This window comes from Cetorhinus maximus, chromosome 1 (assembly GCF_964194155.1).
Source record: "Cetorhinus maximus chromosome 1, sCetMax3.hap1.1, whole genome shotgun sequence".
In the NCBI taxonomy this organism is placed as follows: Eukaryota; Metazoa; Chordata; class Chondrichthyes; order Lamniformes; family Cetorhinidae; genus Cetorhinus; species Cetorhinus maximus.
In genome coordinates, this window is record NC_135879.1 from 39,525,630 (window position 1) to 40,639,996 (window position 1,114,367).

General features: G+C 43.0%; 6 protein-coding genes, 1 non-coding gene and 1 pseudogene across 20 annotated transcripts in view; 5 read left to right on the forward strand and 3 right to left on the reverse strand.

Annotated features, from left to right (window-relative positions):
• Positions 1 to 22,898, reverse strand: part of adad1 (adenosine deaminase domain containing 1 (testis-specific)) — a 116,725-nt gene extending 93,827 nt beyond the window's left edge. Inside the window, exons 1-2 of the mRNA XM_078540026.1 lie at positions 22,850 to 22,898; positions 6,687 to 6,862 (exon numbers count right to left, since the gene is read on the reverse strand). Of these exons, the coding sequence (XP_078396152.1) occupies positions 6,687 to 6,861 (175 nt within the window). The 5' untranslated portion in view covers position 6,862; positions 22,850 to 22,898. The remainder of the gene's footprint in view (positions 1 to 6,686; positions 6,863 to 22,849) is intronic.
• Positions 22,899 to 41,873: 18,975 nt separating this feature from the next.
• kiaa1109 (KIAA1109 ortholog) lies at positions 41,874 to 574,922 on the reverse strand. Of its 11 annotated transcripts, none has more exons than XM_078539962.1 (86): positions 574,731 to 574,922; positions 545,584 to 545,701; positions 541,414 to 541,530; positions 540,905 to 540,983; positions 537,686 to 537,750; positions 523,465 to 523,645; positions 509,694 to 509,769; positions 507,362 to 507,555; positions 498,723 to 498,802; positions 495,315 to 495,465; positions 461,977 to 462,133; positions 458,484 to 458,562; positions 457,951 to 458,042; positions 435,308 to 435,425; positions 414,457 to 414,612; positions 398,652 to 398,749; positions 387,141 to 387,319; positions 379,600 to 379,706; positions 375,072 to 375,271; positions 371,713 to 371,943; positions 368,540 to 368,677; positions 350,966 to 351,142; positions 338,600 to 338,728; positions 330,999 to 331,118; positions 329,745 to 330,025; positions 324,197 to 324,447; positions 323,415 to 323,676; positions 322,215 to 323,040; positions 319,702 to 319,772; positions 319,081 to 319,251; positions 317,934 to 318,054; positions 314,065 to 314,211; positions 310,591 to 310,718; positions 309,729 to 309,931; positions 308,636 to 308,833; positions 303,349 to 303,560; positions 297,678 to 297,829; positions 284,684 to 284,834; positions 281,739 to 281,891; positions 279,438 to 279,678; positions 275,445 to 275,590; positions 270,988 to 271,207; positions 268,034 to 268,192; positions 266,168 to 266,343; positions 265,591 to 265,766; positions 263,408 to 264,117; positions 256,954 to 257,205; positions 250,841 to 250,934; positions 229,916 to 229,966; positions 228,403 to 228,609; positions 224,545 to 224,783; positions 220,769 to 221,013; positions 220,556 to 220,661; positions 219,671 to 219,768; positions 218,280 to 218,474; positions 208,830 to 208,998; positions 207,350 to 207,561; positions 204,778 to 204,976; positions 197,110 to 197,169; positions 189,719 to 189,945; positions 178,223 to 178,353; positions 174,166 to 174,289; positions 167,189 to 167,298; positions 159,363 to 159,468; positions 150,832 to 150,894; positions 146,913 to 147,016; positions 138,486 to 138,710; positions 119,381 to 119,561; positions 113,748 to 113,937; positions 112,352 to 112,513; positions 106,769 to 106,908; positions 103,500 to 103,704; positions 90,695 to 90,898; positions 89,804 to 89,983; positions 87,244 to 87,381; positions 76,267 to 76,518; positions 74,845 to 74,998; positions 72,929 to 73,086; positions 66,067 to 66,259; positions 65,257 to 65,474; positions 64,900 to 65,151; positions 58,232 to 58,435; positions 55,404 to 55,598; positions 53,759 to 53,893; positions 46,643 to 46,805; positions 41,874 to 42,739 (listed from the first exon to the last, which is right to left on the reverse strand). In XM_078539962.1, exons 2-86 carry the CDS (start codon positions 545,681 to 545,683, stop codon positions 42,517 to 42,519), a joined length of 14,943 nt encoding a protein of 4,980 aa, XP_078396088.1. In that variant the 5' UTR covers positions 545,684 to 545,701; positions 574,731 to 574,922; the 3' UTR covers positions 41,874 to 42,516. The 11 variants fall into 11 exon arrangements, 10 of the variants coding, with proteins under 10 accessions (XP_078396088.1, XP_078396079.1, XP_078396055.1 ...); XM_078539953.1 differs by having other exon boundaries at positions 113,841 to 113,937; positions 146,913 to 147,151; XM_078539929.1 differs by having other exon boundaries at positions 146,913 to 147,151.
• LOC144682726 (14 kDa phosphohistidine phosphatase pseudogene) lies at positions 564,314 to 564,674 on the forward strand (annotated as a pseudogene).
• A 124,181-nt stretch (positions 574,923 to 699,103) lies between the features above and the next one.
• Positions 699,104 to 881,551, forward strand: LOC144679540 (short transient receptor potential channel 3-like). The gene is made up of 13 exons (XM_078540036.1): positions 699,104 to 699,691; positions 741,770 to 742,547; positions 767,613 to 767,666; positions 776,749 to 776,937; positions 779,769 to 779,933; positions 797,736 to 797,952; positions 798,056 to 798,289; positions 857,026 to 857,290; positions 859,972 to 860,167; positions 862,200 to 862,421; positions 871,155 to 871,238; positions 874,976 to 875,051; positions 880,846 to 881,551. The coding sequence occupies exons 1-13, from the start codon at positions 699,534 to 699,536 to the stop codon at positions 880,992 to 880,994; spliced, it is 2,787 nt and encodes a 928-aa protein (XP_078396162.1). The 5' UTR covers positions 699,104 to 699,533; the 3' UTR covers positions 880,995 to 881,551.
• A 45,265-nt stretch (positions 881,552 to 926,816) lies between these two features.
• On the reverse strand, positions 926,817 to 926,887 carry trnag-gcc (transfer RNA glycine (anticodon GCC)). Its single transcript has one exon. It is a non-coding gene; the product is annotated as a tRNA-Gly (tRNA).
• A 384-nt stretch (positions 926,888 to 927,271) lies between these two features.
• On the forward strand, positions 927,272 to 933,323 carry LOC144679549 (dolichyl-diphosphooligosaccharide--protein glycosyltransferase subunit 4). Of its 3 annotated transcripts, none has more exons than XR_013576366.1 (3): positions 927,272 to 927,372; positions 931,844 to 931,990; positions 933,153 to 933,323. XR_013576366.1 is itself a non-coding variant. In XM_078540047.1 (2 exons), the coding sequence occupies exon 1, from the start codon at positions 931,845 to 931,847 to the stop codon at positions 931,956 to 931,958; it is 114 nt and encodes a 37-aa protein (XP_078396173.1). In that variant the 5' UTR covers position 931,844; the 3' UTR covers positions 931,959 to 931,990; positions 933,153 to 933,323. The 3 variants fall into 3 exon arrangements, 1 of the variants encoding a protein (XP_078396173.1); XR_013576369.1 differs by lacking the exon at positions 927,272 to 927,372 and adding an exon at positions 928,723 to 929,550; XM_078540047.1 differs by lacking the exon at positions 927,272 to 927,372.
• Positions 933,324 to 942,092: 8,769 nt separating this feature from the next.
• Positions 942,093 to 1,008,137, forward strand: bbs7 (Bardet-Biedl syndrome 7). Of its 2 annotated transcripts, XM_078540065.1 has the most exons (19): positions 942,093 to 942,319; positions 950,130 to 950,195; positions 950,514 to 950,576; positions 954,118 to 954,293; positions 957,546 to 957,732; positions 961,274 to 961,346; positions 962,083 to 962,199; positions 963,933 to 964,063; positions 973,808 to 973,892; positions 978,011 to 978,113; positions 981,445 to 981,637; positions 981,802 to 981,876; positions 990,795 to 990,857; positions 998,859 to 998,998; positions 1,001,501 to 1,001,665; positions 1,002,964 to 1,003,073; positions 1,003,171 to 1,003,274; positions 1,005,640 to 1,005,763; positions 1,006,909 to 1,008,137. In XM_078540065.1, exons 1-19 carry the CDS (start codon positions 942,284 to 942,286, stop codon positions 1,007,040 to 1,007,042), a joined length of 2,145 nt encoding a protein of 714 aa, XP_078396191.1. In that variant the 5' UTR covers positions 942,093 to 942,283; the 3' UTR covers positions 1,007,043 to 1,008,137. The 2 variants fall into 2 exon arrangements, with proteins under 2 accessions (XP_078396191.1, XP_078396201.1); XM_078540075.1 differs by lacking the exon at positions 950,130 to 950,195 and having other exon boundaries at positions 942,139 to 942,319.
• Positions 1,008,138 to 1,084,828: 76,691 nt separating this feature from the next.
• ccna2 (cyclin A2) lies at positions 1,084,829 to 1,108,607 on the forward strand. The gene is made up of 8 exons (XM_078540088.1): positions 1,084,829 to 1,085,396; positions 1,086,915 to 1,087,149; positions 1,094,335 to 1,094,447; positions 1,097,183 to 1,097,406; positions 1,098,330 to 1,098,534; positions 1,098,992 to 1,099,105; positions 1,106,080 to 1,106,213; positions 1,107,315 to 1,108,607. The coding sequence occupies exons 1-8, from the start codon at positions 1,085,199 to 1,085,201 to the stop codon at positions 1,107,376 to 1,107,378; spliced, it is 1,287 nt and encodes a 428-aa protein (XP_078396214.1). The 5' UTR covers positions 1,084,829 to 1,085,198; the 3' UTR covers positions 1,107,379 to 1,108,607.
• The last annotated feature ends 5,760 nt before the right edge of the window (positions 1,108,608 to 1,114,367 follow it).

The following is a 1,114,367-nucleotide window of genomic DNA, read 5'->3' on the forward strand; positions in this document are numbered from 1 at the left end:
CAAAATTGGCTGAGAGACAGGAAGCAAAAAATAATAGTAAATGGGTGTTTTTGTTACCGTAAGGCCATTTTAGTGGGGTTCTGCTCAGTATTAGGCCCCTTGCTTTTTGTGACATTGATTTGGGCTTGAATGTAGGATGTTATGATTAAGAAGTTTGCAGATAAAATTTGGCCTTGTAGCTGAATAAGAAAGCTGTAGACTGCAGGAGGATATCAGTGGATTAGACAAGTAGACAGAAGTGGCAAATTGAGTTTAATTCAGAGAACTGAGAGTAATGCAAATGGGGAAGGCCAACAAGGCAGTGGAATACACAATAAATGGTAGGATGCTGAGAAGTGTAGAGGAAGAGAGGGTCCTTGTAGTGCATGCTAACAAATCCCTGAAGGTGCATGGACCGGTAGATAAGGTGGTTACGAAGGCAAATGGGGCATTTGTGCCTTAGCTAATAAAGGCAGAGTATAAGACATGGTAGGTTATGCTGGAACTGTATAAAACACTCGTTAGTCCCCAGCTGGAGTACTGCATATAGTTTTGTTCACTGCATTATAAGAAAGACGTGGTTGCACTAGAGAGGGTATAGAAGCGATTTACAAAGAAGTTCCCTGGACTGGAGAATTTCAGTTATGAGGAAAGATCGGGTTGTTTCTTTGGAACAGAGGAGGCTGAGGGGAAACCTAACTGAAGCGTCTAAAATTATGAGGGATCTAGAGAGAGTAGATAGGAAGGCCTTATTCCCCTTGGTCATAGATAGAAGGTAAGAGGGAGGATGTTTAGAGGGGATTGGCAGGGAAATCTTTTCACCCACAGGGTTGTGGGGATCTGGAATTCACTGCCTGAAAGGATGGTAGAGGTATAAAATCCCTCAACATTTAAAAGTATTTGGATATGCACTTGAAATGCCTACAAGGCTATGGACGAAGAATTGGAAAGTGTTTTAAGGCTGGATGGCAATTTATTGGCTGGTCTGGACAAGATGGCTCTTTCCATGCTGTAAATTTCTAAGATTCTATGAGGATAATGTTCATAATTGTCCATAGAGTAATAGAATTTACGGCTTTGGATTCAAACTTCCTTGTATGACAGCAGCTCCTAATCATTATTTTTGCCTATTTCTGAATCAGATTATACGGTTTCTAAAACCTAGATGTGTAGGAGGGTCTGGTATATACAGGGTTAATGTGGGACTGAGTACAGTAGCGCCCACAGCATGATGTAATTAGGCACATGAGCTAGACCTGGGGTCAATGTAGTGCTGGTCAGGATGTGTTAAAGCTGAGGATGGAGATCGCTCCATGCCAGTATCCTTTACTGTATACTTGTCTACAGTTATTCACTACTTGTAAAGAGTTGATGTAAACATGCAGAAGACTACAAAGACTTCTTTAACAGACATGTTTGACAACCAGCACCATCCTAACATGGTGGCAGCAGTGCTATCAAAGATCCTCACAGATATGCTTAAAGACTAAGAAAAAGGACATCTTCAACAGATTCTGGAACTGAAAGAAGCTCCCAACTGAAGCTACAGATGTTGCGAAATGTGCCAGATAAAGCTCCAGAGATGATGATCCTGGAAGCTAAGGGCAGAAGTTTTACTGCAGCAGAAGACTCCACGCAATCTCCCTCGGAAGTCCAATTTCACTTCCAGGCTGCAACCAGTACTAAGAAGCCCCTTATAAGAATTCAGTCCGAAGCGCTGTTTGAACGAAACCCATCACTAATCCCAATTCCCGGACTCAGAGGCTCAACATGTGGCCTCTGCGTTGAGCAGAAAGAAAAACAAATTAATCATTAACTTATTCAACTCTCAGGAACCTCATGACTGTCTGAATCCTTAAATGGCAAGCCTGCGGTTCATTCAAACGTCTAGCTACTTGCAAAGTTAGATCATTTATGAAATCAAGTCGGCAGACCGCCAACCCATGCAGCTATTGGATGAAAATTCTTCTTCCTGAAGCATGCCACTGCCATTTTGAAGCCTGCCAAAACTGGCGAGCACAGGAAATCCATTGTTCTGCAATGAATGGCAACACCATCTTGGAAACCTGAAAGTTCTTAAAGCTGTACCCACACTTTTAAAGTCAACAACATGGATCACAATTCCACACTTCCAACTCCACTGGGACTCACCCAAGGCCCAGAGCAGTCACAAAATTGGAGTATTTGAAGGAAAAGAATTTTAAGATACAGCATTGCTTCAGGTTTAAATTTTAAAAATCAGAAGCAGAAAGTAAACACACTTCCTTATTTAAACGGGCCAACTGCAGATTACATCATTGTACAACAGATATTGATCAGTCATCTGCCAAATCTGAGGTGGTTTTAAACTCCTTTGACATTTATTTCAACTTGAATCCAACAAAATATTGGAATGAACTAAATTCAATAAGAGAGAGTCCAACTGCCTGGGGAACCTTCATAAATCTCTACAGGATGGCAGAAGGGTGTGAATATGGAGAATTAAAGTCTCAGCTCATCTGAGACAGAATCGTGGTGGGTGTTGCAGACAATTCACTCTCTGACCTCCTACAAGCTAAAGATAAACTCACCTTAGACAAAGCTACAGAGCTAATTAGGCTGTCTGAGCTCCGTGCACAACATAGGATAATCCTAAAGGGAGAGAATAAAATACGGGGCAGAAGGCAACCCTTAGTCCAGTTTATCAGGTCACAAAGACGCAGGGGTAATCCAAGTCAGGGAAAGCAATTCCTGAACTGCCCAGCAGAGCAACCTTGACAGCGTTGCGTGTGTAGCGCCCTGTTACAACTGGTCCCCGGGCGAGGTTCCCCAATCTGTTAATTTCCTGAATGGGACCCCAATTTTGTTACGCTCCTGGGTGAGGAGAAATGAGCTGGCTCTCCTTCCTTATTCAATCTCCTCGGTTGATCGCAACAAGATTAATTTAAAAGGGTTGCCTTCCCCCGTGGATATCATTTCCCAGTCCAAATGTACTTATTTTGAGAAGGAGCCAATTTAACCAGGCTTTCTTGAGACAAAGAAAAAGTTTATTAGTTATTAAAGCCCAAGAAAATTAATAAAAAGGCAACACACACACTCAGGTCAGGTCAGGTCAGAAATGAGAAGTTAAGAGTCCAAATAAAATTTTAAAAATACGAATCAGTCTTTCCCTTGTCCGTGAGGCGTAGGCAGCGGTACGTTGCAGCTGTTAAGTTGGTGATTCCAGCAGAGCTGACTTCAGCAGTTTCGCAGTTGTTTTGGAGACACTCGGATCTGCAGGGTAGCCAAAGAGGCTGTCCTATGTACTTTTTGATTGTAGTTTCTGCTGAGCCTTGCCTCCAGCGACAGAGAGAGGGGGAGAGCGCGAGCGACAGAGAGAGGGGGAGAGCGCGAGCGACAGAGAGAGGGGGAGAGCGCGAGCGACAGAGAGAGGGGGAGAGCGCGAGCGACAGAGAGAGGGGGAGAGCGCGAGCGACAGAGACTTCGCCTGCAACTGCAGGGGTCGCTTGTTAGTCTTCTTATGCTGTCATTCTCACAGTATACCAGCACACACTGCACTGCTCTGCAGTTAGCTTTTTAATCCATTTTTTCCTGTGTATTCCAGGAGAGTATATAGTAGTCTTGCATTCATATCAGAACTATTTACACATTCTGCAATATAAAATCAACAGGGGATGGTTTTTTGCCTGACTGCGGAGATGTGCAAATCAATCTTTTGTCTCCGCAACCACAGGAGATTAATGTTCAGTCTTTTGCATCTTTCCTATCTCCCTTTCAAATGTCTCTGCTTGAAGGAGGCCATGACACCTTCTCAAGTACAACATTCCATGTTCTCTTAGGACAGGTCTGTTAGCATAATCCACATAGGAATTTTCCAGAAAGTGGTCACTTTATGCTATCAGCTATCTTTTGCTCAGTGTCCTTGCTTGTATTTCTTTAAATAACACACGCCTCCCTTAAAAAGTTCAATATGCCCGTAAGTAATTCATGGCTGTAACCAACTTTTCATGACATTCCTCACAGGAGAGATCAGTGTTCTGCGGGTGCTGCCCATTGCTTCCATGGCAACTGTCAGAGACACTTTTATATTCAGGGGCCTGTCACATGAAAAACCATGGCTTAAAAGGTCTCTGGCTTCGAACAACGGACACTCCACACTTTTCAGAGCGGGGATGGGGTGCCAACTTCCCGGCCATCGGCACGATCCAGAGGCATAATGTCAATCAAATCTTTAGAGCTGATGTACGTCGTCCGTAACCACCCTTTCTTTCCTCTGGGCAGAGACACCTGCTAGCTCCGGATCACCTCCAGACGGCGGTAGATATAAAGACTACCACTATCGTTAGCCAGCCAGAACAGCACGGTCCCAAGTGCTCAAACACTAAAGAGTATTTAAGCTCAGATTTCATCTTCAATCTTTGTTCTCTCTGAGCAACAAGTTTGTCCATTATCATTCCAGGTCCCATAATGTCCCCAATTATCAGACCAACCTACTGCTCATGAGATTACCATGGCACCTGCGGTGGAAGTGGTACCAGATAATGATCAGCAGTCTGAGAAATCTCTACCTCCAACTATGATGATGGTACAGCTGGTGGACACATCAATCACGGTGCACACACTGCAACTTCAAGCCAGCATGCCACAACCATAAGGGATGCTGCAACCGGGTAGCAGTCTATCACCATTAATAACAAAAAGCAGAGGTGAGCATACCATGTAACCTTCTTATTGCCACAGGAACGCTCTTCCTCAGCCTGAGAGAGCTTCCAGACAGCCCACATGGAAAAGAAAAAAAAAGCTGTGCCAAGGAGATGAATACCACCTTTGCCCACCTTGCAAGAAACAATCAAGAGTAACAACAGCCATGCACCGACACAACAGCTAAACTGACCAGACATACACATTTCAACATATATTAACGGAAGAAAAAAAATTGAAAACATGCCCAAATGCCAGTCCAACCTCCAAGCCAACAAGAACCAGAATCAACAAGAGCTTACCACTCTCCTGACAGAACGGCGAACGAGATGTGGAAGGGTTATAAGGCCTCCAGGCTGTCAGAACCTCTAACTTCAAGGACTTGAAAGGGGCAGGTGGGGTACTTATAGTATTAGCATTAACAATATTCTAACAGCAATAATGTTGGAATTGCATTAAGGTTGCAACAATAGGTAAATGCATAAGACTTATATAACAATGTAAGACGAAGTAAACTAAAGTAACAAATCCATGGGATAAAGTCTGGGGGGGGGTGGGGAGAGAGAATGTAGTAGAAGGGTCTGGTATATACAGGGTTAATGTGGCACTGAGTACAGTACTATCCACAGAGTGATGCAAGAAGGCACATGACCTAGATCTAAGGTCAGTGTGGTGTTGGCCAGAGTTGTGTTAAGATCTAGGATGGAGATCGCTCCATGCTGGTATTCTTGTTGTATATTTGCGCATAGTTACAAGTAGGTTATAAAGACCTGCTGTTAACATACAGGAGACTACGAAGACTTAGAACCATAGAAACATTACGGTGCAGAAAGAGGCTATTCAGCACATCATGTCTGTGTCAGCCAAAAAGAGAAAAAAAAGGAACTAGCCGCTCATTTTAATTGCATTTTCTAGCACTTCACAGCCATGTTCTATAACCAATACCATCCCAAAAGGATGAACTGAGAATCTTTTCCCATTTGCCATTCTTGAATATAATTGTCAGCCGAATAAACTAATAGCCATTGACCAGAAACTCAACTGGACCAGACACATAAATGTCATGGATAGATGAATTGAGTCCAGAGACTGGGCATTCGACAGCAAGTGGCGTACCTCCTGAATCCCAAAAGCCCTTTCTGCCACCAGGAATACACAAGTCAGGAGCAGACTGCAATAGTCTCCATTTGCCTCAGTGGGTGCAGCTACAACAGTCAAGAAACTTTACACCATCCAGGACAGGCAGTTTTCCTCGATTGTAGTAAGCCTATCTACCACCAGCACATGCTATCTATCTATAGGATACACTGCAACAACTCACCAAGTCCTCTTAGGCAACACCTCTCAAGCCCACCATCTTCACCGCACAGGAGGACAATTGCAGCGAGCATTTCAGAACACCATAACCGCGAAGTTCTCTTCCAAGTCACAATAATTTGAACATATAATCATCGTCACTGGGTCAAAATCCTGGAACTCTCTAGCCAATAGCATTACGGGTGTATCTTCACCACACTGACTACAGCGGTTCAAGGAAGGTTCACTGCCAACTCTTCAAGGACAACGAGGAATGAGAAATAAATCCTGGCCATGCTAGCAATACCTATAACTGAGAATTATTTTTTCAAAAGAATTGCAATAGCTCAAATTACATTTGAGTATGAGGATAGGAACCCAGGTTCAGATTAATTGTGTATTACAATTACCCATGTTGTGACTTGTCAAAAATAAGCAAATTAAAACTAACATATTGGAAATAAACATAAGAATGTCTTTAGCAGAGTTGAAATGTGACAGCCCTTCTATCCTTTTGCATGGGCCACCTGAGAACCTTTGCTTTAGTTTCTAAGAAAATTGCTATTTAACCCCTTATATTTCCTTAATACAGGAGCAGTAAGCTTTTCAGGTAGGATGTTGGTACATGAAAGAAACACTGACCAAAGAACAGATGTCTCTATAAAATGAAGGCAAAGCTATTTGAAGTGTATCTTATGCCCAGAAAATGAGAAATAATTCTTTTATCACACCTGAAATCGGAATTACTCTGGATATGCCAGAGTCTAAATCTTCTGCAGTTCCACCCTGCGGTGTGAAAGTAACATTTAAAGTTTGCTGTGGTGGCTTTGGAGGTATGTTCTTCTTTAAAATTTGAGCAAAACTAGGTTCTCCTGATCCCTTACGCCAGGCACTGTCACTGGACATTCTGAAACAAAAAATACAGAACATATGTAGCATAAATAGGAATGTATATCAACAGTACTTGCTGCAAAGTTACTAAATAGGAAATTAAAATGTGTAATCCTTCTCTTTTTGTGCAAGTTTGCACCATCATCCATTGATGCATGCTAAATATATTCAGCCCTAGGAGGCATATTGACAAGTGGGAAGAATGAAAATTTAAAAGGGGCTTCCCCAATGACTCAGCAAGTTTATCCAGTGGGTCAGGAAGGTCATTATTCCAAATAACTAGCCAGGAGGCTCTTAGATGACCAAATAAGTAGCGATTTAGTTTCACATTGGAATTTGGTGCATGGGGGAAAAAAAGTGCTTTAAGTAAGGTTTATTGCAACTAGTGAAGTGTGTTAAGTGTTAGTCGGATTTATCAGTACTAGTAATGTTTATCAATAGTTGCAAGCTTTCAGTAGTTAAGGTCAAGTAAAATAAAGTTAATATAAGTAAACCAAAGTAAAATAAAGTTAATGTAAGTGAAGTTAAGGCATGGCAGGGCAGCTCAGTCGCGTGGAATGCATGTCCTGCAGTACGTGAGAAGTTGCGGAAGTTACCGGTGACCTAGACAACTACTTGCAGTGTCACCAGCTGCAGAAACTTAAGCTCCAGGTTTCAGGGCTTGAGTGGCAGTTGAAGACACAGTGGCGCATCACGAGGCTGAGAGCTATGTGGATAGCACGTTCGGAGAGGTGGTCACCTGACAAGCTAGGAGCACGGAGGCAGAAAGGCCAGGCAGTCCAAGAGAACTTGGCAGGTAGTGCAGGAGACCCCTGAGGTCCCGCTTGCTAATCGGTTTTCCGTTTTGGAAACTAGCGAGGGTGTTGGTTCCTCAGAGGAGTGCTGTCAGAGCCAGGTTCATCGCACCATGGACGACTCAGCTGTACAGGAGGGGAGGAAGAAGAGGAGAACAGTATTAGTGATAGGGGATTCATTAGTTAGAGGACCAGACAGGCATTTCTGTGGCCACAGACGTGACTCCAAGATGGTATGTTACATCCCTGGTGCCAGGGTCAAGAATGTCATGGAACGGCTGCAGGACATTCTTCTAGGGGAAAGTGAACAACCCGAGGTCGTGGGTAATGTCTGTACCAATGACTTAGGGTGGAAAGGAAATGAGGTCCTGAAAGCAGATCTCAGGGAGCTAGGAAGGAGATTGAAAAGCAGGACCTCGAAAGCAGTAATCTCAGGATTACTTCCAGTCCCACGTGCCAGTGATCACAGAACTAGGAGAATCGAGTGATTGAACAATGGCTGGAGAACCTGTGGAGGAGGAAGGGCATCAGATTTCTGAGGCATTGAGACTGGTTCTGAGGCAGGTGCAACCTGTATAAGGTGGACAGGCTGCACCTTAGCAGGATCGGGACTACGATCCTTGCAGGGAGATTCGATAGTGCTGTTGGGAAGGGTTTAAACTAGATTGGCAGGGTGATGGGAACCTGAGAGGGAGCTCAGATTCGCGGGAAGCAAAACTAGTAAAAGTAGAAAACAAAAACAGAAGACGGACAAAACATAGGCAAGCATCAAATAGGATCAGAATAGAGTATAATTTTTAAAAAGTAGAATTAAAGGCACTCTGAATCCACGTAGCATTCGCAAAAAGGTTGATAATTTGAATGCACAAATTGAGTTCAATGATTTAATGGCCATTATGGAGACGTGGCTACAGGGTGACCAAGATTGGGAACTGAATATCCAAGGATATTTGGCATGAATGTGGACAAGCAAAACGGAAAAGGAGGTGGGATAGCACTCTTAAGAAGGGCAAGATCAGTGCATGAGTAAGAGAGGATCTTAGATTGAAGGATAAAGGTATAGAATCAGTTTGGGTGGAGCTAAGAAACAGCAAGGGGCAGCAAACATTGGCGGGAGTTGTTTATAGGCCAACAAGCTGTAGTGGTACTGTTGGGACGGTATAAATTAGGAAATCAGAGATGTAATACAGTAATATTAAGGAACTTGAATTTACACAGACTGGGTTAACCAAATCAACACCATAGCATTAGTGCAGGACGAATTCCTCAAGTGTGTACAAGATGGGTTTCTGGAGCAGTACATTGAAGAGCCACCTAGGTCGGCCTATTTTGGATTTAATGTTGTGCAACGAGAAAAGGCTAATTAATAACCTTGCTGCAAAGGAGTCTTTGGGAAACAGTGACCAAAATATGATAGAATTTTGCATTAAGTTTGAATACAATATAGCTCATTCTGGAACCAGGGCCTTAAATCTGAACAAAGGAAATTATGAAGTTATGAGGGGCAAGTTGGCCATGGTGGATTGGGAAAATACACCAAAAGATTTGATGGTAGACAGGCAATGGCTAGTATTAAAGAAATACTACATGGTCTACAACAGATATACATTCCACTAAGGCACAAACCCCCAAAGGGGAAGGTAAATCAACTGTGGTTAACGAAAGAAGTTAAAGATTGCATTAGATCAAAGTAAGTGCCTTATAAGGTTGCCTGAAAAAGTGGTAAGCCTGAGGATTGGGATCAATTTAGAACCCAGCAAAGGAGGACCAAGGGAAAAGAGAATATGAATGCAAGCTAGCAACATAAAGGTGGATTATAAAAACTTCTTTAGGTATGTGAAAAAGGAAAGATTAGCTAGGGCAAATGTGAGCCCATTACAGGTGGGGACAGGATAATTTATAGTGGAGAACAGGGAAATGGCATAGAAATTAAACAGTTACTTTGTGTCTGTCTTCACAGAAGATGATACAGAAAATCTCCCAGAAATACTAGGCGGCCAAGGGACTTGTGAAACTGAGGAACTAAAAGAAATTAGTATTAGGAAAAAGAGGTAGTATTTGAAAAGTTAACTGGAATGAAGGTTGATAAATCCCCTGGACCAAATGAGCTTCATCCCAGTGTGTTGAAGGAGGTGGCTAGAGAGATAGTGGGAGCATTGGCGGTTATCTTTCAAAATACTATAGATTCTGAAAAGGTTCCATGGACTGGAAAGTAGCAAATGTACCCCACTATTTAAGAAGGGAGGAGGAGGGATAATGGAGAACTACATACCTGTTAGTTTGACGTCAATAGTAGGGAATATGTTAGAATCTATCATAAAGGATGTGATAACTGGACATTTTGGAAAAGAATGGTAAAATTGAGCAGAGCCAACATGGATTTATGAAAGGGAAATCATGTTTGACAAACTTGGGTTTTTTTTTAGATTATTACTTGTAGCATTGATAAAGGAGCACCAATGGATGTGGTGTATTTGGATTTTCAGAAGGCTTTTGTTAAGGTCCTACACAGGTTAGCAAATAAAATTAGAGCGCATGGGATTGGGGGAAACATACTAGCACAGATTGAAAATTGGTTCATGGCCAGAAAGCAGAGAGTAGGAATAAATAGATCATTCTAGGATGGCAGGCTGTTACTAGTGGTACCGCAAGGATCAGTGCTACGTCCACAGCTATTCACAATCTGTATCAATGATTTGGGATGGGGACCAATCGTAATATTTACAAATTTGCTGATGACACAAAGCTAAGTGGGAATGTAAGTTGTGAGGAAGATGCAAGGAGACTTCAAGAGTACTTGGACTGGTAAGTCAATGGGCAAGAACATGGCAGATGGAATATAATGTGAATTAGTGTGAAGTTATTCACTTTGGTAGAAAAAACAGAAAGGCAGAATATTTCTTAATGGTGAGAGGTTGGGAAGTGTGCGTATCCAAAGGGACCTGGGTGTCTTTGTTCATGATCACTAAAAGTTAGCATGCAGGTGCAGCCAGCATTTAAGAAGGCAAATGGTACACTGGCCTTCATCGCAAGGAGATTTGAGTACAGAAGTAAAGATGTCTTGCTGCAGTTGTATAAAGCCTTAATGAGACCTCACCTGGAGTATGTGTGCAGTTTCAGTCCCCTTATCTAAGGGGTGATATACTTGCCATAGAGGGAGTGCAACAGAGGTTCACCAGATTAATCCCTGGGATGGCAGGACTGTGTTATGAGTGAGATTGAGACGACTAGGTTTGTAATCCTAGAATTTTGAAGAGGGATGACCTCATTGAAACTTACAAAATTCTTACAGGGCGTGATGGGGTGGAGGTAGGCAGGATGTTTCCCCTGGCTGATGAGTCTAAAACCAGGAGACATAATCTCAGGATAAGGGGTGGGCCATTTAAGACTGAAATGAGGAGGAATTTCTTCACTCAGAGGATGGTGAATCTTTGGAATTCTCTACCTGAAAGTACTGTAGAAGCTCAATTATTGAGCATATTCAAGACAGAAATTGATAGATTTCAGGAGACTAATGACATCAGTGGATACTGAGTTAGTGTGGGAAAGTAGCACTGAGGTAGATGGTCAGCCATGGCATAACTGAATGACAGAGCAGGCTCAATAGGCTAAATGGCCTACTCCTGTTCCTATGTTCCTAAAGCCCAATTGTATAGCCCTAGAGATGTTTAAGATGGTTTAGGATGCTAAAATCGCGAAAACTGTCGAAATGTATTTCATCACCTCCTAGAATTTCAACTACAAGAAACTCCACAGCCTGCCGATAATCTTTTGCTTTATAACACCTTCGCTTCAACTATAAAGCATCAACTGCATCAAAGAAACTACAGGCTGACCAAAAAAGAGCTTTAAGAGAATTATGAGTTGTAACCATATTGTTTTACCTTCATCTGTATCTAACTTTTGTGTGAGAAATGAGTGAGTGACAAGTCACATTTTACAAATCCAGGGAGCGTGCGAGATAATAAACATTCTTCCTTATTTTAAAACTCACTGAAAGCTTGCTGCTAGAATTATTTAATTGGAGGTAGTCACTCCAAGAGTAAGGAAACACATTCTATTGTCTACCAACACACTGATCAGGAGCAGTGAAAGGAAACGCAAATTCTGTCCATAATAGAATTGGGTGTTGCATCAGGGGTTTGAAACAATTGAACTAAAACAAGCCAAATTGGTCTTTAAAGAAATTGGAAGTAGAAGGAAAGTAACATAAACAGAATTGTGAAACAAAAACAAAGGGATTACAGCAGTAAGCTTTGTGAATATTAACCAAAGGAAGTATGATGGCTGCTTTTGATGTATAAGTATTTTATAAGAGGGCTTAACTTGGCCAAAATTAGTGCCCCTAAACATAGAACAGCTAAAAGCCATAACTAAGCATGTAGAATTTATTAGATGTAATAAAGCATGGAAGCCGGAGGTACTAAAGATGCTGACCGAGCATCTCGGCCTCATTCCAGATTCGGTCCAGGTAGAAGACAGGACTTGAAACAGACCAGGTTACCCTAGCCAAGAGTTTCAGGCAAGGGAAAGGGAGAACTCCAGGAAAAAGAGAAAGAGAGAGAAGCCCAGAAGGAAAGGAGGCAAGGGAATTTCAGGAGAGGGAGGAGGAGCACGTTTTCCAGCTAGAAAAGCTTGAGAAAGAGTTACAAGCACAGAAAGGTAGGGAACTGAGAGAGATTTCATCACCTAGGGGGAAACATGGTACCTAGTGGTAATTTAAACATTCTTAGCCTAGAGACAAAATTCGATTTTCTAAATTATTCCCGATTCATCCCCAAGTTTGAAGAGGAGGATGTGGAAACCTTCTTCACAGCCTTTGAGAAACTGGCAGCTCAATTACAATGGCCAGCAGAATTCTGGACACTCCTAATGCAAGGTCAGGTAGTAGGAAAGGCCTGCGAGGTTTATTCCATGCTGCCTGCTGAGAGCCCTGCCTGTTATGATCAGACAAATGCAGCATTCCTTACTGTCTATGAATTCATACCAGAGCCACACAGCCAACAGTTCTAGAACTCTGATACTTTCCTGGAATTTGAGAGATTTAAACAGTTAGTTTTTTAACCAGTGGGCCTGAACCCTAAACGAAAACCCTAGCTATGAAGGGTTGGCAGAACTAGTACTGCTAGAGGAGTTTAAAAACAACCTCCCATACAGCCTTAAAACTCACGTTGAGGAACAAAGGGTTTCAAAAGCCAGAGATGCAGCTGCCCTGGCTGATGACTACTTTAAGCCATAAACCAAAACAAATTTGGATCTAATAACTCTTAGCAAGAGAGAGATAGGACAGAGGTAGATGGGGCAGAAACAGACCCCAGAGGGAAGGATAGTAGGGAAGACAGGACAGATCAATCCCCAACTTTAAGAACGAACGAACCTGGAAAGTAAACCAGTCTGAACACACCCAGCTTTCTTCCATGTGGCAAGTCTGGACACAAAGAAATCAGTTGGTTTGTCAAGAAACCAAGAGCGGCAGCTGCGGTCAGTACCATGTCACGAACCCAGACTCATATGAGATGGGGGTAGGACAAAATACCTGTCAAGGCTTCATGCATAAAGACAAAATGACTTCTCTTGTAGCACAAGCTTCAAGTCAAGAAATAACCATTTTTAAGGGACACGGTGTTTTCAAACACTGCTGGTAGCGAGTATTGCTGAGATGCTGCCTGAAAGCAGGACAAACACCTTGGGCTTACTAGCACATGTTTAAAAGGTTCCCCTAGTAAAAATTAAACTGCAGAGTAAGTGGGTCACTGATGTAGGGACGGTGGCGATTGTGTCGATCCTACCCATTTAAGGAAGTGAACCGACTATTGGAAAACGACTTGGTGGGTCATAGAGGTCTACAGCACAGAAAAAGGCCCTTTGGCCCATTAAGTCTGCACCAGTCAAAAAAATACCTAATTATTCTAATCCCATTTTCCAGCACTAGCCTTGTATGCCTTGGCATCACAAGTGCACATCCAAATACTTCTTAAATGTTATGAGGGTATCTGTCTCTACCACCCTTTCAGGCAGTGAGTTCCAGATTCCCACCACCCTCTGGGTGAAAAAAATCTTCCTCACATCCCCTATAAACCTCCTGCCCCTTACCGTAAATCTATGCCCCCGGTTATTGATCCCTCCACCAAGGGGAAAAGTTCCTTCCTGTCTACCCTATCTATGCCCCTCATTATTTTATACACCTCAATCATGTCCCCCCTCAATCTCCTCTACTCCAGGGAAAATAACACCAGTCTATCCAATCTCTCCTCAGCTAAAACTCTCTAGCCCTGGCAACATACTAGTAAATCTCCTCTGCACTCTCTCTAGTGCAATCACATCCTTCCTATAACGCGGATTCCAGAACTGCACACAATACTCTAGCTGTGGCATAACCAGCGTTTTATACAGTTCCAGCATAACCTCCCTGCTCTTATATTCAATGCCTCGGCTAATAAAGGCAAGTATCCCATGTGCCTTCTTAACTGCCTTATCTACCTGGACATGCACACCAAGGTCCCTCTGATCCTTGGTACTTCCCAGGGTCCTACCATTGGGTATCAGCTACTGTACCCAGAGGATCAAAAACAGGAGACTGGGTAAACAGAAGGGAACCAGGAGAATTTTGCTCAGCTACAGAAAGCTAAGGAAGACCCATAGATCCTACAGGGGGTGACAGGGTCAATAAGGATCAAGGAAATAGAAAGAAAGAAGAGGACTTTCCAGAGGCCAGCAGAAAGCCAATCGAGGTAAAAAAGGGTCAGAATCTACTCCATAAAGATTAATGGGGCCAAATCCAGGACAGTAGAGTTTAAAAGGGCAAGGCAAAGCCTGTTGACAGAAGAGGCTGAACCAGAGGTCTGCTTAGCAGGCACCTGTCAGGATTTAAATAGGAGGAAAGTTCCCAAACCAGCAGATAAGACAGTGAGGGAGAAGCCTCATCCATTGAAGTGCCACAGGGCAGTACAGCAGAAGCTGGCCAGCCACCTGTGGGCAGTAGTGTCCCAAAGTAGCAGAACAAGGGAAATCAATACCTCTTAAAATGAACCATACTTGTGAAAACTTAAGCATAAGAGCAGCTAATATCGGAGTATCCACTAAATCAACGAGGATCAGGTCCAAAACTCAACTTCACCTGAACCCAGCAGTTTAATTTCCAAGGCCAATGATAAGGTGCAGGGTGCTATGACACAGCAGATGATGTGTGTCAGGTGGACCTAATCCACAAAAGAAATTTGGCCATGCTACCACAACAGTTTTGCAATTTCTATTTATTATGAGATGTGTGCACTGACTTCAGAAGTAATGAGTCCACTAAGACCTTTAGAGATTTAAAAAATTATTTAACAAAATAAAAGATTTCAAGCACATTCATAAGACTGCAATTACTTAATACTATAACAACTCCTAAAATTCCAGATTAACCTGACTCCCGGTTACATACCGGTAAGGCAACAGTCCAAAATAGATTTTAGATTTTTTTTAAAAACCAACACGTTAACATATCATCTAATTGACAGTGGAATTCCAAATGACTTTCTCCAACTTTAGTTACTTGACACAGCAGACTTCTGCACAAATGGCTGGAGGCTTCTTCAAGGCTGTTTCACACACTCATGTTAGATCTTACTTGGCCCCCAACATAGCCTTTCATTCTTCTTTATTTATGTTTCTCTCTCTTTAATCTGTAAATTCCATTGTTCCATATATCTTTGGAACTGTTCCATAATATAAAAACTTTCATGTTGCCAATATTGCCAGTAACCCTTGGGAAAAATAAACACACTGCTTAACCTTGCTTCTCTGGCTAGTTGTAAACAAACTAACATCTCTTTGAAATCCAAATAATCCCTTCACTTATCTAAAAATTCAAATTCCTTCCACACCTTACATGCTAAGACAGCATCCATGTTTACTCATTAACATTTCAAGTACATTTCTATACCTAGCTTCTTTTGATAATTTCAAGCTTGCAGTCTACCTGACTCCAAATGTAATTAAAACACAGGCAGAATCATCTACACTCACACCCATAGACCAACTTTACAACAAACCAGAAAAATATGAAAATTATTATACTTTCATAACACGGGGGGAGAGCCCAGACACCTCACGTGTTTAAAAGCAATATACCTCACACCATCATCCTAGAAATAAGAATCAGTGGACCAGAATCAAAATTGTCAGACTCATGTATTAATGTTGCAATCCTGTCACAATGAAATGCTTGCTTTAGTTGCAAGCGAGAGCAGCTGTTATTAACTGGGGAAAGGTTAGGGCATTATTCTTAAATATATATAAGAACTGGATTCCACCTGTGTGGGGGAAGGAAAAGGGAGTTTCTACCTATATTCTCTGGGTTTTCTGAATAAATCTACAGGAAAGGCTGGCTCTAGATTCCACCTTTATTCAGTGAATGAGCAACGAACATCATCAGAGGTTATGGAAGCGTCCATGAATGGATTAAAAGTTTTGCAGGCACCAAAACTAAAGTCACGGCATTTTCATATGACTGACTGGGATAGAACCTAGGCCTGTGAAATCTGATTTCCCCTCAGAAATCAGCATGGAGTTTGAACTTTCCACAACTGATAAATGCGTTGAGAATCATATGTCTGTTAGGGTTACAATTCCTGAAACCTTGCGTACCGATATTAGTGAACATTCACCAGAAAACAGGTAACTGGGGAGTTTAAGAGAATGCGATGGAGAAACTGTAGCAGTACCAGATTAGTGTGCATGTGTGTTAATGTCTGCATGTATGAAGAAGTGAATGTATAACTTTTTTTGTTCTGTTGAAGGGTCGTTTGGACTCGAAACGTTAACTGTGCTCCTATCCGCAGATGCTGCCAGACCTGCAGAGTTTTTCCAGGTATTTTTGTTTTTGTATAAATTTTTATTTTGTTTCGCAAAGAAACAATGCAAAAACGTCATCATGGATTCAATTGTTTTCCCCTGTGTGGTGAAGGCGTGTCATACCCCAGTATATTCTGAACTTCAAACTAATTTTTATATTTTAAAACTGACTAAAGGTACAAAACATGGCTGCCCAACAATCACTTGACTTTTGTGGATTCAAACTCTGTCTCAAGAAGGAACAAAAGGAACATTTCAGACTGATGTTGTATCAATGCGTTTTCCTGAAACTAATTCAAAATGGTAATTTCAAATTGAATGGGTCTTTCGAATACAAAGAAACTGGCTGTCTCAAACTCTAAAGGTGTCAAAAGACAACACAGGATGCGTACTCAATGTAACCACCCTCCTTATTCGGAAAATGACTTCGAACTTTTAAAAGGTCACATGATGAGAAAGCCATGTTTTCTGTCTGGTTTTAAATCAGAAAAAGCTGACTGCAGAGAGAATTCCACCGATAGCCATTCAACTAGCTGCAAGTCATCCAAGCAGCCAAGATAATAAACAGCAATAACTTGAAAGTGAGACAAGGGCTCCCCAAACCTGTTCCAGTTAAGGTTCGCCTGAGAAGCAATCACCTAGAAGTTTGATTACAAGAAACTTCACTGCCTGCTGATAAACCTTTACTTTACAAGACCCTCACTTCAACTATAAAGCATCAATTGCATCCAAGAAACTCCAGGCCTGTCACGAAAGAAACTTGAGATAATTGTAAGTCGCAATTATATTGTTTTACCTTCTGTATCTAGTTTTTGTGTGCAAGATGAGTGAATGAGACGACACCTTTTACAAATCCGGGCCAAGTGTGTGATAATAAATAACATTATTTTGAAACTCACCAATAGTTTGCTGCTGGAATCATTTAATTGGGGGCTCTCACTCAGTAAGAAAACACATACCTCTCACATACCAACATACTGATCATGGGCGCTAAAAGGAAACATAAATCCTGTCTGTGACACGAAGAATAAATGCTCCAGAGGAAAATCAAGCAAGTGGTCTCAGCTGCAGGTCAGAGTGATTCTGAAGGATTTTAACACGAAATGTGGGGAGATATTACCGAGATAAGAAGAAATTTCTTCACCCAGAGAGTGGTGAGCCTGTGGAATTCGCTACCACAGAAAGTAATTGAGGCCAAAACATTGTATGTTTTCAAGAAAGGGTTAGATATAGCTCTTGGGGCGATCAAAGGATATGGAGAGAAAGCGGGAGCAGGCTATTGAGTTGGATGATCAGCCATGGTCATAATGAATGGCGGAGCAGGCTCGAAGGGCCAAATGGCCTACTCCTGCTCCAAGTTTCTATGTTACGATATTAATGAAGCCAAAACAGACCATTCTTAACATAATTTTTCCCCAAGTGATTACTATAAATAACATGTCAAACCTAAATAGAGATAATTTGATTAAAACTAAAAAAAATCTTAACTTATTAAGGTGCAATTCCTAGAAAGGCAAAAGCAAAAAACAAAAATCTTCAGGGAAGAATAAACTTCTCCCAATTAATAAGAAAAATTGATATGCTTTGAGACACTGATATTCATTATTATGGATTCAATACAACCTATTATTTTCACATCAATACCTGGTAAAATATGAAATTAATTATCAGGTGCAAACTGTACAATAAGCTAGCGAATTGCTGCAACATAGATTTAGAAAGGATAGCTCCTCCTCGATAAACCAAATTGCTTTTTTAAAAAGGCACAAGCCATCCTAAGGGTTCTACAGAAACCTCTACAGCATGATGTACCTAGATGTTCAAACATTTGACTACAGCCTGTTCAGAAGAGTTGGCACTGAAGTAAAACCTGTGGAATGTATAATTAACTGGCTGCAAGGAGACCTGTTAGATTTATGCTAAAGAGGGAGTGCTGATAATAGTGTCCATGAGATTGTGTTGGAACCGCTATGCTTCTAATTTACATTAACTATTTTGAGTCAGAGCTTAATGTAAATTGGTCAAGAAAAAAAATGAATGACACAAGAACTCCATGAATGGCACTAAAAAAACAGATTTAAGGGGTTTAGAGTTTTGTAGTCAATTATTGCTGAAGAACAATAAATAAAACAAAACGACAGCAGAATGTATAGCCAAAACAATAAAACACAAATTGGTCAAAGTTATGCTTAAACTCTGTAGTGTTTTGGTCAGACCAGTAGTCACCAAGATACAAAGCTCTGGAAAGGCAGAAGAGGAGTCTTAAGACAGTTCCTTCCTGTCAGTGATCTGAGTTACAAAGAAAGACTGGAGTAATCTGTGCTTTTCAAATTTAAAAAGGTGATTTAAGAGATAGAAAAGTAAATATAGAATGTTAAAACCAAAATACTGTGGATGCTGGAAATCTGAAATAAAAACAGAAAATGCTGGAAAAACTCAGGTCTGGCAGCATCTTTAGAGAGAGAAACAGAGTTAACGTTTCAAGTCCATATGACTATTCTTCAGGCTCAAAATGTTAATTCTGTTTCTCTCTCCACAGCTGCTGCCAGACCTGCTGAGCTTTTCCAGCATTTTCAGTATTTAAATACTGAATGTTACTTGAAGGCAAACTGTGACATGTGGCAATAAGTTCAAATTAACAAATGGCAAATTTAGGACTGATTTCAACTTGTTCACAGAAAGCATAATCAATAAATGGAAATAATCTCCGAGCAGGACAGTGCAAACTCTTGAATAATTAATGGCACCATTGGATGTTAGGCTGGAAATGTAGGTTCTTGCTGAATGGATCAATTAATATTCACAAAATGGTCACCCTAACCTCTACTGAGCTTGTGATGGCAAGTCTGCAGCTATGTATCCTACTATCCACAACGGTGAATACACAATTCAATTGTTAATTCTGTAGATTCTGCTAGATCCTACCTTCCACTAAAACACATGAATAATGAAACACTGTCATCCTCCAAACTGAGACATGTGTAAACACCAAGCACAATATTTGTTTCTGAACGATACAACTAAATAGTGGGCTTGGAGATGTCCAAACAAATATGGAAGAACTCAAGTTATTTTTGTGAACGTTTTACTCTTACATACACGTGACAAATAAAATGTATACATTAAGTGGCTACAATAGCGATTACACAGGTGACAGCAATGTTAGAGGATACAGTTACTCAACATTGACTTGCATTAACTGGATGACACACAGCAGCTGGATAAAGTTCTGTGGAAGAGTCACACGGACTCGAAACGTTAACTGCGTTCCTCTCCGCAGATGCTGTCAGACCTGCTGAGTTTTTCCAGGTATTTTTATTTTTGTTTTGAGCTGGATAAAGCCCTGTACAGGAAATTATAAACCAGTTATTCGCAACTCGTCCATAAAGTCCAAAACATGGAATGAAATTGGTGAGGCTTGGGCTAAATCAAGATAAGATTTATAAAAGGACAAAAACAGAATTACCTGGAAAAACTCAGCAAGTCTGGCAGCATCGGCGGAGAAGAAATCAGTTAACGTTTCGAGCCTTCATGGCCCTTCGGCAGAACTGGAGCATAGTTAGAAGAAGGGAGAAATATAAATTGGTTTAAGGTGTGGGGGGGGGGGGGGGGGTGGAGAGAGAGACATTGAGGGTGTGGTGTGGTGATTGTGGAGATGAGCAGATAATCAAAAGATGTCACAGACAAAAGGGTCAAAGAGGTGTTGAAGGTGGTGGTACTTGTCTGAGAAAAGTGCTAATTAAGAATGGAAGACAGGATATTCAAAGTACAGCTCTAGTGGGGGTGGGGTGGAAAGACTAAAGGTTTTAGTTTTAGATTTAAAAATAATGGAAATAGGTGGGGAAAGAAGAATCTATATAAATTATTGAAAAAAAAAAAGCGGGGGGGGGGGGGAGAAACGGGGTGGGGATGGGGGGAGGGGGAGTTTAAGATCTAAAGTTGTTGAATTCAATATTCAGCCCGGAGGGCTGTAAAGTGCCTAGTCGGAAGATGAGGTGCTGTTCCTCCAGTTTGCGTTGGGCTTCACTGGAACAATGCAGCAAGCCAAGGACAGACATGTGGGCAAGAGAACAGGGTGGAGTGTTAAAATGGCAAGCGACAGGGAGGTTTGGGTCTTTCTTGCGGACAGACCGCAGGTGTTCCGCAAAACGGTCGCCCAGTTTGCGTTTGGTCTCTCCAATGTAGAGGAGACCGCATTGGGAGCAACGAATGCAGTAGGCTAAGTTAGGGGAAATGCAAGTGAAATGCTGCTTCACTTGAAAGGAGTGTTTGGGCCCTTGGACGGTGAGGAGAGAGGAAGTGAAGGGGCAGGTGTTGCATCTTCTGCGTGGGCATGGGGAGGTGCCATAAGTGGGGGTTGAGGAGTAGGGGGTGATGGAGGAGTGGACCAGGGTGTCCCGGAGGGAACGATCCCTACGGAATGCCGTCAGGGGGGGTGAAGGGAAGATGTGTTTGGTGGTGGCATCATGCTGGAGTTGGCGGAAATGGCGGAGGATGATCCTTTGAATGCGGAGGCTGGTGGGGTGATAAGTGAGGACAAGGGGGACCCTATCATGTTTCTGGGAAGGAGGAGAAGGCGTGAGGGAGGATGCGCGGGATATGGACCGGACACAGTTGAGGGCCCTGTCAACGACCGTGGATGGAAAACCTCGGTTAAGGAAGAAGGAGGACATGTCAGAGGAGCTGTTTTTGAAGGTAGCGTCATCAGAACAGATGCGACGGAGGCGAAGGAACTGAGAGAATGGGATGGAGTCTTTACAAGAAGCGGGGTGTGAGGAGCTGTAGTCGAGGTAGCTGTGGGAGTCGGTAGGCTTGTAATGGATATTGGTGGACAGTCTATCATCAGAAATTGAGACAGAGAGGTCAAGGAAGGGAAGAGAAGTGTCAGAGATGGACCATGTGAAGATGATGGAGGGGTGGAGATTGGAAGCAAAATTAATAAATTTTTCCAGGTCCCGACGAGAGCATGAAGCAGCACCGAAGTAATCATCGATGTACCGGAGAAAGAGTTGTGGGAGGGGGCCGGAGTAGGACTGGAACAAGGAATGTTCCACATACCCCATAAAGAGACAGGCATAGCTGGGGCCCATGCGGGTACCCATAGCCACACCTTTTATTTGGAGGAAGTGAGAGGAGTTAAAGGACAAATTGTTCAGTGTGAGAACAAGTTCAGCCAGACGGAGGAGAGTAGTGGTGGATGGGGATTGTTGGGGCCTCTGTTCAAGGAAGAAGCTAAGGGCCCTCAGACCATCCTGGTGGGGGATGGAGGTGTAGAGGGATTGGACATCCATGGTGAAGAGGAAGCGGTTGGGGCCAGGGAACTGGAAATTGTTGATGTGACGTAAGGTGTCAGAGGAATCGCGGATGTAGGTGGGAAGGGACTGGACAAGGGGAGAGAGAAGGGAGTCAAGATAACGAGAAATGAGTTCCGTGGGGCAGGAACAGGCTGACACGATCGGTCTGCCAGGACAGTTCTGTTTGTGGATTTTGGGTAGGAGGTAGAAGCGGGCCGTCCGAGGTTGGGCGACTATCAAGTTGGAAGCTGTGGGAGGAAGATCTCCAGAGGAGATGAGGTCAGTGACAGTCCTGGAAACAATGGCTTGATGTTGGTCATTCTTGACTTTTTAAAAAGGGTGAAATTCATGAAAAAAATCTTAAGTGCTGAGAGCAGGGGTATGCTGTCAAGGTACACATGGATTTTCAGAAAACTAAGGTACCACATAGAAAATTTGTTGTAAAAGTTAAGACACGGGATATTAAAACAGGTAGCAGTACAGAGAAATCTGTGGGAACAGAAAGCAAGGAATACGGTCCGTGGATATTTTTATAATTGGCTAGAGCGTATTTTACGTGCTTTAATTGTGTAGTGCAATTTTTTTTACACGAAGTACTATACACATTATAAAATATCTTTGTATACTTAAGACTGTGTACCCCCAGAAAATTTACTATATGCCACAAATCATTTTTTCACGAAAAGCATACTTCCCTCAAAAAAATTTGGTGTGCGATATACATTATGGCAGCTTCTAAACATATTATACGATCACTTCTTTCTAACAATTATATTTGAGCCTCTGATACTACATACAACATGCCAGCCTCCCAGTGTAAAATGCAGATCAAGATAGTGGTACAATGCATATATCAATACAAAACCATAATTACTAATCGAAGGACCTTAGGCTACACCATGACACGTGGTACGTCCACAAAACATTGTAAAGTTTCCAAGACAAAAGTTTTGCACTAAAGGTGCGGTGTACCTGACATGCGACCAAAACTACTCTGCTCAGAGTGCACATGTCGCAGTCACACAGCCAGCTGCGTTTACTATCATTATTTCTAAAAAGCTGTTAATCGTCACTCACTCAGCCGTTACTCTCGCGCGCTCGCCGTTACAAACGACCGTTATCCCGAAAAAAACAAGCTGAGCAGCTCGAGGACACAACCCAAAGCGGGAAGCGGCCGCTTCTGGCGCCACGTGATATTTGAAGCGGAGCCCCTGCTCTGTCGCTTGCAGCTGCGCAGTCCGCACATGGAGCCCGACCCGTACACTGAGCCAGACTCTGGCAAGTGCAGCAGCGGAGCGCAAGCCCAACTCTGCTGCTGCAAAAATTCAACAAATATTCTGTGCCTGTCTTCACAGTAGAAACGACAAGTTACATACTGGAAACATAAGGTAATCTAGGTGCTGATGAGAGTTAGGAAATTTATGCTAATTCTCAGCGGAAAACTACTGAACCGGAACAGGACCAACATTCTTGCAGGGAGGTTTGCTGCTTGGGGGGGATGGGGGTGGTTAACTGATTTGGCAGGGGAATGGGATACAGAGTGGAGGTACAGAAGGCATGTTGCACAGCCAAATATAGAAGAAAAGCTAAGTCAGACTGGAGGGCAGAGCAAATATAGACTTGTTAAGGCACAAGGGAATAATGCAATTCTGGATTGCATCCATTTTAACACAAGGAGTCTTATAAGTAAGGCAGATGAATTGAGGGCGTTGATTAACACATGGACATGTGATAGTGTTGCTATCACAGAGACATGGTCGAGGGAAGGGCAGGACTGGCAGCTCAATATTCCAGTGTATAGAATCTTCAGGCGGGGGCGGGAGTGGTGGCGGGGGCAGGGGTCAAAAGAGGAGGTGGCATTGCACTATTGATCAAGGCGTCAATTACTGCAGTAAGGAGGGATGGCATCTTAGAATGTTCTTCAAATGAGGCCATATGGGTAGAATTTAAGAACAAAAAGGGGCTTAGTTGGGAGTGCAGTATAGGCCTCCAAACATCCATGGGGAGATAGAGGAGCAGATATGTAGGCAAATTTCAGAGAAACGTAAAACTAATAGGGTAATAATAGTAGGGGATTTCAATTTCCCCAATATTAACCAGGATAGTCTTAGTGTGAAAGGCTTAGAGGGGTGGAATTCTTAAAGTGCATCCAGGAGTCAGCATGTAGAAAGTCCTACAAGAGAAGGGGTGGCACTGGACCTAATCTTAGGGAATGAAGCCGGGCAAGTGGAAGAAGTGTCAGTGGGGGATAGTGACCATAACTCTGTAAGATTTAAGGTGGTAATGGAAAAGGACAAAGATGGACTGGAAATAAAGGTCCTGAATTGGGGGAAAGCCGACTTCAATATTATAAGACAGGATCTGGCCAAAGTGGACTGGGAGCAGCTACTTGTGGGAAAGTCCACATCAGACCAGTGGGAGTCATTCAAAAGGAAATAGTGAGAGTTCAGGGCCAACATGCTCCTGTAAAAGTGAAGGGTAGTACCAACAAATCCAGGGAACTCTGGATGTGAAGGGATATAGAAGATTGGAAAAGGGAAAAAAAAGGAGGCTTATGGCAGATAACAGAGGGCTGAAAACAGCGTAAGCCCTAGAGGAGTATAGAAAGTGTAGGGGGGGTACTTAAAAAAGTAATCAGGAGAGTGAAGAGGAGGCATGAAGAAACACTGGCGGGTAAGATTTTTAAAAATCCAAGGCATTTTATAAATATATTAAGGGCAAGAGGATAACCAGGGAAAGAGTAGGGCCTATTAGGGACCCAAGTGGCAATCTGTGCGTGGAGCCAGATTGTGGTTTTAAATGATTACTTTTCATCCGTGTTCACTATGGAGAAGGACGATGTAGGTGTAGAAATCAGGGAGGGGGACTGTGATATACTTAAACAAATTAGCATTGAAAGGGAGGAGGTATTAGTGGTTTTAGCAGGCTTAAAAGTGGATAAATCCCCAGGCCCAGATGAGATGTATCCCAGGCTACTATGTGAAGCAAGGGAGGAGATTACAAGGGCCCTGACACTAACTTTTAAATCCTCTCTGGCCACAGGAGAGGTGCCAGAGGACTGGAGGACAGTGAATGTGCTACCATTATTCAAGAAGGGTAGTAGGGATAAATCAGTTAATTACAGGCCAGTGATTCTAACATCAGTGGTAGGAAAACTATTGAAAAAAATCATGTCTTTCGAGGAGTTAACTAGTCGTGTAGATGAGGGTAGTGCAGTTGATGTAGTCTACATAGACTTCAGTAAGACTTTTGACAAGGTCCCGCATGGGAAAATGATCAAGAAGGTAAGAGGCCATGGGATTCAGGGCAATTTGGCAAATTGGATACAAAATTGGCTTAGTAGCAGGAGGCAGAGGGTGTTGGCCAAAGGTTTTTGCGATTGTAAGCCTTTGACGAGTGGTGTACCACAGGGATTGGTGCTGGGGCCCTTTTTGCTTGTAATGTACATTACTGATTTAAACGTTAATATAGGAGGTATGATCAGTAAATTCGCAAATGACACGAAAATTGGTAGTGTCGTAAATAGTGAGGAGGAAAGCCTTAGATTACAGGACGATATAGATGAGCTGGTAAGATGGGCAGAGCAGTGGCAAATGAAACTTAATTCTGAGAAGTGTGAGGTGATGCATTTTGGGAGGATTAACACGGCAAGGGAATACACAATGAATGGTAGGACCCTTGGAAGTAGAGGACCAGAGGGACCTTGGTGTACATGTCCATAGATCCCTGATGGTAGCAGCACAGGTAGATAAGGTAGCTAAGAAGGCATATGGAATACTTCCCTCCAATAGCCAAGGCATAGTATATAAGAGCAGGTAGGTTATGTTGCCATTCAGTAAGATCACGGCTGATCTGTTGGTTTTTCGAATTCCACGTTTCCATCTACCGGCGATAACCTTTGATTCCCTTGCCTAACAAGAATCTATCCATCTCTGTCTTAAAAATATGCAATGACCCTGCGTCCATCACTTTTTGAAGCAGAGAGTTCCAGGGAACAACAGGCCAGCTAGCCTGACACAAGTCAAATAGAAAGTGCTGGAATTTATTAATTAATATTAACTGATAGTAATACTCACATCAATAGATTCCCCTCAAAACCAACAGCAATATGACTCAGTGACAGTAATAGGTGTAATACCCTGATATTCTACTGATAGCTAATAGTAAATTACCCATTAATATTCATCCTGAATCCATTTCCCCTGCAATGCTCAGAGTTTGGTCGAGCTCCCCAGTTGATGTCATGTTTAATAGGGTCCATTTCTCTCCCTTTGTCCTTTGACATGCTTTATGGGGAGGTGACAACTCTAAACTGGGTGCCTTAGTCAGAGTCAGTGTTTTTGGACTTCATATCAAAACCAGCCTGAACTAAGAAGAGGGTGAGATTGCCCAAAGGGCAACAGGCTCATTGTTTAGGTCACTTTTCACAGGGGTCAGCGTCCTAAACTCAGCTTCCTAAACTCAGCTTAACTTCAACATGTTAGCAGGCGATGGCTTAGTGGTATTGTCGCTGAACTAGTAATCCAGAGACCCAGGGTAATCCCGCCACGGCAGATGGTGGAATTTGAATTCAATAAAAATCTGGAATTAAAAGTCCAATGATGACCATGAAACCATTGTTGATTGTTGTAAAAACCCATCTGGTTCACTAATGTCCTTTAGGGAAGGAAATCTGTCGTCCTTACCTGGTCTGGCCTACATGTGACTCCAGACCCACAGCAATATGATTGACTCTTAAATGCCATCTGAAATGGCCTAGCAAGCCAATCAGTTGTAACAAACTGCTACAAAGACACAAAAAAAGGAATGAAACTGGATGGACCATCCGGCATCGACCCAGGCACCGGAAACAACAACAGCAATCGCAGCCCTGTCAACCCTGCAAAATCCTCCTTACTAACATCTGGGGGGCTAGTGCCAAAATTGGGAGAGCTGTCTCACAGGCTAGTCAAGCAACAGCCTTATATAGTCATCCTCAAGGAATCATACCTTACAGATAATGTCCCAGATTCCACTCTCACCATCCCTGGGTATGTCCTGTCCCACCGGCAGGACAGACCCAGTAGAGGTGGTGGCACAGTGGTATACAGTCGGGAGGGAGTTGCCCTGGGAGTCCTCAACATAGACTCCAGACCCCATGAAGTCTCATGGCATCAGGTAAAACATGGGCAAAGAAACCTCCTGCTGATTACCATGTACTGCCCTCACTCAGCTGATGAATCAGTGCTCCTCCATTTTGAACATCACTTGGAGGAAGCACTGAGGGTGGCAAGGACGCAGCATGTTCTCTGGTTTGGGGACTTCAATGTCTATCACCAAGAGTGGCTCGGTGGCACCAGTATTGACCGAGCTGGCCGAGTCCTAAATGACATAGCTGCTAGACTGGGTCCGTGGCAGGTAGTGAGGGAACCAACAAGAGGGGAAAACATACTTGACCTCATCCACACCAGTCCTCACCAGAGTCATCTGCCTGCCGTAGATGCATCTGTCCATGACAGTATCGGTAGGAGTGACCACTCCACCGTCATTGTGGAGACGAAGTCCCGCCTTCACATTGAGGATACCCTCCATTGTGTTGTGTGGCACTACCACCGTGCTAAATGGGATAGGTTTCGAACAGATCTAGCAACCCAAGACTGGGCATCCATGAGGCGCTGTGGGCCATCAGCAGCAGCAGAATTGTACTCAAACACAATCTGGAACCTCATGGCCTGGAATATCCCCCAGTCCACCATTACTATCAAGCCAGGGGATCAACCCTGGTTCAATGAAAAGAGCAGGAGGGTGTGCTAGAAGCAGCACCAGGCATACCTAAAAATGAGGTGTCAGCCTGGTGAAGCTATAAAACAGGACTACTTGCGTGCCAAAAAGCACAAGCAGCAAATGATAGACAGAGCTAAGCAATCCCACAACCAACGGATCAGATCTAAGCTCTGCAGTCCTGCCACATCCAGTTATGAATGATAGTGGACAATTAAACAACTCACTGGAGGAGGTGGCTCCACAAATATCCCCATCCTCATTGATGGAGGAGCCCAGCACAGCAGTGCAAAAGATAAGGCTGAATCATTTACAACAATCTTCAGCCAGAAGTGCTGAGTGGATGATTCATCTTGGCCTCCTCTGGAATTCCCCAGCATCACAGATGCCAGTCTTCAGCCAATTCGATTCACTCCACGTGATATCAAGAAACGGCTAAAGGCACTGGATACTGCAAAGGCTACGGGCCATGACAAAATTCTGGCAATAGTGCTGAAGACTTGTGCTCCAGAATTTGCCGTGCCCCTAGCCAAGTTGTTCCAGTACAACTACAACACTGGGATCTACCCGGCTATGTGGAAAATTGCTCAGGTATGTCCTGTACACAAAATGCAGGACAAATCCAACCTGGCCAGTTACCGCCTCATCAGTCTACTCTTCATCATCAATAAAGTAATGGAAGGGGTCATCAATAATGCTATCAAGCAGCATTTGCTTAGCAATAACCTGTTCACTGATGCCCAGTTTGGGTTCCACCAGGGCCCTATCCCCCACCTTAAACCAGTTTATATTTCACCCCTCTCCTAACTTTACTCAGTTCTGCTGAAGGGTCATGAGGACTCGAAACGTCAACTCTTTTCTTCTCCGCTGAAGCTGCCAGACCTGCTGAGTTTTTCCAGGTAATTCTTTTTTTGTTTTTATCCACTCAGTTCCTGACCTTGTTAGAGCCTTGGTTCAAACATGGACAAAAGAGCTGAACTCCTGAGGTGAGGTGAAAGTGACTGCCCTTGACATCAAGGCAGCTTTTGACTGAGTGTGGCATCAAGGAGCCCTAGTAAAATTGGAGTCAATGGGAATCAAGGGGAAAACTCTCCGCTGGTTGGAGTCATACCTAGCACAAAGGAAGATGGTTGTGGTTGTTGGAGGTCAGTCATCTCACTCCAGGACATCACTGCAGGAGTTCCTCAGGGTAGTGTCCTAGGCCCAACCATCTTCAGCTGCTTCATCAATGACCTTCTTTCCATCATAAGGTCAGAAGTGGGGATGTTCGCTGATGATTGCACAATGTTCAGCACTATTCACGACTCCTAAGATACTGAAGCAGTCCATGTCCAAATGCAGCAAGACCTGGACAATATCCAGGCTTGGGCTGACAAGTGGCAAGTAACACCTAAGTGTCAGGCAATGACCATCTCCAACAAGAGAGAATCCAGCCATCGCCCCTTGATATTCAACGACATTACCATCACTGAATCCCCCACTATCAACATCCTGGGGGTTACCATTGAGCAGAAACTGAACTGGACAAGCCATATAAATACTGTGGCTACAAGAGCAGGTCAGAGGCTAGGAATCATGCGATGAATAACTCGCCTCCTGACTCCCCAAAGCCTGTCCACCATCTACAAGGCACAAGTCAGGAGTGTGATGGAATACTCCCCACTTGCCTGGATGAGTGCAGCTCCTACAACACTGAAGAAACTGGACACCATCTTGGACAAAGTAGTCTGCTTGATTGGCACCACATCCACAAACATTCACTCCCTCCACCACCGATGCACAGTACCAGCAGTGTGTACCATCTGCAAGATGCACTGCAGGAATTCACCAAGGCTCCTTAGACAGCACTTTCCAAACCCATGACCACTACCACCTAGAAGGACAAGGGCAGCAGATAGATAGGAATACCATCACCTGGAAGTTCCCCTCCAAGTCACTCACCATCCTGACTTGGAAACATATCGCTGTTCCTTCATTGTCACTGGGTCAAAATCCTGGAACTCCCTTCCTAACAGCACTGTGGGTGTTCCTACACCACATAGACTGCAGCAGTTCAAGAAGGCAGCTCACCACCACCTTCTCAAGGGCAACTAGGAATAGGCAGTAAAGGCTGGCCCAGCCAGCGAAGCCCACATCCCATGAATGAATAAAAAAATAAATTTCACTGGGCTCAGTGCCAAAGAAGGACTTTTCATTGAATTAGAAATATTACAGCACAGGAGGGTGGCCATTTGGTCACAACCCTGATGCTCTCTCCTGTAACTCCACTCAAATCCTTTTGTATTCCTTTTAAAATATTTTACCCCCTTCCCTTTCAGATTAAGTTTTAGTCTCTACCTCAATAGCCACTTATGGTAAAGAGATCTAGGGTCTGATAGCTCTAGGTTCAACGTTTCTCTTCCTCTTGATTCTTCCAGTGAGAATCCTTGGTTTCTGCTCCCTAGTTTTCCACTCGTTCACCATTGGGAACAATCCCTTTTTAATCACAGTAAGGTCCCCAGGTTTCACTCACCCATTCATTAGCTGCTCCTCATTCATTCCACTTCTACTTAGCATCTGCCGTTCCTGACTCAGCAAGAAATGCTGGACCACCACTCTGAGCTACAATCCTCTGAACACTAGTCCCCTTCTCTCACTAACCTCCCATTATCTGATCCCCATTCCCCTGCATACCTCCTTTCTAATCTCCATCTCCCCATACTCCATTTTATAATCCACCCATTTTCCTAGTCCTGTTCTCACTGACCTCCCAGCCATTGATCCTCATTAGCTACCATCCCTCTTTCTCAAAGTCTCATTCCCTCAGTCTCTATCTCTCCCCAATCCCCCATTCTGGAGCCAGGGGGAGGGACTGTTGTGGGCAGTGTAAAAAGTGTTGATCTGTTGGGCTGCTAGCTGCAGCTCTTGGGAGATGAATTGCTGGCTTCTGGAGGCAAAAGCCTGGAGGACTGGCAAACCTACACGCCAGTTGTTAGCACAAACCTGGGTATTATCAAATTCCTGCTGTAGGGTGGAGGTATTCTACTATGTCCAATGTTAACTTTAGCATTCTGGATGAATTTTTAGTTAAGATGGCTTAATTTTATGTAATCAAAATGCAGCATAAAAGTGCATATTTATTGGCAGTTTAACTCATGCTGTTGTTTTAACAATTTTCATTATATTTTGTTATAAGCAGCTTCTCCTTTGGTTCTCTTTACTCTCCAGGGTACTTGCAACTCTAAAGAATTGATTGGTAGGGTGTGTTTTTTGTAGTTCCCCCATACTTTGAGCTCCTGATCAACTAAATCATCACAGCTGGGGGTGGGCTTGGGGTTGGTGGGAGAGGGGAGAGGGGAAAAAAAAATCAGTCATGTTATATATGTACTGAGTATGGATTGCTGCAAACATTCAAAGAAAACTGAATGCATTCCAGTCTATAGCTTTCATAACTGCATATAGAAATATGGAGCAGGGGTGGACGTATCTGCCAGACAGAGTCTTCTGGAACTTGTTTGATCAATTTTGTGAATTGGAGAGAAATTTTCCAGCGCTTTTTTCCTTAATTTGGCTGATGTCGCCTTTCCCAAGAAATTATATGGCTGGTGGATTGATTGGGGAGGGGAAGTTATTGGGGCCATGGTATATTGGACTAATTGGTCTTTACCTGTCTTTTCTTTTTGTAAGTTTAGGGAGAAATTGTATACAATATGTTACAAATGTGTGGTTTATAAGATTATGTTTTGGGACTGTGTCTTTAATTTAAGATAAAATGAAGGAGTCATATAACCTGTTCTGAAGTCTGCCTAACAACAGGTCTGCATGATGTGGCTGTTAAAGATTAATAGCAGGCCCAGGTTGTTTTGTTGGAAAGAAGGTGTAAGGTGTTCACACTTACAGACAACGACAGCAGCATCGGTGTTTACAGTGGTTAAACTGATAAGTCTGCAAAGTACCAGGAAGGTGTTGAGAATGTCAAGTTGTAAACAGTTATGCCTTAGACAATCCTTTTACTTACAAGATAAGAGAGTTTGGGGTTTTAAGGATTGCTAATCAGCATTTCTACCTGGATACAAGGCACATGATTCACTTTAAGAAGGGAAGGGTTTCGAAGTGTTCCAGCCAGAAGATATGAAGTATATATATATATATATTATTTTTTTTTAAAAGGGACCAAGTCTCTCCCTACAGAAACTTGTCCATTGGAGGGCATGGCATCATGCGTGTCAGAGCCAGACGAACTCCCAGAGGGCTTCCGGAGTTTTGTCCTTTCAGGAATCCTGTCTCCCTACCCAGCCTAAAATGTGAGCAAATCTGTGGTACTGCTCCAGGACACAGGGGCCACTCAATCCTTAATGCTGGAGGGAAACGTAAACCTGAGTACTCCCTGAAGGCCAAAACACTGATCAGTAGAGTGGGAGGAGGATCTGTGTTGGCATCCCTCCATAAGGTTTACCCACAATGTGACCTTGTTTCAGGCTCTGTTACTGGAGGAATTATCCCTAAACTACCAGTAGTAGGAATTGATTTCCTCCTTGGGAACGCTTTGACTGGCAGCAAGGTGCTAGCCAGTGAAAGAATAGAGGCCAAGATCAAGCAGCAGAAATTTGCAGAAGGGCAGAGAGCTGGAGAAGGTCCAGGAGCCCAAAAGGTGGGATAGCACTCATAGACCTCAAGCGTGAGCTGCTCAAAGGTAGCAAGGCCGAAGCCTGGCCAGTATAAGTTAAATGGGTTCAGAGAAAGCCCCTAGAATCCGAAATAGATTCCCGAAATATCTCCAAATTAAATAGGGACCAGAGAAGTCCGAAAGCATGGAAAGAAATAGTGAGGGAGATGCCCCATGTAGCCAAAGAGCTTGAAAGAAGACAGGTTATTAAGCCCAGAAAGGAAAAGGTTAAGGACTTGCGTGAAGTATGGCTAGCAGAAACCTTTGTCCCTGTTTAATGCTGGAAAGAAGGGAGTTCCCAAACCAACAGGCAGATAGGGAGATGCCTCCCCTGTCAAAAAGCCACCAGGAAGGGTAGCTGGATCTGCACTTCCACTCAAGGGCAGTGGTGTTCTAGAGGACATAGAACATGTCTCAAACCAAAGACCCCAGCCAGAAAGCCATTGATTAGTTTGGCCAGTACCTTTGTGGCGAATTTAAATGTGGACCAGAAAAGTTCCCAAATTGGCCCAGAAAGAATGAGGGTGATGTGATGCCTCACATAGTTGATAAGTCTCCAGGAGGTACAGCAAAAGCTGACCATCCACACGAGGGCAGTAGTGTCTCAAAAGTCACAGAACCTATCACGCAACTCACCAGCAGAGGGACCCCAACCAGATTGGACCCCATGTTCATTTACCATTATGCAGAATTACAAGAGGACCGGACAGTTAGCCATCCCATTTAAAGGGACCCATAAGACCTCACCAGGCTACAGCACTGTAGCCATATCCGGTATGGATGCGGGAGAGGCCCCTGCCAGAAGGTTATCTTCCTGTCATCCCAGCCCAGAAAGGCTGGGCCAACTGTCCACCTGTTGCTGTGTCAACCAAAAGCACCTAGGACCGGAATTTGGAACTCTCCAGTTGTGCTAGCGCCCAAGCCAGAATTCCCTAAAGAGGCCAAGGTCCCTTTAAAATACCCACTCTCCTGACCCTCAGCTGAGTCCCAGTTTTTGGGTCCTAACAACTGAGCCCACAGGTTGCCAAAGTGGACAGGCAGGAGCTAGGCTGAAGAGGCAGGAACTAGGCTGGCCAAGAGCTCAGCCCTATGATCCCAGGGCCTGGCACCCATAGAGTGAGATGTGCAGCACTCCCAGAGCAGCATGACGATCACAAGCTCCCTAAGTGCTAACCACCCTGTAAAACCCCTAGACCCTTCTTTTGAGGATGCTTAATCAGGAGGTTGGAGTGCCTGACCCCTGACAGAAGGACATCAGAACTCTAGCACTGAATAGACTTCCTCATGCAGCAGGGAACTACCATTTCCCATGGTAACTGTGTGTCTGATGTGCCAGTATGAATGAGAGAATGCCTGTAAATGTCTGTACTTCCTATCCTTCTTTCCCTAAGACCACATCCAAATAATAAATGAAAAGAAATGGAATTCATTTCATTTTTTTTCCAACAGGGGAGGTGTGTCCTGGTATATATCTCTATGTCAACCTGGCTACTTTATAAGATTATTTTATTTTTTTAAAAATGGACCAAAGCTTTACCCTGAATAGCCATGACTCACACCAGAGGAATTTCTAACCTTCAGAAACCTGTAGGGTCCTCATTATCTTTAAAGAAGTGCAAATGCCCTCTGTGATGGTCAACAATCAAATTCCAAAGAATTGCACCCACTCCATTTACATTTTAAGGCAGAGCTTTAGCCATTGGAGACAATATGTCCGCAAAAAACAAAGGGGTCCCTAACTCCTCCTCTATTAAACGCCTCAAGATTCCAAACCTGGGAAAATACATCCTGTGTCAACAACCAGAAGAAGCAGGAGGTATGTCACATGACGTGCTAGGAAAACTGAAAGTTCTGAAAGTGGATAAATCACCCGGACCAGATGGATTACACCCCAGAGTTCTGAAGGAGATAGCTGAAGAGATAGTGGAGGCATTAGTGGTGATCTTTCAGGAATCACTGGAGTCAGGGAGGGTCCCAGAGGACTGGAAAATTGCTAATGTAACCCCCCTGTTTAAGAAGGGAGTGAGGCAAAAGACGGGAAATTACAGGCCGATTAGCCTGACCTAGGTCATTGTTAAGATTTTAGAGTCCATTATTAAGGATAAGATTTCAGAATACTTGGAAGTGCATGGTAAAATCGGGCAAAGTCAGCATGGTTTCATCAAGGGGAGGTCATGCCTGACAAATCTGTTAGAATTCTTTGAGGAGGTAACGAGTAGGTTAGACAAAGGAGAGCCAATGGATGTTATCTACTTGGACTTCCAGAAGGCCTTTGACAAGGTGCTGCACAGGAGGCTGCTCAGTAAGATAAGAGCCCATGGTATTAGAGGCAAGTTACTAGCATGGATAGAAGATTGGCTGTCTGGCAGGAGGCAGAGAGTGGGGATAAGGGGGTCCTTCTCGGGATAGCGGCCGGTGACTAGTGGAGTTCCGCAGGGGTCAGTGTTGGGACCAAAACTTTTCACTTTATACATTAATGATCTAGATGAAGGAACTGAGGGCATCCTGGCTAAGTTTGCAGATGATACAAAGATATCATCTTATCTCATCTGGAGGGACAGGTAGTATTGAGGAGGCGGGGAGGCTGCAGAAGGATTTGGACAGGTTAGGAGAGTGGGCAAAGAAGTGGCAGATGGAATACAACGTGGGGAAGCGTGAGGTCACGCACTTTGGTAGGAAGAATAGAGGCATGGACTATTTTCTAAATGGGGAGAGAATTCAGAAATCTGGAATGCAAAGGGACTTGGGAGTCCTAGTCCAGGATTCTCTTAAGGTTAACTTGCAGGTTGAGTCGGTAGTTAGGAAGGCAAATGCAATGTTGGCATTTATTTCGAGAGGACTAGAATATAAAAGCAGGGATGTGCAGCTGAGGCTTTATAAGGCTCTGGTCAGACCACATTTAGAATATTGTGAGCAATTTTGGGTCCTGTATCTCAGGAAGGATGTGCTGGCCCTGGAGAGGGTCCAGAGGAGGTTCACGAGAATGATCCCAGGAATGAAAGGCTTAACATATGAGGAACGTTTGAGTACTCTGGGTCAAAACTCGATGGAGTTTAGAAGGATGAGGGGGGATCTGATTGAAACTTACAGAATACTGAAAGGCCTGGATAGAGTGGACGTGGGGAAGATGTTTCCATTACTGGAGCGACTAGGACCTGAGGGCACAGCCTCAGAGTAAAGGGAAGACCTTTTAGAACAGAGATGAGGAGAAACTTCTTTAGCCAGAGAGTGGTGAATCTATGGAATTCATTGCCACAGAAGGCTGTGGAGGCCAGGTCATTGAGTGTATTTAAGACCGAGATAGATAGGTTCTTGATTGGTAAGGGGATCAAAGGTTACGGGGAGAAGGAGGGAGAATGGGGTTGAGAAACTTATCAGCCATGATTGAATGGCAGAGCAGACTCGATGGGCCGATTGGCCTAATTTCTGCTCCTATGTCTTATGGTCTTATGGACCTGCCCCCCCACCCCCGAAGCTGCTAGAACCTGTAATATAACCGTGTGGAACTGAACCCAGGCAGTGTATCACAGTGCAGAAGAGGCCCTTTGGCCCATCGAGTCTGCACCGACACGTGAGAAACACCTGACCTACCTATCTAATCCCATTTTCCAGCACTTGGCCCATAGCCTTGAATGTTATGACGTGCCAAGTGCTCATCCAGGTACTTTTTAAAAGGATGTGAGGCAACCCGCCTCCACCACCCTCCCAGGCAGTGCATTCCAGACCGTCACCACCCTCTGGGTTGCCTCACATCCTTTTAAAAAGTACCTGGATGAGCACTTGGCACGTCATAACATTCAAGGCTATGGGCCAAGTGCTGGAAAATGGGATTAGATAGGTAGGTCAGGTGTTTCTCACGTGTCGGTGCAGACTCGATGGGCCGAAGGGCCTCTTCTGCACTGTGATACACTGCCTGGGTTCAGTTCCACACGGTTATATTACAGGTTCTAGCAGCTTCGGGGGTGGGGGGGCAGGTCCATAAGACCATAAGACATAGGAGCAGAAATTAGGCCAATCGGCCCATCGAGTCTGCTCTGCCATTCAATCATGGCTGATAAGTTTCTCAACCCCATTCTCCCTCCTTCTCCCCGTAACCTTTGATCCCCTTACCAATCAAGAACCTATCTATCTCGGTCTTAAATACACTCAATGACCTGGCCTCCACAGCCTTCTGTGGCAATGAATTCCATAGATTCACCACTCTCTGGCTAAAGAAGTTTCTCCTCATCTCTGTTCTAAAAGGTCTTCCCTTTACTCTGAGGCTGTGCCCTCAGGTCCTAGTCGCTCCAGTAATGGAAACATCTTCCCCACGTCCACTCTATCCAGGCCTTTCAGTATTCTATAAGTTTCAATCAGATCCCCCCTCATCCTTCTAAACTCCATCGAGTTTTGACCCAGAGTACTCAAACGTTCCTCATATGTTAAGCCTTTCATTCCTGGGATCATTCTCAAGAGGAATTAAAAATTTGGGTCAGAGCCCCTGCGATCTCCTCCCTTGCCTCCCTCAGCAGTCTGAGACACAAATCATCCAGACCTGGAGGTTTGTCCACTTTTAAGCCTGCCAACACCTCCAATACCTTGTCACTCCCTATATCAATTTGCTTAAGAACCCGGCAGTCTCTCTCCCCGAGTTCGATACCTTCATCCTCATTCTCATGGGTGAAGACGGATGTGAAGTATTCATTCAACACTCTAGCGATGTTCTCTGGCTCCACCCATAGATTGCCCCCTTGGTCCCTACTCTTTCCCTGGTTATCCTCTTCCCATTGATATACTTATCGAATATCTTGGGATTTTCCCTAGTTTTACCAGCCAGAGCTTTCTCATATCCCCTCTTTGCTGTCCTAATTGCTTTCTTAAGCTCCACCCTGCACTTTCTGTACTCCACTAATGCCTCTGCTGATTTGCTTCCCTTGTACCTGCTAAAAGCCTCTCTTTTCCTTCTCATCGTAACCTGAATATCTCTGGTCATCCATGGTTCTCTGGGCTTGTTACTCCTTCCTATCACCCTAGAGGGAACATGTTGAGCCTGTACCCTCCTCATTTCCTTTTTGAACATCCCCACTGTTCCTCTGTAGATTTCCCCACAAGTAACTTCCCAGCCTACCTTGGCCAGATCCTGCCTTATTTTACTAAAATCCACTCTCCCCTAATCCAAAACATTTTTTTGCAACTTGTCGATTTCTTTGTCCATAACAAACTCAAACTGTACCATGTTGTGGTCGCTATCACTAAAATGCTCGCCCACCACCACCTCAGCCACCTGTCCGGCTTCTTTCCCCAGAATTAGGTCCCAGCACTGCGCCGTCCCTTGTTGGACCCTCTACATATTGACCTAAAAAGTTCTCCTGTACACATTTCAAGAAATCCACTCCATCCAAACCCTTAACACTACGTCTATCCGAATTAATGTTGGGAAAGATGAAATCACCTAATATAGTTACCCTATTGTTATTGTTTTTACACACCTCCACAAATTGTGCACATATTTGCTCCTCAATTTCCCACTATCTGGGGGTCTATAATAAACACCTAACAATGTGGCTGCCCCTTTTTTATTCCTAAGCTTTACCCACAAAGCTTCATTCGATGCCCCCTCCAAGATATCATCTCTCCTTACTGCAGTAACTGACTCCTTAGCTAATAATGCAACGCCTCCCCCTCCCGTGTCTCGCCTGAAGATTCTATATCCCGGAATGTTGAGCTGCTAATCCTGCACTTCCCTCAACCATGTCTGTGATGGCTACTATATCATAATTCCACGTGTCAATCCTCACCCTTAACTCATCCGTTTTACCTGTAATATTCCTGGAATTAAAGTACAGGCCATCCAGCCTTGCCTTACTCCCTTGAACCTTAATGCAGCTGTACTCTCTCTGACTTGATTGTTTTACTGTATTATGATGTGTCCCTATTCTGCTAACATTCTGTGTCCCCTCCCCCTGCCGAATTAGCTTAACTCCTCCCAACAGCACTAGCAAACCCGCCCGCAAGGATGTTAGTCCCGCTCTGGTTCAGATGTAGACCGTCCCGCTTATACAGGTCTCACCTTCCCCAGAAACGGTCTCAGTGATCCAGGAATCTAAAACCCTCCCTCCTGCACCAACTCTTAAGCCACGTATTCATCTGCGCTATTCTCCTATTTCTGAGCTCGCTAGCACGTGGCTCTGGGAGTAATCCAGAGATTACAACTGGAGAGGTCTTGCTTTTTAGTCTACTGCCTAACTCCGTGAATTCTTGATGCAAGACCTCATCCCTCTTTCTACCTATGTCATTGGTACCAACATGTACCATGACCTCTGCCTTATCACCCTCCCCCTTCAGGATGCCCTGCAGCCGTTCAGTGACATCCCGGACCCTGGCACCAGGGTGGCAACATACCATCCTGGAGTCACGTTGACAGCCACAGTAGCACCTATCTGTTCCCCTGACTATAGAATCCTCTATTACTATTGTTCTTCCTCCCTTCCCTCCTGTACAGACAGGCTGCTTGTGGTGCCAGAAGCTTGGTTCTGTCTGCACTCCCTGGAGGAACCAGCGCCCTCATCAGCCTCCAAAATGGAATACCGATTTGCGAGCGGGACCCCAGGGGACTCCTGAACTGCCTGTCTGTTTCTCTTGGACTGCCTGGTGGTCGCCCATTCCCTTCCTTCCTCAAGTCCCTTCATCTACGGTGTGACCACCTCTCTAAATATGCTATCCACGATGCTCTCAGACTCGTGGATGCTCCACAGTGTCCCCAGCCGCCGTTCCAGCTCTGAAACCCGAGCTTCCAGGAGCTGCAGCTGGACACACTTCCTGCACACATGCTGGTCCTGGGCACTGCAAACGTCCCTGCTTCCCACATGGAGCACGAGGAGCACACCACGGCTTTGAGCGCTCCTGCCATGACTTATCCCTTAAATTAAACCTTTTAAGTCAATTACTCTCGGGCCCTTCTTTCCTGATCCTCGTTACTGTAGAATTTACAAACTGTAAACCACAAAAAGACCTTAAACTATAAGTGATTAAAGTAGTAAATACCTTACCCACTACTTACCAGTGATTCCTTTCTCTTGTAGCCTCTACTGCTGCAGCACGCTCTGAAGATTTAAGAAGTTGGATAGCAAGGAAAAAATGCAAAGAGCACCCCGTCCCCTATGCACCGAATTCCCACTTTGCACCAAATTGCCAATACCCACTCTGGCTGTGCCCCACTCAGGATGTGCTCTCTCTCCTGTTCTTGTGCAAGCATTTTATCATTTAACAGATAGCAGTAGAGAGCTCTGTCCAGGTAAAGTGCCTGGCCCTCATCTACATGGTGAACTACTGGAACTTTGGAACTTCTGTATGTGTCTTCAAGACTATTTCATCTCTATGTGCCTTCTCCCATCATGGAGGTCTTTGCTTCTGGGAGAGATGGATCACCCTGAAACAGTTAACTTGCTACCCTCTGAAGGAATACGCTATTGGACTTTTGATTCTGGACTTTGGACTCACGTGAAACCATAACTCTTATTTTTATCATGGTCTTTGCTCTGTACCCCTTTCTTTCCCCTATCCCTCTTTTATTGTATGAATGCAAAAAGGGGTGGATGTTGTGAAACCCTTTCCCGCGTTGTGTATATATAAAATAAACTACCCCTTTTATTTTACCTTATCTCGAGTTTGCTGTGAGGTTGATAATAGAGGATTGGATAACTCCCAAACTGAAGGGTTGAGGAAAACACGCCACCATTTATAACACGGGGAGATGGTGGTGTAGTGGTATTGTCACTGTATTGGTATTCCAGGAACCCAGGGTAATGCTCGGGGGACCCGGGTTCGAATCCCGCTTACTAAACCCCTCCATCTCCTTCCTTTGGTTAAACTCACCCACCTACATGACTACTCACCTGCACACCAACCCACTCAGCCACTCACCACCCATCTACCCATCTCACCAACTTATTTAATAAAAAAAAAACCGGAGTTAAAACTTTGATGATGGCCATGAAACCATTGTTGTAAAAACCCATCTGGTTCACTAATGTCTTTTAGGGACCTGGTTTGGCCTACATGTGACTCTAGACCCACAGCAACGTGGTTGACTCTTAAATGCCCCCTGAACAAGGCGTAGTACAGTACTTGAAGCGACAGTAGTCTGTCATAAATGATCAGCTGTCCTTTTTTACTAACAGGCAGCTTGATGTTCATTCTTGATCATGCGCAACTTAGAATGATCAGAAAGCAAAGCATGGTTTTCTTTAAAAAATTAAAAAAATAAAATTCAGGATTAAGATCGTCAGCTTGGTTTAGGTATAGATTTACAGTTATGGAATCCACATTCCGAAAATCCCTTACTAAACCCCTCCATCTCTTTCCTTTGGTTAAACTTACCCACCTGCACACCTACCCACTCAGCCACTCACCACCCATCTACCCATCTCACCAACTCATCCATTCACTAACCCACACTTGTTTATTAAAAGACTGGACCTTTAAAAACTTAACTGAATAAGGCAGCTACTGCCATAAAAAGGTGGCGTGTCCTCTCCTTCCCTCGACTCTACCCCACTCGCTGGCGTTAGGCTGGAAATGCTGTGTTGCCCATTTCTACTGCAGCCAGGATCAAAAGATGCTGGAAGAAAAGGGTAGTGACGTCAGGTTGAGAAAATCTTCGCAGGCAGTGGCAATGCATGCAGCATCTAGGCCAAACAAGCCCATTAGGTACAACAGAAGAAGACATGGGAGAGAAGAATCACAGGTTATTCCCTCACCAAACCTTTTCATCTCCTTCCTTTGTTTAATTATGTCTTTGTGAATGTCTTTGGGATGTTTTTCTGTTTTAAAAGTGCTGTATAAAAAGCAAGTTGTTATTACAGTCTATGAAAGCAAGCAAGCTTTCTCAGGATGTCCTAAAGCACTTTATAGCCAATTAAGTACTTTTGAACTGTAGTCATAGTTATAAGGTAGGAAACAAGGCACACAGGTAGGTCCCACAAACAACATGTAAATAATTAAATAAATGAGGTAATCTGTTTTAGGTGTTGTTTGAGGGATAAATATTGAGCAAACTGTCTAGAGATGTCTTCCCTGCTCCTCTTCAAAATAGCACATGGGATATTTAAACACCTTCCTGAGTAGGCATATGGGGCCTCAGTTTAATGTCTCACCAGAAAGACGACACCTCCGCCACTGCAGCACATCCTTGGTATTGCACCAAAGTGGCATTGTAAATTGTGTCTTCAAGATTCTGGAGTGGGCCTTGAACCATGACCTTCTGACTTAGAGGCACAGTGCTACCACTGAACCGAGACCCTCTCAGAGAAGACTGATTTGGCTATTATTTCCAAGATGCAATGCCTAGTGGTGGGAATTAAGTACATTGACCCAAAAAAGACCTTGCTCACCTCTTCCTCAAGAATGGGGAAGGTGGGAATGAATTGCAGGACTTAAATAACACCATTGCATAACTGGTAAAATTCTAAATTCATACAGCTTAATGGAGCTAGCAGCCAACCTATTTTTTTTACTCTGACACAAAATGAATTAAAACAGTTTTAATCTATCTCTGCTCAGGAAATATCAGAGTTATGAGCTCTACCAGACAGGTTATTTGTTAAATCTGCAAATAAAATTGAAATTTTCTAAAGTTAATTGCCTTCAAGAAATTCTACACCTATACTTTTACTGATCAGCAGATCAGAAGAGGGATTATTTAAATTTAAACATCACTTTGTTTAAAATTCAACAGCATTTTTATTTGTGACAAATTCACAGATGAACTCATAACCATTTAGTTCTGCATTTACAATAAAAATGGTCTCGTTTTAACCAAAATCACAGCACATTTGTTCTCAAAGCAATACAATGCACATAGCATAAAGACTATCAACAACAAATGCATAACAATAGGGATTTAATTCTGAACAATGAAATGTAAGACAATTCAGTTAGTATTCATTTTAGTAATTATAATACAAAGACGTTAAATGCATTGCACATAATCACAATAAAAATGGGAATGCTAAGCAGCACTTTGACACCACTATTTTTCTCTCTCTCTCTCTCTATATATATATACACCACACACACGCACACATAAACATTACAGTAATTGTGCAATACACTGTTAACCAATTTTGGATAGTACCATGCACCAAAGTATAACAATCACATTTGTTCATAACAAACCAGTCTTGCAGTCTTTAAGTTATGACATATTTTCCAGTTGGTTTTTGCTAATAATAATGTTGTATGAAACTGAACTGTGATGAAGCATTACTCTTAAATTAATATTTGGAATACTATAAAACCTGTAAATGAAATTTACAGCAACAGCAAACATGAAAGTGGTTGCACTACTCTTGTAATAAACTTATTTTTGATATTCCTCCTTGTCTTTTCCTTTCTTTTCTTTTTCGTCCTGTAGTGCTACTCCAAGTTTTTTAATGAGAACTGAGAGAACCTTATCTAGTGGATCCATGACACCACGCTGTACCCATTTTGGAATAGTGATTCTGGCATGATGGAATCCCAGCTTTTGAAGAATATAGTCCACACCCACTGGGTCAATCTTCCTTCCAGTCCAAGAAATTAATCTGAAAAAAATTCAACCAAAGTATGTAATTGCCATAGTGGCTGATAATCACATTTTTTAATGTGAGTTACTACATTTAAATACATGAAGTAGCTTCAATGCTGAGAGAAGTATATAGGTGCTACTATGTACCAAAGAAAAGTTTGAACATCAAAAATATTTTGTGCTGGTACAAAACTTCTAAACTTTTGTGGTAGGCGGAACCATAAAGTAAGCTGAACTGCTTGCATATCATTCGAGCTTTAAAGACTTGGCTATTTTCCCAAATATAAATTTTCAGCACTGGTTAAGGTGTTACATAAGCAAACTTCAATACAACAATAGAAAATTCTTCATGAATAACTAGGATAATGAGAGATTTTGACTTATTGACACCTATGCTCGAGTTGGGGTAATTCTTTTACCCCATTGCTAGGAAAATAGATTTTATTAACTGCAACCATTATTGTAGTTCTAAAAGAACACAGATAATGATGAAAGCCAATCACTTGCTCTTCAAGAGAAAATTCAACATTGTTACGAAGATATGAGATTCTAGATAGCCAATATTGTATTTTGGAAGGCAAGCATCAGATAAGGAGCCTGCCTGTCCCTCTGTTCCCATCCCGTCTTCCAATCCCAGCCCCGGCCGTGTATTCACCATACCCCCTGAACTTCCCCTCTCCGACGCTGAACTTTCAGTGCTCAGCAAAGGACTTAGTTTCATACCCTTACGCCCTCATCTCAATGAATTTCAGGCTCGGCATGATGCTGAAGTCTTCTTCTGAAGCCTTCATCTCCGTGCTCACTTTTTTGGGCAGGAGTCCTCTCCCCGTTCAAAGGATCCTTTTACCCACCTCCAATATTCTCCCTCCACCTGGACCCCTCCCTGTGGATTCTTACCTTCTCTTGATCTTTTCATTGAGAACTGTCAGCGTGACATTAGTCGTCTCAATTTCTCTGCTCCTCTCACCCACTCTAACCTGTCACTCTCTGAACTTGCTGCACTCCAACCCTGACATTGTCATCAAACCCGCTGACAAGGGTGGTGCTGTTGTTGTCTGGCGCACTGACTTCTACCTCGCAGAGGCTGAGCGTCAACTTGCAGACACTTCCTCCTACCTCTCCCTGGACCATGACCCTACCACTGAACATCAAGCCATTGTTTCCAGGACTGTTACTGACCTCATCTCCTCTAGAGATCTTCCTTCCACAGCTTCCAACCTGATAGTCTCCCAACCTTGGACGGCCTGCTTCTACCTCCTACCCAAAATCCACAAACAGGACTGTCCCGGCAGACAAATCGTGTCAGCCTGTTCCTGCCCCACGGAACTAATTTCTTGCTATCTTGACTCCATTCTCTCTCCCCTTGTCCAATCCCTTCCCACCTACATCGGTGATTCCTCTGACACCCTACATCATATCAACAATTTCCAGTTCCCTGGCCCCAACCGCCTCCTCTTCACCATGGACGTCCAAACCCTCTACACCTCCATCCCCCACCGGGATGGTCTGATGACACTCCGCTTCTTCCTTGAACAGAGGCCCGAACAATCTCCATCCACCACTACTCTCCTCCGTCTGGCTGAACTTGTTCTCACACTGAACAATTTCTCCTTAAACTCCTCTCACTTCCTCCAAATAAAAGGTGTGGCTATGGGTACCCGCATGGGCCCCAGCTATGCCTGTCTCTTTATGGGCTATGTGGAACATTCCTTGTTCCAGTCCTACTCCGGCCCCCTCCCACGACTCTTTCTCCGGTACATCGATGATTACTCCGGTGTTGCTTCATGCTCTCCTCTGGACCTGGAAAAATTTATTAATTTTGCTTCCAATTTCCACGCCTCCATCATTTTCACATGGTCCATCTCTGACACTTCCCTTCCTTTCCTTGACCTCTCTGTCTCAATTTCTGGTGATAGACTGTCCACCAATATCCATTACAAGCCTACCGACTCCCACAGCTACCTCGACTACAGCTCCTCACACCCCGCTTCCTGTAAGGACTCCATCCCATTCTCTCAATTCCTTCGCCTCCGTCGCATCTGTTCTGATGATGCCACTTTCAAAAACAGTTCCTCTGACATGTCCTCCTTCTTCCTTAACCGAGGTTTTCCACCCACGGTGGTTGACAGGGCCCTCAACCGTGTCCGGCCCATCTCCCGCACATCCGCCCTCACACCTTCTTCTCCCTCCCAGAAACATGATAGGGTCCCCCTTGTCCTCACTTATCACCCCACCAGCCTCAGCATTCAAAGGATCATCCTCCGCCATTTCCGCCAACTCCAGCATGATGCCACCACCAAACACATCTTCCCTTCACCCCTCCTGGCGGCATTCCGCAGGGATCGTTCCCTCCAGGACACCCTGGTCCACTCCTCCATCACCCCCTACACCTCAACCCCCCCCCACCCCACGGCACCTTCCCATGCAACCGCAGAAGGTGCAACACCTGCCCCTTTACTTCCCCTCTTCTCACCATCCAAGGGTCCAAACACTCCTTTCAAGTGAAGCAGCATTTCACTTGCACTTCCCTTAACTTAGTCTACTGCATTCGTTGCTCCCAATGCGGTTTCCTCTACATTTGAGAGACCAAACGCAGACTGGGTGACCGCTTTGCAGAACACCTTCGGTCTGTCCGCAAGCATGGCCCAGACCTCCCTGTCGCTTGCCATTGCAACACTCCACCCTGCTCTCATGCCCACATGTCTGTCTTTGGCTTGCTGCATTGTTCCAGTGAAGCTCAACGCAAACTGGAGGAACAGCACCTCATCTTCCGACTAGGCATTTTACAGCCTTCCGGACTGAATATTGAGTTCAACAATTTTAGATCATGACCTCTCTCCTCCATCCCCACCCCCTTTCCGATTTTCCCCCCCTTTTTATTTTTTCCAATAACATATATAGATTTTTATTTTCCCACCTACTTCCATTATTTTTAAGTGTATTTCCATCCATTGTTTTATCTCTACCTTTTAGCCTATTTCGATCCCTTCCCCCTTACCCCACCCCCACTATCTGTCCTGCTTTTTACCCTTAATTAGCACATTCCTTTAGATAATATCACCACCTTCAACACCTCTTTGTCCTTTTGTCCGTGACATCTTTTGGTTATCTCCACCTATCACTGGCCCTCTATCCAGCTCTTCTTGTCCCACCCCCCCCCACCCTCCCCAAAACCAGCTTATATTTCACCTCCCTTCTATTTTTACTTAGTTCTGTTGAAGGGTCACTCGGACTCGAAACGTTAACTGTGCTCCTCTCCGTAGATGCTGCCAGACCTGCTGAGTTTTTCCAGGTATTTTTGTTTTTGTATCAGATAAGGAGACAACTTTCTCCTCCATAATTTTCTTCATTCCCATCTTGAAGATGCTGACTCATTCTTGGGACAGCCCTTTTGTTACTTTGCACAGGTCCGTTTTTCATATAGGAGCTAACACAGAGCATCAGCAAGCTCTTTAAGCTGGGGTGAGGTCAAGAGGCAGGGTTACTGCTGCTACAGGAATACTAGTTGATTAACAGCTGGAATCATGGCTGATTTCCTTCCTCCACCCATCTCTTTGTAGCCCAGAAATGTGGCACTTACTGCCAGCCCAGTTGAGAAAAACCCAATTCAGGATATACCTGAGATAAAACCTTCTGGTCTGCACAGCTCTCATATCAGACTGCCAGTACATTTCATGCCAGATCCACCAGGAAGATTAACGGAAGGAATTCTTAAGTTTGGTTAACAGGCACAAAGAAAACGATGTTATACTAAAAGATTTAAATATTATTAGTAAAAACAGTAACCTTATGCCAAGGAGCTGCAATTTGGATAACCTGTAAACCGGAATAATGCAGAACCTTATTTTTTTGGGTATAGGTTCTCAAGAGATACAGTTGTAAAATAGAGATAAATCAACCATTTTGTCTGGATGCTAACCTTAATGTGGGTTCCAGGTGCCAGGTATTACAAACAAACTCTCTCCAGTCCACAGTTGTATAGATCACCTCCTCCTTATTTTTATTTGTGGAGCTGTCATCATGGGCTATAATAGGACTTTTTTGGCCTGGTCGAATGGCAAGAACGCGAGGAGGAAAAATTGCTAGGAATAGACAGGAATATATATATATATAAAAACCTTTCCTCCTGCAATTATTCAACAAACCTTAAGAGCTGTAATTATGATCCCATTAGAGACCATTAATGTTTAAAGAGAAATTTGAATGCCTAGCGATTAACTAAAAGAACTATGCCATGTTTTCACGTTTTTAAAAACAAACTTTATTATATATAAAAAATTAATTCAAAGCAAGCACCGCTAACTTAATACTATGGTTTGTACAGACTTAAAGTATAAATCCAGTTCTACTTTTTACTCTTCCCCCAATGAATCATTTAAATCTCTTATTGGAATAATTGTAGATGTTATGGCTCTACCCAAAGCTCAATAATGGGTCATCCATTGTTTAAGTGTTCTCATTATCAACTCTGACCTTTTGAATAAGCAAAGGTTATTTTAACTGTAATCAACCTCTGCTTGTTTGGTTTGCATTTACCTCAGGGGTTGTTTATCAGTTTCTCAATCAGATGTTTCTATTTATCTTACATTTAACACTTTAATTCCTAGAACTAGAAGTTATATTCTAGAGGTGAAATGAACTATGTGAACTATGCTACTAGATATTCACAGCACTGTATATGCATAGACATGTTGGCAACTGGATATCTCAGTGAAATAACTATATTTTAAAAGTGATCTCTGCATAGTTTAATAGGAATGTATATGTATTTAGAAGGGGATGACATTCCTTGCAAAAGCTTTTAAGTGACTTACCACATTAGAAGTAAGAAACAGTGAAACTCCTTGTGCTATACTTGAAGAACCACAAGGTGACTACTGTTAAACTTAACCATGGAGATTCAGCTGGAACATGGCACTGGATAAGGAATTATATTAAATAGAAGGAACAGAGTATTCAAAAAAAGTATGTAGTGTCAGGACAGGGTGGGGGAAGGTGCCAAGAAGCATACCATTGGGTTCAGTACACAGCCCACGTATTGAAATTTACATAAATTCCGTAAATATCAACTTGGCTAAGTTCATCTCACCTCTAAGTCTGAAAGTTTTTGAGATCAATCTCCTTACCAGGACTACAGCACAAAATTGAGGCTGGCGCTTCAGAATACCAGTGAGGGGGTATGATATTGGTGGAGGCTCTGTCCTTTGGATATATGCCATGCCATCTGGCCATTTGAATGGTTCAAATGAATATGAAAGATAGCACAGCACAACACTACTCAAAGAACAGGAAGTTCTCCCCATGCCTTGGTCAACATTACTTCCTTAATCATCACCAAAAACAGGTTAACTAGATGTCATTGTTGGATCATGTGCACAAAAAACCTGCTAGATTTCTCTACACATCAACAACCACTGCTCTTCAGAGTAATTAATTCCTCATGAGACGTAATAGTTTTAAGACATGATGAGGTGCTTTCAAATTGTCAACCTATATTGGATGCAGAAATTAAATATAAGCTTTGTGATCGGAATTGACAACAAAGGCTTTGCGTTTCCCAATGTGTAAATAGAGAAAGTCATAGCTCATCCAAGGCTAGGGGCAGAATTTTCCCAGAATTGCACTAAGTGCGGTAGTGGGTGGATAAAATGGAGTCCTACCCGCTGATGAAAATGGCAGGTTTTCATGCCGTATCTTCCTGAGCCTGCCTCATTATATATTCACTCCCGCGAAACATGTCGTTTCCATGGCGGGCGGGCTCTCATTCGCCCGCTCGCCATCACCCTGCTGTTGCATCACGCCGGCCGCCATCTTTAAAAGGCAGCCGCCAGCAAAGTGCTCATCACCACTGCTTGGGAGACATCGCCAACAAAAGCAAAAAGACTGCAGCCCCCCGCTTCAACGACGGGTCCCTCAAGCGACTGCTAGATGCCGTGGAGGCCCGCCGGGATGTGCTCCAACCCTGCTCTGGCCGCAGGATGCATGGCAATGTCACCAACCCAGCTTGGGAGGTGGTGGCAGTGGTAGTCAGCTCGAACGCCCTGCAGAGGAGGACAGCCAACCAGTGCCGCAAAAGGATGAATGATCTCCTCTGTTCCGCCACGGTAAATCACTCTTTTCATCACGCCCAACTCATGCACTCACAAACCCATCACACATCCACAAGGCCCTCACTCATTGCCAGAGCAAGGGACATCACCATTCACTCTTTCACACACACTGTCATTGTCCTCATCCCATCCATGGGACCACTCACCACCCACGAAGGCCAGGCACACTTATCATTTGGCCTGGCAGGCATCCCGATACACTTTCCCCATCTCTATCCATGCAGGACAAGCTGGCTCACAACGGGAGAGAAAGGTCGCAGGCAAGTGGAGGGATGCCGGAAATCAAAGTTCTGACGGAATTCGAAAACAGAGCCATCCAGCTGGCCAGCGATGACCGGGACTGATCCTGGGCTGACGGCGCTGCTCTACCAAGTGAGAATCCAGCAGTGCAACATCCACCAGACAACCATGCTGTGAGTGATGTGTCCTCTTTCATAGGCCATTGCCATGCACTTATTATCTCTCCTTGTTTTCGCAGGCACATCTGCCAAACAGCTGACAGAGTCCATGACCCAGGGCCTCCAATCAAGCTCCAAAGAAATCTCTGAAGAGGAACCTGAAGGCACCCTCCCTGAAGTCCCGTCACAGCGCTCACCCACATCCTCTACCAGTGCAGAGACACACACCTCGGTGGGAGCTAGCTTTAGAGTGGCCTCGGGATCAGAATCTGGTGAGCACATTGCACTTTCTGATCCACAGCAGGCGGAGGCAGGGACTTCCCAGGTCCCCAGCACTTGGAAGACTTCTGGAGGCCAGAACGTTGCTGAGTCCGAGTCTGATGATGAGCTTCTGAACTAGGTCATGTCACAGTTGCTGGAGCTGCAAAGGCAAGCTAGGGAACAACAGGAAGGGATGTCCACTGCACTCCCCAAATTGCAAGGCACGATGGAGGACTCCGTCCATCTTCAGGCTGAGATGATAGCGCTGGCATTGCAATGTGCCAAGGTCAACACTGGCAGGATGGCAGCCACCATGGAGACCTTGGTCCAGGAGGTCATTCCTGCACTGCTGTGTGGGTTTAACTCCATTGCTGAGGCCATAGTTGGCTTCTGACAGTGTGTACGCAGTAGGGGTGCTGGGCAGCTCGAAATCACTCCAGCTACCGCTTCCGCTCATGGAGTCAGCCATGGGCCCTCGGGCACCCATAGGGAGGAGGATCAGGAGGTGCACGCTCCGGGGCCATCCATTCAGGTGACTCTGGGAGTGACCGGCTCATCTGACTCCCCTCTTCCTGTGACCTCCGCAGATCCAGCTTCACAGGCTGAGGAAGGTGCCACTGCCACACAGCAGGACTCCGAAAGCAGGCTGGGGCCCTCCAAGTCTCGGCCCTCCAGAGGACACCCGCCAAAGTCATCACAGACAGGGTGTTACAGTCAGCAGGCTGCCTCCACCTCTGCTGTAGATGTCCAGGGAGCACCAAGGCAGGGTTAGGAAAGTTAGGTAAAAGTAGTTGCACAGCCTGGCCACGGGTGTTGATCATTTGTACATACTGTTCACTATTGTCAATAAACTCCTAAGAATGTCACCCTGCCTGTGGCTCCTTGTCCGATGAGCAGTGTTCTTGTCACTCAGATGTGAAGCCTTTCTGCACAAGATAAAAGGCATGTGTCTCAGTCCAGGGCCTCATCCCTGTGCTCTGTGCAGCCTTCAGACCACAGTGATGATCCAGCCTCACATTCCCTGGAAACATTACTGATGCCTGCAACTCAGCAGTGCTGGTCATTGCTGCCAGAATGTAGTGGGCAGGCGCCACAGAGTTCTCTCATACTGTGTGCGTGTGCTCTCAGCACCTTTAAGGCGGGGCTGGCCCCCAACACACCAGCAACTGCGACCAGTGTTGCTGTGCACCAGCTCCTGAAGGCGGACACAGCATCAGATGCGTCTAAAGTTTCATGGCTGTGTCTCTGAGATGGTCTCAGAAAATTCTGCCCGAGATGCCAAGTAAATAGTCTGTCAGCAAATAAGTACTGGATTGTAGAATACATCTACAATATATGTGTTGAGTTTTGTCAATGTACTGTTCAGACGATGCTTAAAGTATTTTGAACAATTTTGGCCACCATGGTCCAAAAGAGTCAGATTTGCTCTGGTGTTTAGGAAAGAACAGCAAAATTGATCCTAATTTAAAAAGGAAAGAGTGATGGAAAGGATTAGAGAGGCTGAAGCTCTTCAACATAGAATGAATCGCCTAGCCAGCGATGCCCACATCCCACGAATGAATAAAATTGGTAAAGTAAATCAAAAATGTTATTTAATGTTAAGTTGAACCAGTAGGACCAAAGGAGAGACATTAAGTGAAAAGTGAATCTACCAGTTGACCGAATACCACGTCCAACCACTCTCATATGCATCCTTGATGTGCTGAGCAGATTTAATTACAATTATCGCTGTTCAACAATTTTCTGTTTATTTCATTTAATTTTCTCTGGTTCAGAGAAAGCAATTCTCCTTTTTTCAACAATTCTGAAATCAACCTAGCTGAAATCAGAAATGTAAGAAATTACAGAAAGACCATTTATCCTGCCATTCTCAAGACCACTGTAGGATATAATTTCCACTGCCACTGTTTCAATATATTGTTTCCCAACAGTTCCACAGTGGTATCAACAACCTTGTGCATTAAGATATTTAATTACACCACAAATAATTAACTCACTGTCGTAGTATTGCATAGTCAGATCTGTAAAACATAATCCGATTTATTCTATGGACAATGTAATTTTGGGGCAGAATTTTACGTCCTGCGGGCAGGTGCACGCCCAACCCGATCGGACGTAAAATAGCGCGTGATGACATCGGGTGAGCATCCCAACCTCATCACGTAGTCGCGCGATATTTCAGTCAGCGCGCGCGCATGAGTTGGCAGCATGCCCATCGACAATTAAAAGGCCTATTGAGGCCATTAAAGTATTAATTAACAGGAATTTTTCGCTGCCCGTCCAACATTATGGTTGGCGGGCGGGTGAATTGGCCAGGCGGCCTTTGCATCTTTCAGAAAACATCATCCAAGGGTGGAATGAGGTTTCCGTAATAAAATTTTAAAAAATTAAAAATGTTTGGGCAGAATTTTTATAATGCATATGTTTAGGTGAGTGAATCCGACATGTGGACATTTTTTTCTGCATTTATAAATCTTTATTTGATGGTTTTATATTCTTTAGCTCCCTGCCCTCAGGGAGCTTTCATTGCACACTCCCCCGCAGCTGCACTGACTTCAACGCTCGCCCTCCTCCCGCCCCCACCCTGACAGCACTGAGCCTTTCAGTGCACCTTTCAAGCTGGCTGGCCAATAATTGGCTAGCCAGTGTGAAATCATGATTGGGGGCCAGTCGCGGGCAGTGGGCCGTTTCCAGGCCCACCCACCACCCCGAAAATCCTGCCCTTGAAGTGTGCTTACACTGGTAATGTACTCTAGCAAAATGTGACAATGTAACTCATTTTTTACATCATCTGCAGTGTAACCCAAAGAACAGCCTTATAATATATTTCACTTACATTTCCTGACTGCAACTTTTATCTGCTAACTTAAAGAATTTGATTGTATCAGATTTAAAAACATTCCACTAGCTCACCCTGAACACCAATATAATGCAAAATATAGACAATTACACAATTTGCCTTAAGTTTGTAAACCTAACAAAGCATCCTAAGGCACTTCAGACTATCAGGTTCAAGCAAGACCAGGAAGGGACAAATTATGCGGTCAAAACACTATTGAAAAGAATGATTTTCAAGTTGGGAAGAACTGTAGCAAAAAGTAAGGGGGTTGAGGAGATTTGGGTTTGGGGGGAAAGATGGCCAAAGGCTCTGCCACTGATGATGGAGCAGCGAAAACACGGAACAAAGGCGTAGAAGACAGCTTTAGTGGCAATTCAATGATAGCGGATAATCTTTTGCAGGTGGAAGCAGGCAGTTTTGAATGACTGAATAAGTATGGACTTTGAAGTTCAACTCCAACAGAAGAAGAACAACGAGGTTGTGCAGCATTACATTGTATTTGCACAGGCATCAAGGGAGGGAGTGAAATTGGAGCTAGGACATGAAGTTTGTGGTGAACTAAACAGGATGTCTTCTGTCTGCAATTGACCAGCAAGCCTTCTGGCTCATTTACAAATTGATGTTGCACAGGCAGTTTAATAACAAGAGTCATGGAATCAAAGCTTTGTATGTTGGTGATATATCAAAACAAATGGATAATACCACTAAGAGACAAAGTATAGATGAGGGATACAAAGGAGTCAAGAAGATACCTTTGGTAAGTCAGTTGCAGATACAGGAAGAGAAGCCATTGTGGACATGCTCAGAATATTGTTGTTGATTGTCTTGTTGGCAGCACAGAAAGTGGAGGGGGTGGTGTATCAATCATATCAAAGATTGCAAAGAGTTCAAGATAGGATAACATACCAGACTAACACCGACATAGAAAGTCACTGATGGCCAGGGCAGTCAGAGTGCTGTGGATATGACATAAACTAGACTGAAAAGATTCAAACAGCAAATGCCAATATAGTTGGATGGCAATGGCACATTCCAGAATCTTATGGTGGGAGGCGGGGTGGTTATAGATAAAGTTAGAGAATGCAAGAGTCACTGAGGGGAAGATTTTTAAATAGTAAAACAGTTACTGCAGTTTTGAAAATGGGGGAGCATTAGTAAGAGCCATCGTTGATGTCAGCAAGCATTGACCAAGAAGAGCAGTTGCATGGTTAGGATCTGACTTCACAGAGGTCAAGGAAGACAGTGGATGATCTCATGAAAGAGACTTAGACATTAGGGGAAGCTATAAAGAGTTTTGAGGTCAGAACTGGGAGTAGTCACGGAATGGCCAAGGCAGTGCAGTAAATTGCAACAATTTTGAAGACAAAAAAAATCCATGACAATTGGTGTTATTATCAGACACTAAATTATCAAGAAAAATAACTTACCTTTCTCTTTTTCTTTGAGGTAAGCAGATACGAGGTCATGCAAGAACATAATCAGTTCAGCATCCATGGTCACACAAATATGGTCAGTGAATTCTGTCACAACGCTACATTCTACCTTTGGTTTACTGTTGGGATCTATTGGACAGGAGAAAAAATAAAATCAACACAATTGTCCAGAGGCATGTAAAAAATGTTCTAATTTGTTATTTACTTACTTTAAATTGTTCATGTTTAAGGACTAAAAGTTGAATCCATAACTCTAGCAACTTTAACAGATGTATTTAAGAATCTACTTCAACAATAATTTATAAGCTGAGTAAACTCTAATAATGTATTACAATAGATTGCACAGACACTTGGCCAGCACTGAAAATTTCTCGGTTGGACACGTCCTGATCAGCAACCAGGAAAGAAAAGGTTGCTAAACTGAGGGAATGCCCACAGCTGATCAGTAATGGTTTCTATCATGACAACTCTCCACAGGGAAAGAGCAACTACATCAAAAGTATCTTTCACAAAAAAAGGTAAAGAATTCTACACAGAAAGTACTTCCCTCCTTCCCCATACCAGCATAAAAAATATATTCATGAATGTAACAATTCAACAGATTAAACAGTAAAGCAAAAGCAAAATACTGCGAATTCAGGGGCCGGAATTTTCCAGCTCCTCCATTCACATCGATGGGACTGGAAGATCCTGCCGGCATGAGGGGCTGGAAAATTCCAGCCAGGGTATCTGAAATAAAAACAAAAATGCTGGAAATACTCAGCAGATCAGGCAGTATCTGTGGAGAAAAGCAGTTAACAGCCGGAATCTTTTGCCTCTGCAGGAGGCGAGCGGGCTTAAGAATTTGATGGGTTGGCGTTGGGACCGATACCCGATGCCTTCCCGCCTCCACTGAAATGCAGATCTGGGCAGGAAGGCCAGTGGTTGACCTTCCCGCCCCGCTTCCACTTGAGTCCCTTAAGTGGCCAATTAACAATTAACTTAAGGGCCTCTTACTGCCTCTGTTGCAATCTTCCCAGCTCCACGTGGGCCTGCTGACATGCTGCCTGTACAACTGGTAAAACTGTGTGGGCTGCATGTCAGCTGGAAGGTGGGGTTGGGGGTCCCTTGATCTGCACCAATCTGTGCATGATCAAGAAATGGACATGGGGCAGGGAATTGGTAGCTGACAGCCACCACCCCCTCTGCCCTTGTTGCTGACCCCCATGGCTCCACTCTTCCCACAACCCCACACCGCAAGACCCCTCCCCCAACCGCATTTACCTTTTTCATGAGTCACTCCGTGATCCTGGGACTCTGGAGGGTGTTGTTCCGGCAATAGCCATGGGCCTCCTCTCTGGTGCTGCCGATTATAACAGCTGCCAGCCGAGCGTCTTCCGGGGTCCTCAGTCTGGAGGAAGGCACACTTAACTGCTGCTGTTTCAGTGAGCGAGACACTCACTGCAAACGGAAGATTCCGCCCAATGTTTCAGGTCAAGATGACTCAATGAATCAATTCTAATAAAAGGACATCTTGACCTGAAATGTTAACTGTTTCTCTCCACAGATGCTATCTGACCTGCTGAGTATTTCCAGCATTTTTTGTTCTTATTGAACAGTAAAGGTCTTTTTAAGATTATAAACGTTTTCAAACCTTTACCTTGCAGTGACGGTTCTTGAGGTTCCTGCATGTGTATTGATTTGAAGTCCAGCTGCATCCTTGGCAAGGCAAAAATTGTTTCTGTCTCATGGTTATAGTTGGCAGCTCCACGGAAGCCACTAAGCAGATTGGAACTTTTAATGGTTGCTTTACTGTCTCGGGTGTTAGCATCAACATTTCGAAGGAGGTTGAGCTCTATTTGAAAAAAAAAAGTCATTTTTACAAACCTTTGCTTCTCCTATTTTGAAACCAAGGATTATTGAGATTTGCTTTGGTTTTAAAGAAAAATTATGCACAAAATGGCAATCTCATGAAATCGCAATAATTGATTAAATAGATGAAACATGAACTTTTCTCAATATTTATGTTTACAATGTCCCGTAAGATCAATGCATTAAATGTAACCCATGGATAATTTTACTTGCAACTTAATGTAAACCTTAAACATATTGGAATTATAGGCACGTTTACACCATTACAAAATACAACTATTTCAGCACTTATATAAATCACAATAATCTACAGTTGACCCTTATGGTAACTATGAAATACTGAAAACTTGATTATATAAATTACACAAAATACTTTAAACAAAATAGGGGAGGTAAAAGGGACTAATTCAGCTGCATTCATTCTACAGTGCTCTAAACTTATTCCAATTCTGCTTCTGTAAGTTTTAGTCAGCTACGACCTGCAAAGTAGTTTATGAATCTTAACTACAATCTTGTACGTTCTTTCGTATTTCAAGGTAGGGTATGAAAACGGTAACATCTAAAGCTAATGGTAAAATAAATTTCCCAATTGAGTAATCTGTACTCAAACTTTGAATTGTCAGTTTTGAAACTATATCTGCAATATGAATTTGAATTTAATTGGCCTACATTTTGTTTGAAATTTTTCCCAGGTTAATCATATTGTCTAGAAGCAAAGAAATATGTTAAGCAATCGGTGATCTGAATTTTATTTGAGCATTCAAAGACACATTTACATTGATCATGAATCAATGTTTATTTGCATATTGTATTAAAACTAAAACCCCAAATCAGAATTGCAGTACATTTCACAATGTGTGGTTAGATAGTTTACTAAAGTATTAGAATTTTGAAATGGTGTTATTTTTGAAAACAGGAATTTTCTCTCGATTGCTATCTTTGATTTTTCTCACAGGTGCACCATCCCTGACTGACAGAGTCAGACATTGCATTCCTAGGCCCTTCCTCTCCCTCACCCTCACCCCAATGATGGTTTCTTATCAGGTTCTTGAAATGTGCAAGACCAATTTAGGGTCACTTTCCATCAATTTTCCATCCCTGTGAGGAAGAGTCAGGCCTCAACAAGGCAAGCCCCAGTAGAAACTGATTCCTGTGCAATTTTAGATACAAATCTGCCTCCTACCAGTCCATGTTGTACTTGTGGTTTGACATACTATACCCCGGAGAGAACAAGCAAGGAATGACAAATGGCATTTTCTCTCATTAAAACATACTCTTTTCACAGACCATATACAATCTTCCCAAAAGTAGACTCTATTTCATTGATTTAATCTTGAGGGAAACCTCTGCATTAACACGGCTATTTTCCCACAGTTAGCCAACATAAATTACAGAACATCTATCTATTCTCATGTTTACCCTGGACTGCCGCCTTTTAAAAGCTACTTTTCAAAAGACTTCTCGCTTGGGCCAATAACAGTTGTTTCGCTGGCTGAAACCAGTGGCTGAGGTTTACAAAGGCCTTTAGTAAGTTGGAGAAGAACTTTTGGAGAACATTGGTTTGATGTGGAAGACTGACATTCCAGCTCTCTCTATAAACCATGTCAGAATGTTAAACTCTTCCACAAGGCTACTTTGCATTGATTTAGAAAGATGCAACTTCTGTCACCAAACTCAACAATGTACCAAAATACCCAGATAGTTCACAGACTCAACATATGAACGTTTTCCTGGAATCTTTTAGGTAAGAGCCAATCTACTCCTGTTGTAAAGAGCCCATGTAGGATGTTTCCTGGAAGCCATATCATCATTTTTATTCTCTTATTGCAACCCTTTGACTTCGCCTGTTATAGTCAGGTAGCTTAAGACCTTGGGCGTTATAAATTCCATTTTTCCTGGGACAAATCTTTACACATTAGTGGAATTATCTAATAACCAAGGATGTGTAAGTCCACAAGGTGCATGAAGGGTAACAGGGCACATTGTGAGTGCTGAATTGGAATACATTAGAGATGACTGAAAGACTTCTCTAAACCAAACTTTGAGTGTGGCACAAAAGCATTGCCGCTCTGCATTATCTTACAAGACTAATGACCTCTAGGTTCCACCACAACCTGAAGTTATGTTTTACAATGTCAAAGCTGAGAGCCCATTTACAGTGGTGCATATACAAAAAGATCTGTTGGACCATTTCACTTTCCTGCAATACGTCAGATTGTGTGGTTAATTTCTTCAACAGTCTTTCCAATAGTACCAGAGTTCACATTGCCCATAATTGCTCACATGTTTCCAGAGCATTACAGCCACCTTATATGGCTGGATAGCTATAACTGGACTTAAAAATGTTCTCACTTTTAGAAATTAAAGTCAGAAAATTGCTCTTTCTCCCACTTTGTAGACAAATCAGCATACAAAATGATCACGCATTGAAGCAAAGCACAGTCAATGAGAAAATTGTACTAAGTTGGTTTGGCATTAAGCTGCTGTAGCACAGCATAAAGCAGTGTCGTAAAACACACTCTTTAAAGGGATGGTCTTCTGCTATTTGGAGTTCTTATTCGAAAGTAAATCAATGGAACGAAAATGAAAAATAAATAAGTTATTAAACTTTCTTACCTTCATTCCTCATGGCAGTAACGTAGTTGAACCACTCCTGTACAGTTGCAACACCATGTGGTGGGTTTTCATGACGACGTCTAGTTATTTTGGTGATTGTTGCCATTGGACTTTCTAAAGCACCACCAGGCTTTGTAACCATTGTATTGTGTCCCAAATGAAAGTCCAGTGTTTGTACAATGTATGTTGAATGATCGCTGGCACCTTTAGGACGATTAAAATAATGAGTGTGGCTAAATACAATTCAGAGCAACAAGATTACAGTTTTTAGAATTGGCAGATATCCTGGTTAAAAACTTACTTTCCTTCAAAATGAAAATGTCAATGCATTTATACCAGCTCTAAAATAGCTATTTGGCTTTATTTTACTCATTCCGGTTTCCAATTGATTTTGTTGAATAGTAGAAATAAAAATACTCAGTAAAGTTAAAGGAGGTTAAAGGTCTTGTCCCACCCTTAATCCAGCTCTTCTTGTCCCACCCACCCCTTAAACCAGTTTATATTTCACCTCTCTTCTATTTTTACTTAGTTCTGTTGAAGGGTCATTCGGACTCGAAACGTTGACTGTGCTCCTATCCGCAGATGCTGCCAGACCTGCTGAGTTTTTCCAGGTATTTTTGTTAAAGTTAAAGGAGGGTTTGTTTCAACTATTTACATTTCTAATAAAAAGTGGTAAACTCAAACTACTTAACAAAAGTGACTTCTGGTCAAGAAGGAGCCTTACTGGGTTGATCTACTTTAACTAAAGGTGGATCTCCCAGAACTTTTAATCAATTTTTAAATGATGTATTAGAGATATACTTGTTTGAAATAGGGTTGTATGGATCATAAACTGGAAGTCTCACTAATGGTCAGCGAGCAATTTGGGTAAATCTGCTAGCAGGAACAACTGACCTGCTGGTGGGCTGTGCTCAGTATATCATAATTAGTTGAGGGGACAGTGATCTGTGATCTAATTGACCAAAGAGATTCTATGACCCTCCATCAAACAAATGTAAGACTTACAGTAAGATAGACAGATGTGATTAAATGTGACATAAAAGAAATTTTAAAAACCCCTGAGTGTTTAGTTAACCTCATTTAGAAATTAAAACAGATGCTATTGGGGAAAATTCTGAAGAAATATCACTTAAATTCTAAGTAATATTGAGACTAAGATGTTTCAACTACCCACCCGGTGTTATAATAAACAAGGAGGAAATTTTGACAGCTTCGTTATGACACGTTATTGTTTTTTAAACTAAATCAGTTTGGTTTAACTATTTTATCTCAGCATTCAAAATCTCTACTATGTTACGGATATATATTATAAAAATGTACAATCTTGGAACACAATTAATTCATTACACTATGAGTTTTTAAACAAATGGATTCTCCTGTTGCTTCAACAAACGATTGTTCAGCAAGGACTGGATATAAAAACATATAGTAAATCTCACAAAAGTCATTCAGTGTGCAGTAAAAGATTCACAAAATCCATTTTCATACATTAAGGAAAATCTTTAGAGTGGAAACAATGTTACTGATATTGGAATAATTGTACTTTCATTTTGCAAATGTAGCAACATAGTGCAATAAACTTCTATTATTATAACACATGTTTAGTATGGGGGCACTAAACAAAGACATAGGGTTGTTTTCATCAGTAGCATCACTGCTATGTGGGCAAAATTGGCCAACCTAGGGCAAAGATCAGGACATTTTAAAAGCGTGTTACGTCTAAAACATAGGAAATAGAAGCAGCAGTAGGCCATTCGGCCCCTCAAGCCTGCTCCACCATTCAACTAGATCATGGCTGATCTTCTACCTCAATGTCATTTTCCCCGCACTATCTCCACATCTTTTGGTACCTTTAGTAGTTAAAAATTTGTCGATCTCTGTCTTGAAAATACTCAATGACTGAGCCTCCACAGCCCTCAGGGGTAGAGAATTCCAAAGATTTACTACCCTCTTGAGTGAAGAAATCCTTCCTTATCTGAGCCCCAAATGGCCTAACCTTTATTCTGAGGCTATGTCCCCAGATTCTATAGCCCCCCCCAGGCAGGGGAAACATCTTGCATATGCCCTCTTGAGCCCTGTAAGAACTTTGTAGGTTTGAATGAGATCTCGAGCCCTGTAAGAACTTTGTAGGTTTGAATGAGATCACCTCTCATTCTTCTAAACTCCAGAGAATACAGGCCCAGTCTCCTCAATCGTTCCTCATAGGATAATTCCGCCATCCCAGGAATCAGTCTGGTGAACAGTTGCTGTACTCCCTCTATGGCAAGTATATCCTTTCTTAAATAAGGGGTCCAAAATTCTACACAATACTCCAGGTGTAGTCTCACAAAGGTCTATACAACTGCAGCAAGACCTCTTTACTCCTGTACTCAAATCCTCTTGCAATAAAGGCCAACATATCATTTGCCTTCTTAATAGCTTGCCTGCTCCTGCAAACTAGCTTTCAGTGACTCAAGAACAACAACACCCAAGTTCCTTCGGACGTCAACACTTCCCAATCTCTCCCTATTTAAGAAACACTCTGCATTTGTTTTTCCTACCAAAGTGGATAACTTCTGATTTTTCCATATTATAATCAGTCTGCTATGTTCTTGTTCACTCACTAAGCCTGTCTAAATCCCCTTGAAACCTCTTAGCATCCTTTTCACAACTCACATTCCCACTTAGTTTTGTGTCATCAGCAAACTTGGAAATATTACAATTGATCCCCACATCCAAATCATTGATATAGATTGTGAATAGCTGGGGTCCAAGCGCTGATCCTTGTGGTAACTTGCTTGTCATAGCCTGCCAACCTGAGAATGACCCATTTACTCCTACTCTCTGTTTTCTGTCCGTTAACCAATTCTCAATTTATGCCAGTATATTACGCCCTATCTCGTGTTCTATTTTTGATTACTAACCTCTTGCATGGGACCTTATGCACCAAATCCACTGGTTCCCCCTTAGCTATTCTGCTAGTTACATCCTCAAAAAAACTTCAACAGGTTTGTCAAACATGATTGCCCTTTCATAAATCCATGGTGACTCTGCCCAATCCTACCATTATCTTCTAACTGTTCAGTTATCACATCCTTTATAATAGATTCTAGCATTGTCCCTGTTATTGATGTCAGGCTAACAGGTTAGTAGTTCACTGTTTTCTCCCTCCCTCCTTTCTTCAATAGTGGGGTTATATTTGCCACCTTCAATCTGCAGGAATATTGCAGAATCTATAGAATTTTGGAAGATGACCACCAATACATCCATTATCTCTACAGCCACCTCTTTCAATACTCTGGGATGTAGATCACCGGGTCCAGGGGATTTATCAACTTTTGATCCCATTAAGTTTTCCAGTATTACTTTTTTACTAATACTAATCTGTTTCAGTTCTTCATGCTCACTAGTCTCTTGTTTCTCTAGTATTTTTGGAACGATTTCCATATCTTCCTCCTTGAAGACAGATGCAAAGCATTTGTTTAGTTTCTCTGCCATTTCCTTTTTCCCCATTACAAATCATCCTGCATCTGCCTGTAATGGATCCAATTTGTCTTTGTTAATCTTTTCCTTTCTACATACCTATAGGAGCTTATACAGTCAGTTTTTATGTTTTTCACCAGTTTACTCTCATATTCTATTTTCTCTTTTTTTGTCAGTTTCTTGGTCCTCCTTTGTTAAATTCTAAAAAGCTCCCAATTCTCAGGCTTACGACTTTTTTGGCCACTTTATAATCCTCTTCCTTTGATCTAATGCAATCTTTTACTTCTTTTGTTAGCCACAGTTGGAACTTGCTGGGTTTTTGTGCATTAAAGGAATGTAATTTTGTTCGAAACTATGGCCTGAACTTTTCCTGCGTTGGGCAGGCTTGGCAGGAGCGGGTGGGGGCAGTCGTGGAGCCTACCGCTGCCTGCAATCAGCTCCGCACCGCCATTTTACACAGGCAGGCCATTTAAGGCATGCCCAGTGTGTATTGTGAGCAGTAGCGCTGAGTGCTACTTATGCAGGCGGGGAGAGGCGAGAGAGTCGGGTCCAGCGCTCTTTCACGCATGCACACGGAGCTGCCTCAGGGAGATTGAAGCGTTTTTAAATAAATAAATAAATGGAATAAAAAATTAATGAAACATGTCCCCTCATGTGGCTGTGTCACATGAGAGGGGACATGTTTTTATTTTTCAGAAATTTTTAAAATGTAATTTGTAAACGCTTTAGGAAATCTCATCCCACTCATGGATGAGGTTTCCTAAAAAACGTAAAGGCCACTTGGCCTTTTTGCCTGCCCGCCAACCGTAAGGTTGGACGGGCAGCGTAAATCTGAAATCAATTAGTTCCTTAATGGCCTTAATAGGCCTTTAAATTATCAGCGGGCATGTGCCCGCCGAACGAAACATCACGAGACAGCGTTATTTTACGTGCCTGTATGTCGGGCCCACTCCTGCACGCCGACTGAAAAATCCTGGCCTATGTTAGCCATTGCCTGTCTACCATCATACCTTTTAACGGAGTTGCCCAATCCACTATAGCCAATTTGCCCCTCATTACTTCATAGTTTCCTTTGTTTTGATTTAAGACCCTGGTTTCTGATTGAACTACTTCACTTCATGTAAAATTCTATCATATTATGGTCACCCTTTCCTAAAGGCTCCTTTACAACAAGATTATTAATTAGCCCTTTCTCATTGCACAATACTAGATCTAAAATAGCCCGTTCCCTAGTTGGTTCCACCATGTACTGGTCTAGAAAACCATCTTGCATACATTCCAAGAATTTGTCCTCCACAACATTAGTATTAATTAGGTTTATCCAGTCTATATGTAGTATGAAATCCCTCATGATTACCCTTGTTACATGCACGTCTAAATTCCCGATTTACATAATGACTTACATTACTACTGCTGTTTGGTGGCCGATGAACCACTCCCACCAATGTTTCCTACCCCTTGCTGTTTCTTAGTTCCCCCCAAACTGATTCTATGTCTTGATCTATTGAACTAAGGTCCTCTCTTACTCCAGTGTGGATGCCCTCTTTAATTAACAGAGCTATGCCCTTTCTGAATGTCACAAACCCTTGGATATCCAGGTCCCAGCTTTGGTTTCCTGGTAGCCACGTCTCTGTAATGGCTATCAGGTCATACATATAAATTTCTATTTGAGCTGGCAAGTTTCTCCCCAGCATAATCTCTGGAGCCATGTGCAAATTGGCATAGGGTAAATATGATTAGAGAGATGAATGTGTGGCTCAAAGACTGGTGCGGAAGAAGTAGGTTCCGGTTCATGTTTTATCTGTTTTATTGTGAATACTGCAGGCATTCAGATACAGAGTCATTAATTCCGTTTTTTCACTGTTTTTGTAAACTCTAGCCCTATCTGCTGGTACACTCTTAAATTTGCAATTACTATTCCTTCCTGCCATACTCTGATTATTACCTTGATCTATTGCCTTGTTAGCTCCCATTAATTTACTCAAGCTTCCCCTACATGATCCTTCCCTCCACTATTTAGTTTAAAGCCCTCTCTACTTCCCTAGTTATGCGACTCACTAGAACACTGGTCCCAGCACGGTTCAGGTGAAGTCCGTCCCAATGGTACAGTCCCCACTTTCCCTAGTATTGATGCCAGTGGCCCATGAACCGGAACCTACTTCTTCTGCACCAGTCTTTGAGCCACACATTCATCTCTCTAATCATATTTACCCTATGCCAATTTGCACATGGCGCCAGAGATTATTAAGTTTGAGGTTGTGCCTTTTAATTTAGTGCCTAGCTCCTCATACTCCCTATGCAGAACCTCTTTCCTAGACTTACCTACATAATTGGTACCTACATGGATCATGACAACTGGATCCTCCCCCTCCGACCGCAAGTTTCTCCCCAGCCCTGAGCAGATATCTGAAACCCTGGCACCGGGTAGGCAACACGGCCTTCTGCATTCTCACTCTTGGCTGCAGAGAACAGTGTCTATCCTCCTGACTATACTGTCTCCTACTACCACTACATTCCTTTTAACTCCCCCTACTTGAATGGCTGTACCATGGTCAGTCTGCTCATTCATACAACAGCCCTTGCTCTTGTCCATAAGCTTTGCAAGAACTTCAAACTTGTTGCTGAATTGCAAGGTCTGAGGCTCCTCCACTTCCACCTTCTCGATTCCCTTACCTGCCTGACTCTCAGTCAACCCTCCTGTCCCTGACCACTGACCAAATAAATCAGATGATGCTAATCTAACGGGTGTGGCTGCCTTCTGGAACAAAGTGTCCAGGTAACTTTCCCCCTTCCTGACCCGTTGCAATGTCTGCTGAAGCTCCTCAAGCCACAGACACTTACTACAGATATGTTGGCCATGGATTGCAGTGGCATCCAGGAGCTCCCACAAGCTGTACCCATGACACATCACCTGTCCTGCTAACTTTAATGTGTTAATAAAATTTATTTTTCTTAATTAATTTATAGTTCCCCTCTTCACTGAACTCTCTCACTCACCAAACACCTGGCTTCATACATTGTGCACTCAAGCACCACTCTATACAGACAATAACTATCTAAATCCTATTTGCTTTAACATGAAAATGCAAATATAATTGCAGGCTAAGATGCATGCATAGGACTGGGACATTATATAACAATCATATAAAAATACTTCCTTATTGCAAAATGAGCCCATCCTCAACCCAAAGCTGTTTCTCATTTACCATCTTCCCAGATTTTCTGAGCCTCAGTCCAGAAAGCAATGTTGGGCTCCTCCAGGTGGAATAACGCCCAAGATTTTGAACGGAAGTTTGGTCCATGAAAGCATGCCAGAGTCATATGATTTCCATGCAAGCTCATGGATCCACCCAGCTGTACTGCATCTTCAGGCAAAGGCATTTGGAATAGGGAGATCTGGCATCCAGCAATCACTTTTAACACTTCTGGCCAATGGCGATGATGTGCTGCATCTAGTACTGCCAACAAGAAAAAAAACATAAAGTACAGATACAGCCTAAAATTTTTTTCATATTTTTAAGTTTATATATTTCTTTCAAGAAAGTTAGGTTGGTAATTCTCACAATGTTCACTGGAGCTCCTCTCCACATTTATTACTGGCGTTTTTGGGGGTAGATACTGGACAGGTCCCCAGGTAGAAAGGGCTCGTTTGCTGGTATCAAATTGCTGAGTGAAAAATTCCTGCAATTTCATTCCAATTTTAATTAGGTCTGGTGTGGTTGATCGCGAGATCATGACCTGGAAAATGTCCCATTGTAGATCTCCATGAACAAAAACTTCACTGGAAGGGTTGAGAATAAATAAAATTAAAATTAATAAATACTTAAAATGTTGTGTACGTTAATTCTAGAATTTACCTTTCAGTTTGTAAGTAGCTTTTATGCATGCATAGGACTGCTACATTATACAATAACGTAAAAAAATACTTCCTCAATGCCAATTGAACCCATTCCCAACCCAAAGTCATTTCTCATTTACCATCTTTCCAGACTTTGAGCCTCAGTCCAAAAGGCAATGTTGAGCTCCTCAAGGTGGAATAAAGCCTAAGATTTTGAACGCAAGTTCATTCCATGAAAACATGCCAGAGCATGTTTAGGAATTTATAGGAAACTCAGAGACACAAACTCAAATGCTCCAAACATTCCCAGATGACTAAACTAATAAGAATGTAGTTAATAGTTAAATATCCATACCCCCAAAATCTATGAGTATGTGGCATTAGACATCAGTAAGTATTTTACTACAGGAACTTCGTATTTATGTAATGGAACAATAGCACAGCTCAAATCATTTGCAATTGTAAGCAAAATAATAGTTTCCCATGCATAATCATGGCACATATAATTGTACCCATTATTAACAAGGTCATGTACCTTTTTTCAGTCATGCTCAAATCTACTGTATTATGAAGATTGACTTTCCATTCATCTTGTAGTTGCAGATCTGCATTGCTGAAAATTCCCATCAGGATACTCGATCCCATATAATCAACTCGTGCATCAGTGGAACCCAATGTGATCTGGATTTTGTGGCTGGGTTGTTGGTTTGGATGTTCTGATATGTGAGCTTCAAACAGTAAGTGAAGTTATTTTCCATCAATTTTTAAGTATAAGTACTTGAAATATTGAAAATTTCTTTTGACATGTAAAAGGTCATAAATGCATTAGAAAACAAAATTTTTAAAAATTTTGCTGCCTCCTTACATTTCCTTTCTCAATGTTGTATAGTAAAGCAAAACAGCATATTATTGCTAGATCAAATTAAAACTGAACAATTAACATAATTCTATTTATAATGACTGTGGTATTTCCCTGCAAATAGTTTTAAAGATCACTCAAAACGTTCTCCCATAATTTTCCCCCTATTTTTTGCTTTATGCCTTTCAACTGTCTTATATTGTGCCTTTGAGCAGTTATTATTTGAAAGATACCAAATAAGCATAAGTTGTTGTGGTCACACTGGGGGTGGGGGGTGGGGGGGAGGTGACATAGTGGTAATGACATTGGAATAGGAAGCCAGAGGCCCAGGCTAATGCTCTGGAGACATAGGTTTAAATCCCATCACTGCAGCTGGTGGAATTTAAATTCAATTGATAATTCTGGAACTAGAAACCAATCTTAGTAATGGTGTTCATGAAACTATCATCGTCATTAAACTAATGTCCGTTAAGGATAGAAATTTGCCATCCTTACTTGGTTGGCCAACATGTGACTCCAGACCAACAACAATATGGTTGACTCTTAACTGACCTCTGAAATTGCCCAGCAAGCTGATCAGTTCAAAGGCAATTAGGGATGGGCAACAAATGCTGGCCTTGTCTGCAAAGCCCACATTGGACCCCTGCAATGGCCAACTGGGCTTGGGGTAGGCCGGCCATGAGGAGAATCACTGTACAAGTATCATTTATCAATGCTCTTTTCTCATTTCCAGAAGAAGAATTCTCACAACGCCGGTTAGCGGGTGAGGACTGATGGCGGGCCCGCCCAGGTAGTGCTGCTTAGCCGCTTCGAGCAGGAGGCCCTCGACCTGGAGAGGTGCCATGCACCCAGGTCCACCGGAGCCGGAGAGGCTGGGGTTCCACGGGCAGGTATGTGTGGCCAGCACTCACGTCACCAGTAGTCTCCCAACAGCCGTGGCAGTGCTGAACAGTGAGTGACTTTACCAACATGGCTTGCCCATTGCGTGTGGAATGATGAGCGCATGATGATCCGGGGGACAGGCATGTACATTTACATTTTCCGCACGCTAACTGGCCGAATTTCCTTACTCTTCCTTTCAGCATCAGCAGCGCAGGGACAGACCCGGAGCAGCAGGGGACCCCTCTGATACCTGAGGACCATGAAGTTCCATCACAAGCGTCACACCATCTCCGCCAGGCAGGCACCAGTGCAGATACTGGCACCCCAGTGGGCATCAGATCCTTGGCTTGTGTCCCGGGGCACAACGGTGAGGGCACTTAGTCGCTGGAGGAGCTGGCAGAGACAGAGAATGCCCATGGCGCTAGCAGTCGGAGGACTGCTGGGGCCCAGGCATATGCTCAGTTCGTGGCTGATGATGAGCCTCTGGTGTCGTCCGCGATGCAGCCAACTCATGAGATGCGGCCGGGTGTGCGTGACCATCTGGTGGAGATACACGAGGCTGTGCTTGGCTTGGTGTCAGTGGTGGAGGATTCTACGCGGACCGTAGCCAATGCACTGAGCCTCATGGATGAGCGCCAAGCTTCCTTCATGGAGAGAGTGACGACTCTCATGAAGAGGCAGCTCCAGGGACAGGATCAGGGGTTCCTGGGGTCGTATTCAGACTTGCAATCCCTCATAGCAGGCAGGGCAAGCACAGGCTCCAGGGGCCAGAGGACGTCTGCCTAAGTCATCGAGGCCAACAGGACGGCAGATTTCAGATGGCAGTGCCAGCGAGGGGGCACCACAAAGACATAGTACCCGCAAACGTAAAATTAAGGCACCTTAGGCACACCCCGGGCTCATCACTGGTGGCTTTTTGCTGGCCCCCACCCCCCCACCCCCTATGAGTTCCTTCTGATTGTGTTTGCAGTGCAACACCATTTTATTTGTGTTATGTTAAGAGACTTTTGTGAAAGCATTAAATTAAGATCGTCTAACATGGCTGGGGCTGCCTCTTTTCTTGAGCAGGTGGATGGATTCCTGAGATGTTAGGAGTGACATTGACATTTATTGACTGGGCCCATCATCAATGCTTCTATCCTGACAGGTTTGGCACTAATGCCTCCAGTATGGAGCCTGCAGCCCAGGCTTGTGTTGGAGGTCCATATGTGCTGTGCTAGCTGAAGGTTCCTTGGATTAGAGTGTCCCGGGTGTCCCTGCCTCCCTGGAGTATGCCCGGGTCAGCGTCTGCCCCTTCATTATTTCCCTGTGCATACTCATCCTCAGACTCACTGCTGGACTCATTGTGTTCAGCCACAGCCACTCGGTCTACATCTTTTTCGTCCACAGCATCCCCCCTTTGCAGCGCAAGATTGTGGAGAGCACAGCATGCAACCACTATCAGCAACACTTGATCTGGGGGTACTGGAGTGCGCCCCTGGAACGGTCCATTTTGAGAAGACCGATGGCTCTCTCCACCACAGCCCCTGTGGAGGCGTGACTTCTATTGTACCGCTGCTCATCTTCTGTTCTTGGATGGCGGAGAGGCGTCATGAACCATCTTCTGAGGTGATAACCCTCGTCACCCAGCAGCCATCCACCCAGCCGGGCTGGAGCACTGAAGAGCCTCGGCACCTGCGAGTGTCTGAGGATGTAGGCGTTGTGGGAGCTGCCTGCGTACCTTGCACAGGCTTGCAGAATCTGCAGCTTGGGATCACACACTATTTGCGCGTTTATGGAGTGGAAGCCCTTCCTGTTGACGAAGACACTGGGCTCACCTGCTGGCGCCTTGATGGCCACATGTGTGCAGTCTATTGTACCCTGGACGCAGGGGAACCCAGCAATTGCCTCTGGCTCGCTATGTCTGGCTGGCCTTGTCCCAGCGGTAGTGGATGAAGGTAAATGCATGCCTGAACAGAGCGTTTGTGACCTGTTTGACACAAGTGTGGACATCTGATTGGGAGACACCGCAAAGATAACCCACTGAACCCTGGAAAGAGCTGGAGGCATAAAAGTTGAGGGCAGCTGTGACCTTTAGAGCTACAGCCATGGGGTGTCCAACCACACAGTCAGCTAAGATTTCTGGCCCAATCATCTGACAGATAGTGTTGACTGTCTCCCTTGACAGACAGAGCCTCCTTCGGCATTGCACCTCAGACATATTGAGGTAGCTGCTTCGCCACCTGTATACCCTAGCAACATGATAGTGGCGTCTTCTGCGGCCCCTTACGCCTTGGACTACCTCTTGGCCCTGCACCCCTTGTGCCTGCGCCTGTCCTCCCAAAGGTGGCTCCCCTGGAGGCTGAATATGCACTCCTGGCCTCCTCCCCCTTCTAGTCCTCCCTTCTTCCTCAAAGGAGGTGCCTCCAATGGAGAGATCACCTCCCATCCCCAGGCTCAGGGAGGCTTCCTGAAACCTACAGGCCCCAAAACAAATCCTCACTGCAAAGTGCTGACCTGAAGGTTATGAGTCCAGTCCAAGCAGCTGGTATGCGTTTTGAAGTTTTCCAGCTCACACAGGCAAGTTTCAATAACTTTTGTACAATAACTTATAAATTGGTAGAATCGCAGCCCCACTGAGCCCTCTTCTCCCGCTCATTGATGAGGTTCATACAAATTTCTGCTATCCGCCTGCCCGTTGTGCCCGTGCGACGAGCCGAATATCGCACGGGCGCCGCAAAATCCCCGTCAATTGGAGCCTCAAGGGCCTTAAGTGGCCGGTTAATTAATGGCAGGTGTGCAATGGAGATCGTCGTGCGCCCGCCCACCAAAATATTGCGATGGCGCACGGTGACATTGGGACACTCGCCTGATGGCACCGTGCGTCATTTTAAGCGTTGGAGTGCGGGTCCCACCCCCCACACGTCAAACGAAAATTCTGCCCTATGTGTAAAAATGTAAGTAGTTCAAAAGAACAGACCAAGGTTTGTGGTTGATCTTCGGTCCCTAAGTCTAATAACACTGCTGTGTAAACAAAAGCAGAGGGGTGTTAAGAACTCAACACAAATCGTACTACTTTGTTCTACTTGTGAAATAATGCTGATGCCAATAATTTAAGTAGGTCCAGCTGCTGTGTTTCGCACAGGCTGCATTAAACAATAAATTCAATCTATTGTGTCTGTTGTGGCATTTCGTGGTGTAACATTTCGGTATACACTGTACCATAAGGAAACTACTTTTTCACTTTTAAGTATTAAATAAGTACTAAAAAAAGTACTAAAAAAAATAAACCCAATTTCATCAGATGTAACTGTTAGGATAAAACAAATAGAAAATGTTATAATTGATCTATTCACATAACATATGCAGCTGCACAGGATTTTAAAAAGGAAAATTAAGACCAGGTGACAATGATCAATGACACATCTTTAATCAACATAATAATCCCACATCAACAGTTTGATTCCCAGCACTTTAAGTGGCCAGCAGTAAATGGTTTATTAGAGAAATAAAATGTTAACACTATTTGGGGATTGGGGGGGACGGTGAAAGAGAACAAAAGAGTTAAATGGGCCAGAGTTTGCTGTCAAAATGACAGTGAGACTAATGGCAGTTGCTGATATTTTGCATAAATTGTGCAGCTATTTCAGGCAAGGGGAAGATGTGCAGTTAATGCATATATCCAAAAGCTGTTGTTCGAGTTGTGCTGCTCCACTATAAGCTTTGTGAAAATGGCATTTCGCTGTCTTCCTCATCAGTGATAGCCATTGAATGTCATGAAATTTCTGTATTTGTGCCATAGATATGAACTAAACCCACCAGGTATTTAGGACAAGTCATATCTAATATATTATTTCAATGACATGATAATTAACCTCTTTTCCAATGAAAAATGACAATTACAATTGTCAAGTAGCATTCCTTCAGGTTTTTGAATTTTTCAAGGAGATTTAAAAGAAGTCAAATTATAAATTTAGGACGGAATCGTCCCAGGTTTGCACTAAGTGTTGTAGTGGGTGGGTAAAACAACGCTTTACCCACTGGCCTACATGGTGGCTTTTCACGCCGTATCGTCCCAAACCCGCTGCATTAGTTATGCATTCCCAGGAAACATGGTGTTTCGATGACATGTGGGCTCTCATTCACCCGCCATGCTTCATCTCGTTGCTTCATCACACCGGGTGCCATATTTCAAGTCCAGATGCGCACACACATCTCAGTGCTTCCAGCCCAGGACTACTGCAGGGAAGATGCCCATGAAAGGCAAAAAGACTGCAGCCCCCAGGTTCAGTGATGCATCATTGGAACGCCTTTTAGATGCCATCGAGGCCCGCCGTGATGTTCTCTATCCCCGCTCTGGCCGCAAGATGGGCAGCGGCGTGACCAACCAGGCTTAGGAGGTGGTGATCAGTGCCAATACTACACGGAAGAGGTTGGCCATCCAATGCAGGTAGAGGATGAATGATCTCATCCATGCAGCCAGGGTATGGCAACCATCTCATCACTCTAAACTCACACTCAAGCCCATCACACATTCACTGGCATCTCCCTCACTGCCATCTCAAGGGACATCACCACCCATTCTCATACACATACCCTCACACGTCCATCTTGCCTCATCTCCTCTGGAGATAGCCTCCTCAGCCCTCACCATCTTGAGGCCGCTTGCACAGATCATCATGTGCCCCCACAAACACCCTGGGTTACCCTCCTTCCCCAGTACAGCCCTCCATCCTGCATCCTTTTCCCTTGCCCGAGGCCACTTCTCCCCCTTCTCCAGGCAAGCCCTGGCCCTGCAGCCTTTGAAAAGCCACCCACATTTGGCTGATCTGGTAGGTAGAGCCCCCCTAAAAGTGATGTGAGGTGTCTGTGAAGCCTTGCGCTGACTACGAGTGCTGATCGAAGCAAGGTAGGCAAACAAACCTTGAAGTCCTGAATAAGGTGCAGTCTGCCAGGTGCATATTGCTTATGTGCTGTCGTGAAACACGTCAGCATGTTTTCCCGCCAAGGTAGGCGGCCGATCCGGCTGGGGCTAGGGAGAACAATTCCGGCAGGCTGGCCTAATAATGATATGCATATGTATTACAATGAGGTTCCTGATGTCCGATGGTGGGAAACGTGGCCTGCCATTGGCAGGCTGAGCAGACGATCACAAACTGGTTTCACACCGTCGTAAAACCAATCGTTTTACATTGTCCACTCACACCACCAAACATGTCCAATGCAGGCAGGCGAGGAAAATCCTGGCCTTAACCTTTATTCTTACTTTTCCTTTCTATGCCTTTTTTGCTTCCAATCCAAGTGATCTTTCCCTCCTTTTTTTATTTTTCTGTGCCTAATTTGACACTGAATTCACAGTCCTTTGTGGTTATTTCCCAATCCTTAAATCTCACAGCTGAAGGATATACCCTTGTTGCTTTCCCTGTTCCTTCAAGTCCAAGATGCCCTGTTTCTCTTGCTGTGTACTGTCAACTTGTACTTTCAAGATGGGCAACAATATCTTGACCTGAAGGGTGCAGGGGCAGATCTAACTAACAACAGTATATGCCACTTGATGCCCTGCTACAGCAAATTTTGGCTCACTAATACTGCCCATTTAAAAGTAGGCACGAGAAAGAGTAAAAATGTTAATGGATTTCTCCAGGCTATTGCAAGTTATTTATGTTGTGAAACTTACAAACCATCTCCAAAGTGTTTACATCTATAGTGCCACCGACCACTCCTCCCTTGGAATCTAGTTGAGATCTTCCTAGACCAATGGACATTGATATTTCTCGGTCTCTGTTGCTACCCACTGATAATCGCCCCTGGCTTTTTAATCCACTAGTTGTCCACCTAAAATAGAATAAGTAATTTTAATGGTAAATCTTAGGAAGTATGTATGCTGTACTAAGAAAGAAGTATTTATTTATGCAATTTTGCTGCATTGAAACAGTTGAGTATAGGTTTAAAAGCGAAGTACAACACTACATTTTAAAAAATAAATTGGTACAATAAGCAGTGTTGAAATGTACAGCACTAACTGAAAACTACTGCTAGTAAATCTAAGAGTTTTGACTCCAGTGGCAATGCCAGTTTTATCCCATTTTCTTTTATTGAAAATAATTGTACTGTAACATCATATAGATCTTCTCTCCAATATAGTCACACCACGAGGAGTAATAAAACAAATAGGACGCTAGGTTAAGTCGGTTCAAATTCTTAGTGGTTATGCTCAAGCTGTGCAGCGTCTCGTTAGGCCAAACGTGCTGTACTGAATATAGTTCTGGTTATGTTTTGGGATTTTTTTTGGCGAGTTTACACAAATGGATTGAAGAATAAAAACTACTTTTAAGTGCTGGATTTTAAAGCAAAGTGGATTTGGACAGGTTTAAAAAGCCATAAGCAGCAGGAATTTTTGGAATGTGTGTATTAAGGTCAGACATTGCTGTTGCTATCCAAGAAGATTGGGAATTTGCAAATCATTCTTTCATCCTAGGGGTTGCCTATAAACATTTACACTGTAGGGGAAATGCAGGAGCCTTTTCCTGCAGCGCTTTCCATGAAGCCAGCGTCAAAGCAAGGTGTGAGTAAACTCCCATATAACCAAGATGCTCAGACAGTTTATGGGAGCAACAAACACATCTGAACCTCAAAGGTATCTACAGCAGATGTGAAATTTGTATGAGGGCCTGTCCTGGCCCTAGAGACAGTGCAGAGTACATTAACAAGGCTTATCCTGGTCAATAAAAAAAATTTGAAGAATGACTCATTCTACAAAAAAAAAGATGCTTCAGATGGCATCTTATATATGCATATAAGATATTTAATAGGATAAAGAGAATCCGAAATCACAATCGCTTGCATTCATATAAACCCTTTAATGCAAAAATAATGTCGCACGGCAATTCACAGAGGTACAGCCAGACAAAAAATACACTGAGTCAAAGGAGGATATACATGAGGAAAGGTGGCTAAAGACAAAGCCAAGGAGGTGAGTTTTAAGGAGGATCCTAAAGCAGGAGGTGGCAAGATATGCTAGAGCAAGATAAGAGGCACATGTTTAAGCAGTGAAAGTCATGTTTAGGGATGATGTAGGAAAGTATTTACAAGATGGATGTGGAACAGGTTGCCAGAAAATACATCTGAGGCCAGTATACTGGATTCAATAAAACTGCATCGTTATTACATGTATTAGATTAAACGGACTCAAGGGTCTTCTTTGTTGGAACCTACTTTGTGATCTCATTTATAATAAGCCAGCAATAATGTATCGCAAAGGAGTACAACATCCTGTAGTGATCATCTTTTGATAGTACAATATACTAAGATCATGCCAGAAAATAAAAACCCAAAAAACCAGTATGAAACTGTGACCACTGGGTAAACTAAAATTTAAAACATAGCTTATAAACAGTAAGAAAAGATTAAAGACAGTAAGTGTGCAAATATTAAAATGCAAATACTGTTTCTTACTGTTCCATCCACACACAGTATGTAACTCATTCTCGCATATTGATTGTTCTAGAATAAAAAGTACTGTACATTTATATTAGACATGCTCTAGAAAAAGACAGAAGAATTGTAGTCATGATGCAAAACTCTGCTACTTACGTGGTATTCCCCATGACATTACTCATATTCATTTGAACATTTAGCTGCTTCAGATTGATTGCAAAGACAACTAATGTTTCCCAGGGTGCTGTTTGTTGGTTTGCTGTCTTTCCATTCTTGCTAAATGATGATGTAGTGAGTTTGGTAATGGAATCTATCAACAACAGTAGAATATTTGCATAATTATCAACCAGAAGGAAAAAGGATAATGAATACATGTAGTATGTTCAGTGGATTCCTTTGAGCGGAATAGGGAAACAAATGTATTAAAATTATAATCAAAATGTTTACTCTATTGTAGATTACTACAAATTTAAAGTGAGTCCAGCTTTATGCAGTGGGCTACTAGTGCAATTCCTGCTTCTGTTTTTACCACTCATGCTCATTTTGTGTCTGTGCTTTGTAACTGTGGACTTTGAAGGGCAGCATAGAACTGGCAGCACCGATGGGTGTCTGAGACACGGCTGGAAGTACGCCAGTAAGATTGGTGCCAAAGAATTTGCACATGATGCCATAGAGCGTGGAAGAGACAATCACCAACTTGTATTCTGGCTTTGCAGAGATCCAGTATGGACTGAGTTGTCAGCTCCATCAATGAAGCAGAGGTGTCTACCTGTCATGGAGCCTCTCCTGACAACTTTCACTGCTCCCAGGGAAGCCAAATAGCTGTCATCTTGGTTTCAGGGGCTACAGTTGACAGGGACTTCTAGAGCAATGCCACTTAGACAATCTATTCTTTGCAGAGGAGCGAGAGTGTTGAGGGGTGAAGCCAGGACATGCATGACCTTGTCTTTGTGGGAAAGGCATCTGCTGTTCTCTCTCAGGTTGACTGCATGTTTGTTTTCTTCCCCAATACCCATTCCCACAGTTCCCTTGTTCATGCCATATAGACATTTGGCTAGACTGCTCTGGTCAACATCAAAATGCAGTAGTCTACCATCCAAAGTGTAAGACTGCCCTGATAAGTGCTCAACAGAAGCTCAGCAACCTTCCAACATCCCGAGCTGTAGCCACTGACCAGGCACTTCATAGGACCACTAGGATATGTAAACAAGCACACAAGATAGGCACTGTGGCAGACAAATGCAATATACTATCTGACAATTTAATACAAGATGCACTGTACACAGGAATTTTAATCATGTTTATTATTTATATCCTTACTTTTCAGATTACTGTGTTGCAGGTAAAGCAAAATACTATCACTTCCTGCATACCGCTCAAAGCAGCATAATTTACAATCAATGCAATAAAATAATTTTGCTTGCATGTTTGGTTTGCTAATATATGTGGCACATTTGTCATTTATATTAGTAAGCCAGTTTTGCAATGCAATTGTATAATATATGGGCACATAGCAATACGGATGCATTTAACATCACTACTTCTCTTGCTATCGATAATCCTTCTCAGTGTCTGTACCTCTCCTTGGAGCAGATGAATCTGAAATAGTTCTAGATCGGACAGCTGAAGGGGATTTCACACTGTGAATCAGACCAGCTGGCGATGTACTGCTAGATGCTGTGTGATCATTGAAGACATTTGCTGTCTGCGCTAGATGTGAGTAATTAGAAGACTGTGCTGATTGCTCCCAGGTACGCCAGTAAGCCTTGCGTGTTGATTCAGGAGAAAGCTGCTGGCTTTCAATGGAATCTGGAGTCACGGGTCCTGAAACTGTTAAAAGTTTTTTAAAATTCGAATGTTAAAAAACTAGATCATTTATAAACTTCAATTAAAGTAATTCTTCACAAAGTCGAATAACTAATTTTTAATGAAGGAATGTGCAAGATTACCTTTTGCATTGGAGCCTTCCCTGTTCTTTTAGAAAATAAATCAACCCTTACATACAAATAGGATCACAGATCATTGAATCTTACAATACAGGAGGTCAATTGACTCATCATGCCTATGTCACCCTTTTAAAGAGCTATCCAATTAATCCACTCCCTTGCACATTTTCCAAACATAGCCTTCCTAATTTTTCTTCTTTAAGTAGGTACCCAAATGTCTTTTGAAAGTTAATGGCACAATAGTATAACTTTTAAAAAATTGTACCACAAATGATCAGATGATCTTTCGTATTTGCAGTACATAAGGTCTAATTGTGGGTATACATTTAATTAAATGAGTAAAACATGAAGTATGAAGATCCAAAATAATGACACCAACACAAAAATTCAAGCAAGTCCAGAGTGAAATGACCAACCTGTCCCTGTGAACAAACAGGTTGCCTAACCAACCATTAAAACCAGAAGTGAGTGATTCTAGGATACTTTGGGTTCCTGTTTCAGATTTTCTGCATTTCACACTCTGACACAATACCAATCCACCCTTTTTTTGGAGTTAAGATTAAGTCCTAAATTCCCACAGATGTTACATAAATATAAGTACCAAACATAATCTATGGGCGGGATCTTCTGTTCAGGAGTATAAATTGGGTGACAGGAGCGGAAATGAGAGTGATTTCCACTTCGACTCCCTGCAATCTCACGCTGTTCAGCTCATTACATTTGTATGCACGAGGAGCACGGCAAACCTTGCAGCAGGGTTGGGCTGCAAGTCGCCATTCCATCCCCATGCCTCATGGGGTTGAAGGTCCTGGTGCCATATTTATAGGGCACCCGGACAGCCATTCACTCACTGCAGGCCAAGAATTTCAGATTCTGTAAGCATCAGGATGCCTCAGAGCAGATAACATTGTAGCCCCATGGTTCAACGATGCCCCCCTCCAGGTTTTCCTCCAGGTCATCCAGGCAAGGCAGGAGCCTGTTGAGATGGCAGCTGGAGGCCCTCCCATCTGACCAAATGGCCTGGGCGGAAGTCAGAGTGGAGGTTAGCACCCGTGGGGCCCATAAGAAAGCCAGCCTACACTGCCATAAACGGATGAACGAACTGCTGCACTGTGCCAGGGTAAGTGGCACAATCTACTCATTGCAAAGTGACACTCATAAGGGCATCAGGCAGTGTAATTATGTGAAGGATGTCAAAAAGGTTTGGGTTGCTGAACTCAGCAGCAAATGGGACGTACACTGAATATGTGTCAGCCACTTCATGCTGTCAATGTTCTATCAGTTGCAGCACATCTTGCTTATTAATCACTTACTGGGGAGGGCTCAGGAGCTGGCCTAGGCAAGCATGCTCTTAAAAGGCTCATGCACCCATTGAGGTGACACTCAATCCTCCTGTCTGTCTGCGGGACAAGAATGAACACAATGGGAGGGAGCGGGCCCAGGCTGGTGGTGGTCCGCCGGACATCAGGGGAGCCTGGTTCAAGCTAACAGTGCAGCCTTGCAGTGTGGGTTAGGACGATGCCTGCACCTGAGCTGAAAGCACAGCATGCAGTCCAGTGGGCAAAGCTACTGCCAGTCAGGTGGAGTGGGGCAGAGGAGGGTGGGGTTTTGGACAGCCATGCAATGCACTGATCTCTGGCCATCCAAGTGGTGACCAGCACTCTCCAGGATGCATTAAGGGGCTTTCAGACCTAATAGAGAGAGGCTCTTTGAACACCAAAAGCTAACCCATGCATCTCTCTCTTTCATCCTGCAGGAGTACAACATCAGGAGCATGGAGCCTGGTGAACTAGCTATATACCTAGTGGCATACAGAGAGCAAAGACGACAGAGAAGAGAGCGACAGAGGCACCTGGCTGCATAGCGGGAGGAGGAGGAGCCCCCTCAGGAAGAAGGGGCGGTTGGGGCTCCCACACACGCCACTGAAGAGCCACAACAAACCGTCATTGGTCAGCACCTAGCTAGACCCAGGGTCTTTAGACTTCGCCTTTCATTCCTGCAGATGACCGAGAACCAGTGTCGCTGAAGGCTGCGCATGTCTAGGGAACTGGTCGGTTATATCTTCCAAGTGCTGTGGAATTTGGCACCACAGGGACATGGAGGGCATCCACTGGCAGTGGCCGTGAAAATGACAGCGGCACTCAATATTTATACCAGTGGTTCCTTTCAGGGCTCCACAGGTGACCTCTGTGGGATGTCACAAGCACGCCCATGAGGTCATGGACACCATCTTCGCAGAGGTACACAAATTTATGCATTTCGCCAGGGACCAGGAAAGCCAGGATGCAAGAGGGATTGGATTTGCCCAGAGCTCAGGCTTCCCACAGGTGCAGGGTGCCATCGACTACACTCACATGGTGCTCAGATCTCCGTCGCAACAAGTGGTCAATTATGTCAACCGCAAGGGCTTCCATTTGCCGAATGTGCAGCTGGTGTGCGAACACCACAAACACATTCTGCAGGTCTGAGCTTAGTTTCCAGGAAGTGTCCATGACTCCTACATTCTCAGTCGGTCACAAATCCCTGATGTCTTCCAGGATCCACAGAGGCAGCGGGGCTGGCTCCTCGGGGACAAGGGTGACTTGCAGAGGACATGGCTGATGACATCCGTGCGGTGGCCTCAGACTGCAGCAGAGTGATGGTATAATAATGCTGTAACTCGCACCTTGGTGGAGCAAACCATTGGGATGCTGAAAATGAGGCTCCAATGCCTAGACCGGTCTGGTGGAGCCCTGCAATATAGTCCACAGAGGGGGTCATGCATCATCATCGTCTGCTGTGCCCTTTACAACCTGGCACTGCAACAGGGAGAAGAGGTGGCTGAAATGGAGACGGAAGAGCTGCAGGTCTCCTCTGGTGAGGAGGACGTCAATGGGGATGAGCGTGAAGAGGTCCTCGACGGTGATGACGACGACAATGAGGCCATCACACTGGCAAGACGAGGCAGGCACCTTTGGAGGCCTTCATAGCTGCTAGATTTCTGGAGGATGATGACGACATGCAATGAGGAGACACCATAAATCCTCACATTGCATGTGTAACTCCAGTCTGACTTACGGCAGCGTACATACCCTCTGTGATAAGGCTCCTGTCATGGAGACGTGGCGGAGGCCCTAATTGTTGCTTGATTCTAGGTGGATGATGACGACAAGCAGTGAGGATACTTCACATAGCCTCTGTGAATGTATGACTCCTGGCTGGCTTAGGGCTTGCTTGCGTTCTGTGATCAGGGTCATATCATGGAGATGCAGCCTTGAAACTTTAATTGCACCTGATCCTTTGTCAGCCTTTAGTACTTGACCCCTTCAGGAGCACAGCGTCACTGATCACAGATGCTGATGAGATGGGGGCCAGCCCCACCCTAAAGATGCTGAGAGGATACAGAGAATGACGGAACTCTGAGACGCCTACCCACGACATTCTGGCAGCAATGACAAGTACTATCGAGGTGCAGGCATCAGTAATGTGTCCAAGGAGTGTGAGGCTGGGCCATCACTTTGGTCTCAAAGCTGCACAAAGCACAGGGAAGGGCCCTGGACTGAGACACCTGCCTTTATCTTGTGCAGGAACCAAGGTTTCACATCTGAGTGACACGAACACTGCTCAAGAAGCCATAGGCAGGAAGACATTCTTGGGAGTTTATTTATAATGGTGAACATTATGTACAAGTAATTAACACCCGTGCTCAGGCTGTGCAACTTCAGCTGTGGCTCAGTTCATAGCACCCTCGCCTTTGAATCAGAAGGTTGTGGGTTCATGTCCCACTCCCGGAAACCAAGAACTGTGAATGTACTCGCAAGAGTTACAATCTGTGATTGTTGATAACTCGAAAGAGTTACACCTTCTTATTGGAGGTGTCAGCTGTGGCTCAGTTCATAGCACCCTCACCTTTTAGTCAGAAGGTTGTGGGTTCATGTCCCACTCCAGGACTTGAACAAAAAAAAAAAGTCAAGAACTGTGAATGTACTCGAAAGAGTTACATCTTCTTAATCCTGCCGCTATGTCTTGTTGCTCCCCAGACAGGCACGGTGGAGGTGGAGGTAGGCTACTGTGATAACCTTGGTGGGTGTCCTCTGGAGGGCCTCGGCCTGCTTTTGCGGTCCTTCTGAGTGGCAGTGGCACCCTCTTCGGCTTGTGGATCTGGAGCTGCTGGGGGGGGGGTCACAGGCAGAGGGAATTCGGATGGGCCAGCCACTCCCGGAGTCCCCTGGGTGGATGGCCCCGGGATATGCATGTCCCGCCCTCTTCCCTATGGGTGCCCAAGGGCTCCTGGCTGACGCCTTCAGGAGAAGGTGTAGCTGGAATGAGGACGAACTGCCCCGCACCCCTCTCACGTACACACGGTTGGAGGTCAACGATGGCGCCAGCGATCGATTTCAGCCCACGCGGCAGTGCAGGACCAATGTCCTGGACCAAGTCTACATGGCGGCCGCCGCCATCCTACCAGTGTAGACCTCAGTGCATTGGCATGCCAGCACTATCACCTCCGCCTGGAGGCAGATGGACTCCTCCATCCTGCCTTGCAGTCTGAGGAGTGCAGTGGACATCCCTTCCTGATGTTCCAGAGCTTGCCTTTGCAGCTCCAGCAACTGAGGTATTACCGAGTCCAGAGGCTTGTCATCTGATTTGGGTTCAGCAAATTTCTGGCCTCCAGCAGTCCTCCGAGTGCTGGACACCTGGGAAGTCCCTGCCGCTGCTGCCTGCTGTGGATCAGACAGTGTGATGTCCTCACCAGATTGCGATCCGAGGGTACTCTAAAGCTAGGTGCCACCGAGGTGTATCTCTCTGCACTGGTGGAGGGTGTGGATAAGTGCTGTGATGGGTCTTCAATGAGGGTGCCTTAAAATTCCTCTTCAGAGGTTCCTTCATGGCTTGATTGGAGGCCCTGGGTCGTGGATTCCGTCAGCTGTTTCCCAGATGTGCCTGAGAAAGCAAGGAGAGAATTAGTGCACAGCAGTGGCCTGTGAAACACTACACATCACTCAGCACGGTTGTCTGAAGGATGTTGCACTGCTGGATCCTCACTTGGTAGAGCACCATTGACCTCAGTGTCAGCACAAGAATGGTCCAGATCCTCATCGACCAGCTGAATGGCTCTATTTTAAAAGTCTGTGAGGACCTTGATTTCAGGCATTCCTCCACCAGTCTGCGACCTCTCCTTCTTGTGTTTCAGCTTGTCCTGCATGAATAGAGATGGAAAAAGTGTAAGCAAGATGCCTACCAGGCCAGATGATAAGTATGGTTGGCATATATGGGTGGTGAGTGTTCCCAAGGACAGGGTGAAGACAATGAAGGTGTGTATGCGAGAGTGTATGTGAATGGTGACATCCCTTGAACCGGCAGTGAGTGAGACCCCTGTGGATGTGTGATGGGTTTGTGAACGTGTGAGTTGAGTGATGAGAAGAGTGACTTATCCTGGATAACACAGGAGATCATTCATCCTTTTTCAGCACTGGGTGGCTGTCCTCTCTTGTAGGAGTTGGCGCTGACCACCACTGTGACCAGCTCCCATGCTGGATTGGTGATGTTGCTGCCCATCCTGCGGCCAGAACGGGCGTAGAGGATATCACAATGGGCCGCCACAGCATCGAAAAGGTGCGCGAGGGACGCGAAATTAAAGTGGAGGCTGCAGTCTTCTTGCCTTTCGGACCATGTCTTCTGTGCAGCAGTCCAGGGCTGGAAGCGCTAGGAGGTGTGCGCGAGGCTGCATTTTAAAATATGGCTCCCAGTGTAATGAAGCGGCGAATGAGAGCGTGTTTCCCGAAAATGCATAATTAATGCGGCGGAATTGAGACAAAACCGTGTGAGAAGCTGCCATTGTGCCTGGCGGGTAAAATGCCGTTTTTCCCTCCCACTACTGCACTTAGTGCGAATCTGAGATGATCCTGCCCATTGTTTTAATAAGGGAGCCTGCTTAGGCATCCACTAAATCGTTCTGTTTTCCTGCCCAGGTACTAGCAAGAAAAGGGGGAAGGAAAGAAGTTAGACCACCCACCGATCCAGCTCCAACCCGAGGATAATGACTCTGAATCCTCAGAGGATGCACCATAACAACATTCACCTGCATCTTCCACCAGCACAGATGCATTCAACTCAGTGGGTGCACGTTCTAGAGTAGGCTTAGGGACACAATCTGGTGAGCACATCACAGACATGGGTTCATAGCTGACGGACGAAGTGACAGCCAAGGTCTCTGACACTTGGAGGACTGCTGGAGATCAGGTCCCTGTGGAACCCCATGCAGGTGTTGAACCTCTAGGCTTGGCCATGAGAATGGGGCATGTTGGAGTTGCAGAGACAGGCAGGGGAATATCAGGCAGAAATATCAGAAGCTGTCCACAGACTGGACTGAAGGCTGGAACAGTCCGTCTGTCCTGTTTGCTGTACTGGCTCCTGCATGTGAGCCCTTAGCTGCCTCCATGGAAAGGGCAGCAGCTGCCTTGGAGACCCAGTCTCCACACAGCTGCTGCTGGATATGCACTCGAACCTGCACTCTGTCACTCCGTGAGTGCAGGGCAGCAGCAACTAGGCGAGAGGGGATTGAGGCACATCAAACTCCCTCCAGGTGTCCTAACTCCTCAAGGAGTCAGGGAGGTGCCATTGTGCACTGACAGGTAGGAGGAGTGCCAGCTAGGCACCCCAGGGGCTTCACTCCAGGACACTCCAAGAGTGCTCTGCCAGTGACCCCATCGCCTCTAGAAAGTCAGGCCGAGGAGGGTGCACCTGCACCACTGCAGGAGCCCCTCAGTAGGCTGAACCCCTTTAGGCCTCAGGCCACCAGAGGACACCTGCCAAAAGTCATCACAGTCAACATGGCATAGCAGACAGCAGGCTGCCTCCACCTCAGCTGCGGATGTCAGGGCTGCACCCAGGCGTAGCGGTAGAAAAAGGAAGATTAAGAAGTTTTCAAGGCGCGTAGGTGGCATGGGTGCACAACCATTGTATATACTTAAGGCACTTGTAAATATATGTTCACTTGCACTGTTTGGAAGTTTCCTGGATTCTCATATTGCTGCTAGTTTCTTCAGTGGTGGCAAGCATTTTAGGGTGTGAAGCTTGGTCTCCCATCAGAGTCCAATAATGTCCTCACTTAGAGTTACTTCTCTCCCATTATCAGCATTGGGATCACTGAATATACAGACATGATGCTTAAGCACTGGCCATCATTTGTGACTGTGTGGCCAGTGACCTCCATTACTTGCAGCTCACCAAGTTCTGAGCTCTGAGAATGATTTATTTTCATTCTGTCATGGGATATGGATGTCACTGGTAAGGGCAGCATTTGTTGCCCATCCCTAATTGCCCTTGAACTGACTGGCTTGCTAGGCCATTTCAAAGGGCAGTCAAGAGTCAACCACATTACTATGGGTCTGGGTCACATGTAGGCCAGACCAGGTAAGGACAGCAGATTTCCTTCCCCAAAAGACATTAGTGAATCAGATGGACTTTTAGGACAATCAACAACAGTTTCATGGTCACTACTACTGAGACCAGCTTTTAATTCCAGATTTTATTAATTGAATTCAAATTCCACCAGCTGCCATGGTGGGATTTGAACCTATGCCCCCAGAGCATTAGTCTGGGCAGAGTATGTGCAGAATATGCAGAAAGTCATTGCATCTTCTGCTGCTGTTGCCCTGATGTGAGACGTGGTGGATGCAAAGTCTCAAGTGGAGTTCAAAAGGCTATGTGAGTGGCAAAGAACAATGTGAGGGTAAAAAGAGTGAAGCTCCTCTTAAACAGCACCAGGCAGTCTGCCTTCTTTCCCTGGACACCTTCCTGCCTTTCCCCTGCCTCCCTTGTCTAGCCTCTGCTCTATCTTTCCACTGATCCTGCCTCCTTTGTCCAGCCTCCTCACAGCTTGGACTACTCGCACCCAATCTCAACCAAGTAGCTTACATTTATGAGTGGTCCCCAAGAAGGACAAAGCAGCGGCTACTCACTCCAAAGTCCTCGCCGGGTGCATGCAATGTATATGCAGTTGTGAATCTGAACACAAAACTTTCTCGCTGGTGGAAAACTTAATTTGGAGGGGGCACTTAATTCTGGCAAGCTAGCCTTTTGATGAGCATGCATGACATGCAAATACATGCAAAAGGGCTTTCTGACACTGTTTGTCAGGAAGCTCAACCCACCTTTAATGTTCCCAGAACGTAACTGCAAAAGTTCATCCCGCCATTGGGAAACTGATTTTTTGCCTCCCACTAAATTAAGTTCCCCCGCCTGCCAAGCTTCTCACTTGAGGCGGGCCCAGAAGATTCCACTCTGTGAGTCCTAATGCAGAGTCATAAATATAAGATGTTCACTAATAACTCCATTAAGGAATTCAGGAGAAGCTTCTTTAACCAGAGACAGAATATAATGTGGAGTTTGTTACCATATGGAATCGTTGAGTTGAAAAGTATGGACGCATTTAAGGGAAATCCAGGCAGGTACATAAGTCATAGAAGAAGAGAGGATATGGTTACATATTTATTTGTTGTAGCCAAAGAGTTGCCTAAAGTGGCTTCTACTCCTGCTCCTGCAGTATTCATCTATAATGTCCCCGAGAATCTATCCTTGGTCCGCTTCTATTTCTCATATATATTTTGTCCCTCAGTGACATCATCCAAAAACACAAGTACACTGACAACACCCAGCTCTATCTCAAGATCATTTCTCTTGACATCTCCACTGTTTAAATTGTCAGATTGCTTGTTGAATACCACTTGCATGAATCACTGAGGGAAGCCAGAGCATAGAACGCACTTGGGAAGGGGGCTTCAATGTCAACCAGAGTGGCTTGGTAATCCCATCAGCGGGAGAGCCAGCCAAGCTCTGAGGGGCACTTTTGCCAGAATGGGTTATGTGGAATTGTAAAGGAACCAACATAATCTCACCAATCTACCTGTTACGGGCTACGTTAGCATTGGTAGAGACCTTACAAAGTCTTGTCTCCATAACGAGAACACCCTTCATCATGTAGTGTAGCAACTACCATGTTTAGTGGGATAGGCCAAGGACAGATTTAGCAGTTCAAATGAGGTGCTTCTAAGAGGTGCTGTAGGCCATCAGCAGAATTATATACCATTAACATCACAACCCAACATATGCATCATTCCTTCTTCACTAGTAAGCAGGGAGATCAATACTGGACATCAAACAAGGATTGTAGAAAGCCATGCCAGGAACAGCACCTGTTATACCTTAAAAGAGGCTTCCCATATACTAAACATGTGGGGCTTTAGGCTTTAACAGAGTTAAACGTTTCCAGAACCAATGGATCAAAACAAAGCTCTAGAACTCATCATGTGAACACCATGTGCAGAAGACCGCAATAGGTCAAGTAGAAGGCCTACATGTGGTGCAAATTTGAAAGGGCTTGTGTCATTAGCTAATTTTTCTTTGTGGCACTATGGAACTATCCTATTTGGATGTGGAATAAATAATGAATGAATGAATAATAAATAGGTATTTGAATTTATTTTTAAATCCTAGTTCACTAAACCATTCAGTAACAGGATTTGGATTGCACAATCTGTTCTGAGCAACTACTTTCAAGTCAGAAGTTTCCATATTTTTTGGATTATAATATGAAGTAATTTGTCAAATTGTAATAATTATTTCATTGAAATTGTATGCAGCTTTAACTCGACAATTTATGGTGAAGGAAGGAAAACCTGCCACAAGATGGGCCAATGGCTTTCTTCATTCAGGCCTTTCATAGCTCATTCACCCAAAATGATCTTACTGTCTTCTAATCACAGCATCCAACTGTTTCTGAAAGAATTGCAATCCTTCTCCCCCCATTAACCTATTTGGAAACCATTTGGTACTGGTCTTTCCATATGAAGAACTACATGACATCAGTCTTAAGTTTATGTTTTATCATTTTGAACCCATGTTTCTTTACTTACTGTCATGATTCATTTGCACTGCAAATCTGTATCGTCCATACTAATTACTCTTAAATATACTTTTGAAAGGTCACCTCTCAATTGCCTTATTTCAAGGCTAAAAAGCATGATATTCTAGTCTTTCCTTATTCCATCTTCTGACACTACATTGCCTCTATGGGCTTGTTGACGACAGCTGGACAAAATACTCAGGGTTTTGTCTGACCAGGGCAAACCACAGCACAACTTAATCTGTAATATTTTGGCTATATCATTTAGCATTCCATGTTTCCTACTTTGGAGTGATTGAATATTTTGAGCATCAAGTCTACTAAACCTCATTTGTCTCTTTCATTTCTTTCATTTATGAAGTACTATGTTGTTCATTTCTTCTTGTTAGATTCCTGCAATTCTAATACCTCTCCATCCCCCTCTTGTGGGTTCACAAAGGAATGGCAATTATAGTGATTCTGAACAGATATCGGTAAGGAATTAAGTGGAATATAGGGGATGCTAACTTTGTGGAAGAAAATAAGGAAGAGAGAAAATTAGAATAAATGAAATATCCAGTAAAATGGAGGTGACAAAAATAATGACACCTTTATAATTAAAATGTGCATCAATACAAAAATGAACATTAATTTGACCCAGTTCAGGAGTTATCAATGTAAAGTTGCTCGTTTTGCTTTTCTCCAAACACTTTTAACTGTACATTGATTTTTACATAAACTTACCTGGTAAGTTGATCGTCTGATCACCAAGGAAGAGGCGCCTAGCAATACTTCTTCTGTACCAAGCTCTCGGAAAGGCTAGAATCTCACTAAGTCTGCGCATGTCATACTTGAAGGAAGCAGACCCTATATCACAGACAGCTGCAGACCAAAAAGTAAACAGTTAATTTATACTTACTATAATCAAAAGCTTAGACACTTGCCACAGAAAATATGTTAATTTGAGAAAGATCATTTTATCCTCATTGTCGATGAGCAAGACAGATTTGATTTTTTAAAAACCCAACACGTTTCACTCTGGAGTCTATGTTCAAATACCTCAAATTTTTGATATGCTTAGAAGTATTAAATTAAAACACTAAACTTCTATGAAACAACACTTACAAATTAGATTAGCTTGGGAGTTATAGACAGAAAATTAAAACCATGCAGAAACATCCTTGCATTAACTTCCAATTTGTGTAGTAAATTCAACTAGTAAAATTCAATTAGTAAGCAAAATTAGAGCTCATGGGATTGGGAGTAATATACTAGTATGGATTGAGAATTGGTTAACAGACAGAAAGCAGAGAGTAGGAATAAATGGATCAATCTCAGGATGGCTGGCTGTTACTAGTAGGGTACCGTAAGATCAGTGCTAAGGCCACAGCTGATCACAATCTATATAAATAATTTGGATGTGGAGACCAATTGTAATATTTCCAAATTTGCTGGATGACACAAACTAGGTGGGAATGTAAGTTGTGAGGAAGACGCAAGGAGGCATCAAGCGGACTTGGACAGGCTAAGTGAATGGGCAAGAACATGGTAGATGAAATATGATGTGAATAAGTGTAAAGTTATCCACTTCGGTAGAAAAACAGAAAGACAGAATATTCCTTAAATGGAGAGAGGTTGGGAAGTTTTGATGTCCAAAGGGACCTGGATGTCTTTGTTCATGAATTACTAAAACCTAGCATGCAGGTGCAACAATCGATAAGGAAGGCAAATGGTATGTTCGCCTTCATCACAAGGGTATTTGAGTACAGAAGTAAAGATGTCTTGCTGCAATTGTATAGAACCTTGGTGATATCATACCTGGAGTACTGTCTCCTTATCTAAGGAAGGATATACTTGCCAAAGAGGGAGTGCAATGGAGATTCTCCAGACTTATCCCTGGAATGTCAGGATTGTTTTATGAGGAGAGATTGAGGAAACTGGGCCTGTATTCTCTAGAGTTTCAAGGAATGAGAGGTGATCTCATTGAAACTTACAAAATTCTTACAGGGTGTGACAGGGTGGATGTTTCTCCTGGCTGGTGAGTCTAGAACCAGGGGGCATAGTCTCAGAATAAGGGGTAGGCCATTTAAGACTGAGATGAGGAGGAATTTCTTCACTCAGAGGGCGGTGAACCTTTGGAATTCTCGACCCCAGATGGCTGTGGAAGTTCAATCATTGAGCATATTCATGACAGAAATCGATGGGTTTCTGGTAACTAATGACATTAAGAGATATGGAGAAAGCACTGAGAAGTAGCATTGAGGTAGACAATCGGCCATGATCCTGAATAGGCTCAAATGGCTGAATGGTCTACTTCTGCTCCTATGTTCCTATTTCCTATCTGTATTATCACTTTTTTGTGGTATTTTCATAGCAAGAAGCTATCCCCACAAACATAATTATATGTTGTGATAGCATTAAAATTAGAACAATTTTTTCCCCTTTCTCTGATTACTATAGGCTCTAACCAGCATATTTAACCTTGCTAAGATCTGAATTTCTTACAGCATCCAACTACATATTTGGCAACATCTTCAGTTTTCTAATTTTTATTGCATGAAATAAACTTTTTTAAAAATTAGCTCAATGACTCAGCTGTGAGAAAAACAATATGTAAATTTAGTGTTTACAAAGCAGGAATTTTCACAATATCACCTTGCATGTGGAGAGAACAAAGGTCACTTCACTTTATAAAATGAGGGGATTAAAGCACATTTCTAATAATTTTCATGGATACTTGACTTTTAATATAGTATTCTCAAACCTTTTGTACAGTCAGGATATGCAATGGAGATTAGTGGAGTATCCAATTTATTTCATCTGCGATATCCAACATGTCATGGGACTTACCTCAAGAATTATTGGATCTTGTATATTAAGCAAATATAGAAACATAGGAGTAGGCCAGTCAGCCCCTCGAGTTTGTTCTGCTATTCAATTTGATAATACATTATTTGTACCTCAATTTCATCTTTGTTCCATATCTCGTGTTATGCTTACCCAATAACAATCTATTAACCACAATCTTGAAATTTTCAATAAATATGACACCCACACAAAGCTTTGGAAAATTATGATCTTTCACCTCAGTTTTCTCATCTATTTATTTTAATACCATGGAGTGGAAACCATCAGGCCCTAGGGATGTGTTCCATTAGTGTCTCCATTACAATTTTTTAACTTAAAATTGATCTTCTAAATTTTCCCTTGACTATCTGTTATCCATAAAATATAAATTTATAAAGGACAAATAAAAATAATTCTATTAAACTGAAGTGGAAATAGTCAAAATTGTTCATCATACCAGAGATATTAATTAAAGTGGTTTCCATTTTGTTGTTAATTTTGATTGGTGTTTGATTGTCAAACAATGAACCCCCTCCAGATCGTCTCATTCTGGACAAGCTGACTTTCACAAATTCAAGGTTAATACTCAGAGAATCCTTACGGCCGGTGACAGAACTGGCTTCCTCGTCAACAGTACCTACAGCATGAGAAATTAATCAATAAATCATTTACTTCTATTCCATTTCCAATTTTTAAGTTATTCCACCTTGCAACATTAGGTCTTCCCAAGTGGACTGATAATCTGTCTCCTCAGTACTGAAAATGTGTTAGGGTTAACTTATATAGACTCACTTAAATTCTCTTTCCTCCTTTACCATCTTGTCAGAATTACTTGGCTACAATCTGTAACTCACCATGTGAAGAATCACAGATAAGAATTCAAGCAGTGCTATAGCTTGATCTTCAATATTAACTCACTGCAGCACCTAGTACTATAAAACTTAATGTAGAAATTGAAATAATTATTATTTGTGTTGGGTTCCACAGCACTCCAGCAGTGCACTAGCTTCAGCAGCTGTTTGCAGAGATAACAAATATACATGTTTGACAAATGCTTATGTTGGAAAACAGGCATTTACATATATAACCAAATATAATTATATCATCACAAATCTATACCGACCATACCACTTTAATATTTTTTTTAAAACGGCCTTAACACACAGACTGGACAGGTATTAATTATAATGGAAACTATCAAGAACTAGAATGCAATTTTTATAACAACTAGTTATAAAACTCAAAATTTTCACCAAGTACAGCAAAAATATTAGTACATAAAGATGATATAAAAGCAATACAGTAACAGTTACACAAAAGAAGCAGAAACTATATTGGGTTTTTTTACCAGGAGCACTTGATCCAGGAGTCAAGCCAGTTACTGTTGTTTTCTGCTTGCCAGTTCCATATGGGTGAAAAACATACAGAGAGAAATCTGACATACAAGCTGTAAAGCTCAAGCCTGATGCAGTAGTGCTGGAGTAAGAAAGATCAGATTGACTACTACTATGTCGGCTTCTTCCAAGAGGGCTTCCAAATCCAGTTGATGAACCTTCAAGAGAAATTAGTTGGTTAACACAAGAGTGTAAATGATGTTCAGCTCACAATCATTTATATTCCTAAGTGCTAGTTATGCTCATTATTTTATTTTGGGTATGAACTTTAAAGGACTTTATTAAATCAATGCAATAGCCTTTCATTTTTCTTAATTTTGAACATTTTTTATTCAGTGATTATCACATTTGTTGAACAGTTACAAATCAACACAGTGGGATCACTCACTTTAAATGCAACTACCATTGTTTTAGAAGAAAATTTCCATATTATAGCAAGCCAAGAAAAGATTGAAAAATAAAATCGTTAAAGGTGGCATAACAGCTGGAGATAGAGATTTAAAAGGCATACATGACCCAGGGCTTCATAAACAGAGCAGAGAATACAAAAATAAGGGAGGCTATAATGCACCTTTGTAAAACACTGGTTCGATCTTAACTGAAGTATTGTGCTGGATTCTGGACACTGCACTTTAGGAAGGGTGTGAAAGCTTGAGAGAAATAACTTACAAGAATGGCTGTAGGGATGAAGGGATGAGAAACTTCAGTTACATGGATAGATTGGAGAAGCTGGGACTGCTCTCCTTAAAGAGAAGGTTGAGAGGAGATTTGAAAGAGGTGTTCACAACCATGAGGGGGCTAGAAAAAGTAGATAGTGAGAAGCCGTTCCCCATTGGCGGAAGGGTTGAGAACTAGAGGGCACAGATTTAAGATAATTGGGAAAAAAAATGGTGGCATGAGGAAAAACTTTTTTATGTAGTGTGTGGTTAGGATCTGGAAAGCACTGCCTGAGATTGTGGTGGAAGCAAATTCAATCCTGGCTTTCAAAAGCGAATTAGAAAAGCACCTGAAGGGAAAAAAAATTGCAGGGCCCCGGGGAAAGGGAAGTGGGATTAGCTGAGTTGCTCTTGCAGAGAGTCAGTACAGACACAATGGGACAAATGGCCTCCTTCTGTGCTTTAACCATTCTGTTACTATATTTTTTATTATTTGTTTATAGGATGTGAGCGTCATTGGCAAGGCCAACATTTGTTGCCCATCTCTAATTGCTTTAAGGCGGTGGTGGTGAGCCACTTTCTTGAACTGCTTCAGTCCATGTGGTGTATATACTCCCACAGTGCTGTTAGGAAGGGGGTTCCATGTTTTTGACACAGTGAACGGTAACTTAGTTCCAAGTCAGGATGGTGTGTGGCTTAGGGGGGAACTTTCCGCTGGTGGTGTTCCCATGCCTCTGCTGCTCTTGTCTTTTTAGCTGGTGGAGGTTGCAGGCTTGGAAGGTGCTGACAAAGGAGGCTTGGTGAGTTGCAGGATTGCACCTTGTAGATGGTACACAGTGCACCACTATGCGCCAGTGGTGGGAAGAGTGAATGCTTATTAGGTGGTGGATGGGATGCCAATCAAGTTGGCAGCTTTGTCCTGAATGGTATTGAGCTTCTGGAGGGTTGTTGGAACTGCACTTATCCAGAGAAGTGGAGAGTATTCCATCACATTCCTCACTTATGCCTTGGAGATGTTGAGTAGACTTTGGAGAGTCAGGTGGTGTATTTCTCACTGCAGAATCCCAGCCTCTGACCAGCTCTTGTAGTCACACTATTTATATGGCTGATCTATTTAAGTTTCTGGTCAATGGTAACTCCCAGGATGTTAATGGTGGGAAATTCAACGATGGCAATGCCATTGAACGCCAAGGGCAGAAGGTTAGAGTCTCTCTCATTGGAGATGGTCATTGCACTTGTTTGGTGCGAATGTTACTTCCACTTATCAGCCCAAGCCCGAATGTGGTTTAGGTCCCGCAGCGATGTCCTGGGGCTAAGGTGATTGGCCTCCAAGGACCACAACCATCTTCCTTTGTGCCAGCTATGACTTCAACCAGTGCAGTTTTCCCTTTAAGCTTTTACTTGGGAGTGCATCTAGATGTGCAGCCACCTTTAATTATTTTTAAAACAAAGTTCATCGAACAGGATAAAACTTAGTTTTGCTGTACTATTAAAAGTACATATTATTTATATCTCTTTATGTTTGAAATAGCTATATATTTTATTGACTCAGTGCCTGTTCTTGCCTGTTAGAAATTTATGAGTTTGAGTGGCACTCCAACAGTTACAGAAAATTCCGGTTTCTGAATATTGAGTTAACATCCAGCAGTAAACTTATGTCCGATGGAGACAAGTGTCCTCATAATTTCAGCAGGCAGGAGATCAGAGTTCTGCTCCCTGAACACTGGATTGCCAAAGTTGCGAATGAAGTGGCAACCCCCAATCACATTTGGTCACCTCTCCTCGTAAGAGTAATGACTAATGAATGGCCTGTTCATGAAATAAAGGACTTAGTTGCAGAAGCAACCCTGAACTCAAACTGTAAGATGTAAAGCAGTGGAAGAAATGGGTTCCCTCCTGTGCCATGGACATAGACAGAATATATATCACAGTTGGACAATTGGTTAAAAGCTAGAGACCCAAGTCATATGGGACAAAGGATTGAATTTTATGGCTTAAATGGTATTTCCTTGCTCCAAAATTTGGAGTGCAATTCCTTCACAATAGGTAAGAAAGCAACAAAAGATTGTTTTTTCTCATTGTTTGACTGGCTCAAGACTCAAATATGTAGGATATTTTGTGTCCATCAGCAATAAAAAGTAACCTAGAAACATATCTTTAAGAAGCCTACTTTTGAGATTAAGGGACATTGCATCCTTCACTATATGAATATAGCTCCTATTTGAGATCTAACTTAAGTTCTTAGCTCAGAGGAAGCAGCATAAAATACATGCACGCCATCTGTCCATATTTTACACAAACAAGCTCTGATTCAGAGTCTGCCATTGGCATGTCACGTGGTTCCCACAAGTTCCAGGATAGCATTTTCATTATAGTGGAGGATAAAAGGATTTTAGCTCATCAAGTATTGGATGTCGGGCAAGGGCCGGGATTTTCTGTGCCTGCCGGTGTCGGGCGTGTTTGGTGGCATGAGCGGACAATATGGCGTGATCGGTTTCACGACAGCGTGAAACCAGTTTGTGATCATCTGCTCAGCCCACCGATGGCCGCATTTTCCGCCATCGGACATCGGGAGCCTCGTTGTTATATATCAGCGTATCATTATAAAGCCAGCCCGCTGGACTCATCTGCCCCCGCTGGATCATCTATCCACATCAGCGGGAAAACACGCTGACGTGTTTCACAACAGCACATAAATGACATACACCTGGTGGGCTGCACTTAGCTCAGGGCTTCAACGTTTGTTTGCTTACCTTGCTTTGGTCAGAACTCGCAGTCATCAGCGCCAGGCTTCACAGACAGCACCACATCACTTTTAGGGGGCCTCACGGGTAGGTCTCTACCTACCATATCAGCCATATATGGATGGCTTTTCAATGGCTGCAGGGCAAGGTCTTGCCTGGGGAAGGGGCAGAAGTGGCCTCAGGCAAGGGAAAAGGCTGCAGGACGAAAGCTGCACAGGGGAAGGAGGGTATCTCATTGCGTGTGTGGGGGCACATGTTGACCTGTGCAAGTGGCCTCAAGATGGTGAGGAGTGGGGAGGCCAGATGGACATGTGGGGGTATGAGTGTGAGAATGGGTGGTGATGTCCCTTGAGCTGGCAGTGAGTGAGATGCCAGTAAACGTGTGATGGGCTTGACTGTGAGTGTAGTGTGATGAGATGGTTGCCATACCCTGGCTGCATGGATGAGTTCATTCATCCTCTATCTGCATTGGATGTACAACACTGGCACTGACCACCACTGCCATAGCCTACCAAGGTGGAGTGGTAATGTAGATGCCACTCCTGCAGCCAGAGCGAGGGTAGAGGACATCACAGTGGGCTTCCACAGTGTCCAAAAGATGCTCGAGGGCTGCAGCCTTTCAGGGTCACATCTTCTTTGCTGCGGTCCTGGACTGGAAGCACTGAGCACGGCTGTACTTTAAATGTGGTGCCTGACGTGATGTAGCGACGAGGTGATGGCATGTCGGGTGAAGGAGAGCCTGCCCGCCATGGAAACGGTGTGTTTCCCAGGAATGCATAGGTAATGCAGCGGGTTTGGGACGATACGGTGTGAAAACCCCCCATCGCAGCCGGCGGGTAAAACATCGCTTTACCCACCCGCTACTGCACTTAATGCAAATTTGGGACGATTCCGCCCAAGCAGTCTAACAAATCAGAGTAGTGGAGGGATCAAAAGGCTTGGTGCCAAGGTAGAGCTGGGTATTGTCAGCGTACATGCGGAACCTGACATTGTGTTTCAGATGATGTCGCTGAGGGATAGCACACAGATCCTTGAACGACTCCAGACGTAACAGTACGGGAATAGAATGAGAAGTCATTGCAGGTGATTCTCTGGCTATGATTAGTTAGGTAAAAATGGCACCAAGCCTGTGTATTGGAAAAGGATGGTGCGATCGACATAGTCAAAGGTTGAAGACAGGCTGGGAAGAATGAGGGGCACTTGTTTACCATAGTCACATAGGGTGCCATTGGTGACTATGAAAAGGGCAATTTCAGTATTGTGATAGGGGTAAAAATCTGATTATTGCTGTTAATTCATTCTATTTGTAGTAAACATTGTTACTCACAATAAGAGTTTGTGGTGGGAGAATTAATCCAGGCTGATCTCTTGGTTAAAGCTGGTTTATTTCCAAAACAACTCCTCAATGCTACTAACTTCCTAATAGCTTCCACACGGAATGTTCCAGCTGTACCTTTTTATGCTATTCAGTTGGGATAATTAATGCCCATCACCTGTTTAACTAGCAATTGGCTTTAACAAGGTGATTGCCATATTAACAGATTCCCCTCTTTTTACATAAAAAAAACTTGAACACTTTTTAAAAAACAAACAGAAGGAAATAATGTCACGTATTTCCATATCTATAATTCCCAAATTCCTTTTACCACATATATATATGTATACACACACAATTATAAAAAAAAGAACAATTTTTCATTGCATCATTATAAGACACCCCTCTTCCAACACATTTAATAATTTCTTGGAGCAGGCACCCCTCTTTGTAAAACAGTCTGATAGTTGGTGACTTGTGTCAACCCGTTTTATCTTAGAGATCTCTTTTCTGTCTAACATCTCCTTTATGCTGGCTAGGTCTATCCGTAGTCTTTTTTCCGTGACACTTTTCATGGAATGAACGTTGTCCCAAAGAGACCAGTTATCAACATAGCATTCTATGGGCAAACCTTTCCCACATTGCCCCTTATATAGTATTTCTGTCAATATATTGGACAAGTAAACCCCCACATCTAATGCCTCTACTAAGGCTAACGTTTCAGCAGCTAAGGTGCTTTTCACTACCCTTTTTATTTTCTTAGCCTCCCAAGCCAGTGGGGAACATTTATCATTCTTTCCCACCAAGAATATGATGAACCCTGCTGTACTAGAGTACCCATCTGGAAGATTGGCATGTGAAGCATCGCTAAAAATGACCAACCTCATATCTTCTGGATTGCCCAAGGCTGGAAACTTGAGCACACATCTCTAAGAATTTAAATTTTTTAAAAGTGTTTTATTTGCTCTCAGAACTTGCTCAACTGTAGCATGTTTCATCATGGTACTCAGCTCCAACACATCATAAGGTCTCCTGGAACTATCTCACTCAAAGGCCATTGTGCATTTAAGGGACTTTGGCGGGCTAATTGCAGGCTCCCTGTTGGTATGTTCACTTTTGTATGTAGGGGCCGATATATCTGTACCTATTGATCGTGTGGACACAGCGCTTGATAAAACAATGGGCAGGAAAGGTCATGTGCCCTCACAGAGGGCTGAACAGCAAAACACTTCATGTCCAATTTTCTTCTGAGTTGTGCCGAGACACTGCAATATAAAATTTGGCCCCATCATTTCTTTGCTCTGATTTGTGCTTGATATTGTATTCTAACAGTAATTGCGCTGTCCGTAACAGTATGAATACTGTCTGCAGGCTGTGTAGTCTGATATGCCACTTCTGTTTCTGTGTGTCTATGTTGTGTGTGTCTGTGTGTGTGTGTGTCTCTCTCTCTCTGTGTAGTTATACAAAGTCACCTTTGCAATGGAACCAGTCCATCTGTGGCCCTTGTCTGTACAATGACCAGAGGCTGAGAGGGCCAAGGCTGTTCGGCATTCTGTTTACATTTGCTGCCGCCAGCTGTTGTTACTGGACTCAGGCACCAGGAGGTTTCAATAACCACAGATAATAGTGGCATCATTTGCACTACAGGGTTACTGTTAATGGGGCCTGTCCACATTGGAGGCAAGCCTGTGATATTCAAGGGGCATTACTGGAAGACTCATTTTCAGAGAGCATGGGCGGTTTCCTGGAGTTAAAAGAATTAAGAACCTTTCTGTGCCACAGGAGGGGGAAATGGATTAGAGGTGCGTCAAAGAGCTGACAGCTTAACTTTCAGTAATTCTATCCTTTTTTCATATCTTGTCTTGGCTTTTAAAAATCTTTTGCCCTGTGATTTACAAACCAAGACATTTAACAACAAGTGAGTTAAGAGCAAGGCAATTATACCTATCAGGAAATTTGGGGTCAGTTAATGATGGTGGATGTGAAGTTCCTGGGGGAAAAATTGGCTTGGAAAGCGTGTGTCATTTTAAAGATGCAGAGTCTAAAAGGTTTTGCCTGTATTCTGTGCTTTTTGCTGAATGCTTCCGGCTCATAGGTTTCACACAGCTGGCAGTTGCTTAAAGTTAACTTGTTGGAACTCACTAAGGCTGGCAGAAGAGGAGACCCACAGAATCCTGTTTACAGTATAGAGGGAGGACATTCAGCCCATCCTGACTGTTTGCTAGACCAATCCAAAAATCATCCTACTGTCCTGCTTCTTCCCCATAGTCCTGCATCAATCCAAAATAATCCCACTATCCCGTGCTTTCCCCGTAGTCCTGTATCAATTCAAAACTCACCTTAAATGTCTCTCTCTCTCTCCATCGGTCTGTATTAATCCCAAACTAATCCCATTGTCCTGCTTCTTCCCCATAGTCCTGCATCAATCCAAAATAATCCCACTATCTCGCGCTTTCCCCGTAGTCCTGTATCAATTCAAAACTCATCTTGAATGTCTCACTCTCTCTCCATCGGCCTGTATTAATCCCTAACTAATCCCATTGTCCTGCTCGTTCCCCATAGCCCTCTACTAATCAAAATCTTTCTACCCCAAGCTCTCCGCAAAATAAATCCAAATGCCTGGCTCTGTTTCTTCTTCTGCTTCAAATATTTATTCAATTTTCTGTTGAAAGTTGTGATGGTTTTTGCCTCAGCCACTCCCTGGAATGAAATATTCTAAACTCCAAAATATTAGATGTAAAGAAATTTCCCCCAAACCATTTCCTAACTTTCTAAGTGGCAGATTTAAATTGATGAACCCCAGCTCCATCACTGATTTCCCAATTAGAAGCTCTGTTCACTCTTTTAAAACCATTCATAATTTTAATATTCTGTTAAATCTCCTCTTATCTTCTCTGCTCCAGTGGAAACAGTCGCAGTATTGCAGGTCTCTCTTCATAATTATAAATTCCCATTCCTGGCATCTTTCTGGTAAATCTACATTGTATTTTCCCTGTGTTCAAACTCACTTTCCCTGCAGTAAGCAAGTGCACTTTGACATCTTTATCTCCTGGTCTCTCTTCAAAGCGTCGGGCTACTAATCTTCCGTACACCAACTGAAACGGACTGTACCCCCCCAACCATTTGCAGAGAGTTCTTTGCGTGCACCACCCATGCTAGCGCCGTTTGCAGTTTACAACCTGGTTGATCAGCTCATATTTTATTTAACATGTCATCTACTACCACATGGTTTCTTTCACAAAGACCATTACTAAACAGGCTCTCAGCTGCAGAGTGCATAACTATGGTGTTTAAATTTTCGCACATATCTTGAAATTCCTCACTGGCGAATTCCCCACCATTATCTGTGATGAGCTTCATTGGTGTTCCTAATCCTGTTCCCACCCATTTCTCCATGACCTTATCTACAATGGTCCTTTTGTCTTTAATATGTATCATTTACTATGTATCTGTGGATAGACTAAATCTGGTTGCCATATCTATGAAGTGTAGTAAAAAAATACCCCTATCCTTGTCCCAAACTTTCAAGTCCATTGCCACTGCATCGTTAAATTCCCTGGCTAGTGGCCAGCTCACAACAAGTTGCGGTGGTGTCTTGCAATACTTAAGGCAAATTTCACACTGAGCAGTGATTTGTTCAATAAGATCATCATATCCTTTATCGACCATCCCGCATCTCGAAGCAGAGTCTTCAGTTTCTGTGGCGCCAGATGTGCAAACTGTCTATGTAATTTCCAAATTATCTTTTTGTCCACCAAATTCTCATTCTCAGCAGTTAACAAAACTTCATGGACTTTTTGATGAGAAATCTCTGGGTTCCTTAGTGGCAAGCAGTAATGGCCTGACCGAGCAAAATGTAGGTCCACGTTTTTCCTAAACACGACTGCTCTATCATTCTTCATATCTAGTGTCATCTGAGCCTGCTTCATTGCAGATCGACTCAACAATAGCGGTATCTCGCTAGCAACCACATCAGTACTGCTAAACAGATTGATCTCTGCTATCTTACAAGGGAGGACCAACCGTTTAGAGAATGTTGATGTATTGTCATCTCCAAACCTGAAGCAGGTAGAGCTTTCATACTCCTTGACCTTCCGCCAGTCTGCCTCATCGAGAGACTCCAGATAGCAGTCAAGCCAGTCCATGCCGCACACCATAGAAGTGCAACCACTGTCCAGAACTGCACAGTTGAAGGAATCTACCATCAAGATACTCATCTCCAGATTCAAACTCTCAGTGATCAATACAATTCCATCATGGCAGTCACCATCATCATTTTCAGTTTCAGATGAATCCGTCTCCTGGGTCACTTCAAAAACACGATTCCTTCGCTGTGGGCAGTTCATTGCGTAATGGAACTGGGAATCACACCGAAAACACCGATTAACCATTCCCCATGCATTTCCTGGGTTTAAACATCTATGGTCACCATCCCAGGCATGTTTTTTGTCCCGACTCTTAAATTGGCTAGGGTTACGACCATTTTCAGACCCCTTGTCATTAACCCCATCTTTGTATTGGAATCTTCGTCTAATATTTGGTTGACCATGAAATTCAGTCACCATTGAATCCTCTATCCTTTGTTTTACAGTATTGTTGTTCGCATTTGCTGAAGAAGTGGCAGGGAACGACCGTTTCCCTAGAAATTTTTTTTTTAGGGCAGCAGCCATTTGATCTGAGAGAGATTCTTTCCTCCGGAACTGAACCCCTGTTTGTACTAAAAGACTATCAACATGGGAAATGCGAGCACAGTCCAGTAATTTAAATGCCAATACCGATTCTGGAATTTCAAGTTCAAATCGCTGTAGTCTCCTGTACCATTAATCAAAATCCATGATATATTCTTCCATGGACTGATCATCCGATTTCCTAAACCTATCAAAGATCGTCCAAGCTTCATACGCTTCCAATAACTCATCCTTTTTGTAGAACTTATTCAAAAATTGTATCAGTTTAATGCCGCTTCATGATCCAAATAATCCACTTTCCACTCTGAAAATACCTTACTCCTTATCTTACTTTTGGCTGGTAATGATAATGCCAAAGCCATACCTTGCTTCTTCCGGGGTACAGCAGTAACCCGGGTCCACATTTCAACTTCAACCTTCCATTGCTGATAAGGTTCGGAGTCAGAAAAATTTTGTGGATACTCAAACCTTGCAATTTTGCACCGACCTTCCACCATTCCGTAACTTAAATTGTTAGCAACAGTACACTTCTTTTCCCTTAGAGGACTGAGACAGAAAGCTTCATGTACAGCAATCAATCAGCAAAGCTTAGAATTCATCCTCTGCTACCACGTTATTTACAATAAGAGGTTGTGGTGGAAGAATTAATCCAGGCTGGTCTCTTGGTTAAAGCTAGTTTATTTCCAAAGCAACTCCTCAGTGCTACTAACTTCCTAGTAGCTTCCACACAGAGTATTCCAGCTGTACCTTTTTATACTATTCAGTTGGGATAATTAATGCCCATCGTCTGTTTAACTAGCAATTGGTTTTAAAAAGATGATTGCCATATTAACAAACATAACATAATTCTGAATATTGAATTCAACAACTTTAGATCTTGAACTCCCTCCTCCATCCCCACCCCCTTTCCGTTTCTTCCCCCTCCCTTTTGTTTTTTCCAATAATTTATATAGATTTTTCTTATCCCACCTATTTCCATTATTTTTAAATCTATACCTTTAATGCCCTGTTAGTCTTTCCACCCCACCCCCACTAGAGCTGTACCTTGAGTGTCCTGCCATCTATTCTTAATTAGCACATTCATTTAGATAATATCACCACCTTCAACACCTCTTTGTTCCTTTGTCTGTGACATCTTTTGATTATCTGCTCCTATCACTGCTTGCTTGTCCCTACAACCACCCCCCCCCTCCCCCGCAACTTCTCTCCCCCCACCCCCCCACCTTAAACCATCTTATATTTCACCCCTCTCCTAATATTACTCAGTTCTGTCGAAGGGTCATGAGGACTCGAAACGTCAACTCTTTTCTTCTCCGCCGATGCTGCCAGACCTGCTGAGTTTTTCCAGGTAATTCTGTTTTTGGTTTCGATTTCCAGCATCCGCAGTTTTTTGTTTTTATGACATAATTCTTGCAGGTTTCTCCATTTACATTATGGAATGGCATATTCTTCAATTACTCTGCTTGAATGAACTTAAAATCCTGAGGTTTAGAATCAACAGGAAACCTCTCCTTTTTGGCGACTACAAAATACTGATGTTAAAATACAAAATTTTCCTCACTTAAAGAAACAATTCCTAACCCTGCCGCCACATTGATTTTCAGAAATCCAGGTCTACTAGAGTATCCTTGTCCTCGACATTATAAAGTCTGATTTTGAAGCCCAATCTAAACAAATCTGGTCCTAAACTAACCAAATTAGTTTTATCCTATCAGGCTTTGGCCACAATTCTCTTAGCTCAAGTGAGGCTCTGAGAAAGGAACATTGTCCAATGCCTCAAGCTCATTTTCATAATGCTCTCACCTTCAGGAAATAATAGTCTGATGCTTTGTAAACAATCTGATCACATAACTCTGTGGATACCAAACAGAGGAAGTTAATTACTCTGCTATCCAAATCAGAGAGTGGACGCCAATGATTTCAATCAACTATCTAGGTTGGGTTACCGCAGGAAGTGGAAGGTCAAAAAGCAATGAATGACATAAGCTTTTTTATGTTAGAAGACACAATTGTCCCTGTCCTTCAACAGATTCATCATGGAGTGATCATGAAGCAACACCTCATTATTTCATTTCTGAATGCTGGTGCTGATTTGGTATGCTCACCATCAAGTTTGACCTAAGTTGGTGTGTATTCCTAAAGTGAGATGGCAGATTTGGCCAGTGTTACAGGTTGTTTCACTGGGGCAAAAAGATAACTACTTCAATTGAAATTGAAAAGTGCAGCAACAGGGCTGAAAATGTCTGCAAAAATAACCCTGGAATCGACTGATTATTTAATGCTGGAAAATTATTACTGTCAGCGGCTTGAAAAGAATTAGAAGAAAAGCATCTCATAACACAGGCTGGCTTTTGAAGCAGAACCAGCACCAAAATTTAAAAGAACATGAGAAAAGTCTGTCATATGCTTTGTTGGGCATAAAAGAAAATAAAGAAAGATTTGGCTGCAGCAGTTGAGACAGTAGAAAAGTATCTGCTTTGAAATACAGAACATTCAAAGAAGTCGGCAAGGGTCTTTGGACTAGTTTGGAGTGATACCTCATGTTATAAGTTTAAATTGATATCTTGCATCTGGGTACTTAAGTGTGAAATGAAGCCAGCTGCTGTTGATCATCTTTAATGAAGAGCAGTTAGCCTGTCATGCGAGATTCTTGGTCAGGACTTTGCAGTACTCGACAGCTTCATGAATTACAATAGTACAGGTCTCCTCTGCAAATGGAGAATGATTAACATGTGCCATTGTTAACCATTATAAAAAAGACTTTGCAGTGAGAAGTAGACACACCCATCTTACTGATATCTGTAAATAAACAGTTGTTTCCTTAAAAGCATTATTATAACAGTTTTTACTTGCAATACTTTCATATTATGAGTATTACAGATGGACTGCAGCGGTTCAGGGTGGCAGCACACCGCCACCTTCTCAAGGGTAATTAGGTATCAGCAATAAATGCTAGCCTAGCCAGCATTCCATGAACGAATAAAAAAAATAATATAATATAATAATTCAGATGTGGGGGCGGGGTAGTGAAAATGGGTTCTTCAACCAAATAAGTTTAAGAACCACTGGGTTAATCAGCAAACACAATCTCTAACTGAGGCTGAAAATACATACACTGTTATTGAATTATGTCACATTTTCACAAAATAGTGAAAGCAAGCAATGTTAAGAGTAGGAAGAAAAGAAGTGCAAAAAGAGAGTAAGAGGTCCTCTTTTATATATTGTAAAAAGGGGAAAGCCACGAGAAATGAACCAAGGATGTTAATACAGTTTCTTCACTTTATTGTTCAGCTCCTCTTATAACATGCAGAGATGAACTAATGAGTACCTGCTCTTACACTACTTTACCTACATACCTGTTTTGTTAGCAGCAGTTTTTAATACTGTTTGAGCAAGCAGTGAAGTGGCGGTGGCAGACACCTGAGCTCCATCAAATGCATGCGAGAAACCTAAGCTTTCCAGGTCACTTCTATTCGATGAGAACACTAAGTCCAGTGAAGGCAGTTTTAACATGCATTCCACCCTTGATACAGGTAAACAGCTGAACTTAATCTGTGAAGGCTACAGAGTACAAAGAAAAAAGGATTTTGGAGGTGTGTGAATCAGTTAAACATATTTGATTCATACAAAATAAAACTATAACATAAGTTTACCCAAATTAAACCATTAAAGCTAAATATACTGATTAACTACAGACCTTGTGTGGTGCTACTTATAGGTAATTCAGAACCTGAAGTATGTTCTCTGATGCTGAGCATGGGACTGCAGCAACCAAATGCAAAAGTGGTTTACCGGTCATTGTAATAAGACAAATTTAATAAAGAAACATAATCCATGACTGACAAGGTAAAAACTATTATACACTTTATCACCATAAAAAAACATATATTGGCATGAATTTTGCAGTCAACGTCGAAGCAACTGGACTCACCACTGACCTTGAAGAAAGATGCCTACAAAGATCTAGTGATCTCTGGAGGACGGACTTCCCCTTTCCCAATGTCAGTTTAAATCTGGTGCTCAGCCAAGGGGATCTTCAAGTGTCCAGCAAGTGATGTCACCAAGCAAAGTAAGCAGCCAGTCATACTGATGTATTCTCACAGACAGCAAAACAACAAGTCAAAAGCCACTTTGAATCCCTTCACTTTTAATTTTTAAACTTAGAGTGAAATCCAATCCCAAATGTCATTTTACTCTCCCAAAGTCCAGGTAAGATTTTCAACATCAGGACTGAACCAGATTTCAAGCCCCAGGCCCACAGGGAGGGGCAAAGTAATAGGAGAAACAATAATACAGGCAACTGTATAGTTATCAGTAATGATTTAGGGCCCCCATCCTTGCAAACTACTGCTCCATCTCCAACCTCCATTCCTTTCCAAAGTCCCTGAACCTCCCAAATCTGTGGCCATTTTTCCAGAACTTCTCAGGAGCATTGTATAACAAAATTTGATACTGAGCCACATAGAGGCAATATTAGGGCATTTATCAAAATGCTTAGTCAAACATGTAGGTTTTAAAAAGCATCTTAAAAAGGAAAGAGAGGTAGAGAGATGGCAAGGTTGAGAGGTACAGGGGTTTAGGGAGGGAATTCCAGAGCTTGGGGCCTAGGCAACAGAGGCAGGGCCACCAATGGGGAGTAATTAAAATCAGAGATGTTCAGTGGGCCAGAATTAGTTAAGCATAAATATTTCAGAGGATTGAGAGGCTGGAGAAGATTACGGAGATAAGGAGATTAGGAGGAGTGAGGTCATGGAAGGATTTGAAAAGAAGGTTGAGAATTTTAATGAAGGCATTGCTTAACTTGGATGCAATGGAGGCCAGTGAGCACAGGGGTGACTGGTAAATGTTAAGGACATAGGCAGCAGAGTTTTGATTATCTCAAATTTACAAATGTGGGATGCCAGTCAGGAATGCATTGCATAACCAAGTCTAGAAGTAGCAATGGCATGTATGAGTGTTTCAGCAGCATATGAGCTAAGGCAAGAGTCTGGCAATATTACGGAGGTGGAAATAGCAAGTCTTAGTGATGGTGTAGATGTGGGTCAGAAGCTCATCTTATGGTCAAACATAATACCAAGGTTGTGAACGGTGTGATTCAAACTCAAAGTTGCCAGGGAGAGGGATGGAGTCAGTAACTAGGGAACGAAGGGGGATCAAAGACAATGGGCAGGATTTTGCCCTTGGTTGGGGTGCTTGGCGGGGGCGGTCAGGAAGCTGACCACTGCCTGCAATCGGCTCCGCACTGCAATTTTACGCAATTAAGGCCCGCCCTGCGTGGATTGAGAACGGCAGTGCTGAGCGCTGCCTGTGCGGGCAGGGGAAGGAGGGAGAGTGGTCCTGGCGCGCAGTTTACGCATGTGCGTGAAAGATCACTTCAATCTCCCTGAGGCATGGAGCGCTTTCTTAAAAAATTAATAAAGACAGTAAAAATGTAATAAAACATGTCCCCCCGTGTGACTCTGTCACGTGGGATGGGACGTATTTTTAATTGCAAAATAAAGTTTTTATTTAATCTGTATTAGCTTTAGGAAACCTCATCCCGCTCTTGGATGAGGTTTCCTAAAAAATGTAAGGGTTGCTTGGCAGCATCAAGTTCAAGTTAACGAGGTTGTTAATGGCCTTAATAGGCCTTTTATTGGTGGGCACACAGCCAACTCTGGCGCGCGCCCACTGAACGAAACATCGCAAGATGTTGGGACGCAAGCCCGACATCATCGCGTGTCATTTTACGCTTGGGTGTGTCGGGTGCACACCCACATGTCCAGCGTAAAATTCTGGCTAATGGCTTTAATCTTCTCACTGTTTAGTTAGAAGAAATTCCTGCTCATCAAGTACAGGAAGGTAAGCTTGCAGTCCAATAATTAAGCAACAGTGGAAGAGTTGAGAGAGGTGGTGATAGTGAGGTAGAGCTGGGTGCCTGTAGGGTACAGGTGAAAATGCACACTGTATTTTTGCATGATGTTGGTGGGGGGGTGGCAGCATGTAGATTGGGGGCAGGGAGCACTAAGGATACATCCTTATAATTATCAGAGATAATGGTGAGGGAGCAGGAAGAGAAGCCATTGCAGTGATATACTGGCTACAGTTAAACAGGTAAAAATGGAACCAGACAAGCGGAGTCCCACCCAGATGGATGACAGTGGAAAGGCATTAGTGAAGGATGTTATGGTCAACCATGTTAAATGCTACAGAGAGGTCAAGAAGGGATAATATCACAGTTACAGAAAATCTCATTGTCCAAACAAAATCATTTTATGTTTATTTATAAGGCTTTAATTTCAGTTGAGTCAGGAATAAAAATGGCATCTCGAACCAGTTCGAAAAAAATAATTCAGTGATTATGATAGGCTTCAATTGCAGCCATTCATGTGGTTGCATTCCTATCAGTGTTTATATGACCTTTGCCAATCTTTATTTCAGTGAATCAGTATGTTAAAAGGCTTACACGAGCCAATGAGATGATACACTCTAGCCAAGATTTGTAATCATAGATGTCAAACTTACCCATTATTTATCTTCTTTTGTTGTTATATTAAAATGCTTTCAAATTTAATGTTTAACAAAGTTGTATTCCCAACCAATCTTTATATTTGCTCCAGGAAAAGTGGAAGTGATATATTCTTACCTGCACCCTCACATAAACTACAACATCCACTGGAAATGAGGAATACGATGAAGTAGATGATGATACTAGAGATGTCGTTGATTCCTCCATTGCGTCCTGAACTTCAAACTGACCCACATCTTCATCTTGGGAGCTGAGAGCTGTTAGAGGGAAAGTACATTGGTCAGCAATACAAACTATATTGCTTTCTTCAATCTCATTTTATACCTCAAATTAATTTTTGCTTAGTAGTACAGAACTTGAATATTGCTGAAGAGAGACATCCTTTCACCATGGCAATGCCTCAGCTAATCAGAGATAACTTGCCGACTAATCAGCACCCTTTTCTCCTATAGTATAAATAATTATGATCTTTTCAAATTTGGCATTGTTGTGTTTGTCCTGATAAGCGTAAGACAAAAAATTTCAGCAACGTCTCTTTCTTCAGCAATATACAAACTAATATCTACAATTTACATTTTTTCACAGAATATCAATTTAAACCTTTGGTCTGCTCTGATCTTTAATGTCAAATAAAGCAAAGAATTTATTATACAATGTTGAAGTCAGTTTATAATTTGTTAAAAGTTATAATTAGAGGTACAGGTGTAATATTTATCTACATAAGAAAGTGCAGTAAATATCATAAATAATTCTCAGCACATCAATCCAGATTTCAAGTACAGAAATAAGAGCAATGATGGAAAGAGGAAGGCGCAGAGAGGCACAGTTTACTGAATTATTGTGTGCAGTGTGAGAAAAAAAAAGATCTCTCTAGGTCAGTTCATCACTAAACAAAGCACCCAGCATGCGAGGCCACAAAACGTAGGTCAACATGATCTTTAAGATCCATCACATTTTGAAAACGTGTGGAAGAAGGTCCTAAGATAAACAATAAAGATCACTGACAATTACCTTCCCTTTTCCGTGACTCTATATGGATATGACTACCCTGGCAGAAAAGTCTGTCCAAAGAAGTTGGTCAATTAGCCATATTTGCTGAATAATTTTACACAAGAGTATTCTTATTCTAAATACAGGTGGTAACTTGTCAGAAATAGATGGATAATTTTGAACTATTTAAAAAAAAACCCAAAAAAAACCCACTAATGAATGTATCTTCCTTTTAGTAGCCTTTGCTTCTCTCTGCAACATTACATCTCAAGAAATGCTCAACATTTTTTCTTTGCAGAAAGCAGCTCTCAACAGGTGTGAAAGTCTTTTGCCAGCAGTTAAAAGTCATTATCTTTCGTAAGAACATACAGGTCCTAAGAAGGAATAAAGCTTGGAGAAGTGATATGTGAATTGCATTTGCTCTGCCTTCTTTAGGTTGGAAGTTGCAAAATTTAATACGGTATTATGGCAGTATAACAATAATCTGCATGCACTGATCCCGTGTCATTTACCTTTCCCTTTTTAATATCTTTAGATTCCAAGTGAGCGGAGTGAAATTTTGCATTCATGATGTGAATGAAATTCTCCCCATTTCAGACATCTAGGACAAGTTTAGCTCAGTTAGATGCATAGCAAATTCTGCCTCAACAATGTACCTCAACCTAACCTTTACACTTACTGAACTATCATAGCCTTTTTCCATTTCCCCAGAGTAGCCCTTCCATATCCTCTTATAGAGATCATCAATTAGCACCAAATAAGGGATAGATTTTTGCTTTTGCTCTGGATGAAGCTTTCAAATTACAAAAAGCTTTTACAGCCAACGGTCTGTATTCTATCAGTCTCAACTGGATGTGGAATCCAAGTTCCATAGGTGAAAGGCAAGTGTATAACCAATTACATAAAAACAAATTCTGGTCAGTAACTGTCAGATCTGTGCCATTGGTTTTACTGGAGGGAGACTCTAAAGGCGGTGCAGAAACAGAGGGACCTTGGTGTATATGTACACAGGTCATTGAAGACGGCAGGGCATGTTGAGAGAGCACTGAGTACAAGAGTAAGGAGGTCATGTTGAACTTGTATAAGACACTAGTTAGGCCTCATCTGAGTACTGCGTCCAGTTCTGGGCACCATACTTGTGAAAGGATGTGAAGGAGATTCACAAGAATGATTCCAGGGATAATGAACTGCAGCTATGAGGATAGATCAGAGAGGTTGGGACTCTTTTCCTTGGAGAAAAGAAGTCTGAGAGGAGACTTTATAGAGGCATTCAAGACCCTGAGGGATACAGGCAGAGTAATAGTAAGAAACTGTTCCCACTCAAGAGAGCATCAAGAACTAGAGGGCACAGATTCAAAATAATTGGCAAAAGGAGTAAATGTGACGTGAGGAAAAATTTTTTCACACAGAGGGTGGTTGGAGTCTGGAATGAGCTTCCTGAAAGGGTAGTAGAGGCAGGTTCAACCAACATATTCAAAAGGGAATTGGATTGTTACCTGAAAAGAAAGAATGTGCAAGGTTACGGGGATAAGACGGGGTGTGGGACTAGGTGGATTGCTCTTTCAGAGAGCCGGTGCAAACTCGATGGGCTGAATGGCCTCCTTCTGCACTGTAAAGATACTGTGATTCTGTGAAATTCATGCCTTAATTTTCTTCATGGAGCCTACTTTGTTGCACTTCCAATTTAGCAAGCATACATATATATGCCTCTTTCAATGGCAATACTATGCAGCATGCAACACACTACAATAAATTCTCTCAGGCTCACTCTGCTCACACTATGCCCAAGCAGTCCAAACTTTGGATACAATGGGCATAATTTTAACCTGTGCAGCGGGGAACAAGTTCTGGTGTAGCGAGGTAGTGGGGTAATTCCGCAAAAAACAGTAGCATATCTCAGAAACCACCTGTACTACCCCCTTTAACCTGTAAGTTTGAAATCCACGTGGAGATGGTGTGTCAGTTGTTTGCATATGTTAAGAGACAAATAATTGCAAATTTAACCCCACGTTTTGGTTTTAACAGCTAGCTCAAGGTGTGAAACTTGCCAGGGTCAACAAGGTGAGAACATAGCAGAAATTGATGACTCTCTGAATATGAGAGGCTAGAAAGTCTTTAAGGACTAAAACAGCACAACTGCCTCCTTGCCTAGATTAAAGACTTGCTCACGGAACTTATTTGCAGAGTGTGCTTTCACCGCTTTACAGGGGATTTTCAGTATTCTGAAAGTCATTTCTGCAACCTTGGACTTAACTCACCTTAGCCTGCATTTGATATCTGCACTGTCAGCCTTCACTGCAGCATTAGAGCAGCTTATCTACCTTGGACCTCTGGTGAGGAACAGGAGGAACAGCACCAGGAACACCAAAAGCAGCCAGGAGCAACACCAACGGCAGCAGCGGCCTTCTCCTCAGCCAGCTGCTGTTCCACAGATCAGAAGTGATGGACACGGAGTTCCAGTTCATAGAAGGCAATCTCCCCAGCAGAAGGTATACAGGCAGAGGATCAGCTTTCTTGACATGAATGAGCAGCAATGCCTCAGGCTCAGACTTTCATGACAGGTTGTTGCTGACATCTGCAGCCTCAAGATCTTCTCCCCGTGTGGGCCAGGTGGGCATACATTGCCATTGGACACCACAGCACTGAATTTCATTGCCTCTGGCCCCTTCCAGGAATCTGCTGGTAATATATGCAGGATTTCAATAATCTACTGCCCACAATTGTGTATCCCAGGTGACTGATGCCATGTTTATCAGGACCATCTTTGCTACGGATGAGGTTAGTCAGAACCAGGGGGCTGGCACATTTGCTGCAGTGGCTGGATTCCCACGGGTGCAGGAATTGCACATTAACTGCACACGTGTGGCAATCAGGACACCCTCAGATCAACGAGCAGTCTTTTCCAGTCAAAAGGGATCCTACTCTATCAATGTTCAGTTGGTATGTGCGTGATATGGTAGAAATTTTATGCATGTGCAAGATATCCTGGAAGGTGCCATGAAGCCTTCATTCTGCGCTTGTCACATTTTCCACTTGGAAGAATTCATTGTCAGTCAAATTTAATGCAGTTATCACTTTTATTTTGATTGAGGCGGCTATATGAAGGTTGTTGCATGATTGTTAGCCTGCTTCTAGGAAGTGACACACAACTGAGATTTAATTTCAAGGTAAAGTACCGTTACACAATGCTCCTCATTGGGATCCCAGTACATATGACAGACATAGTCACTCTAAGTGCTCCTCCCATGAGCTCTCATGGATTCCTACTGTTACATTACTACATTTCCATATTATCGAGGATTGAGACACTTGACTGGATACCCATGATACAGAATTCATCAAAACACTCATTCTTTAGCATGATACGCTGTTGTGCTTGCCACTGGAAATCTGCTGACTCTTTTCTACTCTAATGCTATCTTTATGTGGGAGAAATTAGCATGTGGAAAAGGATTAAAGCCTGAATAAATTTAAATGCTCCACGTGAACTGCTGATTAACAAGCAGCTAAGAAGCATAAAACACATCAATCCGAGGACTATACATTAACATGTAATAGAAATATTTACTCACAGGGATATTTTTATTAGCATGGAGAAATAAATGAACTAATGTTTGATTAATGCTAATGTGCAAAATTTCTACCCTTTAATGCACAGCTGGCATGTGCACTAGCTCTTAAACAGAGCAAAATAAACCCTCAAGTGAATGGGGAAGGAGGTAGGTGGTAAATTAAGTTTTCTTCATGTTTTTGTATATTTCACCATTGTAGCGTAAGCACGTGTTTGAAGTCTGAAGCTTGAATTATGAATTTTAACATGAGTGCCTTCATTTCATCAATTCAAAATATTTCAAATATTAGGATGCTAGTAATGCCCTGCATGTTGAGCATTCAGCAGGGCTACTTTAGGACAGATAGTTGAGAGGCACATAGGAGAATAATGACCAGCCTCCTAGTTTTCAGGTGGCTACTTGAAAAATTCCAATTCAAAATAGAGATGGGGATCAACAGCACTATTATTAAATATGCAAATAATACTATAATATATTCCAAGGTTTGGTAATAAAAAAATCAATAGGTTTCAGGCTAATTAGGTAAGTTAACTGGATAGATGCTTATGCAGCAGATAGTGGAGAAATGCTTATCTACGTATATAAGGTCAAGAAACTCAAGATATGTGTACTCCATGCATGGGTGCCCAATAAAACTAATTTTGTGGTAATCAAAGACCAGTCACTAAAGATTCGCAAGCAACGTCTGGTAGCTGATTGGAAAGAAATGGCACTCTTAGAAGTATTTCACGGTCAATAAGGGTGCAAGCTTAGGTTATATAATATTTTGGCACATCCACACTTGAAATATTAAGGTTTTATTGAGGTGGTGGGGAGGGCATCAAATATGACAAACAAATATCTCTTATTTCTGAGTACAGAGTTAGGAAGTTAGGGCTATTCATTTTGGAAAAAATTAGAAGGTCAAGAGGAATATGAGTAAAGTTTTAAAAATTATGTAAAGATTGAATGTAATTATTGGGATAAATTATGCAAAATGCATAGTAACAGTAGGACTAGAGGGCATGAATACAAAATAAGTAGAAAAAGACTCAAGTTAGATGTCAAGTTTTTTCTCAGCAGGCTGAGAAAAATCTATTATTAACATTTAACATTAACATAACAGCAGAGAAGAAATTTTCTCTTGTGAAAGAGATACCTGTATAATGTCTTTCAATTGGAGTTATAGGAATAGTTTCCAGAGCTTTTTCTAGGAAGTCCAGTAGGCAAGGGCTAATCACCATTTCTTCAGGAAGAGATTGCAAAGCAACCCAAGCATAAAGTTTTGCTGTTTTCACACCTCCACTCCCTTTCCCTTTGGCTGCAAGAAATATTAATTATCAACACAATCTGAAGTATGATTTTCTTTAATTATAATATCAATATATTTTTATAATTCTGTTAATAGTAGGCCAAGGAGGTGATGTACAGTGGCGGGCCCAGACAGTCAGGTGAGTCCGAGGTCTCACTGCAGCCAGGCTGACAGGCTCCAGCAAGGGGGAGGGGGAAGTTGGACAGGGCAGGGGGTTAGGGTGAATGTGGGAAGGCAAAACGGTGGGAGGAAGCCCCCGTTTGAAAGTGGTCCAGGAAGGAGGCAACCCCCTTTCACTGACGTGCAGCTCACAGGGTGAAACCTGTCGGGCAATACGTGGGCGCAAGTCTCTACCACCACCCATTATATTGGAGCGATGGCAGGATGAGACCCTTAATTAGGCATTAATTGCCCACAAAGTGCTCTCCATTGAGTCACAGGCAGGTGACCCATCTGATGAAGGGTGGGGGCATGTGGACCCATGGTGGATAAGCTGCTGATGGCACTGCACCCTAATTTATAGTTCATCTGCTTGTTTTTCTGCTTGCAGGCGTCCCGTAAAATTCAGCCACGGAAGTCTGTAATTTTTATCTCAAATCAATTCATCACAAGCCATAACATGTTGAGAATCAAATGGGGTTACTTTCCAATAATTTTTTTTTTAAAAAGTAAACTAGTTTAAATATAAATATAATCACTGAAAACATATTTTCTATCAGAACTCTTAAAAGCTTTTTGTATTCTTTTATTCTAGTTATCTTTTTGTCCCTACAGACTGCAGCATATATAAATATTTTTAAGCTTTTGAAGAACACTTCACAAATAAGAACATTATAGCTCATTAAACCAAAAGGAAAGCAAAAGTAAAGCTTAGATAGGGCTTAATTAAAATGTAAATTAAATTCTGTGTACTTTACAACATAGAGGCACAATTGTTTGTAAGCTTCTTGAAAGTTTCTTTCAGGATATTTGTACAGTATTAAAAACATTTAAATTGTAAAACAAGGCAAATTCACGCTGGGTTTAGCAATGACAGAAGCATTGTTACTACAATGATATATGCCACTTCAACATATTGCTGGCAGGAATCTCCTTAACTGCATTCAGTTCTCCCAAAGTTAAATATTACTAATACAATATATGACGCTCACTGCAAAATACAGGCATTTACCAATTTAAACCGCACAAAAATAAAATCATAAGGTTCTGTTTCTATAGAAATAGAAGTGTATAAACTGGATACCTGATGGTAAAGGTGGGGGTGGGGGAGGAAGCAGCAGGTTAGCCTGGCTGTAATTAGTAGAGGATGCAGGGGCAACACCACTATCTTTCATACTGTACAGTTTGGATTCTTTAGACAGAGTTCTTGGCAAAGATGATCCTCTGGAGGTGTTTGGAGAATCTGTCTTTAGTGTCTTGGAGTTATAGTGCAACTGTTAAAACAAAATAATAATTATTTGTAATGCTTTACTGAAACTAAATTGCTTCAGTAATGTTATACTGAAACTCTTACAAAATTTGACAATGTTGTCTTACAAATGTCAGCTGGAGAAAGAATCAATCAATTAGAGTTGTTGAAACTGTCCAACCATAGCAGTTGGTTTCTGTATTTTTATTAACTGAAATATGTTATGATCTCCAGCTGCGGTTACCACTGGACAAGCCTGATCCCAGGATGGAACCCAGCTTGATAGATCCTAACTTTCACTTGTTTGTTTAGATCATGGAGAGGGGCTACTGAACAGAGTCACAGGAGTGAGCTAACAAGCTTTTAACGAACGAATAAAACATTTATTAAACAAGAAAAGATAAACTATATTATAATATTCCTTCACCCACAACTATACCTTTACAGATATATACAGATTTATAAGGATAACACAAGTTACAAAAGCTATCTTATACTCTAATGTTCACAGTAAGTACAGTCTATGTAAACCAATAGGCAACCCGTGGTCAGACACACCACACTCTGAAACCAGGTGACAGATGCCACCCCAGACAGATGCTATGGATCTCTCCTCAACTCCCCTTAAACGCTTATCACACGATGAGCCAACTAGTCTCACTGAACCTTGTTTTTCACACGAGGGTTTCCAATCTCCACTCTTAAAGGATTCGTTTTGGAATCTTCTCCCAAACCAACAATTTCTCTTAGACACCTTCCACAAGACTTCTCTTCCAGGATTTTGAACTCTGCTTCTGATGTTTCTTTCCCCTGGATCACCACACACATTCAAGCTTTCTTCCATGCACTCTCTCTCTCACCTACTTAGCTGTCAACAGTATGCCACTGCTTTACATGCCCATAGCAAAGAGTTATAGACCTTCAGTTGTCTCTTTGGACCTTGCAAGCTGTTCTCGCTTTAAATCTGCTTTCTGTAGCTTTTGTCTCTTTAAATCTGAAGCTTGGAGCCTTTCTCTCTGCCCCTCACTCTTAACCTCACTTAACAGGGCCTATTCCAGGTTCCTGTCCTTCCTTTGGCTAGAGGGTCTGCTTGGGGCTTTCTCCTGTTTCATTTCCCTTGATTTTGGGGTCTTTTCTTTAGCTTGGGACTGGCTATCGGTCCCCTTTACTCCAGTCTCTCCTAGCAGCTGTCTTCAAAACCAACTGAACTCAAACAGCTTCCAAATCATACTGCTGTGTCTAGTTTCTTCTGTGGGTGCGTGTCTGTGGGAGTGACCTGCCTCTCTGGACCTCTGTTGCTAGATAACAACCCAGTTTCTCTACTCTTGCTTGTTTAATTCAGCTGTAACAGTTGTAAAATTCTCATTCGAAATACAGGCACATTTTAAAGTGAAACTAAAACTCAATTTGACCTTTTCTTAACACACAAGTGCAGAAATATAAATCAAACTTAAATATTAAAGCTAAAACCGATTGCTAACACCTGCAAATACAAAATATAACTTACTTAAACTATCTCTATTTCCTAACAAAGAATAGCGCTACAAATTTGTTTACTTTCTTCAGAATTCTGCAAATAGCTCCACTGATGTAATGGAGTAGCAGGAACTAATGGTTAAGCATCAAGATATTAAGCCAGATTGTCGCTCTTGGGTCAGCGCCTCTGGAAAAAGTGCCACAAATGGTACGCAGATCAGAAGTGCCCACAGAGGCTACCGAGTGCCAAGCTGGAATGTTTACAAGGCCCACCTCGGTTCACCGCATTTTCATCCCAGTTGCTTTGTAAAACATTAGGCTACCTCCTCACCCACCCACCTCCCATGCCCATACATGCCAACCTATTCCCTCCACCCATCTCCATAGCCTCTTACAGTCGCTATGCCAACTCATGACCTACACCTACCACCCTTTGCCGTTACATTCTCCATGCAAACTCTCACAGTATCCACCATAGGCAGACTCAGGAGCCAAGCTGAGATGAGAAATGAAGTAAAGTTCTAAATATCTACTACAGAGCTCTCTATATCACAAGGAAAAGGATACTGAGAAAACTATTAGAACTAAAGGTTGACAAGTCCCCAGGACTGATGGGCTTTCTCCAAGGGTCTTAAAAGAAATGGCTCCAGAGATTCTAGATACATTGATCGTAATTTTCCAAAACTCCCTGGATTCTGAAAGGTCCCATCAGATTGGAAAATAGCAAATGTAATTCCTCTGTTCACGAAAGGAGAAAGAAAGCAGGAAACTACAGGCCAGTTAGCCTAACATCTGTCACAGGAAAATGTCAGAATCTATTAATAAGGAGGTTATAGCAGGACACTTAGAAAATCTTAGTGCATTCAGGCAGAGTCAACATGGTTTTGTGAAAGAGAAATCATGTTTGACTAATTTACTCCAGTTCTTTGAGTAAGTAACAAGCAATGTGGATTAAAGACAGCCTGTAGACATGGTGTCCTTGGATTTCCAAAAGGCATTTGATAAGGTGCCACATCAAAGGTTACTACACAAAATAAGAGCTCATGGTGTAGGGGTAACAGATTAGCATGGATAGAGGATTGCTTATCTAACAGGAAGCAGAGAGTAGAGATAAATGGGTCATTTGCGGGTTGGCAAGCTATAACTAGTGGAATGTCATAGGGATCAGTGCTGGGGCCTCAACTATTTACAATCTATATAAATGACTTTGATGAAGAGACTAAATGTATGATTCTAAATTTGCAAATGACACGAAGATAGGTAGAAGAGTAAGCTGTGAAGAGGACATAAGGAGTCTGCAAAGAAATATAGATAGGTTAAGTGAATGGGGAAAAATTTGGCAGATAGAGTATAGTGTGGGAAAATGTGAACTTGTCCACTTTGGCAGGAAGAATAGAAAAGCAGTATATGATTTAATGAAGAGAGATTGCAGAACTCTGCAGTACAGAGGGATCTAGTTACCCTGGTATACAAATCACACAAAGTTTGCAGGTACAGCAAGTGATTAGGAAGGCAGATGGAATGTTGTCATTTATTACAAGGGGATTGGAATATAAAAGTAGGGAAGTTTTGCTACAATTGTTCAGGACATTGGTGAGATCACATTTAGAGTACTGTGAATAGTTTTGGTCTCCTTTCTTAAGAAATAATATGATTGTATTAGTTGTAGTTCAAAGAAGGTTCACACAACTAATTCCTGGGATAAAGGGGTTATCTTACAATGAAAAGTTGGACAGGTTGGGCCTGTATCCATTGGAGTTGAGAAGAATGAGAGGTGATCTTACTGAAACATAAGATCTTGAGGGGACTTTCAAGGGTGGATGCCGAGAAGATGCTTACCCTGATGAAAGAGACTAGAACTAGGTGGAGATGAGGAGAAATTCTCTCTCTGAGGATGGTTGGTCTGTGGAATTCTCTTCTCCAGGCAGCAGTGGAGGCAGGTTAATTGAATTTTTTTAAAGGTGTCATGAAGCTATTAATGTATATAATATTTTGGAAAATATTTTTCTTTTAAATATATACGTCGAGTCTGCGAGTCTTAATTGGATTAAAGCCAGCTAGTCTGGGTACTTTGATGGGTACTAGTTTTGATATGGAAGAGAGATAACATGCATTTGCATTTTTTGAATACAGCATTCAAGAGGTGGGATGAAAACTTGATGCCTTTCTAGCAGCTACCAAGCAATATGTTTATATTACTAATAAAATTGGTACAATGAATGGGGTTTCATTGTTAAAAGGTAAAGTTCAAAGAGACTGGTGATACAATGAGAATTTGAATTCAATCAGTTGTGGTAGGTATAGCTTCAGTAGTTTTCGGGTGTGCAGAGCAGAGGCAATGTAAGATCAAAAGGCTGCAGGCCTCCACTGGCTCCACAGTGAAAAGAACCTCATTTTGAATTGGTAAGGTGAAAATGCTTTGCCTGGTGTTTGGTTAAGTTTATGGGTTGCTGTTGCCTTAATGGAGATTAGTTTGAGAATTTGTTAAAAGTTATGAGCAGTAATTTGTAGCCATGTGTATATATATATTTTTTTAACCTATGTAAATTAATCAAATGTTTCAATTAATTTAATGTAAAACCTCAAGAACTGGTGGTCTGATTCCTGAATTTAGAGTCACATCTCAAACATAACACTTAAAATTATAGGTTATGACAGTTGTTTAAAGTTTCCCTCTGAGAATTTTAAATAACTCTGCTTTACCAATTGCATCGGTCATAACAAAGGTTGTATTAGATAGATTCTTGATTGACAAGGGAGTCAAAGGGTATGGAGGTAGACAGAAAAATAGAGCTGAGGCCACAATCAGATCAGCCATTATCTTATCAAATGGCAGAGCAGGCTTGAAGGACTGAATAACGTACTCCTGTGTCTAATACGTGTATTCGTATGTCTGTTCCAATGTAAAAAAAGTCCCATTCATGAAAGCTCATTCAAAACATTTAAATCCCCTCAAGTGCTTAATCTCTTCTCAAAGTAAGCATTTGTATTGATAACACCACATCAAAGGCAACTAATCCTTTAATAACCTTTGAGCTGTCAATCAAACTGTGCACTCTCCCACCTCCACCACTGTGATAATAAGTTGTGGAAGGCTAAGCATTACTAATACTATAATGATAGCACTTAGGGTTATGTCAATACAAAGCTATTGAAACTGATAAAGTAGATTTTTTTAAACTCTTTATTCACAAGGTGGCAGTTTTTTTTTAAATTTTCGACGGGCTGGCTATTTAAAAAAAAACCTGACAGCTTGACAGTTCTTCAGAACTTATCTGCCTTTTAAGAGCAGTTATGACCTCTCTAAAGATTAGTAATACTGCCATACTGTGAGATAAGGCCCTTGGCTCCAGTGAAAATGGGGTCTGATTGAACTCCGCACTGAGTTCAAATAGTCCTGCTGAGTTTGGGTTTCCCAGATGTAGGAGTCACATCCCACCACCGCGGCCTCCGCCCCAGTGAAAATAGGAGCTATCCGAAATGGAAGCGGGGCATCCGGTTTTGGATTCCACAGGCCATTTTTAAAGGTTCCTAGGGTCTCCACAACTCCGTGAAAATCCAGCCCATTATGTCATTGCATGCCTCTCCTTTCTAAACCTGGAAAATGGTGTAAGAAATGTTATGCCCAATGCAAGTACATTTTTAAAGTCCAACTGCATTTCAAGTACAATCATTTGAAAACATTGTAACCATGTTTATAATAAATATTTGACAGTATTTTAAATGAGAACTAACTCCAGCTTGCAATGTATATGCCCTCAAAGAAAATGAGAAGGTTTCAATCAATATATTATCCTTCTATACGTTACCTCCACACGAGGTAAAACAATGAAAACGTAATAGGAACAAAGATTATTTCATATTGCGAATTCTAAAAGAAAAATTAGTATCAAGCAACTGGGTTTTTAAACAAAGAGTAAGCAATTATTATTTTTTATAAACAGCAAACACAACTTATGAACTTCCCCTTATTATAAAGACGCCCTTATTACCTTTACATCTACTCCTGGAATGTAAAAAACTGTGTTCTCAAACTCCGTAGTCTTGGTCTGAAGGGTATGTGGCACTTTTTTGCCACCTATTAAATGCGAAGTTGATGGATAATTCTGATGTATTTTTTTCTTCTTTGCTGGAGTATCTTGATCCAAATTCTTTAAACTCTTTTCAGTACTCCTGCAAAGAAATACAAATGCTTTAGACATTGCCCATGTCAAAGATCTAAACTGTAGAACCAATTTTAAATATTGTTGAAAAAGAGACAATTTTTGTGGAAACATTTTGTCTTATACTCATGAGAATTCGCAAGAAAATATCAATGTCAGGAGGAACAACGTGTTCATACTGTATGAGAAGAGCACTGATTTGTTGATAATGTTCCACTTAAGGAGGCCACCAGTATATGCACTGCAACACCATATCATGGCGATCTCGACCCGCCACCATTGCGTGAATCAATATTTACTGAGCTTATGAACTTGGCAGCTCATGCAGTTGTGTTCAGCTTTAATGACATGTGAATACCCAAGTAGGTGGTGTTGCCATGGGATCCTCTCTTAGGCCCAGCTCTTGCAAACCTTTTTGTTGGGATCCATAAGAAATACGTCTTCAATGGAATGACACCCAACCTCCTACCCCTTGCATTTTTCCGATATGTGGATGATACGTTTGCTATATTTAAATCCACAGCTGCATGTAATAATTTCCTTGCATGTCTTAACGGGCTCCATCCTGCGCTCAAATTCACCTTTGAAATGCAGCAGTCAAATGAACTCCCTTTCCTTGATGTACTAGTTGAGAAATCTGCTAGGGGGTTCTCTACCACTGTCTACCGCAAGCCTACCTTCACTGGTCAATACAAGCGCTGGGGCACTTACAGTTCCACACGCTATAGGATTGGCCTCATCTGCAACCTTGCAACCTCGTAAATAGGGCCTGAGCCATTTCTCACCATGCAAGCTTGGTGCTGAAATAGGGTGCATCAAAGACATTTTGCAGGATAATGGCTATCCTGATCAGTTCATTTCATGCTGTATATCACCCAAACGCATGAACGGGTCCAAGGCCATCACTTTAAGCACTGAAAAGTGCCCAGTCTAGCTCAGATTACCCTGGAAGGGCATGGTATCTCAAAAATAGAGCAACAGGTGAAGGTACCTGTTCCATGCTACTATTATGCAAGAGCAACACCAGCAGTATTCACCACTAACAGGATACTGTCGTCAAGCCTAAAAGATGTTTTGCCCATCACACATATGAGTAATGTGGTATATGAATTTCAATGCCAATGTATGTATGTAGGTATCTAGGTATGAAGGCCATACGTCCCTAAGATTGGTAGATCGTATCAAACAGCATGTCCCTTCTGCTGTTTGCAACGGGCAAAGTTCCCAACCAGCCTGTGTTTGTAAAACTCAAAACACAGTGTCCAACATTAGATGTGATTCCGCGATTGGACAACATTTGCTAAATAATCATGTGTGTTAAGAATTACACTGACAACCATTTAAGATCGTCAGTTGAGCTCGCAGTGTGGTGCATTTATGTGTACTGGAAGCTACATATATTAATATACAGGGCCCTGTTCTTTGCAGACAGAAAGAACATGTACACACATTGCGCCCATTTCAGCTAAACAAAATAAGTGACAGCCATTCGTTGGTTCATCCCCCAGGGCAATGTCTTGACCAATCAGAGTCAAACTGCCTGGTTTAAATTTCAAATAATGCTTGGCAGTTAACTGTCAGTCACCATCAACTTGTGCATTCTCCATGGCAATGCCTTTACCAATCAGATTCCACTTGCCAACCAATCAGCGCACTCTTCTCATACAGTATAAATATGTTGTTTCCCTTGACATTGGTATTTTCTTGTGAATTGCCCTGATGAGTGCAAGATGAAAAGCTTCAACAAAAATGTCTTTTCAGCAATACTCAAGTTCTGTACTACCAAACGACTACAAATTTAAATAATTAAACATTAAATTGTACGTTAAAAAATTCTACAGTAATATTAAAATTCAGTTGAAATCCCAATTGACAGTTTAAGATGGAGTATCCAAAAAGCAAATCAATCTGTTCTTGATTTTTTGCATTTTTGTGTTTTCAGAAACAAAAGTTTCTTTATAAAGACCTAAAACAATTATAGTATTAAATCATTTGTTGAAATGACTCTAACAATTAATTTTCATTATTTCCCCAAGCTCAACTAATACCACTGCTGCTGCAATGTCATGACTTCTGCTGTTGCATCAGGCGTAATGAATGCAACTTTTATTAATTACTTTTCATATGTTGCAACTATTTGCCTCCTCATAGCCACAAATTATTACTTCATTATTTCAATTTTCTCTTCAATTTCATAGATTGCACTTGTGTAACGGAGCATTGTGTGTCAAGCAATGAAAAGAACATAAGAAATAGGAATAGGGGTAGACCATTCTGCAGGATAATGGCTGAACTGATTTGTGGCCTTAACTCCACTTTCCTACCTGCCTTCCATAACCTTTGACTCACTTGTAGATCTGTCTAACTCAGCCTTGAATATGTTCAATTACACATCCTCCACTGCTCTCTGGAATAGAGAATTCCAAAGAATAATGACCCTGTGAGAGCAGAAATTCGTCATCTCCATCTTAAATTCGAGGCCCCTTATTCTGAAACGGTGCCCCCTTTCTTGCCCCCTTTTGCATTGATTTTCTACTATTCTTGGGATTTATTCCGTGTCTTCTACCTTGAAGACAGATAAAAAATACTATATCTGCAATTTCCTCGTTTCCCATTTTTTAATCCCGTCTCATTCTCTAAGGCACCAACATTTATTTTAACCACTCTTTTCCTTCTTATATCCTTGTAGAAGCTCTGACTGTTTTTATATTTCTTGCTAGTTTACTGCACTAGTTTGGGTTGCAAGATTAAAAGCTCTCCATTTTGAGTGCTAACTGATGCTGGTGATGCTGCTGTGGGCTGGTCAGAATCAAAAATATTATGAATATAGGTGAGAACTCGGCATATTTATCACATTAATTAGCTATTTACATTTAGCTGGAAGCCATATGAATTCAACCAGAGGAGTAACCAAGACGAACAGCTGGAAAGAAGCTTCCCTACCAGAAAACTTTGACATCATTTACATTCAACAGCGATCATTTGCGCTCATTAGACATCGGTTGCACTCAAAATCAATCATTGTCATTAACTGCCCCAAACCATAGCACTCAAACATTTGCGATTAGCAAAGTTATTTATCTTAAGCATTCTGACACCAAAACAATCATAAAGTTTATTTCCCATGTTTCTGAACTTCTATAGCTTCAAAAATCCTAAAACTGAGCTAACCTCACTTTAGAAAAAGCAGACTGTTTTAAAATGTATGTTTTGACAAGCTAGTTTTATGTTTTTCTTCATAATTTATAACTAGTGCAGCACACCCATGTATTGCCCCCACACCCCTCTCCCAGATTTCAGTAGTTTTCTCCACCAACATCCCCCTGGAACAATTTTCTCCTGCCCAGCTCCTGGATTGCAGCGGTTTTCTTCCACCACCTCCCTGCTCCATCTTTCCCCCATTCTCATCCCCCTCTTTTTCTTCCGCCATCCTCTTCCACTCTCTCTCCTCCATTCTCCTCTTTCTCTCTCCCAGCAATATCGCTCTCCCACCCCCTCCAGCCCCCAACCAACACTCCATCTCTCTGCAGGTCCTGGGCCAGGCAGGAGCCGGAAGTGACGGTGACCACCTGCTCTGCTGCAGTTCCAGCTGCTGTGAAACAGCAATGCTGGCAGAAAGAGGTGAGTGTTTGGGTTGGAGAAGTCGTTGGCTGGCTGGGAGGGGGGGGGGGTGGGAAGAGAGAGAGAGAGAGAGGGTAGAGAGTGTTATGGGGGTGTGGGGCTTGTGTGTAGAGAATTGCCGGAGCGGTGGTGAAAGTTGCTATCAGGGGAAGAGAGGAGGCCCTGAGAGGTCTAACCACGGGGGAGGAGAGGAGGCCTGAGGTTCATTAGCGGAGGAGGTGGGGGAAGAGGAGGCTCCAAGGATCTGTGACAGGTATAGGCCCAAGCCTTGGGGTGGAGGGGGTGGGGACGAGGTACGAGTGGGGAAAGGGTGTAGGTCCAAGACTAGTGGGGTGGTGGTGGGATGTAGACCCAAGACTGATGGGAAGTGGGGTGATGTTGAGGAGGTCTGGGGAGCATAGGCCTCAGAGTTGGGGGAGGGTGGAGACGTGGGGAGGGTGGAGACGGGGCGGGGGTGGGAAAGGTGTAGGCTCAAGACAGGGATGTGGAGGCGGGTGAAGGTCTAACACTGGAGGGGAGGGGTTTGTAGTCTGAAGCATGGGAGAGGAGGTTTAGAGTGGGCCCGAGACTGGGCGAGTGGGGGTGGGGGGTGTGTGGTGATAAGAGAAGGAAGTAGACCTGAGAGTCATGGGGTTGGGGTGGGGGGGGTGATGGTGGGGTGAAGGGGAAGAGGAGGGGAGGGCTAGGCTGCCAGGATGAAATTGGGGTTAGGGAAGGGAACCACCAGATAACATTTGAGAAAAGATCAGGCGGGGGGGAAGAGTTGGGTGGAGGCACCAGGGAACGCAAAGAGGAGATCGGGGGTAGGGAAGCACCAGGGAACACTGAGGGGAGATCTGGGGGGTGTTGTAGGGAAAACAGGGAGGCACAAGGGATGCAGAGACTGACACTGGTCCTCCCACATTCCACGTTTCCTTCCCAGGACAGCAATTAATGAATTAATTAAGAACTGATGGCGATCTGGTGGTGCTCTCAAGCATGTATAATGGAAACATTTTTTGAACCAAATGAAAAAACTTTATAAGTGCAGATATTATTTAAGTAATTAATTTCCTTGTGATTTTCAATGTAGGTTGCTGGACACGTTTGACATTATTGTGTGTTTGATGCCTCTGAACACACTTGATGCCTTTGAGCACATTAGATGCCCTCAAGCGCCTTTTGCTTTTGAGCGTCTTTGAACATATTTGATGTCAAAGATGGCAAAACATTGCTGACTGCATAAAAAACATCAGTAAGGGGCACAAGGGGAGACAGGTGACTATGCCAGAGTGAGTAGCGAATTAGGTTCACGTGGGACTTTGGTGCACGGGGGACAGAGGTGTAGCATACGTGGAATTATTCTATGTTAATTAAGTGAGCAAATAAATTAATTAAATAACATAAGTAACAATGACAGGGCAGGTGTTATGTTGCAGCTGTGGAATGTGGGGTCTTTTGGATGCCAAGGCAATCCAGGACAAACACATTTGCAGAAAGTGTAAGCAGCCAGAGGAATTCCGGGTCAGGATTATTAATCTGGGAGCCGAACTGCAGACACTGCACAACATCAGGGAGGGGGAGAAATAAATAGGCACTTTGTTCCTAAAAATGGTCATGCCTCTCAAAAGAGGGTTGTCTGTTTTGGGAAGCAGTGAGAGTCAGGAGGATGTGACCGTGAATGGAACAGGTAACGGAACCAAGCACACACACAGAGAGGAACCCAGACTTTGCAATTGTCAAACAGGTTTGAGGTGCTCACAGCCTATGTGGATGAAAGCGAGGTCTACAAGGTGGATGAGCAGATTGGCCACGGCACCATGGTACAGGAAACCGTTCAAGTGGGGGAGCAAACAGGAATGTAGTAGGGGATAGTATAATGAGGGGGATAGTATAGTGAGGGGAATTGACACGGTTCTCTGCAGCAAAGAGCAAGAGTCCAGAAGGCTGTGACATCTGCTCAGGGCTGGAGAGGAAGTTGCTGTGGGAAGGGCGGGGGGGATCCAGTCCTCGTGGTCCATGTAAGTACCAACAACATAGGCAGGACAAGGAAGGCGGTTCTGCATAGTCAGTATGAGGAGCTAGGCACCAAATTAAGAAGCGAAACCTCAAAGGTAATAATCTCTAGATTATTACGTGAGCCACATACAAATTGGCACAGGGCAAATAAGATTAGAGAGATGAATGCGTGGCTCAAAGGCTGGTGTGGGAGAAGTGAGTTCTGGTTCGTGGGGCACTGGCATCAGTAACAGGGAAAGTGGGGCCTGTACCGTTGGGACAGGATACTCCTGAAATGAGCTGGGACGCGTCTTCTTGTGAAGCTCATAACTAGGTAAGCAGAGAGTGCTTTAAACTAAACAAAGGGGTGAGGGATCAATCTTGGGTAGATGTGGGAAATCAAGAGATAGTTTCAAAGCAGGAGACCATAATAGTCATATGGGAAATAAGGGTCATAGAATAGCAGGAAGGGACAGAGAAATAAAACCTAAGAATACACCAATGGTCAAGACTAGATGTTACAAAGATAAGAAAAAGACAAAACTAAAGGCTTTGTATCTGAATTCCCATAGTGAATTGATAGCGCCCTTTGAAGTAAATAAATATAATCTGATAGCCATTACAGAGACATGGTTGCAGGTTGACAAGAATTGAGTCCTGAATATTGACGGGCATATGATATTCAAGAAGAGTGCGAAGCTAGGTAAAGGTGGAGGGGGTAGCACTGTTGATCAAGGATGGCATCGGAGCAATAGTTGGAGATGAACTTTGTTTAGGAGATCAGAATGTAGAATCAGTTTGGGTGGAGATGAGGAATAGGGGAAAGAATTTACTAGCGGCGATGGTAACAGTCCCCTTGCAATAACCACAATGTAGGACAAAATATACAACAAGAAATATTGGGTGCTTGTGATAAAAGGACAGTGATAATCGAGGGTGACTTTAATCTATAGATAAACTAGAAAAATCAGATTGGCAGTAGTAGCCTGTTTGAGGAGTTCATATAATGCTTTCAAGATAGTTTCTTAGAGCAGCACGTTCTGGAACCAACCACAGAGCAGGTTATATTAGACTTGGTATTGTGTAATATCACAAGATTAATTAATGACCTCAGAGTAAAGGCACCCTTAAGTAGCAGTGACCACAATATGATTGAATTTTACATCCAGTTTGAAAGGGAGGAAAATGGGTCTAAGACTAGTAATTTAAACTTAAATAAGGGCAACTATATGGGCATGAAAGCTGAGCTGGTTGAAGTGAACTGAGATACTAGGCTAGGGGATTGATCAATATAGAAGCAGTGGCAGACATTTAAGGGGATATTTCAGAATACTCAGAATAAGTATATTCCTACTATAAAGTAAAATGCTAAGGGGTGGACCCACCATCCGTGGTTAACTAAAGAAGTTAAGGAAAAAGCATATAAAAGCACAAAGATAAATGGCAGATCAGATGACTGGTCAGAATACAAAGAACGACAGAGAATGACTAAAAGGTTAATCAGGAGAAAGAAATTAGAGTATGAGAGGAAGCTAGCTAGAAATGAAAACATGGATAGCAAGAGTTTCTACAGCCATTTAAAAAAGAAACGAGTAAGTAAAGTGAGTGTTGGTCCTCTAGAGAGTGACAGTGGGGAGTTAATAGATAATAAGGAAATGGTGGATGGAATAAACAAATATGTTGCTTCTGTCTTCACTACAAAAAACATTCCAGTAATAGCTGTAAATCAGGAGGTGGAAGGGAGGTGGGAACTTGGTGAAATATCACTAGGGAAGCAGAGCTGTGCAAACTGATGGAACTGTGGGCTGACAAGTCTCCGGGTCCTGATGGACTTCATCCTAGGATCTTAAAAGAGATGGCAAATGAGGTAGTAGATGCATTGGTGTTAATTTTCCAAATTCCCTAGATTCTGGAAAGGTTCCATCAGACTGAAAAGTAGCAAATATAACCCTTCTATTCAAGAAGGGAGGGTGACAGAAAATGGGAAACTATAGGCCGTCTATTGCGGGGAACGTGTTAGAATTGTTTATTAAGAAGGTTAAAGCTAGACACTTAAGAGAAACTCAAGGTAATCGGGAAGAGTCAGCATGGTTTTGTGAAAGGAAAATCATGTTTAACCAATTTATCAGAATTCTTTGAAAGAGTAACATGCGCTGTGGATGAAGGGGAGCCTGTGGACATGCCGTACTTGGATTTCCAGAAGGAATTTGATAAGGTGCCACATCAAAGGTTATTGTGGAAAATAAAAGCTCATGGTGTAGGGGGGAACATGTTAGCGTAGACACAATTTTGGTTAGCTGGCAGAAAACAGAGTATGCATAAATGGGTCTTTTTCTGATTGGCAGAATGTGACGAGTGGAGTCCCGCAGGAGTCTGTGCTGGGGCCTCAGCTTTTTACAATTTATATCAATGACTTAGATGAGGGGAGTGAAGGCAAGGTAGCTAAATTTGCAAATGACACAAAGGTAGGTAGGAAAGTATGTTGTGAAGAGGTCATAGGGAGGTTGCAGATAGATATAGATAGGCTGAATGAGTGGGCAAAAATCTGGCTGGAGTATAATATCGGAAAATATGAAGTTGCTCACTTTGGCAGGGAGAATAAAAAAGCAGAGTATTACTTAAACAGAGAACAGCTGCAGAATTCCGAGGTGCAGAGGAATATAGTGCATGAGTTACAAAAAGTTAGCATGCAGGTGAAGCAGGTAATTAAGGCAGCTAATGGAATGCTATCTTTTATTACGAGGAGAATTGAACATAAAGATAAAGATGCTATGCTTCAGTTATACAGGGCATTGGTGAGACCACAGCTCAAATACTGTGTGCAGTTTCGGTCTCCTTATTTAAGGAAGGATGTAAATGCATTGGAGGCAGTTCAGAGGAGGTTTACTAGATTGATATCTGGAATGAGCAGGTTGTCTTATGAGGAAAGGTTAGACAGTTTGGGCTTGTTTCCACTGGAGTTTAGAAGAGTGAGGGGTGACTGATTGGTATTGACAAGGTGGACATGGAAAATATGTTTCCTCTTGTGGGCAAGTCCAGAACTAGGGGGCACTGTTTTAAAATTAGGGGTTGCCCTTTTAGGACAGAGATGAGGAGAAATCTTTTCTCTGAGGATTGTGTGACTTTGGAACTCTGTCTCTAAAGGTGGCGGAGGCGGGGTCATTGAATACTTCTAAAGCAGAGGTAGATAGATTCTTGTTAGGCAAGGGATGTAAAGGTTATCGGAGGTAGATGGGAATGTGGAATTCGAAACACAAACAAATCAGCCATGATCTTACTGAAAAACAGACCAGGCTCGAGGGGCCGAATGGCCTACTTCTGCTCCTATTTCATATGTTCATAACTGGCTCCAAATGAGAACATGTAATGTCAAAATTATTGCTGTTGGGTTTTGAGCTCATTTGAACGCAAAAATAATGTCAAATTTTTCTGGTAGGGCGAGCTACGGCAGCTGAATGGCCTCCTTCTGTGCTGTAACCATTCTATGAATAAAAGCATGTCAAAGCAACTTACTGGGATAGGGTGGAGATAATTCCAAATTTAATGAAAAATTTATGCTGTAAAGCCAAATTTAAAGAACATACAGCATTCAATAACTGGTCATAAATTATCATGCTACTAACATGCACTAATTCAAAAACTAAACAATTAAAATGATGCAATATTTGAATCAGATTTCAGCTTTTCTTGGTGAGGGGGATGATAGATTAATTGGTTAGCTACTCCTTCTTTTCTCCTTCTCAGAAAACCCTGAATTTTGCAGAGGTCAGGTTCAGTTTAGTGTATACTGCGCCTACTAGCACTTTTCTTCAGATTTTTTTTCTAAAAACACACTTCCACATTTGAGTAAAAATAGCTCTACCTACAAGCCACATACAAAAACCTCTATAATCATCCAATTTGCTTTATGCCCATTGATGGGGGATGAAGGAACCTTCTTCAGTTAGCCTCTTATTGGTTGTCTCAGGTTAGTCATTGACAACAAATTCAATCACATAAGTTAAGTAGAGGTATTGTGAAAATATGGAAGGATTAGGTCGCTGAGAAGCGTTAGAGTCCTGTTTGGACCCAATTACCAGCTTGTGCGGTAGGATCTGCACACCAAGTCATTCCATTTATATTCTTGAAAATTGTATATGTTATCAAAGTTCCAATGTTTCAGTCCAAAAAGTGGCTAAGTATTTGGGACAGACATATAGCCATTGTGTCTGCAAATAAATAATAGAGAAAAATGGTAAAAAAAAAGGGTGGTGAAAGTACAGGTACGTGGCCATGTTGGACTTGCAGAGAGGGTGTGATGGGGAATCTACATTTCTTTTTATTCTTACAGATGGAATGACCCATTGCTTGCCCTGGGCTTCCTTTGTATAACATTTTAGCAGTATAGGTTGAATGCAAACACACACTTGTCTCCACTCTTTAATCACCAATTTGTTATATTAGTCCTTGAACCGTAGGAAATGAGGAATTATCCTTCCTTTCCTTCCTTGTTCGTCCTCCGAGGCAAAGATGACCATGTTCATCATCTGGGGTGTTTGGTATGGTTCTGGTGGGTACGTCCTTGACACTAAGGCTGATTTGTGTCTGGAAGGTTCTGCTGCAAATAGGACAGAATACCACAGACGATTGAGTTTTATGAGTTGCTGGTTCTGGATTTCCTCCTTGCCTCTGATATGCACTTGCTCTCAAAGGAGGCTGCACCATTTTTTATTTGGTTACACCTGATGCACAATCCTGGTCCTTGTAATACTTCATTTGACCACCATGAGAGCGCACCCAAGACTTGAGTTCTCCAGAGGAGTTTCACTTTGGTAAGCAAGTGTCAGGCACTCTGGCTGCATGGCCAGCCCCAGCCCAACTCAACTGTGACTGTCTCAATATGGTGTGGATGCTTGACATGCCAGCTAGAGTGAGCACCTCACTATCTGGTGTTTGTTCTGCCATCTGATTTTCAGAAGCTTCCAAAGACAGCCCAAGTGAAAGTGGTTGAGCTTCTTGAGCATGACACCAATACACAGTCCAAGTCTCACAAGTGTAGAGCAGAGTGGGCAGGACTATTGCTCTATAGACTTTCAGTTTGGTAGTCAGACTGACTCCTCATCATTGCCAGACTGATTTTCGAAGTCTGCCAAAAGGGGGAGAAAAAGTCACGATTCTTAAAACATCCAGAAACAGAATCTACGCTAATTACAGTCTAAGATATATGTGGCTTTGGCTGCCAACCTCCTTCCAGATTACTCAGGGGTTTCCCAGGATAAGGCACAAATTTCCCTGACACTGTTACTAGTAAATTGGGGCAGCTTTGCTCTTTGAATTTCTCACTGTAGTAACCCTTCTGCTTTATAGCATCATCAGTTACTGCCATAAACAAGGAAGAAGTGATGGGAGGAAGGTCAGGAGAAAGGGAAAGTGGTGGTTATTGTAGACAGGGAGGCTAGGGATAGTGGTGAAAGTGGGCATGGGGCCCAACATCTCCTCTCGAGCTGGGAGCAGCAGGAGCACCAAGGTGAGGTTGGGAACAGTGCGGAAAGAATAGCCAGTAATTGAATGAGTGAATAAAAGCAAAATACTGCAGATGCTGGAAACCTGAAATAAAAACAAAGTGCTGGAAAAACTCAGCAGGTCTGGCAGCATCTTCGAGTGAGAAACAGAGTTAACATTTTGAGTCCAATGTGACATTTTTGTAATGGGAAAGAAATGAGTGAAAACTGGGGAGTCGGTAAACATTAAGGGGGAGGCAGTGGCATCGTGGTATTGTCACTGGACTAGTATTTCAGAGACCCAGGGTAATGTTCTGGGGACCTGGGTTCGAATCCCACCATGGCAGATGGTGAAATTTGAATTCAATAATAATCTGGAATTAAAAGTCTGATGAGCAGCATGAAACTATTGCCGATTGTCATAAAAACTCATCTGCTTCACTAATGTCCTTTAGGGAAGGAAAGCAGCCCTCCTTACCTGGTCTGGCCTACATGTGACTCCAAACCCACAGCAATGTGGCAGACTCTTAAATGCCCTTTGAACAAGGGCAATTAGGGAAGGGCAATAAATGCCGAGCCAGCGACACCCATATACCATGAATGAATTTTTTAAAAATTGAACAACCGCACCTGAGTTCACAGAAATGGTGTGTTTGACAGCATACACTGTCAATCAAGCATTTGCACCATCTATTCATATTGCACTACGTTTATGTTACGATTTGCCGAAAATTGATTTGGCTGTAACATTGAGAAATCAATGATGAATCAGGGACTTCATACGTAGTGTGAGCTATGGATTTAACCATAGACCAACCACAAGTCAATATAAAAAGCTGAGAACGGATGCCATTACTCAGATTAAGGCATGGTGCTCAGAGATAATTGAACCCCTTTGGCAGCCTTCAGTCTCCTGAGATAATTGTTTGCGCCGATGTTGGTCAACTCTGTGTTAACCATTGCCTGGTGTGGCTCAGCAGCCCCACTCAGGTATGGCATTTTTACCGCATTTGCTGCAGAAGGAAGACAATGGGCTGAGGTGAAGGATTTGCTGGCCTCTGTTTTCTCTGGACCCCCTTCTCTCCCAGCAGAGCTTTCCATTTCTGCTCACCTTTTCCAATCAGTCTTCCACCAGAGGTCACAGCTGAAGGTGACCGTCTTCCAGTTGTCATATCAGTGTCCACCATCTTTATATCTCACTTGCAGGTATCTTTGTAGTGGAGGTATTGACGCCCAGCAGGTTGTGACCCAGTAGGCAGTTCACCATTTCACATTAGGCTTATATCCATTGGAGTTTAGAAGAATGAGAGGTGGTCGTATTGAAACATATAAGATCCTGAGGGGACTCGACAGGGTGGATGCTGAAAGGATGTTTCTCCTTGTGGGAGAGACTAGAGCTAGCAGGCACAGATTAAAAATATGGCGTCTCCCATTTAAGACGGAGATAAGGAGAAATTTTTTCTGAGAGAGAGCAGTGGAGGCAGTTCGTTGAATATTTAAAAAGTTTTGTGAGACAGTTTTTTGACCAACAAGTGAGTCAACGGATACAGGGGGTAGACAGAAAAGTAGAGGCTACAATCAGACCAGCCATGATCTTATCAAATGGCAGAGCAGGCTTGAGAGGCTGAATAGCCTACTCTTGCTCCTAATTCATACGTTCGGGCAGAAGGTCTTTGGATATATGGCCCTCATCCATCAAATGAATGTGGCCGAACCAGTGTAGTCATCGTTGGCTTAGCAATGAGTACATGCTGATGGAATTAGCACGTGCCAGGACCTCTGAGCTGATGACCTTGCCCTGCCAAGAGATGTTGAGGATTTGTCAGAGACAGCAAAGGTGGAAATTGTTCAGCCTTTTCTCCTGCCTAGAATATGTTGTCCAGGTCTCAACGACTGTAGATCAGTGCACTGAGAGGACGCAGGCTTGGTTGGCTCACAGCTTGGTAAGCGAGCTGCAATGTTAAAGAAGTTAACTGAATACTGTAAAAAGTAATTGTATGTTTGCAAATCCCATTTTCTACAGAAATGTCACAGGAAGATTTAAAGAAGATTGCAAACTTTAGTTCCCAAGGTCCATTGCATTTGCTTGTCCCTGCATGCTGGTTAAGTCATGGACGGTGGCGGCAAAGGCTAAAGGTGTTGTGAACGCTTCCCTGACATGGAGAATCTGGAGCTGGAAAATTAGCACATTTAGCATGTGACAGTTCACCTTGGAATCTTTAACAGCACATGGATCCCATTGATACCCACCTACACCCTGGGGAAGCCTGAAATCATTGCAAGTTTATGGACTTTGTTATAATTCCAGCTGAGGTTACGCCTGGACAGGCCTGACCCCAGAATGGGACCCAGCTTGACAGATCCTAACTTTTATTTGTTTGCTTAGATACGTGGAGAGTAGCTACTGAACAGTCACAGGAGTCAGCTGATGACCTTTTAACAAAAGAATAAAACATTTATTAAGCAAGAAAAGATGAACTATGTCACAATACTCCTTCACCCACAACATACCTTTATAGATATATACAGATTTTTAGGGATAACACAAATTACAAAAGCTACCTTATACTCTAATGTCCACAATAAATACAGAGTCCATGTACCGACAGGCACCCTGTGGTCAGGCACACCACACTCTGAAACCAAGTGACAGATGACACCTCAACCAGATGCAATGGATCTCTCAACTCCCCCCAAACTCTTCTCACACCGTGAGCCAACCAGTCTCACTGCACTTAGTCTTTCCTACAAGGGTTTCCAATCTCCACTCTCCAAGATCTCGTTGTGGAATCTTCTCCCAAACTGACGCTTTCTCTCAGACGCCTTCCACAAGGGTTCACCTCCAGGGTTTCGAACTCTCCTTCTGATGTTCCTCTTCCTTGGGTCGCCCCATGCATTCAAGCTGTCTTCCATGCACTATTTCTCATCAACTCAGCCATCAACAGTACCACTGCTTCACATGCCCATATCAAAGAGTTACAGGCCTTTAGTTATCTCTTTGGACCCTTCTTCCCTCTTGCAAGCTTTTCTTGCTTTAAATCTGCTTTCTGCAGCTTTTATCTCTTTAAATCTGAAGCTTGGAGCCTTTTTCTCTGCCCCTCACTCTTAACTTCACCCAACAGGACCTATTCCAGGTTTCTGTCCTTCCTTTGGTTAGAAGATCTGCTTGGGGCTTTCTCCTGTTTCACTTCCCTGGATTTTGGGTCTTTTCTTCAGCTTGGGACTGGCTATCTGTCCCGTCTTGCTCCAGTCTCTTTCTGGCAGTTACTTTCAACCAACTTTGGCTTGGAACTGGCTATCTGCCTCTTCTAGGTGGCTTCTGTTCGGCAGCTGTCTTCCAAACCAGCTGAAATCCAACAGCTTCCAAATCAAACTGCTGTTTCTCTTCTTCTGTATATATGTCTGTGGGAAGGACCTGCCTCTCTGGGTCCCTGTTGCTAGGCAACATCCCAATTCTTCTACTCTTGTTTGTTTAACTTAGCTTACAGTCGTAAAAAACCTCATTAGAAATGCAGGAATTTTTTAAAAGTGGAACTAAAACTCAATTTGACCTTTCTTAACACACAGATACAGAAATACAAAACAAACTTAAACATTAAAGCTAAAACTCATTCCTAACACCTACAAATACCAATATAACTTATGTAAACTATCTCAGTTTCCTAACAACTTCACTTTGCTGGACGGAGCCAAGTTTTAACAATGTTGGATACCCTGTTGAATATAGCATTTGTCACCTGTTGAATGAAGGTCCTCATAGCTCCTTAGCTGATGTTACAAAGGTCTCCAGTACTAGACAAAAACCACAGAAACTCGGGGCCATTGTTGACTTCGTCGTCAGTGACAAGGCTTGAGGGAGGCTGATAACAATTTAAGGTTTTCATGGAGCATCTCACAGAGATGGTAAATTGCTTGGTGAAATGTACAGCTATTTCAACAGTGATTGAAATGACATTTGTGTCCTGCAAATCTCCAGGGGGAAGAAGTAACAATAGGTAACAATAGCAGTCCACAGTGTCTTGCATGACTAGCCTGCTGTCTCTGCTTCTCCACCAGGTCATCCATGATGATCATGAGAAAGGGAATATCTGATTCTATGAGTTAAAAGGCTGTGGGTTCAAGTCCCACTCCAGGACTTGAGCACAAAAATTAAGGTTGACACTCCAGTGCAGTACTGAGGGAGTGCTGCACTGTTGGAAGTGCAGTCTTTTGGATGAAATCTGAAACGGAATCCTTGTCCACTCTCTTAGGTGAGCATGAAAGGTGCCATGTACCATTTTGAAGAAGAAAAGGGAAGTTATCCCTCGAGTCCTGGATATTTATCCCTCAAATTCAGCACAAAAAAATTATCTAATCATTATCATGTTAGTGTTTTGTGGGAGCTTACTATGCACAAATTGGCTGTCACATTACTATTACAATAGTAACTGCATTTCAAAACTACTTCATTGGCTGAAAAGCAAATGAGGATGTACTATGATAATGAAAGAAGCTATATAAATACAAGTCTTTTCTCTCTCTTTTTAAGCCAGGATGGTGTGTGGCTTCGAGGGGAACGTGCTGCTGGTGGTGTTCCCATGTGTCTGCTGCTCTTGTTCTTTCAGGTGATCAAGGGCTGCAGGTTTAAAAGGTGCTGTCGAAGGAGATTTAGCTAAATATACACTTCTGCGACTGTACACAGTTGGTGGAGGGAGTAAATGCTTAAGGTGGTGGATGGGGCACCTATTAAGTAGACTGTTTTGCCCTGGATGGCATTGAACTTCTAAAATATTGTTGGAGCTACACTCAACCAGGTAAGAAAGGGAGTATTCTACCACACACCTGACTTCTGCCTCATGGATGGTGGATAGGCTTTGCAGAATCAGGTGAATTACTTGCTGTAGAATTTCCAGCCTCTCTCCTGCTTTTTTAGCCACAGTATTTATATGGCTGGCCCAGTTAAGTTTCTGGTCAATGGTAACCCCCCCACCCCGGCCCCAGGATGTTGATGATTGGGGATTTAGAAATGACAATGTCACTCAATGTCATGAGGAGGTGGTTAGATTTTTTTGTTGGAGATGTTTATTGCCTGCCACTTGTGTGGTGTGAATATTACTTGCTACCTAATCAACCCAAGCCTAAATATCATCCAGGCCTTACTGCATGTGGGTATGACTGCTTCAGTGTCAGAGGACATGTGAATGGTATTATTGCTGTAAATATCACCTTTCACCATTTTGCTGATGATTGAGAATAGACTGATGGGACGACAATTGGTCAAATTAATTTATCCTGCTTTTTGTGGACAGGACATACACCTGGGCAATTTTCTGCATTGTCAGGTAGCTGCCAATGTTGTAGATATACTGGAATAAGTTAGCTAGGGGCATAGCTAGTTTTGGAGCACAAGTCTTCAGCACTACAGCCGAGATGCTGCCAGGGTCCATAACATTTTCTGCTTCCAGTGCGCTCAGCCATTTCTTGAAATTACATGGAGCGAATTGAAACGGCTGAACGCTGGCATCTACGATGCTCAGGGACCTCAGGCAGGAGCCAAGATGAGTCATCCAGTCGACACTTCTGGCTGAAGATGGAATCAGCTTCAGCCTTATCTTCAACATTCACATGCTGGGCTCTACCATCATTGCAGCAGCATTCCCTTCAAAATCCAATAAGTCACCAAAACTCTGAAAAACACTCCACAGTACTTCCACAAACGTTTCAACATCAAAAGTAAGTCCAAAGCACCTCACCTGCAAGCTAGTAGATTGGTTCTTTAAATACTGCTAGCGGCAGATCCCTCCTGCAGCTGGACCCATGATTATGATTATGAAAGGATGTTAATTGGATCTGTCCAAATCAGCAGAATGTGCATCAAATTAGCCTAGAGTCAAGTGCTGCCAGAATTTTCAGTTGCTCCGGTTTCTGTCTTCTGTGGCATCATAGCCGAATTTTGTGGCCTGTATTTCTCCAACTCTAACCTCTTGTTTATCCCTCACTTCTGTTACCATATTATTGATGGTTGTACCTTCAACTGTGTGTGCTCTAAGCTCTGGAGTTCCCTCACAACACCTTTTCACCACTCCGGCCATAACACCCAAAAGCCTACTTCTTTGACCAAGCTTTTGGTTAGCTGATCCCACATCTCCTTTGGCTCAAGTTCAAATTTTGGCTGATTACATACCTGTAAAGCACCTTGGTATGTTTTACAACATTAAAGGTGTTATATAAATTGAAATTTAGTTGCTGTTCTTGTTGGTCAGAATATTGTATGGCCAGAATATCATGTGATAAAACCTCCAGTAAAGCAATTAACCAGAGTTGACAGCCCTATATGAGTCCCTAAAAAGAGGTTTAATTTTTCCCCACTGGTGTGTCTTAACTGAAGAATTGCAGTGTGGAAACTTATGCAGGTACGCAACTGAAAAATAGTTCAAGAACTGACCAATGGCGTGCTATGACAGTCTGTTTTGCAGACATATACCACTCCATTATCAACTGCAGAATCTTCTAGTTCATGGCCAAAAAGATACGATGAGGAATGTTGATAGGCAACATCTGAAGTTAAAAACTGATAATGATATTCATTTTCATAACAATTACTCTGCTTAAGAGTACGAGGGGACATAAACATGTCTATTCAAGTCCTCACAAATCATCCTAAATTAATGTGAATCCTTGGCACGGTATTAAGTAGCACAGATTGGGAGTGATTGGTATTCCCAAACACTGAAATGAATTTTGTTAATGAAAAGTACAGATATTGGCCCAGAATTTGTTGGGAAAGTAACTGAATTTAATGCACAACTTGTTCTTACGGTGTAAATCAGCCAGGAATTTGTGGTGAGGAAAAGATACCCCATCAATTGCTGGACAATTTGCACCACTCCACTATTAGTCTCAGAAAATAGCAGTTTACCATCGACCTCCTTGCCAATTTCAAGAAAATACTGCATTCCCGCATTAATTACCAATTAAATGTGCTCCAAAGAGTTAAAGCTGGTACTTAACAGCATAAGGACCCTTTTAATGACAGAGTTCAAGTTCCTGCAATTCTCAACCTTTTCAGATCAGAATGCAAACAACTGAAACCTTAAACTCTCATTCTTGTATGTCGTAAATTGTCCTTGCAGATTTTAAAAATGTAATCTTTTTTTAAAATTCTTCTTTGTCTCTCTTTTCTCTTTGAATCTATTCTTTCTTTCCCTTTATTTATTTCACTTTCTGTTCCTGATTTGATTCTAATCTACTTGATTTCCTTCACAAGCATTCATCTGTTTTTTTCTCAATCCTTAAATTTAATCAGTTAAGGAGGTAGACTGTCTGTCCTATTGTTCACCAAGTTCCCAGATGTCCTGTTGCCATTGTCATGCCATTATCAGCTCTAACTTCCAGCTACTTGCAGCCGATGAAAAATATGTGAGAACTGAAAGGGCCAGATATTATATTTGTGACCTAAGTATTCGCACACATTAGAGGGAGATGGTGGTGTCATGGTAATGTCACTGGAGTACTAATCCAGAGGCCCAGGCTAATGCTCTGGGGACACAGGTTCAAATCCCACCACAGCAGCTGGTGAAATTTAAATTCAGTTAATAAATCTGGAATACGTTCATCTCAGTAATGGTGATTATGACAGCTATCATTGATTATTGTAAAACGCCATCTGGTTGTCCTTTAGGGAAGGAAATCTGCTATCCTTACTGGTCTGGCCTACATGTGACTCCAGACCCACAGCAATATAGCTGATTCTTAACCACCCTCTGAAATGGCCGAGCAAGCCACTTGGTTTCAAGGGCAATTAAGGATGGGCAACAAGTCACCCACAACCCACGAAAGAATGAATAAAAAGTGGAACAAATGAAAGGTCTTCTCACCTTTTAGTGTTGAATTCATCATGTTCTGCTTGCTGCAGCTGCTGGGTGGTTGGGTGCAGAACACATTTTCCACTCTCAATCTCAACTCGAACATCAAGCTCGAAATCAATGTTCCTTTCTGTTGCAGCGTTTAAGGAATTTCTGTTTAGTGATGCTGATGGCCATCGATCAGTAAAAAGTTGTTGGACTGCAGCAAGCCCAGGAGACTTTTTACGTATGCTATGCCTGCGGAACAGTCAATTCAAATAATCTTACAAATACAAGACAAAAATAAACTTTCAATAACTGATTTTCTCTCAATTTCCCCCTGGCTTGGCATCCTGAAGTCCTGTAAAAAGAAATGCTAGTACAATGTCGGAGGTCCAAATTTAATTCTCTCTTATACAACTAACCTGCAATTAATTTACCATCTATTGGGTTCAGCTATGCATTTTTAGCATGATTATAAATGATTAGATTAAATTTAAAATTAGTACAAATTGGAAGTACGTCTAGCCACGGGGAGGTGGTGGCGAAGTGTTATTGTCACTGGACTGGTAATGACTGGTAAAGCTCTGAGGATTGGGTTTAAATCCTACCAAGGCAAATGTTGGAATTTGAATTCAATAAATATCTGGAATTAAAGGTCTAATGATGACCATGAAACTATTGCCGACTGTCATAAAAACCGATCTGGTTCACTAATGTTCTTTAGGGAAGGAAACCTGCCGTCCTCACCTGGCCCATATGTGACTCTAGATCCGCTGTAATGTGGTTGACTCTTAAATGCCCTCTGAAATGGCACAGACCGAGCTGACCGAGTCCTAAAGGACATAGCTGCGAGACTAGGTCTGCGGCAGGTGATCAGGGAACCAACAAGAGGGAAAAACATACTTGACCTCATCCTCACCAACCCGCCACAGATGCATCTGTCCATGACAGTATCGGTAGGAGTGACCACTGCACAGTCCTTGTCCTCACATTGAGGATGTCTGGCCCTGCCACTGTGCTAAATGGGATAGATTTCGAACAGACCTAGGAACTCAAGACTGGACATCCATGAGGCTCTGTGGGCCATCAGCAGCAGCAGAATTGTACTCAACCATAACCTGTACCCTTATGGCCCAGCATATCCCCCACTCTACCATTACCAAGGGCCAGGGGATCAACCCTGATTCAATGAAGAGTGCAGGAGGGCATGCCAGGAGCAGCACCAGACATACCTAAAAATGAGGTGTCAACCTGGTGAAGCTACAACACAGGATTACTTGCTAAACAGCATAAGCAACACGTGATAGACAGAGCTAAGCGATTCCAACCAACCAACGGATCAGGTCTAAGCTCTGCAGTCCTGCCACATCCAGTCGTGAATGGTGGTGGACAATTAAACAACGCACTGGAGGTGGAGGCTCCACAAATATCCCCAGCCTCAATGATGGAGGAGCCCAGCACATCAGTGCAAAAGATAACACTGAAGCATTCGCAACAATCTTCAGCTAGAAGTGTTGAATAGATGATCCATCTCAGCCTCCTTTGGAGGTCCCCCGCATAACAGATGCCCGTTTTCAGTCAATTTGATTCAGTAAACCTGACATTAAGAAACAGCTGAAGGCACTGGATAGTGCAAAGGCTGTAGGCCCTGACAATATTCCAGTAATAGTACTGAAGACTTGTGCTCCAGAACTTGCCCCGCAGCGCCCCTAGCCAAGCTGTTCCAGTACAGATACAACACTGGCATCTATCTGGTGATGTGGAATCTTGCCCAGGTATGTCCTGTACACAAAAAGCAGGACAAATGCAACCCGGACAATTACCGCCCCTTCAGTCAACTCTCGATCATCAGTTAAGTGATGGAAGGGGTCATCAATAGTGCTATCAAGCGGCACTTGCTTAGCAATAAACTGCTCACTGACGCTCAGTTGGGTTCCGCCAAGGCCACTCAGCTTCTGACCTCATTACAGCCTTGGTTCAAACATGGACAAAACAGCTGAACTCCAGAAGTGAGGTAAGTGACTGCCCATGACAACAAGGCACCAAGCAGCCCTAGCAAAACTGGAGTCAGTGAGAATCAGGGGGAAAAATCTCTGCTGGTTGGAGTCATACCTAGCACAAAGGAAGATGGTTGAAATTGTTGGAGGTCAATCATCGCAGTTCCAGGACATCATTGCAGGAGTTCCTCAGGGTAGTGTCCTAGGCTCAACCATCTTCAGCTGCTTCATCAATGACCTTCCTTCCATAAGGTCAGAAGCGGGGATGTTCGTTGATGATTGCACAATGTTCAGCGCCATTTGCGACTCCCCAGGTACTGAAGCAGTCCATGTTTAAATGCAGCAAGACCTGGACAATATCCAGGCTCGGGCTGACAAGTGATAAGTAGCAGTCGCGCCACACAAGTACCAGGCAATGATCATCTCCAACAAGAGCGAATCTAACCATCGCCCCTGGACATTCAACGGCATTACCATCGCCGAATCCCCCACTATCAGCATCCGGTGGGGGGGGGGGTGTTACCATTGACCAGAAACTGAAGTGGAGCAGCCATTTAAATACTGTGACTACAACAGCAGTTCAGGGGCTAGGAATCTTATGGCAAGTAACTCACCTCCTGACTCCCCCAAAGCCTGTCCACCATTTACAAGGCACAAGTCAAGAGTGTGAAGAAATCCTCTCCAATTTCCTGGATGAGTGCAGCTCCAACAACATTCAAGAAAGCTCGACACATCCAGGTCAAAGCAGCCCGACTGATTGGCACCCCTTCCACAAACATACAAACAAAAGAACAAAGAAAAGTACAGCACAGGAACAGGCCCTTCGGCCCTCCAAGCCTGCGCCGATCATATTGCCCGGGGTCCATATCCCTCTATTCCCATCCTATTCATGTATTTGTCAAGCTGCCTCTTAAACACCACTATTGTACCTGCTTCCACCACCTCCTCTGGCAGCGAATTCCAGACACTCACCACCCTCTGCGTAAAAAACTTGCCCCGCACATCTCTTCTATGGTTTTCTCCTCTCACCTTAAATCTATGTCCCCTAGTAATTGACTCTTCCACCCTGGGAAAAAGCTTCTGACTATCTACTCTGTCCATGCCACTCATAATTTTGTAAACTTCTATCAAGTCGCCCCTCAATCTCCGTCGCTCTAGTGAGAACAATCTGAGTTTCTCCAACCTCTCCTCATAACTAATAACCTCCAGACCAGCCTACATCCTGGTAAACCTCCTCTGCACCCTCTCCAATGCCTCCATATCCTTCTGGTAATGTGGCGACCAGAATTGCATGCAATATTCCAAGTGTGGCCTAACCAAGGTTCTATACAGCTACAGCATGACTTCCCAGTTTTTATACTCAATACCCCTGCCAATGAAGGCCAGCATGCCATATGCCTTCCTGACTACCTTATCCACCTGGGCTGCCACAAGCTACATTCCCTTTATCACCGACGAACAGAGGCAGCAGTGTGTAACATCTACAAGTTGCACTGCAGAAACTCACCAAGGCTCCTTCAGCAGCACCTCTCAAACCCATGACCATCTAGAAGGACAATGGCAGCAGACACATGGGAACACCACCACCTGGAAATTCCCTTCCAAACCACTCACCATCCTGACCTGGAAATATATTGCTGTTCCTTCACTGTCGCTGGATCAAAATCCTGGAACTCCTTCCCTAACAGCACTGCGGGTGTACTTACACACAAGGACTAAAGCGGTTCAAGACGACAGCTCACCACCACCTTCTCAAGGGAAATTGGGATGGGCAATAAATGCTGGCCTAGCCAGTGAAGTCCACATCCCGAAAATGAATGTGGAGAGGAAGACAGAGTTAACGTTTCGAGTCCGTATGACTCTTCATCAAACTCTTCATTGTTTTATATCCTTCAAACTATTTCTTACACCTTCCTAGAATCCAGTCGGAATCCCTGCAGCTTTCAGTTTGACTCGTGCCTCTTATAAGTTGAAGATAAGTATTTCCACAAACCATCTGTTGTCACTTCCAGAAATGAATCAAGGAGATTGGTTAAGCAGGGACTTCTTCTGAATCTGTTTATTAAGTTATTATTGTAAAAATAATCCTCAGACTTTTTCTTAACAATCAACTCCGTTATTTTACATGGATTGCAAGTAACACTGATGTAGTTGCTCGTGTTGGATTTGACCCCTTTCTGCATTTGGGTATCACATTAGCTTGTTTTTCATCTACTGGTGCCTCCCGGTGTCCAATGGCTCCTGCATCATGACCATCAGTGATTCACAAATCACCTACCCAGTGTCTCTCAGCACTGTGGGTTAAATAACATCAATCCTTGGAAATGTGTTTGTTTGAAGCAATTTTAACCTAGGACTTTTATCTTCTTAAACTTTCAACACCAGCTCTATAGCCAAGGCTTCATTTCGCATGCTCTACCTCCATGATAAACAAGTGAGTGGATGTTCAGAGCCAATTGAAAAAAAATCTAACTTTCGATGGACTTCCTCTCTTCGCTGGCTACGAATTGCAGTTCCTTGACAAAGCTTTGTCAGATCTGAATTTTGTAAAGATAGGTCTGGATTTTGAAGTCAGCGGTAAAGTGATAGAACTTGCCACTCACCTCAAAGAAAGTTGCCCATTAAGATCTTGCGATCTCTGTGGCATACATTTCCCCTTTCCTGTTGTTAGTTTGAATCTAGCACCAAGTCAAGGGGATCTCAAGGTATCTAACAAAAGTGGTATAGGCAGGGTAAGCAGCCAATCACATTGAAATATTTTCACAGACAATAAACCTTGGTGTAAAATGCACTAATTATCCTTTACTTTTAATGAACTTTTACAGAGAGCGAAATAAATGATTCAGATGTACAATAGAACTAAGGTAGAAGCTGAAGTATCAAACAAATTTTTAAAAATTTAAAAGACTGCTACAAAAAATTCAGTACATAATGGAGAAATTTGAAATACCACAAATAAAAAATTAGTTTGTCAGGGCCGGAGATCTGTTTCAGCAATAATTATATAACAGAGTCGCTGTTAAAAACTCAGTTACACCTCATTTAACACAGTGTAACTTTTCAAGATACTTTACAGTGCAACTAATAACAAAAAGGGGCGCATTCTCATCAGTTCAGTGAGTTCCATTTGATTGCAGTCCGTAGGGAATTCCGCATTCCACCATACATGTGCAGATATCACTGTCAATTTTACAGGAGACAATTTCACCTTCAATATTACTATAAAATCCAGGTCATTATCAAACTTGCCCCTGGAAATTTGGCAATGGAGAAAGGTTATTTCATGTCATTCAACTCTGATAAATCTTCCAAGATTCAGCAAGCCAGAGCTGAGCAATACCAGAAAATAAATTCTTTAATGGTTGGGATTAAATAATATTAATTAGTCTGAAAGGACTGCACAAAGAAAACATATTGTATACCTCAGCTGTTCATTTAGTACTCCACATGTGCCGCCAACAGGAGGCCCTCAGGAGCTGTTATGTTTTTTCTCTCAATTTCCTATTTGTTTTTTCTGGTTGAATGTTGGAACTTCCACAGTCCCTGACACCCACCACTAAATTCCATTTAAAGCGATGTAACGCGCAACCATTTTTTGAAAATAAAAACATTTTTGTTGTAATTGCGCAAAAAAGCAACCACTGTATTTGTTGGTTACAACACATACCTGGTATTAATTCCTAAATTCAAATTTCAATATGTCCTGATCAATATTAATCCCTCAATCAACATCATTAAAAACAAATTGCTCAATATCATATTGCTGTTTGTGGGAGCTCGTTGTATGAAAAGTGGCTGCTGTTTTTCTATATTACAAGAGTCACTATACTTCAAAAGGGCTTAATTGGCTGTAAACCACTTTGGGATGTCTTGAGGTCACGAAAGACATAAATGCAAGTGTCAATAAGATAGAATAATGTCTATAATGTTATTGGAAATTATTTTAAAATAGAGTTCTAGTGGTGTCTGTGTGTGTATGTGTGTGTGTGTGTTAATTGGACTAAAACCAGCTGGTCCAGAGGCTTTGATGTATAGAAGAGAAGTAGGTTTGAAATGTTAATTAGGTAAACATAGGGAAGTTACAAGGTGAAGTGTAAATGGGGAAATTTGCATTTTTAAATAAACCATTCACTAGAATGGGTGAAATATTACACCTAGCCAGAAGAAACCAAACATGTTTACTTTTTCTAAAGCTTACTAATAAAATTGGTATTATGAAAGGGTTTTATTGTTAGAAGAGGTAAAGTTCAAAAAGCCTAGTGATACAATGAGAATTTGCATTCAAAGAGGAAAATATGTATAATGGAAGGGAAGGCTGTTGGTAAAAGGAGAAGGATTCTAAGAAATAAAGCCTCCAGCCTTTAAGCCTCAAGCTGCTGTCTGCAAGGACCAAGAGCTGAAAGAAACTCATTTTGAATGCGACAGTCCAGAGTGTGCTTTGCCAGGACAAAAACAGAATTACCTGGAAAAACTCAGCAGGTCTGGCAGCATCGGCGGAGAAGAAAACAGTTGACATTTCGAGTCCTCATGACCCTTCAACAGAACTGAGTAAAATTAGGAGAGGGGTGAAATATAAGATGGTTTAAGGTGGGGGGTGGGAGGGAGAGAGGTTGGGTGGGGGGGCGGGTGTGGTTGTAGGGACAAGCAAGCAGTGATAGGAGCAGATAATCAAAAAATGTCACAGACAAAGGAACAAAAAGGTGTTAAAGGTGGTGATATTATCTAAGAGAATGTGCTAATTAAGAATGGATGGCAGGACACTCAAGGTACAGCTCTAGTGGGGGTGGGGTGGAAAGACTGACAGGGCATTACAGGTATAGATTTAAAAATAATGGAAATAGGTGGGAAAAGAAAAATCTATATAAATTATTGGAAAAAACAAAAAGGGAGGGAGAAGAAACAGGAAGGGGGTGGGGATGGCAAAATGGTAAGCGAGGTCTCCTCTACATTGGAGACACCAAACGTAAACAGGGCGACCGCTTTGCAGAACACCTGCGGTCTGTCCGCAAGACCCAAACCTCCCTGTCACTTGCCATTTTAACACTCCACCCTGTTCTCTTGCCCACATGTCTGTCCTTGGCTTGCTGCATTGTTCCAGTGAAGCCCAACGCAAACTGGAGGAACAGCACCTCATCTTCCGACTAGGCACTTTACAGCCTTCCGGGCTGAATATTGAATTCAACAACTTTAGATCTTGAACTCCCTCCTCCATCCCCACCCACTTCCTGTTTATTCCCCCTCCCTTTTGTTTTTTCCAATAATTTATATAGATTTTTCTTTTCCCACCTATTTCCATTATTTTTAAATCTATACCTGTAATGCCCTGTCAGTCTTTCCACCCCACCCCCACTAAAGCTGTACCTTGAGTGTCCTGCCATCCATTCTTAATTAGCACATTCTCTTAGATAATATCACCACCTTTAACACCTCTTTATTCCTTTGTCTGTGACATCTTTTGATTATCTGCTCCTATCACTGCTTGCTTGTCCCTACAACCACACCTCCCGCCCCCCCCAACTTCTCTCCCCCCACCTTAAACCAGCTTATATTTCACCCCTCTCCTAATTTTACTCAGTTCTGTTGAAGGGTTATGAGGACTCGAAACGTCAACTCTTTTCTTCTCCGCCGATGCTGCCAGACCTGCTGAGTTTTTCCAGGTAATTCTGTTTTTGTTTTGGACTTCCAGCATCCGCAGTAGTTTTTTGTTTTTATCTCTGTGCTTTGCCAGGGGTCTGTTTAAATCTGTGTTTTACTGTTGCCTTAACAGAGGTGTGACTGAGTGTCAGGTTAATTAGGGGATTTATTTTAGAAGTTATTATCGTAGTAATTTGTAGACATATGTATGTGCTTACAATCTTTTAATTAATAAATGTTTAATTTAGTTTTATAGAAACCCCTTGAGACCCGGTGGTCTTATTAAAACTGAATTCAAAGCCTGCATCTCGAAACATACAAATTGCAAAAATTGGTTATGACATTTGTTTCAAGTTTCCCTCTGGGATTTGAACAACTCAGCATTTACCATCGGCTGTGTCATAATAGCAAGTCTTTCTTTTACTGATTAGAGTCATCTCCGTTTGCAGAGGGTTTCTTTCTTGTGCTTTCCCTTGTCAATACTTGAAGAAGGCATCATTCAAAATATTTACTATTTTGTGTTCATTCTCATTTTTAAGTCTATTTTGTATCTTTTAATGTTTTCATATCTTCTCTGACTGCTCTTTCTCTATGGTAAATGAAATTTAACAAAATTACAGTACAAATCCGTTGCTGGTTTCAACAGTAGTCTTCCTAACCTTTGGATTAAATGCAACTGTTGCAAATAAACTGGGAAGCACGGAAAATAGATACATTTATCCTAATGAAATTCTACAGTTTAACTTAATGTTTTCAAACTTTCTTCTCAAAAGATTCCAGAACCAATTATTTAATATTTTGAGTAAGTTAGACAAAGAGTGCTTACGGTGTCCTCCTGATGTATTGTGGTTTTTCTTTTTCATACTCTTCATCCCGGTCAGATTCTTCACTAGATGATGACAAACTGTCTTCTCGCTTTGCGTCATCAAGCTGGAAGGCAAGTCTTTGTTGAACGACATGTAGCCTGTTGGGTGAACTAAACACTGAACTTTCACTGATGGGTGAGAAATGAGATGGACTATCAACGGTGATTGATAACAGATCCAATTCTGTCTCCTCAGGGAACTGATGCCATAGAAAGAAATTGAAAAGTTCAAAATTACTTTTACTTATGTTGCATGCATTAATACTTTCTCATGTTAGTTTATATTAGAACCCAATCACCATCCATACTTGAGCAGACAGAATGGTTTTGTAATATGGAATGAGCAATGATACATTTGACAATGAATTCACCAACTTTGACATTTTCTAAAATTTGTAACAGAGGGTGGAACAAACCTTATGTGGGTCAGTCTGCTGCCAATCTAAAATACCTCTTTAGAGATAGTGGAAGTTTAAGTCCTTTATCAAAGTTGTCATTAATATCTCATTAGTCAATTCTTTTTGTTGGAAAATCAACTATATCCTATTTTGCAACCAATATAAACAATACTGTGACTTGAAACTTGTTTTCTGACTTGACACTTCAGATTATATAAACCTGTTGTTCAAATCGTTTTTCAGCAATATATATAATGTTACATTATCTAGCACGAGTATATTTACTCATTTCTTTATTCTTTGAAAAAAGTCATCTATTAGAGGTTTGAGTGAAATTAATTTGAGCAGTTTCAATGCAAGTGCTCCTTGCCATGAGTTTGAGAACAAAATGATTCACAATTCCTGACTAAATATTAATCTCACTCAGAGGGCACATGACAGCAAGTGTGTGAAATTTTAAAAATGTAACATTAGTGCAGTGGAGAGTGCACATCTAAGGCAGGTTGTTCTGGTTGAGTACAGAAAACCTTATTCTGAATCAGACTGACTTTGAAATGCTTGATGCTCACAGTGGATGCTCCATTCTGCAGCAAACTCCCCTTACCTTAATGGGCACAACAGCTAAAGAAAAAAAGGGAAAACGTTCAATTCTATTGAAAAGCTGGACATCTGGATATTGTTAATGTCAAATGATTGGTGGGAAAAATCAATTAAGCATCTGACTTTTAAAACTTCAGGTTCTGTGATTCTATTGTGTTATCGTCTTGGTCAGGAGTTCTATACCCTTTTGTAACTCATTTTCAACTGCACTTTTAGTTCTTTGACCAGAAAAAGCAACATTAAGCGTAGGTGTACAAGATACAAGTATTGCTTTGAGCTACTAAAAGTACACCCAAGCAGCATCAGATCAGAGGAAAAATTGAAAGGAAGGCAGGGAGGGGCATTTATATATAAATACTGAACCAACAGTAGGAAGCTAAGATTTTTTATTTACTGTATGTCTCCACATACAAACATGAATATACAAAAGTAGTACAGGCCTGGCATTGTGGCACTGAGTAACTGCAAACTCACTTGGTGCTCTTTGCAATGTTGGAGCACTTGCTGTCCTAAACCACCAGTTCAAAAAAAATGGTTTTCTGAATGCAATTAACTGCTCCAAGAGCTTAGAAATTGTCTTCAATATTAATTGGAATCCTCTGTATATAGACCCAAGACGAACCAATCAACAAGCGGAGTGTACTTTAATTTCCTAGATATGTACTTCCAGCTGCAGGAAGTAAGTTGGAGACACGTCCCACAGATCATTTGTTCGAGTATTGAAAGTTTATGATTATTTTCCACAGAACCAATGCCTCAATCAAGTAATACGTCTTTGCGGTCCAAGAATTACAAGGTAGGAGGATAAAACTTTTGCCTCCTTACTGAAGTAGAAAAAGTCACCTGGTTCAGATGGAACATACACTAAGTCGCGGGGAAAGTAACATGGAAATTGCCGAGGCTTTGGCTAGAGATTCCAATTCTTCTTAAATATGGGAGTGGTTGCAGAGGAATTTAGAGATGCAAATTGTACATCTCTTTTCAAAAAAAGGGGAGGGAGTTAAATCTGGCAACTACAGGACAGTCAGACTAATGTTGCTCGTGGGGAAACTTTCAGAGACAATAATTTGGAACAAAATTAATTGGCGCTTGGGTAAAGAGATGAAAGGATTTTTTAAAGACAAATCGTGCTTGACTAACTTGATTGAGTTCTTTGATAAGATAACAAAGAGGGTTGCTGAGCATAGTGAGGTTGACGTTGTGTGTATGGACTTTTAAAAGGGATTCGATGAAGTACCACATAATATGGTTAGCAAAATTGAAATTTATGGGATTAAAGGGGCAGTATCTGCATGGATATGAAATTAGCTAAGGACAGAAAGCAGAGAATAATACTACAGTTACTTTTGATACTGAAGGGAAGTGTGCAGTGGTGTGCCCCAGGGGTCAGTAGTAATGGAACCACTAATTTTTCTGATATGTTTAAAAACACCGCTAAGGCCTCAGCTGTGGCGAATTCTGGGAACCACTATTTAGGAAGAATGTCAAGCTTTGAGAGAGGATACAGGTGAGAGTTACTTGAATGGTCCCAGGGCTGAAGGACTTCAGTTATGTGGAGACTAGAGAAACTGGGATTGTTATTCAAAAGTTTGATTGTACTGATGTTCAATAAAGAATCTCCCAACAAGAACAAACTTCTCCAAGAGTATGTTGACAGCAATAGGAGTGTTACCAACAAGAGGAAAAGAACTAAAAGTGCATTTGTTTAAAAAAAAATTCTCTCTTCTCCATGGTGATCTCATTATCCTTACTATAGGTGTGGAGGTTGAATAAAAAAAAAAACAATATTTTGCTCATTATGAAAATAAGGTGCTCCGAACTGAGGGAAAACTGGGGATCATTGCTTAATTTAAGGTGAAATTTGATCAGTACAAAGTTTCCCTCCTTCCTCTTCTGAACGGGATTATATATTGGGGTACAATTCAATGTCAAATTGATGGTCAAATCAGCATATGTGCATGTGCCTAAACAATAAAGTTCGCAAATCGTTGATCATGTCTGGTTAAGCCAGCTCCAATTCCTGTTCTCATCTGACATTCACACTTAAGCACTTTCCAGCAAGGATCCATCAGCGCAAATTCCCCAGCTTATTTTCTCCTTGCCTGACACATTGAGGCCAATTGCAGAAATCCCACCACTATCACAAAGTGTATGCATTGGGCTCTGATTCCAATGGAAGGCCAGGTCGCCCTTTGTTTAGAAATGCAGCATTAAATATCTGTCTGTCCATTCAGACAATAATACATGAAAAATAACATTAGTATACAATGAAAGTGAAGCATGTGGTTAAGTAAATTTCCGAATGTATGCCAATGGTTCCCAACTTTCATTACAAAGCCAAATAAAAATTTTGCCTAACCCTAGATCATGAAGATGGAGATTAAGATTAAATGAAGCAAATTCAGTGCTAATTAAAATTGCCTGTAGATCAAAGAAATTGTATGGGTTAGTTAATAAGCAAGTGCCATACAAGTTCATGAACATTTATGGAGCATGAATAAATTTCATTTTTGAATGAGATGATACTGTCAGTGCATCACTAATCTCATTTGCACAGTTAAAATAAATCCCTTGCAACCATATTTTAATTATTATTTAATGATACTTTAAAACTGGTTTTCTAACACAAATGCTACAAAATGTTTTTCAGTGTCTTGCTACACTACATTTGCAACACATTTGTTGTGATGCAAAAGCAGTTTGGTGTTGCTGTACATGTTGATTATCCAATAAACAACCTGCTATATTCAATGTAAAAATTTGAAATCACACCACATAAATGCTGTTAAGTTGAACTTGTATAGCTTAAAGTTGATAGAATTTCAAGGAGATTTCCTCATGTAGCAATGAATTTTGTTGCAGAACAGATTTTTAACCAGTACCTGAAAATACCCTTCCTTTGGTGTGCTGGCTTGCTTTGTAAGGCCCAAAGCTGTATCATTCAGCTTTAATGAAGTAAAAAGGAAAATTTAATTATATAACAACTTACAGAAAGCCACACTCCCATTATATGATTATAACACAAATACAAATTTGTACCTGTTACATTAACAGAAGCCTTTGTGATGATACAGATGTAATAATGTAAAGACTTTTTAAAATTACTGTAATATGTGTCAGTATGATTTATCTCTATATTCAGAACATGTTTCACTAATAGTTTCAACCGATGATAACCACCTGCTAAAATGTGGTTGCCATTATTCCAAACTTCTATTGCCTATGTGTAATAAACCAATAAAATAGGTCATATTGTCAGACCAACGTGACACAGATGGTGGGATGAGAGTTTGCAATTGCAATCTTGTACAAAGTTGTTAATCTTAAATCTATTGTAACATGCACATGCCGAACAAAGTGCACGGGGAGTCTTCAGTAATAGTCACTGCCAGCCTGCTCTTGTGCATCTCCTTGCAGACCATTAACAACAAAATTGGGTGAGACCTGGGAACCAGTTGTCTGCTTCCAATGGTGCAAAAGAAGGAAGTGAGTACTGTCCTCTAAGAGGAAGATAAAGAAATATATCAATGCAACAACTAATTTTTTAACCAAGTTAACATTTTAAATCTTGCACGAACCATCTAGGAACTCTTTCCAACACAAATAAGAGCAAATAGCACGAAATAGACTGAAAATAGAAATGATCCATAATTCAATTTACATTTTCCTGTAGTTTGAGTTTACAATTATTAATTGATTAATAATAATTCACAATACTTTACAATGAGTAATTGTTCAACTGCTTAATGCAGATAGTAGATGCTTATTTTCAAGACGTGGAGACGACTAATACTTCCTGACATTTTCATCTGGAATATTGTATTAACAGCTGTTATGCCCTTTAATAAACATCCAAAAATATCCTAGGAACTAATAGAGCCATTTTTAAAACCTTCTTTTATTGCAAAGGGTGAAAGGAAATGTCTTGAGATTTCTGCAAGAGCAGAAAGTGTATGAACTAGCATGCAGCAGTATGATTTATTTACTGAGATCTACCTAATAGACTTTTGATTTTAGTCAAGTTACTGGAAGAAATAAATAAAGGACAGTTGTTTCCTTGTGAGGAAAAGTATTGAAGGGTGAACAAGCCTAACATACACATTCACACCTCTTAGCTGTCTCATTGTAAAGCAGCAGATGCCCAGAACTGATCAAAGTATATTTCTTTCATTAGGACAATGTTCATGGTGTGGCATAGCAGATTAAGGGAATCTGGGGGAAGAATGGCACGAAAAATTACAACAGGAATGGGAAACAACATTTAGTTTTGAAGATTAAGCAAAACCGAGTACCATGTTTTCCTCCAACGTTGTAATCTGCAGCTGCTCTGGGTGTATTGATGGTAGGACCAGAGCATCCAAGCAGACAGGGGGATTTGACTCAAGGATCTCCATCCAGGTAATAAAACTATTACAAAAACAGCAGCTCAGAATATGACAAGTTTTTTTTTATTTATGAAGTAGGGGAGAACTTTGAATAAATAGACTTGACTTCTTCCTTAATCTTACCAAGATAGTGAAAGTTTTTTTTCTAGGCTGTTCAGTTTGTTATCCTGACATTATTATATGCCGCATCATTACACATAAAATCTTCAAATTCCATCCCCGCCTCCCCCCCCCACCACCAGCATGACTACAGCTCCCAGCTGATAGCAGAATGAAAGAGGCATTGTGCTGAACTTATCAAATCAGAAAATAAAAATTAAACTCTAATAATAATGCTCATTAGCAAACAGAAGTGGAATTTAGCTGAAACATCTCAACTCTAAATAAAGGTCCAGACTGATCCTCCTAGAATGGTCTTATACTAGTTAATGGCCTCAAGACTGGTACTTGTACAAGAGTTTACATTTGTAGCATCTCACTAGGACGCCCTAAGCTGCTCAACAATGACAAAAAGGACAAGAAAAATTCAGGGACTGAACCAAAAGCACAATCAGAGAGACATGTTTTTGAAGACATCTAGTGTGCTGCCTGGCAACTTCTTAAACTTGGCTTAACATGGGACTGCATTTACACTGCACTCTTAGAGGTAGCCGCCCCCATTTGGTTTTAACATGGTTGGAGGTAAGATCATCTAACCGTCTTGAGTTATGCTGCCCTTTTCACATTGATTAATTTAGTAATTACTTCACAGCAATTTGAAAGCTCAAATAAAGACAGGCCTTTGTTTTCTTTTTCGGAAGATACATGTATTTATGCAGTTCAGGAAAATCAGTGCTGAGGGACGGAAGCTCTGTCACCTATTAAGCATTTCAGGATATGTTACAAAAAGATGGGACAAAATGTAGAGCATTTATCTCCCCAAATATAGTTTAATCTCAATCTCAAAAAAGCACTGTACAAAATCTCACAGAACATAAGAAATAGGAGGAGTAGACCATAAAGAATCCTTGAGCCTTCTCCCCCATTCAAAACAATCTTGGCTGATCATTGGCCTTAACTTCACTAACCTGCCCGCTCCTATATGCCTAGATCCCCTGTGAGGCCAAAAATCTGTCTACCTCAGCCTTAAATACATTCAACGATGGAACATCTACAACCTTCTGAGGTACAGAATTCTAAAGATTCACAATACTTTGAGTGAAGAAATTTCTCCTCAGTTCTAAATGAACAGCCCCTAATCCTGAGACCATGCCCGTGCTCTAGATTCTGCAGCCAGAGGAAGCAACCTCTCAGTGTCTACCCCAAGGGTTCCTAAATCGTGGGTCATGACCCCATTGAGTGAATGGGGGTCACAAGCTCTGAGGCAGTAATGGCGACTGTGCATTAGTGACTCTGGCAGAACAGCCCTGGGACCAGTTCCGAAGCCCAATGATATGCACGTGTGCTGTGGTTCGGAGGTCTGAACTCCAAGGTCTCATCTCTGCCTCCAGGCCATTCTGGGGAAAAAAAAATCCCCCCGCCCCACTCACTCAACAAGTCTCTGCCCTACGCCACCACCGCCCCCATCCCCATTCAGCAACTCCCCCAAGCTTTCCCACTCTGGGGTTGCATCAATGTTCAAGCATTAAAATGGGGTCACAGGTAGAAAATGTTTGGGAAGCACAGGTCTACCCTATCAAACCTCTTCAGAATCTTGTATGTTTCAATGAGGTCATCTCTGATTCTTTTAAACTCCAGGGAGTATAGGCCCAATTTATTCAGCCTCATCAATGGACAGCACTTTCACCCCAGGAACTAATCTAGTCAACATTCACTGTACAACATTCAAGGCAAGGATATCCTTATGTAAATATACTCAGCATTCCAGTGTGGTCTCACCAAGGCCCTGTACAATTGTAGAAAGACCTCTTTAGTTTTGCACTGCAATCCCCTAGCAATAAAGACCAACATGGCATTTGCCTTACTGCTGTACCAGCATGCTAATTTTCTATGTTCTCTATTTAGACACCCAAGTCTTCAACATTTACAAGTTCCACAACTTTAAAAATTCTGTTTTTCTATTCTTATTATGAATGTGAATAACCTCACACTTCCCCACATTATACCCCATCTGCCATCTGTTGCCACTCACTTAATTTGTCTTTGTCATTAAGAGATATTAACATGTATAATGTTATTGGAAATTATTTTTTAAAATAGAATTCTGTGTCTAGGTGTGTGTCTTAATTGGATTAAAGCAAGCTAGTCTGGGTCCTTTGATGTATAGTGGTTTTGAGATGTTAATTCAGTGAACAGTAAGGAGAACAATAAGGAAAAGTGTTCATTTGCATTTGTTGAATGTTTATTCATTCAAGGCTGTGGGTAAAATCTTGCACCTAGCTAGAAGCAGCTAAAAAATGTGTTTATTTTTTCGGCTTGCTAATACAATTGGTGCTATGAAAGGGGTTTTATTGCTAGAAGAGCTGAAGTTCAAAAGACCTAGTGATACAATGGAAAATTTACATTCAAAGTGAAAACTAGGTATATAAAAAACGGAATTTGTGTGTGTAATGTAGAGGCATTTAAGACCTACCCAGCCTGTATGCCTCCAACCAACTTGTAAAGGAACCTCATTTGGAATTTGTACAGTCAAATGTGCTTTGCCTCGTGTCTATTTAAAGTCTATGGGTTACTGTTGCCTTAGTGGAGATTTACTTAGGGTGATTAATTTGGGGATTTGTTAAAAAGTTATTATGGTAGTAATTTGTAGCCATGTTAAGGTGGTTAATTTGTTGTTAAATTAATAAATGTTTAATTTAGTTTTATATAAAAACCATGAAACTCCTTATCGCTACTGAATTCAAAGTCTGCATCTCAAAACTACACATTGCAAAAATGGATTATGACAGTTGTTTCAAGTTTCCCTCTGGGATTTGAACAACTCAGCCTTTACCATCGGTTATGTCATAATAGTCTATATCTCTTCGCAGCCTCTATTTGCGTTCTCCTCACAGCTTACATTCCCATCTAACTTTGTATTGTCAGCAAACGTAGATGTATTGCTCTTCGTCTATTTGATGAAGTTATTAATATAAATTGCAAATAGCTGAGGCTCTAGCAGTAATGCTTGCAGCACTCCATTAGTCTCAGTCTACCAACTTGAAAATATCCCTTTATCCCTACTCTTTGCTTGCTGTCCATTAACCAATCCTTTATTTATGTTAATATATTACTCACAACTCCATGAGCCCTTATCTTGTGTATAAATCTTTTGTGGTACCTTAGCGAATGTCTTTTGAAAATTCAAGTATACCACATCTACTGGCTTCCTATTATCTACCCTACTAGATACATACTCTAAGAAATCCAATAAAATTGTCAAACATGATTTCCCTTTCATAAAACCACGTTGACTTTGATCATACCATGATTTTCTATGTGCACTGTTTAAGAGTTCCACAATAAGACATCTCAGCATTTTCTTAATGACTGATGTTCACTGTTTTCTCTCCCTCCTTTTTTAATAGCAGAGCTACAGTTGCTAACTTCCAATCTGCACGGACTGTTTCAGAATCTAGGGAATTTTGGAAAATCATAACCAGTGCATTCACTCTCTCTATAGCTACCTCATTTAGAACCCTAGCATGTAGGCCATCAGATCCTTGGGATTTGTCCGATTTTAGTTCTGTAAATTTCTCCAATACTTTAGCTCTGCTGATATTAATTAGCTTGAGTTTCTTGCTTTTTTAAAACCTCTTTGTTATACTCTATTTCTGATATGTAATATGTGTTTTCTACTGTGAAGACAGACACAAAATACTCAGTCAACGGGTCTGCCATTTCTTTATTCCCCATGATAATTTCTCTTATCTTGGCCTCTAAGACACCAGCTTTCACATTAGCTACTCTCCTTGTTATATACTTGTAGAAAATCTTACAAGGGATTTTTATATCCTTGGCTAGTTTATTCGCATATTGTATTTTTTCCTTTTTTAGCAACTTTTTGGTTTGCGTTTCTGGTTCCTAAAGCACTCCCAATCCTCAGGCTTATCAATATTCCTTGCCACATCGTAAGCCTCTTCTATTAATTTAATGCTATCCTTAAGTTCCTTAGTAAGCCATTGTTGGATCTTGCTTGCTGAGTTTTTGATTATTAATGTAATATATTTTTTGTCGAACATTTTGAATTTTTCTTTAAATGTTTATTGTTATGTCTATTGTCTATATTTAAATGTCCGTTGTTTATTTATTGCCACACTTTTTAGTCTACTTACCCAATCAACCTTAGCCTGCTCTTCCTTCATACCTAAGTCATTGATTTTGTTTAAGTTTAAGGGCAGAATTTTCTGCCTGTTGGGCGGGCGGTGCGGGAGCAGGCGGACGCAGACCCAATCAGCACTCCCGATCGGGTCCAAGCCGCCATTTTATGTGGGCAGGCCAATTAAGGCCCACCAAGCGTGAGGCGCACCCAGAAGCATGTGTGTGAAAGAGCGCAGAAATCTCCGAGGCACAGAAGTGCCTCAGGGAGATAAGTTTTAAGTCTAAAAAGTGTAATAAAGTGGTGAGAAAATTTTTATGACATATCCCCTCATGTGAAACTGTCACATGAGCTGGGACATGTGCGTTAATTTTAATAAAAATTTTTCTGAAAATCTGAAATCATTCATGAAACCTCATCCCCGCCTGTGGATGAGGTTCCATGAAAAATGCGAAGGCCACCTGGGCTCTTCACCTGCCCGTCAACCTTAAGGTTGGACAGGCAGCTCAGCTGATTGCCTTAATTAGTTTTGAAATGGCCTTAATGGGCCTTAGACGTTTCGGTGGGTGCACAGTAGACTCGGCTGCGCGCCCGCCGAACTGAAAATCTAAATGATGCATGGTGACGTCGGGAGGCCCGCCCCTGCTCATCGAGCCGAAGCTTCTGCCCTAACAGAGTCTTGTTTGGGACAGGGATGTATTACTTTCAAACTTAATATGGAACTCAACTGTCTGATGATGGGCTGGATTTTATGCTACCCCACTTACAGGTTTGAAGGCCGGTACAATTAAAATCCAATGGGCGGCCTCCTCACTGTCAACCCATTGCCCCTAACAGCAATTTACCTACTTAGGGTCTTATCCTGCTATTGCTGGAACTTAACCAGCGGCAGGAGAGGCTCACGCCATGCGGCTAGCCCATGCATGGTAGGGCGGGGGCAAGTCCTTCCTTAATTGGCTCTTGGGACCCATTGGAGAGCTTCCCCAAAGTATTACCCCACCCCAACCCATTTCCCAAGGTTCCCCAACCCCAGTGGCCTCTCAAATTCCAGACCCCACCCACCTTGCCAAGGCCTGCCAGCTTGGTACCCATAGAGACATCCAGACACTTACAACTTAATCCAGTGCAGCTCACTTCCTCATCATCCAAGTGCAGTGGCCACTGCCCCTAGCAGCGTGCCTGTGCTTAATAGATGCCAGCCTCCAATTGGCCTCTGAGGCAGGACTTCCTGTCCCTGAGGGGCAGAAACCCTGGCTCCAGTCTATTAATGGCCAATTGGCCACTTTGCCTGGGTGGGCTGCCCCCTGACCTTTAACTGGGGGGGATGGTGGGAAGGGGCAGTAGGGACAATAGCATGCTGTAAAATCCAGCCCGATTTCTTTTCCCCAGTGGATCTTTTACTATGAGTTTACAAATTAACTATGCCCCACTGCATAACAGTAGATCTAAAATAGCTTTAACCATAATTGGTTCCACAATATATTGCTCCAGGAAACTATAAAGTACTATACTTACATATGTTTGCTACCCATATATTGCAATTTTGTGTAAAAAGAATCAGACAGTTAAACGCCAGTTTCTGAGCAACAGAAAATCACCTGCCCTATTTATTGGCAGTATTATGTTGCATTCTCATGGACTACTGGAAATTCAGTGTGAGGTAGCCAAATGTATTTCATTCATAGGACAATTAGAGTTGGAGTGGGGATGGGAATGGGGTGCAGGAAGGCGGGAAAGAGAGTGAACGAAAGGGGAGCCTTCAACGTAATTTTTTAATGGCTGTTTTCAGTAATAAGATGTTTTCAGGGAAAATAAAATAAACATAATTTTGTAAGTATTAAATTCAACAAAAGATGTAATATTAATATTGATTAGTTGACATCCTAAAGTATTGATGAAGTTTCATTATGATAATTTAATGCAAGTTTTTTCTGTTCAAAATTAAAATCTTGATCCATTTCCAGGAGAACATTAAAACTAGTATAAACTTGTTATTCAGGAACATTCGATTCCAGGGCTAGGTCCTGTAAAACTAAATTATCAGCCAACCTGCTGTTTCTTCACTTTGTTTTTTTTTTGCTGCTTCTGTGTTTTTTTTCATATCAAGTCTTCTACATCTGCAGTTCATTTAAAAATTGAGTCACCAGCATATGACATGATGGCAATCGCTTTTCTATTGTTGAGATGTCAACAAATACATTCTTCTTCACCAAACTGGGTGTTCATATTTTTTTTAAACCGAGCTTGATGTTCATATTTTCTTAAGTGCGTATGCAAAATAATTAAACCATTGACTTAATAACATTAAAATGCCAATAACGTTTCCAGTCACGTGTTATTATCTAGCTTACCAGCAAAAATTAAGTTTAAATGAGTATCTGATGATTTGTGCTTTTTAAAAAAAAGACACAACCTGCAATAGCATTTACTTTCTGTAGCAAAAACAAAACATCTGGAAGATTTTAACATTCAGTTAAATTATATTATATTCATCTTTAGGATGGTCGTTTCCAGGGCAAGCCAACCTAAAAAAGCTATACTTTTAAAATTTTCCTGACTTCCTTGGAAACATCTAGAAAATTAAAACCAATTTCTCTATTAGAGTATAATAAAATCCAGAGAAAGACCATTTGTCCCATTAAACCGACTTGATTCATGTATGCGAGATTATTTTGTAGTGGACTTTCATCCAATATCATTGTATTGTTTTCTCCCATACTGCTCAAAGGCACCTTAAAAAGGAATATCATTTTGTATCACATCTAATTGTTAATCTCCACGAAACCCTTACCGTTTCCTGTACTTTAAAAGTCACTCTTGGCCCTGCTCCTGTTCCAGTTACAGGTGGTTCTGGAGTTTGAACTTCATTAGGGTCTTCTGCCTCACCAACTCTAGAACTAAAGAAAAACTCATGTGAACGTGATATCAATGAGCAACAATACAGTGAATAGTTACATATTCCAACTGAAAACAACTTGAAATAACAATTAGGATTATGTTGCATAAATCAATACGAATGCATGAATTCACCACAAATTCATGACTAGACAGGCTTACATACAATTGACTTTTCCATTTTAAACAAAGGATATTTCAAACTGAACCAGGTCAAAATCTCCACATGCTCAAGGCTGTGCAATATGACACTAAAAGCATTAGTACGATGACCAGATGTGCCAGTTTGGCTGGGACAGTCTGGATTGTTTACTAAGCACCCCAGCGTCCCAACAGTTTTCTTCAGGTTGCTCAAATGTCCGGGTTTTCAGATCTGTTGAAGCCACCCCCACCCCCATAACTTTTTTAACCTACTCACTTGAGGTATGTTCGTTTGTTTCTAGCTTCTGAGTCACTTGAGGTGAATGCACGCCTCATAACTTGGGAGGGGCGTAAGCTTGCCCCTGAGGTTTTGGAGGCAAAAGGCTGCAAGACTGAAACCAGGAACTTGCTGCTCAGGCAAAGCCAATGAGCTGGGATAGAGAGGCTCTGTTCACCGGGGCTGCACTGGACTGTTCTGTGTACTGAGTTATTGAACACACTGTTCTCCAATAGATAGTCCAAACATTGGTTCCTGCAGATCCCGCTCACCATCACAATTAAAAATAAAAGACAAATACTGAAATATCTACATATATAAACAAGCTTTTAATTGACTCTGGAAAGTGGGTCTGGCATGCGTATCTGCAGATATAGATATTGCAGCATCTGTGCAAGCGTATTTTATCTTTAGTTGTGCTGGTGAGCAAGATCTGCAGGACCCAGTGGTCAGATTCTCCATTAGAGGCAGAATGTTCAGTAACTTTTGCCTTGTGATTACATTGATTCTCCTAAGCTTTTAGAGGAGGTGGGAGAGAAGGGTGGGGTTTCAATTGAAAGGGGGCTTTCAACATCCATGGTTTTATACTGTTTTTGCTATGTCTCAGAAATTGCAATCTGGCTACCTCTTTACACACACACACATTAAAAAAATAGCCTACTTCAACCATTCCTTGTTAAAAACAATAATCTCTAAAGCCACCAACTACCTCAAAAAGCTCGGTAATTGGAAAAGGTTCTGGCCAGAGGACACTCTTCCAGTACAAATTATGTTTTTGTTCCACTGTTTCATTCAGATGTTCCTAACATGATTTTTAAGGATCACTAATGATTCATAGACAATCCAATCCCAATACAAAAGCAGGCAGTGAGCTGAGAAAGAGGCAGATCACAGATGAGTGCTGGGATATGTTAATAGTGTTAATACTGACAGCAATTCACTGAAGCTTTAATACTTATTCAAAATTTTTGCCTCCCATCATAAAATGAAGAATCATAAGCTAATAACAGCTCAGGTAACACCATCAGCCCACTGTATCTGTGCCAAATCTTTAGAGGGCTATGCAATTATATCCCACTCCCCTGCTCTTTCCCGTCTTTCTCTTCAAGTAATTATCCAATTCCCTTTTGAAAGTTGCTATTGAATATGCAGCCATCACCTTTTCAAGTAGTGCATTCCAGATCATAACAAATCTCTCTGTGATTTTTTTTTCCTCTCATCACTTTTGGTTCTTTTACCAATTACCTTAATTCTGTGCCCTCAGGTTATCAACTCCCTTGCCACTAGAAATAGTAGGCGGAATTTTCCTAGAATTGCACTAAGTGCTGTAGCAGGCAGGTAAAACGGAGTCCTACCTGCAGACGAAAATGGCGGGTTTTCATGGTGTATCTTCCCAAGCCCGCCTCATTATTTATTCATTCCTGGGAAACACGTAGTTTCCATGGCGGGCGGGCTCTCGTTCGCCTGCTCGCCATCACCCCGCTGTTGCATCGCACTGGCCACCATCTTTAAAAGGCAGCCATCAGCAAAGCGCTCATCACCACCAGCTCACCACCGCTACCTGGGAGACATGGCCAGCAAAGGCAAAAAGGCTGCAGGACCCCTGCTTCAACGATGAGTCCCTCGAGCGACTGCTGGATACTGTAGAGGCCCGACAGGATTTGATCTACCCCTGCTCTGGCCGTAGGATGAGCAGCAAATTCACCAACCCGGCATGGGAGGTGGTAGCAGCGGAGGTCAGGGCAAACACCCTGCAGAGGAGGACAGTCACCCAGTTCCACAAAAGGATGAACGATCGCCTCCATTCCGCCAGGGTAAGTCACTCTTCTCATCACTCCCAACTCTCTCACTCACAAACCCATCACACATCCACAGGGCCCTCACTCACTGCCAGTGCAAGGGACATAGCCATTCACTCCTTAAGGCACACCCCGTCATTGTCCTCAACCAGTCTATGGGACCACTCACCACCCACACAGGCCAGGCATACTCATCATCTGGCCCGGCAGGTGTCCTGATACACTCTCTCCATCTCTATCCACGCAGGACAAACTGTCACACAACAGAAGGGAAAGGTCGCAGACAGATGGAGGGATGCCAGAGATCAAAGTTCCGACAGAACTTGAAAACAGAGCCATCCAGCAGGCTGGTGATGATCGGGATCCCACTGCTGACAGTGAAGTCGGCGCTGCTCTACCAAGTGAAGATCCAGCAGTGCAACATCCATCAGACAACTATGTTGTGAGTGATGTGTCCCCTTTCACAGGCCACTGCCATGTACTAATCAATACCCCTTGCTTTCGCAGGCACATCTGCAGCCCGCCAAAGTCATCACAAACAGGGTGTTATAGTCAGCAGGATGCCTCCACCTCTGCTGTGGGTATCTGGGGAGCACCAAGTAATAGAGGCAGGATTTAGGAAAGTTAGTAGAAGTAGTTGCACAGCCTGGGCATGGGTGTTGATCACTTGCCATACTGTTCACTATTATCAATTAACTCCTCAGAATGTCTCCCTGTCTATGGATCCTTGTTCAGATGAGCAGTGTCCCTGTCACTCAGATGTGAAACCTTTCTGCACAAGATAAAAGGCAGGTGTCTCAGTCAAGGGCCTCTTCCCTATGCTCTGTGCAACCTTCAGACCACAGTGATGGGCAAGCCTCACATTCCCTGGAAACTTTACTGATACCTGCACCTCAGCAGTGCTGGTCATTGCTGCCAGAATGAGGTGGACAGGCACCACAGGGTTCTCTCATTCTCTGTGTGCTCTCAGCACTTTTAAGGTGGGGCTGGCCCGCATCACACCAGCATCTGCGACCAGTAGTGCTCTGTACCAGCTCCTGAAGGGCATCAGCATCAGATGCGTTTCATGGCTGCATCCATGAGATGGCCCTGATCATGGAGCGCAAGCGAGCTGCCCTCGGCCAGACAGGAGTTAGACATTCTCAGAGGCTATGTGAAGATCTATGGAGTGTCCTCACTGCATGTTGTCATCATCCTCCTGCGATCGAGCCACTATTAGGGCCTCCACTGCATCTCCATGATAGGAGAATTCTCACAGAGGGTATTGGCGCTGCCATAAGCCAGACTGGAGCAAACGTTCACAATTGCGAATGTAAGGATTTATGGGGACACCTCACTGCATGTCATCATCATCCTCCACAAATCTGGCAGATATGAAGGCCTCCCGAGTGTGCCTGCCTCGTCTAGCCAATGCGAGAGCCTCAACCCTATCATAGTCACCACCAGGGACTCCCTCACCCTCGTCCCTGTCAGCGTCCTCCTCAACGGACGAGATGTGCAGCTCCTCCATCTCCTCCTCAGCCAGCTCCTCTCTCCGTTGCAGCACTAGGTTGTAAATGGCGCAGCAGACGACGACGTGTGACGCCCTCTGTGGACTGTATTGCAGGGCGCCACCAGACCAGTCTAGGTGCCAGAACCTCATCTTCAGCATCCCGATGGTCTGCTCCACCAAGTTGTGAGCTGCTGCATGAGCCTCATTATAGCGTTGCTCTGCTGCAGTCTGAGGCTGCCGCACGGGTGTCATCAGCCACAGACTCTGCAGCCTCTGTGGACCCTGGAAGATTGCAGAGATCTGCGAGCGACTCAGGATGCAGGTGTTGTGCACACTCCCTGGAAACATGTGCACACCTGCAGGATGTGTTTCTGGTGGCTGCATACCAGCTGCAAGTTGAGTTGAGTGGAAGCCCTTACGGTTGATGAAGTCCACTGAGTGTAGCGACGGAGACCTGAGCGCCACATGAGTGCAGTTAATCACACCCTGCACCTGTGGGAATCCCAAGGTCAGAGCAAATCCAATGGCCCTTGCATTCTGGCTGTCCCGGTCCCGGGCAAAATGCACAAAGTTGTGTGCCATGGAGAAGATGGCATCCGTGACCTCATGGCAGGTTGTGAAATCCCACAGAGGTCACCTGTGGAACCCTGAAAGGAGTCACTGGCATAGAAATTGAGCGGTCACTTTCACAGCCATTGGCAGTGGATGCCCTCCATGTCCCCTTGGCGCCAAGTCCTGCAGTAAGTGGCAGATGTGAGCCACCAGATCCCTAGACATGCGCAGTAGTCGGTGACACTGGTACTCAGTCGTCTGCAGGAATGGCAGGCGGCGTCTGTAGACCCTGGGTGTCGCTAGGCGCCGGCCAGCCACAGCTCGCTGTCACTCCTGAGCAGCGTGTGCGGGAGCCCCTGCTGCTCCTTCTTCATGCGGTTGCTGCTCCTGCCTTTGCACAACCAGGAGCCTCAGTCGCTCTCGCCTCAGTTTTCTACAGTCTCTGTCGGCCATCAGGCATACAGCTAGGTCACCAGGATCCATGATCCTGCAGCTTGAGAAAAAGAGAGAGAGAGAGAGAGAGAGAAAGACGTAATTGTCATAGCTGTACTTAGCACCTTTCCTGGCCCTGTATGACCGCCCCTTAATGCTTCCCAGAGAGTGCTGGTCACCCCCTCGGATGGCCAGAGATGAGTGCGCTGCATGGCTGCCTTGTCAACCTGCGACATGGGGAACACTGGTCCAAGCCAGGACCCTGAGATTGCAAGGAGCTGTGAGTGCCTCCAGCAGTGACTGCTACATGGCCAGCGTTGGCGATGAGATTGTACACCGTGTGCAGTCCAACTGCTCCAGGGTCCAATAAAGGGTGGCAGATTCTAAGTCTGTGCAGAGGGTGGGTGTAAGGTATAGAGCACTTGGTGACCCTTTGGTATCTCCACATTTCTTGCATGGGCAGGGAGGCTAGGAGCCCAACCCCAATCATATCACTGTTGTGCCTGATCTGTCTCAGTTGCGGAGGCATGGTCAGTTCTCCAGGTGTCCCTAATGTGTGGCCACTTCCCTTGCTTACCCTGCCCCCCACCTTGATTGCCTGTGCAAAGGATGCAGCGCCAGGGCAGCACTTGACACCATGCCCCCCCCCACCCCCCAGACAACAGTCACCTCCGAGGCTGACCAGCACTTGCCCCCAGACACCCCTCACCCCCCTCTGCAGTCACCTCCAGGGCCAGGAATCAGTTGCCCCCGCCCCCTGAGGCCTGTAAACAATAGGTGAGCTGTGGAGAATGCCGCTGCTCACTCACCTCAATTTCCCCAAGGTGAAGGCCGCCAAGTGCACACATTGCCTGTGTGTTGTGAAACACGTGCTTTCCCGCTGACGTGGACAGACAATGTGGTGGGGTTCCAAGAGCCTGGCGGGATGGCCTTTTAATTATATGCTGATGTATTACAGTTAGCTCCCTGCCAACCGATGGCAGGAAACGCGGCCCGCCACTGTCGGGCTGAGCAGACGATTGCTACCTGCCTTCATGCCGTCGTGAAGCAGGTCAGGCCATATTTTCCATGCACGCCACCTATCACGCCTGCCGCCAGCGGGATCGGAAAATTCCACCCAGTTTCTCCTCATTTGCCCTACCAAAACCCTTCATGATTTAGAACACCCCTAACAAACATCCTCTCAAAAAGGATGACAGTAACAGCTTCTCCATAAGACTGAAGTCTTTAATTCCTTTATCAGTCTAGTAAATCTCTGCTGCAGCTTCTCTGTAGTCCAGGCACCCTTCCTAAAGTGTGGTGTGGTGCCCAGAATTGAATCCAGCAAAGGTGGCCATTCTGAGCTCCAACTGAGTCCTAACCAGTGGACATAATGGTCTTTGCTAGTCTTATACATTCCTATGACCAAGCCAATATTCCTTCTTAAACCTACACCATCAAATAACAAACTCACTGACATGGATGAATTTAAATGGGCTAAAGGGCCTTTCTCATCTGTAATAATAATTCTCATCTGAATGCTGTCTGGTGGAAGCATCCACTGAAGGCTAAGTGAGTTTAAACATGTATGCTCACAACACTCAGCTCGACTCTTTCAATACCTCTGTGTTGTCAGACCATCATCACACTCTTCCTCAAAAGACCCACAAAACATCCATATTATTGTGAGAAGCCATTGTATGAAAATAAATTAGGCTTATAAATGGAGATTGGTCTTTTGCATTTGCATAGTAAAGTTACAGTGGAATGGAGGATTCTGGGATCTAGTGACAAATGAAGCCTTGGTTCGTTTTTTTTTAAATGAGGCAGAGACGTCACTGAACCAAAAATCTGTGGTGTGTAACTAATATCTTCAATAATTGGAGGTTGTCAAACCTGGCTGGACATGCTCTGGAAATGTCACATGACCTCTGACCTTCAAATGCCCCTCCCCCAAACTCCTGCTATTGGCCACCCAACATCATTGAGCCCCACCTTCCCAAGGCTTTTCAATGTGTCCCAGTTTTGACTTTTGAAAATCTGGTCACCCTAATCCGAAATATAGGACTTGAAATTACAGTTTGTGATATTCACACATAAATGTTTTACATGCTGGTATGAGATTTTTTTAAATTATTATTTCAATAGATGCATTAACAAGTTATTATTTCAAAGCTGCAATCTAATAAAGTTTCATTGATTTTCCAAAAGAATCTTTACAGTTAATGATACACTATTATTGACCTTTTGACAATTGTCATAATGTTGTGCAGTGGCTCATTTGAGGGCCACTCACATACTATAAAGCAACTGTAGATTTTTATTTAAACATGGAATTTAATTTTTCTTCCTTTAGTAAACACTGTTTCTTTCCCGAATATTTCAGATATGGCAGATTGTGAATTCAAGACAATGAAGAGGTATGGAGCAGCATATCTGCAGTAGACCACATTTAAGGGGTAGGTGTGCCACAAATAATTCCTGACTGTATTAATAGTACTGGTTAATTAATAAATAATCAATTCAATTTGACAAAATTACTTCATTAATTTAAGCACTTTCCTTTACGCAAATACATATTCTTCTAAGTATAGGACAGATATCAATGCAGTCCAGTTGGTAGCACCCTTGCCTTCCAGTCAGAATGTGGTGAGATCAAATCTGGCTCCAAAGCTTCAGTACAATATTTTTAAAGCTCATTGCCAACATTGTGCTTGAGGTGTTAAAGATCTGTCCTACCTCGCTGTTTTGGTGGTTCAAGTGAATACAGCCCAAAGCATTATTCGAAAAACAGGGACATATCCCAGGTTCCTGGCCACATTCTTTCTGTAACCTCACCAAAGGCAGATTAATTGCTCATTCATCTCACTGCAGTTTACAGGCTAATGCCATGTGCAAAACTACTGCTCTGCTTACCTGCATAACAACAGCAATTGTACTTGAAAACAAAATTCATCGGATGGGATATAAGGTGCTACTAAAAATTCAGAGTCCTTCTTGATGTCACAAGAGTACAAAAATTTGTAATTTTAACAGTAAAAATACGTCACCTTGTCCTTTCCAGTCTTCTCAAAGGTGGTCTTCCAGAGGCTGAGATACTTTTTGATCTGTTATAGCTGGGCTTATAGCCTAGACCCCATTTATCTTTAAGGGACGCTGCCTGCACAAACCATAAATTTTCTTAGATGTTGGAAATGCAACAAAATAAAAAATACACTCAACACTGCATGAGGCCAAGCTTTAGCAATATATTGTAATTAGTTTTTATGAATGAATTCTGTTCACATTTCTACTGTATTAGATCATTGACATTGAGTAGCATTATTAGCTCAATCTAAAACAATTCTACTCTTCATTTTTTATTGTTAATACAGTTCTTAATTAAGTTTAAAATTTTCAACACAATAAGCTTACATACAATGCCTTTTCAGGTACACAATTTATGTATGTATATGTATATGGGGCAGCGATCACAACATGGGAGAATTTCTAATTCAAATGAGGGCGAGCAACTCGGGTCTCAAACCAGTGTCCTCAACTTAAATACCGGCAATTACAGAGGTATGAAGAAAGAGTTCTCTAAAGCGGGCTGGGTAAATAGACTAAGGGGGAAGATCAGTGGATGAGCAATGCCAGACATTTAAGCAGATATTTCATAACGCTCAACAAAAATTTATCCTAGTCAAAAAGAAGGACTTGATGAGAAGGATGAATCACCCGTGGTCAACAAAGGTGGTCAAGGAGATTATCCAGTCAAAAACTAAGAAATACAAAGCGACGAAAATTAGTGCTAGGCCAGAGGATTGGGATTTTTTTTAGGAACCAGCAGCGGATGACTAAAAAGCTGATAAAGAGGGAGAAAATTGATTACGAAAGTAAATTGGCAAGAAATATTAAAACAAACAGCAAGAGCTTCTATGGGTGTATAAAAAGAGAGTGGCTAAAGTGAGCGTGTGACCCTTGGAGGATGCGACTGGAGAATTGATAATGGGGGACAGGGAAATGGCAGATAATTTAAACCAATATCTTGCATTGGTCTTCATGGTGGAGGACACTTTAAACACCCAAAGAGATCAGATAAGCAAGGAACAAATGGGAGGAAAGATCTTACAACAGTCTCTGTCACGAGGGACAAAGTATTTGACAAACAAATGGGACTAAACTATTGGGACTAAAGGCAGACACGTTGCCAGGGCCTGATGACCTGAATCCAAGGGTTTTAAAGGAAGTGGATGCAGGGATAATGGAGGCATTGGTCAAAATATTCCAGAACTCACTGGATTCCAGGAGGGTCCTAGCGGATTGGTAAATTGCTAATGTGATGCTCTTGTTCAAGAAGGGAGGGAGACAAAGAGCAGGAAACTACAGGCCAGTCAGCCTAACATCTGTAGTTGGGAAGATGCTAGAGTCCATTATTAAGGAAGAAATAGCAGGACATTTAGAAAAGCTTAACACAATCAAACAGAGTCAACATAGTTTTGTGAAAGGGAAATCATGTTTGGCAAATTTGCTAGAACTCTGAGGATATAACAAGCAGAGTTGATAAAGGAGAACTGGTAGATGTTGAGTATTTGGATTTCCAGAAGTCATTCGATAAGGTGCCACATAAAAGGTTATTGTACAAGATAGAAGCTCATGGTATTGGGGGTTATGCATTAGCATGAATTGAGGATTCGTTAACACAGAAGACAGAGAGTTGAGATTAATGGGTCTTTTTCAGATTGGAAAGACGTAACTAATGGAGTGCCACAAGGATCAGTCCTAGAGCTTCAATTATTTGCTATCTTTATTAATGACTTGGAGGAGGGGACAGAATGTAATATATCCAAATTTGCTGACGATACAAAAATAGGTGGAAGGGCATGTTGTGATGAGGACATAAGGAATCTGCAAAGGGATATAGACAGGTTGAGTGAATGGCAAAAACTTGGCAGATGGAATTTAATGTAGGAAAGTGTGAGGTCATGCACTTTGGTAGGAAGAATCAAAAGGCAGACTATTATTTAAATGGTGAGAGATTCCAAGAGGGATCTGGGTGTTCTTGTGCATGAAACACAAAAAGTTAGCATGCAGGTGCAGCAAGTAATTAAGAAGGCAAATGGAATTTTGGTCTGTATTGTCAGGAGGTTTGGGTTTTAAAATAGGGAAGTATTGTTACAACTGTACAGGGTGTTGGTGAGGCCGTACCTGGAATGCTGTGTACAGTTTTGGTCCCTATATTTAAGAAAGGATATATTGGCATTGGAGGCAGTTCAAAAAGAGATTCACTAGGCTGATTCCTAGGATGAAGGGTTTGACTTATCAAGAACGGCTAAACAGGTTAGGCCTTTATTCATTAGAGTTTAAAAGAGGGGTGATCTTATTGAAACATACAAGATTCTGAGGGGGCTTGACAGAGTAGATGTTGAGAAGATGTTTCCACTAGTGGGGGAATCTCGAACTAGGGGACATTGTTACAGAATAAGGGTTCACTCATTTAAAACAGAGATGCGAAGGAATTTCTTCTCTCAGAGGGTAGTGAATGTCTGGAATTCTCTACCCCAGAGAGTTGTGGAGGCTAGATCACTGCAAGTATTTAAAAGAGGCGGAAGATAGATTTTTGAAATATCGGGAGTTGAGGGCTATGAGGAGCTGGCATGATAAAGGAGTTGGCACGAAAGAGGAGTTGAGGCCAGGGGCAGATCAGCCATGATATTATTGAATGGTGGGGCAGGCTTGAGGGGCCAAATGGCCTACACCTGCTGCTATTTCTCATGTTCTTATGGTGAACAGAACTTCGCACAGTACTCTAAGTGAGGCCTAAGTAAGGTTTGTTAAAGGGTTCAGCGTAACCTTCCTACTTTTCAATTTTATCCCTCTTGAAATAAAGCCCAATGCTTGCTTTGCTTTTTTAAAAAATGGTCTTGCTAACCTGTGGTGTAACTTTTATTGACTGGTGTATTTGTACTCCAAGGTCCCATTGTTCCACAACCCACTTAGACTCACACCTTCCAAGTAATAAGGGATATCCCTATTCTTCCTATCAACTTGTACTACCTCTTATTTAATTGTATTGAACTTCATTTGTCAATTATTTACCCATCCTGCAAGTTTCTTAATATCCTTCTAATTTGTTGCAGTCCTCCTCAGTATTGACTATACTGATCAGAGTGCTGAAGATAGTCATGCGGACTCAAAACGTTAACACTTTTTTTCCTCTCCACAGATGCTGTTAGACCTGCTGAGTTTTTCCAGCATTTTCTGTTTTTGTTTCAGATTTTCAGCATCCGCAGTATTTTGCTGTTTACCTTGAGATGGGGTTTCCTAGTACTATTGGGGAGGGTTTAAACTAAGTTGGCAGGGGTGTGGGAACCAGAAGTATGATTAGAGAGGAATATCAACCTGCACAGAATACAGCAGGAGACAGATAGAACCAGGGTAAGAAATAGTGAGGTATTAGGTGGGTTCAGAGTAAGAGGAAAAGTAATAATGTCTAAATTAGGGTTACACTGCATGTATGTGAATGCATGAATAGTAGTAGTGTTAGGGTAGAGAGGGGCATGAGTTCCTCGTGTGTGTTCAGGAGAATTTACTACAGAAGTGTTTCCAGTCCTTCGAGAAAGGAAGCCGCATTGCTGTACCTGGTTCTTGGGAATGAGGTGGACCAAGTGGGTCAAGTGTCAGTAGGAGAACATTTAGGGGACAGTGGTCATTGTATCATAAGGTTTAGGTTGGCTATGGAAAAGGACAAACAAATCCAGATTAAGAATAACTAACTGGGGAAAAAGCCAACTTCAATGGGGTAAGAATGGATCCGACACAGATAAATTAGAGTCAAAGGTTGGCAGACAAAACTGTAACTGAAGAATGGGCCATATTTAAAGAAGAACTAGTTCTATCATAGTCACTGTATATTCTCACAAAGGGGAAAGGTTGGGCAAACAAATCCAGAGCTCCCAGGATCACAAATGTGATAAAGATTAAGATGAAGAAGAAAAAGTGTACTTATGACAGATGTCAGGTGGTAATACACTGAGAACCAAGTTGTTTATAGAAGGTTCAGATGGGAATTGAAAGAACAAATAAAAGAGAGACTGCGAAAAGAGACTGGCAGCTAACTTAAAAAGGAATCGAAAAAGTCTTCTGTAAGCACATAAATAGGAGAAGGGTGGTAAAAGGAGGAGTGGGGCTGATTAGAGACCAAAAAGGGGATTTACACATGGAGGCAGGGGACATGCCTGAGGTATGAAATGAATGCTTTGCATCTGTCTTTAGCAAGGAAGATGATGCTGCCCAGGTCATGCTGAAAGAGGAGGTTGTTCAGACAGTACAAATGTTTAAAATTGATAAGGAGGTGGTATTGGATGGGCTGTCTGTACTTAAAGTTGAAAAGGCACCAGGACCAAATGAGATGCATCCAAGGATACTGAAAGGAGTGTGGAAATTGTGGAGTCACAAATTTTCCAGACATTCTTAGACTCAGGGATGGTGCTAGAGAACTGGAACATTGTAAATGTCACAACCTTGTTCAAAGAAGAGTGTAAGGATAAGCCCAGCAATTACAGGCTAGTTAGTTTAAACTTGGTGGTATAGAGATTTCTAAAAATGATCATTTAGGACAAAATTAATAGTCACTTGGGCAAATGCAGGTGAGTTAAGGAAAGCCAGCATTGATTTGCTAAGGGCCAATTCTGTTTAACTAGCTTGATTGAGTTATTTGATGAGGTAACAGAGAGGGTTGGTGAGGGTAACACTGTTGATGTGGTACACATGGACTTCTAAAGGCATTTGATAAAGTGCCAGACAGCAGACTTTTGAGCAAAGCTTGAGCTCATGGAATAAAAGGAACAGTACCAAAATGGATACGAAATTGGCTGAGTGACAGAATAGGAGAGAACAGTGGTTATCCTGCGGGACAATGGCTGTCCTGTTTGGATCATTGTCTGCTGTGTATTGCACAAACTTGCAAAATACTGCCATTTTCAGACCTAAAAAGTGCCCGTCTACCTCAAATTACCCTGAAATGGTGGAGTATCACAAAAATTTGAAAAACGGGTTAAGTTAGCCATTTCACACTGCTACTATGCAGTGGTGTCATAAGTGGAACTTTCCACTAACAGGATGCTGCCATCAGTTAAAAAAGATATTCAGCCTTCCATACAATTGAGCAATGTATGTGTGAATTTCAGTGCTGGTGCGATGACAGGAACGTTCCAGCGATTGGCTGATTGAATTGAACAGCATATTTCTTCGACTGTTTATAATAGGCAGATTAGAGACCGTCTTCAACCAGCCTGCACTCGCAAAACCCAAAACAAAACGTCTACTGATAGATGTGATTCTATGATTGGCGGCACTAGCTGAACAATGCTGAGTGCGCTAATAGCTACACTAACAGACAACTTAAAAGATAATCATTCAAGTTCGTAATGTGGCTTGTTTATGCTTGCTAGAAGAGATATACATTCATACGTAGGAACCTGTTCGCTGCAAACAAAAGGAATATGTTCAAGCCTTGCACTTGAGTTGAATTACCCAGGAGTTTGGGGAGCCTATAGTTACCCGTGCTTTCTCCGCAGCAATGCCTCAGCCAATCAAAGTCAACTTGTTAACCATTTAGTACCCCTTTTCTCCTGTATTATAAATTGTTGTGATCCTTTGAAATTTGACATTGTTGCCTTTGTCCTGATGAGTGCAAGACAAAAAACTTTAGCAACGTCTCTCTTTTCAGCAAAATATAACATTTAGTGGTGATCAGAAAGCCAATAAGAGAGTTATTATTTTCTTCTCACCGTTTCACGCCATTAATTAATGGGCTCCTAAGGCTCTGCCAATAATGTTGTTGAACTCATCCTTCAATTTGCTTTATTTCAAGAAAATGTATTGCACCAGGGCCTGAACCCATATGACAATAAGTTCTAACCACAGGCTCTCAAGTTTTCAGCATGCCTCACACCATTTCCTTATCTAATCTATGGAATTATGACAACATCAAATTGCTTTCAGTCCCTATGACTCAGTGATCACTGGCTCAGCTGATCTGACCAATATCAATTACAAGGGCACAATTGTAACAGTTATCTGTACAGACACTGCCCAACCCAATCTTCAAACCAAAAAATTTAGTTCCTAATATCTGACAATTTTGAAATTTATTATTTTCTATCTTGGTTTCCCATTCTCCATTCATATCATTAAGGCACCTGAAAATTGTTGAATGAATACATTTTTCGTTTAAATGTTTGGGGTTTTTGTTCCCTCAAAGTGTTCAGCATTATTTTGAATGGGAGACTTCCCATACCTTGCATTTAAAAATTAGGATAATCTACAGGAAACCAAGGAAACAGAACTCTGTGGTGTCTAGAGGAGCCTAGATACTTTCAAGTTTGATGACTTTGAACATGTTCCTCCCTAACAATCTTGGTAGTATCTCACAAAGGAGAGCTAAAATAATTTTCAATTATCTGGCTAGCAGAAATATCTAGTAAGCTATTAGTGGCATATTTACTTATTCTAGATGTTCTTATTGAACCCCCAATTAAGAAGCAATTCTAACATTACACAGTATTCATGAAAAGTGATATGCAATGAAGCAACTTCTGAATTCAAAACTGTTCCATATTATTTTGACATCAGATAAGGTCAATCTACAATTCTGAAAGTACAGCTACCAGTCTTAGACAATTCCACCGAAATGTATCTTTATGCTTCAGGCAGTGCTAGGGCTATAGTGAGCTCATTCATATTTAGTTAAGTAGAGACTGCAACCTTAACCTTTTAAAATGGGAGGGCATGCAGAATCACATTTGTGTCTCCATAAGTGACAACAGCAAACATAACAAAGTCCATAGATCATTGAATCACAGAGCAGAGGATACATATTACAATACAATGCCATGACAAGAATACCAAATATATAACTTCGGCCATCATATAGTTTTCTTTACAAACACAGAAAGACAAGATTTACCCAAAATATTCCCAGAAAGATCATGCTACGTTTGAGGGAAAAATATAGTGAATTTGCACTAGTAAATAATTTGCTCACCCTCATACTGGATCGGCGTAGTTTTTTCCGAACATCTCGACGGATGTCATTAACAGCGACAGATTCTAGCTGTTGATAACGCTGAATTTCTTGGTTTATTGTCCCTTCACTGGCACCAAGTTTTCTATAAAAATGCAAACGTTTTATTAACTTGGATAAGTTGAACAACATTCTTCAAGATAAACACCACATAATTCTACAGACAAAAGCAAGTATTACAGATGCTGGAAATCTGAAATAAAACAAAAAATGCTGAAAATACCCAGCAGATCGGGCAGCATCTGTGGAGAGAGAAACAGAATTAAGCTTTCAAGATGATGACCTTTCATCAGACAATGCTGAGTATTTTCAGAATTTTCTGTTTTAATTAATTGATGGACCGCCATTTCATCAAATGTCATATGATTGCATCTCCAGGAATATATCAAACCAGAGCTGGCAATCTCAGGGGACGATTTGCTCTATCTGCTGACTGTCCAAGTAATTAATCAGGAAAATTTCCCACCCTCTTACCATGCATTTTTGTGCGTTTGCATGTTCTATTAAAGGATTTTACTATGTTAGAAAAAAGTTATACACATCATAGTAAGTTATTTTTCAATAATGAGGACATAAGGATGAGTTTTGAATTGTAGTGCAATTGTTTCTTTTATAAATTTAAAAACAAATCATCCAATGGTAAGCTTTTGCTTCAACACGAATGAATGATAAAATTGCCATTGGACAATCCAGAGTTTCTCTCATCACTTTTTATTCATATGCTCTCATTATAACTATGTAGCTTTGGTACACTTCTTTCTGAATTAGATTTAGCTCTCCCAATTTGATAAATTAGGGGTGAAGTACTAGGCAAATTCAAATTCCAAATAGGATCTGATGAACCTCTCTTTAAATAAACACACCTATTTACAATGAAGTACAATCACGTGACAGCTCACATGATGCTTGATCACATGACACTTGCCCACAATGCACTTCAAGTTATACAAAGTAAAACAAAAGTAAAACTAATTCAATTCACTGACTCACACACTCCACCCTGAAGCCCAATTTCAGGGATGTGAGGTTCAGTCCTCAAGGAGAATCATCAAAACAGCCTGACCCCATGATAAAATACACTATACAACAATGTAACGCCACAGGCCGATATGAGCTTGCCTTACTACATCTTGTGTTGCTCTCTCTCCCCAGTTGGTGATCCTCACTCTCTCCTGTTTGTTTCTCTCTCTCTCGCTTCCCCACTTTGTCTCTCTCTCTCCATTGCTCTGCCAATTTTTCTCTCGCTCCCTCCCCCAGTTGTTTCTCTCTCACTTTCCCTCGCGCTCAGTAGTTTTTGTTTCTCTTGCTTTCCCTCTTCCAGTCTGTGTTTCTCTCTTTCCCTCCTCATCCATTATAGGACCCTCCTGATTAATCCAGTGGGCTCTACAATGGAATAGTGATCTGCTCCAGCAGGTTATAGCCTTGAAAGCAAAGTTAAAACTGACCCTGGATTGTTGCTTAAGATGAGATTGTTTCATAACAATCGGGGTGTTTTATTATGTAACGCCTCACATCAACGTCATTGATTAACAGGTAATGCAAGAGATCAATTCTGCCTTTTAAATGTGATACATTGAGATTTTAAAGAATGCTTTGGGGATTCATTTCCATGATTGCCCAGTATTTTATGAAGTAGTCCTGATGTTTGGTAGATCTAGTTTGGGGCTCCTGGAATTCAACAGAACAGGGGTAAAGGTGTCCTGGTCTGACACTACTAAGGAATGGGAACCCAGTGTCATGAAAACATGCTTTCTGCCAAATAATGATTTTTAATCAAAAACAGAAAATGCTGGAAAATCTCAGCAGGTCTAACAGCATCTGTGGAGAGAAAGAAAAACACCAGGAGTTAATGTTTCGAGTCCGTATGACTCTTCTTCAGTCATACGGACTCGAAATGTTAACTCTGTTTTCTTTTCTCTCCACAGATGCTGTTAGACCCGCTGAGTTTTTCCAGCATTTTCTGTTTTTCTTTCAGATTTCCTGCATCTGCAGTATTTTGCTTTTATCTTAATGATTTTTAATCCACCGGCTGGAAAACCAAACTTAACTTTTAAAAACAGAGACTTTTTCAAACATAAACAAAGTGTTACTTGAGCTCGCAACAGAGATGGCTATCTAACTTGCATCTCTGTACTCTCCACAGTGCAACAGGACCACCAAGGGAAAGCACAAAACCACAGAATTCTTCCTGAAACCAGCTGAGTCACCAAACGTATATTGATTTATTTAGTTAATCTACCCTTCCCATTCTGTAATCTATATTTGTGTGCGTGTGTACTCGAATGAGCACAAAAGTTGCAGCATATTTTGTTGTTTTACGGGTATCGTTTTGTATAATAAACCTCCATTAAAGTCAAGAAAAGCTGTCCAATTGGTTTGTTTTATGATCACAGCACATAAACAGTTAAACACTCATTGAATTGGTAAGTATAGCTTTTCAAAAAAACCTTTTGCAGACAAACGAGGAGGTTAAAAAAAGGGGAAGCCATTTGACCCCCTCCTCACCTACTGTAACACAGGATTTGGCAAAACCTTGGAGTAAGAATCTGAAATTTGGTATATGTGTGGAGGTGGAATAGTTGGTTTGATTTATTGGTAAATTCCTTCTCTTTGTCAGTAGTAAGGGAAGGGGTAGAGGGAGGGTATGGCAGAACAGCAAAGGAGGCCCAGGATCTAACAGCACCAGGCTTTAAGTTATTAAGAGATCTCGAAAAACTGAATTCAATGTTTGGTGAGATTGGTTCAGGGATGTATGTATGTGCCTTTTACAGACTTTTTAATCGTCTATAACATAGCAATGCTAAATCAGAACCTTTCTGTTTGTCTGAGAATAGATCAAATCTCAACTAATTTGTTATTTATTTTTAGAAAATAAAAGAAGTAATACAAATTAGGATTGTCCAGTCTCTCTCTCTCTCCCCCCTCAGCTTGATGTACTTTCTAAACTAAAAGATGAATAGTTTTTACTAAAGTTTAATTAAAACTATATTGAAATTATTTTAATAAAACATATCAACTGGAACAATATTATGCAAAGACAGAAATTGATTTTTTCACAAAGTAAAAAGGAATGTTCTTTAGCAGCAATTCTCTGGATGGGCAAAGAGGTCAAGGAACAAGAGCAGCATTAGTTTGGAAATTGTGAGCCCACAGCCCTGAGCTTCCATCCATCAATTTAAATGGAGGAAAATCAAGGCACCTAAGCCTGTGATTTCCCAACCAATAGTACTTGCTACAGGTGCCAGAATCACCAATTAAAAATAACAATAATGGTCTGCAATCATTTGAGTTTGAAACGCTTGAAGTAACTTCCTGTTTAACACTCTCGCACAGAAACATACACACGCCTTTTCAATTTAAAAAACATACATAAATAAAAGCAAAATACTGCAGATGCTGGAAACCTGATTAAAAACAGAAAGTACTGGAAAAACTCAGCATGCCTGGCAGGAGCTGTGGAGCGAGAAACAGAGTTAACGTTTCAAGTTGATTGACTCTTCTTCGGAGCTGCACGATAAACTCCACCTGATTAAATTTCTGAAATTAGTACTTCTAGCTTTTCTTCAAATAACAAAACAGATACTGCTGGAAACCAAGAAGAAACAGTGGAGCAGTTGGGCTGGCTAAATGCTCTTGATACATGGAGAAATTGTGTGCATTGCACATGCCAAGCCTCCCAGACTTGCCTTAGACTTGATATTTTTATGCAAAGTTAAGTCTCCAAGTAAAAACTGCAATTGAAGTATTAAAATATAGTTAAGTGGGTAACTTTAATCACATTATTACAAAATATGAAATTTTGATGTTTTTATTTTGTTAAAATTGTATTGGACTTTAGAAATTAATCACTGAAGGAAAAATGGTAAATGACAAAACTTGCAGCAAATATTTTGAGCTATTGTTGGGAATATGGGAGCCAGATTATACAATCATATAAATGAGCTTGCATAAGCATGATCCTTTCTAAAGATGGATGTGAGAATTTTTTAATGATAGATAGATACAGACAGAAACATACTTTAGATCATCAATAACTTTGGCTTGTTCATTCAATTCCCTGATGTCCACTAAACGTTTAACAAACTTTCTTCCTCTTGAATCTGCTGCTTGGCTCCCAGTCGTACCCTGTCTTCGATGGTCACTGGTTTCCTACAAAGAAAACAATTAGATTATGAATTTTAACTAGTCAAATAGAAACTAAAATACAATTTCACCACAAAAGATACACTATGCAAAAGGACAAACAAATCAAGTGTTTCATTGAAATAGCTTTACATATCATCTAGTTAACTGAGTGCAGCTGATCTAAAGCACAAATAATTTAGGAGAACTTTTTTAATTTAGATGGATAGACGTGCTTAACTGCTACATATACTATGCCAAGAGCGAGACTGGGATGCTTTTGAGTGTAAACAGTTAGAATTTGGTGGGTTGAGAGTCTCAGGACTAGACAGAGTTTCTGCTGGAAAAGAGTATTGCTGGTGTACAGAGCTATGACCAAGAAACTGGTTTACAAGTCATTGCCCAAATGAAAGTTTCTTAGTGTCAGTGTTTAGCAATTTCTAGATTTTAATTAGATGAACAGATTTTAATTTATTAGTTACTACAGTTTCCTGCTGACATTACTGTGTAAGAATCGTACAGCGAATAGTCCCATCTGTTTTTGCTGTCAGTATTCAAAAGTGATGGGCTGCTGTAAACATGAAATGCTAACAAACTGCAGTGCTACAAATGAAGTACCTTTATTGTATAACAACACTGTTAAAATTTCCATAAGACCCAAGGCAAGAAAGTTAGCATTACCTCTTGATTACTGTAAGAGATGGGGAATGAACAGATTATTAAATGTGGGAAGAAGAAAACCACAAAGTCTTTTACATTGTCTAACATAGACTGCTTGAAGGACAAAATTATATTAAGATAGCCAGATGCCTCTACATGCATGGTATCCAAGGAAAACCTATTAAGTTTTCTGGGAAATACAGCTCGTTTTATGGTGGGCTATGAGAAAGGAATTAATAGGAAAAAAAGACTACTACAAGGATGTTTGGGACAGTAATAAATGTAGTACAAAGTGCTGCAGTTAACTGAACAAGTATGTGTACTAACTTCTGGTGGAGTGATAAAATTTTTCATTAAGGCTTGTGACAGCCTTTGACCCAGAAGCAGTAACAGTAAGGAAAATTTGTATTTACTTTAAAATGTTTGGGGAAATCTGCAATTGCTTTCAAAAATGTTTGAAAAGGACTTTAAAGAGTTTATATCTCTTGTAAAGGGATCAATTGTTATTTTTGGATAATAAGAAACACTAGTCCGTATGGCCTGGCAACCTTTGACCTGAAAGCAGTACCCACAGGAAGGAAATTAAAATATGGAGGCATTGTGGCACACCAGGGTGACCAGCTATCCGGAAATAAATTCAGGAACACTGGAGGTGCTGTCGAACCTGAGAGAGAAGGGTGAGAGAGAGGATAGTGATACTCTAAGCGCGCATTGATAAACCCCATGCATAAATTGCGACGCTTCTGGGGCCGACACGAGCAAGAAAAAAGGCCGACGCATGCACAGACACAAAGAATGGCTGGTGCATGCGCAAACCCAAAGACTGGTCATTGCATGCTCAAATGCATAGACTAGCCAATGCTGATGGATTCCGGGACAATACCCTTCCCAGAAAGGCATGACCCAGGACATGCGATAAAAGGCCATATTACGGGACAGTCCTGGAAAATCTGGGATGGTTGGTCAACCTGTGGCACACAGACACAAAAAGAGGAAATCTAAGAGCTGTCTGCTGTTTGCGGAGAATCGATTAAGTCCTTGAAGGAGATGGACTGAATATCTGCTTGGAAAGACTGTATGGCTAAAACTGGAACTATACAAGTGTGGGGGGACTGCCAACTAACGACGTGAGATAATCTTTGTTGCATCTGCTGTTCTCTTCCCCTTTGTGCCAGAGCCACCCAGAGCAACTCAGTCAGAGAGAGAGAGAGAGAGAGAGACACACAGACATGGTGGAGATGCAAGGGGCTGACGCAGTATTTATATCGAGAGCTGGGAACTTGAGGGGAATAAAACAGCAAAAGGCAGAGTTAGACTGAAACAGGTTCATTGGAACTTTCCAGCATTTAAACAAACAAGATTTCACATTTATTTTTTCCTATATTGTATTGGAAATCAACATGAATATCTCTGAGACACAAGCCTTTGTTGAAAGGGAGGATCTGACTCTCAGACTTGAAACAGTTGAGAAAAGACAACTGACAGTCTGCAGCAGAGCACGTGCAGATTAACTTAAGATACGGAGCTAAGAAGGATGTAATGTTTGAAGAATTAGCTAAGCACCTGGTGTTCAAGAAAGGACCGATTTTCTGAGTACAGCTGGCCAAAATTGAAAAATAAATTGAACTAAGAAAGATTGACTTAGAAAGAGAGAAATTAGTAAGAGAGGAAATAGATAAGGAAAGAGATAGGAAAAAGAGAGGAAAGAGATAAAGGCAGAGAGAACAAGATGGAAAAAACTCAAAATAGAGTATGAGGTCTTGAATAAAAAGGAGTACCAATCTTCCTTAGCTGATCATCAACATAGCCTTAATTAAAGCAACTAAAGAGGATTTTACTCGACAGATAAATGAACTGCTCACACAAAAGGAGGAAGTGTTAAACCTGCATTTCCTGGAAAAGAACATCTAAATGTTAGATCCTATTGAAGAACTTTAAAGTTATAAATAATCTTGAATTTAAATAGAATGAGATGAATTCAATTGTTATGAAGGACAATTTGGATAGTTGGCTAGTTGAAACTTTTTTTTAAGACTTAAGACATTAAAAAACATGCAGACACAGAAGAAATGGAGATCAGGAAATAAATACAGAAATACAGAGTGGTACGGAGTCTGTTTCAAAAAGTGAATACTCTGTTGACAATTTAGAGTTTGGCTTTAAAGGAGAACAAAGGAAATTGCTGAATTCAAAGGGTAAGAAGCGATACAGGGGATTTCTCTTTGGGTTCGAATTCACAGCTGCCAGGACCCCGAAGCTAGATGGTTTGCCAGCAATCAGCAATGTCGTTCTTAACAAAGTTAAAGTTTAAATCAATATGAACCCATCAAGCCTACCACCCCAGGGTCAAAACAGTGCACAATCCAGTGCATATTTTAGAAAGTAACAAGAAGAATGCAAAACCAAGATACAATCTTTTAAACAAGGGCAAGGGAAAATTGTAAAGACTGTGCAAAATGGAAAAAGGATGTTTTGCAGGGACTGAAAGAAAATCGACCAATAGTAAAATAAACATTTGTTTGCAGAAGAGTTGGGACTCTAAAAACTTACGCAAGTTGGACTTTAAATCTTAATTGTTACAGGTTAAGCCTTATAATGTTTCCAAGACAGAATATTTAATGGTGAAATGTGACAAATAGTGGGGCAGAGGTATTATACCGACCACAACCCACTGATGTTCCTCAAAGTTCAAAACCAGGAACCAAAGACTGTTTCAGCAGAGTTTACAGCTATTGACACTAAAAAGTATGCATGTTGCTGGTCGAAACAATGTGATTGTGGATGCCCTCGCGAGAGTTTAAAGAACAAGGGACCATAATAATGTCTTAACGGCAGGTGAACATATTGGGTTTTACAAGATTGCAAAATAAAACTGTTTGTAATGAAGCTTGCTTTTAAATACGATGTATCATTGTTGTTACCTGCGTAACATATAATATGCTATTTGTTAAAGTGCTTACGATGTTAAGAAACTTGTATTTTGAACACTGTTGTAAAGAAAACTTTAGTACAGTAAAGTTTTCCTTTTCCTGTTCCCATGGAATTCCCATGGGGATTGTGTCAGGCTACAAGCACAAGTTAGGAGCCAAAAAGATGATAAATGTTTGAGCAGCAAGTGACAACTGAGACTTGATGTTCTAAGTCCTACAGAAGCATGATGCATAAACTGGATGTGATTCTGGATCAATAAAGATCCTTCCGTCCTCCTATTTTGGTCAGAGCCAAGGGATTAAAGACTTGCAACATAAAATACCACATATTGGCAAATTGAGATGAGCTGTTCCTTTCTAAATTCTTACAACATATCACTGAACAACAGTAAGGTTTGTATTGACCACTCACTCCTGTAGTTCATATAGCCAGTGTTACAGTGGTGTGTTTGATGTCAAATATTACATTTTAATTTCATCTGCTGGATTCATATGGAACATTTTGAAAAGGCAGTTTCAACTGTTAAAACAAGGCACTGATTTAAGATGGCTGTTACAGGTCACTTGATATGTTTGCAAGCTGGTCAAGTTTCTTAAGTTTCCAATGTGGATTACAATTAGGACATGCCCAGGCAACCCACCTGTAGAATTCACACTTGCCAATGCCAAGGATTATCTCAAATATGGACTGAAACTTAAAATGGCTGTCTGAGACTTAAAATAGCTGTCGCCATTTTTTAGCACGGTAACAGCCACATTCCATTGCATCTGGAGAAGACAATGGCTACACTGGAGACATTGACATGTTTTTCGTAGCTCATCACATGGACAAATGGGCCATTCAGAAGTGATGGCTTGGACAATAAAACATTAATCACTTAGGCCATAATACAATAGTCAATGCCAGTCCAGGCGTGAGCTAATCAATTGCCTGCTGTGGAATACCCAAATCATTATAGAGAGGTCATGTGATCGAGATCACCATTTTGAAATATCTTATATTACAACACCTTGCTTGCTTTTGGGGTAGTCTAGAGAAAGGACATCTGAAGGCAGCAACAAAACTGCATGCCTCTCTTTCTCTTTCAACTAAACTGAACTCTTACCTGCTTATATCATACTGTGGACAATAGACAGAAAAATTGTAAAAAAAAAAAGACTTCAAATTCCAAAGCAGCATTTCAAGGAAAAGACTACTGTCTGAAGAGCTGACACAGCCACGCATTCATCATCAGTGAATGCTCTATTCTCTGGAGTGCGACCTCAATGGAGTGCTGTGAATTCTGAGAGTTGAGGGAGTTCAGTGAGGAGGGGAGGGAGGTGCTCCATTGTTTTTTCTAATTTTTTTATCCTGTAGGAACTGGTTCTTGCTCAACTACAGGAGAAGAAGCTAGCCGTTTGGCAAGTAACTGGTGAGTGGTTAAGGTCTATTCTATTCCTAATGTTTAAAATAGTAAAGGAATTTGTGGGAGGATTAATAGAATACATAAAATAAAAAATAATTGAATAAAATAATTAAGTAGTTAATTAAAACATATAAGAATGCCAGGACAGGTGATGTGTCATGGCTGCAGCATGTGGGAGCTCCTGGGTATCAATGTGATCCAGGGCAAGCACATCCGCAGCAAGTGCCTGAGGCTTGAGGAGCTTTGGCTCAGAGTCATTGAGCTGGAAGTCGAGCTGCAAACACTGCAACACATCAGAGAGGGGGAAAGTTACCTGGATGCTTTGTACCAGGTAGCAGGCACACGCTTTAGGATAGGAACTCCGATTTGGAAGGTCGTCAGGGACAGGAGGGTGTGGATGCAGCTGAGGCAGGTAAGAGGGCCCAGAGGGATTGTCAGCCTCGGAAGTTGTCCAACAGGTCTGAGGTTCTTTCAGCTTGTTTGGGTGAGAGTGGGGGCTGCAGGGTGGATGAGCTGATTGACCATGGCACTGTGGCACAGGAAGCCATTTAAATGGGGAGAGAAAAAAAGAATGTAATGGTAGTAGCAGTCGGTATAGTGAGGGGGACTGACACTGTTCTCTGCAGCAAAGAGCGAGAGTCCAGATAGCTGTGTTGCCTGCCCGGTGCCAGAGTTCAGGACATTTGTTCAGGGCTGGAGAGGATCTTGCAGTGGGAGGAGAAGCATCCAGATGTCGTGGTCCATGCAGGTACCAATGACATAGGTAGGATGAAGGAGGAGGTTCTGCATAGTCAGTATGAGGAGCTAGGGACCAAATTAAGAAGCAGAACCTCAAAGGTAACAATCTCTGGATTATTACCTGAGCCACGTGCAAATTAGCATAGGGCAAATACGATTAGAGAAATTAATGCGTGGCTCAAAGACTGGTGTGAGAGGTGTGGGTTCCAGTTCTTGGCGCATTGGCACCAGTACTTTGGAAAGTGTGGGCTGTACCACTGGGATGGTCTACACCTGAAATGTACTGGGGCTGGTGTTCTGCAAGCTGCATAACTAGGAAAGTAAACGAAATAGTGGTGACAAGGGATCAAATTTGGGAAGATGTGGTAAACCAAAGACCACAAGGCAAAAGGGAAAGGTACGAATGTGGCAAATGATAAACAGACCATGACATGAAGGGACAGAGAGTACAAATCTAAGAGTAAATCAGCAGATAAGGATAGATGTTCCAAAAGTAATAAAAGGACAAAACTAAAGGTTCTTTACCGAATGCACATAGTATCCGAAACAAATCAGATGAACTGATAGTGCAAATAGAAATAAATAAGTACAATCTGATAGCCATTACAGAAATATGCTACAGGATGACGTAGATTGGAACCTGAATATTGAAGGGTATGTGACATTTAGGAAGGATAGGAAATTAGGAAAAGGTGGAGGGGTGGCTCTGTTAATTAATGATGGTATTAGCATATTAGAGAGGGATGACCTAAATTCAGTAAACCAGGATGTATGAGCGGTTTGGGTTGAAATGAGAAATAATAAAGACAAGAAGAAATTTGTGGGAGTGCTATACAGACCCCCTAATTGTAACTACACGGTAGGAAAGAGAATCAAAGAGATGATGGGAGCTTGTCAGAAAGGTACGGCGATAATCATTGGGAATTTTGATCTACATATAGACTGGAAAAATCAGATGGGTAAAGGTAGCATAGATGAGGAGTTCATAGAATGTTTTCAGGATAGTTTCTTAGAATAGCATGTTCTGGAGCCAACCAGACAGCAGCCTATACCAGACCTAGTATTGTGCAAGAAGACAGGATTAATCGATAATCTCATAGTGAAGGCACCTTTAGGTAGCAGCGATCATAATAAGATTGAATTTTACTTTCAGTTTGAGGGAGAGAAGAGTGGGTCCAGGACTAGTCTTTTAAACTTAAATAAGGGCAATTATGAGAGCATGAAGGCAAAGCTAGCTAAGGTGAACTGAAAAATTAGGTTAAAGAATAGGTCAATAGAGATGCAGTGGCAGACATTTAAAGGGATATTTCAGAATACACAGAATAAATACATTCCAATGAAAAAGAAAAATTCCAAGGGGAGGTTCCACCATCTGTGATTAACTAAGAAAGTTAAAGACAGTATCAAACTTAAAGAAAAAGCATGTAATTGCGCAAAGACAGGTTCAGAAGATTGGACAGAATATAAAGAACAGCAAAGAATGACAAAAATATTAATAAGGTAGGAAAAATTAGAGTAGAGAGAAAGCTAGCTAGAAATATAAAGACGGATAGAAGAGTTTCTATGGATATTTAAATAAGAGTTAACAAAGTGAGCATTGGTCCTATAGGAAGTGAGTCTGGAGAGTTAATAATGGAAAATAAGGAGATGGTGGATGAATTCAACAGGTATTTTGCACCATAGAAGGTACAAGTAACATCCCAGAAATAGCTGTAAATCAAGAAATAGAAGGGAGGGAGGAACTCAGGAAAATTACAATCATCGGGAAAGTGGTATGGAGCAAATTGTTGAGGCTGCGGGCTGACAAATCCCCGGGTCCTGATGGACTTCATCCTAGGGTCTTAAAATAAGTGGCTGGTGATATAGCTGATGCGCTGGTTTTAACTTTCCAAAATTCCCTAAATGCGAGCAAGGTTCCACTAGATTGGAAAAGAGCAAATATTACTCCTTTTTTCGAAAAGAGGGGGGAGACAGAAAGCAGGGAACTGTAGGCTAGTTAGCTTAACATCTGTTGTTGGGAAAATGTTAGAAGCTATTATTAAAAATGTTATGCCACGGCACTTAGAAAAATTCAAGGCAATCGGGCAGGGTCAACATGGTTTTGTGAAAGGGAAATCATGTTTCACCAATTAATTGGAGTTCTTTGAAGGAGTCACATGTGCCGTGGCTAAAGGGGAACTGGTGGATGTACTGTACTTAGATTTCCAGAAGGCATTTGATAAAGTGCCACATCAAAGGTTATTGTGGAAATAAAAGCTCGTGGTATAGGGGTAACATATTGGCCTGGATAGAAGATTGGTTAGCTAACAGGAAACAGAGAGTAGGCATAAATAGGTCTTTTTCTGGTTGGGAGGATGTAACAAGTGGTGTGCCACAGGGATCAGTGTTGGGGCCTCAACTTTTTACAATTAATATAAATGACTTGGATGAAGGGAATTAATATAAATAGCTTGGATGAAGGGACTGAAGGTATGGTTGCTAAATTTGTTGACACAAAGATAGGTGGGAAACTAAGTTATGAAGAGGACATAAGGAGGCTAAAAAGGGATATAGATAGGTTAAGTGAGAGGGCAAAGATCTAGCAAATGGAGTATAATGTGAGAAAATGTGAAATTGTCCATTTTGGCAGGAAGAATAAAAAAGCACATTTTATAAATGGTGAGAGATTGCAGAGCTCTGAGATTCAGAAGGACCCGGGTGTCCTCGTACTTGAATCACAAAAGGCTAATATGCAGGTACAGCAAGCAAATAGGAAAGCTAACAGAATGTTACCATCAATTATAAGGGGAATCGATTGTGAGGGGAATTAATTACAAAAGTAGGGACATTGGGTGGGATTTTCCGCACCTGCCCGCCGCTGGGATCTTCCGGTCCTGCTGCAAGTCAATATACTTCTGGCTGGGGCGCAGCCTCACCCGCGGCAAGTCCCGCCCACGACGGGGCCAAAAAATCCCAGCCATTATGTTTCAGTTGTACAGAGCACTGGCGAGACCACATCTGGAGTACTGTGTGCAGTATTGGTCTCCTTATTTAAGGATGTAAACGCGTTACAAGGAAGCAGTTGTTACCAAGGCCACGGTGACAGAGGAGGAAACTCTGTCGCTAGAAGGGTTCAAAATTGATAAGGAGGGAGTGTTGGATAAACTGTCGGTACTTAAGGTTGACAAGGGACCAAGACTGGATGCGATGCATCCAAGGATATTGAAGGAAGTAGTAGTGGAAATTACAGGAGCATTAGCCATAATCTTTCAGTCTTCCCTATACTCAGGGGAGGTGTCAGAGGACTGGAGAATTGCAAACATTACACCCTTGTTCAAAAAAGGTTGGAAGGATAAGCCCAGCAATTACTGTCCTGTCAGTTTAACTTCAGTGGTGGGTAAGCTTCTAGAAACAATTATTTGGGATAGAATTAATAGTCACATGCAAAAATGTGGGTTGATTAAGAAGAGCTGACATGGATTTCTAAAGAGGAAATAACGTTTAACTAACTTGCTGGAGTTTTTTAAAGAGGTAACAGAAAGAGTAGATGAGGATAATGCTGTTGATGTGGTGTACATGGGCTTTCAAAAGGCATTTGATACAGTACCACAGAACTGACTTGAGGGAAAAGTTATAGCTCATGGAATAAAAGGGACAGTAGTAATGTGGATGCAAAATTGACTGAGTAATACGAAACAGAGGGCAATGGTCAATGGATATTTTTCAGGCTGGGGGAAGGTTTGAAGTGGAGTTCCCCAGGGGTCGGTATTGGGACCCTTGCTTTTCCTGATATATATTAATGATCTAGATCTTGGTGTGCAGGGGTCAATTTCAAAGTTTGCAGATGATATGAAACTTGGAAGCAGTGTAAACTGTGAGGAGGACAGTGCAGAACTTCAAAATGACATTGACAAGTTAGTGAAGTGGACAGATAGGTGGCAGATAAGTCCAATGCAGAGAAGTGTGAGGTGATACATTTTGGAAGAACATGGAGACACAATACGGGGGTGCAGGAGCAGAGGGACCTGGGTGTATATGTGCATAGATCATTGAAGGTGGCAGGACAGGTGGAGAGAGCAGTTAATAAAGCATATAGTATCTTGGGCTTTATCAATAGGGGCATACAAGAGCAAGGAGGTTATGCTGAGCTTATGTAAGACCTCAGCTGGAGTATTATGTTTAGTTCTGGGCACCACACTTTAGGAAGAATGTGAACGCATTGGAGAGATTGCAGAAGAGGTTTACAAGAATGGTTCCAGGGATGAGAAACTTCAGTTATGAAGATAGATTGGAGACGTTGGAACTGTTCTCCTTGGAGTGGAGAAGGCTAAGAGGAAATTTGGTAGAGATGTTCAAAATCATGAGGGGGCTGGATAGAGTAGATAGGGAGAAACTGTTCCTGCTCGTAAAGGATCAAGAATGAGGGGGCACAGATTTAAAGTGATTTGCAAAAGAAGCAAATATGTTGCGAGAAAAAACTTCTTCACACAGCAAGTAATTTGAGTCTAGAATGCACTGCCTGGAAGTGTAGCGGAGGCAGGTTCAATTGAGGCATTCAAGAGGGTATTGTTTCAATTCAAATAATCATCCAATGTGCAAGGGTACGGGAAAAGGCAGGAGAATGGCACTAAGTCATAATGCTGCGTTGGAGAGCTGGTGCAGACATGGTGGGCCAAATAGCCTCCTTCTGCAATTCTGTGATTCTGAGAAGCAGTTCAGAGAAGGTTTACTATGCTAATACCTGAAATGGGTGGGTTGTCTTATGAGGAAAGGTTGGACAGGCTAGGCTTGTATCCACTGGAGTTGAGAAGAGTAAGAGGTGATTTGATTGAAATCTTTAAGATCCTGAGGGGTCTTGACAGGGTGGATGTACAGAGGATGTTTCCTCTTGTGGGAGAAACTAAAACTAGGAGCCACTGTTCAAACATAAGGCATCATTCATCACACAAACGATGAGAACTTTTTTCTCTTAGAGGGTCATGAGTCTTTGGAACTCTCTTCCTCAAAAGGCAGTGGAAGCAGAGTTTTTGAATAGTTTTATGCAGAGGTAGGTAGAATCTTGACAAGTAAGGGCGCAAAAGGCTATTGGGGATAGGCGGGAAGTTACAATCAGATCAGCCATGATCTTAATGAATGGTGGAGCAGGCTCGAGGGGCCGAGTGACCTACTCCTGCTCCTAATTCGTATGTTCGTATTGTGTTTTATCATTGAATCTTAATTTTGCCAAAAGTTAATCTCCTCTACTTTGTAACTTATAATTTTGTGTGTGCGGTGCTTTTGTGTATATCTTTACCTGGGTGGATTTTTAAGCACAATAAAAAATAATCCCTTTCATGTTTAAACTCAAGAAAGCTTGTCAGGCTGAGTTCTTTGCAATTAGCACGTAAACAGTTAAGTGCATACACAATACATGAATTGGGACCTGATAAATTTCAAAAAAACCTGTTACAGCTAACTGAGGAGTGGGAAAAAGGGGAGCCCTTGCACCCATCCTTACCTGATTGTAACACCAATCCCAAGTGAGCATCTCCAACACCACTCAGCCACAATTAAAACTTTTTATGAAACTCAGAAAGACACACTTGCTATAAGCCTGCATACCAACAGAACCAAATGTTGAATTAAGTATTTAAATAGTCTCAGTTATACAGTGGTTTATAGCCTTATTGATTCACTTACAGTGATGACAGTGGGAGACATGCTGTCAGTTTCATCCTCATCTGTTAAGTCAACTGTGTTGATCGAGTTCAGGTCAGCGATGTCATCAATTTCTTCCTCACCTGTCAGAGTTGTCATTGTGTTACCCAAAGCATTGAGCCTTTTTCCTATGTTGGGATCCATATGCACATCAATCCCACACATTTTCCATAAAATATTCAGTGTCCAGGTTCCTGCACTACTGCTATCTAGAAAAGAAAATTACAAAGTTTTATCTGAAAATCAAAGAAACGTTATTCTGAAGTAGATTTTCTTTAAACAGAGTTCTAAGTTTAACATAAGTTTGTGTTTCTCTGCAATTATACTGGTAAAGTAGTAATTAATTCAGATATATAGGCATCCTTTCTCCTTTGCTACTATTTTCCAGATGCAGGTTAGCATTTATTAACAAATGTTAATTCTTGAGAATATTCAAGAGTATCATTCCAAAATAAAATATGGTATTGAATATGTTTATTGCTTAGTGTTAATAGAGCTATACACCTGGATTTCCCATCCTTAGCATGGCTCATTGTTGCCTAATACATTTAACAATCATCACATTTGGCTAACTGCATCTTAGATTCTTAAATTAAAAATTAATCAGGTGTACTATTGTTGGGCATGTTATATCAATACACATATTCAGACAGCATTTTTATGTGTACTTCAAATTCTGTGCTTTTGTTGGTAAAATGAGAAGATGAAAAGTTTTTTTTATTGATGTGTGTGCATTACTTTCTTTATTGTTATCTATTGGATTTCTGGTAAAATGACATGTAACACTGGTGAATATACCAGAATTCAGCACCATGGAAACACTAGGAATATTGTACGGAGAGGGAAAGCTGTCATTGAAGTCAGCCTGAACAATTGGAATATCTGCTGTGGGTCAGCAAAGAAAGTAAACCCAACGAATAACAAGCAGCTTCATGACAAAGGGCAAGCAGCATCGAAAGAGGCCTTGAAGGGACAAAAGGGATGGACCTAGCATATCTCATTGTGAGAGTCAACATTTTCAGCAATCACTCCAGTAAAGACACAACACTGCTTGCAATTGCAGGACAGAAACCATCAAGCTGCCCTAAGATGTGCTTATGGCCGGGATTTTCTCTGATAAACGTAAAGTCTGATAGTGGGCATAAAAAAATGTTTTTTGCGCTGTATCGTGCACTTCAAACACCATCAAACATTCATGCACAGGGACCACGATGTATCGCTGGTGGCCGGTATCCAATTTGCCATATTTAAATGGTGCCCCTGCACAGCATTTACACTCTGCAGCTTAGGACAGCTCCACAGAAGAAATGGCTTCCAAAGGCAGAAGGTGTGGTGCGCCCAAATTCAGTGACACTTCACTGGGGCGCTGTTGGACACAATCAAAGCCAGCCGCGACTTTCTCTACCCTCACTCTGTCTGCAGGAGCTCCACCAATCCACCAAGGTGACTAATCTAACTGGTGGTCGCAGTGGTGGTCAGTGCAAACGTCCTGCAGGTCAGCCACCCAGTTCAGGAAAAGGATGAATGATCTCCTCTGCTCCGCCAGGGTAAGTCAACCATCTCATCACTCTCAACTCTCACTCTCACAAGCCAATCACACATTTATAAGGATCTCACTTGCTGTCACCTCAAGGGACATCACCACTCTCTCTCACCCTCACACTTCCATCTGGCTGCATCTCCTCTGGAGCTTGCATCCTAATCTTCTCCACTCCACTCGCCAGGCATCCTTATCATCTGCCCTCAGTATCCTGATCACACTCTCTCCATCTGTCTTCATGCAGGACAAGCTGGCTCACAATAAGGAGAGGGGGTCCCAAAATGGAGGCTGGCATTCCCGAGGTCAAGGTTCTCACGGACTTCGAGAATAGAGCCATACAGCTGGCCGGAGAGGACGTAGAACATGCCTGCGCTGACTGTGAGATCAGCAGTACGCACCCAAGTGAGGATCCTGCACTACAACATCCATCAGAAAGCCATACTGTGAGTGATTTCTCCTGTTTCAGAGTCACCTGCAATGCACTAATTATCTCTCTTTTCTTTCACAGGCACCTCTGGAATGCTCCGAGGGCATCCACGAGCCAGGCCCTCAACTCCAGCCCTGACAAAACCTTGGACGAGGATCCTGAGGACAGCACCTTAGAAGACCTGTCACAGCGCTTACCTACACTCTCCACCAGTGTAGAGACACATACCTTGGTGAGACCTAGTTCTAAAGTAGCCTCAGGGTTGCAATCTGGCGAGCACAGTGCACTATCTGCTCCACTAGGTGTAGGCAGGGACATCCGGGGTCGCCAGCACTCGGAGGACTGCAGGAAACCAGGAATTTTCTGAGTCCAAGTCAGAAGCCGAGCCTCTGGAATCAGTCCTAAATCAGTTGCTGGAACTGCAAAGACAAGCACGGGAACATCAGGAAGGGATGTCTGCTGCATTCCTCAGATTCCAATGTATGATGGAGGAGTCCGTCCGCCTTCAGTCTGAGGTGATAGCGCTGGCATGCCAACGCACCAAGGTCAACACTGGTAGGATGGCGGCCGCCATGGAGGTCTTGGTCCAGGACATTGGTCCTGCACTGCTGCAGGAGCTGCACTCCATCACCGTAACCATTGGTGGCATCCATCAGTGTCAACGTGAGAGGGCTGTGGAACACCTCAATCTCACTCCAGCTTCCCCTTCTCCTCAAGGGGTCAGCCAGGGGCCCTTGAGCACCCAGAGGGAGGAGGACCAGCAGCTCGACACCCTGGGGCCATCCACCCAGGTGACTCCAGCACTGTCTGCCTGATCCAAACTCCCTCTTCCTGTGACCCTATCAGTTCCAGCTCCACAGGTCAAGGAGGGTGCACCTGCCCAAAGCAGGACATCCAAAATAGGCCAGGGCCCATGAGGTCTCAGCCCTCCAGCGGACACCCACCAAGGTCACCTCAGGCAGCAGGGCATAGCAATCAGCAGCCTACATCCACCTCCGCTGTAGATGTCAGGGCAGTAGCAAGACGTAGCGGCAGGGTAAAGAAAGTGAAACTGATGTCATTGCACAACGTTGGCATGGATGTGAACCACTTGGATATAATGTTCACAAATGTAAATACACTCGCAATCATTTTGTGTCTCCTGTTTCCAATCCTTCTTATGATGAGCTGTGTAAGTGTCAATCACACCTGATACCTTGGCTCCTGCACACACTAAAGTCAACTGTCTCTCTCCTGGACCTCTCTTCTGTGTAGTGTGCTACCATCTCACCACAGTGAGTGTCTCATTTCCATCTCACTGTACATAGCAGTAATCCCTGCACCTTCAAGTAAAGTGTGGTTGTTGAATGAACTTTGTTTCCATGTGTCGAAGGGTGCTGTCATGTGCATTCTTGGTTCTGCATGATTGAGGCAGAGCTGTGACCCAATCTCGTCTGCATTCTTGAAAGGTGTGGTATTTAATGGGAGGACGTGCTCGTGTATGCAGATGGCTCATGTGCTGTCCAACTCTATCTGCCTGCTATCTCTCGGAAGACTTTTAATGATATGAGCCTATAAACAGAGCTTATGTGCACTAACCTTGGCCAAACAGGTGTCTGATGTTCCCAGTGTCAATCTGCTTAACTCTGTAAAACGTGGGAGCACCTTGCCACCTCAAGGTGATGAAGCAATGGCACATTTGTGTGCAGACGCTGTGACGTCCAACCTTAAGTGTCTCTTATCCTGTAGTTGTGACTATTGCGGGGAAGAAGGTTCTCGTGGCTAAGGTGGTAGACAGCGTTGTGCGTCCCATCACTTTGACACTTCAAGAGGTTACTGTTGCTACTTCTAAATGGTGATCTCTGGAGGCAAAAACAGCCTTTAGGCATGCTCTGGAATCGCACGTCGCTGCTTTCGACAGTGTTGAGGGGAGCAATGTGATAAAAGTGAATAAGTGATAAACCAGAAGAGTGCTCCTCATAAACAAGGACGGGTACCCTTGAGGGCTTCATGTTGTCTGATCAACTTGGACCTTGCAAGGGCCAGGGCTGGCCATGAGGGTGAACTGGCTGTGCGTAAGAGGAGGCATCTCAGTATCATGTAGCTAAGTGTCTGGCCTCGTCAAGCTCAGGTGCTCCTCCATTGCAGCATTAGGATCAAAGCAGCTCAGGGACCCTCACGTAAACTGCTGGATGTCAGTGTCATTTCGAGGACCGTCCCATGGCCAACTGAGTCATCTGTAAGTGCAGTCATTGCAGCAGAATCTCATTGGCTGCCTTGTCACAAGTGTTATGTTTCTGTCTCAACATCAGTGTAAGAAATCGTGCATGGCAGCCTTGGTCCCGATGGATCTCCTTGAGGAGCCTTGTCAGATTGAAGGCGTGCAGCCACCAGTCCACTCAGGGTCATCCAAGTGCCCCTGCGTCTTGGAGGGAGCTGTTGCAACTGGGATGCTGAATGTAGGTGTGAGAAGGCAGCACTTTCTAATGTTTGTTGCTGGGACGCCTTCCTCCAGGTAGCACCTCATCACAGGACGGACACATGCCCTCGAGGTGTTCTCAGCTGTCAAGCATCAGGGCAATGTGAGCAAGCTGTTACAACGATAGAGTGTCATGTGGAAGATCATGTGTGAAATTAGAGGAGTTGCAAGGCTCATCATCATGCTGGACCATGTCCAGGAGGATCCTCAGTGCATCTCAACATCATCCTCCTGGAATTTGCAGGCAATGAGGGCGTTATGAGCATGCCTGCCTTGTCTGGCCCTCGCAATGGCCCCGTTGTCTGCATCCTGGGCTTCCAGGTCCTCATCACCATCATCCCCTTTGAATTCTTCCTCATTGGAGATGATGTGTAGCTCCTCCATCTCGTCATCTGCCAACTCCTTCGCCCTTTGCAGAGTTAGGTTGTGTAGCGTGCAGCATGCCACGAAAATGCGTGACATCCTCTGGGGAATGTACCGGAGCGCTCCACCAGAGCTGTCCAGGCATCGGAATCGCATTCTCAGTATCCCTATGATGTGTTCCACCAATGTCCGGGCTGCGTTATGAGCCTCGTTATACCTTCATTCAGCAGCTGTCTGAGGCTGCCACATAGGCATCATCAGCCGTGTCCTTTACGGTTAACCCTTGTTGTCTAGGAGCCAACCCTGCAACCCTGGAAGATGTCAGGGATCCGAGACCTACTCAGGATGTATGAGTCGTGAACGCTTCCTGGGTATCTGGCAGAAAGCTGCACGATATGTTTGTTATTTTCGCACACCAGCTGCACATTGAGTGAGTGGTAGACTTTGCGGTTGATGTACTGGACTGCTTGTAGTGGGGAGGTTTTATAGCCACGAGTGCAGTTGATGACACCCTTCAGTTGTGGGAAACTGGAAATCCCAACAAAGCCCAATGTTCTTGCGTCCTGGCTTGCCTGATCTCTGTCAATGTTGACAAAATTGTGGGCTTTTGCAAAAATGGCATCTGTAACCTTTTTTTTATTCATTCACAGGATGTGGACTTCGCTGGCTGGGCCAGCATTTATTGCACATGCCTGGTTGTCCTTGAGAAGGTGGTGGTGAGCTGCCTTCTTGAACCACTGCAACCCATGTGGTGTAGGTACATCCACAGTGCTGTTAGGAAGGGAGTTTCAGGATTTTGACTCAGCAACAGTGAAGGAATGGTGATATATTTCCAAGTCAGGATGTTGAGTGACTTGGAGGGGAACTTCTAGGTGGTGGTGTTCTCCTCTATCTGCTGCCCTTGTCCTTCTAGATAGTAGTGGTCATGGGTTTGGAAGGTGCTGTCGAAGGAGCCTTGGTGAATTCCTGCAGTGCATCTTGTAGAATGTACACACTGCTGCTACTGTGCGTCGGTGGTGGAGGGAGTGAATGTTTGTGGATGTGGTGCCAACCAAGCCTGCTGCTTTGTCCTGGGTAATGTCAAGCTTCTTGAGTGTTGTGGGAGCTGCACTCATCCAGGCAACTGGGAAGTATTCCATCACACTCCTGACTTGTGCCTTCTAGATGATGGACAGGCTTTGGGGAGTCAGGAGGTGAGTTACTCGTTGCATGATATCAAGCCTCTGACCTGCTCTTATAGTATTTATATAGCTAGTCCAGCTTAGTTTCTGGTCAATGGTAACCCCAGGATGTTGATAGTTGGGGATTCAGTGATGGTAACGCCATTGAACATCAAGGGTCGATGGTTGGATTCTCTCTTGTTGGAGATGGTCATTGCCTGACACTTGTGTGGTGCAAATGTTACCTGCCACTTGTCAGCCCAAGCCTGGATATTGTCCAGGTCTTGCTGCATTTGGGCATGGACCTCTTCAATGAGGGGTCACAAATGGTGAACATTGTACAATCTTCAACAAACATCCCCACTTCTGAGCTTACAATGGAAGGAAGGTCATTGAAGAAGCTGAAGATGGTTGCGCCGAGGACACTATCCTGAGGAACTCCTGCAGTGATATCCTGGAGCCGAGATGACTGACCTCCAACAACCCACAGCTATCTTTCCTTGTGCTAGGTATGACTCCAACCAGCGGAATGTTTTCCCCGATTCCCACTGACTCCAGTTTGCTAGGGCTCCTTGATGCCACACTCAGTCAAGTGCGGCCTTGATTAAAGGGCAGTCACTCTCACCTGACCTCGGGACTTCAGCTCTTATGTCCATGTTTGAACCAAGACTATCATGAGGTCAGGAGCTGAGTGGCCCTGGCGGAACTCAAACTGGGCGTCAGTGAGCAGGTCACTGCTAAGCAAGTGCCACTTGATAGCATTGTTGATGACACCTTCCATTACATTACTGATGATCGAGAGTAGACTGATGGAGAGGTAATTGGCCGGGTTGGATTTGTCCTGCTTTTTGTGTACAGGGCTTACCTGGGCAATTTTCCACACTGGGTAGATGCCAGTGTTATAGCTGTACTGGAACAGCTTGGCTAGGCGTGCAGCAAGTTCTGGAGCTCAAGTCTTCAAGAGATACAGTGGCTTCCTTGCCTCTATGAACAATGGACAAAGATCCCATTCCACAAAAGTTTTTCTTTTCACCTTGTACTTACCTTGTCTTTATGTTGCAAATGGACTTGGTGCATTAAAGTTCTGCTGAATTTCGTAGTTTGTAATTTGCATGGGTTTCAATGTGTATCTATTACAATGCAAATTATGCAGGACTGTCAAAATGGGTCTGTTTTTTGCAGATAGTTTTTCTGGGTGTGCCAATTTGTCCAGGTTTCACAGTATGTTCCAATGCATTGCTAATATTAATGCTTTAGTGTTAAATCCACAACATGTTCTTAATTTTGGTGCGAGTCACATGAATTTGTTATCGCTTCACTTATCATAGTTCACAGTTACCTATCATCAACATTTTTGGATCTAAATTTCGGATAGTAATGAGTCAGGTGCTGATGCGGATACTATTTAATGAGAAAATAAATTACCTGCAGCAGCCTGTCCAGTAGTCCGTGAACATACTTCATATGTCCCATCTGGTACAACACCTGTTGAACATTCAGAAATATCAAAATTATTTCATTTTCATGGCAATCGCCCTATAGTGAGCAGATGATATCATCCAAGTCAGTTGGATTGTTAAATAGAGAGCACTCAGTGCAAAAAGGAAATAAAACTTGGTTGGAAAAACAGTACTTCTTACTAGATCAGCACTCTAGTGGCAATTTGAAGAACAGACTTCCCTAGCCTTTCACCTGAATGAAAAAGTGCGGTTGTAGAAATTGGTTGTGCACCACTTTGGTCAAAGCAGTGAAATAAACAATTGGAATTAGATTGTAAACACGTCTGATGGGTCAACAACCTGTAGTTAAATTGAAAACGTGAAAGGAAAGACCAAACTGGCTGCTGCTCTTTTCTTAAGAATAAGGGAGCAATGATCTGATAGAGATCTCAAAAAATGTGAAGGGATTTGATAGGTTAGATGTATGGAAGATGATTCTACTTGTTTGAGTGTCAAAAACTAGGAGCCATCAATATAAAATGATCACTATTTCAAATTTAGGAGAAACTTCGTTACTCAGTGTGTATTAAGAATGTGGAAGCCAGCACCACATGGAGTGTTGAGGAGAATAGTATAGATGCATTTCAGAGGAGGCTAGATAAACACACAAAGGGAAAACTATGGGTACCGAGGTAGCTGGCCATTTAAATCATCAGCTGCCTCCACTCAAGTGGGATTTTGGTAAGCCAGGAGGTTAAAATCCAGCATGTGCAGGTTAGACCAGGTAAGAGTTGGTCTGAACTTGGTGGATTCATTTGGATAGCCAGGGTACCCTTTTGGATATGGTCCTGGGACACCTTTGGGAGAGGTAAAGCACCATTTGGGATTTTTAAAAGTAAACATGATCGTGCATAAAAAGCACATAAATTCACTGTGTAAAAGAAATATCATATTTTCCTAATGTTACTGTGGGGTTTGAAGCAGGCTTATGGGGACTATGTATGTTTGTGTGTGTCTAATTTATTAAACTGCAGACAGTCAGACTGCAAGGTTTGAATCATCAAAAGGTGTTAGGTGTAAAACAGGCATCTGAAAACGAGATGAGTAAGAGCCATAGGAGGTCTACAACACAGAAAAAGGCCCTTCGGCCCATCGAGTCTGTGCCGGTCAAACAAGTACCTAACTATTCTAGTCCCATTTTCCAGCACTAGGCCCATAGCCTTGTATGCCATGGCATTGCAAGTGCACATCCAAATACTTCTTAAATGTTATGAGGGTTTCCGCCTCTACCGCCCTTTCAGGCATTGAGTTCCAGATTCCCACCACCCTCTGGGTGAAAAATTCTTCCTCACATCCCCTCTAAACCTCCTGCCCCTTACCTTAAATCTATGCCCCCTCGTTATTGATCCCTCCACCAAGGGGAAAAGTTCCTTCCTGTCTACCCTATCTATGCCCCTCATAATTTTATACACCTCAATCATGTCCCCCCCTCAATCTCCTCTGCTCCAGGGAAAATAACACCAGTCTATCCAATCTCTCCTCATAACTAAAACTCTCCAGCCCAGGCAACATTCTGGTAAATCTCCTCTGCACTCTCTCTAGTGCAATCACATCCTTCCTATAATGTGGATTCCAGAACTGCATGCAATACTCTAGCTGTGGCCTAAACCAGCGTTTTATACAGTTCCTGCATAACCTCCCTGCTCTTATATTCTATGCCTCGGCTAAGAAAGGCAAGTATCCCATATGCCTTCTTAACCACCTTATCTACCTGTCCCACTACCTTAAGGGACCGGTGGACATGCACACCAAGGTCCCTCTGATCCTCGGTACTTCCCAGGATCATACCATTCATTGTGCATTCCCGTGCCTTGTCTGTCCTGCCCCAGTGCATCACCTCACACTTATCCAGATTAAATTCCATTTGCCACTGATCAGCCCATCTGACCAGCCCGTCTATATCCTCCTAATCTAAGGTTATCCTCCTCACTATTTACCACCCCACCAATTTTCTTGTCATCCGCAAACTTACTGATCAACCCTCCTACATTCAAGTCTAAATCGTTTATATATACGATAAACAGCAAGGGACCCAACATCGATCCCTGTGGGACCCCACTGGACACAGGCATCCAGCCACAAAAACACCCCACGACCATCACCCTCTGTTTCCTGTCACTCAGCCAATTCTGGATCCAATTTGCCAAATTGCCTTGGATCCCATGGGCTCTTACCTTCGTTATCAGTCTCCCATGCGGGACCTTATCAAACGCCTTGCTGAAGTCCAAGTAGACTAAGTCAAATGCATTGCCCTCATCTACACACCTGGTCACCTCTTCGAAAAATTCAATCAAATTGGTCAGACATGACCTGCCCTTACCAAAACCATGCCAACTGTCCTTGATTAACCCCTGCCTCTCCAAGTGTAGATTAATTCTGTCCCTCAGAATTGCTTCCAATAGTTTCCCCACCACTGAGGTTAGACTAACTGGCCTGTAGTTCCCTGGTTTATCACTTCCTCCCTCCTTGAATAACGGTACTACATTGGCTGTCCTCCTGTCCTCTGGCACCTCTCCTGTGGGCAGAGAGGTATTGAAAATTGCCAGCACCCCTGCTATCTCCTCCCTTGCCTCACTCAACAGCCTGGGATACATTTCATCCGGGCCTGAAGATTTATTTACTTTTAAGCCTGCCAGACCACTTAGAACCTCCTCCCTTTCTATGCTAATTTCTTGAATTATATCACAGTCCTTCTGCCTGATTTCCATACCCACGTCGTCCCTCTCACTTGTGAATAGCGACAGAAAGTATTCATTTAGAACCCTACCTACATCTTCCGGCTCCACACACAAATTACCACTACCGTCCTTAATGGGCCCTACTCCTTCCCTAGTTATCCACTTACTCTTAATATACTTGTAAAATAACTTTGGATTTTCCTTTATTTTACCTGCCAATGTTTTATCATGTCCCCTTTTTGCTCTCCTAATTTCCTTTTTAAGTCCCCCCTACACATTCTTTACTCCTGTAGGGCTTCCGCTGTTCTGAGCCCTCGGTATCTGCCATAAGCCTCCCTTTTTCTCTTTATCCAATCCAGTATATCCTTCGAGATCCAGGGTTCCCTGGATTTGTTGGTCCCACCCTTTGTCTTTACTGGAATATGATGGCCCTGTACTCTCCCTATTTCCTTCTTGAATGAGTCCCACTGCTCTGACGCAGATTTACCTAAAAGTAGCTGCTCCCAGTCCACTCTGGCCAAATCATATCTGATCTTATTAAAATCGGCCTTCCCCCAATTTAGAACTCTGATTTCTGGCCCATCCTTGTCCTTTTCCATAACAACCTTGAATCTAACAGAGTTATGATCACTATCTGCAAAATGCTCCCCAACTGATACCTCTACCACTTGCCCAGCTTCATTCCCTAAAATTAAGTCCAGGATCGGCCCCTCTCTTGTAGGACCTTCTACGTACTGGCTTGAAAAGCTCTCCTGGATGCAATTTAAGAATTCTGCTCCCTCTAAACCTATCACGCTATGACTAACCCAGTAAATGTTGGGGAAGTTGAAATCCCCCACTATAACCACCCTATTATTTTTACACTTCTCTGAAATTTGCCTACATATCTGCTCTTTGATTTCTCTCTGGCTGTTTGGGAGCTTATAGTACACTCCCAGCAACGAGATTGCTCCTTTTTTGTTTTTCAGTTCTACCCATATGGCTTCATCTGAGGAGCCTTCTAAGATGTCAGCCCTCCTTACTGCTGTAATTGATTCCTTGATCAATATTGCGATACCCCCTCCTCTTTTACCTCCTTCCCTGTCTCACCTGAAGGCCCTATATCCTGAAATATTGAGCTTCCAATCCTGCCTCTCTCTCAACCATGTCTCTGTGACAGCAACGACATCGTACTCGTTATATGTTAATTTGTGCCCTCAACTCATCTGCTTTATTCGTCAGGCTCCTTGCTTTAAAATAATTACCATCCAACATTGCCAAACTCCCTTGTGCCTTAACTGGCCTATAATTTCTATGCCTTCCAGACTCACTTGCACAGCCAAAATTAGAAGAGAGAGCAAGTGAGTCTGGAAGGCATAAAAATTATAGGCCAGTTAAGGACGGGTTGCACCTGAACCGGAATGGGACCAACATCCTTGCAGGGAGGCTTGCTAGTGCTGTTGGGGAGGGTTTAAACTAACTTGGCAGGGGGATGGGATCCTGAGAGGAGGTTCAGCAGGGAGAGGTGCACAGCCAAGATTAGAAGAGAGAGCATCTCCCCCTGCTGAACCTCCTCTCAGGATCCCATCCCCCTTCCAAGTTAGTTTAAACCCTCCCCAACAGCACTAGCAAATTTCCCCGCAAGGATGTTGGTCCCATTCTGGTTCAGGTGCAACCCGTCGACCCTGTACAGGTCCCACTGCCCCCAGAAACGGTCCCAATGTCCCAGAAATCTAAAGCCCTCCCTCCTGCACCATCTCTCCAGCCATGCATGCATCTGGACTAATCTCCTATTTCTATAGTCACTCGCACGTGGACCGGAAGTAATCCAGAGATTACGAACTTCGAGGTCCTGTTTTTTAATCTGCTTCCGAGCTCCCTAAATTCTGCTTGCAGGACTTCATCCCTCTTTCTACCTATGTCGTTGTTACCAATATGTACCACAATCTCTGTCCATTTGCCCTCCCCCTTTAGAATGCCCTGCAGCTGTTCAGTGACATCCTTGACCCTGGCACCAGGGAGACAACATACCATCCTGGAGTCACGTCTACGGCCGCAGAAACGCCCGTCTACGGCCGCAGAAACGCCCGTCTGTTCCCCTTACTCTCGAGTCTCCTACCACTATTGCTCTTCCCCTCTTTTTCCTCCCCTCCTGTGCAGCTGAGCCACTCAGTGCCATGAGCGTGGCTGCACTCCCCAGAGGAACCGTCACTCTCATTCCATTTTCCAACACAGAAAAACGGTTCTCGAGCGAGATGCGCCTTGGGGGTTTCCTGATTACCTGCCTGACACCTTTCTTCTGACTGATGGTCACCCATTCCCTCTCTGTCTGCACTTCCATAAGCTGTGGGGTGACCATGTCTAAAAACCTGCTATCCACGAAACTCTCAGCCTCACGGATGCACCTCAGTGCCTCCAGCTGCTGCTCAAGCTCCAAAACTCGGAGCTCAAGTAGCTGCAGCTGGTGGCACTTCCTGCACATCTGGCCGGTCAGAGCGCAAGGAGTCTCTAGGACTTCCCACCTGTTGCAGGCAGTACATAATGCGGGACTGAGCTAGGATGAAGTCTCAGCAGACACAGTATGAATTGAATTTGCATTTTTAGATAAGTTGAGAGGTTGTTTGATTTTCAAAGGGACATGATAAGGTGTTTACAACTGGCAAGATAAATAAGACCAAGTTATTAAGTTTATTTTTTCCATAAATACTGGCCAAAATGACAACATAAAAGCTTTTCATATTCTGTGAAAGGTAACTTCCAAAGAAAGGCTGAAACAATGGGATTTACAGATCAAAAGGGAGGAAATATATTTAAAGAAAGGTGGAAAGCTGCATGGGAGTGCCTGTGAGACACCTTGAAAGGCACACTGGGTGAAACAGACTTGTGGGAAAAGCCTCTAGCCATCCTGGGGAAGTCTGCTGTTCCAGTAACCAAGGTTGTGTTAGAAGTCTTTGGAGGTCCATGATCGAGTGAGAGAGAGAGAGATGTGAAATATCTCTCTTACAGCAAAAGTGGACCCTTGTGCTAATATTGCTGGATGTTTTATAGATTAAGAATCTATTTGGAGTGTAGCCTGAAAGGGGTGTGCAGTTGGCAGTTTAGTTAAGTAGAGATCTTGTGAGAACTGTTATAAAACTAAATGTAACTATGTAACTGTAGTCCTATATGTTTAAGTTTTCTTCTGTTAATAAATGTTTTAATCTAATGTTTAAAATCTCTAAAGGTGATAGTGGACTCAGTACTTCTGACTTCAGTGCACAAACCTTCTTGTGATAAATATAAATTGCAAAATCGTTGTGATAGCCTAGCAAAGTTTCCCTGTGGGATTTGGTCAGCCTAGCAATTACCACCTGCCATATCATAACAATTAGATCTGTCAAAGCTGTCAGAGAACTGTCAAAATTCATTGGAGATGTGAAAGCTATCAATGGATTTCACTCTGCTGAGCTTTAACTTTAAAAAAAGTCCAGAATTCAAAAAAACATCACTGCTTGATATTTCATTCTGTCTGTTAACAGAAGCCTGAGGGCTTTCATTATAGGATTTGTGCTAAAATGACTGATTTTACAAACTAACATTATCACAGTGGGGTGCCTGTTAAGTAAGCAGTTTGATTGACAGCTCCAAGTGGTTATAGAATAGAAATGTTTGTTTTCATTAGAGATTAGTTAAAGGAATTTCTATATATCAAATGGTTTTTTGATCAGTGAGAGCTGATTTTGTTTAAAATAATGATGTCATCAACGGACACAACTTTATTTTATGTCAGCATGGCTCCTGAAGTTTGCCCATGGTGGATACTGAGCAAGTTGGCATGGAGAGGTAAGGACAAAGGGTGGTAGGTAGGGGCCATGGGTTGGCATAAGTTATCATAGGGGTTATAAAGGGCCATGGAGGTGGTGGGCAGAGGGGCATGGGTTGGTATAGGAGGTATGAGGGGCCATGGGGCATGGGTATGAGGGACATGTGGTGGCATAAGTGCATAAGGGGCATTGGGGGCTGGGTAGAGGGGTATGAGGTAGCATAAGTTGGCATGGATGGGTCTTAAGGGGTGTGTGGGGAGATGAAGGCTGGACAGTTGTCTTTTGTTTCAATCATTTTTTAAACTGGATTCAGCTAAGTGTCGGAGCAAAGAGGCAGGCCTTCTGCCAAGTCTGCCTCTGCACCCGGCAGCCTCCTCACTCTCTGGGCGCAGCGGGCCTGACTTCTAATCCAGCCTTGCACTCCCCCGACCACTGCACCCCCCCAAATGACTGGGTCAGGTTCGCAGATCCAGGAATTCTCCAGTCTCTGAGCACCCAAACAGAGTGCAAAAATCAGGGCCTATGAAACCCCTTACTGGAAGTAAGAGATCTGAACAGAGCCTTTGAAGTGAGAACCAAGGCCTTCAACATGTACAACGCCATCTCTGTAGTTTTCAGCAAATTTAAGCAGTACAAACCTCCAAAATCTTCAACCATCTCAGTAACAGGCAGTAACAATCAATCAGCAACTAACCAGAAAGTGGTTTATAATTCCTTTAAATAGCATGATGGGGAGTCCTGTCTGCTGCTGAATGCATGATCAGCTGTATTAGATTGAGAGAGGCCCTCGGCTGGAATGCTGAGGTCAAAACTGGCATTACTGGGGTCAAATCAGAATTATATACTCACTGATGTCACATCTGTCAACTCTGCATACATCCAACACAAGCTCCCAGCACCCGCACTAATGAACTATCTAAAATAGCATTCTGCATGGCTTGCAATAAAAGCGTGCGTGCGCTACCATCCTGAAAGGGCAGCCATAGCAGCAAAATTACCAGTGCCACGTAACCAAATATTGCAGTCCATTTGGTCCACTTTTATATATGTTGCAGATGTGGGTGCGGGGGGAGCGAGATGGGTTGGAGGGCAAGAGAGAAATAGAGTGAGCGAATAAGTAAGTAGAAAACTCACAGGCATTCATTACTATATCTCCCTGAAGTTCTGGTTTCCAGTCATCCCAACTAGTTTCAAATCCATCAGCAAATCGTATGCAGAAATTTTTGAAATGACCTTTGCTGACTAGGGATTCAGATGAGCAAGCAGTGATCAAAGTGCTCTCAATGGTAAGAACCATAGCCGACCCAGGATCAAAATCAATATTGTGATTACCCTGCCAAGAACAAACAAAATTTGTTGTTAAAAGACCTCTGACATCATCAAACAACAGCAACTTATATTTCTATTGTGCCTTTCACATAATGAAGTGTCCCAAGACACTTCACAGGAGCGTTATAAAACAAAATATGACACCGAACAACATCAAGAAATGTTAGGTCAGCTGACCAAAAGCTTGGTTAAAAAGGTAGATTTTAAGAAAGCAAGGTAGAACGGCCGACAGGTTTAGCAAGTGAATTTCAGAGCTTGGGGTTGAGGCAACTGAAGGCACGACCACCAATGCTGAAGCAATTAAAATTAGAGATGCACAAAATTTGAGGAGCGCAGATATCTCGGAGGTTCGTACGAATGGAAGAGCTTATAGGGTTGGAAAGGACGAAACCATGGAGGGATTTGAAGACTAGGATGAGAATTTTAAAATTAAGACAATGCTTGACCAGCAGTCAATATAGACCAGTGAGCACAGGGATGCTAGCAGAACAGGACTTTCTGCAAGTTAAGACATGGGCAGCTGAGTTTTGGATGACCTCACGTTTATGGAGGGAAACATGTGGGAGACTAGCCAGGGACGCATTGGAATAGTTGAGTCTGGAGGAAATGAAGACATGAGTGAGTGTTTCAGCAGCAGGGACAAAATCAGCTAACATTGCAGAGGTGGAAATAGGCAGTCTTAGTGACAGGATGAACATGAGGTCGGACGGTCATCTCAGGATCCAAATGTGACACCAAGATTGTGAACAGCCTAGCTGGGATGGAGTTGGTAGCTACGGAACAGAGTCTGGAGCGAGGGATTGAAAACAATGGCTTTGGACTTCTTAACATTAATTAAAGTAAAAGGTATTTCAATTACTTCAAATAATGTCAAATTTTATATCTGTTGCCATGAACACATTTTTACTATAAATCAGCCTAGAATTAGCTGATTACTTCCATCAGAACAAAAGTGCTTAATCTACCCATTATTTTAATGAACATTAAAACTTTTGTCTTTAATGAGGGACAGGGGAATGGCATAGGAATATGTTAACTCTAATAGTGATGTCAGTGTCAAAAAATAATTTCTAGGTTTTAACTTAAAAAAAAGTTAAGGTGACAATAGTGCCAACATCATAATATGCATATTGCTTTTAGGTCTATAACAAAAATCACAAGTAATATTTTCCAAATTTAATTACAACAAGCTTTTAGGCTAAATCGGCACAATTTGAAACAGTTTTGCTTCTAATTAATTTGTTGTTCAATGTTAGTAGTTACATATACACATTGATGGTCACCTTCAAATATGGTTGAAGAAGAATACTTAGTGTTATGTAGTGTACTAGTTTATTTGTGCTTTCTTTTATCATCAACTACTTCTAGATCTCCTATGGCACTATTCTCAGAGAGGCCAGGAACCAAATCAAAGAGTTAAGTTTAGGAAGAGGAATGGAGCAATTTGTCAGGGAATATATCATGGTGGATGTGAGAGCTGGAACACAGAAGGAGCAGATCACAAGACCTAATTTGAATTCAAGTGCACTGGGTTCTGTTTCCTATTATTTGGCAAGTTACAGCAGTAAAGTCTGAGGCTTGAGGGTAGGTGTGGAGGTTGGCGAGATTGGCTGGGTTCATTCTATAATTATATTCTTATAAATATAACGTGTTTGCACTTTCAGTATTTATTATAAGCCAATGTCTGCTTTTTGGTTGAGCCTCTTCATGCAGGCTAATTGATAGCTGACAGTGACAATAGTGAAAAGTACCATGAACCTGCGTTACTTGCACAAGACAGACAAGAAAGGTCTTTGAAACAAAATGCTGTAATGTTCTCAAGTATGACACATGAGGTGTGATTCACACTAGCTTCAAGATGTTTTCCCCAACATATGATGGAAAGAGAAAAAAGGGGCTGGGAAAGAGAAAGAGCCACAATTGTGCTGTACACAAAATCTGAAAGTCCTATCAACATTCAAATTTTGAAGAACTACTGGAGAAATCCCATGATGATCAAGATATTTAAGTCAGAGAGTAGCCGAACCATAAAAACCAGGAAAGTCCAAGGATGAGTTCTGTTCTTTGAGTTATCTATTCCAAATGGAGCAAGACTTAGACAACTACAAATAGAATCAAAAGAGAGAGAGCACAAAATTAATGAAAAGCCTGGCCATCAGGACAATACCAGAGGTTGACTTTGGCCTCGAAGGAACTGTACCTCAATAAGGAATCAATGCTCAAGGAATAAAATGATGCAAAAGGGAAAAAAAAACAATTTAATTAAAGACAACAAGCAATTGAATAGTATGAATGTTGCATTGTAGCACAACAATAATTTAATACTATCTGAGACAGATAAGCTAATTGTTTCTGTTGCGGTGTACTAGTATGGTACCTGTATAGTGCTGGTGATAGGTAAGCAGATGCCCAAATCATTCACAGTCAGCTGCAAAAAGAGTGTGCCAAATGCTTGAGCAGACGTTTGCTGAATTCCAGGCAGTTTGTCAACTACTTCTTTCGTAGCCACATGAATGTCCTTGTGTAGTGCCATTCGCTGTTCATTCCAGTTGTCATAAGCAGCTTTGTAGTTCAGCCAGAAAAGGACAGCTTCAAAATGAAAAATTATGAACTAATTAATTATAATCAAATAAAAATCCACATAATCAGGTTTGCTTTTGCCACTTTTAACTTGATTTTCCAATCATTCACAAAGAGTTTGGCATGACGGATATATAACTCATTAGCAACATGATGTATGAAACCAACAATCAGTATCTAGCTTTATTATGCAGATCTTAATTTTAAGATGTAGACGAGGCATGCACACCTTACTTTTTATTATTTAGCACAAGCTAACTGCAAAATGATCATTAAATGTTTCTCTCTCAAAAGTTGCAATCGAAATTCAAATTCAAAATATTCTGTCTAGGGTCAAAGGATGCCACTATTAGTTCAAATTCCAAATTTGAACTGGTGCATTCCCATATCTGCATTACTTTAAACAAACATGTACAGAATCCAATGCACACAAGTAGACATTAGGTGGAAAGGTTTATTTGCTTATATTATGAGGTGTGGTTTTGCTCCAAATGAATTGAACAATGTATTGTTTTATAAGAGAACTGTTATGCCATGTAGTGCACAATGTGTTATCAGGCCCAGTTATTTACAATGGTTGAAAGGGGTCAAAAGTGATTTTTTAAATACTGTGCAATTATTAGCCTGAGTTTTGGGTTTCAAATTCTGCAATTCATCAATTTTCCAACAAAAATATAAATATGTCCTTTATTATTATGTTTCTTTGCCTATGCACACTGTTTTACACAGCATCTTTTTTAAAGTCTTGAGCGCACATCAAGTTAACAGGCAAGATATGTTAGGTTTCAAGATAGCAGCAGTGATAGGTTACAAGAGGAGTGCTGAGATTCAACAGAATTGGGATAGAGGTAATGAGATTCAGGAACACTGAGGATGCAGGGGGATTTAGTATCAATGGGGGTAAAATGTAGGATTTGGCTCAGTGGCAGAGTTCATCTTGCTGATGGGTCCAGTAATTCTGTAGGGTATGATGCTCCATGCTGTTGTAGCAGTTGAAAAGGAGAATCTCATTTGCTGAAAGAACTGGGAGGTGGAAAGGTGGCAGAGTCTGATGGCACTGGGCTGGCTAGAGATTATGTTGCATGGTGTTTGAAAATATAGAAGTTGGGGTTTGCTGGCAATGGATAGAAAACTCTTGAGACTGAAAGCACCGACTGGAAAGATTTGAAGTTGTGGGGGGTGGGGTGGGGTGGGCTAGTCAGAATTTCACACTACTGAGGTCCTCAGATTGTGCAGGGGATGCACCTCGATATAAACTGACATCTAGAAAAGCATACCTCTGTCAAAGGCCACAGGTTGTGCATATATTATTGGTCGACTAAGTGTGATGAGAACAGCTTCCTTATCGAAAGCGCCACTGATCTCTTCTTGCAATGCATTCCTCAATCCAATCCGTGTTTTGAAATATGCTACTTGATGAAAATCTGAACCAGCTTCTTCATAGACCTGAAGTAGAAACATAAGAAATAGGAATAAAATGTTTCTTTTAAAAAAAGCAATACTACAGTGAAAAATTTAAACAGAAGGCAACCAGGTCAGACCAAAACCAAAGTGAAATGATGAAACTAGAAAAAGTTGAGGCCAAAAGATAGTTGTGTGCTCGAGTACGAAGGGGATTAATCAAGGGCAGAATTTTCCTGTCGGCGTGCAGGGCCTGCGCGTAAAATGATGTGTGGTGACGTCAGGTGAGTGTCCCGACGTCACCGCACGCCAACACGATAGTCCGTTGGGCGGGCGCACGATGATCTCTGATGTTCACCTGCCATTAATTAACGGGCCACTTAAGGCCATTGAGGCGCCAATCAACGACGATTTTTAGGCACCCGTGCAGTCTTTGGGGGCGCACGGGCAGGCGGGTAGGACATTTTGAATAAACCTCATCCACGTGCAGGATAAGAGGGCCCAGTGGGGTCACGAGTGTGCTCTGTCAAATATTGATGGTTCAATGTTACTGATACTTGCCTGTGTGATCTGCAATACTTCAAAATGCATACCAGCTGCTTGGTCTAGACTCACAACCTTCAAGTCAGCACTCTGCAGTAAGGAATCTTTTTTAGGCCTGCATGTTTTAGGAAGCCTTCCCTTAGCCTGGGAATGGGAGCTGAACTCTCCACTGGAGGCACCTCCTCTGAGGAGGAAGGGAAGGCTAGAAGGGGGAGGAGGCCAGGAGTGCACATTCAGCCTCCAGGGGAGTCACTTTTGGAAGGTCAGGTGCAGGCACAAGGAGTGCAGGGCCAAGAGGTAGTCCAAGGCGGAAGCGGTCGCAGAAGACACCACTATCTTGCTGCCAGGGTATACAGGCGGCGAAGCAGCTACCTCAATATGTCTGAGGTGCAGTGCCGAAGGGGGCTCCGTCTCTCAAGGGAGACGGTCAACTATATCTGTCAGATGATTGAGCCTGAGATCTCCACGAACTCTGTGGGTGGACACCCCATGCCAGTGGCTCTAAAGGTCACAGCTGCCCTCAACGTCTATGCCTCTGGCTCCATCCAGGGGTCGGTGGTTGACCTTTGCAGTGTCTCCCAATCAGCTGTCCACACTTGTGTCAAGCAGGTTACAGGCGCTCTGATCAGGCATGCATTGATCTTCATCTTCTACCGTTGGGACCAGGCAAGCCAGACACAGTGAGCCAGAGGTTTCACGGCCATTGCTGGCTTCCCCCACATCCAGGGTGCAATAAACTGTACACATGTAGCCATCAAAGCGCCAGCAGGTGAGCCCGGTGCCTTCGTCAACAGGAAGGGCTTCCACTCCATGAACGGCAGATAGTGTGTGATCACAGGATGCTCATTCTTCAAGTCTGTGTGAGGTACCCAGGCAGCTCCCACGACGCCTACATCCTCAGACACTCCCAGGTGCCGGGGCTCTTCAGTGCTCCAGCCCAGCTGGATGGATGGATGCTGGGTGGCAAGGGCTATCCCCTCAAAAGGTGGCTCATGACGCCTCTCCGCCATCCAAGAACAGAAGCTGAGCAGCGGTACAACAGGAGCCATGCCTCCACAAGGACTGTGTTGGAGAGAACCATTGGTCTTCTCACGATGCGGTTCTGATGCCTGGACCACTCAGGGGGCGCACTCCAGTACCGTCCAGATCGCGTGTCGCTGATAGTGGTTGCATGCAGCGCTCTCCACAATCTTGTGCTGGAAAGGAGGGATGCTGTGGACGATGAAGACATAGACGCATTGGCTGTGGATGCACACGATGAGTCCAGTAGCGAGTAGGAGGATAAGCATGCACAGGGAAATGCTGACGGGGTAGATGCTGACCTGGGCATACTTCAGGGAGGCAGGGACACCTGGGAGGCTTAAGTCCAACGAACCTTCAGCTAGCACACCACATATGGACCTCCAGGACAAGCCTGGGCTGCACGCTCCATATTTGAGACCTAAGTGCAAAATCTGCCTGGTTAGGAACATTATCTAAGGTCCTTGTTAATAAAGCTGAATGTCCCACAAAGTACTCATTATATTATTGGAAACCATCGCCTGCGGAACAAAAGAGGCAACCTCAGCCATGGTGACATGTCCGAATGTAATATTGCAACCAAAGAAACTTAATGGAACAAAATGAAAAAGGTGTTAAAAATCACATCAACTCAAAGACCTCACTGCAAGCCAACACAAAAGCATCAGTGATAAACCCATGGTGTGCCTGAGGTGCCTTATGTTTACGTTTTCGGGTGCTATGTCTTGGTGTTGACCCCTCGCTGGGAGTGGCATCTAAGACAGCCTGTTGACTCTGCTGTCCTGTTGGCCTTGGTGGTCGTCGTCTGGCCCATGAAGCCTGTGCTGGCCCCACCTGGGAGGGAGCTGCCAGTTCCACAGCTGGCATCTCCCCAGTCATTGCATCCTCACCAGATGCAACGGTCAGTGGCAGATGGGCAGAGAAGCTGCTGCTGTAATCCAGAGCGCCCTGAGAGGAGCCCGCAGAGACGACAGATAGCTGCTGTGCTGACGTGAGGTCGCTTTGGACCTCCCTACTCACCGTGGATGCATGGGCACCGAGCTGGGAAACTTAGTGCCCAGACCAACTCCCACACTGGCACTGACCAACTGAGGTCAATGCCGATGTGAGGGCTTGCTGGTCTGAGTGCATCCCCAGGCAGCCCTGATTGTTCTCCTGGAGGAGCATCTCCACGAGAGTCGCCACTCTCTCCATGGAGGACGCATGGCGCTCGGACATGAGGCTCATTGCTTCAGCAATAGTCCACATAGACTCTTCCACCACAGACACCAAGCCAAGCATAGCCTCGTGTATTTCCCCAAGATACTCCCGCACACCCAGCTGCATTTCCTGCGCTTGCTGCGTCGCGGACGACTCCAGAGCCACATCATCAGGCACCGACTGAGCATGTGCCTGGTCCCCTGCAGTCCTCCGACTGCTGGTGCCATGGGCACTCTGTCTCTGCCAGCTCCTCCAGCAATTGTGAAGTGCCCTCACTGCTGTGCCCTGGGACACTAGCCGATGTTCTAATTCCCACCGAGGTGCTAGTATCCACCCCCTCAGCCAAATGCTGCCTACATCACATTAGGCACCACATGGTCTATCCCTCCATACCAAGGAGGCGCAAGCACGTAGAACACAGAGGACAGCAGACCGATCAGTGCCACGCCATCTTGAAGCTCCCCTCCCAGCATGTCATCACCCCGACTTTGACATGCCCTGGAGTTCCAGCACTGTGCCTAGGTACAACTCCTCCAGGTTGCCCCCAAAACAGTAATGTGGGTCCCAATGTAGCACATGCTGCGGGGGCAGAACCCATCTCTTCACCATCCTCTCAGGGTGACCTCGGCATGGGCAATATCTGTTGGCCCACCCAGCGGAGGACACATACCGTCAATAATTCAATGCAGTCACTGCACTCAGACTTCAGGGGGTGGTGGCGGGAGCCTACCTACTGGGTTAAGTGACCAATGCCAACATGGCACTCGCCCTTCCTGAGCGCAACAGGTCATTGAAGCGCTTGCGGCACTGGACCCAGGTGCGCCGCACCACGTCACAGAGGCTCACCACCTCCGCCACCTTCTCCCACGTTTGGTCATGTGGGGGGGGCCTCCTCCTCCTGTCCTGGGGTACCAGGACCTCCCGCTGTGCTGCCACCTCCTCGAGGAGGGCAGCAAGGCAACCATCGGAGAAACGAGGGGCACAGTGCCCCCCTGCCCTACCCTCCTGCCTGGCCTGCTCAGCAGCAGCGGTCTGGCCATGATTCGCAGATTTGCAAAGGCTGCAGCAACTTTTTAAAACAGGCCGCCGGGTTGCCATTGGACCCAGTGGTCATTGCAGACCCGCCGCCACCCACCCACTCCCGCTGTCTTCGGGAGCTGCGATTCATGCTGGGCGGACCTTAATTGGCCCACCCGTGTAAAATGGCGGTATGGACCCGATTGCGGGCGGCGATCGGGTCCACGCCCGCCCGCGCTCCACCCCCTGTCCCCCCCCCGCCAGAAATTTCTGCCCCAAGAAATAACAAGGGAATGGGATAACCTAACCCTCAAAATTTTTGCACACAAGTATAAGTAATAAAAATTAAGCTTAGGATCAAGAGTTTTACAACAGCCAAGAAAACTATGGTGTTACAGATGTCATGGAGGCTTCATTAGTACTATAATTAATGATGAATTAATTTAGAGATATACATTGCTCTGTATTGATAGAAGTGATAAACTAGCTTTCTAGTGGAAAGAAATTGAGAGATGAGAAGAACATGAAACATAGGGAAAAATTTTCCCCCCGTTTGGGTGGGGGGGGGGGGGGGTGGGGAGGTGCGGCCATTTTACGTGGACGGGCCAATTAAGAGCGAAAGAACGCACTGATCTCCCTGAGGCTAAGTGCTGTCTCAGGGAGATCGGGTTCGAATTAAAAATTGTTATACAATTGTTAGAAAACTTTTCCTGACATGTCCCCATGATTTGGGACATGTCTATAACTTTAACTGAAACCTTTATTAAAAATTTAAATACCCTCATGAAACCTCATCCTGCCCGTGGATGAGGTTCATGCTTTTTCTGAAGCCTGCCAGGGCTCCCAGCCTGCCCGCCAACCTTAAGGTTGGACGGGAAGGTCCATTAATGATTTTAATTAGTTTCTCAATGGCCTTAAAAGGCCGTTGACAGGTCAGCAGGCGCGCCACTGACTCGGCTGCGCCCCCATCGACCTGAAAATGGAAATGACACAGGGTAATGTGGGAGTTCCACCCGACGTCATCTCGCATCATTTTACGCGTTGGCGGCAGGCCCCACCCCCCACTCGCTGACCAGAAGATCCTGCCCATAGATATTAAATGCAGATTAAGAGAAAAAAGATAGCACTTTCTGATGGACACTAGGTCAATAAGAGACTAAATATGGAACTTTACACTCAATAAGAGGCAATAAAACAATTAGCATGGATGATTTTAATTGGCCAAGAATAGGTTGGGAATTCTTTAACAGGAATGAAAGGAGTGAACTTGGACCGGGCAATGGACTGCAATTTATCTCACAAGGTTAAGGAATATTTATGGATTTATTGGAAAGTAAAAGAATGTAAGAGAATTTTGCTGGCCCGTACAAGGTGGGATCACTGTGGGGGGCAGTAAAATCGGGGTCTGGGGAAGCTGTGTGGATTGACCACCTGACTATGTCCCACCATTGGGGAATTATACTGATGCCGGGACCAGCTTCAGGTAGGCTTCCCCCAACAAAGAGGCGGAAAGCAAATTTAAATATTCAAATGCTATATTAAGGGCCAATTTACTGGCAGATCGACTCCCTGCTAGGTGGGGAGGCCGCTAGCTGAATGCTGGCAGCCTCCCAGGGGGAGCTTGGGGGAGGGGCGGTCAAAGAGGGGATCATGGCAGGAAAGGCAGTCCTTCGGTCCCCGTGATTTGCTCGGAGGCGATTCCCCTCCACCATAACTTTTCGGTTTTTGTAAATTTTCTGCAACTTACCTGCTATAATTTGCAGGGCCTCTGCCTTCCTCAGCAGTGGCCACTGTTCCTGGTGGCACTGCTGAGTTGCCACCCTCTGATCGGGCCGGCAGCTCTCAGGGGCAGGTAGCCATCCTGAAGAAGATAGCAACCTCAGCGACAGCCAATAATTGAGCTGCTGTCCATAAAACTGAGAGGGAACTCTCACTGGTCTAAGAAAAGGCAGAAAGATGATTCTAAGAACAGGCCACTACGTCTGTTATCCAAAGAAAATAAAACATGAGAAGATATCATAAAAGAAGGAATAATGAAGCACCAAAAAAATGATGCTAAGTGCAAGTCCAAATAATTTTATAGGAGGGAGATCAAGTCTTTAAAATCTATTGAATTTCAAAGAGATATCTGATCTAGTGGCATAAGGAACTTGAGTAATGTTGTATATTTAGATTTTAGCTAGATTTTTGGCACGGTACCGGAGGTGATAACTCTAAGTTCAGAAGGCGTGAAATAGGGTCCCCCTCTTGGAGCAGATCAGAAATTCTCTCAGTAAAGGAGGCTATGGGCAACATTTTCCCCGTCAGGGGGGATGTGCAGGAGCGGGCGCGGGCAGGCAAGTTCCTGTTCAACACTCCCATTCAGGGGCGCACCCCCATTTAAGGCCCGCCCAGCGTGACATCCACCAGGAAACACTATGCGCTCCCTGTGCGGGCGGGGGGAGAGATTCCCTGAGCTGGGGACGCACTCTTTCGTGCATGCATGTGAAAGAGCGTACAGATCCCCCTGAGGCAAAGTGCTGCCTCAGGGAGATCGGCTCAGGCTTGTAACATTAAATAAAGATGAGAAAAAAATTTCACTGCCATGTCCCCTCATGTGACACTGTCACATGAGTTGGGACATGTCCATAACTTTTATTTTAAAATATTCTGAAATTTTTAAATCCCTCATGAAACCTCATCCTGCCCGTGGATGAGGTTTCATGTTTTTTCAGAAGCCCGCCAGGGCTCCTGGCCTGCCCGCCCACCTTAAGGTTGGACAGGCAGGTCCATTAATGATTTCAATTTTTTTTTAATGGCTTTAATAGGCCATCGACAGGTTGGCGGGCGTGCAGCTGAGCCGGCTGCGCGCCCGCCAACCTGAGAATGTAAATGACGCGGGGTGACGTCAGGCGCCTGCCTGACGTCACCCCGCATCATTTTGCACATCGGCGAGTGGGCCCCACCCCCCGCCCGGAAGATGCAGCCCTATATGTTGCATGGATATGGAAGGGTGGTTGAACATCAGAATGGAATAAAGGATGATTATAGAGGCACACTGGGTATTAACACTTGGATCACATTGTTCGTAAATGATCTGAAAACAGGAAAAGAAATAAAGCTGTAAAAAATTACCAAAGGATGAAAGAAAAAAATGCTGGAAATAACAGGAGATAAAAAACAGGGGTGTCTAAAATGATTGGTCACTGGACTGATAAATGACACATTTGATATGAACAAATGTAAGGTCACAAGAATAGGAAAGAGGGACAAACAATGGGGACAAAGGCACACAGGTCATTCACTGGTGGTTAGTTCATTGATATCATCAGCAGCGTCTGCAACAGCAGAAAACAAAGTAAAAAAAAAATCTTAAATAGCTAGAAGGACCAGAGGGTGTTAGGAAGCTGGTACAGACCCACCTCATGCACTGCATATAGTTCATGTTATCATAGTATAGTGGGAATATCCTGGATTGTGTGCAGAAGCGGGTAAATAAACAGATACCAGAGATTAGGCATGAAGATTATGACCAGAGACGAGAGAGCCAAGGAATCTTTACACTAGACAAAAGATTGCACAGGTTTGGCCTTATCAAAGTTTAAGATTCAAAAGGGTATAGATAAAATGAATGCTAATAAATCATTTGACGTAAGTACAAAATTCTGGTGTTTTCAAAGTTCAGAATAGGGAAACTGAATATGTTACCTAAGGTGACAGTGGGTAATAGTGTCAGCAAGTTATATGCCCCAGATAGCTTTCTGCTAAGAGATAGAGTATAGTGTGATATCATTTGACCTCCGAACTAGGCAGTTGGACTGTAATGATTGTTTCTATAGTCTATGAACTAATTTTCCTCATTTGTGTTTTGAATTTTTCACCATCCTCGTGTTGTAGCACTGCAATTATATTTTTCAAATATAGTGACCATTGATATATAATTAATGGTAGTCATTCCACACCAATGTCCTTATCAAATTGCTGTGGAAGAATGACCAGATAATTTACATAAATGTTTTTCCAATTCATTCAGTCACGGGCTGTGGATGTCGCTGGCAAGACCAGCGGTTATCCCTAATTATCCTTGAGAAGGTGGTGGTGAGTCACCTTCTAGAACTGCTGCAGGCTGTGGTGAACACACATCCACAGTACAGTTGAGCAGGTAGTTCCAGGATTTTGACCTAGTGGCAATGAAGGAACGACAATATATTTTCAAATCAGGATGTGGTGTTCCCATGCGCCTGCTGACCTTGTCCTTCTAGGTGGTAAAGTTCATGGATTTGGAAGGTGGGGGGGGGGATTGCTTTAAATAAGTCTTGGTGAGATGCTAACAATCTTGTTGGTGGTCCATGCTGCTATCATGTTGTGCCAGTTGTGGAGGGAGTGAAGGTTGTATATAGTGAAGGTGCCAATCAAGATGGCTGTTTTGTCCTGGATGATGTCCAGCTTCTTGAGCATTGTGGACCTGTATTCATTCAGGCACATGGAGAGTACTCTATCACACTCTTGATTTGTACCTTGTAGGAGGTGGCAGCAAGACTTTGGGGAATCGTAAGGTGAGTTGCTCATTGCAGATTACCCAGCCTCTGACCTCTCTTGTAGCCACAGTATTTACATGGTTGGTCCAGTTAATTGTCTGGTCAACGGTGGCCCTCAGGAGGTTGATGGCGGGAATCCAACAATGGAAATAACATTGAATGTCATAGGAAGCTAGTTAGAGACTTTCTTGTTCGTGTTTTTAACTTCCCATTGCAAGTCTCACTATTTTAACTTCCGTTTTCTCTCTTTGTCTTACCCAGTTTCCTGAAAGACCCAACTTGTGCTGGGACACAGTTCCTGATTGAATTTTTTTCTTTCCCTTGACCAGGGATTTTTAGGACAATTGTAGCGTTCCAACTGCTGCCCAGTTGATATCAATTTATTCAGTATAGGCCAGAGACTGCATTTGGTACTTTCCCAGTCTAAGTACCAGAATGCATTTTCCCAATTTCCACATAGGAGGGTACAGCATTGTTGTGATTATGGTACAAGACTAGCAAACCAGACATTCTGAATTCAAATCATACTTTGGCAAATTTTGAAACCGACCTCAATAATTCTGGTCAGTTTTGGGCTGGCAGGCTCAAAGCGCTGAATGGCCACTCCTCCTATTTCTTATCGACAAACAAAAAATGAACATAAATGTGTAAAAACCCAATATTTCACTAATGTCTCTTGGAGAAGGATTTTTTAATGACCTCTCAGTTGTAACCAATATCATAGGACTAACATCTAGACGAATGACCTACCACCCTCCCAGGTCAACTGTAGGTGGGTAATAAAGAGGCCATGTTAGTCGTGCCTAGATTCCAAGAACAAATGTAAAGAATTAAATAATTTAGGAAGTCTTTGTTTTTTTTAAATAAGTAGAACAGATTGGTTAATACATTTTATATATTCGCTGTTTTTTGCGTACATCATCAGAACAATTCCTTCTCAATTTTAGTACATCACATTTTGGAATATGCAAATCATTGAAATGCAATTTACTGCTATACAGTTAGCATTCCGAATGTGATAAAATATACCTGATGTTTGACAATTTGTCCTAATGCCAGGTTTAAATCAACCTGACATTTACCAAACAGTTTCAGATAGCTGCTGTTACGGCCTGCACCAGGCTGAGCCTTAGTTTGGATGCGATTTGAAAGTTCCAGTTCAATTAATCCAGTCTCTAACCTTACAGCTCTCATGGAAGGGGTAGTTGCTGTAACTTGGATACCCTAAACAAGAAACAAACACAGTACATATTGATTTTGAAATTTGCAACACACAGTCATTTTTTTTGGTTCTCAATATTTTATAGCAAAGAAAATTTATTGCATTGGTCTCAATACTTTCTCCACTGAAAAAGTTAATGCAGTTGGACACTGCCAAAATTTGGTCAGAACAGAATGCGTCACCATTATGTGCAACATCAATTCAAACATTTGTTCTGTAACTCCAAAAACGCAAACTGAATAAAAAAAATCATTGGCATATCTTTTTCAATAAGTAGCTTAGAAAACATACATTATGCATCTCACAGAATCTCCCTTCCAGTGCCCAATAAGTATTCCCACAAGTCATGGTCACTTATCTTTCATCCCTTAAACTGAAGTTGGGACAACTGAGAACAAAAATCTTTTTGTTTTGGAGTTCACCCAGACTAAAGGAAAAAATAATCTGATAGGGACTTACAAAAGATACTTGTAGAGACCCTGATGCAATCGCAATATGGTATGTGGAATTCAAAAGTACATAACAAACGAATCATGTGAAAATTTAAAAAGTACAGCAAACATTATATCTATATGCACCTGATTAAAATGATTAAATGATGTATAAATCAGTCACTATAAAAGACTGATTTAGCAAATTAAATATTCCAAAAAAGATATTAAGTACCATTAGACTATACTACCTCATATCAAATCCACCACACGACATTCTTATATGGGGTTCACAATAAAGCCAAAATTCAAAGTCACTTACAGGTTGGCCATACTTGAATAATGAGGAGTCTACCACCTGCATCATGTACTTTAGTATGTTTGGTGTGTTTCCTTTTAGTTGTGGAAGTGGCACAAGAACCACATGTCACTTTTCTCATACTAATATCGCACACAACTAACACAATGTAATTGGCATCAAAAGAATATCAATTGAATAAAAGAACTGGAATTTAACTTCAGGACCATAATGCTTCTTTAAAAGGCTCACAAGTAATTCTGACACACAATAGGTCCTACGTGACTTTGGCCAGGATTTAATGGCCCCGCCGCAGTGTCTTCCCCTGCCTCTGGCAGATGCAGCGGGCCATTTAAATCTCCATTCAGTTTGGGGGGACCGTAATATCCCACCAGGTGGGAGGGGCCATAAAATCTTGGCCTTTGTTTATATTTAAGCTTCTGTATTTTATAATAATTGAAGTTATTACCTTAAATTGCAGGTTCAAAGAGTACAGCAGAATTTTTGGCTTTTCTCCATCCATTAAAATATCATGCTCATTCCACAGTGGGATAGGTTGTTCCCCTCCTGCAAATAAACACATTGTATAAATATACATTATAATGTTAATATTTAGCATTCCTTACAAAGGAAGTTTTTATTTCAAGTATCCTGAATCAAGGTACTGTTGCTAGGTAGAAGTAATCACTGAAGTGGAAGCCATAGCTAAAGGAATATTCCTAAATAAAGCCGGTTTTCCAGCAGCTCAGCACCTGACCCAATGCTGCACTTTTTTCCTATTTTGTCCCCATTGCGCTGGTAGATGCAGCTGTCAATTGCAACAGCAGTGTAAATGTAAACAGCATTTAACTGACTTGGATCAAGCCCCACTAATTAATTTTGCAGGCTGATGTTGGTCACATTGGACCAGTTGTGATTTTAAAAAAACAGATCATATTGAGCACAACAGCAAAAAGCAGCTATCTCAAGATTCTTCATTTCCCAGTGATCATTGCTGTAATTCATAAAAATAACTGTTCTTCATGAATTACAAATTGAACATCAATGTGCTAGGAAATTATCCAGTTTCTAGTGGTCTTACAAGAATAAAACACAAATTAAAGGAAGAGAGCAAATAACAAGAGAATGTAAGTGCTTGTATTCATTTCCCCTTTAAGTCCAAACAAAAAAGATCTAACTTTGGAATTTTTAAAATATTCACAGTAAACAACTTATATTTACATACTGTTTTTTAACACAGATAGAATGTCCCAAGCAGAGATGTAAAAAAAAATATAGAATTTTTAAAAATTATATTCATAAAGGTAATGGTTTTTAAAGTTAGTCTCAAATTTAAAGGAAATTTCCTACATACCGGAGACTTTCTGAATAACTTCATTGACCTCTTTCATGAAAACTTTCTGTACAAAGACTAGTTGATTCAAAAGGTCTGTTGTCAAGTTGTGTTCAAAGGAACCAACCTATAAACAATGAACATCACTGCAATTAAAGGAAGCTTCTTAAATTCAACATTCTCTATGCAACTTGATAGTCTGATGTCAACTACATTTTCCAACCACAACTGTACCTCAGCAACACAGCGTAAATAGTTTCCCTGCAGGTAATTGCCTTGTTTCAATGGGAATTCGTCTCCATTCCAGGATTTGTCTGGGTAACTCTCGTGTTCCTCCATTATGTATTCTCCAGACATGGTGACTTGTGGTAGGTTAAGGCTGGCTGATGGAGGTAATGTTGCCATATCAACAGGTGTCACTTTTGACTGGAAGCGCAGTCTGTGATTGGGCAGCTCAAATGTGAACCTAGTTTGGGCTCCTAATGGTTGAAAGAGCAAATTTTATTAACAGAACTTTTCTACTGGTGTCTATCACAGCATGTAACAAACTATTCCTATAATTACATAGATTCCACTGAAAACCATAAGGGCATATGGACAACACTGTTCAGTTTAGAGAACAATGAGGGTCACCTTCATCCCAGTTGCCTCAGTAACCACAAACCCTTTCACGCATCTGCCTCTCATTCCTCAGTTCATACGCCTTCAAACTTCAATCACTCACCAGCAACAAAAAGAAAATGCACAAGAGGCGGCTGCAGTAATCCCATCAATAATAAGTGAAAAGAGTAATTTTATGGTACTACAATAGTTAATGGAGCCTTTTACCCATATTACAACAGTTGGGACAGTCTTAAAACTAATAGCATATGCACGCTTACTTCTCACTGGGGAAAGGCAGGGAGCAATTCTGAATTCCAACAAGACAGTGAAGCAGGCTGAGGAATAGAGCAGCAACAACTGTGGCAGAAGTGTGGTTGGCAATGGGCATATAGGACGCAGGCAAGATGGATTTCAACTGCTCTTCTTCCCATGTTACTTTCCTATTCAAAAATTGGTAACTACAAGAATGGGAGACAGGATGGGAAAGAATGGCACAGGGCTATGGCTTTATCAAATACGCAGGTATTACAACCAAAAAATGGATTTTGAATGGGCAAGTACATTAGTACAAATTTGACATTGGCAATCGGACTGGAAAAGTCCTTCAACGGGATTAAGTGCAAGAATGTACAATGAATGCACTGCACTAGGGACTGAATCTAAAAGTAAGAGTATTTCATATACAGTTGTTTCTGCCACAAAATTCATATGGATTAATTCTAAACTCTGATTTTATAGGCTGATTTCATTTTTGTTTTGAATTAGTTTTAACTTTTGTGATACAGAAAAACCTATTAAGAGGAAAGCTCCATCTGAACTAGGTTGTATTAAAAATATGAACAACTTGTCACCTAACCAGTAGATAGTTGCTCTGATAGACAGCTCACTTCCCTTCCCATACAACAATTTGCACTTATGTAGCATTTTAATGAAGGGAAGCATTTCAAGTTGCTGCAGAGGAGCGTAATCAGACAAAAACTGGATACCGAGCCAAATGAGATCTTAGGACAGAGAGACTAAAAGCTTGGTTTAAAGAGGTTTTTAAAGAAGGAATGATGTGGAGAGGTATAGTGAGGGAATTTCAGAGCTTGTGGTCCAGACAGCTGAAGGAAAAGCTGACAATGGTGAGGCAAAGGAAGTTGGTGATGAGTAGGAGGCCAGAGTTGGAGCCATACAGAGTTCTCAGAGGTTTGTAGGCCAAGAGGAGATTACAGGGATTTTTAAAAAATCATTCAGGGGATGTGGGCTTTGCTGGCTGGCTAGCATTTATTGCCCATCTCTAGTTGCCCTCACGAGGGTGGTAGTGAGCTGCCTTCTTGAACCGCTGCAGTCTATGTTGTGTAGGTACGCCCACAGTGCTGTTAGGAAGGGAGTTCCAGGATTTTGACCCAGCAACAGTGAAGGAACAGCAATATATTTCCAAGTCAGAATGGTGGGTTACTTGAAGGGGAAACTCCAGGTGGTGGTGTTCCCATTTATCTGTTTCCCTTGTCCTTCTCGGTGTTGGTGGTCGTGGGTTTGAAGGTTGGTTGATACATGGCAATAGGAGGTTTTGAAATGAGGATGAGAATTTTAAAATCAAGGCACTGGAGGGCCAGGAGCTAATGTAGGTCAGCAAGCATTGAGGTGAGGGTGAGAAGGACTTGGTATGGGTTAGGATACAGGCAGAAGTGGCTTGGGTGAGCACAAGCTTATAGAGGGTGGAAGAGGGAAGGCCAACACAGCATTGGAATAGTCAAGCCTGGAGAGAACAAAATAATGGATCAGGTTTTCAACAGAAATTGGCTGAGACAGTAGCCAAGGAGGTAGAAGGAATTATTAGTGGGGAACCAGGTTTGTGGTGGGGCCAAAGAGGCTCATCCAGGTCTGGCTGTCAGATAAACAATCCAACACAAAGGTAATTGAAAAGTGAATAAAGATGTTGGTGAGGTAGAGCTAGGTGCTGTCAGTATGCTGTGAAGACTGATGATGTTGCCAATAGAAAGCATGCAGATGAGAAATAGGAGGGAACAAGCCAACGATACATTTTTTGGGGGAACTCTAGGGATAAATATTCTGGGGTTGGGAAGGGAAGCCATTGCCAGAGGTTCTCTACCTACAGAAGGATAGGAAAGAATGGAATCAAACAAGGGCAGTCACACTCAGCTAGACAATAGAGTGGAGGCGTTAAGAAGGACAATGTGTTCAACCGAGTCAAGGTATCTTTTTAAATGGATTAATTTTCCTTCCAAGGGCCCCTGCTATTTTCAGTCACAATCTTCACTGTAAGCTGCTATGAAATTAAATATTTCCCCATTAGTTGTATTTTTGTGATAACCTGGTCAAGGATACCGATCATTCTTTTCCAAATTAGATAGGTTGGACAGTATTTCACACAAAAAAATGTTTTTCTTCTATTTGTGTTTTGAATATTAGATGGTTTGAAAACATCCTTGGGAAAAATATTGATCACAGACTGGGGGATGCTGGGCACATTGTACTTTCAACTCTGAGAGTTACATGTGAAAATAAACTGATGGAAAACCTCTTCTGTCTGCCAGCTGCACAGTCTGATGCAGAGTCTGCTTGGGTGGTCTGAACCCCATTCTCTACTGAATTCTACAGATCAAAAATGTCCGCAATTTGGCAAATAACATCCCCCACCATGCCCCCCAAAACCCCCTTCTTCATACTCAGAAACTATAGATGGTTGAAATGGAACTGGAAATGATAAAGTTTTCTGGCGGAAGAGGTTAAATTGGGATTAAGACATACGAAAGGATGGTTTATTTTGCTCAGCCACTGTTGTATGATATTGATTCAGGGTGCTAGAAGTCAAAATATGCTTCATTCTTCAGCATTGGCACCTACACACTGCAAAAAGTCCATGAAAAATAGAAACAGTGACTTTTTTATGTAAGCTGTGAAAAATATTAGAACATATTGGGATGGCATTTGCATTGGTTTGATGGGGTTCATTTCACTGAAACTTCCCAATCATTACTCTGAAAGGATGACAATCTATCATTTTGGTTCAGATCATCTACCCTAAAATTACTGGTTCTTCTCTTGAGCCTGGTTCATTTACATAAAATAGTCTTCAACAGCATAAGTAGCTCGACATTTAAATAGGAGATCCAAAGGACACTAGAACAGACACCCAGCTCTTTTTGTTTAAGAAAATGAAATCAAAAATAGCACCTCAAAGTAAAATTTTGCAATCCGAAATTGTACATTTAGAATTATTGCAAATCTCAGGGTATATATGGTTCCAGTGCTAAAAACTTTGATTAATTTTACAAAATTAGAAGTTCAAAAAAAATCAAAATGACTTATGATGCCCACTTATTTAATACAAGCTTTTAACTTTTTAAAAATTCAATAGTGACTGTAACCATTTACCTTCATACCAATTTACACACTAGTACCTGTCATTCCATGGCTTTTCATCCTGCCCATTTTGTATTCTGCTTTAAGAGATGGCAGTAGTGCTGCACCAATGGTAATACCATCCAACAAGGCACTAAATTTAAGTACAATTGGCTTCTTCTCCAAACCCTCTGGCAGCTGAGGAAATTCATTTGTTTCAACAGGAGTTTGATTGACACTTGACACAGGCTTCTCAGGAACCTGTGGAGTGTAAATATCTTCCTTTGGCGTTGGTACACTATACAAAACAAAGAAAATTATATTTGAATCTTGTTTAAAAGTTCTCTAACATTTAATATTTTGCTAAGGTGTGTGGAATATGAATTATTTTTGAATTGCCATCCACAGGTTGGTTCTCAAATACATTCAATCACCATGAAATTGTTTATACAATTTTGCAAAGTTTGATCAACATTTAGTAATTAAATCTGAACAAAATGATCACTGTTTTACATCTATAGAGCAGTTTTATTTCAGAGAATAATCACAAATTGAATGAATACATTGTCATTTTAATGAATTTGCAATTGGATTATTTACATTTTTAAAAATTAATTCATGGGTTGTGGCTAGGCCAGCGTTTATTGCCCATCCTCAATTGTGTTGTGGATTGTCAATGTGTGGTGAGCTGCCTTCTTGAACCGCTGCAGTTCACCCACAGTGCTGTTAGGGAGGGGGGTTTCAGGATTTTGACCCAGCGACAGTAAACGAACAGTAATTAATTTCAAAGTCAGGATGGTGAGTGGCTTGGAGGGAAACTTGCAGGTGGTGGTGTTCCCATCCATCTGCTGCCCTTGTCCTTCTAGATGGTAGTGGTCGTGGGTTTGGAAGGTGCTGTCTAAGGAGCCTTGGTAGTTTCCTGCAGTGCATCTTGTAGATGGTACACACTGCTGTCACTGTGCGTCAATAGTGGAAGGAGTGAATGTTTGTGGACAGGGTGCCAATCAAGCGGGCTGCTTTGTCCTGGATGATATCAAGCTTCTTCAGTGTTGTTAGAACTGCACTCATCCAGGCAAGTGGAGAGTCACACTCCTGACTTGTGCCTTATAGATGGTGGACAGGCTTCGGGGAATCAAGAGGTGATTTACTCGCTGCAGGATTCCTTAACTCTGACCTGCTCTTGTAACCACAGTATTTATATGGCTAGTCAAGTTCAGTTTCTGGTCAATGTTAACCCCCAGGATGTTGACAGTGGGGGATTCAACAATGGTATTGTCATTGGATGTCAAGAGGCGATGATTAGATTCTCTCTTGTTGGAGATGGTCACTGCCTAGCACTTGTATGGCGCGAATGTTACTTGCTGCTTATCAGTCCAAGCCTGGATTGTCCAGGTCTTGCTGCATTTGGACATGGACTGCTTCAGTGTCTGAAGAGTCGCGAATAGCGCTGAACATTGTGCAATCAATAGCAAACATCCCCACTTCTGACCTTTCAATGGAAGGAAGGTCACTGATGAAGCAGCTGAAGATAGTTGGGCCTAGGACACTACCTTGAGGATCTCCTGAGGTGATGTCCTGGAACTGAGATGATTGACTTCCAATAACCACAACCATCTTCCTTTGTGCTAGATATGACTCCAACCAGCGAAGAGTTTTCCCCCTAATTCCCACTGACTCCAGTTTTGAACTCGAGGTGACAGTGATTGTCCTTGACATCAAAGCAGCATTTGACCGAGTGTGGCATCAAGGAGCCTTAGCAAAACCGGAGTCAATGGGAATCACGGGGAAAACTCTCCACTGGTTGGAATCATACCTAGCCCAAAGGAAGATGATTGTGGTTATTGGAGGTCAATCATCTCAGTTCCAGAATATCACCTCAGGAGATCCTCAGCATTGTGTCCTAGGCCCAACCATCTTCAGATACGTTATGACAATAGTACAATGGGCCGGTCATTTTTCTTCCACTATTATCTTCATATATAAATTCAGGAAAGTACTATTAAGGCTTTCAGACTGGAAGGAAATGGTCCTTCTAGCTCATCTGAATGGCCATGATTTTCGTGTGAGCCTCGACAAACACTGTTTTTCAACAATGGAGACAGCCAAACGATTTTATCTTCATCTGCAGCTTTAAAAAAAATACTTGCCATCAAAAGCAAGTTAGTATTGTGGTAAATATAGGACTAAATAGGGATATTTCTGTTCCTTTTATTTTATGTGATGTCAAAGCCGAACTTTAGCCAACCGTATCTATGGGAAGATCTTATTCTTCTGGGCATGCATGAGTGCACAATCAAACTTTGATAAGTGCATGTCATTGGAAATGTCTGTTCTAAACAGGTTTTTTCTTTCTTTCTTGGAATTTTGTTCAGAAAGTAACTAACAAAAAGTTGTTTGGCAGCCAATTTGAAATGTTAAACTGATGCAAATAAACAAAGTTATAATTATAAGGAAAGAGGAAGTGACAAACAGCCACACATCACCTATCAAGGTGAGAGATCTGTACAACACTCAGATCTATTTTGTTATGTCAAGGAAATGTCTACAACTTGAACAATGCCCCATGACATAAATCACAGCTCTGACACTTTTGTTTTATAACTTCAGTGATAAACTCTTCATAAACTTGTCACAAGCACAAAGGCTAAATTTGAAGATACAGACTAATGACTGAAAATCTGAACAGGATAAGCTACAGGAGGATGTGAATACCCTTGGGAACTAGGTAGATGGTTGGCAGATCAAATTCAATGTAGATAAATGAAAAGTGTCAACAAAAATAAAGCCTAGGAAGAGTCAACTAAAATGGAAATAAAATGTGTTTGGGAAATTAAAGATCTGTGGATCTTGACTGACAATAAATTGAAGCTATTACAACAGTACTTGAGTGGCAGTAAGTACATAAATCAGATGTTGCTATGCATTAAAAAATCAATATTGAGCCAAATAGTAAGGTAATCCTGCCACTTTATAAATGATGGGTATGACTACACTTGGAATACTATGTACAGTCCTTGTCGCCTTAGGACAAAAATGAGATTACAGCTATTCAGAACAACTAGAAGGATTGAGAAGATGAAGGGGTTGAAATATGTTGAACAGTTACAAAAACTGGGCACATCATCAGTGGAAAAGAAGAAAGTTGGTGATGTCTCTGCTTTTAGAATTCTAACATAGATCATGACAAGCCTTTTTTTCTTGTTCAAAACAGTAGAATCAAGCAATATGGTCTATGATTGTAAGTAGTAATTTCAAAACTAATCTGTAGAAAGCAGTGAGAAACTGATAAATTTGTAGAACAGGCACCCCTGTAAGATAGTGCAGTTTCATTCAAAATAATATGTGCTTTTTAAGAAAATAGTATGTTCGGATACATTTGATAAATTTGAGATGTGTAATTAAATGGGAAGTGTAAAATGTTTGGACCTAAGGTTTCCAGAGATTTACGTTTCTAGGTTTTTTATAGACTAAATGATGAGACTGATTGCAAGGTTGAGAGGTAATAATTGCTGTTTTTAGGATTCTATATGGACTAGACGATGAAGACCAGAATATGCTTCTTTTCCTAGTCCAGAACAGTAAAACCAGAGATTATAGCCTGTGCTGAAAGACAGGTTAAATGTAAAATCTAATCTAAAGAAACAATATTTCATTGAGCAAGTGGTAAATCTTTGGAACAAGCTCTCAAGGGAAAGTGTGGAAGTAGTTCATATTGATTAATTCAAATACAAATTAGCTAGATTTTTTCAGAAATTGACATTTAAGAATTTAGTATAAGAGTGATAGAAACCCAATGTCTTTGTTCAGCAATTCCTAATTTTCTATGTTCCAAGTTCCTGTAATTCACAATTGCAAAATAATATTACCGTATATTGTGCACTGTGTAGCAGCTGAATTTTTTTTTGTAAATTGCTTACCATGTTGATGGCTGACGAATGAGATCAGAAATCTGCTTGGAGAGCTGATGAGAACTCCGAACCATCATGCTATGCAGTGTGGCAGGATGCTGTGGGATATTGATGCTAATGGCTCCTACTTTTACAACCATTGTGTTGTTGGTCTTCAATCCTCTCTGGGCACTATAAAGAGCCTGAGATTTGGCAATACTGCATTTAACTACCGTTCTAGAAAGAAAAACATAACTCATCAAATCCTCAAAATCCACCTACCAATAATATTGGAAGTCTTAAACAAAAAGAAACAAAATGTTATAGCACAGAAATGGGCCATTTACTCATCAAGTCATTTTATCCATGATCTGCCTAATCTAATCCCATTTTCCTGCTCGCTCCCAACGTTCTTTAATATTTCTCTTTTAAGCAACTATCTAATTCCCTTTTGGAAGGGGTAGCGAACTTTGTTTTAGGAACAATTTGGCAGATTTGGCAAAGTGACAGAGAATTCCATATTCTAACCACCCTCTTTGTAAAGACAGTTCTTTCCAGCCTCTCCCTTGATTGATTTAAACTTGCGCACTTTTATAAATAAAAGTTTTTTTGAACAGTAAAAATAATCTATCACTATTCACATTATGATAACTCTGTATAATCAATATTTCATAATCTTGAAGACCTTTTTCAGATCATCTTTCAACCTCAGCTGAATCAAACAAAACCAGGCATTTGCAAGCCTGAGAAATTATAACCCAGATAATGTTTTAGTAATTCCACACTGCACCTTATCTGCATTTTAAAAATCCTTCCTGTAATGGCGCTTAAAGCAATACACTTTTCATTTCCTGTTAATATTTCTCATCCTGATCTACAGTTCCATTTGCTAATTTCTTCTTCAAGGTATTCCTAATACATTATACAAACGTGGAAGTGTTGCATCTGCATTCAATAATTACAGAGCACAAGGTTAAGTTAGAAATTTAAAGCAACTAAAAGTTATTTAATATTTCATTCTAAGAACAGCAAAAACCTATGTTACTTTAAACACTACCTGCATGCGATTGACTGTGGATTTTAATTGGGCATTCTACATTCAACAGTTCAATCAACTAATTCACACATCTTTAGTTAAAGTAAACTGCAGCACCAAAACAAGGGTTAGCACTATTTGATTTACAAGTTGAAGTATAGTAAAATGTAGCAAAAAATGTCAATGTACAAATGGGCAAAGCTACAAATGTGTCTCTTCTGCATTATGAAAAATATGAAGCCCACGAAAGCTTTAGTGATAGTTCAAAATTGATACATTTCTGCTTGGTTTCAATTCAAGTTAAACCAAAAGTAGGCATCATAATATACATACACAAATTAAAAGTACAATATTCTAAATTATTTATACTTTCAAGGAAATTAATACATCCTTCTCAGAATTGTTTTAAAACATATTATGATGTAATATTGGGCTAGAATTAGAGTTTAGTTAATTCTTTCACTAAGTCAAAAATGCAAGCTGAAATCATGCTTGTTTGTGACATACAGAAATTCTTGTTTGGCTGTACTTGTAGGTGAAGTAGGAAAATCCTCCAGCCTATGCAAGATGGTTGTAGAGAAAGCAAGAAAATAAAAAGAGAGCAAATGAAGTCTAAACATTCATGCATAAACCTTTATTCAAACAGTGGAATCATTAGTGTGCGGATCTATATATTTTATAGCATTATAGCAGTATTTATCAAAGGCTGAATTGGAGTAAAGCATTTCTGCATTAATAAAATGGAGCATGCAGAATATTTCACTGCTTGTAGTTATCAAATATAATTTTCAGTTACTTGACTGCAAGACAACACACTAAGGGTTACCACATCAATAATAAAAAGAACTATAAATTCATAAAGTAACAAATTCTATATTAGCAGACAGGTATTATGAAACTCATCAACTCCATGTGGACAAACTAATTCAGTCTGTAACAATTAGAAGCTTAAAGTTATAATGTGTATAATAGATTTAAAAGAAAACATGCAATTAAGGAAAAAGTACATAATTTCAAATAAACTGGCCACATTAAATAATAAATTTCTATTAACATCCAAAACTGTATCCAAAGTAAAAAAGACTGCTGATTTAAAAAAAAAGCATTCAACTACGGATCACCACTACTCAGAAATTCACTATTTCAACATCTTGAATTTCATTGACGATTCAATGCCAAAAATTGCCATTAAACCATTTTGGTCCTATGATGTTACAGATTTAAAACATTTTATGTTTGTCTAAGAATTACAGATTACCACAATATTGGGTAAGAATTTGCTTTAGCAAAGCATCTCACAGCATATGCCATTAATTTAGGCTTCTGCCTGCACCTTTCAGCTAAAAAAAACTTTGCTATTCTAATTTGCTGGAAGTGCAAACTGGTAACGACTGGTAACAAAGGGCAGAACTTTGCCCTCGTGGGCAGGCTCGGCGGGGGCGGTCGGAAAGCCGACCACCACCTGCGACCGGCATGGCACCACAATTTCACTCTGGGGGACCAATTAAGGCCCGCCCAGCATGAAAGGCGCTGGGGAAGCTCCGAGAAGGGGAGGGGGCATTATGTCCTTCGGGTCCAATGGCAGCTGATTCAAAAGCAGCCCAGGCAGCCCCTGGAAGGCTGCCATGGAAGGACGCTGAAGTTTCGATGGATTCCACTGCAGTTGGACATGGCAGGCGGAAGGGCAGGTCGGCGGGGCCATTGGCCCCGCATTTCTCCGATGAGTGCCTCGCTGCCCTCCTGGAGGAGGTGGCAGCCCGGAGGGAAACCCTTCTCCCCAGAAAAGGGAGGAGGAGTCCCCCGCACCTCACCAAAAAGGCCTGGGAGGAGTTGGCATCCAGGGTGAGCAGCCACAACGTGGTGAGGCGCACATGGGTGCAGTGCTGGAAGCGCTTCAATGATCTGCTGCAATCGGGAAGACTGAGTACTGTATTGGCATCGGTCAGTGTGCAGAACAGTTAAGGGCTGGCCACCTCCCCCCCGTGGACCTGAGGGGTGTTAGAGTCTGAGTGGCAACTGTCAATAATGCCGGAGCTGGCCAAGAGGGTGTACCCTGGCTGCGTGGACTAAGTACCTTGCGGCTCATAGGCCACGAATCGGCTGAGCCCTGCCAGGTGTCCCTCAGCTGGGGTTGGCCAAGCTGCAATGGCGATGCAGTTACAGAGTGGACTAATCAATGCTCCTCTATCCTTTGAGGAGAAGACATTCCACAAGAATATTGAGAGGTCGCAGACTGGCGGGGGACCCCCAGCCTCCTAATCCTGACGCCCTATAAGCGGGACGCACTGGAGCTCGAGAGGCGGCATGAAGGCATGAACTTCGGTCAACCAACCGCAGTGAGGTTGGGGTGCCACATGAAGGTAAGAGTGCAGTGCGCTGAGGTGAGAATGCTGGCTATTGTCTCTGTATTGATGTGAGCCTCGAAACTGGAGTCCCCATTGATGATGGAAAGACAAGGGCGCCATGATGCAGATATCTGTTATTTCACCTGGGTGCCTGGCATGCACAGTTACAGTGTGGTGACTTAAACTAATGACATGTCCTTCTTCTCCCTTTTAGGCTCACCAGCAGGCGCTCACAATGAGGACCCTTAAAGCCCACCCCTGACCCCGGAGGACCATCATGCTCAGCACGCACCTGCGTCACACCCTCTTTGTCAAGCAGGCACCAGCGCAGATACCAGCACTTTAGTGGGCATAAGATCGCCATCTACTATCTCGGTGCACATTGGTGAGGGCACTTCACACTTGGCTGAGGTGCAGGCGGAGGCAGAGAGTGCCCAGGGCAACGCAGTCGGAGGACTGCCTGAGACCAGGACAATGCTCAGTCGATAACTGATGATGGGCTTCTGGAGTCGTCCATTTGGCAGCAGATGCTGGAAGTTCAGCCGGGTGTGCGGGAGATTCATGAAGGAATGTGTGCCATGGTCTCCATTTGAAAGGAGTCCCTGAGGAGCATGATCACTGCGTTGACCCTCCCGGCCGAATGCAATGCCTCCTCCATGGAGAGAGTGGCGACTCTCATGGAGAGGCTACTCGAGGGACACAATCCGGGTCCCTGAGGATGGATTTGGACCTGCAAGCTCACACACCAGCAATGGCCTTAGCTGATCAGTGTCAGTGTGGGAGATAGATTGGGCACCCAGTATCCCAGCTAGGTGCCCGTCCATCAATGGTGAGCAGGAGGTCCATAGCGATCTGACGTTTGCGCACGAGCTGTCTGTTGTCTCTGCGGGGTCCTCTCAGGGTGTTCTGGATGATACCAGTAGCTCTTCCACCCTTCTGCCAGTGACCATGGTGTCTGATGAGGCTGTGGCGACTGGGGAGATGCCAGCGTTGCACTGGCTGCTCCCTCCCAGGCGGGGCCTTCACAGGCTCCACGGGCCAGAGGACGACCGCCAAGGTCATCAAGGCCATGAAGACAGCAGAGTCAACACGCTGTCTCCAATGCCAGTGCCAGCGAAGGGGGAGCACCTAGACGTAGCACCCACAAACATAAATGTAAAGCACCATAAGCACAAGACGGCCTTATCACGGGTGATATTTTGTTCCCCCATTTTGCTTTAACTTTTTTAATGGTGCGATTAGAACATCAATTTATGTTCATTTCAGCTATGTTTCACATGTACAATTAAATGAGATTTTATTTTGTGCTATTGGCCTCTGTATGCTTCATTTGTTCTGTAGGTGCAGGGTAAACCATTATGTAATGATGGATGTGTGTCTCCTGAAACTTTATTGCACAGGCAGAGTGTGTATATGTTGGTGGCCAGGGAAATGGTCCTCTACGTGATAGAGTATGCAGCCTGCAGCCCTGGCATGTGATGGTGGTTCTTTTTTGGTAGGGTAGCTGAAGGAGTGTTGGATCAAAGCATCTCAGGTGTCCCTGCCTCCCTGGAGGTTACCCAGGTCAGCGTCCATGCCCACAGAATTCTCCTCACTGTGCTCATCCTTGGACTCACTAATGGACTTATCATCTATGGCCTGCGCAGCTACGTCAACATCCTCTTCCTCCACTGGGTCCCCCGTTGCCAGTGCCAGATAATGGTTGCATGCTGTGCACTCCACAATCAGTGACACGCGTTCTGGAGGGGCTATTGCAGTGCTTCCCCTGAACGGCCCAGGCATTGGAAGCGTATCTTGAGAAGACCTATGGTTCTCTCTGCTGCCACCCTTGTGGAGGCATGACTCCAGTTGTACGGCTGCTCGGCCTCTGTTCTTGGATGGCGGAGAGGTGTCATGAGCCATCTTTTCAGAGGATAGTCCTCGTCACTCAGCAGCCATCCATCCAGTCGGACTGGAGCACTGAAGAGCCTCAGCACCCGGGAGAGTCTCAGGATGCAAGTGTCACGGGAGCTGCCAGGGTACCTTGCACAGGCTTGCAGAATCTGCATCCTGTGATCTCACACTATCTGCATGTTCATGGAGTGGAATCCTTTCCTGTTGATGAAGGCACCCGGCTCATCCGCTGGTGCCTTGATGGCCACATGTGTGCAGTTGAGTGCACCCTGGACGCGAGGGAACCCAGCAATCGCTGCGAAGCCTCTGGCTTGCTCGGCCTGGCTGGCCTCGTCCATATGGTAATGAATGAAAGTCAATGCACGGCTGAATAGAGCTTCTGTCACCAGTTTGACACAACTATGGACTCCACACAGATCCCCCACTGAGCCCTGGAAAGAGCCAGAGGCATAGAAGTTGAGGGCCGCTGTGACCTTCAGAGCTGCTGGCATGGACCCACACAGACGGAGCTGATCACAGGCCCAATCATCTGACAAACGGAGGTCACAGTCTCCCTGGAGAGGCGGAGCCTCCTTTGGTATTGTACCTCGGACATATTGAGGTAGCTGCATCGTCACCTGTAAACCCTGGAAGCGGGATAGTGCCGTCTTCTGTGGTTCCTTACGCCTTGGACTGCCAGTTGGCCCTGCCTCCCTTGTGCCTGCACCTCTCCTCCTACAGGTGGTTCCCCTGCAAGCTTCATTAGGACGCTGGCCTCCTCTCCCTTCCTGCTCAGAGGACGTGCCACCAGCAGAGACCACAATCCCCATTACCAGGGTTATGGAAGGCTGTCTGATACCTGGAAGGGCCCACACAGACTGAAAGACACCAATGAGTCCTGAAATGAAGCCTAGAAATGCTCAGAATGCAGCTCTGAAGTGAGATGAAGCTGTCCAGTTCACAAAACCAACCAGCAGCACACGATCTCCAAAACTCCTCACAACTCATATTGACAATGCTGCTGACCCTTCTTATCCTGCCTGTGGATGAGCTTTTACAAATTGGGGCCTGCCCGTTTTGCCTGTGCGACAGCTGAAAATTTGCATAGGCTACATAAACTTGGAGACAATTGGTGTGTCAAGGGCCTTAACTGGCCTCTTAATTAATGGTAGGCCTGCCTCCGTCTCCCTCACACGCTCGCCTAGCGAAATATCGCGAGTGCCCATTGACGTCGGCACGCTCGGCCGACGTCAATTCACGCTCGAGCGTGCCCGCCCACCAAGTGAAAAATTCTGCCCAAGGTTCTGAGTGAATGGCAGGACCAACATTGATATTTTTTAAATCTTCAACAACTAACCATTACTTGAAGGAATGAGACTCAGTTTAAACTGTTCACTTTCTGGGCTAGAGAGGTTGATTGGTAATCATTAACTATTATGATATCATTAAAAAAAGAACTTCCTGGACTAAACCTTTTGTGACAAGTTTAATGGGCAATTAATGTGAAAACCTGTATTCTTAAAAGTAACAGGGAGTCTAAGGATGATGTGCTGCTTGTGCAAAGTAAACAGCATTGCTGTATAAATTGAGCAACAAATTCTGGAGATCGGCAACACACAGCATATCTTTTAATTCTCCGAAATTGCTGGTTGATTTGCAGATTAATAACGGCATGCATTATTCAGATGCCATTATTTTTCAGCAAGTTTTATGTTGGGAATACACAATATTCTGTGCCTAAATTTTTCAATTAGATATATTTTCTGCACAAAATAACATTAGACATATCTGTGGAAAGCAATAGTCAAGGCCAGTGTCAGCAATGTAAAATAACACACTGCAACCTCTCCAGTCCAAAATTGCAAAATCAGAAAACATTAGTTGTCCAGATTTTTTTTTTTAGCTGAGATCGCATTTGGGGTTGCAACAGTGGTGACTGGAGCTAGGAAACTACCCAATAAGGAGGCGCTGGCAGGACAGCTCTGGACCCACTGGATCAAAGCTGCCAAATGGCAAGGGGTGGATAGTGAGTCCAAAGTACTGTTTAACCTAAGGAAACACCAATATCAGTGGGTGCCGAGCGGGCCCGGGAAGTTTGTGTGTCGACTTGGTGAAGGAAGGGGCCAGCAAGTGTAATTCAGTGGCTGACTCGTGTCCAGAGTGCAGGAAAAACCAGGTCATGCAGTTGAGCTGGGAGGCAAGTGATGGCTTCCAACTTAGCTGTGTTTCTGCGCCTGTCTTCCTGTTATGCAGGCTCCTTACCCCGGGCTGATGACTGCTTTGCAGGCACTGGCAACGAGACCAAAAGGAGGGTGAGTGTGAGTGTGAATGTATTAAAAGGGACAGATTAGGTCAGAACTTGAGAAAACTGCAAGTGTCTTCAAATGCATACTATGAATGCATTGGGATTTGCAAGCCAATTAACCTGTGGAAAATCAGAAAGAGCATCCAACCTTTAAGCTGTTTTGGAGTCAGGGGCAACACCCATATGAAGTGTGTCATATATAAGTGTCCATAAAAACATACAGAATACAGAACCCAAGTTTTCAACTCCTGATTGTCAGAGGAAGTGGAAGATTAGGAGACATGTTTTGTGAAAATGACAAATTCAAAAAAATTAATGACTCTTCAAGATAATCTTTCTTCTCGAGGCCAAGCATCCTCCAGATTACTGAAGATTAACAAGAGGAAGAGGGAAAACAAGAGGCTCCAGAGACTTCAATGAGAATTTGGTTGAACTTTGCAAAACATCCACCTGCTCAGTTAATCCAGCCATGCACTCATTTTGGAATGTGATATTAATAATAGCCTTCAAGCCCTTCACTTGTCACTCACTCTCAAACATTCAGGCTGATACTCCAGTGCAGTGCAGAGTGAGTGCTGCACTGTCGGAGGCGGCGTCTTTCGGCTAAGCCATTAAACCAAGGCCTCAACCGGTAGATGTAAAAGATCCAGATTTTGAAGAGCAGGGGAGCTATCTCCAGTGCCCTAGCCAATACATGTTCATGAAACAACATGGCATAATACAGATTATCTGGTCGTTACCACATTACTGCTTGTGGGAGCTTACTTTGTGCATATTAAGTGTCAGGTTTTTTTCTCATTCGTTCATGGGATGTGCACATCTCTGGCTAGGCCATCATTTATTGCCCATCCCTAGTTGTCTTTGAGAAGGTGATGGTGAGCTGCCTTCTTGAACCGCTACAGTCCATGTGGTGTGGGTGCACCCACAGTGCTGTTAGGGAGGGAGTTCCAGAATTTTGATCCAGTGACATTGAAGGACAGCGACAGTGTTTCTTACAGTGACTACAGCAGTTTCAACAGTGACTTCCAAAGTATTTAATTGTCTGTAAAGTGCTTTGGGACACCCAGAGGTCAAGAAATGGAGATACAAATGCAAGTCTTTCTTTTCTTTTGCTTTCCACCCCTTCACTCGTCATTCACTCCCCACCCCTTCACTCGTCACTCACACTTTCTTTACTCCTTTACTTGTTTCTCCCTTTTCTGTTGTTTAAGTTCTTTGGGTAACTGCTCTTTCATTTCTGCCTCTTTTTCTATCCTGGTCTAAAATGGTCAGATAGCATCAAGAAGCACCCTGCCTGGCAATCATGGGAGTCTAGACAATGTCAAACTAATAATTCAGACCTTATGGGATCACACCAGCATTAAGTGTCTAAATCTCCTCCTTCTACTCTTCTCCCTGATAATCCTGGAATGAGTCTGGTATAAAATTCTTTGATACCATTGGCATGGATCCAGGTTTGACCATGGTGTTGTTATTACAGGGACATTAGGTACATGGATGCTTAACCTCTATTCATTGTTTCCCCTCAGTTACAGGCTATGAATGCTAAAGGGTGGTCTGCCTGTTGCACGTGAAGCACACAAGATAGAAATGATAATGTGAGATGTTGCACTTCACTAATGCTCAATGGAAACAATAATTCTGGCCATCAACAACAGTTTATGTATGAAAGCCCTTAATACTACCCTTAAGTCCAGATTTTGTGAAAATATGGATTGATATAAACAAAATCTTGTGCTAAGAAAAACACTGCAAAGAACAATCATGACACCAGCAAGATGGTAAACAATTTTGCCATAAATTTAAAATGATAAACCCACTTGCCAATATGATATTGCTTATATGCAGTAGGGAACAGTAAAGCTGGTGATGTGGTAATGCCAAAATATTTTAATTAGATGTTTCTTTTATGAATTAGTGCAAATTTGATCCTCTTTAACGTCAATCGCAAAATCAAGACAATCATTTAACCACGATTCTTTGTGGCCCGGGTTTTGTGGAAATAAGAACGGCAAAACTGTCAGTGTTTGCTGGAGTTAATCCTAAAACTGACAGCAAATTCTGGGGTCCGCACATGCGCAGTTAAACGTGGAAATCCAGAAGTTGCAGTCAGTGATTCTACATTTCTCTATTGTTGAAATCCTCACAGATTGCAATTAATTAAAAAGCACCAGACTGACAAGAATGTCCAATTTTACGCCATCAGTTTCACTGTAAAAACCCTTGTAAATGTTACACCAAGTTGAGTGAGGTTTAATTAAGTTTTTAACATCATACTAGGCTCATAATTGCTGCTGAAGAACCTCTTTGGTCCTGAAAAACTAATTTTATATTTGAGTAATGTCAAATTTCTCTGTTGTGATAAACATTTCCACATATTTATGTTTTTTTTTAATACCTATGATATTGCAGCTTCAACCTTAGTCTCATGTCTTTATTTCACTCTCCGTAAAATGATATTAAAAACTGCAGGATAATCAGTGTTTTTAAATTTCTGGTTTGTTGTTGGTGAAAGTTCTTCAATGTGACTAGCTACTTAGCCTGCATGATAACATCACTGTTGTTGGATACCTGAAGTTCCCATTGATGGTGCTAAATTCAAACTAACAGGAAAGGAGAAATCCAAACCATAGGGATCACTAGATCTTTGTGGGTAGCTTCTTTGAGATCGCTTCACTGCTGACTACAAATTCCCAGCCAATATCTTTGTCCATTTTAGAGAAAATGGCAAAATATTTGATTGCCCACCTTCTTGCCACAATGTAAAAACACCTAAACTAGTTCATTAGGCTTTCCAAATGGGAAGGAAAGGTAACATTTTAAATTGCAAATGGTCTATAGATAAAAATTTTAAATCCTATAAAAAATGTACATTTTAAATTGACTTTCACGTAAGTAGCAGTACACCAAATAAACAGAAAATGAAGATAATAGATAATGGAAGAGCCACATCAGTGAAACAGATATACAGTAGATTAGTACAGCAAATGGAAATAAAAACTGGAATATTCAGATATGGAAAGATTAACAAAAAACGTGTTTGGTAAAATTGAACAATGACTATAGTTAACTCAACCCACACAAGAGAGAACCAGTAAACAAAAAGAGAAAAAAAAAATTAAAAAGAGCTTAAAATGGAATGGAAGAAAAGGATTAAATAATTTACTGAAAAGAATGATGAAAAAAACCAAACAGCATAAAATGGACTAGTATTTGCTATTCCTATTCCTTGTTTGTTCTTTTAATATACAGATCTAGGTTATTTCATCAACTATACTGCAGTATCAGCATCTCTTCCAACTCCTGTGCTACTATTCTGCACTGATGTTAAAGTGTCTCTTCATGGAAAAGGATCTTACCAGCATCTCTCAAATTAGTTCCAAATAATGCTAAATTACTGGCAGAATTATCTTCCCTTATTGTTTTCTAGTTCAACTCCCAGGGCAAATAAACTGCTACTGTCACAATATAAAAAATAGCAGCTGAAATATTGTACTTTTTAAGAAAATTGTGGATGGACCGGTAATCCTGCTCTATGCTCAGCTACATGTAATGCCTCGGCAGGGGGAGACCCAAGTGAAAACAAGAACTTTGATACTTAAACAACTGAGGTAATCTCTTTCAAGAAAGGCAGCAGCTATCTTAATAAAGTTTGCCATAAGACTCAACAAGCTTTTCAAGGCTAAGTATGTAGCACTAAGAAAACCTTAAGGAAATCCATCTGACAGGCTCATGAGTGAAGATTGAAGCCATTGTCTTCGATCTGCCACAAACTCTGTTATCTAGTCATTGATTGCATCACCCTCTCTGGTTAATCTCAGGCTGAAGCAGACTGTTCCCCACCTATTTGACCCTGAACTGAGCTTCCCTTATTCTCTCGATCACAAAGATCATCTAATTTCACCTTCATAAAATCACCTGTGTCACTGAAACCCCTTATCTATACATTTTTATTCACCTAACTCAATTATGCCAATACTCTCTAGGGTGTTCTCTGATCTCCCAATCTACATAAACTTAAGCTTATCCAAAATTCTGATGTCCATATCCCAACTCATACCAGCTCCCATTCACTTATCACCAGTGTTTGATAACATACATTGGCAGTTGGTCTGGCAATGCCTTGAGTTAAAAATTCTCATCCTTGTATTCAAATCTCTTCATGCCCTGAACCCTTTCCAACTCTGTAACCTTAAACAGCCCTACAACCCTTTGAAAACTCAGCATTTCTCCAATCCTGGTTTCTTGTGTATTCCCACTTCTTTCAAGACAACATAGGTAGCTATGCCTTAGGCCCAAGCTTTGGAATTCCCTCTTTACAACAATAATTTGCCTTTGTATAGCAACTTTGATGTAGTGAAACATTCACTGGAACATTATCAAACCCACAATTCAACAATTCATCCAAGTCACATGAGATATTAAGACGGGTGACCGAACCCGTGGCCAGAGGTAGGTTTTAATTAGTGACGTATAAAAGAGATAGGTAGAGAGGTGAAGATTGGGGAGGAAATTTCAGAGTTTAGAGTGTTGGCAGCTGAAAGCATGACCATGAATGGTGCAGCAATTAAAATAGAGAATGCGCAAGAGGCCAGAATAGGAGGAGCACAGAAATAAGAATTGTAAGGCTGGAAAGGTTTAATAGAAAGAGAGGGTCAAGACCATGCAGGGATTCGTAAATAAGAATGAGAATTTTAAAATTGAGGCATTGCCTGGTCCAAAAGTCAATATAGGTTAACAAGCATAGGGTGATGGGTGAATGGGACTTGGGATTGAGGAAGGAATGGTATACGTTTCCAAGTTCAGGATGGTGTACAACTACGAGGAGTTGGTTCATCCATAACAGGCTGCTATCATGATGTACCAACAAAGTATTGATAGTAAAATCTATGAAATAGATAAACTTGATAAAGCATTTAGTATATACTTTGATTTAGATTTTCCACCTGACCTCCCACTGACTTTTCAGTAGGTTTGAAGGAAGCCAGGGCACAAAAGTGCTCTGTGTGATGCTCCACTATATTCTTCTTTCTTCCCATTCCTGATACTCAGGACAAATGACACAGAATGTTCCCACACCTTTGATGATTGGTGGATCCTAAAAATGCGATTTTTTAAAAAAGTGTCAGATAACGTCAACATCATCATCCTGTGTGTTTTGCTCGAAGGCAGGTCCTTGGCTCATAGTCTTCTCCATGTCTCAATCTTCTCCATGTCTCATAGTCTTCTCCGTGTCTCTCTGTCCCGTGCCAATCTTTTCATTTTCCAATAACTTCCTTCAATTTTCGAGCCATCCATCATTGATATTGTCTTCCTTGTTCCTCCCCTTTTTCCTTGAAATCTTCCCTCCGTAATGTATCTTACTAATCTGTGTCATGAAGCTATTAGTGTATATAATATTATTGGAAAATATTTTTCTTTTAAAATGGAGGTTTAGTCTGTGGGTGTGTCTTAATTGGATTAAAGCCGGCTAGTCTGGGTGCTTTGAGGTGTACTAGTTTTGAGATGTAAACAGTGAGGTACAGTGCATTTGCAGTTTTTGAATAGAGCATTCAAGAAGTGGGGTGAAATCTGGCACCTAGCTAGGAGAGACCAAGCAATATGTTTATATTACTAATAAAATTGGTACTATTAAACGGGTTTTATTGTTAGAAGAGGTGGAGTTCAAAGAGGCTGGTGATACAATGAGAATTTACATTCAATGAGATGTGCTGGATATAACCGATAGCAGTTTTTCATGTGTGCAGAGCAGAGGCAATGTAAGATCAAAGCAGCTGTAAGCCTACCACTGTGTCTACAAGGAACCAAAGTGAAGGGAACCTCATTTTGAATTTGGAAAGAGAAAATGCTTTGCCTGGTGTCTGCTTAAAAATCTATGGGTTGCTGTTGCCTCAGTGGAGATTAGTCTAGGAATTTGTTAAAAGTTATGATAGTAGTAATTTGTAGCCATGTGTATGTGTTTAATGTATTGTAACTTAATAAAATGTTTCATTTAGTTTAATATAAAAAACCTCTCGAGAACTGGTGGTCTGATTCCTGAATTTAGAGTTCCATCTCAAACATACCACTTAAAAATATAGGTTACGACAGTTGTTTAAAGTTTCCCTCTGGGATTTTTAAATAACTCAGCTTTACCAACTGCCAGGTCATAAAAGTCTGCTTCCTCTTAAAATGTATCCTGCCAGTGTCTCTGCCTTTCCCTAATTATATTCAGAAATTTTTTTTGTTCACTCACTCTTCTCAGCACTTTATCATTTGTTACTTTTTCTGTCCAGCTTATCCTTTTCATTCTCCTCCAAACCACATTTCAAAGCTATTTAGCAAGTTGGTCTCCTCTTTCTGTAAGATCCAGGTCTCTCACCCATACAGAACAACACTCCAAATCAAGCTCCTTACAAGTCACTTCTTGAGTTGTTTATTCAGGTTTCTGGTTGGCAATTGTCTCTTCATACTAAATACATTCTTTCAAATAGCTTTCCTTGTTCTTATTTCTTTGCTGCACCTTCCATGTGCAGATACTATGCTTCCTAAATATGTGAATTTCTGCATCTGTTCTAATGCTTTTCCTTCTATGAATATATGAATATTTCTTGGTGATTTTGAAATACCCTCATAATCAGATGATTATTTGTAACATTTGAACACTTGACATGACTTCCGTTAAGTCCAGGCATCCAAAAATCAGCAGAGGGGCACCTACAGTTTACAGGGATAGGCACAACCTGTGCAAGCACCCAGTCTCACAGAGGTTGAAGAAGTGGGCAGGATTTTGCAAGCTGCACGGAGGCTGTCTGCATCTCTACATTGGAGCAAGCTTTGAAGGCCTGCTGCATGTAAACCCTTTGGCAGGAATCCCCATGGGTGTTTACGGCTTAAACTTAAATGACTCCAAGGGTGAAAGGAATGCTGAGCTCAGGGGTTCCTCGCTGCAGTAGGTGGAGGTCCAAGCAAATTGCCTGAAGAAGCATACAAATCAATGGGGAATGGGAAATGTCAACATTTCTCTTTTCGACCTTGGGAGTGTAAGTATAGCTTTATACTGTTATCTAACCAGCAGAGCATTAGAGATGATTTAAAGCTTTTCCGGAAATGGGGAACACCAAAAGTGTGTCTCTGAGAACTGAAGAAAGTGAACGAAAGACACTACACAGAACTAGGCCAGACATTGGCAAAATGAGGCAAGATAATTTGAGCATTTGGTGGCAAGTATCTTAAAAAGACAGAGAATCAAACAGCTTTCTCTCCCAGGGTGGTAACAATATCTTTGGGTAACCAAAAATCACTTTTACCATCACTATTCATTGTTAAACCAAGAAAACAATATGAATTGTTTGTAGCCATAAGAACAAAACTCTCTAACTACTTATTGTATATTTCCAATTTCTTGACACTGGAGTGAGAGAAACTAAACAAGGAATAGAATTTTATACATTGTATAATGTCAGATGTCATGTATTAAGTGTAGGTTTAAAAATAATTTTAAGGAATCCCAAGGACGTAATGTTTTTGCCTTAATGATCTTGGAACTATTTTCCTTTATCTTGAAGATAACAAATAATAACATGCAACTCCTGAATCCCAGGACATCAATTCAGGATTTTCTCAGGGTTGTGCCCTAACCCAACCATCTTCAACTGCTTCGTCAAGTACTTTCCCTTCATCATAAGGTCAGAAGTAGGGATGTTCGCTGATGATTGCACCATGCTCAGCACCATTCACGACTCCTCAGGTAAAGTCCACGTTCACATGCAGCAAGACCTGGACAACATTCAGGCTTGGGGTGCTAAGTGACAAGTAACATTCACGTCACATAAGTGCCAGGCATTGACCATCTCTAATAAGAGAGAATATAACCATCTCCCCATGGTATTCAATGGCATTACCATCGATGAATCCTCCATTGTCAAAATCCTGAGAGTTACCATTGACCAGAAATTGAACTGGAGCAGCCATATAACTACTGTGGCTACAAGAAAAGTTCAGAGGCTGGGAATTCTGTGGCAAGTAACTCACCTCCTGACTCCCCAGAACCTGTCCACCATCTACAAGGCACAAGTCAGCAGTGTGATGGAATACTCTCCACTTGCCTGGATGAGTGCAGCTCCAACAATACTCAAGAAGCTCAACACCATCCAGACAAAGCAGCCTACTTAACTGGTACCCTATCGACCACCTTCGACATTCACTCCCTCGACCACCAATGCACAGTGGCAGCAGCATGTACCATCTACAAGATGCACTGCAGCAACTCATTGCGCCTAATTGTGACGCACACATCGGTGGCAAGATCAGAGAATCTTCCGAGAAGTCCCTAGGCATGTTTCCCGACAATGTAAATCCAGGAAGCGATTGTTCCTTCCCCCCACCAATGGCGAGCCGCGTTTCCCGCCGTCGAACATCAGGAAATACATTTAAATGCATTTGCATCTCATTATTATGGCCACACGTCAGGATCACCACCCCCAAGTCAAATTTAAAGCCCATGGCGCTGTGATTTTAGAACAGCGTGATTTACAACTGCCTTTAAAAGGCATGCAACTGGCAACCTGAACTTCGAGGGGAACTTGGAGGTGAGGGCACACAACTTTGCACAGTGCTCGCGATGATCCCAATGCAAGGAAGTGGCTCCACAGATCCAGGAGGGGAAATCACAGGCAAGTCTCCACAGCGGCTTCTTTGTGGCTGGCTTGTGGTGCCAGGGCAAGGGTGACAGTGCCAGGGGGAAAGGATCTTTGGGGCAAGGGCTACAAGGCAACGGTAGGAGGGAGAGAAGCGAACTTGGGGCAAGGGCGATAGTGCTGGGGACAAGGGAAGGACGGGGTAAGGGCTACTGTGCAGGGGGAGGGGGGTGGTTATGGCAGCACAGACAGAAGTTTGAACACAATCACATGCTGGGGGGGTTGGGGGGGGGAAGGGGAAGAAAACAGCTGGGTAAATGCCAAAACATGTCAAAAATTAGCACTCTTCCGCAGCTGAGAGCATTTAGCTTGAAATCAATTGACATGCTTGGAGTCAGGTTAGTCAAGCAAATGTGCCCACTCAAGCAGCACTAATTCCTGACACTGCCAATGATTGTTCTTCTACAGTTAACCCCTCGCAGGCACACTTCAAACTTGAATGAGTGCTATGGTGCTGCAGAACCATTGGGTGACTGGGCAAACTTGAGGATCCTCCTGGGAAAGGTGGCCATCGAACACTAATAGAGGGGTGCACTCCTAGTCCCTTATTTTATGTTTAAGTTGACATTGAAAAGTCACCCTCGCGGTCCAAGCAAACCGCGAAGCCTTAGAGTGTAGGTTAGGACAATGCCTGTGCCTGAGAGGAGAGTTAAATAGTTGAGAGGCTGAAGCTTTTGCCACTCAGGTCATTTGGTGAGGGCATGGTGAAATAACATGCACACTAATCACAGGGCATCCATGTGGTGGCCTGGACTCCCTGGTATGCATTAAGGGGCCTTGAGAGGCAGCCACAGGCGATGACTTGACCAAGAATAGTCCTTAGGAGACAATTGCTGACCCTTGCATCTCTCTCTTTGACACTGCAGTGAGGAGACTACCAGGAATGTGGAGCCTAGTGATCTCACCATCTGCCTGATTGCTTATAGGCAGGAGAGAAAGAGGAGAAAAATGCAAGAGAAGCGACTGGCTTGTCAAAGGTTGGAACAGAATCCTGAAGCCCAAGGGCCTCCTCCGCATGCAGAGGATGAACCCCACAAAGCCGTCGTTCGCAGGCGCGTCACTAGACGCAGGGTCTATAGACGGCGCACGTTCTATCTGCAGATGGGCAAGAACCAATGTCACCGACGCCTGTGCATGTCAAGGGAACTGGTCACTCACATATGCCACCATCTGCAGGATTTGGCACCACAGGGACTCGGTGGGAATCCACTGCCAGTGGCAGTTGAAGTTATCGTCGCGCTCAATTTTTACAGCAGTGGCTCCTTCTAGGACTCCACTGGGAACCATTGCAGGATCTCACAAGACTCCACCCACAAATGTATCCAGGAGGTCACAGACGCCCTTTTTGCCAAAGCACACAACTTTGTCGACTTCGACAGAGATCAGGCGAGCCAGGAAGTAAGAGCCCTGGGATTTGTAGAGATATCCAATTCCCATAGCTGAAGGGTGCTATCGACTGCACTCATATGGCTCTTAAATCTCCCTGACAACAAGTAGTCCAGTATGTGAACCACAAAGGCTTCCACTCGATGTTTAGCTGGTCGGTGACCATAAAAAACGGATCATGCAGCTGTGTACAAGATACCCCGGAAGCGTCCATGACTCATTCACCCTCAGCAGGACTCAGGCCCCTTCCAGGCATCTTCCAGGGACCGCATAGGATGCAGGGTTGGCTCCTCAGGGAGGAGGGCTACCCAGAAAGTATGAAGCTGATGATGCTCATACGGTGGCCTCAGACTCCCGATGAGAGAAGGTACAACGAGGCTCATGCCGCAACCTGAAGTTTGGCTGAGCACACCATTGGCATCCTGAAAATGAGGGTCCGGTGTCTCGACAGATCTGGCATAGCACTCCAGTACACTCCCCAGAGGGTATCACACATCATAGTGGCTTGCTGCGCGCTACACGCCCTAGCAATGCAAAGTGGGGGAGGGCCAGGATGATGAAATGCAAGGGCTGCGTGTCTCCTTCAATGAGGCGGAAGTCGAAGGGGATGAGGTCCTGGAAGATAAGGGTGGAAACAATGAGATCATTGCATTGGCCAAACGAGGCAGGCAAACTTGTGAAACCATCATTGCCACAAGATTCCAGGAGAATGATGACAAGATGCAGTGAGGACACTCCTGAGATCTTTACATTGCATCTGGGAATGCCTGACACTTGTCTGGGTTGAGGGGCAGCACATATAGACTCTGTGAAGAGGCTCATATGGAGACGCTGCTGTGATACAGCAGGCATATGGACTTTAAGACAACTTGATCCTTTGGCAGATTTCATTAGCTATTCCCTTCAGCACCACACCTTCACCTGTCAGGAATAGTGATGAGATAGGAAGGCAGCCCTGCCTCTAAGGTGCTGAGAGCACATGGCGAACATCACAGAACCTAGTGACGCTTGGGTTGAGATTCTGGCAGCAAACAAAAACCACATAGAGGTACATGCATCACTAATCTGGAGTGTGACTTTGAAGCCGAACAATCACTGTGCTCAAAAGGTTACACACTACACAGGGGAGGCGCTCTGGGCTGCGACACGTGCCTTCACTTTGTGCAGGATTGACACAAACACTGTTCATCATAACAAAGAGCCACAGGCAAGGAGACATTCTCAGGAATGTATTTACAATGGTCAACATTAAGTACAAGTGATTAACACCAATGCCTCATTATGCAACAACATCTTTCTAACCCTGCCAGTACGTCTTGATGCTCATCCGACATCCACAGTGGAGCTGGCCTACTGACAGCTGATGACCTTGGTGGGCGTCCTCTGGAGGGCTCCGGCCTGCTTTCAGGGTCCTGCTGTGTGGCAGTGCCACCCTCCTTGGCCTGTGGAATTGGAACTGCCAGGGTCACAGGAAGAAGGGATTCAGATGGGACAGACACTCCCTGAGTCACCTGGGTGTATAGCCCCGGGGCGTGTGCCTGCTGATCCTCCTCCCTATGGATACCTGAGGGGCCTTGGTTGACTCCTTGAGACGCAGGGACAGCTGGAGTGAGCTCAAGATGCCCTGCCCCCCTCTCAGGTTGACACTGGTGGTATTGGTATGCTGGCGCTATCACCTCAGGCTGAAGGCAGATGGACTTCTCCATCATGCCGTGCAATCTGAGGAGTGCAGCAGACATCCTTCCCAATGTTTCCAAGCTTGCCTTTGCAGCTCCAGCAACTGAGGTATGACTGAGACCAGAGGCTTTGCATCTGACTCAGACTAAGCAGATTTCTGGCCTCCAGCCTCTGAGTGCCAGCAACCTGGGAAGTCCCTGCCTGCTGTGGGCCAGACAGTGCAGTGTGCTCACCAGATTGTGACCCCAGGGCTACTCTACAACTAGGTGTGTGCCTCTGCGCTGGAGGGTGTGGGTGAGCACTGTGATAGGTCTTCAATTTTGGTGTCTGCCGGGTGCCCATGGGGCTTGAGTCAAGCACCTGCCTCGTGGACTCTCTTTGCTTGCGAAAGCAAAGAGATATAATTAGTTCATGGCAGAGGATTGCAGAACAGGGGAACTCACTCTCAGCATGGATGTCTGATGGAAGTTGCACCGCTAGATCCTCACTTGGTTGAGCTCCACCAACTTCACCATCAGCACAGAAACTGTCCACATCATTGCCTGCCAGCTGGATGACTCTATTTTCAAGGTCTGTGGGGACCCTCGATGTTGGGCATTCCTCCACCAGTCTGTGACCTCTTCCTTTTGTTGTATGACAGCTTGTCTTGCATGAATACAAATGGAAAGAGTGTAAGCAAGGACTCCTGCAGGCCAGATCACTGAACTGTTACGGCGCAGAAGGAGGCCATTCAGCCCATCGTGTCTGCACTAGCTCTCCAAATGAGCATTATGACTTAGTGCCATTCTCCTGCCTTTTCTCTGTACCCTTGCACATTGTTTCTATTCAAATAATTATCCAATGCCCTCTTGAATGCCTCAAATGAGCCTGCCTCCACCACATTTCCAGGCAGTGCATTCCAGACTCAAACCACTCGCTGTGAAAAAGTTTTTTCACACATCACATTTGCTTCTTTTGCAAATCACTTTAAATCTGTGCCCTCTCATTCTCAATCCTTTCATGAGTGGGAACAGTTTCTTCCTATCTACTCTATCCAGCCCCCTCATGATTTTGAACACTTCTATCAAATCTCCTCTTAGCCTTTTCCCCTCCAAGGAGAGCACTCCCAGCCTCTCCAATCTATCTTCGTAACTGAAGTTTCTCATCCCTGGAACCATTCTTGTAAACCTCTTCTGTACTCTCTCCAATGTGTTCACACCCTTCCTTTAGTGTGGTGCCCAGAATTGTACACAATACTCCAGCTGAGCTCTAACTGATGTCTTATATAAGCTCAGCATAACCTCCTTGCTCTTGTACTCTATGCCCCAATTAATAAAGCCCAAGAGGCTGTATGCTTTATTAACTGCTCTCTCCACCTGTCCTGCCACCTTCAATGATCTATGCACATATATACCCAGGTCCCTCTGCTCCTGCACCCCCTTAAGCATTGGACCCCTTATTTTATATTGCCTCTCCATGTTCTTCCTAGCAAAATGCATCACCTCACACTTCTCTGCATTGAACTTTATCTGCCACCTATCTGTCCACTCCACCAACTTGTCTATGTCTTTTTGAAGTTCGACATTGTCCTCCTCACATTTACACTGCTTCCAAGTTTTGCATCATCCGCAAACTTTGAAATTGTCGCCTACACACCAAGATCTAGATCATTAATATATATCAGGAAAAGCAAGGGTCCCAATACCGATGCCTGGGGAATTCCACTGCAAATCTTCCTCCAGCCCGAAAAATATCCATTGACCCTCTGTTTCCTATTCCTCAGCCAATTTTGTATCCACGTTGCTACTGTCCTTTTTATTTCATGAGCTATAACTTTGCTCACAAGTCTGTTCTGTGGCACTGTATCAAATGCCTTTTGAAAGTCCATGCCCACCAAATCAACAGCATTATCCTCATCTACCCTTTCAGTTACCTCTTCAAAAAACTCCAGCAAGTTAGTTAAACACTATTTCCCCTTTAGAAATCCATGCTGGCTCTTCCCAATTAACTCACATTTTTCCACGTGACTACAAATTCTATCCCAAATAATTGTTTCCAGAGGCTTCCCCATCACTGATGCCTGACATGTTTGGATGCTGAGTGGTGCCATGGATGGGATGAGGACAGGACCCGCAGGGCAGACGAAGGTAAGTGTAAGAGAATGAATAGTGTTGGCCCTTGAGCTGGCAGTGAGTGAGATTCCTGTGGATATGTGATGGATTTGTGAGTGAGAGTTGAGAGTGATGGGAAGAGCGACTTACCCTGGCTGAACGTGGGAGATCGTACATCCTCTTTCTGCACTGGGTGGCTGTCCTCTTTTGGAGGGCGCTGTTGCCAAGCACCGCTGACACGCTGGATTTGTCACCTTGGATGAGGTTCTTCGTCCAGAGCGGGGCGAGAAGACATTGCCATGGCCTCCATTGCATCCAGTAGGCACTCAAGGGAGGCGTCGCTAAATTTGGGCGACAGCATGTTTCCTCCCTTTAGCAGCCATCAGTTCCCAGCAGCTTCCTATTCCTTGAAGGATGCAAGCTTTGTGCAGGGATGCCCTTTAAATATGGTACCCAGTTTACTGAAGGCCTGAGGTCATGGCAGGGCAGGGGAATCAGAGGCTGTCCCACCAGCGATCCCACATGAAATCCGTGCCTTTCCAATTTTTAAACAACACGACGCACGATACGAAGAAAAAAGCCACCACTGCCGTTGGCGGATCACACGTCGATTTCCCCGCCTGATGGCAGACTTTGCTGATTTCACAGAATCTCACAGTGCAGAAGAAGCCCTTCGACCCATCGAGTCTGCACCGAAACGTGAGAAACACCTGACCTACCTACCTAATCCCATTTACCAGCACTTGGCCCTTAGCCCTGAATGTTATGATGTGCCAAGTGCTCATCCAGGTACTTTTTAAACGATGTGAGGCAACCTGCCTCCACCACCCTCCCAGGCAGCACATTCCAGACCATCACCACCTTCTGGGTAAAAAAGTTTTTCCTCACATCCCCCCTAAACCTCCTGCCCCTCACAACAATTTGTATAGTCCTTCCTCTTAGCCAGTGAACAGCCAAAAGAAAGTGGAAGTACAAAAATAAAGAACCAATTCATTGATTGCATGCATTCTTTTCGATACAAAAGTTAGCATTCTTCAATTATCTCTTTAACAGTTCTTAAAAACTCAAGCTTTACTCACTGAATGTTAGGTGTAATGCCTTCCAGCAGGACTATGTTTACGCCACCTATATGAGCAGTTGCACAAGTTTCAGTCATCTTTTGGTGCAAAACATCTGAAAACATAAAAAGTTATGAACATTGGACTGCAACACAAGTTAGAACTTTATAAATCATATAAATCTTGTGAAATATATAAATCAACTATCAAGGTCTAGAAATATGCTTTCCACAAGTGTTAGATCTGAACAATTTTATATATTGTTACAATTTTGAATCTACTAAGAAGTGAGAATAAATGGGCAAAATGTGCTTTCAATTCCATCCAGCATCTTTGCATGATCCATTGAGGATTTTTCACCTTTCCTTCTTGGGTTTAATGGTCTCCAATTCTGGCAATAATCTGTTTTAAGACCATAAGATGTAGGAGCAGAAGTAGGCTATTTTGCCCTTCGAGTCCACTCCGTCATTCAATGAGATCATGGCTGATCTGATAATCCTCAATTTCACTTTCCTGCCTTTTCCCCATAACCCTTGATTCCCTTACTGATTAAAAATCTGTCTGTCTATCTCAGCCTTGAATATACTTAATGACCCAGCCCCTACAGCCCTCTGTGGTAAAGAATTCCACAGATTCACTACCCTCAGGAGAAATTACTCCTCATCTCTGTCTTAAATGGGCGACCCTTTACTTTGAGATTATGCCCTCTGGTCCTAGACTCCCCCACAAGGGGAAACAACCTCTCGGCATCTATCCTGTCAAGCCCCCTTAACAATCTTATGAGCAACATTCCCCCCACCCCCCCCACGGAACGGGCGGGCGGGTTCCCAATCATCACCCCCGGTTGGGGAAGCGCCGCCATTTTATGTGGGCAGGCCAATTAAGGAATCCACTTGGAAGCGCTGTGCACTCCCTATGCGGGCGGGCGGGGGAGAATGCCCTAAGCTGGGCATGCACTCTTTCACGCATGCACGCAAAAGAGTGCACAGATCTTCTTGAGGCAAAGTGCTGCCTCAGGGTGATCGCTGGAAGTTTCAAAAATTTTTAGAATTGTGAAAAAAAAATTCCTGACATGTCCCCTCAAGTGACACTGTCACATGAGCTGGGACATGTCAACTTCTTTTATTTCAACATTTTGCAAACATTTAAAATCCCTCATCCCGCCCATGGATGAGGTTTCATGTTTTTTCAGAAGCCCGCCTGGGCTCGCGGCCTGTCCGCTAATCTTAAGGTTGGATGGGCAGGTCCGTTGATTACGTCAATTACTTTATTAATGGCCTTAAGTGGCTGTTGACAGGTCAGCGGGCGCGCAGCTGACTCGGCTCCGCGTGCGCCGATCTGAAAATGTAAATAGCACAGGGTGACATCGAGATGCCCACCCGACATCACCCACATCATTTTACACATCGGCGCGCGGGCCCCATCCCCGCTCACCAACCGGAAGATGCAGCCCTATATGTTTCAATAAGGTCGCCTCTCATTCTTCTAAACTCCAATGAGTACAGGCCCAACCTACTCAACCTCTCCTCATAAGAAAATCCCTCCATACCCAGGATCAACCTGGTGAACTTCCTCTGGATGCCTCCAATGCCAGTATATCTTTCCTTAGATGAGGTGACTGAAACTGTTCACAGTATTCTAGCTGTGGTCTAACTAGTGCCTTCTATAGTTTTAGCAAGACTTCCCTATTTTTATACTCCATTCCTTTGAAATAAAGCCCAACATTCTATTTGCCTTCCCTTTTACCTGCTGAACTTGTATGCTAGTTTTTTGTGATTCATGTACAAGCACCCCCAAATCCCTCAGTGCTACAGCTTTCTGCATTCTTTCTCCATTTAAATAATATTCAGCTCCTCTATTCTTCCTGCCAAAGTGCATAATCTCACGTTTTCCCACATTATATTCCAACTGCCAAGTTTTTGCCCACTTACTTAACCTGTCTATATCCCTTTGTAGGCTCTTTGTGTCATCCTCACCACTTGCCTTCCCACCTATTTTTGTGTCATCTCCAAACTTGACAATAGTACATTCACTTCCCTCATCCAAGTCATTTATATTGTAAATAATTGTGGCCCCAGAACTAATCCCTGTGGCACTCCACTAATTACAGGTTGTGATCATGAAAATGCCCCTTTATCCCAACTCTCTGTCTTCTATTAGTTAGCCAATCTTCTATCCATACTAATATACTACCCCCAACACCATAGGCTCTTATCTTATTAAGTAGCCTTATGTGCAGTACTTTACCGAACGCCTTTAGGCAGTCCAAATGTATTACATCTACTGGTTCCCCTTCATCTGTCCTGTTTGTTACCTCCTCAAAGAATTCTAATAAATTTGTTCGGCATGATTTCCCCTTCATGAAGCCATGCTGACACAGCTTGATTATACTATGTATTTCTAAATGCTCTGCTATTACATTCTTTATAATAGACTCTAACATTTTCCCAATGACAGATGCTAACTTGGCCTGTAGTTAACTGTTTTTTGTCTCCCTCTTTTTTTGAATAAGAGTGTTACATTGGCAGTTTCCTCTGCGACTTTTCGAGAATCTAAAGATTCTTGGAAGATTACTACCAGTGCATCCACTATCTCTGTAGCTACTTCCTTTAATATTCTAGAATTCAGCCCATCAGGTCTAAGGGACTTATGGGCCTTTAGCCCCATTAGTTTCCCTAGTACTTTTTCTTGAGTGATAGTTACTGTTTTTGTTTCCTCCCCCCGTTTTGCCCCTTGATTATTTAGTATTTTTGGAATGCTATTTGTGTCTTCTACCATGAAGACTGAAGCAAAGTATTTATTCAACTCCTTTGCCATTTCCTGGTTCCCCATTATTATTTCCCCAGCCTCGTTCTCTAAGGGGCCTATGTTCACTTTGGCCTCTCTCTTCCTTTTTATACATTTAAAGAAGCTCTTACTGGCTGTTTTTATATTACTTGCTAGTTTACCCTCAAAGTTTATTTTCTCCCTCTTTATTGTTTTTTTTTGTCATCTTCTGTTGGTTTTTAAAACTTTCCCAATCCTCTGGCTTACCACTAATCTTTGCCACATTGTATGTTTTTTCTTTCAATTTGATAATATCCTTAACTTCCTTGGTTAACTGTGGTTTGTTTATCCCCTTCCTAGAATCTTTCTTCTTCAATGGGATATATCTTTGTTGCGAGTCATGAACTATTTTCTTAAACGTCTGCCATTGTTCATCAACCGTCTTTTCTGCTAAACTCCTTTCCCAGTCCACTCCAGCCAACCTCACCTTCATTCCTTTGTAATTACCCTTATTTAAGTTTAGTATAGCTGTTTCTGACCCACATTTCTCACTTTCAAACTGAATGCTAAATTCCACCATGTTATGGTCACTGTTTCCTAGGGGATCTTTTACTCTCAGATCATTTATTAACTCTGCCTCATTACACATTATCAGATCCAAAATAGCCTGATCTCTGGTTGGATCCATAACATATTGTTCTGAAACTGTCCCAAATACACTCTATGGGCTGGATTTTTACCTCGTTGGCCGGGTGTAGCGGGTGGGCCCAGGAGCGGCTGCAAAACCGACTGCCGCTTGCAATCTGGCCCCAACTATGATTGCACGCTGGCTGGCCAATTAACGTCCAGCCAGCGTGAATTGCGTGCTGAAACACTCAGCGCTACCTGGATGGGGGGGGGGGGGGGGGGGCGGTGGCGCAGGAGGCAAGCGTGGAAGTCAACGCATGCGCATGGGTGGGCTCAGTGAAAGCTCCCTGAAGGCACAGAGCTGTCTCAGGGATCTGAAGATTTTTAACATTAAAAATAAAGAATTGAAAAATAAGGAAAATATGTCCCCTTGTATGACTCTGTCACATGGGCAGGGGCATGTTAAAAATGAGTTTTAAAAGTTTTCATTATTTTTAAATCACTGGTTGAAACCCCATCCTACCCATGAGGTTTCGCAAAAAATGCAAAGGCCGCTTGGCCTATTCACCCGCCCACCAACCGTAAGCTTGGATGGGCAGGAAGTAATGGGCCATTACTTAATTAATGGGCTTAACAGCTCTCTTAATTGTCGGCAGGTGCACTGCCAACTCCCGCGCGCACCCGCCAACTGAAATATTGTGCAAGTGCGCAATGATGTCTGCATACTCGCCCGATGCGATCGCCCACTATTTTACTCCCGTTTGTGTCGGGTGCCCGCCTGCCCGATGAAGGAAAAGTTCTGCCCCATGAATTCTTGCTCGTGGCTACCTCTGCCAATTTGATTTTCCCAATCTACACGAAGATTAAAGTCACCCATGATTAATGTACTGCCTTTTTTACATGCCCTCATTATCTCCTGATTTATTCTCTATTCTACAGTATAGCTACTCTTAGGGGCCTTTCGATTACTCCCACCAGTGTATTCTTCCCCCTGTTATTTCTTATCTCCACCAAATTTCTCTTCACCGATGTTGGCAGATATGTTTTGTATTTCCAGTATTTTGGTTTTCACCTCTTATTTTCTACACATTCTGTTTCCCCAGTCGACCTTGTGAACAATTTAGCTTTGATGATAAAGCGCTACAAAACACATTCAATTTGAAATCAACTCAACTTTTGCCCCAAAGGTTTGCTTCAAAGCCTCAGAGTTTTGGGGTTTTATAACATTGGTAGGCACATCTTTTAACATTGTGGAATGTATAATTGTGAAATAAAGATATATTGGAATAAAAATATTGATCATAAGCATTATAAACTGAATTTCTAACAGATTAATTAAACTGAATTTCTAACAGATTAATAATGCTCTAAAAGTGCTGTTAATATTCAAGTAAATAATTAATATTAAGATGTGAAACTTCTGATATTAGGGTGTCATATGTATTTAGCTTGGGGGGGGGGGCGCAGTGGTGGTAAACCAAATGATGCATGGCAATTGCCCAGAAATGCAAATTCCCCTGGGCAATTGCCCCGCACTGGGAACCATCTGAAAATACAATTTAAGTCACAAACTTCAGATAGTTCCAACTGGGTTACATCAATCCTTACCCAGAAAAAAGAATTAAAACCTCTTCTAACTTCTGGGTAACTATTGCACAGACCCACACCGAGGCCCTCCAACACCTGAACGCCCAATCCCCCAAAACTACTCCACCTGTGGAACTTCACCACCCTCCTGACCACACCATGGCTCTTCCACTACTCCAACCATCACCACCGTACCCCCCCAGGACTCTCCACATACCCAAAGGACTACACCTCCCAATGGGAACTCCCCTAACCCACAGGATTCCCACCACCCCCAAGAGAATGCTCTCCCAGACCCCCACTACTGCGAGGCCAGACACTCACTCTCAATATCACCTCCCCTAACCCTCCTCAAGACCCACCCCAACACCCCACACACCCAGGGCCAGGCCCAGCCCAACCCGGCCCCACCCAGCCCCCCACCCACCTCTCCCACACCTCCTGGAGGCCTGACCAGACCAGAGTTCGCTCCTCCCGCCCTCCCACCCCCGAGGCCTGAAACGACTCAATGCCACCCCACCACCCCCAATCCAGGTCCGACCCAACTCCACCCCCATACCTGACCCAACCCGACTCCCCTCCCCCAAGGCCAGACCTGATCCGACCCCCCCGCCACAACCAAAATGCCTGACCCAACCTGCCCCCCACTCCCAATCCCACGGACAGACCCAACCCGCCTCTACGCACCCCACTCCCACCCGCCCACACACCTGACCCAACCCTCCCCACCACCACCTCTTATACTCTTACATTCTCCCTGGCCTATCAAGGACCTTTAAACTTGGCTGGACCTTTAATTTGCCTGGTTTATGGCAGCTGGTGATTTATAAAAAGAGGTGTGGCCTCCTTCCATCCGACTGAGCTGCATCGACGCTAGGCCCCGGGAACACGCTACACTGCCCGGATCTCGCCTGGCCTGAGTCGAAGGTTAACTGAGACAGGGTGGAAAAAAATTTTGGGTAAGAAAGTAGGGGAGGAGTGGCAATCAGACTCTGATTGCCACTCAGAGGAAGTTCAGGCCCAATAGCGAAGATCTCACCTAATATACAAACTGTACAGCTAGATACTTGTCTGTTATAGCACTATGGTATTCTCAATTTCCAATAAATATAATCCTATTTTATTTTGTTGCTCATCTGTTTTGATGCCATTACCTTTCATTTTCTCTTTTACTGTAAAACTTCCATGGATCTTCTTAAGCTCTGCCTCCATTGTCAAGCCTCCAATGTCTGCCTCGAGATGAGTGCGGTTCACCATACCAACTCCAAACACTATGAGGGTGACATGCTGGGGTTCAGCACTTACTAAGCTGCGCTTCCTTGATAGTCTGTTCGGACTTGAGCAATCCTGTTCATTTTCAAAAATTACTCTGCACCCAGGTTCAGTGGGACTTCTACCACCTGTATCTACAAAAAAAACTTAATTATACAAACCATACATTGCATAATCATACAATACATGATGTCTCGGCCCCAAGCTATAAATTTCCTCCAATGCCCACTCCCTCTCTCCCCCTTTAAAGCCATTCTCAAAACCCAATTCTTTGGCCTTCCCTTCTAATAGCTCCTTCTCTGGCTCAGCATTCAGTTTTTCCTGAAGCTTCTCTTAAGGGCCGATGAACTTTCCCCTATGTTAAAGGTTTTATAAAAATGAAAGTTGTTGTTGTTGCATGTTGGATTTTTACCATAGTGTAAATAAGAATGTATTTGCAAATGTAAAACTTCAAAATTGATAATTTAATGAAAGCAGTTGGACAGGCAATTGAGATTTTTTTCACACAATGTGTATTTAATAAAAAATCAATACACTGACCTATTCCCAAGGCACAATGATTTTTTCATCTTCCCTTACTGAAAGGGGCATAAAGGTTTTTTAAATTAATAGTCTGATAAATTTGTACCTATTAAATATCACACCCTCGGTGGAGAATGTGCCCAGTTGTGGGGCAGCATAAATCAAAAAGGCCAAGAAACTGAAAGCTGCTATTACAGTGCTGGTGGGAATCCGGCATGCCTTAGTTACATTACATCAATGCTGTTCAAAAGTATCATTCCAATAAATGGTAAATATAAAAAGGTGCATCAGGTGGCACAAGCCACGGCTGGGCACCATTTTCTGACCATGGACAGGCTCTAGTTTCAGACTCCCTCTGCAGGCAATAATATCATTACATTGCTAAAGATGCCATTACAATTTTTAGAAGGACCGTGCTTTGAAATCTGCGCTCCAATATAAGTAAAGCAATTCCAGAGCACTGGGAGTCAATGCATTCAGAACACACATGCAGTGAGGTAGATAGGTAAACAAGATACATGCTTATAAGCTAAAGGCATCATGAGTTAAAATTACTTGATGACAAACTTAGTATTTATTTAACCTTTCCACTGTAATCTTAAACAAGTTTAAGCATTCTAAAAAAAATTAGACCAAATAAAAATTAATTAGAAAGTGGACAGATATGAATTTAGAATTTGAAAGATCAGGTAATTAAACACAACAAGCTCAATGAACTGAATATTCTTTCCATGTTCCTTATCTTATGCCATTTTACATCAGAATCTAACTCATAAAGGGTGGGGAATCACAATTATATAAGACAGCACTTTTAAATGGGAAGACATTTCAACATATCTTACTTGTTCTTTGAATGTGGGTATCACTCCATTGGCCATCCCTAATTGTTATCTTCTTGGACCACTGAAGTCCATCTGGTGTAGGTACACACACCCAAATTGCTATTAGGTAGGGAGTTCCAGGATTTTGACACAGCAACTATAAAGGAACAGTGATGTATTTCAAAATCAGGATGATGTGTGATTTGGAGGAGATCTTGCAGGTGGTGCTGTTCTCTTGTGCCTGTTGTCCTCGTTTTTCTAGACGGTAGAGGTTCCAGGTTTGGAAGATTGTTGTTAAAGAAGCCTTGGTGAAATGCTGCAGTGCATTTTATAATTAGTACCAGGGCCTAAAATAACTGGGGTTGGAGGGAGGCAGTGAGCAAATTTGCTCTCAAAAGCTCCAAAATAGCCCGTGAAAAATTAAAGACGGGGGTGAAAAATTCAAAATATTGAGAGAAAAGTCGCTTTCATACAAATTAGCTTGCATTATGTCAGGTTGCTTATTTACCACATTGGGCATAAGCAATAAATATTGTAAAACATTGCACTGCGCAAGTGCACGTGAATCTTGCACATTAAATTGCTGGAATCAGTATCACAACGGACTGCTTTCTGATTCGATCAAAACCTGTGCAACCGACCAGCATTATGGAAACTTCAAAGGTGCCTTCAATCTCATCTTCTGAAACAAAAACAGTTACCATCTACCATCTCTACCAAGAAGAAGCCGCCTGTTTATAATGAAAGCACTGTAAATGCGTGGAAGCTGGACTGGATTGAGTTGCAAAGAATGAGTGATGGAAGGCAGCAAATACACAGCAAAGCCTGCTGTGGCACACCGTGCACAGACTCAAAGAGCACCCAGGGAGCCGTCAACTCTGACCCTTTCATCTCTGGCACAACAACCACAAAGAAATAAAAACAGAAAATGCTGGAAAACACAGGCCTGGCGGCATCTGTGGAGAGAGAAAAACAGAGTTAATGTTAACTCTTCTGAAGAGTCACTTTGGACTCGAAACGTTAACTCGGTTTCTCTCTCCACAGGTGCTGCCAGACCTGCTGACTTCTTCCAGAATTTTCTGGTTTTATTTCAGATTTCCTGCATCTGCAGTATTTTTCTGTTAAAGATAAAGAAATATCAGCATTACAATACAGCCAGACCCTAAGTCACAAGGCAGTTTATGATGCATGGAAAATTCAAACTATTCCAAAAGGAGCCAATAGCCTGGAGTTTGTGAAAATGCCTTCCCTATGGGAAGATGGTCAGGCTGTTTGACATAACTTATCATCTGGAAAAGCATGAGCTCTCGTTTACCTACTTTCCTTCTCCTGTATGTCTCAAGAAACAACATAGTGAGTTGGCTCTTGGAAATACATGTGAAAATCCAACACATGCGCATACTTTCTCTCATTTTTTAGCTTCTTTCACATTTGTCAGGGCTGCAACACTCACATACAACCTGCAAGCTATATAAGCATTCTGACAGATGGCAGCACTGACAGGAGCAGCAAGGATAAAGAATTGGTGTACATCAAGTACTTAGATGATGGTATCCCACATGAGGTTCTTTGAAATCCAAGACGATGAGAGTGCAAAAGCAGGTGGGATCCAAAACTGCATCATCTAGATGTTCATGGAGAATGGCATTCCAGAGTGGAAGAACAACCCGATAAGCATTGGTGCAGATGGGGTTCTAGTCAACCATGGCCAGAGAGATGGGATCTCTGTAAAGCCAGCTGCCAAGATGCCATGGCTAATTGGAATCCGCTGTGTGGCACATTGATTAGAACTTGCCACCAAAGATGCATACAGAGACAGCTATTTCAAAAGAGAGAGTGATGGCTTCTTAACCTCATACGCAACATTCTTTAGGATGTCACCCAAGTGTCTTTGGGAGCTCAGTGAAAAGGGGTGTCAGAGGTGTAAGGGAGGGGAAGCACCTCTCGCATATGGTCCCACCACGCTTGTTGGAATGGCTTATCCTGTATTGGTCCTCACCTTCAGCCAGCTCTCGCCTGTGGCTCCAAGTAGTTGTTAGCATGCGACATCGGCCACACTCCGGTAAACCACTTCAAAGGGTGGGCTGAACCAAGTGAAGGTACCCTCGGTGACTTAGGCACGTCAAGACGATTCCAGCAAACTGGGCGGATGAGGCCAATCTAACATCCGATGGTCTTGAAGGCGGGTCAGCACAATATTGTGGAATGCTTGGAGCTTGACAAGATGCAGAAGATGTCTTGGTCACCTACTACATCCAGAGCTATCTATAGCCATCTAGACTCGTCTTGCCAGTGGACTAAGATAGGTCAGGACAAGAGAGTGAAGCTGACCTTACGCAACTCTCCCTCGCTACAATCCAATTTACAGTCATATTCATCATCTTTCTATCACCTGTCATTCATCATCTATCTGTCACAAATCCTGAGGCAAGGATGAGTGATGTAGCAGCAGGTGTGGATTCACTGAGAGCTGTAGCCGTGAACCTGCACACAGGCAGCTCAAGCCATTTTTAACTGGAATGAAGAAGTGGAACTCGGCAGCCCCCTGAGCAACTGAGCATCCCTTTTCACAACCACACTGTTCACCTCCCTTGTATGAGGAAAGGACTAGAAAAGGTGTCTTAGACATTTTCTGCTTCACCTCCCTGGCCAGCAGCCGCAGCTGGTGGGGATCCCATCCTAAGTCAACCTCAAAAAAGAAAGTAAAAGTTGACAAAAATCACCTTTAGCACATTGAGCATGTGCATTCTCTCAGACACCGCCATAGCCAACAAACCTGAGGGAAGAACTGCTCTCATCAGTAAAGAGCTGGCTAAGTACAATATCTAGCTCACTGCCCTCAGCGAGGTTCGTCTACCTGAGGAGGATCATCTCAAGGAAATTGGTGCAGGTTACACATTCTTTTGGAGTGGCCATGGAAAAGAAGAACAGCACGAGGCTAGCCTAGGCTTTGCAGTCATGAACCATCTCGTCAGAAAGTTGACTTGCCTTCCCAAGGGTGCTTCCATGGTGGTTAAAGGAAGGACAAGAAGCGCACTCCGAAGGCTTCACTTAGGAGTTTTGTTATCCACTTTGAGTCCTGAGAGAAGCTTGCCCAGCATCGCTGCACCTGGCGCAACCGAATAAAAAATGGTGTCGCCTCCTTCGAAAGCAAGCACATATCAGAAGCAGAGGGAAAATGCTGTTGTGAACATGGTCATCTTGACCTCAAAGGACGACTAAGGACAAGGAAATGGCTGACTTGCTGGAGAAAATCATCCTCTTAACAACATGGGTAGAGGGCACTCATTGGGTTGGACAGAGGCAACAAGCACTGGTCACATTGGAAAGAAACTATCTCACTGTTGTTGCCCATCTGAATGACTCAGTAAGTGAGTAGTGGGCTCAGGTCAAGAAAGGTGATGTTTCTAAAGCAGGAGAAATGGTGAAGAAGCTCACCTCCTACAAGTCTCTTCTCCATAGGACTTGGAGGAGCTATCTCGCCTTTCTTTTCTCCCAGAGAGAGGGTGTAAGTCTATCTGATGTAGTTAAGCGTTATCATGACCCAAATAGTTCTGCACGACATGACACAAGAATGTGATGACCCCAAGCTGCAATCCATCAGAGTAGAGTGCCATCAGGGGACCTACATAGGTACTGAATTGAAATAGGTTCCAAAAGTTGAAGCTGGCTTCTTCCAATCTTGCAAAAACCATACTGAGCCATTGGTTCACTACCTACAAGAGTGGTTGGTCCATTGTTAACCAACAAAATCCTTGTAATTATGACAAAAAACTGGCCACAGGAGCTGAAAAACTATGGAGTTGTTATTGTGAAAATACTGCTTGAACACTTCAAAAGTATTCTTGCAACCCATGGATGCAAGGTTGATGGAGCTATGGCTGAGTGGGTCTAACTAAAGAAGATAGCTCAAAAAAACTATAGTGCAAAGTCATGGCACACTTCATGAAGTAGGCTCTTCAAAGTGAGGCAAGAAGAGTTCCCTAGCCTTTTCCAGCCATTGGCCAAAGCCAAAGTCCCAATGAACAGCATTGAGGGTGACTGGTGAGTCAGTATCAAGAGGCAAACCATTGACAATTTCATGATGATCTCCATAGGGTGCCCCTCTGACAATAAATTTCAATGTGGAAACAGCAGAATCCGCTGTAACAAGGTGGTACAAAGCAGGTAAACAGATGAGAAGACCACATGTTCAGCCATACGGCTGGTGTCGGTGATCATTAGCCAAGTCGTTTGAAGGCTCCCAGAGACGCCCCTTCCCGACTGCATACCACAGTGTCACCGCAATCGCAACTTCTGCTGGCGGGACAGGACATACCCAGGAATGGTGATGAAGGAGCTTGGGGCAGTGGCTAAAGATATAATTTCTGAGCATGACCGTGTCAGGCTGTTATTTGACTAGTCTGTGAGGCAACTCTCCCAATTTTGGCACAGATCCCCAGATGTTAGTGAGACCCACCTTGCAGGGTCAGCTGAACTGGATGTGCTTTTGCTGTATCCAGTAGCTAGGTCGATGCCAGGTAGCCTGTCTAGTTTCATTCTTATTAGACTAGTGGTTCGATAGAATTGTTTGGCTTGCTAGGCCATTTCATAAGGCAGTTATAACTGACTCAGCCATATTTCTGTGGTTCTGGAGTCGCATGTAGGTCACAGGCCAGGTAAGGACAGCAGATTTCATTGTCTAAAGGGATATCAGTGAACCTGATGGGGTTTTACAACAATCTAATAGCTTCAAGGTCACATTTATTGATAGCAACTTTTTATTCCAGAATTTATTGGATGAACTGAATTTAAATTTCCCAGATGCCATGGTGGGGTTTGAAATCATGTCTCTGGGTTATTAGTCCAGGCCTCTGGATTATCAGCCCAGTAACATAACTACAATGCTATCATACACCATTTGAGAAATTAGCCATAGCATTCAAGATATGCTAGAGGCTGATTTTCAAAATCTGATTCCTTATTTTAAGTAATATCACAAGAAAGATCCTACCTGTAGGGCCCAATACATCAGGAGAAGATTTTTCAAGGATGCCCGTTGGATCAGAGATTAATGAATAAAAGTTAAGCAATTTGTACATGTTCTGCCAGCACTCTGCAGAAGGTTCACTTTGCTCAGACACTGTGATCGAGTCAGAATCATCCATTTGAATAGTCACATGATCTACCACATCCTTCGATCCCTTCCTGGAAACCTTTGAGGTTCTCCTTTGTGTCGGCCCTGATGAATTTTTATTGCGTGACTCTCTTTTATTGTTCTCATTTCCAAGCATTTTATTTGCCTTAGTACTATTTCCTCGGACACCTCCATTAAGACTGCCTCGAGAACTGCGACTGAAATCTGATGAACGAAAATCCCGATGTTTGCGCGTTTTAAATGTTGGTGTGGGAGATACAGACCCAGCTGTGTATCTGCTAAGTTTAATGTCTGTCTGAGTGGCCTTTATGTCATCAATCATTGTGCTAAATTGATGAATGAGACGAACCAATGCCATGTCCACATGCTGGCTGATAGACTGACAGGAGATAGTGAAGTTAACATGAAAGGTGTTTTGATGATGCCTACTAAGTTCATGGAAAGCAAGGGCATTAGTTGAGTTTTGGTTTGAAGATGGTCTGTCCATCACAACGGCATTTATGCTGAAGGTGTCAAACATCAGTGCAGGTTTGAAGTCAAGAGGTGGAAGGTTTATCATGCCCTGTCTGAAAATCACAAAAGATGAAGATGAAAGAAATTGTGCATTCAAGCTGAAATATGTTATACAATTATACTGTTATCTTTGTTATTAATGGCAAATAGATTTATTAACAGTAGGCCAAGGATGGTATCAGAAGTGAGGATCTACCTTGGGTATAATAGAGGCCAAGGTAAATGCTGATTTTGGGGGCCAAGTTGCCTAAGATGTAGGTGCAGCAAGTTGGGAGAGGGTTCAACTTGGCTGAAGCTGGATCTTATATCGGATGCATAATTCCGACACAACTCCGGCCTGAAGTTAGGCATTGGAAAAGGTACAAATGATGCAAGCATAGGGGAGAACGCAGCCTAGGCCTGTGGGAGGATGAGTTGAGACCCAGATTGAGATCTACTGGCAATCAAGCTGAGAGATGCTTGGCTATGTGTAGTGTGGGTCAAAATGAGGAAACAACAAACTTGACCACTGGATAAAAAGAGCAACCAGAGAATGTTAACATGGAGCAATGACCAATGAAGGTAAGTTTCAGAATCACTGACATGAACTTTGGTAATCTCTGTTTCCAAAATGGATCAGCTCAATACTAAAGTGGGGATGTATACAAGGGGGAGAATTTTCCAGTCAGCAAGCTGGGGCGGGGCCCGCTCACCGATGCGTAAAATGTTGTGCGGTGATGTTGGGCGGGCGTCCCAACGTCACCACGCGTCATTTAGATTTTCAGTTCGGCCGGCGTGGACCAAATCAGCTGCACGCTCGCCGAGCTGTCAAAGGCCTATTAAGGCCTGTTAAAAACTAATTAAAGCAATTAAATGAGCTGCCCATCCAAGCTTAAGGATGGCGGGCAGGCGAAGAGCCCAGGTGGCCTTCGCGTTTTTCATGGAACCTCATCCACAGGCGGGATGAGGCTTCATGAAGTGTTTATAAATTAAATAAATTTTTTAATTAATGTTCCTTGACACTGTCACATGAGGGGACATGTCTTAAAAAACTTTCAATTCTTTATTTAAATGTTTGAACCTTAAACAAATCTCCTTGAGGCACCTCTATGCCTCAGGGAGATTTCTGCGTGCTTTCGTGCGCATGCTCGAAAGAGTGCAGGCCTGGACTCAGGGAATCCACACCGCCCACACAGGGAGTGCTCAGCACTTCCGGGCGAGCCTTAATTGGCCAGCCCACGTAAAGTGGCAGCACGCACCCGACTGGGTTCGCACTCACTCCCGCCCACCCCCGCACAACCCCGCCCACGGGGGAGAAGATTCAGCCCAAGAATGTGCTCACAATATTACTTCACGTTAAAAAAAATGTTGCCTTGCTGTGGGCAATCTTCAAAACCTTAAATAATTAAGAAAAAACATTCATTTCTTATGAACCTCCTGTGGATTATATCAATATTTATCAACTAATGATTTCCATTGCTTTTATGATTCCAATCTTCTTACAAGTTTCCTTTTTATGAACAAAAATGGCGTATGGCATTAAATACCTTCTTTTTCTTCTGATCTTTCTCTCTTTGGATGTATCAGAGTCAACAATATCTGCCCTGAGACAGTCTAAACTTCCAGAGAATGACAAATGTTCCCCAAAATACATTCCATAAGTTAAAGGTACAATATCTTGCGATTGTATTCCTGTATTACTCAGTAAAGGTTTAAAGACAACCTAAGAAGAAAATTGAGAATGAAAGAGTTATATTTCAATCCTATAAATGACTTCAAATTAATAACAGATTATCAGTTTTTCTGTGAACATATGAGCTTCTACAACACTTTAAAAAAAAATAGTTACTAAGAAAACTAGTGACCACACACTGTATTAAAAAGAAGCACTGAAATCATTAAAGGGAAAAGGTAAAGCAGGATTACAAAAACTCAGCATTTGTGTGTTCCGGTAGGTGTACACTGCTAATCTCAAAACAACCATCTGTGTAAAAACTATCAGATACATAATATATACTCTAATATTTCATGAAAAGTGAAATCCATGCTTTTATACATGTGAAAATGAAGATTAACTGGCATATTACTAAATGTGCTTACAGAACTATAGGGCTCTCTGATTACCTGTGCATCAGCCAATTGAACAGCAGGAGGGCCCTGGTTACCCTCCTCAATACCAACAATTTCATCCTGACTAGTGCTGTTCTGAGACTGTGTGCCATCCAGTGTGTTCTGATCACTCGACAGCACTGTGTTGAAGTCAGATGCAGATTGTATTGTAGGAAGATTATATGTCAAACCTATGCAAAACGGTAACACGCATTTAAGCCATAGTAAAAAAACGTTTATCACAATGCAGGCATAAAGTAACATGGCAAGAATACACTATTTCAATTTTTGACTTCTACGGTCATTGAATAGCAAAGTCACAAGTAAAGCCAGTACTCCATGCATTTTTGAAAGCGCCAGAGGATGCCAAGATTAAAATTTTTGCATGATCAGATAGGCAGAACAAATCTGAATATGTTACATAAGTAATTTGATTTCTAGATACCATTATTTGTAATGGTTTGTGGGTGACAGCTCTATTTTTGTTCCTGCTAACATTAAACAATGTTTCTCTGGCACTGCAGATTTTTAAAAAATGACAAATATTGAAATATATCACCATTCACTTCTCTTTTAGAATTCTTGTTGCATTGAACTCAAATAAATTAACACATTATAAGAAAAATTCAATGACATCATTACATATTTAAGATGCAAATCAAGTAATAAAGGAATTGAAAACATAAGCAGTGCTGCTTTCACTGGGGGTATAGGAAGCACTAAGGAAGAATGCAGCATAATACAAGATAACATTAAAAAACATGCAGACTGGGTGTTAAATATCAAATGAACTTTACCATAGGCAAATATGAGGTAGAAAAAATAGGAAATCACCTATGCCTCAGAAAATAAGAAACTGGGGTAGAAGAACAAAGGAATCTAGGGATACAGGTGAATGAAGCATTAACAGCTGCATCATAATTCAGCAAAGCAATTAAAATGCCAAAGTACTGGGTATAGTTTGAGAGCATAGAATTCAAAAGTGGTGAAGATATGATAAACTATATAGAACCCTGGTCAAGTCACACCTTGACCAACTGCTCACAGTTCTGATCTCCATACTACAAAAAGGAAAGAGAAACACATTGAAAATACAAAAAAGAAATTACAGCTATCAAGAAAGATGAACTGATTCGGATTTTTTCCTTCAGTAAAGGAGAAAACTGAAAGGATTCTTGATAGAGATCTTTAAAATTATGAATGAGTTGGACATGGTAGTTGTGGAGAGAATGCTTCCACTTGTTACAGAATATAAAACCAGGGGCCATCAATACAAGATAGTTATTAATAAATCCAGTACAGAAATAAAACTTTCCTTACCCAGAGAGCGGTAAAATGTAGAATGCATTACCACAGGAAGTGGTTGAAGCAAATAGCTTAAATACTTTCAAAACGAAACTTGATGAACACATGAGGGAAAAGGGAATAGAAAGATTGCTGAAAGGCTGAGATGAAGTAGATGGAACAGCATGGAATATAAACTAGCACAGCCTAAATGGGCTGTATGGTCTGATTCCACGCAGCATATTCTATGAAATTCCATGTAATTCATTCATAAAAACATAAAAATTTTTAAAAATCACAGACAATGAATAATTTATCCATTCTTATGCTCAATCTTAATTAACATAAAGGGGGAATTTTGCAATAATTTCTTCCAAATGCCCTAAATTAATGAAATGACCCTCAATATTCAATAGCAATTTGATTCCTGCAAATGATCCTTGCTAGGACCACTGGGGTCTTGGGTCATTCAAGTATCTCAATAACCTTCAACTCCATTGCTAACCAATAATTAGTAACAACACAAGAAAATTTAATTAGTGCATTGATCTCCAGATACGGATTTTCCTCCCATTTACTACATCATCTTCAGTTTACCTGTTGGAAGGCTGTTATGTCCAGATCTGGGCACTGGTGATTCTTGGGTAGTGCTTCCTCGGTTACTCACAGCATTTGACATCCAATTATAGAAACTGACTGATGATGGCTCAGCCAACAGTGGATGTTCTGATAACATCTCTGCAGCGACAGCATTCCCTGTTTTTGCAAAATGGAGGAAAATGATATCCACGGTTCAAATTAAGACTCTGTAAAAGACATGTGTTGAAATTTCTGAAGCGCATTACCTACCTACCCATGTAACATAATAGTAAAATCATGCCTTTGAATATACAACAAAATCTAATATAATAGTTGCATATGCGCAGATGTTTTGATTTTTAAAATAAATTGGAAGTGACTTATGAACTGTAATTTCTTAATGAAACTGCAACATAAAATTTAGCAATTTATTTTCTGGATTAACCCATAGAATTTAACAACAGCCATTTCTATTAGAATGACAACTTGTATTTATATAACGCCTTAATCTTAAAATAATGGTCCCAAAACCATCACAGCAGCTTATCAAACAGAATTTGACACTGAGCCACAAAGTAAAATTAAGGCAGATGATCAAAGGCTTGGTCAAAGAGGTAGACTTTAAGGAGCATTTGAAAGGAGAAAAGACAGGCAGCTTTAAAAGGCTGCAGATTGGAACCATAATTTTTGTTTTGGGCATTTCCTTAATTTTACTTCATAAACATTAGTCTTTTATGGCTACATGCACCAGTTAGCCCATTTTTAGAAAATCTTGTGAAAGTTAGAATAAAATCTGGAGCAGTGTAAGTTTTTATATGTTAAATGAAGTCAATCTTCTACTACAGAAAAACAGACACCAGATCTTGTTCACAGATTTTAATTTCTTTATGCAAATTCATTGCCACTAAAATGTCTTACAATTTATAAACTGAACCATCTACTTATGAAATACTATCAATTTCTAAACTGACCCAACCACCACTGGAATATAATCTAACAACATATAATCAGACTTAACTATCTCTGAAATATTAACTGTGAATGCTGGATTTTAAGATAATATACCAAAGCTCCTTTAGAACACTAAAAAATTCACTAGGAAACCAGCAAATCAGGCTCTGTGCCTTTGGCTCTATCCCAATATTTGCAGTTTCACCTTTCTCCCACAATGCCACATGGGATGCAGGGCAAATGAAGTGCAATATAAGGAATTACTATAAGCAGTATATCAATTATTTTAAGGACATGAAGTATGATTGACCACCCCTCCAGCCAGACCCACCCACACACTCTCTTCTTATTCAGAGCTCAGGAGCTATGCCTCATGCGATTAGAAGACCAGTTTCAAGTTTGTGTAACAGTAGTTTAACAAGATTTCCCCCAAGTATTCCTCCTTTCTATAGAACAGGACAGACACCTCAGTACAACAATATGTTGCAGATCAAGAATTTAATAGAATGTTGTGGTTAAAACTACATTCCTCCACTGTATGCACTATTGGGCTGTATACAGTCACAACCATAGAATGTCAACATGCTACTTCAATTTGAATTTTACAAGTTTCAGGTGTTGCATCTCTTAGGGCAGCATCTTCCAGTTGGCGAGCGGGGGCGGGGTCCACTCGCCAACGCGTAAAATGACACGGGGATACGTCGTGCGTGCATCCCGACGTCCACCAGAGTCATTTAGATCCTCAGTTCGGCCATCAATGGACTATTAAGGCCATTAAGAAACTAATTAAGATGATTAATGGACCTGCCCGTCCAACCTTAATGTTGGCGGGCAGGTCGGGAGCCCAGGCAGGCTTCGGAACAAACATGATACCTCATCCACGGGCGAGATGAGGTTTCATGAGGGTATTTAAATTTTTATGAAATGTTTCAATATAAGTTATGGACATGTCCCAACTCATGTGACACTGTCACATGAGTGGACATGGCAGGGAATTTTTTTTTTTTAAATCACCTTTATTTAAAATTTTCAATCGGAGCCGATCTCCCTGATGCAGCACTTTGCCTCAGGGAGATCTATGCGCTCTTTCGTATGTGCGAAAGAGTGCACTCCCAGCTGAGGGAATTCTCCCCCACCCCCCGCCCGCACAGAGAGCGTACAGCGCTTCCTGGCGGGCATCACGCTGGGCGGGCCTTAATTGGCCCGCCCACGTAAAATGGCAGCGCCCCTCTGACCGGGGGTGCCTATCGGAAGGCCACCCGCCCGCACTTCCCCCACAATGGGGGGGAATGTTGACCTTAGAGAATTTATTGGTGGAAGGAGCTAGGAAATAAAATTTGTAAAATATCAGGATTGTAATTAAAAGGTACTTGTATATCAAGCACTCTCCTCCCTTTATTTCTGAATTCATGTTGATGTGTTCTCTCATAGGATTTTGGGAAGATATAAAGTTGTCTTTTGTCTTGTGGAAAATACCTCCAATTCTGATGGATAGTAGCAACTTTGCATGATTTGCATTCTTCTCATACTATTTTACGATTGCATATTAACAACTACTCAACAACACCAAGATCAGTGTTCATTTATTTCTTTCACAAACAACATTTTTCATTTTCAGCTCTACTTAAATCCATTTATGCTCCCACAGGAACATTTCTCCTTTTTCAATTTGATAACTTGTAATGCAGGCTTTTCCACATCTTCCCTTAAATCCTCTCCAGGATAAGCTCATAAAATCGATTTACTCCTTTTATAAGTAAAGTTTGACCAACAGGAACATTTTATCTAATATTCCAGCCAATAAAGGCAAGCTACAATAATATTGGCCAAAGTTGCCATGCTAATTTAACTACTTTCCTGATAGTAATTTGCTTTGTTTCACGTAAACTAGGGATAAAGAATTAAGGCATTACAATGTAGGAGGGAGAAGAAAAAAAGAAAGTGTCTTAGCACTCAGATTGAATTTTCTGCAGAGACATCAACCAATGAAGTGGATTTATGCAAACAAATGAGAATTGTACCTGGCCGTGTAAGTGAACTGCTTTTAATTACTGTTGCACTGCGTTGTGGAGTTCCTTCAAGAAGATTGTGGAGACTAGGGAAGCTCCCAGTCAGATAGCTCAGTAGACTTTCCTTTCTAGGACTATCTCTTGTCGGTAATCCTGCACGGCTGACATGAGCTGGTGAGTCTGCTACTGTATCTCCACTAGTGTAGCTGAGGGACTGGTATGGGTGGACACCCTGTAAGGTGAATACAGAAAAAGTCAAACAATCTTGAGTGCCTAAAATTTTAAATTGAACAGTTAACTTTAATGTTTAAGAACGTGGCTTCATTTCCCAAATATAATGGCCCGGGTTTTAGGGTCAGCAGCGAAGCAATGATGCTCATCGTGAAGCCTTGAAGAAAGCTGCCTACAAAGATCTAGTAATCTCTGTGGCATGGTTTACCTCATTCCTGATGGCAGTTTAAATCTGGTGTCAAATCAAGGGGATGCCTTGCTGTGTGGCAGCAGTAATGAAGCAAGCAGGTAAGCAGCTAATCACATCAAAGTATTTGAAGTATACATAGCCTCCTCCTGACATCCCCAGCATCATAGATGCCAGTACTCAGGCAATTTGATACATTCACATGATATCAAGAAACGACTGAAGGCACTGGATACTGCAAATTCTAAAACCTTGACAACATTCCGGCATTGTCATTCAATGGCATTACCATCGCTGAATCCCCCACTATCAACATCCTGGGACTACCATTGACCAGAAACTGAACTGAGCCAATCATACAAATACTGTGGCTACAAGAGCAAGTCAGAGGCTGGGAATTTGGCAGAGGGTAACTCACCTCCTGACTCCCCAAAGCTTGTCCATCACCTACAAGGCACAAGTCAGGAGTGTGATGGAATACTCTCCATTTGCCTGGATGAATGCAGCTCCAACAACACTCAAGAAACTTGACACCATACTGGACAAAGCAGCCTGCTTGAATGGCACCTCAGCCATAAAAATTCACTCCTTCCACCACCAATGCACAGACGCAGCAGTGTGCACCATCTCCAAGATGCACTGCAGCAACTCACCAAGTCTCCTTTGACAGCACCTTCAAAGTCCGAGACATCTACCACGTAAAAGGACAAAGACAGCAGATGCAAGGGGACACCACCATCTGCAAGCTCCCCTCCAAGCCGCACACCATCGGGACTTGGAACTATATTGCTATTTCTTCACTGTCGCTGGGTCAAAATCCTGGAACTCGCTTCCTAACAGCAATGTAGGTGTACCTACACCACATGGACTGCAGCAGTTCAAGGTGTCAGCTCACCATGACCTTCTCAAGGGCAATTAGGGATGGGCAATAAATGATTGCCCAGCCAATGATGTCCATATCCCAAGAACGAAAAAAATGAGAAAATCAGGGAATTGAAAGCACTTAATATTTTCCGTTTTTAATTTAAATTTTCAGATAGTGAAACAAGTGATTATGATTGGATTAACATAGAAGCTAGAGAATAAAGTTAAACAAACTTTTAAATAATATTTTTTCAAATGTGCATTTTTTTAAAAAAATTATACAGGAATTTGATATTCCACAAATATAATGTTAGCTTCTCAGGGCCAATGAGGCTGTTTAGCAGTAATTATAAAGTTAGTATGCTGTTGAAAATGCAGTTATAGCTCATTCAATAAGAAGCAATCTTTAAGGGTTTTTATGATGAGACTAAAACCAAAAGTGCAAATTCTCGTCAATTATAACATTGAGGATCATTTTCCAATCCTCACTAGATATAGGCGAGGTACCAGAGGATTGGAGGTCTGCGAACATTGTTCCATTATTTAAAAAGGGTGTGAAGGATAGGCCAGCCAGTTTGACTTTGGTGGTGGACAAATTATTGGAATCAATTCTGAGACACAGGATCAACTGTCACTTAGAAAGGCATGGATTGATCTGGGGTAGTCAGCATGGTTTTGTTAGGGGAAGATCGTGTCTTACTAACTCAATTGAATTTTGAGGAAGTAACAAGGAGGATTGCTGAGGTTAGCGCAGTGGATGTTGTTTACATGGGTTTTGGTAAGGCATTTGACAAGGTCCCACATGGCAGACTGGTCAGAGAAGTGAGATCCCATGGGATACAGGGCAAGTGGCGAGTTGGATCCAAAATTGGATAAGCGACAGGAAAAATGTAATGGTCGATGGATGTTTTTGCGAATGGAAAGTGGTTTCCAGTGGTGTTCCACAGGGGTCAGTGTTGGGGCCCTTGCTGTTTGTTGTATACATTAATGATTTGAATTTAAATGTAGGAGGCATGATTGGGAAACTTGTGAATGACACAAAATTGGCCGTGTAGTTGATAGTGAAGAGGATAGCTGTTATCCCCAAAATGAAATTAATGGTTTGATTGAGTGGTCAGAAAAATGGCAAATGGAATTCAATCCGGAAAAGTATCACGTACTGCATTTGAAGAGGGCAAACAAAGCAAGGGAATACTTAATAAACAGGAAGATATTGAGAGAGGTTGAGGAAGTGAGACTCCTTGGAGTGCATGTCCACAGGTCTCAGAAGGTGACAGGAAAGGTGGTAGAAAGCATACGGAATGCTTTCCTTTATTGGAAGAGGTAATGAATACAGAAGCAGGGATGTAATGCTGGAGCTGTATAATATAAACACTGGTTAGGTCACAGCTGAAATTTTGTGTACAGTTCTGGTCATCACATTACAGGAAGGACATAATTGCTCTGCAGAGAGTACAGATGAGATTTACAAGAATGTTGCCAGGGCTTGAAAATTGCAGCTATGATGAAAGTTTGGATGGGCTAGGGTTGTTTTCCATAGAGCAGAAGAGGCTGAGGGGTGACCTAATTGAGGTGTACAAAATTGAGGGGCTGAAGTAGGGTAGACAGGAAAGACCCCGAGCTGAGGGGTCAGTTACCAGGGGGCATAGTTTTAAGGTGATTGGTAGAAGGATTAAAGGGGACATGAGGAAAAACTTTTTCAACCAGTGGGTGGTGGGCATCTGGAATTCACTGCATGAATTGGTGATTGAGGGTGAAACATTCAACTCATTTAAAAGGTACATGGATTTGCACCTGAAGTGCTGTAGCTGCAAGGCTATGGACCAGGTGCTGGAAAGTGGGATTAAAATGAGCAGCTAGTTTCTTTTTTCTCCCTTTTTGGCTGGCACAGACACAATGTGCTGAATGACCTCATTCTGCACCATAACTTTTCAATGGTTCTACTGATTGCAATCTGAGTGCCTCAACTGTGCCCCTCTGGAGAAGCATACAATCACAGAAACTTATGGATTTCACCCTGCACATATGTGGATTCCAGTGACTGCTGTCAGTTTCAGTGGAGTAATGATGGTAAACAATGAAAGTTTCACCATGATTACCACAGCAAAATACATACCCCTAACCTCGTAGGGGTTATAAATTTTTTTCAAAACATATTCCACATAAAACAAGAATGTCTAGGTTGTTAATCTGAAGTATCACAAATACATAGTACGTTTATTATTTTGTTTAAGCATCAGAATTGTTCCCCAATGATTTACCCTTCCGGCATGCTTCACCCTAGGCCAGGGGTGGGGAACCTAAGGACCATGGGCCGAATCTGGCCCATTGCTCAATTTTATCCAGCCACAGCAAGATTTCTACAAATATAGAGCCATGGCAGTAGTGCCTTCAAAATAGCATTTATCATCATCATTACGAATTTGTTTTGGATAAAAGCGTCAGCTAAATTACCATAATAATATTTAACAATATGATATTCAAATTCAGCCATTGCATGAAAACAGCAGGTGAGTTGAACGTTTCTGTATTCTCTCTAAAAAAAAAACATTAAATTAAGTTGATTTTTATGTGTGTGAATGGCCTGTGATAAGAAAAAGGTTCCCCACCCCTGCCCTAGGATGCAGTACATTTCTTTTGGTCAGAAGTAGAATATTCAAATACAACATTAACTCTTACAGAACCACAGATGTATGGGCCCAAGAGATATTTTAATACTTAATTAAATGAAAAAGAACATACAAAGAAGGTAATCCTATTTTCTTCCAAATTTAGTATCCTCCATTGTAACCTAATTTTGTGGTAACTATGAGGAGAAAGGTGCCCTTTCTTTTCAGACAAAAAACCTGCAGACCGAATAAATACACAAAACTGCAATTGTCCACAGCTATAAATCTAACAGTAGTCTTGCAACATATATGTGAATGAGGAAAATAATAGAAAATATTCCTGAGATTAGCATAAAGGTGCAGTAATCAAACTACAATGTTGAACTTCAGAACAATTAATACAGACTGTTACATCAATTAAGAACTGAAACCCTGATGACAGATTTAAAAGTGGATTTGTAAAATTGTAGACAGAAATTAAATAATTTAAGATGACATTATAAGTCATGATAGATGAATAAATCTGTATGATATGCACACTCAATTTGTTATATCACAAGCATTGTGCTTTCACCTACTTTTATTTTAAGTGTGGATTCATGTGCATGAGCATTTGTTTTGGATAACTTTCTCATGATGTCAGAGCCAGTTACTGGTCCGGAGGAGATGCCACCCGCTGGTGGACGGCTACTCTCTAACAGCATGGTGTGTTCACTAACTGTAGCTGCAACAAAAGGCAAATATTAATGAAGAAACCTTCAATTGAAAAGGCTGTAACTATCCAACATGCATCCAGGTTAAATGCTGCAGTCTATAGTGCAAAAGCTAATGAAGGAGTTTATTTACAAAAATGCCTTCTAGTCTCTTAACAAAAGAATTATTTTACTATAAAATGCCATCAAAAACACAGACAACAAACAAATATATGATGCCACCACCAAACACATCTTCCCTTCACCCCCCCTGGCGGCATTCCGTAGGGATCGTGCCCTCCGGGACACCCTGGTCCACTCCTCCATCACCCCCTACTCCTCAACCCCCACTTATGGCACCTCCCCATGCCCACGCAGAAGATGCAACACCTGCCCCTTCACTTCCTCTCTCCTCACCATCCAAGGGCCCAAACACTCCTTTCAAGTGAAGCAGCATTTCACTTGCATTTCCCCTAACTTAGTCTACTGCATTCGTTGCTCCCAATGCGGTCTCCTCTATATTGGAGAGACCAAACGCAAACTGGGCGACCGCTTTGCAGAACACCTGCGGTCTGTCCGCAAGAAAGACCCAAACCTCCCTGTCGCTTGCCATTTTAACACTCCACCCTGTTCTCTTGCCCACATGTCTGTCCTTGGCTTGCTGCATTGTTCCAGTGAAGCCCAATGCAAACTGGAGGAACAGCACCTCATCTTCCGACTAGGCACTTTACAGCCTTCCGGGCTGAATATTGAATTCAACAACTTTAGATCTTAAACTCCCCCTCCCCCCATCCCCACCCCGTTTCTCCCCCCTCCCTTTTTTTTCAATAATTTATATAGATTCTTCTTTTCCCACCTATTTCCATTATTTTTAAATCTAAAACTAAAACTTTGTTAGTCTTTCCACCCCACCCCCACTAGAGCTGTACCTTGAGTATCCTGCCTTCCATTCTTAATTAGCACTTTTCTTAGATAATATCACCACCTTCAACACCGCTTTGATCTTTTTGTCTGTGACATCTTTTGATTATCTGCTCCTATCACTGCTTGCTTATCTCCACAATCATCCCACCCTCAACTTCTCTCTTCCCCGCCCCCCCACCTTAGACCAGCTTATATTTCACCTTTCTCCTAACTATACTCAGTTCTGCCGAAGGGTCATGAAGATTCGAAACGTTAACTGATTTCTTCTCCACCGATGCTGCCAGACCTGCTGAGTTTTTCCAGGTAATTCTGTTTTTGTTTTGGATTTCCAGCATCCGCAGTAGCTTTTAGCTAAACAAATATACCATCACTCTTATTTACCAAAACTATTTTAAGTAGTCAAAAGGGAATATTTCTTCTGCAAATTTAAATTCAGCAATAAACTTGTGTGGTATAACGACAACCAAAATCTGCATGCAGACTCTCTTTCCAATGTCTTCTATAAGTGTCCATACTTACTCAAATAACCCTCATCCCTGATCATAACAAGATATTCATAACTCAAATTTTTACTACTTTAACTAAGACGCCATAGAGAAGACCAATTTTTCAGTCTATAAAGATAGATTTTCAGAAAAACAGGTGATCACAATGTATGAGTAAGCTATCCTGGAAAATAACTATAAATTGGGATTTTCCTGTTCACACATCAGGGGCAGAAAGCAACTTCTAAAAGGGACTCCTGGATTGGCTGTGGGATCCTGTGGTTTTTTTTAATCCCTTAAAGGAGGGGATGGGGGAAGAAGCGAAGTTTAGTATTTAGCAATGGAATCAGCAAAAGAAGGGGGTCAACACATACAAACACAGTATCCACATTGTTGTTTCTTGTTAGGGATACATAAACTGCTTCAGTTGGGGCTACATTCTATATATCATTCCTTCTGTATGGAAAAAAATTCCTAATTTCTTTTAGGCATTTCAATCTTATACTCCTGTTGTCTCATGCCGGGCTGACAGTAGAAGTTAAATCAGCAGTTTGTACCTACGTTATCTAATCCTCTCAACATTTGAAAAACTTGGATTATTTCTAATTCAGTCCTGTTTTCCCAATTGTGTAAGCATCTCTTCACAGCTTGGAGCCTACATCATCCTAGGTGCTCTTCTTGGAGTGTCAGCCTCAGTTGGTATCACACCTCTGAATCACAAGGTTGTGGGTTCAAGCCCCACTCTAGGGCTTGAGCACAAAATCAAGGTTGACACTCCAGTGCAGAACTGACAATGCAGTACTGACAATGCAGTACTGAGGGAGCACTGCACTGTTGGGAGGTGCTGTATTTCAAGTGAGATGCTAAACAGAGGCCCCACATGCCTGCTCAGATAATGTAAAAACCCCATGGCACTATTTCAAAGAAGAGCAGTGGAGTTATCCCTGGTGTCCTGGCTAATATTTATCCCTCAATCAACATCCCAAAAAAAGTTATCTGGTCGTTGTCACATTGCTGTTTGTGGGGGTTTGCAGAGTGAAATTAGCTGTGTGTTTCCTACATTCCAATAGCAACTACACTTCAAAAAGTACTTAATTGGCTGCTCTGAGACGTCCAGCGGCCATGAAAGGTGTTTTATACATGCAAGTCTTTCCTTTTCCTTCTTACACTCTCCCTTTCATTAAATATCTTTTGGAAAGTAGGATGCCTAAATGGCAATTAATACTTCAAAACTTGACCTCCAGTGGTCCCTAACTAAAACAACTTATTTCAACAAGCAAATATCTTTGAAATCTATGGCACACTTCAGCTTATTCCTCATCCTAATTACAAATGCCCGATTTGAGTCTGTTCCTAATAGTTTTCATTTCTTTCCATCCTATTTTTGTCAAAACACACTTCAGATTCAAATATTAATATACCAGGGGGTCTGTAAGGTTGTAGAATTTTCTGTTTTTCAAGTAGAGTAGCAATTCAGAAATGAATAATATGTGATAGTAAGTATCAACCAGTTGCATGCCAAATTATAATAAAGGCTTCATTGTAATCATGACCACACCACCACGCAAGACAGGCAGGAGAGGGTTAAAAATTTTAAAGCAGGAGACATGTCTTACGTGCATGTAGGTCATGTGAGTGCCCCACCTAGGAGGGCACTTAATTAACATATTTAAATTAGGCCCAACAATATAATTGCATATAATTAACTGTTTCTCTTTCCACAGGTGCTGCCTGACCTGCTGAGTATTTCCAGAATTTTCTATTTTTTAATTTTTGATTTCCAGCATCGGAAAGATTTTGCTTTTGTATAACTGGGGGGCCTGATTAAAACTTAACAGTTGACACATAGGATTCCTGGGGCTCAGGAAACTTGGTAGCAAATGGATGGTGGGAACTGCTGATTCCATAAGATGTGTACTTTTACAGTATTCATTAGGGACCAGGAGGAGCAGGTCGCAATCTTTCGCTGCCTTCTCCCTCACGATGAAAGCTTCCTCTCTCTCCCCAATCCAGCACACAAGAACTCATTCACTCCCACTTGTGATGGTCGACCGCCACACCCTCCAAGTCCCCAATCTCTCACTCCCTTGCCGCTCCTGATTATCAGGGCTCACCCCCAGGGTTCTCCGGTTGTGGTCTTCTGCCACTGTTAATACCGCCCGGCAGCCAGTTTGTTCATTTATAAGATGACAGAAAAAAACATCATAATTCAGTCCTGCCATTAAATTCAGCTGAACCTCCATGTTCCCAGCCTTGCCAAGTTTTATCATACGCTACCGGACTGACTCCTCACCTCCCCACGATCAAGGTCTAAATCTCTTCTCACCCAGCCGCTTCCATTTTAATCTCTTGCCTCTCATCTGCTGTTTGTATGAGCTTTTGTTTAAAACATAAAAAAAACATATGCTTTATCAATGGAAAATTGTGTTGCCAATAAAACATTTATCAAAGAAAATGTATTTACAATTACCAGCATCAAATTCAAATTCTGCCCCATCAGCACTTGTGTCACTTTGTATGGCTCCTCCATTGTCCAAGCCACAAACTTGACGATCAATCTGTGATGCTGGTTGTGGCTTTCGAAGTTGTGCCGGCTTAAGCTGTAAACTAACTCCTTTGAAAGCTGGAGTGACAACTATGAACTTCATCCACTGTCTTGCTAATGCTACCAAACCCTTTTTTAGAGTGACCAGAGCAGGAAGGCCATTGTTCTGCAACAAATAAACACAAAAAATTGCATATATTATGCAGTCTTTATTTGGATTATGTACATAAATAGACTTTGCCTTGGTAGTTTTTAAATCCTAATTTCAAGGCCTTGGAGAGAATGAGCAGGAGAGTTACCAGAATGGTACCAGGGATGAAGGATTTCAATTATAGGAAGAGACTAGAGAAGCTGGGGTTGTTTACCTTGGAACAAGGATGGTTAAGGAGAGATTTAATAAAGGTGTTCAAATAATGAGGGGTTTTGACATGAATTTGATGGGAAAAACTGTTTTACGGACAGGAGAGTCAGTAACCAGAGGGCAATAATTTAAGATAATTGTCAAAAAAAAGCCAGATGAGAAACTGAGAATTTTTTCTATTCACTCAACAAGTTATGATCTAAATGCATGGCATAAGGCGGCAGCTGAAGCAGATTCAATTGTAACTTTTAAGAGAGAACTGGACAAATACTTGAAGGGGAAAAAAATTGCAGGGGAGCAGTTTTAACTATCCTTCTCCTTCAATGAGTCAGCACAGGCAAAATGGACCATATGGCTGCCATCTGTGCAACACGCATGCACACACACAGAGGTTGGATTTAATGGCCGTGATGATGGAGCCATCCACAGACCATGAAACTGGTGGCAATCCCACTGCAGCCATTTCTAGGAACCCACAATGGAGCACAGGGTGCAGAGTCAGGAGGCTGTCCCCCTAATACTGACACTCCTGAGCCTGCAGGCAGACTGCCAGGCAAACCAGGCCACCTATTCATGTGGCATGGATGCCCCCACCCCGGCAGAATACCAGCGACAGCAGGATGAGACTCTTAAGTGGACCTTAATTGGTCAGTAACAAATCAGATTTAAGATAAATGACAAAATAACAGGGAGAGAGGAGATGAGGAGAATTTTTTTTTAATTTAAGTCATTTTTTTATGAAATAGAATGCACTGCCTGAAAAAAATTGGATAGATACAACAGCTTATATTCATAAAGCAGCTTTAATGTAATAAAATGCCCCAAGGCATTTCAGAGGAACATTATAAAACAAATTACAACACCGAGCAACATTAAGGAGATATTAGGTCAGATGATCAAAAAGCTTGGTCAAAGAGATAGGTTTTTAAAGGTGTCTTAAAAGGATGAAAGCAATTTGGAGAGGCGGAGAGGTGTAGGGAGAGGATTCCAGAGCTTTGGGCTCAGACAACTGAAAACATGGCCACCAACAGTGGATCAACTATGATTGGCAATGCACAGGGGGCCAGAATTCAAGGAGCCCGGATATCTCGGAAGGTTGTGGATTTGGAGATTACAGAGAGAGGGAGGGGCAAGGCCATGGAGGGATTTGAAACAAGGATGAGAATTTAAAAATCAAAATGTGGCATGACCGGGAACCAACATATGTCAGTGAGCACAGGGGTGATAGGAGAATGGAAATTGTTGAGAGTTCAGACGCGAGCAGCAGAGCTTTGGATGATCTCATGTTTAATGGAGGGTAGAACATGGGAGACCAGTCAGGAGTGCATTTGAGTTTAGAGGTAACAAAGGCATGGAAGACAGTTTCAGTGGCAGATGAGCTGAGACAGGGACGAAGTAGAACGTTGTTACAGAGGTGGAAATAGGTGATCTTAGAGCTAGCAAGAATATGAGGTTGGAAACTTATCTCTGAATCAAATGCTCGCAATCTTGGTGTCACATGCTGGCTAATATACTTAAAAAGAATAATTGCAGAGTTATGGTGAACGAGCAGAGCGAGTGGGACTAATTTGATGACTCAAGAGCTGGCACAGGCACAATGGGTGAATGGAGTTCTTCTGGGCTATACGATTCTTCCTTATTTAAATACTTGCTCATGGATTAATCAAAGGGTTTGGTTGCAAAAATACAACACATCAAGAGTTCGGCAAGTCTTGAGCATTTATTGTACATTACTGAGTCTACAAAGTTCCGTTTGCTAATAAGCTAAATTAGATAACCAAGAACATTTGAATGTTTATAATTAATTCGCTTTAGTCAGCCAATTTCCACACACTTAATTCAGAGTTATTGCTGTGAATGTTTACCATAGTGGCATCCTCGATGACAGAATAGTCTGCCTGCTGCAGGTACCGATGAAGTATATTGCACAGTAAACAGGAAGGGTTTTCTTGTAGATACCGAGCTAATTTAGTAACCCTATTGTACTTGCTCTTCAATGGAAAATGTACACTCTTCCTCTGAAAGTAAATAAACCAATTAGAAAATGAAAGAATAAATTAAATAAAATATCAAAAACGCATTCTTTTTGCCAGAGTTGAATATTCAACATCAATCATCAATATTCACATGACTGCTGCCTGTACACAAAATAATATTAGTGCAAACAAACAAAATGTTTAAATCTATCTAATGGAGAGTGTGTTCTCTAGTATACGCTTATCAGACAAAAATGCGCAGTCAGCTCATGAATCTACTGCAAAGTTTGCTTGTCATATGTCATCAGAAAAAGATATACAGTGTGGTCACCTTGAGAAACAAAAGAATCTGCAGAGTGAACTTGGTTGTATCCCAGTCTATTTCTTGCCCAATGAAATCAAACTCTTTTAATTTCTAATAAAAAGCGCAGTTAAGTTGTGTGGATGATAGTAGGAAGATAGAAAGGGGCACAGAGAAAGCAAGTGGTCAAAGCCACGACAGATGGAAAAGTGTGAAGTGAGAGGTTAAGAGCTGTAGAGGTGCAAAGGGCTTTAGGTGTCCATGTACACAAATCATGAAGCTGCTACACAGGTACAAAAACTAATCAAAAATCTAATGAAATGCTGGCATTTATCACAAGGGGATTGGAACTCAAAGGTGAGAAGGTGAAGCTTCAGTTGTACAGAGTTGTGGTCAGACCCCACCTGAAGTGTTACATTCAGTTTGATCTCTGAACCTTGGGAAAGATACAGGACAGATTTACCACAATATTACTAGGGCTCATCGGGTCAAGATACAAGAATAGGCTGCATAGGTTGGTTTGTGTTCCCTTTGGTTTAGGAGGTTTTTGGTTTCGAGGCATAATCTAGTCGAGGTGCCATAATTTTCCCTAAAAATTTATCCTGAAGTTAGGGTACATATTGTACATGGCAACAAATGAAAACAGGTTTTTCAGCATTGTATTCATAAACTTTAATTTTGAAAGAAATGATCAAGAAGCTGCCAGTTAATCTTAAGATTTTTGACATTTATTTACATGTATAGAAGTCTTGAAATACTGTATCTGAATTGCTGATCTCAAGTAGTTTACACAGCTCCTCAACTGTCTTGTTGTCTCCCTCATCATCAATGTAAATGTCATCACTGCTGATATCATCATCTTCAAGTCCACATCAGCAGCATCATTATCCGAGAGGATCGCTGGCTTCTGAACCATCTATGGCATTTTTGAGCAGCACTTCTTGAACCAATGCTGGATAAGGGATGGATCAATGGCACCCCAGGCTTTGATACACTGGGCGATAAGCAGAAGGTCTGACTTTCTCAGGCTGCCTGATAGTGTAAATGCACGTGTTCTAGAATAGAGCCATTCTTTCCACTTTTGACGTATCTGCTATTTACATGGTCGGTTGCAGCTGACATCCATCACCTGCAACTGGCCTGTCATGTCTGGGATAAATACAAGATCTGCGCAATCATCATCTAGGATATCCTTGATGCATGACATTCAATGACACCTGAAAGTGCTGAAGACTAACATATGACGTTCACAAGAGGAGCGTCTGCACCACACACGATGCAACCAGTCTTTGGTCAAACCTTCCTCCATCCAATTTTTCTCATGTTCATGGATGATCATATCTTTTGGCCATGTGATATTCTTTGGGGGAGTTTTTTTGTCTGAAGATAATATATGACAACATCTTTGCCCCATCTCCACATGCCCCAAGCTTGTATTGAAGGCATTCTTTTTGTTGCCAGTTGACCTTAGGCTGAATGATTTTTCTCCTTGGATAGCAATGGTTTGACTGAAAGAAATGTCAAATGTGAGGGGTCTCTAATCCGTACTGGCAACATGGGATGCACTATAGTGGTGTTTTTTTCTCTGCTGATATTAATTACCTTAATTTCTCACTCTTTTTAGCACCTAGGTTGCCTCTATTTCTGGTATGCAACTTATGTCTTCTACTTTGAAGACAGGCACAAAATATTTGTTCAATGTTTGGCCAAGACTGTGGTATCATCCTGGGAAAGCCCTGATGAATACACTGGGTTTTAATCAGGTACGTAGAGATCCTCAGTATAATGGGTTTCAGTTCCAGATTTGGTAATGCAGTTCCATCACATTTGACAATAAAAGTGTGTCAATCTCGAGGAATGGCTGCCTATTTCAACTGCTGTTAACTCCAAAAATCTTCTTGGTCAGCCAATTTCAATGTCACTGCAACAAGGAACTTTCCTTTAACTCAGATGTGAGGCCCTTATTAACTTATTTTGGTGACTTTTGGAGGAGCTATATGATTACATATTGCTGCATTTCATCAGCTGAGATATTAACTGCTTTATTGTCACTTTTCATAATGATGGGAGGAAAGCCAAGGTAGCCATGTGGGAGAAACTTTGGCTTTACAGTTAGGATTGAGCAATACAAGTTTAGTATAAAAAGCCAAAAGAAATATGCAGCTTTATTCACAAAGTAAAAGAAATGAAATATAAACAACAAAAGAAGTCCTGCAGTGAGGCAATTTATTTTGTAAGGCTTTATCCTGTAAAACTCTGGTGGAAAATTGGGCTGTCTTATAACAGGATTGTGAATAATCACGTTCACTGCATTCAAAATTTCCACCAATGGAGTGCAGCTGCACCTGGAGGTCGTAACATGGAAAAAAAACTAACACAAGATGTCAACAGTACAACTGGCTCATGTCAAGGAATTATCCTCCATGCATTTCTTCCCAATAATAACCTGGGACAATTCCGGTGTCATGTTGAGGGTGAAAACAAAGGAAGTACTTTTATTTTGTTGAATAAGAAAAACAAATTTTACAATTACCTCTAAAGCCTCTGTCATGATGCAGCCCATCACAGCACACACACGAAGAGTTCTTTCCATTTCCAATTTATTCAAGGAGGATTTCAGTTGATCAATAGGAATAAGCCAGGCACTAATTGCTGGAGTAGCTGTGCTTAAAAGATTTAGCTGCCTGTAACAAAATCATTATTAAACTCTAACAACACAAAGCAGCTGAATTTTCACAACAGAATTTCACCATAAAAGGAGCTGTTAGCTTACAGAACCAAACTGTGTGCAGGCAATGTGCAGAAATTCAGCTGACTGAATACATTCCAAGATACAAAAAGGTACATGTTATTAGTTAGCAAAATTGGCTTTTATAACGCAAAACATGGAAATTGCATCTGCTCTGCTACTGATGTACTGATTAAACATTTACTCATGCCCCTCAAACAAGTTTAACAAAAATAAACACCAGTAAGCCAATCCTTCTACTGACCCAATCAAGTTATTTTGTAAGAATGATTTGCAGTCAGTACTATTAGATTCAATTTTGACCTTAGTTGAACATATACAATTTCTATTTGTTTAAGAAAAGTAAGATTCAAAATGTTATTCAAAAAATGTGTAACACATTTGGGCTTTAACAGCAATTCAATATTTACATTTTATTCAGTTGTGATGTCTGACAAACTGTTAGAAAGTTACCATATGTTTTCCATGCTAGTGTCAGGTTGCATGTTTTTAGTTAGTATTTTGTGGTCTTGAATAAATAAGATATTTCATACACATAGGGATGCAAGGGCTGAAACATTTATGCAAAGGAAAACATTTTGGAAGGATCTGTAAACTTCTTGTATTTTATTGTCTTTGAATACACAGTATGCCAGTTTAGAATCTGGATGTTATATTAAACCTTTTCCACATTATTAACAATTTTTTAACACGTTTTAATTCCCCTCTACATAATATGTGAAGCAAGGCATGTTAGGAACAAGGGGACTTGCCCGGCAATGTCAGAGTGAATAGCAGCTAGCTAAACTTCAGCACCAAGCTGTTTAACAACTAGGAACATTAGTCAATACTTTTCAGGTATCAGTTATGCCAATTTAACTAAAATCATAAATGAAAAACAGAAAATAATGGAAGCATGTCAGCCAGCATCTGTGAAAAGGGCAGGCAAGACATTTTGGATACAGACCTCCTCAGAATTGAAACATATTTAAACTTAACACAGAGGTGTGAAGTGATATCTTTTGATAGGAAGAACAAGGAAATGAAATATTAAATAAAAGGTACAATTCAAAAGTGGGCACAAGAACAGAGAGACCTGGGGTATAAGTGCATAAATTATTGAAGGTGGCAAGGCAAGTTGAGTAAGTGGTTAAAAAGGCATACAAGATCCTGGAGTCTTATATAGAGACAGAGAGTACAAAAGCAAGCAAGTTATGATGAATATTTATAAAACACTGGTTTGGCCTCAACTGGAGGACTGTCTCCAATTCTAGGCATCACGCTTCTGGAAAGATGTGAAGACTTTAGAGAGGAGGGCAGAAAAGATTTAGGAGCATGGCTTCAGGAATGAGAAGCCGGGGTTGTTTTCTTTAGAGAAGTTTGAGGGGAAAATTGATAGAGAAGGTCAAAATCATGAGGGGTCTAGACAAAGTAGATAAGGAGAAACTATTTCCATTATCAGAAGGGTCAAAATACACAAATTAGGATTGGCAAAAATCCAACAGCGAGATGAGCAAAAACTTTCTAATGTAGTTAGTGGTTAGGATCTGGAATGCACTGCCTGAGAGTGTGGTGGAGAAAGATTCAATCATGGCTTTCAAAAGAGAATTGGATAAGCACCTGAAGAGAAAAAAATTGTAGGGCCATGAGGAAAGGACGGAGAAGTAGGATTAGCCGAGTTGCTGTAGCAGAAAGCCAGCAAGGCTTTCTATGATTACAGATGAGCAGCATTAAAAAAAGGAACAGAACAAGTGAATCGGGTAAAGGGAAGAAAAATAAAAAAGTCCACACTAGGAAACAAATAGAATGGCCTGTAAATTATGAAGTCCAGAGCATGTGACGGTTAAACAACAGAAGTGATATTAACATGAGACAGTATAAGATGCAATGAGAGGAACTGAAGAAATAAAAAGCGTGAGTGAGCCATGGTGTTTGAATAGCTAAAAGAGTGCAGTGGAAGGTAGAAGACAAAAGCATGAAAAACTGGCAAACAGAGCAGGCTCCAGGATCCCAGGAATCCTCAGAATGCAGACTGCACCTCGGGCCCAAATCACTGCACCCCTCGAGTTCCGACATTGAGCCTCCTTCTAAAGTACCCACCCACTCTGTCCTTGCAATCTGAAGACTTGGACAGCTATCACACATTGCCAGCACCTCTTGTCAGAGCAAAAGCAGAATTGGTACATTAAGATTTGTGGTTATTAAAGTCAATGTTAAAGCCACAGGGCTGCAATGTGCCTCTTAGATAGATACTGAGCTGTTACTTGAACTTGTGCTGAACTTCCTTGGGACAATGTAGAAAACAAAAGCACAGGAAATGATACAGACTCAATTTTGTGTAAATAGAGAAAATGCTGGTAATACTCAGCAGATCTGGAAGCATCCCTGGAAACAGAAGCAGAGTTGATAATTCAGGTCAATGATCTTTCAGCAGAGTTCAATCTAGGGTCCTGCCTACTATGGTAGAATAATTTTCATTGAGAAAAATTGTATAGAGGTAGCATCGTCACATCATATGCAACAGAGACGGAAAACTGGAGGAAGGGGATGGTACCCTTACAAGAAGTTGGATGGTGAGAAGAATGATTCAGGCAGTTGAGGGAGTCAGTGGATTTGTAACAGATGTTACTAGGCACACCATTTTCAGAGACAAGATAAAGTTTAGTAAAGAAAGATGAGAATCAGAGATGGACCACGTCAAGGTAAAAGGAGACAGAAACTTTAAACAAAATTATTGAAATTATACAACATGACAGGAGTAGGACTGCACCAGTAGTCATCAACGTAAAGGAATAAGAGGAACCTAAGTAGTACTAGAACAAGAGAAATATGCCAACATATTCTGCAACAAAAAAAACAGGCATTGAGGGGATCCATGCAAGTTTAACTGGAGGAACGGAGTGCTGTTCAAGGAAAAAAAGGTGGCACAGGATGCAACAGTCAGATGTAGGTGAGGAAAGACTGGATAAAAAGAGAAAAGTGTTGGGATACGAGGAAATAAGAATGATGAGACACAAAGCAGGTTTAAACAGTTGGTCTACCAAAATAATTCCTTTGGCAGATCTTCATGAGGAGGTAAGAAGTGAGCTGTGCAGGGCTGCGAAACTGTAAAGAGGGGAGACATCTCTGGAGGGGAAAAGACCAGCACTAGCTTGGGAAATGATGGCTTGATATTCCGTCATGGGGATCACAGTGCATGGGAGAAAGTAACAGGAGGAAGGAGGAGTTGCTAGAGAGTTGGCATTCAGCCTCAGCCAGGTAGCAGCCCTGCAACCGGACAGCAACAACACTCCCTTTTAAGGAAAATCATTCCAAATATTGCTAGAGATTTGGGATTAGGCAGTCGCAAATGTTTCTGAACTCAAGTTATGATTTTCATTCAAGCTTTTTGGGAGAAGGGAAAGAGTTATATATTTATTTCCTCAGATACATAGTGAATGGATAGATATTTGTGGTTGCACCAGATAATGTATGGCAGAGCATTGGAATCCTTTCCAGTCTAAACAATGGAAAGGAATTGGATTGATTTAGTCAGCACATGAACATCACCTTGTGAGCCACACCAATCAGTCTCATTTGGTCGAGCTTGAATCCTTTGATGTCAGTTGGCAGGCAAGTCATTCACACTCCCATTGACACATGCCTCTGTTTTCATTTTAAAAATAGCAAAATTAATGCTAGGATTTACAAATTATCATGCTGCTTCTCAACAATATCATCAGTGGAGCATTGAAAAGAAAATGAAAAATTATGTTTTGTTAGGACACAGTATGCCCTTAAAGTGGCTGGCACGCTAAGAACTTCACTCATGTATTCTGGTGGATTCACATAATTGCAATGAATAAATGAAGTGTCATCTGATGAAAAGCTGATAAACGTGTTGTTTTTTAAGCCCATCTTTCTTCCAATGAAGATTTGTGCTTTACCTCAACCAAACTACGTTATTTCTTCACAAGTCATGGAGACAAGGTACATTGACTTTGCACAGGCCATCACATGCTATGCTTGGTTGGCGACACACCACGATAAATGAAAGGAACCATTTCAGACAACTTAGATATTTCTTCTCTCCCATACAGCAATAACTGACATTGACTCAGTGTCTTTCTGCAGCACTTTATTTTGGAGGGAAGGGAATAGAAGCTGAGCCTGTGTCCCTCCACTACATGGTAGTGCTCTAACACAACATCAAGTTATGCTCCAGATTTGTGACATTGAAATGTTTAGCAACTGTGAAAATTGTTCAATTAATATAAAACTTACATTAATGACTAGTATACTGCATATTCAAATGCAATTAAATATGTATGTGAATATAAAGAGTAAATAAATTTTTAACCTGACTGCCTATATGTCCAAAAATTTTAACTTTTGAAACTATTTTACATAAAAACATCTGACATTGCTACTTATAGCATAACAATTTATTTTTAGCAGCACACATCATCCTACTATATATATATATATATATATATATATATATATTCACACACATCTTAGAACTTAAAATCTATCACCATTACAAAATTGATAACACCCAAATATGCCACTTACCTCAGTATTACTTGCCTCAAATGAACATTATTCTCCTCAACATTACTCATCAGTTAATATACACTGACTGACTTGTAATTACCCAATAATTGCCTACCATGGTACTACAAGCACAGTATTTAGATTAAGTAAGGTCAGAGGGCCAAGGAATAATTGCACCCAGATGGCCAATGGCACAGAAGCAGATAGGAAGAGGGGGGTAGAGGGGTAGAAAAGTCAGGGGGCAGATAGGGGGTGGAGTTGGGGAGTCAATGTAGGAAGGCGGGGGAGCAGTTATAGATAGGGGGACAGGGAAGAAGGATACTGACAGAGGAGCAAAGGCAAAGAAAGTATCTCAATGGAGGGTGGCTGAGCTTCTCTTTCCTCAATCAGGTCTAGATTTTCCACCTTTTTGAGGGGTTGGGTAGCACTCTGTTGAGTAGTAATGCTGAGACTTATGACCAGCATTCACACACAGTTGGGATGTGAGAGAGCTGGAATTCATTTATAATTGGGAAGCAGGATAACCGGGCTTACCAGGCAGTGAGGGAGATAAGTGTTCTGGGGTATCAGCCAGAAAATACATTGTCCAGTGGGAGGCATAGTTGACTGGTAGACTCTCTAAAGCAAGGTGGGAATCAAGTACTGTCAGCGGGGTGAAGTGACTGATAAACCTACTTAGTGAGGAGATGGGGGGCAGTAAATAATTAAATCGGCATGAAGCTTTTCAGTAAATGTTGAACCGAATTGGTTAATGGACAGAAAGTAAAGAGCAGGTATAAATGGAGCATTTTCAAGTTGACAGACCATGACAAGTGGAGTGCCACAAGGATCAGTGCTGGGCCCTCAGCTATTTACAATCTATATTAATGAGTCAGATTAAGAGCCAGAGAGCAATGCATTTAAGTTTGATGATGATACAAAGCTAGGTGGAAATGTGAGCTGTGAGGAGGGCACAAGGATGCTGCAAAGAGAGGTGGGGCTGAATTATAGGAGGTGCCAGGTTCCCCGTACTCCCCTGGCAAGAAGTAGAATGGATAGCCCGCTGAGGGGAACACCGGCCATTCCACAAGCATTTAACAGCCAACTGCCCTTCTAGATCAGAAGCCAGTCAGAAATCAGCAGCTCTCCAGCAATTTGGCCAAGGGGCACTGGATCATTTGGTATGTTTGGGGGTTTCTCCGGGTCCCAAACTGGCAGTCTCCAGCAAGAGACTGGGGGCCATGGAGGTGGACACTCTGGAGGCTGGGGGTTAAAACCTTGGGGGGTAGGGTGTGGGGGCCTTTGTCCACCACCAGCCCTTGCAGGGAAATCTGCTAGGCTAGCCATTGGCATAGGCCTCTCCTGCCCCTGTTACATCCTGGCAGCGGTGGGTTGAGATAATTGCCTACTTAAGGGACTCAACGAGCCCAGTGGCAGGTGGGCCACCCAACGCCACACCTGCCGGTGGTATAACTGCAGTGAGGACAGGAGCAAGTGCTAGGCAGCAGGTAAACCACCTGCTGGATTTAACAAGAGCCCACCTTCAAACCTGGAGGGAGAGCAGTAAATCCAGCCCACAGACAGATTAAGTGAATTGCCAACAAGGGGGCAGGTAGAGTATAATGTGGAGAAATGTGAGGTTATTCACTTTGGTTGCAAAAAAAAACAATTTTTTTTTTTCAAAAGGCATAAAACTTTTAAATGTTGAAGTTCAAAGAGACTTGGGTGTACTCATACAAGGAACACAAAGTTAGCAAGCAATTAGGAAGACAAATGACATGCTGGCCTTTATTGCAATAGGACTGAAGTACAAGAACATACCAGTCTAGCTGCAATTGTACAGGGCTTTGATGAGACTACAACTAGAATACGGTGTGCAGCTTTGGTCTCCATATTTAAGTAAGGATATTCCTACATTGGAGGCAGTACAGCAAAGTTGTTGTGGAACAACTTTGTAGGAGCACTGTCACCAAAAGTATTGCAGATGTTCAAGGAGAAAGCCCACCATCACCTTGTCAGAAAGGCTAGTAAGACCTTGCTCATAATGTCTATATCCCAAGAACAAATAATAAGAAAAACAATTAACTAAGAGCTAATTCTGCCTCTTTAATTAGTAGAAGACATTATATTAATACATAATATTCCAAGTTCATCATACTCACTAACATTCTTTTTGGTAAAATTACCTATGATGATCGCAGTGTAGTTGATGCATATATGGGCTTTCAGAAGTCATTTGTTAAAGTTCTATGCAACATGTTGGTTAGCAAAATCCCTGGGATTAAAAAGGCAGTGGCAACACAGGTACAAATTTGGCTAAAAAACAGAAAGCAAAAAAGGTGCAGCAAATAGTTGTTTTTTGGACTGAGGATGGGAAAGTATACATGTGTCTCCCAAGGGTCAATATTGGAACCAACACTCTTTTTGATATATTAATCATCTGGATACGAGGGGCATAATTTCAAAGTTTGCAGATGACATAAAGCTTTGAACCTGACAAACAGTAAGGTGGATAGTATCAGACTTCAGAAGGACATGGGCAGACTGGCAAAAAAGGCTACAGTTTTGAGGAAGCAAATTCAACAGCAATTTTCAAAGATAATTGAATGGGAAATATTTGCAGGCTATGGGGAAAAAATAGGGAAGCGGGATTAATTGGTAACTCTGCACAGGCACAAGGGGTTCAACAGCTTCCTTCTATGCTGTATTATTCTATGATTCTATGAAATACAAAAAAAGTTATTTGTACAACTCTCAGATATCAAAGTGTAAGGGTGCACTATTTTTCAATTTGTAAAAGTCATGTTTCTAACTTTTCAAAACTCAGTTTACAGTATGATAGTTGACAAGTCTACCGCAGTCTTCAATATCCCAAATGAATTTCAGTAAATTTATTTAATGAATGTTTTTTCCACTTGGGAAGCCTAGAATGGGAAATGAGACATCATTCTCAAATTAAAGTATCTGGTAAGCTGGTAAGTTCTATTCTATCCCTAAGGTTTAAAATTGTACATAAATCAGTGGTAAAGTTAATAAAATATATAGGAAAGCAACATAAATAAGTGATTAATATAACTAAGTAGTTATGTAAAACACATTAAGGATGGCAGGACAGCTGATGTGTCAAGGCTGCAGCATGTGGGAGCTCCTGAATAACATTGTGTTCCAGGACGAACATGTCTGCAGTAAGTGTTTGCAACTTGAGGAACTTCGGCTCAGAGTCACTGAGCTGGAGGCTGAGCTGCAGCCTCTGCAATACATCAGGGAGAGGAAAAGTTACCTGGATGTTCTACACCAGGAGGCAGTCACATCACTTAGGATGGGATCTTCTGATTTGGTCAGTGGCCAGGGACAGGAGGGTGTGACTGCGAGTGAGGCAGGTAAGGGGACCCAGAGGGCAGGAATGCAGGAGTGAGCCTCTGCAATTGTCCGATAGGTTTGAGGTTCTCTTCACTTGTTTGGATGAGCGTGGGGGCTGCAGGGTGGATGAGCAAACTGACCATGGCACCGTGATACAGGAAACCATTCAAGTCGGGGGAGTATTAAGGAATGTGGTGGTAGTAGGGTCAGTATAGTAAGAGGGATTGACACTGTTCTCTGTAGCAAAGAGTGAGAGTCCAGATGGCTTTGTTGTCTACACAATGACAGGGGGCAGGGTATCTGCACAGGGCTGAAGAGGAACTTGCAGTGGAAGGAGGAGCATCCAGTGGTTTTGGTCCATGTAGGCACCAACGACACAGGCAGGATGAGGAAGGAAGCTGTGCATAGTCAGTGTGATGAGCTAGGCACCAAATTAAGAAGCAGAACATCAAAACGTAATAATTCCTGGATCATTAGCTGAGCCATGTGCAAATTGGCATAGGACAAATAAGATTAGAGATGAATGTGTGACTCAAAGACTGGTAAGGGAGAAGTGGGTTCAGTTTGTGAGGCACTGGCACCAGTATTGGGGAAAGTGGGATATGTACCATTGGGACGGTCCACACCTGAACTGTGCTGGGGCTGGTGTCCTCGCGAGCCACCTAACTAGGGAAGTAGAGAGGGTTTTAAACTGAATAGTGGGGGCAATTAATCAAATTTGGGATGATGTGATAAACCAAAGCATAGAGACAAAGCAAGAGAGAAAGGTACTAATATGGGAAATGATGAACAGACCGTGACAGGAAGGAACAGAGAGTACAAATCAAACAGTAAATCAGCAGATAAGGTTAGACGCTACAAAAATAATAAAAGGACAACACTAAAGGCTCTGTATCTAAACGCACGTAGCATTCAAATCAAAACAGATGAACTGATAGCACAAATAGAAATAAATAACTACGATCTGATAGCCATTACAGAGACATGGCTACAGGGTGACATAGATTGGGACCTGAATATTGAAGGGTGTGTGACATTTAGAAAGGACAGGAAGTTAGGAAAAGGTGGAGGGGTGGCTTTGTTAATTAATGATGGTATAAGCACATTAGAGAGGGCTGACCTAAGTTCAGAAAACCAGGATGTAGAAATGGTTTGGGTTGAGATGAGGAATGATACAGACAAGAAGTCACTTGTGGGAGTAATGTACAGGCCCCCTAATTGTAACTACACAGCAGGACAGGGTATAAAAGAAGAGTTAATGGGAGCTTGCCAGAAAGGTACAGCAACAATCATGGGGGATTTTAATCCACATATAGGTTGGAAAAATAAGATGGGCAAAGGTAGCATAGGTGAGGAGTTCACTGAATGTTTTCCAGGTAGTTTCTTAGAACAGCATGTTCTGGAGCCAACCACAGAGTCGGCTATACTAGACCTGGTATTGAGCAACGAGATAGAATTAACTGATAACCCCCTAGTGAAGGCACCCCTAGGTAGCAGCAACCATAATATGATTAAATTTTGCATTCGTTTTGAGGGAGAAATGAGTGCGTCCAAGACTAGTATTTTAAACTTAAATAAGGGCAATTGTGAGGACATGAAAGCAGATCTAGCTAAAGTGAACTGGCAAATTAGGTTAAGGGATGTGTCATCAGAGGTTCAGTGGCAGACATTTAAAGGGATATTTCAGAATAAACAGAATAGGTACATTCCAATGAGGAAGGAAAATGCAAACAGGAGGGCCCACCATCCATGGTTAACTAAAAAAGTTAGACAGTATCAAACTTAAAGAAAAAGCATATAATTACGCAAAGTCGGGTGGCAGATCAGAAGATTGAAGAGAATATAAAGACCAGCAAAGAATGACAAAAAGATTAATAAGGAGGGAAAAATTAGAGTATGAAATAAAGCTAGCTAGTGATACAAAGATGGATAGGAAGAGTTTCTATAGATATTTAAATAAGGAAAGAGTTATCAAAGTGAGTGTTGGTCCTGTAAAAAGTGCATCTGGGGAATTGATAATGGAAAATAAGGAGATGGCAGATGAATTAAACAGATATTTTGCTTCAGTCTTCACTATAGAGGACAGAAGTAGCATCCCGGAAATAGCTGTAAATCAGGAAATGGAAGGGAGGGAGGAACTCGGGAAAATTACAATCACCATGAAAGTGGTATTGAGCAAAGTGTTGGGGGCTGCGGACTGAAAAATCTCCAGGTCCGGATGGACTTCGCCCAAAGATCTTGAAAGAAGTGACTAGTGAGATAGTTGATGCACTGGTTTAATTTTCCAAAATTCCCTAGATTTGGGGAAGGTTCCATTCGATTGGAAAATAGAAAATATAACTTCTTTATTCAAAAAGGGAGGGAGACGGAAAGCAGGAAACTATAGGCCAGTTAGCCTAACATCTTCATTTTTAAAAAAAATTATTCATGGGATGTGGACATCGCTGGGTTGGACAGCATTTATTGCCCATTCTTAATTGCCCTTGTTCAGAGGGCATTTAAGAGTCAACCACATTGCTGTGGGTCTGGACTCACGTGTAGGCCATACCAGGTAAGGATGGCAGACTTCCTTTAGTGAACCAGATGGGTTTTTATGACAATGGCTTCATCAGACTTTTAATTCCGATATTTATTGAATTCAAATTCCACCATCTGCCATTGCGGGATTCGGTCCCCAGAGCATTACCCTGGGTCTCTGGATCACTAGTCCAGTGACAATACCACTACTCCACTGCCTCCCCTCTGTCATAGAGAAACTGTTAGAAGCTATTATTAAAGATGTTATAGCAGGAAGGATGTGATCGCACTGGAGATGGTGTAGAGGAGATTTACCAGGATGCTGCGTGGGCTGGAGGGTCTGAGCTTTGAGGAAAGATTGGATAGGCTGGGGTTGTTTTCCTTAGAGCAGCAAAGGTTGAGAGGGCAACTGACAGAGGTGCATAGGATTATGAGGGCATAGATAGGGTGGATAGGAAGGCACTTTTTCCATTAGTGGAGGGGTCATTAACCAGGGGGCATAGATTTAAGGTAAGAGGTAGAAGGCTAAGAGAGGAGTTGAGGAGAAATATTTTCACCCAGAGGGTGGTGGGAGTCTGGAACTCACTGCCTGAAAGGGTGGTTAAGTCAGAAACTCTCGTAACATTTAAGAAGCATTTAGATATTCACTTGCATTGCCATAGCCTTCAGGGCTATGGGCCAAGCGCTGGAAAATGGGATTAGTGTTGTCAGATCTTTGTTGACCGGCGGGGACACGATGGGACGAATGGCCTCCTTCTGTGCTGTAAATGTCTATGAGTCTATCAGGGCACTTAGAAAAATTCAAGGCAATCAGGCAGAGTCAACATGGTTTTGTAAAAGGGAAATCATGTTTAACCAACTTATTGGAGTTCTTTGAAGGAGTCACATGTGCTGTGGATAAACAGGAACTGGTGTATGTATTGTACTTAGATTTCCAGAAGGCATTTGATAAAGCACCGTATCAACGGTTATTGCAGAAAATAAAAGCTCATGGTTTAGGAGGTAACATACTGGATAGAAGATTGGCTGGCTAACAGGAAGCAGGGAGTTGGCATAAATGGGTCTTTTTCTGGTTGGCAGGTTGTGACGAGTGGTGTGCCACTGGGATCAGTGCTGGGGCCTCAATTTTTTACAATTTATATAATTGACATGGATGAAAGAACCGAGGAATGGTTGCTAAATTTGCTGATGATACAAAGATAGGTAGGAAAGTGAATTATGAAGAGGATGTAAGGAGGTTACAAAGTGACAGATAGGTTAAGTGAGTGGGCAAAGATCTGGCAAATGGAATATAATGTGGGCAAATGTGAAATTGTTCATTTTGGCAGGAAAGATAAAAAGAAGCTTATTATCTAAATGGTGAGAGATGGAGGAGCTCTGAGATTCAGAGGGATCTGAGTGCTCTAGTGCATGAATCACAAAAGGTTAGTATGCAGGTAATTAGGAAAGCTAATAGAATGTTATCATTTGTTGTGAGGGGAATTGATTACAAAAGTAGGTAGGTTATGCTTCAGTTGTACAGGGCAGTGGTGAGACCACATTTGGAGTATTGTGTACAGTACTGGTCTCCTTATTTAAAGAAAGTTGTAAATGCATTAGAGGCAGTTCAGAGAAGATTTACCAGACTAATACCAGGAATGGGTGGGTTGTCTTATGAGGAAAGGCTGGACAGGTTAGACTTGTATCCAATGGAACTTGGAAGAGTAAGAGGCAACTTAATTGAAACCTTTAAGATCCTGAGGGGACTTGACAGGGTGGATATGGAGAGGATGTTTCCTCTTGTGGGAGAATCTAGAACTAGGGATCACGGTTTAAAAATAAGGGGTCGCTCATTTCAGACAGAGGTGAGGAGAAAATTTTCTCTCAGACGATTGAGTCTTTGGAACTCTCTTCCTCAAAAGGTGGTGGAAGCAGAGTTTTTGAATATTTTTAAGGCAGGGTTATTTCGTTTCTTGATTAACAAAGGGGTAAAAGGTTATTGGAGGTAGGCAGGAATGTGGGGCTGAGGTTATATTCAGGTCAGCCATGATCTTACTGAATGGGGAAGCAGGGTCAAGGGGCCAAGTAGCCTACTCCTGCTCCTAATTTGTATGTCCGCATGAGACCCCAAGTAGAATGGGGAAATGATAATGCCTATCATGACACTAGTAACCAATTTTCAAGGTTCAAATTTTTTCAAGTAACTATTTTTGACCTTTGACCAGTATGTTCTGGTGCAAATTCTAGTGCAGTGGTTCTGCCCTTTACATTCAAACTATACAGCTGAAACAAGGAAGTGTGTCCCTTCATGCAAAAAGTTATCCAATTAATTATAAGCAAATATTTCAATAAGAAAGGCATTCAATGATAGACAGACTGCTTTTGATCTATGAAAGGGTTTGTCTTACATAAATTGAAAGACTGTTACCTGGAATAAGTCTGAACACGTGAATGTAAATTGGTTGGAGCAGCGAAGCTGAACCAAATTTCGCTAATAGTAAGTTTCATGCTGCTGGAATCAGGGGGTGGTGGCATCAGAGGAAGATCCTTTTTAAGATCATCAGACTCTACCCCTTCATCCTAAACAAAATGAGTTAAAAAATCAAAAATGAGTGAGAAGTAATGTTCTATTATACAATTTCTGTATAAACCCAAACGCATTGATATTTCAAGAGATAGTAATAAATTACCAACCTTACAATAATATTTTCCATTCAATACAATATGGTCATATATCCTTTGATTGGGTTTGACCAGGGAAAAGTAATATAATGACCAAAGCATGGCACATGTACCGTAAACTTGGCACTTTCTTCCTCCCGAATTTGTCAAACAAATTAAACTACGAAAAATGCAAAAGCTATATAAAACGTAACTAAGATCTAATGTTCAGGGTCCGAGCTGGCAGACAACCAAAAAGCTGGATGCTGGAATGACTTTGGCATCTGTTCACCGGTGAGTTTTGCTCCAAAATTAAACAGGCAGATTAGTTTCAGAATAAAATAATAGCAGGGTGTGCAATTTGAATACGGAATGCCCAAAATATTATTTGATTAATAATACCAGGTTTTTAATCATGCTAAAAATTTAATTTAAAAAAGGTGCCCAGGGTAGCTTAATACAATTAACCATTTCAAGCTGAACCTCACAGCAAGTCTAGATTTCAGTAAATGTCAACTGATAATAACTGAATATAAAAAGCATTTCTCATTAAAATAATGCTGGAGCAGTGTGTCTTGGGGCCAATGAAAGAAAGGCTATTCTGAATAAAATTCTGGACAGAGTTTCTACGATGGATTGTAGGATACCACAGCTTCAATGGGAGGAGTTCTGATCTTCGAAAATAAATATACTTTAATACAATGTACGGAATCTTGATCTGGCCTTTGGAGCACTTCTAATATTACATTTCTAGGCTCATAAGTCAGTCTGCTGATTTATCTCCAACCTGCAAGATCAACAGCGGGACTCCTGGTTGTCAAAGCAAACTGCAACAAGTCTCAGCCTCTTAAAGCCTGTTTACCTGGAAGCTTCGAATCATCATCTGCCAAGCAGACCAAGTCTAAGTACAGCAATTTCATCTTGCTGCACTGCCATCGATTTTAAAGAAATTCTGTGTTGCTGTCTTCAGCCAAGAACGCACCAGAATTGGAACTTCTCCGTGAAGGAACCCGCTCTGAACTTTGATTTCTGGGCTCTGCAAATCACATGGACTGATAACCATTTCTGTGATTGTTTAACTGTTAAGTTATTTGTAAAACTCCTCTGTTCTATCCCTCTTATTTGTGTGTGCACATGAGCGGGTACGTGTGTGTGAAATAAACTAAACTTTTGATTGAATCAAAAAGAGTTTTCTGCGAGTCACTTTAAAAATTGGACTTCACAAGCTGAGGGTTTGGGGAAACACGCCTATTTTTAAAACAATTAAAAACACCTCTGCTTACAAGCAGATGGCGGGATAATAAAAGGGCTCAGTTTGCCTCTCTCTCCCGTTCATAACAGTTGCTTGCACGTTTCGTGAGTCAGTCAAAGGTGGCAGCAGCTTTTCTTATACCATATCAAGTTCTACATCAAGAGGCAGATTGTCTGTAACCCAAGGTAGCAGAATTTGCTAACCACTTTCAGTGTGATCAGGAGATGTGACAATCTATCCACGACCATGGTTTTCTTGACACTTATAGTCAAGAAGAACAAGTTACAGGCCTGGAATAGACAATCCATAAGTTCCTGTGGCTGAGTTTCTGTGTGAGTGACTAGCACAGTACCATCATTGCACAGGAGTTCTCTGATCAAAATGTGCTATATTTTTATCTTCGCTTTCAGTCTGGATAGATTATAAAGCTTACCATCTGACCTAATATGCAGGTAAGCTCCTTCCATATCTGCAGGAAAGTCAAAGAAGAAAATACGAAACAAAGTCAGGACTACGACACAACTGTTTTGCTCCATTTTTCACCCTGAAACTGTTAGAAGTGGTGCCGTCAATTTGTACTCTACAGTGTATATTTCATGGAAGGAGTGGATGAGGCGGAGGAGTTTTTTTGGACAGCTAATTTTCCCTAAAATCTTGTAGAATCTTACCCTGCTAACACTGTTGAATATTGTAGTGAGATCTACAGAAGTAAGGTATAGGAGGTATATCGTGCTCCCTACACTTCTCTTGCTGCTGGTGTATGGAGATTATGTCTACTGTAGATCTGCCAGCACGGAAATCACACTGTGCTTCTGTATACACTAAGTTTGCAAGTAGGTGAAGTCTTTCTTTTAAGAATGACCCTAAGCAAAGGCCTTCCCAGTGATGCTAAGGAGTGAAATGCCCCTGCTGTTGTTGCAATCCCCTCCATCGCCTTTGATTTTGTATAACATGTTGATTTTTGCATCACCAGATTCTGCGGGATGGATTTTATCTTTCAACAGAGAAGGAGAAGATCATGGAGATTTGGTAGTAGATGAGACTTTACATGATAGAGCAGTTCAGCTGGAAATTTATCCTTGCTGTGCGCCTTTATGCTGGCCTTTTCAAGTTCAAGTGATGAGGGTATTCGTCTATAACTCGACCATGATGGGAAACTGCAGGAAAGCATCAAATGCAGACAGAGATGTCCATTTCATAGGAGTACAGCTCATAGTAGTGTCCAACCCAGTGGGACATCTGCTTGCTTCGTCAGTGAGTACTTCACCATCTGCTGATTTTAGGGGGGCAATGTTAGTGATAGTAGAACCGAGCACCCTCTTGATCCCGCCACACAGTACGTAGATTTTCATTGTCACAGGTTGTTTAGGTTTCTTGACCTAGGTTGATTCAGTGTTTATTTGCGCAGTATATCCCTGTCTTTTGGCATGAATGTCTTGGCTACTTGCAAGTCATGCAGTGTTCGAGCTGTTCGGTTTATGTCATGCATCAAGTGGGCTTTGCTTTTTGCTTCAATGACAGATGTCGTCTCAGCTGAGTAGATCTCAAACCAGTCTTTGTTGTGGATCATGCATTTACCAAATGTTGCTGCTGCTATTTCAGAAATGGTTGAACTTAGTGACTTTCAAGCTTCACCAATATCAACATCGGCATTTCCTGGTAATCCTTAAGTGGGTAACAACTGCTTGAGCACCAACACAATGTGCTGGTATTTGCATCATTTTTTGTACTAGGGATGTCAATGTGTGGCGAGTTGTCATTTTTGCAGCTGTGAAACTTTTGGGTTGCACCCTCTCTCTGCTGCTGACAAGAGAGCCATCATTATCACAATCTACGCTGTGGTAGATGCAGGTTGGGAGAGTGTTGGACAAATTGCATCTTCTGGTGATAATCATGTCAAATTGGCACCAAAGGCCAGGCCTTGGATGACACCATGATACCTCGCGGTGATGTGTATGCCCTGAAAGTACGTGTTGATGATGCAGAGCTCATTCAGGAGTATACAGAATCATAGAATTGATCTTTTTCTCTAAGATGTTGGCATACAAGGATGGTGCATAAGCGCAGGTGATGTTGACAGCAGATGCAGAGAAGTTGCTACTAATGATTCAATTGACTGTGTCAATCTATTGCTGCCAGTGAAGCTGACAGTAAGCTCACAGCGATCTTCCTCACTGTTACCATGCCAATAGGAAATGTAGTTAGCCTCATGTATAGAGCTCATGTCAGCTAATCTAATTTTCTGTAGAGTGGCAATGTCAACATTAATCTTGCTTAACTCACTGTCATCTTGCAAAAACTTGCTATGGAATGTGTGTCACTGTTCATGCCAGGCCACATAGCCTTGACATTCCAGCTTCTAAGCTGGAAAATTTTTCCAGTCTTCCTTTCTTTGTTGCATAGCGTAGGCATGGTTTTAGGAGATGTAGACTTGCCAACATCTGAGCCCCACCGCCCCCCATGACCCCTGATCTTGTGGGCTGATATCCAGAGGAAAGACAAAAGCCTATACGTCTGGGGCCTAGACTTGCTTGAAGGAAACACCAGGTGGCTAGATTTTGTGTCGGGTTTCCTTCCTTAGCCTTTAACTCTTACTGCTAATGTTAAAGGCGCCGTGCAGCAGGGGCCAGATCACCAAAGATGTAGATATGCATAAAAAGGAATACGGTACCAATAGAAAGCTGCCCTGAGGCGGTTCCAGTGGTGAACCTTATCACCCAGCTGAGCCAGTCCATGATCCCTCCTAAAGCAACCAGCTCCTCTCGCATGACCAGCCCGCGAAACGGCCGGTGAAACCCAGCTTCAGCACTAATCCCACTCAATAATGCCCTCACCTCAGTAATCACACCATTGTAAATTCTTCTGCTGTCGACATGGGTAGAATTTCAAATTTAGTTAACAATTTGTACTAAATTGTAGGAAAATTTGTGTCATCTTTCTGCATAGGTTAGAAACTAGCTTAAGCTGTCCATAATCCAATTCACCTAGCCAGCATTCTGTGTTGGATTCAAATCCAAACCCGAGAGCTGAGTGAATGGCAAGCTAACCTATTGAACCACCAGGCCCCACCTCCTAAAATATACTTTTACTCTCAGACTAGATACAATATACACTGTAGCGAGAAATAAATCAGTTCCTAGACTTATTATAATGTTCAAAATAGTTGTCCTGTTTGAAATAGTTTATTGTTTCATGATGCACTCCGCTGCACTAGCAGTTAATATTTGTCTATTTTATACATCTACATTTTAAAAATAATAAATCTGCAAGCTATAAAATATATAAAACTATAAAAATATATAGCTCACAGAATCATAATTAACATATAACCAAGACACAGAAGAGACACATACATACAAATCAATCATGTTTGTTACACTTCAATGCTACAAAACGAATGGTTGCAGCAGTAATAATCAACAGTAATTAGCCACTTGGTATTCCACATACATCATCTTTTACGGTTGCATAGAGAGACACCACTATTCCTGTCCAGAATAGAGATAATTGGTAATTCCTTGGTCATTCATGCCTGGATTGACACACTACTGTAAATGACTTGGAATGACTTTATGCGCATAATTTGTATGTAACCATCCCCCAGTCACTGAATACTGCTGGATAAATCACTGCACTTTTATCGGGAGATGTTGCTGCAGTTTTGGTCATGAGCTCTGTTTGCAGCAAAGTTTTTTTTAAATAGACTCAGTTAAATAGACTTTTTGCTTTGCTTTTCTTCGAATAAATAAGGGGAGATGGTGGTGTAGTAGTAACATCTACTAGGCTAATAATTCCGAGGCGTAGGCTAATGTTCTTGTGGTCTGGGTTCAAATCCAACCACGGCAGCTGGTGGAATTCAAATTCAATTAATAAGTCTGGAATATAAAATTAGTCTCAGTAACAATGATCATGACAACAACCATCGATTGTTAGGGCATTCGTTAGGGCATCAATAGACACTGCACTCAGGTCTTTTACACATCACGATCAGTGTCTGAGATGCATGTCCCGTTGTGTTCCATGATTATATTCTTAGAATCGACACCCAAATAACCGGCAAGTACATTTTTATATGTAGTCACAGATTTGTACCTGATATCACCTTTAATTTAAACCAACTAACAGTTTATATGTTATCTTCTAATAAAATTTACAGTGCATTTATCAAGTGATATTCAATTTTTACCTGATCATCAGATGCTGAATTCCCATTGATATCTGAAGTTGGGCTTCTTTCGTCACGAGGGAGGTTATCTTCTGATACGTCAGTGCTATAGCCACTGCCAGTTGGAGAACCAGTAGAGTCACCTGATTTCAGCATTCCGTTCCTTTCTGCTGTATTTGATTTCCCAAGAACACCCATAACATTGTACAAAACAGCTCCTGACTGCCTTCCTCCTAAGAATCCAAGCATAGTAACAATAGTTGACATGACAAAAACATACACACAAACCAGTTTTCAAATTTCTCACTTAAATAATATATTTAATGAAGAAACTTTTTTGTAAGCCACTTCCACCTTCCTAATATGATATTTCACCACTTTGTTTTTTAATGGCTCCTGGATCCCAATGCTGTCCCAAAAGAGCAAAGCAATCTGCAATGACTCACTTGCCCTGCAATGACGCCTCCCTGTCTCAGCCTGGCACTCCACAACCTAACAAAATTCATAACTACTCAGCCTGGAGCCAACCACTACGTGATTCAGTTGCTGCACTTTGTTTCACTATGAATGCAAATGGAGATTATCTACTCAGGATCATCTTCAACCCTTCTGGCCTAAGGCACATCTGAAGTTGCATTCTTGGGATAACACAATACAAGGAAGAGCCCTCTCCCACCACCTACCGTAAGTCCACCTGTGATGATTTTGATATCAGCACAAGATAACATTAGATAGGGCTATGCAGACCACAGGCCCACATGGTACTCAATTTTCCAAAAAGTGAGGTTCTTTCAACCAACATTTCTTTATATAGCATCTCAATGGCTTTGCTGATTCATTATAAAGCAAAATCTAACACCAAGTCACATAAAGCAATTTTAGGGCAGAGGACCAAAAGCTTGATCAGAGAGACAAATTTTAAGGTACATAATAGAGGAGATAAGAGAGGTATAGAGATATAAAGATGTAGGAAGTGAATTCCAAAGGTTAGGGACTTGACGAATGAAGCTATAATCACCAATAGTGAAGCAAATAAAATCGGGGGTGCCCAAGAGGCTAGACGTAGAGGAGTGCAGATATCATGGTGAGTTATAGGGTTGGGGGTGATCACAGAAACAGAGAGGGCCAAGGTGATGGAGGGATTTGAGAGCAATGATGAGAAATTTTTTTGATCAAAGCTTGAGTTTCTTAACTGGGAGTGAGAACAATTGTAAAAGGTAAACAGAACCTGGTGCCAGTTAGGACATATGCAGCAGCATTTTGGATGACCTCAGGTTTTTTAAAAGTTCTTTTCATGGGACATGAGCATTGCTGGCAAGGCCAGCATTTATTGTACATCCTTAATTGCCCTGAAGGTGGTGGTGCTAAGCCCCCTTCTGGATTCATTGCAGTCCATCCGGTGCTGTTAGGAAGGGAGCTCCAAGTTTATCACCCAGCAACAGTGAAGGAATTACGATATAGTTCCAAGTCAAGATGGTGTGTGGTTTGAAGGGGAACTTGCAACTGGTGGTGTTCCCATGCATGCATTGCCCTTGTCCTTCTATGTAATAGAGGCCACAGGTTTGGAAGGTGCTGGCAAAGAAGCCTTGCTGAGTTGCTGCAGTGCATCTTGTATCTGGTATATGCTGATGAAGGAATGAATGTTTAAAGTGGTGGATGGGATGTTGATCAAGTGGAATGCTTTGTCCTGGATGGTGTCAAATTTATTTTGTGTTCCCTTGACTCTGGGACGGTCCCAGTAGATTGCAAAGCCACAAATGTAACACCACTGTTCAAAGGAGGAGGGAGACAGAAAGCAGAAAACTATAGGCCAGCTAGCCTAACACCTGTCATTGGGAAAATGCTAGAATATATTATTGAAGAGATAGTAAGCAGGACATGTGGAAATCATAATACAATCAAGCAGAGTCAACATGGTTTTGTGAGAGAGAAATCGTGTTTGATATATTTATTAGCATTCTTTGAGGATGTAACAAGCAGGGTAGATAGAGGGGAACCAGTGTATTTGGATTTCCAGAAGGAACTCGATTATGTACCACATGAAAGATTACAACGCAAGATCAGAGCATATGATGTTGGGGGTTATATATTAGCATGGGTAACAGATTTACTAACTAACAGAAAGCAGAGAGTTAGGATAAATGGATCATTTTCAGGTTGGCAAACTGTAACTAGTGGAGTGCCACATGGATCAGACTGGAGCTTCAACTATTTACAACCTATATTAATAACTTGGATGAACGGATGAACTGTATTGTAGCCAAAATTTGCTGACGATACAAAGATAGGTAGGAAAGCAATTTATGAGGAGTATACAAACAGTCTGCAAAGGCTTATAAATAGGTTAATTGAGTGGGCAAAAAATTGGCAGATGGAGTATAATGTGGGAAAATGTTAGATCCTCTGCTTTGGTGGAAAGTTTGGAAAAGCAGAATGTTAGTCAAATGGAGAGAGACTGAGGAATGCTGTGGTACAAAGGGATCTGGGTGTCCTCATACATGAGTTCACAAGAAGTTAGCATGCAGGTATGGCAAGTAATTAGGAAAGCAAGTGAAATGTTGGAACAAAAAAAGTAGCTGGAAAAACTCAGCAGGTCTGACAGCATCTGTGGAGGGGAAGACAGAGTTAACATTTTGAGTCCGTATGACTCTTCATCAGAACTAAAGAGAAACAGAAATGAGGTGAAATAAGCTGTTTAAGGGGGGTGGGGCAGGTAGAGCTGGATAGAGGGCCAGTGATAGGTGGGGGCAAAGGAGAGATTGCCAAAGATGTAATAGACAAAGGTCAAAAGGGTGATGACGGTGGTGATATTAGCTAAAGGATGTGCTAATGGTGACATTAAGGGTAGAAAGCAGGATGAGCAAATGACAGATGGCCCTAGTGGGGGCAGGGTGGGGGAAAGAGATCGAAATAGGCTAAAAGGTAGAGATAAAACAATGGATGGAAATAAATTTAAAAATAATAATAGAAATAGGTGGGAAAAGAAAAATATATTTAAAAAAACATAATAATTATTAGAAAAAAGGGGGATCGAAAAGTGAGCGAGGATGGAGGAGAGAGTTCATGATCTGAAGTTGTTGAACTCAATGTTAAGTCCAGAAGGCTGTAAAGTGCCTAATTGGAAGATGAGGTGCTGTTCCTCCAGTTTGTGTTGAGCTTAACTGGAACATTGCAGCAGGCCAAGGACGGACATGTGGGCATGAGAGCAGGGTGGTGTGTTGAAATGGCAAGCGACAGGAAGGTCTGGGTCATGCTTGTGGACAGACCAAAGGTGTTCCACAAAGCAGTCACCCAGTCTGCGTTTGGTCTCTCCAATGTAGAGGAGACCGCATTGGGAGCAGCGAATGCAGTAAGACTAAATTGAGGGAAGTGCAAGTGAAGTGCTGCTTCACTTGAAAGAAGTGTTTGGGCCCTTGGACGGTGAGGAGTGGGGAGGTAAAGGGGCAGGTGTTGCACCTTCTGCGGTTGCATGGGAAGGTGCCGTGGGAGGGGGTTGAGGTGTAGGGGGTGTTGGAGGAGTGGACCAGGGTGGTCCCGGAGGGACCGGTCCCTACGGAATGCTGACGGGGTGGGGTGAAGGGAAGATGTGTTTGGTGGTGGCATCATGCTGGTGTTGGCGGAAATGGCAGAGGATGACCCTTTGAATGCGAAGGCTGGTGGGGTGATTAGTGAGGGCAAGGGGGACCCTAACATGGTTCTGGGAGGGAGAGGAAGGTATGAGGGCGGGTGCGCGGGAGATGGGCCGGACACGGTTGAGGGCCCTGTCAACCACCGTGATTGGAAAACCTCGGTTAAGGAAGAAGGGAGACATGTCAGAAGAACTGTTTTGGAAAGTGGCATCATCGAAACAGATGCAACGGAGGCGAAGGAGCTGAGAGAATGGGATGGAGTCCTTACAGGAAGCGGGGTGTGAGGAGCTGTAGTCGAGGTAGCTGTGGGAGTCGGTGGGCTTGTAATGAATATTAGTGGATAGTCTATCATCAGAAATTGAGTAAGAGAGGTCAAGGAAGGGAAGGGAAGTGTCAGTGAAAATGATGGAGGGGTGGAAATTGGAAACAAAATTAATAAATTTTTCCAGGTCCAGATGAGAGCATGAAGCGGCACCAAAGCAGTCATCGATGTACCGGAGAAAGAGTTGTGGGAGGGGGCCGGAGTAGGACTGGAACAAGGAATGTTTCACATACCCCATAAAGAGACAGGCATAACTGGGGCCCATGCAGGTACCCATGGCCACACCTTTTATTTGGAGGAAGTGAGATGAGTTTAATGAGAAATTGTTCAGTGAGAGAACAAGTTCAGCCTGACGGAAGCGAGTGGTGGTGGATAGGGATTGTTCAGGACTCTGTACGAGGAAGAAGAGGAGAGCCCTCAGACCATCCCGGTGGGGGATGGAGGTGTAGAGGAATTGGACGTCCATGGTGAAGAGGCGGCGGTTGGGGCCAGGGCACTGGAAATTGTTGATATGATGTAGGGCTTCAGAGGAATCGCAGATGTAGGTGGGAAGAGAATGGACAAGGGGAGAGAGAATGGAGTCAAGATAGCAAGAAATGAGTTCCGTGGGGCAGGAACAGTCTGACACGATTGGTCTGCCGGGACAGTCCTGTTTGTGGATTTTGGGAAGGAGGTAGAAGCGAGCCGTCCGAGGTTTGGAGACTATGAGGTTGGAAGCTGTGGAGGGAAGATCTCCAGAGGAGATGAGGTCAGTGACAGTCCTGGAAACAATGGCTTGATGTTCAGTGGTGGGGTCATGGTCCGGTGGGGCGGGGGTTAGGAGGAAGTGTCTGCGAGTTGGTGCTCAGCCTCTGCGAGGTAGAGGTCAGTATGCCTTTGTTGCAAGGGGTATGGAGTATAAAAGTAGGGAAGTATTGATACAACTATACAGGGTATTAGTGAGATGACAGCTGAGTACTGCGTACAGTTTTGGTCTCCTTATTTAAAGAGAGATACACTTGCGTTGGAGGCATCCCAGACAAGGTTCACGAGGTCAATTCCTGGAATGAAGGGGTTGTCTTGTGAGGAAAGGTTAAGCAGGTTGGCCTAAACTCTTGGAGTTTAGAGGAATGATTGGTGATTTTACTGAAACCTCTAACACTCTAAGGGGACTTGATAGGGTAGATGCTGAGATCATGCTTCCCTTTGTGGGGGGAATAAGGCCTACTCGTGATCTTATTTCTTATGTTGTAAAACAATCTGATTTACAGTTGTTGCTAAGGCATAAAGTATCTACAAGCAAGAATTGAACATGTTTCTTTAAATAAGACCAATATATTTGCTGTGAACTGCATAAAAATAAAGAAAAGTAGCCTACCTTTTACGGTTAAATTTTCAATTCCACATTCAAACATTATCCATCCCCACTTCTCCATACTCTGAGGAGTTTTAGTTGTGTCTGCAGCTTTAAGCAGTTCTGCATCATCCATAAAAGCAAAATCTTCTAATTCTTCTAATGTGAAAAGAACTTTTGACTTCTCAAAGGGGATTGCAGTGATTGAGCATATTCCTAAATCTTTTGAAATTAAAGCATTAAAACAATATTAGGATACTCATTCTAAAATTTGATCAGAATAATTCTTAATATGCAACTGTTAATTTAAATCTACAGAACTAACTTTTATACCATTTTTTCGTAATGGTCCAAACATAAACTCTAAATAACATTATTTCTGCATCAAAGTTTTAAAATAATTTTAAAATATTTATCTTTGGTTTCATATCCCTCTGCGGCATCACCCCTTCAATTCTCTGTAACCTCTTCCAGCCCTACAACCCTCTGAGACATCTGCGCTTCTCCAATTCTGGCCTTTTACGCATCTACAATTTAAACTGTTCCATCATTGGCCATCATGCCTTCATCTATTTAGGACCTAAACTCCAAAATTCCCTCCCAATATCTTATGTCCTCTCTACTCTCTCTTCTCCTTCATGCCCTATCTCTTTTGACTAAACGTTTGGCCTCAGTGTCCAATTTCGGTTGATAACAGTCCTATGAGTGCATTGGGACACTTTACCGCATTAAAGGTGTTATATAAATGCAAGTTGATGTGGTTGCAATATAGAATCAACTAAGAAAGGGATTTAAAGTTGAAAAGGGTTGATGATGTATCATCCTTGATCTAGAATGTTTTTCTTATTTTAAGCACTCAAGAAAACAAGAATATATGCATGTTTAAATGCCCACCACCAGCTAACAAACTTTTTTATAAATTCAAATATGATAAAATAGGTCCTGTATTAAGCCATATTATTTTTTCACTATAAATGCAAGCAAGTGTACACTGCAGTCCAACTTTCTTCATAAAAGTTTACTGCATTAGTACATGGATAAACAGACATTCATTTATTTAAGCATAAACTTTAGATGATAACTATGAGTCATTATTATTCTGAGTTAGCCACCTTACCTGTTGTGCTAAGACCTCTTAACTGACCATGTATGCGATGGACATCGAGCTTGGCTGCCAGCTCCTTTCCCCTCTCTGCTCCTGAGTTTGACCTCAGGGAGCCCGATGACTGTGGTTGCATCTTACTAGCATTTACATACTTATCAAATGTGACAGATGCTCTGCCTGCATCAGGATTGTTGGTTCCATCTTCTACTATACCCCTATTCAGCAAGAGTTGTACAAGACAGGTTCAGATGAATTTAAAACCAAACATTCATTGCATATGCAATACCAACTCAAATAGGCATTTTTCCCCCTAAACTGCAAGAAATAACCATGTTCTAAGACTTAGTGCACCAAATCCTAATTATTTTACTGGATCTAGATAATCTATTTATGTGAGCTTATGTTTTAGCACTTTGAGGGGGTAAGTTTTCTTTATTAGCACGTTGAACGCTATGTATGATTGAATTGTGAAGAGTGAAATTTCTGACAAAGACAGTTTAAACCTGTTATTTCAGAATGCTGTCCATGAAAAGTCATTTCAAAGCTAGCATGTTAACACAAAAAGCTAACTTTGTCAAATCGATTACTTCATAGCACGATATAATTACTAGCTTGAAACGTTTCCAAAGGCAGTAACATTTTCAAGAAATTTAATAGATCTTAAGAATCTTCAAAGTAAGATTAACATTCTTGAAACTGTTTGCCTTATGCATAGTATTGTGAAACTTGAAGCTGTCTCCTTTTTGGATGAGATTGAAATGCAGTATGCACATTCTATAGCAGCAGGCAACAAAGTTAATGCTACAACTAGCCTTAATTATGTGCTCTGAATACTTAAAACAGCATTCCCCAAAACAAAGCTTTATTAATTTACCTGTTCATCAGAATTTGCGTAGAAATTCTGTCAAAACACAGTGCAACTAGAGAAACCTGAGTAACATTCTTGTTTATGCTGAACGTTGGAGGTTTTTCCACTAATGCTTGCAAAAGACATAAATTCACCTGCAAGTTTTCAAAAAGAAGTCTAATATAGGTCAAGATGAATAGTACTGTTTCAATAGGTAACAGATGGGATATGGGTTACATTGGCAATGCAGGAGTAATTGTCCATCCCGAGCTGCTATCCATCAAAAATTAACCATGTAACCAGGTAGACCAGATTGGGTAGGGAACAAAAGATTTCTTCCCTACAAAGTACAAGTTAACCAGTTGGATTTTTACAATCATTTTTATAGCCATTTTGTCTGGAGCGAGCCTACAAATTATCAGATTCAAATAAATTTTGCCAAGATCTTTGCATTGCCAATCTAGTACCTCAATCACCATGTCACTTAACTATGTAAACCATAGTAACATAAGGCACAAATACTATCCACTTTCATGTGGAAAACTATGCAGTCATCAATGCAAGATCTTCACACCCCAACACAAGCAGTGGTAATAAAAGGGGCTGGGAGAATGATGAAAAGTCATATGGAAGGGTCCAATGGCAAAGAGTTATAATGAACGATGAACTACCCTGTAATGTAACTGAGGGGCTGAGGGAGTGCTTCTGCCATATAATGCTTGTTTGGAAGGAATGCTAAATAGTAAGCCATTTTAAATCTTTTTTTAAAAAAAGACAGTGCCTCACTGCCCACACTTTACCAGTTCTGCTGTCAAACCCAGTACCCCACAATGTTGGATCCTTCTTCCCAATGCTGGGAGAATGCCTGATACACAACAGGCAGCCTGTAGCCTTTCACTACCTAGTGCCACCAGATTACATGGTCATGGCACTCCTGCTTCATCATGAAAAGGTACCAAACAAAATTAAATGCGTTTTACTATATGTCCACAAGTGCTAGTAAATCATGCAAATCATTGACCATGTAGCAATCACTGAGTTTAACCTATTTGTGCACAGGTGCATGCAGCATCTGCACGGTGCCGTGGTCACATTATTTGCCCTTGAATGGCTGAAATTTTTCTTCAGAAAGTCCACTGTGCACAAATTTATTACATACAATTTATTCCCTAATGTTGAACATTTAAAAATAAAATAACTGTCTTCAGATCATTGAGATTTCTCCTCACTTCTAGGGCCAAATCTTCATCTTGGCTTGGGAAAACTCAACCTGCAAACTTTTGCAGCTTGCAAACTGTACACCCGGCCCATGTGTGAATTCACATGCTATTTTTGTTTTTTCACATCAGGGTTGGGTTCACAGTGCAGTTTGCAAGCTGTGCTGGGGTGCTTCAGGAGTGTGTATGTGGAGGCCAGCCCACTAGAAGGCCCACCTCAGTTCTCTAACAAAGTATTTCAGCTCCCAACGGTGTTTAAAGTCCCACTAAACCTTATCCCTCACCTCCCTCAAACCCCACCCATCCGCATTTCAGCCCATACTCCCTCAAATCACTCATGTCACCTCTACCCACCTCCATGCCCCATCAGATCACCCATGCCATCTCTATGTCCTCCATGCACCTACCATAACCACTCACCCTGCATGGACTATGTACAGTCCTCAGTTTCCTTGCAATATAAATATAAATGCTTTTTAAAGAAAAACCTCTCAACATCTGATAAAAGCCTCCATATCATTGAACTGTGAAAAAATGTTGTAATACTGGTAATCCTGTTAGTTTGTGTCAACAAACCAGAAACCACATCAATAGAACAATCTGCTATTCCAACTTCTTGAAACTGTCATTCATTCTCAGATAAATGCCACACCTACTGTGCTGAAACTCTTTTGCGCCTGAACCACAGCCAAGTATTCAGAGTGGCCGCAGCTGTCCAAGCAATAGGCTACTCTCTGGGAAGAAAAGAACAGAGGTGTTCATTTCAATTTCAAAGCAGAGTTCCTGTCATTATAAGTAAGGAGCAGGTGGTTAGATTTTTTTCAAGTGTCAAAACCAGGTTTTGCTTTTATCAACCAGAGCTATTTAAATAATAGTAGAAAAGATGGCAGTACAGGCTGGTAGGACACGTTGTAACATTTTTCACTGCATCATGGTGCTTTCTTCATTGGGAAAGCACTGTAATGCATGTGAACAAATGCACAAGGCTGGTCAAAGTAAGGGTCAACCTACCTTTAAAGGATAGATCCTTATGGTAAATCACTGTATTGAAAACAAATCTACATTACAATACAACACCTAACAATGACATTTGAAGTTGTGAAGACACTGTGCATTTACCTTACCAGATTCCTCAGCAGGCTTTCCGTTTTCTTCACGAACTCGCAAACCTAGTGAAGTTTTAACAGACTTCTAAAACCCCATAGCAGCAGATGAAAATTGTGTGGGAGGAAATCCAATCTTCACTCCCTATTTAAAATAGGGTATGTATTTTGCATAACCAAACGCAGACTGGGTGACTGCTTTGTGGAACACCTTCAGTCTGTCCGCAAGCATGACTCAGACCTCCCTGTCGCTTGCCATTTCAACACACCACCCTGCTCTCATGCCCACATATCTGTCCTTGGCCTGCTGCAATGTTCCAGTGAAGCTCAACGCAAACTGGAGGAACAGCACCTCATCTTCCGACTAGACACTTTACAGCCTTCCGGTCTGAATATTGAGTTCAACAACTTTAGATCATGAACTCTCTCCTCCATCCCCACCCCCTTTCCGATCCCCCTTTTTTCCAATAATTTATATATATTTTTCTTTTCCCACCTATTTCCATTATTTTTAAATTTATTTCCATCCATTGTTTTATCTCTACCTTTTAGCCTATTTTGATCCCTTCCATCTACCCCACGCCCCACTAGGGCTATCTGTACCTTGCTCGTCCTGCTTTCTACCCTTAATGTCACCTATTAGCACATTTCTTAGCTAATATCACCAGCATCAACACCTCTTTGTCCCTTTGTCTATGACATCTTTTGGCAATCTCCACCTATCTCTGGCCCTCCAGCCAGCTCTACCTGTCCCACCCCACCTTAAACCAGCTTATATTTCACCTCTCTTCTTTTTTTCCTTAGTTCTGTTGAAGAGTCATACGGACTCGAAACGTTAACTGTGTTCCTCTCCGCAGATGCTGTCAGACCTGCTGAGTTTTTCCAGGTATTTTTATTTTTGTTTTTGTTTTGGATTTCCAGCATCCACAGTTTTTTGCTTTTATCTTATGTATTTTGCATACTAGGCATTCCAGACCCGCAGAAAGGCCAGAGGAAAATGGCAGAGGGTCACGAATGTGGAGGAAAATCAGATTTCCTCCAAAAAGCTGTGTGCCATTCATGCACTGAAACATGCCTTTGCACCCAGATGAAAATGCGGTCCCTAATCTTTAAAAATATGGGTAATTATCGCTAGACCATGTTCAAAAGTAATATAAATTTGGGTAATTGAATGTTAATACCTTTGGTATGGAAACGTTAGCTTGAAGACCCTTGATTTTCACATTATCTTGTTTAGTTTCAGTATTTGTCCGTGTCTGGCCAGATTTGGTTATACCAGTTGTACCATTTTCTATTTTGGAGGCTCGCCCTTCGTGCTTTGCAGTTGTCTAAAGAGAGAATATTTGTTCAACACAAATGTTCAGAATTATAAAGGCTGAAGTAGGTTACCTTACCAATAGGTACTGTTAACAGAGAGAAATAAACAACTACAAATGCACAATAAGGTGAATCTGTTTATAATCTCTCCTGGGAGAAATCCAGGTGGCCTTTCTCTTACTATGCCTTCAGAGCTAATATTCTAGGCAATTAAGTTCACACCTCCATAGCTACATGATTAGAAATGTGAAATTTCGTGTGACAATCCGATAAAGCATAAGGTTCAATTGATCATAACAACAACTTGTATTTATCACTGACAATCTTCCATCTACATAAGATGATGGATATGCAGCAAATCCATTGGAGATGGGGTAGCTTCATGTGGTTCACTTTTGCTGATGGCTAAAGAGACCAATCCATGAGAGGTAGGTTCTTCTACAAGTGCTGCATATCGAGAGGTTGTCAGGTTGTGGATTGGTATTTTCGGTGTTAGTGCCTGTTGCCAAGTCACTGTAGCCACCAGTTGCCATGGTCATGCATGCCGGCTCATAGGTATTGTCACCATTTCCATCCGTCATTGGCTAGCGTCTCCAGGATCAAGAATCGATGTTCAGGGCCTTCGTGTCACACTTGCAAGCATCCTTAAAGCGGAGCTTTGGGCATCCTGCTGTCTTTTGGCTCCAGCTACCTCACTGTCCGGGAATTCCTGAGCCTGCGTCCATTTTCCATGCTGCAAATGTGCTCAAGGCAGAAAAGTCGTCTCTGCTTGATGAGTACCAACATATTTGGGAGACTTGCCTTTGGGAGGACTGTCGCATTCGTAACTTTGTCCTTCCATGAGATGCCCAGAATGCACTGCAAACAACAAATTTGGAGTTCACACCTTTCTTGAAACCTGCAAGACATCCACGTTTCACAGCCATACAACAAGGTGCTGAGAACAGCGGCCTCACAAACCAGCATCTTGGTCCTAAAAGTCAGCTTGATGTTATTCCATGCATGTTTCATGAGTCAGCCAAAGATAGTAGCTGCTTTCTCTATGTATGTATCGAGATGTGTGTTAAGAGACAGATTGTCTGTCACCATGGACCTAAGGTTGCAGAATTTGCTAAGTTATTTCCAGCGGGGTGTTATTTAATGTGATCAGATGTGAAAATGTGGCATTTATATGGCTTTCTTATAGGAAAACAGACCAAAGCACTTCATAGGAGTACTATTAATCAAAATTTTACACCTAAGAGAGATACTAGGCAGAAGCAGATGGAGTTCACATGGAAAAGTGTGAAGTGATGCACTTTGGTATGGCTAATATGGGAAAACAGTATACTATAAATGTCACGATTTTGAAAAGTGTACAGGAGCAGACAGACCTGTGGTGTTCATCACATAAATCCTTAAAAAGGTGTCAGGGCAAGTTGATAAGGTGGTGAAAAAGTCATATGGGTTGCTTGGGCATAAAAATAGGGAAATAGAATATAAAAGCAAAGAGATCATGCTAGCACTATTATTCTTTCAAAAAATTGGCACAGATACAACTGGCCAAATGGTCTCCTTATGTGCTGCAAGTTTCTATGATTCTATGATGACCAAAAACTTGGTTAAAAAGATAGGTTATAAACAGCATCTTGAAAAAGGGGAGATAAAGAGGCAAAGAGGTTCAGGAAGGACATACCAGAGCTTAGGGCCTAGGCATGGCCGCTAATGGTGAAGTAATTAAAATTGGGGATCTGTAAGGGGCCAGGATTCGTGGGCATACATATCTGAGGGTTGTAGGGCTGGGGAAGTTACAGATTAGGGGAGGCTGAAGCCTTGGAGGGATTTGAAAACTAAGTTAAGAATTTTAGGAGCCAATGTAGGTCACTCAGCACAGGGATGAGTGGGCGAATGGAACTTACTGCGAGCTCAGATATGGGCAGCATAGTTTTGGATGAGTTCAAGGTTCTGTAGGGTGGAAGATGGGAGCCCAGTCAGGAGAGCATTGGAACAGTCAAGTTGAGAGGTAAAGTGTTTCTAGAGGGATTCAACAGTGGGTGAGCTGAGACGGGGCAGAGTCAGGCAATCTTACACAGGTGGAAATCAGTAATCTTGATAGTGGAGCGGATGTGTGTTTGGAAGCTCATTTCAGAGTCAAATACAAATGCAGGCTCATGGAAAATTTTACTCTCTATATCAGTGTTATTGAATGGATTGGAAAACAGTTGAAAATGTCCAAAGAAAGTGGTTAACAACCAAAGGCACTCGATGCTATATTGTTCCCTACTTTTTGTTTTTATTAACAACCTGAAGAGGGCATAAATTGTGTTAGGGATCCATATCTCCAAGAATTATATGCTTTGTAAAAAAAAAGGACAGTAAATCATTTAGACAACCTCCTGAGTTTTTTTCTAAAAGGTTACAAGTTCATTTTGGTCTGTGAGCAAGCTGCTTTTTCCAACAAATCACGTGACTTCAGCTGACTGACCAGCAAGACATCTGGAGCGATAAAAGTTACTTTGTTTTCTTGAGTTAAAATTAAAAGAAAACTGCTGTTGCCAGGCTATGGGCTCCTTCTGATTGGCTGAAAAAGACCTGGGCTGGGAGAAGTTCTGTCTGAACATGTTTATTTGAACACTGCATGTGTCTTGGGGACAAGATTGTGAAGGAAGATTGCGAACGAAGATTGCTCCTCTCTCCTCCTGTATTACCTGCAGTCCAGAGTGGATGTTCATCTTCAGCAAGAAAATTCTCATCTCAGTATAACTCGTCTGTATGTAAAAGCCTGCGAAGCTGTGATAAGCAAAAATTAACAAAGACACCGAAGATCCTTTGGAAAGGACTTCCAGGCAGCTACTGTGATCAGCGCACACAGGAACACCAAATCAACAGCATCAAGGCCTTTTTGAATTTTATCCTTTTTCACAAAGTGTTCCCTTATGCTGACCTCTGCAGAAACCTTCTTTGCATGCAAGAGTGAGAGAGATGGGAGTTTATAAGAGGTAAATCATTACACTTCCAGATTACAAATTGCACGCTAACCAATTTTGCAACTTGTTTAAAAAAAGGAAGTTTTATTTCATAATAAATCAATTATTCTGAGTTTACGGAAAGAAAGCTGGTAAAAATCTCTTTTATTCTGGGTCCAGCGCCCACAATTGCAGCAAGGTACTAAATACTAGAAAAGTGAATAATTGCTTCAAAATATCTAAACAATGAAAATAAGTTGTTATTAGTTTCTCACATAGAAAGAACATGTACAACAGTCTGAAGGGCTAAGATAGTATTGCCTGTGCTATACTGTCAGCACTGAGGGTAAACAATTGGCCATTTTGGTGAGTGATTTAAACATTTACCTGTGGGGTAATGGAGTTAGAGAAACTGCACACTCCTCCTATCCCGGCCATAACAGTAATACTATCAAATTTAAAGACTATACAAAATTGAAATAATTGGCACTAAAGAGATTGGTAAGCTGCGAACCAATTCATAGTTCTGTAGCGGAGTAGAACACGCAGCTTTATGGCTTGAACCAAAGTGTAACCAATTGAATCAAGCTGATACTATGCTGAAAATTTCTACTATGTGGCATTTTAAACTGATGAGCAATGTTTCATTTTAAATGTAAAAGTGCAGTGAATATAATCCAGCAATCGGAGCTATTTTCTTACTAAGAATAATTCAGCTTTTTTGAGAGATAGAATAACGGAACGTAGCACTGTCTGGTTGTCTTACCTGAATTCCATATAGCACTTACCAATTCTGAACTAGCTGATTTGCTGTTCAAATATGCCTCCTTCAGCACTTTAGCATGCAGATCATCCACAATTGAAGCAGGATGCCAAGTGCTAGAAAAGTGAACCATTGCTTCAAAATATCTAAACAATGAGAATAATCTGTTATTAGTTTCCCACACAGAAAGAACATGTACAAAAGTCTGAAGGACTAAGACAGGAATGCCTGTGCTACACTGTCAGATAGGACACAATAATTCTGGGTTTTCTGTAAATTCAATACAATATACTCATTTTTAAGATCTGCATGATCCTGAACTATCTACTTCATCTTGAAATAATAGGTTGCATAAAATAAGTAATGTCTTTCTTATTATAGAGTTCAACATTCACATTTAGTTAGATAGATCTTTCCAGCCTGGGGCCAATAATAGTTAAGTGTCTGCGTTTGCCCCAGTGTGTGCCCCTGTTTGTGGGCGGGCATTGAGAAGAAACAGAAGTAACTTAGGGATATTGTCACTTTAAATGTTCACGGGCAAGTGACTATTTCTGTCAGCCCCACTGAACCAGTGGTTTTGCATGGTAGATGAAGAGACTATCCTTATTATAAGTGAAAGTTAAATCAATATGTAAGAATCTTAATATTTAAAATGTTAAATTTAAGATACTTCCAACTCTTTCATTAATCATATTCACACATTGCAAAACACTTGCATAGACAGATATAGCTACAGGCATCAAAGTTATAATAAGACTACAACAAATTAAAGATACTGGATAAATTCAATGTAAATCTGAATTTTTTTTTTTTAAAAACGGATATGGAATTCGAATATACTGAAAGCAAAAACTTTGAGCTGGAAGAGGCAAAATAACTCAGTACAGCTCCCAATCTTCTAAACAGTGTGGGAGGGAAAAATCATAATACTGAATTAACTGAAATCTTAACAGCTCAAAATTATGCCACTTCCATGATTACTCCCACTGGCAATGTGAGATTATACTAGTAATATGGTATTTGCAACGTAAATGAAAAAGTGGCAATAAACCATTATTTTTCCTTTTAATACTGCCGATTTCATATCGATTAACTTATAGTAATCTTGACACACACACACACAAACACGCACAAACATGCACTTCCTTCATGGGCATGAATGGCACGCTCACCTGTCAAAGGCTTCTGTCACAAGTGGGGTAAGGACAATATCCACCGCTCCTTTTACTTCTACTATGGCAGTGGTTCTGGTCTGAGATACGGGATGATCAAGACTCCATTGCTCAGTAACTGTATCATCTGTGTTTTCCATTGCTGTTTTTTCCAGTGGAGTGTAAGGAGTACTAGATTTTTTTGTAAAAATGACTAAAGTTTTGAATCAATCAATTACTTTGTTTTAGGCATTTGTACAAATAATTCGGCTAAATATAGGCATTTAATTGACTTACAAGCATTGTTTCTGATAATATATGTACAATTAATAAACAAATTATTATAGTTATAATTATAGTAAAGCTTTTTTTAAAATTCATTTACGGGGTGTGGGCTTTGCTGGCTATGTCAGCATTTATTGCCCATCCCTAATTGCCCTTGAGAAGGTGGTGGTGAGCTGCCTTCTTGAACCGCTGCAGTCCCTGTGGTGTGGTTAATCCACAGTGTTGTTCAGAAGGGAGTCCCAGGATTTTGACCCATGACAAAAATTTGCAAATGCAGCTGTTGAACAATGTGATTTACTTGGTAAATACTACTCAAAATGCAATGTTCTGACAGGCAATAATAAAAGGAATAAATACCTTGAATTTGATCCCATTAGTTGAGCACCTCTGTCAAGTAATGCACTTGCTGCAAGACCTTGTTTTATCACCTAAAAGCAAATTAACCTAGAACAATTAATATTTTTCAGCTACAGTTTAAACAATTTTTACATAACGAACACATTCCATATATGCTTCAATTATTTTGCTTTTGTGATTAGATCCAAGGTCAACAGGGCATCTGGGTGAATGATGAGACTAATGAGATTTAAGGATAGAGAAAGAAACGGTAAATAACAGGGAAGGAAACAGAGTGATTTTATAGTTAAATCAGATACAGAAAAAGAAGAAAAGAGAGGCATAAAAAGATTGGATGAAAACGAGAGAAAAAAGTATGAAAGGAATGAAGAAAAATTAAATGTTAAATAGCCTCAATGAGCATTTATTACTTGCAGGAGTGAGATTCCACAGTTTCAACTCTTCCCTTTCTCCAAGGTTGAGTGGCTTTGCCGGAGCATTAATCTGATCATTAAACGGCTCCTACCTAACTTCTTGTGGCAAGTATAATTCGTATTTGTGGTGCAAATGTTCTTGTTAGCCTTGAAGAGGCATATTAGGATGCATCATGGGATTACCCAGGCTTGCCAAGTTGCAGATATAAGTTTTAAAAGTGTTTGCAGTTAAAAAAATAAACTAGAATGAATACGACCTCCTGGCCAGGCCAGTAAGTTGATGACTTGCCTATGGGCCAGTTCATGATAAGCTAAGGAATGTGCCCTTGACTCAGGATAAAATAAGTTGATGAATGAACTATGAGTTATACTACAATAAACTGATAGCTTGACCTCAGGGTCAAGGTATGCAGAATGCTAGACACTGCAGTGAAATGTCAGGGTAGATAAGCAAAGTACATGTTTTGAAACATTATTTGTGCTAACGGTCAGGTCATTCCATGATTGTTTTACAAATTTCTTCATAAGTGCGGAGATGATGAACAGGTCATTCCATGTTTATGTTGTAAACTCACTTGTAATTAAGGATGTAAAGAATTAGATGTACAAAGCAAGAACATTGTGAGTTAATGATGAATTATTCCAAAGATGGTATATATAAACGGCAGAAGCTATGTAACTTCGAATTGTCTTTTAGGGCATTCTGAAAGAGCATTCTCATTTGTGCACACTTGTACTGAATAAAAAACTGCTGCTTGAATCTACCTACAGTCGACTCAGTTTCGAGTGTCTTTTAGATACTCCACAATAGCCTCTCGGTTACCCTCTATTTCTGGTATGTACTTTGTGTCTTCTACCTTAAGACTGACATGGAATATTTGTTCAACCTCTCTTCCAGTTCCTCATTCCGCATGATAATTTCTCCTGTATCTCCCTCTAAAGAACTAAGGTTTACTTTAGTTCTTCTCCTCCTTATATATTTTTACAAGCTTTTACATTGTTTTTTTTAATATTCCTGGCCAGTTTACTCTCTTATTGTTTTCTTCCTTTCTTTTTCCCAATCAATTTTTTGGCCACCCTTTGCTCTCGTAATCCTCAGGCTTACTGCTATTTCTCAACACATTCTATGCATCTTTGTTTAATATATCCTTAACTTCGCTGTAGATGTTTACAAGAGAAGGAAGGCATTTGACCCATCATAGCTTGTGGTTCTTGGTTACAGCAATCTAAAACTAAACATATTATGATGAAAGGTCATCAATCTTTGAACATAAAGTAATTATCAGCAGAGTAAATGTACTGGAGAAACTTAAGGGACTACAAGTCAACAAATCCCCAGGGGCAGAATTTTACGTCCCATGGGCGGGTGCGCGCGTGCCCGACTCGATCGGGTGGAAAATCGCTCAAGACGACTTTGGATGAGCGTCCCGACATCATCGCGCGATATTTCGCTCAGCAGGGGTGCGCAAAAGTTGGGAGCGTGCCCGCTGACAATTAAGAGGTCAATTAAGCCCATTAACGGCAAAATAGTCTCCAATTTCTCGTGGCCCATCCAACCTTACAGTTGGCAGACGGGTGAATCGGCCAGGCAGACTTTGCATTTTTCATCAAATCTCATCCAAGGGTGGGATGAGATTTCCGTGATGCAATAAAATAAAAATCAATATCTGTGGGCAGCATTTTATCAGCTATATTTTTAGGTGATTGATTGTGATGCATGAACATTTTTCTCCGCTTTTAAAAACCTTTATTTTAGCTGTTTCGGGTCTCCAGCTCCCTGAGGCAGCTGTCTGCCTTCAGGGAGCTTTCTCACAGCACTCACCCGCACCTGCAAAAATGTCATTGTCCGCCCTCTTCCCGCCCCCACCCTGGCAACGCTGAGTTTTTCAGCGCGCTTTTGTCAGATTATGCATCTAAGTGCCCTGGAATATTTCCGATGTTTAAACCACTATTTAATGCTAGTTATTATTGTTCATTCCACCTTGAGTGTGAATTTCTCAAAAATTAATTTCCCCAATAGAAAGCAGCAATTCCTAATTGTATTTGGAAGTTTAACAAATCAGAGGCAATGCGGATTAACACAATAGAAAAGTTGCCAACCTTAAACATAGGTACAGAAAGCTGGTCAAATGAAGATGAGCTCTCTTCACTGGTTGGTGTGTCAAGGTCCAAAGGGCGATGCAGTGAAGATTTTGATGTTCTTTTGTTTGTTGGCTGTTTTACTGACCAGTTGGATACCTGCAGTTGTGTAAGGTAATTTAGGTAACAAGACATCACAATCTGCTGACTCGATAGCTGTTTGCTATCTGCAGCTTTTTCTCCTTCCACAGTGTGTAGATGATCAGTTGACTCCTCATCCCCTTCAAGAGCTGATACAAAAGAGGCCTGAGAGGCGTGAGCTTGTATAGGATAGTTTTTCAGCTCTTGGCTATCTCCACTAACAGAACTATTTAATGGTCCCTCTACACTACGATAAATTGTATTCCTGCTATAGTCAACTGCTTGGGTACGACGCCTCTTCTTTCTTCCTGGGTAGGTTCCTGGACCTTCATCACTACTGACATGATCAAAGTCCTCAGCTGCTGAAAAGTATGCCTCACTTTCAGCTACAGATATGCTGGAATCAACTGATCGATACTGATGGAAAGTGTTAGAATCTGCTGACGGAGTGAAGGGGAAGGATCCAAAGCTCCTCCGCTGATGAGGAGAATCCAAAACATTCTCATCACTGCGGGACACTTCGCTGGTGAATTGTACACCCATTGTTGTAGGCTGCCGCTCACCAAAAACGGCTGCCGATAAACTTTTTGTACTCCCAAGCCGCGTAGAAGAGACAGAGGCTTGTCGTTTCAAAGGAGAACGGACTAAAGTTCTATCTTGATTATTGGGAGAAACTGGAGTGCTTCCTGAAACATCTGTTGGATCACTAAAAAGAAAAAATATTTTTATTTTTAACAAAAATGCTTGTGTTTGCTTTATTCACCAATTCCCTGACCAAAAAGGTAGGGAAGCAACCTGCAACCAAGAAATAAGTAAACAACAAGCCCCAAGGTTTTTAATTTTCTTCCTTTCCTTTATGAAGCAGGATAGTTTAGACCCTGCCTAATATCTATCTACCCACAGGCTAGGATGGCATCAGGAGCTTGCCATATCAGAAATCATAAGCATTAAACAGTATCCAATTATTCATGGCACAACACAATGGTATTCCAAATGTCCAATACATGGCAACTGTTCAGTGTTGGAAAATTCAGATCTTTAATCCAGAGAGACCTCCTGTTCATAACTAAAACAACTTACTTTCCAACAGTTTCTTCGGTGTTTGTACTCAAAACAGGAATATGCATCTGTAGAACACTGTCATCAGCGTTAGAGGAAGGACTATTTTTTTCACTTGCCAACAAAGGAAGTGCAGCAGTAGAACTACTGTTTTCTTCAGAGGAGGATGTTGAACTGTGAGATTGTAAAGGGACCTGCAAATTGTGGTACTGGTTCTTTCTCTCTGAATCAGTTCCCAGCGATCTGGAGTCCCACTCTTTTCTTTTTGTCCCATTTGCCTTACCTAAATGACATAGGTATTGTTAACACAAATAGTTTCTTCTAATACATAAGCAAAATATTCCAGATGCTGGAAATCTGAAATAAAAACAGAAAATGCCGGAAATACTTAGTAGGTCAGGCAGCATCTGCAAAGAGACAGAGAACAGAGTTAACTTTTCAGGTTGATGAGCTTTCATTAGAAAGATCAATGACTTGAAATGTCAACTCCTTTTCTCTCTCTCCACAGAAATTGCCTTATCTGCTGAGTATTTCCAGATTTTCTGCTTTAATTTCTTCTATTACTTGCCCGTTTTCAGATATTTCAACTTTAAATCACAATGTAAATAAAAATCTCTCCTGTGAGAAACTATGAAAACTTAATAAATGCACATATGCAAACCGTTATAAAGCATTAAACTGCACAAACTATATTAAGATGCATTAATATAATACAAAGTAAGGAAGCTTTAAGGGAAAGACAAACTGGACGAATATTCCTGGGAATTGCAAAAAAAAATGTATAGTTCTATGCAAGAAGTTACCATCTGCAGTCTTTGAAATGTCCTTGGTGATAATCCATTCATTTGGATGCAGCAGTGATTGCCCATAGAACATATCTGATTCTGCGATTATTGTAGAGAAAGCAGAACTGGTGGATGGGGTAGTTTCATCCAGTTTGAAGAAGTCTAGTCCTGAGGCCATGCCTGCAAAGAACTTACAACCACTAAGGCACCCACACTTGTTCTTGACTCGTTTATTTTTGACATCATCATCTGGCCAGAGAAACCACAGTCTATATGAAAGAATGCACAACGTCAGTCGAAGACAAAGAAACCATGTTAGTAATCCACAATAAAATCATTAGATATTCAACGTGAAGTAAAGTGCAGCCTTCACATTCAAAATACGCTGAGTGAAAGGTAAGCAAGGAGAAAATGGGCACATTTGACTGTGTTGACCACTGGTTGAGCGAAGTGCTAAACACTAAATAAACAAGCATCTTTAAAGTTACTGCTACAATAGGGACATTGCAATAAAGATATGCGTGCTCATTTTGCTACTTGTCACATTCTGTTTTTCTTCTACACTAACCTGGCTGCTAGCATTATTTCAAAGATAAAAGGTAAAATAATATTTACTTCTCTTAAGCGGCTCTTCCAAAAACTATCACAACATTACCAAGAATCATACAACTGGCCATTTAATTTCATTTTTACTTTCCTTCAATTTCTGCCAAGATCTCACCTTCTCAGGGAAGGCTGCAAACAGTCTATTTGCAAAGGTGATATAGACTCCCATCAGTACCTCAACAACAGGGCCATTCTTCATACGAGCCTAGAATGTGCACACTGAATGAAATTCAACAAGGAAATTATCTGATCTTGTCCTCAACTGATGCGCATTTCCACCAGATAGCAAATAGCAGCAAGAACCATAGCTGATTTACTGCATCATCTGATACCCTAAGGCAATGTAACACCACTATTCTTTACACAAAACAAAATATGTTTTATTTACATATTCTGGCCTGAATTTTTCAGTTAGCGTGCAGGGGGTGGGCCCGACACGCCAGCACGTAAAATGACGCACGACGGTGTCGGGCGTACGACCCGGCGTCATCATGCTGTCTCGCGATGTTTTGTTCAACAGGTGCACGCCCACCGATATTTAAACGGTCTGTTATGGCCATTAAGGAAGTAATTAAGGTCAACTTTACACTGCCCATCCAACCTTATGGTTGGTGGGCAGGGGAAAAGGACAAGCGGCCTTTACATTTTTTAGGGAACTCATCCACGAGTGGGATGAGGTTTCCTAAAGCTTTTATAAATTAATTTTTAAAAATTTCTGAAATATAAAAACATGTCCCATCTCATGTGACACTGTCGCATGAGGGGACATGTTTAATTAAATCTTTAATCCATTTATTTATTTATTTAAAAAGCACTTAAATCTCCCTGAGGCAGCTGCATGCCTCAGGGAGATTGAAGCACTCTTTCACGTGCATACGCGAAAGAGCGCTGGCCCCGACTCTCCCTTCTCCCCCCTGCCCACACAGGTAGCGCTGAGTGCTACCACTCGCATCTTGGCCCGCCTGTGTAAAATGGCTCCGCAACCGCCCCTGTCCGCTCCCACCAAGCCTGCCCGCTGACTGAAAAATTCATGCCTCTGAGTTGGAGATTTTGCACTAATCCTCTGCCAACATGTTCATTTTTCTTGCCACCCAAAAGCCTTATTTGAAATACTGGGTATAGGAAGCACTTTGATTGTAAACCAAAAATCTTCTGCGCCAAGATTAAACTATAAGAGGGACAGGCATATAATAAAAGCAAAATACAGCAAATTGGAAAGTTAACGAGAAAGGACAAGGCAATAGTGCAGGCTAATGATAAGGGTGATGTTAACCAGTAAGATAAAAGCAAAATACTGCAGATGCTGGAAATCTGAAATGAAAACAAAAAATGCTGGAAAGACTCAGCATCATCTGTGGAGAGAGAAACAGAATCAACATTTGAGCATGACTTCTTCAGAACTCACCAAGTTCTGTAGACTACATCAAATGTGCTACCTTCTTGGAACCTCATTACTTCCTCAAGTTATTCAATCAAGTTCATCAGACATGACCTTCCCTGAACAATTCCATCCTGACGGTGCTCGATTATCTCCTGCCTTTCTAAATGACAATTTACCCTGTCCTTCAGAATTCCTTTCAATAATTTGCCCACCACCAAAGTTAGTCTGACTGGCCTGTAATTACTTGCTCTATCCCTTCCTCCATTTTCAAACATTGGTACAACATTAGCAGTCCTCCAGCACCATGCGAGCATTTGAAAATGATGGTCAGAGCCTCCAATTTTTGCTCCCTTGCTTCTCTTAGCAGTTTGGGATACATTTCATCCAGGCCTAGCGAATGAACCACTTTCAAAGATGCTAAACTCCTTAACATTTGTCTCCCACTATGTTTAGCCCATCCAAAATTTCACACTTCTCCCCCTGAACTACGATATCTGCAATGTCCCCATCTTATGTGAAAACAATATCTAACTTATAAAAATAAAATTTCATGGGACGCTTGCTTCGCTGGCAAGGCCAGCATTAATTCCCCATCACTAATTGCCTTCGAGAAGATGAGCCACCTTCTTGAACCACTCCAGTCCTTGTGGTGTCGGTACACCCACAGTGCTGTTAGAAAGGGAGTTGCAGGATTTTTACCTAGCTACAGTAAAGGAAGAGGGTATGATTCTAAGCTAGGATGGTGAGTGACTTGGAGGGGAACTTGCAGATGGATGTGTTTCCATAGCTGGAATTTTCCAGCCCCCACCCACCACCACCACAGTGGATTCCCAGGTGGCGGGGCCGGCGAGCCATTGAAATCTCTGTTCACATCTGTGGGATCGGAAGATCCCGCCGGCGTGACGGGCTGGAAAATTCCAGCCCATGAGTCTGCTGCCCTTGCTCTTCTAGGTGGTAGAGATGATGAGTTTGGAAGCTGCTGTCAAAGAAGCCTTGGCAAGTTGCTACAGTGCATCTTTGCTGCTGTGCACCAGTGGTGGAGGAATGAATGTTTAAGGTGGTGGATGGTGTGGAATCAAGAGGGTTGCTTTTGTCCTGCAAGCTTTGAGTTTCTTGGGTGTTGCTGAAACTGCACTCATCCAGGCAAGTGGGGAGTATTCCATCATAGTCCTGTCCATTGCCTTGCAGATGGTGGACAGGCTTTGGGGAGTCAAGAGGTGAGTTACTCAACACAAAATTACCAGCCTCTGATCTGCTCTCACAGCGACAGTATTTATATGGCTGATCTAGTTAATTTTCTGGCCAATGGTAAACCGTAGAATGTAGATGGTTGGAGATTCAATGATGATAATGCCATTGAAAGGCATGGGGATATGGTTAGATCTTCTCTTGGTAATTGCCTAGCACTTGTGGGGTGCGATTGTCACTTACCAGTCAAGCCTGGATGTTGTCCAGGTCTGGCTGTATGTGAGCACAGATAACTTCATTATCTGATGAGTTGCAAGTGGAACTGAACATTGTGAAATTATCAGTGAAAATCCCCACTTCAGGATTTATGCCAGAGAGAAAGTCATTGATCAAACAGCTGAAGATGGTTGGGCTTAGGGCATTGCCCTGAGGAACACCTGTAGTGATATCCTGGGCTAAGATGATTGGCCTCCAACAACAAAACCCAGTTTCCTTTGTGATGGATATAACTCCAGAAAAGGAAAGTTTGCCCCAAATTCCCACTGACATCAATTTTTCTAAAACTTCATGATGTCACACTTGGTCAAAAGTTGTCTTTATGTCAAGGGCAATCACTCCCATCTCATCTCTGGAGTTCAGCTCTTTTGCCCATGTTTGGACCAAGGCTATAATGAAATCAGGAGCTAAGTGCGCCTAGTGGAACCCATTATGAGCATCAGTGAACAGGTTGTTATTGAGTAAGTGCCGCTTGTTAGCACTGTCAATGAAACCTTCCATCATTTTGATGACAATTGAGAGGGGGTTTGTGGGGCAGCAACTGGCTGGATTGGATTTGTCCTGTAAAAGCAAAATACTGCAGATACGAAAGACTCCATAGATCTTGCAGCATCTGAGGCGACAGAAACAGAGTTAACATTTTGAGTACAATATAACTCTTTTTTGGAAGTTCCAAAAAGAGCCACATTGAACTCAAAACATTAACTCTTTTGCCCTCTCCACAGATGTTGCCAGACCTGCTGAGTCCATCCAGCACTATGTTTTTATTTTGGATTTGTCCTGCTTTTTGTAGGTTGGACATACTTGGGAAATTTTTCACTTTGTCAGGCAGATGCCAGTATTCTAACTGCAACTGAACAGCTTGGCTAGGTGCATGGTTAGCTCTGGAGCACAATTCTTCAGCATTACAGCAGGGATGTTATCAGAGCCCACAGCCTTTGCTGTATCCAGTGCCTTCACACATTTCCCAATATCACGTGAAGTGAATCGAAATGGCTGAAGACCGGCGTCTGTGATGCCTAAGGAGGAGACTGAAATGGATCATCTGCTCAGCACTTTAGGCTGAAGATTCTTGAACTCATATACTGAGCTCGGCCACTATGCAGGATGGGGATGTTTGTGAAGCTTCTTCCTCCAGTTAGTTAATTGTCCAGCACCATACAGACTGGTTCTGGCAGGACTGCAGAGCTCTGATATGATCCATTGGTTCTGGGATCAGTTAGTTCTGTTTAATGCAAGCTGCTTCTGATGTTTAGCATGCTTGTAGTCTCGATCGCCAGCCCTGGTTATGACCTATCCCACATGCTAGCCCACCAGAGATTGTGACACAGTGGCATACAGTTGGGCGGGAGAAGCCCTAAGAGTTCTCAACATTGACCCCATACTCCATGACATCTCATGCCATCAGGTCCAACATGTGCATTCATTTGGCACAAAGTTCTTAACAATATGCAAATCTTGTAGCTTATTTCAACTTGATCACAGCCAGTTATAATATGGATTCCATATCCTTCGCACATCCACAACTGTCACAGTAATTTTGGAAACAGGAAAACAGGAAGCAAAAGTTCCCATATAAAGAATACTGGTGAGCACTCAGCTAGAAAATTATTCTTTCTAACTAAATTGGTTTAAAATAATGTTTTGCCCAGAGATCAAACAGTTCCAATATTTTTACTGCTGCCGATGTCAATTATTTTAACTGATCACATTTCACACTCTAGATCGAGAATGGGAAGGCTGATCAATACATCCGTGTTTTATACAAGGTAACAGTGTCTGGAGTGTGTTATGAGTAAGTAACTCATCCGGGCACTGGAATGTCATATACCATGAATCCTGTCTAGATTATTATATAAATCTTGACTTGGAACACATTTTAACTGCAATCTTACCAATAAATTAAACAACATAGCAATTTTACAGTTTCCCATTTGTTCCTGGCAGGGTATTGTGCCAGATAATTACAACTAGTTGCTCCATTTGGTGAATCAAATAATTAGATAAGATGGGACATTTTTAACTTAATCAAGCCATAATTGTATTGGGATTTATATCGCTATCTGGAACACAGGGAGATTATACATTCTACTTACAAATACAAGTATGTAGTACCTTTTAGTTCGGTTATCATGAATTTCCAAGAATTGCCTTTGCACTTCATGTTTTGCAGGATGGCCTGCAGCCAAAGCCACATCTGCTGTGATTAATCCAAAATTTACTGAACCAGCTTCTAGCCAACATGATCGACGGAGTACAGTGGGTTGAATTCCAAGCCTACAGTTTTCAAATTGTTCAATATATTGCCTAAGCTGAACATCTTGTATAACAGCACTTACTCCTTCTCCAACTGCTTGGTTATGAAGGTTACAAGTAGCAATGCGAATGGCCCCTATCTAGAAAATAAACTTAGTTAGAAATTGAAAACATCTGTGCCATGTCTTGTACAGTATAATAATCAAATTATCATGAATAAACATTACAAAAAGATTTATTCTACCTGCAGCACACTTAAAAAAAAACTTACCCCAAGCATTTTTTTCACATTTAGAAGGCTAGCATTTATTACATGTGTCCTCTGCAACTTTTATGAGAAAAACAAAAAGCCCTGGGCATTTGTAACACAAGTTACAAGATGACAGTACAAAATCTCAATCACGGATATTATTAGTGCAACAGCAGAATTTTGCACCCATGGTCTACTTTCGTTGCATTTTTATTATTATCAAAGCTTTGCAAGGGAGATATTTTTAAACTGCAAACAAATAGTGAGAATGAGAAACCCAATGGCAGGTCATCAGAAAATCAATAGCAGAGGCGGATAATCTCCACAGCCAGTCAGGGATGATGGGTGACGAGAAGAAACCCAAACAAGGAAACGAAATGAAACTGAATGTCAGAGAATTAATCACCTAATAATAATCCATTATATAATAAGAAAGCTGATTGGTGTGTAACATCCCATTTTGCAATGCATACGTTCCTATGTCAGATCCTCCATGCAGAAAAAAAATTGCAAATATCAACCTAAACCTGGTAGTACTGAGAACTGTCAATTTCCATTTTAAATGTGCATTGGTAAAGTTAGATTTACAAATATTTGCAAATAATCCTACACTTACACACACTGATGACTGCAATAGATGTGGAGCCAATATGCAATTAGCCTCATCCAATATTCAAATACACCACCTTAAACTTCTTCATTCACAGTGACAACCCAGTACCCATTAGTATGCCACTCTAGCTGCAAATACTTTCCCTACAGACAAGTCATGTTTGTAATTGTATTTTTGTTACTAAGTTCAATTTCAAATACCAACATGTATTTCTCTTTGGTTTGAATGAAAATCAAATGAAAACAATTACCTTTATACTGGCTGCACAACCATGTTCTACAACAAAGAGATCTGCTCCATCAACTGCTACCCGAGTCATAGTGTATTTCACTTCTTCTGATCGTTGACACGGCCCAGGCACACTTTTCAGCTGAAGTTATTGTAAAGGAAACAAATAACCATGTGCAGAGATAAATATTACAAATATACACAATACAGAATTTAGGATTTAGACTAAAATGATAATTTTTCTAACTTAATTTGCTTTCGCCATTAACTCTTTTATCTACCGACCTGAAACAATACGCTGCCCCTATCGGTGTGTTTTTAGGCAGGGAGTGGGGGTAGCATGAAATTGAAGGGATGGGATTCCCTCCAGGTTCCCACCCACCCCAACCACACAACGAATTAACACTGAGGCAGGCAAGGCCTCAGGTGAGAAGCACACCCTTGCTCCAATTGAGGTCCTTAATCGGCCAATTATTGGCCACTTAAGGGCCATTTCCCGCACAGCCTCAATTTTTAGGCTGGCGGGAGGATTGAAGTTGCACGGGTGATGCCTGAAAATCAGTGGAGTTAGGTCCCGTGTGGAGAGGAGGGGGGCATGCCTCCATCAGATGCCCCCTTCTGAAGCTGGGCACCCCCCTCCTTAAGGTCTGGTGGCCTCTGGACCTCCCTCCCCCATGGCCTCTCCCCCTTTGTGCCTCCCCAGGCCTTCCCTGCCCTCCCAACACTGGGACCCCTTGAACTTACTTGGTCTGTGTCCAAACTTAATCTCAGGGATCCTCCTGCATTTCTTCACCAGTCCACTGCAGCTCTTGTCACAGCAGGGACTGGAGAGCTGCCAGCCAATCATATTGGCTGGCAGCTCTCTAAGGTGGGACTTCCTCCCAAGTGAGAGGCAGAAATCCCACCTGCAACCACTTAACACTCATTCGAGCATGAAATGGCCGCAGGGCACTCCCGCCGACTCTTTGGATGGCAAGAAACGAGACCCCCGCCAACCAAAAAATTCAGGCCATTATTTCCTGAGGTCAGTTCACTTTGAACAGTCTGTCAGATCAGTCTAAAATCAAATTCCCTTTTCTCTCCCCTCTCTTCTGCTTGCAATGCAGTCACTCCAGAATGCATTCTAGAATTTAGCAGTGTAGCCAACAGGTGATAGTTGACGTGTATAACATAGCATTAGAGCAGGGGCATCAAATGCAATTTATATGGAGAGCCTGATCCAATATTGTGGTACTTTGTATGGGCCACATTTAGCAGAAGTAATTTATGGACACTGGGGTAAAATCAGTATATTTCTCCGTTTTTTGGGTGTAAAACAAGTGCAATGTAAAACATTTTCTGGTGTGAGATCATGCACATAAACTGTGCTGATGGCATGGCCACAATCATATTTCTTCTCTATTTTTTAAGCGCACTAGGCAGCTGCTTAAAATCAGCATTGGAACAACTTAAATATATAAAGGGTCCTGTGCTTGTTTCAAGAATATCCTGAAAAGTGTGTGAAAAACTAAATGGAGCATGCACCTTGCAAGCTCTGAATAGTTTTTTCAATGTTACAGTGGCCTAAACAGCAGTCTTGGTCTTGATTCAATATCCATTCCCTCCACCACCAGAGCTCCATGGTTACAATATGGACTATCAACAGAATGCACTGCGCCAACTGGTCAAGTTTACTTCAACACCACCTCTCAGCCCTGGAACATCTACCACCAAGAGAATGAAGAACACGATCATTGGAACCCAAGCATCCCGCCATATAGCATTATTTACGAGTCAAATTTCTGAAATTCACTCCCATCATAGGAGCACAGTCACTTCTTCAGGGTAACTGAAGGTGAGCAATAAATATAATTTTGCCACTGTCAATTTCATCCCTTGCACAGAAACAAAAAAACATACTATTTGGCATTAAATTACTAAACATACTCAAGGGCAGCAGAATGTTATTGTAGGCTTTAGATACTAGCTCTGATTTTCTTCCCTGCAGATTCAATATTTAGTTTTACCTCCTTTTTGTGCCCACTGAATTTAGTGTTTTAAATTTTCTGTTACATTTTAGGGAAAATCAACACCCTCCTACCTAACAAAATGGTAGTCACAGATGTCTGAATTAATGCAAAGGCAACCTGATCCAAAAAGACAAGCAAGAAGAATTCAAGAGGACAAGGTGCGCAACATGAAATTAGTAAATTTAGCAGCAACAAGAACTTCAAATTTTATATTCAGAGGGGTTTCCTCAGGTCCAGCAGTTAAATATAGAAACATGAGTTGCTAGTTATATTGTTGGGAGTGTTTCGCTCTGATATTTTAGTATCTGAAGGCAACAATAATCCCTTCCCCAATCATCTGCCATAACAAGGATAAAACTAAGCTAAATTATATAAACTTAACAACCATTATTTGTGGTTATTTCAATGGTTTTACATTTACAAAACTGTACATCTAATATAGTCAGCAAAATCTTAAACCAACATTTTTAAACAATACTAGGTTCACAGTGCATTTAGAATACCACAAATGAAGAGATGTTTCATACATCTTCTGCACAAGTTAACCTATATTGTTTTGTACAGGAAGTTTATCCTTCCTTACTCAGATTTAGTTCCTCCGGTCCCATACAGGACAATGGGCAGAAGACGCTGCCACCAGCCCCGGTTCATCGCAATCTCTTTTGCTCCAGCCCAGGTGATGTCCCATTCTTGGAGGTCTTCCTTAAATGTACTTTGCCATGTCTTCTTCAGCTGGACCCGTCTCCTTTTTCTATCTGGTTGTGTCCATTCTACTGCCACTCTGGCAGCATATCCGGGAGGCGAAATGTCCTGCCAGTCTCAGTCCTCTCTTCATCACAATGTCCGGCAGGCACCTCCGACTAGTTCTCTTTGGCACTTCTTTGTTGATGTTGCCTCTCCATGTGATGCCCAGGATTTTACATAGGCAGCGCTAGTGACAGACTTCCAACTTACATCACAACTTTCTCTTCCATGTCTCACTGATATAGATTGCAGCTGATACTACTATGGGCATATAGAGTCGCAGCTTCGTGGCCATGTTGACAATGTGGATGCCCAGACCATGTGGAGCTGCTGGAAGACCGGTGCTACTTTGTCGATTCATGCCAATCTCTACATCACCCTCCCAGGAGATGTTGCTTCCTGGGTAGGGGAAGTGGTCGATGTCCTCGACGTTCTGTTGCCTGATGGTGATGGAAGGGCCTTGTTGCCATCCAGTCATCACTGTCCTGGTCTTCTCACACCTGATGTATAGACCAACCTTGGTGCCGCTGCTCTCAAAACTGGGGGTCATGTCTTGCAGCGCGCACGATTCTTTGGCAGACAAGGTGATGTTGCCTGCGGAATCCAGGTCCGTCAAGGACAAGGGCACATCAGACAGTTTCTGGCTAGCGCTCTCCAACAGATTTGAAGTACTCCTGAGGTCAGGTAACATCAAGGAGCAGTAAGAAATCTTCAAAAAAAGGAGTTAAGCAGGGTGCAGAATTTGGGCAGAGGAGAGGAACAAACAAAGAACGATAGTTCACTGATTCATCGTGAAAGTTAATTAATGAAAGAAATTGTGTGAAGATCAGGAGGGACCAGAAAAAGAACATTGAGCAAAAGATGAGAACAGGATGAGAAGTACAGAAGACTGGATAAAGTCATAATGAAGAGCTGCAGGAGATACAGACGAGGATGGATAGAGTTAAAAGGCAGGAAGGCACAGAAGCAGCAATTCAGAATGACACCATGGGCAGAATTTTGCCCTTGGTGCGCAGGATCGGTGGGGGCGGTTGGGAAGCTGACCACTGCCCACGATCGACAGCACACTGCAATTTCATGCTGGTGGGCCATTTAAGGCCCGCCCAGCAAATGGCAGTGCTCAGCACTAACTGGGCGGGTGGGGGAAGGAGGGTGAGCAGGCCTGGCGCAAACTTCACGCATGTGCACGAGAGGGCACTGAATAATCTCCCTGAGGCACGGAGCTGCCTCAGGGAGATGAAGAGATATTTTAAAAATAATAGAGCAGAAAAATGTAATAAAACATGTCCCCTCATATGACTCTGTCACATGAGCAGGGACATGTTTTCAATTAAAAAATAAGATTTTTATTTTATTTGTATTTGCTATTGGAAACCTCATCCCGCCCCTAGATGAGGCTCCCAAAAAAATGCAAAGGCCGCTTGGCCTTTTTGCCTTCCTGCTATCCGTTAGGTTGAACAGGCAGTGAAAAATTAATGTCAATTGATAATTTAATGGCCTGAATAGGCCTTCTAACTGCTGGCGGGCGTGCGGCCAGCTCCAGCGCGCGCCTGCCGACCGAACTATCACGCGACTGCGCACTGACGTCAACACGCTTTGCCGATATCATTGTGTGTCATTTCATGCTCGGTCAGGTTGGACGCGTGCCCGCCCGCCAAGCTAAAAATTCTGGCCCAAGGTGCTGTACAGGATTGCACGAGAGCTGACTGGTGCAAGAAGCAACACACTGCGTCAGTCAAGGGCAAGAACGGTAGAACACTATGGAGGCGAGATGGGTGGGACACTTTTGGGTGATCCTCAATTAGCCTAACCCCAACTCCATATTCAAGTTCAATGACTGCACCACATCTCAACAGATGAATATTAACCTGTGAGAAATTGCCACATCAGAGGTCCAATGAGCCATTCAAGAACCTGTAGAACAACAAGGCAACTGGAATCAACAAGATACAAGCGCAGCTCTGAAAGATGGCAAGAACACAGTCACAACAGAGCACATGGACCTGTTCAACAAGATCTGGACTGCGGAGAACGTCCTGGATGTCTAGAGGCAAGGAGTAATCATCCAGGTGCCGAAGGGGAACCTCAGAGACTGCAACAACTGGAGAGGCATAATACTGCTGTCATTAACTGGCAACCTCTTCAGCACAATGCTCCTCAACAGATTGAAAGCAGAAGTAGGTGGTACACTTCATGAAGAGCAGGCAGTTTCTGGGGTGGCAGATCATGCAGCAAGCAGATCTTTACACTCAGGAACATCAGAGCAGAGCCTATTGTATCAGAAGCCACATTATCAACTTCATTGATTTCAAGAAGACTTTTGATAGCATCCATTGGCAGTCACTCTAGTACATCGCAAGATAGTACAGCATCCCAGAGCAGCATATTAACATCTTCATAGCCTTATACTGCGACTCACTGATGTGTCAAGATCAGCATGAACACCATAGGCTCCTTCAACATCATCACAGGAATACGGGAAGGTTGCATACTCTCCCTGGAAGGCGATGGTGGGTGCAGACTTGAGCAAGTTTATACAGACAAAAAAAAATCAAAATTTCTAGGTTCCAAACTCCTGTACCAAAGTGAACATGAAATGGCAGTGATGCTGTCAAGCACATCAAGTAAAAATACAATGAATTATTTTCCTTCTTCATGAATCAATTACATTATTTGCACTGGAGAAATTTCCACAATTAAGCATAAACTAACGTTTTAACAAATCAGAAACTACTTTGCCAGATCACACTATTGACTGGTTAGAATCCCAATGTTTAAATTCACCAACATAAAAATAACTGGAAGTTTGCTGAAAAGAATACTTTGCACTTAGATGCCTTTTCTAAGTTTTCTGGACCACTTGGAAAATCCAAAAAATTCTTAGCAACAAAAACTCAACTGATTAATCTAAATATAATCTAAAATTAGATTTTGTTCCGCATCTGTCCGAACACTTATGGATGTAGGCTCACTTGTCAATTTAGAACTCTTAAGTTCAAGTGCCTAGGGATCTTTTAATAATTGCCAATTAATTTTCCACATTTATAGGTATGCCACTAATGAAAGGTTATAGTGGAGGCATCAATAGAGGATCGCAAGCAATCTCTTCATAGTAATTTGCAATCGAAATTTTTGTTTTATAAATATCTATCTCAATATTACCTTGTGGACTAAAATACTGTACAACAGTGGAAATGTTAAATTGGGTCACTTGATTTAAGGTCAAGCCACAAGTGAGTCCTGTTCTCAACTGTAACAGCTCACAGGGGTGTAAGAGATATCAAACACTAACCTAAAGCTTTACTAACTACAATATATTTAATGTAGTTGAGAGTTTAACCCACTTATTATATATCTAATATAATGTGATTTGCTATATTTTAAAATTATTACCCTGGAAGGATTGTCAAATTAACTTTCAAGAAAAACATTCCAAAGTCACTTTGTACCAAAATTAAAAATACTTCTGAATACACATCTAGAAGAACAAAGAACATTAAAAAATTGTTACAGTAAAATTTGATCATGGATAGTTCTTGGAAGTAGTGTAGAAATCTGTTGGGAATGAATAAATTCAACAAAACTGAAGAAGTTGAGAAATGTAAGTGAGTGCCAAGGCACAGTATTGGTACTATTCATCATGCAGTGTCTGATCTCAGTCATGCTGTCATAGAGAGGTATAGAGCAAAGGCCATTAACTTCTCCCCAAAGAAAGTAAAATTGAAAGGATGGTAACACTGACATTTGTCAATGGCTGGTAATGTAACAGCACGAGAAAAAAATCTCCAACTCATCTTCTTGCCCAAGTGGCTAATTGGCACAGATATATTCCAGGAAGTAAGGTGGGAAGGGAGGAAGAGAAGAAAATAAATATTCCTTCAAAAATTGAAGGAAGTTTCACAAGTTGAACAGTATTATTTTGCATTTACTAGCTTCTTTTGGTGACTTTAGCTGAGAGTTACATGATAAATCCTTTCATTCATATTAGATGTTCTAAGAGATCCAAGTTTGAGCATGCAAATTCAATCCCCAAAAGTACAAACCAATACAAAGTTGTACACAATCACCATTTATTAATACTAATAAACTGATGTGATGCAGAAGTTACAACAGTGGCCTGTATGGACAAACAGAAACATTCCATTCATGCTGTGGGGCAACTAACAAGTGAATTTGAAATAAGGTTAAGGGTGGCATTTTGGAAATAATTTTAAATAATGTGGAGAAAGACGATGGTGAATATATTCTTAACTCAGCCGGTGTGCCCATCTTTCGCTGTGTCTTTGTCAGGTAGAATGAATGATCTAAAATTGAGTTTTTCCAAGCGTGTATGTTCAATGAGGCAGCAGTGGCATAGTAGTTTTGTCACTAACTAGTATTCCAGAGACCTAGGGTAATGCTCTGGGGACTGGGGTTTGAATCCCACCATGGCAGGTGGTGAAATTTGAATTAAAAGTCTTAACCACTGATAATTATCATAAAAACCCATCTGGTTCACTAATATTGTTTAGGCCTACATGTGACTCCAGACCCACAGCAATGTGGTTGACTCTTGAATGCCCTCTGAACAAGGGAAATTAGGGATGGGTAATAAATGCTGGCCTAGCCACAGACGCCCACATCCCATGAACCAACAAAAGAAATGAAACTGAAGCAGTTTATAAATGGCACCGATGTTGCAGCATCCCTTCTATTTCAATTATTAGCATCATACCCAATATTAATTCTTACACCAACACCGCTATTAAGATATAACTATCGCTCAATTGAAATTACACTTCTCAATGTACAAAATTGCACTTTTAAAATAAGCTGATTAAAAGCACACGTTACAGAATAACATAGCTTAGTGACATTTCTATTTCCTTACCTTCAATTCACAGAAACGTTGATCAACACCATGTTGACATAAGACAACAGATTTGGGCCTTTCCAATTCATATTCTTGACACATCACGTGAAAGATGAATGTCTGTCCCCACTCTAGCAGAGTGGCCAGCTACAGAAAATAAAGACATCACAAACTTTGTTGGAGTGCACATTAAAGAATGGAAAGTCCAAGAATATGACTTTATAACTTAATGCCATTCTCCTGCCTTTTCCCCATATCCTTGCACATTGTTTCTATTCAAATAATCATCCAATGCCCTCTTGAATGCCTCGAATGAGCTTGCCTCCACCACACTTCCAGGCAGTGTATTCCAGACTCAAACCACTCACTGTGAAAAACTTTTTTTTCGCACATCACATTTGCTTCTTTTGCAAATCACTTTAAATCTGTGTCCTCTCATTCTCAATCCTTTGATGAGTAGGAACAGTTTCTCCCTATCTACTCTATCCAACCCCCTCATGATTTTGAACACCTCTATCAAATCTCCTCTTAGCCTTCTCCTCTCCAAGGAGAGCACTCCCAGCCTCTCCAATCTATCTTCGTAACTGAAGTTTCTCATCCCTGGAACCATTCTTGTAAACCTCTTCTGCACTCTCTCCAATGTGTTCATATCCTTCCTTTAGTTTGGTGCCCAGAATTGTACACAATACTCCAGCTGAGCTCTAACTGGTGTCTTATATAAGTTCAGCATAACCTCCTTGCTCTTGTACTCTATGCCCCTATTAATAAAGCCCAGAATACTGTATGCTTTATTAACTGATCTCTCCATCTGTCCTGAAGATAGAATGTAGCAAATTAGCATGATCAATTCCACACCATTTCCTTGGTTATGTAAAAAAAGTACAAATTATTCCTCGAGTAAATGATACTAGCCTTTTTATGCTAGGTTAGTTTTCACAAAGTCATAGAATGATTGCAGCATAGAAGTAGGCTATTCAGCCTGTCATGTCTGTACTAACTGTCTACAAGGGCAACTAGGATAACACCAACCCCCTGCCCTTTTCTGTAAAGTGGAGGTGGGGGGGGGAGAAAGGAGGAGGAGGAAGGATCCAGTTGTTGTGGTCCACATGGGTATCAATGACAAAGGTAGGATTAAGAAAAATTCTGCCAAGGGAGTGTGACCAGAGAGGGGCTAAATTAAAAAGAACCACAAAGGTAAGAAGCTCTGGATTACTACCTGAGCCACAAGTAAATTGGCATAAGGTAAATAAGATGAGAGAGTTGAATGCATGGCTAAAAATTGTGCATGGAAGAAATGGGCTTTTAATCATGGGACACTGGCACCAACATAAGGGAGGGGGGGGCTCTACGGCTGGGAGGGTCTTCCTTTGAACTGTGCTGGGACGCTGTCCTGCGAAATCGTATAACTAATCGTATAGCTGTAGAGAGGGGGAAGGATTCGCATGAGAGGCAATTTGGAAAGGTAACGAGAAAGGACAAGGCAATAGTGCAGGCTAATGACAGGGGTAATGATAACCAGTAAGATAAAAGCAAAATACTACAGATGCTGGAAATCTGAAACAAAATCAGAAAATGCTGGAAAAAGCTCAGCAGGTCTGGCAGCATCTATGGGGAGAGAAAGAGTTAACGTTTTGAGTCTGTATGACCCTTCTTCAGAGCTATGAAGAATCTTGTGGATGGTATACACTGCTGCTATTGTGCGTTGGTGGCGGAGGGAGTGAATGTTTATGGATGTGGTGCCAATCAAGTGGGCTGCTTTGTCCTGGACAGTGTCAAGCTTTTTGAGTGTTGTGGGAGCTGCACTCATCCAGGCAAGTGGGGAGTATTCCATCACACTCCTGACTTGTGCCTTGTCGATGGCGAACAGGCTTTGGGGAGTCAGGAGGCGAGTTACACATCGCATGAATCCTAGCCTCTGTCCTGCTCTTGTAGCCACAGTATTTATATTGCTAGTCCAGTTCAGTTTCTGGTCAATGGTAACCCCCAGGAAGTTGATAGTGGGGGATTAAGTGATGGTAATGCCATTGAACGCCAAGGGGCGATGGTTAGATTCTCTCTTGTTGGAGATGGTCATTACCTGGCACTTGTGTGGTGCAAATGTTATTTGCCGCTTGTCAGCCCAAGCCTGGATATTGTCCAGGTCTTGCTGCATTTGGACCAGGGCTGTTTCAGTATTTGAAGAGTTGCGAATGGTGCTGAACGTTGTGCAATCATCAGCAAACATCCCCATTTCTGTCCTTATGATGGAAGGAAGGTCCTTGATGAAGAAGCTGAAGATGGTTGAGCTGAGGACACAACCTGAGGAACTCCTGATGTCCTGGAGCTGAGATGACTGACTTCCAACAACCACAACCATCTTCCTTTGTGCTATGTATGATTCCAACCAGTGGATTGTTTTCCCTGATTCCCATTGACTCCAGTTTTGCTAGGGCTCCTTGATGCTACACTCCGTCAAATGCAGCCTTGATGTTAAGAGCAGTCACTCTCACTTCACCTCGTGAGTTCGGCTCTTTTATCCATGTTTGAACCAAGGCTGTAATGAGGTCAGGAGCTGAGTGGCCCTGGCGGAACCCAAGCTGGGTGTCAGTGAGCAGGTTATTACTAAGCAAGTGTCGCTTGATAGCATTGTTGATGACCCCTTCCATTACTTTACTGATGATCGAGTAATTGGGGCAATAATTGGCTAGGTTGGATTTGTCCTGCTTTTTGTGTATAGGACATACCTGGGCAATTTTCCACATAGCCGGATAGATGCCAATGTTGTAGCTGTACGGGAACAGCTTGGCTAGGGGCACAGTACATTCTGGAGCACAAGTCTTCAGTACTATTGCCAGAATACTGTCAGGGCCCATAGCCTTTGCACTATCCAGTGCCTTGAGCCATTTCTTGATATCACGTGAGTGAATCGAATTGGTTGAAGACTGGCATCTGTGATGCTGGGGACCTCCAGAGGAGGCCAAGATGGATCATCCACTCGGCACTTCTGGACGAATCAAACTGGCAAAAATAGCCTTGAGGATGAGTTCATAGTGCATTTGGGACAAGGAACAGGATATTTTACACCTGGTAAAGTGTAATGAGACAGGATTAAAGATCTCATAATAAAGGATCCTCAAGGCAAGAGGGATCATAGCACGGTTGAATTTCACATTCAGTTTGAGGGTAAGAAACTTGAGTCTGAAACTATTGTCTTAAACTCAAATAAAGTCAATTACAAGGGTATGAAGACAGTTGGTAAAGTGGACTGGGAAAATAGGTTAAAAGATAAGATGGTAAGAGAATTAATGACTGACATTTAGAGAGATTTCATAATATATTCTTTTGAGAAAGAAAGGCCCCATAAGAAGGATGTGCCATCAGTCAAATTGAAAGAAAAGGTGTCCAATGCTGCAAAGATTAGTGGTAGGCCAGAAGACTGGGAAAATTTTAGAAACCAACAATAGATGACTTAAAAAAGGTGAAATTAAAATGAGGATAAACTAGCAAGGAATATAAAAACAGGCAGTAAGACTTTCTACAAGTATATAGTACGTTTCAGGATGATGACAGAAAAGGACTATAGGCAATCCAGAGTAAAAATAATTAACTGGACAAGAGCTGACTTTGATGGGGCAAGAACGGAGCTGGGCAGATAGACTGGAACAAAAGATTGGCAGGAAAAACTAACCGAACAATGGGCTACCTTCAAAAAAGAATTGATTCGGGCACAATCAAGGTATATTCCATCGAAAGGGAATGCCGAGCAAACAAATCCAGAGCTCCCTGGATGAAAAAAGAGATTGAAATTAAGATAAAGAAGAAGAAGTGAGCTTATGACAGGTGTCAGGCAGAAAATATAATTGAGAACCAAGAGGAATTACAGAAGGTTCAGAGGGGAGGTGAAAAAGCATATTAGAGAAGCGAAGAGAGATTATGAGAAAAGACTGGCAGCCAACATAAAGGGGAATCCCAAAGTCTTCTATAGGCATATAAATATTAAAAGGGTGATAAAAGGAGTAAGGCCGATTAGGGAATTTGCACATGGACAAAGCGGCCATGGCTGAGGTATTAAATGAATACTTTGCATCCATCTTTGCCGGGGGGGTGGGAGCTGCCCAGGTTGTGGTGGCAGACGAGGAAACTCTGTCACTAGACAAGGCACTGGGACTGGATGAGATGCATCCAAGGATATTGAAGGAAGTGAGAGTAGAAATTGCAGGAGCACTGGCCATAATCTTTCAGTTTTCCCTAGACTTGGGGGAGGTGCCAGAGAACTGGAGAATTGTAAACATTGAGCCCTTGTTCAAAAAAGGTTGTAAGGATAAGCTCAGCAATTACAGACCAGTCAGTTTAGCTTCAGTGATGGGCAATATTCTAGAATCAATTATTCGGGATAGCATTAGTAGTCACATGGAAAAATATGGGTTGATAAGGGAGAGCAAGCATGGATTTCTAAAGGGGAAATTGTGTTTAACTAACTTGCTGGAGTTTTTTGAAGAGGTAACAGAAAATGGTCAATGAGGGTAATGCTGTTGATGTGGTGTACATGGACTTCAAAAAGGCATTTGACACAGTGCCACACAACCGGCTTGTGAGAAAAGTTATTGCTCATGGAATAAACGGGACAGTAGCAATGTGGATACAAAATTGGCTGAAAAATGGGAAGCAGAGAGTAATAGTTGATAGATGTTTTTCAGGCTGGAGGAAGGTTTGCAGTGGAGTTCCCCAGGGGTCGGTATTGGGACCCTTGCGTTTCCTGATATATATTAATGATCTAGATCTTTCAAAGTTTGTGGATGATACGAAGCTTGGGAGTGTTGTGAACTGCAAGGAGAACAGTGTGGAACTTCTAAGAGGACATAGACAAGTTGGTGGAGTGGGTAGATAGGTGGCAGATGAAGTTTAATGCAGAGAAGTGTGAGGTGATGCATTCAGTATGAAGAACATGGACAGACAATATAAAATAAGGGGTGGAATTTTGAAAGGGGTGCAGGAGCAGAAAGACTTGGGTGTATATATGCATAGATCATTGAAGGTGGCAGACAGGTGAAGAGAGCAGTTAATAAAGCATACGGTATCCTGGGCTTTATTAATAGGGGCATAGGGTATAAGAGCAGGAAGGTTATTTTGAATTTATATAAGAGCCTCGTTATACCTCAGCTGGAGTATTGTGTACAGTTCTGGGCACCAAATTATAGGAAGGATGTGGACACATTGGGGAGAGTGCAGAAGAGGTTTACAAGAATGGTCCCAGGGGTGGGAAACTTCAGCAATGAGGATAGATTGGAGAAGTTGGGACCGTTTTCCTTGGAGAGGAGAAATTTGAGAGGAGACTTGATCGAAGTTTTCAAAATCATGAGGGGGCTGGACAGAGTAGATAGGGAGAAGCTGTTCCCACTCATAAAAGGATCAAGAATGAGAGGACACAGATTTAAAGTGTTTTGCAGAAGAAGCAAATGTGACATGAGAAAATACTTTTTCACACGAGTGGTTCAGGTCTGGAATGCACTGCCTGGAAGTGTGGTGGAGGCAGGTTCAAGAGGGCATTAGATGATTATTTGAATAGAAACGAGGTGCAGGGATACGCAGAAAAGGTAGGGCAATGGCACTAGGTCATAATGTTCATTTGGGGAGTTGGTGCAGACACAATGGGCCAAATGGCCTCCTTCTGTGCCATTAAGATTCTGTGATTCTGTGTTACATAAAGAGAAAGAGAGGGGAAGCAGTGGCATAGTGGTATTGTCACTGGACTAGTAATCCAGAGACCCAGGGTAACACTTTGGGGGCCCGGGTTCACATCCCACCAGATCGTGAAATTTGAATTTGATTAAAAAAAAGTCTAATAATGACCATGAAACCATTGTTGGTTGGCATAAAAACCCATCTGGTTCACTAATGTCCTTGAGGAAGGAAATCTGCCACCTTACCTGGTCTGGCCCATATGTGACTCCAGACCCACAGCAATGTGGTCGACTCTTAAGTGCCCTCTGAAATGGCCTAGCAATAAATGCTGGCCTAGCCAATGACGCCCTCATCCCACAAACAAATAAAAACAATAAAGTAAACATTCAGAGAAGATGAGACTGGGGAATTAACAATGCGAAACAAGGAAATGGCAGAGGCTTTGAACAAGTATTTTGTATCTGTCTTCATGGTAGAAGACACAAAAAACTACCAAGAATAGTAGAAAGTCGAGGGCCTGTAAAGGAAGAATTTAAAACAATCACAATCACCAGAAAAAAGTACTAGGAAAATTAATAGGACTAAATGCTAACAGTCCCCTGGACCTAATGGTCTGCACCCTAGGGTCTTAAACAAAGTGGCTGAAAAGATAATGTATGCATCGGTGGTACTCTTCCAAAAATTTCCTAGATTTAGGAAAGGCTCGTGCGAATTGGAAAACTGTAAATATAATACCACTATTCAAGAAAGGAGGGAGACAGAAAGCAGGCAACTATAGGCTAGTTAGCCTAACATCTGTCATTGGAAAAATGCTGGAATCCATTATTAAGAAAGTAGTAGCAGGGCATTTAGAAAACTATAATAAAATCAAGCAGAGTCAACATGGTTTAATGAAAAGGAAATAGCATTTGACAAATTTTCTTTGAGAATGTTACAAGCAAGATAGATAATGGGGAACCAGATGATGTAGAGTACTTGAATTTCCTAAAGCCATTCAATAAGGTGCCACAAAATGTACTACACAAGAACTCATGCTAAAGGTAATATATTAGCATGGATCAAAGAGTGGCTAAATAACAAAAAACAGATGTGATAATGGGTCATTTTTAAGTTGGCAAACTGTAACTCATGGAGTGCCGCAGGGGTCAGTGCTGAGGCCTCAACTATTTACAATATATGTCAATGACTTGGAAGAAGGAACAGACTGCATTGTAACCAAATTTGTTGATGATGCAAAGATAGATTGGAATGCAAGTTGTGAGGAGGGCAGCAAGAGTCTGCAAAAGGATATAGGTAGTGAGTGAGCAAAAAATTGGCAAATGGAGTATAATGTGATTGACTCTTAAAAATGCACTCTGAACAAGAGCAATTAGGGATGGGTAATAAATACTGGCCTAGCCAGTGACGCCCACATCCCACGAACGAATAATAAAAAAAAGACTGCAGAACGCTGTGGTACAGAGTGATCTGGGTGGCCTTGTACATAACTCAAAGTCAGCTTGCAGGTACAGCAAGTAATTTGGAAGGCAAATGAAATGGCGGCCTTTTATTGCAATGGGATTGGAGTATAAAAGCCTTGCTATTGCTGTACAGGTCATTGATTGGAACACACCTAGAGTATTGTGCACAGTTTTGATCTCCTTATTTAAAGAGAGATATACTTGGATTGGAGGCAGTTCAGAGAAGGTTCACTAGACTGATTCCTGGGATGAAGGGGTTGTCTTATGAGGAATGGTTAAGCAGGTTGGGCCTATACTTATTGAAGTTTAGAAGAATAAGAGGTGATCTTATTGAAACATACAAGATTGAGGGGGCTTGACAGGGTAGATGCTGAGAGGATGTTTCCCCTCATAAGGTTAATCTAGAACAAGGGGTCTCCCATTTAAGATGGCGATAAGGAGAAATGTCGTCTCTTCAAAGAGTTATTAATCTTTGGAATTCTCTACCCAGAGCAGTCATTGTCTAACTCAGCTTTAAATATATTCAGATTTTTGATTTATAAGGAAGTCAAGGGTTATGTTGGGGATGGTGGGGGAGAGCAGGCAGGAAAATGGAGATAAAACCACAATCAGACCAGCCATGGTGTTAATGAATGGAGGAGTGAGCTCAAAGGGCCAACTCGCCTACTGTTGCTCCTATTTCTTATTCTATCTCCACCACCCTTTTATCGTGTCATTATTCCTGCCTTCTGCCCTATCACAGACATTCCCTTTTTTTCTCCCCTCTTCCTCCACCCACCACCCCTTCTTTCCCTGCCAGTGCTAAAAACCTGCTTAAAACCTGTTACCTCGCTAACCTCTTCTGGTTCTGATGAAGGATCATCAGCCTGAGATGTTAATTCTGTTCCTCTCTCTCCACAGATTCTGTCTGACCTGTTGAACACCACCAGCATTTTCTGTTTTTATCTATAAGCGTGCTTATATTAAAATTGCAACTGTATGAGTTACTTGTAGAGTTACTTGACAAGAGGTAGAGTATGCTTCACCCAAATTACTGCATTCTTCATCAGGTAGAGAGTTAGGGCAAACACAGTAACCTCTACTGCCTTCTACCTGCTGCTATTTAATAAAAATCAAAGCAACAAGTTGCAGCAATTAATCATGAGAGACCACCTACAAACAATCTAAATTGTAGCACACCAACAGCGTTGATTAATCTGCTACAGTTCACTTGCGACCTGATAAGTAAAATTGATTGTGACAGATATATACATCACAAAAGCCAACCAGCCTGCTGCTCGCCGTCAATTTTTTTTCCTAAACCAGATTAGTTAGCAAGAACTACTACATTTAAAAAGTAAAAATGCAGCAAACAGGTATCAATTTATTTTCTCTGCAGTTTCTTCACATTCAGGTTTCCTCTAAAATTCTTCCAGAAACATTGATCTTTTTGATTATACACAAAGTCAGCACAAAATTCTATAAAGCAATAAACTTGCCTTCAAAAAATTTCCTTCACCTTGTTTTCCATAAAAGATCAAATGAGCAATGAAATTAGAAAGGAGGCAAGAGGAGTATAATGCAAAATCTTCCTTTCTGATTTCAGTTTGAATTCCTTCCTAGTCCTTTCTACTTTGTTTTACTTTTGACATCCAACACTGCTCACAATTCCACATTGCGAAGAGAACAAATTAATCTGCTCTTAGCTGTTTGCAACTGGCCACCAAGTGATGAAAAGTGATTTAATATGACATACTTTATGCACACACGCTAAAAAGGAACCATTGAGGGAGCTTAGAATATGGAAACAGACTAATTACACTTTGGTATATGAATGTGAACAGATCAGCATTTGCAAATGAATGGGAGCGTGTACTGTAAAATTTACTGCTTAAAAGATTTTAATTTCATACCACACATGATATATCAGAATTTCACCATTGTTGCATACACTATTTGAACAACAAACAAAAGATTCAGCTGTTCGTAAAAAACACTTGCTACACAAGATTTCTGAATGCACCCAGAACTGCAGCACACACAAGATAATTGACTTTGACAAAAATATTGGATTTTAAAAGATCAACCTTTGAGAGAATGGAAATCAAATTTCAAAACGTGATTGAGATAAGTTTGTGAGATGGACATTAGAAAAGTAAAGCATTTAAAAGGATAAGTTCAATCTACAACTAAAATTAATTCTGACCAAACTATCGGCAATAGCATAGAAGCAAAATACCGCGGATGCTGGAAATCTGAAACAACCACAGGTCTGACAGCAGCTGTGGAGAGAGAAACAGAGTTGACGTATCGAGTCTGTATGACCCTTCTTCAAAGCTACAGAGAAGTAGAAATGTGATGAAATTTATGCAGGTGAAGCTTAATAGAAGGCCAGCGACAGGTGGGGGAAAAGGAGAGATTGACAAAGATGTCATGAACAAAAGGACAAAGGGAGTGTTAATGGTGGTGGTTAAGGGATAGAAAAGGTGCTGATAGTGGCAAAGGTAAGAAAGCAGAATGTGATAATAGCAGAAGGCGGGTAAGCAATCTGAAAAGAATAATATCAACAAGTAACAGATGGCCCTTGTTGTGGTGGGGGGGTGGAAAGAAGGATCAAAAATGGGGGAAAAGGGGGACTAAAAAGGGAATAAAACAATGAATAAATGAATAAAAATAAAAATGATTAAAAATAAAAATAAGTGGACAAAAAATAAAGATGAGTTTTGAAAAAAGGGGTGAAGGTAGGAGGGGAGGGTTCATGGTCTGAAGTTGTTGAACTCGATGTTAAGTCCGGAAGGCTGTAAAGTGCCTAATCAGAAGATGAGATGCCATTCCTCCAGTTTGCATTTAGCTTCACTGGCATACTGCAGCAGGCCAAAGATGGACATGTGGACATGAGAGCAGGATGATGTGTTGAAATGTCAAGCAACAGGAAGGTCTGGGTCATGCGCTTGTGGACAGACCAAAGGTGTTCCACAAAGCAGTCACCCAGTCTGCGTTTGGTCTCCCCAAGGTAGAGGAGACCGCATTGGGAGCAGCAAATGCAGTAGATCAAATTGAAGGAGGAGCAAGTGAAGCGCTGTTTCATCTGAAAGGAGCGTTTGGGCCTTTGGACGTTAAGGAGGGAGGAGGTAAAGGGGCAGGTGTTGCACCTTCTGCAATTTCATGGGAAGGTGCCTTAGAAAGGGAATGAGATGCTGGGGGTGATGGAGGAGTGGACCAGGGTGTCCCAGAGGAAACAATCCCTATGGAATGCAGACAAGGGGGGTGGGGAGCGATGAGGGGAAGATGCGTTTGGTGCTGGCATCATGCTGGAGTTGGCGGAAATGGTGGAGGATGATCCTTTGAATGCAGAGTCTAGTGGGATGAAAAGTGAAGACAAGGGGGACTCTATCATGGTTCTGGGAGGGAGGGAAAGGTGTGAGGGCAGAGGCGCAGGAGATGGGTCGGACACGGTTGAGGGCCCTGTCAACCAGTGGCTGGGATATCTCGGTTAAGGAAGAAGGAAGACATGTCAGTAGCGCCGTTTTGGAAAGCGGCATCTTCAGAACTGACCTCTCGCAACATTCCGCATTCAAAGGATCATCCTCCACCATTTCCGCCAACTCCAGCAGGATGCCACCATCAAACACATCTTCCCCTCACTCCCCCGTCAGCATTCCATAGGGACCATTCCCTCTGGGGCACCCTGGTCCACTCCTCCATCACCCCCAACACCTCACCCCCCTACCACGGAACCTTCCCATGAAATTGCAGAAGGTGCAACACCTGCCCCTTTACCTCCTCCCTCCTCACTGTCCAAGGGCCTAAGCATTCCTTTCAGATGAAGCAGCGTTTCACTTGCACCTCCTTCAATTTGGTCTACTGTACTCACTGCTGCCAATGCAGTCTCCTCTACATTGGGGAAACCAAACAAAGACTTGGTGACCACTTTGCAGAACACCTTCAGTCTGTCTGCAAGCTTGACCTAGACCTTCCTGTTGCTTGCCATTTCAACACACCATCCTACTCTCATACCCATCCTTGGCCTGCTGAAATGTTCCAGTGAAGCCCAATGTAAACTGGGGGAACTCATCTTCTGATTAGGCACTTTACAGCCTTCCAGACTTAACATTGAGTTCAACAGCTTCAGACCATGAACCTTCTTCCTCTATCTTCACCCCTTTTTTATCCCTTTTTTCAAAATTCATCTTTATTTTTTATCCACTTATTTTTGTTTTAATTCATTGTTTTATCCCCTTTATTCCCCCCTTTTTATCCCATTTTCCATCCATTTTTCCCCACCACGGCTCCTCCCCCACCCCACCCCAAGGGCCATCTGTTACTTGTTGATGTTGTTCTTTTCAGAGTGCTCACCCTTGTTCTGCCATTATCACATTCTGCTTTACCTTTGCCACTATCAGCACCTTTTTTAGCCCTTACCACTACCATTAATACTCCCTTCATCTTTTTGTTCATGACATCTTTGTCAATGTCTCCATTGTCCCCACCTATCGCTGGCCTTCTATCCAGCTTCACCTGCTCCACCCACCTTAAGCAGCATTAATTTAATCACATTTCTACTTCTCTGTAGCTCTGAAGAAGGGTCATTAGGACTCAAAATGTCAACTCTGTTTCTCTCTTCACAGCTGCTGTCAGACCTGCTGAGTTTTTCCAGCATTTTCTGTGTTTGCATCGGCAATAGCAAAAGGCTTTTAAAACACAAAAAACTGGAAAGCTTTGGACTGAGTAAAGGCAATTTAAGAAATTGAAAAAAACTAAGAGAAAGACTGGATCTAATTACAACAATAAAAGGTTTTTCAAAATACATGTGCAGTAAACAAAGAGTTACAGAAAGAAAGAATTGGGCATCTTAAGGTGACATTGGAATTCTAGAAGAAAGGAATAACAGTTAATAAGCAATTACTTCATATATCTTTACCTAGGAAGGAGGGTAAGTTACTAAATCTACTGTCCGATTTTCAGGATGAGCAGAGGAGAGGTTAGACAATTTGTAAAAAAAATTGTTTGCTATTAAAAATGTTATATGCTCTTAGAATAGACAAAAGTACTTGGTCTGGACAATTTATGAGTCTTAGGGAATGGGACTAAAATTAACCAACATTTTTAAATTACTAATTAACGAAACATATTTTTAAAGATGTGTACACAATTATGTCACAAGTCTCACTGTAGTAAACGTATGCTCCTGTAATTGACATTAGTCTACAGATCAAGTAAAATTCTTTGAAGGGAAAAAAAGCAACAAATACTAACTTAGTCTTCCATACATTTGACAAATTACCTGTGGCAAGGTTACTTTAGCAGTAAGCAGACCCGCTTGCACATCAATCAGCCATGAATATTCTAGTGTTGCGCAGCCTAGAGGTAGCCCCTCTGCTGAGAACATGGCATGGGCCCGTAACTGCAGTCCAGACAGGCTGATATGACCTTCACGAAGTAGCCCATCCACGGATGGCCTCTATAGGAAAAAAAGAGCAAAATCACCACTATTTGCAATACTGCTGTTAAAATCAAAGCATAATATCAATTAATGTCAACATCTAATATATTTCACACACAAATGAAAAATAATCAAATATCCAAACTGTCCTAACTCAAGTACTTCAAGCAAATTAAAAATCAATCACACTCAATGTTTCAGTTTTCAAAGCATATCAGGAGCTGAGAAGTTCAAGTTACCAAAAACAAAAAGGTAATTCTTATTCAAATTTACACTATATTCATTACTGCAAATCAAACTAGGATGATTTTGCTTCAAGCAGAATATGCAATGATAAACAGATTTTTTTGCTTCATACAATTTTTAAAAGTTACATTGGATGAATTTTCAAAATGACATCAGCTAACTATTTCTCCAAGCTGTCTCTAAGAAATCCCCTTTGTGTTGGGAGTTAGTCTGTGAATGAACGATATTGCTCCTAATTCAAAGGAACAACATTCTACTAATTCAAGGGCTTTCCTGCAGTTTATTTGTTATGCATCTACAATATGAAGAGGGTGATTAAAACTATAATCTCTTCAACAATTCAATCCACTATCAAGATGGGACTCAGATGTAGCTCCTAATGGAAATAGAAAGCCATCAAAAGAATTGATGTGCCATGGAAAGAAAAGGCTAAAAATCCATTTGGCATATTTTTTGGCGATTCAGTTACACCAGAGGTGGGAAGCATGTAAATCTAGCACTCCCACCTCAAGTTTGTAGCTCTTGTCTGAGTGGGTTTCTTGCTGCTGGCTTCTTCTACACCAGTACTAGGTGTGTCTGCACTCTGCAGGGGGCCAACAACATTGTGCTGACAGCATGTGGTACAACCAGCTTGCTGTTCTTAAAGGCAATCTAGAAGGAAGTTGCACAAAAATGTCTAACCTCATAATCCAAGAAAGTACATTTTCAGTGTGACCAAGCACTAGAGTGTGATCTCAACAGAAAGCTGGGAGTTTGGTGAGTTGAGGGAACCTTAAATCTCTTTCTAGATATCTAACATTGTTTGTATTTAGCATTTAACTGCAAGTAATGTTTAAATTCTACATCTCATCCAAGGGCCCAAACAGGGAGCTAGAAGCTATCCACTGGGGAGCAGCTGTAGATAGTTAATTAAGGAAACGAGCTTCAATTGTTATTTCTGTACTTGGGCTCAAATGATGTTTTGATTTTCAGAGCATATAAATTCAGGCATTTCAGTGCGGCCTCAACGGAGTGCTGGGAGTTTGGCGAATTGAGGGAATTCGGTGAGGAGTGGAGGGAGGTGCTCCTTTGCTTTTTCTAACTTTTTCACCCTGTAGGAACTAGTTCTTGCTCTACTAAGGGGACAAAGCTGGCGTTTGGTGAGTGGTTGGTCTAGTCTATTCCTAGGACTTAAAACAGCACAGGAATTTGTGGTAGGATTAATAGAATACATAAAATAAAATAATTTAATAAAATAAATTAGTTAATTAAAACACATAAGGATGGCAGGGCAGGTGATGTGTCATGGCTATAGGATGTAGGTACTGCTGGCTACCAGCGTGATCCAGGGCAAACATATCTGCAGTAAGTTCCTGCAGCTCGAGGAGCTTCAGCTCAGAGTCATTGAGCTGGAGGCTGAGCTGCATATGCTGCGAGACATCGGGGGTGGGGGGGGGGGGGGGGTGGGGGGAGTTACCTGGATGCTTTGTACCAGGAGGTGGTCACAGCCCTTAGGATCAGGTCTTCTGATTTGGTCAGTGGTCAACAAAGGAGGTTGTGACTGCAACTGAGACAGGTAAGGGGATCTAGAAGGCTGGAGTGTAGGGGTGTCAGCCTCTGCAATTGTCCAATAGATCTTGAGGTTCTTTCAGCTTGTTTGGATGAGAGTGGGGGCTGCAGGGTGGATGAGCTGACTGACCATGGCACTGTGGTATAGGTAGCCATTCAAGTGGCAGGAGCAAAAAGGAATGTAATGGTGGCAGGGGACAGTATAGTGAAGGGGACTGACATTGTTCTCTGCAGTAAAGAGCGAGAGTCCAGATGACTGTGATGCTTGCCAGTGCCAAGTTTGGGATATTTGCCTGGGGCTGGAGAGGAACTTACAGCAGGAGGGGGAGCATCCAGTTGTCGTGGTCCATGTAGTTACCAATGACATGGACAGGATGAGGAAAGAGGTTCTGATTGAGGAGCTAGGCACCAAATTAAGAAGCAGAAGCAGAACCTCAAAAAATAATCTCTAGATTATTACCTGAGCCATGTGCAAAATGGCATATGGTAAATAAGATTAGAGAAATGAATGCATGTCTAAAAGACTGGTGCGGGAGAAGCGTGTGCAGGTCCGTGGGACATGAGCATCAGTACTGGGGGTTGTATTATTGAAACGGTCTACACCTGAACTGTGCTAGGACCAGTATTCTAGTGAGCCGCATAACTAGGGAAGTAGAGGGGGTTTAAACTAAACAAGGGGGTGAGGGATCAAGCTTAGGTAGACCTAGCAAATCAAGGTGTAGAATCAAGGCAGGAGAGCAAAATAGTAATATGGGAAATGAGGGTCAGAGAATGGCAGGAAAGGACAGAGAGAAAAGACCTAAGAATACACCAACAGTCAAGACTAGATGTTACAAAGATAACAAAAAGACAAAACCAAAGGCTCTGGATCAGAATGTGCATAGCATTCATAACAAAGTAAATGAATTGATAGAGCATATTGAACTAAATAATTATGATCTGGTAGCTATTATGGAGACGTGGCTGCAGCATGACAAAGATTGGGTCCTGAATATTGACATTCAAGAAGAATAGGAAGCTCGGTAAAGGTGAAGGGGTAGCATTGTTAATTAAGGATGGCACTGGTGCAACAGTTAGAGATGACAGTGATTCAGGAGATCAGAATGTAGAACCAGTTTGGGCGGAGATGAAGACTTAAATAAGGACAACTATGTGGACATGAAAGCTGAGCTAGTTGAAGTGAACTGGGATACTAGACTAGAGGACAGATTAATAGAGAAGCAGTGGCAGGCATTTAAGGGGATATTTCAAAATACTCAAAGTATATTCCTACTATAAAGAAAAATTCTAACGGGAAGACCTGCCATCCGTGGTTAACTAAAGTAGTTAAGGAAAGCATCAAACTTAAGGAAAAAAATTATAACTGCGCAAAGATGAGTAGCAGGTCAGATGATTGGTCAGAATATAAAGAAGAGAGATGACTAGAAGGATAATCAGGAGAAAGAGATTAGAGTATGAGAGGAAGCTAGCTAGAAATGTAAAAATGGATAGCAAAAGTTTCTACAGGTATTGAAAAAGGAGAAGATTAAGTAAAGCGAGTGTTGGTTCTCTGAAGAGTGACAGTGGGGAGTTAGTAGTGGATAATAAGGAAATGGCAGATGAAATGAACAAATATTTTGCTTCTGTCTTCACTATAGAAGACACTAAAAACATTCCAGCAATAGCTGTAACTCAGGCGGTGGAAGGGAAAGAGGAACTTGGTGAAATTACAATCACCAGGGAAGCAGTACCAAGCAAACTGATGGAGCTGCGAACTGACAAGCCTCCAGGTCCTGATGGACTTCATCCTAGGGTCTTAAAAGTGGTGGCAAATGAGGTAGTAGATGCATTGATGTTAATTTTCCAAAATTCGCTAGATTCTGGAAAGGTTCCATCAGACTGGAAAGTAGCAAATATAACCCCTCTCTCTATTCAAGGCGGCAAGGAGGCAGAAAACAGGAAATTATAAGCCAGTTAGATCGGCATCTGTTGTGGTAAGTGTTAGAATCGATCAATAAGGAGGTTACAGCTGGGCACTTAGAAAAACTCAAGGTAATCGGTTAGAGTCAGCATGGTTTTGTGAAATGGAATCATGTTTAACCTATTTATTGGAGTTCTTTGAAGGAGTAACATGCACTGTGGATAAAGGGGAGCCTGTGGACATGATGTACTTGGATTTCCAGAAGGCATTGGATAAGGTGCCACATTAAAGGTTATTGTGGAAAACAAAAGTTCATGGTGTAGGGAGTAACACATTAGCCTGGATAGAAGATTGTTTTCTGCCAGCCAGCCAGAGTATGCATAAACAGGTCTTTTTCTGATTGGCAGGGTGTGGCAAGTGGAATCCCACAGGGATCTGTGCTGAAGCTTCAACTTTTTACAATTTGTATCAATGACTTAGATGAGGCAAGTGGAGGCATGGTAGCTAAATTTGCAGATGACAGAAAGATAGGTAGGAAAGTAGGTTGCGAAGAGGACATAAGAACGTTATCGATAAATATAGATGGGTTGAGTGACTGCACAAAAAGCTAGCAGATGGCGTCTAATGTGGGAAAACATGAAGTTGTTCACTTTGGCAGGAAGAATAAAAAAAAGAGTATTACTTAAACGGAGAACGGTTGCAGAATTCCAAGGTGCAGAGAGACCTAGGTGTTTTAGTGCATGAGTCACAAAAAGTTAGTATGCAGGTTCAGCAAGTAATTAAGAAAGCTAATGGAATGCTATCCTTTATTACGAGAGGAACTGAACATAAAAGTAAGGATGTTATGCTTTAGTTATACAGGGCATTGGTGAGATCACATCTCAAATACATTTTGCAGCTTTAGTCTCCTTATTTAAGGAAGGATGTAAATGCTTTGGAGGTGGTTCAGGGGAGGTTTACTAGATTGAAACCTGAAAGGAGCAGGTTCTGAGGAAAGGTTGGACAGGCTGGGCTTGTTTCTACTGAAGTTTAGAAGAATGAGGGGTGACTTAACTGGAGTATATAAGATCCTGAACGGTCTCAACAAGGTGGACGTGGAAAGGATGTTTTCTCTTGTGGGCGAGTCCAGAACTAGAGGGTATGGTTTTCAAATTAGGGCAGAGATGAGGAGAATGTTTTTCTCTCAGAGGGTTGTGCAACTTTTGAACTCTACCTCAGAAGGTAGTGGAGGCGGGGTCATTGAATATTTTTAAGGCAGAGGTAGATAGATTCTTGTTAGGCAAGGGGATCAAAGGTTATCGGCGGGGTGGGCGGGGGGATAGATGAGAATGTGGAAATCCAAACACAGACAGAGCAGCCATGATCTTATTGAATGGCAGAGCAGGCTCGAGGAGCCGAATGACCTACTTCTGCTCCTATTTTGTATGTTCATACGCACAGGACACACAAGCACTAATTAACGTCAAACGGACAGGCAAAAAAAAATTAGACACACGACAACAAAAGTTCTACTCTGAAGGATACAGGCATGGTCAAGGAGGCAAAAGATGACCTGGGCAAAATCAAGGGTAGCCCGACTATTCTATCAACTGCAATAAGGATCTGGCATCAGTAAATTACTCTAATTTAAGGGGAGAGTAGAACCTGTATTTATGTATTAAATAACATATCACAGTCTTCATCTTTATTAGGTATTACATTTTATCCATCACAATGATATGCTGTGTTTTCCTCTGAGAACTGATGTTAATATAGAAACAAAAGCACCGGTTTTATACTCAATTACCTTCCCACCAAAATTGCCAAAATGTGGAAAAATGTACCACAGCGTTTGATACAAGTACTTTAAAGATTCAAGCAATGCTGCTTAATATTTTTTTCCTTTCTTGACGGTTTAAATTCCAGTAAAGTAATTTTTTCCTTTTGTTTTTCAAGTGCAGCTCATCGTGGATTAAGCATGGCATTCTATTGTTGCATTTCCTCAGATGATTCATCCATGTCCTCAGTCAGAAGAGCAGAAAGGCAATGCCAGGAAGTGATAGGGGCAGAGGAGCTTTGTTCTGCATCGTGTTTAAAGAAAGCTTGGGGTGAGCAGAGAGTATCCTGAAAAGGACGACTCAGTCACAGATGGTGCTGCCCAAAGACACCTGTGTCTCAGTATGGGAGCCCAACGGCCTTCATGCACCTGTGTGCAAATTTCTTAACTAGGGACTCCCAGCTCTGCCCTTATTGCCATTTGTCTATCACCACAGGACTTGGTAAACGGACCCTGGTAATGGCCTTTGTGTGACTTTATTTAAATGTGGGGACCTCAGGGCGCTGTCACTGTCCACACACACTTGATGGGTTGATCGTCAGGTTTCAGTGACACGTGAATCACAATGACCGGGACCACCTTGCTGCTGCAGCTTTCTTCTGCCTTCACAGCCGGTGAGACACACAGTCTTTCTTCGCCTGTTCTGCCATTGAGGAATTTTTGGACTGCACTTTGTCTGGCATGACCCCCAACCTTGCCACCATGGATGGCCCTACCAAGAGCAAGGAACTTTTGAAAAGAGATCTTCTCAAGAGATCTTCAGAGCACACAAGTTTCTCCACCACATCGAGGTAGCAGTCCACAGAGGGGCTAGAAAAGGTGTCCTAAAAATAGGCTGTCTGACCTTCTCCTTGCTGGGGAACCACATCCATTGCCCATTTTTGCAGTCAAAGAAAGAACATTTTAAATTTTGCAGCTTGGAATGTTAGAACACTCATGGATAACCTCAAGAGTGACTGCCCAGAAAGAAGGACTGCAATCCTATGAACTATCAAGACTCCAAATTGATATCGCCGCCTTCAGTGAGACCCACCTTCCTGGGGTGGGGCAGCTGAAGGAACAAACAGGGGGATACAAATTCTACTAGAAAGGAAAGGCTGACAGTGACCTGTGTCCAAGGAGTTGGTTTCGCCATACAGAATGGGACCTTGGATACACTTCCAGAACTCCCCAATTGTATGACACTTCACCTACAGCTCAGTGAAAATTAATATGCCACCGTCATCAGCACTTATAATCCAACCCTTGACTCTCATGAAGATCTTAACGAAAAGTTCTATTCTGACCTTGAAGCCATCCCAAACAAGAAAAGATCATCTTTCTGGGAAACTTTAATGCCAGGGTTGGCTGCGACGCTGATGTCTGGAGAGAAAGCATTGGGAAAAATGGTGCAGCAAAAGCCAACACAAATGGTGTCCTCCTGCCTCGAAATGTGCTCAGCAAGGCCTCATTGTAACAAACACCATCTTCTGCCAGAAGGACAAATATAAAACCACATGGAAGCATCCTAGATCAAAGCACTAGCACCTCCTGCATTGTGTCATTGTTGAAGTCAAAGATCTAAGTGATGTCACTATCACTCGACCCATGTGAGGGACTGATGCCTGCTGGACAGATCATCAGCTCCTTTGATTGGTGATGAACATCCACCTAGCACCAAGACATTGCAAGACCCAAAAGTACAAGAGAAAGATGATCAATGTCTCAGCCCTGAAGCAGCATGACCAAAGAGTGGAGTTCAAAGCACAGCTTTCAACCAATCTGGAAAACCTTCATACATTCAACTCAACTTGAGAACAGTGGAATCGAATAAAGTACTAGACTCCTGTGTCCAGACCAATGGGTTTGAGCATCATCGTCACCAGGACTAGTTCGACGGAAACTATGCTGAAATATGTGACCTCCTGGAAGGAAAACAAGCAGTTTTCATTGTCTGGCAGAATGACCCAAGGTCGCAAGTCAAGCAGTCAGCATTCTACAGCTCAAGGCTGACACCCAAAGACAAATCCAGAAGATAAAGGACAAATGGTGGAATGAGAAAGTCCGACAGATCCAGCATACACTGACCAGCTTAACATGTGAAGCTTTTTTGAAGCCACCAAGGCCATTGAAACAGCCACCTTCAAAATCCAGGTCGGGGTGAAGTGTTGTGATAGCCCCATACTATTTACAATCTACCTGACAGTGGCTATTCACCTCAAAGATCAACTGCTCTCTGGTGTGAGCATTAAATACTGCCTAGATGGAAAAACTCTTTAGCCTCAGTCACCTCCATAGCAAAACTAAACTGACCACCATAGACATACATGATCTATAGTTTTCAGGGATAACTGCAGTCCCATTGCAGACTCTATACCAGATCTGCAAGTCACTCTTGATCTCAATAATTCTGCATACAAGAGACTTAGTCTGTCCTTGAATGTTGATAAAACAAAACTCATATCAATTCACACCTGGTCAGCAAAATATTTCATCTCCTGTATATGTTGAAGGAGACACTCTGGAATATGTTGCGCACTTCCCATACCTTGGCAGCCACCTCTATGAAAAGGTCACCATTGACAAGGACATCCAACACTGGATCAGCTGCATCAGCACAGCCTTCTGAAAACTACAGCAGTGAGTGTTTGACAACAAAGATCTCTGCAAGACAACAAAAGTCCAAGTGTACAGAGCAGTTGTCATCATCTCACTCCTGTACTGCAGAAAGACCTCGACTGTGCATCAGTGACACATAAAAGCACCAGAGTGTATTGCAATCCGGATCCCACTACCTCGTGGATCACCCTGCCCCATGTGCCAAAGGTCTACATATCAAGAATTGCCTGTTCAGTCACCCATGGCAGAAGCTTGCGACTGAATAGACATCATCCTCAAATTGAGGGACAGCCAACAATGATGACAATAACCAAATTTATTGTTTATCGTTGAGCATCTTGAATTTCTGGCATTTGGTGCTTAAAACATTTATTTTCTGCAGAAACTTTCTGTTCAAAACAAAAAAGTAGTTTAATCTGCACAATCCCATTCAGTGAAAGGGAGATGTCACATGTGTTAACATGGAATTTGTTTATATCTCCTTGTAATCAAGCATTAACAGAAGACGGAAAATAGTTTGTACACTGTGGTTTCTGTAGAATGTGGTTCAAATCAACCAAATAAAGGAAAGAAAAAGTGTAAGAGGAGTACTAAATATCCTTCACCATAAAAGATATAGGGCATAGGGCGGAATTTTCCATGCCTGCTAGTAGCGGGCGTGATAGGTGGCGTGCGCAGACAATATGGCACAGTTTCACAACAGCGGGAAGACAGGTCGCGATCGTCCGCTTAGCCTGCCGATGGTGGGCCACATTTCCCACCAATGGTCGGTGAGCTCATTGTTAATACATCAGCATATCATTAAAAGGCCATCCCGCCAGGCTCTTGCACCCCCGCCGGATCGTCTGTCCACGTCGGCGGGAAAGCATGTTGACATGTTTCACAGCAGCACATAGGTGACATGCACTTGGTAGCCTTTACTTTGGTGGAACTGGAAGTGAGTGAACAGCATCGTTCTGCAGAGCTCTCCAGGGTCGCCTGTTGCTTTGCAGGCTACAGGGGGGCCAGGAGGCCGGGGTGAAGTGCCACCCTGCCACAGAGGCAGCTGTTGTCGGTGGGGGGTGTCCGGGTGCAACTGCTGCCCAGTCGGGAGGGGGGGGTGTTGGAGGTGACTATTGTCCAGAGGGAGGTCTAGGGGCAACTGCTGTTGGATCCCACACGCAAGAAATCGAGGTACGGGGCAGGGTAGGCGAGGGAAATGGCCACACCTGTGTAAACTGACCATTCCTCTGCAACTGAGGCAGTTCAGGTGCTGCCATGGTGATATGTTTGGGGTTGGGCTCCTAGACTTCCCGCCCACGCAAGCAACGTGGAGGCACCAAAGTGCTACCAAAATCTCCAGACCTTACCTCCCCCACAGCACAGACTGAGAATCCCCGACCACTTTACTGGAACACGGAGCTGTTGGACTGCACACATTGTACAGATTGTTCTGCACCTGAGCCAATGCTGGCCATGTAGCAGTTACTACTGGAGGCACCCACAGCCCCTTGCAATCTCAGCATCCCAGTTATGAGCAGTCTCCCCCATGTCGCAGGCTGTCAGGGCATCTGTGGCCATCCGAGGGGCAGCCAGCACTCTTCGGGAAGCATTAAGGGGCCATCACACAGGGCCAGGAAAGGTGCTAAGTACACCCATGCTATCTACATCTCTCTCTCTCTCTTTCATGCCACAGGAGGACAGCATCAGGAGCATGGAGCCTGGTGACCTAGCTGTACATCTGACGGCCTACAGAGAGCAGAAAAGATGGAGGAGAGAGCAACTGAGGCGCCTGGCCAAGCAAAGGCAAGAGCTGCAATCTCAGGAAGAAGGGGCTGTTGGTGCACCCGCACACGTTGCCCAGGAGCGACAGTGAGCTGTGGCTGGTTGGCGCCTAGAGACACCCAGGGTCTATAGACGCCACCTGTCATTCCTGCAGATGACCGAGAACCAGTGTTGTCAATGACTGCGCATGTCTAGGGGCCTGGTCACTCACATCTGCCACTTACTGCAGGACTTGGCGCCAAGGGGACATGGAAGGCATCCACTGCCAGTGACTGTGAAAACGACCGTGGCACTCAATTTCTACGCCAGTGACTCCTTTCAGGGCTCCACAGGTGACCTCTGTGGGATATCACAAGGCGCCACCCACAAGTGCATCCATGAGGTCAGGGATGCCATCTTCTCCATGGTACACAATTTTGTGCATTCAGGATTCCCACAGGTGCAGGATGCAATTGGCTGCACCCATGTGGCACTCAGGTCTCCGTTGCTACACACGGTGGACTACATCAGCTGCAAGCATTCCACTCCAACAAGTATGCGACCACCAGAAACGTATCCTGCAGGTGTGCGCACAGTTTACAGGGAGTGCGCACGATGCCTACATCCTCGGTCGGTCACAGATCCATGGAGTCTTCCAGGGTCCACAAAAGCTGCAGGGATGGTTCCTCGGAGACAAGGGTTACCCACAGAGGCCGTGGCTGATGACACTCATGCGGTGGCCTCGGACTGCAGCAGAAGGACGTTACATTGAGGCTCATGCTGCAGCTAGCAGCTTGGTGGAGCAGACCATCGGGATGCTGAAGATGAGGTTCTGGTGCCTGGACCGGTCTGGTGGAGCCCTGCAATACAGTCCGTAGAGGGTGTCACGCATCGTCGTCTTCTGCTGCGCCCTTTACTACCTGGCACTGCAACGGGGAGACAAGCTGGCTGCAGAGGAGATGGAGGAGCTGCATGTCTCCTCTGATGAGGACACCGCCGATGGGGATGAGGCTGAGGGGGTCCTCTGAGGGAACAATGATAGGGATGTGGCCCTCGCACTGGTTAGACAAGGCAGGCGTGCTCGGGAAGCCCTCATAGCTGCTAGATTTGTGGAGGATGATGACGACATGCAGTGAGGTGACCCCATAGATCCTCACATTACATTTGTGAACATTTGACTCCAGTCTGGCTTATGGCACCACGAATGCCCTCTGTGAGAATGCACCTGTCATGGAGATGCAGTGGAGGCCTTAATAGTCACTCGATTGCAGGGAGATGATGACAACATGCAGTGAGGACACTCCATAAATCTTCACATAGCCTCTGAGAATGTCTGACTCCTGTCTGGCTGAGGGCAACTCACTTGCGCTCCGTGATCAGAGTCATATCATAGAGACGCAGCCATGAAACTTTAGAAGTTCTGATGCTTTGTCTGCCTTCTGCACCTGAGCCCTTCAGGAGCTGGAGCACAGCATCAGTGGTCACAGGTGCTGAAGTGATGGGGGCCAGCCCCTACTTAAAAGGTGCTGAAAGCACACAGAGAACGAGAGCCTTGCCCACTACATTCTGGTAGCAATGACGAGCACCACCAAGGTGCTGGCATCAGTAGTGTTTCCAGGGTGTGTGAGGCTGGACCATCACTTTAGTCTGAAGGCTGAAAAGAGCACAGGGAAGAGGCCCTGAACTGAGACACCTGCCTTTATCTTGTGCAGAAAAGTTTCACATCTGAGTGACAAGAATACTGCTCATCAGAACAAGGAGCCATAGGCAGGGAGACATTGAAGAGTCATGCGGACTCGAAACGTTAACTGTGTTCCTCTCCGCAGATGCTGTCAGACTTGCTGAGTTTTTCCAGGTATTTTTATTTTTGTTTTAGACATTCTTGGAAGATTATTGAAATAGTGAACAGTATGTATAAGTGATTTACACCCGTGCCCAGGCTGTGCAACTAATTCTCCTTAACTTTCCTAACCCTGCCGCTACATCTTTGTGCTCCCAGGACATCCACAGCGGAGGTGGAGGCAGCTTGCTGATTGCGACACCCTGTCGGTGATGATTTTGGCGGGCATCCTCTGGAGAGCCGAGACTTGGAGAGCCAAGACTTGACGGGCATTCTCTGGAGAGCCGAGACTTGGAGAGACCAGACTTGGAGGGCCCCGGCCTGCTTTCAGGGTCATGCTGTGTGGCAGGGGCACCCTCCTCAACCTGTGGAGCTGGAACTGCTGATATCACAGAAAGAGTGGAGTCGCATTGGCCAGACACTCTCGGAGTCACCTGGATGGATGGATCCAGAGTGTGCACCTGCTGATCCTCCTCCTTATGGGTGCCCAGGGTCCCAGGCTGACTCCTTGGGGGGCAGGGATAGCTGGAGTGAGATCGAGCTGCCTGTCATCCCTCTCACATACACACTGTTGGAGGCTAACTATTGAATCAGCGATGAAGTTGAGCCCGTGCAGCAGTGCAGGAGCAACGCCCTGGACCAAGCTCTCCATAACGGTCGCCATCCTACCAGTGTTGACCTCGGTGCATTGGTATGCTGGCACTATCACCTCAGCCTGAAGGCAGACGGACTCCTCCATCATGCCTTGCAATCTGAGGAGTGCAATGGACATCCCTTCCTGTTGTTCCCTAGCTTGCCTTTGCAGCTCTAGCAACTGTGACATGACCAAGTCCAGAGGCTCGCCATAATTAACATACCATTAGCAATGTTCTCACAGTGAGACATAGCAATTTATAAGAACAGGGAAAAAACATGATGCCAAGACGACTGCCTGATTTTTTTCCACTGGACCCTCAATTCATTCTTCTTCCATAATCAGAAGTCTGCTGATTCTCTCCACTGTGGGGGCTTATATTCACTTGTGCCATTTTATGGTTTTAAGTTACAGATGTTGACAGTTATTTTCTGAAAGAAATCTTTCTTTTTATTTATTCTTTCATGGCATGTGGGCATCACTGGCTAGGCCAGCATTTATTGCCCATCCCTAATTGTCCTTGAGAAGCTGGTGGTGAGCTGCTTTCTTTAATCACTACAGGCCATGTGGTGTAAGTACACCCACAGTGCTGTTAGGAAGGGAGTTCCAGGAATTTGACCCAACGACAGTGAAGAAACAGCGATATAGTTCCATGTCAGGATGGTGTGTAGCTTGGAGGGCTACTTGCAGGTGGTGTTCTCATGCATCTGCTATCATTGTCCTTCTATGTGGTAGAGGTGACGGGTTTGGAAGGCACTGTCAAAGCTACTGCAGTGCATCTTGTAGATGGTTCACAGTGCTGCCACTGTGCATGAGGGAGTGAATGTTTAAGGTATTGGATGGGGTGCCATCAAACAGGGCTGCTTTGTCCTGGATGATGTCAAGCTTCCCAAATGTTGCTGCAGCTGCACTCATCCTGACTTGGGCCTTTAGATGGTGGATAGGCTTTGGGGAGCCAGGAGGTGAGTTACTGGGATGCTGTATATAAGTAATTTGAGACATGACATCTAGGTGTCGCATGCTCTAGAGGACAAAGGTGATTTTGGGCCTATGGTTTCCAAAGTTCTCCACCAATAGAGTATAAAGGCACAATGATGGACAAAGGGTAAAACAAAGGAAATTTTAACGAAAATTGCATTGGTTATTATTACCTTAATAACCTGATCAGTATGCCATGTGTTGGGTTCCCTTAACCCAAGTCAAAAAGGGAATTTCCCTTTATGCATTATGTAATAAAATCATAAATTTATTTTTATAAAGAATCAAGCTTATGATTTTTTTATGTCATCAGCTGGCTGTCCCTTTATTCGAGGATGACATCTGCTCAGGGTCATGGGCTTCGGCCATGGGTCTTCATGTGACTGAACAGGACGCTTCCCAATCCAAAGATCTTTGGGCACATGGGGCAGGACATCCCACAAGGTAGTGGGATGCGGAATGCAGGATTGTCTTTCTTTTCTTTCTTACTCTGCCACCCCTCTGCCTCATCATTAAGGCATTTGGACTCAAAGCATGATGCAACTTGATGGACAAGTTGTTACCATTTTGAACAGCTAGTATCAAGCTCCGCCCAGTCATTAATGTCAAAGCTGTAGCACTTCATGGGGAGCTTCAGAGTATCTTTGAAGCATTTTCTTTGTCATTCCCTGGAATGCTGGCCATTTAAGAGTTGAGAAAACAGGACCTGGCAATGGAGATTCTTTTCGGCCATCCAGACATAGCATCCAGTCCATCATAGTTGATTTTGCAGGCATTTTGCCTGAATGCTTATGGAGCTGGCTTTAAAAAGGACAATAGCGTTTGTTCAACAGTCCTCCTGCTGAATCCAGAGGGTGCGGTGAAGCATTGCTGATGAAATTTCACTAGTGCTCTTAGGTGTCGCTGATACACAGTCCAGTTTCACTGCAGTGCAGAAATGTGGTGATGACAACTGCCACTGTACACTAAGACTTTTGTTGACTTGTGGAGGTCTTTGTCATCACTCACTGCTGTAGTTTGTAGAAGCTGTGGTTGCACAGCTGATCTAGTGTTGGATCTCCTCGTCAATGGCGGCCTTTTGAGAGAGGTAGCTGCCAAGGTATGGGAACATTTTCCAGACTCTCCCCTTCAACATTTATGGGAGGTAAAATATTTGGCTGACAGGGTGTGGGTTGATTTTTGAGTTTTGTTTTGGCAGCATTCAAGGACAAGCCAAGTCTCTTGTATATAAGATTGAAGAGATCAAGAGTGGCTTGCAAATCTGGAGCAGAATGGGCAACAACACTGCAGTCATCCACAAACTGTAGATCATGTATATTTATCATGGTCAATTTAGTATTGGCACAGAGGTGTTCGTGGTTAAAGAGTTTTCCATCTAATGCTGACACCAGAGGGCAGTTTATCTTTTGAGGTGAATAGCCACTGCCAGGTAAACTGTAAATAGTATGGGGGCTATCACATAGCCTTGCTTCACATGGTCTGTTGCAGATCTCCCACTCAAGACAGCTGCAGTCATATCATCATGAAGCAATTGCAGGATAATGATGCAGTTTCTTGGACATCCAAACCTTTGGAACACAATCCAGAGCCTTACGGTTTACTGAGTCAAATGCTTTGATCAGGTTGATGAATGCAATGAAGGGTTCCTGGTGTTGTTTTCAACACTTTTGTTGGATTTGTCTGGCAACAAAGAAAATGTCGGAGGTTCCTCTGGAAGGTCTGAAGCCACACAGTGTCTCTGGGAGGATTTTCTCAACCACAGCAAGTAGGCAATTTAGGAAAAGTGTGTTAGGATTTTCTTTGTTATGGGCAAGAGGAAAATACCTCAATAGTTTCCACAGTATGATTTATCTCCCTTCATGAAGATTGTCCCATTCCTGAAGTTGTGGGGGGAGTTCTTTTTGCTGCCAAACTCTTACGGTGGGTGCATGGGGTCTCAACGCAAGCAAAGGTCTGCCAGTTTTACAAAACAGCTATTGTCACTTTAAATTGTATTCCTTTGGTTTTTCTTTCAACTATTGATAAACGAAAGCTCTACCAAAAATAAACTATACAAACTAATAAGTTAGTTTATTAGTATCTAGCTGCTCAGAAGGACACCCGCAAAGCTTAAAATAAGCTTTCTGATGGAATGAAGCATGTGAGCATCAGTGTAAAAGTGCACAAAAACTCCCTCAATTATACCACAAATAACCCAAACTATAGAAAGCTAAATAAGGTTGTGAAAGATAATTTAATCTACAGCAAGGAGCAAAAAATCTTGGATGACTTCACACCATTAAGCATTACTAAATGTTCTCCCCAAAAGTATAATTTTAAACCCTCCAATTACTTTCACTTTAGAGTTTTATACAGAGTAATTCCATTGCAGCTAGAACTTTTAGAGTTCGTCACAGCAAATAGACATGTACTCTGAGATAGAGATAGATAAAGCTCTAAGGATATATCAAGAGAACAATGAGCAGCACCAGTTTTCAAGTTCAAATTCTCCCATTGATAGGATTATTCTGTCGCAGTTCAGGATAAAAATAGTCAAAATACTGTCATTTATCAAATGAAAGTTCTGGTTGAGAAAGGATGCAAGCTTGCATCAAAAGGATGTTTTATCACTCGACAAATATTCTTGCCAATCAAAAGGAATACAACAATTTTCACTGGCAACACGTGCTATACAATCCAACCTAGTTGAAGTGTTCTGATAACCATGCTTGAATATAATTTGTAGCACCTAAAAAAAAGGGCAGCTTTTAACTTTGGCACATCCCTAAACCATTACAGCAATTATAGCAAATACTAACATTTAAAATAAAGATCTCACAAGCCTGAATATAGATGCAACAAACTCAAATTCCTGAAGCAAAACTAGTGAAGAATGCTCTGAAAAACAGCTTGCCATATACCTGTGTAGCAGTTGTAATATGCTTTCTCTCACGTAATTCATTACAAATTTTAGACATCATGCCACATTGTTTATCCAAAAGAAATAATTACTCCCTTGATATTTGGTGGTTATTTTATTCATCTTTCTAAATTGGATTTATAAATTGTCAGATTGTGAAATGCAAGATGCAAAATCTGGGAGGTTGATGGGTCCACTAGAGCTTCCAGTGCTAACCCTGCCAAAGCTGGGAGACTGAGGGGGATCTTGCTTTACTTTCTCACACCTCTAGAGGTGCATGTTTGTCCCAGGAATCTGGGAATCCCAGGTCAAGTTAGACAGCTTTTGGAAAGGGATTTGGAAGGGAAAGGTGATGCTTCTTCAACAGAACAAAATTTCATACAGACAAACTAATCATACGATGGAAAAAAATCCAAGACCACGTCTCAGACCGCCAGGATGAGTGTCTCAACCACAATTTGTTTTTTATTTCATGGGATGTGGGCATCGCTGGCAAGGCCAGCATTTATTTCAATCCCTAACTGCCCTTGAGAAGGTGGTGGTGAGCTGCCTTCTTGAACCGCTGCAATCCATGTGGTGTAGCTACACCCATAGTGCTGTTAGGGAGTGAATTCCAGGATTTTGACCCAGTGACAGTGAAGGAACCGCGATATAACTCCAAGTCAGGATGCTGTGTAGTTTGGTGAGGAACTTCCAGGTGGTAGTATTCCCTTCCCTACTAGATGGTAGCGGTCGTGAGTTTGGAAGGTCAGAACACCTCTTCCTTCTGGGTACACTGGCCAGCCTCTTAACATTGTGAGTGCAGCCCATTACCACAACCCCTTCTATATCAATAGTCTTGTAAGGAGCTAGCAGAAGTGCTGTCTTTTACAAAACTTGCATGCAAAGCTAAATAAATCTTGGTGTACCAGGGTTCCAGCCTATATTCCATCCTTCTCCCAAAGCAGAGAGCCAAAGATTTTCAACCTTAATGGTTCTATACCTTGTACCTTGATAGGTCTTGTATGAATGGTAAAATAGTGTTTTTTTCAATTGCACAAGAGTTACATACATAGCCATAATGCTACATTCAGTCAGCCTTGCCTTCTCACTTTGACAGGAAAAGTTAAAGTAATAGCTGAAGTAAAAGAAAATAGATTTTTAAACCTGGGAGTTCCAGAAACATAATAAATTACTATTACAGATGACATAGGAGTTGCTTTAGGCTTCTTACCGGGTAGCTGTCGCTCACAAAAACATAGACAGGTGACAATATAAGCTGTAGCACTGTCTCTTTGTATACCTTCTTCATTTCAAAACAAAGTTTCTCCAGAAATACCGTTGGACACTCTGAACCATCACTGCTGCAATGCTGAAATATATCACATTTGAGATCTTTTCAGATAAACTATTGAATAAATCCAAGCTATAATTTCTTAAACATGGACTATTATAACATTTGTCAGGCTTTAAATATTACAGTAGTAAGTTAACATAAACAATCTAGTTTTATAAAGCTATAAATAGAAATGTTAACATAAACCTTCCATATGATACAAGATTGTTACACGAGATTATATATGCAGACATTGAGCTAAGAGACAGTAGGAGTAAGATTGGGTTTATTCTTGAAATGTCACCCTCTACAGTCAATATGAATAAATTTGTTACATGAGAAGGTAGTAATGTATTCTACTAATTCATACAATGATTACATCAGTTCAGCATTCTGTTCAGACATTCCAAGTCTGCGTTCTAATCGCCACAGTAAGAAATGTATCATGTGATGTGATACGGAGGCATACATATTAAGATCTTTCTGGGTAATTGGAGCATCACGATTGATCACAGTATCCCCAGAACTGGGAGAGAAAAGAAACAGAAGTGAAAAATGAAAAATACTAGAAGATTGCTACTGGCTACAATACTATATCTTGGTACAATTTCTGAGGTACAAGTCAAGGGGGAAAAATGAAACAAGCCCCACAAGCAAGAAGATCCTCCTAGCATCAATCCTTCCCATATTATGCAAGCATATCTCACAGCAGAACTGGAACTGACAGTCATGGAAACATTAGAGTCCTACACCATTTAACAAAAGACAAAACATGATTGGGTGACAGTGGGAGGGGAGAAAAGAAAAAGTGCACACACACTAAGCATTAGATATAATTCTAGAGCAAAAAGTATTTTTGTTGAAGGGAAAATATAACATTGCCCCAGAACTGGCTGACAAAATAGTTTAATTTCCTTTTATTTGCCTGTTAGAGGCAAAAAAATGATTTTTTAAAAATTGATGCAATGTAACTGCTACCACAAAACAAACTGAAAAAAAATTACAAGCACATTACCACAAGGTGGAATAACGTTTTGGGGCATACACCAACATGCAGTGGCATATCAACATACTGTACTGGTTCATATTCCCACCCCTGCCCCACACTGCCTGATAAGTTTACAACACAAGCATGTTGTTGAGGGCTACGGGGTGACAGAAAACTGCGGGCACAGTCAAGATCTGCGCCATAGTTCTTGTCTTTAAACATGCTGTGTCACAGTGTGATGCAATATAAGTGGAAATCAAAATCGGCAGTCAAATAACTCAAGACTTCTTCACACTTTCTAGTGGTTGGTCATCAGCCTGATCTCCTTGTTTAAGGATGGGATGGAAGAGTCTAAAAAAGGTAAGGAAAAGCAAGAGAAAACATAGCTGAAATGGCCATAAAAACCATACCACAGCATGGTCTAAAATTCAGGTGAACAATGTAGTTGACCATAGATCCATATCAGCATTGATTTTTGTAAAACAAATGTAGATATGCCTATTGTTGCCTAGGTTCCCAGGCTGTTTTGGGACACAAATTACTTATGAAACTTTGATCACCAGTTTAGATACTCCAAGTACAGCAGACTACCTGAATAAACACTTTCTTCTAATAGTGCAAGAAGGTTTACCATTTTGCATCCTTCAAAGATTATTCCACCAAATTAACTACTGTATTTTATGTGCTGTTTTGCTTTTCCTGCAGGGGGAGGAGAATAATTAATACAGTTTTCAAAACACAACTTTTAAAACATACAAAGGGAGAGTCAGGGGCGAATGCAAGATTGCACTGCCACTCAAAACAGTGCTTTTGTGATATTCCTCAATGTTTGTGGAAACAGAGACTGCATTTTCCTGCAAAATTGGCAGAACATTTTATACATTCGCCTCTTGATTTAACCACAGTGTTATTTTATAAGCTAACTTTGCATAGTTTGCTTGTCAACATTTTGCTTTTGATGTTCTCTCATACTCAATTAGAATCTCTTTGAATGCGCAAAGCTGAGTTAAGTGTATTAAAAGGCTATAACATAATATGGTTAGATGTGATCAATTTAAGTCACATCACACATATGCATATTCTGCATGCAAGTGATACCATTCCAGTGGTAGCTACATCAAATAAGTAGGCTGAATTTCGCTGATTCTTCTTTCGTTCTTACATATTACAGATCAATACACTGGAAATAAAAGTTTTAAGAGATACTAAGCAACTACATTATCTAGCATGCAATATGCCGACATTATCCCAATCTCAAGTCCTGTTGTCAACATAAAATTATAAATGGGGTATTTTAATTTATTGCATTATCCTTGTTACATGGTTTTCTATTCAGAAAATTGAAGAAGCAATCTGAGTTATTTCTAGTCATAAGACATCTGTTCTAAATGTTATACATGCTATAAGGAACACGGAGGATTTGAGTGCATTGTAAGGCAATAAAGATTAGATCATAAGCCATGTACTGAACTGCTCAACATTTACTTACATCAGCTGCACCTAAGGTATGTCACTGCCTCAAGATGTATGCAGGGAAAACTATTACTATAATATTCAGTGAAATAAAATCTGGCATCACTACATTTCACATCACATGGCACTTCTGACATCATTACATCTCAAATCATAGTTCACATGAAGGGGTATAAAATTATACATCTGTTGTCTATTATTACTCGGTCCAGGGAAAGAAAACCATCCTGAAAATGGAATGTTAACACTCTAAGAATTTCACTTGGATATACTTCACAGAAAGCAAACTTTTGGATATATTTCACAAAACAACCATTTTGAAATTTAATTTGCATTAATAACTTTGTGAACTTCACATTATTATATCAGCTCAACCTAAGTGTGTTACGACTTAGTAGCACATAGCAGTCTATATATTAACGTATATGCAATGCATTCTAAACCATATTATTCTTTTATTAATTATGTAGTGTTGATAACATACTGTTTTAAACAAAATATGTACTGGAATGAATACTTGAGTTTCAAAAACAGTGATACAAATTGAAGATTCAACAACAGTTTGCTTCAGAGCACAAAGTGAATATCTTTCCTGTTCCAATTCACTCACCACTGGAAGTCTTCCGTGCACTTTGTACAAATTAATAAGAACAGAGATGTCCCATGGGCGGAGTGTAAGCGGGTGGACTTGCTTGCCTCCACTCTCTGCTTCCTTCTTCTCATTTTCTTCAACTCCAACCGCTGGCCATCCAGAACTAGAAGATGTTGATAATGACAGCACAGGGCTTGTGACCACTTCTTCAAAATCAGTATACATGTCATCTTCTCCAAAGTAGTTTTCCTTTGAAGATAACAGGACATAACAGACAACTGTCAGAAAAGTGCAACCAGTTACACTTAGCAGAATCAAGAGAGTAATTTTTCAGCAACTGCTCGATAGCCTAATATATAACCTTATCCCGTTTTAAGTAGTCCCAAATGGAGTAGTTTTGTTATTAAGTAGTTAAAAATTACTACCGATTTATTCATTTTAAGTGTTACCTACCCCATTATAAAGTATTTTGGAACTGAGTGCAAGCGATTTTTTGTAACTGTCTACATAGTTACTGGCTGGGTGAATCAATGAAAGAAAATGGAAAGTGCTGGAAATACTCAGCAAGCCTGGCAGAATATCTGGAGAGAAAAACAGAGTCAACATTTAAAGTCAAATACGACTTCTTCAGAACCCAGTGTCATATTGGACTCGAAAGATTAACTCTGTTTTTCTCTCCATAGATGCTGCCAGGCCTGCTGAGTATTTCCAGCACTTTGTTATTATTTCAGATTTCCAGCATCCACAGTACTTTGCTTTTATTGAAATCAATGAAAAGGCTGAATCTCATTCTCTACTTTTTCCTCATTCTCTATTTTAGCTTAGGTTTTGGTCTCCCCTCAACCCTACCACCTTGGAACATGCTCGTCTTAATGACGGTCAAGAACACGTTCTTTTGGATCCATGCCATGGGCTCTGGAGCCCTCCGAAGCGCCTGACGGACATGAGTACAACAGTGAAGCAGAACACTGAGGAAGATAGTGCCAACTGAGCCCCCACCACATGGAGAATAGTTACGAACTCTGGAGGAAGAAGGGGGCTGAGGCAGAGAAGCCATTCAGTATGAGGCAAACAAATGTGACCAGGGGAAAAATGAGCACAAGCAATCTGGTCATTTTAAGAGATAACACAAATTAACATGAGTGAGTATAGGGGAAATTGATTTCGCAAAAATATGCCAACCATATCTCGGGCATGTATTTTGTAGTTTTATTTTAGAGCATTCAGGAAAAACAAAACCTGTTCTTTTTTGTTCTCTGCCACATCACTGGGAATGTAGAAGATTTATTTACATTGGGCCAACTCTTCCCCCAACTCTATTTGGCTCTGACAGAGTTCCCCAGGGGACACTGCACTCTGCATTTCTTCGACAGACAGGATTTGAAGATCCCAGAAGAACCGTGCAGCAGCATCGGACTGTGAGAATCACCAGGCACAGCAACAATGCACTCAGCACTGCCATGCTCAGAAGATTCAGGTCATTGTGTTTTGTTTATTTCATGTTTATGTTACCTACTGGAGCCAAAAATCTTGGGTTGGGAACGCACTTCCTGATATTACGTATATTTGAATGGGAAAACCTGTTTCGAAATAAGTAGTTTCAATTTAAGCAGTAGTTTTCAGGAACGTATTTACTAGTTAGAGCGGGGCATTCCTGTATGCTCTCATTACTAAAATAAATTGCAATCTTGATCCAAGCGAAAAAAATTCAACATTCAAGTATTACAGATTTGGTTCTCCAAAGGTACCCTCTTGGGTTCAATGGCATTGGAGGCTCGAGTAAACAGAGCTTCTATGTGAGTTAACACATGCTGCTCTATTTATACACAGCATAACCCCTAACCATAGCCACTGGAATTGGATATTTGCATCTCCAGCAAGTGTAGTTCTTGAATCTCTCCAAGGCTGAATCAAGCAAATACTTAGTGGGACGAGGTCTGATACAAATCAATAACTTGCTTTATTTCACAGCAAGGTGAATGTAACTGATAGTGGTTATAATTATGCATACTTAATTCTAACAGAATAACTCATCTTTGTGTAATGATATAAAATTTTTAAAATCGCGCAATGTCTTTTAATCATCCTCTTACTCAAAATAAAACATTGTTTAATTTCTTCTCCAGCATTTCTGATTTTTTGACCCTGCCTGAAGCTTTTAGTCCTCTCCAACTTCCAAGTCCAAAAAGCCTCTTAAACTGTCACCCTTTTTTCAACTCTTTCACATTGGGATCATAGGATCTTTCAACGCAATGATTGTAAGCTATATTACAATTCCTCTTTCTTCAGATACCATGCCCCAAGAGGGCATTGGTGGCCATGGATTTCCATCACATTGGTCCATAATTATGCTTGGCAAAATACTGCAATGGTTTGCTGTTGCCTTCTGCAATATGGCTGACCAGGAAACTCTCCTGCTCTTACCGTCTGCCATCAGGCATGTTGGAAAGATTAACAGACTGATAATCAACAAGTTTGAATGCACCTTCCATGGCCAACAAGTCCTGAAGTGGGACTTGAACCCAGAGTTTCTGGCCCAGAGGCAGGGACACTGCCACTGCACCACAAGACCTCCCATTTCAACATTAACCAGCCAAACTAAAATTGCTTATCATTCATTCTCTGGAAAATAAAACATCTATTTAGCATTGTCAAGGGGCCTTTTAAAACTTGAGAATACACTTTACTTTAAAAAAAAGCATTCAGGTAACTTTTATTTTAGGAGGAAGATGGTCAAAAAATTCTGAAATCTGATAACAAGCCAATTTCTAATTATGCCTGCAATAGGATAATCATTAGCAGATAGTGAAACTTCAAGCACAACATGGTTGCTACTGAGTCATATGGCTTAGATTCAATCAAGAAACAGCTAATAAGACACCGCAAGTTAAAGAACGCAAGAGTTGCCATTTAAGTTTTCTTTGGGACTAAACTCTGATGGTGCATTCAGTTCATTTTACATGGTACATGATGTTCACGATCGTACTGAAATAATACTGCTGCAGAATTATGCCTACAGTTTTAATTTTAAAAATTCACTATCATAAATGTGAGGAGTATCAGCAATGCTTAGCTACACTACTTAAGGCAAACTGAGAGGAAAGATGTGTATTCTTGTTTACCTTCTTGCAACATTACTGCAACTATTGAAAGCGTTTGACAGCAAAGCAATCATGATTTAAAAGAATGCTAGCACTTGTCATCAAGTGTCACTGATGAGGTGCAAGACAATAGCCAGTGTTCATGTTACTGTAATCCAGTCACACCATTTGGGAGGGTAAAAAGCAAAGCAAATTCGCAGACTTACAAATAATTTTGAAAATCTGTCTTAAACTGAAAAGACATTTGAATTGGCATGAGAAATTAATAGTCTGTACCTTGATAGATAACAGCGCCTTCAGGAGTGGCCCATACAGAATGATTTGAGAATCCGGAGACATTTCTAGTTCCACATGTAGTTTATCAGGTGCAAGTTCAGATGGATCAATACGCAGTCTTTGTGAAACTGAAGGAGAATGCAAAGTTCTTTCAGCAGCCTTCTGTGATGATCTTGATGTCAATTGCTGCATTTCAAATACTTTTAAGAAGAAATGATATATTTTAAGAAAGTGTGTTCCAACATACAGATAAGGTTACTGCCAAAACCAAACATTAACTTGCCAATAGATAATCTCTGCTACCCCTATTGATCTTTAATAATTTTCAAAATTCCACCACCTTCATTAACCAACCTGCAATATGTTGTGTGATGTGTATTCAACACAGCTGCTTAAAATTAAGTCGCACTGTTTTTAATTTGAAAGTGTACCACAGTGTGCTGAAATACAGAAACAAGTCTTTTGGCTGTAGTCTGTTGGGGCATTTTCTTTCTCCAGAAACCACCTAGTCAATCCCCACTCGCCTGCTTTCTAACCATGCCTGTCAATATTCCACTTTATTAAGTAAGTATCTAATTGTGTTTTTTAAAATTAACAGAACCCTCTTCAATTGATTGTGTTAGAAAAATCCACTTTCTAACTATCCTTTGTGAAGAACATTTTTCTAAGCTCCCTCCTTTTCAGTTTTTGTAATTAGCTTCTCATTATAATCCAGATGACCAGTGCACCCTTGCTAGACCACACCTGGAGTACTGCGATCAGCTCCGGGCATCATGCCTTATGAAGGATATATTGGCCTTGGAGGGAGTGCAGCATAGATTTACGAGAATGATGCCTGGACTCCAAGGGATAAATACAAGGAGAGGTTAAACAAACTGGGGTTGTATTCCCTGAAACTTAGAAGGTTAATGGTTGATTTGATCAAAGTTTTGAAGATATTAAGGGGGACAGATAGGATAGATTGGGGGAAACTATTTCCACTAGTTGGGAAGTCTAAGAATAGGGGGCACAGTCTAAAGATTGGAACTTCATCTTTCAGGAATGAAATTAGGAAATACTCCTTCACCCAAAGTGTGGCAGAAGTTTGGAACTCTCTTCCACCAACAGCAATTGACGCTAGGTCAGTTGTTACTTTTAAAACTGAGATTGGGGGATTTCCGTTGGCCAAAGGTATTAAGGAATATAGAGTAAATGCAGGAATATGGAGTTAAGTCACAGATAAGCCATGACCTCACTGAATGTTGGAACAGACTTGGGAGCTAAATGGCTCATCTCTATTACAAGTAAAAACAATTTATCTCCACCTTCGACATTGAGGCTTTCAAGATTATGAAATGGTATAATCAGGTCATACCTTAATCTTCAGAGCTCTGGTGAACAAAGCATAACTTCAAGTCTCTTTCCCCTTACCCCTCACAAATCTATCACTCTCCATCACTTTCATTACCTTCCTATAAAGGAGTATCCAAAGACCCAAAAGAATAGTGTGACAAGAGCCTTATTACGATCTTGTTCAAATTTAACATATTTCTTTTTTTGTACTCTATACCTTTAGATACAAAAACAAGGATTCCATTTGCCTTTATGGCCACATCTTTTGTGCTGCTACTTTGTATAGAATCACAGAAACTTACAGCACAATAGACCATTCGGCCTGTCATGCTTGTGCTGGCTTTTTGTAAGACTAGTCATAAACATCCCTTATCTTCGCGCCTTTTATCCATAACCTAACATGTTGCTCCTGCTTAAGTACCTGTCCATCTACCTATAATTATTTATAGAATCAGGTTCCACCACTTTTTCAGATCAAGTTTTCTAGATCCTGACAACTCTGATCGAAAAAATGGCTTCCAATCTCCCTTCAAGGTCAATGGTTTTAAATCTGTGACCTCTGGCTATTGACCCATTTGCCGGAGGAAATAGTTTTTCTCTATCTATTCTATCAAAACCTCTCATCATCTTGAAAACCTCTATTACGTCACTTCTTAACCTTCTCTCTTCCAGGGAGACTAATCCTACATTTTCCAACCTCCCCTCATAACTGAGGTGTCCCATCCTTGAAAACATCCTGGCACATATGCATCATTATTTAGAGTGTGCATAGTCACAGAGCCAAGCAATAGCCTGGTCAGCGGCTAGGTGGAGTTCTTTAATCCTGCCTTCAAGTTTACTCAGTGGACACTCCTCAACAATGAAAGTCATTATTTGGATTGCCAGACAGCTGCAGCCTGGGTGGTATTGCTGACCCCACTGATGTTGGGTGACTGCACAGAGGCCTTGGCCAGTCTGGAAACGGTTTAAAAGGGCCCACTGCCGCCATGTGAGATCAAAGCTCGGTGAACAAGCAGTAGAGTCTACAATGAGAAAGTGGTTTCTGGTGGATGTTTTCCCCTGCCAATCTTCCTACCGTAGGTCCTCAGTTGGTACTTCTCGGCATCATGGGTTGAACCATATGGGGTGGTATGAGGGAAGGCGTACTTACTGGTGGGTTCCAGTTCCAGTATCATCCTAGTAATTTATTTTTTTGCATCCCCTCCAGTGCATTTATATCCTGTGGCTTGTCCCCAGCTCTGTATACTCTGATCTTATTCATTAACCCAATGTATCTTATCAAATGCTTTTTGGAAATCTAGATGTATTACATCAACTTCATTACCCTTGCCTACTCTCTCTGTTATCTCTTCAAAGGACTCAATGAAGTTGGTCAATCAAGACTTCTCTCTTGAAATCCATGATGACTACTCATTTTTATACTTTTGGTTTCTTGATGTTTTTCTATTTTCTTCTTTAGCAGGGATTGCATTATTTTTCCTACTACTGATGTCAACAGGTCTATAGTTCCCTGGAAATGTTCTCTCGCCCTTCTTAAATATAGCTATAATGTCAGCTGTCTGCCAGTCATCCAGCACTACACCTTTAATAAAATTATTAAATATCTGTAATAGTGTCTCTGCTGTTTCTTCTATAGATTCTTTTAGAATGCACAGACGCAATCCATCCAGTCCAGGGGTTCATCCTCTAAGTTTTATTAATTATTTAATATTTCTCTTCTTTGTATTTTAAATTTCTAGTCTCATCTTTCAATGCCATCGCTATTGACTTTAAGGTTAGCAGCGAAGCAAAGGCACTCACTGCTGAACTCAAAGTAAAGTTTGCTGAGAGACAGCCATCATTGTGGCGAGAACCTTACCTCTCTCACCATGCAACTGACTATAGCATTCTTTAATGGGAATTTCCAGCATGGAGCTGCAGTGATGTCATCAAGCTGTTCAAGCAGCCAATTATAAAGAATTCTCACAGACAGCCAACCAGGAAATGAAAAGCGCTAAAAATTTTACATAGAGCAAAATAAAGTTGGGAAATACGAGGCGAATGTAAAAACTGAAATATCATGAAAAAGCTGGTGAAGAGACAATGGACAAGTGTGACCCTCTCCTTTGCTGCAACCTTTTATGGTTCTAAAAACATCATCTAGAATCCAGAACAACATGCAAAACATCATATCAGAGGTATAAATAGTTCAATGAGACCAATTACGCACCTGCCTCCCCTTTCTAATTAACCCATCAGTGAGAAGCACAAAACAATGCAAACAAGCGTCATAAACATAAGGTTGTCATTACTAAATCCAAAAAGGAATTCATCGTTGCTCATAGTAGTGAGATATGGAACTTGCTACTACATGGAATGGTTGAGGCAAATAACATAGAAGCATGTAAGGGTAAAATAGATAAGTATAAAAGAGAGGAAGGACTAAAAGGATATATTAATAGGGTGAAATGAAGTTAATAGGGAGGGAGGAGGTACTTGTGGAGCATAAAACAAAATGACTTGTTTCTTTGCTGTATGCAAATGCAATTCCATCTAGTTTACTTGAAAAGGAAAACTGTAGGTAGAACTGTGGGGAAAAAGCAAGGGTGTGAAACAGCTTACACAGATATATGGGGCTATATGGCCTCCCTTTCAGTTCGGTATGTTTCTAGGACTGTTCAGGCGTTTCACACGTGCAAAGGAGCAGGAGAATTTGTCACTGCTCGTACCTCTGATGATAGCTGAAACCTCTCTGTTGACTGAAACTTGCATAAATTGATATTTTCCATAAAAGTACTCACTACTAAACCTATAATACATGCGCACACTTCAAGTGAGAAATCAGGAGTCAACTTGAAAAAGGTCAACCAACAATTTAATTATAAATAATTTAGGCAGACTGACATGTCAAAAACACTTACTCATCATGTTTTTATGTGAATAGCCAAAATAATATAATAGCCATATAATAATGCAGAACATTTGAATGTCAATTGAAAATTTCAAAGCAGATGTCGATAGATTTTTGTTAGGCAAGGGTATTAAGGAATATGGAACTAAGGCGGACATAATGGAGTTCAGATACAGATCAGCCATGATCGAGCTGAATGACCAAACAGACTCAAGGGGCTGAATGGCCCACTCCTGTTCCAATATTCCTCGCACCTTTTGGAAGGAGCAAAGGAATAAATAAAAGAATGAATGAATTGTTTCTTACTGCTTTGCTTCAACTGTTCATCAGCTTTCTGAGGGTAGATGGGATGCCAGGTATAGTCAATGCAGAGTAGGATATTTGGAACAGACCAGCACTCAATCCAATCAACCCTATAAATAAGAAAAGAAGCAACATCTTAGGCAAAGATTTATAATTACAAACAAATATCAAATTAAGTGCAAGTTAATTTTAAGAAGTTCACATTTACAAAAATATTTAGCTTATTAAAATAAAAATACCAGTACTTGTTCATCTACCCGGGAATTGCTCACAGGTAGTATGCGTGTCTGGAAGTTAAAAATAGACTTATATTTATATACCATCTTATCATCTGTTTGAGAAACGTCAATGTGCTCAAAAAATTACTTCCCAAGCACAATCTTGATTGTTATATAGATTAGTGTGCACAAGACTCTATTAAATAATAATGAAAGGAATGGGAATGACAAAATCATCTTGTTGAGGAAGGAATGTTGACCAGGTTGCTGGGAGAACCTCCTGCTCTTTTGAAGAACATTATGAGTTTTTTTTTAGCTTCCGCCCAGTAAGCAATCCAGGCCTCAGTTTAACCTTTCATCCAATATATTGGATATTTGATACAGACCAGCAGCTCTCAATCAATCCTAAATAAACAAACACATAAAAGTGCCCGCTGAGAAAGTGGGTACATTGGTTTGATCTTCCATAAATCCCTAGATTCTAGAACAATCCCTGTGGATCAGAAAGTAGAAGATGTAACCTTGATGTTCAAGAAAAGGGGAGAAGACAGGGAACTATAGGCCAGTTAGCATGACATCAGTAGTATGGAAAATGCTAGAATCTATTTTTTTTTAATATTTGTTCAAGGGATATGGGCAGCATTTATTCAGAGAGCATTTTAAGAGCCAACCACATAGGCCAGACCCAGGTAAGGATGGCAGAATTCCCTCCATGAAGGGCATTAGTGAACCAGACAGGTTTTTACGACAATCGGCAATGGTTTCGTACTCATCATTAGACTTTCTATTGAATTCAAATTTCACCATCTGCTATGGTGGGATTTGAACCCGGGTCCCCAGAGCATTACCCTGGGTCTCTGGAATACCAGTGCAGTGACAATGCCACTACACCACCGCCTCCCCTCCTTTTGATAAGATGCCATACAATGGGTTGTTACACTAGATAAAGGTTCAGGAATTGGGGTAATACATGAACATCGATGATTTTTTTCTATCCGTTAGCCAATCATATTCATGATGGCATGTTCGAATTACTGGAGTGCCACAAGGATCTGTGCTTGAGCCTCAGCAATACACAATATATACCAATGACTTAGATGAAGGGCCCGAGTGCAATTTACCCAAGTTTGCTAATAATACAAAGCCAGGTGGGGAAGAAAGCTGTGAATAGGACATAAAGAGTCTGCAAAGGGATGCACTGGGCAAGATGATGACAAATGCTGAGTATAATTTCAGAAGTGTGAAAGTACCCACTTCAGTAAGAAGGACAGGACATCAGAATATCTCTTTAAAAAGCTGAGGGATGATGTAATGTTAGTATTCAGAAGGATTTGGGTGTTCTGGTGTACGAAAGTTAACATGCAAGTGCAATTGGGGAGGCAAAAGGTATGTTGGTCTTTATGGCAAGAGGATGCGAGTATAAGAGTAAGAATGCCTTTCGACAATTATATGGGGCTTTGGTGAGATGACAACTTGACTACTGGATAAAGTTTTTGGTCTCTTTAGAAGAAATATGCAATGAAGATTCACTGATTTGATTCCTGGGGTGAGGGGACTGTCCTATGACGAGAGGTTGAGTAGAATGGGCCTATATTCTCTGGAGTTCAGAAGACTGAGAAGTGATTTAATTGAAATTTATAAAATTCTTAGAGGACTTGATAGGGTAGGTGTGGAAAGGCTGTTCCCCCTGACTAGATAGTCTAGCACTAAGGGTCATAGTTAGGGATCAGCTGTTTAGAACAGAGAGGAGGAGAATGTTTGTTACTTAGAGGGCAATAGATGCTCAATCATCAATTACATTCAAGACTGAATGATAGATTTTCGAGCACCAAGAGAATCAAAGGAAACTAGAGTTGATGTAAAGGTTCAGCCAGGATCGAGTAAACACCTGAGGGGGCTCGATGGGGTGAATGACATACTCCTGCACCCATTTCTTAGGTTCTTATGTGTCTGTAAATATGCAGCACTCCTTCAGAATTCACTGGAGAATCAATCCAGATTATGAACTAAGTACTGGATTGAGATGTTTAGTTTCTAATCTGACATTACAAATTTCAAGTCTGCCTTAGAAATTCTCTGGAATAAAGTAGTGTTTACCTTTCCTGTATGTAGTCTGTATATTTTGCTTTCAAGACCTTACCTGTATGGCCCAAAATCTAGCAAACCTAGTTTGCAAAAAAATGATCCCCTTGCGATTTGAACTGGGTATTGTGTCTTTTTGTACATGCCCTCAAATGTGCTTCTCCCATCTTCTTAAAGGAGGACAGCACCACTCGAGGCGAGGCCAGGTCAGGATCATTAAACTGCTTTATTTCACAGGCAGAAAGTGAACATAGGAAGTAATAGTCAAAGAAAATTCTATTTACTAATTCTATCTTACTTTGCTCCTCAAAAAATGAAAATACACCATGCACCTGGGCCCTTTTGTTCTGGCATAACTTTCTCTATTGTTAACTTTTAACCACAAGTCCTGACTGCTTGCAATTCTTGTTTGCAGCTCCAGGCCTCGAGCCTCATCTCATAGACCATTTATTCAAAACATAAATGCCTCCCAAACACGGGCTTTCCAATTCTTTGTTAATTTCAATTGTATTCAGTAGAGGGCAATGTCTCTGACAACATCCTGTGTAGGGATTCACCAGCAATCCTGTCAATCAAATTGACCAGACCCTTACCCCCATAAGTATATTCTCATGTTGTGGCCACACAAATAAAACTAACCCCTGCACAATGCGGGTGAACATTAGTCAGACACCCACAACAAGATAACAAACTGCTCAATGTCCTTAGTCATCTTGGCTAATGGGCCGGGAATGTGACAATTGATGCTCTTTGTGTTAGTTTGAAATACGAACAAAGGAATTTGGGGGAAGAGGTAGGCCACTGGGCCCCTCAAGCCTGATCCGCCATTCAGTAAGATCACGGCTGATCTGTTTATGTTTCGAATTCCACATTCCCATCTAACCCTACCCCTGATAACCTTTGATTCCCTTGCCCAACAAGAATTTATCTACCTCTGCCTTAAAAATAATCAGTGACCCCGCCTCCTCCACCTTCTGTGGCAGAGAGTTCCACAAACCTCCAAGAGAAAAAAATTCTCCTCATCTCTGTCCAATAAGGGCGACCTCTAATTTTAAAATAGTACCCCCTGGTCCTGGACTCATCCATAAGAGGAAGCATCCTTTCCATGTCCACTTTGCCAAGATCATTCAGGATCTTATACACTTCAATCAGTCACCCCTCACTGTTCTAAACTCCAGTGGAAACAAGCCCAGCCTGTCCAACCTATCCTCATAAGACAACCCCTTTTTCATTCCAGGTATCAATCTAGTAAACTTCTTCAATTGCCTCCAAAACATTTACATCCTTCCTTAAATAAGGAGACAAAAATTGCACACAGTATTCGAGATGTGGTCTCACCAATGTCCTGTATAACTGAAACATAACATCCTTACTTTTATGTTCAATTCCTCTTGTAATAAAAGATAGCATTCCATTAGCCTTCTTGATTACGTGCTGTACTTGCATTCTAACTTTTTGTGACTCATGCACTAGGCCACCTAGATCCCTCTGCACCTCAGAATTCTGCAGCTGTTCTCCATTTAAGTAATACTCTGCTTTTTTATTCTTCCTGCCAAAGTGAACAACTTCAAGTTTTCCCACATTATAATCCATCTGCCAGATCTTTGCCCATTCACTCAACCTACTTCCATCTTCAACCTCATGTCCTCTTCATAACCTACTTTCCTACCTATCTTTGTGTCATCTGCAAATTTAGCTACCATGCCTTCACTTCCCTCATCTAAGTCATTGATGTAAATTGTAAAAAATTGAGGCCCCAGCACAGGCCCCCCACCCCCTGTGACTCCACTTGTCACGTCCTGCCAATCAGTCAAAGACCCATTTATGCATACTCTCTGTTTTCTGCCAGCCAGCCAGCCAGCCAATCTTCTATCTATGCTAATATAATACTGCATATGCTGGAAATCTGAAACAAAAACAAAAAATGCTGGAAAAACTCAGCAGGTCTGACAGCATCTGTGGAGAGAGAGACAGGGATAACGTTTTGAGTCTGTATTACTCTTCTTCAGATCTAAAGGGAGGTAGCGATGTGGTGAAATATATACTCATTAAGCGGGGTGGAACCAGTGAAGCTGGATAGAAGGCCAGTTATAGGCGGAGGCAAAGGAGAGATGGCAAAAGATGTCATAAACAAAAGGTCAAAGAGTTGTTAATGGTGGTGGTACTGGCTAAATGAGGTGCTAATGGTGACATTAAGAAAGCAGAATGTGATGATGGCAAGGCCAGGGTAAGCAGTCTGGAAAGTGACAGATGACCCTAGTCAGGATGGGGTTGGGGAAGGGTATGGTGGTGGGAAGAAAGATCGAAAATAGGCTAAAAGCTGGGGATACAAAAATGAATGAAAATGGAAATAAATTTTTTAAATAATAATAATGAAAATAAGTGGGAAAATGTTTTTAAAAAATGAATAAAAAATTTTTTAAATGAAAATGGATATGGAAAAAAGAGGGATGAAAAAGGAGGATGGGGATGGAAGAGAGTGTTCATGGTCTGAAGTTGTTGAACTCAATGTTAAGTGCGAAAGACCGTGAAGTGCCTAATCAGAAGATGAGGTGCTGTTCCTCCAATTTGTGTTGAGCTTCACTGGAACATTGCAGCAGGCCAAGGACGGACATGTGGGCATGAGAGCAGGATAGACCCTCAACCATGGCTGACCCATCTCCTACAACTCTGCCCTCACACCTTCTTCTCTCTCCCAGAAACCATAATAGGGTCCCCCTTGTCCTCACTTTTAACCCCACCAGCCTCCGCATTCAAAGGATCATCCTCTGCCATTTCCGCCAACTCCAGCATGATGCCACCACCAAGCACATCTTCCCCTCACCCACCCTGTCGGCATTCCATAGGGGCTGTTCCCTCCAGGACACCCTAGTTTACTCCTCCGTCACCCCCAACACCTCAACTCCCTCCCATAACACCTTCCCATGCAATCGCAGAAGGTGCAAACACCTGCCCCTTCACTTCCCCCCCTCCTCACCGTCCAAGGGCCCAAACACTCCTTTCACTTGCACTTCCCTCAATTTAGTCTACTGCATTCACTGCTCCCAATGCAGTCTCCTCTACATTGGAGAGACCAAACGCAGACTGGGTGACCGCTTTGCAGAACAACTTCAGTCTATCTGCAAGCATGACCCAGACCTTCCTGTCGCTTGCCATTTCAACACACCATCCTACTCTCATGCCTACATGTCCGTCCTTGGCCTGCTGAAATGTTCCAGTGAAGTTCAGCGCAAATTGGAGGAACAGCACCTAATCTTCCAATTAGGCACTTTACAGTCTTCCGTACTTAACATTGAGTTCAACAACTTCAGACCATGACCTCTCTCCTCCATCCTCACCCACCTTTATCATCCCCATTTTTTCCATATTCATTTTTAGTTTTTTTAATTTAAAAAAATAATTCCCACTTATTTTCAGTATTATTTTTTAAACTTATTTCCATTTTCATTCATTTTTGTATCCCCCAGCTTTTAGCCTATTTTCGATCTTTCTTCCCACCACCGTCCCCTCCCCCCACCCCACCCCAACTAGGGCCATCTGTCACTTTCCAGAGTGCTTACCCTGGCCCTGCCATCATCACATTCTGCTTTCTCAATGTCACCATTAGCACCTCATTTAGCCAGTACCACCACCATTAACAACTCTTTGACCTTTTGTTTATGACATCTTTTGCCATCTCTCCTTTGCCTCCGCCTATAACTGGCCTTCTATCCAGCTTCGCCTTTCCACCCCCCTTAATCAGTATATACTTCACCCATGTATATATTTCTATCTCCCTCTAGATCTGAAGAAGTCATACAGACTCAAAATGTTATCTCTGTCTCTTGCTCTCTCCGCAGATGCTGTCAGACCTGCTGAGTTTTTCCAGCATTTTTTGTTTTCGCTTCTATCCATGCTAATATGTTACCCCCCACATCATGAGTTTTTATTTTCCACAATAACCTTTGATGTGGCACCTTATTAAATGCCTTCTGGAAATCCGAGTACAGTATGTCCACAGGCTCCCCTTTATCCACAGCTCTTTCGTTCCTAGCCCACTTCTTTTTGATTACCTTCATTTCTTATGTGCTTGTAAAAGTCTTTCGCATTGTTTTAATACAAACAGCTTGGAATAGAGCAAGGCGACAAAGGGGTCAGAGGGTATAAATAACTGCCCTCATTGTAATTTCCCACCTCCCCTGCTTAGTTTCTACCAAGGACTTAAAATCAAGCCAAAGTCTTTGCTCCTAATTGGATTGGACCTAGCGTAGAGCTCAACTATTACATAGTTAAATATCTTCCACTGGTGGTTAGGTATGAAATGCTACTAATCTAGGCCACATCCCCTTTCATTAACTAAAATTAGCTTATTTTCAGTTGAAGGTTTTTTAGCTGAAGCTGCTTTCCCTTATTTTCAATGGATTTCATTACATAAAGACCACTAATTCCAAAATGTTCTCTCAGCTTCACGCCACTTACTGTAGTTATTCTTTTTATAACCAAAACCAGGTTGCTTTGATCACAAACGTTTTTCTTACCTTACTTTTATTTCAGAATAGTTACAATTTTCAATTATTATAATCATTCCTCCACAAACCTCGCTCAAATCTGCAAACATCATCCTCAAGGTCTTGCTCACTATTGGCAATCTATCACATGCTCTAATATGAGAACAGATCCCTTATTGTTGCAGAACTGAATACAGGCAGCTCTTCACCTGAGTAACAGCACCAATTAAAAATGTTCTTTCTTATGCTGTAACAGTATCCTTGTTTAGTGATACCCTCCTTTCTCTGCCATTTCTCCCATTTCTGTTTTGAAAATTTTACAATCTTGAATATCTCCACAGTTTTACACCTACTTCAGAATATAATTTTCCACTAATTCTTTAAACTTCTGACAAAGGGTTTCTCACAACAGTGAGAAGAAAGCATTGTCTATGAAATAATACTGGTGCAGAATCCCAAAACCAAAAGTACAGGACACTAATATCCTACAGGCTAATAATAATATTGTAAATTTAATAACAGATCTACATTTGATAACTTTAAAATTTAATAGCAAATCAATGTTTTATTTAGTTTCTGAGATCACCAGAAATGAAGGAAACAGCAGAAATAAACAGTAAAGTATTAAAAATGAATGAAGACTGCAATTCTCAGCAATTTTCAAATAAAAAGAGAAGTAACAGACCTCTTCAAAGTATTATTTAAATTAAGCATAGTACGTACATTAAACAATAAAAGATTTAAAATGGATACTCACTCTGGCTGAGTAACATTGCGCCATTTTAGTTTTCCTATTTTATGAGTAGCTTGAGTCTCATTTGAAGAAGCAGCTTGAGGAGTCACTTTGTTGGGCTGGGAATCATTTACTAATGTAACATTAGCATACCTACTAGGGTGGCAGTCTGGGAGAAATAAACGTAAATCCATATTTTCTGCCTGTGAATGTAAAATAATTACACAAAATGTATGTTGGCAACTAAGAAGGAATATATATGTGAAGCAACCTATTTTATATACAAAATTACTTTCATTTTTAAAAATTGAATTTATACGTCACATCTAACATCACAGAGTTTTACAGAACAAATGTATTTTCAATACAGGAACCATTGTTACAGAAACAAATACAAATGAATGGAAGGTTCTTACAAATAATAGTGACTTAAATAACTCGTTTAGCCAGTTTTGATGGTATTGCTGAAGAGAGAAATGCAGTTTACAGCACCAGGAGAAATTTTTGTTCTGTAAATATTGCTACAGGGTCCTTAACATCCTCCAAACTGTCAGAAAGACAGACAAGCCTTTAGTTTATTATCTCATCCAAAGAGCAGTATCTATGGCAAAGCACCACTCCTCAGTACTTTACTGAAGCGACAGACCAGGTTGTATAGTCAAATCCTGAAGTGAGGGTGGAACATACAAAATTTTTACTCCAATCACACAGTGCTACCAGTTGAGTCGACCAAACAAACAGTAACACCACTCTAGGATGCCATTATACTGCACTACCAATTTTACTTTAGTGCAACTCGAAGCAGAACTTCGTGATACTGCATTCCAATCAGGAAAGAAAAAGTTCTAATATGCTCTTATCAAAGTCACAAATTACATCCTATGTGACTGTGACAAAGGTTCCGCCTTATCTTTCTTGACCTATCTGCAGCCTTACACACAACCCCTCCTCAATTGCCTCTCTACTTTTACACAGCTGGGTGGGACTGCTCTCACCTGATCACATTCTCATCTATTTAAGCATCTAAAAGTATCACTTACAATAGCTTCTCTTCCTGCTCACACAGAGTTATCTCTAGTGTCTCCCAAGGATCTAGCCTTGGCCTTCGTTTTGTTATCTATATGTTGCCCTTTGACGACATCATCCAAAAGCAGTGTTAGTTTCCACATGTACACAGACAGGACTCACCTCTTACTCACCACCACCTACCTCTCTTGACTTCTCCACTGTCGCTAACTTATGAGACTAATTATCTGGCATCCAGTTTTGGATGAGCAGAAATTTCTCCAATTAAATATTGGAAGATTGAAGCCATCGTCTTTGGTCCCACACAAAATTCCATTCCCGAGCAACTGACTCCATCCCTAAGCCTGGCAAATGTCTGAGATTAAACCAGACTTGATGTCACATTCAACCCCGAAATGAGCTTTTGACCATGTATTCATGCCATCACTAAGACTGCCTATTTCTACTTCCATAATATCACCCGTCTTTAGCCCACCTCAATTCATCTCTGCTGAAAGCCTTGTTCATGCCTCTGTTACTTCTAGACTTGACAATACTAACATATTCCAGGCTGGTGTCCCACATTTTACCCTCCCTAAACTTTAAGTCATCCTAAAATCTGCTGCCCACATCCTAATTAGCGCCAAGTCCCGTGCACCTATTACCCCGTACTTATTGACCTACACTGGTGATAGGTCTAGCAAAGTCTTAATTTTGAAATTCTCATCCAGTTTCCAAGACCCTGAATGGCCCTGCCCCTCCCATAACATTCCGAGATATCTACCCTCATCTAACTCTGGCCTCTTGAGCAGCCCAATTTTAATCACTCTACCATTGATCATCATGCTTTCAGTTGCCTAGGCCCTATGCTTTGGAATTCCCTCCCTAACCTCTCTACCTCACTTTCATCCTTTAAAACACTGCTTAAGACCTAGCTCTTTGACCAAGTTTTTGGTCATCATACCTAATATCTCCTTATGTGACTCAACGTCATATTTTGTTTCATAATGCTCCTGCGAAATGCCTTGGGATGTTTCATTACATTAAAGGTGCTATACAAATGAGTCGTTGTTGTTGTAGTAATGATTTCTTTTTGCCTTGTGGTAAAAAAGGTTCATACCGACAAAACTTGCCAGGTTGGGGTACACAGAGAGCCTAGATTCTTTCAGGTTGGACATTGTCCATTGTCTCTCATCCCAGGCTGAACAGGCAGGCATTTTAACAGAACCCCAAAACAGTGGGATGCATTGATCCACAACAAAAGAGGCAAGTTAATGAATTTTCCCCATAGGGGTTTCCATTGGGAGCCACAGTATATGGTGAAGTACATTAGGCTCAATTCAAGACCATGATTACCTTAATTTCATTTTTAATCATAGTCTAATATTTCTGGACCCATGTACATGGTCAGAAAATGTGACCTCACTACACTGCTTCAAGTATTCAGTAAAGGAAGCAGAGATGGCAAGAGAGTGAACTTATACCACTCCATACAAACAATAACAACTTGCATTAATTTGGCATTTTAACGGTGAAATATCTCAAGGCATTTCACAGGAGCATTATCAGACAAAATTTAACACCGAGCCACATAAGGAGATATTAGGGCAGATGATCAAAAGCTTGGTTGAAGATGTATGTTTTAAGGGCCATGAGAAGTAGGGTGGTGGAGATGTTTAGGGAGTGCCAAATTTAGGATTTCAGCAGCTGAAGGCACAGCCAATGAGGAAGTCACGAATGTTCAAGGGGCCAGAACTGGTGGAGAACACAAGGGCTGTGCGACTAAAGGAGGTTACAGTGAAAGGGAGGGGATGGGCCATCTAGGCACTTGAAAACAGGGATGAGTATTTTTAAATCGAGGCATTGATCGAATGGGATCCAACGTATCTCAGCAGTAACAGGGGTGATCAATGGTGGACAGGCTAAGGAGAGTCAGGAGGGGAGTTACTCAACCCAGAATTCCCAGTCTCTGGCCTGCTCTTGTAGCCACAGTATTAATGGCTGGTCCAGTTCAATTTCTGGTCAATGGTGACCCCCCCCCCCCCCCCCACCGGATGTTGATAGTGCGGGATTCAGCGATGGTAATGCCATTGAATGTCATAGGGGAATGGTTGGATTCTCTCTTGTTAGAGATGGTCATTGCCTGGCACTTGTGTAGCACGAATGTTACTTGCCACTTATCTGCCCAAGCCTGAAACTCATCCAAGTCTTGCTGCACATGGGCACTGACTGCTTCTTTATCTGAGGAATTGAGAATGGTATTGAGCACTGGGCAATCATCAGCAAACATCCCCCACTTGTGATGGTTGGAAGCTCAAAGAAGAAGCAGCTGAAGATATTTGGGCCTCGTACGCTACCCTGAAGAACTCCTGCAGTGAAGCCCAGCGACTGAGATGATTTTCGTCCAACAACCACAACCATCTTCCTTCATATGACTCCAACCAGTGGAGAGCTTTCCTCCCAATTCCCACTGCCTTCAAATTTACTAGGGCTCCTTTACGCCACACTCAGTCAAATGTTGCCTTGATGTCAAGGACAGGCACTTTTACCTCACCTCTGGAGTTCAGCTCTTTTGCTCATGTTTAGACCAAAGCTGTAATGAGGTCAGGAACCAAGTGGTCCTGGCAGAACCCAAGCTGAGTATAATGAGCAGGTTGCTGCTGCGTGAGAGTGTTGTTTGATAGCATTGTCAATGACACATTCCATAACTTTGCTGATGATCAAGAAGGCTGATGGGGCAGCAATTAGCCAAATTGGATTTGTCCTGCTTTTTCTGGACAGGACATACCTGGGCAATTTTCCACATTGTCAGATTAGCCAAATTGGATTTGTCCTGCTTTTTCTAGACAGGACATACCTGGGCAATTTTCCACATTGTCAGGTAGATGCCAGCATTGTAGCTGTATTGGAACAGCTTGGCCAAGGGCACTGTTATGATCCCAGTTAAGGTTACCCCTGGACAAGCCTGATCCTAGAGGGGAACCCAGCTTGATAGATCCTAATTTTTATTTTGTTTGTTTAGATACGTGGAGAGTAGCTACTGAACAGAGGCACAGAAGTCAGTTGATAAACTTTTAACAAAAGAATAAAACATTTATTCAACAAAAAAGATTAACTATATTACAGTGCTCCTTCACCAACAACTATACCTTTAAACATGTATATAGGTTTGTAAGGATAACACAAGTTACAAAAACTCTCTTATATTCTAATCTCCACAGTAAGTACACAGTCCATGTAAACCTATGGCACTCTGTGGTCAGACACACCACACTCTGATACCATGTGACAGATGCCACCTCAAACAGATGCCATGAATCTCTCCTCAACTCCCCCTTCCCCCGCAAGATGTTTGTCACACCACGAACCAATCAGTCTCACTGAATTCCATCCTTCACACGAGGGTTTCCAATCTCCACTCTCCAAGACCTCACTTTGTATCCTTCTCCCAAACCGACGCTTTTTCTCAGAAGCCTTCCGCAAGGGTTCACCTCCAGGGTGTCAAACTCTCCTTCTGATGTTGTTCTTCCCTGGTTCACCGCTTGCATTCAAGCTGTCTTCTACACAAACTGTCTCTCTGACTCTGCCACTAACAGTACACCACTGCTTCACATGCCCATAGCAAAGAGTTACAGGCCTTCAGTTGTCTCTTTGGACTTTCTTGCCTCTTGCAAGCTGGTCGCGCTTTAAATCTCCCTTCTGCAGCTTTTGTCTCTTTATATCTGAAGCTTGGAGCCTTTCTCTCTGCCCCTCACTCTTAACTTCATTAATAGGACCAGGTTCCTTTCCTTCCTTTGACTAGAAGGTCTTCTTTGGACTTTCCCCTCTGCCAGTCTCCTGGATTTTTGCAGTTTTTCTTCAGGCTTGCTATCTGTCCCCTTTTAGACTGCTTCTGCTTCACAGCTGTCTTCAAACCAACTGAACTCCAACAGCTTCCAAAACAAACTGCTGTTTCACTTGTGTGTGTGTGTGTGTGTGTGTGTGTGTCTGTGGGAGGGGCCTGCCTATCTGGCCTCCTGTTCCTAGGCAGCAGCCAGTTTTCCAGTTGTGTTTGTTTTAACTTCTCCTTTGGTGTCGTAAAATTCATTAGAAATACAAGCGCCTTTTTAAAGTGAAACTAAAACTCTATTTGACCTTTCTTAACACACAGATACAGAAATACAAATCAAACTTAAATTTTAAAGCTAAAACTCATTCCTAACACCCACAAATACAAACATAACTTACTTAAACTCTCTCTATTTCCTAAAAGGCACATCTAGTTCTGGAGCATTAGTCTTCAGTGCTATTGCTGGAATGTTGTCAAGGCTCAAAGTCTTTTCAGTGTTCAATGCCTTCAGCTGTTACTTGATTGACGTGGAGTGAATTGAAGTTTGGCACCTTTGATGTTGGGGACCTCAGGAAGAGGCCAAGATTGATCATCAACTCAGCACTTCTGACTGAAGATTGTTGCAAATGCTTTAGCCTTGTCTTTTGCACAGATATGTTCGACTGCCCCATCATTGTGGATGGGGATTTGTGGAACCTTCTCCTCCTGTTAACTGTTTAATTGTCCATCACCGTTCACAACTGGATGTATCAGGACTGCAGAGCTCAGATCTGATTTGTTGGTTGTGGAATCACTTAGCTCTGTCTGTCACATGCTGCTTCCGCTGTTTGGCATGCAAGTAGTCCTATGTTGTAGCTTCATCAGGTTTGCACCTCATTTTAGGTGTGCCTGGTGTCGTTCTTGTCATGCCCACCTCCATTCTTTACTGAACCAGGGTTGCTTCCCTTGACTTGATGATAATGGATATGCAGGGCCTCAAGATTACAGATTACAGTTGAATACAATTCACAGAATAACAGAACCACAGAATTGTTATGGTATAGAAGGATGCCATTCAGTCCATTGTGTCTGCACTGGCTCTCTGAGCATTTTAACAGTTAAAAGTTTTTTCTCACCTTGCATTTGGTTCTTTTACAAAACAATTTAAAGCTGTGCACTCTGGTTCTCAATCCATTTACCAGCAGGAACAGTTTCCCCCTACCTACACTGTCCTGACCCCTCATGATTTTGAAAACTTTTATCAAGTCTCCTCTTAGCCTTCCCCCCTCCAAGGAAAACAGTCCCAACTTCTCCAATCTTTCCTCATAACTGAAGTGTCTCATCCCTGGAACCATTCTTGCAAAGCTCTTCTGCACTCTCTCCAATGCATTCATATCCTTCCTATAGTGTGGCACCCAGAACTGTACACAATGCTCCAATCGAGGTCTAACTAGTGACTTATATAAGTTCATGATAACCTCCCTGCTCTTGTACTCTATGCCCCTTTTAATGAAGCCTAGAATATTGTATGCTTTAGAAACAGCTCTCTATACCTGTCCTGCCACCTTTAATGACTTCTGTACATATACACCCAGGTCTCTCTACTCCTGCACACCCTTTAGAATAGTTTCCTTTATTTTATACTGCCTCTCCATTTACTTTGTACCAAAGTGTACCACCTCACACTCCTCCGCATTGAACTTCATCTGCCACCTGTCTGCCCACTCCAATGTGTCAATGTCCTTTTGAAGTTCTACACTGTCCTCCTCGCAGCACGTTGTTACTGTCCCTTTTATTCCATGACCTATAACGTTCCTCACAAGTCTGTTGTGTTGCACTGTATCGAACACCTTTTAGAAGTCCATATATACCACACCAAGGGCCTTGCCCTCACCAATCATCTCTGTTACCTCTTCGAAAAACTCCAGCAAGTTAGTTCAACACAATTTTCCTTTAACAAATCCATGCTGACTCTTCCGAATCAATCCACATTTTCCCATGTGATTATTAATTCTATCCCGAATAATTGTTTCTAGAAGTTTCCCTACCACCGAAGTTAAACTGATTGGTCTGTAATAGCAGGGCAGATCTTTACAACCTTTTTTGAACAAGGGTGTAATGTTTGCAATTCTCCAGTCCTCAGACATCACCTCCGAATCCAGGGAACATTGAAAGATTATTGTAAGTGCCTCTGCAATTTCCACTCTCACTTCCTTCAATATTCTTGGATGCCTCTCATCCGGTCCCAGTGCCTTATCAACTTTAAGTACCAACAGGCATCCAATACCACCTCCTTATCAATTTTAAACACTTCTAGTGACTGAGTTTCCTCCTCTGTCACCATGGCCTGGGCAGCATCTGCCTCATAGGTAAAGACAGATGCAAAGTATTCATTTAACACTTCAGCCATGCCTCTTGCCTTTATGTGTAAAGCCCCTTTTTGATCCATGATCGCCCCCACTCCTCCTTTTACCACCCTTTTACTATTGATGGTCCCTCACAGTATCATTATCCCAGTCTATATACAGGTAATAAAAGTCCCCCATTATAACTACTCTATGATGTTTACACCTCTGTAATTTCCTTGCAGAGTTCCTCTATTTCCTTCCCACTAGCTTGTGGTCTATATATTACACCAAGCAATGTAAATGCACCCTTCTTATTCCTTAGCTCTAGCCAAATCGATTCTGTCCTTGGATCCTCTGACACATTCTCTTTCTCCAGTACTGCAATGCTTTCCTTAACCAAAAACACCACCCCTCCTTTTTTGCCTTTCCTATCTTTTCTGAACACCTTGTAACCAGGAATATTTAACACCCAGATCTGCCCTGCCTTAAACCAGGTTTCCATTACCACTACAGCATCATAATCCCACAAGGCAATCTGTGCCCGTAGTTTCCCAATTTGATTAACTACGCTCCATGCATTTACATGCACGCGGTGTAATCCTGATTTAGAATTCGTTACTTGCTCCCTTACTCCGACTCCATCTATTCACTTACTATTCTCTATTTTAATGCTATCTGCCTCACCCAGCATTTTTTGCACCCTGATATTGCTTTCTAACATTCTCTCCTGGTTCCCACAGCCTTGCTGAGTTGGTTTAAACTCTCCCCAACAGCACTAGCAAAACACCTCACAAGAAACTCAGTCCTGTCTCTGTTCAGAAGCAACCCGTCCAGCTTGTACAGGTGCCATCTCCCCCAGAGGCTGTCCCAGTGTCCCAGGAATCTAAAGCCCTCCCTCCTGCACCGCCTTTCCAGCCACGTATTCATCTGTCTTGTCTTCCTATTTCTGTACTCACTTGCATGTGGCACTGGGAGTAATCCAGAGATTACTACTTTGGAGGTCCTGCTTGCTAATTTTCTACCTAGATCCCCAAATTCCGATTGCAGGACCACATCCCCCTCCCTACCTATTGCATTAGTATCAACGTGGACGACGACCTCTGGCTGCTCGCCCTCCCCAACAAGAATGTCCTGCAGTCGTTCTGTGAAATCCTTGACCCTAGCACCAGGGAGGCAACAAACCACCTTGTCCGTTCCCCTAATTGAAGAATCCCCTATCAGTACTGTGTTTCCGCTCTTCTTCCTCCCCTCCTGTACAGCTGGGCCAGCAGTGGTGCCACAGACTTAGCTCTTGCTGCACTCCTCCAAGGATCCATTGCTCTCACCGATATCCAGAATGGAAAACCAGTTAGTGAGTGAGACCTCTGGGGACTCGTGCACTACCTGCCTGTTTCTCTTAGACGGCCTGGAGGTCACCCATTCTCTATGTGCCTGCTTGCCCCTAATTTGCTGTGCGACCATCTCTCTGAACGTGCTTTTCACCTAGTTCTCTGCCTCACTGATGCACCTCAGTGACTCCAACCACTGCTCAAGTTCTGAAATACGGAGCTCAATCTTGTACAGCCGGTGACACTTCCTGCACATGGGCTCGTCTGGGTCACGAGAAGTGTCCATGGCTCGCCACATGCCACAGGATGGACATTCCACTTGGCTGAGCTGTCCTGCCATGCCTTAAGCTTTTAAATCACTTTATTTACTTTAACTTTAGTTACTTTTACTTACTCTAACCTTACTCTTGTACTATTAACTATAAACTGGAGATTAGTAGAAAGTAGAAGTTCTTTGCCCTTACTCACAAATCAGCCCCCTCTCCTGTGCCTATAAATTCTTACTTTCCCTGTGCTAGTTTAGAAATTTACGCTTTTCAAAATTACTGGGGTTGAAACACAGTTCCTAATAGCAGCTGCTCAAGAACCAATCAACACACGACTTTCCTGTGATGTCACTCTCACACTTTTTTTCCATTCTGCTGCTGATGGCCCACAGTGCCTCACGGATGCCCAGTTTTGAACCACTAGGTCAGTAAGCATGGCTGCAGTGCCACACAAGATGAGAAATAGGAGCAGGAGTAAACCATTTGGCTCCTTGAGCCTGCTCCACCATTCAATACGATACAATCTTTTGCCTCAACTTCACTATCCTGCCTGCTTCCCATTTCCCTCAGCTCCCTGAGAAATCAATATATCCATCTCAGTCTTGAACATACTCAATGATGGAATATCCACAGCACTATGGGATAGATAATTCCAAAGACTCACAACCCTGTGAGTTAAGAAATTTCTCCTCATCTCGGTTCTAAATGATCGACCACTTATCTGGAGGCTGTGCCCCCGTGTTCTAGATTTCCCAGCCAGAAGAAACAACCTTGTTGTGTCTACCTTGTCAAGCCCCTTTAGAATCTTCTGTGTTTTAATGTAATCACCTTTCATTCTTCTAAACTCGAGAGTATAGGCCCAATTTTCTCAGTCTCTCATCATACAACAACCCTCTCATTCCAGGAACTAAAATTCCTAACTTTCATTGTACCACCTCGAAGGCGAGTATAACTTTCCTTAGATATGGAAACAAAAACTGCACACAATACTTCAGGTATGTTCTCGCCAAACCTTATACAATTGTAGCGAGACTTCCTTATTCTTGCACTCCAAATACCTTGCAATAAAGGCAAGCATGCTATTTCCTTCCAATTGCTTGCTATACTTGCATGCTAACTTTCTATGTCCCTTGTACGAGTATACACAAGACTCGCTGAAAATCGATATTTAAGTTTCACATTAAAAAAAAAATTGCTTTTCTATTCTTACTGCCAAAGTGAACAACCTAACAATTCCCACATTATACTCTATCTGACACCTTGTCGCCCACTCATTTAACCTATCTATATCTCTTTGCAGGCACTTTGCGTCCTCCTCACAACTTACGCCTAAAGTTTGTATCATCCACAAATTTACATACATTACTCTTGGTGTTTTTGTCTAATTCATTAAGATTGGAAACAGGTGGGGCCCTAGCACTGGACCCTTGCAGTACTCAACTACTTACCGCATGCCAACTTAAAAATGTCCTGTTTATCCCCACTCTGATTCCCATTCATTAATAACTCCCAACTCCATGAGCCCTTAGCTTGCCTATTTATCTTTTGTGAGGCCTCTTACCCAATGTATTTTTTTTAATTCAAGTATACAACATCTACTGGTTCCTCTTTATCTATCCTCAAAAAGATAACAGATTTGTCAAATGCAATTTCCCTTTCAGAAATCCATGTTGACTCTGATCACACCATGATTTTACCAAGTGCATTAAGACTTCCTTAATAATAGATTACAGCATTTACCTGACAACTAACGTCAGGCTAAGTGGCCTGCAGTTTCCTATTTTCTCTCTCCCTCCTTTCTTAATAGCGGAGTTACATATGCTAACTTCCAATCTGCTGGGGCCATTCTAGAACCTAGGAATTTTGGAAAATCAAATTATACTTAACGATGAAGGTAAATTTTAACATATGGACTGGTAGCATTAAGAATAAAGTAGCATGACTAAAATTCAATGCTCAAAACAATATTTTTTCCTTAAAACATAGTGAAGTAAAATAATCCTTCCCCTTCCAGACTCTCTTCTAAATTGAAGGGTGGGAAAATTCACACCACAGAGGCAGTTAGATCTTTTAATCAAAAAAGTCAACTTTCCCCATAACCTTTGCCAATCAAAATTTAAAGGTAGTCCAATGGACCATATAGGCCATGAGAATACCAAGAATTTTTTTTTTTAATTTAATGCTTGCCAAATACTAATATTCAAATTCCTATTCATCAACCAACAGTATTAGATTATAGATTATAAATTATAAATTATGGTAAGCTTTTTCCTCACATGTCCATTTTACCAGGGGATTTGTTATCTACCAAAAAATACATTGAAAGGGTTCAAAATAGGTTACATGCACATCTTCAAGTTTATTATGAGAACATAGTCGAGGAGCATTCTGCAAATATTTATATTTAGAAGTGGTTGTGCAGCTTTCCAAAGGTTATTGGTTACTCAAGTACTGGTTGATAATTACCACCTGCTTGATAGTTAGGTCACAAAATCTGGAAAAATAATTTTAAAAAGCCAAGCAAAAAATTTTTTTGGGGCATCACATAATTTACATAACAAGAACATCAATGGATTCTGTACTTACCCTTTCAATTTACACATGGAAAACATGAGCAACTTAAATCTTTCAATGTTAGAAGGCTCTGTGCTTGCTATTCAAACAACATTTGCCAATTTTTCATGGTGTGAGGCTGTTTTGTAATGTTAAATGTTACATCACATTTACAATAATATTAAACGATTATTGCTGAGTAGCAATCCAAATAAAGTGGAACATACCTTCAAACAAAATTTTGTGTTGCATGTTTCAGGGACAAAGTCATTGAAAGGTAATGAGAAGTCAATATTCAGTGTTTCTCCACATGCTGCTAAATATACTGCAAAAGAATAACAACAGTATTGTAATTAGAAATCCCTGAAGACTACTGATTATATTAAAACTGATTGAGAGTCTGTTGAAGTCTTTAAGTAAACAAGATTTCCTGCATACAATTGAAAGTTTTGTCCCACAACATAGAAGTTTTGAACATAATCACAACAAAACAGAAACAAACTCTCTACTTGAATATCAACTTTTAAACCTTGCATTTCCTGATACTTTCCAAGCTCTGTGTTTTCAAACAAAATCGAATCAAATCAACCTGGCAAAGAGACAGAATTAAATTTACATGTTGACAGGTCTAGACAATGCTATATTCAGTTCAAAACAAAAAAAAAGTAATAAGAGGCACCAAATGAAAAAGTTTCAGCAGTGTACGTTCAGTTTTTCTCTTTGTTAAAACTACATTTTGGTGTGCACAAATCAATACCAGTGGAATGCCAGTGGCACTACTTGAATTCAAGTCATTAAGTTGACTGGAATTTTAACCTGCCTTCTCAAATATCTTAGACACAGCCTCAGTTTCCATCCAATCTCTCTTGCAAAAGCACAGACCAAAGCCAATATAGATTTTTTTTTAACCTCTTAAAATTATTGGGTTACAGCTGACAAAAGTCAGGCCACAAACTTAGGACTTAATTTCCAAAATAATCTTAATGCTCAAGGTCAGCCATACCGCTAAATTTGAGCCTTTTTAATTTGTGATGACTATTCCATGTACCTTACCATTGTTTTCTCACGTGATTGGTGATTGCAAATAATTATTGGAACTTTTTATTTATCAAGGGGCCCTTGAAATTCAGGATAATAGCGGGAAAGATTTAAGTACCCTGCTGAACATTATAACAAGTATTGAAAAGTCTGTAACCTTTCTTCCCTGTCCTAGAATTGACCTTAATTAATTGTATTGGAAATGTGCCATGAAGATAAGTCCTTAAGGCATGATACACCACAAAATTGAACTGTTCATTCAGCACATTAGCTTGATTACCTGACTCTGGAGACATTGTCTGTGCTGTACCTGATAGTTGCCATTGAGCTTGAACAGCTCCTATTATACCTGGCAAAATTATGAAAAATTTTGACGTTTGTAAATACATTTGTAAAATCATTGGTCAAAGAAAGAATATCCACCTAATTGATATGGCTATGATGATCATACAGAATGGAAACTCGTGTGTATTTTTAGTACAGTATGTTTCACCGTGCCAAGGAGGATCTTGAAAAAAAAGTTCTTAACTTCATTCCAGTGGTTTGCACAATGAGGCCTCACTACCCCTAGGTCCGTTCCAATTATGTGGTTTATGTGGGGAGCTCAGATACATCCTACATGTGCTAACATGAAAGACACCATTTCAGATCAACTTGTAATCTGAACAAACTCTCAAATCAATATCCTAGTCAGACATTTTTAAGTTAATCATTTCAATAGGAGGTAGTTGTGCAGTGTTATTGTCACTGGATTAGTATTCCAGAGACCCAGCATATTGCTCTGGGGACCTGGGTTTGAATCCTACCACAGCAGATGGTGGAATTTGAATTCAATAAAAATCTGGAATTAAAAGTCTAATTATGACTATGAAACCATTGTTGATTGTCATAAAAGCCCATCACAACAATGTGGTTGACTCTTAAACGCCCGTTGAAATAACCCACCAGCAGGACAGACAGTGGTATATGGTCAGGAGGGAGATGCCTTGGGAGTCTTCAACATCTACTCCAGACCCCATGGAGTCTCGTGGCATCAGTTCAAACATGGGCAAGGAAATCTCCTGCTGATACCACGTACCGCGTCCCCTCCCTCCCCACTCAGCTGATGAATCGGTACTCCACCACTTGGAGGAAGCACAGAGGGTGGCAAGGGCTCAGAATGTACTTTGGTTGGGGGACATCAACGTCCATCACCAAGAGTGGCTCGGTAGCACCACGACTGACTGAGTCCTAAAGGGCATGGCTGCTAGGCTGGGTGTGCGGCAGGTGATGAGGGAACCAACAAGAAAGAAAAACATATTTAACCTCATCCTCACCAACCTGCCTGCTGCAGATGCATCTGTCCATGACAGTATCGGTAGGATGACCACCACACACTCCTTGTGCAGACCAAGTCCCATCTTCACATTGAGGATACACTCCATCGTGTTGCACTACCACCATTCTAAATGGGATAGATTTCAAAACAAATCTAGCAACTCAAGATTGGTCAACCATGAGGCGCTGTGGGCCATCAGCAGCAACAGAATTGGACTCGCCTACAATTTGTAACCTCATGGCCCAGCATATCCCCCACTATCATTACCACCAAGCCACCAAGGGGCCAACCCTGGTTCAATGAAGAGTGCAGGAGGGCATGCCAGGAGCAGCACCAGGCATACCTAAAAATGAGGTGTCAACCTGGTGAAGCTACAACACAGGACTACTTGCATGCCAAAAGGCATAAGCAGCAAGTGATAGGCAGAACTAAGGAATTCCACACCCAACGGATCAACTCCGACGTCCAGCCACATCCTGCTATGAATGGAGGTGGACAATTAAACAACTCACTGGAGGAGGCGGCACCACAAATATCCCCATCCTCAATGATGGGGGAGCCCAGCACATCAGTGCAAAAGATAAGGCTGAAGCATTTGCAACAGTCTTCAGCCAGAAGTGCCGAGTGGATGATCCATTTTGACCTCCTCCAGAGGTTCCCAGCATTACAGATACCAGTTTTCAACCAATTTGATTCACTCCATGTGACATCAAGAAATGGCTGCAGGAACTGGATGCTGTAAAGGCTACGGGCTCTGATAATATTCCGGCAATAGTATTGAAGACTTGTGCTCCAGAACTAGCTGCGCCCCTAGTTGTTCCAGTACAGGAATAACACTGGCATCTACCTGGCAATGTGGCAAATTGCCCAGGTACGTACTGTACACAAAAGACAGGACAAATCCAACCCAGCCAATTACCACCCCATCAGTCTACTCTCGATCATCAGTAAAGTGACGGATGGAATCATCAATAGTGCTATCAAGCAACACTTGCTTAGCAATAACCTGTTTTCAGACACTCAGTTTGGGTTCCACTAAGGGGCTGAATTTTCCATGCCCGCTAATGGCGGGTGTGATAGGTGGCGTGAGTGGACAACATGGTGTGATTGGTTTCTTGACAGCAAGAAGGCAAGTTGTGATTGTCCACTCAGCCCGCCAACAGCGGGCCACATTTTCCACCATCGGTCGTCAGGAACCTTATTGTAATACATCAGCATATCATTATCAGGCCATCCCGCCAGGCTCCGTTGGATCGTCCGTCCACACCGATGGTAAAGCATGACGACGTGTTTCACAACAGTACAGGGACAATGTGCACTTGACAGCCTGCATTTTGGGTGAACTGGAGGTGAATGCACAGTAACATTCTGCAGAACTCACCAGGATCACTTGCTGCTTTGTAGGCTTCAGGGGAACTGGGGGGTCCTGCCTCAGAGGTGACTTTTGAGGGTGAGGGGAAGCAGGGGGCAAGTGCCACCCTGCCTTGGACTGGTGGCGGAGTGGCAGGGGGTGGGCAAGAGCAGTCCTGCCATTGTGAATATAGTGCACAAGCATTCGGGGTGGGGATTAGGGTGGGCGAGGCAAGTGGCCACGCATTCTGGAAACCTGTAGAAAGTGACCGTTCCTCTGCAACTGAGACAGTTCAGGCACAGCCACATTGATATGATTGGGGTCGGGCTCCTAGTTTACCTGCCCACTCAAGAAATGCAGAAGCATCAAAGTACCACCAAGTTCTCCAGAGGTGCCCATGACCCCGGCACAGACTGCACATTCATGAGCACTTCACTGCGCTGCAAAGCAGTTGGGCTGCATATGTTGTACAATCCCCTTGCTAAAGCTGTAGCAGCCACTGCTGCAGGTGCTCACAGCCCCTTGCAATGTCAGCATCCCGGTTTGGACCGGTCTTCCCCCATGGATCAAGTTAACAGGGTAGCCATGCAGCGCACTAATGTCTGACCACCCAAGTGATGGCCAGCACTCTCCGTGAAGCATTAAGGGGCCGTCACACTTAACCAGGACAAGTTCTTAGTACACCCATGCTAACCATGTGTTTTTCTCTTTCATCCTACAGGATCATAGAACTAGCTGGTGAACTGAACTGGTGAACTAGCTGTATGCCTTATGGCCTACAGAGCATGAAGAAGATGGAGGAGAGAGCAACTGAGCCTCCTGACTGTGCAGAGGCAGGAGCAGCAACCTCAGGAAGAAGTGACGGCTGGGGCTCCCACACACGCCGCCCAAGAGCCACAGCGAGCAATTGCACGCCGGCGCCTAGTGACACCCAGGGTCTATAGACGCTGCCTTTCATTCCTTCAAATGACCAAAAACCAGTGTTGCTGAAGACTGCAAATGTCTAGGGAACTGGTTGCTCACATCTGCCAGTTACTGCAGGATTTAGCGCCTTGGGGACATGGAGGGCATTCATTGCTAGTAGCTGTGAAAGTGACCGCGCTGCTCAATTTCTATGTCAGTGGCTCTTTTCAGGGTTCCGCAGGTTACCTCTGTGGGATATCACAAGCCTCCACCCACAAATTCATCCATGAGGTAACGGATGCCAACTTTGTGAGGGCACACAACTTTGTGCATTTCGCCCGCAACCAGAACAGCCAGGATACAAGAGCGATTGGATTTGTCCAGATCTTGGGTTTCCCACAAGTGCAGTGGTGATTGACTGCACTGATGTGGCACTCACATCTGTCGCAATGCACGGTGGACTACATCAACCACAAGGGCTTCCATTCGCTGAATGTGCAGCAGGTGTGCAACCACCAAAAATGCATCCTGCAGGTGTGCACACGGTTTCCAGGGAGTGTGCACGATGCCTACAACCTCAGTTGGTCACAGATCCCTGGAGCTTCCAGGGTCCACAGAAGCTGCAGGGATGGCTTCTCGGGAACAAGGACTACCTGCAGAGGCTGTGGCTGATGACACCCGTGCAGTGGCCTCAGACTGCAGCAGAGTGACAGTATAATGAGGCTCATGTTGCAGCTCGCACCTCTGTTTTCAAAGTCCGTTAGGACCTTGATTTCGGGCATTCTGCCACTGGTCTGTGGTCTCTCTCTCGTTGTGTGCCAGTTTGTCCTGCATGGAAAGAGATGGAGGAAGTGTAAGCAGGGTGCCTGTCAGGCCAGATGACAAGTATGCCTGGCCTGTGTGGGCGGTGAGTGGTCCCATGGACGGGATGAGGACAATAACGGTGAGTGTGAGAGAGTGAATGGTGATGTCCCTTGAACTGTTAGTGAGTGAGGGCCCTGTGGATGTGTGATGCGTTTGAGTGTGTGTGCGTTGAGAGTTATGGAAAGAGAGTGACTTACCCTGGCGGAACAGAGGAGGCCATTCATCCTCTTGCGACACTGGGTGGCTGTCCTCTTCTGAAGGGTGTTAGCGCTGACCACCGCTGCCACTGTCTCCCAAGCTGGATTGGTCACATTGCTGCCCATCCGGTGGCCAAAGTGAGGGTACAGGACCTCCCACCGGCCCTCCGCGGCATCCAAAAGTCATTCAAGAGACCTGTCATTAAACTGGAGGGCTGCAGTCTTCTTCAGTTTCAGGGCCATGTCTCCCAGGCAGCAATTGTGGGCTGGAAGCAATGAGCACTGTGCTTGCGGCTGAACTTTGAACATTGCGCCTGGCGTGATAAAGTGGCGGGGTGATGGCGGGCGGACAAATGAAAGCCCGCCCGCCATGGAAATGGCATATTTCCTGGGAGTGCATAAATAACGAGGCAGGTTCGGGACAATACAGCGTGAAAACCCGCTATCGCGGCCAGTGGGTAAAATGGCATTTTACCCACCCGCTACCATGCTTGGTGCAAATTTGAGAAAATTCTGCCCAGAGCCACTCAGCTCCTGACCTCATTACAGCCTTGATTCAAACATGGACAAAAGAGTAGAGATGAGGTGAGAGTGACTGCCCTTGGCATCAAGGAAGCATTTGACCGAGTGTAGCATCAAGGAGCCCTAGCCAAAACTGGAGTAAATGGGAACCAGGGGAAAAATCTCTGCTGGTTGGATTCATACCTAGCACAAAGGAAAATGGTTTTGGTTGTTGGGGGTCAATCATCTCAGTTCCAAGATATCACTGCAAGCGTTCCCCAGGGTAGTGTCCTCAGCCCAAACATCTTCAGCTGCTTCATCAATGATCTTCCTTCCATCATTAAGGTCAGAACTGGGGATGTTTACTGATGATTGCACAATGTTCAGCACCATTAGTGAGTCCTCAGATACTAAAGCAGTCCATGTACAAATGCAGCAAGACCTGGACAATGTGACAAGTAGCAAGTAACATTTGTGTCACACAAGTGCCAGGCAATTACCATCTCCAACAAGGGAGAATCCAACCATCGCCCTTTGACATTCAACGGCAAGACCATCACTGAATCCCCCACTATTAACATCCTGGAGGTCACCATTGGCCAGAAAAGGAAGTGAACTGATCACATAAATACTGTGGCTACAAGGGCAGGTCTGAGGCTAGGAATCCTGCAGCGAGTAATTTACTTCCTGACTCTCCAAAGCCTGTCCACCATCAACATAGCACAAGTCAGGGGTGTAAAGGAGTACTCTCCATTTACCTGGACGAGGACAGCTTCAATAACACTCAAGAAGCTTGACACCATCTAGGACAAAGCAGTCTGCTTGATTGGCACCCCATAAACAAACATTCACCCCTTCCACCACCAACACACTGTGTACCATCTATAAGATACATGCAGGAACTCACCAAGGATTCTTAGACAGTCACTTCCAAACCCACAACCGCTACCATCTAGAAGGACAAGGAAAGACACATGGGAGCACCACCACATGGAAGTTCCTCTCCAGCCACCTATCATCCCGATTTGGAAATATATCGCTGTTCCTTCACTGTCGCTGGGTTAAAATCCTGGAACTCCCTTCTGAACAACACTGTAGATGCACCAGGCCACATGGACTGCAGCAGTTCAAGAAGGCAGCTCACCACCACCTTCTGAAGGGTAATTAGGGATGGGCAATAAATACTAGCCTAGCCAGCGACACCCACATCCCATGAATGAATACAAATAATTCTCAAAGGCGCAATGTTTCTCAAACTTAAAATTGTGATGAAATAGTGACAAAAGTTATTGAGATTTGCATTTTTAAGTTGATTTTAGTTGCAGGGCACCTAGGGAGGCGATGGCGTAGTGGTATTGTCGCTAGCCTAGTAATCCCAAGACCCAGGGTACTGCTCTGGGGACCTGGGTTCAAATCCTGCCACGGCAGATGGTGGAATTTGAATTAAATAAAAATCTCCAATTAAAAGTCCATGGAACCATTGTCGATTGTTGTAAAAACCTGTCAGATTCACTAATGTGCTTTAGGGAAGGAAATCTGCTGTCCTTACCTGGTCTGGCCTACATATGACTCCAGGTCCACAGCAATGTGGTTGACTCTTAAATGCCCCCTGAACAAGGGCAATTAGGGATGGGCAATAAATGCTGGCCCAATCAGTGATGAGCACCTCCCATGAATGAATTTTTAAAAATCTCATAACATTCTGAAATTCAGAAAACTTAAAACTCTTAAATAAATATTCAATTTTCAAATTAAAAAATGTTTGTTTTCAACTTTTACGGTTGCATTTTTCCCAAGAGTTAAATTATGCACAAGTTTAGTGTAGTATTTGGAGTTAAGTTAGTAATCAGATACACAGATTAAGAACTCAGAGACTGATAAAAGATTTCAAGATTTGAGTGAGTGAAGTGACAAATAACTGCAGTGCAGGAGGAGACCATTCATCCCATCATGCATGTTCCAGTTCTTCGAAAGAGTATCAATTATCCCACACTTTCCCATAACACTGCATTTTTCCCCCTTTCTACATAATAATCCAATTCCTGTTTGAAAGGTCCTATTGAATCTGCTTCCAACACCATTTCAAGCAATGTGCCCCAGGTCATAATAAACTTGCCAAGTAAAAACAAAATTCTTCATCTCCCCTTGATTTTCAACAATTATTTTAAGTCTTAGTCTTCTAGATACTGGTCTGCCTGTCAGTGGAAACAGTTTCTCCTGATCTACGCTATGAAAATCCCTCATAATTTTGAACACCACTATTAAATCTCCTGCAACTTCTCTAGTCTCTCCACATAACCAAGTTTCCTCATCTATATCACTATGATAGTGAATCTCCGATGCAACCTCTCCAAGGCCTAAACATCCTTTCTAAAGTATTTAATATTCGAAACAATACCCAGTGGAGGACTAACCAGTGATTTATAAAGATTTACCATAACTTCCTTGCTTTTGAATTTGTTTATTGATGAAAATGAAATATCCCATATATTTTTGGATTTAAAAAAAAACAATTTTAATCAACTTGTCCCACTATGTTCAAAGACCTGTGCACATGGCCCCCATGTCTCTGTCCCTGCTCTCTCTTTTTAAGATTGTATTTAGTTTTGTACTGCCTCTCGTTATTTTTCCTCTCAAAATGCATCACTTCCCACTCCTCTGCATTAAATTTAATCTCTCATCTGTCTGCGCACTTCAGCAGCCCATTTCTTCTCCTGAAAACTGTCCATATCCTCCCCAATGATTAGCACATTTCCAAACTATATATTATCTTAACAATTTGAAGTTGTGCCCCTGTACCCAAGTCCAGGTCATTAATATACATCAAAAAGAGCAATGATCTTCATACCAACCCTAAGGAACACCACTTTATCCTCCCCTCCAGTCCAAAAATAATCGTTCAATACTACTTTCTGCTTTCTTCCTCACAGGCAATTTCATATCTACAAATATATGTAAATACACTTTGATTTAATCTAATATTTGAAGTCACTTATTAGCCCATAACTTGCGCGCTCCCCAGCGTCGGATTTGGGGGGTACCCCAAAGGCGTGCTGGAGAATCTTTCTAGAAAGTTCCCAGGCAAGGGTTTGCACGGCAATTGCTCAGAAGTGCTAACTTCCTCTGGACAACTGCACTACACTGGGAACCATCCAAAAATATGATTTAAATCGCAAACTTCCGATGGTTCCACCATATACCAATAGTTACCAAGAAAAAGTTAGAAGAATTAAAACCTCTTCTAACTACTGCACAGAGTTACACCGACCCTACGGGACTCCGCCACACCCACCCACCAATTCCCTCCCCCCCCCACCCCACCATAGGACTCCACCATCACACCCGACGTCCAACAACCCAACCTCCCCCCCACCCCCAACCTCGGACCCCAACCTCCCCACAACCTCTGGGCCCCACAACCCCCCCCAGCTTCCAGATCCACAGACCTCCGGAGCCCCCCCAACTCCCAGACCCACAGACCTCCAGAACGCCCCAACCGCCAAATCCTTCTACTTACCTTAGAGATTTGCCTTCCCCTGGCCTGTCAATTTTCCTGGCCCTTTAAACTTACCTGCTTTACTGCAGAAAGTGCTGTCAAACGAGGGGACGTGGCTTCCTTGAATACACTGGATCTAGACTTCACTGGGGCCTGCGAGGGTTCTTTCGATCCAGGCTCCATGCAGCTCCGGCAAATGGAAGTGACAACGCAATTTTCAAGGCCTGTTAAGTGTGCATTTATTTCTTCTAAGTTTTGCGGGCCAGCACTTTCCGACACTAGTCGGAAGTTCTGGCCCATTGAATTTGATGGAAATGCAACAGAACTTTACTGCAGTATGATGAATGTGTTGAGAGCTGGCATTACAATTTGAAAAGGAAAAAAGTATCTTCAAATTTCAACAGACAGCAGGACACAAGCTGCATTTCCTGATATGGCAGATATCTTGACTCACTCTATAACTCATGTTGTACATCTGAATGTAGAGTTGTAAGTTAGCATTAGCACAGACACGGGTGCAGATTCTACTTCCAATTAGCACAGAAAGGTCTTTATTGAGGCAAGACCAAACAATGGAAGGAAAGAAAACCCTCCCAAAAATCAACACAAAACAAATTAGTTGTTAAATTTGGTGACATGCAAAAAAAAAGAAAAACAATTTTCAGGATTACAAAATGTTTCTAGCAGAATTATGGAATAGTTCAGACAATTGGCCCAATGTATGTCAAAATTCAAATTTTTTTTTTGATGGTGTTCGCTACCAATGTGGGACACACATCCTCAAATTATCCCACATCCTTGCTGCTGAGAGGGCATGTAGATTTGCATTCAGAATTCCTGGCAATGTTTATTTGGCTGGCCATCAGGAACACTTTGTAAACATATATATGAGATACATGCACGGTTCTAAATATGCCTGTTCACAAAAGCAACTTCAGTTTTTGACAAAACAATGTAGGCTTACAATCTGGTAACTTGTTAGATATTGGTAGCAATTTTAAATTCCAAGGACAGGTGAGTTGTGGGACCAGAGTGGGTGAAGATGAAAATTTTACAATTCTCAAACCCAACCCCAGCCTGCCTTCAACCCACTCACTTCTGGTTTTCACAAAGGTGAATTAAGCGATAGGCAATCAATCAATTCTCAGGAGGCAGGCCAGTCATTAAAATCTTTTAAGGAGGCTGCATGTCTCTATTTTAGTAGTATTTTTATTTTTAACTCAGAGGCCAGGATTCACAGGCCTCAGGAATTTGGCAGGTAAAAGGGGGCAAGAGAAGCAGAATCCATTAGGTAAGCGCTTTTTCTGCGCTGTTTGTGGCCAGGGGAGCAGGAGTGTTTCCCAAACGGCCCAACAAACTTACATTTACACAATCAAACCCCCACCCCTGTCTCAATCCTGCAGTCAGATTTACATGACATCTGCTCCCCGCCCGGTTACACACCCAAAAGCAGCAAGCCAGTCTTTCATTTTGACAGCTTACCAGAGGGATCACTGTTGAAAAAAAGTAAAAGCCTTCTGCAATTAATTTCTGAAGAGGTGCAGCAAAGTGATACTTTGTGGTATCCCACCCAAACATTCTTCCCCACCCCCTTCCTACTCTATTCTAGCACTTGGTAAATATCAAGGCCAATCAGTTCGAGAATAAAAGCTTGCATTTATAGCATCATTCTTATTTTTAGGATATCCCAAAACACTTCACAGCTAATGATGTGCTTATAAAATAGTTACAGTTGTTCTAATGGAGGTAAATGCAGCAGCGAATTTGTGCACAGCTATGTCCTATAAACAGCTGAGATAAGTGACGAGCTAATCTGTTTTAGTAGAGTTGTTCGAGGGATAAATGTTCCCAAGGCACAGGATGAACTCTGTGCCCTACCTGTGAGAGTAAGGAACTTAATGTGACAGCAAAGCAAATGGCATAGAGAAATTAATGGAACTAAAAACAAACTAATTCCCTGGACCAGATGGCCTACATCCCATGGATTTTAAAACCTGGCTGCAGAGATGATGGATGCAATGGTTTTGATCTTCCAAAATTCCCTAGACTCTGGAATAGTTTCTGTGAATTGGAAGATAACAAATGTAACCCCCTTGTTCAAGAAAGGAGGGAGGGGGAAAATAGAGGATTATAGGTCAGTTAGCCTGAAACCAGTAGTACAAAAAGTGCTAGAACATGTTTTTAAGGATACAGTAACAGAGTACCTGGAAAATCATAGTATGATTAGGTAGAGTCAATATATGAAAAGGAATTCATGTTTGACAAATATTAGTTTTTTAATGGTGTAAATAGTAGGATAGATAAAAAGAAACTAGTAGATACAGTATAAATGAATTTTCAGAAGACATTCAGTAGGTACTAAATAAGAGATAAGTGCTTATTGGATTTTCGGGTTGGTAGACGCTAATTAGTGGAGTACCACAAAGATTGGTGCTTGGGTCTCAGCTATTTACAATCTATATCAATGAATTATATGAAAGGACCCAGCGTAATATATCTACATTTGCTGACAATACAAAGCTAGGTGGGAAAGTAAGCCATGAGGAGGCAGTAGAGACTCTGAAGGGACACATGACCAGTTAAGTGATTGGACAAGAAGGTGGCAGTGGATTATGTGAGGAAGCGTGAAATTATCCACTTTGGTTGGAAGAATGCAAAGGCAGATTCTTTTTTCAAGCTGAGACACCAGTAAATGTTGTTATTCAAAGCGCTCTGGGGATGTACAAGAATCACAAAGTTAACATGCAGATACAGTAAATAATTAGGAAGCCAAATGGTATGTTGGTCTTTATTGTAAGGAATATAAGTCTTACTGCAATTGTACGTGGCTTTCTTGAAACCACATCTGGAATACTGTACACAGCTTTGGTCACCTTACCTCAAGAAGGATATAGTTACCTTTGAGAAGGTGCAAGGTAGGGTGAGTAGATTGATTCCTGGAATGAGGGAACAGTCCTACAAGGAGAGCTTGAGTAGAATAGGCCTTTATTCTCTGGAGTTTAGAGGAATGGGAGATGATCTCTTTGTAACGAATAAAATTCTTCAGAAAATTTGATAAGATTGATGATTAGAGGCTGTTTCGACTGGTTGGAGAGCCTTGAACAAAGGATTATATCCAGAGGCCCACAGGTGCCTCCATGCCAGTCCATGAGTATACCCAAGACAACCTGAATGATTTTGGGCAGCAAGGGATATGTGCATAGGGCAAAAAAATAGAGTTGATGGTGGAACAGGTTTGAGGAGCCCACTGCTACTCCCATTTCCTTTTCTTTAATTCATTTATGGGACGTGGGCTTCGCTGGCTCAGCCAGCATTTATTGCCCATCCTTAATTGCCCTTGAGAAGGTGGCAGTAAGCTGCCTTCTTGAACCGCTGTAGTCCCTGTGGTGTAGGTACACCCACAGTGCTATTAGCAAGGGCGTTCCAGGATTTTGACCCAGCAACAGTGAAGGAACGCGATATATTTTTAAGTCAGGATGGTGAGTGACTTGGAGGGGAACTTCCAGGCGGTGGTGTTCCCAAGTATCTGCTGCCCTTGCCCTTCTAGATGGTGGTGGTCGTGGGTTTGAAAGGTGCTGTCTAAGGAGCCTTGGTGAGTTTTTGCAGTGCATCTTATAGATGGTATACACTGCCACCACTGTCCATCAGTGGTGGAGAGAGTGAATGTTTGTGGAAGGGGTGCCACTCAAGCGGGCCTGAATGGTGTCAAGCTTCTTGAATGTTGTTGGAGCTGCACCCATCCAGGCACATGGAAAGGATTCCATCACATTCCTAACTTGCGCCTTGTAGATGGTGGACAGGGTTTGGGGAGTCAGGAGGTGAGTTATTCACCACAGGATTCCTAGCCTCTGACCTGCTCTTGCAGCCAGTGTTTATATAGCTAGTCCAGTTCATTTTCTGGTCAATGGTAACCCCCCCAGGATGTGGATAGTGGGGGATTCAGTGATGGTAATGCCATTGAATGTCAAGGAGCAATGGTTAGGTTCTCTCCTGCTGGAGGTGGTCATTGCCTGGCATTTGTGTGGCACGAATGTACTTGCCACTTGTTAGTCCAAGCCTGGATATTGTCCAGGTCTTGCTGCATTTGTACATGGACTGCTTCAGTATCTGAGGACTCACGAATGTTGCTGAACATTGTTTGCTGATGATTGCACATCGCCACTTCTGACCTTATAATGGAAGGACGGTCATTGATGACGCAGCTGAAGATGGATGGGCCTAGGACACTACCCTGAGCAATTCTTGCAGTGATGTCCTGTAACTGAGATGACTGACCTCCAATAACGACAACCATCTTTCTTTGTGTTTGGTATGACTCCAACCAGTGGAGAGTTTTCACCCCCCCCCCGATTCCCATTGACTCCAAATTTTGCTAAGGCTCCTTGATGCCGCACTCGGTCAAATGCTGCCTTAATGTCAAGGGCAGTCACTCTCACCTTACCTCTGGAGTTAAGCTCTTTTGTCCATGTTTGAACCAAGGCTGTAATGAGGTCAGGAGCTGAGTGACACTGGCAGAACCCAAACTGAGCATCAGTGAGCAGGTTATTGCTAAGCAAGCACCACTTGATAGCACTGTTGATGACCCCTTCCATCACTTTACTGATGATTGAGAGTGGACTGATAGGGCTGGGTTGGATTTGTCCTGCTTTCTGTGGGACATACCTGGGCAATTTTCCTCATTTTTCAAGAATGGCCAATATTTCACAAATAAAGGGAAAAAAACGGGCTTGCATTCAGAAGTGCAGAAGTACTAGATGCCAGTGTTGCAGCTGTACTGGAACAGCTTGGCTAAGGGCGCAGCAAGTTCTGGAGCACAAGTCTTCAGTACTATTGCCAGAATATTGTCAGGGCCCAGAGCCTTTGCAGTATCCAGTGCCTTCAGCTGTTTCTTGATATCACATGGAGTGAATATATCTCCACCTGAGGGGTAAACAATGCCTGAACCAAAAGGCCAATTCAGCTTACTATTTCTACTAAGCAGCTATGAGATCAAGTGTTTTTAGTGAACAGTCAGTAGCTGCAACTTAAGCACACCAGTCTCCAAAGCTCTACAGTGCCAAGCTCAAACCCTAGCCTGGAGAGAGCATGAACTTATCTTCTATTGTTTTTGTTCCTAGTGAAACCAACAGATCAAGCATTGTGCAAATCAGTACGTGAACTAAGCTCTGACAGCACCCATCAAGAAGTATTCCACCTTTGCTAAAGGAGAACATAGAAAAAAGCAAGCAACAAAAAAAAAAGTGCCTGGGAAAGAAGAGAACATTTAAATCTTTTGCCTTTTCTATTTGCCACTGAAGTGAAATTTAAAAATTATATATTACTTTAGACGGAGTCTCGCAATGCTCAAGCAAAACACTACTAGAACTTCAATATCAGATACAAGCAGAAACTATGACTGGAAATCAACGTTCCACTCATTTTTCAAGAATGACCAATATTTCACAAATAAAGGGAAAAAACGGGCTTACATTCAGAAGTGCACATCAAGTGCTTTTGTATCATATAAATCCCTATTAGAAACTATTTCTAATCATTATCATGATCATATTGTCTGCCCAAGAGTCAAATTTTACAACAAGGCTTTTTTTTATTTAAAAAATGAATAAAATTAAGCCAGTGCTTTTCGTTGATAATTAACTGTTTTGTAAAATTACAAGCAACCTTTTGTACCTTTCATATTGTCAATTTTGAGCAGATGGTGGCATGGTGGTAACGTCACTGGACTAACAATCCAACGGCCCAGGCCAAAGCTCTGGGGACACAGGTTTGAATCCCACCACAGTAGCTGGTGGAATCTGGACTCAATAAATAAAATCTGAAATATAAAGCTTAGAAATGGTGACCACAAAACTATCGTCCATTGTTGTAAAAACCCATCTGGTTGACTAATGTCCTTTAGGGCAGGAAATCTGCCATCCTTACCTGGTCTGGCCTACATGCGAGTCCAGATCCACAATATGTGGTTGACTCTTTACTATTCTCTGAAATGGTTGAGCAAGCCACTCAGTTCAAGGACAATCAGGGATAGGCAACAAATGCAGGCCTTTCCAGCAACACCCACATCCCATGAAAGAATAAAAAGGAATAAAAAATTTGCAAGTTTTCCTAATGCATTAAATCCACAGATAAACTTGAACTTCTCTTTCTTTTTAGGGTCCTGCTGAATTGTGTTCAGGGCAATCAACAAGTCTAGGTTACCCTAAACATCACCACAACTACTTGAAGCAGCTCAAGTTGCAAGCTAAAATCAGCATCTACGGCCACAGTCAGGTAATTTTTAATCTCCTGATGAAGCTGATGGTCAAGTGTATGCAAAATTATAACAAGTTTTGACTATATTTTGTGAAGGGTTATATTTTCTTACCATTTTCTTGTTGTTTTGTAGAGCAATCTACCCAGTTGTGTTGGTTTGCTGCCCATATCATCTCAAATTGATGGAACATCACTTTCAACTTCCAAGTGTATGGAACAAACGAGTAGATGTCAGGGGCGCTATCACTAGCCCAATCCTGTATTAAATCTTTGAAAACAAGAATACACAGGAGTCACATATAGCTCTAAAATATTAAAAATGTTAATAGTTGCTCAAGAAAACCCTGGACTTCTTTCAAAATGAATTTCTAACAATACCTGGGAGTGTACAACTATAGCCAATTGCAATCCCATTGACTTAAGTTAAAGGAATATCAATTTTTAAAACTGTGTTTGAGAATCTGATTTATAGTTTATTCTGGTGACACTGCAAGACATCCATGTAAAGCCCTGTGGTGAAAAGCTGCAGGTAAAGGATGCAAAATGGAGAGAAGATACTGTTGTGCGACTTTGAAACTCTCTGCCTCTAAAGGCGGTGGAGGCGGGGTCATTGAATATTTTTAAAGTAGAGGTAGATAGATTCTTGTTAAGCAAGGGAATCAAAAGGTTATCGGGGATAGATGGGAAAGTAGAATGCAAAACACAAACAATCAGCCATGAACTTAGTGAATGATGGAACAGGCTTGAGGGGCCGAATGACCTACTTCTGCTCCTATTTCGTACGTTCATATGTATTAGCAATGGAGTAAAAGTGAAGAAAGTGGATATCTTTAGAAATTATCCTTCATCAGGGATGTAATTGAGGTGGATGCTCTATTCAAGAAAGCCAATTGGTGAAGGATAAAACTGAAGATAATATTTACACACTTGTATATTTATTCACAGAATCACACACTACAAGCTTACACCCTCCTAACCCAACGACAACAATTTTGGTGTGTCTCTTAATAGCGGCTCAAGTGAAACTCCAGTTAATGCCCAACACACCCATAAAATTAAACACAATTAACATGCAATACACAGCTCACAAGTCCAGAATGGCAATTAGCAACCACATATTAAAACACTACCTTAAAAAACTTAAAACACTCGTTATGAACAAATTTGAAGAGTTGTATCTCAAAAACTGCAAACTCAGTTCTAGAAAACGATAAATTATGTTGCAATACCATGCTCATGACATTCCTGTCAAAACAATTCTGTTATACAAGCATGCATCTCATTTTTTATTTCGCTTTCCACATTACTACTGGGAAATATCCTAATTGATTAGAGGGCATCCAAGGATTTAAAAACAAGGATGAAAATTTTAAAATTGAGGCATTGCTTAAGTGGGAGCCAATGTAGGTTACCAAACACAGGAGTGATGAGTGAACATGACTTGGGGGCAAGTAAGCTCAAGGGCAGCAGAGGGCTGGATGACCTCAGGTTTTTACACAAGATCAAATTTGGGAGACCAGCCAGGAGTGCACTGAATAGTCAAGTCTAGAGGTAACAAAGGCAGGGATGAGGTTTTAGCATAGAGGAGCTGAAGTGTGGACAAAGGTGGGTGATGTTACAGAGGTGAAAATAGGCAGTCTTAGTGATGTGCGAACATTAAATCGAAAGTTCAGTTCTGAGTCAAATGTGAAACCAAGGTTGCAAACTGTCTGGTTCAGCTTAAGACAGGTGTCAGGGGAAAAAAAATGGAGCCAGTAGCTAGGGAACAGAGTTTGTAGCAGTAATAGAAGACAATGACTTTGGTCTTCTCAATACTTAATTGGAGGAAATTTCTGTTCATCCAGTACCGGATGTCAGATAAGCAGTCTGATAATTTAGCAACAATGCAAGGGTTCAAAGAAGTGGTGGCCAAGTAGAGCTGGGTTTCATTAGCGTCTGTGAAACCTGATGCCGTGTTTTTGAATGATATCACTGATGGGCAGCAAGTAGATTTTTTAAAATTCACTCATGGGATCTGGGCATCACTGTAACAGCCAGGATTTATTGCCCATCTCTAAATGCCCTCGAGGAGGTGGTGGTGACTGCCTTCTTGGACCGCTGCAGTCCATGTGGTGTAGGTATACCCACAGTGGTATTATGGAGGGAGTTCCAAGATTTTGACCCAGTGACAGTAAAAGAGTGACATGGTTCTAAGTCAGCATGGTGTGAGACCTGGGAGGGGAACTTGCAGGTAGTGTTGTTTCCAAGCATCTGCTGCACTCGTCTTTCCAAGTGATAGAGGTCACTTGTTTATCCGATGCTATGAAGGAGCAATGGTGAATTGCTGCATGCATCTTGTAGATGGTACACAGTACTGCCGCTGTGCACTGGTGGTGGAGGAAGTGAATGTTTAAGGTGATGGATCAGGGACCAATTAAGTGGGCTGTTTTGTCCTGGGTAGTGTTGGCTTTTGAGTGTTGTTGGAGCTCCACTCATCAGACAATTGGCAAGTATTCCATCACACTCCTGACTTGTGCTTTGTAGATAGTGGACAGGATTTGGGGAGTCAGGAGGCGAGTTACGCGCTGCAGAATTCTCAGCCTCTAATGAGATGAGAAACATGAGAGAGTTGAGGATAGATCCTTGAGGGACACCAGAGGATACGATCCAAAAGCGGGAAGAGAAGTCATCGCAGGATATAGGCTGGCTACCGTTAAATAAGAATCAAACCAGGTGAATGCAGAACCACCCAGCTAGATGATAGTGATAGGGGAGGAGGAGGATGGTGTGATCAACTATGTCAAAAGCTGCAGGACAGCTCATTAAGGACAAGGAGGGATAGTTTACCTTTGAGGCAGTCACGTGGGATGTCATTTGTGACTTTGATAAGAGCGATTTCAAGTACTGTGATATCAACATAAACCTGATTGCAGGGATTCTTACATGGAGTTCTGGGAAAGACAGGCACAGGTTTGCAAGGTGACAACACACTCAAAAACCTTAATCTTATCTGCAAATGTATGCACTTAAAATTAAAGAAGCCAATATGGTCAGAAGTGTTCTGCTTAATCATCAATAACAGATGAAAATGTTTATATTGAAAAGAATGTCTGCCCTTCAGGGTGAACATTTATTCTTTTGTCAGCCTTTAGTTGTTGATAGGATGAAGAGAAAACTGGCCAGGCATCCTTTCCTGCACTGTTCACATGCCCAATGGCACTTTTACCATGAAGCAGTATTGAGCATGTCCACATAAATGGCTAAGTCAGAAAAACTGATCAAAAACAGCTTTAAATGTTTTCATAATGCAGAACCTGGGGGTGCGGGGGGAGGGGGAGAGCTACTGTTACAGTTAAAAACAAAGGCTCAACTGCTGTTTCATCTGCTGGAAAGATGAAGGTGATTCATTTCCTGATTTAATTAATAGCACAACATTGATCCTTTGATGTGAAAGGCTGGTATCTCCCATTATACATATTTTTGTATAATCAACAGACATGCAAAAAGAGACTTTCCGGAATATGCAGCAATCAATTTGTCACATTGATGCTGTTTCCGATTGCTATTTACATATATGTATTAAGTTGCTGAGGTGGTTTAGGGACTTTTACATCAAGCAGTTCATATAATTGTTGGTTGAGTTAAAAGCAGGTGGTTAATCAGAATTAAAGCAGGATAAAGGTGCAGTTTCCATCCTGTGACAAAAAAAGAAATGTCTTTATTTCAGATATCTTTCAACATAGCTAAAATGAAAACAGTCCTTCTTCACCAAATTCAACTCAGAAGATCGTAAATTGGATGTCTGGTCTCAAGTCACAGCAGCCTCTGGACTCAAGCTAATCAATTTCTTGGATGTTTGAGGAAAACCATGTATGTTCACCATACATCAACTTCAGTCCAAGCCAGTCAAAGTTGTGATTTCAGTTAGCGTCAAGTATCAAAAACAAACTTAAACGTGCAATGGAAAAACATCTGGAAACTGTATACATAAATAAGAGTATCTAGCATGCATTTCAAAAGGGAAGGTCAGGCTTGACCAACCTTATTTAATTCTTTGAAGAAATAATAGAAAGGTCAAACAAGGGTAATGGAGTAGACATAATATACTTGGATTTTCAAAAAGCCTTTGGTAAAGGTACTGCATAGCAAATTATTGACCAAGCTCAGGACATGAACTGTCAGGAGAGCTAGCTGGCTACAAAATAACAAACAGTAGAGGTAGCTATTCAGACTGACACAATGTAGAAAGTGATGTTCCACAAGAATTGGTGCCAAGATCACTGCAATTACCTATTTGCATAAATGATTTGGAATTGGGAATTGGAAGTATCATTTCAAAATTTGCAGATAACATTAAATTGGGCAGGTGGTTAATACAGAGAAGGGCTGTGTAATTAACAAACAAAATCAGTGTAGGTGAGTGTGAAGGTGTACTTTTTGATAGGGAGAGTAAGAAACAAAATTCACTAACCGACGTTAAAAAAGCAGAGGATAGATTTGAAAATCAGAACACAAAAACAAAATACTGCGGATGCTGGAAACCTGAAATAAAAGAAAATGCTGGAAAAAAACTCAGCTGATCAGGCAGCATCTGTGAAGAGAAACAGAATTAACATTTCAGGTCGATGACCTTTCATCAGAACTGAAGGAAGCTAGAAATGTAAGAGTTTTCAAATCATTGGAACGGGTGGTGGGGCGGGGGCAGGAAGAACAAAAGCGAAGTTCTGTGGTAGGGTACAGGTCAGGAGAGATTAAATAGCAAAAGATTTTATGATGCAACTGCCAAAGAGAATAGTAATGGATAGAGTAAACAAGGTTGTGTCCAAATGAGGTGTGAATTGCTACATAAAAATCTTATTGAAAATTATAGAAGTTATGTTAATGTGTAATGTTGCATAGTCATAGAATAGTTACAGCACAGAAGGCAGCCACTTGGTCCATCACGTTTGTGCCAGCCCACTGCCCAGCCATTTTTCCTGTAGCTCTGCAAATGTTTTCTTTCCAGATAATTATTCAAATTCTCTTTGAAAATCATGACAAAATAACTCTCAGGCTGTGCTCTCTGGCAGGAAAAACAGTAGCTGAACATGGGCTAACCTTTAAAGAAGAGATAGAAGGCAAAGTCAGGGTATATTCCCACCTAGGGCAAAGGTAGGGCAAACAAATTTAGGGGGAGAATTTTCTCCCCATTGTGCAGGATGGGTGGGAGTGGGCACGCAGCCAATAGCTGTCCACGATCGGCTGCGCACCACCATTTTATGTGGGCGGGCCAATTAAGCCTGCCCAGCATGATGCGTAGCCGGAAGCACTCAGCACTCCCTGTGCGGGCGGGGAGGGAGAGTCGGGGCCTGCGCGAAAGAGCGCAGAAATCTCCCCAAGGCACAGAGCTGCCTCAGGGAAATTATTTTCATTATGAAAACTTGAAAAAAAATTATTCAGGCATGTGTCCTCATGTGACAGTGTCACATGAGCTGGGACATGTCAATGAATTTTAATAAAAATTTTTATTTGATTTATAAACCCTTCATGAAATCTCATCCCACCCGTGGATAAGGTTTCATGAGAAATGCGAAGGCAGCCTGGGCTCTCCGCCTGCCTGCCAACCTTAAGGGTGCAATTACATTGCTTGGTGTGGCCTATAGGCTGTCAACTAGTGGAAAGGATGTAGAGGAACAAATCTGCAGGGAAATTACAGAGAGATGCAAACATTATAGAGTAGTTATAATGGGGGCATTTAATTACCTGAATATAGACTGGGGCAGTGATAGTGTAAAGGGCAGAGGTGCAAGAGTTCCTAGATTGTATTCAGGAGAATTTTCTACAGCAGTATGTGCCCAGTCCAACAAGATAGAAGGTACTGCTAGACCTGGTTCTTGGAAATCAGGTGGGTCAAGAATCAAGTACTAGTGGGGGAACATTCAGCAGGCAGTGATATTTGTATCGTAAGGTTAAGGATAGGTAGAAAAAGACAATGGGAAATCCTGAGCAACACTAATTAATTAGGGGAGGGCCGACTTCAGTGAGGCAAGAATGGAGCTGGGCCAGCTAGACTGGACCCAAAGGTTGGCGAGAAAAACTGGAGCTGAACAATGGCCAACCCTCATAGAAGAAATGGTTCAGGCACTGTCAAGTTATATTCCCTCAAAAGGGAAAGGTAGGACAAACAAATTCAGAGCTCCCTGGATGAAGGAGATAGAAATTAAGATAAAAAAGAAAAAGTGTGCTTATGACAGTTGTCAGGTGGAAAATACAACTGAGAACCAAGTTGAATACAGAGGGTTCAAAGGAGAGGTGAAGAAGCAAACAAGAGAAGCAAAGAGGGATTATGAGAAAAGACAGTCAACGTAAAGGGGAATCCCAAAATCTTCTATCAACACACAAATAGTAAAAAGGTGGTAAAAGGAGGAGTGGGGCCAATTAGGGACCAGAAAGGAGATTTACACATGGAGGCAGGAGGCATGGCTGAGGTGTTAAATGAACATTTTGCATCTGTCTATAACAAGGAAGCAGAAGCTACCAAGGCCACGGAAACAGAGAAGGAAACTGTCACTAGAAGGGTTCAAAATTGATAAGGAGGAAGTGTTATATAATAACTGTCGATACTTAAAGTTGACAAGGATGAGATGCATCCAAGAATATTGAAGGAAGTAAGAGTGGAAATTCCAAGGGCACTGGCCATAATCTTTCAGTTTTCCCTAGACTCATGGGAGGTGCCAGAGAACTGGAGAATTGCAAATATTATGCCCTTGTTCAAGAAAGGTTGTAAGAATAAACCCAGCAATTACAGACCAGTTGGTTTAACTTCAGTGGTGGGGAAGCTTCTAGAAACAATTATTCGGGATAGAATTACTAGTCGCGTGGAAAAATATGGGTTGATTCGGAAGAGCCAGCAATGATCTCTAAAAGGGAAATAGAGTTTAACTAGCTTGCTGGAGTTTTCGAAGGGGTAGCAGAGAGGATTGATGAGGGTAAGACTGTTGATGTGGTGCACATGGACTTTCAAAAGGCATTCAATACAGTGCCACACAACAGACTTGTGAGAAAGGTTATAGCTCATGGAATAAAAGGGACAGTAGCAACGTGTACACAAAATTGGCTGAGTAAGAGGAAGTAGAGGGCAATAGTCAATGGATATTTTTTGGGCTGGAGAATGATTTGTAACGGAGTTCTCCAGGGGTCAGTATTGGGACCCTTACTTTTCCTAATATATATCAATGATCTAGATCTTGGTGTGCAGGGGACAATTTCAAAGTTTGTGGATGATACAAAACTTGGAAGCATTGTAAACTGTGAGGAGGTCAGTGTAAACTTCAAAAGAACATAGACAAGTTGGTGGAGTGGGCAGATAGGTGACAGATGAAGTTCAATGTAGAGAAGTGTGAGGTGATGCATTTTGGTAGGAAAAACATGGAAAGACAATATAAAATAAGGGGTACAATTCTGAAGGGGGTGCAGGAGCAGAGGGACCTTGATATATACGTGCATAGATCACTGAAGGTGAGAGGACAGGTGGAGAGAGCAATTAATAAAACATACAGTGTCCTGGGCTTTATTAATAGGGTCTTGGAGTACAAGAGCAGGGAGGTTTTGCAGAGTTTATGTAAGATACTAGTTAGACCTCAGCTGGAGTATTGTGTACAGTTCTGGGTGCTACACTATAGGAAGGATGTGAATGCATTGGAGAGAGTGCAGAAGAGGTTTACAAGAATGGTTCCAGGGATGAGAAACTTCAGTTATGAAGATAGATTGGAGAGGTTGGGACTGTTTTCCTTGAAGAGAAGGCTAAGAGGAGATTTGATAGAGGTGTTCAAAATCATGAGGGGACTGGGATAGAGTAGATAGGGAGGAATTATGCCCACTCGTAAAAGGATCAAGAACGAGAGGGCACAGGTATAAAGTGATTTACAGAAGAAGCAAATGTGATGTGAGAAAAAGCTTTTTCACACAGCGAGTGGTTCGAGTCTGGAATGCACTGCCTAGAAGTGTGGTGGAGGCAGGTTCAATCGAGGCATTCAAGAGGGCATTTGATGATTATTTGTATAGAAACAATGTGCAAGGATGCAGGGAAAAGGCAGGAGAATGGCACAATGTCATAATGCTCATTTGGAGAGCTAGTGCAGATCGGCCGAATGGCCTCCTTCTGCGCCATAACAATTCTGTGATATGGTATGAGCATCTGTGGAAGAACAGGAAGTTGAGTGCGTAGTCTTCTTCTCATCAGTAGTTCTGATGCAGCTAACCCATTCAGAAGTGGTGTGGAACGGTAGCTCAACAGCGCTAAGTTGATGTCACCATTCTTTTTGAACAAACCTTTGACCACCCTTGCTCCTCTTTCGGCCTCACCATTTGCTTGTGGGTAGCTGGGCGAACCAGTTCTGTGGACAAATCCATAGTCTTCCGTCAATTTTGTGAAGCTTTCATTCGCAAACTGTGGGCCACTGTCTGAAACGACAAGATCTGGAATGCTACATGTGGCAAAAATTTCTTTCAGTGAATTGATAACTGCTTTTGAGGTTGCTCCATGAAAACATTTAACACCATTCCATCTAGTGCATAGTCAACAACAATGAGGAATGCCTTCCTCTTGAGCTTGAAGAGGTCCATTCTGAAATGTTACCAGGGTCTAGATGGAAATGATGATAGCATCAATGGTTCTTTTTGTTCTTGGCAATGGATTGCACAAATGAGACTCAAAATCATGTCTTCTAGTGGTTTGAGATTCCAGGCCACCAAACTGAATTTCACACCTTAGCACAACACTTTGTAATGCCAAGGTACCACTGGTATATTCTTTGAAGGATCCAGAGTCTAAGGACCATTGGTATGATCAACCTCTTACTGAGGTGTCTGCATTGCTCAAAGTACTGTTTCAGGGTGAGTTTGTTAGGTACGTATTCTGGCCATCAATTTTTGCAGCATTCTCTATTTCCAGCACATTCTTTATTGATTTTTTGTGATTGCCATATTTCGCTCAGCCTCTGTGAGGCTGCTGGTAGGAATTTCTTAATTAATGAGCTGTATGACTCTACCTCCTCAACAGGAATTTTGTCTTCCTGTTCTGGCTTCCCAATAGGAATGCATGACAACGCATCTGCTGTCGTTTGCTGCTTGCTTCGTACATATTCAGTCATAGCATCGAACCTCATGAGTCTCAGCCGGAATCTCTGGTCTCAGGGTGGCATCTTTGATAATTCCTCGGTATTTAATAAGGTGACCAATAGTTTGTGATCCTTTTCAAACATAAACTGGAGGACTAAGATGTAGTTGGCGAACTTCTCAAAGGCTCATGTGGCTGCCAATATCTTCTTTTCGATTACAGTGTGCCTTTACTCCGTTTCAGTCAATGACCTAGATGCATAATATATGGGTCTGTGGGTACCATCTTTCTGGATTTGGAAGAGTACTGCTCTTAGTCCAGTCACTGATGCATCTGCAGCAACTACAGTGGGCAGTTCTGGTCAGTGTGCCAATATGTCTGGTTAAATAAGCATGTTCTTGATATTCTGGAATGAAATTTGTTGATGTTCTCCCCAACACCATGTCTGGTCTTGTTTGAGCAGTTGTCGTGGCAATTTGTTCACCTGTGCCAAGTTAGGGAGGAATTTCTCTACCTGATTGGGCATCCCCATGAAGTGTTGAAGCTCTGTAATGTTATGGAGTAGTGGAAAATCTTTGATTGCCTTGGTCTGGTGCATGAACAATGTGTCCCTGAAATTTTATAGTGGGTTGTGAAAATTCACACTTATTGTTGAGTCAGCCCCGTAAACTGATGTAAAATGACCTCTCCTCTTGCAGGAATAGCACTCCACATTTTTGGCAGGGCATTCTTTACATCTGTGCAGCCTTTTCCCACCAAAACAAGAACACTGAATAATGGCTGCGGCTGCACCCTCTTCTCTTTTCTCTGTTTGGGGTTAGATGCACTGTGTGCACTACTTGTCTGCACTACTGCCTATGGCATAGAGTGAGATGCTGACCTGCTCTTTGCTAGACTTCTCTGCTAGTCCCGATGACCTCGTAAACCCGCAAAGCCAGTTCTGCCACTTCTCAGCTTGATCTGGGCCTTCCATGTCGTCGAAGCACTCTGGTAAAGATAGGATTTTTTCATCTCTTCCTTTAACTTTTGCCTTTACTGGAAGATTTTCCAGCGCTGTCCTTGTCCTGCAATCATTTCACGTGCTGTTCCTTCCAATCACTGAGCTCTTCACTTGTTGTTCCTTCCATCGTGTTTAATCACTGCTACTAACTGTTATTGTTGTTTTGGTCTCAGAAGTGGTAGTCATAGCCCTGGACTTTCAAATAATGCTGGAGGCAATTCTGTTAGCAAACTCTATCTTTTACTAAACATTATTCTAACGATTTACATGGTAGACTCAGCACTAGGCTCTACATACAACTATGTCTCTCCCAAAAGGGTGGTAAAAGGAGGAGTCAGGCTGATTAGAGACCAAAAAGGGAATTTACACATGGAGGTGGGAGAATAGCTGAGATATTAAATGAATACTTTGCAGCATCTGTCTTTATCAATGAAGAAGAAACTAGCCAGGTCATGATGAAAAAGGTGGTAATTAATACACTAGAAGGATTTTAAATTGATAAGAAGGTGGTATTTGATAGACTTAAATTTGATAAAGCACCAGGACCGGATGAGATGCATCCAAGGATACGGAGGTAAGTGAATTTGGAAATTCCAGAAGCACTGGCCATAATTTTCCAGTCTTCTTAGACTCAGGGATGGTTCCAGAGGACTAGAGAATTACAAATGTTTCATCCTTGTTCAAAAAGGGATGCAAAGATAAGCCCAGCAACTACAGGCCAGTCAGTTCCACATCTTAACAAAATTAATAGTAACATGGGCAAACGTGAGTTAATTAAGGAAAGCCAGCACGGATTTGTTAAGGGAAAAGAGAGTTTAACTAACATGGAGTTTTTTGAAGAGGTAACAGAGAGGGTTGATGTGGGCAATGCTGCTCATGTGGCATACATGGACTTCCAAAAGGCATTGTTACAATGCCGCACAACAGACTTGTGAGCAAAGTTATAGCTCAAGGAATAAAAAGGGGCAGTGGCTGTATGACAGGAAACAGAAGTAGTGGTTAATGGATGTTTTTCAGTGCGGGGGAAAGAAAGGTTTGCAGCGGAGGTCCCCAGGTGTCAGTCTTAGGACTTTTGCTCTTCCTGATATACACTAACCTAGACCTTAGTGTATAGGACACAATTTTAAAATTTGCAAATGATACTAAACTTGGAAACATTATGAACTGTGAGGAGCATATTGTAGAACTTCAAAAGGTTGTGGACAAGTAGCAGATGAAGTTCAATGTGAAGAAATTTGAAGTTGTTCTCTGCATTTTCCTAACAAAATGAGACAATATAAAAGTCACAACTCTAAAGGGGTGCGAGAGCAGAGGGACCTGGGTGTGGGACCTGGGTGTATATGTGCATAAGTCATTGAAGGTGGCAGGACAGGTTGACAGAGCTGTTAATAAAGTATATGGTATCCTAGGCTTCATTAATGGGGGCATAGAGTACAAGAGCAAGGAGGTTATGTTGAACTAGTATAGAACATTAGTTCAGCCTCAGCTGGAGTACTGCATCCAGTTCTGGGTGCCCCACTTTAGGAAAGATGTAAAGGCATTGGAAAGAGTGCAGAAAAGGTTCACCTGAATGTTTCCAGGGATGAGAACTTCAATTATGAAGATAAATTGGAAAAGTTGTGACTGATTTCCTTTGAGAAGAGAAGGCTAAGAGGTTTGATAGAGGTATTCAAAATTATGAGGGAATATAGTAGATAGGGAGAAAATGGTCCACTCATGGAAAGATTGAGAACAAGAGGTAACAGATTTAGATTAATTGGCAAAAGAAGCAAAAGCAACATGAGGAAAAGCTTTTTCAAGGTGAGTGGTTAAGGTCTAGAATGCACTACTTGAGAATGTAGCAGAGGCAGGTTCAACTGAAGCATTCAAAAGGGAATTAGACTGTTATCTGAAAACGAAGAATGTGCAGGGTTACAGGGAGAAGGCAGGGCAATGGCACTAGGCGAGTTGTTCATTCGGAGAGCTGGTGTGGGCACATGTACATCACATCAACCACATTACCCTCATCAACCATTTTTGTTACATCATCAAAAACTCAATCAAATTGTTTGAACACAATTTTCCCTTAACAAATCCATTCTGGTTTTCCTTAATTAATGCACATTTAACCAAGTAACTGTTAATTTTGTCCTGGGTTATCATTACTAAAAGCTTTCCCACCATAGAAGTTAAACAGACTGGCCTGTGGTTGCTGGGCTCATCCTTACACCATTTTATCAACAAGGGTCTAACATTTGGAATTCTCAAATTCTCTGGCACCAGCAGTATAACTGAGGAGGACTGGAAGATTATGACCAATGCCTCGCAGTTCCCACCCTTATTTGCCTCAGTATCCTCGGATTCATCTCATCTACTCCTGGTGCTTTATGAACTTTAAGGGCAGGATTTTGATCTCAGCATGTGGACGTGCGCTTGACATGCTGGAGCATAAAATAGCACACGATGATGATGGGAGAGCGTCCTGATATCATCACACACTCGTGCAAAATTTCGGCTGGCAGGCGCAAGTGAGAGTCGGCAGCATGCCCGCCAACAATTAAGAGACTTATTGAGCCCATTAAAGTTTCAATTAGTGAAGATTTTCCGCTGCCCGCCCAACCCAATGTTACAGTTGGCAGGCGGGCAAATCAGCCAGGTGGCCTTTGCATTTTTGAGGAAACCTCATCCAAGGGCGGAATGAGGTTTCCAAGATTAATTAAAAAACAGATAAAAACGTGCGGGCATAATTTTCAACATCAGTATGTCGAGGCAACTCATTCTGATGCGTGGACATTGTTTCTAGGTTTTACATTCTGTTTTTATTGATTTTAAATTCACCAGCTCCCGGAGGCAACTCTCTGCCTTCAGGGAGCTTTCCTTTCACGCTCCCCTGCACCCAGGCTGACTTCAGCGCTCGCCCTCCTCCCGCCCCACCCCGGCAGTGCTGAGCATTTCAGTGCGCCTTTCACGCTGGCTGGTCAATAATTGGCCAGCCAACGTGAAATCACGTCGGAGGCCGATTACAGGCGGCGGCCCATTTCCCAGCCGCTCTGCCAACCGCATCCGCATGCAGAGGTCAAAATCCTGCCCCAAGTATAGACAGTCTACCAAATACCTCCTCAACTTTTCAACCTAAGACTTATCAACCCCAAGTATTACCAGCCATTCCAAGATATCTTCTTCATCAATTTTTAACCCATCCAGTGCCTGGACCACACTTGGAGTACAGGCAACTGGCTGGTCCACATATTATAAAACGGACATAGAGACACTCTAGAAGGTGCAAAAAAGATAATATAATGATACCAGAACTGAGAGGTTATACTTATCAGGAAAGTTTGAACTGGCACTCTTGTTTTTAGAAAAGATAAGACTAAAAGATGACTTGATAGAGGCTTAAGATTATGAAAAGATCTGATAGGATAGACACAAAGATCTTTTTGCCTGTGGGGGGACTAAACTAAATGCCATAAATGTAAGTTAATTATAAATAAATTGAGTAACAATTCAGAAGAAATTTATTTGCCCAGAGTGGTTACAATGTGGAACTATCTAAGGCATGGTTGAGGCAACTAGCATTGATGTGTTTCGGGCAAGTTAAAAGAAACACTTGAAGGAAAAAGTAATAGAAGGTTAAGTTGAGCGGGTTAGGTGAGAAAACGTGAGATGAGGCTTGTGTGGAGCCTAAACACCAGCATGAACTGTTGGACCAAACATCTGTTTCTGTGCTGTAAATACTACGCAAAACTTGGAGATTGACACTCAACCTCAAATGGTGCATGAGTTGATTGAAAAGGCTGGCAAAAAAAATGAGAGAAGTCCCATGGCATAAATCACAGCACAGACTGGCCTTGTCTTTTGTTCTGACGAGAGATCTGAACGCTCTGGGTGTATTCGAAATTTGCATCTTACACATAAAACATCACATTGTGAAGAACTACAAAAGAATTTTATGCAAAAGTCCTGCTGCTTATCAAGCTATAGGAAGTACATTCTCAAATGGGCATTTTAACCCCTTGTGGAGTTATTTTATTTTTATTGTTAAGTACTATACTCTCAGCACCTTATGTTTCAATGTATTATTCAACCGATGAATCCATTAGTTTTAGCTTGCATGCCTTAGTATTTTCTGCCATACAAAAGAACCCGAAGTACATGATGAGCATCACTTGTGATGTCCAGTGCTTGATAGAATGATTAAAGGCTAGTGGTGAACTACAGATTTTCTAACCTTTGATAAACATGAATAATTTTACATTCCAGGGTGGGAGGTTGGTAAACCACATACTGTGAAGAAATTCAAAACAGTAACTTGAGAAAGTGACGCACAAGGGAATGTCAACAAAGTGAACAAAGAAATAAACAATAAAACCAGAAACCAAAACAAAACAGAGCTCTGAAGAGTCATATAGACTTGAAACGTTAACTCTGTTTCTCTCTCCACAGATGCAACCAGGCCTGCTGAGTTTTTCCAGCATTTTCTGGTTTTACTGCAGGTTTCCAGCATCTGCAGTATTTTGCTTTCATCAAGGAAATAAACAAGGTTTTTCTGATATATTTGAAATAGCAAAATGAGCTGCATAAATACTGAAATTGTATCCATTGCTGACAAACACCGGCCTTTATTGCAAGTGGATTTGAGTACAGGAGTAAAGAGGTCCTGCTGCAAGAACACAAGAAATAGGAGAAGCAGTAAACTACGTGACCCATCGAGCCTGCCCCACCATTCAATATGATCATGGCTGATCATGACTTTCAACTCCACTTCTCTGCCCACTTCCCATATCCCTCGATTGCTTGAGATACCAAAAATCTGTCAATCCCAGTATTCAAATATGGAGCATCCACAGCCCTCTGGGGTAGAGAATCCCAAAGATTCACAACCCTTCAGCCTCATTTCTCATCTTGATCCTAAACGATAGGCTCCTTGTCCTGAGACTGTGCCCCTATGTTTTAGATTCCACCTTATGAAGCCCCTTCAAAATCTTGTATGTTTCAACGAGATCGCCTCTCATTTTTCTAAACTCCAGAGAATATAGGCCTAATTTACTTCGTGTCTCACCATAGGACCACCCCCTCATCTCAGGAACAAATTTGGTGAACCTTTTGCTGTACTGCCTCCAATGCAATTATATACTTTCTTAAATATGGAGACAATCTGCCACCTTGTTGCCCACTCACTTATCCTGTCTATGTCTCTTTGCAACCTTTCCTTGTCCTCCCCACAGCTCACCTTTCCAACTAGCTCAATATCATCAACAAACTTAGATGATGTGACAGAGAGTAATGTACCTAAGACATTCACATAGATTGGGTGGCGAATCTTTGGGATTCTCTACCCAAGAAGACAGTAGAGGCACTGATCCTCGTGGCACTCCACTACTCACTGCCTGTCAACTTGAAAATGCTCTGTTTATGCCCGATCTCTGCTTCCTGTTCATTAACCAACTCTTCAACAATGCTAAAATATTACCCCCAACTCTATGACCTCTTATCTTGCCAATTAATCTTTTGTATACCACCTAATCAAGAGGTTAATTGTATTGCAATTGTATAGAGCCTTGGTGAGACAGCACCTGGAGTATTGTGTGGTTTGGTCTCCTTGTCCAAGGAACTTGCCATAGAATGAATACAATGAGGGTTCATGAGACTGATCCCTGAGATAACAAGAATTGTCCTATGAGGACAATTGTCCTAGAGTTTAGACGAATGAAAGGTGATCTCATTCAAACCTGGCTCGTAGGGTCTAGAACCAGGGAACAGAGTCTCAGAATAAAAGGTGGGCCATTCAGGACTGAGCTCAGGAGAAATTTCTTCACTTAGAGGGTGACGAATCTTTGGGATTCTCTACCCCAGAAGACTGTAGAGGCTCAGTCATTGAGTATATTCAAGACGGAGGTCGATAGATTTCTAGGTATTAAAGATATTAAGGGATATGGGGATAGTGTGGGAAAATGGCATTGAGGTAGGAGATCAGTCATGGTCTAGTTGAATGGCAGAGCAGGTTCGAGGGGCCAAATAGCCTACTCCTATTTCCTATGTTCCTGATGGAAGTAAAAAAAACAGGTATGAAGTGTTATTGGTATTTATCAAAAGGCACAATAGGCTCCAAGAAGAGTTTTCAAAGCAATTGTTGCCACAGGAGAAAGAGAGACAACATTACAAAACATCTTTTAATATGACATTCAAATAATTTGATAGTCTTAGGTTATTCCTGTTGTGGCAACACATTACTGAGAATTATATCTATCATTACAATAAATCTGACTAATGGTTCCTGCCAGGAACTTAACCTCTTTCAGATGCTAATAGCCATGCTAGGTATTTCCAGAATGTTCGGTTTTTACCTCATACTTCCAACATTTGACAATGTTTTGTTTTATTCTAACATCCACCTCACCCAGCATTAATAATCTAAACTAGCTGCTTTCGTTCCCTTCCTCCAAGTCATTGATTTAGATCGTCAATAGTTGAGAACCCAAAACTGATCTCTGTGGCACTCCACTAGTTACAGCTTGCCAACCCGAAAATGACCCATATATCCCTACTCTCTGTTTCCAGTTAGCCAACCAACCAATCATTCATCCATGCTAACATGTTACTCCTACACCATGAGTTCTTATTTTGTGTCGTAACCTTTGACATAGCACCTTATCAAATGCCTTCTGGAAATCCAAGTACACCACATCTGCAGGTTCCCCTTTATCCACTTTGAATGTTACTTTATCAAAAAACTCTAACAGATTAGTTAAACATGGTTTCCTTTTCACAAAGCCATGTTGAGTTCGCCTGATCAAATCATGATTAGTGAAGTATCCTGCTATAATGTCCTTAATAATGGATTCTAGCAATTTCTCTATGACAGATATTAGGTTAACTGGCCTATAGCTTCCAGCTTTGTCTCTCTCCTTTCTTGAATAAAGGTTTGACATTTGCCATTTTCCAATTCACTGGGACCTTTCCAGAATCTAAGGAATTTTGGAAGATTATAACCAATGCCTCAACTACCTCTTCTTTTTAGACCCCAGGATGCAGGCCATCAGGTCTAGGGGATTGTCAGCCTTTAGGTCTAATGGTTTTCCAGTACATTTTCCTTGATGATGGTGATTGTTTTAAGTTCCTCCCTCCCTTTCACATTCTGACTTTCAAGTATCTTTGGGAAGGTTTCTCCAGTGAAGACAGACACAAAATGCCTGTTCAATGCTTCCACCATTTCTTATTTTCCATTAATAATTCCCCAGATTCACTCTCTAGAGGGTCAACACTCCCTTTAATTACTCTTTTCCTGTTTAAATACTTGTAGAAACTCAGCATCAATTTTTATATTTTTAAACTAGCTTTTGCTCATGCTCTAATTTTGCCCCCTTTATTATTTTTTCTGTCCAATCTTCTCAACTACCAATAATCTTTGCACATTTGTGCAGTGTTTCTTTCAATTTGATGATATCGTTAACTTCCTTATTTAGCCACGGATGATGCATCCTTCCCCTGGAGTCTCTCTTTGTCACTGGGATAAATCTTTGCAGAGTTACTAAGTACCTCCCTTAAAAGTCTGCTACTGCATCTCTACTTCCCTATCTTTTAGCCTAGTTTCCCCAGTCCACTTTAGCCAACTCAGCCTTCATGTCCTTACACCTTTATTTAGGTTTAAAACACGAGTCATAGGCCCACATTTCACACCTTCAAACAGATTTCAAACAGTGAAATTCTATCATGTTATGATCACTGTCGCCCAGAGGCTCCTTTACTATGAGGTTATTGATTAATCCTATCTCACTGCATATTACCAAGCCTATAATAGCCTGGTTGGCACTAGAACGCATTGCTTTAAAAATTTGTCACAAATGCATTCTATGAACTTATTTTCCAGGCTACCTTTGCCAATCTGATTCACCCAATCTACAATAGATTAAAGACACCCATGATTACTGTGGTACTTTTCTTACGCACCCCATTTATTTCTTCCTATGTACCATGTCCCACCATGTAACTACTGTTAGGGACCTATAAACTACTCCCACAGGTGACCTCTTACCGTTCCAATTTCCTGTTCTTTCAAGCTAAGGTCATTTCACACCTTTGTATTAATGTCATCATTAATTATCATGGCTACCCCACCACCTTTTCCTAGCTTCCAGTCTTTTTGAAATGTCAAATACCCTTCAATATTCAGATCCCAGCCTTGGTCACTCTGGAACCATGTCTCTGTAACAGCTATCAGGTCCTACATATTTATTCCTATTTATGCTAATAATGCATCCATTTTGTTATGAATGCTACCCACATTCAGATACAGAGCCTTTAACTCTGCCTTTTTACCCTTTTTGCAATGTCTGGCCTTATCTGCTGGTGCACTCTTAAATTTGTGCATTCTGTTCCCTCCTGTCACATTCTGGCTACCATTACCCAAATTGTTATCCTGCTCTATTAAACTGTCGTTTCCCTTAAATCTATTACACCTTCCCTCACATGATCCACACTATTTTGTTTAAAGGCTTCTCTACCGCCCTAGTTATATGACTCTCCAGAACACTGGTTCCAGCACGATTCAGATGAAGATCGTCCCAGCAGTCCAGTCCAGTTCCCACTTTCCCCAGCACTGATGCCAGTGACCCATGAATCGAAATCCATCTCTCCCCCACCAATCTTTGGGTTACGCTCTCTAATCTTATTTTATCTAATCATATTTACCCTATGTCAATTTGCTCATGACTCAGGTAATAATCCAGAGATTATTACCTTTGAGGTTCTGCTTTAATTTAGCCCCTAGCTGCTCATAATCCCGAAACAGAACCCCTTTCCTAATCCTATCTATGCTGTTGGCACCCACGTGAACCATGACAACTGGATCCTTCCCAACCTACGGCAAGCTCCTCTCCAGCCTCGAGTAGATGTCCCAAATCCTAGCACCCAGCAGGCAACACAGCCTTATGGGCTCTCACTCTCAGCTGCAGAGAACTGTGTCTATTCCCTCACTATACTGCTCCCTACTACCACAACATTCCTATTTATTTCCCACGCATGAATGGCTTCTTGTATCACAGTGCCATGGTCAGTTCGCTTATCAATCCTGCAGCTCCTGATTTCGTCCGTCCAGGTTGCAAGAACACCAAATCTGTCGGGCAGTTGCAAGGGCTGAGACTCCTCCAGTTGTATCTTTGCACTCCCCTTACTTGCCTCACTCGTAGTCACACCCTCCTTGCCCTGACCACTAACCAAATCAGAAGACCCTATCATAAGGGTAGTGACTGCCTCCTGGTCCAAATTGTCCAGGTAACCTTCCCCCTCCCTGATGAATCAGTGCCCAAAGTTCAGATTCCAGTTCATTAACTCTAAGCTGAAATTCAAGCTGCAGACACAGTTGCTGTGGATCACACTGGCGTCCACGAGCTCCCACATATTGCAACCACAACACATCACCTGCCCTACCCATCTTCAATGTGTTTTAACTAATTATTTTCTTAATTTTAAATTAAATTGGTGCCTCACCTGGCTACTACTTACCGTACTAATTTAAACCTTAGTAATACAACAAAATAAACCTCACCACTTAACTAGTTTCATTCTTCCCTTCCACCTGTATCTCTTAATCATAAGGCAGCTACTTAAGGGTTGTGTTAAAAATCTACATTTTTCTAATTTCCACTATTTACAGACACTCCCTAATAGCAGTTACTCATCAACCAATCAATTTACGGCTTTCCTATGATGTCATTGTTTGATTTTTCTTTTAAACTCTGTATCCACATTTAAAAATCTTACACTCGCATGTATTCCATTATAAATTTAAATCCATATTTATAATGGAAACTGTTCTACTCCTAAAAGCCTGCTAGGCTTCAGTTCTATCCTTCCCTATCTTTACACATTTTTACAAACTTTTAAGTAGAGATTAGATATCGGAAAACATGCAGCTCTGAACCCAACAACCCCAGTTGCAGTTTCTTCTTAGTAACTCTTTTGAGTACATTCACAGTTCTTGGTTTCCGGGAGTGGGACATGAACCCACAACCTTCTGATTCAAAGGCGAGGGTGCTATGAACTGAGCCACAGCTGACACCTCAGTTTCTTCCTAGTAAAGGAACACAAGTGAATTCATAGTTGATGCCCACCATCTGCATACAATTAAACAATTAATATTCAATTAACAGAAACTGCCCATGTAAATACATCTTGTGGTGGTGGAACTGTAGCACCTTAGTCTTATATCTCCTATCTCTTCAACCTATACTTTTCAGAAACTCAAACTCCAACCAACCTGTACTTCCAAACTTCACCAAGTCTTCCAATGTAATTATATCAAAATTGAACTATTTATCAAAAAGATCAGTATGTACGACTTTAAGAATTGATACAATTATGTCTTTGCACCCAGTCCAATTATTCCTCCGCCCTCCAACTCACTTCAACTGAAGACTGTACTTGGTCTTGACTTAATATGTTCAATGCCACAGGAAATCAACTAGTAGTATTAAAAATCGTACACTTAAATGTGCTGTGAAACAAGCTATGTAAATTTTTCATGCCGGAATTACATCCGCCTCCACGTACAATGTCACTGCTGGCAGAAGGGTGCAGCTACACATTTACAAGTTTGCACAATTAATAAATTATAAATGTGGATATATTTATATTACAAATCACATATTATGTTAAGGGCAGAAAGCACAACTTTAAAATGCAGATTAAATTAACACTCTACACTAATTAAATCTCATCTCAAATATTTCCTGGCCTCTAATCTCACTTCAGCTGAAAACTACCCTTGTCAATCCATGTTCAATATCATTGGAGATGGCCCTGTGTGTATGTAGAATACACATATTGACATCTGTTCAAGTTGTGTTGGGGGTAAGGGTGAATACCAACTGTAATTTACATATTTTTAGCCAATTCACATTCACTTACCAGTAAAGAAGTTCTTCTGGGCAAAGATGAAATGGTATGTTGCTTTGTACACTTCAATTTCACACTGCCACTCTTGTGGCATGTTCCATATCCTTTGATAGAAAGCATTGAGATGAAACTAAAAAGAAAGATTTTAAGTTCTCCATTAAGGTAGGACAGAAAATTCTCAAGCATTAGCTGTGTGATAAAATATAATATTTAACTAGTATTTCCATAGTTCAAACAATGCTATTTGATTAAAATAACAAAGCTAATTGTAATGCATTGAATGAAATGTCAAATTAAATTACTACAATAATCAGATATCGATACACAGAGTAAATGTTGCAAACAAAACTGGAGAAGTTTAGAGCACATTTGGTCAGTCTGCCCATTGTGTATCTATCTCTGTAAGAGCAATCTAAAGCAAATAATCATTGCCATGCATTTTCCCTCACTGCTCAACAGCTTCCTCGGCTTCAAATATATTTACAATTTTCTCTTAAAATAAGCAATGGTCTTTTCCTCAAACACTCATTCAGGTTAAAGCATTTCATGCTCCAAATTTTTCTGAACATCCGCCCCTGACATTTGGTGAGGACTTTAAAGTAATGATCCCTCATGACCATCTTTGCCCGTTCACATCAAAACACATCGTAATTTCAAGTAACTTAAGTTTCCTCTTGCCCTTCTCTGTTCTAGGAGGAATAATTGCAATATCTCAAGCCTCTCCTTGTAAATATATTTCCCATCCCTGATACCACCCAAGTGAATCTATGTTGTGCACACCATTTGGGAATCTGCGACTCAAAACTCTGTGGTCTAATGTTATATACAAATTTATTAGTTCTTCACTTTAGTTTTGCACTTTATATCTTTATTTAAAAAAACCTATGTAGTACAAAGACATTTTTTAAAGATTGCTTAAGAGACTACAGCGATCAGGAAAACCAACTTCTGAAGTAATTCCCCACCAAACCAATAGGTCTTTAAACATGCCAGTGCTTTTACAAGGTTTATTTTAAAACACCATGGGCAGAATTTTGCCGTTGGCGAGCAGGGCGCGGGGCCCACTCGCCAATGCGTAAAATTACGCAGGATGACATCGGGCGGAACCCCCAACGTCAACCGGCCCCATTTAAATTTTCAGGAAGGCGGGGACACAGCAAAATCAGCTGCAGGCCCACCGACCTGTCAATGGCCAATCGAGGCCATTGACAGGATCATTTAAACAATTAAAGGACCTGCCCATCCAACCTTAAGGTTGGTGGGCAGGCCAGGAACCCTGGCGGCAAATAGGGAAAACATGAAACCTCGTCCAGCTGCGGGATGATGTTTCATGCAGGGTTTTAAAAATTTGAATAAAGTTATTCTGTAAATTATGAACATGTCCCATCTCATGCATGAGGGGGGCATGTTAGGGAATTTTTTTTCTATTTTTAATATTTTTCAAAGTGGAAGTGATCTCCCTGAGGCTGCACTTAGCCTCAGGGAGATGTGCACTCATTCTCTTGCGCATGCACGAAAGAGGGCACTCTCGTTTTTAGGGAATCTCCCCCCCGCCCGCATAGCGCTTCCTTCCGGACGTCACGCTGGGCGGGCCTTAATTGGCCCGCCCGCGTAAAATGGCGGTGCGGCCTGCTTCGCTGGCGGTGATCGGCTCCCCACCCACCGGGGATTGGGTCAGGCCCGCCCGCCTGACAGGCAGAAAATTTTGCCCCAATATAGTTAGTTTCAAAGATTAATGGGACATGATATTGTTTGCCACCACCCCTACCTCAGCTGATAAGAACATAAGAAATAGGAGCAGGAATAGATCATAGGGCCCTTCGAGCTTACTTTGCTAATCTATACAATCATTGGTGATCGTCTGCTTCGACTCTGCTAGTTATATCCTGCCATGTCCTATTTATGCCTACTCTTTTCTTCCTGACCGTTAACGAACCTCTATCCATGTTAATATATTACCCCAAGTCCCTGATCCCTTATCTTGGGTGTATTAACCGTTTGTGTGGCACCTTATCGAATGCCTTTTGGAAATCCAAGTGTACTTCCCTTTATCTACCTTACTAGTTACATCCTTAAAAAACATCAGTAAATTTGCCAAACACTATTCCCCTTTCATAAAATCATGTTGATTCTGTCTGATTATACTATGCTTTAAGTGCATTGTTAAGACTTCCTTAACAATAGATTCCAGCATTTTCCCATGATTGATATCAGGCTAACTGGTCAGTAGCTCCCTGGAAAAATTTATCAGTTTTGCTTTCAATTTCCACCCCTCTCTCACATTCACAAGGTCCATCTCCAACACTTCCCTTCCCTTCCTTGATTTTTCTGTCTTCATTTCTAGTGAGGGACTGTCTGCCAATATTCATTACAAGCCCACCAATTCCCACAGCTACCTCTACTACACCTCCTCACACCCTGCTTCCTGTAAAGGACTCCATCCCATCATCCCAGTTTCTCCACCTCCATCATATCTGTTCCAATGATGCTACCTCTGAAGCACCGCTTTTGACACGTCTTCCTTTTTTCCTGAGCTGAGGATCCCATCACTGTGGCTGACAAGGCTCTCAACCATTCCAACCCATTTCCCACACTTCTGCCCTCACCCCTTCCCCTCCCTCCCAGAACCATGATAGGGTACCCCTTGTCCTCACTTTTCACCCCACCAGCCTCTGCGTTCAAAGCATCATCCCCTGCCATTTCCACCAACTCCAGCATGATACTACTACCAAACACATCTTCCCCTCACCTCCCGTCAATATTCCGTAGGGCCATTCCCTCCGTGATACCCTGGTCCACTCCTCTATCACTCCCTACACCCCATCCCATGCAATAGCAGGAGGCATAGCATTTGCCCATCCTCATGTCCAAAGTCCCAAACACTCCTTTCAGGTTAAGCGGCGATTCATTTGCACTTCTTTCATTTAGTCTACTGCATTCGCTGCTCACAATCTGGTCTCCTCTACATCGGGGAGACTAAACGCAGGCTGGGTGACCACTTTGCAGAACACTCAGTCCACAAGCATGATCTCGACCTTCCTAACATTTCAATTCACCATCTTGCTCTCATGTCCACATTTCTGTCCTCAGCCTGCTACAATATTCCAGTGAAGCCCAACGCAAACTGGAAGAACAGCATCTCATCTTCCAATTAAACAATTTACAGCCTTCTGGGCTTGACACTGAGTTCAGACTTAACAACTTCAGACCATTTTTAATTTTTTACAACCCCCTCCCCCAACAAGAGCAGATCTGTAACTTATTTTCATGTTTTGCTTTCAGAGAGCACTGGCCCTTGTTCTGCTATTAACACATGGCCCTTGTTCTGCTATTAACACATTCTGATAACTGACCTTTAAACCACTATTAACACCTACGTTAGTCTTTAACACTATCATTACCATTCCCGTGTCCATGGCATGTCAAATCTCTCCTGAGCTCCTACCAATCCCTCAGTTCTATTTTGCTCCACTTTTCCCATCCCTCTCTACAACAGTATAAAACCCATCAAAGTTCTACCTCTCTTCAGCTCTAAATAAGGGTCTTATGGACTTGAAACGTTAACTCTGTTTAGCTCTCCAAGATGTTGCCAGACCTGCTGAGTTTTCCTAGTATTTCTGTTTCTATATAAGATAATGAAGGCAAAGCTGGCGAAGGTGAACTGGGAAACTAAGTTAAAAGGTAGCACAGTAGAGTTGCAGTGGCCGACTTTTAAGGAGATATTTAATGGTGCTCAGAAACGACTTATCCCAGCGAGAAAGGCTCTTTGAGAAGCATGCATCATCCGTAGCTAAATAAGGAAGTTAAGGATTGTATTAATTTGAAAGAAACACTATACAAATCTGCAAAGACTAGTGGTAGGTCAGAGGATTGAACAGATTTTAAGAACCAGCAAAGAATGAGTAAAATGATAATAAAGAGGTCAGTAAGGGGCACACTAGGAGACAGGCAACTACGCCAGAGTGAGACAGAGATGGAGTGAGTAGAAAATTAGTCTTATGATAAGTTCTGGTAAGTCGTTTTTGAGTTTAACTATAGATTAAGAATCAAGATCTAACATAAGTAAAGTTAGGCTAGCTTGTGAGTGGTAGTTATCTATCAATCACCTGAAAGCAGTTGGCTCAAGTGGTGTTAATTACTGTAGCAGGAAGTTAAACTAGCTAGTGGCTCATCAGAGAGTCTATAAAAGAGACAGGCTTTTCAAACCCCACAGTCAATAAGGGGCACGCAAGGAGACAAGCGACTACATCGGAATGAGGAGGTATCAGCTGTGGCTCAGTTCATAGCACCCTCGCCTTTGAATCAGAAGGTTGTGGGTTCATGTCCCACTCCCGGAAACCAAGAACTGTGAATGTACTCGAAAGAGTTACATGCGATCTGTTGATAACTCGAAAGAGTTACACCGGAATGAGGAGGTGTCAGCTGTGGCTCAGTTCATAGCACCCTCGCCTTTGAATCAGAAGGTTGTGGGTTCATGTCCCACTCCCGGAAACCAAGAACTGTGAATGTACTCGAAAGAGTTACATGCGATCTGTTGATAACTCGAAAGAGTTACACCGGAATGAGGAGGTGTCAGCTGTGGCTCAGTTCATAGCACCCTCGCCTTTGAATCAGAAAGTTGTGGGTTCATGTCCCACTCCTGGAAACCAAGAACTGTGAATGTACTCGAAAGAGTTACATGCGATCTGTTGATAACTCGAAAGAGTTACACCGGAATGAGACGGAGACGGAGACTAAGTGAGTAGCAGGGTCTTAAACAACTGTAAATTAGAAAAGCATATTATTTTTAAAGAAGCAGCTACATCGATTTGATTAAAAATCACTGGGAGTAAGGGTAAGTCAGGGCCAGTAATAAAAAGTAAACCAAAATAAAATAAAGTTGATCTAAGGGATGCAAAGTTAAGACATGGCAGGGCAGCTGGGTTGTGTGGAATAAGTGTCCTGTAATATATGGGAAGTCATGGACACTACTGGTGACCTAGACAACCACAAGTGCAGGAAGTGCTGCCAGCTGCAGAAACCTGAGCTTCGGGGTTTGGAGATTGAGCAGCGGCTGGAGTCACTGTGGCGCATCTGTAGGCTGAGAGCTACGTGGATAGCACACTCAGAGAGGTGGTCACACTGCAGGTTAGGAGCATGGAGACAGAAAGGGAATGGATGATGACCAGCAGTCCAAAAGAAACAGGCAGATGGTGCAGGAATCCCCTGGGTTCCATTCACCAATCAGTTTTCCATTTTGAATACTGGTGAAGGCGTTGGTTCCTCAGAGTAGTGCATCGGTCCCAAGTTTGTGGCACCATGAGCGACTCGGCCATACAGGAGGGGAGGAAGAAGAAAGGAAGACCGATAGTGATAGGTGATTTGTTAGTTAAGTTGGGGGAATAGACAGGCGCTTCTGCACCTGTAGAACTGACTTCAGAGTGGTGTGGCCAGGATCAAGTTGTCACTGAGTGGCTGCAGGACATTCTTCTGGGCGAAGGTGAATAACCAGAGGTTGTGGACAACGTTGATACAAATGACTTAGGTAGGAAGGGGTTGTGGTCCTGCAGACAGAATTTAGGGAGCTAGGTAGAACATTAGCAAGCAGGGCCTCAAAAGTATCACAGTGCAGAAGAGGCCCTTTGGCCCTTTGAGTCTGCACCGACTCTCCCACCTTAGTCCTCCCACCAACTAGTGGGAAGGATATAGAGGAACAAATCTGCAGGGAAAATACAGAGAGGTGCAAATATTATAGAGTAGTTATAATGGGGACTTTAATTGTCTGAATTAGACTGGGACAGTGGTAGTGTAAAGGGCAGAGAGGGGTAAGAGTTCCTACAGAGTGTTCAGGAGAATCTTTTACAGCTGTATGTGTCCAGTCCAACAGATAGGAGGCAATGCTAGATCTGGTTCTTGGAAATGAGCTGGTCTGAGTAGATCAAGTGTCTGTGGTGGAACATTCAGGAGACAGTGGTCATTGTTTCATAAGGTTGAGGATGACAGTAGGAAAAGGACAATGGGAAATCCAGAGCAATAATAATTAATTCGGGAAGGGCTGACTACAATGAAGCAAGAACGGAGCTGGGCCGGATAGACTAGAACCAAAGGTTGGTGGGAAAAACTGGAGCTGAACAATAGGCTATCTTCAAAGAAGAAATGGTTTGGGCACAGTCAAGTTATATTCCCTCAAAAGGAAAAGGTAAGGCAAACAAATCCAGAGCTCCCTGGATGAAAGGAGGAGATAGAAATTAAGACAAAAAAGAAAAAAAGTGTGCTTATGACAGGTGTGAGGTAGAAAATACAATTGAGAACCAAGCTGAAAACAGAAGATTCAGAGGAAAGATGCAAACAAGAGAAGCGAAGAGGGGTTATGAGAAAAGACTGGCAGCCAAAATAAAGAGGAATCCCAAAGTCTTCTATTAGCACACGAAGGGTAAAAGGGTGGTAAAAGGAGGAGTATGGCCAATTAGGGACCAAAAAGTGGATGGAGGAAGGGGGCATAGCTGAGATGTTTAATGAACATTTTGCATCTGTCTTTAACAAGGCAGCAGATGCTACCGAGGCCATGGTGACAGAGGAGGAAACTCTGTCACTAGAAGGGTTCAACACTGATAAAGAGGAAGTGTTGGATAAACTGTCGGTACAAGTTGACAAGGCACTGGGACTAGTTGAGGTGCATCCAAGGAAGTGAGAGTGGAAATTGCAGGGGCACTGGCCATAATCTTTCAGTCTTCCCTAGATTCAGGGGAGGTGCCAGAGGACTGAAGAATTGCAAACATTATGCCCTTGTTCAAAAAAGGTCGTAAGGATAAGCCCAGCGATTACAGACCAGTCAGTTTAACTTTGGTGGTAGACAAGCTTCTAGAAATAATAACAGAGGTTTTCCAACCACGGTGGTTGACAGGGCCCTCAACTGTGTCTGGACCATCTCCCACGCATCCGCCCTCACACCTCCCTCTCCCTCCCAGAACCATGATAGGGTCCCCCTTGTCCTCACTTATCACCCCAGCAGTCTCCGCATTCAAAGGATCATCCTCCACCATTTGCGCCAACTCCAGCATGATGCCCCACCAAACACATCTTCCCTTCACTCCCCCCTGTCGGCATTCCGTAGGGACCGTTCCCTCCGGGACACCCTGGTCCACTCCTCCATCAACCCCTACACCTCAACCCCCTCCCACGACACCTTCCCATGCAACCGCAGAAGGTGCAACACCTGCCCCTTTACGTCCCCCCTCTCCTCGCTGTCCAAGGGCCCAAACACTCCTTTCAAGTGAAGCAGCACTTCACTTGCAATTCCCTCAATTTAGTCAACTGCATTTGCTGCTCCCAATACGGTCTCCTCTACATTGGAGAGACCAAACGCAGACTGAGTTACCGCTTTGCGGAACACTTTCGGTCTGTCCGCAAGCATGACCCAGACCTCCCTGTCGCTTGCCATTTCAACACAACACCCTGCTCTCATGCCCACATGTCCATCCTTGGCCTGCTGCAATGTTCCAGTGAAGCTCAACGCAAACTGGAGGAACAGCACCTCATCTTCCGATTAGGCACTTTACAGCCTTTCGGACTGAATATTGAGTTCAACAGCTTCAGATCATGAACTCTCTCCTCCATCTCCCCACCCCCCCCCGACCTTTCCGATCCCATTTTTTCTAATAATTATTATATTTTTAAAATATGTTTTTCTTTTCCCACCTATTTCTATTACTATTTTTAAATTTATTTCCATCCATTGTTTTATCTCCACCTTTTAGCCCATTTCGATCCCTTCCCCCCACCCCACCCCCACTAGGGACATCTGTCACTTGCTCATCCTGCTTTCTACCCTTAATGTCACCATTAGCACATCCTTAAGCTAATATCACCACCGTCAACACCCCTTTGTCCTTTTGCCTATGACATCTTTGGCAATCTCTCCTTTGCCTCCACCTATCACTGGCCCTCTATCCAGCTCCATCTGTCCCACCCCTCTTAAACAGCTTATATTTCACTTCATTTCTATTTTTCTTTAGTTCTGTTGAAGAGTCATACGGACTTGAAACGTTAACTCTGTCTTCCTCTCCACAGATGCTGTCAGACCTGCTGAGTTTTTCCAGTTATTTAGGTTTTTGTTTCAGATTTCCAGCATCTGCAGTATTTTGCTTTTATTCTAGAAACAATTATTCAGGATAAAATTAATAGTCACATGGAAAAATGTGGGTTGATTTGGAAGAGCGAGCATGGATTTCTTAATGGAAAATAGTGTTTAACTAACTTGCTGGAGTTTTTCGAAGAGGTAACAGAGGGTTGAAGAGGCTAATGCTGATGTGGTGTACATGGACTTCCAAAAGGCTTTAAATATAGTGCCACACAACAGACTTGTGAGAACAGTTATAGGTCATGGAATAAAAGGGACAGTAGCAACAAGTATACAAAATTGGCTGAGGAATAGGAAACAGCGAGTAATGGTTAACGGATACTTTTCGGGCTGGAGGAAGGTTTGTAGTGGAGTTCCCCAGGGATTGATATTGGGACCTTTGCTTTTCCTGATATTAATTATCTAGATCTTGGTGTACAGGGGACAATTTCAAAGTTTGTGGATGATACAAAAGTTGGAAGCCTTGTAAACTATGAGGAGGGCAGTGTAGAACTTCAAAAGGACATAGACAAGTTGGTTGAGTGGGTAGATAGGTGGCAGATGAAGTTCGATGCAGAGAAGTACGAGATGATTCATTTTGCTAGGAAGAACATGGAGAGACAATATAAAATAAAGGGTACAACTCTAAAGGGTGTGCAGGAGCAGAGGGACCTAGGTGTATATGTGCATAAAAGGTGGCAGGACAGGGGGAGAGCGCAGTTAATAAAGCATACAGTATCCTGGGCTTTATTAATAGGAGCATAGAGTACAAGAGCAATTAGGTCATGCTGAACTTGTACAGAACACTAGTTAGACCTCAGCTGGAGTTGTGTACACAGGCACCACACTTTAGGAAGGATGTGATCACACTGGAGAGAGTGTAGATGAGGTTTATAAAAATGGTTCCAGGGATGAGAAACTTCAATTATGAAGATAGATTGGAAAAGTTGGGACTCCTCCTTGGAGAGGAGGAGACTAAGAGGGAATTTGATAGAGGTGTTCAAAATCATGAGGGGGCTGGATAAAGTACATAGGGAAAAACTGTTTCCGCTCGTAAAAGGATCGAGAACGAGGGGGCACAGGTTTAAAGTGATTTACAAAGAAGCAAATGCAATGAGGAAAAAGTTTTTTTTATACAGCGAGTGGTTCTGTTTTGGAATGTACTGTCTGGAAGTGTGGTGGAGGCCGGTTCAAACGAGGCATCCAAGACGGCATTAGATGATTATTTAAATAAAAACAACGTGCAGGGTTATGGGCAAAAGGCAGGAGAATGGCACGATGTCATAATGCTCATTTGAAGAGCTGGTACAGACATGATGGGCCGAATAGCCTCCTTCTGCGTTATAACAAATCTATGATTCTGCGAAAAGGCAGAAAGCAGAGCATGAGAGAAAGATAGCTAGTAATATAAAGATAGTAAAAATTTCTACAAGTATTTGAGCAGGAAAAGAGTAACAAAAGCTCATGTTGGTCCTCCCGAGGGTGAGTCTGAGGAATTGATAATGGAAAACAAAGAAATGGTGGAGGAGTTGATACTGTATTTTTTGTCTGTCTCCACAATAGAGGACTGAGAAAGCTTCCCAAAGATTCTCCAAAATCACGAGGTGATAGGGAGAGATGAACTTAATACAATCACCATCGCCAGGAAAAGGTGCTAGGAAAACTATTAAACCTAAAGGCTGACAAGTCCCCAGGACCGGATGGCCTGCAGCCTAGGGTCTTAAAACAAGTAGCAGCACAGATAGCAGGTGCATTGGTTATAATCTTCCAAAATTCCTTAGATTCTGGCAAGGTTCCAGCAGTTTGGAAAATAGCCAACCTAACATCTTTGTTCAAGAAAGTAGGAGGGCAAAAAACAGGAAACTATGAACAGTTAGCCTAACATCTGTCATAGGGAAAGTGGAAAATGATAAAATCCATTGTTAAGGAGGTTTTAGCAGGATAATCATGATTTGATCAGGCAGAGCCAATATGACTTTGTGCAAGGGAAATCATGTTTAACTAATCTGTTAGAGATTTTTGACATGTAACATTCAACATGGATAAAGAGGAACTGGTAGATGTAGTGTACTGAATTTCCAAAAGGCATTTGATAAGGTACCACATCAAAGTTTACTACACAAGTTAAGAGCACATGGAGCAGGAGGTAGCATATTAGCATGGATAAAGGATTGGTTGGCTAACAGGAAGCAGAGTGTAGGGATAGGTGGGTCTTTTGCGGATGAACAAGCTGTAACTAGTGGAGTGCTACAGGGATTAGTGCTGGGTCTTCAACTCTTTACAATCTATATCAGTGATTTGGACGAAGGCACCAAATATATGGTAGCTAAATTTGCCGATGATGTAAAGATAGGTAGAAAACCAAGTTGTCAAGAGGAGGTAGTGTCTGCAAAGGGATATAGACAGGTTAAGCGAGTGGGCAAAAATTTGGCAGATGGAGTATAACATGGATAAATGTGGACTTGTTCATTTTGGCACAAAGAATAGAAGATCTGTATTCTATTTAAGTGAAGAAAGATTGCAGAACTCAGTGATACAGAGTGTTCTTGGTGTCCTGGTACATGAATCACATATATGTTACGATGCCAGCTGATGTTACTACTGGACAAGCCAAATCCCAGGGTGGAATCTGGCTTGATAGATCCTAACACATATTTTTGTTTAGATACGTGGAGAGTGGCTACTGAACAGAGTCACAGGAGTCAGTTGATTAACTTTTAACAAAAGAAAACAACATTTGTTAAACAAGAAAAAATGAACCATTTTACAATATTCCTTCACTCACAACTATATCTTTATGGATGTATGCAAGATTGTAAGGATAACACTTGTTACAAAAGCTATCTTATACTCTAATGTTCACAATAATTACACAGTCCATGTAAACCAATGTGGTCAGGCACATCACACTCTGAAACCAAGTGACACATGCCACCCCAAACAGATGCTATGGATCTCTCCTCAACTCCCCCAGATGCTTGTCCCACCATGAGCCAACTGGTCTCACTAAATAGGTTTCACTAAACTCAGTCTTTCACACGAGGGTTTTCAATCTCCACTCTCAAGGAACTCGCTTTGGAATCTTCTCCAAAACAACGCTTTCTCTCAGACACCTTCCACAAGGGTCCATCTCCAGGGTTTCGAACTCTCCTTCCGATGTTCCTCTTCCCTGGATCGCCACGTAAATTCAAGCTTCCTTCTATGCACTCTCTCACACTGACTCAGCCAAGCCAACAGAACACCACTGCTTCACATGCCACAGTAAAGAGTTACAGAGCTTCAGCTGTCTCTTTGGACTTCTGGCTTTTCGCTTTAAATCTGCTTCCTGCAGCTTTCTGCTCTTTAAGCCTGAAGCTTGGAACCTTCCCCTCTGTTCCTTGCTTTCACTTCCACAGAACAGAACTTTTTCCAGATTCCTGTCCTTGTCCTTTGACTAAACCGTCCTCTTGGATCTTCCCTGTTCCACTCCCCTGGATTTAGGGACTTTTAGTTCCTGGAACCTGCTTCTGCAGTTTTCTCTCATGTCCAGCCTCTCTCGGCAGCCGGCTTCAAATTCAGTTTGGGACTTGCCATCTATCCCTCTGCTGTCCAGTCTCTCTCGAGTCCTGGCCTCAACTGAACTCAAACTACTTTTCTGTCTCTGTGGGGCCTCCAGTCTCTGGACCCCTGCTTCTGGGCAACAGGACAGTATGTTTTTTTTTTCTCGTGTTTATTTTACTCCCCTTCAAGAGTCATAAAATTCAACAGAAATGCACATGTGCAAACGGACACCTGCTGTCTCCTTTCAAAAATGAAACCAGATCCCAGGTTTCATCTTTTAACCCACAAATAGAAAAAATATAAATTAAACTTACATTTAAAGATGTACCTTATTCTTAACACACCAAAATACACATATAACTTACCTAAACTATCAATGTTTCCTAACATAGTATGCAGGTACAGCGAGTGATTAAGAAGGCAAATGGAATGTTGGCATTTATGGCAAGAGGAATGGAATATAAAAGTAGGGAAATTTTACTACAGCTGTACAGGGCCTTGGTGAGACCACATCTGGAGTAGTGTGCAGTTTTGATCTCCTGATTGTAAAAAAAATATATAATTGCTTTAGAAGCAGTTCAGAGAAGGTTCACTGGACTCAATCCTAACATGGGTTGTCTTATGAAGAAAGGCTGCACAGGTTAGGCCTATACCCATTGGAGTTAAGAAGAATGAGAGGTGATATTATTGAAACATACAAGATCATGAGGGGACTTGATAGGGTGGACAATGGAAGGATGTTTCCTCTTGTGGGAGTGACTAAAACTAGGGGACAGTTTAAAAATAAGAGATCTCTCTTTTAAGACACAGATGAGGAGAAACTTTTTCTCCCGAAGGGTCTTTGCTGTGTGGAATTATCTTCCCCAGAAAGTAGTGGAGGCTGAGTCTTTGAATTTATTCAAGGCAGAGTTAGACAGATTTTTGCTAGGCAAGGGAGTCAAGGGTTATGGGGTGCAGACAAGAAAGTGGACTTGAGACCACAACCAGGTCAGCCATGATCTTATTGAATGGTGGATCAGACTCAAAGGGCCAAATGGCCGACTCGTGCTCCTGTGTGTACAGTATTGGTCCCCTTATTTAAGGAAGGATGTAAATGCATTAAAACAGTTCAGAGACAGTTTACTCGACTAATACCAGAAATGGGTGGGTTGTCTTTTGAGGAAAGGTTGGACAGGCTAAGCTTGTATCCACTGGAGTTTAGAAGAATGTGAGGTGACTTGATTGAAACCTTTAAGATCCTGAGGGGTCTTGACAGGGTGGATGTGAAAAGATGCTTCCTCTTGTGGGAGAATCTAGAACTAGGAGTCACTGTTTAAAAATAAGGGGTTACTCATTTAAGACAGAGGAGAATTTTTTTCTCTCGGAGGGTCGTTAGTCTTTGGAACTCTGCTTCCATTGCCTTTTGAGGAAGAGAATATTTTTAAGGCAGAGGTAAATAGATTCTTGATAGATATAGATAGATAGATTCAAGCCCTATCTGAAAAGTTTATCAATTGCTTTTGGGTGCAATCAATCATTTCACTATCATTTAACATTACATGTACAATAACTAACATCAATGTCATCAATTGCCCCAAACCACAGGATTCAATCAATTGGGATTAGCAACATCACTTAAGCAATCGGACACCAAAAATAATCTGAGAATTTATTTTCCATATTTCTTAAATTCGGTATCTTCAAACATCATAAAACTGAGCTACCTTAGAGAAAGCAGAACAAAAACAAAAATACCTGAAAAAACTCAGCAGGTCTGACAGCATCTGCGGAGAGGAATACAGTTAACGTTTCGAGTCCGAATGACTCTTCATCAGAACTAAGGAAAAATAGAAAAGAGGTGAAATATAAGCTGGTTTAAGTGGGGGGGGGGGGGAGACAGGTAGAGCTGGATAGAGGGCCAGTGATAGGTGGAGATTACAAAAAGATGTCAAAAGTCATTCGGACTCGAAACGTTAACTGTGTTCCTCTCCGCAGATGCTGTTAGGCCTGCTGAGTTTTTCCAGGTATTTTTTGTTTTTGTTCTAGATTTCCAGCATCCACAGTATTTTGCTTTTATCTTAGAGAAAGCAGACCCTGTATTGATGAAGTATTTTTATGGTTTTCTTTATAATCTATAATTTGTGCAGCACCATACTGCCCACCGCCATGCCCACCCACCTCCTCCCCCAGCCGTGCCCAACCACCCCCCTCCCCGCCAACCCCCAGAATGCAGCAGTTCTTTCCCATCAAAGCCCCCAGAGCAATTTTCTCCCGCACTACCCACTGCCAAGCAATTTTCCTCCACAACCCCTCTCCAAACCCCTCACCCCACAACAATTTTCATCTGCCCCCACCCCTTCAAACTTTCAAAAGTCAAACTTTTCAGGTAGAGTAAACCAACATAAGGCAGAATTAGGTCATATGACCAAAAGCTCGGTCAGAGGTTAAATGGGCTTTAAGAATTGAGGAAATCAATGATACCCCCCTGCAGACTGCAGAAGTTCTCTTCCTTCCTCCCCACAGTCTCTCTCTTTCTCTCCCCTCCGTTCACCAACTTCCCTTATTATTCCTCTCCACCCTTCCCCCTTATTCCCCTCCCCTCCATCCTTATTCCCCTTTTCCCCCTGCACACCCCACCCACTGAAGATCTCAGTTTACAGGGCGGGCTGGAAACCAGAAGTGACGTTTCTCCAGGGCAGCCCTGTGAAGGTTTGAAGTCCGAGGCAAGGGAGATCGGCGAGGTTTGGAGGGGGGTGGAGGTGGGGGGAAGAGTTTGCAGGGGAGTTTTCAGACTGGAGGGAGAGAAGCGAGAAACTTTAGACCCTGAGACTGGAGGCAGGGGGTGTGGTGGGGGGAATGTTTAGACCCTGAGACTTTGGTTGGGAGGGGAGAGTTTAGACCCTAAGATCTGGAGAGTGGGTAAATGGAAAGTATAAAATCTGAGACTAAAACGAATTAAGAGCTGATGGAGATCAGGTAGTGCTCTTAAGCATGTACTATATAGCTGAATATCTTTTATGGACTAAGTGAAAAATTGAATAAATTCAGATATTTAAGTATTTAATTTCCTTATATTTTTTAGTGCAGGTTGCTGAGCACACTCTATAGCTTTGAGTGCACTATCAAATTAATTCCAAATTAGAACTAATGATGTCAAATTGTAATTGAGAGCATTGAGTACACTTGAAAGCAAAAATGTTAAAATTTTCAGGGCGGGGTGCAAAAGGTTATCTGGGTAGGCGGGAGGTTACAATCAGATCAGTCATTATCTTATTGAATGACAGAGCAGGCTCAAGGGGCCAAGTGGCCTATTCCCACTCCTAACTCATATGTTCGTATGCATGAATGAGAGATTCAGTAGCTGATGAGTTGAGGCAGGGGCAAAGTCAAGCAATGTTAGGGAGGTGGGAAAGCATTGGAGGAGGATGATGGTGTGGTCAGCCATATCAAAGGCTGCAGACAGATCAAGGAGGACGAGGAAGGAATGTTCATCTTTGTTATAGTCACATAGAATGTCATTCATGACTTTGATAAGAGATGTTTCGGTACTGTGGCAGGGGCGGAAACCTGATTAGAGGGATTCAAACATGGAGTTCAGTTCCAGGAAAGATGGGCACGGATTTGGGAGGCAAAAACACATTCAAGGACATTGGAAAGGAAAGAGAAGTTGAAGGTGAGATATTAGTATGCCAGGACTGTGGGGTCAAGAGTGTTTCTCAAGGACAGGTGATGATGGCAGATTTTTAAAAAAAGGGACAACATCTGAAGAGAGAGAGAACCTTTTACAATATCAACTGACATGGGGACCAGGAGAGGAAGTTGGATGATCAGCAGGTTAGTGGAAATAGCATCAAGGGAATAGGAGTTTCAAGGACAAGATGAGCTCAGAGATAGCATGAGGGAAGATGGGAGAAAAACTAGATAAAGATGTGAGTTCAGGGCCAGGGCAAAGGAGAACATTAAAGGAAGCTTGGCCAGCTGTGCTAATGGAAGGGAAGGACAAGGCAGAAGCAGCTGATTGGATGGTCTCGATTTTCGTGACGAAGTCATCCATGAACTCTTTGCACTTATTGCTGGAGGTGAGGTTGGAGGGAACAAGTGAGAGGGAAAGAAGTCAACCTTCTTTCCTGAATAACAGTGTTATATTTGCTAACTTCCAATCACTGGGACTGTTCTGGTTTCATGGGGATTTTGGAAAATCCGAGCAAGTGCATCTACAGAAGGTGCAGCATAATTTAATACAGAACTAGTTTTGTATCAATTCAATATTGCAGCAGCTACAGTATAACTGCAACCATTATAAAGTAGCTTCATAAAGTTCCATTTTTTAAGGTGGCTATTATGCAATTTGCTGAACCTTTCAAAGTCTTTGTCTTTGAAAAGCAATAGCATGGAAATTGAAACTTTTCTGACAATTTCACTAGCATTCAGATGTTGGTCAATTAAGCATTCACTTGCATTTAAATATGCAACACAGTGTTCTGGCTGACTGGATTCACAGAACTGCGGAGGCACCAGTAAAACTTGCTGTTGCCAACTCAAAATGCTCTAAACCTCGTGTCACACTCAAGTCAGTACTTATCATAATAAACACTCTTAAATTATATAAACACATTATAACTTGCCGTCCCTATAAATTGTATCTTAGCAGCTGAATGATAAAAACTGGCTTTGTTTTGTTAATTAAAACTATTTGTGGACAACAGAAGGCACTTCTAGTTTCCTTGCAATTTAATTTCTTCCCCTGATGCGAGGGGTCAACCAGAGAGCATCAAATTCTACAGAGTCAGCCAAAGAACACACCATGATAGAAAATATTAATTCTGGAATTATCAGACTCTCTAACACCATCTGCACCCTACACTGAATAATACTGCTCAAAGTAACATTATTTGGATATCAAGATTGCCACCTCTTTCTGTCAAGTGCTGACAATGTGCTGTCTGCTCTGAAAAATTCACTTCCTCAGTTATCCAGTACATATATAACAGATCATGTTTTCCTTACTACAAGGGAAGTTAATCTGTTGATTCTTTTTCAAATTTTATCCTATTCAGATCTCTTGCCATCAACTCAATGGGCCAATTTTTTAATTGGCCGAAGAGGCAGGAAGAGAGGTAGACAGGACCAAAAGTAACCCCCCCCACCAGCCAGCATGCCAGACTGCAGGCATGCTCCTGCATCCAGGCCATTTTGGAACACCCCATTTCAGGGAGAAAAAAGCTACCTGCCCACAAGTGGAGAGTAGCCAATTAAGTATCATTAAGGATCAATTAAGGCCACTCTGTCAATTCTACTCAGCACACAGGTCCCTGGCTGAGGTTGAAACACTGCAGATTGGAGGTGGTGTGGTGATCAGTGCTTCAACCACCATTTTTTAACCATGGTTGCAATCACAATATCAACACAGTGGTGGGACCACCAATCTGAGTGCTGGAGGATCTCCTATTGACCCTCCAGATGCGAGAACCTGCTTACCATCCTCAGTTGCATGGCAAGTGTGCTTCTTGGTCACTAATTGGCCAGGTCGTAAAGAACTCCATCATACACCAGGCATTGACACAATTCGGTATTGGGGCACGGATACATGCCTGATGTCGGGTCCCAACCTCAGAACTAAAATCCAGCATATGGCTCTGAAATTATACCAAGGGTTACTATCATGCAAACACTTGACACATTCATTTGAAATTCCTCTTTTTACTATTTTGGTGAAGATGTTAACCAATTTAAACTATATGGTTACAGTCCTCATTACAGTCTTGGTCCAACCATGGCAAAAAGAGGTAAATTCCAGGGGTGAGGCGACAATGACTGCCCCTGACATCAAAGCAGCATATGACCGAGTGTGGCATCAAGGAGTCCTAGTAAAACTGAAGTCAGTGAGAATCAGGGAAAATTTCCCAATGGCTGGAATCATATCTTCCATTTGTGCTGCTCTTTGTTGGGGGCTGATCATCTCTGTCTCAGGACATTGCTGTTGAAGTTTCTCAGATCAGTGTTCTAGGCCCATACATCTTCAGTTGCTTCACCAATTGTGTTTTCTCTAGCGTAAGATCAGACAATCTCAGAATTTTAACAGCACAGAAGGCGGCCAATCGGCCCAATTCTCCAAATGAGCATTATGACCTAGTACCATTGCCTTGCCTTTTCCTTGTACTCTTGTACAATGTTTCCATTCAAATAATCTAATGCCCTCAATTGCCTCGATTGAACCTGCCTCCAACTCACTTCCAGGCAATGCATTCCAGACCCAAACCAGTCGTGACGTGAGAAAAAAACATTTTCACTTTGCAAATCACTAAATCCGTGCCCTCTCGTTCTTGATCCTTTTATGAGCGAAACAGCCCCCTCATGATTTTGAGCATCTCTTCATATCTCTTCTTAGCCTTCTTCTCTCCAAGGAGAGCAGTCCCAACCTCTCCAATCTATCCTCATAGTTGAAGTTTCTCATCCCTGGATTGTATGGTGTTAGTTGTATATTAGTTGTGTTTATGTGTATGCAGGTAGTGGGCATTAATTGGGGATTCACTTGTGCCTCTAAATAGAAACAAACTAAATTTGTGGTTATTGGATTAGGAAGTGCTTGCTTGTAATGAGTAACTCTGTAAACAAATGCTTACAAAAATGTGTAAAAATTGGCTCCAGTTTGATTCTTCACCAACTGCCTTTGTGGAATAGAACATTCAGTTCCAATCACAATTCCCCAGATAATGAAGCAGTCCATGCCAGCATGCAACAAGACCTGGACAACTTTCAGGCTTCAATTAATTAGTGCTAAGTAAGGTTAGAATGGGTAAAGAGAGGACCTGGAGGCAGTAACCACCAAGTAGAAGAGCAAGTGAAAAGAGGACCCAAAGGCAGTAATCACAACCCTGAAGAGCTATCCAATCCAGTCCAGTCTGACTCCAGAGATCAGTAGCCACATTTTGAGGGAAATCAAAGTGTGATATCACAGGGACACAGATAAGTGATTGGTTGGTGAACATTTTGCTCATTTATCTTCAAACCTCATAAAATTTATTAGTAATTGTTTTACGAAAGCAACGTCATGGAAAGCTTCAGGAAGTGACGGCACAGAAAGCTCCCGAAAGTAGCGTTACAGAAAGCCGGTGGCATGGCATGAAAGCTATTTAAAAATAAAGACACACGTTTCAAAGCATCTTCCTTGAAATCTTTCCCAAATTTCAATACAAGAAATGGTGGCGAAGTTTCAACCCTGTGGAATGTAAAAGTGGCCAGGAGGTAACATATAGAATAGGTGCAATTAAATCTGTGTGCTCTATATTTGGAGGTGGGGGGGCGAGGAGAGAGCGAGAGAGACATTCCTCTCAAGCCTGAGAGTTCATTCTACCTTCTGCTCCAGAGCGGAGCTTTGCCGCAGTCTTCCAAGCCAGTGTCCTATTCCTACTCATAAGCTTTTTCCTCCTGGCATCAAGCAAAGCACTGTGCATGCTCTGCACATGCAGTGCCATTAATGATGGTGCAAACCAAACAAACACAGAAAACAGCTTCCTCCTACTTCCCCTGCTCCCTTCACTGCTGCTGAAGTTGCAGCGCATGGCAATGTCAATCACACATGCACAGGCTGGATACTGGCAAACAAGGGAGCAGGCATGTTCCAATATCCCAGAATACTTTTTTTGGCCAGCGGGAGATTGACGCCGATTCCAGTAGACTACTGGCCATTCCGGGAGGGTTGAAAACCCCTGCTCCAACAGAAATAGGAAGTGTTGGAAATGCTCAGCATGTCTGTCTGCATCTGTGCAGAGAAAAACAAAGACCAGTGACCCTTCGTCAGAACTAGTAAAGATCACAGATGTGAATTGATGACTTTGTTTCTCTCAGCACAGATGCTGCCTGGCCTGCTAGGTATTTCCAGCATTTTCTGTTTATATTTCAGATTTCCAGCGTCTGCATTACTTTGCTCTCCTATTATATGCTCCATGCTGGGCAGTTATAAGCATGGTTAGTTTCAATTTAAAATGTGAAAATATTTGTCAGTCAACGTAAAGTATCATTTTTCTGTTAACAAAGCTGAGTGTTTTGGATGTTGTATAGGTTCAAAAAAGCGGAGCTAGTTGCATAACATGACCAAGTTGTGTGTCAAAGCAGTGGTTATAAAATGTATCGTACTGAAACCTGAGTTTATGACCCTACTGTGACTATGGTTCCCAATTCTGGGCACCTGAAGGATGAGAGGGGGAGGGATAAGGGGCCTGGAAACAGGAGAAGCACAAGAACCCATGATTTCTCTCCCTGGCCCTGCTTCTGACTCCCCTAAAAAAATTCTGCCACCTACAGGGCGCAAGTCAGGAGTGTAATGGAATACTTTCCAATTACTTGGATGAATGAAGCTCAAAAACAACAATATGAGTACCATCCATGCCATTGGGGTAGATAAGCAGGTGTAGGAAATTAGATGTGGCAATCAGGTACAATTGGGGCAGGAAAGGACGATCAGTTTGAGCGAACAAGGAGGCATTCCTGTTTCCCCTATCAGCATATTCAGGCACTGAGTGCAAAAAACTTACCTTTCTGGTAACAGGCAATCTAAGGACCTGCTTTTTAATGAATGCAGCTAGTGACAGCTGCCTTTGGCAAATCCATTACAGGAGCTACCTCAAACTGATACTGGGCCTGTTATTTGCACACATATAAGCGCTTTTGCTGGTTTCAGGTCCTATACCTTCTGACATCAATAGGAGAGGTGACATGCATCCTACTTTCCAGACTGGGGACTCAATCAGCCATTAACACCTGAATAACGGGCACTGCATAACCAAATACATAGCCTTGGCTTCTTCCTTCTCTGTATACTTCTAATTGAAAAATGTAACATTTGATTTCAATGAAACATTAGGGTCATAACATTATGCCTCTAAAGCAGAAGGCAGATTATCTCCCTTCTGGAGGATTAAGTAAAGCAATATTCCTTGTCACAAACCAAACGGCCGTGCTAATTTAATCAAATCTCAAGGCAATAAAATCCTAACTAGGAGCTGTATCCTTTGCTCTTCATTCATCATTCTATTACTAAGGATAAAAATTCTGTTTAAACTCAAATGAAGAGTTTAATGAAAACTTCAGTTAGGTTTAGCAAAAATAGAAAATGCTGGAAACTCAGAACAAACTTTATCAGGGAACAGGGAAGCTCACATGTGAGCAAACTCTATTTCAGAACTGAAGCTGTTTCCAGCATTCTATTTTGTTACAGATTTCAAGCATTTTTAGTATTTTGTTTATTGTTATCTGGATTAAGCTATTGAAAGTGCTGAAAGACATTGAAATAGACTGGAGAGATAGACAACTCAAAAAAAAACATGGGACAAACAGCAATAGAGGGAGAGTAGCCAAAGGGGATTTTGGAAACATGTGTAATTGAAAGAGGATCTTTGACAAGGGCATTGTTTATCACCAGTCCTCTTCAATATCTATGCAGAAGTTATGATTAAAGAAGTGTTTGGAGACACAGAATCTGGTGTTAAGATTGCGGGGGGGAATGCAGCGGGGAAGTTAACATCAGTTATACTTTCAGATAGCAAAGCACTTGTAGCAAGCACAGAAGAAAGATTACGAGTACTGGTACCAGTAACAGCGGGCATGAACTTTGGAATGAAAGTGAAAAATCTGCAAAACCAAAGTGATGTATATCTCCAAATCACCAAGAAACATTCATTGAAGGAAAAGAACTAGAATGGATGCAAGAATTCAAGTATTTAGGAAGCATAATATCTGCATTTGGAGGATGCAACCAAGAAATAAAAACAAGGACAGCCATGGGATAGACTGTATTTAGTAAATAGAGACAGTCGCTAATCTGAAAGCTGAACAGTGTAAGAAGTGACTTGTAAAGAGCTTGATCTGGTGTTTCTGTATGGATGTGAGACTTGGACCTTACAGAAAGAGGAAACTAACTTGCCAAATAGCTTTGAAATGTAGGTTTGGAGGAGAATGGAAAGGTCAGCTGGACAGAAATAGTAACAAATGAAGTGCTGAGGAAAGTGAAAGGACAAAGAAATTAGCTGAATGTAATTAGGAAAAGGCAGAGAAATTGGGCAGGGCACATCTTAAGAGAAAACAGACTAATAAGAAATGTTATGGGGGGAAAATTAAGGAAAAAGAGGAAGAGAATATCAATGTCAGATGTCTGGAAAATTGAAGGAAATTATTGGAAAATGAAATGACTGACAAAGGACAGAGAGACATGGAGAAGACTGAGCCAAGGACCTGCCACTGGGCAGAGCACACATGATGATGATTTATTATCTTTATCACTTTTTGATCAGTTTTGTTTTCAAATACATTTCTTTCAAGATCAATGACAGCAGCTCTGGGTTGAAGGTGTTAGGTCCAACAGTGACATGAGTGAGGAAAACAAATGAAGTAACACACAATTGAAGTGACAGAACACTTTGCGAAAAGATGTTATCTGCTGAAAAGTGTCCTCATGCTGTCAGGGTTCAGTGACTCCTCCAAAAAAAAAGTTCCTTTTCTAATGTTAGCAACACACATTTTCCAATAACATTCTCTACTTTTCTGTTTTCTTTTGTACATACATATGCACACTGAAGAAACATGCTTTTTTAAAATGTGAACTACAAATTCCCTGCCAGATTTTGCCAATTGCAGAACCCTACTATCAGCCCAGCCAAGATCAGGAAACTCTTAAGAATCAGGTACGTAAATGTAATAGTGCAAGTTTTGCATTCAATGCATAATTCATTGATTAGCAAAGTAAGCAAATGAACCACACAAGTGCTTGCCTGTTGCAACCGTAAACAACTATGATATTCCCTGTCTCACCAGTTTCATATCTGAAACAATATTAATTTACATGATTTTATGGAGCAAATGAAAGACGTACACATAAGACAACTAGGAATTCAGGTTTCGGCTATGACATACAAATATGAAAAAGTAGAATTTGTTTACCCATTTTAAATGTTCAATCAACTTTATTGCAATACCACTAAACTTTGAAAGGCTGGTTCTTACCTCAGAGCTGACTTACATAAAATTTAAAATAGAAACTTACAGCTAACATTTCTGCCTCCAACAGAGTTCGATACAGCATGCTACTAGTTGCATCCACGTGGAGAAGCTGACCTTTAATAGTTGGTGAAAAGCCTATGGAATCAAAAATCCACACAACACATGTAGATAGTAGTAGTGATAATATTTCTTTTAAAAAAAGGATAAAGTAATTTTTCATACCTTCCTCCCACATTTATCTTTCTCCCACACTTATCTGATAACCAATAATATAGGAACATAGAAGGAGTAAGCCATTTGGCCCTTCATGTCTGCTCCACCATTCAATAAGATCATGGCTGACCTGGTTGTGGTCTCAGCTCCACTTTCCTGCCTGCACCACATAACCCTGGACTCACCTGTCTAACAAAAATCTAACTTTGCCTTAAATAACTTCAGATCCATATAACCATGAATGCCTATTATAAAGTATTAAAATGAAAGCTTTCAAGTACAATGCTTAAAATGAATGTTCCCCAATCCAAAGTGTCTTTTAGAATATAAAAGGAATGTTTCAAAATGTGGACAGATGCTTACCATTTTCACTTACTGTCATAGGAACATTAACTTCCAAATAGGAACCTGCTCCAACATTTACATGTATGGCATTGGTCTCCTAAAATAAACATATATTGCAATATGTATATTAAATATGACACTGTATTCACATCTAGAATAAATATTTGTTAAATTACATAAATTATTTATATGCATTCATCCAAAGGCATCTCTCACCCACCCCCCCACCACCTCCCCCCCCTCCCACCTATCCTGCAATATTTGTTTCATTTTCTGTTCTATTTATCCCATAAAACAGGAGGAAACAGTATCAAAATCACAAAAATAGTTCAAGGCTTTACTTTGTTTCCTCCTTCCTCTCCTGAAGTGTTAAATCCTTACTGGGGTACAGTTCATTACCTTCCTTGCTTAAGTGGCTGTTATCTACATGAGATTTCTGCATAGTGATCAGAAGCAGAAACCCAACTAATTTCCCCACCCCATCCCCACCCAAATCGAACACCATAGGTTAATAATTTATCCTTTCCTCCCACCCTGCCAAAGATCCAGATAGCTCAGCTACATAGTTCTGCTGCAGCATCAAGAAACCTTCCGTACATAGACCCAGATTTTAAGTGTCTGACTAAATGTATAGTTACTAATGTGCAAACATTAGCACAACTAGCACAAAAACAGCATCTCACCTTTAACCTTACTATGATTTTCTTGAAATTGCTGCAGTTACACATTAATTGGCCATTAAAATCAGCATAGTGAATCCACAATAATCACAGCGTAACTACCCCTTTAACGATGTGATAGATTGTTCATTGCTGCCAATCAACTTCTCTCATCCTGAAAATGAACTAGATGTATGAAATCCAATTCCTTCAAGTTGTGAATTGTTGAAGATTTTTTAAAAGGTCAAATGTTAGCTTTATTTTTTTCTTTCTTACTTTTCCTTTGTCCCTTTCTCCCTCTCTCAATCCACTGTTTCTTTTCCCCTCTTTTTTTCTGTATTTAATTTGACATTAAATTCAACACTCTATTTCATATTCTCACTTCAGTCTTTTCTTTGTTTATTTCTTAATCCTTTAATTTACTAGTTAAGGAGAGACACTTGCTGTTCCATTGTTCCAGCTACCCTGTTGCGGTATCAATTTGTAGTTTCAACTATGTGGATAAAAATTTTCAAACCTAGACATCCACAAACAAATCTAACTAACAGTACATGCTGTGAGATGCCTCACTTCAGCAAAATCTGGGCTATGGTGTTTCCATTCTAATGTATACAGGGATTTTTTTCATTCGAAGTTATACAACACAATTTCAAATGTGCACAATTTTAAATGTGTTTTTTGATCTAACATTACTTATTTTTGCTCAGCAGATCTGGCAGATTTTGTGGAGAGAGAAACAAAGTAATGCCTCAGGTCTGACTTTTTCAGGTCACAGATCTGAAACATTAACTGTTTCTCTCTCCACAGATGCTGTCAGACCTGCTGAGTATTTCCAGCATTTTTTATTTTTATTTCAGATTTCCAGCATCCACAATATCTTGTTTTTCTTTTTGTTAAAAAAAAAATGGCTTTTTTCCCCACGTGGGGGCTCTAATTGGACAATGCAGCTCCAGCAAAATGATTCTCTGGAGTAATCAGAAGGCCAGTAAAGAATTTTCTGTGGCATACAAGATGCTACGTAATCTCTGCCTCATCTAGCATCAAACTCACTAGCTCCAAGAGATGGAATTAAAAAGAACTCAGCAGAGCATATCAAATCAGGGCTTTAGAACACTTGAAACCAATGGATCACAGGAGGGAAGGGGCCCCACTGCCCACAATCAAAGACAAGCAGAATGCTAAGTAACAAAATTCTATAATTAAAGCAAAATACTTTGAATGCTGGAAATCTGAAATAAGAACACAGAGTGTGAGAAATACAAGTTGAATATGACTCTTCCTTCAAGTTCTGAATAAGTCATATTTGACTCAATAAGTTCTGTTTCTCTCTCCACAAATGCTGCCAGACCTGCTGAGGTATTTCCAACACTGTATTTAACAAAATTTTAGGTTTTACTGGACACTCAAAATCCAGCAAATTATGCAAATCAAACAATTTGTGGAGCAAAAAACAAAAGTGCGGCAAACAATCTAACTCAGGCTGCATCTGTAAAGAATGTAAAATGTTCATAATTCAGGTATAATCCTGCTGCTTCGGAATAATTACTCCAGAAGTATTAATATTTTTCTTCTCTTCGCAGATGTTGCCTAACACTAATCTTCAACATTTTCTGTTTTTTTTATGTCTGCAGTATTTTGGCTTTTTGTACAAAAACGCGTGGGCAGAATTTTACGCTCTGCAGGCGGTCATGCACCCAACCTGAACGGTTGAAAAAATCACGCGAGATGACATCGGGCAAGCGTCCCGACATCATCGCACACTTGCGTGATATTTCGCTTGGCGGGTGCACGAGGCAGTCGGAAGAGCACTCGCCAATAATTAAATGCGCAATTAAGCCAATTAATAGCACAATTATAAGTGATTTTTCATGGCCCATCCAACCTTATGGTTGGCAAATGGGCAATTGGTCAGGCGGCCTTTAAATTTTTGATGAAACCTCATCCAAGGGTGGGATGAAATCTTCATTGGAATATACAATAAGATAGATAGATCTGGGGACAGCATTTTTGAGGCATGCTTTCAGGTGCTTGATTGTACTGCATGGACATATACTGCAGAATTTTTGTACTTTCTTTTATTATTTGGGGGTCTGCAGTTCCCTGAGGAAGCTGTTTCTTCCAGGGAGCTCAGTGAAGCGCCCAACTGCGCTCGCGGTGACGTCAGCACCCGTCGTCTTCCCGCCCTCACCCTGGCAGTGATGAGCTTTTCAGCGCACATTTCACACTGGCTGGCTGTTAATTAACGGCCAGCCAGCGTGAAATCGCGGTCGGAGGCTGTTTACCGACCGCTCCCAGGCCCACCAATCACGCAAGCCCGACGAGCGCAAAATTCAGGCCTAAGTCTCCATCTGAATTCAGATACACAAATTCAGATTGAAATGGGAGCAATAATTCAAGGCAAGGTTCAGATTGTCAAAAACTAATTGCTCAAGAAAAATCACTTTTTAAAACTGATTTTTGCTGTGTTCCAATTGCATGTGTAATATCAAGTTTAACACCCTTTTAGGATTTAGTTAATCTTCATAATTCAACAACTTCTAAAAATTGTAAGATTTATTGAACATTATAATTCTTAGGTTATGAAGCTAGCTATCATGCCACATTAGCTCTGCATTAATACCTCACTGTATTCTCCAAGGATCCAGCAATAAACCCAATTTACCCCAACACCTTGGACTCCCTGACCATAAAGCCATCTGTCCTCAATAAATTGATGATATAACAGGTGTTACAAACCCTACAGACTTTACAACCTGCTATGCTTTCTAATTAGCTCTCTGTCTTAGTTCTGACATATGACATAACCTATAAAATTATTGCTGATGATGTGCAATTAAGTTGATTGCGCTTACCCGGTTCTTCGTAAAAAGTAAATCAATGGTGGCATCTGCAATGATATTCATGCGTAGTTCAAATGCAAGAATCTCCCTTGGCTTTCTAGGCTTTGCTAATTCAGTGACCTTCAGCGTCTGATAGTCAGCTGGAAAGAAAAACTTCCATAAACATTCCCTGCAACAAAACACAAATCATTTGAAGTGTCAATTTTATTTGACAACAGTAGAGAAAGAGATGAACTGCGCAGAAACTAGCACTTTGTGATAATGTAGCAGAATGATATCTTTGTACACTGCTACAATTTTTGGCACGTTCTGTATACCGTATAAAACAGATTCACAAAATGTACATTTCTGTAAACTTCAGACAGACACAGCAGAACACTCAGAATATTTTAGCACTCTTTTCAAACATAATTTGCACCATACCACCCAAAGGTTAATTACCTTAACCACTAATCAATTAGCTACAATATCAACAGTGAAATATAAAAGCAAAGCAGAGAATATTTTGAGTAACACTCTTCAAAACAATAACTTAAAGGAATGGTATGAGTGTGTTATACATAAATACATATGCACTCGTCACTCATTAAGACCAGAGTCAAAAGCCTCTTCTTCCGCTCTTTACGACTGGATATAACTCAAATCCGTCCTCCACAGGACCCACTCCCCACAATCATCTTCATTGAAATTAGGTTCACTTATTTACTTTTAATAGAAGTTTGGAATCAGCAAGAAAATGTATTCATCAAATCTCCCCAAAGATTCTCTCAAACTTTTGAAAAAGTTTGTGATGAAATTACTGTAGCCACCTATTTATTGAACTGCAATGCAAATTTTCAGCATCTGAGCAAAATGGCAGTACAAAGCTGATATTGATGCTAGCCTGCACCCTAAACAAAAGTAAAATACTGCAGATGCTGGAAATCTGAAATAAAAACACTAGAAATACCAGGAGGTCAGGCAGCATCTGTGTAGACATGGAGTTAAATAACAAAAGAGATGATGGTGCAAGGTAAACAGAGATGGTAATGAGATAAGAAACAAAAGATGGATCTAGAAGTAAATGGGAACAGCAGAATCATCACCAGCTACCATCAAAAACTTTTCTCCAGAAAAATGGGGGCAAAGGTTATGATGCGAAATCAAGGTTTTTATTATCAATACAAGAGGATCTCATGTCACTTAATTCTGCATAATTTTGTTTAAACAAAAAATCTGCCATGATAGAAAGCTTTTGTTCAACTTCTTTTTCAATGCGCTCAGAAATCTAAAGACCAGCAAACGACACTCCGTACATGTTTGACTGAACATGTACAGAACTCTTCCCTTTCCATTTTACAATAAAGCAAATGGTGCAACTGCAGCTGACCACTTGCGCCACTGCAGATAGTACAACACCATTAGGTACAGTGTAAAAACAGCAATAGAAGAAACAAAACTCAAGTGTTTTGTGCCATTTAAATGAAACAAATAAACAGTTTCAGTGCAATGCCACTACTGGTTGATTTTAAAAATCAAACCTAGAAAATATATCTACGCACACTGCTACTGTCCATTTCTATCTTGATTTTTTTTAAAGTCTCGTGATAAATATACAGTCTCAAAAGCACTTCACAGATTCCAATTAGGAAAATAACTCATTTCTTATACAGACATACACAAATATATCCCAATTTACAATAGCAAAGCGTATTATACAACTCCTTTAACAAAGAAAAGTCTCCCAATATGCTTCGCATAGTCCAAGGAAAGAAATGAATGCCGAATTCAAAAAATAGATAGAAAGAAACTATTTACACTGGTGGGGGAATCCAGAACAACAGACTACTGTATAATCTTAAATTTATGGCCAGGCAATATATGACTGACATCAGGAACCATTTTTCCACACAAAGGGTAATGGAACTCTACTACTTAATACCCTGAAAAGGGTATTGCAGGTGTTAAGTCAGTCAATTTTTAGAGGCTGAGATTGATAGTTCTTTGCCAAGCAAGGGCATAGAGGAAAATGGAACAAAGATGGGTGAATGGAGTTGAGGTACAGATCAGCCATAATCAGAGATTATTCATCAGAGATTCAAACAGGGAGCTGTCCAGCATTCAAGGACTTAAAGATAAGCTCATAGGTACTGGCAGCAAAATGGCAGAATACTTTGCTCCTGTATTTACCAGGGACCAAACAGAAGGAATGTCACATTAGAAGAAATTAAAAACGATTTCAAGAGACAGTGGTTGAGCAAGGGAACAGAATTATTAGCAAGTCATTAGCTAGGGTATGGAGTTTATGACAAGGGACAAAGCCTTGGTCTTCCAAATGTTTACATCAAGACAATTGGAGCTCATCCAGGACTGGATGTCAGCATGCTTGCGGATGCTGTTGTCAAGGGATAGCATTTAGATGGTGAAGAAGGGGTTGGGGGCGGCTTAGTATAGGCATCTTTGCAGGACTCATCAGGTAATGGTATAGGGTGGAAAGAGAAGCTACTTTTAGTGGTGTTTTGGTCAGAATCAGATAGGAAGAAGTAGAACCAAGGATATGTGCTATCCCAACAAGCAGAGGATTTGGAGAAGGATAGCATGATCAACCATAAGGGCGGTGGGGGGGGGCGGAGGTAGGGAATTATGTAACACAGTCACAGTGAACACTACTTGTGATTTTGGTTGCACTGTTTTGGTACTATGGAAGGGATGGAAACCTGAGTAGAGAGAAAAGGGGAGGTTGGAACTGGGTAATAGAAGCTAGCTCTTGGTTGATGAGTTTACTTCTGCTGGGGACTGTAACCAGTTTATTTTTAGGATTCAGCGTCAAACTGCCACATTTCGTCCCAATTTCAATATCTACATTTACAGCAGTTTAGGAAGAGCAAAGTACATACCATTCTATGGTCAGCATCTTCCTCTTGTTTGATATGAAGAGCATGCTAGATTTCCCTGACAATCTTCCCTTCTTTACCACAGAATCATAGAAATTTACAGGATGAAAGGAGGCCATTTGGCCCATCACGTCCGCACCAGCTGACAGGTAGCCATCCAGCCTATTACCCTTTCCAGTTGGTCTCCAACCTCATTGATATGGACTTGAAGCACCGCAACCCAAGTACTTTTAAACGTTATGAATTTTTTTGCCTCTACCACCCTTTAAGGCAGCGAGTTCCACGTCCTCACAGCCCTCCTGATGAAAAATATTCCCCTCAAATTCCCTCCAAACCCCCTACTTCTTACCCTGAATCCATGCCCCTGGTTATGGATACCTCAACCAAGGAGAGTACGGCTTTGCCATATTTTTTATTCACTACAATTAGGTCTTCCTTCAGCCTGCTCTGTTCCAAACAAAACACCCTAGCCTATCGAATTTTCCCTAAAATTCTTGAGTAAAGGCCAGCATCCATGTAAATCTTCTCTGTACCCTCTCTTGTGCAATTATATCTTTCCTATAGCATGGTGAGCATAACGCTCCCTGTGCGGGCGGGCTGAGGGTGGGGGAGGTGGATTCCCTCAGCCGGGAGTGCGCTATTTCTCCTAAAAGAGCACACTCATCTCTCTGAGGCTAAGTGCTGCCTCAGGGAGATTGACGCCAAATTCAAAAATGGTCAATGCACAAATATAAAATTTCCCTGACATGTCCCCTCATGTGACACAGTCACATGAGTTGGGACACATCCATCACTTTCATTCAAACTTTTATTAATCTTTAAAAACCTACATGAAATCTCTTCTCGCCCATGGATGAGGTTTCATGCTTTTTTTGAAGTCCGCCAGGGCTCCCGGCCTGCCTGCCAATCTTAAGGTTGGACGGGCAGGTCCATTAACTAGTTCAATTAGTTTTTAAATGGCCTCAGTTGGCTGTTCACAGGTCGGCGGGCACACAGCTGATTCGGCTGCACCCCCGCTGACCTGAAAATTGAAATGACGCAGGGTGACGTCGGACGGAACTCCCAACATCATCCCACATCAGTGAGCGGGCCCCAGCCCCCGTTTGCCGATCTCAATATCCTGGCCACTATGATTTTCGCTCTGGGGTGCGGGTGCATGAGGGTTGGGGGTGGAAGGTGATGTTTCACACCAGTTCTGAAAGGAAGGACAGCACCTAATGAGAAAGAACAATTTACAAGGTGCAGTGTGGATTTACTCCAAACTGATAAATTTAGATGTGCGCATACACAGGTGCCTCTAAATATGCACATGTGGATAGAACCAAGCCCCGCACCATCAATTCTCCCAAGTATACTGTGATTGCATTCCAATGGATGGAGGAAGCATAACTAAAGGACTTTTTTCTGATTTTCAGGATTCATAATCAAACTGCCACATTTCATCAGGTGGGCTATGAATCCCAATTTCAATGTCGACATTTACAGCAATTTAGGAAGAGCATTAAAGTATATGCAATTCTAAACAGAAGCTCATAACTAGCAAATAATCAATTTTGTTGCTCCCTTGTCTTATTTTGAGTTTTTCTTGAAGAAAATATATTCTGCTAAAATAATAAATTAGCCAATAATGAAACACCATGGGTGATGAAAGAGATGAGAACAAATTTGAAGCTGAAGAAAATACTTGTACTAAGTATACAGACCGTAAAGGAGATGATGATAAAAGGGAATACGAAGAAGTTAGGAAAGAAGACCAAAAAGGAAAGCAAAGAAGAATGATAAAATTAAATTATCCTATAATATGAAAAGAAATTGTGAAGTATTCTATAGACACATAAATAACAAAAGAAAGATCACAATTGGGATCAGGCCACTAAGGAATGCACAAGATAAACTCATAAGTACTGACAGCAAATTGGCAGAATACTTCCAAAGAAGAGGAATGTTATATAAGAAATCAAAAAAGATTAAGACATTTAAGAAAAGGGGAAGATAATAAATAAACTAGTTCAACAGAGATGATAAAATCCTGTTCCAGGTGGATTATATCCATGCATACTAACAGAAACTGGGAAAGCAAGAGTATTTGCGTGTGCAAGTGTACATGTTTGTGTGTACATGAGCAAATATGTATATATATTTATATAAAAGTGCCTGAAGACTGCAGGACATATAATGTTATTCCTAGATTTAAAAAGGTGATTGATCACACCCAGGGAACAATGGTTAAAGACAGTGGTAGGAAATATAATGGAATAATTACATAAAAATGTAACAGAAAAAAAATCTAGAAACTGAAAACATAACAAAAAGTCAAGAGATTTCAAAATGTAAGATCATGCTTAACCAACATTACCAAATTCTTTGTAGTAACAGAAAGAGTAGGCAAGGATAATTGTTATGACCGATGCAGTTGGTAAAGCTGAGTTAAAGATCCCAGAAGGAAACTTTAAACAACTGTCATAGCCTATAATTTTAATTGTTATGTTTGAGATGCGACTCTAAATTCAGGAATCAGACCACCAGTTCGAGGTTTTACATTAAACTAAGAAATATTTTATTAATTTACACAGGTTAAAATATATATGTACATGGCTTCAAATTACTACTATCATAACTTAAGAAATTCCCAAACTAATCTCCATTAAGGCAACAGCAACCCAAAGACTTTCAGCAGACACCAGGCAAAGCATTTTCACCTTACAAATTCAAAATGAGGTTCCTTTCACTTTGGTTCCTTGCAGACACAAGCTTTGATCTGACATTGCCTCTGCTCTGCACACCCAAAACTGCTAAAGTTATACCTAGCACTGCTCACTGAATGTAAATTCTCATTGTATCACCAGCCTCTTTGAACTCCACCTTTTACATTAAAACCCCTTTCATAGTACCAATTTTATTAGTAATATAAACATATTGCTTGGTATCTGGTAGCTAGTAGTTTTCACCCCACGTCTTGAATGCTCAACTCACTGGAGTGCTGCTTTGGGCTGCAACAGAGTGCTTAAGTTGGAGTTTGGTGACTGAGGGAGTTCGGTGAGGAGGGAACGAGGTGATCCTTTGAGTGCCGTGAGTACGGTCAGGTAAGTATTTACTACTTTTATCACTTATAGTTTTTAAGGTCTTATTTTGTGGTTCATCGTTTGTAAGGGCTATATTCTGTAACAACGAGGAGCAGGGAAGAAGGGCCCTAGAGTAATTAATATTATTTGATATTAAGTATCTTCCAAAAGGTTTAATTTAATTTAAAGGGGTAAGTCATGGCAGGACAGCTCAAAGCTGTGGTGTGCTCCTCCTGCTCTATATGGGAAGCCGGGAACATTCCAGTGCCTAGGGCCAGCATGTGTGAGGGAAGTGTCTCCAGCTGCAGCTCCTGGAAGCCCGGGTTTCAGAGCTGAAGCGGTGGCTGGGGACACTGTGGAGCATCCGCGAGGTGGAGAGTATTGTATAGAAAGCACGTGTAGAAAGAGGTGGTCACACCGCAGGCTAAGAGTCCGCAGGCAGGAAGGGAATGAGTGACCACCAGGCAGAGCAAGAGGACTAGGCAGGCAGTGCAGGAATCTCCTGTGGCTATTCCCCTGCAAAACACATATACCACTTTGGATACTGTTGGGGGGAATGGCCTCTCAGGGGAAAGCAGCAACAGCCAAATTCGTTGCGCCATGGTTGGCTCTGCTGCACAGGGGAGGAGTAAAAAGTGTGGGAATGCAATAGTTATAGGGGATTCAATTGTAAGGGGAATAGATAGGCGTTTCTGAGGCCGCAAACGAGACTCCAGGATGGTACGTTGCCTCCCTGGTGCTTGGGTCAAGGATATAGTCGGGATTACGGAGGCATGGCTGCAGGGTGACCAGGGATGGGAACTGAACATCCAGGGGTATTCAGTATTTAGGAAGGACAGACAAAAAGGCGGTGGAGTTGTATTGCTGGTTAAAGAGAAAATTAACGCAATAGTGAGGAAAGATATTAGCTCCCTGGTGCTAGGGTCAAGGTTAAAAAAAAAGGGATGAGGTCCTAAAAGCAGAATACAGGGAGTTAGGAAGTTGAAAAGTAGGACATCAAAGATAGTGATCTCAGGATTACTACCAGTGCCACGTGCTAATCAAAGTAGAAATAGCAGGATATATAGGATGAATACGTGGCTGAAGAGATGGTGTGAGGAGGAGGGTTTCAGATTCCTGGGACATTGGGACCGGTTTTGGGGGAGGTGGGACCAGTACAAACTGGACAGGTTACACCAGGACTGATGTCCTAGGGGGAATATTTGCTAGGATGGTTGGGGAGGGTTTGAACTAAAATGGCAGGGGGATGGGAACTTATGCAAGGAGTCAGAGGAGGGGGAATCAAGGACAAGAAAGACAGAAAGAGGAATAAGAAAAGTGATAGGCAGAGAAATCAAGGGCAAGAATCAAACAGGGCCTCAGTGAAAAATAGTGGGAACGGGACAAGTAATGTTAAAAAGACAAGCCTTAAGGCTTTGTGCCTTAACACAAGGAGCATTCGCAATAAAGTAGATGAATTAACCGCGCAAATAGATGTAAACGGGTATGATATAGTCGGGATTACGGAGACATGGCTGCAGGGTGACCAGCGATGGGAACTGAACATCCAGGGGTATTCAGTAAGGACAGACAAAAAGGAAAAGACAGTGGAGTTGTATTGCTGGTTAAAGAGGAAATTAACGCAATAGTGAGGAAAGAGATTAGCTCCAATGATGTGGAATCTGTATGGGTAGAGCTGAGAAACACTAAGGGGCAAAAAACGTTAGTGGGAGTTGTATATAGACCCCCAAACTGTAGTGGTGATGTTGGGAATGGCATTAAACAGGAAATTAGAGACGCCTGCAATAAAGGAACATCTGTAATTATGAGTGACTTTAATCTGCATATAGATTGGGCAAATTACATGAGCAACAATACCATAGAGGAGGAATCCCTGGAGCGTATACGGGATGATTTTCTGGACCAATATGTCGGGGAACCAACTAGAGAACAGGCCATCCTAGACTGGGTATTGTGTAATGGAAAAGGAATAATTGGCAATCTACTTGTGCGAGGCCCCTTGGGAATGAGCGACCATAAAATGATAGAATTCTTCATCAAGATGGAGAGTGACGTAGTTGATTCTGAAACTAGGGTCCTGAATCTTATAAAGGAAACTATGATGGTATGAGGCGCGAGTTGGCTATGATGGACTGGGAAACGTTACTTAAAGGGATGACAATAGATAGACAATGGCAAACGTTCAAAGAGCGCATGGGTGAACTGCAACAATTGTTTATTCCTGTCTGGCACAGAAGTAAAATAAGAAAGGTGGCCAAACCATGGCTTACAAGGGAAAATAGAGACAGTTTTAGATCCAAGGAAGAGGCATACAAATTGGCCAGAAAAAACAACAGACCTGAGGATTGGGAGCACTTTAGAATTCAGCAAAGGGAGACCAAGGGATTGAGTAAGAAGGGGAAAATAGACTACGAGAGTAAGCTTGTGGGGAACATAAAAACTGACTGTAAAAGTTTCTATTGGTATGTGAAGAGAAAAAGATTGGTGAAGACAAATGTAGGTCCCCTACAGTCAGAAACAGGAAAATTTATAATGGAGAAAATGACTGACCAACTAAATACTTACTTTGGTTCTGTCTTCACAAAGGAGGACACAAATAACATACCAGAAATGTTGGGGAACACAGGGTTTAGTGAAAGGAGGAACTGAAAGAAATCAGTATTAGGAAGGAAATGGTGTTGAGGAAATTGATGGGATTGAAGGCTGATAAATTCCCAGGGCCTGATAACCTACATCCCAGAGTACTTAAGGAAGTGGCCCTAGAAATAGTGGATGCATTGGTGGTCATCTTCCGAGATTCTATAGACTCTGGAACAGTTCCTACAGATTGGAGGGTAGCTAATGTAACCCCACTATTTAAAAAGGGAGGTAGAGAGAAAACAGGGAATTATAGACCAGTCAGCCTGATGTTGGTAGTGGGGAAAATTCTAGAGTCCATTTTAAAAGATTTAATAGCTGAGCACGTGGAAAACAGTGGCAGAATCGGACAGAATCAGCATTGATTTACGAAAAGGAAATCATGCTTGATAAATCTACTGGAATTTTTCGAGGGTGTAACTAGTAGAGTTGATGACCAGAAGCCAGTGGATGTGGTTTATTTGGACTTTCAGAAGGCTTTCGACAAAGTCCCACATAAGAGATTAGCATGTAAAATTAAAGCGCATGGGATTGGGGATAGTGTATTGAGATGGATAGAAAACTGGTTGACAGACAGGAAACAAAGAGTAGGAATAAACGGGTCTTTTTCCGAATGGCAGGCACTGACTAGTGGGGTACCACAGGGATGGTGCTGGGACCCCAGCTATTCACAATATATATTAATGATTTAGATGAGGGAACTAAATGTAATATTTCCAAATCTGCAGATGACACAAAGCTGGGTGGGAGGGTGAGCTGTGAGGAGGATGCAGAGATGCTTCAGTGTGATTTGGACAAGCTGAGTGAGTGGGCAAATGCATGGCAGATGCAGTATAATGTGGATAAATGTGAGGTTATCCATTTCGGTAGCAAAAACAAGAAGGCAGATTATCTGAATGGCTATAAATTGAGAGAGGGGAATGTACAACGAGACCTGGGTGTCCTCGTACACCAGTCGCTGAAGGTAAGCATGCAGGTGCAGCAGGCGGTAAAGAAGGCAAATGGTATGTTGGCCTTCATAGCAAGGGGATTCAAGTACAGGAGCAGGGATGCCTTGCTGCAATTATACAGGGCCTTGGTGAGACTACACCTGGAATATTGTGTGCAGTTTTAGTCTCCTTATCTGAGGAAGGATGTTCTTGCTATAGAGGGAGTGCAGTGAAGGTTTACCAGACTGATTCCTGGGATGGTGGGACTGACATATGAGGAGAGATTGAGTTGGTTAGGACTATATTCGCTGGAGTTCAGAAGAATGAGGGGGGGATCTCATAGAAACCTATAAAATTCTAACAGGACTAGACAGGGTAAATACAGGAAGGATGTTCCCGATGGTGGGGGAGTCCAGAACCAGGGATCACAGTCTGAGGACACAGGGTAGACCATTTAGGACTGAGATGAGGAGAAATTTCTTCACCCAGAGAGTGGTGAGCATGTGAAATGTAAAATTCGCTACCAGGGGCAGTAGGTGAGACCAAAACATTGTATGTTTTCAAGAAGTTAGATATAGCTCTTGGGGCGAAAGGGATCAAAGGATATAGGGAGAAAGGTGGAGCAGGCTACTGAGTTGGATGATCAGCCATGATCATAATGAATGGCGGAGCAGGCTCGAAGAGCTGAATGGCCTACTCCTGCTCCTATTTTCTATGTTTCTATGCTAAAATACGCAAATGCATGCCATCTCTTACATGTCAAAACTAGTATACATGAAAGCACCCAAACTAGCTGGCTTTAATCCAGTTAAGACACACCCACAGACTAAACCTCTATTTCAAAAGAAAGATATTTTCCAATAATATTATATGCATTAATAGCTTCGTGACAATAATGCAGCAATAACATATTTATATTTTCAAAAGGCCTTTGATAAGGTACCAGACCAAGGTCAGAGCATATGGAGTCAGGGGTTGCGCAGCAAAAAGAATGACAAAACAGGAAGTAAGAGGGTAGGAATTAGAGGTAGTTACAACTGGTGGAAGGTGGCGTGCCGCAGGAATCATCATCAGGGCCACCAAGATTCATAATTTAAATGAATGATTTGAGCTGGAGAATCAGCAGCATGATTTGAAAATTTGCAACTGACACCAATTTAAGGGTATACCATACATTAATAAGCTTGAAGAATGAGCCTGTAAATGGCAAATGGATTTCAATACAGATAAATGTTAAGGGTGAAGTTTTGGTAGGAAGAACAAGGAGGTCACATATTGCATGGAAAATTAGAGTCTAAATGGGGTAGAGGAGTAAAGAAATTTAGAGGTACAGAGTCACATATTAAAGGTAGCATTGCAGGTTAATAAGGACATAAAAATGCAAACACACAAAGCACAGGGATTCATTTATAAAATAATATAAATGAAAAGCAGAAAATTATGCTACACTTGTATATTACCTTGGTCAGGCCACATTTGGAGTGCGATGAGCAGTTCTGGTCTCCAAGTTACAAAAGGATATAGAGACACTGGACGAGGTACAAAAAGATTTACAGAATGATAGCAAAACGCCAAGAGGTTATAACTATCAGGAAAGACTGACCAGTCTAAGGATCTTTTCTTTAGAATGACCTAATGGATGTCTCTAAAAATCATGAAAAGGTTTGATGGAGTAGACATAGAGAAAATGTTTCCTCTTGTTCAGGAGGTCAAAATTAGGGGGAATAAATGTCAGACAGTCACAAGAAAATCCAATAATGAAATCAGAAAAACCTCTTTCCCCAGATTGTAATGAGGATGTGGAACCTTTTCTCTTATTCATTCTTGGGGTATGGGCAGTTGATAAGGCCAGAATTTTGTTGCCCTTGAACTGGTGGTGGTGGTGAGCCACCTTTTTGAAACACCACAGTCCAGGTGGTGTAGGTAGAGCCAGTGTTGTTAGAGACGAAAGCTGCAAGATTTTGACCCAGCCACAGTGAAGCAATGGTGAAATATTTCCAAATCTGGATGGCGAGAGACTTGGAGGGGAACTTGCAGATAGTAGCGTTCCCATGCATCTGCTGCCCTCATTCTTGAGTGCCTTGGCAAGTTGCTGCAGTGCATCTTGTAGATGGTACACACTGCTGCCACTATACAGGTGGAGGGAGTGAACATTTAAGGTGGATGGGGTGCCAATTAAGCAGTTTGTTACAAAATATGCAGAAATCACACGAAAATAATGCACCAGACAATTTATACGAAGGCCCAGGATATTCGTTGGAGGAACACCCTCTTCAGGCAGAGGCTTATTCTTTGCATGGGGGAGTTTCACACTGCAATGGCATTTACAGCTTGCATTGGAAAAGATTTGCAGATGCATCAGGGCATCATCATTGAATCCAAACTGATTGCGTTAGGTTTGTAATGGTATTGTAAGCAGCTATCATTACAACAGGAGTGTTAGAACTCAAGATTGTGTGCGAGCTCTACAGAGACTAGAATGGCAGGTTTACATCAACACTCTCCCAGATGATGAGCAAGACCTGCCTTACAACTCAGCAGCTGAATTTCAGACCTCCTCAATGATGATTTTGATGACATCCTCAACTCCGAGAGATTCCAGGCACTCATTAGTTTCTACAACAACTTTTTTAACAACAGCTGAAACAGTAAGACTTTTCAGTCCTTGAGCAGTTATACCAATCTGATAGATAAATTGCTGCTATTTATCAGGGCAACTAGGTAGCCAGCTGGGATCTTCCATCTTTCAAGTGTTCACTCCATGCTGCATAGTTCTTTGCGTATGATTGAGGCAACAATGCCAGTATTTTGGCTTATATTGTGCAGCTTCAAAGAAATCCTGATATCAATTCAGAGTTACAAGCAGGACAATTTGTTACTCTAAGACAACAAGAGTATGGTATCTCACAGACAGCATGCGATCAAGTTATTTAACAGACGGCCAACTGTGAATCCAAGGCAAAGGCAGGTTTGACAGGATTCCCTCAATAAGGGAGCTGTAGAAAGATGGACTTTGTCACAGCGTGACAAAGCTGCTTTATACAGAAACTGTCAAGAGATGGCTGGTCACAGTGTTATGAATCCAGATTTTCAAAAACTGTATGTGTTTTAAATAATTACAAAGACATTGGAATATCAGGACACTTTCTTAGGAACTGACCTGGAGTTGTTTTTTAAAAATGGGTTACAAGTTCACCTTGGACTTGTGAGCAGCCTGCCTTTTCCAAGGAATCACATAACTTCAGCTAAATGTCCAGCAAGGCACTTGAAGAAATGAGCGCAATTTGCTTATTTAAACTTTAATTACTTTAATTCCTGGAGAAATTTTTTTTTTTTTTAAATAGGCAAGGATCTGGGTTTTCTGGAAATCACCTGAATTAAAAGAGTTTTTATGTTTATTGAGTTTTTTTTGTACTCACTTGTTTTGGGGAATAAGCCGAGAAGGAAGGCTGCCCTAACTTGCTCTCTCCCTGCCTTGTCTGAAATTCCGTGTGTGGTTATCAACCTCCAGCCAGAGGATCCACATCTCAGCATAACATGGCTGCATTTAGAAACCTGAAAAGCTGAGGCGAGAGAGATCCCAAGGATTCATGAGGTTCTATTCTCCTCCACACCAAAGCTTCTTTTGGAAAGGAAACATCCAGACAACTAGTGTGACCAGCGCTCAGTCTCCACACGTAGGAACACCAGATCCACAGCTTCAAAACCCTTCAAACTTTATCCTTTCCATATCGTTTTCCGATTGGCCTACCTCTGCAGACACTATTTGTTTTGTTTTTTTGTGTGTTTAAAAGCGGTATAAAGTTATACCTCCGGATTACAAATTGTATGTTGACCAGTTTTTGCAACTTGTTTTAAAAAAGTGATAAATCAATCATTGAGTTTATTGAAAGTCCATCTTTCTACAGCTCCCTTATTGAGGGAATCCTGTCAAACCTGCCTTTGCCTTGGATTCACAGTTGGCCGTCCGTTAAATAACTTGATCGCATGCTGTCTGTGAGATACCATACTCTTGTTGTCTTAGAGTAACAAATAAAATAAAAGTCTCTTTTATTTTAATTCTGATAATAGTTTGGTCATTCTGGTGAGTGAATTAAACATTTATACTTATGGTGCAACCTGTGAAATAGTGGGGGTAGATAAACTGCACACTCCTGCCATCCCGGTCAACAGGTCAATAACAAGATCTCACACTGACCTGGACAAGTCAAGGAGCATGATGAAAACGATGTGAAGATTGTCATGGATACCGTTCAAAACATGATTAATCCTTTTGATCCTTCCTTGGAGTAAAAATCAGTTGCATCACATCACATCAGGCCAAGTTGCACCAGCACCTGTAGTTAAGGAGCTTACAGAGGCCAAGGAAAGAGGGAGGAAGAATTCATGGTTTTTTGTCAGAAGCGACCACAACACCAAGATGTCAACTTTCATGATCCTGTCAAGAAGGTGAAACTGAAGGCTTTCAAGAACACAAGTGAAGTGTATGCAACCAAAGGAAAGGATAAGGAGATTGCTCTGAAAGCAGATCAAAACTTATTTGCCAGAATATTTGTTGTTGCAGTGAGAAAAGTGGACAAAAATGAAATCTGGTAACGTTACCCTTGCCTCCAGCTAATCATGACAGATCCCTCATGAAGACAAACAATGCAAAGCTCTTACACTTTCTGGAGGGGTCAGTCAATCCACCCCCTTCCACTCATGTGATCCCAAGTGGTACAACATGGGTATGGAACGCTTTGGCATTGAATCAAGCCATGAAACCACAATCAACATTTGGATAGTTTGCTGATTGAGTACTGAGAGTTCTTGTGATACACATGAAGACGGATAAGTCAAGAGAGATCCACTTTGTTCTGGACAGATACAAGACCAATCGCATCAAGAGTGTTGAAAGGGTACAGAGGTCAGTTGGAGGAATGCAAATCATCAAAATTTTCTCTCCTTACCAGAAAATCCTAAAGCAGTGAGAAAAATTATGTTTTACAGTGACAAGGAAAATCTACTCCAATTTCTCTACGAATGATATTGCAAGTCTGGAAGAGAGATCACTAATGACATAATACTTTTTGTTAGACATGGAAGTGAATGTCATGTTCTTCATCAGAATGACAGCAAAACAGATCTAGAGACGGTACCAATCCCAGCACTGTTCTCCAACTTCCCTGCATAACTCTGTCCTGGACATTTGACATCTGGCCTGATTCACACCTTTACATTCATTCTGCCGATAGAGTTCACAAGTGTATGCTTTGAGTTCTTCACAGGCAGATTGCAAACAGCAAATGATGTCCCTAACTTTTCAAATGTTACACAGCGCACTTTGCTGGTGATCAGGACTTTTGCTGATTTCACCTTCCCCATCACATACCAAGCACTCACTAAAATGTATCCTGAAAAACAGTGAAACCCAATGACAGTGGCATTAACTGAGGAATTGCAAATGGAACTGAACACTGTGCAATCATCAGTGAACATCCCCACTTGCTGACCTTATGAAAGAAGCAAGGTCAGTGATGAAGCAGCCGAAGATGATTTGGGCTAGGACACTACCCTGAGGAACTGCTACAGTAATGTCCTGGGTCTGAGATGATTGGCCTTGAACAATCACAACCATCTTTGTACTAGTTATGACTCCCAGCCAGTGGAGAGTTTTCTCCTTATTCCATTGATTTCAATTTTACTAGAGCTCCTTGACCCCACACACAGTCAAATGCTGCCTCAATATCAAGGGTAGTCACTCTCATCTCAACTCTGGAATTTAGCTCTTTGGTCCACATTTGGACCAAGACTGTAACCAGGTCTGGAGCAGGGTGGTCCTGGCAGAAACCAAACTGAGCATTGGTGAACAAGTACCATTTGGTAGCACTGTCAGCAACACTTTCAATTAGTTTACTGATTATGTCTGGATTGGACTCGTCCCGCATTTTGTGGACAGGACGAACCTTGGCAATTTTTCACATTGTGTCGGGTGGATTCCACTTTTGTAGCTGTACTGGAATAGTTTGACTAGGGGCACTACACACATGGACCAGGACTTTTAGGATGGCAAGGCTTCCCTTCCTACCATCCGAATTGTCAGCGAGGAACACACTGGGAGGAAGCGATTCTGTGAAATCCTGCGTTAGAGAGCTGCCAGCCAATCAGAAGCTGCAGGGGACAGGACTGGGAGTGCATATAGTCCCCAGAGCCCAAATCCCAGGAAGAGATAGGTTTTGGGGGTCTCAGGGCAGGGAGGATAGAGGAGGCCTTGGGGAGGGTGCCGGGGGTGATTAGGGTGTCGGGGGATAGGCCGGGGGCAAGGGAGGGGGGGGGCCGAAATTAAAAGGAGACAGCTGATGGAGGCGCACCCCCCTTCCCACTCGAGACCTGAACCCGATTATATTTGGGCTTCCTCTATACCCAGGAACTCCTCCCACCAGCCTAAAAACTGAGGCTGGGCAGAAAACGGCCCTCAAGTGGTCAATACTTGGCCACTTAAGGGCCTCAATTGGCGCAAGGGTGGACAGGTTGTCCAAGGCCTCGCCCATCCCAGTGTTAAATTGCTGGGAGGTCAGGACAGACTGGAACCCAGTTGGTACCTCATCTGAGGAATTTTACACTCACCACTTGCCTACTAACCTGCCGGCGGGGCAGCATAAAATTCAGGCCATGGAGTATTTGAGCCAAACAGCATAAATGCCTTCAAAGGGAAGCTAGATAAATACACAAGAGACATATGAATAGAAGGTTATGCTGATGTGGTTAGATGAAATGAGTCAGCTCAGCTGGAGCATGAATACCAGCAGAGACCAAAGGCCAGCTGAACCAAATGACTTGTTTCCTGTAAATTCCGTGTAATTCTACGTATGACAATCAAACTATGTAACGACAGGACCTGTTGATGGGAGTTAAGATCTAAAACACAGACCACCTAGAAGGAGCAAAAATTGCAACATGACGTTGCATAGCTCATTAATATCAAAGAATGCCTACAGCAGTATGGAAAAGTAATGCGAATAATTAGATTTATTTAAAATTTTAGGTGAGATTGTGCAAAATAAACATTGGTAAATTATTGAAATGGCTAAAAACCAGCGAAGTGCACTAATCTATGGATATACAAAGTAACTCTGATGAGTAGGTAATATAAGCACTAAAACAAAATGCAAGGCACATTAAAAGAACTGTGAAAGTATTTTTCTCACTATCTTTCCAATGTAACATTTTGAACAACAAAAACCAGCTGAAAGGTCTGACCTATATTAAATGTTACCTGATGTATTGGCAGAAAAATAAATCTGATTTAATCGCAAAAACAATCCAGCCAGGTCCTTCATATGTTATGATAATGTTGCAAAGAGTTTGACATCATGATAGACTTTTAATGTAACTCATAGTTCTCACCCCTAGTTGCTGACCCCTTCAGCATCACTATTGAATGAAATGTTAAGTTACTGACACAATATCCTATCATAGATCTTTTTTCAAATACATACTATAATCAATATGAAATGCTATTTATTAATTCCAAATTAAAATTAAGAATTTTAATTGAACAATGTCTGAATGATTTCAGGGGACTGACAAAATATTTCTTGTTTCAGTAATGGCCCATAACATTTGGTCACTTACTTTTACATTAATTTTAACTGCACAATTAAGGTGAACAAACGATTAACTGTCTAACTTGCTTTTTTATTTTTCACACTATCATTTTCATAATGATGGTGCTAATTCATTATAAAAGTTCGTTAAGCATGAATACAACAATCAGTGCTGGGTCCTCAACTGTTTACGATCTATATTAATTACTTGGATGAAGGAGCTGACTATTATAACCAAATTTGCTGGCACGAAGATAGGCAGGAAAGCAAACCAAGAGGCGGATACAAAGGCCAGAATTTTTCCGTCGGTGAGTTGGGGGCAGGGCCTGCTCGCCTACACGAAAATGACGCGGGATGACATCAGGAAGAACACCCAACTTCATCCCGGTCAATTTAAATATTGAGGATGGCAGGCAGACAACGAAATCAGCTGTCTGCCCGCCGACCTGTCAATGGCCAATTGAGGCCTTGACAGGATAATTAAGCTCATTAAATGCCCTACCCGTCCAACCTTAAGGCTGGCGGGCAGGCCAGGAGCCCCAGCGGGGAATAGAAAAAACATGAAACCTCATCCACTGGCGGGATGAGGTTTCATGTCCGTTTTAAAAATGTTTAATAAACTTTATGTCCTTTTTATTAACATGTCCCATCTCGTGTGACATCGTCACATGAGGGGGACATGTTAATAAATTTTTTATTTGTCTATTCTTGATGTTTAAAAAACTTTCAGTGATCTCCCTGAGACAGCACTTAGTCTCAGGGAGATGCGCGCTCTTTCGCGCTGTTGGCCAGGGGCTGCAGCCGAACTGATGACACATAGGCAAAAACAACTTTTGACCTGAAGGAACCCGAGTTCAGTCACTGGCCTGAGCTGGCTGGAACCGGTTTGAAGTAGCTGAGTTTCTTGGAAAACAAAGGGAATGTGATACAACACAAGTCCTTATTTAGGAAAAGAGTAACGAGGTAATGCTACCTAAGTCCTTAGGACAGAGCCAATGAGAAGATGCCACAGACTCGGCAAGTAAGCCTAAACCAATGGGAGAGAGACAGCACAGCTTGAAGAGATAAGATTCAGTATAAGAACGGAGAATTTCAGGCGTCGAGGCAGCGAAAACTCCAACGAACAACCATCGCGGAAGTGGAAGAATCTACGTCAGCAACGTAGAGACGACATCGAAAGAGAGAGAGAACGGAATGCTTGGCCAGCGTCAGCTCTCCTTTTCAGGTATTAGCTTTTATATTCTGTGACCACTCAGGGAGTGTCAGAGAAACCTAGTGGGTGTGCGTTTAGATCCTAGTTTGGGTATAAGACTGTATAACCTGGTGCAAACTGCATGTCTATATCTAACCAGACATATAAGCTATATGTATATGACCTAACAATGTGAATAAAGCGAATTTAGAGTTAAGAGAGAATGGATTCTTCTACTTTGTACTAAGTCAATAACCGTTACCGGTGACCCTCCAGCAACAGCGCGCATGCGCGAAAGAGCGCACTTTGACAGTTGGGGAATCCCTCGCTCCCCCCCCGCACAGGAAGCGCACCCGCTGCCGAGCCAGTGGGGCCCGCCCGCCCACCATGGGCAAAATTCTGCCCAAAGAGCGCAAAGAGATATAGATAGGTTAAGTGAGTGGACAAAAATTTGGCAGGTGGAGTACTGTGAGAATGGATTTTTTTTTTAATTTTGCAGATTATTATGTTAGTCTGTGAAGGCGGCTGTGTGTGTGTGTGTGTGTGTGTGTGTGTGTAAATGCTTTAATTAAGCTGGGGAAAGGTTACAAGAGGCAGGTTGTCTGGGAGGTTTAGGACAGGAAAGGATAGAGGCGTTGGGTGTGCATTTATAATGCGATATTATGCTGGGTCTGAGGTACAAGTAAATAGGCTGGGTGCAACATTTGCATTTTTAGATAGGTTAAGGATTCATTTGAATATCAAAGGGGAGATAGAGGTGGCAAGAAACTTTTTGTATATTACAGCAGTTCCATGGGTAAACAGAAAAGGGTTATTTTGATTCATTCATGGGATGTGGGCTTCGTTGGCTAGGCCAGCATTTCTTGCCCATTCCTAGATGCCCTTGAGAAGGTGGTGATGAGCTGCCTTCTTGAACTTCTGCAGTCCATGTGGTGTCGGTACACCTATAGTGCTGGGGGGGTGGAGGGAGAGTTCCAGGATTTTGACCTAGGGACAGTGAAGGAACGGCAATATATTTCCAAGTCAGGATGGTGAGTGGCTTGGAGGGGAACTTCCAGGTGGTGATGTTCCCATCTATCTGCTGCCCTTGTCCTTCGAGGTGCTCATGGTTGTGGGTTTGGAAGGTGCAGTCTATCTAAGGAGCCTTGGCAAATTCCTGCAGTGCAACTTGTAGGTACACACTGCTGCTACTGTGCATTGGTGGTCGAGGGAGTGAATGTTTGTCGATGGGGTGCCAGTCAAGCAAGCTGCTTTATCCTGGATGGTGTCAAGCTTCTTGAGTGTTGTGGGAGCTGCACTCATCCAGGCAAGTGGGGAGTATTCCATCACTCTCCTGACTTGTGCCTTGTAGATGACAGACAGGCTTCGGCGAGCCAGGAGGTGAGTTACTTGTCGCAGGATTCCTAGCCTCTGACCTGCTCTTGTAGCCAGTGTTTATATGGCTAGTCTAGTTCAGTTTCTGGTCAATAGTAACCCCAGGATGTTGATAGTGGGGGATTCAGTGATGGTAATACCATTGAACATCAAGCAGCGATGGTTAGATTCTCTCTTGTTGGAGATGGTCATTGCCTGGCACTTGTGTGGCACAAATGTTACTTGCCACTTGTCAATCCAAGCCTGGATATTGTCCAGGTCTTGCTGCATTTGGACATAGACAGCTTCAGTATCTGAGGAACTCATTGTGCAATCACCAGTGAACATTCCCACTTCTGACCTTATGATGGAAGGAAGGTCTAGTGCTGCTCCTGGCATGCCCTCCTGCACTCTTCATTGAACCAGGGTTGATACCCTGGCTTGTTGGTAGAGCAGGGGATATGCCGGGCCATGAGGTTACAGATTGTGTTCGAGTACAATTCTGCTGCTGCTGACAGCCCACAGTGCCTCATGGATGCCCAATCTTAGTTGCTAGGTCGGTTCGAAATCTATCCCATTTCGCACGGTGGTAGTGCCACACAACACGATGGAGGGTATCCTCAATGTGGAGACGGGACTTTGTCTCCACAACGACTGTACGGTGGTCACTCCTATCGATACTGTCATGGACAGATACATCTGTGACAGGTTGGTGAGGATGAGATCAAGTATGCTTTCCCCTCACTACCTGCCTCAGGCTCTGTCTAGCAGCTATGTCCTTTAGGACTCGGCCAGCTTGGTCAGTAGTAGTGCTACCGAGCCACTCTTGGTGATGGACATTGAAGTCCCCCACCCAGGGTACATTGTGTGCCCTTGCCATCCTCAGTACTTCCTCCAAGTGGTGTTCAACATGGAGGAGCACTGATTCATCGGCTGAGGGGGGTAAGGCACAGTATGCAGTAGTCAGCAGGAGGTTTCCTTGCCCATGTTTGACCTGATGCCATGAAACTTCATGGGGTCTATGTTGAAGACTCCCAGGGCAACTCCCTCCCGACTGTATACCACTCCACCTCTGCTGGGTCTGTCCTGCCGGTGGGACAGGTCATACCCAGGAATGGTGATGGTGGTGTCTGGAAATAATACATTTTTTTGACCTGAAAGCAGAGACAAAATAGAAACATGAAAGATTTTATATTTGGAAGGATTTGAGTTTCAAAGAGGTATGAGAAAAATGGAACCCGAGGTGAAAGGGGTAAAAAGGTATTTTACGGTTACTGTGGAGAACTTAGGAGTTGCTGTTGCTGCTGGCTGTTTAAGGAAGATCTTCTGGAAACAGCGCTAGGCTGGGAGAAGATGCAGTTTGAATCAGCCATCTAGTCAAGCCAGAAAAGTCCTGGACTGCAAAAAGCAGTCTTGTTCTGAAGTCTTGAATTTCCACAGCACAGTGGTAGAGAGTTTAAGAGGTCATGTGGTATGCCTTTATTAATGCTACAGTAGTTTGCCTTGGGTAATATTATTAGATATTTATCGTTAAACATCCATAAGGGAGTGTTGCCTGGAAGGTGTTTACTTGTGGGTTTGACCAAGTAGGGAGTCTCTTGGGGGAATGTTTTGTAAGACTCATTTTAACTGCCTAACTGTGATTTTGTGTGCTTAAGTTTTCTTTTCTTAATGTTGATGAAACTTGTACTTCTAATTTTCAAAGTCCCAAAAGTATTACTGGACTTATTGCTGCTGAGATCAGTACGTTTTCAGAATGCGAAAAAATGGTATGGCCTGTAAGCCAAGTTTCCCTCTGGGATTTGGTTTTCGCAGCAATTAACATCTGCTGTGGTCATAACAGTATAATGTGGGAAAATGTGAGGTTGTTTACTTTGGCAGAAAGAATAGAAAAGCAGAGTATTATTTAAATGAAGGGAGACTGCAGAATGCTGTGGTACAGAGGGATCACAAAGCATCAGCATGAAGGTATTGCAAGTAATTTGGATAGCAAATGGAATGTTGGCCTTTATTGCAAGAGGGATGAAGTATTAAAGTAGGCAAGTCTTGCTACCACTGTACAGGGCATTGGTGAGACCACACCAGTGTACAGTTCTGGTCACCTTATTTGAGGAGGGACATACTTGTATTGGAGGCAGTTCAGAGAAGGTTCACTAGGCTGATTACTGGGACGAAGGAGTTGTCTTATGAGGAAAGGTTGAGCAAGTTGAGCCGATACTCATTGGAATTTAGAAGAATGACGCGTGACCTTGTTGAAACAGAAGATTCTGAGGGGACTTGACAGGATAAATGCTGAGGATGTTTCTCCTTGTGGAAGGAATCTAGAAAGAGGGGAGACAGTTTCAAACTAAGAGGTCTCCCATTTAAGTTGGGGAGGAGGAGGAGGAATTTCTTTTCCCAGAGGGCCATTAATGTTTGGGTTTCTCTTCCCCCAGCGAGCAGTAGAGGCTGGATTATTGAATATATTCAAGGCCAAGTTAGAATTTTGATTGACGAGGGAGTAAAAATCTTATGGGGGACAGGCAGAAAAGTAGAGTTAAGGCCATATCAGACCAGCCATGATCTTATTGATAGGTTTATATGTAGGCTACACTCACATTGCCACTCTGTCATACATCACCCAAGTGGCTAACGTTACAAAATTAATTTAGCTGATAATTGGGGTACCATCACTGAGCCAAATCCTGCTTTCATCTGAATTCAATACACACACACCTTCAATCAAGAATCAATGGCTATCAAAAAGAAACAACCCTCAGTTCTGTTGAAGGGTCATGAGGACTCGAAACGTCAACTCTTTTCTTCTCCACCGATGCTGCCAGACCTGCTGAGTTTTTCCAGGTAATTCTGTTTTTGCCAAGTAATTTTTCTCCACACAAGCGAGAAGTGGAGCCCCAAGTGCAGCTCGTCTATTGTCACCCCAACCAATTTAGCACAGACTGAGGTTTTAATCTGGGACTTTCCTGGTCTGTCTATCTCAGTTTTGCACTGGGCTGTGAATTTACTCTGGTGAAGGGCCAAAGAGCAGAATACCGCAAAAGGTTAAATGAGATCAGTAACCAGTGACATATTTGGGTTTTTAAGAAATATTTATAAGACAAACTGGGTTCCACAGTTTAAGTCCTTGCAAAGAATGAGTTAAAGAGCAGAAAACTGCAGAATAAGTTTTGATTCCAATGCATTGAGAATAAGGAGGGAGAACGCACAGGATCCCTTATTTCGAGCTTACAATACACAAAAAGGGAATCTCACACTAATACTAAAAAGAGAGAAAAAAAGGACAAGAAAATGTTGAGAAGGGATAGAGAGATGAGGCTCCAATGAACAAAGGATAGAGAACAAGAATGGTTGCAGAAGAGAGAAAGGGCTGCAAAGGGGGAAAGAGAGATTCAAAGAGAAAATATGTCAAAAAAGGAAAGAAGAGAAAAAGATTAAAGGTTAAAGACAAGAAAGGGATTACCAGTCACAGTACAAGCTCTTTTGTGCCTTATTTACAGGAGAGAATTGAAAAGTAGATAAGTTATGTGAAACTTGTAAATAACCTTGGTTGGACCATATTTCAAGTACTGTCAACAGTTCTGGTCTTTAATCTCTCATTTACTCAATTAATTCTTTTTGTCTTGTGTTCTCTAATTACTGTCTCACCAACAACTGGAGACAATTTATCACTATTCATATCACAAGCCTTCATAATTTTGAAAACCTCTATCAGAAATGCCCTTAACATTCTCTGCCTAAGGAGAAGAGTTCCTACTTCCAAAGTGTCTATTCATAAACAACACCCTAGTGAATCTACAGTCAAGTTCTCATTTAACATTGCCCTGCTTAATGGTGCTTCACTTTAAGGACAGTTAGCTAATGGGGCATGTATTCAGTTTAGTGCCCAATATTCCTGAGTCTGACGTAGGGCCACATGACCCAATCAGCACTATTTGAGGGCCTCTACAGTTCTGACTCATCCTCTCGCTGCTGACCCTTCAGCTTGTGGCTTCTGCACTCCCTAACCCACCCTCTCACTGCTGACCCTCCAGTTCACAGCATCTCCCGCTCCCTAACCCACCCTCTAGCTGCTGATCCTCCAGGCTCGTAGCTTCACCCACTCCCTGACCCATCCTCTCAATGATCCTTGTTCTCGCTGACCCTCCCGCTCACCGCTTCCCACTCCTGAATCCTTGCTGTAAGCAAGGGCACTGCAGATGAGCGGCAAGAGGCAGGAGGAACAGCTTCAACCTGCATAAGGTAAGCTTTCTTCAAGTGGTTTAAAGATCAACTTCAACCTGTTTTGATCAGAAATCTCCTGGTAACAGATCCCTGATCCGGCAATGGGACAATTTACTCAACAATGGATTGAATATGTTCAGGACACTAGGTCGGGGCATAACTCCTCTCCACTGCAGTAAAACCAGCAGGGCAGAGGTGTCGCTTACTCCACGTCCGTCATTATGGATGTGGGGACTGTTCCTGGTGGCTTTAAAACCTGAGCAGGAGTGAGAAGGGAGATTTCTGATCAAAAAGAAGTGAAACTGATCACAAACCCATGAAAAGAACTTAGCCCCTGAAAGTCAAAGCTGCTCCTCCCTCTGCTAGCCGCTCATCTCCAGAGGCTGTGCTCAGTGAGGGTTCAGGAGGAGGAAGCGGCGTGCCAGAGGTTAGGAGAGAGGAAGGATCAGCGAGAGGTGGGGTTAGGGAGCAGGAAAGGCTGCAAGCCCGGAGGGTCGGCAGCAAGAGGATAGGTTAGGGAGCGAAAGTGGTCACAGCCTCAAGGGTCATGAGCAAGAGGGTGGGTTAGGGAACCAGAGAGGCCACAGGTCCAAGGATTGGCAAGAGGTGAGCCAGGGAGTGACAGAGGCTACAAACTGGAGAGCCGACAAGAGGAATGGTCCACAGCAACCAGGAGGGTCAGACAGCGGAATGTGTGGCAAGCAGGATCGGCATTGAGCGGGAGTACTGCAAGTAGAAAGATACCATGTCTTTTATATTTTTTTAAATATTTTATTTTAAAAGTTATTTCATTTACTAATATGGGAATTTAGCAATGTAAAATATTTCAACTTAAAAAGTATAATATTTCTTTTCTGTTGAGGAAGGACCTACAGAACCTCACTACAGCTTTTACAATGGTTTTAATGAGAAAATGTGATTTGCTTAAAGTCGTTTCACCTAAAGTAATGATTTTCAGGAACGCAACTACAACTTTAAGTGAGCACTTACTGTGTTGTGAAGCTTGCAACGGGATGCCCAAATGCAACACAATCAAGATTTTGTGAAAGGCCTTTTTTATTCTGGAACCTTCCTTCTACCATTCGGAAACATCATATCTTCTTCAACAAAATCACCCTCAACACATCCATCTTATCCTGGAGCATGAAACACCTTTACAAACTCCTCAAGTCCAACCTGTTCACAATATCAAGACATCCCTAGTCAAATTCACAAATTATAACTTCTACAACTGTGGCCATGGTTCATTTAGCACTGGTTATTCTTCCATGTCCTTTCTGCAGTATTTGGTATAATTAACCAGTGATCCTCGGCCATCGACTTTCCTGCTCTCTCCAGCTCCATAGACTTCCCTCATGCGTTTCCAAAAGTGAAAAAGAGACACACCACATACTCCAGGCCTTCACTACAAGCTATTAAATAAAGCTGTGAAGAATTTACATTTCCTCACTTCCACCTTTGTAGCCTTTTGAAAAAAAATGGTTAAATTAATTTTGTGATTATTTTTAATCCAAATTTTCTGCTTTGCCATCATATTCCAGAATTGTCAAAGGTTATTTAACACAATGGTCCGAACTTCTGTATGATATTCTTAGTTCAACATCTAAAATTGTCACTACTACAATCACCACCATTGCTTCTCTCCAGTTACAATCCAAGCTTGAAAGGACAAAACCTATATTTATGATACTGCTGGGCATTTTCACAGTTCAAGAGGAATAACATGAACATTTCACACACCCACTGTTGTTCTTTACTAAAACTCTTGCAAAGACATACCTGCTAAATACTGAAGAGTTTCAACTGGGCTGTTTTCTTTTATTTATTCAGCAAAGGACATTTTTAAAAGGGCACATCAATGAAAGAACCTTGCAATCTCACTGTTACATTTTCAAATGAATTTTATGTGCATAATTATTCCAGCACATTGATAAGCCTGAATTAATCAGCACTTGAAGTTAAGCATCAATCTCTGTCACTGTGTCACAACCAAAGAAAGCAGAGCAATATGCAGAAAAAGCACAGAATATATTGTTGTAGCAGCTACCTCATGAATCATTTTGTGGGCCCATCAACAATGTAATTTACTAGCTGAGAGAATCTAAACCTAATACCATGAAACACTAGCATAACACTTTGTAACATGCCAGAATAATGACTTAATACATATTGGGTTTAAAAGTATTGTAAGCATTATAAATATTTTTACATTTCATGTCAATGGTGTTATTCCATGAATTTTAAATAAAAGTTAAATAAATATCGATGCTTCATCATGAAGCTGGAGTTATTGTCCTCAACTAAAATGAATTAATAAAATAAAACTGAATTTTCAACATGAATAGTTTTCTGTTTGTTTCACATTACATTTTATTCTATTTTTATATCAGTACCAAAATCTCTGCATAAGCAGGAAAGGATAAACAAACTCGCATTTGAGTGACACGTTTCATGTTCTCAGGGCACCCTAAAACATTTAACAGACATTGAGTTTTTAAAAGGGTAGTTATTGTTGTGTTGGCAAACATGATAGTCAACTTGAGCACAACTTATCACCAGCAGCAACAAGATCAATGACCAGATAGTCTGTTTTTGTTGGTGCCGGTAGAGAGATAAATATTAGTCAGTACACTATAAAAATGCCCTTGATCACCTTTGGGAAGTGCTGTGGGACTTTTACATGCACCTGACTTGGCATCAACATCTCATCCAGGAGACAGTATCTCTCACAGATGTTCCTTCAGTAATGCACTGAGGCATCAGCTTAGATTATGAGTTATTCAATTAGGAATAAATGCACCAAGCCACAAACTGGTAACCAATAATTGTGCACTTTGCAATGAGTTAGTTCTGGTTATTAATCCACACTGTTAAACCTTGAAGTTTTAGTTTGTAAAAGTTGATGTGTCAGCATCAATAAGGCCCCTAGAGTAGTCAGTATTCTTTAAAGGGAGTAACTAATGAGCTTAATCTAAAGGGAACTCATGGCAGCAGAGCTTGCACCCATGATATGCTCCTCCTGCGCTATGTGGGAAGTTATGGACACTTCCAGTGTCTCTCACCCCGTGTGCAGGAAGTGTGTCCAGCTGCAGCTACTGGCTAACTACATTTCGGAGCTGGAGCTGGAGCTGCGGGTGGATTCACTGTGGAGCATCGCGATGCTGAGATTGTCGTGGACAGCACATTCAGTGAGGTGGTCACACTGCAGGCAAAGACTAAACAGGCAGAAAAAGGATGGTTGACCACCAGGCAGAGTAGAGGAAGGCAAGTAGTGCAGGAGTCCCCTGTGGCCATCCCCCTCTCTAACAGATATACCGTTTTGGATACTGCTGTGGGAGACGATTCTCAGGGGAAAGCAGCAGGAGCCAAGTCCATGGCACCACAGGTGGCTCTGCTGCACAACAGGTGAGAAAGAAGAGTGGCAGGGCTTTGGTGATAGGGGATTCAATAGTAAGGGGAACAGACCGGTGTTTCTGCAGCCGGAAAAGAGACTCCAAGATGGTATGTTGCCTCCCTGGTGCCAGGGTCAAGGATGTCTCGGAGAGGCTGCAGGGCATTCTGAAGTGGGAGGACGAATAGCCAGTGGTCGTGGTACATATTGGTACCAACGATATAGGTTAAAAAAAGGGATGAGGTCCTACAAGCTGAATATAGGGAGTTAGGACACAAATTTAAAAATAGGACCTCAAAAGGTAGTAATCTCAGGATTACTACCAGTGCCTCATGCGAGCGAGAATAGAAATAACAGGATATATCGGATGAATATGTGGCTGAAGAAATGGTGTAGAGGGGAGAGATTCAGATTCCTGGGACATTGGGACTGGTTCTGGGGAAGGCAGGACCAGTACAAACAGGACAGGTTGCATCTGGGCAGGACCGGGAACAATGTCCTCGGTGGGGGATGTTTGCGATTTCTGTCAGGGAGGGTTTAAACTAGAATGGCAGGGGGATGGGAACCTGAGCAGGGAGATAGAGGAGGGGGAAACAAGGATAGAAACGAAAAACAGAAAAGAAGGAAGCAAAAGAAGGAAGGCGGAAAAAAAACAAGGTCGAAAAACAAATGGGGTCATAGTGCAAAATAAAGCTAAGATGATAACAAGTTTAAAAAGACAAGTCTAAAGACATTGTATCTTAATGCACAGAGCATTCGCAATAAGGTAGATGAATTAACAGCGCAAATAGATATAAAGAGTTATGATATAGTTGCAATTATGGAGACATGGCTGCAGGGTGACCAAGGATAGGAACTGAACATCCAGGGGTAGTTAATATTTAGGAAGGACAGACAAATAGGGAAAGGAGGTGGGGTAGCACTGTTAGTAAAGGAGGAAATCAATGCAATAGTGAGGAAGGATATTGGCTCGGAAAATCATGATGTGGAATCCATTTGGGTGGAGATAAGAAACACCAAAAGGGGCAGAAAACATTGTTGGGGGTTGTCTATAGGCCCCCCAAACAGGAGATGTAAGGGAAGGCATTAAACAGGAAATTAGAGATGCATGCAATAATGGTATCACTATAATCATGGGTGGCTTTTATCTACATATAGATTGGACAAACCAAACTAGCAATAATACTGTGGAGGAGGGTTTCCTGGAGTGTGTACGTGATGGTTTTTTAGATCAATACGTTGAGGAACCAACTGCAGAGCAGGCTATCCTAGACTGGGTATTGTGCAATGAGAAAGGATTAATTAACAATCTTGTTGTGTGGGGTCCCTTGGGGAAGAGCAACCATAAAATGAAAGAATTGTCCATTAAGATGGGGAGTGAAGAAGTTGAATCGGAAGCTAGGGTCCTGAATCTAAATAAAAGGGAACTACGAGGGTATGAGGCGCGAGTTAGCAATGATAGATTGGGGACCCTGACTAAAACGGTTGACGGTGGATAGGCAATGGTTAATATTTAAGGAACTTATGCATGAATTACAACAATTATTCATTCCTGTCTGGTGCAAAAATAAAACAGGAAAGGTGGCTCAACCATGGATTACAAAATACATTAGGGATAGTATTAGATCCAAAAGGAGACATAAAATTGCTAGAAAAAGCAGCAAGCCCAATCATTGGGAGCAGTTTAGAATTCAGCAAAAGTGGACAAAAAGATTGATCAAGAAGGGGAAAATGGAGTATGAGAGTGAACTTGCAGGGAACATAAAAACTGACTGTAAAAGCTTCTATAAATATGTGAAGAGAAAAGGATAGCGAAGACAAACGTAGGTCCCCTACAGTCAGAAATGGGGGAAATTACAATGGGGAACAAAGAAATGGCAGAAGAATTGAACACATATTTTGGTTCTGTCTTCACAAAAGAGGACACAAATAATTTCCCAGAAATGTTAGGGAACCAAAGGTCTAGCGAGAGAGAGGAATGGAAGAAAATCAGTATTAGTAAAGAAAATGGTGCTAGAGAAATTAACGTGGTTAAAGGCTGAAAAATCCCCAGGGCCTGATAATCTACATCCCAGAGTACTAAAGGAAGTGACCCTGGAAATACTGGATGCATTGGTGGTCATCTTCCAATATTCTATAGACTTTGGAGCAGTTTCTACAGATTGGAAGGTGGCAAATGTAACCCCACTATTTAAAAGAGGGAGAGAAAAAACAGAGAATTACAGACCAGTTAGCCTAAGATCAGTGGTGGAGAAAATGCTAGAGTCAACTACAAAAGATGCAGTAACAGAACACTTGGAAAGCATTAACGGGATTAGACAAAGTCAGCATGGGTTTATGAAATGGAAATCATGTTTAACTAATCTACTGGAGTTTTTTTGAAGTTGTAACTAGTAGAGTAGATAAGGGAGAACCAATGGATGTGGTGTATTTGGATTTCAAGAAGGCTTTTGATAAGGTCCCACATAAGAGGCTAGTGGGCAAAATTAAAGAACATGGGATGGTAATATACTGGCATGAATTAAGAATTGGTTCACAGACCGGAAACAGAGAGTGGAAATAAATGGGTCTTTTCCGGATGGCAGGTGGTGACTAGTGGTGTACCAGCAGGGATCAGTCCTTGGGCCCCAGCTATTCACCATATATATCAATGACTTGGATGAGGAAACCAAATGCAATATTTCCAAGTTTGTGGATGCCAAAACTGGGGCTGAGAATTGAGAGGAGGATGCAAGGAGGCTTCAGGGTGATTTAGACAAGTTGTGTATGTGGGCAAACTCATGGCAGATGCAGTATAGCATGGATAAATGTGAAGTTACACGCTTCAGAGTGAAAAACAAAGGCAGAATATTATTTAAATGGTGATATATTGGGAAATGTGGATGTACAAAAGGATCTGGGTTGTCCTTGTACACCAGTCAATGAAAGTAAACAGGCAGGTGCAGCAAGCAATTAGGAAGGCAAATGATATTTTGGCCTTCATTGCAAGAGGATGAGAGTTCAGAAGTAGGGATGTCCTACCGTAGTTATACAAGGCCTTGGCGAGACCACACCTGGAGTATTGCGTGCAGTTTTGGTCACCCTACCTAAGAAAGAATATACTTGCCATAGAGGGAGTGCAGCGAAGACTCACTCGGCTGATGCCAGGGATGGCAGGATTGTCGTACGAGGAGAGATTGGTTTGCCTGGGCCTGTATTCACTAGAGTTTAGAAGAATGAGAGGGGATCTGATTGAAACGTATAAAATTCTAACAGGGCTAGACAGACTAGATGCAGGGAGGATGTTTCCCCTGTTTGGGGAGTCTCGAACCAGGGACCACAGCCTCAGGATACAGGGCAGGCCATTTAGGGCTGAGACGAGGAAAAATTTCTTCACTCAGGGTGGTCAACCTGTGGAATTCTCTACCACAGAAGGCTGTGGAGGTCAGGTCACCGAGTATATTCAAGAAAGAAATTGATCATTTTTTTGGATATTAGGGGCATCAAGGGGTATGGAGAGAAAGTGGGAATATGGCGTTGAGATAGAGGATCAACCATTATCATATTGAATGTGCAGAGCAGGCTCGAAGGGCCGAATGGCCTACTCCTGCTCCTAGTTTTTATGTTTCTATGATATCTCTGGGTTGAAGTGACTAATGTGCTATATTCATTTTATGGGAAATAACTTTTTAAAAAACTGTGACAGAAGACATTCTTAACGTCAACGGTTACTTCAACATTTTTTCGTAAAAAGAAACTCCTTCCAAAGTAAACATGGACAATTTTTTTTAAAAGAACACTGCAAAAGTGAAAAATCAACAGTAGGTGAGTTTTAACAATGTATTATTAGCTCTGACTCATAACAAAAGCATCAGACAGTTGAATTTCCCAGTTTCAGAAAGAAAAATCAAATAAGGCTTTATCTTGCGCACTAACATCACAATTGGTTGCCCGACGGCCAGAATTTTGGCCTTGTTTCTTTTTAAAAATGTTCTTAGTGTAGGAGCATTGATTATATCCTCTAGCTCTTACCAATTATTCAAATGCACAGTTTATTTTCATATTGGCTACAGACCAAGAAGGATAACCATACTGCTCAAATACCAATTCTCCCACCATCCCAGTTTACCCTCCCTATTCCTCCCAAAGTCAGCATCACCCACCATGCACAGAAGCACCAGAATGGTCCCATCTCCACAATCCCTGGTCAACAATCTCTTGAGTCATGCCTTTTTTTGCAGTTCTGCTCCAATGAATTTCTTGGGAGGTTAACCAAACAGCATCAATAACAGCTATACACATAACCATGGGCTGAATCTTTCTAATTAAGGAGGAAAACATAGAATAAAAACAGAAAACATTTAAAAATCTCAGCAGGCCTGGCAACATCTATGGAAAAAGAAACAGAGTTAACGTTTCAAGTCCAATACGACTCTTCTTCGGAACTGAGGAAAAATACAAAAACAAAACTATACTGTTCCATATAAGCTGGTAGAGGGGGGTGGGACAGGTAAAGCTGGATAGAGGGCCAGTGATAGGTGGAGACAAAGAAGAGATTGCCAAAGATGTCATAGACAAAAGGACAAAGGGGTGCTGATGGTGGTAATATTATCTAAGGAATGTGCTAATGGGGACATGAAGAGTAGCAAGCAGGACAAGCTAGTGGCAGATGGCCCTAGTGGGGGTTGGGGGGGGGGGGAGGGATCAGAATGGGCCAAAAGGTGGAGATAAAACAATAGATCGAAATAAATTTAAAAGTAGATTTAAAAATAGGTGGGAAAAGAAAAATATATATTTTTTTAAATTATAAATTATTGGAAAAAGGGGGATCGGAAAGGGGGTGGGGATGGAGGAGAGAGTTCATGATCTGAAATTGTTGAACTCAATATTCAGTCCGGAAGGCTGCAAAGTGCCCAGTCGGAAGATAAGGTGCTGTTCTTCCAGTTTACGTTGAGCTTCACTGGAACATTGCAGCAGGCCAAGGATGAACATGTGGGCATGAGAGCAGGGTGGTGTGTTGAAATGGCAAGCAACAGGGAGTTCTGGGTCATGCATGCGGTTTCCTCTACATTGGAGAGACCAAACGCAGACTGGGTGACCGCTTTGCAGAACACCTTCGGTCTGTCCACAAGCATGACCCAGACCTCCCTGTCGCTTGCCATTTCAACGCACCACCCTGCTCTCATGCCCACATGTCCGTCCTTGGCCTGCTGCAATGTTCCAGTGAAGCTCAACGCAAACTGGAGGAACAGCACCTCATCACCCAACTGGGCACTTTGTAGCCTTCCGGACTGAATATTGAGTTCAACAATTTCAGATCATGAACTCTCTCCTCCATCCCCACCCCCTGTCCGATCCCCCATTTTCCAATAATTTATAATTTTTTAAAAAATATATTTTTCTTTTCCCACCTATTTTTAAATCTACTTTTAAATTTATTTTGATTTTTTTTTATATCCACCTTTTAGCCCATTCTGATCCCTTCCCCCCCACCCCCTCCCCCACCACCACCCCACCCCCACTAGGGCCATCTGCCACTAGCTTGTCCTGCTTGCTACCCTTCATGTCCCCATTAGCACATTCCTTAAATAATATCACCACCGTCAACACCCCTTTGTCCTTTTGTCTATGACATTTTTGGCAATCTCTCCTTTATCTCCACCTATCACTGGCCCTCTATCCAGCTTTACCTGTCCCACCCCCCTCTACCAGCTTATATTTCACCTCATTTCTATATTCCCTCAGTTCTGATGAAGAGTCATATGGACTCGAAACGTTAACTGTATTCCTCTCCGCAAATGCTGTTAGACCTACTGAGTTTTTCCAGGTATTTTTGTTTTTGTTCAGATTTCCAGCATACGCAGTATTTTTCTTTTATCTGTTCTGTTCCATACTTTATTTTGAAGATCACACAACTTGAAAGCAACACTCCCAAGATGTAATGCTCTTCAAGCTTTAACCCAATCTGTAACAAAGAAAAGCTTAATTTGACATGTGTGCCTCAAAAATCACATATCAGTTAGTAAGGGTGAGTTTAGTGTCAGGGTAATGAATGTTCAAAAATGTTTTCTCACTAGCTGTTCGAGAGCTCAGCAGAGCACGGTGTAACAAGATATCTTTTTACTACCTTTGTCTATCTGCCCATGGTCCATAGTTGAAATCCGTTCCTTTACCACAAACAATATCCAGTCCCCAACATGGTGGTAAATCTTGTAATTTTGTACTTTCACTGCCTGGACTCTCTTCAGCATTTTCATCCGTTTCTTCAGGTACAACACCTACACAAAATAATAATCATTAAAACCACATACACCCATGTCTTGTAATAGCTGGCAGATAAACAGAAGAACAATATACCATCTGAATCCTAAAATTGTACAGCAGAGACTATTTGGCCTCTTGTGCTAGCTCTTTGAACAAGCTAGCCAATTAGTCCCACTCCCCTGCTCTTCCACCTAACCCTGAAAATTTATCAATGTTTTAATTCAGTGAAATAGAAGATTCACACATACACGAAATTACATGCAAGGCAACATTTGAGGGAGATGTTTTAATTAGTTATTGGTAAAGAAAAATCCATAAGACAGTAAAAAGAACTTCAAACGAGGCTGTAGTGCAGGGATGGCCAAAATACGACTAGCTGGCACACGGAGAGTGGCTCATTCCTTGCGCTGTGAAACTCATTAAATCACACTCTGGAGGGAGGTAAACAGCCAGCTGCAGCATAAGCCACAAACAGCTTCACAGAAGGAGAGAACCGGAGAACAGGCAGCAGCACTGAGAGGAAGGTTAAGATCAGCTATTCGTTCCAGAGCCATCATGAGATTTCTTTCATAGTTTCCCACTGGTCTTACATAGGGCCACGTGACCTTCAGCAGCATTTTCTCCAGCTCCCTAGCCCACCTTCTCGCTACTGACCCTCCAACTTGGGGCCTCTGTTTGGAAAGGGAGGAAACAGTTTAATACAGGACAAGAGTGTAAGAATCTACTGTACTGGGACACAGGTACTCTTATTCAAATTTGTTGTTCAGTAGGTGATTATAACTTTTTTCAAGTAAAATAATATTTTTTTAACCTTTTGACTGATTTTCCACATTGGAAGAGCAAGGCTGCCAAAATCAGTTAAGCAGTGAGCATGTACTAGCTCTGATTGTGTCAGTGAAGCAGGTTTGTACTTGTCATGATCTGAATTGTGAGAGAAGGAAGCCTGGACAAAAACAGGAAAAAGCTGTGTGAAGAAAGCCTGAAAAGATTAGAGATGAAAAAGCTGAATACTTCCTCACAGAATTGTGTGCAATACTAATAGAAATATGTCTGCAAAGGTTGTCCATGTCTTACGGCTCTTGAATGTCTGAAGATTATCATATGCAACTCAAAGTTCAGAAGGTTTGGCCACCCCTGCTATAGTGTGTCCAAGAGATTGGTAAATCAAAGGGCAAGTGTGTCAAAATTATTAGTCCAGACCTTCAAAAATTGTTAATGAACAAAAGCAGGTAGCCTTCCCAAACTCTCCTAAGATGAGGGGGAAAAGAAGTTTGAAATGGAGTGAAATTGAATGTGAATCAATGAAGTAACAACTCCATTCTAACTCCTTGTTTATATTTTTAAGACATGATTTAATTTTCAGTACAATACAAATCATGGCAGTGAAGATAATGGAATGTGGTAGAAGATATAATGGAATCTTTACTCAACGATATAACAGAGAAACCTCTCAAAACCAAAAATATAACAGCATGGATTTCAAAAGGGAAGGTCTTACATAACTACCTCATTGAATCTTTTGAAGAAATAACAAAAGTATAGAAAAGGGTAATGCAGCAGATTGTGATATAATTGAATTTTCAAAAGACCTTTGATAAAAGGTACTGCATAATAGACTCAAGCAAGAACAAGAATTGATAACAAGCCACTTACAAATCAGTAAACAAAGGAGTAGGGCTTTAAGGTATTTACTCAGACTGGCAGAAGGTGGGAAGTGGTCTTCCACAAGAATCGGTGCTGGGATCACTGTCCACTATTTACATTTACACTATTACGGGTTTGAGCTCAGTAACTGGAAGTACAGTTTAAAAAATTGCAAATGGCACTAAATTGTAAATTTATAGTTAATACTAAGGAAGATAGCAACAAAATACAAGGAGGTTAATAAACTTGTAGAATAGGTGTGTAAATGGAAAATTAGTTTCAATATAAAAAGAGTTGTTGAAAAATCCATGGAATCTGATTTGGTCACATGTGTCATTTATTGCGTAGTGCGGTGTGTCCAACCACCAATTCACATGCACCTCGTACTTACCCTGAATGTTAGAATAGAAAATAGATAGTGTAAAATATTTTATCTTTCTGACCTTCTACGGTAAAGTTTGTTTTTGTTTGGTCAAAACCCATGGAATCGTGTGGCTTTATTTTATTAGCAAGTATCTTAAATCTCAACTTTGTCTACTTTAAACAAAACATTATTGGTCCCTAACCAAATCTCACCAATAACTTGGGGGTAGGGTCAAGGATCAAGTCCTTTCACTGTCACTGGGTCAAAATCCTGGAACTCTTTTCCTAACAGCACTGTAGGTATTCCCAGAACACATGAACTGCAGCGGTTCAAGAAGGCTTCATACCGCCACCTTCTCAAGGAGTATTAGGGATGGGCAATAAATGCTGGCCTAGCCAGTGAAGCCCACTTCCCATGAAACAGTTATTAAAAAAAAAATCGTCCATGTTTCATAGCCATACAACAAGATGCTGTGAAGACTGGCCTTAAAAACTATCAGCTTGGTCCTAAGGGTCAGCATGATGTTACTCCATGTGTGTTTTGTGAGTCGGCTAAAGGTAATAGCTGCTTTCTCTATGGGTATATCAAGTTCTGCACCAAAGGATAAATTGTCTGTGACATTGGCCTCTTCATCAATAGGAGGTTCAGAAAGGTTCCCACATCAAATGAGAAATGGGGCCATTGTGCTACAAAGGATACAAAGCAATCATATTCAAGGATTTTACTGTTCAGATTCAAATTGACTTTTAGTCTGACAAAGTTTTATAATTAATAAGCAAAATAGCAATTGTAGAGAAATCAAATTATTCATAAAAAAGTTAGGCGTAAGGTTTAGTGGGTAAATAAATTAAGCTTTCTGATCTGTGTAACTCAAAATTCAGCTAGGAAAGATACAGTAGCTTCAATAGCACCCATTTGGGGCAAAAAACTAAATGCACTTGATCACTACAGGTGAACACCCTACAAGAAAGTGTGAATTTGTAATCATGATCAAGCTTGACTTTGGCATCCTTCAATCAAATAGCCTGCCTGCATTTAGACTCATACCTATGTAGGTATTCTTACTGTAAGTACTAGAGGCCCTCCAGAATTCATACCTTAGTATGTTTCAGAAAAGGAAGGGGAGAAAATAGAAAACAAATTGGAAAAGAAAATCAATTGTTTTTTTAATTGGTCTACAACAGCTTTCAACTGGAATCTAACAGCCAATGAAAGGAAAAAAACCAGCTCAAAGCATAGTACAAGAGATATATGCACACAGACCTGGTTCATCCATGTAGTAATAAATATCGACATCATTTGATTGCATTACGACAAAACCCTCTCCCATCAAACGAGGTGGTCTAGAGTGGAGGAAAATGAAATGAAAACACAAATTACATGAATGACATTGCAATTGTATGACAAATGCCATGAACTACAATATGCAGTTCTAAATATTTTGTACAGTAATTACTAAATACATTGTTTATACTTCCAATTACATATAGAATCAGAAAAAATAGGAGCAGGAGAAGGTCATTCGGCCCTTCGAGCCTGCTCCGCCATTCAATATGATCATGGCTGATCCTCTATCTCAACGCCGTACTCCCACTCTCCCCCCATACCCCTTGACGCCTTTAGAGTCCAGAAATCTAATGTAGTTGACACCTCTTAGTCTGGAATCCTTCTGTCCTTGTGAAACAGTGAGCCACTTTTGAATACACATACCAGGTCATCTGACCTTTGGTGGCCATCTTTGCAATATGTTGACTTTTTCTTTTCAAAATGGCCAATTTCAAAGAGTCCATGTTGAATAAAGTTTGAATCTTGGAAGTTAAGCACATGATATGTCTTTACTAGGCACAACAAACTTTAAATTTCGCTCTTGCTACACAAGGCCATGGAGTGCTCAATACTGGCAATGGATAGATTTTATTTCTTAGCATGTAATGCTTCATCATAAATGGGAAAAAATGAATTAAGATAAAAAAAATCATATATGAGCCTCAAGGGTTTAGCAGTTCAGCCTTGACAGCTCCACTATTCAATAAGATCATGGCTGATCTCATTGCAGCCTCAATGCCACTATCCAGCCTATTCCTGATACCCTTTGATTCCCTTGCTAATCAAGAAACTATCTACTTCACCCTTAAAAATATTCAACGAACCTGCCTCAACTGCTCTGAGGAAGACAGTCCACTTCTTCTTAAACCGTGTCCCTAGTTCTAGTCTCTCCCACAAGGGGAAACATCCTTTCAGCATCCACTCTGTCAAGCACCCTCAGGATCCTATATGTTTCATTAAGATCTAAACTCTAATGTATACAGGCCCAACCTGTCTAACCTTCCTTCATAAGATGTCCACCTCATCCCAATGAGTCGAGCAAACCTTCTCTGAACTGCTTCGAATGCAATCATGTCCTTTCTTAAATAAGGAGACCAAAACTGTGTGCACTGTATTCTAGATGTGGTCTCACCAATACCCGGTACAACTGTAACAAAACATCCCTACTTTTATATCCCATTTCCCTTGCAATAAACATTCCACTTATCTTCCTAATCACTTGCTGTACCTGCATACTAACTTTGTGATTCATGTACCAGGACACCCAGATCTCTCAGTATCTCAAGAGTTCTGCAATCCCCCTTCTTATAGATAACATGCCACTTTTCCTGCCAAAGTGGACAAGTTCACATTTTCTCATTATTATACTCAAATATCTGCCAATATTTTGCCCACTCACTTAACCTGTTGTTGCAGACCCCTTATGTCCACTTCACAACTCACTTTCCTACCTATTTTTGTGTCATCAGCAAATTTAGCAACTATACATTCGGTCCCTTCATCCAAATCATTGATATAGGTTGTAAATAGTTGAGGCCCTAGCATTGATCCCTGTGGCACTCCACTCGTTACTTCTTGCCAACCCAAAAATGATCCATTTATGCTAAGACGGGAGAATTATCAAGGGGAATGAGGAAATGGCAGGAGCATTGAACAAATACTGTGAAGATGGACACCAAATATAAGACATAAATTGCCTACCAGAAACACAGAGAAACCAAGAGGCTATTAAGTATGAGAAAATTAAGATAATTAACATCAGCAGAGAAAAATTATTGGAGAAACTAAAAATTAGTTCCTGTTAGGGACTAAAATCCAACAAAACACCAGCATTTGATGGCCTTCATCCCAAGGTTCTAAAAGAGGTAACTACAGAGATAGTGATTTTCCAAAATTCGAGGTTCTAGAACTGTCGCAATGGATTGGAATTTAGCAAATTTAACGCCGCTATTTAAGAAAGGACGGAAAGAGAAAACAGGGAACTTACATGTCAGCTAGCCTGACATCAGTTATCGGGAAATTGCTGGAATCTCTTAAGGAAGTCTTAACAATGCGCTTAGAAAATTATGGTATGATCAGAAAAAATCAACCTGATTTTACAAAAAGGAAATCAGGTTTAATAAATTTAGAGTTTTTGAGGATGGAACTAGGGTAGACAAAGGGGGAACTAGTAGATGTAGTATACTTGCAGTTCCAAAAGGTATTTGATTGAGTGCCACAAAAAAGGTTAATATGCAAGTGAGGGCTCATGGGAGTTGGGGGTAATATATTAGCATGGACAAGGAATTTTTTAAACAGACAGGAAGCTAAGAGTTTGGATCAATGGAGCATTTTAAATAGGCATGCTGTGGCTGGAGATTGCCACAAGGATCAGTGCTGAAGCATCAGCTAATTAAAATCCATATTAATGATGTGGACAAAGAGACAGAGTGTAACGTATCTAAATTTGCTGACAATACAAAGCTAGGTGGGAATGTAAACTGTGAGGAGGACACAAAGAGGCTGCAAAGAGATATAGACAATTAAGAGAGTGGACAACGAGGTGACGGATGGAGTATAATGTGGGGAAGAGTGAGGGTAACTTTGATAGTAATAGAAAAGCAGAATAATTTTTCAATGCCATGAAATTGGTAAATATTGATGTTCATAGGGACTTGGGTGTAGTTGTGCAAGGAACAGAAGGTTAGTATGCAGACAGAGCAAGCAATTAGGAAGGCAAATTGGATATTGGCCTTTCTTGCAAGAATGAAGAACTCTTGCTACAATTGTAGCAAGGTGAGACCACAACTGGAAGTACTATGTGCAGTTTTGCTCTCCTTATTTAAAGGAACAATATTTTTGCCTTAAAGAGGCGGTACAGCGAAGGTTAACACCTTGGTCCCTAGGATGAAAGGGTTGTCCAATGATGAGAGGCTGAGTAAACTGGGCCTATACTCTCAGGAGTTTAGAAGAATGAGAGGTGATTGCATTGAAACATATGAGATTCTGAAAGGAAACAAAAACAGAAAATGCTGGAAAAACTCAGCAGATCTGACATCTGTGGAGAGGAAAACAGAATTGACGTTTTGAGTCTATATGACTCTTCTTCAGAGCTACAGAGAAGTAGAAATGTAATGATATTTATACCGTTTAAGGGGGGGTAGTGCAGATGAAGCTTGATAGAAGGCCAGCAATAGGTGGGGCAAAGGAGAGATTGACAAAGACGTCATGAAAAGGATAAAGGGAGTGATAATGGTAGTGGTAAGGGCTAAAAAATGATGTTGATAGTGGTTTTAAGGTGAGAAAGCAGAATGTGATAATAACAGGACAAGGGTAAGTACTCTGAAAAGAACAACATGAACAAGTAACAGATGGCCCTTGTGAGGGTGGGGTGGGGGGGAGGGGGGGAAATGGATTGAAAATGGGGATAAAATAATGAATAAATGAATGAAAATAAATATAAGTGGGTAAAAGATAAAAATTAATTTTGAAAGAAAGAAAAAAGGGGGTTAAAAAAGGGGTGAAGACAGAGGACAGAATTCATGATCTGAAGTTGTTTAACTCAATGTTAAGTCCGGAAGGCTGCAAAGTGCCGAATCAGAAGATGAGGTGCTGTTCCTCCAATTTGCGTTGGGTTTCACTTGAACATTGCAGCAAGCCAACGATGAACATGTAGCCCTAACCGTCTCCTCTTCACCATGGATATCCAATCCCTCTACACCTCCATCCCCCACCAGGATGGTCTGAGGGCTCTCCGCTTCTTCCTTGAATAGAGGCCTGAACAATCCCCATCCACCACCACTCTCATTTGTCTGGCTGAACTAGTTATCTCACTGAACAATTTCTCCTTAAAATTGTCTCACTTCCTCCAAATAAAAGGTCTGGTTTTGGGTACCCACATAGGCCCCAGTTATGCCTGTCTCTTTATGAGGTATGTGGAACATTCCTTGTTCCAATCCTACTCAGTCCCCCTCCCACAACTCTTTCTTTGGTACATCGATGACTGTTTTAGGTGCCACTTCATGCTCTCATCTAGACCTGGAAAAATTTATCAATTTTGCTTCCAATTTCCACCCCTCTATCACCTTCACATGGTCCATCTCCAACACTTCCCTCCCCTTTTTTTGCTTCCATTTCTGGTGATAGACTGTCCACCGATATTCATTATAGAGTCAGAGGTCTACAGCACAGAAAAAGGCCCTTCAGTCCATCGAGTCTACACCGGTCAAACAAGTACCTAACTATTCTAATCCCATTTTCCAGCACTAGGCCCAAAGCCTTGTATGCCATGGCATAGCAAGTGCACGTCCAAATACTTCTTAAATGTTATGAGGGTTTCTGCCTCTACCACCCTTTCAGGCAGAGAGTTCCAGGTTCCCACCACCCTCTGGGTGCAAAAATTCTTCCTCACATCCCCTCTAAACCTCCTGCCCCTTACTTTAAATCTATGCCCCCTGGTTATTGATCCCTCCACCAACGGGAAAAGTTCCTTCCTGTCTACCCTATCTATGCCCCTCAATTTTATACGCCTCAACCATGTCCCCCCTCAGTCTCCTCTGCTCCAGGGAAAATAACACCAGTCTATCCAATCTCTCCTCAACTAAAACTCTCCAGCCCTGGCAACATTCTGGTAAATCTCCTCTGCACTCTCTCTAATGAAATCACATCCTTCCTATAAAGTAGATTCCAGAACTGCACGCAATAATCTAGCTGTGGCCTAACCAACGTTTTATACAGTTCCAGCATAACCTCTCTGCTCTTATATTCTATGCCTTGGCTAATAAAGGCAAGTATCCCACATGCCTTCTTAACCACCTTATCTACCTGTCCCGCTACCTTAAGGGATCAGTGCATATGCACACCAAGGTCCCTCTGATCCTCGGTACTTCCCAGGGTTCTACCATTCATCGTGTATTCCCGCGCCTTGTTTGTCCTGCCCCAGTGCATCACCTCATAATAATAAGCCCACTAATTCCCACAGCTACCTCAACTACAGTCCCTCACACCCTGCTCCCTGTAAGGGCACCATCCCATTCTCTCAGTTCCTTCGCCTCCATTGCATCTGTTCCGATTATGCCACTTTCCTAAACAGCGCTTCTGGCATGTCTTCCTTCTTCGAGGTTTCCCATCCACTGTGGTTGACAGGGCCCTCAACCGTGTCCAACCCACTTCCTGCGCCTCTGCCCTCACACCTTCCTCTCCCTCCCAGAACCAGGATAGGGTCCCCCTTGTCCTCACTTTTCACCCCACCAGCCTCCACATTCAAAGGATCATCCTCCGCCATATCCACTAACTCCAGCATGGTGCCACCACCAAACACATCTTCCCCTCAACCTCCCGTCAGCATTCTGGTCCGCTCCTCCATCACCCCCAACACCTCATCCCCTTCCCATGCAACTGGAGAAGGTGCAACACCTGCCCCTTTTTCTCCTCCCTCCTCACTGTCCAAGGGCCCAAATGCTCCTTTCAGGTGAAGCGGCGCTTCACTTGCACTTCCCTCAATTTGGTCTACTGCATTCGCTGCTCCCAATACAGTCTCCTCTACATTGGAGAGACCAAACACAGGTTGGGTGACCGCTTTGCGGAACACCTTTTGTCTGTCCACAAGCAATGACGCAGACCTTCCTGTTGCTTGCCATTTCAACACACCATCCTGTTCTCATGCCCACATATCTGTCCTTGGCCTGCTGCAATGTTCCACTGAAGCCCAACGCAAACTGGAGGAACAGCACCTCATCTTCCGATTAGGCACTTTACAGCCTTCCGGACTTAACATTGAGTTCAACAACTTCAGATCATGAACACTCTCCTCCACTTACACCACTTTTTTAATGCCTTTTTTCAAATTTTATTTTTATTTTTTTATCTGCTTATTTTTATTTTCATTCATTTAATCATTGTTTTATCCCCCTTTTCAATCCCCTCCCCTCCCCTCCCCTACCCCACCCACACAAGGGCCATCTGTGGCTTGTTCAGTTCTTTTCAGAGTGCTTACCCTTGTCCTGTTATTATCACATTCTGCTTTCTCACCTTAAAACCACTATCAACATCTTTTTAGCCCTTACCACGACCATTATCACTCCTTTTGTCCTTTTGTTCATGACACCTTTGTCAATCTCTCCTTTGCCCCACCTATCGCTGGCCTTCTATCCAGTTTCACTTGCTTCACCCCCCCTTAAACAGTATAAATATCATCACATTTCTACTTCTCTGTAGCCCTGAAGGACTGAAAGGTCAACTCTGATTCTCTCTCCACAGGTGCTGTCAGACCTGCTGAGTTTTTCCTCTACATTGGAGAGACCAAACGCAGACTGGGTGACCGCCTTGTGGAACACCTTCGGTCTGTCCGCAAGCATGACCCAGACCTCCCTGTCACTTGCCATTTCAACATTCCACCCTGCTCTCATGCCCACACATCCATCCTTGGCCTGCTGCAACGTGAAGCTCAATGCAAACTGGAGGAACAGCACCTCATCTTCCGACTAGGCACTTTACAGCCTGCCGACCTTAACATTGAGTTCAATAACTTCAGATCATGAACTCTCTCCTCCATCCCCACCCCCTTTCTCCAATAATTTATAATTTTTAATATATTTTTCTTTTCCCACCTATTTCCATTATTTTTAAATGTATTTCCATCCATTGTTTTATCTCCTATGAAACTTCCTTTCCCCCCACCCCACCCCCACTAGGGCTATCTGTCACTTGCTCGTCCTGCTTTCCACCCTTAATGTCACCATTAGCACATTTCTTAGCTAATATCACCACCATCAACACCCCTTTGTCCTTTTGTCTATGACATCTTTAGCAATCTCTTCTTTGCCTCCACCTATCACTGGCCCTCTGTCCAGCTCTACCTGTCCCACCCCCCTCAACCAGCTTATATTTCACCACATTTCTATATTTCCTCAGTTCTGATGAAGAGTCATACGGACTCGAAACGTTAACTGTATTCCTCTCCGCAGATGCTGTCAGACCTACTGAGTTTTTCCAGCTATTTTTGTTTTTGAATTTATATATATTCATTTGGAGTACTGCGTCCAGTTCTGGGTGCCATACTTGAGGAAGGATGTGAAGGCATTGGAGAGAGTACAGAGGAGATTCACAAACATGATTCCAGGTATAAAGAACTGTAGCCATGATGACAGATTGGAGGGGTTGGGACTGGTTTCCTTGGAGGAAGGAAGGCTGACAGGAGACTTGATAGAGGTATTCAAGATCCTGAGGAGGTATGGACAGGGTAAATAATGAGAAACTGTTCTCACTCAAGAGAGCATCAAGAACTAGAGGGCACAGATACAAAATAATTGCAAAAGGAGTAATAGTGATGTGAGGAAAAAATGTTTCACCCAGAGGGTGGTCAGAGTCTGGAACGAACTTCCTGAGAGGGTGGTGGAGGCAGGTAAGATCGAGGTATTTAAAAGGGATTTGGATTGCTATCTGAAAATAAAAGAAAGTGCAAAGTTACAGGGATAAGGCAGGAAGTGGGACTTGGTAGAATTCTCTTTCAGAGAGCCAGTGCAGACTTGATGAGCTGAAGGGCCTTCTTCTGCACTGTAAAGATTCAGTGGTTCTGGGGATTTTAACCCAAACATTGCATACCCATTAATTCAGTAGCAACAAAACTCTTAATTAGCTATGAAATTATCGATGTTTTCACAAATTTCTGGGACAGATATGTTCCTCATAAAGGTAAAAAAAATCAGACATTGTATTATAATTGACACAAACATTTTATGTACACTGCCAGACTAAATATATAAATAAAATTTCAACTTTAGCAATTAATGTTGCACAGCCTAAAAGCAGACATGTAGCATTGTATCCCCCTTATTTGAAATTCTTCTCCACCTATATTGTGAATCAGGAATCTTATCCTCAACCCATTGCTCCCATTGATGTCACAAGAGCAGAATATCATGACCCACGAGAGGGCAGTTCACTGCACAAAAAAAACTGCTCTTTAATTCTTTCTAACGGCTCTAGACATCAAACAGGATAAAATAAGGCATGATCAGTCCAACTGACATCTTATTTTTGTAACTGTAATAAAATAAAAATTCAATTGGCTGTACATTCTTTAACTTCTTCTGACATGCTCTAGGCAATGCTACATTACTCAAACATTTCCATCATTCCTGGATTTAAGTTGAATATGAAACAATGGATTGTTGAGTAATTAGAGAAGGATTGAACTATCATACGCATTGCCAATGTACACCTGAGCTAAAATAAGCATCCCATTTAAATGTGATGTGACTAAGAAATATTGATCATTACATTCTTGTATGCATAACACTGCCATAATATTTGTATACTTCACAGCATTGGTCTTCTGCTTCAGATATCGGATGCAAGAGGTGACATCCACTAGAATACCGAATTTATCCTTATAACATTTGGTGGGTGGTGTTTTATGCACAATTACAGATGCAATATAAATATTTGCATAGTAACCAGTGAATCTGAATGTTTTGAGAACAATAAAATTAGATAAAATCTCAGTCCTTTACAATCAAATATTAATAATGCAAGGACTATTAGCTCTATATTCATTGTATTTAATGTCTTAATTCTATAAAACAAATTCTTCGTACTCATCGTTTTGCAGGGAAACATGTCTTGGACTAGGAACCAGCATGACTCTAACGTTTTCCAATTTTCCCTTCACAATGTGCATAAATTGGTCAAGATGGCTAGAAGGCGGTTTTGTAGTATACGTCAGGAAAGCATCATCAAAATTTATGCACAGCGTCTGAGGCAAAAAGCGGTTTCCAAATGCCAAACGACCCTAGTAACAAAATATTTCATTAGTACAGCTGAATGAATAAGGTGTGATTTGTGATGTTCATCACAGTGCTTTCAGCACTGCACGGAAATACAAACATGCAAGATAATCAGCAAGTGAGAAAACTAAGCCACCTGACTCTCAAAAGTTCCTCAAACAAGAATAAGTTTAACTTTTTTCTGTACACAATATATTATTAATGAAAAAAAACAAAATACACAGAGTTAAAATGGTAAGCTAACTTTTGAGTATTTGTATTTGGCACAGTTTCCCCACTCTATACTTTAGGAAGGATATGAAGGCTTTAGAGAAGGTACAGGAAAAATTTACAAGAATGGTTCCAGGGATGACAGACTTTAGTTACATAGTTTGACTGGTCAAGCACGAACAAAAACAGAAAATGCTGGAAAAACTCAGCAGGTCTAACAGCCTTTGTGGAGAGAAAAAAATCAGAGTTAACGTTTCGAGTGCTTCTGACTCTTCTTCAGAGCTGGTGAAGCTGGAGTTGTTCTGCGTAGAGAAGACTGAGAAGAAATTTGATAGAGATATTCAAAATCATGGGTTTGGACAGAGTAGATAGGGAGAAACTGTTCCCATTGGCAGAAGGGTCAAGAACCAGAGGACACAGATTTAAAGTGATTGGTAAAAGAACCAAAGGCAACATGAGGAAAAACAGAGGCTTTATTTTGCTAACAAGCCTAATATGTAGCAGTTTATCAAATGCCTCTTTGGAGTCCATGCATACAATATCAATGGTGCTGCCCTCATCCACCCACTGAAACCTCAATAAAAAATGAAGTTAGTCAAACATAATTTTACCCTATCAATCCAGATTAGCTTCCCTTTATTAGTCCATGCTTGTCCAAGTGGCTATTAATTTTCTCCCGAATTACTGTTCCTAAAGGTTTCCCACCCCCAACATTAAGCTGGCTGGCCTGTAATTGGTAGATTTATTCTTCTCCCCTTTTATGACAAGGGTGTAACATTTGCAATTCTCCAGTCCTCTGACATCACCCCTATCTATAACTAAGGAGGATTGGCAGATTGTGGCCAGTACAATTCTAACTCTTACTTCCCTCAGCAACTTGAATAAATAGCTTTTTCTAGAGGAGCTCCGAATTATTTTTTCAAAAAATAAACAAGACTACAAGCTATGGTGCAGTTGACACTGATAATAAACTGAGTTACTCTTCTCTTTAAAGGTTGTAATCTTGTTCCAAAGCATGTGACAAAACAATAGGTAGTCATCAGTGTGCATTTTAAAATGTTAAGGCCAGCGCATTCGTGATTTCTTTCCATTATATAGTGTATGATATAATAAAGTAGTAGATTAATATTCTACAAAATATTAGTTAACAATTGAAGATTTACAACAATCAAGCAATTATCTGTCGATATCATTGCCAAGTTTTTTTAAATAATTTAGTATCAAATTTTAATATTTAGACATAAATATTCCTGTGATAGGACATGATAAATTGTTTATCGTAGCCATATGGTGAGAAAATAAAACATCTAATCAAACTAGTAGCTTTATAATGATTGACATTTGAAAATATGTGAATAGAAGTGTACATTCTCTTTTTATCTTTCCTAAAATTCAATTGTTTGTTGGTACACTGCTCAGAAAAGCCAAAAATGACTACATACAAAAAACCTCTTTAATTAACAGGACAAAAAACCTCTTTAATTAACAGAACTGACAATAACTAAAACAAAAAATAAAACAAATCAATGTTTCTCTTAATAAATTATACCATGTACCAAACTTTAAAGGCCTCTCGTCCATAGTGACTATTTGCTGCCGTCGCGGAGAGAAATATTTGAACTTACACTGAAATCAGTTATTTATATAGGCTATGGGAACTCAGTTACGAAGGTCCAAGCCAGTTTCATTATATTTTATATAAGTATTGTTTCTAAGTATTGTTTGTTTAGACAGTTCAATAATAAATAAAACAAGTCTGAGTCACAGGCAATTACAGAAGCAAAACTTAAGCAATAGAAATCTACTTTTGCAATCACCATAATGCAACTTCAGCCTGACAAATCATTACACAGTAGCCTGAAATACTGTTCTTGTTCTCCTCAACGGAATACAGTAAAGGAATTTTTGGAACTAAAAATAAGAGTTTACTTACTGTACTGATATCAACTTTAATAACTGGAATGAGTGATCGCCAGGAAGATGAGGGGTCTTGTGTTTCAGTTTTAATGCTGTGAAAATATTAGTACAGAGCATACATAAGCACATAAATATGTACAACCTCAAAATCATAGAATGGTTACAACACAGGAGGCCATTCAGCCAGGCGGCTGTCTGAAGGAGCAATTCACCTAGTGCCATTCCCCAACTTTCTCCACATAGCCCAGCACATTTTTCCTTCAGATAATAATCCAATTCCTTCTCAAGTGCCTTGAATGATCCTACCTCCACCACACACTCAGGCAGTGCATTCCAGATCCTAACCATTAACTGTGTGAAAAAGTTTTTCCTTATGTCCCCATTGATTCTTTTGCCAATTATCTTAAATCTGCGCCCACTAGTTTTCAATCTTTCGACAAATGGAAGTTTCTCCCTGTCTACTCCTTCCAGACCCCTCATGATTTTGAATACCTTTTTTAAATCTCCTCTCAAATTTCTCTTCAAAATAAAAAAAACCAGTCCCCACTTCTCCAATCTACATAACTGAAGTTCCTCATCCCTAGAACCATTCTCATGAACCTTTTCTGCATCCTCTCTAATGCCTTCAAATCCTTCTGAAAGTGTGGTGTCCAGAACTGGACACGATACTCCAGTTGAGGCCAAACCAGGGTTCTATACAGGCTTAACACAACTTCCTTGCTTTTGTACTCTATGCCCCCATTTATAAAGCAGAGGTACTGTATGCTTTATTAACTGTATTCTCAACTTGTCCTGTCACCTTCAATGATTTATGCACATATACACACACCCAGGTCCCTCTGCTCCTGCACACCCTTTAGAATTGTACAGTTTATTTTATATTGTCTCTCTGCATTCTTCCTGTCAAAATGAATCACTTCACACTTCATCTGCCACTTATCCACCCATTCCACCAACCTGTCAATATCCTTTTGAAGCTCTCCTCCTCACAGCTCACAACACTTCCAAGTTTTGTATTATACGCAAATTCTGAAATTGTGTCCTGTACACCAAGGTCTTGGTCATTAATATATATCAGGAGGAATAGGGGTCCTAACTCCGACCCCTGGGGAACACCACTGTAAACCTTCCTCCAGTCCAAAAAAGCCATGACCACTACTCTATTTCCTGTCACAGCCAATTTCGTATCTATGTTGCTACTGTCCCTTTGATTCCATGAGCTTTAACGTTGCTCAAGTCTTGTGCAGCACTTGATCAAATGCGGTTTAGAAATCCATATAGATCACATCAACAGTATGACCCTCATCAACCCTCTCTGTTACCTCATCAAAAGACTCAAGCAAATTAGTTAAATATTATTGGCCCTTAACAAATCAATACTGGTTTTCCTTAATTAAACCGCATTTTCCCCAAGTAGCTATTAATTTTGTCCCACATTATTATTTCCAGAAGCTTCCCCACTACCTATGACTGAATATTTCAAAGGAAAGTACTCAAAATAAATCCCAGGCTAATTGATACAAAAGAGAAATTGCAGATGTACTAGTTGTAATTATTCAAAGCTTCCTAAATTCAGGAATTGCATCATTTAGAAAACTGCAAATATAACTCCCTTATTTGAAGAGAGAGAGAGAGAGAGAGAGAAAACCAGGTAACTAGTCCTGTGACGTCAACATCAATCACAGGGATGTTACTAAAATGTATTTTCGCAGACAGAGTGACTGAACACTTGGAGAGATATCAATTGATCAAAGTCAGCATGAATTTGTGAAGGGCAAGTTATATGACTGTTTTGTATTTTCACACATACTTTTCTCCATTGGGGAACAGTGGGGAATTTGTTATAATCCCTGTAGAGACCGTTAACGTTTAAAAAGAAATTTGAAATCCCTATTATTTACAGAAAGAATGAAGCCACAAGATTCCACAGTTTAAACAAATGATTTTACTATACATGCCAGAGTCAAACAAAGCAAACATTACTAACTTAGGTTCTTATATTTTATAATTTAAAAAAAACACGATCACTCATACTCAACTGAACCTTTCCCTTTCCACTTTGGCTTCCCGCCAGAAAGTCTTTGGCCACTGATCAAGCTCTGAAAGGTTCCTTCACTTCATGTGACAAAATCAAAGTGCCAAAGTTCTCAGGAATTCATTTCAATTCTCCTCACTGTTTCTGTTATCCTCCAAGGTATGAGCTTTCTTGGGGTCCTTCCACTAGCCTCCAGCAAAGCGAACCTCCACCACTTCTTAAGCACCTCACAATTTTGGGCACTCCAGCTAAAGTGTAGGCTTCATTGCACTCTTGCTTAGTGACTCCACCTCAGAAATACCCCTGATTTCTGGTTTCTAGTCTACAGCAGCTTTACAGCTCTTGGCAGACTTTCTTCTCTGATTGTTCCCAAACTGAATTGCTGATCTCCGTGAGCAAAACATACTGATATACACCACAGGTTGCAGGGAACTGTCCTTTTCTATCTCCATGACAATGTAGCATACTTGGAATGTTCCAAACAGAAATTTAAATTAACTCTTACCTTCAAAACAACCCCTTTGATTTTGTGACCCATATGAATAATTTATATCTCTAATAGAGTTAATGGCCCTTTTCCCAGACTTGCTACTGCCACCAAGGAACTCCTTCATTTTCAAGCTGCTTTTAGCTACTTTTCATCTGTGAACTACATGAATAATTTAAATCTTTTATTGAGGCAAGTGTAGACCTCCAGGCTCTACCAAAAACTCAAGAGACGGATCATTCATTGCTTAACTTTTCTCTCTTCTTATTCTGACCACATTAACGAAACACAAGTCACCCTTTGAATAGCCACTACTTGAAGTGTTCTAGCAATTTCTGAAATCTAGCATTTTAATTACCTTACCCTTAAAAAATTTAATCTTACCAAAACTAAAAGCTAGCTCTAAAATATTAACATAAACCATGAAACTAGGTGATTATGACAGGAAGTGTTGGGAGGATTAGCAGGCTGATTATCAACCTCTTTGAACCGTGTCAAGACAGGACAGCTGTCACTTAGAAAGCAATGGATTAATCAGGGATAGTCAGCATGGTTTTGTTGGGGGAAGGTCGTGTCTTACTAATTGAATCGAATTATTTGAGGAAGTAACAAGGAGGATTGATGAGAGTAGTGTACTGGATGTTGTTGACAAGGTCCCACATGGCAGACTGGTCAGAAAAGTAAAAGCCCATGGGATACAGTGGAATGTGGCAAGTTGGATCCAAAATTGGCTCAACGACAGGAAACAAAAGGTAATGGTTGATGGGTGATTTTGTGAATGGAAAATTGTTTCCAGTGGTGTCCCACAGGGGCGTTCCACAGGGCTCAGGTGTTTACTCCCTTGCTGTTTGCTTTATATACTAATGATTTGGACTTAAATGTGGGTGGCATGATGGGGAAATTTGCAGATGACACAACAATTAGCTTACAATTGCTGACAAAGGATAGCTGTTGTCTCCCGAATGATATCAATGGTTTGGTTCAGTGGGCAGAAAAGTAGCAGATGGAAATCAATCCAGAGAAATGTGAGGTAATGCGTTTGGGGAGGGTAAAAAAGCTAAATGGGAGGATATTGGGAGGGGTAGAGGAAGTGAGACACCTTGGTGTGCACATCTGTTTCTGTAAGTGGCAGGACAGGTGGATAAGGTGGGAAAGAAAGCAAATGGAATGCTTTCCTTTATTGGGCAAAGTACAGAATACAAAAGCAGGGATGTAATGATGGAACAGTATAAAATACTGACCTCTACCTCGCGGACGCTGAGCGTCAACTCGCAGACACTTCCTCCTACCTCTCCCTGGACCATAACCCCACCACTGAACATCAAGCCATTGTTTCCAGGACTGTCACTGACCTCATCTCCTCTGAAGATCTTCCTCCCACAGCTTCCAACCTGATAGTCACCCAACCTCGGACGGCCCGCTTCTACCTCCTACCCAAAATCCACAAACAGGACTGTCCTGGCAGACCAATTGTGTCAGCCTGTTCCTGCCCCACGGAACTCATTTCTCGCTAGCTTGACTCCCTTCTCTCTCCATTTGTCCAGTCCCTTCCCACCCACATCCGTGATTCCTCTGACACCTTACGTCACATCAACAATTTCCAGTTCCCTGGCCCCAACCGCCTCCTCTTCACCATGGACGTCCAATCCCGCTACATCTCCATCCCTCACCAGGATGGTCTGGGGGCTCTCAGCTTCTTCCTCGAACAGAGGCCCGAAAAATCCCCATCCACCACTACTCTCATCCGTCTGGCTGAACTTGTTCTCACACTGAACAATTTCTCCTTTAACTCCTCTCACTTCCTCCAAATAAAAGGTGTGGCTATGGGTACCCGCATGGGCCCCAGCTATGCCTGTCTCTTTATGGGGTATGTGGAACATTCCTTGTTCCAATCCTACTCCAGCCCCCTCCCACAACTCTTTCTCCGGTACATCAATGATTACTTCGGTGCTGCTTCATGCTCTCGTCGGGACCTGGAAAAATTTATTAATTTTGCTTCCAATCTCCACCCCTCCATCATTTTCACATGGTCCATCTCTGACACTTCCCTTCCCTTCCTTGACCTCTCTGTCTCAATTTCTGGTGATAGACTGTCCACCAATGTCCATTACAAGCCTACCAACTTCCACAGCTACCTCGACTACAGCTCCTCACACCCCGCTTCCTGTAATGACTCCATCCCATTCTCTCAGTTCCTTCGCCTCCGTCGCATCTGTTCTGATGACGCTACCTTCAAAAACAGTTACTCTGACATGTCCTCCTTCTTCCTTAACCGAGGTTTTCCACCCATGGTCGTTGACACGGCCCTCAATCGTGTCCGGCCCATCTCCCGCGCATCCGCCCTCACGCCTTCTCCTCCCTCCCAGAAACATGATAGGGTCCCCCTTGTCCTCACTTATCACCCCACCAGCCTCCACATTCAAAGGATCATCCTCCGCCATCTCCAGCATGATGCCACTACCAAACACATCTTCCCTTCACCCAACCTGGCAGCATTCCGTAGGAATCGTTCCCTCCGTGACACCCTGGTTCACTCCTCCATCACCCCCTACTCCTCAACCCCCACCTATGGCACCTCCCCATGCAAACGCAAAATATGCAACACCTGCCCCTTCACTTCCTCTCTCCTCACCATCCAAGGGCCCAAACTCCTTTCAAATGAAGCAGCATTTCACTTGCATTTCCCCCAACTTAGTCTACTGCATTCGTTGCTCCCAATGCGGTCTCCTCTACATTGGAGAGACCAAACGCAGACTGGGCGACCGCTTTGCAGAACACCTTCGGTCTGTCCGCAAGAATGACCCAGACCTCCCTGTCGCTTGCCATTTTAACATTCCACCCTGCTCTCTTGCCCACATGTCTGTCCTTGGCTTGCTGCATTGTTCCAGGGAAGCTCAACGCAAACTGGAGGAACAGCACCTCATCTTCCGACTAGGCAATTTATAGCCTTCCGCACTGAATATTGAGTTCAACAACTTTAGATCTTGAACTCCCTCCTCCATCCCCACCCCCTTTCCGTTTCTTCCCCTTCCCTTTTGTTTTTTCCAATAATGTATATAGATTTTTCTTTTACCACCTACTTCCATTATTTTTAAATGTATTCCACCCATGGTTTATTTCACCCCACCCCCACTAGAGCTACCTTGCTCGTCCTGCTCTCCAATCTTAATTAGCACATTCTTTTAGATATCACCACCTTCAACACCTCTTTGTTCTTTTGTCTGTGACATCTTTTGGTTATCTCCGCCTATCACTGCTTGCTTGTCCCAACACCCCCCCCCCCCTTCCACCCCCCCCACCCCCCACCCCCAGCTTAAACCAGCTTACATTTCACCCCTTTCCTATTTCTACTTAGTTTTGTTGAAGGGTCATGAGGACTCGATACGTCAACTTTGTTCCTCTCCGCCGATGCTGCCAGACCTGCTGAGTTTTTCCAGGTATTTCTGTTTTTGTTTAATATAAAATGCTGGTTAGGCCACAGCTTGAATTTTGTGTACAGTTCTGGTTGCCACATTACAGGAAGGACATAATTGGTCTGGAGAGAGTACAGAGGAGATTTACAGGAATGTTGCCAATGCTTGAAAATTGCAGCTATGAGGAAGGATTGGATAGGCTGGGGTTGTTTCCCCTGGAACCGAAGAGGCTGAGGGGGTGACCTGATGAGGTGTACAAGTTTGTGAAGGATCTAGATAGATAAGCTAAGGATGCCCTGTAATTTCTAGTGGAGAGGTCAATTACCAGGGGGCACAGATTTAAAGTGATTGGTAGAAGGATTAGAGGGGACATGAGGAAAAACTTCCTCATGCAGAGGGTGGTGAGTGAGTGTTTGGAATTCGCAGCCTGGTTTGGTGATGAAGACAGAAACCCTCAACTCATTTAAAAGGTACGTGTAACTGCGCCTAAAATGCTGTAACCTGCAAGGCTACAGACCAGGTGCTGGAAGGTAGGATTAGAATGGGCAGCTAGTTTTTTATCTTTTGGCTGTGCAGACACGATGGATTGAATCGCTTATTTCTATAGTTCTATGAACGCTCCATTTGTGGCCAACAAGCCCCAGAGCTTCTGGCTCAGAGGCAGGCCACTATCTGCTGAACCACAAGACCTACAGTCATATGACTAATCTAGCTGAATTTGAGGTCGCTAGCATAGTGGATAGATTGTCTTGAAATATTGTCCATGTGGACTTTCAGAAGGTATCTGACAATGTTCTGCACACAAGATTATTAGCAAAATGAGTGCACACAGAATTGAAGGTAATGTTGTAACATGGGTTAACAATTAATTGGGAGTTAAGAAAGAGAGAGAGTTGGGATAAAAGGCTCATTCTCTGACTGGTGGTATGTGACAAATTCCTGGGGACTCAGCTTACTATCAGAAGTATTAAGGACATGAATGGAAGAATAAAGCGTTGTGTATTCCATATGACACAAAGTTAGGGGATACAGTAGGTTGTTTGAATGGGGGGATAAAATTACAAAGTGCAAAAGATAGACTAAGTCAGTGGGCAAAACTATGGCAGTTGGAGTACAATGTGAGGGAGAAAGTCATCCATTTTGGATCCAAGACTAACTGGAATATTTTCTTAATGGCAAGAGACTAAGAGCTGAAGAAATTTAGGCATCAGTGTACAGTACACAAATTCCTAAAAGCTAGGAACTAATGCTTCAGTTAGACCCCATCTGCAATATCGAGGTCAACTTTGGATGCCGAACTTCAATATATATTGACCTTTGGAGGGGATACAGTGCACATACACAAGATTAATACCAAGGCTTGTGGTTTCAATCAAAAGGACAGATTTCATGAACTTGGTTTGTATTTCCTAGAGTTGAGAGGATTGAGGAGTGATCTGATCAAGGGGAGTTTAAACGATCGAGAAGATTCAACAGGGTAAATACAGCAAAACTACTTCCTCTGGTGGAGGAATCCAGAACAAGGCGGCATAATCTAAAAAATTAGAGGCAGGCCATTTAGGAGTAAAATCAAGAAGCACTTTTTCACAAAGAATAAAAGTGGAAATCTGAGACTGGCTTCCCCAAAAGATTGTAGATGCAGGGCCAATGAAATTTTCAAAACGGGTATCAAGGGATATGAAACAAAGTCAGATAAATGGAATTGAGGTATAGATCAGCCATGATCTAACTGAATGGAATTATAGATTTGAAGGGTTGAATGGCCTATTCTTGTTTTCAACGTTCCTAATAAAAAAATTGAAATATAAAATGGTCCTGTATATATTCATGCAATATCTACAGTGATACCTTTCACTAACTAGTTTTACAATAATAGTGAAAACATACTAATCATGTCATTAGCACAAAGCATTAGTATTAAGGGTCACTGCCATTATGGTTAACAACACTATGTATATGCAAATATAGGCCTGCATCTTTATACTCATCTGCCATAGACATTGCTAAGCATTAAACAATATTCCTCTCAGCAATTCCAGCTCTAATACCAGAACCAGTCAATATAACACTGTCCAAGTACAGGTGACCCTGACTATGATGTATGTACACAGCTCATACAATCAGCCCTAACAGTCATAACCATAGTTGCAAAAATAATCGATAGCACTGTGAAACCCTCTGATGTGTCTGAACAAGTTAACTTTTCCTTGCATTAGTAAAACCAGAAAATGTTGGAAATACCACAGCAATGGCAGCATCTTGGAGAATTTAATAGAGTTAAATGTTTCAGGTTGGCGAACCTTAGTCAGAATCATTAACCTTTCCATTAATGGGTTTATAAATGCCAGATTTCAAAAAGAAACAGGTGTCATGAAGTTTAAAAGGAGATTTGCAACAAAACAGGAATGCACGGAGTACAATTCGGAGGGCAACAAAGTATGTGATACTATATCCTGAAATCTGAGAGTCACGTTTCATTAAAGCTAAAAACAGCATATTCCCAGATTTGAGTAAGATCAGGCAAGAATGTTCTGAAATTGGCTTCAAATAAAACACCTGACAGCATTTGTAGTTCTAATCAAAAACAAGGGTCCGAATTTTTCAGATGATGGAGGGATCGCTTCCCGCCATCCGGACCCGCCACACAAGTGTCCCGCACCCATTTCACACTCAAATGAGCGGTAAGTGGCTGCAGGTGGAACTTTTGCCCATCACTCAGAATCATAGGATCACAGTGCAGAAGAGGCCCTTCGGCCCATCAAGTCTGCACCGACACGTGAGAAACACCTGACCCACCTACCTAATCCCACTTACCAGCACTTGGCCCATAGCCTTGAATGTTATGACGTGCCAAGTGCTCATCCAGGTACTTTTTAAAGGATGTGAGGCAACCCGCCTCCACCACCCTCCCAGGCAGTGCATTCCAGACCGTCACCACCCTCTGGGTAAAAAAGTTTTCCCTCACATCCCCCCTAAACCTCCTGCCCCTCACCTTGAACTTATGCCCCTTTGTGACTGACCCTTCAACTAAGGGGAACAGCTGCTCCCTATCCACCCTGTCCATGCCCCTCAATCTTGTACACCTCGATCAGGTCGCCCCTCAGTCTTCTCTGCTCCAACGAAAACAACCCAAGTCTATCCAACCTCTCTTCATAACGTAAATGTTTCATCCCAGGCAACATCCTGGTGAATCTCCTCTGCACCCCCTCCAGTGCAATCACATCCTTCCTATAATGTGGCGACTAGAACTGCACACAGTACTCCAGCTGTGGCCTCACTAAGGTTCTATACAACCCCAACATGACCTCCCTACTTTTGTAATCTATGCATCGATTGACAAAGGCAAGGGTCCCATATGCCTTTTTCACCACCCCACTCGGGATTGGCCAGCAGCTCTCTAGTCCCTGCAGCGACAGTAGTGCAGTAGACAGAAGAAATGCAGGAGCATGTTGAAGCCTAACTCCGGGCGCCAGAGGCCCAGGTAAGTTCAAGGGGTCCCAGGGCAGGGAGGGTAGGGAAGGCCTGGGGGGTGGCGGACCAGAGGGCGCAAAGGAGGTGATCAGGGTCTCGAGGGAAGAGGCCGGGGGTGGGGATGTTTGGAGGCCACCAGACCTTGTTGGGGGGAGGAGGGGGAGCACCCAATTGCAGAAGGGGGCTTCTGATGGAGGCAACTCCCCCACCCCGACTTCCTGCATGAGATGCAAGTCTTTGGATTTTCAGTCTTCCCCCACACCAGCTCAATCCTCCTTCCAGCCTAAAAATTAAGGCCTGGTGAGAAACAGGTTAAAGACGGGCTTCCAATCCGAGGCCTTGCCCGTCCCAGCGCAAAATCACTGTGTGGTCGGGAACCCAGAGGGAATCCCATCCCTTCAATTCCACACTCCACGCCCTGCCTAAAAACCCGCCAGTGGGTGGGCATAAAATTGTGGCCAAGGTGTTCTCAAGCTAAAGCATACCCTTGGTGAAACAAATTACACTGGAGATTAGTTTCAAATGGAAATAGCTGCTGCTTGTGAATGTGATAATCTTGGTTATTTCGCCAATAGTAAACACTACATTGAAGAAACTGGTGTGATTGGTATACAAAAATTACTTTTGAAACTATTTTTGGATGGCATTTTGATCGTATTTTCCAACTGCTGTAGTGCAAGGACAAAGACAGAGCTTGAATAGGACGAGTTGGCAGACAGCACAACCCCCCTGCTGCCCCTGGAAACAGTGTCAGCATTGAGCAGACTGGCTCCACACCGACCTGCCCTGCAGCCATAAAGCACTGCGGGCAGACTAGCGAGGGTCGAATGGGACCTTTGCCCCTCACTGGGGAAGAAGTTCCACTCTCTGGAGCTGTCAGCCAATCCATCAGTTCCGGCAGCACCATGGAGGCTTCAGTGGCTGCTGCCAGGACCACAAGAGAAGTTGACCATAAGACCATAAGACATAGGAGCAGAAATTAGACCATTCGGCCCATCGAGTCTGCTCCGCCATTCAATCATGGCTGATAAGTTTATCAACCCCATTCTCCCGCCTTCTCCCCGTAACCTTTGATCCCCTTACCAATCAAGAACCTATCTATCTCCGTCTTAAATACACTCAATGACCTGGCCTCCACAGCCTTCTGTGGCAATGAATTCCATAGATTCACCACTCTCTGGCTAAAGAAGTTTCTCCTCATCTCTGTTCTAAAAGGTTTTCCCTTTACTCTGAGGCTGTGCCCTCAGGTCCTAGTCTCTCCTACTAATGGAAACATCCTCCCCACGTCCACTCTACCCAGGCCTTTCAGTATTCTGTAAGTTTCAATCAGATCCCTCCTCATCCTTCTAAACTCCATCGAGTATAGACCCAGAGTCCTCAAACGTTCCTCATATGTTAAGCCTTTCATTCCTGGGATCATTCTCGTGAACCTCTCCAGGGCCAGAACATCCTTCCTGAGATACGGGGCCCAAAATTGTTCACAATATTCTAAATGTGGCCTTATAAAGCCTCAGCAGCACATCCCTGCTTTTATATTCTAGTCCTATCAAAATAAATGCCAACATTGCATTTGCCTTCCTAACTACCGACTCAACCTGCAAGTTAATCTTAAGAGAATCCTGGACTAGGACTCCCAAGTCCCTTTGCACTCCATGACGACCAAGGCCCATGGATCCCAGAGCAGGTAAAAATGGGGTCTTGGAATGGGATGGTTTGGGTAGTTTAGGGAGAGGAGCGGGTTTAAGTGAGCAAGCGTGTAGGTTGGGAATGGGTATTCAACCTAAGGGGGGCCGCTCCACAACCGACAAAGGACAGCTCCCAAAGAGCAACCTCCCCCTTCCTTCCCGCCCTTTAAGCATTTGAATGAAAAAAAAACGGGCTTCCCGTTCTTGCATGGCTGCCCACGCCAGACGTTTTATGGCATGGGCAGCATATTATCAGGGTCAACTGGCTTGATAATAAGTCTCATTGACCCTTGATTATTCACTTAAATATGGCAGGCGGGCTGCTGATTTTGGCGACCACCCGCCCCTCATTTATGGGGGTGAGCTCGAAGTCAGGCAGGAAGGTGGCGGAATGGTATACAAAAATTACTTTTGAAACTATTTTTGGTTGGCATTTTGATCGTATTTTCCAACTGCTGAAGTTTTAAGTGCCCCCCCATCAGAAACACGCCTGCTCAGGACAGGTAAAATTCAGCCCATAGTTCTTAGAACACTGGTTTCTGGATTTAGCTATCAATTCACCTCAACCTGATTTATTTACTGTGGAAAATGTATAACAGAACCCAAATGTCACTTTAACTCAGTTAGCAGCATTCATGTCTCTCTAGACACAAGGGTGGATTCTATCCCTCCTATGGAATTGATAAAATAATCCAGATTGGCCTGTATTAATCCAGTGTAGTAATGGAGGGAGAGTTGCAATTTCTTTCAGATGGGATGTTAACCTCAAGTATCTTTTGCCTGCTGAAGTGGATGTCAAAGATCCTCGGTACTACTTAAAAAAAAGTATGTAGTTCTCTCCCAAAGCCCCATCCGCCATTCCTCGTTCATATGCTGTGCATAAATTGTCTACTGCATTTGTCTATCCAAGAGTGACAGCGTTTCAAAAGTAATCCATTGGCCGCAAAGCACTTTGGGACATGCTGTGAACATGACAGGACTTTACGTAAGCACATTCACTTCATCTTTGATTTCAATTAACTCTCTCAAAAGATATTATTATGAATTATGTCTTCATGCACCAAAACTATATAACAATTTGACTCCAGAACTTTGGATCAACGTTTTCAAAAAAATCCACCTGTTAACTGTAAATATAAAAAATGTGTAAATGAGACAAGATTCTAGGAAAAACTTGGGGTCAAGCGCTGAGCACAGGGAAGATAGTTTTCCATATTGCTCAAGCAAGAGGTCCAAACCATTCTTATCCATTTCTCACCATCTGGATTAACAAAAAGGCACCGGCAATGGACAGAGAACAAATTACTAGATCTCCCTCCTAGCCCAGATGTGCGGGGCTCAGTATTCCCTCTAGGAGAGTTATAAACTGATCAGTTGGCTCACATTTCCTTCCAAATCTAATTTTGATGAATCTGACAAAGATTCTCCCTCCTTTGCTCCATACTGTTGGATGTGAGATGAACTTTATCTCTACCACTTCTGTTCGGTCATATCCTTGGGCTCCAATAAGACCAGATGATCTCACTCTCAATTCTCAAAGTTCTGATTCTGAATTCTCCCACATCCTATTCTGTCCTTTCAGTCTCTTTTCAATTTTTTTTTTAAAGTCATTCACCGGATGTGGGCTTCGCTGGCTGGGCCAGCATTTATTGCCTATCCTCGTTGCACTTGAGAAGGTGGTGGTGAGCTGCCTTCTTGAACCACTGCAGTCCATCTGTTGTAGGTACACCCACAGTGCTGTTCGGAAGGGAGTTCCAGGATTTTGACCCAGCGATAGTGAAGGAATGGCGATATGTTTCCAAGTCAGGATGGTGAGTGACTTGGAGGGGAACTTCCAGGTGATGGTGTTCCCATTTATCTGCTGCCCTTGTCCTTCTAGGTGGTAGTGGTCGTGGGTTTGGAAAGAGCTGTCTAAGTAGCCTTGGTGAATTCCTGCAGTGCATCTAGTAAATGGTACACACTGCTGCTACTGTGCGTCGGTGGTGGAGGGAGTGAATGTTTGTGGATGTGGTGCCAATCAAGCAGATTGCTTTGTCCTGGACGGCGTTACTACTATATCCTTTACTCCTTAGACCTGTCCTCTCTAGTTCTTTCTCAGCCCCAAATATATGCTGTAAGCCACCCAAAGTTTACCACCCGACTGACCTAGTCTTTTTTAAACCCAGGATTTGTCTGCACTACAAGCCTTAACCCTTGACGAGTTTCTTAATAAGAGAGAAGAAAGGAGAGAAACATTAAATTGTTTAAAATGGGGCAAAAAATATCAAGTCTTTTTTAAAAACAGGCATGCAATATTAGTATCTTTCTGAAACAGCCAAGATATTTCATTACAAACAATTCAGAACACAAGGTGCTCTACAGAACCAACACACAAAGCAATCAGATATGGATTTACCCACAGATTTTCTCCCACAAGCAACAATTTAAAAACATTCAAACGTCTTCCAGGTGAATATTGTAACACTTCTGTAGTTCAGGTCGCAGGAGGCTGATGTTTATGCATCACCGTAAGCTATTTAATTGTAGAACTGCAGACCCAATGTTTGGTTTAGTCATCAATATAAGGGGGCTGATTGCAACAGTGCAAAAAGGAGTTGGTTTAGGAACCTGACTCTCCAGCAACTCAACCTAATTGAATAACAAATTTAAAAGTATGAATGTGGAACTGGTAAATACATTAAGCTTAATTTCCATACCTTTCAAGCTTAGACTTTGGTTTCTCCCGGTTTTTCTTCATTTTTATATTCTCTCTTTTGGGAATGATTGTTGGTTCCAATCCAAACAGTTCTTGCAAATGTGCATACAGGTCATAACGATTGTAAACATGGAATTCAAAGCCATTCACTGTTATGTACAATCTAGTTTCTGCTTTTGGATCTAAAACAAAAAAAGTAGATACAATGTTAGCTAGTGTAAGATGTAAAGTGTCACTGGCCAAAATTATGACAAGTTGTAGACTAAGCTGGAAAACTGCACTTTTAAACAATTCTTCTTTTTAAAAAAATGGCAGCTTAGCTCCACAATGATTATTTTGCAAGCTGATTAAAAAAACATTCCCAACATTAATAGTTAAAAAACATTTTATGCAGGGTTAGCCTCAGCTCAGTGGTAGCACTCTTGCCTGTGTTAGAAGTTCAGGGATTCGAGTTCCACTCAAAGGGCTTGAGCACATGGTCTAAGTTGACAGTTCAGTGTAATATTGAAGGAATGCTGCATCATCAGAGGTGACATTTTTTCAGGAGATATTAAACCAAAGCCTCGACAGCCCTTACAAGTGGACATAAAAGATCCAATGACACTACTCAAAGAAGGGTAAGGGAATTCTCCTGGCCAATGCTCATTCCTCAATCAACACCTCCAAAAGAGAGATTAATAAGTCAATTATCTTACTGCTGCCCTGAGACCTTGATGCATGCAAAAAGCCACCTATATTTTATCTCCAAAATAGCAGTGTTAACATTTCAAAAACACAGCTGTGAAGCACTGTGGAACATTCTGATATGAAAGACACTGATATCCTTCCATGACATTGTTGTGAATACAATATTATATTCCAACAGATCTAAATACATACATGCTGCTATTACAAAAGGATACAGATATAGTGTACTCCTCTTAGTTCTGCGTGTAGGCTACCAACTATTACTATAATTCCATGTTTAAATTGTTTAATTTTTAATTATTAATTGCACCCAATTTTTTTTCCAGATAATGATTTCTCATGGGAATTTCTATGAGTCTAAATTCATTTTCTGGAGGAAAGTTAGTATTACGAAAAATATGAAAGGGAAAAAAATCTGGGAGGTGCAAGCTGCTCAGCTCTATTAAGTGGAAGTAGTAAGATGCAGGAGTTCAAATGTGAAATGAATACGACAACGGTTGACAAAATATTTTGAAACATTAGATATTACAGGTCTGGAATTAAAAACCAAGGATGGTTATATTGAAATAGAATAAGTTGAGGCAACTTAAAGGAAACTGACAACCTTGAAAGCTGAATTAAAGAGGATTGGGCGGTGCAGTGGGCTGATCTTCCACCTCACAACTCTGGATTCAAATTAGCTCAGACTGCGTCCTGGCTGTAAAAGGTACCACTTGAAATGAGTTAAGGTGGTCTTAACTTATTTCCCAATGAATACTGCTCCAAAGCACAAAATTTACCCTAATTTGGCACCAGTCAGCATTATCATTCCTAAAGGCCACAGCCAGCTTAGTGTGATAAAATGGCACAGAAATGCAGGGCAAGGTGCTCTTCAGAGATTGAGGTTGCTGCACATTTTTTGGTAATAGCAGCTGGAGTTTTACTTTGCTTTTAATTCAAAATGGCATAGGGTACTTGATGCCAACTATTCAAAAGTATTTCTCTTCAGCATGACCATCTCCCACTTTGCTAAGCACAAAATAGAAAAAAAGAGAATATAGTCTAACAAAATAAAATTTAGGGAACTTTTTTATATAATGCTTCAATATTTTTGGAGTTACTTTAGAATGTGTTCACCATTTGGAGTGCCTAAATCAAGTCTAGATGGTTCAAAGTGGTTTAACACTTACACCAAGTTAGGAAAATAGCAAGATCCCAAAGCAGGCATTTTTTAAAAATATATTGTTTATAAGCATTCAGCCCATAGCATAATGCTAAAACAAATACCATTACAGTACAACCATTCCTATGTCAGTAGCAAATTTAATCACACAACTACTGACTCGACACTTTTTAAAAAAACTCAATTTGCTTGTTCTACTATACCTTCCTCCTCCTGCATTTCTATTGTTCCCATTCTCCTGTTCTTATACCTTTTGCTTACCATCTAAGCTAACTTAATTTGATGTATTTCAACAATACTTTCTGAAATTATTCCCCACCTCACCAACCACCTCTCCGCACCCCCCACCCACCCGTCCTGTGTCCATTTTAGAGCTAGGAGCCACTTCCAAAACAATATCCCTTAATTGGAATTTTAATTGCCTGAATAAATTTTGAGCCAAAGTAACACACAGAAATATAAGTTACAAAACAGAAATATACCATTCTGATCAATCTCATGAGCAAAAAGTTCCAATCACATTTACTCTTCATACAAACAAATCTCACTGCCACATCCTTTCAATCCTATTTCCTTCATCCACTTATCCAATCTATTGCATCAGGTCTGGAACTGTTAATGCCCTTACCTAACGAAGTATATCAATCTCAATTTTGAAATTTTCAAAAGACCTTGCATCAATGGCTTCTTTTTTGGAAGGTGGTGGGGCGAGGCGGGGAGGGGGCCTAGCTCTAACTTTAACGTGATGCCCCCTTGTTCTCAGGTGCTTATTCAATTCCTTTTTAAAAGCCATGATTGAATCTGCCTCCACCAGACTCATGGGCAGTGATTTCCAGATCCTAACGACTTGCTTCATAAAAAATTTTTTATCTACACTCTCTAGACCCCTCAAGATTTTGAACACCTCTACCAAATCTCCTCTCAACACACATGAAACCTCAGCTTCTCCAAACGACCCACAGTTCACAATACTTCCAAGTTTTATATCATCTGCAACTTTTGAAGTTGTGCCCTATACATACAAGTCTAGGACACTAATTTATATCAAGAAAAGCAGTGGTAATCCATTATATACCTTGCTTCAATCCTAAACACAACCATTCACGACTACCCTCAGTTTCCTCTCACTCAACCAATTTTGTATCCAGAGAATAAATATTTTTAAAAAACAAAATAATTAGGTTAAACTGAATTACAAAAGCTGTTCAACTCTGAAAGAGAAATTCTGTTCATGAGAGATCATAAAGGACCTTTCAGGGACTAACTTTAACCTAAAAGCTCCCATAAAAATTGGATCAAATGTTATCCTAATCAATCAAAAACAGGCAGCTTCAGTACAGTTTTTGTTATTTTAGTGAACACTCTGCAATGACCATCAGTACTTACCAAATGATACATTTAAAAAGATGTTTTTAAAATATTCAACATGCGCCAAAAAAATGTTCAGCCTCATCTTTGAAACACCCTCTCTTTCCATATACTATTCCTAAACCTAGCAAACAAGCAATCTCATTTGCTGGCATCAATGCCACAAATTGCTTGGCACCCTGCAATATTACAACTATGATTCAGAACTCAGTTGTAGTCACTAAAAGAATCATGTCATACTTAATTTATTCCTTAGATCATTAAATATACAAACATGAGGAAGCTGAAATGCCTCTTGGTATTAGGGTCAGTTTTGCACTGTCCAGCTAATGAATGCTGATGGTGTTCCACATATTTCCTCTGGTAAACATCTGAACTCAACTGGAGAAAAATAAAATCTGACCAGTTTATTAACATTAGATTTAAATGTTAGATGTCCAGGATAAACTTCTCCAACTTCTAATTATATGTGAAGATATATAATTAAAAGGAGGTGTGGACACACTCATTAGTCTCATTAGTCAACTAAGTTGAAGGAGGAGTGCTCTTAATGGGACTGTGTTACAATTAAAAACACTATTTGACTCAACTACAAAGTTGGCAAAAATGTGCCCTTTAATTTCCCATAGTTCAATGCAGACCCACTATTCAAACTACGAAGAAGCCACTCAGTGACTTAAGCAAACAAATCCATAAAGGCAACAGCTGTTGGTATTCTCTTCAGGACTCAATCCCATTCAACATTGGTTAGGCCTATAAAGATTTTTTAAAGTTGTTGAGTTTGAGGGCAACAACTTGCATTTATACACCACCTTTAATGTAGGAAAACATTTCAAGGTACTTCAAAGACATTTAAATCAGACAGAAGTTGACACTGAGTTAAAGATGATATTGAGATAACTAAAAGCTTGGTCAATGATGTAGGTTTTCAGGATGATGCTAAAAGACAGAGAGAGGTGGAGAGGCAGAGAGGTTGAGCAAGGAATTCCAGGGCTTGGGATCCAGGCAGCTGGTGGCATGGGCACCTCTGGTGGTGAGAAGGGAGTGGGAGATAGGCTAACGGTCAGACATTGAGCAACGCAGAGTTCTTGGATGTTTGGATGAGGTTACAGAGATGCGGGAGCAAGGCCATAAAGCAATATGAATGCAAGGATAATTATAAATCAATCAGTTAATATAGGTCAGTGTGCATTGGGTCCGCAGGACTTGTAAAATTATGACAGCAGTGTTGGCTAAGCTCACTCTCACGGAGGTGGAGGATGGGAGATTGGCCAGGGGAATATTGGAATAGAAACAGGTTGATAGTGTTCCTTAAGGCTCACACAAAGGTGTGCATGTGCGTGTGCGCACATGCGCGCGCTCTAAGAAGCTAACAACCATTTTCAATTGCATAAAATGGAGATGTGCAAACAGGTGGGCACTATATGAAGGGGTTAAACAGAAAAATTGTGTCAAGGTGATAATGAAATAACCTTGTGGTTATAATCAGGACAATGCACAGATGACAGATACTGGGGACTGGGGAGGCAGCGGCATAGTGACATTGGTGATAATGTCACTGGATTAGTATTCCACAGAGTTCAAGTCCCACCATGGCAGCTGGTGGAATTTAAATCCAATTAATAAATCTGGAATTAAAAGCTAGTCTCTGCAATGGTGACCATGAAATCACTGTTGATTGTTGTAAAAATCCATCTGGTTCACTAATGCCCTTTAGGGAAGGAAATCTGTTGTACGTACTGGGCTGGCTTACCTGTGACCCACAACAATGTGGTTGACTCTTAAATGCCCTCTGACATGGCCTAGCAAGGCACTAAGTTGAATAAAACAGCTATGAAGTCTAAAAAAGAATGAAACCCAAAGGACCACCTAGGCACTGGAAACGCTAACTACAAACTCAGCCCATAGGCCCTGCAAAGTCCTCTTTACTAATATCCTGGGGCTTGTGCCAAAATTAGGAGAACTGTCCAACAGGCTAGTCAAGCAACAGCCTGACAGAGTCATATGTACGGAATCAAACCTGATAATAATCCCAGACACCACTATCAGCCGCCCTTTACGTCCTGTCCCAACAGCAGAACAGATCCACCAGAGGTAGCGGCATAGTTGGGAGGGAGTTGCCCTGGAAGTCCTCAACATTGACTCTGGACCCCCTGAAATCTCATGGCATCAGGTCAAACATGGGCAGGGAAACTTCCTGTTGATTACCACATGCACCCCGCTCTCCCCACCCCCAACTCCTCAGCTGATGAATCAGTAGTCCTGCATGCTGAACGCTAATTGGAAGTAACACTAAGGGTGGCAAGAGCACATAATGTACTCTGGGTGGGGGACTTCAATGTCCATCACCAGAAGTAGCTCAGTAGCATCACTACTAACTGAAATGGCCGAGTCCTAAAGGACACAGCTGCTAGACTGGGTCTGTAGCAGGTGGTGAGGGAACCAAGAGGGAAAAACCTACTTCACCTCATCCTCACCAATCTACCTGTCACAGATGCAACTGTGTATGACCACCACACATTTCTTGTGGAGATGAAGTCCCACCTTCACATTGAGGATATCCTCAATCGTGTTGTGTGGCACTACTACTGTGCTAAATAGGATAGATTTCAAACAGATTTAGCAACTCAAAACTGGGCATCCATGAGGTGCTGTGAGCCATCGGCAGCAGCAGCATTCTATTCAATCATAATCCGTAACCTCATGCCCCACATATCTCCCACTCCACCATTACCATCAAGCCGGGGGAATCAAGCCATGTTCAATGAAGAGTGCAGGACGACATTCCAGGAGCAGAACCAGGAAAACCTAAAAATGAGGTGTCAACCTGGTGAAGCTACAACACATAACTACTTGCATGCCATATAGCAGAAGCTGCATGCGATAGACAGATGTCACGATCCCAGCTGATGTTACGACTGGACAAACCAAATCCCAGGGTGGAACGTGGCTTGATAGATCCTAACTTTTATTTTTTGTTTAGAAACGTGGAGGGCAGCTACTGAACAGAGTCACAGGAGTCAGTCGATTAACTTTTAACAAAAGAATAAAACATTTAAACAAGATGAACTATTTTACAATATTCCTTCAGCCGCGCTTTTACAGATACATACAGGTTTGTAACGATAGCACAAGTTACAAAAGCTATCCTGTACTCTCATGTTCACAGTAACTACACAGTCCATGTAATTCAATGGGGGATCTGTGGTCAGTCACACCACATTCTGACAGATGCCACCCCAAAAAGATGCTATCGATCTCTCATCAACTCCCCCCAGACGCTTGTCACACCGTGACCCAATCGGTCTCACTAAACTAAGTCTTTCGGACGAGGGTTTCCAATCTCCACTTTCAAAGAACTTGCTTTGGAATCTTCTCCCAAAAGATGCTTTCCACAAGGGTCTACCTCCTGGGTTTTTAACTCTCCTGGAGCATTCAAGCCTTGCCTTCCATGCACTCTTGTGCCAACAGAACACCACCACTTCGCATGCCCAGAGTAAAAAAAAAGTTACCGACTTTAAGCTGTCTCCTTGGATCTTCTGGCTTCTCGCGAGCCTATTTTGCTTTAAGTCTGCGTCCTGCAGCATTCTCCCTTTAAGCAATAAGCTTGGAGCCGTCTTCTCTGCTCCTTGCTTTTAACTTCACTTAACAGGACCATTTCCAAATTCCTGTCCTTGTCCTCGGTCTTAACTGTCCTCTTGGGACATTTCCAGTTCCATTCCCTGGTTTTGGGGACTTTCTTCTTTAATTTTTGGAACCAGCTCCTGTAGTTCCCTCTCCTGTGTATGCTTCTCCAGGCAGCTAGCTTCAATTGAACTCAAACTGCTTTTGGTTTCTGTGTCTGTGTGGGCCTCCTGTTGCTAGGCAACAATAGATTTTCTTTCTCTACCCGGTGCTTGTTTTAATTCACTTCAAGAGTTGTTTAATCTAATTAAAATGCAGGCATCTTTTAAAGTGAAACTAAAACTCAAGCTTCCCCTTCTCTTAACACACCAATACAGAAACACAAACTAAACTTAAAACTAAAACTCATTCCTAACACCCACAAATACAAATATAACTCACTCAAACTATCTCTAGTTCATAACACAGAGCTAAGCAATTCCATGGAATGGAACAGATTTAATCAATGGAACAGATTTAAGCTCTGCAGTCCGTGATAGTCCAGTCATGAATGGTAGAGGACAATTAAACAACTAACAGGAGGAGGCGGCTCCACAAATATCCCCATCCTCAATGATGGGGGAGCTCAACACATCAGTGCAAAAGACAAGGTTGAAGCATTTGCAACCAATTTAAAACAGAGAGCGGGCGAGCGTGTGGACCTCATTTATAACAAAGAGTGGGGAGACTTTTTTAAAAAGAGCATGGAGAGCAGCTGATTGGTGAGTGTTTCTAGTCTTTAGATTAAAATTAAGATCTATAGTTAGTGTTTATATCTCTAGTCTTTATTTTCTGTTTCATAAAAATAACTTGTTCAGTATAAGATCGATATTGGTGTAAATAATTAATTTCAATAAAGTGTAAAGAGCAGGGATACTAGAGTAATTAATTAATTAAATAAGATAGCGATATCAGGACGGGTGATGTGTTGCTGCTGCAGCATGTGGGTGCTGCTGGACACCAAGGTGATCTGGAGCAAACACATCTGTAGTAAGTGTTTGCAGCTCAAGGAACTTTGGATGTGAGTTAAGGAGCTGGAGTCTGAGCTGCAGACATTGCACCACATCAGGGAGGAGGAAAGTCAACTGGACACTTTGCTCCAGGAGGCGGTCACACCTTTAGATAAAGGTTAGATCATTCGAATTTGGTCTGTGATCAGTGACAGGAGGGTGTGACTGCAGGTGAGGCAGGTATGAGGACCCAGGAGAGGCAGTAGCGTTCAATAAGCCTCAGCCCCTGCAATTGTTTAACAGTTATGAGGTTCTTGCAAGCTGTGGGGATGAGAGCGGGGACTGCAGGGAGGATGAGCAAACAGGGAGCCATTCAAGTTGGGGGAGGAAATAGGAACAGAGTAGTGGTAGGGGACAGCATAATTAGGGGAATAGATACTGTTCTCTGCAGCCGTGAGCGTGAGTCCCGAAGGCTGTGTTGCCTGCCCAGTGCCAGGGTTATAGACATCTCCTCAGGGCTGGAGGGGAACTTGGGAGTGGGAGTGGAGGGATCCAATTGTCGTCATCCACGTTGGTACCAATGACATTGATAGTTCTAGAAAGGAAGTTCTGCTGAAAGAATCTGAACAGTTAGGAGCTAAATTAAAAAGCAGAACCTCCAAGGTAAAAATCTCGGGATTACTACCTGAACCACAGGCAAACCAGCATAGGGTAAATAAAGTTAAGGAGTTAAATGCATGGCTCAAAGATTGGTGTGGGAGGAATGGGTTTCAGTTCATGGGGCACTGGCATCAGTGCTGGGGTAGCATACAAATTCAGCAGAAAATAGTTCATGACTCGCAACAAAGATATATCCCAGTGAGGAAGGAGGATTGTAGGAAAGGGATAAACCAACTATGGTTAACCAAGGAAGTTAAGAAAAAACATACAATGTGGCAAAGATTAGTTGTAAGCCAGAGGATTGGAAAAGTTTTAAAAACCAACAGAAGATGACCAAAGAAAATAATAAAGATGAGAAAATAAACTTTTGAGGGTAAACTAGCAAGTAATATAAAAACAGACAGTAAGAGCTTCTTTAAATATATAAAAAGGAAGAGAGGGGCCAAAGTCAATATAGGCCCCTTAGAGAATGAGGCTGGGGAAATAATGGGGAACCAGGAAATGGCAGAGGAGTTGAATAAATACTTTGCATCAGTCTTCGCATGAGAAGCATACCAAAAATACTAGATAATCATGGGGAAAAAGTGGTGGGGCGGAGTGCGGGGAGGAAATAAATACAATAACTATCACTCAAGAAAAAGTACTAGGGAAACTACTGGAGCTAAAGGCCGATAAATCACCTGGGTCTGATGGGTTGCATCCGAGAATATTAAAGGAAATAGCTGCAGAGATAGTGGATGCACTGGTAGTAATCTTCCAAGAATCCTTAGATTCTGGAAAAGTCCCAGAGGATTGGAAAACTGCCAATGTAACACCCTTATTCAAAAAGAGAGGGAGACAAAAAGCAGGTAACTATAGGCCAGTTAGCTTAACATCTGTCATTGGGAAAATGTTAGGAGTCTATTATAAAGGATGTAATAGCAGAGCATTTAGAAATGCATAATATAATCAAGCAGAGTCAGTATGGCTTCATGAAGGGGAAATCATGCCTGACAATTTTATTAGAATTCTTTGAGGTAACAAGCAGGATAGATAAGGGGAACCAGTAGATGTAATATTTTGGGATTTCCAAAAGGTGTTCGATAAGGTACCACACATAAGGCACCACACATAAGGCTACTTAATAAGATAAGAGTCCATGGTGGTGGGCGTAGTATATTAGCATGGATGGAGGACTGGCTAACTAATAGAAGAGAGAGTTGGGATACAGGGGGGCATTTTCAGGATGGCACCTGTAACTAGTGGGATGCCACAGGGATCAGTACTGGGGCCACAATTATTTACAATATATATTAATGACTTGGATGAGAGAAATGAATGTACTGTCGCCAAGTTTGTGGATGACACTTAAAATAGGTGGAAAGGCAAGCGGTGAGGATGACACAAAGAATCTACAGAGAGATATTGACAAGTTAAGTGAGTGGACAAAAACTTGGCAGATGGAGTATAATGTGGGAAAATGTGAGGTTATGCACTTTGGCAGAAAGAACAGAGGGGCTGAATATTACTTAAACGGGGAAAGACTGAAGAAAGCTGCAGCACGGGGGATTTGGGGGTCCTTGTGCATGAAATCACAAAGAGCTAGCATACAAGTTCAGCAAGTAATAGGTAAGGCAAGTGGAATGTTGGCCTTTATTTCAAAGGGAATGGAGTATAAAAATAGGGAAGTCCTGCTAAAACTATACAAGGCACTATTTAGACCACACCTAGAATACTGTGAACAGTTTTGGTCCCCTTATCTAAGGAAAGATATACTGGCATTGGAGGCAGTCCAGAGAAGGTTCACTAGGTTGATCCCAGGGATGGAGTGATTTTTTTCTGAGGAGAGGTTGAGTCTGTGCTCATTGGAATTTAGAAGAATGAGAGGCGACCTGATTGAAACATAAAAGATTCTTAGGGGGCTTGACAGGGTAGATGCTGAGAGGCCGTTTCTCCTTGTGGGAGAGTCTAGGGCCAGAGGGCATAATCTCAGAGTAAGGGGATGCCCATTTGAAACAGAGATAAGGAGGAATTCTTTCTCTCAGAGGGTAGTCAGTCAATCTGTAGAATTCTTTATCACAGAAGGCTGAAGAGACTGGGTCGTTAAGTATATTCAAGGCTGAGATAGGCAGATTTTTAAACAGTAAGGGAATCAAGGGGTATGGGGAAAAAGGCAGGAAAATGGAGTTGAGGATTATCAGATCAGCCATGATCTCAGTGAATGGCGGAGCAGACTTGATGGGCCGAATGGCCTACTTCTGCTCCTACGTCTTATGATCTTCAGCCTAAAGTGCTGGGTGGATGATCCGTCACGGCCTCCTCCTGAGGTCCATAAGACCATAAGACATAGGAGCAGAAATTAGGCCATTCGGCCCATCGAGTCTGCTCTGCCATTCAATCATGGCTGATAAGTTTTTCAACCCCATTCTCCCGCCTTCTCCCTGTAACCTTTGATCCCCTTACCAATCAAGAACCTATCTATCTCCGTCTTAAATACACTCAATGACCTGGCCTCCACAGCCTTCTGTGGCAATGAATTCCATAGATTCACCACTCTCTGGCTAAAGAAGTTTCTCCTCATCTCTGTTCTAAAAGGTCTTCCCTTTACTCTGAGGCTGTGCCCTCGGGTCCTAGTCTCTCCTACTAATGGAAACATCTTCCCCACGTCCACTCTATCCAGGCCTTTCAATATTCTGTAAGTTTCAATCAGATCCCCCCCTCATCCTTTTAAACTCCATCGAGTATAGACCCAGAGTCCTCAAACGTTCCTCATATGTTAAGCCTTTCATTCCTGGGATCGTTCTCGTGAACCTCCTCTGGACCCTCTCCCGGGCCAGAACATCCTTCCTGAGACACGGGTCCCAAAATTGTTCACAATACTCTAAATGTGGTCTGACCAGAGCCTTACAAAGCCTCAGCAGCACATCCCTGCTTTTATATTCTAGTCCTCTCAAAATAAATGCCAACACTGCATTTGCCTTCCTAACTACCGGCTCAACCTGCAAGTTAACCTTAAGAGAATCCTGGACTAGGACTCCAAAGTCCCTTTGCACTCCAGATTTATGAATTCTCTCCCCATTTAGAAAATAGTCTATGCCTCTATTCTTCCTACCAAAGTGCATGACCTCACACTTCCCCACGTTATATTCCATCTGTCACTTCTTTGCCCATTCTCCTAACCTGTCCAAATCCTTCTGCAGCCTCCCCGCCTCCTCAATACTACCTGTCCCTCCACCTATCTTTGTATCATCTGCAAACTTAGCCAGGATGCCCTCAGTTCCTTCATCTAGATCATTAATGTGTAAAGTGAAAAGTTGTGGTCCCAACACTGACCCCTGCGGAACTCCACTAGTCACCGGCCGCCATCCTGAGAAGGATCCCCTTATCCCCACTCTCTGCCTCCTGCCAGACAGCCAATCTTCTATCCATGCTAGTACCTTGCCTCTAACACTATGGGCTCTTAGCTTACTGAGCAGCCTCCTGTGCGGCACCTTGTCAAAGGCCTTCTGGAAGTCTAAGTAGATAACATTCATTGGCTCTCCTTTGTTTGGTCTCCAGTATCACAGATGCCAGTGTTCAGCCAATTTGACTCACTCCACATGATATCAAGAAAGAGCTGAAGGCACTGGATACCGCAAAAGTTATGGGCCCTGACAACACATTCGCACAAAAGTACTTAAGACGTGCTCCAGAACTAGCCGGGCCCCTAGCCAGGCCGATCCAGTGCAACTACAACACTGCATCTACCCGGCAATTTGGAAAATTGCCAAAGTATGTCCTGTACACAAAAGGCAAGACAAATCCAGCCGGCCAATTACCACACCATAAGTCTCGATCATCAGCAAAGTTACAGAAGATATCATCGACAGTGCTGTCAAGCGTCACCTACTCAGCAATGACCCGCTCACTGGCTCTTAGTTTGGGTTCCGCCAGGGCCAGCTCCTGGCCTCATCACAACCTTGATCAAAACACGGACAAAAGAGCTGAACTCCAGAGGTGAGGTGAGGTAAGAGTGACTACCCTTGACATCAAGGCACATTTGACCGAGTGTGGCATCAAGGAGGCCCAGCAATACCAGTTAATGGGAATTGGGCAAAACTCTCCGTGGGTTGGAGTCATACCTAGCACAATGGAAGATGGTTGTGGTTGTTGGAGGTCAATCCTCTCAGCCCTAGGACATCACTGCAGGAGTTTCTCAGGATACTGTCCTAGGCCCAACCACTTTCAGCTGCTTAATCAAGGAACTTCCCTTCGTCATAAGGTCTTAAGTAGGGATGATCAAGGACAATTGCACAATGTTCAGCACCATTCACAACTCCTACGTTACTGAAGTAGTCTATGTCCATACGCAACAAGACCTGGACAATATTCAGGCTTGGGCTGACAAGTGGCAAATAGTATTTTCACTACACAAATGGCAGGTAATGACTAACTCTAACAAGACAGAATCGAACCACCTCCGCTTGAAATTCACTGGCATTACCATCGCTAAATCCCCTATCAACATCACAAAACAAAAACAGAATTACCTGGAAAAACTCAGCAGGTCTGGCAGCATCGGTGGAGAAGAAAAGAGTCGACGTTTCGGGTCCACACGACCCTTCAACAGAACTGAAGTATAGTTAGGAGAGGGGTGAAATATAAGCTGGTTTAAGGTAGGGGGGCGGGGGGAGAGAAGTTGAGGGTGGGGTGGTTGTAGGGACAAGCAAGCAGTGATAGGAGCAGATAATCAAAAGATGTCACAGACAAAAGGATCAAAGAGGTGTTGAAGGTGGTGATATTATCTAAGAAAAGTGCTAATTAAGAATGGATGGCAGGACACTCAAGGTACAGCTCTAGTGGGGGTGGGGTGGAAAGATTGACAAGGTATTAGTTAACATATCAACATCCTTGGCATTAACATTGACCAGAAACTGAACCGGACCAGCCATATAAATACCGTGGCTACAAGAGCAGGTGAGAGGCTAGGAATTCTACGGAAGTAACCCACCTCCCGACTCCTCAAAGCATGTTCACCATCTACGTGGCACAAGTTAGGAGTGAGATGGAATACCCTCCGCTTACATGGAGTGCAGCTCCAACAACATTCAAGAAGCTCGACACCATCCAGGATTGGCACCCCATCCACCACCTTAAACATTCACTCCCTCCACCACCGACAAATTAGCAGCACTGTGTGCCATCTATAAGATGTACTGCAGCAACTCACCAAAGCTTCTTTGACAGCACCTTCCAAACTCGCGACATCTACTAACTTGAAGGACACGGGCAGCAAACACCTGAAATTCCCCTCCAAGACACACACACCATCCCGATTTGGAATTATATCACTGTTCCTTCATCGTTGCTGGGTCAAAATCCTGGAACTCCCTCCCTAACAGCATTGTGGTGCACCTACACCACATGGATTGCAGCAGTTCAAGAAGGTGGCTCACCACCACCTTCTCAAGGACAATTATGGATGGGCAATAAATGTTGGCCTAGCCAGTGATGCCCACATTCCTGAACGAATAAAAAGATGACCTTGTGTTTTCTGTTGACTAATGGACGAGACTGATTAATGTTTTGTGGTTATGTATCTCAGAATGACTAAACTCCTGGAAGATAGAAAAGGTGAAAGAATATTCATCCAGGAAAGATCACAATGTTAAATGGATGCTGGCCCATTAATCTTAAGAAGCAACATAATGGTTTTGAGTTAAGAACCAACTAAATTATAAACACAAAATCAAAATACCAAAATGAAAACTCACCATGCTGCTTCTGTTTAGGATTGTACATTTTCCACCATCTGAATATGAGAAATCCATCTTGGATTCTAACAGAGTAAATATTAACAACAGAAAATTCAACACGGCAGCAAGTAACACTTCAGTCTTATGTTCATTGCAATAGCTGCATGACACTTGATTAATTCTTACGCTGTTGAATAATATATATTCGACTTCATTGAATACCACAACACCAAAAACATGTATTTATATAGCATCATTCACATGATGAAACATTCTGAGGCATTTTACAAGCGCCATCAAACAAAATTTGACAGCAGGCTAACATAAAGAGGTGTTAGATCAGAGTATAAAAAGCTGGGCTTTAAGAAGTGTTTCAGAGGAAAGAGAGGGAGAGAGAGGTGGAGAGATCTAGGGAGGGAATTCCAGACCTTAGCGCCTTGGTTAATTAAAATGGGGATTGATCAAGAAGCAGGAACTGGCAGAGCCCAGAGATCTTGGGGGCTGTAAGTCATGAGGAGATCATAGAGATATGGAGGAATGATGCTATGGAGGGATTTGAAAACAAGTATGTGAATTTTCAAATTTTGATGCTACTTAACCAGGAGTTAATTGTAAATCCGCAAGCACATGAGAGATGCTGAACAAGACTTGCCGCAAGTTAGGACAGATAGCAGAGTCTGAATGGCCTCATATTTATGGAGGATAGCACTAGGGAGACCTATCAACAGTGCATTGGAATAGTCGCGCCTAGAGGTAACAAAGGCATGGATGAGGGTTTTAGCATAAGACAAGCCAAGGTAGGGCCAAAACAGGGCAATGTTATGGAATGGCAATAGGCAGTCCTAGTGATTGTGCAAGCGTGTGGTAGGAAATTCATGAATCGATCCAACACCAAAGTTGTGCAGTCTGGTTCAGCTTCAGACAATTGCCAGGGAAAGAGATGGAGGTGGTGACAAGGGAACAAAGTTTGTGACGGGGTCAGAAGACAATGGTTTTTGTCTTCACGATAGTTAGTTGGAGAAAATTTCTGTTCATCCAGTACTGAGTGTTGGATAATTTAGAATCAATGGAGAGGTCAAGAGAGGTAGAAAGGTAGAGGTGAATCGCATCAGCATGGACCGGAAAATTACACAATGTTTTCTGATGATGTTTGTGAGGGGATGAGAAATAGGAGGGGGTGAAGGACACAAGATACTTGCACAAAATCTTTTAGAAAGGAGACTGAAATTAAGATTTGTTGTTGAACTTTGAGAAATTGTATAGAACCACTCAGTGGATGTTCCCATTATAAACGCCAGAGGTATGAGGTTTGAATTTCATTCGGTACTGAGATAGCTGATCTCCACAGTGCAGTGCTACACAATGCCACACTATCCTGGACAGTGGAGGTGGGGGAGAATTTACCAAGGGTTTCCACTCCCAATTAATATCCAGTGACTCCTGTCGGAAAACGCACATGTATAGCCATCAGTTGAGTACAGGCTTAGGACTTGACTATGGTGTCAACAAGCAAATTGAACATGCAACCATGTGCTAATAGCTATCCTTCATACAGTAAGGTACTGGATGGCTGAAAACACTGTGGAATGCTACTGCAGCATAAGTCGACAACTGGGGATGGAAAGGGAACAAAACTGACATATAAAGTACACAAATATAATGCAAACTATTTGGAGAAAGTCAGTCGGAAAATCTGATTAATAAAATCAAAATTGCATTTCAAATTATAATTTTGTGGATCTTAGGCACAATCTTTTTTTTGTAATATCAATATTATATAGTTTCATTTGTTTCAATAAGCATTTTACAGCTAATTTATAAGTAGCAATATGAAACAAGAAAACTGAGAAATTAAGAAGCATAGACAGCATAATAGGATATCAATAAACAAGTAATCAAATGTCCACATTATCTAGTCCACCAAAACAGGATAACTGCCTCCCATGGTACAAGTAAAACTAAGTAATGTCTTGGGCAGTTCTCAGACACCTCCTGCTTGACAGCACAGAGTGTCAGCAGCAGAAATTTATATCTTCAAACCAAAACTAAAAGTCAAATTCCATTGGATGCCAATGCTTACCTTTCAATCCCATACTCTAGCTCTCCAATATCAAATTATATTATACACAGCATCATCAAAACCACAGCCAACATAGATAGTCATTTATCTCAAAATACCGAACGCAGAAATTTTTATTTATACTACATTAGCATCCTGACCCAGGCTTTAGTTAAGTACCAGAATTACAATAAATGCTATACAGAATCTCACAGTACAGAAGAGGCCCTTTGGCCCATCGAGTCTGCACCAACACATGAGAAACACCTGACCTACCTACCTAATCCCATTTACCAGCACTTGGCCCATGGCCTTGAATGTTATGATGTGCCAAGTGCTCATCCAGGTACTTTTTAAAGGATATGAGGCAACCCACCTCCACCACCCTCCCAGGCAGCGCATTCCAGACCGTCACCACCCTCTGGGTAAAAAAGTTTTTCCTCACATCCCCCCTAAACCTCCTGCCCCTCACCTTGAACTTTTCCCCCTTCGCGACTGACCTTTCAACTAAAGGGAACAGCTGCTCCCTATCCACCCTGTCCATGCCCCTCAATCTTGTACACATCGATCAGGTCGCCCCTCAGTCTTCTCTGCTCCAACGAAAACAACCCAAGTCTATCCAACCTCTCTTCATAACTTAAATGTTTCATCCCAGGCAACATCCTGGTGAATCTCCTCTGCACCCCCTCCAGTGCAATCACATCGTCCCTATAATGTGGCAACCAGAATTGCACTCAGTACTCCAGCTGTGGCCTCACCATGGTTCTATACAACTCCAACATGATCTCCCTACTTTTGTAATACAATATAAAATAAAGATAATTTAATATAGACAAAGGGTACAAAACCCAATATTTCAGTGAAGTAACTCTAATTACCACTACCCCAAGACTGGGCCAATGTGATTTTCAAAGCAACATCCACAGCATAGTTACATGGAGGTTGCAAGACAGAAAATTAAGAACCAAATTATAATACTTTTTGTTAAAAAGTCTACAACAGAAGCTCTCGAGCACTATTTCCCACCTTGCCCTCTGTACATGCAAGTGTCCATAAACAATATCGAGGTATCCATCACATTGTAACCTGGGCTCTATCCTTCAATTCACACTGTCTCAATTCAAAGGAAGTGTATGCTATAATTGTTTAACTTTGTTTCCACATGAATCAGCTTTTACCTGATAGACACGTCTTCATTGATATAATATATTTCACGAAACATGACCTTTCCAGATAGTACAGAGAACGAAAATGAACCTATTAGAAAAGGTAGGCAATCAGCTTATCTAATACAGTATCATCAAAAGGTTTGTTAAACAAAATATGAAGAAACAACATTTCATTTGTTATCCATGTTCACAGGATATATGGCTCATGTCTGAATAACAATGCTCAAGTGACATTTTTTTTTTACATTGTATAATTCCACCGTGTACTGTCGCACACATGTAAATTGAGTGAAAGCCAGGAGATTGTTTACGTAAATAGATATTCTAAAACTACTTTTTTTTTTAAAAATTTTACCAGCTTCTGCAGAATGTCCAGAAAACAGAATATTTCTAATGAAAGAAAAAAATCCATTTGTCCTGAATCAGCAATAGAACAAAATAAACGTTAATATCTCTTCTGAATAAATCCTCAATCTGCCTCTGTGCAGATGAACTAATAAATAAATTAAAAAACTCACCAATGTGGACATATCCATTTTTATAGAGCCTGTTAAGAACCAGAGTCAGTATCAGTCCTAAATTACGGGAATTGTAGTAAGTCAGATAAATTATCCATCCACATGACAGGATTGTAGCTGTAAAGAAAAAACTCACATTAGTCAAATGCCTTATCACATCACTCATAATGCTTTATATCCAATGAATTATAGCTTGAAGTGGGTAAATACAGTAGACAATTGCACACAAGTCCCACAAAAATCAAAGGATGGCACCAAAGACCATCTAGCAGTCCCTAAATACTACTCTGGAACATCAATCATAATGCCTAGCTCACTGGATGGCACTCAAACCCAAAAACCTTCTTACTCGGAACAAACATTTTCTAAGATGTTATAACAACCATCAATTTGCTCTTGCCTAGATTTTTTTTAAAATCAAGTAAATAAGCACATTGCAATGATATACATATTGTATTTATAATATGTATAACTATTTTGACATGCTAACTGAAGAGAAAGTTTATATTATAAAACTGAATAATTTCCTGCAGAGATTACTTTTTAATCAAATCTCAGTTCTGTTCTTAAATTTAACCTTACAAATTACTCTGTAACCATTTAAGATGACTATCAAAGTAATTTTAGAAATAGTAAAGGAAGGTCAATTTTTTTTTGTGATACAGTGGTGATCCATTACTAATGATTTGAGGCGCACACATCCTGTCAACAAATGAAAATCTAAGGGTCAGACACATCCCTCCAGCTCAGAGATGAAATTTCTGGAGTGAAATTCTATTAAACTAATTTTATATATTAGGTAAAGTAGAACGTTAGGTCATTGGTAGGGGCTACTCAACAATTGCAGTGCATTAAATATGGGATGATACAAGAAAAAGGAAAGGAGGAAAAGAAGAAAAACTTAACTGAATCATCACTCATGCCCTAATTTACTTCACAGGAAAGACGCCATGGTATTGCAAAGTGCAAGTAGCAATTGCTCATTCATCACTTTCCTGAAAACACTAATATACACAAAGCTCTTTCACATGGTCACCAACTGCCTTCCAATAACTTGCTCAAACAGCTATTCTTATGGAAGGTATCAGCCTGAAATGTTAACCGTTTCTCTCTCCACATATGCTGGCAGATCTGCTGAGTCTTTGTGTTTTTATTTGCTGTTTTTATTTGAGATTAAGTAATAAGTGTTGGCAGAATTGCTTATTGTGAAGGGGATCACCATCCAGTCCAATCCTATCTCTCTTGCCACACCCAACCTCTTCTGCACCCCACACCATTATGAAAAAGACAAATCAATTGTTGCAATATGGAATTGGGAACATAAATAAACCAGCTAACAAAAATAATAAGACAGTACTAATTATTTTTTAAAATGCAAGAGGAAACATTGCCCAATTTCAGTTTATCACAATTTGAAATCAAAATCAACAGAACTGATTCAATATGCTACATTTATTAATCCAGAAACTTGCACATTTTTCGTCAGTCAAAAGCAATCCAGATCTGGTAAAACATTAACATCTTGTATACATATTTCACTATACATCTCAATTAAAATGGTAACCTCAGTGATATCATAATCCAGAAACATATTTCAATCCTATACCTAGATGACATGCCAGATGATTAAAATTCAAAGCTAAGTTAATCTTCTCCAACAGGTTATATATTCAAATCCTTGAACCAAGCCAGTCTGGATTTCTCCAGGATGTTGTTAATGACTAACCTAACTAACTAACCTAACAGCAGAATTACCTGGAAAAACCCAGCAGGTCTGGCAGCATCGGTGGAGAAGAAAAGAGTCGACATTTCGGGTCCGCACGACCCTTCAACAGAACTGAAGTATAGTTAGGAGAGGAGTGAAATATAAGCTGGTTTAAGGTGGGGGGCGGGGGGAGAGAAGTTGAGGGTTTTTCCAGGTAATTCTGTTTTTGTTTTGGATTTCCAGCATCCGCAGTAGTTTTTTGTTTTTATCTCTGTGTTTAATTGACTGCCACTTCTCTTCAAGAAATGCCTTCCTTGAAGAAGTATTGCTCTGTTCTTCGACAGGATTTCCGCCTGTCTCTTCTGCCTTGTGCACCTTCATTGCTTTCCATTTCTCTCCTGGTGTTTGACAAGGTGTTTACTAAAACCCGCTTTCACAGCCTTTTGTCTGTGACATCTTTTGTCCCTACAACCACCCCACCCTCAACTTTTCTCCCCCCGCCCCCCACCTTAAACCAGCTTATATTTCACCCCTCTCCTAACTATACTTCAGTTCTGTTGAAGGGTCGTGCGGACCCGAAACGTCGACTCTTTTCTTCTCCACCGATGCTGCCAGACCTGCTGGGTTTTTCCAGGTAATTCTGTTTTTGTTTTGGATTTCCAGCATCCGCAGTAGTTTTTTGTTTTTAACCTAACAACAGTCTGGCTCACTAACAGAATCTGGTAGGGAAAAACCACTCACTGAGGACTGGACTGTCATTCTTGCTACGTGGTTTCAGATAACCCTGGAAGAGTATTCTTAGCTGTATGCATAAGTGACAGCTTATCAGAATTCTATACTGGCAACCTATGCACTTCTGCTTGTCAAACCCTAACTATATCTCTATTGGAGACCCCCAAGCTTCATCTGTGCCAGTCCATGCCAAAGTTTCTAGACCCCAGAGGGATGTCCTGATTGAAAATCTGGACACTTGGCGTGGGGTACATACAGAAATGGTTATTCAGACAGACTGGAGTCTAAATTTGTATGTGGTTCACCATTTTTGGGCAAGGGTGGGTAGTAAAATAGGTTCAATTTATAGCAATTTCTGGGTGTGAGATCTTGAACCTAATCTGCACCAGCAGCACCATCCTCACTGTTTCAGTCATCACTGATGGTTGCCTGAAATCAGCATTAGATCAACTGAAATCTACAAATAAGGGGATTGTATCTGTTTTGGGACCATTTTGCAAAATGGACAAAACCCTTATTTTTCCAATTCTACAAAGGCTTAAACTGTGATCTTTAAGGAACTGAAGACTGCTAAAGAAATGGCAGATAAAGCTAAAGAACGTTTTTTTACTTTCCCTCCCGTGGAGCATGGAGGAGCAGAATTCCTCCTGCAAATTCCAAAACATTACAATGACTCACTGCCAGCTTATACTTGGTCCTGCTACATCCCACTCGTCCATGTATTGAAGCTTATGATGCTCCTTAAGTACAGTAAGAATCCTCAGCCTCTATTTCCATATTTGTCAACCAGTGGAAACAGTCTTTCTCACTGTTTACCACAGTGCAGTCCCTAGGTTTCACTCACCCATTTACTGGCTGCTTTTAATCAATATGTTGCTGCTACTGTTGTGCTCGGCTCTGCAGGAAATACGAGATCCCGTGTCCACGTCATTTCTTTCCCCTCATCTCCAACCCACATTCCATAGTCTGCTTCTCACCACCAAGCCCATCACCTTCTCCCCAAATGCCTCTCCCTTTCCCAAGCCCAAATCTCTCAACTATTCCTCAAAATTAGTCTCCCATCCCTGTACCCTACATGCTCCTTCTCTCTCCCCTCTTTACCTTCTGCTCATTGCTAAGTGAGACCCAACTCTTTGCAGCTGATGGAGGCAATGATATCTGAGTGGAGGTAAGCACTGCTGAAACACTAGGTTTCAAAGCTGCTTTTCATAGCCTCAGAGTTGCGTGTCTCATTTAGGGTCATATGGCAACACTAGGACCAGGACACCACGGGCCATATGTTTGGCACATCTGTTCTAGACTGGTTAGATAAATGGAACATATCCTTATGGAGGAAAAATGTTTTCACTCTATACCAAACAAGCAGAAATTCTACATGTGTAAATTGTGCAGTAGATTGGCATGGAGACACCTAAACATAGCAACAGATTTCCAGACAAATTGGTTGATGATAAAAATAAACTCCTAACCAGTCTAACAATGAAATGAAGACCATAACCCACCACGCCCCTAACGTCCCCACACATTGCCCAACACACAGACGAAAGAAAACGTCAGAGGTGATATCCATCTCATTGCTACAGGAAGCACACAGACTCGTAGCTGCCATAAATAATTCATTAGTAGCAGAAACAATAAATTCATTTGTGAGCTAGTCAAATTCCAACAGATGAAATAAAACTGCGAGAAAAGATTAAAATCAAATTAAATTTACAATAAACGTAAACACTCACCAACAAAAAGCCACACAACATTAGAATTGTGCTCTGTAAGAAAACCTTCCAAATCTGTAAGGGATGGGACAATGCTCCCATTGTCTCTCAAAGTGTCCATTATTATGTTAAGTTGGAGCTGTGAAGGGAAAGAAGAATAAAGAAACAAGTGAAACCTTTTAACATAATAAAAACAGAAAATGCTGGTAAATTTCAGCACGTCTGGCAACATCTGTGGAGAGAGAAACAAAGTTAATGTTTCAAGTCCATTTGACTCTTCTTCAGAGCTAAAAGCCTTTTAACATAATTGTTTTGAAGAACATATGGAGTTATATTAAAAGAGATGTTCCACAACTAAGCACCTGTTTTATGCTTGTATAGTGAAAGATGGGGGAGAAATAAAATTTTCCCTCAAAATACTTGTATATCTCATTGCTATGTAGAAATATTATCCACAGTTTCATATACTGTCAAGGAGTCAATAGGCGGAATCGTCCCAGGTTTGCACCAAGTGGGGTAGTGGGTGGGTAAAACCATGTTTTACCTGCCAGCCACAATGGCTTTTCACACCATATCATCCCAAACCCGCCGCATTAATTATGCATTCCCGGGAAACACGCCGTTTCCATGGCAGGCGGGCTCTCACTCGCCTGCCACGCCAGCATCGTCGCTTCATCATGCTGGGCACCATATTTAAAATCCAGCCGCACGCACACCTCTCAGGGCTTCCAATCTATGACTGCTGCAAAGAAGACATGACCCCGAAAGGCAAAAAGACTGCAGCCCCCAGGTTCAATGTCACATCCCTCGAGCAACTTTTAGACACAGTGGTGGCTCGCCATGATGTCCTCTACACCCACTCTGGCCTCAGGATGGGCAGCAACCACCTTATTCCGGCTTGGGAGGCGGTGGCAGCGCTAATGTCCTGCAAAAAAGGACAGGATGAATGGTCTCAACTGTTCCACCAAAGGTAATTCACTCTTCTCATCACCCTCAACCCTCAAACTCACAAGCTCATCACACATCCACAGGGATCTACAACCTCAAGGAACAACACCACTAACTCTCTCACACACCTTCACATCTCCATCAGGCTCATACCCTCTCGAGCTCACGTCCTCATCTTGTCTATGGCTCTGATCACCACACAAACATTCCACACAGCGCCATGTGTCCTGCTCACATTCTCTCCATCTGTTTTCATGCAGGAGAAGCTGGCTCACATCAGTGGGGAGAGGTTACAGACTGGGGCTGGAGTAGCCCACATTAGGCCCCTCACTCACTTTGAGGATTATGCCATCGCACTGACTGGCGAGGATGTGGACTGTGTCTGCAGTGGCGGTGAGGCCAGTGGCGAAAACCCTCGTGAGAATCCTGCACCACATCATCCCTCTCAAACGCAAATGTAAGTGCTCTCTCTCCTGCTTTTGACTCTGCTTATCTCTATGCACTACTTATCTCTACTTTGGTTCACAGGGAGCTCTGCCAAGCGACCAACACACTCAGCTGGCCATTACCTCAGCTCCATCCACGTCCTCACCTGCAGCCAAGGGGACACCTGTTCCATTGAAGAGCTGGAAATAATTAGCCTGGAAGACCCATCACAATGCTTACGCACATCCTCCACCAGCACAGAGACACACACCTTGGTGGAACCTAGATCTAGAGCAGACTCAGGATTCACAATCTGGTGGTCACCGCACGGACACACATCCACAGCAGCAAAAGGCAGGTTCATGTGAGCTCCCCGGCACTCAGAGGACTTCTGGGGATCAGCCAACTGTGAGATCCGAAACAAGTCTGTAGGTTTGGCCTTCCAAGCCATCCTGGAGAGTCAGCAGAAAGGGTGGGAGCATCACGCAGAGCTGTTGGGAGACCTCAGCAGAGTGGCATGTAAGTCAGAGGAGTGTGTCTGCCTGCTCTCTGATGAAATGGTGCCCACATGTGCGTGTATTTTTTAAAAATATTCATTCATGGGATCTGGGTGCCGCTGGCTAGGCCAGCATTTATTACCCCTCCCTAACTGCCCTTATTCAGAGGATATTTAAGAGTCAACCACATTGCTGTGGGTCTGGAGTCACATGTAGGCCAGACCAGGTAAGGACAGCAGATTTCCTCCCCTGAAGGACATTGGTGAACCAGTCGGGTTTGCCCGACAATCGGCAATGGTTTTGTGATCATCAGACTTTTAATTCCAGGTTTTTATTGAATTCAAATTTCACTATCTGCTGCGATGCGATTGGAACCCAGGTCCCCAGAGCATTACCCTGGGTCTCTAGAATAATAGTCTAGTGACAATACCACTATGCCACATCTCCACATTCTGCTGGACCAGGGTCTCCATGGCTGCCATCCTCCCCATGGTGACCCGGTCTCCATGGGGAGGATGGCAGACACCATGGAGACCCTGGTCCAGCAGAATGCGGAGATGTGTGCAGACCAGTTATTCTGGAGGGAGGAGCATGTGTGTGACAGGGCCTTTCAGACCCTCAGGCAAGCATTCTCCCACGCACGTGGATCCTTCACGAATCATACTCACCACAATGTCCTGAGCATTTTGAATGCTGCCTGCTGGGGTTTGCTTTCAGTTGCCCCTCTGAGCTGACCTACATCTCCATCCACCCAATGATCACACTCCACGCAGCACCTGATCTCACCCACCACAAATGTTGTTTCACTTCTGATTTAACAAACATGGTCTGGTTTCAGTTTATCGTGTGCTCCCCTAGTCTCCCATTTCCTTTCCCCCATCACAGTTGATCCCCCGGAAATCACCTTCCACCTCTCCCCTGTGACTGCTCTCGGTTATTCTCACCGTCCCCTCATACCACGCCCACCCTCAGTTCCCTCCCCAATAGGCACCCATGGACGCATCAGACCCTGCCCTTGCACGCTCACCAGGACATCTCCATCTCCGAACCCCTACCCCCCACCCGCTTAGTCTCTCCCACATCCTGACTCCCATGCTTCTTCCACCACTCTTAATGCTTCCACCCCCACCCCTCCCCAACTCCTTCCTTCCCCTCAACTCCCACTCCCACCACCCCCCACCCCCAACTCCTTCCTCCTCCGGACTCCCTCCCCATCTCCACAACCCTTCCGCCCCTCACTGCACTCCTTCCCCCTCCTCCAAACTCCTTCACTTACACCTTCCCAAGACCCCCAGTTATCATCTTCTCCCACTCCTCCCCTGCATTCCCTCCCCCCCAACACCTTCATTTCCCACCCCCCGACCTCAACCCACCCCGACACTTCTTCTCTCCCAGTCAATCCCACCCCCTCGACCATCATACATTGTGAGCATCAACGGTGACTTTCCAACTTCTATGAACTTCTTCTCAGCAGAGCCACGTCCATGAGAATCCACCCAGCACACCATGGACGTTCCTCCACGATCCTGTTGCTGTTGGGTTCCAGCATCTTCTGCTCCTCAGATGTCCGCAATGTGAGCAAGCCCCTGGCGGTAAGTCCTGACTTTTGCACTTCACAGTTGTCAAGATGTGTTCTACACCGGCATCTTTTCCCATGGACGATCCAGCTTGGGGGTGGGGGGGGGGGGAAATGAGTTCAGCAGCTGGCCTTATAATGATATTCTGATGTATTACAATGAGGTTTCTGACATCCAATGGCGGGGAACATGGCCTACCACAGACGGGCTGAGCAGCCGACTGCAAACTGGATTCACAACGTCGTAAAACCAATTTTTTACCATCGACAGGCTTAGCAGACGATCACAACTGGTTTTACTACGTCGTGAAACCGATTTTTGTCCTTCTCACCAACGAACATGCCCAACGCCAGCAGGCATGGAAAATCCCAGCCAATGAGTCAACTATTGGCCATGTTAAGGATATTTAAATATCAACCAGTAAATTCAAAATGCAATAACATCATAATGACAAATTTGAGAATTGTACAGAACTACCTATGCACAATGCAGCATTTCTTGAGCTAATGCTGCATGGTTAGGTTCATCAGGGATGGATTATAACAGGAGACAAATCAAGATACAGAAAGTAGTTTTCAAGCCCTATAGAAAAAACTGAGTTAGCATAGAGTGCAATGAGCTTTGGATGAACAATGAAAACACAGAGATAAAAACAAAAAACTACTGCGGATGCTGGAAATCCAAAACAAAAACAGAATTACCTGGAAAAACTCAGCAGGTCTGGCAGCTTCGGTGGAGAAGAAAAGAGTCGACGTTTCGGGTCCACACGACCCTTCAACAGAACTGAAGTATAGTTAGGAGTGGGGTGAAATATAAGCTGGTTTAAGGTGGGGGGCGGGGGGAGAGAAGTTGAGGGTGGGGTGGTCGTAGGGACAAGCAAGCAGTGATAGGAGCAGATAATCAAAAGATGTCACAGACAAAAGGATCAAAGAGGTGTTGAAGGTGGTGATATTATCTAAGAAAAGTGCTAATTAAGAATGGATGGCAGGATACTCAAGGTACAGCTCTAGTGGGGGTGGGGTGGAAAGATTGACAAGGTATTAGTTGTAGATTTAAAAATAATGGAAATAGGTGGGAAAAGAAAAATCTATATAAATTATTGAAAACAAAAAAAAAAGGGAGGGGGAGGAAACGGGGTGGGGATGGGGGGAGGGGGAGTTTAAGATCTAAAGTTGTTGAATTCAATATTCAGCCCGGAAGGCTGTAAAGTGCTTAGTCGGAAGATGAGGTGCTGTTCCTCCAGTTTGCGTTGGGCTTCACTGGAAATACAGGCTGCATGCTTGAAGTCTAAAAGTAGTGAGAGATAACAGCTCATAGGGAAATAGTATTAGGATCCCCACAAAGATCGATAACTTGTGTGTCTGCTGCCCCATGGGTTTGGAAGATACTGTCTAAGGAGCCTTGGTGAGCTTTTGCAGTGCATCTTGTAGATGGTACACAACTGCTGCCACTGTGCGTCGGTGGTGGAGGGAGTGAATGTTTGTGGATTGGGTGCCAATCAAACAGGCTGCTTTGTCCTGGATGGTGTCAAACTTCTTCAGTGCTGTTGGAGCTGCACTGTCACGAAACTATAATAATTTTCATAATATTATTGTGGTTTATTACAAAGTAGGTTTATTGGTTGAGTGTAGATGGTTTGGTCTGTGTGCTTTAATTAAATTAGAGTCAGTTAGGCTGCAAGATTGAAATTATCAAAAGAAGTTAGGGGTAAAAGGCATTTGAAGTGCTAAGTGTGAACAGGGATGAGGTCTTAGCATGTAGGATGTGAAGGAAATTTGCATTTTTAGATAAGTGAAGGAGTTGTTTGGGTTTCAAAGGGATAGTAAGATGTTTACTACTAATGATAAATAGGGGAATGTTATTATGCTTATTTTTCCCAAAAGGTACTGACCATATTGGCCAAATAAAAGACTTTTATATTATGGGAAATGTACATTTCCAAAGACATATAGAACATTGGAATTTACAGATTAAAAAGAGAAAGAGACATATATAAAAGGTGGAAGGAACGTGATGTTGTGGGCCATATAAGAACTAAAAGGAGTGTGTAAAACAGCCTTGGGGAAGCCTCCAGCCATGTTTGCAAAAGTCTGCTGTGTCCAGTAACTAAAGTTGGAGAAAAACCTTTGGAATTCCACTGTCAAGTGGTTGCTGTGATAAGTTAAAATCTATTTTGGACTGTTGCCTTAAAGGGGTGTGTAGCTGGGAGTCAGTTTAATTAGAAATTTGGGGATTTGTTATAGCATTAAGTAACTGTAATCTTATGTTTGTGCTTAAAATGTTTTCTTTTGTTAATAAATGTTTTAATCTTGTTTTTAAAATCTCAAGGTGTTAGTGGGCTCATTACTTCTGAATTCTGTGCCCAAATCTTCTTGTAATAGATGCAAATTGCAAAACCCCCATTGTGATAGTGTGACCAAGTTTCCCTTGTGGATTTAGTCCATCTGGCACACATCACCTGCCACGTTGTAACAGCATTCATCTAAGCAATTGGAGATTATTTCATCACACTTCTAACTTGTGCCTTGTAGATGGTGGACAGGCTTTGGGGAGTCAGGAGGTGAGTTACACGTTGCAGGATTCCTAGCCTCTGACCTGCCCTTGTAGCCAGTGTTTATATGGCTAGTCCAGTTCAGTTTCTGTTCAATGGTAATGACCAGGATGTTGAAAGTGGGGGATTCTGCGATGATGCCATTGAATGTTGTTATATTCTCTCTTGTTGGAGATGGTCATTGCCTGGCACTTGTGTGGCATGAATGTTACTTGCCACTTGTCAGCCCAAGCCTGGATATTGTCCAGGTCTTGTTGCATTTGGACTTGGACTGCTTCAGTATCTGAGGAGTCACAAATGGTGAACAGCAAACATCCCCACTTCTGACCTTATGATATAAGGAAATGACACCTCATTTTTTAGGTATGCCTGGTGCTGCTCCTGGCATGCCCTCCTGCACTCTCCATTGAACCAGGGCTGATCCCCAGTGTGATGGTAATGGTACAGTGGGGGATATGCCAGGCCACGAGATTACAGATTGTGGCTGAGTACAATTCTGATGCTGCCAATGGCCCACAGTACCCCATAGGTACCCAGTTTTGAGTTGCTCGATCTGTTCGAAATGATCCCATTTAGCAGGGTGGAAGTGCCACATAACACGATGGAGGGTATCCTCGATGTGAAGATGGGACTTCATCTCCACAAGGACTGTGCGGTGGTCACTCTTACCAATGCTATCATGGACAGATGCATCTGCAACAGGCAGGATGAGGTCAAATATGTTTCTCCCTCCTGCTGGTTCCCTTGCCATCTGCACAGACTCAAATTTAGCAGCTATATCCTTTAGGACTCGGCCAGCTCGGTCTGCACTGGTGCTACTGAGCCACTCTTAGTGATGGGTATTGAGGTCCCCCACCCAGAGTGCACTCTGCACCTTTGTCACCCTCAGTGCTTCCTCCAAGTGGTGTTTAACATGGAGGAGCACTGACTCATCAGCTGAGGGGGTGGGTGGTACATGGTAATCAACAGAAGGTTCCCTTGCTCATATTTGACCTGATGCCATGAGACTTCATGGGGTCCGGGGTTGATGTTGAGGGCTCCCAGGGCAACTCCCTCCTGACTGTATACCACTGTGACATCACCTCTGGTCGGTCTAGCCTGCCGGTGAGACAGAATATACCCAGGGATGGTGATGGTGGTGTTTGGGGCATTATCTGTAAGGTATGATTCCGTGCGTGAGACTATGTCAGGCTATTGCTTGACTAGTCTGTCAGACAGCTCTCCTAATTTTGGCATAAGTCCCCAGATGTCAGTAAGGAGGAGTTTGCAGGATCGACAGGGCTGAGTTTGCCATTGTTGTTTCCAGTGCCTGGGTCGATGGCCCGTCCCATTTCATTCCTTATTGATTTTTTAGTGGTTTGATGTTTGCTAGGCCATTTATGAGTCAAATCACATTGCTGTGGATCTGGAGTCACATGTAGGCTGGACCATGTAAGGACGGCAGATTTCCTTCCCTAAAAAGGACATTATTGAACCAGACGGGTTTTTACAACAATCAATAGTTTCATGGTCATCCTTAGACTATTAATTGCAGATTTTTATTGAATTTAAAAATTCCACCATCTGCTATGATGGGATTTGAATCCCAGTCCCCAAAGCCTTACACTGGGTCTCTGCATTACTACTGACAATACCACTATGCCACCACCTTCCTTTTTTTAAATGGGAGGCTTCAATTTTCACATAGATGGAAAGAACACAGTAGCCCAGATTAGAAAGGTAGCAAATGCCTTGCATTCAGAATACTTTTCTGAAGCATATGTTTTAGAACCAAGAAGAGGGCACACCACAGTATATTTAATAATAACTACACTTAGTTAAGAATCTAATAATGATCATAGGATGATTGCATTCAACATTAGGTTTAAAAAATGAGAAACCTGAGACAGTTATTAAAATAACAAATTTTGGGCTGACCAACTTTAATGGGATCAGAAACGCAAACCTGGTCAAAACTGCTAAGAGGTAAAACTATAGATGAACAGTGGGAAATTTTCAAAAAAAAAGCTTAATACAGGACCAATATATACTCCTTAGGGTACACTCTGCTTATCAAATAAAACAGCCATGATTGACTAAAGAGGTGAGAGGTAATATAAAACTGAAGAAAGCACATACAAAAGCTCAAAGAAAAGTGCAGATCCAAGGGATGATGATAGATACGAAGAACAGCAAAGAAATACAATAAAGATAGTAAGAACTGCGAAAAGGAATGTAAAAAGAAAGTTGGAAGGGATAGCAAGATTAGCAAAAAGATTTTACAAATACACTTGAAGAGAAAGGATATTCATGGGTAATGTGGACCCTTTAAAAACAGATGCAGAAAATAAGGAAATGACAGATTTGTTGAGTAATTTGTGTCTGTCTTCACAGCAGAGGAAGAGGATAATATACCTGGAATTCCAGGGAAACAAATGATGAATCAAGACTGGAACTGACTAATGTTACCATAAGAAAGAAAACAGGCTGCTAGATTGGTTAGGTGGTAAAAGACAGACAGTACGGAATAATGTGTACATACTCGAATTGGAAGAAATAGTCCTTCACAGAGAGAGCATAAAATTATGAAAGACATTGATAGATTGCAAGTCAGCAAAACTGCAGTAGATGCACTTCAAGCAGGCAATGCAAGGTCATCCATTTTGGATCCAAAAAAAAAAATCAGAACACTTTTTAAAATGGTAAAGAGCTAGGAACAGCAAAGGCCCAAATAGATTTTGGGCTCTTATATACAGATCCCAAACTGCAGTAGTCAGTTACAAAAAATAACCAAAAAGGCAAAATAGAACATTAGCAATTATAACTAGAAAGCTGGAGTATAAAGAGGAAGAAGATATACTACAACTATACAAAGCCCTGGGGGGACTACATCTGGAGCACGGTTGAAGTTCTGAACACTGCGCCTCAGAAAGGATATACCGCAGCACAGGTTCACCAAGACTGTTGCCAGGGCTCCAATGTTACATTATGAGGAGAGATTACAAAAATGATGCATGCATTCCATGCAATATAGAACATTGAGGGGCAATTCGATTGATTTCTTTTTTTTAGGAATTTGAGAGGAATTGCTAGAATAGAAAGAAGTTCTTCAGAGGCACTTCAACATCCATTATTGAAATATTTTCAGTTAAACCAGGGGTAACTTTCAAGGAGCTTTTCTTCAGAGCTGTAGAAAATTATTCCTTTCCTTTTAATTTTACTGTATTATAGATTTTTGCAGTTTGTCTACTTAAAGTAAAAGAGATGTTTTGAAAGAGATGTTTTAGATAAGTCAATTGATTATTTTACATTCTGCAACATCGGTTATTAAAAATTATGAGTAATACGACATCAATGACAATATCATCTTTCCTTTAAAATGCATGTGATCCAACATGACTGCAAAATAACAGGTCATGCAACTCTGTGTAAGCATTCATTTAATGAACAGGAAAGCTGACAGAATTCTATTCCACTACATTAAATATGAAAAGTAAGTCAACTTGTAGGGCGATGAGAAGGAAAATATACTTTTTCACAACATAGTTTGCCTGGACTGACAACCCTTTGAATCAGATCTCCCTCCCTCTTGGACCAGTCAGCCCATATTCCCATACATCCAGAATAGCTCCGTGGAAAACACTAGTCACCACAGCTTCACACAAGCTTAACAGCCTGGCCACAATCATTCAACCCTGTGAAACCACTCTATCAGCTGTAAAATGTGCTGATAGCAACATTTTCCACAGTGAGCAGTTCTTTGCTTATGGAGAAGCTCAGAACACATGGACATTCTCACCAGAACAGCTGAACAGGCATAGAGGCCCAATGTGAGGATCTCAACACACTAATTTGAATGGAGCACAGGAGAAGCAAGATTGAAGTGCATCGAGTATGCATAGAAACCTCAACATTAGAGGATGAAAGATCTCAACAACTGGAATTATAATGTTTAACTAGCACTGCAAAAAAGTTTTTCTACAAAAAAGATTTTCCTGTAAAAATAAAACTTTTATGGTGTCTCAGGTCTTTCTCTCTTCCTTCCCAAGTTCCAGTGCTCTGCTTCCCCTCACCTACCTGAGCAGAGGAATTTATATGCTGGTACAGTAAGTAGTTGCAGTCAACATGTTCCCTGCACTTCCAACACTTCAAAACGTGTTTTGTTTAAAATTAGTGTTCATACTGTTTCAACTGCTGTCAAGCAAACCCCATGTTGACTAACGCCAGCCCTTAACTTTCCTCACACAGTTAGGTGGGCGGTGAAAGGCAGATGTTGATGATTGCATGATATAAGTGCTGAGAATGATTAAGATGCACACGAGTATGCAGTTGAGTGGGAAAAAAAAACTAACCCAACTTACCGACTAAGAAGCAGAGACCTAAAGGATTTATCTTGCAAACCTGCTTTGTTCACTACAATGTGAAACTCTAAGTTTGGAACTATGAATGCTGGCTAACTCACTTCCCTGCTTCTGTTTCCAATGCTATTCTCGTATACTGCTAGGTTCAATTGTTTGAGCTTGGCATGATTATCCTAACTCCAATAACGGTGAAGCAGCAGAAAACACAGATCATTCAAAACTGGAAATTCAAATAGGCAAACCCAAAAGCATAAAATATGTTACGGCACGGGCAGGTGGTAAATGCCAAGCTGCTCAAACCCTAGGGGGAAACTTAAAACAGCTACCAAAACATTTTTTTTCCAATTTGTATAGTACAAGGAGCGATTCTGAAATCAGAAAATAATTTCCTCAACTACTTATGATTTTATAGTAAAGTAAACATTTGTTTTTTTTCCTCTATATTTTTTAAATAATTACATTTAAACAGAAGAATAGCTTCACAGCTAACATTACTTTAAAACAGTTCCACAAGTCTTAACTACCCTCAGAACTAGCCCTTCCCTTTTCTGTTCAGCAACTATTCTTATAGATTTTAAAATCTACAGAATTCCAATACTTGTTAACCACACTGTGCCTTTTATCCTGGGGGTGTCCTCTGAGGCTGACAACAACTGGGTCTTCAGGTCTGGCCTTGTTCATACTGTCTTCTTGGGAGTTCTGCTCAGCTATCCTCCTGTCTTCTGGGAGATCTAAGCAGCTACCCCCTCACATAGGCTTCAGTATTTCCTTAAATGCATTCCTTCCAATTGATCTCTCTATTGTTTCAACCAGTCTCTTCAGAAATACTTTCTTCCCAGAATTGATTAAGTCGTTCTTTACTTAGCTCTTAGGCTTGTTAAAAAACAACTTTACCCTATCCTAACCTCACTTCCTTTCACCTTTTTAACAACCTGCATATATCCCCCTTTGAACTAAAACAACTCAATTCAAACTATTCCTGTTATTGCTTTATGTAAAACTCTGATTGAAGTTCCTCTTGGTACATCAACATGTCAAAACCACTTCTTACTCAAAAACAAAAATACCTGGAAAAACTCAGCAGGTCTGACAGCATCTATGGAGAGGGACACAGTTGACGTTTCGAGTCTGAATGACCCTTCATCAGAACTAAGACATATAGAAATGAGATGAAATATAAGTTGGAAGAAGGAGGTGGGACAGGAGAGCTCGATAGAGGGCCAGTGATAGTGGAGCCCAAGAAGAGACTGCCAAAGATGTCATAGACAAAAGGACAAAGGAGTGTTGATGGTGGTGGTATTATCTAAAAGATGTGCTAATAGGGACATTAAGGGTAGCAAACAGGACAAGCTAGTGGTAGATGGCCCTAGTGCGGGTGGAGTGGGGGGTAGGGATCGAAATGGGCTAAAAGGTGGAGATGAAACAATAGATCGAAATAAATTTAAAAATAGGAGGGAAAAGAAAAAATATAGTGTGCAAAAAAAAAATTAATTAAAAAAAACTATAAATTATTGGAAAAGGGGGGATCGGAAAAGGGGTGGGGATAGAGGAGAGAGTTCATGATCTGAAATTGTTGAACTCAATATTCAGTCCGGAAGGCTGCGAAGTGCCTAGTTGGAAGATGAGGTGCTGTTCCTCCAGTTTGCGTTGAGCTTCACTGGAACATTGCAGCAGGCCAAGGACGGACATGTGGGCATGAGAGCAGGGTGGTGTGTTGAAATGGAAAGTGACAAGGAGGTCTGGGTCATGCTTGTGGACAGACCGAAGGTGTTCTGAAAAGCGGTCACCCAGTCTGCATTTGGTCTCTCCAATGTAGAGGAGACCACATTGGAAGCAGCGAATGCAGTAGACTAAATTGAGGGAAGTGCAAGTGAAGTGCTGCTTCACTTGAAAGGAGTGTTTGGGCCCTTGGACAGTGAGGAGGGGGAAGTAAAGGGGCAGGTGTTGCACCTTCTGTGGTTGCATGGGAAGGTGCCGTGGGAGGGGGTTGAGGTGTAGGGGGTGATGGAGGAGTGGACCAGGGTGTCCGGGAGGGAACGATCCCTGTGGAAAGCCGCCGGGGGGGTGAAGGGAAGATGTGTTTGGTAGTGGCATCATGCTGGAGTTGGTGGAAAATGGCGGAGGATGATCCTTTGAACGCGGAGGCTGGTGGGGTGATAAGTGAGGACAAGGGGGACCCTATCATGGTTCTGGGAGGGAGAGGAAGGTGTGACCATTTTTTACTGTTGAATTTAGATCCTTGACGTCACTCTAGCTCTTAATCCAATTACAGCCTGACTTCCAGTACATAAGAAAATATGCCAGGGTTATTACCAGAAGAAAAATATCATAATTTCTTATTTTCTTGATAAATAAAACAAAATCAACATAATCCTATCAAGTTTATATAGGCAATTATCATTGCTCAAACTGGGGTTGATCACAATCCCGAAATGAATGTGGAGGTGGTGGTGGAAGACAAATGCCCTTGTCATATGACTAATAACACTGATTTTTTAATAAAAACCAAACAGAATTTCAGTAAGATTATTACTTAAAATAAGTGAGTATTTTAAGCAGAGATCATTGTTTCCAGACTTTCCTTCTCCTTTAAGGAAAGGCTCCACCACAATACACAGACAGCATTATCTGCAGACTGACCAGATAGTTCATGACAGACATGATGTTTAAGTTAAAAGCAAAATATTGCTAACACGGGAAATTTGAAATAAAAACAGAGGATGCTTGAAAAGCTCAGCAGATCTGGCAGAATCTGTGAAGAGAGAAACAGAGTTAATGTTTTGAGGCCAATATGACTCTGCTTCAAAACTGGACAGAAATGTAATAGGTTTTATGCTGTTGACAAAGGGAGAAGCGCAGGCAGAGCAAAATAGAAGGTCAAGGATAGGTTGAAGAGCAGGAGCGATTAAATGGCAAAGATGTCATGGAAAGACAAAGGGAGTGGGAATGATAGTATCAAGGCAAAAACTTTAGTCCAGAGTAGGTGTTAATAGTAGAATAATAGAATAGTAGAATAAAAGGTCAGCACTGTCTGAAAGCAAAACATGAAAACAAAATACAGGCTGGCACAGAGGAAAAAAATTCAAAACGGAGGACAGAGTTCATGGCCTGAAGTTGTTGAACTCAATGTTGAGTCCAGTGGGCTGTAAAGTGCCCAATTGGAAGATAAGGTGCTGTTCCTCCAGCTTGCATTAGGCTTCATTGGAACACTGTAGCAGGCCGAGGGCAGGAATGTGAGCATAAGAGCAAGATGGTGAATTGAAATGGCAAGCAACAGCAAGGTCAGGATCATACTTGCAGACTGAGCAAAGGTGTTCCGCAAAGCAGTCACCCAGTCTACAGTTAGTCTCCCCAGTGTAGAGGAGACCTCATTGTGTGTAGTGAATACAGTAGACTAAATCGAAAGAAGTGCAAGTAAATCGCTGCTTCACCTGGAAGGAGTTTTTGGGGCCTTAGACAGTGAGGACAGCAGAGGTAAAGGGGCAGGTGTTAGGCTCCTGCGATTGCATGGGAAGGCGTGACGGGAAGGCAATGAGGTGTTGGGGGTGATAGAAGAGTGGACCAGGGTGTGACAGAGGGAATGGACCATTCAGGATGCTGATAGGGGATGCAAGGGAAAGATGTGTTTAGTGCGGACATCATGCTGCAGTTGGCGAAAATGGCAGAGGATGATCCATTGAATACAGAAGCTGGTGGGGTGGAAAGTGAGGACAAAGGCAACCCTATTATGGTTCTGGGAGGGAGGGGAAGGGGTGAAGGCAAAAATGAGGAAAATGGGTCAAACATGGTTGAGGGCCCTGTCAAGCACAGTCAGCGGGGTGGCAGGGAGAGACTCCTCAGCTGAGAGTAAAGGAAGACTTGTCAGACCACCGTTGTAGAAGATAGCATCACTGGAACAGATGCGACAAAGGCAAAGAACGGAATGGGGTCCTTACAGGAAGCAGGGTGGGAGGAGATTTGGTTGAGGTAGCTGTTGGAGTCAGTGACTTGCAATGAATATTGGTAGACAGTCTATCACCAGAAATAGAGAGAGAGAAGTCAAGGAAGGGGAGCAAGGTGTCATAGATGGACCATGTGAAGGTGAGGGAGGGGTGGAAATTAGGAGCAAAACTGATGAGTTTTTCCAGGTCCAGACAAGAGCACAGAGTAGCACTGATACAGTCATCGATGTACCAGAAAGAGAATTGTGGAAGGGGGCCTGAGAAGGACCAGAACATGCCACACAAAAAGACAGGTATAACTATGGCCCACGCAGGTGCCCATACCAGTTCCAAAGAAGAGTTACACTAGGCTCAAAATGTGAACTCTGCTTCTTTCTCCACAGATGCTGCCAGACCTGCAGAGTTTTCCAGTATTTTCTGATGATATTTAGATTATTAGGTTTATATTCAGAATTGACATTCAATTGAAAAAGTTAATGGCACATATTTTTATAGTTCATCACTGCAAACACAGAGCTTCTATTTGTAATGTTATTTGTCCACACACATACATAATAAGCAGAAAATTACCGGAAGAAAACCTACTATAATAGTTATCCAAAAGTTGGACCCAACCAAATAACATGAACAGTGAAGTCATGAATCTTCATTCAGTCAGTATGTTCTATGTGTTACATTGAAAATAGGAGCAGAGCATATTTTTTGAAATAGGAAGAGCTATAAATAGAGTACATAAATCAGGCAAAGTTATTATAGGTTATAATAAAAAAAAGCAAAATACTGTGAATGCTGTAAATCTGAAATAAAACGGAAAACACTGGAACATCTTAGCAGGTGTGCTGGTATTTCTGAAGAGAGAAACAATTAATGGTTCAGGTTGATGACTTTTAATCGTAACTGGTTTTAGCAACATGGCACAAATGACATAATTACATCACACAGGATACAAGTACTACTCAAGACAGAAAAAGGTTCTGTCCTTGTTGGTACTGTTTAGGTATTATCGAGTGTCAGCAACATGATTGTTGGGGAAATTAGTGCTGTTTAGCACCAACATACCCGCTAATTATTTTTCATTAGCGCATGGCTGATTTGATTAAGCGTGCAGGTCCTTTAGATTTTTTTGCGCAGTCAAACACGCAAGGTAACTTAAAAGGGGCCGATGCAACCTGCACAAGAACTTTCAGATTGCTGTGCAACCACACAGCTTAAAGAGAACACTGCAGACTTTGAGCGTATAAAAGGAAGGAAAAACAGAATATAATTGAATATTCAATACATTCTGCTTTATCTACAAAAGGAGTAAAAATTACATACAAAAAAAATGGCAAGAAAATGTAACCTTTAGCATATAAATTCAGTAGTTTTCGTGGCAATATCACAAAGAAAGAACAATGCATCCAAAATTCTGATGAAAATTCTCAGAAATTTACCTGGAAGAAGTATTTCAAAACTCCTGATATAATCATAGATATTAGAAATAATGAACATGAAATGCCCTTAAAAATTAACTGGTCAAATATATAAATTTTAATAAGAGGGGCAATGGGAGAAAAAAGTTATAGCTCATGGAATTAAACAGGCAACATGGATACAAAATTGCCTATGTAATAGGTGACAGAGGGTAATGGTCAATGGATATTTTTCAGGCTGGAGGAAGGTTTGTAGTGGAGTTCCCCAGGGATCGGTATTAGGACCCTTGCTTTCCCTGATATATATTAATGATCGAGATTTTGGTGTGCAGGGGACAATTTCAAAGTTTGCGGATGATACAAAACCTGGAAGCAATGTAAACTATGAGGAGAACAGTGTAGAACTTCAAAAGGACAAAGGTAAGTTGGTGGAGTGGGCAGATAGGTGGCAGATGAAGTTCAGTGCAGAGAAGTGTGAGGTGATTCATTTTGGTAGGAAGAACATTGGCAGACAATATAAAATAAAGAGGTACAACTCTAAAGGGTATGCAGGAGCAGAGAGATTTGGGTGTATATGTGCAAAAGTCAAAAGTGGCAAGACAAGACAAGTGTAGAGAGCAGTTAATAAAGCATACATTATCCTAGGCTTTATTAATAGGGGCACAGATTACAAGAATAAGGAGGTTATGCTGAACGTGTATAGGACACTAATTAGACCTCAACTGGAATTGTGTACAGTTCAGGGCACCACATTTTAGGAAGGATGTGAACACATTGGACAGAGTGCAGAAGAGGTTGACAAAAATGGTTCCAGGGTGAGAAACTTCAATTATGAAGATAGATTGGGAAATTTGGAACTGTTCTCCTTGAAGAGAAGGCTAAGAGGAGATCCGATAGAGGTGTTCAAAATCATGAGGGGGCTAGACAGAGGTTACAATGAGATCAGCCATGATCTTATTGAATGGCAGAGCAGGCTTGAGGGGGCAAAAGGCCTACTCCTGCTCCTAATTTATATGTTCATATGTAGAGTAGATAGGGAGAAACTATTCCCGCTCGTAAAAGGATTGAGAATGAGAGGGCACATATTTAAAGTGATTTGCAAAAGCAGCAAATGTGATGTGAGAAAAACCTTTTTCATACAGCATGTGGTTTGGGTCTGGAATGCACTGCCTGGAAGTGAGGTGGAGGCAGGTTCAATCAAGGCATTCAAGGGCATTAGATGATTATTTAAATAGAAACAATGTGCAAGGTTACAGAGAAAAGGCAAGAGAATGGCGCTGAGTCATAATGCTGATTCGGAGAGCCGGTGTAGATACAGTGGGCTGAATGGCCTTCTTTTGCACTGTAACAACTCTGTGATTCTGTAAATGATTCAATTTCAAATGGAATGTGGAAATGGAGAGACCTGAGGAAGAACTTGCACAAATCTTTCAAGGTAGCAGGACCTTGTCAAGAGGACCATTTAAAAAGTATACAGGATCCCTAGCTTTATAAATAGCAGCATAGCATAATTTTTGCTTTTATAGGCTAAGCCTTTATAAATTACTGGTTGGGCACCAGCTGTAATAGTGTTTCCAATTCTGGACACCACACTTTAGGAAGCTTGTCAGCACTTTGGAGAGGGTTTTGAGGAAATCTACTAGAATGGTGCCAGGGGTGCAAGACTTCTTTCATAGAGAAAGTAGAGGAGTTGATCTCCTTAGAACAGAGAATGTTAAAGGGAGATTTAATAGTGTTCAAAATTATATTATCATAATAAATTATATTATGATAGAGTAAACATGGAGGAACCATTTCCAATGACAGGGCGGTCAGTGACCAAACCACACAAATTTAAAATAACTGGCAAATGAAACAGAGGTGAGATTACAGAACTTTTTTCTAATGCAGCAAGCTGTTATGATCTTGAGCAAACTTCCTTAATAGGTGGTTGAAGAGGGGTCAAAATATTTTTTTTTTTGCTGAGGGCTCTTTCTGAGATTTTCCTGAGATAACAGAGCACAGCTATCTCAAAGGGTTGTAGGACTGGAGGAAGTTACAGAGATGGGAAGGGGCAAAGCCATGGAGGGATTCGAAAAAGGATGAGAATTTTAAAATTGGTGTGTTAGTCAATCAGGAGTCAATGTCAGTGAGCACAGGGGTAATGGATGATGGAATAACAACAAAATCATCAAAGCCCTACCCAGTGCATTATCATCGTAATTTATTGGCACACTCCTTTAAGGCATGTTCATACTCTCTCCAGGCGAACATTTGCTGCATGTAAAAGGAAGGTCATCTCTAGGTATCTCGTATGCTTCCATAGGAGAAACAGAAAAGAGCAATGTAACTCATTCCCACTGTAAGGAGCAAGGAATGAACTGATGCTGACTTTTCAGTTTTGAAATGAGATTTCTCACAGGGGACTTTATGGATCAATGCAAGATAGTTAACAAGAAAATAAGCATGAAGAATACTTTCTGATACATCAGAGCTGCACAGCAAGTGTGCACAGGTTCATGTGTGCATAGGCAAGTTTAGAACAGAAGTCAGGACAGTATTTCTTTACACCAAGAGTTATCAACAGTTATAATAAGTGAGCAGCTACAGAGTTTTAAGTAAGTCCAGTGTCCTTACGTTGAGGAACAAAGCAATGAAAAGGCAGAAGCACACATACTCGGGAATGATGAAATTAAATGGCCCAAAGCCCATCTGAACCTGTCTGGTGACTCCCTTACGATCCCAGCAGCTGTTTCACACTAGGGCCTTGAAAGAGATCATTTAACTTCTTGCTTGGGGCTAATGTACACTAGAGGAAAACAAGGAAGAAAATAACTGAAAAAGGGAAGTCTCAGCTTCGGTAATTAACCACAAAATTACAAATTCATTATCTATTGTAATTTTAGTAGGTTTTTGTTCACTGAAACTAACACATTCAAAATAACAGATGGATATCATCAATTAGTAAAAGCTAATATAACACAAAAGGTGCTATAGTAGCCCATAGAAAAGGACAATTAACTATTCAGTTTTCCCAAGCTCAGGTTTCAAAGTTACTTATTATTTGTAATTGTAAAGCAATGGCGGCGGATTTGCAGATGGTGGATGATGTGTGGATTAACCCGGGCGGGCTGTTTAAACATGTTTTAATCCAGGTTTGTCAGGACAACGGGAGCAGCCGAGAGAAGAACATCATGCGGGGCTAGGCCACGGCAGAGTATCGTGCTGATATCTACGATCAGGTGTCTACCTGGATTGAGAAACAAGGTCTGCACTGAGAGTGCCAGGGCGGCGATCGAATTAACCACAATGGTGCAGAGAAGAAGATCCACGTGTATGGATACTCCATGGGCTTTGGCCGGGCAAAACATGAAGTAACAACAGCGATCCTGAAATCCAGGTACCCAGACTAGTGTGACCTGGGCAAATGAGGGTTACTGAGGTGGCCTGGGTCTGGCTGCTCTGTCTCCTGGGCCAGCACAGCACAACTGTTCCAGTGTATGGATCGTTGTGTCAGCAGCTCAGTTCATTTCTCTGGACTCTGAAAGCCCTGAATTCAAATTCCATTATCTGCCTTGGTGGGATTTGAACCTGGGTCCCCAGAGCATTACCCTGGGTGTCTGGATTATTTTTTTTTGAAAATTATACTTTATTCATGAAATATCTGAACGAACATTACAAAACATTTCTAAATTGCCATCACAAAAAGTGCAATCATATTCAACTTTTACACATGCATCACAAGGTGCTTCAATACAATCAATGAATATTACAGTCATTTCAACATGGTCATTACAGACAGTCAGACAGTGCAATGGTATTGGAGTTTTAAACATAGATGCATACATTCATTGTGAGCTGTACAACCCGAGGGGTCTATACAATTCCCAGCCCCTCAGTGCACTATGGCAGAAAAGTCTAAAAAAGCGACCTTTCCTCATTGTGCCTTTGCAGCAGCTGCCCCAAGCTTTAGTGCATCCCTCAGCATGTAGTCTTGGACCTTGGAATGTGCCAGTCTGCAACACTCGGTCGGGGACAACTCTTTGCACTGGAAGACCAACAAGTTTCGGGCAGACCAAAGAGCGTCTTTCACCGAGTTGATGATCCTCCAGCTGCAGTTGATGTTTGTCTCGGTGTGTCCCCCTGGGAACAGCCAGTAGAGCACAGAGTCCTGTGTCACAGCACTGCTTGGGATGAATCTCAACAAAAACCACTGCATCTCTCTTCAGACCTTCTTTGCAAAAGCACATTCCACAAGGTGGTGAACAATGGTCTCTTCCCCCACCACAGACACCTCGAGGGCAACGTGCAGAGGGGTGAGACTCCTGGTATGTAGGAAGGATCTGACGGGGAGGGCCTTTCTCACCACCAGCCAAGCTACATCTTGATGCTTGTTGGAAAGTTCCAGCGATGAGGCATTCTGCCAAATGACTTTGACAGTCTGCTCGGGGAACCAGCTGACAGGATCCACCATCTCCTTTTCCCGCAGGGCATCTAGGACGTTACGTGCCAGCCACTGCCTGATGGACTTGTGGTCAAAGGCATAAATTTTTCCACAAGGGACAAGTGGTACGGCACGGACCAACTACTTGGAGCGTTCCACGGCAGCGTGGCCAGACCCATCCTTCGCAACACCAGGGACAGGTAGAACCTCAGCTTGGTGCTTGCGTACCGAGGGTCTACGCACAGCTTGATACAGCCGCACACAAAGATGGCCATCAGGATGAGGGCGATGTTGGGCACTTTTTTCCCCCTATAACTAGAGGCTTGTACATCGTGGTGTCTGAATTATTCATCGAGTGACAATACCACTGTGCCACCGCCTCCCCCTAAACAGGAAAGGTTCCGTCCCTGAGAGGTCTCGAACCACCAACCTTTCGGTTAACAGGCGAACGCCCTGACCATTGCGCCACAGAGACTGACACACTGGATGGAGATGCACTGATCATGTTTGATTGAGATCTGAATTAAATTATCACTGAATCTTCAAAAAAAAAGTTACTTGACCTGATATTCACACCTGCACTGCATTTACATTTTATTAAGTTAGGTTACAAAATTCTCAATTCAACATCCCTGTTGCCAGAATTAAAAATCACCCTGGTACCAATCTACATTGTCTTCAAACTCAAAATGTAAACAAACACAAGATAAAGCATTTAATGTGTGTTAATTCAGTCATCTGAATATTGCTATACATTTCGCTCTCTTGAAGTCTTTCATCATATCTCAGATTTCTCCAATACCCAGAAACAGGAGCTTTCAACAACGTTATACCAAAAAGCAGAATGATTTTCAAATGGAGAGAAATTGTGAAATGTTGGCAAAGGGACCTAGATGTCCCTGTACACAAATCACAAGTTAGCATGCAGGTATTATAAGCAATTAGGAATTTATTACAGACTTGAGTACAATAGCAAAGAAATCTTATTAAAATTGTATACCATTTTGATAAGACCACACCTAGAGTACTGTGTAGTTTTTCCTAGCAAAGGAAGGAATAGCCTAAACCTGCTCCTATTTATGTTCTTAAAATTTTAATGAATAAAGGAATCATGTCACCATGTGATGATACTACAATACCTACCACAAAATAAACACTTCAATTAACTATTTTCAATAATGAGGCAACAATATTGGCAAAGGAACATGGCATGTTCTATGAGCTCCTGTTCTTGCATTAGCAAGGGCTGGGTGGGAACAGAACGAGACGGTCAGTGGTATAAAGAGCTGAATAGGGGCTGAACGAGACAGGTGGGGGGTATAAAGAGGTGGGTGGGAAAATGAGACCAGCAGGGGTATAGAGCTGACGAGAGCAAAAGAGATCATTGTGGGTATAGGGAGCTGGGTGAGAGCAGAATGAGACCAGCGGGGTATAAAGAGCTGGGTGAGAGCAGAACGAGCCCAGTGGGGGTATAAAGAGCTGGATGGGAGAACGAGATCGGCGGGGACAGAACGAGCCCAGTGGGGGTGTAAAGGGGTGGGTGAGAGCAGAACAAGACTTGCAGGGGTATAAAGAGCTCAGAGAGGAGCCGGACTGCATGATAAAAAGTGAAAAATATCAAAGTGTGACATCAGAGGAACGCAATTGTTCATTGAGGCTCTCCCTAGTTCTCTTGTTTTCTCTCTCCAAACAGGCACATTGGTCCCTATTTTAAACCAGGAAATTTAAAAATTCAGTTGGAGTAAGTATAGCAATAAGTGGATTCATATTAAGAGTATCAGCACAGAGCAGCTCTAGAGACATAGTTTAAACAATTAAACTTTCATTTAAGTACTAGCGACATTCTGAAAGAGGGAATTTAATTTTTTTTTAAGATCATGGATGGGTAGCTGAAACCTGTTGCTTGCAATTCCTGCACCATGTGGAAACTTCAGGACATTTCACATATCTTGGAGGAGCCATTTGTATAGGATATGTCAAATAAAAACATAAAAAGCTGGAAAAACTCAGGAGGTCTGGCAGCATCCATGGAGGGAGAAACAGTTAACATTTCAAGTCCGTATGGCTTCTTCAGAGCTGAAGAGAGGTGGAAATGTAATGGATTTTTTACTGTTTGGCAGGAGGGAGGGTGGTGTGGTGCAGCAGGTGTATAGGAAGTGTCCCCAATGTCCCCAGCTGCTTCAACTTGAGCTCAGGATTTCCAAACATGAGAGGTAGCTGGAGTCACAGCAGAGCATCAAGGAGGAGGAGTGTTTCCTGATCATACAATCCAGGAGGTAGCCACCCCATAGGCAGGGTGTTCAGGATAGTGGATGCATGGCCTTAGAGTAGGAAGAGGCAGGAAGTGCAAGAGTCTTCGGGGTGTGCCACTCAAATAGGTACACACCACTGGCTGGGAGTGACGACACCTTGAAGGAGTGCAGGCCAGACCATGGCACCAATAGGCAAAGGACTGCATGGGGTTGAGTAAAGCATAAAAATACTATAGTTATAGGAGATTCCATAGTTAGGGGGACAGACAGGCGTTCTGTAACCATCATCAAGAGTCCTACATGGTGTGTTGCATCCCTGCTGCCATTGTAAAGGACATCACAGAGAGGGTGCAGAGTATTCTGCAGGGGAAAAGGGACTAAGCACATTGCTTCCAACGACACAGAGGGCAGACAGGCCTCAGTGAGGGCTTTCAGGAGCTCGGGAGGTAATTAAAAAGTAGGACATTAATGGTAATAATCTCTGGATTATTCCAAGTGCCATACGATAGAGGGAGTAGAAATAGGAAGATGGGGAGGTTCAGTGCATGGCTTGAGACATGATGCAGGAAGTGGGACTTCAGATTCTTAGGGAATTGGGACAGGGACCAGTTCTGGGGCAGGAGACACTAATTCAAATAGGCAGGCTGCATGTCAGCAGGACTGAGAATAATGTCTTTACAAGGAGGTTCGCTAGTGTGGTTGCAAAGGTTTAAACTAAATTGGCAGAGGGAAATAGGAAAGAGAAATAAGGTGCATAAAAGGCGTGAAATGTTGGCTAGTACTAAAGAAGTAGCACGATATTCAATAGAAGTTGACTAAGAAGGACTGCGAGGAATACAGGGGCAGGTTTAGAATGCATGTATGTAAATGCACACTGTGGCGAATAAGGCTGGCGAGCTACAAGCACAAATAGCTGTGTGGGAATATGATACAGTGACAATAATGGAAATGTGGCTGAAAAATGGTGAGGACTGAAAATTTAATATTCAGGGGTACTAAGTGTTGAGAAAAGATAGGGAAGGAAGAAAAGGGCAGTACTGATTAGGGAAGGCATTGGCAGGGGTTTCACATGGAGATGATGGCCCCACCCACCAACCAGAAAGTCAGGGTACAGGTAAGTGGGTGGGGCCAGGTCATATTAGGTAGGCACTGTTTGGAGGTTGGGGGCATTGAGACAATGACAGGTAAGCCATGCAACTGGAGCAGCCCTCCACAGGCCATAGGGTGCCCAAACAGGAGGGTCCCATCCCCATCCTGAACCACAGAGGAGTTAATAGCTTTTACTGTGTAGCCTGCCCAGGTGGCAAAGTGCTCCCTACCGGTGGTAAAATACCACCAGTGGTGGGAAGAGACCCCTAAGTGGCCAACTGGTCTAAGGACAGGCCTATCACCTTCTCCACTGCTGGCAAAATACCAGTGGATGTAGGAAGGTAACAGGCACAGCCAACCCCCTGCCATCCCACCCAATTTTATCCCCCACCCCCCCTTTAATTACCCAAATATTGACTGGGATAATGATAGGGTAAAGAGAAAGGCAAAGGAAGAATATGTTCAGGAGAACATCCTTGACCAGTATATTCTCACTCCAATTAGGAAGAAGAATCTGGTGCTGGAGAATGAGGTGGCCTAAGTGGACCAACAGTCTGTGGGGGAACACTTGGGTAAGAGTGGCCATCATATCATAATATCTTAGGTAAGTAACAGAGAAGAGGAAAGAACAATCTAAAGTAGAAATAAAAACAAAGTGCTGGAAAAACCTCAGCAGATCTGGCAGCATCTATGGACAGAGAAACAGGGTTAACATTTCAAGTCATTCCTCGGAACTCATCTGAAGTCGAACTTATAAATTGGAAGAGAGCTAACTTCACTAGGAGGGGAGGGGATCTAGCCAGGATGAAATGGAACCAAAGACCGACAGAAAAACAAAGGGTGATCTTTAAGGAGATGTTTCAGGGACAGGCTAGGAACATTCCAATAAGTGGAGAACGTAGGGGAACCAAAGCCAGGGCTCCTTGAATGAGATAGGAGATAGAGAATATTGGGAAACAAAAAAAAGAGGGTGTATGATGCATGTCAGGTGATTTCAACAAGCAAGAACCAAACCAAATACAGTAAGTTGAGAGGGGAAGTGAAGAGGAAAATAAGATTGGCTAGAGAGAATGTGAGAATAGAGTGGCAGTTAACATAAAAGGGAACCCAAAAATCTTCTACCTGCATATAAATAGTAAGCAGATAGTAAGAGGCAGGGTGGGGCTTATTAGGACAAAGGGGAAGATATAATGCTAGATGCACAGGACAAGGCGAGAATGCTTAGTAAATATTGGTGCAAGTACTCAAAGGAAGAGGATGCTGACAAAATATAGTAGAAGGAGAGATGTTACAGGTAATGGATGCAGTGAAAATTGATAGGCAGGATGTACTAGAAAGGTTGGCTATGCTTAAAATGAATAAGTCGCCTGGTCCTGATGGTTTGCATCCAGACTACTGAGGGAAGTGGGGGTGAAAATAGTGGAAGGGCTTGCCATAATCTTCCAATCTTCATTAGATACAGGAGAGGTACCAGAGGAGTGGGAAGTGACAAAGTACAAGAAAACATTTCTAGTACTACAGGCTGGTTAATTGAACATCAGTGGTGGGTAAGGTTTTAGAAACAATAATCAGGAAAAGAAATTAACAGGCAGCCAGGGAACCAACCCTGGTTTAATGAGGCAGTGCTCGGTGCAGCATCGGGCATACCTAAAAATGTGGTGCCAATCTGGTGAAAAGACAGGGATGGCAAGAGAAGTTAAGAGGAAAGAGAGAAAGGAAGTGAGAGAAAAGGGGAAATAGCAGTGAAAGGATTGAATCTGGAGCAGCAGCCAAAACATACATATTGGAAACTAAATGGCATGGTTACAGATAGATCAAGATAGCAACGCTCTGAAATTTATGAATAGAGAGGAGACAATACATAGGGAAAATTTAGATTTAAAGTCAGACGTCTGATCAAGTTAATACAAGTTGAGTGGAATCAGCACTGAACTGATGTCCCAGTGCCAAGACAGACAAGTGAGATCAGAGGCTATTCATCAGGCAGGGCATTTATGATTTATTTCTGTGGCCACATTAAAACAACTACTGTTGGTGCCTAGAATTACTTCATTGTAAACATGATCACAAGACAGTTCTATTCATTTAAGGTGTCAGCCAAAAAGCTGTGGCTCAAGCCACACACCAGAGCAGTGGTTCTCAAACATTTTCAGCGGCGGACCACTTAGACAGGGCAAAAGACCCAGAAGACCACAGAGTAGTCCAACCCACCTGCATTCGCTTGCCACTGCAAGAAAACTCATCAGAATTAATGATAACCTGTGGAGATTACAAATATGTTGCTGCTTTTTCTCTTCTGAATATATTAAATTTACAGGCATTTTTACTTAATGTCATAAGTAAATTAATTCATGCCAAAAACAAAAGTATAGGCGTTTCCATATCATAAACAATAATATTACAAGAGAACATATTTATTTGAAACATTCCAATTTGTGCTATAAAAATCATCACAATAATCTAAGAAACTAATATTTATCTTACATCTATATTAACCAACAAAAATCAACAATTACATAAATCTTGCTTATAAAACTACATTGTTGCTCACACTTATGAAAACTCATGCTACGCAGGCAGGAGCTGGTCTGGTTGTGCGACATCACACGAGTGATAGGGATGAGGATTCTGGCCTGTTCTCTCATTATGGCCTCAGCGACTTGTATCTTGGACCAGCCTGCGGACCACATTTTGGGGACCGCTTTAAGGGTTGAGTACTTAAACACAGAGTGCAGAAGAGGCCCTTTGGCCCATCGAGTCTGCACCAACACGTGAGAAACACCTGACCTACCTATCTAATCCCACTTACCAGCACTTGGTCCATAGCCTTGAATGTTATGACGTGCCAAGTGCTCATCCAGGTACTTTTTAAAGGATGTGAGGCAACCCACCTCCACCACCCTCCCAGGCAGTGCATTCCAGACCGTCACCACCCTCTGGGTAAAATAGTTTTTCCTCACATCCACCCTAAACCTCCTGCCCCTCACCTTGAATTTATCTCCCCTCATGATTGACCCTTCAACTAAGGGGAACAGCTGCTCCCTCTCCACCCTGTCCATGACCCTCATAATCTTGTACACCTCGATCAGGTCGCTCCTCAGTCTTCTCTGCTCCAACAAAAACAACCCAAGTCTATCCAACCTCTCTTCATAACTTAAATGTTTCATCCCAGGCAGCATCCTAGTGAATCTTCTCTGCACCTCCTCCAGTGCAATCACATCCTTCCTATAATGTGGCAACTAGAACTGCACACAGTACTCCAGCTGTGGCCTCACCAAGGTTCTATACAACTCCAACATGATCTCCCTATTTTTGTAATCTATGCCTCGATGGGTAAAGGCAAGTGTCCCATATGCCTTTTTCACCACCCCACTAACATGCCCCTCCGCCTTCAGAGATCTAGGCTGACACTTCTGTGCAGTCCTGGGGGAATGCTGCACTGCCAGAGGTGCCTACGTTTGGATAAGATGTCAAACCGAGGTTTCATTTGCACTCAGGGAAATGCAAAAAAAACCCACAACTTTATACGAGGAAGAGTCGGGAATGCCCCTAAGTGTGTCCTGGCCAACATTTACCTCATAACCAACATCTAAAATAGATGATCTAGTAATTTATTTCATGGCAGCTTGTGGGGCCTTGCAGCATTCAAAATGAATGCCGCATTGCCTAGGTTACAATAGTGACTACACTTCAAAAGTACTTCATATGCTCTGAAGCGTTTTGAGACTTCCTTATTTCATAAAAGGCAAAACACAGATGCAAGACTTTTTCTTTCTTTATGGTGAATTCCTCTTTTGTACAGTATGCCCCATTGTTTGCCAACAAATTCACATCAGCAAAATTCTTATCATGTAGCCTTTAGAGCATACAGGACAGCATTTCCATAAACTTACTCAAACATTTCTTTCATTCAGTAACTAAGCAGACTGGTGATGGCATTGCAAAAAAAAAGTAAAATTTTAAATGATCATCCCACAAAGGTTACCAGAGTATATTTATAGTTATTTGCCACAAAAATAAACAGTGGGTCAAGGCTAATTGCTACAGCAGAATAAAAGGAATTTTGTCCTGCCATAAACATAGGGCACAGAAAGATTAATTTCCTAGAACTGACATCCTCCACCTTGTTGTGCATAAAAATAATCAAATTATTCAAGGTATGGAAAAAATGTTCAATTTTTTTCCCTACATAATTCTGAGCAATGCAAAGATCAAAGCTGATCAGCAATCTGCATTATTTTGGTCGTCATTCTCTAGCTTCACATGTTTTATTTTTGCTCTATTACTTGCACCATAACAAATCTTTACTGATGTCCGAACAAGTTATGAGACTTGAATAATTTTCCCCACAGTATATGTTGCTCAGCGTTGTTTCCCAGTCCAGTCCAAAGTGTTAGCCTGTTAAAATGAATTATATTGCTCCATGGCAATTGCCTAATCCCTCCAATCAGTGACAAGACAGACAGCTTTGTGGAAAAGAGACAGAATATGGAAAGAAGCTTTCTTTAAAGTGGCATGAAATACATTTAAGAAGTTCTCATCAAATTAAAAACCAATCCTCATTAAATTAAAAACCAATAAAATATCATGGTCAAAGTTCTGAAAATGTCCATGAAATAAGAAGGGGGAGAACAAAAGCCAATTTTACTAAAAGAAAAACCTCTTCATACTCAACATCATGCTTCGTTTAGAGAATATCCACTTCCTGTACATATAAATGCTAATTATTGAGAAGGCTGTGCAGGAGCTGCCACACAACCTACTAATTAATAGCGATCTAAAAGCCTGTCACACTGCCTACTATCTTTGATAATTGCTAAGTGAAATGGCACAGAAAATAAAGTTATGAATGGATAATTCATTACGTTTATGGCCACACAGTAAATTAACATTTTAGACAAAAACAACTGGAAGTCTATATAATCTCAAACCAATTTAGAGCCAATTTTAGGTTCACTATGAACAGTAACAATTTCAAACCCCCATAAAAACGATGTTGTCATCAAAATAGCCTAGGTTTACCCAAGAATGGTGGTGGGGGCGGGGGGGGGGGGGTAATTTGCATCAGGGAGGGCAAACAATTCAGCAGCAAAACAAGAATCGATCCTCAAAAGACAGAAATACCTGGAAAAACTCAGCAGGTCTGGCAGCGTCGGTGGAGAAGAACACAGTTGACGTTTCGAGTCCTCATGACCCTTCAACAGAACAGTTCTGTTGAAGGGACATGAGTATTCGAAACGTCAACTGTGTTCTTCTCCACCGATGCTGCCAGACCTGCTGAGTTTTTCCAGGTATTTCTGTCTTTTGTTTTTGTTTTGGATTTCCAGCATCCGCAGTTCTTTGTTTTTATATAAGAATCGATCCTCTTTTCGGCTACCTCCCTAGTGATACGCATGCGCCTGTCAAGCAGCGCAATGCCTACCGGGAGATGTGGTCGCCTGAATTGTTTTGAACTCTCCAGATTCCGTCAACCGCCAGCCCCGCGGGTACGGGGAGCTGCACCTACTCATCCGGTCTCTAAAAATCATTTTCAAAAAAACGGTACGTTGCGTTGCTAAATGGGGTTTATCGTTCTAGGCCTTTGCCCTCTTCCTCCAGCCAGCACGAAACGCCGCCCTCCAGCGCTCCGGCATTGAAATGCACCCTCCCATATCCCCTCTGCCCTCCGCGCGATTGTCCCTCGAATTTCCCGTACCCGGGATGTCTCCTTACCGTTCACTCATCGTGCCGAGGACACCGGCTGCATCCTGACCCAGGCGCTGGGACTGGCAGCGACTCGCTGCGAGGAAGTGCGAACTGCACAAGATGACGCGAGATGACTCTGAGCCAGCGCGTGGTACGCATGCGCGCCCAGGCAGGTGGCGGCTCCAAGTGCCTCAGGCTTGTTGCTGCAATTGTGTACCGAATGACGAATCAAACCCATTTTAACGTGCGGGTTTAACGCATGGCTATTTCCCCATTGAAATTGGGAGGGCTTTAAGTTAAGTATAACACCAACTACTGGAAACACTCAGCAGGTCAGGTAGCATCTGTGGAGAGAGGAACAGAGTTAACGGGGACAATTTTATCTGCCCGCACGCGTGAGGTGATAAAATTGCAGGCAGCTGTGGTGGATCAGCTCCCCGACCATGAATTTCACTGTCAGCGGGAATGGGTTTGGACGGACTTCCCGCCACAAGGAAGCGGGAAGCCAATTTAAATATGCAAAGGCCTTATTAACGGCCATTTTCCCAGGCTGGCAACATTTTGCCAATGGAGCTACAGGTTGGAAACATTGGAAAAGGAATGGACCCTTTAGCCTCTCAAGCCTCTTCCATCATTCAATGGATTCATGACTGACCTCTTAATAATTAAAGAAAGCCTACCACTCTATTAATGGATGGCTGGTGTGTGACAACAAAAAGTTTCTGCATGTATGTGCACGCTTTCTTGGAAGCTGCTGTGATGCATACATTCTATCCTAGTCAAGCCTTCCGCTGCTCTTCCATCCCACCCCCAAGTCTGTGAAAGGACTCTAGGGGACAAGGGCTACCCTCTGTATGTGTGCCATGAAATACAGCCCAAAGGTGTTATAATGACAGCCATAAGCTGACAAGAATCCTCATCAAACCATCTATCAGCCTGCTCAAGAAGCGCTTTCATTGACTGGACCACTCAGGTGGCACTCTGCAATACTCAACTGTCAGGATTTTCTGCATAATTGTGGTATGCTGTATGCTGCACACATGGCCCAGCAAAGGGGAGTGACCTTTGGAGAGGCAGAGAGAGAGAAAGGTGTGATGTCCTAAGAGGAGGAGACAGGAGGAGCCTTCTGCTACACGAGGTGGTCCAGGTGTCCATGGAGGTTGCCAGGCCAGGGTGTTACAATGAGATCAGTCCAGGAAACTATTATTGCGAGGCACAGTCTAATCCAGCAAAGATTCAGCCAATGAACTGTGAGACGTGCGGGACTAACCATATGGCTGTGACTGCAGCAAACATATGCTGGAACAAGAAAGATAACTGTTAAGTCCAACCTATGCAATCTTACAATCACAGAAAGATGAATTGCTTCCTGCAGTCTTCCCATCACCAGTGAGAAGCTATTGTTTTGTTTACACATTTTTACTATTGTTTTGCTCAAAGTTATAAAGCAAATTATAACCATTATAACCAATTTATCTACATTGCAGTTAAAGCTACAACACAATACAGTGATCCACTTAGTGATCTACCCAACTCAGTACCCAACCCATTCGGCACTCCTACATTGTGCTCCCTCATCATCTCAGAGGAATGAATGAGGCCAGCTCACGTCTCTGGCTTCACAGCTGTAAAACTGTGGCAGCCGGCCTCATGTTGGTTTGAGGCCTCTCCTAGGACTGCTCTGCCTGCATCTCTGCTGGGGCAACCATTTGTCACGAGGGCCAGGCATACCGATGCACCCTCTCTTAGAGGGGCTGAGGAAGTCAAGGATGAAGAAGGTGCCAGCAGTGTTGTGCATTCTCATCCTCCTCTTCCATTTCCTCAGCCTTTGGTAGGCATTTCAATTGGCTTGAGGAAGTCTGCTGCTGGGGCACAGGTGACATCCCCTCCAACCAGCATTGGGCCACCCTTGCAAACGTCCTGTCCAGGCTGCTCAGTGCTTCATGTATCCAAAGGACATCAGAGCTCATGTTATGAGCTGACTGATCCAGGCTGCATTAATCAACCCCTATACAGTGCAGGATATCATGCTATTCTTGCATGTACTCCAGGTACTCCCACATATGGCTTTCCATGAGATTGGCCACTCACTCATGTGAGGAGCTCATGCAATCAAAGCCCTGAGACATGGTCAAACTTATCTGTTCCATGGACTCTTCGAATCGCAGTCTATGAGCCAACACAGCCTCCGGAGCTCCAACAGATGGCCCCAAACTATTATTCTTGAGGGCCTTCCTCATTGCCCAGTGCAGCATCACTGTGACTGTCCTCCCCCCTCCAAGGGGGGTGTCCACAGACCCTGCTGCCTCAGACACCTTCTCCTGCACACTACTGTTGCGCGTCTCACTCAGTGCTCCTATCTCTAACTGTGCACAAGGATCCCCTGAGGTGCTGGTATCAGTGCTGATGGATGGTGTGCTAGTATTCTGTGAGGGTGCAGCTTTGGACATCTCTTTCTGCTGCTGTCTAAGAAATTCCTTAGGGGGCAGGGTGGACTGAAACCACTGGACCATGTGTGAGACATAAGAGGAAGTGATGAGACCCTGAAGAGTCTACAGTGCTGAGGCCTTCTACATCACCCAGTGCTTGACATGCTTTCAGACGTGGCATCACACGTTGGCACCGCCTTCCCCCCAACCATCATACCAAACAAGTGTGGGCCTTTTTAACTGCTGGGTGCACATGGGATGATGGTCTTGCCATTACCAACTTCCTCCTGCTGGGGCAACTTGGCAATCTCCATAGCCACCTCTTCGATTGCCCTTATGGTTCTCATCATTGGGATCCCACACCCAGTCCAGGCCATTTCCTGGGTGGTGGTGTGTGCCCATTTCTCCTGCAAAAACAAGTATAGGAAGATAAGGCACTGCCATCTTTCATGGAGAATGCAACTTCTCCTGATGGATTGAGGCAGCACATTGGCATTGTCACCTGTCCCCATAAGCATTATGCTGCAAAGTTTCTGTAATCCCAAGTGAGTGGGCACACACCCCTTCACAAATGAGGAGCAACATGTCCCATCAGCTACTGGGCGAGTGAAGGGCCTAGATGAACATTTGGAGGTCTTACTCACCTATTTGCACTGCAAAAGGTCATTGAACTACTTGTGGCACTGAAGCCATATCTGGTGATGCTCCTTTGTGACACTGAGGGTCTCTGCAATTTCGATCCATATCCTTTTGGTTATAGACGATGAGAGTTTTCAGCCATCAAGGAAAATGATGTTCCTCCTGTCCCTGATCTTAATGAGCATCTGGAGGTCCGTATCTGTGAACCTTGAGGCTGGCATGCATTGGCTCACCTGGCTGTTGCCTGACTGTGACATTCTGGCATTGGAGTTCAGAAATTACAGAGGCCTATGTGAGTTTGCTCCATGGTAAACCACATCAGCTAGGCTAGCACATGAATGTGAGGAGATAGTGAGTTGTGGGTTCCTTAAAAGTGATGTGTGAAGGATTGGTTGCCTCACTATTCATGTGTGCAGGCCATCATGGAATGGATTCCTGCTGTGTGGCAAGATAATTGTGATTCGGACCTCCTGAGCTATACACTTACATTGGGATGATGTGAAGTTAGGAGTGCCCAGGGCATGGGACAGTCAGTGTCCTCATATCTGAAGGGTGGTCAGATGGGGCTACTGGGTGAGACAGTTAACTTCATGGATGTCTGTGGAGAGTACCTGAAATGGGCTGCTGTGCTTTATTACAGCACTATGCTGGAATCTGCTGCGGAGTGCAGACACATTCAGAGGTGTGCAGACACATTCAGAGGTGAGCAGAGACAGGTTGGGCCATCAGTATAATTGTGAGGGGCGCTGAGACAGCAGAGCAAAGGTTCCAAGGAGTCTGCAATGTTTTGACTATTTCATAAGGGCTCAATGATGCTGTGCCATCTTTCAGAAAGGTGTTCATATATTGCACAGAAATGAGAGAGAAAGCATGAAAGTCAGTACTCACATTCATTGTTACAGTCAACACTTTTAAGCCACCTCAATTTCTGCCAGCATTGACTTCGAACGAGCTTCGGTCTTTAAACAGAGATGGTGGCTGAGCTGGAATTTTCACTGTGACTGCTCCATAATCATCCAGCCTCCAGTTCTAGGTCAGGCCTGTCGATGTAGGTGGCAGACCCCCCCCCCCCCCCCACCGGCTAATTAAGGCTGCAGGGACGGTAAAATCACATTCCAAGGCAAAGTGGAGAGGGAGACAACTCAGTTTCAGTCCCAACTCTCAATTCCCAACTCCTGTGGGAAAATTCCAGCCATAGTCATTGTAATTCAAACTAGTTCCCTCTACATTTTATTCATACTGTCCACAGAAGTTAGCTTCCATAAGTATGCCTGCAGTTCTTATGAATATAAACTTGACTGTGTACACAAAATTTCGTAAAGCATTGCCATATACTAGTGAATCCATCAACCATCGTGAATACTGACAACAATTGTCCACCCAATGCATGTCAGATCTTTCCAGATCAGCAGGAAACATTTCAATGGTAGATCACACAGCATAATTACTAACCTAATTTATTGATAGAAATAACATTTTACAGAAGGAAAATAAATCAGCAGAGTGAAAATAGTAATAAAATACTTAATTTCTCATTGATTCTTTTCAACCCAATTTATGATACCAAAATCAATGGCAGTCCAGTGAACTTTTTACATCTTTGTGTTCATGAACGTCCATTTCCCAATAGTGACATAAATGTAAAAGAACTGTGTGAACTTAAAATAAATATTAGCCAAAGTCTGTCGTATTTATTCTCAGGGCCAGGCAGCTTCTGGCTACTACGCAATCAAAGTTACAACAGTGAGATGTTAATGGCAAACACACCCAGTCCCTGCAATGCCTAGGAAACTCTACTACCCACAAAGAACTCTTAATTAACTGAATGGGAGATGTAACCTGCACACTTTAAAATAAATGAATCTTATCAAATTCTGTTTTGACAAATGGACAGTTTATGAAAGTCAGGTTTTCTTCCCTCTCCAAAGCTGAAGACACAAATGCTACCTACTTTGATTAGCCCCCAAGCTGTCTCATTATCTCCAACTCTGATCAACCACAACAATTTTCAAGGCTATGAGAAAACTAGATAAAACTTGGTTTAAATCACCCACTTCACAGAGGAATACTCTCAGCCAATCAAAGAAACACCATAAGACAAAGGAGTAGAAATTAGGCCATTCGGCCCATCGAGTCTGCTCCGCCATTCAATCATGGCTGATAAGTTTCTCAACACCATTCTCCCGCCTTCTCCCCGTGACCTTTGATCCCCTTACCAATCAAGAACCTGCATTGAATGTCAATTGTAATGAAAGCTAAGTAGGCAAAATTCAAGTATAGGTTACAGGATTGTTTTGGTTCATTTAAATTTGATGAACATTTGATTCTTTGACAAAAGAAAAACCCTGCCTCTAAAGTGGATCACAAAATAGAGAGTTCTGCCTACTGCTGAGAAAGAGAGAATCAGAAAAAGGTACACTGTAATAGCAGCAAAGTACAAACTTTTGTCTACTGCCAGAAAGAAAGACACAGAATAGAAAAAGGTCACAACTTGGACACTGCAACAAAAAAAAAGGACAGAGGAGGTCTCTTTTATAGAAATCATAAACCAAAATACACAACCTCAAAACTGAATAAAAAGGGAACAATGTGCAATCGGAAGATGAGGCAATATACGAAGGCAAGGAAGAATTGCTTCAGCAGACACTACTGGTCCTTCCAAAAAGAAGGATCTCATCAATCCACATCCTGAACAATGTTCTCATAGATGAAGATTATTTAAACTATTCCTTATTATTGTTCAGCAAAAGAATAAAGAGTTTAGAAACTTTGGTATCAGTTTCTGTTATTGGTGTTGTTATTAGCCTTCACTCAAGTCGTAGTCCTAATTTCTATATCCCTTTTCTCTTTTTTCCTTCAACCAACTATCCAGTTATCTAGCAGGACTCTACAGGGTGAGACCACATCTGAAGTAATGTGTAGAGTCCTACTAGATAATTGGGTGTGGCAGGACTGCAGAGCTTAGATCTGATCCATTGGTTGTGGAACTGCTTAGCTCTGTCAATCACTTGTTGTTAATGCTGTTTGGCACGCTAGTAGTCCTGTGTTGTAACTTCACCAGGTTGACATCTCATTTTTAGGTATGCCAGTTGCTGCTCCTGTACTCTTCATTGAACCAGGGTTTATCACTGGCACGATGTTAATGGTAGAGTGGGGCATATGCCGTGCCATGAGGTTACAGATTGTGGTTGAGTACAGTGCTGCTGCTGATGGCCCACAGCACCTTATGGATGCCCAGTCTTGTGTTGCTAGATCTGTTCGAAATCTATCCTATTTAACACAGTGCTAGTGCCACACAACACAATGGCTGGTATCCTCAATGTGAAGACGGGTCTTTGTCTCCATAAGGACTGTGTGGTGGTCACTCCTACCGATACTGTCATGAACAGATGCATCTGCAGCAGCCAGGTTGGTGAGGATGAGGTCAAGTATGTTTTTCCCTCTTGTTGGTTCCCTCACCACCTGCTGCAGAACCAGTCTAGCAGCAATGTCCTTTAGGACTCAGCCAGCTTGGCCTGTATTGGTGCTACCAGGCCACTCTTGGCGATGGACATTGAAGTCCCCCACCCAGAGCATGTTCTGCGCCCTTTCCACTTTCAGTGCTTCCTCTAAGTGGTGTTCAACATGGAGGAGTACTGATTCATCAGCTGAAGGGGGCGGGTGGGGGGCCGTGGTATGTGGTAGTCAGCAGGGGGTTTCCTTGCCCATGTTTGACCTGATGCCATGAGACTTCCTGGGGTTTGGAATCAATGTTGAGGACTCCCAGGGCAACTCCCTCCTGACTGTATACCACTGCCGTCACCTCTGCTGGGCCTGTCCTACCATTGGGACAGGACATACCCAGGGACGTTGATGGTGGTGTCTGGCACATTATTTGTAAGGTATGATTCTGTGAGTGTGACTATGTCAGGCTGTTGCTTGACTAGTTTGTGAGAAGCTCTCCCAATTTTGTCAGAAGCCCCCAGATGTTAGTAAGGAGCCTTTGCAGAGTCAACAGGGCTGGGTTTGCGATTGTCGTTTCCAGTGCCTAGGTCGATGCCGGGTGGTCCATCTGGTTTAATTCCTTTTTATTGACTTTGTAGCGGTTGGATATAACTGAGTGGCTTGCTAGGCCATTTCAGAGGGCATTTAAGAGTTAACCACATTACTGCGGATCTGGAGTCACATGTAGACCAAACCAGGTAAGGACGGCAGATTCCTTCCCTAAAGGACGTTAGTGAACCAGATGGGTTTTTACAACAATTGACAATGGTTTCATGGTCATTAATTCCAGATTTTTATTGAATTCAAATTCCACCATCTGCCGTGGTGGAATTCAAACCCAAGTCCCTAGAGCATTACCATGGATTACCAGTCCAGTGACAATATCACAATGCTACCACCGCCTTCCCTATCTTATGAAGAAAGATTTAACTGGGTGAACCTATACACATTGGACTTTAGTAGAATGAGAGGTTATATTGAAACATATAAGATCCTGAGGGGTGGATACTGGGAGGATGTTTCCTCTTGTGGGGAAACTAGAACTAGGGGACATAATTTAAGAATAAGAGGTCTCCCTTTTAAGATGGAGATGTGGAGAAATTTCTTCTCTCACAGGGTTGTCAGTCTGTGGAATTCTCTTCCTCAGAAAGCAGTGGAAGCTGGGTCATTGGGTTTATTCAAGGCTGAGTTGAATAGATTTTTGGTAGACAATGGAGTCAAGGGTTATAGGGGGCAGGCAGGAAAGTGGAGTTGAGACCCCAACCAGATCAGCCATGATTTTATGAAAGGTGAAGCAGGCTTAAAGGACTAAATAGCCCCCTCCTGCTCCAACGTCCTATGTTCCTAACTTATTCTTAAAATTCAACATAGTCACTAGTTAAATCACTAACCCTCTTTCCTGTCTTGAATTTCTTGAATTTATTATTATATGCAGACACTGTAACACTGGAATGGTCTGTTTCTTCATATTCTGTTTCAGCACTTCATTTTAAACACCTCCATCAAATCACCTTTGTTCAAAAAAAATGCCTCAATACCCAAATCTTTCAAGTTCAGATTCAAGCTCTTCTTCATGAGAAACCTTTTGTTCACCTCAATAGGATGATATGATATGAATTAAGCTGCAAAAGAACACCAAAGTAGCATCAAAAACAGTAGTATAGGCTGAACAAGGGCCTTCCCATTCTTGCCCACCTTCCATTGCCCAGCATATTATAGCAGTGAAGGTGGATTGAGGCCCTTAATTGCCACTTAATTGAGCAAGTAAGAGGCTCAATGGGCCTAAGGGCAGGCAGCCTAGTGGGCGCCTTACTTACTCCCCATATTATGGGGATTGGTCGGTGGTACACAGGAAGATGGTGGGCTACCCACCCAACCTATTTTATCTGTCTCTCCTGCTGGAAATACTCCCTCCAGGGGAGGGGGAGGCTGTAAAATACCCTCTTGCTGAAAGGGCAGGAAGGAAAGGGGGTACCTTCTTCGGGGGGGTGCCCTATGCACATCAGGGGCAGCCCCACCAAAAATTTCTCCCCTCACCCTTTGTCTCTCAGTGCCTGGCCTTCAAAGCCCAACCCCCATCCCCCTTGCACCCCCTCCCAAGGATACCTGATCCCTCTACACCCACCCCCGCCAAAGATCCGAACTCACCTGTTTGATGTCCATAACACTTCTATTTAGGACTGCTTGCACTGCTGGGACTGAGGAACTAACTGCCAACCAGATCGGCCAGCAGCTCTCAAGGGTGGGAGTTCCCTCCACTGAGGGGCACAAGTATGACCCTCAGCTTGTTAAGGCCACCCACAGCATATTATAACTGCATGAAGGCCTTTTTTGACGTAGGTCTTTCATGGCCTAGATTTCTTCTGGGTGAGCAAGATGTTCATGCCACCGAAAAATTCAGTCCACTTTTCCAAACATTATAATACCTTGCTTATGTTTGTTGATGAAAATATATTTTGCTCAGATCCCCTTGTGTTATATAATCAAAGATGGTGTTCTTCCAGATCCACTGTGGATTTAAATCCATAAAATTGTGAATAAGATCTCAGTTGCAAGACAGATTCAGGAAGAGAACAAAGCAAGGCACTGTTCCTGGCCTTCAAAATCCTGGCAAAGGCTTTGACAACAAAAAGCAGACATGTGAATTTCCTAGCAAAGTTTGACTGCCCTGATAAGTTTATCAACATGATTCAACAGATAAAGTCTAAGGGCAGAATCATCCCAGAATTGCGCTAAGTGCAGTAGCAGGCAGGAAAAAGGATGTTTCACCCACTGACCGCAATGGTGGCTTTTCACGCTGTATCGTCCCAATCCCGTCTTATTTAATCATGAATTCCCGGGAAACACGCCGGTTTTCTGGCCCTCTCATTCACTCAGCCCACTGTTACCTCAGGCTTTCAGTAAACTCGGCACCATATTTAAAGGACACCCCTGCAAAGAGCTAGTGCTCTTCAAGGGATAGGAAGCTGCTGCAAACTGATGGCTGTCAAAGGGAGGAAACATGTTGCCCCCAGATTTAGCAACACCTCCTTTGAACATCTACTGGACACAGTGGAGGCCTGCCACAATGTCCTCTACCCCTGCTCTGGGTGATGGCCAGCAAGCAAGGTCACCAATCCTGCAGGGGAGCAGTGGCAGTAGTGATCAGCACCAACACCTTGCAAAAAAGAAGACAGCCACCCAGTGCCGAAAGAGGATGCATAGTCTCATCCGTTCTGCCAGGTTAAGTCACTCTTCTCATCGCTCTCAAGTTACACAGTCACAAGCCCATCACACATCCACAGGGATGTCACACCTCAAGGGACATCACCACCAACTTTTACACACACACTCACACCTCCATCAGGCTCATATCCTCTCGAGTTCACGTCCTCGTCCCATCCATGGCTGTACTCACCACACAAACATTCCATGCAGGGCTATACGTACTGCTCAACTTTCTCCATCTGTTTTCATGCAGGAGAAGCTGGCTTATGGCTGCAGGGAAAAGTCCCAGACCCAGAGTGGAGTGGCCCACATTAGTCCCCTCGCTCAGTTTGAAGAGCGTGCCATCATGCTGACTGGTGAGGACATGAACCATGCTTACAGCAACGGTAAGGTCAGTGGCTGACACCCACATGAAGATCCTGCACCATATAATCCCTCTCTCAATGCAACTGAGTGCTCCATCTCCTGCTTTTGACTCTGCTGCCTTGCACTAATCATCTCTACTTTGGTTCAAAGGGAGCTCTGCCAAGTGACCGACACCCTCAGCCAGCCAGTCCCTCAGCTCCATCCAGATCCTCATCTCCAACCAAAAGGACACCTCCTCCATTGAAGAGCTGGAAATATGCAGCCTGGAAGACCCGTAACAGCACTTACCCACACCCTCCACCAACACAGAGACACACACCTCAGTGGGATCTAGATCTCAAGCACTCGGGTTCACAATCTGGTGGTCACCGCACAGACACGTGTCCACAACAGGAAGAGGCAGGTTCAGCCGAGCTCCCCGGCACACTCCCCTGCTTGGGAAGAGGCATTTGGGAAGTCTGAGTCAGAGGACAAGCCTCTGGATTTGGCCTTTCAGCTCATCATGTAGAGTCAGCAGAAGGCAGGGCAACATACGCAGAGCTGTTGGAAGCCCTCAACAGAGTGGCATGCAAGTCAGAGGAGTACGTCTGCCTGCTCTCTGATGAAGTGTTGCCCACATGCATGTATGGAGGTCTCCATGGGAAAGATAGCGGAAACCATCGAGAGTGCTACCATTGTCCTGTTATTATCACATTCTGCTTTCTTACCTTAATACCACTATCAGAGCCTCCCTTAGCCCTTACCACTACCATTAACTTTGTCCTTTTGTTCATGACATCTTTGTCAATCTCTCCTTTGCCCCACCTATCACTGGCCTTCTATCCAGCTTCACCGGCTCCACCCCTCTTAAACAGTATAACCACATTTTTACTTCTCTTTAGCTCTGAAGAAGAGTCATATGGACTCAAAACGTTAACTCTGTTTTTCTCTCCAAAGATGCTGTTAGACCTGCTGATATTTTCCAGCATTTTTTGTTTTTGTTTCAGCAGGCTATACTAGACCTGGTATTGTGCAATGAAATAGGGTTAATTGATGACCTCATAGTGAAGGTGCCCCTAGGTAGCAGCAATCATAATATGGTTGAATCTTACATTCAGTTTGAGGGAGAATAGTTCTAAAACTAGTATTTTAAACTTTATTAAGGACAATTACTAGGGTATGAAAGCAGAGCTAGCGAAAGTGAATTGGCAATTTAGGTTAAGGGATAGGTTAACAGAGATGCAGTGGCAGACATTCAAGGGGATATTTCAGAACATGCAGAATAGATGCACTCCAAAGAGAAAGAAAAATTCCAAGGGGAGGATCCAGCATCCATGGTTAACTAAAAAAGTTAAAGATAGTATCAAACTTAAAGAAAAGGCACATAATTGTGCAAAGATAGCTGGCAGTTCATATAAAAAACAGCAAAGAATGACCAAAAGATTAATAAGGAAGGGAATTACAGTACGAGAGAAAGCTAGCTAGAAATATAAGGACAGATAGTAATAGTTTCTATAGATATTTAAAAAGAAAAGAGTTAACAAAGTGAGCATTGGTACTATAAAAGTGAGTCTGGAGGGTTAATAATGGAAAATAAGGAGATGGCAGATGAATTGCATCAGTCTTCACTAAAGAGGATGAAACTGACACCCCAAAAATAGCTGTAAATCAGGAATTGGAAAGGAGGGAGGAACTGAAGAGAATTACAATCACCAGGGAATTGATACTTAGCAAATTGTTTGAACTGCAGGCTGACAAGCCCTCAGGTCCTGATGGATTTCATCCTAGGGTCTTAAAAGAAATGGCTAGTGAGATAGTTGATGCATTGGTTATAATTTTCCAAAATTTACTAGATTAGGGGAAGGTTCCATTAGATTGGAAAACAGCTAATGTAACTCCTTTATTCAAAAAGGGAGGGAGACAGAAAGCAGGAAACTGTAGGCCAGTTTAGCTTAACATCTGTCATAGGAAAAATGTAAGAGCTATCATTAGAGATGTTATAACAGGGCACTTAAATAAATTCAAGGTAATCAGGCAGAGTTAACATGGTTTTGTAAAAGGGAAATCATGTTTAACCAATTTATTGGAGTACTTTAAAGAAGTAACAGCTGTGGATAAAGGAGAACCGGTGGATGTACTGTACTTAGATTTTCAGAAGTCATTTGAAAAGGTGCCTCATCAAAGCCTATTGCTGAAAATAAAAGCTCATGGTATAGGGGGTAACATATTGGAATGGATAGAAGATTGGCTAGCTAACAGGAAACAGAGAGTAGGCATAAATGGCTCATTTCCTGGTTGGCTGGTGTGCCACAGGGATCAGTGCTGGGATCTCAAATCATTATAATTTATATAAATGATTCGGATGAAGCAACCAATAGCATGGCTGCTAGATTTGCTGATGACACAAAGATGGGTAGGAAATGAGTTGTGAAGAGGGCATAAGGAGGCTATAATAGATAGGTTAGGTGAGTGGGCAAAAGTCTGGCAAATTGAGTATAGTGTGGGAAAATGTGAGGTTGTCCATTTTGGCAAAATGAATAAAAAAGAGGCTTTTTATCTAAGCAGAGATTGCAGAGCTCTGAGATGCAGAGGGATCTGGGTGTCCTAGTGCATGAATCACAAAATGTTAGTATGCTGGTGCAGCAAGTAATTAGCAACACTAAAAGAATGTTATCATTTATTGTGTGGGGAACTAAGTACAAGAGTAGGGAGGTTATGCTTCAGTTATACAGGGCATTGGTGAGACATCTGGAGTATTGTGTATAGTATTGGTCTCCTTATCTAAGGAAAGATGTAAATGTATTAGAAGCAGTTCAGAGAAGATTTACTAGATTAATAACTGGATTTGGTGGGTTGTCTTTTGAGGAAAGGCTCTTCAGGCTAGGCTTGTATTTGCTGGATTTTAGAAGAGTAAGAGGTGACTTGATTGAAACATACAAGGTCCTGAAGGGGTTTGATAAGCTGGATGTGGAAAGGATGCTTCCTCTTGTGGGAGAATCTAGAATTCAGGATCACTGTTTCAAAATAAGAAGTTGCCCATTTAAGACAGAAATGAGGATTTTTTTTCTCTCAGAGAGTTGTGAGACTTTGGAATTCTCTTTCTCAAAAGATGGTTGAGGCAGAATCCTTGAATATCTTTAAGGTAGAGGTGGATATATTCTTGGTAAGCAAGGGGGTGAAAGGTTATTGGCGATGGGCAGGAGTGTGAAGTTGAGGTTAAAATCAGATCAGCCATGATCTTATTGAATGGCGGAGCAGAGTTGAGGGGCCAAGTGACCTACTCCTGCTCCTAATTAGTATGTATGTTCATATACACAATGGAATACAAGGGAGAGTGATTACCAGTAGAGCAATGTCCAATGCTTTCTGAATCATGAATGCTAAATCATCATATTACATCAGTGATTAAGAAAGCTTTAGATTGTTTTGACATCCATAGGGCTGGATTTAGTGCTTTCCCACCGGTAGGTTTGAAGGCCGGGGAGTGGTGGGGGGTGGGTGGTGGATAGTGGCGGGGGGGACACATTAAATCCAGCAGGCGCCGTGCCTGCTGTCTACCCACCCGCATCTACCGTCACTACAACTTTACCAGTGGTAGGGGATGCATCAGGCAGCCCACCCGCCTATGGGCCAATTGAGGCTCTTAAGTGCCTACTGAAGGATCTCATCCTGCTGCCGCTGGGATTTAACCGACAGCAGGAGAGGCCCACACCAAGCTCCTGTTGGCGCTGCTGGTACTAGAGAGCTGCCAACCTCTGATTGGCTGACAGCTCTCTGAGGCTGGGCTTCCTGTTGCTGAGTGATGGACATCCTGCCTCAAGTCAATTAATGGCCAACAGTTCAGGGACAGAGGGGGGTGGCAGGCTCCCCCCAACTTTTTACCTGTGGGGGCGGGGACAACAGCACCCCGTTAAATCCAGCCGATAGTATTTTGTCTTTCTTTTCAGTCCTGACGAAAGAAGATAAGACAGAAAGGAGTCATGGAAACTTATTCAACTTACATTGGCTAGAAGCAAGGATTAAAATTAAACATTATTAATGAATCTTGCTCATCGACAGCTCTGCTCTCTTAGTCCATATATTAAAATAAGGCAGGCATTGTGGGGTAAAATTCCCACAGGACATCGCCTAATCTCTCACCATAACTTTGGCAGAATGCTTGGAGAAACAGATAAATGGTTGTTAAACTGTTTCTTCAGAGTTTCTGCTGAGGTTATGGAGGGAGAATGGGAGAACCCCAGGGAACTTTTACCTCTGTATTTTTACCCCACAGAAACATTTTTATTCCGAAGGCCAGAGAAAGAGACATATTGCTGACTGGTCCAGCAGTACTGCATGTGATTTGGTCTTCCTAATTCAGCAGATGGGTTCCAGATTTCATTATCTGGATGAGTAAGCCTATATTTATGATGCCATTCATAAATTGATTTTCAGAGAAAACCAGATACATTCCAATTATTATGGCTGCTATTATAATTACCATTTATAACAAATCTTCTAAGAGCTTAATAATGGAAAAGCCTTCCTCCATCCATAATTTGTCATATTGCTGTTTTCTACTCTATACTGACAACAGTAAATGGTATTTTTCTTCCACGAACATGACAGATCTTATTTGATATAGATATGAGCTGATGTTTATTATTATGGGTGTTTCTTTTGTCTATTATTAATTTGCACTTGAACAGTATCTGCTATGCTCAAGATTGAGTGATGATTTGATGCCTGCAGACTCGAGCAGAAGATTTACTATAACATTTTCCAAGTTCCAGCAATGTGGAAGCTTGCTGGAGGTAGGCATGGGGCAAAAAAGCCAAAAACCTGAATGCAAATGTAATAAACTATCAAACTGCCAGTTAGAGATGCTAGGCCTCAGCAGCACCTGTTCATGTCCTTGCAACTCAGTCTAGATAGGTACAAAACCCTGGAGATACGAACATGTGCTCAGATATGTTTCAATAGGTGTTGTGACAAATTTTATAGTTTTCCCATTCGTTTTTTGTTGGATATCAGCTTTGATTTTTTTTTTATATTATTCGTTCATGGGATGTAAGCATCATTAACAAGGTCAACATTTGTTGCCCGTCCCTAATTTCCCTTGAGAATAAGCCACCATATCACAGTAGTGTAGGTACACCCAGAGTACTGTTAGCATTCCAGGATTTTGACCAGTGACAATGAAGGAACAGTGATATAGTTCCAAATAAGGATAGTGTGTGACTTGGAAGGAACTTGCAGGTGGTGGTGTTTCCATACACCTGCTGCCTTTGTTCTTCTAAGTGGTAGTGGTCGCAGGCTGCAAGGTACTGTTGAAGGAGGCTTGGCAAGTTGTTGCAATGCGTCCTGCATATGGTACACACTGTTGCCACTGTATGCCTGTAGTGGAGGGAGTGAATGTCTCAGGTGGTGGATGAGGTGCTGATCAAGCAGAAGGCTTTGTCCTGGAAGGTGTTGAGTTTCTTGAGTGTTGTTGAAGCTGCACTCATCCAGACAAGTGGAGAGCATTCCATCACACCTTATTTTTGCCTTGTGGATGCTGGCCAGGCTTTGGGAATAAGGGGTGAGATACTTGTCACAGAATTCCCAACCTCTGACCTACCCCTGTAGCCATAGTATTTATATGGTTGTTCCAGTTATATTTTTGGTCAATGGTAATCTCCAGGATGTTGATAGTGGAGAAATTCAGCGATGGTATTGCCATTGAATGCCTAGGGGAGATGGTTAGATTCTCTGTTGTTGCAGATGGTCATTGCCTGACACTTGTGTGGCACGAATGTTATTTGTCACTTATCAGCCCAAGCCTGAATGTCTTGTCACAAACTGCTTCAGTAGCAGAGGAGTTGCATATGGCACCGAATATTTTGCAATTATCAGTGAATATCCCCACTTCTGAACTTGTGACGGAGGGAAGGTAATTGATGAAGCAACTGAAGATAGTTGGGCCTAGGACACTACCCTGAGGAACTCCAGCAGCGATGTTCTGGGGCTGAGGTGATTGGCCTGCAACAGCCGCAACCATCTTCTTTGAGCTAGGTATGACTCCAACCATTGGAGGATTTCCCCCAATTCCCAATTTTGCTAGGGCTCCTTGATACCACACTCAGTTAAATGTGATCTTGACATAAAGTGCAGTCACTCTCATCTCATCTCTTGAATTTAGGTCTTCCATCCATGTTTGGACGAAGGCTGTAACGAGTTCTGGAACTGAGTTGCCCTGGCAGAACCCAAACTGAGCATCGATGAGCAGGTTATTGCCCATATGATGACCTATGCAGGACAATTCGCACTACTGAATGACATATACCAGGCTTATTCATCTATACTAAATTCAAGCCCATGCCCAAGAGACTTTAATAAATAGACATTCTTACCATGGTATGTATTATGTCACAGTAACAAGCCAATATAGCCAAAGTCCTCCCTCTTTGTAGTCTTGCCCCTTTTTTACCATCAATCACTTCACGCTCCATGGAATCTCACACATTCCAGAGACCTCCAAATTAATAAGAAATATAAGTATGCGGGTACATATATAGGATTTAATGCTTATTTTGATTTTAAAGTTTATTGTAACACCTTTGACGTTTCCTCCTCTTTTTATCTGTTATTTTATTTCTTTACTGCTACATTCATTACATGCCATATTTTGACACTAGCTGAAAAGACGAATTAGACATTTGCTTTCAGGCTTTACATTAGCAGTTGCTTGATTTGCTCACCCTCTGACTTTTCACTCCATTCCTGTGAGAAAAGTCTTTCGCTACCTACCCACAATTGTTAGTTTGTACATAAAAGTTGCATTAAAAAATTGAATATTTGCATTTAACAACCAATTCTGAACACTCATAAAGGTTTAACCCCAGTGAATCTATTCCTAATATTTCTGTAACTATCTTTTAGTCAGAAATACAATAAATACTTATGCACTTGTACCAATCAGTATGTAACTACAGTAGATTTCTCCCTCCTCCTGTCATTTAATTGAAATGTCAGTGTTTTATTCTACAATCACATTCAAGAACAGATAAAATCCATACCATGTACTTTAAATTGCATTTTTGGTGGTAGCAACCATTCTCAGTACACTCTCACCAATCTTTTGAGGAAGATTAATTTCATTAATAACAGAACTGATGAAATTTTCTCAAGTTTGCTTTTTCCTTAATGGGCCATTCCATGCAATATAACAGAATAATAAAAGCAAGACTGGCAGAATTCAACTTAACGCAAATAAGAAATGCATGAAGGCCTCCAAGTGTTCATGGCTGCCTCGAGAAAAGGGAAAGGAATTTATGTTGTGTTTGTGTCTTTGCTACTTGTCCTTCTTCAATCCTTTCTGCCTAAGAAACAAGTGGACTCCTAGTAAAAAGCAGGGAAAAGTTAGCCCCCTAAAGTGATTAAGCGCCTCATCCCTCTTACACTACACTGAATGCTCTTATGGTGATCAACAACCATTCCCACACACTTTTGCTCGAGACATTGTGAGGGACTAAGACCTAACAGTGTATATACTTTGCTATTTCTAAAATTTTAAAACTGAACAAAGAACCTGTGTCTGTCTGTGACCCCTGAACAAAAGGCAGTTTCGGAAAAACTCTCACTTTGTTAACTCTGAGGAGCCACTAACGACCCCCTGTGGACAGCCCAACTTCAAAGAGAGCAATATAAAGGCCATCTACATTTAATAATCCAGGCTGGCCAAAAGAAGATGGATTGTCTGCTAAGTCAAAGGCCACACAACCTTCCTTTCAATCCCTAATGGCTGAGACATTTAACAGCCTTTGGAATCCAGGTGATGTTACACACCCTTTGTCAAAGATGGTGGAGAGGTGGGAGTCATGTGACATGGGCCCCCTGGCTTGTGGAACAAGTAATACTTCCTTGCTGATCTGCATTGCTCAGACTACTATTTACCATCTAACTAGCAGCTTCACAGACAAAGAGCTTTACACATGTGGAATACCTGCCCCCCATCTACACTACTTCTGCTGGAAATTATGTACGATAACCTACAAGGCATATTCACCTCTGCATGCCTATCTATTGTGTGAAGTCAACGCCATCGGAAAAGTGAATTATGCAGCATCGGTTTTCAACCCACTGACCGCAGTGAAGGAATACCTCATTGGACTTTGATTCTGGACTCGGGAACTCACCCGAGCCAATTTTAATTTCTCTATTGTCTCTGTCCAGTAAAACCTCCTTTTCTCTATCCCTCTCTTTACTGTCTGAGTGGGGATGTGACATTGTGACCTTCCTTTCATGGTTTGAATGTGTGCAATAAACTAACCTTTTGTTCATCCTATCTTGAGTTTGCTGTGGGGTTATTAATAGAAAATTGGATCACACAAAAACTGGGGGATTGGGAAATACACCACTGCTTATAAAGAGGGAAACAAATCAAAAGGCCTTCCTGTTTGCGGATGGTGAAATTAGTGCTATTTAGATTAACCTCCTTCCTGTCCATAACAACATTGTATTTCATAATACAGTATAATTGAATCATTATAAAGGAAGCAGGTGAGACCATTGACTGAACTAATCTTCCAAAATTCTCTCAATTTGGTAACCCTTCCTTTGAATTGGAAAATTGTTAATATCGTTCTGCTGTTTAAGAAAGATGACAGAGAAACCAGGGAATTACAGAGCAGTTCACCTAATGTATGTTGTGGAAAAATTACCAGAGTCAATAATTAAGGATAGGATGGCTGAAAACCTTGCAAATTTGCAGCTGACCAGAGCCAACCAGCATGGATTTGTAAAGTTGCCAGACAAATCCGATTGAATTTATTGAAAAGGCAATAGAAGTCGTGAATAGGGAAAATAATAGAATCTTAGGATGGTTACACCACAAAAGGAGCCCATTCAGGCCATCAAGCCCAAGTCTGCTCTCTGCAAAAACAATTTAGCTGGTCCCACTTCTCCATCCCAGTCCATGGAAGTTATTCATATGAACTCCCAGAAGGCATTTGATAAACCCTCTCATCAGGGAACGTTAGCTAATGTTGAAGCTCATGGAATTGAAGGCAAATTATTGACCTGGTTATGAAATTGGCTAAGTAGCTGCAGGTGGACAGTAGGATTAATGAGCAGATACTGTAATTGACTGTTTTTGCACAAGGATCTGTGTTGGGACCTCAACGATTCACCTTATTTATTAATGACTTACAGGATGGGATAGAAAGCCTTATATCCAAATTGCTGATGACACAAGGATAGGCAACATTGTAGGCAGAATAGACAGAAGTGTAAAATTACAAAGAGATATTGATAGACCTAGTGAATGGGCAAAACTGGCAAATGGAGTTCAATATAGGCAAATGTAATGTCATCCACTTTGAACCAAAATAGATAGAACAGGGTACTTTATAAATGGTGAAAAGCTGAAGCATGACTTCGACCCCTTGTACCCTAGGCCACTAGATATGAAAGCTGGCATTCTATTATTCTATCTGTTTGTTTACTGCACTTGTTCATGACATTTTCATTATTCACATACCTAGATCCATAAGACTCTTTGTACTGCAGTACACCCTTAACCTTGCTGATTCCCTGTATGCTGGTTTTATGCAGGGCATTCCTGGTCTTTGTGCTTGCCGCTGAATTCCAGGAGAAAGTCTCACTGGGTGAGCAATTTTCCATTTGCAAACACTGGGTTTCCAAAGAATTTGACCCAACTTGGGACGGTGTCTGGCCGAGTCACTCATCCATCAACCCCCTGTTCTGCACTGACTTACATTGGCTCCCAATCCAGCAACAGCCCAATTTTAAACTCCTCACTGCTTCTAACTTTTCACCAGTGACGGGGGATCTGTAGCCTATGTGAACAGTGCAAGCAACAGTACAACCCTTCGTGGAATCAGATTGAAAAATTCTTATTGAGCAAAGAGGTAACACTAAGAAATAGGATTTTGTAACTAATAAGTGCATACAGATGTAAAATTTTTCATACAAAGATGGTAGGATGGAAGTTCCTTCCCAATTCTTCAATTCTCTCACCATACCTCATGCAAGAAAAGAGTGAAATACCTGTAAGGTAGCAGAGATCCAGTTGAACCAGCATTTCCAGAAATTTCTGATTTATATTGTCTGCCTTAGGTGTCAATGCCATGCTAGATGGCACACTTTGCACGCATGTGTAGATGTCGTGTTTTTTAGTGATATGTCACTGCCAGCAACAGACCAGGTAGCTGCCAGTAAAAAAGGTTGGGCTTGTTAGTGGGTAGAACTAAGGTGGGAATTGTCTATAGCAGGCGTTTGTTCTCCAGTGGTTCACTCTGAACTATTGTATCTGTAAAAGCAGGTATGCTCTGTGAGTAGGGTTGCCAACTCTGGCTGGACATATTTCAAGAGATAAAAACAAAAAAAAAACATATTTCAAGAGATATTGGCGGAAGTGATGTCATGGAAAGCCAACAGCATGGAGCAAGCGGGTCCTAAGGGAGTGCGAGAGAGGAAAACACACGGGATGAATTTGCAGCGAGGGTGAATAATGATTTAAGTTTAGAGGAAAAAAAAGCTTTACTCATTCTTAAGGGCTCGATGCAAGATCCAACGCCATAGTTTCAAACTGGAATTTTAAAAGCTGCTGAAACCGAGGAGAAAATAACTGTTTTCTTTCTTTCTTGAAAAGATCTGAGGTGAAGTGATCCGAATACCTGTTCATGCTGATCGCACTTGGACTAATGCTCTTTGCTCGTGCCCATTCCCTCAATGAAATTCAAATTCCACCAGTCCCAATGCAGCCCATCAAAATCCCAGTCAATCAGCATCCTGTCTTTCTTTTCCAGTTTAAGGTTTAAATTTGATTGGGCAGCGCTGTGTCGGATGTGATGTTACTGCATGGCAATGCCTCATAATGGGAGTTGTAGTTTCTTCCATTTCTTGGTGTTTGCTACTGAGGACTGGTTGGTCCAGCTGTGACTCAAAGATACAAATTATGTAATTGATTTGCTTAAAATATTTTAAAATCTCCCGGATTGCTTTCTTTGTCCACTCAGAAATTGATACAGATTCCGGTGGACACCCGGGCATTCCGGGAGGGTTGGCAACCCTAGCAGTAAGTCAAAATATATCCACCTTGATATTGATAAACATCAGCCTCACTGGTGGGGTCCAGGTCAGAGAATCAGCCTGGCGAACCAAAGAAATGGCACCTTTGGAGATGCAGCTTGGTGCCCTGACCTAGTGGGCTGTGGAGGAAATAGCTGTTGTTGAGGAAAAGGTGAAATAACCTCCCACACACACAACAGCAGTCAGGTGCTGGAGTTTTATCAATGCAAAAAAACTGCAAAAGAGCTGACTAAGTCTGACAGAATATATATGTAGGAAAATTGCCCATTGACATTGACGAACAAAAAGAGTTTGAATCCGTGACCTTTGACTGAGAGGCTATAGTGCTAAAAGTGAGACAAGGTTGACACCTTATACCAGGTGGAACCCTCTTCTGGATTTTCCATCCCCACTATACCACAGTAATTGAAGAATGTGGCAAATAGTGCAACATATATTATTTTCATTTATCATTATATATGAGATAGTTTTAGTATTATCTCTATTTTGCTTACGATGTACCATAAGATTTACTTTGCTTTTTTATTGCATTCAACTTTTCAAAATCAGAAGAGCTGAATAGAATATTGTGACAGACCTCCAACCAACCTGCTGCTTTGCCTTAAATAAAAACAGAAAATGGGACAGGTGTGGCAGCATACCCGGAGAGAAAAACAAAGTTAACATTTCTCTCACACTCCCTTAGGACCCGCTTGCATCATGCTGTTGGCTTTCCATGACATCACTTCCACCAATATCTCTTGAAATATGTGCAGCCAGAGTTGGCAACCCTACTCACAGAGCATACCTGCTTTCACAGATACAATGGTTCAGAGTGAACCACTGGAGAACAAACGCCTGCTATAGACAATTCTCACCTTAGTTCTACCCACTAACAAGCCCAATCTTTTTTACTGGCAGCTGCCTGGTCTGTTGCTGGCAGTGACATATCACTAAAAAATACGACATCTACACATGCGTGCAAAGTGTGCCATCTAGCATGGCATTGACACCTAAGGCAGACAATATAAATCAGAAATTTCTGGAAATGCTGGTTCAACTTCTTCAACATTCTTCAATTACTGTGGTATAGTTAACATTTCAGGTTGATGATCCTTTGTTAGAGCAGGGAATACTTAGAGATGTAACAATTTTTAAGCAAAGGAGGGCATGAGGAGAAAAAAACAGAAGAGAAGATCTATGGAATGGAAGGCAGGAGAGATTACAGGGCAATGGGATTAAAGTGTAAAATGAAAAGTGGTGGTAATAATGAGGGAAGTAGAGAAAGAAAAGATGTGATTCGAGGAGGTGTAAATGTGAAAAGGTAGAATCATCACAAACCGTTGCTGCCCAAAATTTGTGTACTGCTTAACTGTAGCAGTCATTTTGAAGACACTTTTATTTACACCTCCCCAACAGGGAGGAGAGCAGAGAGGTGAACATGATCAGTGTAATATGATGAGCTTTTTCAATATAGTACACACCTTCCCCATTTAAACTAATTAATTAATATGTAAAATGTTATATGTACATAATTTCTGTACGTATATGTACAGAATATAATATGACTAAACCAATGTCAACAATACCTGACATTTAACCGGTTGGGTTGCATATTTGTTTTTATTGTAACCACAACCGTATATGACCGATATCACCAGAATCATTTACTTGTAAAAAGGTGTTTTTCCTTAACACCAGTATGCTTAACAAAAGTATCATCATTTGTCAAGAAATAATAGTAATAACAACTCCTGTATTCTTCCTACATGCTATCAATGAACATATCTGGCTTCTTTCTCTTTCTGTCTGGGTTTCTTCTCCCATTTTCATTTCTATTTCCATTAGCTTGACTCTGCTCTCTCAACATCTCTGACTGTGTCCACCCTTTGGAACTGTGATATTGACAGGTTTGTCTTAATCAAGGACTCTTTCAGACTTTCACTTTGGACAGTAGGAAGAATCTGCACTACAGGAGGGTTATCATGCTCTCCTTTTACCAGATTTCCGCTTTCAAGCAAATGATCTGCATGACAGATGGAGTCTCTCTCCAATCTTCACCAGATTCATGGATGCACCTTTACAACAACTCCAATCACATACTTCTCCTTATCACATCAGTGGTTTTTTTTCACCATGACCTTCTTACCAGCAATGAACTCTCAAGGTTTCGGGCCTGGTGTATCATGACTCATTTCACTTTGTCTTGCTTTGCTCTTACTTTGTTATTGATGTCAGATTTAAGCAAACTAAATCTTGTCCTAGGAGTTTGTTTAAATACCACTTCGTAAGATGAACAACCTGTTGTAGACTATGGGATTATTCTGTGAGAGAACAGAAAATTGTTTAGCTTGTGTCAAAGGGGAAAATGGGAATTACTGCCTAGCTTATCATTAGCAAACACTTTTGCAAAGACCTCTTCATAATCTGTACACTTCTTTCTGCAGCACCATTTAAAGCTGGGTGATATGGTGGTACTACAGTGTGTTTGATTTCATTCTTACTCAGCAATATCTAAAACTCTTCTGACGTAAACTGCTGATCATTGTCTGACACCAACACCTCTGGCAATCCATAAATTGCAAACCAACTTCTCAAAACCTCAATAGTTTTGACACTTGCGGTATCGGGCATAGATTCAACATTTATCCACTTGCTATAGCTATCAACCAAAACAAAGTACTCTTTCCCTTACATTTCAAAGAAATAAACAAGTATTGTCGACCATGGTATATAAGTTAACTTGGCATATAAGATGATCCCAATTTTTCAGCCCCAAAAATCATGTTTTTGTCCATACTCAGCTTATAAGTCGACCCACGTTTTCAGCCGTGACATGCTGCAATCTCAATTGGTAGTCAATCTCAATTTTTCACCCCACAAATGCATCTTTTACTTACTGGTGCCTTATAACTGAGTGCAAGAGATTAAGTAGGTGATACAGACTGTGTTGTGAAGATGTGCAGGATTTTAAGACATGCCCACTCTTTGTGTCGGATGATGATGACAGTGAATTTGATGAGTTTTAAGATGGTATGATTGTGGTTGAAAATTTATTCATTAAACTGTGTCACATTAGTTTAATATAAAATACTGGTGGTTTTTTTCACATTTCAAAATGGCAGCCACCTATACCCACCTACAACCAGTGTATAAGTTGACCCCTGGTGAGCCCTTTCCTTGTGTTTGACCAGCACAGAATCACAGAACTGTTACGGCACAGAAGGAGGCCATTCAGTCTATCGTATCTGCAGTGGCACACCAAATGAGCAGTCCAGCTAGTGCTATTCCCTTGGCTTATCCCCATGACCTATGGAATAAAAGAAACTTTGGGCCAATCATTTTTTATTCTGAGACACAAATTACAACTTTTCACCAATTCTTTGATACCTCTATTTCCCTTTGGATAACAAAAATAGATTCCTGCTACAGCTTTCATATGGACTATCCTTGAGTGCTCTTGATGAAGTTCCTCTAACAATCTTTCTCTAAACCTTGACAGCATAATTACTCATAAATTTGAATTGCTTAGAGACATATTGTCAAAGCTTTTCATCTTGCACTCACCAGGACAAATGCAAGAATGCCAAATTTCAAATGATCACAGCAATATATACTACAGGAGAAAAGGATGCTGATTGACTGGCAAGTCAACGCTGACTGGCTGAGACATTGCCATGGAAAAAGCAACAGGGATCTGTAGGCTCCCAAAGCTCCCAGGTAATTCAAAAATGGCACAAGGCTTGAACATTTTCCTTCTGTTTTCAGAGAACAGGTCCCTGTGTATGAATGTATGTTGCTTTTAAAGCATAAATGAGCCATGTAACGAGCTCCACTTGTTAGTGTACCTATTTACACACTCAGGATTGTTTAGCAAGTGCTGTCCAATCATGGAATCACACTTAACAGTAGACATTTTGTTTTTGGTTTTGCAAGCACGGGTTGGTTAAGAACTGCCTGAACTCTGCCTATTATAGACAACAGAAAGAAAATCTGTTTGATTTGATCAGCCAATTGCTGGGACATATGGCCTACATACTTGGCATTACACCAACACTGAAATTCATACATGACGTTACACAGTTGTGTAGTTGACATGATGTCTTTTCAGACTGACGTCCCTTAAACTCCAAAGAAGACAGCCTTGATCTACATTCAATTCATTCACTCTTGTAGTTTCTCATCATCACACTGTTTAGACCGGCTATTCATAACAAAATTGAGAATTTTATGAAGCACCACATCCTTGCGAGTCTCTTCACTAATTTCTCTGCCAAATACTGGCATATTATTTGTGTATATAAAGTAATTCACAAGTAACTCAGTGGCCAAGAATGAATCAGCCTTCATAAGAAATCTTGAAAGAATGCTCATATTTGCATGATCTGCTGACTTACAATATTTAATATCAATTTGATGAGTCATCAAAATCGATGCCCATCTCTGAAACCAAGCTACTGCTAGGAATGGTACCCCCTTCTTTGAACCAAATAAGTGTTTGATGGTCACTTAACAAAGTGAATTTCCTACTGTTCAGGTACTTGTGGAACAATGTAACATCATAAATGATGGCTTACACCTCTTTCTAAATTTGCTCTTTCTAAACATATGTGAAGAATATGATTAAGGATTCCATTATGTTAGATAACATCATGTCTAAACTTTGGGTGAGGCATCAAATGCTAAAACCAGTTGTTTCTTGGGATCGTAGTGGGTCAAAACAGCATCACCAGTTAGTTTCGTTGGGCAGGCGCGCGATGATCTCCGATGCGTACCCGCCATTAATTAACGGGCCACTTAAGGCCCTTAAGGCGCCAATTGACTGCGATTTTTCGGTGCCTGTGCAATCTTCGGGTCGGTTGAGCATGTGCCTGGTCCTCTGCAGTCCCTGACTGCTGCCGCTGTGGGCACTCTCTGTCTCTGCCAGCTCCTCCAGCGACTGTGAAGTGCCCTCACCACTAGCCGATGTTCTAATTCCTACTGAGGTGCTAGTATCTGCGTTGGTGCCTGCCTGGCAGAGATGCTGTGACACTGGTGAGACTTCAGGGCCCTCAGGTGTGAGAGGGGGCCTCTGCTGTTCCTCCTCCCAGTCCTGCTCCGCTGATGATGAAAGGAACAACAAGGACATTGGATCAGTTAACGTGGAGACAATGTCAATGTGCATCCCTGTCCCCCGGACCATTATGCGCTCATCCTTCCATAAGCAATGGTCAAGCTGTGTTGCAAACTTCAATCACTGAACATTCAGCACTGTCATGGCTGCTGGGAGAACAATGGTGACCTCATTGCTGGGCAAACATACCTGCCCATGGCACCCCAGCCTCGCCGACACCGGTGAACCTGGGCGCCTGGCGCCTCTCCAAAGCTAGGGCCTCCTGCTCGAAGCGGCTGAGAATCGCTAACTGTGCTGGCCTGCCACCAGTCTTCACCTGCTCGGCTGCATTATGCGCATTCTTCTCCTGAAAAGGAAAGAAGAGCATTGATTAGTGCTACTTGTACCTGGACTCTCTTTGCGGACGCCCACCCCAACCAGAGTGGGACATTGCAGGGCTCCAGTGTCTTCTCACTCTACTGCTGCCGATCGCTCACGCAAAGATGCTAGGCCTGTCCGCCAACCCCCTCCCCCACCACCCGCCCCACCCCCTTGGCAAATGCTGCCTACATCACATTAGGCATCACATGGTCTAACCTTCCACAGCAAGGAGGCCTGGCGCTGATACCGATGTGAGGGCTTGCAGGTCCGAGCGCATCCCCAGGAAGCCCTGATGGGTCTCAATGGTGAACAGGTCACCATTGGACCCGGAGGTCATTGCAGTCCGCCACCGCCCACCCACTCCCGCTGTCCTCAGGAGCCGTGATTCACGCTGGGCGGGCTTTAATTGGTCCACGCCCGCCTGCACCCACTCCTGCTCTGCACCCCCCCACCAGCCAGAAAATTCTGCCAATGACTTATTGTACTAGCTGTATTATCACTGATGATCACCACGTTGTGTTATGGTGCCATCGCTGTGGTGTCTCAGTTATGAAATCTTGAGACTTGTATGTTTAAAGATGAACCATTTATTGTTACTCTTTAACTATGTGCAGATCCCAGGTTAGTGTCATGCATGGTGCTGCTGCCATGCAGGTGGGCTGCTTCCAGAGTGTTCAGTCTAGGCTGTTCTCTCAGTCTATTACCATGTGTTTCTCTACATCATACCATGGAGGGTGCTATTCTCCAATCCCATGTTAACCCATGCTCTGCTGAGCACCTTTACATTACAATGTCATGCAGGCACATACTTCAACATACAACATCCCCCTTGCTTCTCTGAAGAAAACCTTCCTCCCTTCCGATGGAGCATTACAATACAATCTTTACTTGCTATCCCTTCTCCCCCATCTCAAGTCTCTGACTTTATGAATTCAGATGGCCTTGAGGCGTGACAGTTCTTCCACATCTCGGTTTGTCACATTTGGAGGAATAGTAGTAGTACTCTGTGGTTCTTGTACATGGCTATCTCCATTTGATTCACCTTTTGCACTCCTTCGAGTTGCATTTCTCTTTATTAACAACCCATCTGATTTTTCGAACACTGTGGGTTTGTCCCGTTCCTTCTGAAGGGAATGTGCACTCTATTCATTCCTAGAGTAGACTCGAATTTTCTTTTTCTGTGGTGTCTGCCAGGTTCTTGCAGGGCATATACATTTCACAAATGGAACCTTCATTTCCACATGTTTCACAATATCAGCCAAACATTAGTTTGCCATATTATTTTTGATTGTTTTGCGGCTTTTGAACATTTTCATTCAGCTCAATGGTTCTTAGTACCTCTGAGACATCCAGTGCTTTTTCTTCTTCTAGTTCATTGCATTTCAGTGTCAGATTTACATTTTCCAATCTTATTCCTGTCTTTTGTTACTCTGGCCACAGTAGAACTTTGACTTTGTCTTTCATTTTGGTTTCACTGTTAGTCAGGTCTGTCCCTGGTTTACTCTAAACTTGTTTCAGTTCTGTAATTGTGCTATTTGTGGCTTCATTATCCACTCTCAGCTTGGAAAGTTCTATGGCTTTTTCCTTTCAATGTCTCCTCTTTCCTCAACTGCTTCTTCAGCTCTTCAGTCTGTTTCCTGTAGCTATTGGTCACCTCCTGGAATATAGAACATTGCTGAGTCTTCTCTGCCAACTGGTTCTTCAGTTTGTTCAAAGTGACATTACATTCATTTTGCTTCTCTTCATAATTTTTCAGAGGTGCAAACTTTGACTTGAGGAATTCTTGTAGCATGTGTAGGTCTTTCAACAGGTTTTTCTTTTCTTTGCAAAGCTTGCTTGCTTCATCTTGAGGCTTCCTGTCATTCAGCAAAGTCTCCTTAAGTTTCTTCTGCTGTTCTTCCATTCTGCTGTTTAAGACAGTCTTCACTTCTTCATGTTGCTGAATGGCTAGGCATTCCTTTTGCATTTGATCTGGAAGGACAATCAACTGTTTTTTCAACTGTTTATTTTCTTGTTGACCTCTTGCCAACTCACTCTGGGCTTCAGTGCATCATTTCATTGCTACTGACAGTTCCAACGCAAATTTTTCTGAAGTAATATTCAGTGTTCTTTTTAGCTCCTCATGTTTTTCCATTGCTACATATTGATCCCTGAAGAAGTCTTTTAGGATAGTAACCTCGCTGTGTGTCTTTTCTGCCTGCTGTTTTGCCTGGCTGTACATCTAGTTGAGTTTTCCCAACTCCTGCTTTGATTTACCAACTGTGGAATTGAGGGTCATTATTTCCTCCTGGTACCTTTGTGTCATTTCTGAAATTTGTTTGTCCAGATCTCAAACAGCTTGGTTCATTGAAGACTCCAGTTTATTGTACGTTTTCAGAGGTATATACTCAGCTTGAATCTTGTGCTTCAAATCTTCCAGTTCAGCTCTGATATGAACATTGTCCTATAGAACAGCTTCATTTACTTTTTGCACGTTTTGCTTCTTTTGAGTTACCTCAGGTAACTTTCTTTCATTCATAGCCATCTGCTCGCTCCGCACTGCCATCTCCCTCACTCTGGGGTCTTTTGTTCCCACTCTCAGTCCATTACATTACAATGACATGCAGGCACATACTACATCATACAATAGTACTCTGTTTCTGAGATGACAGATTGTTGTAGCTGTATCAACGATGAAAGTAAGTTGTGAATCTCCAGCTTCCATTTTTACTGTGGGTGCTGGAATTATATCTTCAGTCCTATTACTCTCATGTTGCATGTTTTTCTTGTTCCCCAACTGAGTACTATGCTTGATCTTCCTGTTCGACAACATCAACTTCGGTTTCCACATCTATCATATGTGCATTTGAGGATTTCCAGGTTCCAGAGCTAGCTATAGATCTATCACGACCTCAACCTAGCACTTGGCTGCAAACTAATGCTTGACTGCGAGCTGGAGGTTCACCATGAACTGATACCTGACTGCAACCCGGAGCTTGACTGCGACCTGGAGCATTACTGTTTCCTCTACTCCTGGATGAAAACATAGGAAATTCTGAAGGGACTTGACATGGTAGATACTGGGAGGTTGTTGCCACTGGCTGGGGAATCTAAAACATGGAGGCACAGTCTCAGAAAAAGGATCATTTAGGACTGAGATGAGAAGAAATATCTTCACTCAAAGAGTTGTGAATCTTTGGAATTCTCTACCTCAGAGGGTTGTAGATGCTCCATCACTGAATATATTTAAGTCTACAATTGACAGATTTTTGGGGCGTAAATTTACAGCCCCGTTGCAAAGACCATTGACTTTGGTGGGACCGTAAAATCCTGCCAGCATAAAATTCCACCCTTGGTCTCTCAGGGAATCAAGGGATATGGGGAACAGGCAGGAAGTGGAGCTGAGCCAAAGATCAGGCATGATCATATTGAACAGCGGAGTAGGCTCGAGTGGCTCTAAGAGCTACTCCTGCTCCTATCTCTTGTGTTCTTATGCCATCTAGATACGATCAACTTTCCCAAAAAGCCTAGCACTTTGACAGGAAATGGGGACATGTAAATGGTTTGTGGCTATCAAGGCAACAGTAACATCTAAACTTCCGACTCTGAGACTACGAAGTTGGCTGCCTCGGCTTTGATTCTGCTAAAATCCCTGCAGGCTCAGGAAAAGAGTTCCCTTGCAATTTGTAATTATCCCTTTCTTCCATTTCCGTGGCCAAGGCCTCATCGTAGCCTTCTTCTGTGACATCTCAATGTCTTTACTCAAAAGCTTGGTCTGAATTTTAACGTTCTTTAGACCTCCTACAAACCTGTCTCTTAGGTTGATTTGTAAGTTTGTACCATGCCACAGTAGCAAGATGTTTCTTTAATGCAACACCTCCTTGACAGTTCATCTGGTGTGTGACTGTAGGTACTGTTAGAGAAGGAGTTCCGGGATTTTGACCCAGAGACAGTGAAGGAACTGTGATATTATTTCAAGTCAGGATAGTGTGTGGCTTGGAGGGGAACTTGCAGCTGGTGGATGTTCCCATGCATCTGCTGCCCTTGTCCTCCTAGGTGCTAAAGGTTGCGGGTTTGGAAGGTGATGTCAAATTAGGATTGGCAAGTTGATGCAGTGCACCCTGTAGATGGTACATGCTGCCACTGTGTGTTGGTGGTGGAGGGACTGAATGTTTAAGGTAGTGGATGGGGTGCCGATCAAGCGAGTTGCCTTGCCCTGGATGGCGTCGAGCTTCTTGAGTGTTGCTGGAGCCACACTTTTACAGGCAAATGGAGAGTCCTCCATCACACTCCTGACATGAGTCTTGTAGATGGTGGACAGGTTTTGGGGAGTCAGGAGGTGAGTTACTCACCGCAGAATTCCCAGCCCCAGACCTGCTCTTGTAGCCAGAGTATTTATATGGCTGGTCCAGTTAAGTTTCTGGTCAATGGTAACCCACAGGATGTTGATAATGAGGGATTTAGCAAAGATATTGCTGTTGAATGTCAAGGAGAAATGGTTAGATTCTCTCTTTTGGAGATGATTATTGCCCGGCATTTGTGTGGCATGAATGTTACTTGTTGCTTGGCAGCCGAAACTTGAATATTGTCCGGGTCATCCTGCATATTAGCACAGCCTGCTTCAGTATCTAAGGAGTTGAAAATGGCATGAACACTGCACAATCCCCAAAGCATCCTCAATCCGGCCTTATGGTGGATAGGAGGTCATTGATGAAGCAGCTGAGGATCGTTGGGCCCAGGACACTACCCTGAAGAACTCGTGCAGTGCTGTTCTGGGGCTGAGATGATTAGCCTCCAACAATGACAACCATTTTCCTTTGTGCTTGGTATGACTTCAACCAGTGGAGAGTTTTATCCTTGATTTCCAATGACTTCAGTGTTGCTAGGCCTCCTTGATTCTGCACTTGGTTAAATGCTACCTTGATGTCAAGGGCAGTCACCCTCACCTCAACTCTTGCTTTCAGCTCTTTTGTCCGTATATGGACCAAGGCTGAAATGAAGTCAGGAGCGGTGATCCTGACGGAACACAAAATGAGCATCAGTGAGTAGGTTATTGCTGCGTAAGTGCCACTTGATAGAACTAGCGACGACATCTTCCATCATTTTGCTGATGATCAAAAGTCGGCTGATGATCCATCAGAATTCTGAAAGGGGAGGAGATGGGAAGATGCTTTTGATGATGGCATCACATTGGACATGGTGGAAGTAGCAGTAATGATCTGTTACAGAGGCTGACGGTGTGCAAGGGGAAGAATAGTGGTAGGCTATTGTCATTTGGGGATGAGAGGGGTGAAAGTCTAAGTGTGGGAAATGAAATGGACAGGTTTAATGGCCCTGTCAACCAAGCCAGGAGAGAATCTTCAATTGAAGAAAAAGGAAGACAAAGAAAGAAAACTGTTCAGTGTGGCAGGAACAGGCTGAAATGATAGGTTTATGAAGGCTGCTCTGTTTTTTGATCTTGGGAAAGAAGTAGAAGCGGGCTGTTCATATTAGGGCTATGATGTTGGAGGCCTAGGAGGAAAGATCTCCAGAGGAGATGAGCTTATTGACGGTCTTGGAAACAATGACTTGGAAACAAAGGAACATGGAAACATAGAAAATAGGAGCAGGAGGAGGCCATTTGGCCCTTTGAGCCTGTTCTGCCATTCATTATGATCATGGCTGATCGTCCAATTCAATAGTCTGCTCCCGCTTTTTCCCCATATCCTTTGATCGCCCCAAAAGCTGTATCTAACTCCTTCTTGAAAACATACAATGTTTTGGCCTCAATTATTTTCTGTGGTAGTGAATTCCACAGGCTCACCACTCTCTGGGTGAAGAAATTTCTCCTCATCTCAGTCCTAAATGTCTACCCTGTACCCTCAGACTGTGACCCCTGGTTCTGGACTCCCCCACCATCGGGAACATCCTTCCTGCATCTACCCTGTCTAGTCCTGTTAGAATTTTATAGGTTTCTATGAGATCCCCCCTCATCCTTCTGAACTCCAGCGAACATAATCCTAACCGACTCAATCTCTCCTCATATGTCTGTCCTGCCATCTCAGGAATCAGTCTGGTAAACCTTCGCTGCACTCCCTCTATAGCAAGAACATCCTTCCTCAGATAAGCAGACCAAAACTGCGCACAATATTCCAGGTGTAGTCTCACCAAGGCCCTGTATAATTGCAGCAAGACATCCCTGCTCCTTTACTCGAATCCTCTCGCTATGAAGGCCAACATACCATTTGCCTTCTTTACCGCCTGCTACACCTGCATGCTTACCTTCAATGACTAGTGTACGAGGACACTCAGGCCTCGTTGCACATTCCCCTCTTTCAATTTATAGCCATTCAGATAATAATCTACCTTCCTGTTTTTGCTACCAAAGTGGATAACCTCACATTTATCCACATTATACTGCATCTGCCAAGCATTTGCCCACTCACTCAGCTTGTCCAAATCACACTGAAGCATCTCTGCATCCTCCTCACAGCTCACCCTCCCACCCAGCTTTGTGTCATCTGCAAATTTGGAGTTTTACATTTAGTTCCCTCATCTAAATCATTAATATATATTGTGAATAGCTGGGGTCCCAGCACCGATTCCTGCGGTACCCCGCTAGTCACTGCCTGTCATTCGGAAAAAGACTCGTTTATTCCTACTCTTTGTTTCCTGTCTGTCAACCAGTTTTCTATCCATCTCAATACACTACCCCCAAAGGAAGAATTAATAAGTTGTTCTTTTCATTATTTCTTGTCAAATGATGATATTTTTATTAAAGACATGCTGGTGTTAAAGATACATTTTTTTTTACATTTAAATTACCCTGGCAGTATCAGTCATATATGTTTCAGTTGTGATAACAGTAAAAACAAATAACCCAATTTTCAGATATTGTTGATGTGGTTTAGTCATATTGTATTCTGGGTAATTATGTACATGTACCATTTTACATTTTAATGTATAAGATTTTTTTAAGTGGGGAAGGAATGTTGCATATGGTAAGAGCTGCCCTCTCTGTTCTGTTGGAGAGGTGTAAATTTAGTTCAGTAATGGCTGCCTGCAGTTGAGCATGTACATGTTAATCTTACTCAGTGCAATTTACACAACAGGAAAGTTCAGGCAGCTAAAGAAGATTTCCAGAAATGTATAGCACCGCAGATTAAAAATTAGAGCTGGAGAATAAAATTGTTGACCTGGAAAGTCTGAAGGCTGAGCAGGATATAACAAGTGATGCTGAAAAGGACCAGATGGAAGAGAAACTGCATGCTGTGGAGGCAGGAGATCTTGAAACTTAGGTCAAAACTTCAACAGGACGTGCTTCAAATAGAAAAAGTTGAAAATGAAAATGGCAGTGCTGAGTTCAGACAGCAAATTAGTGAACTGCAGATACAGCTTAACATAATATCGCAGTCGGAGAATGATTAACTGGAGACCATTATCAAACTGTGAGAAGTGGTGGAGCGTTTAAAAGAGGAAATACGAAATGCAAGACAGTAAGCAATGTGGGCACAACAGGAAGCTGAAAAATTGGTGGAGGACAGGCACATAGAGTGGTTGGAAGAGAAACAAATGCTTAGAACACAGAGCTTGAGGAGAAGTACTTCCAGGCCAAAGACTGAGTTTCGCATGCTGCTTTAGGTCAGAAGAAGAAGCACAACTTTATACTGCCTAAGTGATACCATGAATAAGGTTTTTGAGAAAAGAAGCTATAAAAGACCCTTAAGGCATTCAGTTTAATTGTAATGATTATTAATCTTCTTCAACTTTTTTATATTATATCTAATCTAATGATTGGAGCAGTTATACTGATGTATACAGCATTATAATTGTTTTAAGAGAGAAGGATGTTATATTGTTATACTATTCGAAGCAGTAGGAACTATATTGTTATGCACATGGATACATGTGTATCCAGAATGCCACATCACTCACTACTGCATCAGGCAGTATACCGAGCAATAATATATCATTCCACAACACACGGAAAGCTACAAGAAATACATTTGGGGTGGGATTTTTCCGCACCTGCCTGCCGCCGAGATCTTCTGGTCCCACTGCAAGTCAATGGGCTTCTTGCAGGGGTGCCGCCTTGCCCGTGGCGGGTCCCGCTCACGACGGGGCCAGAAAATCCCAGCCTTGATCTCAACTGCAGTATCTGTGTCTAAAAGTGTGATTATATCGACCTTCTGGAATTATATCGAACAAGACATATCAGGCACCCTCTCCTGGAGATTACTCATTGTGGCTGCAGGGGATGCCTTTCCTGCCAGTGGCCCACTCATTGGGGGATGGAGTCCTCTAGCTCTGATGGCACCCATTCTGCCCCAGGGAGGATGCCTCCATTAAGCTGGCAGGCTCTACATACAGCGGATGAGGGGTAGGGAGGGGTGGGGGGGGGGGGGGCGGTGGTGGAGCAGTGAACACTCCAAATGGCCCCTATTTGAGGCCTTAAATACACAGATTGGCTGCCCACTGCATTGGGGGAGCCACCCCATCATGGCTCTTCACTATTTTCCCAGAACTACTGCCTCCACTCCTGGCCAGGAAAATTCAGCCCAAACCCTGAGCAGTTTGAAAATATAACAAATAGAGTATGGGGAGATGCACCTATTATTTAGGATTATTTCTCAGTACTTTTCCTTTTAGTTTAACAATATAAAGGAATATAAACAACAATGTGAAAATTGCAGAACTATAACTTACACCATATATGTAGATTTCTTGCGGCATAATTTGCAATGAGTGAAAGGATATCCTATTTTGTAACAATGAGGTGTTATGCCATTGGAGGAATAACATCAAAAGCAATCATCTCTGGTGACCAAGCCACATTTAATTCTTACAACACCATTCTCTATTAATTTTGTCAGATATTTCTGGGACTAATTCATATTATAGTCCCATATATACATAACAGCAAGTTAATTCAGCCAACTTAATTGACATAAAAGTTCTGCTTTGTAATGGGGTGTATGCAAACAGCTTCCAGGCTTGTCACCCTGCTTGTAAAATTTGTCTCTGATATCACAGAGGAGTTTTCAGCAGCCCTCGCTTTTGTTCTTTTGTTCCCCTCTTCCTTGTACCAGTGCCCTTTGATTGTCCATTCAATGCCTTCCTGTTTGGGATTCTACCTCTTATATCTTTTGTTCCAGATCTTTCTGAATTTGCACCATTCTCTTTTTCAAGCATAACTCTTTAATTTTTTATCACACTATTTAAGGCAATAAACCTACAGGGTTTGACCTTTCTCTTTTTTGAAAAATTCTTGAAGAGCCTGTAAATCTCAGTTCTTCATCTCACAGTATTTTCATTTAAGAATTTCTTATTTGTAGCTACCACAAAAATACTAATTATAAATAATAACTATTTATTCGCAGGTGTGGTGTTGTAACTAGATTTGTTGTTCCCACCCCCCTCCTGTCAATCATCCACTGTGTGACTTGGTTGCGGAGACTTCGATTCCTGCGTGGGCTATGCCATGGGGGTGGCATTCCGACAGTGAGATGGTGACAAGCATGTGAGCATCTCTACATGCGTCCTGAATAAAAGTTAAGCCTTTTTGCACCAAACCAGCTACTGCCTCAAGTTGTTACATCTGACGATGAGGATAAGCCCGATTTCTGTTGTCTGTTATCATTGTTTGGGAGGATCGATCCATACGATGCAGACGCAGAGGATTGGAGTAAGTATGTCAAGAGACTCGGTTCCTATTCAATTGTGAATTGTTGTTGATGCATTCTCTCTGTATCGTGTGACTGCTATTAAACCTGAGCCCATTGAGTGACAGTGCAGCTGAATGGCAAACAATTAAGATGGAGGTGGCCACCAGTGCTTCAGCTACTGTTGTTGAGTACCTCAGTGAAGGGCAACTCCACTGAGGGCAATAAAAGACTTCAGAGAGAGGGCAACAAGAGACCCCAAATGGAGGGCAACAAGAAACACCAGAGCACGGTCAACAAGAGAATAAACAGTTGAAAGAACTGTTGATTGTTCTTGAGGATCAAATGCAAAAGGAATGCGTGACCATTCAGCAACATGAAGAAATGAAGACTGTCTTAAACAGCAGAATGGAAGCACAGCAGAAGGAACACGAGGAGAATCTACTGAATTACAGGAAATTTCGAGACGAAGCAAGAGAGCTTCGCAAAGAGAAGGAAAGTGAATGTAACGTTATACTGAACAAACTGAAGAACCAGTTGGCAGAGAAGACTTATCAATGTTTAATATTTCAGGAGGAAGTTGAAAGCTGCAAGGAACAGACTGAAGAACTGATGAAGCAGTTGAATAGAAAAGAGGAAGCATTGAAAGGAAAAGCTGTAGAACTTTCCAAGCTATGAGCAGATAATGAAGCCACGAGCAACACAATTACAGAACTGAAACAAGTTCAGACTTCGCTGGAGACAGGCCTGGCCAACAGTGAATCCAAAATGAAGGACAAGGACAAAGTTATGTTGCTGACAGAGAAAGAAAAGACAGAAATTAGATCAGAAAATGTAAATCTGACACTGAAGCGGCACTAGAAGAAGAAAAAGTTGAGCTGAATGAAAAAATTCATAAGCTTGCAAAACAACTTGAAAGTAAAACAGCAAATAACTGTTTGGCTGAGGTCGTGAGACAAGTGGAAATGCAGGTTCCATTTGCAAAATGTATGCATCCAGCAAGAACATGGCGGACATCACGGAAAAAGAAACTTCGAGTCCTCTCTAGGAATAAACAGAGTGGACATTCCCCTCAGAGGGAATGGGACAAACCCACAGCATCCAAGAAAATAGCAGATGAGTTGTTAACAAAGAGAAACACAACTTGAAGGGGTGCAAAAAGCAAATCAAATGGGGATAGCCAAGTACCAGAAACAGAGAGTACTGCTACCATTCCTCTGAACATGACAGACCACGATGTGGAAGAACTGTCAAGCCTCAAGACAATCTCCGCAGAGCACCTCAGAGACTTAGGGCAGGATTTTCCCTTCGTTTGATGGGTAAGGGGAGTGGGCCTGGGAACAGCCGTGAAACAGACTGCTGCCAGCAATTGGGGTCTGACCACGATTTCATGCTGGTGGGCCGATTAAGACATGCCCAGCGAGAAACATGGCTCCACACTGGCCGGAAAGGGCCAAGCAGGGGCAGGGGACATTGAGCCTGGCTGCCGGTTTAAAAGCGGCCCAGGAAGCCCCTAGAAGGTTGCCACAGGGGACATCCCCTGAACCTTTGCAATGGACCTGAACACAGCAGGCAGGGGGGCAGGTCGGGTGGGCACTCGGCCCCCGGCATTTCTGATGAGTGCCTCATCGTCCTCCTGAAGGAGGTGGCTGCCAGGAGGGACACCCTTGTCCCCAGGGATGGGAGGAGGAGGAGGCCATCGCATCTCACCAAGTGGCTATGGGAAGAGGTGGCAGCAATGGTGAACAGCCATGATATGATGTGGTGCACATGGGCGTAATGCAGTAAGCGCTTCAATGACCTGCTGTGCTCAGGAAGGGTGAGTGCTATGTTGATGTGGGTCAGTGTGCAAATGTGTTAAGGTCTGGACTTGCCCCTGTGGACCTCAGGGATACTAGAGTCTGAGTGCCAACTGTCAATCACACCGGAGCTGGCCAAGGGGGTGAGCCCTAGCTGCTTGGACTGAGTGTCTTGCAGCTCAAGAGCCACGACTTGGAAGTGCCCTGCCAGGAAATCCTCAGCAGGGGTTGGCCAGGCTGCAATGGCGCTGCAGGTACAGAGTGGACTAATTAATGCTCCTCTGTTGTTTCAGGAGAAGACACCCCACAACAAAATAGAAAGGTCGCAGACTGGCAGAGGCCCTACTAGCCTCCTAATCCTCTCAAAAGATGCCCTGGAGCTCGAAAGCCAGCATGCCCCATGTGCAACCATGCGTGAAGAGGTGAAGGTGCCAGATGAAGGTAAGAGTGCAGTGCACAGAGATGAGACTTTCAGCTTGGGCAACCATTCTAGTGTAGTCTCTTCCTTGGTGTGAGCCTTGAGCCTGGAGCCCCCCTTGATCATTGGAAGATGATGGCACCGTGATACAGATCTCCATTGTCTCACCAGGATACCTGGCATGCACAGTGATAATGTGATGACTTTAACTAATGACATGTCCATGTTCTCCCTTTTAGGTTCACCAGCAAGCGTTCACTCTCCCGACCCCAAAGGGACACCCCTGACACCAGAGGACCACCGGGCATCATTTGCACCTGCGTCACGCCCACTGCCTGAAACAGGCACCAGCACAGCTACCAGCACCTCGGTGGGCATTAGAGCGGCGGCTAGTATCTCGGTGCTTGTTGGCGAGGGCACTTCACAATTCCTTGAGGTGCAGGGCAACGGCAGTCAGAGGATTGCTGGTGATCAGGACGACGCCCAGTCGAAGGCTGATGATGAGCCTCTGGAGTCGTCCATTAGGCGGCAGATGCTGGATGTCCAGACAGATGTGTGAGAGGATCTGGCAGAGATCCATAAGGGTATACGTGCCATGATCTCTGTTGTGGAGGAGTCCATGCAGAGCATGAGCACTGCATTGACTGTCATGGTCAAGTGCACTGTCTCCTCCATTGAGAGAATGCCGACTCTCATGGAGAGGCAGCTCCAGGGACAGAATCAGGGGTTCCTGGGGTTGCGCTCGGACCTGCAAGACCTCTCACAGGCAATGACCTCAGGTGGCCAGTGTCAGTGTGGGGGATGGATGAGGCACCCAGTATCCCAGCTAGGTGCCCATCAACAATGGTGTGCTGGAAGGTCCAGAGTGACCTCACTTTGGCGCACAAGCTGCCTGTCATCTCTATGGACTCCTCTCAAAGCATTCTGGATGACAGCAGCAGCTCCTCCGCTCATCCGCCAGTGACCGTAGCATCTGATGAGGCTGCGGCAACTGGGGAGATGCCAGCCGTGGCACCGGCCACTCCCTCCCAGACAGGGCCAGCACAGGCTCCACTGGCCAGAGGACAACCACCAAGGTCATCAAGACCAACAAGACAGCAGGGTCAGCAGGCTGTCTCCAATACCGGTGCCAGCGAGGGGTGCACCTAGATGTAGCACTCTCAAGCATAAGTTAAAGGCACCATGAGCACAAGAAGGACAGGTCTTGGGTGATTTTATGTTCATTTATGTTTACTTTATCTATACTGGTCTGGGAATGAAGACCAGAGGAGTTTATATAAACGGTTTAGAATTGTCAAAGTGGGATAAATTTGCTTTTGTCATCATGGCCTGGGTATGCTTCACCTTTTTATTTTATTGGTGCAGGCTACGCCAGTGTGTAATGCTGGCTGTAAGTGGCTCTGAACTATATTGCACAGGCACTGAGTGTTCTTTGTGTTCAATGAAAGGGTCCGGGATGGAGGCGGTAGCCCTGGCATGCGGTTGGAGCTGATCTTTGGTAGCCTAGCTGAAGGAGCATTGGATCAAGGCATACCTGGTGTCCCTGCCTCACTGCCAGTTACCGAGGTCTGCCTCCATGCCCTCAGCATTCTCCTCATCGTGCTCCTCTACTGGACTCATCATCTGTGACCTGTGCAGCTGTGTTAACATCCCCTTCCTCCAGTGGGTCCCCCTTGCCAGTGCCAGATTGTGGAAAGCGCAGCATGCAACCGTTATCAGCGACACCCACTCTGGGGGGTATTGCAGTGCACCCACTGAACAGTCCAAGCATTGGAAGCACATCTTGAGAAGACCTATGGTCCTCTCTACCAGTACCCTTGTGGAGGCATGACTCATATTGTAATACTTCTCTGCCTCTGTTCTTGGGTGGCGGAGAGGCATCATGATCCACCTCTTCAATGGATAGCCCATGTCACCCAGCAGCCATCCATCCAGTCGGGCTGGAGCACAGAAGAGCCTAGGCACCTGGGAGTATCTGAGGATGTAAGCATCATGGGAGCTGCCAGGGTACCTTGCACAGGCTTGCAGAATCTACACTACACCCTGTGGTCACACACTATCTGCACGTTCATGCAGTAGAATCCCTTCCTGTTGACGAAGACACTCAGCTGACCCGCTAGCACCTTGATGGCCACATGTGTGCAGTTGATGGCATCCTGGATGCAGGGGAACCCAGCAATCACTGCAAAGCCTCTAGCTCATTCAGCCTGGCTGCCCTTGACCGTACGGTAAAGAATAAAGGTCTGTACCCACCTGATAAGAGTTTCTGTCAGCAGCTTGCACAACTGTGAACAGCTGATTGGGACACTCTACACAGATCCCCCATTGACACCTGAAAAGAGCCGTGACCTTCAGAGCCACTGGCATGGGGTGTCCATCCACACAGTCGGAGCTGATGTCAGGCCCAATTATCTGGAAAATGGAGGTCACTTGAGAGGCGGAGCCTCCTTTGGCATTGCACCTCAGACATATTGAGGTAGCTGCACCGCTGCCTGTAAATCCTGGCAGCAGGAAAGTGGCACCTTCTGTGGCCCTTTTCACCTTGGACTACCTGCTGGCCCTGCGCCCCTTATGCCTGTGCCTCTCCTCCTACAGTTCCCTCCCCTGGAAACTGCACAGGGACATGTTGCCTCCCCTCCCTTCTGCCCCTCTCTTCCTCCTCAGAGGAGATGCTTCCGGCAGAGACCACAACCCCCATTACCAGGGTAAGGAAAGGCTGCCTGATACCTGGAAGGGTCCACATGGTCTGAATCCTCTGAGGGCCTTGCAGACAGCAATGAGTACCGAAATGAAGCCTGGAAATGCTAACAATGAAGCCCAGAACAGAGATGAGGCTGCCAAGTACCAATAAGCAACCAGCAACAAACTATCTCCAAAACTCCTCACTACTCACATTGGCAATGCTGCTGACTCTTTTTATCCCGCCCTTGGACGAGGTTTGTGAAAATGTCAGTTGGCTGCCTGCCCATTTTGCCTGTGCAACAAGCTGGAAATGGCACGGACAAGGAAAAATTGCTTTCAATTGGACTCTTAAGGGCTTTAAGTGGCCACTTCATTAATGGCGGGTGCCGCTCTGGCACCTGTGCACGCCCACCGAGCGAAATATTATACTTGTGTGCGATGATGTCGGGACGCACGCCCTACGTCATTGCCCATTATTTTACTCTTGATTGGGCCGGGTATACACCCACCTGCGGGACATAAAATTCTGTGCTTAATCTGTAGCCACAAGAGACTTTACAAATATTTTGTTCATTTTCAGACATGATATTGTTGTTAACACAGGGAACTTAAGCGAGAGGAAATGTAGTAACTAGATTTGTTGTCCCTTCCTCCTGTCAATCAACCACCGTGCGACACGATTGCAAAGGCTTCAACCAATAAACTTCTTGCGCGGGCTATACTTTGGGGGTGGCTTTCCGACAGTGAGATGGTGACAAGTCTGTAAGCATCCCTACATGTGTCCTGACTAAAAATTAAGCCTTTTTGCACCAAACCTGTTCCTCCCTCAAGTTATTACATGCGGCATGTCAGATACTGGAGTATGGGAAGCAAAGAGATCCAAGTTAAATTAAACTGATGTATCTATCTTTCCATTTGATTAATTATCTTTTGTGGGAAAAGAGAATGAAATGATATTTTTCATACCTAATTTGTTTTTTTTTAATTTCCACTAAGTGGAGTCTTAACTTATTAAATAAATAACTGTGCTTCTTAATGTTTTATTAATGTGTCTTGATTGCTTATATGTTTTGTTTTGTTTTAGCCCATGCATCAAATATCATTCATCTGGAAAGCTAACATTTGAAACCTTTAAGAACAATTACCTTATTGAATATAAGAATAAACCACATGAAGCAGAGCAGAAGCAAATATTAACGCTTAACCAGAAAGCGCTGGAGCGACTCAGTGAACTGAATTTTCTCAGTGACTGAACTGTTATCTATTGACTGTTGTAGCATTGTATCTCACTCGAGCTCTCTAACTAATCATTTGATTCTTGCCTTAAAGTTGCTGGTGAACTTTTATCTTGTGGTACAGAACTTGCAAGCCAGTACAAATCGTAATTCATACATACATACATACAAATTAGGAGCAGGAGTAGGCCACTTGGCCCCTCGAGCCTGCTGCGCCATTCAATAAGACCATGACTGACCTGAATGTAACCTCAACCCCACATTCCTGCCTACACCTGAAAACCTTTTACCCTCTTGTTAACCAAGTATCTATCTAGCTCTGCCTTAAAAATATTGAAAGACTCTGCTTCCACTGCCTTTTGAGGGAGAATGTTCCAAAGACTCACAGCCCTCTGAGAGAAAAAAGTTATCCTCACCTCTGTCTTAAATGAGCAACACCTTATTTTTAAACAGTGACCCCTAGTTCTAGATTCTCCCACAAGAGGAAACATCCTCTCCATATCCACTCTGTCAAGACTCCTCAGGATCTTAAAGGTTTCAATTACGTCGCCTCTTACTCTTCTAAATTCCAGTGGATACGAGCCTAACCTGTCCAGTTTTTCCTCATAAGACAACCTACCCATTCCTGGTATTAGTCTAGTAAACCTTCTCTGAACTGTTTCAAATGCATTTACATCTTTCTTTAAATAAGGAGACCAGTACTATACACAAGATTCCAGATGTGGTCTCACCAATGCCCTGTACAACTGAAGCGTAACCTCCCTACTTTTGTAATCAATTCCCCTCACAATAAATGATAACATTCTATTAGCTTTCCTAATTACCTGCTGTACCTGCATACTAACCTTTTGTGATTCATGCACGGGGACACCCAGATCCCTCTGAATCTCAGAGCTCTGCAATCTCTCCCCATTTAGATAATAAGCTTTTTTATTCTTCCTGCCAAAATGAACGATTTCACATTTGCCCACATTATGCTCCATTTGTCAGGTCGTTACCCACTCACTTAGCCTATCTATGTCACTTTGTAGCCTCCTTACATCCACTTCACAGTTCACTTTCCAACCTTTGTGTCATCAGCAAATTTAGCAACCCTTCCTTTGATCCCTTCATCCAGGTAATTTATATAAGTTGTAAAAAGCTGAGGCCCCAGCATTGATCCCTGTGGCACACCACTCGTCACATCCTGCCAACCAGAAAAAGACCCATTTATGCCAACTCTTTGCTTCCTGTTAGCTAGCCAATCTTTTATCCATGCTAATATGTTACCCCCATACCATGAGCTTTTATTTTCTGCAATAACCTTTGATGTGGCATTTTATCAAAAGCCTTCTGGAACTCTAAGTACAGTATATCCACCGCACATGCGACTCCTTCAAAGAACTCCAATAAATTGGTTAAACGTGATTTTCCTTTTACAAAACCATGTTGACTCTGCCTGATTGCCTTGAATTTTCTAAGTGCCCTGCTATAACACCTTTAATAATCGCTTCTAACATTTTCCTGGCGACAGATGTTGGGCTAACTGGCCTGTAGTTTTCTGTTTTCTGCTTTCTGTCTCCCTCCCTTTTTGAGTAAAGGAGGTACATTTGCTATTTTCCAATCTAATGGAACCTTCCCTGAATCTAGGGAATTTTGGAAAATTAAAACCAATGCATCAACTATCTCACTAGCCACTTCTTTCAAGACCTTAGGGTGAAGTCCATCCAGACCTGGGGATTTTTCAGTCTGCAGCCCCAGCAATTTGCTTAGTACCACTTTCCTGGTGATTGTAATTTTCCCAGGTTCCTCCCTTCCTTCCATTTCCTAATTTACAGCTATTTCTGGGATATTACTTATGTCCTCGATAGTGAAGACCGAAGCAAAATACGTGTTTAATTCATCCGCCATCCCCCTACTTTCCATTATCAATTCCCCATATGCACTTTCTATAGGACCAATGCTCACTTTGTTAACTCTTTTTTAATTTAAATATCTACAGAAACTCTGACGTTCTGTCTTTATATTACTAGCTAGCTTTCTATCCTACTCTAATTTTTCCCTCCTTATTAATCTTTTTGTCAGCCTTTGTTGTTCTTTACATTCTTTCCAATCTTCTGACCCGCTGCCTGTCTTTGCATAATTATATGCTTTCTAATTAAGTTTGATACTGCATTTAACTTTTATAGTCAACCACGGCTGTTGGGCCCTTCCCTTGGAATTTTTCTTTCTCATATGATCTCGATATGCCGAGAAACAAAATATAGAATTAAATTTAGGAAAATTGCTGCCACTGGCTTAATTTGCAGCCCAGAATGTAGATTTTAAAAATATTTTAATATACCCTCCGGTCCTGGTGGAAAGGATATATTACAACAGTGAATGACTACATTAACTGCAGATAATTTAGCAAAACAACTAATTAGCTCAAAATCCTCTGCCTTTATAACTCAAATACAGGTTAACCAGTTCGAATTAAAACGGAAAACAGAAACATTAGCAATTCAGGCAGTATCTGTGGATGAAGAAGATCAGAGTTAACATTTCAGATTGATGACCTTTTGTCTGAATCTTTGAGAAGGTCATTGGTCAGTTCCTATGTTATAATGTTCTATGGTTATGACTTTGCGCTCTGTTGTGCTGCAGGCGCCTGCATTACAGAAGTCTCAAAGTCATTTAATGGCACGTGCTGCACTGCCAGGCACTTCCAGTGTGTCCCCTGCAACATCCCAGACTGGGCAGGGCTTGCCATGTGTACTCCAGCAGTGGGAGGAGAGGTCTGATTGTGACATCAACCAGCTGTTCCACGTTTCACAGACTTGGTCTGTGCATGTCCACTGAACACCTGTGCTAATCACTCTCAGCTGAACTTACAGTTGGCATGCTTTTGACTTCTGCTGTGGCTTGTTTTTGGAGATTTTGTGGTGAGCTGTTGCATATATTCAGGGAGGCCAGAGAATCTAGTAACACAGCTCTGTTTGAGATATGGGGCCTATTTTTACAGTACATCTGGGTCTTTAACATAAACAACAAATTAGAGTGTTGGTAGGAGTGGCCACCGCACAGTCCTTGTGGCGATGAAATGCATCCTTCACATTGAGGATACCTGCCATCATGTTGTGTGGCACAACCACCATGCTAAATGGGATAACAACATAACATAAGAAATAGGAGCAGGAGTAGGCTATTTGGCCCCTTGAGCCTGATCTACTGTCCAATAGGATCATAGCTGATCTGGTCTTGGCCTGGACTCCACTTTCCTGCCTGTTCCCCCTAACCCTTGACTCCTCTATAGTTCAAAAGATCAATCATAGTCTTGAATATATTCAATGACCCAACATCCACAGGTCTCTGGAGTAGAGAATTCCAAAGTTTAATGACGCTTTGAGAGAAGAAATTCTTCCTCATCACTGTCTTAAATGGGAGATCATTCATTCTCAGACTGTTTCCCCTCGTTCTAGATTCCCCCACAAAAGGAAACATCCACTCAGTATCCATCCTGTCACATCCCCTCAGAATCTATTGTGTTTCAATAAGATCACCTCTCATTCTTCCAAACTCCAATGACTATAAACCCAACCTGCTCGACCTTTCTTCATAAGACAACCTCTTCATCCTAAGAATCAACCCAGTGAAACTTATCTGAACTTCTTCCAATGCAAGTATATCCTTAAATAAGGAGACCAAACCTGTATGCAGTATTCTGGATGAGGTCTCAATGCCCTGTGCAGATGTAGCAAGACCTCCCTACTTTATCCCCCTTAAAATAAAGGACAACATTCCATTTGCCTTTCTAATTACCTGCTGTACCTGAATGCTAACTTCTTGTGTTTCATGTATGAGCACAGGGCAATCAAAATAAAAAGTCACACTTTAAAAAAAAGCATTTGTACTTTGGCATGGCTAGCACTTAATATCCATCCCTAATTTTCCTTGAGAGTATGGCGGTGAGCCCACTTCTTGAACCACATCAGTCCATGTGGTGTAGATACACTCGCAGTGTTGTTGGGTAGAGAGTTCCAGGAAATTGACCCAGTGACGATGCAAGAAAGGCAATTTATGTCCAACTCGAGATGGTGTGTGGCTTGTAAGGGAACATGGAAGTGGTGGTGTTCACATGCACATATTTCAAACAGATTTAGCAACTCAAAACTGGGCAGCCATGAGGAGCTATGGGCCATCATCTGCTGCAGAATTGTATTCAAACACAATCTGTAACCTCATGGCCCAGCATAACCCCCACACTTCCATTACCATCAAGCTGGGGGATCAATCCTGCATGGTTCAATGAAGAGTGCAGGATGGCATACCATGACCAGCACCAGGCATACCTGAAAATTAGGTGTCAACCTGGGGGAGCTACAACACAGGACTACTTGCATGCCAAACAGCAGAAGCAGCATGTGATAGACAGAGATAAGCGATCCCACAACCAAGGGATCAAATCTAAACTCTGCAGTCTGCCACATTCAGTTGCGAATGGTGGTGGACAATTAAACAACTAAAAGGAGGAGGCTCCAGAAATATCCCCATCCTCAATGTTGAGGGAGCCCAGCACATTAGTGCAAAAGACAAGGTTGAAGCATTTGCAATCATCTTCAGCCAGAAGTGCTGAGTGGATGATCCATCTTACCCTTCCCCTGAGGTCCCCAGCATCACAGATTCCAGTCTACAGTCAATTCGATTCACTCTGTGTGACATCAAGAAACAGCTGAAGGCACTGGATACTACAAATGCTATGGGCTCTGACAACATTCCGGCAATAGTACTGAAGACTTGTGCTCCAGAACCAGCCATACCTCGAGCCAAGCTGTTCCAGTACAGCTACAACACTGGCATCTACCAGACAATTTGGAAAATTGGTATGACCTGTCCACAAAAAGCAGGACAAATCCAACCCAGCCAACCACCGCCCCATTAATCTACTCTCAATCATCAGCAAAGTGATGGAAGATGTCGTTGACAGTGCCATCAAGCAGCATTTACACAGCAATAACCTGCCCACTGATGCTCAGTTTGGGTTCTGCCAGGGCCACTCAGCTCCTGACCTCATTACAGCGTTGATCCAAATATTGACAGAAGTGCTGAGCTGAAGAATTGTGGTGAGAGTGACTGCCCTTGACATCAAGGCGGCATTTGACCGAGTGTGGCATCAAGGAGCCCCAGCAAAACTGAAGTCAATGGGAATTGGGGAAAACTCACCACTGGTTGGAGTCATAGTGATCAAAAGGAAGATGGTTGTGATTGCTGGTGGTCAATCATCTCAGTCCCGGGACATTGCTGCCCAGTTTTGAATTGCTAAATCTTCAGCTGTTTCATCAATAACTTTTCCTCCATCATAAGGCCTGAAGTGGAGATGTTCACTGATAATTGCAAAATGTTCATCACCATTCATGACTCCTCAGATACAGAAGCAGTCTATGTCCATATGCAGCAAGACCTGGACAATATCAGGCTTGGGCTTGTAAATGGCAAGTAACATTTGCGCCACACAAGTGTCAGGCAATGACCATCTCCAGTAAAAGAGAATATAACCATCTCCCCTTGACTTTCAATGGTTTTACCATCGCTGAATCCTCCACTACCAACATTCTGGGGGCTTACCATTGACCAGAAACTGAACCTGGACTAGCCTTATAAATACTGTGGCTACAAGAGCAGGCCAGAGGCTGGGAATTATGTGGAGATTAACTCACCTCCTGACTCCTCAAAGTCTGTTCACCATCTACAAGGCACAAAACAGGAATGTGATGGAATACTCTCCGCTTATCTGGATGAGTGCAGCTCCAACAACATTCAAGAAGCTCAACATCATCCAGGACAAAGCAGCCCACTTGACTGGCATCTCATCCGCCACCTAAAACATTTACTCCCTCTGCCACTGATGCACAGCGACAGCAGTGTGTACCATCTACAAGATGCACTGCAGCAACTTACCAGGGCTTCTTCAACAGAGCCTTCCAAACCCTTGACCTCTATCATCTAGAAGGATAAGGGCAGCAGATGCACGGGAACACCATCACCTGCAACTTCCCCTCCAAAGTAACACACCATCCTGACTAGGAACCAAATCGCCTTCCCTTCACTGTCGCTGGGTCAAAATCCTCTTTCCTCAGTACGAGACTGCTCCACTTTGGGCAATGGGAAGACTGAATTAAGATAAGAAGATAAGACAACACCATTTTCAGAAATGGAATTAATCTCCAGAACCACATCTAGACAAAATTCTTGTACAAGACTCCTAAGCTGTAGAAGCTCAGAACATTTAACTTCAGCCTCTGCGCTGAAGGACAGCTTTAGTGGGAAGAAGATTTTCTGATGAGATTGAAGTGTGGGCATCAACTGACTTTCACCCATGCGAATAGGCTCTACCAACACTCTGACAGTGTGATCCTCTATGGAATCAAGCATTTGTTTCCCCTGGGCAACTTTTCATGGTCAACCAGTGATATACAGTGTATTTCATTGGTGGGCTCAGTGGGATAAAGATATGAATGTTGCTCTTCCACAACAAACACAGCTGACTCCTCAAAAAAGAAACCAGAGACTTTATATGCTTTGGCAATAGAGTTGAATAGTGTCCCAATCTCTAGGACCTCATCTTCCAATAGATCACTAGGTGCTACAATGGCTTCTTTCTCATGACCTTCTTCAGGCAAGACCCAACCTAGATCCAAAAGGCTTTCTTGTGGATGGCCCCTGACTGCTACAATGCCTTCTATGTTCCTTCCTCCAGCCTAGCTTCAAAAAGAACTGAGAGATCCACAATTTCAATCTCTGTCCAGGGTCTAGTGGATGTTGTCTCTGTGATGGAGAGTGAACGACTGCTCAAGGAATAAACCTCACGAGCTGCCGTAGAATGAAAATCCACCAGTTCTACACACGACTCCGGAAATTCCTCCATGAAAGTCAACCAGTTGTCCTATTGTGGGTAAGCACCTGCTTTTTCTAGAATGCCCATTTGTATACAGACATCTTCACTCATTAAAGATATCCCAGAAGGGGAAAAACAATGAAAACTGGGAAATAAAAGTGCTGGTCCAAACTGGTCTTGTATGGCTCAAAATGGAACACCAGTAAAACTAGGAACTAAGAGTACTGGTCCGAACTGTTTTATCCTCCTGGGATACGTTGATTGTAGACAATATAAAGGGTCTCAACAATCTGTTGCCCCTGGAAGATTTGTGCCACCTGGACCTTGCAACCTAATGTCTGATGGATGGAGAGGTATTGTTTGGAACCAGTCAAGTTGATCAGCTAGTATTGTAAGGCCAGCTCCGGTGTCAATTTTAAAGTCAGTGTTAAAGCCTTTAACTTCCAATGTGACTGACCAATAGTCATGATCATGACCATTTACCTTCTAGGAACTCTGTAATTTTTTCTCTGCTATTATTTCCAATTTCTTGAATAGTTTGCATTTCATAAATATTCTCCCATCTTCTCCCTCCATTGAAATTGTTAGACTGACAGAACTGCTTGAAGTGTCCTGTCTTTCTGTACTGGAAACACTCTGTGCCCCTGCTGGACAATCTTTGCGTCTGTGCTGCTTCTTTGCGCCACGATGTAAGCACCTCAAGATGGCTGCTGTAGGGTTTCCCGCCTTTTCGCCCATTTTGACAGGCTTTTAATTGGGTGGGATTGCCGTTCTTGGGCCTATCAAGCTAATGGAGTCATCTAGAGCCTCAGTGTCACGATGGATTATACCCTGAGTTATTTTCTGATTTGGCCTGCCTCGCGTACTGAATGATTTCCTCGATTACGAGGTTCCGTGGAGGACTAAAATATGTGTTGAATGCCCTATGGTGTAGAGGAATAAACTACCCTGCTGCTGCTCCTTGGCATCCAAACCCGATGCTGCTTGATATCTTAGGAAGTTTTTTCTCCACATTCCAGCTGCGTTTTTGAATGGCTGCGGAAAGGGCAATGACGGCTTTGACTGGTGCTCATTGCCACCGGTTAGGTATGTTTTCAGATTCTTGGTTCTAACAGGTTTTCTTCCACTTCCTCGCGGTGGGTGTTCTGTTGATGGCATCAACCCATTGCTAGATTGGTGTTACTATAGTTGCTACCATATTTCATATGTTGGTTGCATGGCCTATCTTATCTCGAATAACTCTGGCCTGATTCAGGAAGGTTACTTCAAATTGCTTTATTTACACCATATACATTATATCGGGTTTGTCCAACCCATGGCCCTCTATGTGGCTCCCATTGTTAAAAATACAATTAAGATGGGTCAGTGAGGTTGAAGATTTCTGCAAGGGGCTGTTTCTCCAATCATAGGCCATTCCACTCCCGCATTTGCTGCTGATTGGCTCACTAGTGAGCCTATCATTAGCAAATATGGGCGAGAAACAGGCTGTAACTGGAGGAGCAGTGAACTCCGGCAGCTGCACGTTTGTGGAGATGGAGAGGAAGAGACTGTGGGGTGCGTGTGGCCTCTGCTCCCCATACAGACAATGTCCCTGAAGCATGCAGTAGGTGGATTTTCAACTAAGATCATCTGTTACAGCACAATCCAATTTGTCTTAGCAAAACTGGAGTGTTGAACACCCACCCATTTGGATTACTGACATCACTTTAACTGTAAATATCCAATCCAGAAACCTGGCTGACCTAACGTTTATTGTTATTACCCATCCAAATACAGGACTGACCATTCTTATAATGTTAATTATGTGTGTGTGAGAGGGGTGAGTGTGTGTGTGTGTGTGAGAGAGGGGTGAATGTGTGTGTGCGTGAGAGGGGTGAGGGTGTGTGTGAGAGGGGTGAGGGTGTGTGTGAGAGGGGCGAGTGTATATATGTGAGAGGGGTGTTGTGGGTAGGTGTGTGTGTGCATGTGAGAGGTGCATGTGTCTGTGTGTGAGAGGGGTGAGTGTGTGCATGTGAAACAGTGGTGAGTGTGTGTGAGAGAGGGGTGAGTGTGTATGCACGTGTGCGTGAAAGAGAGGTGAGTGTGTGTATGTGTGTCCATGAAAGAGAGGGATGAGTGTGTGTGTGTGAGAGAGAGTGAGTGTGCGTGTGTGTGTGTGAGAGGGGTGTGTATATGTGAGAGGGGTGAGAGTGTGTGTGCGTGCATGTGAGAGGTACATGTATGTGTATGTGAGAGGGGTGAGTTTGTGTGCGTGTGAAATAGGGGTGAGTGTGTATGTATGTGTGTGTGTGTGAAAGAGAGGGATGAGTGTGTGTGTGTGTGTGTGAGAAAGAGAGTGCGAGTGTGTATATGTATGTGTGTGTAAATGAGAGGGGTGAGTGTATGTGAGGGATGAATGTGTGTATATGTGAAAGGGGTGAGAGTGCATATGTATGTGAGAGGTGTATGTGAGAGGGGTGAGTGTGTGTGAGAGAGAGGGGTGAGTGTGTGTGTATGAGAGGGGTGAGTGTGTGTATAAGAGAGGGGTGAGTGTGTGTGTATGTGTGTGTGTGTTTGTGTGTGAGACAGGATGAGAGCACCAGTACTGGGGTTCCGGTGGAATGGGCTTCACAAACCAGGCTGAGACCAGTGTCCTGGAGAATCAAATAATTAGGGCTGTAGAGAGGGTTTTAAACTAAATAGAAGCAGGGAAGTTTCTGGAGAGGGGATATGTAGAGGCTGGGTCATTAAAGACAGATTTATAATCAGTAAGGGAATCAAGGGTTATGGGGAAAAGGCAGGAAAGTGGAGTTGAAGATTAACAGATTAACCATGATCTCATTGAATGGCAGAGCAAACTTGATGGGCCAAATGGCCTACTTCTGCTCCTACGTCTTATGGTCTTATGGAGAGTGAGGGAGATTATGTGTCTGGCCCACTCCCAGTCTCAGGATTCTCATTCACCCTCTTCCCTACACACCAACATGCAGTCTCAGCCACTCTCACAGTGGGTGAGGGTGAGTGAGTGAGCGCTCTGGGACTGGGAGTGAACCGGACATACACATTCTCACCCTTTCACACCTTAATGGTCATCTTTATTAATTACTTACCTTTTTTAAGTTATCAATTTCTTGTTTTGATATTGTTTTTGCTCAGCAAGTTGTTTCTTTTCATAAGTCAGCTTTTTTTTTTTGAAATTCATGCTTGATGTTGTGCCAAACATTATCTTCTTGAAATTTTCTCATTGGCTCCTTGAGTGAGGAAAAAATTGAAATGAGGCCCCTCACATGAAAAGATTGGACAAGCCTGCACTATATACATGATGAACTACTAGGTAGGCACATCTGTCCTGAGTACAGACTATCCCACCTGTTCTACAGAATCTCTAGCACATGACTGCTGATGCCACTGTTACATCATGATATACGTCACTAACTTATTACCATAACTATTCACCCATTATACTACACAAGGACATCCTGCAAGGTCATGTCCAGTCTCACCCTGTGAATGCCAGCGGTCTTCTATGTACCAGCCACACTGCAGAAACTTGAGTAGGACTGCATAGGAGTCATGCAAAGGTACCCAGAGATAGGCACCAATGGGATGCACAAAGGTGAATAGTTCATTTTTGTTTGTATGCATTATTGAAAAGAGATTGTTTTGGAAAGGTTTTTATTGGTGACCCTTGTTGTAGGATTTTGATCAAAAGAAAGCTGTGATGGGATGTCGCAGATGGATGGGAAGGTGGGGAATAGTGGAGTAATGGTGGTGAAGGGATGCCATCCTGAGGGTAATGAAGCCTCAGTAGTTGCTTATGGACAGCCTGTCCAGAATGTAGGCATCAAGGATGCCTCCTCCCTTCCTCTTCTTCTCCCTCGTGTTCCTCCTTCTCTTCCTTCCAAGGTGGCTTCTGAATGCTGGGTGGCAATAGCTGCACCTGCATAATAATGGGGTTGTTGAGGGCGCAGCAGACTACCATGAACATGGAGATATGGTCCAGCAACTATTGTAGGACACACCCTGAGTGGTTTAGACAGCATAAATGTTGCGTAAAAACACGAATGGGCTTTCCACCATGTTTCTGTCACCAGCATGGTATTGTGCGTGTGTTGTCCTCACATCATTAAGTAGTGGACAAGTATCATCAGCCAATTATAGAGAGGTATCCCTTGTCCCTGAGCAGCCAACTTTTGGTTCTTTGTGATGGTTGAAGGCATTTTGCCTGCTGTCAGAATAGCGGGCATTCACAGACATGATGGTTTGACATGGTCATATATCAACTGCACTTGAATAGACTGGAACCCCTGGTGGTTTCTGTAAGTTTTGCTGTTGATATGTGTATCCCACAGAGCCACATACGTGCAGTCTCCTCACTTCAATGTTGACACCAACTCTTGGATGCAGCAATGGATGGTACACTGGGATGTGTACCAGATGGAGAAGCAGCCCCTAAAAAACAGTTGTGGGTAGGGCCTTCTATGGAGAACCCCCCTCCTCCTCTTTTTGTGCAGAGCTTCTCTCTGCAGCCTCTGCTCCATTTACCTGTTGCGTTGCAGACCCAGAGGCACTGCAACTACAGTTTCCATACATGTGAACAGATCACCAAATCTTCTGCCTCCTTGTAACAATGCAGCTACATCCCCAGTCAAATTCAGTAATTCACCACAACACCTCCAAAAACTCCACAGTACTTCCACAAGCTTTGCAGCAGCAGAAGTCAACAGCACCTTACCTGCAAGTTGGATGACTGGCCCTTTAAATAGTATTGCTACGGAGTCCCCAGTGCAGCCAAACACTTATGCTTGAAGCGATTTGTACAGCCTTTTACTGGACCTTCACGGTCCATTGTTAAAACGTAAGCCAAATCAGCATGGGCCCCTGGCGCGCTGTGCAGGCTGCACTGGAAGTGCCGTGCATGCCATTTTCTGACTTGAGGACTTCTGTAGTGCCGGCACCAGCAATTTCAAAGTCTTGATTTTCTGACTGACTCTGAAATGCTAGCTGCAACTAATTTTTACAGTACTTGATTTATTAAATTTTCTCGAAATCCTTTTTTGACATGTTAGCAGAAGCTTTGATTAGTTATGATTGATTATGTAAGACTAGAAGAACATTCATTAAAGATGGCCAAGATAACTACTGAACTGAAGAGATATTTAAATAATCATTGAGTATGAAATACTGCAGTATGTTTCCCTGTCGAACTGAAGCCATTATTAATGATCTCAATTGCTTTCTGCATTACTTGCTCAGACTATGATCTAGCTTTGGATTTCAAACACTATGCCCTGGATTTTAAGTTCTTGATATGCTGGGAGCTGGGTGTTCGGTGGTGTGCAGGAAACCTGGAAATAGGTGCAGCATCTTTGTCAGTGGATATTTTAACCAAGCCATTGCATTACCGGGTCGTTTCTGGGTTTCCTGATCAGTTAATGTGAGTGGGCATGATGACAACTCATATGACATGATTTCAACTCCAGTATTTACATAAGATTAAATGGGAAACATTACACAGGAACAGGCCTGTCAGCCCCACCAGTTCATGCTGGTGTTTATGCTCAACTCAAGCATCCTCCATCTTTCCTTATCTAAACCTATCATCATAAATCATTATTCCCTTCTCCTTCGTACGCTTGTCTAACTTCCCCTTAAACACATCTATACTACTTGCTGCAACCAATCCCGATGAAAGTGAGTTCCACATTCTCATCACTCTTTGAGGGAAAAGTTTCTTTTGAATTCTGCATTGTATTTCTAGGTGACTATTATATTGATGCCTCTAGTTATGCTCCCTCCCAAGCAGAAATATTTTCTCTGTATCCACGCTATCAAAACCTTTCATTGTTTTAAAGACCTCTATTAGGTCACCCCCCCCCCTCATCCTTTTTTGAAGAGGAAAAAGACCCAGATTGTTCATTCTTTCCTGACATGTATACCCATGCATTTCTTGTATCTTCCTTGTATATCTTCTCTGCACCCTCTCCAGTGTCTCTATATTCCTTTTATAATATGGTGACCTGAACTACATACAGTACTCTAAGCATGGTCTAAACAACTTCAATACAGATTTAGCATAACCTAACTAGTTTTCAATTTCACCCCTCAAGAAGTGCTTAGTTTGCTTTTTTTATGGCCTTGACATCCTGTGGTGCAACTTAACAGAGGGCGGTAGTGAGAAGCATTCTGGGAGAAGTCAGCGCAGTCACCGCAACTCAGAAGGGGATCAAGGAGAAGGACCCTTGCACTCAACAGGAGGAAGAGCATCCAACAGAGGGCGGTAGTGAGAAGTGACTGAGAAGCATTCTGGGAGAAGTCAAACACCAAGTGTCACTACGTGCTGAGGTTCTACCTGACCCCAGTGTTGTGAAGGATAGGTCTGGTCATGCTGCCGTGGAATGCTCCAAGTAGTTGGACCGTGCCGTACCACCTGTCCCTCATGGAAAACTTTATGCAGAGAAACACCTTTGACCACAAGTCCATCAGGCAGTGGTCGGCAGGTAACATCTTAGAGGCCCTGCGGGAAAAGGAGATGGTGGATCCTGTCGGATGGTTCCCTGAGCAGACTGTCATAGTCATTTGGTAGAATGCCTCATTGCCAGAAGTTTCCAACAAGCACCAAGATATAGCTTGGCTGGTAGTGAGAAAGGCCCTCCCTGTCAGATCCTTCCAACATGCCAGGAGTCTCACCCCCTCTGCAAGTTGCCCTCAAGGTGGCTGTGGTGGGGACGAGACTGTTGTTCACCTCCTTGTGGATTATAAGACCATGAGACGTAGGAGCAGAAATTAGGCCCTTCGGCCCATCGAGTCTGCTCCGCCATTCAATCATGGCTGATAAGTTTCTCAACCCCATTCTCCCGCCTTCTCCCCGTAACCTTTGATCCCCTTACCAATCAAGAACCTATCTATCTCGGTCTTAAATACACTCAATGACCTGGCCTCCACAGCCTTCTGTGGCAATGAATTCCATAGATTCACCACTCTCTGGCTAAAGAAATTTCTCCTCATCTCTGTTCTAAAAGGTCTTCCCTTTACTCTGAGGCTGTGCCCTCGGGTCCTAGTCTCTCCTACTAATGGAAACATCTTCCCCACATCCACTCTATCGAGGCCTTTCAGTATTCTGTAAGTTTCAATTAGATCCCCCCTCATCCTTCTAAACTCCATCGAGTATAGACCCAGAGTCCTCAAACGTTCCTCATATGTTAAGCCTTTCATTCCTGGAATCGTTCTCGTGAACGTCCTCTGGACCCTCTCCAGAGCCAGAACATCCTTCCTGAGATACGGGGCCCAAAATTGCTCACAATATTCTAAATGTAGTCTGACCAGAGCCTTACAAAGCCTCAGCAGCACATCCCTGCTTTTATATTCTAGTCCTCTCAAAATAAATGCCAACATTGTATTTGCCTTCCTAACTACCGACTCAACCTGCAAGTTAACCTTAAGAGAATCCTGGACTAGGATTCCCAAGTCCCTTTGCACTCCAGATTTCTGAATTCTCTCCCCATTTAGAAAATAGTCTATGCCTCTATTCTTCCTACCAAAGTGCATGACCTCACACTTCCCCATGTTGTATTCCATCTGTCACTTCTTTGCCCATTCTCCTAACCTGTGCAAATCCTTCTGCAGCCTCCCCGCCTCCTCAATACTACCTGTCCATCCACCTATCTTTGTATCATCTGCAAACTTAGCCAGGATGCCCTCAGTTCCTTCATCTAGATCATTAATGTATAAAGTGAAAAGTTGTGGTCCCAACACTGACCCCTGCGGAACTCCACTAGTCACCGGCCGCCATCCTGAGAAGGACCCCCTTATCCCCACTCTCTGCCTCCTGCCAGACAGCCAATCTTCTATCCATGCTAGTACCTTGCCTCTAACACCATGGGCTCTTATCTTACTGAGCAGCCTCCTGTGTGACACCTTGTCAAAGGCCTTCTGGAAGTCCAAGTAGATAACATCCATTGGCTTTCCTTTGTCTAACCTACTCGTTACCGCCTCAAAGAATTCTAATAGATTTGTCAGGCATGACCTCCCCTTGTTGAAACCATGCTGACTTTGCCCTATTTTATCATGCACTTCCAAGTATTCTGAAATCTCATCCTTAATAATGGACTCTAAAATCTTACCAACGACCAAGGTCAGGCTAATCGGCCTGTAATTTCCCGTCTTTTGCCTCACTCCCTTCTTAAACAGGGGGGTTACATTAACGATTTTCCAGTCCTCTGGGACCCTCCCTGACTCCAGTGATTCCTGAAAGATCACCACTAACGCCTCCACTATCTCTTCAGCTATCTCCTTCAGAACTCTGGGGTTTAATCCATCTGGTCCAGGTGATTTATCCACCTTCAGACCTTTCAGTTTTCCTAGCACCTTCTCCTTGGTAATGGCCACCATACTCATCTCTGCCCCCTGACTCTCTTGAACTTTGGGGATGTTACTCGTGTCTTCCACCGTGAAGACTGATGCAAAGTACCTATTCAGTTCCTCCGCCATTTCTTTGTTCCCCACTACTACTTCTCCAGCGTAATTTTCCAGCAGCCCAAAGTCCACTGGCTTGTGGATTGTGCCTTTGCAAAGAAAGACTGGAGAGAGATGCAGTGGTTTCTGTCCGGTTCATCCCGAGCAGTTCTGTGACACAGGACTCTGTGCTCTACTGGCTGTTCCCAGCGACACACACTGAGACAAACATCAACTGCAGCTGGAGGATCATCAACTCGGTGAAAGACACTCTTTGGTCTGCCCGAAACTTGTTGGTCTTCCAGTGCAAAGAGTTGTCCCTGACCGAGTGTTGCAGACTGGCACATTTCAAGGTCCAGGACTACGTGCTGAGGGACACACTAAAGCTTGGGGCAGCCGCCGCAAAGGTGCAATAGGGAAAGGTCGCTGTCTAAGACCTTTCTGCCATAGTGCACAGAGGGGCTGGGAATTGTTTAGAGCCCCTCGGGCTGTACAGCTCACAATGAATGTATGCATTGAATACTAATTGCATTATAATAGTATTGAAGCACCTCAGAGTGCAACATGATGTATGATTGATAACTCCAATACCATTGCACTGCCTGACTGTAATGACCATATTAAAATGATTGTAATATTCATTGATTGTATTGAAGCACCTCGTGATCCATGTGTAAAAGTTGGATCTGATTGTACCTTTTGTGATGGCGATTTAGAAATGTTTTGTAATGTTCTTCCAGATATTTTATGAATAAAGCACATTTTTCAAAACAAAAAATTCTGGGAGAAGTCAGCGCAGTCACCGCAACTCAGAAGGGGATCAAGGAGAAGGACCCTTGAACTTAGCAGGAGGAAGAGCATCCAACAGAGGACAGTAGTGAGAAGTGACTGAGAAGCATTCTGGGAGAAGTCAGCACAGTCACCGCAACTCAGAAGGGGATCGAGGGGAAGGACCCTGGCACTCAACAGGAGGAAGAGCATCCAATAGAGGGCAGTAGTGAGAAGTGACTGAGAAGCATTCTGGGAGAAGTCAGCGCAGTCACCGCAACTCAGAAGGGGATCACTGTCAAAGAATGGAATAGCCCCAAACATTACATTGCTGTAGTGTTTCCATCTGTCCCTCCTCCTCAAACCAAAAAGAGAGAGAGGGAGAGGCAGTACCTTCAGGAGTGCACTAGACCTGCGAGGGACACTCTTCTGAAAGTGGATTTTAAAAAAGCAGCTGATTGGTGAGTAAATCCTGGTGAGTTTTTTTTTTCAATCTATTAAAGTAATTCATTGCTTAATACTGAGGTAGGAGCTAAAAAAAAAGTATAGAGTTGTACTATACAAGTATAATTCGTCAAGAAACAAGGTTCCTAGCCAACATAAATAAGGCCCCGAACATATATATTTTTTAAAGGAGTAACTAGCTTAATCGAGAGGGACGTCATGGCAGGAGAACTCAGACCCGTGATATGTCCTCCTGCAGGATGTAGGAAATGAGGGACACTTCCAGCAGAGGGTGTGTCCAAATGCAACTTCTAGCTAACCGGATTTTGGAGCTGGAGCTGCGGGTGGACTCATTGTGGAGCATCCGCGATGCTGAGCAAGTTGTGGATAGCACGCTTAGCGAGGTGGTCACACCACAGGTGAAGATTACACAGGCAGAAAGAGAATGGGTGACCATCAGGAACAGTAAAAGACTCAGGAAGGTAGTGCAGGAGTCCCTTGTGGTCATCCACCTCTTTAACAGATATACCGCTTTGGATACTGTTGGGGAGGTGGCCTCTCAGGGGAAAGCAGCAACAGCCAAGTTCATGGCACTGTGGGTGGCTCTGCTGCTCAGAGGGGTGGGAGGAAAACAAGTGGCAGGGCTATAGTGATAAGGGATTCAATAGTTAGGGACACAGACAGATGCTTCTGTGGCCGCAAATGTGAATCAAGGATGGTATGTTGCCTCCCTGGTGCCAGGGTCCAGGATGTCACAGAGCGGCTGCAGAACATTCTGGGGAGGGAAGGTAAACATCCAGTGGTCGTGGTACACATTGGTACCAATGACATAGGTAAACTAAGGGATGAGGACCTGCAAGCTCAGTACAGGAAGTTAGGAGATAAATTAAAATGCAGGATTTCAAATGTAATAATCTCAGGATTATTCCCAGTTTGTGCAAAGTAGACATGTCCCCTACAAAAATAAGAGTGGTAGTGCCAAATCTAGACCCCCCCCCTGGTTGTCTAGAGGAATACAGGGGAAGATCAAACAGAAAAAGAAAGTGTACGATAGGCTCAAAGAACTAAGCACTGCAGATAGCCTAGGCAAATATAGGAAGTGCAGGGACGAAGTAAAAAAGGAAATAAGGAAACCAAAGAGAGGGCATGAAAAAAGATTAGCAAGTAAAGTTAAAGATAACCCAAAGATGTTTTACCAATATATTAATGCTAAAAGGTTAGTTAAGGAAAAACTGGGACCTATCAGAGATGAAGATGGAAACTTGTGTGTAGATGCAGAGGCTGTGGGAAGGGTTTTGAATGAATATTTTGTCTCCGTGTTTACAAAGGAAAGGGAGGATGTAGATATAGTAGCCCAGGAGGAACACTGTGAGATATTGGAGGGGATAGTCATAAAGAGAGAGGAAGTACTCGAAGGGTTGAAATCCTTGAAAGTTGATAAGTCACCGGGGCCAGGTGGATTGTTTCCGAGGCTGCTGAAGGAAGTCAGGAAGGAGATAGCAGATGCTCTGAGGATGATTTTCCAATCTGCACTAGATACAGGGGAGGTACCGGAGGACTGGAGAAATGCAAACGTAATTCCATTGTTTAAAAAGGGATCAAGGGAAATGCCAAACAATTATAGGCCAATTAGTCTTAAATCGGTGGTGAGCAAATTAGTAGAATCAATCCTGAGAGATAGGATTAACTGTCATGTGGAAAGGCACAGACTAGTCAGGGATGGTCAGCGTGGATTTGTTAAAGGAAGGTCTTGCCTCACAAATTTGATTGAATTCTTTGAGGAAGTGACAAGAAGGGTTGATGAAGGTAGTGCAGTGGATGTTGTGTACATGGATTTTAGCAAGGCATTTGACAAGGTCCCACATGGCAGATTGGTCAGGAAAGTAAAAGCCCATGGGATTCAGGGTAATGTGGCAAACTGGATAAAAGATTGGCTTTGTAACAGGAAACAAAGGGTAATGGTCGATGGATGCCGTTGCAAATGGAAAGTTGTCTCAAGTGGTGTTCCACAGGGCTCGGTGTTGGGACCCTTACTGTTTGTGTTATATAGTAACGATTTGGACGTGAACGGGGGGGCACGATTGGGAAATTTGCAGATGACACAAAGATTGGCCGAGTAGTGGATGGTGTAGAGGATAGCCATAATCTCCAAAACGATATAGATGGGTTGGTGGAGTGGGCGGTAAAGTGGCAGATGGATTTTAACATAGAGAAGTGTGAGGTCATACATTTAGGGAGGTCAAACAGTTATAGGGATTACACAATAAATGGGAATATACTAAGAGGGGTAGATGAAGTGAGAGATCTTGGCATACAAGTACACAGGTCACTGAAGGCAGCAGTTCAAGTAGACAAGGTTGTAAAGAAGGCATATGGAATGCTCTCCTTCATTGGCAGAGGTATAGAATATAAAAGTAAGGATACAACGTTGGAATTGTATAAAACACTGGTGAGGCCACAACTGGAGTATTGTGTGCAGTCCTGGTCACCACATTACAGGGAGGATGTAATAGCTCTGGAGAGAGTGCAGAGGAGGTTTACAAGAATGTTGCCAGGGTTAGAAAAGTGTAGCTACAAGGAGAGATTGGATAGGTTGGGGTTATTTTCCTTAGAACAAAGAAGGCTGAGAGGTGACTTGATTGAGTTGTTCAAAATTATGAGGGGAATAGATAGAGTGGACAGGATAAAATTGTTTCCCTTGGTGGAGAATTCTAGAACCAGGGGACATAGATTCAAGTTAAGTGGCAGAAGGTGTAGGGGGGACATGAGGATGAAATTTTTTACGCAGAGGGTAGTGGGTGTCTGGAATTCACTGCCCAAGTTGGTGGTAGAGGCAGAAACTCTAAACTCTTTTAAAAAGTACCTGGATCTGCACCTTAAGTGCTGTAAGCTGCAGGGCTATGGGCCGGTTGCAGGAAGGTGAGATTAGAAAAGGCACCTGGGTGTCCTTGGGCTGGCATGGACAAGATAGGCCGAATGCCTCCTTCTGTGCTGTAACTTTTCTTTGGTTCTATGGTTCTATGGTGAATTTGTACTCTGAGATCCCTTTGTTCCACTACTCTACCTAGACTCGCACCTTCCAGGTAATAAGAGACATCCCTATTCTTCTGACCAAAATGCACCACCTCACATTTATTTGCCAATTATTTTTTTAAGGGAGTTCCAACCATGAAATTTGATGGATTCTGGAGTTGGAAGCAGAACGGATTGAATTGACATAATGGAGTACGCAAGTTCAAAGGCTGCACCTCGTTTTAATGATGTTGTCCTGATGCTGGGCCCACAGAGAGATACCACTCCCTACTGATGAGAGGAAGAAGTCTATCAAGGAAACAAAGAAGGCGTGATGGAGATTGCCCCTGAGGCCAACAACACAAGTATGGTACCAAGCCCATGGATTCAATGCCAAAAGCAGTTTAATAACTTGAGTTGGTCAAAAACGGTTATTACAGTGGCCCAACAAACTACATCCTGATATGTGCATCATACCAATCCCCTCACTCTAAGTTCCCCAGCCATCTTGCAGCTAAGAGCTGCAGAGGACGGGGCACTTGTTGTAATGGTATTGTTTATAGAACATATCTCTTAAGGAAGTCTTTGTAGACTTCTGTAACAGCAGGGCTTTATTAACTACGTGGAACTATATAAATATATATATATACAGTAATGGGGACAGACAAGGAGCTATCTCCATGTCAAAGTCTTAACACGTCTCTGGCCAACACCACATTTACCCTAGTTTTGGGTCATGTGCCTTCTTGGGTGGTACTGTACTCAGTCCCACATTAACCCTGAATTTTTTATTATTCATTCATGGGATTTGGGCTTCGCTGGCTGGGCCAGCATTTATTGCCCATCCCTAATTACCCTTGAGAAAGTGGTGGTGAGCTGCCTTCTTGAACCGCTGCAGTCCATGTGGTGTAGGTACATACACAGTGCTGTTAGGAAGGAGATTCCAGGATTTTGATCCAGTGACAGTGAAAGAACGGCGATATATTTCCAAGTCAGGATGGTGAGTGACTTGGTGGGGAACTTTCGAATGGTGGTGTTCCCATCTATTTGCTGCCCTTGTCCTTCTAGATGGTACTGGTCGTGGGTTTGGAAGGTGCTGTCAAAGGAGCGTTGGTGAATTCCTGCAGTGCATCTTGTAGATGGTTCACACTGCTGCTACTGTGTCTCGGTTGTGGAGGGAGTGAATGTTTGTGAATGTGGTGCCAATCAAGCGGGCTGCTTTGTCCTGGACTGGTATAAACCAGACCCTTATACCACACCCTCCCCCCAAGCCTTTATCCCATGGATATCGAGCTACATTAGTTTACTTCAAGTCTTACATTGTTATGAGTCTCATGCATTTACTTTATTACAACCTGAATGCTATTTCAACATTATTGCTATTACAGTATTAGTATTAACAACATTATCACTACCCGATTTCCCCCCCGCCTTGAAGTTAGAGGTTCAGGCAGTCTTCAGGCCTTATAATCCTTTCAAATCTCGTTCGCCGTTCTGTCAGAAGAATGGCAGGCTCTGTTGGTTCTGGTTCTTACTGTTGGCTTGGAAGTTGGACTGGCATTTGGGTATGCTTTCATTCTTTTCTTCCATTGCTTTATGTTGAACTATGGTCGGTTTGGCTGTTGCATTGAACCATGGTTGCTGTTATTCTCGATCATTTCATGCAGGGTATTCATCTCCTTGGCGCTGCTTTTTCTTCTTTTTCCTATGGGCCATCCCAAAGCCTTTTGAGGCTGAGGAAGAACATTCCTGCGGTGAGAAGAAGACTGAGTGGTCAGTTCACCTCTGTGTTTTGTTGTCGATGGTGAGAGACTGGTACCAGGTCCCAGCATCCCTTGTGGTTGTGATATGCTGGCTGGAAGTTGCAGCGTGTGCACAGAGATTGCTGTGTTGACCAGCTGTACCATCATCATAGTTGGAGGTAGAGGCTTCTCAGACTGCTGATCATTCTCTGGTACCACTTCCACCGGAGGTGCTATGGTAATTTTGTGGGCAGTAGGTTTGGCTGACTGTTGGGGGCTTTCCGGAACTTGAAATGATAAAGGGTAAACCTGCTCCACAAAGAGAGAAGAACAATTGAAGGTGAAATCCAAGTCTGAATGCTCTTTAGTGTTTGAGTACCCAGGCTGGCTAATGACAGTGGTAGTCTTGACATCCTTCGCCATCTGGAAAAGATTCAGGGTGAAATAGGCATCCCTGCTCATGAGAAAGAAAGGCTGGTTATGGATGACATACATCAGCTCAAAGATCTGTTCACTGCCATATCCCAGTGCCTCCAGGATCATGCCAATTACCAGGAATCAGACTCACCCTGCCCTGTAAAGTGGAGTGTCCATTGTTTGAATCCAGAGGCCTTTGAGCCATAGTTCATTGTCTGACAGGACTGTCATGCTGGCACCTGAATCTAATTTTAAAATTGTCAGAAGACCATTTACCAGTGTTATGACATGGCAGGTGATGTGTGCCAGGTGGACCAAATCCACAAGGGAAACTTGGCCACGCTATCACAATGGTTTTGTAATTTATATTTATGATGAGAAGATTTGGGCACTGAATTCAGAAGTAATAAATCCGCTAATACCTTTAGAGATTTTAAAAACTAAATTAAAACATTTATTAACAAAAGAATTTCAAGCACATACATAAGGTTACAGTTATTTAATACTATAACAAATTCTTAATTAACCTGATTCCCAACTATACACCCCCTTTCAGGCAACAGTCCAAAATAGATTTTAAATTTTAAAAGCAAGCCAGCAAGTTACCACAGCACCTACTCAACAGTGGAATTCCAAAGGCTTTTCTCCAACTTTAGTTACTGGACACAGCAGACTTTTGCTATAATGGCTGGAAGCTTCTTCAAGAAAGAAGAAGACTCCTGAAAGATCTTACATGGCCCCCAACATCACCTTCCTTCCCTCTTTACATATGTTTCTCTCTCTTTAATCTATAAATTCCATTGTTCTATATGTCTTTGGAAATGTACTTTTCCCATAATATAAAAATCTTTCATGTTGCCAAAATGGTCAGTACCTTTTGGGAAAAATAAACGTAATAACCTTGCCCTATTTATCTTGTTAGTTATAAACATCCTACCATCCCTTTGAAACCCAAACAACTTCACTTATCTAAAAATACAAATTTCCTTCATACTCTACATGCTAAGACCTCATCCATGTTTACTCATTAGCATTTCAAATGCCTTTTACCTCTAACTTCTTTTGATAATTTCAAGCTTGCAACCTATCTGACTCTAATTTAATTAAATCACACAGACCGAACCATCTACGCTCATGCCCACAAACCTGCTTTACAATAAACCACAATTATATTATGAAACTTATTATAATTTCATGACAGCCAGGATGTCAGCATTCCAAAATGATGAACCACAATCTTTGACCTCATCCAAAAAGCATGGCTCTGTTCCTTCCGGGTTTTCAGTCTAGTGGATTACTTTTGGGATGTCTGTGTGGTGCTGGGGCTTTGACTTGCACAGTTTGCCAAAGTGTCCCTGTCTGTTGCAGTGGAAGCATTGGGCTGCACTTGCAGGACACTAATCTCTTCTGTGAGGGCGCTTTGCACCGCAGTGGTGGTAAGGTTGCGCTGTTGGCTGTTTCAGGAATTGCTTTCCTTAATTTGGATTGTCCCTCCGTCTTTGTAACCTGATAAGCTGGACTGAGGGTTGGCTCTGCCCCATGTTGAATTATCTTCCCTCAAATAGCTCAGGCAGTCTAACTAGCTGGATTGCCTTATCTAAGGTAAAATCATCTTTAGTTTGTAGCAGGTCAGAGAGTGAATCGTCTGCAACAGCCACCATAATTCTGTCTCAGCTGAGCTCAGACTTTAAATCTCCATTTTCCTCTGCCATCCTGTAGAGATCATTTATGAAGGAATCAACAGGTTCCCCAGACAGTTGTACTCTCTTATTGAATTTAGCTCTTTCCAATATTTTGTTGGATCTCGAGTTGAAACAAATGTCAAAGGATTTTAAAAGCTCCTCAAATTTGACAGATGTCTCGGTAATATGCCAATTGCAATGATGTCGTCTGCAACTGGCCCTATTGAATAAGGAAGTGTGTTTACTTGTTCCTCTTCTGATTTTTTATTTAAACCTGAAGCAATGCACTATGTTAAAAATACTTTCTTCCAACGACTCCAATTTTGTGACTGGTCTGGGCCTTGGATGAGTCCCAGTGGAGTTGGAAATGTGGAATTGTGATTCATGTTGAAGATTTTTAAAGTGTGGATACAGCTTTAAGAACTTACAGGCTTCCAAGTTGCTGCTGCCTGCAGAACAATGGATTTCCCGCACTTCCTGGTTTTGGCAGGCCTTGCAAAATAGCAGGAGCGCGCTTCTGGAAGAATAATGTTTAACAATGGCTGCGTGGGACAGCTGTCTGCCAACTTGACCCATTCAGCGATGCAGCGTTGCGTGTAGCGAGGTGTTTAAATTAACCTTAGGCATTCTGTTTAAGGATTCAGAGGGTCGCGAGGTTCCGGAGAGTTGAGTCGTTCATTTTTTTTTCTTTTCAACTCTGAGGCCATGTGTTGAGGCTCAGAATCAGAATTAGCAATGGGTTTTGTTCAAACGGAGCTTCTGACTGAATTCATAAAAGGGATTTCTCAGGACTGGCTGCAGTCTGGAAGTTAGAAAGATTTAGCTCACCTCGCAGGCTGTGGACTCTGCACACTGAAGATCTTCCAGGGGAGATTCTATAGAGTTTTCTGCTGCAGTAAGACTTCTGTCTTTAATTTCCAGGCTCTTCTGTCTGAGCTTTATCTGGCGAATTTTCTCTGTGTCTATAGCTTTGATTGGGAGCTTCTTTCAGTTCAGAATCTGTTGAAGATTTTCTTTTTCTTAGCTTTACAGCATTCTTGTAAAGTTGAGGGTGTTTTGATCCCACTGCTGCCAGCATGTTGTAATGGTGTTAGTTACAGAATGTGTCTGTTTAGGAAGTCTTCATATTCTTCTGTATATTAACAGCAAGTCTTTATTAATTACTTGTAACAGTAAAGGGTACAGGCAAGGAGCTATCTCCATGTCTAAGTCTTAACACGTCTCTAGCCAACACCTCACTGATCCTAGGTCTGGGTCATGAGCCTTCTTACATCACTGTGTGGGTGGTATTGTACTCAGTCCCACATTAACCCTGTATATACCAGACCCTTATACTGCAGCACTGGACATCAGCGGAGTCTCGGTATGCTTGGCCATTGGACATAGAGAGACAGGAGCCTCTCAGCTACCTGGTGACAGAATTAAATATCAGACAGCTACATGGCATATAACATTCACTCATGCTGACCTGATCTTAACAGTGAGTGAAATATGATAATGTGCATAACGGTCACATAAAACATTCTTAGCTTGACATTTTTAATTCATGTCTTTAATCTCCCACAGGGCCTCCAAACATCCCACAGGTGATGGTTCAAGAGATCAGCAATAACTCCTCAAAGAAGGTCATTCATTCCGAGCGTGCACCATCTCAGGACTAATGTAGATTATCCACCAGCTGAGATAATCAAATTTTGGTGGCACTGGTAAGGAAGACAATTGGGTTTTCACCTGGTCATTCACATGTTACAAGTGTGCAAGAACAATTGGTAAAGATGAGTTCAGCAGTGGAGGCCATTGCAGGCTGGAGGGCTCTCCAAGTTCTGTTCAGCTGGATGCAGATGCTGAATTTCAGGGGCCATCAATGAGGAGGAGACTCCTGGAGCAACAGCAGACTGGCAGGTGTTTGAGCCCACTGTGCATGCTTGCCAAGAGATTGGAGGACACTATCTCAAGCATGAGTGGCATGATGTCACGGACCTTTGCAATGACGCTTTCATTCATGGAAAAAGCGACCACCTGCATGAAATATTAAACGTGGTAATCAAACGAGAGCATGCAGGTTTTCACCTTGCACACTATGAATACTACCTTAAATAGGATTCATGAAACCCTAGCCTTGACCTTTCATCGCCTTACTGATCTGCAGCACAGTGTTCTCCAGCACACACCAGCTGGGAACTGTGTGTGGGCCATGAGAGGGTTGATGGTAAAAGGGAACATGGAAGTGGGAACTCAGCATAAAAATCTTCCACTTTTCACCCATTGCTTCCTCCCACCATCCCTCCCACCCCACCACCAGCCAAATGTTGCTTGTGTCCCAATGCCCAAGGCTGCCACTGCACAAGAGATGGAGCAGTCTTTTGCGGAACTAGCTGGAATATTTTGTCCAGTTCTGGGCGCCACACTGTAAGAAAGATGTGAAGGCATTAGAGAGGGTGCAGAAAAAATTTCACGAAAGTGGTACCAGTGACGAGGAGCTTCAGTTATGTAGATAGATTGGGGAAGTTGGGACTGTTCCTTGGGGTAGAAAGGTTGAGAGGAGATTTGACAGATGTATTCAAAATCATGAGGGGTTGGACAGTGTATTTTGGGAGAAACTCTTCCATTGGTGGAAGGATCAAAAATCAGAAGACAAAGATTTATAGTTATTGGAAAAAGAAACAAAGTTGGCATGAGGAAATTTCTTTTCATGCAGCGTATGGTTAGGATCTGGAATACACTGCTGAGTGTGGTGGAGGCAGGGTCAATCAAGCCATTCAAGAGGGAACTGCATTATTATTGGAAATGGAGGAATGTGTAGGGCTATAGGGAGAAGGCGCGGGAACGGTAGTAGGTGAATTGTCCCTCCAGAGAGCCAGCACAGGCACGATAGGACGAGTGGCCTTCTTCTGTCTTATAACTATTCTATGATTCTATGGAACCCTCACAAGCTCCAAAACCTAGAGTACGTTAGCCAAGAACTTCTCAGCGGTCAGAGCAAGGATATGAGTAAAGTGCCTCTAACTTTGCTGAAGCCACAGGGATTGTAACACATGGAAATGTTAGGAAGAGGAAGAGTAAAGATTTGTGGTTGCACAAGAGTATTCACATAAATGTGCTACACAAAGTTAGATTAATAAATTTCTGTTTTATTGTTGAACCACATAAAGGCCAGGATTTTCCGCTCCCGCTTGCAGCAGGTGTCATGATGGGCATGAGAGCTAAATCTTGTGAGAAGGCCCAAAATTGGTTTTATGATGATGTAAAACGAGGAATCGATTGTGCACTTCAGCCATCAATGGCGGGTTTCCCACTGCTGAATGTTACAAATGTCATTAGCATAAATCAGCATCTCATTATGGCATCTGCTTGCTGGAATCATCCCTCCACTCTGGATTAAGAGCCCACGTCGGCATGCAATTAGAAAGATGTGTTTCACAACAGGATTTAAACGATGTGCACTTCTCTCCTGACCCCAAGGTGAGTGTGCATACCTTGCATTGTGCAGCACTCCGCAGGGGTCAGCGCCAGGTTTCGCATCAGTTTCAGGGGGGTCTCAAAGCAAGTCTCTACAGGTACCACAACAGGGTTAAAGTGGGGGTGACTTTTACTGTGCTGCAGGGCAAAGGTTCCGCTGGGGAAGGGGCCAGACAGGGCTGAGGGTAGGGAAGGGGCTGGAGGGCAAAGACTCCGCTGGGGAAGGGGCCAGACAGGAACGAGGGAAGGGAAGGGGCTGCAGGGCAAGGGCTGCATTGGGGACAACAAGCGGGGAGGATTGCACTGAGACACATGAATGGTGTGAGGGGGGGTGGGGGCGGGGGGGGCATGAAAGGGCCACCCAACTGAATTGATGGTTCCAAATTGAGGACAGAGGCACAGCTGGGACAGGTCAGCAACTGTTCAATTGATATACAGGGAGTTAGCAAAGTGAAGCAACAATGCCTATTCATGCAATACTGATCCCTCAAAATGGCAATGATTGTTCCCCTAGTTTTAACCCCTTGTTTGCAGTCTTCAATTGCACCAGAGTATTATGGAACAGCAGAACTATTGGGTGACTGGACAAGCTTGAGAACCTCCTTAGAAATGTGGCCATTCACCACTCACAGAGGAGAAGCCTCCGGACACTCTAATCTCTCGTACTCATTGAACATTAACCCTCATGTTCAGTCCAAACAGCGCAGTTTTGGAGTGCAGGTTATGTTGACCCCAGAGCCTAGGCTGAAAGCAGGACATCCAGTCGGCTGGCCAAAGCTGCCGCCAGTTGGTCATGTGGGCTGGGAGTGGAAGGGTTTGTGGTGAACATTCATGCACACCCCACACTGGGCATCATTTCAGGGGCCAGTACTCTCTGGCATATGTGAAAAGGCCTTGAGCCCACAATCACAGACAGAAAATGGACCTTTGGCAACAAATGCTGACTCTTGTGTGTATCTCACTGACACTGCAGTGAGGAGGTCATCAGGAAGATGGAGCCTGGTGTTATTGCAGCCTGCATTATTGCTTATTGGCAGGAGAGAAGAATGAGAAGAAGGCGATGGTGGCGCCTGGCTTGCCAAAGGGAGGACAGAAACCTCAAGACTAAGGGGCAGCAGGTCCTCCTCTGGATGCAGAGGATGATCCTCAGACAGCCTTAATTATAGGCACCTTGCTATACCCAGGGTGTATAGATGTTGCATGTGTTATCTGCAGATGAGTGTGAGCGTGTCGCAGACGTCTTCACATGTCAAGGGATCTGGTACTCACATTTGTCATGTTTGTACCACAGGGACTTGGAGGGCATCCATTACCAATGGCTGTGAAAGTAACTGCTGCACTCAACTTCTATGTCGGTGGCTCCTTCCAGGGCTCCACTGGGGACTTCTGCGGCATCTCACATGCGTCCACACAAAAATGCATCCAGGAGGTCACAGACGCCCTTTTTGCAAAGGCCCACAATTTTGTCCACTTTTACAGAGATCAAGTAAGCCAGGACGCAAGAGCACTGGGCTTTGCAGAGCTTTCAGGTTTCCCACAGGTGCCATTACCTGCACTCATGTGGCTATAAAAGCTCCCTGGCAACAGGCAGTCCAGTACGTCAGCCAGAAAGTCTACCAACCACTCAATGTCCAGCTGGTGTGCGACAATAACAAACTTATCATGCAGGTGTGTGCCAGATTCCCAGGTAGCATCCACAACTCATACATGCTAAGTAGGTCTCAGATCTTTGACATCTTCAAGGGACCGTACAGAATGCAGGTTAGCTCCTTGGCTCCTTATCCACAAAGGATGTGGCTGATGATGCCCGTGTGGTAGCCTCAGACTCCTGCAGAGAGAAGGCACAATGAGGCTCATGCTGCAACCCGGACATTGGTGGAACACACTACAGGGATCCTGAAAATTCCGATGCCTGGACAGATCTGGCGGAGCACTCCAATACATTCCCCAGAGGGTCTCATGCATCATCATGGCTTGCTGCGTGTTACGCAACCTGGTACGACAAAGTGGGGAGGACTTCGAAGATGAAGAGGTGGAGGAGCTACATGTCTCCTCCGATGCGGAGGACCTTGAAGGGGATGATGGCGATGAGGTCTTGGAAGCCAAGGATGCAGGTGAAGAGGCCATTGCATGGGCCAGACGAGGCAAGCATACTCATGAATCCCTCATTGCCAGCAGATTTTAGTAGGAGGAGGATAACGAGATGCACTGAGGATCCTCTTGAACAACTCTCCTCCATCATGGGCCAGAATGACCATCAGCATAGCTACTCTTCTAATTTCACCCATGAACTTCCAGATGACAGTGCATCATTGCACAGAACAATCACATTGCCCTGATGCTGTGAAGGATGAGCAAGCCTTGAGGACATGTATCCATGCTGAGATGAGGTGTTTGCAGGAGGAGGGCGTTCCGGCATCAGACGTCAGAAAGTGCTGCCTCTACACATGTCATTCCAGCATCCCAGTCACAACAGCATCCTTCAAGATGAAGGGGCACTTGCATGATCCTCAGTGGCCTAGTGCCTGCATGCCTTTAATCTGACAAGGCTCCTCATAGAGATCCATCAGAACCAACACAGCCACGCACAATGTGTTACACAGAAACATAACACTTGGTACAAGGCAGCCGATGAAATATCGCTGCTGTGACTGCACTTAGAGATGATTCAACCAGTTGTGATACACTCCCTGAAATGACAGTGACATCCGGCAGTTAAAGATAGGGATCCTGAGCTGCATTTCTCTGAGCCCTCATGTGGATGTGAAGCACCTGAGCATGACGAGGTCGGACATTTGGTTGACTGATATTGAGGTGCCTCCTCTTACACACAACCAATGTGCCCGCATGGCCAGCCCTGGCCCTAACAAAGTCCAAGTTGATCAGAGAACATGAAGCCCTCAAGAGCACACACCATTGTTAATGAGAAGCATTGTTCTGCTTCATCACGTACTTGGTCCTATCCCTTTGCACCCCTCAATCATGCCTGAAGCAATGATGTGTGATTCCAGAGCATACCTGAAGGCTGTTTTGGCCTCCAAAAATCACCATTTGGAAGTAGCATCATTACCCTCTTGGAGTGTCAAGGTGATGGGACACATATTGTCTACCAACTCAGACCCTTCTCCCTGCAATAGTCACAACTACAAGGTGAGAAATGCTTAAGGTTGGATGGCTCAGCGCCTGCACACAAATGTGCCATTGCTTTGTCACCTTGAGGTGGCAAGCTTGTCCCAGTTTTTGCTGAGCTCAGCAGATTGACACTGGGAACATCGGAAATCTGTTTGGCTGAGAGCAGCGCACATAGGCTCTGAGTAAAGGCTCATATCATTATAGCCCTGCCCAGAGACAGCAGGTAGATGGACAGTATGAGCCTATTCCATGCGATAGCACATCTCTCCTTAAACATCACACTTTCACCTGTCAAGAATGCAGATGAGACAGGGGCACACCCCTGCCTTAATCATTCAGAGCCAAGAATGCACATGATGGGACCCTACAAGGAATGCGAATGAGGTTTGTTCCACAAGCACACTTAACATGAAGGTACAGGCATTACTAATATGGGGCATTATGTTGAAATGGAATGCTCACTGTGGTGAGAAGGTAGCACACTGCACAGAAGAGAAGTCTAGGATAGAGACAATTTCCATGATTGCATGCAGGAACCAAGGTATCACATGTGATTGATAGTAACACAGCTCTTCATAAGAAGGGGCCATAGACAAGAGGAGATATGAAATAATTTCGAGTCTATTTACATTATGAACATTATATACATGTGGTTAACACCCATGCCAACATTGTGCAATTACATCTTTTTACCCGTACCCATTTCCTTACCCTGCTGTTATGTCTTGGTGCTCCCCTGACATCCACAGTGGAGGTGGAGGCAGCGTGCTGGCTGTTATTCCTTGATGTCTGCAATGAACTTTGAGGGTGTCCTCTGGAAGGCTGAGACCTGGTGGGCCCTGGCCTGCTTTGGGTGTCCAGCAGTGGGGCAGGTGCACCCTCTTCGGCCTGCGGAGCTGGAGCTGGTGGGGTCACAGGAAGAGCGAATTTGGATGGGCCGGACACACCCAGAGTCACCTGGGTGCATGGCCCTGCGCTGTTGAGCTGTTTGTTCTTCTTCCTGAGGAGAAAGGGCAGCTGCACTGAGATTGAGATGCCCTGCAGCCCTCTCGCATTGACACTGAATGTTGACACCACTGGCTACAGCGATAGACTACAGCTCCAGCAGCAGGGCAGGACTGATGTCCTGGTGTCCTGGACCAAGGTCTCCATGGCAGCTGCCAACCTGCCAGTGTTAACCTTTGTGCATTGTCATGGCGGACAAACTCCTCCATCATGCTTTGCAATCTGAAGAGTGCAACTGACATCTCTTCCTGAGGTTCCCGTGCTTGTCTTTGCAGCTTCAGCAACTGATTTAGGACTGAGTCTGGAGTTCATCATCGGATTTGGACTCAGCAGAATCATGGCCTCAAGCAGTCCTTCGAATACCGGCAACCTCTGCCTGCTGTGGAGAAGATGGTGCACTGTGATCATCAGTATGTGACTCTGAGGCTACTCTGGAACTAAGTTCCACCGAGGTGTATGTCTCTGAGCTGGTGGAGGTTGTGGGTGAGTGCTGTGATGAGTCTTCAAAGGTGCTCTCTTCAAGTTCCTCATCTGAGGTGTTGTTGCGGCTGGAGTTGAGGTCCTGACTTGTGAATGCCCTCGGCAGCTCCCCAGATGTGCCTATGAAAGAAAGGAAAGACAATTAGTGCATGGCAGGCGACTCTGAAACAGGAGAAATCACTCACAGTATCAGATGGATGTTCTAGTACAGGATCCTCACTTTGGTGTGCGCCACCGACCTCACTGTCAGCACAGGCACAGGCACAGTCTATGTCCTCCGTGGCCAGCTCTATGGCTCTGTTCTCAAAGTATGTGAGAATCTTGATCTCAGGAACTCCACTTCCGATATGGGACCTCTCCTTCTTATTATGAGCCAGCTTGTCTTGTATGAAGACAGATGGACAGAGTGTGAGCAAGACGCATGCAAGGGCAGATAATAAAGATGCCTGGCATGTGTGGGTGGCAGGCGGAGCCCAGGACAGGATTAGGATGCAAACTCCAGAGGAGATGAGGCGAGATGGAGATGTGAGGGTCTGTGAAAGTGAATGGTGATGTGTCCCTTGAGGTGGCAGCGAGCAAGATCCTTGTGAATGTGTGATGGGCTTGACAGTGTGTGAGTTGAGAGTGATGAGATGGTTGACTTACACTGGTGGAACTGATGAGATTGTTCATCGTCTTCCTGCACTGGGTGGCTGACCTCTTCTGCAGGGTGTTTGCACTGACCACAGCTGCAACCGCCTCCCAAGCTGGATTGGTCACCTTGGTGGAAGGCCTGTGGCCACAGCGTGAGTAAAGGACATTGTGGCAGACAACGACTGCATTCAAAAGGTGCTCCAGTGAGGTGTCGTGAATTTGGGCGCAACATGCTTTCTGCTTTTGGGAGCCAAGTCTTCACTGGAGCTGCTGCAGAGAGTGCGAATGCTGTGCAGGGGTGCTGTTTAAATATGGTGCCCGGAGTTAGGGAGCACTAAGGTCACAGCGGGGTGGGTGAATCAGATGCCGCCCGCCAATGGAATGGCATGTTCCAGTGGATGAATAATTAATCAGCTGTGATGCGGATGTTTCGCCACAAAAAACCACCATTGTGGCCAGTGGATGGAACGCCCTTTATCCTGCCCACTAACGGACTTTGCATATTTTAGGGAAAGCCCCGGCCAAATATTATTCATTTCTACCACTTTGCCATGCTGCCCATTTATGTCTAGCATTTTACTTGCAGAAAGACTTGCATTTATATAGCACTTTTCACAAACACCACAAAGCACTTTACAGCCAGTGAAGTACTTTTGAGTGTACTCAGTGTTGTAATGTGGCAGCCAATTTATGCACAGCAAACTCCTACAAACAGCAATATGATAATGACTAGATAACCTATTTTTGGGACGTTGATTGAAGGATAAATATTGGCCAGGACACCAGGGATATCTCCTCTACTCTTCTTCAAAATAGCATCATGGGATCTTTTGTATCCACCTGTGCAGGCAGATGAGGCCTCAGCTCCTGCTGGTGCTGCTGATGCCTATCTGACACTTGTACTCCTGCTGATGCAGTCGTTGCCTCTCCTGACACTAGTGTTCCTGCTGGTGCTTGGCCTGCCTTTCCTGTTCCTGTTGTGCTGTTGATGTTGCTAATCCTCATCCAAGGTCCAAAATAAAACAGCACACTCCATACTGATGTGATAGATTAGAGCTCCAAATGAAGATCAAATGTACATGCTCCAAAGTTTCAAAATAACTGCTAAAGTTGTGAAATTAACCACAGCAGGCAAGAAAGCAGCTGTGAGGTTTTCAGTTTGTGCTGTCATATTTTCCTGTCATGTCTTCAGCCTCCTCAGTTGCTGCTGTGTTCTCACCTTGCTTTCACTGGCGAGTTCCAGGCAGCCTGGAAGTCTCATGGGCTCACAGTTAAATTGCAAAAATCTTGTTAACATTGCTGTAATTGAGTTATTAACACCTTGAAGTTGACAACTTGCCTGCCCTGAAGGTTTTGCATGTGCACAGCCTGACACACAACAGTTAAATATGGAACTGGCTTCCCGAGGCCTGATGATTTCTCCACTTTTAATGTTCCAACCATTGTCAAACCCATGTGCTCCAGAAAGTTAAATTTCAGCCCAATATGTCACTTTCAGCCAATGTTTGAACCTAATTATTTTCAGATGATCATCCAGAAAAAAAATACTGTGATTACAAAATTGATTGAATTATCTAGAGAATATAACTTCCATCCATTAAACACAGAATTGTAATTGGTTGACCCTTCAAAATGAGGACAGATGTAAGGTAGGGTTAGATGGAGCAAAGCCTCCCAAGTGCCATCCATTCATTTCAAAGACTTTTGGTCTCAGGACACTGTCATGATGAGGTGACCTGTGCATGAGTGATATTAATCTGTAATTTCACTGGCTGACCAAACATATACTGAACTGTTTAAAAATGACTTTTTAAAGGTAAGAGAAGACACTGACCAAAGCTGACTGCCACAAGTCACCTGATGTATGGTATTGCAATTTGACCAGCTCTGGAAAGTTCCAACATGGGATACAATTCACATGTGCCACAACATCCTTCTCTGGAATTTTACACCTGAGGATCTCAAGAACTACTTCAAAAGGATTTACTGAAAAAATGTCCTGGACCTCCATTTACATTTCTATAAGACTACCTCTCCAGTGGAGACAGAAAGTCTGCTAGAACAATAGTTATATGAAATACATTTTCCCCAAGATGGATAATGACTCATTCAATGGTTAATGGCTGGGACATTACAGAATCTACTCACACTCCCAGCCATGAAACAAAAGCACCGTCAGCTCTGACATCAGATAAATAAATACATTCTGAAATCATTATGAGGAGAAAGAGGTCATGTGACTGAAGTAACCATTTTGAAATCTCTTTAACACAGCATGAAAGCTGCAAACAATCAGTCGTCGGGAAAAGTTGCCAATGAAGCAGCAAGGAGCACCCTTTTCTCCTCTCCCAAATTAAGATCCCATCTCTTACAGTTTGAAAATCCAGCACATAAATCTTGAATTTTCCATCAAAAGGAATGTCAGGTGCAAAACTCATTGACTTCTGGAAGAAACGGGTTACAGATTAAAAAGGAATTGTCTCCGGCAATTGCAGTTACATGGACTTCAACTCAACTCCTGAAATCTAAAGTAACTTAGAAAATTTTTGCTGCAGAGACAGTGAACAGCCAAGGACTCATAAACAGTGAACTCTCAAGTTTTTATCTTTCAGCATTAAATTTTAATTTGGCTAAGAAAGTAACTACCTACAGTATAACTTGTAAAATTTGCTTGCTTGTGTGTGTATAAATGTGGGTCATGAAAGTTTGAGAAGTGCGTGTTTACATTTTAAAATATTTTTCTACCTTTTCTTGGGTGGGTTTTCAACCAATAAAAATTAACCCCTTTTTATTTTAAACCTCAAGAAAGCCTGTCTCTTTACAATCAATACATAAATGGTTAAACACAGACATTGAGTAAAATTCCTTCATCCTTCTAAATCCTTCAACAAAACCTGTTATGGTCAGACTTGGAGTGGCATGATAGGGGAATCATTTTTACCCCTCTTTACGTGGCTGTAACAATATGGGTAAAGCTGGCAAGATCACATTTATTGGCCTTTTTAGTTGCCCTGAGAAAGTGGCAATGGGCCTTCTTCTTGAACTGCGATAGCTCTTGTGGTGATGGTGCTCCCACAATGGTGTTAGCTTGGCATTTCAGTTCTCAGGTTTTTTAGTTATACTAGTTTAATTGTTACCCTGAAAAAGTATGTACACTCCCACTGAGGTGGTCTAGTCTGAATTCATAGAAATCAAAAGTCAACGACATGATTAAAAAGTCTACCTACCTTGGTTAAATGTCATTTTATGGCACTGTACCTTGTAAAAAATACTATTTGTGCAAGATTCACAATTTGGAAGATGTTTGCACAGTGTATAAAACTCTCTTGATTTACTTCTTGTCAAATCTTCTGTGTTAAATAATAGGCTGTCACAAAAGCTTCATTGATTCTTATCCAGTTAAATTCGCTTATCCAATGAATTCAGTGTTGTACAATAAGTTATTCTTTCCAGATTCCGGGCTTCCCTGAAAGACCCTTATTATGCAGTTTATTTTTAAATCATATTGTAAGATCCAAAGGAAATTATTTTCTTATAAACCTACAATACTGTACTGATATCATCAAAGAAGTGTGATATCATCCTAAGAGTGTTATTTGTCTTAGTACTGAAACACCAAGCTTATTCCACAAAGTTAACTGTTGCTAGAAATTTCCTGTCTCTACTATCAATATGAGGTGCTGCCCCAGTGCCTTTAGAGGAGCTAGTGAACAGCGATTGTTGGCCCATCTTTGAGATAATTGTGGTCAGAGACTTCTGGCTGTTTGAGTCAGGGGGTGTCAGGCTGCAGAGGCTGAAGACATTATAACTTCTGACATGATAGGCAGGACCAGCTGGTTTTCTGGTAAAGTATTAGATATTATTTAAGGGGCTAGCAAGGAAGAAAAGATGTTGATATCCTGCGAGAGGAGAAAGTATGTCCCACCTGCTGGACCGCTGTCACTTTTATGGGGCTGGAGCACATCACTTCTATCTAAGGGCAAAGTGCAGAAGTGAGTGGTTACTGAAAAGTGCAATGTGTGGAGGTTTTTACTGGTAGTGCACGTACTGAGAAGGAGAAGAAACAAGATGGAAGCATGATAGGTGCTGAAAGGGAAGCAAGTATCTGGAGTGTGAAGTGAAGAAGGATCCTGCCAAAAGTTGGTGTTTCTGTTAAGGCGAGCAAGTGAGAGAAGAATGCTGGCAATGTCTGGTGTGAAGGGTGCAAGAAAGAGTGTGCTTGGAATGAGAATGAAAGGTGGTCAACTGTGGCTTTGTATTGGGTGGAGGGATGTCACGGAGGGAAGAGAATTGTTGAGAGTGTTGGGGAGGGGTGAAGGATTGTAGCCATATGTTGTAAAGTTAGAGGGATGAATAAAGACCGCTCACTCTTGCTATTCTATTAATGAATCAGGATGTCTCATGGATTATCCAGGCTTGGTCAAGTTGCAAATATAAGTTTAAAAGCGCTTGCAGTAAAAAAAAAACTAGAATGAATAGGACCTCGAATAACTAGCCTATGGGTCAGTCCATGATAAAGCTAATGAATGTGACCTTTCAGTCAGGATAAAATAAGTTGATGAATGGTCAATGAGTTATACTGTAATAAACTGAAAGCTTGACCTGAGGGTCAAGATATGCAGATGACTAGGCACTGCAGTGAAATGTCAGAATAGATAAGCAAAGTTCATGTTTTGGAACATCGTTTGTGCTAAAGGTCAGGTCACTCCATGATTGTTTTACAAATTCCTCTGTAACTGTGGAGGCGATGAACAGGTCATTCCGTGTTTATGTTGTAAACTCACTTGTAATTAAGATTGTAATGAATTAGACATACAAAGATAAGGACATTGTGAGTTAATGGTGACTCTCCCACAGATGGTATAAATCATGGACAGAAACTGTGTAACTTCGAATTGCCTCTTAGAGCAGCTGAGAGAGCATTCCCATGTATGCATACTTGTATTGAATAAACTGCTAAACTGCTGCTTGATTCATTTACAGCTGACTCTGTGTTAAGTGTCTTTAGATACTCCACAACAGTAAGATAACTGAAATGCTTCCTATACTGGATCCAGATCAGGGTGTGATCTTTCTGAATCTGATGACCTCTGAAATCTCTCTCCACTTCTGATGGATAGAGTGATTACCGTCCCTTCTATCAGATGACACAAAGATAAGAAGGAAAGTATGTTGTGAAGAGGACATAAGGAGGTTGCAGATAGATATAGATAGGTTGAGTGAGTGGGCAAAGATCTGGCAAATGGAGTTTAGTGTGGGAAAATATGAAGTTATTCACTTTGGCAGGAAGAACAAAAAAGCAGTTTATTGCTTAAATGGAGGATGGCTGCATAATTCTGAGGTGCAGAGGAATCTAGGTGTTCTAGTATGAGTCACAAAAAGTTAATATGCAGGTACAGCTAGTAATTAAGAAGGCTAATGGAATGCTATCCTTTATTATGAGAAGGATTGAACATAAAAGTAAGGATAAAAACAAAAAACTACTGTGGATGCTGGAAATCCAAAGAGTCTGAAAATCCAAACCCTTCTGTTGAAGGGTCGTGTGGACTCGAAACGTCGAATCTTTTCTTCTCCACCGATGCTGCCAGACCTGCTGAGTTTTTCCAGGTAATTCTGTTTTTGTTTTATAAAAGTAAGGATGTTATGCTTCAGTTATACAGGGCATTGGGTGACCGCACCTCGAATACTGTGTGCAGTTTTGGTCTCCTTATTTAAGGAAGGATGTAAATGTATTGGAGGCGGTTCAAAGGAGGTTTACTAGATTGATACCTGGAATGAGTGGGTTGTTTTATGAGGAAAGGTTGAACAGACTGGGCTTGTTTTCACTGGAGTTTAGAAGAGTGAGGGGTGATTTGATTGAAGTATACAAGATCCTGAGCGGCCTTGACAAGGTGGACGTTGGAAGGATGTTTCCTCTGGTGGATGAGTCCAGAACTAGCGGGCACTGTTTTAAAATTAGCGGTCCCCCTTTTAGAACAGAGATGAAGAGAATTTTTTTCTCTCAGAGGGTTGTGCGACTTTGGAATTCTCTGCCTCAGAAGGTGGTGGAGGTGGGGTCATTGAATTTTTGTAAGGCAGAGGTAGATAGATTCTTGTTAGGCAAGAGAATCAAAGGTTATCGGGGTTAGATGGGAACGTGGCAATCAAAACACAAGAAGATCAGCCATGATCTTATTGAATTGTGGAGCAGGCTCAAGGGGCTGAATGGTCTACTCCTGTCCCTACTTTTTATGTTCTTATGTTCTTAGCATTGGTTGGGAACACAAGTTCCCTCCTTGCCCTCACAGGCCTCCAAGGAAGCTTCTGAGAATCTTGGCCCCTGATTCATTTCTCAAAAGGTATTTCTTCCACTACCTTGCAAATGAAACAAGCCACAAAGGAATTCAGCCTGTCTTAAGAGGTGCTTTCCCACTTTAATTAAACGCTGGCTGATCATCAGAAATTGAAGCCCAGATATGGATGGGTTGCCCTTCAGGTCAGCCAATTCAGTGGAAACCTATCAATCACATTGTAATGAGCCCCTGGACTGTTCTCAGAAGCAGCAGGTGAGTTTTAAATCCATCTCATTACTGCCCCATGCAAAAAATGTTCAGAGTTAAAATCAAGACAACAATGTTTGTGTGAGCCATTCCTCAGATAATCAATAACATATGTACTGCCTCAATAATGTGCCTCAGCTCAACCTCAAAAAGCCACTTCCTACTGCACTAGTAGTACATTGTTATCTCTCAAACCAGCCATCCTCCCTGACACTAGCAATTTATTATGAATTAGTATTGACAGATGGTCAGTTTAGGCTATGGACTTGCACTTATTAGAAGCCTGGTTGAAATTGATAAAATTCTGTATCAGGACCTTTACAGATCTAGGAGACTTTCATGCCATAAGTTAGGACTACATTTATACTCAGGTCCCTGAGGTGAAAAGGTAATATTGTATCCCATTATGCTACTTAGTCCTTCTGTGGAGTATGATTTTTGTACCATTCATTGACTTTATCAATATAACGAACACTTATTACTTATGTGATCAGATTCAGTAATGACCTACAGTTGAATATGACAATTCACTGGTATCTATCAGCTGTTCATAGTGCTCATGGGATGCATGTAGACCATTGGTTAATCTTTTTTGTGCTCAGTTATTTGGAGAAGTACCTCTGTTCCTGATTTGTCCACGTGGAGGAGGACAGCCCTCCTTGCATCTCTTGTGGAGCAGAAAAATTATAACGACAAAAACAATTTACTAGAACATTCAACTGTAACACAAATACCTGGAGTGTTATTTCTCAAATTGTTGTCTGTGTTTGGAAATGCATTGGTTGTTAGCTGACTCAACCAGGCCTTATGACAACTACATGGGGTGTGCCTTTGAGCTGTCTGTTCTCTCATCCTGAAGATTGCGTTTGGATTGACTATCACCAGTTGTTGGTGTGGTTTGTGTGTTGCTTGTTGCCTCTTCATAAGAAAAACATACATGCAGGTATATAGACGATGCTGATTGGCCACTGAAGAAGGGCACACCCTCCGATCCTGTAACTACCACATGGGCCAGTTGAAGAGGAGAAGTTACACTCGCCGATCACACAGTGACCACAGAGACTCAGGTTTCCTTTAACCGGTTTTATTCAAGCATATGCAAGGGAGCCGCAATCATTCCTAAGAAGGAAGACCCAGCAGCTCCCTGATTGATTACATTTCATTACTTTTGTACTTTTTCTTATCACAATACATGTGAGTACATTTGAATACATCCAATCGGTAGCTGACACACAGGCACTATGTTAAAACTATCCAATTAAGTACATAAACATGTGATTCTGCTAACCAATTATTCAAAAGGGTGTATACATAATTATATTATCCAATCAAAATTAAAACATGTATGCAAATACCTTGATTCTCATAACTCAGGACTGTTTGTGTTTCATCAAAGTCCTCTCTTTGTCTTTGTATGTCCTCCCATATCTAAGCTAAACCATCTGCCCCATGCCTATCTGAGAGAGGAGTATACCTAATCTAACTTTACGTTATGTTTTATCTCCAGTCCAGCTTTCAAGGCTTCAATGCACCATTGCACCACTTGAATGGTTCTGCCTGTGCCTGGACATTAGCTCATCTCTTGAAACTGTGTAAATCACACAAAACTCAAAGACCCTTTGTGTGCAATGTCCATCTGCTTACCCTCAACTGTCAATAGGTTTAGCATCCATGGCTGCCTAGAGATTTTAAGTATGTTCAGCAAATTCTTACTATGTGCTTCTTTTTTTAATATATATATATTTAATTTCCCCCTTACAGTCCCCCCTTTTGGCCGTTGGCAAAGCCCAAGCTGGCCACACCTTAAGTTGAGAATTCCTCTTCTGGTCCATCGGGTGGCCAGTCGTCCAGACTGCCAGAGGAATCCTAAACCACCTGGTTGTATGACATAACTTTCCCTTTTCCTGTTCTCCCCCTTGAAGTATGCATATGTCTATTATCCCATCTGCAATCTGCCTAAGGATCTGTAGCAGACCTTCTCCTTGTAGCTCCACAGATGTCAGGGCATATCCTGTCCCATGTGCACTGTAGCGCCGTCCTCGGGCAGTCTCAGCAGCCACCCAGGAGGCATAATCATTTAAGTCATAGATCTGACCAGAATTAAGTATGGAATTGGCACTCCCAAATAGCCCTCCGATGTCTCCTAGTATACTTCTTTTTAAGCTAACCTGTGCTTTTGCTCTAATTCCCAGAACGAGTCGAAATTTATAGTCATTGACTATCCTCTTCAGTTGGCTTCTAGCCCATTTTATGGAATTCTGGTGGCTGTGACAAGTGGTATGTAACACTGACAGGAGTCCTGAGACATTGTATGTCACTTCCAGAGAGACCATAGTTACATCGTGTAATAGTGGTTTTGACTTTCCTAGCCTGACTATCCCATCTGGGGGTGGGGCGGGGGGAACTTACTACACCTGGACATTGAGTGGGTCTTTGATAGCCACATGTAGTCAAAGTAAAACTTTGAGCAGAATTTTGCCATCGGCGAGTAGGGGGCGGGGCCCGCTCGCCAACGCGTAAAATGATATGAGATGACATCGGGCGGAACCCTCGATGTCATCCCGCCCCTTTTAAATTTTCAGGAAGGCGGGCCCGCAGCAAAATCAGCTGCAGGCCCGCCGACCTGTCAATGGCTAATTGAGGCCATTAACAGATCAATTAAAGTACTTAGTGTACCTGCCCATCCAACCTTAAGGTTGGCGGGCAGGCCAGGAGCCCCGGTGGGAAGCAGATAAAACATGAAACCTCATCCACAGGCGGGATGAGGTTTCATGTCGGGTTTTAAAATTTTTAATAAAGTTATTATGTTAATTATGAATATGTCCCAACATTGTCACATGAGGTGGACATGTTAGGGAATTTATTTTTTTCTATTTTTAATATTTTTAAAAGTGTAAGTGATCTCCCTGAGGCAGCACTTAGCCTCAGGGAGATGTGCGCTCTTTCGTGCGCATGTGCGAAAGAGCGCACTCTCGCTTTTGGGGAATCCCCCCCCACCCGCACAGGAAGCGCATAGCGCTTCCCGCCGGACGTCATGCTGGGCGGGCCTTAATTGGCCCGCCCACATAAAATGGCAGCGGGGCCTGCTTCTCCGGCAGAGATCATCTCCCCGTCCGGCGGAGATTGGGTTGGGCCCACCTGCCCGACAGGCAGAAAATTCTGCCCATTGTGTATCATAACAATCATGCCTATCTATTATGTATTTACATGTTTCTTGACAATATTGTCCCTCAAGACCCGGATCCCAAACAAAGGGAGATAGGTCTGTCCATCCGGCGGTCACATTAATCTCTTGATACATCCAAATGCTTGTTGATGAAAAACTGGTAGGGGGCGCATACGTTCTACATCTCCCATATCACCTACCCAGTCCAATTCTCATCGTTACACTAGAGTGGTGTTAGCTGGACTGGCTGCCCTGGTGCTGTTAAATGTAAAGTACTCTTACAACTCTTTGTGTGATCACATGTGGGGGTTCTGTTCCCAATTGTTCATTTGATGTGTCCATGTAGTGACTTGATCCGTAATCCAGGTGTTGGGCTTTCTTATCCATTCCCCACTTCCTCCTTGGGGAAGTAGTATGTACTGCCCAGGGTGAAGGCAGATGTCATTATTGACTTTGACTGTTGGTACTGCCCATGCCAGCGCTAACACGCCCACAGCCAGGATCACGGACCTGTGGAAACATTAACATTGGCTCCCGTTGTCCGGGTAATCACTTGGTGATTCATCATATATCTTTAACTGTGTGTAATGCATCCATTTATTTCTCATTTTCATATCTACAAGTGCGCATGTATCACCTGTCATAATTACCTCATCTGGTCCATGCAACCTGGAGCAAACCCAGTTCGCTCAAGGCTCACCCTGACCATCACCTTATTCCCCACTTGGGGTTCCGTTGTTGCTCTTTGGATTTGCCTGTTTCCATATCCTTAATCATCTGTCGGTCTCTAACTTCCTTTCTTAACTCATGTAATTGCTCACTAATGCCCTTACGTAGTCCCGAATTCTTCCTTTCAGTGGCCCTACATCCCTTCCTCCTACTATAACCCCTTTGGGTAATTGCATGGCCCTTCCTGTTATCAATTCAATGGGGTGAACCCAGTAGTCCTATTTGGTGTAGCCCTAAGGCGCATCAGAATGTTGGGCAATACTGTGGCCCAGCTGTTCTCTGTCTCCTGAATTTCTTTGGCTATAGATGTTTTTAAAGTTCAGTTCATCCTTTCCACCATCCCTGAATTCTGGGGGTGGTAAGGAATATGGAATTTCTGTTTAATCTCCATAAGTTTACACATTTCTTTAATGACTCTCCCTGTGAAATGAGTTCCCTGATCTGAATCCATCTGGGTAGGCACACCCACTCCTTCCAGTTTACTGTCTCCTGCTGCTATCTCATGTCGGGCCTCAATTCCTTAAGCTGTCCACACAACTCTACAATGCATCTTCTTATCCTATCTTTCAATGGCTCACTATCTTCACTTCCAGTGGCAGTTCTCTCTGGGAGTCGTTTTACTCTGCCTGTCGTCAAGGTGTTAATCCTGTGGTCTTACTCTTTGTAGCTCGCAGGCACATTAATATAGTCAGCAATACATCTATTTAGCCTTTTCCCAGCTTTCCCTTTACCTGTATCTATCTTGTGGTAAATTGTTAAGTATTATTTCTCCTTACCCTTCAATTGCCTCAACTACAGATACTGAATAGTTTTACCTGTAAGGTATTTTTTTCCTGACCACGATCATCCTAAGATTCTCTTGAGGTCAGTTTCTCTATTGTCTTGATTGTTTAAAATGTTTCCTTACTCTTTAGGCCATATTAACTATTCCATGTCAATGGGGATCTCTGTCTCTAGATCTTTGCTTATCTTCCCCAGTGCGATTCCAATGCCTCAGTTGATGGCCAGATTATCAAATTCATTTCCCTTAAAGCAGTTTGTACATTATGTCCTCTTTCCCTACTTTCCTCATACCATTTTACACATGCAACAGCTACCATCTTATCTTGTTCAGGTTCTCTGGAGAGATTTTACAATCCAATAAAGTATTCTCATAACAGTTTTAAAACAGAAATCAGCCACTGACATGTTTTGCTTCCTTATCTTCTTCTCAAACAACATCTTATTGTCTCAAAAGTAATCCACTAAATTATGTCTGACCTTTTTTTTTAGCATTATCCCAGATTCATTAACTCGGCCAAAAATTGGATTTCTGCCAAACTTTGTCAAGGTCTTGGGCTTAACTTCACATTTTGGGAACAGACTTACAAATACAAAAGCTTGCAGCATTTGAATTCATGCCAATTGTTGTCAAACCTTTTAAAATGAAAATTCCCTTTTGAGAACTTTATCAAGAACCAAACTTCAAAATTTTAAACTTTGTAAGAACTGTAATTTACACTATCAAAATTAAAACAACCTCTTTTTCATGTGTAATGATTTGTATCCAGGTTAGAAGTCCCATATGTTTATCGACACATTCTTTATCTTTGGATAGCTTCTCGTTATTCAAAGTAACCTGTTAAATTGCACTGCACTTTACCTCTCAAGATTGTCCCAAATTCAAATTACAGTGAATTTTGGAAAGCAGATTTCCTTTAATATTTAATTCATCTCTTCAAATGAAACCCCTTTTTATCTATTGGAACCAACTAGACCGCGTGTTTACGTCTTTTGGTTTTCCTAGAATCCTTCTGAATTTCAGGTAATTTTATTTCCTCAGAATTTTAGAATATCAACTCGTATGTATCAATCCCAATCAGCTTGGAAGCTGGTGTTGAGGGTTATTCCCTACTAGTCTGCAAGGAGGTGATACAAGGGTTGGTTCATCTCAAACAAAGGCAAGCCCTGTTTTATCTTTACACTACCTTCAAATTGCGATTTTTGTCATAAATCTCAACTCAAACCTTATACTCAAAACTTTGGAATGTTTGAGTATACTTTTCCTTTAATCTAATATAGGGCTTTTGACTCTAAAGTGCTGAACTACACACACAAATGACAATTTAGGGACGAAAACACATTAAAGCTCTCATACAAATGCTTCCTTGCACACAAACACATATATAAAGGTATGTATTTATATTCCTATAATATTGAACTTAACTCTAAATGAAGTTTCAAGTATCAGTGGGGGGAATAAAGGGATCTTGGAGGCTCCACCTATAGGGACAATCAAACTGACTGAAGCTCACATTTTCTCTGCTGCTGTCTGTCACTGCTCATGAACCCCCTAAGGGTACCCCCTTTCTCTCTCTCTCTCCTCAGCACAAACAGCTCTTGAAACTTAGATCAATTCCTTTCTTTTAAGTTACAAAAATTCAGTAGGGGACGTTTCAGGTCCCCTGCTGCTGCGACCGGCGCAACTTCCCCGAGATGTTTCTGTATTAGTTTAGTTTGTTGCAGATACAGACTCAGAATGAGTACTGTAGCTTTGTCAGTTTTATCTTTAGCCTGAGCTCTCCACCACTCCTTGGATTGTAACGGTGGGTCACTCGGCTGCCAACCTTGTTGTTTTATTTTCTTGATCAGCTTTCTATGCGTCCTGGCGAGGTGAAGGGATGTGGTTCCTTCACTTCCCCCATTCTGCAACGAACTCGAGTTCGGTCTTTTCGGCCATATCCACACACACGCACCCACACCCACACCCGCACTTGCACCCGCACTCGCACCCGCACCCGCACCCAACACCCGCACCTGCACACGCACACGCACCCAACACCCGCACCCGCACTCGCACCCGCACCCAACACCCGCACACGCACCCAACACACGCACACGCACCCAACACCCGCACTCGCACCCGCACTCGCACCCAACACCCACACACGCACCCACACCCACACACGGACTCGCACCCGCACACACACCCACACGCACCCACGCACATGCACCCGCACACGCACCCGCACCGCACACGCACCCGCACCCGCACATGCACTCGCACCCGCACCCGCACACACACTCGCACACGCACCCACACACGCACCTGCACCGCACCCGCACCCGCACACGCACACACACCCACACACGCACCCGCACCCGCTCCCGCTCCCGCACCCACACCCACACCCACACACGCACCGACACCCACACATGCTCCCGCACCCGCACCCGCACACGCACCGACACCCACACCCGCACACGCACCGACACCCACACCCGCACACGCACCGACACCCACACCCGCACACGCACCCACACACGCACACGCACACCCACACCCACACACGCACCCACACCCACACACGCACCCACACCCACACACGCACCCACACCCACACACGCACCCACACCCACACACGCACCCGCACACACACACGCACCCGCACACACACACGCACCCGCACCCACACACGCACCCGCACCCACACACGCACCTGCACCCACACACGCACCCGCACCCGCACACGCACCCGCACCCACACACGCACCCGCACCCGCACACATGCACCCGCACACGCACACGCACACACACCCACATCCACACCCACACATGCACCCACACCCACACCCACACCCGCACTTGCACCCGCACTCGCACCCAATACCCGCACCCGCACACGCACCCAACACCCGCACACGCACCCAACACACGCACCCAACACCCGCACCCGCTCCCGCACTCAACACCCGCACCCGCACTCGCACCCGCACTCGCACCCGCACCCAACACCCACACACGCACCCAACACCCACACACGGACTCGCACCCGCACACACACCCACACGCACCCACGCACCCACACATGCACCCGCACACACACCCGCACCCGCACCCGCACACACACTCGCACCCGCACCCGCACACACACTCGCACCCGCACCCACACACACACTCGCACCCGCACCCACACACACACTCGCACCCGCACCCACACACGCAACCACACCCACACCCACACACGCACCGACACCCACACACGCACACGCACCCGCACACGCACCCGCACACGCACCCACACCCACACTGACACCCATACCCACACACGCACCGACACCCACATCCACACCCACACACGCACCCGCACCGCACACACACCTGCACTCGCACCCGCACCCGCACACACACTCGCACACGCACCCACACCCACACCCACACCCGCACCTGCACTCGCACCCGCACCCACACACACACCCACACACGCACCCGCACCCACACCCACACCCACACCGACACACGCACCCGCACCCGCACCCACACACGCACCGACACCCACACACGCACCCACACCCACACACGCACCCACACACGCACCGACACCCACATCCACACCCACACACGGACCCGCACCCGCAGCCGCACCCGCACACTCACCCGCACCCGCACACGCACACGCACCGCACATGCACCTGCACTCGCACCCGCACCCGCACTCGCACCCGCACCCACACACACACCGACACCCGCACCCGCACCCACACCCACACACGCACCGACACCCACATCCACACCCACACACGCACCCGCACCGCACACACACCTGCACACGCACCCGCACTCGCACCCGCACCCACACCCACACACGCACCCGCACCCACACCCACACACGCACCCACAGCCGCACCCGCACCCGCACACGCACCGGCACAGGCACTCGCACACGCACTCGCACTCGCACACGCACACGCACACACACAGGCACACGCACCCGCACACGCACCCGCACACACACTGACACCCACACACCGACACCCACACCCACACACGCACCCACACCCACATCCACACCCGCACCCGCACACGCACGCACCCACATCCACACCCACACATGCACCCACACCCACATACGCACACGCACCCACACCCACACCCACACCCACACCCACACTCACATCCACACCCACACCCACACCCACACCCACACCCAACTAAAACAGGGACCCACAGTTCCCCCGAGCTTCTGGGACTCGACCGCCCCACAACAAACAGGACTCGACCGCCCCACAACAAACAGGACTCGACCGCCCCACAACAAACAGGACTCGGCCGCCCCACAACAAACAGGACTCGGCCGCCCCACAACAAACAGGACTCGACCGCCCCACAACAAACAGGACTCGACCGCCCCACAACAAACAGGACTCGACCGCCCCACAACAAACAGGACTCGACCGCCCCACAACAAACAGGACTCGACCGCCCCACAACAAACAGGACTCGCACGCCCCACAACAAACAGGACTCGCACGCCCCACAACAAACAGGACTCGCACGCCCCACAACAAACAGGACTCGCACGCCCCACAATAAACAGGACTCGACTGCCCCACAACTGTCCACCTGAGTCTCCCTAGCTGAAACGTTCGGATTCGCCCTATTAGACCTCCATTCTAGTCTGACGCGAACAACCGGAGAGTATCTTTCAAAAAGAAAATACTTAACAGATCATTGTTCTGCATTCACAGAGGTCTGGGCAAATCCTGTTCATGATGCCAATTGAAGAAGGGCACGCCCTCCGATCCCGTAACTACCACATAGACCAGCTGAAGAGGAGAAGTTACACTCTCTGATCACACAGAGACCACAGAGACTCAGGCTTCCTTTAACCGGTTTTATTCAAGCATATGCAAGGGAGCCGCAATCATTCCTAAGAAGGAAGACCCAGCAGCTCCCTGATTGATTACATTTCATTACTTTTGTACTTTGCCTTATCACAATACATTTGAGTATATTTGAATACATCCAATCAGTAACCGACACACAGGCACTATGTTAAAACTATCATATTGAGTACATAAACATGTGATTCTGCTAACCAATTATTTGAAAGGGTGTATACATAAATATATTATCCAATCAAAATTAAAACTTGTACGCAAAGACCTTGATTCTCATAACTCAGGACTGTTTGTGTTTCATCAAAGCCCTCTTTTTGTCTTTGTATGTCCTCCCATATCTAAGCTAAACCATCTGCCCCATGCCTATCTGAGAGAGGAGTATACCTAATCTAACTTTATGTTATGTTTTATCTCCAGTCCAGCTCTCAAGGCTTCAATGCACCATTGCACCACTTGAATGGTTCTGCCTGTGCCTGGACATTAGCTCATCTCTTGAAACTGTGTAAATCACATAAAACTCAAAGCCCCTTTGTGTGCAATGTCCATCTGCTTACCCTCAACTGTCAATAGGTTTAGCATCCATGGCTGCCTGGAGATTTTAAGTATGTTCAGCAAATTCTTACTATGTGCTTATTTTTTTAATATATATATATTTAATTCCCCCGTAACAGCCACCCTCTTTTTGGCTGGCAGGCAGTCCCCTGATGTGGGACCTCATTCCTTCTGTGTATCACTCTATTTGGTGTTGTCACCTCATAGGATTGTGGTTTGTTGCAGATCCTTGACATTTTGGCTGAGACCTACATTTGTTCTTGTGGGTGTAAGACCCTCACCTTCTGGCCAATGTAAAGTGGTGGTAATTCAGCACCTGCACATAAATCCAGCACCAGCACCTGTGTGTCTTTCACCCGGCTTTCACGTGACTGTTTGTGATTGTGGATGACTTAGTGAGGTGATGGCTTGGTAAAGTGCTTCTCAGTCGTCGAAAGAACATGATTTCAATGGGTGATGGCAATCTGGAGTCTGTCAGAGTTGCATGAAGGTGTAGCAACGCAACCTGGGTGTCTTGTCCAGTTTCTGTGCACTTCTTGATCAGTGATATCACTGTTCTGACCATGTGTTCAGCCATTCCATTAGAGCGAAGATACTGGGTGATGACGTGATAGGGTTGATAACCCATTTTTCACACATACCTTGAAAAGGTTTCTCAGTTTATTGTGGACTGTTATCCGATACCACTTCCACTGGGACACCGAAAAGACTGAAGATGGTGCTAACACTGCTGGCTACTGCTGTACTCGATGTGCCCCAAAGCTTTTGAACAATTGGGAATTTAGAATAATGGTCAGTCACTGGCAAATAGTCTTCCTTGCCCAGTTGCTTGGTCAGTTGCTAGCTTGGTCCACATCGTGGATGAGATGTTATATAGTTGGAGTGGCTCTTTCTGCTGACTGGTTTTGTGTTCCTGACGTGCCTCACAAGGTCTTACTATCTGGTTGATGTTCTTGCTAATGCTGGGCCAGAACACTGACTTATGAGCAAGTCATCTCAATTCATGTCCTTGGTGGAGCTGACCATGAATGTCAGACCAAAGTGACACTGGAATTATCACTTGGCGTCCTTTGAAGACCACTCCATTTTAATACCAGTGTCATCCCGATAAGACTAATATGGCCTCAGATTCATGTGGATCAGGCCAACCCCTGACAATCTGCCACAGGGTTCTGAGTACTGGGTCTTGAGAAGTCTCTCTTCAGAGTTCCTCTTGCTTGTGATGACCAATTAGGTCAATGTTGTAGACACCCTCTAAGCCTGCACAAACCTGGAAGTCAAGTGATATGTCTCATGTCTTTCCAGTTTAGGCAGCCTGCTAGAGTGTCTGACAGAACCACCTGATCACTGGGTTTGTACCTGATGTTGCAGTTATGGCCTTAAATCTTAATAAGTAAATCTCTGGAGTTGAGGCAGTGCACTTGTAAGCAGTTTCCTCCAGATAATTTCCAAGCGTTTGTGGTCTGTCTCAACTGTGAAGTCTTTCCCGAATAAGTATGTATGGAGCATGGTTATCCCAAAGACCAGTGGGAGAGTTTGACACTCAATATTCAAATGATTTGCTTGTGCAGGTGTTAGACTTCTTGATCTAAATGTAACAGGTTTGCCACCCTGAAGAAGACATGCACCATGACCTTTCTGTGATGGGTATACTTCTAGCATTGTGTCTTTCTATGAATGATAATATTGAAGACATGGCTCAGCTGATAGCACTTGCTTCAATGCATAGAATGCATCTTGCTACCTTGTGAAGACATCTCTGCAAAGCTTTGTTCAATTTCCTTAGGTCCAAGCATAAACAATTGGAACCATCCTTCTTGGCCATGATGGTCATGGAGCTGCACCTGTCCATGTGGCATTGCATCAGCAAACTACGCATTGTCGCTCCATGCTGCCAAGTTTGGTCCTCAGTTTTTCCCAAATGTGCGTGCTACATTTCTGTGGTGGGTCGATAAATGGCCTTGCATCTTCTTTCGGATGAAGGACTGTGTCACCGTGGAAGTCACCAACCATGTCAAACTTGTCTGAATTCAGCCTTTGGAGGTCTTGGATTGATTTTATGGATGTGCACCTACTTTGATTGCTGTGTCCTTTGACTGGGTCAACTCATGGATAGTGACCATGTCGAACTCATTGCACACTGGCAATGCTTTGACTGCTGGCCCTGACATACCCATTATGTAAAATGTCTGCCCAGACCCAGGTTGAATCTTTGTGCCTACGTTCCAGGTTTAAGGAACCTAGATGGTGAATTGGAGGTCCATCGTAGGCCATGAACTTTACGCTGGTAGATTAGATCATCGATTCCCATCCCTCACGGTACATATCCTTGAGAGTGTGGAAAGGTGGAGTGTTGGCACTTGCACCTGTGTCAATCTTCACTTACAATTGATGTCTCCAAGCCTTATTTGGGCAAATAATATGTTGCAGAGGCTTCTGTTTTGGTCACTGAATTAACCTGTTCCACTAGGGTGATCATGTGAAACAGCTGCTTATTGTAATATCTTCACCTTGATCCACCTCATCCACTTTGTCAGGCATTCCCCCATTTCATGGATAGGCCAGTGCTTGTGGCGATGCCTAGAAGCTTCGCCCTCACCTCTGGGTGGTGTGCTTTTGCAGTTAGAGCGTTTTAGCTTTTCCCATGTTTCTGCTGCTGGACCTCCTGCAGAGTTTGGCGCATTGTCCTCTAAGCCCTCAGGCCTTGCACGTTTCTGCATATGCCGAGCATCTTCACGGTTTGTGGGAGAACCTGCAGTTACTGCACATCTTGTTTTGCTTGCGTGCCCTGGATGTCATACTGACAGTGGTTCTAGACCCTAAAGATTGCAAACATTCTCTCCCTGCTACAATGGCCTCATATCTACATCTTTCTTGTAACAAGCTCCCTACATCATGTCCCTTTGGCTTCTCCAGTTGATCTTTCTGGAATGCCTCTATGGGAGTGGAGGTGATAACCAGCTCCATTACGTATTCTGAGAATTCGGCAACAAAGAAATCGCATTCTTTTGCTTTCTGTCTACATCTGCTGACAAAATCATTTATGCACTTATTGACTTTTGCCTATATTGAATGAGCTCAAAGCGGTATATTATAAATTTACTTTCACTTTGAGCTGATCTTCTAATGTTGACCATAACTTTATGGAATACTTCTGATCATGTCTAAAGGTATTTATTCTGTGTAGCCCTTCATTTCCTACTTAAGCTCTGATTCTTATGGCTTGTTTCTTTATATTCAAAACTTAGTGGTCTAGGAAGCATAACTCCATTCACTGCCTGAATAAATTGAACTCTCCCGGGACATCAGACACTTTCCAGTTCATCTCGGGGAATTTAGCTGTCATGATTTCAGCCTTTTATCACTTTTTTTCCTAAGGAGCAAGCCTCAGTATCAGAGTTGTGGCTAATTGTGATGTCCATGGAGCTGTGTCAGTGCCACCCCTTGAGCTGTGTTGCTGCACCATGGACTTCAAGCTTGCAGGTGGGAGGGACTCTGGCGATGGGTCAGCTAATTGTGCACAAGTTTGGGACGGCAGGAAAAACCCCACTCAAACACGACACTGCCTGATCTCTCCGGCTAAGACTGCAACTAATTTTGCTTTGCCAGGTCAGTGCAAAGCCGAGATGTGCTCAAGTCATTCAAATCTCACTACTCACACCTTACTGTCCCGGTGCGAGAGCTTTGATCCGGTTATGACGCTTCTGGCAAGGCTTCCGATTCCAGCTGTTGATTTCAGCTTCTAGTCAATGCTGCTGATTCACCATCTCACTGCTGCCACCATGCTGTATTATCTCGGCTTTTAGACGAATACAAACACAGTTGAACGAGAGCTTTATAGAAGACTTCCTTTTGCTTTTGCTACTGACTGTGCAAGACTGAGTAGGACACGTGATATAACATCACATAACATCCTGTGATGACATATTTATTTGCGTAAACATATTCAAATGATTGTACTTATTTTATCCAACAAATATATTATCACAACAGGAATTAGATAGGCACTTGAGGACTATAAACTTGCAGGGTTACGGGAATAGAGTTGGGGAATATGACTGACCGGATGGCTTAACAGAGAACCGGCATGGACTTATTGGGATGAATGGCCTTTTTCTGTGATGCAATGACTCCATGACCGTATTATGACCCATAATTTGCTGTTGCAATGTAATGAATGGCAACCGCTGTTGGTTATTTTGGCCATTGCCCATTTAATCTTGACAATATGTTGTGCGGCAAGTTGTGTGGTGAGGTGAGAGTAACTGCCCTTGACATCAAGGCAGTATTTTATCGAGTGTGGCATCAAAGATCTCTATTAAAATTGAAGTCAATGGGAATCAAGAGGTATAATCTTTTGCCGGTTTGGTGTTGTACCTAGTACAGGAGAAGATGGTTGCACTTGTTGCAAGCCAATCATCTCGGCCCCAGGACATTGCTACAGGAGTTCTTTAGTACAGTGTCTTGGATTTTCAGCTGCTTAGTCAATGACCTTTGTAAGTGGGGATGTATGCTGATTGTATAGCATTCAGTTCCATTCACAATTCTTCAGATAATGAAGCAGTCTATACCTACATGCAGCAAGATCTGGACAATATTAAAGGTTGTGCTGATAAGTTGCAAGTAACACTTGTGCAGCATAAGTGCCAGGCAATGACTAAATGACTGGTCCAACAAAGGAGAGTCTAACCATCTCCCCTTCATGCTCAATGGCATTATCATCACTGAATCCCCTACCATCAATATCTTGGTGGTTACCATTGACCAGAAATGTAACTGGGCCAGCCACATAAATATTGTGACTACAAGAACCAATCAGAGGCTGGGTATTTGGCAGTGAGCCACTCTCCTCCTGACTTCCCAAAGCTTTTCCATCTTCAAGCACAAGGTAGGAGTGGATGAGTGCAGCTTCACACACTCAGAAAGCTTGACATCATCCAGGACAAAGCAGTCTGCTTGATTGGCACTCCATCCACCACCTTAAACATTCACTCTCTTCATCATCACTGCACTGAGGCTGCACTGTGTACCATCTACAAGATGCATTGCAGCAAGTTGCCAAGTTGCTGTTTCTTTAACAGCACTTTTCAAACCTGTAACCTCTACCACCTAGAAGAACAAAGGAAATAGATTCATGGGAACATTTCCATCTGCAAGTTCCACTACAAGTCACACACTGGGCTTATTTGGAAATAGATTACTATTCCTTCATTGCCACAGCATCAAAAAACGGGAATTGTGGTTGTACCTACACATCATAGGCTGGAGTGGCTCAAGAAACTGGCTCACCACCACCTTCTCAAGGGAAATTAGGGATTGGCAATAAATGGTGGCCTTACCAACGATGCCCATATCACACATTCAAATAAAGAAGTCATTGAAAGTGTGAACTGATAATGGTGCAGAGAGGGCAACAGGGCATCTGGACCCTGAGTGAACAAGGCAGGCAACTGTGTATATCCTTAACCTATATGAGTGAAGGATTGTGAAACAGACAGTGCAAGAATTGATAAGAAAATGTAGTATAATGGGTTAATAGTTATGATAATGAGCTAGTGATGTATATCATGATGTAACAGTGACATCAGTTGTCATATGCTAGAGACTCAGTAGAGCAGCAGGAGTAGTCAGCACTAAAAAGAGATGTGCCTATCTAGTAGCTCATCATGCATGTAGTGTAAATAGTGTAAGTAAAGCAGTTTAAAGTAACCTACCTGAGTCACACTAGAGTTACGCAGGGTAAGAGGGAAACCTTCCCTGTATAGATTAGGCCACAAGACCAAGGCCAGAATTTTTAATTCGTCGGGTGGGCACGTGACCAACCCGAATGAGCATAAAATGATGTGCAATGACATTGGGCGAGCGTTCCGACGTCAGCGCACACTTGCACAATATTTTGGTCGCTGGGCATGCGTGGGAATTGGCAGCGGGCCCACCAACAATTAACAGCCTTATTAAGGCTATTAAAGTCCCAATTTAATTACATTTTTTGTTGCCTGTCCAACCTTACAGAAGGCGGGTGGGATGAGGTTTAACAACAGCTATTAAAAATTAAATAAAATTTAAACATTTCAGTAATAACATGTCCCTGCTCATGTGACAGAGTCACATGAGGGGGCATGATTTTGAACAATTTACAATTCTTTATTTTTAATTCTTAAAATCTTCATCTCCATGGGAGGCAGCACTGTGCCTCAGGGAGCTTTTCCTGTGTGCACCTGCGCACATGCGTGTAGTTCCCAGCTGACCCTCCTCCGCACCCCCCACCCTCCTCACACACAGGCAGTGCTGAGCACTGCAGCATACATTTCATGTTGGGCGGGCCTTAACTGGTCTGTCAGCGTGAAATTGCAGTCAGGCCCTGATCGTGGGTGGCAGACAGCTTTCTGATTGCGGACAGCAGTCGGCTTCCCAACTGCTCCCGCCCGCCCCTGCTGAGCTTGCCTGATGAGGGCAAAATCCTGGTCTAACATACGAAACAGAAAGTGCAAATTAGAGTGCATGAATTCAATGTCAAATCAGTTTCAGAAAGAGGTTAAAGAACGGAAAAGAATGATTGAATTAAGAGAAAAAAGAGACTGCAAGGAAAACTTCTTAAATTTTAAATTTGACATTTTTTAAGTATCCATTGATTAAAACCTGAAGGAATGAAACTCCATGCTATGCTTGTACTACTTCATTTTCTGCACCAGACATCTAATCATCTAATCCAGGCTTAATTAAACATGCCCAGAATTTCACATGCTTCCTCACATTACTTAAGACCACCTCTAACTTTCTGTGGTGATTTTAGTTTGAATTCCTCGTGCAACTATAGCAATTGCAAGCCATTCAATGCATTTCAACAGTGATCCAAGCAGTGAGATGCTAACGGCGCATCAAAGTTTAATCATGCATCTGCCCTTGCCTGAAGTTGTAGGACAAAAATAACATAGCACCATTAACCTTGCCATTATTTTGACAGCAACTTATGATCCATTATACCTTTGTGACAAATCTTTAAAATATCAAATTATTAGTCACACTTGCTAACAATTGCTCACTGAAATATCATGGCTAAGATGAAAATCACCTGATACCAATACATAGGAAGTATAAAATCACTTTCTGCATTTGCAGTGGACTAAGCTAAAGAAAATTTTATATTAGGACATTACATTTTATGCCCTTGCTGTCTCATATGATGTACTATAGCTCTGGGGACACAACAAGCAAATAAAATGGCAATCCACTGAGCATAGTTAACATCACATGAAGAAAACTGACAAATACCGCAGGCACCAGTGAGTTCTGCATTTTCTACTCATATTTTAAACAAAAATCACATCATCAGGCACATTACCTATTTCATGGAATGTGTAAAATGTTACTATATAATTTATACATAATGCTGTTAAAGCCATCAAGTTCATTATCAACTATTTATTATAATCTTTCTTCCATAAGACATTTTTGAGAAGCCTCAAGTATTTCCATTCACTGTTTTTAAATATGACCCCATCAATTTTTCATTGGTAATTCCCTCCTTTGGGGATGGTTTCTAAATTTAAAGAAATTGGGAACATTTCCTCTGGTCAATTTCTAATGAAACTGTAAACATATTCTTCTTGATCCTGTCGCAGCCTCCCATCTCGTGAGACGATGATTTATGCTTTGGTGGCCAACTCTGTGTTAATCATCACCTGCTATGACTCAGAAGCCCCAATCTGGCATAACAGTGTCTGCCACACTTGCTGCAGATGAAGGCAGTGGGATGAGAAGGTGCAGGATTCACCTGCCTCTTCTTTCTCTGGGACCACTTCTTGACTGCTGAGTTTTCCATTTCTCCTCCTTCTTCTGTTGTCCCTCTGAACAGTCAGTCTCCAGAGGTTCTGGCTGTTGGTTGTTTCCTGGTTGCCTCTGTTGATGTCCGCCATCTTCATATCGCACTCGCAGATTTCCTTGCTGCGGGGGTACAGATGTCCAGCAGGTTGTGACACTGGTAAGTTAACTGTACAGAAGGTCTTTGAGTACACTGCTGTCGTCATCTGATTAACATGGCCAAGCCATCACAGACATCATTGGCTTAGCAAAGAGTGTATGCTGATGGAATTAGCATGCTCCAGGACCTCTGAATTGGTGACCTTGTCCCACCAAGAGATGCCGAGGATACATCTGAAACAGAAAGGTAGTAACTGTTAAGCCTTTTCCCTTGCCTTGCATAAGTTGTCCAGGTCTCACTACTGTAGAGGAATGCAGGCTTGGTAGACTCACAGTTTGGTGTTTTCAGTCAGGTTGCTGTTGTTCCACACTCTCTTACTCAGCTCAAGCATAACAGTTGTAGCATGCCAATGCTGTTGATTTCAGCATCAAGTGACAGTTAGCTAGTGACTGTGGAGCCTAGATATGTGAAGCTGTCAACAGCCTCCAGTGTCCCATTATCAATGCTCATTAATGGCTGTATGGCAACATCCTGGACCCTGACTTTCTTCTTCCTCCTGATGATGTTCGAACAAAACTCTTCACAGGCATGAGAGAGCCTGTCCATTTGCAGCTGAAGGTGTTCTTCAGTATGAAATGCTAGCACGGCATCGTTGCCATAAAGCAACTCCCTGATAAAGATTTGGTGCAATTTTGTCTTGAATCTCAGGTAGGCAAGACTAAATAGCTTTCCCTAGCTTTCTGTTATATAGGTAGACACCCTCTGTGGATGAACTTGTGATGGAACAGAATCTAACACTGTATATTTTTATAAAAATATATTGTCATTGCTATTTCTTATTTTTAAACTGGATCTTTTGGCTAGACAAAGACCGTTAAGATGGCTGACCCTCTGTGATCTGTTGTCTGTGAGTCACCAGAACAAAAGAAGCCACTTCACAATTTCGGAAACGTCACATTTTTTCTCATTATTTCTGAGGAGTTACTAACAGACCACCTGGGGACTGCACAGCCCAACTTCAAAGGGAGCTACACAAAGGCCATTTGCATTTGATAAACCAGGCCTACCAGTGGAGGTCAGAGAGTCTACTAAGACAATGGCCTCTCAAGCATTCCTTTTAACCCATAATGGCAGGGATGTTATCAATCCTGAAGACCAAGCCGAATTCTAGATACTGGATAAACACCCTTTGTTGAAGACCTTGTGGAGAAGTAAGGTCACATGACCTAAGACGCTGGCTTGTTGAAGAAGTTAATATTGCCTTCCTGAGCTGCAAGCCAGTCTGCTGCTTTAACACCTGACCAGCAGGCCACACAGAAGGAGCTCTGGCCAGGCTGGACATCTGGCCCCATCTACTTTGCCTCTGCTGGAAGTTCTGTACCATCATCTACAAAATGATTCATCTCTATTAATCTTGTGCAGTCAACACCACTGGAAAAGCGCGTCTTACACCACCAGTTTTCAGCCCGCTGACTTCCATTAAGGAATTCCTCAAGGGACATTGATTCTGGACTTTGGACCTCAAGTGAACTGATGTTTAATTTCATTGTGGTCTCTATTGTAAAGACTTATTTTCTCTATCCTTCTATTTACTGTATGTCTGTGGAGAGGAATTTTGCAGACCCTCCCTTTAATGGTTTTTTGAATGTGTGCAATAAACTAACCTTTTGAGTTCATGCTGCCTTGAATTTACCGTGGGGTTATTAATAGGAATTGGATCACACACAAAACTGAGGGGTTGGGAAATACATCACTGCTTATTAAAAAGGAAACAAATCAAAACACCTTTCCATTTACAGACAGGTGGTGAGAGGAAAAATTAGTGCTGTTTGAAAGGACCACTCCTCTTGTCTGTAACAAACTGAAAACATAGGGCAGCAGCAAAAAGAAGAATAAGCAAAACAATGTTGCCACCAGAACATAACACTGTTTGACCCCATTGTGAATCTCAAAGGGCGCTGATGTTGCCCAGTCATAGCTGACCTTACCCCTCATGTTGTCACGGAAGGAAGAGATCACGCTGAACAGCTGGGCAGTCAGTTTTCTTCAGCAGCTTAAATAGATCAATGTTGTCCACATGATCAAGTTTGGTGAAGGCAATATATAGTAGCTCTGTTTACGGCATTTCTCTTGTGGCTGCCACAATGTGAAGATAAAGTTGATGTGGATCTTCTAGTTCTGAAACTTCACTGGTGGATATGATGGGCTCAAAAAGGCAACAGGTCTATCAACAAAGAAAACAGCTCCTTTGAAAACAAATGCAGGGAAGATCATCACCAAGTGCAATAAACTGATGGAGAGATGGGTGGAACACCAGCTTGAGTTGTATTCCAGGGGAAACACCATCTCCAAGGAAGGCTGAGACACCATAGACAGGCTACCTGTCATGGAAGAGCTAGATACTGAATCCACAGTGCAGGAGCTTAGAAAAGCTATTGCCTTGCTTGCCATTAACGTAGGAGCTGATGCTATACTACCTGAATTCATAAAGCATGGAAACCAGCACTCCTGTAGCATCTACATGAACTTCTCCATCTCTGTTAGAGGAGGCAGTGCTTCATGATATATCTGATGCAAAGATTATGATCTTGCATGAGAACAATGTGTGATTACAACAAATATTGAGGCATCTCTCTGCTGAGCATCATGGAAAAAGTATTTGCATGTGTTGCCATGCCAGACTTCAGAACTTGGCTGAATGCATCTATCTTTCTGATTGCATACCTGTTAATGGTGTTGCTACACAGTGACCCAAGGAAATCATCTCCTCTGGTCTCAATTTTTTTCAAACCATAGACCAAGAAATTCAATCACGCCCAAACACTGAGTGCACCTCAAAGTATTGCTTCAGCATGTTTATGTTGTTGGTGATTATAGTAACATGTAACAACATAGACTGCCATTGTGGGAGCTCAGACACCTATCATCTTGGCTTTCTACCTTACAACGTGACTACACTTCAAGAACACTTCATTGACTGTAAAGCACTTTGAGACATTGGTTGTTGTGAAAGTGCTATTGTTATAACTGTCTCTATTGTGGGTTACATTAAGCATTAAGAATGTAGAGTTTTGGTTTCAGTTTAAGATGAATTGGGGTTGTGTACTTTCGGTTTTGGATAAGTATGCCTGTGTGTGTGTTTACAATGTTTGAACTTTTGACCCAACTGAGAGACTGTTAGAAGTAAGAGATGCTCACTGGAGTTTAAAGACATCCAGTCTGTTGCATTTACCCAGAGAACTGGGTAGGACTAAGTAGCTCTGTAAAGAGAGAAGTCCAGCTTCAGAATAGATGCCAAGAGAGTGTCCATGTGTGCCTTGTGGGTCATGGCTTGTGACCATCAGTGATGCTTATACTTGGACCAGGAGGTCGTATAAGCAGGGATATGCCATAGATCTGAGCTGTGACCTGTGCAGTGAGACCCAGCGGGAAAAAGGAACTGACTTCCAGAGTATGAGCATGTTTAAAAGCATAGAAGAGTGAAAGCCACAGTATAAAGATTAAGCTGAGCTAAGTCTGTTGGATTCAGTTTAAGATAGAAACTCACATTGTTTAGGAGGAGAATGCAAGAGGAGGACCCTGGGACAGGCAGTCAGCAATACCTAGAGGATCTAGTCTATCTAGAGGATCTAACATCTAGTCTATACTCAAATAGGAGTAAGGGTAAAATAAAAGCAAGGGTCCATATTCTATTTAGTTAAGATATGTCTGAGGAGCTCAGTCCCATGATTTGCACATCCTGCACTATGTGGGAAATCCTGGACGCTCCTGGCGGTCCGGATGACCATGTGTGCAGGAGGTGCCTCTGACTGGAGCAACTCGAGCTCTGGGTTTTGGAGCTTGAGCGGCAGCTGGGGGTGCTATAGCGCATTCACGAGGTTGAGAGGTTCGTGGATAGCATGTTTTAGGATGTGGTCACCCGGCAGCTTAAGGAAGTGCAAGCAGAGAGGGAATGGGTGACCGCCAGACAGAAGAAGGGGACCAGGCAGGTAGCGAGGGAATCCCCCAAGTACATCTCGCTTGGAAACCGTTTGTCGGCATTGGAAAACGGTGAGAGTAACGGTTCCTCTGTGGAGGCCAACCAGAGCCAAGGCTATGGCATTGTGGGTGGTCCAGATGCTCAGGGGGGAAGAAAGAAGTGTGGAAGAGCAATAGTGGCAGGGGATTCCTTAGTGAGGGGAGTAGACAGGCGCTTCTGTGGACGTGACTCCAGGATGGTAAGTTGCCTTCCAGGTGCCAGGGCCAAAGATGTCAAAGAACAGCTGCGTGGTTGGAGAGATGGAGGGAGGGCTTTAGATTCCTGGGGCATTGGGACCATTTCTGGGGGAGATGGGACCTGTACAAGTTGGACGGGTTATATTTGAACAGGAACTGGACCATCATCCTCGCAGGGTGGTTTGCTAATGCCGTTGGGGCGGATTTAAACTAAATTGGCAGAGGGATGGGATCCTGAAAAATAGTTCAGAGGGGAGAAAAGCTGAGATGGAGTTAGAAGTTAAAAAGGTTAGCAAGTGAGCCTGGAAGGCAGATGAAACATAGGCTAGAGAAGAAAGTAGTGAGTTTAGCAAGGCCAAATGGAATATATTTTAATGCAAAGAGCCTGAGGAATAAGACAGACGAACTGAGGGCACAGAAAGGCACGTGAGAGTATGATATCATAGCTATGACCGAGACTTTGCTAAAAGGGCAGGAATGGCAGCTCAACATCCCTGGTTATAGGGCATTCAGACAAGATAGAGGGGGGGATAGAAGAAGGGCGGCGGGGGGGGGGCGGGTGTCGCAATTTTGATCAAGGAATCAATTATAGCAGTGAGGAGGGATGATATCTTGGGAGGATCATCAAATGAGGCCATAAGGGTAAAAATAAAAAATCACAAAAGGGGCAAACACACTGTTGGATGTGTACTATAGCCCCCAAACAGATAAAGGATAAAATATATAATCAAATTTCAGAGAAGTGTAAGAATAATAGGGCAATAATAGTAGAGGACTTTAACTACCCAAATATTAACTGGGATAGTATTTGTGTGCAAGTTGGTAGGGAGCAAAATTCTTAAGTTGCATCCGGGAGAACTTTTTTAGCCAGTACGTAGAAAGCCTAAGAAGTGGGGGGGCAGTTCTGGACCTAATATTTGGAAATGAGCCCAGGCAGGTGGAAGGCGTATCAGCAGGGGAGCATTTTGGAGATAGTGACCATAACTCAGTTAGATTTAGGATAGTTATGGAAAAGGATAAGGTTGGGCTGGGAATAAAAGTTCTAAACTGCGGAAAGGCTAATTTTACTGAGATGGGATACGATTTGGCCCAAGTGGACTGGGAGCAGCTGTTTGCAGATAAAACTGTGTCAGAGCAGTGGGAGGCATTCAAAGAGGAAATAGTGAGAGTACAGGGCAAATATGTTCCCGTAAAGACAAAGGGGGAGACCAAATCTGGAGAACGCTGGATGTCAAGGGACATAAAGGTTAGGGTTAAGAAATAAAGAGAAGCTTATGGCAGATACCGAGGGCTCAATATGGCAGAGTCCCTAGAGGAGCATAAAAAGTGCAGGGGGAACTTAAAAAGAAAATTAGGAAAGCCAAGAGAGTGCATGAGAAAGCATTGGTGGGTAGAATAAAGGAAAACCCAAAGGGATTTTTTAAATATATAAAGAGCAAGAGAATAACTAAGGAAAGAGTAGGGCCAATTAGGGACCATAGAGGTAATGTGTGTGTGGACCCGGAAGACATGGGTACAGTCTTCAATGAATACTTTATGTCGGTCTTCACAATGGAAAAGGACTATGCATGCAGGTATAGACATCAGGGTGGAGGACTGTGAAAGATTAGAGGAAATTAACAAAGAGAGAGAGGAGGTACTAGTGGGTTTAGCAGCCTTAAAAGTGGATATATCCACAGGTCCAGATGAGATGTATCCCAGGCCATTGAGGGAGGCAAAGGAAGAGATATCAGGGGCCCTGGCAGTAATTTTCAAATCCTCTCTGGCCACAGGTGAGGTGCAGAGGACTGCTAACATTATCCCATTATTAAAAAATGGAGGAAGGGATAGACCAGGAAATTACAGGCTAGTCAGTCTAACCTCGGTGACCAGTGGGCTTCCCCAGGGCTTGGTGCTGGGGCCCTTGCTGTTTGTGGTGTACATAAATGATTTGGACTTAAATATAAAGTGTATGATCAAGAAGTTCGCGGATGACAGGAAAATTGGTAGCGTGATAAATGGTGAGGAGGGTAGCCGTAAATTGCAGGAGGTTATCAATGGACTTGTCAGGTGGGCAGAGCAGTGGCAAATGGAATTCAACCCAGAAAAGTGTGGGGTAGTGCACTTGGAGAGGGCTAACAAGGCAAGAGATTACACTATGAATGGTAGGGCCCTGGAAAGTACTGAAGATCAGAAGGATCTTGGTGTGCATATCCACAGATCTCTGAAGGTAGCAGGGCAGGTAGATAAGGAGGTTAAGAAGACATATGGGATACTTGCCTTTATTAGCTGTGGCGTATAATACAAGAGCAGGGAGGTTATGCTGGAACTGTATAAAACACTGGTTAGACCACAACTGGAGTACTGAATGCAGTTCTAGTCACCACATTATAGGAAGGATGTGATTGCACTGGAGAGGTTGCAGAGGAGATTTAGCAGGATGCTGCCTGGACTGGAGGGTCTGGGCTATGAGGAAAAATTGGATAGGCTGGGGCTGTTTTCCTTGGAGCAGCGAAGATTGAGAGGGGACCTGATAGAGGTGTATAAGATTATGAGGGGCATAGATAGGGTGGATAGGAAGGCACTTTTTCCATTAGCTGAGGGGTTAATAACCAGGAGACATAGATTTAAGGTAAGAGGTAGAAGGCTAAGAGGGGAGTTGAGGAGGAATTTTTTCACCCAGAGGATGGTGGGAGCCTGGAACTCACTGCCAGAAAGGGTGGTTGAGTCAGAAACTCTTGCAACATTTAAGAATTATTTAGATATTCACTTGCCTTGCCTTAGCCTCCAAGGCTATGCGTCAAGTGCTGGAAAATGGGATTAGTGTAGTCAGATCTTTGTTGACCGGCGTGGACACGATGGGCCAAAAGGCCTCCTTCTGTGCTGTAAATATCTATAAGTCTATGAGAATCATTATCTTATTTACTCAGTTTTATTACTTGTGTAATAAAGTTATTATCACTTGTGTTTGTTTTGTTCAAGTCTGTATAGTTACGATTCTTTTTGTGTTTAAATTTAATCTTCGAGTCCTGCCGCTTATTTCCTTACCATTGATTCTTCCACACATTATATTCTTTAAGTGAGTATAGTCAATCAAGTCAGATGCTAACAAGTACCCGCCTTGGCCAGTATTCTCATAATCTGGGATAATAACACTATATAAATGCAAGTCTTTCTTTCTATCTCCTTTCTTTGGAGCTAGTGTTGACAAGGGCTTTCAGACGGTCATATCACCCCTGCACTCTGTTGTCAAGCAGAGGTGTAGGAATGTTGAAGTGCCATCCTAGGATATGAATAGGATATGGCCTTGGATCTATGGGTGAGGTACCTGCTATCTTCTGTCAGCATGCCTGTTTCCCCACCAGACTTTCCGCTAGTGCCTTGAAAGTGCCACAGAACCAGCTGGCCCTGACTGCTGCAAGAATTTTACAGTCTACAGCTATTCAAGGTTGTTGTCCAAGGGCATCTGAAGTGTCCTCAAAGGAAGCTCAGCAACCTTCTACCTCCCAAGGTATAGCCACTGGGGAAAATGCACATAATACTGGCACAAAGGCTTGCAGAAGAGTGTGTTATGATTTTTTTTTGTGGATATTGACATGGTGTCAGAATTTTTCTTTTATAAGTATAATTTTTGTGCTGGGTTTGGTGTTGGCATTTACCTTTGTAGTAAAGTGAGGGTAAGACTCATAAATCCGAGCTGAAAGAAGGCAATTGGATGGTGGTTCGAAAGGATTTTGAGACTGCTGGTGAATGGGAGATGGGAGGGTTGATTTAAGTGGTGTTTCTCGATTAGTTGCTCCTTGAGATCTTTGTCAGGTAGGTGCACTTGTGGGCATTTTGTCTCTTACTCATCTTTCTTCCTTGTCCCCCTACTCTTCTATTTCCTGCTTCTCCTCCTGTACTTATTGCTACTGAGATATGACAAGGTCTGGCCCCTCCTAATGGTGAAGTTGTGTGGTATGCGAAATGTGCCTTATGGTAACGTGGGTCTCACTATAGTTCTGCTCTGCAGCTGTATTGAGGTTTTTGACAGGAATTTGAGGTTCTTGACAGTGGAGACCCTTTTGATAGATAAAGATACCAAACTTGTCATAGGAAACATTCAAGGTAGTGTGTGTGAAATCTGTAGCATCTTGCACTTCAAGGAAACCTGACATGTGGGCAAAACACAGTGCTCCCTCAGGAGATGTAGATGTTTCTCCTAGTGCAGAGAGCCTAGGTGATCTCCCTGCTACATCGACATTCTGTGATCTGGGAGATGTTGCTGCTGTCAGCTGTTGAAGCCTGAAATTAACCCTTGTGATAAAAGGTAAATGCCATGATGACCTTGACAGCCACAGGCAGTAACCTGGTACAAGGCTGGAGTTGTGACATAGCTCGATGACAGCTGCCTTGTTGAGGTGAAGGATCTTCATCTTTTGCTTCTGAGCAAAGTTACTATAGGATAAGAACTCCCTGAATATCAGCTGTGAACATAGTGTCCTGCATAATGCTCAGTAACTAATCTATAAGTGTGGCACAACTCCTTTAAATAGCGCTGGTAGACGGGCCCTCCTGTCTGATAGAGCTAAGTTGTGCCATTCGAGTTCACTCCTGGGGCAGTCGAAAATTGAAAATGGATCCTGCAAGAAGCGCAGGATCCTAATTTGAATTCATGGACCGAATCTTCTGATGAATGGCAATCACCGTCAGATTGCCACTCCGCTCCTATTTACTTAACTTGCAGTGGAGGTCCATATTTCTCATCTGGAATTCCGAATCAGGCCTCCTCAGAAATGTAAAGTGTACCTGTTCTAGGAGTCCTTCTTCGTGGGGCAGGATCACTAGGGAAAGTCAAGCCAGCCCCCTTTTTATGGTACTAGATGCAGTATTCTGGTAAGTTTAAAGGTCCCAAAGCCACTTTGAGAAGCTTCAGAGAGAAGGTTAGTGTGTAAAGTAAGTGGGTGAGGAGGTAGGGTGGTAGGTGGGTGGGTGAGGGGCTAGGGTGGCAGGTGGGTGATGGCGTAGGGTAGTTGGTGGATGAAGGGGTAGGGTGACAGGTAAGTGGATGAGGGTGGCAGATGGGTGAGGGGGTAGGGTGGCATGTGTGGGTGAGGGGTTAGAGTGGCAGGGAAGTAGGTGAGGGGGTAGGGTAGCAGGTGGGTGGGTGAGTGGGTAGGGTGGGTTGGGGTTAGTCAGGGGGCCGGGGAATAGTCGGGTAGTATTTGGGTGGTTGGGGGAGTTAGGTTGGGGCATTGTCGGGGTGTCAGGGGGAGTAGTCAGTGATTGGGAGGGTAGTTGAGGTGGGGGTGTAGTCGTAGACTCGGGGAATAGTTGGGGGTAGTGGGTTGGTCAGGAGGGTAGTCGGGGTAGTCATGTGGTCAGTGGGGGGTAGTCAGTACACTCATTGGAGAAGGTGGGGAATTTGTGGTATAGTTACCCAGGAGTTAGAACTGGTTTTAATCCTTCTAATTTCTCCTGAGTAGCTATTCTGGTGAGTGAGCTGGAACCATCTGAAGTCTCCGACTTTAACTCAGAGTTTCAGAAGGTTCCAGAAGCAGGGGAATTGCCCATTGGAAGTTCAAACTTCCCGGGCAATTCCTGTGTAGCCAGTGCATGGGGACTTCCAAGGGATCCCCCAGTGCAACTTGGGAGGTACCTCCAGAGTATAACCATCCAGAGGTTGGATGTTCTGGACCAATTGATTCCCCTGTTTAAATATTCCTGATATGTGCTTCTGACGTCATCGCAACCATCTTATTCAATTTAGTGGGCAGCGCACTTCCAGCTGGAAATGTGCATGCACTGCCAGCTTGCCAAATTAGGAGTTTATTTGACCGGTTAGTGTTTGAGATATGGGTGCTATTTGGCTGAGTGTCTAGGCTATTATTTTCACTCGTACGTAGAGTTTATGCTCATGCCAAATCTCTTTAACTAGGCAATGTTCTCAAAATTTCCATGAAGTTGCAAATGCAGTTACTGTACAAATTTATTCTTCATTAATTCTTATTCTTCATTAATTTTATCGAACACTTTTTCGTCCAGAACAGCCACTTGGAGAAAATATATATTTGTGCGAATCTTATTGTTTTAAACTTTATCGTTCCATTTTGCCTGACAAACTGAAAGGGACTGGAGCAGAGATCCAATGTACAATACAATCTTATATTTTACTTTGGTTCTACAAATTAAAAATTTGCATGAGTGCACGACAAATTTAAATTGTCAGAACTGCCAGTTATAACTGTTACACGTTGATGTATATTCCAATCTAAGGAACACTGTGGCACATATTTTCGTCAATAAACACAATGTTTTTGGGAGCTCATAACACAGAATCACATCACTGGCTCTCTGAAAGAGCATTCTACCTAGTCCCATTCCCCACCTTACTCCAATTAACTTGCACCTTCTTTCTTTTCAGATAGCAATCCAATTCCCTTTTGAATACCTCGATTGAACCTGCCTCTACCAGTCTCTCAGGAAGTTCATTCCAGACTCCAACCAGCCTCAGCGTGAAAAAGTTTTTCCTCACAGCACTTTTACTCCTTTTTGCCAATTATTTTGAAACTGTGCCGTCTAGTTCTTGATGCCCTCTTGAGTGGGAGCAGTTTCTCACTACTACTCTGTCCATACCCCTCAGAATCTTGAATACCTCTATCAAGTCTCCTCTCAGCCTTCTTTTCTCCAACCTCTCCAGTCTATCCACATAGCTACAGTTCTTCTTCCCTGGAATCATTCTTGTGAATCTCCCCTGTACTCTCTCCAACGCCTTCACATCCTTCCTCAAGTATGGCACCCAGAACTGGATGGAGTACTCCAGGTGAGGCCTAACTAGTGTCTTAAAGAAGTTCAAAATGACCTCCTTACTCTTGCACTCAATGCCCGATTAAGAAAGCCTAAGATACTATATGCTTTATTAACTGCTTTCTCAACCTGCCCTGCCATCTTCAATGATTTATGTACATAAATACCAAGGTCCCTCTGTTCCTGCACCTCCTTTAGAGTTTATCCCTTTATTTTATACTGTCTCTCCATATTCTTCCTGCCAAAATGAATCACCTTACACTTATCTGCATTGAACTTCATCTGCCACTTCGTTTGCCCAATCGATCAACATGTCTATGTCCTTTTGAAGGTTAAGCCTATCCAACGTTTCCAATCTTCGTATCATCTGCAACTTTTGAAATCATGCCCTGAACACCACAGTCTAGGTCATTGATATATATCAGGAAGAGCAAGGGTTCTGACATTGACCCCTGGGGAACTTCACTGCAAATCTTCCTCCAATCTGAAAAACATCTATTATCCACTACTCTCTGCTTCCTGTCACTCAGCCAATTTCTTATCCAAGTGCCTGTTTACCCTTTTATTCCATGAGCTAGAATTTTGCTCACAGGTCTATTGTGTGGCACTGTATCAAATGCCTTTTGAAAATCCATATACGCTACATCAACAGTGTTGCCCTTATCAGCCTCCTCTGTTACCTTCTCAAAAATGCCAGCAAGTTAGTTAAACATGATTTCCCCTTAATGAATCCATGTTGTCTTTCCTTAATTATCCAGCATTTGTCTAAGTGACTACTGATTTTGTCCCGAACTATAGTTTCCAGAAGTTTCCCTGCCTCTGAAGTCAAACTGGCTGGTCTTTAGCTGCCGGCTTTATCCTTGCATCTCTTTTTGAACAAGGGTGTAAAATTCGCAATTCTCCAGTCCTCTGGCACCACACCTGTGTCTAAGGAAGACTAGAAGATTATCACTAGTGCCTCTGTAATTTCTACTCTCACTTCCCTCAGTAATCTTGAATGCATCTCACCTGGTCTTGGTACCTTATCAATTTTAAGTAAAGATAGCCTTTCTAACATGTCCTCATTCTTAATTGTGAATTCCTCTTGAGTACCAGTTACCTCCTCTCTCATCTCGGCCTGGGTAGCATCTTCTTCCTTTGTAATGACAAAAGCAAAGTACGCGTTTAATACCTCCGCTACTTCTCCTGCCTTCACGTGCAAGTCCCCTTTTTTATCCCTAATCAGACCTATTCTTCCTTTTACCACCCTTTGATTATTTATATGTTTATAGCAGACCTTGGGAATCCTTTTTATATTAGCTGCCATTATATTAGTCTCTTTCATGCTCTTTCCTTGCTTCTCTTATTATTTTTCTCACTTCCCCTCTGGCCCTTCTATATTCATTCTGATTCTCCATTGTATTTTTTACCTGACATCTGTCGGAGGCGCAATTCTTCCTTTTCATCTTCACTCCTATCTCTCTTGTCATCCAGGGCACTCTGGATTTATTTGTCCTATCTTTCCCCTTCAAGGGGATATACCTTGACATTGCCTGCAATACTTTTTCTTTGAAGGTGGCCCATTGTTCAGCCACCGCCTTTTCTGCCAAATTTGATTCCAACTCACTCAACTCAGATGCATTCTCATCCCACCAAAGCTGGCTTTCCCCCCAATTCATTCTCCCTGCTATGGATTGTTTTTTGTACTTTTCAATGGCCAACCTAAATCTTATGATATAATGTTCACTGTTCCCTGAATGCTCTCCCACTAATATTTGATCCAGTTGGGCCAACTCATTCCCCGGAACCAGGTCCAACAGTGCCATCCCTCATGTTGGACCGGAAACATACTGCTGCAGAAAATTATCTTGAACACATTCCAGGAACTCTTGCCCCTCTTGTCCCTTTGTACTATTCCTATCTCAGTCTATATTTAAATAATTGAAATCCCCCCATTATAATTACTCTATAATTTTTGCACCTCTCTGTAATTTATTTGCAAATTTGTTTCTCTACACCCCTTCCACTAATTGGTGGTCTATATAATACGCCGATCAATGTTATTGCACCTTTTTCATTTCTTACCTCTAGCCAGGGAGATTCCATCCTTGAACCCTCTGGAACATTCTCTCTCTCCAGTACTGTAATGCCATCTTTAAACAACACAGCATATCCTATTAGGAATCATGTGCTCATGAGATTATGTAATGGCAGATTGTACAGTGACACCAAATACTAGGCTGCATATTGGTTAGGGTGTGAGTTATTACTCCTCATTTCCCAGGTGGTGAGTTATTGATTTCAACCATTTGGAATGAAAGTCAGGTTCTTCCTCACAGGGACAAAAGGAAAACTAGAAGCAATCCGTCTTGGGCTCCTTCTATATGACAAAGATTGGTGATGTCAATGAGGGGACTAGAGGAGCAATATACCTTTCAAAAATTGAACCAAACTTACAACCAAAAGCTTATCAGTGGTCACAATATATAACATTGGCATCTGTCCGTCTTGGGAGATGATGGACTGAGCCTGGGGTGTACGTCGCTTCTGTACTGAACATTGTCTGTTGTGACTCCGATCCCAGTCATCTTGAAGTCTCGCTTGCAGACATCCTTGTATCACAGACATGGATGACCTGTTCGTCTCGTGCTGATAGGAAGCTCGCCTTAGGGCATATATTTGAAATGCGCCATCATCCATTCGGCTTACGTGACCCAGCCAACAGAGTCGCTGCTGACTCAAGAGGGCAAACATACTGGGGATCCCTGCAAGCTGGTATACTTCCATGTTCAACACCTGTCTTGCCAGGAGATGCCTAACATTCGTCTGAGGCAGCGCAAGTGGATGCTGTTCAGCCACTTTTCTTGGCTTGCATAAGTTGCCCATGCCTCGCTACTGGAAAGGAAGGTGCTGAGAACACAAGCCTGATACACACAGAGCTTTGTATTTTCAGTTAGTTTGCTGTTGATCCACACTTGACTTCTCAACTTCGCCAAGGATGCAGCTGTCATGTTAACCCTAGTCCTGATTTTGGCATCAAGGGACAGGTTGCTGGTAATTGTTAATCCAAGGTATGTGAAGCTGTCAACAATCTCCAGAGTGAAGTTGTCAATATTGATGGAAGGTGGAGTCTCTACATCCTGGCCTATAACTTTGGTCTTCCTGACACTGATTGTCAGTCCAAACTCCTTGCAGGCCCGGGAGAACCAATCCACAAGCTGTTGCAAGTGAATTTCTGAATGGGATGCCATGTGGCATCATCAGCAAACAGCAACTCACAAACTAGGACATTAAGCACTTTGGTCTTAGCAAGTTGAAAAGCTTGCCATTGGCTCTGGCATGTAGGTAGACATATTCATCTGAGTCAATGAAAGTGCACAATAGCAGCATGGAGAAAAATATGCCAAAGAGGCCTGGCACCAGGATGCAGCCTCACTTTACCCCGCTGCTGATCTTGAAAGCCTTCAAAGATGTCTCCATTGTAACTGAAACTGTGTATGTTCTCATGGAAAGAAGAAATGATGCCCAGGAACCCAGGCAAGTAACCTATTTTCTGCAACAGTTTATAGAGTCCTTCTCTATGGACAAGGTTAAAGACCTTGATGAGGTCTATGTGGCAATGTAGAGTGGTCTGCACTGTTCATGGCACTTCTCTGTAACTACTGAAGTAAGAAAATCATGTCAACTGTCAATCTGCCAGCTTTGAAGCCACACTGAGACTCAGGATAGATACATCGTGCCAGGGCCTGCAATCTGGTCAGAGTAATGTGAGCAAAGACTTAATAAGGAGATGCCTTGGTAATTGTTACAGCCTCTGCAATCCACTTTGTTTTTATACAAGGTGACTATTTTGGCATCACACATGTCTTGAGGCATAAAACTTACTTCTGACAGAGACATAAAAGTTCATGGAGTTTCTGCTGTAGTGCCGGTTTTCCACTTTTGAATGGCATGGAATGCCATTGTTTCCTGGAGCTTTACCAAGGTGATGGTGAATGGCAAGATGGTCAATGGCCTTGTTGAGCTCTACAATGGTGGGCTCGCTGTCCAGCTCCACCATGATGGGAGAGTCTAGAAAGACTGAAAGCTTCTTCAGTCATAACGTTCTCTGTTGGGTTGAGTAATGCTCCACCTACCTCTCCATCTGCTTACTAGGTTCAGTGATGACCATCCCTGTCTTTGTCTTCAAGGGGACTGACTTGGTTGCTGCTGGGACTGTTGCTTTCTTGATTCCTCCATACATCCCTCTAGCATCCCTGGATTCAGCAGCAGACTATATGCTGTTGCAGTTTCAAGCACTATTGATTGGCGCATTGCTTGATTTGATTTGATTCTGGCAGCTCTGAGAGCATCTAGATTTTGTTTGCTGGGGTCCTGTTTATAGTTCATAAGAGCTCTCCGCTTGGCTGTAGTAATTGGCACAATTTCATTCCAATAAGACTCAAACCAGTCGGCATTCCTGTGATCTCTTTTTCTGTATGCAGTGAGTGCAGATTCATAGATGATGCTGAGCAGATGATCCCACTTTGACACCGCACTCTGGCCCTGGGTGTCATTGTCAAAAAGAGTCTGATCAAGAATGTTGAGGAACTCCTGGGTCCTTTCTGGGTCAGCGGTACAGCAAGTGTTAATCCAAGGATGACCTTTCTGTATGTAGTTTTCTTTACTGAAGCCTGATCTTTGCTACACCCCAGGGAGTGGTCAGTGTCACAGTCAGCACTGTGATAACTACAAGTGATGAGGACACTGTTGAGGGTGGTACGTCTGATGAGGATGAGATCTAGCTGGAGCCAATGGCATGATGTTGGATGCCTACAGGACACCTTGTGGCTTGGCTCAGTTTGGAAGTAGCTGCTTGTCACTCAGAGTCCATGGTAGCAGCATAGCTCCAGCAACCTCTGTTCATTTTCATTCATCTTTTTGATTCTCTGGTGCCCTATTCATATTGGCCAAGCTGTATAGTTGGTACCCAGCCTTGCTGTGAAGTCCACTTGAAGGTACAGTCCTTTGGTGCTGGGAATTATGCTGATGGCAGTATTAGGTGCCTCATAGAATTGATCCCTGACATCTGGGGTGGAGGTGAGTGTCGGGTTTGGATGCACATGAGGCTAACTGGGTGTCATGAAGCTATTACTGTATATCATATTTTGGAAAATACTTTTCTTTTAAAATAGAGATTTAGTCTGCGGGTGTGTCTTAATTGGATTAAAGCCAGCTAGTCTGGATGCTTTGATATGTACTAGTTTTGATATGTAAGAGAGATAACATGCATTTGCATTTTTTGAATACAGCATTCAAGAGTGGGGTGAAAATTTGATGCCTTTCTAACAGCTAACAAGCAATATGTTTATATTACTAATAAAATTGGTACAATGAATGGAGTTTCATTGTTAAAAAGTAAAGTTCATAGAGACTGGTGAGAAAATGAGAATTTGAATTCAATCAGTGGTGGTAGGTATAACTTCAGTAGTTTTGGGGTTTGCAGGGTGGAGGCAATGGAAGATCAAAAGGCAGCTGCAAGCTTCCAACTGGCTCCACAGTGAAAAGAACCTCATTTTGAATTTGTAAGGTGAAAATGCTTTGCCTGGTGTTTGGTTAAGTCTCTGGGCTGCTGTTGACTTAATGGAGATTAGTTTGGGAATTTGTTAAAAGTTATGATAGTAGTAATTTGTAGCCATGTGTAAATACATTTTAACCTGTGTAAATTAATAAACTGTTTCAATTAGTTTAATGTAAAACCTCAAGAACTGATGGTCTGATTCCTGAATTTAGACTTGCTTCTCAAACATAACACTTAAAATTATAGGTGATGACAGTTGTTTAAAGCTTCCCTCTGGGATTTTTAAATAGCTCCACTTTACCAACTGCATTGGTCATAACACTGGGCCCACGCCTGTTAACAAGTGAAGTGTAAGAAGGCTCTCTGAGCCTTCTGTGGGGGGGTTCAATCATCACAAGGAGAGTGTTTTTTACAGCCAAACCCACTTTTTGCTCACTTGTTGCCTCTTGAGTTTTCCCCTGCCAGAAGAATGTGTAAGGGATGCAGTTTGAACAAGCCTAGTTTCTTGAGGCGCAACAATGTCCACATTGAGCCTTGTAATTCTTCGTTCATCATAGCTGTCCTTGGTGCATCATCAACCCGCAGAAAGTCTTCAGTAAGGCCAGGATGTATGATCCTTACTTTCCAGATTGTGATGTGAAAGACTGGTGTCTTCTTTGTTGAGTTTGTCTTGTACAGTGCATAGAATAACAAGCCGCCTGTCGAGAGATGACTCTGCCATTGAAGTATACAGGCCATGGTGGGATAGGACCTAACTGACTGGAGGGCTGCCAAGTTTGAGGCTAGCGGTAGCTATCCAATGAGATGATGATCTCTTCCATCATCAGAAGTAACTCCTAGCACTCATGCTCTATGCCAGTTGAGTGAGAGCTTATAACTGGTAACTGTTTCTTCCTGTGTTATGCCAATGTAAGCTATGAAACTGGAGTGCCCTCTCCAGGGCGCAGGCCTGGACAAGTAATATGGACACCCTGATTACCCAAGCAACAGGGCACCCTCTCAGCATTGCTGTATTGTACAAAGGAAAGGATGAAACCAGTGCTGTTTAGTACTAGCTCTGCTGCAGGACAAATCAATGAAATCAGGGACCAGCAGACAACTTGTCTCTCCAGCCTGGACTATAACAAAGGGACAACCATTGAAACTCATTATACCTGCAGAGGTGCTAAACACCATCTATCTCCTAAGGTAAACAATGGATTTTGACCAGAAGCATAGAAATGGCTTGTTAGCCTGCAATTGATTCAGTAATGGGTCACATCACATGACCTAAGCTTTTGGCCTTTTGAAAGCTTTAATATTACATTTTGAGACTCGCAACTCGGTCTGCTGTTTAAAATCCAGCCTGCAAACATCAAAGCAGGACTCCAGGCTAACCAACAGTCTGCATTAAGCCTAAGACTCTTTGAACCCTGTTTGAATGAAGATTCCGGCCATCACAAGCAGACCAAGTCTCTGGATACAAACCTCATCTTGCTGTGTCACCATCAACTTTAAATGAATTCTGCAAAATCCTTCTTCAGCTAGCTGAACTGCAGCTGCTCTATGAAGGAACTCACTGAACTCTGACTTCCTGGACTCTGGCAATCGCATGAACTGATATCTGTATCTGTAGTGCTTTTTCTTTTATGTTATTCATAATTGTAAAAGCTCCTCTTTCCTATCTTCTTATTGTGTGCTTGTGTGTGTGTATGAAGTTGCGACCATTCCCTGGGTTTGAATGTGTAAATAAACAGTACTTCTGATTTAACCCTAAAGAGAATTTGCAGCAAGTCATTTTAAAAATTGACCTCACAAACAGAGGGTTTGGCAAAACCGCCACAATCTATCTCAAAAAATTAAAACACCTCTGCTGACTGACTGACACACAGTGAGAAAATAAAGGAGTTCAGTAATGCCTCTCTCCCCTTCCCATAACCGTGAGGTCGAGCTCTTGAGTGTTGTTGGAACTGCACTCATTCAGGCAAGTGGAGAATATTCCACCACACTCCTGACTTATGCCTTGTAGATGGTGGACAGGCTTTGGGAAGTCAGGAGGTGAGTTACTCACCACAGAATTCCCAGCCCCTGATCTGCCCTTGCAGCCACGGTATTTATATGGCTGATCCAGTTCAATTTTTGATCAGTGGTAGTCCCCAAGATGTTAATAGTGGAGGATTCAGTGATGGCAATGCCATTGAATGTCAAAGGGAGATGGTTGGATTCTCTCTTGTTTGAGATGGCCATTACCTGGCACTTGTGTGGTGCAAATGTTACTTCCCACTTATCAGCCAAGTGTGAATGTTGTTCAGGTCTTGCTGCATATGGACACGGACTGCTTCAATATCTGAGGAGTTGCAAATGGCATTGAATATTGTGCAATTATCAGAGAACATTCCCATTTCTGACCTTATGATGTTCCTTGATGAAGTAGTTGGAGCTGGTTGAGCCCAGGACACTACCCTGAGGAACACCTGCAGCAATGTCCTGGGTCTGAAATGATCGACCTCCAACAACCACAACCACCTTCCTTTGTGTTAGGTGTGACTCCAACTAGTGGATAATTTTCCCCCTGATTCCCATGGATCCCAGTTTTGCTCCATGATGCCACACTTGGGCAAATGCTGCCTTGATGTCATGAGCAGTCACTCTCACCCTCCCCTCTTGAGTTCAGCTCTTTTGTCCATGTTTGTACCAAGGCTGTAATGAGGTCAGGAGCTGAGTGGCCCTGGCAGAACCCAAATTGAGTATTAATGAGCAGGTTATTTCTGAGTAAGTGCCACTTGATAGCGCTGTCGATGACCTCTTCCATCGCTTTGCTGATGATCGAGGGTAGACTGATGTGGCAATAATTGGCCGGGTTGGATTTGTCCTGCTTTTTGTGTACAGGACATACCTACGCAATTTTCCACATTGTCGGGTGGATGCCAGTGTTGGAGCTGTACTGGAACAGCTTGGCTATTGGTACAGCTAGTTCTGGAGCACAAGTCTTCAGTACTATTGCCAGAATGTTGTCAGGGTCCATATCCTTTGAGGTATCCAGTGCCTTCAGCCATTTCTTGATATCACATGGAGTGAATCGAATTGGCTGAAGACTGGCACTGTGATGCTGGGAACCTCAGGAAGAAACCGAGATAGATCATCCACTCAACATTCTGGCTGAAGATGATTGCAAATGCTTCAGCCATCTCTTTTGCACTGGTGTGTGGGCTCCCCCATCATTGATGATGGGGATATTTGTGGAGTCTCCTCCTTCAGACAGTTGTTTAATTGTCCACCAGCATTCACAACTCGATGTGGCAGACTGCACAGGTTAAATCTAATCTATTGGTTGATGGATCCCTTAGCTCTGTCTATCGCATGCTGCTTATGCTGTTTTGCATGCAGGTAGTCCTGTGTTGTAGCTTCACCAGTTTGACACTTCATTTTTTAGGTATGCCTGGTGCTGATCCTGGCATACCCTCCTGCACTCTTCCTTGAACCAGGGTTGATCCCCAGGCTTGATCGTAATGGTAGAAATGGGGATATGCCGGGCCATGAGATTGTGGTTGTATACAATTCTGCTGCTGCTGTTGGCCCACAGCACCTCATGGATGACAATTTTGAGTTGCTACATCTGTTTGAAATCTATCCCATTTAGCATGGCGGTAGTGCCACACAACATGATGGAGGGTATCCTCAATGTAAAGATGAGACTTTATTTCCACATGGACAGTGAGGTGGTCACTCCTACCAATACTGTCATGGACAGATGCATTTGTGACAGGTAGAGGTCAAGTAGGTTTTTCCCTCTTTTTGGCTCCCTCACCATCTAACTCTGCGGCTACCCAGTCTAGCAGCTATGTCCTTTAGGACTTAGCCAGCTTGGTCAGTAGTGGTGCTTCTAAGCCACTCTGGGTGATGGACATTGAAGTCCCCATCCAGATTACATTCTGTGCCCTTGCCACCCTCAGTGCTTCGTTCTTTCAAGTGGTGTTCAACATGGAGGAATACTGATTCATCAGCTGAGGGGGTGGGCAGTATGTGGTAATCAGCAGGAGGTTCCCTTGCCCATGTTTAACTTGATGCCATGAGACTTCATGCGGTCCGGAGTCAATGTTGAAGACTCCCAGGGCTATTCCTTCCTGACCAAGTACCACTGTGCCACCATCTCTCAGTGGCACAGGACACACCTGGTGTAATGGTGGTATCTGAGTCTTTTTCTGTAAGGTATGATTCAGCAAGGTTGTTGCTTGATTGGTCTGTGAGACACATGTAGTCCAGGCAGATTTTCTTCCATAAAGGACATTAATGAACCAGGTGGATTTTTACAACAATTGACAATGGTTGCACGATCACTATAACACAGACTAGCTTTTAATTCCAGATTTTGTTAATTGAATTTAAATTCCACCAGCTGATGTGATGGGATTTGAACCTATATCCCCAGAGTATTAGCCCGGGCCTCAGGGTTACTTGTCCAGTAATATTACCACTACACCACTGCCTGACATTACAGGGCTTCTAGCATTTGACACAACTGGAGAGGTCGTCCATTAAGCACTTTTTCCTAGGGAACTCTCAAGTATTCAACCCAGTCTATAGCTGTTATTAAGTGCAAAATTCACTTTTGGCTTTTCTTGCTCAAAACTGGCTTTACACCATGAGGGAGTGAGATTAGAACCTCATGAATGGAACAGGCTAAGGGCGGGTTGAAAGACTGGGAACTGACCGTGGTGGGTTATGCATTCTTTCCCTCTCATATGCACATTCATATGCTCTCACTCTTAATGTTGCTCTCAATGTCTTATATTCCTTGACCTAGAAATTAGGTGGCTCTTTCAGACACTAAATGGGCACCGAAGCCTCCAATATGGCAGACAGGAAGTGCACCACATGTCACATTAGTATAGGAGACAAAATAGGCATTAGACACCCCACCTGAAACAGGTATTTGGCCCCTTGCATATGGGTTTGTGTAGGGCACTGAAGATGATGGCTTCAGTCTTCCCAGTGTTTAACTGTAGGCTCATCCAAGACAGTACAGTGTCTAATCAATCTGACAACATGGATGGATGAGAGGTTATGAAGTAGTAGGGCTGGGTGTCATCAGCATTAACATATAAACTGATCCTATGACAATCATTTCTGTTGATGATGTTGCCAAATGACAGCATATGTTGAGGAATTGGAGGTGCCTTGAAGAGATTCATGTTGGATTTCAGAGTTAATAGATAAAGGGCAGGAAGAGAAGCAATTGCTGGAAGTGCTATGGCTATGATCAGTTAGGTAAAAGTGAAACCAACAAGGGAAACTCCACTGTGCATGAACGGTAGAAAGGCATTGAAAGAGGATGGCATAATTCACCATGTCAAAAACTGCAGCGAGGTAGAAGGAGGGATAATACATCATTGTCACAGTTACACAGAAAGTTATTGTAACTTTGGCAGGGCTTTGGTTAGAGTTTTGGTTTCAATGTTATGATAGGAATGGAAGTTAGAGAGTTGTGGGAAAGTTGAGGACAGATTTGGGAAATACATTCACAAACTTTGCAGAGAAAAAGGGGGTTGGACATGGGGTGGCAATTTGGAAGGACAGAGGGAGTATCAAAAGGAGGGACAGTAACTGGGATACGACAGCTGTTTACATTGTCAGCTAGCATGGACAAGAAATTGGATGGTCAGCAATTTAGTCGGAATAGCGTCAAGGGTGCAGGAGTTACAGCCCATGGTCACTAAAAGCTTGATGTAGTGAAATTTGGGTCCAGGGCTAGGACAGGAGGAAGCCTGAGAGAGTTTGTCTTTGCTGGCAAAGGGACAGAGGGAAGTAGCAATGGCAGCTGAATGTTTGGTCTCAATGAAGAAGAGTTTTAGTGAAGAAGAGTTCATGAGCTCTTCAAAAACTTGTTGTTGGTAAGAATGGTGAAAGGGTTTAAAGAAATTGTTCATAGTGAAGAAAAGAAGCCAAGTAGTGAGCAGTTTTGCAAGAGTGAGGTCTGAAACCTGTTGATGTGGGCCAGCCAGATCTCATGATGGATGGCTAAGTCAGCTGTGTGCCAGGTACACTCAAATCTGCCTCTCTTGGACTTGAGGGAGCAAATGGGGACCAGAGCAAGAGGATCAAATAGGATCAAAGAAAGTAAAGGTTTTACTGGGGATAGGGATATAAGAGGTAGACATGAGGAAATGGTTGAAATGATTGCGACTGCAGAGATACTGTGAAAAATTAGGGCCAAAAACAGCTCAAGATATTTAAGAAGACAAACAAAACCCTAGATTTACCTCTCAGTAAACAGCAAAGTGAAAAGAGTCAAAGATCGTTGGCATACGAGAAAACGTCAAAGGAGGTTGCAAAATGGAATCGTACTGTGCTACAGAACCGGAAAGCGGAGCAGCTCACCTTTCCATTAAATGAGGAACCAGTTACTGTCAAACCAGTGGAAGAAATAATAGTAGACTGGAAGGCATGGACTCCCTTGGAACAGGAGATTTTTAATACCTGTTTTCACACCTATTAACACTCGAGCTTCAAAGGTTCGAAGGATTTGATCCACAACCAGCGCATTCTTATTGGCGAGGAACAGTTTAACTTCTGTTTAAGGGAAAAAAAATCACGTTCACCCCTCCTGCTGAGACTCCAGTGAGTTCACATCTGACAGTAGGGATTAGTTCTACTGTTAGTCGCATCCAGGACAGAAATATAGCAGAAGGTCTATGCACTTTGCTTGCTCAATTGATTTAATAATTTCATACCCTGGCACTGTGACTCCAATCGAAATCGGATCACAAAGCATAATTTTCGATTGAACAGTACCGCCTTTCAATGGCGGGGTGTTTAGGCAGTGGGATTTTGAAAGCGTAGTTATAAATAACTTGGTTGTGGGCGGGAGAAGAGGGATTGCGGGGAGGGGTGGGGGTTTTTTTTCCAGGGCAGAAGCAAGTGGGGTGGAAGGGGATCTTGGCATATGACTGTGAGGGGTACAAGGAAATTGTTCAAAATGGTGTTTTTATGATAAAATCTATGGGAGCACAGAAGGTACTAGAGACAGTAAAATGGAGTAGGTGACTGCGAATATGGCAAATTTACATGACAGAGGCCAGAAGGTCAGCAAGTTCAGAGAAGAGAGTGCAAAGAGCTAGATTAAAATTAAAATCATCAAGAAGTATTTCAGTGCAAAAGCTAAGGGAAAAAAGTTTTGGGGGCAGTAGACATTGATAACTTTCTAGGATATCTTATGAGAAACTCAAAATGGGGATTGAGTGAGAGGTCACGATCATGGATTTTAAAAGGAGAGTCTTGAGCGGTGGAACAAAGTAAGATGCTTGAATGAGAGAAAGTACCAAAGGAGTTATGCTGGGCGATCTTAAATGTCTACCTGAGAGGGAAATGGGATCAGACACTTCATGGAAAGCACGGCACCTCTTATAATGCAGAACTCTTCAGCATTGTGATGATGCGCCAGCCTAGAATATGTGTTCAAGTCTCTGGGATAAGGTTTAAACCTATAATCTCAGAATTCAAAGGCAAGGTTGCTACCTCTGAGCCAAGGCAGACATCATAGGTCAAGATGTAATCATCAATTCTAGACTTTTGAGAAAGGCTTCAGGTAAAAACATTTATAAAGTCACTTGAAGGACAATTTTATACATATGTTCAATAATTTCATGGCAAAATATGCAATTTTCCCCCGCCACTGCTTTTATTACATTTAAAGCTTTATTTTTGAGAGAGATCTTCCAGTTACTCAGAAACATTGGTGGAAGAAAGGATTCAGAGGGAATATATTAGTTGCTTTGCTTAGTTTACGTTTGAGGTTAATTATCTGCACTGGTCCCGTCCTTAATCCTTGGCATCAGAATTTCCTTTATATTTGGCTATTATTGAAATGACAGTCTAAAATTGACGATATTAATCTCCGTCCTGCAGTGACCAACCAGCAAACTGTCACATAGCACATTGCCACGATTTCAAGATAGATGGTGAGCTGTAAACATGATGCTGGTATTGTTACAAGAAATAAGAAAAATAAATTCAAGATGGAAGAATAAGCTTAAAAGAGAACACAGAATAACAAAGTATTAGTTTTCAATTTGCAATTTGAAAAGACATGAACCAATCTCAACTCCCAATCTTTTGTCAGATATAAACTCTCAAAGTCAGTGTCCAAGATCATTGGCGTAACGTAATTTATTAAAATCAAATTTGTTTTTTCATGGAATTTCAGATATTACCATTGTTTTGGAGCTATTGTTGCACTAGTAAAAACTGTAAAGCACTTCTTATTGATGAATCACCTAATTGTGCAATATTTATACTAATCTTCAAAGAAGAATATTGTGATATATGATTAGTTTAGTTTGCATTGTGTCTGATGCTTGAATGCACTGTTTGTGACCTAGGAACTAGGCTTGCCATTATTGTATATGCAAGCGTCACCCTGCTGCACCCACATCTCCGATCAGGAAAACACGAACGTACATCAAAAGTGATTGGCCTCTTGATACTTAAACGAATATTCTGACTCTTTCTCTCTTCATAATGATAAATGCTCTAATATTTCGTGCCCTTTCACAAGCTTAACGACCCTTGAATAAATCAGCGTTTGGCGCTACCCAGTAGTTTCTTTCAATGTAATCCTTCCGCACTCTCTATCCCGAACGGTTACTAATCCATCTACTATCTTGTCCTAATGTTTAACTGCGATAGACTGGCCATTTCCACTTCACGAAATTAGATTTTGCACAGCTATAAACCACTATTGGCTTTTGTTCCCAAACTTCTCACCACCCTCACCAGTGACTGATCTCCCACTAACCTGAGCGCCCCTTGCCTGTGAGTCCCCCGAACTGTGATCGTTTGTCGTGAATCGAGACTTTTTCTTCTCTGCCGCGGATTTGCTCTTCCGCTCTTCTCAGAGACGGGTCCCACAATCCTGAGTTTACAGTACTTTGATGGCAATGTTGATTCCGTGAACAGGCACTAATACTGGTGTTTTTGACCCATATGATTTTACCTGTGGGAAGTATTGCTCCGTGTTTGTGTGGGCTAGCTGATGTGGGTTGATTTGTTATAATGCTGAATTGGTGTCAATCTGGTTTTTCGCTGTTGATCAGCATCACTGTCTCCCTCACTTAGTTCTCACGGCGGAGGGGGGTTGGTGAATACTGGAGCAGGTTGGTCAGTGTCACTCTTCCCTTGTGAATCTGCGCCAGTCCCACCAGCAGTCTATCCGGTTCAAGGCGAAATCCCACTGCAGCAGAGTAAAATCAGCGTCGGCTAGCCACTGAAACGTGATTAATTCTACTTTCTATATATATATGGTGTGAACAACTAGTCAGCCTGAATGTCAGACGAAGATAGAAGGTGTCAGGCTCAGATAACAGTGTCCTTTTATGAAGAAGAAAACCGGCGGGACTGGAAGGAGAAGAATGGGGATTTGAGTTCACAATATTACAACCCAACAACAGAGGACAGGAAGACACATGGATACCCCGACACCATGTAAGTATTTTCATTCGTTACACCGAATAATTAATTCGTTTAATCCAACCATTGTGTGACTTTGTTATTTCATGTAAATGGAATGTAGAAATTTATAGTAAAGGCGGATAAACTATATAAGATATATAATATAAGATACTTCGAATTAATTTTGCCGCAGAATGATGTCTCACTTTGATTCAAACGCAATGCAACTTTTGTAGGATGTTTGAAATAAATGTCATAGGGAATACTGTTACTTAAAATTGTATCCTGGGCGTCTAACATGAGGTTAAGGAGTAATGTCTCCAATACAAAAAAAAATGGCATTGTAACAGTAAAATGACAAACACTGGGATTTTTTTTGGATTTAATTTCTAATTAATCTCGACTCTTACTTGACTGTTGCTTGAGTGGAAGGTACCAGAGAGAACCCCATTTATGATGCATTTGGAAGGCTACGGAAACATATTAAAAATCCTAATTTTACGTTCGAAATTAATTTGCTTAATTTAGTCGTTTTAAGAATCTCCGAAGTTGATGCATTATTGAATTTTCAGACTGTACCGCTTAAACTAGACATTTTCCAGCATCTCAATTTATTTATTAAGAAAAAGCACAATTAATGAGTTAAAATTAGGATCTCGGTTTTTTCTCTTCCTGGGAAATCAGCGCCCCCAAGTGAGGCAGCAGGTAAGTAACAGACTTTCGACCATTATTTATCAGTTTATTAAATTAGATAGAAAAACATCAGGGCAGTAAGGGACACAAACGCAGGCACACACTGGGCGGAGGGAACAGTCATTTTTGAACCATTACATGAAAACTGACCAAAATGCCTTGCACCCAATACCACAGTGGTGCCTAACTGTGAAACGCAAATGTACGTCCATCAGCTCCGACAGCAGATGTGGGCAGAATGGATGAGCTCAGGGTTTACACCCGATACCTCCTTGCCTTGTCTGTTCTCTTCATTGATGCTGACTCGCCTGTTGAGTTTTTCAGCATTTTTTATTTCTAGTTTTTCTTTTTGCTTGTCGGATCAAACTTTGCTTTATCCCTTAATAACATTATTGGGATAGTTTCCTCCAGTATATATGAAACTTCTTGTGAAATGAGTTCAGATTTCAGGAGGAAAAAATAGGGCCAGATCTTGCTGCAGGAGGGAATCCAATGGCATCTGTCATTAGTTAGATTTGTCCTGTACATTGAGATTTTTTTTTTGCGTGGCAAGGTGTTGGAAGTGCAGTGAGGGAAATTGGGCTTTTGGATCCAGAGTGAACAGGGCAAACAACTGTGTAGCCCCTTAACTAATTAGATTGAAGGATTGTGAAATTAACAGTACAAAGACGGAGAGGAAAATGTAAATTAGCGTGGGTGAATTCACCATTGAATCAGATTCAGGAAGAAATAAAAGGAAGGTGAGAAAGATTGGATTTAAAAAGAAAGATAAGTGAGCAAGAAAGGAAAAGCCAAAAAAAAACTTTGACATTTTAAAAATCTCCACCAACTATTAAAACCCGAAGGAATGAGACTTCTCATTTGCAGAGGGGTTACTTGGAAGTAAATACCACTCGTGGCATTGTTAAAAGGTTTGTATCTTCTGTACAAATGGAGCAAATTCATGACATTCATTACATTTCAATGGTGAGGCAGACAGCGAGATGTTATTTTCATGTAGCTGTTGGTGGGCTGGCACAACCTGTTCAGCAACGTTTGGATATTTTTGCTCATCATGCATCTGCTCCTTGCTTTAAGTTAATGTATGATTGATGTACCATTTCATAAATAACAGTGAGAACCATTAGCCTCACTGTTATTTTGACTTCAATTCTCTATGTTAGTGAAAGTCCTTTTTTTCTTCGTTTTTGTTTCCCCCTTTGGAAAATAAAATCTCAAGTAATCATCTATTCATTATTAAATCTTGATTTCAGCTTGTTCCAAAAGTAAAAGAACAGCTCAAAAAAGTGCAGTTGCTGAAATAAAAACAGATTAAGCCAAAATATTTCCTACCTGTATTTTAATTTACCATCCCTTTGGAACAACAACAAAAACAACAACTTGTATTTATAAAGTGCCTTTAATATGGTAAAATATCCCAAGGCACTTCATAAGCACATTATCAAACAAAATTTGACACTGAACTACATAAAGAGGTATTAGGGCAGATGACCAAAGGCTTGGCCAAGTAAGTAGATTTTAAGGAGCAGCTGAAAGGAGGAAAGGGAAGTAGGAAGGTGGAGAAGTTTAGGGAGGGTATTTCAGGGCTTAGGGCCTTGCCAGCTGAAGGCACAACCACCAAAAGTAGAGCAATTAAAATCAAGGATGCTCAAGGGACCAGAATTGGAAGAGCGTAAAGATCCCAAAGGGTTGTAGGGCTGGAGGAGATTACAGAGTGAGGCAGGGATGAGGCCATGGAGGGATTTGAAAACAAGGGTGAGAATTTTAAAACCAAGGCATTGCTTAATCGGTAGCTAATGTAGGTCAAAGGGCATAAGGGTGATCAGTAAGGACACAGGCAGCAAGGTTTTGGACGTCCTCAAGTTTATGGAGGGTAGATGTGAGAGATATGCATGAAAAATAACCACTTGGAAGATGCTGGTGTGTAGCTGCATCTGTAGAACCATTCCTCAACATGGGTTAGTGGTTTCAGGAAAAGAGAGGAGAATATTGGTAGGTGAAGAAGAATTAAAACATTCTGCCAAGAAATGCATCACAGAGCAATATATATTTGCCGCTGATGCCCTGCGTACACAATTACATAAGATTCAGAACATACTATTTTCAGCTGAGTATGATCTCAATATGTTGAGTGAAAAGGTTTGTTTAAGTAAAATGTTACAGCAAAGTAATGAAATGGATTACAGATATTACAATTGCTTTGTGTATGCATTGCCATGGATGGAACAGCTTCCCTGAAAGCTTTTTCTATCAATTGTGGTTTGCTAAGTACACAAATCAGAAAGGGATCCAGTTTTAAGTCTCAGGTATTATGAGAGATCAGTGGATAGCTGCAAAAGTTCAATACAGGTCATCATATAATGTAGTTAATTTACCATATTCCCTTGTATTGGCCAATAAAATAAATCCTAATAATACAATCCACATACAGGAATTTTATTAGAAGCCTTGAGACAAGTTTCTACTCAGCTTTAAAAAGGTTGGTATATACTTGCATTGAGTCAGAAGGACTTGAGCATATACTCAAGTCTGATAATTGACTGCAGAACTGAGGGAATGCTGCATTATCTGGGTTCCACGCACTGTGAAGTAGACTGGTCCACTGGGGAGGAATTGCGGTGCTCTGCAGCTCAACCTTCACAGCAGCAGGGACAGCAAGTGCTTCCAAAGGCTGCAGCTGTCCTGTCAGGTGGTTGATGACCTGTACACCATGATGGAGGATGACCTAATATTAGCTTTGGGCTTTTATACATCTGGATCATTCCAGGGCTCAGTCATAGACATCTGTAGAATTTCACAAATTCCACAAATGCAGTCCACAAATGTATTAACCAAGTGATAGATACCTTGCAATCGACCACATCAGGTTTGACACCAATGCGGCCAGTTAAGCCCAGCGGGCTATAGGCTTCAGCTTGATGGCAGGATTTCTTCAGTTACAGGGTGCAATTGACTGCACCTATGTGACAATCAATGGACCACTCAGGTGTGAGTGTTATGATTTGTTAATCATAAGGGCGTCCACTAATTGAATGTGCAGCTTGTATGCGATCACAGCAAGAAGATCGTGTAGGTGTGTGCAAAGTTTCCACGGAGCTGCCATGACCCCTTTATCCTTGGCAGTCTCAGGTGCTTCAGCTCTTACCTCAGTGGATGGCTGCTATTTGACAAGGAGTACCCACTGAGCTGGCACCAGTGCATAACCCCACCACAGAGGCACAGGAAAGGTTCAATAATTGCCTTCTATTGACCAAGGCCGTAATAGAGCAAGCCGTTACTTGCTGAAAATGTGGTTCAGTGCCTTGACTGCTCTGGGGACACCCTTCAATTTGGGCCTGCAAGGGTAACATGCATATTGATGGGGTACTGCCTGGCTCTTCCAAGAGGAGTGGACTGGCGGTAGAGAATATCAAGAACAGACCGGATTCCTCAGAGGAGCAGGAAATGTCTGCAGAGTTGTCCATTTGAGGTGCCAATGATGAACCCTGGCATAGATCTTCATGCCATAGAAGCCAGCAGTGCCCTCAGCCAGGAACAGTTCAACTGAGGGCATTATAACGATTATTGCCCTTGTGCCAGCTGTTGCCCTGCGAAAAGTCGTCAACAAATTACGTACTTTATTGTGCAGTGAGAACCTACAGTCTTATGCCACTCTCATTCTTTAACCTACACTTCATCAGTGTAGGATTGGAAATAAAGCACATCATAACACTTCCCAGGGAACACCAAGATATGGCTCTTTGAAATAACAGTTTGTCACCGATCAATAACAATAGAAGCTGCACCCAAGAGAATCCCTTTGTGACACTAAGACTGTTTCAGGGTCCTCTTTCTCTTACTTCTACATGGTGATACCCTGTGGCTGCTAGAGAGCTAGAGACAGCCTGCTTGTTTCCCAGCTCTGACATTTTAGCTGCCATTGGCAGTCATTCTCTGGGTGATGGAGCTCCTGAGGCCCTTCCAAAGGCTGCCCCACCTCTAATTGTGCAGGGGCAGCTTTGGTCATGGAGTTGGGAGTCAGTTGCTGTGCTTTTGTCAGAGGAACTGCTGGAGGGGCACTTACCCTTACCTAGGGAGTGGTGGGTGGTGTGGGGGCGGGCAGTGGGTGGAGGGGGTGCCTTGGGGCAAGCCCCTACTGCCATCATCCCTGTCCATCTGCTCCCACCCGGTGCCAGACTGTACCTCCCTGCTAACCAAGTGTGCGAAAGGACTTAGATGTATTTGAATGTAATGTTTGACCGTCAAGGTGACTGTTCAATGCTTTTCAAGGTAGCTGGTGTCATATGCAGGTTGTTATTGTGTGCTTGCATGCATTCGCTGGCCTTCCATGTCTGACATTCCATGAGGTTGGCCACTCTTTCGATGGAGATCACCTTGTGCTCATTTGCCAGAGACATGATGGCACTCATGACTACCATACACTCCTCTATCTTCAGTGCAAGGGACTGCCTCTGGAAATTCTGACAGATGACTACATACTTCCCTTCGCTGCTCCACAAGTACCCACTTAGTGTTTAACTCCAGAGACTGTGTATCTGTGTGTGCCTGAGCATAGCTGGATGCTTCCTCGGATCTCCAATGGGGGCTCTCCATGACTGTGCCTGCCGCCAGCAGTTGCCCCTACTCATATGTGAAGTGCTCCTCACGTTATGCCATGCTTCCTATCTCTGATGCTGAACCCAGCGAGCTAAGTGAATCTGCCCTGGTGGAGAGTGCACACGAGTCATGTGATGGTACACCTGCTACTCCTCTGAGGACTGAAATGCATCGTCCCTCATTTCTTACTGTACCTCTGGCAAAGCGTCAGTGTAGTACATGGCTGACAGAGAGTTGAAGCCCTTGCATTTTTCTGATGATGTTTCTCACATTGCTGAGCAGGGCTCCACATAGCTCACATGTCAGTCAGTTGCAAGAGTCATATGTAACATTTGCACCTAGTCACTCCAGCACCTCCATCTCTACATTGGTGATAGCTTGCACTGATGCTACCTTCTTGATTCCTGCAGTACCTTTATTGGCATCAGGATGGTCTGCACCTCTCTCAGGGGTTGTCTCAGCAATGAGAAAATGCAGACATTAAGGACTCTTATAAAGTCAGCCTTTGCTTAGGACATTGGCACAAAATTTGAAGGGGCTCAGTGTGGACAATGGAGACTGCTGGATCAGCAGACATAGGGAGAATGTCATTGTTGCCTATGGAGATATAGAGGTAAGATACTGCCTGGGCAGACATCCTTATGTGCGGTTACTAATAGAGTGCTTCAAAGGACATGTGTACTGGAGAAAGTGATGGTTACAATCTGAAACTTGCATTCTATTCATTTTGGCAGATCTCAAGAGGTCATTTAAGCATTTACTGTAATGGATCCATGTCCCCTGCATCAAACTCCAGCTGCTCACTTCCTCTGTGATCTCCAGGCAAGCCTGGTGGGTGAGGCTGGCTGGCCTGCTTTTGCCATCCGTGCCCTCGCAACTTCCTCCATCACCTGAGTGACATATCCATGAACCATGGGGCGGTCGTTCCCCTACTCCCATCCATCTTCCCCCTCCTTTTGCTTCTGCAAATTTGTCGTCCACATCACAACATTTCTTCCACTTAACATGCTGCTGGTGTCCCTTTACATACTGATTTGGGCATCTGACTGTTCCCCCTCCCCACTGCAACTAATTGGGTACCAATCCCAGTACAAAATCCATTCAGAAGGTCATTACTTGGAGGATCTGGGTGCTGATCTGGATATGGTCCCATGCTCCATCAATAATTAAGTTGTGAAGATTCTGTCCTATATGCAGTTTTTCTTCAAGACTATGGGACATAGAACATTAGAACTAGGAGCAGGAGTGGACCTTAGGGCCATTTGAGCCTGTTCTGCCATTCAATACGATCATAGCTGATCTTTGATTTCAACATCACTTTCTCACCTGATCTCCGAATTCCTTGATCCCCTTAGAGTACAAAACTCTATCCAACTGAGCCATGAACATAATCAAAGACTGAGCATCCACAGCTCTCTGGGGTAGAGATTTCCATAGATTCACAAGTCTCTGAATGAAGAAATTTCTTCTCATCTCAGTGCTAGTTGGCTGACCCTTAAACCTTACACTCTGCCCCCGAGTTCCAGGCCCTCCAGCCGTGGGAAACAGCTTCTCTGCATCCACCCTGTCAGGAATCTCAGAATCTTATATGAGATCACCCCTCATTTTTTTAAACTCGAGGGAGTATAAGCCTATTCTATTCAATCTCTCCTCATAGAACAACTATCTTAACTTAGGAATTAAGCTAGTGAAGCTTTGTCGCACTGCCTCTAAGGCCAGGATACACTTCGTTCAGTACAGAGACCAAAATTGCACACAATTCTCCAGTTGTGGGCTCACTGAGGCCCTATATAATTGCAGCAATACCTCCTTACTCTGGTACTCCAACCCCTTTGCAAGAAACTATTTGCCTCCCTAACTGCTCAATGTATCTGCATGTTAGCTTCCTATGGCCAGGATTTTCTGGCCTTGTCGAGGCGAGACCTGCTGTGGTAGATTCAGCTGTTCATTGACTTTTGGCAGGACTGGATGATCTCAGCAGCGGGCGGGGGCAGAAAATCTCGCTTTATGTTTTGTGTACAAGGGACCCATTTCCTTCTGAACATCAACTTTTAATAGTTTCTCACCATTTAAAAAAATATTCTGTTTTTCCATTCTTACTACCAAATGAATAACTTCACGTTACCCAAAATTATATTTTACCTGCCACCCTCTTGCTCACTCACTTAAACTATTTATGAATTCTTTGTAAGCTTCTTGTGTCTTGTGTCCTCCTCCCAGCTCACTTTCCCATCTAGCTTTTATTATCAATAAACATGGATAATATCACAATCTGTCCCCTCATTGAAGCCATTATTATTGTTGGTAATAACTGAGGTCCCACACTGATCATTGGAGCAAACCACTAGTAAACAGCTTGCCAACTTGAAAATCCCCTGTTATTCCTACTCCCTGTTTTCTGCCTTTTAGCCCATCATCTATCAATCTTTTGTGTGGCAACTTATTGAATGCCTTTTGAAAATCCAAATATACTACATCCCTTGGTTCTCCTTTATCCTGATCAATACGTCCTCAAACAAAACCTCCAATAGATTTATCAAACATAGTTTCCCTTTCATATGTTGACTCTGCCTAATCATATTATGATTTTCAAAGTGTTTTTTAAATTCTTTCATGGGATGTGGGTGTCACTGGCAGGGTCAGCATTTGTTGCGTAATTGCCCTTGAGAAGATGGTGGTGAGCCACCTTCCTGAACCACTGCAGTCCAGCTGGTGCAGGTACACCCACAGTGCTGTTAGGGAGGGAATTCCAGGATTTGACGCAGTGACAGTGAAAGAACAGCGATATAGTTCCAAGTCAGGACTGTGTATGGCTTGGAGGGGAACCTGCAGGTAGTGATTTCCCATCTGTGCGCTGCCCTTGCCCTTCTAGGTGGTAAAGGTCATGGGTTTGGAAGCTGCTGTTAAAGGAGCCTTGGTGAGTTACTGCAGCACATCTTGTATATAGTACACACTGCTGCCACTATGTGTCAATGGTGGAGGCAGTGAATGTTGAAGGTGGTGGATGAGGTCCAATCAAACAGGCTGCTTTGCCCTGGATTGTGTTGAGCTTCTTGAGTGTTTTTGGAGCCACACTCATCCAGCCATTACACTCCTGACTACTCACCTCAGAATTTCCAGCCTCTGACCTGCTCTTGTAACCACATTATTTTTATGGTTGGTTCAGTTCAATTTCTGGTCAAAAGTAACCCCAGGATGTTGGTAGTGGGGGTTTCAGCGATGGTAATGCCATTGAATGTCAAGGGGAAATAGGTTCTCTTTTGTTGGAGATGGTCATTGCGTGGCACTTGTGTGGCACGTATATTACTTGCCATTTATTAGCCCAAGCCTGAATGTTGTCCAGGTGTTGCTGCATATTAACATGGATTGCTTCAGTATCTAAAGAGTTTCAAATGGAACTTAACATTGTACGTTCATCAGTGAACATCCTCACTTCTGACCTTATGATGGAAGGAAGGTCATTGATAAAACAGCCCAGGACACTACTCTGAGGAACTGAAGTGATGTAATGGAACTGAGATAATTGCCTTTCAACAACCACAACCATCTTCCTTTGTGCTAGATATAACTCCAACCAGTAGTGAGTTTTCCCCTGATTTCCATTGACTTCAATTTTGCCAGAGCTCCTTGCTGCCACTCGGTCAAGTGGCTCCTTAGTGTCAGGGGTTGTCATTCCCATCTCCCTTCTGGAGTTCAACTCTTTTGTCCGTGTTTGGACTAAGACTGTAATGAGGTCAGGAGCTGAGTGACCCTAGTGGAACCCAAACTGAGCATCAGTGAGCAGGTTAATGCTGTTTAAGTGCCATTTGAAAGTACTATCGATGACACCTTTGGTTATTGCTGTGTAAATGCTGTTTGAAAGCACTGCCGATGGCGCTTTCCATCACTTTGCTGATGAATGGGAGTAGGCTGATTGAGTGGTAATTGACTGGATTGGATTTGTCCTGCGTTATTTTGGACAGGATATTTGGAATTGAAAACTAGTCTCAGTAACAGTGACCATGAAACTATCATTGATGTTGTAAAAACCCATCTGGTTCAGTATTGCTTTTTAGGGAAGGAAATCTGCCATCCTTACAGAGTCTGGCTTAAGTGTGACTCCAGGCCCACTGCAATAAGATTGACTCTTAACTGAATTCAAGGGCAATTAGGGATGGGCAATAAGTGTTGCCCTACCAATGATGCCCACAACCCATGAAAGAATAAATTAATAAAAAGAATTACAAGAAATAACGAGGCAATGCTCAAAGTTCAAATTAAACACTAATGCCTTTGCTAGATTGAACAATTCATCTGTCAGCAATACATCCGTTAACAATTCACCCATCAGTCACAAATACATTGCAAAGAGTCATAGCCAACGAGTGGTCAACCTCCTGTCAATCATACCTTTTAGCGGCTGACCAAACTGCCCGACAGCAGCTTCCTTTTTTGGTCACAGGCACATTTCAAAATCACAAGACAATTAAACAATCCGAGTCCCTTAAATTACTGAATTCTTACAAGTTATTGTTTAGCAAGTTAAATACAGAGCTTATCTGATAAAACATATAAACCTTTTGTGGAGTTAGGTTCTCTGCATTTCAGAAGAAGACAGAATCTGATATCATCAATCAATGTCAATTTGTGTCACTCTCTCGTCATTTTCAAAGCACTTAAGTTAGTTAGTGTGGCATCATGTTATTTGTGCTGGTGAAACTTCACCAAAGCTCTAACTTGGCATCAAAGCAAAACATAGGGTGGAGTTTTACGACTCCCCCCCTCCCCAACCCCGTCATGGCGGAAGCAGAGACAGAAAATGCGGCGAGCCGTTCAAAAGCCCATTGACTTCGGTGGGACCGGAAAATTCCACTGGTGGGAGGGATTGTAACATTCTGCCCATAGCTTTGAATTATTTCTGTTTGTTTGTTCCAACCCGATTTTATGACTTTTGTACTTTTTACTAAACATTCCATAGCTTTAAAGTATTTTTTATCCACGACTTTGTTTATCTGTAATGAAAAAGATTGGCTCAAAAAGCCTTTTGGCCTTCACAATGCATGCTGGTTAGATTCAGTCAGTTTCCGTACACCTGCATACAGCCATCAACATTCTTTATTTCATTTAAACTATCGATACTCCCCTGGGTTGAATAGCTTCTATTATCCTCAACCACAAATTTTGATTAAAAGAATGATTACGTCAGTCAAACATATTACAGCTTCTTACAATATCTTATGTTGATTCATCAATCATAGCAAACATGCAAGCACCATGTGCTAGAGTAACTTGCAACAGTCGGCTCAGCAGATGGAACCTAAAGTAGACACTTCCCCCTTGCATCAGGGTGCTCTCAATATTTGTAGCCTGTATTTCTATTTTATCCATCATGATACCTAACATTATTTGTCTTCTCTGATGGGTGTGACAGAAAACTAACAAAAAAGCAGCTGAAACCTTTCTAATGTATGATTTACAAGAACTCATTCCATTGTACCTAGCAGCTTTCTGATCCTTTCCTTCAGTTATTCTGTCATTACCCCTAACAAACACATACTTCTAATTATGTTACTTCTCATAGTTTCAAACATTATGCAGTATAGTGTATTCTATTCTATTATACACTCTTGCTTAAACTTATATTATAGTTAATGACAGACAAGTCATGTTCTTCCTGCTTATCTCATTAAAGTAGTCTCTGTGAAAAGTTGTATCAGTATTATCTTGGTGACCTATCTGCAGTGTAGTGCTTGTCTAGGTTTCTAACTTAGGTGAACTCCACTTTCTCATGATCCATATTATATCAGCCATTTTATGTCAATGCATGTTAGCCATTTTATGTTATTACTTCTAAAATCTACACTCTTAATCCCTCAAAGCCTATTCACCATCTACAAAACTCATTAAGAACTGTGATGGAATATTAGAGGGAACTAGCTACAGAAATATCAAGGAACCTCAACAATATACAAACAGAACAGCTTGCTGGATTGGCGCTTCTGCCATTGGATTCAATATCCACCCCCTCACAATCCCAACCAAACTGTGGCTGCCCTATGTACATTCTACAGGATGTACTGTAGCCACTGTCCAAGATTATTTTGACAGCCCCTCTCACACAGCAGTAGATCACAGAGAAGGCCCATCACCAGCTTAACAGGACATCTAGTGATACCTATAGAGATTGATAACTTTTAAAAGAAGGGAATCCCCACAATGCCAGTGGAAAGAAAACTGCTGGACAAGATGTGACTTTTTAAAAATTTACTGTAACAAACCAACTAAAATCAACATAATTCAAACATTAATTAACAGATGAAAGATATTTCAAATAAAAAGGTAAGTTTCACTTCAAATAGCCGATACAACTATAATATGCTTCACATTACTTCCTGCGCAAAAGAAAGATGTATTATTTCATTCATCCCAGATTAAATTTATTTTTCTCCCCATCTGATACAGTCCTATCCATGATTCAACTTTCCTATTAATGAATGAGCAAATGACCAACTGATAGGTCTCTGTTATTTCAGCTATTGAGATGGTCATTAGGAAGCAGCAAGTATGAGTTAAGGTATCTGCATCATGAGGGGCCATTTTCCAACTTTGTACTATCAGTGGGAGCCTGTGCCCACTGAGAGCAAAGTTTGGTAATACAGAGGTGCACTGTGCATGATTTTCTGACTAATGTACTTAAATTAATGGTTATAAAATTGCGCACAACATTTACTTGAATTTCTAATATTTGGTCCTGATGGTTAATGCTCCTCACTGGGAGAGAAATGTTAGAATATTACTTCCATAGTAAACTGTTCTTTGGTCACTGGGCATGATGCACTGTAATATTTTATAATTATGGCTACAGTGTTCCTGGTTGTGTTGTCAGGGAGTGGATGTTTTTACTTATAAATGTATAAGTTATTCCAAAAAATAATAGGGTTCAAAGGCATTTATTGGTTTTCATCGGAATTCAGCATGCAATAACTATTATTACCAACAATTACACGTATACAATAGTAACCATTAGTAATCATAATTGCACCTACACGCTGGGTAACACGTACGTTATAACTTACCAGACAATTCACTACGTCACAGGATCTGATTGCAAAGAATTAATGGGTGACAAATTGTCAAATTCTACAGTATATACTCTAACACCCCTATTTTTATACATTTCTTTCACTAGACCGTGTAGAAATTAACATGTTTCCATGTTACCTTATTCAATTAGCTTTGGTTTTACAAGAATAACTTCCCAAGCCTGATAGGGCTAGTGCTAATAAAATATAGTTTTTGGCCTCTCCTTACCAACTAAAGCACTGACTGACTGGAATCCCTTTTATGAACTGAACATTGCTGACAGAAATTCACTTAAAAATTAAAGTTAACATGATAGAATTTAACTGTTTCCTTCCAGAGTTACAGACTGTGAGACATACACAGTTACTTGCATGTGGCCCATGAGACTAATTCTGGGGAGTACTAATACTGTTAGGATGTGGTCATGTGCATGCTTTCTTGCCTAGTTAGGTATGAATGATTTTTATTGGTGCACCAGGGCTTGAAAGAAAGATGCACGTTTATATAGTGCTTTTCATGACCACAAAGCACTTTAAGCTAATGGAGTACTTTTGAAGTGAAGTCACTGTGTAATGTAGGAAACCGGTCACCAATTTATGCACAATTGTTTTCCTCAAACAGCAAAATGACAATGACCAGAAAATCTGTTTTTTTTCTGTGATGTTTATTGAGGGATAAATATTGACCAGGACACAGTGGATCAATGTTTCCTCTTATTTCCCTTTGCTGTACAGTCACAAATGTGCACATCATAAAGGGACCACTTGTGCACGGTCTATTTGTCCTCTGCATGTTAAGTTCTGTGTACAATAGCCACATAACCACACATCTTAGAGGGAATTTTTCCAGGGATAATTCCCCAGCTCTTCTTTGAAATAGTGTCCTGGCTTTTTACATCCACCTGAGAGGGTAGACAGGGCCTCATTTTAATATGTCATTGAAAGACGGCACCTCCGACAGTGCTCTGACATTCCTTGATTTTTGTGCTCAGATCCTGAAGTGTGGCTTGAACCAACAACCTTCTGACCCAGAGGTGAGAATGCTAGCCACTGACTCATGGCTAAGATAAGTTTTGGTTATTACCTTTGTGTTGTCACATTTTGTACATTTTTCTAGGAAGAATGAAGAGATTCAATATAACCTATAGGATACAATTGTAAAGGGAATGCAGGAACATGGAGACCTGGGGATATTTGTGCACAAAATGTGGAAGATGGCAGGGCAGTTTAATTGGTTAAAAAGGCACATGGGCGGGATCCTGGGCTTTATGAATAGAGGCGTGGAGTACAAAATTAAGGAAATTATAATCTATATAAAGCAACGGTTCGGCTTTAACTGGACTATTTTGTTCAATTCTGGGCACCACGTTTTTGGAATGATGTAAATGTTTTAGGGAGGGTGCAGAAAAGATTTAGGAGAATGGTTCAAGGGTTGAGAGGCTTCAATTAAGAGGATAGATTGGAGAAAGTGAGGTTGTTCTCCTTACAGAAGAGAAGGTTAAGAGGAGATTTGACAGAGGTGCTCAAAATCATGAGGGCTCCAGACAAAGAAGATAGGAAAAACTGTTCCCATTGGTGATAAGGTCATTGGTGAAGAGGGCAGCAATTGAAAGTGGTTGGCAAAACAAACAATGGCAACATGAGGAAGAACTTCTTAATAGAGCAAGTGGTTAGGATCTGGAATGCACTGCCTGAGCATGTGGTAGAGGCAAATTCAAATGTGGCTTTCAAAAGAAAATTGGATGGGCACCTAAAAGGAAACAAAATTACTGGGTTGTAAGTAAAGGGCGGAGGATTGTGAATATCAGAGTTGCTCTTGCAGATAGATAGCCGGCATGATTCTATGATTCTATACTTTAATTTCAGATTTTATCATGTTTGAGAAACAGTTGCACATTCAGCTCAAAGGATTTAATAGTAATTTTCCCTTCTGTGTAGCATCATCAATATATAGAAAAAATAAAAAAATGTAAAAAAATTAAAACTTTATAATTTGTCTAACTGGCAATAAATTGTTATAAAAAGACAAGATAATCTTTAATATTGCTGCCCAGAATATTTAGAGATATACATAAAGTAAACAAGTATAATGAAATTCAGCATAGAAATAATTAGTTTTAGGATTAATTAAGAAAAGAAAATGAAAATATATAATTTTTTTGGCAAGAGACCAGCATGATATTTTGTCAATATTGCTGGTGTCAGTATTTTAAGCCTCAGAATTGACTGACACAGCTATCTGTGCATTGGCCAAGAGTAACAGATGGTAACAAGAGTAATAATGATGAAGTAAATACAGAGAGAAAGCACAGTATTGTAAGTCATTGAAGTGTGAATTTAAACTTGAATTATGCACCTGGAAAATACATTAAAACTCATTAAGAAATGTAATAAAGTGACACTGTCTGTACTGAGATGATCAGTTACTGCAATATTTGGACAAGTGCATTACCTGTTTTGGCTTCAAGGATTGATAATTAAAATCACTAGCATTTTAGAATTTGATCTCCAGAGACTGCCTGAATAATCTGTTGTGGATTTTGAAAACAATTATTACTGTGATGTTTTCTTAAATAATTTATTTTATCGTCACAACCTATGGTTAAGTTGCTATATTTGAAAAATGAACCCTGGCTATTCAAATTATGCATTTAATATAGCCCCAAAGCAACCAATATTTTAATATTAAAAACTGTAACTTACAAAGTTGCTACAGAAATGGATCATGTTACTAGAAAATGATATGTGTAGATAAGCATGCTTTCAATTAAAAATATCTTAACTAGGTTATACGGATGGCAGACTGCTTACTTAAAGAATACTGTCCAATTTAAATTTACGACAGTGTGAATTTTTTAATTTGAATTTTTAAAAGCTCACATTCATACATACATTTCATTGTCAGGCTACTTGTCTAACAGCCAGTACTGAATGAGCAGAAATTTCCTCCAACTAACTATTGGGTCCCTTTTTGAAACTCCACTCATTAACCATCAATTCCATCCTTTTCCCTGGCCACTGTCTGAAGCTGGACCAGTCTGTTTGCAACCTTGGTGTCATATTTGATCTCGAGGTGAGCTTTCGACTCTATATCCATGCCACCACTAAGATGACCTAGTTCCACTCTGTAACAGTGCCTACTCCCCTCCATCTCAGCTCATCTGCTGCTGAAATCCTCATTCATGCCTTTGTTTCCTCTAGATTTGACCATTCCAATGCACTCCTGGCTTACTGACCATGGCCTACCCTCTGTAAGCTTGAGGTCATCCAAAACTCCGTTGTCCGAACTCATACCAAGTTTCATTGCCCTATTAAGTAAAGTAACAAAGTGACACCAAGTCATACTGTGGCATAACTCTTCCCTTTCTCTGCAATCTCCTCCAGCCAGACAACCCTCTGAGATATCTGCACTGTGCTAATTCTAGCCTTTTAAGCAGCCAAAGTTTTAATCTCTCCACCACTGGTGATTGCACTTTCCTAGGCCCTTAGCTCTGGAATTCCTTTGACCTTTCTGCATCTCTACCTCTTTGTTTCCCTAAAACACTCCTAAAAACCTACCTCTTTGACCAAATTTTTGATCATCTGCCCTAATATCTCCTTATGTGGCTCAGTGTCAAATTTTGTTTGATAATGCTCCTGTGAAGGTTGGGATTTTTTATTATGTTGAAAGTGCTATAAAAATACAGGTTGACAGTGTTGTGTTGTTGTTGGATCCATTATCATTTTGATTCCGTAATGCTTGTGGGAAAAGTGCATTGATTCATCTAGATTTCTTGGTGTTACTGTACTTGTAGTGGGAGACTGCAGGTAAAGGGGCAACTTGTTTGGTTTTTGTTTTGGTTTCTAAGCAATAATAGATCTGCAGTAGGGGGTGCAGAAGCTCTGCCTCTCAGTTTGAGTTTAAAAGGAGCGTAGCGAAAGAGCAGTGAAGACAAAGATTAAAAAGAGTGTGGAGAGAGAGCAGCAGACCAGCTTAAAAAGAACGCAGAGAGAGCAGCAGACCGGTTTAAAACAGTGTGGAGAGAGTGGCGGAGGCCAACTGTGGCTCCAGAGTATTTTTTTATTCATTCATGAAATGTGGTCGTCACTGGCTAAGCCAGCCTTTATTGCCCATCCCTAATTGCACTTGAGAAGGTGGTGGCAAGTTGCCTTCTAGAACTGCTGCAGAGTCCATGTGGTGTAAGCACTCCCACAGTGGTGTTATGGAGGGAGTTCCAGGATTTTGACCCAGTGACAATGAAGGAATGGTGATATATTTCCAAGTCAGGATGGTGTGTGGCCTTACCTCTGGAGTTCAGCTCTTTTGTCCATGTTTGAACCAAGGCTGTAATGAGGTCAGGAGCTGAGTGATCCTGGCAGAACTTAAACTGAACATCAGTGAGCAGGTTATTTCTAAGCAAGTGCCCTTGTCCTTCTAGATGGTAGCGGTCGTGGATTTTCAATGTGCTGTTTAAGGAGACTTGGTGAGTTCCTGCGGTGCATCTTGTAGATTGTGCACACCGCTGCCACAGTGCATCATGGTAGAGGGAGTGAATGTTTGTGGATGGGGTGCCAAAGCAGGCTGTTTTTCCTGGATGGTCAAGTTTCTTGAGTGTTATTGCAGCTGCACTCATCCAGGCAGGTGGAGAGTATTCCATCACACCTCTCACTTGTGCCTTTTAGATGGTTGGGTTTGGGGAATTAGGAAGTGAGTTACTTGCTGCAGGATTCCTAGCCTCTGACCTGCTCTTGTAGCCAAAGTATTTATATGGCTAATGCAGTTCATTTTCTGGTCAATGGTTAAACTCGAGGATGTTTATAGTGGGGATTCAGTGTAGGTAATGCCATTGAATGTCAAGGAATGATGGTTAGATTCTGTTTTGGTGGAGATGGTCATTGTCTGGCACTTGCGTGATATGATTGGTACTTGCCACTTGTCAGCCAAAGCCTGGATATTGTCCAGGTCTTGCTGCATTTGGACATGGACTCCTTCAGTAGCTAAGCAGTCGTGAGTAGTGCTGAATATTGTGCAATCATCAGAGAACATCCCTAGTCCTGACCTTATGACGGAAGGAAGGTAATTGATGAAGCAGCTGAAGATGGTTGGGCCATGGACACTACCCTGAGGAACTCCTGCAGTGATGTCCTGGAGCTGAGATGATTGACCTCCAACAACCACAACCATCTTCCTTTGTGCTAAGTATGACTCCAATCAGCTGGGAGTTTTCCACTGACTCAGTTTTACCAGGGCTCCTGGATTCCATACTCGGTCAAATGCTGATGTCAAAGGCAGTCACTCTCACCTTACCTTCGGAGTTCAGCTCTTTTGTCTGTGTTTGAACCATGGCTGCAATGAGGCAGAAGCTGAGTGTTCCTGGCGGAACCCATACTGAGCGTCAGTGAGCATATTATTTCTAAGCAAATGCCACTTGATAGCACTGTTGGTGACCCGTTCCATCACTTTACTAATGATGGAGAGTAGACTGATAGGGTGGTAAGCGGCTGGGTTGGATTTGTCCTGCCTTTTGTGGATGGGACTTACCTGGGCAATTTTCCACATTGCCGGGCCAGTTTTGTAGCTGTACTGGAACAACTTGGCTAGGAGCACAGCAAGTCCTGGAGAACAAGTCTTCAGTATTATTGCCAGAATATTGTCAGGCTCCATAGCCTTTGCAGTATCGAGTGCCTTCAGCTGTTTCTTGATATCCCGTGGAGTGAATCGAATTGGCTGAAGACTGGCATCTGTGATGCTGGGGATCTCTGGAGGAGGCCAAGATGGAATATTCACTTGGCACTTAGGCCTGTATATTGTTGCAAATGCTTCAGCCTTATCTTTTGCACTGATGTGCTGGGCTCCACCATCATTGAGGATGGGGATATTTGTGGAGCCTCCTCCTACAGTGAGTTGTTTAATTATCCACCACCATTCACAATTGGATGTGGCAGGCCTGCAGAGCTTAGATCTGATCCAAAAACAAAAATAGCTGGAAAAACTCAGCAGGTCTGACAGCATCTGTGGAGAGGAAGACAGATTTAATGTTTTGAGTCCGTGTGACTCTTCATCAGAACTAAAGAGAAATAGAAATAAGGTGAAATATAAGCTGTTTAAGGCGGGTGGGACAGGTAGAGCTGGATAGAAGGCCAGTGATAGGTGGAGGCAAAGGAGAGATTGCCAAAGATGTCATAGACAAAAGGTCAAAGGGGTGTTGATGGTGGTGATATTAACTAAAGGATGTGCTAATGGTGACAGGCGTTGGCTGTGGGATTGCTTAGCTCTGTCTATTCCATGCTGCCTACACTGTTTGGTACTCAAGTAGTCCTGAGTCATAGCTTCACCAGGTTGACGCCTCATTTTTAGATATGCCTGGTGCTGCTCCTGGCATGCTCTCTTGCACTCTTTATTGAACCAAGGTTGATCCCCTGGCTTGGCGGCAATGGTAGAGTGGGGGAATATGCCAGGCCATGAGGTTACAGGTTGTGATTGAGTACAATTCTGCTGCTGCTGTTGGCCCACAGCGCCTCATGGATGCCCAGTCTTGAGTTGCTAGATCTGTTCGAAATCTATCCCATTTAGCACGGTGGTAGTGCCACACAACATGATGGAGGCGGGACTTTGGCCAGGATTATCTGGTTGTCGGGCGGGCTCGGCAGGGGTGAGTGGGAGCGGCTGCAAAACGGACCTCCTCCCGTGATCGAGCCCCTACTGCGATTTCACACTGGCTGACCAATTAATGGCCAGCCAGTGTGAATCGCGCACTGCAGCACTCAGCGCTGCTGGAGTGGGGGGCAATGAGGAGGGCGAGTGTGGATGTTCGCACATGCATGTGGGTACGCGCAGTAAAAGCTCCCTGAGGCACAGAGCTGCCTCAGGGAGCTGAAGATTTTAAAAATTAAAAATAAAGAATTTTAAAATGTTAAAAACATGCCCCCTCATGTTAGAAATTAGTTTGAAAAATTTTTATTATTTTTTAAATCACTGATCGAAACCTCATCCCGCCCATGGATGAGGTTTCGCAAAAAATCCAAAGGCTGCCTGGCCAATTTGCCTGCCTGCCAACCGTAAGGTTGGCCGGGCAGTGAAAAATTTCTTTTAATTATGACTTTAATGGCCTTAATAGGCTGCTTAATTGTTGGTGGGCGCGCTGCACGCGTCCGCCGACCGAAATATCACGCGAGTGCTTGATGACGTCGGGACACTCGCCCAACGTCATTGCGCGTCTATTAAGCTCATTCAGGTTGGGCGCACTCCCGCTTGATGAGCGAAATATTCTGCCCTTCATCTCCGCAAGGACTGTGCATTGGCCACTCCTACCGATGCTGTCATGGACAGATGCATCTGCGGCAGGCAGGCTGATGAGGATGAGGTCAAGTATGTTTTTCCCTCTTGTTGGTTCCCTTACCACCTGCAACAGACCCAGTCTAGCAGCTATGTCAATTATGTCTGTCAGCCTTCAGTTTGAGGTAATAGCGCCGGCATGCCAACGCATCGAGGTCAACACTGGTAGGAATATGGCCGCCATGGAGACCTTGGTCCAGGGCATCAGTCCTGCACTGCTGTGCGGGCTGAACTCCATTACTGACACCATAGTTGGCCTCCAACAGTGTCAACACGAGAAGTGTGCAGGGTAGCTCGATCTCACTCCAGCTTCCTCTTCTCGTCAAGGAATCAGCCATAGTGAGGAGGATCAGCAGGTGCACACCACGGGGCCATCCACATAGGTGACTCCGGGGGTGCCCAGCCCATCCAAATCCACTCTTCCAGTGATACCAGCAGCTCTAGTTCCACAGGCTGAGGAGAGCGCCATTGCCACACAGCAGGACCCCGAAAGCAGGCCGGGGCTCTCCAGGTCTTGGCTCTCCACAGGTTGCCCATCAAGGTCATCACAGAGTGTAGCATTCAGCAGGCTGCCTCCACCTCCGCTGTGTATGTTGGGGGGGGCACCAAGACATAGTGGCAGGGTTAGGAATTTTAAGATGATGTAACTCTTTTAGAGTCAACCAATTAAACTAAATTAACAAAATAAGGGATAAATCAAGCACAGCCCCTAAGTCAGGTCAGCTGTAAAACCAAGGACAAAGTTTAAAGGAAACTTACAAACATTAAACCAAAATGTGATTAAAGGGGTCAACAAACCACCCCAGTCCCCGCGGTGCCCACCGAGCATGGAAGGCCTCGAGAGTGCCGGCAGACACCTCGTGCTCCCTCTTCAAGGACACCCGGCCACGAACGTAGCCGCAGAAGAGGGACAAACAGTTGCACAGCCTGGACACAGGTGTTAATCACTTAATGTTCACTACTGTAAATGAACTCCCAAGAATGTCTCCTTGCCTGTGGCTCCTTGTTATGAGCAGTGTTCGTGTCACTCAGATGTGTAACCATGGTTCCTGCACAGGATAAAGGCAGGTCTCTCAGCCCAGGGCCTTTTCCCTGTGCAGTGTGTAACCTTCAGACCAAAGTGATGGCCCGGTTTAACTCTCGCTGGACACATTAGTGATGCCAGCATCTTGATGGTGCTTGTCATTGCTGCCAGAGTGTCGTGGGCTGGCATCACAGAGTTCCATCTTTCTCTCTGTGTGCTCTCAGCACCTTTGCCATCTTTGCGAAGGCACAGAACTTTGTGCATTTCGCACGGGATCAGAAAAGCCAGGAAGCAAGAGCACTGGAATTTGCACAGATCTCTGGTTTTCCATAGGTGCAGGGTGCCATCGATTGCACTCACTCAGATCTCTGTGTGAACAAGCAATCAATTACGTCAACCGCAAGGGCTTCCATTCGCTGAATGTTCATCATAAACACATCCTGCAGGTCGATACACAATTCCCAGGGAGTGTCCATGACTCCTACATTCTTAGCTGGTCTCAGATCCCTGACTTCTTCCAGGGTCCAGGGAGGCTGCAGGGTTGGCTCCTCGGGAACAAGGGCTACCCAGAGAGGATGTGGCTGATGACGCCCGTGCGGCGGCCTCAGACTGCAGCAGAATGATGGTACAACGAGGCTCACGCCGTGACCCGGACTCCGGTGGAGCAAACCATAGGCATCTTGAAAATGAGATTCCGGTGCCTCGACAGGTCTGGTGGAGCACTGCAATACAGTCCACTGAGGGTGTTGTGCATCATCATATTTGCTGCGTACTCCACAACCTGGTGTTGCAAAGGGGGCAGGACCTTGCTGAGGAGGAGATAGAGGAGCTGTACGTATTCTCCGATGAGGAGAATGTCAACGGGGATGATGTTGATGAGGTCATCGCACTGGCCAGATGAGGCAGGCATGCTCGGATGGCCCTCATAGCCACAAGATTCATGAAGGATGATGACCAGATGCAGTGAGGACAGTCCTGACATCCTCACCTTGCATCTGTGAACGTTTGACTCCTGTGTGGCTGAAAGTAGCGCACACACCCTCAGTGCTTAGGCTCATGTCATGGAGATGCAGTGGAGGCCCTAATAGCTCGAATGCAGGAGGGTGATGACGACATGCTGTGAGGATGCTCACATAGCCTCTGAGAATATCTTGCCCTTGTCTGGCTGAGGGCAGCTCACTTGCGCTCTGTGATCGGGTCATATCATAGAGATGCAACCATGAAACTTTAAAAGCACTTGATCCTTTGTCAGCCTTCAGCACCTGACCCCTTCAGGAGCACAGTGTCACTGGTCACAGATGCTGAAGAGATGGGGAGCCAGCCCCACTTTAAAGGTGCTGAGAGCACACAGAGAGAATGACGGAACTCTGTGATACCTGCCCACAACATTCTGGCAGCAAGGACAAAGCACCATCGTGGTGCAGGCATCAGTAATGTGTCCAGGGAGTGTGAGGCCAGACCATCCATCACTTTGATCTGAAGGCTGCACAGAGCACAGAGAAGAAGCCTTGGACTGAGATACCTGCCTTTATCTTGTGCAGAAAGGTTTCACATCTGAGTGACACGAACACTGCTCATCTGAACAAGGAGTCATTGGCAGGGAGACATTCTTGGGAGATTATTGACAATAATGAACAGTATGTACAAGTGATTAACACCCGTGCCCAGGCTGTGCAATTATATTTTCTTAATTTTCCTAACCCTGCCACTATATTTTGGTGCTTCCCGGCCATCCACAGTGGAGGTGGAAGCAGTCTGCTGACTGCTACGCTGTTATGTATTACTATCAGGTCACTTTGCTCGCGAATCAGTTGCATGCTTACCTGTCGGCAGGTGAGGCGATGACAATATACTGCGGACGCAGAGACCAACATGAAATGAAGCACATACCATTTAGTTACACAAACAACAGAGCACTAACATGATGTGTGCTTCTCCAGCCAGACCCTACTCTAGTCTAACATTAACCTGGTAGCCACGCTACACAGTTATTCGGTCTTAGAGTCACATGGTCAATCTGCTCACGTTCTCTTAAATGTGTATTACACTCAGATTACCACATCCCTCCCCCTTTACTTGAAAGTACATTTTACAATATATTAACTATTTTCAAAAATGAACTATTTACAAATTCAGTCTCTCAGGAGGCTTTTTCAAACGAGTCGACCATTGTAGTTCTACGATTTCGGATGGTTTATCCGAGGCCTCCCTCTCAGGAGTTATCTGTACGCTAGGCTCCTCAGTAGGAAACAGTAAGTTTGCCTCTCCGACTCTCTCAGGCTCAACAGGTTCTACAGGTACTTCCAAAGAAAGAGGACTTCCTTCTACCTGTGGCGTAAACTCCAACGGGAATGTTTGGTGCAGCTTTTCTCATGGATCTGTTTCCCTTTTCCTGAGGTGATCTACATGTCTCCTGATTATCCGACCTTCAACCGATATATGGTAGGACGGGGGTCCTGACACTGCACTGATTTCACCTGATAGCCATTTGGGCCCATCTCCAAAGCTCTTTGCAGAAACTGCTTCTCCTACAGTGAAGTTTCTTTCACGACTGTGGTAATGGTGTTCATTTTTCTGGACCTCCTGGCTTCTCTCCACCCTCCCCCTTAAATTTGGCCTTATGAGGCTTAACCGTATCCTGAGACATTTCTTCATTAATAACTCTGCAGGGGCAATACCGGTGGTCTTATGTGGCATAGCCCTATAACTGAACAGGAAGCGTGATAACTTTGTTGCTATAGAGTCCTCTCTAGTTTTTTCATTCCGGCCTTGAAGGTCTGGACTGACTGTTCGGCCAACCCATTGGATCCAGGATGGTATGGTGAGGTCTTGACATGTGCTGTACCATTGAGAGTTGTCAATCTTTGGAATTCCCCGCTAGTGAATGCCGTTCCATTATCAGACACTATTGAAAAACTCTGATGCAATCTGTCTATGGTGGTGGCAGATGAGGGTGATTGCACCTCGTATACATCCATTTGGAGTGAACGTCAATAAGAAAGAGGAAGATTTTGCCCAAAAAAAGCCCCACGTAGTCAACGTGGTGGCAGAACCATGGTCTTCCTGGCCATTCCCAAGGATGCAGTGGAGCAGAAGGAGGCAATTTCTGCACCTGTTGGCACTGCATGCAGCTCTTGGCCATGCTTTCGATTTCAATGTCCATCCCTGGCCACCACAAGTAGCTGCGTGCCAACATTTACGTTCTGGAAATGTTATGGTGAGTTCTATACAATTCTATCAATAATAGTCGTCTTCCTCGGGGAGGCACAACAACTCTCGCTCCCCATAGTAAGATGCCATCCTTGCAGGTGAGCGTGAATCTCCTGTTAAAATAGAGCCCCATCTCGCTTGACTTTGGCTCGTTAGACCATCCCTGCAAGACTTGTTCCCTGATGTGAGACAAAACATTCTCTGATCTGTTTGGCATTCACTGGTGATGAATCCAGAAAGTTTAGTAACAAGACAAGTTCTTGAGGGTTGGGGACGTTCACATTGCTGTCCTTTAGAGGTAATCGACTCAGTGCGTTGGCATTGGCAATCTGGATTCCCGGCCGGTGGATAGAAGTATATTCGTAAGCAGCTAGAATAAGTGCCCACATTTGGATGCATGCCGAGGCGATTGGGGGTATTGCCTTATCTTCCCCAAACAAGCCTAGTAGTGGCTTGTGGCCAGATACGATGGTGAAGTGGTGACCATGGATGTATTGATGGAATTCCTTAATGCCAAATACAATGGATAAGCCTTCTTTCTCTATTTGTGAGTATCTTCGTTCTGCCACACTGAGTGTTCTTGAGATGTAGCCAGTGCGCCGTTCAGAGCCATCCACCATCCAGTGGGAGAGTACTGCCCCTACTCCATAAGAGGTGCATTGCATTTTAAAATAAATTCTTTCTTTGGGTCAAAATGTACCAACAGGGCCGATAAATGCAGTAACTGCTTTACTGCCATAAAAGCCTGTTGCTGTGGGGCTTGCTGAGTCCACCTGTGGTTTTTCTTGAGTAACCCGTATAATGGAGCCAGTACTGTCGACAAATTTGGGAGAAAATGAACATAGTAGTTAACCATTCCCAAGAAGGATTTGAGTTCTGTGGCATTTTTTGGTGCTGGTACCTCACAAATAGCTCTCACCTTGTCTTCTACTTGATGAAGGCCCTGCGAGTTGACCCTATGATCCGGGTAAATCACTCCTTTTGCTGGAAAGATACACTTTTCCCTTTTCTAGCGTACTCCGGCTTGTAAGAAATGCTTTAATACCTCTTCCAAGTTAGCTAGGTGTTCTTTGTCATTTAGCCCTGTAACTAGGACATCATTGAGATAAACCAGAATATGGGGTAGACCTTGGAGTAAATTTTCCATGGTCCGTTGGAAAATGGCACAAGCCAATGAGACTCCAAAGGGTAACCTGGTATACTGGTATAACCCCTTTTGTGTGTTGATAGTCATAAAATCCTGAGAGGACTTTTCTAGCTCGACTTGCTGGTAAGCGTGGCTCATGTGGAATTTCGTATATATGATTCCCCCTGCCAGCTTGGGGTGCAATTCATCAATTTTTGGTTTAGGGTGCCTATCAAGTCTGGCTACTTTGTTAATGGTCAACTTGTAGTCCCCACATATTCGCACGCTCTGGTCAGGCTTTAGTACTGGAACTATGGGCGCTGCCCATTCGGAAAATTGTACAGGTTGTAAAACTCCCAACCTTTCCTGCCTGTCCAATTCAATATCCACTTTTTCTCGTAGTACCTAGGGGACTGGCCTCGCCTTCAAATATCTGGGGGTTGCTCCAGGATCCATGTGGATCTTAGCTTGCAGTCGCTGAATCTTCCCGAGCTCTTCCCTAAATACAGGGGCATATTTCTTCAATAATTCTTACAGATCTTTCATCCTGAGTTGAAAAATCTCAATCCACTCCAACTTTATTTCCTTAAGCCAGTTCCAACCAAGTAGAGTTGGACCCTCCCCTGCTACCGCTATCAGGGATAGGTTAGCCGACTGACTTCCATATTGTACTGGAACCTTGCATATACCCTTTACTCGTATGTTTTCACCGGTATGTGTTTTTAGTCTGGCATCCGAGTTTTCCAGCTTTAGTGAGTGGCCTCCTCCATTCAGATACTTAAATGTGTGTTCCCCTATGACTGCCACGGATGCGCCTGTATCCACCTCCATTCGAATGGGTTTTTTGTTGACTCCTACTGTCACGTAGATTGGCTCTGTTTTACCCATTTTCCAGTTGTGTAGCGAGTAAATATCTGTCTCTGTTTCTTCTGGCTCCTCCATTATATAAATTTCATGACTTCTACCTTTTTGTTTGAAATTTGACCTCAATCTTTACAATATTGCATAATGTGCCCATTGAGATGGCAGTAGAAACACTCGGTTCTTCTAAATTGTCATTTGTGTGTAGGCTGTCTGATTCCAATTCTGATATTATCAATGTGGTTTTTATCCATTAAGCCATTGCTTGTCTGTGATGACCTTGGTGGGCGTCCTCTGGAGGGTCGGGACCTGGAGGGCCCACTTTTGGGGTCCTGCTGTGTGGCAGTTGCACCCTCCTCGGCCAGTGAAGCTGAAGCTGCTGAGGTCACAGGAAGAGGGGATTCGGTTGGGCTGGACACTCCGGAGTCACCTGAATTGATGGTCCCGGAGTGGAGGGGTTTGCTATTCCTCCTCCCTATGGGTTCCCAAGGACCCCTGGCTGACTCCTTGAGGAGAAGGAGTAGCTGGAGTGAAATCGAGCTGCCCCGCGCACTTCTCACGTTCACACTGTTGGAGGCCAACTATGTCATCAGCTATGGAGTTGAGCCCAAGCAGCGATGACGTCTTGGACCAAGATCTCCATGGCAGCCACTATCCTACCAGTGTTGATCTCGGTGCGTTGGCATGCCAGTGTTATCACCTCAGCCTGAAGGTAGATGGACTCTCCTTCATTGTGCCTTGCAACCTGAAGAGTGCAGCGGACATCCCTTCCAGATGTTCCCGAGCTTGCTTTTGCAGCTCCAGCAACTGTTACATGATTGAGTCCAGAAGTTCGTATTCTGACTTGGACTGAGCAAATTTCTGGCCTCCAGCAATCCCCTAAGCGCCAGACACCAGGGAAGTCCTTGCCGCCGCCAGCTGCGGATCAGACAGTGCAATGTGTTCACCAGGTTGTGACCCCAAGGCTACTGTGAAGCTAGATCCCATTGAGGTGTGTGTCTCTGCGCTGGTGGAGGGTGTGGGTGAGCGCTGTGACAGGACTTCAAGGAAGGTGCCTCCACATTCCCCTTCACAGGTTTCTTCAGGCTGATTGGAGGCCCTGGGTCGTGGACTCGGTCGGCTGTTTGGCAGATGTGCTTGCGGAAGCAAGGGTTGGTAATTAGTGCATGGCAGTGGCCTGTGAAACAGGACACATCACTCACAGCCTGGTTGTCTGATGTATGTTGCACTGCTGGATCCTCACTTGGTAGAGCACTGCCAACCTTGCCGTCAGCGCAGAAACAGCGCAGATCCTCACTGGCCAGCTGGATGGCTCTGTTTTCAAAGTGAGGACCTTGATGTCAGGCATTCCTCCACCAGCCTGAGACCTCTCCCTGTTGTTGTGTGCCAAGTTGTCCTGCATGAATAGAGATGGAGAGAGTGTAAGCAGGACATCTGCCAGGCCAGATGATAAGCATGTGTAGTTGGTGAGTGGTCCCATGGATGGGATGAGCACAATGAAGGTGTGTGTGAAAGAGTGGATGGTGAAGTCCCTTGAACTGGCAGTGAGTGAGGGCCCTGTGGATGTGAGATGGGTTTGTGAGTGTGAGAGTTAAGAGTGATGAGAAAAGTGACTTGCTCTGGCAGAACTGAGGAGATCATTCACCCTCTTGTGGCACTAGGTGGCTGTCCTCTTTTGAGGGTGTTGACACTGACCATCAATGCCATCACCTCCCAAGTCAGATTAGTGAGGTTGCTGCCCATCCTGCGGCCAGAGTGGGGGTAGAGGACATCACAGCGAGCCTCCATTGCGTCTAAAAGGCGCTCGAGGGATATGTCATTGAACCTGGCGGCTGCAGTCTTTTTGCCTTTCAGGGCCATGTCTTCTTTGCAGCAGTCGTGGGCTGGAGGTACTAAGATATGAGTGTGCGGCTGGACTTTAAATATGGCGCCTGGCGTGCTGAAGTGGCAAGGTGATGGTGTGGTGGGCGAATGAGAGCCCACCCATCATGGAAACGGCGTGTTTCCTGAGAATGCATAATTAATGCGGCGGGCTTAGAACGATATGGTGTTGAAAAGCCACCATTGCGACCTGTGGGTGAAACGTTGTTACCTATTACCGTATTTAGTGCAAATCTGGGACGATTCTGCCCCCAGGATGGATTAATGAAGGGGAGGATCATTCCTGATAGAATTGTTTTGAAGATTTGACCACATTAGTGGAATTAGTGGTCTATGAAATGTATTTAAATGGACATCCAGAGGGCATTTGATAAAGTCCATCATAAGAGACTGTTAGTTAAGGTTTAGCCCACGGAATTGAATGCAAATAATCAGCCTGATTAGGAAATTGGCTGAGCAGCGGGAGACAGAGGTCAGAATCATACACCTTTGAAAGTGTTCTTTCATCAGGAACAAATGCAGAATCCTGACCCCGATGATTTGTGAGTCCCACCCGGCTGCGCAATCTTCCCCATCTAATTAAGGGCAGTGGGTGGGTTCCTGAGGCTAAAGGCCCACTCAGACAACCTGCAGCTTTAGAAGGTCAGCAGCCCTGCTAGGAGAGGTGGATTGCTGTTTAGGCGGCAAGGAGAGCTTGAAGGTGCCTTGGAGACATGCATGAAATTTAAAAATTGAGAGCCGAAGCTGGTAGGCCTCTATGAAGGGAAGGAAACCCCTCTGGTGGAGCTGTTTGAGCCATGGGTGCAACCTTTCCTGCCCATTTCATCATTGGGTTTGGCCTGGCAGAGTTCTCCCTGCCCTCTAATTAGCCTCCTAATTGCTAATTATTGGCTACCTGATCCTGCCGGGCAAGATCTCCTGGAGGTTGGAATGGAGCTGACCACATGTGGACCTTTTCCTCCCAGACCCACCTCCAAAGATCAAAATGTCATGAATAGGTATGGAAAGTCATCAAAAAGGTTAATGGAATGCCGGCCTTTATATCTAGAGGACTAGAATACAAGATAACATCTAGAGTACTGTGAGCAGTTCTGGGCACCACACATTTGAAGAATATATTGGCCTTGGAGGGAGCGTACTGTCGGTTTATTAAAATGATGCCTGGACTCAAGGTTTAAATTATGAGGGGAGAATACACAAACTAGTGTTGCATTCCCTGGAACGTAGGTTAAGGGATGATATGATTGATGTTTAGAAGATATTAAGGGAAACAGCATAGATAAAAAGAAATTTTTTCTGCTGGTTGGAGAGTCTCAAACTGTGGGGTATAGTCTAAAAATTAGGGCTGAACCTATATATGGAGTGAAATTAGGAAACACTTCTACATACAATGGGTAGTAGAATTTTGGAACCAGCTGCAAACAGAAATTGTTGTTAGATCAATTGTAAATTTAAAACTGTGATTGGTAGAATTTTGTTCACCAAAGGTATTAAGAGATATGAGGAAAAGGTGGGTATATGGAGTTAGGTCATGGATCAGTTATGATCTCATTGAATGGCAGAACAGGCTTGATGAGTTAAATGACCTATTCCAAATTGGTTTATGCTTGAACAAACTCGTGATCTTTATACAAAATCTCTTGATGCTCTTGATACAATCCTTCAACTGAGGCCTTTCTAGTGATTTATGATTGTTTAGCACAACTTCCTTGCTTTTGTATTTGCACCCCAATTTTGCCTGCCCCCGACTGGTGTACAGGGAGTTGGATCCAGGCCAGAAAGGACCAGCAGGAATGTATCAAATTTATTTTTTGAGTTTTCTTGTGGACCAGGAAGGGCCTCAGAAGGAAACTGTGGGCCTCTCTTCAACCCAAAAATGGGTGGGAGGGAGCTGTTAAAATAACAGGGGTTACTTACCCCATCAATCCTGATCCATTCCCAGTGTGCCCAAATATTAACCTGCTTTTTTGAGCAGGTGAGTGGGATGCAGCAGGGAGGAGGCAGAGTCCTGTTTTAAATAGGTCTGCTATATCATGAGATATTGAGAGGTCTGTAGAAACATGCTATGGGAGGCTTCTTAGTCAAACAATTTACACGAGAGCTTCCATGGCTGCTTGTATCCAGCCAGCCCTTCAGACAACCATTTTTCCTAGGGAACCCCTCCCTAGAATTTATTCCCCCGTGCTAGCCACACATTGGTTGAACAAATCACGTGACCTCCTACTCAGTTGAATTGATCGTAAAGTGACAGCCATCACAAGGTCTAATAGTGAGTGGGCGTGTCAGCTGCTGTGTTAGGCAAAACATTGAGGGAGCTGAATTCTAGGCCAGAACAGGCCCAGCAAGTAAATGTAAAATTTAATTTTTAGGTTTTCTAATGGGGCAGGATAGAGAAGAACACTCCCCCAGGCCCCTGAAAGAAACCATGGACATCCATGGAAACCCCTCCCTGTTTCCCATGTCCCTGACCATGTGCCCTTCCCCCCCTCCCGACTGCAAGCCTCCCTTCCTGTCGATCTCCTTTCTCTCTCCTTTCCGATCTCCAGCCTCTCTACTCCCTCCTGTTCATGAACTGGGGCTGATACTTTCTTATGTGTGCCAAGGACTGTCCCCATGGGCTTTGAGCTGTGGGCTCCTTCTGCTAGGTTACCCTACTACCCATAAAGCTAGGCTATCCAATTGGCCAGGTGCCAGATGGAGGACAACACCGCAGTATTGTAATAAGGCTTGCAGTTAGGTTTGGCAGGGCTTCCACATCTTGGCTTTACCAAGCTCCTTGGTTGATTGCAGAGTCACTGCACCTCCTTGGCTCCTAGTTAATGCTGGGGCTTCTGCCTCTATTTATAAAGTCAAGGATCCCAGGTGCTTTTAGAAAAGCCTTATAACTTGTCCTGCCACCTTCAAAGATTTCTGTACGTGAACTCCAAGGTCTCTCTGTTCCTGCACCTGCTTTAAAATTGTACTATTTCATTTATTTGCCTCTCCTCAATTTTTCTTCCAAAATTCAATATTTCATATTTCTCTGCATTAAATTTAATCTGTCATGTATCTGCCCATTTCACTAATCTATCACCTCCTGAAGTTTGCAACTAATCTCCTCACTGTTAACTACATTTCAACATTTTGTGTCATCTGCAAACTTTGAAATTATGCCCTCAATATCCAAATGCAGATCATGAACATCTATCAAAAAGAACAATGGTTTACTCCCTTCACTCTGAAAAACACTGTTCACCTCTACTCTCTGCTTTCTGTCTCTTAGGATCAGTGATGGGACCTATTTTCTAATTTGCATTGATGGCTTGGATTCAGAAATTCAATCACAATTGGTCAAATTTCTAGTTGATGCAAATTATAAGGAACTATTGATTCTGTGAAGACTGTTCGGGCATTAAACAATGAATTGGAAAACAATAGCAGATGTAATTTCCTACAAACAAACGTGAGGTGGTACACATAAAAAGAAAGACTGGTAAATAGTGTTGCACCGGCCTGGAGGGGATGGGATGATGATGTGTCATATTTGACTAACACAAAAGAAAGAACAGGAGACACCTGTGCAGTTTGAAGTAACATAAGGGAGTGCCGTTTGATTTAATACACATTAATGCAAGTTCTCGAAGTACAAGCAAATTAAATAACTAATCAGATACAATAATACAAAGTCGTTGCAGTGTTAGAATTTTACACGTCTCTCTAATGAGTTAAATAATCCAAGCTCCAATGGTAAGCCTAGCTCAACATAATCTAATGAATATAAACTTTTGTTGATTCCAAAATGATCATATTAGTAAAGTCATTGTGAATCATAAGTTAATATCTGTCCAGAACATTTTAAACATCGTCAAACTTATACCTCGAGTAAGCATCTTTCATTTCTTGGTTGTACGATACAACAGAAAATAGAAATATAAATAGAAATATCTCATTTTACCTAAAGTACAAGAAAGAACAGGAGAAATGTGAAGTAGCGTGATGACCACTTCAGAGTACAGTGCTCCATTCCTGGGCAGACAGGTCCCCTCTATGGGGAGTTTTGTTGTGAATTGACTTTTAAGGAAAAAAGCCAACAGAAGGTATATTTGCCACTAATTGCATGTTAAATGCAGAATGTTGATTAAACGAAGTGGGAGGTGATTTCTTGGGCCTCTCACAATAGAAATACACGATGAATTATATTGAAATAACTAAGGCAAAGTTGAGAGATCTGTAGGTTTTAGTTATTTCAACACTTAATGGGTTGAACTTTTCCAATGAATGGACTTCCAGAGGTTGGCCTCCTAATAGTCACAGAAGAACACTCATTCCATTTTGAGAACTATAGAAAAGTTACAGCACAGAAACAGGCCATTCAGCCCATCATGTCTGCGCCAGCCAAAAAAGAGTAAAAAGAAACTAAGATAAAAGCAAAAAACTGCGGATGCTGGAAATCCAAAACAAAAACAAAAATACCTGGAAAAACTCAGCAAGTCTGACAGCATCTGCGGAGAGGAACACAGTTAACATTTCAAGTCCGTATGACTCTTCAACAGTTCTGTTGAACGTTTTGAGTCCGTATGACTCTTCAACAGTTCTGTTGAACGTTTTGAGTCCGTATGACTCTTCAACAGAACTGTTGAAGAGTCATACGGACTCGAAATGTTAACTGTGTTCCTCTCTGCAGATGCTGTCAGACCTGCTGAGTTTTTCCAGGTATTTTTGTTTTTGTTTTGTAAAAAGAAACTAGCTGCTCATTTTTAACCCCACTTTCCAGTGTCTGGTCCGTAGCACTGCAGGTTATAGTCCTTCAGGTGCAGACCCAGGTATCTTTTAAATGAGTTGAGAATTTCAGCTTCAACCATCAATTTAGGCAGTGAATTCCAGATGCCCACCACCTTCTGTGTGAAGAAATTTTTCTTCATGTCCCCTCTAATCCTTCTACCAATCACTTTAAGTATATGCCTCCTAGTAATTGATCCCTTAGCTGGAAACATAGAAAATAGGAGCAGGAGTAGGTCATTCAGCCCTTCAAGTCTGTTCTGCCATTCAGTATGATCATGGCTGATTCTCTAGCTCAACGCCGTACTCCCACACTCTCCCCATACCCCTTGACGCCTTTACATTCCAGAAATCTGTCTTTTTCCTTCTTAAATATATTCAGTGACTTGGCATCCACAGCCTTCTGTGATAGAGAATTCCATAGGTTTACCACCCTCTGAGTGAAGAAGTTTCTCCTCATCTCAGTCCTAAATGGTTTACTCCGTATCCTGAGACTACAACCCCTTGTTCTAGACACACCACCCAGAGGAAACATCATCCCTGCATCAAGTCTGTCCATCCCTTTCAGAATTTTATATGTTTCAATGATATCTCCTCTCATTCTTCTGAACTCCAGTGAATATAGGCCTAGTCGGCCCAATCTCTCCTCATACGACAATACTGCCATCCCAGGAATCATCCTGGTGAACCTTCGCTGCACTCCCTCTATGGCAAGTATATCCTTTCTTAGGTAAGGAGACCAAAACTGCACACAATATTCTGGGTGTAGTCTCACCAAGGCCCTGTACAGCCGCAGTCAGACATCCTTGCTCTTGTTCTCAAGTCCTGTCACAATGAGGACCAATATGCCATTTACCTTCTTAACTGCTTGCCGCACCTGTATGCTTGCTTTCAGTAATTGGTGCACAAGGACACCCAGGTCTCTTTGTACATCAACATTTCCCAATCTACCACCATTTAAATAATACTCTGCCATTCTGTTTTTCCTACCGAAGTGGATTTGTCCATTCACTCAACCTGTCTAAATCACCTTGAAGCCTCTTAACGTCATCCTCATCGCTCACATTCCCACCAAGTTTTATGTTGTCAGCAAACTTGGAAATATTGCATTTGGTTGCCTCATCCAAATCATTGACCCAGGGGATAGTGTTCAAGTAGCCTCAGCCCCTTCAATTGTCTAACAGTTATGAGGTTCTTGCAAGCTGTGTGGATGAGAGTGGGGACTGCAGGGAGGATGAGCGAACTGACCATGGCACCGTGGTACAGGGAGCCATTCAAGTGAGGGGAGGTAATAGAAACGTAGTAGTGGTGGGGGACAGTATAATTAGGGGGACAGATACTGTTCTCTGCAGCCGTGAGCATGAGTCCCGAAGGCTGTGTTGCCTGTCCAGTACCAGGGTTAAGGACATCTCCTCAGGGCTGGAGAGGAACTTGGAGCGGGAGGGGCGGGATCCAGTTGTCGTCGTGCATGTTGGTACCAGTGATGTTGATAGGACTAGAAAGAAGGTTCTGCTAAAAGAATTTGAACAGTTAGGAGCTAAATTAAAAAGCAGAACCACCAAGGTAATAATCTCGGGATTACTACCTGAATCACAGGCAAACTAGCATAGGGTAAATAAAGTTAAGGAGATAAATGCATGGTTCAAAGATTGGTGTGTGAGGAATGGGTTTCAGTTCATGGGGCACTGGCACCAGTACTGGGGTACAAGGGAGATGTTCCTGTGGGGTGGGCTTCACTTGAATCATGTTGGGACCTGTGTCCTGGCAAATTGAATAACTAGGGCTGTAGAGAGGGCTTTAAACTAAATGGGGGGGCGGGGGGGGAGAGAGAGAGAGAGCAGGGTTCTGGCGAGGGGATAAGTAGGCTTACAATGCAAAAGGATATGGCGGCATTGCAGGGTTGCTACTTAGATAATGATACCCAGAGTGTGGCACGAAGTGGCAGAGTGAACAAGCATAAAGAAATAGCAGCAAATAGGATAAAAGGGGGGAAAAAAATGGTAAAAAGGCAAAATTAATGGCTCTTTACTTAAATGTGCGTAGTATTCAGAACAAAATAAATGAATTAATGGCACAAATAGAGGGTAATGGGCATGATCTTATAGTTATTATGAAGACATGGTTACAAGGAGATCAAAGCTGGGAACTAAATATACAGGGGTGTGTGACTTTTCGAAAGGACAGGCAAGAAGGAAAGGGTGGTGGGGTAGCTTTGTTAGTACGAGATGGGATAAGTACGATAGCAAGAAATGATCTTGGATCGGAAGATGTGGAATCCATATGCGTGGAGGTAAGAAATAACAAGGGGAAGAAGACACTGGTGGGAATAGTCTATCGGCCCCCTAACAGTAGCTATGCTTTGGACAGAGAATGAATCAGGAGATAATGAGGACATTTAAAAAAAGCAGTATATTAATCATGGGTGACTTTAATCTTTATGTAGACTGTGAAAATCAAATTGGCAGAGGTAGCCATGAGCAAGAATTCATAGAGTGTATTCTGGACTGTTTCCTAGAACAATATGTTGTGGATCCAACCAGGGATCAGGCTATTTTGGATCTGGTAATGTGTAACGAGTGTAACAGTGACCATAACATGGTGGAATATAGCAGTCAGTTTGAGAGTGAGAAAGTTAGCTCAGAAACAACTGTTCTAAACTTAAATAAGGGTAATTACAAAGGAATGAGCGCAGAGTTGACTGGAGTGGACTGGGGAAGGAGTTTAGCAAAAAAGACGGTTGATGAACAATGGCAGATGTTTAAGAAAATAGTTCGTGACTTACAACAAAGATATATCCCAGTGAGGAAGAAGGATTGTAGGAAGGGGATAAACCAACCATGGGTAACCAAGGAAGTTAAGGATAGCATCAAAGTGGAAGAAAAAACATACCATTAATCTTTGCCACAATGTAAGTCAGAGGATTGGGAAAGTATTAAAAACCAACAGAAGATGACCAAAAAAATAATAATAAAGGGGAGAAAATGAACTTTGAGGGTAAACTAGCAAGTTATATAAAAACGGACAGTAAGAGCTTCTTTAAATATATAAAAAGGAAGAGAGGCCAAAGTCAATATAGACCTCTTAGAGAATGAGGCTGGGGAAATGGCAGAGGAGTTGAATAAAGACTTTGCATCAGTCTTCACAGTAGAAGACACTAATAGCATTCCAAAAACATTAAATAATCATGGGGAAAAAGGGGGAGGAAATAATACAATAACTATCACTAGAGAAAAAGTATTAGGGAAACTAATGGGACTAAAGGCCGATAAGTCACCTGGACCTGGTGGGTTGCATCCTAGGATATTAAAGGAAATAGTGGCAGAGATAGCGGATGCACTGGTAGTAATCTCCCAAGATTCCCTAGATTCTAGAAAAGTCCCAGAGGATTGGAAAACTGTCAATATAACACCCTTATACAAAAAGGGAGGGAGACAAAAAGACAGGTAACTATAGGCCAGTTAGCTTAACATCTGTCATTGGGAAAATGTTAGAGTCTATTATAAAGGATGTAATAGCAGAGTATTTAGAAATGTATATTATAATCAAGCAGAGTCAGCATGGCTTCATGAAGGGGAAATCATGCCTGACAAATTTATTAGAATTCTTTGAGGAGGTAACAATCAGGAAAGATAAAGGGGAACCAGTAGATGTAATATATTTGGATTTCCAAAAGGCGTTCGATAAGGTACCACACAAAAGGCTACTTAATAAGATAAGTGCCCATGGTGTTGGAGGTAGTATATTAGCACAGATAGAGGACTGGCTAACTAATAGAAGATAGAGAGTTGGGATACGGTAGGCATTTTCAGGATGGCAACCTGTAACTAGTGGAGCGTCACAGGGATCAGTGCTGGGGCCGCAATTATTTACAATATATATATATTAATGACTTGGATGAGGGAAATGAATGTACTATCGCCAAGTTTGCGGATGATACAAAAATAGGTGTGAAGGCAAGTGGTGAGGATGACACAAAGAGTCTTCAGAGGGATATAGACAGGTTAAGTGAGTGGGCAAAAACATAGCAGATGGAATATAATGTGAGAAAATGTGAGGTTATGCACTTTGGCCGGAAGAATAGAGGAGCTGAATATTAGTTAAATGGAGAAAGACTGAAGAAAGCTGCAGCACAGAGAGATTTGGGGGTCCTCGTGCATGAATCACAAAAAGCAAACATACAAGTTCAGCAGCTAATAGGTAAGGCAAATGGAATGTTGGCCTTTATTTCAAAGGGAATGAAGTATAAAAATAGTGAAGTCTTGCTAAAACTATACAAGGCACTAGTTAGACCACACCTAGAATACAGTGAACAGTTTTGGTCCCCTTATCTAAGAAAAGATATACTAGCATTGGAAGCAGTCCAGAGAAGGTTATCTAGGCTGATACTGGGGATGGAGGGATTTTCTTATGAGGAGAGGTTGAGTAGGTTGGGCCTGTACTCATTGGAGTTTAGAAGAATGAGAGGCGACCTTATTGAAACATATAAGATTCTTAGGGGGCTTGACAGGGTAGACGCTGAGAGGTTGTTTCCCCTTGTGGGAGAGCCGAGGACCAGAGGGCATAATCTCAGAGTAAGGGGGTGCCCATTTAAAACAGAGATAAGAAGGAATTTCTTCTCTCAGAGGGTAGTCAATCTGTGGAATTCTTTACCACAGAGGGGTGTGGAGGCTGGGTCGTTAAGTATATTCAAGGCTGAGATAGTCAGATTTTTAATCAGTAAGGGAATCAAGGGGTATGGGCAAAAGGCAGGAAAGTGGAGTTGAGGATTATTAGATGAGCCATGATCTCATTGAATGGCAGAGCAAACCCGACGGGGCGAATGGCCTACTTCTGCTCCTACGTGTTATGATCTTATATATTGTGAATAGCTGGAGCCCAAGCACTGATCCCTGTGGTACCCCACTAGTCATAGCCTGCCACTCATAAAAAGACCAGTTTATTCCTACTATGTTTCCTGTCTGCTAACCAATTCTCAATCCATGCCAATACATTACCCCCAATCCCATATGCTTTAATTTTACACACTAACCTCTTCTGTGGGACTTTATCAAAAGCTTTCTGAAAATCCAAATACAGCACATCCACTGGTTCCCCCTTATCTATTCTTCTAGTTACATCCTCAAAAAACTCCAGTAGGTTTGTCAAACATGATTTCTCTTTCACAAATCCATGTTGACTTTGTCTAATCCCTTTGATATTTTCTAAGTGTCCTGTTATCACATCCTTTATAATAAACTCTAGCATTTTCCCTGCTACTGATGTTAGGCTAACCGGTCTGTGATTTGTTGTTTTCTCACTCCCTTCTTTTTTAAACAGTGGGGTAACATTTGCCACCCTCCAGTCTGCAGGGACTGTTCCAAAATCTGCAGAATTTTGGAAGATGACAACCAATGCATCCACTATTTCCATGGGCACCTCCTTTAGTACCCTGGGATGTAGGAGAAACAGGTCTTTCTTGTCTACCCTATCTAGGCCCCTCATAATTTTGTACATCACAATTAGGTCACCCCTCAACCTCCTCTGTTCGAAGGAAAACAACTGCAGCCTTTCCAATCTCTCCTCATAGCTCAATTTTCCATGCCTGGCAACATTCTTGTAAATCTCCTCTGTATTCCCTCCAAAGCAATTATGTCCTTCCTATAATGGGATGACCAGGACTGCACTCAAAATTCCAGCTGTGGCGTAACCAGAGTTTTATATAGTTCTAGCATTACATCCCTACTTTTGTATTCAACACCTCGTCCAATAAAGAAAAGCATTCCATATGCTTTCCTTATTATCTTATTCATCTGTTCTGCCACCTTCTGAGACCAAATCATGACTATCTTTACTTAAATTTTCAAAGAAATTTTAGCAGCATGAATCTCCCCCATAAACATTTGGTTCAGCGTAAGTAATTTTCTTAAATCGGAGTTAAGAACGAAAGGAATACATTGACCTAGAATTTACTCAAAAATTACATCATTGTAATGGTACAACTACATCATACAGCTTGTTTTACGGCACAAAACTTCCAGGAAATTATAATGTAACTTTCACCACTACTCACACCAGGCCATAATTTCCTGGAACTGTGCGCCCCTCTGCCGTTTCTCTCTCCAAAAAGTTGAGCGGTTAATCTTTATTGCACCAGCCCCTTTAAAATCAATTGTGATCCGGAGTTTGCAGAAGTAAAGGCACTGTGACCACTGCTGCCGGTTTGGCTGTTAACGAACAGTACTAGAGACTTTTAAATATCAATATCCTTTTTAATTCTACTGTATTTCTGTAGTAGACACATCATAAAAATAGAAACAGATTTCCTGTCCAAGATACACAAAATACATTAAGTGAAGCATCAAACCAGGACTAAGTGGCAGAAAATTAATTTCAATACAAGCAAGAAAGAGAAAGAAATGAAAGAGAGTGAAAGAAAAAAGTGCGAAGTAATTACAAATCCTGCTGCCTAAGCTTCAACATTATTCAATAATCAGTTGTTCATTACATGTATGAACCCAAAACAAAGCTATACTTATACAATATGTTACGATCCCCTTAGAGACGGATAATTTTAAAGAGATTTAAATTCTCAGTGACTGACTTGAAAGATCACAGAACAAAATTCCATGTTTTAAAACTTTTACTGTAAAAAGCACAATAAAAGCAACACCAACTAAATATTACTTAGTATACAACCAATTCACTAACTAACCCCTTGATTAATTCACTAACCCCTTGACTTCCTAACATGACTGCAAACCCCACGCTGCATTTATACGTTATACTGCACTCTCTGCAGAATTCTAGTCTTTGCAGGAACTAGTCCAAAGTTATTCCTAGCTTCTAACAGGCTTGCTTCTCTGAGGCATAATATCTAGTGTCTGTCCCTCAGTCTTCTGAGAATCCCTGAACCGACTTCCTATAGCAAGGTCCACTCCAGCAACTCCTTGTCCCAGCCACACCAGAGTAAATCTTTCAGTGTCCTTAAATTTCCATAGGTCAAATCTCTTCAACCAAAAGACAAGCTCCTACCAGCACACTGCCTGGCGGCTAACAGAAAGCAGCCTTTTCTGCTGTTCACAACAGTTGCTGTTTTCCATTTCCTCTCTCCGGAACTCTATCTTTCTGAGCAGGGTCTCTGAATCAGTAAGTCTGGCAGCAGTAAGGCCAGCTGCCTTTGCCTTAGTCTCCAGGTGTTAAAAATTTGCTCTCAGTAGGCCCTGACCTGGGCCCTTGTTCCATGGCAACCAAGTCATATGAGCTTATCACCAGGCAGACCTAGTAGGAGGTCACATGCCCCTCTCCATTACTCTGTTTTACCTTTAATTAAAAGAGACAGTTTAAAACATAACCAACTTATGAAACTTTGCATTCGTAACAAAATATATATAAATACTCATCATAAAGATACAGCTCATATTTTAGTCAGTGTTAGTTTTGCCGGCTTAGATAATTTTAAATTTATTCCTATTTATAGCCTTCAGTAATCTGTTGCTGGATATAAATAAATGGAGAAATAAATTAGGTTGATGTCCCTGCGGAAATCAACAAGCAGTATGAATTTTTAATTATCTACTTCTGATCTGCTGCTATGCTTGCTGATGTGTATTATAAGTACTTTCTAGAAAATTTGCATATTGGCGATTGCAGGATCAAAAAACACAAGTCTAACTTAGACTATTCACTGCCAAATGGCTGCTGTAGTGCATTAAGGGCCATTATCTGAACCAGAACATATCTGGTTATTTCAGATGGAAAAGAATGCCTACCTGACTTAAAAAATGTAGAAGAATAATGCTATTGCAGAAAATTTTCACAGAATAGTATTAAGACCAAAATAGATACTGCAGATATCTTGGCCTAGAAATTTGGTTGCACAGCACCCAGTTTTCAAGTGCTAAATGGCGTCCTAAGCCTCAAGTATAATGAGCAGAAAGTGCACATCATTATGAGGTGGAAATTTTCACTCCACTATATTGGTAAAGCCGAATAATCAGCAAGGACTGCCCATGCCATAAACAGGATTTAGGCCTTTTACACAAATAGGTAAGGGCCCAACACTTGATTATGGTCCCCTCAGCAAGATTGGACTGCCCTGAGGCTTTCCGTACCAATTGCACTCAGGAAGATTAGGCCTATATGCAGCCTAACTGATGGGTCTTAAAGAAACTATCTGCTGGGCCATAACCAGCAAACTAAGATTTTAAAATATACTTATCTGAAAGTGGAGCTGGGAGGAGTAGGAGTGCTCCCACCAATGTCACATTAAAAAGGCATGGGCCACTGCTGGCCAGCTATCCCCTTCCCTGGCCAACGTTCCATTGATCCTCCCCCAAGCTACCAGCTGCCACTAGCTCCTGATCCAATCAACCCACTTCCCAATTGCGATCCTTCCTAGTTGCCTTTCATCACTTACCTGAAGGCCATTTCTGGCATTGCAGTAACCAGATCTTCCAGAATTCTACTTTACCATCAAACTGTCTGTAAGTATCTACAGTGCACCGGCTGGTTGGTAATAAGGCCTGAGGCCCAATTTTGGGTGTGAATTGGGCTTGACCATTCAAACACAGGGAAGGATCTCTGCGTCCAAATTTCTAGGCCCTTGTGTCTTAATGTGTGACTGCAAAATTAGAGTTGGTTTACAGTATTGCTCAGACCAAATCAATTATTCTCAGTTTTTCTGAAAGGCTGCAGTATTTGTATATTGTCATGTGAGGCAAAGAACTAAGTCATTTCAGCACAAACAAAATTGTTACTAAAGCAAGGCCATTATTTATTTAGATGCAACATATATATCATCCAGAATAATAAAACAGTCTCACTTAATTATAATTGAAGTTGCCTCACACTAACTTTAATTACCCTAAGGTTATTGTCAAATGAAGGGCCCTTACATTATTGGTAAATTGAAGAACTTAAGTGTATTTTTCCAATCTAGAGCATTAGAGAGGGAGAGCTCCCCCTCTCCTATGATGTACCTTGTTAAGTTTTGCCAAGTTTTATAAGTGTAAGTGATTTTTAGTGCACTGGAAGAAAACACCTGACTCTAGAATCATAGAATCATACAGCACAGAAGGAGGCCATTCAGCCCATCCTTCCTGTTTTCCTGTTTTAAAGAGCTATCTGATAAATCCCACTCCTCTGCCCTTTCCCCATAATACTGCATATTTTTCTTTTAAATATTTACCCAGTTCCCTTTTGAAAGTTATGATTGTATCTGTTTGTACCACCCTTTCAGACCCTGCATTCCACATCGTAAAAACTCACTGTATAAAAAAATGCTTCTCATTTTGCCTGGCTTTTTTTGTCAATTATCGTCAATCTGATTTCTCTAGTTACTGACCTATCTGTTAGTGGATTAAACTTCTCCTGCCCACTCTTATAACTCCAATGATAGTTTCTTTTTATTTCATTAAAGTTAACAGCATAAGAAAACCATCATTACTACCACCATACCAGCAAAAGTAGGCTTTAGTTGGCCTTCTTGGGAAAAGTTTAAAACTAGTATAAATTGATTTTGATAGAAAGGCAAATATTTAGTGGTTCTGAATTTAATGACTGCAGAAATATTTCACATCTCACCTTAGTTTACTGTGCTCTTTCTCAGGCAAAGTATAAGTAACCCATCTGTAATGCAGCGGAGAATGACAGTGCTGCGGGAAAAGGGAAGGAGACAAGCCGTCCGTGGTCCAGCATTCATGTTCAATGACAAGGGCACAAGCCTAACTCCAGAAGAGGAACGCTTTTTGGATGCAGCTGAATATGGCAACATACCTGTTGTCCGGAGAATGCTGGAGGAGAGCAAGTCACTGAATGTTAATTGTGTTGATTACATGGGCCAGAATGCCCTTCAGCTGGCAGTTGGTAATGAACATTTGGAAGTAACTGAGCTCCTTCTGAAGAGGGATAATTTGGCTCGAATCGGAGATGCATTATTACTTGCTATCAGTAAGGGGTATATACGAATTGTGGAAGCAATTTTGAATCACTCTGGATTTGAGCCCGGTAATCGCCTGACCCTTAGCCCATGTGAGCAGGAAATGCAGGATGATGATTTTTATGCCTACGATGAAGATGGCACCAGATTTTCTCCTGATATCACCCCAATCATTCTGGCTGCCCACTGTCAGAAGTATGAAGTGGTGCACATGCTGTTGATGAAAGGAGCACGGATTGAGAAACCTCACGACTATTTCTGTAAATGCAATGAATGTGTGGAGAAACAAAAGCACGATTCATTTAGTCACTCCAGATCAAGGATCAATGCGTACAAAGGATTAGCAAGCCCTGCCTACTTGTCTTTGTCTAGTGAGGATCCAGTACATACTGCACTGGAACTTAGCAACGAACTAGCCAAGTTGGCAAATATTGAAAAAGAGTTTAAGGTAAGTTTAATGAGTTCTTAAATGTATATCCAAACATATAATTTTCTTCAGTTTTATAAAAGCTGCATAGAATAAATGAGAGAACATGACTATTGTGATAATTAGCCTTTAACTTGCCAATGGGATCTTGGAAAATTACAGTCTCCCTGGAGCAGCTTTTCTGACCTGTCATCCCATGCATTGTGATGCTAAAACAAAGTCTGTCATATACTGACATTGTTGATGTAAAGTGATTTTGCGCATAAAATCAACATGAAAGTGACCTCAAAACTGGGATGTCAGGTCCTGATCCAAACACAGCCACATACAAAAGCCATCTAGTACCAGAATGCTCCACAGGAAGGCCAACTCAAACCAGTCTTACTTTGCATTAGCTGCAGTATAACTTGAGCCCAATGTCCAGTTGCATTTGAAAAGCGGCCATGTGGTCATGGACTGCCTGGGAACTTATAGAGAATATATATATAGAAATATTCCAAACTTAAGAAAATCACATATAGCTTGAGTCTAAACTAGGAGAAATTTTTTGAAATCTGCCCTCTTCATACTCTACGATCAGATTCCAGATTAGCAACTCAACAGCAACAGTAGTTAAGTCGCACCCATCCAGAGAGTGTAACGTCCAAAGTCATAACTAAACCCAAATAGGCACCAATAATACACACCAGCATCACCATCACAACCTGGATTCTATCTCCATGGTCCTTCATAACCCAGCCACTCATTAAAGCTCATTCATTACAGTAATCTACCCTGCCGGTTAAGGCCAATGACTATATGACATTGACCATACTATGGCTATAGTGTGTATCAATTTGCAGTAACCAAAACCCAGTAGAAGTAGCAAAAACTTTGAATAGAATATTATTACTGTTATGAGGGAAATATTCCCACGCTGCACTTTCACACCTTGAAAATGAGTAGCATTATGAAGAGGTATCTGTACGTTGTCCAAGCATTCATGCACAGAACTCCTTTCTAGCTGATCTTACTATGACCCAGATACATGCACAACATACAGTCCAAATGTGGGGTCTTTTCGTTGTGTAACTTACAGTGGGATGGATTTTGACTTTGTGCAATAGTGTGGAACAAATGATACTGAATCAATACTTCTGTTGATGTCAAAATCTACCCCAGTAAGTAGCAGTGTCAGCATGATTGCAGCACAATATTGCAGTAGTAAAGCTATTTAGGTATCAGGGGAAAGTTTTAATGTTGAGGTATTGGCTGGAATTTTATGCGAAGTTGGTGGCCATGCCTACTGGGTGAAAAGTTGGGGGAGAGTCTACCTTCACTGGCCCAGCAAGCCATGACCAGAGTTTACGGTCGTCAGGTAGTTAATTACTTGAGATGGCAGCCTCTGCCCCCACGTAGGTGGATATTCCATCTCCAAGGGTTACTGGTCAATCAGATGGCCGGCTGCTCTCCAGTCCCAGCAGTGCCTGCGGGAGTGGTGAGCACTGCTGGTATTGCAGTCAGTCCACAGTGAGGAACAAGAATGGAGACAGGATAATTAGGTAAGTTGGGTGGCTTCACAAGGACCAGTCAGGAAGGTCTCGGTGAGTGGAGGAGCGGTGGCAACTGGGAGGCCAAGGCGATAGAAGCGACTGTGGCCCTTGCTTCTGAGAAGGTCCTCCACAGGGCACTGGGTGCCTGCAGCCAGGATGCCAGCTTTTACCTTGTGGCCTTGCCAAGTGGCTTGGTCAGCTCCCAGCTGCTGGTAAAATACTAGAAGCAGTTGGAGGAGGTCCTTAAGTAACCATTATTTGACCACTTGAGGGCCTCAATTGGGCCATAGGAGGACATGCTGCCTGACACCTACCCCAGTGCTAGTAACATCCCAGTGGAGCGGGATAGGCAACAGGCATGCGCCCCCTGCCATACCACCTGATTTTATGCCCCCCCGCCCTAACCTGCCTGCCTGCTGCAGAGGGAGTGGCGGGTGGGTGTAAAATTTCAGCCATTAATATTGCAAAGTAAAGACTTTTTAACTTAAAACTTCTTGCCTGCTTTCCCTCTTTTCCCTGTTCTTTCTTCACCAATATTAACTCTCATTTTTATTTTTGCATTAACTCTTAATTGTATTTGTTTTTCTATATGGTCTAATCTCTCCTCAATTTTATATGCTTTTATGAACTGCTTTAAACCATGCTCTTATCTGTTCTCTTTCGATTCATTTTGGAGATGCAAGTTCCAACAAAAGATGAGCTTTAGTTGGTTGAGAACTGAACCCAAAGACCATTTTCCAACTAATGCAAAGCCCAAAATCTCAAAATGGGTTGAGCTATTGAGAATTCCAGAGAAGTAAAAAAAATGTCAAAACAGAAAGTTTGCCAACAGACAAGTAATCTCTTTGATGGCCCTGGGGACCCAGTCAAGTAAGCTCCATGCAGCATCCTAAATATACTAAAAAGATGAAGCACAAGCGGGAGGTATTTGAGGAACAGTTAACCATATCTAAATATTGATGCTGAAATTAACAATGGGTTGTAAAGGGCACCAAGATTCTGGGATTGTTTCTGAGTGTACTAAGGGAATAGCAACATGCTGTTGAATCTCCCTAAACCAAGCCTAAAGTCTATCCTTTCAGAAACTTCAAATAAACAACTGCCATTTGTCAAAAGAAAAGACAAGGTTGTCTAAAAGAAAAGGAAAAGACATTAACTGAATGGAAGACAGGGAAAATAATTCTGCTGCTAAACTGTGCCATCCTCATGTAAAAAATCCTGCTCATCAGATAGCCGGGAAACAATAGACAAGATGAACAGAATTAAGGGTGAAATAAATAGTTGGCGAAACTAGAGCTATGTTGAAGTTGATCAGACAATTTATGAGTGGCAACACTAAAGAAATGGTGGAATGAAGGAGACTTATGGTGATGACATTGAGACACGGGGGATCTTTGCATCATAAGATTTTCTGAGGAATAGAAGAATTTGTCATGGTATGACATCTAGATTAGATAGTATCTACAGCAGACAATAGTGTATCTACATCAGGCGGGTTAACATACCCCTGCTAAAAATATTGAGATAGGGAGGACTTATAGAACACCATATACTAAATCGAATAATGGGGAATTACCCGAGACTCACTTTTAAATTGCTCAGATTTAATTTGGCATCTTGATTCCCTGGGTGGTCTAAATCAAAGGAAGAATACGAAATAGATTTACAGAACAGATAAGAAGATCTTTAGGACATGTTCAGAAAGACCAACTTCAAAAATAGAATGGATGCCATGGTAGAAATTCGATGGTATATGAGAGACAAGAAAGAACACAATCAAAGGGGGAAGTGTAAAAATGTAAAGGAAGATCGGGCAATGAGCTGCTGACCCAATATTGCCCATTTTGCAGCCCCATCAAAACTATGGGCAGAATTTTCTCGTCAGCGTGCGGGGGCGGGCCCTGCATGCTGACGTATAAAATGACGTGCAGTGACGTCAGGCATGCGTCCTGACATCACCGTGTACCATCGCGACATTTTGGTGGGCAGGCGCGCAATGATCTCCGATGCGCAACCACCATTAATTAATGGGCCAGTTAAGGCCCTTGAGCCAGTAATTGATGCCAATTTTTTGGGGCCCGTGCGATCTTCAGATCGTCGCACAGGCGTAACAGGCAGACAGGTAGGCCACATTTTTATAAATCACACCCACGGGTGGGATAAGAGGATGAGTGGGCTTTGGCAGACATTTAATATTTAAACTTACTGCTACTTGCCTGTGTGAACAGGAATACTTCAAAATTCTTCACAGCTGCTTGGACAGGAGTAATAGCCTTCAGGTCTGGACTCTGGAGCAAACATCAATTTTTGGGGCCTTGCTGGTTTCTAGAAGCCTTCTCTTCCTTACCCTGGGAATGGGAGTTGCACTCTCCACTGGACGCACCTCCTCTGAGGAGGAAGAGAGGGCCAGAAGTGGGAGGAGGCCAGGAGTCCATATTCAGCCTTCAGGGGAGCCACCTTTGGGAGGAGAGGTGCAGGCACAAGAGGCGCAGGGCCAACAGGAAGTGTAAGGCAGAAAGGGCCGCAGAAGACGCCACTATCCTGCTGCCAGGGTTTACAGGCGGCGAAGCAGCCACCTCAATATGCCTGAGGTGCAGTGCCGAAGGAGGCTCCATCTCTCAATGGAGACAGTGACCTCAATTTGTCAGATGATAGGCCCTGAGATCTGCGCCAACTGTGGGTGGGCACCCCATGGCAGTGGTGCTGAAGGTCACAGCTGCTCTCAACTTCTATGCCTCCAGCTCTTTCCAGAGGTCGGTGGGTAATCTTTGCAGAGTCTCCCAGTCAGCTGTCCACACTTGTGTCAAGCTGGTGACAGACGTTCTGTTCAGACATGCATTGACGTTCATCCACTACCGCTGGGACAAGGCTAGCCAGGCAGAGTGAGCCAGAGGCTTTGCAGTGATTGCTGGGTTCCCCCGTGTCAAGGGTGCAATCAACCGCACACAAGGCGCCAGAGGGTGAGCTGGGTGTCTTCGTCAACAGGAAGGGCTTCCTCTCCATGAACGTGCAGATAGTGTGTGACCATTGGATGCAGATTCTGCAAGTTTGTGCAAGGTACCCAGGCAGCTCCCATGACACTTACATCCTGAGACACTCCCAGGTGCCGAGGCTCTTCAGCGCTGCAGCCCGGCTGGATGGATGGCTGCTGGGTGACAAGGGCTATCCCCTCAGAAGGTGGCTCATGATACCTCTCCACCATCCAGGAACAGAGGCTGAGCAGGGGTACAATAGGAGCCATGCCTCCACAAGGGCTGTGGTGGAGAGAACCATCAGTCTTCTCAAGATGCACTTCCGATGTCTGGACCATTCAGGGGGCGCACTCCAATACCCCCCAGATAGTGTGTCACTGAAAGTGGTTGCATGCTGTGCTCTCCACAAACTGGCACTGGAAATGGGGGACGCAGTAGAGGAAGAAGATGTAGACGCAGATGCACCAGCTGCACACGATGTGTCCAGTAGTGAGTCCGAGGATGAGCATGCACAGGAGAATGCTGAGGGGGTAGACACTAACCCAGGCATCCTTCAGGGAGGCAGGGACACCCGGGAGGCTTTAATCCAACGAACCTTCAGTCAGCCCACCACAGATGGACCTTCAACACACACCATTCAACAGTGGAATGGCTGCTGGGACAGACATGGTGACCTCAGTGCACGGCACTCTTACCTCCCCAAGGCACCCCAGCCTCACCACCACCGGTGGACCTGGGTGCGTGGCACCTCTCCAGATCCATCGCCTGCTACTCATATCTGGTGATTTTGGCCAACTGGGCCTGGCCTCCACCAGTCCGCATCCGCTCAGTGTTGTTGTGTGCGGTCTTCTCCTGAAAAGGAGGAGCATTAATTGGTCCACCCTGTACCTGGATTGTCATTGCATCCTTGCCACCCCCACCTGAGTGAAACATTGCAGGGCTCCAACGAATCGTGACCCTGCAGCTGCCGCACACTCGCACCAAGAAGCCAGGGCAGACTCCCCTTGCCCACACGCTGCCTCCATCACATTTGCCACCACACGGTCTAACCTTGCAAAGCAAGGACGCACAAGCATGTGGAACGCCAAGGGCAGCAGATGGATGGGTGCCCTGCCATCTGGAAGTTCCCCTCCCAGCATGTCAGCAACCTGACTTTGACATGTTTTGAAGTTCCAGCACTTCGCCTAGGTGCAGATCCTTGAGGTAGCCCCCAAAACAGTACTGTGGGTGTCAGTCTTCCACATGCTGCGGGTGCAGAACCCATCTCAGCACAACCCTCTCAGGGTGAACTAGGCATGAGCAATATCTGCTGGCCCACCCAGCGAGGGACACATGCCATGAATGATTCAATGCAGTAACTACACTCAGAGTTGTGGGGCGGGGTGGGGTGGGGGGGCGGGGGGCAGGGGGGAAAAGCCTACCTGCTATGTTAAGCGACCTATGACAACATGGTACTCACCCTTCCCAAGCGCAAGAGGTCGTTGAAACGCTTGTGGCACTGGACCCAGGTGCGTCGCACCACATTATGAGAACTAACTATATCTGCCACCTCCTCCCAGGCACATTTGGCCTGCCCACGTAAAATGGCGGCACGGAGCCAATCACAGACGGCAATCGGCTCCACACCCACTCCCAACCGGCCCGCCTGACGGGGGGAAAATTATCCCCTATGAGTTCTTTCGAGGGTCTGCTCTAAGGTATAAAGAGAAAGAAAAAGTTGGAAATATGTTAACAATAGGAAGAATAGGAATACTATTCAGGATTGAATAATAGGAGCAGGCAAATCTTGTCTACAAGAGGATGAGCCTCCCTGGAGACTTTGAACTACAGACCATATAAAACTGATTATTGTGATGGTTGGAAATAATTGCAGTTTGTTATTTGGTGTGTCAGCGGTGCTTTGCAGTAAATAACCATAAAGCAAATAGTAATGAGTTGAACAAGGGTCATAACATTCTTCCGGCCAGATGATTTATAGGTCCTGATTTTCAAATACAACTGAAGATAATATTGATTAAAGAATGTGTATTTGGACAGAAGGAATCGTAGAAATTTATAAATAGTTGGGGAAGGGTAAAGTCACTTGCTGTCAGAAATTATTAAAAAGAATTTGTGTTTTCAGAATATGCAAGGTTGGGGGATTGGAGCTGTGAGGAAGAATGAGACCAGAAAGTAGCAATTCAGGGGAAAAAAAACTTAAGTATTAGTGTGGAGAAATGTTTAAAAGGGTGCTTATATTTCCAAACTGAAGCAAGGCAAAAGCAATCTTTGTGCATTGCATCATGTGGTTCTGCAAAGTCTTGAGGGAATTCACAGTTCCAGTAAAAGATCAAGGATGCTAATAGATCCAGAGGCAAGGTTTCGTGCCAGAAAATCATCAGCAGGAAATGGAATTATGGAAATTTCAAAATGACTAGTGGGTCTGCACCATCAGAGGCACAAGTTTGTGACTCACAAAAACAATTCTTTTGATAGTAGAGACATTTGTATCCAGAAGATATTTCATAGGAATTTTTAGTTTACATCCATAATGGATTTGACCTTTTCCTGACTCAACACAGTGCTCCATTCCCTAAGCAGATCAGGAGCCGGATAGATGCGTAACGTCAGACCAGTAAATAAGTGAGAGACAAAGGAATTCAAGAACTAATAATTTTTGAAGCAAGATAGGGATGGGAGACTTCCAGTATCCTCAGCATTAAATGACAATGGCAATCACTCCTGAGCTTATCAAACATGCCTTGAGTGGTGGAACAGACAGGATTGTCCAATAAAAACCTTGAGGTAACTTGTGTTTATATCTAAATTATTTCATAATTTATATGGTTGGTATTAATGTGCAACTAAAATTCTTACTGTGTATTAAATTTAATATGGTGGTTTTGGAGACCCCTCAGTGCATTCAGTTCTGATGGCTCCTCTTGGAAATACAGCCAGAGCCAAAGCTACAGCACCATGAGTGGCTCAGCAATGCAGGTGTAGCAGAGGAAGATCAGGAAAACAAGGATTATTGGAGATTCAATAGTTAGGGGAACAGGCAGGATGGTATGCTGCCTCCTTGGTCAAGGATGTCACTGAGCTGCTGCAGAGTATTCTGAAGGGGAAGGTTGAACAGCCAGAGTTCATTGTCCATGTATACCATGTATGTATAGACATAGGCAAAAAGAGGGAAGAGATCCTGTAGACAGATTTTAGGGAGCTAGGAAGCAGAATCCTGGTGCCATATGCTAGTGAGTATAAAAATAGAAAGGTAGTCAGCTGAGTAGGTTAATGGCCAGAGAGATGGTGCAGGAGGAGGGTCCCACAAACATTCTCATTCTCAGTGATATACTTCAGTGCAAAAGACAAGAATGAAGCATGTGCGACCATCTTCAATCAGAAGTGCCAAGTGGATGATCCATTTTGCCTCCACCTGAGGTCCCCATCATCACAGATGACAATCTTCTGCCAATTCAATTTGTTAATTCAATTGTAATATCAAAAAACAGCTGAAGGCACTAGATACAGCAAAGGTAGGATGACCAGATTTTTAAAAGTAAAAACCCAGACTCCCTGAGGTAATACTCCCTCACAAGATGAATAGATTTCTCTTTGCAGCTCCTCAGGTGCAGCACCATCTCCGGTTTTATTACTGTACTATCGGAAACAAGTGAAGTGGCCATAAATCGGTACCTTATCTTCTTTTCAAAGTCAATTCCGCACCAAGTTCCTAGGAAAACATGCCCTGTGGACGTAAACAACTCAGACAAGCATCTTCCACCTTCCTGTCACCCATTTTCTGCCCACCTCACCTGGAATTGCTTTCCATGTGTTATCTGGAAATGTAATGTCATGCTGCAGGGCAAAGTGGCAGATCTAGGACGCATGAACAAATATAAATAGAGCCATTCAATTCAAACTCATTCCACTCCTGCAGAAGTTGGAAAGCTGAAAACTGGGACATTTGAACCATTTTCAGGAAACTGTTGGGACACCGGGAGTTAATGAAAATCCGAACTGTCTTGTCACCCAAAACAAAGGCTATGGTCCCTGACAACAACCAGGCCACAGTACTGAAGACTTGAACTCCAAAACTCTGCAGGCCCTTAGCCAAGCTGTTCCAATTCTAGCTACAATACTGATTTATACCTATTATGAATCACAAAGTGCTAGCATGTAGATACAGCAAGTAATTAGAAAGGCAAATTAAATATTACCCTTTATAGCAAGGTAGGATGAAGTGCAAAAGTAGGGAAGTCTTGCTACAGTTGTACAGAGCATTAGAGAGACTGCGTGCAGTTTTGGTCTCATTTAGAGAGGGATATGTAATAAACTTGGTCTTATCTGGCACTATGTACCAACAGGAATGTTCTATTAACTGGAATTTCTGATATTCCCTAACGCAAATCATCATTTTACCAACCGGAAGACATTCAGAAGTTATCCGGAACTTAAAGATTTCCAAGCGCTTTCAGGTCACCTCGGTAAGGCTGGCTAAGCTTCCGGTAGAGGCGCTGGTACTCCTTCTTGCTCCATCCACTGCGAACAGAGTCTCAGAATGCTTTCTGGAAAGGTGACACCTGGCAGAAGGGAAGCAGAGTTAAATAAAAATACAGCTGTGGGTTGAAAGCATAGCCAAGGAGGCAATTTTTCAGGAGGCTTTTAAAAGCAGGAAAAATCTGAGGCAAATTTTGGGAATGTGTTATCTAAGATGTGTTAGCTGAAACAACAACAATTAACAGCGCAGCACAGGGAGCGAGGAAGTCACAGAGGGGTACTTCCTTGACGTATTTATTGAATAGTCTTCTCACGTTAAGTAGGAGCCGAATAAGATCACACTGATAAGGCAGGTTAACTAATGCAATGTACAATCTTATTAGTTTGTCCTGAGATGGGTGGAAATACAACAAAATCTTCTCCATTTGTAAATATGAAGCTATTGATGTTAAGCAATATGTTTCGACCAGATTTTGACTGCAGTGAAATGTAGAAATGTTAATCTTTTATCATTGCTCTCATTATCTGAATCAGAAGTACATTTACAGCGCAGTCAATCTATCTGCTGGACTGATGTTCCAGTCCCACTCCGGCCCCCTCCCACAACTCTTTCTCCAGTACATCGATGATTACTTCGGTGCGGCTTCATGCTCTCACTGGGACCTGGAAAAATTTATTAATTTTGCTTCCAATCTCCACCCCTCCATCATTTTCACATGGTCCATCTCTGACACTTCCCTTCCCTTCCTTGACCTCTCTGTCTCAATTTCTGGTGATAGACTGTCCACCAATATCCATTACAAGCCTACCGACTCCCACAGCTACCTCAACTACAGCTCCTCACACCCCGCTTCCTGTAAGGACTCCATCCCATTCTCTCAGTTCCTTCGCCTCCGTCGCATCTGTTCTGATGATGCTACCTTCAAAAACAGTTCCTCTGACATGTCCTCCTTCTTCCTTAACCGAGGTTTTCCACCCACAGTTGTTGACAGGGCCCTCAACCGTGTCCAGCCCATCTCCCGCGCATCCGCCCTCACGCCTTCTCCTCCCTCCCTTGTCCTCACTTATCACCCCACCAGCTTCCGCATTCAAAGGATCATCCTCCGCCATTTCCGCCAACTCCAGCATGATGCCACCACCAAACACATCTTCCCTTCACCCCCCATGGCGGCATTCCGTAGGGATCGTTCCCTCCGTGACACCCTGGTCCACTCCTCCATCACCCCCTACTCCTCAACCCCCACCTACGGCACCTCCCCATACATACGCAAAAGATGCAACACCTGCCCCTTCACTTCCTCTCTCCTCACCATCCAAGGGCCCAAACACTCCTTTCAAGTGAAGCAGCATTTCACTTGCATTTCCCCCAACTTAGTCTACTGCATTCGTTGCTCCCAATGCGGTCTCCTCTACATTGGAGAGACCAAACGCAAACTGGGCGACCGCTTTGCAGAACACCTGCAGTCTGTCCGCAAGAATGACCCAAACCTCCCTGTTGCTTGCCATTTTAACACTCCACCCTGCTCTCTTGCCCACATGTCTGTCCTTGGCTTGCTGCATTGTTCCAGTGAAGCCCAACGCAAACTGGAGGAACAGCACCTCATCTTCCGACTAGGCACTTTACAGCCTTCCGGACTGAATATTGAGTTCAACAACTTTAGATCTTGAACTCCCTCCTCCATCCCCACCCCCTTTCCGGTTCTTCCCCAACCCTTTTGTGTTTTCCAATAATTATATAGATTTTTCTTTTCCCACCTATTTCCATTATTTTTATATTTATACCTTTTATGCTCTGTTAGTCTTATTTCACCCCACCCCCATAGAGCTGTACCTTGTGTGTCCTCCTATCCATACTTAATTAGCACATTCTCTTAGATAATATCACCACCTTCAACACCGCTTTGTTCTTTTGTCTGTGACATCTTTTGATTATCTGCTCCTATCACTGCTTGCTTGTCCCTACAACCACCCACCACCCCCCCCCCCACAACTTCTCTTCCCCCCCACCCACCTTAAACCAGCTTATATTTCACCCCTCTCCTAATTTTACTCAGTTCTGTTGAAGGGTCATGAGGACTCGAAACGTCAACTTTATTCTTCTCTGCCGATGCTGCTGAGTTTTTCCAGGTAATTCTGTTTTTGTTTCAATGTTACTGTTAGGCGTTGGTTCTCCCCAAATTCCGATCCCTTTGTAGTATTGTATAATCATCTTTCTGAAATGCAAATCTACTGACATTTGATTCTTAAAAAATTTGACCAGCCTGACTTATTAAATAACGCATTAACTCCCTGTTAATCAATGTTATTGATTAACTGGCACCACCCATTCCCAGAGCATGCCAGATAACAAAAGTTTTACGTACCTGCATTGGAGGCAGTTGAGAGAAGGTCCACCATGTTGATCCCTGGGATGTAAGGGCTGTTTTATGAGGAAAGGTTGAGCAAGTTGGTCCTATACTCTTTAGAAGAATGAGAGGTGATCTTATTGAAACATATCAAATATTGAGAGGGCATGACAGGGTAAATTCCCCCTTGTGGGGCGATCTAGAATTAGGGGACACAGTTTCAAAATATGAGGTCTCCCATTTAAGCTGGAGATGAGGAGGAATTTATTTTCTCAGAGGGTCATTAATCTTTGGAATTCTCTTCCACAGACAGCAATGGAGGCTGGGTGATTGAATATATTCAAGACTGAGTTGGACAGTTAGATTTTTGATCTACAAGGGAGTCAAGGGTTATGGGGAACAGGCAGGAAAATGGACTTAAGGCCAAAATAAAATCAGCCATGATCTTTTTGAATGGTGGAGCAGGCGCAGGGGGCCAAATGGCCCATTCCTGCTCCTATTTGTTACATTCTTATGCCCAGGTATGTCCTGTCCACAAAAATCAGGACAAATCCAATCCAGCCAATTACTGCCTCATCAATCTACTCTTAATCATCAGCAAAGTGATGGAAGGTGTTGCTGACAGTGCTATCAAGTGGCACTTGTTCAGCAATAACCTGCTGATGAACGCTTAATTTGGGTTCTGCCAGGATCACTAGGTTCCACACTTCATTACAGCTTTGATCCAAGTACAGGCAAAAGAGCTGAATTCATAAGCTGAAGTGAGAGTGCCTGCCCTTGACATCAAGACAGCATTTGACTGAGTGGGAAAATCTGGTAAAATTGAAATCGTTGGGAATCAGGGAAAGCTCTCCACTGGTTGGAGTTATACATAGCATTGAGGAAGATGGTTGCGGCTGTTGGAGGCAAAACATCTCAGCCCCATTCAGGACATTGATGCAGGACTTCCTCAGGGCAGCATTGTAGGCCCAATCACCTTCAGCTGCTTCATCAATGACCTTTCTTCCATCATAAGGTTGGAAGGTCGGGGATGTCTGTGGATGATTGCACAATGTTCACTACCGTTCCTGACTCCTCATATACTAAAGCAGTCCATACCAGCATGCAGCAAGACCTGGACAACATTCAGGCTTGAGCTGGTAAGTGGCAAGTAACATTTGCGCTGCACAAGTGCCAGGCAATGACCGTGTCCAACAGGAGAGAGTCCACCCATTTCCCCTTAACATTCAATGGCATTACCATCGCTGAATACCCTATCATCAACATCCTGGATGAATTACCATTGAAATTGAACTGCATCATACATTTAACTACTATATTGTAAAATCATCTCAGGGTCTGGATATTCTGCTGAGAGTAACTCACCTCCTGATACCTGAGAGCCTGATCACCAGATACAAGGTACAAGTCAGGGATGTGATGGAATACCCTACACTTGCCTTGATGAGCACAGTGGCAGCAATGTGAACCCTCTACAAGATACGCTGCAGCAACTCATCAAGCCTCTTTTGACAGCACCTTCCAAACCGTGACCTCTATCACCTAGAAGGTGAAGGGTTACAGCTGCATGGGAACACCACCGCCTGCAAGTTCCCTCCAAGCTATACACCATCCTGACTTGGAACTACACCACCATTCCTTCTTGCTCATTGGATTAAAATCCTGGAACTCCCTTTAAAACAGAACTGTGTGTGTGTACCTACATCAGATGGACTACAGCAGCTCAAGAAGGTGGCTCACCACCATCTTCTCAAGGGCAATTAGGGATGTGCAACAAATGTTGGCCTTGCCATTGATGCTCACATCCTGTGAATGAATAAAAAATAAACCATGACGACACAATATTTATTAGAGATCACACATTGCACTCTCCATGGCTTGGTATATATTATGTATCACTAGTGGTTGGTTTTCATACTTATTCATCACTAGTTTCTGAGATTTGCGTTCATACACTTTCACGTTTACTCATTACTAGTCTCTGGGTTGCCTATTTACACCATAGCCCTGATATTTATAAATAAGTGGGTGAGGCAGTGGGGGATGGTAGTATAGTGGGAGAAACCCAGGATACCAGGAACATGGAGGTCCTGCTGAAATTAACTGCAGGACCTCATTGTTATTTCTTTATTTGTTTTTCTGCACTCCTGCTCCACCTGGTCCACAAGGAGTGCTATAGAAAGTACTTAACTGCTGGATCTTGCTGTTCCCGGCTCCCTTTAGATCCCAGGTTTCCCTGGAAAACCCAGTTGGACAGTAGTAAATTTGAATGCTGCCAAAATGTCTGAAATGGAATCTTATCGTTATATCATGGACCCACTTCTCCAGAGCATTTTACTTGGATATCCCCAAACATGTTGCAGTTAAAACAAAACTAGACTCATTTGGAACTAATCAGGATCATAAGGGTGGAGAAGGGTTTAACATCCCCCAACAGCTCCCCCCCCCGCCACCAAGTGTCTGCATTTATTATGAATTGTTTCAACTAACTTCACTATTCATCAAATTATCATCACAGCTCATGACCTATCAACCATTTGCCTATAATAAATTACAACAAAACTCCTGTAGGCGATTCATCAGAACAATACTTTTCAATACTATATTTGCGCAAAAAATAATAGCTGAACTAGAGCACTTTCTCAGAAATAGGTATCAGTGTGGGATACAGTGTATCGCTGAGAATAGCTCAGCCGAAAGCGAGGTAACGAGGGAGGGTATCATTGATCCTTCGGTGAAAGTTTAATGGGAAAAGGCAGTACATTGAAGAGTTCACTCAGGTCCCAGTAATTATTAGTTAAAGTGAAATGCCATCTCACTATCTTGTTAACTGATTACTTAAAGTGATTCTGTTCAACATTCATTGGAGGTTTCATCACCATGTACAAAATGCCAATAATTTATTGGCAAATCAATTTAAGAAGAACCTTGAACATTTCAGTAAGATGAGATTAGCAAGGAGTTTCAATCATTTCCTTAGACACTTTATAAATCAGAGTTGAAGCAACTGCCAATGTATGAGTTGGCTGAAGGTATGGTTGCTAAATTTACTGATGACACAAAGATAAGTAGGATAGTAAGATGTGAAGAGGACACAAGGAGGCTACAAAGGGATATAGATAGGATAAGTGAGTGGGTAAAGATCTGGCAAATAGAGTATAATGTGGGAAAGTGTGAAACTGTTCATTTTGGCAGGAAAAATAAAAAGAAGGATATTACCTAAATGGTGAGAGATTGCAGAGCTCTGTGATGCAGAGATATCTAGGTGTTCTAGCGCATGAATTGCAAAAAGCTCGTATGCAGGTACAACAATTAATTAGGAAAGCTAATAGAATGTTATTATTTATTGTGAGGGGAATTGAATGCAAAAATAGAGAGGTTATGCTTCAATAATACAGGGCATTGGTGAGACCACATCTGGTGTACAGTACAGTATTGTGTACAGTATTGGTCTCTTTACGTAAGGAAGGATGTAAGTATGTTGGAAACAGTTCAAAGAAGGTTTACTCAACTAATACCTGGAATGGGCAAATTATCTTATGAGGAAAGGTTGGACAAGCTAGGTTTGTGTCAGCTGGCATTTAGAAGTGTAGGAGGTGACTTGATTGAAACCTCTAAGATCCTGAGCGGTCTTGACAGGGTCAATGTGGAGAGGATGTTTCCTCTTCTGGGAGAATCTACAACTAGGGGTCACTGTTTAAAAATAAGGGGTTGCCCATTTAGGACAGAGATAAGGAGAAACATTTTCTCTCAGAGGGTCATAAGCCTTTGGAGCTCTCTTCCTCTAACGATGGTGGAAGCAGAGCCTTTGAATATTTTTAAGGCAGAGGTAGATAGAGTATTGATAAGCAAGGGGGTGAAAGGTTATCGGGGTAGGTGGGAATGTGGAGTTGAGGTTGGAATCAGATCAACCATGATCTTATTGAATGGTGGAGTAGACTTGAAGGACCAAGTAGCCTACTACTGCTCCCAATTCTTGGGCAGAATATTTTGCTCATTGGGCGGGCATGCGCCCAAACTGAACAAGCATAAAATGACACACGAAGACGTCGGGCGAGTGTCCCGACGTCATTGCGCGCTTGTACGATATTTCGGTTGGTGGGCGCATGTGGGAATCGGCAGCGCGCCCGCTGACAATTAAGCGCCTATTAAGGCCATTAAAATCATAATTAAAAGAAAATTTTTGCTGCCCGGCCAACCTATGGTTAGCGGGCAGGCAAATCAGCCAAGTAGCCTTTGGATTTTTTGCAAAACCTCAGCTACAGCTCTGTGCCTCAGGGAGCTTTTACCGCACACACCCAAGCGCATGTGAGAACTTCTGCGCTCGCCCTCCTCCTGCCCCCACCCTGGCAATGCTGAGCACTGTTAATTGGCCAACCAGCATGCAATCACGGTCGGGGCCTGATTGCGAGCAGAGGTCCATTTCGCGGCCGCTTCTGTTCGCCCTCGCCGAGCCCGCCCAACGACCAGAAAATCCTGGCCCATATGTTTGTGTGTGTGTTCGCATATTGAAAAGGGATGAAAAGAAATCTGAAATAAGAATTTTTTTAAATGCTGGAAGAACAAAGCAGGGGCTGTCACCATCTAAAAATAAAACATTTGGGCATGGATTCTTCAACAAAACACCCATATGAGGACTTTATTTTGAGAGCCTGGTATGATGTACATTGGAACTGCAAAATAAATAGAATTATGGAAAACAATCAGATAATTATTTCCATACATGGAAAAGAGTAATGGTTGCAGAGTGACGTTGTTATAAAAATTGAACCTTAAGTCCAAAGCCAAAAATTGCTCTTGAAAGATCGGTGGAATAAAAATGGGTGGCGTGTAGAACAAACTGGTGATTCACTATCACCCATTTTACATCACCACCAAGGTGAATTTCAACCCTGTAGAATTTAAAATCGGGGCTTGTGATTTTCTGCACCTGCCCCCTGCCGCCACGATCTTCCGGTTCCACCGCAAGTCAATGGACTTCTGGCTGGGGCGCTGCCTCGCCTGCGATGGAGCTGGAAAATCCCGGCCGAGATGTAGGTCAGCGCAGGTCAGAGCTAAGGAATCGTGCGACGAGTAACTCACCTCCTGACTTCTCAATGTCTGTCCACCATCTATAACCATAAATCAGGAGTGTGATGGAATACTTCCCACTTGCCTGGATGAGTACAACTCCCACAACACTCAAGAAGCTTGACACCGTCCAGGATAAAGTAGCCCGCTTGATGGACACCGTAACCACAAACATCCAATCCCTCCACCACTGACGCACAGTAGCAGCAGTGTGTGCCATCTACAAGATGCACAGCAGAAATTCACCAAGGCTCCTTCGACAGCACCCTCCAAACCCACAACCACTACCATTTAGAAGGACAAGGTCAGCAGACAGATGGGAGCACCGCCACCTGCAAGTTCCCCTCCAAGTCATTCACCATCCTGACTTGGAAATACATTGCCGTTCCTTCACTGTCACTGGGTCAAAATCCTGGAACTCCCTAACAGCATTGTGGGTGTACCTACACCAGATGGACTGCAGCGGTTCAAGAAGGCAGCTCACCCACCACCACCTTCTCAAGAGCAACTAGGGATGGGCAACAAATGCTGGCCCAGCCAACGAAGCCCACATCCCGTGAATGAATTTTAAAAATGTAATGGCGAATCTAAAAAAAGCCTTAGCAAGACCAGGCTGTTTGTGGTTTTGGGCTCCACATTGCAGGAAGGATGTTCAGCCAATGGAGAAGAAAGGGCACAATTGCTGCTGCCTTGTATGAGAAAATACAAATTCGAAGGAAGACTTGAAAGACTGGGGCTATTTTTGTTAGAATAGAAGAGATTACAGTATCTCAGTTGCTGAAAAGAGGCAAGAAACACCTTATATTTATGTAGTGCATTTAATGTAGCAAAACGTCCCATGGCACTCAACAAGTTTGATATCAGTAAAATAATTTCTGATACCAAGCCACAAAAGGAGAATCAAGACAGATGATCAAAAGCTTGGTCAAAGAAGAGGACCTTAAAGGAGGAGAGAAATTTGGAGAGGAGAGATTTGGGAGGCAATTCCAGTGCCTCGGGCCATGGCAGCTGTAGGCATGGCTGCCAATGGTGGAGCAATTAAAATTGGCGATGTGCAAGGGGAATTGGAGGAGTGCAGAGATTTCAAAGGCCTTTAGGGTTGGAGAGGTAACAGAAATAAAGAGGGCTGAGACCATCAAAGGATTTGAAAGCAAGAAAGAGGATTTTAAAATTGAGGTGTTGGGCTAGCAGCCAGTTTAGATTAGCAAACACAAGGCTAATGGGTAAATGAAACTTGGCATGAGTTAAGGTACAGGCAGTAGAGTTTTGGATGAACACAGATTATGTAGGGTGGAAGATGGAAGGCTGGCCAGGAAAGCATTGGAAAGTCAAGCCTAAAGTTAACAAAAACATGGATGAGGTTTTTAGCAGGCAATGAGGTAAAAAAGATTAGAGTCAATTGCTGTTACAGCAGGAGTGCAAGTAGGAAGTCTTGATGATAGAGTGGATATATGTTTGGAAGTACATCTTGAGCTTACTACAACTCCAAGGTTGCGAACCATCTGGCTCAGCTTCAGATAGTTGCCAGGGATGTAAATGATGGCCTGAGAACAAAGACAATGACTTCATACTTCCCAATATTAAACTGGAGGAAATTTCTGCACATCTAATCATGAGTGCTGGACAAGCAGTGTGGCAAGTCAGAGACTCAAAACAAAGTTGATTGTTAGATGTGATTCCGCAATTGGGCAGCACTTTCTGGACAATCCTGAGTGCACTAATAGCTACACTAAACCAATTTAAGATAATCAGTCGAGTTCACAACATGGCTCAATTACGTTGGCTAGAGGCAACATATATTCATACACAGGGATCCAGTCCCTGTGAACAAAAGGAATATGTTCAAGTCTTGCACCTTTTTTGAATTATCCAGAAGGAATTTTGTTGTAACCATACTTGTGGATCCTGATGTGTTTTTGTATGATATTGCCAAGGGGTAGGGCATAGATGAATAGTAGAAGTGGGCCAAGGATAGATAATGTAAGGACTCCAGAGGTAATTTTGCAGTAGTTGGAAGAGAAACCATTGCAGATGATGCTCTGGCCAAGATTCGATAGGTAAGAATGGAACCAAGCAAGGGATTTCCACCCAGCTGGATGACAGAGGACAGGCATTGGAGGAGGATACCTGTGTCAAAGGCTGAAGATAGGTTGTAAAGGATAAGGAGAGATAGTTTATCATAGACACAGTGCATTTAATCTGATTGGAGGGATTCAAACATGGAATTATGGGAAAGGTGGAGACGGATTTGGAACAACATGGTCAAGGACTTTGGAGTGGAAAGGAAGATACAAGAACACAAGAAATAGGAACAGGAGTAGAACATATGGCCCGTCGAGCCGGCTCCGCCATTCAATAAGATCATGTCTGATCTTGGTCTTCAACTTCATTTTCCGGCCTGCTCCCCATATCCTTTAATTCCCCGAGAGACCAAAAATCTGTCTATCCCAGCCTTAAATGTATTCAACGATGGAGCATCCACTACCCTCTGGGGCAGAGAATTCCAAAGATTCATAACCTTTATTCACAACACGTAATTTCTCCTAATCTCAGTCCTAAACGATTGGCCCCTTATCTTAAGACTGTGCCCTCATGTTTTAAACTTCCCAACTGACAGAAACAATCTCTCAGCGTCTACCCTATCAAGCCCCCTCAGAATTTTATAGGTTTCAATGAGATCACCTCTCAATTTTTCTAAACTCCAGAGATTATAAACCCAATTTATTTAACCTCTCATCATAGGACATCCACCCATCCCAGGGACCAATCTAGTGAACCTTCACTGTACTGCCTCCAATGCAAATATATCCTTTCTTAAATGTGGAGACCAAAACTACACACCGTATTCCAGACGTGGTCTCACCAAAACCCTGTACAACTGCAGCAAGACTTCTTTATTCTGGTACTCCAATTCCATTGCAATGAGGCTAAAATACCATTTGCCTTCCTAATTGTCTGCTGCACCTAATGCTAGATTTCCTTGTACAACATACCCAAGTCTCTTTGAACATCAACACTTACACGTTTCACACCTTTTAAAAATATTCTGCTTTTCTATTTTTACTACCAAAGTGAGTAATTTCACACTTCCCTGCACTATACTCCATCTGCCATCTTGTTGCCCACGCACTTAACCTGTCTGTATCTCTTTGCAGCCTCTCTGTGTCTGTCCCACAGTTAAGCTTTCCAACTAGCTTGTTGTCATCAGCAAACTTTGAAATGTTACTCTTTGTTTCTTCATCTAAATCATTAATATCGATTGTAAATAGATGAGGCCGCAGCATTGATCCTTGCAGCATTCCACTATTCTCTGCCTGCCAACTTGAAAAAGCCCTGTATATGCCCACCGTCTGCCTTCTATCCATTAACCAATCCTCTACCCATGCTAAAATACTACCCCAAGTCAATGATCCTTATCTTGCCTATTAACCTTTTGTGTGGCATCGAATGCCTTTTGGAAATCCAGGTATACTACATCTACTGGCCCCCCTGTATCTACCCTGGTAGTTACATACTCAAAAAACTCTAATAAATTTGTCAAATGGGATTTTGCCTTTAGTAAAACCATGGGGAGAATTTTCTCTTCAGCGTGCAGGGGCGGGTTCCACACGCCAACGCATAAAATGACACGCGGCGACATTGGGCGTGCATCCCGATGTCACCGCGTGTCATTCCAACCTTCCGTTCGGCGGGCGCACACCAGAATTGGCTGTGCGCCCGCCAAACTGTCAAAGGCCTGTTAAGGACATTAAACCAATTAAACAAATTGACAGGGCTGCCCGTTCAACCTTAAGGTTGGCGGGCAGGCAAAGAGCCCAAGTGGCCTTCGCATTTTGCATGAAACCTCATCCATGGGTAGGATGAGGTTTCATGAAGGTTTTATTAATTTAAATAAAAAATTTTATGAAAATTCATAAACATGTCCCAGCTCATGTGACACTGTCACTTGAGGGGACATGTTTGAATAATTTTCTTTTTTTCCAACTTTAAAACTAAACTTAATCTCCCTGAGGCAGCTCTATCCTCAGGGAGATTTCTGCACTCTTTTGTGCGCATGCACGCGAAAGAGAGGAGGCCCTGACTCTCCCTCCTCCCCCCGCCCACACAGTAGAGGGCATGCATCACGCTATGTGAGCCTTAATTGGCCCGCCCACGTAAAATGGCAGCATGCAGCCAATCGCGGGCAGCGATCGGCTCTACGCCTGCCCACGCCCACTCCCGACTGGCCCGCTCGACAGGCAGAAGATTTTGCCCCATGTTCACTTGTTCTAATAATACTATGCTTTTCTAAGTGTATTGTAAACACTGCATTAATAATAGATTCTAGCATTTTTCCAACAACTGAGCCAGAATTTTACAGCCCCTTCGCGCTCCATTGACTTTGGTGGGACTGTAAAATCCCGCTGGCGTAAAATTCTAGACCTGATGTTAGGCTAACTAGACTGTAGTTCACTGCTTTCTCTCTCCCTCTCTTGAAAAGTGCTGTAATATTTGCCAACTTCCAAACCAGTGGGAACATTCCCAAGTCTATGGAATTTTGGAAATTTAGCCAACACATCCACTATCTCTGCAGCTATCTCTTGTAGGACCTTAGGGTGTAGGCTGTCAGGTCCTGGGGATTTGTCGGATTTTAGTCCCTCAAGTTTCACCAATATTTTTTCTCTGCTGATAAGAATTTCCTTAATTTCCTTACTCTTTTAGCTGCTAGGTTATTGCCTTCTGATATGAAACAAGTTTCATACTGTGAAGGCAGACACAAATATTTTGTTACAAATATTTGTTCAATGCCTCGGCTATTTCCTCATTCCCAATGATAATTTCTCCTGTCTCTGCTTCTAAGAGGCCAACATTTACTTTAGCTACTCGCTTCCTCTTTTTATACTTATAAAACTTTTACAATCCTTTTATTTTCCTGGCTAGTTTACTCTCAAATTCTATTTTTTCCCTTTTTATCAACTTTTTGGTGGTCTTCTGCTGGTTTCTAAAATACATCCAATCCTCAGACTTGCTACAGTTATTTTTGACACATTGTAAGTCTCTTCTTTTAATCTAATACTATCCGTAACTTCCTGAGTGAGCCATGGATGGATCTTTCTCACTGAGTTTTTGTTTTTCAGTGGAATGTATTTTTGTTGAAGATTTTGAATTGTCTCTTTAAATGTTTCCCACTGTTCATTTACCTCCATATCTTTTAGCCAATTAACCTCAGCCAGTTCTCCCCTCATACCTATGTAATTGGCATTGTTTAAACTTAAGATTCTTGTTTGTAACTGGAGTATGTCACTTTCAAACTTAACATGGAGTTCAATGGCACTGTGCTCACGATTTCCCAGAGGATCTTTTACCACAACATTACTAATTAACCCTGCTTCGTGACAGAGGTTGGAGATAAAACAATAGTTTGCAAGGACATTGGGGTCAAGGGTTGGTGCTTTGAGAAGCGGGTTGATGACTTAGGTTTGAAGGGCACAGGGGACAGTATACGAATAGAAGGAACCATTATGATATCAGCTAACATGTGGCCCAGGAAGGGAGATTATGTGATCAACAATTTGGTTGGCATAGGATCAAGAGAGCAGGAGGTGGGTCTCACAGAATCACAGAATTGTTACAGTGTAGAAAGAGGCCATTCAGCCCATCGTGTCTGCACTGGCTGTCTGAGCATTTTAACTTAGTGCCAATCTCCTTCCTTTTCCCCATAACCCTGCACATTGTTTCTATTTAGCTAATCATCCAATGCCCTCTTGAATGCCTCAATTGAACCTGCCTCCACCACACTTCCAGGCAGTGCATTTCAAACCCTAACTACTCACTGTGTGAAAAAGTTTTTTCTCACCTCGCACTTGCTTCTTTGCAAAACACTTCAAAACTGTGCCCTCTGGTTCTCGGTCCATTTACGAATGGGAACAGTTTCTCCCTATCTACTCTGTCCAGGCCCCTCATTATTTTGAAAACTTCTATCAAGTCTCCTCTCAGCTTTCTCCTCTTCAAGAAAAACAGCCCCAACTTCTCCAATCTTCCCTCATAATTGAAGTGTCTCATCCCTGGAACTATTCTCGTAAACCTCTTCTGCATTCTCTCCAATGCCATCACATCCTTCCTACAGTGTGGCACCCAGAACTGTACACAATGCTGAGGTCTAACTAGTGCCTTATATAAGTTCATCATAACCTCCCTGCTCTTGTACTCTATGCCCCTATTAACGAAGCCTAGAATACTGTATGCTTTAGAAACAGCTGTCTACCTGCCACCTTTAATGACTTATGTACATATACACCCAGGCCTCTCTGCTCCTGCACACCCTTTAGAATAGTATCCTTTATTTTATACTGCCTCTCCATATTCTTTGTACCAAAGTGTATCACCTCACACTTCTAAATGTCTCATGGACAAGATGAGCTCAGATAGAACAAAGCTGGAGATGGGATAGAATCTAGCGAAATCCCTAGTTCAGGGCTAGGGCAGTAGAAAATATTAGGGGAAGTTTGGCCTGATTGTCTAGGGGAAGAGAGGAAAGCAGCAAAGGCAGCTGAAAATATGTTCTCAATCTCTGTGACAAAAAGTGTCCATGAGCTCCTTGCATTTGTTGTTGGAGGTGTGGGTGGAGGGGGCAGAGGAGGAGGGGTATTAAGAAGACATTCTGTAGCTGAGGAGAGAAGCCAGGGGTTATCTTTGCACTCCTGAATGATCTTTAAACAGTGAACTGTTTTAGCGATGCTGAGCAGGGCCCTAATATGCTTTAATATTGCTGGAAAGAAAGACATATTGCCAAATATTTTGTCTTGCACTCATCAGGACAAATACAAAGATATCAAATTTCAAACGATCACAACATTTTATACTACAGGAGAAAAAGGTGCTTATTGGCAAGTTGACTCTATTGTGCCAAGGCATTGCCAGGGAGAAAGCAGTGGGGAACTATAGGCTCCCCAAGCTCCCGGGTAATTCAAGAAAGGTGCACGGCTTGAACATTTTTTTTTGTTTGTAAAGAATGAGCCCCAGCTTATGAATGTATGTTGCCTCTAACAAGCATAAGTGAGCCGCATTATGAGCTCAACTGATTATCTGAAATTGGTTGCTCGTGTAACTATTTGTACACTCAAGATTGTTCAACAAGTGCTACCCAATCACAGAATCAGATATAAAGTGGCTGTTTTGTTTTGCAAGCATGGTCTGATTGAGTACGCTCTGTACTTTGCCTATTATGAAAACCAAAAGTACATGCTATTTGATTCAATCAGCCAATCATTGGGATGTTTGGCCTAAGTACCTAGCATCACACTGGCACTGAAATTCATACATGACATAGCTCAGTTGTGTGGTGGATAGAACATCTTTTTCTCTGATGGCAGCATCCTGTTGGTGGAAGATACCACTTGCAAAGCCACTGCATAGTCTCCATGTGAAATGGCTTGCTTCACTTGTCGTTCCCATTTTTGAGATACTTTGCATTTCCAGGGTAATTTGATGTCTGAAAGTGGTGGCTTTTGGCTCTTTAGCAAGTTTGCGTGTACACAGCAAACAGTGATCTGATCAGGATAGCCATTGTCCTGCAGGATAGCTTTGATGCACTTGCCTTCTGTGTTAAGTTTGCAAGGTGAACAAGTGGCTAGGAACTTATTTACAAGATTGTTGATAAGGCCAGCGTTATAGCGCATGGTGCTATACAAGTCCCAACATGTATATTGACCAGTGAAGGTAGGCTTGTGGTAGACAGTAATAAAGAACCCATTAGCAGATTTCTCAACTAGCATGTCAAGAAAAGGGAGCAGGCTAGACTGCTCCATCTCAAAAGTGAATTTGAGCGCAGGATCGGGAGTATCAGGACATGGATGCAGATTCAAAGATCGCGAACCTATCATTTGCATATTGGAAATAAGCATGGGGTAGGAGGTTAGGGCTCATTCCATCAAAAATGTGTTTCTTATGCAAACAGATGAAAATGTTCGTAAGCGCTGGATCTAGAGGGGATCCATGGCTGCATCATCTATTTGGACATACATGGTGTCGTTAGAGCTGGACTCAACTGTGCGAGTTGTTAAGTTCATAAGGTCAGTTTATACAGATTCAGAAAATGGCAGCATGTCTATATTGCCACGATACAGCAAGTGTATGTTGGTTCATAGTTTTCAATTGCTGTTTTTTCCTGACCTGCCTTATGTCTAGTGATTGGTAAATTTTCCTGTCTATAATTTGAGCAAATTGCCATGGTTAACTTAACAGATAGTTACTTGGAAACTCAGCATGACAGATATTTGGCACTTTCAATTCCTTCAAGTCTGATTTGCATTTCCTAAAAACATATGGGTGCTTGTGAGACAAATAGCTTTTATTTATCTAAGTATACATTTTATTGATATTTGGGAGTTTGAAGTCAGATTTTAAAGCATTTTCTGATTTTCAAGCCTGTGTAAATTTTCTCTTTCAGTTTTTCTCAGATATACCAGATGTGAAGGCAATCAACATTTCTAAATTTATTTTATTTGAGTTTTATCAGTTTTGTGTAACAGCTGAGTCATGTTCTCACACATTCCTGGCAGGAGCATGGAGACAATTGAATTACATGATACATAGGGATGACAAAAATTATATTAAAATTATAACAAGCTATTAACACTGTAACTACACCTGTTCAGTGTCTCATTGGGCTCTCATTAGGATGTTAAAGCCTCTTCATTATCTTTTTTCTAGCTTAAAAACAAGAAAATTGAGTTGGTAAAGGGTCCACACAAGGTGACATCATCGGTGAGCTTTAACATTTTTTTGAAGTTATATTATATTCTTTCTCCATTCCCTCTTTTAGGTCACTCCATGCCATAATCCACAATTCAACTGAAAGAGTAGACTGATGATCTAGCCCGAGACCCCTCACTAACTGACGGCCAGGAAATGAGCAAGGGTGACTGGGAATGGCACTCCCGTTAATCTCCTCCAACTTCCATATAAAGCAGGTTATTGACTGGACTCAGCACCTTCCACAACACCTGAGCTGAGTTCAGGAACTATTCATGCAGAGAGCCACATTTTATTATGATCTGTTTTAAATGATTAACTCTCACGTAATTTTAAAAATGGAAATGACATTGGTACAAGTGTTCCACAGCACAATTCTATTGCTGTCTTGTGTGTGCTGTTCTACAGATGCAGGAAAGATCACAAAGACAAAGCCACTTGTGAAAACATCTTACGTTCAGGGATTGTATGTCACCTCAGACAAGTGCAAGGAGGGAATTGGGGACTTAAAATCGGACAACATTGAAAAGACAGCCAACAACAACTTACATTAATAAAGTACCTTTAATGTAGTGAAATGTCCCAAAACCCTTCATAGGAGCATTGTAAAACAATGTATGACACCAAACGAAATATTAGGTCAGATGACCAAAAGCTAAGTCAATGAGGTAGGTTTTAAGAAATATATTAAAAGAGGAAAGTGAGGTAGAGGGGCAGAGAATTGTGGGGAGGAAATTCCAGAGCTTAGGGCCGAGCCAACTGAAGGTGTGGCCACCAAATCAGGGATGCTCAAGAGGCCAGAATTAGATTAGAGGGTTGTGGGACTGGAAGAGATAACAAACATAGGGAGAGGCCAAGCCATGAAGGGATTTGAAAACAAGGACAAGAATTTTAAAATCAAGACACTGCTTGACCAGGAGCCAATGTAGGTCAGCGAGCACAGGGGTGATAGGTTAACGGAACTTGTTGTCATAGAGGTTTACAGCACAGAAAAAGGCCCTTTAGCCCATTGAGTCTGCGCTGGTCAAACAAATGACTAACTATTCTAATCCCATTTTCCAGCACTAGACACATAGCCTTGTATGCCATGGCATTGCAAGGGTACATCCAAATACACCTTAAATGTTATGAGGGTTTCTGCCTCTACCATCCTTTCAGGCAGTGAGTTTCAGATTCCTACCACCCTCTGGGTGAAAAAATTCTTCCTCACATCCCCTCGAAACCTCCTGCCCCTTACCTTAAATCTGTGCCCCCTGGTTATTGATCCCTCCACCAAGGGGAAAAGTTCCTTCCTGTCTACCCTATCTATGCCCCTCATAATTTTATTCACCTCAATCATGTCCCCTCTCAATCTCCTCTGCTCCAGGGAAAATAACCCCAGTGTATCCAATCTCTCCTCATAACTAAAACTCTCCAGCCCAGGCAACATTCTGGTAAATCTCCTCTGCACTCTCTCTAGTGCAATCACATCCTTCCTATAATGCAGATTCCAGAACTGCACGCAATACTCTACCTGTGGCCTAACCAGCGCTTTATACAGTTCCAGCATTACCTCCTTGCTCTTAAATTCTGTGCCTCAGCTAATAAAGGCAAGTATCCCATATGCCTTCTTAACCACCTTATCTACCTGTCCCGCTACCTTAAGTGGACATGCACACCATGGTCCCTCTGATCCTCGGTACTTTCCAGGGTCCGACCTTTCATTGTGTATTCCCGTGCCTTTTTTGTCCTGCCCCAGTGCATCACCTCATACTTATCCGGATTAAATTCCATTTGCCACTGATCAGCCCATCTGTCTTTATCCTTCTGTAATCTAAGGCTATTGTCCTCACTATTTACCACCCCACCAATTTTCTTGTCATCCACGAACTTACTGATCAACCCTCCTACATTCAAGTCTAAATTGTTTATATATACCACAAACAGCAAGGATCCAACACCAATCCCTGTGGAACCCCACTGGACACAGGCATCTCGTCACAAAAACACCCCTCGACCATCACCCTCTGCTTCCTGCTACTCAGCCAATTCTGGATCTAATTTGCCAAATTGCCTTGGATCCCATGGGCTCTTACCTTCATTATCAATCTCCCATGGGGGACCTTATCAAAAGCCTTGCTGAAGTCCAATTAGCCTACGTCAAATGCATTGCCCTCATCTATACACCTGGTCACTAATGAAAAATTCAATCAAATTGGTCAGACATGACCTCTCCTTAACAAAACCATGCTGACTGTCCTTGATTAACCCCTGCCTCTCCAAGTGTAGATTAATTCTGTTCCTCAGAAATGCTTCCAATAGTTTCCCCACCACTGAGGTTAGACTGACTGGACTGTAGTTCCCTGGTTTATCCCTTCCTCCCTTCTTGAATAACAGTACCACATTGGCTGTCCTCCAGTTCTCTGGCACCTCTCCTGTGGCCAGAGAGGTATTGAAAATTATTGCCAGCGCCCCTGCTATCTCCTCCCTTCCCTCACGCAACAGCCTGGGATACATTTCATCCGGGCCTGCAGATTTATCTACTTTTAAGCCTGCCACATCACTTAGAACCTCCTCCCTTTCCATGCTAATTTATTTAATTATATCACAGTCCTTCTGCCTGATTTCCATACCCACGTCGCTCCTCTCACTTGTGAACACCAACACAAAGTATTCATTTAGAACCCTACCTACGTCTTCTGGCTGCACACACAAATTACCACAGAGGTCCTTAATGGGCCCTACTCTTTCCCTAGTTATCCTCTTACTCTTAATGTACTTGTAAAATAACTGGGATTTTCCTTTATTTTACCTGCCAATGTTTTTTCATGCACCCTTTTTGCTCTCCTAATTTCCTTTTTAAGTTCCCCCCCTACACATTCTATACTCCTCTAGGGTTTCTGTTGTTTTGAGCCTTCGGTATCTGCCATAAACCTCTCTTTTTCTCTTTATCCAATCCTGTATATCCCTCAACATCCAGGGTTCCCTAGATTTGTTGGTCCCACCCTTTATCTTTACTGGAATATGTTGGCCCTGTACTCTCCCTATTTCCTTCTTGAATGAGTCCCACTGCTCTGATGCAGATTGCCTAAAAGTAGCTGCTCCAAGTCCACTCTGGCCAAATCATATCTGATCTTATTAAAATCAGCCTTCCCCCAATTTAGAACTCTGATTTCTGGCCCATCCTTGTCCTTTTCCATAACAACCTTGAATCTAACGGAGTTATGATCACTATCTGCAAAATGCTCTCCCACTGATACTTTTACTACTTGCCCAGCTTCATTCCCTAAAATTAAGTTCAGGACCGCCCCCTCTCTTGTAAGACCTTCTATGTACTGGCTTAAAAAGCTCTCCTGGATGCATTTTAAGAATTCCGCTCCCTCTAAACCTATCACACCATGACTAACCCAGTTAATATTGGGGAAGTTGAAATCCCCCATTATTGCTACCCTATTATTTTTACCCTTCTCTGAAATTTGCCTACATATCTGCTCTTCTATTTCTCTCTGACTTTTTGGGGGCCTGTGGTACACTCCCAGCAATGTTATTGCTCCTTTTTTGTTTTTAAGTTCTACCCATATGGCTTCATTTGAGGTGCCTTCTAAGATGTTATCCCTCCTTACTGCTGTGATTGATTCCTTGATCAATATTGCGATATCCCCTCCTCTTTTACCTCCTTCCCTGTCTCACCTGAAGACCCTATATACTGGAATATTGAGCTTCCAATCCTGCCCCCCTCTCAACCATGTCTCTGTGACAGAAATTACATCATACTTCCATGTGTTAATTTGTGCCCTCTACTCAACTGCCTTATTCGTCAGACTCTTTGCATTAAAATAAATACCATCCAATCTTGCCAAACTCCCTTGTGCCTTAACTGGCCTGTAATTTCTATGCCTTCCAGACTCACTTGCTCTCTCTTCTAATTTTGGCTGTGCATCTCCCCCTGCTGAACCTCCCCTCAGGATCCCATCCCCCTTCCAAGTTAGTTTAAACCCTCCCCAACAGCACTAGCAAACCTCCCCACAAGGATGTTGGTCCTGTTCCAGTTCAGGTGCAACCCGTCCACCTTGTACAAGTCCCACCGCCCCCAGAAACGGTCCCAATGTCCCAGAAATCTAAAGCCCTCCCTCCTGCACCATCTCTCCAGCCAAACATTCATCTGGACTAACCTTCTAGTTCTATACTCACTAGCACGTGGCACTGGAATTAATCCAGAGAAGACCTTTGAGGTCTCGTTTTTTAATCTGCTTCCTAGCTCCTCAAATTCTACTTGCAGGACCTCATCCCTCTTTCTACCTATGTCGTTGGTACCAATATGTACCACAATCTCTGTCTGTTTGCCCTCCCCCTTTAGAATGCCCTGCAGCCGTTCAGTGATACCCTTGACCCTGGCACCAGGGAGGCAACATACCATCCTGGAGTCACGTCTATGGCCACAGAAACACCTGTCTGTTCCCCTTACTATCAAGTCTCCTACCACTATTGCTCTTCCCCTCTTTTTCCTCCCCTCCGTGCAGCTGAACCACTCACAGTGCCATGAGTGTGGCTGCACTCACCAGGGGAACTGGCACTGAAACACTGAAAAATGGTTCTCGAGCGAGATGCACCCTGGGGATTTCCTGATTACCTGCCTGATACCTTTCTTCTGACAGATGGTCACCCGTTCCCTCTCTGCCTGCACTTCCGTAAGCTGTGGGGTGACCACATCTAAAAACTTTCTATCCACGAAACTCTCAGCCTCGTAGATGCACCTCAGTGCCTCTCACTTCTGCTCAAGCTCTGAAACCAGGAGCTCAAGTAGCTGCAGCTGGTGGCACTTCCTGCGCACATGGTCGGTCAGATCACAAGGCGCGTCTAGGACTTCCCACATGTTGCAGGCAGTACATAACACGGGACTGAGCTGCCCTGCCATGCCTCTCGTCGAAAAAAAAACCCTTCCTTTAAGTTAAATATAGTAAAAAAACATTAAATTATTTATGTACTTTAAATTAAAACTAGAACTCTTATCTTTCCTTTGCTTAATCTATTTTAAACTGGAGAAAAACACTTACCCACTACTCACCAATCAGCTCTCACCTTTGTGCTGACATCACTTTTTGAAGCTTCCCCACACTCACGGTGGTTCTGATCTCTCCACCGCTCTCTCCCGCTGTCTTGTGATATCAGTCTTGTTATTTTCAACAAGAACTGACTGCAGGACACTCTTCCCAGACTGCTTCACTGCGATGCTGACTGCAGGACACTCTTCCCAAGCTGCTTCACCGCGATGCTAACTGCAGGACACTCTTCCCAGGCTGTTTCACCGCGATGCTGACTGCAGGACACTCTTCCCTGTTGTGGATACGGGCAGCAGTGCTTTGGCTGACTTCAAGTTTGCAGAGGGTAGGATATGGGAAACCAGCCAGGCCTGTGTTGGAACAGAAGCTAGAGATAACAAAGGCATGAATGAAAGTTTCAGCAGCAGATGAGCTGAGAAGGGGTGAAGTTGGGTGATGTTGCAGAGGTGGAAATAGATAATCTTAGAAATGGCATGAATATGAGATCAGAAGCTCATCTCAGGATCAAATATGACACCAAGATTCTGAACCTAATCTCAGACTGTTGCCAGGGAGAGGGATGAAGTCGATGCCTAGTGAATGGAGTTTAGTGCTGGGACTGAAAATAATGGCTTCAGTCTTCCCAATATTGGAGGAAATTTCTGCTCATCCAGCACTGGATGTCAGATTAGAAGCCTGATATTTCACAACATTGGAGATATTGAGAGAGGTGGTGGAGAGGTAGAGCTGGGTATTGTCAGCGTAGATGTGAAAACTAACACCACACTTTTTAATGATGCCACCGAGGGGCAGCATGTAGATGAGAAATCGGCTGGGAGCTGTGGGGTTGTGAGCCTCAATTGTTATATCATTGTTCAGCTGCTATATCACGGTTATATGTAACCCTAGATTTTTTTTTGTTTCTTGTTTCTTTCTGGCCATACTGCTCTAGCTGTCAATAGGAAGTTTAGGTGAGCTACTCCTTGGCTTACACTTATGTTGCTCTTGAGCCAGGTGGTAGATGAAAGGGACTAATGGCAAATCTCCTTCTGACCTTTCCTCTGTTCCAGAGAAGATGTACCAAGCTCCAATTCAGTAACTTGCCACAGTTACAACTTGACTAAAGTTGGGAACTTAGGAGAACTGAGAGAAATCAGACCTGTGTCTACACACTTCCTCAACAGGTGTTATTTATTAGTGCAGTATCACCCAGAGATATTGAGATATTATTTATGATTTATTATCAACTTTTTCCTTATGCCTTTTTGAAGCAAATAGTTACCTTTCTTTTTCATGTTTATACTTACAATTGAAAATTTTTTATGCCCTTTTACAAGGGTACCATCACCTATAGAAAAGTCAATAATGTTTCCCCTTTGACTGCCTGCATTGATATAATAATGTAATTTAATATGTCATGTGTGCATGATCTAATTGTGATATTTTTCATTCTTACATACCATTCTTGTGGTTCTTCTCCCACCCCAAAATATTTATGATCCCATGCAATGAAGTGGTTTTCCAGGTGGTACAACAACATTGATAGCTAGATTTTCATCATGGAGGTGTGAATCGGGAGTCAGGAATTTCCTGTTGTCACAATCCTGCCTCTGCCCTGACAGTGCCCACAGGCAGGATTTTTATCTCCTGGAGGGTGGGATGGCCTGAAGTCAGGCATCCAAGGTGGAGAAAGAGGCAGGCTGATGCCGAGGCAGGGCAAGTTAAAAGACCCACCTCCGTTACCAGAAACATCAGCCCAGTGTAAAGCCCCCCCCTCACGCCCTTAACCCCTGTCCTCTTCGCCCCTCTTCACCACCCTAACTTCCCCTCACCCCACTTCACCCCCTTCACCTCCTTCACCCCCCTTCACCCCACTCGCTCCCCCCTCATCCACTCTAACCCACTTACCTAGTATCCACCATAAAAAGAACTCACAAGCACCATCATAACATTTGCAAAATGAGGAAAAGCCCATAAATCTGTTAAAATAAATAAACATCACTTGAATAGGCACTTAAAAACATTATCCTTTTCAGAAGCTCATAAATCAATCAAAAGAAACAAACTCACATTCCCTAGGATAGCTATCTAAACAAATTCTGCTCTTCTGAATTCATTAGTACTTAGGAAGGTATCCAAGCTTTTAAACTTTTATTCCCCAGGACAGCTGTGTGAAAAAAACTCTGCAGTATTGAATCTATTAGTGCCTTTAAAGGCAGCCAAAAGCTCATACATCTGTCAAAGCTTTCAAACAGTCAAACAGATGGTTCAGCTGTTCTGCAAAGAATGAATACAGCAGGAAAGTTTAAACAATTAGTTCTGGCTCTCACACTGGGCTAGCTTTTCGATATTGTACGATGCGAAATGCTTTTCACCCAGTGGATAGCCTATTCTACAGTGCTATTCTTTTACTTCCAGAAGTAACAACTCGGCTACAACATTATTTACTGCTCACTTACCTATTCCAATCATAGCTTTGTCATCATTTACTTCAATAAACATAGACATAACTCAAGGTATAGCATTTCATGATGAACTGTAAAGGAGCCAACACCATTTTACTCATCTTTTATACTCTTCCCACCTCTAATCCATGGTTCATGCCTCCATTCTGCAGGTGTGACTTAGAAAGGCTTCCAAAACACAGGTGCCCCACTGATAATTGCAGAGGTTCTGAAGTGCTCATTTCCAGAATGGTGTTGGCAATTTGTAAACCACAGCGTGGAGGGTTCCTGACCTGCCCCATTCAGCTGACAATAGCTGGCGATGCAAATGAGATGGGGCTTCTGCCTTTGCTGCTCAGCAACCATCGTTTTCTAATTCCCAGCTCTGTCAGGACTTCAAAATCTTGCCCTGAATGTCAGAGAACAAACAAACAATCCTATAGAGAAAAAGGGATGTAACTTCATTGCCCCATTTCAGCTACATTGAATGGGAAAATACTGAGCAGAACCCTGGTGATTTCCTGGAAAAAATGAAATTGTATCAATTATACCTTGTGCACCCATATTGAACTGGCCTGCTAGTATGTTATAAGGCACAAACACACACTCTTATGCTTTCACTGGTGGGGATGTTCATCCAAAAGTGATACATAGAAAATACTATAAAACACAGTACCAAAGCATGAGGAAAACACTTACACAAATCAAATAAGGACAAGTCACAACAGGGTTGTAAAGTCAGTGAATATTTTGTAGATTATGTGGCCTCCACTTATTTTAAAATATTGAATTGAGCAGCTTGCTCAGCAGTATCATTGATATTCATACGGCAATGATTAAAGAATCTTGGATTATTGAGAGTGATTGGAACAAGTCTGCACTATCAGAAGAGGAGAAAATTGATGATTGGATTTTAAAAGCGCTTGGAATTTGAATGCATGCTGAGTTCATAGGTGACATTTCTGGAATAAAGCAAGCTAAGACCTGGATGTTTCCAAATATCTTCACGCCTCAATTCATTCACTCAATTATAGAATCCAACTTGTATTTGATATTTAGGCTCAGCACTGCATGACAATGTGAGAAATGAATATTTTACACACACAAGAAAAGCTACAACCGTAATTACATGAACAAAATTCTCATCTGCCCCAAAAATAGTGACTATGAACCATATGTGATTCTACTCTTGCTTCTTCCCCTGCAATTGGATCAATGTCACAAACCAGCTGGCGCAACTGAAATATTTGGTATATTAATAGGATGGGTCCCTGGTTCGTAGATGTGTGATTTTATGCCACTAATTGTGTTCATAGTAAATTGCCCAACTCAGTCACGCTATTAGAAACATGTGTTGAATTGACATGAGACACTTCTCAGTAATGTAACGGGAACATCTAAGGAGAGTTTAGTGCTTCCCATTACAAGATTGTATTCCCTCATCACTATTTCTTGGTTGGGAGATTGTTTGTGGCATGGAGAAATCAAAAGAGTGAAAAATTATTTTTCAAAATGAGAGGAAAAATATAACTTTTGAAAGCAAATTTGCTCTTTCATACCCGATAAACAGAATAACTGTTCAGTTTGCTAAACAAATTTCCTGAGAAGTGTATTTTTATTATTTTTGTTTAGAATGACTATCGCAAGTTATCTATGCAATGCAAAGACTTTGTTGTTGGTGTTCTTGACCTGTGCCGAGACAGTGAAGAAGTTGAAGCGATTCTGAATGGTGATGTGGAAGCTGAGCAAGATGAAGGACACCACAGTCAAAGAGCAGGGTTAACGCGTGTCAAACTTGCCATTAAATATGAAGTCAAAAAGGTACAATTTCCTTTAAAATCTTGGCATTTAGTCATAATCATAATTGTAACTAATAATATGCCCTAGAGATTCATTTTGGTAGGAAGAACATGGAGAGACAATGTAAAATAAAGGATACAGCTCTAAAGAGAGTGCAGGAGCATATGTGCATAAATCATTAAAGGTGACAGGACAGGCTGAGAATGCAGTTCATAAAACATACAGTATCCTAGGCTTTATTAATAAGGCATAGAGCACAAGAGCAAGGATGTTCAACTTGTATAAGAGACTAGTTTAGCCTCAGCTCGAGTTTTGTGTCCAATCTGGGCCCTGAACTTCAGGAAGGATGTGAAGGCATTGGAGAGAGCGCAGCAAAGACTCATGAGATTGGTTCCAGGGATGAGGCACTTCAGTTATGAAGACAGACTGGAGAAGTTTGGACTGTTTTCTTTGAAGAAAAGAAGACTTAGAGGAGATTTGATAGAGGTATTCAAAATCATGAGGGGCTGGACAGTGTAGATAGGGAGAAACTGTTCCCACTCTTGAAAGGATCGAGAACAAAAGGGCACAGATTTAAACTAATTGGCAAGAGAAGCAAAAGCTATATAAGAAAAAACTTTTTCACACAGTGAGTGGTCAGGGTCTGAGAGTGTGGTGAAGGCAGGCTCAATCGAAGCATTCTAAAGGGCATTAGACTATTATCTGAAAAGGAAGAATGTGCAGGGTTACAGGGAAAAGGCAGGAGAATGGCATGAAGTGAATTGCTCATTCGGGGAGCTGGTTCAGACATGAATGGTCGAATGACCACCTTCTGGATTGTAACAATTCTATGATTCTGTGATGCTGGGTTTGCTCTAGATGTAACAGCAGTGGGATTTGTTTGCACTGACTTCATGGTTTTGAAATGGTGAGTCACCAATTGTTCCATCGAGAATGCACATAAAGAGGAGGCTGGCAGGGAAAGATCTAGGGGCCCTTGGCTAACTACTGACTTCCAGGTAAGTGGTGGGGTGGGGGATCTTGGAAGGGTCTTGCAGAAGGGAAGGAGGGTGTAAGAGGCAGGAAAGGCTCTGACTTCCTTGTGTGATGCTTCCTGGTCCTAGACTTCCCAGAAGAGGATCAGCCGCAGAGGAAAAAACATGGTGGCTACCCCACTCAAGCTCTGGTTAAAAGTGTATTGGGATCCTTTTGATGGAAGAGGATCCCAGTTGGCTTAATAGGTGATACTTCAACCTGCTTTAGCAGGCTGTCTCATATGCCTGCAAAAATCTGCAGGTTAACACTGCAAAGAGTTAGGATCTGACTGGATAAGTAATCTGCTTGATTTTAATTGCTCAATATCTGGTGGATGGGCAGGGTTAAAATCAACCACCCTATCTGTTGTTGGGTAATAATATACATATGATATCTGAAATTCTTCTATCCACAATGTTAGCAATGTTATTAAAGCTGCACTAAAATAGCAGAAAGGAATTTCAGATAACCCATAAAGGAGCTATAGGTTGCTATCCCACAGTATGCCAGGTTGGCAGCATCTGTAACAATTTTTTAGCTTTAATAGAAAATACCTGCTGACTGCCAATAACTATTGGGTATTTGCTATTTTACTGTTAAAACTACAGTTCATTCCCTTTGTACAAAATACGGTTTTCTCTAATACAAAACGTATTGAAAAGAATCACTCTCCTGCATTTTATCCCCCTCCCTCCCCTTCAAGTTACTTCAAAGCATTCCTTTTCCAATTGAGACAATTGAGAAGCAATCTTCTCTCAACTACCATTAATATTGGGGAAGAGGGGGTTCAACTGCCAGGGAATAGACAGCTGACAGAATAAAATCTGGTGGCACCTTTGGCATCGATTTTCCCACCTTAAAGAGAACACTGCAGGCTACTCAGGAAAATGTAATTTTAGGTTTACTTAAGATTTTCTGGGGCTTGGCCCTATGGCAGCAGCCCTCCTGAACAAACCCTACCCGCCTGCCCTTTCTGTGCAGAAGTTATACGATTTTCTACCATCTGAAACCGGCAAGCTACAGTAGATACCCGTTTGATGTGTACTGTTTGGTAATATTTAAATGAGGTCCAGACCTGAAAATAGTTGGGAACTCCTGACTATAACCGTAGGCAGGTGTTCCTGATTCCATGCACATTTTGGTCTGTCATTGAAAATTACCTCAACTGTTTTGTTTTAACCAACCATCAGGAAATCTTTAAAGGTGACTGTCCGTGACTCATTCACTCCTTCCCTCCTTGCAAGCAAGCTCCTTTCTTCTACATACGAACCCTCCTCCTTGGGAGAATAGCTGAGATCACAAGTATTTAATGGCACTGAGACAATTGAGTAGATTCTAACTCTTGGGTGTCTAAGCACAGGATGCACTAGCCAGACATTCTAGTCTACAGGTGAGAAACTATTTCAAATGCTGGTCATCTACCATGCTATCACTAAGCTGAATGCCCTGAAGAGGCATTTGACTCTTTCCTTGGCCATAATAATCTTTGTAGCTGTTTGTGGGCTCCAAAGCTCATATATCAAGGGGCAGCCACCCTCTCAATATGATTATTGTACTGGAGGTCAACCCAGAACTCAGGCCCAGTCTCCACTTGTCAAGACTATCTGCATCAGGGCTTGAAGTCTGTACCTTCTAACTCAGAGGTGGCACTACTACCAATATACCAAAGACTCAGTCACATTGATTATTGTGCATTACTGGACTTATATTATAGAAAAATGCCCACATAAATTAAATGAATAAGAGCAGAGAATGTAGGAATGAGGAAAAAGTAACTCAACCCATCCACCCATATGTTACAGAACTTGTTCTAACAAATGATTCTTTGTTCCTTACAGTTTGTTGCCCACCCAAATTGCCAACAGCAACTACTCACAATATGGTATGAAAACCTCTCAGGATTACGGGAGCAGACAATAGCTATGAAATGCCTTGTGGTGCTCGTTATTGCGCTTGGGCTCCCATTCCTTGCAATTGGCTATTGGATTGCACCATGCAGCAAGGTATGCAATGTTGTCTTTGAAAAGGAAAGAGATAAGCTCTTGAAATCATACTATGGAATACAGCATGAGCTTTTGTCAATTGTTGAAATGTGATCATATGTAGTTCTCTTTTACTATTTTTGAACATTAACCTTTGCTAGATTTCAGTCTAATATTAAGGTTGCTAGTCTATTAATATAGGTTTATTCTATGTCTGTTGGAATTAGGGAAAAGTATGTTAAATTTTAGGTTTTATTTACAGTTATAACTCTTGTTCTGGGTTACATCATCAACCATGGAAACAGAAAACAAGGACAGAAAAAGCTTGCGTTAAGGCTAAAAAGCAGATAAGGAAGGCCTGTGTTTGAACACAGAATTTGCTGTGCCTATGGTTGGATGGATTTCTCTGCAATTTGGGTTTTTGGGTTATATTGTAGTGAGTTTGGGTCATTCTTAGGGTAGAGGATCCAGGAAGGACACCAAACAGGTGTAGATACTTTTGTGAGTAGAAGGTGTGAGGAATGAGCTGCCCAAAGGATAATAATGAATAATCTCATTCTCTATTGCACTTTGTAAACTGTTCCTTGAATATTGTAATGCATGACATCTCCATTATGCTTTCGATAAAAATCATAACTATTACCAATATGGAGTGAGCTTCAAACTAGTGGACAGTCCAAAGAGACTTCAAATTTATTACATGTATAAACTCTTAACCCAATTTTCTCAAACTCCTCTTTCCAACATTTTACCTAAGGCATCAATCAACTTATTTTAAATAGCAGATAAATCAATTCCAGATAAACACATTGTACTCAACTTAATATGACTAGTGTCTGACTGTGTAATTTTAAGACCTAGTTCTTTAAGAAAATAATGATTTTAGTTTATGGCTTGCATCATTTCAAAATAAATAGATTTAAAAGCAAACCCGCTGGCACAGCTTAGGGAAGATCTAAGTTGAAGTTTTTATTTGGTGGTTAACATCTTGATCTACATACTTGCTGAATGGTTGCTTAGATATCATTGGGGAGAATTTTCCCCATGTCGGGTGGGCCGAGCGGGCGCGGGCGCAGGCGCGGGCGGGCGTGGGCCTGATTGCCGCCCGCGGTCGGGTCTGCGCCGCCATTTTACGCGGGCGGGCCAATTAAGGTCTGCCCAGCATATTTCTTGACTCCCGAGGAAACTGGGAGTGGCCGGGTGGTGGCAGGAGCGCACTGACCGCCGGGCCCAATGGCGACCCGGCGGCCTGTTTAAATGAAGCCCTGGCAGCCTTTGCAAGGCTGCTCACAATGGCAGGTAGAAGGGCTCACCAGAGGGCAAGTCCGGAGGGTAGGCCAGTGGAGCAGGCCAGGCCAGGCTGGAGGGTAGGGCAGCAGGGCAGTGTGCCCCTCTTTTTTTGGATGAGTGCCTAGCTGCCCTCCTGGAGGAGGTGGCAGCACGGTAGGAGGTCCTGCTTCCGAGGGACGGGAGGCGGAGGCCCCTCCACCTGGCCAAATGTGCCTGGGAGGTGGCGGCTGAGACAGCGAGCTCCCAGGATGTGGTGCAACGCATGTGGGTCCAATGCCGCAAGAGATTCAACGACCTCCTGCGCTCGGGAAGGGTGAGTAACATGTTGGCAGAGGTCACTTAATGCAGCCGTCAGCCTTTCCCCCCAATGCGTCCCCCCCCCACACCCAACAATTCTGATTGCAGTTACAGCATTGAATCCTTCACGGCATGTTTCCCTCGCTAGGTGAGCCAGCAGATATTGCCCATGCCTAGCTCAGCCTGAGAGGGTTGTGCTGAGATGGGTTCTGCACCCGCAGCATGTGTAACACTGACACCCAGAGTATAGATTCAGGGGCAAACTCAAGGATCTGCACCTAGGCATAGTGCTGGAACTGCGAAGCATGTCAAAGTCAGGGTGCTAACATGCTGGGAGGGGACCTTCCAGGTGGGGGGACACCACTCCATCTGCTGGCCTTTGCATTCCACGTGCTTGTGCCTCCTTGCTTTGCAAGGTTAGGCTGAGTGCTGCCAAATGTGATGGGGGCAGCATTTTGGGTCAGCCCTGGCTTCTTCGTGTGAGTGTGCGGCAGCTGTGGGGTAATGAAGAACTAGAGCCCTAAAATGTCCCACTCTGGTTGGGTTGGCAGGGATGTGATGGGAATCCAGGTACACGCTGGACTAGTCAATGCTCTTCCCTCCTTTTCAGGAGAAGACTGCACACAATGCTGCCAAGCGAATGTGGACTGGCGGAGGCCAGGCCCAGTTGGCCATCTTGACTCCATTTGAACAGCAGGCCATGGATCTGGAGAGACGCCATGTGCCCAGGTCCACCGGTGGCGGTGAGGCTGGGGTGCCACAGGGAGGTATGTTTGCCGAGCACTGAGGTCACCATGTGTGTCCCAGCAACCATGGCACTGCTGAATGCTCAGTGATTGAAGTTTGCAACATCGGTCCACCATTGATTATGAATGATGAGTGCATAATGATCCAGGGAACAGGCATGCACATTGAGATTGTCTCCACTTTAACTAATCAAATGTCCTTGTTCTTCCTTTCAGCATCACTGGAGCAGGGCCAGGAGGAGGAGGCAGAGGGGCCACCTCTCACACCTGAGGGCCCTGAACATTTTGACTCACCAGCAAAACACCATCTTGCCAGGCAGGCACCAGCGCAGATACTAGCAGCTCGGTGGGAATTAGATCTTCAGCTAGTGTCCCAGGGCACAAGGGTGAGGGCACTTCACACTCGTTTGAGGTGTGGGCGGAGACAGAGAGTACCCATGACATCGGCAGTCGGAGGACTGCTGGGCTCCAGGCAGATGCTCGGTCGGTGCCTGATGATGTGCTGCTGGAGTCGTCTGTGAGGCAGCAAATGCTGGAAATGCAGCAGGGTATGTGGGAGGATCTGGCGGAGGTACGTGAGGCTATGCGTGGCATGGTGCCTGTGCTGGAGGAGTCCACGCGGACTATTGCCGATGCAATGAGCCTCAAGGCTGAGCGCCATGCCTCCTCCATGGAGAGAGTGGTGACTCTCGTGGAGAGGCTCCTCAAGGAGACCAATCAAGGCCTCCTGGGGTTGCGCTCGGACCTGCAAGCCCTCACAGCGGCATTGACTTCAGCTGGTCAGTGCCAGTGTGGGAGATGGTTTGGGCACCAAGTATCCCAGCTCGGTGCCGATCCATCTGTGGTGAGCAGGGAGGTCCGAAGCGACCTCACATCGGTGCAGCAGCTGCCTGTCATCTGCAGGCTCCGCTCAGGGTGCTCTGGATGAGGGCAGCAGCTCCTCCACCCCTTTGCCAGTGACCGTGGCATCCGATGAGGCTACGGCGACTGGGGAGATACCAGCCATGGAACTGGCCGCTCCCTCACAAGCAGGGCCATGAAAGGCTCCACGGGCCAGAGGACGGCCGCCAAGGTCATCGAGGCCAACAGGACAGCACAGTGAGTAGGTTGCCTCAGATGCCAGTGCCAGCGAGGGTGAAGCACCTAGACATAGCACCAGTAAGTGTAAACTTAAGGCACCTTAGGCACACCACAGGCTTTTCACTGGTGCTTTTATGTTGCCCCATTATTAGTTCGTTTAGACTTTGTGTGATGTGCAACACTTTTTTTGTTGGTTTCTGAACTTCATTTTGTTAAATCATTACATTTTGATATGTAAGCATGACTCAGGGTGACTCCTTTCTTCTGCAGGTGGACAGTTACCCATGATGTTATGAGCGAGTTGTGTGACATTGAGCTTTATTGACAAGGGCCTTAGTTAACGTTCCTCTCCAGGCAGATTTTGCACTCAGGTATTGAGTATGGAGCCTGCAGCCCTGGAGTGTGTTGGAGGTCCATCTGTGGTGGGCTAGTTGAAGGTTCTTCAGATTAAATCCTCCTGGGTGTCCCTGCCTCCCTGGCGTATGCCTGGGTCAGTGTCTACCCCCTCAGCGTTCTCCTGTGCTCATCCTCGGACTCACTGCTGGACTCATCATGTGCAGCTGGAGCAACTTCGTCTACATATTCTTCATCTGCAGTGTCGCCCCTTTCCAGCACCAGATTGTGGAGAGCGCAACATGCAACCACTATCAGTGACACACGATCTGGGGGGTACTGGAGTGCGCCCCCTGAACGGTCCAGGCATCGGAAACGTACCTTGAGAGGACCGATGGTTCTCTCCACCACAGCCCTTGTGGAGGCGTGGATCCTATTGTACCGCTGCTCAGCCTTTGTTCTTGGATGGTGGAGAGATTTCATGAACCACCTTTTGAGGGGATGGCCCTTGTCACCCAGCAGCCATCCATCCAGTCGGGCTGGAGCACTGAAGAGCCCCGGCACCTGGGAGTGCCTGAGTATGTAAGCGTCATGGGAGCTGCCTGGGCACCTTGCACAGACTTACAGAATCAGCATCCTGTGATCACACACTATCTGCACGTTCATGGAGTGGAAGCCCTTCCTGTTGATCGGGCTCACCCACTGGCGCCTTGATGGCCACATGTATGTGGTCGATTGCACCCTGGACGCGGGGGAAGCCAGCAATCGCTGCAAAGCCTCTGGCTCACTTTGTCTGGCTGGCCTTGTCAGGCGGTAGTGGATGAAAGCCTGAACAGCGCGTCTGTCACCTGCTTGACATAAGTGTGGACAGCTGACTGGGAGACTCCGCAAAGATCACCCACCGACCCCTTGAAAGAGCCGGAGGCATAGAAGCTGAGGGGAGCCATGACCTTCAGCGCCCCTGGCATAGCGTATCCACCCACACAGTTGGCACAGATCTCAGGGCCTATCACCTGACAGATGGAGGTGACTGTCTCCCTTGAGAGACAGAGCCTCCTTTGTCACTGCACCTGAGACATATTGAGGTAGCTGCTTCACTGTCCGTATACCCTGGCAGCAGGATAGTAGCGTCTTCTGCAGTCCCTTCCGCCTTGGACTTCCTGATGACCCTGCACCCCTTGTGCCTGCACCTCCCAAAGATGGCTCCCCTGGAGGCTGAATGTGGACTCCCGGCCTCCTCCCACTTTTGGCCGTCCCTTTCTCCTCAGAGGAGGTGCCTCCAGTGGGTAGCACATCTCCCATTCCCAGTCTGAGGGAAGGCTTCCTGAAACCTGCAGGCTCCAGAAATGATCTTTACTGTAGAGTCCTGACCTGAAGGCTGTTATTCCTGTCCAAGCAGCTGTTATGAGTTTTGGAGTATTTCTGCTCTCACAGGCAAGTAGCAGTAACTTTCACAATTAAATATCTAACAGGTACCACTCGCAACCCCACTCACCCCTCTTATCCCGCCCGTGGATGAGGTTTATACAAATGTCTCCTACCCGCCTGCCTGTTGCACCCGTGCAATGCCCTGAAGATCGCACGGGCCCCGAAAAATTGCAGACAATTGCCTCAAGGGCCTTAACTAGCTGATTAATTAATGGCGCGTATCAGAGAACATCGCGCGCCCGCCCACCTAAATATCGCGATGGTGTGCGATGACATTGGGACGCTCGTCCGACATCAACGCGTATCATTTTATGCATCAAAGTGTGGGCCCCCTGCCTGAATGCCAACGAAAAAATTCTGGCCATCATTACTGAGAACAGAATTAGTGACTTCAAGACCTAATTGGTCAACCTGTATTCCTTAAAAATGGCTGCAGAAATATGAAATCAGCTTCTTTATATTTTAGTCCACTGATGGGTCCAAATGAAATTCCTTTTGTCTTTTCTTTTAACAAAGACTATAGCCTGCTTGTGTTAATACCACAAGTAAAACAATGAAACAATAGCAATTTCATATGAAAGTAATCGTACATTTATATCTGAAAATAATTTCAAGGCATCGGAACCTTTACTATGGCACTGCCCTCTCCAGTGTCCTAATGGGTTGACTTATTTGCTAGACAATACTATAATTTTTTAAATTTTATATTGCGACATGCATTTTTAAGAAAATCATGAGTGTCTCCAAAAGTAATTCAACATAAAAATCTGAGCAGAATATCTATAAGGAAAAATTACACCGCAATGTTTACAGTATATAAAAATAACTGTTACATTATGCATCGTCATCCAAAGATAAGAGAATGCAATCAAGAACACTCCATGAAGAAGTGTCATGGGCTTACAGGGTCATGAGCTGATGAGTATTGGATCAAGTAGAAATGTGACAGATATGCATCTTATAACATCTAATAGTAGCTGAAGATATGGAGATTAAATCAGATGGAGACAGACAAACAGTCTTCAGGATGACTGCATTAGTTACTACACTAAAATAAAACATTGTTGGTTGGTGGATTTGGACAACTCATCAGCCTGTTCTTTAAGTCAGTCTCATTGTGAATGGCATTTTAAATTTCTGCAGAAGGAATTATGTCTGAACAGCCTTCTTCTATGCTATAACCATTCCATGATTCTATTCTATGAACATACTAAAATTTACATGATTACAGCCCAATAATATTTTCTGTCTTGCCTGCAGTATGATATTCCCATTTTGTAGTGATTAGGTATGCATTGCTTTTCCCAACAAGGAAGTGACTTATGTTGAATTGACTTTTATTTGGATTATGGGGCAGAATTTTGCCCTTGGCATGCGGGCTTGGCGGGGGCAGTCGGGAAGCCAACCACTGCCCGTGATCGGGCCCGGAAGGCAATTTCACACTGGCGGGCCAATTAAGGCATGCCCAGCGTGAAACGCAAGCGGCAGCACTCAGCGCTGCCTGTGCGGGCGGGGAGAGGAGTGCGAGCGTGACCTTTGCACATGCACGCGCATGCGCGCTACATAACCTCCCTGAGGCAGAGAGCTGCCTCAATGAGATGAACTGATTTCGGATTAAAAAAAATTAAAGATCTTATAAATGCTATGAAACATGTTCCCTCATATGCTATGGATGAGGTTTCCTAAAAAACGTAAAGGCCGCTTGGCGTTTTCGCCTGCCCGTCAATCGTTAGGTTAGATGGGCAGTGTAAATTTGAATTTAATTAACTTTTTAATGGTCTTAGTAGACCTTTTAATTGTTGGCAGGCGTGCTGCCAACTATGGTGCGTGCCCACCGAATGAAATTTCGCGGGACTGCGCGATGACATCGGGACGCTCACCTGATGTCATCGTGTGTCATTTTATGCTCGGCCGGGTCATGCGTGTGCACGCCCGCCGAGCATAATTTTCTGCCCATTGTAATGTAATGAATCAGTATTCCCAATATGTTAAAATACATGTGGTTCACACCATGAAATTTTGTAAAATTCAATAGAATTACATATCACTGAACTTTCATAGTGAGTACTTTACCTAGAGGTAAATCTCAAATTAATGGAGTAAATGTTTTTGTTCAATTTATTTAAACTTTTTAATTTAAGGAATGACCATGCCAGATCTCTATTTAGAAAGAGTCGCCTATTCCTAATTTAGACTTCCTAATGCTGTCAGTTAATCATTGACACAAATATTATCTTGCTCTGTTGATCTTTTTGTCCAGATCTGTAGCCCTAAAATAGAATTTTTACTCCATACAACAAAATATATGTCTGATTTTCCTGACAATATCATAATGCTCAATTTATATCTGTAATTAAATGCACATGCATATATCTATTGTTTCATACTGAAAAAAATAAAACCATACTTAGAAATTCTGTCTCCCCCACCTCACACATTTATTTATTTTTGCAGAACAAATCTATGAGAAAGAATTGTTAAACTAGAAGGTTTGTAAAATACATGTATATGCATGATGCCATACATAATCATATTGCTCCTTTAAAAATTATCTAAGACTATTGAAATTCCGACAACATCTCAGTTCCCCTTTATAAATCATACAGATGAGTCAGAGTGTAAATTTTCTTGGAGGTGATAAAGCTTGCAGTCTGTATTATTCAAAGGACTGTGAAAAGCCAGACTGGAAAAAACAGATGTTGATGTTAGTTGAATGTTCCTCAGACTTCTACCAACATGAAATATTAAGCCCTTCCAGGATACAGTAAAATTCCTGAATTTCTCCTAAGATGTGGGAAGGTTTTTCCTGGAAAAAAGGGCATGTAGAAGACAAAGAAGAAATTTTTCTAGTCAGTGGAATAAGCTACTGGGGCCACTGAAAAATTGCATGGAAATTGATTTTGACGGATCCCGTATCATACTGTTTTCTGGTAGCCTGTTAAGCCAGTGCAAGGGCTTCATTAAAATAATCAATTCTATTTTAAATTACATTTAAGTATTCTTCATTCAATTTCCTGTCCTTTAAGTTCATTTGTTTCTTAAGAAGATTGGCTTTTAATGAGGCAGTTGTTTTTTTCTCAGCTTCTCGTCTGGTTTTAGGTCTGGTTTATTTTCAGTTTTTGTTTCATGAGAACATGCCGGAAATATTAATGTTAGCACTAAAGCAGTTTAATATTGTCTGCAAAGCTACTGGAAAGTTGTCTGTAAAAGAAGCGCTTGCTGGAGTTCAAAGAAGAGGGAAGTTGAATAAGGGGACCTCTTAGAATATTAATTTTCTCACAAGCTCCATCAGCAAGAGGGCATCTAACTTCAAGCTACAGCATCCCACATAATTGAAAATCAGTTTAAAATTAATGATGGTAATTACTTTTAACAAACTGAAATAGTGTTTAACAGGTGAAGCGATACAAGGTGAAAGAAAGCATGCCAAGAAGATCAGTTGACACCAGTCTCAGGTACCCACACCAATCATTATGCCATTGACTGTATTTACAGACCTAGCACACTTTAGCAACAGACAATTGCAGATCCATGCCATTTGCTGCAAGCATAGGACAATACTGCCAATTTTGTCAAAGCCATCATCAACCTTAACTTTTCTTCCTCTGATTCCTTTCAGGCCAGCATAAGAATCAGCTGCACTCTCAGCCAATTTGCTGTCCATAGATCTATCTGACAGGTGATCAATGCATTTGTCAGTGCAGGCAAACATTCCCTACTGAATAGCTGCTAATTTCACCACATGGTGGAACTTCTCAAAGTATACGTGTCATTGATGGCATTCACGTGGCCAGTAAGGCAATAAGTCCTGCTGCTCTGGCACCACCACTTGTTCCTCCTCAATGCAGTAACTCACTCTGGATTGCTTCCTGAGTTTCATTCCCTGAAATGTGTAATTGTTCTGGTGCTTGCTAATGTTCACCTCAGCTTGTCCAGAATCAGTGACCTGAACTTAAAGAACTAATGGGCTTATTTTTCATCTGAGAAACAAATTAATGCAGAGGTTCTAGAATCAATTTGAATTTTTTGAAGTATCTCTTGTGAGTTATAACAATAATATTTCAAAGTATAATTATATTTAGTACATATCCAAAATAAAACTTAAATTTACAGATTGTGCAGTTTAGTTTTCAAAACGTCATTCATCACAGTAATGTGTTTTTCATGCTTCACTTTTGAAAATTGACTATGAGAAAGCGCATGACACAGAGTCACAGCAAAATCTTTTAAAGGTCTTTTTTGAAAGAAGACAAAAGATAATCCTTCTTAACTGGAACAAGCATAAGCACAATCTGTGGGTCAAATAGATTAAGGAATCAAAAACTGCATTACTCCTTAGTGTTAGCTGCTGTGTTTAATTATATTCAAATCAGAGGCAGAACTTTTGCTCTGTTTCAGCTTCTATCCTGTTTCAGCAAACAGACTTGCATAAAACAAATGGAGTGGCAAGTTAAGCTCACTTTTCTCCAAGTTATTTTCTTAGAATTAGTTTCTTTCCAAATTTCTTCTAAACATTGGGACATGATTATTATTTCCTGGTCTGTCCAAACCCACTCCCCCCATCCCATTTCCTATTCCATTTTTGACGATGCCAATTTCTGTTGGGATACAGTTCAGATGATGGAAGCCTTTCGGTACATCATCCTAACAATTGTTGTTCATGTGTGAAGCTGGGTAATAGGTATCAGAAGGCTATTTCACATGGAGGACATCACAGCCAAATCCAATCCAGTCTACATAGGAACATAGGAGAAGGAGCAGGACATTTGGTCCCTTGAGCCTTCTCTGCCATTCAATTAGATCATGGCTGATCATCTACATCAATGCCACTTTCCCGCACTAGCCCCATATGCCTTGATGTCATTAGTATCTGTTAATCTATCAATTTATTTTTTGAACATGCTCAATGATTGAGCTTCCACAGCCCTCTGGGGTAGGGAACTACAAAGATTCACCACCCTCTGAGTGAAGAAATTCCTCCTCATCTCAGCCTTAAATGGCCTGCTCCTTATCCTGAGGTTATATCCCCTAGTTCTAGACTCACCAGCCAGGTGGAACATCCTGCCTACATCTACCCTATAATGTCCTGCAAGAATTTTGTAAGTTTCAATGAAATTGCCTCTTATTGTTTGAAACTTTAGAGAATAGAGGCCCAGTCTCCTCAATCTCTCCTCATAAGACGATCCCACCATCCCAGGGATTAGTCTGGTGAACCTCCATTGCATTCCCTCTGTGGCAAGTATATCCTTCTTTAGCCAAGGAGACCAAGACTGTACACAATACTCCAGGTGTGGTCTCACCAAGGCTCCATGCAATTGCAGCAAGACATCTTTAATCCTGTAATCAAACCCCCTTCTGATGAAGACCAACATACCATTTGAGTTCCTAATTGCTTGCTGCACCTGCACACTAGCTTTTAGTGACTCATGAACAAAGATACTCAGGCCCCTTTGGGCATCAACACTTCCCAACCTCTCACCATTTAAGAAATACTCTGCCTTTCAGTTTTTCTACCAAAGTAGATGACGTCACACTTATTCATATTATATTCCATCTGCCATATTCTTGCCCATTCACTTAGCCTGTCCAAATCCCATTGAAGCCTTCTTACATCCTTCTCACAACTTACATTCCCACCTAGTTTAGTGTCATCAGTAAATTTGGAAATATTACATTTGGTCCCCACATCAAAATCATTTATATAGATTGTGAACAGCTGAGCCCCAGCACTGATCCATGCGATACTCCACTAGTAATAGTCTGCCATCCTGAGATTGATCCGTTTATTCCCTGCCTGTTAACCAATTCTCAATCCAAACAAGTATATTATTCCCAATCCCATATGAATTAATTTTGTTGACTAAACTCTTGTGTGGGACCTTATCCAAAGCCTTCTGAAAATCCAAATATACTACATCCACTGGCTACAAGTAACATCATCAAAAAACTCCAGAAAGTTTGTCGAACATGATTTCCCTTCATAAATCCATGTTGACTCTGCCAAATCTTATCATTATTTTCTAAGTGTCCAGTGTTCACATCCTTTATTACAGATTCTAACATTTTTCTTTTTAATGACATCAAACTAACAGGTCTGTAGCTCTGTTTTCTCCCTCCCTCCCTTCTTAAATAGTGAGATTACATTTGCTACTTCCCAGTCTGCAGGAACCTTTCCAGAATCTATAGAATTTTGAAAGATAACCGTTATTGCATCCACTATCTCTAGAGCCATCTCCTTCAACACTCTTGGATGTAGCTCATCAGATTCAGGAGATTTATCAACCTTCAATCGAATTAATTTTTTGAGTACTACATCTTTATTAATACTATGTTCTTTCAGTTCCTCATTTTCACAAGCATCTCAGTTCCCTAGTGTTTCTGGGAGATTTTCTGTATCTTCCTCTGTGAAGTAATTGTTTAGTTTCTCTGCCATTTCCCTATTCTCCATTATAAATTTTGCTATCTCCACCTGTAATGGACCCACATTTGTCCTTACTAATCTTTTCCTGTTCACATACCTAATGGAGCTTTTACAGCCCACCTTTATGTTTCTCGCTAGCTTGCATTCAAATTCTCTTTTCCCTTTCTTTATCAGTTTCTTGATCATCTTTTGCTGGATTCTAAATTGCTCCCAGTCCTCGAGCTTACCACTTTTTCTGGTAACCTTTTAAGCCACTTCCTTTGATCTAATGCAGCCTTTAACTTCCTTTTTCAGCCAAGTTGATTCAACTTTCCTGTTGGGTTTTTGTGTCATGGAGGAATGTATCTTTGTTGTAGACCATGTAATACTTATTTAAATACTAGCCATTGCCTGACTACCATCACAAATTTTTTGTGTAATTTCCTAATTCACCACAGTCAACTTGCCCCTCATACCTTCATAGTTTCCTTTGTTCAGGTTTAAGATCTTAGTTTTAGAATGAACTATATCACTTTCAAACTTAATGTAAGATTCTATCATATTATGATCACTATTAATTAGATGTTTCTCTTTAGATAATACTAAATCTAAAATAGCCCAATCCCTGGTTGGTTCTTCAACATACTGCTCCAGAAATCCATCTCTCACACACTCCAAGAATTCATCCTCCACAGCATGGGTACTAATTAGGTTTACCCAGTCTATATGATAACTGAGGTTGCCCATTATTACTGTATTACCCATGTTACTTGAGCTCTAATTTTCTGATTTATACTGTGCCCAACCTTACCACTACAGTTTGGTGGCCTATAAACAACTTCCACCAATGTTTGCTGCCCCTTGCTGTTTCTTAGTTCCACCCAAACTGATTCTACATCTTGACCCTTCGATCTCTCACTAATGTACTGATCTCGTTATTAACAGCAATACCCTCCCTCCTTTTACTTTTTGCCTATCCTTTCTAAATTATGAATACCCTTGAATATTCTGGCCGGGATTTTCCGTGCCTATCAGCGTCAGTTGTGTTCAGTAGCGTGAGCGGACAATATGGCACAATCGGTTTCAAGACGGCGTGAAACCAGTTTGCGATCGTCCGCTCAGCCCGCTGATAGGGAGCTGCATTTCCCGCCATTGAACATCGGGAACATCATAATACATATCATAATATAATGCATATCATTAGGCCTGCTCACCAGAATGGTTTCCCCCCCGCCCCCCCCACCCCGCTGGATTGTCCAAACATGTAGGTGGGAAAGCACGCTGACATGTTTCACGACAGCATTTAAAAGGCGTGCAGTTGGTGGGCTGCACTTTGAGGGAAATTCGGAGGTGAGTACACAATAACGTTGCGCAGCGCTCACTAGAATCGCCTGTTGGACTTCAAGCTTGAGGCGCGTTGGGGTGAGAGGGCAAGGGCAGCCCTGCGGTTGAAGTGACTTGTGGTTGGGGGGGGGGCAGTGGTGACAAGGGCAGCCCTGCTGTCCAATGTAGCGCACAAGCATTCAGGGTGGGGGGCTAGTGTGGGCAAGGGAAGCGGTCATGCATTAGGGACACCTGATATAAAGTGACCATTCCTCTGCAACTGAGATAGTTCAGGTGCAGCCATTGATATAATTGAAGTCGGACTTCTAGCTTACCCTGCAACGCAGAGGCATCAAAGTGCCACCAAGTGCTCCAGAGCATTTCACCCCTCAAGCACAGACTGTAGAGTAATGAGCATTTTAGTGGATTGTAGAACAGTTGGACGACTGCATACGTTGTACAATCTCCTTGCAAAAGCTAGCCATGGAGCAGTCACTGGTGGAGGCACTCACTGCCCCTTGCAATGTCAGCATCCCAGTTTGGACCAGTCTCCCTGATGGTTTAAGCTAATAGTGCTGCCTTGCAGCGTAGGTTAGGAGAATGCCTGCACCTGAGCTGAGAGCACAGTATGCAGTCCAATGCACAAATCTGCTGCCAATCGATTGGATGGAGTGGGGCAGATGTGGGTGGGGTTTTGAGCAGCCAGAATCTCTGGCCATCCAAGTGGTGGCCAGCACTCTCCACGATGCATTGAGAGGCCTTCACACTTAACCAGTACAGGTTCTTAGTATATCCATGCTAACCCACGTGTCAATATTAATCATGACCCTATATATCTATTTAGTAATTAAAATGGATCCTGAAGGTTAGTCTGTACTTCAAATAAAACAGAATCGTGAACCATTGAGAAAAGCACATTCTATTGGACTAACTATTTATTCAATGAATATATTTTACATTGTAAAACTTTTGTGAGGTGATTACTTGTGCATTATAGTTAGTATGGTGAACAGGTTTGATAAGTATCAAGGGGGAATTTTCAACCTCAGAGCACATCACAGGCAGTATCAGATTGCCACCATTTTTCACTCTATCTAGTTTCCCTTTTTATTGAAGACAATGGAAAGATAAATTGAGCAGAGTTTATTACAGATATCCCTTCCACTAGTACCTATGTTACTGAAGTGACATTTTATCCCTATCATTGAATGTGACCCATTGGCAGAGAATATAACTTTTAGATGGCCAACGACCAGAACATGGTGGTCGCTCGCCAGTAATGGAAGCGAAGGGACCACAGCTTCTGCTTCCTGGCCCCACAAAAATAATTTAAAACTTACCTTTTTGGGGCCCCTTCTGCTATATTGCCAATAAAACTGATTGAAGCCTTCATGATACTCACTCTGCTCAATTTAAAATTGTAGCAAGCAACACATCACAGAGAATTCCCTCAGGCCCCATAGCTTGAGCACCCGTCTAAAAATATTTGAGAAGTGAGCGGGGTGAGAAGCAGAAATATTGGAAAGTTGCAATTGTAACTCGGGGCTGAATTCTTGCTCCCAAGTTGGGTACTGCAAACCAGCCTCGGAAGAAACTGCCCAGAAGCACCGGATTTTCATTCCAGGGTGCCAGGTGCTAACTGCAGTCAGGCCCGCTAATCCCGGAAGCAGTGCAGAAGCAGCTACAGGGCTGCCGAGTGCCGAGGTGGGCTGGTTAAAAGGCTCGCCTAAGTGCTCTCGGACTTTGTCCCAGTTGTACTGGAAAGAACAAAACAAAAGACAGCCCTCCAGCTCTCATCTCCACCCTCCACACATTCCCCATGCCCAGCCATGCTAACTCTTGGCACTGCATGCCCCCCACCCACCCCCATGGCTCCTTATACCCTCCATGTCATCCTATGCTCCTCTACCCATTCCCATGGCCCCTCACACCCTCCATGCCAACCTATGCCCCTCTACCCACTCCCATGGTCCGTCAAACTCTTTATAGTCCCTATGCCAACTTAGTGCCAACTCATGTCAACCCATGACACCCCATCAGCCACCCTTTGCCCTTTCACCTTCCATGTCAACTCAACCAGTATAGCTGAGATAAAATAAAAAAGTTCCAAGTAATTATTATACATACTTTACTACATTTTTAAAAAATCCTCTCATTGATAAAAGCTTTTCAATACATTTAAATCCCTTCAAATACTTAATCTCTTATAAAAACAAACATTTGTATTCATAGCTACACATCAAAGACAACTGATTTCATTATAATCACTTGGAACTGTCAATCAAACTATTGATGTTGTAGAAGCAATCAAGCAGCACTAATCATATAATGAGAACCCTTAGGCTAATGTCAACAAATAGCTAGAGAAATTGGAAGTACCTTTTTTTTTAACTGCAGGGTTTTTTCAAAAATTTAAAGAGCAGGGGATTTAAATGACTTGACAGCTTGACAGTTCCACAGACCTTATCCACATTTTGTGCGTATTTTTATCTACTCATAACAATCCCATGGGTACCTGACTTCTTCCCAAGGGATATCTAACCTCTCCGAAAAGGAACCTTACCTCTCCAAAAAATTCTGGCAGGTTTAGACCTTTTCCTCAAATGTCTAAAGCCCATGAGCCATGCTTCAGAAACCAGAATGACCAAAATTGCTTCTGAGTGAAGGCAGCTACACTTTAAAACATGCAACTGCCTCTGTGAACTGTGGATGGGCAAAATACATCCCACCCCCCATTCTCCCCACGCACCCCCCATGCCCCACCCAGGCAAATTTGGGTGTGGAACTTCCGGATTTGGGGCTTGCATTTTGGCTAAGGTGCAGAGCCCTTCTGACTTGATGAAAATTCAGTCTCAGTCATTCCATTGACAGAGCAAAGCCAGAGGAAATTCAAGACCTTTAAAATTAACAAGTTAGTAACAGGGTAGCCAGAATTTACTCCCCCTGCTGACATTGAATTGCTATTAGCATGGCACAAGTGAATTTTACTTTTCCATACAATTGAAAATGCAGATGCCAAAAAAAATATTTAAGGATCAGATCCATTTACAGGCTATGATGTGTTAAAATGACTTTGACCTGAGCACAGGAGTTGTCCACTGGTAATATTAGTACAGGAATGCTTTATATGCTTTGCTACTCACAGTGCAACGTAATAATAAATCAAAAATATCTTAATGATGTAACTGAGTTTAAAAATCCCAATATAACAAATACACATTACTGGAATTGTAGCTCGTGAGCATAATGATAAAAAATTTACATTATTAACCCATACCTCTCATTGAGAAATCCTGCTGTATATGATTTAATTGTCATAGTTTTGAAAAATTACTGAAATGTTCCAGGAATTGTTGCATCGTGGCTGAGATGCTGTTTGAAAAGGACAACTAGGAGTGCTCCAGAAGATGATTAATTTACCACAGGTGGCTATTTTATACTGTAGAAAAATATTTATGGCAGTAAAATTAGATGTTCTCTTTAATCCTTCACTCCCAGAGATTGAAACCGAGGGCAGTTCAATACTTTTTTCAGTGTCCCCCCTCCTCATTAACCACAGCCTCAGCCTTGGCCTCCTCTGATCTTAACTTGAGCAGCTGAAACTGAAGTAAAGGTTTGATCAATAAAGCACCATGTATTGGAAACTGAGATGTATGTTGAAGTTGATTTAAAGTGTCCTGAACAGGAGATGGATGATTCACTAATATATCAGTTTGGCCTGCCACTTCCATATTATATAGTTTAAGAGAAATTAATCAGCAGTAGGGTTTATATTCTGACTTCAAACTCGTTTGTAGCTTAGTCAACTTATGCACAATTCACAAGTGCATTATCCATTGCTACTGTTTTCCTCCAAAAGATTGTTCTCCCCAAACTACCAACCTGTTACAATTATGGCCATGTCATTTTTTACAAGAACAAAAATTTTAGGTCCTTAATATAATTTTGGCCTAGCCATAAAAATATTTTTTCTTTTAAGAAGGCACGTGTTCTGCAAACTATGCTGAATACATTCAGAGCAATTCTTTAACTATAACAATTATATTCTAGATGTTATTTTTCAGATTCAACATTTTAATTAAATAGATTTTTATAGCAAGAGTACAAAGATACAGACTATAAAAATACTGAATTCTAAATCATTATCTTTTTGTCATATTGCTATTAGCTGTTGCAGGAGTTGAAAAGGTCATAGCATCAATTGGACTCTTTATAGCAAGGGCAATTGGTTCCTCATAAGACAGGTTTAACAGTTTGTAGAAAGACAGATAAACACTGAAATGTGCAGTGCTGTAAAGACTTTTAACAAGTCTCCTGACTTTTTAAATGGTTTTAACTTCTAAGATAATACATTGATGCATCCTCAATTATACAATTGGTAAATTTGCTATCTAGTGTAGAACTATGTTACACAGATCAGGAAAATCCCAGCTTCAATTTCTAGTCTGTGCTGAGTTAGTCAATCTCAGGACAATGTTAAGGATGTTAGCACTGGCCACAGTGCCATTTGAGCTAGGGATAGGAAAACAAATTAGCTCGGGCTCCTGGTCCTGATCACTAACTATGTGACTCATGCTGGAAAAAGATGTGTGTGGATATCAAATAAGAACAGGATTCAGATTGACTGTAATTGTCAAAGGGCTACTAGGCTTCCAGTATTCAGTCTCTCAGCTCATGCTTGGTATAAGCTGAACTAAACCCCAGATGGGTCAATACCATCAGGAGAGCAAAAGGAGAAATTGGTTTTGAAAAATTATTCAACTTCCCGTGATTGCATGTGCATAGCTTCACTTGTGTGAAATTCAACAGCAAAATAAATAGGTTACGCCAGGTGGTTAAAGAGAAAAACAAGTACCCATGAGGTGAAATGACTGATGCTCAGTTTACATCTACAGGATAGATACATATTTTAATTTTTCCTTCTAGCTGGGGAAGATGCTAAGAAGTCCCTTCATGAAGTTTGTGATGCATGCAGCGTCCTTCATCATCTTTCTGTGTTTACTAGTATTTAATGCCTCTGACAGATTTGAAGGCATCAAAACCTTACCCAATGTCACTGTCACGGATTACCCTAAACAAGTCTTCAGAATGAAAACCACTATGTTTACTTGGACGGAAATGCTAATCATGGTATGGATACTGGGTAAGTCACTTTCTTTCTGGGCTATGTATACAGTAATATTTTTCATTTTTTAAAAAAAAACTATGTACAAATTAAATGTTTAAAAAAAAATGTCTTTTTGCAGGTATGATGTGGACTGAGTGTAAGGAAATCTGGACAGAAGGACCACGGGAATACATTTTCCAAATGTGGAATCTTTTAGATTTTGGAATGTTATCAATTTTTATAGCTGCATTTACAGCAAGATTTCTGGCATTTCTGGAAGCTTCTAAAGCACAGCAGTATGTAGACAAACATGTTAAGGAGAGTGATCTTTCGCTTGTAACACTTCCACCAGAAGTTGAATACTACACGTATGGTAAGGTAACATTGTACAAGTGAGTTTCATAAAATGGTAACCTTTTGTTTGACTTGTTTAGTTGTATTAAGGTACGCTAGAAATGTAAAACCTCTGGATTAACAATGTCAGTTTTATGAAGTTGATATTTGGGTGTTAAATGGATATACCGTGAACTTGGTGTTGTTATTGAAACTAGAAATTTCCTTGGGATCTTTCCTGCTCAACAGTTGCAACTTTGGCAGTAGTTTGAAGGAAACCCCGATTGCATTTGGCCAAATTTTACTGCAGAAGTGAATGTAAGGGCACCTGCTATTAGTTCAAAATGCTGAAAGTGTGGGCTGAAAGCAGTGCATAAGGGTAGCCAAGCAGCCAAGACCTGAGTGGACAGGACAAGCAACTCGGTGTCCGGAATTTTCCAGCCCCCGTGCAGCAGATTCCCCTGTGGCGGGACTGGCGAGCCATTGAAATCTCTTTTCACATCGGCGGACAACAAGATCCCACCGGCAAGAGGGGCTGGAAAATTCTGGCCCGTATCTTCTTAATGAATAAAATTGAAGGACTGTGAAATTAATGGCATCAGGATGAAGAAAGAAATGTATATTAGAGTGAGTGAATTCAATGAAAAATCAGGTACAGAAAGACAAATAAAAAGAGGAAAAGAAAGATTGTTTTAAGAGCAAGGGGGAAAAAAAGACAAAAAAGAAAAGTTGAAAAAAAGTTTCATTTTAAATTCAACATTTTTAAAAACTCCAACAATTAAAACCTGAATGATTGAGACTCCACATTTCTACTAGATCATTTTCAGTGTCTGAAACATTGATTGTCACTAATTAATGCTTATCATGTTGTTAAAAATGTTCTTAGTCTGGAACAGATCAGGCTTAATTTTCTTTAGTGAGTTTAGTTTGCATCTAAAACAAAGATATTTCCATTTATATTTGCATTTCATTACCACCAGAAGTCTTAAAATGCTTTACAGCCAATTAAGTGCTTTTGAAATGCAGTCATTCTTGTAATGTAGGAAATATAGCAGCCAATTTGCTTACAGTAAACTCCCACAAACAACAATAAGTTAATGACCAGATAATCTATTTTTTTGTGATGTAGATTGAGGAATAAATATTGGCCAGGACACTCGGGGATAACACCCCTGCTGTTCTTCGAAAACATATCATGGGACATTTATGTCTCATCTGAAGCACAATGAACTGGATTTTACATTTTTCGACAGGGGGAGGGAGGCAGAGCAGAAACTAAGTGATCCGCTTGCTGCTGTCCTGCCATCTCAGCTCCTCCAATCAAGCGTCAAACAGCCAATTAATGGCTGTCCCCAGGAAGGAGGCCAATTAGAAGTGCAATGGGAGGCTTCATGCCCAATAGGCATTGTAGGCTGGAATGTCATGTGACAGAGCGGTAATGCCCTGAACTGGAAATCGGTTATGACTACAAGTTTAATGGCACCCTGCTCTCAGAATCAGTCTTTATTTTTTACTGAAGGCTCTAAAAAGTGAAAAAAAAAGTTTAAAAAAACACACAGATGCTGCCACCTTCCCCAGCAGAATCTGCTGCTACATTCATCCAAGGTCCCAGTGGCAGGCCTTTTTTCCTACTCCTGTGCAGCCTTGTCATAGCTGCCGTAAATACTCGCAAACTTTTTCATGTCCAGTGCCTGAAATGCAGCGGGCAAGGGAATGTTACAGATGATTGGGTCGTTAACAAGCTCAATAGCTTGCTGACTAGTAATTTCAAAATGACAGACAGGCTGCTGATTTCCACCTTCCATAATTGGGGAGACTGGTGTGATGATGTTGTATTGCCAAGCCGATGACATCACGCCCTACTTTACATTCACATGAGGCTGGGGCAGCCCAGCTGATTTGCAGACATAAAATCCAGCCCAACATCTCTGACAATGCAGCAGTCCCTTAGTACTGTACTGGAGCCTAGACTTTTCAGCTGAAGTCCTAGAGCAAGGCTTGAACCTTTAACCTACTGATTCAGGCGTGAGTGCTCATACAGCAACTTCATGCTATTCAGTACATTTCAATTGTTAGGGAGATAGCAAGATTCCACTTATGTGAAACTGACAGTGGAGCAGTGCAATTTTTCAATAGTTGAGATTAACCAATCATTTGCCTCCCCCCGCCTCCAGAATTGCTGTAATATCTGCACATAAATAATGGTGAGTGTCATTAGCCTTGCTGTTACTTTGGCAGGAAATTCTGGCATAGGGTTTCTTCTGAATTATCACTCATGTTACAACAATGGAGCAAGACAAGCTCCAAGAATATTTACCCCAAAAATGTTTTAAATAAGTGAGATCCCTCATACATGCCCTTTAACTTATTTCTATAGTCAGCTGTTATGGCACAGCCAATGGTAAATGCTGAGCTGCTCAAATCCCAAAGGGAAACTTGAAACAACTGCCCCAACTGTTTTGCAATCTGTATACATTTCGAGATGTGTACCTTGAATTCTGTAGTAATAAGACCCCCGAGTCTTATAAGTTTCTTACAAAACTAAATTAAACCTTTATTAATAGAAGAAATGATTTTAAGTACATACATAGATCTACAAGTTACTACTATAATAACTTCTTAATCCCCTACTTAATCTAACTCCCAGGCCAGGATTTTACTTTCAGTGACGGGGGCAAGCTTGACACACCGGAACGTAAAATGATGCGCGATGACGTCAGGCGTATGTCCCGACGTCATCATGCTGTCTCACGATATTTCATTTGGTGGGCTCGCCCCAGAGTCGGCTGCGTGCCCACCAATAATTGAACGCTCACCCCTCTCTTTCTCATACACGCACACTCACCCCTCTCTCTATCTCACACATATACACACACAGTCACCCCTGTCTCTCTCTCTCTCAGATACACGCATGCACTCACCCCTCTTTCTCACATTCACGCACTCACGCCTCTCATTCTCTCACACAGACATGAGGCCATTAACGAAATAATTAATTTCAACTTTATGCTGTCCATCCAACCTTACGGTCGGTGGGCAGGCAAAAAGGCCAAGCAGCCTTTACGTTTTTTAGCAAACCTCATCCACAAGCGGGATGAGGTTTCCCAAAGCTTTTACAACTTAAATAAAAAGTTTCTATGAAAAATAAAAACTTGTCCCATCTCATTGACACAGTCACATGAGGGGACATGTTTCATTAAATTTTTATTGCTTTTATTTATTTTTTTATAAAACGCTTCAATTTCCCTGAGACAGCTCTGTGCCTCAGGGAGTTTGAAGCACTCTTTCGCTTGCATGCATGAAACAGCACTGGACCCGACTCTCCCTCCTCCACCCGCCAGCACTGGTAGCGTTCAGCGCTACTGCTCGCGTATTACGCTGGGCGGGCCTTAATTGGCCCACCCGTGTAAAATGGTGGTGCAGAGCTGATCGCAGGTGGCGGTCGGCTCCACAACCACTTACGCCCGCTCCCACCGTGCCTGCCCGACGTGGGAAAATTCAGGCCCCAGCTACCCTTTCATTAAGGCAACAGTAAGACACATAGATTTTAAAAGACCCAGGCAAAATAACACACAACACCCTGAACAGTCGAATTCAAAGTGAGTTTTTCTCAGCTTTGGTTCCTTGTAGACAGCAGCTTGAGGTTTAGACGCTGGATGTTTTTCACATTTGTGTTAGATCTTAGAATGCCTGCCCTTACACTCAGCTTTCTCTCTGTTATACATATTTTCCCCTTTGAATGCAAATTCCCATTGCTTCACTATGTCTTTGGACTTAACCTGTCTAATAGTAAAAACCTGTCATAGTACCAATTTTACCAGTAATCTTTGGGAAAAATAAACACACTGGGAAAATTTTTTCCCCATCGGGGGGGGGGAAGTGTGGGAGTGGGCGGGTGCGCCCTCAATCAGCGCCCCCAATTGGGGGTGCGCTGCCATTTTACGTGGGCGGGCCAATTAAGGCCCGCCCAGCATGAGCGCTATGCGCTCCCTGTGTGGGCGGGGGGGGATTCCCTCAGCCAGGACTGCGCTCTTTCGCGCATGCACGTGAAAGAGCGCACAGATCTCCCTGAGGCTAAGTGCTGCCTCAGAGAGATCGTCTCCGATTTAAAACTTTAAATAGAGGTTTAAAAAATTTCCCTGCCATGTCCCCTCATGTGACACTGTCACATGAGTTGGGACATGTCCATAACTTTTATTGAGAGATGTGATTAAGCTTTAAATACCCTCATGAAACCTCATCCCGCCTGTGGATGTGGTTTCATGCTTTGTCCGAAATCCGCCAGGGCTCCCGGCCTGCCCACCAACCTTAAGGTTGGACGGGCAGGTCCATTAATGACCTTAAGTACTTTTTCAATGACCTCAATAGGCCGTTGACAGGTCGGTGGGCGCGCAGCTGACCTGAAAGTGGAAATGGCGCGGGGTGACGTCGGGAGTTCCACCCGACGTCAACCCACGTCATATTACGTGTCAGCCCCCGCCTCCGCTCACCAACCGCCCACTATTTCTTAATTTCTTCTGGCTAGTTGAAACATTTCACCCTCTTTTGAATTCAAGCTAGTCTGGTTTATTTAAAAATGCAAATGTTCCCTTCACACCTCAAATTCTAAAAGTTACTCCATGTTTACCTACTTAACATTTCAAACCTAGCTTATCTTCTGATGCATCAAAACCTTCAGACCGGATGCCTTTAATTCTATTAAGACACACACACACACACACACACACACACCCTAAACTTTACAATAAGTTCCAATAACATTATGAAAATTATTACATCTTCTTGACGCAGCAACATCATGCAGATATTTTGACATGATCATTGTTATTTCATGGATATCGTTGACACCCAGAAAGATCACTGAGTGTAATAATATTCTACGCAAGAAAAGCCAAAATATTAGCATTGAGATATGTAATGTTGTACAGTTCACGAAAAGAATCTGCTTTGATTATTTCCACAAGCTATCAACTGCTCACACTTCAAATTGTGATAATTTTGCACAAATGAAAATAATTTAACATCTATTTCAATCATGCAAAATGAAGACAATGTGTAAATTAAGAATATGCAGAGTACATTTGCATATTTCCCCTACCAAAAAAACCCACCAGGTGAGTACATCAATGTGTGATGTACTTGTTTACTCCCAGGACCAATTCTGGGTGTCTGGGCACATGTTAGTATCCAATCGACAAAACTTAATTAACAGAATTGCTGCAATTGCATATTTATTAACTCCAACACTTAGGGCAAACTGAGACCCATTAAATTAAAAAATATGCAAAACTAACCTAACTATATCAAGTTGACTGTCAGAGAAGAGATGAGAGCAGATGGAGATGGAAACAGGAAAAAGGATGAAAATGAAATAGTAAATATTCTGATTGAGGGAAGATGAAAAAACGTAGTCAAAAATGAGTAATTCATTATAAGTTGGATGAAAGTCTTAGACAAGCAGAAACCCCTTTAAAGCAAATACATCCCTGAAGATGATGAAAGGTTAACGACCAGAAATGTTAACTCTGTTTCTTTCCCCACAGATGCTGCCAGTCCTGCTGAATATTTCCAGCGTTTTCTGTTTTTATTACAGATTTCCAGAATTCCACAGTATTTTACTTTTGTATCTCTGGAGATAGTTGTATTTATCTCAGAGTCTTGAGAGACTTGGGGCCAGATTTTGCCTTCCTGACACGGGACAAACCCACAGATGCAAATGTAAGTGGGGGCCCAGAAATCTGAAACTATGACCTCATTCCTGCCGGCTCCATTTTGACTGGCGTGGTAAATGTGGTGTGTGGCAACCCAAAGTGCACACAAACTGACATTGGGGCTGTCATAATGCTGCCTACCACAACTTACTATTTCATTGAGTTTGAGAGGTAGGTGGGTTCCTGAAGATTGTGCAAATTATGTCAGGTCAGAGGGATCAGGAACAATGGGGGAAATGAGTTCTGGAGTTGGGAACCTTTTGACAGGTAGGTTTAAAAGGTGTTTCCAACTTCATGGCATAATTTGATGTTGTATGGTAATTTAACAATGTTTTTAATGCAGTGATTGATAGGGATTTGTTCTTAAAAGGGAAGTGACTTTATATTGGCCAGCGTTGTGAAAATGTTCAGATGCATTAGAGTATTTTCCACAGTGAATAAACTGCTCTTCTGCATTCAACAGTGTTGAAATTCTGATTTTAATGTGTCAATTGGACTCTGTGCTTTGAGCTTTATATTGATTGACAGTCCAACTGCCTGATGGGCCTTTGAAGAAGTGGAACAAATGGTCATCTGGTCCACTACTTCAAGGCTTTAATGTATTCAGCTGTGGACGCTTTGTTGACACACTATTCTAAAATGGAATCTAATTATGAATGTTTGGCTGAGCTCCAACCCCCACTAATGAATTCAGCTCAGCAAGGGTTGTTGATCTAGCTGTCAAAGGGACTCTGAGCTTTGTTGATATTGACAGTTTTATGAGCTACTAAGAGGGTTAAGGTTTTTGAATGGGTGTTTATTTTTACAGTTTCATGGGAATCTCAGAGACTTTCCAATCTTACTATTGAGCTCATAAGTTCTGTCCACACTGGATACTAGATGAATGGGCATGGGGTGAATAGAAGGGGCATGGGGGCATGGGGGCCATGGACAGTGGGGTGGATGGCTAGAGGTTGAGGGGTGAGAGCTAAGCTGCCTAACACTCATGTACAGGACTGAGCCAATGTCCCAGAGAATAAGGTGGATCTTCTAACCTGCCTGCCTTGGCATCCACCCACCTCCATTCCTTCCTTGGGCCTGTTTCGGGAGGCCCATCCCCCATCACACCACCATGAAGTGAGCATGTGCGAGAACTGCTGGGATCATTGGGAAATCTCCTGATTCAGATTCCCATCTCAAAGGAAAAAATCCGGACCGAGGAAGTAGATTTCTGCGGCATTGACAATCATTATGAGGGAGCCAATGGGCAGTGGGGAAATGTCAGTAGATTGGAAATAGGCTAATGTAGTTTCCATATTCAAGAAGTGTAACAAACTAATACAGCCAAGTATAGGCCAATCAATCTTAATTCAATTCCATGTAGATTATGGAGCCAAGTATAAGGAGTAGATCCAAGGATTATATGCACAACAGCAGCCTAGTAAACAACAGTCAACATGGGTTAAGAAAGGATAGATCCTGCCTGGCAAACCCTACCAAACTGTATACTTAGATTTCCAAAAAATATTTGATAACTTTCTACACAAAATGTTACTGGTTGTGGGAATTTAGTATAAAACTTAAGAATAAAATAGAAAAATGGCTGCAGTGAATTAGTGAGAAAAGTAATACTGGGATGGAGGAACTACTGAGTGTGATGCCCAAGGGGTCAGTGTTAGGACTGCTACATTATCTAATTTATATAAATGACTTGGATTTTGAAACTTAATCTCAATTGGTCAATTTTGCAGACAAAACCAAATTAGGAGAGGGACAGGAATCAAACGGAGCAGCTCAGGACACACGCACACTTCACACTAAGGATACCCTCTGTTGTATTGTGTGGCACTACCACCGTGCTAAGTGGGATAGATTCAGATCAGATCTATCAGCTCAAAGCTGGGCATCCTTGAGGCACTGTGGGCCATCAGGAGCAACAGCAGCAGGATTGTATTCAACCGCAATCTGTAATCTCATGGCCTGGCATATCGCTTACTCTACCATTACCATCAAGCCAAGAGACCAACACTGGTTTAGTGAGGAGTTCAAGAGAACATGCCAGGAGCAGCGCCAGGCAGACCTATAAATTAAGTGTCACATGGTGAAGTTTCAACACAGGAAACATGCATGCTAAATAGCAGAAACAGCATGCTATAGACAGAGCTAAGCAATCTTACAACCAATGAATCAGATCAAAGCTCTGCAATCCTTCCATATCCAGTCAGGAATGGTGGTAACAAACAACTAATGGGAGGAGGCTCCAGGAATATCCCCATCCTGAATGATAGTGGAGCCCAGCATTTCAATACAAAAGACATCGGAAGCATTTGCAATTATCGGCAGCAGAAGTGCTGAGTGGATGATCCACCTCAGCCTCCTCCTGAGGTCCCCAGAACCACCAACACTTGTCTTCAGCCAATTTGATTCACTCCACATGAAATCTAGAAACACTGGACACAGGAAGAGGCTATGGCCCCTCATAACATCCTACTGTTATACTGAAGACTTGTGCTCCAGAACTAGCTGCGCCCCTATCCAAGCTGTATCAATACAGCTACAACACTGGCATCCATCTGACAATGTGGAAAATTGACCAGCTATATCCTGGCCACAAAAAGCAGGATAAATCAAATCTGACCAATTACCACACTATTAGTCTACTCTCAAACATCAGAAAATTGATGGAAGGTGTTATCAATCGTGCTGTCTAACAGCACTTAATCAGCAATAACCTGATTACTGATGCTCAGTTTGGGCTCTGCCAGGACCACTTGGCTCCAGACCACACTACAGCCTTGGTCCAAACATGGAAAAAAGAGCTAAATTCCAGAAATGAAGTGTGAGTGATTCTTAGTTTCAAATCCTTTCATGATCTCACAGCCCCTATCTCTGTAATGTCCTCCAGCCCCACAACCCTCCAATATATCTGCAGTTCTCCAATTTTGGTCTCCATCCCACTTTTAATTGCTCCAGACTGGTGGCTATGCCTTCAACAGTTAAGTCCCTGAGCTCTGGAATTCCCTTGCTAAACCTCTCTGCCTCTGGACCTCTCTCTCCTCTAAGGTATTCCTTAAAACTTACCTCTTTGACCAACCTTTGATCATCTGCCCCAAGATCTCCTTATTTGGCTTGGTGTCAAATTTTGTTCGACAATGCTGCATTGAAGTTCCTTGGGATGTTTTATTAAAGTAAAGGTGCTTATATATGTGCCTATTTAAATACCTCAAGTTAATTTCCTGCCTGGCACAGGCAAGATGAGGTGTTAGGAATTCATGTCTCCAAGAACTTTATACTTTTTAAACCATTGGAAGGACATTGAATTATTTGACACAAGGTTACAAGTTCACTTTGGTCTGTGAGCAAGCTGCTTTTTCCGAGAACTCACATGGCTTCAGTTAAGTGACCAGCAAGACACCTAGGGAGATAAAAGTTAGTTTGCTTACTTGATATAAAATTTAAAAAACTGATGTTGCAAGGCTGTGAACATGTTTTTTGAACTCAGTGTGTGTCTTGGGAGCAAACTGTGAAGGAAGATTGCTCCTCTCTCTCTCCCTATATTGCCTGCAGTCCAGAGTGGGTGTTCACCTTCAGCTAGAAAATCCTTAATTCAGTAAAACATGTCTGTGTTTTAAAGCCTGCGAAGCTATGACAAGTGAGAGTTAACAAAGTCAGTGTTTCACCAAAGATCCTTTGGAAAGGAGTTCAGACAACTGCTGTGACCAGAATCCACCTTTGCACCTAGGAACACCAAATCAACAGCATCAAGACCTATTTGAACTTTGTCCTTTTTCATAAAGTGTTCCCTTACGCCAACCTCTGCAGAGACCTTATTTGTCTTGTCTTTGTTTTTTGTGTGTGTGTTTGTATTTGTGTTGGGATTTCAAAAGGGGTAAATTGTTACACTTTTAGATTACAAATTGTATGTTAACCAGTCTTGCAACTTGTTTTTAAAAAGAATGTTTGTTTCCTAGTAAATCAATTATTGTGCATTTATTGAAAGAAGCCTGGTTAAAGTCTCTTTTATTCTGGGTCTAGCAGTAGCAAAGGTAAACAATTGGCCATTTTAGTGAGTGATTTAAACATTTACACTTGTGGTGCGACCAGTGGAGTAGCAGGGCTGGAGAAACTGTGTACTCCTCCCATCCTGGTCATAACAGAAATTGGAGGCTGTTGCAGGATTTTGAAATGCAGACCATGGGTGATTGACATGAATTAACACTAATTGGCAAAGGATAAAAAGACAGATACCAGGTTTCTCATGCATTGATAAACCAAAATGGCTTTGTAAGTTGCTCAGACTTTTCTGGGAGTAGAAGATGTAACAGTAGATAATTTGAAATCCTTCAGTCATGTTAAACTGAGAGAGATAGCAGATAAATTGGAGGTAGAAATAAAAGCAGGATTTTGTAAGGATACGGTTATCCAATGTTTAGAATTAAAAGGGGAGACACGTGAAATTGGTGTATCATAGCTCGAGTCATAGCTAGGATTCAGTTGCAAATGATGCAGTTTAAACACGAAAAGGAACTGATAAAGCTTGACTTGGAGGAAAAAGAGAGAGAAAGAGAAATGAGAAAACCTGATAAAGAAAGAGAAATTGAAATGTAAAACTTGACCTCCAGAGAGAGTGGTTAGCAAGAGAGGAAAGAGAGAAGGAACAAGAACGGGAATACCAGCTTAATAGGCTGGAATTAAAATAAAAGAGGCCCCAGATGCTGGGGGAAGTTTTGATGAAATAAACTACCCCCAACATAGTGGGGAGATGTTTAACTTTGTACAAGCCCTACCAAAGTTTGAGGAAAGGGATGGAGAGGTATTTTTCATTTCGTTTGAGAAAGTAGCTAAGGAAGTGAAGTGGCCAAAAGGAAACTGGACATTGCTCCTGCAAAGTAGTTTGGTGGGCAGAGCTCTTGAGGTTTATGCATCACTTTCAGAAGAGGTTTCTATGGATTATGATGCAGTAAAAAGGCTATTCCTAGTGTGTATGAGTTGGTTCCTGAGGTGTACAGGCAGAAATTCTGAAACATAAGGAAACAGCCTGGGCAGACCTATATTGAATTTGAGAGGGTAAAGGGGGCATTAAAGGTAGATGTCACATATAAAGCTCTTAGGGAAATAATTCTCCTGGAAGAATTAAAAAATTCACTTCCTCCATTTTGAAGACTACAGGGTTATCTAGAAAGGCAGTGGAGATGGCTGATGATTATGAACTGGTTTATAAATCCAAACCCTTTTTCTGTCACCCCCACAAACACAAGAAGGATAGAAGGTGGGAGGGTGAAAGGAAGACAAGTAGCCAAAGACAGCTAGGAGTGCCCCAGGAACACCTCCTCAGACCAGAATGGAAGGTGCTGAGGGTGGAAGTGATATTTGAATGCCTAAGTGTTTCCATTGTAACAAGGTGGGACACCTTTGATCAGACTGCTGGAAACTGTGTGGGAAATCCAGGGACTTGGTGGGGTACATAAGGGCATTTCAGGAAAAGGAGCCCTGATTGAAAATACAACAGATTAAGTTGTAGAGTTAACTACAGCTGTGAGTCCGAGTGTAAATGCTGCTATGAGTTCAGGGGAGGTGACTAAGGTGCATATAAAGAATTTTTGTCGAGAGGAAAAGTAGCCCCTTATCCCACAAATGGGACTGTAAAACCTATAATATATTAAGAGACAGGAGCCACTCAAACCTTTTTGCTGGGAAAAGGCACCAGAGAGCACGTTAAAAGCTGAAGTTTTAATACAGGGTATTGACGGGGAGTATATACCCGTACCTTTGTACTGGGTGCACTTGGAGTGTGATCTAATATCTGGGACAGTGATAGTCGGGGTTGTCCAGCAGTTGCCTGTAGATGGAGTTGACTTACCCCTGGGAAATGACTTAGCTGGAGCGAAGGTAGTAGCTTCTCCCATAATATTTTTTTATTCATTCATGGAATGTGGGCATTTTTGGCTAGGCCAGCATTTATTGCCCATCCATAATTACCCTTGAGAAGGTGGTAGTGAGCTACCTTCTTGAACCTCAACCCACAGCGCTGTTAGAGAGGGAGTTCCAGGATTTTGACCCAGTGGCAGTGAAGGAACGGCGATATATTTCCAAGTCAGAGTGGTGAGTGGCTTGGAGGGGAACTTCCAGGTGGTGATGTTCCCATGTGTCTGCTGCCCTTGTCCTTCTAGACGGTAGTGGGGTTGGAAGGTGCTGTCTAAGGAGCCTTTGCAAGTTCCTACAGTTCATCTTGTAGATGTTATACACTGCTTCCAATGTGCGTTAGTGGTGGAGGGAGTGAATGTTTGCAGAAGGGGTGCCAATCAAGCAGGCTGCTTTGTCTTGAAGGGTGTCAAGCTTCTTGAGTGTCGTTAGAGCTGCACTCAGCCAAGCAAGTATTCCATCACACTGATGACCTGTGCCTTGTAGATGGTGGACAGGCTTTCGGACATCAGGAGGTGAGTTACTCACTGTAAGATTCCTAGCTTCTGATCTGCTCTTGTAGCCATGATATTTATATGGCTAGCTCAGTTCAGTTTGGTCAATAGTAACCTCCAAGATTTTGATAGTGGGGGATTCAGTGGTGATAATACCATTGAATGTCAAGGGGCAGTGGTTAGATTCTGTCTTATTGGAGATGGTCATGGCATGGCACTTGTGTGGGGTGAATTTTACTTGCCAACCCAAGCCTGGGTATTGTCCGGGTCTTGCTGCATTTGGTCATGGACTGCTTCAGTATCTGAGGAGTTGCAAATGGTTCTGAACATTGTGCAGGCATCAGCAAACATCCCCATTCCTGACCTTAATATGGAAGGAAGGTCATTGATGAAGCAGTTGGAGATGGTTGGGTCTAGGACATTATCCTGAGGAACTCCTGCAGTGATGTCCTGGAACTGAGATGATTGACCTCCAATAACCACAACCATCTTCCTTTGTGCTTGATTTGACTCCAATCAGTGAAGCGTTTTCCCCCTGATTCTCATTGACTCCAGTTTTGCGAGGGCTCCATAGAACCATAGAAAAGTTATGGCGCAGAAAGAGGCTATTCAGCCCATCGTGTCTATTCCAGCCAAAATAGAGAAACAAGAAACTAGAAGCTGATTTTTAATCCCACTTTCCAGCACCTGGTCTGTAGCCTTGCAGGTTACAGCACTTCATGTACAGATCCCAGTACCTTTTAAATGAGGTGAGCGTTTCAGCCTCAGCCTCAGCCACCAATTTAGGCAGTGAATTCTGATTGCCCACCACCCTCTAGGTGAAAATCTTTTTCCTCATGTCCCTTCTAAACCTTCTACCAATCACCTTAAATCTATGCCCCTGGTAATTGACCCCCTCAGCAAGTGGAAATAGGTCTTCCCTACCTACCTTAACTATGCCCCTCATAATTTTGCACACCTCAACTAGGTCACTCCTTAGCCTCCAATGTTCTAAGGAAACCAACCCTAGCCTATCCAATCTTTCTGCATGGCTGCAATTTCCCAGCCCTGGCAACATTGCCACACTTGGACAAATGCTGCCTTGATGTCAAGGGCAGTCACTCTCACCTCACCTTTGGAGTTCAGCTCTTTTGTTCATGTCTGGACCAAAGCTGTACTGAGGTCAGGAGCTGAGTGACCTTGGCAGAACCCAAACTGAGCGTACGTGAGCAGGTTGTTGCTAAGCAAGTGCCACTTGATAGCACTGTTGATGACCCCTTCCATCACTGGATGGGTATGTCCTGCTTTTTGTGTACAGGACATACCTGGACAATTTTCCACATTGCCGGGTAAATGCCAGCGTTGTAGCAAGTTCTGGAGAATAAGTCTTCTGCACTATTGCTGGAATTTGTCAGGGCCCCTAGCCTTTGCAGTATGCAGTGCCTTCAGCTGTTTCTTGATATCACCTGGAGTGAATCAAATTGGCTGAAGACTGGCATCTGTGATGATGGGGACCTCCGGAGGAGTCCAAGATAGATCATCCACTCGGCACTTCTGGCTGTAAATTGTAGCAAATGCTTCAGCCTTATCCTTTACACTGATGTGCTGGGCAGTCCCATCATTTAGGATGCGGATATTTGTGGCGCCTCCTCCTCCAGTGGGTTGTTTAATTGTCCACCACCATTCACGACTGGATGTGACAGGACCGCAGAGCTTAGATCTGATCTGTTGATTGTGGAATTGCTTAGCTCTGTCTATCACATGCTGCTTAACACTGTTTGGCATGCAAGCAGTCCTGTGTTGTAGGTTCACCAGGTTGACACCTCGCTTTTAGGTGTGCTTGGTGCTGCTCCTAGCATGCCCTCCTGCACTCTTCATTGAACCTGGGTTGATCCCCTGGCTTGGTGGGAATGGTAGAGTGGGGGATATGCCAGGCCAGGAGGTTACAGATTGTGGTTGAGTACAATTCTGCTGCTGCTGGTGGGCCACAGCACCTCATTGCCCAGTCTTGAGTTGCTAGATCTGTTCAAAATGTATCCCATTTGACACAGTGATAGTGCCACAGAACACGATGCAGGCTATCCTCAATGTGAAGACGGGACTTCATCTTCACAAGGACTGTGTGATGGTCACTCCTACCGGTACTGCCATGGAGAGATGCCTCTGCAGCAGGCAGGTTAGTGACGATGAGGTCAAGTATGTTTTTCCCTCTTGTTGGCTCCCTCACCACTTGCCACAAAGCAAGTCTAGCAGCTATGTCCTTTAGGACTCAGCCAGTTCAGTCTGTAGTGGTGCTACGGAGCCACTCTTGTTGATTGACATTGAAGTCCCCCGCTCAGAGTACATTCTGTACCCTTTCCACCCTCAGTGCTTTCTCCAAGTGGTGTTCAACATAGAGGAGTACTGACCGATGGGGGTGGTGCGTTGTTATCAGCAGGAGGTTTTCTTGTCCATGTCTGACCTGATGACATGAGATTTGATGGGGTATGGGGTCAATGTTGAGAACTCCCAAGGCAAATCCTTCCCGTCTGTATACCACCATGCCATGCTCCCCGAGGCATTACCCTGAGTATCAGGATTACTAGTCCAGTGACAAGCCCAAGTGAGGTTGAAGAGATGGAACAGTTACATGAAACAGTACCAGGAAGTTTTCCTTCGTATGTGCTGACCCGAACAATGGCTAAGCAAAGTCTATTATCGGAAGGCAAATATTTGGTTAGCCAAAACTTTCTTTAAAGACTTGGATAACCCAAAGGAGATGTTTAGTAAATCTTCTCTAGTCAGGACTCAACAAGCTGATCCAGAGTTAAGGCAGGTAGCGCAATGAGCCCAAACTGAAGCTGAGTGAGTTCCAGAATGTTACGTTAAAGAGGAAATTCTTCTGAGGAAGTGGCGACCTCACAGACCTGCAGACGAAGAGTGGATGGTTGGTCATCAGATAGTGGTACCATCCAAATATCGTAAAGAGATATGGATAGCACATGAAATATGGCAGGACATGTCGGGATACAGAAAAGTCAGGCGCGGATAACCCGACATTTTTACTGACCACGTCTACACAAGGACTTGTTGCAGTTTTGTAAAGTGTGCCATATGGTGAATTTAGCAGGGTGTTTTTTTTTGTTGATCATTCATAGGATATGGACGTTACTGGCTAGGCCATCATTTATTGCCCATCCCAATTGCCCTTGAGAAGGTTGTGGTGAGCTGTCTTCTTGAACCGCTGCAGTCCATGTGGTATAGGTACACCCACTGTGCTGTTAGAGAGTGAATTCCAGGATTTCGATCTAGCAACAGTGAAGCAACGGCGATATATTTCCAAGTCAGGATGGTGAGTGGTTAGGAGGGGAACTTCCAGGTGGCAGTGTTCCCATGTGTCTGCTGCCCTTGTTCTTCTAGACAATAGTGCTCGTGGGTTTGGAAGGTGCTGTCCAAGGAGCATTCGTGAGTTTTTGCAGTGCATCTTGTAAATGGTACACACTGCTGCCACTGTGCATTGGTGGTGGGGGGAGTGAATGTTTCCAGATGGGGTGCCAATCAAGTGGGCTGCTTTGTCCTGGATGGTGTCAAGCTTCTTGAGTGTTGTAGGAGCTGCACTCATCCAGGCAAGTGGAAAGTATTCCATCACACTGCTGACCTGTGCCTTGTAGATGGTGGATAGGCTTTGGGGAGTCAGGAGCTGAGTTACTTGCCACAGGATTCCTAGCCTCTGATCTGCTCTTGTAGCCACGGTATTTATATGGCTAGTCCAGTTAAGTTTCTGGTCAATAGTAACCCCCAGGATGGTGATAGTGGGGGATTCAGCGATAGTAATGCCATTAATGTCAAGGGGTGATGGTTAAGTTCTCTCTTGTTGGAGATGGTCATTGCCTGATACTTGTGTGGCATGAATGTTATTTGCCACTTGTCAGCCCAAGCCTGGATTTTGTCCAAGTCTTGCTGCATTTGGACATGAACTGCTTCAGTATCCTAGGAGTCCTAACTGGTGCTGAACATTGTGCAATCATCAGCGATCATCTCCGCTTCTGACCTTATAATGGAAGGAAGTCATTGATGAAGCAGCTGTAGATGGTTGGGCCTAGGACACTACTCTGAGGAACTCCTGCAATAATGTTTTGGAATTGAGATGATTGATCTCCAACAACCACAACCATCTTCCTTTGTGCTAGGTATGACTCCAACTAACAGAGAGTTTCCCTCCTGATTCTTGTGTGGGACCATTACCGAAAATGAAAGCAGGACACCAGTATGTCCTTACCATTGTGAATATGACAACTCAATTTCCAGAGTCCATCCCTTTGAGAACAATTACAGCTAAGGTCGTGGTAGAGAGGTTAACCCAATTTCTTACTTAATATGGATTACCAAAGGAGATCCAGTGGGATCAAGGTGTCTAAAATGTTTCAAAACAGAATGAGCAATTTGGATATAAAAAAGTTAAAGTCCACAGCATATCATCCACAGACACAGGGAGCTTTAAAGAGGTACCATCAAACTCTCAAAACAATTATTAATGCATATTGTCATGAATATTCCCATGATTGGGACAAAGGACTAGACTTTCTTTTATTTGCTAGTTGAAATTCACCGAAAGAATCTACCAGTCTTAGTCCTTTTGAATTAATTTATGGACATGAGATAAGAGGCTGTCTGAAATTAATCAAAGAAAAGTTTTTAGGACAGAGAGAAATGAATCCTGAATGCTAGATTATGTGTCCATGTTCCAGGAATGGCTCACAGGAGCCTGCAAAGTGGGTCAATAACATCTTAAAATTTCACAAACAAAGATGAAGGAATTAGCAGATATGCAAGCTGAGACCCAGAATTTCAACCAGGGGATGAAGTGTTAGTGCTATTGCCTTTACAGGGAGAACCTTTGAAAGTTCAGTGGTCCATACAAGGTAATTAAGAGAGTTGGTAAAGCAGATTATTTCCCAACCCCTTGGTTTTGGTGTGATCCAATTTTCTATTAATAGCCTCAGCAAACTTGAGAGAGGATGAACTAAAATTGTTAGTTTATTTGCACACACTTAAAACACGGGAGGAGAGTCGCAACATTGCCTCCACACTCAGACAGTAAAGAGAGGGATAGAGAGAAAGATTTATAGTGCAGAGACCGAAGAGAAAAGAAATGTTATTTCACGCGGGTCCCAGGTTCCAGAATCAAAGTCCAATGAGGTATTCCTTCACAGAGGTTGGTGGGCTGCAAGCCAATGTTGTATAATTCACTTTTCCGTTGGTTTTGACTTCACATGATGAGATAGGCAGGCAGAGATGAATCAATCTTGTAGGCAATGGTGCAGAATTTCCCACAGAAGCAGTGTACATGGGACCAGATATTGAACCTGGGCAGAACTTCTTTTCTGTGAGGCTCCCAGTTGGATGGTAAACAGCAGACTGAGCTCTGCAGTTCAGCAAGGCAATATTACTGGTTCCACAAGCCAGAGGCCCATGTCACATGACTTTTACCTCTCCACACTGTCTTTGACAAAGGATGTGTATCCTCATCTGGGTCCCCAAGATTGTTAAATGTCTCAACCATTAAAAGTTGAAAGGAAGGTTTTTTCTTTATTCATTCATGGGATGTGGGCATCACTACAAGGCCAGCACTTGTTGCCTAATATTAATTGCCCTTGAACTGAGTGGTTTGCCACGCCATTGTAGAGAGCAGTTAAGAGTCAACCACATTGCTGTGGATCTAGAGTCACATGTAGGTCAGACCAGGTTAGGACGAGCAGACTCCTATTGGCTATCCTGGGTTATGAAAGGCAGATGACGTTTGGAGAGCTCTCTTTCCATTTGGCATGTGCAGCCCACAGGGGGTCGTTAGTAGCTCCCCAGAGATAACTATGTACGAGTTTTCCCAATACTGCCAGGCAGCTCCTTTTATTCAGGAGCCAAAGACAGACATATGGCGGAATTTTGTGTGTCCGCTGGCGTTGGGCGCCTTAGGTGGTATGAGCAGACAATATGGTGAGAAGGCTAAAAGTTGGTTTCACATCCTAAAACCAGTTAGCGATCATCTGCTCAGCCTGTCAATGGCGGGCTGCGTTTCCTGCCTTCGAATGTAGGGAACCTCATTGTAATACATCAGCATATTGTTCCAAGGCTAGCCCGCCGGACTCATTCTCCCCTGCTGGATTGTCTGCCCATGTTGACGTTTCACGACAGCAGATAAAAGGCGTGCACTTGGCAGGCTGCACTTTGAGGGGAACTTGGAGGTCAATGCACAGTAACATTGCACAGCACTTGCCCCGGTCGCCTGTTGGACTTCAAGGTTGAAACACATTGTGGGGGGCAAAGGCTGCCCTGCAATGGAGGCGACTTTGGGGATGGGGCAAAGGCTGCCCTGCAGTTGAAAGTAGCACACAAGCACATGCGGGGTCGGGGGGTGGGAGAGGGAAGTGACCACACAGGGACACCTTGTATAAAACGACCATTCCTCTGTAGCTGATACAGTTCAGGCGCAGCCACATTGATATGATTGGATAAAAACAAAATACTGCAGATACTGGAAATCTGAAATAAAACATAAAATGCTGGAAAAGCTCGGCAGGTCTGATAGCATCTGTGGAGAGAGAAACAGAGTTAACGTTTCGAGTCTGTATGTATCTGAAGAAGTCATACGGACTAGAAATGTTAACACTGTTTCTCACAGGTGTTGTCAGACCTGCTGGGATTTTCCAGCATTTTCTGTTGATATGATTGGAGTCGAGCCTCCAGCTTATCTGCCCACTCAAGCAACGCAGAGGCCTGAAAGTGTCAACACCAAGTGCTCCAGAGCTCTTCACTCCTTGGGCACACACTGCAAACTAAGGAGCGTTTTAGTGGACTGCAGAACAGTTGGACATTGTACAATCTCCTTACTAAAGCTGGCCATGGAGCAGTCACTGGTGGATGTGCTCACAGCCCCTTGCAATGTCATTATCTCAGTTTGGACCAATCTCCCCCATGGCTCAAGCTAACAGTGCAACCTTGCAGTGCAGGTTAAGAGAATGTCTGTGCCTGAGCTGAGAGCACAGCATGCAGTCCAGTGGGCAAAGCTGCTGCCAATCGGTCAGATGCAGTGGGGCAAAGGAAGGTGGGGTTTCGGGCAGCCATACATTGTACTAATCTCTGGCCCTCCAAGTGGTAGCCAGCATTCTCCGGGATGCGTTAAGGGGCCTTCAGACTTAACCGAGAGATGTTCTTAGTACACCTAAGCTAACCCTTGCGTGTCTCTCTTTCATCCTCCAGGAGGAGTACATCAGGATCATGGAGCCTGGTGAACTAGCTGTATGCCTCGTGGCATACAGAGAGCGAAGATGACGGAGACGAGAGTGACTGAGGCACCTGGCTGCACAGAGGGAGGAGCAGCACCCTCTGGAAGAAGGTGCGGCTGGGGCTCGTGCACAGGCCGCCTAAGAGCCACAGAGAGCCATCGCTGGTCGGCACCTAGCTAGACCCAGGGTCTACAGACGCCGCCTTTCATTCCTGCAAATGACCGCGAACCAGTGTCACCAAAGACTGTGCATGTCTAGGGAACTGGTCAATCACATCTGCCAGTTACTGCAGGATTTGACGCCATGTGGACATGGAAGGTGTCCACTGCCAGTGGCCGTGAAAGTGATAGTGGCGCCCAATTTCTATGCCAATGGCTCCTTTCAGGGCTCCACAAGTAACCTCTGTGGAATACCACAAGCCTCCACCTACAAATGCATCCATGAGGTCACGGATGCTATCTTTGCAAGGGCATAGAACTTTGTGCATTTAGCCCAGGACCAGGAGAGCCAGGATGTAAGAGCGATTGGATTTGCGCAGATCTCAGGTTTCCCACAGGTGCAGGGTGCCATTGACTGCACTCACGTGGTGCTCAGGTCTCCATGGCAACATGCAATCAACTATGTCAACGCAAGGGATTCCTTTTGCTGAATGTGCAGCTGGTGTGCGACCACCACAAATGCATCCTGCAGGTCTGTGCACGGTTTCCAGGGAGTGTGCATGACTCCTACATTCTCAGTCAGTCACAGATCCCTGACATCTTCCAGGGTCCACAGAGGCTGCAGGGATGGCTCCTCGGGGACAAGGACTACCCACAGAGGGTGTGGCTGATGACACCCGTGGGGTGGCCTCAGACTGCAGCAGAGCAATGGTATAACGAGGCTCATGCTGCAACTCGCAACTTGGTGGAGCAAAACATCGGGGTGCTGAAAATGAGGTTCTGGTACCTGGACCGGTCTGGTGGAGTCCTTAATATAGTCCACAGAAGGTTCATGTATCGTTATCGCCTGCTGCACCCTTTACAACCTGGCGCTGCAATGGGAAGAGGAGCTGGCTGAGGAGGAGATGCAGGAGCTGGAGATCTCCTCTGATGAGGAGCACGCCGACGATGATGAGGGTGAGGAAGTCATTGAAGGCGACAATGACAGCGACGAGGCCTTCGCACTGGCCAGATGAGGCAGACGTGCTTGGGAGGCCCTCATAGCTAGATTTGTGGAGGATGATGTTCATGTGTAGTGAGGAGACACCATAAGATCCTCACATCGCATTTATGAACGTTTGACCCTAGTCTGGCTTATGGCAACGCACATACCCTCTGTGATAATGCCCCTCCTGTCATGGAGACGCAGTGGAGGTTCTAATAATCACTCGATTCTAGGAGGATGATGACGGCATGCAGTGAGGACACTCCATAGATTTTCACATAGCCTCTGAGAATGTCTGACTCTTGTCTGGCTGAGGGCAGCTCGCTTGCGCTCTGTGATCAGGGAAATATCACAGGGACGTAGCCATGAAACTTGAAAAGCGTTGGATCTTTTGTCTGCCTTCAGCACCTGACCCCTTCAGGAGCACAGGGTCAGTGGTCACAGATGCTGAAGAGATGGGGGCCAGTCCCACCTTAAATGTGCTGAGAGCACTCAGAGAGAATGAGGGAACTCTCTGACACCTGCCCATGACATTCTGTCAGCAAGGACAAGCACCGTTGAAGTGCAGGCATCAGTAATGTGCCTAGAGAGTGTGAGGCCGGATTATCACTTTGGTGAATGCTGCACAAAGCACAGGGAAGAGGCCCTTGTCTGAGACACCTGCCTTTATCTTGTGCAGAAAGATTTCACATCTGAGTGACACGAACACTGCTTCAGAACAAGGAGCCATAGGCAGGGAGACATTCTTGGTAGTTTATTGACAATAGTGAACATTATGTACAAGATGATTAACACCTGTGCCCAGGCAGTGCTACTACATTCTTAACCTTCCTAACCCTGCCGCTACGTCTTGGTGCTCCCCCGATATCCACAGCAAAGGTGGAGGCAGCCTGCTGATTGCTATGCCCTGTCTCTGATGACCTTTGTGGGCGGCCTCTGGAGGCCAGAGACCTGGAGGACCCCAGCCTGCTTTCCCTGCTGTGGGCCAATGGCACCCTCCTTGGCCTGTGGAGCTGGACGTTATCACCTCGGCTTGAAGGCGGATGGACTCCTCCATCATGCTTTGCAATCTGAGGAGTGCAGTGGACATCCCTCCCTCATATTCCCGAACCTGCCTTTGCAACTTCAGCAACTGTGACATGACTGAGTCCAGAGGCTCGTCATTTGACTCGGACTCAGCAAATTTCTGACCGAAGCAGTCCTCCAAGTGCCAGACACCTGAGAAGTCTCTGCTGCCACTTGCTCTGGATCAGACTGTGCAATGTACTCAATAGATTGTGATCCCAAGGCTATTCTGAAGCTAGGTCCCACCGAGGTGTGTGTATCTGCACTGGTGAAGGGTGTGGGTGAGCATAGTGATGGAACTTCAAGGAGGGTGCCTTCAGATTCCGCTCCAGAAGTTTCTTCGGGGCTTGATTGGAGGCCCAGGGTCATGGGCTCCATCGGCTGTTTGGCAGATGTGCCTGTGAAAGCAAGGAGAGATAATTACTGCATGGCAGTGGCCTGTGAAACTGGACACATCACTCATAGCATGGTTGTCTGATGGATGTTGCACTGCTGGATCCTCACTTAGTAGAGCACCACCGACCTCACTGTCAGCACAAGAATGGTCCAGATCCTCGCTGGCCAGCTGGATGGCTCTGTTTTCAAAGTCCGTGAGGATTTTGATTTCAGGCATTCCCCCACCGGTCTGCAACTTCTCCCCGTTGTTGTGTGCCAGCATGTCCTGCATGAATAGAGATGGAGAGAGTATAAGCAGGGCACCAGCCAGGCCAGATGATGAGTATGCTTGGCATGTGTGAGTGGTGAGTGGTTCCATGGACAGGATGAGGACAATGAAGGTATGTGCGAGAGAGTGAATGCTGATGTCCTTTAAACTGGAAGTGTGTGAGGGCCCTGTGGATGTGTGATGGATTTATGAGTGTATGAGTTGAGAGTGATGAGAAGAGTGACTTACCCTGGCGGAACGGAGGAGATCATTCATCCTCTTGCGGCACTGGGTGGCTGTCCTCTATTGCAGAGCGTTTGTGCTGACCACCACTGCCACTGCCTCCCAAGCCGGATTAGTGATGTTGCTGCCCATCCTGCGGCCAGAGTGGGGGTAAAGGACATCACGGTGAGCCTCCGCTGTGTCCAAAAGGCGCTAGAGGAACTCGTCATTGAACCTGGGGGGGCTGCAGTCTTTTTGCCTTTCAGGGCCATGTCTTCTTTGCAGCAGTCGTGGGCTGGAAACATTCAGAGATGTGCGAAAGGCTGCGCTTTAAATATAGCACCTGACGTGATGAAGCGGCAAGATGATCGCGTGACGGGCGAATGAGAGCCCGCCTGCCATGGAAACAGCGTGTTTCCCGGGAATGCATAATTAAAAAGGCCTGTTTGGGGTGAGACGGTGTGAAAAGCAGCCATTACGGCCGGTGGGTAAAACGTTGTTCTACCCGCCCGCTACTTCACTTATTGCAAATCTGGGACGATTCTGCCCATAGATTCAGCCATTTTAAAGATCTTTGTTCAGTTTTTTAAATTTTAGAAATAGCCATGAGGACATCTATATATATTTGATAAAAATATACAGTGTGAGGTCCCTCACATTTTACATTTCTCTTGGATAACCCTTTTGTTTTTCTTCCCAGTTGCTGACCTGCTTCAGTTTGGTGGGAAAGTTATAGTGGTCTTCCTTCTCATGCCACAATTAAAAAGCAATCAGTGACTCACTGACATAAGAAAACTCCATTTTACATGAATTCATGGGCGGAATTTTGCCCTCATCAGGTGAGCTCGGCAGGGGTGGTTGGGAAGCTAACCGCCGCCCGCGATTGGGCCGCAACCACAATTTTACATTGGCGGGCTAATTAAGGCCTGCCGAGTGTGAAACATGCACTGCAGCGGAGGAGGGCAAGCGCGCAAGTTTGTACATGTGCGTGGGTGTGCGCTTGAAAAGCTCCCTGAGGCACAGAGCAAGTGTTAGACAGAGCTAAGCGATCTCACAGCCAACAGATCAGATCTAAGCTCTGCAATCCTGCCACATCCAGTCGTGAATGGTGGTGGATAACTAAACAACTCACTGGAAGAGAAGGCTCCACAAATATCCCCATCCTCAATGATGGAGGGGCCCAGCACAGCAGTGCAAAAGATAAGGCTGAAGCATCTGCTACAATCTTCAGCCAGAAGTACCGAGTGGATGATCCATCTTGGCCTCCTCCGGAGGTCCCCAGCATCACAGATGCCAGTCTTCAGCCAATTCGATTCACTCCACGTGATATCAAGAAATAATTGAAGGCACTGGATATTGCAATGGCTATGGGGCCTGACAATATTCCAGCAATAATACTGAAGACTTGTGCTGCAGAACTTGCCGTGCCTCTAGCCAAGCTGTTACAGTACAGCTACAACACAGGCATCTACCTGGCTATGTGGAAAATTGCCCAGGTATGTCCTGTACACAAAAAGCAGGACAAATCCAACCCAACCAATTACCGCCCCATCAGTCTACTCTCCATCATCAGTAATGGAAGGGGTCATCAACAGTGCTATCAAGTAGCATTTGCTTAGCAATAACCTGCTCACTGAAGCCCAGTTTGGATTCTGCCAAGGCCACTCAGCTCGGTACAAACATGGACAAAAGATCTGAACTCCTGAGGTGAGGTGAAAGTGATTCCCCTTGACATAAGGGCCGCATTTGACAGAGTGTGGCATCAAGGAGACCTAGCAAAACTGGAGTCAATGGGAATCGGGGATAAAACTCTCTGCTGGTTGGAGTCATACCTAGCACAAAGAAAGATGGTTGTGGCCGTTGGAGGTCAGTCATCTCAGCTCAACTGCAGCAGTTCCTCAGTGTAGTGTCCTTGGCATAACCACCTTCAGCTGCTTCATCAATGACCTTCCTTCCATCATAAGGTCAGAAGTGGGGATGTTCACTGATGATTGCAAGATGTTCAGCACCATTTGTGACTCCTCAGATACTGAAGCAGTCCATGTCCAAATGCAGCAAGACCTGGACAATATCCAGGCTTGAGCTGACAAGTAGCAAGCAATATTTACGCCACACAAGTGTCAGCCAATGATCACATCCAACAAGACAGAATCCAACCATCACCCCTTGATGTTCAATGGCATTACCATCACTGAATCCCCCAATATCAATTATCAATATCGTGGGGTTACCATTGACCAGAAACTGAGCTGGACTAGCCATATAAGTACTGTGGCTATAAGAGCAGGCCAGAGGCTAGGAATCGTGCAGCAAGTAACCCACCTCCTGACTCCCCAAAGCCTGGGCACCATCTACAAGGCACAAGTCAGGTATGTGATAGAATACTCCCCACTTGCCTGGATGAGTGCAGCTCCCACAACTCTCAAGAAGCTTGACACCATCCAAGACAAAGCAGCCCGCTTGATGGGCACCACATCCACAAACTTTCACTCTCTCCAATACCAACGCACAGTAGCAGCAGTGTGTACCATCTACAAGATGAACTGCAGGAATTCACCAAGGCACCTTCGACAGCACCTTCCAAACCCACGAGCCTACCATCTAGAAGGACAAGGGCAGCAGATAGATGGGAACACCACCACCTGGAAGTTCCCCTCCAAGTCACTCACCGTCCTGACTTAGAAATATATCACCGTTCCTTCATGGTCGCTGGGTCAAAATCCTAAAACTCCCTTCCTAACAGCACTGTGAATGTACCATGGATTGCATCAGTTCAAGAAGGCAGTTCACCACCACCTTCTCAAGGGCAATAAATACTGGCCCAGCCAGCGAAGTCTGCTTACCATGAATGAATAAAAAAAAGCTGCCTCAGGAAGATGAAGAGTTTTAAAAATGAAAAGTAATGAGTTGTATAATGTTAAAAAACATGTCCCCACATGTGACTCTGTCACATGATCAGAGACATGTTATTAATGAAATGTTAAAATTTTTATTTTATCTTTAAAAATTGCTGTTGGAAACCTCATCCTGCCCATGGACGAGGTTTCCTAAAAAGTGCAAAGGCCGCTTGGCCTTTTCACCTGCCCGCCAACCGTAAGGTTGGACGGGTAGTGAAAAATTACATTTAATTAGGACTTTAATGATCTTAATAGGCCTGTTAATTGTCGGTGGGTGCGATGCTGACTCCAGTGTGCGCCCACCAACCGAAATATCATGTGAGTGTTCAATGACGTCAGGTCGCTCCCCCTGGGGTGATATTCAGTCTTCGGCTGATAAGTGGCAAGTAACATTCATGCCACACAAGTGCCAGATAATGACCATCTCCATCAAGAGAGAATCCAACCACCTTTCCTTGACATTCAATGGCATTACTATCATTGAATTACCCACTATCAACATCCCGGGGGTTACCATTGACCAGAAACTGAACTGGACCAGCCATATGAATACTGGGGCTACAGGAGCAGGCTAGAGCCTGGGAGTTCTGTGGAAAATAACTCACCTCCTGACGCCCCAAAGCCTGTTCACCATCTACAAGGCACAAGTCAATAATATAATTAAATATTCTCCTCTTGCCTGCATGAGTACAGCTCCAACAACACTCAAGAAGCTCAATGCCATCCAGGACAAAGCAGCTCGCTTGATTGGCACCCCATCAACCACCTTCAACATCCACTCCCTCCGCCACCAACAAACAGTGGCAGCAGTGTGTACCATCTACAAGATGCACTGCAGCAACTCACCAAGCCTCCTTAGACAGCAGCATTCCAAACCCACGACCACTACCATCTAGAAGGTCAAGGACAGCAGGCACATGGGAACACCACCACCTGCAACTTCCCCTCCAAGCCACTCACCATCCTGACTTGGAAATATATCACTGGTGCTTAATTGACATTGGGTCAAAATCCTGGAACTCCCTTCCTAAAATTACTGTAGATGTTCCTACAACACACGGACTGCAGCAGTTCAAGAAGGCAACTCACCGGCACCTTCTCAACGGCAATAAGTATTGACCTAGCCAGTGATGTCCATATCCCGTGGAAGAATAAAAAAAGGTAAATAACCTGCTCGTTTTAAATTGTAATTGTGTAAGCCATTGCTCAGTTGGTAGCACTCTTACCCCTAAGCCACAAAGCTCTGGGTTCAGGTCCTTCTCCAGGACTTGGGCACAAAAAATCAAGGCTGACACTCCAATGCAGTAATGAGGGAGTCTATACTGTGATGGATGCTGTCTTTAGATGAGATGTTAAATTAATCAGTTTTATTGCAAGGTCTATTTTCCATCTCTGAAATCAATTCTTTAAAAGGTGACTGCTCCCAATTTGGAGTCTCACTCTAAAGGAATTAGGGTTGCCAACTGTGATTAAATGTATTCCTGACGTTTCATCACATGACTTGCCCCAATGCTCCCGCCATTAGTCGGCCAACACATCCATCCTTGTGTCGCACTCCCTTCCTACAGCAATTGGAAAACAAAAAGACTCATTACCCAACTAGGTGATGCTTGACTGTCAGCCAAACAGCCTTATTCCTCATTTTCAATATTTTTATATCTGATAAAGAGAAATGTTCAAAGAAAATGGCAAAAAAATTCTTTTAATGTCTCAGTGGGCGGAATCATCCCATATTTTACCCGCCAGCCGCAGTGGCAGCTTCTCGTGCTGTGCCATCCAAATCCCGCCGCATTAATTGTGCATTCCTGGGAAAAACGCCATTTCAGTTGTGGGCAGGTTCTCATTTGCTTCCAGATCAGGACAGCTGCACAGAAGACATGATGGCCCCAAAAGGCAAAAAGACTGCAGCCCACCGATTTAGTTATGCATCCATCGAGCGCCTTTTGGACCCCATGGAGGCCCACCATGATGTCCTCTATCCCCCGCTCTGGCCGCAGGATGGGCAGGAGCATCACCAACCTAGCATGGGAGGCAGTGGCAGTGGTGGTCACCACCAATGCCCTGCAAAAGAGGACAGCCACCCAGTGCTGCAACAGGATGATTGGTCTCATCCGTTCTGCCAGGCTAAGTCACTCTTTCAATCACTCTCAACTCACACGCTCACAAACCCATCACACATCCACAGGGACCTCACACCTCAAGGGACAACACCATTAACTCACACACACACTCTCACATCTCCATTAGGCTCATATTCTCTCGTGTTTGCGTCCTCATCCTGTCCCTGACTCCACTCACCACATAAACATTCCACGCAGTGCCGTGTGTCCTGCTCACACTCTCTCCATCTGTTTTCATGCAGGAGAAGCCTGCTCACATCAGCAGGGAGAGCTCCCAGACTGGGGGTGGAGTGGCCCATTAGGCCCCTCATTCACTTTGAAGAGTGTCCATCGCGCTGACTGGTGAGGACATGGACCATGCCTGCGGTGACAGTGAGGTCGACGGTGAACACCCTCATGAGGATCCTGCACCACATCATCCCTCACTCAACACAACTGTGAGTGCTCTCTCTCCTGCCTTTGACTCTCCTGCAATGCACTAATTATCTCTATTTAGTTCACAGGGAGCCCTGTCAAAAGACCAACACCCTCATCCAGCCAGTCCCTCAGCTCCATCCAGGTCCTCCTCCATTGAAGAGCTGGAAATAAGCAGCCTGGAAGACCTGTCACAGCGCTTACCCACACCCTCCGCCAGCACAGAGACACACACCTCGTTGGGACCTAGAACTAGGGCAGGCTCAGGTTCACAATCTGGTGGTCACCACACAGACATGTGTCCACAGGAGGAGGCAGGTGCAAACGAGCTCCCAGGTACTCGGAGGACTGCTGGGGAAAAGGCATCTGTGAGGTCCGAGTCACATGATGAACCTCAGGATTAGGCTTCCAACTCATCCTGGAGAGTCAGCAGAAGGCAGGGGAACATCATGCAAAGCTGTTAGAAGCCCTCAAAAGAGTAGCTCACGATTCAGAGGAGTGCGTCTGCCTGTTCTCTGATGAAGTGGTGCCCACATGTGCGCTGAGGTCTCCATGGGAAGGATGGCAGATGCAATGGAGACCATAGTCCAGCAGAAAGCGGAGATGTGTGCAGACCTGCACTCCATCGTAGGAGCCATGGGTGAGTTCCTGCAGTGGCAACGTGAGGGGGAAACGGGGCACCTCAATGTCCCTCCAGGTGCTCCTTCCCCTTAAGGAGTCAGGCCGGGGCCCCCGGGCACCCGAAGGGAGGAGGAGCAGCAGCTGGACACCTCTGGGGCATCCACTCACAGAGGTTGTCCTCTCCTTCCAAGCCCCCTTTGCCTATGAGCCTCTCAGCCTCGTCCTCTGTCACCGCAGACCAAGAAGCTGGCCAACGAGTGATTCTGGAGGGAGAAGTGTGTGTGTGGCAGGGCCTTTCAGAGCCTCATGCAAGCACTCTCCTGCACATGTGTATCCTTCCTGTATCACATTCATCTCATTGTCCTGAGCATTTTCAATGCTGCCTGCTGGGGTTCGCTTTCAGTTATCCATCTGAGCTGACCTGCATCTCCGCCAACCTACTCATCATACTCCCATGCAGCATCTGATCTCGCCCACCATGACTCTCGTTTCACATTCGATTCAGACAGCATGGTGGTGATACAGCATTTCATTCGTTCCCCATCCTTTCCCCTCCCCCAGTCACCCATTTCCTTTCCCCATCACTGATGACCCCCCTAGCATCACCTACCACCTCCCCTCCATGACCTACCAGCCACAACCCTTTCAGGGAGGTCCAGGTGAACGTGCACATTCCCTTCTTTACAAAAATCCTACTCCCATCCACATTGGCCTCCCCGACTTCCTCTTTCCCACCCCAGTGTCCATGTCTGCCTCCTTGTCCCCACTAACCACCCTTGCTGTCCCTTCTACCGGTACAGTCGAATCTTCACCCTCCCACCCTACCGCCTCACTCTGCCCTCGGTCATCCTCACCATTCTCTCATATCATGCCCACTCAGTTTTCTCCCCAGGAGGTAGTCATGGACTCATCGGAGCCCTCCCTTGCATGTTCACATGGACATCCCCCCCCACCGGAAACCCTTCCCCCCTTGGAACTACTTCCCTGCTGGAGCCCCCTCCCCCCTAGGAACTCCTTCACCCCCGGAACTCCTTCCTGCCTTGGAACCCCTTCCACCCCTCCCACTCCGGATTCCCCCCCGCTTAGTCCTTCCCCCACCCTTGATTCCTTCCTCCAGCCTTACTTCTTCCTCCACCCTCGCTCCCTCCCCTCTCTGCACCCCTTATTCCCCCGGACTCCCTCCCCTCTCTGCAGTCCTTTCTCCCCCTGGACTCCCTCCCCTCTCTGCATTCCTTCCACCCTCCTGATTCCTTCCCTTACGCCTTCCACCCCCTTTACACCTACCTCCCCAGTTGTCGTCTTCTCCCCGTTACACCCTCCCTGCCTGAACTCCCTCCCCCCTCCCAACCTCCCGCTGACACCTTCGTACCCCTCTCCCAACCTCACCCCCCCCCGACACTTTCATTCCCCCACATTTCATCCCCCCGACACCTTCATTCCCCCCCAACCTCACCCCCCCGACACCTTCATTCCCTCCCAACCTCACCCCCTGACATTTTTGTTACCCCCCCATAACCTCACTCCCACCAACACCTTTGTTCCGCCCCTCCTAACCTCATTCCCCCAACACCTCTCCCAGTCAATCCTAGACCTTCATCTCCTCTCACCCGGCACATCTTCCTCTCCCAAACACACTCTCCACTCCCTTGACCATCATCCATTGTGAGCAGACCCTCAAGGGTAACTTTCCAACGTCCATGAGCTGCTTCGCAGCAGAGCCATGTCTATAAAAATCCACCCAACATGCCAGGGATGTTCTTCCAGTGTGCTGTTGCTGTCAGGCTCCAGCATCTTCTGCTTCTCGGATGTCCACGATATGAGCAAGACCCTGGCAGTAAGTCCCAACTTCTGCACGTCACACTGATCAAGAAGTGTTCTACATTGGCGTGTTTTCCCACTGATGTGGACGGACAATCCAGGGAAGGGGGATGCTTCCGGCGGGTTGGCCTTATAATGATATGCAGATGTATTACAATGATGTTCCCGACGTTTGATGGCGGGAAATGCGGCCTGCCATCTATGGGTTGAGCGGATGATCGCAAACTGGTTTCACGCAGTCGTGAAACCGATTTCTGGCCTTCTCACCATATTGTCTGTGTGTGTCCACCGACCACACCCGACGCCAGCGAGGTCAGAAAATTCCGCCCAATGATTTTTCTCCAGGGTTGCACTCAGCAGTGTCCTGGAGATTGAGCTTCAATTCCTGGAGACTCCAGGTCAATCCTGGAGGGTTGGCAACCTCAAGAAGAATGTACATTGGACAGTTGATCTTAGACATTTCAAGAGCCAATTCATGAGAATCTGTAACCAATTGTCAAGAAGAGTTCAGCACCCAAGAGAGCTAACTTGTAGAATTTACCCCATATCTCAAAGCTCTTGCAACTGAGATTAAATGCAATATTCATTGCAATTGTATGTTATGGTGCAGGTAACCTGAGTTAAGAGTGCAAATACTGTCTTGCATTTAGAATATTTTCTACCTGATCAGATTTGTCATCAAAACTCAGAGAAGAAATTATGTTATGAACAGTATTTGGAAAACTGTTATAAGAACATAAGATTATAAGAAATAGGAGCAAGTGTAGGCCATTTGGCCCTTCGAGCCTGCTCCATCATTCAACAAAATCGTGGCTAATCTTCTACCTTAACCCCAACTTCCCAATACTATCCCTACATCCCTTAATTTCCAAATATCTATCAACCTTTGTCTTAAATATAATCATGACAATGCATCCATGCCTCTCTTGGTTAGCGCATTCCAAAGATTCATAACACTTTAAGTGAAAAGATTTCTCCTCAACCCAGCCCTTAAATGGCTTATCCCTTATTCTGAGACTGTGACTCTGTGTTCTAGATTTCCTAGTCAGGTGAAACATTTTCTCAGCATCTACCTTGTCAAGTCCCTTAAGAATTTTATGAGTTTCTATTAGATCACCTCTATTCTTATTCTTCTAAATTCCAGGGATTATAGGCCTAGTCTACTCAATATCTCCTCACAGGTCAATGCCCTCATCCCTGGAACTACTCTGAACCTTCATTGCACTCCTTCTCAGGCAAGTTTGTCATTTGTCAGATCAGGAGACCAAAACTGCACAAAGCACTTCAGGCGTAGTTTCACCAGTGTCTTTCAGTATCAGTTGCTATGTAATATCTGTCACACTAATGGTCATGTATTAAATCATGTGATAAAAATGCCACAATTACTGATGCTGTAAAGAAACAAAAATTAACTGTAAAATTATAAACAATAGCAAGTATATTTCTTGATGTATAAATAGCTGTTTAATGATACATTTGAATATATTTTAAAAGCCGTTTTCAATTGTACATCACAAAGTGTTACTCTATACATATGATTAAATATCAATGGTTTATTTGAGATTATTATTTAAGAGGTTATTTCTAAACCCAGCACGCTGTCCCTGATATTCCATTTGCTAAAGTAGCATGAAGTATCATGCGACATGCCCTTGTGTATACACCACAACAGCTGTGGTTTAGTTGTCTTACAATCTGGAATATTATAATCACTAGTTGATGGTCCATTGCATTGAACATTATTTTAAAAATATTAAAAATAATTTACCATTTTATTCTGTAATTAGTTGACATTATTTTACAATACACATGAATTTTATTTTTTTTTCTTCAGCTTTTAATTTAAAATCCTGAATTTACTTTTATACACAATGTACTTACTTATGGGTGAAGTGGGTCTTGTGCAGCACTGCAAAATGGGTGACGGCGAATTGGTCATTCTTTTCAGACCCCACCTAATTTCTTTTCCATTCACCATTGACCAAGACCAATTTCCACACGCCCCAAAATAATTTTCTATTGTGCTTCCTTCTGTTGACCTTCGATGGATTTTTGTTGTATACAGCCAAAAGTAATTTGTTTTATTTAGCTTTAATGTATCAAGTAAATATATCTTTTTAATATATCAAGGAATATATGTTCTTTGTTGTATTAGAGTGAACCCTTGTTTATTAACAGCATCTATAATTGTGACTTTTCTTCCATATGATATTCAACAACTGCAGTTGTGTTTAATCTGGTCTGTGCTTTTAAGGCCTTTACTCAGGTACTCCAAGTGAGAAGTGGTCTAATTTGGCAAGTCCTAAGGTCAACAAAAAGCTAATTACTAAAGGATATATCTGTATATTGGCAGCTGTTTGTACATCCCCAGCTCCTATGCTAAGGGAGCAGCCAGGTAATCAAGGTCAGCATAAGCAGGAGAAATGATCAGTTTTCTGAAATATGACAGATGCATGCGAGCTCCATATTTGATGTAAAAGTAGTTAATCACCTGTGTCACTAATACAAAATACTGCAGATGCTGGAAATCTGAAATAAAAACAGAATATGCTGAAATACTCAGTAGGTCTGGCAGCATCTGTGGAGAGAGAAACCGAGTTGACATTTCAGATCAATGACCTTCATTAGGTTCTGATGAAGTCATTAATTTGAAACACTGGGCAGGATTATGCCATGAGCTTTGAGACCCCGTCAAGACCAAATGGGGATCCCAAACACTTGCCGGAAATCAGATCAGTGGAGCAATTTTCAAGGAGGCATTCTCCTAAGTGGCAGCCTCTGCACTCACCACCCTATTGAGGATGGCAGGTAGGTTCACAATGTTGCCAGCCCAATCAGAGGGTCAGCAGCTGTAGAATCTTGGTAGCTCCACCGGGAGATGTGGCACTGCTGAAGCAGGTCAGAGAACAGGAAGGTCTCAAAATCGAGGAGCCCGTGAAGGGCATAAATGCAACCTAAAAATTCAGAGGGGCCAAGCAGAGAAGCCCCTTGGAACAGTGGGGAAAGGTGTCCAACGGCAACATTTGGCTCAGGAGTGCCACCTTTGTGGCCCCTTCTCTGGTGGATGGTGCTTCCAGATCCAATGGCCCTCCATGCTGCCATAGGGAGGTCAACTCCATGGAACTGGCAAACTCTGCATGAAATGGGGGCCTGCAGCCCTCTAAATTGCCCCTAATTGGAGCCTTTACATTAATAACATGAGAGAAAAATTATATAATTGTAAGAAGGATTGATTTATTGAATGTGTGGATTGTATAAATGTGATGTGCAATTTAGTTATAAAACATAAGTAGTTAGATGTAGGTAGTGACTTAGTAATCTAAGCTGCATTACTGTAGCAATAGAATAAATAACTAAGACCAGATATCTCCCAGAATGTTGCTTGGGCTTTACAGTTTTCAAGAGCTAAAGTTTTGAATAAAATGGGTTTGAATAAGATCTTTTTAAAACACAGAAAGAAAATAATTCCAAAATTTATTTTTTCTACAGAAATCAGCAAGTTAGTTTTCTTTCTTTTTTAATACCTTTTTTAAGATTGTTCAGTTGAAATATGGGGCTGGATTTTTATCTGCCAATGGATGCAGGAATCAGGCCAGGAATGCTGAAATGGTGATTTTGTTTTGGCTGCAAAAACAAATTTCCTCTGTCTTCCTGATCCTGCGCTATTTTTCTGTGGCCTTTTCATGGGACAATAAGGCATTAGGTGCAAAACGCACTTGCACCTCTTCTGAGGTTGGGGTCAACATTGTGAGGACTATAGGATAATTGAATTTCCTTCCCCACACTATTTTTGTGTGCTGGTGTGGGTTTTGGAAGTCCAAAAAAAGGCTCCTTCTTAGGGAGTTTGTGACTACTAGAGGAAGCTTGTTGATGAGTTGGGAGCATTCAGACAGGTAAGTCTTAAATGTTTTGGCGCCTTCAAATGCTATTAGATGCTGAATTGTAATGTAGAAGCACTTTTAATGCAGTGGTAATGCAAAGGTAAGTTGACCATTATATTGACCAGAATTGTGAAAATGTTGTCATGCATTGTAGTTCTTTTCCCAATGGACAAAGTGCCATAATGCATTCAAAACTGTAGGAAAAAAGGGTGGGAACCATCTTGTCATGTTTAGGATTGAGATTTAAATGTCCAGATATCTTTTACTTTGAAAAAAAATGCTCTGCTGTTGAATATTTAAAAAATCCAACCACCTGCTCTACGCCATTGATTGACCAGAAATCTGCCTTCAAATGGAAAATGCATCATCCATTCTTTCAGTTTCAGGGAGATCTGGAGATGAAAGCTAATGTTTTTATTGTTGTGGCAATTATGAATGCTTGGCTGAGTTCCAAAAGCTTTTATACAGACTCAGCTCTGTTCACACAGCTGTTCAGGGGAATGAGTGACAGTTTTTTGAGGCTCTAATAACATAATCTGACTTTGACATCACTCCTGAATACATGGTTGTTTGTTTACACAACCTAATGGCCACTTAAGTGACAGCAATCTTTTGCAGTATCAATGACAGGTGTTTGAATGAGAGCTTTATTAGATTATTATAATTTTTTCACCTACACCCATTGCTATTGCATGGCTCCTGAGAACTGTACATAGTGGATACTGGGTGAATCGCCATGGAAGGGGGGGGGGGCATGGAGAGGGAATATGGAGTATGAAGGAGCATAGGGTTTACGAGGGGTTACAGAAGTGGCATGGGGTGGAATGGGGATATGAGGATGCACGGAATGGGCATTGGGAGTATGAGGGGGCATGGATGGGACATGGGAGGTGGGTGAATGTGAAGGGTGAGGCGTGGGGGCATAAGAGTGATGTTGGTTGGGAGATGGGCTGCTGTCTCTGGGTTCCCTGGGCCTTCTAACTAGCCAGCCTCCACACCCACTCTCTCACCTCACCCCCCACACTGCATTGTGACTCTAAAACTGCACATGAAACCACCATCACACCCACCTCAACAACCCCCCCACTCCCCACCACCCACCAAAGGGGCCCAAGCTGCATTTTCCCATCCCTACCCAAAAATCCAGGCCATGCTGTCTGGAAGGATGATATACCATTCTGTAAACAAAGGGTTCAGCAAGTAATGGGGAGGTACTGGGCAGGATCAGCGAAATGTGTACTTTGAGGATTTGAGCTGTTTCTTCCTTATGTGTTGCTGATACTGAGATGTGTTCCTGATACAGTGCTGTTGATGCATCTGGGTCTGTTCTGTCTTGAAGAAGCTGTGCAAAATTGCATTCAGGTTCCATCTTTTATTAAGTGCTCCACCTTGTGGTTAAAAAACAGTTTCTGAAGAAACTGCTGCAACAAACAGTATTCAGAATACATCGAAAATCAAATCAGTTCTTCAAGGCTTTCCATGGCTGGTGTAAGCTCTACTTGTGAAAAATTGTTTTTTTTCTTTGTGTAGTTTCAGACCTTCTGGTAGATAAATATATGTTTTCCTAATTCATTCTTGGGATTCTGGGAATTGTTGGCAAGCCCATCATTTATTGCTCATTTCTAGTTGCCTTAAGAAAGTCATGGTGGACATTCCTTTTGAACCACAATGGTTTGATACAACTGAATGACTTGTTAGGCTACTTCAGAGAGCAATTAAGAGTCAACCACATTGGTATAGAATTAAAGTCACATATAGGCCAGACCGAGTAAGAACAACAGGTTTCCTTCTCCAAAGGAAATTAGATAACCAGTGGGGTTTTAATGCAGTTTGACAGGCTTATGGTCACTTTTACAGATACCAGCTTTTATTTACAGATTTTTAAATCAGAATTCAAATTTTCAAATATCCACGGTGAGATTTGAACCCATGTTCTCTAGATTATTAATTCATGCCTCACAATTCCTTGTTCAGTAATATAACAACAATATAAGGTGTGCCTTTACCATTTGCCCTAGATAGACAGGAAGTTTATACTTTGTCTTAAGCCTGTCATTGACTTGGATGAATGAAAACCATGGGGCTTTCAATCACTGATACCACTGAGACAGCAAGTTTCCAGAATGCTGAGCTAATGTAGGTTAATTTAAAGCAAGGGTAAAAGTCGTGGAAAATAGGTGATATTATGGCCTATGGCTGAAGGTATAATTACTATACCATTATGATGTGAAGTTGGAGTGATCAACGGAATAGGTGGCAAGTTGGCTACCCTGCTCAGAAACATTAATGTAATGACTCTCACATTGCTTGCATTATTGTATGTGTTGTCTGTGAGTATCATTTCCTCTAATAAATCTATAAGTGAAAGCTTGTATCTAGAACTTGACTCTGGCACAGAGATAACAATTCCTGACTTGTTTCAAGCATGATTCTATTGGTTCATTAAATTCTTTTAAAGGAGGAAACCTGCCATTCTTACCTGGTCTGTTCCATCTGTGTCTCCAGTCCCACATCAATATAGGTAGCACTTAATTGCCCGAGCAAGCTATTCAGTTGTGTCAAACTGTTGCAGTGCTAGGCATTTAATCTGGGCAGGGTTTATTCAATTTCCTATGAATGTTGCCTTCAGTTTAATTTGTAGCTCCTCAGACTTATGGGGCTGCTGTCAGACTGCAACTGCATGTAGCAATGGATCAACTATTGTGACTTGCAGGAGGGATATTGACTGCATTAAGGAATGAGACACATTTGGCGGAATCGTCCCAGATTTGCACTAAGTGTGGTAGTGGGTGGGAAAAAGGATGTTTTACCGCTGGCCGCAATGGCATGTTTTTGCATTGTATCATCCCAATCACACCTCATTAATCATGCATTCCCGGGAAACATGCCAGGTTGCTGGCGGGACATCCTCCGATTCACCCACCCCACCGTCACCTTAGTCCTTCAATAAACCGGGTGCAAAGAGCTAGTACTCTTCAAGGGATAGGAAGCTGCTGCGAACTGATGGTTGCCAAAGGGAGGAAACATGCTGCCCCCAGATTTAGTGACACCTCCCTCAAGTGCCTACTGGAAGCAGTGGGGGCCTGCTGTGAAGTCCTCTACCCCAGCTCTGGGCGAAGGCCAGCAAGCAAGATCACCAATCTAGCATGGGAGGCGGTGGCAACATCAGTGCCCCACAAAAGAGGACAGCCATCCAGTGCAGAAGGAGGATGAATGGTCTCATCTGTTCCACCAGGGTAAGTCACTCTTCTAATCACACTTGACCCACACACTCACAAACCCATCACACATCCACAGGGATCTCACACCTCAAGGAACAACACCACTAACTCTCTCACACACCCTCGCATCTCCATCAGGTTCATACTCTCTGGTGCTCGTGTCTTCATGGCTCCACTCACCATACAAACATTCCACGCAGTGCCATGTGTCCTCCTCACACTCTCTCCATCTGTTTTCATGCAGGAGGAGCTGGTTCACAACATCAGGGAGAGGTCCCAAACCAGGGATGGAATGACCCACATTAAGCCCCTCACTCACTTTGAGGAGTGTGCCATTGCACTGACTGGTGAGGACATGGACCGTGCCTGCGACAACGGTGAGGTCGGCACCGAACTTCCACGTGAGGATCCTGCACCACATCATCCCTCTCTCAATGCAGCTGTGAGTGCTCTCTCTCCTGCTTTTGACTCTCTTGCCATGCAGTAATTATCTCTACTTTGGTTCACAAGGAGCTCTTCCAAGCAATCGACGTCCTCAGCCAGCCAGTCCCTCAGCTCCATCCAGGTCCTCACCTCCAACCAAGAGGGCACCTCCTCCATTGAAGAGCTGGAAATAAGCAGCTTGGAAGAACTGTCACAGTGCTTAACCACACCCTCCACCAGCACAGAGACACACACTTTGGTGGGACCTAGATCTAGAGCAGGCTTGGGTTCGCAATCTGGTGGTCACTGCACGGACATTTGTCTGCAGCAGGAGGAGGCAGGTTCAGTCAAGCTCCGCCGGACTTGGAGGACTGCTGGAAAAGAGGCATCTGTGTGGTCCTTGTCAGATGCTAAGCCTCTGGATTCGGCCTTCCAACTCATCGTGGAGAGTCAGCAGAAGGCAGGGGAACATCACGCAGAGCAGTTGGAAGCTGGACGTGAGTCAGAGGAGTGCATCCGTCTCCTCTCTGATGAAGTGGTGCCTACATGTGCACGTTTGGAGGTCTCCAAGGGAAGGATGGCGGACGCCATGGAGACCCTGGTCCAGCAGAACGCGGAGCTGCGTGCAGGCCTGCACCCCATTGTGGTAGCCATGGGTGAGTTCCTGCAGTAGCAACGCGAGAGGGAAATGGGGCATCTCGACATCCCTCCAGGTGCTCCTTCCCATCAAGAAGTCAGGCCAGGTCCCTTGGCACCCGAAGGGAGGAGGAGCAGCAGCTGGACACCCCTGGGCCATCCACGGAGGAATCTCAGAGGCTGTCCTCCCCCTCCGAGATCCCTTTGCCTTTGACCCCTTCAACCTTGCCCTCTGTCACCACAGAGGGAGCAGCTGGCCCATAGGAGGACAGCCAAAGCAAGACAGGTGTCCCCAAGGTCTTGGCTCTCCAGAGGACCCACACCAAAGTCATTAAAGGCAACAGGGCCAAGCATTGCATAGGCTGCCTCCACCCCAGCTGCAGGTGTCAGGGCATCACCTAGAAGAAGTGGTGAGCTTAGAAAAGTTAAGAATGTCTGATCACAAGTAGTTCCACGGGTGGACACATTTTGTCATTTTATAATCTGAAAATATATTCACTTTCACTGAACAATGTGTAACGGTGTCTTTCAGCTTCATTTACAGGCTTTGCAAGTCCTCCCCCTGCATCCATACCGCCACCCTCCCCCCCCACCCCTACTAGCAGTTCAGCTGCATGCAGCCAGCCCACGAGTGATTCTGGATGGACAGGTATATGTGTGGCAGAGCCTTTCGGAGCCTCGTGCAAGCACTCACACACACACGCGGATCCTTCCTCCATCACAATCATCTCAATGTTCCGAGCATTTCAGTGCTGCCTGCTGGGGTTGTCTTTCATCTGAGCTGACCTGCATCTCCGCCCACCCACTCCCATACAGCACCTGTTCCCGCCCAACATGAGGCTCCTTTCACTTTCGATTTTGCAAGATGGTTGTAGTGAAGTATGTTTTCAGCTCCCCTGCCCTTTCACCTCCCCCAGTCACCCATGTCCTTCAGTCCCATCACTGTTGGGCCCCCCCCCGGCATCAACTTTCACCTTCCCACCATCACCTACCAGCCAGGGCCCTTTTCTTTCCGGGATGTCCAGGTGAAGGTGCATGTTCCCCATCTTCCTGAGAATCCTACCCCCCATCCACATTGACCTCCTCCTTCCCACCCCCAACCACCCTCGTCATCCCTTCTACCGTTACCGTTGCACCCTCACCCTCCCACCCTACCAGCTCACTCTGCCCTCTCTCATTCTCACCATTCCCTCCTACCATGTCCACCCTCATTTCGCTCCCCAGGAGGCAGTCATGGACTCCACAGACCCCTCTCTTGCACGTTCACCTGGTCATCCCCCCCTTACTCCTTCCTTCCCCTAGCTCCTTCCCCTTTCCGAACTCCTGCTTCCCCCTGGACCCCTTCCTCCCCCGGCCTCCACCCCCACCTCCGAAGTTCTGCCCCCCTCCGAACTCCTTCCTCTATCTGAAGGTCTTCAACCTCCAAACTCCTTCCCCCTACAAACTTCTTCCATTACACCGTCCTCCCCCTTACACCTAACTCCTCGGTTGCTGCATTCTCCCCTGTTACACCCTCCTCCCCTATACTCAACCTCACCCCCCGACACCATTGTTTCTTCCCCTCCTAACCTCACACCTCCATGACACCATCATTCCCCCCCTCCCAAGGGTCCGGTTGCTGTAGGGCTCCAGCATCTTCTGTTCCTCGGATATCCACGATGTGAGCAAGGCCCTGGTGGTAAGTCATGGCTTCTGCACATCACACTTGTCAAGACGTGTTCTGCACCGGTGTGTTTTCCCACTGACATGGACAGTGAATTTGACATGGGGCCTGATTCCAGTGAGCAGGATTTATAATGATATGCAGATGTATTAAAATTACATTCCTATGTACGGAGGCAGGAAAGGCAACCACCATTGACAGGCAGAGTGGACAATCACAAACTGGTTTCATGACGGCGTGAAACTGATTTTTGGCCTTCCCACCATATTGTCCGCTCACTCCCGCCATGACGCCCATCACCAACAGGGATGGAAAATTCTGCTCAATGTTCTTTTGTTGGAATGTGGTTTGATCTGGCAGTAGAAATTTATGCCAAAACCAAAAAGAATAGTTGGAATAAAGGATGGGCTGTATGAGAAAACAGCTGTGGATGTGAGAGGGGAAGGTGCAGGAAATTCAAAGAATTAAACATAGGAAAGTGAGTAGGCATTCAGTCCTTTGGACCTGAAGGGAATTCCAAAGTTTGGAAGGTGGAATGGAGGGAGCAGAAAATTTGGACCTTGAGCTGCCTGATACTTCTAGCTGTTTGGATACAGGCTATCCCAATGTTCTCCTGGTAGGCTGCCCATCTATACCCTAGGTAAACTTGAGTTCATCCAATACTTTGTTGCCTGTATCTTAACTCGCACCAAGTCCCATTCATCCATCACCCTGAGCATGCTGACCTGCCGATCAGGCAAGCCTTGATTTTAAAATTCTCATCCTTACTTTCAAATTTCTTCGTGACCTTATCCTTCCCAACTCCGTAACCTCTTTTAGCCAAACAGCATTGAAATCTCTGTGCTCCTCCCAATTCTGGGCTCTTTCCTCTGTGTGTCCCCAGTTTCCTTTGATCCACTAGTGGCAGCCATGCCTTGAACTCTCTTGGCCCTAAGTTCTGGAATCCTCTCCATTAACCTCTCCATGACTCTACTCTTTCCTCCTTTAAGATACTCCTTTGATGATGTTTCTGGTCAACTGTTCTTATATGGTTTGGCACCACACTTTGTTTCATAACGCTCCTGTGAAGCACCTTTAGATGCTCTGCTACGTTAAAGATGCTTGTTCTTTTTGCAAGCTGTTGTTGACACATCATCCTCACAGTACAATTGTGTTCTTTGTGTGTGCATTGTAAGGGTAGCTTGTGGAAGTTGTAGCATGGTTGTTTGGATTAGAATATCAGGGTTCAGCTTGGTGGCTTGGAAGATAAAGTATTGTGGGTCAAGCCTTGCATAAGGAGGAGGGGTGGGGCAAGAGAGATAAGTTGCTGGAGCGATTGGAAGCTGGGATGAATGATTTTTTTTCCTGAATTTCATCTTTTTATGTTACCAACTTTATTTTTCGGAGTATACATTGGAATAGACTGGAGGGAGAAAACTGAAATGGGGAGAAGCTTTCTGCACAATCCTGATTAGTGAACAATTAGATGTATAATAAGAGTAAAGATAACCAATCAGAAAGTTCAAATAAAAACATAAATACTTGCCGGTGTAGAAGGACAAAACAGACTAATGACCTGGCAGCCACGTCATAAACAACAGACTTGACATATAGGATAGACATAGGGGACTCTATTGTTGAAGATTAAACTGCAGCACTCGATACAGAAAAGCTCCTCTGATTAATGCTGCCGGCCACTGTTTATCTGTGTTTGTATTTGTCTCTCTCCCATCTTTCCAATTACATCTTAGCTGGGATTTTCCCTCCAAGCACTAAGTGCGGTGGATGATGGGAAAAAGCGGTATTTTGTCCGCTTTCCGCCTCATTAAATATGCATCAGCAGGAAGCACCTCATATCGGTGGTGGGCGGTCTCTGATTCGTCCACCCCGCCATGACCTCAGTGGACCATCGCTCCGGGTGCCATATTTAAACCTCATCCATGCACAGTTTTCTCAATGTTTGCAGCCCAGGACTGCTCTAGGAGAGAGATAGCCCCCAAAGCAAAGAAGTCTGCAGTGCCCAAGTTTCGTGATGCCTCACTGGGGCAGTCTAAGCCCACTGGGAGGTGCTCTATCCCCGTGATGGTCATAGGAGGTCCACAAACCTCTCGCTGCGGCCTGGGAGTGGGTACCCATAGTGGTGAGTGCCTGTGCTGCACAGAAGAGGTCAGCTATCCAATGCAGAAAGAGGATGAATAATTTCATCCGTTCTGCCAGGGTGGGTGAACCAGGTCATCTTGCACACTCACAAGCCCACCAGACATTCACAGGGTGACACTCTACAAGGATCTCACACATTGCAAGCTCAAGGGACATCACCACTCACTCTCACGCACATCTTCACATCTCTATCTGGGCTTGTATCCTGTGTTGCTCATGTCCTAATCCCATGCATGGTTCCACTCTCCACCACACAAGGCAGGCATCCTTACCCACTGCCTTGGCATGTGTCCTGCTCACAATCTCTCCATCTGTCTTTATGCTGGACAAGCTTGCCTGCAATAAAAGGGAGAGGTCGCAGACCAGTGGAGGAATGGCAGAGATAAAAATCCCTCACTGCATTTGAGGAGCGGACTATTGAGCTGGCCGGAAAGGACCGGAACCGATCACGTGGCAATGGTGAGGTCAGCAGCACACACACCCAAGTAAGGATCCTGCATCAGCCGATGATCAGGCAACGATCTTATAAATCCATTGTCTTGTTTTTGAGTCGCCTGCCATGCAATAATTTTCTCTGCTGTCTTTCATAGGCACCTCTGCAAAGTGCCCCAGGGACACAATGAGCAAGGCTCTCATCTCCAGCCCTGAAGACAGCTCAGATGATGATGACGTAGAAACACGCACAGAAGACCCGTCACAGCACTCACCCACATCCTCCACTAGCACAGAGATATGCACCACGGTGGGACCTAGTTCTAGAGCAGCCTCAGGGTCACAAATTGGTGAGCACAGCACACAATCTGGTCCACAGAAGGCGGGGCAGGGGCATCCAAAGTAGCCTGCACTCAGAGGACTGCTGGAGGCCAGGATTCTGCTGAGTCAGAGGCAGATATCAAGCCTTCGGACTCAGTCCTAACTCAGTTAGTGGAGCTGCAGCAACAATTAAGGGAAAATCAGGAAGGGTTGTCAGCTGCTTTCCACAGATTGCAACGTATGATGGGGTGGGGTCCGTTCACTTTCAGTCTGAGGTAATAGAGCCGGCATGCCAGCTCACCAAGGTCAACACTGGTGGGATGGCGGCCACCATAGACACCTCAGTCCAGGACATAGCACCTATGCTGCTGCAAGAGTTGTACTCCATCGCTGTAGGCATTGGTGGCATCCAGCAGGGGCTACGCGACAGGGGGCCAGGGTACGTCGATCTCACTCCAGCTGCCCAATCCCTCAAGGAATCAACCAGGGGCCCTGGGGCACCCATTGGGAGGAGGACCAGCAGCTGGACACCCTGTGGTTATCCAGCCAGGTGCCTTCGGGAGTGTCTAGCCAATCCTAATCCCCGCTTCCTGTGAATCCAGCTCTACAGGCTGAGGAGGGTGCACCTGCATCACAGTGAGAGACCCAAAGGCCTGGGCCCTCCAGGTCTTGGCCCCCCAGAGTACATTCGCCAAAGTCATCACAGACAACAGAACGTAGCAGACAGCAGGTTGCCTCCACCTCCACTGTGGATGTCGGGGATGCACCAAGACGTAACTGTAGGATTAGGAAGATTGAGAAATATTAGGAATACAATGTTGGCATGGGTGTTCACCAAATGTATATACTTCTCATCACTACAAATAGAAAAGCATCCATTTCACATCTTTTCTTGTGTATGCCTGATCTTTTTGCTGTGCTGTGTTGTATTCAATCAGGTGTAACACCATGGTCCCTCTCGCCACTTAATGGCAGATGTCACTACCAAGTGCCACCGTTTAATGTTGTCTGCATCCATCTCACATCTGTGTGTGTCCAATCTCAGATCTTTTCCAATAACAGTGATGCCTCATCCTAAGGCACTTCGTTAACATGCTTTGCTCGGTCATGTCATCTTCATTCTTTGCTGTGTAAGATTGTGGCTGAGGTGTTCACCAGACTCGAAGGTGTACTGTAGAAGGATAGATGTCGAAATGCTTGGAGAAGGGGAATAGTTCCTAGAATTCCATTTACTCACTGTCATCCAGCAGGGCTTTCAATCTTATGAGCCCATTCTCAGAGCTTGTGCGCTCTCCTTTCAGCCCTGTGCATTGCAGACTCTCCGAGTGTACATCTGCTAAGCTAACCAATAAGTATGAGCACCTTCCCACCTCAATGTGCTGGAGATCTGCCCATCATAGCCACATTATTGTCCTGCCACTCAAGGCTACAACATTGAGCATTTCCCACCTTTTAGTTGTCTGTATAGCGCCCACAAAGCTCTTGTCACAACATAGGGATGCAATGCTGGGCCATATGTACTGCTGAGCTTCACTTCACCTAAACACCAACCAAGGTCAGGGGTGATGAATCTAAATGGGAATGTGTTGTGGTCATTGGAGCTTTGAGCATGTTGTTGATGTGCATATGTGAGCTTTACAAATAGTTGTTTGATAGTACAGAACTTGAGTATTGCTGAAAGAAATAGATATTTTTTGTCTTGCACTCAACAGGACAATTTGCAAGAAATGTCAGGGGAAACAACAAATTTATACTGAATGAAAAGAAAGTGCTGATTGGTCGGCAAGTGGAGTCTGATTGATAGAGGCGTTGCCATGGAGAATGCACCAGTTGATGGTGACTGACAATTAACTGCCAAGCATTGTTTGAAATTTAAACTATGCAGCTGGACTCTGATTGGTCAAGATATTGCCCCAGGGAATGAACCAGCAAATGGTTGTCACTTGTTTTGTTCAGCTGAAACAGGCGCAATGTGTGTACGTGTTCTTTATGTCTGCAAAGAACAAGACCCTGTGTATTAATATATGTAGCTTCCAGTATACACAATGCGCCACACTGTGAGCCTGACTGACAGTCTTAAATTGATTGTCAGCGTAATTCTTAGCACACCGAGGATTATTTAGCAAATGTTGTCCAATCGTGGAATCACATCTAACATTGGACACTGTGTTCTGAGTTTTGCAAGCACAGGCTGGTTGGCTAAGGTCTGTACTTCTCCCATTGTGAACAGTGGAAGGGACATGCTGTTTGATATGATCCGCCTAGTCTTCGGGACATACTGCCTACATACCTAGCATCACACTGGCACTCAAATTCATACACCACATTACTCATTTGTGTAATAGGCAGAACGTCTTCTTGGCTTGGTGGCAGTATCCTGTTAGTGGCAAATACCACTCATGTTGCTACTGCATAGTAGCATTGTGAAACAGTTAGCTTCACCTGTTGCTCAAATTTTTGAGATACCTTGCCCTTCCAGGGTAATCTGAGGTAGGCTGGGCACTTTTCAGGGCTAGAATTGACAGCCTTAGGCCCATTCATGAGTTTGCATGATATACAGCGCGAAATTATCTGATCATTATGCTACAGGATGTTTTCAACAAAAAAAAGTCTCCTTTTTCAGTAATATGTTAGTTTGATGAGAAACCATGTTAAGGGCACAAGTGTCACTATTAGTATCACTATCAAGGCTGCACAGGCTGCATTGTTCTGTTACTGGAGATGGATCTCCTTGTGGACCTTTGTCAGACTGAAGGCACACTGCTATGAGCCCATTGAGTTTGGTAGAACAGCTCATGCTGTTGAGCAACCCTAGATGTAGGAGTTGTGGCAGCTTCCCAGGTATCTCACGCAAACCTGCATGATTTGTTTCTTGTGGTCACAGACCAGCTGCACATTGAGTGGGTGGAAGCCTTTCCTGTTGGTACATTGGACTGCCTGTTGCCAGGGAGCTTTAATGACAACATGAATGCAGTCGATGGCACCCTGCACCTGTGGAAATCCGGAAAAAGCTGCAAAGCCCAGTGCTCTGACATCCTGGCTAGCTCAATCTCTAGCCAAGTGCACTTAATTGTGGACCTTGGCAAAAGGGTGCCTGTGACCTATAAGCTGAAAGGAGAGTGCACGAGCTCTGAGAATGGGCTCATAAGATTGAAAACCCTGCCGAATGACAGTGAGTACATGGAATTCCAGGAACTATTCCTCTTCTCCAGGAATTTCGACATCTATCCTTCTACAGTACACCTTCAAGTCTGGTGAACACCTCAGCCTCAATTTTCCATAGCCAAGAATGAAGATGACATGACCGAGCAAAGCATGTTAACGAGGTGCCTTCCACAAGAACACTTTACATTGAGGGTGAGGCGTCACTGTTATTGGAAAGGATCTGAGAATGGACACTGCACGTGTGGGTGGAAGCTTGAGAAATGCCACAAAGGTCCCCATTGGAGCCCTGGAAAGAGCCACTCACATGGATGTTAAGAGCGGTGGTGACTTTCAGAGCCACTGGCAATGGACGTCCTCCCAGTCCCCAGGGCATCAACTCCTGGAAAATATGGCAGAAGTGAGCCACCAGATCCCTGGACATGTGGAGGCATCAACAACACGGTCTCTTGCTCATCTGCAGAAAAGACATGCATGGTCTGTAGACCCTCGGTCTTCGTAGCCTGCACACAACGTTTCTGTGAGCCTCATCCTCTGCATCAGGAAGGGGCCTTGCTGCCCCTTGCTCATTGGTGAAGCTCCTCCCTTTGGCAAGCCTGGCACCACCGTCACGATCTTCTCTGCCTTCTCTCCTGCCTGTATGCGGTTATGCAAGTAGCAATAAATGCAGCCTTCATCTTCCTGAAGGTCTCCTCTCTGCAGGATCAAGGAGGAGAAGGCATGAGTGAGCATCAGCCTCTAAAGGTCCAATTTCTGTTGATCACTTGAGAGTGACTGTGAGTTGAAGGGCTTGGTACCAGTGTTGACACCTACTGCCCACTGAAATCTTGCCCAGCAGACTGTCCATTTCAAGGAACACATTATTTTTCCTCCCCCCACTTCCTCCCTTCCCCCCATTTCACATGGCCAATTGCAATGAGATTGCTTTGGCCAGGCACTTGGATATGCTGCTTATGAGAGTATATTTGTTGGAATACAGATGAGGGAAAATGTTAAGTGAGGGAGCTGCGGGTGTCCATATGTGAACCTGCCAGCACTAAGATTCTGAACTCCTGCTTTTAATGCATAGCTGCAGCTTGTCCAGTTGCCCAATTGCTGTTGACTTTGTTTTCATTTTGAAGAATTTCCACGCTTGGAACAAGGAGTTATTACAAGGAGATCGATTAGTAGTAGGATTCGGGATTAGTCTTGCATGAATTAGCTTCATTGTGTTATGATCCCAGCTGATGTTACTACTGGACAAGTCAGATCACAGGGTGGAACCCAGCTTGATGGATCCTAACTTTTATTTTTTGTTTAAAAGAGCAGAGGGCAGCTACTGAACAGAGTCACTGGAGTCAGCTGATGAACTTTTAACAAAAGAATAAAACATTTATTAAACAAGATGAACTATATTACAATTCTCCTTCACCCACAACTATCCTTAACAGCTGTGTACAGATTCATAAGGATAACACAAGTTACAAAAGCTATTTTATACTCTAATATTCATAGTAAGTGCGCAGTTTATGTAAACCAATAGGCAACCTGTGGTCAGACACACCACACTCCGAAACTAAGTGACAGATGCCACCCCAAACAGATGCTATGGATCCCTCATCAACTCTCCCCAGATGCTTGTCACGCTGTGAGCCAACCGGTCTCGCTGAACTCTGTCTTTCACGCAAGGGTTTCCAATCTCCACTCTCAAAGAACTCGCTTTGGAATCTTCTCCCAAATGATGCTTTCTCTCAGATACTTTCCACAAGTGTCCACCTCCAGGGTTTTAAAGTGCCCTTCCGATTTTCCTCTCCCCTGGATTACCTTGTGCATTCAAGCTTTGCCTTCCACGCACTCTCTCTCTCAAATGCTCAGCTGTGCCAACTGAACACCACTGCTTCACATGCCCATAATAAAGAGTTATAGACTTTTGGCTGTCTCTTTGGATCTTCTGGCTTCTCGCAAGCATATTTTGCTTTAAGTCTGATACCTGCAGCTTTCTCTCTTTAAGCTTGGAGCCTTTTTCCGCTCCTCACTCTTAACTTCACTTAACAGGGCCTTTCCCAGATTCTTGTTCTTTCCCTTTGACTAGAAGGTCTTCTCAGGAAGCCCCTTCTTCTTTGGGGAAACCTGCTTCCTGCAGCTCCCTCCTGTCCAGCTTCTTCTAGCTCGCATTTCCAACTTTAGTTTGGGACTTGCTATCTGTCCCTCTCTTATGCTGCTTCTACTGGCAATTCCTTTCAACCTTAGAGCATAATCACCAACTGAACTCAAATTGCTTTTGGTTTCTCTGTCCCTGTGTGGGCCTCCTGTTGTTAGGCAACAGCCCAGTTTTTTCTACCTTGCATTTGTTTTAACTCCCCTTCAAGAGTCATGAAACCTAATTAAAATGCAGGCATCTTGTAAAGTGAAACCAAAACTCAAGTCCCTCCCTTCCATAACACACAAATACAGAAACACAAATCAAACTTAAACTTAAAGCTAAAACTCATTCCTAACACCCACAAATACAAATATAACTTACTTAAACAATCTCTAGTTCCTAACAAAAACAAAAATACCTGGAAAAACTCAGCAGGTCTGACAGCATCTGCGGAGAGGAACACAGTTAACGTTTCGAGTCCGTATGACTCTTCAGACCTGCTGAGTTTTTCCAGGTATTTTTGTTTTTGTTTCGGATTTCCAGCATCTGCAGTTTTTTTTGCTTTTATCTAGTTCCTAACAATTGCTTAACCTTCCTGATTCCCTACATTGACATTAAAAGGCTCCTCATATTCCACAGCTGTGCATCTCTCCTCATTTGGTAAAACACAGTTCAGTTGGGCGTCTCTTTAATCAACCCTCCCACCCCTGTGCAGTGCAGTACAACTCCTTGAGGCCCTCAGAGCCCTGCCCACCAGAGTTATTTCTCATTTTTAATTTCTAATGTGCCATTGCTTCACAGTTCAAGATGCTGAGACTTTACTACCCGATCAGCTTGGACCCTCCCTGTGTGTGGAGGAACATAATGTTCAGATTTCCCTCCCTCCAATAACTCTTGGTCCTCCCCCTGTAATCCTTAATCCCATTGTGATGGCGGTGAATATCTCTGTATTACCCACTGAATCATTTGGGGTGGATATGCCTATGCCCCATGTGGACCTTACCCCTACTCATCTTGGCCTATTACACGTATAGAGCTGTCTGGTCTTCCCTTCACCCCCACCTGAGCCCTCATCCTACTGCACTTTACAACCCATGCCATGCCTTACCACTGGTCTGGTGCATAGAACCTTGCCTCTGACACCCTCCTAAAAGTGATATGGTGTTGCCTGTGAAGCATAGTGCAGAGCCCTAGGTGCCATGAGCGCTGCGCGATGCAAGGTAGGTGAATAAACCTCAAAGTCACGAGCGAAGTGCAGGTCACCAGGTGCACGTTGCTTATATAGTTATGAAACACGGCAGACTAATTAGATGCCCGTGTGGGAGGATGATTCCATAATGAGCATTCATGACATTCAAATCTATTCAAATTGCGTTCCCAACATGGTACGGCGGGAAATTTGTGTCGCCATTGAGGTCTGGAGCGGGCGATTGCAAACTGTTTTTACACCAATGTAAAACTGATTTTTTTCAATCCCGCGATACTTTTCGCTATCGCCCGCCATGATACCCACCGTGGGAGGGAGCAGAAAATCTTGTCCATTGTCTACCATTGCCCACCAATCTGCATGTGTTCATCAGTTCCTATCATCAATTTACCGAGGTTGCTTAACCCCATCCTATCCACAAGTAAGATTGTATTTAAAGGTAATAATACATCTTGACCGTTGACTACTCTTGTCATTTGTGGCATCATCTTAAACCATGATGTATCATTCCTTTGACATATTATTGCTAAAAGCAAAGCTCTATTGTCTGTGGCGATTTATTGTATATTTTCTTGTTGCTCACAGCCACACAGAGTTAAAATCGGTTACTGATTCTGCAAACTACTTGTAATATATACTGTGGCCTTGTATGCTGAAAACATTGCGGTATGTTGTGGTTAGTAGAGAATTAATGCACTCATCTTACTCTTACAACTGCCCACAGGTTATTCGTGGGCTTTTGAGAGGCAACTTACAGATATCTGGAGTCTGATCCACCGTGGTGCCCTCCAAAGAGGATCTGACACCTGTCAGAACAGGGAAAGGAACATCATGTGAATTAATCAGATTGAAGAATCCTCACTGAGACCCACAGAGTCTAAAGCAAGAATCATGGGATGGAAATTCATTCACCCCGATTTTTTGCGATGCAGGGACTGTGATTTGCCCACACCCTTTTCCCTTCATGGCACCTTTAGGATGAGGGTGAGGAGTAAGTGGAGAGGCGGGTAAAACTCAAATTTTGTCTACCCACCTCATTTCCCTGATAGTAGCATGGCCAGAAGTGGCTCATGCGCAACCCCAGACTCCATTTTTGTGCGACTTCTGCACACTCATTGGCTGAGTAGTGATGAGAAGAATCAATGTACTTCAAGTAGCCTTACCTTTTTAAAGACACAGTCCCTATAAAAAGGAAGTCACAACAATGCTGGATAATCATTTTTTGCCATTCAGAGACAGGGTATGGGACACAAGGTGATGGCTCCCTGATTTAAGGATGTCACCCTAGACCTGCTGTTTAAAAAGATCAAAGCTGGAAAGGAGGCCAAGTTTCCTGTATGGAGCAGGAAGCCCTCAAGTCTAAGCTTCCAAAGGAAATGGGAACAGATGGTGAGGGTCATGAATGCCCAGAGTGTGGCTCCCAGAACATGACAGCAAAAAGATTAAAGATCTCACTCGGGTAGTCAAGGTGAGTGAATCTGAACATTTGTATCTGACCACCACGTCTCACACTCATCACAGCATACCTCCCACTCTGCCCAATGCACCACATATCTATCACTCACTCAGCAGCAACCCCTGACACTCAGGATTCACCAGTAACATCCAGATACTCCACTTCACCCTCACACACTAATCAATACTGCCAGCCTCACACCCAGCCCTCTTCACATACCTCCAGCTATTCAATTTATGGCATCTACATCATCCAAGCCCAGTGACACACAGGCTGGGATATTCCGGTCCCACCCTTGGCAGGATTCAGTGCTGGTGGGACTGGAAAATTTGGAGAGCAGCCAAAAATCTGTGACTTTGGGTAGAACTTCAGGTCCGGAAAACCTCGTCCACAGTTACTGACATTCTGCCCACTCTCTTGCAGGAGAAGGTCACCCACAACGGGAGAGTCAGATGACTGGCAGAGGACTTCAAGCAGATGGTTCCAAGGTCCATGGGTATCAGCCTGCTGAGGTCATCCTGGATAAAGATAGGTTGTTGCCTTATGTATCTTCCCTACTTCTCACCCTCACCCTAAAAGGTGCCATGAATTGGCAACTGCTGATGGAATGACCATGGATCACCTGTTTTCCTCCCCAGCCTACCCTTCCCTCACCCCAATCCTTCTCTTATGCTTTTGTACTTTTCCCCTAATTATGCTCAGCCTCTGCAGCCTCAGGCAGAAGGACAAAAAGAGGAAGAGAGCTCAAAGGAGAAGCACCATCACTCGATATCACACTCACAGACACCAGCTCAGATACTGGCAATGTTTGAACTTTAGAGGCTAGTTCAGCGTTAGGATCTGAACATGGTAAGCCACCAGTGGGCTGCAGCTAGACCCAGGGCAATAGATTAGCTCATGTCTGAACTGCCCAGCGGTGGGGGGTGGAATTGGGACCAGAGACAAGTTCAGCTGCAGGGTGCACAAATATGGTCCTCATTGGGTGGACTACAGGAAAATGCTGATGAACATGCACACCAAGATATTTGGTGCATTAACAGGCCTGCCAGCCAGCCTATAGTCACTGGCCAGGAGCAATGAGGAGTCTGGCTCCACCATGGCTTAAGGCATCATGCAGAGCTTGTAATCAATTCTTTCCACTGTGGAAAAGGTGGGCACCTCCTTGGCAGCACTTTCAGACTGACCTATGATCGAGCGTCTGCTGGTCGCTGCCTCTGCTTTCACTGCAGCACAGGCGGACTAATACCAATGTATCAGTGCTGCAGTGGGAGCTTAGACAGAAGCCATAAGGTCCCTGATTGTTGACAGGCAAGCTCAAATTGCTGCCATCATGGACATGGATCTCAGTGCTTGACGGGGCCTTCAGGATCTTACAGCAGTCCAGCAATCTGTGTTCCAGCAAATTACAAGGATTGCTGAGGTGCCTCCGTGTGGGAGTGATAGTAGCATGATGGAGCACGAACCAGGTGTCCTCTCTCAGAATGATATCATTTGTGCTCTCACCACTGCCATTCTGCCAATACCTTTGTTGTTGCCTCTCAGCCCAGACTGCTGTCCCCATGCTGAGGTGCTGCAGGCTGAAGCTGCACCCTCGCTACCCAGCACTGCTCGAGGGCATCCTCCAAAGCCCTCTGCAGACTCTACCAGCGGAAGTCAGTAACCTTTCACCAGCCATGTTGCAAACAGTGGCATTCTGTAGGAGTACAATGCCAGGCAAAGGCACCTGCAAGACAGGTGCTAGGGGAGTTTTTTTTATTTGTTCATGGGTTGTAAGTGTTGTTGCAAGGCCAGCATTTACTGCCCATCCCTAATTGCTCTTGAGAAGGTGGTGGTGAGCTGCCTTCTTGAACTGCTGCAGTCCATGTGTTGTAGGAACACCCAAAGTGCTGTTAGGGAGGGAGTACCAGGAATTTGACCCAGTGACAGTGAAGAAATGGCAATATAGTTCCAAATCAGGATGGTGTGTGCTTTGGAGGGGAGCTTGCAGGTGGTGGTGTTCCCATGCATCTGCTGCCTTTATCCTTCTAGGTGGCAGAGGTCACAGGTTTAGAAGGTGCTCTTGAAGGAGCCTTGGTGAGATGTTGTAGTGCATCTTGTAGATGGTACACACTGCTGCTAATGTGCGTGTGGTGGTGGAGGGAGTGCCAATCTGGGCTGCTTTGTCCTGGATGAGCTTTTTGAGTGTTGCTGGAGCTATACTCATCCAGACAAGTGGATTCCACCACACTCCTGACTTGTGCCTTTCAGGAGGTGAGTTACTCTCTGCAGAATTCACAGGCTCTGACCTGCTCTTGTAGCCACAGTATTTATATGGCTAGTCCAGTTCAGTATCTGGTCAATGATAACCTACAGGATGTTGATAGCGGGGTTTCAGCATTGGTGATCCCATTGAATGTCAAGGGGGAAATGATTAGATCCTCCCTTATTGGAGATGGTCATTGCCTGGCGCTTGTGTGGCATGAATGTTACTTGCCACATATGCCCAAGCCTGAATATTGTTCAGATCCTACTGCATATAGACACAGGCTGCTTCAGTATCTGAGAAGTTGTGAATGATGTTGAACATCGGTGAACATCTCCACTTCTGACCTTATGATGAAAGGAAGGTCATTGAAGAAGCAGCTGAGTTGGTTGGACCTAGGACACTACACTGAGGAACTCCTGCAGTGATGTCCCAGGACTGAGATGATGACCTCCAACAACCACAACTTCTTCCTTTGTGCCAGGTATGATTCCAACCAGTGGAGAGTATTCCCCTGATTCCCATTGACTCAAGCGGCAGAATTTTCCGGTCGGCGTGTGGGGGCGGGCCCGACACGCAGATGCATAAAATGACGCGCGATGACGTCAGGCGTGCGTCCCAATGTCATCGTGCTCTATGTTTCATTCAGCAGGCGCACGCCAGAGTTGGCTGCGTGCCCACCAATATGTAAATGGCCTATTAAGGCCATTAATTAATTAATTAAAGTTATTACAAATGCTGCCCGTCCAACCTTAAGGTTGGCGGGCAGGCGAAAAGGCTAAGTGGCCTTCACGTTTTTTAGGAAACCTCATCCATGAGTGGGATGAGGTTTCCTAAAGCTTTTATTAAATAAATAAATAAAAATTCACTCCTGACATGTTTAAATAAATTTTTATGGCTTTTATTCAATTTTATTATTGATTCAATCTCCCTGAGGTAGCTCCATGCTTCAGGGAGATTGAAGCGCTCTTTCGTGTGCGTGTGTGTGAAAGAGCGCTGGCCCTGACTCTCCCTCCTCACCCCAGCCACACAGGTAGTGCTGAGCACTACCGGGTGCGTATTATGCTGGGCGGGCCTTAATTGGCCTGCCCGTGTAAAATGGCGGTGTGGAGCTGATCACGGGCAGTGATTGGCTCCGCCCCTGCCCGCTCCCGCTGAGCCCGCCCACCATATGAAAAATCCTGCCCCAGTTTTGCTAGGGCCCCTTGATACCACATTCGGTCAAATGCTGCCTTAATGTTAAGGGCAGTCACTCTCACCTTGCCTCACCTTACAGACAACATGGAAGGTCAATAATAAGAGGGCACAGATTTAAGGTATTGACAAAAGGACTAGAGGTGCTGTGAGGAAAACATTTATTACTCAACAACTGAGTGACTTGCCATGCCATTTAAGAGTCATCTGTGGGCCAGACCAGATAAGGACTGCAAATTTCTTCCACTAACAGGCATTAGTGAACCAGATGGGTTTTTACAACAATGGTCACCATTAGACTTTTAATTCCTGATTTTTATTGAATTCAAATTCCACCATCTGCTGGGATGGGATTCAAACCCAGGTCCACCACCTGCCTCCCCCTTTAATATCCTTTTAATAATATCCTTTGTTCCAATTTATCTTCAAAGGATTTTGCTATGTGGTTTGTTTTCTCCCAGTCAGCAGTCATTCTGAAGCTGTGATGAGATATTAGGCTAATCTGTAGCTCTATGGTAACACATTATCATGGAAGAAGTGAGCAAACGTGTTTCAAGGATCAATTTTATGCTGAGGTTAGGGCAGGAGAAACATCTTTGGTATTTTGACATTTCAAGCATAATAGTAATGTCTGTAGGAGTACCATTGATTTGATTGATATTTAACAAACTGATCTGTTTGTTTAAAGTCTGAGCTACTGCCGGATGCTGTATATTCTTTTGTCTTCCAAAGATGAGAGACCAAGGGCAGCAAATATATTCCAGAAAACAAGAGCACATTGAAAAGGATTCATTATATTTACCTAGATATTGAGCTGGTAAAGACACTTCAGTTCATAGGGAACCTGTGGTCCATTTACATGAGTGGCCAGTGACCCTGTACCCAAGGAGAATTACTGACCTAACAGAAACCTAATAACATCATATTAATCTCCCTGTTATTCTGTTTATATTTTCCTCTTCTGCAAGACTCTCAGGTTACAGAAATGTTAACCTGTTTTGCACAATGTCCTCCTTTTGCATATCCTTTATTCTCTCAAAAGCAAATCTGAAATAAAAACAGAAATTGCAGCAAACACTCAGTTAGTCAGACAGCATCTGTGGAGAGAGAATCCTAGGGTTACATTTTCAGGTGGAATTTTCCAGTCTCAAGAGTGGTGGGTTTATTAGCGGACAAGGGAGGGGGGAGGCAATGTGGCGGGAACTGAAAAATCAGTTTCCCACCGGCGTGAAATGGCAGCGGGAATGTGCGCTCCTGCCCATCATGGCAGGTCGCCATTCCCGCCAGAGGCCAGCATGACGCTGTTTTGCATCCCATTAATGGGATGCAGATGAAGGCCTGACTGCATTTGTCTCCCCCTGCCCTCATCCGCACCGCCAGAAAATGTCCAGACCAACGTGGCATGGGGTCATGGGAGGGGTAAAGAAATTGGATTGCATATCAAATATTACACGAACCATGGCTACTCACAGCTATCCAAAGCCTCATATTGGAGATGTCGAGATGCTGCATGGGAGTTAGGTTATCAGGGGTGGGCGGTTTTGTAGGTCATCTCAACTGGACAACTGAAGGGGAGCCCCAGCATGTTGTACTTGCAATGCTAGGGCATTGGAACAGATGAGCGTGTGAAGGATAAAGGCTCAGTTGTGCGGAATACTTCTTACACATGGCTTGCTAGGGAAAATACCTTTGCCTCCCTGCACATGCATGATTCCGTGGGACATAGACCTGGCCTCGGGTGTCCTTTTGAAGATGATGGGTGGGGGAGTGGGGGGCAGGGTGCACAGGCTTAAGGATTATGAATCACAAATAAAGCACATCAGACCTCATTAAAGTGCAAGTGTATGTTATTTACAAAAATGTCATAACATTAAGAATCATAGTGCATCCTTGCAACCACATATGAAATCAAAACTTCTTAATCTTGCATTCCCTACCACTCCTTCTAGGTGCTCCGCCGACATCCGCAGCAGGGGTGGAGGCAGCCTGCTGACCAGTTTGCCCTGTTGTCTTGGATGACCTTCGCGGCTGTCCTCTGGAGACCCGAGGCCTAGAGGGTCCCGGCTTACTTCAGCTGGCCTGCTCTGCGGCAGTTGCTCCCTCTCTGGTCACAATGGACAAAGCTGAAGGGGTTACAAGTAAGGGGGACACCAAAGGGCTGAATACCCTCAAAAAGTCCTGAGTGAAGGTCCTGGGGTGCCCAACAGCTGCTCCTCCTCCCTTTGGGTGCCTGAGGCCCCTATCTGACTCCTAGAGGAGAAGGGGCACCTGGAGGGAGGCTGAGGTGCCCCATCTCCATCTCGCGTAGCCACTGCAAAAGCTCAACCATGGCTACAGCAATGGAGTGCAGCTTTGCGCGCATCTCCGGCAGAAACTGGGTGTTCTGCTGGACCAGGTTCTCCATGACATCTGACATGCTCTCCATGGAAACCTCAATGCGCAAACATTTTGGCATCGCCCAACAGGCGGACAGACTCTTCACCTCACGTGCCACTCTGTTGCCCTGACACCACTGCCTACTGTTTCACCGCCTCTCGCAGCTTCCCCAGCATCTCATGCAGGGCCCATCCCAGGGGCTCATCATTTGACTCGGGTGTCGCAGATGCCTTTTCCCCAGCAGTCCTCCAAGTGCCGGTGACCTTGGCTGACCCTGCCTCCTCTCACTAAGGACATGTGTCTGTGTGGTGACCACCAGAATGTGAGACCCTGCCTGAACTACATCTAGAACCCACCGAGGCGTGTTGCTCTGCACTGGTGGAGGGTGCAGGTGAAAGCTGTGACACCTCTACAGGTACACTTTCTTCCTCCTCCCCAATGTCCTTCATCCTCTGTGTGCTGGAGGTACTGCTGGACAGGGCTTCCTCTTCTTCCCTTGCCCTCTTCCTGCTAGCACTTGTAAGTGAGAGAGGAGAGAGTGAGTGACTGCATGAGCTGCCCCCAGCATGGAGGAATGCATGGCTCTTAGGTTTCTATGTGACTACATTATGCACGGATGCTTACTGGATGGGGGTTGCCTTCCGACCTCTCCATCTGCACAGGTTCAGTTTGGTTCCTACCTTGCCAGCTGGGCTGCCTGTTCCTCGAACTCAGTGAGGTTCTTGAGGTCAGGCTGGCCCTCTCCCGTCTTCTCTCTCTCTCTCTCTCTCCTGTTGTGCCTCAACTTTTCCTGTGCAAAGAAAGATGATGTGGTTGAAAACAATTGGGTAACCAGTTTCTTTCTCATGCTCCTAGGCTTACAAATAACTGACTGGATTGTGTGCCATGTGACTGATGCACTGCAGGTTGTCCACAAAGGTTCTGGAGCAGCACCTTCCAGAGCGGTGAGCCTATGAAGATAAAAGGATAAGGCTCACAGAGGCATGTCATTAGCAGTACTTGCTGGTGCCCTCAACACCTAACCCCCTTCTCACCCTGCCCTCTCCCCCCCAACCCCCGAGACAGCATCTGAGCTCTCTGTATGGAAGACTAGATGGACTGCAGTAGGGCTATGAGGCATTACCTTACCACGTTGAGTAGCTCTTTTACTGCATGGATGGTGCCCTGCCAGTGAAGCCCATGTTCCCTCTGGCATACAGAGGGGTGTGGGTGAGCAGTTGAGGGTTTACTTACCCTGGCAGAGCTGATGAGGCCATTCTTCCATTTCCAGCATTGCAGGGCATTCCTCTGGCGGAAGCTCTGGGCACTGACCACCCTGGATACTTTCTCCCATGCAGGGTTGGTTAGATGGCTCGGCCTACTCCTTTCATCCTCTGGGTAGAGGATGCCCCACATGACCTCCACTGCATTGAGCAGCACCTCAAGGGAAGCGTCCTGAATTTGGAGGTCAGAATTCCTTGTGATTGGCGGGCCATCTCCTCCTTCAACGGTAGCTACGCAAAGAAGTTGATGTCCAGGCGCCTTTTAAATATAGCGCCCAGATATGACAGCAGGACCATCCAGCCCGCCCTGCTGCGCGATATGTCGGGAAACCCTTGACTGCATAATTAATTAGGCCAGCAATTCCCACAGGCCTCCACAGCGGGAAACACTCACGGTTCCCACCCCTGCCACAGGACTTAGGCCTGGAATGGAAAATTCCACCCTTCATGTTAATGACCTGTCTAGTACTGATGAAAGTTCATTGACTTGAAACACTAACCCTGTTTCCATCTCCAGCATTTTCTGTCCATTTTTCTCTGTGACTACCTAACAGGTTTTACCAATTCATTTCTTCATATATGCTTACAGTCAGGTTTCATAAATTGAAATATTATAATTTTTGTATTATTTTGGATGTAATGCAGAAATGATTCTGGTTTCTTTAAGGGGATGGATTCTACAAGGATTTCAAACAGGAGAGTAACGCTTAATAATTCTTCCGCTAACAATTTTTCTCTTGTCTTTTTAGCCAGAGATAGATGGGTTCCTTCTGATCCTCAGATCATATCTGAAGGCCTCTATGCAATAGCTGTTGTCCTTAGTTTTTCACGAATCGCTTATATCCTGCCTGCAAATGAAAGCTTTGGTCCATTACAAATTTCCCTTGGAAGGACGGTGAAAGATATATTCAAATTCATGGTCATTTTCATTATGGTGTTTCTTGCTTTCATGATTGGGATGTTTATCCTGTATTCCTACTATCTTGGTGCAAAAGTAAATCCTGCCTTCACAACGTGAGTACAAATCTTGTTAATTTATTTTATATTTTTATAACATGATAACACTCCCTCTAGTTCTCTTCCCTTCCCTGGTTTCCCCAACCACACACCGGCTGTGTCTGAGAAGGTAGGCATAGGACCTGCTTTCAGCCCTCCACCAATGCCTCTCTACTACTGCAAAGTACACAAGAGTAATAGAGGGATAGGGTGAATTTTCCTCTCATTTTCCAATGAGGCCAGACTGAGCATTGACTTGCTACATATGCAGAGGGATGCTGATGTAAGTGGAAACTTACCAGGGTTGGGAAATTGAATGTACTTCTTTCTGCTTCGTGCTGCAAGACTCCAAACTGTTAAGCCAATCTGTCTCTTTCAACACTGCCAAATTTTTGACCCTCTGATAAAGTTGATTACTTAAAGAGAAAATCTTATCAACAGAACCCTTTTTATAATAGAATGTTTCTTTTGCTTGGCAGAAAGATAGATATCAGTGTTAATCATATCACCCAGTGTCAGCATTCCAAGGTCATGTATAGATATGGATAGATGTAGAGTGAAGGACATCCCTTTGTGCCCTATCAAATACAGGCAATTTTAACTCCCTCTGCCTGTGAAAACAGGGTTGAATTTGTGGCAATCAACTTTACTGTTCCCACTCTACTACCATTTTAACGTGGGTGGCAACCTCATTAAGCAATGCAGAAGACATAGATAGGGTGTAACTTTGAGTCTCTACTGCTCCGCTCAGTAAAACCTGCTGGTGAAATGGAAGAGGCTCCAAAAAGGTAAATCGAAAATTACTTTTGTGAAAGCAAAAGGAGCTGGAATGTTCCTGTTGCCTCCACAAGAATAATTTTGACTGTTGCTACCCCTAGGTGTCACTCCTCCAAGATCGTTCCCCCCCCACCTCAGAATATCTTCCTGCCACTTGGGTCAAGCTTTGGGGTCTTTGAATATTGTGCCATTCTGCAGCAGGCAAACTGCAACAGAAACTCCATTTAAGGTGAGCAGCTTGCCAATTGCATGAGTCACAGCCCTCAAAATAGACTGGGGTGATTGGGAAAGTGACCTAAGTGATCCATTACCTGTGTGATAGTTAGAAATGTTTCTAATATGCCTTAATATCCTAACGCAGCTTCGAAAAATACTTGTCCTGCATATTCTCGATTCTACATTAACCTTCTGAGTGACATTGTCAATTTAAAATTGATTCTTCACAAGTTTCAAAATGACAAGCAAGAAAAGGCTGATTTATTAAGCCTCCCCCATTCTGATATGATGCAACTCGACATGATGACCGCTTCCCCCTTACCGTCACCACCCCCCCCCCCCCCCCACCCCCCCCACCCCCCCCCACCCCCAACCTAACTCCAATCCACCTGCAACAACATAATCGGAGAAGCAAGAGAAAGAGAAAATTCCCTAGGCAATTTCAGAGGAATAAAATCTGGAAAATTTGTCTCTAGTCCCAAAAGGCAATCAACAGATTGCAGTTACATACTTCACCTACTCATTATACTCTGTGATGTCAGCCACAGTTAAATTTGTCCAGCTTTGTTTTGAGCTCTTATAGCAATCTGCACTTGGTCTATTAGCTGATAACTTGTTCCAAAGGTCAGTGACCTTTTGAGAAACCAATGTCTTGACATTTAACCTAGCACTACGCTTATGTGATATATGCTTCAGTCCCCGATCCTTTCTAAATTTTACAAATCAATTAGTTTAACCACAGATCAGAAGGACCTCAAATCTGAGATAGCTGATTTCAGGCGGGTTGGCAAGTGAACACTACAATTTGTCTGAGTTTCTTAAGTACATAGTAAGAGGAGTAGGACATTCAGACTGACCTAACAAAAATCTTCTTGATTGCGCTCCTAAATCGCCTAGTTTTAATTATGCCATTTTGTTCTGGATTCTCCCACCAGAGGAAATAGCTTCTCTGAGACTATCCTATTGAATCCCTTTCTCACTATAAATATTGATAATTCCTTCGATCATGTATACTTAAGGAAATCCAAGCTAAGTTAATGCAGTCAATCCTCATAATTTAACCCCTTAAGCTCAATTTAGTGAACCTGTGCTGTACCCCTTCTAAGACCTATCTATATTTTCTGTGGTTCAGTGCCCAAAACGAAAAACAGTACTCCAGATGGGGTCTGACCGAGACTGTGTACAACTGAAGCATGAGCTTCTTTCTTTTGCATTCCAACCCTTTGAAATAAAGGCCAACATTCCATTAGCCTTTTGATTACTTTTTGTACCTGTGGACTAGTGTTTAATGATTGTGTACATGGAAACCTTGGACTAGGGAAAAGTCATGGTAATAGGTATCCAGCACCCAACATATAATTGGTATTGTATGCCTTTGGTTTCCCACATTGAAAGTTTTCAATCTCAGCTTTTTTATTACCAGCTGGTACTGAACAAAAGCCAAATAAGAAGGGAAAAGGATAACAATGCAAATTAACCTGGCTCATTCTTGTGCATCTCCTAACCATTCATTATATAAAGGCATTAATGGAAGCCTGGGAGAGAATTTTCTGTCTGCCCTCACAGTGAGAGGTAATAATTTTTATGGGGAATCTGGAAAGAAAAGAAGAAAATATCTCATGCACAGTATTTTAAATTATTAACAGTTTAACGAAGTATGCTATCACAATGGCATCTAATAGGTTTTAAATTATTACCTTCCTCAGAGTTGAAGAAAGTTTCAAGACGCTATTCTGGTCAATCTTTGGTTTATCTGAAGTATCTTCTGTTGTTCTCAAATATGACCACAAGTTCATTGAGAACATTGGATATGTTTTATATGGAATCTACAACGTCACTATGGTGGTGGTCTTGCTCAACATGCTGATTGCCATGATCAATAGTTCATATCAGGAAATTGAGGTAGGCCATAATGTGTGCTTTAATACTTTAGTTACTATAAAAATATTGACCTCAATTTCAACCACCACAATGGGAGGCATTGTGGGATGGGGTTGAAATATCAGGTTTGGGCAACTCGACATCCAGTACAGAAGTACAGAAATCAGACCATGGACAAGATTCCTCAAAAGGAAGGCATGTATGTAATTAATATACGAAAGTTGTGGTTTGATGACATCATGGTGCTGTGACTTAAATTTAACAGTAACAGTGGTGGAGGCAGTTTCCCAGCAGTTGATCAAGGCAGGCATTTCCAGCTCCCCAGTTAAGTGGCTCTTTTTGCACAACTTGTGGGTCAGGAGGAAGTGGAGAGCACCCCCACCTGCCGCATAGCCCACAAGGAAGCTTTTAGCCTCCCTCAATCACCGAGCTTTCCCCATCCTTCCTGATGTCAACCTCCCCATAGCCCTCCCAATTACTGATGCCTCCTTCATAATGCCGGCGACTGCCCCAAGAATCCCTGGCTGCGACCTTTTGCCACCGATGGCCCCTCCTGCCTTCCTGTCCATTTTTCCAGCTGCCAGGAGGGAGGTGGGCCATATAATACGTTAATGAGGCCCTCTAGTTAAAATCAGAAAGACCTCCGCACTCCTGGCCTTACCGGGTTCTTCGGCCACTTAGGTCTCCCCTGAACCCTCTCCAGCTCCCTGTTAACATCAGGGCAGTTATGTCCATCACCTTTGAAGCCAGCATTTTGTATAACTTAGTCAGTGTAGGTGGAAATAGGTTTTGTCTCCAATTTGCACAGAGAATCAGTATCAAATACTCCCAGGCCTGGCAACATAGCAAAATGCTATTTGATGTGCATTCACCTTCAGCTTCCAAAGAGCACCTCCAAATGCATCAGTGCCATTTTGTGTCATTTCTATCATCTCTCATGGGCTATCTTTGTGAAATTGCATTTTAATATCAGATTACATGGTTTGTTTTTGCTGGATACTTTGAACTGAACCAAGTGGCCTGTCACCGCCCCCCAAATGCACTTCACTCACAGCCACCTTGGAGAGCAGCGATATGCGGGCTAGATTTAAATAAGTCAAAAGGGAGTGTACAAACCCATTGCCTGATCACACAGTTCAATTTGCCATGTCTCACTAGGATAGTGGGCAGCACCACTGCATCCAGGCAGTCACAATACTGTATCAGGCAGGCAACCAAAAGAGAATAGGTGCATAGGTATAGGGTGAGTGGTATTGATCAGGAGTGGAGTAATGGTGATCAGGGAGAGTGATAGCGATAGGGGAATCGGAGTGGTGGTGATTGGCTGGTTGGGGGGGAGAGTGCGAGGCAGTGCAGTGGCAATTGGGAGCAGACAGACTGCTGCCAATCAGGGAAAGCAATGACAATCAGGGGATGAAGTGGTGGCAATCAGGGACAGTGATGGTAATTGTATGGAGATGGAGATATGCCGATTAGGGAGATGAGTAATGGCAATTGGCGTAGGGGCAACGCAGCAGTGGCAATTGGGCAGATTGATGGACATCACAGTGAACGCCAGTTGTGACCTGGGGGTCGTGAGAGTGGAGATATGACAATGGGGAGACGGAGTGGTGAAGATTGATGCAAAGGAGCGGTAGCTATCAGGGATGGAGGGGAGGACCGATAGTGATCAGGGGGAGGTAGTGATGGAGATTGGGAAGGAAGATAGCAATTGAGTGGAGAATGAATGGCAACTAAGGAGGCAGTGGTGGTACGAATGGAAACTGAGGGGGCAGTGGTGATGATCGGGGGAGCAGAGGTGGCAACTGGGCAGAGAGCAGTGGTGATCGGGCTGAGTAATGGTGATTGGGCAGGGATGGAGGTACAGTGATTGTTGGGGAGGAAAACACAATTTAAAAGAATGTCAGCAATTTAATTTCAAAAAATTTCACAAATAGACTTTTATTTGCTTCCAGTAGGACATCTGAACTTCTGAAATTGTTTTTTTATTGTTTTTGGCATTTTTGTTATTACTATCAATCAGACCATGTCTTTTATTTCTCTTTTCCCTTAGGATGATGCAGATGTTGAATGGAAATTTGCTCGTTCAAAGCTGTGGCTGTTCTACTTTGACCACGGGAAAACTTTACCCCCTCCATTCAGTCTTATGCCTACTCCAAAATCATGCATCAGTTTAATGCTAAGAATCAAAAACTGTCTGATTGGTCTATTCAAATGCAGAAGGAAAAGATTAAAGAAAGATGTAGAAATTGGAATGTTGAATTCAAAGTCCAGGGTATGTATTTAAAGGATTTAAAATAATTTGTATTTTTATAGCGTCTTTCACCACCTCAGGATGTCCTAAAGTGCTTTACAGCCAATGAAGTGCTTTTAAAGTGTCATCACTGTTTTGGCGTAGGAAATGCAGCAGCAAATTTGTGCTCAGTAAGCTTCCACAAACAGCTATGAGAAAATGACAACATCATCTGTTTTTAAGTTATTGGTTGAAGGATAAATATTGACCAGGACACCAAGGGGCACAACCAAGGCAAAATAGTGTCATGAGATCTTTTATGTTCACTCAAGAGGGCAGATGGGGCTTCAGTTTAACATTTCATATGAAACATGGCAACTCCAGCAGTGCACTGCACCCTCAGTACTGCCTAGTTGTAGTATTAGCCTGTATTATGTGGTCAAGTCCCTGGAGTGGTACTTGAACCCACAAATATCTGAAACAAGCGTAAGAGTGTTACCAATGTGGCTGACCTAGAAAAGTAGAAATATTTTAAATTGTATTTGTAATTGTTAGGAGCACATTCTCAACATTGGCAAGTTTTATATCCAGTATTGATTTTCCTATGAGAAAAGTAGCAGATCTGTGGTGTGGATCACAATTATCACCAAAGCATTGATGAGGGGTACTTCCAGGTAGGAGTATTTCTCATGAATGTTCCTGTTGTCAGTATGGACCCTTAAGGGTCCAAAATCCAAAAAGCAATCATAGCCAGCTTTGACCCTCCTGAAATAATGATCAAGGAGAGTTTCAGAGATCTCATGGATGACCACTGTTCTATTCCCGACAGATTAGTGGATCTCATGAGAAGATTCTCTCAAGTAGTGAGTGAATGGAAGTAGCATAGCAATCGTCAGTACACTCTTGTCAGCTGCAGTTCTGTAGCTTCATCAAGTAATAACAATTGGCAGGAAGTGTCTCTGAAAACCATGGCCCGGATCTGTCAGAAAGTGGCAGTCACATCAGATTGCCGTTCCACTTGTACTCTTCTGCGCCCTGACTCTGCTCAGCATTTCTGGTTGGGTTTTCTGAGTCCAGTTTCTTCAGAAATGTGGAGTGTACAGTCCCACAAAAAGCTTCATTGCAGCGCTGTAGGGGGGGGGAAGACGAGCCACATCCCCTTTTTACAGCACTAGCTGCAGTGAGGCAAACTTAAAGGTCCAGTATGAATGTTAGTGAACAGTGAATGAATGAATGTTAATGGATGGGTGAATGGATGAATAAGTGAATGGGAAGGGTGGTAGGTTTGGTAGTCATGGTATAAGGGGGCCAGACTAATGCTCTGGGGACACGGATTCAAATCCCACCACAGGCAGCTGTTGAAATTTAAATTCAATTAATAAAATTTGGAATGAAAAGCTAGTCTCAGTAATGGTGACCATGAAACTATCTTTGATTGTCATAAAACCCATCAGGTTCACTAATGTTCTTTAGGAAAGAAAATCTGCCATCCTTACCTTGTATGGCCTACATGTGCCTCCAGACCCACAGCAACGTGGTTGACTCTTAACTGCCTTCTGAAATGGTCTAGCAAGCCACTCAGCTCAAGGGCAATTATGGATGGACAACAAATGCAGGCCTTGCCAGCGATAACCACAGCTCATGATAGAATAAATTAAAAAATACAAAATTAAATAAAGAAATTTATATGTACAACTTAAATTTCAAAACAAATGAAATCAAAAACTTCTGTATTCTGTACAGAACACACGAACATTCGTACATACGAATCAGGAGCAGGAGTAGGCCACTCGGCCCCTCAAGCCTGCTCCACCATTTAATAAGATCACAACTGATTTGATTGTAACCTCAACTCCATATTCCTGCCTACCCCTGATAACTTTTCACCCACTTGCTTATCAAGAATCTATCTACCTCTGCCTTAAAAATATTCAAAGATGCTTCTTCTACTACCTTTTGAGGAAGAGAATTCCAAAGACTCTCAACCCTCTGAGAGAAAAAATTTCTCCTCATCACTGTTTTAATTGGGTGACCCCTTATTTTTAAATAGTGATCCCTAGTTCAACAATTCCTTCATACATCCATTTCTTTTTGTAAAACATTGGGTGCGATTTTCCAGCCCTGACAGCGGCGGGCATCATCATGGGTGGGACAGAAAAATTTGGGGAACCGTTAAAAGTCAGCAGCTCTTCAAATTTTCCTGTCTTGCCCACAACGATGCCCACTGGTGTTGGGCTGAAAAATCCCGGTCAGTCAGACAACTGATGACTTGCATCCACACATTTAGTTTTAGAAATTCCCTAGCCCATTGGAAATGGCTGGGAGGCGGGAAGGCTGGCAATATGGCATCGTGAGGGGGGCCTGGTGTCTTCCCACTACCATAGCATATTGCCAGTGGTAGGAACCTTGGTGGCACAGCCACCCACCAAACAGCCAATTGAGCCACTTAAATGACCAATTAAGGGTCACTTGCACCCTGTGGGCATTTTACCCATGTTGGGAGGGCACGCTGTCATGTGGGGAAACCACCAGGTAAACCCTGGTGGCTTCCCAGCAGATTCTGGGGGTAGCCCTCCTTGATGGGTGCTCTATGGCTCATGGAGGGGCCCACGGGACATTGGCCTCTACCATGGCAATTGTGCCATTAGTACATCATGACATCCTCCCAACCACCTAATTGCCAGGCGTGTTTGCCTGACCCCACCTTCCCCCGACCTTCAAGGGTGTCACATCATTGAGGTGCCCTCTTCCTGATCATGCAGCCCCAACAATGGCCACTGCTACTGGTGGCACTGTTGAGGTTGCTGAGGTGGCAGCCCTCTGATTGGGCCAGCAGCTTTTGGGGGTGAGCTGCCATCCTCAATTGGCCCAAGTGGCATCTTCTTAATTTATTGCCACCAGCAAGATGCCACCTGCCGGAGCAGGGTTGCATCCTGCTTCCAGCCCCAGCTGCAGGACTTCAAGGACCCCAAAAACTTAAACTCTTCCTTTCTTTCCAGCATTTGTTTCAAATCAGCAACATCATCTTTTCTCACTCATCATTTTTGCAGAGTGTACATTATCCCACAATGAACAATTATCTACATAACATTCAATAGGTATACTTTCTTCAGTATGCCCCTTGCACAGAATCTCACCTAAAATATTTGACAAATAGAATTCCCCATCCACTGCCTCCAAGAGCCAGTGCTTCAGCCAAAGAACTTTTAACAGCCCTTTTCATATTCTTAACTTCCCCAGCTAAAGTACATTTCTAATTTTCACCAAAAGGAAATATTATGCAACCAGCTGCACCAGTATACTCGTCAAGAAATTTAGCATTTGCAGTATTGCTAAAAACAATAGATGACACAAAGAGCGTGAAACCAAAGACTGGAACCTAAGTATGCATTTCCCCAGATTCAGTTATTTTAATAAAAACGGAAAATGCTGGAAATGCTCAGCAAGTCTGGCAGTAACTGTGGAGGGAGAAACTATCAACATTTCAAGTCTGTGACTTTTCATCAGAACTCAGTTCAGAACTCTCCAGGCACAGAGCCTCTGTAATGCAGAAGGAGTTGACTTTGTTGTCATTTACCTGCTGCTTTGAATAGTTGATAGTGAAAATTGTGTGCATCCTATACTCGCTGATTTTCCCTCTACACTCTCGTCCACCGCTAAAAGAAACCAGATGAAAACTTCTGTGATTGCTATAGTAATACAGTACTTCAAAATGTTTCAGTTCATTAAATTGCACTGTGCCAGGCATAACTAACATTGAATGCTCACTTATTCACTAAGGCCGGAATTTTCCAGCCCCATTGGCACTGGGCATCATGGCGGGTGGGGGGGACAATATGGCGGGAAGGCCAAAAATTGGTTTCACAACTACTGTGAAAGCTCAGTGGGATTATCCGATGGTGAACACCAATCCCACTGGCGGCTGGCATGAACCCGCTTTGCATTCCACTAATGAGATGCAAAGTAAGGCCCGACCGGAATCGTCCCCACATGCCAGATTTACTATTACGCTGGCTGGAAAATACAGCACCCAGAACACACCTGGACAAGGGTGACGTACAGAAGTCGGGGCTTACTCTTAGGGCCTTGCTCAGGTCTCAGACATCCGAGGAACAGAAGATGCTGGAGCCCTACAGCTACCGGACCCTGGACGAACACGTTCATGGCATGCTGGGTGGATTCTCATGGATATGGCTCTGCCGCGAAGCAGCTCACAGAAGATGGGAGGTCTCCGTTGACGTCTTGGGTCTGCTTTGGAACATTACAGTCTTGGCCATGGGTTGCTATGGATGATCAGCGAGATGGGGGAGAAGAAGGTCCAGCTGTGAGTGGGAGAGGAATGTGTAGGGGGGAGTTTCTGGGGGGCAGTGAGATGGAAAGGTTCAGGCTTGACTGGGAAAGGAAGGTGTACCAGGGAAGGTGAGTTTGGGAGTCGGGGGGAAACAAAGGTGTCAGAGTGCACGGTGGGGAGGGGGAGGAGAGAGTAACGGGGAGAATGCTGCAAGTGTAAGAGGAGAGGAAGGTATAAGGGAAAGACTTCAGGGGGAGGAAGGAGTTCGGAGGAGGGAAGGAGTCCAGGTGGAGGAAGGGGCTTGGGGGGAGGAAGGAGTTTGGAGGGGGGGGAAATGAGTCCAGGGGAAGGAAGGAGTGCAGGGGGGGGGTGGAGGAAGGAGCTTGGAGGGGGGAAGGAGTCTGGGGGGGATGAAGGAGTTTGGAGGGGGGAAGGAATTTGGAGGGGGAAAGGAGTTTGGAGGGGGAACGGAGTCTTGCGGAATAAAGAGTCCCGGGGAGGAAGGAGTTTGGAGGGAGGAAGGAGTTCTGAGAGGGGAAGGAGTAAGGGTGCAGGAGGGAGTAAGGGGGTATGTCCCACAAAACTCAAGAAGCTTGACACTGTCCAGGACAAAGCAGTCTGCTTGATTGGCACCACATCCACAAAGATTCACTCCCTCCACCACCGACGCACAATAGAAGCAGTGTGTACCATCTACAAGATGCACTGCAGGAATTCACCAAGGCTCCTTCGACAGCACCTTTCAAACCCATGACCACTAACATCTAGAAGGACAAGGGCAGCAGATAGATGGGAACACCACCACCTGGAGGTTCCCCTCCAAGTCAATCACCATCCTGACTTGGAAATATATTGCCGTTCCTTCACTGAGGCTGGGTCAAAATCCTGGAACTCCCTTCCTAAGAGTACAGTGGATGTACCTACACCACATGGACTGCAGCGGTTCAAGAAGGCAGCTCACCACCACCTTCTCAAGGGCAACTAGGGATGGGCAATAAATGCTGGCCCAGCCAACAAAGCCCACATGTACAGTCACCTGGACATCCTGGAAAGAAAGGAATCTGGATGGCAGGTGATGGTGGGGAGGTGGAAGGTGATGCCGGGGGGCTAACAGTGATAGGGGAAAGGACATGGGTGACTGGCAGAAGGGAAAGGACGGGGGAGCTGAGCAGAAAAGTGACAACTACCGTTTTTCTCAAATCAAAAGTGAGAGGAGCTTCATATTGGACAGGCAGAGGTACTGCATGGGAGTATGATCAGTAGGTGGGTGGACATGTCAGATGGACAACTGAAAAAGAACCCCAGCAGGCAGCATTGAAAATGCTTGGGACATTGTGATGAGTGTGATGGAGAAAGGTTCTGCATGCAAGGGAGAATGCTTGCATAAGGCTCTGAATGGCCCTGCTACACAAACTCCTCCCTTCAGAATCACTCGTAGTTTGGCCGCATGCAGGTGAACTGCTAGTGGCAGGGGTGGGGGGTGGTGGGTAGGGGGGTTGCGAGGGGAGGACTTGAAAAGCCTATAAATGAAGCTGAAATATGCCATTACACATTGTTCAGTGAAAGTGAATTTAATTTTCCGATTATAAAGTGACAACTGTGTTCACCCATGCAACCACTTGTGATCAGAAATTCTTGACGTTGCTAAGCCTACCACTTCTTCTAGCTGCTGCCCTGACTTCTGCAGGAGGGGTGGATACAGCCTGTGCAATGGTTTTCTCTGTTGCCTCTGATGACTTCAGCACGTGTGTACTCTGGAGAACTGAGGTCTTGGGGGCCGTGGCTTGCTTTGGCTATCCTCCTGTGGGCCAGCTGCTCCCTCAGCGGTGACAGAGGATGAGACTGAGGGGGTCACAGGCAAAGGGGACTCAGAGGGAGGGGACAGCCTCTGAGATTCCTGAGTGGGTGACCAAGGGCTGACCAGTTGCCGCTGCTTCTCCCTTTGGGTGCCTGAGGGCCCTAGCCTGACTCCTTGAGGGGAAGGAGCACCTGGAGGGATGTCGAGGTGCCCCATTTTCTTCTTGTGTTGCCACTGCAGGGACTCATCCATGGCTACTACAATGGAGTGCAGGTGTGCGCACATCTCCACGTTCTGCCGGACCAGGGTCTCCTTGGAGTCCGCCATCTTTCCCATGGAGACCTCCATCTGTGCACATGTGGGCACCACTTCATCAAAGAGCAGGTGGACATACTCCTCTGATTTGCGTGCCACTCGGTTGAGGACTTCCAACAGCTCTGCATGATGTTACCCCACCTTCTGCCAATGAGTTGGAAGGCTGAACCTGGAGGCTTGTCATCTGACTCAGATCTCACAGATGCCTCTTCCCCAGCAGCCCTCCGAGTGCCAGAGAGTTCGGCTAAACCTGCCTCCTCCTGAGGCGAACACGTGTCCGTGTGGTGACCACGAGATTGTGAACATGAGCCTGGTCTAGATCCAGTTCCCACCGAGGTGTGTGTCTCTGTGCTGGTGGAGGGTATGAATAAATGCTGTGACGGGTCTTCCAAGCTGCTTATTTCCAACTCTTCAAGAGGTGTCCTCGATAATTAGTACATGGCAAGAGTCAAAAGCAGGAGAGAGGGCACTCACACTTGTGTTGAAAGAGGAATGATGGGATGCAGGATCCTCACGTGGGTGTTTGCCGCTGACCTTAACGTCACAGCAGGCACGGTCCACGTCTTCACCAGTCAGAGCGATGGCACTCTCCTCAAAGTGAGTGAGAGGCCTAATGTGGGCCACTCCACCCTTGGTCTGGGAACTCCCCTTGCTGTTGTGAGCCAGCTTCTCCTGCAAGAAAACAGATGGAGAGAGTGTGAGCAGGACGCATGGCACTGCGTGGAGTGTTTGTGTGGTGAGCGGATCCATGGATGAGATGAGAATGTGAGCTCCAGAGGGTATGAGCCTGATGGAGATGTGAGGGTGTGTGTGAGAGTTAGTGGTGTTGTCCCTTGAGGTGTAAGATCCCTATGGATGTGTGATGGGTTTGTGTGTGTGAGAGTTGAGAGTGATGAGGTGGTTGACTTAGGCGGGCTGAACGGATGAGAGCATTCATCCTCTTCCTGAACTGGATGGCTGACCTGCTCTGTGCTCCAGTGTTGCTGACCTCTGCTGCCACCCACTCCCAGATCAGATTGGTGACTCTGGTGGACCTTCTATGGCCAGAGCGGGGTTAGAGGATATCGCAGCTACCTACCATTGAATCCAGCAGGCGCCCCAGAGAGGCATCACTAAATTTGGGGGCTGCCATCTTCTTAGCCTTCGGGGTCATCTGTCAGCTGGAGAAGTCCTGGTCTGAAGACATGAAGTAGGCTGGGATTTGGTATGTTTTAAACATGGCACCCGGAGCGAGGAAGCACTGAGGACGCGGCATGGCAGGAAAATCAGAGCCGGCCCACCAACAATCCAGCGTGTTCCCTGTGAATGCATAGATAATAAAGTGGGATGCACAGGAATGGGACAATACAGCACGAAAAGCCGCCATTGTGGCCAGCGGGTAAAACGTCCTTTTTCCCACTCGATACCGCAGTTTGTGCAAATCCAAGATAATTCCACGTTAAGTCTCCATCCGTTTGAAACAAAATTTGAGCAAACACAAAACTCTTTTCTACCTTTTTACTGAATGTTTTGTTAGTATTTCTCTCGAGATTTTAAAACTCTTTCATAAAAATCAGTTCCAGTAAATTTGGAGGAAGTTTGGCTCATTAGGTCCTAAACTTGTGTGATGTGCCAATCATCCTTGTGCCAAAATGTGTGTGAGATTCTGGTTTAAATTCATTTCAATTGCAACTAATTACCCAGCAGATAGAATAGACATTCACCTCAATGGTCAGAGCTAGAGCTGAAAAATTGTAAGAATTCCTAGATGTGAAATAACTCACTGCATTGTCCAATGAAATAATTGTTTACATTACAAATATATTTTTCTACCATCACTGGTTAGACCTCAAGTGGAGTATTGTGCCCAATACTGCATCAAACTTTAGGAGAGGGTGAAAAGGAGATTTACTATATTGGTAGCAGGGTTGAGGGGCTTCAGTTATTTGGAAAAATTAGAGAAGCTGAGATTGTTCTCCTTAGAGCAGAGATGATTCAGGGGGATTTAATAAAAGTGTTCAAATAGTGAGAGGTGTTGATAGTATAGAAATGGAGAAACTGTTTCCCCTGGCAAAGTGGCTGGTAACCAGAGGACAAAGATTCAAGAGATGATTGGGGAAGATGAGGAGAATTTTTTTATGCAATGAACGTAATGACCAAGAATATACTGCCTGAAAGGGTGGTGCAAAATAAACTTAATAGTGGTTTTCAAAAGCGACTTTGATATATACTTGAAAAGGAGAAAAAACTGCAGGGATATGGACATAGAGTGGGTGAGTGGAACTCATTGGGTAGCTCTTTTAAAAAGCCAGGACGGGTATGATGGGCTGAATGGCTTCCTTCTGTCTTAAAAGATTCTACTATTTTAAAAGTGTGTATTCTGTTTTCCCAGCTGAATCTTTTTGCACAATCAAATCTAAGGATTTCAGAAACCCAAAGTTTCAACAGCATTATAAATCAACCCACGAGATATCAGGTATGTGCTATGTGTGAATATTTTTTGTGCTGTCATTTTCAATTTGTCTGTTGAATGTCAAATATTATTATGCAATGACAGGAAAATTGAACTAGGTTACTTGAAATTTTAAAAACTATCCTTTCTTGTATTTTCTTTGTCATATCTGGGAAAGATTTCTAATGTTCACCATTTGCAGCGATACTGCAAACCTGTGTATACAGATTCTGCTTATGATTTTAGCCCATTTTGGCTCAGCCCTCCGTTCGCCGATGGGAAAATCCTGCCCCTGTACAGAAGAGAAACTCATTATAGACAATTTTAAGCATGCAAGAATATTTGGTTAAATTGGACAAATCTCACTATCCAACAAGGATTGGTCAAATGTCATTATCATCAGAAAGCTGCAAACAGCATCCCTTCTCACATATGGATCACCTCACCTGATTGCATACCTACTTCCCAAGGAAGTACCAGGAACTGGAGAGACAAATCAAAACACAGTCATCAGTCCCTGTTTCCTTGCTAATCGGCTACTTTGGATCAAAAAGATTCATAAACACAACTAGGCTGCACAGAATAATTGCTGTTCATGGAGGCCTGCCTCCTCGCTTTGCCCCACACCTGCGGAGTGGTGCCCCTCAAGCTATATATAACCAATTGTCTTTCTGTAATGGATAACACAGCCATAGTTTCACCATGCTGATCATTAGCTCCATTTCTCACCAAATTTCTATGCATAGAAGCATAGAGAAATTACAGGTTATTTGGCCCAAACATTCCTTGTCTATGTTTATTCTACATGCAAGCAGACAATGTTAATCATAATTATCCACCCTGCTCCCATATTCTTTAAATTGCTTGTCCTTCACCATATCCAATCTAACTTGAATGTTGATAGTTTTTGCCTTAGCCACTAACCCTGGTAGTGAATACCAATGCCTCACGACTATCTGTGTGAAGTTCCTCTTGCCCTCAGTTACTTAATCTAGTAATTAAATAAATTATTGTCCTCTTTCACTTAGACTACCAGTGATCAGATGCTTGTGCATCCATCACAAGGTTAGGAACTATCCCGGGTCTGATAAAGAATTTGACTTACATTGAAGGTACAACAAGGTGCCTACCTGTATTTTCTATAAATAATCACTAATTAATGAAGAAATTGGGGAAGTCGCATGATGTTAGCACCTAGGCTGCAGGGCTTCTGGCCTGTTTTAAATCATGACTTATTTTCATTGAATCCTTTCCTTAAGGAGAGTATATAAATCTGCAGCACGTTGTGTTGTTTACAAAGATGTCACCAGGAATCCACTGAGGACACAGCCTTTGACACACAGAGCAATACAGAATATGGAACAATGTTCCCAATAAAACAATAAATGCAAATAGGGAAGGGCATGATGCCATATGCTGAACTCCAACAGGGTTTAACGAGCAGCTGAATGGTCCATATGATACATCAGTGGAATGTGGAAAATACTTAGCTAAATATTAGGAATATTACGGACGCTACCTACTGCATCACTAGACCTCCTCTTAAACCTCCTCATTAGAATTATCTGACTCTGTTTTCTGCCTGACAGCCAAGTAGATTGAGAGATTAACTGGCTGTCGAGCAGGAAAACATGTGCTATAAGGCTTTATGGAAAACAAATTAAAAAGCTTGAGGGTCATGGAGTGGGAGCGGAGCTCAGAGTGAGGTAAAGAAAGAGAGAAATTGTGGGAGGAGTCGACCAATCCCAATGGAGGGTTCTGAATATCATGAGGACAAAGGCAAATTGCGACAGTATTGTTTGAGGAGCCAAGGGGGAAGCACTCATTCTTCTTCTGGCTCACAAGCACTGCTGGAACCGCAGCTGACAACTCCTACCTCCCTTCGGCTGTCGTGTTTTCCAAGCCCATAGAAACCCTGGGCCGTTGCCGTTAAATGCAAGTTGATAAAACATCCTGCAGCGCAAAACCTCGGTTTAATATTATAATTACTGTTCTGCCTCTTGGGAATGAGTAGTCATCTGACCCCAAACCCGCACTAGTAAAACTGGAAGTTGGCACTTTTGCAGTGGATTGGGGTCAGGGTTCCCATTTATAACAATTTAACATCCCACAGTTTTGTTCCAACCATCTATATATAGAGGGTTAAAATTACTCCTATTTTCTCTGCTCATCCTGATGAAGAAACTTGCATGACTGTTCACTCATTTCCTATTCCATCATAGAGGGACATCTTGCCAGGATCTGGGATTTTTAATTTTAAAAGTTTATTTGCTTTCATCCTTTAAGTACCACACAAATAACCACCCATTTATATAAAGAAATAAGCTTCTATTTATACAAAACCTTATTATATACTCAGTACATCCCAAGTGTTCCACAACCAATTAACTTTGGCACTTGGTCACTGTTGTTATGTTGTCAAATGAAGCCATTTAAGATGAACAACTGGTTAATTTTTTTGATAATGCCGAAAAATCTTTTTATGTCCTCCTGAACAGGTAGATACAGCTCAGGTTTAATGTCTCATCCATAAACCATCACCTCTGACAATGTAGTTCTTCCTCAGTGCTGAACTGAAGCATCAATTTACATTTTGTGCTCAAGCCATGCAATGGGACTTGAGGCTGCAATCTTTTAAATCAGAGCCAAGAGTACTACCAAATGAGAGAAGCTGGCACTTGAGTTTGGTGATTGCCTGACATATTTCAAATGCCACATTTTATATAAAGCATCAACACATCACAATCTTCAAAAAGTACATGGGAAGAAAAAAGCCAATTATTTTGTGCTGTTTTTTTCTGGCCTGGAGATGACCTGGGGAGGGATTTGGATGATGAGAAGAGGAGCCAATCAGCTGTTAATCCAGAAAAACAACCAACAGCAAAAAAAATCAGATTCTAATCAACCTCATAAGTCACAGTGGTGCTAAACAAACAGGTTAGGCTGTCAGATAAACATTACAACAGCAAGCTGATCCAAGATTATTTTAGAACGCCACAGGCAGATGAACTAGAACATTTAAATTTCACAATGCTCAAAATATCTTGACATCAGTGGGTTTACTATGGTCCTCCTGCACCAGAGCAAAACATCTTCCTCAATCTATTAGTTTCATTTCTGCAGCTGAGATTTGGGGTTTTGAAAAGGGTGATAAATAGAGTAACCATATGTTATACTCATAGCTGCAATATATTATCCTACTACATCACTTCCCCAATTGTTATCTTAATTGATTTAACTCTCACAACTCAAATTGCAAATAAAATATTGATTCCTGGAATGCATTTTGAATTCAATACAGTGGAATGTAACAGTTGAAATTTTCCAGGTTGTCATGTAAAGAATACAAGAAGATTTTTCGAAAGTGTGACATTATGAAACAGTTTGCGATTTTTGCCCTGTTAACACCTCATCATTTCCGTGTTGGCCAAACATAAACACACTCTTTGGAGAGAGTGAGATCAATGTGTGTCATGTAGGTGCTGTAGAATGTTCAAATTAACAAGATGATTTTTGGTGAGCAAAACAATTCACATGTTTTCATTTGTTCTTTGATGCTAATTGGTTTGGTGTAAACAGGTAATGCATTCATTATATGCGAGCAGTATTTATAGAGTCCTTTTGACATCTGATTCAGGACATTTAAATATAGTCATTGCAAATTAGAATTCATACATACAATTCTTGTTATAAGCAATGTCATCTATTTTTAGGAATGTTCTTTCCTGCTCTTGCTTTAGTTATATTCTTGTCTTTCACAGCAAATAATGAAACGACTGATTAAACGGTATGTCTTGAAAGCACAAGTTGATAAAGAAAATGATGAAGTTAATGAAGGTAAGGATCAACACCATTCAGGTAGATTGTTGAGCAATATATATCTCAGAAACTATTTCCCTGTGAAAAGGACTCTATCGCTTCCCAGTAAAGTGATATGCTCTGTAAAATGTTTTTGGAATACAAGTATTCTTGTAAAATACCCCTGTCTTTCTGTTCCATAGCTCGCATGAGGAGACTATACAAGAACTGGAAACTAATATTCTCAGCATTCTCTGCAATCCCCACAGCATAAAAGTGGGATTGGTGTTGCGTTACACATATTTTCAAAAGTCTTTTAACGTTAGTAAATGTATTGGGCAAAATCTTCCTGGAAAAATAATTGTGCATTCACAACAGATGCAGCTATTAATGCATGAATCAGCCAACTAGTTCAGGAAAAGAAGAAATGCAGCATGAGCTGCAAATTAACACATTCGCATTAATTGCCCACTAAACTTGACACAATTAGGACTCACTTAACAGCCGAAATACCATGACAATCAACTTCTTTGGCCAGAAAGAGAACAATTTAAATTGTTGAGTCTCTTTCCTGCATGTAAAAAGTTCTGCTTAGAGAATTCTAAAATTTAAAGTTGATTTCTTTATGTTTTCCTGCTTGTCTTTTCTCTCTCTTAATCCAATCCTTCCTTCCCTCACTTTATTTTTCTTTCTGTCCCTGATTTGACTCTAATGCACCCTATTTCCTTCTTTGGGATTCCTTTTATCTTTCTCAATCCTTAAATCTCATGATTAAGTAGATTGTTATGATCACCATGGAAACCAACAAATCAAAGAACTGAATGACCCCAAGAAGAAAACCAATGGACAAGATTTCACTTTTTATAGGTTTTACTTTAGCAGTCAGACCAAAATCAACATAAATTTAATATGAATTAACAGGCAAGTTGCAGTCAATATAAATTATAAATTACACATTAAATAGCAGATAAAACAAAGATAGACCTCACGGATATACTGGACAGTCCACGTAGCATATATGGCACTGATCTCAGCCACAAAACTCTTCAAAGCTTTGAACTTCCTCAAATAGAATCCCAGCGCCTTTACTTTGAGGAATCAGCCATCGATCCTTATTGCATAGCAGCTCCCAACCAATCCATGTCCCACCTGCACAGTCTACACCAAAGCAGCGCACTTCAGGAGTGTTACATTCTTCTATTTGACATAAACGTACCAATCGTACTAGACACCCACCCAAGTTTGCTGTAACCTTGCACCTTTGGTCAGGGAGACTCAGCTGCAAGTACACACAAAGTCTGACAGCCTGACGCCACTCCCTCCCATCATCTGCTTCAAACATGTCTTAGCCTTGGAAGACCTGAGCAACAGTCCACAGCTACTCCAATTCTGACCCCGGTCTCCACCCCACCCCCCCATTAAGTTTCTTTGCCTGTGATATTAAATTCAGACATGTCACCATGGCTGAGGGTGCCTCTTCTTCTGCAGGTAGATGGTTACCAATAATGTTATGAGAGATTTGTGGGACATTCAGCTTTATTGACAAAGCCCTTAGTTAATGTTCCTATCCAGGCAGATTTTGAACTCAGGAATCGAGGTTGGAGCCTACAACCCTGGCTTCTGCTGGAGGTCCATCTGTGGTATGCTAGCTGAAGGTTCGTTGGATTAAAGCCTCCCAGGTGTCCCTGCCTCCCTGCAGTATGCCCGGGTCAGTGTCTACCCCCTCAGCATTTCCCTGTGCATGCTCATCCTCGGACTCATCGTGTGCAGCCACAGCCACTGCGTCGACGTCTTCATCATCCACTGCGTCCCCTCTTTCCAGTGCAAAATTGTGGAGAGAGCAGCATGCAACCACTATCACCGACACATGACCTGGGGGGTACTGGAGTGCGCCCCCCGAGTGGTCCAGGCATTGGAAGCACATCTTGAGAAGACTGATGGTTCTCTCCACCACAGCCCATGTGGAGGTGTGGCTCCTATTGTACCGCTGCTCAGCCTCTGTTCTTGGATGGCGGAGAGGCATCATGAGCCACCTTCTGAGGGGATAGCCCTTGTCACCCAGCAGCCATCCATCCAGCCAGGCTGGAGCACTAAAGAGCCCCGGCACCTGGGAGTGTCTGAGGATGTAGGCGTCGTGGGAGCTGCCTGGGTACCTTACACAGACTTGTAAAATCTGCATCCTATGGTCACACACTATCTGCACGTTCATGAAGTGGAAGCCCTTCCTGTTGACGAAGGCACCGGGCTCACCTGCTGGTACCTTGATGGCCACATGTGTACAGTTTATTGCACCCTGGTCGTGGGGGAAGCCAGCAATGGCCGCGAAGCCTTTGGCTCACTGTGTCTGGCTTGCTTGGTCCCAATGGAAGTGGATGAAGGTCATTGCATGCCTAAATAGAGCATCGGTAACCTGCTTGACACAAGTGTGGACAGCTGACTGGGAGACACTGCAAAGATCACCCACCGACCGCTGGAAGGAGCCAGAGGCATAGAAGTTGAGGGCAGCTGTGACCTTCAGAGCCACTGGCATGGGGTGCCCAACTACACAGTTCACGGAGATCTCAGGCCCAATCATCTGACAGATATAGTTAACTGTCTCCCTTGAGAGACGGAGCCTCCTTTGCACTGCACCGCAGACATATTGAGGTAGCTGCTTCGCCACCTGTATACCCTGGCAGCAGGATAGTGGCGTCTTCTGCGTCCCCTTCAAAAGCCTGGAGGACTATAGTTCCCTGATGTATTCTCCATGGCAATGCCTTGACCAATCAGAGTCAACTTGCCAACAAATCATCACGCTTTTCTAATACAGTATAAATTGTTGCTCCCTTTGAAATCTGGTATTCTCACATCTGGCTTGATGAGCACAAGACAAAAAACTTCAACAACATGTCTCTTTTTTCAGCAATACTCAAGTTTTTTAACTACCAAACAACTATTTACAATACTTTTTCACAATAAGCTGGACAAGTGAGGAGTATAGATCAATTACCACAGTTCCTGCTCTTGATCATTAAACTCCTCCTGTGACGTATACTTGTTGGAGTCAGGTAAGGACAGGTTTAGGCTTGGCTGCAGTGCAGTTCAAGGTTAAATAACCTCCTAACACTACTGTCCAAGCTCACACATCATGAACTGTTGAATGGTGAGGAAGACACCATGAATAATTGAACTATATCTGAGCAGATATCATTACCTTTAAGAAGTTGTGAGAACATTGATAGAAAAAGGCTATGATAGATGTAAGTAGTACACTTAAGTGGTTCTGAATATGTGATAAACTGGAAGAGTGAATCTGCAGGAACAAGCATTGATTCAGGGATAATGTGCAATGGGCAGAATGGCCCTTCTTGTCCTAACTTTTCTTTAAGTTCTTACCACAGTTGATCTTGACTCTGTCCTCAGTCAACAAACAACATTTGCACAACTAAACCTGGCTGTCTTATCTGGGAGATAGAAGCAGAAACTCAACTTTTGGTGGCTTTGTGACTCTGCCACGAAAATGAGAGTCATAATATAAACTCAGCGATCTGACTCGTGGACACATCAATATAAAAACAGTGCCAGTGCCTTTTTATTTCTTTCCAATTACAAAGCAGTTCCCTATGGATTAGAAAAGCCTCCTTTTTTAAAATAGTTACCATATAAAGAAAGGAAGAACTTGCTTTTATATAGCACTTTCACAACCTCAGGATCTCCCAAAACGCTTCAGTCAAATGATTTTTTAAATGCAGCAGCCAATTTGTACACAGTAATACATACAGCAATGAGAGAAATTATCATTGAAACTATTCTTGGTGGTGTTGGCTGAGGGATGGCGTTTGTCTTTCATAGTTAAAGTTGACCGTGACATCAACTAGAATTCATTGGGTTAAGTTTCAGGTGCAAAGTTTTCCAAGATGACTAATCAGTCCGATTTGAGCATGAATAGCTCTGTTCCATGTTCAACACATATATATTGTTGGTCTGGAAGAAGAGCTTGCGACCCTGGCCTTACGAAGCTCAATGTTTCCTGGTGGACTGTGTGACTCTATTCTGTTCATAAGAGTTGGCACCTTTGCTGCGCCATATAGAACGTAGTTCTCCCATGTTTCAGGAACAATGTTGAAACTTTACAGTGAGGCCTTTCAGTGAGACCTTCAGGGTGTCCTTTAAGCTCTTTTTCTAGCTTCCATGTGAACATTTCCCTTTAATTGGCTTGCCATGGAAAGTGCTCATCAGACGTTCTGGCAACATGTCTTGCCCATCTTATCTAGTTGGGGATAAATGTTGCCATGGACATTAGGAGAATTCTCCTGCTTTTCTTCATATGGTGCCACGTGAAGTCCCAGCCTTATGTGTTGAAGTCTCCAGAGTGGGTCTTCAACCCACTACCTTCTGATGCAGAGATAAGAGTGCTATCACTAAACCAAGGTCAACTCCCTAAGAGAAATAAAGTTTGGGACTTGGGAATCAAAAAGTCAAAGCATCATGATCAAATGTCCAAATTCAGATTTTAACTCCCACCTTCAAGTCTGTTTTTTACCTCCTGTATTCGTAGCATGTTGCAGCCATGTGATTAAACTCTAATACATATCTGTATTTTTGATGCACATTTACATTGGTCTATTATTTAGAGGCTTTGAAAGATGATTTCACAGGTTATTAGAAGATATGATTCCTGTAGAGACCGATTTTAAAAAAAAGATGAATTTCCCAAACAGCCCAATGGAAGAAGCCGATGGACAAGACTTCACTTTCAAAACTTTTATACTGTAACAATTAACCCAAAATCAAAATAATTCAAACATTAAAAGGCAAATGATACTTCAAACAGAAATGTAAATTTAACTTTAAACTGATACCACAAACACTACTGGCACACATGTAGCATTAAGAGTAGTCCTAAAGTTTCTCCCAGCTCTGCAGCAGAGTTTCACCACACCTCGCCATGCTGTGTTGAATCTTCCGATGGCCTTCGCCAACCGCTCCATTCTGTCCAACTTTTCCAGATACTAATATCGCCAGCAAGGCACACTTTGTCAAGTCTTCACTTCCTCCAGTCACCTCAGTGCTGACAGCACGGACTCTCAGAGACTTCATGATCCAACATTTTGAATAAACCTAAATAAACTGTATACTTACTTGGCTATGGTAAAACTGCCTTTTCCACAGAGAGAGTTGCTTTTTCCCCCCAACCACTTTTCTACTGACAGGAAAGACCTTTTCCTGGGAGAAGTTCACTTCATCTGCTACAAGTGTTTTTTTGAGATGTCTTTGTTTCTGTCCATTTGCAACAGAACATCAGCTGTAAACTGTTATCTCAATTAGTTGCATGTTTGGTTTTTCTTTAGCTAACTCTCATTTCCATAGCAAAGTGAGTCACATGAGCACTTCTCACAAGTCTAATGACAACATTGCCAGGATCCATTTTAACTTCTTCTCCCAGAGGCCAAGTTAGTTTTGCTTTGGATTTAAAGGAACATTTCAAAACATAAGCATCTTGCAAAGTTCAGTGTTCATGATATAAATTAAAGGTGTGTTCAGACGTAATGACAAAGTTATTCTTTTACTCCCAGTTAAAATGAAATGTAGATTTGATGGGGGGTATAATAAGGAATAAATAAGAATCATTAGACAATGAAGAATCCATCACTGCCAGCTGCAACAGGGTGAATAGTGTTATAATTTGCTTCTAACCATACAACTTTGGAAAGATTCTTCTTGTAGTCAGTACTTCCTATCTTGTTCTTTTTAAATGATGTTTTATATACCTCAGCACCTTAAATCAATATGTGTTCTACAGCTATTTCCCTAGTATTAATAGTTTCACTGATATTGCAATGTTATTTCCCAGGTGAACTGAAAGAAATTAAACAAGATATCTCAAGTCTTCGATATGAACTTCTAGAAGACAAGTCTCAAGCAACCGAGGAGCTGGCTTTTCTCATTCAAAAACTTGGTGAAAAACTTAATACCTGTCTGACAAAACAAAAAAACCAATGACTTAAGCTGAAAATGGACTTTGTGTTTATCAATGTATAGAAACAGCACAATTTAATGCAATAATGTTTATAAATGATAAATTTGAGAGTCAGTATAATGAGCATTTAGCATCTCTAGTACATAATAGGTAATTAATGTACTAATAATAAACTTGTAATTCCTGTAGAGCAGTGAGAGATACGTTATCTTTACAATTTACAGAATTTTGGATTGTCTAGAAATCACTTTGTAGCATTTTATAAGAAGTTGTTATCATTACTAAAGAACTAGAATACAAAACAAACAGTATTCCCAGTTATAGCTCTTTGAAGGTCATTTTGACTATTTTGTGATTACATCAGAGGCCGTTAGCTACTTTATTTATACTAAAATTGAAAACTTGATTAGCTATGTGCAAGTCTACAGATTACTTAGCTCACTCTCTCTTTTATGATGTTCTATACCAAACATATGGCAGTTGCTGAACTGTGATACCAATAGATAAGGTTTTAACACAAGAATTTGTTGGGGTCTGCAATTTACTGTTTGATATTACAGGCAGGCTAAGTTTGTACACCATTCACTGACTAACATTTATCATTTATTATCAATAGTAATTCAGGATGATTTCATCTGAAGTGTGGAATCACACAACACAGTAGGAGGCTATTCGGCCCATGGTGCCTACACTGACTCTTTGAAAGTCCTACCCAAACACTTCCAATCCCTGATTTTTCCCCATAGCCCAGCAGTTGTTTTATGTTTAAAGAGTATATCCTATTCCATTTTGAAAGTTAGTATTCAATCAGCTTCCACCACACTTTCAGACAGTGCATTCCTGATCCTAACAACCCACTGCATTAAAAAGTTCTCCTCACCGCTCCTCAGGATCTTCTGTAAATCATTTTCAATAAGTTTCCTCTGGTTACCCACTGGTTGTCAGTGGGAACAGTTTCTCTCTATTTACTCTATCAATACCTTACATTATTTTAACACCTTCAAGGACCTGTGGACTTGCACTTCCAGGTCTCTCACTTCGTCAACCCCTCTCAATAACTTCCCACTTATTGAGTAATCCCTTACTTTGTTTGCCCTCCCCAAATGCATTACCTCATACTTTTCAGGATTGAATTCCATTTGCCACTTCGCCGCCCATTCAACCAAACCATTGATATCATTCTGGAATCGACAACTATCCTCTTCACTATCAACTACACAGCCAATTTTTGTTTCATCTGCAAATTTCCCAATCATGCCTCCCATATGTAAGTCTAAATCAATATATACAACAAACAGCAAGGGCCCCAACACTGAGCCCTGTGGAACACCACTGGAGACTGTGTTCCGTTTGCAAAAACTTGCATCGATCATTACCCTTTGTTTCCTGTCACTGAGCCAATTTTGGATCCAACCTGCCACCTTCCCCTGTATCCCATAAGATCTCACTTTCTTGACCAGTCTGTCATGTGGGATCTTGTCAACTGCCTTACTGAAATCCATGTAATCCACTGCACTACCCCCATCAATCCTCCTTGTTACTTCCTGAAAAAATTCTATTAAGCTTGTAAGACACGATCTTCCCCTAACAAAACCATGCTGACTGTCCCTGATCAATCCATGTCTTTCTAAGTGACAGTTTACCCTGTCTCTCAGAATTGATTCCAATAATTTACCCACCATCGAAGTCAGACAGACTGGCCTATAATTTTCTGCCTTATCACTTGCACCCTTTTCAAATATTGATACAATGTTTGCAGACCTCCAATCCTCTGGTACCTTGCCTGAATCTAGTGAGGATTGGAAAATGGTCCTCAAAGCATCTGCTATTTCCACCTTGGCTTCCTTCAACAGCCTGGGATACAATCCATCTGGCCCTAGTGATTTATCCACCTTCTTCAAGGATGCCAGCCCCTCCAGTACTTCCTCTCTCACTATGCTTATTGTATCTAATATTTCACACTACTCTTCTTTAACTAAAATGCCTGCATAATCCCTCTCCTTAGTGAATGGAGGGACAAAGTACTCATTGAGAACCTTGCCCACATCTTCTGTATCAACCCGCAAGTTAGCATGTACATCTCTGATAGGCCATACCTTTTCCTTACTTATTCTTTTGCTCTTAACATACTGATAAAACATCTTAGGATTTTCTTTGATTCTACCTGCCAATATTTTTTCATATCCTCTTTTTGCTTTCCTAATTTACATTTTTACTTCATCCCTGTACTTTCTATACTCCTGTAGGCTTTCTAGAGTATTAAGTTTTTTGTGACTGTCATAAGCTTTCTTTTTCTGCTTTATCTTGGCCTGTATGCTTCTGGATAACCAGGGTCTCTAGATTTGGCAGCACCTCCATTTCTCTTTGTGGGGACATGTCTACACTGTGTCTGTAGAATCTCGCCTTTGAATGCCTCCCACTGATTTGACATAGTTTTTCCTTCTAATAGTCTACTCTAGCCTCACGACAGGGACAGGAAGGGAGGGCCGGGGGGTGGGTGGAGGAGAGGGGTGGGGTCCTGAGGAAAGGCCAGGAGGGGAGGGAACACCCAGAGTGTAGACCTTGAGAGGGTGCCTGATGTGGAAAGGGGTCCAGTAAGGGAGGTCCCCACCCCTTCCCAACCAAAGCCTAAACAGGGTGACCTACCAGGCTTCCCTCATGTACCTGACCTGCTCTCACCGGCCTCAAAATAATATGGATTGAGGCCGGGTGAGAAGCAGCCCTTAAGTGACTATTAATTGACCACTTCAGGGCTCAATTGGGGTGAGGATCTTGCAGGCTCCCACCTCCTAATAAAATTGAGGACAGATCAGGGGCAGGCAGGAGGGTGATGGGAAGGCCACCCAAGGAATTTTAATCCCCGCCATCCCGCCCCCCACCTGCAAACATGCCAGCAGGGGACCGTAAAATTCTGTCCCTAGACTTCAAAACTTAAATAATTAAGACTCACATGAATTGTTGAACCATCCATATTATTTTTTAAATAACTTTGAACAAGATGGTTACAAGCTGATTTTATACGAGTACATAATTATAGTGCACATTTCACACAATTTACAGGTCAGTGCAATGATTGTTATACTTTGCTATATAGTTCGGTACATGGGGGTGAAGGCTGCTTGGTGGCAAAGATGGGTCATTGTTGGTCAGCGAGTGCTAAGGCTTGTGAGGGAGAGAAGGAGAGGGAAAAAGTGAGGTACTGCTTGTGCACCTTAAGACAATAATTCTTTGTGCTTTTAAGAGCATCCCCAAGAGCCTCCTCATAATTCTACAGCTTTCGTGCTATGACAGTAGCAAGTACTTGTGCAGGTTTCTGGTAGTCTTGCCTCTGCAGGTATTCTTGGGACTGAATTTGTTGTTAAAGGTTTAAGATGGTGTGGGCTGGTGCTAGCCAGCAATAGAGTGCCCTCCTTTCCCAATGTTTTCACAGTCCCATGTGCATTTTTATTCAGACTTGCGGCTGGAAAATTTTCTAGCAAGGAAACTCACTGGAAATCCCTTTCTCGTGCTTGTGCATCTTTACATGGCTCCCCTGGATGCCATTCTGAGATGCTGCAGATAGTCACCGTTGGCCTCTTTTACATTCAGTTGCCTGAGCATCAGTGGCATTGAGCACAGGGATTTCTGGACTTAGCCCATGAGTACACCTGTTGACATGAGGCACAGCAGTTGTCAGGATCAACTGTAAAGATGGATATGAGGAGTTTGTGGCGTAGAAGAGATTGTAGATCTGTAATCGACGATTTCTGCAGGGAAAAAACATATATTAAAGTTTATTTGTGCATTCTGTCTGCAGACATCTAAATTTGCTTCTCAAGAGGTCAGGTATAGCACTCCCTATAGGCATCCATTCTCGTCCCTCTTCTAGGTGCCATGTTGTAGTCAGGATTGCAGGTGGACTGCAGTGGTTCAGGAAGGCAGCTCAGCACCACCTCCTCAACGACAATTAGGGATGGGCAATAAATACTGGCCTAGCCAGCGACGCCCACATCCTGTAAATGAATAAAACAGAGGTGATTGGTTCCTTATGCTGCACAGAAGGCTATGGGACAGACACAGCCCTCCTTCCATGGCAGCCATCTTGTGGCAAGGTGCCTCTGCTGGCTGCAACTCTAAAAGTTTCCCCTGGGCTGCTTCCACTGGCATGGTACTCTGAAGGAACATCTGGAATATGCTGCTGCCCTGATGGCACACAGCTGTGACTCATGGGTGGCTTTGTTTTAAATTATTCTGTTCACCATCATCTTCTTCTTCCTGTGCCACTTGTTATTGTGGCAGATTTCCAGAAAGGGAGGGTAGTAGGCAAGCATGGGTGAACATCATTCCTCCTTGAGATTAACAAAACAAAGGGTTGGAAAATGGAATCCATATAGGGCTTCAAAGAGATACTAGGGTGACAATGCAAGTGCTCAATCAGTAACCTGGCACTGGCAAGATTTTGCTGACCTCACTGTATCCTATGGCAAGAGCCAGGGGTATGTACACCACGTTGGTGCTAGGAGCCCTCTTTCCATCCCCACCCTGGCAACGCTGAGCTTTTCAGCACGCGTTTCACACTGGCTGGCCGTTAATTGGCCAGCCAGCATGAAAACACGGTCGGGGGCCGAAAGTGGATGGGGTTCCATTTCCCAGCCGCTGCCAGGCCCGTGGATTGCGTGCACCTGACGCCCAAAACATTCATGCCAGATTGTATTTGGGACAGTTTCTTAGAACAATACATTCTGGAACCAACCAGGGAGCAGGCTATATTAGACCTGGTAATGTGTAATCAGACAGGATTAATTAATGGCCTCTTGGCAAAGGTTCCTCTGGGTAAGAGTGATCATAACATGATGGAATTTCACATTCAGTTTGAGAGTGAGAAATTTGGGTCTGAAACTAGTCTCTTAAGCTTAAATAAAGGCAACTGAAAGGGTATGAAGATAGAGTTGGCTAAAGTGGACAGGGAAAATAGGTTAGAAGTTAAGACGATAGAGAATCAGTGCATACATTTAAGGAGATATTTCGTACCTCTCAACAAAGATATTTAATTGAGAGAGAAAGATCTATGAGAAGGATGCATGATCCATGGCTAACTAAGGAAGTTAAGAATGGTATTAAATTGAAAGAAAGGGCCTACAATGCTCTGAAAATTAGTGGTGAGCAAGAAGATTGGGAAAATTTTAGAGACTAGCAAACGATGACCAACAGAAAATAAAGATGGAGGAATTAGAGTATGAGAGAAAGCTAGCAAGATAATTTAAAACAGACAGTAAAAGATTCAATAGGTATAAAAAAAGGATAAGAGTAGCTACAGCAAGTGTTGGTCCCTTAGAGGATGAGACTGGGGAATTACTAATGGGAAATAAAGAAACGGTAGAGACTTTGAAAAAGTAGTTCATAGTTGTCTTCAAAATAGAAGACACAAAAATAACCCTAGAATGGTCAGAAATCAAGAGGCAAAAAGGAGAGAGGAACTTAAAACAATCATGTTCACTAGAGTACTAGGAAAACTAAAGGGACTAAAGGCTGACAAGTCCCCTGAATCTGATGGCTGAATCTTAGGGTCTTAAAAGAAGTGTCTGCAACAATAGTGGATGCATTGGTTGTAATCTTCCAAAATTCCCTAGATTCAGGAAAGCTCCCGGTGATTGGAAAACCTCAAATGTAACATTTCTATTCAAGAAAGGACGAAAAGAAAAAGTAGGAAACTATAGGCCAATTAGCCTCACATCTGTAAAATGCTGGAATCCACTATTAAGGAAGTAGTAGCAGGACATTTAGAAATCATACAATCAACACAGTTTTATGAAAGGGGAACTGTATTTGACAAATTTATTAGAGTGCTTTGAAGATGTAACAAGTGAGGTGGATAAAGGGGAATAAGTACATTTAGTGTATTTGGATTTCCAAAAGCCCAGATAAAACGTTACTGCACAAGATAACAGCTCGTGGCTGTTAGGGAGTATATATTAGCATGGATAGAGGATTTACTGACTAACAGGAAACAGAGAGTTACGATAAATGCGTCATTTTCAGATTGGCAAATTGTAACTAGTGGAGTGCTACAGGAATCAGTATCAGTGTTGGGGCCTCAGCTATATACAATCTATAATAATGACTTTGATTAAGGGACATACTGTATTGTAACCAAATTTGCTGATGATACAAAGATAAGTAGGAAAGTAAGTTGTGGAGACAGAGTCCGCAAAGGGATATAGATAGGTTAAGTGAGTAGGCAAAAATTTAGCAGATGCAGCACAATGTGGGAAAATGTGAGGTTGCCCACTTTGGCAGGAAGAATAGAAAAGCAGAATATTATTTAAATGGAAAGACTGCAGAATGCTACAGTACAGAGGGATTTGGATGTCCTTATATATGGATTACAAAATGTTACCATGCAGGTCCAGCAACTAATTAAGAAGGCAAATGGAATATTGGCCTTTATTGCAAGGGGGATGGAGTATAAAAGTAGGGTAGTCTTGTTACAGGACACTGTTAAGACCACACATAGAGTACTATGTCGAGATTTGGTCTTCTTACTCAAGAAGGGCTACATTTGCATTTGGTGGTCTTATAGTGCAGTGGTTAGCATCCCTACCTCTAAGCCCAAAAGTTCTGGGTTCAAGTCCCACTTCAGGACTTGATGCCTAAGGAAGGGGGTGGGGTGCTGGTTAGCTGTTATGAATCAGATTGGTGCAACAGCATAGGGTTCAATTCTTATTCCAGTTGGGTTGTGACCTTCTTTCTTGCACTAACCATGGTGGAGATCTTGGCGCTGTGGGTTTGACCTGCCTGTGGGCAGAGAGCTGAAGAAGATAATTGCATTTGAAGCAGTTCAGAGAAGATTCATTAGACTGATTCCTGGGATGAAGGGGTTGTCTTAGAAGGAAAGGTTGAGCAAGTGGGGCCCATACTGTACTCATTAGAGCTTAGAAGAATGAGAGATGATCTTATTGAAACATTATAAAATATTGATGGGCTTGACAGGGTAGATGCTGAGAGGATGTTTCCCCTCTTGGGGGAATCTAGAACTGTGGAGTACTGTTTAAAAGTAAGGGGTAACCCATTTAAGACAGAAATGAGGAGGAATTTCTTTTCTCAGTGGGTAATCAATCTTTGGAATTCTCTTCCACAGAGAGCAGTGGAGGCTGGGTGATTGAATATATTCAAGGCTGAGTTAGACAGATTTTTGATCTACAAGGGTGTCAAGGGTTACTGGGGGCCTTGCAGGACAGTGGACTTAATGCCACAATCAGACCAGCCATGATCTTCTTAAATGGCAGAGCAGTCTTTCAGGACCGAATGGCCTACTCCTGCTGTTATTCCTTAAGATCTTATGATGAGGGTGGGCCTTCCCACTCCCAGCAAATACAAGTATACTGCTGGATGTCAACTCAGCATCGACTCGCTGCTTCACTGGAACTCTACACCTTCTGACTTGGAGGTATTATGAATGCGAGGTTGTATAAGATGATCATGTTTTGGGACTGTCTGTTTAATTCAAGGTAAAATGGGGTAGTGAATAGAGAGACATAAGTGATCTGTTTCAAATTCTGGCCAACAATGAGCCTGGGCGACTTGTTTACCATGGGGATGGGGGTTGGTGGTGGGGGTGGGGGGGCACGGTCCCAGGGTAAGACCCACCAAGAGAAAGGTGCAAAATGTTCACACTTGAAACAATGGCAAGAGTTGGGCTAACTGTGGATAGACTTTCTGTCTCAGAGTTTTGTACAGAAAGAGAAAGACAGAAGGTTGCTGTAAGTGTGATCAGCAGAGAGGAGTGTGCTGCCTTTCTGTGGACTAACAGGCTGAATGCGGGAGGGAACAAGGTTTCTGGTCGAAGAGACACTGGGGTGCTGCTTTGGGCTGCATTAGTGTGCGTAAGTTGGAGTTTGGTGAGAAAGGGGCTTTTAAGGGTTAATTTAAGGATTAATTTCCATCTAAAGTCTATTTAGTATAAAGTGTATAAAGTTTCTTTAATTTAGCAACTAACTAAAAGTTGCTCTTTGGGTTCGACAAGGTGAGTTTTGGTCCAGCTTTAAAACAGGAATTATACAGGCTCTCCTTGCGCTGCAGCTAGTTAATTAGATGACTGGCTTAATCAGGTTTTCTGAAGCTAGATTCAGAGAGCATAAGATCAGGCCATCTACAGTGCTGCCTTGTCTGAGTTGGAATGCTGCTTTGGGTTGCATCAGAATGCTTAAGTTGGAATTTGGTGAGAAAGGGAGTTCGGTGAAGAGAGAAGGAGGTGATCCTTTCATTTTCTACCTTTCCTCACTAAGAAGAGCGGCGACCTTGGTAAGTAGGACCTGGTGAATATTTCTTCTGTCCTTAATATTCTCTAATCTAGAGGAAGTAAAAGTAAAGGGAGTAATTTGAGGGCAAGCCATGGCAAGGCAGCTCAGTCAAGTGGAATGCTCCTCCTGTGCAATGTGCAAAGTCAAGGACAATTCCAGTGTCCAGAGTGACCACATGTGCAGGAAGCGTCTCCAGCTGCAGCTACTCGAAATCCACGTTTCGGAGCTGGCGCTGCAGCAGGAGTCACTGCGGAGCATCCACAAGGATGAGATATTCGTGGATAGCACTTACAGTAAGGTGGTCACACCGCAGGTAAAGCGTGCACAGGCAGAAAGGGAATGGATGACCGCCAAACAGAGTAGAAGCACTAAGCAGGTACTGCAGGAGTCCCCTGGGTCTACCTCCCTCTCTAACAGATTTTCCATTTTGGATACTGCTGGTGGAGATGGTTTCTCAGGGGAATGCAGCGAGAGCCAGGTCCATGGCACCACAAGTGGCTCAGTTGCATGGGGCAGGGTGGGGGGGGGGGGGGGGGGGGGGAAGGGGGGGAACAAGTGTGGGAGAGCAATAGTGATAGGAGATTCTATTGTAAGAACAGATAGACATTTCTGCGGTCGCAGACATGACACCAGGATGGTATGTTGCCTCCCTGGTGCCAGGGTCAAGGATGTCACTGAGCAGCAGCAGGACATTCTGAAGGAGGAAGGTGAAAAGCCAGAGGTCGTGGTCCATGTCGGTACCAATTAAGGATAGTATTAGATCCAAAGAGGAGTCATATAAAGTTGCTTTAAAAAGCAGGAAGCCTGAGGATTGGGAGCAGTTTAGAATTTAGCAAAGGAGGACCAAGAGATTGATTAAGAGGGGAAAAATAGAGTATGAGAGTAAACTTGCAAAAAGCATAAAAGCGGACTGTAAAATCTTCTATAAGTATGTAAAAAGAAAAAAATTAGTGAAGACAAATGTTGGTCCCTTACAGTCCAAAATGGGGGAATTTATATTAGAAAACAAGGAAATGACAGAGCAATTAAACAACTACTTAGTTCTGTCTTCATGGAGGAAGACACAGATAATTTCCCAGAAATGCTGGGGAACGAAGGACCTGGCGAGAAGGAGGAACTGAAGGAAATTAGAATTACTAAAAAAATAGTGCTGGAGAAATTAATGGGACTGAAAGCCGGTAAATTCCCCAGGCCTGATAATCTGCATCCCAGGATACTAAAGGAGGTGGGCATGGAGATAATGAATGCATTGGCTGTCATCTTCCAAAATTCTACAGGTTATGGAACAGTTCTGGCAGATTGGAGGGTGGCAAATGTAACCGCGCTATTAAAAAAAAAGGAGGGAGAAAACAGGGAATTACAGACCGGTTAGCCTAACCTCAGTATTAGGAATGATGCTAGAGTCTATTATAAAGGATGTGATAGCAGGACACCTAGGCCAGGATTTTTCCCTTGTCGGGCAGGCTTGGCGGGGGCTGGTGGGAATGGTCAGGGAACCGACTGCCGTCTGCGATCAGGGCCGGGCGACGATTTCACGCTGGGGAGCCAATTAAGGCCCGCCCAGTGTGAAACGTGCGCAGCAGCGCTGCCTGTGCGTGGGTGGGGAGGAGGGCGAGAGCGCAAGTTCGCACTTGCGTGCAGGTAAGCGTTGGAAAAACTCCCTGAAGCACAGGGACATGCTATTAATGAAAAGTTTAAGTTTTTATTTTTAATTGCTGTTGGAAACCTCATCCGGCCCGTGGATGAGGTTTCCTAAAAAATGCAAAGGCCGCTTGGCCTTTTCACCTTCCTGCCAACCATAAGGTTGAACGGGCAGCGAGAAATTTATTTCAATTACATTTTTAATGGCCTTTTAATTGTCGGCAGGTGTGCTGCTGACTCCTGCGCACGCCGGCTGACCGAAATATCCAGCGAGTGTGGGATGATGTCAGGACTCTCGCCTGACGTCATTGCGTGTCATTTTACGCTTGAGCGGGTCAGGCACACACCCGCCTGCTCAGCAAAAACCCTGTCCTTAGAAAATAGCAACGGGGTTAGACAAAGTCAACATGGATTTGTGAAAGGGAAATCATGTTTGACAAACCTACTGGAGTTTTTTGAGGGGGTAACTAGCAGAATAGAGAGAACCAGTGGATGTGGTGCAATTGGATTTTCAGAAACTTTTGATAAAGTCTCACAGAAGAGGTCAGTGTGCAAAATTAAAGCACATGGGACTGGGGGTAATGTATTGGCATGGATTGAGAATTGGTTAGCAGACAGCAAATAGAATAAATGGAACTTTTTCAGAGTGGCAGGCGGTGACTAGTGGGGTACCACAGGGATCAATGCTTGGGTCCCAGCTCTTCACAATATATATCAATGATTTGGATGAGGGAACTAATTGTAATATTTCCAAGTTTGCTGATGACATGAAACTTGGTGGGAATGTGAGTGGTGAGGAGAATGTTAAGATGCTTCAAGGTGATTTAGACAAGTTGAGTGACTGGACAAATACATGGCAGGTGCAGTATAATGTGGATAAGTGTGATGTTATCCACTTCAGTAGGAGAAACAGAATAGCAGGGTATTATTTAAATGGTTATAGGTTGGGAAGTGTTGATGTACAAAGGGACCTGGGTGTCCTTGTGCACCAATCAATGAAAGCAAGCATGCAGGTGCAGCAAGCAGTTAAGAAGGCAAATGGTATGTTGGCCTTCATTGTGACAGGACTTGAATACAGGAGTAAGGATATCTTACTGCAGATGTACAGGTCCTTGGTGAGACCACACTTGGAGTACTGTGTGCAGTTTTGATCTCCTTACCTAAGAAAGGATATACTTGCCATAGAGGGAGTGCAGCAAAGGTTCACCAGACTGATTCCTGGGATGAATTTATTTTGTATGAAGGAGAGATTGGGCCAACTAGGCCTGTATTCACTGGAGTTTAGAAGAATGAGAGGGGATCTCATTGAAATGTATAAAATTCTGACAGGGCTGGACAGACTGGATGCAGGGATGATGTTTCCTCTGACGGGGGGAGTCTAGAACAAGGGGTAACCATCTCAGGGTATGGGGTAGGTCATCTAGGACTGAGATAAGGAGAAACCTCTTCACTCAGAGGGTGGGGAACCTGTGGAATCCTCGACACAGAAGGCTATGGAGGCCAAGTCACTGAATATATTTAAGAAGGAAATAGATAGATTTCTGGACTCTAAAGGCATCAGGGGGTATAGGGAGAGAGCAGGATTATGGCGTTAAGATGAAGGATTAGCCATGATCATATTGAATGGCAGAGCAGACTTGAAGGCCCTATTCCTGCTCCTATTTGTTCATGGCAATCTAAAAAGTCCAGAAAGTGGGTCCTGGCAGGGCCATAGGAAGGAATTGCCAGCAGTAGGCCTTACTGCATGTAGTCAGCTCAGGATTCCTCCAGAAACTGAGAGAAGTGCCTTTTGATGGTCACTGAACATTATGACTCGGTTTAACAGGGAGAAGCAAACCCATTGGAAGTTGGGAGTGATGTTGGACTGGTTCCTGTAAAAACTGCAATTCAACGGAGAGTAGGCAGTGAAGTATAACAGTGGTGTGGGTTTTTTTGGTGGTGTTAAAAAGTTAAAGAGGGGAATATCATATCTTTAGAGCACTACTAAGAAATGTTTGGTCAGTGTTGCTTGTAGTTTGTTTGTTACAGTAAAAGTCTTAAAACATGAAAAATTTGTCATGTAATTCTTTTAAGTCAGTCACAGGGAATTCAAATATCTTTAAAAGTTATTGATCTATATGGGGTTCGTAACAGAGGCAGGAATGCTACCCCCAAGCCAAAGGATCATTGAGAGCTGTATGGTGTATTGCCTGCATGCCCTGCTGAGGAGGTGGAACCATTTGCAGCACTGCGTGGTTCTTGGGGTGAGGGACGTAGCAGTGAGTGACAATAGCATCACCCTCTAACTCGTATGAGTTACAATTCTAGGTGACTTGATGCCTCACAAAGGCAGGAGTCCAACTGTCCTGCTTTCAACATTCCTCAGAGGCTTGGAGTCTGAAGGAGTATGGTTGGCTATTCTTAATGCTTGGCTTAGTGCCAAGCCATCGGCCTCTGGGCACGGATAGCACTGGAATAATCATAATTATTTCCAAGTGCAGTAAAATATTGGTAAGATAGGCAGTGAAGTGATTTGAGAGAGAAATTAAAAAGCCAATCAGTGTTCTTACTCTCCTTATTGCTCTTCCAGTGATCAAGCACAGGCTGAACAGTGCATTTGAAAGGCTGCACTGGAGGTACAATTGCTTGCACCAACTTTACGCCAGTTTTAGACTAAAGCTTATGCCAAAACTAATGCAAATGAGATTCCCCAGAAAATTTCTGCGTCTTCCTCTGGAGGCCAGTGGCAGATTTGTCACATATTTAAAAAAGTTGCAAGAGCAGTGTAAGTCCCAGCAGGGAAATTTGAGGCTGCATGATTCTTGTAGTGGGGTGTTGGACTGCACTAAAAAAAAGCAGTGCTTTATTCTGGAAGCCTGAGTAAATCGGCCATAGCTTGAGTGAACTCCAATGCCCCTGCCTAGAAGTGTTGGAGGGTGTAACAGCACCAGAATGCATGCAGGAATGTACCCTTCAGGTGAAATGCCCTAAGTTTTTGCAGAGTGTGGTATGTGCAGTGGTAGATTCTGAGTTGTTATAGATGGAAGTTATAAGGACCAGTCTCAAGGAACCAACTCTGTGTTGCAGAGGAAATGTTTTAATCGGGTGGATATGCACTAGGTTTTATGGAGCATAATCGTGTCCTAGATGAAGTGATGATAGCTATGGGTGAAAGTTTTATTCTGGGTCATGATGCCTTGGAATTGTTCTGCCCAGTTGGAACATAAGAACAGGAGTAGGCCATTCCGCCATTTTATGGGATCATAGCTGATGTGATCTAACTTCATATGCATATCTTTGTGCTTAACATTTAAAGTTTGGGAGACTTTGCCCATCTGTTTTTGGTTAGTTGAAACTAAGTCTCAGGCATACCCTTGGCCACCTTCTTGCCCAGATGCCAAAACATGGGGGAGTAGGAAGCTCTAATCTACTGGTTAAAGGTTTTTTTTCTGTGTCCAGGGTGGATGTGTTTGTGCCATTACAGTGATGTACAATGTAAAACAATTCTCTGGTTCTGGAGGCTGTGATTATCCTCACATAAACCTGTTTGAGTCTTGGTGAACTAAGTCGGTGGCCACTGAGTCCAGTCTTCAGGCCACGAACTATATTTGGATGATGCACATGAACTGGGGTCATTATATTTTTCACATGTAGCATTTAGTATTAAATTAGGGCAATAGAATTGTTTAATCTCTAGGTAAATTTTTATACTTATCCAGGTGAGGGATATTAATAGCGAGATTAGAAGAATTTTCTATTATTGCTCCCTTGTTGTAAGTCTTAAGATTAGAGGAGTCACAGATCACCCAAAATGGGGCTTGAAGTCATAGGTGGTTGAAAAGTAACTTATTAAGTATTAAGTAGTTTATTAAGAAACAACAAGTTAAATATAATACATGAGCTAAATAGACAGGAAAAGCATAAGGTCAGTTTACTGGTCCGAAGGACAAATGGACGGATGATGCCAAATTCTGCAGCTGGGGTAGGAGTCACTTGTCCGTTCTGTTCTCCTCTTGTTCTGTTTCTTCTCGAATTAACCAAGGTGCTGGGAAGCTCTTCCCCCAGTCTTCTTCCACATGAAGAAGGCAGCTGCTGATCAGGACTGCACCCTCAACCCCAGAACTTGTTGTTTACCCTATGTCAATCACTTGCTCAAGTAGGCCTGGCAATGACTGCAGGACAGATACCCAAAGTGCCTGTCCTGCAGTCACCCGCCCATCATTTTGACTGAGGTCATCTTTTAGCTTATCTCATGCTCAGTGCAATTTGTTAACTCCTTCCAGACATTTGTATCAATAAGAGAGGACACGAGGCACCACAAGACTCCTTGAGAGACTATCTTTGTGGCAATTATCTTTGTTTTGCCTAGGTTTGACTGCTAGAGATTGTTTGTGTTTTTCCAGAGAGAAAATAGCTTTTCTGCTAGGTGGTCTGCTGTGATGTCTACTAATTCCATAAGAATTCTATAATACTCTGAAAAGTACTTACTTTGTTTCCACCAAATACTCCCAGGTCAGATACAGCTAGACAATGGATAGTGAATTCCTTTTACTCCACTCACAATATACCTTTAAGCCTAATCTCAGAAAAATGCGCTCTTTGTCACCAAAAAATGTTTTCATTTCTCACATTAGTCAACCTAATGGTAACATTGATTGATATAAAGAAAGCATTTGCACTTATAGAGTGTCTTTCACGTACGTAAGCCATCCCAAAATGCTTCACAGCCGATGAAGTAGCAGAGAAAATAATATTTGTAACATCAACCGTCCTTTTAATTTTTTGGAAGGTGGAATTGTACTGCAGCTGCCCAAATTAACTTCACTAAGAAGCCTTACATTTAGCAGAGATGGGCTAAAATTCAGCCAGACTGATGCAATGATAACCCAAATTCCAAAAATGAACAGACACAATGTGACCTTTGTCCTTGTTTAACTGTTAAATGAGACAAACTTTTTAAACATATTTTTACATTAATACTATCCTATTATAAGAATTGTTTTTTTTTAATTGTTAACTTATTGAAACCCCAGCTATGCCACAGTTCTTGTTGTATAACCAAGCATCTGAAGATGGTATGGAGAAGAGCCATGAGAGATAATGAGATATAATATGACATAAACTATAGCTTACATCTTATTAAAAAGATATCTCAGTGGAGGACTTGTGATAAAATCAACTCAGAAAAAATCTTTTGGATACATCAAGCAAGACAAGAGGGCTGTGAGAAGCAAGTTTATTACAGAAATCAGGAAGTCTTTCTTTATAAATATTGATCAATAGCTCTCAGCAGGACAAGTGATTGAAGCCAGAACTTATTAAAAAACAGATAATGAAATGGGAGGACAGTAGAGTTGGTGTTCTGGAACAATGAAATCAAATGAACTGAAAGGTCTTCTTCATCCAAATCTTTTGTGCAATCTATAGCTATTTGTCATGAATGAAAACAATCAATAAAATAATTTTGATCCTACAGCTTATTTTTGGAGTTCTTGTCCCACATCATTAAATAGCTGCATCAGATGTTGACTTCTGCTTTGTCACTGAACTATGTCTGAACTCGTTGTAGTTGATTTTCAAATTCAAATCCAAGACACATTTGCAAGTCTCACCAACACAATGATTGTTTCATTAACAAAACCGTTGCACAAGCTGATACACTTTGTTATGTATCTGTATTGTAATTTAAAAAACAGGAAATACATGGCATTCTATGGGACTTCCAATTGATGTTAATGGTCTAATCTATAGCCATTAGTTGATTCTTGATACCACACTAATCTACACAAATGACCAGTAATACCCTTTTAACAAATGTACAGTTCCTAAACAGTTCATATTCCCATCAAGGGCTTTCGGAGAATTCCTCAATACAGCGGGTGGCAATCTCAACTCTAAACAAGCAGGTGAGTCACATGTCAGGTGACAAGGCAGGTTCGAAAGCCAACAGTAGCAGTTTAGTACTTAACAGTAGTCTTATGTTTAAAGAGAAAGAAAGAATTTGCATTATATATCGCATTTCATGATCGCAAGACATCTTGAAGTACTTCACAGCCAATTAAGTCATTTTGAAGGATACCAATGATAAAGCTGGGAAACACAACAGCAAAGAGATAAATAACCAGTTCATCAAATTTACTTTGATGCCGTTGGTTGAAGAATAAATGTTGACAAGGGCACATGCCTTGTTCTTCTTCAACTAATCCTGTGGAATATTTTACTTCCACCAAGCCAGCAATGAGAGCCTTTGTTTAATATCTGTCCAAAAGAACAGCACATCCAACAGTGCTGTTACACTCACTGCACTGAAGAGTCAGCCTAGATAGATACTCAAGCCTTTGGAGTGGGGCTTAAAACTCACAACCCTCCGACCTGTCTAAAGAACAAAAACAGTCAATTTAATAACAGCCTTATTCATCAGCTTAGAGGGAGTAAATTGCCGTGACGAAGATTATTAAACACACATTAATGTCACAAATATTTCAAATTGTGTTCCTCAAATGTGTGGAGCAGGAAGGGCTTTAGATTACAGGGACATTAGAACGAGGGAGGCAATATGAAATAAATATTGAGAATCAGAGGACACAGATTTTGAAGTGATTGGTAAAGCAACTAACGGTGACAAGAGGAAATGTTTTTTTACACAGTTGGTGTTTAGAACCTGGAATGCACTAAATTGCAGCAAAGGCAAACTCATTTGTGGTTTCAAAGGGAACTGAATAAGCATCTGAAGAGAAAACATTTACAAGGCTAAAGAAAAAGGGCAGGGGAGTGGGACTAGCTGATTATCTCTTGCAGAGAACTAGCATAGACATGACAGATCAAGTGGCCTCCTACTGTGCTGTAACCATTCGGTGATTCTAAAATACTAACTATACTCCAGAATTTAAACAAACATTAAGGCTGGAATTTTCCGCTCCCTTTGACGGCGGACATCATGGCAGATGCGGAGGTGGGGGGACAACAAAATGGCCAGAAGGCCAAAAATTGGTTTCACATTGTTGTGAAACCAGTTAGCCATCGTCCGCTCCACCCGTCAATAGCGGGCTGCCTTTCCCGCTGTCTAACATTGGGAACCTAATTTCAATGCATTTGCATCTCATAATCTTGCCTGGGCCGGAATCATCCCCCCACATCAGATTTATCGCCCATGTCGGCAGGAAAACACGCTAGCCCAGAACAGGTGTGGACAGTGTGACATGTAGAAATCGGGACTTACTGTTAAGGCCTTGTTCACATCGCATTGTTCACATCGCAGGCATCCGAGGAGCAAAGGATGCTGCAGCCCTACAGCTACCAGGCCCTGGAGGAACATGTGTGTCACATGCTGGGTGGATTTTCATGGACATGGCTCTCCTGCGAAGCAGTTTACAGAAGGCGGGAGGTCTCCGTTGGTGTCTGGGGACTGCTTCAGGACATCACAGTCTTGACCATAGACTGCTACGGATGATTGGTGAGCAGGGAGAGGAAGGTCCAGCTGTGAGTGGGAGTGGAAGGGGTACCATGGGGGTGGGAGAGGAAGGTCTGGGTTTGACTGGGGGAGGAAGGTGGACATGGGGGGTGAGGTTGAGAGGAGTGAACGAAGGTGTCAGGGAGAGGTGAGGTTGGGAGGGAGGGAGTACGGTGGGGGAGGGCATGGGAGGATGTGGCAACTGGGGAGGTAGGCGTAAGAGTGGAGGAAGATGTAAGGGAAAGAGTTCAGAGTAGGGAAGGACTTTGGAGGGGGAAGGAGTCCGGTGGGAGAAAGGAGTTCGGAGGGGGGAAGGAATCCAAGGAAGGAAGGAATTCAGACAGGGGAAGGATTCTAGGAGGAGGAAGGAGTCTGAGGGAGGAAGGAGTCTGGGGTAAGGAGGGAGTCCGGGGAGAAGAGGGCATAGGGTGGGGAAGGAATTGGGTGGAGGAGAGGCTAAGGTTGGAGAAGGGAGTAAGGGGGGAGATGTCCAGGTGAACGTGCAAGGGAGGGGTCTGTGGAGTCAATGACTGCCTCCTGAGGAGTGAACTGAGGGTGCGTCTGGTAGGAGGGAATGGTGAGTATGGGAGGGGGCAAAGTGAGCTGGAAGGGTGGGAGGCTGAAGGTGTGGTGATGGTAGCGGTAGAAGGGACGACAAGGCTGGTTGGTGGAGACCCGGAGGCAGACACAGACGCTAGGGTGGGAAGGAGGAGGGTGGGGAGGTCAATGTGGAAAGGGGCGGGATTCTCAGGAAGGTAGGGAATGCGCACGTCCACCTGGGCATCCTGGAAAGGCAAGGATTCTGGTTGGTAGGTGACGGTGGGGACATGGAAGTTGGTGCTGGGGGGGCGGCAAGGGGGGTCAACTATGATGGAGGAAAGGACGTGGATGACGGGGAGGGGAAAGAACAGGGGAGCTGAGAAGAAACCTAACGACTATCGTAGCTGTCAAAATCGAAAGTGAGCGGAGCCTTGTGTTTGACAGGCACAGCTGCTGTATGGGAGTGCGATCAGCGGGTGGCTGGAGATGCAGGTGGACAACTGAAAAAGAACCCCAGCAGGCAGCATTGAAAATGCTCGGGGCAGTGAGATGAGTGTGATGGAGGAATGCTCCGCGTGCAAGGGAGACTGCTTGCACGAGGCTCTGAAAGGCCTTGCCGCACACACACTTCTCCCTCCAGAATCACTCATGTGTGCAGCTGCGTGCAGCTGAACTGCTAGTTGGGGGGATGGAGGGGGAGGACTTGTGAAGCCTGTCAATGAAGCTGAAAGACACTATTACACATTATTCAGTGAAAGTGAATATATTTTCAAATACTAAAGTGACTGTGTTCACCCATGTAACCATTTGAGATAAGAAATTCTTAACTTTTCTAGTCCTACCACTTCCTCTAGGTGCTACCCTGACATCTGCAGAAGGGGTGGAGACAGTTTGTTCAATGGTTGGCTCGGTTGCCTCTGGTGACTTCAGTGTGCGTCATCTGGAGAACCAAGACCTTGAGGGCCCTGGTTTCTTTGCCTGTCCTCCTATGGGCCAGCTGCTCCCTCTGCGGTGACAGAGGACGAGGTTGAGGGGGTCAAAGGCAAAGGGATCTCGGAGGGAGCAGACAGCCTCTGAAATTCTTGAGTGGATGAGCCAGGGGTGTCCAGCTGCTGCTCCTCCTCCTTTCAGGTGCCCAAAGGCCATGTCCTGACTCCTTGAGGGGAAGGAGCACCTGGAGGGATGTCGAGGTGCCCCGTTTCCCTCTTGCATTGCTACTGCAGGAACTCACCCATGGCTACCACAATGGAGTGCAGGTCTGCGTGCATCTCCACGTTCTGCTGGAGCAGGGTCACCATGGTCCCCCCATCCTTTCCATGGAGACCTCCATACGTGCACATTTGGGCACAACTTCATCAGAAAGCAGTTGGACGCACTCCTTCAACTTGCTGGCCGCTCTGTTGAGGGTTCACAACAGCTCTGTGTGATGCTCCCCCGCCTTCTGCTGACTCTCCATGATGAGCTGGAAAGCCGAACCCAGAGGCTTGACATCTGGCTTCGATCTCACAGGTGCCTCTTCTGCAGCAGTCCTCCGAGTGCCGGGGAGCTCGGCTGATCCTGCCTCCTCCTGCTGCGGACATGTGTCAGTGCAGTGACAAGCAGATTGTGAACCTGTAAGCCTGCTCTAGATCTAGGTCCCGCTGAGGTGTGTGTCTCTGCATTGGTAGAGAGTGTAAGTAGAGAGGGTAAGCGCTGTGATGGGTCTTCCAAACTGCTTAGTTCCAGCTCTTCAATCGAGGAAGTGTCCTCTTCGCTGAGGGACTGTCTGGCTGAGGGTGTCGGTCGTTTGGCAGAGCTCCCTGTGAACCAAAGTAGAGACAATTAGTGCATGGCAGCAGAGTCAAAAGCAGGAGAGAGAACACTCACAGTTACACTGAGAGAGGGATGATGTGGTGCAGGATCCTCACAATGGTGCTCGCTGCCGACCTTACCATTGCCGCAGGCACGGTCCACGTCCTCACCAGTCAGCGCGATGGCAATCTCCTTAACGTGAGTGAGGGGCCTAATGTGGGCCACTCCATCCCTGGTCTGTGACCTCTCCCTGCTATCGTGAGCCAGGTTCTCCTGCATGAAAACAGGTGGAGAGAGTGTGAGCTGGACTCATGGCACTGCATGGAATGTTTGTGTGGTGAGCAGAGACATGGACAGGATGAGGACTTGAGCCCCAGAGGGTATGAGCCTGATGGGGATGTGAGGGTGTGTGTGAGAGTTAGTGGTGTTGTCCCTTGAGGAGTGAGATCCCTGTGGATGTGTGATGGGTTTGTGAGTGTGTGAGTTGAGAGTGATGAGGTGGTTGACTTACCCTGGTGGAACGGTTGAGAGCATTCATCCTCTTACAGCACTGGGTGGCTGACCTCCTCAGTGCTCCGGTGGTGCTGACCGCCACTGCCACTGCCTCCCAGGCTCTGTTGCACCTCCTGCAGCCAGAGCAGGGGTAGAGGACATTGTGGCGTCCTTCCACTGTGTCCAGCAGGCGCCCCAGAGAGGCCACTAAATTTGGGGGCTGGCGTCTTCTTTGCTTTCGGGGCCATATGTCACCTGGAGCAGTCCTGGTCTGAAAAAATGTAGGCATGCATTCTGGTGTGCTTTAAATATGGCGCGCGGAGCGAGAGAGCACTGAGGTCACAGTGTGGCAGGTAAATCCAAGCCTGCCCATCAGTGAGCCAACGTGTTCCCCACGAATGCATAATTAATGAGGTGGGACGTGCCAAGAACAGAGCGATATGGCCATTGCGACTGGTGGGTAAAACATCTTTTTACCCGCTTGCTACCGCACTTTGTGCAAATCTGGGACAATTCCGTCCTAAGATACTGAAAGCAATGGAAAAGAAATTTGTGCTCTGACAATATTCCAGCAATAGTACTGAAGACTTGTGCTCTAGGGGCTTGCCATGCCCCTAGCCAAGCTGTTTCTGTACAGCTACAACACTGGCATCTACCCAACAATGTGGAAAACTGCCCAGGCATGTCCTGTACACAAAAAGCAAGATAAATCCAACCCAGCCAATTATTGCCCCATCAGTCTAGCCTCGATCACAGTAAAGTGATGTATGGGGTCATCAACAGTGCTATCAAGCAGCACTTGCTTAGCAATAACCTGCTCACTGAAGCTCAGTTTGGGCTCTGCTAGGGTCACTCAGCTTTTGACCTCATTACAGCCTTGGTTCAAACATGGACTAAAGAGCTGAACTACAGAGGTGAGGTGAGAGTGATAGCCCTTGACACCAAGACAGCATTTGACAGAGTGTGGCATCAAGGAGACCTAGCAAAACTGGAGTCAATGGGAATCAGGGGGAAAACTCTCTGCTGGTTGGAGTCATACCTAGCATAAAGGAAGATGGTTGCAGTTGTTGGAGGTCAGTCATCTCAGCTCCAGGACGTCACTGCAGGAGTTCCTCAGGGTAGTGTCCACCACCCAACCATCTTCAGCTGTTTCATCAATGAACTTCCTTCCATCATAAGGTCAGAAGTGGGGATGTTCGCTGATGATTGCACAATGTTCAGCAACATTCATGACTTCTCAGATACTGAAGGAGTCCATGTCCAAATGCAGCAAGACTTGAACAATATCCAGGCTTGGGCTGGCAAATGGCAAGTAACATTCGTGCCATACAAGTGCTAGGCAATGACCGTCTCCAACAAGACAGAATCTAACTATCGCCCCTTGACATTCAATGGCATTACCATTGCTGGAACCCCACTATCAACATCCTGGGGTTTACCATTGACCAGAAAATGAACTGGACTAGCCATATAAATACTGTGCCTACAAAAAAAGGTCAGAGGCAAGGAATACTGCGGTGAGTACTCGCCTCTTGACTCCCCAAAGCCTGTCCATCATCAACAAGGCTCAAGTCAGGAGTGTGGTGGAACACTTCCCACTTGCCTGGACGAGTGTAGCTCTAACAACACTCAAGAAGCTTGACACCATTCAGGACAAAGCAGCCTGCTTGATTGGCACCCCTTCCACAAATATTCATTCCCTTCACCGCCGACAAACAGTGGCAGCAGTGTGTACCATCTACAAGGTGTACTGCAGAAACTCACCAAGGCCCTCAGGCAGCACCTCCCAACCCCATGGCCATTACCTAGATGTCTTTCTAGATGAAAGACAGGGCAGCAAATACATGGGAACACCACCACCTGAAAGTTCCCCTGCAAGCCACTTACCATCCTCATTTGGAACTATATTGCCATGCCTTCACTGTCACTGGGTCAAAACTCTGGAATTCTCTCCCTCACAGCACTGTGGGTGTACCTGCACCACATGGACTGCAGTGGTTCAAGGAGGCAGCTCACCACCATCTTCTCAAGGGCAATTAGGGATGGGCAATAAATGCTGGCCCAGCCAGTGAAGCCCACATCCCATGAATGAATTTTTAAAAAATTGAGCACCAAGTGGTTCAAGGATGAGGCATTGGAAGCATTAGTGATGTAGGTCGAGAGGAGGACAGGGGCCATGTTTACAGGGTGGCAGTGGGCAGAGGGTGCAAGGACCCCTCAAGGAGCATGCTCGAAAAGAATTGGAGCAGGTGGTCAACGTCAGGAGCCTGGCTCCGTGGACCTGGCAGCAGTGCCACAGGAAGTTCAATGATCTCACATCAATGACCTTGGTCAGTGAATGCTTCTTCAAAGGGCATCTCATACCACTGCTGCTCAACTCCCACATCAACAGTCCCTGATAGTCAAGACTCAGGCTTAACATTCACCTCACCTCACTTTGCAATGGTACAAACCACACATCCACCTCTTGCACCCTCCACAAATGTGCAGCTATTCAGTTATGGTAGGCACATCACCCAGACAGTGTAACACAATCACTGACATTCTTGCCTCTTTCTTGCAGGATAAGGTCACACACTATCACAGGGGAAGCAACAGAACTGGCAGGTGACAGGCACACCTGCATTTCTCGAGCTCTACGCAGGAGATGGTGTCCTGCATCATGGGGCCACCAGCAACAGAGCCCATTGGATTCTGTGTTGCCAAGAACATTGAGGGTGACAGTATATTCCCGCAATATGCTTATTCTTAACTCTGAACTCACACTTATCCTGTTATCTGACATGAAGTGCAAGATGCTGATGGTGTAACCATAGACATCTTGCTTACCATATGACCCACCATCTCTCATCCCAACCCTCCCCTGCTGATTTTCTGCTTTTGGACACCTAAGAGCTGCTGACTGCCCAGCCATAGCAGCTTCTGAAGGAAGAGTGAGAGCAGCACCACATCACTGATGCAGATGCACTGCAACTTGGGCCAGGATATTTAGGTTGGCGAGCGGGGGGTCGGGACCCCTCACCGACAAGTAAAATGATGCAGGATGACATTGGGCAGAACTCCCAACATCACCTGGCATCGTTTCTATTTTCAGGTTGGTTGGGGCGCAGCCGAATCAGCTGTGCGCCCACCGACCTGTCAACGGCCTATTGAGGCCATTTAAAAACTAATTCAAGTAATTAATGGACCTGCCCGTCCAACCTTAAGGTGGGCTTCAGAAAAAGCACGAAACCTCATCCACGGGCGGGATGAGGTTTCATGAGGGTTTTAAAAATTTAATAAAAGTTTGATTAAAAGTGATGGACATGTCCCAACTCATGTGAGTGTCACATGAAGGGACATGTCAGGGAAATTTTATTTTTGAACATTGACCATTTTTAAATTTGGCGTCGATCTCCTTGAGGCAGCTCTTAGCCTCAGGGAGATGAGTGTGCTCTTTTGTGCGCATGCATGAAAGAGTGCACTCTCGGCTGAGGGAATCCCCCCACACCCCCCGGCGCACAGGGAGCGCACAAGGCACACTGGGTGGGCCTTAATTGGCCTGCCCACGTAAAATGGCGGCATGCCCCCGATTGGGGGAGCCGATCAGAGGCGTGCCTCCAGGCGCCCGCTCCTGCACTTATCCCCCAATGGGGGGAAAATTCTTCCCTTGATGTGACACACACAGCTGCTGACTCAGATAACAACACTGTGTGAACTTTAGAAGCTAGTATAGACTCGGGATCTCTATGTGGTGTGCTACTGAGCACGAGTGGGTTGCAGCCATACTGGGGCAAAGAATAGTTCAATAACCAGCTCACCAAAGAGCTAGGTCACACCAGGTTCTTCTACAGGGGACTCAGATGGGGACTTTGATGAGGCGGCTGGCAGGAGAATGTTGATGAGCATGAGCACTGAGCTGTTAGGTGAATTGGCAGGCCTGTCAGAAAGGCTCTTGTCACTGTCAAGGAGCATGACTGAGTTCAGCTCCAATGTAGCACAGGGCTTCGCACAGTGTTGGAGCCCATCTTTTCCATCATGGAAGTGGTCAGCTGGGTCCACAACTGCTCTCATGGATTTGGCCACCACTTCCATGATGGAAAAGATGGCCTCCAACACTGTGCGAAGCCCTATTCTACACTGGAGCCGAACTCAGCCATGCTCCTCGACAGTGACAAGAGGCTTTCTGAGGTGCATATCTGCTGCCATGGAGGCTCAGATTGCCGCTGCCATCATGGCAGCAGGTCTCAGTGCTCAAAGGGCATGCAGGTTCTCGTGGAAGTCCAGCCATTTGTCTGCTAACGGATTATTTGGATTGCTGAGGTGCCATGCCGTGAGAGTTGCAGTGGTTCCATGGAGCACGAAACCTGCTGTCCTCTCTCAGGATGACAGCATTCGAGCTCCCACTGCCACCAGTCTGCTGGTGCTCAGACTGCTGCTGCCCATGCTGAGGTGGTGCAGTCCAAACACAGGTCCTCAATGCCCAGAACTGCTCAAGGGTATCCTGCAAACCGTCTGCAGTCTCCCCCAGTAAAAGTCAGCAGTTTCCCCCAACTATGCTGAAGTCTCTTGGGTAGTATTGTGCAGGATCATTCAGGCAGGCAAAGACACCTGAAAGACAAACACTAAGGGGAATGCACAAGGGTGGATAGTTCATCTTTGTTTATACAATTTGATGTGTTGTTGGAAAGATTTTTGTTGATAGCTTTTTTTGCAGGATTTTTACCAAGAGGAAGCTGTGATGGGATACCGCAGGTGGATGAGAAGGTGGGGAATAGTGGAGCAATGGTAGTAAAGGGATGCAGTCCTAAGGAACCAGAATTTGAGTAGGCCCTCCAGTCTGGGATCAAGGCTCTCCTGTCCTGGATGGCTCTTCCTCCTCCTCCTTCTTCCCCTCCTACTCACAAGGTGGCCTCAGCATGCATGATGGCACTGGTTGCACCCCCATAATAAGCTGTGGAGGATGCAGCAGACCACTATGAACTTGGAGACATGCTCCAAGTATTGTAGGACTCAGCCCGAGCAGTCCAGACATGAGAAATGTTGCTTAAGAATGCTGGTGGTCTGCTCCACCACATTTCTGGTGGCAGCATGGCTCTCATTGTACACCTGTTTTCCTTCATGTGGTTGGGTGGCAGTGGAGGAATTATCAGCCATGTGTATAGGAGCCTTGTCTTCAAACCGCCAGCCTCTGGTTCTTGTGGTGGCTCAAAGATGGCATGGTATCAGCTGAAATGGCTGATGAACGTCACAACATTCCCACTGAGAGAGATTTTGACCAATGCATGGCATGCCCATGCTAGCAACATTCCCAATATGAAGCACTACAAGGGCAATTAGTAGCTGAAAATGCTCTGCGTGCCAGTTTCTCAGGCTGGGGTTTCCATAGCACTGGCACCAGCAGTTCTACAGAGTCCAATTTTGCGGCCTTACTGTTTATAATCAGTCCAGTGCTCTTGGAAATATCATATCAAAGACAATGTGAGGAAAATATTAACCAAAACTTGGATGGATTGACAACAAAGTAAGAAAAATGTTTCTCAATTTGCAAAGCATTTGTCGATAAATGTTTTGGTATTTATTTTGGTCATTTGCAGCATGCTTTGCATTTGCGGCAAATTCTACAACTAGGTTTACCACATGAATATAGCATTGGTGACAGGAAAAGATTCAAAAAATGTTGATGGTCAGCAGCAGATTTAATTTTTCCTCTGATTTCACCTATTATTTAACCTACTTAATTGAATAGTAAATTAAACTTAATGCTGAACAGATGGTGGAAAAAAGTCCAATGAGAGTCATTACTGTAATGACTGAAAATAGGATGAAAATAACCTTGCCAAGTACAGTGGACCAGAAAGTTGGAAGTGTACCTGAATAAAGCCATTCCATTAACATAGTTTACAATATGGTGGAAAAATTCTTGACAGCCTTACAAAAATTAACAAAAAAAAAACAGAAGCTAAAAGACAAAATAAATAAATGTAAAGATCCAATTGATAGATGAAGGTTGGAAAATTTAACAATGGTTTAGAAAATACATTAAAAACAATATCCTTGATCTAAGGGATTTATAGAGAAGAGCTTAAAAGAGATAATATTAATCTATGTTACAATAAAATGTTCAGATTACAGAATGCCCAATTAAAGTTACAACAAAGGTGAAGGGCCAGGTTTTCGTGTCCTAACGGGGGATCGAAGTGCATCAAGCGGGCTTTAAAAATGCTGGGTGGGACCCGAATCCGAGATTCCCGCCCCCTTTCCCGGCATCAGCAATTTTCATTAGCATGGGAAAAGGGAGTGGGTCAAGAGCCCCCAAGAAGCTGTCCCGATGTTGCTGGCACCATTACAGAAGTGGGCATTTCCAAACCTCCACAATTTTGACCAAGAAGGACAGGCTTTGGTACGCGACATGAATCGCACCAGCGCAGAAGTGTTGTGAAGATGGTTATGGTTGTGGAGGTCATTCATCTCAGTTCCAGGACATCACTGCAGGGGTTGCTCAGGGTAGCGTCCTAGGCCCAAATATCTTCAGCTGTTTCATCAATGACCTTCCTTCTATCATAAGATCAGAAGTGGGGATGTTCACTGATCATCGCACAATGTTCGGCACCATTCGCGACTCCTCAGATACTTAAGCAGTTCATCTCCAAATGCAGCAAGACCTGGACAACATCCAGGCTTGGGCTGACAAGTGGCAAGTAACTTTCGTGCCACACAAGCGCCAGGCAATGGCCATCTCCAACAAGAGAAAATCTAACCATCACCCCTTGGCAAACAGTGACATTACCATTGCTGATTTCCCCACTATCAATATCCTGAGGGTTACCATTGACCAGAAACTGAACTGGACTTGCCGTATAAATACCATGGCTACAAGAGCAGGTCAGAGTCTAGGAATCCTGCAGCTTGTAACTCATCTCCTGACTCCCCAATGCCTGTCCACCATTTACGAGGCAAAAGTCAGAAGTGTGATGGAATACTCTCCACTCGCCTGCATGAGTGCAGTTCCAACAACACTCAAGAAACTTGACACCATCCAGGACAAAGCAGCCTGCTTGATTGGCACCCCATCCATAAACATTCACTCACTCCGCCACCGACGCACAATGGCAGCAGTGTATAAGATGCACTGCAGGAACACACCAAGGCTACTTCAACAGCACCTTCCAAACCAACGACCGCTACCATCTAGAAGGGCAATGGCAGCAGACACATGGGAACGCCACCACCAGTAAGTTCCCCTCCAAGCCACTCACCATCCTGACTTGGAAATATATCACCGTTCCTTCATTGCCGTTGGGTCAAAACCCTGGAACTCCCTCCCTAACAGCACTGTGGTTGTACCTACAACACACGGACTGCAGCGGTTCAAGAAAGCAGCTCACCACCACCTTCTCAAGAGCAATTAGGGAGCAATAAATGCTGGCCCAACCAGGGAAGCCCACATCCCAGGAATGAACAATAAAAAAATTAACGATGGATGAACTGTGATTTGAAGCCAGAACTGTTTAAAAAGTAATTACAAAAGGTGTTGCCTACTTCACCTGTCAATTTCTTTTATTCATTCATGAGATGTGGGCATCACTGGCTGGGGCTGCATTTATTGCCCTTCCCTAATTACCCTTGAGAAGGTGGTGGTGAGCTGCCTCCTTGAACCAGTGGAGTTGATGCGGTGTAGGTACACCCAGAGTGCTGTTAGGGTAGGAGTGCCAGAATTTTGACCCAGCGACAGTGAAAGAATGGTGATATAGTTCCAAATCAGGATGGTGAGTAGTTTGGAGGGGAACTTCCAGGTGGTGATATTCCCATGTGTCTGCTGACCTTGTCCTTCTAGATGGTAGTGGTCGTGGGTTTGGAAGGTGCTGCCTAAGGAGAGTTGGTGAGTTCCTGTAGTGCATCTTGTAGATGGTACACACTACTGCTACTGTGCGTCGGTGATGGAAAGAATGAATATTTGTGAATGGGGTGCCAATCAAGTGGGTTGGTTTGCCCTGAATGTGTCAAACTTCTTGAGTGTTGTTAGAGCTGCACTCATCCAGGCAAGTGGGGAGTATTCCATCATATTATTGACTTGTGCCTTGAGATGGTGAACAGGCTTTGGGGAGTCAGGAAGTGAGTTACTTGACGCAGGATTCCTAGCCTCAGACTTGCTTTTGTAGACACAGTATTTATATGGCTAGTCCAGTTCAGTTTCTGGTCAGTGGTAACCTCCAGGATATTGATAGCAGGGAATTCAGTGTTGGTAATGCCATTGAATGTCAAGGGGTAATAGATTCTCTCTTGTTGGAGATGGAAATTGCCTGACACTTGTGTGGTGCGAATATTACCTGTCACTTGTCAGCCCAAGCCTGGATATTGTCCAGGTCTTGCTGCATTTGGACATGGAATGCTTCAGTATCTGAGTCGTCCTGAATGGTGCTGAATATTGTGCAATCATCAGCGAACATCCCCACTTCTGACCTTATGATGGAAGGAAGGTCATTGATGAGGCAACTGAAGATGGTTGGGCCTAGGACACTACCCTGAGGAACTCCTGCAGCGATGTCCTGGAACTAAGATGATTGACCTCCAACAACCACAATCATCTTCTTTTGTGCTAGATATAACTCCAACTAACAGAGTGTTTTCCCCTAATTCTGACTGACTCCAGTTTTGCTTGATTTTTGCCACACTCGGTCAAATGCTGCCTTGATGTCAAGGGCAGTCACTCTCACCTCACCACTGGAGTTCAGCTCTTTAGTCCATGTTTGAACCAAGCCATAATGAAATGCTGTAGCATAATCTATGTCTGTTTTTACTACAGTGATTGAAAATGTGCTTTGTTTTGAAAAGTTAAGTGGCCATTAAATAATGTGGTTTCCAAGTTGTTATTTTCAACAATTGGCAAGCTATCAAGGGAAAGAACAGCATTGTGAAAGTGGAAAAGTCCTCAGAGCATTGGAATACATTATCCAACAGAGAAAGTGCTATTCTGCATTGTATACTATTGAAATCCAGATCTAATTGTGTTAAATTTCCCCATTGCCTTACTATTTTCCTTGAAATTCGGCTCAGGCATGTTTAGCTGTTTCAAAGCTTTGACAGATGGCGGAGCTTCTGGCTGTGTCCAAAGGCTCTATTGGATTCTCCACAGCAGAAGTTGTTTATAGAGTTGTTCGGTGGAGTTTCATTATGAATGCCTGACTTCTTTCCAATCCACTAGTGGAACCTGCTCAGCAGCATTTGTTGACATAGCCATCTAGAGGAATGAGAGTTTTATTTTGTCAGAACAATTCAAAGAGCATATGAGGATAGTGTCTATTCAAGTATGTTTATTTATTTTGTCAGATTTCTGAGCTTTTAAGAGGTATTTTTAAGTGGAGATCAAATAATGTTGGTTTATTTTGACAGATCTATGAGTTTTTCAAAGGCTTGCAAATGTTATTTTTCAGCTCATGAGTTCTTGGTTAAAGTGGATACTGAGTGAGTGGGTTGGGGGTTATAGGGGTGAAGGTTGTTGAGTGGAGTATGGGGGGAATAAGGGAGTGAGTAGGGTATGAGGGTGGGGGAGGGTGAGAGGAGTTTGGGGGCGATAGGGGAAGGTGTTGACGGTGTGGGAATAATGGGGCGAGGGTTAGGGGGCCTTATACTAATCTCCAGAACTAGGCCGTGTCTCAGCAAACAGAGGTAGGCTTTTTATTCTGGCTACCTTGGCATCAGCCCGCCTCTGTCTCCACCTCCAGGCTGTCTCCATCTCTGCCGGATAAAAATAGCTTTGGTGGGCACTGCAGGGTAGGAGGCCAAACACAACATTGGGAAATCTCCTGACTCATCAAAGATGAAAATAGGGCTCAAAAATTGAGCCATTCACAGAGACGTCAAACAAAGCAAGCTGAATGCTATAATTATACATTCCCCCCCAGGCAAGTAAAACATACTGAAAGCAATGGAAGTGGAAAAATTGCTTCAGTGAAACACCATTTGAATAAACAAGTGTTTCTCTGCAAAGATTATGTTACAGGTATCAAACTTGTACTAACCCAAGATACACCACCAGTAACACAACTCTGAAGTACGTTTTTAAAGTGTTCAGGAAGTCCAATGACTCAACACTTCTGTAAAAATGCTTTGCTCCTGATTGTTGCTTCCTGTGCAACACCACATTCTTACAAAACATCAAATATGATCGGACCTAGAAGTAGAGCATTAGACATGGGTGTAAACAGACATAAACCGAGCTCCCTCCTCACTGAGCAGAGTATGAGGTGGAAATGTCTGGATTGTACTGCAGCTGATGCAAAGCACAAGTGATTCTTGATTTCACTGAACTTGGAAATCAGGTTTGGGTGTAATGCACAATTTTGTTTCTCACGTGTGTTCTAAATTACAATGGAAGTAGTCATATGATGGTGCTGTTAAAAAAATTGTATCAGCCAAGTTTTTGTAAAAATCTGCAAACATGGCCTCAATATTAACAGCTCCACGATGGACCGAAAAGGGTCAGTGGGAGGGGAGGGATTATAGATCTAAATATGAGGAGCAAGTTCCCATAATGTTTCATGACAACTGTGCTCTTTGTGAAAAGGTTTGTAATCCTACCTCAGAAACAGTCATTTGTATTCAATATTTCAGGTTATTCAGCACTTTCCCCATTTATCTCTGTGCTCATACCCTGGTGTAGTTCCCTAGGTATTTTCTTCACATTCTGAAGGGTAGAAAAACTTTTAGCCTGCCTCAAGAACCTAATTATGTTGACATGGACATTTTTAAAAATTTGTTCATGGGATGTGACTGTTGCTTGCAAGGCCAGCATTTATTGCCCATCCTTAATTGTCCATGAGAAGGTGGTGATGAACCGCCTTCTTGAACCACTGCTGTCCATGTCATGTCGATGCACCCACAGTGTTGTTAGGGAGTTCCATGATTTTGACCCAATGATATTGAAGAAGCAGCAATATACTTTCAAGTCAGAATGGTGTGTGGCTTAAAGGGGTCTTGCAGTTGTTGGTATTCTCAATGCATTGGCTGCCTTTCCTTCCAGGTAGTAGCTGTTGCAGGTTTGGAAGGTGGTGTCAAAGGAGGCTTGGCAAGTTGATGCAATGCATATTGTAGATGGTACATAATGCTTCCACTCTGTTCCCGTGGTGGAGGGAATGAATGTTTAAGGTGGTGAATGGGGTGCTGATCCAGAGGGCTGCTTGACCTGCATGCTGTCGAGCTTCTCGGGTGTTGTTGGAGCTGCAGTCATCCAGGCAAGTGGAGGGTATTGCATTACACTCTTGACTTATGCCTTGTAGATAGCGGAAAGGCTTTGGGGAGTCAGGAGGTGAGTTAGTTGCCCCAGAACTTCCAGTCTGCACTTCTGGCCACAGTACTTATATGGCAGGTTCAGTTCAGTTTCTGGTCAATAGTAACTCCCAGGATGTTGATGTTGATGTTGGGGGATTCAGCCATGGTTTGCCATTGAACATCAAGAGGAGATGGTTAGATCCTCTCTCGGTGAAGATTGTAATTGCCTGGAACATGGATGGCACAAATGTTACTTGCCACTTATCAGTCCAAGTCTGAGTGTTGTCCAGATCTAGCTGCACATGGGAATCAACTGCTTCAGTATCTGAGGCATTGTGAATGGTACTAAACATTGTGCATTCATCAGCAAACATTCCCACTTCTGACCTTATGGTGAAGGGAAGGTCATTGATGAAGCAGCTGAAGATAGTTGCGCCTAAGGCACTAGCCTGAGGATCTCATGCAGTGATGTCCTGGGACTGAGATGACTAGCCTCCAAAACCCACATAACCACTTTCCTTTGGTATGAATCCTACCAGCGGAGAGTTTTCCCTTTGATTCTCACTGACTTCAATTTTGCTAGGGCTCCTAGATGCCATACGTGGTCAAATGCTGCATGATGTCAAGGGCAGTCACTCTCAACTCATCTCTTGAATTTCACTCTTTTGTCTATGTTTGGCCTAAGGCTATAATGAGCCAAGTTCTCTGACGGAACCTAAACTGAGCACTGATGAGCTGGTTATTACTGACTTGATAGTACTGTCAAATGACACCTTCCATACTTTGCTGATTATTGCAAGATTGTGGAAAGGAGATATCTGGCCAACTTGCCATATTGCCAGTCTTTTAGCTGTACTGGGACACCTTGGATAGGGACACAGCTAATTCTGGAGCACAGGTCTTCAGTACTACAACTGGGATGTTGTCAGGGCCGATAGCCTTTATTATATCCAGTGCCTTCAGCTATTTTTTGATATTTCATGGAGAGAAGATTGGCATCTGCAATGCTGGGGTTCTCAGGAGCAGGTCAAAATGGGTCATCCATTTGGCATTTCTAACTGATGATGGTTACAAATGTTTTAGTCTTGTTTTTTGCATTGATGTGCAGGGCTCCCACATCATTGAGGATGTGGATATTTATGGAGCCTCCACCCTTGGTTAATGGTTTAATTATCCACCACCATTCACAACTGGATGTGGCAGGACTGCAGAGCTTTGATCTGATCCATTGTTTGTGAGATCACTTAGCTCTGTCTATTAGATACTGCTTCTGCTGCTTGACATGCATGTAGTCCTGTGTAGTAGCTTCAACAGGTTGACATCTCATTTTTAGGTATGCCTGGTGCTGCTTTTGGCATGCTCTCCAGCACTCTTCATTGAACCAGGGTTGATTCCCTTGCTTGGTGGTAATTGTAGAGTGGGGGATATGCCGGGCCATGAGGTGACAGGTTATTCTTGTTTATACTTCTGCTACTGCTAATGGCCCACAGTGCCAAATGGATGCCCAGTTTTGAGCTGCTAGATCTGTTCTGAATCTATCCCATTTAGCACAGTGTTGGTCGCACACAACACGATGGAGGATATCCTCAGTGTGAAGATGGGAATTTGTCTCCACAAGGACTGTGCAGTGGTCACTCCTACCAATATTCTCATGGATAGATGCATCCGCAACGGGCAGATTGGTGAGGGTGAGGCCAAGCAGGTTTTTTCTCACTTGTTTGTTCCATCACCACCTGCCACAAGACCAGTCTGGCAGATATATCTTTCAAGACTTGGCAAGCTCGATCACTAGTGGTGCTATCCAGCCACTCTTGGTGATGGGCATTGAAGTTCCCCACTCAAAGTACATTCTGTGCCATCACTACCCTCAGTGCTTCTTCCAAGTGGTGTTGAACATGGAGGTTACTGTTTCATCAGTTGAGGGAAATCAGCTGGAGTTTTTCTTACTTGTATTTGACCTGATGCCATGAAACTTCACAGGGTCAGAAGTCAATGTTGAGGACTCCAAGGGCCACTCCCTCCCAACTATATACCACTGTGCTGATGGGACAGGATATACCAGGGATGGTGATGGAGGAGTCTGGGACATTGGCTGCAGGTTTTATTTGATGAGTAAGTTTATGTCAGGCTGTGCTTTGGATACCCCTCCCAATTTTTGCATAAATCCCCAGATGTTAGTGAGGAGGGTTTTGCAGGATTGACTGGGAAGGGTGTGTCTTTATCATTTTCCCAGTCAATGCCAGGTGATCCGTTGAGTTTTATTCTTTTTTGACTTTTTTCTTGTAGTTTGATACAACTCAGTAGCTTGCTGGGTTATTTCAGAGGACGATTAAGAGTCAACCATGCACCTGGAGTCACATGTAGGCCAGATCAGGTAAGGATGACAGATTTCCTTCCCTAAAGGACAATAGTGAACCGGAAAGGTTTATAAGACAATCCAGTAGTTTTATGGTCACCTTTACTGAGACTAGCTTTTTATTCCAGATCTGTTAATGAATTGAATTTAAATTCCACCAGCTGCCCTGGTGGGATTTTAACTCATGTCTCCCGGGCATTAATTCAGGCCTCAGGCCTATTAGTCCAGTAACATTACCACTATGTCCCATGTTTCTGGTCTCTCTCCCCTTCACTGAAGTCCCTCATCCCTGATAACATTCTGGTAAATCTCCTCTGCAGCAACATCAGTTACATCTCCTACCTCATTTCTAATCAATATGCTCTTAGCAAATAAATTATATACATAAACTAAACTAACTCATAGGGCAGGATTCTCCCTTCGGTGACCAGGGGCGGGACCCACTAGCCGACGCGTAAAATGACGCGCAGTGACGTCGGGCGGGCGTGCAGCCGTATCGGCTTTGCGCCCACCAAACTGTCAAAGGCCTATTAAGGTCGGTTAACAAGCAATTAAAACAATCAACTGAGCTGCCCATCCAACCTTATGGTTGGCGGGCAGGCGAAGAGCCCAGGTGGCCTTTAGAAAAAACATGAAACCTCATCCACGGGCGGGATGAGGTTTCATGGGGGTTTTAAAATTTGTGTAAAATGTTTAAATAAAATAAATTGACATGTCCCAGCTCATGTGACAGTGTCACATGAGGGGACATGTCAGGAATATTCTTTTCTGCCTTTGATGAACTTCTGAATCTTGAGCCCATCTCCCTGAGACAGCACTTTGCCTCAGGGAGATCTGTGTGCACAGAGCGCACTCCCAGCTCAGGGAATCCCCCCACCCCCCCACTGTCCGCACAGGGAGTGCACAGCGCTTCCAGGTGGATGTCACGCTAGTCGGGGCTTAATTAGCCCACCCACATAAAATGGTGGCGTGCCCCCGACTGGGGGCGCTGATCGGGAACCCGCCCGCTCCGCAACAACCCCCTCCAACTAGGGGGAAAATGCTGCCCAAAGGGGCATACTGTTGATTCTTAGGAAAGCTACCCATAAAGGTCTAGCAATCGCTATGGCATTGTTTCCCCCTTTCCAATGGCAGTTATATCTGGTCAAGGGTATGGTTTGGTGTGCAGCAGCAGTGATGTCAGCAAGCAGATGAGCAACAAATCACACTGAAGTATTCACACCAAACAAACCACTAAGTTAAAAGTACTTAATTACCCTTCATTTTTAATTTAAATTTTCAGAGTAAAATAAATAATGATAATTGGATTAAAATAGAAGCTAAAGAAAGACAAACAAGCTTTTAAAAAACTTATTATTTTAAAAGCATGTGGAATTTTAATATCATAATAGAGAAATCTGATATTTCACAAATATAAAATTAGCTTCTCAGGAACAGTGAGGGTGTTTCGCAGTAATTATGAATTTAGTACGTCATTAAAAACACAGTTTCACCTCATTTAATAAGTCATAAGTTTTTCGAGGGTATTTACAGTGAGACCAACAGTGCAATAGTGGAAATTCACAACAGTTCATAGATTTTCTATTGATTGCAATCTGGGAGGACCTCAATAGTGCACCCTTTGGGGAAGCGTGGAATCACTGACAGCAGCTTCTGGATTTCTGAGTTATTTTGTGCATGTACAGATTCCAGATGTTTTTGTCATTTTCAGTGGAATAATGACAGTGATTGCATTACCACACCAAACATTAATCTTTGCAATTAGATATCTCAAGCTAACATGAGAGGGAAAGGGAGACAATACAAATATAAAACGAAAGGGATGTTAGGATCTGAGCAACAGACCTGAGTATTTGATGCTGCTTCTTAACAACGATGACTGTTTCCCCATGCTCACGTTCTCATGCATGCCCACTGACACTACAACAAAAGCAGATATTGTGATGTCCAAGCGTTCCACTGTGGTGTGGCAGTACACTTCATCAACATATTTATATTGGGTTCCCACAGTGCAATACACAGAAAAATTTTAAATTCAATGAGTTTCCCAAGCTGGCTCCACAAGATAAATGCCTTCTTTCAGAACTCCTTCTGGGCCTGGAAAAGCAGGAGTGCACCTCAAATAAGCCTTCAACCTCCCAGTTCTGGGATGGCCTATTTCCACCCTGTCAGGATGGTTTTGCTCTTTCGCCCAGCCCCAGTGAACGATCACTTTGCTCTTCCACAATGGCTAATCTCTCTGCTCTCCCTACTCCAACCCCACCGCAACGGTTGCCCTCTCACTAAAGCCAATTGCCAGAGACTGTCTCCAAGAAGCTCCAGCTGTGGTCTCCTGCCTTTGGTTTTCCCTCCTAGCTATTGACCAGACTCTCAGCTAGACTGGTTGCTGTACAGAAAATGGATCGTAAAATGCTAATGAGATCCTGCCAGGACATACACATCCCCAGCCTTCTCATGTTCTTCAGATAGTTTTGTCCTAACCCCCACTTTCCTGTCTACCCTTAAATATCCTGGCCACTATCACAGAGTACAGCTTGAACTGAGTGAGAAGCCAGGGGTTTGGTGAGTCAGGGAGTTTGGTGAAGGGGGGGGGAAGGAGGTACTCCTTTGTTTTTGACCTTTTTCACCTTCCAGCATTTGGTTCTTACATCAGCACAATGGAAGAGGCTGGTTGGTGAGTAACTGGTAAGTTATTCTACTTATAATAAATAGTTTGTAGAAGTTAGGGTATGGCAGGGGAGCTCAGCCGAGTGGAATGTGCCTCCTGTGGTATGCAGGAAGTCGTGTTCGCACCATGTGTCTTAGACAACACATCTGTAGGAAGTGTCATCGCTGCAAAAGCTTGAGTTTCGGGTTTTGGAACTCGAGCAGCAGGAGTCACTGTGGTGCATCCACTTGGCAGAGAACTACATGGCTAGCATGTTTCGGGAGATGGTCACACTACAGGTTAAAAGCGTACATGCAGGGAGGGAATGGGTGACTCCTAGGCACTCTATGAGAACCAGGCATGTAGTGCAGGAGTCCCCTGAGTTGATCTCATTTGCTAACCGGTTTTCCATTTTGGATACTGGTGAAGGCGATGGTTCCTCAGAGGAGTACAGCAAGAGCCAAGTCTGTGGCAACAAGGGTGACTCAGCTGCACAGCAGGGGAGAAAGAAGAATAGAAAGGCAATAGTGAAGGGGGATTTGTTAGTTTGAGCAACAGACAGGCATTTCTGCGGCCGTAGACGTGACACCTCCCTGAAGCCAGGGTGAAGGATGTCACAGAGCGGCTGCAGGACATTCTTCTGGGGAAGGGTGAACAGCCAGAGATCGTGATCCACATTGGTACCAACAACATGGGTAGAAAGAGGAATGAGGTCCTGAAGGCAGATTTTAGAGAGTTAGGAAAGAAATTAAAAAGCAGGACCTCAAAAGTAGTAATCTCAGGATTACTCCCAATGCCACATGCTAGTGAGCATAGGAATAGGAGGATTGAGCGATTGAACACGTGACTGGAGAACTGACGTAGGAGGTAGAGCATCAGATTTCTGAGGCATTTGAACTGGTTGTGGGGCAGGTGGGACCTGTGCAAGCTGGACAGGCTGCACTTTTGCAGGACCAGAATTAACCTCCTCGCGAGGAGATGTGCTAGTGCTGTTGGGGAGAGTTTAAACTAAATTGGCAGGGGGATGGAAGCCTAAGAGGGTGCTCTTATAGGGAAGCCTAAGAGGATGCTCTTATAGGAGTGAAGAAAAACTGGTAACACGGATAAGCGAAAGTAGTAAGTGAAATTAGAAGGCAGACAAAACAAAGGCAGACGACACAAAGGCAGACGAAACAAAGGCAGTTGAACAAAGGCAAGCATCAATAGGATCAGAATGAGGAATAATGTTTAAAAAGAAAAAGTTAACAGTGCTCTATCTGGACCCACGCAGCACTCGCAACAAGGTAGGTGATTTGAAGGCACAAATAGAGGTAAATGGGTATGATCTAATTGCCATTACAGAGACGTGGTTACGGAGTGACCAGGACTGGGAACTGAATATTCAGAGATATTCATCATTTAGGAAGAATAGGCACAAGGGCAAAGGAGGTGGGGTAACACTGTTAATAAGGGACGGGGTCAGTACATTAGTAAGAGAGGATGCAGCTACGAAACAGCTTGGGGCAGCAAACATTGATTGGAATTTTTTGTAGGCCACCAAATTGTAGTGGTAATGTTGGGCATGGTGTAAATGAGGAAATTAGAGCAGCTTGTAACATGGGTAATACAGAAATAATGGGAGACTTCGATATACATATAGACTGGGTAAATCTAATTAGCACTAATGCTATGGAGGATCAATTCCTGGAGTGTGTACGAGATGGGTTTCTGGAGCAGTATGTTGAAGAGCCAACTAGGGATTGGGCTATTTTAGATTTAGTATTATCTAATGAGAAATGGCTAATTAATAACCTTGCTGTAAATGAGTTTTACATTAAGTTTGAAAGTGATATAGTTCATTCTGATACTAGAGTGCTAAATCTGAACAAAGGAAATTATGAAGTTAAAAGGGGCAAGTTGGCTTTGGTGGATTGGGAAAATACCTTAAAAGGTTTGATGGTAGACAGGCAATAGCTAGGATTTAAAGAAGGTATTACATAGACTACAACAAATATACATTCCTCTAAGACACAAAAACCCAACAGGAAAGGTGAATCTATCATGGCTAACAAAAGAAACTAAAGGTTGCATTAGATCAAAGGAAGTGTCTTACAAGATTGCCAGAAAAAGTGGTAAGCCCAAGAATTGGGAGCAATTTAGAATCCAGCAAAGGATGACCAAGAAACTGATCAAGGGAAAAGAGAATATCAATCCAAGCTAACAACATAAATGTGGACTGTAAAAACTTTTTAGGTATGTGAAAAGGAAAAGGTTAGCAAGGACAAATGTGGGTCCATCACAGGCAGAGACAGGGAATTTAGAATGAAGAATAGAGAAATGGCAGAGAAGCTAAACAATTACTTTGTGTCTGTCTTCATGGAGGAAGGTACAGAAAATCTCCCATCAAACTAGGGAACCAAGGGTCTAGTGAAAATGAGGAACTGAAAAGAATTAGTATTAATAAAGAAATGGTACTCAAAAAATTAATTGGATTGAAGGTTGATAAAACCCCTGGACCAGAGGAGTTGCATCCCAGAGTATTGAAGGAGGTGGCTATAGAGATAGTAGATGCATTGGTTGTTATCTTTCAAAATTCTATAGATTCTGAAAAGGTTCTTGCAGACTGGAAAGTAGCAAGTGTAACTCCACTATTTAAAGAGGGAGGGAGAGAGAAAACAGAGAACAACAGACCTGTTAGTTTGGCATCAGTAGTAAGGAAAATGTTAGAATCTATTATAAAAGATGTGGTAAGTCGACACTTAGACGATAATGATATTATTGGGCAGAGTCAACATGGATTCATGAAAGGGAAATCATGTTTGACAAACCTGTTCAAGTTTTTTGAGGATGTTACCTGTAGCATAGATAAAGGAAAACCAGTGTATGTGGTGTATTTGGATTTTCAGAAGGCTTTCAATGAGGCCCCACACTGGAGGTTAGTAAACAAAATTAAAGCAGCAAGTGAGGTGAGGCAGGGTGGAGTCAGGTAATAACACAGAGGTGGAAGTAGGATAAGTAGTCAGATGCTCTCGGGGTCAAATATGATATCAAGGTTGCAAATGGCCTGGTTCAGTTTCAGGCAGTTGCTAGGGAGAGGGATGGAGTAGGTAGCTAGGGAACGGAGTTTGTAGTGTAATGTGGACCAAAGAAATTGGTCCTCCCTAAAGGGAATCAAAGGACGTAAGGTTAGGACGGGAAAGTGAAGTTAAGGTAGAAGGTCAGCCATGATCTTATTGACTGGGCGAGCAGGCTCGAAAGGTCGTATGGCCTATTCTGTGTGTCCTTTCCAATATTTAATTGAAGGAAATTTATGCTCATCCAGCATTAGAAAGCAGTGTGGTAAATCAGACACTGGAGGGGTTGAGAGAGGTGGTAGTGCAGTAGAGCTGAGTGTCCTCTGCATTCATGTGGAACTTGATGCAGATAAAGGCCATTTAGTTCATATTGGCATTTGTCTTCCGCACATAATCTTGCATGTCCACTCTGTTCTCATATTCCTTTATTGCCTTTACTTTAATCACCTATTTAATCTAATCTTAAATATATGTTAAATTATGGTCTTTGCTTCATTCACTAATTCCCCTAGTGCACTCCACATACTTACAAACTTCTGTGGAAAAAAGTTTCTCCTGCACTCTGTCCTAAATCTTTTATCTCTAACCTTATATCTATGTCTGTTTGCTTTAGACCCCTCAATCACTTGTAAGAGCCTGGTTCTACCGACTCTGTCTCATTCATTCAAATTTTAAGCACAACTATCAAATCAGCCCAGATGCACTTGCATGCGCTAGGGTAAGCAGCTTTTCTACTTAGAAGAGGAAATCTTTATTAGTCTAACCTACACAGCCCCAATTTTTCAAGTTTCTCTTTGTATTTGTATTTCCTCATACCAGGCAGGGTTCTACTGAATCTGTGTTGTAACCTCTCTATTGCCTCAACATTGTTCCTAAATTACAGAACCAAAATGGTACACAGTATTCCATCTGCGATTTCACTAAGATTTTATAAAAGATTCAACATTACTTGACTTTTATAATCTGTAGTTCCTGCCATAAAACACAACATTCCACTAGCTTTTTCTGTGTCTTTGTCTACCTGAGATGCTCCTTTCAGCATTTTGTGAACCTGAACTTCCAAATCCTTCATCTCTTCCACATCACCCAGCTTTTTCTTAACCAAAGTATAATTATCGTTTTTTTTTTCACCAGTGCGACATGATGAACATCTTTTTTATGCAAAGAGTGATTAGGTTTTCAAATGCATTGCCCAATAGGATGGTGGATATAGATTCATAGTAGTTTTCAAAAGAGAATTGGATAATTACTTGAAGGAGAAAAAAAGTGCAGAGATATAGGGAAAGAGCCAGGGAGTGGGACTAACTGGATTGCTGCACCGAATGGCTTCCTTCTGTGCTGCACTATTCTATGATTCCTTGTGCCACTTCCCATTTATAGACATTGAATTCCAGCTGCCACTTTTTTGCATATTCCATAGCCCCATAGTTATTCCATTGCATCTTATTCGTATCCCTTTACAGTTTCCTTCAACCCTTTAAATTATTTACGCTGTTGCCTATTTTAGTAATTTTAGCAAATTCAGATATCACTCCTTGTAGCCCAAATCATTGATGTTTGCAATGAATAACAGTGATTTCGTAAGTCAATCCTGTTGCTCACCATTGCCCTACATGGATGAAGAGATGGAGTTGAGGAGACTCTGAAGCTGGTGCAGAAACATAAGGGAAAGCAATTGCTGAAGGCGCTGTGAATACAATTGGACAGGCAAGAGTGGAATCACTAAGCTGAACATCAGCTGTTGAAGAAGGATAATGTGGTCAGTTGTATCAAAAGTGGCAGAGATCAAGGAGGAATAATGCACCATGATCAAAATTGGGTGAGAAAGATGTAGTATAAAGTTCTGGCACATAAAGGGTTAATGTGGGATGGAGTACTGTACTGCCCACAGTGATGTAAGAGAACACATGACCTGCACCTAGGGGCCAGTGCAGTATTGGACAGAGCTGTGTGTAGATGCAAGCAAGGGGACAGCTCCCAGCTTGAACCTTTACTGTACTTATGTATATAGTTCTAGTAGTTAATACTTACTGTTGAACTACTTAAGACTATGAATACCTTTATAAGACCTACTGAACTACGCCCAACACCTTACAACAGAAGATGAACCTGAAAGAATTGGATAATCCTGTTTTCAGTTGTTTACAAGCATCCATCATAAAAATGCAAATTAAACATCATGATGAGGTTAATATATGACTCTTCATTGCCACAAACAAAAGAGATTTGCCACTTTTTCATGAATACTGTGTCTCTTTAATTGAGCAGCTACTTCCTTGAAAATTTCAGCATGTACTTGTATGAAGTTATTTATGATATATTAAAATATTGCTTTAATTTTGGATCCTTGAACAGATGGCAATAAAACATCATGCCCCAGTTTTTATATTTATGATGTGGTTACATGGAGGGGATTTAAAACATTGAGATTTAATGCATTACTGTGTCTAGGTGAAAAGACATGGAGGGGTTGAAAAGCTTGTCAGAAATTAAACTGAATTTCCCAGTAGCTTTGCAGATTTATCCAGTGAGTAGCTGAGCTATATAGACTAGGAAGTTCCAAGATTTTATTTTATTATTTCATGAGATGCAGGCATTTCTGGCAAGGCCAGAATTTGTCATTATCCCTAATTGCCCTTGGGAAAGTGGTGCTGAGCCATTTTCTTGAACCATCGCAGTCCATCTGGAGTAGGTACACTGGCAATGCTGTTAGGAACAGAGAAGGAATGGTGATATAGTTCCAAGTCAGGATAGTACGTGGTTCGGAGAGGAAATTGTAGATGGTGATGTTCCCATGTGTCTGCTGCCCTTGTCCTTCTAGATGTTGGAGGTCATGGGTTTGGAAAGTGCTTTCCAAGGAGCCTTGACAATTTGCTGCAGTGCATCTTGTATATGGTACACATTACTGCCATTGTGCGTCGGTGGTGGTGGGACTGATGGTGGACAGGCTTGGGGCGTCAGGAGGTAAGTTACTTGGTGCTGAATTCCAGCTTCTGGCTTGCTGTTGTAGTCACGGTATTCAAATGGTTAGTTCAGTTCAGTTTCTGGTCAATGCTAACCCTCAGGATGTTGATGGTGGGGGATTCAGTGATGATAATACTACTGAATGTCAAGGGGAGATGGTTAGATTCTTTTTTGTTGGAGATGGTCATTGCCTGGTACATATTTGGCGCAAATGTCACTTGCCACTTAAACAAAGCCTGAATGGTCTCCAGGTCTTGCTGCATGCAGGAATTGACTGCTTCAGTATCTGAGGAGGAATGGTACTGAACACTGTATAATTATCAGCGAACATCCCCACTTCTGACCTTGTGATGGAAGGAAGGTCATTCATGAAGCAACTGAAGATGATTTGGCCTAGGACACTACCCTGAGGAACTCCTGCAGCAATGTCCTGGGGCTGAGATGATTGGCCTCCAAAAACCACAACCATTCTTTGTGCCAGGCACACACACAGCTCATGCTTTCCCCCTGATTCCCATTAACTTCAATTTTGCTTCGGCTCCTTGATGCCACACTCAGTTCAATGCTGCCTTGAAATCAAGGGCAGTCACTCTCACCTTACCTCATGAGTTCAGCTCTTTTGTCCACGTTTGGACTAAGGCTGTAATGTGTGGATTGCAGTTGATACACCCAGTTTGTGTCCCTTTTCTTCTCAGGTTGAATTGTTCCTCAATTATTTTGTCTGCCAAACAGACACACAACACAAACAACACCCTTGGAACCTTTCTCTGCTTTGAGGAAAGATATTCTATTTTGAGGTACAAGGTTTATGTTAAAATGACATGAATAGTAATAAGAAACAAAAGTTTATGCAATGAGTATGTGATATATTGTTACAAATTCAAGGTTTTATAAAATGGTCATGTTTTGGGCTGTCTCTTTTAATTTAGATAAATGGAGTAATGAAGAGTGACATGTGCTCTGTTATGAGTTCTGCCCTATGACTGGCCCACGTGGTCTGGTTACCATGCGGATTGGGGCTTTTGAAATGCACATGCCAGGTTTAACACTTGAACACAAAGGGAGAAGCAGATGTTTTTGCTATTGCAGACTTACCATCTCAGGGACTTTGAATGGAGAGGGAAGGGAGACAGGGAAGCAGCAGCCATTGTGAGCAGCAAGCAAAAACTGTTCTTTGCTAGCTACCAGGTGGAATGCTAGTGAAAACCTGTCCTCTGGGTAAAGAGAAAGAACATGCAGAGATTTAAGGTCACTGGAGGATTTGCGTTGGTGAGACCAGGAGAAGGAATCACCGAGTGAGCCTTGTTACTGGAAGGCAGTTCAGGAATTCTCAGAAGCCTGAGGGACAGGACCTTCGACGGTCACCGGGCGTTACAACTCAGTGAAACAGAGAGAAGTGAACCCATTGGAAGCTGGGAGTGGCTTTGGACTGTTTCCTTTAAAAACTGTAAAGACTATAATTCTGAGAAGAGCATGTTGTAAAGTATACTTATGCGATGTGGAGTTATCGGTCACGTTAAAATATTAATAAGGTATGTCTTTTCTGTTGTTTAGAGTATTACTAAGTAATGTTTAATCAATGTTGATTTTAGTTTATTTGCTACAGTAAGGCTTAAAACTTGAAATCATATCAATTCCTTTAAGATGGTGACTGGGAATTCAAATCTTTTTTTAAAGTTATCGGTTTCTACAGGGGTCATAACAACATGAAGGTTTTGAAATTACAGTGTAAATTGCACATGTAGCTTTATCAGCTGATCACCATCATCTGAACTGGTATATGTCACTATTCTGAAAGACATACTTGTGTATTTGCTATTTTGTGAAATGTATTTTGTCTCTCTACCTCCTTCTTTATCTCAGACCTCTGAATACAAGGCAGTAATGGTGAGGTAAACAGTTGATCTGCTCTAAAGTATTTGCTAAAGTAATTAGAGGAAGTCTAGTAGATTGGCACAGGCTGAACCTTCCAGATTTCAATTACTCCTTTCGGAAAACACTTGCCTGCTGAACTGCACCCCTCCTGATGACACTACTGAGATTGAGAACTCACTATGGGAGGATTCAAAGCATAAACTCACATCATATCATTCTGTAACACAGCTCTGCCACCAACTTGTTAGTTTATATAATACAAACATAATAATTAGATGCTGTGGGTGTTTCCAGTTTGAGAGAAATTTTGATCCAGAAATTAATTATTACAGCCCCCAACATTAAATCAGAAGAAAATCACAAGATTCCAGTTAAAATGGTATACAGTTTTACTTCATAATTTTATTACAAAATCAATGCTTTGCATATCATATGCAGCAATATTTAATGGAGATCACTGAATATGTAAAATTGGAAAATAATATGATGCTAGTTTAATTTACATTATGCATCTTCTTCTAAATCTGCAAATATCCCAAATCTCAAAATTCTTCTTATGGGAGAAAAGTTTAATTGTTAATTTGCATAACCATTCTGATATGTACCAGTTTTACTGCCTAGGAAACAGTTTTGTTGATTTATTGTCATGGAGTTATATATGGCACAGAGGCTATTGTTATTTTTCTCTTCACAGGCGGTAAATTGAATGCCTTGGTGCCAAAACATTGTTATAAAACAACACATGAATAGAAGTTAAAGACGTGTCCGATTAAATGTTCCTTGTAACATCATTTACTTTAGAAATACCGACATTTTGTAAGTAAAGGTCAATTTGTCCACTCAAGCACTAAGCTGTGATATTAGTTCTCGAGACTGTAGTTGATGGGGCCAAGCACCATCAGGATATCCCGTCTTGCCCTGTGTAGTTTGGTGTTCTTAAGTAAGTTTTTAAAATGGATATGTGTTAGAGTAAAGGTATCTGATTGGAGATAAGACTGTCATGCCTCTTACCCATGAGCGCATCTTACCTGTATTCATGTTCCTCTTACAGTTGACAGAAAAATTAGATGAGGAGCTGCATGTTGTGTCCTATTGATGCTGTTATCTCCACTGAATCACAAAAGGGCTTCTCGAACACTTGTGCTAGATAAGAAGTAAAAATATTAATTTTATTTATTTGTCCATGCTTTTACCTCACCCAAAGCATTTTTCTCTGTATGACATATCAGCAGAGAGAAACAAAATATTTGAAAAGTTCTCAGGAACAAAGGGAAGTGAAAAGCAATTTTTTAAAGTTTTTTTTTAAATATGCTTACATTTAAAATATTGATTATTAATGTAAACGCTTACATTCCTGGTTATATTTCCCTGTGCACAAAGTATGTCGCTAAAATTGGAATGTATTCTTTTAATTGCTTAATTATTTGCCACCAAAGCATTAAATTTACCGTCTGTGAAGAGGTTAAAATTAATTAAGTATAGAGCTTTGAAGGGCATTTAACAAACTCAGAGGGAAAAAAGGTCTCTTTGCATTGGCCGGGAATCGAACCCGGGCCTCCCGCGTGGCAGGCGAGAATTCTACCACTGAACCACCAATGCAACTGACAACCAAGACTCAACTAGAATCAACAGGAGTTGTATTACCATATTCTCTATTCACGCTGTCTACTGTTTGCATCAGACCTGACCTCTTTAGATTTACATGAACTCCGGGCAGGATTTACCTCGTTAAAAGCAGAGCTCGGTAATTTATAAAAAATAACACTGACTTCGATCTTGCGAATCATTACCACTTGTTGGGCCCCGTCTCCTCACAGAAACCACCCCACCACCACCACCACCGCGACTCTCGCTCACTTTGCAAAGAGCGCTCCCTGCCGGTCGAAGTGACCGATTCCTCCTCCTGGCGCTCCCGCCCCCCCCCCACGACACCACCACCCCCGACACGTGATCAGAGCGCCAGCCGGGCCCTGCAAGCACGTGACCGAGCGTGTTTACGCCATCACGTCGAGTCCCAGAGTGCCGCTGTTGGAGAGACGTGGCCTGCAGTCAGGAGTGGGATCTAATTTGTAAACCCGTGGGAGGTGAGCGTGTAATCTGGGTAGTAATTATTGATTAAGATGCGTGTCAACTTCATATTTTTTTTAAAATTATCTTCTGTCCTGGCACCCCCCAGAGAAGCTGAACCAGGTGGTTTCTGGGGTGCTTCCCTGTGCTTTGACTAAGCTACAGAAATGGGGCGTTGAAGGAGCTGCTGATTTACTGGATGGGGCAGATGTTGTTATTTCATAACACCCTGGGATTTATATCAGTGTTTGGATTAGGTTCTGCCCCCACCAGTCCGTGGAAAATGTAAACCTGTGGCTGAATAACTAATGAGAAGCGCTGGAGTGAAATTCTTGTTTGATTTGAGGTGTTAAGGTTTGTAATAGTCGAGCCCAGGCACTGGGTCTTGATGACAATTTTCCGAGTTGTTCCTCATTGCTTTTGCCTGCATCCACAGAAATCACTGAAAACTGTAGGGCAGGTCAAAAAGGCTAATGGGATGTTGAGATGCACAAGGACAGGGGGTTGGTGATGAGGTGGTTATGATCAGACTCCATATGGAGTACTGCGTTCAGTTTTGGGTATTTGTACCTTGGTTTTGGAAGGGTGTATGTCAGATCTTAAAAGTGTTAAATTATGAGGATCGGTTGCCTAAACTTGGTTTGTATTCCCTGGAGTTCAGAAAATAGAGGGGTGATCTAACCAAGATGTTAAAAACGATAAATGGATTTGATGAACTGAATGTGGCTACAGGTACAGTGTCTCAAATCCAGCTATCCGAAAACATGTGATGTCTGAAAATCAGACATTCATTTTAAGCTGCCATACATGAATTTTAATTATTATTAGATAGGTAAAATAATTTACTAACTTTTTTGCTGCATTGGCGTGGTGGTGCACTTGTCTTTTCTGGCATTCATTGTGGTCTGATTGACCCTTGACCCAACCCAGCTCAAACCACTCGACTCAAACGGCCAAGATTCGAAATCCGGCTCAGACTCTGTCCCGAGGTTGCCAGTTTTGAGATGCTGCACCTGTAGTAGGAGTTAAGAGAGATGTGTAGTGATTATTTAATGGCATAACTATGTAATCGCAAGAGTCTATGGAAACCTGCATCAAGCTCATCCAGGTGGTGTATCTGGAACTTGTCAACTAGTCCATAGCTTTCTTATATTAAGCTGCCAGCTCCTTTGCAAGGACTTCAGGATGGTGAGGTTGAAGGTTAGCCAGTCACTTTCTATTGTTTGTGTCGTGGAGGTTTAATGGCAGCGATGAAGGTAATGAACCATGCACAGCATCAACTGGGGTAATTTTTTTATTCATGCATGGGATGTGGCCATCGCTGTCTAGTTCAGCATTTATTGCCCATTCCTAATTACCGTTTAGAAGGTGGTGGTGAGCTGCCGCCTTGAACTGCTACAGTCCATGTATTGTAGGTACACCCACAGTGCTGTTTGGAAGGGAGTTCTAGGATTTTGACCCAGCGACAGTGAAGCAATTTAGCGGCTGGTTCCAGGAGTATGTTCAGGGCAATGACAGAAGGTTGGCTCCTACGATAGAACAAACCTCACCTACATCATTGCTACTCAACCAGCAACTCAGAAATCATGAGATTAAATTCCACTAAATCTTATTTATAGGCTAGCACTAGAAAAAAATAAACAAAGCTGTCTTATTGTCAAAACAAAATACTGGCTCAGTAATATTCTCACGAAATAGGACTGCCTACTTGCCTACATTTGACTCCTGTCTCTCAATGTACTTCTTAGCAAACCAGTTGAATTCTAAATAATTACAACTAAACAGTTTACTAAGAGAAATATCAGATGGACCTATTGCCAACAACCAGACACCATATCAAGATAAGACTCAGGCTACCCAAGTCAACCTTGCTTGCTTATATCTGGGAAATGGTGCTCAAGGCAGGAGAGCTGTATCTTGGAATAATTAAGCAACACGATGTTCTTGAATCACATCTATCAAACAGCCCAACTTCCCTGTCACCGTCCCTGGGTATAGCCTGTTCCACAAGATCCGCAAGAGATGGGGAGAGTGGTACATAATTTGATAGGGAGTCCTTGGCATTGACTCAGGGGTCCATAATGTCATATTGATTTAACAAAGCCAAAGAAACAGATTACAAGCTCACTGACAGCTTTGTACTGCTCCCTGGTGAATACTACTTGGTGGAATCACTGAAGAAAGCAAGGACACAGGTGAATGACCTTAAATGTCTATTGCAAATTGCTTGGTATTACTTCTAGCTGAACTGGCCAAATCTTTAAGAATATGGCTGCCCGACTGGGCCTACATCGGTTAGTGAGGGAGCTAGCATAAGGAACTAACTGACCCCATCCTCAGTAATTTGTTGCAGATATGTCTCTGATAGCATTGACAGGAACAACCAGTGTATCAACATTGTGAAGGCACAGTGAGGACACCCTCCAATATGTATTATGCCACTAGTACCAGTGAAACAGATCTACAAACCAAGATCAGGAAACATGAGGTTCAGTGAGCCATCAGCAGCAGCATAACGTCAACAATGTGTAACCTCACGAATCGGATGCGATCCTCATTCTTTTATCATCAAGCCAGGAGATGACCTTGGGAAGTATAAAACAGCATGGGGTGTACCCTAGAATGTGTTTTTGCTTCCCTCTCTTTGCTTTGACACAGGCACGTTGAGTCAAAGGTGTCAAGTAAATAACCTTGCATGACGTCCATCAGCAGTCCCCACCAACGTTCGCTGAAACCCGCAGCTGCACAGCAATCGATAATGTGCCACATTGGAGAAACAGGTGGCCAATAGGCAATGGTCCCTTTAAGACGTGTGCATTCAAAGCCATCTTAAAGTGACCACGCAACACAAGCAATGGAAAATTAGAGGGAACATTGTTACATATTGAGAAATAGCCAAGTTCACTTGGACGTACACCAGATCTAGTTCCTCTGCCTCCGTACCAGCACCTCCCAATTGCCCTCCAATCTCTCACCTCACAGACTTGGACATTTCATGGTCACTGGGTTAAAATCATGGAATTCCTTACCTATCACTATTGTGGGAGCATCTTCAACACAAGAACTGCATTTAAGGAGAAAGCCACTATTTCATTTTAACGGCAGGTAGGGAAGTGCAGTAAATGTGGCCTACCCCGTGCCCTGAGAACAAGTAATTTTTTAAAGCTCCACTTTCATTGGAGAAAGGCTGGGTGACCGAAGGGTTAGTTGAGGATTGGTGAAACTGCTTCTGTCAATAACAGTTTGTTTGGATGGTTTCTTCAGGATTTTTGTGCAATATAATAGTGGTCAGGGAATCTCCTTTAAAGCAAGGATTTCAGTACAGCATAATGGTGGGCATGTGAATTTTTGCACAGCATTCACTTCAACTGTGTAAAAATATTTAATTGTAGATTTTTGTACCTGAATGTTAAAAGCTATATATAACACAGGGCTGAAGCTGGTGTTTACATAAATATATCTGTACTGGTGGCAGAATTTAAAACAATGAAATAATGTAATGGGTTGTTCTCTTTAAAGATGAGGTTGAGATTTATATACAAGTCTTCAAAATCATGAGAGGTCTATGCAGTGTTGATAGAAAAAAATTGTTCCAATTGGTGAAAGGGTGTGAACCAGAAGAAACAGATTAAAAGTGATTGGCAAAACAGCTAAAGATAGCATGAGGAAAAACCTTTTTATGCAGTTAGTGGTTAGGATCTAGAATGCACTGTCTGAAAGGGTGGGAGCACACAGAATCAATCATGGTTTTCAAAAGGGAATTAGATAAGCACCTGAATAGAGAAATTTTGCAGGGCCAAGGGGAAAGGACCAGGGTCTGGGACTAGCCAGTTGCTCTCACAGGAAGGTGGGACGAATGACCTCTTCCTATGCTGTAACCAATCTATATAGTGTAGGAGGTGTATTGAGAGGAGTCTCCCTTCATGAGGAATCTAAAACTAGGGAGCACAGTTTAAAAATAACCATTTAAGATAGAGATGAAGAGGAATTTCTTTTCTCAGTGGGTCACTAATCTTTGGAATTCTCTTCCACAGAGACAAGTGGAGGCTGGTTCATTGAATACATTCAAGGCTAAGTTAGACAGATTTTTGATCTCCAAGGGAGTCAAAGGTTATAGGGGGCCAGCAGGGGAGTGATCTTAAGGCCTCAATCAGATCAGCCATGATCGTTATCTTAAATGGCAGAGCAGATTCAAAAGGTTGAGTGGCCTTCGCCTACTCTTATTCCTTATGATCTAATAACAATTAAAGCATGTTGGTTTTAAGTACAACTTTTTCCATAGAGTATTGTCACCAATACTAAGGACAATAATGTTTGATAGACATTATGATTTAAATCTGGAACAGCTTTGAGGTGATTACATTCGTTTCTACCTGTCCATCTTTGATACCCATTAATTCCAGAATAGGAGGTACTTATCTTAAGGTGCACAAGCATTGTATTCTTTACATTTATTTCTAATATGATGGTGGTCTTTTTATCTCACAGGATGATCACAGACGTACAGCTAGCGATCTTTGCCAACATGTTGGGGGTATCCCTTTTCCTCCTTGTTGTCCTGTACCATTATGTTGCTGTTAACAATCCCAAGAAGCTGGAGTAATGGAATGGCACAGGAGCATAGTACTGTAACAGGTATTGAACCACATGTTGTATTGAATAATCAAGGATATTTTAAATTTTGTCATAGCGATTGGAATATGGTGCTGAATGCATGAAATGCATATCTTCGTAAGTATTAAATTATTGATTTGTGAATTCTTAATGTGAAATACAATAATTCTACAACAAGAGGCACTCCACCACCTGTAGTTATGATGACCTTTGACCTGGAAGCAGTAAAGTAAGGAAAATGTGATTTATTTAAAAGTTCTGTAGTTATTTTTAAGAATGTTTGAAAGAGACTTTTAGGAGTTGGGATCAATTGTAATTTTTTTTGTATAATAAATACTGATCATGTAACCTGGCGACCCTTGACCTGGATGCAGTACCAATAGGAAGGAAGTTAAAGAAGCTCTGTGGCTGGCAGGTACGAAGGAGAGCTACAGCAGAGGAGCTGGAGGGTGAAGGCGATAAGCGCATAGATGCAAACACAAAGAGAGAACAGACAGAGGCAGAAAGAGGAACACTGAATCCTTGTGAGGAGAAGAAGTAAATCACTCTCAGGAAGAAGTCAGTTTTTCTGTTTGGCTGAAAATGAGACAGGAGCTCTTGGAAGTGGCTAAAAAGGCCTAAAACCTAGAAAGCTGAGTAAATTGCTCAGAGGAGCTAAAGAGCTGTATGTTTTCCTAAAAGTAGCCAAACACAAACTGGGTATTATTGGTTGGTTGAAAAGGAACTCTGGAAAGCTACATCATCAGGACTGTCATGACCCGAGGGGGAGAGAGTTTGTAGAAGTGTGCCTTGCTGATGTTAATCATAATCATGAAACTTGGAGGTGAAAGCTGTTGTCGGATAGGACTCTTGACCTACCCTGTGTGAATAAAGAACAACATATTGTAGAACTGTGTAGCTACGTAATGCCATACATGCTGAAGGGGGAATGCTTGTGGTTGAGTAAGACGTATATTTGTTGTATTGACTAAAGTGAAATTTATCTTTATTTGAAGGACCATTTGCCTGTTAATTCATGTTTAATTTGTGTTGGTTCCAAGTCATGTTAAAGTAAAAGCTACAAAAAGTGGAATCTTGTGGACATTTTCTTCATTTGGGAGCCATTCAGTAAATTTGGTTATTTTGGTTTACGGCGATTGTAACAGTAGTACACAGGAATTATTTTATGCTTTTTATTCCACAGTGTGAAGATTAGGACCAAAAATAAATTGATTACTTTGAAAGATGGAAGCCAACTTAAATGAAACACAATGCCCATTGGACTTCGCCAGTACCACAGTGAATAACAACTGCATTAATCGTGTTTGTACTAAGAAATATGCCTTGTCAATAAATATTTGACTTGAAAAACTGCTCTTCTTTGTGATTCCTTTAAAATTATCTGCACAAAATTTGTGCGTAAATAGGGAAAGGTTGTTTACTATCCTGCTTCCAATCAAACACTATTAAAATAACGCAGATGCTTTAATATCTGGTAATTTACAGAATGATAAAAGACAGCACCTAAAAAAGGCCTTATGCAGCTCTGACATCCAAGGTACTGTAATGCCAGCTTATGATCATAAACTAACTTAGCAAAACTCATTTCTTTGCAATCATACTGTGGTATATGGGATATTTGCTTCTGCATTTGCTTTGTGAGAAGTTATGTAATCCCATAATTATTGTGAAATGTGGCTCATAAACCTTAATCTTTACAAGATGCATGACAAATTAATCTTTGATATATAAAATTCCATTTTCTTCCCTCACTGAGGGTGGTAAATACTTCTGATTTATTTGTCCCCTCTTTCTATAAATTTCCTACTGCCACAAGTTACAGAAGCTCTTTTGTTTGTTAACCTATGTCCCTTTAAAGCTTTTTTTCGTCTTTGAAGCAAATCTTCAACATTCATACAATCTGAAGATTATTTTTTTTCGTTATGTTCAGTATTTTCACAGTCATTTGGAAAACTAGCTGCAGAAAGAGAACAAAAGATGACATTTACTGGGTCTTTTGTCAGCACATAGTATTTTGTTTTATTTTATCTGACCTGTTTTGTGTTTAGCTAATAAAGCATTGGTCTGAATTAAATTGGAAATATTTGGAGTTAACTGCATTCAAACATTGTGAGAAGCAGATTTTTATTGTGGCTACAGTAAACTTCTTTAATTATTTTAAATTATGTGACGCTCTCTGATTACAGACTTGAGAGTACCACAAACAATGGCAGTTTTGAGTTTCTTAAAATTTTAATGATTTGAATTAGAATTTTGGGACATTTGAGGTGATTCTGTTTGTTCAATTATCTTATATTGGAAACTTTTTTTTAAAAAATACTAAAATGTTTAAAAACTATTAGTATTTAATCTAAAATGCTGTCTTCCCAGTTCAGAATTTTTTAAAAAGTTAATAATGATACCAATGATTTCTGCCATTTTAGCATATTTTCAATTCCTAAGGGTAAAAAATTCCAATATTTCAAAGGTACAAAAACTTGGGGGGAAAATGTAAAATAGCATTTGATTCTTTTCGATTGGCAAAGTTTTTTTTAAATTTAGGTGAAGTGACATATCACAGAATCAGAATCACAGAATCTCACAGTGCAGAAAAGGCCCTTCGGCCCATCAAGTCTGCACCAACACGTGAGAAACACCTGACCTACCTACCTAATCCCATTTACATGCACCAGCACATTGGACGCAATTCTCAAGAAATTCTTAAGGAGTCAGTCCTTACCGCTGACAGCTTTTTTTTAGTTTGCCACACAACTTTGCTGAATGTAAATGTGTACATTTGCCATTAATAAATTTTAAGTTTCTAAATTGACAGAAGGAAATTGATTTGCCAAGTTAACCCCTTGAGCTCTTAAGCAGGGCTGCACTGGATTCTCTGTTTTTCTTTTAAACAGGTGATCCTGGTTTTCTGGACTGCATGGATGCTGATGGCGTAGCCAGGGATCCAGCAGATTTAAGAACTTATGCACAGACATTTAATGTCATAGCATGATGACAATTTGGACTTGAGACTGACTTGTACTAAGGCTATAAGAATACAGGTTTGAGAAACTAGAGCAAACACAAATTGACCAAGTTTTATTAGCTTGCTTCATAATGTCAAAAGACCTTTTCAAAGTAAAAACTGCTGAATATTGCAAGCTATTTCTCGCAGATAAGGAAGCCCTTGGCCAGGAGTGAACTGCTGAGACTAACTGGTACAAGATAGTCCCAAATCTGATCAGGTGATTGAGAGTGGGAAACAACTCTCATTGATCAGGAACTGAACTGAGGGAGAGCTTTTACTTGGATTTAAACAACGGACCCAAAAACTATTAGACGTTTTGTATTAACTTTTCTAGGGCATTAAGGCCCACTCCTGGAAAAAAGATGTAAAAGGCATAAGGCTGTTGCTGCTGCAGTCAGGAGGGCAACTTGTTCAGGTGCCTGTTAACTAAATCGAGTCACTGCAGAACTGACCACTCGCTTGTGTTCACACCTATGAGGCTTTTGCTTACAGTGCCTTGAGCTTAAAGGGGTATATCTGTGCATGCTTATGTATATTCTGGGATTACTGTGTGACATGTACTATCAAGTGTTTGTAATCTCTTGCTGATTTTTAAAAATAACTTATTTCAGAAATCTTTGTTTTGCATTGTCTGTTCCATAGTACAGACTGAGTAAACTGTTTGACAGAATGAAAGTGTTAAAGGCTTGGACTTGACCCTTCAGGGTTATTGGTTATCTTCTGAGACAGAGTGCTCAAGAATGCGGTTATGGACTATATAGGATTCGGGTATAACCTAAGAGGTTTAGGTCATTCTCATTAAAGAGGTAGCAGCAGGACATTTAGAAGATACTAATACAATCAGGAGAGTCAACATGGTTTTGTGAAAGGAAAAGTGTGTTTGTCAAATTTATTAGAGTTCTTTGAGGATGTAACAAACAGGGTGGTAAAGGGGTACCAGTAGATGTGTATTTGGATTCCCAAAAGGCACTCGATAAGGTACCACATAAAAAAATTACTGCACAAAATAAGAGCTCATGGTGGGTGATATATTAGCATGGAAAGAGGATTGGCTAACTGAAAAGAAATAGAGTAGGGATAATGAGTCATTTTCAGGTTGGCAAACTGTAACTAGAATGCTGCAGGGATCAGTGCTGGGGCCTCAATTATTTATGATCTATATTAATGACTTGGATGAAGGGACAGACTGTTTTGTAGCCACGTTTGCTGACAATACAAAGATAGGTAGGAAAGCAATTTGTGAATAGGATATAAAAAGTCTGCAAAGGGATATGGATGGGTTAATTGAGTGGGCAAAAATTTTCCCGATGGAGTATAATGTGGCAAAATGTGAGGTTGTCCACTTTGGCAGGAAGAATAGAAAAGCAGAATATTATTTAAATAAGAGAGACTGCAGAATGTTATAGTGCAGAGGATTTGGGTGTTCTTCCATATAAATCACAAAAGGTTAGCATGTAGGTCCAGCAAGTTATTGGGAAGGCAAATGGAATGTTGGCCTTTATTGCAAGGGGAATGGAGTATAAAAGTAAGCAAGTATTGGTATAGCTATACAGGGCATTGGTGAGACAACACCTGGAGTATTGTGTACAGTTTTGATCTCCTTACTTATGGAGGGATATACTTGTATTGGAAGCAGTTCAGAGAAAATTCACTTGTCATATTTCTGGGATGAAGGGGTTGTCTTATGAGGAAAGGTTGAGCAGGTTGGACCTATGCTCATTGGAGTTTAGAAAAATAGAAGGCGATCTTATTAAAACCATATAAGATCCTGAGGGGGCTTGACAGGTAGATGCTGAGAGGATGTTTCTCTTCATGGGGGAACCTAGAACTAATGTGCACAGTTTTAAAATAAGGGGCCTCGCATTTAAGACAGATACAAGGAATTTATTTTCTCAGAGGGTCGTTAGTCTTTGGAATTCTCTTCCACACAGAGCAGTGGAGGCTGGGTCATTGATCTACAAGGGAATCGAGGGTTATGGAGGGGCAGGTAGGAAGGAAAGGAGTTAAGAACATAATCAGATCATCCAAGATATTATTGAATGGCAAAGCAGGTTCAAGGGGCTGAATGGTCTATTACTGCTATTTTTTAATGTTCTATTCTAGGAGGACACCAGACAGGTATACACACACATATAAGTTGGAGGTATGAGGAATGATCTACGCTGTGTATCCAGGAATCAATGGAGTAATGTGATTCTCAATTGTTCCTGGTCTTGTTTGTCTTTCAAGGTGAAGGTGACCATGATAAATTACCTGGGGTTTTTGCTACTGTTCCGGTGAGTACATAGATGACTGCTAAGGCTGATCTGTATCGAGAAGGTTCTGCTTCAAATAGGACAGGATACTGCAGATGATTGAGTTTTGGATGAGTTGCTGGCTTGGGAATTCCTCCCCTTGCCTTTTCTTTCTGCCTCAGATATGCTGTGCTGGCTTTTGAAGGAGGCTGCACAGTTTTTTGTTGCATCACGTGCAGCGATCCTGGGCAAGCATCTTCCAGAAGTCGATATCAAAACTTCTAATTGAAGCCTTCAGTCTGTCCTTGTAGTGCTTCCTTTGACTGCCATGAAAGTACACCAAGACACAAGCTCTCCATATATCTTAGGTAAGCGAGTATCAGGCATTCTGGCTGCATTGTCTCCATATGGTATGGATACATGTCATGCCTGCTTGGGTGAGCACTTCAGTACTTGGTATTTTGTATTGCTGTCTGATCTTAAGAAGCTTCTGAAGGCAGCTTAAGTGAAAGTGGTTGAGCTTCTTGACATGACGCTGGTGGACAATCCAAATCTTGCATGAGCAGAGTGGACAGGACTATTGCTCTATAAACTTTCAGTCTGATAAGCGGACTTACTCTTCTTCATTCCCTGATTGATGTTCGAAGTCTGCTGAAGATTTCTCTTGTTTTGGCAATTCTTGCACATGTCTAGTCATCAGTATAGACAGCTCGAGAGACTTTGCTGAGATAAGTGAACTTATGTGCAGCTGACAGGTTCTGGTCATGGACTGAAGCCATGGGCTCAAGATAAGGGTTTTCTGGAGCAGGCTGGTACATTACTTCAGTTTTCTTCGTGTTGATCGTAATGCCAAAGTTGCTGCCTGCATTGGCGAACAAGTTCATGCTACATTACGTGTCTAATTCTGAACCGACAGCTAGTGCACAGTCATCGGCAAACAGGAAATTGCAAAGTATGTCCTTGGAGACCTTAGTCTTTGCCTGGAGTTGTTTCAGATTGAGCAGCATCCTGTTCATGCAATACCTGATTTCAATGCCAAGATCCCCATTATGGATGGCATCAGAGAGCATAGCAGTGAAAAACACACTGAAGAGAGTTAGAACCAGCAGGCATATCTGTTTAACTCCATCAGTGACTGGGAATGGGTCAGAAGACCACCACCATCACCCAGGACATTCACAAGCATGTCGTCATGGAATTTTAAACCATTGTGATGAATTTCTCAGGGCTGTCGAATTTTTCCATTACCTTCCAAAGGTCTTCTCGGCTGACTATGTCAAAGGCCTTGGTCAGGTCAACAAAAGTGGCATAGAGGTCCATGTTCTGTTCCTGGCATTTCTCCTGGGGCTGTCAAACTACAAACACCATATCTATTGTTCCTTGACCTTTTCTGAAACCACATTGACACTCTGGCAGCAGATCTTGGTTGAGATGTTGCACTAAGTAGTTCAGAAGCATTCTGGTGAAGATTTTTCTGGCAATGAAGAGGAGTGAGATTCCTCTATGATTGTTGCAAGATTGTTGAGTTCCTTTCCACTTGTACAGGTGGACAATGGAGGCATCTTTGTATTCTTGCTCCCACATAGACTGAAAGAATTCAGTGAGCTTCTTAACCAGGAATTGACCATCAGCCTTGTAGATCTCAGCTGGGGTAACATCAGTTCCCTGGATCTTTGCTGCTAGACAAAAGTTTGGTTGCATTCATGTTTCTAACAGCATGGGAGAATCATTAAGAGAACAGTTGTTGGCAACCTGTGGCAGCCTGTTGATTGCTTCTTCATTGGATGAAGGCTGATTGGGGATGTGGATTGAAAATGCACTATCATCCTTCTAGAATTTGGGCTTTGCCTGTGAGCATTGTTAACCCTCAACATTGAGGATTGGTGATGAACCAGTAAACTGGGGCCTGTAGACAGATTTCAGAGCATCGTAGAACCACTTCCAGTCTTCGTGGTGTGCATATGACTGAAGTTCATCTGCTTTATGACTCAGCCAAGTGTCTTCCATCTGTCTGTGGATGTTTTGGTAGGCATTGTGCTTGGTTTGAGATAAACCTTATAGAGGCGATGTTTCTCCTCCAGCGGTTTCTGGATTACCTCATTGTTTTCATTGAACCAATCTTGATGTTTGCAAAAAGTAGGACCAAGGACCTCTAAAGCATTAGGAAACACTATATCACTAAAGGTTACCCTGTCATCCTCAGTTCAGTGAGTGCTCATTTTTGCTGTACAGTTTCTCAGAGATTCCTTCATGACTACCATTTTGAGCCTTGAGACGCTTCTGGACCTTCCCTGAGGGCCTTTAAGGGGGGTTAGATCTTGATGTTTAACTTTGAAATGATTATACAATGGTCACTCCAGCAGTCAGCACCACACATGGCTTTTGTTACACGCATATCCTGCCTCTCACTCTGCCTGGTGTTGATATAGTCGATTAGATGCCAATGCATAGAATGGACACACATCCAAGACATCTTATTGCAAGAAACTGTGTTGATGATTAAGAGCTAACGCTCAGGACACATCCTCAACAATTGTGTTACATTTGCCAACCCCATTCTTCCCGATGACCCCTTCCCAAGCTTGGTGATCTGCGCTAATTCTTGCATTGAAGTCACCAAGAATGATTAGTGTTTCTGACTTTAGCACAGTAGTATTCAAGGAATGGAAGGCATCATAACATTTACCCATGCCTTCATCAAGTTTGGTCATATTAGGGACGTACACACTGAGAGTTGTTTTTCTGTTGTCATGCAGGGGGAGTTTAAGCACCATCAAATAATCATTAACACTCTTAGGAAGGCAAGTCAAATTACATATGAGATGGTTCATGGCAGCAAAGCCTACACCAGCTTCGTGCCATTTTTCTTTTCTGCAGCCGCTTGCACCAATTTTCTTGAGCTGACCCTTCTCGGGTAGACTAGTCTCGTTGAGGGCAGTGATCTGGCCGTTATACCTAGCCAACTCTCTACCGAAGTGTAGTTCTTTTCTCAGGTCTGTGGCATTCTCCATGACAGTGTGCATAATCCATGCACCAATGATGACCAGTGTCACCTTCACTTTCTTTTTTGCGATTGACTTACGGCCAGATTGATGGAATCCCTGCCATTTGCGGCCTGCTGGCAAAAGAGGTAAAGCAGGCAATGTTTAGGGCACCTTTTCTGGCCTCTTCCTCATATTGGGGATGTGAGCAGTGTGGTGTTGAAGGGGTGTTTGCTCTGTTGCTCAAGGGGCTGCCAAGTTCCACTTCTGCTTCTTTTGGTGAAAAATGACCCTGTGGCTTGAGCCACCTATGTGCAGGTTCATGGCTGCAGCTTCCAGTGAATCCACACCTGCTGCTACATCACTCACCCATCGCCACAGGACTTGTGACAGATGATGGACGACTGATAGAAAGATGATGAACGTGACTTGTGTGTGAATTAGATTATAGTGAGGAAGTTGTGCATCATCAGCTTCACTCTCTCATCCTGATGTATTTTTGTCCAGTGGCAAGACAAGTCTAGGTGGCGCTACACAGATCCAGATGCAGTGGGTAACCAGGATGTCTTCTGTGTCTTGTTGAGCTCTATGCATTCAACAACACTGTGCTGACCTGCCTTCAAGACCATTGAACCTTAAATTAGTCTCGTCCACTGGAATCAATCTTCATATGCAAGGGTAGATAAGTTCCTAAGTCATCAGGGGTAGGATACCAGACAGCTACTCTCACCTGGTTTGGCCCGCCCGTCAAAGTGGTTTACCAGAGTTGGTCGCTGTCATGCCAACAACTACTTGGAGCCACAGGTGGGAGCTGTGTGAAGGTGAGGACCAATACAGGATGAGCCACTCCCAACAGACAGCCTGTGTGGTGCTGCCCCTCCCTTACACCCTTCATTCCTTGTAAACTGCTGCTCGAATACACTGCATTGTAAGTCTCACTTATGATTAAGTAAAAATCATCACTGTTACCAATGTGGAGTTAGGTTTGAGTGAACAGTTTGAAGTGACTTCAAATTTATTACAATAAATACAGGCTCTTTCTTGCTTTACCAGGAGAAAGATGAATTGTGTTGCAAATACATTTACAGAACTGTTACTGAGAACTGTAAAAGGGATGTTTAAGATTAAATTTATGCCAATTTTATCAGCAATTTATACCAAAATGTCCTGAGATTCTCATTCACATCAGAAGATAAAAACCAATTTAAAGTAAGCAGAAATAGCCAAAACAATTTGTTTCTAAGGAAAGTGTAGAATTTACACTGTATTCCCTATTTGTATATGAATATTGAAGTCTGAGACAATCATTTATGCAAATTAGACACAGCAGATTTAAGGAAATATAATCATGGAAGCTTTTAAATTTTTGATGTGATAACAAGACTTTCTAAAGGCTGCATCGAAAATCTTAGATGTAAATTCACAACAGCAGGAGACGTGCACTCTCCATAAAGGGGGAAAGGGAGCAAGCAGATTGCTTTGGCAGACGTTTCTATGTGCAAAAGAATACGAAAATGAATTATTTACTCTCGAATTTCCTTGATCTTTTGAGTTGAATCTTGGCATATTTTGGTGCAAATTGTCTTTGTTTCCTACATCACAACAGTCACTACGCTTCAAAAAGTGCTCCATTATTTGTAAAGCGCTTTGAGGCCTCTCGTGGTTGTGAAAGGTGCTATATAAATGAAAGTTTCTTTTTCACTCCTTGCCCAACTCTTAACCCCGCCGACAGGAACCCTGAAAGCGTGGCTTCCAGCTGCCAATGAGCTGTGAGTTTAAATGCCGGTGCGGTTATTGAAAGCCAATGGTGAGCGGTGTTAGAAGACGCTTAAAGTCGCCATAGAAACGGGATTAGCGGGGCCTGGTTTGGATTAGCTCAGATCTACTGGTTGGCCCCAGGGGGCGGGGGGGAAAAAAATAACTTGTTTGTTTGGCTGCTCCTTTTCTCGGTCTGATGCACTGAATGCCCAGCGGTTTCTGGCATGAATTTTCTGAGCGGCGCTGACTCTTTACCGGCGCTTGGTCCCTGACACTTTTAACGCGCATTCTGTCCTCAATCCGCCCGATTTTCCCCGAACAAGAAACTGCGACGGCCATGGAGTTAAATTTAAATCGCGTCGACTACCTGCAGGTGAGAGAGCTGACTCCGTTATCACCGGGTTCGTTTAGTAAATCGGACGGTATCCGCGTTTAAATCCAGTAGATGGGAATTAGCTCCGCGGTCTTTCGGGTTGAGGGGTGGAAACAAACCAGCGGGTACATTCCCAAACGACAGGCGCTGCATCCCAATAGAACAGAGCCTTGTAAACCAATTCGAGTTGTGGCACTTCAGTCGTGCCATTCATAAAAAGACTGTGTGAGGCCAACTCCCTTTGGCTTTGGGTAAATGAATTCCCCACAATGTACTGGTCCCAAATGATCTCTGGTCTGTACTGACATGAGCCAGGATGACAAGGTCACTAGAACTGGCTTCAGTGATTTTGGACAGAAGAAGTTCCGGCTCCTGAGCAATATTCATAGGCCATTACTCAGAAGTATTAATGTTGAGTTTGCTACCTTAGGCAGGCAGTCCCTAGGGGGTTCGAGGATGACTTGCCCCCACACTAAGAATTAGTTCTCAGATGACTGAGAGTCCACTAAGAGTCTGTCACAGGTGGGGCAGACGATGGTAGGTGGAGCGGTTGGGTGGGGTGCCCAGGTCCTTTTGCTGTCGACGCTTGGCTTCAGCTAGCCCTTGGCGATGAGACTCGAGGTGTTCAGCTCCTTCCCAGATGCTTTCCCTCCACTTTGGGCCGTCTTGGGCTGGGATTTCCAGATGTCGGTGGGGATGTTGCACTTTTTCAAAGAGGTTTTGTTGGGTGTCCTTGAAGCGTTTCCTCTGCCCTCCTGGGGCTCGCTTGCTGTGTCAAAGCTCTGAGTAGAGTGCTTGTTTCAGGAGTTTCGTGTCAGGCATGCGGACGATGTGGCCAGCCCAGTGGAGTCGATCGGGCATGGTCAGTGCTTCAATACTGGGGATGTTGGCCTGAGCAAGAACAATGACATTGGTGTGCCTATGCTGCCAATGGATTTGCAGGATCTTGTGGAGGGAGAACTGGTGGTACTTCTCCAGAGTTTTGAGGTGCCTGCTGTACATAGTCCACACCTCTGAGCCATATAGGAGGGCGGGTTTCACTGCTGCTCTGTAGACCATGAGCTTGGTGCAGGGCTTGAGGTCCTGGTCTTCAAACACTCTCTTCCTCAGGCAGCTGAAGGCTGCGCTGGCACACTGAAAGCGGTGTTGAAACTCGTCACAAGGTATCGAAAGTAGTCCACAATTTCCAACCTCGTCGTGGATTTTGATAACCGGGGCAGGTTGGCAGAGGACCTTTGGATGTTTAGTGTAAGGCCTATGCTCTCGTTTGCCTTGATGAAGGTGTTGACGATGACTTGGAGCTCGGCCTCTGAGTGTGTGCAGACGCAAGCATCGTCTGCATACTGTAATTCAATGATTCAATGACAGAGTGGAACGACCTTGGATCTGGCCTGCAGGCAGCATAGGTTGAACAGATTCCTCTTGTTCTGTACTCCACTCCAACTGGGAGCTTGCTGAGAGTGAGGTGGAGTATTGTGGCAAGGAAGATCGAGAAGAGCGTCGGTGCGATGAAGCAGCCTTGCTTTACGCTGGTCCAAACATGGATTGGGTCTGTGGCGGATCCATCGGTCAGGATCATGTCATCGTGGGGGCAGCTGAAATGGAGGAGGAAGGTTTTTGTGAATTCAAAGAAGGCCATGTAGAAGGGTTGGTGCTGTTCTCTGCATTGCTCTTGCAGTTGCCGCACGGTGAAAATCATGTCTGTTGTGCCCCCTAATGGGCAGAATCCACATTGCGATTCTGGGAGGAACTCTTCAGCCACAGGGAGAAGGCGATTGAGGAGGATTCTTGAGATGACCATCTCTGTGGCTGTCGGCAGGGAGATTCCTCTATAGTTACCGCAATCGGAAGATGGTCACGATTACAGCGTCTCCTGGCATGTTCTCCTCCTTCCAGACAAGGGAGATGAGGCCTTGTATTCGTGCCATGCTTTAGTGCTCCCGCAAGGATTCCACCTACTCCTGACAGCTCTTTAGCTGTCGAATGGCTTTTTCTACCTCGTGCTGGGTTGGGGTTGTGCAGAGATGGTGGCAGGTAGCATGCTGTGGGGTGGAGTTGAGGACACTTGTGTTGAAGACAGAGTTTCTGCTAGGATGATCTCGGAAGTGCTCCTTCCAGCGGACGTTGACTGTCTCTCTGTCCTTGATGAGCACCCCTCCTTTCTTGGTCAGCAGTGGACTGGGGCCTTGGGTGCTTGGGCCATAGGTGGCCTTGACTGCGCTAAAGAAACCTCGCATGTCATGGTTGTTGGCTAAATGTTGAATCTCCTGCGCTTTCTCCACCCACCATCTGTTCTTTAGATCGTGGGTTTTTGCTCGACCTCAGCCTTCAACCATTTGTAGAGCTGCTTTCTCGCTCTCGAGGTGTTGCTATTTCAGGTTCAGAAATGCATTGCACTTATAGCTTATCAGCTCCTAGATCTCCTGGTCACTCTCGAACCAGTCTTGGTGTTTCCTGGTCAAGGGACCAAGTGTCTCTTTGCAGGTGCTGATTATGGAGGCCTTGAGGACTGACCAGGTGCTGTGGACACTCTGCGTCTCTGGGTCACCGGGAGCCGCCAGGTTGGCAGTGAGGTGCTGGCTGAGTAAGGTTCTCTTATCAGTGCCTCAGTGTTGATATTCCTATGGCATTGTTTCTGTTGCCATCGCTGCTTTGGGGCTAGATTGATGTTGATGACAGAGCGAATTAGGTGGTGGTCCATCCAGCAATCTTCGGCTCCTGTCATGGCACGGGTGATACATACGCCCTTGCGGTCCCTCGCTCAGACAATGACGTAGTCAAGCAGGTGCCAGTGCTTGGAGTGAGGGTGCCATGAGGTCTTGTACTTGTCTCTCTGACAGAACGAGGTGTTAGTTATGACGAAGTCATGTTCTAGGCATTTTGTCAGGAGCAGGATATCATTGGTGTTGGATTTCCCTATCCACTTTCTGCCGATTACATCTCCCCAGAGTTCTGTGACCTTCCCAACTCTGGTGTTGAAGTCACCAAGGAGGATCAGCTTTATTGCCCACAGGAACTTGGGCCAGGGATTGTTCGAAGCTGGAGTAAAATTCCTTTTTGGACTTGTCTGTGGCATCCCGTGTTGGGGCATACACACTGAGGACTGTAGTGCATTGGTTCTGAGCTAGGGTGAACTGAAGGGTCATGAGATGCTTGTTTATACTGCAAGTGGTGTCTTAGACCATAAGACGTAGGAGCAGAAATTAGGCCATTCGGCCCATCGAGTCTGCTCCGCCATTCAATCATGGCTGATAAGTTTCTCAACCCCATTCTCCCGCCTTCTCCCCGTAACCTTTGATCCCCTTACCAATCAAGAACCTATCTATCTCGGTCTTAAATACACTCAATGACCTGGCCTCCACAGCCTTCTGTGGCAATGAATTCCATAGATTCACCACTCTCTGGCTAAAGAAGTTTCTCCTCATCTCTGTTCTAAAAGGTCTTCCCTTTACTCTGAGGCTGTACCCTCAGGTCCTAGTCTCTCCTACCAATGGAAACATCTTCCCCACGTCCACTCTATCCAGGCCTCTCAGTATTCTGTAAGTTTCAATCAGATCCCCCCTCGTCCTTCTAAACTCCATCGAGAATAGACCCAGAGTCCTCAAACGTTCCTCATATGTTAAGCCTTTCATTCCTGGGATCATTCTCGTGAACCTCCTCTGGACCCTCTCCAGGGCCAGCACATCCTTCCTGAGATACGGGGCCCAAAATTGCTCACAATATTCTAAATGTGGTCTGACCAGAGCCTTATAAAGCCTCAGCAGTACATCCCTGCTTTTATATTCTAGTCCTCTCGAAATAAATGCCAACATTGCATTTGCCTTCCTAACTACCGACTCAACCTGCAAGTTAACCTTAAGAGAATCCTGGACTTGGATTCCCAAGTCCCTTTGCACTCCAGACTTCTGAATTCTCTCCCCATTTAGAAAATAGTCTATGCCTCTATTCTTCCTACCAAAGTGCATGACCTCACACTTGTATTCCATCTGCCGCTTCTTTGCCCATTCTCCTAACCTGTCCAAATCCTTCTGCAGCCCCCCCACCTCCTCAATACTACCTGTCCCTCCACCTATCTTTGTATCATCTGCAAACTTAGCCAGGATGCCCTCAGTTCCTTCATCTAGATCATTAATGTATAAAGTGAAAAGTTGTGGTCCCAACACTGACCCCTGCGGAACTCCACTAGTCACCGGCCGCCATCCTGAGAAGGACCCCCTTATCCCCATTCTCTGCCTCCTGCCAGACAGCCAATCTTCTATCCATGCTAGTACCTTGCCTCTAACACTATGGGCTCTTATCTTACTGAGCAGCCTCCTGTGCGGCACCTTGTCAAAGGCCTTCTGGAAGTCCAAGTAGATAACATCCATTGGCTCTCCTTTGTCTAACCTACTCGTTACCTCCTCAAAGAATTCTAACAGATTTGTCAGGCATGACCTCCCCTTGATGGAACCATGCTGACTTTGCCTGATTTTACCATGCACTTCCAAGTATTCTGAAATCTCATCCTTAATAATGGACTCTAAAATCTTACCAACGACCGAGGTCAGGCTAATTGGCCTGTAATTTCCCATCTTTTGCCTCACTCCCTTCTTAAACAGGGGGTTAGATTAGCGATTTTCCAGTCCTCTGGGACTCTCCCTGACTCCAGTGATTCCTGAAAGATCGCCACTAACGCCTCCACTATCTCTTCAGCTATCTCCTTCAGAACTCTGGGGTGTAATCCATCTGGCCCAGGTGATTTATCCACCTTCAGACCTTTCAGTTTTCCTAGCACCTTCTTCTTGGTAATGGCCACCATACTCACCTCCACCCCCTGACTCTCTTGAACTTTGGGGATGTCACTCGTGTCTTCCACTGTGAAGACTGATGCAAAGTACCTATTCAGTTCCTCTGCCATTTCTTTGTTCCCCACTACTACTTCTCCAGTGTCATTTTCCAGTGGCCCAATGTCCACTTTTGCCTCTCTCTTACCCTTTATATATCTAAAAAAACTCTTGCAATCTTCTTCTTTATTACTGGCTAGTTTACCCTCATATTTAATCTTCTCCCTCCTTATTTCTTTATTAGTTGTCCTCTGTTGGTCTTTGTAGGCTCCACTGCTCTTCGCCGCATTGTATGCTTTCTCTTTAGCTTTTATGCTGTCCCTGACTTCCCTTGTCAGCCATGGTTGCCTCGTCCTCCCTTTAGTATGCTTTTTCTTCTTAGGGATGAATTTTTGCTGTGTCTCCCAAATTACTCCCAGAAACTCCTGCCATTGCTGTTCCACTGTCTTTCCTGCTAGGCTCATCTCCCAGGCAATTCTGGCCAGCTCCTCCCTCATGCCTCTGTAGCTGCCTTTATTCAACTGTAATACCGTTACATCTGATTCCAGCTTTTTCCTCAAATTGCAGGGTAAATTCTATCATATTATGGTCACTTTCTCGTAAGGGTTCCTTCACCTTAAGCTCCCTTATCAAATCTGCCTCATTACACATCACTAAATCTAGAATTGCCTGTTCCCTCGTGGGCTCCAGCACAAGCTGCTCCAAAAAGCCATCTTGTAGACATTCCACAAATTCCTTTTCTTGGGATCCACTACCAACCTGATTTTCCCAGTCTACCTGCATATTGAAATCCCCCATGATCACTGTAACCTTGCCTTTCTTACACACCTTTTCTATCTCCTGGTGTATCTTGTGCCCCACATCCTGACTACTGTTTGGAGGCCTGTACATAACTCCCATTATGGTTTTTTAACCTTTGCGGTTCCTCAACTCTACCCACACAGATTCTACATCATCTGACCCTACATCGTTTCTTGCTATCAATTTAATTTCATTTCTTACTAACAAAACAACCCCACCCCCTCTGCCAACCTGCCCATCTTTTCGATAGGATGTATATCCTTGGATATTTAGCTCCCAGTCCTGAACCTCTTGCAGCCATGTCTCCGTAATGCCCACCACATCATACCTGCCAATTTCAATCTGCGCCACAAGCTCATTTACCTTATTTCGTATACTGCATGCGTTCAGATACAACACCTTCAGTTCTGTATTTCCCGTCCCCTTTCTCATTGTCGTCCCTTTATCTGATGTGCTTGAAGTTAGATTCCTAGCCCTTTCCAAACACTCTGTCCTATTTTGTGTTCTGGAGACTTTAATAGCCTTTCCTGGGCTCTCCATTCTTTTCAGTTTTTTCATAATTTTCCATGAAGTTGAATCCACCCCCCACACACTAATCTGCTGCTTTGTTTCCCATTAGTCATATTTCTTGGAGTTTTACCCTTCCCTCCCCCCCCCCCACTTTCTAGTTTAAAGTCCTGTTGACCACCCTATTTACCAGCTAGTTTGTTTTTAATGGCGAAGCCAACCCCGTGGAGGTGGTGATCTTCTCCTGGTTTACCTTTCCAGAAGAAGGTGTAACTGCCACCTTGTTCCTTGAGCTGGCCTTCCCCTGCCCGCCAGCTCTCACTTAGGACAACGATGTCAATATCGAAACATCTGAGCTCCCGGGAAACAATAGCGGCACACTGTTCCGGTCTGTTGCTGTTGTCCATGAGGGTCCTTGCATTCCAGGTCCTGAACTTAATTTTAAGGGGGTGGAAGTTGCCTGTGCATGAATTCTTTTAATGTGGGGTGGTCGTTGCACACTAGCTACCAAATGGCCTTCATGGAGCAAGGCCTTGGTCCAATGGCAAGGGAGTCTGAGACGACTGGAGACCAGGTTCCTCTGTGTGGGCCTAGGACATACAGACACACGTACTCCTACAGTCTTTTTTTTTCTCCTTTCAATAGGACTTCTGTCCCTGGGATTCATAAAGAGCAGTGGCAGCCTTGCGATTTCGCTGTTGGCTTGTGCTGCGCTGCTCTGGGCAGTAACCACCAGGTGGTGATTCCTGCCTCTGGGTCCTCACCTGCTCTTCTGGGTGGTGATGGGTGTCTCCAGGCCCTCTTTTTGCCCACTCTTCAAAGTGATGGTTACGCCTTGGTCCTCACCCGCTCTCCACTGCCTCTCCTCTCGCACTGTTTTTAGATTCCTGACTGCCTCTCCACTCACGTCCTGCTCTCCTTGCTGAAGTTTCGTTGTTTACAACCCCACTCTCCTTACTGAAGTGTCGCTCTTTATACCCAGCTGAAACTGGCCTGAGTTTGCTATCATTTATTGTATAGATATCGTCTTATTGTGTCTACTTGAGAAAATTGTCAAGTATATAGTTGGTATAAATTTGACACTGTAGTTATGTTTGTCAACATTGTGGTTAAACCAGCCTCGTTCACATGTTTGAAGGTACTAAATCACAAGCCATATTTGCACTGGCAGTCAAAAATTAGCCTCTAAATTTCTCACATAAACGGACTATTTTAACTTCCTACTTCCAAAAGTTGTGATTACTGTGCTTATAGCACAAATTGGGTACTTGTCAGGAAATTCTTCATGTAAAGAATGATGAATGCATGACATGAATATTTCAGTGAGGGTACTGGATGCAAAAGCTTTGGAATCAGTTCAGCAGCATGGGATGCTATCATGAAGGATGCTTCTTTTTGGCTGAATGAACTAGAATGGGGCAACAGGACTTGCGTATCTGTAATGGGCTTGTGACAGTTTAGTAGAGTGTTGTGGATCAAAGTAGTGTCCTTGATCTTCATTCAGTACACTGCAGTCCTAAATTTCAAATTAAAATTCTCAGCACACTACCATGAAAATTAGTTTGATTTTGTTTTCCTTTGACCACTCTATAGTAAGATGTATATTCATAGATTAGATAATCAATGTGTGTTTATTGTGATAGTGCTGTAATTCGTCTTCCCTTTTATTTTTATCCTAGGTGGGGGTGACTTCCCAAAAGACCATGAGGCTCCTACCTGCATCAGGACGCAGAGCAATCCAAAAGGTTTATTCCCATTCAGTACACACATCAGGATGATAATTTGTTTTTCCAGTTCCAGGCAAAAGTGTAGGGGAAGGAAGAGGAGAAAGAAAATTAATGTCTTATCCTTGACCTGGTACCATTCAGCTCTCTCAGCAAGGATATATTTATTGCATGTTGTGACATTATTGGAAACCAAAACTTGTACAGTACTGGAGCCTCACCTTTTAATTTTGTGATGCCATTTCTGCACCTTGCTAGAACTTTTTTTTTAAACGGTTGTTTTTAATATCTTTGATACTATTTTATTCTTTTAAATATTTTTATGTTTTGAACTTTTAGGTGGTCATTGCAGATCATGATGGAGTGGTTACTTGTTTTGGTATTAAAAAGGGAGAGGCAGTTGTAAGTATCAACTCAAGGCTATGACTTAAAGTAACATTTTACTATTTTAGGAGTGAGATTGTGATATTGGACATTTGAAATGAACGTTGTGCCTGTGCCAAGCATTGGAATCTCTCAATTATAGCTTGACTGGATAAAATACAAAATGCAGTTTTTTTTTAAAAAATGTAATAAAAATGAAAAAATGTTAAATGCAGTATATTTCCATTAACTCAAAGATGCCTTTGCATAGAAGCTTAATTGAACAGCAAAGAAGGAGGCCATTTACCTATTGAGTCTGCACTGGCTCTTTCGAAGAGTAATCCAGTTATTCTCACTGCACTTTCCCTATATCCCTGTAATTATTTTCTCCCGAAAGTATTTATCCAATTCCCTTCTGAAGGCTACTGTTGAATCTGTATCCACCACCTATCAGGCAATACATTCTAAGTCTTAACCATAGACCATAAACATGTTGCCTCTGGTTCTTTTGTCAAACACCTTAATCTGGTTACCAAGCCTCGAGTCATTGGAAATAGTTTCTCTCTACTTACTGTTCCGATCCAGTTAGGGACTGTTAACATTTAAAGAAGGAATTTAAACAACCAGCAATTAACTGACAGACCTACACCACAAGATTTCACATCTTTAAACAAAAACAAACTTGATTGTATATCAAAAATAATTAAAGTAAAATCTGTTAACTTAACACTGTAGCTTATAAAGATTCATGCTATAAACTCAGTTCTATTTTTTAAACTCCCCTCAAGAGTTCCCTTATCTTATGAAATATTTAAGGTTCACTCACTTTTCCAGGGACCAACCCAATAGGTATATCGCCGCTCTTCGGAATTCACTGATTTCTCTTCAATGTTCCAACTATTTGTTAAGGTACACAATTTCATGGGGGTCCTTCCATTAGCTTTTGGCTAAGTGACCCTCCAAATTTCTTTACCGACCTCAGAACTCCAGATTCCACAGCTCCAGCATGGGCCTTCCTGCGAATCCTGCGCAGTGGTTTAAAACATCAGAAGACATCTTTGGTTTCCTAATAGACCACTGCTATGGTTTCAAAATGCAACCAAGCTGATTACTTCCAGAACTCCAGTTGCAACATGTTTAACTGCTTTTTATTGAAGATTAGTACAGATTTCTTCCTTCAGCTTCCAGCTAAACAAATCTTTCAGTTGTTACCAGTCCCCAATTGCGAGCTACATCACGGACAATACATTTACTCTATTTCAGGTGTAGGTCTGGCTTTATCTTTCGACTTCCGAGGAGCTACAAATTACATAAGACCCAAAGCTGCTGCAGTCTCTTAGCTGCATCTCTCAACCAGTCTTGCCTGCTGAATTCACAGAAATAAACTCAAAACAAAGAATCTCACTAAGCTCCATCCATCCCCATGGCAGTGTGACGCACACAGCCTGTTCCCAAGTAGACATGCAGATTAACTAGCTTTTAATTCCAAAGCTTTCCTCAATACTGGGAAACTACATGACTAACATATAATTTACTGGAATAACTGCAGACGTCATGTCTCCAGCTCTTTTAACTAAAGATTGTCACCCTTTTACTCTGACTTTATCCAGTAAAGGCAAGTTACCTTTTGTGTTGTAATCATTTTATGTCTGTGTGGTTTGCCAGCATCTAGATGTTTACCAGAGTTTTCTTCTTCCCACTGAACTTGCATTTAAAATTCAATTTCTAAAACTAAAAAGCTACACCTCTAAAACCATACCAACTATGACATTAAGCATATATAACATTACCTTATCTAAAGCATTTGTGATTTTAAATACCTCTGTCAAATCTCCTCTTAGCCATCTCTTCTGAAAGGAGAACAATCCCAGCTTCTCCAAAGAGTTGAGTTTTTTGCATTTCGATTAAAACGAGCAAACAATTTGAATTAATTAACTCTGTGAAAAGAAGTAAATTGTATACAGCAGTATTTGTAAAAAGAAATGATAGATTAGCATTTTTTTGCATGTACACCCTTAGTCAAAATTGCAAAGTAGAGGATAATCAAGCCTTATTGAATTGAGCAAAACGAAACAAAGGGGCCAGGAGAGAAATTATTAATTACCTCTTTTTGACAGCATGCCTGACTTTTGACTTCTACCTGTTTGTAAAATGTTAGTGTAATTTTTGTTCTTAATATATAGTTTAGCTGAGTAAAAATATATATAGTAAAATTGAAAACAGAATTACTTTTAAATGTTATTCTAATAGATATATCAGAGAAATTTTAACTTTCTTGACTCACTAAGAGTGGCTGTTGGGGGCTGCAGGGGAGTACCTGGTACAGCGCAGGAAACAGATAAGTCAGGGTTCCACTACATGCTGTGGAGTTTTAACAGCGGCTGGTTCCCTACCTGCAATTGACAGGCTTGACTTCAATTTGGGCAGGGACTAATTCAGCTGGGGGCTATATTATCAGGTAAGCCTTTGCCATGACCTTTAGGAGCAAGGAGTGTGGGTGGTTGGTGATTGGAGGCCTGAAGGATTGGTCTCGGGAGATTGAAGATCTGGGTGGGGGGTTGGGTGTCGGTGGGGGAGCTCTGAGGCCTTGCGAATGCTTAGTCAGAGGCTTTGGGCAGGGTGCGTAGGAAAGATTAGAGCCCAGGGGGTTGGAGAGGGAGTTTAAAGAGGTCAGAGCCCTGGGCTGGAGGGAGACAGAGGAAGTTCAGACCAGGAGAGGCAGGAAAGAGTTCAAGTCCCGTGGGTGCTGATAGGTGCTGGCCTAGACAGCAACACCCGTATTCTGTGAAAGAATAAAATAAATCGGGCAGAAATCTGAAATGGTCTGGGTAGGGGAGGGGTTGTGTCCTGTTGTTGGAGTTTGGCCAGGTAGGCATACTGCATCCAGCAGGTAGGTGGAAAGCCACTTCTTGGTTTCTGATCCAACAGCCTCATGCTTGGGTTTAGCTGCTGGGTTTCCTGAGGCCCAAGAAACCCGGCTGGCCAGGGTTGAATTTCAAATAGTGAATTAAAATGTGGACTCTTTCTAATGCCTACAGTGCCAACCTGCCTCCATTAAAACCAGAAGTGGGTGGTTTAGGGTCAGAATTCAGCAAACACTTTAACCCTGACCTGCTCCAAACCCACCTGTTTTTGGGATAAAATTCCCTCCGTTGTAACTGATTATGTTAATTTACAATAGATTCTTTTTTCAGGTTAGATGATGTTTGTAACATGGCCATCATGCAGGCTTTTGTTTTGATTATTAGGAGTTAATGAAGTTGTCTTTGGATGAAACATGAAAGACTCTGATTGAGATAGAATTCCTTCAGTTGGAACTAGTGATGAAGCTTTGTGACTTTAGCCTGAGGAGTGATTGTGTACCATAGCACACCCTATAGTTTCATTGCTGTTGTGGGGCACATTTTGTTGAACTAATCTGCTTTTTCACTGTGGATAGTATAGTTGAAATAACAGTTTATTGTGTAAATTATGTTTGAAACTGTGTCCCCAAAAAGTGAGATGCTAATATGCTTTAATGTAAATTGCAAAAGTCTTTTGTGTTTGTGAAAGTCAAATGTGTGATTTCACTTGTACACAGCCAGTGTTCAAGACCTTGCCAGGACAGAAAGTTTCAAGATTGGAGCTAGGAGGAGCCATTGGTACGCCACAGGAGAAAATCTTTATAAGTGTTGGCTCAGAGGTGCGAGGCTTCACTAAGAAGGGAAAGCAGTTCCTGTCATTTGAAACTAACCTTACGGAAATCATTCGAGCTATGTAAGTCATCCATGAATTGTGTCCATCTTCTTTTGTTCAGAAATAAGGCTTCCTTCTCCAGATATACTGCCTGCTGTTCCACGCAGAATGTTCACTGATTGTTGCCTAAGTATTAATGGAGTATGTGCTCTTTTACTCCTCCACACCTCTTCTACCAACAATTTCCCCACATTGTGCTTCTGAGGAAAGCATTAATTGCCCTCCAGGTTTAATTCAAATTTCTATTTGGAAGAAGAGTAAAAGAACGTTTATCTTACAGCCACATACTTTACTCAGGAATTTACATTTGAAGATGTGCAATAAATATATGTATAAAATATGTACACCATTTATTAGCATTGGCAAAGCTAAACTGGAGTTTGTTGCTAGCTTCACATATCTAGGCTCTACAATCACCAGCAATCTAACACTTAATGCTGAAATCAAGATGCATCGCAAAAACTGCAGCTGTCGTGTCTAAGCTGAGTAAGAGAGTGTGGACAACAGCAATCTGACTGAGAATACCAAAATGCAAGGACAGGATCCCGTCGGGGGAGGGGGTTGTGCGGGTGCGAGCGTGAGTGGGCGGGTTCCCGATCAGCGCCCCCAGTTGGGGGCGCACCGCCATTTTACATGGGCGGGCCAATTAAGGCCCGCCCAGCGTGACGTCCGTCAGGAAGCGCTCGCTCTCTGTGCGGACGGGGGGGATTCCCTGAGCCTGGAGTGCATGCGCACGAAAGAGCCTCAGGGAGGTCGGCTCAGGTTTGAAAGATTAAAGATGAGAAAAAAAAATACTGACATGTCCACTCATGTGCCACTGTCACATGAGCTGCGACATGTCAATTTCTTTTATTTACACATTTCAGAAAAATTTTAATGCCTTCATGAAACCTCATCCCTCCGTGGATGAGGTTTCATGTTTTTTCAGAAGCCCGCCTGGGCTCCCGGCCTGCCTGCCAACCTTAAGGTTGGATGGGCAGGTCCATTGATTACCTCAATTACTTTATTAATGGCCTTAAGTGGCTGTTGACAGGTCAGCGGGCGCGCAGCTGACTCGGCTCCACGTGCGCCGACCTGAAAATGTAAATGACACGGGGTGACGTTGGGACGCCCGCCCAACGTCACCCTGCGTCATTTTACGTGGCGGCGAGCAGGCCCCGCCCCCCGCTCGCCAACTAGAAGATGCAGACCCAAGCCTACCAAGCCTGCATCCTCAGTGACTCCCTCTACACTAGTGAGACCCGGACAATGTGCTAGGCAGAAGAAAAGGTTGAACAGTTTCCACCTTCACAGTCTTAGACATATCCTCGGCATCTCTTGGCAGGACAAGGTCACCAACACACAGGTCCTGGAGTGTGCTAATTCCGTCAGCATACACTCGTTGCTAAGTCAATGATATCTGCACTGGCTTGGCCTTGTTCATCGGACACCTGCAAGTGACATATGAAGATAGCGGACATTGATGCTGAGAACTGGGAGACAGTCACTGACAGCTGTGACTGTGACCTCTGAAGACTGACTTTGTTTGGAGGGGTATACGTACGAATTGGGAGCATAAGGAGGCCATTTTACCCCTCGAGCCTGCTCTGCCATTCAATAAGATCATGGCTGATCTGATTGTGGCCTCAACTCCACATTCTGCCTACCCCCCAATAACCTTTGACTCTCTTGTTAAGAATTAATCAACCTCTGCCTTAAAATATTCCTTGACCCAGCCTCCACCACTCTCAGGGAAAGAGAGTTCCAAAGATTCATGATCCTCAGAGAAAATTTCTTCTCATCTCTGTCTTAAATGCGAAACACCTTTATTTTTAAACTATGTCATTTAGTTCTAGTCTCTCTTACAAGGGAAAACATCCTTTCAGCACTACCCTGTCAAGTCCCCTCAGGATATTATATGTTTCAATAAGATCACTTTTCCATCTTCTAAACTCCAATGGACACAGGCTGAGCCTGTCCAACCTTTCCTCATAAGATAACCTAACTTTTCCTGATTTGTGTACCAGGACACCCAGATTCCCTGTACCTCTGATCTGCAATCTCTCTCCATTTAAATAACATGCTGCTTTTCTATTCTTCCTGCCAAAGTCGACAAGTTCACTTTTTCCCACCTGGCAAATTTTTGCCCACTCACTTAACCTATCTGTTGTCCCTTCGCAAACTCCTTATGTCCTCTTCACAACTTATTTTCCTACCTATCTTTGTGTCATCAGCAAATTTAGCAACTGTACACTCAGTCCCTTCATTCAAGTCATTGGCCGGGATTTTCCAGTCCCTTTGTGGCGGGACCCGCCATGGGAAATTCAGCAGCCCAGCCAAAAGTCCATTGACTTTCAGCGGGAGCGGATGATCCCGGTGGCAGGCAGGGCTGGAAAATCCCAGCCATTGATGTAAATTGTAAGTAGTTGAAGCCCCAGCACTGATCCCTGTGGCACTATCACATCTTGCCAACCGAAAAGAGACCCATTTATCCTGACTCAGTCCTTCCTGTTGGCTAACCATTCCTCTGTCCATGCTAATAAGTTACCCCCTACACCATGAGCTCTTATTTTGCGCAATAACCTTTGATGTGGCACCTTGTCAAATGCCTTCTGGAAATCTAAGTACAGCACATCCACAGGTTCTCCTTTATCCATGTTGCTTGTTACTTCTTCAAAGAGCTTCAGTAAATTAGTCAAACATGATTTCTCTTTCACAAAACCATGTTAACTCTGCTTGATTGCATTGAGATTTTCTAATTGCCCCACTATAACCTCCTTAATAGTAGATTCGAGCAATTTCCTATGACAGATGTTAAGCTAACTGACCTGTATTTTTCTATTTTCTGTCTCCTTCCTTTCTTGAATAGAGGAATCAAATTCACTATTTTCCAATCTGATCAGGCCTTTCCAGAATCTGGGGAATTTTGGAAAATTAATACCAATGCCTTAATGGAAGAGGTGAGGAGAAACCGTATGCTCAGCTGGCTGAGAAGAGGGCCCAGAGAAAACGGGGCTTGTGAGTCCTGCACCTGCTCAGCTCACTGTCTTCCTCTGCAGCAAATGCAGCAGAGACTGCCATGTCAGAGTGGGGCTCCTGAACCAGGCAATGCTTAACACAGAGTTGACCACCATAGTGCAAGCCATCTTCCTATGAGACGGAAAGCTACCAGTATACAGGATAATGTGGTGTTTTGTTTAATTTGTTCCACTGAAAAGTGTTGTTTATGTTGAATTGCCTTTTTTTTCACATATATATTCATAAAATTCTCACTGCATATTGATTCTTTTCCAGGTATGTGTCTGGTGCAGATCTTTTCTTGTGTGCCAACTATATCTATAATCACTACTGTGACTGTAAAGATCAGGACTACTACCTGTCCAGTGACAAGATCAATGATATAATCTGCTTACCAGTGGAAAAAGTAGGTCATATTACACCGATACTAGCCTGCCAAGACCGAGTGCTCAGAGTTTTAAAGGTAATGTGACAAATTTATTATTGCATAATTTTTGACTTTTTCCACAGATTGGATTTGGAAAAATAGTTACTTTTAAACGTTGGGTTTTAACATAAAGCATATTCACAAGTTTAGAAAAAAAACATTGAGATGAATAGTTGGTAAAATCATAACAGATTAAGCTTTATAATTGCTGGTGAAACAATTCAAATGATAAGCAATTGGCTAGCATGCTTTGGTGGAAGATAAACTCTTTACACCCATTGCATTGAGAAGTCTCTGGTCCTGGACACTCAGCAGGGGCATTCTGATAGGCCTTCTCTCTATCTCTGAACACAGGATGATAAAACAGAGATAGAGATATAGACTGTCAGGTTTTACATAGGAAATAGGAGCAGGACAAGGCCATTTGGCTCATTTGAGCCTGCTCTACCATTCCAAAGAACAAAGAAAAGTACAGCACAGGAACGGGCCCTTCGGCCCTCCAAGCCTGCACCGATCATATTGCCCGTCAACTAAAACATTTTGCACTTCCGGGGTCTGTATCCCTCTATTCCCATCCTATTCATGTATTTGTCAAGCTGCCTCTTAAACACCACTATCGTACCTGCTTTTAGCACCTCCTCTGGCAGTGAATTCCAGACACTCACTACCCTCTGCGTAAAAAAACTTGCCCCGCACATCTCCCCTATAGTTTTCTCCTCTCACCTTAAATCTATGTCCCCTAGTAATTGACTCTTCCACCCTGGGAAAAAGCTTCTGACTATCTACTCTGTCCATGCCACTCATAATTTTGTAAACTTCTATCAAGTCGCCCCCCCAATCTCCGACGCTGTAGTGAGAACAATCCAAGTTTCTCCAACTTCTCCTCATAGCTAATAACCTCCAGACCAGGCAGCATCCTGGTAAACCTCCTCTGCACCCTCTCCAATGCCTCCATATCTTTCTGGTAATGTGGCGACCAGAATTGCACACAATATTCCAAGTGTGGCCTAACCAAGGTTCTATACAGCTGCAGCATGACTTCCCAGCTTTTATACTCAATATCCCTGCCAATGAAGGCAAGCATGCCATTTGCCTTCCTGACTACCTTATCCACCTGCGTTGCCACTTTCAGTAATCTGTGGACCTGTACACCCAGATCCCCCTGCCTGTCAATGCACTTAAGGGTTCTGTCGTTTACTATATAATTCCTGCCTGCATTAGACCTTCCAAAATGCATTACCTCGCATTTGTCCGGATTAAACTCCATCTGCCATTTCTCCGCCCAAATCTCCAAACGATCTATATCCCGTTGTATCCTTTGACAATCCTCTTCACTATCTGCAACTCCTCCAACCTTAGTGTCGTCTGCAAACTTACTAATTAGCCCAGTTACATTTTCCTCCAAATCATTTATGTATACTACAAACAGTAAAGGTCCCAGCACTGATCCCTGCGGAACTCCACTAGTCACAGTTCTCCATTCAGAAAAGCACCCTTCCACTGCTATCCTCTGTCTTCTATGACCAAGCCAATTCTGTATCCATCCTGCCAGCCCACCTCTGATCCCGTGCGACTTTACTTTCTGTACCAGTCTGCCATGAGGGACCTTGTCAAAGGCCTTACTGAAATCCATGTATATAACATCCACTGCCCTTCCATTGTCGATCATCTTTGTCACTTCCTCGAAAAACTCGATCAAGTTAGTGAGACACGACCTCCCCTTCACAAAACCATGCTGCCTCTCACTAATACGCCCATTTGCTTCCAAATGGTAGTAAATCCTGTCTCAAAGAATCTTCTCCAATAATTTCCCTACCACTGACGTAAGGCTCACCGATCTGTAATTTTTTGGATTATCCCTGCTACCCTTCTTAAACAATGGAACAACATTGGCCTTTCTCCAGTCCTCTGGGACCTCACCCGTAGCCAGTGAGGATACAAAGATATCTGTCAAGGCCCCAGCAATCTGCTCCCTTGTCTCCCTCAGTACTCTGGGGTAGATCCCATCTGGCCCTGGGTTCTTATCCACCTTAATATTCTTCAAGACACCTAACACCTCTTTAACTAGATCATGGCTGATCTTCTACCTCAGCGTCACTTTCCCACACTATCCCTATATCCCTTGATATCTTTAATTTGTAGAAATCTATCAATCGAATATACACAATGACTGAGCCTGCACAGCCCTCCAGGATAGAGAATTCCAATGATTCACCACCCTGAGTAAAGAAATTCCTCCTCATCTCAGTCCTAAATGGTCTACCTTTTTGTTCTGAGACTCTTTCCCCTGGTTCTAGATCCCCCAGCCAGGGTAAACATCCTTTCTGCATCTACCTTGTCGAGCCCTGTAAGAATTTTGTATGTTTTATGACCCTGGACCAAACCCCCAAATGTTGGGTATGATCCGGTTACGGACTGGTAGCTTTTTGTTTAGAGTAGACACAGTTTGAGACTCGAGACACTGGCTAAGAGAATAAAGCTACAAACTCCATGGGTTTTGAACAAAAAAAATAAGCTTTATTCTACAAGGTCAGAAAGATAAAATAATTTACAATATCTGTCTTGTACTCTAACATTCAGGATTAATATGAGATACATGTGAATTAATAGGCAGACTGTGCTCGAACACACTACACTGCACAATAAATAGCAAATGTGACTAAGACGGGTTCCACAGACTTTTCGGCAACCCACCTAGGTGTCAGTAACACTGAGTCAACTAATCTCGTTGAAACTCTGTCTTAAGGGATTCTAGTCTTCGCCTTCAAAGATCTAACCTCCTGGATTCCCTCCAATAGTCGCTCTGACTGGGACTACCTCAATGATTGCACACCTCTGTGTTTCAATCTCATCTCCCCAGACTCTGCACCCTGGATTCCTGAGTCTGTACTCCAGCACCAACCAGCAAGCACAACTTCAGCTGCCCCAAACAGAACACTGCTGCTCCAGAGGGAAACCTTTGCCCCACCGGCCCGCAGCACGGAGTCACCAACCTTTTACTGCCTTTTTTGATTCCCTGGGCTTCCCCTGAGCCCTCACTACTTGAAGTCTGCCAACCACAGCCCATTTTATGCTTGGAGCCCCTTCCTTTGCTGCACTCCCCAGTGGTGGTTCCTCTTCCTGGTGACTCCTTCCCTGGTTCTTTCTCTTAACTGGGACCCCTCCCCCTGATCCTTGGTGCATTGCTTGGATGCAGATGAATAACGGAAAAATACTGAGGGAAGAATAAAAGGAGTAACCCTGATTATTTGAATTGAGAAAAATACTGAGTTGTAGGAGAAGGTTGGCATAGTTGGATTAGTTTTGGATTGCTTGCATAAAAATCATGTTCTGATATGGGTTGAATGGCCTTATTTGATATAAACCTCTGGTTCGGTGACTAAGTTAAGTACTTTCCAGTCATAGGATTTTAACCTCTATTTGATTCTAGAGCATTGGCAAATTACAGTTTGTTACGTTTTTCATTTTTTATTGATCTGTGGAAATAGAAGTTGATGAATTTATGACATTTAAAATTGTCTCTGATTACATCATGGTTAGCATATTTGACAGTCTTGTACTTGCTGTATTTTACCAGGGATCTGACCTGTTGTATGAAGTGGAAGTCCCTGGAACACCCAAAGTCCTGGCATTACACAATGGAAATGGGGGCAAGTATGGTGCTGGTGCTGTGTGTAGGATTATTACTATGGCTTATCCTGCAACAATAGTACAGTTGTGGCCATAAATTGCATGGTCAACCATGATCACAATACTTTAATAATTTCCAATATGCCACAATAATTGATGGCCGGTTGATTTCACTCAAATTCAGTGTATAGTGCTGCTGTAACCTCATTGTCAGTGTGCACATGTATTACCAAAGTCCTTTGCTTTGTCAGCAACTTGAGAGGACTGGCAGAACCATGACCTTAGCCATGGCTTCTCCCTACATAACATTCAACTAAATAATGCTGTAAGAAATAACTTGCATTTATATAGTGTCTTACATAGGATGTTCCCAAGTGCAGAATTCCTAAGTTCATGCTGTAAATAAGTAATGTAAGTGCCCCATGGGCTCAAATGGTTTGTCCTCCTTTTGCTCTAATTACCATTTAGTCTCTAGTCATAATGGCTACTATCCAGCAGGAAGCATTTTGTATGTGAGCAGAAGAGGGAAAATGTTTCAAATTAGTGCCCAATAATGACTCTTTGTAGCAATATGATCATTGTTCACTTTGTGGCTTTGACCAGAATAGTCAAATTGTACATTTTCTCCCAACAACACCTGTTTTAATTGTTCCATTGAAGTAATTTTTTTAATTAAATCAGTTTTCTTTATAAATACTGTGTTGTGTTTGGAAGAATGATATACTGTAATATTGACTTATTATTCAATTTTCTTAGGGGACTCTGGAGAAGACCTACTGTATGGAACATCTGATGGGAAGTTAGGACTGGTCCAGATCACAAAAAGCTCTCCATTGCATCGTTGGGAAATTGCCAATGAGAAAAAGAGGGGAGGCAAGGACTGCTTTGTTTTGTTAAAGCTTTTTGTGGGATGCTTTTTTAATTGTTTTTTCCCAAAGAGGGAAGTGGTTGCATTATCAGCATATAGCACATCCTCCATCACTTGAGATTAGACCAGGGGACCGAAGATACTTCCCATCAAGTGTGGAGACTGTTTGGAATATTAGAGTTAAAATTGTGGTAAAGCAATTGGAGACCTGATAACATATTTAATTTCAGTTTCAGTTTTCGGCAAGAAGTGCCCAACATTAGACATATATGCTTCAAATCATTTTCAGCTTTTCAAAGGGTTCCTTTCAGTATTATTTTCCCTTGCACCTTTATCCCTTTTTTAGTATTTTAAATGGCTGGATGAGCTTCATGCCAACATATCCAAAATTTGTTTCAAGTTCGTTGGGATGAATTTTCCTTTGAGGTCAGGTCTCTGATGCCAGGATCAAATCCAGGTACTGACCCCACATTAGGTCAGAAGTATTCACCTGGTATGATTTTCAAAGCCATGGCCAATTAATGGCCAGGGAGCATTCTTGCCATTCAATTAAGGATGATAGGTGGGCTCTTGATACTGGAGATCCAATAGGATGCACCCCAGCACTGAAGGAGCTTCAGCCTGCAAATGCAGGAAATGGAAGAGAGGAGGCACCCACTCAGCACTTTATGCATACTTTTTAAAAAAGAACTGGCCAATGCTACTGGACCACCATTCTGGCTGCAGCTGTGGCCATGTAGATATGGTGGCTGTGGGGGTGGTGGGGAGAGGGTGGGGGGAAGCCTCAAATTGACCCTGGAGCACTGCCCCCACCCCTCCACAGTCTGCTGCTGGGAGGCTGCCTCCAGGCGCGTCTGGGCTCTGGATGCTGCAGGCTGACTGAAAAATTCCAGTTGGCCTCTGATCAACCTTAATAGGCCTTTTAGCTATTTTAACAAGCTGTCCACCACCTTGTGGGCGGTTGCTGTCACCCTACCCTACCCTCCTCCTGAAAATGGCCCAGAGTTGGGAATTTCCAGACGGCCCGCCCTGTCCATTGTGTAATTGAGTATATGCATCAGATCTCGGGTCCAAAGCTCCTTTATCTCTCATGCGTAGTAACAGTGAAATGTAACCCTGCTCAAAATCAGTTTTAGAAAAAAATATTGGCTGATTTCCTTCACTGGTTCACTAGGTAAATGCATGTATGGTACTGAGATCTGCAGTTGTTAAGGCCCTTGGATTCATTTTCTGGACCCTGATGAGTTATCTAATGTAACCTAGGATGGTGTGAGGGCTACCAAAGTTGTCCATGGTGTCTCTGAATCATGAAGAGAATAATAAATAGGGTCCTATTCCTGTTTGTTATCAAGTGACCCTGATGAAACATAAATTAATGTGCAATGCATCCAGCTTGGCTGTGATATCTGCAGTGTTCATTTTTTTTTAAATTACTTGTTAAAATGTGGATAATCCTGACAAAGCCTGGATTTGTAGTTGCCTAGAAAAGGTGGTAATGATGGGCCTTCCTGAACTACTACAGTCCTTGTTGGGAAAGTGTTCCCACAGTGTGTTAAGTATGGAATTCGAGGATCTTAACCAGGTTCTTGAAGGGACTACAATGTACATTATCAGAATAGTGTGACACTTGGAACAGAATTAGGAAATAGAATTATACAATTAGTTGGTAAATTGCAAAGAATAATAACGCTGCAGGGGAGAAAAATAGACTCAGTATTTGTTTTTGTATGAACTGCAGGTGCTCTGTGTGTTGACTACTATGATATTCTGGGCGATGGAGTCAAAGAGCTACTTGTTGGTCGTGATGATGGAATAGTGGAAATCTATGGATTTGATAACAACAATGAGCCTATCCTTCGATTTGAACATGTGAGTCTTCATGCCTTGAGAGGTTTAAAAAGGATACTTTAATTCAGATATAGATCAATTAACTCCAAAATGTAAAGTTTTAATTTACATATATAAATCCCTGTTTTGAAATGGAATTAAACATAGAAACATAGAAAATAGAAGCAGGAGTAGGTCATTCGGCCCTTCGAGTCTGCTCCGCCATTCAATATGATCAGGGCTGATCTGTCTCAATGCCATACTCCCGCTCGCTCCCGTACCCCTTGACGCCTTTAGAGCCTAGAAATCTATCTAATTCCTTCTTAAATATATTTTTTTTATTGTTTCATGGGATCTGGGCATCACTGGCAAGGCCAGCATTTGTTGCCCATTCCTAAATGCCCCTTGAACGGAGTGGCTTACTCGGCCAGAGGGCAGATAAGAGTCAACCACATTTCTGTGGGTCTGGAGTTGCATGTGGGCCGGACCAGGTAAGGATGGCAGATTTCCTTCCCTGAAAGACGTTAGTGAACCAGATGGGTTTTTATGACAATCTATGATGGTTGTCATGGTCACCATTACTGAAACTAGCTATATATTAACACATTTTTAAAAAAAAATTAAATTTAAACTCCACTAGCTGCCATGGTGGGATTTGAATCCATGTCCCCAGAGCATTAACCTAGGCCTCTGGAGTACTAGCCTCCACAGCCTTCTGTGGTAGAGAATCCCACATGTTCACCACCCTCTGAGTGAAGAAATTTCTCCTCATCTCAGTCCTAAATGGCCTACCCCATATCCTGAGATTGTGACCCCTTGTTCTAGACCCCCCCAGCCAGAGGAAACATCATCCTTGCATCCAGTCTGTCCAGCCCTGTCAGAATTTTATTTGTTTCAATGATACCCCCTCTCATTCTTCTAAACTCCAGAGAATACAGGCCTAGTCAACCCAATCTCTCCTCTTACGACAATACTGCCATCCCAGGAATCAGTCGTGAACCTTCACTGCATTTCCTCTAGGGCAAGTATATCCTTTCTTAGGTAAGAAGACCAAAACTGCACACAATACTCCAGGTGTGGTCTCACCAAGGCCCTGTACAGCTGCAGTAAGACATCCTTGCTCCTATACTCGAGTCCTCTTGCAATGAAGGCCAACATACCATTTGCCGCCTTAAGTGCTTGCTGCACCTGCATGCTCGCTTTCAGTGATTGGTGTACAAGGACACCCAGGTCCCTTTGTACATCAACATTTGCCAATCTATCACCATTTAAATAATACTCTGCCATTCTGTTTTACCTACCAAAATGGATAACTTCACATTTATCCACGTTATACTGCATCACTCAACTTGTCTAAATCCTGCTTTTTGTGGATAGGCCATGCCTGGGCAATGTCACATTGTCAGTAGATGCCAGTGCTGTAGCTGTACTGGATCGGCTTGGCTAGGGGCACGGCTAGTTCTGGAGCACGGGTCATCAGTACTACGATAGTGATGATTCAGGGCCCATAACATTTGGTGTATTATCAAGTAAAGCCTTGATCCCATTACAGACCGTGGGAACACCACTATTTACCACCTTGAAAATGTTCAGCTGAAAGTTATTTCCCTTGGCTGGGCATCTAGAACATGGGGGCAGAGTCTCAGGATAAAGGGCTGATCATTTAGGACTGAGATGAGGAGAAACTTCTTCACTCAGAGTTGTGTATCTTTGGAATTGAGGTTTGTGGGTACTTTTACCGTTGAATATATTCAAGGTTGGGATGGATAGATTTTTGGTGTCTCAGGGAATCTAGAGTTATGGGGAGCAGGTGGGAAAGTGGAGCTGAGGCTGAGGATCAGCCATGATCGTTGAATGGCGGAGTTGGCTCGAGCGTCTTCTGCCCCTATTTCTTGTGTTCTTATGCAAAAAAGAAAAAAAATTGTCCTTAACATATATAGGTTTGGGATGACAAGATACATTGAATTTCAAATGCACTGTGACATGGGTTGTTAGGTCACAGTTTGACAGCGAGTTCATGATTTCAGTGTGGCGTTGGTGAGATCCTACCTAGAGCAAAGGGCAAAGTTAAATTTGGAGTGCACATCGCGCTGACCAACTTTTGTTTGCCTTTTGGTGGCCTATTATGGATAGGTGCCAGATAAAGCCTGGGTGAACTTTGGGGAGATCTACAAACAGGAATAATGTGGGGAAAAAAAAGCATTGCAGGATGAGGAAATATTGGTTGCCTTGGAGTACACTGGAAATACCAGTTCCCTTGGAGTATACTGAACAATACAGAAAAAAGTATCACTATAGTACTATTTTTAATGGGTCATAAACTTAAAAATATATTGGCTTGCTTTCTTACTAGTTATTTTTATGGGTTAGATTTCAACTTTGTATTTTATGTAATAAGCAAACCATATTTATATAAACATGATTCACTCAATAAATAACCAAGCTGTTTGTGTTTATTGCATGAGTTTCCTGAGGTTTTTTGTATTGAAAGTGTAGTAAAATACTTTAGTGAAGTTTAAAAGATGATGCAAACCTGAAACAAAAACTGCAGATGCTGGAAATGTGAAACTAAAGCAAAAATTGCTGGACACCCCCAGCAGGTCAGTTAGCATCAGTGTTAAAGAACAGGTAAGTTCATGTTTTAGTTGTAGACTTTTCATCAAAATTGGAAAGAATTAAAGATGAAAAACATTTAAAAAGGAACAAAACAAAGGTGGGAGCAAAAATGCACACTCACAAGTGCGCACACTTACACATGATGTAGAATGACATGTAACATGCTGAAATGGAAAACCAATGATAATTAAGTGGCAGAAGTGGGGTTAACTTGACAATAGGAAGCATAATGAAAGAAATTAAATACGAGATATTGAGAATCTGTTAGTAGCTGAAAGAATGGCTGAGTGTAAGATGGATAGAAATGGAAGCAAGAGAAACTGACGAAGTGGAAAATAGACCGCAAGAACCTGGGAGATGAAAAAAGCTGGTTGTCAGCTGCTGCTTCTTTCAGGCTTCTGGTTCACAGGAGCCTGCTCTGCTTTGCCAGTGTTTCTTGTTTCTATATGTAACGGCCTTACACCCCACCAAAGCTATTCGCAGGTTATCTGTGTCTTCTAAATGTCTTTAATTTGTTTCACAATGCTTCTTAGTGCCTCATGTTTAAAGTTCTTCAATACAGAATCACAGAATTGTCACGGTGCTGGGGGACACCTTTCAACCCATCGTGTCTGCACTGGCTCTCCGAACGAGCATTATGACTCAGTGCCATTCTCCTGTCTTTTCCCCATAAGCCTGCACATTGTTTCTATTTAAATAATCATCTAATGCCCTCTTGAATGCCTCGATTGAACCTTCCTCCACCACACTTCCAGGCAGTACGTTCCAGACCCGAACCACTCGCTGTGAGAGAAAAGTTCTCTCATATTGCATTTGTTTCTTTTGCAAAATCACTTTAAATCTGTGCCCTCTCATTCTCATCCTTTTACAAGCGGGAACAGTTTCTCCCTATCTACTCTGCCCAGCCCTCCAAGATTTTGAACACCTCTATCGAAACTCCTCTTAGCATTCTCCTGTCCAAAGGAGAACAGTCCTAACTTCTCCAAACTATCTTCACAACTGAAGTTTCTCATCCCTGGAACTATTTTTGTAAGCCTTATCTGCACTCTCTCCAATGCGTTCACATCCTTCCTAAAGTGTGGCACCCAGAACCGTACACAATAGTCCATCTGAGGTCTAACTAATGACCTATACATGTTTAGCATAACCACCTTACTCTTGTACTCTGTGTCCCTATTAATAAAGCCTAGGACACTAAATGCTTTATTAACTGCTCTCCACCTGTCCTGCCACCTCTTGATGACTTATGCACGTATACACAGGTCCCTCTGCTCCTGTACACCCTTTAGAGTTGTACACCTTATTTTGTCTCTCCATCTTCTTCCTACCAAAGTGAATTACCTCATGCTTCCCTGCATTGAACTTCATCTGTCATCTATTTGCCCCCTCCACCAACTTGTCTGTGTCCTTTTGAAGTTCTACACTGTCCTCCTCACAGTTTGCAATGCTTCCAAGTTTTGTATCATCCGCAAACTTTGAAATTGTCTCCTGCACACCAAAATCTAGATCATTAATATATATCAGAAAAAGCAGGGGTCCCAATACCCACCCCTAGGGAACTCCACTACAAACCTTCCTCAAGCCTGAAAAATATCCATTAACTATTACGCACTGTTTCCTATTAATCAGCCAATTTTGTATCCACTTTGCTACTTTTATTCCATGAGCTATAGCTTTTCTCACAAGTCTGTTGTGTGGCACTGTATCGAATGCCTTTTGGAAGTCCATGTACACCACACCAACAGCATTACCCTCATCAAACCTGTCTGTTACTACTTCAAAAAACTGCAGCAGGTTAGTTAAACCATGCTGGCTCTTCCTAATCAACCCACATTTTTCCATGTGACTATTAATTCTATCCAGAATAATTGTTTCTAGAAGTTTCCCCGCCATGAAAGTTTAACTGACTGGTCTTTAATTGCTGGGCTTATCCTTGCAACCTTTTTTGAACAGGGGCGTAATGTTTGCAATTCTCCTGTCCTCTGGCACCTCCCCTGAGTCTAGGGAAGACTGAAGGATTATGGCCAGTGCTGTGGCAGTCTCTACTCTCGCTTCCTTCAATATCCTTGGATGCATCTCATCTGGTCCTGGTGTCTTGTCCACTTGAAGTACTGACAGTTTATCCAATACCCCCTCCTTATCAATTTTGAACTCATCTAGTGACAGAGTTTCCTCCTTTGTCACCATAGCCTGGGTAGCATCTGCTTACTTGGTAAAGACAGATGCAAAGTATTCATTTAACACCTCAGCCATGCCCCCTGCCTCCATGTGTATATACTCAGCAGGTCTGGCAGCATCGGTGGAGAAGAAAAGAGTTGACGTTTCGAGTCCTCATGACCCTTCAGCAGAACTGAGTGAAGTTAGGAGAGGGGTGAAATACAAGCTGGTTTAAGGTGGGGGGAGGGGGGGGGGAGAGAGAAGTTGGGGGTGGAGGGGTGGTTGTAGGGACAAGCAAGCAGTGATAGGAGCAGATAATCAAAAGATGTTACAGACAAAGGAACAGAGAGGTGTTAAAGGTGGTGATATTATCTAAGAGAATGTGCTAATTAAGAATGGATGGCAGGACACTCAAGGTACAGCTCTAGTGGGGGTGGGGTGGATAGATTTAAAAATAATGGAAATAGGTGGGAAAAGAAAAATCTATATAAATTATTGGAAAAAACAAAAGGGAGGGGGAAGAAACGGAAATGGGGGTGGGGATGGGGGAGGGAGTTTAAGATCTAAAGTTGTTGAATTCAATATTCAGCCCGGAAGGCTGTAAAGTGCCTAGTCGGAAGATGAGGTGCTGTTCCTCCAGTTTGCGTTGGGCTTCACTGGAACAATGCAGCAAGCCAAGGACAGACATGTGGGCAAGAGAGCAGGGTGGAGTGTTAAAATGGCAAGCGACAGGGAGGTTTGGGTCTTTATTCCGGTCAGACCACAGGTGTTCTGCAAAGCGGTCGCCCAGTTTGCGTTTGGTCTCTCCAATGTAGAGACCGCGGCCCACATGTCTGTCCTTGGCTTGCTGCATTGTTCCAGTGAAGCCCAACGCAAACTGGAGGAACAGCACCTCATCTTCCGACTAGGCACTTTACAGCCTTCCGGGCTGAATATTGAATTCAACAACTTTAGACCTTAAACTCCCTCCCCCATCCCCATCCCCATTTCTGTTTCTTCCCCCTCCCTTTTTTTTCCAATAATTTATATAGATTTTTCTTTTCCCACCTATTTCCATTATTTTTAAATCTATCCACCCCACCCCCACTAGAGCTGTACTTTGAGTGTCCTGCCATCCATTCTTAATTAGCACATTCTCTTAGATAATATCACCACCTTTAACACCTCTCTGTTCCTTTGTCTGTAACATCTTTTGATTATCTGCACCACCCCACCAACTTCTCTCCCCCACCCCCCACCTTAAACCAGCTTATATTTCACCCCTCTCCTAACTTCACTCAGTTCTGCTGAAGGGTCATGAGGACTCGAAAAGTCAACTCTTTTCTTCTCCACCGATGCTGCCAGACCTGCTGAGTTTTTCCAGGTAATTCTGTATTTGTTTTGGATTTCCAGCATCCGCAGTAGTTTTTTGTTTTTATCCATGTGTATATCCCCTTTTTCAGCCATACTCCTCCTCCTTTTACCACCATTTTACTATTTATGTGCCTGTAGAAGACTTTGAGATTTCCCTTCATGCTGGCTGCCAATCTTTTCTCATAATCCCTCTTTGCTTCTCTTATTTGCTTCTTCACCTCTCCTGTGAACCTTCTATATTCAGCTTGGTTTTCAATTGTATTTTCTATCTGACACCTGTCATAAGCATACTTTTTCTTTTTTATCTTAATTTCTATCTCCTTTTTCATCCAGGGAGCTCTGGATTTGTTTGCCCTACCTTTCCCTTTTGAGGGAATATACCTTGACTGTGCCCGACCGTTTCTTCTTTTAAGTTAGCCCATTGTTCAGCTGCAGTTTTTCGTGCCAGCCTTTGGTTCCAGTCTATCTGGTCCAGCTCCATTCTTTCCCCATTAAAGTCGGCCCATTGTCCTTTTCTACTGTCATTCCTAAATCCTATGATACAATGATCACTGTCTTCTAAATGTTCCCCCACTGACATGTGATCTACTTGGCCCACCTCATTTCCAAGAACCAGGTCTAGCAGTATCTCCTGTCTTCTTGGACTGGACACATGCTGCTGTAGAAAATTCTACTGAACACACTCTAAGAACTCATGCCCCTCTTTGCCTTTTACCACTATTCCAGTCTATATTTGGGTAATTGAAGTTCCCCAATACAATTACACTATAATGTTTGCACCTCTCTGTAATTTCCCTGCAGATTTGTTCCTCTACATCCTTCCCACTAGTTGGTGGCCTATAGACTACATCGAGCAATGTAATTGCTTTTTGTTCCTTAGCTCTAGCCAAATTGATTCTGTCCATGAACCACCTGGGACATGCACCTTTCTCCAGCACTGCAATGCTTTCTTTAACCAATACAACCACTCCTCCTTTTCTTCCTGCCCTATCTTTCCTGAACACAATTAATTTTGTCCCAATTAATTGCTTCTAGAAACTTCCCTACCACCAAAGTTAAACTGACCTGTAATTGCTGGGCTTATTCTTACAACCTTTTTTGAACAAGGGTGTATTGTTTGTAATTCTCCAGTCCCCTGGCAACTCCCCTGAGTCTAGGGAAGACTGAAAGATTATGATCAGTGCCCCTGCAATTTCCACTCTCACTTCCTTCACTAGCCTTGGATGCATCTCATCCAGTCCTGCTGCCTTGTCAACTTTATGTACCGACAGTTTATCCAATACCACCTCCTTACTGTACCAGGAATATTTAACACCCAGTCCTGTCCTTCCTTGAGCCAGGTCTCTTATCACCACAACATCATAGTTCCACATGGCAATCTGCGCCTGCAACTCGCAAATATTATTTACTATACTCCATGCATTCACGTACATGCAGTATAACCCTGACTTTATTACTTTCTCCCTTACTCCGACGCTGCTTATTAACTTACTATTCTCTATTCTAGTGCTACCTGTCTTTCCCAGTGTTTTGTATACCTAGGTATTACTCTCTGGGCCACAACCTCTGGCTGTCCACCCTCTCTCAAGGTCCTGCAGCAGCTCGGTGACATCCTTGACCCTGGTAACAGGGAGGCAACATACCATTCTGGAGTCGCATCTACGGCCGCAGAAACACCTGTCTGTTCCCCTAACTAACGAGTCCTCTAGACTATTGCTCTTCCTTTCTTCTTCCTTCCCTCCTGTATAGCCGAGCCACCTGTGGTGCCACAAACTTGGCTCCGACTGCACACTTCTGAGGAACCAACGCCCTCAGAAGTATCCAAAACAGAAAACCAATTAGCAAGCAGGACCCCAGGGGACTACCTGCCTGGTTCTCTTGGACTGCCTGGCAGTCACCCATTCCCTTTCTGCCTTCATGCTCCTAACCTGCGGTGTGACCACCTCTCTGAACATGCTATCCACAAAGCTCTGCGCCACAGTGACTCCAGCTGCCGCTCGAGCCCCAAAATCTGGAGCTCAAGTTTCTGCAGCTAGCAGCACTTCCTGCACATCTGGTCATCTAGGTCACTAGTAGCATCCACAATTTCCCACATATTACAGGATACACATTCCACATGACAGAGCTGCCCTGCCATGTCTTAACTTTACTTCCCTTATGCTAACCTTATTTTACTTTGGTTTGCTTGTATTACTTTGTTACTGGCCCTGACTTCCCCTTATTCCTAGTGTTTCTTACTCAAATCCAAATAACAGCTACTTTAAAGATAACACACTTTTCTAATTTACAACTATTTAAAGACAGTCCGTAACAGTAGTTTCTTACCAACTAATGAACTTAACGGACTTCCAGTGATGTGACTGCTCGATTTTTTTTTCAAACTCTGCTCCAAAGGGGAGGTATACATCCAGGTATGTTTCTGCTCAGCTGCTCCTGTTCCCAACTTAGAATAATTCCTATGTATACCACACCTCTTTCCCACGTGAGTCCAATTAGCTACTCACTCAGTCTCTGTCTGACTCTTATATAGACCCTCTGATGGGTAACTAGCTAGTTTGGCTTCCTGCTACGGTAATTAACACCACTTGAACCAACTGCTTTCAGATAACTGCCACTCCAGGCAGTTCTCTACTTAACAAGCTAACCTAATTTACTTATGTCAGATCTTGATTCTTAACCTATAGTTAAACCTGAAAAGGACTGATCAGAACTTACCATGTGAGTCTAATTCGTTACTCACTTGATCTCACTCCTGCGTAGTTGCCTGTCCCTTCGTGCACCCTTTACTGACTGAAGTGAATAAACATTATCACAGCTCATTTCATTGTACTTCCTCTCTTCTGGGTGTTTTTGTATTTTGATTCCCTTACCTTTCTTTTTGTTCTGTTCCTTTTTTAAATGTTGCTTATCTGTTCTGATCAACTGTCTTTACATCAAACATGTGTTATGTGTTCTCTCCTCAGATCATGACTGATCTGATGAATGCATTTTCTGTTTGTGTTTAAAAGGCGATGCATTATCTTGTACCATGATGATCAAATTTAATTTTTTTTAAATAAAACCTGGTCACCAATGCTGTGAAGAGGCAGAGTTCAGTTCATTGCTTTACTGTTCCCCAACCTGTACTGCATGATGTGGGAAGATGTTCAGAAGATGTGGGTGCCCTGTAATCAATGACTCACTTCCTGATCACTGAAAACCTCTCCACCACCTATAAGACTCAAGTTAGGAGTGTACTGATATATTGACCACTTGTGTGGATGAGTGCTGCTGCAGCAATACTGGAGAAACTTGACACCATTCAAGACAAAGCAGATCAATTGTTGTGCACCCTTGCCACTGAATTCAATAGCCAGCCCCTCCATTACTGGTGCACTGTAGCTGCACACCAATTTCCCTAGCTGTCGGGAGGGAAAGAGACAAACGGAAGTATATTCAAGCTACTGCCACGCACTTAACATTTAGTTCAACAGAGTAGCTGAAATGGGTTGCTTGCTAACTACTTGCATGGAAGGAGAAATGGATAACTAATTCGGAAGAGAACGACTTCCAAGATGTAAAAAGACATTTTTTATCTACTTGGGAAAATAAAAGGCTGTATATTCAAATATTTATAGATGTTTAAAAATTATTGTTGTTGTGTGCAATTACACATTCTAGACTTTGTCTGAAAGCATCACCTCTATTCAAGGAGGATGTGTTGGAAAAGAGGGATATGATGAAGTTTTGACTGCCACGTATACAGGTAAGAAAATAAATTAACTGTTTTCCATTTTTAGAATTGGCCATACTTAAATGAAACAAAAAATAATCTGTTGAACTACTAAGGGAGTTCCATGTCCAAATGCATTGGCTAAACTGGTACTGAAGAATAGAGCAGAATCCATCAGGCTTTGGTTGTTGAAGTAGTTGATCTCATCGGGGCAACAGTGCAGTCGGCTCCACTGCACCTGGTCTAGGAGGTATCAGACTCATAGACGTCTACAGCACAGAAGGAGACCATTCAGCCCATTGCGTCCACGCCAGTCAGCAAACATCTGACTATACTAATCCCATTTTCCAGTGCTTGGTCCATAGCCCTGGAGGCTATGGCAACGCAAGTGAATATCTTAACTGTTAGGAGAGTTTCTGACTCAGCCACCCTTTCAGGCAATGAGTTCTGTACTCACACCATTCTCTGGGTGAAAACATTTCTCCCCAGCTTCCCTCTTGGCCTTCTACCTCTTACCTTAAATCTATGTCCCCTGGTTCTTGACCCCTCTACTAATGAAAAAAGTGCCTTCCTATCCACCCTATCTATAACCCCTCATAATCTTATACACCTCTATCAGGTCCCCTCTCAACTTTCGTTGCTCCAAAGAAAACAACCCAACCTATCCAATCTTTCCTCATAGCTCAGATCCTCCAGCCCAGACAGCATCCTGGTAAATCTCCTCTGCACCCTCTCCAGTGTAATCACGTCCTCCCTATGATGTGGTGACCAGAACTGCACGCAGTACTGCAGTTGTGGCCTAACCAGCATTTTATACAGTTCCAGCATAACCTCCCTGCTTTTGTATTCTGTGCCTCGGCTAATAAAGGCAATTATCCCAAATGCCTTCTTGACCACCTTATCTGCCTGCCCTGCTACCTTCAGGAACTATGGATATGCACACCAAGGTCCCTCTGATCTTCAGTACTTTCCAGGGTCCTACCATTCATAGTGTAATCCCTTGCCTTGTTAGCCCTCCCCAAGTGCATTACCTCACACTTTTCCTGGTTGAATTCCATTTGCCACTGCTCTGCCCACCTGACCAGTCCTTTGATATGCTCCTGAAGTTTACGGCTATCCTCCTCATTATTTACCACCCTACCAACTTTCGTGTCATCTGCAAACTTCTTGATCATACCCCCTACATTTAAGTCCAGATCATTTATGTACACCACAAACAGCAAGAACCTCAGCACCGAGCCCTGTGGAACCTCACTGCAAACAGACTTCCAGTCACAGAAACATCCCTCTACCATCACCCTCTGCTTCCTCCCTCTCAGCCAATTTTGGATCCAACGTGCCACTTTGCCTTGGACCCCATGGGCTCTTGTTTTCTTGACCAGTCTAACATAAGGGACCTTATCAAAAGCCTTGCTAAAGTCTATGTAGACCACATCAAATGCATTGCCCTCATCAACACTCCTGGTTACCTCCTCAAAAAATTCAATCAAATTTGTCAAACACAACCTTCCCTTAACAAATCCATGCTGACTACCCTTGATTAATCCGTATCTCTCCGAGTGTATATTCTGTCCCTCAGAATTCTTTCTAATAACTTCCCCACCATCGAGGTTAAACTGGCCTATAATCTCCTGGTCTATCACTTCCTCCCTTTTTTTAACAATGGGACAATGTTAGCAGTCCTCCAGTTCTCTGGCACCTCAGCTGTGGCCAGAGAGGATTTGAAAATTACTGCCAAGGCCCCTGATATCTCTTCCCTTGCCGCCCTCAACAGCCTGGGATACGTCTCATCTGGGCCTGCGGATTTATCCACTTTTAAGGCTGCTAAACCTGCTAGTACCTCCTCTCTCTCTATGTATCAGCTGTGGTTCCCACTCCTGATTGCTGTTCACTGATACTTTTCAGAAAGTAACTGCGTGAGAACATTAAATGAAGACAGGATTGTGACTTGCTATGATACCCTTAGTGATGAGATAACCTAGTCAGAGTATCAGCAGACTAATGCATGAAGAATGGCCAGGATATGGTCGTCAATTGTAGAATCACACCTTCAGATGACTCACTGCCTGCAGAAGAGGAAATTGAGGAATGGTTTATTTTTTAGCTGTACAGGTCTTATTTGGGAAGGCTTATCCTAGTTACAATTGGCAAGAACTGTGGCAACAATGGAAATTAAACGGGCAATTTCATTTATACCATAATTAGAAAGGCTAGAGTTACTATCACACTAATGAATATCTCATGTTGTTGAGCACAAAAATTAATTCCAAAATACACTTTAAAAGTTTTAAATGAATAGAATACAAACAACAATATTTATATGTCTTTATTGCAGTTAAACATACCAAGGTGCTTGACAGAATTGTAATCAAACAAAAATTAACACTGAACCAAAGGAGGAGAAGCAACTAAATTAGGAGAGGTGTGACTATTTGCTTGATCAAAGATCTACGTTTTAAAATGGAGAGAAGTGAAAAGGTTTAGGGAGGAATTCCAGAGTTTAGGTTTAGACAGCTGAAGGCACTGTCGCCAATGTTAGGGTGAAGGAAGTGGGTAAAGCATAACAGCCAGAGTTGGAGAATGCAGAATTCTTGGAGGATTGTAAAGCTAGGGGAGGCTACAGATATGAAGATGGATGGAGGCCGTTGAGGGTTTTCAATACAAGGGTGAGAACTTCTAAATCAAAGCGCTAGTGGATTATGAGCCAATATAGGTCAGTGAGCAGAGTGGTGAATGGTGATTGGGACTAGGTGTGAGTTAGGATGTGGACAGCCTGAGATGGTGCCCAGGGAGATGTGGAATTGGTGGCTAGGGAATGGAGCTTGTAGGATTCAGTGTTTCTAATGTTGCTTCAATGTAGGAAATGTTTGGCTCATGCAGAACTGGATGTCGAATAAGTGGACAGGTTGAGAGGAGGTGGTGAAGTAGAACAAGATGTTGTCTATGTACACATGAAACCTGACTTCCTGTCTTTGGATGACGTTGCCAAGGGGCAGAATATAGATGAGAAATATGAGTGGGCCAAGGATAAATCATCGTGAAACTATAAAGGTAATACTATAGGGTGAGAAGAGAAATCGTTGCAGGGTATTCTGTAGCTACAACTGAATTGGAAAGAATGGGATCTGGCAAGGGCAGTACCAACTCAGCTTGAACATGCAGGAGGTGTGTTGGAAGACGATGTTGTGGCAGCCCTGTCAAATGCTTCAAACAGATTGAGAATGATGAGGGGGAATAATACATCACAGTCACAGAAGATGCAATTTATGACTTTGGTAAGGGCCATTTCAGCTTTGTGCCGGGGGCACAAATTTGGAGATGTACAGGCATGGATTTAGGAGGCAATCCCACATTCAAGTACTTTGGAGAGGAAAGGGAGGTTGGGTATGCAGTGTTAGTTTGTAACATCAGAGGAACTGAGGGTGTGTTTTTGAGGAAGGGATGATGAAAGAAGATATCAGGAAGTTGGAAATGTTTACAATATCAGCTAGCATGGTGACCAGGAAGGGAAGTTAAGTGGCCAGCAGTTTAGTGGGAATAAAGTTGAGGGAGCTCGAGGTGGGTCTCATGGACAAGATGTTTTCGGTGAGGGCATGAAGGAATAAACTAGAATATGTAAGTTCAGGCTGGGTGGGGAAACTTTAAGAGAAGCTTGGTGGGCAAGGGGAAGAGAGGGATGCAGCAGAGCCTGCTGAATTCATGCCTCGTTTTTATGGAGATGTGCATTTGTGCTCCACCTAAACCCCTATCTAAATTCTTCCTGAATCAATGCACAATACCTGCTTTGTAAGTTTCCTTTTCAAACAGTTCTGTGCATCAGCATGTCTTTATTTGAACAAATGAAAATGTAAAATTGACTGAAAAGAAATTAGACCTACCTAACACACCTGTGTATATTGTCTCTTGGAAGTCTGTGTGTTAAGATAAATGTAGTAGTTGCAGTACTGTAGCAACTACATACCAAATATATTTACTGGTTTACAAAAATGATTGTTTTGAAACTTAGAGTTCTTTGGTGGCTGATTTATGTTTGATAAATCTGAGATTGAGTTAACCTTTTCAAGTGATTATGGATATTTACACTAGGAATGTTGTTTTAATAACTGATGTCTGTTGTGTTGATATTTTCTATTTATGTGTTTGGTTCTTAGGTTGGGTGATGGGCCTAACAACGGAGCCAGTTCAGAGAGAGGCAGGGCTTTCTGACGATCTGAAGATAAACCAGGAGATGCAGAATAAAGTCATGAATATCAGGTCTGAAATACTGTCTAGTTTTTAGAGGTGGTGTCCTTTGGTTTTCGGTGTGACCCAATTTCTATTAATAACCCCACAGTGAATTTGAGATAGGGCAACTCAGAGGGTTAGTTTATTCATGCACGCTCAAACGTGAGAGAAAGTTGCAACGTAGCCTCCTTTTCACTCGCAGCATGAAAGAGGGCAAATAGAGAAAGAAAGATCTACAGGGCAAAGACCACAGAAAATAATTATTGTCTCACGTGAGTCCAGAGTCCAGAATCTAAAGTCCAATAGTGTATTCCTTCACAGAGGTTGGCAGGTTGAAAACTGGCACTGGATAATTCATTTTTCCAATGTAGTTGACTTCCAAGATGAAATAGGCACGCAGAGATGAACTAGTCTTGTAGGCAATGGTATAGAAGTTCAGAAGTTCCAGTATAAAGAGTGTAGATGGGGGCCAGGCATTCAAACCTGGACGGATCCCTTGTTCTCAGCTGCTTGCTAGATGGCAGACTGAGCTTTGCAGATCCACAAGGCAATATTACTGGTTACTCCCGCAAGTGGGTCATGTCACATCACTCCCACCTCTTCACTTTGGCTTGGACAAAAGATTCCTGTGTCTGGGTTCCTGAGATTGTTAATGTTCCCACCATTACTAATTACAAAGGAAGGTTGCAGGGTTCTTTGTCCTAGTAGACTCCAGTGGCCAGGCCTGGCTTATGAAATGTAGATGGCCTTCCCTTTGGATTTGGTCTTTGCAGTCCACAGGGTTGTTAGCATCTTTTCAGAGGTAATGATCGATACTGCTAGATTAGCTCCTATTGCTTGAAGGTCACAGCCAGACATGACTTCGGTCAATTTTAAAAGAGCATTGTCCAGTTATTTATATATTATATAATATATATATGCTTTTTCGAGCTTACAATGCTACAGATGTTTATAGCTCTGGAGCATCTTAAGCAACTGACAATTTTTTGTGTGAGTTTGAACATTATATATCAGAAGGCTATAATGACCAGGGAATTCTTGGCCACTAAGCCTGATCTTTTCACCACTTGCTACGCATTTGTGTGTTTTCCAACAGGAATCAGTAGGTAGTAATCAGAATGGGAACTCTGTCTGATTTTGTTTCTCCCCTTCTAACCCATTCCTTTATAATGTGCTCGTGCACCATTCTGAGGCTAAAAAGACAACCAGGTATCTGCTCCAAAGCCTCTGCTCTTCACCTTACCCACTTGGAGATGTCTTAAAGTAACCCTGGTGTCACTTTGCTGCTGATTCTTTGCTTATATCTTGTAATATTGTCGCTGTTTCTTTGCTTATACCTTGTAACAGAACTTCCTTTTTTCAGTTCTGATGAAAAGTAATCGACCTGAAATGTCGGGCTGGATTTTACCAGCCTCCTGGAGACAGACTTGGAGGAGGGAGGGCTGGTAAAATGGCAGCGGAAGGTGTCACTAGGGAAGCCCAAATTTTTCCCACCACCACAGCGTATTCTCAGTATGCAGACCGTCAGCAAGGCAGCAGTCCACCAACTGGCAGCCAATTGGTGGCCACTTCCCCTTTCTCCAGCATTTTACCAACATCGGAACGAACCCCCACCCTTTCGGAAGACCTCTAGGTATTTCAAAGTGGCCTTCCAATGGGTTTCCGAATGGTGGGAGGGGACATCTTCCTTAATGGCTGCTCCGTGGCTCTAAGAGGGGCTCCCCAGTTGCAATGGCTAACCCCTCGGCTGCAGTAGTACCGCTGGAAGATTCACCCATCCGATTGCTTGGGCCTGCCTACTTGGCCCCAGCACATTAAAACAATGTGTATCTGTCCTTCGAGAGCAATACAACATGGAGATGCTCTCCCCTTCTCCCTGCAATTTTAGCAGTGGCCACCTCTATTGGGCTGGCAGCTCTGAGAGACAGGCCGCCGTCCTCATTTGGGCAGCAGTCTCAGTGGCAGCTTCTTAATTGGCTAACGCTGATGAAATCCCATCCAGGGTCCCGCTGTCCACCCGCGTGAGCTCAGGACCCACTTTCATTCACAGTGACGGGACCTAGGCCTTCCACCAATATCCCAGCCATCAACTCTGTTTTTCTCTCTATGCATGCTGCCTGACCTGTTGAGTATTTACAGCATTTTCTGCTTTATTCCTTTTATAGCAGTTCTTGGATTAGATAATGTGTAGGGCTTTCAAGCTGTAAATCAGCATTGTGTACTGTTGAACCCTGGTTTCTATAACAACAGTCTTTCATAATTGGAATTGAATTTGGGATTGGGATTGAAATGGCAGGTTAATGTAAAATGATTTGTATAATATAGAACCTCAGTTATCCAGCCCATGTAGAATTGGAGGTATTAATGCGGTATTGCTGATTTCTACCACCCCCACAAGGTACAAGTGAAACAGAATTTATTAGCATAGGTGGCCATTCAGCTCATCATATCTGTGCCAGGACTTTACTAACTCAAACCAAATCCCATAGATCTCTGCTTGAAATATTTATCCAGTTTTCCCTTAAAAGATGCAGTTGTCTTTCCCACATGGAGTGGCTGAGGCAAATAATTCCATGTTCCAAAAAAATTTGTGTCAGGAGTTTTTTTCCCTAACTTGTCTTTGTAGCAGTTTTAAATTGATAACCCTTTGTCACAGACTGTCCAAGCAGAAGAGTTTTCCCTTTCCATATTATCAAACTCTTTGATAATTTAGAACACCTTTATTAAATCTTGCCTTGGCTATCACTGCTCAGATTAATAGCAATATGTAAACAACTGACATTAGCCTCAGTGAGCTGTTTGGACTGTTCCAATTGAGCATCTACCCTCTGTACTTCCATTTACATATAAGTTGATCACTAGTTCTTTAAAAACATGTTCTACTTTCTTTTCAGGAGCACTGTAAAATGTGAATTTTATTTGTGTATTTATTATTATTCTTAATATTTCTATGGTAATTGTCTGACATTATTAAATTTTATGTTGATATTCTAAGTCACTAAATGAGCTCTAGAAGTTCTTTGGTTTTTCACAACAGTTTAGGATCACTTTAAAGGATACTTTGTATGGTGGCATTTGTCATTCCTTGTGTCCTGGAACAAGACAATATTCATGCTCCAGTGCCTGGTGTTTTGGATGATCTTCATGCTTCAAGCTACCTTTCTGGCTTTTGTTTGACTTCTATGCCATTGCCTTATCAAACATAGCTAACTTTTAGAAACAGGTGGTAACTAGTAAACTGGAGTATTTGTAACTCTGATAATCAGATAACAGGATCTATTGTAACTTTCAGTAGAAGTATCCTTACCCTCTTCCTTGATAAGATATATGAAGTTGACAATAAGATCCCCTTCTTCATTAGGGTAGAATTGGAGCAGTTACAGATGAAGGTGCTTCAAGAGCGTGAGAAATACCAGCAGTCAGCACAATCGAGTGGTGCAGTTTCAGCAGTGCCTGTGTTTAATGTGAATGATAAGTTTACTCTGAATCGTGATGACGCAAGCTACAGTCTCACCGTGGAAGTGCAGACAGCTATTGACAATGTGCTACTCCAGGTAAAAGCAGCTGTGAAAATGCTTAGGACAGCCATGTGTTACAGAGAAAAATCTGATAGACTTTTTTGGCTACTGTATTTGTTTAAGTGCAAAGCTAAAATTCATTTTGATTTTTGGGCACTGAACCTGACAGGTTAGCCCTAACTATTTGTCTCTATGTCCAGAGTGATGTCCCAATAGATCTTCTGGATGTGGACAAAAATTCAGCAGTGGTCAGCTTCAGCGGGTGTGATGCAGAGGTAAGAAGTAAATATGATATTTGGAAAAAAAAGAAACTGATAGTGAATTAGAACACTCGAAGAGTTTGTTTTCTTATTTGCTCTGAATGTGGTCATTAGATCCTGACTACATGCCATTTATTTCACTCTGTATTTTATATCAATGATTGTAGCTGAATGGTTTCCTGCTAGAAATTGGGACTTTTCAAGGAACCAACTGGTGGTTTTCATATTTTGATCACAAATCCAATTCCTGACTAAGTAGTGAATTTGGCTCAATACACAGCATTCTGAATATCATCATTTGCTGACTGATCAGATTTAGCATCTAGGAAAGATGTTGACTGCTGCTGATTCTACAGAGGACACCGTTGATCACTACTAAGTGACACTTTGGGTTAAATATTCATCTTCGCTTTGGGAAGTATGAGCTGGGCCATTTCCCAATGTTGTATTCCTGATTTCAGAAAGTCAGCCCATTCACCTAGAATTTTGGTCTCCAAGAGTTGGGTGCAGGCTGGAAATGGACTGCTGCCTCCCGAGGCAGGCTTGAGGCAGCATCAGAAGTGACGGATGCTGAGGCTGGCAGGTTAGAAGGCCTGTCTCCATTTACTGGGATATCGGCCCTGTTCTATTAATGGTTGTTAGGCCCTCTAGCCCTTGCCACAACCCACCCACCCCCTATTTTCCCCTCAATCTCCCATGCCCCCCCTGACATATCTCCCATGCACACTCACTCAGTATCCACGTGGTACAGAACTCATGAGCCACAATAATAACATTGGCAAGTCTGTTTTTTTTATTTCATGAGCATTTCAGTCAGCCTTCCAAAATCCCCTTGAAAAAATTGCCCCTCTTAAAACCTTTATAAAACAGTCAATCAAATGCAGGGATTTGTAGTCCTAGTGAAAAATACTTTAATCCACTTATCTCCTAATCTTGGCCAAATAAACAAACAGGCGCTGAGAAAACCACTTCAAAGAAAGATGAACTTATTACAAGCTCATAAAACTGTTAATTAAACAAATCTAGCAATCCCCTTTGGAGCTGTGGAAGCAGTCCCCATGGGGTTGAATCTATTATTGAGTCTTGGAGCTCAGCCAGGCCTTCATAATGAGGCCACCTGGTAGAATAGATATCTGGCCACCTGTTCAGCCTGTTTTGTTGATACAGTTGCAAGATATAATCTCATTATTAATGCATGTCTGAGCTACAAGACTAATGGATTCATCCCAGTGGAGAATTGTTACACGGCTATGAAAGGACTGCTAGCTTTGTTTTATTGACAGTTTGATGAGCTTGTAATAAGTTTATCTTTGAAGCAGTTTTTAAATGCCTGGTTGTTTATTTGGACAAGATTAGGAGATAAGTGGATTGAAGCATTTTTCAATGGGAGAACGAATGCCTGTGTTTTTATGAGCTTATGAGAGGGCCAATTTTTCTGTAGAGGATTTTGAAAGCAGTTTTTTTTAATTTCAATGACTTGCCAGTGTTATTATGACTCATTGATACTGTACCTAGTAGATACTGGAAGAGTGCTTCAAAAGCTCAGCAGATGTCAGGATATTAAATCAGTTAAATCAATCAAGCCACAAGGTCCTCTATGTACATTGATACATAATTCTCCATACAGTTGAATGCAGAAGAAGACTTTATCCCTTGGATAAAATACTCCGTAATGCATCTGAAGCCTTACACAGTGCTGGTCAAATTAATGGTCTCTTAACCTTTTTAAGGACGAGTGACCAATTACTGGATTAATACAGTAAGTCCTCACTTAAAGTTGTGGTTGCATTCCTGAAAATCATGACCTTAAATGATCATGGGTTCCCATAGGAATCAATGTTAAAGCCAGAGTTAGGTTCCTTTGTTTTCTCAGGGTGAGAAATGTCCAATGTACAAGTTGAAATACTGTACCATAGATGTGCAGCACTGTTCATTCCTAGCTGAAATAACTTGCAAAATAAAATGCATCCCTAATATGAAAGAAATACAATATACAAATTAAATTATTTTTTAAAATTACAGTTCTGACCTCAATACACAGTACTTTTAGATTGACCAGGCTCCATCTAGTGGTAGGAGTCAGTGCAGTTAGCAGCTGAAGTCCTGATTACCTGCACTGACCAACTACCCAGGTCTTAATGCGAGTTTGGGAATGAAGCCAGGAGCAAAAGTTGGGAGCCACTGAAGAGCAGACCTCATGACTCCGGTAAGACAGAGGCAAGGGGGAAAGTGGAGGGGAGGTGGGAAGTCGGCAAGGTTGGGAGGCAAAGGGGGGAGTCGGCAAGGGTTGGGGGGGTGGGGGGTGGAGTTGGCAAGGCTGGGAGGCAAAGTGGGGGGGGTTTGGCAAGGGGGGCAGGGAGGAGTCAGCAGGGTTGTGTCAGCAAGTCGGGGGAGGAGGGGGAAATCGCCATGGCCAGGAGGCAAGGGGGGATTTGGCAAGGCAAACAGTGGGAGGAAGAGGGACTGGGCAGAAACACTGCAGGAAAGGTCCTGTGAGCAGGCAGGCAACAGAAGAGGAAGCCTTTTGCAAACGACGTTAAAGTGAATCTGGCAATGTTAAATTTCTTTCGTGGGATGTGGGCATTGTCCATCCCTAATTGCCCTTGAACTGACCCAGGTCATTTCAGGGGCAGTTAAGAGTCAAACACATTGCTTTGGGTCTGGAGCCATATGTAGGCCAGACCAGGTAAGGATGGCAGATTTCCTTCCCTAAAGGACGTTAGTGAATCAGATGAGCTTTTGCGACCATCGATGATAGACTAGCTTTATATTCCAGATTTATTAACTGCTGCCATTATGGGATTCAAACCCATATCCCCAAAGCATTAGCGTGGGTCTCTGGATTACTAGTCTAGTGATGTTACTACAACACCACATCTGCCCTATATATCTACACTATTTTATTAATGATGTTAAAGTGAAACAATGTTCAGTGAGTCGATGGCCAACCAAAACTTAATGTAACATATTTAACTTTTCAATCCGTGTCTAATTATGACAGTTGAAGCTGGGAAGAGCTTTTAAACTTAACTGTTAATAGGTTCAATCCTCCACAGCAGTCTTCCCCCAAAGTTCACCAACTGACTTACCTGGCATTGTTCCCACAGCTTTCAGGAACCCACCCACCTCCACAAAAATAGCAACCCAAGGGAAAATTGTATTTGAAACAGACATTTAAATAATGAACCCACGTCACTATATTGGGTTGCAAACTACCACATTTCCAGTCCTGGGGAAAATGGCGGGCAGTGGTAATGGCCTAATAAGTGTAAAATCGCGACCCCACACGCCTCCCATTTGGACCTCTTGACTTGGGTTTATTCAGCATCAGGAGAGGAAAATTCAGTCCTTTGTGTGCTTATTGTCAGATCCAAAATGCTGCATTTCTGCAAGGATGTGCTGAATCAATCCAAAGTCTCAGTTCTCCTCATGTCAGGAGAGATGTTAATTGCTGATGTATGTGGAATACTTTACATTTAAATCTTTCTCTCCTCCCTCCCAAGTAATGTTCACATTTAATCAACTGTGGCGCTATGAAAGTTAAAGCAATTTATATTTGAAAATCATTTTTTTACAAATCATTGGTTGATTGTAGTTCTGGGATATGAAATGCGTAACTAATGTGGCAGTAGAACAATTGAGAAATAACAGGCACAATGCAGCATTACAATTCCTTGTGGGGGGAGCTAAACCAAAATAACCAAATTTACTCAATGACCACCAAGATCCCACTTTTTGTAGCTTTTACCTTAACGCAAATCAGAATCCATGTAAGTGAAACATTTATTCACAGGCACTTTACGGTTGGTGTGAACTATAAATTCACATGTGGAATAGCAGTTACAACAAGGACTACCTGTTGAGATTACAAGCATTTGTATAATTCCTTACGCAAATATGGCATCCTGTGCAATCTTGCAGTCCATCCAACTCTGCCTCTGGAATGCAGGATCTCTCACTTTTCTCACTCAATGAATTTGGCCCTTGAGGCACCTGCAACGGTATCTCTGCTTCATCCGAGTCCCCCAGATACAGTTGTGACCTAAATAGCACACTCTTGCAGAATCTAAGCTCATGATAGTCTTAAAAGCACAAATTCCACAGAAACCCCTTTATCTGACTCCATTCATGGTTTGGGCAGCTTTGTCAAAGCTGAAGCATAGCTGTGAATTTTTTTTATTCTTTCATGTGATGTGGGCGTCACTGGCTCGGCCTTCATTTATTGCCCATGCATAATTGCCCTTGGGAAGGTGGTGGTGAGTTGCCTTCTTGAACCACTGCAGTCCATGTGGTGTAGGTACACCCACAGTGCTGTTAGGGAGGGAGTTCCAGGATTTTGACCAGCGACAGTGAAGGAACAGCAATATGTTTCCAAGTCAGGATGGTGAGTGGCTTGGAGGGGAATTTCCAGGTGGAGGTGTTCCCATGTGTCTGCTGCACTTGTCCTTTTAGATGGCAGCGGTCGTGGGTTTGAAAGGTGCTGTCTAAGGAGCCTTAGCGAGTTCCTGCAATGCATCTTGTAGATGGTACACATTGCTGCCACTGTGCATTGATGGTGGAGGGAATGAATGTTGGGGGTGGGGTGCCAATCCAGCAGGCTGCTTTGCCCTGGATGGTAAGCTTCTTGAGTGTTGTTGAAGCTGCACTCATCCAGGCAAGTGGAGAGTATTCCATCACTACTGATTTGTGCCTTGTAGATGGTGGTCAGGCTTTGGGGAGTCAGGAAGTGAGTTGCTCGCTGCAGGATACCTAGCCTTTGACCTGCTTTTGTAGCCACAGTATTTATATGGCTAGTCCAGTTCAATTTCTGGTCAATGGTAACCCCTCCCAGGATGTTGATAGTGGGGTATTCAGTGATGATAATGCCATTGAATGTCATGGGGTGATGGTTAAATTCTCTCTTGTTGGAGATGGTCATTTCCTGGCACTTGTGTGGCATTAATGTTACTTGCCACTTGTCAGCCCAATTCTGGATATTGTCCAAGTCTTGCTGCATTTGGACATGGACTACTTCAGTATCTGAGGAGTCGCGAATGGTGTTGAACATTGTGCAATCATCAGCGAACATCCCCACTTCTGACCTTATGATGAAAGGAAGGTCATTGATGAAGCAGCTGAAGATGGTTGGGCCTAGGACACTACCCTGAGGAACTCCTTCAGTGATGTCCTGGAGCTGAGATGACTTGAACTCCAACAATCACAACCATCTTCCTTTGTGCTAGGTATGACTCCAACCAGTGGAGAGTTTCCCTCTGATTCCCGTTGACTTCAATTTTGCTAGGGCTCCTTAATGCCACATTCGGTCAAATGCTGCTTTGATGTCTAGGGCAGTTGCTCTCACCTCACCTTGGGAGTTCAGCTCTTTTGTCCATGTTTGAACCAAGGCTGTAATGAGGTCAGGAGCTGAGTGGCCCTGGCGGAACCCAAACTGGGCATCAGTGAGCAGGTTATTGCTAAGCAAGTGCTGCTTGATAGCACTGTTGATGACCCTTCCCATTACTTTACTGATGATGGGAGAGTAGACTGATGGGGCGGTAATTGGCCAGGTTGGATTTGTCCTGCTTTTTATGTACAGGACATACCTGTGCAATTTTCCATGTAGCCGGGTAGATGCCAGTGTTGTAGCTGTACAGAAACAGCTTGGCTAGGGGCGCAGCAAGTTCTGGAGCACAGGTCTTCAGTACTATTGCCAGAATATTGTCAGGGCCCATGACCTTTGCAGTATCCAGTGCCTTCAGCCATTTCTTGATATCACATGGAGTGAATCAAATTGGTTGAAGACTGACATCTGTGATGCTGGGGACCTTCGGAGGAGGCCGAGATGGATCATCCACTCACGTGCTTCAGCTTTATCTTTTGCACTGCTGTGCTGGACTCCTCCTGAGGATAGGGATATTTGTGGAGCCTCCTTCTCCAGTGAGTTGCCCACCACCATTCACCACTGGATGTGGCAGGACTTCAGAGCTTAGAACTGATCTGTTGTTTGTAGGATCGCTTAGTTCTATCATTTATTGCTTATGCTGTTTGGCACACAAGTAGTCCTGTGTTATAGCTTTACCAGGTCGACACCTCATTTTTAGGAATGCCTGATGCTGCTCCTGGCACTCCCTCCTGCACTCTTCATTGAACCATGGTTGATCCCCTGGCTTGATGGTAATGGTAGAGTCGGGGATATGCCGAGCCCTGAAGTTACAGATTGTGTTCGAGTACAATTCTGCTGCTGCTGACGGCCCACAGCGCCTCATGGATGCCCAGTCTTGAGTTGCTACATCTGTTCGAAATCTATCCCATTTAGCACGGTGGTAGTGCCACTCAACACGATGGAGGGCATCCTCAATGTGAAGGCGGGACTTAGTCTCCACAATGACTGTGTGGTGGTCACTCCTACCGATACTGTCATGGACAGATGCATCTGCAGGAGGCAGGTTGATGAGGATGAAGTCAAGTATGTTTTTCTCTCTTGTTGGTTCCCTCATCACCTGCTGCAGACCCAGTCTTGCAGCTGTGTCATTTAGGACTCGGCCAGCTTGGTCAGTAGTGGTGCAACCGAGCCAGTCTTGGTGAAGGACATTGAAGTCCCCCACCCAGAGTACATTCTGCACCCTTGCCACCCTTGGTGCTTCCTCCAAGTGATGTTCAATATGGAGGAGCACTGATTCATCAGCTGAGGGAGGGCGGTACATGGTAATCAGCAGGAGGTTTCCTTGCCCATGTTTGACCTGATGCCATGAGACTTCATGGGGTCCGGAGTCGATGTTGAGGACTCCCAGGGCAACTCCCTCCCGACTGTATACCACTGTGCTGCCACCTCTACTGGGTCTGTCCTGCCCGTGGGACAGGACATATCCAGGGATGGTGATAGTGGAGTCTGGGACATTATCTGTAAATTGATTCTGATTAAAGTTATCAGAATTGAGGGTGAATGAGTCACCATGCCCTGATGGCATGATTCGTAGACTATTGAAAAAAGGAAAGAGGAAAAACATTAACAGCCTGGTCACAATTTCACAACCCTCCTTCAATATGCAAATTATGCTGTTAGACTAACAGATAATGACTTTTTTCAAGAAGGAAAAGAAAGTACACCATTTAACTACAGACAGTCTAATGACAGTTGGAGGAAAATTCTTTGAATCCATAAGTTGAGATAAACCTAAAAATTTGCTGACGACATGCAAGTAAGGGGTTTGGCAAACATGCTTCAGGATAACATAGGTATGTGGAATGGATGATGGTTGACAGATGCAATTTACCATGGATCAGTGTGAGGTTGTTTATTTGGCGGGAAACAAGTAACGCGATTATTTACAAAGGCACAAATGGCAGCATGGCTAAGGGATGGGACTGCTAGACCCGATGTTTCTTCATCACAAGTCTTACAAAGGAGTGTGAGGCAAGTACACTGAATAAAAATAGGTGTATTCACATGCCATCTGGTAACAGTAGGGCCCATATAGCAACCCAAGTCTGGATTGTGATCCGGACATCCAAAAATATTGCCTGGAAAGACACTGAACTGTGTGGATAGCACAGAGGTTCAAGTGTATAATTCCTTATGAGTGCAAATGCCAGATAAAGTAATAAAAAGGGCCAATAGCATTTTAAGTTATTTAAAAATGAGTACATGGAATAGTAGAGTAAGAAAGTAATGATAAATTAATACAAAACATTGGTTAGTCCACACTTAGAGTGCTTTGGCTTATAATTTTCTTGGAGTTGCTCCCCTGTTTCTCTGTCATAAATCCATTTGAAGTGTTGTGGAAACCACGCTTACACTGCACTTCCAGCGAAGTTACAGCTGGGGTTGTTCAGAGGAATTTTCAGACCTGTGCGATTTTAGACTCCATTATAGAAAGGATATAAAAGCCACAGAGATCTTTAAAGCATATCTTCAGGATTATGCCAGAGATGGGAAAGTACAGCTTTGAGGATGGACATGAGACACTGGTGGTATTTCCACCAGAGTAGAGAAGGTTGAGGAGATTTAACAAAGGCTTTTAAAATTATAAAAAGTCTCTACAGAGTGTTTGGACAAAGACTATTTATTCTAGTTATGGGTTCAATAGCAAGGCTTGTTAATTATCAATTAGTGAGTGAGGATAAAGATTAATAAACACTTGTTTTCACAGATGGTTGTTGGGGCATGGGTTGCTCCAACATCCGGTCTTTGAGGCAGAGAGCATGGTATCTATTCAGGGGAAACTGACAAATGTTTGAAGCAGAGGTAATATGCTTGGCTGTGAGGAGAAAAAGGTCAGTGGAATTAGCTTTACATTACTGTAGCATGGAGTTAGCACAGAAACGATAGGCCAAGTAGCCTCCTTCTGTGCTGGAAACTCCTATGGTTGTAAGTAAAGAACAAGCATTCTCCAGAGCCAGTTCCTTAATATGAGGTTATGTAAGATGGTTAAAGTTGATCAATGAAAAATGCTGAACTTTGAAGACTTCACAGAAATATTGCTATTGTACTTACATCACTGTTCGAGTTTACTGTGGATTTGGAAATATGGAAAGTGAAAACTTGATGTTAAGTATTAGGCTGTTTCTAAATAAGTTCAGTTGACATTCTACTGCCAGGTCTTAAGCCATTGACCCTTTTGTTCAGCAGCTAGAAGGCATGAAGTACTTCCCAGGCAGAACATCCATTTAACTGCAAAGAGGGCTCATGGTCCCTATTTGCATGTCTCAGAGTTGCCGGATGTGGGAAATGTTGGGGCCTTCCACTCCACGCCAGTGAGTGTTTGTGCATCAGCTCTCAGTCATTGTTGCATCCCTATTTTCCATGGCTTCTTTACCAAGTATGTTGAGCAATCCTGGAAACTAACTTACAGTCTAGTTGTTTAAAAGTATAACCAGGTATTGCATGATGTACTTTTTCATATATGTCTGTACAACCTTCACAAGTTGTTCTTTATTTTGTTTTATCTCAACAGAATGGTAATTTTCTTCTGGCTACTTATCGATGCCAAGCAAATACCACCAGATTGGAACTAAAGGTACTATGAATTGGTAAAGATAGTGCAGTCATTAGTTAGAAAAAACTATTTTTGATAAAGTAATATGAAAACTCACCCAATCAGGAAAATTTCCCAAAATAAAAGCAAAAATGCTGGAAATACTCAGCAGATCTGGAAGTATCTATGGGGAGAGAATCAGGATCAACGTTTCCTCAGAGCTAATGGAAAGTCATCAAACTGAAACGTTACTCTGTTTTTGTTCTTCACAGATGCTGACAGTGCTGCAGTTTTTATTTTACGTTTCCAACATCCATAGTATTTTGCTCAGGAAACACTCCACTTTGCTCCCCTTCATCTTGAATTTGTTTCACTCATCTTTTTGAATATCTCGCACCTTTCCATGAGCCTGACAGAGATGACCTTTCTATATCATCTGGCAATTTCCACCTAATTGAATTATTTTCTAAATCAATTTCCAAATTATTGAATCATTAATAGCTTCTGTTCTCACGAATATAAGGTACTTGCAATAATGTCTTTTACCTGTTGAGTTACTTGAGGTCATTCAAAACTCTGCTACCTGTACCTTAACACGCAGAAAGTCCCGTTCCCCTATCATCCCTGTGCTTGCTGACGTACATTGGCTCCCAGTCAAACAACATAATTTTAAAATTTTCATCCTTGTTTTTAAATCCCTCCATGACCTCGCCCCTCCCAATCTCTGTAGTCTCATCCAGCCCACAACACTCTGTGCTCCTCTAATTTTGGCTTCTTGTGCATTATCAATTATAATGCTCCACCTTTGGTGGCTGTGCCTTCAGTTGCCTAGGCCCCAAGCTCTGGAATATCCTCCCTACACCTCTCCTCTCTCTACCTTGCTTTCCTCCTCAAAATCTAACCTTTGATCATTGACCTGATATCTCCTTGGTTCATACTTTGTTTTATAATGTTGCAATGAAGCACCTTTGGACATTTCATTACATTAAAGGCACTAAATAAATATAAGTTGTTGTTCTTTAGTGAGTCCTCCAGAAGAATGGTCACACAGATTGACAATAAAAGGAATGCATCCAAAATGGGATACAAAAGTTGGGAATTTGTTGCTGAGGGGAAGGAGATGCTGCTGTATGCTTCCAATACTTATGGTATTTAATTTAATCATGACCTGATAAGTATTTAACATTTTTTGTCCAGTATTGTAGTGCTTAATGCAATTTTTTTTCTTTTATTTATTCATGGAATGTGAGTATCAATGGCAAGATCTGTGTATATTGCCCATCCCAAGGGAAGATGGTGGTCAGCTTTGTGGAAAAATAACTTAGAAACTAACAAGTAGATATGAATATTATAAATAATCTAGACTAAGATATGGCAGAGCAGGTTGTGTATCTGGAGTGCAGTACGTGGAGCCTGTGGACAACAAAAGTGTTCTGAATGAACACACCTGCATTCAGTGTCTTGGCCTTGAATCTCTTGGCTAACAATGTTGAGACACTCCAGCACGTAAGGGAGGGAGAGAAGTACTTAGACAGTTGGCTCCAGACATCAGTCATACCTAGTCATATCAGTCATAGGCATGGCCCAGGTTCAGGACTGGGTTGGTGTCTGCAGGTCAGATCAATGTTCTTCTTATCTGTGAGGATAAGAATAAAGACTGTCAGAAGGACAGTCAGAGTGTGGAACATGACACCTTAGAGCAAGAGACTAGAAGAAGAGGTGGGGAAACGTCATGTGGTATTTGCAGTAGATTCAATAATTTTGAGGCTCAAAGAGCATCCTTTTTAAGTAGAATCAACAGTCCCAGGTATGTTGCCTATCTGGTGTCGGGGTGAGTGACATCTCAAACCATCTTGAATGAATATTGGAGAGGGATGGGGAGGATTCAGTCTTAGTGATCCATGTTGGGACCAACAAGATAGGAAAGAGTAAGTAATAGGATTAAGTGAACTGACAAATGAAGGCAATTGTGAGGTCATCCACTAAAAAGGATAGAACAGGTACTTTCTAAATGGTGAAAAGCTAGAAACCACAGAGATCCAAAGAGACTTTGATGTTCATTAATCACAGAGTGCAGAAGAGGCCATTCGGCCCATCGAGTCTGCACCAACATGTGAGAAACACCTGACCTACCTACCTAATCCCATTTACCAGCACTTGGCCCATAGCCTTGAATGTTATGACGTGCCAAGTGCTCATCCAGGTACTTTTTAAAGGATGTGAGGCAGCCTGCCTCCACCAGCCTCCCAGGCAGTGCATTCCAGACCGTCACCACCCTCTGGGTAAAAAAGTTTTTCCTCACATCCCCCCCCTAAACCTCCTGCCCCTCACCTTGAACTTATGCCCCCTTGTGACTGACTCTTCAACTAAGGGGAACAGCTGCTCCCTATCCAACCTGTCCATGCCCCTCATAATCTTGTACACCTCGATCAAGTCGCCCCTCAGTCTTCTCTGCTCCAACAAAAACAACCCAAGTCTATCCAACCTCTTTTCATAACTTAAATGTTTCATCCCAGGCAACATCCTGATGAATCTCCTCTGCACCCCCTCCAGTGCAACCACATCCTTCCTATAATGTGGCGACCAGAACTGCACACAGTACTCCAGCTGTGGCCTCACCAAGGTTCTATGCAACTCCAACATGACCTCCCTACTTTTATAATCTATGCCTCAGTTGATCAAGGCAAGGGTCCCATTTGCCTTTTTCACCACCCCACTAACATGTCCCTCCGCCTTCAGAGATCTATGGACACACACGCCAAGGTCCCTTTGTTCCTCAGAACTTCCTAGTGTCATGCCGTTCATTAAATACTTCCTTGTCAAATTACTCCTTCCAAAGTGTATCACCTCACACTTTTCAGGGTTAAATTCCATCTGCCACTTATCTGCCCATTTGACCATCCTGTCTATATTTTCCTGTAGCCCAAGACACTCAACCTCACTATTAACCCCCCAGCCAATCTTTGTGTCATCCGCAAACTTACTAATCCTACCCCCCACATAGTCATCTATGTCGTTTATATAAATGACAAATAATATGGGACCGAGCACAGATCCCTGTGGTACGACACTGGACACTGGCTTCCAGTCACTAAAGTATCCTTCTGTAATCACCCTCTGTATCCTACAACTAAGCCAATTTTGAATCCACCTTATCAAATTACCCTGTATCCCATGTGCCTTCTTTATAAGTGTCCCATGTGGGACCTTGTCAAAGGCTTTGCTGAAATCCATATAAACTACATCAACTGCACTACCCTCATCTACACACCTGGTCACCTCCTCAAAAAATTCAATCAAATTTGTTAGGCATGACCTCCCTCTGACAAAGCCATGCTGACTATCCCTGATCAAACCTTGCCTCTCTAAGTGGAGATAGATTCTCTCCTTCAGAATTTTCTCCAATAGTTTCCCTACCACTGACGTGAGACTCACTGGCCTGTAGTTCCCTGGCTTATCTCTACAACCCTTCTTAAATAGCGGAACCACATTAGCTGTTCTCCAGTCCTCTGGCACCTCTCCCGTGACCAGAAAGGAATTAAAAATTTGGGTCAGAGCCCCTGCGATCTTCTCCCTTGCCTCCTTCAGCAGTCTAGGACACAAATCATCTGAACCTGGAGCTTTGTCCACTTTTAAGCCTGCTAACACCTCCCAATACTTTGTCGTTCCCTATATCAATTTGCTTAAGAACCTCGCAGTCTCTCTCCCCGAGTTCAATACCTTCATCCTCATTCTCTTGGGTGAAGACGGATGTGAAGTATTCATTCAACACTCTAGCGATGTCCTCTGATTGACCCCTTGATCCCTTATGGGCCCTACTCTTTCCCTGGTTATCCTCTTCCCATTGATATACTTATAGAATATCTTGGGATTTTCCCTACTTTTGCCAGCCAGAGCTTTCTCTTATCCCCTCCTTGCTCTCCTAATTGCTTTCTTAAGCTCCACCCTGCACTTTCTGTACTCCACTAATGCCTCCGCTGATTTGCTTCCCTTGTACCTGCTAAAAGCCTCTCTCTTCCTTCTCATCGTAACCTGACTATCTCTGGTCATCCATGGTTCTCTGGGCTTGTTACTCCTTCCTATCACCCTAAAGGGAACATGTTGAGCCTGTACCCTCCCCATTTCCTTTTTGAATGCCTCCCACTGCTCCTCTGTAGATTTCCCCACAAGTAGCTGTTCCCAGTCTACCTTGGCCAGATCCTGCCTTATTTTAATAAAATCCACTCTCCCCCAATCCAAAACATTTTTTTGCAACTTGTCTATTTCTTTGTCCATAACAAACTTAAACTGTACCATGTTATGGTCACTATCACTAAAATGCTCCCCCACCACCACCTCAGCCACCTGTCCGGCTTCATTCCCCAGAATTAGGTCCAGCACTGCGCCGTCCCTTGTTGGACCCTCTACATATTGACCTAAAAAGTTCTCCTGTACACATTTCAAGAAATCCACTCCATCCAAGCCCTTAACACTATGTCTATCCCAATTAATGTGGGAAAGTTGAAATCACCTAATATAATTACCCTATTGTTATTGTTTTTACACACCTCCGCAAATTGTGCACATATTTGCTCCTCGATTTTCCGCTGACTATCTGGGGGTCTATAATAAACACCTAACAATGTGGCTGCCCCTTTTTTATTCCTAAGCTCTACCCACAAAGCTTCATTCGATGCCCCCTCCAAGATATCATCTCTCCTTACTGCAGTAACTGACTTCTTAACTATTAATGCAATACCTCCTCCTCTTATACCCCCTCCCCTGTCTCGCCTGAAGATTCTATATCCCGGAATGTTGAGCTGCCAATCCTGCCCCTCCCTCAACCACATCTCAGTGATGGCTACTATATCACAATTCCACGTGTTAATCCTTACCCTTAACTCATCCATTTTACCTGTAATACTCCTAGCATTAAGGTAGAGGCCATCCAGCCTTGCCTTACTCCCTTGAAACTTAATGCAGCTGTACTCCCTCTGACTTGATTGTTTTACTGTAATACGAAGTGTCCCTATTCTGCTAACATTCTGTGTCCCCTCCCCCTGCCAAATTAGTTTAAACTCCTCCCAACAGCACTAGCAAACCCGCCCGCAAGGATGTTAGTCCCACTCTGGTTCAGATGTAAACCATTCCGCTTGTACAGGTCCCACCTTCCCCAGAAACGGCCCCAGTGATCCAGGGATCTAAAACTCTCCCTCCTGCACCAACTCTTAAGCCACGTATTCATCTGTGCTATTCTCTTATTTCTGAGCTCGCTAGCACGTGGCACTGGGAGTAATCCAGAGATTACAACCTGAGAGGTCTTGCTTTTTAGTCTACTGCCTAACTCCCTGAATTCTTGATGCAAGAGCTCATCCCTCTTTCTACCTATGTCATTGGTACCAACATGTACCATGACCTCTGCCTTATCACCCTCCCCCTTCAGGATGCCCTGCAGCTGTTCAGTGACATCCTGGACCCTGGCACCAGGGAGGCAACATACCATCCTGGAGTCACGTTGACGGCCACAGTAGCGCCTTTCTGTTCCCCTGACTATAGAATCCTCTATTACTATTGCTCTTCCTCCCTTCCTCCCCTCCTGTCCAAGCTTGTGGTGCCAGAAGCTTGGCTCTGTCTGCACTCCCTGGAGGAACCAGTGCCCTCATCAGCCTCCAAAATGGAATACCGATTTGTGAGCGGGACCCCAGGGGACTCCTGAACTACCTGCCTGTTTCTCTTGGACTGCGTGGTGGTCAACCATTCCCTTCCTTCCTCAAGCCTCTTCATCTGCGGTGTGACCACCTCTCTAAACGTGCTATCCACGATGCTCTCAGACTCGCGGATGCTCCACAGTGTCCCCAGCCACCATTCCAGCTCTGAAACCCGAGCTTCCAGGAGCTGCAGCTGGACACACTTTCTGCACACATGCTGGTCCTGGGCACTGGAAATGTCCCTGCCTCCCCACATAGAGCGCGAGGAGCACACCATGACTTTGAGCTCTCCTGCCATGACTTATCCCTTTAAATTAAACCTTTTAAATCAATTACTCTAGGTCCCTCTTTCCTCATCCTCATTACTATAGAATATACAAACTATAAACCACAAAAAGACCTTAAATTATAAACGATTAAAGTAGTAAATACTTACCTGACCTGACCCACTACTTACCAGTCATTCCTTTCCCTTGTAGCCTCTACTGCTGCAGCAGGGCAAGACCACCCTCTGAAAATTTAAGAAGTTGGATAGCAAGGAAAAAATGCAAAGAGCACCTCTTCCCCTATGCACTGAATTCCCACTGTGCACCAAATTGCCAATACCCACTCTGGCTATGTCTCACTCAGGATGAGCTCTCTCCCCTGTTCAAGTGCAAGCACATTAATAGATCATTAAAATATCATGAACAGGTACAAAAAGTGATCAAAAGGCTAATAGAATGCTGGCCTCTATATTTAGAGGACCAGAATACGAGGGAGTAGAATTCATTCTTAACCTATACAAAGCCTTGGTTTGACCACAGTCAGAGGAATGTGTGCAGTTCTGGGCACCACACCTTAGGGGGGGATATATTGGCCTTGGAGGGAATTCAATGTGGATTTACCAGAATGGTATCTGGACACCAGCAGGGTTAAATTGCTAGGAGAGATAACACAAACTAGGGTTGATTCCCTGGAACTTAGGAGGTTAAGGGATGGTTTGATCAAAATTTACAAGATATTCTGGAGAACAGCTAGGAGCAATAGAGAGAAACTATTTCTGTTGGCTGAGGAGTCTAAGACTGGGGGGCATAGTCTAAAACGTAGAACCAGACCTTAGGTGTGAAATTAGGAGACACTTCTACGCAAGTGGGTGTTAGAAGTTTGGAACTCTGTTCTACAGATTGTTAATTGTAAATTTGAGATTTGTTAATCAAAGCTATTAAGCGATATGGGGCAAAAGGGTATCTGAAACTAGGTCACAGATCAGCTGTGATCTAATTGAATGGTGGAAAATGACCAAGGGGCTAAATGGCTTCCTCTTTCTATCTCTTTACCTACATTCCCTTACTAATTTGAGCTGCAGCTAGCTTTCACAGAATCATACAGTGCAGAAGAGGCCCTTTGGCCCATCGAGTCTGCACCGACACTGTGCAGTCTGCACTGTGTTAATAGAGCTTTAAAAATAATGCTTGTGAGAAAATCTAGACTGGGTCTGTACCTGTAAGGTCAACGCACGCCTACTGTTTATTTTCAGATTTTTAGATTTCTTTTTTTTTTCAGATTTCTTTAGGACATCCTAAAGTTGTGAAAGGCGGTTTATAAATGCAAATCTTTTAATAGATTGCAGATCTTCAGCCTTTTAATTTTTACATCACATGCCATTTTTGGGAAAATATTATTTTCAGATGAGATGTTAAGCTGTCTCAGGTGGATGTAAATGATCCTTTGACGCTACTTGAAGAAGAACAGACGGGTTCACCTCGTTGTTCTCGCCGATATTTTTTTGCTCAATCAGCAACATTATAACAAATTGTTTAGTCATTACTTCATTGCCGTTTCTATATGCAAACTGGCTGCTGCCTTTACTACATGACAACTGATTACACTTCAAAAGTACTTACTTGATTGTAAAGCACTTTAGGACATCCTAAAGTTGTGAAAGGCGGTTTATAAATGCAAATCTTTCTTCTTGCACTCTCCTTAGTCTCCTTAATGAATCTTGAAAATGGAAATGAGAAGCTTTTAATAGATTGCAGTCTTTCTTGGAATATTGAATTAGATTTATTGCACATTTAAAGTAAAGTAACCAGGTTCAGATTTCTGTCCAACTGAAAACAATTAGACCTTTACCAGGATACTTTTTTTTCAGAAGTGCCACTGTGTTAATTGATGATAAGCCACACTTAGCGACATACTTGTACTGCAAGTGAGAAAAACCAGTTTTTCTGTTTCTTCTCTGCATGTTGGAGACTCGAGGATCAATTTGTAGTCCTAGTAAGGATCACTGTGAAATAGTTCTGACTTTGTGATTTCAAAGGCTGGAGACTATAGTCTGCTTTTCCAGAGTGTAAATTTCCTCTTCTTTCTACAGATTCGTTCCATAGAAGGACAACATGGAACACTACAAGCCTACATTACCCCACGTCTCCAACCTAAAACTTGCCAGGTCCATCAGTATCAGATCAAACCACTCTCACTTCATCAGAGGGCACATGTTATTGATCCCAATAGGTAGGTTAATATAGTGGTCAATAGAAATGACTGGCGTGTGAGCAACATTTCAGCTTTTATGATAGGTAAATCGTCTCCATGAGGCAGCATCTTATCAGCATGGATTTTCATTGAAGATTATTGAAGTAACATTAGAAATTAGGGTTTCCAGTATGCTTTATGAAATATAGTATTTCAGTGTGTCAGATGAGTACCTTAACAAGGATATACTAGCCTTTGAGGGAGTGCAGTGCAGGTTGACCAGAATTTTACTAAAAGGGTTAAACTTTGAGGACAGGTTGAATAGACTAGGCTTGTATTCCCTTAAGTATAGAAAGATTAAGGAGTGATCTAATTGCAATATTTTAAGGTGATTAAAGGAATTGATAAGATAGATAGAAATCAGCTGCTTCCACTGGTGCAGGAGTCCAGAACACGGGGGCATTAAGCTATTCAGGAATGATGTCAGGAAGCACTTTCACATGAAAGGTAGTGGAAATATTTACCTGCATCCCACCCCCAAACACTGCTGAGACTAGGAGAATTGAAAATTTCAAAAATAAACCTCAAAGATTTTCTTAGGCAGGGAATACTGAGAATTATGAAACTAAGGTGGATAGATGGAGTTAAGATACAGATCAGCCATAATATAATTGAATGGTGGAACCTGTTCTTAGATCCTTCAGTGTGTGACAACTCTGGATGGTTTGAGGTGCTTTCTACTGTTTTAGATGATTTCTAGCCCTGGATTTCCATAGATATTTCAATTGCTCGTTTTGTTCTTTGAAGAAGAAAGTAACCATGAGGAACAGGTTTTGAAAAAATAATAGTTTATTGCATTTGCATGGTGTTCCAATTACTTTGAATTGTTTTTTGCTTCACTCAGACTGGGAAATAATTATAATAGTTGAATTTTTTCCTGGTTTAAAAACAAGCAAGTTTCTCTGAGTAGAGTAGTTTGCAGTTATCAGAAGTAACATGGTACGCAGGTCAGAAACTATTCCCGTTTTATCTTGAATTGATGTTGAAGGTCCGCAGTAAAGTGCTAATAACTTAATGATCTTAATAGTCCACAGGGAGGATTTATTAGATGATTCTATGAGCCCTAACATCAGTTCCTTATAGGTAGAAAGCCAGTCCATTTAACTCTAATGGTTCCCTTAAATGTGTGCTGCCGATAGTGTAGATGAATTGTTTAGTCCAGGAGGGTCTCTGGTTTGATACTCCGTGGTATTAAGGATGCTATCACCGGCCTCAGTGCTATTAGCTAGGGAGGGAGAAAAAATATTCCTGCTTTTGATCACTGTTAAGTGACTCCCGTCAGAATGTATAAGTGTGTCAAAACATTAGATGAGAATAAAATCAGGCTTGCTGTGCTGCCTTCAGTGTTCAAAGTGTGCTAACACTCATGAAGACTGGCTACTTGGGCAAGATACTAGTAACCATAGAATTGCACTCTGACATGAGCTTTCAGGATTGTCAACATTCCTTTTTATTCTTTCGTGGAATGTGGGTGTCGCTGACAAGGCCAGTATTTTTTGCCCATCCCTAATTGCCCTTGAACTGAGTGGCTTGCTAGGCCATTACAGAGGGCAGTTAAGAGTCAACCACACTGCTGTGGATGTGGAGTCACATGTAGACTAGACCAGGTAAGGATTGCAGATTTCCTTCCCTAAAGGATATGAGTGAACCAGATGGATTTTTACAACAATCGATGATCACTGAGACTAGCTTTCAATTTCAGATTTTATTAATTGAATTTAAATTCCACCAGTTGCCCATTGTTTTGTGGTGGCATCACGATGAACGGAGCAAAAATAGCAGAGGATTATCCATTGAATACGGAGGCTGGTGGGGTTGAAGGTGAAGAGAAGGGGAACCCTATCATGGTTCTGTGAGGGAGGGGAAGGGTGAGAGCAGAAGTGCATGAAATAGATCAGACACAATGGAGGGCCCTGCCAACCATGGGGTTGGGGGGTGGGGAAGAATCCTCAGTTGAGACAAAGGAAGACATAATGGAAGCATTAGTATAGAAGGTTGCTTTGTCTGAACACGTGACGGAGAAACTGGGTGAATATCATAACATGTTGTGGCTGCTCTGAGCTGGAGCTTCAGTGTCAGTGCTACAGTTTGCCTTGGTTTCTTTAGGTTTGGACAGGAAAATTTAGGGTCTTTATGCAATGACTGATTTTGAAAATATGCATATTACATATGGTGATTAAGGACAGCATCTGCTCTAACTGACATAAAAACAGAAAATGCTGGAAATATTCAGTTATGTTTGATGGCGTCTATCGAGAGAGAGAGAGAGACAATTAATGTTTCAGGTTAATGACCTTTCATGAGAACTGTACTGACATTCACTGTGTAACCTCACACTTGAAAAGAACATTTGATGAATTGTACCCCAGTCACTGCTTTCAGAAGAAAGTGGGCAATGGCAGAAAATTGGAGAGGGAATATCATAGTAACTCTCCATTGTTGTTAATTTTGCCTTTTTTTCCTCTCTTTTCTATAACTCAGGCCAATGAATACACTGACACTCACAGGACAGTTCAGCTTTGCAGAAATTCATTCCTGGGTTGTCTTCTGTCTGCCCGAAGTACCAGATAAAGTTCCGGTGGGTGATAGCATCACATTTTACTTTCAGAACACGTTCCTGGAAACGCAATTGGAATGCTCCTACAAGTAAGAGAAATGACTACACTGGCTGGATATTATTGCTGGTTTGTTCATTGAATGGTAATCTAAACATTGTATTAATTTTTAATAAAGCTACCCTTTTATTAAGCAGTGGCGTACATCTTAATTTGCCATTATGATCCAAATTTAACTCTTCAAGCACAGCTTGATTTAAAAGGTATAATCAGTTATATCACCTAACATGACAATGTATTATAATATTGAAAACAACCTGCACAAAATAAACCATTTGCTTGCAACAGTCTTAAGCTGTAATTATACGATAATGAGCACAAGCACAAACCAGCATTACACAACATGCTGGAAGGGGTCTCGTATTCAGGATCTCAATGTGCTCCAGAGTTATGCTGCCATTTTTGCATTAAAATGCACGTTAAAAGACATTTTGGATCACTGCAAAAGAGTTAATATCATTGCACACTTAATTCTTATAAACTAATCACAATATCTCTCGGGAAAACAAGAGACTTTTGACATTTTAGTAGAAGTTCTATGCAGGACTAAAACTCTGAAATTCTCTCTCTCTGCCTTCACCTCTCTCCTTTAAGATGCTCCTTAAAACCTATCTCTTGGACCAAACTTTTTTTCACCCGTCCTAATGTCGTCACCTTTGGATCAAAGTCCATATTTATCTGATTACATTCCTGCAAATCGCCTTCAGACATTATACTCCATTAATGGAGCTATATAAATGCAACTTATTATTCACTTGAAAAATCTGCCTTTTACCTCTTTTTTGATAACTTTGAATGATAAATGTAGTGAATTGCTTTTGAAAAAGAACAATTCCTTTTTATGCTTTCTTGCATCGAATTGCTCTTGCTAATTGGTTTTCCCCCAACCCTCAAACTGCATGTACCAAAATGGCCTGGAGGCAAGAACATGTCGGCATGTCTGCCGGTGCGGGAAATTGCGGACCAGTCTGCTTCTGACCCTGCCTTTGTGGCCATTTAAAAATTTGGCCCATAGTGAATGGGAACAGTGTAATGTACAGTGATGTACTTGATTAATTTATTTACTTTTTCTGTTACTAACAACTCTGGGACTCAATTTAACTACATTTGTATGTGGTTTATTTGTACATTTTTTTCAAACTTCTCTCATATTAAACTTTTAGTATCTTCAGTCCATAAGTAGCCCTGGAGGAAATGAACTGGGCTATATAAAATATTTATTAAATCAGCATCAAGTTAATTGCAGCTTGCTCTGAGTTATTTTGGTTTCTTTCCAGTAGATTTGCTTTTGAGGATTATTTAATTATTGTTCTTTGAATTTGATTTTAGAAAAGGTGAAGGAACTTTTAAATCTGACAACATCTCTACTATTTCGATCCTGAAAGATATATTAACAAAAGAAGCTACAAAAAGAAAAATCAATCTCAACATCTCGTATGGTGAGAACGAACCCACAATTTAATTCAGTGTTCTTTTCAGATCCTAGAATTCCATTATTTATGACCTGTTTTTCCTGAGAGATGTGTCTTTTTAAAGATGTTAATGAGGAATCCATAAATTACACGTTACAATTGATCCATCCCAAATTGGAACATCAGTTGCTTTTGGCAAAGAAAGTCCAGTTGATCGATGCTTTGAAGGTAAGTTGCACAGATAATGTAATGAACAAGCTGAGTGAATCTTTTGAGCAGATATTCCCTGTAGCCTATTTTCTCCCTCACCACACCTGCCCCCCCCCCCAACCGTCTCTTTTCTCCTCTCCCTTTTTCTCTCACTTTCTCTCTTTCACACACGCGCGCAAAATAGATATGCATCTAAGAATACCGTGCTACAACAATCCTTTCAATTGCAGTGGCAGGAATGTCAGAAATTCTGTTGTATTGAATATTTCTAATAGGAAATACTTTTTGAGAATGTAAAAGCTGTTCCTTTTTACCAATTAAATAAAAAATCGAAACAAATAGTGTTGCAAAGCCAGATTAGGTTTGGTTAACTTTCCAAGGCTGATTACTGGTTCTGCTAAACTCCTTGTATGGAAAAAAAAATGCAGCCATGTTAGACAGCAATCCACCTTCAGTAATCAAATATAGTTGGCCTTATAAGTGCACTTTCTGTAAACTAGTGCAGTGCTTAAGGTTGCTGTGTCACTGAAATGAAGCACAAATCTTTGGGTGCACTGTTTTTAACAGCCTGGGAGAAGTGGCACATTTCAATTTAGCGCCTTGCAGTTCCAATCACTCCGTGACTTCACTCCCCCTGCCAGTACACTGGCCCAGGAGTGCTGTATTATCCGAGTTGCTATCTTAGCAAGTCTGGCAGGATTATATTGGGATTGCTGTTGGCTACGTTTTGGGTACCACCAATGGAAATTGGCACTACTGACACTAATACAAAAACACCTTAAAGGTACTGGAGAGAGAAGCTCTGACAGGTTGAATGACCCTTTTCTCAATTTGGATTTGTATAGTTATTTTCTTTTTACTCCTCTTGTTCCTTCCTCTCCTTCCCTTTCTCACATTCATGCCATCGTCGTTTCTTCCTCTTGGATACTTTTCACCCCACAAACCCCTATTCCACCCTTTCACTATTCCCCTGCCTTTCTACTTTCCTGCCACCATTCTAGGCTTGAATCCCTCTTGGATAATCCCACAGTTGCCCTTTGTGCCCTTATCAGCGATCTTCAAAGGACTCATCTCATAAAACTATCATAGAACATTACAGTACAGAAGGCAGCCATGCCTCTCACCATGCCTATACCAGCTCTTTGAAGGAGCTCTCCAATTAAACTCAGATTGGAACTTGAGGCAGGAGGATGAGTGGTGTGGGGGTAAATGTGGCTGGGACAGTGAGATTTGGACTTTGGGAGTGGCGGGGTGTAGATTGGGGCTGGTGATGGTGAGGAGATCAGGGCAGAAGAATACTGGGGATCAGGACAATTGGAGTTTTGGCAGAGTGGAGGAAAATGAGTAATGGGCTGATGTGGACTTGGCTAGGCATGGGACCAAGCATTTCCTGCAGAGCCAAGAGTAGTGACAGCAGGAATGTGGTGAGTGGGTGCAGTGCTGAGAGAGGAATAGCCAACAAAGGAGTGAATGAAACCTAGGGAACTCTATTGTGGGTAAATAGTGAAAGATTGTTTCTACTGGTGGGTGAAAGAAGAACAAGGGGACAGAGAATGATGATCCTCATTGTGCATCACGAGCTCCAATACATAGAAGGAGATGCAGTAGAGCCAAGTGTAGGCTGGCAGTGGAGCACAGTAATGCTATGGATTTGGAAAAGCAATCCTAATCTTCCATGCTCCACAATGGGGCAGTGAAATGCTTTCCCTGCCATGTCTTCAGTATCCTCCAACAGTCTTTTTAAGGACTGTTATTTTGGTGATTATAGAACTGGAAAAACTGGTTGAAGCAGGCTCCACTTAATTTTTCATGCATTTTTCAGAAGGGTCCTGAAACATGAGCACCATTTGAAACATTGCTGCCAACTCTTACCAGGCCCCATTCACCCATCACTCCTGTGTCCACTGACCTGCATTAGCCTCCCATCCACCAACGTGTCAAATGTAAATTTCTCAACCTTGTGTTCAAATCCATTCATGGCCTCCACACTTCTTATCTCCGTAAACTGCCCTGCAAACTCTGGTCTCTTGTGCATCTTGCACTCCATTCACCCCACTATTCCCACCATGCTTATCTAAACGTACATTGTTGCTGTGCTTCCAGTTGTCTGTCCCGAATCTCTCAAATACTTTCCTAATACTTGCCACATCTCAACCTGTGTCTCCTCCTTAAACCTATTTCCTTTATTTGCCATCTTGACTTCCTCATCTTTGGTTCAATGCCAATTTTTGTCTGATTATGCTTTTGTTTTGGAATGATTTTCTTAAGTTAAAAATGTCATATAAATGCAAGTTATTTTTATATTGACAGCAATGGTAGAATATCGAGGATCTCTGAATTAAGTGTAATGATCTGTGACATTAGATGATCCATTTCATTGCAGGAGCTACAGCTGTATGAAGGGAATGTGGATTTCCTAATACCTGAATACCGTTGCATTTTAGAGGAAGCTGATAATCTGCTGGAAGAGTATAAGAAACAACCTGCTCACTTGGAGAGATTGTATGGCAAGTACTATAACTGGAGAGAAGGAATACTATGACTAGTTGAAAACATAGAATTCTCTTCCAAGTGCATGTTACACAGCACAACCTGGGACCTACCTTTTCCATTGGTTTTAGAGGGAGTGGAGAAACTAAAAGCAATCATGTTTTTTAAGCTTCAGTGTGACTTGCACTATTAATACTTTTGAAATTCTTCTTAATGGGATTGTATGTTCAAGCACAAACATTCTCAGGTGAGTCAGGGAAGATTAAAGCTCCTAAAGCAGCAAACCTGGCCATCAAATGATCTCCTCCTTTGCTCCTAAAGGTGGCAGCATTGGTGGGTTATGGGTCCACAGGTGAAGATCATCCTTCGGTACCTCCTAAATATTTAATCAACAGCAACAACATCCATTTATATAGTGCTTTTAACATTGTAAAACATCCCAGTGTTCTCCATGGAGGTGATTATCAGACAAATATTTGACATCGAGACACACATTAGTCCAGATGACCAAAAGTTTGCATAAAGAGTGAGGCTATAAGAAGTGCCCTAAAGTAGGGTAGTAAGTTAGAGTGGCTTAGGAAGGAGTTCCAGGGCCTAGGCAGCTGGGGGCATTGTTATCAATGGTGAAGCGCTTGAAATTGGATACACAAGAGGCCAGAATTGGAAGAGTGCAGAGATCTTGTAGGCTTGTCAGGGTGAGAAGGCTACAGATATAGAGAGGGGTAAGGCCACAGTCACTGTCACATAGGATTTCATTTGTGACTTTGATAAGAACTGTTTCTGCACTTTGGCAGGACAGAAACCCAATTGGAGCGATTCAGACATGTTACAGGAGAGGTGCGTTTGGATTTGGGAGGCGATAACATGTTCAAGGACTTTATACGTTATTATTAAATGTTCAAAAATTGTACTCTTAACTGTGGTGTGTGTGTATTTTCTAGATTACAGCGATGGCTACACTTCCAAAGTACTTCATAGGTTTTAAGTTGCTCATCAAAGGAGCATAGATGTACTCAAAGGACTAAATAGCCTGTTTGTGCTATATTGTTCTATGATTACTAAGTTTCCATTTGTTAAGCCACAAAGGAAATGCATAGTATTTTAACAAAATCTAGATGCATCTTTATATTCATACTAATTTTCCTTTTTCTTCCTCAAATAGGCATGATAACTGACCTCTTCATAGATAAATTCAAATTCAAAGGCACCAACGTGAAAACCAAGGTTCCTCTTTTGCTGGAGATTTTAGATAATTATGATCCTAAAAGTCTCATGGCCTTCTTTGATTCAGCCTAGAGAAGCTACCCAAAGCCTATTGAAAAGCAAATGTAATGCTCCTGACCATGGCTATTTTATAATAGTGACATGCTATGATTTGAAGCAGTAGTGGAACAGGCATTCAATTTTATTGATGGGGAGGATGAAAAGGAACTAATCATGTTACTATAAAGGTATTTAAGGGATGAATTTCTCTCAATCGTCTGCCATGACTTCAGCAGATGATCTGTGGAAACCCTGGGGAATTGGTATGAGCAGTTTTTATGCTGCTGCTCTAGGTCTCCATGGATCTTCCCCCAAATTTATAGCACATGTGTGGGAGAACCCTTGTGGAATTTTACCCTTCAATATCCTGCAAAATACACTGTAATATAATATGATGTAAATATGAGCTTACTTTTTTAAAAAATGTTAGTTGTGAGTATTAAAAATGCCTTTTCCTCTCCTTTGAAATGTGGTAATAATTGATGCAGTGTTATTTTCATAATCTCCTCTATTGCTTACACTTGTCATCATAAAATATCTGGCATAGACCAGAAGCCCATATACTTTGTAGGCTAATGTGTTAACCTCTGGATTTTACAATTGTATTTTCCATCTGTGGGTGCTAATATGTACACTTTTTTGAGACATACTCAATTTTTGACATATTGGGGTAATAAAATACATAGATATGGAATCACACTTATTAATATCATGTACATATAACATAATCTTGTTAATATTATGTAATACTTATAGGAAAATATTAAATAGTACAATTCCCTATATGCATTGTTTTTACAGTAACATTAGTTTTAACAAACCTTTTTCAATGTTATTGTTCGTTCCTGTCCTCAAAGTTTCTGATAAATTTGCAGAACTGAAATTTTACCAGGTAACTTCACATACTGAAAAATGTGTAACAGTGGTCATAATTTTGCGGCAAATACAATCTATCATTGTCTCTCCGATAATGTTACATTTAAGCAGTTGTTTGATGAACATTTTTTAAACTTCTGTTCTTTCATTGCACTAATTAGTCATTGATGCACTGATTGTATTGTAAATAGAATTGATTGTAAATATCGTGGTGCTGAAAATATCATATTAAATTGTAATACGTTCATCAGATATCCGTTACAACACTTTATTGGTTTTGGTGACATCTTTCTGTTGAAAACCTAACAGAAGAATTGATGTAAGAATGTAAAAAAAAAGGACTGTGACATAAGGTAAACTATCCTTCTTTACCTGTCTGCAGCCTTTGACATGGGCGACCACACCATCCTCCTCCAGTGCCCCTCCTTTGTTGTCCAGCTGGGTGGGACTATCCTTGCCAAGTTTGATTCTCATCTATCCAATTGTAGTCAGAGGATCATCTTCAGTGATTTCTTTTCTTGCTCCCGCACTGTTGCTTCTGGTGTCCCCCAAGGATCTATTCTTGGCCCCATCTTGTTCATGCTATCTCTTCATGCTGTCCCTCAGTGACATCATCAGAAAACAATGTCAGTTTCCACATGTATGCTGACGATCAACAGTTCTACCTCACCACCACCTCTCTTGCAACGCTGCTTGTCTGAGATCCAATTCTGGATGAACAGAAATTTCCTCTAGATAAATATTAGGAAGACTGAAGCCATTGTTGTTAGTCCCTCGTACAAACTCCGTTCCCTAACTACAAACTCCATCCCTCTTCATGGCAACATGTTGAGATTAAACCAAGCTGTTCGCAACCTTGGTGTCATATTTGACCTCGATGATGGCCTATTTCCATCTCTGTAACACTATCTGATTCAGCCTTGCCTCAGCTCTTCTTCTGAAACCCTCAATCATGCCTTTGTTATCTCAGAATCACAGAAATGTTACAGTGCAGAAGGAGGCAATTTGGTCCATTGTGTCTGTACCCATTCTCTGAATGAGCGATTCACTTAATGCCGTTCTCCTGCCTTCTCCCAGTAACCCTGAACATTCACCTTTTTAGATTACTGTCTAATTTCCTTTCCAGTGCTTCAATTGAACCTGCCTCCACCACGCTCTCAGGCAATGCATTCCAGACCCAACTAACTTACCGCATGAAAAAGTTTTTCCTCGTCATTTTTTCTTCTGTTTCGTATTGAGTTAAAGTTCCACATTTAATTTGTCAGTATTCCAACTGGAGTCCAGACAGTGTGTGTTATGAGGCGATGGTGATAATTTGAAAACAAGCATGAGAATTTTAAAATCAAGATGTTGCTTGACCAGGAGCCAGTGTAGCTCGGTGGCACAGGAGTGATAGGTGAACAGAACTTGGTGCAAATTAGGTCATGGGCAGCAGAGTTTGGATGACCTCCAGTTTCTGCAGGGAAGAATATGGGAGACCAGGCAGGAATGCATTGGAATAATCAAGTAGAGGTAACAAAGACATGAATGAGGGTTTCATCAGCAGATAAGCTGAGGCAGCAGCAAAGTCAGGCGATGTTACAGAGGTGGAAATAGGTGGATTTAGTGATGGTGCAAATATGGGGCCGGAAGTTCATCTTGGGGTCAAATATGACACCAAAGTTGCAAACAGTTTGGTTTAGTCTCAGACTATTTCCAGGGAGAAGGATGGAGTCAGTAGCTAGGGAACAGAATTTGGAATGAGGGTTGAAAATAATGATTTCAATCTGCCCAATATTTAATTGGAGGAATATTTTATAATGTTCTCTGTTAATAAGTTTCAAAATGCTGCAGAACATTATAGTAACGGGTTATTATGACACTTTGGTTTTTGTAAGATAGTGACTGCTGATATACAATAGCTCAGCTATTTTGTAGTTCATTAATCTACCACATGGTGGCCACTAAACCAAATATCAGAAGTAAAAGTGAATTTTGGACAGTTCCACAAACGGCCTGTTTCCCAAACCTTGATCATAAGATATTTATGAATAAGGAAGGCCGTTTGGCCCACCTTATTGATGCATCCAGAAAATCCCTACACCTATTGCCAGATCTAATTGCTTCATCAATGATTCCAGTGTTTTCACCTTAAACGCTTTGCCCAGAAGTCCATTCTGTGTGTTTACTCTTTGTGTAAAGAAGAACTTCCTGGTATCAGTCCAGCAGTTCTCTTTTACTAGATTAAATCTGCAATCCCTTCACCTATATCCATGGTTTCATTTAATGTAATACTCAATACATATTTTGAATGCTATTCTGCACCAGAGCCCATTACTTCTATTTTTCCCCCCTCAGTTCCACTCTCCTCCTCTACCTGCGATAGATCTATGCCATCTTTTCATTTCTCAGATGTTTTTCCTCCATAATCCCTAACCCAAGCCATCACACTTCCTTAACCTTCCTTCTCTCTCCTGCCATGGACCCAGGCTGAATCTCCCTTATTGTGGACAAATCCAATGAAATCTTGGCTTTAATTGGAACTCGGCTTATGAATAGTGACACTTTGCCCCTTAACAAAGCCATCAGACCCAGCTATATTTCCCCACCTGGCCCACCCAAATTTCTGTGATGGCAGGTTAGCTGTTATGACCAAGTCGCAGCTTGGTCTTGCCCCCTATTTTTCTGACAGCATCACCTTGTTTCATCCCTCGTCTCTCCTGACCTAGATCCCTGGTTTCTTTTTCTCAGGATATACACTGTGCTTTCCAATTATAGTTTCTTCACTAGGCAATTCCTCATCTTTGGTGATATCAGTCTCCATCTTGACTTTCCTTGCTCTCCCTGAATTTACTGCCCTCATACCGTTCCTAAACCTCTCCCTCTAAACCTCTGCAACTAAGAATTCATGCCCATTCCCTCAACCTTGCCTTGTCCCACAGCTTCCCTACTCCAGTGGTCTCAAAAACTGACAAAGCCATCTCCAAATGCATTCCTACCTCCATCAGCAGTGATATCGCCATACTTCTTCCAACTCCATTTTACTTATCCATTGGGGGGAAAAAAACTCAATCTAAGTTGTTTCTAATTATGCATTCAACTGCTGATCCACAATAACTTTGCCACACTAACTCTGCAGCTAATGCTCAACCACTCCTCTGCTTCTACTTTTGTCCTTTCTCGAGCAAAATTGTATCTCACTCTGATCATTTCCGCCATCTTCAATCTGCCAAGTCCAAGGGTCGCACACTTGAACATATCTGGTGCACAACTTGGCCTCATTCATCATTGACAAAATAACCTGGAGAGCAAAGATACCCCTGTTCCTCACAACTAATACCACTTTAAATTCTCCTCCCCAGCACTCAGGAACACAATGAACTTTTGTCACCAAACTAGAAACCATCTCTTCAGGAACCTCTGATGCTTTGGAGGTTCCTGAACAATGTAGCATATCCTTGAAATTAGAATTAAGCTGTTCAGGGGTGATCTCAGGAAGCACTTCTGTACACAAAGGATAGTGGAAATCTGGCACTCTCCTCTCAAAAAGCAGTTCAGACCAGGCCAATTGAAAATTTCAAAATTGAGATTGACAGATTTTCATCATGGCATTGCAACATCTTCTGCATCTCCTCCTTCCATCTCTACTGGGGCAAGAGCAGTAGCCACACCACTGCTAACATCTCCAGCAGCACCTCCCTTCTCTTCAGCCAGATACCTTTTCTGCAGGACAGATGGGATGAGCACTCAGACCTAGCTGGGTCTACAGGCAGAGGATCAGCTTTTTTTTCCTTATTCTTTCATGGGATGTGGGCGTTGCTAGCAAGGCCAGCATTTGTTGCTCACCTCTAATTGCCCTTGAACTGAGTGGCTTGCCAGGCCATTTCAGAGAGGCAATTAAGAATCGATCACATTGCTCTTGGTCTGGAGTCACATGTAGCCCAGACCAAGTAAGGATTGCAGATTTCCTTCCCTAAAGGACATTAGTGTACCAGGTGGTTTGTAACAATGATTGTTTCATGGTCACCAGTACTGAGTCTAGCTTTATATTCCAGATTTGTTAACAGCTGCTATGGTGCTATTTGAACCTATGTCCTCCAGAGCATTAGCCTGGACCTCTGGATTACTAGTCCAGTGACATTACACCACCATCTCCCAACAGCATCTCTGAACAGCACTGCCTCAGGAGATTCAGGTTCTTTTTGTAGGTCACTGCTGACATCTGCAGCCTCCTGGAACAACACCTTCCCAGTGGAGCAGGTGAACATGCATTGTCAAGGCCAACAAGGTGCCTGTCACTGGAGGTCTACTACCACCTTCCAGCTGCCTTGCCATTGTATCTGCCTCTCTCCTGCAAGGAGAGAAAGCGGAGAGGTTTGACTTGTCGTAATGACTTATGAGGAGAGGGGGAAAAAGACACCATCGTGGAGAATCATTATGAGGCATTTGTGTGAGAGGGCAGTAAGCTGAGGGTGTGTGTTCACTGCTCAGATGGGTATTTTAGCTGTCTACAGAGAGGAATGAGGGGAGCTTCTAGGTGTGTAGACCTGAGGAGTGCTGTGCAGGAGAATATTGGGAAAATCAAAATGTGGGGCTTGATGCCTAAAAGTGTTATGTCACTTACCTGTCATACACTCCCCTGAGGTCCTGGATCTTCTTAGTACACTGTCTCCAGGTTGGAGGGGGCACACTCCTGCTGTCTTCCTTGGCCATTTCCATCCTGGGTTGGAGAGGTTGTCCCCTTCCTCCCATCCTTGGGAGCGCTCACTTCACTGCAGCCCTCAGATCCCTCAGCAGGGCCTCCAGATAAGAGCGAGAGACCCAGAGAGCACCCTTCTTAAGTCACCTCTAATTATTGGCTACTGCAGCCTCAAAAATCCAAGTGCTGGAGAGCTTTTGTAACCCATGCCATGGTCCCTTTAATTAGAAATCCTTCCTTTGAAAGAATGATCATCCCACCTGCCCTCCCTGATTGGGGAGCCTGGAGGTGGGATACTAGTATCACTTCTCTGGGAAAGAGCCTTAGCAAAGCCGTCCCATTAAATAGTGTGCTGACCTGAAAATGGTCTTACCATTCCTGCAGGGACTAAATGGGCAAGATACTGCCCCTTATCTCTCATTTCTTTCTTATCTCTGCCCACACTATTTCCAAGCCCATCTCATCCATGTTTCATTGACCCCATTCCCACTTAACCGCTGACCAACTTACCTAGTCTCATTCTAGCTGATGTTATAATTGGTCCCGCTCATCATATTCTGCACCCCTCCTTTTCAAAGCTGCCATCAATTCCCCATTTAAAAACCCATAGTTAAATCCTCTCTCTTTACAAATTACTATCTCCCTTTCCTCATCAAATTCCTCAAACATCTTGCTGCCTCCCAGATCAATGCTCAGCTTTCTTGCAACTCCCTCTTTGAATCTCTCGAATCAAGCACACTACAGCACCGAAAGTCCCCAAAACCATAACATGTATAAATAGGGTCTGCACATAATCCTCTTCAAATCAGTTGTCCAGTTTGTATCTATCAGATCATAGCCAGAAGATCCCTAATAAAGGCACCTCCTTCCTCCCTGCACCTCAGAAGCCCCTTTGGGATCCATCCGTGGCCTGGTCCTCTTCCTCATCTGCATATTGCCCATCAGACATTGGGTCAGTTTTCATATGTACGCTGACAACATCCAACTTTACCTCTCCACCATCACTCTTGATCCCTCAACTACCCCGGTACTGTCAGATTATTTCTCTGACATCTATTCTTGGATGAGTCATTATGTACCTCCCAGTAATAGTGGAAAGGCTGAAGTAATTTTGGCCCCAGTCCAAACTCCATACCCTCTCCACCAAATGTCATACTCCCTGAACACTGTCCCAGCTGAACCACTAATTGCAACCTTGACATTCTGTTCGCCCCTCTCAATACCTGAAACCCACCTCCTGATACCATTTCCTTTAACTTGTATCCGTTTTTGTCCTTGTGCATATGTGTAATAGCTTAGGCCTTTTTTCTAATTTAGCTGAATTTATATAAATAGAAGTTGTTGTAATCGTTTCTAAATGATTTGGTATTTTCTATCCCTCTCTTTAGCCTCCTTTCTAGACTAAAACGTATAACTCTCTCCAGTCTTTCCTCATAACTCAAAAACCTAATACTAGGAACCAGCTTTGTGATTCCGCACTGCCTCCAGCCCTTCATTAGGAGCATAGAAAGATTTACAGCACAGGAGGCCATTCAGCCCATCATGTTCATGCCTTAATGCCTCCCTTGCTTTTTGGCAGGATACGGTACTCTAGGTGTGTTCTGGCCAAGGTATTGTACAATTGGATTATGATTTCCTCTGACTTGCATTCTATAATTTTGATTATGTAGTTAAACATTCTATTGGCTTTGTTGATTGTTGCTCTGCATTGATTGTGCATAATGGGCATTAAGGCTCCTAGGTCCCTTTCAATTTCATTTTAAGATATTTCAACACCAGACATGTAGTATGAACATTTCCTATTTTTTCTTCCTACGTACTTTTTACTTGACTGCATTAAATTGCATCTCCATTGTTTGTCTCGTTCATATAGCTTGTGTTAACTCATTCTCTAATTTCAAGACTGCTTTCTCTGATTTCACTGCCCCTTCAAATCTGGTATCACCTGCAACTTTGACCAATTTGCATTGCGTTTTTGACCCCAAGTTATTTTTGTAAATTAAAAACCCAAGTGATATTTAAAGTCGAAGCAGAATTCAAGCTCCTAGCATTGTAGATGGACAGGTGTATGTCTGGAAAATTGTTTGCATTTCTAACAGTGACGAATTGGCTAATTAAGTTTTGTGCTCCTTTTTAGAACTGTATAATTATTTATGTATTACATTATAAATGTTATTTGTGACTGTATATACTGATCTGATTCTTTGTTGCCTGCAATTTGCTTCTCAGTTGAGGACATTAGGTGCAGTTCCTCTTGGACTGTAGTACAAAATGGGTGATAGCACTTTTGCAGCCTGTTTTACACTTGGCCTTTTCTTAGTGCGTTGACAGCCATATCACAATTATTTGATTCATTGCGTGGGATTTTCCGTCCCCACCTGCCGCTGGGATCGTCTGCTCCCGCCAAAAGTCAATGAACTTTTGGCTCGGCCACCACATCATCCGTGGCGGGACACAAATCCCGGCCACTGCCTTCCCTATTATTTCAAAAATGTTATTACCTTGCTCAGTTGCTGATTGATAACTGAAATTAATTTGAGCGATTTGATAAGTTTGTTTTGTAGAAGATTGATAGCTTATAAGGTAGAATCTACCTGTGTCTTTTTCTTACTGTCCTTATCTGGATGAATCAACATGGATCATTTATGAGTGGTTATTTGAGTTAATCACAGAATCACACAGTGCAGAAGAGGCCCTTCGGCCCATCGAGTCTGCACCAACACGTGAGAAACACCTGACCTACCTAAATGCACTAGAATTTTTAAAAAAATATTCTTTCATGGGATGTGGGCATCACTGGCAAGGCCAGTATTTGTTACCCACCCTAATTGTCCTTGAATTGAGTGGCTTGCTAGGCCATTTCAGAGGGCAGTTAAGAAACAATCACATTGCAGTGGGTCTGGAGTCATGTGCAGTGTAGACCAGACCAGATAAGGATAGCAGATTTGCTTTGCTAAAGGGCATTAGTGAACCAAATGTGTTTTAACAACAATCAATGATAGTTTCATGATCACCATTACTAAGACAGGTTTTATATTCCAGATTTACTAAAAGCTGCTATGATGGGATGTGAACCTGGATCCCCAGAGCATTAGCCTAGGCCTACTGGATTACCTGTCTAGTGACATTACCACTACACCACTGTCATAAGTGTTTTGAAATGTAATATGCATTATACTGTATACATTTTACAAGTGTGTTGTGCACTTTCATTTTCAAGTCAGGACTACAAACTGGATATTAAACAATAGGGTAATTACAGTACTTAAATATCATAAATTTATACCTAAAGTGACATTAATGTTTTTCCCTCAGATTTCATTAGAGATTGATCTGCCCTAGTGTTAGCTGAAAACCCAGCACTCCTACAGTTTATGCTGTCAGATAAGGCTGCATTGAAAGTACTTGATCTTAATTCTGGACTTAAAATTTTGCATTTTTATTAGAAAGCTATTCATCAACATTAAGAACTGGAATGAAATTTACTGTGGTAATTATACGTAACACAGCCATTTTAACTAAGTTAATGTCAATTAAGAATTCTCTCAAGAAGTGATACTAATTCCAAAGTGGATTTTTGGCATCCATCAACTCCCAAAATCTTGGTTCAGCGATCTTACCGTCATCATCACTCCATCTGTCGTAAGAGAAACAGTCTAATAGGAGCAATTGAACTCCTCAGCACCCCAAACCCAGAAACTCAAAAGTTTTTAAAATCAAACAACAGGTCCTATTTTGTTAGGGCAGGCACAAATTTGGCTGCAATGGTGCCCAAACTGATGTGCCAAAAACTATTTTCTTTATGATGTGAATTCTAAAACCACATTCAAGATCCATACACTCTGATGCTCATGGGTTATCCAAGAAGAGATTGCAGTCAGTAGCAACTGATAAGAAAAAAGGCCAAATCCGTTGTTGCAACAAAAGTTGTTGTTTTCGCCCATCATTCTCCCAACCTCCCCTGGAGATAGTAAATAAGTAGTATCCAGTGACCTCAGCTTTGATGCCCCCATGGTTAAATAGTCTGCTGATACTGTTTCAGCTTCCCTGTGGAGAATGGCCACATGTGTGAGGTACTAAGAGCTGCTACACATGGAACTCTACTGTACTCTAACTTGAGTCTTCACCTACAGGAAAGAAAAAAGAAGAGGAGGAAATGCTTATAGGGGGAGAGGGAAAGGGAGGTGGTCACGTGGTGGTAATGTCGCCAGACTAGTAATCCAGAGGCCCAGCAGACTAATGTTCTGGTGACATGTGTTTGAATCCCACCATGGTAGCTGGTGGAATTTAAGTTCAGCTAATACAACTAGTCTTGGTAATAATGACCATGATACCATTGTTGTAAAAACCCATCTGGTTCACGAATGCCCTTTAGGAAAGGAAATCAGCCATCTTTAACTGGTCTGGCCTACATGTGATTCCAGGCCCACAGCAATGTGGTTGGCTCTTAAATGCCCTCTGAAATGGCCATGCAAGCCACTCAGTTGTATCAAAAACCGTCACAAATCCTACAAAAAGGAATGAAGCAAATGGACCATCCAGCATCGACCTAGGCACTAGAAACAACAACTGCAAACCCAGCCCTTTGATGCTGCAAAGCCCTCCTTATTAACATCAGGGGGCTTGTGCCAAAATTGTGAGAGCTGTCCCACAAACCAGTCAAGAAACAGTCTGACATAGTCATACACATGGAATCATACCTCACAGACAATGTTCCAGACACCACCATCACGAATCCTGGGTATGTCCTGTCCCAGGGCAGACCCACCAGAGGAGGCACAGTGGTATACAGTTGGGAGAGAGTTGCCCTTGGAGTTCTCAACACATCGACTCTGGATCCCATGAAGTCACATGGCATCAGGTCAAACATGAGCAAGGAAACCTCCTGCTGATTACCACCTACTGCCGACTCCCACCCACCCCCAATCCCACCCTCTTCAGTTGATGAATCATTGAGGGTGGCAAAGACACAGAATGTACTCTGGGTGAGTTCTTCAATGTCCATCACCAAGAGTGGCTCAGTAGCACCGCTACTGACCAAGCTGGCCACGTCCTAAAGGACATAGCTGCTAGACTGAGTCTGAGGAGATAATGAGAGAACAGCTAGAGGGAGAAACCTACTTGACCTCATCCTCACAATCTACCTGTTGCAGATGCATCTGTCCACGACATATTGGTAGGAGTGACCACCGCACAGCCCTTGTGGAGGCAAAGTCACGTCTTCACATTGAGGATACACATCATGTTGTGTGGGGCTACCACCATGCTAAATGCTAAACAGCAAAAGCAGCATGTGATAGATAGCTAAGTGATCCCACTAGCAACAGACCAGATCTAGGCTCTGCAGTCCTGCCACATCCAGTCGTGAATAACTCACAGGAGGAGGCAGCTCCACAAATATCTCCATCCTCAATGATGGGGGAGCCCAGCACATCAGCGTAAAAGATAAAGCTGAAGCATTTACAACAATCTTCAGCCAGAAGTGCCGAGTGAATGATCCATCTCGGCCTCCTCCGCAGGTCCCCAGCGTTACAGATGCCAGTCTTCAATCAATTCTATTCACTCCATGTGATAGGAAGAAACAGCTGAAGGCACTGGATACTGCAAAAGCTATGGGCCCTGACAATATTCCAGCAATAGTGCTAAAGACTTGTGCTCCAGAACTAGCTGTACCCTTAGCCAAATTGCTTCAGTACAGCTACAACACTGGCATCTACCCAGCAATGTGGAAAACTGCGCAAGTGTGTCCTGTCCACAAAGAGCAGGACAAATCCAATCCAACCCAACCAATTACCGCCCCATCAGTCTACTCTCGATGATCAGCAAAGTATGGAAAGTGTCGCTGACAGTGCTATCAAGCAGTACTTACTCCGCAATAACCTGCTCACTGATGCTCAGTTTGGGTTCCACCAGGGCCATTCAGTTCCTGACCTCATTACAGCCTTAGTCCAAACATAGACGAAAGAGCTGAACTCAAGAGGTGAGAGTGACTGTCCTTGACATCAAAGTATCATTTGACCGAGCGCGGCATCAAGGAGCCCTAATAAAACGAGTCAAAACGGGTATCAGGAGGAAAACTCTCCACTGGTTGGAATCATACCTAGCAGAAAGGAAGATGGTTCCGGTTGTTGGAGGTCAATCATCTCAGCCCCAGGACATCACTGCAGGAGTTCCTCAGGGCAGTGTCCTAGGCCCAACCATCTTCAGCTGCTTCATCAATGACCTTTGTTCCATCATAAGATCAGAAGTGGGGATGTTCGCTGATGATTGCACAATGTTCAGCACCATTCAGGACTCCTCAGATACTGAATTAGTCCATGTCCAAATGCAGCAAGACCTGGACAACATTCAGGCTTGGGCTGATAAGTGGGAAGTAACATTCTCACCACATAAATGCCAGGCAAGACCATCTCCAACAAGAGAGAATCCAACTATCTCCCCTTGACATTCTATGGCATTACCATCGCTGAATTCCCCCACAGCATCATCCTGTAGGGGTTACCATTGACCAGAAACTGAACTGGACTAGCCATATAAATAATGTGGCTACAATGGTAGGTCAGAGGCTGGGGATTCTGCAGAGAGTAACTTACCCCTTGACTCCCCAAAGCCTGTCCACCATCTACAAGGCACAAGTCAGGAGCGTGATGGAATACTCTGCACTTGCCTAGATGAGTGCAGCTCCATCACCACTCAAGAAGCCTGACACTATCCAGGACAAAGCAGCCCACTTGATTGGCACCCCATCTGTCACCTCACACATTCACACTCTCCACCACCCAGGCACAGTGGCTGCAGTGTGTACCATTTACAAGATATACTGTAGCAACTCACCAAGGCTCCTTTGACAGCACCTTCCAAACCCGTGACCTCTACAACCGAGAAGGACAAGGGCTGCAGATACATGGGAACACTACCAGCTGCAAGTTCCCCTCCAAGCCACCAATCTTCCTGACTTGGAACTATAGTCTTCACTGTTGCTGGTCAAAATCCTGGAACTCCCTCCCTAACAGCACTGAGGGTGTACCTACACCACATGGATTGCAGCGGTTCAAGAAGGAGGCTCAACAGCACCTTCTCAAGGGCAATTAGGGATTGGCAGTAAATGCTGGCCCAGCATTGAGAAAGAATAAAAAAAAGAGCCTAAGCGTTGAGAAAAGTGAAAGAAATCCTGAAAAGAATAAGAATTAAGGAAAACAAAACAGAAAAAAAATGGAAATGACACCCATATCAAGAAACAAAGATTATTTTACAGTTTTTGGAGATTAATGCATTAAAAAGACTAAAAAGATTGTCTATTCAATATGGGTGGACCTACTATATATATATATATATTTAGACTATAACCATTCCATCCTCTTAATGCCCATCTTGTATGGGGGCAGTATTTGTTCAAAAATAATGGTTGGTTACATTACTGCTGTCAATTTGATTTAGTTCCTCGGTTTACTGGGTGTCAAATTAATCACTTGTAATGTTATCTCAGAGCCTAAGCTCCAAGCATAATGTACAGTAGTCTCATCCCACTCCCCAGTGATCCCTTGATCCAACTGCCAAATCAGTCCATGAATACAACAACTCATTTGATAATGTCTAGCATATGGACTGCTTCAGGAAAATCAGTTACATGAATTACACTGGGAACAACAGATGTGTTCTTCTTGCACAGAGTAAGTAATCTGAATGCTTTAGGCTTTAATTTCGTTAGACAGTCTTTGTGTTCTGAGTATTGTATTTTATTTTCAATTTTTATATTTTGTATCATGTAACCTCATTAGAGGCATTTTAGTTTATTACACTGTTGTGTTAAATCATTATGTAAGAGAATAGAATTTAATCAAGTTATTGGCTTTGGCTCAGTAGTAGCACTCTTACCTCAGAATCAGAAGGTAATGGGTTCAAGCCTCACTCTAGAGATTTGAGCATGTAATCTAGGTTGACATGCAAAATCAGCACTGAAGGAGTATTGGACTGTTGGAGATCCTGACTTGGAAATTCAATGGAGCTTAGGCAGTAATTTTACTACCAGGGAGGGGAGGACACAGGTCCCAAATCTACCTCAGCTGGAGCAGGGATCGAACCCTACACTAAGATAAGATACATTGAAGAAGGGTCATAAAGACTTGAAACATTAACTTTGTTTCTCTCTCCACGGATGCTGCTGGACCTGCTGAGTTTTTCCAGCGTTTTCTGTTTTTGCTTTGAACCCTACACTGATGGTGTTACTCTGAACCACACGCTAACCATCTAGCTGACTGAGCTAACTAGCCCCCAGCATGCTCATTACACAGCAGAATTACACCACTCAAATGTAATAGAGAGGCATTAAGGACCCACAATTGTAACAGCCATTAGGCCCCTTTGTAACATTGGTTTGCCCTGAATGCAGCTGTCACCTGGCTGGCTGCATTTAGGAAATTGTAGTCTACATGTGGTCTAGCCAGCAATGCTTAAAGGCTCTGCTACAGGTCATCACTATAGAGGTATTTTTCTTAATACTTCCTGACTCCACTGGAGTGTCAAAGACCATTGCTAGCCCACTCCACGGTCCCTCCCACCCCATTACCCCCTTCACTCTACCGGTGGCTGTCCCTTTCCCCCTCCCATTTTCCCCTTTCCTCCTGATCCCTTCTTTGCCTCTCCTGGTCACCCCCTCCCTCCTTCCATCCCGATTGCTTTCCCCTCTTCTGGTCACCTTCCTCTTGACTGCTTCCCCCTCTCCCAAGGCCTAGTTGAGGGCTGGGGGCAGTAATACAGAAATTTGAAATTAAAATCCTCTTCGCCAGCAAGCTTTCTCAAGTTTCATAGCAGGTGTCTATGGAGCGGGAACAGCAGCATGAAGAAGAGGAAAAGCAGCAGCAACATTGACCGTCAGTGATCTTATCTGCCAGAGTTCTTTTACAGAGCAGGTCAGCCAAGAATGCTTCACATGAAACCTTTTCCATAATAACAACTTGCATTTATACAGTGCCTTTAATGTAGTGAAGTGTCTTGAGGTGCTTTACAGGAACTTTATAGACATAGGTCGACACAGCCACATAAAGAGATATTATGACAGGTGACCAAAAGCTTGATCAGAGGGGTAGGTTTTAAAGAACATCTTAAATGAGGAGAATGCAGCAGAGAGTTTTAGGGAATGAATTCCAGAGTTTAGGGTCTAGGCATCAGATGGCACAACTGTCAATGATGCTATAATGGAAATAATAATAGCTTCTATTCATAATACATCACCAGTCATGCAATTCCCATCAGCATTGTCTTTCCTACAGTTCAGTCTTTGGGGTCTTGTCCTCACTCCACTGTAAAAAAAAAAAATATTTAACATCAACACCATACCCAGTGAATAAAAATTAATGCAGCATTCCATCATATCTAATATTTAACAGAATATTAAGAATCGTGGTGCTTGTAGTAAGAGTACTACACCTAGTACTTTTACAAGATGTATACCCAATGGCTATGCTTTAGAGGTAGAATATTGCTGAGCTTCCATTGCAGATACTTCCAATACCATGGTGGACAACCTCAAGTAGCTCATGAGTTCAGAGGACCTACCTGCATTTTATAGCATTTTGGAGTTGACCAGGCAGGCTGATCCTGCTGACTGGCACTAACAAGTGCACCGGTGGAGTGCATGATGGGAAATAGGCATACAGATATCCTGTGAAAATAGAAGGTACCTTTCCCATGGAGCCAAGGCTATGTACTGGAGCAGCACCAAAGGACTCCTATAGCTCTGAGTGAGGGCAGAATACAAGACTGATGTGACACAACAATAATGTCCCCAGAGCTAAAATGGCAACTGTTTTAGCTACCATGGTAAGTTTGAGTTGCCATGGAAGCTACCAGGGCTGTCAGCAGAGCTCTGTTATGGTGGTTGCCACTGTGATGCTCATGGAGTTAACAGCTCAGAACATGTTGGACAGAAAGGTATCCATGCTTTGCACAAAGCTCTGACATAAGTTGGAGCTGAACTATTCAGTTCTCTGAACTACCACACATGTGCAAGCATGCTAGCAAGCTGACCAGTGTAACTAGAATTTCCAGGTGTATTCCTTCTTTGGTAGGCTGCAGAAAAGCTAGTATGTGATCTTGCCCTTTAGCGAGCTATTAACTGTGGTTGTATCCTCCAGCTCAGCTATAACTCAATTGTGGCTGGTGATCCAAGGTATGAAGCCCCTTCTCTGGCCTATGCCCTAATGTACATATGCCAGTCTCTAAACTGGTGATTGCCAGAGTCAGATTGAGTGATACTACATTTTCACAATGACTGGAATGGCACAGGGGCCCCAGCATTTTCAGTACCTGAAATGAATTAGCTTTTAGTGTGAAGGGAAAACAGGGAGGAAGCAGTGTCTGGTGAAAGCAACTACAGTTTATCATGCAGGTTGTGTAGAGTTAGATGGAGTAAGATGTGAAGAAACCCTGGGTGATGTCTCCTCCAGTGTTGTCACTCGCCATGGCCATAACTTGTGATAACAGCACATGTTCTCTAGGGGACAGGATGTACAGGCAGGCATGGCCTGCTCCAGTTGCAGCTTCTTGCTTTGTGCAAACTTCTAAGGAAGGAAAATGGGATTCTATTAATTACAATATTGTAAAGTGTTCAGAGAATGTGCCTCTTCTGGTCAAACAGTTTGTATGTTGTGTGTAAGATGTAAGATGTGAGGAAGTGAGGGTAGCAAACCTGGTGAGAGTAGGAAGTGCAGAGTGTGTGAGTAGCAGGAGAAGGAAGTGAGTGATTGTATTAGCGTGAAAGTGAAGCTATCATTCTATCACTGAATATTACATCACATAGTTCACAGCAATTACTGTACCTGTGGCAAAGTGAACTTTCCCCGGGGCTGAATTTTCTGGCTGGTGGGGGGACGGAGCAGGAACGGGTGCGGACCCCATCGCCACTCGCGATCGGGCCCGCACCACCATTTTATGCGGGCGGGCCAATCAAGGCCCGCCCAGCGTGAATCACGGCTCCCAAGAACAGCAGGAGTGGGCAGGTGGTGGGTCTGCAATGACCACTGTGTCCAATGGCGACCCTGCAGCTTGTTCTAAAAAGTTGCTGGAGCCTTTCCTAGGCTGTGAATTATGGCCAGTAGAAGGGCTCCCCAGAGCGCTGCTGCTGAGCAGGTCAGGCAGGAGGGTAGGGCAGGGGGGCACTGATGATTGCCTTGCTGCCCTCCTCGAGGAGGTGGCAGCATGGTGGGAGGTCCTGGTAGTCCAGGACGGGAGGAGGCGGCCCCGCCCACACGACTAAACATGCCTGGGAGGAGGTGGCGGAGGTGGTGAGCTCCCGCGACATGGTGCGGCGCACCTGGGTCCAGTGTCGCAAGCACTTCAATGACCCGTTGCGCTCAGGAAGGGTGAGTACCATGTTGGCATTGATCACTTAACCCAGCAGGTAGGCTTTCCTCCCTGGTGTCCCCCCCGAAACTAAGTCTGACTGTAGTGACTGCATTGAATCATTGACAGCATGGGTCCTTCATTGGGTGGGCCAGCAGATATTGCTCATGCTGAGGTCAGCCTGAGAGATTGGTGAAGAGATGGGTTCTGCCCCCACAGCAAGTGGTACACTGTGACCCACATTACTGTTTTGGGGGCAACCTGGAGGAGCTGTACCTAGGCGCAGTGCTGGAACTCCAGGACATGTCAAAATCAGGGAGATGACATGCTGGGAAGGGAGCTTCAAGGTAGCGTGGCACCGATCGATCTGCTGTCCTCTGCACTCCACGTGCTTGCACCTCCTTACTATGGAAGGTGAGACCGTGTGGTGCCTAATGTGATGTAGGCAGCATTTGGCCAAGGGGGTGGGGGGGGCGGTGGGGACAGGCCCAGCATCTTTGTGTGAGTGTTCGACAGCAGCAGGGTGAGAAGACACTGGTGCCCTGCAATGTCCCACTCTGGTTGGGGTGGGCCGTCCGCAAAGAGAGTCCAGGTACAATTAGCACTAATCAATGGACTTCTCTCCTTTTCAGGAGAAGAAAGCACATAATGCAGCCAAGCGAGTGAGGACTGGCGGCGGGCCAGCACAGTTAGCAATTCTCAGCCGCTTCGAGCAGGAGGCCCTGGCCATGCGCCCAGGTCCATCGGTGTCAGTGAGGCTGGGGTGCCATGGGCAGGTATGTTTGCCCAGCAGTGAGGTCACCATTGCTCTCCCAGCAGCCATGGCAGTGCTGAATGTTCAGTGATTGAAGTTTGCAACATGGCTTGACCATTGCTTATGGAACGATGAGCGCATAATGATCCGGGGGACATGGATACGCATTGACATTGTCTCCACTTTAACTGATCCAATGTCCTTGTTCTTCCTTTCAGCATCAGCGGAGCAGGGCCGGAGATAGAGAGTGCCTATGGCGCCAGCAGATGGAGGACTGCAGGGGACCAGGCAAATGCTCAGTCGGTGGCTGATGATGTGCCTCTGGAGTCGTCCGTGATGCAGCAAACACAGGAGGTGTGGCCGGGTGTGCAGGAGCATTTGGTGGAGATACATGAGGTTATGCTTGGCTTGGTGTCTGTGGTGGAGAAGTCTACGGGGACAATCGCTGAAGCAATGAGCTTCATGTCCAAGCGCCATGCGTCCTCCATGGAGAGAGTGGCAACTCTTGTGGAGAGGCTCCTCCAGGAGACCCATCAGGGCTTCCTGGGGATGCGCTTGGACCAGCAAGTCCTCACATCAGCATTGACCTCAGCTGGTCAGTGCCAGTGTGGGAGATGGTCTGGGCACCAAGTTTCCCAGCTCGGTGCCCACCCATCCACAGTGAGCAGGGAGGTCCGAAGCGACCTCACGTCGGCACAGCAGCTGCCTGTCGTCTCTGCGGGCTCCTCTCAGGGCGCTCCGGCTGAGGGCGGCAGCTCGTCCGCTTCTGTGCCAGTGACCATTGCATCCGGTGAGGCTGCGATGACTGGGCAGCTCCCTCCCAGGCGAGGCCAGCACAGGTTCCACGGGCCAGAGGACGACTGCCAAGGTAATCGAGGCCAACAGTACAGCAGAGTCGGCAGGCTGTCTTAGATGCCACTCCCAGCGAGGGGTCAGCACCAAGACGTAGCACCCGAAAACGTAAACATAAGGCACCTTAGACACACCACAGATTTATCACTGGTGCTTTTGTATTAGCCCGAGATGAGGTCTTTTTGAGTTGGTGTGACTTTTAACAGCTTTTTCATTTTGTTTCATTAAGTTTCTTTGGTTGCAAAAATAAATTCAGAGATGTCACCATGGCTGAAGTTGCCTCTTTTGTTCTACAGCTGGATGGTTTCCAATAATGTAATGAGTGTTTTGTGGGCCATTCAGCTTTACTAACAAGGACCTTAGTTAATGTTCCCAACCAGGTGGATTTTGCACTTAGGTCTCAAATATGAAGCATACAGCCCAGGCTTGTCCTGGAGGTCCATATGTGGTGTGCTAGCTGAAAGTTTGTTGGATTAAAGCCTCTCGGGTGTCCCTGCCTCCCTGGAATATGCCCAGGTCAGCGTTTACCCCCTCAGCATTTTCTTGCACGTGCACATCCTCAGACTCACTGCTGGACTCATCATGTGCATCCGCAGCCAATGCATCTAAGTCTTCATCATCCCTCCTTTCCAGCGCAAGATTGTGGAGAGCGCAGCATGCAACCGCTATCAGCGACACATGATCTAAGGGATACTGGAGTGCGCCCCCTGAGCAGTCCAGGCATCGGAAGCGCATCTTGAGAAGACCAGTGGTTCTCTCCAACACAGCCCTTGTGGAGGCGTGGCTCCTATTGTACAGCTGCTCAGCTTCTGTTCTTGGATGGTGGAGAGGCGTCATGAGCCACCTTCTGAGGGGATAGCCCTTGTCGCCAAGCAGCCATCCATCCAGCCGGGCTGGAGCACTGAAGAGCCTCGGCACCTGGGGGTGTCTCAGGATATAGGCGTGGTGGCAGCTGCCTGGGTACCTTGCTTAGACTTGTAGAATCAACATCCTGTGATCACACACTATCTGCACGTCCATAGAGTGGAAGCCCTTCCTGTTGACGAAGGCACTGGGCTCACCTGCTGGTGCCTTGATGGCCACATGTGTACAGTCTATTGCACCCTGGATGCGGGGGAAGCCAGCAATGGCCGCGAAGCCTCTGGCTCGCTGTGTCTGACTTGCCTAGTGCCATCCCATAGGATGAAGGTCAATGCACACCTGAACAGAGCATCTGCTTGACACAAGTGTGGACTGATTGGGAGACACTGCAAAGATCACCCACCGACCCCTGGAAGGAACCTGAGGCATAGAAGTTGAGGGCAGCTGTGACCTTTAGAGCCACTGGCATGGGGTGTCCACCCACACAGTTAGCGGAGATCTCAGGCCCAATCATCTGACAGATATAGTTGACTGTCTCCCTTGAGAGGCGGATCCTCCTTCAGCACTGTACCGCAGACATATTGAGGTAGCTGCTTCGCCACCTGTATATCCTGGCGGCAGGATAGTGGCGTCTTCTGCGGCCCCTTCCGTCTTGGATTACCCTCTTGGCCATGCACCCCTTGTGCCTGTGCCTGACCTCCCAAAGGTGGCTCCCCTGGAGGCTGAATGTGCACTCCTGGCCTCCTCCCGCTTCTAGCCCTCCCTCCCTCCACAGAGGTGGTGCCTCCAGTGGAGAGTTCAGCTCCCATTCCCAGGCTAAGGGAAGGCTTCCCGAAACATGCAGGCCCAAAAAAGATTCCTCACTGCAGAGTGCTGACCTGAAGGTTGAGAGTCCAGACCACGCAGCTGGTATGTGTTTTGAAGTATTGCAGATCACACAGGCGAGTATCAGAAACTTTGAAACATCAATATTTGACAAAGCACACTTGCGACCCCACTGAGCCCTCTTAACCCCCCCGGATGAGGTTTACACAAATGTGTCCTACCTGCCTGCCCGTTGCGCCAACCCGAAAATCGCACGGGTGCCGAAAAATCACAGTCGATTGGCGCATCAAGGGCCTTAAGTGGCCTGTTAATTAATGGCGGGCGCGCATTGGAGAGCATTGCGCGCCCGCCCAACAAAATATCGCAGTGACGTCAGGATGCTTGCCCGATGTCACCGCACGTCACTTTACACGTGTGCGTGCGGGGCCCGCCCCTGCACGCCAACGGGAAAATTCTGCCCCGGTAGTCAAGATAGCAGATCTGAAGCTGGGTTTTCGCAGCAGCCTGTTTTCAACTCTTTCAGGAACTGATTTTGTGAAAACTCTTTTAAAAAGCAGAAATGATTCATTAAGTATTGGTAGTAAGTTTTTTGTAGCAACTTCATAATTTTTTTCTGGATATTTCAATGGTTCTCTGCATTATAAAACTGGATATATTTTCAGGAAAGATATATGTTGTATGTGTGCACATATCTGCAAGTAACTGCTGTTAAAGAGTAGTTTCTACAGCAAAACTGAGAAAAATCAAACAAGTTGCTGACCGCTGACCTGAGTCTGTCTATTTTATGAAAATAAACATTGAGATACTTGTCTGATATAGCTGCAATAGAAAACCCCACTGCTGTCAGTGCTTATCAGAAAATTATTCCCTGTAAGTAAAGAACAAGGATACTTGTTACTGATCTAATTAATATTAGTATAGAAATTTGAAATGTTCAGAAGAAATGTTAAGTCATATCAGCTCCATTGATGGCCTTGTGGGTAAATGTAGCATACAAAGATCTCATCTTCAATACTTGACCAATAATGAATTTGCCAACCTCAGACAGGCGAGTAGTTTGGCTGCTACAATTGGCCCCGGTAATTGGGCAAAGGAGGGAAAAACTCAGAGAGGGCCCCTGCTCCTGATCATTACCCAGCAACCACGCAAAGTGCATCTGTATCAATATCTTCTAAAGAAATGCCCTGTCAGAAATGTTGACAGAATTATAACATAAACATAAGTGCAAATTGAAGTCCATAAAGTAGAAACCTGTAATGCTGTCAAATATGCATGTTAAGGTGCTTCTACATTACAAAACTGCTGACAATAATTAACAGCCTGTTAACATAGAAACTAGGAGCAGGAGTAGGCCATTCGGCCCTTCAAGCCTGCTCCGCCATCATTATGATCATGGCTGATCATCCAACTCAATAGCCTGTTCCTGCTTTCTCCCCATATCCTTTGATCCCTTTTGCCCCAAGAGCTATATCTAACTCCTTCTTGAAAACATACAATGTTTTGGCCTCAACTACCTTCTGTGGTAACGAATTTCACAGGCTCACCACTCTCTGGGTGAAGAAATTTCTCCTCATCTCTGTCCTAAATGGTCCACCCCCTACCCTCAGACTGTGACCCCTGGTTCTGGACTCCCCCACCATCTGGAACATCCTTCCTGCATCTACCCTGTCTAGTCCTGTTAGACTGTTATAGGTTTCTATGAGATCCCCCCCTCAGTCTTCTGAACTCCAGCAAATATAATCCTAACCGATTCAATCTCTCCTCATATGTCAGTCCCGCCATCCCAGGAATCAGTCGCTGCACTCCCTCTATAGCAAGTACATCCTTCCTCAGATAAGGAGACCAAAACTGCACACAATATTCCATGTGTGGTCTCACCAAGGCCCTGTACAATTGCAGCAAGACATCCCTGCTCCTGTACTCGAATCCTCTGGCTATGAAGACCAACATGCCATTTGCCTTCTTTACCGCCTGCTGCACCTGCATGCTTACCTTCAGCGACTGGTGTACAAGGACATCCAGGTCTCGTTGCACATTCACCTCTCTCAATTTATAGTCATTCAGGTGATAATCTGTCTTCCTGTTTTTGCTACCAAAGTGGATAACCTCACATTTATCCACATTATACTGCATCTGCCATACATTTGCCCACTCACTCAGCTTGTCCAAATTACACTGAAGCATCTCTGCATCCTCCTCACAGCTCACCCTCCCACCCAGCTTTGTGTTATCTGCAAATTTGGAGATATTACATTTAGATCCCTCATCTAAATCATTAATATATATTGTGAATAACTGGGGTCCCAGCACCGATCGGTGCGGTACCCCACTAGTCACTGCCTGCCATTCAGAAAAAGACCCGTTTATTCCTACTCTTTGTTTCCAGTCTGCCAACCAGTTTTCTATCCATCTCAATACATTACCCCAATCCCATGCGCTTTAATTTTACACGCCAATCTCTTAAGTGGGACCTTGTCGAAAGCCTTCTGAAAGTCCAAATAAACTACCTCATCAACTCTACTAATTACATCCTCGAAAAATTCCAGTAGGTTTGTCAAGCATGATTTCCTTTTCATAAATCCATGCTGATTCTGTCCGATTCTGCCATTGCTTTCCACGTGCTCAGCTATTAAATCTTTTATAATGGATTCTAGAATTTTCCCCACTACCGACGTCAGGCTGACTGGTCTATAATTCCCTGTTTTCTCTCTACCTCCCTTTTTAAATAGTGGGGTTACATTAGCTATCCTCCAATCTGTAGGAACTGTTCCAGAGTCGATAGAATCTTGGAAGATGACCACCAATACGCCTACTATTTCTAGGGCTACTTCCTTAAGTACTCTGGGATGTAGATTATCAGGTCCTGGGGATTTATCGGCCTTCAATCCCATCAGTTTCCCCAACACCATTTCCCTACTAATACTGATTTCTTTCAGTTCCTTCCTCTCACTAAACCCTGTGTTCCCCAACATTTCTGGTATGTTATTTGTGTCTTCCTTTGTGAAGACAGAACCAAAGTTTGTATTTAGTTGGTCAGCCATTTCTTTGTTCCCCATTATAAATTCCCCTGTTTCTGACTGTAAGGGACCTACATTTGCCTTCACCAATCTTTTTCTCTTCACATACCTATAGAAACTTTTACAGTCAGTTTTTATGTTCCCCACAAGCTTACTCTCGTAGTCTATTTACCTCTTCTTAATCAATCCCTTGGTCCTCCTTTGCTGAATTCTAAACTGCTCCCAATCCCCAGGTCTGTTGTTTTTTCTGGCCAATTTGTATCCCTCTTCCTTGCATCTAATACAATCTCTAATTTCCCTTGTATGCCATGGTTTGGCCATGGTCATCGCTTCTCCGCAGCAGAGTTTATGCAGTTAGTTTATGACTGTGTTGCAGCTTGTTGGACAAGGCACTGCCACATGGAGAGATTAGTGGCAAGTTCCTCCCACATGCCGTTGTCAGTTTATTCCATTTTCAATCAGGGCTTCAGATGTCCTTGGGTGTTTTCACTGTCCTCCTTGAGATCAGGTGCCATCCCTTTGTTCTGAAAAAAGAATCTGCTTCAGAAGTCAATTATTTGGTATGCAAGATAGTAGAGGAGTGGTAATGTCACTGGACTAATAACCCAGAGACCAGGCTAATGCCCTGGGGATATGGGTTCAAATCCCACCATTGCAGCTGGTGGAATTTGAATTCAATTAATGAATGTGTTAGTCATGGTGTAGTCTCAGTAATGGTGATCATGAAATTATCACTGATTTTTGTAAAAAATGGTTCACTAATGCCCTTTAGGAAAGGAAATCTGCTATCCTTACCTGGTCTGGCTCCAGACCCACAGAAATGTGGTTGACTCTTAACTGCCCTCTGAAATGATCTAGCAAGGGCAATTAGGGATGGGCAACAAATGCTTTCCTTTCCAATGACGCCCACATCCCATGAAAAAGTAAAGGGGAAAAAAAGATGCAGTGTCTAGACCAGTGGAGCTGATTTTGCATGGTCATGGTTGTGATGCTGGAGAAATTCACTTTGGTGGGCATGTTTGCCTGTCTTCCCACTTGATTTTGAGTATCCTGTGGAGACACTACTGGTGGAAATTCCTCAGTGCCTGGAAGTGCCTTTGGTAGGTGATTGAAGTCTTACTGCCATATAGAAGGGTAGTGACAACAAGTTGTAGACTAAAGCCTTTGTCTTCTTATGGAGATCTCTGTTGAGCACTTTTTGGAAGATTGTGCTAGCACAGCTGATTCTGTACTTGATCTCTATTTCGATGGTGACGTCTTGAGAAAGGTAGCTGCCGAGATATGGAAAATGTCCAATGTCTTCTAAAGTCTCCTAAAAAATAACAATAACTGGAGAGGGAGAGGGCTAGTGAGCGTTTTGATCTTGTTGATGTTGAGTGAAAGACCAACTCCTTTGTATACAGAACAAAATAAAAACAGAATTACCTGGAAAAACTCAGCAAGTCTGGCAGCATCGGCGCCGATGCTGCCAGACTTGCTGAGTTTTTCCAGGTAATTCTGTTTTTATTTTGTTTTGGATTTCCAGCATCCGCAGTAGCTTTTAGCTTTTTGTTTTTATCCTTTGTATACAGAGTTGAAGAGGTTGAGGGTGGTCTAAATGTGCCATTGACAGAGGGTAGAAGGTGGGAGGCCAGCCAGAAGTGCATTAGAATAGTCAAATCTGGAGATAACAAAATAATGGATGAGGGTTTCAGCAGCAGGTGAGTTAAGGCATGGGCAGAGTCAAGTAATCTTATGGTAGTAGGCAGTCCTCACTAATGATGCTGTTTATTTTCTCTCTTGGCCATGTACATGCAAACAGGACCTGTCTCAATGTCTCAAGTGTTGCTGTGAACCAGTTGCATGTGTGAAGTAGCTTTCCAAAGGATGCAGCTGGATGTTAAAGGCACTGTATAGTTGAAAGTTCTTACATGCTTCTACATTGAATTTCTCAGATTTTACTAGACTGCATACCTAGCAATTGAGTCTCCACATTGGAGAGCAGACACCAGTGCAACTGCACAAAAATGAGGAACAGCAGATGGTGGCACTATGAAAATGTCTTTCAAGCAGCCCGCCTGTGATTTTTGGACTCAGTAAATCTTTCCAGCAAATATCCCTGATATGTTCTCTTTAAAAACAAATAAAATGCTAACAGCCCACCATAATTCTTTGTCTAATTGCTAAAAGTGATAATGAGGTGTGGGACTCGTTCTTTAATGATAGAATGAAGCAGAATATAGGCAGCATGCGGCACTGGGGATTACTTCCTTTTCTTATTGACTGTTACTGACAAGAGGGGATAAAGCACTTACACTTTACGCTTCATCTGAAAAACCTTTTACAGGATGTGTCAAAGTTAACACCTAATTACTATTTTTCCCCTTCCCAGCAGACTGAAAGATTAGCAAGGTGACAGATGCTTCCTGAAAGAAATTGGCTGAAGGCTGGCATCTGTGATGCTAGGAACATAAGGAGGAGGCCAAGGTGGATCATCCACTCAGCACTTCTGGCTGAAGATGGTTGCAAATCCTTAGAGTCTAGACTTTTGCACTGATGTGCTGAGCTCCCCCATCATTGAAGATGGGGATGTTTGTGGAGCCTCCTCCTCTGGTTGGTTGTTTAATTGTTCATACCATTCATGACTGGATGTGGCAGGATTGCAGAGCTTTGATCTGATCTGTTGGTTGTAGGATAGCTTAGCTCTTGTGTATAGTATGCTGCTTCCTTTATTTAGTATGCATATAATCCTGTGTTATAGGTTGACACTTCATTTTTAGGTATACCTGTTGCAGTTCCTGGCATGCTCTCCTAAACTCCTCATTGAACCAGGGATGGACCCCAGGCTTCATTGTACTGGTAGAGTGAGGATTATGCAGGGCCATGAGGTCACAGATCGTGGTTATTTACAATTCTGCTGGATGTCAAGTTTTGAGCTGATAGATTTGTTCTGAATCTATCCCATTTAGCACAGTGGTAGTGCCACACAACACGCTGCAGGGTGTCCTCAATATGAAGATGAACTTTGTCTCCACAAGGACTATATGGTGTTTACTCAGAATCATAGAATCTTAACTGCACAGGAGGCCATTTGGTCCATCATGTTTTTATCGGCTCTCCAAATGAGCATTATGACCTAGTGTCATTGCCCTGCCTTTCCCCCGTACCCTTGCACACTGTTTCTATTCAAATAATCATCTGATGTCTTCTTGAATGCCTCAATTGAACCTGCCTCCACAACACTTCCAGGCAGTGCATTCCAGACCGAACCACTCGTTGTGTGAAAAAGTGTTTTCTCACGTCACGCTTGCTTCTTTTGCAAATCACTTAAAATCTGTGCCCTCTGGTTCTTGATCCTTTTACGCGTGGGAACAGCTTCTCCCTCTCTACTCTATCCAGCCCCCTCATGATTTTGAATATCTCTATCAAATCTCTTCTCAGCCTTCTCCTCTACAAGGAGAACAGTCCCAACCTCTCCAATCTGTCCTCATAGCTGAAGTTTCTCATCCCTGGAACCATTTTTGTAAAACTCTTCTGCACTCTCTCCAATGTGTCACATTCTTCCTATAATATGGTGCCCAGAACTGTACACAATATTCCAGCTGAGGTCTAACGAGTGTCTTATATAAATTCAGCATAACCTCCCTGCTCTTGTCCTCCATGCCCTTAGTAATAAAGCCCAGGATGCGATATGCTTTATTAACTGCTCTCTCCACCTGTCCTGCCAGCTTCAATGATCTATGCACATATACACCCAAGTCATTCTGCTCCTGCACCCCCTTCAAAAGTTCACCCTTTATTTTATATTCTGTCCATGCTCTTCCTACCCAAATGCATCACCTCACACTTCTCCGCATTGAACTTCATCTGCCACCTATCTGCCCACTCCACCAACTTGTCTATGTCCTCTTGAAATTCCACACCGTCCTCCTCACAGTTCACAACACTCTCAAGCTTCGTATCATCCACAAACTTTGAAATTGTGCCCTGCACACCAAGATCTAGATCATTAATATATATCAGGAAAAGCAAGGGCCCTAATACCGACCTCTGGGGAACTCCACTACAAACCTTCCTCCAGCCCGAAAAACATCCATTGACTATTACTCTCTGCTTCCTACTTTTCAGCCAATTTTGTATCCACATTGCTACTGTCCCTTTTATTCCATGAGCAATAACTTTTCTCACAAATTGGTCGTGTAGCACTGTGTCAAATGCCTTTTTAAAGTCCATGTACTCCACATCAACATTATTACCCTCATCGACTTTTTCTGTTACCTCTTCAAATAATTCCAGCAAGTTAGTTAAAGACGATTTCCCCCTTAGAAATCCATGCCGGGTCTTCCTTATCAACCCATATTTTTCCATGTGACTACTAATTCTATCTAGAATCTTGCCCACCACTGAACTTAAACTGATTGGTCTGTAATTGCTGGGCTTATCCTTACAACTTTTTATGAACAAGGCCGCAATGTTTGCAATTCTCGAGTCCTCTGGCACCACCTCTGAGTCTAGTCCTACCAGTACTGTCGTGGACAGATGCATCTGTGACAGCTAGTTTGCTGAGGAAGAGGTCAAGTAGGTGCTTCCCTCTTGTTGGTTATATGCCGCAGGCCCAGACTGGCAGATATTTCTTTCAGGACTCGGCCAGCTCGGTTAGTAGTGGTACAACCAAGCCACTCATGGTGATGGACATTGAAGTTTTCCACCAAGAGTACATTCTGTGCTCTTGCTACTCTCAGTGCTTCTTGAAAGTGGTGTTTAACATGGAGGAGCACTGTGTTGAAGGAGGGCAGTCATTGGTCATCATTAGTTGCGGGGGGTGGGGGGCCGATTTCTTTGCCTATGTTTGGCCTGATGCCATGAGACTTCATGAGGTCTGGAATCAATCCCAGGCTCACTTCCTCTTGACTGTATACAACTATGCTGCCATCTCTGGTGCATCTGTCCTTCCGGTGGGGCAGGATATAACCAGGGGTTGTAATGGAGGAGTCTGGGATATCGGCTACAAGGTATGATTCAGTGAATAAGATGATGTCAGGCTGCTGCTTTATTAGTCTGTGGGACAACTCTCTCAATTTTGGCACAAGTCCCCAGATGTTAGCCAGGACTTTGCAAGAACAATTGGGTTGGATGTGCTGTTGCTTCCGAGGCCAGGTGGTCTGTCTGGCTTTGTTCTTACATGATTTTTCTGTAGCAGTTTGACACAATTGAGTGGCTTGCTAGGCCATTTCAGAGGGCAGTTAAGGGTCAACCACTTTGCTATAGGTCTGGAGTCACATGTACACCAGGCTGGATGCAGATGGCAGATTTCCTTCCCTAAAGGACATAATTAAGCCAGATGGGTTTTTACGACAATCTGGAAGTTTAATGATCACCATTACTGAGACTAGCTTTTTATTTCAGATTTATTTATTTAGCCAATTTAATTTCCCCCAGCTGCCATGGTGGGATTTGACCTCATGTTTCTGGAGATTAGGTCAAGCATCTGAATTGCGACAGTCTCTCTTCACCCCTCCTGCCCTCATTGCCACTGACACAAAGCAGTCCTCCAACCAACCCTCCCTTCAACATTCCTCCCATTGGTCCCCATCAATTCCTGTCCTCACATTCATCATCAAACAAGTTAGAAGCCACATGGCACCAAGAGTGTACAAGATGGGAAAGTGGTGAAAAAGAATAACATTTATGCGATCTATATAAGTAAACTCATCAAAACTGTATTTTCACCCTTGTCCAAATACAAAGCCTTACTCTTCCTTTCCCTGCTACTCTTGCATGGTCAGATCCTTGCATCCCAGCATGCCACAGAATTGAAATCGGGGCCATTAACTTTGTTTCTGTCGCCACAGATCCCTGCCTGAGCTGCTGAGTGTTTCTGGCTTTTCTGTTTTTATTTCAGATTTCCAGCATCTCCAGTATTTTGCTTTTGTATAAATGTAACTTTGTTGATTATTTTCTCCTAGTGAGCTGTTGCAGAGTTACATTGGCATGGTCTTGAGCAGGCTTTCACTTGGTACCTCTCCACTGTACTGCAACTGAGATTGGAAGCTCAGTGTAAGAATGAATCAAACCTCTGCCCTCTACAAAGGTAGCTGTGGATTGGTGCCCCAAACTGATGCAGGAAAAAAAAAACACTGTACATAACAGACTGAATTTTGTCAGAGCAGCAGTGGCCCCGCCGACAGGCCAGAAAGCCGGGGCAACCCTCCCCTACCTGGATGTTATGCCCATCTTGCAGTTAATGAGTTGTGGTCTCTTTAAGAGATGACAGCTTGCCTCCAAGAGCTGCCAGCCAAATGGAGGACCAGCAGGTCTTCAGTCCCAGCAGTGCCACCAAGTGATGGATACCATCCTTGCAGCAAGCTAAGTGGGGTTGGGGATTTCTGGGGCCAGTCAGGCCCTGGTAAACGGTGATAGTTGGTGAAAGCAAGGGTGTTGCCTTGGGGGCGTCCATTGCCCCATTAGGAGGTTGCCTCCCCCTGAAGCCTGCAGGGATGCTGTCAGTGTCCACCAGGCGATCTCCCCATGTGGCGGAAGGCCCACCCTCAGCTAGTAAAATGCCAGCAGCGGCAGGAAGAGGCCCTTAATTGGCACAATTTATCTTTTTTTAATGTATTTTATCATGGTTATATGGGCATCACTGGCAAGGTCAGCATTTGTTGCCCATCCCTAATTGCCCATGAACTGAGAGGCTTGCTAGGCCATTTTAGACAGCAGGTAGGAGTCAACCACATTGCTATAGAAAAGACCACGTAAGGATGGAGATTTCTTCCCTAAAGAGCATTAGTTGGGTTTTTATGACAATCGATAATAGTCATAAAAAATTTTATTTTAGATTTTATTAATTGAATTAAAATTGCATCAGCTGCCATGGTGGGATTTGAACCTGCACCCCCAAAGTATCTCTCTGGGCCTCTGGATTACTAGCCCAGTGACATTACCACTATTTCACCATCTCCCCCAGGCTGCTAGGGTTCCCCACTGCTGACAGAATACCATGGTGACAGGAAGGTGCCAGCACTCCACCACCACCCCACCATTCTGATTTCCACCCCTCTCCCCCCAACACCCACCCCCTTAGCTGCTTCTGCCGGCCCTTTAAAATTTAGCTCAAAAAGAAAGAAAGAAGTTAAATGGAAGGAGACCCCACAACCCTGCCAACTTCTGCTATTAGGCTGGCAAGCATAGAAGCTTCCCAATTTGTAATGGCTGGCAGAAAACCCATTCCACAATCGCACTTAAGATGCTGAGTACATCCAAGGACACGCCACCTCAAAAAAACAATCATAGAAGGAAGTTACAGCTTATTCCTTTAAGTCAGTTCATTTTCAAAAGGACAGTAATTTAGTGCAAATGGTGAGAGCTGCATCAGTCGCGTTAGATCTTGCTCTTGTTTGAAAACATTTGAAGTTCCCCCAAACTAAAATGGATGTTTACTTCTCAAGAGTGATACAGTATATGAGCAAAATTCACATTGAGTTATCACATGGGTGAGATTGAGTGCAACTGATCTCCACCAAACTTCCAGTCAGTTACAACTCCATTTTGCTCAGTTATTACCCTCAGATGATCTGAAAAAATGTTCTACGTTTAACTGTATGAGTTAATTGTATGTTTGAGTCAATCTTGAAAAGTAACCATCTCTTTTTGCCCGGGGAGAAATCTGAAAGGCTTCAAAAATGGGAAAACATTGAATTATTTAGTATCTTCATAACCTTTTTAAAATCACAAACAGACTAAAGTGAAAAAATTGCCAGAGTTCAAGTCTGTGGGAATATATATTTATTTTATATTCTGTAAAAGATAGAAAGACAATGGAAAGGTAATACAAGTACATTTATCTATACTGGGATATGTGACATATTAACCCCAATGTTAACCTGGAGATTTGTTGGGAGCAGGAGTGGGAATGGGGGTGGGTGGGTGGAGGGTGGTGTGAGGTAGTCTGGGGAGGCCTAATATCACATAGGAAACTTAGAATTAAGTTTAGTGCATCTGTCAGTGACATTTTAACTCATTAAGCTCATTATCATTTTACTTCCAGCTTTGGTGCTGATTGTGTGGCAGTGGGTGTGATGAAGACCTGCACAACACAATCTCAACTACAGCATTTAAAGGGACAATCTAAATATGCAATTTGGAGGAGTTAGAAACAAGAGAAGGCAAGGTGTGACAATGGATTCTGGACATTCAAAGGCTATGCTCCACTTCCAAAACTAGCCGTGCCTCTAACCAAGCTGTTCCAATACAGCTACAACATTGGCATTCACCTAACAAAGGGGAAAATTGTCAAGGTATGTTCTGTCCACAAAAAGCAGCACAAATCCAATTTGGCTAATTACCACCCATCAATCATCAGCATAGTGATGGAAGGTGTCATTGACATTGCTATCAAGGGGTATTTACTCGACAATAAACTGCTCACTGATACTCAGTTTGGTTTCACCAGAACCACCTGGCTCCAGGCCTCATTACAGCATTGGTCCAAATGATAAACATGACTGCCCTTGACATCATGGCAGCATTTGACCAAGTGTGACATCAAGGAACCCTGGTAAAATTGAAGTAATTGTCCAGGGAAAATTCTTCAATGGCTGGAGTCATAACAGCACAAAGGAAAATGCTTGCAGTTGTTGGAGGCCAATCATCTCACCACCAGAACATCACTGCAGGAGTTCCTCAGAGCAGTGTTCTAGGCCCAGCCATCTTCATCAATGATCTTCCCTCCACCATAAGGTCAAAATTAGGCTTGTTTGCTGATAACTGCACAATGTTCAGTTCCATTTGCAACTTTTCCAATCATGAAGCACAAAAGCACAAGAAATAGGAGCAACAGTAGACCATATGGACCATGGTGCCTGCTCCACCATTCAATATGATCATAGCTGATCTTGGGCTTCAACTCCACTTCCCTTCCCATTCCTCATATCCCTTGATTCCCTGAGAAACCAAAAATCTGGTTATGCCAGCCTTAAATGCATTCAGTGATGGAGCATTCACAACTCTCTGGGGCTGAGAATTTCAAAAATTCACAACCTTTTGAGTGAAGTAATTTGCCCTCATCTCAGTCCTAAATGATTGGCCCCTTATCCTGAGACTGTGCCCCGTGTTTTAGATTCCCTGACCAACAGAAACAATCTTTCCACATTTACCCTATCAAGCCCTTTTAGAATCTTGTACATTTCAATAAGATCATTGACACAAAAACAGAAACAGAAATACCTGGAAAAACTCAGCAGGTCTGGCAGCATCGGCGGAGAAGAGTACAGTTGACGTTTCGAGTCCTCATGACCCTTCAACAGAACTAAGTAAAAGTAGGAAAGGGGTGAAATATAAGCTGGTTTAAGGGGAAGAAGAGGGGGTGGGGGGGGGGGGGGAGAAGAAGGAGGGGGGGCTGGTTGTTGGGACAAGCAAGCAGTGATAGGAAGAGATAACCAAAAGATGTCACAGACAAAAGAACAAAGAGGTGTTGAAGGTGGTGATATTATTTAAAAGAATGTGCTAATTAAGAGTGGATAGCAGGACAAGCAAGGTACAGATAGCTCCAGTGGGGGGTGGGGTGAAATAAGACTAAAAGGGCATAAAAGGTATAGATAAATGATGGGTGGAACACATTTAAAAATAATGGAAATAGGTGGGAAAAGAAAAATCTATATAAATTATTGGAAAAAAACAAAAAGGGTGGGGGGGAAAGAAACGGAAAGAGGGTGGGGATGGAGGAGGGAGTTCAAGATCTAAAATTGTTGAACTCAATATTCAGTCCGGAAGGCTGTAGAGTGCCTAGTCAGAAGATGAGGTGCTGTTCCTCCAGTTTGCGTTGAGCTTCACTGGAACAATGCAGCAAGCCAAGGACAGACATGTGGGCAAGAGAGCAGGGTGGAGTGTTAAAATGGCAAGCGACAGGGAGGTCTGGGTGATGCTTGCAGACAGACCGAAGGTGTTCTGCAAAGCGGTCACCCAGTCTGCGTTTGGTCTCTCCAATGTAGAGGAAACCGCATTGGGAGCAACGAATGCAATAGACTAAGTTGAGGGAAGTGCAAGTGAAATGCTGCTTCACTTGAAAGGAGTGTTTGGGCCCTTGGACAGTGAGGAGAGAGGAAGTGAAGGGGCAGGTGTTGCATATCTTGCGTTTGCATGGGGAGGTGCCGTAGGAGGGGGTTGAGGAGTAGGGGGTGATGGAGGAATGGACCAGGGTGTCATGGAGGGAACGATCCCTACGGAATGCCGCCGGGGGGGTTGAAGGGAAGATGTGTTTGGTGGTGGCATCATGCTGGAGTTGGTGGAAATGGCGGAGGATGACCCTTTGAATGCGGAGGCTGGTGGGGTGATAAGTGAGGACAAGGGGGACCCTCCAATGTTTCTGGGAGGGAGGAGAAGGCATGAGGGCGGATGCACGGGAGATGGGCCGGACACGGTTGAGGGCCCTGTCAACTACCGTGGGTGGAAAACCTCGGTTAAAGAAGAAGGAGGACATGTCAGAGGAACTGTTTCTGAAGGTAGCATCATCAGAACAGATGCGACAGAGACGAAGGAACTGAGAGAATGGGATGGAGTCCTTACAGGAAGCGGGTGTGAGGAGCTGTAGTCAAGATAGCTGTGGGAGTCGGTAGGCTTGTAATGGATATTGGTGGACAGTCTATCACCAGAAATTGAGACAGAGAGGTCAAGGAAGGGAAGGGAAGTGTCAGAGATGGACCATGTGAAAATGATGGATATATATATATTATATCAATAAGATCATCTCTCATTCTTCTAAATTCCAGAGAAAATAGACTCAATTTGCTCAGCCTCTCATCATAGGACAACGCCCTCATACCAGGGACCAATTTAGTGAACCTCCGCTGTACCGCCTCCAAAGTAAGTATATCTTTTCTTAAATGCAGAGACCAAAACTGCACACAGTACTCCAGATGTGGTCTCACCAAAACCTTGTACAACTCTGGCAAGGGAGTCTCTATTCTTGTACTCTAATCTCCTTGCAATAAAGGCCAACAACCATTTGTCTTCCTAATTGCTTGTCCAATTGCACATCCAAGTCTCTTTGAACATCAATACTTACAAGCTTCTCACTGAAGGGAGAAGTGAAAGAGTTAAAAACCAAATACAATGGACAAAGAGGTGGCTTTTGATAAACCACAAGTCATAGTCTGGACCAGATAAGAGTCAAGGTCTGTGTGTATACATTGAATAGGAGTGGATAATATAATCATGTACGAGTGTCTCGAAGATAATAGGATAGAACTAACAAACTAATTGTGTATGTAAATGATTGGGTCCTATAACGAGGTTAAAACATGTAGACATTGATCATTGGTGCATGCAAATAGAGTAAGATAAGGGAAAAGTATAACTGTAAGGAAATGTAACCATTCGGAGAGCTGGCACCCATCTTGTATGGATACAGTCTCCCCTGCATACCTGAATAAAACCGGTGAAAGAAGCTTGAGTCTCGTGTGGTCCCTGTGGGATCGGAGGGTGCTTGAACCCCCTTTCACTCACCTTTTAAAAATATTCAGCTCTTGCATTCTTTTGACCAAAGTTTATAACTTCACACTTCCCTACATTATAATCCATCTGCCACCTTGTTGCCCGCTCACTTAACCTGTCTATATCTCGTTGCAGCCTCTCTGTGTCCTTCCCACAGCTTACCTTTCTACCTAGTTTTATATTATCAGCAAACTTAGATATATTATTCTCTGTCTCTTCTTCTGAGTCATTAATATGGATTGTAAATAGCTGAGGCCCCAGCACTGATCCTTGTGATACTCCAATATTCACTACCTGCCAACTTGAAAAAGTTCACTTATGCTCACTCTCTGCTTCCTACCTGTTAACCAATCCTCTATCCATGATAACATATTACCTTCAACTCTGTGTGCACTTATCTTGCCTATTAACCTTTTGTGTGGCACCTTATTGAAAGCCTTTTGGAAATCCAGGTAAATTACATTTACTGGTTTTCCTTTATCTATCTTACTATTTATATCCTCAAAAAACTCCAATAACTTTGTTAAATAGGATTTCCCTTTAGTAAAATCATGTTGACTTCTCCTAATCAAACAATGCTTTTCTAAGTACATTGTTAACACTTCCTTAATAATAGATTCCAGCCTTTTCCCAACAACATGTTAGGCTAACTGGTGTCAGGCCTGTAGTTCCCCATTTTCTCTCTCCCTCTCTTGAAAAGCAGAGTAACATTTGCCAACTTCCAATCTGATGGAACTGTTCCCGAATCCAATGAATTCTGGAAAATCACAGCCACACATCCATTTTCTCTGCAGCTATCTCCTTTACACCCCTAGGGTATAGACCATCACGCCCTGGGGATTTATCACATTTTAGTCCTTTAAGTTTCTCTAATACTTTTTCTCTGTTGATATTAATTTCCTCACTCTTTTTAGCCCCTAGTTTACAGTCTATTTCTGGAATGAAACTTTTGTCTTCTACTGTGAAGACAAATACAAAATATTTGTTCAATGCCTTGCCATTTCCTCATTCCCCATGATAATTTCTCCTATTTCTGATTCTAATGGACCAACATTAACTTTAACTACTCTCTTCCTCTTTATATACCTATAAAAGCCATTACAATCTGTTTTTATATTTCTGGCTAGTTTACTTTCATATTCTTTTTTATCCCTTTTAATCAACTTTTTGATTGCGCTTTGCCGGTTTCTATAACACTCCCAATCCTCAGAATTGTTACTGTTTTTTGCAACATTGTAAGCCTCTTCTTTTAATCTCATACTATCCCTAACTTCCTGAGTGAGCCATGGGTGGGTCTTTCTTGCTGAGTTTTTGTTTTCCAATGGAATGTATTTTTGTTGGACATTTTGAATTGTTTCTTTAAGTCTTTCCCACTGTCCATTTACGAACATACCTTTTAGTCTATTTACCCAATTAATCTTAGCGAGTTCTCTCCTCATACTTATGTAATTGACTTTGTTTAGGTTTAAGATTCTTGTTTGTGATTGGAATATATCACTTTCACATTTAACCTGGAATTCAATGGCATTAAGATCACTATTTCCCAGTGGATCTTTTACTACCACGTTACTAATTAAACCTGCTTCATTACACAATACTAGATCTAAGATAGTTTCATCCCTAATTGGTTCTAAAATGTATTGGTCCAAGAAACTGTCACAAAAACATTCCACAAATTAATCTTCTAGGCTACTCTTGCTGATTTGATTGTCCCAGTCCATATGAAGATTAAAGTCCCCCACAATTATTACATTGCCTTTGCTACATGCTCCTAATGATTTTTTGTTTAATGCTCTGCCCGAAGGTGCACTACTGCTAGGGGGCCTACAAACTACTGTCACCAGTGTTTTCTGGCTCTTGTCATTTCTAATTTCTATCCGTACTGATTCTACTTCATGATCTTCCGAGACCAGATCTCTTCTCTTTAAAGTCATTATGTCACCCCATACTATCAGGGCTACCCTGCCTCCTTTGCCATTTCTTCTGTCTTTCTGAAATATTGTATATCCTGGAATATTTATTTCCCAACCCTGATCACCTTGTAACCATGTTCTGTAATGCCTATTAGATCTCAATCATTTACCTCTATTTATGCCACTAGTTCATCTATCTTATTCAGATAAAGAACCTTTAATTTCACTTACTTCTATTCTCTGCAGTGACCTTATTTGTTGATGTACAATTTTTGTTAAACTCTCTGTCCTTTCCTGTCCCATATTGTTTGTCTTTTACCACATTGCTACACTCCTCCGATGCCTCGGCCTTTCTCTTTGGAGAATCCCCCTTCACCTGAACCTTCCTTCCGCTCTGTTAGTTTGAAGCCCTGTCCACAGCCCTAGTTATATGATTGGCCAGGGGGCTGGTCCCAGCCCAGTTCAAGTGTAGCCCAACCCAATGGAATAGCTCAATCTTCCCTGAGTACTGATGCCAGTGCCCCATGAATCAAAACACTTTGTTCCCACACCATTCTTGAACCGTGCATTTATTTCTCCAATCTGCTTGTCCCTATGCCAATTGGTGCATGGCTCAGGTAAAAATCCAGAGATTATTACTTCTGATGTTCTATGTTTTAATTTGGACCCTAGCTCCTCAAATTCTCTTAGCAGAACATCATTCCTGATTCTACCTATGTCATTGGTTCCATGTGGACCACGAAAACTAGATCCTCCCTCTCCTGTTCCAAGTTCCTCTCTAAGATTTGTAAATCTCCCTTCACCTGAACCCTCCCACCCCGTTTGTTAGTTTAAAGCCCTGTCCACATCCTTAGTTATACTATTGGCCAGGACACTGGTCCCAGCCCAGTTCAAGTGTAGCCCATCCCAATGGAATAGCTCATGCTTCCCGTAGTACCGAGTCCATGGCTGCATGCAGCAAGACCTGGACAACATTCAGGTTTGGGCTGATTAAGTGACAAATACCATTCATGCCACATAAGTATCATCTCCGAAAAGGGAGTCTGATTGCCTTCCCTTGATACCATTGCTGAACCCCTCACTATTAAGATCCTAAGGGTCACCATTGACTGGGAACCTAACTGGAGCAGCCATATAAATACTGTGGTTACAAAAGCAAGGCAGATGCTGGGTATGCTGCAGCTCACCCTTCACTCCCAAACCCTTTCCACCATCTGCAAGGCAGGAGTTTGATAGAATTTGTCTGAAAGAGTGCAGCTTCACGAACTCTCAAGAAGCTCGACACCATCCAGGACAAGGTAACCCACTTGATCAGCACCCCATCTACCACCTTAAAATCCACTTCCTCCACCAGCAACACACAATTGCTGCAGTGTGTACTATTTACAAGATGCACTGCAGCAACTCACCAAGGCTCCTTCAATAGCACCTTCCATACCCGTGACTTCAACCACCTAGAAAAATAAGGGCAGCAGGTGCATGGGAAACCAGCAACACTTGTCACACACCATTCTGACTTGGAATTATATTGCCATACCTTTACCATCGCTAGGTCAAAATCCTGGAGCTCCCTTCCTAACAACATTGTGATTGTACCTACACTATTTGGATTGCAGCAGTTTAAGAAGGTGGCTCACCATTACCTTCACATGGATAACTAGGAATGGGTATTAAATGCTGGCCAGCGATGTCCACATCCCATAAAAGAATAAAAGAAAGATTTGCATTTATATAGTGCTTTTCACTGGAAAGCGCTTTACAGCCAGTTAAGTACTCTTGAAGTTTAGTCCCTGTTGTAATGTAGGAAACACAGGAGCCAATATTTTGCACAGCCAACTTCCTCAAACAGCAATATGATGATCACCAGATAATTTTTTTGTGATGGTAATTAAGAAATAAATATGCACCAATTAAAAAGAATGATCTCTCTCTTAGATGTAATGCTGGGGTCACTGCGGAGTAGGAGTGAGATTCTGTTCCCCGGTAATGGGAGGAAGAAACCAGCTGCTGACAGAGGGTGTGGCTGGAAGTGACCCACAAGCTGAACAGCAGGAGTATTGTGCCATGACCTAACCACATCAGGAAAGGTGAGTACAGTTGTACATTCACCTACATCATGCTGTGTGTATCACCCCACCCCTCACTCTGCCTTGTACAGCCTACTCCACCATATCACATTACTCTTCACACCCGCTGGCATTGCAAGCACAACCATCTTTCTCTTTCTGCACATTTCTTCACATCTCCAATATCCACTCACCACTACCATTCATCACAAGGGGTGCAATTTCATAATTATGTTTTCAAAACTTATGGAATTTTATGCCCCTCCCTGATAGCCATTCTCACCAAGTGCATTGCATCAATCAGGTGAACACATGCTATTATAGTCATTCATGGGGTCTGTTATTTCCCCCGTTGCAAGAGAAGAGAGCAAAAAACACCAGGCAGATAGAGGGAACTGGGGATAGTCCTGCAGATTTTCCAACTAACAACTGCAGAGGAGGAAGTGTTGGATAACTATAATGTTTCAGAGGTGGGCACCTCTCAACTACCATATCAATAACCCATATGTCATACAACACTCAGTCATGTTGACTGGATTTCAATAGCACATGAAATTTGATCAACTTCATAATGATAAGTTTGAACATACTTACCTTTCCAATACCAATTCATACCTTTCCTCTCTGCGAGGACCTTCACACTTGCAACAGGAGTCTATGTACCTTCCGGACAATGAATCCTCAGAGGACCAGGTTATTCCTGAGGATGCACCATTACAGGACTCACTACTCCAAGCACTAGTTCTGATACTTGTACTTCGGTGGGACTAGTTGGACATGTAGTTGGGTTTTCACCTGGTGACTTACACTTCAGCAAGAGCAGATGTTGGTGGCAGGGACAGCAGTGGAGAGTCCTTGTTGGAGTGCTCATTGAGCTCTGCTTAGCTGGACACAAATTGTAACCCAGAAATATATTGGCAGGCCTACTAAGCACACTGACCATAATTGCAGAAAGAATGTAGCAGTCTGCCTCCAAGAAGAGGTGGTTGATGTCACAGGGTATTGCAATGATATCTTGCATGCGTAAAGTAGCCAACATGGCAATCAACTGACTCCATGCAGGCTTGGTTCACAGCCGTTCACATTCTGGGTGCCAACATATCTGCTACCTTAAATAGGATGATAGACACCTTAAGCACCCTATTGATCAGTACCAAAGTGCTCTCCAGCAGAGTGGTAGCAGTGAAAAGTGGTTGCCCCATGAGAGGGATGATGGTGATAGGAAACATGGAAGTGGCAAGTCCATTCAAAGCACTTCTACTTCTCACATAGTACCCACGCACCGCCGCCACCAACCCCCCCACCCCCCTACCCCCCACCCCCCCCACCCACCCATTCAGCCAGCATCTGATATGTTGCCTCAAGTCCCTATCACCAAATCTTCCCCCGTATAGGTGGAGCAGTCTTTATCGGGGTCCTCACAGCCTCCAAAATCCAGAGGTTGTCAGCCAAGAGCGTCTTAGCAGGCAGAGCCGAGATCTAAGCAGACTGTCTCCATCTCTGCTGATACCACAGGGGTTGCATCATGCTAAGGCAGTAGGAATGGAAAAATAAAACTCTGTAATTGCATTAGGGTACACAAGAGTGTTTGAAAAAATATGATGTGTTGTTTTTGTTCTTTGGTAGAATAAAATAAAATTTATTACTTTGTACCACTTTCCCATATTGCCCATTCTTGGCTGCTGTGAGGCAACTTGCTTTTTAGTGTGCTTGGTGATGAATGTGACCAACAGCAGATGCAGAAGGTGTGGATAGTTGAGTACAAGGTTGCTTTGTTTCATTGTGATGGTGAGGCACTGGGAAGAGTGGTTGTCGAATGTAGTTCTGACATTGATCCACTGGTGCAACCTAAGTGAACTTTACATTACTAAGGGCATCCCTGGCATCCACGTGAGCAGCTGATGCTACATTCCCCTCATCACCTTCCTCAGCTCGTCTTCCTCCTTTTAATCATCTGCCGACAATGTGCACTCTGCACTTTATTCCCCTCGTAGGTCCAAATGCTGCTGCTGTGCATTGCTGTGCAGAACACAGCACACCATGCTGAACACCTGGGCTAGTGCATACTGAAGCATGCTGATGGCTCGATGATCACACATCTGGTGATTATATGGCATTAATTGTAGTACTGTTGGGCTTCATTGGTCGGGTTTTTCGGTGGTGTCAGCAGAAAGGCTTGAAGTTGGGATCCTTTATCTCCTAGCAGCCTCTGCTTATGCATGCTTAGGGGTCCAAAAATGTCAGGGAGCTTGGACTGCCACAGGACGAAAGCATCATGGCAGCTCACTGGGAATTTTATACATACCTACAGAACTGTCTTTTTGTGGTTGCACACCAGCTGCATATTGATGGTGTGGAAGCTCTGGCCGTTCATGAATACTCCAGTTGATTTTTAGGGTGTGTGGATTGCTCCTTGTGTGACTGAGCCTGGGAAAAGTCAGCTAGAGAAACAAACCTGAATGCCTGACTCATTCTGACTGACTTCATCGCAGGCAGAGTTCACATAAGTGCCGTGCCTGCAGTTCACATAAGTGCCATGCCGTGTCTGCACACAACGCATGCCTGACCTATGCATTTGCAGGCTGCTGACTGGGAGATCTTGAAAATGCATCTAGTAGAGCCCTGGAAGGATCTGGAGCCCAAAAGGTTGAGAGCATGCGGTCAATTTGATGGCTGTTGGTAATGCAAGGCCACCAGGGAATATGTCTTCTAGGACGCTGGCTATGTCTGCCATAATCTGATATGACAACCTGAGTCTCCTGAAGCACTGTTGTTCCAACATGTCAATGAAACTCAGCCTCTGACTGTGCGCCCTCTGTCATGGGTACTGCCCCCTGTAAGCTATAGCCTTCTGCTGCTCCCTTTTCCGCTGTCAAGCTACAGGCCTCTGAATAGCAGGCTGCTGCTGCTGTTGCTGCTCCCCTCTCTCACATCACGCTGCAGGTCTCTCACTAGCAGCCTGCTGCTGCTGCTGGTCATATTGATCCTCATCTGAGGTCCAACCTAAGGCAGCAAAGGTAATACCTCATCCTGATGTGATTAAGAGAACCTCCAAAGTGCAGAAAGTAAACTTTCACCAAAAGTACTATGAACCTTTTTCCACTAAGTAGGTAAGAAAGCAGCTGTGTGTACTGAGTATTTATTGCAGTATTTCCATTTTTCATCAACCACCCCTCAATTGTTGTTATGTTCTTGCTTCGCTTTTAATGGCGAGTTTCAGGAAATTCAGGAAATTAAATTGAGCAATTACTATATGTTAATAGGAAACATGCCTCCCTGATAGGATTGCGTACAACCAACCTAATTTACTCAAGTTAAATGCAGATGTTGGCAGATTGCAGCCAGCTTCCTGACATGGTCACATTTTGCTGGTTTGCTGCTATCCTTACCTGGTCTGGCGTACATGTGACTGCAGACCCACAGCAATGTGGTTTACTGTTAACTCTGAAATGGTATGGCATGCCAATCCATTCAATGGCAATTAGGGATGGGCAGCAAATGCTAGCCTTGCCATGAAAGGGTAAAGGAAAAAAAATGGCCCTCGCTACAAACTTCATTCCCTAGCCATGGATTTCATCCCGCTCCCTGGCACTGACTGAGGCTGAAGCACACTGTTTGCAACATCAGCATCCCATTTGGCCCTGGGTTGAGCTTCCGAACCCATATCCTCACCAAGACCATCTACTTCCATTTCCGTAATACCACCTGTCTTTGCCCGGGCCTCAACCCATCTGCTACTTAAATCCTCCTCCGTGTTTTTATCTCCAGACTTGGTTTCCATTACTTTCCTGGCCGACCTCCCATCTTCCACCTTCCATTAACCCGAGGTCATCCTAAACACTACCACCCGTATTCCAACTTGCAACGTTCTGTATATAAATATAAGTTGTTGCTGTTTTAGGCTGGTCTAAAGAGTTTCATACGTTTTGAGTAAGAGTTTTATTATAACTTTTTTATGAATATGCAGGTTAGCACTTTTTTTCCTAATTCTCACCAGGAATGCGCTTCCATGGCAGCACTGTAAATGGCCATTAAAGAACACCCCATGGTATAAAACACCTCTATTATTAGGGGCTGAAGATCTCTGCAGTTGTCACAATATGGTGGACTGCAGCTCAGATAACTGCACACTATCTACATTTGCATATTGTTTAGCAAACTCTCTAATGTCTGTAGAAAATACAGTTTGGATCGTATCCTTCTTATAAACGCACTTGGGATCCCAGGGTTCTGTAGCTAAGGACTAGATGTGGCCTGGCCTTCTGCGAGGAGGTTCTTAGTCATATTTTTTGCTTTACCTAGTGAACCTAACCTATTAAGTCCTCCACTGTGCTGGTGCACGCTATGGGTGGAGCAGGTGATACTGGGTACTGTTGGATGATGCTTTTGGAGTTGCCACTTAAGTCTGCATCAGCTTCTTCAGGTACATCTATTAAAATAGAAGAGCAGTCTACTACAATGGTGAATGAAAAGCAGCACATGAAACAGAGCTCACATAACTAATATGTGGGTGGGACATTGTAATAACATAGGCAGTGAATAAATGAGTGGTGGAGGGGGGCAGAAGCATTGCAGGAAAAAGTTAGTACAAGCCCTCACCTTGGTGGTGCACTCCAGCCTCCCTATGTCCATAGCTTCTATATTTTCAAGCACAACTAATGTGTTGTGATCATGCTGAGAGGATTCTGAACTTAGGAATTTGTTTTCTGTGGTTTGGCTCTGCTCTTTTTTCTTATATGAGTAGCTTTTGCTTTAGATAGTGAGGTTTTGAAGTTTGAAGAAGACGTATATTACAGGTTAGTGGGGTATTCAGATTGCTTTGTCCAAATGGTCATACAAGAAGTTATCATTTAAAGTACAGTACTGAAGTATGGACATGCATGTGAAGCTTAAGAAAAGCTGTTTTCTGAAGGGAGTCTTATGCTGCCTCAGCTAGGATATAACAGGGTGAGAAGAAACTACTGGACTGAATACATTGTTCATTTACTAAGTTTAGTACAATGTTGGCTGTAGTTTTACCTTGGAAGGCTTCTAGAGTATTTTTTTTATTTTAAACTTGTTTCCAGACCCTCTGGATGGTTGAAACTGAATCGACTCTGTCAGTGATCTTTTAAGTAGGCTGGACATTTTTTAGCACAATAGAGTGTCCAATTGGCATACCTACTTTGCACAGTTCCAACAGGGAGACCTTCGAAGAAGCATCACAAATTGGAGTAGACCTGCTTACTCCAGCCATGTCTTCTATTGTGCATAGCAACAATTAATGTGGGCCCCTTTAATTAGTAGCAACAGCCTTCAAGAGCTGCAGTTGCACGCTATTTGCTCCTTAGCAATTTTGTCAGCAAGCTCTAAAAACCACTTCATTCAATGCTACAAGCTCCTTATGAATATTTAATGAGATCAACAATGGAAAATCCTGCATGACCGGCCTCATTCCATTATGTGAGTCTTACCTTGCCACTCATATGTGCTGGTTTAGTGCAAAACCACAAAATTCACCCTACCAAATCTGGGTTTGCAAATCTCACTGACTGGGAGATATGTTTCTATTTTATGTAGGTGGTGCTTTAATAAACCTCCTATGGGCTGTATAAATTTCAGCTGACTAGCTGTCTAGTCACAGTAATTATTTTCTTTTGTACTGTGACTGCGTTGGAATCCTTTGGGGGCAGTCACAGCTAGGGAGTTGCCATGGCTACAGTTGGCACTCACTGATTCAGAAAGCGAAGCGTACAGCTGTTTGACTTAAAACGGTCTTATTTAGCTTGTCAGTACTTCTGTTTGGGTTGTTATTTAATCTAAAATGATAAGTCTAAAGAAAAGGACTGATAATGAGGCTCAGCTTGTCATTGCAGAAAATGAGTTAGATTGTCTTGTTACAACCATCTATCCGAGTTGGAACTTGTTGGAAAAGATTTCTGGATCTCCAGCAAAAGCATTCTCTTACACTACATGGTCACCTCCTGAATCACCCAAGGATCTTTCTTCAGTCCTCTCCTCGTCCTCATCTGAATGCTATCCCTTAGTGACAGCAGTTACAGATACAGGGTCATTCTCCATAGTTACTGTACACTGATGACATCTAACTTTATCTTTCCATTATTTCTTTCGGATCCAATGACAATGTCTGTGCTGTCAGACTGTCTAGTTGACATAAAGGGGAATTTCCTTGAAGCTTCTTCTGCTTCACTGCTATAACTTTGGTGGATGTTCATCAGAAACCATGGGGTGGAATCGTCCCAGATTTTTGCAAAGTGCGGTAGCGGGTGAGAAAAAGGATGTTTTATCTGCTGGTCTCAATGCCAGGTTTTTGTGCCATATCATCCCAGTCCCAGTGCGACCCGCCTCATTAATAATGCACTCCCAGGAAACACACCGGATCGCTGGCGGGGCCACCTCTGATTTGCCCGCCCCGCCATCACCTCAGGCTTTCAGTAATCCAGGCGCCATATTTAAAGGGTGCCCCTGCACTGAGCTAGCTCTCTCTAAGGGATCAGAAGCTGCTGCAAAATCATGGCTGCCAAAGGGAGAAACATGCTGCCCCCAAATTTAGTGATGCCTCCCTTGGGTGCCTACTGGGCGCAGTGGAGACCGCCGTGAAGTCCTCTACCCCCGCTTTGGGCAAAGACCAGCATGCAAGGTCACCAATCCAGCATGCAAGGCAGTGGCAATGGTGGTCAGCGCCAATGCCCTGCAAAAGAGGACAGCCATCCAGTGCTGAAAGGGGATGAATGATCTCCATCCCGTCAGGGTAAGTCACTCTTCTCATCACTCTCAACTCACACACTCACAAACCCATCACACATCCACAGGGATCTCACTCTGCCAGTTCAAGGGACATCACCATTCACTCTCTCACACACAACTTCATCTGCCCTGCAGATCATGTCCTCATCCCATCCATGGCACCACTCACCAGCCACACTTGTAAGGCATACTTATCATCTGGCCTGGCAGATGTACTGCTTACACTCTCTCCACCTGTCTTCATGCAGGACAAGATGGCACACAACAAAAGGGAAAGGTCACAGACTGGTGGAGGAATTCCCGATATCAAGGTCTCAGAGACTTTGAAAATAGAGTCATCCAGCTGGCTGGCGACGATCTGGACCATTCCTGTGTTGACGGTGAGGTTAGCAGTGCTCAACCAAGTGAGGATCCAGTAGTGCAACATCCAGTAGTGCAACATCCACCTGCTGAGTCAGGTCCGCTGTTCCCTAGTTCCCTGCCATGCATTAATTATCTCTCCTTGCTTTCGCAGATACATCTGCAAAGCAGCCAAGAGGGTCCACGAGCCATGTTCTCGCTTCAAGCCCCAAAGACACCTCGGAGAAGAATCTGATGACAGCCTAATTGAAGACCCATCACAGCGCTCATTCACACCCTCCACCAGTGCAGAGACACACACTTCAGTGGGGCCTAGTTCTAGAGTAGCCTCAGGGTCACAATATGGTAAGCACATCAAACTGTCTGATCTACAGCATGTGGTGGCAGGGACTTCCCAAGTTTCTGGCACTGGGAGGACTGCTGGAGACCAGAAATCTGCTGAGTCCAAGTCAGATGAGGAGCCTCTGGACTTAGTCAATCCTCAGTTGCTGGAGCTGCAAAGGCAAGCTTGGGAACATCAGGAAGGGATGTCTGCTGCACTCCTCACTTCATGTCGTCATCATCCTCTTGGAATCGAGTGACTATTAGGGCCTCCACTGTGTCTCCATGACATGAGCCTGAGCAGAGGGTATGTGTGCTGCCATCAGCCATACAGGAGTCAAACGTCCACAGATGCAAGGTGAGGCTGTCAAGACTGTCCTCACTGCACCTTGTTATCATCCTCCACGAATCCTGTGGCAAGAAGGGCCTTTCTAGCGTGCCTGCCTCATCTGGTCAGTGCGATGGCCTCACCGCTGGCACCTTCACCTTCCAGGACCTCCTCATCGTCATTCCCCTTGACATCCTCCTCATTGGAGGATATGTGCAGCTCCTCCATCTCCTCCTCAGCCAGGTCCTCTTCCCCTTGCAGTGCCAGGTTGTGGAGTGCGCAGCAAGCAACAATGATATGCGACACCCTCTGGGGACTGTATTTCAGTACTCTGCCGGACCTGTCGAAGCACCAGGTTTGCGGTACGAGCCTTGTTATACCGTCACTCTGCTGCAGTCTGAGGCCACTGCACAGGTGTCATCAGCCTCGTCCTCTGTGGGTAGCCCTTGTCCCCGAGGAGCCAGCCTTGCAGCCTCTCTGAACCCTGGAAGATGTCAGGGATCTGAGACCTGCATTGTGGACACTCCCTGGGAATTGTGTGCAGACCTGTATGGTGTGTTTGTGGTGAACGCACACCAGCTGAACATTCAGCAAGTGGAAGCCCTTGTGGTTGACGTAGTTGACTGCATGTTGCCATAAAGATTTAAGTGCCACGTAAGTGAAGTCGATAGCACCCTGCACCTGCGGAAAACCGGAGATTTGCGCAAATCCCAGCGCTCTTGCTTCTTGGCTTTTCTGATCCCGGGCAGAATGCACAAGGTTCTGTGCCTCCGCAAATATGGTGTCTGTGACCTGGATACACTTGTGCATGGGGTTTGCGAGATCCCACACAGGTCACCTGTGGAGCCCTGGAAGGAGCCACTGGTGTAAAAATTGAGCGCAGCAGTCACTTTCATGGCCACGAGCAGTGGACACCCTCCATGTCCCCGTGGCACTAGATCCTGCAGCAGGTGGCATATGTGACCGACCAGATCCTAGACATGTGCAGCCTTCAGTGACACTGATTCTCGGTCATCTGCAGGAATGACAGGTGCCATCTATAGACCCTGGGTCAAACAAGGCGCCTATGAGCGATGGCTTGCTGTAGATCTTCAGCTGCATGTGCAGCAGGCCCTCCTGCCCCTTCATCTTGAGGGAGTTGCTCCTCCCTTTGCCAAGCCAGGTGCCTTCGCTGGTCTCTTCTTCTTCTTCCCTGGTCTCTGTAAGTCATGAAGCATGCTGCTAAATCACCAGGCTCCATCATCCTGATGTTCTCCTCCTGCAGGATCAAAGAGAGAGACGTATGGGTTAGCATGGGTGTACTCTTTTGGTTAAGTCTGAAGGCCCCTTCACACATGCAGGAGAGTGTTGGCCACCACTTGGATGGCCAGTGTGTAGTGCATTCATTGGCTGCCCAAAACTTCACCCACCTCCGCCCCACTTCACTTGACCAATTGGCGGCAGCTACGGCCTTTGGACAGCATGCTGTGCTCTCAGCTCAGGCACTCTCCTAACCCGCACTGCAAGGCTGCGCTGTTAGCTTGAACCATGATGGATACTGGTCCAAACCTTAATAAAGACATTGCAAGGGGCCATGAGTTCCTCCGCCAGTGACTGCGCCATTGCCACCTTTCACAAGGGATTGTACAACTTGCCCAGGCAGTCAATTGCTTTGCTGATCCCTAAAATGCACATTAATTTGCAGTCTGTGCCTGAGGGGTGAAAGGTTCTGGAGCATTTGGTGGCACTTTCATGCTTTTGTATTAGCTTGAGTGGGCAGAAAAGCTTTAGAGGCCCGACTCCAAGCATGTCAATGGAGCTGCAGCTGAGCGGTCTCAGCTTACTTTTGATAAGCTTTTCCAAGTACATGGCCACTTTCGTTACCACCCCTCGTCCCCCAGGCATGTGCTTGAGCATTTCCTTCAGCCTATGCTGTCTTGCCACCCATCAACACCCAGCATGTGCTTGAGTATTTCCTTCCGTCTGTGCTGCCTTGCCCCTGGCCTGATCCGCACTGGAGCCTTTGCCCCGGTACCACACTGAAAGCCAGTCAGGAAAAAGCGACATGCGTGTGCCCCCTGCGAATGTGGGGCGCCTTTTCTTTGATGTCCTAGGGATGATGCTCGTGAGTGCAAGGTTGTATGCACTCACCTCTGAGGTCCCCTCAAAATTCAGGTTGGCAGGCGCACGCCTTTTAAAGGCAGTCGTGAAACACGCTGTCCTGAAGTCACCCGACATGGGTGGTAAATTTGACATGGGGTGGATGATTCCGGTGAGCAGGGCTTATAATTGGATGCAAATGTATTAAAACGATGTCCCCAACGTGTGGTGCCAGGAAACGTGGCCTGCCATTGACAGGTGGAGCGGATGATCACAAACTTGTTTCACGACAGTGTAAAACTGATTTTTGGCCTTTACGCCACCAACCCCCCCCACCCCGCCATGATGCCCGACGCCAACGGGGCCGGCAAATTCCGGCTCATGTTAGCATAGAGTGAATCCCCAAGGAATCTCATTGTCAAGTCACAGCTGAGTTAAAATCTCCTCCAGTTGAACATTGGAAAAACTGAAGACATAATTTTTGGCCTCTACTATTAACTCCACTCCCTTGTCACAATTCCATTCAGGTATTCCTGGCAACTTGCTCAGGGTGAACAAGAGTACCCCTCTCCTAACTACACTCAGTTCTGTTGAAGGGTCATGTGGACTCGAAACGTCAACTGTTTTCTTCTCCACCGATGCTGCCAGACCTGCTGAGTTTTTCCAGGTAATTCTGTTTTTGTTTTGAACAAGAGTATGTGTAACTTTGCCAGCCTGTTTGTCCCAGGTCAGAGCTAAAAATTCCATGCCCAATCTATCACAAAAACCTCTTTGCCCCATCTCAGCTCATCTGACACTTAAACTTTGTCCATGTTTAAGTGACCCCTGTACCCCATGGGCTAAAATTTCTTCTGGCCTGCTATTTGGGCACAGGGAATGCGATTTGTGACCTGTCCACACTAATTCTGTTAAATGTGGACAGCTTGCAAATTTAGAGCTCTACTTCATTTATGATTGTATCATGGGGCTTCTTCCTCACTGCTGGTTTTCTCTTTGCACTGCTAACTGCATCTGCGCTCAGCAGGAACAACGTTCAACATTACACTCATGGCACATGGCAACCAGCCTGCTCTTCTTAAAGGCAGTTTATCTGTTATTGGAATTTACACAGAAACTGGAAGACCAGGACAGAGAGAGGGTTCCATGGTGGCAGATGTGGCGCTGGAATCATTTATGATGGAGGTGGACAGAAGGAGAAACACTGGGATCCTGTGGGGAACTAGGAGACCCACAAGAACAACCCTTAGAAGGGAGTGAGACCAGGTGTCCAGGAAGGTCAACTTATGGCATCTTGATGCAAGAACCTGGCAGCAATACCAATAGAAATCTAATGATCTTCATGTGGAATGGTCAAGGTCAGTGAATGCACCTTCAAATGACATCTTACCACCACACCACTAACCTCTCATGCTGCTCAATGCCCACACCCTCATCAGTCACCCAGCAGCGGTCCCTAGTACTCAGGGAATTGACATCCGGATACTCCTCCTCACCCTCACACAACTACCAATGCTATTGCTACCTGCATCTAATTAACATATGTAAAGGGCCTAACGCCTATTGTAGGCAGCTGGTCAGGGACATCTAAATAAGGGTCTCACACCCAGCTTTTGCTGTCTCCACATACCTCCAGCTACAGTACACATATCACCCAAGCACAGTGCTCCACAGTCACTGACATTCTGTCCACTCCCTTGGAGGACAAAGTAGCATGCAATAGAAGGGAGTAGAGCATGGCCGACAGGGACAACGATGACTGCATCTCCTGACCCCTATGCGATGGCTCTCACCATCATGGAGCCTGTGACATGTGCCATCATTGAGAACATGAAGGATGAGGTTTCTGCTTTATGCTTTTTCTCAACTCCCAGCTCACCCTCATCCAGCCAGGGGAAACAGTTTTTAGCATCTGCTCGATAAGCCTCTTAAAATTGGATATGTTTCAATGGGATCACCTCTCATTCTCCTAACTATAGTCCCAGCCTATTCAAATTCTCCTCACAGGTCAATTCCCACATCCTAGGAATCAGTACATTGCTGCACTCCCTCATACGGCTAGTATAGCCTTCCTTGGGTAAGGAAATCAAAACTGTACACAATACATCAGGTATGGTCCCACCAAGACCCTATACAATACTCTAATCTATTGTAATGTAAAGGCTGATATTTGCTTTCGTAATCACTTGCTGTATCTACGTGTTAACTTTCTGTGATTCACGTACAAGGACACCCAGGTCCCTCTGAATGCAAATATTTCCCATCTCTCACCATTCAAAAAATGTTCCTTTTTATTTTTCCCCTCAAAATGAATAATGTAAAATCTTTCCCACATTATGCTACATCTGGCATGTTCTTATCCACTCACTCAATTTCTCTATATCCCTTTGCAACCTCTTTGCATCCTCCTCACAGCCTACTTTCCCATCTAATATTGATATTGTCAGCAAACTTGGATACATTACATTTGGTCCTCTCATCTAAGTAATTGATAACAGATTATACATAAATAATACTTGTACAGGGCCCAGTTTACAGCTTAGGGTTTGTTGTTTGCAGAGTGATGCACAAATGTGTCACCTGGACCTGCCTGGTCTAAATTAGGTATCCTGGTGCTGCATCAGCTGGTTGGGCTGTGTAAAGTCAGGATAATTTTCCTGATTTTCCTTTACAGGTTTCCAGTGCACGCTAGGGCTACCCATGCAGGTGCCCCTCTCAAGAGGACACATTGCAAGAGCTGCACCAGAAGAGGTTGCCAGTGCAGTGCACCCCAGGAAGACAGCAGTAGGCCTCTGAAGCACCATTGGAGATGAAATCTGCCTCCAATTTCTCGAACACCTTCCTTGCTGGTCTTCTATCTTCCACCTAGAGGATTTCATAGGTCCAACTTTTAAAAGAATGGTGCTTGCAAAGAATTATGAATTGGTGCAGGCCAGACAGTGTTCTGCAGATGGCAGCATGGGTAGGAGGACAAAATTGTAGCATTTTGGGCTTGTAAATGATGGTGTCTTTGTTGAGGGAATAGGAGGGTTGTAGGCAGAATTGTTACACGATTGGCCAGATGTAAAAATCAAGAGCAGGCCCTCTGTATGAGAACAGATACGTATTTGTCTTACAGCTGGCAATGGGTTATCTTCCACATTCTCTTCACACTGTTTCTTCACATGGGAGACTAAAATAAGTGGGTATTTCCTGTATTCACCAGAAATTACAGTGGAAAATGGGGTGGGCACAATATTAGGCAGAAATAATATAACAGGCCTCCATCCAATTTTCTGATCTGTTCCGCCTGATTAATACTCATTAATTGCATAGAAACAATAGGAAAGTGCAAGTTTGAGTGGCAACAGACTGTTTGACTTGATTTCATAGATGCATTCTTTTCAGCAGGGTTTTCTGGATTGTGATCAGGGACAGAACTCTAGCAGATCTTTTTTCCTTCATAGCGGTACCACCCCTAAACACCACCCTGGCAGAGATCAGCTAGTTTGGTATAGGACAGAAATTAAACCTAGGGCACACTGGTCTTACCAACTAGCCCATTCATTATATTGTTATATGATATGTTTCTTGTAATATACTTACAGTACAATATCTCAAATTTCTCTCATCACAATGAGAGATCTGCAACTACCAGTACTTTACCCTTCCATTTGTGTGCCTCAAAATGCTTCCTCCATGAAAAATTATATTTTTAATTTTGCAACTAGGTATCTTCAAGTGGTTGTGATCAGACAATTTACATGCCTCCCATTATGCTTTACTTAAAACGATAGTGATAATACTGCAACAGCTCATAAAGGAGCTTGTATTCCATTCATTCATTGCTACTGACAATACTGCACATCAATTGTGTTTTGGTTCAGTGCAAAGGCTTCTGAACATGATCTGCAATGTGGTGATCCAGAACAGTCTTAATCCTGTGACAGCGACTGTTCAATTAGAAGAAGACTCAAGACTCATCTGGGCTGGTTTTTGAGCCCATACTTGGTACACGTCCCAAACAAAAGGCCCAAGACGAGCCCAGGTTTTGGCCTCCTCAATAACATTTTTATGCACGAGATCCCAGCGCCTATAGCGACTTCATAGACTGCTCATTTATTGCAAATGCTGGGTCACATGCCTCATCAGTCTGTGGCTCAAAGGTAAGTTTTGGGAGGGGTTTGGAAAGATCAAACAGGAGGCAATATCATCAACTATGGAACTAGGGGAGCATTCCTGCACTTAATTAACATATGTAAAGGGCCTAATGCCTGTTGTAGGCAGCTGGCCAGGGGCATCTAAATAAGGGGCCCAACAAATTTAGCAGTGGCCTGAATGCATTTGTAGGTTAAGCATGAGCTGTCCCATTCCCGTGCTCATTTTACGCCCATAAGACAGACACAATGCATAGTAATTTCTACCCCTTAACCTGCAAAAGTGAGTTGGTGATGTGCTCCAAGCTGAACAAAATAATAGACCAAATTCTCTCCATTCAGTGTATGAGAAAGGCAGGAACTAAAAGGAAGTCTGGGTCTGTGAGAGTCCTAGTAGAGAATGACAAAGGCAGAATATTTACTTTCTGGTGGGATGTCTGTCATGACAAGTGTTCTAGTTAACTCTTAACACAAAACATAAATGGCAATGCCTCCAGCCATTCTCAGTGGATGGGGGTAGATGGAAAAACATTACTGAAAATTACACAAGACATTTGTGTTGTCTTCAGCAAGCTGCAGGCACGACAAGGGCTGAAGCGTATTATAGGTACTAACAATACGACTATGATTTAGTCCTATGGGCTGCATCTTACATATGTTGGGCGGGCTGGGCAGGAGCGGAACCAATTACCGTCCGTGATCGGCTGCGCACCAGCATTTTTCATGGGTGGGCCAATTAAGGCCCACCCAGCGTAACGCATGGCCTGTAGTGCTCAACGCTACCTGTGCGGGTGGGGTGTAGGAGGGAGAGTTGGGGCCTGTACTCATGTGACAGTGTCACATGAGCTGGGACATATTTGTACATTTAGCAAAATTTATTTAATTACTTTATTAAACCTTCAGGAAATGTGAAGGCCGCTTGGGCTCTTCGCCTGCCCGCCAACTTTAAGGTTGCACGGGCAGCATTGTCAAAAAGGTTAATTACTTTTTCATGGCCTTAATAGGCCGTTGACAGTTCGGCAGGCACACAGCTGCCTCCGGCGCGCACCCGCCGAATGAAAGAGCAAAATGACACATGGGCAGAATTTTATGGATGACGTGCGGGTGGCAGACCCTGCACGTCAGCGCTTAAAATGGCGCGTGCTGACATCGGGCGAGCGTCCTGAGATCAGCGCGCGCCATCGCGATATTTAGCTGGGCGGGCGCGTGATGAAGTGTGACGCCCACCTGCCATTAATTAAAGGGCTTGTTAAGGCCCTTAACTTGGCAATCGACGCCGATTTTGAGGCGCCCGTGTGATCTTCAGGTCAGCGCACGGGCAGGCGGGTAAGTGACTTTTTAACAAAACTCATCCACGGGCGGGATATGTGGGCTCAGAGGGGTTGTTAATGTTTTATGTGAAGTATATATTGCAGAAAGTGTTTTAAACGTGCCTGTGTGATCGGTAGCAGTTCAGGTTGATTTCCAATAGCTTTCTCTGTACTTTGAAGCTTCAGCTCAGCAATCTGCAGACAGTAATCTTTATCGGGCTTGCAGCTTTCCGGAGGCCTCCATTTAGCCTGGGGGTATGGATTCTGACATCTCCACTGGAGGCAGCTCCTCTGAGGAGGAAGGGAGGGCTAGAATAAGGAGGAGGCCAGGAGTGGACAATCAACCTCCAGGAGAGCCACCTTTGGGAGGCCAGGCGCAGCCACAAGGGGCACAGGGCCAAGAGGCTGTCCAAGGTGGAAGGGGCCGCAGAAAACGCCACTATCCTGCTGCCAAGATACACAGGCGGCAAAGCAGCTACCTCAATATGACTGAGGTGCAGTGCCGAAGGAGGCTCCGACTGTCAAGGGAAACAGTTAACTACATCTGTCAGATGATTGGCCCTGAGATATCTCCTAACTGTGTGCGTGGATACCCCATGCCAGCAGCTCTGAAGGTCATAGTTGCCTTCCACTACTATGCATCTGGCTCCTTCCAGGGCTCGGTGGGTGATCTTTGCGGTGTCTCCCAATCAGCTGTCCACACTTGTGTCAAGCAGGTCACAGACGCTCTGTTCAGACGTGCATTGACCTTCATCCACTTCCGTTGGGACCAGGCAAGCCAGTCACAGCGAGCCAGAGGCTTCGCGGCCATTGCAGGCTTCCCCCGCATCCAGGGTGCAATAGACTGTACACATGTGGCCATCAAGGTGCCAGCAGGTGAGCCTGGTGCCTTTGTCAACAGGAAGGGCTTCCACTCCATGAACGATCAGATAGTGTGTGATCACAGGATGCAGATTCTGCAAGCTTGTGCAAGGTACCCAGGCAGCTCTCACGATGCCTACATCCTCAGACACTCCCAGGTGCCGGGGCTCTTCAGTGCTCTGGCTCGGCTGGAAGAATGGCTGGTGGGTGACAAGGGCTATCCCCTCAGAAGGTGGCACACGACGCCTCTCCGCCATCCAAGAACAGAAACTGAGGAGCGCTACAATAGGAGCCATGGCTCCACAAGGGCTGTGGTGGAGAGAGCCATCGGTCTTCTCAAGATGTGCTTCCGATGCCTGGACCGCTCAGGGGGCGCACTCCAGTACCCCCTAGATCCCGTCTCTGTGATAGTGGTAGCATGCTGCGCTCTGCACAATCTTGCGCTGGAAAGGGGGGGATGCAGTTGACGATGAAGACCTTGACACAGTGGATGCGGCTGCACATAATGAATCCAGCAGTGGCTCAGAGGATGAGGAAGCACAGGGCAATGATGAGGGGCAGCACACTGACCAAGGAGGCAGGGACATCCGGGACACTTTAATCCAACGAACCTTCAGCTAGCTCCACACAAATGGATCTGCAGGACCAGCATTGCCTGGCGCTTCCGCACGCGGCACTTAAGTGCTACATCTTCCACCTCATCAGCTAAGGGCTTAGTACATAAACATCAATGTCCACTCAAACACTCATGATATGACCGTGAAACAGACAAATGCAGCATAAAGGAAACACCCTCAGCCATGGTCACAAATGTGGACTTTATTACCGCCAAAAACATGAAAAAAACGTAGCTCTGATGTTGACAAACAAAAATTCCCTAACCTAGGGCCAACACAAAATCACCAGTGACATACCCGTTGAGTGCCTAACGAGCCTTATGCTTACGTTTGCAGGTGCTACGTCTAGGTGCCGCCCCATCGCTCGGAGTGGCTTGTGAGACAGCCTGCTGACTCTGCTGTCCTGTTAGCCTCAAAGACATTGGCGGACATCCTCTGGCCTGTGGAGCCTGTGCTGGCCCCACCTGGGAGGGAGTGGCCAGTTCCAAAACTGACACCTCCCCAGTTGTCGCAGCCTCAGCAGATGCAACAGTCACTGGCAGAGGAGCGAAGAGCTGCTGCCCTCATCCGGAGCGCCCTGAGAAGAGCTCGCAGCGACGACAGGCGGCTGCTGCGCCGACATGAGGTCACATTGGACCTCCCTGCTCACTGCAGATGGATGGGCACTGAGCTGGGACACTTGGTGCCCAGAACATCTCCCACATTGCGAATGACCACCTGTGGCCATTAGCGCTGTGAGGGCTTGCAGGTCAGAGCGTAACCCAATCAGATGGTGATCAACCTGTTGGAAGCCCCTCTCCATGAGAGTCTCCAATCTCTCAATGGAAGAAGCCTGAAGCTCTGTCCTGAGGTTCATGCCATCATTGACACTCTGCCTGGATTCCTCTACCACAGAGACCGAGTGCAGCACACCCTCATGCAAATCTGCCAGATGCTCCCGCGCACCCGGCTGCTTGTCCGCCATGCAGCAGCTGCAGAACATCTCCAGAGGCACATCACTGCCTGACTCAGCATGTGCCTGGTCCCCTGCAGTCTTCTGGCTGCTGGCGCCATCGTCACTCTCTGTCCGTGCCATCTCCTCCAGCGATTGTGAAGTGCCCTCTCCACTGTGCCCTGGGACACTAGCCGACGTTATAATCCCCACCAATGTGGTAGTCGCTGCGCTGGTGCCTGGCTCGCTGAAATGATGTGACGCAAGTGCCAAGTGACGCCCCTCAGGTGTGGAGGGGGGTGCTCTGGACGTTGTCCTGGCAGCCATGCGGTAGTAATGCTGAAATTAACATCAAAGACAGTGGATCAGTTAGCGTTCAGTCAGTAACACAATTCATCTGCCCCCCCCACCAAGGCTTATAATACGCTCAACCTTCAAGAACCTAAGGAGACCAACATTGGTGGGGTGGTAAATAGTCAAGTGAGGTCCAAACATTACACGCGCAAACAGACAGGCTGGTCAGATGGCCTAAGGAACGCCACATGGAATGTTATGTGGATAAGTGTGAGGTTAAGCACTTGGGCAAGACAAACAAGGTAAGGGAATACCGAGAAATGGTAGGACCGTGGAAAATAAGGACGATTACAGGGACCTTGCTGGGCAGACTGTTAAGGTAGCAGAACAGGAACATAAGGCATTTAACAAGGTAAAAGCCAGACTTGCCTTTATTAGCTGAGGAATAGAATATAGGAAAAGGGAGGTCATGTTGCAAGTGCAGAAAACGCTGTTGAGGCCACAGCTACACTTCTGTGTTCAGTTGTGACGTGCGCTTCATGGGAGGGATGGAGAGGGGAGTGAAGAGAGTGCATAAGTTCCTGACCCGGATGCATGCTGGCCTGGAGGGTTGGAGTTATGAGAAAACATTGCATACACTTGCGACATTTGCCGTGGAACACAGGAGATTGACAGGTCACATTATTGACCTTCCTACCATTATGAGGGGCATAGACTGGGTAGACAGAAGGCAACATTTCCCCTTGGTGCAGGGATGACTAACGTGGTGGCATTTATTTAAGTTGAGTGCCATGAGGTTGACAGGTGAGGTGCTGAGGACCTTTTGGATAGAGTAATGTGGGATGCACTGGCTGAAAGGGTGGTGGAGGTACAAACCCTCCTAAGATGCAATAAGTATTTGGATGTGCAGCAGCGATGCCATGGCATGTTAGGCCATGGGGATAGTGGTCACAAACGGGATGAAGTGACTTTGGAAGGTGCTAGAGATGCGCATCCTCAAGGGGCCGAGGGACCTTTGTGTATGACCCATATGTCTGACTGTATCAGTCTGTGAATGAGCAGTGTTGCAGCATTAACGATTGCAGCAATCATCAGTGCTTTGGATGGTGGGAAGACTGTGGGCCTCAAATAACTGGCCGCTGCACCCCTGCCTCACCGATACCTGCCGACCTGGCCGCTTGCCTCCTCCCCAACTTCATGGCCTGTTCCTCGAAGTGAGTGACGTGGTGCAGCACGGCCTGGCCACCACCAGTGCGCAAATGCTCCTGGTTGTTGTGTTCTATTTTTGCCTGCAGAACAGAGAAGACCATTTATTGGGGCTGATCGCTCATTTACTCTGCACACGCATGCCGCACCCCAACCACAGTGGCCCATCTGTGGCCTCCAGCAGCTCCAGTCCACACTACTGGTGATCAGTCCCCAGAAGATAGTACGGCTGGTCCCAACCCCCTCCCCCAACGGACACCTTGGACACATTCGGCGTCCATCACTTTGAATAACACACGGGTCTTAGTGCCCATGGCAAGGAGGCGCAACTAGGTGTGACGCTAAGGCCAGCAGATGGCTCTTGGCCACGACACCTTGAGGCTCCCCTTCCACCATCTCATCACCATCAATAAGACATGTGTTGGAGTTCTGAGTATGTGTCTAGCTGCCTCTCCTGCAGGTTGCCCCCAGACTACTCAAATGTGACAAACACCAACATATGCTGCGGAGATAACCCAACTTCTCATCAACCACTAAGGCTGATGTAAGCATGGTCACTATCTGTTTGCCCACCCAGCGTGCACCAAATGCCCAATGCAGTAACGACACTAAGAAGCGGGGTGGGTGGGGGGGCCTCAAAGGCTCAGGCTACCTGCTGGGTTAAATGGCCAAGGCCGACATGGTATTCACCCTTCCAGAGTGCAACAAATCATTGAAGCGCCTGCGGCACTGTGTTCCTGTGCGCCGGACAGCATCTTGGGAGCTGACAACCTCCGCCACCTCCTGCCAGGCCTGCTTTGTTACGTGAGGGGCCCTCCTCCTCCCATCCTCAGGAAACAAGACCTCCTGACGTTCTGCCACCTCTTCGAGGAGGGCAGCAAGGTAAGCATCAGAGAAGCGAGGGGCACATTGGCCTGTCCTGCAGCCTGCCCTCCTCCTCTGCAGCCCGCTGTGCAGACCCCCTGCACCGGTCGCTTACCACGGTGAACAGCCTAAAGGAGGCTGCCTGACCTTTCTTTATACAGACTGCCGGTTCTCCATTGGAACCGGCAGTCTGTACACGTCTGCCGCAAATTTGAAAATCCCGCTGTCCACGGGAGTCTACAACGCGCTGGGCGGGCCTTAATTGGCCCACCCGTGCAAAATGGCGGGGCGGCCCGTTTTGCCGGCGGAGATCGGCTCCGCGCCCACCGCCGATTGGGTCAGGCCCGCTCGCCCGACAAACATAAAATTCTGCCCATGATGACATTGGGACACACGCCCGACATCATCTCATGTCATTTTGTGCATTGGCATATCGGGCCTGCTCCCGCAAGCCGATGGCAATATTCTGGCCTATAAATTTCCATTTGTTTTGTTGAAAGTAGGTTTTATTTTTCACTTCTTTTATTAGTTGGGCCCTTTAAAAAGGGGAAAGGCATAATTTATTTTTCTTGTTGGCCCCGTGACAACATTATGGATCTTTTTAAAAAAAAAGCCTCGGTTGTTTGTTGTATAAAATGTAGACCAAACAGATATTTGCCATAACTTACAAAGCGTAAAGTTTAGTCCCATCTGTATTCAATATCTTGCTAAAACGAAAAGGAAACTGGAATACCAAACAAATTCATGATAGTGTATAAACTACTAGATTCAATTTAGATTGATTCAATCAATAAAATATTGTTAATAGTTTTAAAGTTTGATGTTGTTGGCTTCAACAGCTATGATGCAGCTATAGGTATGCAGTAACAGTGAATGTGTCTTTGCTGAAGCACGTCACTGTATTTAAAAAAGTGTAACCATATCATTTGAGAACAGCAATTCTTTCAAGCAGGGGCTTATTTATTTTAATACCTGGCAATGAAACAATAACCAAGGTAGTCTACCAATAATAATAATCTGTTAAAACTTTCTCAAATAACAAATGATTAAAAGCATGTTCATTAGAAATTGTGTAGTTTATGCACTGAATGGTATTGTGCAAAATAACCAAATCCCTTGGCTGGCTGTAATCTAGTGGGAATGAAGAAGAATCCATACAATGTATTTAGTTGATTCTGAGCCTTTTTTATTCACCTCTTTTCTCCCCTTCTCTTTTCTTCAGAAGGCAGCAACTGCTTACTGGGGTATAGTTCCTCTGATGCTGGTCAACCTTCCATATTATTTTCACTGTAGTGGCTATTGTCGATGTGTAAGCATGGCAATAAGTACTGGCTGATCATATGACCAAGAGGGAATGCCACCGCAAAGGCTGCTACTATCTCTCCTGGAATCACACAGGAGTTTCTCAATAGCAATTATAGGAGCATTAACTTATTGATCCCTCTTAAACTCCTGGTGCTGAAGCATTTAGGGTACCCTTACTCCATCTAAGGTAATCTCATTCAGCACAGAATGATACATTTTGGGATCTTTTGGTCTATATGGCTCAATTACTCATTAGATAAATCCACTGGGCCACTAGGGAAACTGATTCCAATGGTTTATGGAGCCACTTAATCTCTGGCAGAAGCTTTTTTTTCCCCCAAATTGTTGCAACACAATTAATTTTTTGTAAACTTGCAAACTCAAACTACCTGATGATTCCAAAATCACAATAAGGGCATTTCTATGATAGTTTGCCAAACTCAACTATACAGTCCTGAAAGGTACCAAGTATCCAATCAATAACATACAGACCAGTAAAATCACTAAGAATAGCAGTAAAGGCATGATAATTGGTTTCAGTGACAGAGTTGAGGAGGATAAGGCTGCAGAGTTCTTCTTCAATTTTTTGGAAAGTAGCACCGAAACAGATGCAACGGAGGCGAAGGAACTGAGGGAATGGATGGGGTCCTTACAGGAAGCAGGGTGTGAGGAATTGTAGTCGAGGTAGCTGTGGGATTCAGTGTTCTTGTTGGGGCAGGGGGGTTCCTGCACCATGTGGGGAAACTGCCAAATAAAATCTGGGGGTCCCCCTGTGAGGTTGGGGGACCCTTGATGGGGCATTGTGTGGCGTTGAGGGGCCCCTGGCAGAAACACCACCCTCCACACCTCACCAACCATCAAACCCCCTGTGCCAGGTCGTGCCTAACTAGCCCCGGTGACCACAATCCCACTTACCATGGTTCCAGGGTGGAGTCCATGATGCTGCTCCAGAATGGTTGCAGTCCCAGCCACTGCTCCTGGTGGCACTGCTGGGACTGAAGGACTTCTGGCCCTCTGATTGGCCGGCAGCTCTTGGCGGCGTGAATTCATTCTGTAAAGAGACAGGAACCCCACCATCAAGCCGTAAATTGCCTGATTGGCACAGAATCGGGTCAGGACTCCTGGGAATGGCTGAGGTAGAGTTGTCTACGGCTTTCCAGTCTGTTGTCAAGGCTACCATCACCCGACAACAATCACCCCATATCGTCATGGTTCTTACTTGAAAAATTAATAATTCAGTCTAAAAGATTGTGAACTAGGTGTTGCCTTTTAAACAGTAAAGGCAAATCAGTGACCTTGGCAAAAAAGAAGCCAGGCTGACAGCATTCCCATGATCATTCATGCAAGTAAAAATGGCAGCAGATCTTGCCAGAATCAGAAAAGTTAACACATTCTAATTTGAATGTGCTGTTTGTGCCTTTTCCACAAATGCAGAGAGTGTCATTGATGGAAGTGGACAGGGAATCATGATAGGGGCTTAAAACTTTGACCCTCCATTCGAGGGTAAATGGTTGCTTTGATGAATTGAAGAATTGATAAGGAAGGCCAACAATGGAATATAGACAAAATAACAAAAATTGCCTCCTGGAATAAGACGCTATAGAAAAATTCTAATCACTTTTGGAGCTGAGGAGGAACCTTCTTTCATGCCACAATATGCACCAAGCATAGCAGGATCTTGAATGATGTCTCCAAGTCGTGGGAACAGATGAGAAGGAAATTCTCACGCCTGAGGAAGAATGCCAAATTAAGATGACCAAATTTGACATCTCAAATTAAGGGGGAGTGGGAATAATTGGATAGCTCTTTTGAAGAGCCAGCACAACCATGATGGGCTTCTACGTATGCTGTAATACATGATTCTGACATCTAAATCAGCATGTGGAGTAGGCCTTCAAAACTGTGAAAACAGTTCCCTGTCACTGTTTGCTTTCTCCACAGCCTTGGCTCCAACTGCCTGTCATGCCACAGAGCCAGAGGCACTGCTGCCCCACATTTGTTGCAGCCTTTGTATGAACAGGTCACCTACTCCTCTGCCATCTTTGTGAGAATGCAGCAATATTCTAAAGCAAATGGCACCAAAACACTTCCAGAAACACTCATGAGTATTTTCAGACACTTTCCAATATAAAATATTCCAAAAATTTAACATACCTGCAATCAGGTACTTAATGCTACTTCAGAGCCCATCATGCTGTTTCATGCTTCTTTTTCTCGAGTGGACAACACAGGTGTTGCCAGGACCTGTGTTGTCCAAATTGGAATCCTAGGTCAGGATTTTCCCTTCGCTGGGCAGGCTCGGCGGTGAAAGAGCGCAGAGATCTCCCTGTGGCAAAGAGGTGCCTCAGGGAGATTTGTTTCAGTGTTAAATTTTTAAATAAAGGATTTTTAAACTTTTAAAACATGTCCCCTCATGTGACATTATCACATGAGCTGGGACATGTCAAAGAATAAATGTATACATTTTTATTAGATTTTAAAACAGTTCATGAAACCTCATCCCGCCTGTGGTTGAGGTTTCATGAAAAATGTGAAGGCTGCCTGGGCTCTTCGCCTGCCTGCCAACCTTTAGGTTGGATGGGCAGCTCATTAAATTGAGTTAATTAGGTTTTAAATGGCCTTAATAGGCCTTTGACAGTTCGGCAGGCGCACAGCTGACGCCGAACTGAAATTCTAAATGACGTGAGGTGACGTTGGGACTCCCGCCCAACATCACCGCGCGTCATTTTACACATCAGCGAGCGGGCCCCATCCCCGGCTTGCTCACGGGAAAATGCTGCCCCAGAGTCTTAAAACAATACTAAACTTTCAGTCACACACTACACCAAATTCCTAATGGTCAGAGCACAAAATCCCTGTGTCACCAATCTTAAGTGGGCATAAATTTCTGAAAGGATTTAACAAGAAAAAGAATGGTGGGTCAAATTTATATAGAAGGCAACCTACATTACTTAAGACCCCAATAATGCAGACATGTAGAATAAGTAGAGGCCTAAGAAAAGGTGAGCTACCTGTGTCCTTGCCAAGGTGGGCAAGGAACTTAAAAGGGGACGGATAACAATATAACTAAAGGTTTTTATGCATGGCTGAAAGATTGGCGAGGGAGGCAGGGGTTTGAATATGTGGGGCACTGGCACCAGTGCTGGAGAAATTGGGAGCTGGTTCACTGAGGCAAGTGCTGCTTGAACTGGGCCAGGACCACTTGCTACCTTCCAATCCTTGGGCACATAGGAACATAGAGAACATAGGACTTAGGAGCAGGAGTAGGCCATTCAGCCCTTCGAGCCTGCTCCACCATTCAATAGGATGATGACTGATGTGGTTGTGGTCTCAACTCCACTTTGCCTTCTGCCTTGACTCCCTTGTCTATCAAAACTCTGTCTAACTCTACCTTGAATAAATTCAATAACCCAGCCTCCACTGCTTTCTGGGTAAGAGAAGTCGACATACCAACGACTCTTTGAGAGAAAAAAATTACTCCTCATCTCCATCTCAAATGGTAGACCACTTATTCTTAAAATGTGTTCCCTTATACTAGTCTCTCCCATAAGTGGATACATCCTCTCGGTATCTACCCTATCAAATCTCCTCAGGATCTTGCGTGTTTTGATAAGATCACCTCGCATTCTTTTAAACTCCAATGGATGTCGGCCCAACCTGTTGAGCCTTTCTTCATAAGATAAGCCCCTCATCCCAGTAATGAGTCGAGTGAACCTTCTCTGAACTGCTTCTAAAGCAATTATATCTTTTTCCAAATAAGAATGATCAAAACTGCACACAGCATTCCAGATGTGGTCTCACCAAGGCCCTCTACAGCTGCAATAAAACCTCCCTACTTTTCTATTCCATTCCCCTAGTAATAAACTGTTCTAGAATATAAATAAGACTGGAAGTTTGTTAGAATTTTTTTTAAACACAGTTAAATAATTCACAAAATGATTGTCTCCCTTTCCAGCAGTTTTCTGGTCCTCCACTCATTGCCTAAGAACACCACTTAGGGTGGCACTAAGTTCATCGGTTTTCTTTTGGTATTGCTCTACCAGCCCTTTTTTTTCTCTCAGTTCTGCCTCACACTGCATCAATTTTATGGTCTTATCACCAATATCAATCCGTAAATACAAAAGTGATCTGGGCAGAGACTCACGACACTGCTTTTTGTCCTCAAACTGCTTCTCAACCTCATTCAACCTACTCTTGTCCATCTCTGCCACTTCCTTTTGTCCTTCCTAATTCTTTTGGTTACTTTCTGCGTTTGCCACAGAATAAGCATGGCTATCCAATCATATTGTTTAATTTTCTTTTTCTTCAGCAACCTTTTGTGTACTTGTGACAGTTGCCCCAATTTGTCCACCTTAGACATTCATGATTTGCAAGCTCCTAGCTTCTTGTCCACATATTTCTGAATAGAAATAGAACCGACTAGTTCTCCTGCCATTACATCTACCTCTTGTATTCAACTGGTGACCGAGAGACCGTCCGCTAATTTATTTCACATAGTCGTAAACCAAATCCCATTTTATAACCCGAAGAGTGATCTACTAATTTATTTCACTTAATCGGAACCATGCCTAGCTATACAACGTGCATATTTCTTTCAGCCGTTTAACTTGTGTCCACCCAGGAATGCCAGAATGTTAGATAATCTTTTAAATGCAGTTAAATAATTCCTCATGATTCCGGCTGAAATGTGTGGTCCAAGTGCAAGTTTATTACTCAGACACCAATAGTATAGTGACTATTATGGTTATACAATAGATTCATTCAACCTGGTTTCTTACAGATCCAAGGTGATCAAACTTGGCCTTGAGAGTTGTCCCTCTGGCTTTCCTGAGACTTATGACCTTAGAGGAGCTGTTCCCTGATATATTGTGTACCCTTACTTAATGTCATGTGATACCCAGAATGTATATTTAAGTGAGTCCCTTCTCACCCAGCCTCCAGACTTGACATAATGGCCGTCTTGATGGTTTAACTATTAAGCATTTAATGTTCAAGAAGAAAAGGCATGATCATGACAATCTCAAGTAGTTAAGTGAATGAGTAGTTAATGGGTGCTCCCATTGTGCATCTGACATGGGATGTCAACATGTCTGCTAGTTCTGACTGTTTCACTGTTCTGACTGCGTTAAGACATTCAAATAATCACATTGTGATGTGATTAACTTAGGAGTCAGGTGAATTTGAACAAAGATAAAAACCAATGCATCCATTGTCTCTGCAGCTTCCTCTTTTAAAACCCTAAAATACAGGTCATCAGGTTCTGGGGATCTGTTGTCACTTAGTTCCATTTGTTTCTCCAGTCCTATTTCTTTTACTTATACTGATTATATTAAGTTCCTCATTCTCGCTAGGTTGGTTTCCCATTATTTCCAGATTATTTTGTCTTCTACCCTAAAGTCAGATATATTTGTTTAATGTTGCTGCCATTTCTTTATTCCCCATTATAATCTCACCTGTCTCTGCCCATGACCACTTTCATTTATCTCCTCCTAGTACATGCCTATAGAAACATTTACAATATCTTTTCATGTCTCTTGCTAGTCTATTCTCATATTCTTTTTTTTTTAACTTTTCTACAACAATATGTCGAGGAACCAATTCGGGCTATTTTAATCTAATTTTAATCTCATTGTGTAATGAGACACTGATAATTAGTATTATTTTAGTAATGGGGAAGAGTGATCTTGATATGGTTGAATTTTACATTAAGTTTGAGGGCGATGTGGTTGAATCTAAAACTAATTTAAATTATGGTAGTATGCGGAGTATGTTGGCTGAGGTAGATTAGATATGATGATAGATAAGCAATGGCAAACATTTTAAAGAAATAATTAACAATTTCCACTGAATAGCCATTCTGGAGGACTAAAAAGCCCACTGGAAGTGTCGTACGGTCATGGCCCACAAAATAAATTAAAGATAATGTTAGATTAAAAGAAAAAGCTTGCAATTTTGCCAAAGAAATTAGCAAACTTGATGTTTGAGAAGATTTAAAAAATCAAAGGATATCCAGGAAATTGATAAGGAGCGATGCAATAGAATATGAGAGTAACTAGCAATAGATATAAAATCAGATTGTAAGAGCTTTAGAAGTATGTAAATAGGAACAGATTAGCGAAAATAAACATGGTGCCTTAGGTGGTGAGAAAGGGGAAATTATGATGGGGAATATGGAAATGGCAGATGTTAAACATATTATCTTTTTGTGTTTTATACTGTGAAGACAGACAAGTAATATTATAGGAAACCAAGGGCTGGATTTTTCCATTGGGAAATGGGAGGCAGGACTGATTCCACATTTCGTTTCTACCTCTGTCTTCAGCCTGCCATGAAGCGCAATTTTCATGGGGACTGGTCTTAATGCCCTTACAGATGGCCGTCCAATTAGTGGTCAGGGGACAGGAATGGAGGGGGACACCAGGGAAGTGGGCCACATTTTGGCCTGAATTGGCAGCCATTGCTGTGGCTGCTGTTTGTGCGTGGTCTTAAAAAAATGAGATGATCTTCTACTTTAAAGTGGAAAGGGCAAATGGAGAGCTGGGGACTGGGATAGGGTAGGCAAAGGTTGGTTATTAAAATTTCATTGCTGCTCAGTTGTTTTTTTGTTTAAACTTTTATTTTTAGCCATCAAATAAAATTGTTTCCTCACTGCTGCCTCTGTTCCCGCTAGGCTGCAGCTGGTCAGGTTCAGAGAGCTCCAAATGGCTGCCTGCCCCCATGAAAATCTTAGGAAGTCAGAAGGACAGTTCTTAACGGGCTCCCTAATGATCTCAAAGTCCAATTAAGGAGGTGAGTGATTTCCCTTTCCTGCCTGTACTCCCCGCTCTTCCTCCCCATCCTCAGGAAAGTCAGCAGAGAAAGGAACAGAGGTGGCAGACTGATGTGCAGGCCACCTGTGCCATTTTTTGCCATCCTGCTTCCGTTCCATCCTGATTCTGGATGGGAAAATCTGGATGGGACCTCTAATGAGAGTGAGGAAATTAAAGCAATTAATATTGGTAAAGATGAAGTAATAGAGACATTAATGGACCAAAAGCTAACAAACCCCCTGTACTTGATGGTCTGCGCCCTAGAGTTTTAAGGAAGATCTTGCAAAGATAGTTGATGCACATGTTTTGATCTTTCAGAATTCCATAGATTCTAGAACGATCCCCATGGATTGGTAGATAGTAAAGGTTAAAGAAAGCAGAAATAGAAAAAACAGGGAACCATGAGCCTGATGTAATAGAAAAAATGCTATCATCTATCAGTAAGGACATGGTAATGGGGGCACTTAGGCAGAGTCAACATGGTTTTGTGAAACGGAAATTATGTCTGACAAATATATTAGAATTATTTTGAAGATCTAGCTAACAGGCTAAAGGTGAACCAGTGTGGTTATCTGAATTTCTTTTCCCTGCAGTTACACTGGAGACACCACCCATTTATTTTAAGCAGGTCAACAGTATTTTTTAAACTAGTGGCGAGAGAAATTCTGGATGTACATGTTAAACATTTGTGCACTGGTATTCCATGGCATAATTTTAGGGTTTAGGCGTTGAATTGGATAAGTTTTTCCTTGAACGATACTGTTATGCAAAAGTGCAATTATCATCAATTTTATGTATTATATTTGCTTAATATTTCATGATTGCATGTCACAAGTTTGCTTGCTAACTTGCTCACAGCATTTCTCAGTTTTTCAAATTATTGCCGTACTTAAAAGAAAAGTCATCAGAACTTACCTACACAGAATCATAGAATGGTTAAACACGGAAGAAAGATATTCAGCCTTCATTGCTTCTTTTTCCATTTTGAAGACCTTCCATTTCAGCCTAATCTCTCTGCGGTGAGTTGCTCTTCGGTCAGTATGAGAGCATCACTTAACAGTCCATAGGAGTCCTCCAGATTGATATCCAGAATGTCCTGGGCCCCACCCTGGTCCTCTGCATAAGAATGGCAATTTTAGGGCTCATTGGTGTTTAATTAGGGGAAGCTTTATAACACAGGCATTTGAAATGACAAGCTGTCCATTAGCAACTAAATTGAGACAGCCTAAACTCATTTCACATAATACTCTCACAGGCAGCAGACAGAAAAGACTTTCCTCAAGTCAGTTTGGGCTAGATTTAGGTGCAGATCCCAGAGCTGAAAGGCCAGCATTTAATCCATCCACTACATTACCCAGGACCCCAGGTATTTCTAAAAGCCACTTTTACATTGGCAATTGTTTAGATCAGATTTTGGGAGACAAGCAGCTCCCTACATTCACATTACAAAATTTACTCCATTATCCAGGGAAATTAATTGTACACTCTACTTTTCATGGATCTCTGAGGTAAAGGAGCTCGACTGAGCAATATGTAAATGTAAGGAGGTGTCTCATGGATGCCGGACTCATGGAATTTATACGAAATCAATGCTAAATTAAATGCAGCATAAAACTCACAATCCATAGTGTAGAGAATGTGCTTGAGATCCCATTAATTATCCAAATTAAGGTCTATCCAAGGTTATTATCCAAGGTCTTGACATCATGATTTCTTTTGTCCATTATTTGTGTTGGTTCATTGAATGAATATTGTAGCCAGTGGCACACCAATATCTATCCTCCAAACTTAACAGCCTATTCAAATTCCCAAACATACTATGATTCTATACAAGAAGCCCTATAATAAGCAAGTTGGATATGGTTGGAACTTATCCCCCTTCCAACTGGAAATTTATAATCAGAAAGCACCACTGATTTTATTTACATCAACATGAAGTTTAAAAGTGTGTACAGTTCTGGAAACCTTGCAGGATTGATTTGAAATAACAAATCTGCTGATGTATTTGAACTACAGGACCTTTCTTCTGCCACAGGATGCATGCATATTACTCTGATGAATATTATAGGCAGAATTTTCCCCCCGTTTGGGAGGGCGGGAAGTTGATGCGCGGGCGTGTGCGGGCTTACTCCCGATCGGAGGCGCAGCGCCATTTTACATGGGTGGACCAATTAAGGCCCGCCCAGCATGACATCCGCAGGGAAGCGCTATGCGCTCCCTGTGCAGGCGGGGGGGGCGATGGGGATTCCTAAGATCGAGAGTGCGCTCTTTTGCGCGTGCGCACTCATCTACCTGAGGCTAAGTGCTGCCTCATGGAGATCGGCTCTACGTGCAAAAATATTAAAAATAGAAAAAAAAATTTCCCTTACATGTCCCCTCATGTGACAATGTCACATGAGTTGGGACATGTTCATAACTTCCAACAAAACTTTATTAAAATTTTTAAAACCCTACATGAAACCTCATCCCACCTATGGATGAGGTTTCATGTATTTTCTACTTCCCGCTGGGGCTTCTGGCCTGCCCGCCAACCTTAAGATTGGACGGGAGGGTCCACTAATTACTTTAATTGATCTGTCAATGGCCTCAATTGGTCATTGACAGATTGGCGGGAGCGCAGCTGATTTTGCTGCACCCCCGTATTCCTGAAAATTTAAATGGGACGGGGTGACATTGGGAGTTCCGCCCGACGTCATCCTGCATCATTTTACACCCCCCCCCCCCCCGCTCGCTGATGGTAAAATCCTGCCCTATGTGTGGTTTTTCTGGGCGCTTTCTCTCTTTTAATTGCTTTTACAGCACTGCATTTGATTTTTTTAAAAAACTTCCCTGGTTTTTGAACAATAATTGCTTTTCTTTGAGTGATATTGTCTTTTTTGAACATTTCTGTAAACCTTCCTAAATTATTGGCAAGCATGCATTAATTCATATGTTCGTATTACAATGAAATTGTATTGATACACATAGTGCCACTTGCATATGATTTATTGGGCCATAGCTTCTGAGCTCCAGGGTATCGTAACTTGGGAGCACCCCAAAGGTGCACTGGGAAACCATCCCCATTGAAGTCCCCAGGTAAAGATTGCATGGCAATTGCCTGGGAAGTTCAAACTTCCACTGGGCAATTGCCCTGCAATCAGAACCATCTGAAAGTGTGATTTAAATTGCAAACTTCAGATGGCTCTGACTGTCTTACCATAATAGTTACCCAGGGGCAGAATCTTTGGCTCGGCGAGTGGGGGCAGGGCCTGCTCACCGAGCTGTAAAATGACGCGCGGTGACGTTGGGCGAGCGTCCCGGCATCACTGCGCATCATTCAGATTTTCAGTTTGGCGGGCACGCATTCGAGTTGGCTGCGCGCCCGCCGAACTGTCAAAGGCCTATTAAGGCCAGTTAACTATCAATTGAAACAATTAGCTGAGCTGCCCGTCCAACCTTAAGGTTAGCGGGCAGGTGAAGAGCCCAGGCGGCCGTCGCATTTATGATGAAACCTCATCCACGGGCGGGATGAGGTTTCATGAAGGTTTTTAAAGTCTTGTAAAAACTTTTAATAAAATTAATAGACATGTACCAGCTCATGTGACAGTATCACATGAGGGGACATGTCTTAAAAAAATGTTTTTCCCCTTATTACATTTTTTTGAACTTAAATGAATCTGCCTCAGGGAGATTTCTGCGCTCTTTCGTGCGCATAAGCAATCGAGCACAGGCCCCGACTCAGGCAACACACCCCCCCCCCCCAGTGCAGGGAGCGTTCAGCGCTGGCATGCCCACGTAAAATAGCGGCGCCCAGCCAATCGCAGGCAGCGATCAGCTGTGCACACGCCCGTGCCCGCCCAACCACCGCCCCCCCCCCCCCCCCCCCCCCCCACCCCCCCTCCACCAACAGGGAGAAAATTCTCCCCCAGGAGAGGTTAGAAGGATTAAAACCACTTCTAACTCCTGGGTAACTATGGTACTGACCTCCACCCCATCCCCCACCCAACCACGAGATCCCCACTGAGCACCCGACCCTCCCTGACCAACCAATCCCATGGCCCCACTGACCCCCTCATTCCGCCTTACCCAGCACCCACTGACCACCCGGCCCCCACCTGACTGACCTCCACAACGACCTACCAATCCCCACCGACTGACCAACATCCCTCTCCCCACTCTACCCAATTACCTTACAAACCTACCTTCTCCCTGGACCTTCTGTGTAATAAAAGGGGCGTGGCTTCCTTACCTCTGGCTCTCCAGCCCTCGACACAATGCTGAGAAACGCACTGCACGAGACCGCTCTCAACCAGCCTGAATCAGAAGGTCAGGCGAGAAAGGAGCAGTTGGATTTCAGGTAAGAAACTAGGAGTAGAGTGACTGACTCTGACTGCCACTCCACAGAAGTTCAGGCCCATTATTTTGGTTTACAAATTCAACTGATACATGTCACTCTTAAGAATAAACACAGGCTCCTCCAAAGGCTCAGTTAGGTTATCCATGAAGTAGTTGGGCTTTACAGACCAGAAAGACCTTGGCTTCAATTCCTTCATTTATGTTGAGTTCCTGATTAGGATGGTGATCAGCGTGAAGACTAGTTAAAAACTTGTTCTGACCACATGGCATCTGGCTGCATGACACAAAGTCATGTGATGTCCGCAACAATATTGCATTTAACATTGCCAGAAACCATTGTCTGAGAAATTTCTAAACCAGGAGGCCACACAAAAGCAGACAAAGAAGTAAAATCCAGGGCAGAAGAGAGCGAAAACTAAAGGCGGGGAACGATTTGCAGAGGGGAAACCAGAGGTTAAAGGAATGTTGGTTCTGCAAGTAATTAATAGTAACTGACTGAAATCGCACCGATAACTTACAGTAATACTGTAAACCCTCATTCCTCTCATAATCAACAGTAATATAATAATTCAATGATAGGTATATCGAACCAGTAGTAGGTGTTACACCGTGATATCCAACCTGTAACAAATGGTATTCCTATAATCTGTTGATATTAACTTTGAAACTACAGCCAAAATCCCCTGTACTGCACAAGTTGCAGTCTGGTTCCCTAGTCAATGCCACCTTTAATAGGTCTGTCTCATTCCTCTCCCTATTTCCTTGGCCTCTCATTTGGATTCAGGATTTGTGTGTAGATGACAATTCTGGATTGGAAATCTCAGTTAGAGCCCATTTGTACCTGAACTTCGCATGTCAAAACTGGCTGGCATAGTCAGACTTGAACCAAACTGAAAGACTGCACAATGAGTAGAGTGCTCTGTGTTTGAAGCACTTCTTAAAGGCACATCGTCTTAAATTCATCTAAGCACCAACATTCCTAAATCACACTTTAGGTTCAGAGTCAATATAGGAGAATATTCATAGAATGATAGAAATTACAGTGCAACAGGAAACCATTCAGCTTCCAGTGTCTGTAACTTCCACTAATCCCCTGCATCCCCTCCATCCCAAACCCTTTTATATTTCTCATTTTCAAAGATTTATTTCATTCTCTTTTATGTTCTAGACTCTACCTCAATAGTAACTTAACATAAAAATAGGAGAAGACCATACAGCCCATTGAGCATGCTCTGCCATTCAGTATGATCATGGCTGATCTTGGGCTTCAATTCCACTTTCCTGCCCACTCCCCATATCATTTGATTCCCTGAGAGACCAAAAATCTATCTCACCCTTAAACATATTCATTGATGGAGCATCCACAATTCTCTGGTGTAGAGAATTCCAAAAGTTCACAACCCTTTGAGTGAAAAATTTTCTAATCTCAGTCCTAAGTGATCAGCCCCTTATCCTGAAACTGTCCTCCCTTGTTCTGGATTCCCCAGGCAGGGAAACGACCCCTCAGTATCCACCCTGTCACGCCCCTTTATACTCGTGAATGTTTTGATGAGATCACCTCTCATTCTTCTAGTCTCCAGAGAATCAATACTCAATTTACTCAGCCTCTCATCGCTGGACAACCCTCTCATCCCAGGGACCAATCTTGTAAACCTTCACATTGCTGCCTTCAATGCTGCCATGTTATAGCTTCCAAGTTGAATTTGCACCTGTAAGTCATTCAATTTGTTCCTTATTTGCATAGCGAATACTAATTTGAGCCACACACCCTAATTTGTCCTTCAGTTCTAATTTTTTACTCACATTTTTTATTTCTCTCTCCTGGTTTAATCGTTTTATGTTTTTTAGTTTCCCTTTACCTGTATTGCCTAAATCCTCTACTCTCTTCCCTTTCTGTTTGTTTTTGAACCATTATTAATACTACCTTTTCCATCTGCACCCTTTCATCCATTTACTAATTTAAAGTCCTTGTGACTACCCTATTTAACCTTTCAGCTAGGACTCTGGTCCCAGGCCGGTTCAGGTAGAACTCACCCAAATGGTGCAGTTCTTAGATAAAAGCAAAATACTGCAGATGCTGGAAATCTGAAACAAAAACAAAAATAAAAATAGCTGGAAAAACTCAGTAGGTCTGACAGCATCTGCTGCGAGGAACACAGTTGACGTTTCGACTCGAAACGTCAACTGTGCTCCTCTCCGAACACAGTTGACGTTTCGACTCGAAACGTCAACTGTGTTCCTCTCCGCAGATGCTGTCAGACCTGCTGAGTTTTTCCAGCTATTTTTATTTTTGGTGCAGTTCTTTTCTGTCTCAATACTCATGCCTGTGTCCCATGAAATGGAACCCCTCTTTCACATACCATTCCTTCATCACATGTTTGACTTTTATCTGCTTATTCCTATGCTAATTTGCATGTGGCTCAGATAATAATCAAGAAGTTAAAACCCTTGAAGTCCTGTTCTTTGATTTAGCTCCTAGTTCCTGGTACTATCCTCTTGTCTACTTTTCCCTATCCTGATGGCTCCAGCATGGATCACAACCACATCCTACCCCTTCATCCCCATTATCCTTCAAGCCAGCTCAGGATGCCTTCATCCTGGCACCAGCTAGGGAACATACCTTTGTGAGCAGGATTGATAGTCTCACATGATATCTGTCCCCTAATTAACATACTAACATATGAATTAGAAGGCAGGGTCATTGAATATTTTACAACTAAGTTAGATAGATTCTTCATCTGTTCTGATGAAGGGTCATATGGACTCGAAACTTCAACTGTATCTCTCTCTGCGGATACTGTCAGACCTGCTGAGTTTTTCCAGGTATTTTTGTTTTTGTTCTAGATTTCCAGCATCCGCGGTATTTTGCTTTTATCTTAGATAGATTCTTCATTGACAAGGGAGTCAAGGAGTATAATGGGTAGTTAGAATTATTGAAATCCCTTACAACTACCACATTAGGCTTCCCCTCCTCCTCCTCCTCCCACTTTGGATAACCTCCTGCTCCAAGGCGCAATGGTCTGCAATCTGGCTATCCTTCTGACAGTCTTTATCCTCATCTCCACAGGTAGCATGTACATTACACCTATTGAATAGGATCAGTTTCTGAGGATCCTTGTTCTTTATCCTATCTGGGGTCTCCTTACACTGTATGTGATCAGTCACACCATCCCATTCTGAACCTGTACCTCTCTACGAGGAGTTTTCAAAGTCTGGAGCAAACAGTTCGGCTCCTGCTCTCCCTCCTTTTTATGTCAGAATGTTCATCCAACCTGCACTTCAGCTCAATGACTCTGAGCTAGAGACATCTATTGCAGGTGTATTCACTCTGGGTAGTCTCATTGACCACAAACTCCCAAATACCACAATCCAGACACAACACCTGCTCTGCCATATGTCTGTTTGCCAATATTTTGTCTGATTTATTTTCCCAAGTTTTTTTATCAGCCCCTCAAAATCAGCTTTCCTTAAATCTATTACCCGGTCTTTGTTGTACTTATATCCATCTCAATTATTATCCTAAACCATATTGTATTATTGTCCCTATTGCCTAGATGATTCCCTACTTTTAATTTTCTTATCTTCTGTGGTTCCCTCCCCATTATTAGATTCTGTAGTGAATCATCCTTTGCTTGTTACATGTTGGACAAGGAGACCTGTACACACTTTAGGAACTCTATTCCCTTATCCCCTCTACCTACCTCTCCTGGCCAATTAATTTCAAGGTGTTTGGTTATTATGCCTCTTTTTTACTCGTATCCTAATTTGTTTGCATGTTCCTCCAGTTCCCTTTCACCATCCTTAATAATGTGATTGATCCTTTGTTACATTTTATCTCTATCCACATGGATTTAACTGATGCCTGTGTTACTTTTTTTTATTGCCATTGTGTTATATATAACTACAGCTGATCTACCTCTCCCTTTCCCTCTATCTAAATGTGTTCTCCCCTGCAATATTTAATTCCCAGTCCTAATTTTTTTCTAAACATGTCTCAGTAATCCCTACTAAATGTGGTTCTTCACAATATACCATATCCTCCAATTCCCTGTTCTATTACAGGCACTATATGGATTGCTGTAGTGACAGTTTAACTAATTTTTAATAGCCATTCCTCTAACTTTATTTTTAATCTTTTTACACTCCTGTTGTGTCATTTATGTAATTTATGCCCCTGGTCATTTTTGTCCTTCCCTTGTTCGTTTGTCACATGCTCTACTTTACTGTTCTGTTTATATTTAATCTTGTTTTTTTACTTCTAGATTCGTCTCCCCGTCTTATTAGTTGAAAGCATTTACACCTCCCTACTTACATTTTCCATTAGGACACTGGCCCCATTCTGGTTCAGGTGGAGCCTGTTCCCTTGGTACAGCTCTATCCTGACTCAGTACCGTCAATAGCGTCCCCTGAAAAGGAACCCTTCATTCCTACACCAGCCCGTGAATCATGTGTTAACTCTACTGATTTGTCTGTATCTATGCCAATTTGGCAGCTAATAATCCAGAGATTTTTATCCTTGGGTTCCTGCTTTTTAATTTAGTTTCTAACTTCTGATACTCCCTCAACAGGGCCTCCTCCCTGTCCCTATGTCTTTTGTTCCAAAATAGGCCATGACAACTGGATTTACATCCTTGCTTTAAAACTCCTGTCTAGCCACATCAAGTATTACTTTACCCTGACAAAATACCCTCTCTCATTCCTGGCTGCAGAGCATGCTAATTCTCTAATTATATAATCCTCTATCACTGGCACATTTTGATTCTGGTGGGGGCAGATTTGATTCTTCTCACCTCCAGCCAGGATTTCAACCTTCCTTGGCTGCTCCTCTCTCAGTGCCACTCCCACTCACCATGTACCTGTTGCTATCCCAACACTGCAGGAAAATACTGCCCCCAGACCCATTCCACTCCAGCCCCAATCCCCTCTTTCCCCCAGAACTCCTGACTCCCTCATTATGTTTTTGTCTGGCGTATTAACATAACAGTTCTCTGCTGATCATCAGTCAGCCTTTTTTAAAACCCCACCTCCAATATCTTTGTTTATTGGCTCTCGAGACGTTAAAAAGAAAACAAACAATTTGTTTAAAGTATGCCTGGTTATTTTCTCTCAAATTGCTCGCAGATTAATGCTTTATACCTGGTGATTCCAGGATAATCCTGGAAAAGGATGTAATCCGACATTGGGTATGAACCATCAGGTCTGCCTGAGATGCCCTCCTTTGTGGAGCAAAACTGCTAACATTTATGATGAAGGCTTACAGGTGAAGAATGAATGAGGATGTACACCGACGAGCACACAGTATCCTTTCTAACTTTACTACAACGCGAGCCAGCATTTTGAAGGCAGGAAGAGAGAAAATGGAATTAGACTGTGCAGAATATGAAAATGATTTGTAAACGGCTTCAGTTTTCCATCACCCCCTACTCCTCAATCCCCACCTATGGCACCTCCCCATGCCCATGCAGAAGATGCAACATCTGCCCCTTCACTTCCTCTCTCCTCACCGTCTAAGGGCCCAAACACTCCTTTCAAGTGAAGCAGCATTTCACTTGCATTTCCCCTAACTTAGTCTACTGCATTCGTTGCTCCCAATGCGGTCTCCTCTACATTGGAGAGACCAAATGCAAACTGGGCGACCGCTTTGCAGAACACCTGCGGTCTGTCCGCAAGAAAGACCCAAACCTCCCTGTCGCTTGCCATTTTAACACTCCACCCCGCTCTCTTGCCCACATGTCTGTCCTTGGCTTGCTGCATTGTTCCAGTGAAGCCCAATGCAAACTGGAGAAACAGCACCTCATCTTCCGACTAGGCACTTTACAGCCTTCCGGACTGAATATTGAATACAACAACTTTAGATCTTAAACTCCCTCCCCCCATCCCCACCCCCACCCCGTTTCTTCCCCCTCCCTTTTGTTTTTTTCAATAATTTATATAGATTTTTCTTTTCCCACCTATTTCCATTATTTTTAAATCTACAACTAATAACTTGTCAGTCTTTCCACCCCATCCCCACTAGAGCTGTACCTTGAGTGTCCTGCCATCCATTCTTAATTAGCACATTCTCTTAGATAATATCACCACCTTCAACACCTCTTTGTTCCTTTTGTCTGTGACATCTTTTGATTATCTGCTCCTATCACTGCTTGCTTGTCCCTACAACCAACCCCCCCCTCAACTTCTCTCCCCCCCCTTAAACCATCTTATATTTCATCCCTCTCCTAACTAAACTCAGTTCTGTTGAAGGGTCGTGAGGACTCGAAACGTCAACTCTTTTCTTCTCCGCAGATGCTGCCAGGCCTGCTGAGTTTTTCCAGGTAATTCTGTTTTTGTTTTGGATTTCCAGCATCCGCAGTAGTTTTTTGTTTTTATTTCAGTTTTGCTGGTAGTGTTAATCCTAATGTTGACATCATTCGCTCTTCCTCCACGAAGACAAAAACTCACTGTTTTGAACCCCCCACGCAAGCTCTTTTCCTCCTTGCTGGTGCCGCCCATTTCTTTCTTGCTTTGATTGACAACCCGCGACCGCGCGAATAACAAGGCGCAGGAAAAAAATTCAAATCTGAAACGGAACCCGACGTGCGCGCGCCGAGCGGCCATTGGCTGAATTCAATTGACGCGGGACACTTGAACTGAATGGGTTTTAACCGTTCGCCGCTGGTGACGTAAGGGACAGTGCGAGGTGGAGGTCAAGAGTTACAGAGCAAACTGCCCCAGTCCACCCGTGTGTGGGGGGGAGGGGAACAACTGCCCGCCCACCGACCGGCTCACGCAGCCTGGCGTTAGGCGGCCGGCGGGGGTGGGGGACGAATTACAGGGCGGGACCTGGCCGGTGGAGCGCTCGAGCCAGGGCCTTTCCTTCCTCAACCAGCGGGGGCCTAGGCTCAGCCAGAGGGGAGGATACACATCTCCGAGCCGCCAGCCTGTTCAGCTCCATCCCGATTTTAACCTGACGGGTGTATTTTACTTTTTACAAATATATATATTTTTATTTTTAAAATCTGATTTTATTTTCCCTTCTTAACATCCCCCGAGCTCGAGATGTTTCGGGCTTCTCGCAACGATGCTTCCAGGGACTGGGAAAACGTGTTGCCCTCGGGCATGAAAGCCGCCAGCTGGGAGGACCAGGAGCCGGGAGGTCGGGAGCGGAGTGCCGGCAGAACCGCCACCCCCATGGGCGGCAGAAAGGCGCTCGGAGTGCTGCAGAACAACCAGGCTTTACAGCCCCATTACAAGTCCGTAAGTAAAGAGGCAGGTGCTGTCACTGGGTGGTCTGTGCAGGCACAAGCTGGGGGTCTCTAGCACAGGCTTCTCCGCTGCGGGGAAGGCTCTGGCCAGTTCAGATGTATCAAGGAGAATCTGGGCGGTATTATTGAATAGCGTGAAGTTCAAATTGCCCCAGCACCATTCTGTTTCCGTTTTGCAACGGCCTGCGGTTACTTTGACCGTCTGCTAACGTTGAAGATTCAAGCTTCTAAATTGGTGATTTTCCGAGCTGTAGAAGAAGAAAGCCAGGCGTGCTCTTGTATGCTTGTGGCAGTCATTCCTTGCTTTCATGTAATGCAGAAATGTAGCGAAGGGAGTTTGCTATGTCTGTAAACCGTAAAAGAGAAACTGTGCTCTTCAATTTTCTATCAACGCACTAGTCAAAATGACCTTGCTACTCTAGTAGTTTCACTTTTTTGGAACATCCAAAGAGCTCCATAGTAAAGTCTAGGGCTGAAAATTCAAATCGCTCTCTGTTCCCCAGGACCATCAGATGTTGGGAAATCGTTACTGAATGCTAACGTGGTTGGCTGGGATTCCGTGGCTCCGACAGGAATGAATTTGTGAACCAACGATCCCACTGGAATGGGCACGCTAGCAATAAAATAGACAAATTATAGGAAAACCAAGTATTCTTCTATATAGCTTGGGTAGTATTTTAAATTGATGCGTTCCTTCCAACTGACGTTACTAAAACTTGATGACCTTTTATGCATGTGGGGGATACCTCATGAATTTATGGTGGCTGCAGGAAGTGCAGGAATAATTGATCTTAGTTGCCATTGATGAGGTTTTCTATAGCCTATTGTGGGACTATGCAAGCTTTTGTCTTCTATGACTGGAATCCTTGGAAGCCAAGCATTAAAATGTATTCACAAATGCAGCAGCTGTGGTAAATATATCATTTGCAAGCTTCCAGGCCTGCAAAATACAAACAGGACAACATCAGCAAAGAAGAATGAGTATAGTACCAAGACTTAGGGCCTGTACCATGGCCTTCCCTCCTCACCTGCACCCTAGTTACATCTATTTCATGTTTTTGCAATCCTAAATTTGTAAGTGATTGCTAATTCTGCATTTCACCTCAGCAAGGTGATAACTTGTATCAGAACATTTCCAAGGGCAATATCAGCCCCCCATATTTCGCCCAAGTAAACCAAATCGAGGTGTTGGAAATGTTTGGGTGAGGTAGGTGTCACATGGATCCTAATTTGTCTTCGTTTTGTTTTCAGTTATGTACTAACAGCAGAAAACTTGTGATTTTTTTTCTCCCTCTGAGTCCATTTCAGAATCCATAGAGTTAATGCAAACATTTTTTAAATGTTATGTTTTTAAATATAAAAATAAGGTTGTGCTGTCACATTTGGACCCAATTCAATCATTTTATGGACAAAGTCTATTGTTTCTCTAATCCTGTCACGAATAAAAGTTATGTTCTTCAGGCAAAAATCTGCACTCTGATAATTTCATGTGTCTACACTGTACATACAGGTTTCAACATCAGGATTTATCTGCAGCAATGAAAACTCTGGTCCATTACCAGCAGGAAAAGCACCAACAAAACCATCATTCACTATCCACGTAGATGAGCCTGATGGTGCTTCACGGCGAAGTACAAGCAGTAATGCAGGAAATGCTGCAAGTCTGACACTAAATTCAACTGTACTGTCACTTGGAAATTGCAAGCCTTTGGCTACCATTGAGTGTGCTGCAAATGTTAGTTTTGGTAAGTTTTGCATGGTCTGGTTATATCAGAATTTACACTTTGACTTTTTTTGCAACTCGTATTTTTAATCTGACATCACAATCCATCTGTTATATTGCCGAATGTTGTCTTCTACATTGAGAGTGAGTGCCCTTGACGTAAAGGCAGCATTTGTCCAGTCGTGGTACCAAAGAGCTGTAATGAATTGAAATTCATGGGAATTATGGTGGGGGAAGCCCCTTACTTGTTGGAGTCATATCTAGCACAAAGTAAGATGGTTGTGGGTGCTGGAGGCCAGTCATCTCCACCCTAGGTTGTTGTTCTAGGAGTTCCTCAGGATAATATCCTAGGCGCAACCATCTTCAGCTGCTTCATCAATGACCTTCCTTCCATTAAGGTCAAAAGTGGGAATGTTCGCTGATGATGGCACAGTGTTCAGTACTATTCATGACTACTCATATTGAATCAGCCCTTGCCCATATGCAGTACAACCTGGATAACATAACATTCAGGCTTGGGCTGATAAGTGGCAAGTAACATTTGTGCCACACAAGTACCAGGCAATGACCATCTCCAACAGGAGAGAATCTTACCATCTCCCCATGACATTCAATGGCTTTACCATTATGAAATCCCCTGCCATCAACATTTCTGGGGTGGGTGGGTGTTACCATTGATCAGAAACTGAACTGGACCAATCATATAAATAGAGGCTGCAAGAATAGATGTAACTCCTGACTCCCCAAAGCCTGTCCATCACATACAAGGGTGCAATGCAGGATTGTGATGGAATGTTCCCCACTTGCCTGGATGAGTGCAGCAACACTAAACACTCAAGAAGCTTGACATCATCCAGGAGAAGGCAGCCTGCTCGATTGGTAACCCATCCACCACCTTAAACATTCACTCCCTCCACCACCAATACACAGTTGCAACAGTGTGTAACATTCACAAGATGCACTGCAGCAGCTAGCCAAACCCCCTTTGACAGCATCCTCCAAACAGGCAGCCTCTACCACCTAGAAGAACCAGGATGGCAGAGACTTGGGAATATCAAGTTCCCCTCCGAGTCATGCACCATCCTGACTTGGAACTATAATGCTGTTTTTTTAACTATTGCTGAGTCAAAATCCTGGAACTTCCTAACAATCACTGTGGGTGTACCTACACCAGATGGACTGCAGTGATTCTAGAAGGCAGCTCACTCACCAGTGCCACCTGATGGGCAGCAAATGCTGGCCTTGCCAGTGATGCTCGCATCCTATGAAAGAATTTAAGCTAAACTCCGTAGTGAGAGTTTGCAGCATCTTAAAGCAGTGGGGCAAAAGTAACAAGGTGTGCATCTATGGACTATTTAGAGCATGAAGCACCAGCTCTGAAATCTTGAGTTTTCTTTGATGCTGTATTCACTTTAATCAAAATAGGAGAAAAAATTCTTCCAATCTTTGCCTTTCTCTTCCTTTTATAAGATAGTGACTCATGCTAGGGTACATGTCCAATATGCTTGTAATACTCTGATAGTTTGACCCTTCATGTGAAAGCTAGAAAATTAGTGCTAGTATACTGTTTGACCACTGACATCACCACATCCAAGCTGGCTCCTTGGTATGCTTTGTAGTCTGTGCCTTTTGGATAGGAATCAGAGAATGAGAAACCTAATTGTGTTTCTCCACCTCAGCTGTTGGTCCTAAGATGTGTTTAGTCTGAGGACCACAAATTGATGCAGTGGTTTCTCATGTCTTTACCCTTTTAATTGTAGAGTATTAGTCTCGTAACTGTCTGCAGCACCTCCAGGATACAAGGTTCGCTTGGGTCTGCGTGACCAAAACCGGAAACAAACTCTATGTGCTCTTATGACCCCTTGATTTATCAATATAGTTTGCCATTCTGTTTGCTGTTCTATTTTGCCCCAGTGACTGGGTATATTCAGAATTTTTGACCAATTTTGGTTTGTTCACATGCAAGACCTTGGTGTACTGAATGGGCATAATAGATGAAATTACATATTTTTATTTCATCTTTGTAGGCCCTTTACTGTTTCATCAGATTTGACTGCTTTTCCTAGTTCAGTATCATCAATATACGTTGAGATATTTGAATCCAGGTTTTTTTTCTAAATTTAAAAACTGCTATAGTTATAGCACTTTGGGGCACTTTAACACGACTTCTTTCCTAGATGTCACTCGATCAAGTTTACTCCTTAAGCTGGTTTCTACTTCATTTCTAGTTTTATGTCAAAATCTCTACTTTAACATTTAGGAAGGACAGAAAGTGAGGAAAAGGTGGAGGGGTGTTCTCTGTTTGTTAATGATGGTATTAGCACAATAGAGAGGGATGATCTTAGTTCAGGAAACCAGGATGTGGAAACGGTTTGGGTAGAGATGAGAAATGGTAAAGGCAAGAATTCACTTATGGGAGTTGTGTACAGGCCCCCTAATAGTAAGCACATGGTAGGATGGAGCATAAAGGAAGAAATAATGGGAGCTAGTCAGAGAGGCTAGGCAGTAATCATGGGAGATCTTAATCTACATATAGACTGGAAAAGCCAGATGGGCAAAGATAGCCTAGAAGAAGAGTTCATAAAATGTTTCCGGGATAGTTTCTTGGAACAGCATATTCTGGGGCCAACCAGAGAGCAGGTTATACCAGACCTGGTATTATGCAATGAGATGAGATTAATTAACCTCATAGTGAAGGCACCCCATGGTAGCAGCGACGATAACACGACTGAATTTTACATTCAGTTTGAGGGAGGGAGGAGTGGGTCTGAAACTGTTTGTTTGTTTTTAAACTTAAATAAGGGCAGTTATGAGGACATGAAAGCAGAGCTGGCTAAAGTGAATTGTCAACTTAGGTTAAAGGATAGGTCAATAGAGATGCAATGGCAAACATTTAAGGGGCTATTTCAGAATACACAGAATAGATACATCCCAACGAGTAATGAAAAGTCCAAGGGACAGAAGCACCATCTGTGGTTAACTAGAAAGGTTAAAAATAGTATCAAACTTAAAGAAAAAGTATATATTTGTACAAAGATAGGTGGAAGGCCAGAAGATTAGGCAGAATATAAGGATGACTAAAAGATTAATAAGGAAGGGAAAATTAAAGTACGAGAGAAAGCTAGCCAGAAATATAAAAAGAGATAGATAGTAAAATTTTCTATAAACATTAAAAAAAAAATGTTAAAGTGCGCGTTGGTCCTATAGAAAGTGAGTCTGGAGAAATGATAATGGGAAACAAGGAAATGGCAGGCGAATTGAGCAAGTATTTTGCATCAGTTTTCACTATAGAGGATACAAGTAACATTGCAGAACCAGCTATGAATCAGGAAATGGAAGGAAGGAACTCAGGAAAATTACAGTCACTAGAGAAGTGGCACTGAGTAAATTGTTGGAGCTGTGGGTTGATAAGTGCCCGTGTCCTGATGGACTTCATCCTAGGGTCTTAAAAGAGGTGGCTAGTGAGCATTGGTTTTAATTCTCCAAAACTCCCTAGATTCAGGGAAGGTCCCATTTAGATTGGAAAGTAGCAAATCTAACTCCATTATTCATAAAGGGAGGGAGACAAAGTAGGAAATTACAGGCTAGTTAGCTTAACATCAGTCATAGGGAAGATGTTATAAGCTACTATTGAAGAAGCTGTAGCAGGACACTTGGATAAGTTCAAGGTAATCAGGCAGAGTCAACATGGCTTTGTGAAAGGGAAATCATATTTAACCAATTTATTGGAGTTCTTTGAGGAAGTAACATGAGGAAAAATTTTTCACCCAGGGGGTGATGGGTGCCTGGAATCCGCTGCCTAAATTGGTTGAGGCTGAAACGCTCAACTCATTTAGAAAGTACTTGGATCCGCATCTGAAGTGCTGTAACCTGCAAGGCTACGGACCAGGTTCTGGAAAGTGGGATTAAATTGAGTGTCTAGTTTCTTTTTATCTTTTTCTGGCTGGCACAGGCTGAATGGCCTCTTTCTGCACCATAACTTTTCTATGGTTCTAGGTAATGTGCTGTGGATAAAGGGGAACTGGTGGATGTACTGTACCTAGATTTCCAGAAGGCGTTTGATAAAGTGCCATATCAAAGGTTATTGCGTAAAATAAAAGCTCATGGTATGAGGGTAACACATTGGCATGGATAGAAGATAGGCTGGCTAACGGAAAGCAGAGAGAAGACATAAATGGGTCATTTTCTGGTTGGCGGGATGTAACGCGTGGTGTGCCACAGGGATCAGTGCTGGGAAGCTCAACTGTTTACAATTTGTGTAAATGACTTGGATGAAGGGGTGGATGGGATGGTTGCCAAATTTGCTGACACACAAATGGATAGGAAAGTTAGTTGTGAAGAGGATGAAAGGAGGTTACAAAAAGATATAGGTTAAGTGAGTGGGCAAAGATCTGGCAAATGGAGTATAATGTGGGAAAAAATGAAATTGTCCATTTTGGCTTGAAGGATAAAAGAGAAGCATATTATCTAAATGGTGAGATATGATGAGATAATGCAGAGCTCTGAGATGCAGAGGGATCTGGGTGTCTTAGTGCATGAATTGCAAAAGGCGAGTATGCAGGTACAGCAAGTAATTAGGAAAGCTAATAGAATGTTATCATTTATTGCAAGGGGAATTGAATACAAAAGTAGGGAGATTATGCTTCAGTTATACTGAGCACTGTTGAGACCATATTTGGAGTACCGTGTACAGTATTGGTCACCTTATTTAAGGAAAGATGTAAATGCATTGGAAACAATTCAGAAAAGGTTTACCAGACTAATACCTGGAATGGGCAGGTTGTCTTATGAGGAAAGGTTGGACAGGCTAGGCTTGTATCCGCTGGAGTTTAGGAGAGTAAGAGGTGACTTGATTGAAACATAAAAGATCCTGAGGGGTCTCAACAGCGTGGATGTGGAGACAATGTTTCCTTGTGGGAGAATCTAAAACTAGGGGTCAATATTTAAAAATAAGGGGTTTCCCATTTAAAATGGAGATAAGGCATTTTCTGAGGGTCGTGAGCCTTTGGAACACTTCCTGAAAAGGTGGTGGAAGCAGAGTCTTTGAATATTTTAAGGCAGAGCTGGATAGATTCTTGGTAAGCAAGGGAGTGATTGTTTATCGAGGTAGACTGGATGCAGATTTGAAGTTTCTATCAGATCAGCCATGATCTTAATAAATGGCGGAGCAGGCGTAAGGGGCCGATTGGCTTACTCCTGCTCTTTGTTTGTAAGTTTGTATGTTAAGCTTGTTTCAGATATTCTTGCAAATCTTTTTCTCTAAATATATCACAACAAAGATTTTCTGTTTGCTTGGGATAGCAGAAATGATCTGAGGCTGTGCTTAAGGGTTGGCATTTTAATACAGTGCCTTTACCATAACATGTCCCAAGCCTCTTCACAAAACAGTTCTAAAGGAACACTTTTACACCAAGCCACGTAATGCAATATTAGGGTAGTTGGCCAAAAACTCAGCCAGAAGATTTAAGAAGAGCCTTAAAGAAGTGCTGAGAGGTTTGGGAAAGGAATTTGAATTTTGGGCCTTCGCAGCTGAAACTCTTTCAAGTTATCAACAGTCACAGATTGCAACTTTTTCGAGTACAATCACAGTTCTTGGTTTCCGGGAGTGGGACATGAACCCACAACCCTCTGATTCAAAGGCGAGGGTGCTGTGAACTGAGCCACAGCTGAGCACCTGCAATGGTGGAGCGCTTAAAATCAGGGTTGTTTGATTGGCTGGAATTGGAGGAGTACAGATATCTTGGAGGCTTGTGGGGCTGGAGGAGATTAGACGTAGCAAGGGGTGAGGACATAGGAGGATTTGAAAGCAAGGGTGAGAATTTTAAAATCTGTGTGTTTAAACAGGAGTCAATGTAGATCAATGAGTATAGGGCTGATGGGTGAATGGGACTTGGACATGGAGAGCTGAAGTTTGGATGACCTCAAGTTTACGGAAAATAGAATATGGGAGGCAGGCCAGGAGTTTGTTGGAATAGTCAGTCTCGAGGCAACAAAAGCAGGAATATAAGGTTAGCAGCTGATGAACTGAGGGAAGGGTTAGGGTTATAGAGGTGGAAATGGGCAGTGCTGATGATGGCACAGATGTGCGATCCAAGGTTCGGAACAGTCTAGTTCAGCCTTGGATGGTTGCCAGGGTGAGCGATGGAGCCGGTAGCTAAGAAACAAAGTATATAGCAGGGACCAAAGGCAATGGCTTTGACCTTTTCAATATTTAAATAGAGGGAATTTCAGTTTACTGGAATGTCAGACAAGCAGTCTGACATGGTAACAGTGAAAGAGCGGAGAGGTGGTGGTGAGGTAGAGCCACCCTTTTGTTTCAAGCTTGCCACTTCCTCTGTTTGCATTTGACTAACTTGGTTTCCACCCTGCCACAGTATTGTGACTGCCTTGCTCAAAAGTGCTAATGACATTGTGACTGCAGCTTGCTATCTTTTTGACACTGTTGAATCTAGGGGAAAATGTAGTGATAGTGCATGCTGACTGAAGGTAGTCATTTAATTCCTTTGCACCATTCCCCCCCCCCACCCCGGCAACAGATTTCAGCTGCTTCTGTTACTAGTTTGGGAATCAAACTTTAATTATTTCCCCTCTGCCTTTTTCTAATTTGCGGTTGTTGGGTAAAGGAGCAAACTCATTACAGGAGCAGAATTGGGGGTGGAGGGGGGCAGCTTGTTTTGTGTTCCAGTGACCCTGGCTTCTGATTGTACAGGTAGTGCAATGCAAGTGCTAGCAGCAGTTCAAACAGCAACCAACATTGCAACACACTCGTCCCTGTGGAGCAAATTCTGCATATCAGTAAAGATACAAAAAAGAAATCTTAGTCTGTTTTGGCTCATTTCACCCAAACCACTTACTGAACAGTAAAGTTAGTCAAAGGAATGGTGTACAATACTGGCCTTAATGCATTCGTGGCATTAGCACTGCTGATGCAAACTGAATGTTCACATCCTGAGATGCTGCTCCCAAGTTTCACTTAACTTCCTATTCCTTTGACTTTAATGCCAAAGACTATAAAAACTGTTAACTATATGGAGTGAAATGCCTAGCTGAAAAAGTTTGTAATTTCTTACAGTTTGCACAAAGTATCTTTGTGTAAAAGCAGTTGATATTTATAAGTAGGATGGACATCATGTTAATTCACTATATAGTCATGGAAATAACTTTGGTTAGAGTAGGAGCCTAATCAGCTTTGTCTCTTTTTTTAAAGATTCCCCGATGGTGCTGGACATGTCAATATCTTCAGATGAAGAAAAGCGAGTAAATGCTAATGCTTTACCTGAATATGCAGACGATATTCACAAGTACCTTAGAGAAATGGAGGTAAAGAACCCTGGGCATATCTATCTTAGCGCTTCAGTTTTTGGATGTTTTGAACCCACAATATGTCTGCAAATATGTTGACTCTCATGTAAGCATGAAGTTTATTTTGCTATTCCTTTTTGGTACTGGATTTGTGTTGCAAACTCTTTGATACCTTACCCAAATGACCATTTCTCATGTGAGCTTTGACTGTATTGGTAGGTTGATCAACAATGTGAAACTTTCCAGCCAAGTTTTCAGTGTGTCTCTAACATTGCTAATTCATAAAACAGTGATCGAATCCGGGACCTTAACTGTACAGGTTTCTCTCTCCTCTCTCTCTCTCTCTCTCTGCAGGCAGAGATGCAAGTACAACATGTACTGCATTTTTGTTTTGTTTAATAGATTAAACTGTTTTTAACCCATATAGGACAATAGTGAGCCAAATGGTTTTTTTCCTTGCAATTTGACAGTTTCATGGTCACCATTACTTGTTTCTTTTCATTCCTGGTTTTTAATTTTTTTAGATAATTTAATCCATTTAAGATCTGGTTGATAATACAAGTTAGAACCAGGCTGAACATAGAAAGTTTAGATAAGTTTTAAAAAAGGAAATGAGAGGCAGAGTGTGAGAAGAGACTGGCAGCCAACGTACAAGGGAATCCAAAAGTCTTCTGTAGCCAAATAAACAATAAAAGGGTAGTAAGTGGAGGGCTGGGGCTGATTTTCGGACCAATAAGGGAATTTGCACGTGAAGGCAGAGCGTGGTTGAAGTACCAAATGAGTACTACTTCCTTACCGAGGAAGAAGATGCTGCCAAAATCATGGTGAAAGAGGAGGTTGGCGAGACACTGGATGAGCTAAAAATTGATGAGGTGACATTAGAAAGGTTGGCTGTGCTTAAAGCTGATGAGTTACCAGAACTGGATCAGATGCGTTTGAGGAAATTGCAGAGGCAGTGACTATAATCTTCAGACCTCTGGGTGCAAGAGTTGTGCCAAAAGATTGGAGAATTGCAAATATTACACCCTTGTTCAAAAAAGGGTGTAAGGATAAATCCAGCAGCCACAGGCTAACCCACTTAAATTTGAAGGCTGAAAAGCTTTAAGAAACAATTATTTGGGATAAAATTAAGTCATTTTGCCAATGCGGATTATTTGAGGAAATTCAGCACCAATTTGTTAAAGGCAAATCATGTTTAATTGATGTAATTATGTTTTGAGAGCTGATATGGGTAATGTAGTTGATGTGGTGTACATGAACTTCCCAGAGGCATTTAATAAAGTGCCATAATAGGCTTGCCAGCAAAATTTAACCCCATGGAATAAAAGGAGCAATGGCAGCATGGATACAAAGTTGGCTGAGTGACAAGAAACAGTAGTGGTGAATAGTTTTTTTTTGATTGGCGGAAGATATACAGTGGAATTTCTCAGGGGTTGTCCCAGGACAACTGCTTTTCTTTATATAGTAATGGCCTAGGGCGTACAGGGCATAATTTCAAAATTTGCAGATGACACAAAACACAGGATTTAGAAGTGTGAGCAGGATAGTAATAGGTGTCAAGGAAATGATCAGGCTGGTTGAATGGGCAAAACACACGGCAATTGGAAGTTGATGTAGAGAAGTGCAAAGTGATATGTTTTGGGAAGAAGAATGAGGAAAGGCAGTATAAAATAAAGGATGTTCTGGAGCAGAGACACCTGGGGTACATGTGCAGAAATCGTTGAAGGTGGCAGAGTAGGTTGAGAAAGTGGTTAAAAAGGCAAACAGGATCCTGGGTTTTATGAATAGGTGCACAGAGTACAAAAGCAAGGAGGTTACAATAAACCTTTATAGAACATTGATTTGACCTCAGCTGAAATATTATTTAATTTTGGGCACTACACTTTTAAGGATGTGAAGGATTTATTGAGGGTGTAGGTAAGATTTAGGAACATGGTTCCAGGGATGAGGAACTTCAGTTATGTGGAGAGATGAGAAACTTGTATTGCTCTCCTGGAGAGGAGAAGGTTGAAAGAAGATTTGATAGACGTACTCAAAATCTTAAAGGGTCTATAGTAGATAGAGCGGAACAGTTTCTCTATGGAACAATTGAGAACCAGAAGACACCTACATAAGGTGAGTGGCAAATTAACCAATGGCAAGATAAGAAATATTTTTATTCAGCAAGCGCTTAGGATCTGGAATGCACTCTGTGACGAAGGTAGATTCAACCATAGCTTTCAAATAGGAATTGGATAAGCACTTGAAGAGAAACATGCAGGGCTATGGGGAAAGGGTGAGGGAGTGAGATGAGCAGTTACTCTTGCAGAGTCTGCATAGACACAATGGGCCAAATGGATGCCTCCTATGCTGCAAACATTCTGATAAATTTCAATTCCTTAGTTGGCATGGTCAGATTTGAATTTGTCCTGGGATCATTTGTCTAGTCCTCTGGACAACTAGTCCAGTAACATAACCACCTATACTACCATACCCAAAAATGAGATACCAGCCTAAGGTAACAACAGATCTTGCAGAATTAATGTTGAGCAGTATGGCAGCATGGATTGCACTAACTCATCATAACTATGTAAAAGGGTTGCTATGCTGACAATTGGTTTATTATATATTGGTCTACTAGCATTCATGATTTGCCTCTTGCTTTGCTGAATTTACTGTTCAATGGGGAAAAATAAGCTTGGACCAGTGGTGGTCTTGGATAGATCAGATTTCTGGGAAACTGATATCTTGCATTTTTTTTTCTTGCCAATTAGCTGAAATGCAGACCCAAAGCAGGGTACATGAAGAAACAGCCTGATATAACCAACAGTATGAGGGCTATCCTTGTTGATTGGCTGGTGGAAGTTGGTGAAGAATACAAATTGCAGAATGAAACATTGTATCTCGCTGTAAACTACATTGACAGATTCTTGTCATCCATGTCAGTCCTCCGAGGGAAACTCCAGCTTGTAGGAACTGCTGCCATGCTGTTGGCATCGTAAGTATGAGCCTCACTGATTAGCTTAGTTTAATTACTTAAAATTTCCAGCTTTCTGTTTTTGCTTTCAATTCAGTGATGTCGCTTTGGGCTTTTCTTCATCTGTCATGAGGTACCTAATTGTGAGCCATTTGCAGTTCCCTAACCTTGGCTCCCTGGTCCTCAAAGCCTAGACAACTTTGTACCATTTTTGCTTTCATTTCCTGTTCGATATTTTATCCAGTCTGAATTTAGGGCCAAAGATTTGGAAAAAGGGGTTTAGTCAACAGCACTAATCATAAATTGACCTAATGTTTGCAACCTAATGTGAATATCGAAGTTAATGTTAGTACCAAACTACTACTCTGACTGAACGCAGCAAATCAGCATTGATTTGGAGTTGAACGTGTGACTTTTCCTGACCATATATCACTCTGTGCAGGAGATTCCGCAAAAGGAAGGGGAACAACTAAGTTATGGTTCATTTTGGGAACCAGTGACATAGGCAGAATTTCAGGAGCAAGGTAAAGGATTAAAAAACAAGATGGGTTCTTAAGATCCAGAGTGCACTACCTGAAAGGATAGTGGAATTAGATTTCATGGAAACTTCAAAGGTAATTGGACATTACTTGAAGAAAAAAAATCAGGCTTATGAGAAAAATGATAGGACTAAATTGGACAGCTCTTTCAAAGAGTTGGCATAGACATGATGAACTCAATGATCTTCTATACTGTATTCTTTCTATCTGTTCAATAACATATTAATGCGTATCTGCCCCTAGCCATCCAAAGTCATTTTGGATGTGGGTGGAGAATAGAATTAATGTTGTACTAAAGTTGACTAATTGCAATCTTATTTTGATAAGATATTCTTGCTGATCAAACTTGAGATAAACTGCCAATGTTATTACTTAAAGCATGCTTACAGACCTTGTTTCTTGCAGAAAATTTGAAGAGATATATCCCCCTGAGGTTGTTGAATTTGTATACATAACTGATGACACCTACACAAAGAAGCAGGTTCTACGGATGGAACATCTCATTCTTAAAGTTTTGTCGTTTGACTTGGCAGCACCAACAATAAACCAATTCCTTAATCAATATGTTGGGCGTGAGAAAGCCAGCAGTAAAGTTGAGAGCTTATCCATGGTGAGTATTATGTGGGTTCCCTTGTATGTGACCTGTCTCCAGGTTCCACCAAACCAGGTATAGTTTTTCTAATGAAATTTGTAACTATAAGTTACCTCCAAGTTTTGAAGGGCACATTTGTACTCCTGTTGAATCTTGAATTTCACTAATAGTGGTTCAGTGAATAAGCTGCTGGGGAGGAGAAATTTCTTCACTCGAGTTGTGAAATTCTGTACCCCAGTGTGCTGTGAATGCTCAGTCATTCAATATATTCGAGACTGATGCGAATAAATTTTTGGGCATTAAGGAAATCGGAGGTGGGGGAGAGATACGGAATAGGCTGAGAAAGTGGAATTGCTGTTGAAGTTCAATTGTAATCTTAAAGGATGTTGAAACAGGCTCAAGGTGCTGTATATGGCCTGCTTTTGCTCCTATTTATTGCTTTTTTGACTAGAAGATATCTCTCTTCCCTTGACAGTACCTGGCAGAACTCAGTTTGATTGATTCTGAAACATTCCTGAAATATCTACCTTCTGTCCTTGCTGCATCTGCCTTTTGTTTGGCCAACTATACAATATCACGAACTAGCTGGGTGAGTTATGAGTGGCTATTGCAAATTCTCAATGCCTTTGTACAGAACTATACCATTTGTGGTTAACTATAGAAAAACTCTTGGGATTTGCTATTTAGGCCTTTAACCCTTGATATTTTTGGCAATTGTTATGTTTCTCAAATTTTCTCTTGATTTCCAATCCACTTACCTGGTGAAGATTGGGCTTTGTTACTGCTAGACTTTGCCAATGCACACATGGCTGGTCCCCTAGGTTCTACCTTCCATAAACAGGAGGTCATCCAAAACTCTGCTGCCTGTGTTCTGACTGCATCAAATCCCGCGTTCACTGACCTACATTGGCTCCTAGTTAAACAAGCGTTTTAAAAAAAAATTCACACCCATCATTTCAAATTCCTTCCAGGTCACACCTCTCCCTATCTCTAAATCTCTCTAAGTCCAGTCGCAAGTAACATTGCCTGACACTTGTGTGGCAGAAGAGGCCATCTCCAAGAAGAGAGTCTAAGGCTCTCCCCGTGACCATTTGTTGGCATTGCCATCACAGAAACCCCTCCATCAACATCCCTGGGGTCATCATTGATGAGTTACTTAACTGAACCAATCATTTAAATACTGTGGCTACAAGAATGGGTCAGATGCAGGGAATTCCAGTGAGTAAAGCGCCCCTAAACTCCCCAAAGTGGTGTCCGCCATTTACATGGCACAAGTCAGACGTGTGATGGAATAATCCACACTTTCTTGGATGAGTGCAGCTCCAACAACACAAGAAGCTCAACCCCACCCAAGACCAGGCTACCTTCTTGATTGGCACTCCTACAGGATGCACTGCAGCAACTCACCAAGGCTCCATTAACAGCACCTTCCAAATCTGGGAACTCTATCATCTTGAAGAACAAAGGTAGCAGTCATAATTTGAAAATATGTTGCCGTTACTTTACTGTTGTTGGATCAAAATCCTGACCTTTCTACCCAACAGTACTATGGGTGTACCTACATCACAACGATCGGCACGTTTGAAGAGGCAGTTCATGACCACCTCGAAGGCAATTAAGGATGGCCAATTTTGTTAGTGACACCCACAGTCCATGAACTAATTAAAACAGTGTGGCACGATTACATATGGTTTACCCAACAGTTGGTGTTGTGGGATCGCTTAGCTTTGGCTATAGCATGCAGCTATTGCTGGTTTGGCATGCTTGTAATCCTGTTTGTGGCTTTACCAGATTGGCGTCTCATTTTTAAGTACAACTAGTGCTCCTCTTCTTTTTCTCTCTCCTTGTTGAACTGGGCATGGTACTCTGGATTGATGGTAATAGTGAGGGATATGTTGCAGCATATGGTTTAGATTATGGTGAAATACAGTTGTGTTGCTGTTAGCCCAAAACACCTCGTGGTTGCCAGTTTTGAGCAGCCAGATTTTTTTCTGAATCCATTCCATTTACTAGGGTGTTAGTGCCACACATTATGATGCATTGTGTTCTGGGGGCAGGATTCCATCTCTACAAGGATGTTGTGGTTATCATTGTACCCCCTTTTATTTTGGAGGTGGAATCTGTGGCCCCTGGAGCGGCTGCACGTGTGGTAACTTGGAAATGGTTGACATGTGCACAGCCTGCATAGAGACTTCATATGCCATAGAGGGAAAATTGGTTACCCCTACCAATGCATTGTCTCAAATGGATGTGCCTGTGACAAGTAGATTGAGGATGAGGTCAAGTAGCTTCTTTCTTCCTGTTGATTCTCACCATCAACACGGTCTGGCAACCATGTCCTTCAGGACTTTGTCAGCTAAGTTGGTGGCATAGGAACATACAAACAAAAATATGAATTAGGAGCAGGAGTAGGCCCCTCAAGCCTGCTTTGCCATTTGATAATATCATTGTTGATCTGATTGTGGTCTCAACTACTTTCCTGTCCAGCCCTTATAACTTAGATTCTTGACTAACAAGGGAGTCGATCTAACCCCGCTTTAAAAAAATATTCAGTGGTGTTCTGAGCCTTGAGATGAAGGTTGAAATCCTTAACCCAGAGTGCATTCTGTTCCCTGCTATCCCTGGTGCTTCTTCCAAGTGGTGTTTAACATGAAATACAGACTCATCTGATGAGGGAGGTGGTAATCATAGGTGTTTTTGCCCATGGTTAACCTGATGTCACAGAACTTTGAGGTCTGGAGCTAATGTTGAGGTCTCCAAGGGCTGCTCCCTATAGTTTACCATTGTGCTACAGCTCGGCAGTAGGATAGGACCAATAAGTCCTCTAAACTGCACGGCGACAAGTTCCCATGCACAAGCTGGCTCGACGTTACCACAGATATGTGACCATGACAGCACAATTTTCTAAATGGACACACCATTAAACAATTGCTCATGCTTGCCAAAAAAGAAATTGGTATATTGGATGGAGATAAGGAATAATGAGAGGAGTTTGGGATGTTGGCTGGAAGGTATGTTCTGGAGTGTGACTGACAGGCTCTGTGTGACAAACCTGTGGGGTAGCTCTCCCAATTGTGGCACAAGTCCCCGGGTGTTTTGTGAGGAGGACTTTGCCTTCATCGTGGTTGATGCTGGATGATTTGTCTTTTTTTTCTGAATTAGTCGTTTTTTTTGTGTGTGCCAGTTTGATACAACTGAGTGGCTTACCAGGCCATGTCGGAGGGCAGTTGAGAGCCAATAATATCTCTGGATCAGGAATCACATACAGACCAGATCAGATAATGATGGCAGATTTCCTTCCCTTTAGGACAAGATGGGTTCTTACAATAATCCATTACCCCATTATTGATGCTGATTTTTATTTCAAATTTATATTCCAGAGCTGCTTTGGTAGGATTTGAACTCGTGCCTCCAGATCATTGGATTTATAGTCCAGTAACATAACCACAATGCTACTTGCTGCAGTATCTCTTTTGTTATGCTCATGTCTGCTTTTTTTGTTCTTTTGTGGGTGTCACTGGGCATCTGTTGCCTATTCCTAATTGCCCTTGTACTGAGTGGTTTGGTTGAGTGGCCATTTCAGAGGATAGTTAAGAGTCAACTACATTGATGTAGATCTGGAGTTAAATGTAGACCAGACCAAGTAAGGACAGCAGATTTCCCTCATTTAAGGACTTTAGTGAACCAGACGGGTTTTTACAACAATAGTTCCATGGTCACCATTTCTGAGACCAGCCTTCAATTGCAGGCATATTAATGGAATTTAAATTCCACCAGATTTAACTCATATCCCTAGGACATTTGCCTGGTCCTCTGGTTTACGAGTTCAGTGACATTGCCACTACACCACTATCTCCCCATGATTGTTACCTCCGATAATCTAATGAACTTCTATAGCTTTAGGTCAATTTTTTTCAAGGAAACCACTGATCACAATCTACAGCGCATCCCTAAAAGAACAGAATCAGTGCCCCTCTGTATTCAGCACCACCTCATAGGAAGCCTTAAGGGAAGCGTGTGCATAAAGTACTTTTTGAGGATTTATATAATCCTCAAAGTAGTTTGGCACATCACCATTGACTGTAAACTGCCAGACTGCGCCTATGTCTTGTGAAGGAGACAACCTACTTGATCTGCAGCAAATAGGTTGCTGAGAATATTCCTGCCCTGCATGGCAATGATAAGGGTGGCCATTAAAGAAAGTATCATTTCCACCATGCAAACATCGTTCACTGTGCTAAGTGGGACAGACTAAGCATGTCCAGCACCCATAACTTCACATGAATCAGGTGCTTTAGGGTATCAACAGTAATGCATTGCAAACTACAGTAATTTGATACCCTTACCCCTTGAAATGAACTGCACTCACATGAAGTCATAGTCCACAGCACAGAAACTGGCCATTCGGCCCAATTGGTCTAAGCTGATATTTATGTTCTACAAAAAACAACTCCTGCCCCCCTCTCAACCTTTTTAAGCATATCCTCTATTCCTTTCTCCCTTGTGTTTATCTACCTTCCCCCTAATGCACCTATGCTATTTGTCTAACCACTACTTGTGGTAGCAAATTTCACATTCTTGCCACTCCTTTTGCATAAATATATTTCTCCTGAATTCTGTATTGGTCACTATTTTGTTCTTATGCCTTCTAATTTTTGGGGTCTCCCACAAGTGGAAACTGTTTCTCTACTGGTCACCCTTTTCTAGAGAAGAGAACTCCAACCAATCAACTTTTCGAGAGAGAATCCTCTCCTTGTAAATTCTCTTTGCTCCTCCATCAGTGCCTCTCTCTTAATGTGCACAGTCTTTTGAGTGTAACCTAATCCAAGGTTTGACACAAGTTTAACATAATGTCTCTGGCTTTCAATTCTCTTTTCCTAAAATTGAATCCCAGTGCTTGGTTTGTTTTTATTTAGAAGGGCTTTATTCACTTTTGCTGATTTGAGAGATAGAAGGATCCACCTGGAGGAGCTAACTTCAGAATGAGTTGTGAAGCAATTGTACAAGGAGTACAGAAATGTGGTAGCCAGTTTATACACAAGACCCTGACAATCAGCAAGATGTAAATGACCAAGTGTTTTACTGGTATTGGTTAAAGGATAAATGTTGGCCATGACATCAGGAGAGCGCTCATGATAAAATGTTGTGGGAGCATCAATTTAACTTCTCATTTGAAAGACAGCACCTCCGACATTGAAAGTTTCTTCAGTATTGCAGTGAAATACCGGTCTAGCTTTTGTGCTCAAGTCTCTAGAGTGGGACTTGAACCTGCATGCCCATAGTGCCACTGAGCAGTGCCTGCTCAAGTGACTGGTCGAACAATTTTTGGATTGGGTTCCATGAAAAGTGTTTGGCTCCAAACTTCTCATGCTTGTAGAAATGACAATACAAGCAAACCTGTTGACGTAACCTGACGTAACATCTCCCCACTGGCCACACCATCCCCCACTGACCACCACATACCCATGTGGCACCCCCACACCCCCCTCCTTCCCGCTTACCTTACACATTTACCTTCTCCCTGACTTCGCAAAGTTTTATCTTCCACAACAGCAGTAGTCCTGATCCATGGATATACTGAGTATCCATATCTTTTTATCCTCCTTCAGCTGCATATTTAATCTAGTCTTTGCCAATGAGGCATCTGCAAACCACACCCTTGCAGCCCTACTTCAAAAAAAACTTTTTTAAACACCTAGTGCTAACCTTTATTCATATGTTTCTACTCTGCCTCATTGCTTCATGATTTAAATCATCCCTATCAAATCTCATGAACTTATCTTTAGTGAAAGCTGTCCAAATTTTTGAAGTCTTTCTTTGCCTTATTTCCTCATACCAGACAACAATAATTAATCTGCATTTTTTCGATAGTATGGAGGCCAAAATTTCAAGCTTTACTCTAACAGTGGTCTTACTAAAGCTTTAGAGATTCACCATTACATCTTGATTTTAATATTCTATACCACTTGCCATAAAACCCATTATTCTACAAGCTTTTTAACAACCATATCTTCTTGAGATGCAGCATTTAAGGTCTAATGAGCTTATAAATCCTCAATCTTTCTACTCTCTTAAATAACCCAGCATTTTTAAACAAAAATGTACTGCCTCACATTTACTGACATTGAATTCAATCTACCACTTTTTTGTCTTTTCCATTGTTTTATCAAGATCCCCTTGCATCGTTTTGTCATTGGGACTATTTATTGTATATCCTATTTTAATATCTGTAACTTAGGATACAACACTCTGACCTCATGTCAGCATTGCAGACAATAAAGAGGAATGATTCCAGGCAGATACCCCTGGTGTTAACCACTGAGAAACTGCCCATAACTCTTAATCTATTTCATTCATTCTAATCATTTTTAAAATCCAATTTGGCACCTTCTCCCTAATTTCATGAGCCTTGATTTTCTCTGGTTGCTTTATCAAATACTTTTTGATGATCCACATTCTTGTATCCAGTGTATTTCCTGCTACCTTAGGTTTGTTCGACAATATCTTTTCATATTGACTGCTTCTAATTATTTTTACTTGTAGATTTTCCCATGACAGATGATAAACTAACTGGCCTGTAATTACTTGAAATTGGATGGGCACTTAAAAGAAATAAACTTGCAGGGCTATGGGGCGTGAGCGGAGGGGTGGGACTGACCAGATTGCTCCTAGGAGAGCTGGCATGAACTCGTGGGCTGAATGGCCTCCTGTGACGTATGACTCTTTGACAATCTATTAACTTAAACCCATGGAATTCTATCAGTTATTGAAAGCTGGTATTAAGTACACCCACCAGTATAACCATTAAACTTGCAGGGTTTTCTGTTTTGTACTACTTCTTGAAGCATGAAGTTTGCAGTGCATTTGCGGAATTCCAATTAATTGGATGAATCCTCCACTGCAAAATCTAGGGCCCTGAAATTTTTTGGGTCATGATTGTGGTTGGTGCCCCCCTCCCTCAAAATAAAGCATTGGCATTGCTGGAGTTTGTGTGGCACATATTTCCATGGGGCATGTGGGTGCAGGTGCATCTCTGGTCTGGCTGCCTGATATCCACATTCAAGTCTGCTCTTGGAGGGGAGGATTGCCCAAATTCACACTCATCCTAAACTTGCCAATGATACAAGTGACCTGAGCAAGAGGACTTTTCTTGAAAAAATGCAAGTATTCAAGGATCCAGGCTTGTTCCCTCTTTTGGTGGTTGTACTTTTGACCCACATATACCTTTTGTAGAGTATTTTTTTAATCAACTTGCAATATGAACAACAGCTTAGGGAGCCCTGTTGTGGTCCAATCCATCACTTGCCTCTGAGACGCAGGCAGAAGTGTTTCCTCTTATAAGCACTAAGGAAACTCCTGGAAATAGGAGTCCCTATAGATGCTTGGGATCCACCTGTGTTATGCTATTTACTTCGTCTTTATTGGGAAAACCAAAACTTTTGAAATTTAGAGCTAAATTGCTGGTTTCTTGTTTTTGACCTGTGATTTTAGACTTGCTGCTTGCCAGTTGCTATTGTTTTGGTGCTTGCAGTAATTTCAATTGCATTTTCTTTATCTTTACAGCCTAGATCATTAGCTCAATTGACAGGATATGTCTTAGAAAGCTTAATGCCTTGTGTGACAGATCTTTACCAAAACTACCTCAAAGCATCCGAACACGCACAGCAAGCAGTGCGGGAGAAATACAAGAGCTCTAAGTAAGTATGGTATTAACTGGCAATTTGATCAACGAGGAAGGAAATAAGACGATTGGGAATTTAAATTTTGTTTAGCCTCTTACTTGCTACATGTATAGGATGTGCAAGTGTAACTTATCTTCTTCATAAGAAATACTTTCATGACTCACCTTAACTGTCACCTTGCTTGTTACACACTGAACTTCACTAAATGTCTTTAGCTTTCTTTGCATAAGGCCAATTCTTAAAGCAGTGAGATTTGAGATGGGTGTAAAGAAAAATGCAGTATAATTGTTTCATAAAGGGGACTATTTTGGGGTATAACATAACCAGGATAGACTAGAAAGTTGACAGTGTCCTACTTATGTCAAAACAGAAACAAAGCCCTGCAAGAATCTGGACTCTTGAGCACCACTTCCTGCTATACAAACCTGTAGAAGCTGTATTTTGTCATGCTCAAACTGAGTCAGATTGCATGTTTCATAATGTATACCAGTTCTTAAGTAAAAGCCCCAAACATCTGTCTCCTTTTGGATTCTTCAGGCTGCCATGAAAGAAGGATGAAGCAGTTTATAAATAAGTTTGTGGTGGAAATAACGTTACTGTGTACACTTTCTTGCACCTGAAGGTTTAAGAATTATGTAGCAGAATTTTGCTGCTAATGGGCTTGGTATGACTTGTGTTGATGCTTCAGAGAAATACGGTGTACTGCATATAAAAAAAATTGTGATGCTTTAGTCGAGGTGTCCTTGTTGAATCTGTTCACCTTCTGCCACTTGGGTCAAATTTAACTCTGACATTTTACTATATCTCTGTTTTGAGAGGCAGTTTAGATGAAGATACAGCCTCAACTGGGATCCTTTATCAAGAACTTGAATCTGCCATGACTTTTTAAGTTATTTCTTTTTAATTACTGACTGTTCTTACAATACCACACGTGCACACATTTATTGCTAACATGAAATATACCTTGTATGTGAATAAATGGCAGGACCATTGAACAAATAAAACTTCTCATTGCACTCTACCTTTGCTAGCTGGGTTGAGCTTCATGTGTTTCCACTAATTGTAAGGGGAAAAATAGTCATTTGTCCCATTTTTATAATGAGTTTTCTCTTGCAGGTATCATTGTGTGTCGACCATTGACCCACCACTCTCGTTGAACCTGCTGCTTTTAAAACAGTGATGCTATCCACCTTGTTTAGTGTATATATTGCAAACATTTGTAGAACCTGAAAACTATTTTTGTACAGCTCAGTATTTTTGAAGCAAAATGTGGACTTTGACCAACTTGCCACTACAACTTCTAGCACTGGATAACTGCAATCTACACCAATAGTAATTTGCTGACTTTTGTGGGATATTACAAGCAACAGTTGAAGTATGTTTACTTGTACATTTTTATGAATTATGAACCTATGTGCAATCCCATTGTATACAACTTTTATATTTAGAGCTAAAATAACCAAGCCCAAATTAACCAATAGGATAAGTTTTGTTAATTCACTTGGGAAACTATGTGCGGACAATTTTTTTATCGCAAGTAGAATATTAGGTATCTTGTAAGAATGCCAATGTATGATTTTTGAATAATCCTGACTGGCTTCTTTCAAGCGATGTTAGTTGAACAAAGATGTTAATTAAAAATGCCAAGTGGGTTAAATATGGCCAGTCTGACCCAGTGCACTAATTTGGTATGGTAAATACCAGTGCCTCTACTATTTGAGTGGGAAAAGCTTCCAAATGTGGATTATAATGACTGCAATCTAGGCCTGTTGGGATATGCTCAATATTATGTCAAAAAACAATCCTCACAATATAGTTAAACCAAGCATTTGGCATACTCTAGTTGAGGATTAGCTACTTTAGCTTATGATGTCCAATTCCATTGATTCCAATTCCATTGATGCCATTTCCTTGTTGCTTGTCAATTGGGACTAAAGTTCTTGAAGTACTATCAGACATGAATAGGTAAATGTTTTGTGGTTCGTAAGGACCCTGTTCTTGGTTAGAAAACTGCCTTTATCAGAAATTTGGCTGTCTTTTTATTTTGAATAAGGAAAGTGAATATGCTCAACATTGCATCAACTTTTCATCTTTCTCACATTTTCTTCACTCATCTCTTTTGAAGCTTAACCTATTGGCCTTTTTGGATGGGGCACATGGCAGGAAAAGGAATTTTTCATTTATAATTGGACAATCAATACATGAACACTGACTTGTGCGTTTTTTAGGTGAATCCTCAACTCTCCTTTTGGTTGCACTAAACTTGTAAACCATCTCATTTTGTGCCTGAAAACCACAGCAGAACTAGGCAGGGAAAAATCAAGCCCGTTACCATGTCTATTTGAATGGCTTCCAATGTAAATTATGGAACATGTAACAAATTTACAAATAAACATGCATTAGATCAAATGTTGTGCTTGAGTATGAATATCAGATCTAGTATTTTTGAAATATTACTTAACCTGATGAGAATTTATCTTAAGTGCTTCAACACTTCGTCATTTTCAATTGTTACAATTTGGTGGGGTTTTTTTGAGGCCATGCAAATTGCTTCTCTTGTGTATGTAAATGACCTGAACCTTGGTGAAAGTGTACAGTTACAAAGTTTGTGGATAATGCAAAACTTGGGAAATATAGTAACTAGTGAGCAGGATTGTAGCAAACTTAAGGACATTGGTGAAAGGGACAGATGCAATTAAATTTGGTAAATAGTTGTTTGGTAATACAGAACTTGAGTATTGCTGAAAAAAGAGATGTCTAAGCTTTGTCTTGCACTCATCAGGACACTTCAAGAAAATAATATAAGAGGAAAATAATTTATACTGCATGTGAAGAAAGTGCTGATTGGTTGGCAAGTGGCATTGCCATGGAGAATGCACCAGTGATGGTGACTGACAGTTAACTGCCAAACATTGTTTAAAATTTAAACCAGGCAGCTTGACCCTGACTGGTCATGGCATTGCTCTGAGGAATGAATCAGCAAATGGCTGTCACTTATTTTGTTTAGCTGAAATGGGTGCAATGTGTGTACATATTCGTTCTTCCTGCAAAGAACAGGGTCCTGTGTATGAATATATGTAGCTTCCAGTACACACACATGCACCGCACTGCAAACCTGACTGACTATCTTAAAATTGGTTATCAGCATAATTCTTAGCACACCGAGGATTATTTTGCAAATGTTGCGTGATTCCAATCGCTGAATCACATCTAATGTTGGACATTGTTTTGAGTTTTGCAGGCAAGGGCTGGTTGGGTATGGTTTGTACCATGCCAGTCGTGTGCAGCACCTGGGACATGTTGCTTGATATAATCTGCCAGTCTATGGGACGAATGGCCTGTACCTAGCATTACACTGGCACTGAAATTCATCTACTACATTACACATTTGTGTGATGGGCAGAACATCTGTCAGTGTGATGCTAGGTTTGTAGGCTGTACATCCCAAAGACTGGCGGATCGTATCAAACAGCATGTCCCAGCCACTGTTTGCAACAGGCAGGGTACAGGTTGTGCCCAACCAGCCCGTGTCAGCAAAACTCAAAACAGAGCGTCCAACATTAGATGTGATTCTGCAATTGGACAACATTTGCTAAATAATCCAGCATGCTAAGAATTATGCTGAGAACCAATTTAAGATTGTCAGTCAGGCTCACAGTGCGGCGCATTTGTGTATATGGGAAGCTACATATATTAATACACAGGACCTTGTTCTTTGCAGACAGAACATGTACACATATTGTGGCTGTTTCAGCTAAACAAAATAAGTGACAGCCATTTGCTGACTCATTCCTCAGGGCAATGCCTTTACTAATCAGGGTCAAGCTGCCTGGTTTAAATTTCGAACAATGCTTGGCAGTTAACTCACTCACCATCACTGGTGCATTCTCCATGGCATCGGCACTTGCCAACCAATCAACACTCTTCACATACAGTACAAACTGTTTTTCTGCTTTACATTTATTATTTTTAAAAGTGTCCTGATTGCAAGCCAAAAAGCTTAGACATATCTTTTCTTAAGCAATACTTGATTTGATAAGTGAGAAGTTTGGGAGAAATGGGGAGAGGCAGTGTAATAATGGTACTATTTTGATTGGGGTGGGGATGATAGCGGTGAGGGTAGATGTAATGCAAGACCAGAGGGACCTGGAGATGCATAAATCACAAATCCATGAAGGTGACAGTACATCTTGATAAGGCAGGTAGTATATGGAATACTTGGCTTTGTAAATAGTGGCATTTGATACAAAAACAAGTCATGCTATAAACCTTTTCAAATCACTGGTTAGGGCTCAGCTGATGCATAATATAAAAGTTTGGACAATTCACTTTAGGAAGGATGGTAAGACCCTGAAGAGATCGTAGAGCTGGTTTACAAGGACAATACCAGGGATGAGGGACTTCAGTTATGTGGAGCAAATGGAGAGGCTGGGGTTGCTCTTTGGAGCAGAGGGGGTTAAAGGGGGACTTTAAAAGGTATTGAAAATAAATTTTTTAATGTAACCACAGGTCATAAGATTTAAAATAATTGCCATTGCCTTCAAGCCCTGCCAAAAGCTATTCCCGAGATACTGCCTGAGCATTGTATTTGATCATGAAGTTCCAGCCCATAACCTCTCCTCCCAGCCTGCTTACTACCATGTCAGTAAGATTCCACACCTCTGTCCATGTTGTGGCTCATCAACTTCAAAACCCTCATTGTCTTTTGTTTAGCTAGTCATCACCACATGTGGCTGGACTAGATAAAGCACAGTTTGGGTCTTGCTGTCCTCTGCCAAAACTGTTCACTATTCCAAGATCACCCTGCAATGGAAAGATAATCTCTGACTTCATGACAAACTATCCTCTGAAACCCTCACCTCCAACAAGTGTGAGCGGCTGATGGATTTTTGTCATTAAGATTGAAACTATTTGATGCTGCAAAGGCAAATGAACACTCTCTTCCCCTAGCCCTTCAGCACAAACTTCCCCTAAAGTTTGCCCTGATTTATCCCCAAATTCTCTTTCTAGTTGTTTTCCTACCTCATAATTCCCATTAAACTGCTGACCACCCACCTTGCTTTCCTGGCCTAATGATATCTCTAATATTGTCCATCTATGTCCCTGGTTTGGCTTATTTTTACTACTGAGCCCCACATTTATTTGTTACTTTCAGAATCAACTATTCTAATTTTCTGGCTGCGCCCCCCCCCCCCTCCCCATCTTCTATGTTCCATAAACCTGGGCTCATCCAAATGCTGCTGCCTGGATCCCAACTTTTATTAAGTTATAGTCATGATCACTGGGTTCTATGACCTCCATTAGTTCCTGGTCTGGCAACACCTTGAATTTAAAATGCTCATCCTTTTGTGGGCATACCCCTTGCTAACTCTATAACCATCCCAATCTATAAACCACCTAACTCAACAATCGCTCCGATTTTGTACAACACTGATTTTTGCTTTCCCATTGGAAGCTGTACGTACACCTGTCTGGACCCCAAGATCTGGAATTCATTCCCCGAAACTTTCCACACCTTGCCTCTTATGCTGCTCCTTTAAAACCTACCACTTTGACCAAGCTTATTTCTGATTATACTCCTGTGAACCTTACAATGTTTTACTATTAAAGTTGTTAACCCCACCCGTGTTCTCATTGTATTCATTTTTGACGACTAGGTGCTAAGGTAATTGGGGAAAAAAAGTTGCATTAACAGATTTTTTCCGTGCAAGCTCTTATAACTAGGAGCTCAGATCTTCAATAGACCACTTCACAGCAATGTCATTCATCATCACCACAGTCAATGTTTAAAAAAACTTATTCGGCTGTCTCATTCGCTCAGTACAAAGGTTAGCAACAGAACCTTCAGGATTCTACTGGACCTTGGCTGAAGGATTGAGTGGACTTTTTAAGGTTGGTTTCAATTCAAAGTTCAAATTTCTTGTGATGCAATCTTATTCATTTAGACAGCTCAGAGAAAACCTGAGTATCAAAATACTTAGTTACAATCAAACCATACTGAAGTATCGGAATTACAAGAATTGAAAAGTTGTCATTTCTCCTTGCCCCAAATCTCTTTCTGCTTCGTGTCCCATCATCCCTTCTATATGCTTCCAACATCCATATTCATAGCCACTCTATTGACTTTTGATCTCATGATCTCGCTATTCCCACTGTATCAATCACTTAAGGCCATCTGATTACTTCCTTGTATTATTCTCTGCCCACGTCCCCTTTCTATGTCCCACACCACTACTTCTTTCTGTATCCAGCCAGGGGTTTGGGAGGGGAAACTCTGCTTAAATTCACTTGGGACTTTCCCACCTACCTAGCCTTTAGCCCTCCATTCGCTACAACATTTGTGCAACTGATTTGTACCCTCACCACCTTTTGATGCCCCAGTTCCCAATAAAATCATTACTTTCTCATCCTGGCTAGTCCATCTGGTATGGCCCTTGTTACAATCTCAGAAGAGACCAGTAACTTAAAAATAAATTAGAACTTCCAGTTATTGACTGAAAGAACTATGCCACAAGATATCTCATTTTTAAACAAAAACCTTTACCAGACTTAAACTATTTTGTGATTAATTATGCTTTAAGCCCAAAAATCTGTACACTTGTGTGTTAAACCCATTTCTATGTTTACTTCCACCAAGAGTTCCCCTGTATGTTACACAATCTTGAAGATTTATTCACTTCTGGGACCAAACCAAGGTCTGCCACAGTTCTCAGGAATTCACTTTGATTCTCCTTTAGTGTTTCAGCTACTCTCTTGAGGTATGAAATTTCCTGGGGTACTTCCAGTAGCATTTAGCCAGGTGACTCTCTAACTTTCCACTGCTCAATTGTTGACTTCTTGGCTCAAGCATAGGTTTAATGCATTCTGCTTTAGTGGCTTCACATTTGAAAATGCCCTTGATTTCTGATAGCCCTCTGCTCCTGGTTTACAGGTCCTGGAAGACTCTCTGCCTTCTCCAAACACCAACTCAACTAAAACTTTTATGAGAAATCACAGAATAAAACCCAAAACAAAAGAGTACCTCGCTTCATAACTTAGTTCCATAGCAATGTGGCATACCTGGGATGTTCCAAACAGAAATTTAAACTTAATCTCCAACTCTCCAAATCTTCCCTTTATTCTGGGAAACCATAGGAATAATTATTATTTCTAATGGGGACAACTGTGATCTTGCCAGATTCACTGGCTCTATTACTAAGCTAAGAAAGGACTACCTGTTTATTGTTTTCACACTTCTAACCCCTTTAAGTAAACATGGATCATCCTTTGAATTGTAATTATCTTAGGGGCGTTTACTAGTTTCTCAAACCCAGTGTTTCTAATTGCATTAAAAAATGTCAATTCCTAAACTAAAAGTTATACTTCTAAAACATATGAATTATAAAAATCATATTTGTAACACCCTCATCTACACTGAAGTCCAAGCAACATAGACTTGTAGAAATATGGTGGACAACTGGTTTAGTCATCCTGCTAGATCAGAAAGCACCATTGATTCCTGCTGTTGTCTACTAAAATTGCTCACTATTCCAAGATTATCTGGAATGCTAGGATAACCCCCAGCTTCTTTATTGCAGACCAATTTTAAACCCCTCTTTTTCACCACCGCCCCCCCCAAATTTCCTCCACCCTTGCCTCCAACAATCAGTGCAAGGAGCTCATGGATTTACTTTGCCATAAAGGGAGAGACTATCTGATCAGCTGTCTCTGCCATTTCCCTCATGTCTACTAGCCAACCAGGCCAAACTTCCTCTAAAGCTTCCCTCTGCCCCGGCCCTGAATCTTTTTATTGTTTCTCTCCCATGCACACTGAGCTCATTGTCCACAAGATACAACTCCTACTGCCTCAACTCTCATTCCCACTAAACTGCTGACCATTCAATTTCCCCTCCTGGCTCCCATATTAGCTGATATTGTTATCTGTTCCCTGTCTTCAGGTGCTATTTCTCTTCCTCCTCCTCCCCCCACTCTAATTCTGCCATCATTACACCTCTCCTCAAAAAAAAACTCTTGACACTACCACCCCATCTTCATCGTCCTAAATCCATGACCATCTTTCACAGAACTCCATGTTTGAATCCCTCAAATAAGGTTTCCATCCTTGCCACAGTCTTGAAACAGCTCTTATTAAAGTCTCATATGATATCCTACGTGATTGTGGCAAAGGTA

Bases quoted from the DNA above. Each gene is read 5' to 3' on its own strand.
- ccna2 (XM_078540088.1), top strand. From the start codon at position 1,085,199: ATGTTTCGGGCTTCTCGCAACGATGCTTCCAGGGACTGGGAAAACGTG. The intron at 1,098,535-1,098,991 runs GTGAGTATTATG...TTCCCTTGACAG, and splicing joins AAGTTGAGAGCTTATCCATG to TACCTGGCAGAACTCAGTTT. The intron at 1,106,214-1,107,314 runs GTAAGTATGGTA...TTTCTCTTGCAG, and splicing joins GAGAAATACAAGAGCTCTAA to GTATCATTGTGTGTCGACCA.
- bbs7 (XM_078540065.1), top strand. From the start codon at position 942,284: ATGGAGTTAAATTTAAATCGCGTCGACTACCTGCAG. The intron at 981,638-981,801 runs GTAAAAGCAGCT...CTCTATGTCCAG, and splicing joins TTGACAATGTGCTACTCCAG to AGTGATGTCCCAATAGATCT. The intron at 981,877-990,794 runs GTAAGAAGTAAA...TTATCTCAACAG, and splicing joins TCAGCGGGTGTGATGCAGAG to AATGGTAATTTTCTTCTGGC.
- kiaa1109 (XM_078539929.1), bottom strand. From the start codon at position 545,683: ATGGACACTTTGAGAGACAATGGGAGCATTGTCCCATCCCTTACAGAT. The intron at 323,677-324,196 runs GTAACTTCTTGC...TATGTCATTTAG, and splicing joins CATTTCAAAGACTGCAGATG to GTAAGGCAAATGGGACAAAA. The intron at 55,599-58,231 runs GTAAGAAAGTTT...TTTTTCAAATAG, and splicing joins TACTGCCATGAGGAATGAAG to AGCTCAACCTCCTTCGAAAT.
- LOC144679540 (XM_078540036.1), top strand. From the start codon at position 699,534: ATGTCAGACGAAGATAGAAGGTGTCAGGCTCAGATAACAGTGTCCTTT. The intron at 779,934-797,735 runs GTATGCAATGTT...TTTTCCTTCTAG, and splicing joins GGATTGCACCATGCAGCAAG to CTGGGGAAGATGCTAAGAAG. The intron at 875,052-880,845 runs GTAAGGATCAAC...GTTATTTCCCAG, and splicing joins AAATGATGAAGTTAATGAAG to GTGAACTGAAAGAAATTAAA.
- LOC144679549 (XM_078540047.1), top strand. From the start codon at position 931,845: ATGATCACAGACGTACAGCTAGCGATCTTTGCCAACATGTTGGGGGTA.